Below are 1,126,658 nucleotides of genomic sequence, written 5' to 3' on the forward strand. Positions count from 1 at the left end.
GTGGGAGTGGGTTGTGACTGATTCAATCCACCCCTTACTTTTACAAGATGAAATGATGGCATATTTACTTGCTATTGAATTTGTTAATTTTGCACTCAGATATGATTTCACAATTATGTTGTATCTCTTGCCTTATTGATGGGCTGGGGAGGGGGTCGAAGGAGGCAGAGAATTTGAGACTAAAAATAAAAACAAAAAATAAAAATAAGCAAAGGTAAGAATGGTTATATATGTATGTATGTATGCACACACACACACATATATATATATATATGTTGGAAATTATGGATGAGGAATAAGGAATGAGTGAGTCAAAGACATTTGGACCACAGAATCTGCAGGTGAATACATTATGGATAATCTTTTCAGGAAAAAAGTTAAAAAGGTTCTAGAGATCAAATGGCATCACAGGACTTGACACTGAGTGTATTTTAACAGAAAGGAGGTAGAATGATATTGTTGTGAGAATCTTTCCTTTTAAAAATATTTTTCTAAGCCTTTGTTAACCCAGTCTCTCCACCCCCTCTACCTCCTACCCATTAAACAATAAACAAAAGAAAACCCTCATCATAAATGTGCAAAACAAATTCCAACATTGGCCATGCTCAAAAAAGCTCATTTAGTTCTGCATTTGAATACCTCTCCTCTCTGAGTGGAAGTGGATAATGGACTCCAAGCTTTGTCCTCTGGCATGGCTGGCCATCTCATTGATCAGAGTTCTCAAGCCATTTAAAATTGTCTTCTCTCTAATATGATGGTCATTGTATAAATTGTTCTCCTGGTTCTACTTACTTCACCCTGCATCAGTTCATAGAAGTTTTCTGAGTTTCCCCTTACACTGAGCCACTTCTTGAGTTTTAGTTATTCAATTACGTCTATAGGTCCCTTTTTGTTTTTTTCTTTGGAACATTTCCAATAGCAGATAGGATCCAGGGATACAGTTAGCATTAATATGCCACTTAAAACTCTTTAACTTAGGAGGATCCATATTACCCATGTGTAGGCTATGGGTCTGGCTCCCAGGGAGGCATGAAATCTCCAGAGTCTCCTCTACTTACCCTTCTGCCTCCATTGGTGTGTTCCTCCTGGAGCCTCCATTTTGTGAATGTTTCATCTTCCTTGAAGTCCTATTCCTGGCTTCTGATGGACTTCAAACCCAGGTTCTCTCACACAGGGTACCTTCATCCCTCTCCTGCCCTCCACCCTTCTCAGCTCCCTTTTGTGTGCCATACCCCCCCCCCCCCATCAAAAGGTAAAGAAATGTTTATTTCCTTCCACCAGTGAAGAGAGTCTTATGCAAATGTCTAAAAACTTTCTTAAAGGGTACATTATTTTACCAATTACATGTGATAACAATGTCCCACATAGGTTTTCTGAAGTTATAAGATCCCTCCCTCCCTATTCCCGTCCTGGAGATGGCCAGCAATTTGATCTGGGCTATACATTTATTATCCATGTAAATGGATTTGAGGGGAGGGGGTACTTACCAAAGTCATCTCATTTGATGCCTAAAGCAACCATTGGAGGTAGATGGTATTACTATCCCCATTTTGTGGCCGAGGAAACCAAGTCTGAGAGAAGTTAAATGACTTGCCCTGGATCACACATCTAGAAAGTATCTATAAGAGTCAGGATTTGAACTTCTCTTCTTCCTGAGTTCAAATCTGGCCTGGACAAGTCACTTAACCTTGTTTGACTCAGTTTCCTCATGAGTTGGAGAAGGAAATGGCAAACCATTCCAGTATCTCTCCCAAGAAAACCTCAAATGGGTTTGACTAAAGAGCCAGGCTTGACTGAAAAATGACTGAACCCCCTCATTCTAGGTCCAGTTTTCTAAACATTGTACCATCTTATCTGTATGGTGTGGACCTTGCCTCACTCATAGTATAGTATAGTAGTCTCTCGGTGATCGAGAATGGCTATTGTCTTTGTGCAGTTTCATCTACGGTGTACCCTCATGTGGCTTTGGAGTCCAAAGGCTGAGGCGCACAGTTTGTGGCACATGGGGCCTGGGACGCCAGTTGTTACGGGAGGTGCGGCTGTGGCCTGGTGTCGGCGTTCACACGCAGTGGCAAGACGTCGACGTCGCTCATCTTCAAAGGTGGCGGCGGCATGGTGAATGTGGGTTCGCCAGCTGCTTCTGACAGAGGCAGCGAGTTCTAGTTGCTTTGGTGCCATGCCAGCCCACTTCAAGTTGGACTTTAGCTGATCCTTGAATCTTTTCTTTGGTCGGCCTTGTTTCCTAGTCCAGCTGACAGTTCACCATAGAATACCTGTCTTGGTATTCGCTGTGGGTCCATGCGGATGACGTGTCCAGACCATCGTAGCTGGGTTTTGAGGACCAGGACTTCGATGCTGGTGGAGTTGGCTCTGTCGAGGACTTCCTGGTTGGTGATTCGGTCCTGCCATCGAATCCTCATGATTGACCAGAGAGAGCGTTGGTGGAATTGCTCCAGCTGCTTCATGTGCTTCCGGTACAGTGTCCATGTCTCACAACCGTACAGGAGCGAGCTGAGGACCACTGCGTTATACACTTTGAGCTTCATCGCAGTGCTTACACCGCTGTGTTGGAGGACTTTGCAGCGTAGCCGCCCGAGTGCCTGGCTGGCCTTTTGGATCCCGGCATTGATCTCGTGGTCTAGGGACCCGTCGTTGGCGATGGTGCTGCCCAGGTACTTGAAGGTGTTGACTTTAGAAAGCTGCGTGCTGTCGATTGTAATGCACGGCTGGTTAGTTGGCCTCCCTGGTGCAGGTTGGAACCTCTGTTTTGCTGAGGCTGATAGTCAGGCCAAACAGTTTTGTTGCGGTGGAGAACCTGTCCACAATGGTTTGGAGATGATTTTCTTGGTGGGCCATGAGAGCACAGTCATCTGCAAAGAGAGCTTCCAGGATGAGTCTCTCTGTTGTCTTTGTTTTTGCAGTCAGGCGGCGAAGGTCAAATAGTGAGCCATCCAGTCGGTATTTGATGTAGACACCCAGGTCTAGATCCATCACAGCATGTCGTAATACTTGGGTGAAAAATAGGTTGAAGAGTACTGGAGCAAGGACACATCCTTGTTTCACACCATTGGAGATGCTGAAGCGATCGGAAGTCTCTCCACCAGATAGGACTTCCCCTGTCATGTCGACATGAAAGAGCTGGATCAGTTTGATGAATTTTGCTGGGCAACCGAGTTTGCTGAGGATCACCCACAATGCGTCCCTGTTCACTGTGTCGAACGCCTTTGTCAGGTCTATGAAGACAATGTAGAGACTCAGGTTCTGCTCAAGGCATTTTTCCTGCATTTGCCTCACCGTGAAGACCATGTCGATGGTGCTGCGATCTGGTTGGAAGCCACACTGTGATTCAGGCAGGTTCTGCTCTGAAACAGATGACAGGAGTCTGTTGAGTATAACACGGGCAAGGATCTTTCCAGCAATGGAGAGTAGTGAGATGCCTCTGTAGTTGTCACAGGCTGCTCGTGAGCCTTTGTTCTTGTATAGGGCTACGATGGAGGCATCTCTGAGTTCTGGGGGCATGTCTTCCTCTTCCCATGTGCTGGTCAGCATTATGTAGAATGCCTGGAGCACCTTTCCATTTAAGGCCTCATACACCTCGGTTGGGATCCTGTCTTTACCGGGTGCCTTGCCAGCACTCATTTGTTTAATGGCTTTTTGGACTTCCTCTATTGAAGGAGGGACGTCAAGTTGTTCAATGGTATGGTTTTGGGGGATCTGGTCAAGGGCGCTTTGGTCAACTGAAGAGGATTGGTTGAGAAGCTGACTGAAGTGTTCTTTCCACCTGTTGCTGATGCCTTTTTTATCTTTTATGAGAGTGTCACCGTCAGAGGATAGCAAGGGAGTGGTGGTGGGTTTTAATGGCCCATTGACAGTCTTGAGGGCACTGAAAAAATGTTTGTAGTTTTTCGTATCAGCAAAGTGCTGGATTTCTTCTCATTCATATGGACTTTTAATCTCCCCTCCCCCCACCAAGTTTTCTTTGCTTTGAAAACTTTTCATTCCATATAGTTTGGAGAACACGAATGCTTGGGACAGAAACACCTATTTACAGATTGTTCTTCATTTTTTTTTAAACCCTTACCTTCCGTCTTGGAGTCAATACTGTGTATTGGCTCCAAGGAAGAAGAGTGGTAAGGGCTAGGCAATGGGGGTCAAGTGACTTGCCCAGGGTCACACAGCTGGGAAGTATCTGAGGCCAGATTTGAACCTAGGACCTCCCATCTCTAGGCTTAGCTCTCAATCCACTGAGCTACCCAGCTGCCCCCTTCATTTTTACCCACTGCTGTTCTCTCCAGACAGGTGTGAGCCCCCTAGCTCCAACTCTAATTCCGGCTTATTTGCTGACACCTCGAGGACAGGGAGGGATTTTTCTGGAAAAGAAGTTGTCTTTTGGATAACAAGATAGCCTCTGGGGTGTCATTCTAGCAGCCTGATCCGGGCTTTCTGGGTAGCCAGCAGATGCTAAATGTTTGCAACCTGCAGTCCCCTGGCACCCAATTTCCACCACTTCATTGCATTATCAACATCAATCAACAAACCTGGGCTCCTTAAGGATCCTCATTCAGTAATTGCTGGTGGACTCATCTGGTTCCAAGTGGTGACTGCACCCCTATTATCTGTGCCTATCAGCTAATGTGGAAGCCTCAGCCATGCTCAGCTTCATTGCTGCCATGATGGGAGCTACGTTTATGTGGATGTCTCTTGCAGAGCCTTTTGAATTCTTCCCTTGCACCTTTTGCCATTTCCTGATTTTTTTTTAATCTTCTAGAAGTAGATCACTTTCAATTACATCAGACAAATCTACTGGCTTATGTCTTTTGTCAGTTTTTACATCAGTTTGGTGAAGTGAGATTTGGTCCAAAAACCTTTCTGTAAATGTTTAATCTTTCGATTGCTCTTGGAACATCTATACAGAATATGGGCTGCTTGGCACCACAGAGAGGTGGTCTGAGTTGAATTCATATCCTGGTCCTGTCACTTATTATCTGTGACAAGGGAGCAAGCAAGTAAGGTGCTATCATGATCCAATTTTACAGTTGAGGAAACTGAGGCAAACAAAAGTTAAGTGATTTTCCCAAAGTCCCACAATTAGTATCTGAGACCATATTTGAACTCAGTTCTTCCTCACTCTATTGCACCAGTAGCTGCCTCTCACCTCTTTTTCAGAATAGCTGAACCACCTTCCTGGCTGAACTACCAATTTCTAGGAGCTGGGAGCTCTTTTCACCTCCATTGCCAACTTTCTGCTTTTTTAAATCAAAACCCTTCAGAGCTAGTTTAGTAGCTTATTAGTCCCCGGATGACCAGAAATAGATGAGTGGATTCCATCTAGTCAATCTTCCCTGGATCTTGAGGCTCTCTCCCTGCCGCTGGCCTTTCCCTGGTAGCTTAGCTGTCCTTCTGTTCCTGCCTTTGCTGACCAAATGGTCTCTTCTCCTCGACATTGCAAGGAAGGAAGGGCTTCTCCTCTCTCAAAGGAGTTTCCAAAGTTATGATGATGTTGCAGTCTGATTCCAAGGGCCTGGGGACGCATTTCTTCAAACTGTATTTACAACCACTCCTGCTCATCCTCAAAATTCCAATTCTGGTTAATGATGAGAATGACAAATTCTGTGCACTGAGCTTTTATGAATATGAAGCTAAAATTCCTTCAGCTATCAAACAAGCATTTATTTGGGCAATAGAAAGGAGAAGTAGGATTCTTTCTACCATCTGAAGTGTATGTTGTAATCATCAGAATTTCCATATTTTTTATAGTTTTATTAGCATTTATACATCACATTTTACATTTGAGAAAACAGCTTTATGCTCATTTTAATTAGTTGTTCTTCACATCTATCAATTAGTTTTAGTAATGGAAACAGTGAAGTCAAAAGAATTTTGAGAACCAGGATGGGGCATATGCATGCAAATTAAGTTTTAATGACTTCCATCTGCACATTGTTACCAACAGTTGCAGCAGTTTGGGGTGGGGGATGATGTAAGGAATGGCAAGAGGATAGGCTTCCTCAAATCAGGCCAGAAAGTATGTTGCTGGGCTGGCTTAGCAAAATCAGCTCAATCCAGCTTGAAAACAGAGAGCAAAAGCCGAAGAGATGTTCCTGGGTGGACATGCACAAACACACACACAGCCCCCAAACATTATCCACACCCACTCACACCCACAAACACTCAGGCACTGGCAGCAGGCACCCATGGGAAGATGCATGAACTTCCTTGTATGTATCTGGCTTCCCCACAGGACCAGTCCTACCTTTCCTATGTTTTCTGTCCTCAGTCCCACTAGTGGGCAAGTGGGGGTCCTCTTCAGTTTTCTGGGAAAACTTTGGTGTTTTCAGGCTGCCAAGTTCTACTGTGACTTGATTTAGATGACAAAGAATGATAGAGTCCCAGCGAATGGTCTCCATGGACTTTGAAAAGTGTGTCCCTCACATAAGGGCAGATTTGGGCACTCAAAAGACCCAAACTGCCTTCTTTCCCACTTTTTCACCCTGGTAAATCCCTGTGCCCCTGGCCTCCTCCTCCTACTGTCAAGTCTGTTCTCCAAACTTCCATTTTAATGAAGTTCCTAGGTCAGCCCTGCTTATTGCTCTGCTCTACTCCTGGTTCCAAATCTAAGTCTCTGGAATGCTCTGCCATGCAGGTACCTCTTTTTCCATCTCCCTCCTTCACACTTTATAGCCCCCCTTTCCACTTTATCTTCCCCCTTTAGCATGTACGTTCTTTGAAGGCAGGGAATAAGTTTCTTCTTTCTTGTACTTGTATTTCTAGTGCTTAGCACACCATAAATCCTTAACAAATGCAAACCTGCTTGGACTTATCTGAGTCTCCTTCCTCTGTAAACAGTCAAAAGGATTGGCAAAAGCAAGGAGATGCTTCTTTTTATAGAGTAGGACATAGAGTACTCTTTGACTCATCACTGTTGAGCAGGTGCCCCATTAACCTACTTCCATTTGGATGTCAGAGAGATAGTGCCCCAGAGGGAGGGTCTGTGAATTTTTAGGTGTATCTCTGGGTGGCTGAGAGATGAAGTATGTTTGTGGCAAAAAAGAAGAAATTGGTCAATAAAAATTCCATTTCCATATTTGACATGCATATCATAGGTATAGTATCTTGAAGTCTTAAATCTAGAGCTGTGTTGGACTGGAGAGGCCATTGAGCCCAATTCCTTCATTTTAGGATGGTGGGACTGAGGCACAGGGGTGTCAAAGGACTTATTAAGGCCAGCTAGCTTAAAAGGTTTGAGGTCACATTTGAACCCATGTCTTCTTGACTATTAAGTTCACTTATTTCTACTTTATGTTTCTCCTAAATAATGGATGATCCAAAAAGGAACTAGAGAGTGTGCTTGGTAAATATTTAACTGCTGGCTCTCTGAAAAAAAGTGTTTAACACATTTAAAAATTTAATTGGCTTTATTAACATTTTCTCTATCACTTTCTTGAGCCTAGACTAACAAAAAACAGTAAATCAATACCTGATTTGTTTCATTTGCATATTTCTAGGGTTTAACTCCACACACTGAAAATTTAGCAATTGGTAATTTAGCAATTGGTGAGCTCATTTTAGCACCTAAGCTGGCTCTAGCTCCTGACCACAACTCCATGATATTTGAATGGTCTTTCTGATTGTTTTTACTACTTCTTTACTGGGGAACTCTGGAATCTAGGAACTTTCATTTTGGGATCTCTTGTAAGAGGTGATAGATGGACTTTTTAATTTCTCCTCAGTCCTATGATCCTATGATATCCAGGCAGCTTTCAATTTCTTTAAATATGATGTCTAAGATAATAGCTTTTAGGTAATCTAAAAATTCTTAATTATTTCAATCTATTTTCAAGGTCAGTTGTTCTTCCAATGAGATATTTCATAGTTTTTCCTAGTTTTTCATTCTTTTGATTCTTTTATTTTTTTCTTGATGTTTCATGGAGTCATTTGCTTTCCTTTGACCAATTCTAATTTTTAGGAAGCGATTTTCTTTGGGATTTTTTTTGTATCTCTTTTACTATTTGACTAATTCTGATTTTAAGAAGATTTTTTCTTCATTGATCTTTTTGTGCCTCTTTCACCATTTCCCCCCCACCATTTCGATTAAAATTTTTTTTGTTCTTTTAAAGATCCCTTTCTTTAGCTCTTCTATTAGTTCTTGGGTTTGTTTCTTACCTTTGAGGCTATACTTGCAGATGTTTTTGAGTCATTGTCTTATTCTGAGTTTGTCACTGTCTTCTTGAGCTTCCCTATCTCCATAGTAGATTTTTTGGGTTCATTTTCCAAGCCTATTTATTGCCTTTGGATTTTATGTTAGAATTAGGTTCTACTTACCTCTGGTGGAGGTGACTGGTCTGGACTTTAGTCTTTTATGTCCTTTGCTGCTTTCACAGCTATATCTGGAGACCTGTAAGTTTTTGATGCTTCCAAAGTGGCATGGTCTGTCCACTGTTCTCTTCATCTGAACTCTGGTCCTTATCCAGGTAGGGTTCGGCACCCTCACTACTATAACTGCTCCTTTCCACAGAATTGGGTAATGAGTGAAAGAACCTTTAAATGTCACCTTCTCCTATGCCCAGTGCTAGTACAGGAATCTTCCTGGAATCTCTTTCTGACCAGCTTGTTCAATTCCCTTCAGTTTCCACACCAGCTGTGGCTACTGTTGCCATAGACTGGTTTGACAAAAATGTTAATTTATTCTGCCATCTTGGCTCCACTCTCTAGGAAGTGTTTGAAGTCAGATTTGAACTCAGGTCTTCCTGATTCCAAGGGCAAGGCTCTCTTTATTGTAGTATGTGAAAGGGAAAAGATGAGGGAAAGATGAATGAGAAGAGAAAAAAGTAGATTGGATCAATTTAGTAAATAGTTCTCTATCTAATGGATAACCAAGCTGTCCATCAAACCCTTCTATTTGGCATTTAATATTATTTACTATCTTGATTCAATCTGCTTTTTTCTCTTCTTATTCATCTTTCCCTGTTTGCTTCAGTTTCCTCATCTGTAAAATGAACTGGAGAAGGAAATGGCAAACAACTCTAGTAATTCTGCCAAAGTCCTCAAGTATTGGAACAAGTAAGTACAAGGTGGATTTTTCCAGATGTTGTAGTCAGACAGGGTGAGACCATCTTCTTGCTGCTTCCCAGCAAAGACCAGTCTCTGTTGGTCTTGGGGAGGGATGCCTTCTTTGTCTTGTATCTTTGCCTTCTCAAAGGCATCACTAGGATCCATGTCAAGGGTGATGGTCTTACCAGTCAAGGTTTTCAGGCACTGTGCAAAGTGCTGGGACTACAAAGAAAGATAAAAGACAAAAGATAAAATGTAGGGGCTGATGTTATCTTTATTTTGCAGATGAGAAAACTGAGGTGGAGTAAGGCTAACTGAATTGCCCAGTTACACAGTATCTGAAACTGGATTTGAACTCAGATTTTCCTAGCTCCAGGGCCAGCCTTCTATTCATTGTACCATCTAACTACTTCTATCTTTTGGGAGCTTCATGAACTTCCATGAGTTTAACTATTATTTTTGCCTTCCAGACCCACTCTTTCCTCCAAGCTGCATTAATCTATCCACAATTGTCTATTGGACATTTCAAACTACATATCCAATAGATATCTTAATGGAACTATCTCTAAATGGAACTCTCATTATATTTCCCTTTTCCTCTTCCAAACTTCCTTATTTCCTTTAAGGTACTATGCTAATGTCCTTCCAAACTCCCAGGTCTGTAATTCAGAATTATCCTAGACTACTAACTCTCCCCTCTCACCCCATCCCCTTGCCCATATCTAAGCAGTTACAAATTTTGTCATTTCTAATTTAACAACATCTCTCAATCCAACTCCTCTTTATTGTAGTATGTGAAAGGGAAAAGATGAGGGAAAGATGAATGAGAAGAGAAAAAAGTAGATTGGATCAATTTAGTAAATAGTTCTCTATCTAATGGACAACCAAGCTGACATTGATTAAGTGCTTACTGTGTGCCATGCACTGTGCTAAGACAGAAGGTAAGGGTTTAAAAAAGAAAAAAAGAGATCAGAGGACATCCTCCCTCTTTCTTTACAGGGTGGAACCTCTTGGCAGAGACCTGAACTCATTTATAGCTTGTCTATCAGGCAGGAAGGCTCTATCCCTACTGCTTCATAGAGCTTTACTAAACTGCTTCCCTACCACACCTTTTTTCTTTTTCTTGCCCTAGAGACAGCTGGAGGAAGGGAAGCTTCATGACACAGAGCACTGGGTTTGGAGTCAAGAGAACCTGAGTTCAAATTTGGCTTCAGACACTTAACTAGTGGTATGACTCTGAGCAAGTCATTTAGTCTTTGTCTGCCTCAGTCCCCTCAACTACCTTCTTTTGGTTAAAAAGTTTTTCCCCAAATTTTGTAATGGGATGGTAGAGAGTATATTGTCAAATGAAGGTGATTGAAAGGCAGAAGATACCAACAAAGATGTTTTGGGGAAAATAAACATACAAATTATGTGTCATCATACTTCCCCTGGAACCTCCCTTGACAATCTGACAATACAGATGACAAGAAGAAGAGGCGGCAATCAAACCCAAGAAAGAGGTATAATTTGGTGAGGTAGCCAATAGCATGCCAATAGCCTGGAAAAAAATGGCAGAAACATAGTGCAAACTGCTTATAAAGGAAATGGATTCAAAAGTGACCTATAATTTAATACCAAGAATCCCACATCAATGAAGGCAACCTATTTCTTTAAACTGGAGCAGTTTTATATAGCCCTTGGTGTAATTATAATTTAGAGAGATGGGCACAGTTTAAAATAGGGATTCCTCATTTTTTTTGTCTTGGTCTCCTTTGACAGCAGTCTCATGAAAACCTATGGAACCTTCTCCTGAATACTATTGATCAATGCAAAAAATAAAGTGCAGGGGTTTACAAATTGGTAATCAATTAGGTTGAAGTACAATTCTTAAGAAATACAACACAAAAGATCCCCAGGTAAAGAGCCTTTGGTTTAAATTAATTAACTCACTGAAGACTTAAGGCTAGAAGGCATCTGAGAGTTCATCTCAAATCTGATCCTGAGCAAGAATTGGCTGAGTCAATAAGTAGGGAACAGCTAGATAGTATGGGCAGATAAGGGGCTCAGGGAATAGAGTGATAGACTTGGAGTCAGGAAGAACTGAGTTTATATCTGGTCTCAGATATTTATTAGCTATGTGGTAATGGGCAAGTCATTTAATCCTATTGGCCTTAGTTTCTTCATCTGCAAAATGAGTTGGAGAAGGAAACTCCATTCTAGTATCTTTGCTAAGAAAATCCCAAAGTGGGTCATGAAAAGTCAGACATGACTGAAATGACTGAACAACAGAAGGGATCTTCATTTGGGCATTTTTAAATGAGTGGGGCCCTCCATTTTCATAGCTGATTGATTCCTCCCTCTCTTTCCCAGGTTTAACCAGATTTTCCTTTCATTGAGCTTCACTTGCCCTTCCACCTCTTCAATACATTGATCAATTGATCAGCAAACATTTCTTACAACATTACTCACATTCATATCTCTGTCTATGTAGATTCCTAACTGTTTAATAATGAAAAAAGTCCTCAGGAGTTATAAGTAGTATCTTTCCATATAGAATTTCTCTTTCCTGTTTACCTTTTTATTCTTTTCTTGAGTCTAATGTTTGTATGTCAGATTTTCTATTCTGCTTCTAGTCTTTTCATCAAGAATGCTTGAAATTCCTCTATTTCATTAAGTATCAGACCTACTTACTCCCCACCCCCTCCCCTGGAAGGATTATACTCAGTTTTACTGGGTGGATTATTCTTGGTTGTACTTTGCCTTCTGGAATATCATATTCCAGGGTATTTGTTCCTTTAACATGGTTGGTTGATTCTGATGATAGCTTCACATTATTTGAATGGTTTGTTTCTGGATGTTTCCAATATCTTCTCCTTGATCTGGGAGCTGGCTATAAAATTCCTGGAAATTTTCAGTAGGTGATCTATATTCTTTCAATTTCACCTTCTATTTGCAAGATATCAGGGTAGTTTTTCTTTATAACTTTTTGAAACATGATATGTAGATTTTTTTCTTTTTTGGTCATGGCTTTCAATTTAATTCTTAAATGATCTCTCCTTGATATATTTCCCTAGTCAGTTGTTTTTCTGATAAGATATTGCACATTCTCTTCTATTTTTTTCATTCTTTTGAAGTCTGTTTATTGGTTCTAAAGCAGAAGAGTAGTAGGGGTGAGGCAATGAGAATTAAGTGACTTGCCCAGGTCACATAGCTAAGAAGTGTCTTCATCTAGATTTGAATCCAGTACATTCAGTCTCTAGGCTCAACTCTCAATCCATCGAGTCATCTAGCTGTTCCCTAACTTTGTTCCTTGTTGTCTTATAGAATCATTGCATTCAATTTGCCCAAATCTAATTTTTAATAAATTATTTTCTTTAGTATGCTTTTGTACCACTTTTCCCATTTGGTCTAGTCTTGCTTTTTAAGAAGTTCTTTTCTTCAGTGAATTTTTGTGCCTATTAGACCAGTTCTGTTTTTTAAGATGTTATTTTCTTTAGTATTTTTTGTTACCTCTTTTACCTGGCTGTTGAAGTCTTGACTTTGAATTTTATATAAAAGTTGGTCTCTGCTCGTCTGGGGCTGGGGAGGCACTGTTCCAAGTCTCAGGCCTTTTTGTGCTGCTATGTTCAGAGATAGGTCTGGGAGTCTGTAAGTTTTTGGTCCTTTCCGAAGTATATGATCTTGAGGGAGGCGTGGTTACTGCTGTCTTACTCTGTGCTCTGGCCTTTACCCAGGAAAGATTCCTCCTCCTCTTCAGCCACAGGCTCCAGTACTCCTCTTGTTTCTTGTTTCCCTGATCCCATGTGACCTCTCTGTCCTGGAAATGTGACCCCAAACTGCCTATGGACAATAAAGTTACTAATCAACACCAGCACCAATAAGGGATCCCCTGTTATCTCTTTCTGAGCAGTTGTCCAACTCTCATACCATCTCTGGATTGAGAACTCCTGAAGCTGCCTCCACTATTGCTGCTATCTTGAATGCTGCCAAGACCCACTCCTGGTGATGCTACCAGGCTCTGGGTCTACATGTCCCCATTCTGGTGTCACAGACCTTTCCTACTGACCTCCTAAGTTATCTGTTTTGTTGGTTTAACTGCCCCCAAATTTGATTCAAAGCATTATTTTAAAGTTATTTGGAGAGGAATGCTGGGATAATTCATTCAGGTTGCTGTCTTTTCTCTGCCATTTTCCTCAAACCTCTTTAAAAATGAAACCAAACTAAATAAAATTCAGCAAGGTATCTTGTCTTTGGGTCATTGCTATTTCTATTTTATAGATGAGGGCAATGAGACTGAAGTGAAGTGACTTGTCCACCAGGACACAGCTGTTTAAGCACCTGAAGTGATTCTTCTCATCATGAGACCCTGACTTTAAGACCAAAATTTATCCAGTACACCAATACATCCATCTGCCCTTCTATATTCAGATGCTGGCAAGCAGGTCTCTTGGAAATTGGGGAACCAGTCTTTTACTTTAGCAAAGTTAAAACAACTTGTCATTTTTACAACAGAAGACTGTGAGACTGAATCACAAAGCCCCATAAATTCTTCAGTTTTCTCAGTAATTCAAGTAAGACAATCGTTTGATGTGTTCAACTCTGTGTAAAAGAGGAATATGAGGTGCACAATCTGCAGGGTTCTTGCTTTTGTGGCTCCTATGGTGGTCTCTTATGACTCAGAGAAGGCCAGTTCATGAAGGAAAGTAATGGGATTGGAGTTTTGATACTTGGAAAGAGCTTTAGAAGTCATCTAGTTCCACTCCCTCATTGGTGTACTGGATAAATTTTGGTCTTAAAGTCAGGGTATCATGATGAGAAGAATCACTTCAGGTGCTTAAATAGCTGTGACCTTGTGGACAAGTTACTTCACCTGAGTCTCATTTCCCTCATCTATAAAATAGAAATAGCAATGACCCAAAGACAAGATACCTTGCTCTTCTGCCTTAGAAGGAATACATATTATTGATTCTAAGAGGGAAGGTGAGGGTTTTAAATAAAAAAAAAAGTGGCTCGGATTTTGGTCCAACTCTTTTACCCTAATTTATGAGTTTCATTTCGTTCTCAGGTTCTGCCATTATTTTTGTTTCCAGGCAATTTATGTATGAGGAAGCTTAGGAGCAGCCGCTGTCCAGCTTTGTTGCGAAAATAACTCCCCAGGGTGACCTAACTATTCAGGCCACCAGGTGGCACCCGAAGCTCACAGATGCTGCTGACAATGCCTGGCCACAGCCTCCATTCCCAAGGCTTCAGCTTGGGTTCTCCTAGTCTAGCAAAAGGAATGGCTCCTCATAAAGAAAGATCTTCAGTGGCTCTAACCCCCATTCGCAAGACTGGCAATTCCATCCCTGACTTCCCAGGACCCAGAAAGAGGACTCATTCTCGTGTAGATGAAGAATGTTTAGTTGAAATTGAAATTCCATTAGAGGACTGATATGAGCCTGCATTTCCCCCTTTTCATCTTGTAGTCCCCCCCAGGGAGTGTCCTAGAGATAAGCAGACACTCACTTCTTTGGTACAGTAGAATGCTTTTCCCCCCAGGGTGACCAGGGTGCCGGGAAGCTGGGCAGGAGTTGCCTTTGTCTCTCCGTGACCCCATTCTTCATGTCTTAATGCATGTGCCGAGATAGACATCAACTCTGATCCCAGCAAGGACTATTCCCTTTCTAGGGCATTGCCAGGAAAACTCCGAAGTCTCACAAGTTCTCTGGAGTTTCTGACGCTTGAGGCCATCTTGGCTTCTTCTGCTTGGGTTCCTCTCCAGGCAGGTCACATGCTGTTTCTAACTGTCCAAGCCCCTCTGCTATTGAGCGGTTGTGTCTCTGCCTCTCTTCTTGGCCTAGGTCTGGAGTTTTCCTGCTTTTCTGTTAGCCTGGGGGCAGGGTGACAGTTTCCCTAATCAAACTGAAAGAGTGACAGTAAACTCTACCAGACTCAGTGCCTCTCGGATCTCCAGAATCCTCCCCAAACTGGTCCCGGACCCTCTTTAAAAATAGGCGCCCCCCCCCCCCCCCCCCCTCGAGGCAGGAACTGCTTGTCTCTGTCTTTGTCTCCACAGTAGCCGGCATGTAGAAAGTGATAGTTGATGGACTGTTGAAAATGTCACCGCATCACGAGCAGGCTTTGTGCTTCCTAGCAGTCTCAGTAAGCGCAGGGGAACTGACTCACCACCGGAGGGATGGACTTCGCGATTTAGGAAGATGGCGCGCTAAGACACATCAGCTTGACCTCAGTAGAGCGAAGACGTGCTCACTCTGTGGAACGTGTAGGCATTTCCAAGCTTTGATGAAGGTCAGCAATATAAAAAAGAATACTACCTTATGTTCCCCCTTTGGGAAACGGCAAAATTAAAAGGAATAAAAGTATATTCGTGATTTCCCGGTGTGCAATGCTTCTGCTCTTCTGGAAGCTGAAGACAAAGCAAAGTGTTCTTCTTTGAGCTATTAGACTCAGAAATAACCCTTTGATTTAGCGTCCCTGGGCTAGCGTGCCCTCCCCCCCCCCCCCCCCCCCCCCGCCTCCTTCCGCAGCACAAGGCTACGACGCCTGTCTTTGTGAGCCCCAGAGGCAGGGTTCTCATAGGTAGGCTCACAAGCTCGTAAATAGGGTGGCGAATGGATACTTGATCCTGGGGAAAGGACCACGGGGCAGTGTGCTGAATACATTGCCAGCCCAGTTGGGAGAGCGGGACTTTTGCTCCATAGCCCCTTTCCAGAAATAAGACAGGTCTCCAAAGGAATGATTAAGTAGAGCGCATCCCCCGGGTTATTTAGCATTGGAAAGCTGCCTTTTTGGAAACTGCTGGGCTACGTTATGAGAACTGCAAATCTAGATGACTAGGCTTTCCTTCCCGCCCACACTGCTTGCTCCTGACTCACTGCGTGTTCAGAACATCCAGAGAAAAATCGCGGGGAGATCTTGTGAAGACAATGAGGGTGATTCAAGTGGATGTTTGGGCTCATGGAAGAAAACTTCCCCAGTGGAAGATGCTACCGTTTATTTCTGTTCTACCTATATCTTGATGGCAGGTACCATAGAACCTCATTTCACACTACCAACATGTTCCAAGAAGACCCTTCACAGAAGTCGAAAAGCATGCATCAGAGTGAACCCCATCCCTTACTAAGTATTTCTTCTGTGAACATACCGAGGCACTTTATGGCTTTTCTTCAGCTTATCAGAGCCCCCAACATCACTCCTATTGTACTTTGGGACCATTATTAATAGCTAAAAAGCATTAATGAAACAACAAGGAACAGAACTACCACTTTGACTCAGACACAACTTGTTACAAGCGAGAATCCAGACAAAGATTGATGCTGGAGCTAATGTTGGGCATGAAACACTGTAATGACTTACCCTGATGCTCCTCGGAGAGAGACTGGGTGAACTGCTGCCAGACTGTATCTGGCTTGGAAAAATGGTGCTGATTTAGCATGTGATTAAAAATGTTTATTCTACATATTTTTCTGCCTTTAATTTTTTATTGTCAATAGCATATACCTGAATATGCCTGGGATGAATTTGTGTAAAATGAAGTCCTACTATATTAGAGTTAGGAATGGTTTACTGTATAGAGATTTTTCAGGCAAATGTACTCAGGTTTCTAATTTCTTTTTTCTTTTTTTATTTAAATTTTTAATTTCATACATTGTTCCTTGGTTACAAAAATCATTTTATTTCCCTCCCTCCCCTCCCCCACCTCTCCCATAGCCAATGTGCAGTTTGACTGGGCGCCTGTGTTCTTGATCAGAACCTCTTTCCATGCTGTTGGTATTTGGAATAGGATGTTCATTTGGAGTCTATTTCACCATTCATATCTCCTTCGACCCATGTCATTAAGCTGTATTTTTTCTTTAGTGTTTTTATTCCCACAGTTTTTCCTCTGGATGTGGATAGTGTTTTTTCTCCTGTACCCCTCTAGGTTGTTCAGGGTCACTGCATTACCACCAATGGAGGAGTCTATTACCTTCGACTGTGCCACAGTGCATCAGTCTCTGTGTACAATGTTCTCCTAGTTCTGCTCCTCTCGCTCTGCATCACTTCCTGGAGGTTGTTCCAGTCTCCATGGAATTCCTCCAGTTTATTATTCCTTTGAGCACAATAGTATTCCATCACCAAAATATACCACAATTTGTTCAGCCATTCCCCAATTGAAGGGCATCCCCTTGCTTTCCAATTTTTGGCCACCACAAAGAGCGCAGCTATGAATATTCTTGTACAAGTCTTTTTCCTTATTATCTCCAGGGTACAAACACAGCAGTGCTATGGCTGGATCAAAGGGCAGACAGTCTTTTATCATCAAGTTTCCAATTTCTAATTAATCCTAATAATAGAATTCTAATAAGGTTCATGACATTTGGGTCCTGATCTTGCTAATGCAAATCCTAGGCTTAAGAATTGTGGAAAGATTCTGACCTTTTCAGAACTAGACGAGACTTCCTTACCTGCAAACACCTTGATAAAACTCCCAAAATGTTCCCAGGATGCTGGACAACTAACAAACAGTACATAATAAATATGTATAGTTTAATAAAAATAAAATAAATGAAAACTAGGACAAACGGTTACAACTTCCTCTGTCTAGTTGAGAAAGCACTAGAAAGACTGTCAAAATCCTGAGGAAAGACTGATTAGAGAAGAGATCCTTTAGGTAGAAGACAAAGAGCTCTCACAGAGGAGAAGAAGAAAAGGAGACTGGGACCAATGGGACTCAAGCAAGGGACCTACTCTTTAATGCTGGACCTGACAGGCACCAACCTGGACTCATAAAGTCATTCTGATCCAGTTCACTACAGATTTGTGTTCCATAATCTCATTTGGGTCTTCACTATGGCAAAGCAAACCTTTTACTTTCCATAATTGTTTCACTATCCCAGAGCAAACTTTTCATACCTTTTTACCCTTCCTTAAACCTCTCATGACTCCCCCTTTCTTCACCCTTCCAACTGAGACCTTCCCTCAAATTTCAGGGGTAAAAATGAGGCCATTCTGAGAGCTTCCTCTTCTCTCCTCCTCATCAACCCCAATCAGATGTCCTCTGCCATTCTTTCCTCCTTCATTCCTGTTTTACATGAAGAGGTGGCCCTTGTCCTTGATGGGGCAAACCCCTCTCCATGTACAAGTGATCTCATTCCACCCTATCATCTCCAGTAGACTGGTCCCTCTGTCATCCCCACTCTCTCTACTAATGATTCCTTCCTGCCTACAAATATAGCAATGTCAGTTCCATCTGTCCCCTGACTTAACCTGTGCATTCTGTCTAACTGTCTCATAACTTTCTTACCTTTTGTGAATGAACTTTTTCTTTTTCTTTTTCTTTTCTTAAAAATTCCTCAACTTCTGTCTTAGAATTGATGCTAAGTATAGTTTCTAAGGCAATTGAGGTGACGTGCATTACCAGCTAAGAAGTTACATGGCTAAGAAGTATCTAAGTTCACATTTGAACCCAGGACCTACCAACTCCAAGCCTGGCTCTTAATCCACTGGGCCACTTAGCTGCTCCAAGGTGATTAAACTTCATGACAAGGCCATCTGCAGTCAGCACCTCTACTTCCCTTCCTCTCACTTTTTGCAGTTTGTTGAGATTACATGATGAGGTCAAGAGGAACCAGTTACCCACTACACCTTCATTGCCAAGTTTTATAGCCTTTTCTCAGTCCACAGAAAAGTAAAATGAATTAAACCCACAACAAACATTTCTGTATATTGCCAACAAATATAGCAGAGATAGAAATTCCTTTCAGAATAATTTTAAGATGTATAAAATATTTGGGAGTCTTTTTTAATGACATGTACAGAGAAACCACATAAATTCAAATATGAACCACTCTTTATAGAAATAAAAACAGACTTAAATAATTGGAAAAAAATTCATTGCTACTAGGTAGCCCAATATAATAAAAAATGACAATACTGCCTAAATTACTTTAGTTATTCAGTTTTATCCCGGTCAAACTACCAAAGGATTGTTATACAGACCTTCAAAAAATAATAGCAAAATTCATCTGGAGGAGAAAAATGTCAAGAATCTCAAATAAAGTAATGAAAAGTGGGGGTAGGAGGAGACCTAGCACTAACAATAGTATAGTAATGAAACTATAAATAACTAATAATATACTATAATATATAATTAAACCTTAATTATATATTAAATTAAATATATAATAATGTAATCTGGTATATCAATATGTAATAAATGACTAAAATAGAAACTAAAACTGTAGAACTATATAAATCTGTTTAATTTTATAAATATATAGTTAATATGAATATATCAGATAGATTTACTATAATTAGTATGGTACTATTGAATATATATGAATATAATGTAAGAGTATATACATGATGACAGATAGCAATCATTATTAAAACAATTAGACATTAGGTAAAAAAATGGAGAGGTTCATCAATTGAATGAAATACATATTTAACAATCCAACATATTTAATATATTTAACAAATACACATTTAACAACCTAACAAAGTATAGGAACTTACTCTTTGCTAAACCCAAATACCCAGGCTCTGGGACTGTACTCACTATTTGACAAACTTGCTGGGGAAATTGGAGAAAATAAGTGAATTAGAAATAAAAAGGTGTATCTTTAAAGAAATTAGAGGCGTGTAAGGGTTAAATGAGGAGTTTTGACAAAATAAGAGAGCAGCTTTTGATAAATTAAGTTTTAATGAGAATATAGTAGAGTTGTAAGTTAATATTATCCCTTTAAGTCAGAGAAAAGAAAACTTCTAGCAGCTTTTAATAATTAACAATTTAGTTTAATTAAAATAGAGATAGTAAAAGAATATAATAAAATGAATATAGAAAAGGAGAAAAATAAAGGAAAGAGGTAAAGAAAATTTCCTAATGTCTATACTAGTTATCCTATATTAACTATCTAAAACTGCTTATATTTACCTATAACTACTGCTAATAACCACCCCACAAAGTTTCAACTCAATCAGTATTCAATCCAATCCCAATTAGGTCGGTCAATGAAGAGCAACCACCTTCCAAAAAAGTTCAAGAGAGAAAAAAAACCTAACAGCCCAAACCAAAAGCCAAAAAGCCCTCTAAAGGCCAAATCCCTCTCAGTAAGCTCAGGCTTACCTTTTATGTTCCAGCAACTAAACACCAACCACCAACCCAATACACTCCCAGCAGCCAACTTCCCTGGAACTACCAGCACCTAATTGTCAGCACCTGACTCTGGTCCCTTTTATAGCCCCTTCTTACCTCACTTCCTGTCTCTATGGTTTCTACTTCCTTTCATTATGGGCTGGGTAATCCCTACACATCTTTATGGTAAGAGGACCTCCAGGTCCCCCATTAAATTGGAGAAAAGGAAGAAAGAATTCCTGTTTATAGGAGTAAGGAAGAAAATACCTTTCAGAGTATTGGTTAGAAGTAGAGCTCATGACCATACAAGAGATAGAGTGGGTCATAGGTGATATAATTTTGATTACATAAAGTTAAAATGTTTTTTTTTTTAAACCCTCACCTTCCGTCTTGGAGTCAATACTGTGTATTGGCTCCAAGGCAGAAGAGTGGTAAGGGCTAGGCAATGGGGGTCAAGTGACTTGCTCAGGGTCACACAGCTGGGAAGTGTCTGAGGACAGATTTGAACCTAGGACTTCCCGTCTCTAGGCCTGGCTCTCCATCCACTGAGCTACCCAGCTGCCCCCAAAGTTAAAATGTTTTTGCAGAAACAAAAAGGGACATTTTAAATGAGAAGGAAAAAAAGGAACTGGAGGAGGGTGGGGGGAGCAATTTTTGTAGCACATTTCTCTGATAAAGGTCTCATTTCCTATATATATATATATATATATATATATATATATATATATATATATATATATTTTCATATATATATATATCAGGGAAGGATTTAAATTTATTCATTGAAATATATTTTATTTTCACAATTACATGTAATAACAATTTTTAACACATGTTTTCTGAAATTATAAGATTGAAATTGTCTCCCTCCCTTCCTTCCTTTTGGAGATGGTAAACAACTTGATCTGGGTTTTACATGTATTATCTTTCAAAGCCATTTTTTTTCAAATTGGTAATGGTTGTAATAGAATACTCATATAAAACCAAAACCCTCAAATAAAACCATAAATAAATGAATGCCAAAAATAGTAGGTGCTGATCTGCAAGGGATTTAAATTTATAAGAATAAATAAGATTCACTCCCCAAGATATCAATGGGTATGAAACAACAGTATTCAGAGGAAAAAATTCAAATGACCAACAACTGCATTTTAAAAATGCTTAATAATAATAGCAATAGCTCATATTTACATGGTACTTACAATGTGCCATGTACTTTGCTAAGTGTTTGGTAATTATTATCTCACTTGATTCTCACAAAAACCTTGGCAAGTTTTTAACATTATTACGCCCATTTTGAAGATGAGGAAGCTGATGCAGAGGTTAAGTGACTTCCCCAAGTACACATAGCTAGTGTCTAAGGCTGGATTTATACTCACATTTTCCTGGCTTTAAGCACTGCTACCTCTAATAAATAACAATAGAGAAATTCAAATGAGAAGTATTCTGAGGTTCTACTTTATACCTATCAGATTAGCAGATAACAAAAAAAAAAAAGGAAAATGATAGTGTTAGAGGGGCTAAAGGAAAATAGAGAGTAATGTGAATTGGTTAAGCCATTCTGGAAAACATTTTTTAAAAACTTAATTTAATTTTTATTATCATGGAAAACACATTTCTGGATTGGTTGTCATTGTAATTGTAAGAGCACGCTCATACGAAACCTAAACCCCCAATAAAACCATACATCCACTGCTGTGAAAGATCATCTGTTTTGATCCTCAGCCATCTGACTCCAAGAGCTCTTTCTCTGGAGGTGGAGAGCCTTCCCACTCACAAGTCTTTCAGGACTGTCCCAGATTAGTGCATTGTTGAGAGGAGCCAAGTTTTCACAGATAATCATCATCAGATATTGCTTTTACTGTGTATGATGTTCTCCCTGTTCTGCTTATTTCACTTTGCATCAGTTCATGCAGATATTTCTAGCTTTTTCTGAAATCATGCTGCTTATCATTTTTTATAGCCCAATAATAGTATTTCTAGAAAGTTTTTTAATGTGGTACCCAAAGGGTTACTTACCTGTGGATATTTTTAGAAGGCAAAGGGAATAAGCACTTATTAGCAATCTACTGTGTGCCAGGCACTGTGCTAAGTGATTAACATTTGATACTTAAAAACTTAGAGTAAAGTGCTATTACTACTACTATTATTATTATCCCCATTTTACAGAGGAGGACATTAAATGTCTTGCTAAGTGTCTTGCTTAGTAAGTTAGTAAATATGAGGTCAAATTTGAACTCAAATCTTCCTGGCTCCAGGATCAGTACTATAACAATTATGCCATCTCTTTGACTTAGTACTAGTTATTGGGATATAATGGAATATTTTTTCACCATAAGAAATGACAAATGAGATAATTTCAGAAAAACTTGGAGGGACAGACGTGTATAAGCTGAAAGAGTGAGGCAAGCAGAACTAGGAGAACTCTTTGCACAAAAGCAACAATATTGTAAAGAAAAACAACTTTAAAAGACTTAAGGACTCTGATCAATGCAATGACCAACTATAATGTCAGAGGACTGATGACAGAGAGGTGAGGGACTCAGGATGAAGAATGAGACATATTCCTCTCTCTCTCTCTCTCTCTCTCTCTCTCTCTCTCTCTCTCTCTCTCTCTCTCTCTCTCTCTCTCTCTCTCTCTCTCTCTCTCTCTCTTTCTCTCTCTCTCTCTCTCTCTTTTTTTCTCTCTCTCTCTCTTTCTCTCTCTCTCTCTCTGTTATGTACATAAGAGAAAATTATGCATGAAAATGTTAATGTTATGTGTAGCTTTTTTCTTTTAAAATATATTATACACTCAACATACTACTTTCAAATTTGTCCTGCTTGTCTGCTTCATTTTTCTTCCCTCCCTTCCCCTTCCTTTTCCTCTACTTTCTGTTCCTTCCTTCCCTTTTGCCTCAGATTGAGAAATCTCTTTCTCCCTCTCTCTAGTCTGTTTTGATTTTACAAAATTGTGTATGTTACTTTATGATAACTGCTTTTCCCTCTGTGTTGTGAATTTACTTTGTTCATTTTTATTTTTTCCCCATTAATTTGATTTTACTTTCTTGGGTTAGCTAAGGAGAAGTTAGAGAGATGTGTGACTGTGTGACTCAGAACTAGTGCTAAATATACAGATTTGGTAGTTATCTGGACAGAGGTGATAATGAGTTCCAGGGGAGCTCTTGTAGTTACTAAGTGAGAGATTGCAGAGAGAAAATACTTTGAGGAGTCCTTTAGCTAAAGGCTTGGGGGACATCAGTCATTAGTGAGTCTGACGTGGATGGTGACCCAATGAAAGAGGCTGAGAAGTGGTTAGACAAATAATAGAACTAAGAGGCAATCTAGAAGAGAGACTATCCAGGAGGAGAAGTTTGATCCACTGGGATCAAACATAGCAGAAATGAGAACTGAGAAAAGGTTTGACCATCGAGAGATGGTTATAATGATGTCTGAGGAAGTTGTGCAGCAGACCAGTTCTCCCACAAGCACTCCAGAAAGATCTAAATGGGCTTCAGATTGAGTAATGATCCTCTCAAATCCAGAGATTACGCAATTTAGGATTATACACAAAAATCTGTGAGGAAAACCAGCCAAAATTAAGGTAGACCAGTTGGTCTACCTTCCAGTCCTCTGAGCAGAGAAGCTTCCAGGGATCCCTGAATCCTGTACCTATTTGTTCCCATGGATATGAAGCATGCAGTGCGATAATAGGCAAGTTCCAGTGGGGTTGGATCTTGGAGAGCTTTGACTGTCAGTGCAGGGCTTTGTGTCATGCTGCCTGCTAGTAGCCTGTGATTAAGAATGGGAAGGAAGGCTTCCCAGAGGGCCTTGATGTGATTACCAACCACACAGTGACAAATAGAATTAAAATATGAAGAAGAGAAGCATCTGAATAAAATTTTAGGAAATTTAGATGACTAAACTTTGGTGATCAATGATTAGGAGTAGAAAGGAGTAGATGTATTTTTCTGGTGTGTATGGAAACTTTGTAAAGACTAACCATACATTATGGCATGCAAACCTCACAGACAAATGTAGAGAAGCAGAGATTTTAAGCATATTCTTTACTGGCCACAATGTAATTAAAAATTGTAATTAATAAATGATCTTTGGAAAGAGGATTTAAACATAAATGGAAACTTAAAACTTTAATACTAAAAAGGTGGGTCATGGAACAAACCATAATAACAATAGATAATTTCATCAAAGAAAATGTTATTCATCAAATAATACATCAAAACTTTTAGGATGCAATTGAAGCAGTCCTTAGAGGAAAAAATATATATCTAACCATCAACAAAAAATTAAAGATTAAGTGAATTGTGCATGCAATCAACATTCTTTCCAAATACCATCAGGAAAACATTTAAACAGAAAAATGAAATTCAGAAAATCAAAGTAGAGATAAAATTAGGAAAAAAACCCCATCTCACTGAATTAATAATCAAAGAATGACTTGTTTTACAATCTAAATAATTAAGTATAAGATAATTTTAAAAAAGAACATAGCTAAGTTGCTGATATGAGAAGTGGAAAAAGAAGGAATTGCAGTGAATTAAGAAGAAATGAAAGGAATTAAATGAAACTCTTCAGTCAAATTATATGCTAACAAGACAGTTAATTAAAATGAAGGAATATTTGCCAAAAATACAATCTACTCAGATTAATAGAATCCAAAATGGAGAATTTCAATAGTAGTTTTGAAGGACTGGAAGAGGGAATAGGGAAAGAGATGAAAAAGCCTTCAACTTGCAAAGGAAAATAAAATAAAATAAAACACATTACTAGGTGAATTAAAAAAGTGATTTGTATCAAATATTTAAATAATTCCAAACCTAAATTAAAAAATCTCAAAAATAGGAAAATAAAGGACACTGCCAAATACCTTATAAAATACAAATATAATCTTAATACCCAAACCAAGGAGAGACAATACAAGATATATAAAATGATAGTTACACGTTGTGAATATTGTGGTACAAATATTGAATAAAATATCAAAAATTCTACAAAAACATATTGAAAAGAGTATTATAAAGTTATATTTATACCTGGAATATAGTTGTTTCAATGTCAGTAAAATTATAAACATATTAGACTATGCAGTAATGAAAAAATAAAAAAAATTCATGATTATATCAATAGAAAGAGGATTTTGACAAAATACAATGACAATTTGTGTAAAAAGTATTAAAAAAGCTTTGGAATAAATGAACTATTCTTTTATATAGTAAGTAGTATCCTGGGCCTAGAGTCAGAAAGACAAGTTTATTTTTATTTATTTACATTTATTTTAAAATATTTTTCCATGTTTACATGATTCATGTTCTCTCCCTCTCTTTTTCCCTCCCCTTTCCCATAGCTGACAAACAATGCCACTGGGCTATATGTATATTATTACTCAATACCTATTTCTATATTATTCATTTTTGTAATAGAGTAATCTTTTAAAACCCAAACCCCAAATATACTCATATATATATATATATATATATACTCATATAACCAAATGATATATCATATGTTTTTCTTCTGAGTTTCTACTCCCACGGTTCTTTCTCTGGATGTGGATAGTGTTCTTTCTTATAAGTCCCTCCAAATTGTTCTGGATCATAGTGTTGCTGTTAGTAGCAAAGTCTATCACATTTGATCATCCCATAGTGTTTCAATTTTTGAGTGAAATGTTCTTTTGATTCTGATCATTTCACTCTGCATTAGTTCATGGAGGTGCAGAAAGATACCTTAGATACTATCTGACCTTAGATACTAACCAGTTTTATGAAACTGGGCAAGTTAATTAACCTCTGCTTGTCTCAGTTTCCTCAGCAATAAAGTGGGAATAATAATAACTACCTCTTGGTATTGACAGAATCAGATGAGATACTGTTTTTGTAAAGCCCTTAGCACAGTGCCTGGCATGTAATAGATGTTTAATAATAAATAAATGTTTCATTCCTTATCAAAAGAAGAAAAGGAAGCTATCAACAATAATATAAAAAACACCTCACAAACTCACTAATAATAGAAACAACATAAAATAGCTCAGCTTCAATCTCACACCCATCAGATGTGCAACAATGACAAAACAGAAACTGACAATTCGGGGGGCATATTAGAAGACAGCACACTATTGGAGCTATGAGTTGTTCCAGGCATTTTGGGAAGTAATTTGTATTAAACTTTCACGTCACTGCATACCCTCTGACCCTCTATAGGCATAAGATCAAAGGATAGCAAAGGAAAAAGAAGAGGACAGATATGAACAAAACTATTTATAGCAACTCTTTTGTAGTGGCAAAGAACTGCAAACTCATCAACTGGTGAAGGACTGAATAATGTTATAGAAAAGTAATGGACTATTATTCTCCTGTAAGAAATGATGAAAAGAATTGGTTCAAAGAAATTTGAGAAGCATTATGTAAACTGATGCAGAGTGAAGGGAGAAGGAACGGAAGTGGAACGTGTAGGGACTTCAACTCTAAAAAGCACAACTTTGTTAACATTCTTTTGCTTTCACTTTTACTTTCAGTTCCAAATTCTACCCCCTCTTTTACCCCAACCTTGCCCACTGAGAAGGCAAACAACACGATAACTATTATAAACAGAACAACAGCTCTGAAAGACTTAAAACTTCTGAACTGTGCAGTGACCAAGCACACCACCAGGAAATGGTGGAGGAGGCTTGCTTCTTTCTAACTCTTGATAGGAGATGAGGAACAAGAGACTCAACAAACATGTCATTTTCGATACTGGCAATATGGAATTTTGCTTTGCTTCACTATTTTTCCTTGGCACCAGAGCGGTTTTCTGTTTGTTTTTGGCTGGTTGTTGGTGAATTGAGAGAAGTAGAGGTGGGGTGAAGAGTGATGACCCCCCAAAAAAGGAACGAAAAAAGGAAAAGAAGAAAAAAGGGTAGCAAAGAAATCTTTTTCTTAAATTGATAGAAAACCACAGAAGGACTTTCAGAGGGAGAGAGATAAGATGGAAATCTTTGGAACTACTGTATTGAGATCATTACATAGTTTAAAAAATAGTACATAATAGAGGTTTACATACTAACTCTCTCCCCCCAAAGTCCTTGTCTTCCTGTTTCACATAGGATTGTAACACTAAAATTTCATGTAAAATCCTTAAATAATGAATTGATTGATCATTTTGGGACAGATCCATGAGTTCATTGGTGAGGAACTTCGACAACTAGAGTAGATCAACAGCTTCTCTGAAATGAAAAAAGCCTAAAGACTTGCATTTGGCACTAATGAGTTAAATGATTTGTAAAGGGTAACATAGCTGGTCTTGAGCTGAACTCACCTAGGACTTAACTCAGGACTTTTGAACACCGAGGCCATTTCTCTATCCCATGTGCTACATCAATCGATTGATTCTAATATTTCTAGAAGACAGAGTCACTAGCTTGAAGGCTATTCATGTTTTTCAGAGTCCAAGAAAACAAAATGCAAAGTGAATAGGACTGTGGAATTAGAGCTAGCTGACTGTCGCCTATCATTTTGGTTTTGGAAATAACATTTTGAATCATTGACAAACTGAGACACCTGAAATATACTGGAGAATGCCAAAAAAAGGACTACTGCCAGACTCACCGGCATTGGTACATATTGTCTCCATATTTCCATGTAATTTCCCCATGGATGGTTTAAAATAGTCATGTTCAGTTAATGTTTAAGGGAGCAATTTCCCAATTTTATGACTTCTAGATACTACATTAACAACATTTGTATTGATTCTGATAATAAAAAGGCAATCAGTATTCAATGAATTGAAGAACCCTCATAGGATGGGAGAGCCCAGTGTCTGCTTGCTTTTATAGCTTTGTTTTCCTTTGGAGCTCCCCAGGCACCTTTCTTTCACAAACCATTAAATTTCACTGTGTGTGGATGCCTCAGGCATTCTTTGGCTTATAATAAAACAGTTCCATCCAACATCATCACTAGAAGTTATATCACTTTGAATCAAACTTCATTCATGCCTCTGGGACAGTAGTAAAAGGAGGCTCCTTGTTGCCTAGAATTCTAGAAAATAAATTCCTGGGGAATTCTTGGCAGAGGTCATGCTTTCTCATTTTTTTCCTCTTCCCCACATTCCTAAATCTAGGTGCCATGATTTTCTTTACTTGTAACAAAATGAGCAACATCTCCTTTGGGGCTGGGACAGAACACAAGGACAAAAACAAGAAGTGGCATCTGACATATATTATACCTTAGAGAACTTCCATGCAATAAAAAACAGTGAATTTCTAATTTTTTTGGGTATTCTGATTTGAAAAAACAAACAAACCACTTCCCAACAGGCAAATGAAAAATATCCAAAAATATATTCCTTTTAAACACTTAAGAAAAAAAGAAAAAGACTTAAATAAAACATTTATATAGCATGTCTGTAAATGATATTACATAGTTTTTTCCTTTTGTATAATTAAGTCATTTTTACTGGAAAGGAAAATTCACAGATTTATAACTGGTAGGAGACTTAGTGGCCATTTAGTCCAAGCCTCTTATACACACATAAGAAAACTCAGAAGTGAAGATACTTTTCCAGGACACCCAGGTAGTAGAGGAAGGATTTGAACCTAAGATCTTTGACTTAAAGTTCAATCCTCTAAATGAAAGAATGGTGCTAGAGTAAACTCAAGACATTCTTGAGTCCTATAGCCCATGACTTTATATATTTCCTTTCGTAAAGTTTTTTAAATAATTCAAATTATTTAAATGTATTAGAGGAGCCTGATATCTAAAAGACTAATACTTATTCTGTAAAGCCAACATTTCTTTTAAAAGACATATTCTTTTTAGGAGGTAGATCTCTTTATGTAGACTATGAAAGCCACATTACTGAAGAGTCATTTCACTGGCCAGTCTAGAGACGCTCAGCTTTGTTCCATGACACAAGTTAGGAACACTGAATGTGAATTATATGGATATTTGTTTAAGCAAATAGTTAACATGTGTGGGGAAGTGTGGTGGAGAAGTCAAAAGAAAGTAAGGCTATGAAGGTTAAATAAAAGAAAAAATGTATAATTGTAGTAACTCAATAATATGTCAACTTGGTACCCCTTGCAGATTTTAAATATATGAGTGGCACAGATTAAATGCAAGAAATATGTTATGAATACATACTTCATGGAAACCACTGGGCTAGATGGCAGAGGGATGTGAGAGAACAAAGAAAATCAATCTTGTCTTGAGGAGCTTACCTTTTAATAGGGTTACATTTTGTGAACAGAAGAATCAATTCCAAGATGATGAAATATGTGGAGATGTGGTAGGTACAGTTCCCTGCCTTTGGAGGGTTTTAAATGAAGGTTAGATGATAGCTTGTCACATACATTATAGTCCTTTCAGGTATGAGTGGCTTCAGGTGATTGTTTAGTTCTTTTCCAACTCTCAAATTCAAGAAGAATGATTAAATCTGAACATGATGACACCTTTCTTGTTCACTGTATTTGAGCTGACTTGCTCACTCTCCATGATGATCTCACTTGCATTGTTGTCCCATTAGCTTTCCTCTCCCATTCTCCATCATTTCATTCAAGTCTTCCCATTCTTCTGTGGATTCTCAAAATTTGTTATACCTTACAGTACAGTAATATTTTGTTATAGCCATGTAGCACAATTTAGTCAGCTGTTTTCCTGTAATGAGGGTCGCATTTTATTTATAACTTATCATAATCAATATTCTAAGAATGTCAGTGTACATAAAGTTATTTTATGTTATCAATAACCTTCTTAGTAGGTAGTGTCTGCAGTAAAAATTCTATGTCCAAGAGTATGAAAAATTTGGAAAATTTACTTGGATAATTCCAAATTGTTCTTCTGAATAATGCATGACTTCTGGGCAGCACCAGTTTTTACCTATCTTCCCCATTTCCACCAACATTGGGTTTTCCCAACTTTATTTTTTCTTTGAGAATTTGACAGTTGTAAAGTTATCTCAAACCCATTTTCAGAAAGTTGTTAATAGTTTGGTTTTCTTATTAGGTCATTTGTGTCCGTAAGATCTGAGTTTGAATCCATCTTTGGAGAGGAATAAACCACTTGAAAAAGAGAGGTTTGAGACTGGAGTTGAGGAGATGAGTTTGATTGAAAATAAGCTGGGGTCTCAGGTGCACATTACTCCTTGGCAAGGAAAAGGGTCACCTCTTTATTAGTGACTAGATGAAACAGGGAGAAGAGTGGAAAATGTCATAGGGCTTGGCAGTGAAGAGAGTGGAAAAAGAGGAAGCTCGTGTTGAATGACTTTCTTTCTTCCAGTAAAGTAAGAGTTTGGAAGCTGTGATGAGGGAGACATGAGGAAGGAAGATACATTTTTTTCCCTTGGTGACAAAAATAATTTTATTTCCCTCCCTCCCCTCCCCCACCTCTCCCATAGCCGATGTGCAGTTTGACTGGGTATCACATGTGTTCTTGATCAGAACCTCTTTCCATGTTGTTGGCATTTGCAATAGGGTGTTCATTTGGAGTCTATTTCCCCATTCATATCTCCTTCGACCCATGTCATTAAGCTATATTTTTTCTTTAGTGTTTTTATTCCCACAGTTTTTCCTCTGGATGTGGATAGTGCTTTTTTCTCCTGTACCCCTCTAAGTTGTTCAGGCTCACTGCATTACCACCAATGGAGGAGTCCATTACATTCGATTGTACCACAGTGTGTCAGTCTCTGTGTACAATGTTCTCCTGGTTCTGCTCCTCTCACTGTACATCACTTCCTGGAGGTTGTTCCAGTTCCCATGGAATTCCTCCACTTTATTAAGGAAGATAAATTTTGTGGTTGTTCTTGTGGGAGTGGGAAAGAGAATCAAGTAGGAAAAAGGAAAAGAGTTGCCTTGCTGTAGTGAGGCCCAATTGTTGGATAACTTGAATTTGTAATGGACCCAGTTCATCGTTGTGACATTTACTCCATCCATGTTCAGCAATTCATGGGTAGGAGTAAAGAATGCAGATAGTAGGAGTGATCAAGGACTGGGGTTTGGCAAGAGAAGATCTATAATAGATAATAGGAGGTAAGGGATTCAGGACAGAGTACTATGTAAAATTAAAATAGCTATCAGATTGAGGTCAGAGAGGGAGGAGAGTGAATTCATCACAAAGTACGATGATGTACAATGTCTGGAAGTCTAAAGAGGATGTTGTTGATGGTTAGTTGTATCTGGCTCGTCATGACTAGATTTTTTTTCCTTTTTCCTTTTTTTTTTTTGCAAAGATACTGGAGTTGTTTTGCCATTTCCTTCTCCAGTTCATTTTATAGTTGAGGAAACTGAGGCAAACAAGGTTAAGTGATTTACTCAACCTGTAATTGTCTGAGACTGGGTTTGAACTATGGTTTTTCTTTTTTCTTTTTCTTTTTCTTTAATTTTATAGTATTTTATTTGATCATTTCCATGCATTTTTCATTAAAGAGAAAGATCATTTTCTTTTCCTCCCTCCCACCCCCCGTGGCTGATCATGATTCCACTGGTATCATATGTGTTCTTGACTCGAACCCATTGCCATGTTGTTAGGATTTGCATCAGAGTGTTCGCTCAGAGTCTCTCCTCTGTCATGTCCCCTCAACCACTGTAGTCAGGCAGTTGCTTTTCCTCGGTGTTTCCACTCCCTCAGTTTGTCCTCTGCTTATGGATAGTGTTTTTTTCTCCAAACTATGGTTTTTCTGATTCCAGGTTTATCACTCTATTCACTGAGTCACCTAGCTATCCCTGAAGAATTGGAATAGGAGGGGAGAAGTATAAGGAGAGGTGAAATGATAGATTATGGCCAGATGGAAGAGGCCAAAGTTTCCAAGTAGGGAAGTAGAGGACTAGTGTGTGACCATTTGGGAGTATAGCAAAGTAGGAAGTCATGGGATTTAAGGAGACTGAGGTTGGGAGATTAGAGAGTTTGAGGGAACATTTACATGAATAACGTAGGTTCCACAGCAGTCAGGCAAGAGTTGAGGATGAGAGGAGAAAAGTAAGAAAGGTGCTGAACTTGAAAATGAAGGGAGAATGATGTAGGGGTCAAAATACTACAGTTGCCATAGTTCTGGTTCAATGCAAAATTTAATACCCCAGCTTCTCCCCTGAAATACCTATTGCTTCTTGCACAATTCAAAATGATTGCCTCATAAATATACATACATATATATATGTAAATATATATATGTATAGTGACATTAACTGTCTAAACTGAATTTATTGTTTTCTCTCTTCTAAATTACTTTACTTCTCACCATCTCAACATTACCTACTATATTCTTCATTCTCTTCTTTATATCTCTAATGCCTTAGCACAGTTCTTGGTACATAAATTCTGTTTATAGTCTCTAAATAGTTAAGAGATTTATAATTTTATTAGCAATATCCTCTAAAACTCTAAAGCAGTCACATGAGAATGAGCTCAGGGACTATAATGCCTCACAGGCATTGTCACTGTAGTAATTCTCTACCTTCAAACAGCTTCTCCCAATGCCTTCACCAAAATGACAGTTCTCTCTCTGGTCCTCCTAATTGGTCTGCGTCTCTTCTTTGCACTTTTATGCAAACTATGTTTCTTCAAAAGAATATTGTGCCTTTTCCTCATCCCTGCATTAAAATTCTCTCCATGCCCTTTTCAGCAACCAAATTGTTCCCATTAAAAAGGAGCACTGACTTTCCCTAAGCAACAATGGTTTTGGAAACCATTCTGTGGTCTTACTGAAGAAAAGCAGAAAACCACCTTCCTAACTAAAGGAGAGCCAGGGTTCCTGCTTTTCAAAGTCCTTTTTTGTCTTTACCAAGTCCACTACTTTCTAGGACTCACTACTGGTGTGGAGGTTGGAGAAAAACCAATGGAGGTCTTTGCTGGGGCATGTGAAGAACAGCCTTCCATTTTCCAGTAGCTACAAGCCTTCAGCTCCCCTCAGTCAGTATTTGAACTTCCCAAGTGATGTGAGTATACAGGGAAGAAGAGGAATGGTGAGGAGGGCAGACTAAGATGGTTTCTTTTGAGTATGGAGGAGTAAAAATGAGAAAAGTTAGGATGGATTTGGTGGTGGGTCAGCAATCTTGGTAATCATCTGACATCTTACTCCATTGAAAACTAGCTCAGTGATTTCTAGCTCAGCTTCAAGCAAGGTAAGTAGAAGTAAAATGTTTCCTGTAGGAGTGAGAGTAGTGGAGGCAAAGTCAAAAGGGAAATCATGAGGCCACACCATTTCTTTAAGGAAGAGGTGAGGGGATTCTTCAGGAATGGGGAGAAGGGAATCCAACAGAGGCATCATCTTTTTCATCCTCTGGGTACTCTCCTCCGCATTCGAACTCTATATAAAGTCTGGTTTTGTTTTGTCTTTGTATTCTCAGCAACTAATACAAGGAGGTACTCAACAAATAACAAGAAGATGGTAGAGTGAATAAACTGTCAGACTTAGGAAGACCTGGGTTCAATCTTGACTCAGATACATGCTAACTCTGTGGCTTTGAGCAAGACACCTAGCCTCTCTTAGTCTCAGTTTTCTCATCTGTAAAATGGGGATAAATAATGGCATCCACCTTACAGGGTTGTTTTGAGGATCAAATGAGATATTTGTAAAGTGCTTTGAAAACTTTTAAACACTATGTAAATGATAGCTACGATTACTACTACTATTACTACTACTACTACTACTAGTAAATGATTGTTCAATGAATGAGTGAATAAAAATTATTAAGTACTTTCTATATACTAAATTCAGGGGAGCTATGGATATATATACATACACACACACAAAATAGAGGCAGTACCTACCCTCAATTTGCATTCTAATAAGTGGAGATAACATATATGCACATGTATATGTATATGTATATGTCTACGTATACATATAGTGGAGTATTGGCCAGGGAGCATTTGGTTTGGAAAGTCACAAGGCTGTTGAGTGGAGCCACAAGGGGTTAGACTGCTGTGTCTTTTCCAGGAGCAATTTCATTAGGGGCCCATGCTGGAAAGGTGGAGGAAGGGGAGAGCAGACATTCAGTAGAGGTGGGAATGATAAGACAGTCTACAGAGTAGGCCAAGTAAACCATTCACCTTTATTGGTGAAATAGGGTGGGAAGTGGGAGAGAGGGCACGAGTAGATGGAAGAAGATGGCTAGTATGTAAAAACAAAATGAATTGAATTGCTCATAAATCCATTCATTCTTCCTTTGTGTCAAACCACTGTGTGTGGTTCTACTTTTAGAGTTGTTGGATTTAAGTAAATTAAATTGAATGATTTAAAGAATTAATGGAAGAAGAAAATACTCAAAAGCAAGATTAAAGTTATTTGCATTTTAAATGCTTGCAGTCTCTACAATCAGCTTATAGACAAAGTCCCTGACTGTTAAAAGAAGCTTAATTTCTCTCAGTAAACAATTCTGCTAAACATCTCATATTCCAGGAACCAGAGGGAGCTCTGCTCATTTCAGATTAGCCAGTGCCATTTTTAGCTCCAGAAAAATACTCTTCCTGTGGATTGACTCTTGATACACCTGCAGTTAATCTGGAAACTGGAAATTGTCTTTTTTCAGACAACAGAAATGGCAATTGTGTTTTAGGAGGTGCAGGGAAGAGGGCTGGCTCAGAGCCTTAGACTCTATTCACTCTGTCCAGTGGTTTTAGTCACTTGATATAGAGTACTGCTGTCTGCTTTACTGACAACTCACTGGAAAGAATTTCTGTCCATTTTGGCCAAGCATGACCTACAGTCTTTCATCTGAAAATAAGAGGCAATCACTTCCCATGAACAACTCATATCCAAGCCCTTACTAGTGTGTTGACCAAACTCTTGACTTTCCTTGATCATACAATTTTACATTTGTAATGGAAATGTAGAGGCGATTTCTATTTGGGTCTGGATTGGGCTAGATGACCTGATTCTGATGTGCTATAGTCCTGTAAGCCTGTGAAATTTTCTTCTTGGGTAATGTATGTCTCTATTTTCCATGGAACCATTGCAACATTCCAATAACCAAAAGAATCTCTTTTTTACACTGTAATTTACCAAGTCAAGAATATGTTAAGGAGGAGAAGAAATTGATTAGGCACCATTCAGTTCAATGAAAAGATCTAACCATACTAGAGAAAGCAGCTACTTTTTTTGCAACTTAAAACAATGAAGAATGATAGAATATCAGAGTTTGGAGGGACCTCATCGGACAGACAATTCAACCTACAACTCTCAAATTAATTCCTCCATAGAATCTTTGACAAATGTTCCCCTGGATTGGCATGAAGACCTCTGTGCAAACTAGAAAAACAAAATAGAAAAATATGAGTATTTCCCATTGTTTATAGAGACAGGGCTTATCTATCAGGTTGTCTTTTGATTTTATCCAGCAGTTAGTTACAGATCTTTTAAATAGATATTGTACTTTGAAAGTGAATTTGACCCAGGACTGAATAATAAGAAATCATGTTAGATTGTAGTTGGGAAAATTTACAGGACATTTTTTAACACTTAGTTATTCCTGCTACAAAATCCCAGTTTGTGAATTTTATGATCAATGATCATCCAGTAATGGACAATGATTATAGGTCATGGACATCCATCTGACTTGCAGCTGAAGCCTTCTATTTGTGTTGTCTCCTTTAGTAGAATGTAAGCTTCTTGAGAGCAGGGACTATTTTTCTCTTCTGTTTGTATCTTCAGTCCTTTACACAGAATTTTGCACATAATAACTACAGAGTGAATTGTTCATTCATTCATTCATTCCTATATTTGGTAAGTAAATCCAATTTTGTCTACCAAATTGGTTTCTGCATTCTTTTTGCCCATCCCGTCATCGTGGGAGTTGATTTACATCAGTTGAATTGTCCACAATTTTTAGATAAGGTGATTTAATTTCTGTTGGCTAGTTGCCATTTTTAATCATCAATAACTCATTTAGATGGCTTGGGATTGAGTTGTTTCAATTGTATGTAATATTTTTTCTCATGATTTTTTCTCCTAGTTTTTTCTAATTCTGATCCTTACTCTGAACAAGTCAGTGGTTTGACTTATACACAGACAGTTAGTCCAAGGAAAGCCCTTTACACCAGGTATGGCTCTTTCCCAGTTTGTAATAATATAATCAACTGACATTTAGATGATGTGATTCAATGCTCATCATCCCCAGCACTCACCAATTCCTTTTTTTAAAAGAAAATGTTCAACCCCCTTTCCTTCTTTCCTCCTGAACCCTGCTTCCCTACATGTCTCTAACCATCTTCATTTCTTTCCATCTTTTCATTAAAGTCACTGAGTAACAGGGTGTAGGTTAATTTAGTTTTGAGCATCTTGCCAAGTCCTTTAATTAAAAAAAAAATCTTCATCTTCTGAAATAGATGTCCACAAATAAGCTAAGCAGCTTGGTGGATAGAGTGTTGGATTTGGAGTCAAGTAAACCTGATTTTGAATTCTGCTTTAGACATTTCCTATGCATGGGCAAATCCCTTCATCTCTAGATGTGCCAGTACTCTCCTTAGTAAGATGGCAATAATGAGAGCACCTGCCTCCTCATGGTTGTTGGGAAGATCAAATGAGGCCACAGCTGGAAAGCACGTTAGAGACAAGAGAGTGTTTAGTATTATAAGCTTCAAATATTTTCATGGTAGTCTTTTGTAAATAATTATCATTAATAGTGCATTAAAAGATGAACAACTTTCTCAAGAAAATAGTGTTTTTTGGAACTTTGGGATTATAATAAGACTAATTCTCACAATGCCTTTCTTTGTCTATGCAGGGTATACTTGTGAGTTATGTTTCATGTTAGCTACAACTTCCACATTTCTGACTTTTTCCACAGTGAGAATGTCAGGATTGATCTGATTGCTGCTCCCACAGAATAATGACTCATTGGTCATTTGACAATGTCCCTTTGTGGCTCAGTTCTATAGCACATTAAACACTGGAATTGAATTTTTTTGAGAGATTGATAATTTCTAAAATTTTATTATAAATTAACATTTAAATAATTAAAATACATTCTCTCTTACCTGGATATTCAGAGGATATTACACAATTTATGGTCAAGACCATTGTCAGACTGCATATATAATTTCTCTAGTCATTCACATTAACTGAATAATTTTGGTGGTACAATTAGTTCCTAATAACCTCCCTGTATAAACCAAGGTCAGAAATAGCAGGATTACTTTTTCTTGTTTCCCTATGACTCACAGTTCAGGGGCATTCCTGAAACCAATCACAATTTTGAGCATTTCCAAACAATTCAATCACAAGTTTTAATGAAGTAGACAGGCATGAAATGAGTTTTCCATCATTGCTTATAGATGCCAGGAAAGCTCATACATAACTCACTGACGTGGGTATAGGCATCGGTGCTTACTTTTAACTTCTTTATTCCCCCTTTACCTAGTATTAATTCTGAAGGCTCACATATAGAAGTGACAGTAATAGGAGGTCTGAGTAGTTTGTTTCTTCCTCTCTCCCAAATTGTCCAAAATAACTGACCACTCTTTCCTCTTACCCTTCACCTAGTGTAAAGTCACTGGGGGCAATATGAATAGTTCCTCTGTGGGATGGCTCATCTCTGGGGCCATCAAAATGCTTAGGGTGGGGTTTCTCCAAATTCCTTCCTGTGTGCTTATTTTGAATCTCTTTATTTCCTCAAATTCCACTCTTCGCTTTGCATCACTGGCCACTCTCGGGTCTTTTTTACTGAATACTGTCTCTTTCCTCCATTTTCATGATGCTGTTGTCTTCTCATTCTCCTCTTATCTGACTGATGCCTTTTCTTCTGGATCTTCATCCACATCATAGGCACTAATTGTATGGAACTGCTAAGATTCTAAATTGAGCTCTATTACTTTTTCTTTTGGCACTGTCAGTGGGTTCCAGAATCAGCTTAAATACCACCTATGGCAGGAGGTATGTTCCCTCCTAAGACTTATTCATTTTCATCAACTTTGTATGTCTTATATGTGATTATGTCCATGTTGTCTCCTCATTAGGATGTATATTTCTTGAAGGGGAAGGGAACTGTTTTTGCCTTTTTTTATATCCCTAAAACAGTGCCTTGGATTTGATATGGACTCAAGAAATATTTGCTAATTAAGTGATTTTGGAATTGGCCATTGTTGATGTTTTTTAATTAATTCCATGGTCTTGACACAGTATGTTCTTCTTTTGTTATATATTTGTTCAAACTTAAATTTCCTTTAATGACCAATTTTATATATTCCTTACATTTTGGCATGTTTTCTCACTGTTTTCATTTTATAGCATGATTTTCTATTTCTACAATTTGCTCTTTGGCCCACTGATTAGTAAAGACACTATGACTTGGCCTATTTTGGATATAATTACTTGAATTTGAATTTTTTCATAGTTCTTTTAATGAATGCTATTTTCATTTTTATAGTCTATAAAGGATGAGTTTAATACGAATGTTTTCCTACTTTATTTTATAAAGCTTTTGTGCCATCAGACAGTATCATTTTAAAATATGCTGCGTGATTCAGAAAGTGAGTAAACTCTGTGATATTCCCATTCAGTAATCATTTCTGGTTTCATATCTAGTTTCCCCCTACATTCTGTTTAGGTCTGTAATTTCATATAAAGAACAGGATCACAGATTTTAGAATTGGAAGAAACTTGAGAAGCAGTTGAATGAAATCTAGTAACTCTATTATATGAAAGCCCAGAAATATGAGATGACTCGTCCATGGCCACACAGGTTTGTGTGAGAGAGGCAAGATTCAAACCCAAGTGTTCTAATGCCAAGTCCAATGCTCATTGCACTATACTATCATACCTTATTTCCTTCTTATTTATCTTTATTTTAGTTTTGGCAAGTTCTAAAGGAGGGATGCTAAAGTAATCATTGTCCTATAACCAAAGTTAAAAAAATCTTACTCTAGTGCTCTAATGAAATATAAAAGTGATGGTCTTTCACAATGAAGTGTATGTAATCAACTTGACACATGGAATTCTTTCTTTCTCCTCTGCTTCTGATGTTTTTTTCTTTCTGATGTTATTTACTTAGATAAATAACAGGGCAAGGACATTGATGGAGAAATCTTCTTTTCACTTGAATAAATGGATTTGAGATCTAACCAGTGGAGCAGAGTCCTGCTCCAGTCTGTCACCTCAACTTTTGTGGTGTTTTTTTGTACCCTTGGTTAAACCCTCCATGGAGGATTTCTTTGATGCCCAGGTATGCTCCCTATGGGGTCTGCTCTTTCATGGACACCAGGGCAGGTGTTGGGTTGTCTCTCTCATAACAGAAGGAGCAGACCTTACCCTATTTTGCTCCTAGGAATCTTTAGTAATGTGTAACTTCATCTTCCACACAAAGGATCATGGGGGTAGCCTGCTCTTATTCATTATAAGTATTGCCATTGTTCACTCAGTTGGACTTTTTGTGAAACTGGCATATTTTATAACTCAGAGTCATAGATCATCATGAAGAAAATACTGATTCTTTTTCTGGGCTTTTTTCTGAAACCACTGAAAGCACTGAACACTTCCCCTCTTGTCTCTGGCTCCTTACGAGAGTGAAAGCATTGAACTATCCACAGACACATTTCTTCACAGCCAAGGTTGACTTTTATCTTCTTTCTCCCCAGATTCTTGTTTTCTAGTTATTTTGATAGATACTTCAGTGGGTCTGTGAGAGGCTGTTTGTAGTAGAAAGAGAGATGGATTGGGACTCAGAAACTTGGGTCCAAATCTCCTGATTCTACCAATTACTAATTGTGTGACTGGGGACAGGTCATGTCTCCTCCTTGGACCTCAGTGTCTTCATTTCTAATATTCTCTCATTTTTAGTCTTGTCTGACTCTTCATGACCACATTTGGGGTTTCTTGGCCAAGATGCTGGATTGGTTTTGAATTTCCTTCTCTGACTCATTTTATAGATGAAGAAACTGAGGCAAATAGGGTTTAAGTTAAGCCCAGGGTCACACAGCTAGTGTCTGAGGCTGGATTTGAATTCAGGTCTTTTTGATTCCAGGCCTAGAGCTCTAACCACCTAGAGCTCTAACTACCTACCCTAGAGTTGGACCAGTATCCTCTAAGATCCCTTCTAGCTAGGGTCCCATGAGCTTGTCAATGTATTTAAACTCACCCTCTAAAAGTACCACTTTTTGCCTTGTGTCACTCTTGTGCACATTTTTTCTTCTATTACACTAGGAAACTGCCTTTACTGCTCTAGAGATGCGTAATAAAGGGTAGTCAGTCAGTAGAGAGAGAGAGAGAGAGAGAGAAAGAGTAGAGACCTTCCCTCTCAAAGTGGGATTCAGGGGAGACAGCTACTGTTTTACTGAGCCAAGGGAGAGGAGAAGGGGAATGAGTAGTTCCCCCCTTCAGCCTCCCCTCAGCTTTGGCTGCTCACCCCAAACTGCCTCTTGACTTCCCTCTATTACTAATGTATGGAGGTTCCCTCCCCAAAGAGAGAGAGTTACCCCCCCTCCCCCTTAGGCTGGAACTGTTTCCCACTCATGCTAGAATCAGTTGGGGAAAAATGACAATCTTTATTCTAAACTAATTCAGGGCAATAACACGAGGAAATGGCTGAGGGAAGGGTTTTTGTGAGGAAAGAGGGAAAAAGGCATTCCTATTCTAGCTACCCTTACCTCCCTTCTCAAGTTAGGGAACCCAGGCCTTGGCAGCCTTGGGCCCCTGAGAGAGTCAGGCTTGGATGGCCCTGGTCTTGGTCCATGGGTACAGTTCTGACCCAGGGCACCAGGAGCTGTGAGGTGATCTTGTCAACTGCTTGGCTGTCTTCTCCAACTGCCCCTTCAGGTGGGAATTGGTGGGGGTAAAGGCGTCCAATCAGTAGGAGAAAGATGTAAGTTTTCCTCAGGAGCAAAGTCTTGACCAGACCTTTCCTTAGGCTGTCTCAGGATTGAATTAACTGCCTCTATCTAACAGAAACTCTTGCTCTCCAAAGATTCCAGAACATCTCCTGGGGTTCCTCCCCTGCTGTGGCTGAGACTCCATCAATTTTCCAGACTATAACTCCAGTTCTAGGGTTTGAAACCTCCATCACAGATGCCAGATGAGCCCTTGGACTGTCCATCAGTTATTGCTTAGTCTTGCTTCACAATAGCCTGCTTCATTGTCCAGGCACACATCTTTGGGAACATCCTTTATCCTTGTTCTCTCCTGTGTGATACTTTTTGGAAATAAGCTTCAGACTGTTTGCACCTTCCATATGTCTGCCCATTGCTCTTTGACTAGCTCTTAACCTTAAATGGTTTTGAATATGATTTTTACCAATACCCAGATAAAAGAGTGTTGTTTTTCTTGCAGGAACCAATCAGACTCCATTTTGGAGGGTGCTCAGGCATCTTTTCATTTCCCATCCACCCACCCACCTGAACTCCTTGAGACTTCTCCATTGTGTCTCACCTGGAGATCTCTTCATATTTCGAGATCACATCAGCCAGGAGCTCAGACTTCATCCGTGCCTTCTACTCCTGATGTCTCTCTGATTGGATGGCAGAGTGAAGAGCTCCTCCTAGGACCTCTGGTCTTTCCTTTATTTCCCACCAGGCTGAACTGCATTAGCTTTCCCTATCACGGTCCAAGACTGAGTTAACTTTTTGCTAATTTCTGTCCCCACTCAGTGCTTCTCTGACAGGTGCTTACCAAATATTTATTGACTCATTATTCCTAGTCCCCCTAAAAAGTGCTGGTGGTGCCATGATGACCAGCATGGAAGGAGCTTAGTGCATTGCCTGGCATAGAGTAGGCACTTCACAAAGGCTTGTTGACCTGATTTGACTTGGCCATGATAATTCTGGCTGCAAATGCCACCTTCATATCCCTAATTCCTGCTATGTTGATCAGGATGCTTCTAGTGGCCAAATACAAACTGTCTTTAATGTGCTCTCAGGCTCTCAGGAGACATGTCTTTGGGATCCTTTCTGTTTCTTTCACCTTTGCACATTGTTTGCCATTTTTAGGGGAGACATCAGCATTCTGGGGCTGATAGGCACAGTTTGGGGTTCAGTTACTAGGGAATTTGAACAAAACATTTTGGGGGTGAAAAAACCAAATGAGATTTTAGTGTGAGCTGAGCCCTGTGACAGTTTAAATGTACGCCATGCCAGTTTGTACAAAAGGGGAAGTCTTGTAGGTGACAGAATCTCAAAGGGGGAAGGAATCTCAGGGCTGATTCCTCCAACCCAAACCTGGAAGAAATCTTCTACTATCATATGCCTGATAGGAGAGCTCTTAGCTTCTGTCTGCTTTCTATACAGCCTGCTACACTATTAAATGGTTCTAATTCATTTGAAATTCAGGAGAATTGTACTCATTTCAAGTTCTTCTTACTGGTCCTGATTCTGTCCTTTGGAACTAAATAGAACAAATATGATCTCTCTACCACAATACATCCCTGTTAACATTTGAATACAGCTATCATATTCTAGGGAGGTAAAGTCCCTTGTCTAAGGTTACACCAGAAGTATTTGTCTGAGGTGGGATTTGCACTCAGGACCTGACTCCAGAGATAGGATTCCTTCTACTGTACAGGGTCAATGAAGGGATGGCATGAGAGATCTTTGAAGTATTTGAAATAAATGTGAAGATCATGGGGACTAAGGAGGGACTAAGCAAAGATGGAATTGGGATGAAGGGTCCAGATCCCATATTCTGTTTCTAAGTACTATATATGTTGCCTTTTGAGTTGCCCTGTGACAGCCTGTAAATTCATGGGAAACTATCATTAGGGAGAAGATTCATGGCCTCTGAGAGGGAGATGTTCTGGTTGGGAGCGTGAAACTTAACCATGAAAATGCTCCCTGACCTCTTTGCTATGCCCCTTGGCTGGGCTATTGGGTGGGATATGTGTATCTGCCATGTTAAGATTTTTTCTCAATGAACACATTTTTCTGTTTCTGGAAATATTCCTGGGTTTATTCTATGAAGGAAGTCAAGACATGTTAACAAGGTCATTAGTAAATGCAAAGTAATTAAGCATGTGTGTATGTGTGGGCACATCTATAACAAATCTCTCTCTCTCAGTAAATATGGATCTTCATCTTTTCTTGAACATGACATCAGAAAAGATAAATAAGTCCTTTACATCAATACACATTAAAAAAAAAACTATTGCAGAGTGGATGGTACATTTATGTCAAGTACACTTAGTTACAGCAATTATTTGTTTGTTTTCCTGAATGAAGAGGTTGAATATGTTACGTGCCTTTGAAAAGCCTGGGAGAATCTTCATGATGACAGATTAGAGGTATTACCTCCAATCAAGAAGATCGATCAAAATAACAACTGAGGAAAAAAATACTTGATGATAGAGATTTCCCTCCCAATGGGGCAAGGTTTTTTTTAGGTAAATATTTGAGTTAAAAGGAAAAGGCTAAGCCCTTTCCCCTATTATATTCTATCTCTTGTGTTTCTAGTTCTTGGTATGGTGCTTGGCACATAGTAGGCACTTAATAAATATTGATTAATTTTACTTATCCTCAAGTAGTTCCTCTCATATATGACACTTTCTCTTAACTCCCAGTGTTCTCTCTGTCTGTCCTCTGTGTGGATTTCTTTCTCTCCTTTTCTCAACCTTCTTGTCCTTTTCTTTTTTTCTTTTTCTTTTTTATACATTATTTTATTTGGTTATTTTCAAACATTATTCATTAGAAACAAAGATCATTTTCTTTTTCTCCCCCACCCCTCCCACCACACCTCCCAATGGGGATGCGTGATTCCTCTGGGTATCACATGTGTCCTCAGTTCGAACTCTTTTCCATGTTGTTGGTATTTTCATTAAAGTGTTCATTTAGAGTCTCTCCTCAATCATATCCCCTCCACCCCTGTAGTCAAGCTGTTGCCTTTCTCAGTGTTTTTTTTTTACTCCCCCTGTTTGTCCTCTGCTTGAGGGTAGTGTTGTTGTTGTTTTTTTTCTCCTTGATCCCTGTGGATTGTTCAGGGACATTGCATTGCCCCTAATGGAGAAGTCCATTACGTTTGATTATACCACAGTGTATCAATCTGTGTGGACAATGTTCTTCTGGTTCTGCTCTTTTCATTCTGCATCACTTCCTGGAGGTTGTTCCAGTCTCCATGGAATTCCTCCACTTTATTATTCCTTTGAGCACAATAGTATTCCATCACCAACATGTACCACAATTTGTTCAGCCATTCCCCAACTGAAGGGCATCCCCTCATTTTCCAATTTTTTGCTACCACAAAGAGCGCAGCTATGACTATTCTTGTACATGTCTTTTTCCTTATTATCTCTTTGGGGTACAAACTCAGCAGTGCTATGGCTGGATCAAAGGGCAGGCAGTCTTTTAGTGCCCTTTGGGCATAGTTCCAAATTGCCCTCCAGAATGGTTGGATCAATTCACAACTCCACCACAAATGAATTAATGTCCCAACTTTGCCACATCCCCTCCAACATTCATTACTTTCTGTTGCTGTCATGTTAGCCAATCTGCTAGGTGTGATAACTCAGAGATGTTTTGATTTGCATCTCTATGATTATAAGAGATTTAGAGCACTTTTTCATGTGCTTATTAATAGTTTTGATTTCTTTAACTGAAAATTGCCTATTCATGTCCCTAGCCCATTTTTCAATTGGAGAATGGCTTGATTTTTTTTACAACTGGTTTAGCTCTTTATAAATTTGAGTAATTTGACCTTTGTCAGAAGTTTTTGTTATGAAGATTGTTTCCCAATTTTTTGCCTCCCTTCTAATTTTGGTTACATTGGTTTTGTTTGTACAAAAACTTTTTAACTTGATGTAATCAAAATTGTTTATTTTACATTTTGTGACTCTTTCTATGTCTTGCTTGGTTTTAAAGTCTTTCCCTTCCCACAGGTCTGACATGTATACTATTCTGTGTTCACCTAGTTCTTTCTTTATGTTCAGTTGATTCATGCATTCTGAGTTTATCTTGGTGTAGGGTGTGAGGTTTTGATCCAAACCTAATCTCTCCCACACTGTCTTCCAGTTTTCCCAGCAGTTTTTGTCAAATAGTGGATTTTTGTACCAAAAGCTGGGATCTTTGGGTTTGTCATATACTGTCTTCCTGAGGTCACTTACCCCAAGTCTATCCCACTTATCCTCCTTTCTGTCTCTTAACCAGTACCAAATTGTTTTGATGACCACTGCTTTATAATATAGTTTGAGATCTGGGATTGCAAGGCCAACTTCATTTGCATTTTTTTTCATTATTTCCCTGGATATCCTTGATCTTTCGTTATTCCAAATGAACTTTATGGTTTTTTCTAAATCAGTGAAAAATTTTTTTGGAAGTTTGATGGGAATAACACTAAATAGATAGATAAGTTTGGGTAGGATGGTCATTTTTATTATATTGGCTCATCCTACCCATGAGCAGTTAATGTTTTTCCAATTGCTCAAGTCTAGTTTTAGTTGTGTGGAGAGTGTTTTGTAGCTGTGTTTATATAGTTCCTGTGTTTGTCTCGGGAGATAGATTCCTAAGTATTTTATTTTTTCTAAGGTGATTTTGAATGGAATTTCTCTTTCTAATTCTTGCTGCTGAGATGGTTGAAGATATATAGAAATTCTGATGACTTATGTGGGTTTATTTTGTATCCTGCAACTTTGCTAAAGCTGTTGATTATTTCGACTAGCTTTTTGGTTGATTCTCTAGGATTCTTTAAGTAGACCATCATATCATCCTCAAAGAGTGATAACTTGGTCTCCTCCTTGCCTATTTTAATGCCTTCAATTTCTTTTTCTTCTCTAATTGCTACTGCTAGTGTTTCTAGTATCATGTTAAATAATAGAGGTGATAATGGGCATCCTTGTTTCGCTTCTGATCTTATTGGGAAGGCTTCTAGTTTATCCCCATGGCAGATGATGTTTGCTGATGGTTTTAGATAGATACTGTTTATTATTTTTAGGAAAGACCCTTCTATTCCTATGCTTTCTAGTGTTTTTAATAGGAATGGGTGTTGTATTTTGTCAAAGACTTTTTCTGCATCTATTGAGATATTCATGTGATTTTTGTTGGTTTGCTGGTTGATATGGGGTGTTCAGGGAGGAGTAGTATCTCCGGTATGGAGGGCTTATCGTGCCCTCCTAGGGCAGCTCTCCAGCCTCTGACCCCCACCTGATACTGTGATAATTAAAATGTTTTGGGAGCAAGGGAAATATATAACAATTATGACCGCTGAAATATGTTTTCTACTGTGTCTTGGTTTTATATAAATATAAGATGGTCGCCAGGGAATATATTCCCAATTTATGAATATGCCCAAGCCAACTGGGTTTTATAGAGAAATTTAATTTATAATACACTGATTAATCAATAGAAAAAGGGAGAAAGTAAGAAAGGAATAAGAATGAATAAATCAGTCAGTTGGTTTTATCACTCACCCAAGATCTCTCTAGGTAAGGCTTCTCATGCCAACCTCAGGCTCCACCTTCAAGAGAGCCTCCTTTCAAGAAATGTTCCAGAGAGTTCTCCTCCTGACTCCTCCTGAGTTCTCCTTCCACAGCCTCCTTCAAGACCTCTCCAGGAGCTCTCCCTCCAGGACCTCTCTCCTCTCAGACTTCTTCAGAGCAAGCCCTCCTCAGAGCAAAACCTCTCAGAGCCAAACGTCCTCAGAGCAAAACCTCTCAGAGCAAAAAACTCCCTGAGCAAAAAACTCTCCTCCCCTCTCCTCAGACCCCGCTATCTTTAAGGAAACCATCTACATTCCCTCCCCTCAGTTCTCACATCTACCAATCACTGTCGATGTCTCCCCTGTGCCAATGGTGGCTCTAGTTTAACCCAGGACTGCCCAGAGGTCTGTGGCTTTGCACATGTCTGTTGAAGGTCATATTCTCAAATAATTAAATCTTGATCTTTGCTGCAGCCCTTCCTAAATCCTGTTACTCTGAGTAGGGTGGAGATTGTATTTTCCAAGACCTGGTTCTGTCATTCCAAGTATCTCTATTGTATCAATTTTAAAATCAATCATGACTCAAAGAACTTCCTGTTCTATGCTTAAGCATAGGTCAAAACCCTTTCCATTGTTTAGCAAAATGTTTCTGTCCTAAAGCAGTCTTAAGTAGGGAGGAGAAAGATCCTTCCATGCCAAGGAGTTTCACATTCCAATAGAGTTCTTACTATGCTTAAGCATAGGTCAAAACCCTTTCCATTGTTTAGCAAAATGTTTCTGTCCTAAAGTAGTCTTAAGTAGGGAGGAGAAGGATCCTCCCATGACAAGGGGTTTCACATTCCAATAGAGTTCTTACTATCAGTAGGAACTTTTTTGCAGTATGAAATTTCCCAATGGGGAAATTTCCAACATTCATAAGTCTAAGAAATTTTAAGGTTTACAATACCCAGCTCTCACTTGTGGCTCCCAGTAGCTGCTAGCATGCGGCAGCAGCCACACTCTGGGCAACAGCTTCAACAGGCCGGCTAAACCTTGTGAGGGTAGCCATTGGGTCGTCATCCCCTGGAGAACCAGGGCTTTGCTCACCCAGCATGTGAAGACTGCTTCAGCAGAACAGGCGGAAGAAACCAATAAGAAGGTTCAACGGCTGAGATGGTGACGCGGCAAAGCACTGTGGAGTGCTTAGGGTGTGTTGTAGCACAAAAGACATCACGTCCATCCAATGCAGCTGAGGAAGTCTCCAGGTGGAATGATTTTTCGTTCCACTGGACCCAGGCTTCCAATGGCGAGAGAGTGGGACTGTCTCTGTACATCAACTTTTCCACTTAAATCTCCTTCACACACAAGTATCTTTGTGCACACTCATCTATCCTAACCCCGTTCACCCTCTTCAAAACCTGCGGTGATGGGGGAGTGGCGACACAACAGGTGGAGGTGACCACTGGCAGTTGTAGTCACGGTCCTGCATGTAGGAGGCCCACAGACCAGTGGTCGCTTGGCCCTGTGGGCAGCAGGGACGTTCAGCAGCATCCTGGGCAACTGAGCAGTCCTCTCTAGGACAGCACTGCTCACCCTAATCAAGGGAGGGGACTAGAAAAGGTGTCCCAAACATTGCCTGCCCTATAAATACCTGGTCAGCACACTGTGGCTGGCGGGTCATCCCTTTAAGCAGTCGAAACCAAAGAAAACATAATACAAAGAAACTCCTACTAGGAGCATGGAACATCAGAACATTACTTGATAGGGAGGATACCCCAAGACCTGAGAGAAGAACAGCTCTAATTGGTAAAGAACTGGTGCGATATAACATCGACATCGCAGCCCTATGCGAAACACCCTTACCAGAAGAGGGATCACTCAGCGAACCCACTACTGGATACACCTTCTTCTGGGAAGGTAGAGCCTCAAATGACAGAATCCATGGTGTTGGCCTGGCCATCAAGACCAGTTTGCTCAAACAGCTGCCAGACTTGCCTGTGGGCATCAGTGAGAGGGTCATGAAGATCCATTTGCCTCTCAGCAAAGATCGGTATGCCACAATCATCAGCGCATATGCCCCAACACTGACCAGCACAGAGGAGACCATCAAGCAGTTCTACTTTGACCTGAGTGCCATCCTGCACTCAGTGCCCACAAATGACAAGCTGATACTACTGGGAGACTTCAACGCCCACGTTGGCCAGGACCATGAAAGATGGAAAGGAGTGCTTGGCAAACACGGCGTGGGCAAAATAAACAACAATGGCCTACTGCTACTCAGCAAATGCTCAGAGTTCGAACTCACCATCATGAACACTGTGTTCAGAATGGCAAACAAATATAAAACAACGTGGATGCACCCGCAATCAAAACAGTGGCATCTCATTGACTACATCATTGTACGCTGGTGATACATCCAGGATGTACAGATCACCAGAGCCATGAGAGGAACTGAATGCTGGACAGACCACCGATTGGTTAGAGCGACTCTTCAAATGTGCATTGCGCCTTGCCATCCAAAACATGCCCAGACAGTTCACGCATTTTACAACGTGAGTCATCTTAGAGATCCATCTTATTTGCAAACATTCCAGTCCTGCCTGGATGACAAGCTGTCTGCCAAGGGACCACTCACTGGAAGCTCAACTGAGAAATGGAACCAGTTCAGAGACATAGTGAAGGAAACATCAAAGGCAGTCCTAGGCCCCCAAAAATGCAACTACCAGGACTGGTTTGATGAGAACAACACTGCTATTGAAGACCTATTGAGCAAAAAGAACAAAGCCTTTATGGAGTGGCAAAATAATCCAAACTCTGCTCCTAAAAAGGACAGATTCAAGTCTCTCCAAGCCACGGCACAGTGTGAGATCAGGAAGATGCAAGATCGATGGTGGGAAAAAAAAGGCAGAAGAAATCCAGCACTTTGCTGATATGAAAAACTACAAACAATTTTTCAGTGCCCTCAAGACTGTCTATGGGCCATTAAAACCCACCACCACTCCCTTGCTATCCTCTGATGGTGACACTCTCATAAAAGATAAAAAAGGCATCAGCAACAGGTGGAAAGAACACTTCAGTCAGCTTCTCAACCGACCCTCTTCAGTTGACCAAAGCGCCCTTGACCAGATCCCCCAAAACCACACCATTGAACAACTTGACGTCCCTCCTTCAATAGAGGAAGTCCAAAAAGCCATTAAACAAATGAGTGCAGGCAAGGCACCCGGTAAAGACGGGATCCCAACAGAGGTGTACAAGGCCTTAAATGGAAAGGTGCTCCAGGCATTCCACATAGTGCTGACCAGCATATGGGAAGAAGAAGACATGCCCCCAGAACTCAGAGATGCCTCCATCACAGCCCTATACAAGAACAAAGGCGCATGATCAGCCTGTGACAACTATAGAGACATCTCACTACTTTCCACTGCTGGAAAGGTCCTCTCCCGTGTTATACTCAACAGACTCCTGTCATCTGTTTCAGAGCAGAACCTGCCTGAATCACAATGTGGCTTCTGACCAGATCGCAGCACCATCAACATGGTCTTCATGGTGAGGCAAATGCAGGAAAAATGCCTTGAGCAGAACCTGAGTCTCTACATTGTCTTTATAGACCTGACAAAGGCGTTCGACACAGTGAACAGGGATGCATTGTGGGTGATCCTTAGCAAGCTCGGTTGTCCAGCAAAATTCGTCAAACTGATCCAGCTCTTTCATATCGACATGGCAGGGGAAGTCCTATCTGGTGGAGAGACTTCCAATCACTTCAACATCTTCAATGGCATGAAACAAGGCTGTGTCCTCGCTCCAGTACTATTCAACCTATTTTTCACCTAAGTATTACAGCATGCTGTGATGGATCTAGACCTGGGTGTCTACATCAAATACCGACTGGATGGCTCATTATTTGACCTTCGCCGCCTGACTGCAAAAACAAAGACAACAGAGAGACTCATCCTGGAAACTCTTTTGCAAATGACTGTGCTCTCATGGCCCACCAAGAAAATCATCTTCAAACCATTGTGGACAGGTTTTCTACCGCAACAAAACTGTTTGGCCTGACTGTCAGCCTCAGCAAAACAGAGGTGCTATTCCAACCTGCACCAGGGAGGCCAACTAACCAGCTGTGCATTACAATCGACGGTACGCAGCTTTCTAAAGTCAACACCTTCAAGTTCTTGGGCAGTACTGTTTATCTCTGGTTTTCAGGTAGACCAATGGTTTTCAAATTGTCTCTCCTTCCTCTGTTTTTCTGGTGTGTCACCTTGTCAGTGAGATATTTTATGTTTTCTTCTAATTCATTAATTTTTTGACTTTGCTTTATTAATTCTTGCTGATTTGCAAGATCATTGTCTTCCAGTTGCTTAATTCTGATCTTTAAGGATTGGTTTTGCTTTTTCAGTTTGTTCTGCTCTTTTGTTCAAGGCTTCCAGCTCTTTCTCCAATTTTGAGTTCTTGTCTGTCAGGCTGTTGACCTCTTTCTGAATTTTTTCCCATTTTTCTTGCCAGATGGTTTCCATCTTTTGGATGAGCTCCATTTTGAGTTCTTCCAGAGCTTGTGGATAATTTCCATTTTGGGAGGCATGGTTTGATTTTGTTTGAATTTCACCCTCTTTTTCCTCTGTAAAAGTTTTCAATAGTCACTTTTCCCCGTTTCTTCTTGGAGGGTTGATCTTGGGCACTATTAGCCTTTGGTGGTTTTCCCTTTCCTTTTTGGTCAGAGGTCTGGTTGTTATGGGTGGGTTTTCTGAGTATTTAAGTGGTGGAGATTTTTGCCTCAGGCTGGTTCTTCCCAGACTCTGAGGTTTGTTATTGCACCAGCCTGGCCCTTTCCCCTCCCCCTCCCCCCCACCGCTCTATGGTCTCTTCTCTCCTGTGTGCAGGAGTCTCCTGTAATACAGCTCTGAGGGGTTATTCCCTGGTAGCCCCTGTCAGTTTCCAAGGACCCTGGTTTCCCCCCTCACTACAGTGAGGAGTAGAGCTTTGGCCTCAGGCAGTTTCTACAGTTAATAGCATCTCCACAGTGTTCTCAGTTTGCAAGGGCCCCTGCGGTCTGCATGTTCTCTAGTGTGCAGGGTTCTCCAGTGAAATCTCCCTGAGGGGTAGTACCCTGGCAGTCCTCGTTAGATCCCAAGGACCCTGGTGTATCCCTCCAGATAGAGATGTTCCTCACTCACTCACTGTCTCCAATGAGTGTGCTGAGCCCCTATTCTGGTTCCGTGGGGGAGGTGGGGGAAGGCAGCTCAGTTCATGTTTTTGTGCACACTTTTTCTCCTTCTTATTGTGTGGAAATGTTCAAACCCCACGTACCTTCATTGCTGTGGCCTTCTGGAGAGTCCCTCTGTTCTTCCAAGAATGATTTTTATGCTCTTTGGAGGTAGTCTATTTCGTTCGGTGCAGGGGGAGAGGAAGCGATTCGCGTCTAGATTGCAGCCATGTTTTCCCAGAAGTCTTCTTGTCCTCTTTGAAGAGAACTTAAATCTTACCTTCTTTAAAAGGCCTTATTCGGAGCCCCTAGCTTCTATTGAGAACAAATCATAGTAGAGTCATTTCATGTCTTTGTCAATAGGTCACTGAAGATAGATGGGTCTGGGGAATGCTGTAGGTAGTCAATAGTATACTTGTATTTTAAGCAAGGCAGCTGAAAAAAATCTCTCCATATACATGTCGTTCATCTTTGATTTTCAAAGAGGATCAATGCCATTATGGTATTGAGTTGCCCTTGAAGTGTATTTAAGCGAGGCAGAGTCGTACAAAGTCATCCACCTCAATCTCTCTTCCAGAGTCATCCAAGTCTAGTGACAAGACAAAATGGATGACTAGCAATGATTCTGGATGCAATAGATGGACTTGGCATCTTTGATGTCTGACCAAGCTCTAAGTGCATCTGTTCAGCTGCCTTAACGGTATTTGGAACCAAACATTCTCATTCCTCATGCTGCTGGAGGAAGTCTTCACATGCTTGGGGTAGACATCCTTCTAACTCACTGGAGTTGAGTCCTGTCCCTTACTTTCAACTTGGCTTAGCCCATCTGCAGAGATGGTCACTGTACATGCTACAGCTTCTTGGAGCCAAATATGAGAATTCAGTACCAGTTGGGCATCTAAGGTAGATAATGGTCATCCCTGAAAAGGGTTCATCAAGCTCTCTCATCAGAGGTACTAGTCCTTCCTGCACACCCCCCACACCCCACATATTCATGAGAACCAAATGGAAAAATATAGACTGAATGGATAGTTAGGATTTGGAATATCTTAATAATGGACTTAAAACATGAATTGTTGTTGACCAAATGTCTTGTGGAGTAGTTTTAGGATCCAACTTGGCTCCCTTGTATTTAATATCTGGTCAATGACTTCTGCCCATCCTCGATTTACATGGAACTAGAATGATAAAGTTTTAATAAATAATCATTCACATCTAGTATCATTTTTGCTTTCAGTCAGATATATCTGGGAACTTCTAACATCAGCTTTTACCCAAATTTTCTCATCCCTGGCATGCTGATAGACCAAAGAACACCAAGAGATTTAGAAATAGAGGATAGTTATCCAGGTCAGATATAGATCGTAATATACCAGAGATAAATCAGAATTCACATTTCTGGCAAAATCAACAAATAAGGAACTATCAAATTCATCTACTCAGCTGGGAATGAAATGCTGCATTGCAAAGACAAACAGAAAAGTTCTCTGAATCTGTCCTTTGTCTCTGGGTGCCTTAGAATTACTTAGAAATAAAGATCTCTGGCTCCTGTACCCTCACCATGCCCCAGGCCAGGATTGACCAAAGTCTTCTGAAAAGTTCTCATAGTAGTCTCTCAATGTACTGCTTGCTTGCATGCTTTACTTTCTCCTAATGGTTTTTCTATATTTTCCTTTCATAAGTACTTCTTTACAGAGGAGAAGATGGGGCAAGCCTTTTATTCAAGGTCAGCCTTTCCTCCAAGTCTCTCTGTCCCAAAGGCAGCTTCGACTGAGAAATGTAATCTCTTCCCTATCAGTCATACCTGTCATATTGGATGAAGGGATGGATAACATCCTTATCAAATGAGCAGATGACAGAGAATCATAGAACTACAGAATGTCAGAGACAGAAGTGACCTCAGTGGCTCTAGTCCAAGTCAAACCTGAAAAAGAATCCCTCTAAACCATACCCAGCAAATGTTTATTTGACCTTCTCCTGAAGAGTTTAAATGAAGTGGAACCCATTATCTCCTCAGGCAGTGCATTGCATTTGGAGACAGACCTAATTAATAGGAAGTTTTTCCTAGCATCATGCATAAATTTGTCTCTTTGCCACTTCTACCAATTTTATGTTCTGTCCTCTTGTGCCAAGCAGAAAACTGTCTAATATTTTTTCCACATGATTGTCCTTTTAAGTACATCAACATAGTCCTTATGTTCTCCCTAAGTATATCCACCACTATGTTAAACAGCTCAGTTTCCTTCCAACAATCATATGGCAAAGATCCTTCACCATTCTGGGCATCTTCCTCTATATATATTCATCAATTTAATAATATCCTTCCTAAACTATGCCATCTAGAACTGAACACTGCTCCAGATGTGTACTAAGAAATGCAGATGGTAGGTATGTGTGTGTATGATTTCTTAATTCTTGTACATTATGTTAAGACTTCCTTAACTTCCTTAACTGCATTTCTGACTCCTACTGGGCTTTCAGTCCCTTAAAACCCCATATACAAAGAATTTAAGAAGAGGACTACAAATGAAGTCACACATCTCTGCCATATTAAATTTGTTTTTTATTTGAGTATAGAATTTAATTCATCACAAATAACCAACCTTTTATTAAAAAAACCTCTTACCTTCCATTTTAATTAAGCTTATTTAATTAATTAGTTTAGAATAATTTTTCCATGGTTACATGATTCATATTCTTTCCCTCCTTTCCTCCCACCCCCATCCACTGGGTTTTACTTACCTTCGATTTTAGAACCAATATTGGTTTCAAGGCAGAAAAATGATAAGAGGTAGGTAATGGAGGTTAAATGACTAGCCCAAGGTTGCAGAGCTAGGAATGCCTGAGGCCAAATTGAACTAGGGCCTCCCATCTCCAGACCTGGCTCTCTATCCACTAATCCACCCAGCTACCCACTAATCAATCTTTTAATAATGTGCTGTAGTGCTGGTCTGGATCAGAGTCAAGTCCGCTTATCTGTAAGGGTTAGACTTCATCCTCTTCCCTTGGTTGAAAGGGAGAATGGCATTAACTCTTCTCTAGTCTTCCAATATCAGCCCCATTCTTGAAGATCTTGGAAAGACTGGATTTTCAGAGGACATCCAGGGCCTTCTTTCAAAGATGCAGGCTCAAATTTGTTTCTTAAATCTAAATATTCAGTGGTCATCGACCCTTCCCCTTCTGTGTAAAAAGGATGAGAAGGAATTCAATAACCATCACAAGAACTGGTTGACCCACAGCACAACCCTCTTCTGTTTCCCACAACAATAGTATGAGTTACTTTATTAAGTGCTGTTTCCAAATCCCAGCTTTTTGCTGCTATCATTCACCAGCTTTAGTAGCCCTGGAGAGATATAGCATAATGTTGGCACTATTTTTATAAGGACTTCTATCATTTTAAAATGATCTGTACACTTCAGTGGGATCCATTTTCAAAATCGGGAATAATTAAGGGCACATTTTAAGCTGTATACTCTATGTTAATGCTCAAAAGAATCTGTGATTGTATCAGTATTGGGCCCTCTCTAAATGAGAATTCTTCTGCCAGTGTGAGATTGGACACATCTACAACCTGGAAATGAGTTCATATGAATTGCCTGAGGCTCATAGAGATTTAGTGAGTTGGTCAGGGCTGCACAATACATGTTGGAGGTAGAAAGTGAAGTTACACTGCTATTCCATATTCTGAGTCCAGGACTCTACACTATGCCCAGTTTTAATCTCTAACTCTGATGTATATAAAATCAATCCGTGTGTCTGAGCTACCCCGTATCTTTGACAGCAAACGGAATTAATGATTTTGCTCTACACGTTTTTGCTACATCCAAGCAGTTGCTATTTAAAGTCTACTTCCTCTGCCCTTTGGAAACTTAAGTTCATGTAGACACATGTGCATGCAAGAACACACACATTCCCCCATTGTAATGGTCTCACTGGATGGGAAGGAACTTCCATGGCTGAGTAGATCTAAATAATGTCATCATGTAATAACATCATTCTGCCAACAGGAGCAAACAGGGCTGAATGGTTCTCTTTGTAAATGCCACAATCAAATTGTTCTCCTCAGCTAATTCAGGCAGGGTTCAAGTCCCTTTGTGGCTGCCATAAATGTAAGATTAGAATTAATATCCAACACTCTAAGAATCATATTTTATAGAGTTTATTAATAATCACTTGAAGAAGGAATAAAAGAGGGAATAGAAGTTAAAAAACCCTAATTATCTAACAAAATTAAAACCACATGAGCAAGTTCTTCTGTCTCTTGCCTTACCTCACCTCCACAGCATGCTATCACTGAAAAAGGGAGCAAGAAGCAGGGCAACGCCAAATTTATATCCCCCCCATGTCAGCACGTAATGTGAGGAGGAACATGGGATGCTGGGAATTGGAGTTCTAGGGTACAGAAGTTAATCACACACACTATAAATGGGGAAACCAAGGCTGAGAGAGGTGAAGGAACTTTCTTAGGGTCACACATATCTTAAGCACTTGATGTTGGATTAAACTCAGGCCCTTTTTAAGCACTGGGCATGCCAATTTTTTTTAAAACTCTTGCCTTCTATCTTAGAACCAATACTATGTATTATTGGTTCTAAGATGGAAGAGTGATAAAGGATAGGCAGTGGTGGTTAAGTGACTTGCCCCTGGTCACACAACTAGGAAATACCTGAGGTCAGATTTGAATCCAAGACTTCCTTCTCCAGGCCTGGCTCTCTATCCACTGAACCACCTAGCTGATCCTGGGCACGCCAGTTCTCATATAAGCCACATTGTGACTACATGCACATATAATGTGTATCTCTATGAAATGAGGTCAAAGGTGGAATTTTTCTTAAATGTTTTCTCTCTTGCCACTAAAAGCACAGGGTTCTCTGTACTTAAGAAATAAGTGTGGAGACAGAGAGATGATGGCTAGATAAAGAAATAGATTGCTAGATAAATAGGATAGATGATAGATAAATAGCTAGGCAGATAGACTGACAGATAAATAAAAGGTGGATTGATGGATAAGTATGATAGATAAATGCAGTAATATGATAGATGATAAATATGCAGATTGATAAAAGATAGAGATAATAGATGGTGAGGTAGAGATGATGGAAAGATAGAAATGCTAGACAGACAATGGGCAGAGAGATGATAAAGTGTCAGATGGTAAATAGTTGATAGAGAGATATAGAGCATTTGTCAGGTGCTTATTATGTGTTAAACACTGCACTAATTTAACTAGGTGGTCCTTGCCCTCATGGAGCTTACATTCTAATAGCAGAGAACAGTCCACAAGGGGGTATTTGTTTAAGTTAAATAGGAAATGTTTATACCTCAAAGCAGTGGAGAAAAGATAACAGAACCTCAGAGGTTATCTATTCTAATGCCTAGCCATCACCAATTTCCAACTGGATGTTTAGAGGAAACTGAACACATTGTCTTTCCCCCAAAACTTTCCTGCTTCCAAATGTCCCTATTTTTATCAAAGGTATCATCAGTCTTCTAATCTCTAAGGTTTTGATTGTTGGGGGTGATAAAATGGGAGTTAGGCTATGGGGCTAACTCAGTGCCGGAGGAAGGTTGGATAAGAAAAGAGTGAATCCCAAGGTAGCTTCCATATTCAAATGTGCCAACCCTAAGATGGTTTGGAGAAGACCATTGGCACCTTTCCTCTTTGCCTCAGGCAACTCCCATGCTTGGTCCTTTGGTTAAGAACTATACAATTTCCCAGTGCTGGCATTCTGTCTGTAGCTCTGGTCTGATGCTGCCATCTTGGTAGCCCCCTTATGCATTCTAATGCAGTAATCTTGGATTATCCTGGACTCCTCACTCTCCCTCTTATTTACAGGCCAAAATATTGCCCATTTTCTCTCTCTAGAACAGTGGTTTTCAACCTTTCTAATGCCATGACCCTGCAATACAGTTCCTCATGTTGTGGTGACCCCAAACCAAAAAATTATTTTGGTGGCTACTTCAAAACTGTAATTTTGCTACAGTAATGATTCAGAATGTAAATACCTGATATGCATTATATATTCTCATTGCTATAAATTGAGAGGTTGAGAACCGCTGCTCTAGAACATCTCTTGCATTGAATACATTCTTTCTACTCACACTGCTGGGACCAAGCTTCAGGTCTTCATCACCTGCACTGAAGATAGCAAAAACTTCAGAATTGGTCTCCCTGCCTCAAGTCTCTTCCCTCTGCTCAATCCTGCTGCTTAAGTAAATACAGATCTGACAGATCATTCCTCTCCTCAGGAAAGCTCAGTGGTACCCTTTAGAATCCAGTGATACGGACTTCCGGTCAAGATGGCGGCTTAGAGAAAGCTAAAGTTCAGATCTCCGGAAACCCTTCCCTACCGATCTCAAGCTATATGCTCCTAGGGCACTGAAATTCAAAACGATCAACAGCATAGACCCCGGGAACCCTCCTCCCGGACCTGGATCAAAAGGTACGGCCCCCACCAAAAACCGGAACCCGAGATCACTCGGACCTAAGGGGTTGGCAGAAGGAAGGTCCCAGGACCCATCCCCCCCAACCCAGAGCACTGAGTCCAAGGCAGCAGAGGGAACCTCAGAGCCTCAGGGCCGGCTATTCTGAAGGCCGCATCCTAAAAACAACCTGACTCAGTCGCGGGGGCACCCAGACAGCAGGGAAACAGAGGGAGATGAGGGAGCCTGTAACCCCCTGGTTGGATCCCTCCATCTGAGTCTCAAGGAAGGTCCCTGCCTCAGGGCATACTCAGTTCAACCCAGGGAAAGCTAATCCTATCAGGAGCCCTCAGGAAAAGCAGCGGCCCCTCCCCCCTCAGAGTGCTGGCTCTCCTGGCCGGCTAAGGCACAAAAACAAACACCCTTTGGAAAGGGCCAAGCCAGGCTCAGAGCGTGGAAGTAAGGCAATGGAGAAGCATCGGGAAGGAACTAAGGAGGGCAGTAACACAGAAACACCAGCAATTCCTGGCCTCCCCAGGAAGACAGAACAGCTGAGGAGAACTGGACAATTTGCCTAGGGCTAAAACCTCTGAACACCAGACAGAGATAAGAAAAGCTAGTCCTCCCCACTCAGATAGAGATGGCAAACTCCACAGAAACACAAAAGCTCCAAACTTCCAAGAAAAACAAGAAGAAGGGGGCGACTTTGGACACATTTTATGGAGCAAAAATACAAAATACAGAGGAGATAGAAGAGGAAACACAAGCAAATGCTCCGAAACCTTCCAAAGGAAATGGAAACTCTCCACAAACCCATGAAGAATTTGAATTAGAAAGGATAAAAAATATGGAAGCCTTCTGGGAGGAAAAGTGGGAAATAATGCAAATGAAATTCACACATCTACAAAACCAGTTTGACCAAAGTGAAAAGGAAAACCAGGCTTTAAAAGTCAGAATCAGGTAACTCGAAGACAACGAGCAAGAATTAATAAAGCAAAGCCAAAAGACCAAGAAATTAGAAGAGAACATAAAATATCTCACTGACAAGATGACAGACTTGGAAAATAGAGGAAGAAGAGATAATTTAAGAATAATTGGACTTCCAGAAAAGCCAGAAATAAACAGCAAACTCGACATCATAATACAAGATATAATCAAAGAAAATTGCCCAGAGATTCTAGAACAAGGGGGCAATACAGCCACTGACAGAGCTCACAGAACACCTTCTACACTAAATCCCCAAAAGACAACTCCCAGGAATGTAATTGCCAAATTCCAAAGCTTTCAAACAAAAGAAAAAATCCTACAAGAAGTCAGAAAAAGACAATTTAGATATAAAGGAATGCCAATCAGGGTCACACAAGACCTTGCAAGTTCCACTCTGAATGATTGTAAGGCATGGAACATGATTTTCAGAAAGGCAAGAGAGCTGGGTCTTCAACCAAGAATCAGCTATCCATCAAAACTGACTATATACTTCCAAGGAACAGTATAGGCATTCAACAAAATAGAAGATTTCCAAGTTTTTGCAAAGAAAAGACCAGAGCTCTGTGGAAAGTTTGATATCGAAAAACAAAGAGCATGGAATACCTGAAAAGGTAAATATGAAGGAAAGGGAAAAGGAGAAAAATGTGATCTTTTTCTTTTACTCAAACTCTCTTCTATAAGGACTGCATTTATATCAATCTATGTATACTAACATGTGGGGAAAATGTAATGTGTAAATAGGGGGAAAAGAAAGACCAAATAGAATAATCTTTCTCACACAAAGATTCACATGGGAAGGGGAGGGGAAGAAAACTCCTATAAGAAGGAGAGGAAGAGAGTTTTTACTTAAACCTTACTCTCAGGGAAATCAACTCTGAGAGGGAAGAACATCCAGATCCATTGGGATCTTGAATTCTATCTTACCCAACAAGGGAATGGAGAAGGGAAAACCAAGGGGGGTAGGGGGTAGGGAACACAAAAAAGGGAGGGAAGTAGAGGGGGGAGGGGGAAGGAACAAAAAGGGAGAGACTAGAAAGGGAAACATATCAAGGGAGGGGACAAGGGGGACTGATTTAAAGTTAATCACTGGACTAAAAGGTAGAGCTGAAGAAGAAAGGTTAGAATTAGGGAAGGATATCAAAATGCTAGGGAGTCCACAAGTGACAGTCATAACTTTGAACGTGAATGGGATGAACTCACCCATAAAACCTAGACAAATAGCAGAATGGATTAGAATCTAAAACCCTACCATATGTTGTCTTCAAGAAACACACATGAGGCGGGTAGACACCCACAAGGTCAGAATTAAAGGATGGAGTAAGACCTTCTGGGCCTCAACTGACAGAAAGAAGGCAGGAATGGCAATCATGATATCTGATAAAGCCAAAGCAAAAATAGGCCTGAACAAAAGGGATAGGGAAGGTAATTATATTTTGTTAAAAGGGACTTTAGATAATGAGGAAATATCACTAATCAACATGTATGCACCAAATAATATAGCACCCAAATTTCTAATGGAGAAACTAGGAGAATTGAAGGAAGAAATAGACAGTAAAACCATATTAGTGGGAGACTTAAACCAACCATTATCAAATTTAGATAAATCAAATCAAAAAATAAATAAGAAAGAGGTAAAAGAAGTGAATGAAATCTTAGAAAAATTAGAATTAATAGACATATGGAGAAAAATAAATAGGGATAAAAAGGAATACACCTTCTTCTCAGTACCACATGGCACATTCACAAAGATTGACCATACATTAGGTCACAGAAACATGGCATACAAATGCAGAAAAGCAGAAATAATAAATGCAGCCTTTTCAGATCACAAGGCAATAAAAATAATGATCAGTAATGGTACATGGAAAACCATATCAAAAACTAATTGGAAATTAAACAATATGATACCCCAAAATCATTTAGTTAGAGAAGAAATCATAGAAAGAATTAATAATTTCATCAAGGAAAATGACAATGGTGAGACATCCTTTCAAACTTTTTGGGATGCAGCCAAAGCGGTAATCAGAGGTAAATTCATATCCCTGAGTGCATATATTACCAAACTAGGGAGAGCAGAGATCAATCAATTGGAAATGCAAATAGAATCCAGTGATACTTCCTTTGAATTCTCTGCCTTGGCATTGTTCGACCAACAGTGATTCAGTAGGACAAGAATCAAGGAATTCCAACATAGCACAGAACATATGAGGGAGATCTAGCCTCAGTGGGCAGGCACCTCCTCTGTCCCCCTAAGAGAAAAAGAAGTTGGAAATGAGGGAGATCAAAATTGAAAGTTGCCCTGAGAAATTCAGCCAGGAAAAATGCCAAGGCCCCACAGACAGATAAGCTCCGGGCTTGTGCTGGGGCCTGTCCAAGGTCCCTGATAAGCTTCAGCACTGAGACCCCAGGTGCAAAAAGCAACTTTCCAACAAAGGTTATTCATGAAAAAGTATTTAAATCCCTGGCTGTCAGAAGCAACTTGGAACTCTGGCGGTAGAGTTCCCACTGATGCGCATCAGTTTTTTTTTTTTTTTGTAATAAAGGGCCTGTTCCGTGTCTAATTACATTGCCCGAGATCCTTCCTTGGTGGGGGGTGAATTCCTGGACCTTAACACATAGAATTCAGCTGATTTGCTAAGCAAAGGGAGAGAGTAGGGGCTAATCAGGGTCAGGGTTGAATTCTGCAGGTACAGATCATGAGATGGTGATGCAAAAGAGAGAGCACTGAACCTGAGATAAGGACGATCTCAGTTCAGAGCTGTCTTCAGATACTATATAAATGAGTGACCTTGGACAAGTCACTGATCCTCTTCCAACCTCACTTTCTTTATCTGTAAAAGGGAGATAATAATAGTATCTACCTTCTAGGGTTGTTGTGATGATAAAATGAGGTAACATCTTGTCCTGTGCAAACCTTAGCCCTGTTGTTTATTATTGATTTTGTGTCCTGCATATGTTGGGATGAAATTGCTTTTGATTATATAAATAAAATTGCAGTTACTATTGCATTGCTACTTATTTGCACAATTACATTGATGCTTCTCTGCAAAGTACTGTTTGCTTGGAACTTTGCTTTTTTGTGTCATTATAAAATTACATTTGCATTAATATTTGAGTATCATTGGTTGGATATGATCATTGTGGATCAATTTCATAGACATATATATATATATATATATATATATATATATATATAACTTCTTCAAAGGTATTATTATGTTATGGAAATAGAAGTAGAAGGGATTTAGGGCTTTTTTTTTTGCTTCATTTTAGAAGTGGGTTCAGAGCATAAAAACCAGGATATTAGAGAAGAGAAACATGAGAAGAGTTGGTGGATTAAGAGATACTATGCAGGAAATGTGAGAGTGGGAAGATCTCTCTGGAAGCACTTTGCAGATTACCTGGTCCATTTAGTTATTTTAAAACCCTGGTTATACTGATGGCACTCTGGAACTATTCTGCAAGCCCTTTCCTGAGGAAAGTTGATCAGGGGAGCAGATAGCATAATGGGAAAAGGAGGTTTAGCTATAGCGAGAGGTGATAGAGTGAATAGAATGCTGGGTCTGAAGTTAGGAAGACTCTTTCTGAGAACAAGTCTGGCCTCTGACACTTGCAAGTCATTTCACCCTGTTTGCCTCAGTTTCCACATCTGTAAGTGAGCTGGAGAAGGAAATGGCAATGGCAAACCACTTCATTATCTCTGCCAAGAAAACCCCAGATGGGGTTATGAAGAGTTGTACATGATTGAAAAAGACATAAAGTCCAGAGAGACTGAGAGGAGTAAGACAATTTTTAAAATGCTCATTTATCGTTTGTGCCAAAGCTACAACAATTTGAAAAAGTTTACCTCTTGGTAAGCCAGTATTGACTAGCACCCAGTTCCATTTAAACACAACAATAATTAGCTTTTTCAAAGGGATATTTACTTTGAAGATAAGACAAGAACATAAATAATTTCCTTCAATACCTCATGTGTATATTTTTCCCTCCACTCGTTGGGAAAAGAGGGACGAGAGCCAGGGCAGCTTCTATAGAATGCTGGTTGTACCAAAGTCAAGTCCTCAACTAAGTAATGAAAGAAAGCCTTTGGAATCTGCCCATTCTCCAGTTCTAGTTTCATAAATGCTATCTACATAACTTGCTGTCTACAATGCATTATTGGACCAGAACCAATTATAGAAGGTCTTGGCATGCTCCAAAGGGTCTCCAAGGTACTTCTGTTATCAGAACTTTGCTTGGAGCACGCTCTCTAGCCTCTTCAGTATGGGAAATGAATCAGTTACATTGTATGCCAACCATCATAAAATGTATCAGCCAGTGATTCTGATCCTGTTTGATTGTTATGCACCTTGGGGATGGGATAGAGATCTCAGCTTTTGAGGTCCTATAAATTCACTTTGGTGTTTACAAGTGCATAATCTACACATTTGATAGAGATAAAAATTTATTAGATTGTTTTAATGAGAGAAAGAAGTATGATACCACTGTAAAATTTAAGCTAAGGAAATCCCATAGGAAGTAGTGAGAATGGAGAGAAGAAAAGAGAAAAAAGTGCCTTCTAATAGAAGGACCACTCAGAAGGGTTTCTGAGGAAACTCTAAGTCAGGCAAAAGGAGAAGGAAAGACTGGCTCAACTTACCTTGCTAACCAGGACTGTCTGGTGGCACTACTCACAAGAATAAAGTTAGGGAAGTTGAATTTCCTTCCTCTCTTCTTACCTCCCTCCCTTCCTCTCCCTCTCTGTTCCTTCCTTCCTTCCTTCCTTCCTTCCTTCCTTCCTTCCTTCCTTCCTTCCTTCCTTCCTTCCTTCCTTCCTTCCTTCCTTCCTTCCTTCCTTCCTTCCTTCCTTCCTTCCTTCCTTCCTTCCTTCCTTCCTTCCTTCCTTCCTTCCTTCCTTCTTTCCTTCCTTCCTTCCTTCCTTCCTTTTCTTTTTTACATTTGGACATGATAAAGGGAAGCTGGGCTTTAGAAAAGGGAAGCTAGACTTCTCTTTCTGCAACAGGAGGTGTCTATTTCATGCCTAGAATCCCCAAGAGGAATGAAACCTGATCCAACCCCAACAATAGGTGCAAATTACTGACTTGTGAAAAGAAAGGTGATTTACTATTTGTCAGAGAGTCTGTCAAGTTAGAAATGCTTGATTTTATACAAAGTGAGATTAAGTACAAAAGCCATATTCTTTCATTATGGTAATATTGAAGGTTTATAAACATTGCATAGTACATAAGAAAATAGTCCTTTTTTCATTGACACTCAGGGAGATCATGAACAGGGAAGTCTCAAAGCTAAGGGAGGTCCATAAACTTGGCTGACAAGAAGTCCAGGACAATAGCACTCCACTCCAAGTTAAGTCTTCCACAGTGAGTATCCATGAGAAATAAGGGCTTGACAGTTTGTCTTTTATTTCAATACCAAAATAACTGTGATGAGAAAAATTTGAAAAGAAAAACAATCCAATACCTTCAACCATTGCAGTTGACACCTTGGAAAGCAATGATTAACTTCCTCTAACCTGAGGCTCCTGCTTTCACAGTGTGTATTTGATAGATTTCTGGGATAAACTGGATTCTTTTGAACAAAGACTTATTTGGTTAAGTTTACGGATGTATAGATTTTCACAATAATATGTATGAATAATATAGCCCACTCCATTCCCCAAAAGCAAAGGAGACCATCTCTCATGCTGCCATAATGTTACCATGCCCTTTCACACCACCTCTCACATCATGAGAAGCTAGAGTGTCCCCTAGCACTATTCAGACTCCTCTGTCTTTGGTCTTTACCATTTAGTCTGTAACCCTACCTATCACAGTGCTCAAGGAAATCTTGCCATGACTTTATAATTATTTGGATCATAAAAGAGAGACAGTGCCTCCATTTGCATCTCTAGTGCTTAACACAGTACCTGGCATGTAATGACTTCTTAATTCATGTTTATTTGTTGTCTGACCATGGCATACTTCCTCCATGTCTAAGGATTGCTGCCCAAATGAACAATCTGAATACATGTGAAACTGGAAGCAGACTTTGTAAACTGTGAGGGACTCAAACTCCAGGGGACATCCTCCAAAACTTATCAAACTCTTTGAAATTGGATAGCACCTCTTCCTTTCTGAATCCATGCTGTATTTAGCCCAATATCAATCATGGAATGTGCCCTCTGGGCAGCTCAGGGTCCCACTCTGATACCCTTACTGTCAAAAGAAAGGTCCTCCTGGCAGGGGAGGTAATGAGGAAGCTTTCGATCCTAAAGTATAGTCTTCTATCCGAAAGCCCTAGATGATGTGTCATTGGCTGGTGCAGGTAGATACATTGTGGAGCATTCATTACATGTCCCGTCAGGAGAACATTCTGAAGTGTGCCCCTAGGCTCTGGCACCTCTTTGAACAAAAGCAGGCCTGGAGCTTATTTCTTGTTAGGATTCATTTTCATTTTCAGTCACAGTCTTCATTGAAATAGGACTAAGCTGTGTTCTGTGTACATACAACTGAAATGTATGGATGGGGCTCTTGAAGAACAAATGATAGAAGTGGATTAGGAAGTCTAGAGATGAAGCCAAAATAGAAAGAACTTCAGGTAATAGCAGTAACACTTGAAGGAATGGAGACAATCACCTAAACAGTGACTGCAGGTCAGCCTAAGGCAACAAAGGCTCCCACTTCTCTATAGAAGGGACATTCTATGACTGTCATAGTGAGGATGAACGGAGATGAAAGGAGAGCCCAAAATGAAGGATGGGAGGTTTTCTGGCTAATAATTTGTATGAGGGAAATCAGAGGTTACTATACTAAGAAGTATACTTGGAGCCTCTGTCACTCACTCACTATATAACCTTGGACAAGTCCCTTCCTTTCTCTGAGCCTCAATTTTCTCCTCTGTGAAATGGTCTAATTGATGCCCAATATTTCCTTCTGATTCTAAATCGATGATAGTAAGTATTTATATGTGGGTGCCAGTATATTTAAAAACTCAGAGAGGACAACAAATAAAGGAATTCTTTACCTCCCTTTCCTTCTGACTCAAGTAACAAAAAGTCCCATCCACCTTTCATGCCCCGCTCAAGCGCCCTTTCTTTCATAAAGCCTCCCTACCCTTGTCTAAACCAAACTTTTGTACTTTTTTATTTGTGCTCTCCATTTGGCTATATGCCCCTCACACAGGAGCAGATTAATCAATAATGGTTTAATTGAATTATGGTTATTCATGTGTATATTTCATCCTTCTGAAAGTATTACAGGGTTTTAGAGAGGGTTAGAATTGTTCTTTGTTTTTCTGTCTCTCCCCTGAGCAAATGGGTCATTTCTTTCTCAGGCAATGCTCTCCTTCCTAAGAATGGGACTGCAAGATAGTTCACTGGCAGGGGTGACACTGTTTATTCTACACATATTTTACATTGCACCATTTTGCCAGTGAACTTGAGTCAAGAAGGATGTAAAGATAACCAGGCAAAATTCTTTCCTATTTTTCCCCTTTGGCTTTGCACATCTAGGGAGGAGAAGGCAGGCTGGGGTAGGTGGACCATCACCACCTATACACCATGCTCAGCAAAGAGAGTCAAGTTTTTAAGGACACGTTTTCCTGGGAGACCAGCTACCGGGTCCATCGATGTAGATTAGAAGACCATAGGAGAAATGTTCTCTTCCTGGAAGTTTGTGCACAAAACGTCAAATATTCCATTGGGATGAATGTGGTTCCTTTTAGAAGATATAACTCCACTGATGCTTCCTGTTAGTGGTTAGGTCAAAAACTCCAGTCAAATCATTCCAGTCTCTTATGGAGTAACAGAGAGAAAAACGGGAGTGAAGCAACATTGAGCATTCACCATGTCTAAACTGGAACTTACTATTGTAATAAAGGGGGGAAATGGGGAGATTTATGATAAAGGAAGAAAGGGTGAAAAGGGAATGGAATCTTCTAGGCAAGGACAGAGTGAGAGGAGGTGTTGTTGTTTAGCCAGAGGAGAGAAGGAGGATAGATTTTGTCTTTCTCCCCCTCAGCACTCTCTGACTAGATTCCCTCACTATGACTGCTTTCAACTCCTACTGCCAGGCTTTTTGAGATCTTTGTTGGAAGAGGCTTCAGGTAGTAAGCCTCTGTCTTCTGGGGAGAGAGGAAACCACTTCTCTCCCTCCTTAATTCAAACTGTCTTCTAATAAAGCTGGAGTCAGTTCTGGGTCCTAATAACTGAGTTTATTCAAGGGAAGCAGGAAAGGGACAGGGCTGATGAAGGGTAAGGATTAAGATTCAGGAGGGAAAGAGGGAGAGGGGGTCCCTATCTAATTAACAGTCTTCCCACCCCCCAAAGTTAGGCAGCTCAGGTCTGATAACCTGAACCCCTGAGGGATTTAGAGTAGAGAACCCCTGGTTCCTTGACTGGCACAGCAAGTGTCCCCAAGTTCAAGGTTCAAAGAAAGTTGTAGAGATCTTTTTTGTGGACTGCTTGTTTCTCAAAGCCCTTGTCCACTGGCTGGGGTTTGGGAGGATCTGGGATCAGGAATTCAGGGAGAGAAAGATCACTGACTTTTAGGTTCAGTCAGAGTCAAAAACCCTCCAGCTCAGGTACTCTCAGCCAGGAGTCTGTTTCAACTGCCTGTATCAGCTTTTTTTTTTTCTTCTCTCTCCAAGGTTCTAAGTTCTTTTCTGGCCATTCCCCCTTTGCTGCTTGCAGGATTCTTGCAGCTCTTCCAGACTTATCCCTAGTTTCAGTTTTCTCTCTCTTACATTATGTTCCTTTTAAGTAATCTCAGCACCCCAAATTCCCTATTCCTGTTGAGGGCAACACTTTTTCCCCCCATTCACTCAGGGTAGAAATCCTTGAGGCACACCTTTCTCTTCTTCCTCCCTCACTCTCCATAATCAGTTTCCAGGTCTTACCAGTTTTGCCTTCATACCACCTTCTTCTCACAACATGCTCCTCAGGACCTCATTAGCTCTCTCTCACATGACAGTGTCCTTCCAATTTTTCTCTCCCCCTTTGCTGGTCTTTTCTTCCTCTAATCCATCTTCCACAGAGCTTTAAGAAAGCCTCTAATGTCTCCCGATTGCCTGGAAGAAAAGGGATGGATTGCCTGGCCTGTTACTAGAAGGTTTCCTTGGGCTGTCTGATCTACTTCCATGACTACGTCCACTTTTTCTCTCAGCATACTTTCTAGCCAAACTAGAGCTGGTTGCAATTACTTACAGGAGTCATATGTTATAGATTCAATGCCTGGAGGGACTTTTTAAGATGTTTGGTCCAATCTTCTCATTTTACAGGTAAAGAAACTGTGGCACAGATAAGGTGACTTGTCCAGTGTCTTACAGTTACTAAGTGCCTGGTGATAGTATTTGAATTTAGGTCTTCCTGATTCCATGTACAGAATTCCATGTTGGTATTCCATCTTGCCATGAACTCTCTTATCTACATGCTTTTGTGCAGGCTAGGTCCCAAGTCTGGCAAGCATCCTTGTCCTTTATCATTGTCTATTCAATTTCTTTTGCCCTTAATAGCTGACATGTAAAACCTTCTTCTACTTTGACTACTGGCCTTTCCGGCTTCCTTTGATTCCAAATTAAAATCCCATGTACAGGAAGCTGTTCCCAAACCACTTAATGCTAGCATCTTCTCTCTGTTGATTATTTCCTATTTGTCCTGTACATAGTTGTTTGCTTCTTGTCTTTCCCATTAGACTGCAAGTTCATTGTGGACAGGAACTGTCCTGTGCCACTTTTTGTATCCCCTCCCCCCTTAGGACAGTGCTTGGCACATAGTAGGTACTTAGTAAATGATTGATGAGGGAGCAACTAGGTGGCTGAGTGGATTGAGAATCAGAATGCCTGGGCTCAAATCTGGCCTTGACACTTCCTAGCTGTGTGACCTTGGGCAAGTCACTTAATTACCAATGCTTACTGCTCTTTTTCCTTAGAACCAATCTACAATGCATATTCTAAGATGGAAGGTAAGCGTTAAAAATGTTTGATGACTAACTTTGTCTGCAATATCTTCTTTGATGCACTTCTCCCACCCTAAACCCTGGGACATAAGTACTATAGCCATTGTTAAGCTCATCTTACATATGGGGAAACCTCCCAAAGGGTTTCATATCCTATCATTGTGAAGATGAATTGGGCCATAAAAGAGAATGTTTTGGGATGGTGATAATTAGCAAAGGAGCACATATATACTATCAGAAACCCAACAGTTTAGTTAAGAAATCATTAAATTTTGGATCTTCTCTAAGTCTTTCATTTCAAAGATGAGGAAACTGAGTTCCAGAGAGGGGTTGGAGCTTTTCCAAGTCACAAATTGATTCCAAGTCACAAATAGAACCAGGACTCCGACCCTGACCAAGGGTCTACTATGCTAGACTCCTTCTCATTTTCATTATATAAATTCAGGAAAGTTGAATTGAAATCTATTTTGAAGTAACCATATCTTTTTCCTAGAATGTCACAATTCGTCCTCAGAAATGCTTCAACCTTTTCTAGTTTATATTTTGTATGATTACAATTAAATTAATAATTGATCCCAATATCATTTGTTCCTTTTTTAAAAAGTAATTGCATCTGTTTAATCTGCTTCTTTTCCACCTGGCACCCAGGTAGATTTGAGACAATAAAATCAAACCCAAATAAAGTGATTCTCTCTTTTTGTAGCATTAAGTAAAGTGAAAGTTTGATAATTATCAAATCAGGGGAAGAATTAAATAAGTCATTTAATTTGTTCTATGTACAGTTAACCCAGATGATTTAAGACAAAAACTTTACGAATCAAGAACACATGTGATACCCAGTGGAATCACGCGTTGGCTACGGGGAGTGGGGGGGAGGAAAAGAAAATGATCTTTGTCTTTAATGAATAATGCATGGAAATGATCAAATAAAATACTATAAAATTAAGAAAAAGACAAAAACTTTACATTGTTGCTAGACTTTTTACAATTTTCTGGGTTCTTTGATCAAATCAACATTTTTTGGGGTTGATTTGGATAAAACAATTGATGATATGCATGTTGGATTTGCAGATGGCATAAAGCTGAGAGAGATGATTAGTGCATTGAATGATAGCCAGAATTCAAAATGATCTTGGCTGGTGACAATGCTGGTTCAGATTTAATAATAGAAATTATAATAGGGATAAATGTAAGGCTTGGGTAGTCCAATCAAATGGCTTCTTTCAGATCCAACAGATCTTCTAAAAAGGAATCTGGGATATGAATGGATTATAAGCTCAATACTGATGCACTTTTAGGTGACAAGAAGAGACACATAATATCCATAATGAAGTGGGTTATAGTCTCACCATTATCCCATTTGGCCAGACATCTACTGGAGAACTGTGTACATTGGTGGGTGCTACCCATGAAGTACATTGACTATTTTATCTCTGACACATGCTGACTTTGTGACCCTGGCAACTCTACTGAATATAGCAATACTCTAGGCAACTTTCTACATTGAAGAGAAAGGGCCAACTTATGGTGTTAGAAGAAATTTCCTTTTTCAGGGTAGTTCCCTATTCCAAAGAAAAAGGAGTTCTAGGTCTTGTGTTTTGGGCATTGTCCAGAGGAGGAGGTCTTGAGTTCATGACATGAAGATTAGGTGAAAAAAATGGGGATATAGCCTAAAGGAGAGAAAACTTGGGGGGATGTAAGGGATGCATTTAGAATATTGGTAGGGCTTTCATCTGATAATGGGGACTAGTTTTGCTCTATTGACATTAGAGCATGGAGAGAGAGTGACAGAGTTAGTTTTGATGTAAATCTTTCCTAATAGAAGAGTTCTCCTAAAGTAGAAGCATCTACCTCTGGGAAGAGAGGATTCCTTCTCCTCCTTGGAAGACTTATACAAAAGTAAAAGACAACTTCATAGGTGTGGTGAGAAGGCTCTTGTTCAGATATGCATTGTCCAAAGACCTCAGAGGTCCCTAATAAATCTGAGGTTCTGTGACATATGAACATACTTGGAGAAATGTGACCCTGTCCTCTTCACTTTGCATCATCTCTGTTTTACTGGCCATGTTAGGAAGCAGCCACCTCAAGAGAAGCAGTCAGGTACCTCTCATCAGGAAGGACAACAGGGACCACTTAAATTGATTGACATGTAAAACAGACAACTTACCTTATGTCAAACAAACCACCTTTCCAAAATAGGAAACATTTAATATTATTTTACATTCACAATCCTGCAATTTTCAAGACACTTTTGTCAGGCAGGGTTCTTATAAATTAATTGACAACATTCTGAGTCCCCCTGCCACCCACCCCCTTTTTAAAGATGTACACATTAAATAAAGTCATTAAATATTGGAAAATGATAAAAGTCTAGGATCCTGGTGATAGGCTAGTTGAACAGCTCCATCAAAGACATTCCAAAAAACAGAGAGAGAGACAGAGAGAGAGAGAGAGAGAGAGAGAGAGACAGAGAGAGAGAGAGAGAGAGAGAGAGAGAGAGAGAGAGAGAGAGAGAGAGAGAGAGACAGAGACAGAGACAGAGAGAGAGAGAGAGAGAGAGAGAGAGGAGAGAGAGAGAGAGAGAGAGAGAGAGAGAGGACTCAGTAAAAGTAAGACTCCTTGATGTAAATTATGGTTCAACAGAGTCAAGAGATATGTTTGTTAAAACTTGCTTTTGCTTTTTCCTTTCTTTTCTTTCTTTCTTTCTTTCTTTCTTCTTTCTTTCTTTCTTTCTTTCTTTCTTTCTTTCTTTCTTTCTTTCTTTCTTTCTTTCTTTCTTTCTTTTCTTTCTTTCCTTTCTTCTTTCTTTCTTTCTTTCTTTCTTTCTTTCTTTCTTCTTCTTTCTTTCTTTCTTTCTTTCTTTCTTTCTTTCTTTCTTTCTCTCTCTTTCATTCCTTCTCTCTGTTTCTTTCTCTTTCTTTTTTCTCTCTGTTTCTCTCTTCTTCCTTCCTTCCTTCCTTCCTTCCTTCCTTCCTTCCTTCCTTCCTTCCTTCCTTCCTTCCTTCCTTCCTTCCTTCCTTCCTTCCTTCCTTCCTTCCTTCCTTCCTTCCTTTCTTCCTTTCTTTCTTTTCTTTCTCTTTCTTTCTTTCTTTCTTTCTTTCTTTCTTTCTTTCTTTCTTTCTTTCTTTCTTTCTTTCTTTCTTTTCTTTCTTTCTTTCTTTCTTTTCTTTCTTTCTTTCTTTCTTTCTTTCTTTCTTTCTTTCTTTCTTTCTTTCTTTCTTTCTTTCTTTCTTTCTTTCTTTCTTTCTTCTCTCCTATCAGATAATGGATATTTAATGAGACTACTTGGAAACCTTGCACAGGAACAGATAAGAAACACTGGGATTCCATTCCCATTGGAAGTTCACTAGTTCCCAACATCATACATTTCTTTTGTGTTAATGAGGATTAATGACTCTGTGACTTTAAAAGCGTGATGTCCATTTTCCACACCATCAGGAGGTCTTGCTTTACTAGATGTTCAAATGAAAGCAAACACTTCACATGCATTAGCCACATAAATTTTCCATAAGGCCATTCAGATCTTATGCAGGATAGCATTATTAACTTGCTACAGGTTATATTGTGGACCACACTCAAAATAATGTACAGAGTTCTGAACATACTGAAAAAGAGGAATAACATATTGGATTGGATTGGAAGAAACAAAACTCAGGGCAGGATTCTTACTCTCTCCTTCAAATCTCTCTCTCTCTCTCTCCCTCACTCCCCTCCCTCTCTCTCTCTCTCTCTCTCTCTCTCTCTCTCTCCTCTCTCTCTCTCTCTCTCTCTCTGTTTAAAAACCATGTATTGAATTTGTTTAGTAAAGCAAGCATTACATAATGCTTTCAATATTTAAAATTATGGATAAAAGTTTACATCCAAAAATATGAATGGAAAATTGTGCTTTCAGACAGTAGTGTTAGTTATCATACAGGGTTTCCCGATTCCCGATGTGTCTCCCTATGGGATACTGAGGGAATGTCTCTTGATCACATATGTACGTGCAGTTTCCATCCCGGTCCTGCCAAAGTTTAAAGCATGTGTTTGCCTCCATGTAGCAAAGACACCCAGGGGGACGGAAGGATCTGGATTTCCTGCTGAAGATAACAGTGTCCCCCCAAACCTCGGTGCTGTCTCCCTATTGAATAGCTTTGACTGAGGCTCTCTGCCTGGGACTCCTTGGGAGGCAGACAGCAGAACTGGGTTGCAGACGGCCTGGAAGGGAAGGCTATTCTGGTGTGAGGTGCCATCAGGGGTGTGTCAGTGCCACAAGCAGATGCTGCTACTGGAGTGACACGTAGAACCCACTCCGGCTGGGGAAAGGTACAGTTTGCCATTGGGACAGGCACAGAGCTCATACACAGTCTGTTGAGGTCCTGAAGAGCTTGGTGGGGCAGCTGAAAAGGAGCCCACGGGCAGATTTCCCAGACGAATGGTGTCTGCATTTAAAAATATCTAGGAGGAAAAGAAACCATAGTTTAATGTTTCTGGACATGGTAGAACCCTTAAGAACTTTGTTCTAATACCTGTCCAACCTCTATGATTCTTGTTTATGTCCTTCCCTATGATTATCACAAGGGATCCTCTTGATATGCTAGAGGAAGGCTTCTTTTGACAACCAAATGATACCAAATGAACTTGTCAGTTGCTTGCCAGCTCTTCCTTGCTCTTTACCATTCCATCTTAGAACTTGAGTTTTTTTTAAAGGAGGAGGAAATCTGGGCATAGTCAGACATGGACATCTGATTTTTGGAAAAACTGGGTAAAAAATCCCACAACAATAAGGCAACCCAGACTGAAAGGGAAGGAAAGTTTTCAAGAAGAAATTCTCACCAAAAACTATTTACTATATAAAGGTGTTCATAGGATAGAAACACAGTCCTCAAAAGAAGACTTGAAATCTATTTATTATCAGCTACATACTTCCAAATGACTAGAAACAAGATAAATGCATTTCAAAACATCTCTGAAGTTACTTTTTATGCTCAGAAAATTTGCAAAGATGACAAGAGATGGGCAATGTTCCATACTGGAGGGACTGTGGGAAGACTAGCATTCCAGGTCATTGTTGGTAGAACTATAGATTAATATAACCATTTTAGAAAGAAATCAGGAGTTATAGAAATAAAGTTATTAAAATGTCTTTTAATCTAGAACTTTTGCCATTAAGAGGTCATTGATTAAAAGAAATTCTTCATAGACACCAAAATATTTAAAGAAATGCTTTTTGTGATAGGAAAAGAAGGGAAACATAGGGTTCATTGAGGGTTGACTAAAAATATTTGTAGTACATGACTATAATGGAAACAATAAATATGATGAATACAGAGAATTATGAAAAAGTTTATGTGAGCTGATATAAAGTAAAGAGTCAAGAAAATTAAATATTTGGTAATAACTTAACATAAGTTGAAAGAACAACTATAAAACAGTCTAAAATGAATATTGCAAAATTACAAAGAACAAACATAGCCCCGAGGAAGCACCTTCTTTCTTTGCTTTGCAGATTTGGAAAATTGATGGGTGTGGAATATTGCAATATTTTCAGATTTCTTTCAATGTTTGGAATAGTTTGATAGTTTTTTTCTTCCCCTTCAGAAAAAAAAAACCATGTTATTTATTATATAGGAATACCTTTCTGGAAGTGGGAAGGGAGAGGGACACGAGGAAAATTAAGGATACATAAAAAAATAAATGCTAACAATATCTGTGTTTTCTTAACATTGTTAAGCTGGAAGTGCCCTCACATTAGAAGGCCTTGTGACCATGCCATCTTAATATCCATTGAAGTGTGTGATAAAGCATTATATAGAAGAGGCATAAAACTCATTCTGCTTAACTTTGGAAAGCAGATGTAGGGACAATTGGTGAGAGTTGCAGAGGGACAAATTTAGGCTCCCTGTAGAGAAGATGCCACTAATAATGAGAACTACACAAAAGTGAAATGGGTAATTGCAAGAGGTAACAGCATCTCCCCAGAGGTTTTCAAGTCAACTGTGGATAAACATTTATGGGCATATTGTTTAGAATATTTTTGTTCAAGCATGAGTTGGACAATGTGTCCATTTTGGTCCCTTGTACTCCCATGATTCTCTCCGGGCTTCAGTTTCTTTGTCTGCAAAATAAGAACTTTGGATAGTAGGAACTTTAGAATCTCTTTAGCTCTAACCACTATGATCCTATAATCAAAGTAAATGGTGTAGAAGCATTAGATCAAGAAAGTTCAGTGGTCAGTCCTCTCTAGCTGGCTATCTATCACATGGCATACAAATAGGGCTTAAGTAGACCCTTGATTGAGTCAGGGCCAGGATATCTATAATAAACCATTCAGGAGCCAATGGGGGCTGGCACCTTCTTTGAAACTTTCAATCTGAAAGAATTTCTAAGAGTCCTGAGGAGTTAAGTGACTCACCTTGGGTCACAATCACATGTAAATGGTGCCAGGTTGACTCAAAAATCCTTGAGCCTTGCTGGCAGTAAATGGGGCAGAAAGACATAGCGGTGTTCAGCCTTGTCCTAACTAGAATTTTGAGTGTCATTGATTACTGATTTGCTATGCAGCCAGATCAATCACCAGATAGGAACATTCATGAAAGAAAATTCTGAAGCATTCACGCATGCCTGTATATTTGCAACCAGATAAGCCCAGTGCAGTTACTAGTGCAGTGGATATAAGTCAGGGAGACCTGAATTTAAAGCCAGCCTCTGACCCTTACTCGCTGTGTGAACTTGGACAAGTCATTTAACTTCTCTTAGCCTCAGTTTCCTCATCTGTAAAAATAGAACCTGACTTCTCTAGTTGTTGTGAAGATCAAGTGAGAGAATAATTTCAATATATTTTGCAAACTTGAATGTGTTCTATAAATGCTAGTTTTTATTGTTATTGTTATTAATTTATTCACAAATATACAATCCCTCCTTGCTTCATTTTCCTAGATATATTATTTAGGTGACATTTTGCTGACCAGCACAGTTAATTTTTGTATTTGTTCATTTAATGAGCATTTACTAAGGTCAACGGTGTGTAATGCCCAGTGTAAAGCTCAGGAGGAGATTTAATGCTTAAATAAGAGACAGTATCTTCCCTCATGAAGCTTACAGCCTAGTAAATGGATAAGACAGAAACTAAGATAACTATGGCATCTGACATCACCGGAAAGAGATGCATGATAAGAGAGTTGCAAACAGTGTTAGAGAAGGTCTGGGGGTAAGGGGACCGGGGAATTCTCTAAAGAAAAGATACCATTTTCATTGGGGATTTTAAGGTGATCCTATTATACATACATTCACATACATGTGTATACAGATATACACTGCATATGTATGATATATATCTATATTTACATATCTATATACATGAAGTGGCTGGGTAGTTGTTTCTTGCAAACTCCGACAACCCAATAATCTTAGAAAAAATTGAATGCTAGATATATAGTAACTAAAATTGAATTTACAAGATAACAAGACAAACATAAACACCACAGGGAAGAAATTGGAAGACACAGGGGACCTTCTTTCCAATAAAGTAGAGACCTTGAAAAAGAAATCAACAGATTTGGAATACTAAATACAGAAGTAGTAGAACATTTGGGAGGAGATAAACAAAAGACAACAGTGCTAGGAGAATACATGAATTTTATAAAAGTGCCTGAACTTCAAAATAGGATACAGATAAAAGAATATAAGGACCACAGATCTCCAATAATATCATGAAAATAAAAGAAACCTTCAGGAAATAATACAAGGAAACTGTAAAGAATATTTGAGGGTGCAGTGAGGTAGTTTGGTGGATTGAGAGCCAGGCCTAGAGATGGGAGGTCCTAGGTTCAAATTTGAACTCAGACACTTCCCAGCTATGTGACCCTGGACAAGTCACTTAACTCCCATTGCCTCACCTTTACCACTCTTCTACATTAGAACCAATACACAGTATTGATTCCAAGACGGAAGGTAAGGGTTTTTTAAAAAAAATGTTTGAATATGGACAACAAAGTACTGATCAAATTGACAAGAGTATCACTGAGGTAGAATGGGAAACATGATTGCAACTCCAAGGCATGTTGTGGCTTAATCTCATTTTTTCAATCCCAAACTAAAGTTTATTGTAACCAGTTGGGAGAAAGATCAAACAAAGGAATACAAATTCAAATAACATACAAATACTATTATAAGAAATCAGAAGTAATGACAAAAGGGCAGCAAAAAGCCCAAGTTGTATTTGGATTAGACTAAAGATTTATTTTTTCATTGGCATAGAGATTGTCTGCCATTAGATAATGTTGATACATTTAGTTTGTACCCTAATATATTGCTGCTGTAATTTGGACATATTGTTTAGTCACGAACAGGTGAACTTTAGCCTGTTAAGGGGACAATCATCATGAATTCCCAGTAATATTTCAATTTAGCAAATCATGTATTGTACACTTGGTCCTAGGACATCATAACAAGCAACCATGTGGTTTGGGCTTTATAAAAATCACGGGGAAATAACTAAACCCAACCTCTTACCAATGAGTCATTTAATATTTATAGAGCTCTTATGATGATAGTATTTGCAGTACATTTGAAAGAGTGAAGCATGTATAGTAATTATGAAAGTGTCCCAGCTAAAGAAAATGACAAAGAGACCCTTGATTCAGATTACATATCTGATTTTGGATAAATCACTTAACCTCTCAGCATGTTTTATCTGGGCTTAATTTTTGTTTGAATTAGGAAGGGAAAGAGAACAAAGAAACATTCTAAAAGCTATTTTGATGAAATCAGGGTACAAGTAAATAAGGCTTTCCCATTTGTAATGGGAGCCAAGAAGGAGGAGTTTATTGATATACTTCCCTAAACCACTTCTTAATTTAAGCCTGCTTATCCCTCACTAATCCACAAAAGAGGACTACAAAATTCTAGAACTGATTCAACAGACTTGAACCCCATGTGTGTTTGAGATGGAGATAGATTAGGGAAAGGTCAAGGAAGTACTTCTTGGGACGCTGTATTCTGTCTCCTGTCTGTATTCTGGAGTGTCTTTCTCATATATTTCCATATCTACATTTGACATGGGTCAGGACTGTATTAGAATATCAGGCTAAATTTGAATCTCCATATCTAAAATTGAATGTGGCACAACTAGATATTATAGAGAAGAATGAAATGAATGAGTTATGTCAACCTTCCAGCCTTCCTGGAATGCTCTAAGTCTGTGTTGGCAAAACCATGGCATGGGTGCCATGTCAGGAGGGCTGCTCCTTTTTCCCTCTCCACAGTGCCTGCGGACATTTTTTTCACATGCCCTGCCCCTCTGCCCAGCAGTCAAATGAGAGCACTTCCTTCCTCCTCCCCCTGGAGTAATGCAGGCAGCTTGAAAGTTCAGTTTGGGCACCTGATTTTGATAACATTGGCCAGCACTGCTCTATGTTATTGAGGTCCCTCTTCTTGATTTAAAAGCCAGATATTCTTCTATTATCACTGCTCCAGTCCCATCTCTTCCTCTTATCCACAATCGTTTCAGTGTACTATTTTAATCTTTAATCTCTTCCTCTCTCCTGGATTATTTTCTGATGCCTACAAACACACTAATTTTCCCTTATAATAAAACTAAAAAATAAAAAACCTTACTTGACATTCCTCTCTCAAGGATCTTCTTTTATCTGCCTGACTATTCCTTAGTGTCCTTAGATGAATCATCATCTATTTTATAGCCCCAAATCTGGAGTCTACTTCATAGCTCTGTACTAGGTCCTCTTAATTTCCTCTTTTAGTGATCTTATCAGTTTCCATGGTTTCCTCACCTCTGTATATTATGCTCATAGTTCTCTATATTCATCTATTGTGTATATTGTGAATTTCATTTTCATATCACCAAATGGACATATCAAATTGGGCTTTCTGTAGGAATCTTGAACTCAGTGTGTTGGGGAAAAATACCTTATTTTCTTTTCCCAGAACCCATTTCTCTTCTGAACTTTGCTGTTTCTGTTTGGGCTCCCCCATCCTGTCCTTCTGTGTCCACAACATTGTTGTCACACTAGAGGCTTCCTTGTCTAACACCCACTATGGCTGTTCAGTTGTTGCATCTTTTTCTCCCTAACTTCACATCAGATATTAAATCCATCCTCTTATTCCTCTACTCAGGCATCACTTTGGTGACCCTGGTCATCTTTTTTCCTGGTCTTTTTAGTAACATCTCTGCAGAAGAAAAGACTAAAGGGAGTGGAAAAGAGGTCTCACAACTCATTGGAAATACTGGAATGGCTTTCACTTTCAGAGAGCCTAGGCTTGTTCTACTTGGCTCCTGAGGACAGAATTGGGATCAATGAGTGGAAGTGACAAAGAGACTATTAGTACTGTCCTAAAGTGAAAGAACGCCCTTAGGGGAAGAGGAGGGAGAAAGAGAGAGACAGAGAGGGAGAGGGAGAGGGAAAAGAAACAGAGGAGAGAGAGAGAGAGAGAGAGAGAGAGAGAGAGAGAGAGAGAGAGAGAGAGAGAGAGAGAGAGAGAGAGAGAGAGTTTTTTGAATATGTATATCTAGGTATAAAAAGTAGGTAGCTTGCTCAGTGGATAGAGTTCTGTGCTTGGAGTCAGGAAGATCTGGGTTAAAATCTAGTCTCAGACACTTACTAGCTATGTGACCCTGGGCAAGTCACTCAACCTCTTTCCCTTAATCTACTGGAGAAGTGAATGTTAAACCATTCCATTATGGTCCACAGTGTCACAAAAAGTCAGATATGAGTGAATAACAACAAAAGATATTTGTTCAGGGTTTCTTCCTCTTTATCTTTTCCCATACTGTAGCCTAGTCATTTGGTCACACTCAAAATGAAATAAACATCAGATTATCTTTATCTGGAAGTAAGAATTATATTATAAAAGCATAGACAATAAATAATGAAGACTTAAATGAATGTGATGCTAGTTCACCAGGCAATGGTGGGACAAAGGAGACAGAGGAAGGGAAAAGAGAAATTCACCCAGTCCCAGTAGAGCAGTCAATTCTGCCACCTAGATTAATTATTAAATGGATCAGTGAGCCACAAAAGGTCACAACTGCTCATGATGACATTCAGTCTGGGGTGGCAGCATGCTTCTCTTGTATTCAGCTGGCCAGTGTCACTGGTGCTCCTCTGTACACTCTGAGACCCTCTTCTCCAAAGGGCTCAAAATTTTCCTAATTTGCCTCATCCAACTTGACTTCTACCTCTCATGATTAAATGATCAATCCTTGCTTCCAGTTGAAAAAAAAAAACATACTTCCTTTCAGTCTTAGTGATAAAAAGAGGCCATACTCAGTTTCTTCATCTGTAAAATGGAGATGTTCACAGCACTGACCATACAGGACTTTTATGAGGACTTGTACACATGTATATTTTGAGGTAACTCCCCAAAAGGTATGGGCATAGTTTCCTAAGTGGTGTAAAGTTTTCTATGATAGAGCCTCTCATTGCCCTGTCCTTACTCACCTCCCCCTCTGTGGATTGTAAATGGAGTTCTTTCCTGCAGGTGGCCTTGAGGTCTCCTGCAGCTGCGCTCACTTGGACCCCTCTGGGTGCTTCCATTATCAAAGATCTAGTTGGAGATTCAAGTCTAAGAAGTTAAAAACAAAATAATCATTAACCAACAAGCATAAGGTGAATGAGAGGCACCCCTGGTGCAGTGGGAAAGGAGACAGACCTGTAGCCAAGAAAGAACTGGGTTGCAATCCTGCATCCAACATTGACTAGGTGGGTTACCCTTGGGAAGTCACTTATCCTCCTCAACTTCAATTCCCTCATCTGCCAAACAGGAATATGATAGACACCTTTCTCTACATCACAGAGTTGTGAGGATCAAATGAGGTAATATGTTTAATGTGTTACCTAGATGTCAGCTATTATAATAAATAACAAAGCTATGAGAAATTAAAAAGAATTTATTCTCTGATGGAAACTGGAAATGAAAGGAATATCTGTTCTTTTAATGAGAAAAGGGGGAATTTTGGCACAAACTTTCTATTATCTCTTTGAGGCTGGTAGCTGCTTTCAAAACTGTTCATTGATTATTGTCAATTCTCTGGCTTTCATTCCTCATTTTAGGCAACAATTTCCTCTTTATTACCATTCATTTTTTCCATTCTGAAAATAGGTCAAGGGATATTTATTTCATTCAGTGGTTTATGTGTTATCTGTATGTAGGTCAGAAATGAATTATCTCATACTTTCTTGTATGTATCCCCCAAACGCAGAAAATTTTCTTTAGAAACAGTAGACTTAGATTTCATAAAAGTCATTAATATTTGAAAATTGCTCACATGCAGTAAAAAATTGGTGAATTTGCTGATTTTTCAAAGTTCCCATGTACCCTTCTAGAAACTGTAGCCTAGCTTGGTCTCAGAGAAGATCTAAATTTGGAACTTCAAGGGTGATGGACAATTAGACTTCTGATGAAAGATGAAAAAGACTGAGATTATTAAGTTCAGTAGAGGCTGATTTGAAATGTCTTCAAACATATTAGTAAAAATTTTGAAAGAAAGAAAGCATAGAGCTTGGAGGAAGGAAAGGGGAAAGGAGAAAGAAAAGAGAGAATATATGAAGAAGGAATCAACATTCTCTCTTCTTCTAGCATATATTTCTCTCCCCTCCATTATGATCCTGGATCACTGAAGACAGATTGACACTTTGTCCCTGAATGTGGTACTTTTGCTGCTAAATCATTAGTGCACAAGCCCATCAATTTCCTCTGCCTGGCACTTTTATGACCAAACCCGATATCATGGATTTTGTCTGGTAGACAATAACACCATCACCAATTGGCTCTTCAGAGCCTTGTTCCTTCTTGGCATCCAGAAAGATCTTAAAGGCTCAAAGGGAAAATATTCAAGAAACATGATGCAGGAAATTACTTCATTTCCTTTTTCTAGTTCATAGTTTACCAGTCAAAGCTATTGAGTATTTTGTTGATTCCATATCTGGGCATCCCCAAGAAGCTGAAACTGGATTGACATTGTTACCTCTTATTTTCATTGGGTTATTTCCATAAGTTAGTTTGTAACTATATTTTATTGTTTCAAAAGTTTTTCAAAAGTTTGCATTTTGTATTTTGAATTTTGAATTTCTATAATTGTAGGTTTTGCACTTGAATATTTGCAAATATGTTTTCATTGATTATTTGTTTTCATTGAAATTTTCTTTTCTTTCATTTATATCTCTAGTACAGGTTAGCATTGATAAAGTATAGCAATAAGAATAGGATAAGATAAGCGTAAGATTAAGACTATTTTTAGGAAATATAATAAGGTTAGGTATAGCTTTAGAATTACACAGAATAGCAAGCATATGGGAGAGATTTTTCATCTCTCCCATATGCTTGAAGGGGGGAAATTGTAAGGATGATATTAGAAAATAAGTATTGTTTTATTAGTTTAGGGATAAGAAGTAAAGTGGCTGCTTGAGAAAAGAACTGGAGTTTGAAGCAGAGCTGAGAGAGTGTGTTAATTTCAAATGCTGATAGTTATAACCATTTTTCTATGTCAATTACTGTCTCTGGCAGTTGGGAGTTGGTCTCTGGCGGTTGGCAGAGACACACTTTCAGAGACTCTCAGGGCTGGAGGAGGCAACATCTTTGCCTCTCTCTCTGTTGGAGGGAAAGAACTGAAGGAGCTCAGAGTTTTCCTTTTCCAATTTGGGAAACACTATTGAATATCTATTGTGGTTTTATAGATTGTTTAACTCTGAGAAGACCAAAGAAAAACCTGGTCTTTGGTTGGGACTCTGAAGTTGGGACTCCAAGTCTGTACTCTGAGACTCAGATTCTCAGACTCTTGATTCTTGTTGAGACTCAACCAGCTAACCTTTGCTATTTTATAATTTGAAGGCAAAGTTAAGATTTATAAGGAGTTTTTATTTAGAAAGTATAAATTTGGGTAAGTCAGGTCAGGGAAGATTAGTGTAGCCTGTGAAACACAGGAGAAGTGGTTCCTTGCGGAACCTGAGAGTTTATTTGGGTGTATTTAGAATTCCTTAGAATTAGAAATCCTTCTTTGTCCTTATATATTTCAATAAACATTTTATTTTTATAATAAGAGTTTCTTTAGTGTCCTTGCGCCTGGCCCTGAAGGGAAGTTCACATTTGAGCTTCACTTCATCACTGAGGATACTTTTGATTACATCTATCAAAAGTATCCGAATAGTTTGGAACTTATATTGGAAGAGTTTTTCTATCTATATTTTGTGTAGCTCACCATTATCATTTAAAAATTTTTTTTATATTAGGCACCCCAAAACTGCTTCTGGGAACTACTGTAATGTTCCCCTGTTGTTAATTACTCCTAGAATTAAGAATAATTACCTGTTTGTGGATGATCTTATAATTCACGCAGCATTTAATTTAGACCTGCCAGACCTAATTGAAATGAATATTTAATTAGAATGTGTCACTAGTTGAAAATGGTGTGTATATTTTGCAATTCTAGGGAAAGCAATTCAGTGACTAGAAGCATGAACAAGTGCCAAATCCTTTATTTAATAGATGGCTACAGTTTGGTCAGAAATCAAGTAGGTTGCAGCTGGGCTTTGATATGACTGAAAGAGTCCTGTTGAATTCATATGTCATAAGAGGATCTGACAAAATTTTTGCAAACTTATCACTGAGACATTTAAAAATGTGCTAGAAATTCCTAGATATTCCTGTTACTCCATATTTATCACTCAGGCAAAAAACAATCATTAAGCAATTTTCCATTGCCTCACCTGAAAAGGTGGAGAGCAGACATTAAGTGCAGAACAAAGCACTCATTCATCCCAATGCTTTATTTCTCTATTTCACTGATCTATGATTTTATCATCATGGTCTTCATCAAGATGGTTGACCTATGTACATCCTTCTGGCAAACCACTGATCTATGGGTATTGATCTATATCTAGGTCTGGTATGTTCTTTAGGTTCTTCTGGGCATTTCATTGGTGAAGCACCCTAGAACTGCATCACTTCTCCTTCATTCATCATGTTGCTTCTCATTGATATCTTCTTGCTGGGTAGTCATTGTGGGTAATGCATAATGGCTTAGTGATTGTCACTAACTGTCTTTGATCATCTTTTGAAGGTTTATCTGTGCTAGTGAGTCTTCTGAGATCATAGTACTCCATGACTATACCAGATCACTGAGAGAATATTAACATGAAAAGATCAGCTTGGGAAGTAGGGAGCACTTGGAGACAGCTCAAGGTGCTGTGCTATTTCCAGACTATGACCTGGTCTACTCTCCTTCATTTTTCAGAGTATCTTACTATTTCACAGTTGAAAGGGACTGAATTCAGGGACCATTTGGGTAGAGAAGCAACAGGCACACAGATAAAACAAATGTAAACTTGGTCATCTCTAAAATAATACAGTATAATGTAGTACAAGATTTAGTAGCAGCCTCGTTTAGGATCTAGGTTTGGTACTAAAAATTCCCTCTAAGCTCAGTGGCTAGCTGCAGTCATACCAAAGATGAGTAGTTCTAGGGCCAATTCCCCATTCATCTTGGGTTTTTTCTTGGCTTACTTTGCCTTAGGGCTTTCCCTCTCAATATTCAGGAGATAATCACATTCAGATATTGTACCTCTGGTTGCTTCTAGTCATCAGACAGGGAACAGAACAGATTCCTCTCCCTTTTACTCTCTCTAAAACCTCCTTCTCTGCAGAAAAGAGGGGAAACAAGATGTGAATAGTTTGGACCATTAGCAAAGAGTTGTTCCCCTGCTCTAAATGAATAGGAAGATGTTGGTTCTTGGGCTTCGTTTCATTAGCTATAAAATGTACCACGTTGGCTACTTGTGTTGATGATATAGTCTGCTAAACCCTTTCATCCATGTATGTAGAATGACTTTTTAGTCCTGGGAGTCCTGGAGTCAGGGAACACCATCACCCCAACTGCCCTCCCCATCAACCTCATTATTTTGAATGGTTGACAGAATGGACCTCCACACCTTTGCGCCTCTCCCTATGGCCTTCAGTCAGCCCCAAGCTCAATATCACGGGTATTTGAAAACTCTGGGTAAATAACATCTTTCAGTTGCTATAGTTACATTCTAAGTCCTAAGTCTCCATGGCAATGCCTTCCAGAGAGTGAATTGAAACTTAATAAATATAAAACATAAATCCAAAGAATGCAAAGTGATATCCCCCTCAAATCTTGTCCTATACAACTCTCAATTCACTCTTTGGACAACTGACATTATTCTTGATTCTTTTTTCATTCACAAAGAAGCATTGCTTTTTGTCAAGAATTAGCTCTTTACATGCACCATTGTTTACATTTACTCTCATCTCCTTGAGTATTTTTGTTCTTCAATTAGGCCTTCTTTCATTATCTCTTTGAGACTACAAACTGGTATGAGCATTCATAATTGGGAAATAACCCTATGCCCTTGAACTATTGGTCATAACTCCTAAAATCCTCTCATGCTTGTCATCTTCCCTGTATATATGTCTTGTAGCATCTTGTCACTGGTGATCTAAGGACCCCTGCTCTTGCCATCTGTTCCTCCACTGAAACTCCGGGACTCTGGGGCCTTTCTATCTTCTTTGAAGATGAATAGTCTTTTATGTGCCCCACTCCCCACCCTAAAATACAGCATGAGTTTCTTGAGAGTAGAAAATGTTTCTCTTTTTCTATTTATGCAGAAAAGCATTTGGTACGGTGATTGACACATTATTGAATGCTATTTTAATTTATTCCCTATATCGGTGGCCCTTTTGATCACCCTCTTCCTGTTTTTGAAAATTCTTTCTCTTGTTTTTACACACTCTCCTATAATAAATTCAAAATGGATATATATCTTGAATATTCACGGTCACAGTACAAAACAGTTGGAAAAGAAATAGACCTACTACTTTTCACAGCTTTTCCTAGAGGGAAATCTCTTTAATTAGTCAAGAGATTGAGACTATCACAACAGTTAATTCTGATGAAATGAATTTAAATGGTATTTATATGAACTAACTAACTAAATATAATAATGATGAGAAAGAAGGATTTCAAATGGGAAAAATTCTTGCATCAGGCGCTCTGATAAGGGTCCGATATGCTAAACATACAGAAAATACAGACATATTAGAAAAAGGATCATTCTACAATGGGTGATATTTGCATGAAAGATGTTCCAAATCACCAATATAGCAGGGTTAAGTAGAGTCAGTTTGCTGGCCTGGGGTCTTTCTCATGGTGTCAGACTCAGGCTTTGGCTCCTTGATCAGGGAAACGTGCCATGAAGGGATATCACAGAAAGCCTGATATTGGTCTTCAGTGACTAACAATGCTTCAAAGATGAATGTTGACTGAGCATCAGGCAGCCTGGCTCTCCTCCAGAGGAGAGGAACTATCTCCTCTTATTTTGGGACTCTTTTAGCACTTTCTCTCCTTTGGGACTTCTTTCTAGCCACTTACCCGCTTCCAGAGACATGTCACAGTCACCAGGCATCAAGAAAAGAAAGTAAGACTGGAACTTGAGTTCCTGGCTGCATTCTATGTTTTCTGTTGTCTTTCCTTAGCACATGATAGTGACCAGCAGCCCTGATAAATTGCTACTTCTAACTTTGGTGTTTACCTCTGCTGTAGGGAATTTCTAAATTCACTTATGGGTCATATGTCAATCAGAGGGAGGTAGTCTTCTGTCAACAGTATTTTCTCACGGGGAAGACCTCCCAATCTCTTTTAATTCCATTGTTTTTTTTTCTGTTGATAATTTCCTATTTATCCTGTGAGTTCTTCAAAGGCAAGCATTGCTTTTTGGGGGAGGCCTTTCTTTGTACCCCTGGCACTTAGTAAGAAGCCAGACATGTAATTAGTGCTTAATAAATATTTATTAACTGACTGACCACTGGGGAAAACCATAGATCATTAGAATGCATGATCATTAATTTTATTTGAGGCTCTTTTCATGAGAAGAAAGGTCTTAATACAAACTCATTGTTAAACCCCCTGGCTTCAGTTCTGGTTGATTTCTGAGTCATAAATGATAGTCAATCAATGCTTGCCAGCACGTTTGGGTTGGCTTCTACACTCTGTTGCTATGCTCCTTCCACTCAATCTGTCTGGAAAAAGAACTCGTGTCCCCTTCTTCCTCACCTCTTTTCATCCCTTCCCCATTTCTGAGTGCACTTCTATACTTTCTCTGCCGCACAACTTTCGTTCTTTTTGACCTTTCACTCTCCCTTGTCCCCACCTTTCAAACTATTGCCAAGCTATAATGATTCCACTTCCATATTCTTTCTCCTGTAGCTCCCTCTTTCCACTCTTACATCTACCCCTCCAATTAAAGCCATCATTCCAAATACAATCCATTTCTTGGCCAGTTTCCAAATTGACATTCTTCAAAGTGAAATTCCGATCATTCTGCTCTCTTGCTATAGAAGTTTCAGTGGCCTCCACCTGACTTTAGGATTAAATCCAAACTCCTCTTTTTGGATGTTAAAATATTTCATAATTTAGCTCTAATTCTACTTTTCAGATGAATCTTGTTTCCCTCCTTTTCCCTCCCTTTCTTTTTTTAAATTAAATTTTATTTTTTCAAGTATATATATTACGGACATTTTGCAATTCAGATTCTCTCTCTCCCTCTCTGAGATGGTGTATAGTCTGATATAGGCTTTATCAGTGCTTTTGTGTTATGTTACAACTGAAAACACATATCACATGTACAGTAAAGAAACTCATGGGTGGCTAAAGTGGCTCAGTGGGTTGAAAGCCAGACCTAGAGATGGGAAGTTCTAGGTTCATATCTGGCCTCAGACACTTCCTAGTTATGTGACCCTGGGTAAGTCACTTAACCCCCATGGCTTAACCCTTATCACTCTTCTGCCTTGGAACTAATACACAGTACTGATATTAAGATGGAAGGAAAAGATTTTTTTAAAATCATAAAGGAAATAAAGTGAAGGATGGTGTGCTTTGGTATGCAATTGAATTCCAACACTTCCTTCTTTGGCAGTGGATAGATTTTTTTTTTATCATGAGTCCCTTGGGGTTCTCTTGGAACTTTGTTTTGCTGATAATAGTTTAATTCTTCACAGTTGATCATCATATGATATTTCTGTTACCTTATACAGTGTTCTCCCGGTTCTGCTCAGGTCACGTCCTATCATTTCCTATGTCTTTCCAGGTATTTTCCAAACCCATCTTGTTCATCATTTCTTATGGTGCAACAGTCTTCCATTACAACCATATACTACAGCTTTTTCAGTCTTTACCCAAGTAACAGACAACCTCTTCAGCTTCCAATTCTCTGCCAGTACAAAAAGAGCTGCTAAAAATATTTTTGTACAAGCAGGTCCTTTCCCCCATCTCTGATCTCTCTGAGATATAGACCCAGGGGTGGTATTGCTGGGTGTATGCATAATTTGATGGCTATTTGTTTCAAATTGCTCTCCAGAATGGTTATATCAGTTTACAGTTCCACCAACAGTTCATTAGTGCCCTAATTTTCCTACCCTCCCTCTGCTATTTATTATTTTCTTTTTTGGTCGTATTTGCCACTGATAGGTGAGAGTTGTTTTAATTTTCATTTCTCTACTCAGTAGTGATTTGGAACATTTCCTCATATGACTATGGATAATTTTAATTTCTTCCTCTGAGAACTGTCTGTTCATATCCTTTGACATTTATCAACTGGGGAATGCTTTATATTCTCATAAATTTGGCTCAGTTCTCTATATATTTGAGGATATGAGACCTTTGCCAGAGATGCTTGATATAAAAGGTTTTTTTTCATTTTGTTGTTTCCCTTTTAATCTTGATTGCATTGGTTTTGTTTGTATAGAAACTTTTTAATTCAGTGTCATCAAAGTTATCCATTTCATTTTTTGTAATGTCCTCTATGTCTTGTTTGGTCATGAATTCTTCCCTTATCCATAAGTCTGACAGATAAACTTTTCCATGTTCCCCTATATTGATGTATGACATCTTCCTTTCTTTCTAAATCAAGTATCCATATTGAACTTCTCTTGGTGTATGGTATGAGATGTTGATCTATGCCTAGTTTCTGTCATATTGTTTTCTAGTTTTCCCAGTAATTTTTTGTTAAATAATGAGCTCATCACTTAGTAGCTGGGTGAGTAGACTTCTTTTCTTCTGCTTCACAGATTCCCTTACTTCCTCTGCTGGCTTATAGGAAGCTTTTCCTGACTTTCTTCCTCACTTTCACTCTTTTTCACTCTATCTATCTTTCTCTAGGAAAATAAAAGCTCCCTGAGGGAAGGGACTGCATCCCCCCGCCCTTTGTTATCCATTGCCTATTCTAATCTGGGAAGAATTCATGTACAATCTGAAAATATAGAAACCACCCAAACCAACTAAAATCCTGAAATTTTATTGTATCTGTAGTGCCTTTAAAATCCTGGGGTTTTTATGAGTATGGGCAGCCTCAGGTGAAAACCAGCCCTCCCTCATGGCAGATTTGCATCTGTACTTCAGGAAACAAATGATGAAGTGACTTGCCCAGGGTCACACAGACACTGTGTGTCAAAGGCAGGATTTGAACCTAGAACTTCCTGGAGGCCACTTTCTTTCCACTAAGTCCTCACACTTTCTCTGAGCAATAAACATGGCCAGTGCCTCATCCAGTGCCTAGAACACACTTCTTAAATGCTTGTTGAATTGAAACCGGCATAAATGGTAGTGATGTTTCTGATAGATGGCGTGGCCCTCTCCATGCTCCTCTTTATCAATGACACATTATGGATGTCTTCAGGTCTCAGAAAAGGAAGGCCATTGTTGAGGAAATTCACTCTAAAGCAGGGGTCCCCCAACTTTTTACATAGGGGGCCAGATCACTTTCCCTCAGACCATTGGAGGGCTGGACTATTAAAAAAAACCCATGAACAAATCCCTATGCACACAGCACATATCTTATTTTAAAGTAAAACAACAAAACGGGAACAAATACAATATCTAAAATAAAGAACAAGTAAATTTAAATCAACAAACTGACAACATAATGGCCCCAAAATGTACATCTAGGGAAGAATGGGGGCCATCGTACTACTGTTTCCCCCAAAATAAGACACTGTCTTATATTAATTTGACCCCCCAAAACAGGGGGTGACTTATAAAATACCCAGTGGCAGTGTTGGGCTTCTCACAGTAGAGGCTCACCGCTGATGTCACAGGCCAGATCACTGCTATCCGATGCCTGTATACAGTGCTGGAGGTGGGGCTGGGCCTGTGACACTGTATACTGCAGTCTGGGATAGCGGAGGCTGCAGTGCCGGCTGGGATGGGCCTGTCACACCTTGCATACTTGCACTGCCACCACTATACTGAGCAGCAGTATACACAGTGTGGAATCCCCTCCCCCAGATCCCCGCTCACCATGCTGACATCTTCCATTGTGCAGCCACATAATCCTTGTGTGGCGCCTCGTTCTTGTTCAGTTACTCTCAGAACAAGGCACGACACAAAGGATTACGTCACCGGAAGTAGTACTGTACGTGAGTGAGACCAGGCTTTGCGGCACTGCCACACACAGTGCTCCTCTCACTGCCCACCAATGAAAGAGCTGCCCCTTCCGGAAGTGTGGTGGGGGCTGGATAAATGGCCTCAGGGGGTCATATGTGGCCCCTGGGCCATAGTTTGGGGACCCCTTCTCTAAAGAGAGGAAGCTAATAATTCTTATAGGCAATAACAGATGGATCAAAAAACGTATATGGGCCAGACTTTTTTGTCTGTTGTCAATTGATGGACAACCCATTGAAATAACTGATGAATGTGTGCATTCTGCCATTCACTGGATATGGGCCAGGCAGAAGGCCCACACTTGGCTTAAAGGAAAAGATCAGGCTGCATGGCATTTGGAAAATTAAATGAATCAAGGAGTTAAGTTGTGAAAAGGAATGTGGGACTGTTGGGATTCCCATTTGGTCAATTGTAATAGCCTTGAAGATGTCAATGATAAATTTGGGCAGAAAAATAAAAAGGACTATTTTATTTATCTTTGTTTACATGGACCTCATCATAGAAAATACCAGTCTCAAAGAAGCAACTATGCCCTGTCCAGGGTTCCAGATCATTTTTAAATTTCCAGATGGTTTCCCTTTGAGACTTTGGATTTTGAGATGATGAATGGCTCTCTGCAATATCATGCTAAGGCCAAATATTGTTCACTGTACAAGATCTATACCTAAGAGTTGCTTTAAATCCAGCTGTCTTCTCCCCTTCGCCATATTCCTCCATCCTGCAACCTTCTTTGCTTGGCTTATGAAGAAACACTAGAAAAAAATAAATAGCACACAACAAAACAAAAGGAAAAGAAAGCTCAAAAATGTTAAAATTTAACAAAATAGCTGGGAATGAGTGCTCTGTGCACACCTCCATGCTCCCTTTTGAAGACTGTTCCTTGGTTCCTGGGAGCATAGATTGTGTTTTATGTAGCAGCACCTCACGTTTTAATAAAGTTCAGGGAAAAGAAATCTCTAATCATGCTAGAACCAGCACTTACTTGAGGTCTTGTGAGGGTTCTGCTCTGATATGAGGTGTTTCCACAGAGTGTCCAAACACTGCTCCTTCTGTGCCTACAAGGATCAAGTAACAGGAAAGGAATTTTGTTTTCTGAACATTGTCATTGAGAACAAAATGCTATAATTATAAACCAAATTTATATAAACCAAACATATAACTTATAAACCAAATTTCTTAGAAGATATGTATAAAATCAGAATCTTCCAAGTAGCTTATTTTAAAAATCACTACCACAAGAAAAGAAAGAAAAGCTAAAGGAAGAGAAGGGAAGGAAGAAGAGGAGCAGAAGAAGTAAGGAAAGGAAATAAGCAATTATTAAGTGTGCCAGGCACTGTGTTGGTGATTTACAAATATTACCTCATCTGAATAGCACATCAATCATGGAAGGTAGGTACTAATATTATCTTCATTTTATACTTGAGGAAACAGAGACAGACATGTTAAGTGACTTGCCCAAGGATCACCCAGCTAGAAAGTTTCTGAAGTCAAATTTAAACTCAATTTCCTGACTGATGTCTAGCTTTCTATCCACTGATCCATCTAGCTGTCTCTTAGAGTCAAGAGAAGATAAAATAAGAGGAAGAAGAGGAGGAACAGAAAAAAGAGAATGACATAGAAGCATTGTAGCACAGAATAGGCAAAGAGAAATCCAGATTTCTAGGGACTGATATTTTTATTGCAATATCCTTTGTCTTTAAAAAACATGTTTAGATATTCATATTTGTGGAGTATTTTCACCTGTAGTGTAGGTCCACTATGGTTCATAGGGAATCTACTATCTCATCCTATATTATCACCAATAGAGAAAACTGACTTGTATGTTCTTCCAGGAATGAAGAACAAAGATAGACAATCTTACCCAATGCCTTCTAGTCTTCATAAATGAAGCTGTAAGCTAATGTATAACTTCTTGATGTTAATCAGAAGGTAAATGATGGCTTTGATGCTACCCAGTATAGTTGATGTGGAATGAAAGGAATTTATTCATTTCAAATGAAATATTATTTATCATACCACTGAGAAGAAGCAAAGGATTGAAAATAAACAAACAAAAACCAAAAAACCAATTCCATTTTGTGGATAGAGGCATCTTTATCAAAGCTGTTGGTTAATAATAACTTCAGACTACTAAATGCTTAGACATCATGATGAAACTTGAAGTCCAACTTTTTTTTTTTTTGGTTTCCTAATGAAACATTATAGAATTTTGGGGAGAATTAAGATCAAACATTGGAAATTTTTAATGGAAAGAATGACAGATTTTTTCCCATTGCTGATTTAATATGTCAAAATTGTTATTTAAATCCAAGTTATAAGACTTTTTCCTTTTTCCTTGAGATCCTTCTGCCTCCAAGTTAATTAATTAATTCTGAATACAAAAATAGTTTGAGAAAGTAAGATGAGAACATGCTTGATGAGCAAATGGACCATGAATTCAATTGTTTTCTTGACGGCAAACTACTTGCAAAAATGGATAATTGTCATTAGTGTATAAAATGGGACAACAATTATAGAGCAGGGTTGGGAAAAGGGCTCAGCCAAATCTTGATGATGCCTTTTGATAAAAATTTTAATGCTTCTTTTATTTTAGCATCATAATTTATTGAATCAGATTTAGAGGTGATAGACATGAGACAAAAGCCCACTTATCTTTTACTTTTGTTTGTCATTAAACATCAAAGAAAATGATTTGAGATTGATTTAGCATGTCCAGGGTCAATGAAGTGATGGGGAGGAGGGAAAGGGTTTAACCTTTACTTGGCACTTTGCTTGCCTCTGCAAATGGAGGGGATAGATCCTCCATGGCTTATGCTTATAGGCAACAAGGAAAGAAATACTGTAGAGGAAAGACCAAAGTGAGAATATTAGGAAGGAAAATCTGTTGTAAACAAGGAGTTGGGATTAAGAGTACATGAAGATATTGACCTTGGTAAGGAGAAAAGCTACATCATCACCAGAGACTAGATTGGAGCAGGAGCTTGTGGATATGGCGTCAGAGTAACTGAGGAGAAAGGGAAAATGGGACTCTAAAGGAACGCCATCATGGAATCATATGACATTTTCTTGAAATCCAGAGATACCACAGGAAATATTGACCACATTCATTCATTCTACTGTTCAGAGTAAATGAGAAAAGCCTTCTCTCACTTTATAGATTCAGTAGGTGCCCACTGAATAATGCAGAGGGGAGGAATAGTGACACCCAAGACAGTGGTTAAGGCTGGGCTACTGAAGATGCTTAGAGAGTTGGTACACAATCCTGTGTTGGAGAGACCAATTGTAAAAATGGAGATTTGAACCCTGGACTTCAATTCCCAGAAGTCCTTGGCCACTTCCCAGAATGCTTTGTAACCTCACCTGAATTCCCACCTGGGCCGAGAACAAACGCCTACTTCAGGCTCTCTCTCGGCTTCTGCTTCTAGGGATGTAGTGAGTGAAATTGAATGGGCCTTTCGGGCCTCCTAGCTGCGTGCTTTCTATATTTATATTTTCTTTATTTCTTAACCTTTAATAAACCTCATAAAATACAATATTTTTATTACTAGGAACTAATTTTAATCTTAACACCATCACTGGCCTTGACTCACAACACATTCCACCACAGTTCATGGAGCTGAGATAAATAAATCCTGCTTGTTATGGAAGGCAGTTGTTTCTTTACAAAACTGGATATGACTCTAAAACGTTCAGTATTGATTGCCTGAGCCAAACCTTCTCATGTATGGGCCAAGGAAGCAAGGCAAGGAAGCCACCCCCAAAATGCAGAGGTTGAGGAAGGAGTTTACAGATGATCCACATTGCCACCCTGAGGGATTGGAGACTGCCCTCTAAAGAGAGGAGAGGATGAGAGGGGGAGAAAAGAACGGGAAAGAAAAGGTTTGGGAAAGGTAACTTGGGGGAGGGGATAATGAGTTCCATTTTGGATACATTGAGTTTAAGATATCTACTGGAAATGCAGTTTGAGATATCTGAATGGCGCTTGGAGATGTGAGATTGGAGGTCAGCAGAGAGATTGTGCTATATGTAGATGTGAAAATCATCAGCCTAGAAATAGTAATTCGCTCCTTGGGAGCTGATGAATCACCAAATGAAGTAGTATAAAGAGAGATAAGAAGGCACTAGAATGAGGAGAGAAGATGAGATTTTAGTTGGACTTAAGGAAGCCATAGAGGTGTGGTCAGAGTGGAGAAGGAAGAGAATTCTAGGCATGGGGTACAGCCAGAGAGAATGCCTGGTGAAAGATGCTGTTTGTGGAAAGGCCAGAAAGAAGTCTACAAAGGTGAAACGTTATTAAGAGCTTTGAATGCCAAAAAAGACCTTTTTGTATTTGATCTTGGAGGAGCAGACAGCAATTAGGGTTTATTGATAGTGTGAGGGAGTGGCATGATTTGATCTGGGAGATTTACTAGGCTGAATGTTGGAGAGGCCCACTAGCAGCTATTGCAAAAATCAGTCATGAAGCGATGATGGCCCGTACCAGTGTGGTCCTTGTGTCAGGGAAGAGAAGGGAGTGTATTTAAGAGATGTTACAAAAATGAAGTCCGCAGGCCTAGGGAACAGCTTGGTTTATAGGTTGGAAGTCTGAAGGAATGGGAAGATGCTGTTGCCCCTTACAAGAATAGGGAAGGTAGGAATGGAGTGGAGAGGGCTTTGTGTAAAGATTACGGGTTCAGTTTTGGATGTGCTGAGTTTATGATGCCTAATTTGGGATGTCCGAAAGGTTATGGCAAAGAGGAGATTTGGAGTTCAACAGAGAGTTTGGGGCAGGATATGTAGATGCGAGAAACCTTAATCTGGAAATGGAGATTAAATGATCAGAAACTCGTCATACAGTAGAAATAGCTAGAATCAAAACCCAGAGGTCCTGGGTTCAAATCTCAGCTATAGGACTTACTACCTTTGTGACCTTGATCTAGTTTAGCTTTTGACCTTTTCATCTACATAGACTATAAAAATGAAAGCAAAAAAGTTAAGACAATACAAGGAGTCCAGCAATTCAAAGAACAAAATGATAAAATCAAAATAAATCAATAATTTTATTATTATAGAGCCTTTACAAGCAGTGAAATCAGAGGAGAGAGAGAGAAAATCTTCAAAGACAAGAGATAAGTAAAATGTCTAATCAGCTACATGGTCATAAGAAGCCTAACACAATGTAAACACAAGTTGGAACAGCCAGGATGTTTGTCGGACATTACTATATGACAGATGTACTAGTGACACAAAGGGAGAAAAGAAGTCTAGTTTCTCTGAAAAATTCTTAAGCAGCAGATCCAGAGAAGACCACTAATTATTGGTGTAAACATTTTATAGTGCCACATAAATCACCAGCAAGCTACCTTATGATTTCCTCTTCAGTGGTTCAGAGGAAATAATTTCTCTACTAATAGACAAGAAAGTGAGTGACCCATTCAAACACAGACATATTATATGGCATGGACTTCAAGCATTCACAGTTAGTCATTCTAAAAGTAATAATAACAATAAAGCAATGAAAGTGTATAAGAAAAAATAGGGCGACCAAAAGGGCACGTGGAGAATCCCAGAGGTAGGAAGAATAATTGTTCATTTGGTTATTATTTGTTTAACCACCAGAAAGTACCATGTTTTGTTTTTATGGATTATTGCAAAGCTTTTGACTCATCTTTATACTCATGACATTCATTTACTTCCAATATATAAAAATGATCCACCATGGTGGGAAAACTACACTGTATAGTATCCACATAAAAAGTATTCTCTCTTTAGACCATGCCACCAATACAATGTCAGCAACAACTGTTATAAAATAGTGTATTTTTTACGTATACAGTTTAGCACTCCTTAGTCCTAAATCCAAAGTCACCTCCCCTAAACAGAACTGAATATGGATTCCAAGGTAAATATGGAGTTATACTAAAATAGTTCGCTAGTTAATATACATGGATGATACCAGTTTTATTACTTTGCCAAAAAAAAAAACAAACAAACCAAAACCCCAAAAGCAACCCATGTTCAACTGTTTCTCCATCTTGTGAAATGTTCCTCCAATGATACCAGAATGCCATTTGAAGGCAATAAAGATAAAATTCCTCATGATCGACAAGGAAAGGTAGAGACTGCAGGCTTTGATCTTGAATCCTGACATCAAATTGGAATAGATCAGAACACTCTTGTCAAGAGTGATTCCATCCTGAATTTATAATGAATATGCACACTAACTACATGCATATGCAAACAACAGGAGTGTTTAGATTTGAAACCTAGATGAGTGTGATCAGTATGGCTAGTTAGCCTAATTGTCTACTAAGATTACTTGAGTTGGTCAGAATTGCCGGATTTGTTTATATGAACCACCCTGAGATGGAATAGCAATATGTTGGTACAAACAACCTTGTCTACTAATTACACAAGATGTGGCCAAATTCTCCTTAAAAATAGTACGTTCTGACCTAAGTTGCTATTTCTGATTATGGCAGGCAGTTCCTGGTCCTGCAGTAGAGAGTCTATGATAAACTCTAGCAGAGAGCTAGAAAACATCCAACAACATGCACTCTGGTAATGAAATAAGACTTCAGAAGAAAACATACTTCCCCAGATTCAGAGGGGAACAATTGCAGGCTCATCAGAGACCAGACCAGGCAGAGTCCAGCCTCCAACTCTTTATTACTGGGTCTCTCTGCCATGTTTAACTGTCTACACCATTCAGCCTCAGCGCTCTTATTTACAACTAATTTCTTACTCCAGCCTGTAGGTCATATAATCAGTCAATCAATAAACATTTATTAAGCACCTACATGCTCTTAGTTTTGGCTGTTTGTTTTCATGTGATGTTACAGAAGTGAATTAAAGAACTTAGGTTGGGGGAAGTGGTGGCATAGTGGATAGACCACCAGACCTAGAGTCTGTAGGATGTAGGTTCAAATCTGATCTCATACACTGCACAGCTATGTGACCCTGGGCAAGTCATACCCTCATTTGCCTAGCCCTTGTTCTTTTGTCTTAGTGTCATTACTAGGACAGAAGGTAAAGATTAAAAAAACAAAAAACTTGGCTTACTAAAATATCTTTCCTCTAGACAGGACACTAAGCATAAAACTATTAAGGAGAAAGCTATGGCTTTGAATTTTTGTGTTTGTGAATGGTAAGAGACTTGCTGGCATACTGACAAAAGTTTAATGGAAATAACACATTTAAAGAAATGAACAACTATTGAAAATAATTCTTAGCATGAGCTTTTGGAAACAGCAAATGAACTCTAACAAATTGAGAAAGTATCCTAACTAAAATCCATAAAATATTAACAAAACCCAGGACTTATTGCCCTAAGGGATTCATGAAAAGATGGATAGTTTATCCCCAAATGAAGAAGATTGCAGTAAATTCTCAGAGCACAAGATAAACACATTTAAAACTTGCAGTAATTCTCTTGGAACAATCAGGCATCATTTCACAGAGCAACAATAAAGAATGACAATGGGTATATTCCTTTGGATTTCTCAAATGTGGCCAAAAGGCATTTACACTTGGAATGGAGCCTATGCAACTGCCAAGATCCAAGAATAGAATCAAAAGGCCTTTCATGAGAGATATCCACATGAACAATATGTTGACAAAAGATAGCTGAACAAATAGCTCGGTCATGTAGAAATGTTTATAGAAAGAGAAGCATTTATGATAATAAGTCAAGACCAGTCCATCTCCATTGGAAATTGAAAATGGCTTATGTTTAAGGAAACTTGATGCATTCTGCAATGCAGCTTGTGCAAAGTAATGGTAGAAAATGGGCAACCTGTCATACAAAAAATGATTACCTACCAATCACCTCCTCATCTCTCACCTAGCTGCACCTCTTATCAACTTCTTTGATTGACTTCTCCACCATGGAAGCTCATTATCGGGGTATCAATCTGCAGGGTCTCATCAGTTTTGACATGCTACTCCATATTAGCCTTTGTGTCTCTGATTAGAGGGTGAGATAATGAACTCCATTTAAGAAGGGACCTCAGTTCAAAGATCTCTTCATATTTTATCTGGCTTTACTACTTTAGGATTTGTCCACCATGTCCCCGAGTTGGATAAATTCTCTGTCTCTGTGTCTCCACCCCCTCTTCAACTTCCTTTTTTGTTTCATCTTCCCCCTTTAGGCTATGGAGTGACAAACTCTTGCTTTGGTATCTTTCATAAGTAAATAGAACATTAATCATCATACTACAAATGTAGACTTCAAAATACCTTTGAGAATTTGGCAAAAAAAAAAATCATACTAGAACCAGACTATCACCATATGCAAAATTGTTTCCCAAAATTGCCCAGATATGACATAGTTCCTTAAAAAATGAGAAAAAATGGTTTTAATAGAAATGGGCATGCCAAATGTTAATATTCCTCTAAGTATGTGGAACAAAATATTTTTCAAGATAAAGAAGCCAAACTGAAGAAGGGAAAATCTTGTGAGATCAGGAGGAATTCATCATCCTCTCTGCTACTGAAGGTAGTATGAGGGCTTCGTATGAGCCTCCAGAACCTGCTTATGACTCAATACGATTACTGAATTATAGAAATGAGTCAGTTATTATCCACCTCCACAAAAATTTATAGTAGATCTAAGAAAAGCCATTTTTATGTAAACTTAAAAATACAAGAATGAAATGTAGAGAAACAGTAGTAATAAGTTATAAATAATAGCAGAAACTCACATTTATGAGGCTCTTAAATTTTTCAAACGGCTTTTTCCTCAGCACTCTCCAAAGAGGTAGATAGATAGTTCAAGTAAGCAAGCAAGCAAGACTCCTCTAATTTTCTCTTCTTCCAAAGAAGAGGTAATAGAAAAAGGGATGTAATGAAAAGGTCATTCAGAAGACCTGGATTCAAATAAACTTTCGGTTGCTTGTTACCTCTGTAAATTGGGCACGTCACCTCACCTATATGGGTCTCACCCCCCCCCCCTCCAAATGAGGAAGTTGGATTCAGTGTCCCCTATGGTCCCTTACAACTTTAATTCTGGATTTGGAAAAGATTCAAGTATTTTTTACATTTCCAGGCAATTGTTGGTCCTAAGTTGCATAAGGCACAGCATATCAAATTTTACACTTAACCTCAAGATTAGTAACTTTCATTATCACATCTGTTGAAAACTGAAATGCCAAATAATAATTGCCTCTTGGGGAAAACAAAGTGGAATGGTAGATATTCAACAAAGTGATCTGAGATGGCTTCATGTTTTTCCTATACTGAAGGCTTTTCATATGTTGTAAATGTGTTTGGGCATTTAAAAAGCATTGCTTTGCACGTACTTAGACAAACATTCAGTCCACAAACATTTATTAAATGGTTTATATACTAAGGGTTGGGGAAAACAAAATAAAACCTGCACCTGCCCTCATGGAGCTTATATTCTAATGAAGGAAGACAACAGATAAAAACATGGAGTAAAAAGTACATGTATGAAGGTACCCAGGTGAGAACAGGGTGGTTAAATTCAGAGAATGAAGGGTGGTAAGTCTGGGACCATTCCCCAAAGTGAAGTTTTTGGGAAGAACTCATAATTGGGAGAAGGGTCCTACAAAAGTAGGGTACAGAGACAGATGAGACATGGTGGTTATGGACAGATTAGTGTCAGAAAATGTGATGCTAGTCATTAAATAACAGAACTTGAATTGGTTTTAGTGGAGAGAAATACATTTCCCTCTAAATTCTATTAAAGGAATAAGGGAAAAAAGAAATATAAATGTAGATCTCACTTTAATTTTCCAGCAGTCATTGATTACCTTTGAATCACTTTCTTCACTAATGCAATTTGTATTCACTGAAGACACCCCTCCACCAGACAGGGAATTATACTTATCCCCCCCCCCCAGGGAATATAGAATTGTGAACATTTCAACTGGGTATAATTATTTCAGAAGTCCTCCTGTTAAGGAGGCACAAATGACTGAGTTATTCTTCACACACAGAATATCCATAATCTATGGTAAAGATATGACAATGTTAAGATGATGATGATGATGATGATGATGATGATGATGATGATGATGATGATGATAATGATGCCAATTTATAGGGTGGAGCATAGAAGGAAGGTTACTAAGACTTCTGGGAGGAGGGCTAACCAGATTCTAGACCAATATAATTAGTGTTAGCAGGTAACCTCTGTCATTCATGTCTTGGCAGCAAATTGTATTTCATCTCAAATCAAAAGCCATTAATCTTGGCAGCAAATTCTTTCCTTTCCCTATGTCTATAGGGGAAAAAATACCCTGTGGATTGGAGACAGCAGAATGTGACTTTGTTGAGAAGGTAGCTACCATTTTCTAGGTAGGGTTAATAATTTTGGCTATATCTAGTAGAATGTTTCAGTATTAAAGTCTGTCCTCTAATATGGAGAGCTGATATGATATAATGGATAGAGTTAACCTCAGAGCCACAGAGATTTATGTTGTAATTCTGACAATGTTATACTCATCAAGGAATATGGAAAGGAAATTTTTAAAAGAAGAATTATACCTATTAATTATATAACAGAATTTTCCAATTCACAAATACTAAGGGAAATACATATTAACCCAATACTTGAAATAGAATAAATAAACAGTGGAAACGGATTCTTATTGAAATAGAAAGGTAAACTGAAGGGAAACCTGTTTCTTTTGCAATGACTGCTGTCCTCTGGCTTATGACTAGAGATCTGCTAGAGGGAACCTGAGGCTGCTTATTTGTGATGGAGGTAGAATTGAGAAGTACTGAGGGATGCTGCCACACTGGGATGCTGGTATACAGGGAAACTACTCTGGGGAATGCTCTGGGATTCTGCCTATTGATCCCTACTAATGGCTGATGGATCAATCTATTTCCTAACCTCCTTCCTCCCTCACCCTCTCCCTTAACCACCCACTTCTGGAAGCCTTTGACTCCCCCTCCCCCCCCCCAGTGGACTACAAAATACTCTAGTTTTCTTTCTCAGGTAAGGGGTTTATTGTGATAACAGGATGGGAAACTGTGATAAGAGGGATGAGGATTTCCCTAAACTGTGGGGATAAATTTTAGGAAGGTTTGAGGAAGTAGTCCAGTCACAAACTGTGACTCTGAAACAATTAGGGAGATGGAGGACAATAGCAGTTCAAAATCTTCTTTTTCACAAATTCAGCCTGGCTTGTCTCCTTTTTCAGCTTCAACCCCAGAGAGAAACAAAGTTCAAAGTCTCTCAGTTTCTCCTGGCCAGCTCAACTCTCATATAGACCACCAATTCAAAAGCCAAGGTTTTCCTTCTTGTCAATTTCAACTGTCCAAAGCCAGAGAACCCCCAAAACCAAGTCAGCCCCATCAGGGTCTATCAGCCAGCTTTCAACCGAGAGAGAGAGAGAGAGAGAGAGAGAGAGAGAGAGAGAGAGAGAGAGAGAGAGAGAGAGAGATTGAGAGAGAGAGAGAGAGAGAGGAGAGAGAGAGAGAGAGAGACTACCCCTCCCCCTGTCAGCTCAAAGTGCCAACTCTTGGGAACATTCCATTTGGAACCCTGGTTCTTGCATCTTGGTTTACAAATTCTCTCAGTTTCTCTCCATGCCTCTACCACATACTGAACTTTCATCTTAGAACCATCAGAACAGACGAAAATGATTAAACTTGGAGGGCCATGCAACCTAGACTATTGTATTGTTGGTGGAGCTGTCAATCCAACCATTCAGGAAAACAATTTGCATACATACTATGAGTTACTAAACTTCATAGAAGTTTGGCCAACCATACCATTACTAGGCATATACTCCAAGAAAAAGATAGAGGAAAAGTCACTTATACGTCTCCTTTTATTTTGGCATTAGGAAAGTGAAAGAAAAAAAAAGAAACAAAACAAATGTTTTATGTGTTAGGATATGCCTGAATAAACTGAAATGGGATATTATTACACTTGAGGAAATGACAAAATTAAAGAAATTAGGAAAATTGTGCAAATCTGCACTAATGAATTCAAAGTAAAGTCAAAAGAAATTGGAGAATTTTTGTTTTGTTTTGTTTTCACAAACAATGTAAAAAAACAGCAATAAAAGAATTCAGAACTCTAGTGCAGTGATGAGTCTATTCTCAGAACACATGGTGGAAGACACCATGTTCGTCTTCTCAGACAGAGAGTGGACAACAGGACAATGTTCTGCAATGGGTCCTGTTTTGTCAGAGAAGGCCATTTTGTTCATTTGTTTTCTTAAAGATTACTTTTTTGTGACAAAGAAAGGTTCTTTTGGTGGTTTTGATGGTAGTAGTACTATGTAGAGGGAATCATTGGGAAATCACAAGGAAAGATGAAAAAAAAAAACAGAAATAAAGTATTTCATCTCCTTTGTAGCAAATCTCCAAGGCAAGTCCTATACCTGTTATTTTCAGGCGGTCAGCCCCAATGGTGATCTCTTCTTCATTGGCAGAAAACAGGACCCTGCCACCTCCACTTGCACGCACTTCAAACTTTTTACACTGAGCTTCCACAGTGTCTGCTCCTAGGAGAAAGGGAGGGAAGGACAATAAAATGGGAACAAATAACATTCTAACTACCATTCTGCATCACTGTTTTAAAGTAATGCTCCAAATGACCAATGGTTACATCAGTTCTCAAAATCTATGTAGCTTTTAAATTATTCAGAGACTTTAGTATCTTATGTTGCTACTTGTGTTGATATTTTAATAGATCAATTATTTATGTTTAACATGTAGCCATTTCTTTTCCTCCCTTAATATTCACTTCATTATTCTCACCAACTTTTTTTCCCCCCAGAGCTTTCTCATTGCTACAGTTGATACACAGATCTATTGGCTCTTCAAAGATGTTTCAATCATGCATCTAACAAAAGTGAAAGATCCACAATATTAATAGAGATAAGGAAGTCCTGGGAACAAGAGGGAGGAAAAGGAACAAAACTCCTCCAAGTGTCACACTATGGTCAGGAAGGCAGTGAGAGAAAACAAGTGAAGAATTCTACCTTTAACAGAATGCAAAGAACTTTTCAGGCTTAGAATGATGGACTTAAGGATGTTATAGTTAGAAGGGACAGTAGACATAAACCATATCTGCCTCTTCATGAGGAAACTGAGTCTGAAGATGAAGCAACTTTCCCCAAATCAAGCTGCTACTTAGCATAACTAGGACTTGTACTGAGGGCTTCTGATTCCAAATGCAGCTGCCTTTCACCCATGCCAAGTTTCCTCTAGGAGGATGAACTAATAGCTGAATCACTGTAATACAATCAAATTGTATTGCATTACAACCAATCAAATCAAACAGAGCATGCCTTTCTTCCTCTTTGTCTATTTTAAAAGACCAATACTAAATTCAGAAGAGCAAGGGAAGGGAAATTCATTCTTTTCTCTTAATCTCACTATTTTGTACTTGTGTCAGGAGGAGTAGCCAAATTCAGAGTGAAAAGAGATTAAAGACACTTCATTTGGGGGGGAAAAACCAACCCTGTATATTTTGGAAGCTTAAAATACCTTCTTAACTAAAATCCGGATGGCAGGAAACAAATCATGTATACAAGTGGCATTAGCATAAGCAAATCCACACAGGACAGAGGCAGAGTGTAGAAAACCTTTATCTCCTCTAAACTGATGAAGGCAATGCAACAGAGATAACCCAAGAAGGCTCCAATTCAATTTATCATATCTAAACCAGTAAATTATTTTCTCAACTTTGCCTAAACAGTCAAATATTGAGAAAATAGAAGAAACATTTTCTCAAATTTCCACACACTCACATTCAACAAAAACAAATCAGGGTTGAAATAAGTGAGTTTTTTCTCTTTAAGGGCAAAATCAACACACACACACACACACACACACACACACACACACACACACACACACATATATATATATTAAAAACTTACTACATGTCAGGCACTGTGCTAAGTGCCAGGAAATCAAAGAAATATACAAACAAAAACCAAGGCCCTTCCTCAAAGGATCTCCTGTTGTCCTAGTAGAAGCAGCATTTAGATAATTAGGTACTTACAAGACACATACAGAATGCAAGGGGTGATCTGAAAGAGGAAGGTGTTATCAGCTGGTCATAATGAAAGGTCTTCAAGAAATTATTTTTTGAGTTAAATCTTAGGAGAGGGACAAATCACACAGGTAGTAGTGCTCCTTTATTGGAGATTTCTTAAACAGACCCGTCCCAGACATACTCTCACACCCACATGCACAAGCATGAGCACACATGCACATGTGCACGTGCACAGACACACACAGACACACACACAGACACACAGACACACAGACACACAGACACACACACACACAGACACACACACACACACACCCCACAATATTTAGCCAGGTCTTTTAATCTCTAAATTTGATAATCCTCAGTCTTCATTTTTCTCTACATATTTTCAGCATTTCACACCTTTGACCATTTTCTCCTATTTAATCTCTCTTTTCTGGGCTTGTATGTTGAGTCAGCTCTTCTCTAGTTCTCTTCTTTTTGTCTCACCAGTCTTCTCAGTCCCCTTTGTTGGGTAATGATCTCTAACTGTGGATATTCCTCAAGTTCCTGTCTTAGCTTCCCCATCTCTCTGTCTCTGTTGCATGCTCTGTCTTTCATCTCATCTTATCTAATCTCACCCTGTCCAATCTCATGCCATCCCATCTGAACCCATCAATTGCTAGGGGTTTAGCTATCATTTCTAGATTGATCTCATATCTAGACTTAGTCTTTCCCTGAGCTTCAGCCTCACGTGATAGATTGTATACTGAACATTTAAAACTGGTGCTATCTCCAACTGAAGTCAGTAGCTTTCTTCCAAAGCCTTCCTTCTCTCCAACTTCCTTATCTCTATTGAAGACTTTTTTTGTTTCCCAAGTTCATAACCTGAGCATTGTCTTTGTCTCATTCCCCCTCACCTTCACTCGCATCTGACTCCTCAACTCATACAAATACTACATTACTTCTGGCCCTTCTCAGCTCTCACCTGGATTATTGTAACAGCCTCTGAATTGGTCTCCTTGCCTCAAGTCTCTCACCCTTCCAGTCTACCTTCAAAACTGTTTTCAATGTAATTTTCCTTAAGTACAGATCTCACTATCACTCCTCTACTCAGTCAAATTCAGTGACTATTGCTCTATGAGAAAATGTCTTTCCCTTATCAAGACAGATTCAATGTTTTGCATAACACAGTCCCAAATTATCTTTTTAACTTAATTGGACATTATCCTTTTCCATTCTCTGATCTAGTCAAGTTCTCTTGCCATTCCTTACACCTTATCCTCACATCATGAAGTTCTTTCTTTCCTTAGGAAGTCCCACCTCATAAGGCATAAGGAATGGTGAGAGCAAGGGTATGGAAATATGAGATGGAGTGTGGTATGTGAGGACTAGAGAGGAGACCGGCTTGGCTCAACCAGAGATCAATTAATATCTATAATTTACAAATTATTTAAAAAAATGATTTGAAAAAATACTTTGTCAAACTCCTTTTGGGGATATAGAGGGATGTAGTACTAACACATAAACTAGGAAAGATGAAGAGAACTATAGATAAATATTAAAGAATCCCGACTCAAAAAAGTTAAATAATAGCAAACAGACTGTAGCATATAAGCCCATCAGTCAATTGAAAATTATTAGTAAGATGCCAGGAATGAAACAATATTCAAAATGAGTTTAGTTGTTTTTTGAAGGAAGCATTCTGAGATTTTTCATCCTCTTTTTAGATCAGTTTATACATGAGATGACTTGAGAATTGATCCTTCAATGATCTCCTAATTGTGTCACCTCCAAAATAAGTAATATCTGTACATGTTTGGTGTAGTCTAACTGCTTACCATATCTTTTTCTTCTTCGATGTCTTCCCACTTCCTTAGTGTACATAAACAACTGTAATGTTAGAGGCCAAATGGAAGCATTCTTTTTTGCTGTTTACCCCCTTGTCTGGATGCTATTTTGTCCTCAACTTTCAGTTGCACATGCTTTTTGAATTCTTTGTTGAGTCCCTTGGATTTTTTTTTAAAACTTAGACCTTTAAACTGTCTTTAAATCAAATAGTGGAACGATGCCTATTGTCCAGACTAGAATATACAGCATGCTGTTTGTGTGTATAAAATGGTGATGTCTCATTCATTCACCATCAGTGACATGTATGTAGCACCCTAGACTTAGTGTGCGAAGGCTGCATTTTTGTCATGCCCAGGTTATAAAACCTATAAATGTTCCAAATGTTGCTTGGTTTCCCTTCTAGAAGAAAAGGTGAAGGGTACTGAAGAATGAATTTTCACAGCCCAAATCATCAAGAAGAAGAATGTTTTCCCTTTCCCCAAACAAATAAACAAAAAAGGAAATGAAACTGTGATGGGGAGAAAAGATTATTCTTTTCTTCAAAGTATTGGAAATGGGAGGGGGGAGAATCTGGCATTTTTTCCCCCAGAAGAGTGGTGAGTAGGAGAATGTCATCCAACAATAAAAGAGAAGGAGAAAGACAGTGGGGTTTTGGAATTTTAGCAGGAAAGGGGTTTTTCATTTTTTCCTAAAAAGAAAAGAGCTATAGGCTGACGAAGAAGCACTTGCTTGCCCTCCAAGATTCCTTGGATGGGTTTAGATTGTAGTGAGTAGGTGAGAGGTTACTGAGGAAGAGTTAGAAGAAGAGAAAAGTAATATTGAGTGGTGACTTCCTGCTCAGGGGTACTCAAGCAGCAACTTATATATCTATTGACATCAACCGAGAAGAAACTCTAAGAAGTGACTGAATGAGGACATAATTGACATTGACACAAGGGAATCAGAAAAAAATGAAGAAGATTTGGGAAAGAAACTGAAGACTTAGGAGGAGGGGCACAGGTGATATTTTTTTCATGCCTATTTATTGGAGGCAAAGAACATATAGAGAAGAACTGAGTGGGAAGTGAAGACATATCTAAGAAGAAAGAGTTTGGGAATGGGACTTAAAGAATGGATCATGACTTACAACCAAAGAATTACTGGCTCTTGGCCATGGGATGGATGGGACCCTAACAACAACTGTTAAGGATAGATTTGCCTATTGTATTGCAAAGCTAATGGAAATGGTTTTAAACTAAAAAAGGAAGGAGAAAACTGCCTACATATGAGGACCAATCAAGTATATTATAGAGAAGCTGCAGTGAAAGAACAGCAGAGATGGAGACACTGAGGAAGTCATAAGAATCCAAATCCTGAAGAGGAGTCATTAGTAAACCACTGATTTCAAATTCCTGTAAACAGATGCCCTAAATTTACACATCAAGATAAAACCTAATTCAAAGTCTTAATTCAATTTATATTACTCAGATTTTGGGAAGTGGAACCAGGAATGGGCCAGAGCCAAATTGAACAGGCTCCTTAATAAGTTTTCTCTGAGAGCATTTACACCTCAGAAATCAGCATACAATACAAATCAGGACTTGATTTATTGTTTTGTTGATTGTCTTAATTTGGAGGTAGCTAGGTGGTATAGTGGTTAGAATGCTAGGTCTGGAGTCAGGAAGACGGGAGTTCACATCCAACTTCAGACATCTACTAGATGTGTGACCATAGGCAAATCACTTAACATCTGTCTGCCTCTGTTTCTTTGACTATAAAATGGGGATAATAATAGCACTTGCCTTGTAGGATTGTTATATCAAATGAGATAGTTGTAAAATAACAGACACACAATAGGCACGATAAAATTGCTATAATTATGATGATAGTATTGGAGAAAATGTTAATTAAACTTAAAAGTGAGTTGTGCTTCCACTTTTGGGGAGTGTGATTTTTTAAACTACTAACATTATGCCCCTGGATGGAACTGGAATATGGTTCCTGACACTTAGATCTTATTCAAACTCAATTGGATTCATAAGAGGCTGTCAAGTCAAGCCGAGTCAAATTCTGGTGGAATGTCCTTGTATTTTAAGAATTCAAATTCAAGTCAACAACTATTTACATATTCCTGTGAGGAAATCTAGCTGGTGGAATATATTTGGGTAATGATTAAGTGAAGGAGAAACAGAAGCAATTTCCCCCTAGGGTATATTACAAACCATCTTGTCATAGAGGCAATAAATGAAGAATTTGTTAAATGAATTTCATAGACTAACAATTGGCTTACTATAGGACTGAAGGTGAGTTAAAGAGAGAAAAGAAGACCTTAGGAACATTTTGAAGATACAATTGAAATCAGTTCTGATGAATCAGGGAAGTAAGAGCTAAGACCCTGAAGAATACCCGTGTTTGAATTAGGACACGTGTTAGCAGAGATGCATACTTCTCCATCTATTGGCTTGGAATGAACTTGGGGAGTGCCCAGTTTTGTGTGGTAGAATGGCAGTTTTCAGGATATCTTGGAGGTGTTAGATAATACCATGCCTCCAACTATCATCTCCTTCCCAGTGCCGTCTTCATAAGTGTAGCAGCCAGTGGGAGGCAAAGTGGCTAGATCACAGGGTCTAGAATCAGGAAGATGCAAGTCAGAATTCCAACTCAGACAGTTCATAACTCTGAGCAAGTAATGTAAACTTTGTCAGCCTAAGTTTCTTCACCTGTAAATGGGATAATAATATATCTACTTAAAAGGTTACTAGCTGGTATAATGAATAGAATTTTGGACCTGTGGTCAAGAAGACTTGAGTTCAAATCCATCCTGTGTGACCAGGGGCAAGTCATTACCCTCTGTCTGCCTCAGTTTCCTTGCTTTTAAAATGAGAAGAAAAATACCTCCCAAGCTGTTAGTGGGGACTAAATGAAATAATATTTATAAAGTGCACTACAAGTCTTAAAATGCTGTGTAAACATCAGCTATGGTCATCACCATTATCATAGAAAGGAGAATATTTTAAATTATGAAGTAATTCCCAAGTTGATTATGTGTTCTCCATACCAGTCCACTTTACTTGGATCATGTAGTCACATATCTGGGATGCAGAATACCTTTTGTTTGTACTTTTTCTGATTTAAGCAAACATTCTAGTAAATCAAGAACAGAAGTTGGAGAGGAAATCTTCATGAGTCCAATGGCACTCACCTACAGTCAGCTGGCCAGTGAGTTGCCCCAGGGCATTCCGGGCATTCAGGGTAACATTCCTGTCAGACTGTAAGATCAGTGGACTGTCCTGGGAAATATGCAGAAAATAGATAGGTGAACAATGAAATCTAAGCTCAAGTACTCTCAAAATATCAAGTTTCACTGGATGGGCAAGTTCTTACGTATTGTGGGGATATCCTTTATTTTAGATTCCATGCAGTGTAACATAAGGAATCAAAGCACCTCCTGGTGTTACAAGACTAGAAGAGGCATCCTTTCATTTGTCTTTCTTCTGCTAGAGCATAAACTCCATGAAGAAAGAGCAGGGCCCATATTTTATTCAGACACATGCTATTATCCCCAGTGCCCCAAACAGAATTCCACACACATGAAGTACTTAGTAACTACTGAAGAGTTTGGCTTTGTCTTCTTGAAGCAGGCATTTCCACCCGTGCCTGACCATGTTAGAAAAGATGATAAAGATGCGAGCCAGTTGGAGTGAGATACTGTGGTCTCACTCAGCCTTAATGCTCCAGTGAAAGATAAGTGGTTTGTGAGGTGGAGAAAGTGTCCCACATGTGAGGGATGAGGGAAGGGTAACTGGTGGCAACAGAGGCTGGGTAAAGATGCCTTTAGGCAGTTTTCTAGGTGTGTGAAAAGCATGCAATGGGAGGAGCAGCAAGACTCTCTAATGTGGGACACTGATGGTAGAAGGTTAGTCTGAAGCAAAGGAGTTCAGAAACAACCCTATTTAATTCAGTTAGACTTTATAGATGATACTGCTGTGCCCAGCCCTCTCTTAAGATGCCAACCCTTACCTTCCATCTTGGAATCAATACTGTGTATTGGTTCCAAGGCAGAAGAGTGGTAAGAGCTAGGCAATGGGGGTCAAGTGACTTGCCCAGGGTCACACAGCTGGGAAGTGTCTGAGACCAGATTTGAACCTAGGACCTCCCATCTCTAGGTGTTGCTCTCAATCCACTGAGCCACCCAACTGCCCCCAATCCTTACATTATTGTTATCCCAGGGTATACATGTAAAGGTCTCTTGAGAAAGTGCTTGATTGAATGAACTTAGAGGTTCACTGGTCATTTGGCCTGATGTGAGAGGACGTGGACCTAGAAATAAAATATCATGCCCCTCCCCTTATATAATCTAATTCAGGGATTGCTTATCCTCAGTAGACTGATCCTCAGTTTCCTCCTTTCTAGGATTCCTTCCGACTCTAGACCTTAACTCCTTTACCCTCTATTTAGCCATCTGGTATCCAAATCAGAGAAGGAATTCCCAAAGCTTCAGGCTGGAATTCTGCCCCTAGTTCATTGACTCTAAACCAGGACAGTTAATGAAACCTGTTGATTGTTAGACTTTAACACTGATGATCTCAACCATCCCCAAATGGTCAATGTTGACATGAGGCTTAATATATTGAATTAATTTCAGATTGGTAGCCTGAGTATTGGCACTGACCATCTCTCTTGGGGGGAGGGCCCTTGTGGTCATGGCAAGCTCAAGGCTCTGTGGAAAAAACCCTTAAAGTAACTCATTCCCATAAAAGATAAGGGAAGAATTTAGAAGAATTATTATGGTCTTCACTGAGTTCTTATATCTGAATACAGCATAAAGAGCCATGCTCACACACATTGTTAGGCACTAAATGTTTAGTCAATATACCAATAGTCAACCCTGTTTTAAGAGAGAAGGGAGCATGGGGTTATGGGGAATGTCTCTCTGGCTCCATACAGCCCTGACATTTGATTCCTCTGTGAAAAACTAAACGTCAACCCCTTTTTACTTCCCATGTTATGGTAGCTATTACCCAATGCCAACTTTTCTAAGTATTTGGGTCTAGAGATGCTTTTCAAAATCTCTTACAAGACCAGGGATTATTCTCTGATTTAGGAGAGAGAATTTTTTCTGATAGATGAAGGCCAAGAGGACTTCTGATCCATGAGTTTCATTGGGGAGCTAGAGAAAGCTTCCTAATAATGAAAATTGTGATTCTATGCTTTCATTCCAGGAATAGGGGATAGTTAAGGGTGACCAACAGAGAGAATGCAGGGGATATCTGATGGGGGCAAAAACTAGCAGTGGAAGATGCTAGCAAGTAGGGAAATGAGAAGTAGAGAACATTGTTGCCAGTCAGAAGAATCAAAGTAATTGCAGCCATTCTGAGATTAGAGTGTGAATTCCCCATTGGGTGACTGGTAAATAATAAAGTTGAAGGATATGGGAGTGGACAGGAATAAAGGGAGAAAGCTGATACTTTGAACAATTATGTGGTAATAAAACTGATAAATTAGATGAAGTGAAGGGATATATGCTAAAATAAAATGCCCAAATTAATTAGAACAAGAAATACAGACCTTAAATAAATTGATCACAAGAAAAGAAAACAAAAACGTTATAAATGTTTCCCTAAGGGTGGGGGTGGGGAGGAAATAAAAGAAAAAATGCTCAGAGGGATTTAACAATGAAAATTATATCAAAAATTCAAATAAAAATTAATTTGAGTTTTATATAAATCACTTTAAAAGGGATACAATAGAAAAGGATTAGAAACGAATTCTTTTATGAGACATATATGATGTTACTAAATCTACCAGGGGGTAGAGAGACATATCCTTATGAATACAAAGGCAAAAATATTCAATGAAATATTGGCAAAGAGGTTACTCTAACATAAAATGGTTATACACAATGACCAAGTTGGCTTTATTTTAAAGATGTAGAATTGGTTCAATATTAGGAAATATTAGGAAAAATTTCCAAAGAAAATCAACATATACTCTTGTTAGTTGGTGATTTCAGAATGGGAAGAAATATGTGGTCAAGTGTGGCTCAGTAGTAAGGAGTGAGGAAGAATAAAGACTTATAGAAAATACAGAAATTTCACACCTCTATATGATGAACGTTTTCTTTAGAAAATGAATGATTAGGAAATTGATCTGTAGAGTACCCAATCATACTAAAAAGAATGAAATTGGCTACTTAAAAAAACAGCCCTTACTTTTTCTCTTAGAATCCATACAAAGTATCAGTTCCAAGGCAGAACAGTGGCTAGGCATTTGGGGTTGTGACTTGCCCAGGATCATACAATAGGAAGTGTCTGAGGCCAGATTTGAACCCAACTGCATTTTTAACAGACCAGAAGAGACTTATTGCTGACAAATGAGTTATTCCTAAGACACCTAGAAGCACTAAGACCAGAATCATCAAAACAATTGGAAAAAGATATGATGGGAAATTTAAAAATCTTAACTTATTTAAGCAATTTATTAAAAGAAAAAATAAAAAATATCGAGAGGTACTCAATAGAATGAACATTAACATTGACTATAATTTCACCCAGAAGTAAAACCAATATAACAGCTGCCAAAATAAGAAGATCAAGTGCAGCAAATTAGCAAGCATCTGATATACTTGCTTGGTAAAGAGAGAGAGTTTCAAAAGGTAATATAGGATATAAATTTGTCTCTAAAACCTTGCATAGGATATTGGATAATTATATGTGGAATCATCTCACAAGAGGAATGGAGAGTTAAAAAAGACAAAGAAAGATTAGCAAGATATTCAACTAAGCTAAGTCATCCCAAGGGCATTTAAGGATGGAAATAAAGAATTACAAACAGAAAAAAAATGGAAAAGATTTGCCAAACACTTCTTACCCAACCTTCTTCCATCAAAGATAATGGAACCACCATACTTGGAACCAAACATCACAGACACTAAGATACTTATAGAGATTGTAGAAATGGCACAACAGAGAACAAATATGTTAAAATGAGTCAAATTGGATCAAACATAAAAAGAAGAGATCCATGTTGAAAGCAATGCAATCATGAGGAAATTGAGGGACTGATCCATATAGTATGTAAAGGAAAATGCTGAAGGCACAGGGGCACAAATCTCAACAATAGATTTACTTTCTTAAAATGACTAAAAAACATAGAGAATATGAGATCCCATGATATTATTTGTTTGTTGAATGTAGGAGAGGGAGAAGCATTTGTACAACAAAATAGCATGCTACTGGTGATTTCACTGTAACGGGTCTCCCATTTATATGTCAAAATCATTGAGTATCCTTTGGAGGATCAACTTGCAATCCTTTAACATTTCAGTCCCTTCATTTGAGCAGAAATGGTTTCTTTTGTAATACAATGGATTTTATTTTATGTATTTAAAGGTATGATTCTCACAAGGGAAATGTGGGTTGAACTAGATTACTTCAATATCATGGAAACAAGGATTCAGTATAGACATACCAACTGGGATAAGTACAAAAAGACTCAAGAATGTCAGAGCTGAAAGGAATCTTAGAGATTTTCTAGTTCACATTTCCCATTTTCCTGAGGGGGAAACTGAGGCAAAGGGAGGAAAAGTGACTTGTCCAAGTTTTTATTGATAATGACAAATCCATGATGAAGATGAAGCTCTCCATACTCTGAGACATTGAGAATAATGCCAGTGGATTGATGATTACTTCTCTTCCTTGAGAAGAGTAATTATATTGAATTCTGGGATGGATTAGTGTTTATTCCTAGTATCTAAGATGTACAATCATGCATGTGTGCATACACACACACACACATTCACAGTCACTCACCCACTCATAGAATGGGTCATTAAGTTGTCTATCCACATGAATATCATAGCATGGACATGAGACTTACTTCATAGTCTTTGTTTTTCCAGAGTGGATATTTAGGAGGGAAATCTTTGAATGATCATTTGTCTCTTAGGAAGTTTTGTAATATTCCATGGATTGATATAGCCAGTATATAGAGGGAAAATAATGAATTGTATTGAATTTTGGGGTGGGGGGATTGCATTGTATTACACTGAATTTGGCAAAGTGTGTGATATTTTTAATAATTTCAAGCTTCTCCATAAAACAACCCTCCCCAAAAGCTTATCATTTAAAATATTAATATCCTTCAGGTGATGCTATTTCTTTGAGGAATGTGAACTAAAACAGTCTCCAAAAATTAAGCTGAAAGGCCACAAAACATCAATGGACAGAGGCATAATGGGTGAGAGCAGACCACATATATTAATGAAAAATTACTTAGGGAAAATGGCATAAAATATTAAGTTGGAGAGATTTATGAGCACCAGTGGAATAGATTAGTAATATGGTAAGAATGAAAATTAGAGATGGATTGTCCATGTGTTTCACTAACAACTATACACAGAATCTAAATGGTCCCATTTCCTGCCTTTCAAGGATTCAAAGTCTCTCGTCCCTTTCAAGGATTCTTGGGAGAATGTAGATAAAAGATAAAAATAAAGATAAAATGTAGAATGTAGATAAGAGATAAAAGAGAAAAGAAACACATGATGGAAAATGGAGATGGGTTAAATTCTTTGCTAATGGATTGAGTGTTTACAATGATAAGACCATAGATTCACAGGAGGATCAATAATAATAATAAACAATAATTTCAAACAACTCTAACTCCAAGTAGACTGATTGGCTCTCAGACTCTAGCCAGAGTATGATTCATTCCATCTCAATAGCGATAAAGTTTAGTTTGGAGCAGATATTTCTAAGAAGGCAACATTTGCCAAGTGTTATGAAAAACACACATAGGGAGTGAGTATCTTCTATAAGAACTTGTCTCTAATTTTTAAAAATTATTTTAGCTTAAAAGACATGGTGAGCTTGGCTGAGTACTGACTAAATGAAATGCTGGTAGATTTACTGTGATAAATACCCATATGCAAGCTATAAGACTGATTCAACAAATCAATCATTTTTTTAAGAGCCTACTGTGGGTCTGGACCTGTGCTGAACAATGTAGATACCAAGATATAAATGAAACAGTTCATTTCCAGGAATTTAGAGTATAATTACAGATGCTCAGTATCAGTTTCATTCTTTTACTTATTATTAGCATTATTCAATTGTTTACAAAACCACACATTTCCAGATATAAAAAAAGAAGATATTACACAAATGAAACCACAATTTTCCTAAATATTTAGCTTACTTTTTTTCATATTTACATAAAAGATACCATTCATGAGCATCCCAACCCCTCTCCATCTTCCCCACATCACACTGGATATTGTCAGGGAGGTCAACATGTTCATATAAATTAAATCTTTTATGGTTCATCTTTCTCTTCATTTTTTGGAGGTAACATTCTCAGTTTATCCTTCCAGTATTCGTTCTGTGGCTGTGACTAACGAACCTGTTTATACTCATTTCATTATTCATTATCTCAGAAAGTTCTTTCCAGGTTTAAAAAAAAATCAGTCTGTTCCTTATTTCTTATGTTTCAGTAGTATTCAATCAAAATCTTATGCTACAATTTGTTCAACTATGCCCCAATTGATAGGTATCCCCTCAGTCTCCAAATCTTTGCCACCACAAAGAGAGCTGCTATTAAAATATATTGGAACATATGGGTTATTTTCCTGATCTCCTGGGGAAAAAGACGCATTACTCTTATATATAATTCTAATTCTCTGGGTATAATTCCAATTTGCTCTTCCCAAAGGCTGGATCAGTTCATAGCTCCATCAGCAGTGTATTAGTGTACATATTTTTTCACATTTCCTCCAATATTTTTAATTTTCTCTTTTGTCATTTTAGTCAGTCTGGTAGATGTGAGGTGATATCTCAGAGTTATTTTGGCTTGCTTTAATCAGTAATGATTTGGAGCATTTTTTGGATACCTATATATGACTGATTTCTTTACCTAAAAATGGTCTGTTTGCATCTTTAGCCCACTTATGAACTGGGGGATGGCTCTTATTCTTATAAATTTGATAAAATTAACTATGTATGTTAGATATGAGACCTTTATCTGAGGGACTGTCTATAAAATCTATTCCCCCTGCCCCTAATTTTCTGCTTTCCTTCTAATCTTGGCAGTCTTTATTTTATTTTGTGCACATTTCATTCTTTAAAATTTTTTTTGCTGTTTTTATTTATTTGTTTGAATTAATTTATTTAGTTAATTTAGAACATTATTCCTTGGTTTCAAGAATCACATTATTTCCCTTCTTTCCCTCCCCCTATCCTTCCTGCAGCCGACACATTGTTCATTATCTCATATAGTTCTTTCCAGGTTTAAAAAAAAAAATCAGTCTGTTCATTATTTCTTATTCATTATTGCGTATCACATGTGTCTTTGATCAGAACCTATTTCCATGTTGTTGCTGTTTGCACTAGGATGTTCATTTAGAGTCTACATCCCCAACCATATCCCCTCAACCCATGTAATCAAGCAGTTGCTTTTCTTCTGCGTTTCTACTCCCACAGTTCTTCCTCAGAATGTGGATAGTGCTCTTTCTCATAGATCCCTCCAAGTTATTCAGGATCACTGCATTGCCACCAATGGAGGAGTCCATTACATTCAATTGTACCACAGTGTGTCAGTCTCTGTGTACAATGTTCTCCTGGTTCTGCTCTTCTCACTCTGCATCACTTCCTGGAGGTTGTTCCAGTCTCCATGGAATTCCTCCACTTTATTATTCCTTTGAGCACAATAGTATTCCATCACCAACATATACCACAATTTGTTTTAAAAATGTTTTTAAAAGAGTTGTAAAAATATTACAAAATACTTTAATAGAGAAAAAATATTAATCATGACCATGGACGGAAATCAGATGATTTTACTTATATGACTGAGAGAAGTAGTTGATTATCTTTACAATATTGCTGTTACTATTAGAACTCCTGGTTCTTCTCTCCTCTCTTTACTTCAGTTCATATAAGTCTTCCAAGTTCTGTCTGAAACCATCTTCATCATTTCTTATATCACAAAAGTGTTCTATCTATCACATTAATAAACTACAACTTATTCAACCATTCTGCAATTTGTGGGCATTCTCCAAGTTTCCAATTCTTTACCACAAAAAAAGAGCCTCTATAAATACTTTTGTACACATGAGTTCCTTTCCTCTTAAAAAACCCCCAACAAAAACCTCTTGGGGGTGTGGACCTTGTAGCGGTTGTATAGGTTTTTGGGGCATAGTTCCAAATTGTTCTCCACAATGGTTGGAAGGCTTGACAGGTTCACCAACAGTGTATTGGTATAGCGATTTTTCCTAAAACATATCCAGCATTTGCCATTTTTCCTTTCTTATCATTTTAGTCAATCTGATAGGTATGAGGTGAAATCAGAGATGTTTTCAATTTACATTTCTCTAATTGTTAGTAATTTAGAGCATTCAGGTCTCAGTTTCTGACATACATCTTTATATACATATGTATATATACATATATTTAAATCTTTATCTCCTGTTTTAGAATTGACATTGAATATCCAGATTTGAATCCAGGACTTCTCATCTCCAGGCATGGCTTTCTATCCACTGAATCATCTAGTTCCATATACATATCTACACACATACATATATACACACACACACACACATATATATATATATACACATACATACCCATATATGGATAATATATATTTAAATGACAAAACAAAATATGGATAAACTGACACAAGAGAAAGAGAACTAGCAAATCCTTTATTGTATCTCAAAACAAATGTCACATGGAAATCTTGGCTGAAAAATTAATGAAGAAAAAAGAAAATTGAAAAAATGAACAAATAAAAATCAAAGGTTATTAAAAGACCAATTAAATGGGTAGTTTTAAAAAATAGTAAGTCAAGTTAGCAAAAATGAAAGAAAAATGGCAATGTATTATCTACAAAGGAAGTAAAAATAAGGAAAAAATGTCCAAAATATTATATTCAGTTAAATGCCAGCAAAACTAAAAACATAATTAAATGGATAAGCATTTACCACATAGAAAATGTTTAGATTAAAAAATAGGAACTAAGGAATCCATAATAAGCATAATACATAAAAACATAAACATGTGATTTCATCAATAGAAATTAAATGAGCCACAAGCAAATCCATAAAGTGAATCTAAGTTAAATTGGAATTTCAAAAGAATAACTGCTTTTCAAACTGGGTTGTTTTTTTAAAATTTTGGTTAAGAAAAAATGGAAATAAATAACTTTCCCAAACTATATCTAGGAAATCAAGTCTGATCCTGATACCTATAGCAGAAAGGAATAAATTGCTCTATAAGTCTGAATGTTGCCAAGTACCTAGGGAAGTGAAAGGTTAATGACTTGCCCAGGGTTACATACAGCTAAGTATATTTCAGAGGTGTGATTTGAACTCAGGTCTTCTTGATTCTAAGGCTGTTTATCTAACCATTATGCCAGACTTCTCTTATAGTAGAGCTGTAAATATAATCAAGTATATGAATAATAAACCTAATTAAATCACACATTATCAATGAACAGGCTTTCCCACCTTTAAACAGCACCTAGTATTGTTTCTTGCTCACAGGAGGCACTGAATTAGTGTTTTTTAATCAAATGCACCAAGTGAGAGTTCTGAGTCGTGTCCTCTGTGGCTTCCACTTAAACCTTCTGATCATAGATTAGAAGCTGGGGCCAGACACATCTCAGACCTTTGTTCCTTTCCATTCCAGCACATTGCAAAGCCCTCTGCTCAAATAAACATTTGCTGATCTGTGGATAGTGATCAGGGCAGTGCTCCAAGATAAATCTGGTTGCTATAGTTCATCTACTAAAAAAGATCTGTTTGGGGTAGCTGGATGGCCTGCAGATGGAGGTCCTGGGCTCAAATCAGGCCTGACACTTCCCAGTTGTGTGACCCTGGGCAAGTCCCTTAACGCCCATTGCCTAGTCCTTCCTGCTGTTCTGCCTTGGAACCAATACATAGTATTGATTCTAGGATGGAAGGTAAGGGTTTAAAAAAAAAGATCTGTTTATTCATTTTCTCACTGTATCTCTGTAGGTGCTTGGGGGGGGGGGGCTCCTCTAATTTCTAGGCAAAACCCCTGCTTAGAATGGTAAAGTTATAGTGTACTATTCTGTGAATTTATATCTATCCAATTCTCAATCCATCAGTCTCTCCTCTATAAGTTTTTAGGAAGAAGCAATACTCTGGTCAAAAGAAGATTGAACATGGAGGCAGAGGAGTCAAGATCCAGGACAGATTCTGCCAGTTAGGAGTTATATAATGATGGGTAAGGGCTCTTCCCTTCTCAAGGCTTCATCTGAAAAATAAAGGCGCGGTACTCAGATCTGTCAGGTCCCTTTCAGTGCTAAAATGCTGTGATTGCCAAATTATGTTAAGTGGTTTTTAGAGGATTGTTAAATTGCTGTGTAAAGCATATACAGAGAAGTTAACAGAAGGGATACTTTTAAAAGACTGGAAATGAAGTGAATACAATGAATTAGTCAATCACAGGATCTTAGTATGGGAAGGGACTTAAGATTTCATGGTTTTCAGCCTGGACCAAGACAGAACTCCCCACCTCAAGAGCATTTGTGGTTTTTAAAAAAAAATAAAATATATGAATCACAATTTAATTTAATCTACAAAAACAATTAGAGAAAAACAAATTACTAGCATCAAAATTGAAAAAGGGGACTTCACAACCAATGAAGAAAAAAATAAATGATTAGAAATGTATTCTGCTCAATTATATGCCAATTAAAATGACAAGCCAAATGAAATGAATACGTAAAACTATAAAATGTCCAGATTAATAGAAGAAGAAATAGAAAATTTAAATGACTCAAACCCAGAAAAAGAAATTGAACAAGATATAAATAAATTGTCAAAGAGGGGTAAAATGCAGGACCAGATGAAATGACAAGCAAATTCAAGGAAACATTTAAAGAACAATTAATTTCAGTACTACAAAAGCTGCTTGAAAAAAATAGGAAAAGAATAGGGTCCTACCAAGTTCCTTTTATCATAAAAATGTGATCTTGATACCTAAACCAGGGGAAAACTAAAACTAAAAGGGGGAAAAATAGAACTATAGACCAATATCCCTATTTAATATCAGTGCAACAATTCTTAGTAAAATATAGACAAGTAGACCACCTTGACATATCCCAGAAGTTACAAATTATGACTTGGTTAGACTTATACTAGTAATGCAGAGTGACTTCAATATTAAGAAAACTAGAAGCATAATTGACCATATCAATAGGAGCAATAAAAATCAGTAGATGCACAGAAAAATTTTGAAAATATACAATAGCATCCTTATTAAAAATATTGAAAAACATGAATAAATGGATTTTCCCATAATATGAAATTTAGTATGTATCTAAAACCAAGAAATACTAGAGATCTTTACCATAAGACCACAACAATAAAACATCAACATAATTTTTTCAGTATAGTGTTAGAAATTCTAACTAAAACAATAAGAGAAGAAAAAGAAATTGAAGGAATAAGCATAGGCAAAAAGAAAATAAAACTATAATTTTTGTGTAGACATATGATCGTTTCTAGGGTCAACGAAAATTTGTTTCAAGCAATTCATAATTTCATCAAAGTTGTGGGATATAAAAAAAATCTACACATATCATCATCATTCCTATATTTTAGCAACAAAATTCAGTAAGGTGAGATAGAGAGAAATTCCATTTAAAGTAAAATTTACTTTGAAGACCACATGTACAAATAATATTAATAAAAGTATAAACACTCCTTATACAGTAAACAAATATTTAAATAATTGGGGAAATATTCATTGCTAATGGGTTGGTCTTGCCAATGTAATAAAATGCCAGTATTAATTAATTTACTTTCAGTGACATATCAATCAAATTACCAATAGATTACAGAGCTAAACAAATATAACAAAATTCATTTGGAGTAACAAAAGGTCAAAAATATCAAGGGAAAGAATGGGAAAAAAAAGAGAAGGAAAGGGGGCCTAGCAGTGCCAGATCTCAAACTACATAAGAAAATAGCAATTATCAAAACATTATGGAACTGGATAAAAAAATTGAAAAGTTGATCAGGGAACAAATTAGGTATTCTATATAGAGAAGCAAAGAAGTACAATAACATAGTGTTTGATAAACCCAAGGGTCCCAGCTCTTAGGGTAATAACTCATCCTAGAAAATAAAAACTTCCTTTGTAACATTTGTCATTCATTGTTCAACAAAAATTATTGGGGAATCTGAAAAGTGGTCAGGCAGAAATTAGGTACAGACCAACATTTCACACTGTACAACAAGACAAGCTCCAAATGGGTACATGGATTAAACGTAAAATGTGATATCATAAACAAATTAGGGGACCAATGAGGAAATTATCTAGAATATCTATGGACAAGGAAATAGTTCATGATCTAATAGAAAATTAGAAGTAAAGTATTTGCAAAACCAAACCAAACCAATGCAAGTCTCAATGTATACTTATCATCATCAATTCATAGTCCAGAAAGTAATCTTTAACATAGATTAGGACTTAGACTGAGACTCAAGTTTTCTATTTCCAGGTCACATTATCTCTCTCCACTACATTTCTCTTCTGGGTCATAGTAATACTAGAGTCTATGTAAATAATTTCTGTCAATCTCACCAAATATAAAATGGGTTAGTGAGAAACCAGCAAATTGGTGGTTGGGGCAATCACACTTACTTAAATTGATCAGAAACAATAATTTTTGTGTCCCTCAAAGAAAGGAGATATTTGGTAAGTATGTGTTGGATTGAAATGAACTGAGACAGCTTGAAACTGGATATTCCTTTATTTGTTAAATGGCTGCTTTTTAGCCTCATTCTACTCTACCCAGGGCACTAAAACTCTCTTATGACCCTCATCCTTGTGGGAAAATGGTAAGAGTCTGTATTAAGCAATAATTAGGTGTGTCAATAATCGATCAATAAACATTTATTAAACATCTACTATGTAGCAGGCTCTGTGTTAAGTGTTGGCGTTACAAAAAGAGGCAAAAAAATCCCTGCCCTCAAGTAATTTACAATCTAATGGGGAAAACAATAGGCGAACAAATATATACAAAGGAAGCTTTATACAAGATTATTCGGGAATAATTTACAGAGTAAGACACAGCAGTTAAGAAGGGCTGAGGAAGGTTTTCTATAGAGGAGAGATTTTAGTTGGACTTAAAATCAGGGAGGTAAGTAGTCAGAGCAGAGGCAGAAGAGTATTTTAGGATGGAGGATAGTTAGAAAAAATGCCTGGAGCTAAGAGATTGGAAGGTTTTCTTTGTGGAAAAGCCAGAAGGTCAGGGCCACTGGATCAAAGCATTTATAAGAGAGTAGAAAGTACATCTTAGTTTTGCTTACTTCACTTTACATTAGTTCATATTTGTCTTTCTATTGACTTCTGTGTTCACTGCATATGTAATTTCTTATAGCCCAGTAGTATAAGGTGTAAGAAGACTGGAAAGATGGGAGAGGCAGGCTATGAAGAGACTGTAGGACTAAGCTGAGAATTCATATTTGATCCTGGAGGCAATAGGGAACCACTGGAATTTATTGAGTATGATCTGCATTTTAGGAAATTCACTTTAGTGAATTTAGTGGCTGAATGAATGAATAATGGATTGGAAGTGGAGGGACCTGAGGCTGACAGACCCAGCAGCAGGCTATTGTAGTCATCCAATTGTGAGGTGATGGGAGCCTAGTGTCAGAGAAGAGAAGGGGACATATTAGAGAGATATTGGAAGGGCAAAGTCAACAGGCTTAAGTAACAGCTTGGATAAGGGGGCTGAGAAACAGTGAAGAAGCTGGGATGGCTCCTAGTCTGAGGTACTTGGAGGATGGTGTTACTTTCTACAGAAATAAGAAAGGTGGGAAGCAGGGAGGATATAGGAGGAAAGCAGGAATTCTGTGTTGGGCACATTGGAGTTTAAGATGTCTACTAGACATCCAGTTTTAGATGTCTGAAAGTTAGTTGGAGATGGGAGACTGGAGGCCAATAGAGAAATTGGAGCAGGGTAGTTTAATTTGAGAATCATCAGCATAGAGAGGGTAATTAAATCCATGGGAGCTGATGAGATCACCAAGTGAAATAGTATAGATGGAGAAGAGAAGAGAACCCAGGACAGACCTCTGAGGCATACCTAGAGGGTATAATTATAATAATATTAATATTATCAATAATAATAATTAGAGGGTATAATCTGGAGGAGGATCCAGCAAAGGAGGCAGAAGTCACATAGGTAGGAGGAAAACCTAGAAAGAAAAGAATACCGCAGAGGAGAGAGATCAACAGTGTCAAAGGCTGCAGAGAGTTCAAGGAGAATGAGGATTCAGGTAAGGTCTTTGGATCTGACAATTAAGAGATCATTAGTAACTTTGGAGGAAGAAGTTGGAAATCTGATTGTAAGACACTAAGAAGAGAATGAAAGGCAGAGTAAGTGGAGATACCCATTGTAAATAGCCTTTTTGATGAGTTTAGATACAAAAGGAAAAAAAAAAGATATGACACTAATTAGTGGAGATGGCAAGATCAAGTGAGGATGTTATCAGGATGGGGAAAAATGGGCATGTTTGTAGACAACAGGAAATGAACCAGTCTATGTGAGAAATTGAAAATACTTGAAAGAGTGGGAATGACAGAGAGGATGAGCTGATGGAGGACATGAGGTGGAATTAGATCACTTGAACAAGTATAGGGGTGAGCCTTGGTAAGGAGTGAGAACACTTCATCATTTGGTGCTCCAAGTATAAATGAAAATGAATGACTGGCTTAGGATCTATAAAATAAAAACACAAGCATGTGGGTCCAGCTGTTGGGTGATCCTGTAGCTACAAATCTGGGCATCTGGCACCTTTGTGCCATACTCATACTCCGAGTATGATCGAAGGAGATAATTGGATCGTCTTAATGATCATAATTCCATGCAATGGGAAGGCTGTCTACTTATACATACAAAATGGCCTGTGGTCCCTTCCCTAGACTGTTCTCTTTCTTCATCTTCTTTTATTGGATGCCTTGTTCCTTTCAAGGCTCAGCTCAAGTGCCATTAGTTATGGGGGAAAGGAAAGGAAGCATTGATGAAGCACCTACAATACATGCTTTACCAATAGGTCTTTCCTGATGCCCCCGGTTGTTAATGCGCTCCTCCCATATTCCTTTGCAGCTAAATATTTTACATGCCATTTACTTTTGTACATGTCTTGCCTTTATTTACCTGTGCTTCAACTCTGCCAAGGAGAATATAAGCTTCCTGAGGTCAGGAGTGGTTCCTTTGCTTTTTTGCCCTTTTTATTCCTAGGCTTAGCACAGTGCTTTTGTATGTAGTAGGTGCTTTAGAAATGCTCATAGAGTTGTATTTTAAAGGTATTTCTGAATGTTTAATGGGACAAAAACAGCTTTCACTCAAATTATCAACGAACGTCAGGACACGTATAAGTTTGTGCCTGTAAGGAAGAATGTGGAAGTTGGGAGCAAGAACTCAAAGAAATTCTAAATCAGTCATAAATTTGGATTGATAAGGAAAACTGCTTAAATGGGGTTGTGAGGAGGCACCTGATAGAGAGAATTGCCTGGATCACTGGGAGAGTGCCATGTGGCCCATATGCTCCGAGTAGAAGAGATCAGACACAGATCTTCCTTTTGCTGAAAGTAATTTTAGTATCATACAGTGTGCCAGCCAATAAATCTTTTTAGGGCAGTCAACTCTCAGCAGCTCATCCACCAACACACTATTGTGAGAACAACCCCGGGAATACTGTGGTTTGAGAGAGATGAGTGATTAGGAGGAGAGATACCTTATAACTGCGAGGCAGGTCTCATCAATCACATGGCTGCGATTCCGCACACACTGATTGCATGCCTAATGCTACTGCCCTCTTATCTACACATCCACTGATGCAGAGTGCTTGGGCTCGAGGAGTTGAGGAAATACGAGCGGGGCTCCCACAAAAGAGGTTTCTGCTACAGGAGGAACACAAAGTCTCTTGATTGTATGTAGAAAATGGTGGGTAAAGAATTACTACTAGGTTTTATCTTTTGGATTTATGATAGACTTTTTGACTGTTGATTTAAAACTGTCTCTGAAAAAAAAGTGTTAATTGCTCTAAAATCCTGATATTGAAATGAAATTAGAGGGGAAATGATCTTTTCTAGCACAATGTTTGGTAGGAAATAGGAATAAATGAATTTTCATTCATTCATTCAAACGCAGGGTAGCTTTTATGGCCAGAGCAAAGAATATATTCAGGTGTATGTATTTTCAGAATCATCCGGGTCAACAAGAGAAGACTGTCTTCAATAGAGTCATTTCTGACCCTAAAGAGCTCTCTCACCAGACTCAGTTATATATTTTAAAATGAGACAAGGTACAGGTTTATGGTTGACTTAAGGATGTGCATATGGGGAGGAGGGTGGGACCTGAAGGAACATGCCCAGTGCTAGCTAGCAAAGATGACTGGAATGGTGAGAATTTTCAAATTGCCTTTGGCTTCTGCTATTTTGTTATTCATGGAGAAGAATAGTTTGACCATCATTTTCAAACATATTGGAGAGAATATTTTATTGTTGTTGTTGTTATTATTATTATTATTATTATTTTTACGCCCTTACCTTCTGTCTCAGAATCAGTACTATGTATTGGTTCCAAGGCAGAAGAACAGTAAGGGCTAGGCAATGAAGGTTAAGTGACTTGCCCAGGGTCACACAGCTAGGAAGTGTCTGAGGCCAGATTTGAACCCAGAACCTCCTGTTTCTGGGTCTGACTCTCCATCTACTGAGTCACTTACCTTCCCCCAAAGACCAAGTGTTTAAACAATTCTACAGCCACAAGAAATTAGCTTTACACAAAATGTAAGATTTTAAGCATCTCAGGACAAGTCTCCATGAATTCTTTCCACTAGGAGACACTCTGAGGGGTCAAATTGCCCTACCTGTCTTCCCTCATAATTGACAGGAACAATCTAACCCATAGTCTCTACCTCGGTCCTTTTGGCAGCACACTTTTATTATATTGCTTTTGAGAGGCCCCCGTGTGACTCAGAGTACAAGCCTTACAGAGTGGTGGGAATCAAGAGCTGGTGAAGTAGGACATGGGGTGGGCCAGAGTGCCCGGTACCAACAGGACAGAAGATCCTGTGAAGGGCCTTCATAAAGTAGGAGTGGGCATGTTATAACAGAGAAGATCAGAAAAAGTCACACACATGGGTGCGTGAAACAAGTGAATGAGCTACACCTAAGGAATGATCATGGAAGCCAAAAGGTCATAGAAGGAGGTCTGAAATGACTCCCAGGGCCACAGGCTGACAACAGGCTGGCAGTCTCAACCCATCCCTCCTCCCTTGGCCCATGTAGTGAATCCTTTATGGCTCAACTTGCAAGAGGCAGCCATAGCTAGAAATGGGACAAAAAGAGCCATTGGATTGGCACAAGCAATCAATACACATACATACGGTGTGGAGCAGGGCAGACATTGTCCCTTGTCTGAAAGAAAAAAAATAGGCTGGGAAGAATAGAGAATTGTGTGTAGTCTTTATGAAGAAATGGGGCACAACTATGCAAATAGAGCAAAGAAGGAAATGGAGAAAACATTCATAGAAATATATATGGTGGGAAATACTAAGAGAAACACCAATGCTAGGCTTGATTTCTGCATAGTACTTGAAAACCAAAACAAGAAAGACTATAAGAGAGGAGAAGTCAAAGAAAACTGAAGGAAAGGGAAGAAGCCGAACATGAGTAGTCTATGGGGACAACAATAGAGTGAATTTTAAAAAAATCTTGCAGGACAGGGAGCTACGTAGATAAAATGAATGCACAATTTAAAATCAGGATATATAACATAAAAAGCAGAGCAACAGAAATACTATGGGATTGAAGTGGGGGCACTTCACAAGTGAGTTCAAACACCCAGAATTTCAATTATTGGAACCACAATTTATTAATAAAAGAATCTACCAGCTGGGACAGACTTCCCTAGTGGAAGACTGGGTTGGTATAATGATAACTTATCTACCTTACAAGATACAAAGTTATTTCCTTTCACATACAGGTTCTTATCTAACAATAAAACAAACCTTAACATAGGAATGTGAGGTCAGTAATAGGGGAGACAATCCTCAGATTTATTGGGGTGGTTGTTATCTAGGAGTGTTTATTTTCACATGCATTCAGTCACTTAGCCCTAGCAGGCCATATGTTATCATGCTTTCATCCTGACCTTTTGATATTCCTGAAATTCCTCCTTGTCTCCTGCCCCTTTCTAATTCACATCTCCCAAGCTAAGTAGAGACTGGTCTGCTGTCTGTATAAACAGCTCGACTTCCTGGGGGAGGGAAGCCAGGTCTGTTCCCTAAAAAATGCTGGAAAGGGTCTATCTGCTTTATCTACTTTTAATTTTCCCATCTTTGGCCTTTTGGGGGCTACTTCAAGATCTCTTCAAGAGAAAAGAAACAAGATTGACACTTTTGTGTCAGGAATAAGGCATGGTTTGTCTTTGCATCTCTAATGCTCAAATTGAAGTGTGTACACGAGAGGCACTTTAAAATGGTTTCAGCATTGCATTGAATTGTATAAATACAAAAAGGGCTTCTTGTGAAGTGCCTCGGCTTAGTATTTCATACTGATCCTTCTGGGCAAAGAAAAGAGTCAGGCTTTGGTGATATAAACAACACAAATAAATCTTGGAATGAGATATAACAGAGGCTCCTAGCTGTGACTTGAGGAGGTGCCCATGGAGGGGAGGGTGGAGCTATTTAAAGACACAGAGAACAAGTGATATTGGGTCTCAATGGGACAGAATTGTATGAGGTTGAGTAAACTATTATGTGATGGGAATTAGGCTTGACCATGGGCATACACCCTTAAAAAGAAAGGAGCATATCCAGCATCAAGGATTTACAATACATACCAATACATACATAAGTGCAGAGTACACAACAAAATGTCAAGAGAGGGAGTGATCACTGGGGAGAACAGGAAAGGCCTGTGCTTTGGATGGAAGCTCAGAATCCAATGAATTGGAAGTGAAGGACGAGGGTGTTGTGTTTTAGAGTAGGGTGCCAAGCTGGTTGTGATGCTTCCCATAGAGCTCAAAGGTCATAATACTGAAATAATCCTGATTGTGGCACAGAGCATGTTTTGTCAATGGAAGATGGAGTAATTCTGGACTTTCTGTTAAAATCACATCTGCTCTATTATAGTAAAATTCTCAGTGACAAAAAATCATTCTCCAAGGGCATTGACTTGGGCACTGGCTATACATCACAAGAAATTACATGGATAAGTGTATCTGTATCTGTGTGTTGTAATAAAATGGATAATCTGTGTTGAACTATTTCTGGTTGTGGTAACTGGGTACTCTGGTTTGTGACTAGAGAGCTGCTAGAGGGGATTACTCTGGAGCTACCTATAGATCACTAATGACTAATAAGTCAAGATATTTCCTGCCCTTCCTCCCTCAATGCCACCCTTCACCTCCCAGCTTTCCACCCACGCCTTCCTGCTTCTTTTCCCCTCCCCCCCTGTTGGTCAGCCACCTTCCTATATAACTCAAAGGTGAACTGTGAGATTTAGAGAAGATGCTCTTGCTCTCTTTCTCGGGTAAGGAGGTTTTTTGGAAAGATAGGACAGGATGGGAAATGAGGTAAGAGGGATACAGGGTGTCCCTAGTCTACAAGGAGAATTATGAAGGTTTTAGGAAATGCCAGTCTAGTCACAATTGTGTCACAGAGAAAGCCAGAGAGATGGAGGACAAGTATTTTTCTTCTTTTCTTCTTTCTTTAGTCAGATAATCTCTGCTTGCTTGAGTAATTCAGGTCCAGACTCTGTCAAAAAACCAAAAGTGTCTCTCTCTCTGCCTATGTCAGGAAAAGTCAGTCTCTCTTGATTAGGAACACAGAGAAGAGATTTCTCCTTTCTTGGTTAGTCACCCCCAGAGAGAGAGAATCAGTTCCAGCCCCCTGGCCAGCTTCAACTGCCTCCCCTGGGAATATTCCATTTGGAATCTTCTTCTTGATTGACAGACAGGTCAAGTCCTTCCCCTTGGTCTGCATGCCTGGCTTGTCCTGCAGATCCTCTCTTTCTTCATGTCTCTTCCACAGTGTGTTGAAAACACCAAAAGTAATAAGATTTCCACATGAGATTATTATAATGTGCCAATTCTTCAGTGAAAGCAATAATCTTTCTCCCTTTCCTTCCTGGGCTTTGCATTCCTATGCTTAGAGGGAAACTGAAGGATGCAGAACCTGTGCAAGAAGATGGCATTCTAACTGATGGAAATACAATGAACAATACAAAGAAACTGGATAAAATGAGCTCTCCTCTGTGAAACTTGGCTACTTGTGGCATGGCATTGGGTTCTGATGGCATGTTCACACCTGAAGGTTGATTTGTTGGGGCTGAGGGAGGAAGTGTGGCAAGTAGAAATTTTAAAATCTCTTTATTATTTGATTTTTAGACTATAAACTCCTGGCATGTTAGTATTGTTTCACTCTCTGAACTTTTCTCCATAGCATGTAGAGCAGTGTTTGGTGCATAGTAGATGCTAAATCAATGTTTTGTTGATTTATTGTTGATTTTTAAAATTAAAAATTAAAAGTCTCCAGTGTCTCTTGGAGAGAGGATGCCTTTTAAAGCCCCAAACATATTCAACAATGATGAGATTGAAGAATTTGCTTACTGCAACGCTCTTTGGAAAAAGTTGTGCCTGGACCTCACATCTTCTCTTTTGATGATATTTACCTCTTACTCCCCTCAATCACACATTCTCATGTTTAGGGCAGTCCCTATCTAAGTTTAAGGAGGTCTTTAATCAATGTTTATTAACTTATTAATGGACACATCTAGTCCCTAACAATACAAGAAGAGGGGAGTACCCCATTCCTGGCCAAAGGATCTCATTGTCTCTCTTAAAAGTGGACTTTGTCCAGTTGAAACCTCTGAAGTACTTTCAGTGTTACTCTTGCATAATGGCGATTCAACACAGTTGAATGGAACAAGCATTTATTAAATCACCCGTGACATGCAAGGCACCATGCTATCAGAAAATCACTGAACACATGGGAACAGCTAAGGAAAGTTATCCTAGCTATTTCAAAAGCAAACAACAAACAAACTAGAAAATGATTCTAACTACCTGTGAGAGGAAGGCATAGCTACAACCGCATACATACCTTTCGGGAATGGATTTCTTTCACATACAATGGAAGTAGAAATTCAGATATACCTTCAAGTCGGATTCCTTCCTTGGTGACTCTCAGATTCCCCATCCCATCCTATAAGCAATGAAATATATTTCACTTTTAGCGATGACTACAGAATGAATATCTATCAATATAATTGCATGATAGTTGAAAGAAAGTATGGAGCTCAGATCATTCAGGACAGGATTAAGAGGAAAGAACAAATCCATTGAAGGTAAAATAGGTCATATTTCACATAGATGGAGAATTCCAGTAGAAAGTACACAGAATCAGAGGACCTGGGGCATTTTCTAATACCCCTCAAGCATACAGCTATGTTACTACCAAAAACAAACAAACAAAAAAACCAGGTAATTATAATTGCTATCCGGTCAACTGAGGTGATTAAAAAAAGTGCCAAATCTAAAACACAGACATCATCTCATGTAACCTTGGACAAGTCACTTAAAATCTGATCCTCAATTTACTTGTCTATAAAATTAGGGGTTGGACTTGATAGTATCTAAGCTTTCTTCCAGTTCTAAATTATGATCCACTGATCCTCTGAGTGTTATGTGAGAGAAACAAGAAAAACAACTTGGCTGAACCAAAGACTGAATGGAGGAGAATGGCACAAAGCTAGAGACATAGGCAGTCAGTCAATATTTATTATACATCTATTATGTGCCAGGTACTATTGAAACCAAACTGTGAAGGGCTTTAAATGCCAAGCAAAGTACTTTGTTTGATCTTAAAGGTCTTAAAGGTAATCGAGAACAATTGGAGTTTGTTAAGAAGGGGAGCAACATAAACCTTTGCTTTAAGAATATCACTTTTGGCAACTGGTAGAAGATGGTGTGTGTGTGTGTGTGTGTGTGTGTGTGAGAGAGAGAGAGAGAGAGAGAGAGAGAGAGAGAGAGAGAGAGAGAGAGAGAGAGAGAGAGAGAGAGAGAGGAGGGGGAAGAGAAGGAAGAGGAGGAGGAGGAGGAGAAGAAGAATGTAAAGGAAAGGAAAAGAAAGAAGAGAAAAGAGATTGCAGGCAGACAGTATTGCACAATAGCCCAAGTGAAAATTGGGGAGGGTCTGAATTAGGGTCATGGTTCTTTGAGTAGAGAGAAGAGAACAGATATCAAGAAAAAGCACTATGTAAGTAGGATCACCAGGAGTTTGGTGACTAATTGGATATATGGAGTGAGAGAGTGATGATTCAAGGATTAATCGTAAGACTATCAGGCTGGATGACCAAAAGGATGGTGGCAACTTTGACAAAGATAGGGAAGTGTACAAGAGGGATGTCTTTGGATGGAAGACATATTTAGTTGAAGAATTCTATAGAGCATCTAGGTCAAAATGCCCAACTGACAATTTGAAACAAAACTGGAAGAGTTCATAAGAAGGACTAGGGTTGGAAAAATAATTAATTGAATCCATGAAGCTATGCGTTCTAAAGAAAGAAAGCATTTGTGAAATGTGAAAAGGGAAGAGAATAAAGAATTCCCTTTCACAAAAAGTTTCAAGAGTTCATGGGAGGAAGAGAAGGGGAGAAAAGGGAACTCATGGTAAATGGCTTCTCTTTTCTCAAAAAAGCACAAGGTAAGGAACTCTTTTGAGGTTGTCTGGGGAGGGGTTGTTAGGGAGTATTTGAGCCAAGAAGAAAGAGTTTAAAATACATGAAGTGGGTAATGAGGGAGGGATTCTATTTGGAAGGGACATCAGTTGGTAAGTGACTGAAATACCTCTTTCCTGAGGGTTGTCGAAGGGGGCATATGAAGCCCCAGCTAAGTGATTTGCAAAGCTCAAAACAATACCTGTGAGGAAGGTGGTTGGAGAAATATCATTTTTCATCCTTTACAGATGAGGAAAATCTGGCTCAGGGAACAGAAGGGAGATACCTAAGTCTCCTAGCGACTAAGAGGCAGGAGATTAGATCATAAATTAGATCAAGAAAAACATAGAAAAGCAAAAGAAACGTTGATTGTTTTTTTTAGAGGGATGGATTTAACTCTTACAAGATCACAAAAGTGATCATTTGGATAGATATCAAGGGATTCAGTAGATTCCAGTATGTCTAGGGGCCATTTTATCCTTCCTAAATTAAGGAGTCCAAAACTGAACTCCAAGGATCATCTGTCCAAGGCCCAGGCAAAGGAACCATTACCTTCTTCATGTAGGAGCATCTATGCCCCTCCTACTACAGCCTAAAATCCAATTAGCTTTGGGGGCTGCTGCTCCACTGCTGATTCAATGGGAGCCTATGGATCAGTCATCATTTTTAAAAGCATGAATGCTGTGAAATTACATTTCCCCCATTCTGGGTTTGTGATGTGACTTTTTAAAAAAAATAAAGTTAAAAATTTGCATATTTTCCAAGTGAATTCTGTTTAGCTACCTTTTGATGATCACCAGGGGTAAGATTGGATTTTCTACCCCCTTGGAGTTTGTCTTTAGAGATGTTCTGAGCAAGAGAAGAGAATGAATCCAAACTCCAGGCCCTTAGTTTGGATTACAATAAGGTATCACAAGAGTAAAAACCCACATTTTTGAAATGTTTCAATGTGAACATAAAAGCAACAAAGTTCACAGAATCATAGCCAGGGAACTGAATGGAACAAGGTTATCTAGTTTCACACTCTCCTTTTGAAATGGAGTAATTTGAATTCTTGATTTGATATTTGGTTATCTTAGGCCATTGATGGTAAACATCACAGGGGACCAAAGATGGCATGCAGAGCATACTCTGGAGCGCATGGCCACCCCTCACCCCCCAAAGTTCATTACTAGAAAGACAGAGCTGCTTCCCTTCCTCTCTCCACTGTGCCTAATGGCATTTTATTTTTCATATTACCTGTCCTTCTGCCTAGCAATCCAATGGGAGGGCACAGGGAATTAGGTGGGCAGCTCACAAGCAGAAGAGCTGGGGGAGCTACCCACTTGGGCCACTCCCCCCCCTCTACACTCACTGAGGGCATTCCTCACTTTACCCACCCTTCTCCCCAGTAACCCAATGGGACCACTTTCTCCCTCCCCTGTGTGGGGTAAGGGGAGGGGCAGGGCATGCCTGGCACTTGGTGGGAGTGGGCCTGGAACTCTGACTGTAAAAGGTTTGCCATCACTGTCTTAGGCCTATTATATTTCTGCAGATATTAACCCATTTTGTATATCATATTTAGCTTTTATCAGACAAAATTATTTCCAATGATTTCTTTCATTTCCTCTTATCTGTTGTGAACCATTCCTTTTTTTTTAAATTGGGAAATTTGGATTTCTTTAAAAAAAACAAATTAGCTAGTGATTTATTCTATTTTAATTTTTAAAATATAAACTTCTAATTTTCTTTATATATTCTAGTTCCTATTTTTATTTTCATTTCTTCTTTGATTTTTCAGAATTTTTCATTTTGTTTCATTGGTTTTGAACTGATTCTTATTATGTACACATATGTATATATATAGAATTACACATTTGATTATGATCTGTTCATTTTCTTTTATTGATGATAGTGATTAGAAATATAATATTTCTCTTCAGGTGTGTTTTGGCTGCATCTCAAAAGATTTTATGTGGTGTTTCATTATTGTCATTTACTACAATATAATTATCTAATGTTTTAATGATTTGTCCTTTCACTCATGGATTTTTAAAGAAAATTATTAAGGACTAGAAAATCATCAGCACACAAATACTGATAAACACAAAAGAGGCGAGGACAAGAGAATTCTTCCTGTAATGACAACTACCACAAATAATTTGTTCCTTTTATTACGTATTCAATTTCAGTGTGGTAGTACCAACACTGTCCTAATTGTGTACTCCTCTGAACTTTCTCACATCTTTGGAGAATTTTAAAATTGACTCCTTTCCTTAAACCTCCAGATCTTTATCCCCAGCCTTATAAAAGCCTTTCTGCAAAATCCAAAATAAAGTCAAGCAAAACTGATGCCTGTGGTTAACAAATGCGTCTGGAAAAGTATGTCTCATTTTGAACAATATGTCATCCATCAACCAAAGGTGGTGGTATGCTTAATCAGTTGTCTTCTGGGGCTAGGTTTCATTGGTAATGTCAAGAAAGTTTGATGATATTTTTATTTTGTTTCATATCCTTTCTCTTTAGTGGTTATACATTGTTTCCATGTACTTTTTAAATTTAATTTTTAAGACTCTTTAAATAAGCCATCATAACATCATTACAAAAATGATAATTTATTTCTTTTTTCTCTACTTATTCCATCAATTTTGTTTTCTTGCTTTAATACCATATTTAGAATTTCTAGAATAAGAATAGAATTAAATAATAATGACAATGAGCACCCTTATTTTGCCCCTGATCTTATTGAGAAGGTCTTTATAATTTCTCAATTACAGATGATGTTGCTCTTAGTTTTATTTTTATTTATTTATTAAACCCTTATCTTCCACCTTAGAATGAATGCTATGTATTGGTTCTAAGGCAGAAGAATGGTAAGGGCTAGACAATGGGGGTTAAGTGACTTGCCCAGGGTCACACAGCTAGGAAGTTTTTGAGGCCAGAATTGAAACCTCCCATCTCTAGGCCACCAAGTTACCCAGCTGCTCTGCTCTTAGATTTAGACAGACAATTGTTTGTCATGGTAAAGAAAGGCCCGTTTATGTACATTGCTTTGTTTTTAATATAAACATTTATGCAAAACTGTAGTTAATTGTACATTGAATATTTGAAAGAATGTGATGGCTTCTATACTGGTTTCCACTTGCTTATGGTCATCTTTTTTGTGTAATTATGAACTAAATGTTGTGCTTAAACCTATGTAAGTTTCTTTTCCTTCAGAGGTTATTTTCAGTTATTTTCTGGAGTTTAAGTGGGACAATTGAGTCCCTCTTTCAACCTTCTATGATAGCATCTTAACTAGAAGTCTGACTCATATATTCTTAAATATTATATGACTTTATCTCAATTTGTGAATTCTTTTTGAAAATTTTATTGATATTTAAATTTTTGTAGTATATTTAATATGTATATGTTCAATGTTTCTACTTGACAACATTTATTTGTGAGAGGTTTTTTAATACCCTAGAACAGTTGTTGTGCCATGAAATGCTGAGAAATATATATGTATATATGCATATATATCTTTCAATTTCAATTCAGTGATCATGAGTGAGCTAGTATATTTCTTTTTTTTCCTAAAATTTTACTTAGGTCTTTCCTTTTGTTCTTATTTATTTTTATGTTGTATTTGCCCAGTTCTGAAAAGGGCATATTGATGTTCCCAACTAGAAAAAAAAATGAGCATATGGATCAGCATTCTTTAAGCTTTAGGTGAATCCAACAAAAATAGGATTAACAATTATTATACAAGGCAATCACAGACACAGACATGGTGGAAATAGATAGGCACAGAAATGACATTATTCTTAAAGGCACCATAAATAATAATATCAATATTATTACATATACAAAAATTGCACAGTGGGGAGGCGGAGTCAAGATGGAGGCCTAGAAGGAGCAGAAGTTCAGACCTCTGAATACCCTTCCTTACCGATCACAAATCGAATGCTCTAAGGGGACTGAAAATCAAACCTAACAACAAGTCAGAGCCAAGGAACCCTCCTTCTGAACTCCATTCAAAAGGTACCCCCCCAAAAGCTGAAATCTGAGAACACTTGGGTTTAAGGGGAAGGCAGAAGGAAGGTCCCAGGACCCCTCCCTCTGCCCACTGAGAGTGCTGAGCCTTCATTGGTAGTGGGAACCTCTGAGCAGACAAAGGTGCTGGTCTGGAGGGTGTACCTTGTAGGTAGGGCTGCGCCAAGCTCAGAGCATTGAACACAGATGGTAGGGAAGGAACTGGAGAGGGAGCATAGAGCTGACAGTCTGGCCAGAGCTGTGGAGATCCTCCATATTTGCTCCAGCCTTTCAGGAGGTTTTGGCCGCAAAGCACACCCAGCCCAACCCAGCTGAACTTAATCCCATCAAAAATCTTCAGAACTCAGGGAAGCCCAGGTTCCACACCCCTCCCTCATTGGCTGCTGGACTTTAATCCAATCAAATGCCTCCAGAGGACAGGGAAGCTCAAACCCCAACAACCCTCCCCCACAGACTGCCCCAAGAGATCTTCTATCAAAGCTGCAAGAGAAGAGACTGACAGAAGCCCCCAAAGCCAAAAAAAAAAATGAGAGGAGCAAGAGCACAGACAAATACAGGGAGAAAAGAAGGGGTGAATATGAGCAAGCAACAGAAAAAGAATAAAGAAATTGCAATAGACAGCTTATATACAGCAAACAGAACAGAGGGGGAAGGATTAGCAAACAATAAATCAGAAATCCCAGAGAATTGGATACAGGCATTGGAAGAACTCAAAATGCAATTCAAAACACAATAAGAGAAGCGGAAGACAATTGGGAAAAGAACTTAATAACTAAGTTAAGTCATTTGGAAATAGGCACTTGAACTAAAACAAGAAAATACTGTCTTGAAAGCCAAAATCAACCAGCTGGAAAACGAGGCAAAGGAGATGAAGCAAAGAAGATGAAAGATGAGGCAAAGGAGATGAAAGAACAGGTAAAGAGGATGAAAGATAATTTCCATAGAAAATCATACCAGAAAGAGAAGGATGACTAAAAAGCCAGGGATGAAATCCAGCCTTTAAGAACCAGAATGCAACAACTAGAATTAAGTGACATCACAAGGCAGCAGGACACTATAAAACAAAACCCAAAGAATGAAAAAATTGAGGAAAATATGAAGCATCTCATTCACAAAACAGAGGATTTAGAAAATCATTCCAGGAGAGACAACTTAAGAATCATTGGTCTACCAGAAGACCACAACAAAAGAAAAAACCTGGACACAATACTACAGGAAATTATTCAAGAAAACTGTCCTGATATTCTAGAACAAGAGGGAAAAGTGGAGATTGAAAGAATCCATATATCACCTCTTATACTTAATCCCCAACTGACAACACCCAGGAATGTTATAGCCAAATTCAAGAACTATCAGACCAAAAAAAGATATTACAAGCTGCCAAGAAGAAGTCATTCAGATACCATTGACCCACAGTGAGGATAATGCAGGATCTGGCTGCATCCACACTGAAGGACTGAAAGGCATGGAATATGATATTCTGAAAAGCAAGGGAACTAGGTCTACAACCAAGAATCAACTACCCAGCAAAAGTGACTATATTCTTACAGGGGAAAGTATGGTCATTCAACAAAATAGAATAATTCCAAGAATTTGTAAAGAAAAGACCAGACCTGAACAGAAAATTCGATGACAAAGCACAGAACTCAAATCTTCAAAAGGTAAATTAAAAAAAGGGAAAAAAGAAAAACAAAACAAAACAAACAACTCCCACCTTTTTAAAGAGACTCAATAAGTTAAAATGATATGCATCACTATAAGAAAAGAGGTCATTGGTAACTCTTAAAAATGGTTTTTATCTTCCAGGTAAACATGGCGGCAGATTAGACGCGGCTTGCTTCCCCTCCTCAGACCCAATGATATAAACAACTTCAAAAGACCCCAAAAAACACCATCCTCATAAGAATGGAAGGAATCTACAGTAGGGTGAAGCATTGAAGGTACATGGGAATTGGGCATTTCCACACTATAAGGGAGTGAAAAAGCTCCCACCCAAACTTGAGCTTATCTACCCTCCCCCATTACCCCTACTGAGCCAAAGTCAAAGTCAGCATGCCCCAGAAACAAAGAGTGAGTGAGGGGCACCCTTGGAGTGAGCAAGAGGAAGCTCTAGGTCTTGGGAACTGACTAAGACCACCAAGGACTTACCCCTGAGAGCAGTAACACCTGAAATACTGGCAGGAAGGGGAGAGCAGACCTTGGGAGCCCCTGGGAAGGTAGCCCAGCTGCGGAGAATCAAAAGATTTCCCCAGGCAAAAGCTTTGCTCCTTAGCTCCATACACAGCCAGCCAGCCCTCCTCACTCAGATTTCTGACTGGAAAGGGAAAGAAAAACTATAGAGATGGCAAACAGTACCCAGGAACAACTTCTCAACACCAAGAAAAGCAAGAAGAAGGGGTTGGCTTTGGTAAATTTTTATGGAGGAAAAATACAGACAACAGAGGAAATAGCAGAAGAGAAAACCCAAATAAATGCTCCAAAACCTTCCAAAAGAAATGGAAATTGTTCACAAGCTCTTGAAGAATTTAAATTGGAGGTTATGAAAAAGATGGGAGCCTTCTGGCACGAAAAATAGTAAATAATGCAAAGAGAATACAACAATCTGAGGGACAAGAACTCCCAATTGGAGAAATATTTGGAAGCCTCAAAAAGCAGGATAGAACAAACTGAAAAGGAAAACTAGCCTTTAAAGACCAGAATTAGGCAATGATCTTACAAAACAGCAAGAAGTAATAAAGCAAAGTCAAAAGACTGACAAATTAGAAGAAAACATAAACTATCTCACTGATAAGGTGATAGATTAGGAAAACAAAGGAAGGAGAGACTATCTGAGAATCATTGGTCTACCTGAAAAGCCAGAAATAAACAAATCTTGATATAATACAAGAAATCATCCAAGAAAACTGCCCTGATGTTCTAGAACAAGGGGGAAAAATAGACATTGAAAGAGTTCATAGAACACATTCTACACTAAATCCCCAAAGGACAACTCCAAGGAATGTAATTGCCAAATTCCAAAGCTTTCAAGTTAAGGAGAAAATCCTATTAGAAGCCAAAAAAGAGACAATTCAAATACCAAGGAGCACCAATCAGGATCACACAAGACCTGGCAGCTTTCATACTGAAGGATTGCAAGGCCTGGAACACGATATTCAGAAAGGCAAGAGAACTGGGTCTTCAACCAAGAATCACTTATCCATCAAAACTGATTATACTTCAAGGGTAAAGTATGGGCATTCAACAAAATAGAAGATTTCCATGTATTTGTAAAGAAAAGACCAGAACTCAGGGGAAAATTTGATATCCAAACATAAAGAGTAAGAGAAACATGAAAATGTAAATAAGAAAAACAGGTAAAGGAGAAAAATGTTTTTCCTTTGTATTCAGACTCTCTACTTTAAGGGCTACAATTAGATCAAATTATATGTATATGTATATACATATATATATATATATATATTAATATAGTTGGGAAAATGTTATTTGTAAGGCTCAAAAATTGTATTCATAATTATAGTAATTAGAAGAATCACTCATAGGGAAAGATTGGAGCATTAACGGCTAGAAGATGATATGTACAAAAAGAAAAAGAAAAAGGGTGTGTGTGGGGAATCGATGATGGTACCAATAGATACTTGAAGAAACAGAAATAAAATTAATAAAATAATCTTTTTCACACAAAGATACACATGGGAAGGGGAAGGGAAGAATACTCTTATAAGAAGGAGAGGAAGAGGGTGCTAATAGGTAATACTTAAACCTTGCTCTCAGTGAAATCAACTCTGAGAGGAAGAGCATCTAGATCCAGTGGGATCCTGAATTCAATCTCATCCTACAGGGTAAAGGAAAAGGGGAAACTAAGGGGTATAGGGGGGAGGGAGTACAAAAAAGGAGGGTCAAAGAGGGGGGAGGGAACATAACAGATCCTAAAAAAACAAAAAGAAGGGAACAAAAAGGGAGGGACCAGAAAGGGAAGCATATCAAGGGAGGGGATTAAGGAGATTGATTAAAAGTAAACCACTGGTTCAAAAGGTTATAGCAAAAGAAGAAAGGACAGAACTAGGAGAGGATATGTGACAATCATAACTTTGAATGTAAATGGGATGAAATCACCCATAAAATGTAGACAAATAGGAGAGTGGATTAGAATCCAAAATCCTACCATATGTTGTCTGCAAGAAACACACCTGAGGTGGGTAGGTATTCACAAGCTCAGAATTAAAGGTTGGAGTAAGACCTATTGAGCCTCAACTGATAGAAAGAAGGCAGGAGTTGCAATCATGATATCTGACAAAGCCAAAGTAAAAATAGACCTGATTAAAAGGAATAGGGAAGGTAAATACATCGTGATAAAAGGGAGTATAGAAAATGAAGAAATATCACTAATCAATATGTATGCACCAAATGGTATACACCCAAATTTCTAATGGAGAAACTAGGAGAATTGAAGGAGGAAATAGATAGTAAAACTATACTAGTGGAAGACCTGAACCTACCACTATCAAATTTAAATAAATCAAATCAAAAAATAAATAAGAAAGAGGTAAAAGAGGTGAATGAAATCTTAGAAAAATTAGAGTTAGTAGATATGTGGAGAAAAATAAATAGGGACAAAAAGGAATACACCTTCTTTTCAGCAGTACATGGTACATTCACATAGATTGACCATATACTATGTTATAAAAATATGGCATACAAATGCAGAAAAGCAGAAATAATAAATGCAACCTTTTCAGATCATAAGGCAATAAAAATAACAATCATCAAGGTTACATGGAGAGACAATTCAAAAATTAATTGGAAATTAAATAATATGATTCTCCAAAATTGGTTAGAGAACAAATAATAGAAACAATAATTTCGTTGAAGAAAATGACGATGATGAGACATCCTTTCAAACCCCATGGGATGCAGCCAAAGCAGTATTCAGGGAAAAATTTATATTCTTGAGTTCATATATTAACAAATTAGGAAGAACAGCGGTTAATGATTTGGACATGAAAATCAAAAAACTTGAAAGCAAACAAATTAAAAACACCCAGAAGAAAATCCAATTAGAGATCCTAAAATTTAAGGGAGAAATCAATAAAATCAAAAGTGACAGAACCATTGAACTAATAAATAAGATTATAAGCTGCTATTTTGAAAAAACAAAGAAAATAGACAAAGTACTGGTCAATCTAATTAAAAAAAAGGAGAGAAGAGAAAATTAATAGTACCATACATTCAAAGGGGGACCTCACCTCACATGAAGAGGAAATTAAGGCAATCATTAAAACTATTTTGTCCACCTATATGACAATAAGTATACCAATCTAGGTAATATGGATGAATGTTTACAAAAATATAAATTGCCTAGATTAACAGAAGAAGAAATAGAATTCTTAAATAATCCCATATTGGAAAAAGAAATCCAACAGGCCAACAAAGAACTCCCTAAGAAAAAAATCCCCAGGGCCTGATGGATTCACAAGTAAATTTTATCAAACATTCAAAGAACAGCTAATATACTATACAAACTATTCAACATAATAAGCAAAGAGGGGGTTCTACCAAATTCCTTTTATGACACAAATATGACACTGTGGTACAATCTAATGTAATGGACTTCTCCATTAGTGGTAATGCATTGCTCCAGAAAAACCCGGAGGGATGCAGGAGAAAAAACACTATCCACATTCAGAGGAAAAACTGTGGGAGTGAAAACACCAAAGGAAAAAAAACTGCTTGATTACATGGGTCAAAAGGGATATGATTGGGGATATAGACTCTAAATGAACATCCTAGTGCAAATACCAACAACATGGAAATGGGTTCTGATCAAAGACACATGAAATACTCAGTGGAATTATGTGTGGGATATGGGAGGGGAGGGGGGATGGGAGGGAGGAATAGAAAATGATTTTTGTAACCAAGGAATAATGTTTGAAATCAACCAAATTAAAAAAAAAATTAAAGAAAGACTGTTGTTATCACCTGGGCAGCTAGAAGAATTACACTTAGAAGGAACAGTGACAAACTGTATAAAATGAAAGGACAATACATAAATAGGTATATAGATATATGCATGCATAAATACATATACATGTGTATATGTATATATATATATATATATATAACTCGAACTAACTAGATCTATATATAACTAGAACTAAAAAAAGAGGTTAATTCTAAAAAAATGGGAAAAAAAACAAATGGGGGAAAATTTATATGTCACAAAGAAGCTCATGGCAGGAGGGAGGAGAACATCAATACACTGGAAGGGTAAAGAGGTTGGAGATAGGAAATACTCAACTCTTACGTGCCTTGAAATTGACCCAAACAGGGAAGAACAACCCAATCTATTGGGGCAGAGAATGGATTTGCACCCTATAGGGGAGTAGAAGGGTAACAAATGGACTGGTGGGGAGGGAAGCAGTACAAGGGAGGGAGAGGGTGGGAGGGTAATTTTAGAATGACTACAGGGAATATAAAGGGGGAATAAAGGAGAAGGGTAGAAAGGGAATTAAAATAAGGATGGGAACTAGGGAGACTGATTAAAAACATACATTGGTGTAGAAGGAAATAGTGAAAGAAGAAAAGGCATAACCAGGAGTAGAAATCAAAATGCTGGGAAATACACAGCTAGTAATCATAACTCTGAATGTGAATAGAATGAACTCACCCATAAGACACAAGTGAATAGCAGAGTGGATATAGAATCCAAAACCCTACTATATCCTGTCTGCAAGAAACACACAAAAGGAATGTAGATACGCATAGGGTGAAAGTAAGACAATGGAGTCAAATCTATTGGGCATCAACTGATAAAAATAAGACAGGAGTCGCAATCATGATATCTGACAAAGCCAAAGTAAAAATACATCTAGTTAAAAGAGATAGGGAAGGTATTTACATCCTGATAAAAGGCAGTATAGACAATGAGGAAATATCTGTACTCAATATATATGCACCAAATGGCATAGTATTCAAATATCTAAAGGAGAAACTAGAAGAGCTCAAGGAAGAAATAGAAAAAGTATACTAGTGGGAGACCTGAACCTTCCTCTATCCGAACTAGATAAATCAAACCAAAAAATAAATAGGAAAGAGGCAAGAGAAGTGAATGAAATCTTAGAAAATTTAGAATTAGTAGATATGTGGAGAAAAATAAATAGGGACAAAAAGGAATGGCAATCTAGGTGATATGGATGAATACTAACAAAAATATAAATCGCCTAGACTAACAGAGTAAGAAATAAATTACATAAACAACCCCATATCAGAAAAAGAAATTGAACAAGCCATCAAAGAACTCCCTAAGAAAAAATCCCCAGGTCCAGTTGGATTCACAAATGAATTCTATCAAACATTCAAAAAACAACTAATCCCAATATCATATAAACTTTCTGACAGAATAAGCAAAGAAGGAGTTCTACCACATTCATTTTACGACACAAAAATGGTGCTGATCCCAAAGCCAGGCAGGTCAAAAACAGAGAAAGAAAACTATAGACCAATCTCCTTAATGAATATAGATGTAAAAATCTTAAATAGGATACTAGCAAAAAAGACTCCAACAAGTCATCACAAGGGTTATTCACTATGACCAGGTAGGATTCATACCAGGAATGCAAGGATGGTTCAATATTAGGAAAACCATCCACATAATTGACCATATTAACAAGCAAACCAACAAAAATCACATGATTATCTCAATAGATGAAAATAAAGCCTTTGATAAAATATAACACCCATTTTTATTGAAAACACTAGAAAGTATAGCAATAGAAGGGCCTTTCCTAAAAATAATAAACAGTATATATCTAAAACCATCAGCAAACATAATCTGTAATGGGGATAAACTAGAAGCCTTCCTAGGAAGATCAGAAGTGAAACATGGATGCCCATTATCACCTCTACTATTTGACATTGTAATAGAAACACTAGCCGTAGCATTTAGAGAAGAAAAAAAAATTTAAGGTATTAAAATAGTCAATGAGGAGACCAAGCTATCATTTTTTACAGATGATATGATGGTCTACTGAAAGAATCCTAGAGAATCAACTAAAAAGCTAGTGGAAATAAACAACAACATTAGTAAATTTGCAGGATACAAAATAAACTTGCATAAGTCAACTGCATTTTTATATATCTCCAACCCATTTCAGCAGTAAGAATCAGAAAGAGAAATTTCATTTAAAATCACCCTTGACAATATAAAATATTTAGGAATCTATCTGCCAAGACAAATATAGGAACTATATGAACACAACTACAAAACACTCTCCACATAATTAAAAGTAGATCTAAACAACTGGAAAAACATTGATTGCTCATGAGTTGGATGAGCTGACATAATAAAAACGACAATCTTACTCAAATTAATTTACTTATTTAGTGCCATACCCATTGAACTACCAAAAATCTTTTTTACTGAATTAGAGAAAAAAAAACATAACAAAGTTCTTTTGGAAGAACAAAAAATCAAGGACATTCAGGGAAATCATGAAAAAAAAAGTGCAAAGGAAGGAGGACTTGCATTACTAGATCTCAAATTATACTGTAAAGCTGTAGTCATTAAAATTTTTTTGTACTGGCTAAGAGACAGAAAGGAGGATCAGTGGAATAGACTTGGGGTAAATGACCTCAGCAGGACAGTCTAAGACAAGCCCGAAGATCACAGTTTTTGGTACCAAAACCCATTATTTGATAAAAACTGCTGAGAAAATTGGAAGACAGTATGGGAGAGATTAGGTTTGGATTAACATCTCACACCCTACACCAAGATAAACTCAGAATGGGTGAATGACCTGAATATAAGGAAGGAAACTATAAGCAAATTAGGGAAACACAGAATAGTATATTTGTCAGATATCTGGGAAAGGAAAGACTTTAAAATCAAGCAAGAGCTAGAAAAAAATCACAAAACGTAAAATCAATAATTTTGATTACATCAAATTAAAAAGTTTTTGTATAAACAAAACTAATGCATCCAAAATTAGAAGGGAAGCAACAAATTGGGAAACAATCTTCATTATAAGAACCTCTGACAAAGGTCTATTTACTCAAATTCATAAAGAGCTAAACCAGTTGTACAAAAAATCAAACCATTCTCCAATTGATAAATGGGCAAGGGACATGAATAGGCAATTTTCAGTTAAAGAAATTAAAACTATTAATAAGCACATGAAAAAGTGCTCTAAATCTATGATAATCAGAGAGATGCAAATCAAAGCAACTCTGAGGTATCACCTCATACCTAGCAGGTTGGGTAACATGACAGCAAAGTAAAGTAATGAATGCTGGAGGGGATGTGGCAAAGTCATTGCTGGTGTGGTTTTGAATTGATCCAACCATTCTGGAGGGCAATTTGGAACTATGCCCAAAGGGTGCTAAAAGACTGTCTGCCCTTTGATCCAGCCATAGCACTGCTGGGATTGTATCCCAAAGAGATAATAAGGAAAAAGACCTGTACAAAAATATTCATAGCTGTACTCTTTGTGGTGGCAAAAAATTGGAAAATGAGAGGATGCCCTTCAATTGGGGAATGACTGAACAAATTGTGGTATATGTTGGTGATGGAATATTATTGTGCTCAAAGGAATAATAAAGTGGAGGAATTGCATGGGGACTGAAATAACCTCTAGGAATTGATGCAGAGTGAAAGGAGCAGAACCAGGAAAACACTGTACACAGTGACTGATACCCTGTGATACAATTGAATGTAATGGACTTCTCCATTAGTGGCAATGCAATGACCATGAACAACTTGGAGGAAGCTATGAGAAAAACCACTATCCATATCCAGAAGAAACACAGTGGGATTAAAAACACTGGATAAAAACAACCGCTTGAATACATGGGTCGAAGGGATATGGTTGGGGATGTAGGATCTAAATGAACATCCTAGTGTAAAGAACAACATGGAAATAGGTTCTGATCAAACACACAAGTAATACCAAATGAAATTGCATGTTGGCTATGGGAAGAATGGGTGGAGGGGTGGGAGGGAAATAATGTGATTATTATAACCAAGGAATAATGTTCTAAATTGACTAAATAAATTAATTCAAATGAGAAAAAATGGCACACATCTACAAAGATAATGAGCTCTATATTTGATCCATTTTCCCTAATAAAACCAAACTTTTTTCTTTTTGTTTTTGTGCATTCAAAGACTTCTCCTTTATACAAAATTTAATTTATTGTTGTTTCTATATCTTTCTCCCCTTTACCTCTTCCCCAACCTGCCACAAAGTTGAGAAAGACAAGATCTAAGAAAATATGTATAGTCAATGCAAATACATTTCAATTCCATGTAAATAAATTATCTATTTGTTTGTAATCCTTGCCATTTGAAATTTCATCAACATTTCTCTGCCCTAGCCATGGTTGTGAAAGGTAACTGATGCTGTTCTCTTCTTTTTTCATTTCTTTTGTATTGTAATTTAAAAAATATATTTCTTAACCTATGAGTGCTTCAAAAGACAAGATTCTTAGACAGAAAACATTCCAAAACTCACAGGCTTGGCAATATCTTTGAAGTTGACTTTGGTTAGTTCTGGAAAGCTGAAGTTAGAAGAAAAATAAGTCATCTACCACTGTGAGAGTTACATAAAAGCATGATGGCTTTAGGGGTATTAGAAAACTGAATATACTAGTACAGGGTGTTTCCCTACCTCACCTGTGTCTCACTGTACATTAGGGTTCTTGTATATTCTTGTTGCATGACAAAACAATCAGAATTGTTGGGCATTTGAGAGATTACTAAAAGCTTGGAGTGATAGTTGTGATGATGAATATACCAAATTCAGAAACTTCCTTCCCCCCTCCTCTTGTCTTTGTTCTGGTGATGACACAACTTTTCATTAAATTTAATTCTCTTTCTCTTCCTTTTTGAGGGGAGGGAGAAAATTGACTTGTGGAGATATGTAATCTGCTAATGCAGGCAGCAGTGTAGGATGCTTGCTTCTTCCAATTCAAAAAGAATGTCTAGCCTCCCAAGTCCATCTTTGACTCACTGATTTATAATTATCATCACATTGCTTTCCTTGATCAAATGCAAATTTGGGGGCAATGAATGCCCTCCCCCTTTTTTGGTATGATGAATGATGTTATAGGTAGAGAGATTTGACAATTTGACAGCTTGAAATGGGCTGGAGATATATGACTGGTTTAGCATGAGCTTGGGGGTAGTGGGGGAAGGATGGACTCTGGTTCTCTATAGGAGTCCCACAAGCAAGAGGGCATTATGATCATACATCTAGGTAAGCACAAATTTCCAGTAAATGGCAACATATGTGTGTCTATCTGCACACACACACACAGACACACACACAGACCTAAAAGCAATGTCCTTGAAGCAAATATGAATTGAGCCTAAATAGGACAAACCACACATTATATATTAATATTCCAAGGAACTGGAACTGATTCTTCAACAGTTCAAGGGTCTATTTTGTTCTTGTTGTGGTATGTGGTATAAGCAGTTTGTCTAAACCTAATTTCTTCCAAACTTCTTACCTTTTTTTTTTTGCAGCAGTTGTTGTCAGCTAGGGAATCCTTCCATAAATTAATTATATCCTCAAGTTTATTGAAATCTGAATTATTCATTTGAATTGTTTATGATTCATCCTTATGTATTCTGTTGAATGAATTTATTTTTTTTTCCTATTTCTTAGCCAGTACTAAATGACTTTATAGGATAATTAGAAGTCTGGTAGTGTGATTTCTCCTTTATTTCTACTTTTATTCACTATTTCCCTTGAGATCCTATACTATCTGTTACTCCAAATGAAGTTTATTACTTTTTGGTCTAGGTCTATCAAGTATGCCTTTGGAAGTTTGATTGGCATAACACTAAATCTATAAATTAATTTTGGTAAATTGCCAATTTATTATATCTGAAGAGCTTAATCATGAGCACTGACTATTTAAGACATTATTTCTTTAAAGAGTGTTTGATAATTGCATCTATACAGGTCCAAGTAGATTGACATTTTTCAGTTATTCTGAATGAGATTTCCATTTGTTTTACTTCTGGATTTTGTTATTGTTGTATAGAGCTGCTGATTTTGGTAGTTTTATCTTTTGTGGTTCTGAAGTAAATTTCTCAAGTATTTTCTTTCCTTATTTGCTAGGAATTATGAAGCAAACAATAATATAATCAGTAAAGGATAAATGAGCTTTTAAATCACATATATGAATTTCATTCTCTTGTGCTACTGCTAATAACTTCCCATGTCAACTACTATTGTTTTAGACTTTTATTTATGATAAAGTGAATACATTAAAGGAGGAAGGTTTATAGGTAGGGGTTTAGTGATATAGGATTGGAGATCAAGACAGAGATGACAGCTGAATACATAAATGTAGGAGTCATCTTTATTGAAATAATAGTCATTTTAACAATTCCAAATGATTCAGCTAAGAAAGAGTGGATAAAGAGGTGGTTAGAGGTGCAAGAGCAATCTCTGGGATCTACCCAGACAAAGGAAACATGACAGGAAAGAAAAACCAGAACAGAGATGAAGGCTAGAAAAACCAGGAGAGATGGAAAGACTAAAGTAGGGTTTCTGAGCCCCTTTTGTGGCATGACCTACTTGGGCAGTATAATGATGATGATGATAAGAATATTTGATATAGCATCTTCCATATGTTGGGCACTGTGCTAAGTACTTGGCAAATATTGTCTCACTTGATCCTCACAACATCCCTATGGAGCAGATGCAGTGGGGAAATGGAGGCAAACAGGTGAAATGAGTTCCCCAAGTGTTTGTGTTCCTGTTTTTACTGAGATCTACCTGTCTCCGGGCTCAATACTCTATGCACTGAACCACTAGTGTCTCTGTCCGGTGAGTTCTAATTTATTCTCAGAAATTCTCTAGCCTATTGCAAGAAAAGCTAACTTTGATTTTGAGGTTATTTAAAATCGAGATGCATTTCCTCCCATTTAAGTTCATAGATCCCATGAAATCTATTCTTAAATCTATCCTTATTGTCCCTGAGAATCCAGTTTACCAGTCCCTGAACCAGACTTTATGATGGCGGTACAGAACAGGCTTAGTTGGTGTGTAACACGTGATCAATTAGAAAAAATAGTAGTAGAAAAATGTAGAAATGTAGTAGTAGAAAAAATGGAATGAGGAAAAAGAATAGAAGAGGATGAGGCTGAGGTCAAGGATATGACCATCCCCAAGTGTGGTTAATGCTTAAGGAGATATCAATATAAAGTTATGTCCACAGGTTATCAGGCTTTGAGAGAGAACTACAATTTGATCACTAAACCTCTGCTTAAGCAACTTCTAAATGACCTTATTGGGGCAATGGATGACTGGAGTATAAAATCTGGAGTATGGTTTTCATTATTTTATTATTCATTATTCATTATTTTAGGGAAGAGGTTGAGGGACTGGAACATGGAACAAAATGGCAAAGGACATTCCACATGCTAAGAACTAGCCAGTCAATCAATAAACATTCATTAAGCACCTACTATGTACTAGGCACTGTGCTAAATACTTTGTTTTTAAGAAGCTTACAGTCTAATAGATTATATAATTATTTTTTGGTTTGAGGAACTGAGGATGAGTATTTAGAAATGAGAAGAATTGGGGGAATATGAGTTTCTGAGTACAAGAAGTGCTGTCATATGAAAATGACATTAAAGTTGTTTTGCTGGATCTCAGAAGGGAAAACTGGGAGCAATGAATGGAATTTTCAGAGAGACAGATTGCAGTTTACAACATGACAAGTTATTCTAATAAATATAGTTGCTGAAAGTTACAATGAGATGATTTAAGACATGTGGTTCACACTTCTAAAATGTTTAATTGTTTTTATTAATGCAGTACCAACTATGGCAATATGGCAAGGCATATCTAGCCAACAACAAGTATTGTGAAAGATTATAAATAAACAGCATCCTCCAACATCAAAGAACAAAGGCCATCTATCCATCTGGAGTAAGCCTCCTTATTTGTCAGAGAACAATCAGGCAGCTTTAAACTATTTTCATAAAGTTTACCAAAATACAAATACAAATTTTCAGCATAAACAACATCAAGAAAAGAAAAGAAAAGTGAAAGGAAAAACAAAACCACCAACTCAAAACAAAATAATTGTTAATCTCTCTTGGAAATTGCTCAGGATGTTAACACCATTTGTTTGTTGATATTTGCCCTCTGAAATTTTGCTTTTAGTGGGGAACTAAATCCTGATGTAAGTACAAGGGACTCAGTCTCATCTCTATAAAATATACATTTTATGTTACTTTGATACTGTATTACCCGACTTCTAAATGATAAACATTATTTACTTCCATAGTTCTTCTTGGAAAAAAAAGTTATAGTAAGAGCTATGAAGATACTATTAATTTTATAAGAAAAATATTTCTTTCCTGAATGACAAATAGGTTTTTGTGAGGGAAGAAGTTTTTTCTTTTTAGACTTTTTCCTCTTAAATTCCAATCTCCTGTCCCAAAACAACTCTTCCCTTCCACATCTGTATACTAATTCCATCTGTTAAAAGTCTAAGAGAGTTCAGGACCATATTGATCATAGGAGTATAGAGCTGGAAAAGACCATACAGGTCTTAGAGTTCAACTTTTTGATTTTACAGTTGAGGAAACAGGCAGACTTGTGCAGGATCATGGAGCTAATATATGAGGCTAGATTTGACCTCAGGTCTTCCTGAACCCAAAAAGAACAGTTTTTGCACTATGTTGTGCTGCCTCTTTCTGTTCAAATAATTAGATAATCATGATTTCATTTGCTCACCATTCCCCTTTTTGTTGTTCCCCCTTGTTTTGTTTGTGTGAGCTATTCTGTACATCAAAGTCCAAACTCACTGAGGTTTGACTTGTCAGCACTCCCAGCAGATCCAAACCTACTGAGGACTCATTGTACCGAGTGTCCTACAGGTGAGCCAAGGCAGTCACGTGGAACATGCTCTGTTTTCACTGACACTGGTAGGGTTCTGTGTAGCCAACATTCATTCAACAATCTATTTGATTGTGGGACAGTCAATTTTTACATTTCACAACACACGCTGGGAATTGAGACTTTGCTTTTCGTAAACAAACCTGGTTAATCTGCTGAATTTTTCCTCCCAGTGCACCCAATCCATTAGATTGTGTAAAGGAATTCTTGTTACATGAATAGTAACTTTAGAAAAGAAATGAATAAATAAGGAAAACATTTAATTGAATTAAGGAAAACATTTAAATGAGTAAGTCCCACGTTCAAAATACCTGGCAATAATGCTTTTGGTTTTGCTTCTTATGAGTTCCCTTTAACATTCTTTCCCACTGGCAAGTATGACTCTGGAAAGATCTCGAGCAGGGATTCTTAAACAGTGGTCCAGAGACATGACTGTTGCACTTTTAAATATACAGCTAAATAACGATTTCCCTGTCATTGTTTTGTCGGGAATTCTGAATGTTTTATTTTGTGCATTTGAGTGGCATTTTGAGAAGGAGTTTGTGCATAGGGAAGATCAGTATCTCAAATGGAGTTCACACGTATCTCTGGGATCCAGCCTCCTGCAAAGCACCATCCTGGGGGTTTCAAGAAAGGTTTCCTTGCCTTCTAAGAATTTTGGTCTTGGTCCTAATACGGCAGATGGAGGCATAGAACTTGCAGATAACAAAATCATGTGAGAGAGGGCTCAGAATAAATGATGATGCTTTAGATACCCAGGAACAAGGTCAGAAAATTGTATTTTTGATCTTGCTTGTAAGCCTACCTCCCTTTAGCACTCCCTAGTTGTTTGACCCTGGGCAAGTCACTGACCCTATCCAGTTTCCTTCTCCGTAAAATGAGGACAATGATATCAGTTGGAGGATGAAATGAGCCTGAGCACACAAAGCCACTTCCAAGACTTCAGTGTCAGATAAACTCGTGTTTCGCTGGTGAGAGGCTCTTTGATGCAGATTGAAAAGGGTGCAGCCTGTCTATTTTATTACCCCAAAAAAGTACTCCATACAGTTTTCAAATAAATGTACTCTGTGTCCCAGCCAAGACATGGCATTTGCATTCCATCAACAATTCAAAAGTGTTCCCCCTTCTTTATTGGTATAATGTGCCCCATTTGTGCTACTTGTCCCTAGAATTTTGCTGACTACAAGATGATCCCAGCAGGGTGTCATTTTCTGGCATTTATTAAAAAAAAGTCAGGAAGGGGATGTGTTATAGACAATGGATAAATGACTGGAAAATGAAGAAGTTATGAGTTCAAGTTCCATCCTTAACTCACACTGACTATGTGACCTTTGGGAAATGTCTTCATTTTAGTGCATCCCTCTGTGATTCTCCAGCTTATCCCATTTTGTTTGCATACAGTTTTTAAAAGATAACTTTGCAAACCACCATTATTATCTCATTTTATCTTCACAACAACCCTGGGATATTATTATTATCTTATTATTATCCCCGTTTTACCAAAAAACATTAAATGATTTGTCCAAGATCACATAACTAGAAATGTCTGATACTAGATTTGAACTCAGGTCTTCCAAGGTCCATTGCTTGGCACATGGTAGATTTTTAATAAATTCATATTACCTTGATTGGTGCTCAGTGTTGTAGGAGTGATACTAACCCGCATTGGTGGAGGGATTTCCTCACCTCTGCCCTGGGATCGGTGATGCAGCCTATTTCCATCCTTAATAAAAGAGCACATTAAGGAGGGTTCCTTGTTTCTTCCTCTTTTTTTGTTAGATGTCCTGCCCTGTTTATCCTTGGTTCAAATTTGCCATGTGATTGAACTGATTCAAGATTCAGAAAACTGAGGTCCTTCTTGCTAAAAGCTTCTTTCTGCTTCTTGGTCTGATTTTTTTACCTCTGCCTCATGGGGTTTGCCCATTAATTTTATTGCCGATATGGACTTGAAAACTCGAGGAATGTATAACACACAGCAAGATAGCCAAATGCACACACTCTCAGCAAACCCGAGAAACTTACTGAAAATCATGCCCCAGATACAGAGTAATCATGACTGAAGCCACATTAGAAAAAGATAGAAAGGTGGTACCCAGTAAAACCATTGCGAGACCTCATTGGAGAGCATGACGGCTTGGCACTGTCTCTTGGGAGCCACACTTTTAGAAGCCATTCAGTATCTGGAGCTAAAGCAAATGTCACGCTTGGTCCTCCAGATATAGGACCAAATGCAGGGAGACTCAGCCACTTCTCCCTGCTGCAGTGATTTAAACCTTTATAGTGAACTACTACCAACTACTCAGGTACTCAGATTCTGTCCAGCCAGACGAAGGAAGGGGGAAACTATTGATGGGTCAAACAGTGGAGTATGACACAGGTCCAAAAACTAGAGAAGAAAGAGTATCTGTAACCAAAGGAAAGGCGATTGAACCCTGAGCACCCCTCGCCACAATTTAATCCTAGCAAGCATACCCTTCAACAGGAGAAGGCCAAGTGACTGCCTAATGCTACCTTCCAGGATTCTTTCTGCAGGGGAATAAAAGGAGAGGAAGAGAACAAAGGAGTAAAGAGGGAAAACAGGGACATACAGCTGGGGATAAAAGAGAAAACCAGCAGAAAGCATGAATACAAATGTAGCCCATAAACAGAAACAGAGAGACTATGAAAATGGAAAATAAAACTTCAAAAAGAAGCAGAACACACTTAACAGGGACTATATAACAGGAAAGAAGATGAACTAAAATTTTCAGGCTAAAAAAAGCATTCTGTGGACTCACAAAAGATCTGGAAACATCAGTCATCAGTCCCAGAGAGGCTCAAATAGAAATGAAACTCTTGAAAGAAGAAATTAGGGGTCAATTTAAGTGACAAATCAACATGGTAACAATGAGATGAGACAACATAGCAAAATCCTAGGATATTTATAAAGGAGAGATAGGAAAATGATATCTGACAACATTCACAAAATAGGATTAGTGCATTGAATTTGTGGTTAAATAACTTTAAAACTTACAAGCCATAAAAAACCCTTAAAAAGCAAGAAAGGAAAAAATTTCAAATATCATAGGGGAGATAGATAAAACAAAACAAAACAACCACCACAGTTATGCTCATGACATTTTTTAAGTCCCTTTCCAAATATGTGGGGTCCAGAACTGAAAACAATCCTCCACATATAATCTGACAAGAGCAAAAGACAGAGGAAATTAGACATAAATAAAGTAGAAATGAAACCATCTCTATTTGTTGAAGACATAATGGATTGCTTAGAAAACCCCAAAGAATCCATAAAGAATCTGAGACAATTAACAAGGTCAACAACATAGAACAAAAACATCAACAACATTTCTGTATCACAATAACAAAATCCAAGAAGAAGTGATAGAAAAGGAGATTCCACTTCAAATAATTCACAAATGCATAAAACAACCAAGAGTAAATCTAGAAAGATGTATTTGAGACATATAAAAATGTTAAAAAATGACTTTAGCAGTTAGAAGGATATTCATTATTCATGGTTGAGTCTCACTAATATAAAAACATAATAATATTAGCTTAATTAATTTGGTATTATACCAGTGAAAATACCAATATTTTATAGAACTTGGCAAGAAAACAACTGAATTCATTTGTAGGAAGAAAAGTTCTTAAAACTCAAAGGAAATGCCAGAAAAAGTACAAATGAAAAGTGATTATGCTTGTTTTTAAATTACATCATGAAATGATAGTCAATATAATAGTTTGAAGCTGTATATATAAGAATATAATTATATAAGCTTGCCAATGGTTATATATGCTTTCAAATTATTGGATTGATTATTGTTTCTTATATCCATGTATATTTTATATTGTAATGTAAAATTTGGCCAGTGAAATTTTTAATATTTTCTTCTTTCCAATTGAACATAAAAATGTTTAACTTTCATTTAAAAAAAATATAGTTCCAAAGAATTCTCTCCTTTCCCCTTCCCTGAAATGGCAAGCTATGTAGTAATACAGAACATATTCTCCATTAGTCATATTATGCAGAAAACACAACCCAAAATATCCCAGGGGAAAAAAAAAATTTAAGTATTATTTCCTCTGCTTTCAGAGAGTTCTTTCTCTGAGGTTGGATAGCATTTTTCATCATGAGTCCTCTGGAACTGTCTTAGATTGTTATATTGCTGAGAAAAGCTAATTCATTCATAGTTGATTGTTGTGCAGTATTGCTATTAGTATGAACAGTGTTTTCCTGGTTCTGCTCAATTCACTTTGCATCAGTTCATGTTTTCCCAGCATTTTCAGAAACCACCTTGTTTGTAATTTCTTTTTTTTTTTAAACCCTTACCTACTGCATATTGGTTCCAAGACAGAAGAGTGGTAAAGGCTAGGCAATAGGAGTTAAGTGACTTGCCCATGGTCACACAGCTAGTAAGATCTGAGGCCAGATTTGAACCCAGGACCTCCCATCTGTGGACCTGACTCTCAGTCCACTAAGCTACCTAGCTGTCCCCGCTTGTCATTTCTTATAGCACAATAATATTCCATTACAATTATGGCACAACTTGTTCAGTCATTTCTCAATTGATAAACATCCTCTTAGTTTCCAATTCTTTGTCACCACAGAAAGAGCTGTTATCAATATTTTTGTATAGGTAGGTCCTATTTCCTTTTCTTAGATCTCCTTGGGAAACAGACCTAGTAGGGTTATTTCTGGATAAAAGGTATGCACAGTGTTATAGCCTTTTGGCATAGTTCTAAATTGCTCTCCAGAATGGTTGGATCAGTTCACAACTCCACCAGTGGTGAACCAGTGTCCCACTTTTCCCACATCCCCTCTGACATTTATCATTTTATTATTTTTATATTGACCAACCTGAGAGGTTTGTTATAATTTGTATTGTTTTAGAATTGTTTTAATTTGTATTCATTAATCAATACTTATTTGGAACTCATTTTCATCTAACTATGGAAAGCATTGATTTCTTCATCTGAAAACTGTTCATATCCTTTGACCATTTGTCAATTGGAGAATGATTTATATTTGTATAAATTTGAGTCAGTTCTCTAAATATTTGAAAAATGAGGCCTTTATCAGAGAAATTTATTAAAAATTCTCTCTAGTGTTTTTGCTTTCCTTTCAATCTTGGTTGTGTTGGCTTTGTTTGTGCAAATTTTTAAAAAAAATTTGATGCAATTAGAATTATTTATTTTATTTTCTATAATGCTCTCTCTCTCTCGTTTAGCCATTAAGTCTTCCTTATCTATAGAGCTAAAAGGTAATACTTCTTTATTTGCCCAAGTTGCTTATAGTATCATAATGTCTTTTTTGTCTAAGTCATGTACCTATTTTGACCTTATCTTGGTGTACAGTGTAAGCTGTTGGTCTATACTAAGTCTCTGCCATACTGTTTTCCCATTTTCCAAGGAGTTTTGCCAAATAGTGTTTTCTTGTCCTCAAAGCTGGGATCTTTGAATTTGTCAAACATTAGTCAGTTACTACTGTTTGTTGTAATAATATATTGCACTGATCCACTAATCTATTTTTTAGCCAGTACTAGATTGTTTTGATGATTGCTGCAGTTTGAGATCTGGGACTGCGAGGTCACCTTACTTCAGATTTTTAAAATTAATTCCCTTGACATTTTTTTTACAGGTCTTTTCTCTCTATTAAAATCGGGTAAACAATTTGACAAAAGTGCACAACAGATTTGGAGGTTCAAAGCAATTATATGGATAATTTAGGCCTTTCCACAAAAACCTGCTAGTGCTTGAAAAGTACAGATAAAAAAGAAGTGGCTGGAACTATCCAAATAACTGTCTCAGTTCCAGTGAAGAATTGGCCACTGGGTGCTCTGTTTGCTTTAGGCTTGTCTCTGAAAGATATTTATCAAGTTATCAGGTACTGTCCTCAAAACACATCTTCCAAAATCTCCAACCTGTAATATAATCCAACTACTCAAAGTTAATGTGTAATGAGAAATTCCTTAAAATTTGCCAGTTGTTATTAAATTTCTAGCACAAGGAAATAAACCTCTTACTACATACAGAGGGAGAAAAATTAAATCAAAGCTTAATGATAGTAATTTTTAAAAGCTCCCATTCAACACAACAACTGGGATCAGGTGGCATGCTTAAGGCTATTTGTTGGGAAGACAATAACAATCCTTGTTGTGAAATGCAAATTGTGCATTGGAGAACTCATGTTTTCAGCTTTAAAGTTAGATCTTTTTTTCATCCTCTCCCTTGACATAGTTGATCTTGTGGTTCTCCAGATTGTAAACCTTAAAATTTCTTAGACTTATGAATGTTGGAAATTTCCCCATTGGGAAATTTCATTCTTGAAAAAATTTCCTACTGATAGTAAGAACTCTATTGGAATGTGAAACTCCTTGGCATGGGAGGATCCTTCTACTCCCTACTTAAGACTACTTTAGAACAGAAACCTTTTGCTAAACAATGGAAAGGGCTTTGACCTATGCTTAAGCATAGAACAGGAAGTTCTTTGAGTCATGATTAATTTTAGAATTGATACAATAGAGATACTTGGAATGACAGAACCAGGTCTTGGAAACTACAATCTCCACCCTACTCAGAGTAACAGGATTTAGGAAGGGCTGCAGCAAAGATCAAGATTTAATTATTTGAGAATATGACCTTCAACAGACATGTACAAAGGGGACAGACCTCTGGGCGGTCCTGGGTTAAGCTAGAGCCACCATTGGCACAGGGGAGACATCGACAGTGATTGATAGATGTGAGAACTGAGGGGAGAGAACTTAGATTGTTTGCTTAAAGATACCAGGGGCTGAGGACTGGAGGAGTTTTTGCTCTGAAGGAGGTCTGAGAGGAGAGAGGTCCTGGAGGGGGAGCTCCTGGAGAGGTTTTGAAGGAGGCTGTGGAAGGTGAACTCAGGAGGAGTCAGGAGGAGAATTCTCTGGAAACATTTCTTGAAAGGAGGCTCTCTTGAAGGTGGAGCCTGAGGTTGGCATGAGAAGCCTTACCTAGAGAGATCTTGGGTGAGTGATAAAACCAACTGACTGATTCATCTCTTAGGACTGAGGTCTAGACCTTATTGGCTTGAGGCCCTTCATTTTTATTCCTTTCTTACTTTCTCTCTTTTTCTATTGATTAATCAATAAATTTAATAAATATATATAATTTATTTAATATATATAATTTAATTTATATTTAATATATATAATTTAATTTATATATAATTTAATAAATAAATTTAATAAATAAATTTAATAAATTAAATTTCTCTACAAAACCCAGTTGGCTTGGGCATATTCATAAATTGGGAATATATTCCCTGGCAACCATCTCATATTTATATAAACCCAAGACACAGTAGAAAACATATTTCAGTGGTCATAATTGTTATATATATTTCCCTTGCTCCCAAACATTTTAATTATCACAGTTTATGGCTCCCACTCTCTTATCTACAACAATTTAATGCTCAAAACTATTTTAAATCTAACAAGATGAAGTTATTACTTTTTCTAGCTCTATAATATGAATTTTGGTAGTTTGATTGGTTTGGCACTGTATAAATAAATTAAGGTAGAATTATAATTTTATTTTATTGCTTCAGAATCCTTATGAACAATTACCATTTTTCTAATTGTTTTGATTTGACTTTATTTGTGTGAAAAGTGCTTTATAATTATGTTTATATTGTTCCTGCCTGGGTTTATCTTGGCAGGTATACTCCCAGGTATTTTATATAGTCTAGAATTATTTTAAATGGAATTTTTCTATCTTTTGCTGCTGGACTTTGTTGATAATATATAGAAATTTAGGTAGGTTTGTTTTATATTCTGCAACTTTGAAAATTTGTTAGAATTCATTATATCATCTTCAAAGAATGATAGCTTAGTTTTCTCATTGCCTAGTCCAATTCCTTCAATTTCCTTTTCTTATTCCTATAGCTATCATTTCTAGTACAATATTGAATTCTAGTGGTGATAATAAGCATCCTTGCTTCACCTCTGTTCTGAATGAGAAGAGTCCTAACTTATCCCCATTACAGATAATGCTTGCCGTTGTTTTAGAAAGATACTACTTATTATTTCAAGGAAATCTCTATTTATTTCTATGCTTTCTAGTCTTTTTTAAATAGGAGTGAGTGCTGTATTAATTCAAAATTTTTTTCTGCATCCATTAAGCTAATCATGTGATTTCTGTCCATTTTGTTAACAACATGCACAAGATTTTGCAGTTTCTACATTCAAGGACCAAAGGGCTTGGAATATGATATTTTAGAAGGTGATCTTGTTTTATCCTGCTGTAGCTCCATGATATTTGAATTGTTTATTTCTGGGTGCTTGCAATATTTTGTTCTTGATTCAGGAGCTCTGGAATTTGGCTTTACAATACCTGGGAATTTTCATTTGTGTTTTCTCTCAGGAAGGGATTTGTGGCCTCTTTCAATTTCTGTTTACCCTCTTTTTCTAGGATATCAGAATATTTTTTATCAACAATTTCTTGAAATATGGTGTTTAAGCTCTTTTATTATTATGCCTTCATGTAAGCCAATAATTCTTTAATGATCTCTCCTCAATACATTTTCCAGGTCAGTTGTTTTTCCAATGAAATATTTTACATTTTCTTGTATTTTTTTCATTTAAAAAAATTGTTTGAATGTAATGAACTTCTCTACTAGTAGCAATGCAATGATCCAGGACAATTCTGAAGGACTTATGGGAAAGAATGCTATCTACATTCAGAGTAAGAACTGTGGGAGTAGAAACACAGAAGAAAAACAACTGCTTGATCACATGGGTCGATGGGGATGTAGCAGTCCACCCCTAGCTATGGGCAAGGGAAACAGTTAATATGTACAGAATGGCTTAGAAGAGAGCATGCTCAGTCTTGAGCATGCTCAGTCTTGCACATGGCTGGGAAAGTCTCTGACCCTTGACCCCAGCTTCCCCCAGGTTAGGCGGGAAAACAGGTTTCTTTGTGTTCACCTGGCTAAGAGAAACCACACCTATACCTTGTCATTAACCAATGATAATCATCCCTATGTATTGTGTCATATCAAAGAGATTAAATACAGGGAGCAGCAAGCTCCGCCTTCTCTTCCCTCTCTTCCTCACTTGGATCTCAGCTCTCACTGATGCCTGTCCTTGCTGCCAAGCTCCATCTTTGATTCCTTTCCTGATCTACCTCTCCCACCTGGGACCTGGCCTTCGGCCAGGCACTCTCTTTTCTCTATCATATCTCCGACCTGTGTGGTATTAAATTTGGATCACTGGATGGGTATAAGCCTTCTGAGTAGTCCACTGATCAGAGTTTTTGCTGTGGCTCCTTGATAATTAATAAGGCCTGGATTTGTGACTCATTCCTGCCACCTCATATCTCTAATTTGGCTCTGCCACCCCCCTCACGGCATACAGAACTTCTATCCTTCCTCTATCTTCCTACTTTGAGCCTTCTCGCTGGATTGAGGAAGCTTCATTCTGATGCCCAACGGGCTCAGTGCCCACACTTCTGGAGCCCTCGTGGGTTTCAACCCTTTATTTCACACAGCTGGGGTAGGAAGCATCCCCTCATGCAAGGGAGGAAAGAACAAAAGAAGGCTGGTGGTGACAGAGTCCGAGGAAGTTTACTGGTCTTTTTGGCCGGAGACCGTAAGTCTTCCTCTGCTGGGGGTGGAGTGATTAGTTCCTCTGAACCCTGTTCGACTCTTAATGTTGTTGATTGACAGGGGAGGAAGTAAGGTCTCAAAAGCGAAAACTACCTGAGACAAAAATTGGAAAAATATCAGCATGAGGGAAATTGAGGCAGGCAAACTATTGAACACATGGTCGGTCGGAGTGTGATTTTTAGCTGTTCTACCTTTCCAAACTTCTAGTTTGGGGGAGAAAGCAATTTCGCAAGTGCAGGAAACAAAGCCACAGGCTTCAGCACAAAGCAGGAACAGGCAGGAGCTGACCAGGGAGAAACTGATTTAAAAGCTCAGATATTTCCTCTCCTTTTCAAACTATCTCTGCGGGGGAGGGCCATTCCCCTCCCCCACCACCGGGGCCACTGGTACAATGCTATGCTGTGACCGCCTCTCCCCCAGCTGGATCTCCTGAAGTTAAACTGGCAGATCCAGACTTTTAAACAAATACAAAAAACCTGAGGCGAAGTCTGAGTGGGGGGGGGGAGGAGAAGAGAATCTAACCCAGGGAAACCGCACCACAATGATTGGTAGCTGGTGGCTGGGTCTGACTTTAGCGAAGGACTTCTGAAGCCGCAAAGGCTGTAACCCCTCCCCCAAATGCTCACTGACAGGATTTCTGTAACTTGGGAAATCTCCTCTGTCTAAACCAGGCAGTTGACCACAAAGACCAGAGTTGCTTGAGCATAGTGAATTTCAAACAGAGCAGGTAGGAAAAGAAAAAGCAGGAGTTAAGATTTTATTAGGAAAGTGCAAAGTCAAAGTTACTGGGTTCTAAGACAAAGGCTCTAAGACTCAGGCTTCTATACTAATGCTAATGGGCAGTATGTTAATCATTTTTTTTTAGCTAAAGGATGAAAGGATCAGAATCACATGGCAACAGAGATAATTTCTAAAAACTTTTTCTAATAAAACCACAGGTCTCAGCAAAATTAATACATCAAGGTAATAATCCTGAGTTACTTTAAAAAAGCCTAGTTTGAAAAGATATTTTGTGATTCTGTAGTCCGGGACAGGGCAAACTGCTTTTCTTATCAGCTAACCGTCGCCACAACTTTAGCATTTGAAAAGGGTCCTAGGAAATCCTTTGTTTGAGGTCTGGCCAGGTAAAGGCAGGCTTTTGTTGAAGGAAAAACCTGACATTAAGGAGGGTAAAGTGAATTTTAAACTCAAATCTTTCTGATTTGGGTTGGACAAGGCAAAATTGTAAAGGAATGTCTGCTTATATTTCGTGATAGAGAAAGTTAAAGAAAATTAAAAATCTTTCTCTGACTTTTGTCATATGCCACAGAATATCAGGACTAGAAATGTTTTATCTGCAATGGAATTGTGGTATAAATCACGAGGTAATTAAGGTGCACACAGGAATTTTGAAGGTCTGGGCTTAGATGTAAAGCTGCATGAAACTTTTTTCTCTCTCTCAGCCACGTGGTTTGAGCCACGTGGAAGGCAGCATTCTGGCAAGTTTTTATCACTAATGCTGTATTTGGCTAGAAGGAAAATTGATTACTAAGATATGACAAGCATGAATTGGAATATGATTTAAAGGAATTTCTAATGCTTTCTAATTTTTAACTATGGAGGAATTATTAACAATTTCCTAAGCAGGACATAAGGGCAACAAGATAAATATTGGCCAGAGATTATTCAAACAACCTGTATGCAGTTCAGAAACTTTTTATGAGGCATATTAATGTACCTGTATCCAGAAAGCAAATGATTTATAACTAGAATAGCTTCAACTATGAAAATTAAGACACATGCTCAGCAGAGTGAAAGCATGGTTGGAAGGATTCAATCTGTTTACCAGTGGTTAATTATTAAAGTTATCAAGTAATTTGTTAATCAGTACAGTGATTTATTTATGATTTGAAATGGGCAATACTACCATTTATTCAAATTATAGATATTGAAGCTGATCATGATATTGAAATGAGACCTATGATAATAATGCAAATTCAAAGGTTACTTGTACAATATGATCTATTTCTGCAGTGAAGGTTTGCAGAATTGGCAGATGAAGGTAATAATCCTAATCACAGTATCAAGATCTTTTCAGTTATGACGTTAACTGCAATAGTTCAGAAATGATAACTCCTGTGCAACTGTTTGATAATGCTGTGCATACTTTCACAGCATAAGACAATACTATAATTTTAATAATTACACAATATGAATTTTTCCAAAAAGCAAAAATTGTGTGCAGACAGACAAATGCTTAAGATCACAGCACACATGGGTCAAATCATACGTGATTTAGGGTATGATGATTTTATGATTATGGGTTTGAAAAGGCATATGTTTAAGCATCTATACATGCTGGTTTGCAAAGGTACACATAACTAGCTATAAGACTGCTTGCTTTGGCGCACAGCTGATAGCATTCTCTGCTCTAGCAGAGGGCCAAATCTATGGTACATCTATATCCTGTACAAGCATGGGATATTGCTTATCAATGCAAACTGTTGTGGATTAATTTCACCCCTGATAGATATCTACTGCATATTTTGGAGCAAAGGATGCATTTCAACATGCTCCTGACATAAAGGTTGAACTGTGAGAAGTGATAGGAGGTACTTACTCTCCTGGTTTATGGGTTCAAGCTCAAATGAAGAAGCGAGCAAAGTGGTTACAGATCATGTGAAAAATTGTGCACAACTGTCTATTCCAAACAGCTTGGAATAGCAGTGCTGTTAACAGCAATGCATGGGCTGAATTGGATAGCTTATGGCTTAAATGCAAGCTATGGTAAATACAGCTCAAAGGCATTTATGAGCCCCGAGGTTCAAAAACTGAAGGCATATATGTTCTGTCACTTTCTAACTTTCTAAGACCCAATGAGGCTTTCATTTGGGGTTGAGATTTTCTGTCTATTTTCTCAGATACGTGAAGTCCATGGAAGATGACCAAGAGCATCTGATGGCAAGAAAATCTGCCCAGAAGAAGGACAGATGGCAGAGGTGTCTGGCATAGGACACCAGAAAAGCAGCACATGTACATGTAAAGGCAATAACACGGCCTTATAGGCAGGTCTAACACACTATCCACACAAATGTACTTGTATGAGAAACTATTTACATGCAGAAGAATATCGTTAAGTCACTGACAGACATTCTGTTCTATGAATATATGGGTATTTGTTATAAGATCTAACTTTATCACATGACTGAAAATTTTGAATGGTATTGGTACAATATGTAACTTACAATCATTTTATTGGAATTGTTCCATGCTAGCCAAATTTGATCAAATATCAAAGGGTACAATTGTGAATGTTATGACACCACAATGAATGCTGTCCAAATGCAGCACAACATGTTATTACTATCCAAAATGTAATTATGATTATTGTCTTGAAGGGTACATTATATTTGCAAACAGCATGTCTTTATTAGAATCAGACTTATCTAGAAGTCAATTTTGTTAAGCTGTGACATCTCCACCTTCATAAGAAAAAGGGGGTGGATATGGTATCACTAATCAATTATCTAGCTCTTCTACACCCCAGAAGGAATATAAGTTAAAGCTATGCAATAATCAGTATTGAATGTAATGATAAAGATTACATTGTATGATATACCTGAATTAGGTTGAATATCATCAAGATATTGACACTGTAAGGGACCCAAGGGGATGATAACATTGGCCAGCCACAATCCAAGCACGCTGGAAGGACACTTCTCTGGTGACTAATATCACTCCAGAACAATGACATTACACTATTAGAGACACTTGCCATTAGGCTACTGATGGACACTTGTCATGCTGACATCCATTGATATGTGGTACCCAGAACAACATCAAGGATGTTAACTCAGAAGGACTAAGACACACTCATGTCTGTACAAGACACCAGATATGTCCCACACTCCAGAGACTTTACTATGGGATTCAGCTGAAATAGCTACCATTGTTTAGCTACTAATGTATACCTTGTATTTTGTATATGATACTGTCGAAAGGAATTTATTTTGTATGCATTGTAAACCTACTGATTGTATTGTATGAAATGCTACTATCAACAAGGGTATAGACCTTGGTATGACTCTCCAAAGAGTAGGAGATAGAACACTTTCATTCATAGCATAGACCTGATACCTCTGACAACAAACATGAGGTGCTAAGCAGAAGATGCTACACAGGCATATTTAATGGACAGATGATACTGATGTTACTCTGAAGAAAGGATGAGAGATCAGGCAAAATGCACTATGAAATCTTTAATCAGGAACCTGAGTTATTGTAAAAGATCATTGACATCCAGACAAAGCTTATGTTCCTGACAATACCTGGATGGACATTAGGTGCTGACTACCATAGGTGTAGTTAAGTGTTACTACCATTGTTAACCATTACTCCTGATACCCTGTCTTTGTGGGTAATATCTTGATAGGAACAATTTCTTGCTCTCTCCCAACAGTCCCAGAATTCAGACGGCTGCTGGATTCGGGGTCTATTGGCTTCCCTTTCACATACTGGAAGACGTTCTGGTATATGAAAGACCTCAGGAGCAAACTGAGGACTCTGGGTTTGACAATTTCTGTGGATGCGCAGTCATTGTCTCTCCTAGGTGGAACAAATTATTATTACACAAATGCATGGAGCAAGGGCAAAGTATAATTTAAGTTTTATTTTTTTGGAGTATGTATTGAAAACATGACACAATAGGCACAGATAAGCTCGTAGAAAAAGCACATTGAATATTATACATTGACAACTAGGAATGAAAAAGCTATGTCAAATTCTATAGGTACAAGGAACTGTAGAAATCGTTTCTATGTGAAAAACAACTTAAGCTTCTATTTACCCAAACATTGGTTTGGTAGAATGGATTTTGCAAATATTGGTAATGTTATATGCTTGGCTATCATATTGATGGGTTTATTTATACAAGCAGAGGTTTAAATAAGGATGACATAAGAAATATGCAGTCAGAACTTGAAACATTACTTCATTATCATCATCATGGTTATTTAAGCTACAAATGAGAATGTAAAGTGTATGGGAATATTGGTATTTGTTAAAAATTTCACAATAATTGTTGTGTTAATGTTTTGCAAGGCCTTTAATGGTGCAAAATTATATTCATATACAAGGCAAATTTTGATCTATTTAGATCGGGAATTAGAAATCATCGGGAATGTAAGTTCTGATATTACACATTGGCTCAGCTTCAAAGATACCACATAATCAGTGAGCCAAGAGTCTAGAATTTTGTATTAATTTTGGGATCAGGTTCCCAGGATCATTTTCTCAGATTATTTGACATGTGATAACATGATCCTCCAGAATTGTTCAGAGAGGATGTTTTTCTTTGAAGGGATCTCTCCCAACACACAAACAAAAAAAAAAAAAAAGGGAGAAGAATCTTATAGATATCAGTATTTTCATTTGAGAGAACACTTTTGATTCATTTTCAAGTATTCAACTTTGATTTTTTCTGTTGCACAATTATTGCCAGAATTTTAAGTACAAGGAAAGTAGTGTTGATGCTCTGATCCGGAACTACAAAGGTGCAAATATTTTATTGTTGCAGAACACCTGAGAGTCCGAGACTACGAGAACATGACAGTATTTGTTAATTTTCAGATGGCTATTCTGGAGAGTGATGTCTGATTGCATGAAACGGGAATCATAATGAATCTTTCATTATGGACCAGACAGCCTCAGTCACGATTATGCATTTTCCATATGAAATGGATGTTTGAGGTTGGGAAATGCAGAGACATGGCACACTGACTCTCTCAGTCGCTGGATGTCCTGGCATTGATCTACCAACCAGTTTCCTATGTGGCAGGCATCTGGAAGTGAGCACAAATAGATCCCCAAGATGCAGTATCAGTACGAGAGAAAGGAAGGACTTATCCTTCATCTCCAGAGATAGTATTTTGCTAACTGTTGAAAAGACTGACAACTTCTGATAGTCCAGACTGTGAAAGGTGGCATGTTTGATTAGTGCACCTGTCATGTGAGCCATAGATTTCTATCTCATTAAACCAGGATCAGTAGAGTGAAAATTATTTTCTTAACATTTTTATATCTACTAAGACTGTTATGTTGATTTTGATATGCAGACAGGTAGATAGAAAGATCAGTTTGAGTTTTTTAAGATGTATCACTGAATCAGTTTATGCTGATGTTCACACTTGATTTTTATATCTAAGTTCTACAATCTGGATTGGTTTTTCATCTCTGTATCCGGATATGATTATGCACCAGAATGTTTGTATTTGTTAATGCTATAATATTGTTACATTTTGATATTGCACTACTTGTTGTTATGTCAAACAAAAAGGGGGAGATATAGCAGTCCACCCCTAGCTATGGGCAAGGGAAACAGTTAATACGTACAGAATGGCTTAGAAGAGAGCATGCTCAGTCTTGAGCATGCTCAGTCTTGCGCATGGCTGGGAAAGTCTCTGACCCTTGACCCCAGCTTCCCCCAGGTTAGGCGGGAAAACAGGTTTCTTTGTGTTCACCTGGCTAAGAGAAACCACACCTATACCTTGTCATTAACCAATGATAATCATCCCTATGTATTGTGTCATATCAAAGAGATTAAATACAGGGCACAGCAAGCTCCACCTTCTCTTCCCTCTCTTCCTCACTTGGATCTCAGCTCTCACTGATGCCTGTCCTTGCTGCCAAGCTCCATCTTTGATTCCTTTCCTGATCTACCTCTCCCACCTGGGACCTGGCCTTCGGCCAGGCACTCTCTTTTCTCTATCATATCTCCGACCTGTGTGGTATTAAATTTGGATCACTGGACGGGTACAAGCCTTCTGAGTAGTCCACTGATCAGAGTTTTTGCTGTGGCTCCTTGATAATTAATAAGGCCTGGATTTGTGACTCATTCCTGCCACCTCATATCTCTAATTTGGCTCCACCACCCCCCTCGTGGCATACAGAACTTCTATCCTTCCTCTATCTTCCTACTTTGAGGCTTCTTGCTGGATCAAGGAAGCTTCAGGGGATATGATTGGGATTATAGACCCTAATGTAATGATCACCCTAGTGCAAATATCAATAATATGAAAAAAGGTTTTGACCAATGACACATGTAAAACCCAGTGGAATTGTGCATTAGCTATGGCAGGGGGGTTGGGGTAAGGGACATTATTTTTGTAATCTTGGAAAAATACTCTAAATTAATCAATGAAATAAAATTAAAAAAATCGTTTCTTCGGGCCTCATGGTGGCATTACCTTCCATTTTCTTTAGTGAGTTCTTGTTCATCCTTTTCCATTTGACCAATTTTGCTTTTTAAGAAGTTCTTCTCTTAAGTGGATTTTTGTGCTATCTTTGCCACTTTTTAAAAAAAGCAGTTATTTTCTATGGTATTTTTCTATGGTATTTTCTATGGTATTTGTGCCTCCTTTACCAAACTGTTGACATCTTTTTCATGATTTTCTTGTATCACTTGCCTTTCTTTTCCCAATATTTCCTATGCCTCTTTTATTTGATGTTAAAAATCCTTTTTGAACTATTCTAGGGTCTGAGGCCAGTTAATATTTTCCTTGAGAGTTTGGATATAACTGGTTTGACTTAGTTGTTTTTTTTTTCTGAATTTTTGTGTTTTGATCTTCCTTGTAACAATAGAAACTTTATATTGTTAGTTTATTTTTTGTTATTGTTGCTAGATCATTTTCCTAACCTATTTCTTGACTTTTAACTTTACATTAAAATTTGGTTCTACTCCAGGGTATTTTTTCTTCTGCTGTGTTCTAGTGTGTTATATCTTTATAGTGCTTCTAAGGTGATATGAACTAAGGAGAAGTGTGGTCACTGCTCTCCTGGCCTGCACTCTGGTCTGTGAGTGACCACAAGCACTCTTTGCCACTCTGGAAGTATATTCAAGGTCTCAACTCATGTTAATACTCCTCTTCACCCTGGGGCTGCAAGCTAGAACTGAGTATGGGCAAAGCAACACAATCTTGCTCCCACAACCAACAAAGAGGCCCATGTAATCTTCCCCTGACCACTTTTCCTACCCCATTATCATCTGTGGGTTGAGAGCTCTTAAAACCACAGTTACTCTCATAGCTTGCTACTGGTTTGCTGGTCTTAGTTTGTTCTGCCCTGGTCTGTTCTCCATGCTTATTCCAGTGAGACAGACTTTTCCTGCTAAACTTCTAAGTTGTCTTTCAATGAAAATTATTTCACCCTATCCTTTTGTTGTTGGTTCTGCTTTTTTATTATTAATTTTGAGGGATGGGAATTTTGGAGTGCTCAGGTCATTCCCTGCCTTTAATTTGACATCTTGGCTTTACCCACCAGTAAAACATTAAAAAAATGAAATATCAGAAACAATTGAATTTACTGAGATTTCAACAAACATGAAAAGAAATTAATTGGTTCTTGGCTTCCCATGTTAGGGAAAACTGGAAAACAGTGGGACAGAAATTAAGTTCAGACCACCATCTTACACTGGAACACAATTAGACAACATAATCAAACTGGATATATGACATAAACACTAAAGGTTTGTGGAAAGGGAACCCCTTAGGTCACACCGCAGGGATGAAAATAGAAGTGAATGATATTCTATATGTTTTACAATTATAGACAAAAAATTATTAATAAAAAATAGAAAGAGGCTAGCATCAAAGTTTAAATAGATGATTTTTATTGCATAAATTTGAAAATGCATGAATAATATATTAATAGTAACAGGTAAAATAAGCATAGAAATTATTAATTTTCTAAATTTGGGGGGTGAGTTGCATCATATATATCAGATGAGAATCTGATATCCAAGATATATAGGAGATTAACATGAATATATAAGTTCAACTATTCCCAAATGAGTTAATGTTGAAAGAATATAAGAAAATGGTTTTCAAAAAGAATCATGAATTATTGACAACTATGATAAAGATTGAATTAACTCATTAATAATAAGAGAAATGTAAATTAAAATAACTATGAAATTTCATCTCACATCTGGAAAATTGGCAAACAAAAATGACAAAAGATAAAAATCATTGTATACTGGAGGAGTTGTGAGATGTTAGATATGATAATATACTATTATTGATGATACAGAGAATTATTCCAACTATTATAGAAGGAAATGCCCAACTATACTTAAAAAGGTAACTAAAGTATTCCGTGCCCTTTGATCCAGTGTTCCAACTACAAGGAATATTCCCCAAAGAAGGAAAGAATTATAAGAAGGGAAAGAAGTATAAAAATGGAAATGTATGGAGTGAAATTACAGGGATAGCAGTTGGCCTGGAAAATAGATGATAAAGCAAAGGTTCTTTCTCAATCTACTTTGGAGAGGCAGGGGAATGTAGATATGAAACATGGCACCATTGGTGATTTGTTGGTGGTTTTTCTGAACTGATTTTTTATTCCTTCATTACAAGAGAGGTCTTTCTGGATAGGAGAGTAGAGAGAGAAATATTGGGAACAGAATGTTAGATAAAACAACAGAATATTAATAAATATATGGTAGGAACCCCTTATCTACAGTTCTGCTCTCCATAGTTTTAGTTATCCTGGTCAATTGTGGAAGCACCATTTCCTGTGGTTTCAGTTACCCTGATTTGGAAAGCCTTAGAGGTCTGCCTTTTGTTTGAGTTTTCCCTGGCCATCCAGGCCAGGAAATGCCAGAGGTCTATCCACTACAAATAGCAGATAGTCTCTTCTATTTTCACTTTTTGTCAAGTTCACTTTCCTTTTGAAAACTTTTTGGGGGTGTAGGAGACTGTAGAGAGCCACACTGAGGGGCAGGAGCCAGGAGAGAGAGTACATCTATATGGGGTCAGCCACTGTTCACTTATATCTGCAGTCTCAGCTACCCACAATAATGGATGTATTTTGGAAAGTATACCCCAAGGATTTGGGGACCCTACTCTATGTATGGACCTACATATGCCCCACCCTCCCAATTTTAGAAAATTAACTTTAGGATTGGTGATTTCATAAGGACTCTCTCTACTGTTGGGAAAACATACTTACTCCATCTTTCATTAGGTGTTCCACTTGAGTTGTTCTTACTAAACAAATGAACTTACTGAACTGGTTATATATATCTCTCTACATCTTACATTTATATCTATATAGTAATTTCTCTCTGTTTCTGTTTGCTTCTAACTCTGTATATGTTTTTCTCTGTGTCTCTGTCTCTTTGTATCTCTGTATCTCTCCCCCACTACCCATCCACTGGCCAAGCATCTAGTCATGAGCCATCTCTTTATTTAGTGGTATCCTTAGTTGGACAATATGTATAAAAACTATCCTTGAGCCTATACTCAGAAGCCTTTAAGGTGAAAGGACAAGCCAGAGTTTGGACTCTCTAGTTTAGCCTTTAAGAAGCAATGCACTAAAGAACTAGAATAAAATAATGGGAGGACGTACCATTGGTTAACATAATATTCCTATCACTGAAATCAATGGATGGAGGGGTAATTGGAATATAGAATATCCATTTTCAGGTTTACTCTTTCTATAAATTACTTATTTGCAGAATTATGGTGTGATTCCCTCATTATTTTTCCACTTGAAGATTAGCAGATGTTTTAAATTACATGGTGACCTCATTTGAAAGCAGCCTTCAGGAGCAGAAGGTTTGCAAATCTCAAACTCTCTATAGGACATAAATTAAATACTGCCTAATGAAAGCAGGTCATAAATCAATCCACAATGCAGGCTTGAAGCCAATCAGACTCTGAGTTTGCTCCAGCAGTTCTTTCATCCTAAGATTATTGGGTTTGGTGGTCATCAATAGACATGTTAAATCTGCTTATCCATAAAGGTCCCTTTCTGCCACCCACCTTTGTAGGACAGAACAAACTTTGTTTGCAGAACAAAGAACCCCATGTGGCACCACTGCACAAGCAAGGAGAAGCAGCCTCTATTGTTAGTAGGGAAGACTGAGAAAAAATTTAAATTAACATCCTGGCTCCAACCCCTGTCTAATGCCCTTGAATTTCAGCATCTTCATTAGTGAACTGAAGGACTTGGTCTACAAAGGACCCAAGGGACATTTTACTTAAATTCCTATAATTCATTTTTTTTCATAAACATACTTGAGGTTAGGGACTGCTTCACTTTTATCTTTGTATCCCAGGTGCTACTACAGAACCTGGCACATTTTTAGGTGCTGAGTAAACAAACACTTGATGGTTGAATCACTTAAATTCCTTGTGTCTCAGTTTCCTCATCTGTAAAATGAGAGGTGACTGACGGGCCAGTGAGGTCTCTCTTGAGATCCTATGATAAGATTCTATAATGTTATGATTAATCAGTGGTTTGTAGACATTAACTCTGATTCTAGGACTACAGTTGGATAAACTCAGGGGACAAACTGAAGACATTAAACATTTTTGTGGGAAGAGAAAAAGAACTTCCTATTTTTATTATTCTGATTGACTACTTGAAAGGAGAAGGGGGTAGAAGAGTAAAAGTGGGAAGTCAACTTTCTTGACTCAAAACCTGACTGAGAACAGATGGCATATTTTTTTTCCCTGCCTGTCATGCAGAACTTGTTAGAATTCTTTTTGTCATGCCTTGTCTCAGTTAAGGAGGAAGGAGTTTAATATATGCACAAAAAGGAAATGCTTACTACTTATTGTTGATTCAACAACATTCCACACTTACTAAACACCTATTTTACACAACATGCCATAACCCCTGCTTTCTGTTAAGAACTCATGACTTGTGATGGAACATATCCTGAAACCTGTGACCCAGAAAAGAAGGCAGGGCTCATCAAATTTATTGAAGGAAACATCCCTTTCCATCCTTGAGATAAAGAGCTATCATTGCCCTTGGGTGCCCCCATGCCTAATATCTCAGATAGTTCAAGCATTGTCCAAGTCATGAGACCTGTCCCGCTTAAACAAAAACTGACACACTGAAAAAATCCCCCAAGTATCTGGAGTCTTCATATATCTATCTACATCTACATCTACATCTACATCTACATCTACATCTACATCTACATCTACATCTACATCTACATCTACATCTACATCTACATCTACATCTACATCTACATCTATATCTATATCTATATCTATATCTATATCTATATCTATATCTATATCTATATATCTATATCTATATCTATATCTATATCTATATCTATATCTATATCTATATCTATATCTATACTCTCACTGGGATCTCTTCTTCACCTCTTTCTTGTCAACACATTCAGTTTTGCAGCTACAGGGTAAGGTCCACTCCAAGAAGCAATTCTGAGACTTAGACTTGACTTGTCTTGAGGAGGCCAATAATTAGAGAAAGACTCATTCAATCTACTGACAGCAACTGCTGACCAGCTCTCACAGTTCAATTTCCCAGCTCCCTGATTGCACTCATACTCTTTAGAAGAATAAATAAATAAAAATGAGCAAGGAGAAAGAACCCAAATTTTGATAGCTATTATGGGGACAGAGAAGATCTTGGCTAAGACTTGGAAGATAGTAAAGACACCTACTTTAAAAATTGCAGAGAAATAAAACAAATGACCACAAGCTCAAAAAGAGCTTTAAAAAGAGGATCTTTTTGTAGGGGAAAACACAACAGATTACAATAAGGATATAAAAAACCCATACAAATAAAGTGTATAAAGCTTCATAAAATGCTTTCCCCACAGCAACCTCATGAGACAAAACAAATATTATTATGCTCATTGAAAACAAGCAAACAAACAAGTCACAGATAGTTGAAGTGATTATAGGTTTCAGAGTAGGAGATGCACCTTAAAGTCCAGCTCTTTTTCCTTTCCACCATTCACCAATAACTATTATGCAAATTAAATTATTAAGTATAAGAACACATGTGATACCCAGTGGAATCACATGTTGGCTATGGGAGAGGTGGTGGTGGGGGGAGGAGGAAAAGAAAATGATCTTTGTCTCCAATGAATAATGTTTGGAAATGACCAAATAAAATAATGTTAAAAAAATAAAGTATATCCAAATAGAAAAAAAATAAATTATAAAGTACATATGAGAAATACCTAGTGATCAGAGATTAACTGAGGAAAAAGATTATTTCTGCCTGAATATTTACAGAGAAGGCTTCATGGAAAAGGGAGTATTTGAATTAGTCACTGAAAAAATTGTGAGGATGATAGCAGGGGGATAGGTAAGATGAAGCCTGGACTCAGAGAAACAGGGGTGAAGAGGAGCAATGAGCTGAGAATGATGAGTGACCCCATTGACCTGGAGCATGGACAAATTTGATAGGGAGTGCTATGAAGTAAGCCATAGTGGGGAGGAGTTTTTGGGCAGTGCTGTATTTCAGGTGATAGAAACTGGTCTTTATTCTGAAGGTCACGAAGTACCATGAAAAAATTTTTGTTTTGCTTGTTTTTATTTTTAGAGATAAATGCTTTGGGAGACATTTACTACCTCACCTTGGGGCTTCTGAGTGTGATCAATAGAACCAGAGAATTCAGGTGAACAAGGTGGGCTTTGGATTCCTATAAGACAGATAATAATCACTGACATTTACATAAAATTTCATGGATTACAAAGTGTTTTCCCTGTATGAAGCATACCCTTCTCCTCTCACTCTCCCTGGCATTCTCAGTAGTCATTACAGTCCGCCATGGTCATGCGTCTATTGAGAGCCTGCTAAGCTGAAACTTGGTGGAAGTACAAAACGTGTGAATGTTCTACCCTGTCTAGACTTTGAAATGAGAGAACTATCCATTTTTTGTGTTATCTTCTCCAATTGGAATGTAAGCTCCTCAAAGGCAGCGACTAGTTTTTTGCTTGTATTTGTATCTATGTTTAGTGCCTGGTCCAAAGAAAGCACTTAATAAATTGACTACTCAGATCCAGGATCGTATGTTCTATCTAGATAAATATGTGACTTAGACTGGGCTGTTTATCTTTTCTTTTGTTTCCTTCTGCCCCTGGATGACTGAGAAGCATCTTCAAGATGAGTGGGTCCATGTGTCAGAGGACTATGAGATAGGGGCTATGTGAAAGGGCCTGTTTCGACAATCAGCTACAATTGTGATGTAGGAGAAGTCCTGGGATCCAGGGAAGAGTCAGGAGGCGAGCCAATGGTATGTCTCAGCCCAAGGAAACAGATGAATGATGACTTAGCAGACGTGCATCACTGTGGCATGTTCTCATGAAGCTTAAAATATTGGTCTCCCTGCTAATTATAATGGAGCGATAAGTTCAGATATTGAATCCATAAATTCAGTTAAAATTCATCTATCAATGCACATGGTGATTCTTTGGTACTTCTTTATTTCTTTGTGGGAATCTGCCCTATACCTAAATGGCTGGGTAACTTGGGGTCAGGACCACCCAAAGTAAAATCCAGCCTCAGACACTTACTAGTGGCATAATCCTGGGCAAGTCAGTTACCTGTTGTATGCTTCAGTTTCCTCATTTATAAAATGGGGATAATAATAGCATTTACTTCCAAGAATGTAGGGTAGAAATATTGATAAAATGCTTTACAAACCTAAAGAGCTTTATAAATTTTATTACATTATATTTATTTAGAATTGAGAGAAATCTTCTAGATTCATCATCTCATCCTTTATTGCTTGTATTGGATTAATGCAGGGCAGTGGGAAGGACAGATGAACAATTTGGGTAAAAACAACCAATCAACTAAATAAAATAGACTAATAATTTAGCCCCCCTACACACGCATACACACACACACACACACACACACACACACACATGTCAAAAGAAATGCTGCTGGGGACCTGGGAATTGACAGCAGCTTGTCCCTCTTTCGGTGTCAGTCTGTTTCTATCTAGCTGCCTTTTTCTCCCTCCCTTTATTCTTCCCCCCTTTCTGACTCCTTTTTCTCTCTCCCTCTGTCATTGACTATATCACTGGAGATGGGACCAATAGGAGACAAATCATTCAGATAAGGATATGAGACATATAGAGGTGACCAATCCAAAAAGGACAAACCCAAATAAAGATAAATATAGAATAATAGAGGAGAGAAGATGATCCAGAGGAAACAGCTTTAAGGATCATCATTTCTTATTTTTTTAACATTATTTTATTTGGCATTTCCAAACATTATTCATTGGAAACAAGGATCATCATTTCTTGAAACAGAGAAAAATGTGGATGATCTTCAAACCCATTAGGGAACCATAGGTAAGCGAAACTTCATAAGATCTAGAAAGTGAGAAAAGGACTTCCAGTAACTTTGTAAATGATCTCTATTGACCCATAGTCTCTCTTCTTTAGTCCATCTTCTTTCTTAGGCACAACACCCCTCTTGGTGAGAATGTTTTATAATTACTGTTCATGTTACACTATTTCTTTTTTTTACATAATTCATTTTTTTTTACATAATTCATTTGCTAAAAAGCTAAATTAGTCTTGCTGGATAATTGCTAATGGCAAACACATCGGTGAGGGCTTATGAATAAAAATACTAGAAACTCAGGCCCTCAGAATGACCCTCACAACCCTAAGAGCACTCTATCTCTGGGGACCTGGACCACTAAGGTGGGTGGGAGCTGAGAAAGTAGCTCTCAAAAGAATGTGGATTTACCTGTGGAGCCAACATTTATATGGCACTCTAAGATTGCAAAACATTTTCCACAAGTTATCTCATTTAGTCCTCACAATAACTCTGTAAGGTAGGTTTCTTATTGTCCCCAATTTACAGATGAGGAAAGTAAGGCAGGCAGAGGCTAAGTGTCTTTCCCAGTAACTAGAAAGTATCAAGTACTTTGCAACTGGTGTCTTCTTGACTCCAAATCCTGCATTCTATTGATTGTGACACATAGTGATCTCAGTGGAGGTTTTCTGTCTCCCTACTAAGAATGTAAGTTCTTTGAGGATAGGACAACCATTTCACTTTTGTATTCTCAGTGTTTAGCGTAGTTCTTGATGCACAATTTAATTAATGTTTGTTGAATGATTGCTTTAGCCTTAGGTTTCTTGAAGCTAAGATATTTACTTTCAACTTTGCTTCTTGTTTCCTGCTGAAAATCAAACACACACATGTATACGAGCCTTCTTTGAAAATCCAGCTGACTTTTAGAGGTTTTAGACATATTAAGATTTTTCCCCTTTCAAAGACATCATTAATCCTCCAAGCACATCATTTTAAATTCAATGAGATGGATTTGAAAAGGTCAAATCTAGTAGCTGTTAAATACCATTCTGTATAGTTCTTTACCCTCGCACCCATCAACAGTCTGTCTCTGAGGACTTCATCATCAAACTGTAAAGGAGGAAGATCTTTTAATCAGCAGATGAGTCTTATGAGAGAGCCGGCATTAACCTTGGAGAAAATGGCCTACTCCTCACATAGTATGGGGGCATAAGATGATGGAGTCCTAAGTATCACATCACAAATGCATACAGACCTGACAAACCTTCATTTTTGTGCTTGGAAAGGAAGGACCAATGGGTAATAAAATCGGAACGTAGCAGTAGGTATGAGTCATGGAAGAAATTTCCAGTTTGAAGGTGATTGTTCCTTCCCCTAATGCTGCTGAGGATAGCTATTCATGCCTAAGAAAAGACTGTGATATTTGCCCTGATGTTTTCATAAATCCTCCATAGAGATTGTATGCAAACCTTGTTGTCCTCCTTGGACTTTTCAGTATTTCTGAAAAAGTGCTGGCTGAAGGGTTCAATGGGAAAGTTCAGAAATGGAAGTGGGCAGCAAGGAGTATTTTCAATCTATTCTTCCTGTCCAAAATGGCCATTATGTCAGAATGCTGAGGCAAAGTACAAACACTGCTGGAGTGAGTATCCAGGAATCTAATGTCACCTGGGTCCAGGCTGGAAAGGTCTGTAATTCTAAATGTGAGGAGCTTAGGAGGAAAAGGTTTAAAATGAAGAGAAGTTTGTTGACTATGAAATACAAATTCCAGAGGCTACAGTTGAAGAGGCAAGTAAGGCAAAAGGGACATAGAGGAGGAATAGGAGTAAGAGGAATCTGGCTGAGAGAATGGGAAGTAGGGGAAATAAAGGTAGGGCATTGGATATATTCAGTATAGGAATCCATAATTCAACAGTGCGGGCATCGGGGGAGGAAGAGATGGAATGAGAACTTAGTAGATGTTTTTCCTTCATTTCAAAGAAAACCAACGAGATCAAGGAATAATGTCTCGACTTGCATATGAGTTGGATTTAAGTGAGGCAGAGTTCCACGAAGTCTTCAGCCTCATTCTCTCTTCCAGAGTCATCAAAGTCCACTAGTCAGACAAAAGTCAGGGTGACTGGTGATGGCCTGGGATTCAGTGGATGATCTTGGTACCTGTGATGTCTGACTAGCTCTAAGTGTTCCAAAGCACATACTTCAATTGTCTTCATGGTTATTGAAACAAATTATTCTCTGCCCATTTCATCAGGGGAAATCTTTATCTGCTTTTCCCTAGACTTTTTCCTAACTTGTTGATGGGTTTGATGCCAATTAGTTACCTTCAACCTGATTTAGTCCATCTGCTGCAACAGTTTTACCAGTGTGTGACTGCTGTAAATGCTATGGTTTCTTGGAGCCACAGGTGAAAGTTGGGTGAAGGGTGGACACAAAAGGTAGATGAGCAGCAATGACAATGGTTCTGCAAGCCTCCATACTAGAGGTGCCTCTGCTCCCTGAACACCCCATACACTCATATAGTAGATAATAGTGAAGGGACAGAGGACCTTCTAAAACTCAACTGTTTCTAGGTAAGAAAAGCTTTTGCAAGGGCCTAAGCTTTGTTTTTACAGGGTAGTTAGCTCTACTTTAAGGAGATCTTGTCTCTGATATTTAGGAGGTGAGATTTGGGAAGGGTACCAATCTGGGAAGGGAAGGAAAGGGCTTCTGAATTTTTCTCCTCTTAGCACTTGCTCCCTTCCATTCTTTTTTAAAAAATATATTTTTTTCTGGTGTCTACATATTATCATACAAAACATACTTCTATATTATTTATTTTTGCAAGGGAATAATTTTATAAAACCAAAACCCCAAAACAAAAAAACCAAATAAACAAGTGAAAAATTATGCATCTTCATCTGCATTCTGACTCAACAGTTTTTCCTTTGGAGGTGAACAGCATTCTTGGAATTGTCCTGGATTGTTATATTCCTGTTAGTAATAAAGTCTATTGCATTTCATTGTTCCACAATATTGCTGTTACTTTGTACAATATTTTCCTGGTTTTGCTTATTTCACTGCATCAGTTCACATAGGTTTTTCCAGCTCTTTCTGAAATCATCCCATTCATCATTATAGCTGTTAAATTTATTATGGTTGGACTGAATATTTAATTGGTGGTTGCCAGGGATTTAATTTAATTTCTAAATCCCAAAATGCGTTACTCAAGTAAATGGAATTAATGGTAGTTTATTTTACAATAGAGGGAAGATATTAAGGAAGAGAGAAAATGGGAGAGAGAGAGAGAGAGAGAGAGAGAGAGAGAGAGAGAGAGAGAGAGAGAGAGAGAGAGAGAGAGAGAGAGAGAGAGAGAGAGAGAGAGAGAGAGAGAGAGAGAGAGAGAGAGAGAGAGAGAGAGAGAGAGAGAGAGAGAGAGAGAGAGAGAGAGAGAGAGAGAGAGAGAGAGAGAGAGAGCGCAAGTTCTGGCTTCCTCTGAGCCAAGTAGAAATTCTAAGGCACCAATTGGGGGAAAGGAGTCTGAAGATGATGGGCCTTTCTTGGAGGTTCACACCTCCAGAAAGGCAAAGAAATGAAGTCAACCTTTTACTCACCATGGTGACTGTCTAACAGGAAAGCAGTATGAGGTCTCCTGCACGAGCTCCTCCTGGGGTCCAGTTCCACAACCAAGTATCTTTACTCCAAATCTGAGTGTCTGTCTTCCAGTCTCTCCTCCAGTGTCTGCATTCCAGCCTCTCCTCTGAGTAATTGTTCTTTACTCTGAGCCCAAGTAACTGATCTCCAGTCCATCTAGTGTGACTGATCCTTAGATCTATATCTTTATTCTCCTCCATGTGCCTTTTTTCCCTCTATTTAGAGATCTTGTGTCACCTCCCCAAAATTTTACATTTATCAATCACAGCAGAAGCTCCTCTCCAGGACTGCCCACTCAAGGTATGGAATGGGTGTTCATACCTTTTGTGGTTAGTTAGCACCTTTTTGTAGTTAGTTAACACCTTTTTGTAGTTAAAATGGGTAGATCTACTTTAAATACTGAATTAACACTTTGGGGATTAAAATCTAAAAATAGACAGGGGATTGCAATTTTTTCTTCATTGTCAAGGAAGAACTACAGTCAGGGGAGAGCCAAATCCAATCTTCACACAGCACAATAGTATTCCATCACCATCATATGCCACAATTTATTCAGCCAATCTCTACATTCTTTTTGGCCTACTGGCATTGGGATCAGAATTCCAATGGGTCTTTTATCACTTCTTCATTGTCCCTTAAAAGTTAACTTTCTGAAATGCAGCACTGAAGGGCTTCTCCAGGATCATTGTTTGTAATCCAAGCACAGGATTTCAGTTTATCAGACCAGTCATGACTTTACAGAGACTACATGATTTTCTATCTCTTTTCCCCTATGGATATTCTCATACCTACTGGTTTGAAACATGTGGGCTTTAGCCACAGGAAAATGAGCAAAAATAGAAGTAATGGGAAAATATTGATTTTGGTACTAAACTATTCTTTACTAATTGATAACAAAGTGTGATACTTCCCATGGCCAGAGTTATTCCCAAGTTGAAGAGAGATGCTACCAGAATACTATTCAAAGTCTCTGGAGTACTATTTTACTGTGGAAAAGTCACTTATTTTTCCATCTCAGTTTACTCATCAAATTTTGGAAATGTCAATAATAATAATAATGATAATAATTATTGCTAGCATTTATATAATATTTTAATATTTGCATAATGCTTTATAAATCACTTTTCCCCCCACTGGATCCTGCCAACAATCCTGGGAGTCAGGGTCTATTTTTATCTGTATTTTAAACATAAGCAAACTAGGGCAAAAAGAGGCTAAATAATAGTAGGGAGAGGGAAACTTAGAGGAAGCTCTGAAAATCTCAAAGCTCTCTAAAAAATATTCTCTGAGAACTCTGAAAGCCACTGTTGTACTCCAGGATGACTAATGAATCAGCCTTACTCAGGCAACACCTTAAGGTCTGTGGTATCATTATTTGATACTACAGTGAGTGTACTAATGGCCATGAAGAATACTTATTATTGTTCGTGTTCAGGAGCCAAATGTAATTGCTGAAGATGCAGAAAAAGATGTTAATAGTTTTGAATTTCTAGGTATGAGAGAGGTCTTCAAAAATTAAAAATTTAAACTAGTGAGTTAGCAAATCAAAAGTGGCTGACAAAGTCTGTGGATTCAGTAAAAGGGGATTTAAAATAATACAAATAAAAAGAAATGCCTCTTCTACGCATGCCTGCTGTGAAGGAATATAAAGGTAGAAAAATAGGAATAATAGCTAGCTAGCTAATATTGGCTTTCAGGTATGCAAAGTCCTTTGTGTATATTATCTCTTTTGGTGCTTATAACAACTTGGGGAGATAGATGCTATTATTATTCTCATTTTACAGATGAAGAAAGTGAGGTAGACAGGGTCATACAGCTAGAAAGTAATTAAGGAAGGTTTTGAATTTAGGACTCCAAATCTTTATCTATTGTGCCACTTAGGTGTGAATGATAGAACAAACAAATCATAAAGATATCGGATCTACCACATACAATCGTGGCCAAACAAAGCCAACCACATGTTTTAACAAATTAAGTATACTGATTCTAATAGGGATAAATTGGAAGGAGTAGATGGTAGGAAAGCATAATAACACTCTGAAGTGAGGAGCATACAGGTACAATGAAATATAAGATGAGGTGAGGGGGTTGTAGGCATATTTTGATGATCTCAGCAGAAATTTCATCTGTGATCAGAAGAGATGATCTCTAAGGTGCCCTCCAATCCTTAGCCCTTTCATTCAATGACCCTAGGAAGCACTGAGAGCTTCAGGCCTACTAGTCCTGTGGCACATGCTGATCTACAATGAATCATACAATGATATTCAGATATTGATTCAGAATTAGAAGTGGAAGGGACTTGAGGGAACATTTAGCCTAATCTTTAAAAAAAAGTTTATGGATAATCTTTATTTTCATATTTGGAAATTCTCAGTTATATTCCCTTCTGCTATCTATAAAATATTTCTTTATAAGAAAAATATATTATTCAGCAAAAAAGTCTATATTAGCCATGTCTAAATATGCATGACTCATCCCAAACTTCTAATTCTCTTTTAGGAAGAGGTATTCTTTATTCCTAGTGCTCTGAGGTCATGATTTGTTATTGCACTGATCATATCATCAGTGTCTTTCCATGCTGTTTTCCATTATTATAATTATGTAAATTATTCTTTTGCATCTGTAAATGATAATTTTAGCATTGTGACCTAAACTATATTAATTATTTGGTCACCATGGATATCCCAAATATTAAAAAAAATACCCAAGTCAGTTGGAAATTTATGGTGATTTAATTAATATAGTGAAAAGAAATTAAGAAGGAAGAAAGAAAGGATGTAGGATTTCTCCCACCTGGCTTGTGCAGGAAGGTAAGGTTTTGGAGAGTAAAGGAGGAAGGAATCAGCCTGAACTCCAAGAGGCTCAGTCAAGATGCCTGAACCTGAATCAGCTCAAGGACAAACTCACCACCAAAACTCAGACAAATAGCTGCCACCACACCAAGATGTCGGAATGCTTAGCACACTGCCATCCAGAGCCACCTCTCTGGGGAAAGAGGGCGAAGAGAGGAAGTGATGTGCCCTATATAGATGGTTTTATATCACTTTCCTTCATCTCATCTGTACCAATGATAGTTTAGCTTGACTTAGGACAGCCCAGGGGTCTGTCAGCTATTTCTGCACATGTCTATTGAAGGCCATCTTCTTAGATACTTAATCCTTGAATATGGGTGCAGACATTCCTGACCTTGTTAAACTAAGTAGGGTGGAGCAATGTAGAGTTCCTAAGACCTGACACTTTTAGACCAAGTATCTCCATTGTTACAAATCAGAAAATAGCTAAATCAAATCTCCTAAAGTACGGTCCGAGTAGGGTGGAGTAGTTTTAAAATTCACACATCTGCTTTCTTCTCTTCGCACCAATGGACAAACCATTCTTTACTACTCTGTATTTCTTATAGAGTAATAACATTCATTTATATATGATATTTTGGTCATCTATCCTGCAATCAATGGACATTTACTTCCTGTCAAGTTCTTTGCAACTGTCAAGAAATGTGCTACTATAAACATTTTTGTATATATGATCAGTGCTCCTTGGAATATGTGCCTAGTATGGTATTAAGATGTCAAAGACAATGTTCAATTTAGAAATTCATATTAAATTTTATTATTTATTAATTTAAAAATCTTTTCTTTTAAAATTTGAATTCTAGATTTCCTCCCTCCCTCTCATTTTTCCATATAGAAATTTAAGCAGTTTAATTTTACTGAGTCTCTTACAATTTCACTTTCATATTTACTTTTATATGATTCTTTTGAGGTTTATGTTTAAAAGTCACATTTTTATTGAGCTCTAGGAAGGTGATTCTTAATTATAATCCAAAGTTTTTTGCTGTCTGGAAGAGAAAATTTTAATCCCTGTGCTTCTTTAATATGGAAACTGTTAAATTCTGCATTATCCTGATTCCATGATATTCGAATGCTTTCTTTCTGGCTCCTAGAAATGATTCCTTCCTATCCTGGGAGCACTGGAATTTGGCCAGAATATTCCTCGGAGTTTACATTTTGTGATCTCTTTCAGGAAGTGATCAGTGGATTTTAAAAATTTCTATTTTATCCTCTGGATCTAAGATATCCTTGATACTTTCTTGAAGTATGATGCTGTCAATGTGGAATTTAGAAGTCCCCAAACTTGTGGCTTAGAGGGAATTTGTGATCCACAGTTTATTTAGTTTGGAGGTAGAAACCCCAAGTTTTGACCTTGTCATATGAGAGTTCCTCCCTAAGGGAAAGTCCTACTTCATTGGTCTCAGGCTAACAATAGACCTTGAGTTAGATCTAAGTGGGGATGGCTAATCCCATCAGATGCCTCTTTGCCATAGAAGATTCTCCCATTTTATCACATCCCCCTTTGGAGGATAGAACTCAGGACCTTCATCTTATGAGACTGACAGGCAACCTACTGCACTATAACTCAAGGTCTATTGTTAGCCTGTGTCCTGGAACTGTGACAAGGTCTCTTATTCCCATTTGACCAATCACAAGTATTCCTCTCCACTATAAAATTATGACATAGAGCTGCTTATTAGCAATACAGTTACCAATCAGGACCAGCAACACCCACGATCAGCAAAAGGTCTTCTGTAATCTCTTTCAGAAGAATTTTCCAACCCTCTTACCATCTCTGGGTGGAGAGCTCTTAAGTTGCTGCTACTTTTGCCATGGCTGCCTCCAAGGCCCACTAGTAGTGCTTTCTGCTTTGTCCATAAACTTTTCCTGTGGACCTCTATAAGTTGTCTTAGGTAAGTTAAATGTCTTCCTCTGATTTTTTATTGGCCTTGCCCTTTGAAAATTTGATTTGAACCATTATTTTAAAATTGTTTGGAGGGAATTGTTGGGGATTTCTGCTGTGTCCTGGCCTGTACTCTGCCATCTTGCCTAGTGAGCTTTTTTTTTAAATGTACTTATGCATTATTTTTCAGGACAGTCTGACTAGTTCATATCCTCAACTGTGCATGAATGTGCTTTTCTTCCCCCAGCCCCTCCAGTGTTTGTCCTCTTCATCTTTAATCACATAGGAATTGTGAGGTAAAACTTCAAAATGGTATTCATTTTAATTTCTCTTATAATTAATGACTTTGAGTATTCTTTCATTCCTGTTGATGATGGCCACATAATTTATTTTAAAGAAAATTGATACATGTTTTTTGACTACTACTTTAGGGGGGAATGGTTTTTTTCTTAAAAATTTCTATCAACTGATTAATCATTTTTTGTTATGGTGATTTTGTTGTATTTCCTCAATTTATCTTCTTATTTCTTTTCTTAATCTAGCCACATTGATTCTGTCCAGGTTTTTACTGGAATTATAGTTATTTATTTTTAAATTTTATTATCTTAACTTGTTCAATTAAGAATGTTCTTCCTATGGGCTGCTCAGTGGATTGAGAGTCAGGCCTAGAGATGGGAGATGCTGAGTTCAAATGTGGCCTCAGACACTTCCTAGCTACCCGTGTGACCCTAAGCAAGTCATTTAACACCTATTGCCTAGCCCTTACTGCTCTTCTGCCTTGGAATCAAAACACAGTATTGATTCTAAGGTAGAAGGTAAGGACGATTAGAAAAAAAGTGTTCTTCCTAGCCCTAGTAGTTCAAGATAACTCATTTTATTCACCTCTACTTTTAAAAAATAACCATAGAGGCTTTTATGTTTAGATAGCTTACTATAATGTAAACTACTGCCCCAAACTTAATTTCTAAGTGCTTTCCAATTTTTCCAGCAGTTTTGGTGAATAGGATGTTCTTAACACGATTTCCCCCCCTTAGATTTAACACTAAATACTGTCAAGTTACTTCCATTTCTTGTTTATATCATTTATCCAACTATATCTTTTTATAAAATTGGAAACAGAGACACACTGACTTGCTAAAACTCACAAAAATTTTATCCAGGAATATTAATCAGTTTTTTCCAACTACAAATCTAGAGTCTTTTTCACTATTACATAACACCACTACATAGTGATTTAAAGCCCTAAGTACATATTAATACCTATGCACCCTAGATTTTACACATAAAAAGAACAAGGATGATTTGGACATTTTTCATCTGCCTGGTTATCAATTAGGCAATACCATATTATCTTAGTGGTAGAGGATAATCATTATATTTTATGATACTCTTCTCTCTCTTCCTTGATCTCTCTTTTTTTTTTACCTTTTTATTGAATTTTAAAAAATTATATATAGGAACAATTCTTAACAACTTTTCCTGACATTTTGAGATTCAGATCCTTTCCTTCCTTCCCTCCCCCTCCCCAAGTCAGTAAATAGTCTGATATAGGTTATAACTATGCTTAAATTTTTTTTTAATTTTTTCAATTTCATTTGGTCAATTTCAAACATTATTCCTTGGTTACAAAAATCATATTCTATCTCCCCTCCCCTTCCCCCACCCTTCCTGTAGCCAATTCACAATTCCACTGGGTATTACATGTGACCTTGATCAGAACCCATTTCCATGTTTATCTATGCTTTAATACAATACGTATTTCCAGATTTTCCCTGTTGTGATTGAAGACACATATCACATATACAGTAAAAAGCACATGAAGGATATAAAGTGAAGGATAGCATGCTTTTATTTGCACGCCTTGATGTCTTAAAACATTATGGCCTATAGGCTCACTAAAATTTAATTATAGTGCCTCGGACATATCCACTAAAGACGGATAACTGGATGGTTGAATGTTAGGGCAAACAGTAGGGTTTTTTGCAAAGATGCAAGTCATGGTTTAATGAAGTTAGTTCTTGATTTCATTAACTAGTCATTTAAAAACTCTTGAAGCATTTTGCCACAATAACATTTTGCATTTATTTCATAATTGTCTTATTTTTTTTAAAGGAGAAACTTTCTTCCCCACCATATACATGATGGAAATAACGGATTCATCCTTGGTTATGCTGAAATTTGACATATCACTGCTCTTTTCCCAATTAACTGTGATGATGATCTCTTACAAAAATGTCCTTGTGAAACTAATTTGTTGATAATAAATTTCAACTAAGGAGCAAGGCTAAGAGTTCTTATTTCTCTTTATTTCATATTTAATATAATTACTATCATGAAAAAACTGATAGGTTTGATGAAATTGAACTAATTTTCTTTTTAGTTCCATTTCTTTGTTTTATCTTTTCATTCATAAGAAGTAAATTATTCATTCTAGATGATTTCAATTAGAAGCATGTCACTACCTATTTGCAAAGAAAAAAATTACTCATTTTCAAGGTGAAATTCATTTTGTTATGTGAATCTTAAAAAGTACTCAGACTATACTTTAGAAGATTTTATTTAGCTATTTTCTTATTGTAACAATGGAGATACTTGCTCTAACAAGAAGCAGGAATGTATTGGGAACTTTTAAAATTACTCCATCCTAATTAGACATACTTTAGGAGAAGATAAAGTTGTAAACTCCTGTTTAAACAATGAAGGTACTTAACTCATTCCTTAGAGTGAAGCTAGAGCCTTAAGTTAGGTCTATTTTTAGATCTAAAACAAAAAGGTGTTAAGTACCTGTAAAAGTTAAATTAATCACAAAAGGGTCAAGTAACTCACAAAAGGTAAGCTTAACAAAGAAGTGTGAAGTACCTCAGAAGATATAATCTAGGAGGTGGAGTCAAGATGGCGGCTTAGGAGCAGCAATAGTTCAAACCTCTGAATACCCTTCCTTACCGATCACAAACTAAATGCTCCCAGGGGACTGAAAATCAAACCTAACAATGAAACAGAGCCAAGGAACCCTCCTGCTGGACTCAATCCAAAAGTTATGCCTCCCCAAAAGCCAGAATCTGAGAATACTTGGGTTTAAGGGGAAAGCAGAAGGAAGATCCCATGACTCCTTCCCCCCCTCCCCCCCCAGAGTGCTATGGCAGGAGGAACCTCTGAGCAGGCAAAGGTGCTGGTCTAGAGGGTGTACCTTGTGGGCAGGGCTGTGCCAGGCTCAGAGCATCCAAAATAGGCAGCAGGGAAGTAGCCCGAGAGAGATGGAAGAGCTGGCAGCCTGGGTGGCTGGGTCCTTCCATTTGGCTCCAGCCATACTGGAGGTTTTTGCCTCTGGGTACATTTAGTCCAAACCAGTTGAACTTAATCCTGTCAGGAGTCCTCAAAGCTCAGGGAGGCCAGCACCCCTCCCACTCCCCCAACCCCCAGAGTGCTTAGCCTACAGCAAGGACAGGAACCTCTGGGCAGGTAAAGGCACTGGACTAGAGAATGTACCATACTGGCAGGGCTGTGCCAGGCTCAGAGCATCAAACACAGGTGGTGGAGAAGAAGCTGGAGAGAACTGGAGAGAGACTGGGTGGATGAGACCTTCCATTTGGCTCCAGCCTTTCAGAAGGTTTTGATCTCAGAGCACATAGGGTCCAAGCAGCTGAACTTAATCCCATCAAAAGCCACCAGAAGACAGGGAAGCTCAAACTCCTCCCCCAGAGACTGCATTGAGAGATCTGACAAAGCTCCAAGAGGAGAGACTGGCAGAAAGTTCCAAAACCAAAAAAAAAAATGAGAGGAGCAAGAGTACAGACAAATATGGGGAGCAAAGAAGGGGCAAATATGAGCAAACAGCAGAAAAAGAAGAAAGAAATTACAATAGACAGTTTCTACACAGCCAATGGAACAGAGGGGGAGGCATAAACAAATGATAAATCAGAAATCCCATTGAATTGGATACAGGCTGCGGAAGAATTCAAAACACAATTAAGAGAGGCTGAAGACAATTGGGAAAAGAACTTAAAAACTAAGATAAGTCATCTAGAAACAGAGGCATTTGAACTAAAACGAGAAAATAGTGTCTTGAAAGCCAAAATCAACCAGCTGGAAAATGAGGCAAAGGAGATGAAAGATGAGGCAAAGAAGATGAAAGAAGACCTCCAAAGAAAATCAGGCCAGAAGGAAAAGGACAATCAAAAAGCCAGGGATGAAATCTAGTCTTTAAGAACCAGAATACAATAACTGGAATTATGTGACCTCACAAGGCAGCAGGACACTATAAAACAAAAACAAAAGAATGAAAAAATTGAGGAAAATATGAAGCATCTCATCCACAAAACAGAGGATTTAGAAAATCGTTTGAGGAGAGACAATTTAAGAATCATTGGTGGACCAGAAGACCATGAAAAAAGAAAAAGCCTGGATATAACACTACAGGAAATTATTCAGGAAAACTGCCCTGATATCCTAGAACAAGAGGGAAAAGTGGAGATTGAAAGAATCCACAGATCACCTCCTGTACTTAATCCCCAACTGACAACACCCAGGAATTGTATAGTCAAATTCAAGAACTATCAGACCAAAGAAAAGATATTACAAGCTGCCAAGAAGAAGTCATTCAGATACCATGGAACTATAGTGAGGATCTGGCTACATCTACACTGAAGGACTGAAAGGAATGGAATATAATATTATGGAAAGGAAAGGAACTAGGTCTGCATCCAAGAATCAACTACCCAGCAAAAGTGACTATATTCTTATAGGGGAAAGTATGGTCATTCAACAAAATAGAAGGATTTCAAGAATTTGTAAAGAAAAGACCAGACCTGAACAGAAAATTTGATGTTCAAGCACCAAAGTCAAGAGAATCATGAAAAGGAAATTAAAAAAGAGGGAAAAAAGAAAAACAAAACAAAACAACACCAAAAAAAAATTTTAAGACAATAAGTTAAAATGATATGTATCCCTGTAAGAAAAGTCATTGGAAACTCTAAAAAGCTGTTGTTATCACCTGGGTAGCTAAAAGAATTACACTTAAATGGAACAGTAACAAACTGTATGGATGAAAGGACAAGGCATAAATAGGTATATAGATGTATGCATACAAAAATGTGTATATATATATATATATATATATATATATACATATATACAAGAGAAAAAAGAGGTCAATACTAAAATAAGTGGGAAAAGAAACAAATGGCAGGAAATTTATATGTCACAAAGAAACTCATGGTGGGAATGGGGCATCAATATAATGGAAGTGCTTTGAACTTTACCCAAAGAGGGAAGAACATTCCAATCCATTGGGGCAGAGAATAGATTTGCACCCTATGAGGGAGTAGAAGGGTAACAAATGGATTGGTGGGGAGGGAAGCAGTACAAGGGAGGGAGAGGGTGGGGGGTAATTTTAGGAAGACTATGGGGAAAATAAGGGGGGGAACAAGAAGTGGGGGGGGTAGAAAGGGAAGTAAAATAATAATGGGAACTAGGGGGACTGATTAAAAACAAACATTGGTGTAGAAGGAAATAGTGAAAGAAGAAAAGGCAGAACCAGGAGTAGAAATCAAAATGCTGGGAAATACACAGCTAGTAATCATAACTCTGAATGTGAATGGAGTGAACTCACCCATAAAACTCAAGTGAATAGCAGAGTGGATTAGAATCCAAAACTCTACCATATGCTGTCTGCAAGAAACACACAAAAGGAATGTAGATACACATAGGGTGAAAGTAAGAGGATGGAGTCAAATCTATTGGGCATCAACTGATAAAAATAAGGCAGTAGTCGCAATCATGATATGTGACAAAGCCAAAGTAAAAATACATCTAGTTAAAAGAGATAGGGAAGGTAATTACATCCTGATAAAAGGCAGTATAGACAATGAGGAAATATCTGTACTCAATATGTATGCACCAAATGGCATAGCATCCAAATATCTAAAGGAGAAACTAGAAGAGCTCAAGGATGAAATAGATAGAAAAAGTATACTAGTGGGAGACCTGAACCTTCCTCTATCCGAACTAGATAAATCAAACCAAAAAATAAATAAGAAAGAGGTAAGAGAAGTGAATGAAATCTTAGAAAAATTAGAGTTAGTAGATATGTGGAGAAAAATAAATAGGGACAAAAAGGAATACACATTCTTTTCAACAGCACATGGTACATTAACAAAAATTGATCATGTATTAGGGCATAAAAGCATTGCAACCAAGTGCAAAAGAGCCGAAATAATAAATGCAACCTTTTCAGATCACAATGCAATGAAAATAATAATTAGTAAGAGTACATGGAGAGGTAAATAAAAAATTAATTGGAAATTAAACAATATGATTCTCCAAAACAGCTAGATAAAGAACAAATCATAGAAACAATTAATAACTTCATTGAAGAAAATGACAATTGTGAGACATCCTTTCAAAACCTAAGGGATTCAGCCAAAGCAGTACTCAGAGGGAAATTCATATCCTTGAGTTCATATATTAACAAATTAATGTCAATGAATTAGGCATGCAAATTAAAAAAAACTAGAAAGTGAACAAATTAAAAATCCTCAGATGAAGACTAAATTAGAGATCCTAAAAATCAAAGGAGAAATCAATAAAATTGAAATTTAAAGAACTATTGATTTAATAAATAAGATTAGAAGCTGATACTTTGAAAAAATAAATGAAATAGACAAAGTACTAGTCAGTCTAATTAAAAAAAGGAAATAAAAAACCAAATTGACAGTATCCAAGATGAAAATGGAGACCTCACCTCTAGTGAAGTGGAAATTAAGGCAATCATTAAAAACTATTATGCCCAATTATATGGCAACAAATATGGCACTCTAGGTGATATGGATGAATACTTACAAAAATAAAAATTGCCTAGACTAACAGAGGAAGAAATAAATCACCTAAACAACCCCATATCAGAAAAAGAAATTGAACAAGCCATCACAGAACTCTCTAAGAAAAAACCCCCAGGTCCAGTTGGATTCACAAATGAATTCTATCAAACATTCAAAGAACAACTAATCCCAATATTATACAAACTATTCGACAGAATAAGCCAAGAAGGACTTCTACCAAATTCTTTTTACAGCACAAACATGGTACTAATCCCAAAACCAGGCAGGTCAAAAACAGAGAAAGAAAACTATAGACCAATCTCATAAGGAATATAGATGCAAAAATCTTAAATAGGATACTAGCAAAAAGACTCCAGCAAGTCATTACAAGGGTTATCTGCTATGACCAGGTAGGATTCATGCCAGGAATGTAAGGATGGTTCAATATTCAGAAAACCAGACACATAATTGACCATATTAACAAGCAAACCGACAAAAATCAAAGGATTATCTCAATAGATGCAGAAAAAGCCTTTGATAAAAAACAACACCCATTCCTATTGAAAACACTAGAAAGTATAGGAATAGAAGGGCCTTTCCTAAAAATAATAAACAGTATATATCTAAAACCATCAGCAAACATCATCTGCCATGGGGATAAACTAGAAGCCTTCCCAATAAGATCAGGAGTGAAATAAAGATGCCCATTATCGCCTTTATTATTCAACATTGTACTAGAAACACTAGCAGTAGCAATTAGAGAAGAAAAAGAAATTGAGGGTATTAAAATTGGCAATGAGGTGATGAAGCTATCACTCTTTGCAGATGACATGATGGTCTAGTTAACAAATCCTAGAGTGTCAACCAAAAAGCTAGTGGAAATAATCAACAATTTTAGCAAAGTTGCAGGATACAAAATCCACACAAGTCATCAGCATTTCTATATATCTCTAAAGTATCTCAGTAGCAGGAATTAGAAAGAGAAATCCCATTCAAAATCACCTTAGACAATATGAAATACTTAGGAATCTATTTGCTGAGACAAACACAGGAACTATATGAACACAACTACAAAACACTTTCCACACAACTAAAACTAGATTTGAGCAATTGGAAAAACATTAACTGCTCATGGGTAGGACGAGCCAATATAATAAAAATGACCATCCTACGCAAACTTATCTACCTAATTAGTGCCATACACATTAAACTTCCAAAAAACCCTTTTTATTGAACTAGAAAAAACCATAGCAAAGTTCATTTGGAAGAACAAAAGATCAAGGATACCCAGGGAAATAATGAAAAAAAAATGCAAAGGAAGATGGCCTTGTAGTCCCAGATCTCAAACTATATTATAAAGCAGTGGTCATCAAAACAATTTGGTAGGGGGCAGCTGGGTTGCTCAGTGGATTGAGAGCCAGGCCTAGAGATGGGAGGTCCTAGGTTCAAATCTGGCCTCTGACACTTCCCAGCTGTGTGTCCTTGGGCAAGTCACTTGACCCCCATTGCCTAGCCCTTACCACTTTTCTGCCTTGGAGCCAATTCACAGTATTGACTCCAAGATGGAAGGTAAGGGTTTAAAAAAAAAACAATTTGGCTAAGAGACAGAAAGAAGATCAGTGGAATAGACTTGGGGTAAGTGACCTCAGCAAGACAGTCTATGACAAACCCAAATATCCCAGTTTTGGGGACAAAAACTCACTATTTAATAAAAACTGCTGGGACAACTGGAAGACAGTGTGGGAGAGATTAGGTTTGGATCAACACCTCACACCCTACACCAAGATAAACTCAGAATGCGTGAATGACTTGAATATAAAGAAGGAAAGTATAAGTAAATTAGGTGAGCACAGAATAGCATACATGTCAGACCTTTGAGGAGGGAAAGATTTTAAAACCAAGCAAGACTTAGAAAGAGTCACAAAATATAAAATAAATAATTTTGACTACTTCACATTAAAAAGTTTTTGTACAAACTAAACCTCTGTAACTAAAATGAGAAGGGAAGCAACAAATTGGGAAACAATCTTCATAGCAAAAACCTCTGACAAAGGTCTAATTACTCAAATTTATAAAGAGCTAAATCAATTGTACAAAAAATCAAGCCATTCTCGAACTGAAAAATGGGCAAGGGACATGAATAGGCAATTTTCAGTTAATGAAATCAAAACTATTAATAAGTACATGAAAAAGTGCTCTAAGTCTCTTATAATCAGAGAAATGCAAATCAAAACAACTCTGAGGTATCAGCTCACATCTAGCAGATTGGCTAACATGACAGTAAAGGAAAGTAATGAATGCTGGAGGGGATGTGGCAAAGTCAAGACATTAATTCATTTGTGGTGGAGTTGTGAATTGATCCAACCATTCTGGAAGGCCATTTGGAACTATGCCCAAAGGTCGATAACTGACTGTCTGCCCTTTGTTCCAGCCATAGCACTGCTGGGTTTGTGCCCCAAAGAGATAATAAGGAAAAAGACTTGTACACGAATATTCATAGCTGTGCTCTTTGTGGTGGCAAAAAATTGGAAAACGAGGGGATGCCCATCAATTGGGGAATGGCTGAACAAATTGTGGTATGTGTTGGTGATGGAATACTATTGTGCTAAAAGGAATAATGAACTGAAGGAATTCCATGGAGACTGGAACAACCTCCAGGAAGTGATGCAGAGTGAAAGGAGCAGAACCAGGAGAACATTGTACACAGAGACTGATACACTGTGGTAAAATCGAACATAATGGACTTTTCCTCTAGTGTCAAAGCAATTTTCCTGAACAATCTGCAGGGATGTAGGAGAAAAAACACTAACCACAAGGAGAGGACAAACTGTGGGAGTAAAAACACCAATGAAAAGCAACTGCTTGACTACAGGGGTTGAGGAGATATGACTGAGAAGAGACTAAATGAATACTCTAATGCAAATACCAACAACATGGAAGTGGGTTCGGATCAAGGACATGTGATACCCAGTAGAATTGTGTGTCGGCTGTGGGAGGGGTGGGGGGAGGGAGGAAAAGAAAATGATCTTTGTTTCCAATGAATAATGTTTGAAAATGACCAAATAAAATAATATTTAAATCAGAAAAAATCAAAGTTTTCAAGGAAGAAAATAGAACTTTCATAGCAAAAAAAAAAAAGCAACAACCCGAATCAACAAAGTCAGGAAAATGGAATCAAATATGGAAAATATTTCTATATAAGTAAGGATTATGTGAGACTTACAGATCTGAAATGCAAAAATATTGACTCTGTGGGAAAGCTGGCAGAAGAAAAAGTAGTCAGGACCCTAGGCCTCTCAACAGTCAACTAACAAGAATTTGGTAAGCACTTCCTCTATTTTGAGATACTCTACCAAAAATGGGGGAGACAAATACAAAGCTGAAGCAGTCCTTCTTGTTAAGGAGCTTACATTCTTTTAAAAATTCAATTTTATTTTACTTTCAGTTCTAAATCTTTCTCTCTTACCTCTGCCTCCACTGAGCAATCAAGAAAAAACAAAACCTATTACAAAATTGTATAACAAAACGTATTTCCTCTTTTGGTATGCTCCCCCCACATCTGTCTAATTATGTGTGTGTGTGTGTATATACAGATACATAGGTGTGTGTCTCAATCTGCACGCTGAGTCCATCATCCCTCTATCTGGAGGAAAGCAGCACTTTTCATCATAGTCCTCTGGAATTAGGATTGGTAATTTTGTTTATCAGAGTTCCCAAGTCTTTAAATCACTTTGTCTTTAGAACATTGCTATTATTGTATAAATCATTCCCCCAGTTCTCTAAGAAGCTTACATTCTAGAGGAGAAGACAGTATGAACAGAAACCAGTACATACATAGTATGTTCAGAATAAAGACAAGGTAGTTTGGGGATGGGGTGCACTGGAAACAGTACCAAGAAAAACTTCATGGAGAAGGTAACAAATTACCTGTCTTTTATAAAACTAATCTTTGTTGATAATTTTTGTTTTATCTCAGAAAACAATTCTTCTAACATTTCTCCCCCTCCTTGCTTCCCTCTCTTGTAGAGCTGTTGCACATGACAAATAATATTTTAAAGAAAATAAATAGAAAAAAATATCAACACCCCCAAAACAAAGAAAACAAAAGTTTAGACATCATATTTCAAGATATCATAAAAGAAAGTTTCCCAGAACTCTGAAAACCAGTGGGCAAATACACTACAAATATCTGCTGGTCATCTCTTGAAAGAAACTGAAAAGAAAACTCCAAGAAATAGCATAGCCAAAATATGGGTTTTCCAAGTTTAAAAAATTACTTCAAGTAGTGTCAAAGGAAAAATTCAAGAACCAAAAAGCTATAGTCAGAATAACATATGATTTACTAGTCACTAATTTAAAGGAATGGAGAGCTTGGAGTACCGTATTCCAGACGGCAAAGAATATAGGCTTACAATTCAGGACGATTTCCCCAGTAAAATTGGGTATAAGTTTTCTTCAGGTTGGATAACATTAGACTTTGAATGAGTGATTATCAGTTTTGGAATGCTAAGAAGTTATGGTGCATAAATATCAATACCATTGTATTAAAGGAATGATCAAAAGGATAATTTCAGGGAAACATGGGAAGATTTGTATAGACAAATGTAGACTTATAAGTAGAATCAAGAGAACAATTTACATGACAACAATATTTTGAAGACAAACAATTCTCATTGACTTAGAAAATCTTATCAATCAAAAATATAATGACCAACCATAATTCCAAAGAACCGGTGATAAAACATGCTGCTTAGCATGTGATGGGGAGGAGAAGGACTCAGAGTGAAGGATGAAACTTTTTTTTTCGACATAGCCAATGTGGAAATTTGTTTTGCTTGTCTATTAATGTTAGTAACAAGGGTTTATTTTCCTTTCTTCTCAAAAGGTGAGGATGGGAGGGAAAGAAGAATATTTGATAATTGAAAGAAATAACTTAAAAATAATAAATGTACTTTCCAGAGTGATGTATATTCACTGAATATTGAAGGAAAATACAGATTACATGAGTGGGAGATGAGAGTAGAGAACATGTCAGGCAAGGAGAACAGCCAATGCAAAAATATAAAAAAAGGGATATGAGTATTATATGCAAAGAAAATCAAGGTCGATATCTTTGGAATGCTGGGTGTTAGGAGGGAAAAAGTATGAGAAGATTGGAAATATTAAAAGGTGTCAGTTTGTGATGAGTTTTAAATGTCAAATAGAGGATTATATACTGGGGCAGTATCTGGACTTCTACAATAACTTGCCAGTTGGTCTCCTTTTGATTTTCTTAGAGCACAAGTGGATTGACAATAGTATACCATCCTCACTTCCCCATTCAATAAATTACATCCAGGATTGAATTTAAAATTTAGCTTTTAAAACCCTTTATAACTTGGCCCCTTTCTACATTTTCAGTTTTCTTATACTTTTACTTCCCTCCATGTAATCTGATCTGTTTGTCTTGCTGATGTAACATCCCACCTTCTGCAAGAAGCCTTTCCTGATCCTCCTTAATTCTTGTGCATTCCTTCTGAGAATATCTTCGATTTCTCTTGTCCCTAACTTGTTTGTACATAGTTATTCCCATGCTATCTTTCCTATTAGACTTGGAGTTCATTTAGCATAGAGACAGTTTTTGTCCTTTTTTTCCCATATCCCCAGTTCTTATAGTTCTTGGCACATAATACACACGTAATAAATGTTGTTGACTTGACTAGTTATTTCATCCTCAAGGCAATAGGGGGCCACTTGATTGATTGATTGAAATGATTAACTATGGAGAGGATGAACTGGAAAAAGCAGAGATTTGAGACAGGGAAATGGAAAAGGAGGCTATATATTGCAGAAGTACAAATGTGAGAGTGGTAGCTAGAACAAATTCATAAATGGATTTTCTCTCCCCCTGAGGCTCATGCTTCTAACTGATGAGTCCCTAACTTAGCCTACCATTTTATAAGGATCCACAGTCATGCTCACTTTACTCCTGACTGGATTCACTGCCTAGATATCCTCTACATCTTCACCAGAAGCCTTGCCCTCTTCCATTGGAAATTCCATTCTCTTTTTTAGTTCTCCTTTATGTGTCATCCCTCCCCACCCCCTCAAAAAAATTAGTACCTTGAAAGTAGGTTTGTTGCTTGCTTACATTTGTGCCCCCAGCACTTAGTTTATTGATGCCTCTATTTAACACTTAAAACATGCTTTATTTATCTACCTGTATAGCGATTTGTCTATCTATCAAGGTGGTGACTGTATGAGTGAAGAGAAAAGGATACATTCAGGAGATATTGTGGAGACAGAAATGATAGAATTTGGCAATTGATCGACTATGTGGGGTGAGTGAAAATTGTGAATCTAAATCTGGATGAATTTGGAAATTGTATTCTCAGTAGGGGATCTCTTAGAAGAAATGTGGATTTGGAATAAAAGAAAATCAATCAGACAAACTTTGAGATGCTTCCAGGACATCCAGTTTGAAATCTCCAAGAATCAGTTAGGGAAGAGAGATTAGGATTGGATAAATAGATAAGGAGATTACTTGAATCTAGGAGAGTTGATGCAGTTATTGAGAGAGATGTATAGCCAGAAAAGGGAAGAGGGTCCAGGATCAAACCTGGGTGACATGACACATCAGTAGGCATGTCATGGATGATGAATCACCAAAGGAGACTAATAGCTAACAATTGAAAAGATCCTTTAAGCCATATAAAAAGAGAATATTAATAACTTTAGGTGGAAGTCAGTGCCAACAGTGTCATATGTAGCAGAGAGGTTAATTAATGGTTAAGAAAAGGCTATTATATTTTTACATTAGGAGATTATTGATAACTTTATTTTTTAGGGTTTATTTAGCACTTTATTTTTGTTAATTTATTCTTAATTTAATTTAATTGATTAATTTAGAGCATTTTTCCAGGATTACAAGAATCATGTTCTTTCCCTCTTCCCCTCACCCCTCCCATATCTGACTCACAATTCCACTGGGTTTTACATGTGTCTTTGGTCAAGACCTATAATAATATATAAATATTATTGATATTTGCACTAGGGTGATTGTTTAGGGTTTTTAACCCTATTGGTAACTTTAAAGAGAGCAGTTAAGTGATGAGGTTAGAAGACAGATTTTGAAGGGATTAAGGAGAGAGTGAAAGTAGAGAAAATTGAGTCATCACCTGGAGATGGCTTTTAATTTTCAAATTTTTAAAAAGAATTTGTTGGAGAAAGGGAAAAGAGATAGATATCCTACTGGTCATACTTTCATCAATGTCTCTGAGCACTGTATTCATCATTCATCCTCATTCATCCTTCAAATTTATATCACCAACAATTTATTATTTATATCACCAACAATTTATTATTGGGGTTTTTTTCCAACCAAGTTGTAATACTATAAATTGGCAAGTCATACTCCACTTGTTTGGAGAGCATGGCTGTAAGATATGCACTTGGGTTTGATTCTCCTTTCATGTATAAAAGTAATAAACACTTTGAATAAGCCAGGGAAAGTACATAATACCTAAATAATTCTTTGAAAAGAAGCAAAACAAAATAAAACAAACCAAAACAACCCTATTAAAAGAACATGGTTTCATTACAAACCAAAATTTTTGATCATGAAAACAGGATGCACAGAGATATTTTAAGAACCATCTCTTCATGGGGGAAATTAAAACAGCTTCTGGATACAGACAACAAATCATAGATCAAGAAAATGTATGGAATATAGGGAAGGGTAGGTTAGGGTAGGGGAGAGAGAAGACTAGGGGATCATATAGCTCTTTAAACACCAGAATGCAGAATAATTAAATTAATAGATTCTATGATAGTATTGCAAGAAGGTGGAAAGATTTTCAAATATGATGTGAATTACTAAGTATTATTCTGAATTAAAGAGGAATCATAGGAAGCAATTATAATATATTCATGAAAGCATACGAACTCAAACTGTCATCTAAAATTATATGCTAAATAAGAGTAAATAAGAGTAAGACTAATCATCATGGAAAATATGACTGTTCAACAAAAAGAAAGGCATTGGACTCATCCTTGAAAAAAAGAGTTGTGAGCAGAATTTTGGATTATAGTCGTGTGACTCTGAACAAGTTAAACAACTCAGAATCAGTTTCTTCATCTTTAAAATGGATATACCATTGGGTTGTTATGAAGATGAAATGTAACAATATATGTAAAGAATTTTGTATATGTTGGACCACTATAGAAATACTACTTTATTATTATTATCAGTTGTAATAGTAGCAGAAATGATGAATATGATGAATACAGAGAAACATGGAAAGACATGAAATGATATAAACTGAAGGAGATGAAAAAAATATACATGACTACAACAATATAAATGAAAAGAATAACCACAAAACAATTGAAGTTGGATGTTGAAAGACTGACAAATACTTAAACATGGCTTCAGCGGGGCAGAGCCAAGATGGTTGCTTAGTAGCAAAAGCTAAAGCTGAAATTGTTCTGAGAATCCTTCCAAACCAACCTTTTAAAAATCACCTCAGGACTTCCGGGTAAACATGGCTGCAATCTAGACACGACTCGCTTCTTTTCCCCAGCACCAAACGAAATAGACTACCCAAAAAGAGCATAAAATCACCTTTGGAAGAACGGTGGGACTCTCCAGTACCCCTACAGAAACAAAGGTATGTGGGGTTTGAACATTTCCGCACTATAAGGAGGAGGAAAAGCTCACACAAAAACGTGAACTGAGCCGGCCCTTCCCTCCCCCCCCCCCAAACCAGAGTAAGCTATCAGAACGCTCACTGGGACAGTGAGTGAGTGAGGAGCATCTCTGTCTGGGGGGGGGGGGGCACACCAGGGTCCTTGGGATCTAAAGACTGCAAGGAAACGACCTCTCAGGGCAGTTTCATGGGAGAATCCTGTGCTGATCACAGGGGGCTGAGGAGCTGAACTCCAGGGCAGTTGCGCTGAGCACCTAGGCAGAGCTGAACACCTGGACAGGCCGCGCTGATCATCTGGGCAGTTGGGCTGAACACAGGGGCCTGTGCTCTAAGAAACCTCAGGGGCTGGGAAGAACTAGTCTGAGGCCACCCAAATTCACAGAAAACCCACCCATATCACCCAGACCCCAGACCAAAGAAGAAAGTGGAATACCACCAAAGGGATGGCTCACACAGCCCAAAATCAAGCCTCCAAGAAGAAAGGGGGGAAAAATAACTATTGAAAACTTTTATGGAGGGAGTACCCAAGGAAAAGAAGAGAATGAGGATGAAATCCAAACAAAATCAGAACATGCCTCCCAAAATGGAAACTATCCACAAGCTCTGGAAGATCTAAAACTGGAGCTTACCCAAAAGATGGAAACCTTTTGGGGAAAAAAATGGGAGAAAGAGATCAGCAGTCTGATAGACAAGACTTCACAATTGGAGAAGGAGCTGGAAGCATCTAATAGAAGGGCAGACAAAGCTGAAAAGGAAAACCAGTCCCTAATGACCAGAATTAAGCAAATGGAAGACAGAGAGATTACAAAATAGCAAGAATCAATAAAGCAAAGCCAAAAAATTAATGAATTAGAAGAAAACATAAAATATCTCACTGAAAAGGTCACAGACTTAGAAAACAGAGGAAGAAGAGACAACCTCAGAATTATTGGTCTCCCCGAAAAACCAGAGATAAACAAAAAACCTCGATGCTATTCTACAGGAGATTATAGAAGAAAATTGCCCACATGTTCTGGAGCAAGGGGGCAAAATAGAAATAGAAAGGGTTCATAGAACACCCTCTATACTAAATCCCCAAAAGACAACCCCCAGGAATGTAATCGCCACATTCAAGAGCTTCCAAGAAAAGGAGAAAATCCTACAAGAAGCCAAGAAGAGGAGCTTCAGATATAGGGGGGCTCCCATAAGGATCACACAGGACTTAGTGACTAACACACTAAGAGACCGCAAAGCATGGAACACTATATTTAGAAAGGCAAGAGAGCTGGGTCTCCAAACAAGAATCAACTACCCAGCAAAACTGACTATATACTTCCAGGGGAAAGTATGGGAATTCAACAAAATAGAAGATTTCCAAGCATTTGCTAAGAAAAGACCAGAACTTAGTGGAAAATTTGATATCCAATCACAGAAAGCAAGAGAAACATGAAAAGGTAAACATGAAAGAAAGGGAAAAGGAGATAAATCTTATCTTTTTCTTTAAGTCAAACTCTCTTCTATAAGGACTACATTTATATCAAATTATATATATTAATATGTGGGGAAAATGTATTGTGTAACTCTCAAAAAGCACCTCAAAATGACAGGAGTCAAAAACCAACAACAAGATGGAGAGAGGGGGCTCTCCTGCAGAAAACAACTTGAAAAGTAGCCAGAGAAAATCAATTTTCACAGAATGAGGGGGAACAGGAAGTAAAACTACATACTCTGCTGTCCACTCTCCACTTACTGCACCAGGTTTCAAGCCTGGGCATAGCCAACTTCAGAATCTGGGGACCCTGTCTACACCAACAACAGAGCACCTCACACCCTATACCCACCCCTTGAAGTCCCAAGCCCTTGCATCAGCCTAAAGTGAAGCCTTGAAATTCACAGGGCTTGGCCCTTTCAAGCTGCACTACTGTGAAGCCTTAGCCCCAGGGCAAAATAGCTTACAGTGCCATCAATAGAGGAGACAGAATCATCAGCTTTCAGAATTTCCAGTCCACAGGCAAAACATGGTCTCAAAGAAAAGATATGATAAGATAACTCACTTTTATATAGATGCTTGGGAGACCATGAATGTAAAATATTGTATATATTATCAGATTTTTAAAAATGTATTGATCAGTTCTATTGATTTATTTCTCTTTCTTTTCTTTTAAAAAATTCTTTGTAACATGTAATTATTCTCTGGAAGGAAAAAGGAAAGGAATACAAGAAGAAACTGCAATTTGGATTGTAATATAAATATTGTAAATATAATGTAGATATCAATACAAATTTATTATTAAAAACAAACAAAGAGATGTAAGTTGGTTGAGAGTAGGGTCTATCTCAGCAATGGATTCCTGGCTGTGCTTTAAATTTTTTTTTTCTGGCCGCATTTAATGCTTATACACATTATTTAAGTGAGATTCCAGAATACTCCCTCCTGGTGCTTGAAAAAGTTTCCCTCAACTTGGAACCTAAACTGAATGAGCTGCACAGGATATTTATCTGCATTCTTTCAAATTTAGTTGTGATTTTTGATCACTTTACATCTTTGCTAAGAAATTGCCTACCTTCTGATCTCTACAACACTGGTCAGTGTTGTCATCCTTTTCTGGTCTCATAACCACAGTGGTAATGCTCATTAGCAGTAGCTTTAAGAATTCTGTGATTATATATATATATATATATATATATATATATATATATATATATATATATATATATATATATTTCTTTAGTAATTACTGGTCACTTTTCAGTGGGCAGAAGTAGTTATGTCCTCAAGGTTTCAGGGACAGAAATGGAGCAGCTGTCATCAACAGATATTTCTGGTAGAATTATTGCCACAAGTATCTAAATCCTTGGCAAGCAGGACATCATCTCTAAATGAGCCAGTTAATCATGAATAAATATAAAGGCTCATTAAAACCATTTCATTCCAAACATTTGACAGCCACAGTGACAGACAGTCAAAATATGTCCATGTTTACTGCAAAGTCAAGTCAATAATGGTCAAAGAAAATTATTAGGAGAAACTTATTAATGGGCTTAAGCTCATTAAATCTAATTTAGTCTAAAAGTTTGATAGGCAATGTGACTGACAAGCAAATATATCTGCATTTACCAGAAGTCCCAATGAAAGGTGATTGAAGACAATTATCAGGAGAAATTTTATTAATGACTTGACACTTTATGCAAGTCTGATCCACAAATGGTTCTCCCAAGGGGACCATTCTTTTTTTTTTTTTAAACCCTTACCTTCCATCTTGGAGTCAATACTGTGTATTGGCTCCAAGGCAGAAGAGTGGTAAGGGCTAGGCAATGGGGGTCAAGTAACTTGCCCAGGGTCACACAGCTGGGAAGTGTCTGAGGCCAGATTTGAACCTAGGACCTCCTGTCTCTAGGCCTGGCTCTTACAATACTGAGCTACCCAGCTGCCCCCCCCCAAGGGGACCATTCTTGTACATGTTAAGATTCAAGTCTTCAACAATAAATATTTACAATCTGAATATTATGGACAAAGAATTATGCTAGAGGGGCCAAAAGACATGGACAAAACAATGCCTTAAAAATAACAATAGACTGCAGTTTACAAAAAAAAATTCTAATTTAAATTAAGATACCTAAAAAAAGCAATATTCAATAATACTATGGGAGATAACATAACTAAAAGATGAAAGTCAATAGTCATGAATGAGATGGACCGACATTTAAAATCATGATATGGCCTACATTGATTTACATGTTTTTGACTACACTACTTAAATGAAGAAATGAGAACCAATGATAGAATGTTCATATGGAGAAAAACATTATGGGAAAAAAATTATGGGAAATATTATGGGAAATTCATATGGAGAAAAAGAAAGTCCAGGATATTATGGCAAATATGTAATAAGATAGAAGGAAAAGATAGATTTGGCAGGCATCAAAATATATTATATTTATCACATTATAATCATTTTCATATTACATAATATAATACTTATATACATATATATATATCAGCCCATCCTCTTATGTCATCTGTACCAACAAATCACAAGTTAATAAATATTCTCAATATAACAATGGTATTACTATGAGGGAGTTCAGGGAATGTGTTAAGTGCTTAGTAGTGGATCTGCTTCAGTAGAATGAAAATCTGGGTTCAGATCCTGACTCTGACATATACTGACTTTGTAGTGATGACCAAGTCACATATTCTCTCAACCTAACAGAGAATTCTCTCAGAGTACATGTTATAAATCAGTTGCTGACCTCCATTTGGCAAAGGGGATTTCTGTGCCAGAAGTTCCCAATCTCAGTGAAATCACTAAAAAGTGAAAAAAAATCATACTATACTATTCAAAAGGTTGGAAGAGACAAAAGGCTCTGTCATTCCCAAGTGTGGATAGGGGTAGGACTCATGAACAGAGGTGGAATAAAGGATATTAGAAGATAAAAACAGGCCATCTCAATTATATAAATTTAAAAATCAATTTAGGTGGAACAAGACAAATAAATATGGATAGCGAAAGAAATTGCATTACACATCTTTGAGAAGTCTCTGACACCCCAAATCCATAGGAAACTGACTCAATTTAAAGTGTAAGGTTAATTTCTCAATAAAATGAGATGCAAGTAAAATGAATAAAAATAATATGTAAAAATGATATGCAAGTTGAAATTCTGAAATATCATTGTCCATGCATCAAATTGGCAAACATGGGGGCATTTAATATTGGACTGGCATGCAAATTCACATCTGGTTGAGTTCTTAATCAGCCTAATCATTTTAGGAAAATAACTTGGAATTCACAAGATTATCTTTTAGACATGCACAGTACCTGAGAAGCCATGTAGACTATCCTTTCATTTTATTAATGAGTAACTAAGGCATAACTTTCCCAGGGTTACACAGGTTGGCAGAGTCACTATTCATATCTAGATTCTATACTTCAAAATCTAGCATGATACTCTCAACAAAGTAAGACAATTGATCAAATTGCCCATATCCTTCGGTCCAGCAAGTCCACTATAGGCTTTATCCTAGGCATGTTAGCAACAAAAATCAAGGTCCTTTTGTACAAAATTCTTATAGCTTTATTATTTGTAATAGTAAAAAAGAGAAAATAAGATTACTCCTGAAACATGAAATGGCTGGACCAGAGCCATAATGAGTAATTCTTTTCTTGAAGCAAAAAGAGTTGATGGAAATGAGGATTAGTGACTGATTAAATGGCAGAAAATGGTTTCATTAAGTGCTTATTGTAGGCAGAAGTCAGTCAGACCTTAATGCAGAAGCACCAATAAACTGGGCAGCCTCACCCTTAAAGAGTCCAGTCCATGCCTCCTTAAGTGTTCGTAGGAGAAGATTGGATCACAGCACTAGAAACCTTCAGGGGATGGCTCAGAGTAAAGACAAGGAAAGATTCATACCATTTAGCCTAAGCCAGAATACCCTAAACGAATGAAATCCAGGGACTGAGGTCTCTGGGCTGCTTTAAGAAGGAAGAAACATGTCAAAAAATACCAGGCTTTTAGTGCCTGGTTGCTCTGATTGCCTTGATTTAGTAATGGTTCTGGACTAAACAAATAATGGTACTTGAATGCGACACAATATTACTGCAAAATAGGGAATGAAGGCTATGAAGAATTTTTTTAAATTTTATAAAGGTCTTTTTTTGACATTATTTTTTATTTGGTCAATTTCAAACATTATTCCTTGGTTACAAAAATCATTTTCTATTCCTCCCTCCCCTCCCCCCACCCCTCCCATAGGCAACTCGCAATTCCACTGGGTATTACATGTGTCCTTGATCAGAACCCATTTCCATGTTGTTGGTATTTGTACTAGGATGTTCATTTAGAGCCTACATCCTCAGCTATATCCTCTAAACCCATGTATTCAAGCAGTTGTTTTTCTTTGGTGTTTTTACCCCCACAGTATTTCCTCTGAATGTGGATAGTGTTTTTTCTCCTATATCTCTTCGGGTTGTTCAGGATCAATTCATTACCACTAATGAAGGAGTCCATTACATTTGATTGTACCACAGTGTATCAGTCTCTGTGTACAATGTTCTCCTGGTTCTGCTCCTTTCACTCTACATCAATTCCTGGAGGTTGTTCCAGTCCCCATGGAATTCCTCCAGTTTATTATTCATTTGAGAACAATAGTATTCCATCACCAACATATGCCACAATTTGTTCAGCCATTCCCCAATTGAAGGGCATCCCCTCTTTTTCCAATTTTTTGCCACCACAAAGAGCGCAGCTATGAATGTTCTTGTACAAGTCTTTTTCCTTATTATCTCTTTGGGGTACAAACCCAGCAGTGCTATAGCTGGATCAAAGGGCAGACAGTCTTTTATTGCCCTTTGGGCATAGTTCCAAATTGCCCTCCAGAATGGTTGGATCAGTTCACAACTCCACCAGCAATGAATTAATGTCCCAACTTTGCCACATCCCCTCCAGCATTCATTACTTTCCATTGCTATCATGTTAGCCAATCTGCTAGGTGTGAGGTGATTTGCATCTTTTTGATTATAGGAGATTTAGAACACTTTTTCATGTGTTTATTAATGGTTTTGATTTCTTTGACTGAAAATTGCCTATTCATGTCATTTGCCCATTTATCAATTGGAAAATGGCTTGATTTTTCATACAATTGATTTAGTTCTTTGTAAATTTGAGTAATTAGACCTTTGTCAGAGGTTTTTGTTATGAAGATTGTTTCTCAGTTTGTTATTTCACTTCAGATTTTGGTTACATTGGTTTCATTTGTACAAACACTTTTTAATTTGATGTAATCAAAATTATTTATTTTACATTTTGTGACTCTTTCTAAGTCTTGCTTGGTTTTAAAATCTTTCCCTTCCCCAAGGTCTGACATGTATATTTTTCTGTGTTCACATAGGTTATGAAGAATTTAAAGAAATTTGGGGAAATGTATATTAGGTAACAGAGTGAAGAAAGCTGAAATGAGATCAATTTACCATACCAACAATATGATAGATAATATGGCCTCAGGAATGTAAATGAAGTCAACATGAGGAGGCAAAGAAACTAAAGACAAATACAATGATAAATATTGGGTCCAAATTACTAAGTAAAGACACATATTTGTAGCAGTCATGTAATTTAGTAGTTGTGCTTCATTTCCTTTGGAGAATGCATTTTGTGGTTCAGGTTTGGAGCAATGTTTTTTTGGGGGGGGTCTGGGGGAGGGTTTCATTCTCTTCTATATCTAAAAGACAGTATATCCAGAAAAGGGGCAGGGACTGGATCTCTGATTACATTAATATAGGGAACTTCATGGAGTTATGCAACCAGACCTTTATTTGCACCTACAGTCTTAGAAACTCTTTGTGTAAAGTTGTGTATGTTGTTTCCCTCATTAATAAGGACTATAAGGTTCATGAGAATAAAAACTATTTTGGTCTTGCTGTATATTAGTACTTAGCTCAATGCCTTATTCATAGAGGTCATCTAATAAATGCTCAGTGACTTGATTTCATTGGAGAGTTGATTCTTAGAGGATTGACAGTGAAATGACTTTCCCAGAAACACACAGTGAGTATAGGTCAGAAGTAATTAGTTAGCATAGTGGATAGAGTGCTCAATCTGGAGTCAATAAGACCTACAAATTCTGCCTCAGATACTAACTTAGCTAGGTGATTTTGGGCAAGTTATTTAACCATTATCTGCCTCACTTTCTTCATTTGTAAATAGTGATAATAATGGCACCTACCTCCCTTGGTAAATTTGTAAATTCTTTGCAAACCTGGAAGTACAAAATAAATGCTAACTATTATAATGAGTAGAACTATAAAAAGCATAGGAACAAATGAACCATCCTTTGATATGGCAAAGAGTACCTATTTAAAATCAGACCATTATCTGTAATGGAGAAATACTAGATGTCTCTCCAACAGGATGAGTGGTAAAAACAATCATCAACATCATTGGCAACATTTATGTAACATTTAATGTTAACAAAGTACTTTACAAATATTGTTTCATCCATGGGGAAAAAGCAAGATGTCTGTTGTTTCTACTTTTATTTGAAATAGTGAGAGAAATGTAGCTATTATAAGAAGATGAGAAAAAAATTAAGGATGTAAATAGCCAAACAAGAAATGAATTTATCTCAATTTACAGATGATAGGATGTTGTACTTAAGGAATTCTATAGATTCAATGAAACATAATTTAAAAGTAACTCCAGTAAAGTAGTAGAAAATAAAATATACACATAAAATTATTGCTTTTCAGCTGTATTACTATAAATACCCAGTAAAAAAAGAGTCAGAAAGAGGAATTCCATTTACTAGAGCTACAGAAAGTACAAAAATACCTGGAGTCTACCAACCAAGATATACTCTGAACTGAAATGGGTAGAATTAAAAAGCACTCTTTAAAGAAATAAAGGCACAAATAATTTTAGATATATTAAATTGTTCATAGTTATGCCATGTCAATATAACTTAAAAAGACAATAATTCCTAAATTAGTTTATAGATTTCATGTCATACCACTAAATTACCAAGAGGTTAAATTTTTTTTAAATGACAAAAATAATAAAATCCTTCTGGTATTAAAAAACTCAAACAAGTGGAATAATGATTTGGTAATGATAGTGAAGGAAGTAGACAATTTATCCAATATTTCCTATAGAAATCAATATTTGTGGGCATCTTCATTGACTCCTGATAGTATGTGGAGAGAGAACATTCTTTCATTCAAGACAAGCACTTAAAGATCTTGATTCTAATTTTTCAGGTCCTGAGGAGGACCAAGTAATCCCCAAACACTTTTCCTCATAATCACTTAGCAGTGACATAATTTTATTTCAGTGAATTTTGTTTGGTTTTGAAGTCCTTGATTTTCTATTAAAAATTAAACAAATTTGAGAAAAAGAAAAACAAGTAACCTACATGAGTACAAAATGCCAGACCTCAAAAATAACATCATGTGTTCAGGTTCAGTAAGTTTCAGATACTAGAACTGAGATCAAGAATACATGAATAAATGAAAGGGGAGCCCTAACAACATCAGAGCTCAAACCATTTTACAAAGTGGTAATTACCAAAACAATCTGATATCAGTGGAATTAAATGTATAACATACAGAAGCAAATTAGCACAGAAACTATTATTTGATTAACTCAAAGATCCCAATTCTTGGACAAGAATTCACTACATGAAAAAAACTGCCATGAAAATTGGAAAACAGTCTGACAACAAGTAGTCATAGATTAACATTTCATACTATGTGCTGAGAGAAGCTCAAAATGGGTACATGATTTGTACATAAAGAATGATACCATAAACAAACTAATGGAGCATGGAAAAAGTTACCTGCCAGATCTATGGATAAAGGAAGTGTTCATGACCAAATAAGAGAAAAAGAAGATTATAGGAGTTAAAATGGATAATTTTGATTTCATTAAAATAAAAAAAAGTTTTGCACAAACAAAACCAATGCAGCCAAAATTAGAAGGAAAATTAGAAGGAAAGCAGTAAACTGGGAAAATTTTTTTATACCTTTCTCTGATGAAGGCCTCATTTTTCAATTAAATAGGGAACTGAACTAAATCTATAAGAATAAGAATTATTCCCCAATTGATAAATGGACAAAGTATTAAAAAAGGCAGTTTTCAGGAGAACTCAAAGCTATCAATATTTATATGAAAAACACTCTAAATCACTAATAATTAGAGAAATGTAAATGCCTTTGAAGTGCCACTTCATACTCATTATGTTGGCTAAGATGGCAGAAAAGGAAATTGACAAATGCTGGAGAATGTAGAAATCATTGATGGAGTTGTGAACTGGTCCAACCATTGTGGAGAATAAGGAACTATGCCCTAAAGGTTATAAAACTGTGCATAGGTTTGCCTTTTCATCTGTACTCCAAAGAGATTAAAAAAAAGAAAAAGGATCTTTGTGTACAAAAAATATTTATAGCAGCTTTTTTTTTGTAGTAGTAATAGTAAAGAATTGGAAACTGAAGGAATATGTGCATCAATTAGGGAATGATTCAACAAGTTATAGTTGATGATTGTGATGAAAATACTATTATACTGCATAAAATGATGAAGAGGATAGTCTTAGAAAAACCTAGGAAGATTGAGATGAATTGATGCAAAGTGATTTGAACATAGCCAAGAGAACAATGTATATAGGAACAGCAATATTGTTATACTAAAGAAGAAGGAAAGACTTAGCAACTCTGATCAATACAAATCTATGACAGTTCCAAAAGTATCGATGTTGAAAAATGGTATCCAACTCCAGAAAGAACTTAGGACTTTGAGTATAAGTTGAAGTATATTTTTTTCTCTTTATTTTCTTGAAAAATATTTTGGGGTAAGAGCAATAATGATTACTGTAGTAATTTATTTTGCATGACTTCGTATGTATAGTATATATTGTATTTCTTGCCTCTCATTGGGGAAGAGGGGAGAAGAAGAGAGAGAATTTGGATTTTAAAGTAAAAATTTTTTATAAGGGTGGGGAAGTAGAGCCTGGACTTGTAAACTAATTGGTCTAAGAAATTCCTGAATGAGGAAAGTTTGTACCTATTTAGGTTGGCAGTTTTCCGCAACTTAGAGTCTTAGAGACTCATGTATGTAGGGCAACTGCCCTGAGTCATACAATTAATATGTATCAGGGAGAGAACTTTAGCACAGTCCTTGCTGGCTCTTCAATTAGCCATTTATTCATGTCATCACTTCCCAGTCTCACCCCAAGTCATTCCATCTCAAATGAGACCATCACTTCCAACTCCTCCCCCTGGGAACCTGGATTCTGTCATTAGGTAGTTCAGCTCAGAAAGGTTAGCTTTGGCCCTATCTTGGAAAAGCAAGGAACACATATACATGTGTAAGGGTTAAATTAGTAGTTTTGACAAAATAAGAGAGCAGCTTTTAATAATTTAAGTTTTAATGAGAATGTAGTTGAGTTGTAAATTAATATATAATCCTTTTAAGACAGAAGAAAGAAAACCTTTAGTAGCTTTTAACAATGAACAATTTACTTTAATTAAAATAGATAGTAAAAGAATATAGTAAAGGAATATAGTAAAGGAGAGAAATATAGGAAAGAAGTAGAGAAAGAAAATTTCTTAATGTCAATACCAGTTATCCTATAACAATATATAATTACTAGCTAAAACTGTCTATATCTACCTATTACTGCCTATAACTGCTGTTAGATAAAGTCCAGCTGATCCCCCTCAGCTCAGCTCGCTAGGCAGAATCTATCTATCTATCTATCTATCTATCTATCTATCTATCTATCTATCTATCCCAACTACCAACTAATCACCAACCCACACCACCAGCAACCAACCCTAATGATCAACTCATGCCTAGCAGCCAACTTCCCAGCAACTGACTCCTTTTTCCTAATACTATTCAGTTTGCCTCATTTATTAATGACCTTCATGAGCTTCTGTACATAGAATTGAATATGGTGCTTTAGGTGAGGTGTAAGGAGGGCAGAGTATAGGTCTTTTTCCTGCTTATTTTTGGTAAATGAACCTTTCTGTTGTCTAACCATACTGCTTATATTTCCCGAATTGTGGACTGGTGAAGGTAACATTGCAATTATATAACTATCATTGTGTTGTTGTCGTTGTCGTCATGGTTGTTGTGGTCTCATGGTCATCATCATCATCATCAAATTAAAAAGAATATTCCAGAATATATAGCTAGTTTTGCTTGAATCTGGGGCTAGCTTAGTCATTGAAAAACTTGAAGAGAATAGAAAAGATGTGGGGGTTATCCAGAGACCCTTCTAATAGCTAAACAATATTAATATTTCCCTAAAGATGGAAATGTAGTTAGCAGAACATAAGACTGCTTGCCACCCTATATAACAGTAGAAATCAGGAAAACAAATGGAAATGACAGAATTTAGTATTGTACTTCTACCTACAATTCTAGCACTTGGCACTCCTTGTGACAACTAGACTAGGGGAGGGTCAATTTTAAGATGTTCAGATAAAGAATAATTAAGTTCTTATCAGTTAAAATTTTATGGTGAAAAATATCTCAGGGGAAATAACCAACTGTTAAGAATGAAATTCTGAAGAGGCAAATATAGAAGCAATTCCCTGAGAAGAAACAGGAAAAATTGTGTAATGAGAATAATATGCATATATAGAGGTCTGATAATTTAACTTAGATTTAAAATGGAGCTTAGTGAAATGATCTGAAAATAGAGATTACTTAGGAAAGAACTCTCTTAATTGAAAAACATGAAATTTTGGGAAACCTGGAAAGAATTCTTGCATAATTTTGTTTTAGAACAATATCATATACCATATATCATAATTCACATAAAAGGATATGTGACCTCAATATAAAGGTTCTGACATAAATATCAGCAAATAAGACCATGTACCTTTCATCTTTATAGTTAAGTGATGGACTGCTAAGTAAATCAGGGATAAGGATTCTAGAAAAGATAAAATAAATAGTTTTTATTATAAGAAACTGAAACACATTCCTAATCAATAAACATTTATTGAGCACTTATTGTATTTCAGGCACTGTACTAAGAATTGGAGATACAAAAAGAGTTAAAAGATACTACCTACTCTCAGGGAGTTAACAATTTAGTGGACAATTAGAAATAGGATAAAAAGAGAAGCAATCCATTGGGGAATAATAAAATATTTCTTATAAGGGTCTGATATTCAGGATATATAGAAAACTAATGGAAATATATAGAGCAAAAACTACTAAGTAGTGAAAGGACTTGAACAAATAGTTCACAAAAGGAATAAATGAAAACTATGAACAACCATATAAAAGAATGCTCCAAATCATTACAAAATAAGAAAAATATACATCAAAACAATCATATATTTCACCACACAAAAAATTAGTAAGGATGACAAAAAATTGAAATAAGTCAATGTTAGAAACTTGTGGACAAACAGGAACACAGAGTGGAAAAATTATTTGGTCCAGAGATTTTGGAAAGCAATGTGGACTTACATTAAGAAAAAATTTAAAATACCCAAAACCTTTTACTGAGAGATTCTAGTACTAGGCCTATATAACATAGAGGTCAAGGATAAAATGAAAGGCTCCATTTACACCAAAGTATTGTGATAGAGGAATGATCCCGAGACTTTGAAGCACAGAGCATGGAAAAAAGGCAAAGGTTCATCCACAGCGGGGGATGGTTGAGAAGGCTTGGAATCTTGAGGGAAGAGGAGATTCCAAGGAGAGGCAGTTGATCATCTCTCTCTATCTTGAGTCAGCAAAGGTACAGGTCTGACCAGAGACTGTATCCTGAGCAATAATACAAAATCCCCCATTGAATTTAACCACCATTTCCCCCAAAGATACCAAGAATTGTGGCACAACATGCAAAGAATAAGAACAGCATAACAAGATCTCACACAGCTCCTGTGACACCTTGAGACTGGACATTGGCTCTGCTGTAATAAAGACCAGGGGTCACCAAACCCCGAGACTCTTAGAGACCAGGTTGGCAAGCCTGAGTCTTTCAACTTTGGAGGGAGGGAAAGAGATCTTTTGGACAGACAGGGACGTCCTTTACCCTCTTTCCTATGGACCCCAACCTGCAGACATCTTTCTTATCTTACCCCTAACCACAATTTGTTAGAATAAAGTTGCCAGTTATCCTAAATTGACTTCCTTTTCATATTGCAAATGGGAGAGAGCTGATTTCTCTCTTTTTTCCCCAAGGGAGGAGGTTCACCCATTTAAATCAGTTATTAGAGGGGAGTAAAGGCAGGGTTAGTGGGGAGACAAATTTGAAGAAGACTGAAGGGGGGAATCCATCTCACCCTCCTTCTACTTTTTGGGCATTTATCATCAACTCTTTCTCCATTATACCCAAACCAACCCTCTAATACAGTATTTATCTCAGCACTTTTTGGTGGGGGGAGTAAAAGATTTGAAATAAAGAAGATTCCCATTGATTGAGAAATGGCTACATTTGTAGAAAGAAATGGAATGCAATATCTCTTTGCTTTAAGAAACAATGAATAGATTCAATACTGAAATTGTGGGTAGTGTGGGAAGACATATGAGCATCTGATGCCTATTAAAGGCATCAGATGGACCAGGTAGGAAGGACCAGGAAAACATATCCATATTCCTTACAACAGTGTAAATGGAAACACAAGAAAACAATTGACATTAAATTTTGTTCTATTTTAGGGTTAAATTTGTCCCTTGTAGAAAAATATTTTAAAAGGTAATCATATTTTCTCCTTCTTAGTAGAAGTAGAAAACTATATGTATGGAATTCTACAGAAAATATCTGATATTTTTTTGGATTGGTTAACTTAGTTGAATAGTCTGAACAACAGGAGGAAGATAAATTGGAAAATTACACAGCAAATGAAAAAGTAAAAAGATATCAATAAAAATTGATTGAAGATAAAAAAGTTTATATGAAATATGGCAACAAAAGCAGTTAGACTGTAGTTTTAACTATGTCACATAGTCTTTTAAGATTAGTATTGCATGCTAATGATAAGAATGGGGAGGAAGATGAAGGACTACAAGGTAATTTTTAAAATTCTCTGTGGAGGACCATCAAAGAAAGGATTAGAATGGGCAGAGATGTATTATAGACAAAGGGGAAGTCCTGCCTACCATAACCCAAAGTTGTCACTCAAGAACTAACAAGTTGGAGAGTTCTAAAATTAGAGAGAGATAGATAGATAGAGATAGATAGATAGATAGAGAGAGAGAGAGAGAGAGAGAGAGAGAGAGAGAGAGAGAGAGAGAGAGAGATGGTCTGGAACAGGACCATTTGGGGAGAAGTATACTATGAGCATGGTTCTGGAAAAGGAGGAACAGCAAAGGAATAAGTCACAATTTGGTAGAGAAAAAGAACTGGACATTCAGTATTATAGTATAAATTATTCACTTAATGTAAATTTGATGGGAACCTTTGATAAATCTAAGTTCATTTTCCTTCTTGGAAATATCCAAGATTTTAGGGTCATACCACCATGCTATCTTCATATCTAGTATCAAAATGGAACTCACTATAATTGGGGAATTTTCTCTTTTAGCAACCCTGACATCATTTCCCTTCTGACTGAAGGTGAAACCACAGGGTGATATTATTTTTTTTTCACAGGGTGAAATTATGAATCTGGAGGGATGGTCAATCAATTCCTGAAGGATGTGTTCTAATCAACCTGGTGACTGGCAAAGGCTACAGCAGATTGATGATGAGTCATGATTTCCAGCTCTTGGCAGAACCATAGTACATGCTGGGTGCAAAATGAATCACATATTTTCAAATATATGTAGGGAAAAAAATAAATGTAACACTTAAAAATAGAGGAAAAAAGGGAAATTCAGAAGGAAACAGACAAGCGGGTCAGTGTGGGCACTACCTTATTAAATTTCATGTGTAATTCATAAAAGCAAGCTGTGTATGATGCACAGTTCATATACAGTCTTTTCTTTCTGTGCTTTATCTATGGAAATGATCATATTAATTGCTATTTGACAAGTTCACTATAATTTTCATAGAAAAAAAGCACAGAGAAACCTAGGAAGAGACTTAGGTAGGAACTGGCCAATAGTTAAATCATCAGAACCCAAAATGTAGTAACCTTAATGCTTAATTATAGGATGGTAAGGTAGTTAGATGTAACAGAACTTTTGGACAGACTTCACAGGGGCCACAGACCAAAAACAGTTTCATGTCTGGTTGTTATTTATTAATCATTTTTTGCCTTGTTAAACACAAAAAAATTAATGTACAGTTCTATTTTTTGGTCGGCATATATTATTGTTTATACTTTTTTTGAAGTCAATCTTTTTTCTGATTTAGATAAGTTTGAAAAGGTAATCTAGAAAAAATACTACCACATCCTATATACTTATGACCATTAAAAATTTAGCATGTACAAACATAAGTGTTTTCTAACTTGCTATGAAAACAAAGATTCGTGGCTAAAGACATTTGTTGTTCTTTTAAAAGCAAATCAAAACCTTGTTTTTCACTTAAACAGCAGTCAGCACCATATCTATATCATGATAAAATCTACCTAAAGAAGTCACATTTAGAAGAGTCTTTAAGTTCCACCATGCAGCTGCAAAATTAAAATTGCAACTACTGATGAAGACTGAAAAAGAGAGCCGAGTTGGCTTTGACCAAACAGCAGAGATATGTAGAGTTGTGGCTGTACTTACCACAGTAAAATTCATCACTTTCAAAATCCATATCGTCATGGCTAAGTTAACAATTGCAGTAACCAGAAGCAGGAGGACAAAAAAGTATAAGCACCTCTTCCTCCATCCATAAATTCCAACTGGATAAAATTGAGGATTCTCCGTTCGGGGCAGGTGATTCTGCTGTGTTGCCAATATGTACTGTTCTCGTGTCATCTGTAAGGGTGTAAATGACATCATCAGAAAACAAAATCCTTAAAAGGATTCTTGTGAAAGAGTAACTGTCCCTATAAACTGGGCCTCTGTATCAGGCTTAGGGTAAGTGTATGTCCTGGATGCAACTCCTGATGGACACTGGAATGTTAAAACTTAAAACACTCACTATAATTATTCATTTAGCATCTGATATATTCCTCCAAACAATTACTATCACAGTAGTTTTTAGAAATTCAAACTGCTGTTTTATTGCTGTCTTAAATTTCAGAACTTTGGAACTTAAAGAATGTTTGAGTTGGAAGGGGCTCAGAGGTTGCCTCTTGCAATCTAGTTTCATATACAAGTGTGACAGCTAAGTCACAGAAAAGAGGTAATTTACCCATTATCATAGATTGTTAGGCAGTAATGGGGCTGGAATGTAAACTGCTTTTCAGTCATTACAAGTGTGTCCAACTCTTTGTGACCCCATGTGAGGTTTTCTTGGCAGAGATAATGAAATAGTTTGTCATTTCTTTCTCCAAAATATTTTATAGATGTGGAAATTGAGGCAAAGAGGCTTACTTTAGCTAGTAAGCATCTGAGGTCAGAGTTGAACTCATGAAGATGAGTCTCCCTGATTCCAAGTCTACTGCTCTATTGGCTGTGCCACCTAGCTGCCCATGGAACCTAGAACTGGCAATTCCCCAATTCAGTGCTCTTTTCTCTTTACCTCACTGCTCAGAATGACCTCCGAGTCCTTTTCCTAGTCATCCCTCCAAAATTCCTTTAGCTATGACAGAACTAGTGTGATATATTTCTCCTAGTGGTATCACCGCCCCTATTTTCCTGACCTCTTGGGTAGGTGTCAGTCAATATTATATCCTCTGTACAAAGGACTATTTCCTATGCTGTTAGGTGCCAGGCACTATTCTTATTGGGGGACAAAAAATGCAAAGAAATTATCTTTTAAATGAAGAATTCATAAGGATGTATTGTATATCTTGGCATACAAATGTAAAGAATAAAACTAGCTCTCGAGGGATTTTCATGCTAATGAAGGGGGAACAATAAAGACATACAAAAGTAGTTATAGAATAAATATAAAGGGAATAAATACAAGGTAGGTTTATAGAAGGTTCTTCTGGAGGGAGAATTCTGAGAGCTGGGGGTCAAATGAAGGCTTCACATAGAAGATGGTACTTGATGGAGGAATTCCATGGAGACTGGAACAACCTCCAGGAAGTGATGCAGAGCGAGAGGAGCAGAACCAGGAGAACATTGTACACAGAGACTAATACACTGTGGTATAATCGAACGTAATGGACTTCTCCATTAGTGGCAGTGTAATGTCCCTGAACAATTTGCAGGGATCTAGGAGAAAAAAACACTATTCATCAGCAAAGGATAAACTATGGGAGTGGAAACACCGAGGAAAAGCAACTGCCTGATTACAGCAGTTGAGGGGACATGACAGAGGAGAGACTCTAAATGAACACTCTAATGCAAATATTATCAACATAGCAATGGGTTCAAATCAAGAAAACATGTAATGCCCAGTGGATTTACGTGTTGGCTATGGGGGGTGGGGGGGTGGGGGGAGGAAAAGAAAATGATCTATGTCTTTAACGAATAATGCTTGGAAATGATCAAATAAAATATAATTTTAAAAAAGAAAATAAAAAAAAGAAGATGGTACTTGAGAAGTATATCAAAAGAAAAGAAGGATTCTATGAGGAACAGATATGGAGTGAAAGCATTCCAGACATGAAGGACAAATAATTTAACAGGGCAATAAATTGAAATCGGTTCCAATAAAATAGTCTAAGTTTATATAAGAAATCTTGTGACAAAAGGCATCTATATTCAAGTTTATATGTATAGCATGAATAACAATTTTGTTGCTCTTGTATTGATGAAAAAGATGATTAAATAATAATGGTAATAATCATCATAATAGCTAGAATTTATATGGAATTTTCAGGTTTACAAAGGATTTTACAATATGCCTCTCAACTAGACTGCATAATGGATTTTTAGTTGCATTTCAATCACAGCACAAAATAAAGTCATTTTTGTCTTCAATTATAACAATAACAAAAGAATATAATTGTCAAACTGAAAGGAAAAAATTCAAAGTGGTATTTTCCAAAGATTATAGGAAGTAACTCATCTAGATATGAGTAAATAATACATTAAATTATATAGCACTCAAGATAAGGCAAATCAAAAGAAAATTTGCTTGGTAAACTCTCTTCAAAATATTCTCTTCATCACCTTGAAAGACTGATTCCCTTAATTGTTTATGGAATATTTTAAAAACTAATTCTTCATAAATAGTATTATTTTCCTTTTCTTCCCTCTTTTACTATCACCTCTAAGAACCTCAATTCACCAATTCAACCTCCACAATGACTTCTAAAAATGGAGAGAAGTTATGTGTCCTATAAATGCACCTGGGAAATAACCTTTGGGTTTTATGTAAGCACTCAAACAACATTAGCAAACCCTAAAACATTTAATCTATGTTTGTGTGTGTTTTTTTCTTTTTGGTGTTCCCTGTAAAATGAGTGAATGAATGAATGAATGAAGGAAGGAAGCATTTATTAAAAGATTACAATATCCCAGGAAATGTGATAAGTATTTAAAACTATCTAATATGATCCTCATAACAACCAAGGAAGCAGAATTCTATTATTATCCCCACTTTACAGAGGAAAGTGAGGCAAGCAGGGGTTAAGTGACTTGCCTATGGCCACACCAAAGTGTAAATATCTGAGTTTGGAACTGAATTCAGGTCTTTCTTATTTGAAGTATAATACAAAAAAGTGAATTATGTAGAACCATATGGTGTTGCCAAAAATCATAACTAAATAAATAGAATTGTAGGAACCTTGACTCCAAACCAAATATTAGCCACTTGCCACTTAGAAACAAGAATCGTATTCAGCTAGAGTTATATTTTTGTCAACATGATCTGTCTGAGCTGTCAACATGATCAAATGGCAATACTACATAAATTAGTTTATGTATTCAGTATCATGCCAGTGATAGGATTATTTAATAAAGTTAGAAAAATAATAAATTCACATGGTAAAAATAGAAGCTCAAAGTTAATATTTTTTTAAATCAGGAAGGAAGGAGGTCTAGCAATACTAGATTTCACACTACATCACAAAGCAATAATAACTAAAAATGATTTTGTACAGGTTAAAAGAGAAGTTGATAAGTGGAATAGATTGGGCATACAATTTATAGAAGAATAAACACAGTAAACAAAGTGTTTGATAAACCTGCACATCCAATTTACTAGAAGATGGGCTTAGTATTTGACAAAACTACTGGGAAAACTACAAAGTTATTTGGCAGAAATTATGTATAGTCTAATATCTCGTGCTGCATACCAAAATAATCTCCCAATGAGTTCATAACCTAGACATAAAAGGTGACATCATGAGCAAATTAGAAGAGCAAAGAAAATATAGCCTTTTTGCTCTTTGGATGAGGAATTATTTATGACTGGACAAGCAATAAAGAAGATTAGATTAGATAAAATCATTACTTTTGATTATATAAAAAAAATTTAAAGTCTAAACAAATAAACCTAATGCAGTTAAAAATAGAAGGAAAAAAGGAACGGGGGAAATCTTTGCAACAAGTTTCTTAATAAAGGTCTTATCTCAGATACACGAGGAACTAATTCAAATGGGTAAGACTAAAGGACATTCTCCAATAACTAATAAAATACTGCATTGTTTTCAAGGGAACACATATAATCAGTAGACAGATTTAAAAAAAATGTTCAAAATCACTAATACTTAGAGAAATACAAATTAAAGCAAAACTGTTGTTCTACTTCATACTCATTGTACTGGCCAAGATGACAAAGAAGGGAAAAATACAAGTGTTGGAGAGATTGTGGGAAAAGGAGGATAGCAGTGCCCTATTTTTGTAGCTATGGAGTGAGCCAGACATTCTGCAAAGCAATTCACAACCAAGCCACCAATGATTCTAATGCTGTTTCACACACACACACACACACACACACACACGCATGTACACACACATATATGATCAAAGAGATCAAAGAAAAAGGGAAAAAAGGGAAAAGTCATGATGATTCATGAATCCAGAGGACTGAAGATGAAGCATACCATGCCCCACTTCTCCCACAAGCATGATGGACTTAAAATCTAGAAGGATATGTATATTTTTTGGATATAAACAATGTGGGAATCTGGTGAGCTGAAAATGTACAGATTTATTTGTAGTGAACCTTCCATGACCTCATGGGAATAGAGTTCCTCTTCTCAGGTGTTTGTGACATACTATTCCTGCTGAGTACGCCAAAACATAGAAATCTCAGTTCAAGGCTGCATAAACAGTTCCAAGAAATCCCTAGAACGGGTTAACTCCCCTGTTCACATTCTGGAGAGGATTGGGGAGGATAGATTGTTTCTCTTGAGAAGAGCTTTAAATCTTATGTGCTGCATACAATAAATGTTCATTATCCCTGCTTTGATAATGTTCCGGTCTTTCTTTCTTGGGACTCCAAGATGTCCCTGGCATTTATTTAGTTAGTTATGTTCACTGGTGGGCACTGCAAAGAGTATGTATGAAACACACACACACACCCACACACACATTTAAAGTTTGGTTGAAAATCATTTTTCTTTTGTGAATTGATAAACTGAATTCTTTGCTTACAGCAGGTTTGAATGTCTGTGGGAAAATGCATAAAATATATGCAAAATAGCATAAGGTACTCTGCTTGAGAAGGAAGTATTGGCACCTTAGGAATTCAGAAATGGTCTCATGTAGCAGGTGGCTAAGTGGTATTGTGATAAATAATAAAAAACTATCTGGGGAAACAAATATATGTGATATACCTTTAAGTTGAATATAAATTACTAAAATTTTCCCTATCACTTTTTAAGATTTAGACAATCAACAAAACAATAAATCAAGCCTTAATAAGTAGCCTTTGCTGATTTCTGAGGTGAAAATTTAACAATTAGCCCTGCTGAGGCCTTGAGCTTTCTCCAGCACATTCCTGGAGATGGCACATGAATCGAACTTTGCAGAAAATGAGAACTTCTTATATTAACAAGCAAACCAACAAAATCACATGATTTTTTCAATAGATGCAGGAAAAGCCTTTGACAAAATACAACACTCATTCCTATTGAAAACACTAGAAAGTATAGGGATAGAAGGGTATTTCCTAAAAATAATAAACAGTATCTATCTAAAACCATCAGCCAACATCATCTAAAATGAGGATGAACTAGAAGCCTTCCCAATAAGATTAGGAGTAAAACAAGGATGTCTATTATCACCTCTATTATTTAAAATTATACTAGAAATGTTAGCTGTAGAGATTAGAGAAGAAAAAGAAATTGAAGGTATTAAAATAGGCAATGAAGAGACCAAGCTATCATTCTTTGCAGATGATATGACGGTATACTTAAAGAATCCTAGAGAATCAACCAAAAAACTAGTGGAAATAATCAACAACTTTACCAAAGTTGCAGTATACAAAATAAATCCACATAAGTCATCAGCATTCCTATATATCTCCAACCCACTTCAGCAGCAAGAATTAGAAAGAGAAATTCCATTTAAAATCATCCTAGACAATATAAAATATTCAGGAATCTATCTGCCAAGACAAACACAGGAACTATACAAACACAAGTAAAAAACACTCTCCACACAATTAAAACTAGATCTAAACAATTGGAAAAACATCGACTGCTAATGGGTAGGATGAGCTAACATAATAAAAATGACCATCCTACCCAAATTAATTAATTTATTTAGTGCCATACCCATTGAACTATCAAAAAACTTTTTTACTGAATTAGAAAAAAAATAGCAAAGTTCATTTGGAAGAACAAAAGATCAAGGATATCCAGGGAAATCATGAAAAATAAATGCAAAGGAAGGAGACCTTGTAGACCCAGATCTCAAACTATACTATAAAACAGAGGTCATCAAAACAATTTGGTACTGGCTAAGGGACAGAAAGGAGGATCAGTGGAATAGACTTGGGGTAAGTGACCTCAGCAAAACAGTCTATGACAAGCCCAAAGATCCCAGTATTTGGGACCAAACCCGTCTATTTGATAAAAACTGCTGGGAAAATTGGAAGACAGTATGGGAGAGATTAGGTTTGGATCAACATCTCACACTCTACACCAAGATAAATTCAGAATGGGTGAATAACCTGAATATAAAGAAGGAAATTATAAGCAAATTAGGCAAAGACAGAATAGTATACCTGTCAGATCTTTGTGAAAGGAAAGACTTTAAAACCAAGCAAGAGCTAGAAAAAAATCACAAAATGTATAATCAATAATTTTGATTACATCAAATTAAAAAGCTTTTGTACAAACAAAACTAATGCATTCAGAATTAGAAGGGAAGCAACAAATTGGGAAACAATCTTCATAGCAAAAACCTCTGACAAAGGTCTAATTACTCAAATTTATAAAGAAGTAAACCAATTGTACAAAAAAATCAAGCCATTCTCCAATTGATATATGGACAAGGGACATAAAGAGGCAATTTTCAGTTAAAGAAATCAAAACTATTAATAAGTAAATGAAAAAGTGTTCTAAATCTCTTATAATCAGAGAAATACAAATAAAAACAACTCTCAGGTATCACCTCACACCTAGGAAATTGGCTAACATGACAGGAAAGGGATGTAATGAATGCTGGAGGGGATGTTGCAAAGTTGGGACATTAATGTATTGCTGGTGGAGTTGTGAATTGATCCAACTATTCTGGAGGGCAATTTGGAATTATGCCCAAAGGGCGATAAAAGACTGTCTGCCCTTTGTTCCAGCCATAGCACTGCTGGGTTTGTACCCCAAAGAGATAATAAGGAAAAAGACATGTATAAAAATATTCATTGCTGTGCTCTTTGTGGTGGCAAAAAATTGGAAAATGAGGGGATGCCCTTCAATTGGGGAATGGTTGAACAAATTGTGGTATATGTTGGTGATGGAATACTATTGTGCTCAAAGGAATAATAAAGTGGAAGAATCCCATGGGAACTGGAATGACCTCCAAGAATTGATGCAGAGTGAAAGCAGCAGAACCAGGAGAACATTGTACACAGAGACTGATACACTGTGGTACAATAGAATGTAATGGACTTCTCCATTAGTGGCAATGCAGTGATCCTGAACAACTTGGAGGAATCTAAAAGGAAAAAAAAAACATTATCCACATTCAAAGGAAAAATTGTGGGAGTAGATACACTGAAGAAAAACAACTGCTTGAATACATTGGTCAAAGGGATATGGCTGGGGATGTAGACTCTAAATGAACATCCTAATGCAAATACCAATAACATGGAAATAGATTATGATCAAGGACACATGTAATACTCAATGAAATTGTGTGTTGTCTGTACGAAGGTTGGAGGGGGCAGGGGAGGGAAATAATGTGATTCTTGTAACCAAAGAATAATCTTCTAAATTGACTAAATAAATTAATTCAAGGGAAAAAAGAAAATAAGAACTTCTAAGAGGCAGTGAGAAGTAGGGAGACAAGAGCTTCTGCAAATGCAAACTAGAAATGAAATATTGCATATGCATAAGCAAGAAGACCAATTTGGCTGGACTAGGAAATATGTGAAATCTATCTGAGTAGCTTTATAATATATCATTCTGTTTCACATACTCCCTTGTCTCTATTTGGCAAGATCAAGGATATGATCATCTTTGTGTGTGGAAAAGTCATTAATCTTCCAGCTTTCATTTTGTCCTCTCTCTGGCCTATCATCTACAAAGCTACTAAGTTAATTTTCCTAAAGTACAGGTAAGATTCTGTCTCCTCTTCCTAAAAAATCCATCACTGTTTGGTAGCTAATACACTTTACAAAATGTAGTCACTAGGCATATTATTTTCTTGGCTCTATTGACTTGATGTTGTATTAATTTGTGTAGATCTCCACATGATGCTCTGTATTATTTCCACACATCACCTTTTTTACAGCAGAGTAGCATTCCATTTTGTTCATGTACCACAATTTGTTTAGCTATTTCTCAATTGATGGGAAAGCATTTTGTTTCCAGTTCTTAGGTATCATAACAAGTGGTACTATAACTATTTTGGACTATATGGGGATTTCCTTCTTACTGAAGTCCAGTAATGTAGTCTCTGGTTCAAAGAATATGAATGTTTTATTCACTTTAGTTGTATAACTCCAAATTGTTTCCCAAAATGGTTGGCCATTTCATAGCTCCACCAATAACGAAATCCTTCCAACACAGACTGTGGCCACTTTTTGTCTTTTTTTTTTTTTGCCATTTTGTAGGGTATGTGGTGAAACCTCAGAGCTGTTTTGATGCACATTTCTTTTATTATTAGTGATTTGGAACATTCTTTCATATGGTCACAATTTCATTATACTACTTCTCTAGAAAACTCGTTCGTATCCTTTAATCATGACTTTTAGGTATTTCAATAATTCTTAAATTGTCTGTCCTGTCTATTTTCTATGTCAGTTGTTTTTTCAGCAATATATTACATATTTTCTTGTTTTTTCACTTTTTAAAAATTTTGTTTTTGTTGTTTTTCAGTGTCTTGTGCGGTCAATAGATTCTATTTGCTCAATTCTAATTTTTAAATAATAAATTTCTTCTTTGACTTTTGATCCTTCTTTTCCATTTTCATGGAAATCTTTTCTTCACTGGATTATTTTGCCTTTTCCAGTAGGTCAATTTTGTTTTTTAAAATACTCTTTTCTTCACTGGATTTTTATGTCTCTTTTTCCAGTTGGCCAGTTTTTCTTTTTAAGCTATTTTCTTTTCCCCTTACTTAAATTTCTTTTCCCTATTTCTTTTCCATCTCTCTTGTTTGATTTTTGAATTCCTTTTTCAGTTCTTCTAGCACCTGAGATAAATCCTCTTTTTTTTGATGTTTTCCATGTGGTTGCTTGGATCTCACCATCCTCTATTGACTCTGTGCCTTGCTCTTTGTTTCCATAGAATTTTCTATGGTTAGGTTTTTCTTTTGCTATTTGCTTATTTTCCCAGCCCTTTTTTGCTTGTGTACTGGGAGTTCTGAAAACTGATGATTCTACCTCCTTTGCTAATGACTTGCAGGGCTGTGAGCTATTTTGCCTTGGGCTAGGGATTCACAGCAGTGTAGGATAAAAAGAGCTAAGCCCTACTGACTTCAGGGCCTCATTGTGGACTGGTGCTAGGATTTTGGATTTAAGGGGTGGGTGTAGGATGCTCTGTTGTTGGTGTAGGCAGGGTCCTGGGATCCTGAAGTTGGCCTATGCCCAGGCTCAGAACCTGGGAAATAGGTGATGGGGTGATGCTAGCACTCCTCTTGTTCAATTTTACTTCTGGTTCCCCCTTATCTACTGAAAATTGACTCTCTTAGCCTGCCTTTCATGTTGTTTTCTGAAGGAGAATCCTCAGTCTTTGTCTTGTTGTTGGTTTTTTATTCCTATCATTTTAAAATGCCCTTTAAAGACTGATTTGGAAGGATTTTCAGAGAAGTTTCAGCTTTCCCTGCTACTATGCCATCATCTCAACTTGGTCTTCTTCTCATATCCTTTGATTCTTTATATATTGAGCTATAATTATTAGTCATATATACCTATATCTATATATCTTTTATACCAAACCATTATCAAAGAAATTTAATAGAAGGGTTGTTTGTTTTTTTTTTACCCATTCAATCACTTAATTCTTTATCTTAGGCTCATTTATTTTTTCCGTGCAGAAGCTTTTCAGATTCAAGTAGTCAAAGTCATTTATTTTTTAAAATAGTTTGAGCTTAATTTTTTAGACACTAAGTTTTCCCAGTTATATGTAATAACAATTTTCCACACACGTTTTTCTGAAATTATAAGATCCAAATTACCTCCCTTCTTCCCTTCCCTTCCTCCTCCCAGAGACAGTAAGCAACTTGATCAGGGTTATATATGTATTATCATACAAAACATACTTCTATTTTGGTCATTGCTGAAAGACAATACTCATATAAAACTGAAACCCTATAATAAAAACACAAATAAACTACATTGAAAATAGTATGCTTTCATCTGCATTTAAATTCCAACAGTCCTTTCTCTGGAGATGAATAGCATTCTTTGTCATAAGTCCTTCAGAATTATCTTGGATCACAGTTTTGCTGAGAGTAGTTAAGTCTTTCACAGCTGATCACTGTACAATATTGCTATTACTGTGTAGAATGTTACACTTCTGCTTATTTTACTCTGCGTCAGTTCATGAAGGTCTTTCCAGCTTTTTCTGAAATTATTGGGCTCATCATTTCTTATAGCACCATTGTATTTCACAATCTGTTCAACTATTCCTCAATTGATGGACATCCCTTCAATTTCCAATTCCTTTCCCCCTGCTATGATTTTTAATATTAAAGTGTGGAACATGGTGTAAGGTGTTGGCCTAAGCCTTTTTTTCTGTCAAATCATGTTCCAGTTTCCCTATTAGTTTTGAATGAAATAAGGAATTTTTCTAGGGTAATTTACATTTTTTACTTTATCAAACAGGTTATTGAGTTTTATTACTTTTCATTCTGCTTTGTCTGGTCTGCTTCATTGATCTATCTTGCTATTTTTGAAATCTATACTAGATGTTTCTGATGATTGCTACTTTATAATACAGTTTGAGTTCTGGAAAGTACTATTTCCCCTTCATCCATACTTCTTTTTATCATTTTCCTTCATACTCTGGACTTTTTGTTTCCAAATAAATGTTGTTTTCATTTTATCATTTCTTTAAAATATTCTCTTGGCAATTTTAGCGGTATGCCATTAAATTAATGAATTAATTTTGGAAGAACTGTCATTTTTATTTTGGCATGGTCTACTTATAAGTATTGAATATTTCTTTAAGGAGTGCTTTGTTATTAAATCTAAAGAATGCTTGTGTACACTTTGGTAGGTTGATTGACAGATATTTTTATAGTTAATAAATCCTTCATTTATTAATTCTTATATTTTGTTCTCTTACATCACCTCTAGAAATATGATTTTTTAAAAAATTAATCTTACAAATATTTTCCACCTTTATATATTTTATTTTCTTTCCCTTCCTTTCCCCTCTTCTGGATTCAATAAGTATTTCCACTGGGTTATAAAATGTTATCACCTATACCTGCTTCCATATTATTCATTTTTGCCATACAGCAATCTTTTAAAACTAAACCCCCAAATCACATATCCATATAAACAGATGATAAGTCATTTGTTTTTCTACTGTGTTTCTGCTCCTGTAGTTTTTTCTCTCAATGTGGATAACTTGTCCTCCAGTTCATGAAGGAGCCCATTGATGCAATAGAAGGCACTCATTCCAGAGACCTGTTACCTTCCAAAAGGTTCAAGGAAGGGGAAAAAATCTAACAGGAAATTATACTTCATTTTGGTCTGCCAACATGTATTGAGTCAGACAGGGAAACTCATTTTACTGATTTGGTTTTATCTCAAATTTATTCCTGTTATTCCTCCTAAATTCCACCTACCATATCATCCCCAGAGCTCATGCCAAGTTGAAAGAATGATGTGGGTTTTAAAATTAATAATCAATAACTAAATATTGTATTTTATAAAGTTTTATTAATAACTAAAATAAAAGAACTGTCTGACTTCAGCCTGGTCACAGGTCCAAGAGAGGAAGAGGGAGGAGTTACAGCCACTTAAATACAATCATGGAAAATATGGGGACACAGGAAAGTGGAATTTTGGGAAATACTAAGGGACTTCTGGGGGATGAAATCCAAAGGCTCAAAATCTCCATTTATACATATCTCCACTGTGATCCTATTGGGAAACCAGTTTCCCCAAAAGGATCATGGAAACATAATTAACTCAAAAATTGCAATAATTTGTGGATAAAAGGAAAAGAGAAAAAAAAACAATGATTACTAGGCTGACAAAAAGCCAATTTGGGGGCTTTAAAAATATTTTTGAGTTTTTTTCCTCTCTTCTTTTGATTACTGACTCATACCCCCCCTCCTCCCCCCCCCCCCCCCCCCGGTAACTCAACGTTGCATCCTGAGCTGAACTGGGTGTTTCTCAACACCCACTTCAGGGGGGATTGTATTTTCATAGAAATCCAAGATTTAGAATTTTTTGTTCAAGAAAGATCTTCAAGGAAAGAAGGTTGCTAACTCCTAAAATCCAGAGACTGAACTGTTTGCAGAAAGATGCCTGAAAAAACCTACACTACATCAAGAAGATCCAGAATGAACTTTGGGTGTGGTTGATTGAACTGAAGGTTGATTGAACATTTAATTTGAATATATACTCTTATGCCAAAAGTGGACTGCCCGCTAATAGGTTTTTGTCAATGTGCCCAGCAAAACTTTGGTTTTGTAGTCTCTCTCTTCTATTTCCCTTTTATCTCTAACTATTGTAGTTTCCTCTTAGAAGGTGAAATTTTGTATCACCTGTTGTTAGAAAATATAGAGGTACAAGATGATTATGTTTAGTGATCAACTGGGGAGACTAATCTCCCAACCATCATCAGGGAGGATTGTGAATTTTTAGATTTACTTCGCCATGCTTAGTCTTTAGAATTTTAGCAACCAAGAATGTATACACCTCCACTTAAGGATTAAGTGTGGGGGAGGATGATCTGTGACCCATGTGTGCTAGCAAGTGACAAATCAGAAACAACTGACTGATCCCCTGGGCTGTCCTAAGCCAAGTTTAAGCCAACATTGGTACATGTGAGACAGAGGAAGTGATGTAAAGAGCTGCATTTATACTTCATGTCACTTCCTGTGAGAGGGACTTTGGTGGGTTTTTGTGGTGGTTCTTGACTTGGAGAGCTGGAATGTGGAAACCTGAGACTGCTTCCCTTAGGTGACCACATAGTGAGTGTTAAGGCTGAATCTTTTTTTCCCTGGCTTTCTGAAGGCACCAGCTTCCAAGGAGACCTCTCATCTTGGAGAAAGCCTTGTGGTTGGAAGCTGAGATAGATTTAATCTTCTGGGAAGAGGCTGAGGCCTCTGAACTCCCCCTGGCTCAGACCAGGCTGGAATAGATCTTCTACCCTTTTCCCTCATTCTCCCTCATTCTTAATTTCTTCCTTCTATTGTAAATAAATGACCATAAAATTCTATTCTAACTTGAGTATTTCATTGGGATTTAGAATTAAATCCCTGGTGACCACTAAAATTATAGTCAGTCTCAACTCTAAAATTTACCCCTAAGAATGAATAGAGAACTTAAGATCATGATTAGAAAACTGCACATTGAAACTCATTTAAAATGGCCTGAGGTTCTTCTTCTAGCCATATTTTATCTTCGAAGCAAACCCAGGGGAGATCTACATCTCTTAGCACTTGAGATGCTTTTTGGACATCCACCTATACAAGCTAAGCCTTTCCCCCCACATACGCTTCATTGCTAGAGGTGGATACTTCTGTTGCTCCCTATATATGGGATTTACAAATAAAATTAAGAGAACTTCAAGAATCCGGAGCTTTAGTACAAGCAAGACCTATAGACTTTTCCCTTCATGATCTAAACCCAGGAGAAGAAAAATATATATAAAGAACTTCCAGCACACATAGGGTGATTCAGCCAGCCTGGGAAGAAGTTCTGTTTCAAATACTGTTAACCTCCAAAGCTATAAAATTGGAGAAAAGACCTTGTGGATACATGACTCCCACATAAAACAAGTACCTTCCATTGGAACTGATTGACTGTATCCTGTCATATTTTTATTTTTAGGATATTTGATTTTTCCTTATAGTTGAAGCACATGATACCAATAGTAATATATATATATTTTATTTTGCAATAGAATAAGTTTAGGCATCCATTAGCCAATAGGTAAGTGTATAATTTACATTATATTATAGAATTTATATTTTGTTTTAAATATGTATACTGGCATATATTCTGTTTAGAGAAATGGTTATTATGATATTTTATAGGACTATAGAGAAAAATTAAATAAGTAAATGAATGATAAGTGTCAAAGTATTGAAAGTGTTGGTCAACACTCACCTCAAGGGAAATTAATTGTATACTTCTTAAAGTATTATCTGTTGGATTTTATGCTTTTTAAATATAGTATTTGTTAGATTTAAATTGATATTTGCAGGTTCTTATTTTCCATAGAGTATAATTTTCATAAATTCTAAGATTTAGTATTATATTATTTGTAATTATAATTTGCAATTATTTGCAATTGCAACTGTATTTTGTAAAGTCCAAGATTTTATCTATTTCATCCTTGAGCTCCACTAGTTGCTCCTTTAAAAATTTGGATGCTATGCCATTTGGTGCATACACGTTGAGTACAGATTTCCTCATTGTCTATACAGCCTTTTATCAGGATGTAATTACCTTCCCTATCTCTTTTAACTAGATTTATTTTTACTTTGGCCTTGTCAGATACCATGATTGTGACTCCTGCCTTCTTTTTATCAGTCGATGCCCAATAGATTTGACTCCATCCTCTTACTTTCACCCTATGCGTATCTACCTTCCTCATGTGTGTTTCTTGGAGATAGCATATGGTAGGGTTTTGGATTCTAATCCACTCTGCTATTCGCTTGCGTTTTATGTGTGAGTTCATTCCATTTACATTCAGAGTTATGATTACTAGCTGTGTATTTCCCAGCATTTTGATTTCTACTGGTCCTGCCTTTTCTTCTTTCACTATTTCCATCTACACTGATGTTTTGTTTTTAATCAGTCCCCCTAATTCCCACCCTTATTTTACTTCCCTTTCTACCCCACTCCCTTCTTGTTCCCCTCCCTCCTTATTTTCTTTACAGTCTTTTAAACTTTTTAAACTACCCTCTCCCTCCCTTGCTCTGCTTCCCTCCCAACAGTCCATTTGCTATCCTTCTACTTCCCTATAGGGTGCAAATCAATTCTCTGCCCCAATGGATTGGATTGTTCTTCCCTCTTTGAGTCAATTTCAATGCACGTAAGAGCTGAGTATTTCCTATCTTCAATCTCTTTAGCCTTTTGGTGTATTGTTGTTCTCCCCCTCTCGTCACCAGCTTCTTTGTGATATAATTTTACCCCCTTTTGTATCTTTTCCCATTTCTTTTAGTATTAACCTCTTTTTTTAGCTTTAGTTGTATATGTATATATATACAACTTTGTATATATATACAACTTTGACAGGCTGGCCAAACCTTGTGAGGGTAGCCATCGGGTCGTAGACCCCTGGTGAACTAAGGCTTTGCTCACCCAGCATGTGAAGACTGTTTTGGCGGAACAGGTGGAAGAAACCAACAAGAAGGTTCAATGGCTGAGATGGCGATGCAACAAAGCACTGTGGAGTGCTTAGGGCGTGATGGAGCACAAAAGACAACACGGCCAACCAATGCAGCTGAGGAAGTCTCCAGGTATAACGACTTTTCGTGCCACTGGACCCAGGCTTCCAACGCCGAGAGAGTGGGACTGTCTCTGTGCATTGACTTTTCCACCTAAATCTCCTTCACGCACAAGTGTCTTTGTGCACACTCATCTATCATAGATGAAAATGCACAAAGACAATTGTCATTCTCAGCTTCAGAGAGACTACTAATATATATATATATTAGTGATCAAGAATATATATTGGTGATCGAGAATGACTATTGCCTTTGTGCAGTTTCACCTACGGTGTACCTTCATGTGGCTTTGGAGTCCAAAGGCTGAGGCGCACAGTTTGTGGCACACGGGGCCTGGGACGCCAGTTGTTACGGGAGGTGCGGTTGTGGCCTGGTGTCGGCGTTCACGCGCAGTGGCAAGACGTCGACATCGCTCATCCTCAAAGGTGGCGGCGGCATGGTGAATGTGGGTTCGCCAGCAGCTTCTGTCAGAGGCAGCGAGTTCTAGTTGCTTTGGTGTCATGCCAGCCCACTTCAAGTTGGACTTTAGCTGATCCTTGAATCTTTTCTTTGGTCGGCCTTGTTTCCTGAGTCCAGCTGACAGTTCACCATAGAATACCTGTCTTGGTGTTCGCTGTGGGTCCATGCGGATGACGTGTCCAGACCATCGTAGCTGGGTTTTGAGGACCAGGACTTCGATGCTGGTGGAGTTGGCTCTGTCGAGGACTTCCTGGTTGGTGATTTGGTCCTTCCATCCTCATGTTTGACCGGAGGGAGCGTTGGTGGAATTGCTCCAGCTGTTTCATGTGCTTCCGGTACAGTGTCCATGTCTCACAACCGTACAGGAGCGAGCTGAGGACCACTGCTTTATACACTTTGAGCTTCGTCGCAGTGCTTACACCGCTGTGTTGGAGGACTTTGCAGCGCAGCCGCCTGAGTGCCTGGCTGGCCTTTTGGATCCTGGCATTGATCTCGTGGTCTAGGGACCCGTCGTTGGCGATGGTGCTGCCCAGGTACTTGAAAGTGTTGACGTTAGAAAGCTGCGTGCCATCGATTGTAATGCACGGCTGGTTCGTTGGCCTCCCTGGTGCAGGTTGGAACAGCACCTCTGCTTTGCCGAGGCTGATAGTCAGGCCAAACAGTTTTGTTGCGGTGAAGATCCTGTCCACAATGGTTTGGAGATGATTTTCTTGGTGGGCCATGAGAGCACAGTCATCTGCGAAGAGAGCTTCCAGGATGAGTCTCTCTGTTGTCTTTGTTTTTGTAGTCAGGCGGCGAAGGTCAAATAGTGAGCCGTCCAGTCGGTATTTGATGTAGACGCCCAGGTCTAGATCCATCACAGCATGTCATAATCCTTGGGTGAAAAATAGGTTGAATAGTACCGGAGCGAGGACACAGCCTTGTTTCACACCATTGGAGATGTTGAAGCGATCGGAAGTCTCTCCACCAGATAGGACTTCCCTTGTCATGTCGACATGAAAGAGCTGGATCAGTTTGACGAATTTTGCTGGACAACCAAGCTTGCTGAGGATCACCCACAATGCGTCCCTGTTCACTGTGTCAAACACCTTTGTCAGGTCTATGAAGACAATGTAGAGACTCAGGTTCTGCTCAAGGCATTTTTCCTGCATTTGCCTCACCGTGAAGACCATGTCGATGGTGCTGCAATCTGGTTGGAAGCCACATTGTGATTCAGGCAGGTTCTGCTCTGAAACAGATGACAGGAGTCTGTTTAGTATAACACGGGAGAGGACCTTTCCAGCAGTGGAGAGTAGTGAGATGCCTCTGTAGTTGTCACAGGCTGCTCATGAGCCTTTGTTCTTGTATGGGGCTACGATGGAGGCATCTCTGAGTTCTGGGGGCATGTCTTCCTCTTCCCATATGCTGGTCAGCACTATGTAGAATGCCTGGAGAGCCTTTCCATTTAAGGCTTTGTATACCTCGGTTGGGATCCCATCTTTACCGGGTGCCTTGCCTGCACTCATTTGTTTAATGGCTTTTTGGACTTCCACTATTGAAGGAGGGACATCAAGTTGTTCAATGGTGAGGTTTTGGGGGATCTGGTCAAGGGTGCTGTGGTAGACTGAAGAGGATTGGTTGAGAAGCTGACTGAAGTGTTCTTTCCACCTGTTGCGGATGCCTTTTTTATCTTTTATGAGAGTGTCACCATCAGAGGATAGCAAGGGAGTGGTGGTGGGTTTTAATGGCCCATAGATAGTCTTGAGGGCACTGAAAAATTGTTTGTAGTTTTTCGTATTAGCAAACCACTGGATTTCTTCTGCCTTTTTCCCCCACCATCGGTCTTGCATCTTCCTGATCTCATGCTGCTCCGTGGCTTGGAGAGACTTGAATCTGTCCTTTTTAGGAGCAGAGTTTGGGTTATTTTGCCACTCCATAAAGGCTTTGTTCTTCTTGCTCAATAGGTCTTCAATAGTAGTGTTGTTCTCGTTGAACCAGTCCTGGTGGTTGTGTTGTTTTGGGCCTAGGACTGCCTTTGATGTTTCCTTCACTGCATCTCTGAACTGGTTCCATTTCTCAGTTGAGCTTCCAGTGAGTGGTCCCTTGGCAGTCAGCTTGGTGTCCAGCAGGACTGGAATGTTTGCAAATAAGATGGATCTCTAAGACAACTCACGTTGTAAAATGCGTGAACTGTCTGGGCGTGTTTTGCATGGCGAGGCGCAATGTGCATTTGAAGAGTTGCTCTAAACAATTGGTGGTCTTTCCAGCATTCAGCTCCTCTCATGGCTCTGGTGATCTTTACATCCTGGATGTCTCACCGGGGTATAATGATGTAGTCAATGAGATGCCACTGTTTTGATCGTGGGTGCATCCACATTGTTTTATATTTGATCGCCATTCTGAACACAGTGTTCATGATGGTCAGTTCGAACTCTAAGCATTTGTTGAGTAGCAGTAGGCCGTTGTTGTTCATTTTGCCCACGCCCTGTTTGCTGAGCACTCCTTTCCATCTTTCATGGTCCTGGTCAACACGGGCATTGAAGTCTCCCAGTAGTATCAGCTTGTCATTTGTGGGCACTGAGTGCAGGACGGCACTCAGGTCAGAGTAGAACTGCTCGATGGTCTCCTCTGTGCTGGTCAGTGTTGGGGCATATGTGCTGATGATTGTAGCATACTGGTCTTTGCTGAGAGGCAAATGGATCTTCATGACCCTCTCACTGATGCCCACAGGCAAGTCTGGCAGCTGTTTGAGCAAACTGGTCTTAATGGCCAGGCCAACACCATGGATTCTGTCTTCATTTGAGGCTCTACCTTCCCAGAAGAAGGTGTATCCAGTGGTGGGTTCGCTGAGTGATCCCTCTTCTGGTAAGCGTGTTTCGCTTAGGGCTGCAATGTCGATGTTATATTGCACCAGTTCTTTACCGATTAGAGCTGTTCTTCTCTCAGGTCTTGTGGTATTCTCTCTATCAAGTAATGTTCCATGCTCCTAGTAGGAGTTTCTTTGTATTTTTTCTTTGATTTTAACCACTTAAAGGGATGACCCGCCAGCCGTGGTGTGCTGACTGGGTGTTTGTAGGGCAGGCAATGTTTGGGACACCTTTTCTAGTCCCCTCCCTTGATTAGGGTGAGCAGTGCTGTCCTAGCAAGGGCTGCTCAGTCGCCCAGGATGCTGCCGAACATCCCTGCTGCCCGCAGGGCCAAGCGACCACTGGTCCGTGGGCCGCCTACGTATAGGATTGTGACCACAACTGCCAGTGGTCACCTCCACCTGTTGTGTCGCCACTCCCACATCGCCGCAGGTCTTGAAGAGGGTGGATGGGGTTAGGATAGATGAGTGTGCACAAAGATACTTGTGCATGAAAGAGATTTAAGAGGAAAAGCTGATGCACAGAGACAGTCCCACTCTCTCGGCGTTGGAAGCCTTGGTCCAGTGGCACGAAAAATTGTTACATCTGGAGACTTCCTCAGCTGCGTTGGATGGCCGTGTTATCCTTTGTGCTCTAACATACCCTAAGCACTCCACAGTGCTTTGCTGCATTGCCCTCTCAGCCGTTGAACCTTCTTATTGGTTTCTTCCCTCTGTTTTGCCGAAGCAGTCTTCACATGCTGGGTGAGCAAAGCCCTGGTTCACCAGGGGTGGATGACCCGATGGCTACCCTTACAAGGTTTGGCCGGCCTGTCGAAGCCGTTGCCTGGGCTGTGGCCACTGCCGCATGCTAGCAGCTACTGGGAGCCACAAGTGAGAGCTGGGTGTCAGGTGGGGGTCAGAGGCTGGAGAGCTGCCCTAGGAGGGCACAACAAGCCCTCCATACCCGAGATACTACCCATCCCTGAGCACCCCATACACCCCTGGTGGTTAAGGCACCTGGATATATATATATATATATATATATATATATATATATATACACACACACACACACACACACACACACACACATACATATATCTATATACATATTTATGTCTTGGTATTTCATCCTATAAAATTTATCACTTTTCCCTCTAAGTGTAATTTTTCTAGCTGCCCAGGTGATAATAACAATTTTTAAGAGTTACCAAAGACCTTTTTTCTTAAAAGGATACAAATCATTTTAACTTATTGGATCTCTTGAAGAAAAAACTTGTTTTTTTTTGTTTTGTTTTCCCTCTTTTTTAATTACCTTTTGATGATTCTCTTGAGTTCTGTGCTTGGTCATCAAATTTTCTGTTCAGGTATGGTCTTTTCTTCACAAATGCTTGGAATTCATCTATTTTGTTAAATGACCATACTTTCCCCTATAAGAATATAGTCAGTTTTGCTGTGTAGTTGATTTTTGGCTGTAGACCTAGTTCCCTTGATTTCCAGACTATCATATTCCATGCCTTTTGGTCCTTCAGTGTAGATGCATCCAGATCCTCACTGTAGTTCCATGGTATCTGAATGACTTCTTCTTGATAGTTTTTGAATTTGATAGTTTTTGAATTTGGCTATAATATTCCTGGGTGTTGTCAGTTGGGGATTAAATATAGGATGTGATCTGTGGATTCTTTCAATCTCTGCTTTTCCTTGTTCTAGAATATTGGGGCAGTTTTCTTGGATAATTTCCTGTAGTATGATGTCCAGGCTTTTTTTTTTTTTTTTGGTCATAGTCTTCTGGTAGACCAATGATTCTTAAGTTGTCTCTCCTGGAATGATTTTCTAAATCTATTTTGTGAATTAGATGCTTCATATTTTCCTCATTTTTTTTTATTTTTTTGATTTTGTTTTATAGTGTCCTGCTGACTTGTGAAGTCACTTTATTCTAGTTTTTGTATTCTGGTTCTTAAAGACTGGATTTCATCCCTTGCTTTTTGGTCATCCTCCTTCTGGTCTGATTTTCTTTGGAGGTTATCTTTCATCCTCTTTGCCTCATTTTCAAGCTGGTTGATTTTGGTTTTCAAGATACTATTTTCTTGTTTTAGTTCAAGTGCCTCTGTTTCCAGATGACTTATGTTGCTTTTTAAGTTATTTTTCCTGTTGTCTTTTCTTAATTGTCTTTTGAATTGTATTTTAAGTTCTTCCAGAGCCTGTACCCAATTCATTGGGATTTCTTTTTTTTTTTGCTTGGAGTTCCCTCATCTTCCTCTGTTACATTTGCTCTTTGTTGATTGCCTGTATAGAAGCTGTTGATTGTAATTTCTTTTTTCTTTTTCTGTTGTTTGCTCATATTTAACCCCTTCTTTACTCCCTGCAGTTGCCTGAGCTGTTGCTCCTTTTTTTTGTGGTTTTGGACTTTTCTTTCTACCTTCACCCTTGGAATTTTGTCAATAAATCTCTCAGTGCAGTCTGTGGGTGAGGGGTGTTGGAGCTTGAGCTTCTCTGCCCTCTGGAAGCTTTGATGGTATTAAGTCCATCAGTCTGTGGGGGAGGAGTTTTGGAACTTGAGCTTCCCTGTCCTCTGGAGGCTTTGGTGGGATTAAGTCTGTCTGGGTTGCTGGATGTGCCCTGAAGCCAAAACCTCAGGAAGGGAGGGGAAGCAATATGGAGTTCCTCTGCTGCTGTAACTATACCTCCTGCTCAGCGCTCTGCATTTCTCTTCTATCTGCTTCCCTACTGCCTGTTTTGGATGCTATGAGCCTGGCACAGCTTTGCCCACAAGGTACTCCCTCCAGACCAGTGCCTTTGCCTGCCCAGAGGTCCCAGCTGCTGCTGGAGGCTTAGCGCTCTAGGTGGGGGAGGGGTCCTGGGACCTTCCTTCTTCCTTCCCCTTAAACTGGAGTATTCTCAAATTCTGTCTTTTGGGGGCATACCTTTTAAGTTGAGTACAGCAGGAGGGTTCCTTCGCTCTGTCTTGTTGTTAGGTTTGATTTTTCAGTCCCCTAGGAGCATTTAGTTAGTAATTGGTAAGGAAGGGTTTTCAGAGGTCTGAAAGTTTGTTGCCTCTATGCTGCCATCTTGACTCCACCCCTGGACGTATTAATTGAACTGAAGGGAGTTGAATGAATTTAATGAATGTAAATTTCTTATGCCAAAGGGGATTACTCCCTAATTGGCTTTTTGTCAGTGCACCTATCTATCATTGGTTTTGCTTTCTTTCTTTCTCTTTTGTTTCCCTTTCCCTTATTATTATTTTAGTTTTCTATGCCCTTTAACTAGAAGAATTTTATAAGTATAAGTTAGATATGTTTAATTGATCCATTGGGGAGACTAGCCTCTCAAATGATCATAGGGGATTGTAAAAAAATACTTTTTTATTCCTTTTCTCTAATTTAATAGGGGATATGGAGGTCCTCTTACCATAGAGATGTGTAGGGATTAACCAGCCTACAGTGACAGGAAGTAGGAACCTGGGAGTCCCCTGCTGGACCAGGGTCAGTTGATTGGGGCTGTCAGTTGCTGTCAGTTGCTGACATTTAGGGCTGGCAGTTGTGTGGAAGTTGGTTGTTGTGGGTTGGTTGCTGGTGGTGTGGGTTGGTGATTAGTTGGTGGTTGGCATTTAGTTGCTGGAATATAAGGGTGGGCCTGAGTGTACTAAGAGGGCTTTTGGCTTTAGCCTTTAGAGGAATTTTTGCCTTTTGGGTTTTGGGCTTTTGGCTTAGGCAGTTAGGTTTTTTCCCTTCCTTGAATGCTTTGGAAGGTAGCTGGTCTTCATTGATAGACCTAATTGGGGTTGGATAAAACACTGATTGTGTTGGTTTTGATTAGGTGGATTGGGTTGGAATTTTGTGGGGTGCTTGTTATTAGCAATAGGTATAGGCAGTTTTTGGCAGTTTTAGATAGCAATTATAAGTAGTTATAATATAACTAATATAGACATTAGGAAATTTTCTTCCTCTATCCCTTTCCTATATTTCCCTCCTTTACTATATTCTTTTACTATTTTTATTTTTATTAAACTAAATTGTTAAAAGCTGCTATAAGTTTTCTTTTCTGGGGCTTAAAGGGATAATATTAATTTATAACTTTACTATAGTCTCATTAAAACTTAAATTATTACAAGCTGCTCTTTTATTTTTTCAAAAATTTCAAAAAAAATTTTAGCCCTTACAGAACTAAAAGGCTCACTTTTATTCTTGTCTGAACTTTTCTTTCAGGCTTTGCATATTGATTCCCAAGTCCATTTTATTTCTTGCTTAATTCTCTTATTCTTTCTTTAACCCACTTTCGGGGATTTGCAATTATTCCTTCATCATTTTGATGTGGGCTGAAGTGTCCCACTAAACCCTGCCAAGTAGTTGTACACAGTCAAAAGAGCATGGAAACAATAACTAGTTGACTAGTATTGGGTCAAATTTCTGATAAGACATATGGGTTGCTTAGATTTACAATCATGAGAAAGTACCTTATATTATATAACCTGAGTTCTTATTAAGGGATTCAGATTCCAAGTCATATAGGAGTATGTTCAAACAATTCTCAACTCCCATAATCATTGCTTCCTTGAAGTCTTCATAGAAAAGAGAAAAATTTGACCAAAAGTTGCTCTGGAGTATTTACATATCATTAGGAACCCATTTGCTCCTCCCCCACCCACAGTGGGCAAACTGAAACATAGGTAAAGCCAGAGGACCAATGTGAACCATGGGTAAAGTTCCTTGGAAACAGCAGGGCAACAACCACTCAAACAAATAACTCTTCCTTAGTAACTAATCGAGGTAAAAAGCACTCCTGAAAACTCCATATCAACTGCCATACCACCTTATCTCCTTACCTCTCCTCGCTACCCTCCATTTCCTTACCTTACCTTACTTAACCCTCTTTCTTACTTGCTTCTTCTTTTGCTAGCTATTCTGTTATTATATAATAAAGTTTTTTTTTCCCCTCAGAATGGAGAAAGTCTGAGGTGTCAGTTCTTTGGATAAGACTGTAATTGTCCCCTCTTGCCCACCATATTTTCAGGGATGTTAATCATTGCTACATGTTCTCTCCTCCTCTGATTATGTCTTCATATGGCTTTCTTTTATCCTAATGTGTCAAAATTAATATTAATTGGTACCTATTTGGCCTCTCAAAAAGTCTTTTGATTTTAAAGCTCAAAGTCTGATTTTTGGGCTGACATTCAAGTTGTCTCTCCTGAATGCAATGTTGTTCTTTTGTCTAGATGTAAAAACTAGCAAAATGGAGACCTGCTCCTGATTTAGTTGTAAATAAGGGTTTGATTAAGTAATGAAGTCAGCTAGACAGTCGCCATGTTGGAGAAAATTGTGCCACCTTATGGTACACTGGAGGAGAGTGATTTGGCATCTAGAAGGCTCACCACTTTGTGGGAGGAAGTCTCTTTAATTTCCTATGTGGCTGTTGTCCAACAAGAAACCTCTTAGGATGTCCTGGGGAAGGACTAGGTGATGTTGGCAGAAGGGAGACATATTGCCAGTGCTAAAGGGAATTGGTGACTTTTTTGGCCCTTTCAGCTCTCCTGTTCTCTTTCCTAGTTGCTGATTTTTGTTCAAGCTTGGGTCTATTTTCTTGCTGTCTCTCCTGGATGACTGGATCCAGCTGCTGGAGCTTGGCCTGGCTCTCTGCCAGTCACAGGGGCTTCTCATATTCCATGATGTCTGTTTGGACTGGAGGGAACCCATGGCTAGTTAGATTGTAGTGAGTGTCTAAGTTGAGAAACGGATATTTTTAAGATAAAAATATATCCTCTAGATGATTTCAGTCATCACCCTTAGGAGGGATCCATTTCACCAAAGACTCTTTTTGGTTGTTCGTTCTACCCCCAACCCCAATTTTTTGCTACTTAAAAAAAAAACAACCTATTACTTTTTCCTTTACCCACTTTGTATTATTTATTGCTGTTGTTATATACTCTGTTGGAAGTATTTCTTGGAATTTTAAGGTGATAAGGGGGAGCTGGCTTAGCCATAGCCTCTCACTTAGTCATCCTGACAGAACTAACCCAATGAGCTTAATTTCAAGCATATATACACAATTCCTGCTTAAATGTTACTAGCACTCAAAGCCATGTGAGAATATTTGAAAAAATGAAGGGAAAAGCCCTTCCCTCCATGCAAGTGATCATTAAACTCCAGGAACTGAACAGCAGAAAAACAGACATGAAAAATATCTTTTTTCTAGGGAAGAGATTCTTAACCTGTGTATGTGTGTATGTGTGTGTGTGTGTGTGTGTGTGTGTGTGTGTGTGTGTGTGTGTGAGACAGACCCCTTTCGGATGCAGTGTGGTAAAGGCTATGAACTCCTCAAAATCACATTTTTAAATTCATAAAAGAAAATATGTAGGATTACAAAGAAAACTACTTAGAGTGAAATACAGTCTCTCCCCCCCCATTTATTTTAGTCTCTTATCTCCATATATGTATAAATGTAACATATGTGAATATAAACATATATGTGTACACATATTTATATAATTGGAAGACTCCTATGCTCTAAGGTATTAACAAGCAATTAACTCAAAAAACAATATTCAAATTAAATTCTTTTACCCCAGCACTGGTGTTTCTCCCTGATTTCATTCTCCCTGTGCATTATCCTCTGCCTGCATAAGCCTCAAGCTTTTATGTTCAGGACTTTCTCTTTTTTTCTCTCTAACTCACTTTGTCTCTGCTATCTTGTCTATTTCTTAAGGCTACTAAAATGGACTAATACCCTCTTAATCTTATTTTCCACTAAGCTCCCAACTTCTAAAATAACAACTCACTTTTATGAAGTACTTTGCAGTTCCCAAAGTGATTTCTTAATATTTATGAACCTCTGAAACCTTTTTCTTCTCCACAGAAGCTTCTGAGAGCCAATGAATTGTCATTTCCCTCAGGCCCCAGAGACTCTGCCCATCATTTCTATTACACCAGTACTTTGGCTAATCTGCACTTTACTAGAGAATTGTTAAGAGTAGGGGTTCAATTTCTCAATGTATTATCCATAAATAAAGGGGGTTTTCCAAGTAAGTGATTTGAGTAAAGAAAATTCCCAGGGGAGGGGAAGAAAATGACCAATAATTGAAAATGAATCAAAAATTGAAAGCAAACCATTTTCAATACATCATTATGAAAGCTATGTACTTTCTAGGATGGGACTTGTAATTTCACTGAGACAGGGAACTCCCAAGAGAGGAAACTTCCTCTATAGAGATGGGCATCTCTTTACCTCTTTGTAGTCTAAGACACTTCCCTTCCGAACTTCTTGACTCTTTGGTCTGCTATCTAACCATCACAATATGTTTCCTCTCTATTCTTCCCCACCCCCTTAAAACCCTTTCCTTCCATTTTGAAATCAAGGTGGGAGAGTGGTGATGACTAGGCAATGGAAATTAAGTGACTTGCCCAGCATCACATAGATAACAGGTATTTGAGGTAAGATTTGAACTCAGGATCTCTTGTATCCAGGCCTGACTCTCAAGCCACTGAGACACCTAGCTGTCCTCTCCTCTCTATTTTTTTTTTATAGAACTTGTGTGTGATTGTACATGCAAGGCTAGAAAGTAGGAGTGAGATTTTAAAAAGGCATACAGAAATGAGTGAGTCTTATATGAACATATATGTAAACATATGTAAGAACATGTATATACTATGCAAGTATACTTAAAACCTCATTTTAGTTCAATTTGCAATATTAAGAAATCCTATTTTCTCTCACTCAAAACCCCAATTCTCAAGTTGTCACTTTAGAAAAATCGGTAGAACGGAAGCAAAGGCCTCTCTTAGGGTAATAGGTTAAAGTTGAGTCCATTGCTTTCCCTTAGCCCCCAGATCCCCAGTCATGGACCACTTAAGGGCAGTATTCTTTGCATTTAAATTTCAGATTTTACTCAGAGGTAGAAAACTCCCATTGTGGAAAGTTTACCCCAAATTGGATTTGAATATAATGTATCTTTTCTGTTGATCTTCCCAAGATCTTGGTTTGGGAGGATTCTTCAAATAGTTCAGGTTTTTGCTGTTACTAAGCTGCCACCTTGACTCTGCTTCTCTTCCCAAGAACTTGGGAGATACTTCACTGCCAAGTATTTGTGCTAAATATACCTGGAATGCTAGAGAACAAGCAAGAACAGCCTCCCCCTCCCCATGCCTTGGTGGACTTGGCCTTTGTTCTCCTGGGTGACATAGTTATCTCCATACATGGTGCCCTACTTTTCTAGAAGGCAAGGCCCAAGAAGGTCGGGCTCATTTTTTTTTCTATCATCCACACTCAATCACCAAAGGACTGGAATTATGGGTGATAGCTAAGACAATGAAAATGAAGGAGTATAGGGAGGAGGTATTAGTTGCAGCAGAATACCAATGGTGAGTTGCCTGCAGTCAAGGGAAGAAGGATTGCTAAGGTCAGCTTCTGGTTTTATAGCCGAGAGAAAAGATTGGGCAGAGATAGGATCCCTTTTTCTATAGTCTCAATGCCTTGAACAAAGTAGACAATAAATGTTTGCTGCCTGATTGTCAGATTCAGTCCTCAAGCCCAAATTTGCTGAATGGTCTGCTCTATAGGACAATGAGGGAACCTTTTTCTGAACCAATGGAAGTCCACTTATAAGGGCCACAGAATCACAGATTATAGTTGAAAGAAAACTCATACCATCATTGTTTAACTGCACTTCCTTCCATTTTCCATCTGAAGAAACTGAGACACAAAGAGTAGGTTGCCCAGAGTTATACAGCTAGGAAGTAGCTAAGGTGGGATTGGAACCCATATTTTCCTGAATCCCAATTTTTCCATTTTATCCTCTATTGGCTTTTGATGGTCACACAGATACTAACTCTCAGAAAGTATTATTTTGTGAGAGGGAAAAGAATTTAAGATGCTTCTCTAGGTTATAAGATTCAACCTGAGGAAGGATATACATCTCATCATTTGCCAATGGAGGAAGGAGATTCCCAGTAGCCCCCTCCATAGGTCCTACACTTTGACAGAGATAACCAAATAGATACAGATATGGATAGATGTACATATATATTTACACATACAAATATGCATGTATATGTAAGTTAGATCTTGTAGGTCACCCCTCTTATTAGTAGAATTTTGGCTACTGACATCCTACTCATGGAAGCAATGTAATCACTCCTATGCACCTGACAAGGAGTGGGATGGGGATGGTGGGGCCCAGTTTATCACCACTGGGAATGGTGGGTAGGTCTGAAGCATGGAAAAAGTGGGAACTCTTGGCTCTCTTCTGAAGAGGCTAGGATGAAGTTTCAGCATCCAGTCAGGAGGGAGAAAGCAAAGGTTGGAGGGCAATGACTTCCTTCAGCATCTTCTCCTGCTGGTTCTGCCAGGATGGACATCTAGGTTTGGCAGGTAGGTGAGCTAAATGAGAAGGGCTTCTCATTCCTTTGTGCCTGCTCCTGTTGAGCCCTTCTCATGGGACCTGGGAAGAATGGTGGGATAACAGAAAACTCACTATCCCCCCCCATTTAAGTGATAAAATGTTTGCAAAGGACTTCACAAATCCTAAAGTGCCTCACAAATGTCAAGAATCATTCTTAACTTTCTGCAGAGCTATTTAGGAGTCTTCTGGCATGTATGTCTTCTCACAGTAAGATCTTTGTATTTGTAACTCATGATCTTTCTCAGTTGCCCCTTCTCTGTTCCCCCAAATTAGTCTGTATTTACTAATCTCTGCATATGCTGTCCCTTCCCCCTAGAATGTAAGCTCCTTGGAGAAGGGCTAGCTGCATTTCGATTCCCAATGTCAAGGTCAGAACCTTGCAGTTAGCAGGTATTTCTTATAGACCAGTCAACTTGTTGAGCGTTACTTATTATCACCAAGGTGAAATTTTGTAACATTACCATAAAACTCTGTTGCCATATTACTTGGACACAGTAGGCTCTTAATAAATGCTTAACTCTTTCTTTGATCTGAATTTCTGAAGCTGCCAAACAACTGTAACTCCCTGGGAAAAGAGGAAAATGATGACCTGTAACTGGATACAGTGACCAGGGCTTTGCCACAGAGCCCCGAATTTAAAAGTTGCTGCAAGAAGTTGCAGTACAATAGCAGGAGAAATCAAGTTTAGATTCGATAGGTTAAGGACACCATTGTTTCAGGCATTTGTACTGGGTTTTGTTTGCTTGTTTGTTTATTTAGGGGAAGATGCTACTTAACATTAGTTTAGAAACTTCTGGAGGCCAGAGGCTATCTTTAGCCCCCTTGTATGTCCCTAGCACTTATCACAGTAACTGGAAGTATTAGGTGCTTAATAAATGTTGATTGATTGGTTGATTGATTCCCACACTTTTGTGGGAAGACAAGAAGTGAAGTCACTTTCCCTTCTCAGGATCTGTTTCCTCAGTAGTGGGGGAGAGGCTGACCTGGATAGTCCTGAACTATTCTGTTGCTCTGGTATCCTAAGACATCTAGCTGGTCTATTTAATCAGACTGGCCACACCAGTAAGAAGGAAGAAAAACAAACAAGCAAACAATCATAAATATAGAGATGCAGACTCAGTGCAATGTAAGATTACAGGCTTGAAATCTTCTATTGCAAAGATTTTTTTGATTATATATTGAGTTGGAGCAGGAGGAAGCCCCATAAGATGTCTTCCCTCAATAGCAATGCACATGATGATGCTCAATGGACAAGTATAACCAGGCAAAAGAGGTGTCAAGCCCACGGAAGATGCCAATCTGAGAGTGAAAGAACAGGGTAAGACAGAAAGATAAAAAAGAGGAGAGGGAGCATCTGAAGGAACATATGGGGAAACTCGTTTTCATTGTAACAGACATAAAAATCTCAAAAGAGTCAAAGGCATTTCCTCTGTAACCGAAATGTTTGAATAACTTGGTGCAAGACATCGATAACATCAGTTTCTAACATAAAGAGTCCCACAGTAAAAACCTCCTGCCTCACTATCTAGAGTGCACAATAACAGAATGACTTAGCTTCTATTCAGACTCGTTCATGGAAATGATTCCCGAGTGTCGAGTCTCTCTCATTTGAGATCAACCAGATACTGCCTCAAGTCAAATTGCCTAGTCTGAAAAGCACATTAGAGATTATTTAGTCTGACACCCCACCTGGCACCCTTGTATTACAGGTGAAGAAACTCAGGACCAGGAGGTCACAGAATCATAATCTATTTAAGCTGAACTAATAATAACTGCTTCAAAATTCAACTTTTATCCAAGCTTAAAATAGGTGAGTAAAGACAACATAAAAGGATAACCACACAGGGAGATAAAAATTCATGTACCTAGAACCCACTGTTAGCCAGTAAGGACAGGCAAAACCCCTGAAATCCTGGTGACCTGGATTTTTTAGAGAGCAATGATTGGGTGAGTTCCTTTGTCAATGTGATACAAATGGTGCTGAGTCAAAGGATTAGATGAGGTGGTGTGGAATTGCAGATTGACCCTACTTGAAATCATTAATATGAAAGGCAATTAAATGACAAATCCTTTCCAGGAAATATAGTGTCAACTTGTTAATCATTACAGAGATAGAGTGGGCAGCTAGTTGGCAAAGTGAATAAAGTACCGGGTTTGAAGTCAGGAAGACTCATCTTTAGGAGTTCAAATCTAGCCTCACACACTTACTAGTTGTATGACTCTGGACAAGTCACATAATATACACATTAACTACAACCATATTCCTGGAAATATAAAAAAAAACAGAAAACCATATAATTATAATGACCAAGGTTAGCTTGGAAGATATGAAAAAAAAATGAATTGCCTCCCTTCTTTATATAGAAGTAGAGAACTCTAAGGAACTGAGACATTTTCCATTAGACGATAAATATATTGGAGAGTTTTTGCTGACTTGCCTTTTTCTTCTTTCTCTCTCTCTCTCTCTCTCTCTCTCTCTCTCTCTCTCTCTCTCTCTCTCTCTCTCTCTCTCTCTCTTTAAAACAAAGATTGCTCTCTGTATAGGCAAGTCAGGAAGGATAAATTTGGGAATCATTGTAATAGAAAATAAAACACACCATCTTTTGTGAAAAAGAAAAGTATTCATGTACTTTAACCATTTATTGTTTGTTTTTTAAACCCTTACCTTCCATCTTAGAATCAATACTGTGGATTGGTTCCAAGGCAAAAGAGCAGTAAGGGTTAGGCAATGGGATTCAAGTGACTTGCCCAGGATCACACAGCTAGGAAATATCCCAGGTCAAATTTGAACCCGGGACCTGCTGTCTCTAGTCTGAAGCCACTGAGCCACTCAGCTGCCCCCTGACCATTTATTGGGATTAATTCTTGGAGATACATGTATATGTGTAAATTTCATATATATTTAATATATTAGAATTTTAGCACAAGTCCTGGCACATTGTAAATAGAAAATGAAGATATTTTCAGACATTCATTCATTTGTGTTATATTTGATGCTAATATCCTTTCTACTCTAGGAGTTCTTGGTTGATTTTATTCATAGAAAAGTTTTTCCCCCTACTTGATGCAGTAAAACATACCTTTTTATTTATTTGTTTATCCTTTATTTAATTAAGAATTCTTCTTCTGACATAATGGTGAGAAATACCTTTGTCCACCTCTCTCTTTCTTCTTCATCTCTTCTTCTTTCTTCATCTTCTTCTCCTTCCTTTTCTTCTTTATTCATCATCTTCTTCTCTTTTTCTTTAATATTTGCTACCAGTTTGAACTTAAGAATTTTATAGAACATGTCTTAAGATGTAGGTACAAAACAAATCTCAGCCAAACTACTTTTGAGTTTCTAGGAGTTCTACTCAAAAAGGAGCAGAAATTTTTCCTATAATTTTGTGTTCTTTGGCCATCAGAAACTGTGATTTTTGTTGAGTTGTTTTTTCTTGAAAAGCTAGACTATTCTCATCTGCTTTCCTAATTGCTTTAGACAGAAACAAACCAATTTATGACTCCTGCTTTATAATATCATTTGAAGTCCAATTACGATAAATGTCCTTTTATCATGCTTTTCACCCATTATTACTCTTGAGATTCTAGATCCTTTGTCCTTTGAAATGAAGTTTTGTTATTTGCCTAATTCCACAAAGTAAACCCAAAAGAATTAGACTGGGTTAGTCAAAATCTATAAGTAATTAAAGTAGCATCATTATTTTTAGTATATTGGCAAAATTCAACCATGAGCAGTGGCTATCTCTTAAACTATTTGACTCTATATAATTATAAATAATGCTTTCTCCCACTCCCTACTGATATAGTTCTAGAAATGTAAACAATCAGAATAAAAGAAGAGGAAGAAATTAAGGGTATAACTCAAAACAAAGGGGAAACAGAATTATCTTTATTTGCTGGTCACAATAAGAATATGAGAAATTATTGGAAAATATCCTTTGGTTCTGGTTTAAATCATACTAGATTAAAGAACCATCAGAAAAGGAAAAATTAGGGGGCAGCTGGGTAGCTCAGTGGATTGAGGGCCTAGAGATGGGAGGTCCTAGGCTCAAATCTGGCCTCAGACACTTCCCAGCTGTGTGACCCTGGGCAAGTCACTTGACCCCCATTGCCTTGTCATTATTTCTCTTCTGCGTTGGAACCAATACACAGTATTGATTCCAAGATGGAAGGTAAGGGTTTAAAAAAATGTAAAAGTAAATTAAATAATCCAGTGTTTCATAAATTTGAGTACAGAAATGACTTAGGAACTCTATTTTACAGGAACTGCTATTTAAAAAATGCTAAGTAATATGACAGAAATTAGGGTTAGGCTACTATTTTATATTCTATGCCAGTCATAATCAGATAAAAATAGATATTTCCTGAATATTAAAAATCATAGCTTTTTAAAAATGGAAGAGATCTGCCTCTGGTACTTCCTCCAGTTATGGGTAGGGAAAGAATTTTAATCCATATTTTTATTAATTTAAAAAATTAACCTAGACTTTTTCCCATAGGGAAATTTTACATTTGGAAGGGAGGGGGGATGGACTTGAGGGAAAAAGAAAATGAGTTCACTTCTGGATATGTAGGGTTTAAGACATCTATGGATTTCCAGTCTATTTTCCAGTCTAAGATGTCTAATAAGTAGTTGGAGACTTTGAAGATTGGAAGTCAGCCCAAAGGTTAAGTGCTAGATAAGTAGATTTGAGAATATAGACTAGAAATGATAATTGAATTCATTGGAGCTGATGAGATCACAAAGCAAAATAATATAGAACTAGAAGACAAGACAAGACAAGAGGGAATAGGACAAAGCCTTATGAGATATTTATGGTTAGCACCTGGGATCTGGATGAAGCTCTAGTGAAGGAGACTGAGGAGTGGTTAGAGAGGTAGGAGAAGAACAGAAGAGAGTACTGCCCCCAGTCAATGGATTGAGAGCCAGACCTACAGATGGGAGGCCCTGGGTTCAAATATGACCTCAGACACTTCCTAGTTATGTGACCCTGGGCAAGTCACTTAACCCCCCATTGTCTAGTCCTTACCACAAGATGAAAGGTAAGGGTTTAAAAAGAAAGAATATATTACATAAAGTGTTCTCATATCAGCTATAATTGTGAATGTTTCTTCTATTTTCTTTTAAGTGAAGAAGTTAGACTCAATGAACTCGAAGGCCCTTTTGATCTCTAAATCAGTCATCCTTTAAATATTTAACAAATATATAGTAAACATGCATGGATATCTATTTCATCTCTCCATTGATCAATTAGTTATTATGTTCTTTTTTTTTTTTACCTAGTCCCTTGATAAGTTGTTCAGGAATAGGTGAGGAGGTTGTTTCAGTGTAAAAAGTTAGTTAATTTTAGACCTAATATAGGCCAAGCCTATGGTAAAGATGAATTCCTTGTTAGTAGAATATAAGAATAAACAGAGATTCACCAGGCTTCTTAACATGACCAAGTAGTGTAGGCTCAACCAGTTTTTAGGAACATAGTTTCTCTTCATATGCCACTGCTTTGCAAATTGCTTGATCGATGGAAATATCTAATACTCAAAGGGTGCATGTAGACTCAGTTTTCAGAAGAGAGATTTTATTTACAATCGTTAGATGATGTCATTCCCTCATAACTGTGACTTGCAAAGGGTATGAGAATACTTGATCATTGTAGACGAGAGGCCATGCTTCATTTCATTATCTTCATCTTGAGTAGCTATGGGAATATTTCATTACAAAATTTCATTTTATTTCATGCCTAGGATATTTTCTCATATTAAGTTCAATACTTACTTGTTTTTCACAATTTGATTTTCAAACATTTTCCAGGGAATCAATAATCATTATTATAGACCAGGGACTAACTAACTCTAACCCATGGGCTGAATCTGGCCCAACACTTGTCTTTGTACATCCCAAGGTATTTAAAAAATTGTAAAAGCCATTCTTAGTTTGAGGGACAAGCAAAAACAGGTAGGTAGCCAGATTTGAAGAGTGTATGTCTATGAGCACTGCAGAATTGGTGCTTTTAAACTGTGGTGCTAGAGAAGACTTTTGAGAGTCCCTTAGCAAGCAAAGAGATCAAATCAATCACCACTTAAATTAATTTAGACTGATCTTTGGAAGGACAAATACTGAAGCTGAAGCTTAAATAATTGGGCCAGATACTGAGAACACAGGACTCACTGGAAAAGACCCTGATGTTGGTAAAGATTGAAGGCAAAAGGAGAAGGGCATGGCAGAGGGTGAAATGGATAGATAGGGTCAAGGAAGCAATGTACATGAACTTGAACTTTGGGAGACAGTGCAAGAGAGAAGGGCCTGTTGTGCTATGGTCCATGGGTCACAGAGTCAGATATGATTGAATAAATAAGCAATAACAAAGTCATATTTGGACCAAAATTTGTTGACTCCTGGTGAAAACCAATTAAACCAATACACATAACAGAAGTGCAATGTACTTAGCTAGTGTAAGGGTGTGGTGGCTGATGGAATTAGTCAATCATCACCTAACCACATTTCTAGTAACTAATAAGGCACTCTAGTTCTGATAAACTTTATTAAATGAGACCTCTAATGAATCATTTATTCAAAGGCAGTCAAACGATGTATGCCCTCTCATGACCTTTGGATCTTCTATAAAATAATAAGCCAATTTGGAAACTGGATAATTTGAGCATCTGGCAGCCTGGAGAGAGGATAGAGCAATTTAAGCCCCTGAGAAAGAATTGTTTGGAGTTTAGAGAAGAAACTCTGTCTCCTCTCTCTGCCTTGATCAGAGGAGGAACTTGGGGGATAGATTGGAGGATATGAACTTGTGACTTTTCATTAGCATCCTAGCAATGTCCCTAAGACTGCAGTGGCTGAAGGCAATGACTTCATTAGGAGCCAAGGTTAAACTAGACATATAAAGGGAATGTAGCTTCTGAACTCTAAAAAGAAGCTAACAGAAAGTTCTATCATTTCTAAGAGGAGCTTCATGAGCACCCCAGAAGTGGGAGAAAAGGATTTTCAGCTAAAAGACTTCCAGGAACTGAGTTACTCATTTAGCCATGTGTGTTCTCTAAAATTGAGGTTACTTTCCTTTTGATTCTGTATGTACTTCTGGGGAAGTGTACCCTCAGGTTATGGAGAAGTTTTGTAGTGATTGTGTTTTTTCCCCTTGTCTGTACCAGCTTGGTGTATATATATATATATATATTTTTTTTTTCCAAAAACTAAGTTAGGTTGGGTAATTGAGATGAACTCATTGGTCGTGACTTATAGGCACATGGTGAGGGCTTATTAGCTTATTAGAAAGCACTTCTTCCCCTTGGGCCCCTTAGAACTCTGAAGAAAAAAGTGACATCTACCTTCTGGAGCCCAGGCTCCCTTTTCCTTAGGCTCAGGGAGGCCACTTTGGCCAAGATCTTTAACTACTGCCTGGCTCAGCCTGAGCTGAGTTTCAGACACAGCTGCTATGAACCCAGATCCACCATATGAACCAATCAAGAAACAGGTAAAAGACTTTTTAAACTATTATCACATGTGAAGGACTCTGCTGTACAGATCTGAGCCATGATTGAGAACTGGTGGGTAATGTAGTAATATAGGGAATAGATGGTGATATTTACAATAGGAGATTGGTTTGGATACTTTGCTGTATATAAAGTATCCTATTTCCCTTTAGTGAAGGGAAGGCAAAGCGATCTCCCTCCAGAAATTATTTATAATTCACAAATATTTATTCAAACATTCAATTTCAGTCCTTATACTCTCTCTCTCTCTCTCTCTCTCTCTCTCTCTCTCTCTCTCTCTCTCTCTCTCTCTCTCTCTCTCTCTCTCTCTCTCTCTCTCTCTCTCTCTCCTTTCCTTAATCCATTCATTTATATTAATTAAAAATCACCATAATTCCCAGCTGACTTGGGTATTTTATTATTTGGGAATTTTCCCTGGTGACCAAATTATTTAGATTTAAGTCAAACTATTAAAATTATCTTTACAATTAGGATGCTTTGCAAATCTGTTGTTGTCCATTTATAGTTCTGAAAGTGAACATGAAGATCAGTATCGTGACATAGCAAATTGCTTTAAAAGTATTCTTTTTTTTTTAAATCCTTACTTTCCATCTTGGAATCAATACTGTGTATTGGTTCCAAGGCATAAGAGTGGTAAGGGCTAAGCAATGGGGGTTAAATGACTTGCCCAGGGTCACACATCTGGGAAATGTCTAAGGCCAGATTTGAACCTAGGACCTCCTATCTCTAGGCCTGGCTCTCAATCCACTGAGCCACCCAGGTGCCCCCTAAAAGTATTCTTGATGAGCTTTGATTTTAGGACTTTATTAAGTCTCTTATCAGTTATCTACACCCTTCTCCTTGGAATTTGTATGCTTACTATATCATTCCTGGAAAAGAATAAGGTATTTGTAAGTAACTCCTTTTCCAATTGGATAAATTTGACCCTTGGATTCAAGCTTGAAGCATTTTAATTTATCTTTCGTTCATATATGTAAAGAATTGTACATTTAATTGTTTCTAACAATATTCTTATAGAATTGAAGAATGATGACATGAGGTGAGTCAGTGAGCTAATGTGTTTTTCTATGGAACTACATGGCTTGATGCTACCCAGACACATCAAGTGATTCATATGATGTTTTGGTTTGATTTTCTCTTGCTTGGTTCTATTTAGAAGAAAGGCTAATGGTGTCAAGGCTATAAACAGAATCCTGATAGACTTAGTCTATCTTACCTGAGCTAGAGTGATTGGCACTGGAGTGAAGAGAAGAAAATTTATAGATGTTATGAAAATAGAAATAATATTTGTCCATTGTTTAAGAATATAGAGGAAGGGTAAACATGGCTGCAATCTAGATGTGAATCGCTTCCTCTCCCCCGGCACTGAATGAAATAGACTACCTCAAAAGAGCATAAAAATCATCCTTGGAAAAATGGAGGGACTCTCCAGAAGGCCACAGCAATGAAGGTATGTGGGTTTTGAACATTTCCACACTAAAAGGAGAAAAAGTGTGCACAAAAACATGAACTGAGCTTCCCTCTCCCACCTCCCCCACGGAACCAGAGTAGGAGCCAGCATGCTCACTGGAGACAGTGACTGAGTGAGGAATGTCTCTGTCTAGGGGGGGCACACTAGGGTCCTTGGGATCTAACAAGGACTTCCAGGGAACTACCCCTCAGGGCTGTTTCACTGGAGAATCCTGTGCACTGGAGAACACGCAAACTGCAGGGGTACTTGCAAACTGCGAACACTGTGGATACCCTAGAGACTGTAGAAACTACCTGAGGCCAAAGCTCTATTCCTTGCTGTAGGGAGGGGGGGCACTCCAGGTCCTTGGAAAATGCCAGCGGCTACCAGGGAACTACCCCTCAGAGCAGTATTACAGGAGACTCCTGCGCACAGGAGAGAAGAGACCACAGAGCATGGGGGCCAGCCGGTGCACTAACAAACTGTGGAATTGGGGAAAAAACAGCCTGAGGCAAAAAACATTGCCACTTAAATCCACAGAAAACCCACCCATAATACCCAGACCTCTGACCAAAGAGGAAAGGGAAAACCACCAAAGGGAGGGCTAATAGTGCCCAAGATCAACCCTCCAAGAAGAAAGGGAAAAAAGTGACTATTGAAAACTTTTACGGAGGGAACACCCTGGCTACAGTGGAAAAAGAGGATGAAATTCAAACAAAATCAAAACATGCCCCCCAAAATGGAAATTATCCAAAAGCTCTGGAAGAACTCAAAATGGAGCTTATCCAAAAGATGGAAACCTTCTAGCAAGAAAAATGGGGAAAAATTTCAGAAAGAGGTCAACAGCCTGACAGACAAAAACTCAAAATTAGAGAGAGAGCTGGAAGCCTCAAACAGAAGGGCAGACCAAATGGAAAAGCAAAATCAGTTCTTAAAGATCAGAATTAAGCAACTGGAAGACAATGATCTTACAAATCAGCAAGAATTAATAAAGGAAACCCAAAAAATTAATGCATTAGATGAAAATATAAAATATCTCACTGACAAGGGGACGGACCAGGAAAACAGAGGAAGGAGAGACAACTTGAGAATCATTGGTCTACCTGAAAAATCAGAGATAAACAAAAATCTCGATGCCATACTACAAGAAATCATCGAAGAAAATTGCCCTGATGTTCTCAAGCAAGGGGGCAAAGTAGAAATAGAAAGGGTTCATAGAACACCCTCTATACCAAATCCCCAAAAGACAACCCCCAGGAATGTAATAGCCAAATTTAAGAGCTTCCAAGCTAAGGAGAAAATCTTTCAAGAAGCCAAGAAGAGAAACTTCAGATACAGAGGAGCCCCCATAAGGATCACACAAGACCTAGTAGCGAACATGCTAGGAGGCCACAAAGCCCGGAACACGATATTCAGAAAGGCAAGAGAACTGGGTCTTCAACAAAGAATCAGCTACTCATCTAAAATGACTATATATTTCCTGGGGGAAAGTATGGGTATTCAACAAAATAGAAGATTTCCAAGTATTTGCAAAGAAAAGAGCAGAACTCAGTGGAAAGTTTGACATCCAAACACAAAGAGCAAGAAAACATGAAAAGGTAAATATGAAAGAAAGGGAAAAGGAGAAAAGTATTTTTTCTTTTATTCAAACTCTCTCTATAAGGGCTACAATTAGAGCAAACATATATACTAACACATGGGGGAAATGTTATATGTAACTTTCAAAAATGGTATGCATTAATACAGTAATCAGAAGAATCACTCATAGGGAAAGATCGGGGCATTAACATGATTTGGAGGGAAAAAACAAAAAGAAAGAAAAAAGGAGGGGGCTAAATGATGGTACTAAGATATACTTGAAGAAATAGAAATAAATTAAATAGACTAATCTTTGTCACACAAAGATAAACATGGGAAGGGGAGGGGAAGAATTCTCATATAAGAAGGAGAGGAAAAGGGTGCTAATTGTTATTACTTAAACCTTCCTCTCAGTGAAATCAACTCAGAGAGGGAAGAACATCTAGATCCATTGGGATCGTGAATTTTATCTTATCCAAAAGGGTAAGGGAGAAGGGAAAACTAAGGGGGCTGGGGGGAAGGGAGTACAAAAAGGGAGGGAAGGAGAGGGGAGAAGGGAAGGGAACTAAAAGGGAGGGGCCAGAAAGGGAAGCATAACAAGGGAGGGGTCTAGGGGGACTGATTTAAAGTAAGCCACTGGTTTAAAAGGTTATAGCAAAAGATGAAAGGTCAGAATTAGGGGAGGATATCAAAATGCTGGGGAATTCACAAATGACAATCATAACACTGAGCGTGAATGGGATGAACTCATTCAAAAAACGTAGACAAATAGCAGAATGGATTAGAACCAAAACCCCACCATATGTTGTCTTCAAGAAACACACATGAGGTGGGTAGATACTCACAAGATCAGAATCAAAGGTTGGAGTAAGACATATTGGGCCTCAACTGACAGAAAGAAGGCAGGAGTAGCAATCATGATATCTGACAAAGCCAAAGCAAAAATAGACCTGATCAAAAGGGATAGGGAAGGTAAATACATCCTGATAAAAGGGAGTATAGAAAATGAGGAAATATCACTAATCAACATGTATGCACCAAATGGTATAGCATCCAAATTTCTAATGGAGAAACTAGGAGAATTGAAGGAGGAAATAGTTAAAAACCTATACTAGTGGGAGACCAGAACCAACCACTATCAAATTTAGACAAATCAAATAAAAAAATAAAAACGAGGTAAAAGAGGTGAGTGAAATCCTAGAAAAATTGGAGTAAATAAACTTTTGGAGAAAAATAAATAGGGACAAAAAGGAATACACCTTCTTTTTAGCAGCACATGGCACATTCACAAAGATTAACCATACACTAGGTCATAAAAACATGGCATTCAGATGCAGAAAAGCAGAAATAATTAACGCAACCTTTTCAGATCATAAGGCAATAAAAATAATGATCAGTAAGGGTACATGGAGAGCAAAATCAAAAAGCAATTGGAAATTAAATAATATGGTGCTCCAAAATTGGTTAGAAAACAAATCATAGAAACAATAATTTCATTGAAGAAAATGAAAACGATGAGACATCCTTTCAAACCTTATGTGATGCAGCCAAAGTAGTACTCAGAGGAAAATTCATATCCTTGAGTGTATATATTAACAAATTAGGGAAGCCAGAGATCAATGAATTGGACATGCAAATCAAAAAACTTGAAAGCGAACAAATTAAAATCCCCCAGAAGGAAACCAAATTAAAACCCTAAAAATTAAGGGAGAAATTAATAAAATTGAAAGTGAAAGAACTATTGAACTAATAAATAAGACAAGAGACTGGTACTTTGAAAAAACAAACAAAATAGACAAAGTAATGGTCAATCTAATTAAAAACACGACAGAAGAAAATCAAATTAACAGTATCAAAGATGAAAAGGGGGATCTTACCTCCAATGAAGAAAAAATTAAAGCAATCATTAAAAACTTCTTTGCCTAATTATATGGCAATAAATATGCCAATTTAGGTGATATGGACAAATACTTACAAAAATACAAATTGCCTAGACTAACAGAAGAAGAAATAGAATTCTTAAATAATCCAATATCAGAAAAAGAAATCCAAGAGGTCATCAAAGAACTCCTTAAGAAAAAATTCCAGGGTCTGATGGATTCACAGGTGAATTCTATCAAACATTCAAAGAACAGCTAATCTCAATACTATACAAACTATTTGACAAAATAAGCAAAGAAGAGTTCTACCAAACTCCTTTTATGACACAAACATGTACTAATTCCAAAGCCAGGCAGGCCAAAAACAGAGAAAGAAAACTATAAACCAATCTCCCTAATGATCATAGATACAAAAATCTTAAACAGGATACTAGCAAAAAGACTCCAGCAAGTCATCACAAGGTTTATTCACTATGATCCAGTAGGATTTATACCAAGAATGCAGGGCTATTTCAATATTAGGAAAACTATTCACATAATTGACCACATCAACAAGAAAACCAACAAAAATCATATGATTATCTCAATAGACACAGAAAAAGCCTTTGATAAAATACAACCAACATTCCTGTTAAAAACACTAGAAAGCACAGGAATAAACAGGTCTTTCCTAAAAATAATAAATAGTATATATCTAAAACCATCAACTAATATCATCTGCAATGGGGATAAACTAAATCCATTCCCTTTAAGAACAGGAGTGAAACAAGGATGCCCATTATCACCTCTATTATTTAACATTGTGCTAGAAACACTAGCAGTAGCAATTAGAGAAGAAAAAGAAATTAAAGCATTAAAATAGGCAAGGAGGAGACCAAGTTATCACTCTTTGCAGATGATATGATGGCCTACTTAAAGAATCATAGAGAATCAACCAAAATCTAGTCAAAATAATCAATAACTTTAGCAAAGTTGCAGGATACAAAATAAACCCACATAAGTCATCAGCATTTCTGTATTTCACAACATAGATCAGCGGCAAGAATTAGAAAGAGAAATCCCATTCAAAATCACCTTAGACAAAATAAAATACTTAGGAATCTATCTCCCAAGAGAAACACAGGAACTACATTAACACAACTATAAAACACTCTCCACACAACTAAAACTAGACTTGGGCAATTGGAAAAACATTAACTGCTCATGGGTAGGATGAGCCAATATAATAAAAATGAACATCCTACCTAAACTTATCTATGTATTTAGTGTGCTATACCTATTGAACTTCCAAAAAAATTTTTTTACTGAATTAGAAAAAAACATAAAGAAGTTCATTTGGAAGAACAAAGGATCAAGGATATACGAGGAAATAATAATAAAAAATAAAAAGGATGGTGGCCTTGCAGTCACAGATCTCAAACTATATTATAAAGCAGTGGTCATCAAAATAATTTGGTACTGGCTAAGAGACAGAAAGGAGGGTCAGTGGAATAGACTTAGGGCAAGGGACCTCGGCAAGACAGTCCATGACAAACACAAAGACCGCAGCTTTTGGGGCAAAAATCCACTATTTGACAAAAACTGCCAGAAAACTGGAAGACAGTGTGGGAGAGATTAGATTTGGATCAACACCTTACACCCCACACCAAGATAAACTCAGAATGGGTGAATGACTTGAACAAAAAGAAGGAAACTATAAGTAAACTAGGTGAACACAGAATAGTATACATGTCAGACCCATGGGAAGGGAAAGACTTTAAAACCAAGTAAAACATAAAAAGAGTCGCAAAATGTAAAATGAACAATTTTGATTAGATCAAATTAAAAAGTTTTTGTACAAACAAAACCAATGTAACCACAATTAGAAGGGAAGCAATTGGGAAACAATCTTAATAACAAAACCTCTGACAGAGGTCTAATTACTCAAATTTATAAAGAGCTAAATCAATTGTACAAAATATTAAGCCATTCTCCAATTGATAAATGGGCAAGGGAGATGAACAGGCAGTTTTCAGCCAAAGAAATCAAAAATATTAATAAGCTCATGAAAAAGTACTCTAAATCTCTTATAATCAGAGAGATGCAAATCAAAACAACTCTGAGGTATCACCTCACACCTAGCAGATTGGCTAACCTGACAGCAAAGGAAAGTAATGAATGTTGGAAAGGATGAGGCAAAGTTGGGACATCAATCACTTGCTGGTGGAGTTGTGAATTGATCCAACCTTTCTTGAGGGCAATTTGGAACTAGGACAATAAAAGATTGCCTGCCCTTTGATACAGCCATAGCACTGCTAGGTTTGTACCCCAAAGAGATAATAAGGAAAAGATATGTACAAGAATATTCATAGCTGCACTCTTTTTTTATGGCAAAAAATTGGAAAATGAGAGGATGCCCTTCAATTGGAGAATGGTTGAACAAATTGTGGTACATGTTGGTGATGGAATACTATTGTGCTAAAAGGAATAATAAAGTAGAGGGGTTCCATGGAGACTGGAACAACCTCCAGGAAGTGATGCAGAGTGAAAGGATCAGAGCCAGGAGAACATTGTACACAGAGACTGATACACTGTGGTATAATCAAATGTAATGGACTTCTCCATTAGTGGCAATGTAATGTCTCTGAACAATCCTTTGGGATCAAGGAGAAAATAAAAACACTACCCTCAAGCAGAGGACAAATAGGAGGAGTAAAAACACTGAGGAAAGGCAACAGCTTGACTACAGAGATGGAGGGGATATGATTGAGGAGAGACTCTAAATAAACACCTTAATTAAAATACCAACAACATGGAAAAGAGTTCGGACTGAGGACACATGAGATACCCAGAGGAATCACTCATCAACATTTGGAGGGGTTTTGGGGGGTGGGGGAGAAAAAGAAAATGATCTTTGTTTCTAATGAATAATGTTTGAAAATGACCAAATAAAATAATGTTTTTTTAAAAAGAATATGGGGGAGCCTGAGAGTTAGGAGTCAAGGATTATGTGAAGATTTTTAATCTTGGTGAGTAGAATGCAATAGGGAAGTTTGAAAGAGGAGTGGGTTTTGTTTAAGGGATAAAAAATCAAAATGGCTATCTAAAAGATGTTGCTAATTCTCTATTTTGGTACATTTTTGTAATTTTGCTGTCTTTATTATTATTTTATGTGGAAATTATCACGGGAATAGTTGAAGAGACAGGTTGATTTTGTTTGGGAAGACAGAAGTGAGCTCCCTAGAAGGGCTGAGAAACACATGACTGACTGAACCCTGGGAGCCAGTGAAGGAATTATAGAAGTGCCATAGTCAATTACCATCTCTGGAACCTTCTCCATGATATGATTGCCTAATATACAGTTGCAATTTTCAAGAACAAAAAGGGCAATGTCAGGAGACAGTAAAATTGAATCCCATTTTCTTAAGATTTCCCTTTTCACTTTCACTGATTTATTTTAGAAGCCTGAGAAGAGCTCATATATTGAGATTGTTGATCTCCTAAGCTTCCTACAAGATACTCAAGGCTTCCTTTATCATCTCACAAAATATGGATTAAAAACAGCTACCAGACTTCCGGGTAATCATGACTGCAATCTAGACGCCACACGCTTCCTCTCCCTGGCACCGAATGAAATAGACTACATCAAAGGAGCATAAAAATAACCTTTGGCGGAACAGAACTCCCCAGTACCCCACAGAGGCAAAGGTACGTGGGGTTTGAACATTTCTACACTATAATAAGAAGGAGGCAAAGCTTGTACAGAAACGTGAACTGAGCCGCCCTTCCCCCCCCCAACTCCCCCACCAAACCAGAGCGAGCTACCGGAGAGCTCACTGGGACACCGAGTGAGTGGGGAACATCTCTGTCTGGGGGGGGGCACTCCAGGGTCCTTGGGATCTGGGGACTGCCAGGAAACAATGTCTCAGAGCATTTTCATGGGAGAACCCGGCGCTGAGCACAGGCTGTAGAGCTTTACTCGGGGAGGTTGAGCTGAGCATCTGGGGAGAGCTAAACACCAGGGCAGTTTGGATGTGATCAGGGGCCCAGCTCTCTAAGAAACTTTGGAGGCTGGGAAGAACTAGTCTGAGGCAACCTAAATTCACAGAAAACCCGTCCATATCACCCAGACCCCAGACCAAAAAGGAAAGGGGAATAAAACCACCAAAGGGATGGCTCACATGGCCTAAAATCAAGCCTTCAAGAAGAAAGGGAAAAAGGTGACTATTGAAAACTTTTATGGTGGAAGTACTCAAGGAAAAGAAGAGAATGAGGAGGAAATAAAAAAAAATCAGAACATGCCTCCCAAAATGGAAACTATCAACAAGCTCTGGAAGATCTTAAACTGGAACTTATCCAAAAGATGGAAACCTGGAAAGAAAAATGGGAGAAAGAGATCAGCAGTCTGACAGATAAGACTGCTCAATTGGAAAAAGAGCTGGAAGTATCCAATAGAAGGACAGACAAAGCTGAAAAGCAAAACCAGTCCCTAATGACCAGAATTAAACAACTCGAAGAAAGTGAGATCATAAAACAGCAAGAATCAATAAAGCAAACCCAAAAAATTAATGAATTAGAAGAAAACATAAAATATCTCACTGAGAAGGTCACAGATTTGGAAAACAGAGGCAGAAGAGACAACCTCTGAATTATCGGTCTCCCAGAAAAACCAGAGATAAACAATAAACTCGATATTATTCTACAGGAGATTATAAAAGAAAATTGCCTGCACATTCTGGAGTGAGGGGGCAAAATAGAAATAGAAAGGGTTCATAGAACACCCTCTATACTAAATCCCCAAAAGACAACCCCTAGGAATGTAATTGCCAAATTCAAGAGCTTCCAAGAAAAGGAGAAAATCCTACAAGAAGCCAAGAAGAGGAGCTTCAGATATAAGGGGGCTCAAATAAGGATCACACATGACCTAGCAGCTAACACACTAAGAGACTGCAAAGCATGGAACATGATAATTAGAAAGGCAAGAGAGCTGGGTCTCCAACCAAGAATCAACTACCCAGCAAAACTGATTATATACTTCCAGGGGAAAGTATGGGTATTCAACAAAATAGAAGATTTCCAAGCATTTGCTAAGAAAAGACCAGAACTTAGTGGAAAATTTGATATCCAAGCACAGAAAGCAAGAGAAACATGAAAAGGTAAATATGAAAGAAAGGGAAAAGGAGATAAATCTTATTGTTTTCTTTAAGTGAAACTCTCTTCTATAAGGACTACATTTACATCAAATTATATATATTAATATGTGGGGAAAATGTTTTGTGTAACTCTCAAAAATTGTATGCATCATAAGAGTAATTAGAAGAAACATGCATAGGGAAAGATTGGGGCATTAAGAGGATTTGGGGAAAGTGGGGGAAAAGAAAGGAAAAGGGAGAGTGGGAACCATCGATAACACTAAGATTTACTTCAAGAAATAGGGGGGACTTAATAGAATAATCTTTCCCATATACAGATACACATGGGAAGGGGAGGGGAAGAACTCTCATATGAGAAGGAGAGGAAGAGAGTGTGAAGTGGAATTACTTAAACCTTACTCTCAGTGAAATCAAATCTGAGAGGGAAGAACATCTAGATCCAGTGGGATCCTGAATTCTATCTTATCCATTAGGGCAAGAAAGAAAGGAAAATTAAGGAGGGGGAAGAGGGAGGGAATATAAAAAGGGAGGGAAGGAGAGGGGGGAGGGGAAGGGAGCATAAAAAGGGAAAGGCTAGAAAGGGAAGCATCTCAAGGGAGGGGACTAGGAGGACTGACCTAAAGTAAATCACTGGTTCAAAAAAAGATAGCTAAAGAAGAAAGGTCAGAACTAGGGGAAGATATCAAAATGCCAGCGAATCCACAAATGACAATCATAACTTTGAACGTGCATGGGATGAACTCACCCATAAAACATAGACAAATAGCAGATTGGATTAGAACTCCAAACCCTACCATTTGTTGTCTTCAAGAAACACATATGAGGCGGGTTGACAATCACAAGGTTAGAATTAAAGGTTGGAGTAAGACATATTGGGCCTCAACTGATAGAAAGAAGGCAGGCGTTGCAATCATGATATCTGACAAAGCCAAAGCAAAAATAGACCTGATCAAAAGGGATAGGGAAGGTAAATATATTCTGCTAAAAGGGAGTATAGACAATGAGGAAATATCACTAATCAACATGTATGCACCAAATGGTATAGCATCCAAATTTTTAATAGAGAAACTAGGAGAATTGAAGAAGGAAATAGACAGTAAAAGCATATTAGTGGGAGACTTGAACCAACCACTATCAAATTTAGATAAATCAAACCAAAAAATAAACAAGAAAGAGGTAAAAGAGGTGAATGAAATCTTAGAAAAATTAGAGTTAATAGACATATGGAGAAAAATAAATAGGGACAAAAAAGAATACACCTTCTTTTCAGCACCACATGGCACATTCACAAAAATAGATCATACACTAGGTCACAGAAACATGGCACTCAAATGCAGAAAAGCAGAAATAATAAATGCAGCCTTTTCAGATCACAAGGCAATAAAAATATTGATCAGTAAGAGTACATGGAGAGCAAAATAAAAAAAATTAATTGGAAATTAAATAATATGATACTCCAAAATCGGTTAGTTAGAGAAGAAATCATAGAAACAATTAACAATTTCGTTGAAGAAAATGATAATGGCGAGACATCCTTTCAAACCTTATGGAATGCAGCCAAGGCAGTACTTAGAGGAAAATTCATATCCCTGAATGCATATATTAGCAAATTAGGGAGGACAGAGATCAAGGAATTGGAAATGCAAATCAAAAAACTTGAGAACGAACAAACTAAAAACCCCCAGAAGAAAACCAAACTAGAGATCCTAAAAATTAAGGGAGAAATTAATAAAATCGAAAGTGACAGAACTATTGAGCTAATAAACAAGACTAGAAGCTGGTACTTTGAAAAAACAGACAAAATAGACAAAGTACTGGTCAATCTAATTAAAAAAAAGAAAAGAAGAAAGGCAAATTAACAGCATCAAGGATGGAAAGGGGAATCTCACCTCCAATGAAGAAGAAATTAAGGAAATCATTAAAAACTACTTTGCCCAACTGTATGGCAATAAATATACCAACCTAGGTGATATGGACAAATACTTACAAAAATACAAATTGCCTAGACTAACAGAAGAAGAAATAGATTTCTTAAATAATCCCATATCAGAAAAAGAAATCCAACAGGCCATCAAAGAACTTCCTAAGAAAAAATCCCCAGGGCCTGACGCATTCACTAGTGAATCCTATCAAACATTCAAAGAACAGCTAATCCCAATACTATACAAACTATTTGACATAACAAGCAAAGAGGGAGTTCTACCAAACTCCTTTTATGACACAAACATGGTACTAATTCCAAAGCCAGGCAGGCCAAAAACAGAAAGACAATTATAGACCAATCTCCCTAATGAATATAGATGCAAAAATCTTAAACAGGATACTAGCAAAAAGACTCCAGCAAGTGATCAGAAGGGTCATCCACCATGATCAAGTAGGATTTATACCAGGGATGCAGGGCTGGTTCAATATTAGGAAAACTATCCACATAATTGACCACATCAACAAGCAAACCAACAAGAACCACATGATTATCTCAATAGATGCAGAAAAAACCTTTGATAAAATACAACACCCATTCCTACTAAAAACACTACAAAACATAGGAATAGAAGGGTCATTCCTAAAAATAATAAACAGTATATATCTAAAACCATCAACTAATATCATCTGCAATGGGGATAAACTAAATCCATTCCCTTTAAGAACAGGACTGAAACAAGGATGCCCATTATCACCTCTATTATTTAACATTGTGCTAGAAACACTAGCAGTAGCAATTAGAGAAGAAAAAGAAATTGAAGGCATTAAAATAGGCAAGGAGGAGACCAAATTATCGCTCTTTGCAGATGACATGATGTTCTACTTAAAGAATCCTAGAGATTCAACCAAAAAGCTAATCGCAATAATCAACAACTTTAGCAAAGTTGCAGGATACAAAATAAACCCACATAAGTCAGCGGCATTTCTATATAATTCCAACACAGCTCAGCAGCAAGAACTAGAAAGAGAAATCCCATTCAAAATTACCTGAAACAAAATAAAATACTTAGGAATCTATCTCTCGAGACAAACACAGGAACTGTATGAACACAACTACAAAACACTTTCCACACAACTAAAACTAGACTTGAACAAATGGAAGAACATTAACTGCTCATGGGTAGGACGAGCCAATATAATAAAAATGACCATCCTACCCAAGCCCATCTATCTATTTAGTGCCATACCCATGGAACTTCCAAAAAAATGTTTTACTGATTTAGAAAAAACCATAACAAAGTTCATTTGGAAGAACAAAAGATCAAGGATATCCAGGGAAATAATGAAAAAAAAATACAAAGGAAGGTGGCCTTGCAGTCACAGATCTCAGGCTATATTATAAAGCAGCAGTCATCAAAACAAGTTGGTCCTGGCTAAGAGACAGAAAGGATTATCAGTGGAATAGACTGGGGGCAAGCGACCTCAGCAAGACAGTATATGACAAACCCAAAGATTCCAGCTTTTGGGACAAAAATCCACTATTTCATAAAAACTGCTGGGAAAACTGGAAGACAGTGTGGGAAAGATTAGGTTTAGATCAACACCTCACACCCTACACCAAGATAAATTCAAAATGGGTGATTGGCTTGAACATAAAGAAGGAAACTATAAGAAAATTAGGTGAACACAGAATAGTATACATGTCAGACCTTTGGGAAGGGAAATACTTCAAAACCAAGCAAGAATTAGAAAGAGTTACAAAATGCAAAATAAATAATCTGGATTACATCAAATTAAAAAGTTTTTGTACAAACAAAACCAATGTAACCAAAATCAGAAGGGTAGCAACAAATTGAGGGTGAGGTGTTCAGAAAAAATAAAATGAACATAAATGTGAGAAGGTTTTTTTTTTTTTTTGCACACAAAAATTAGCACAAAATTGGTGGGTGTAACATGGATGAAGATCCAGGAATGGAATCTGAGGAGTCATTAGACAAGTAGAAATTAAAACTAGAATAAAGCAGTATCATAAAAATCTAGAGAAAAGTGGCTATTACAGAGTTCAATGGATAGAAAGGTAGGCCTGGAGATGGGTAATCCTGGGTTCAAGTTTGGTTTCACTATGTCCTATCTCTGCAACCCTGGGCAAATCACTTAACCCCCATTGCCTAGCCCTTACTGCTCTTCTTCCTTTGAACCAATACTTAGTATTGGTTCTAAGGGATTAAAAAAAACTTAGAAGAATGTATCAAGGAGAAGAATGTGATTTAAAGTGTAAAAGACTGCAGAGAGTTCAAGAAGGATTGAAAAAAAAAGACCATTAGATATGGCAATTACATGATAAATGGAAACTTAGGAGATGATTCTTCCAGTTGGATGATGAGGTAAAAACCAGCCTAGAGAGGGTTTAGAAAAAAGTGAGGAGTAGTGGAATTAATGCTTATAAATGGTTTTCTTAAAGAATTTAACTTTAAAAAGTAGAGGAGTGATAAAAGGCATCAGTAGGATGGCGAAACATAGGAATGTTTGTAAATAGCAGAGAGGTCAATAGATAAGAAGAGAATAAGAAAGTAGGATAATAGAAGGAGTAATCAGATGCAGAAAAAAAGAAAAGATGGAATCAATGGCACATACAGAGTTGTTTATCTGAAAGCAGAAATTCCACCTATTTATGACAATAGGAGTGAAGAAAGAAAGTGAGGGAAGATGTATGAGTGATATGAAATCAGAGGAAGGAAGAAAAAAGATCTCAGTCAATTATCTTGATTTTTAAAAAAAATATGAAGTACTGGGTAAACTCCATCCAAGATGGTGGAAGAAGAGATAGTGGGGTAGTGAACTAATTAGTGAAGTAAAAAAGGATTGTCTTCCTGAAATGAAGGTCTAGTTAAGGTCATATAGTATAATTTTAAGTGCATCCAATCAGCAGTTTTGTTATTTTTCTCTCAACTCCAATCAGCAATATATAAATAGGAATGAAGGAGGCAGAAGGGGTGAAAAACCAAGGCTGGGGTTTGGCAGCATAAGAGAGATGATAGGGCTTCAGGCAAGTGACTTGGGAGAAGTGTAGAGCTGAACTACTTCACCAATAATAGAAATGTATATTAAAAAGAACTTGCAGAGGTTTGATAAAAGGTTGAGGGAAAAAAGGAAAATAGAAAGCATTGAAAGTACCAGGAAGAGCAGGAACATAGGGTTAGTGGAGCTTTGACTCCATCTAGCCATTCTGTAAAACATTTTGGAACTACTCAAAGCAATAACGATTATATCTGACATGTATATATAACTGAGATATTCATACATACACACATACACGTGTAAACATAACACAGAACATTGATGAGGGGGACTGAATTGGATTGGTGTTGTTAATATGATTATTTCTTGAGATGAATGAAAAGACTGTAAAGCTTTTGTCCCTTTTCCCAGTGCTTGTAGCACTGTATTGTATTTTAAAACTCTGTCTGCTTCTTGATTTTTGGTTCCTATGCATTGTGGCTCATCATTAAAGAGAAGTGGAAGAGATTAGCGGTACAAAATACAGAAGCAAACAAACATAGCAATGCATTGTTTGACAAACCAGACACCGAATACTGGCTTAATACTCACTTTTCCACAAAAGATCTGCTGGGAAAACTGGAAAGTAGTGATGTGTTTAGACCACTACTTCACATCATATACCAAGATAAGATTTAAATGGATAGGTGACAGGGACCAAACAGAACACATCATAAACACATTAGAGGAGTAAGGAAGAAAATCCTTTTGGCAACTATCAGTAGAAACGGAGAATTATAGAAGATGAACAGAACAAAATTTTAAGAAGTTTTTTTTTTTTCACAAACAAAATAATACAGGGAAGTTTCTCCAATAAGAATACCATATTAACAGATGTAAAAAACTGATTCAAATATAAAAGAAAAGTTATTGTCCAATAGATAAGTGATTGAGAGATGCGAACTGGTAGTTTTCAAAGGAAGAAATCTAAGATATTGTCAACATATGAATAAGCGCTCTAATCACTAACAATTAGAGATGTAAACTAAAACAACTCTGGGTTTCCACCTGTGTAATAACGGCACTTTCTCACTATATTTGATGATAGTTTAGTGGAGTCAAAAGGGAGCTCCTAGAGAAGAAACTGAATGTGGAGGAGATCGGACCCAAGATTAATTGGCTCCTACTCTCCTTTCACCTCTCCTGAGCGAGGCTGCTGAGAGGTGCTGAAGAGGCATTAAGGAACTCCCTGATGTGAAAGGGTGATGGAGAGTTGAAGGGATCTCTCTCCTATCAGATAAACTCGGGGATAATCCCAGATTCCCTGGCACGGAGAAGATCCGGAGACAAGCTCCTCCCCCCCCTTCCCCTCGTCTCCCCCCCGCCCCCCACGACCTTGCCTCAGTGTGGGAGGGTTTTGATTGATCCTGTTAAATTTGGTTTCTGATGTCTCTTCAAGGTTCCCAAACCAAATCACATGATAGAAAATCTGACTGCGAATCAAAGGTTTAATGACTTGAGTAAAAGCTAGGTAGGGGAAATGGAAAGAGGGACTCGGTGTCTTTAATTCATTTCCTAGCCACGGTCTCTCTTCCAAGTAGCTATATGAAACCCACGGCTTGGGTTTCACCGTCCCGAATCCAACTAAAGTTTCCCAATCTATCTATTACATATTTAACCTAGGAAATGGCAGAACAGGTGCAAGAGGGCTGCAGGGGGTGGAGCCTGGCTCTTCTTGACAGTGATTCCACGACTTCCTCTCTTGGAGGGGTCTGATCCTCTTTTGTGATGTTCTTTGAGGTATCAGACTGGTGATATCGTTAGATAGAAGAAACTTTGAACGCTGGACAGATAAATCTCCTTATGGCTCTTGGTGAGGTCCTCAGCAAGGGAAATCACGTCCTGCTAGGCTGAGGTCTCAGCTCCAAAAGCCAAGAATTCCATAGGGATCTCTCCCAGGTGTCTCCTCTTCTCCCAGGATGCCTTACTTTCCAAACCACGTAGTTGTCACTCAAGCTCCTCTTGCAAAATTCTATCTCTCCCTCTTGCACCCTTCCTTACACCTGGCATCCATCAGATTGGCAAAAATAACAAAACCAGAAAAGAATGAATGCTAGGTGGGGATGGGAACACAATGCTGAGGGGAAACAGGTATACGAATGCACCAATGGTGGAGTTGTGAATTGGTCTAGCCATCTTGGAAAGCAATTTAGAATGATGTCTCCAAAGTCATTAAACTATATGAACTACTACAGTGATACACTACATACAGTGATTCCATTATTAGATATTTACCCCCAAAGACATGAAAGGAGGTGGAAAAGAACTTATATGTGTGAAAGTATTTGTAAAACTTTTTTGTGGTGGTAAAAATACAATCCAGAAACTCAGTGATAGCTATCAACTGGGAAATGGCTGAAAAATTATGGTATAGAAACTTGATAGCATGATATTGTGCTATAAGATAAAATAAACAGGATGGGTTCAGAGAAACTGGGAAATAATTATATGAACTGATAAAGAATAAAATGATCAGAACCAGGAAAATAGATTATGTACTCTTATTATAAAGAACAACAATTTAAAGTATTTTGATAAATATAACAAATCCTCTGTGCAGAGTACTAATGAGTAAACATGTTCTCCATCTCCTGTCAAAGAGGCAAAGGACTCTTTTAGTGTAGAATGAGACACACATTATTCAACACAGCCAATGTGGCAATTAGTTTTGCTTCACTATTAATATTTGTTACACTAGTTTTATTTTATCTTCCAACCTTGCCTGAATATTGAGATGGATAGAAGGAATATGGGGGATAGGACTAGGGTCACTGGGGAAAAAAGATAAAAGATATTTTGAATTTATTATACATTTTTAAATAAACACAAGTTGTTCATAATAGAGATCCAGATTTCCACAAATAATTCTCTTGCTCTATTCAAACATAGATATGTCCATTTTGATTTTGGTTTATTGGTTATGGTATGTGCTGTTGTTTTTTTTGTGCTTAAGTTAAAATAAAAATAAATCTAATTTTTTTTAGAGAACTCACCTTCCCTCCTTTGGACTTACTCATTGCTTCAAGTAAATGCCCTTTGTTTTCTTATTGGGTTATGGGACTATTCTATCTTGGTAAGAGGGGATGAAGTATTATCTGGGGTTTTTGAACCAAAGGTTCAGAAATATTTCCTTAAGTTCCAAGGGCCTAAGAGGAGTCAGGTTCTCTGTGCCCTCTGATTTTTGTCCTGAATTAAACTTCCTCATACCTTTCTATTTCTACCTTGATCTTGGTCTCACAGGATATTCTTTTTGGGGATCAAGGTCACTTCTAGATCACTTTTTCTTTACCAGGTAACACACACATATAGAGTTGAATTTTAAAGTCATTTAAAACCCCACTCTACCATGTCAATAATCACCAAGGGGTAGCAACTGGAACTGTGACTCCATTGCTATAAGGACCTCTGGATGAGGAATTGAAGTAAACACATCTTTATACCAAGAGTTGCCTGAACCCCTGAAAGGTTAAGTGATTTGCCCAGAGTCACAAAGTCAGTATGTGTCAGAGGTAAAAATTGTGTCAGAGGTGAGGTAGAACTTGAATTCAGTTCTAAGGCCAGCTTTCTATTCCACACTGCCTCCTGAGTAGCACATCTTTACATCTGAAGTATCTAACCAAGTAGTTTGTAACCAAACTTTGTTGTTATTTGTTTTTTTCTGACACTTCATGACTCTATTTGGGGCTTTCTTGGCAAAGATACTGGAATGGTTTGCCATATCCTTCTCCAACTCATTTGACAGATGAGGAAACTGAGGCAAACAGGGTTAAGTGACTTGCCCAGAGTCACCTAGCTCGAAAGTGAAGCTGAATTTGAACTCAGCTCTGATTCTAGGATTGATGCTCTATTTACTGTGACACTTAGCTACATGAACTTTAGAATGGACCAAACTAGACAAGTCAAACCCAGCCTAATATTAAACCACCTAGAGCTATGGTAATCATTTCCACCATTTCCCCTCCCCTCCTCCAGCATGCTTTTATTCAGACAAATATTTCAAATAGTTGGCATCTTTATGGATTGAGTTGAGTTGCACAAATAGGAGTTCTACATTTATTTTTTCTTTACCTCATATTATTTTTATCTTAAATAAAAAACAATTTGAAATGAGCATTTCTCTATATATAGAACAGTTGTAGAGAATTGTGCATAGAATTGTGAATCTTATGTTTAGCCTCTTTTTCTTTTTAAATGTAGTTTAAGCACAGCCTTTTAATTTCCAAAGCTCTTCTGCTCATTTGCATTTCTTTCTTGCCTTCCTTATTTTCTTTCTTGGGCATTAAAAAAAAAAAAAGCTTCCCTTTTTGTTTTAGACAAGATACAAGTATCCATTCCAAGGCAGAAGAGCAGTAAGGGCCAGGTAAAGGGAATAAATGACTTGCCCAGGGCCACACAGCTAGGAAGTGTCTGAGGTCAAATTTGAACCTCAGCTCATATCTCCAGGTCTCATTTCCTATCCACTGAGCTACCTAGCTATCCCTTCCCAGGTATTTAAAAAATGGAGCAATCGTTTTTTTTTTATTTAAATATTTTTTCCAATTATATGTAAAACAATTTTTAACATTCATTTTTTAGAATTTTTTAGTTCCAATTTTTTTGTCCCTTCCTCTCCTCCCTCCTTATTGAAAAGGCAAGTAATTTGATATGTTATATATATGAAATCATGGAAAACACATTTCCATATTAATCATGTTGTGAAAGAAAACACAGAACCTCTGCCCAAAAAAACCCAACAAGCAAAAAAAAAAAAAACCAGAAAAATGTAAAAAAAGAAGTATGCATCAATCACATTTAGGCTTCATCAGATTCCAGTTGATGAGCATTTTTTCAGTTTCCAATTCTTTGCCACTACAAAAGAGCGGCTATCAATATTTTTGTACATATAGGTTCTTTCCTCTCTTTTATAAAAATCCCTGGGATACAGACCTAGGAGTGATATTAAGCAATACATTTTCTTTCTTTTTGTTCAGAATTATCTTTATTTATTTTTAATTTTTAAAAATTTAAAATATTTTTTCCATGTTTCCATGATACATTTTCTTTCCCTCTCCTTTTTTCACCCCCTCCCAGAGCCAATAAGCAATTCCACTGGGATATACAAATGATATCACTTGATACCTATTTCCATATTTTTCATTTTTGCAATAGAGTAATCTTTTGAAACCAAAATCCCAAATCATATACCCACATAAACACGTGATCAATCATAAGTTTTCTTCTGCATTTCTACTCCCACAGTTCTTTCTTTAGAGGTGGATAATGTTCTTTCTCACAAGTCCCTTGGTATTATCCTGGATCATTGCATTGTTGCTACTAGAGAAGTCTATTATGTTTGATTGTACCACAGTATATCAGTCTCTGTGTATAAGGTTGCTCCTTTCACTCTGCATCAATTTCTGGAGGTCCTTTCAATTCACATGGAATTCCTTCAGTTCATCATTTCTTTCAGCACAATAGTATTCCATCACCAACATATACCGCAATTTGTTCAGCCATTCCCCAATTGAGGGGTACCCCCTCATTTTCCATTTTTTTTTTGCCAATACATTGTGGCTATGAACATTTTTGTTCAACCCTTTTTATTATTTCTTTGGGATACAAAAGTATTGCTGGATCAAAGGACAAAGCAATACATTTTCAATAAATATTCAATCAATGAGTATTCCAAACTGTAGGCTTGCTGCTTTGAAAAATGCAATGCCTGGTTAACTTCTCTTATGGAGTGGATCAAAGAAGGACTCCAGGAGCAAACAACTGAGTTCTAAATGATCAAAATGTTGTTATTGCTCATCCTTTCAGACACACAGATATGAGTACTTTTGTTCAAGGTGCAGATAATAATAATTCAGTCTTGTGAAGTTCTTTTTCATACTCTCCTATAAAAATGCCAAAGGAAGTACAAGCCTCATTCAAGGGGCTGTCTTCCAGTTTTTGTTTTTTGAAGGCTTTTGTGAATGCCAGTGTTACCTGTAGACTGTCCATGTTTAACTCCTAATCTTTTCCTTTTTTCAGTAGTACATTAGTACATAGATTGCTGGGCTTGCAATTTGGAGTACTAGATTTGAATCCCTCTTTATATATAATAGATATTTGTATAGCACTTTCCTTAAAACATTTTTCAGATGTGGAGACTGCAGAAATTGTTGGCCCACTTTATAGATGAGTTTCTGAGTAGGGAAGTGACTTGGTAGCTACACGTCCATAGACTAGCCACTTCCCTCCTCAGAGATTCAGACAAGTCATTTCCCTCTCAGCTATTCAATTTCCTCATCTGTAAAATGGAGACAATAATTCTTATAGACCTTATCTCTGAAGATTATTGTAAGGAAAGAGCTAGACAAATATTTATTGTCACTAATTCATTTACTCAACAAACACCTTTACATTGAGTCTGGAAGATATGTGGATGCTTATTGCAGAATATAAACTGTTGTTTCAGTCAATAAACATTTATCAAACACCAGGTATGTGCCAGAGACTGTGCTAATTGCTTGGGAAACAAATATGAAAAAGAAAGTCCATCCCTACAAGGAGCGTGTAATCTAATTTGAAAAGTGAACATACAAATAGTTGGGTAGGAGAAGGTATCTGATGTGGGGGCATCATAGAGGATTAAAAGAAATCCAAAATGAGAATACCTGAGTAGGAAAGGAGATAGTTGGACATATAGCCAATGAGAAGCTGCAGAGAAGAATATGTCAGGAAAACAGGAAGAGAAAAGGGTCTTCTATCATCTGGCAGAGTTGGAAAAGGAGAAAAGATAGTTAGATAGCCGATGTCCTCCACTTATATCCTCCACTTTCAGGAAGATAGGAGGAAGGCTGTCAGCATGCTAGATGACCCTCTTGGGGCAAACCAGAAGACTCGGACAAGAATCACATAGAATGTGCTATCATGGATAGAGTGGAAGAGACATCCTAACTGTGAGATCACAGATCCATTAAAATGATTTTTTTTTTTTACATTTTGGGTGGGAAGAGAAATAATCCTAGAAGGAGAAATATCACAGATTTAGAAATAGAGGGGAGGCCAACAAGTCCAACCTTCTCATTTTACAGATGTGGTAAGCACACAGGGGCATGCACCTTGTCACACATGACTCTTTAAATGTCTGAGGCAGGACTCAGATTCAGGTCATCTTGATTCCAAGTCCAGCACTCTATCAATGACTACACTATTCTTCCTCACCACAGTGAGAACATCTCAAAATCAGGCCTTTGGCTGAGTGTTTGCTGTCCAAGGTACTGAAAAATAGTTTTCACAAGGTCTGGTCATGAGGTGGTGATTTTTGTTACACTTATACAATCTAAGGAAAGGTGGGAATTATGGTCTATGCCCAGTGAATGGAGAATTCACATCTAATGAATCCGCTAATCTATTGAACTACTGAATGATTAGTAGTAGTAGTAGTCTCTCAGTAACCAAGGATGACAATTGTCTTTGTGTGCTTTCATCTATGATAGATGAGTGTGCACAAAGACACTTGTGCGTGAAGGAGATTTAAATGGAAAAGTCGATGCACAGAGACAGTCCCACTCTCTCAGCATTGGAAGCCTGGGTCCAGTGGCACAAAAAGTCATTACACCTGGAGACTTCCTCAGCTGCATTGGGTGGCCGTGTTGTCCTTTGTGCTCCAACATGCCCTAAGCACTCCACAGTGCTTTGTTGCATCGCCCTCTCAGCCATTGAACCTTCTTATTGGTTTCTTCCATCTGTTTGGCCAAAGCAGTCTTCATATGCTGGGTGAGATGAGCCCTAGTTCACCAGGGGTCTATGACCCGATGGCTACCCTCACAAGGTTTAGTAAATGAATGATTAGTAACCATAATAACTAGCATTTTGACAGAATAGTGCTTGGAGGTTTACTAAGTATTTTACATGTTATCTTACTCAAACCTTACAACTCCAGGAGGTGGGTGCTATTATGATCCTCATTTTGCAGATGAGGAAACTGAGATGGACAGATATTAAGTCCCTAAAGTCTTATTATTAGTGAGTTTTTGAGACTGGAGTCAAATTCAGGTCTTCCTGACTTTGCCACCTAGCTGTTCCCAATGTATTGGCTATGCTGAAGATCATAAGCTATTAAAACTGCTCTAGAGCATTGACTTACCTTGTATTTTACATATACACACATTTGTGTTAGGGTGTGTGTGTGTGCACACATACATACTTGCACACATTTCCCCCATATTTCTGAGACAGAATGAAAGAGCCAGTTTTCTATCTCCAAGGTCACCTTCACTAGCATCGATTATGTTTCTCATGTCCTTAGTACTTTGTGACTAAATTTTGCATCTTTACTCATATTATGATTGTTTAAAGTATCAAGTTCCATTTAAGAACTGTCTGTGCTTCTTTAGTCTGATTAATGTCAATCTGATGCAACCTAATATGGTAGTAATGCTGTTTTTTCCCCCTAGCTATTTAATTTGTTTTTCAAGCTCAATTTGGGCCCTAATTTTTCTCTGCATTTAGGCTGTCCTGTCCTCGGGTGAAGAATTATCTTCTTTCCCATACCTGAACAGTGTTTCGTATCTTTATATCATTAATAAGATTTCACAATGAGATTCAAGTCCAGTGAATCTGGATGTTGCCAAGAGTAGGACCTAACTAAGATGCCAAGAAGGTGACAATCTTGCCTTAGGATTGCCTGTCTGGCCTGTTTTGTAAAGTGTTTAAGAATACTCTGAAGTCATTAACATTTCCCAAATGCTAGGCATGCACTTTCCAGGGTAGCTGTCTCATCTCCAGGCCTGAGCAAGTCCTTTCCCCTCCCAGGGTCTCCACCCTCTGTTCTGTATCTATACCTGTGATCTTTTGAAGCATGACTCTATGATTCTCCCAAGCCAAAGACCTCATTTATCTTTGATTCTTAGCTCATCTTTATCTGCCACAAACAACCATTATCATTAAGTATTGTCTGGCTTTGGAGTATATCTGAAATCACTTTTTCCCTTCATATTGCTCTGGCAGGATCTTTGTGTTGGAAGACAATGATGCATGTACATGGTGGTTATATGGATATTATTATTATTATTATTAGAATTTATATAGAATTTCAAGGTTTATAAAGTACTTTACAAAGATCATCTCATTTTATGAGGCAACTAATTAGCAGAATGGATAGAACACTAAGCCTAGAGTCAGGAAGACATGAGTTCAAATCTAGCCTCCAACCCTTGCTAACTGTATGACTCTGGGTAAGTCACTGAACTTCTATCTGGCTCAGTTTCTTCAACTGTAAAATGAGGATCTTAACAGTGACTCCTTCATGGAGTTATTGTGAGGATACAATGAGATATTTCTAAAGTGCTTACTTAGCAAGGTGCCTGGTTCATAGGAGGCATAATAGATATACATTCCCTTTCTTTTCCCTTCTCTTCTCCCCATAACGACCCTGGGAGGTAAGTACTATTTTAATCCTAATTTTACAGATGAGAAAAAAGAGGCACAGAGAGGTTGTGACTTATACAGTATCACACAGATAATGTATGAGGTGGTATTTGAATCCAGGTCCTCCTGGCTCCAGGTGTAATGCTTTATCCATTCTGCCACCTCGACAAGACATCCACATCCATATTTTAAAGATCTGTGGCATGGTTCATGTGGGGATCCTTTTCACCTGTCCTGATCATAAGCCTGAACTCTTTGGGCAATTCCTTTCTCAGTCTCATTTTCCCAAAGGGGTGGAAGTAAAATAGAAACTTTCTAGGCAACTAGGCTCATGAGATGAAACTCCTAAATTTAGAGCTGAAAGGAACCTCGAGAATTCACTGTCTAGTGCCACTCTTCATTTTCCACATGAGAAATCAAGGGTCAGTGAGGCTAAGTCCTGACTTCCACAGATAGTAAATGTCTTAGGTGGAATTTGATTCCAGGACCGAACAGGAAAGAACAGGGTCCTGGTTAAGATCTTATCAGTCATCCACATAAGGTCAGTTCAAGATACACCAAACTATGATTTCTGTCAAAGCACATGCTAGCTAGAGGATGAGGATACAGGCAATAAACAAAGAATCTTTTCTCTCTTGAAGCTTATAGTCCACTGGACAGATTGCAATTGGAGAGGGCTCATAAAATATATACACGTGGAAGAAAATACACATTATTTTACTAGGAGGAAGGCTCAAACATTGGATGAGAAGGGATCAGGGAAAGCTCTCTGAGGAAGGGCCACTAGGGTAGAGCCCAGGCTGAGCCATGATGGAAGACAGAGGTCGAGAGGTAGATTTTAGGAACTGCCATATTTTTAGGTATTTGCAAATTAACTGAGAGAGGGGAGGGAATATCAAGTAGGCATAGTGCCTGGAACAGAAAAAGCATTTGATAAATCCATGTTGACTCTCTGGTCATAGAATATGTGAAGATGAGTCATTTGAGATAAGTCTGAAACTGGGCTGGAGTCAGCTTATGGAAGGACTTTAATTTGTCAAGTGATACTCTACACTTTGGGTAATAGCATTCTTCACCCACTTTTTCTGTTTTTCTTCACGTATGGGCAAGTCCACCTCTTTGGGTACCTCTGGGTCTCCTTGGCATTGGGGCTACACCTAGTATTACTGTTTTGCTTTGTTGGGGCTTGCAGGTGACTCTGCGGTCCCCAAAACAGTCCTAGGGGAAGACAGCAAGGTCTAACCAACCTGACCCTTTAATAGATTGAGCTTTCTGTCCAAAACCCAGCCCATCTACACATCATTAGTAGATGAGTTGTTTGGTAATGAATTCCATTGCTGTGGTGACACCCTGAAGAAACAGTTCCAAACATAAGTGCCCTACTCCTGTCTCTGCCAGTTCTTATGCACTGAAAGATGGGTAGATACGAATTGAGAATCAAAGAGTTCTTAAGCTATCTATAAAACTTCACTTAACTGCAACCACTCGGAATGTGAGATCCTTGACCCACAGAGACCCCAAACAAATGGACATACTATGAAAGAAATGGAAGGATGTCAACCTTGATATTCTCACTCTGAAACAAAGTAGCAGAGAAAAGTGAGCTATAGCTAAATGCAAAGAAGTTTCACAGGTTCTCCTTGGAGAAACAAATAAACAAGACATCTGAGTTGATTTTGTTGTGCATCCAAAGGCAATCAAAAATATCATTTCATGGGATTCCTGCTGATCATGGATTTATGATAAACATTGCATAAAGGCCATTGTGAGAATAATTGCAGCTTATGGCCATCATGCAACTGCAGAGGATAAGGAAGTCATCGTTCTTTAAACCATATAACCTTCTCTAAATGAACTCAAATTGCCTTTCATATCTGGGAGCTTTACATATAAGGGGGCATAGGGGAATTCAGTGGAAATATTGTTGCAAAACATTTTTCAAAAGAACAAAGTGAGAGAAGATTGAGGCTTGTAACCATTCCACCAACAAATCCAATTTGTTGCTAATTCCTGTTATTTCTACCTACCCAACACATTATCTCTTATACATAGCCCCATGTTTAGATCAGTGTTTTCCTCCCATGAAATATTTTCTCCAATTCCCAAGAAGAGGAAACTTTACCCAACAGCAGCTTCCCAGGCACAACTTCCTCATTAAAAAGTCTAAATCTCTTAGACGTGGTGAAATCATAAAACCTTGGCAGCCATCATACCAATATGACCAATGACTAGACATAGTTCCAAATGAAGCTATCCAAGTCCAGAGAAGCTAAGGGCCAGGGTATTTTTGCTTCATTCTTCTGCTGTATAAGGGCAAAGTAATACAAGAAAAATCCAAAATCACTCCCACACCAACAAGTAGTTGGGTCCTATGTTAGCATAGACTAGCATGTTCTTGTTGTCATAGCTTGTTTGTTTTTGTTAATTATATGGTGTTTGCCATACTCATCATCTTTTTTTTTAATCTTTAGTTTCTGTCTCAGTAACAACTCTAAGATAGAAGGACAAGGGCTTGGCAAGTAGGAGTTGTCACTTTCCCAGAGTCACACAGCTAGGAAGTATCTGAAGTCAAATTTGAACCAAGGTCCTCCAGGCTCCAGGCCTGGCACTCTATCTACTCTGCTACCTAACAGCCCTACTTGTCATCTTCTTATTTACATATTAAAGAATATATTCTGATACAAAGTTCTAAGCTTGTTTTATTTTGAGCCATTAGTGTTTACTTTCATCTTTGTGTACTAAACTATTTGATTTCACATTGAATTCCTGCTATTTATTTGACTAATAAAATTGTTCCTCCTCTCCAGAGTCACCTCTGGATTTTATTTCATTTACTTCAACTCCAGTGCTCTCTGGCATCTTTATTCCATGCTGTCTCTCTCAACCATCCAGCTTAGATTGATTCCAGGCCCTCACACTTGGTACCCAGTGTGAGTTCTCTACACCTATTCCCACCCACACTCTGACATGCTGCCTTCTGGCCATCTTGATTCTGTGCTGCTGTGTTAACTGTGCTGCTATGCCTCCTCCAAATACACTCCAAGCTCTGGGAACAGCAATCAAAGTGTGGAATCAAAGCATTCCTAGTAAGGACCAGATAATCCAATGCTCTAGAGGCTCTATTCACCATCCCTGGGAATTCCTTTACCAAATACTTCCTTCTGTGCCCCCTCTTACATACAGGCTGCAATTTCCTTATTAGAATATCCATTCCTTGAGGACAGGGACTGCCACATTATCTGTATATGTATTTTCAACATTTGTACTAGGTTTGGTACATACTATCTATATATGATTTTTTTCTTTTCTTCATTCCAGTCTTTAAAAAATTCATTTCTTTGTTTTCTCTGTCTCTCTCTTCTTTTCTTTCTTCCTCATTCCCTTTCTTTCTTTCTTTCTTTCTTTCTTTCTTTCTTTCTTTCTTTCTTTCTTTCTTTCTTTCTTTCTTTCTTTCTTTCTTTCTTTCTTTCTTTCTTTCTTTCTTTCTTTCTTTCTTTCTTTCTTTCTTTCTTTCTTTCTTTCTTTCTTTCTTTCTTTCTTTCTTTCTTTCTTTCTTTCTTTCTTTCTTTCTTTCTCTTTTTCTTCTCTCTCTCTCTCTCTCTCTCTCTCTCTCTCTCTCTCTCTCTCTCTCTCTCTCTCTCTCTCTCTCTGTCTCTCTGTCTCTCCTCTTTCCATTTCTATTTTCCTATTGGAACACTGATTCAGCGAGAATTTATTAGAGCAACCGGTTTCTAATTGACAAATGGTCAGAGGTCCTAAAAAAAATTTTGTAAAAGAGAAAAGTACCTATTTTTAGTATTAAGTGGAAAAATATTATATGTTGCTAATACTCAAAGAAATGAAAATTAAAGTAACTTTGTGATATGATGATCATGCTCTTTGTTCCCCTCAAAGTTCTTGAGATATTGGCTTGATGACTTGTCTATATAAAGTTTGTTGGGATGCTGAACCTATAAAATAATCTCTTGGTATTTTAATTAACATTGTAATAAGTCTTTATATTGGTTTGGGAAATAATGACTTTTTTTTAAAACCCTGTATTTGCTCAGCCTATATATGTGCAGGACATATGACTCTATTTGTTCAGTTTTTCTTTCCTGTCTGCTGAAATAATTTGGAAATTGTTTCTATGTAGTTCTCTTTTATTTCTTGTTTTTTGTTTGTTTATTTCTTGGTTAATTTCTGGGATTTTGATGTGTTGGGTTATTATTTATAAGGATTTTATTTTTTCTTTTACTTTCCCTTGATATCTGTTGTAGTTCAATACAAAATAAAGGTGGGTTTTTTTGGTGGTGTTATTATATAGTCTGCTGCTTTTAATAAAAATAACATCTATCATTTATATGTCACTTTACCATTTTGCAAAATAATGAACAAATCCTATCCGATTTGATCCTCAACTCTAGGAGGCAGGTGCTATTATTATCCTCATTTTTTTAGGTGACAAAACTGAGGTACAGAAAAAAAAAAAACACATGACTTGCCTGATAAGCAAGATTTAAATTCAAATCTTCCTTGACTCCAAGCCCAGTGCTTTTACCTACTGTATCACATAGCTGTCAGAATTAACTTACTGGCTGATTATCTTGAGTTTTCTATGTCTATGACTGCAACTGCAAGCAGAGATATGTTACCTCCTTGCTCTTGTTGGCAAGTGGTTATTCCTTTCATTCCAATGAAATGCCTTATTTTTCCAAACATTTCCAAAGAAACCAAACCAACCCAAACTCACATACCAATTCTCACAATGTTGATCAAGATCATAACCTAGTTATACCTAACCACCTTGTGAAACTCCTTCTCTTTTGCTCTCATGAAATTACAAAATGGGATAGAACTAGCATCCTACGGACCTTCCCCCTCTTCATTTTTGAGAAGAGGAAACTGAGGCAAAGAGGGTTACGTGACTTATCTGAACTTATGAATATGTCTTTCTGACTACAGGCCAGAAACTCTGTCCACTGCCCTTAAGTGGAAGAATCATCTTCCTGAGTTCAAATCTGGGCTCAGATCATCACTTGCTGTGTGGTCCTAGGTAAGTCACATATCCCTTTTTACCTCAGTTTTCTCATCTGTAAAATAAGCTGGAGAAGGACAGGCAAATTGCTTCAGTATCTTTGCCAAGAAAACCCTAAATGGGATCATGAAGAGTCAACAAGATTGAAAATGAATAAACTACCACATAATGAATTACTTTTGCTCATGCCACATGGTCAGCCCATCTTCTTTCATGCCTACATTTGGATGGTATTGCTTGTATCATATTTCTTTCCTTATTCCCCATTTGCAATGCATAGCAGCTAGCTTATAATCACCAAGCACCTCCCTATTGTCAATTGAATAGCTGTCAATTTAAAATCTTTGTAGATGCTGGTCTCAAATAGACTAGAGACATATGATGATTAATATATTTCCCCAAAAGGGCATGCCCCCCAAACAGTCCAGCAAAACACATTAGGAAAGAGAGCTTACAACTAATATAGAATTCCTGAAACCTTATGGAGCAGAGTGCGCATTCATTGTATTGCAGGAAGCTGTTTGGGGAGGCTACTATGGTTACATGTTAAATGAAATTATCATATTGCATAGAAATTAAAAGCCTCTTAGATACTGTTCTTATAGCTATATTTGTTGTGCTGATCCAAATCAAATGACAAATCACTAGTGCCAATTCTTTTATTTTGTTGACAATTAGTGACAACACAATTCTAATCTCTTTCTCTGAATGCACATAACTTCTATCTCCACTCCACTTGAAATATTCACAAGGTAGGGTTTTGTCTGTGGTGATATGGAGTAACATCATATTTGTCATTTGCTAGAATAGATTTTTAACTTCAAGATCTTTTGTTTCTCCATAAACTCTCTGATACAACCAAATAGCTACAGAACTGTATCATCATCATCATCATCATCATCATCATCATCATCATCATCATCATCATCTCTCTGTGTGTCTCTCTCTTACACACACACACACATACACACACACATACACATACACACACATACAGGTTTCCTTGCCAGCTAATGCGTGATCTCTCATTCCCTTTCTCCCTCAATTCTGAAGATTTCTCAAACCAAGATCAATAACACTTTCAGGTTGTCTGGTCATTGGCCATGTCTTTCACTGTCCTGTGCTTTTGGCCAGAACTCTCCATTTGGAAGGTTAATGGAAAATGACTGTCAATTGCAGGAGCATTCAAGAGTGATAAGTAATTTATAGCCACTGCCACATTTCCATACATAAATAGGATAAAGGATCTATTACTATATTAGGTGAGAAATAATGTCCATTTGGAAATGGATTATTTAGAATCGGGCACAAACTGGTGTTGGCTTGTTAAATTACTGGGATTAATAGTGTAGGGAATGAATTCTGTCACAGACCTTGATGGATATAGTGTTTCTGGGACAATCTTGTTTATAAAAGCTCAGCTCAACCCAGATAGTAGGAAATATCTCTGACCTTTTTAAGGACCTTTTTTAAAGTCTTGGGAACCTTAACGTTCAATAGATGTTACTGATCCTGCAGCATCCCAAATCTAGTGAATGGTCAAGACTGTGTCTAGCCACAGTTTTGGGGATAAAGAACTCACTATTTGATAAAAACTAATGGGAAAAATGGAAAACAGTATGGCTAAAACTCTATACCAAAATGGGTATATGATTTAGACATAAAGGGTGATACCATATGTAAATTAGAGAATCACAGAATAGTTTACCTGTCAGATCTATGGGGAAAGGAAGAACCTATGACTAAACAAGAGACAGTAAAAATTACAAGATGTAAAATGAATAATTTGACTATATTAAATGAAAGAAGGTTATATACAAATAAAATTAATGTAACCAAATATTAGAAGGGTAAGAACAAACAGGGGAAAATGTTTTTATAACTACTTTCTCTGCTAAAGGTCTAATTTCTCAAATATAAAGAGAATAAGGTTAAATTTATACTAATATAAGCCATTCCTCAATTGACAAGTGGTCAAAGGATATGAACAAGCAATTTTCAGATGAAGAAATTAAAGTCATCATTAATCATACAAAAAATGTTCTAAATCATTCTTGTTTAGAGAAATGCAAACCTGCCATTTCTTTAATGTTTTGCAAAAGGTAGACAAATCCTCTTCCTGAATAGATTATGTAAGTTCCTTATATATTTAGAAGGATCTAGGGCTCTGTGGATGAGACCAATCCCTCCATGAATTCTGATCTTGATTCATTCACATCATTTCTTATTCAGTAAGATTTTTCCCATTCTTTCTGATAAATTATCCATAGATGATATATGTAATGATAATACTAATAATAGTTGGTTACTTATATAGAAATTTGACGTTTGCAAAGTGATTTTTATAAATAAGTTAATGGGTTCTCACAACATTCCTGGGAGGCAATTTCTATTATTATCCAAAATTTACAGGGGAGGAAGCAAGCTGAGGTAGATAAAGAGACAGTTAACTGACTTGCTTATTGTCATATATCTGGTAAGTTTCTGAGTCAGAAATTCCATTTAGATTCACTTTAGACAATACAAATTACCTGGGAATCTACTTGCCAAGGCAAACATAGGAATTATATGAACATAATTATTAAACATTTTCACACCAGTAAAATCAAATCTAAACAATGGCAAAAAGCTATTGTCTTTCCTCATCCTCTCTTCCCTTATGGATTTGCCTGAAGTGAATTTGTCAACTGTCTGCCCTGGCTCATCATGCTCTTATTTTTAAAGTGAGTTCTCTATACTAGACCTCAAACCCAGCATCTGAGTCACTCTCTGGAAAACATGAAGCCTTGGCCATGTCCTAACAGACACAATGACTTCCTTTTTTTAAGTCTGCTATTCCTGTGCTTCCTGGAGGGTGGTTCTCTCCTTACCCTTCCCTCTAAATTGCCTCCCTCATTCCCCAGCCTGAAGTTCTAGGCATTTCTGATTGGCCTCTGCCGCATTCCCATGATTCCCTGTCTTGGTGCTTTCTAATATAGCAGACTAGAGACATTCTAGGACCAATGACCAGTTCTAGGACACTCCCAAACTCCTCCTCCCACCAACAGTCAAATTGTTTTTCCCCACATTTCTGAAAAAAGAAGATTCACAATAACATGAGAAAAAGTCACATGAGAAAAAGTCTCAATGACCTGGGAAATGGGCTAATATTTAAGGAACTTGACTCAGGGGAATCAGACTACACGCTCATGGATACAATGCATAAAGGGGTGAGGGAGGTAAGAAGGGGTAAGTTTCAAGTTTATGGCTCTAAATTATGGGTCTTTTAGTGTGGAGAGGACCAGGAGATCTTATAACACAATGAAAAACGAGGCACTTTAATGTGTCACAATCCTTGTGTATGTGTCTTGATCATGAAGCATATTATCCTAAGATCCTCTGTTAAAGTCCTCATCTCATGCCTGATAATGCTATAAATATGATCCTGGGTCCTTCATCTTGGAAGCAGACACACAGGACAGGCTTCCCATATAACCTTTGTGATGGGCTATGTCTACCATCCAAGGGCAGTCCCACGAAATGTTAGCCCCAGCAACTTGTGCACCATGGCAAGTTTGTTCTCAGCAGCAAAGGGACTTCCCATGTTGGAAAAGCAACAGAGGAAATAGATCCTAATAGGCAAGATTTAAAAATTCTGCATCTTATAGACTTAGTTCTAGAGAGGATTTACCCCTTAACCTGCAAATGATCATCCTTTAAAAACTTGGCCATTGCTCAATTCCATTCCAAATAATTTGGCCCCAACATATTGGCCTATACTGAGCTCCTCCTTCATGTGGAGGGTTTCCAAAGAAGAGAGACTTGGCCCTTCCCTTTCCAAAGGCCTTCATGAATGAATATCAGTGTGACTTAGGCTCTACTGAGATAGTCGAGGCTCCCTTTATCTCTGTAACTTCCTTTGCTGCTTTAAGGAGTCACAATTCATTAGTATACATAGGGTTCCATAATCTCTCTTTTTTATTTTTCAATTTTTATTTTTTCTGGGCTATGCAGGTATTATCACACAAAACACATTTCCATATTATTCATTTTTGTAATTATTTTTGTTATAAAACCAAAAACTCCAAATCATATACCACTATAAATAAATAATAAATCATATTTTCATGTGCATTTGCAGAGAAATTAAAAAAGTATGTTCTCTGGAGGTAGATAGCATTCTTTCTCATAAGTCCCTCAGAATTGTCTTGGTTCATTGTTTTGCTGTTATTAGCAAAGTCTATCACATTTGACTGTTCCACAATATTGATGTTATTGTGTATAATGATCTCCTGGTTCTGCTTATTTCATTCTGCATCAGTTCACATAGGTCTTTCTAGCTCTTTCTGAAATCATCCTGTTCATCATTCCTGATAGCACAACAGTATTCCATCACTATCACATTCCATAATTTGTTCAATTGAGGGATATCCCTTCCGTTTCCAATTCTTTGCCACCACATAATCTCTCTTGAAGCCTTTGCAATTCTATCTCTTTGAGGCTTGTGTTTTTGCACAGTGTCTGGAATACCATGGAGGCTTAAAAACTGCTTGTTTCTTTGTGGATCTGCATCCTATCACTGTGTCCAATGCCTGACATCTAGCAGCTGCTTAGGAAGTACATGGGAAGTTGGGTCTGAAGATGTTTTCTAGCACTTCTTAGGTATGAAAATATTTCCCTTGGGAATGGCTGAACAAATTGTGATACATGATGTTGATGAAATACTATTGTGCTCTAAGGAATGATGATCTGGAGACTTTCTATATGAACTGGGAGAACCACAGTGAACTGATGCAGAGTTAAATGAGCAGAACCAGGAGAACATTGTACACAGAAAGTGAAACATTGCGGAACAGCCCAATGTAATGAACTTGTCTACTAGGAGCAATGCAACAAGCCAGGATCCTCCTGAGGACTTATGGAAAAGAATGCTAGCCACATTGAGAGAAAGAACTGTGCATTTGTAAAAATGCAAAAGCAAAACATAGGACATCACTTATCACATGTATATATGGGTATGTGATTTGGAGTTTCAGCTTTAAAAGATAACTCTTTAGCAAAAATGAATAATATGGAAATAGGTATCAAGCAATGGCATTTGTACAACCTAGTGGAATTGCTTGTCAGCTCTGAGAAGGGAGAGGAGAAGGGGAAAGAAAGAAAATGAATCATGGAAACATGGAAAAATATTTTTAAAAGAAAATAAATAAAAATGATTAAAAAAAAGAAAATATTTCCTTTGGTGGGTCACCCTGAGGCTATGAGTCTGTGCACTGGTCCTTGAGGGCAGGCATACAATCTGTGCAGGTGTTGTCTTTACTCTTGACCACCTGTTAGGTTCAAGTTCTGTTGAAAGCATTCAGAACCTCAGGCCTTCCTCCATACCACAAGTCTGAAGTATTGGCTGATGGTTCTGAAAGAACTAGATTAAAAAAAAATTATTTCTTTGCACTTTGGTCAACTCCATCCTTCAAGGAAAGATGGTATCACAACTTGTCATCAATATTTTTCACATTTGTAATGGGAAGCCTCCAAAAGAAAGGGGATATTTTTCTACTTTCAGCATTTCATTTTGCAATGTCTTCTCTGAGACTTTTGGCAGCTGTCATTGGAGGGTGAAATGTTTCATATTTACCTTGACTTGAACCACGCTTTCAGTCATTTAACAAAATAGGCACCCCATAATCAGTGTAGATTGGATGGTTCATTTATTTTGTAAGATATTGTCAACCCACCTTATTGTACATGAGATCCTATAGGGAGAGATATTGAAAGGGAAATTGAGCAGCAACCCTATGCCCTTGGCATCATCAGACCAATTGGGCTTCCTGTATTTATACATCAGTTTCACAGAGAACCCTCCCTTACCAGTTCTGACAATGTTTGCCTGTTGCCTGTACAGGTGTAAAATACTATGGTTTTACAAGGAACCCAGCGAGTTGATATTTTTGTCAATGTTTCAGGTTTACTAAAAAACTCTATGATTTCGTCCTTCTCATAATGTATCCTAGTACTGTAAGGCAGGTGGTACAGGAAAAGATAGTTGGCAGGGAAGTGTGTAGGACAGGGTCATCCCCTGAGGTGAGATATTTCCAGGTGACTATTGCCTTCTATTCTCCACAATTGACAGATTGTGAGTTGGCAGAACTGGCTTATTAAGTGTTTAAAATTCACTCATGTGAAAGCATAAATATTTTTCATTTTATGATAAAATTGGTGGCTAGGCATAATAAATCAGACATATGTTAGCTTAACAGTCTTTCACTGACTTCATAAGCAGCCTGCTGAAAGCCTGGCCAGAAGAATCAGAAACAGTGAGTAGGGTAGGTCTGATTGCCAACTGTGCATTATCATGGGGCTTAAAGAATGGAGCCTTCTTAAGACTCCAAAGCACTCATTAATTATTGGAACTGAGGAGTACCTAAATGTCTAATATATAGCTAAAGGGGAAAAGAACAAAGGCAGACAGACAGACATATGTTAGAGAGATGATAGACAGATCTAAATATCTGTGAATTGTTGGGAGACAGAGAGAAACACATACACACACAGACACAGGCAGAGAGAGAGAGAGAGAGAGAGAGAGAGAGAGAGAGAGAGAGAGAGAGAGAGAGAGAGAGAGAGAGAGAGAGAGAGAGAGAGAGAGAGAGAGATCTGTATTGTTGGTAAGGATAAAAAAGACAAGGGAGAGAAAGATCTATAAAGAGATTGCTACTTCCAATATTTACTTGAGATGAATTATTAAAAATATCAACTTCTGAACTGAAAAACTAGGATGACTAGGGCATGTTTAGAGATTGGTTTCTAAAAATTGAGTCTGACATCACTAGTTGCTACCTCAAAGTTTTCTAAAGGTATCTACTTCTTCCATCTCTCTCAGGAGCATCTGCTCTTTTCAAATCTATGTGCTTTTTGAGGAGACATGAATAAAACATTCTCACTCTAGTTTGGGGAGCAGTAAATGATAGCTGCATCTTCTCCAAGCCCTTCTCTCTAGCTGACATTCTCTAGGGTCAAGCACTTTGAGGGACTCTGTTCCATGTGAGCCATGTTATACAATGGCCCTGACTTTACACTTGTCCAGCCCATACCCTTGTTCTATACAGGGTCATTTCCTTGACACATTCTCACCCATCTACCTACCATGGTGTACGATAGTGCTAGCATAGATTTTAACTAGTCCCTGGAGTCAGAAGGGAATGATGGCTTCCAGGAATACTATTTCATTCAGTAGTTATCTTTAGGCCACTCTTGTGAATTTTGTTATATGAGTCATCACCATCTTTTGTACCTATGGATTGAATATTTATTGTGGTAGAGGCCTTGGAGGTACAACAGAGAGGCCCCATCCATGCACTTGGCTGTCCTCATAGCCTGATTAAAAAGAAAAGATATCTAGATTTAAAGGCCAAATATCAGGGTGATGCAGAGCATATGTTAACTAGAAATGAGGAGAATAGTTTCTTCACATCCCATAGAATAGTGCTCAGTACAGGGGAGATGTGTCATAAATGAATGCTCATTAACTGACTTAATGGGTGATATTAAGAATATCAACACCTGCTGTATTTCAGAAATATTGAAGAAGAGATTCTTGCTCAGATACAATCTGGGATAAATGGTCTCTTTGGGCATTTCTAATTCTGAGCTTCTATAGTCTTCTACTTTTTGGTACTCCTGACTGGTACTTTTAAAGACTTATTTGAGATCTTTGATAGGGAAGACACATTTTTCTAGAGGCAGATAACCTCAAAGAATCATAGATATTGATCTGGAATGGATCTTAAAGGTCATCTAATCCAACTTTTCATTTTACAGGTGAGGAAAATAAGGGTCCAGGTCACTTAAGGGGCATGACCAACTTTATGCAAATAAGCATTAGAGATGGAACTTGACTCCAAGTCCCAAGATCCCTGAGCCAGACCTTGTCTCCCTGGTACCACACCACCTTCAAATCCTTTGGATTCTCTGGGGCCAATTATTCTGTGAGCCTAGAACCAGACGCACAAGAGCAGACCCGTGAGAGGATCTTTCTCTAGCATTATGTCTATAGAAGCAAACCAGAAATTTAATGAGAATCATATGAAAGAGTAAATCCTAGCCCGGTAACACTGAATTGGAGTTCACAGGAACCCATCAATGATGCATGAGCAAATAGGTCCAAATTCATCTAGATCAGACATTGTCTAGACTACATCTTTCCCTCCAGTATAAGAATGAGAGGAAAGATTATAAGCATGCTTTGCTGCTTGAGATGAATGGTAACCTCTAATCTACCAGTGGAGTAACTATCAATTAGGGAGAGAAGGATGAGCTCACTTCCTCATCTAGGCTATCTCCACATCATATCACCTGTTGCCTGTTCACCTTTATTATCTCTGTCTTCCATTAGAATCTTTGATTGCACTCTGGAATGCCTGTCTCTGATAGAAGGGGGTTAATCTCCATACTATGCCTCCCTTTCCCCACTGTTCTAGTTTCCTTCTATGTGTTATTATTAATATTATTCTCATTCTATATTTGAGGAAATTGAGGCAGAAATTAAGTGACTTGCCCAGAGTCACACTTAGGAAGTATCTGAGTCTGGATTCGAACTCTGGTCTTCCTGAGTTTAGGACCAGTGCTCTGTTCACCTCTGCACCTAGCTACCTTGTTGCTACCTTGAGGTGAACATAGGATACATCTAGCCTATAGTATGTAGATTCTACTTTCTGCTGTTTCTTGGAAAGTGGGGTAGTAGATTAACAAAAAAAAAATAGAATTCTTAAAGAATCCCATCTCAGAAAAAGAAATTGAACAAGCCATCAAGGAACTTCCTGAGGAAAAATCCCCAGGGCCAGATGGATTCACAAGTCAAATCTATTAAACATTTACAGAACAACAAATCCCAATACTATACAAATTATTTGACAAAATAAGCAAAGAGGGAGTTCTACCAAATTCCTTTTATGACACAAATATGGTACTAATTTCAAAGCTAGGCAGACCAAGAACTGACAAAGTAAACTACAGAGTAATCTCCTTAATGAATGTAGATGCAAAAACTTTAAATAGAACACTAACAAAGACTCTAGCAAGTTATTACAAGGAGTATGCACTATGATCAGGCAGAATTTATACCAGCAATGCAAGGATGGTTTAATATTAGAAAAACCATCCACATAATTGACCATATCAATAATCAAACCAACAGAAATCACATGATTATCTCAATAGATTCAGAAAAAAAACCTTTGATAAAATATGACACCCATTCCTATTGAAAACACTAAAAAGGGGCAGCTGGGTAGCTCAGTGGATTGAGAGCTAGGCCTAGAGATGGGAGGTTCTAGGTTCAAATCTAGCCTCAGACACTTCCCAGCTGTGTGACCCTGGGCAAGTCACTTGACCCCAATTACCTAGCCCTTACCACTCTTCTGCCTTGGAGCCAATACACAGTATTGACTCTAAGACGGAAGGTAAGGGTTTAAAAAAAAGAAAAGAAAACACTAGAAAGTATAGGAATAGAAGGGCCATTCCTCAAAATAATAAACAGTATATATTTAAAACCATCAGCAAGCATCATCTGCATTGGGACAAGTTAGAAGTCTTCCCAATAAGATCAGGACTGAAGCAAGGATACCCATTATCAACATTCTTATTCAATATTGTACTAGAAATGCTAGCAGTAGCAATTAAAGAAGGAAAAAATTTGAAGAGATTAAAGTAGGCAGTGAGGAAGCTAAACTATAACTCTTTGCAGATGATATGATAGTATACTTAAAGAACCCCAGAAAATCAACTAAGAGGCTAGTGGAAATAATTAACAACCTTTGTAAATTTGCAGGTTTTAAAAAAAACCCACATAATTAATTAATTAGAATATTTTTTCATAGTTACAAGATTTATGCTCCTTCCCTACTTTCTCTTACCCCCTCCCATAGCTGATGCACAATTCAACTGGGATTTATATGTATCATTGATCGAGACTTATTTCCATATTATTCATATTTGCACTTAAGTGATCGTTTAGAGTCTTCATCCCCAATCATATCCCCATCTACCCATATGATCCAGCAGTTGTTTTTCTTCTGTGTTTCTACTCCTACAGTTCTTTCTCTGAATGTGGATAGTGTTCTTTCTCATAAGTCCCTCAGAATTGTCCTGGATCATTGCATTGCTGCTAGTAGAGAAGTCCATTACATTGGATTGTGCCACAGTGTATCAATCTCTGTGTACAGAGTTTTCCTGGTTCTGCTCCTTTCACTCCGCATCAATTCCTGGAGGTCATTCCAGTTCCCATGGAATTCCTCCAGTTCATTATTTCTTTGAGCACAATAGTATTCCATCACCAACATATACCACAATTTGTTCAACCATTCCCCAATTGAAGGGCATCCCCTCATTTTCCAATTTTTTTTTTGCCACCACAAAGAGCGCAGCTATGAATATTCTTGTACATGTCTTTTTTCCTTATGATCTCTTTGGGGTATAGACCCAGCAGTGCTATGGCTGGATCAAAGGGCAGACAGTCTTCTAGCACCCTTTGGGCATAGTTCCAAATTGTCCTCCAGAATGGTTGGATCAATTCACAATTCCCCTGGCAGTGCATTAATGTCCCAACTTTGCCACATCCCCTCCAGCATTTATTACTTTCCTTTGCTGTCATGCTAGCCAATCTCATTGAGAGGGCCATCAAAGAGGACTCCTAGTCTTCAAGCCTGAGTGACCTGAGTGGCCTGGAGGATACAATACCATCAACCTAAATCTAAAACAGTTCCAATTTCTGTCTCCAGAAAATCATGAAAATTGAACTTAGTTTTAATTCAGATAGTGATTTTTGAGATGGTATCATCTCTCCTTTTTGCTTTGCCAGTGTTGAAATTATCTTAGGACAAAAGCAATAGATTTATTATGACTAGAACACAATATAAACATGTGCTATGAGCAAAGGGGAGGGGAGGTAGCCTGGAGGCTCATTTATCCCAGTGAGCCATGATTCTGCCTTGGGGAAGTAAAACAGAAATTTGGATGGAAATATGAACATGTTGCTATTGCATTGGGAACATTTTACTTTTAAATTAATTGACAGAAACTAGAAACAGCAATGTGCAAAGTTCAGGGTATGATGACAGTTTCTTCTTTCTCTCGAGTCTGTAATGTATCCATTTGCACAATGTCACAAATGCAGCAAATTAGGAGGTGAGTCCATTTGTGTCCCTAGATGTACCTACTGTAATTGGCATATAACCATATTTAATAATTATGTGATATAGTCTGGATAGTGGGGAACATTGATCAGTCTGAGAAAATAGAAACTCATTCTTTAAGTTGTAAGAGGCTATTGGAAACAAAGCTCATGGATTATGGACCTGATGCTTCAGGAGACTTGAGTGATTCATAGGAAAGTATAAATTATCTATTCCCACAGATAAGCATGTCAGCAATATCCCTTTCCTCGCCTCCCTCCTTTTTCCTATTATATAATTCATTGATGCAGAGTGGTACAGTAGAGAGGTAGCAGGAAGAAAATCCAGGAAGAATCAAGAAATATCTGGGTTTAAATCTCAGCTCTAATTCTTAGTTACAATATAGTCATGAGTGAGTACATAATGCCTATGGCACTCTGTTTTCTCATAAATCAGAGGGATTGCTAAATCACTAGATGACAGTTAAGATCTCCCCTGCCTTAACTTCTGAAAAACTCCATACAAACTAGATCAATGAGACATTTTAAATAAGGGGGAAAAAATGAGAAAAATGCATAGCTTAACACTAAGTTTAAAAAAATCAAATTAGAAACTTTAGGGACACATGTGTACATAGAAGATCTTGTTGGAAAAAAATCTGGGAAATTATAATGGAGTATAAGTTAAATGAGTCAACAGTATACTGCAACGATCAAAATATCATGGCTTGTCTTCATTAAGGCATGTGTATAATGAAGGATTAAATAATGTAACTGTAGTTTGCCCCGCTAACATTTGGAAGATCCATTTTAGGACACATTGAAGAGGGCAAGTTGGAAGTTAGACAAGAACATGCTCATGGAATGTGGTTGAGACACTGAGACACTGGAAAAATCTTTTCCTAAAATATTCCATTTTTCCTACTTCCCTATTACTGTTGAGGGTGCCACTACAGTCCCTCAAGCTCACTTAGCTATCATCATCATTTTCACTAACTATAAATTTCTAATCTGTTACCACTTCCATTTTTTCTCTCTTTGTAACATCTCACCTATGTGTCTCCTCTCCTCTGTTGCAGCTACCACCCATTTGTAGGTCCTCATCAGTCCTCACATGGAGTATGACCATAGCCTTCCCGTTGTCCTTCTTGCCTCAGTTCTCATCCCTAGTCCAGTCCAGTTTCTACTCAACTCTCAATGTGATTTTCCTAAAGAGCAGGTCTGATCATGTTACCCCATCCCTCAACTCAGTAAATTCCAGTGGTTCCCTATTGCCTATAATAAAATATAAAATCCTCTGTTTGGTTTTTGAAATGTGTCAGTCTTGTTCTCTCCTACCTTTCCGATTTTCTTACTCTTTACTCCCTTCCATGAACTTTCCCATCCAACCTCATTGGGATATGGGCCATTCTGGGAACAATAGACTCCAATTCTCAACTTGCCTCAATTTCACTGGCTGTTGCCTGTCCCTGGAGCTCTCTTCCCTTGAGACTCAGCACAAACCTCACCTGTAAAAGGCTTCTCTCTTTGTTCTCACTCTGAAGTTACTTTCCCTTTACCCTCTTTATATATTTTAAATATGTTCTTGTATAGCAAGAATCCTTAGTGAGAATGTCCAGGCTTATTTAAGTGGAAAATGGTGTCAACCCAGAAATGACAAACTCAATATTCTGATGATTATTGCTGGCTATTATTTAGTTCTTGGCCTGTAGAAGAGATATAGCCAGGTTGGGCAAGAACAACTACAAAATGTGTTCTTTTAGACAATGGGAGAAGAGCTTCAGTTAGTGAATAAGGGGAGTTTTTATGAGTTGCATCATATATGTTAGATACCCTCACATTCCTCTCTCCCCATCCCTCCTCTGCTCTGAGGGAATCCCTTAGTCTGGAGGCAGAAATGAAATTGTTCCACATGAATCTGAGTTGGGGTGGGACTGAACTATTGGGAACAGAATACCCTACTAAGGAGACTGGCATTTCCAGAACAATGAATTTAGAGCAAACCTTGAGAGCATATAGAGGTGAAAGATTGGCAAGACTGGTGGTCCCTGGAGTCTCTGACTAGTCTTGCCCGGTTAGACCCTTTCCTACAGTAAAAAAAAAAATGAAATTCATACAGTAAACACGAGGAGTCTCCATTCAGAATTTTCCAAATATGCATCTTTATTTCTAAGGCATATTACTGTTGAGAAATATTTGGATGGAATGATGGAAATAATAATGTGAATCATCTCAAAAGCTTATTAGAAGCACAACTTTCTCTCACAGAGGAATGCTTTTACTTAATATTAATTTTAAATGAATGGGAGAGAAGTTTACAATATATTCCTTGCCAGCATAATTGTTCCCAGAGAAGGAAACATTTGTTATTCTAAAATTATTCATTGAAAATTTCTCCTGGATTCCATCAGAAAGAATTTCTCAGAATCTACAGGGTGGTCAGTCAGTAAGTAGTTATGTACCTACTATGTGCTAGGAACTGTGGTCAGCACTGAAGATACAAAGATAGACAAAAAAGGCCTTGCCCTTGAGGAGCTCACAATCTAATGCATGAAACAACATGCAAACAACTATGTACAAAGAAGACACAGACAATAAATTTGAAACAACCAAGAGAGGAAAGATATTCAATTAAGAGGAGTGAGGTGAGGAGGGTGGCAACTAGATAACTCAGTGGATCTATAGTCAGGCCTGGAGATGGGAGGTCCTAGGTGAAAATGTGGTCTCAGATGCTTTCTAGTTGTAAGCCACTTAACCCTAATTGTCTTGCCCTTTCTACTTTTCTACCTTGGAACCAATGAACAGAATTTATTCTAAAAAAGAAAATAAGGATTTTAGGGGGGAGAAAAGAGGAATAGGGAAAGGCTTCTCATAGAAGATTAGATTTTTGATTTCACCTCTGTAATATCTCAAATACACCACCTTCTCTCCTCTGAATCTACCACCCCCTGATGCATGTCCTTATCACCTTATCACCTCACACCTAGAGTGTTGCAATATCCATCTCAAGCTTTTCCCCATTCCCTATCACCTCCAGTGTCCAACACAAAATCCTGTTTGGTTTTCAAAGGTCTTCATGTGAGCTCCTTCCTGGCATGGTGGTCTTCTTATATCATCCATCTCTCCACTACTCCTCAGTCCAGTGATATTGGCCTCCCTGGTGCTCCTTGAACGAGACATTCTATTTCTTGATCCAGGTATCTAGGATTAGGCTCTCAGCCAGGATTAGACTGCTTTTCCTCCTTACCCATACTTCATGGCTTCCTTCAAATCCTATGTTGATTATTTTCTAATTTTTCATGGCTATGGCTTCTTTGCATAGATTTGTTTTCATTAGATTGTGAGCTCCTTGAAGGCAGGAACTGGGCTTTGACTTTCTTTGTCTCCCCAGCATTTGGCACAGTGTTTTGCACAAATTAGGTCCCTAATAAATGCTTATTGATTGATTGCCTGACTTAGAGGAAGTTAGAAGTTGGAGAAAAGGGAGGAGAGTATTCTATGCATTGGGAATAGCCAGTAAGAATGTTCAAGTCAGGACATGATCTTATTTAAGGGATAGCAAGGAGCCCAATGTCACTGGATTGGAGAACTTGGCAGGTGTACAAAGACTGGAAAGGTAGGAGGAGGCTTTGAATGGCAAACAGAGAATCTTCCATTTGGCATTCAGAGCTCTTCATAACCAGCCCCTTCCTATCTTTCTAGTCTTCTTACATCTTATTCCCTAAAACTCTTCAATATTCTCTTCAATCCAGTGACACTGGTCTCCAAACTCTTCCACTCACAAGCAACTCCATCTCAGCTCCAGGAATTCTTTCTGATTGTCTCCATGCCTGGAATCTTCTCCCTCCTCCACTCTAACTACTGACCTCCTTGGCTTCTTTTAAGTTCCAACTAAAATATCATCTCCTACAGGAAGACTTCCCTAACCCTTTTTAATTTCAGTGCCTTCTCTCTGTTAATTATTTCCAATTTATCCTATATACAGCTTGCCTTGCATATATTTGTTCACATGTTATCTCCTCCATTAGATTGTAAACTCCTTGAGGATAAGGAATATCTTTTTTTTTTGCACCTCCCTCCCCAGTTCAGAGCCTGGTACATGTTAGATACCTAATAAATGTTTATTGATCGAATCATTGATTAATACATTTGGTAGTTAAATAACTAAAAACATCAACATAAACACCAAAATAGAACTTCTAAATTATAATAATAATAATACAAACATAAAAATAGAACTTCTAAAAATCAAAGAACAAATTAAAAATAGAAAAAAGCCCTGGAGTGATAAATAAAACTATTAGTTTTTGAAAACAGCAAAATAGTTAAGGAGAAAGAAAAGAGTTTGAGAGGAGGAGGAGTAGCAGGAGGATGAGGAAGAGGAAGAAAAGGGAGAGAGAGAGGGGAACTGCTTATATATAATTGTGGAATGGCTTAACAAAGACAGAGAGAAAATGAGAGACAGATACAGAAGGGGAAGGAGGAAAAAGAGGGAGATGGAGAGAAACAAATGACCAAGGTTAAAAAATGAATAAGGAGAAAATAATAAAAAATGAAAGTGAAATATTTTGCCAATTACATGCCAACAAAACTTTCATTTGAAAGGAAATGTATGGATGTCCAGAAATACCAAATACCTAAATTAGAAGGAAAAAGTGGGCTATTGATAGCTTAGTTTCAGGGGGGAAAAAAGGAATTCAATAAATTGCATATAACTTCTAAGGAGAAGGGGGGCAAAGAATTAAATGGATTGATGTGTGAATTCTATTGAAAATTCAAATAGAAAACAATTCTAATATTATATAAACAAGAAGAGGGAAAAGAGGGGATCTTCCTGAATCTTATCTGTGCTACTAACATTGTTATGGGGCCTAAACCAAAAAGAAATAAAGAAAAATATAAAAAATATCTCTAATGAATAGCGGCACATTTTTAAAATATTGGCAGATAGATTATAGCAATATATTTTAAAAGATGATCTATTTTCTAAATATATATTTAGTCAGGATGAGTTAAATATTTGGAAAACTAAATATAATGAACCATATTAAATAGCAAGAACAATAAAGACCATATGATTATTTCCATAGATGCAGAGAGAATTTTGATCAGAATAAATCTCAGAAATTTTTTCTATTAAAAAATAAAAAATCATAGGACCTGGGCATTTTCCTATGGAAATTGTATCTTTCTAAAACATGGACTATCATTTAATATAATAAAGATAAAATAAGGCAATTCAAAAAATCAGATGTGAAGTAAGTATATTACTTTTGTTTTATATTGTAAAAGAAATTCTGGACAATAGGACATGAAAACAATTGAGTAAACAGAGGCAGAGAAAGCAAAATTATTATTTTAACATAAAATCTTTGAGAATTAACTGAAAACTAACTGAAACAATAATTTTAGCAAAGTAGTGGGATATAATATAAACCCACATAAATTGCCAACCTCTGCACAGAGTATGAAAACCAAAAAGAAGCAGAAAGAAATCGAAAAATTTCATCCAAAATATCTTCATAACCTCAAAAATGTGTAGGACTCTATCTATGAAGACACATGTATTTTAATATAACTAAAATGAGTTATCTATCAACATAAAAAGGATCTATATAAGTAGGAACATATTAAAACATATTAAATATCTGGTCAAAACAATATTAAAAATGGCAGTAATACCTAAATTTAGTTATTTAGTGCTATGGCAAATTACCAGAGGATTGTTTTAGAAATCTAGAAAAAACACCTCAAAAAATTCCTCTGGAGGAACAAAAAGACATTTTGTTTCTTACAAAATTATTTCTTAAGGGGAAAAAATGAAAAATAGTGTAAAGGAAAAGATCTAGACGTAAAGGATTGAATAAAACAACTCCTAAATAGCAACTCAACAAAACCATTTGGTTTTGATTAAAATTGAAATGGCAAAAAGTTAATAGGACTATATGTATGTATATGTATATGTATGCATATGTATTCCTATTCATATGGGTGTTCTTTCTCTGATAAGAGTTTGATATCATAGATATTTTGGGAACTGATATAAGTTTATAGGAACAATAGCCATTCTCTAATAAAAGAGAACATGTCAGTTCTCAAAGGAATGAATGCAAGCTATCAGTGAACATATACATATATATAGATAGATATATAAGATAGATAGATAAGCTCCAAATCACTAAACCAACTCTGAAATTCAATATCATCCCTCCAAGACTGTCAAAGATAACAAAAACTGGAAAATCACAATTGCTGACAGTGCTGTAGAAAGATAGGAACATCAGTGCACTGTTGGCAGAGCTAGAAATTATTCCAGTCATTCCAGAAAAAAAGGTTAGAATTTTGCCCTGAAGGGCACTACTACATTGTATGTATCATTTGAAACAGCAAAACTGCCACTTAATTCTACCCCAAAAAGAGGAAAGAAAGAGGAAAAAGTATGAATAATTTTCCAAAAACAGCAAAGAACTGGAAACAAATGAAATATCCATCAGTTGGAGAATAGGGGAAGGGAAGGAAAAAGTGAAGGGAATAAGCATTCAGGTAACACCTACTATGTGCCAAGCACTGTGCTAGGTGCTTTACAGATATTATCTCATTCTATCCTCAAAACAACCTTGAGAAGTAAATATTGTTATGATCCCCATTTTATAACTGGAAAAACTGAGGTAGACAGAAGTTAAACTGCCCAGAATCACACAACTAATATTTGGGACTGAATTTGGAATCAGGTGACTTTGGGTCCTACACTTTATACGTACTGCACTCCACCTAGTTATGCCTGGACAGAAAAATAACTGAATGCAATTGTAGTGGGATACTATTTTACCACAAGAAATTATTTCACAAAGCCATAGTCAACTTCCTCTAAAATAACACAGATTGAAGCAAACAAAAACAATTTATAAAATGATAATTTTGCAAAGAAAAACATCTTGAAAAGAATTTAAACTCTGAGCAATGCAATGATCAGCCACAACCATAACAGGACCAGTGATAAAGCATAAAGCAGCTCTATGACAGAGGGTGATGTGAAAGCCACAAGACACAGAATGAGACAACCCTTTCTGGACATGCATTCCAAATGAATGAATTTATTTCCCCTATTTATTACATGGGTTTCCCTTTGTATCTAGAGTGAGTCATGGTGAGTAGTGGAAGCTCAAAATAGTATTGGAGAAAGAAGAAAAAAAATTAAAATGTCATGGAAGCATCTTAAAAATTCAGAGATGGGGAAAAGGAAGGTCCAAACAAAGCAAGACATCTTTGAAAGAAATTTACTGAATTTTTAAATATACTTTAAAGAAAAAATCAAGTTGTAAGTAATAATAGAGAATCATGTTTTCACCTATCATCTGTTTCTGTTGTCCTTTGAATATGGAAATGTTCTCTTCTTTTTTTTTTGTCTTAAATAGTTTATTGTTCTTATTAACATAAAAAAGGTAAATCACTCAAGAAGACATGATTTCATTGATTTGATTCTCTAGACAGTCAATTTAGTAAAATTTAACAACTCTAGCATCATAGTTTCATAGATTTAAAACTGGTAGGTTCCTGGTTTTAAAATGGTCTTGGAGGACTTGCAGTCACCCAAAACATTTGTCTCAGCCTGGTGAAGAACCTCTTCAAAACTGGTGTGATTGGCCCTTTGGGCTGCCATTTAAAAGCTTTCCCCATGGAAAGGAAAACATGCCAGCTTGTGGCTTCAATGGCATGGCCTTCCAGAATCCAGTTTCACATCCATAGTGAATCCTTGAGTAAAAGAACTAATTTTAATAACTTCATTGATGCCCTTTGCCTTTCTGTTTCAGTCATGATCACCCTCCCATCTCCTCTAGATTGAATATTGTTGTATGACAAGGCAAAACAATCAAGCAAACATACCTGACGAAATGCATTTATCTGACCAAAGATTCAGTAGCTTTTCCAAGAAGGCCTCTGCCTCTCAACTTGGTAGAGAAAGTTTGATTCATTTTCTGTTTTCAATAACTTCTATTGGTTTTCCACTTAGAGATGTTTTCTTTGAGTGATTTTCTCATTTACATTTTTGTAACTCATATATGCCCATTTTTCTCATGATTCTGCTTACTAAAAGTGAATCAGTGTGCCATTTTCTCATGGGCCTGACAACATTAAATGCTCCTATTCTTTGTCACTCTCATATATTTGAGTGGCATGAGGCAAGAGCTCAGAGTTATTTTAAATGCTCTCTCTCTTATGATTAGACTAATAGTTTTTCCCCTTCCCCCTATGTTTTGTCTCTCCCTGGCTTATCAGGAGCTTACAGTTCTACAAAAGAAGTTCGAGGGAAAATCTTTTTCCTCTATTTTGCTAATTTGGGAATTTCATATTTTTGTATATACTTGTTAGTTTTCTTGGGTAGGCACATAATTATTTGTAGTAGTTTTTGAAAGTGATTTTTATTGCCTCTTTATTAATTCACTTTGTTCATTAGAAATTAATACTTTGTTTTTCTTGCTTTGCTTTTATTCCATTTGCCAATGGATGCTCTAAACAACAACAACAAAAGAGCTATTTTTAAAATTAGTTTTTTAGTGTTTTGATTTTCAAGTTTTTCAGTTTCTCCTCTAACTTTCTATCCTTTTTTTCCTTTTGTACTTTTTGGAGGTTTCTAACTTATTTCTTTTCTACTGTGTTAAATTGCATGCCCAGTTTACTAGTCCTCTTTTTTTTTTCTGTTTTACTAATAAACATTTTAAGAGATTAAGAATCATCTCTTTTGAAGATATCTTAGCTTGGTCCCATAATTTTGAGATGTAGCTGCATTGCTGTCATTTTTATTAATGGAATTACTTATTGTTTTTATAATTTGTTTTTGCACAAATTCCTTATTCAGAATCTGAAGCAATTTGACATGCCTTGGATAAATTAGCTTGCCCTTTACCTATTTGTTTCTGAGGTGCTTCAAAAGCATCCTTAGGAGAAGATCAGAATATCCTCTCTGTTCCTGGCTCTGCTCCCGCCACAGATGAGGCATTTGGGGGACTTTGGGGATTCCACGTGATCTGCAAAAAGGTGCAGGGTGTAGTCATAGCAGCAGTGAAAAATTTGGGATAACCAATGAAAAATGTAATTACTTATCCCAAGTGGAAAATGAATTATGCACACTGATGATTACTTCCTAATAGTTTGACATCAGTGCATTGCAGTCACTTGGATTATATCCCCACTAAGAAAATGTTCCAAATGTTTAACACAGAAATTCCAGAGAACTAATGAAAGAATATTACAATAAGGGGGTTTTCATAGGAAGAATTCTTTTTATAAGATTTTTCTACTGCTTTGATAAATGTTTTGTTGTTATTGGTGGTGATAGTTTTCTTTATTTAAATTAAGATAGGCTAATGTGTGGGCACTACTTATGATAAGTTCTTACTGGACTTTGATCTACTGGACTACAAACTGGAAAGAATAAAGTAGATAACCTATCTCAAAATACCTTATTGTCTCTTTGGAGGGAAAAAAAGAGATGTGGATATGTGCACACATAAACATGTATGAAACTATAAAACATTTAAATTCTTTTAAATTATGTTATTATCTCATTTTCATCTGTTTTATGATGTAGAGATGGAAATAGACCAGGGACATTATTATTCCACTATTATTAATTTCTATTTAATATTCTATAATTTACTGCACTGGTATATAAAATAGTTTCCTTTGTAGTAGTTGTAATTATTATCATTATTATTACTGTTGTTAATTTATCAGGGATCTTTCTTATGGCTATTTCCATTCAGAGGGGCATCGGGCAAGGATTATTTGGTCTCCAGGTTTTTTTTTTTCTGATTTAGCTATCCAGGTTAGTGTTCTCCCCTTTCCTCCTTCTCTCCCTGTTTATCAGCTTCATTCCCAATGCTGCCTGCTATATGCAAGAACAAATAAGGGATTGTCTTCCTTGAGAAGGCAATACAATTTGTCACATAAAACTGAATATAGAGCGGCATTCCTAGGTCAAAATCACTAAACAAGGTCACTATGTTTGAATGGATTGATTAATTTTTTACCCATAACAAATGCAGTTTCCCTTTCTTAGAAAGGGGTCTGGATGAATTTGTGCCACTATATTGGACCATTCTTTAACATCATATATTTTACTTCATGTTGAACATATTCAAAATGATGGGCAGTTTTATGATAGCCAAATTTTCTAGTTTTCTCTTCAGTAAAATTCAATGGCAAATGAGAAATTCTCAGATAATGAAGAGGAAACCTACCAGGGATGGGTGTGTTTGTAATGTGATTTATCAGCACTGATAGTAGTGTGAACTACTTTATTAGAAAGGAGAATCTGGAATCATTAACAATTGGGTTTGCCTCATATATTTTCTTGACAACACCTGATGTATTTAACTATGTTTTATTTACAAGTATACATGTTCAAAGACAGATAGATGATAGATACATGATGGATAAAGAGATGATAAATGAATAAATGTATAGATAAGTAGATAGATAATAGATTATGTAGAAATAAATGCATAGATACAGAGGTGATAGATGATAGAGAGAAGCTAGCTAAAAGACAGATGTATGTATAGATAGATAGATGTTTTATATAGATGGGTCCTTAGATTGAGGATACTTGAGCATGGTTGAAGGCAGTAGGGAAAGAAAAACAGAGAGGGAGAGATTAAAGATTTAAGAGAGGTGGTAGATTATTGAAGATGCAGTTTATAGAGTAGAGTGGAAGGAATGAGATCAAGTGTATTTGTAGAGATATTGGCTATGACAAGGAAAAAGGTCCACTCTTTTAGAAACTAGTAGAAAGAAGGAGAAAACAAAAGATTCTATAGTTTTGAGATGAAGAGAAAGGAGGAAAGGTCCTAGTATCAAATGACTTATTTTTCTTCAATAAAGCAAGACATGCAGTCTGTAGCAAAAAAAAAAAAGTGAGGGAGGTTAGGGGGTAGGGAAAGAAGGTTTGGAGGGGCTCAATAAATAAATAATATATGGTATATGAGTGTAATGGAATATTATTGTACCACAGATGATATAACTTCTGTGATAGAGACATGAAGAGAGAGAGTTTTTGCAGGATTTGTGGACCAAATGCAGGTCTGGAGATCTAGCTCTGGATGTCTGTCAAGAGAAGATTCCAGCAGAATGTCCCCAGGAGGGGCAGTTGGGGGCTTTTGCTGGCCACACTGTGTAGAGAAACTGGGCTTTTGGACTTGGTCTCTTTGTCTCTGGCTCTGAGCAGTTGAAGTTGACAATGAGAAGTAAAACTTGGCTTTTGGGACTTGGTTTCTGTCTCTCTGACTCTGAGTAGTGGAAGCTGACCAGGGGGGAGGCTTTTGAGTTGGTGGTCTATAAGAGAGTTGAGCTGGCCAGGAGAAAAGGAGAGACTTTGAACTTTGTTTCTTTCTAGGTTTAAACTGAGAGACCTTACTGATTTTTTGTGAAGAAGAAGAAAGAAGATCTTGAAAAGACATTGACCTCCATCTCCCTAACTGTCTCAGAATCACAGTTTGTGACTAGAATATTTCCTCAAACCTTTCTAAAATTATCCCCATAGTCTAGGGAAATCCTCATCCCTCTTACCTCAGTTTCTCATCCTGTTATCCCAATAAACCCCTTGACTGAGAAAGCAACTGGAGTATCTTTATAGTTCACTCAGGAGGGAGGGAAGAAGCAAAGGCTTCAAGAAGATTTGGGAGGTGAGGGAGGAAAAAGGAAAAGGTTGGTTAAGGGAGGGAGGGAGGGAAGGAGGAAGACAGTTAGGAAATAGATTGATCCATCAGCAATCAGTAGGGATCAATAGGCAAACCCCAGAGTAAACCCCAAAGCATTTCTTTATAAGCAGTATCCCCTGTGTACCAGCATCTCTGTGTGGCAGCATCCCCCAGCATTTCTATTCTACCTCCATTACTAATAAGCAGCCTCAGTTTTCTGTGGCAGTTCTTTCTAGTCAAAGCCAGAGAACAATAGCCATTGTAAGAACAAACAGTTTCCCCTCAGTTTACCTTCTCCATTTCAAGCAGTAACAGTTTCCCTCAGTTTACTTCTTTATTATACTTCAGAGAATCTTGGTAAGGATGAACTTAATTCATGATGAAGTAAGGCCAAAAAGAATACAATGTACAATTTGCATAAGCACTATAACTAAGAAAATCAATGAATCCTTTAATAAATTTGATGAGAAAGGAAAGAAAAATCAAATAAAATAAAAATTAGTTTGGTGAATCAACAATAAAGAGTAAAGAAATAGAAAAGGATGATCAGAACTTAAAAAAAGATATACTTATAAAACTGATAATTTAAGATATAAATATCATTATCAATGTATATTTATAGTTTATTTCAATATAATATTAAAATATAGAAATATAGAATTCCAGAATCAGAACATTAGATATAGATCTTATACTACATAAATTATTCTCATAAGTTGAGCATGAAAGCTCTTTAACAAACTTATTTTTAAAATAAATATAAAAAAGTAAAAATATAGACTAATATTTAACCAAATAGCTGTTTAGCAATTTAAATAAAATCTTGGTGAAAGGTCAATAACAATATATTAAAAGATTCTTTAGTATGCCCAAATGGAATTTATACCAGAGGGTAAATAAGGTTAAATGTTACTAAAACAATTAATATAATTGATCATATTCAAATAAGACAATCTAAACCAGCATGTTTATACCTGAAAGGGTCATAAAAGCCATTGAGAAAATATATATTTGTTGAAAAAATTTATGATTAAATGTGTTCAGGGTAATTGTGTCCTTGAACAATGGCTTTTTTTTTTTTAAGAAAAAGGATCTTTTTTTATATAACTGTGTACTTTTGAATATAAATGGTGTTTATTTTTTCCCTTGAACCTGGTATATTTTAAGGTATGGTAGGATCATTTGTAGACAAGTGTATGCCTCTGATCTCAAGCAAGTAATACACACATTGGGAAAAACACAAAGCTTGTGAAATAATACAGTAGTAAAAGAAATAAAAAAGTGGAGACAGCAATAAGATAAGAAATATATTTAAGAGAATAATGAAAAGCAAAGGAAAGATAGAACTATATTTCATTGTTGATGAAATAGTGTTTTACTTTAAAAAATTACAGAGAATCAGCATAGAACCACATTGAGATAGTTAATAGTTTCAACAAAGTAACAGGGTACAAGAAACTAAAAATAATCAATAACACATTTTTATAGGAAAAATAAATTCCAGAAAGAAATAATAGAAAGGAAGTTCCACTACAAATAGTTACAAAGGGAATGTCAATTAACCAAGGCAAAAGATGTATATGTTTGCTAAATATTCAAATCAAGTCACTAAATATTTATTAAGTGCTTAATATGTACCAAGCACCATGCTATATGCTAGAATAACAACAACAATAACTACAAAAGTTGAAAAACAGTTCCTGTTCTCAATGGGCTTACATTCTAATACGGGAAACAACAGGTAATCAGTTGTGTATCAATGGGGTGAATTGGAGATAATGTAATCAGGAAGGCATTAGCATTAAGGAGGATAAAGAAATGATTATCATAGAAAGTGAAACTTTAGCTTAGCCTTGAAGAAAGCCAGGGAAACTAAGAAAAAGAGATGAAGAGGAAGAATATTCTATACATGGGGCATAGCCAGTGAAAATACACAGAGTGGGGAGATGGAATGTCTTGTGTGAAGAAAAAACAAGGAAGTTGATATTACTGTGTCATAGAATACCTGGAGGGGGAATAAGGTGTAGGAAGATTAGAAATGTAGGAAGGGAGGGGGCAGCTGGGTGGCTCAGTGCATTGAGAGCCAGGCCTAGAGATGGGAGGTCCTAGGTTCAAATCTGGCCTCAAACACTTCCCAGCTGTGTGACCCTGGGGGGCAAGTCACTTAACCCCCATTTCTTAACCCTTACCACTCTTCTGCCTTGGAGATGAAAGGCAAGGGTTTTAAAAAAAAAGAAATGTAGGAAAGGGTCAGTTGATGAAAGATTTGATGTTTGATTCTGGAGTCAATAGAGAACCACTAGACTTGAGTGGCATGGGTCATACCTTTTTGAATGTGCATTACATGTGGTACTACTGTTCTTTATAAAACAAAAAACTGTTACCTTGTTAAATTCATTTGCTTGTACTTACAGTGGATCATGGCCAGATATGAAGAGAAAATGGATCTCATTTTTGGTGAAAAAGCCTTGTATTCTATATTTCCTTAGCTGACACAGTGTGTCAATGTTTATAAACTATATTTTTGAATTTTAAAACTCTTTTATTATTATATTTTTCTTGCATGTGCAATATACTATTTCAGTTTTTAAAAATTTTTCTCTCCTTTTTATATTTGAAGCACATGTCATTAGTATTAAGATTTTCTTTAACTTTTTGATTTATCAGCAATATAAGTTTAACATACATTTGCTATAATGTCAATGCATGCAAATATGATGCCACTAATTGTTTTAAAAATTTATGGGACTTTGCTTAATGAGTCTGTCTGATTCCAGAACAAAATATACAAAAGAGTCATTGCACAGAGCCAAAGAAATCAATCCAGGAAGGACTGATGTACTTCTAAGTCAATATAAAGTACTTGAACCTAGTGTGAAGACTCAAGGTTGCAACGCTCAACATATGTTAAGACCTAGGCCTTCCTTGTATCCACACTCTTTGTTAAAATACTTACAGATGAGTATCCCAAACTTGGCTCATAACCTGGCTCCTATAATCTAGTCCCTCTTCTGTCTTTCATAGTGTGGCAAACTTTGTGTAGTCCTGGCTATTGACTGGGTAAATGCTTACTTGCTTATATAATTTTAATTGGGCCTTGATTCAAGGACCTGTTATAGATTTATTTTTCCTTTACTTAGAATTTTTACACATAAGACTTTGATAGTCTATATTTTCATACAGAAATTATGTTTTTTATTTGGATTTTTCTGATGTCTTTTTAATTTCTCTTACCAATTGATTCATATACCTCATAACTCAGCCATGCATGCCTAAATGATCCCTATGCTTTTCAATTGCCCTCTTCACAGGGGAATGTAAAAATATTATTATTTTAAATTGCAAAGTTTAAATTCCTTTTGAGAATTTTTGGTTAATGAACATGCTACCTCTCCGAATTCAGAAAGTGAACTGCTTGGTGAAGACACCATGAGATGCCTCCAGACCACAAGCTGCACAAGAAGATCAAGAATGAACTTTGGGTGTGGTTGATTGAACATTTATTTGTATGTATACTTTCATGCCAAAGGGGAATTCCCCCTAACTGGCTTTATGTCAATGCACCTAGCAATTATTGGTTTTATTCTTTTTTCCTCTTATCCTCAAATTATTGTAATTTTTAAGTTGATTATGTTTTCATGATCCTTTTGGGGAAACTTTTCCCAATAGGATCAAATGTGGAAATGTAAAAATGGAGATTTGAACCCCAGACTTTAATCCCCAGAAGTCCTTGACAGTTCTCAGAATTCCCTATAATATCACCTGAATTCCTACCTGGGCCAAGAACAAAAATTGTATTTAAACTGACTGTACCTCCTACTTGCTCTCTCTGCTTCTGCTTCTAAGCACACGAGTCTCCCTACACTCAGGCAAGATATGAGTGGCTGTGAATGGGCTCTGTGCCCTAAGCACCTGCTTTCTTATTTTGTATTTTCTTAATTCCTTGATTTCTAATAATCTTTAATAAACCTCTAAAAATATAATACTTTTAATAGAGAACTAAAACTCATTTAATCTTTACAATCCTCAAATTATTGTAATCTTTAAGTTGATAATGTTTCCATGATCCTTTTGGGGAAACTGGTTTCCCAATATGATCACAGGGGGTTATGTAAAAATGGAGATTTGAACCCTAGACTTCAATCCCCAGAAGTCCTTGGTATTTCCCAGAATTCCCTATAATCTTGCCTGAGTCTCCCCCTTGGCGAGATCACAATTAGTATTTAAACTGGCATTAATACCTACCGCTCCCTCTTCTATGCTCTTCTCTCTCCTCGGCCATTTGCAAGATGTAGTAAGTAAGCTTTGAATGGGATAATCAGCCCTAAGTACATGGTTTTCTTATTTTGTATTTTCTTTATTCCATGATTTCTAATGATCTTTAATAAACCTCATAAAATATAATACTTTTATTACTAGAGACTAATTTAATTTTTACAGTCAAAGATAGGAGCAAGCTCCTTAAATATATCAAACATGACTCAAAATATCTGGAGAGATATTCAGTGTCCATGAATGTGTCATGCCAGTATAATTGAGAATAATTTAAAATGCTAGTATAACCTAAGTTAACCTGCAGAATTAATGTTTTGCCACACTACAAAGACGTTACTTTTTCGGACAGAAAAAAGAATGACAAAACTCATTTAGATAAATAGAATCTAAAAGGAAGTAATGGTGAAAAAAGTAGACATGAAAAATCATTACTAGCCTCCAAATTTTACTGTATGATAGAATTATTTGGAATGATTTAAAAAGTATAACAGTAAAAAGAATTAGAGAAGAATCAGAAACAATCAAATTCAATAGGTGAGGGTCTCACAAACTTAAGAATATAAATTACTTGGGTGGGGGGAGGGAGAACTTCCTACTTGCCAAGAACAGTTTGAAAAATTACAAAGTAGTTTATGAAAAATTGTTTAGCCTAGCATCTTGCACCATACATGAAAATAAGTTCCAAAGAGAGATGGCAAATGAATGCTAAATTTCTTAAAATAATAGAAGAAAACTAGATTGGATATTTTAAAAAATTATGTCTAGAAGATGGCGGCCTAGAAGGAGCAGAAGTTCAGACCTTTGAATACACTTCCTAACCGATCATAAACTGAATGTTCCCAGAGGACTGAAAAACAAACTTAAGAATAGGACAGAGCCAAAGAACCCTCCTGCTGGACTTAATTCAAAAGGTACACCCCCCAAAAAGCTGGAATCCAAGAACACTCGAGTTTAAGGGGAAGACAGAAGGAAGGTCCCAGGACCCATTCCCCTCCCACCCAGAGCCCTGAGACTCCCAGACCCCAGTGGCAGCGGGAACTTCTGGGCAGGCAAAGGTACTGGTCTGGAGGGCATACATTACAACCAGGGCTGTGATAAGTTCAGAGTCTACAACACAGATGGCGGGGAAGGAGCTAGAGAGGGAGAATAGGCCTGGCAGCCTATCCAGAGCTGTGGAGATCCTTCCTTTTTTGCTCCAGCCTTCCAAGAAGTTTTGGACTCAGAGCACACCCAGCTCAAATAAGCTGAACTTAATCCCATCAAAAGTCTCCAGAGCTCAGTGAAGCCCAGACTCCACACCCATTCTCATTGACTGCTGGACTTTAATCGAATCAAAAGCCTCCAGAGGATAGGGAAGCTCAAACCCCAACAAACCCCCACCTGAGACTACACCAAGAGATCTCCGGTTAAAGCTCTAAGAGGGGAGACTGACAGAAGCCCCCAAACCAAAAAAAAAATGAGAGAAGCAAGAGCATAGACAAATACAGAGGGTAAAGAAGCAGTGAATTTGAGCAAACAACAGAAAAAGAAGAAAGAAACTACAATAGACAGCTTCTACTCAGCAAATGGAACAGAGGGGGAGAGATCGGCAAACGATAAATCAGAAATCCCAGCAAATTGGATACAGGCTGTGGAAGAACTCAAAACACAATTAAGAGCAACTGAAGACAATTGGGAAAAGAAATAAAAAAATTAAGATAAGTCATATGGAAACAGAGGCACTTGAACTAAAACGAGAAAATACTGTCTTGAAAGCCAAAATCAACCAGCTGGAAAATGAGGCAAAGGAGATGAAAGATGATGTGAAGAAGATGAAAGATGAGAAAAAGGAGATGAAAGATGAGGTAAAGAGGATGAAAGATGACCTTCAAAGAAAATCAGACCAGAAGGAGAGAGATGACCAAAATGCCAGGGATGAAACCCAGTCTTTAAGAACCAGAATACAACAACTAGAATTAAGTGACCTCACAAGGCAGCAGGACACTATAAAACAAAATGAAAAGAATGAAAAAATTGAGGAAAATATGAAGCATCTCATTCACAAAACAGACGATTTAGAAAATCGTTTGAGAAGAGACAATTTAAGAATCATAGGTCTACCAGAAGACCATGACAAAAGAAAAAGCCTGGACATAATACTACAGGAAATTATTCAGGAAAACTGTCCCAATATCCTAGAACAAGAGGGGAAAGTGGAGATTGAAAGAATCCACAGATCACCTCCTGTATTTAATCCCCAACTGACAACACCCAGGAATGTTATAGCCAAACTCAAAAACTATCAGACCAAAGAAAAGATATTACAAGTTGCCAAGAAGAAGCCATTCAGATACCATGGAAACACAGTGTGGATAACTCAGGATCTGGCTGCATCCATACTGAAGGACCGCAAGGAATGGAATAAGATATTCCGGAAAGCAAGGGAATTAAGTCTACAACCAAGAATAAAATACCCTTCAAAACTGATTATATTCCTACAGGGGAAAGTATGGTCATTCAACACAATAGAAGAATTCCAAGCATTTGTAAAGAAAAGACCAGACCTGAACAAAAAATTCGATGTCCAAGTACAGAACTCAAGAGAATCATCAAAAGGTAATTTAAAAAGAGGGGGAAAAGAAAAACAAAACAAAACAATAACAAAAAAAATTTTAAGAGACTCAATAAGTTAAAATATGTATCCCTATAAGAAAATAGGTCATTGGTAACGCTTAAAAACTGTTGCTATCACCTGGGCAGCTAGAAGAATTACACTTAGAGGAAACAGTGACAAATTGTGTAGGATAAAAGGACAAGACATAAATAGGTATATAGATATATGCATGCATAAATACATATACATGTGTATGTATATATATACAACCAGAACTAAAAAAACAAAACAAAAAAGAGGCTAATACTAAAAGAAATGGGAAAAGAAACAAATGGGGGTAAATTGATATGTCACAAAGTAACTCATAGCAGGAGGGGGTTGAACATCTGGAAGGGTAAAGTGGTTGGAGATAGGAAATACTCTACTCTTATGTGCTTTGAAACTAACCCAAAGAGGGAAGAACAATCCAATCCACTGGGGCAGAGAATAGATTTGCACCCTATAGGGGAGTAGAAGGGTAAAAAAATGTACTGGTAGGGTAGGAAGCAGTACAAGGGAGGGAGAGGCTGGGGGGGGGGATTTTAAAAAGACTACAGGGGAAAATAAGGGGGGGAATAAGAATGGATGGGGGTAGAAAGGAAAGTAAAATAAGGGTGGGAACTAGGGGGAATGATTATAAACAAACACCGGTGTAGAAGGAAATAGTGGAAGAAGAAAAGGCAGGACCAGTAGTAGAAATCAAAATGCTGGGAAATACACAGCTAGTAATAATAACTCTGAATGTGAATGGAATGAACTCACCCATAAAAAGCAAGTGAATAGAAGAGTGGATTAGAATCCAAAACCCTACCATATGCTGTCTGCAGGAAACACACAAAAGGAAGGTAGATATGCATAGGGTGAAAGTAAGAGGATGGAGCCAAATCTATTGGGCATCAACTGAAAAAAAGAAGGCAGGAGTCGCAATTGTGATATCTGACAAAGCCAAAGTAAAAATAAATCTAGTTAAAAGAGATAGAGAAGGTAACTACATCCTGATAAAAGGTAGTATAGACAATGAGGAAATATCTGTACTCAATATGTATGCACCAAATGGCAGAGCATCCAAATTTCTAAAGGAGAAACTAGAGGAGCTCAAGGATGAAATAGAAAAACTATACTAGTGGGAGATCCGAACCTTCCTCTACCTGAACTAGATAAATGAAACCAAAAAATAAATAAGAAAGAGGTGAAAGAAGCAAATGAAATCTTAGAAAAATAAGAGTTAGTAGACATGTGGAGAAAAATAAATAGGGACAAAAAGGAATATAGCTTCTTTTCAGCAGTACACAATACATTCACAAAAATTGACCATGTATTACGGCACAAAAACATTGCAAACAAGTGCAAAAGGGCAGAAATAATGAATGCAACCTTCTCAGACCACAATGAAATGAAAATAATAATTAGTAAGGGTACATGGAGAGATAAATAAAAAATTAATTGGAAATTGAACAATACGATTCTCCAAAACTGGCTAGTTAAAGAACAAATCATAGAAGCAATCAGTAACTTCATTGAAGAAAATGACAATGGTGAGACATCCTTTCAAAACCTATGGGATGCAGCCAAAGCAGTACTTGGGGAAATTTATATCCTTGAGTTCATATACTAACAAATTAAGAAGGGCAAAGGTCAATGTATTGGGCATGCAAATTAAAAAACTAGAAGGTGAACAAATTAAAAATCCTCAGATGAAGACTAAATTAGAGATCCTAAAAATCAAAGGAGAAATCAATAAAATTTAAAGTAAAAGAACTATTGATTTAATAAATAAGACTAGAAGCTGGTATTTTGAAAAAACAAATAAAATAGACAAAGTACTAGTCAGTCTAATTAAAAAAAGGAAAGAAAAAACCAAATTGACAGTATCCAAGATGAAAAGGTAGATGCCACCTCTAATGAAGAGGAAATTAAGGCAATCATTAAAAAATACTATGCCCAATTATATGGCAACAAATATGGCAATCTAGGTGATATGGATGCATACTTACAAAAATATAAATTGCCTAGACTAACAGAGGAAGAAATAAATTACCTAAACAACCCCATATCAGAAAAAGAAATTGAACAAGCCATCAAAGAACTACCTAAGAAAAAATCCCCAGGTCCAGATGGATTCACAAATGAATTCTATCAAACATTCAAAGAACAACTAATCACAATATTATACAAATTATTTGACGGAATAAGCCAAGAAGGAGTTCTACCAAATTCCTTTTATGACACAAACATGGTACTGATCCCAAAGCTAGGCAGGTCACAAACAGAGAAAGAAAACTATAGACCAATCCCCCTAATGAATATAGACACAAAAATTTTAAATAGGATACTAGCAAAAAGACTCCAACAAGTCATCACAAGGGTTATCCACTATGATCAGGTAGTGTTCATTCCAGGAATGCAAGGATGGTTCAATTTTAGGAAAACCATTCACATTATTGACCATATTAACAAGCAAACCAACAAAAATTACATGATTATCTCAATAGATGCAGAAAAGGCCTTTTATAAAATATAACAGCCATTCCTATTGAAAACACTAGAAAGTATAGGAATAGAAGGGCCTTTCCTAAAAATAATAAACAGTATATATCTAAAACCATCAGCAAACATCATCTGCAATGGAGATAAACTAGAAGCCTTTCCAACAAGATCAGGAGTGAAACAAGGATGCCCATTATCACCTCTATTATTTAACATTGTACTAGAAACACTAGCAGTAACAATTAGAGAAGAAAAAGAAATTGAAGGTATTAAAATTGGCAATGAGGAGACCAAGCTGTCACTCTTTGTGGATGATATCATGATTTACTTAAAGAATCCTAGAGAATCAACCAAAAAGCTAGTCGAAATAATCAACAACTTAAGCAAAGTTGCAGGATACAAAATATACTTGCATAAGTCATCATTATTTCTATATATCTCCAACCCAGTTCAGCAGCAAGAATTAGAAAGAGAAATTCCATTTGAAATCACCCTATACAGTATAAAATACTTAAGAATCTATCTCCCGAGAGAAACACAGGGACTATATGAACACAACTACAAAACACTCTCCACACAATTAAAACTAGACCTAAACATTTGGAAAAACATTGATTGCTCATGGGTGGGACGAGCTAACATAATAAAAATGACCATCCTACCCAAACTTATCTATTTATTTAGTGCCATACCCATTGAACTTCCAAAAAACTTTTTTACTGAATTAGAGAAAACTATAACAAAGTTCATTTATAAGAAAAAAAGGATCAAGGATATCGAGGGAAATAATGAAAAAAAATACAAAGGAAGGTGGCCTTGCAGTCCAACATCTCAAACTATATTATAACACAGTGGTCATCAAAGCAATTTGGTACTGGTTAAGAGACAGAAAGGAGGATCAGTGGAATAAACTTGGTGTAAATGACCTCAGCAAGACAGTCTATGATAAACCTTTTGGGCTTTTCGACAAAAATCCACTATTTGATAAAAACTGCTGAGAAAATTGGAAGACAGTGTGGGAGAGATCAGGTTTAGATCAACACCTCACACCTTACACCAAGATAAACTCAGAATGGGTGAATGACCTGAGTATAACGAAGGAAACTATAAATAAATTAGGTGAACACAGAATCGTATTCCTGTCAGACCTTTGGGAAAGGAAAGATTTTTAAAACCAAGCAAGACTTAGAAAGAGTCACAAAATGTAAAATAAATAATTTTGACTACATCAAATTAAAAAGTTTCTGTACAAACAAAACCAATGTAACTAAAATTAGAAGGGAGGTAACAAATTGGGAAACAATCTTCATAACAAAAACCTCTGACAAAGGTCTAATTACTCAAATTTATAAAGAGTTAAACCAGCTGTACAAAAAATCAATCCATTCTCCAATTGATAAATGGGCAAGGGACATGAATAGGCAGTTTTCAGTTAAAGAAATGCAATCTATTAATAAGCATTTGAAAAAAAATGTTCTAAATCTCTTATAATCAGAGAGATGCAAATCAAAATAACTCTGAGGTATCACCTCACACCTAGCAGATTGGCCAACATGACAGCAAAGGAAAGCAATGAATGCTGGAGGGGATGTGGCAAAGTGGGAACACTAATTCATTGCTGATGGATTTGTGAATTGATCCAACCATTCTGGAGAGCAATTTGGAACTATGTCCAAAGGGCAATAAAAGACTGTCTGCTCTTTGATCCAGCCATAGCACTGCTGGGTTTGTACCCAAAGAGATAATAAGGAAAAAGACTTATACAAGAATATTCATAGCTGAGCTCTTTGTGGTGGCAAAAAATTGGAAAATGAGGGGATGCCCTTCACTTGGGGAATGGCTGAACAAATTGTGGTATATGTTGGTGATGGAATACTATTGTGCTAAAAGGAATAATAAAGTGGAGGAATTCCATGGGGACTGGAACAACCTCCAGGAAGTGATTCAGAGTGAGAGGAGCAGAACCAGGGGAACATTGTACACAGAGACTGATACACTGTGGTACAATGGAATGTAATGGACTTCTCCATTAATGGCTTTACAATGCCCCTGAACAATCTGCAGGGATCTATGAGAAAAAAACAAAAAAAAAACAACTATCTTCAAGTAGAGGACAAACTGTGGGTGTAAAAACATGGAGGAAAAGCCACTGTTTGAGTAGAGAGGATATGATTGAGGAGAGACTCTAAATGAACACCCTAATGCAAATACCAACAACAAGGAAATGGGTTCAGAGCGAGGACACATGTGATACCTAGTGGAATCGCGCATTGGCTAGGGGAGGGGTGGGAGGGGGGGAAGAAAAGAAAATGATCTCTGTTTCTAATGAATAATATATGAAAATGACCAAATAAAATAATGTTTAAAAAAATAAAATAAAATTAAAAAAAATTATGTCTAAATCAAGAGTTCTTAACTAAGTAAGAGATAAATGTGATGATAAAATTTAAAAAAACAGCTGTTTATTAAATGCCAAAGAAAAACTTTTGCATATATAAATTTAGTGCAACTATGAGAAGGGAAGTAGTCAAGAATGAAATTATATTTGTCTTGCATATTTCTCATAAAAGTCTGATAACCAAATAGACCTAGAAAACTAATAGAAGACAAAAGACTATCCCTTAATAGATAATTAGATAAAGGATATTAACAAAGAATTCTCAAAACAAAAGTTGCAGAGTACTCTTAAACATAAAAGATGGCTTCAAATCACTAATAAAAAGAAAAAATACAGGTCGCCAAAATTCCCTGAATGTTTACCTCACATTCAGCAAATTCAGAAAGACTACAAAAGGGAAGAAAGGAAGGTAAGAAGTATTTATTTAGTGTCTTCAATGTGCCCGTCACTGTACTAAGTAGTTGAGAAATATTATCTTATTTGATCTTTGCAAGAACCCGGTAAGGCAGGCACTCATGATCACCATCTTACAGTTAAGGAAACTGAGGCAGATAGATGTTAAATGACTTGTCCTGGATAAGTCAGCTTCTGGTTTATCTATGTACTCATTGAATCTTCCCAGGAGAGTATAAATTCCTTGAGAGCAGAGACTGTTCTCTCTTTTACTTCCTCTCACCCAATGCTGATTCTAGTATCTTACATTAGGTGGATTTTAAAATCTCCAGCTGTAGACTGGGAGACATTGTTTGATATCTGAAAATTCTGTGAAATGTATCCTGTGCCTGTCTCTGTGGGATGATTTAGAGCTGTAAAGATGAACTGTATAGCTCATCTAGTCCAATTCCCTCAATTTATAAAGGAGGAAATGGAGGCCCAGAGTGGCTGACTTGCCCAGGTGTCATAAAGGTGGTCAATGATAGAGCTGGAATCTAGACCTAGATCCCCTGACTCTAGAACCAATGCTTTTCCCTCCTATTTGTCATGACCTTTCCTTGAGATATTCTACTTTTAATCCCTGTACCTTCAAACATGCTAAATGTGTTTTTATTGCAAAGGGTCTCCCAAATCCCCCTAATAATTGCTGCTTATAATTAGCTTGCACAGTAGCACAAGTGTATTGAATGTTCTTATGCTGTGATATAATAACTGTATTCTCTAGTCCCAACAGTCCATTCCAGTGGCACCAGCCATTGTGCACAGCCCACGGAAACACTGTTGTAGATTGACTCTTGCTCTTGGGAACCTTCCTAATGATAGTCATTGCCTTTACAGTCATTATTGTGATAGAAAGTCAGATATGTTTTGAAATTTTGGGCACAGTAAGCACTTTTGTTATTGCTGGCAGAATTAAAATCTAAGCTTCAGTGAATTATATTACATATGAAAAACTCCACACCTCACTCCATTGGGAATAATCTATCCTCCACAAATCCAGGCTAACATTTCAATGGAATTGTTAATCAGGGACTATTTATAGCTGCACCTGCTCTTATTTGCACATGAAGCTGTGTAATCACTGTGGGTTCTTCCAGATCGTGGCAGCCAATAACCATTAATGTACCAGAAGAGTAATTAAAAAGAAACCTCATTTGCTCTTGGATAGTAGGGAAGACAGAAGGATTGGCTGCAATACAAAGCTTGTCAAGGGAAACCATAGGGACCACAAGAGAGCTGGAACTTGAGGGACCTTGGATCCATGCATTGAGAAGATGACCACCCCTTCCTTCCTTCCTTAAGTCCTTCCTCTTTCCTATGATGAAGGAAAATGTCAGACCAGAGCAAAGTCAGAGGCAACCCCAACACGACAATTTATTGTAATTCATTATTATTAACTTAAATTAAAGAAACAGGTTGGGGATGGGGATGGAGTTTTTACAATGAACTCCAGGATTGATCTGTAAGGCTATTTCAAACAGAAATCTATCTTATTATCTTAAAAAAAAAAAAGAACAAAACGGAATTTTTTATTAAAAAAAAAAAAGCCTTACCTTCTGTCTTAGAACCAATGCAGAATAGTGGTAAGGGCTAGGCAAAACCATTTAAATGAGTTGCTTAAGGTCATATAGCTAGGAAGTGTCTGAGGTCAGATTTGAACCTGGGGCTTTCCATCTCTAGGCCTGGATCTCAATCCACTAAGCTACCTAGTTGTTTCTAAATCACTTGTTCACTTTCAAGAGGTTTTCTGCAGACATTTAAGAGAATTATAACATCTTCCTAGGGAGAGTTCATCCCATCAGTTTCCAAGTCCCACAAATTCCATCTCGACACCACCTCTGTCATCTCTCTTTTTACTGCTACCATTTAATAGTATGAGTTTCTTCCCTCTACTTTCTCAATCATCTCAGCAATCCATCATAATACTGCCATAAAAAGGTGTTTTTTGTTTTGTATGGTTTTGTTTTTTAGCATTAGATCCAGTCGTGCCATCTTAAAATAAATGTACAGTACTAGTAATGCTTAATAATAGGCTGTCTGGAAAAAAAAGGTATACAGGACACATTTTTATCTTGAACCTGCATTATTGACTGCATTATTTTCTCCACCACTTTAAACAAAACAATAAACCAAGCCCCAATTTGTAGTATTTACCTATTTTCAAGGTATAAACACCAAAAATTTAACAATAGGCTCTCTCAAGTCAATTCAAGCTGGATTCCAGCACAATCCTGCTACACATCTTTGTTTACAGTCACTGTTACCTATAATGTCATTTACCTGTGGATAAAATAGATAAAATTTATGCATTGCTTTAAGATTTACAAAGTATTTCACTTGGGTTATCTTATTTGATGCTCATATTCTTATTATTATCTCCATTTTACAAAAGCAGAAACTGAAGCAGGTAGAAGTTAAATGACTTGCTTTGGGTCACACAACTAGTGAGTGTGTGGAGGAAAATTTGAATGTAGCTCTTCTTGATACTAAGTCCATTGGTATCTATCCATTGATTATACCACCTTCCTATTTGAATTTCTGTAACTCATGAAAAGCCAAGCTCAAAGTTTGTCTTTTTCATGAAGTTTTTCCAGATTGCTTATTTAAACAAATGAACTTTCTACTGATGCCACATAGCTCTGTTTCACATGTTTCTAAATTGCTGATTATGTAATATTATGTATTTTAGTGATCCATGTTTGTCTTACTCTTCTGCTAGAGTAGGAGCTTGATGAGGTGAGATGTTGTTTCTTATCTAAATATTCCAGTTCCCTTGATGCTAAGAATAAATTTCTGCACATAATAGATACTTAAAATTGTTTATGAAGAGCCTATACATGATAGCAAGATGATACATTTGTTTTCTCCAAATATAATTGAAATATGATTATATAATTGAAAATCTGCTATGCTAAAAAAAAAAAAGAACTACATTTCCCAGGAGCCCACTGACTTCCTATCATTACATACTTCCTGTAGATAGAGGATATTAGGTGGGGACATGGAAGGTCCCACCTCTTTACTTCCTGTCCCAAGCTTGGTGGTGGTAAGGTGGGTATTTGAACTGGCTGATCAGCCATGGGCACGTGGTCTTTATTTTGTATCTTCTTTATTACTTGATTTTTAATGATCTTTAATAAACCTCATAAACTATAATATTTTTATTATTAGAGATTATAATTTAATTTTTATACTTTTTTAACACTACAAACCCCAAAGAAAGGAATTTTGCACCAAATGGAAAATAAGTACAACTAAGTCCAAAGGAAAAGAAAATAGGACCCTTTGGCAAGGTAAAAAACAACAACAGAGTAGAAAAAATATCACTGGATTGTAAAATATGTGTTTGGGAGTGAGGTGTGAAAATATTAAAAGATGGAAAGTGAGCAGATCATTAAGAGCTTTGAACATTCAACAAAGGATTTTTGTTTGATTCATTGAAAATAAAGTCAATCTCTATTGATTTTTAAAAAATTAATAATCTCTATTTCCTAATTGTTCATTTTCCCTTATTCTTCCCCATGCCTGGAATTCCCCATATTTTGGTATCCTCGGCTTCCTTTAAGACTTAGTTCATATCCAACCTTCGGAAAAAAAGTTTTCTCAGCCTTCCCTCTGAGATTACCTCCCTTATCGATATTGGTTGTACATCTTTGATTGCATATTGTCATTTCCATTAGACTGTAAACTCCTTGAGGATAGGGAATATTTTTTCTTTCTTTGAGTCCCCAATGTTTAGTAGAGTATTCTGTCTGGCACATAGTGTAAGGGGGAAAGGAATGAAAAGATTTGCAAACAGGGAGTAGAGAGGAGCGTTTGCAAAGAGGGACTTGCTGCATGCCATGGAACTATATAGACCCTATTCTGGAACACAGGGAACATAGAAAAGGGGACACTGAGCTCAACCAGGGGCTTTTTGGTTTCTTGTCTATGGGAGAGCTGGAAGGCACTTCCTGTGGCTTGCATCTGTGTGAGCCAAGTGGGAGTTTGCCTTCCTTTTCCCGTGGAGCTGAAGCTACCTTTCCTGGTGTCTTGGTGTCCTGGTGTAGAGATCCTACCTACTCTGACATCTACTTGGCCATCTAACTGTGTTGTGTGTCCTGAGAGAGTGTCCTGACTGTTGTGAAGAATTCTGCTGGCAAACCAGTAAATTGGCTGGGGAAGGCCTGAAACTATCCTGGGCCCAACCCAAGGAGGATTTGAATCCTCTCATAAAGGTTTCAAATGAACTTCTCTGATGAACTATAAAACCAGACAAACATTATTTAGGAGGATTAGTAGGTCAGGTAGTTATATAGCTGGGGATTTCTAGACAGTGTAGTGAATAGGCAGCCAGAAGAAACAAAGACAACTCTTTGCAGAGCCCTTAGGAAAGGGGTGAGGATTACCTATAATTTATAGTTTAGAGATTCCTATTTCCTAATCCTCTCGTCCTGCTTCTGTGGGTAACAATAAATCCTGTTTTTTGGTTTTATAACCTTGGTCTGCAAGTCAGAGAGCATTCTGGGTCTGTAAAGACTTACTGTGGGGTATCAAGTAACCAACAACACTTGACATCACACTTCTATAAACTTATCATCTCTATTATTCACCTATTTCAATAGTGGGTACTTAATAACTTCTTAATATTTTGACTTGGAAAAAAAGAAAAAAAATTAATTCATATAAATGGGAAAAGAAGCTGTACATAGTATAATTATATTGGCCAAGTCTGGCCCTCAAGAAGTTCTAAGAAACTTTTTTTGCTGAGGCTCAGGACTGTGAGTGTGGATTTCACTGATGCATTGGTCACTTTTGATGAAATGCTTTTGTTCTTTCAAAAGAATACCTTTTATGATATAAAGATTAGCTCTTTCGGTAGGGGTTGGGGAGGCATTAATTTTAGTATCAAAGGTGATATAAAAACAAAATATTAATTTAAAATCTAAAGCAAAATAATACAAATAACACTATTGTATTTGTGTGTCTGGATAAACAACACTTTCCTTTGCAAATGAAAAAAAGACACAAATGAAAAGTACCTTGAAGCATGTGTGCTAATCAATGAGTCAAACGTAAATGTCTCTAAACATTCCTCCAGAGAATCTAAAGAAGGAATTTCCAGTTGATTACCATCTTGACACCACTGAGGTACTCCTATATAATAATATACATATAATAATAATATACAAAATAATACAAATTATTTACATTGGCTCCACTTCCTCTTTGCTCATTTGTGTGATTCTATTTTTATATCAGTTGTTAACTTTGTAAAAATAACAAAGAGACCAACCCCCAGTGCTGTAGAGTGCCTGGAAATAAGAGGAATAGAAGCTGAAAAAGGAGGATCAGACATGAGGATAACAAGTATGCTATGAACCAGAGAAGAAGAGGCTACAACTCCAGCAGTTCAGAGGCTGTAGTCACCAAGGAAATCTTGGTAGGGAATAAATCTCAAACTTGATAAATCCCTCCCCTTTTTCTTTGCCCTTTCCATTCACCAAGATGGAGAGGGATGAAGGGGAGGGAATTCTGCTGCAGCAAACTCTGAAGCTTGTAATTCAAAAGCTGTTAAAGCCTGTTTTTCAAGTCTTCCTTACTGTGATTCTAAAGAATTTCCGTATAGCATTTTAATAAAGTACAAGGCCATTAAGGAAAAAAAGAGTAAATTGTCAATTCCTATGAATGAAAGTACAAAGGAGGGAGAGGAAGAATGAGAGGGAAAGGGAGGGGGGAAGGAGAAAAAAGGGGGGAAACAGAGAGAGAGAGAGAGACAGAGACAGAGAAAGAGATTACAAGTGTGAGTAGTAACCGAGCAAAAAAAATGAAAGGATTTTATTTGAGGGCAATTTTGAGCATATTCCAAGTCATTCTTTTATATCTACATCAACCCTGGGGCCAGTAGGGGAGGAGATTACTCATGAATATTCAGATGCCTTCTATGAAACAAGGGGGAAACTAGAGTCACATGGAACAGTCCTCCAAGGGCATGCCCTATCCTCTGCTATAGCCATTTTGTTGGTGTCTTAAGGGCAGTTGCCAAAACATAATATATCTTGACATGGGCACTGTACCCCCAGAAACCCAGGCAAACTATTACCAGGGAAACCCCCTTGCCTTTGAATCCTTGTGACTCTTAACCCCACTTAGGGTCCTGAGATGTTTATCCTCCTTAATTGTCCTCTAGATTTAAGATGGACAAAGAGATGAATCTATGCCTCCAGGCAGACCCCAGTCAGATGACCACCCCACCCCACCAAATGCCTGAGGGACTAATACTCTATAGGTCATGTTCACACCAGGACACAGCATCTGTTGTAAAGAGGATAAAAGCCCCAGAACTGATGTTGTCTGAGGAACAGCCTCTCCATCCATGCTGTCCTCCCAGGAACTGCTCCCCATCTTGCTGTCCCACCTTGCTATCCTCCTGGCCATTTTCAACATTACTTTCTAAATTAATAAATTTCTCTTTTTGTTTTTAAGCTCAGTTTTGGAGTCTTGCATTCTTGCAAAAGGTATCCTTCCCGAACCCCAAAGGTATCCTTCCTGCCCATAACATTTTGGCACCCAGAAGAAAGAGGGAAACCCCAGGGGTACACATTGACCCCCATAACAGTCAGTATTTAATAACTGCTTGTTTATTGATTTACTGATTATTGCTGGTGGTTGCTCACATTCAGGGAACATGGCCAAAAAAATTGCTTTCCGAGAACAATCATTTACATACAGTGAGAGCTCAATATTTACTTCTTAAAGTAATGAAACATCAACTTGTGCCTCCAAAGAGTTATTCATCACCAAAATTACAATTGTTTGGTTCTTACCTCCCAAAGAACAAATTCAAATGCTCAATGCAGAATGTGTTAATAAATGCTTTCTAAGTACTAAAATTAAGTCAATAAATGAACATTTAGTAAGCACCCTAAGTAATATGTATGTGTGTGTGTCAACATGGAATCTAGAAGCCCCCAAACTTGTAGCCTAGAAAGATTAAATGAAGCCCACTTTACTTGACTTAAGGGAGAAGGCTCCTGCTTCGACCTTGTCATGCGAGAGTTCCTTCCTGATGGAAAGTCCTACTTCCCTGATCTCAGACTAACAATACACTTTAAGATGTCAAATGACTCTCCTTGTCTCCAGAAGCCTCTCCCAGTATATCCTCCTTCCCAGGATTGACCTTGTCACTTAGAGTTCCTCCCCACCCAAGGGGAAGTTCTTCTTCATTTATCTCAGACTAACAATGGACTTTAAGATGTTAAGTATCTCTTTTGTCCCAATGGTTTCTCCCCCGAGGCATCCTTTACCCAGGTGGCCCTGCTCTGGGCTGGATCTTTCCCTTTTGTGTTCATTGTAAAGCATCAGCCCCTCACTTTTATTCCCTGTCTGGAACTCCCATGTTTCCTTGGTTACCATTGTAAATTCAATCAACTGTCCCTCTCATCCTCAGCCCCCATGTTTCACCTAGGAAGGTATTTAAGCCCCCCAAATTTAATGGTTCCTCGGAAAAAGCATGGTTGGATTTCCCAGGGGTCAGTGACCAGAGTGGCCAGAGTTCAATCTTTAGATTCTGTGCAGTTGTGTAGCTCACAGCTCTGTGTCGAGGTCTACTATTACATTGAACCCCCTTCCCTTGATTAAAGAGTGATTTTGACTATTTAATAGTTCTGTGTTTTTTCCCAGTCAACAAAGGGAAACAGTATGTAAATATGTAATTTTTATTAAATAAATATATGGAAAAGAGAATCAAAGTATGTATAAATACATGGGCAGCTAGATGTCTCAGTGGATAGAGCACTGGGTCTGGTATCAGGAAGACTCAACTTCCTGAGTTCAAATCTGAACTTTAGATGCTTATGGCTAAATGACCCTGGTCAAGCCACTTACATCTATCTGCCTCAGTTTCTCCATTTGCAAAATGAGCTGATGAAGGAAATGGCAAAACACTCTGGTATCCTTGCCAAGAAAAAAATGTACTTTTCTCATGTCTACCTCTTAGAATTCCTAGTTTCTTTCAAAGTTTGACTCCAGAGCCACTCTTTACTTGTAAAATCACTCTTTATGTATTTTATTTAAGGATGCTGCCCCTTCCCCTTGTGAAAACACTTTGCACTTACTTAGTATTAACTTTAAGGTATGTTAGAGTCAATTGAAACCAGTTTCCAAAAGATAATTGTTAAATTTTCAGAAAAAGCATTTATAGATTTGAAATCATCAAATGTTACAAATCAGGGTTTGATTTATTGTTTTGTTGATTGCCTAGACTTATGGAAGCCATGTAAGAAATATTAATAGTGCAAATTAAACAAAAGTATGCTGTGTACTTTTTTCTACTTCTGGAGAACTAATTGTTAAATGTTTACAGCATATTATCTCATCTGACAGAATGTAGGGATAGGGTTTATGGTACTATTGTCTTTATTTTGTCTGTGTCCTTCATAGTGTTTGAAGAAGTCTGTGGGGTAGCTAGATGGCTCAGTGGATCTGGGACTAGAGATGAGAAGACATGGATTCAAATCAGCTTTGAGACATTTCCTAATTGTGTGACTCTGGGCAAGCCAAATCCCTACCCCGAATTGCTCTTCTGCCTTGGAACTAATACTTAATACAATTCCAAGACAGAACATAAAGGTTTTAATTTTCAAAGGGAAGTCTACAATAAGTACTCATTAACTGATCATTTGACTGTAAAGATCTGATTGAGTCAACTCTAAATCTAATATTATTTGAAAAGTTTCTGTGAAAAACCTATTTTTGTAATGCCAGATCACTTTAATCTTTCAGAAGAATCTATTCACTATTCCCTCTCAGCCACCTGGGGATAAGCTTTTTCAGAGTGAATAATCAATTTTTGTAAATTGTATATTCAAGTCCAACCCCCAAATTGCTACTTGGTCCCCTTGGATACTAGCAGGCTGGCTTTCCCCTGACTCTTCTGTTTGCTGTCGCTGAAGACTTGGATGAGGGGAGAGAAAAGTCAGTTTTGTTGGTTTATGATTTCATGGTAAAATTGGATTGAAATAGGAACAAATTTCTTTTCAGTGTTGTAGGTTTGCATGATGCCTAGATAAGAAGTCCCCTCCAAATGAATTGATTCCACAAGATCTTGATGCAATGGGGTTAGAAACTGGGACAAATGTTAGGACAAAAAAGTTAGCTATGGTTTTCTAGGCCAAAAAGTACAAGACTGGTTGGAGCTTTTCATTGCCCCTGAACTGCTTCAAGTTCCTACAACATGGATGCAGACATTAAGTGCTATTTCCAAAAATAGGAAGATGAATCTTCCTGATATCAGGCCCAGTGCTCTATCCACCCACCCACCTTGCTGCCCTGGGAAGGCTTGAGGGAAGCCCAGTTGGCTAAGGCTTAGGGTGAAATGAATAAATGGAACTAATTCTAATAAACATATGAATGGTCTGTATTCATTATCTCTTAAAAACAAGAGGCAGACAAATAGAGACAGGGAGGGAAGGGAGAAGGAGAAAGACACAGAGAGACAGAGATAGAGAAGAGAAATAGACATGGAGGGAAACAGGGAAAATGAGAGACAGAGAACTAGGCAGCTGTCTGCTGAATATTCTAATGATGAATATTGGTGGAATCAAAAGGCAGCAATAGGCTATAGCCTAGACCACTGACCAGGGAACGACTTCAGGGATCAAAGTTCATGGATCAGACACCTGCTCTATTCTAGGTTATGGCATCAGGAGAGGAAGAGTGAGAAAGAAACACACACTAGTGAGTATTTTTACCCCAAGGTGAGTGGAGACCCTGGGCTGCTGCCACTGGGGGAGATAAGCAGTCAGCTTGAAGTGCAGAACTGCCAGAGGGCTCTGATTGGAGCACCTGAGATCAATCACAGACTGGGGCTTGAGGGCCAGGGATTATACGTGACCTTGAATTATAGAAATTGGACCGACTAAATAGGGCCCAGGAAGTAACAAACATAAATAATACTGCAACCTGAGGCAACATCCCAACACCCTAGGAACTCTGAGACTAGCATAAACCTAGTAATTAAGCCTCTAAGTCTGGCCACTATTTTTTTTTAAATGAGTAAGCAAAGAAGAATGAACCCAACTATTGATAGCTATTATCTTGTTCAAATTCAGATGGCAATGATGTAAAAACACCTACTTCTAAAAAGAAAAGAAAAATGGTAAATGGTCAGAGGCTCAAAAAGAGCTTATGGAAGAATTTTAAAAAGACCTCAAAAACTAAATGAGAGAGATTGAGGAAAAATTAGAAAAAAATGAAAGAAAGGCAAGAAAATCAAGAAAGTTATGAAATAAAGATCACTGAAATGGAAAAAGAGATCCAGAAACTCATGGAAGAAAATAATTCTTAAAACTAAAATTTGATAAGGGGAAATTAATGACTTTCTATAACAATAAGAAATAATAAAGCAAAATCAAAAGAATGAAATAACAGAGAATATGAAACATTTTATCACCAAAACAACTGACTTAGAGAATAGACCATGGAGAGACAATATAAGAATTGTCAGACTCCTAGAAAGTTATGATAAAAAAAAAAAAAGCTTAGATACCATACTCCAAAAAATCATCAAAGAAAACTGTCAGAAATTCTAGAACCAGAAGATAAAATAGACATTGAAAAAATTCATCAGAGCAGCTAAAATGACAGGTCAAAATGTCAAATGTTGGAAGTGATGTGGGAAAATGGGATCATTAATACTTCTGATGGAGCTATGAAATTGATTCAACCATTTTGGAACACAATATGGTTTTAACCCAGAGAGTTATAAAACTCTGTATACCCTTAGATGTAGTAATACTATTATCTATTTCCCAAGGAAATCAAGGGAAAATGAAAAGAACCCATATATTCCAGAATATTTATGGTAACTCTTCTTGTGGTGGGCATAGAACTGGAAATTGAGGAGATGTGCATCAATTGGGGAATGGCTAAACAAATTGTGATTTATGATTGTGATAGAATACTACTCCCAAAAGAAACAATTAGCAAGCTAATCTCAATAAAATTTGGAAAGAACTAAATGGCATAATGAACAGTGAAATGAGTAGAACCAAGAGAACATCATACACTAGAGGAGAGATTTAGTTGTCTTTTATATCACCCAAATTGTAAGGAAATAAATTATTTCTCATTTAGAAATGTAATTCAAACTTCTTAGTAGTTTAGATATGATACCCATATTCATATCACATTCATGTATGCATATGTATTTGAGGGGGAAAGTTCCTCAGCATCCAAAATGAACTCCTAAAAACATTTCACATTGATTTTATTTGACCTACACTCCTAAAAATGTTGTCAAAAAACCACATCTACAAAGATTGTAGCCAGTTGGGCAGATTGATCTATCTTCTCTTCTCTCCCTTCTCTTTTCTTTTCCTCATCTCTCCTCTTCACAAATCACTTTGCCTCAGCTTTCCCCTTCATCTCTAGAGAAAAAATCACTAATTCAATTTATGATCTCTTTTTTATTACATTTCCATGTAAAAGTTATTCAGTCCTTTACAAAAGCACAAGGATAATGAGCTCCTAAGTTGTCTCTGCTATTCATTGCCTGATTCCTTAGCTCTTTTCACATGAAGCCTCAGTTTCTATTTCAGTAAAGTGGAAGAACACTACTAACAAACTGTTGTGGTTATGATGATCAATGTCAAAGGCTGAGTGAACAGGCTGCAAACTATTGGGAACATGTATACGAGAAATGTTCTTAAATATAAGTATTTTAGTTTTCTATTTTTCCTTCTACTTCTTACACCTTTAAATATCTCCAATAACACTAACAGAAAGAGAATTTAGTCATTCTTTCTATAGATTGTGCTCATTCTTTTGGAAAATGGTTTCAGAGTCCTCTTTTGAGGTATCATAGAGAGACCCACAGGTATTCTCTATTGTCCTATCTCAAGAGCAAACATCATGGTTGTGATTTCAGATTCTGACCTGGTTCTTTGAAAGTATCCAATTAGTACACTGACCAGGGCTGCCAAGACACTGGGAAGTCTGGGTAACAGATGCATTCATTTGCTAAACTACTGTGGAGGTCCCTAGTGACTCATTTTTGCTAAAAAAAGTAATTAACTAAGCACAATATAATAGTTCTGAGCCTATTAGGAAAGTTGCCTGGGAATTTAAATAAATTTGCTATGATTAGAAGTAATGAAATCTTGAAGAGTGCCAGATTTAATTGTAAAAGTTGCTCAGTTAGCATGCCTAATATTGGGACTTAGAAACTGGTAGAAATATAAGCTTGCAAATATATGTTGCAAAGCTAAGCTATAGGAAAAGATTCTAAAAAACTTTAACATTTTTAACACGCTTTCATAGAATTTTAAATAATATTGCCAACAAAGTTATGAAATAGAAAAAGGCAAACTGAGGATACTGTTTCTTCTTGCTGTAAATGACTATGCTCTGGCTGGCTGTGACTGGAGAACTGCTAGAGGGGAACCTGAAACTGCTTGGTTGTAATGGAGGTAGGAATGAGAAATGTTGAGGGATGGTAGTACCGGGATACTGCCACATAATGGGAACTGCTACACATGGGATACTGCTCTGGGGTTTGCCTAATGATCCCTATTGATGGCTGAAGGATCAATATATCTTTCTATCCTCCTCCCCCCTTCACTACCTCCCTTCTCCAATCCTCTTCTTTCTGCCTCCCTCATCTCCCAGTTCTTCTTGAAGCCTTTGGCTTCTTCCCTCCCCCCTTGAGTAAACTATAAAGATACTCTTTTCCTTTCCTTTTTCAAGTCAAGGGGTTTATTGGGATAACAGGATAGGAAACTGAGGTAAGAGGGATGAGGATATCCCTTATCTAAATGAGGGAGAATTGAGGATTTGAGAAAGTAGTCCAGTCACAAACTGTGACTCTAAGACAGTTAGAGAGATGGAGGACAATACCTGTTTAAAATCTTCTTTCTTCTTCTTCTTCACAAAATCAGCAAGGTCTCTCAGCTTAATTTCTGAAGCTCCCCCCCCCCCCAGGGGTCCTTCAGTCTGAGACAACTCCCCAAGAGCGAAAACAAAGTCCAAAGTCTCTCAGTTTCTCCTTGCCAGCTCAACTGCCAGAGTCAGAGCCCAAGTCAAAGCCATGTTTTTTGCTTCTTCTCCTCTTTCTCTGTGTCCAGAAACCCCCAATTGCCACTACTGGGACTATTCCATTTGGAACCTTCTTTTTGATTGACAGGCAGGTCCCCAGCCTTGGTTCTTACATCTTGTCTTACCAGTCCTCTCTCTCTCTCCATGCCTCTACCACAGTTAATAATTCATATCTGTAACAACTGTAATTTAAGAGGAGACTCTAAACTAACAGTAAGAAAATATGTCTAAAATGTGAGAAGAAAGATTTTAGTGGATCAAGTAAAATTGTTCATAGAGCTAGCAAGGTTTGGGGTGATTGACTTTGATTTTTATATCAATTATATGGTAACTAAAGGTTAGTGGGGGACAAACAGAAATAACTTATTAGCAAGAGATTATTTTCCTTTTTCTGACCACGAGAATCAGCAAGTAAACACTATGAATTCTCTGATGCTCTACCCCCAAGGATTTGGGATATGAGATCCCAACCTATTCATGTCTGTCCATTGGACTGAAGGTCTTTTCAACTTGGTCCCAAACTCTTACTGTAAACTCTTTGGACGTTACTCCCCTTCCTGCACTCCACAATTCAGCCATCTTGGCCTCTCTACCTCCCTTGCACATGGTGGCAACTCTATTTCTAGTCTTGATATGTTTGTACTGGTAGTCCCCTCTGACTTGAACTTGACTCTTCTTTACCTGGGCCTCATAGACACTTTCTCTTCAGATGCAGTTGAAGCATCAGTTTTTGTATGAAACTTTTTATAATGTTCCCAACTTCTAGTGATCTCTTGTCCAAATCACCGTGTGTTTAATTACTCTATATAATGTAGTAATGAATAGACAATATAGAATTCTACCTTATATGAGGTGTCCTAAAAGTCTTAGTGCCATTTTAAGATTTAGTAGCTTATGTAGACACTCTGAATATGAATAGATACAGACACTCTGGATAATCTAGGTTATGCTATGTTATAGAGAAGAATATATTTTATATTTAGTGATTATTGAATAATATATAATACCTTACATTCTATTTATTAGTTAAATAGATAACTATTATGTAAAGACTGAGGAGTGGCCAAACAGGTGAGAGAGAAAGAGTGGAATTCAAACACTTATAGAGAAAAGAATATCAAATGGAAAAGGTGATTGACAGCATCAACATCAAGGATACTGGTCAATGGGAATGAAGACTGAGAAAAGGCCATTAGATTTGGCAACTAAGAAATCCCTGGTAACTTTGGAGAGAACAATTTGGGTGGAAATATGTGGTCAGAAGTTAGACTGAAGAGAGTAAAGAAGATGTCGGGGTTGTATTGATTTAGAATCTTGAACCTTAGAGACTACATTTCCCACAATCCCCTTTTCATTTTTCTGTCATGCACCATTGGTTAATTTGGCATTCAGTTTCACCTTCCTCCACATTGGTGCTCTCCCAGAAGCTCGCTCTCTGGCTTGTACCAGTGTGGAGGAAGGGAGTGGTTTTTTCCCTTTCCCTGGTTTTTTTAATTCCTCTTTACTCTAAGTGGATTTTAATAAATAGTATTAAATTAATACTTGGAGTATTGAATATTTATTTTAATCTTTACATTTGGTGAGTTACAAAGGGATATGAACTGAGAACTTTTTAAGGACTCTTCTGCTGGGAGTTTTCAAACTCTGGCTCTAGTTGCCCAGCTGTGGCTTGTTCCTCTAGCTCTCCTTCCACCTTCCAAGCCTCCAGAAGCTGTGAGTATTTTCCATCCCCCAGCCTGCTGGTCATTCTCCTACTGGCCCAGCTGCTTTAATTTGGAGGACTTGGTGGAGAAGCCGTTCCCCACCCATGGCCTGGAGAGGAGCCTAATCAGCTTGATTGGCCATTCCTGCTAGTAGCTTGGCCAAACCCCAGATAAGCAGCAGGTTCACTCCTCTCCCACTACCTTGAACTGCTACCTCAGCCACAGCACCCCAGGCCCACCCTGGTGCGGCTACTCCTTCAGCTGCTGAAGCCTAGTCACTCCTGGCCACTCCTACAGCTGCCACACCCCTGAGTTTTCTGCCTCTTCTGTCATCCTGCTCCTATTCTAGCTGGTGAGTATAAGCTTCCCTTTCCCCAGCCCAGTGTGGAAGGAAAGTCCTTTTCCTTACCTCTACCAGGATTTTTGCCTTGGCTTAGAGGGTCCTGGCCCTCTTTTAACCACTCCAGCTTAACTTCTACCCCTCCTTGCTTTACCAAACCTGTCTTATTTTCATCTCTCTCAGTCTCCACACAGTTTTGTAGTCATATCCTCCATTTTGGTTTCTGGCAGTCCCTAACCACACCCCTTACCCTGAAGCCCACCCCTAACCATGCCCCTAACCTTTCCTAGTTGTAGTGCTGCCTTTTGGCCACTTAAACTGAAAGTAGAACACCTAAAAGCTCTTTCAAATTTAAAACAAGCTATCCTGTCTGCCTCTGCTCTAGGCATCCCAAATTATGATAAACCAAAAAGGGGTTGCTTCAGATGTTCTAACTCAACTTTTGGGACCTGCTCAATGCTCTGTAACCTATTATTTAGCCCAGCTTGACCCAGTAGCTGCTAGAATACCACCATGCCTTAGAGGAGTGGCTGCAACAGCTTTATTGGTAACCAATTCTGCCAATCTGGCATTGGGATGCCCTCTGACCATAATGTGCCCACATGAGTTCGAGGCTTTGTTATTAAAACATAGGACACAAGCATTTACGGACCAAAGGATTAGTAGGTATGAGACAACCTTATTAAATAATGAACATATTCACACTAAAATGCTGTGGCATTCTTAGTCTTGCAAAATTGCTCCCTGATTTACCAATTTCTGGAGAACCTTTACATGATTGTACATCTTTAGTGTCCACTGTTGATAAACTTCATAATGATTTATTGGACAACTGTTTGGATGATTCAGATTTAATATTATTTACCGATGGTTCTTCATTTCTGAGGGATGGTGGCCACTATAAAGGAGCTGTGGTGGTTACTGAATTTGATACTCTGTGGTCAGCTTCCTTACCCTCAAATATAAGTGCACAGGGTTCAGAACTTACAGATTTAAAACACAACTGTATCATTGCAAAGGATAAAAGGGTCACAATTTACACAGATTCCTGATATACCTTTGGCATATGTCACACCGTTGGCATACTATGACTTCAGAGGGGATTCTTAACATCAGCTGGAAAATGTATTGCCAATGCAAACCTTATTACTGAACTTCTTTCTGCATCCAGCTCCCTGAAGCTATAGTGTCATTCACTGCTCTGCACACACAGGTGGCAAGGACCCTGTCTCCAAGGGAAATAGCCAAGCAGATATGACAGCCAAATTAGCAGCTTTAGAAGGACCTGAATTAATTATGCCACTAACAATTACTAATAATTTGGATCTATCCCTTTCTTATAATGACAAGGAAGTAGAAAATGGAAGCAGAGATTCAAAGCATAACATATTAGTGGAGTATGGGTATTATCAGATGTAAAACCCTTATTCCCTAGAGCTTTCTATAATCAAATTTGTCACTACATTCATAAACATAGCCATTTTGGCACCCAAGGCATTATAGACTCTGTTAAAAGAGTATGGATAACACCTGGAATAATTACAATTGCCTCCAAAGTATGAACAGCTTGTCCTTCCTTCCAGGCCTTTAATCAACACACTTTTAGAATAAAAGTCTTTGGTGGATGTCCTCTTCCTTACACACCATTTGAGCACCTACAAATTGACTTTATCTCTATGCCAAAATCTGGACAGTATAAATTTTGTCTGGTCATAGTTGATCAATTGACCAGGTGGCATTTCCTACTGCTCATGTCACAACAACTTTTGTTGCTAAAATCCTTTTGAAAGAAATTATTACTCATTTTGACCTGCCAGCATGTATTGATTCAGATAAAGGAACTCATTTTACTGATTTGGTCTTATTGCAAATTTATTCATGTTTGGGAATAATTCCTAAATTTTATACACCATATCATCCCAAGCATTCTGGACAAGTTGAATGAATGAATAAAGAACTTAAGGCCATGGTTGGCAAATTGTGCATGGAGACTCATTTAAAGTGGTCTGATATTCTACCTCTGACCCTATTTTATCTCAGAAGCAGACCCAGAGGTGATTTGCACATCTCATCTTTTGAGATGGTATTTGGTCATCCACCTATTCAGGCACAACCATTTACCCCTGCCTATACCTCACTGTTTGGAGGGGATACAACTATTACTACATATATTAGACAATTACAAACAAAATTGTGAGAACTCCACGACTCTGGAGTTTCTGTTCAGGCAGGGCCCATAGATTTCTCACTTCATGATTTAAACCCAGGTGATAGTGTACATAAAGAATTTCAAATGTACTGGGTCAACTGAACCTGCTTATGATGGACCATTCCAGATCCTACTAACTACACCAACAGCCATAAAAATTGGAGAGAGGGACTCTTGGATTCATTGTAGCCATGTAAAATGAGTACCTTCTGTTGATGATGAATAATTGCTTGTACTGATTGTATTTGACCTTTGAATGTGATAGGATTTCTTTATTGCTGGATTTGTACTATTTTGTTGCACTTTATTTGGTTGATCCCTGTATTTGCACAAATTGCCTTGTAGGGCAACACATGTACTACCTCATAGAAGAAAATCTGTATTAGTGACCTATATTGACCTGATGTGCATTTTGTAACATTTTGTGCCTTTACTAATTTTTTTTTTGTATTTTCTTGAATCTATTATTGCTTTATCTACCTCATTTGCATTCACAATGCTTTATCTACCTCATTTGCACTCACATTGTTTTATTTATCTTATTTACTCTTGCACTGTGGATCATGTTAAGTTTAAGAGGAAATGAATCTTATATTTTGAAAACTAGCCTCTATACTTTACCTCTGTAATTGTGAAATATACACAATTTTAATATTTTATTTTCTTCTTAAATATGTCATACAGTATTTGATTTTTTCTATTCTTTTCTAATTTTTTGCCTTTGAAACACGTCACTAATATTGAAATGGTTTTTTTAAACTATTTTTACTTTTTGCAATAGCATAACCTAAGATGTCTGTTTACCTAACATATAAAAAGCATACCCCAAAAGCTTTGGACCATGGCAACCTGCCACTAGTTATTTAAATATTCTGAGACTTTTGCTCGACGATTATGTGTAATCCAAGGACAAACAGACCACAAAGGAGCATAGAACTTGACCTGCAAAGTGCCAAAATGAGCACAAAAAGATAAAAGAAACCAAGCCAATCCTACAGGGATTGATGACATTATGCACAAAAGCACAATGACTTGATCATGAGTGACATTTGAGGTTGCAGCTATTTAACATGTGTTAAATGCAGGATTTCCTTGTACCACACTCTATACTAAGCATATAACATCAATTGCTCTGGCTCCATTAACCCCCAAAAACAAAGAAAAGGGTTGAACCAGGAAATTCTATTTCCCATTTGTTTTAAGATCTAGTCTCTTTTTCTATTTTCTCTCATGATGTGACAACTTACTGTAGTCTAGACTGCTAAATTGGGTTAGTGACTGATTGTTGTTATATGCTTATGGGACATGGATCACTAGAAGAACAGGTTGTGAGTTGTGATATTTTTCCTTTTTTTTTTCTCCTTCCCAGAATTTTTTTCAAGTTTTCTTTTTATATTTTATATCTGACTCAGAGGTTATTTTTTTTTTCAATTTCTTTGACTTCTTTGATATCTTTGACACTTGATTCATATGCCTTAGAACTCGACTATGTATTCCCATGTAATTCCTATGTTTATCTCTGTATCCTCCTCAGGTGGAGAATGTATTATTATTTTCCTCAGGGGGGACTATGTTATTGTTGTGAACTTTGACTTGAATTTGAGCCTAATTTAGAACAAGAGACTACCTCCCAGAATCTAGAAGGCACTGTGAAGATGCCTACAGAGACCTCACACTGCACCAGAAGAATTCAGATTGAACTTTGAGATATGGTGAATTTGAACTTGGGTGGGGGCGGGGGGAGGTGGGGACTGCCCCCAAGTGACTTCTTTTCAATGCACCTATTTTTGGTTTTGTTCCTTTTCTTTTTTCTTTTCATCCTATCCCCAAATTATTGTAATTTCCCTTTTAAAACTGTAATATTTGTATCTACCTCTAGTTCAAGTTATAAGTTAGTTATGCTGTCATGATCCACTGGGGAGACTGCTCTCCCAAAGGATCACAGGGCGGGATGTATTGATTTAGAATCTTGAACCCTAGAGACTACATTTCCCACAATCCCTTTTTCCTTTTCCTGCCATGCATCATTGGTTAATTTGGTATTCAATTTCAACTTCCTTCAAGCTGGTGCTCTCCTGGAATCTCGCTCTCTGGCTTGTACCAGTGTGGAGGAAGGGAGTCATTTTTTTTCCTTTCTCTGTTTTTTTAAAATAAATTCCTCTTTGCTCTAAGTAGATTTTAATAAAGAGTACTAAATTAATACTTGGAGTATTAAATATTAATTTTAATCTTTATAGGGTGAAGTAAAGAGGAAGCTTAGGTTCCTATTTGTCTAAAGCCTTTTCAGGGTATTAGCCATGGAAGAGAGTAGATATAGGATGATAATCAGGGATGGAGGAGTTGAGGAGTTTTTGAAGACACTGGGATAGCCTAAAGATGAGTGAAAAAATGGGGATGATAGAGGGGGACAAAATATTTCAGAAGAAGGGATGGATTGGGATCATTTGTACATGTGAAAGGATTTGCTTTGTCAAGGAGGACCAGATCCTCATGTGAGATAGGGCTGAAGTGGAGATAGTGGTAAAAGGCATCTGTGTGATATAAGATGAGGAGGGAAAAGGGGGTTGAATATTTGGCAAGGTTCTGTTTCTTTTCAAGGTATATACACTGACTGATTAACTCCCTAGGCTAGGCAACCAACTGGCCAAAACACTGGTATTAGCAAATAAAAGGCAGGCCCTCAAACCCTCTGGGCAGGGTTAACAGAAGAAATGGGCCTGAATCACAAAGAACAGGAAGATAAGGATGACTTGTATACATCTGAGGATGAAGCAATTGCCACCTTCCCACCCCCAACTCTACCTCAGGGTTGGCTATGTGCTTCAGAGGGACATCAAACAAGGAAATAGAACCAACTCATGTGTGAATTATCACTCCTCACCCTTACGCCTTCATTTTTTGTTTCTCCTCAATTCCATGGGTTGCAGTAACTGTCCTTTGATGATGAATTTTCTCCACTGGGCCCCCAGGAAGCCAGCTTTACTTTGCACTAATGCAAATAGGCATTTTTAGAACATTGTTTCCATTGTGTAAGCAAAACTGGGACCATTTGCCCAGGCCCCCCTACTGATCTCTAATAAGATGACCCTGCTAAAGTTGGTAAGAGCAAATTTTTATGGCCCCACTCCAGGCTGCAGGTCATAGTCATACTCTATGCTTTTAACCTTAGGAATCCTTGGACCCAGGCTTTACAGGGGCTGTTTTTCATCATAAAACACCCTTATGCTGATAATCATCCTTCTCATCATTCAATTAACTCCAGGGGCTCCTTAATACCTCCAGGATAAAAATAAAAATCCTATGATGGAACCTCTCTCCTAAAACTCATTGGTATGGGACTCTCTCCTTATTGGTGGAAATGAAGGCCTTGAGCAGTGTGAGGAATGGGGTTGAGTTGGTAAGAGGAGAAAGATTTATAACCTTTTGCCACCTTTGGGCCAAGGTTTACCTTTGTTTTAAGTTCAAAGCTCCTCATATCCTCTTTTTGCCCTTTCCAATCTTCTTATACCTTATTCCCTCTCATGTATATATGAAAAATACTTGATAAATGTATGTGTGATGGTTGATGGAATTGTGAACTCATCCAGTCATTCTAGAGAGTAATATGAAAAACTGTGCCCAAAGGGTTATGAAACTGTGCATACTTTTTGACCCAGGAATACCTTGACAATTGTGAATGTAAAATCCCATACCCCCTATAATTCTGTAATACTTTAATATCTATTCTGATTTAAATTTTTGACCTTATTCACATTAGGATGACTAACTCTATTTTTCTCCTATTTTGGATCTATGCTTTTTAACCTATGATGAGTTAAAATACATACTCTGTATCTGCAGGACTAAGCATAGATGCACACTCTGTGTAATGCACTGGGCAAGCTTGGGCCAAGTTACACAAGTTGCATTGGGTCCAGTACATCTGTTAAAGCTTTTGTAATCGCTTTGTACCAACTATTGGTTCAAAAAGCCTTGCAGGGGTTCAAGACCCTTTGCAAAGTATACACTGCATGAGGAATATACATACTGAATACTCTATGTGGGTCAAGTAACTTTGGCCATGGAATGGGCCAAATGAGTGATAATGGTCAAATTAGTTCTGCCAACTCCCATTGTATTTATGACCTCATTTCTATAAAATTACAATATAAAAGGAGGTTGCTCTCAAGACTCGAGGTCTTTGGTTGCTAACTGGAGTCTGGCTTTATTGTGAAACTGGGCTTCTTTCAAAAAATCTATTTCTTTTTGGCTTGGAGACTTGGTTTTCATTGTTTTGGTCTCAGCTAGTAAATTTTTTTTGCCACAAAAGTTCTTTATCTCAAAGAGATCAAACAAAAGGGAAAATAAATTATATGTACAAAAAATGCTTCTAGTAATTCTTTTTGTGATGGAAAAGACTTGGAAATTGAAGGGAATACCTATCACCTAGAGAATGGCTGGACTAGTTGTGGTATATGGCTGCAATAAGAAATGATGAGAAGGATGGTTTTAGAAGAACTTGGAAAGATTTACATGAACTGATACAAAGTGAAGTGAGCAGAACCAAGAGAACATTGTATATATAGTGACAGCAGTATTGTTACAATGATAAATCATGAAAGACTTAGCTACTCTGATCAAGATGATTACCTAAGGCAATTCAAAAAGGACTCATGATGAAAAATGCTCTTTATCTCCAGAGACAAAACTAATGAACTCAGTGAATATCAAAGCATTTTTTTTCATTTTCAAGCTTTTTATTGTTTTTTGTAACATGTCTAATATGAAAATACATTTTGTATGACTTCACATTGTGAACTTTAGATTTACTCCACCCTGCTTAGTCTAACAAAACAGGAATGTCTACACCCTTACTTAAGGATTAAGTATTGAGGAGGATGGCCTATGACAGACATGTGCTAGCAAATGGCAAATCAGAAACAACTGACAGACCCCTGGGCTGTCCAGGTCAAGCTTAAGCTACCATTGGTAGATGTGAGACGCAGGACAGTGATGTAAAAATGGTCTATATATTTCACGTCACTTCCTCTCTCCAGTCTCTTTTTGCGGAGAGGTGGCTCTGGCTGCAGCGTGCATCTTGGCATCTTGGTGTGGTAGAAGCTATTGTCTGGATTTGGTGGTGAGTTTCCTTGATACACTACTGGGAGAAGCTTAGTAGCCTAGTTCAGGTGAGGCATCTTCACTGAGCTCTCTCGGAGTTTAGGCTGATTCTTTTCTCCTTTACCTTCCAAACACTATCCTCTTAGGAAAGCCTCCAATCTTCTGAAAAAACCTCATGGTGGAAGTCTTTGAACTCCCCCTGGCACAGGCCAGGCAGGAGAAATCCTATACCCTTGCCCTCTCTCTTCTCCTTCTTTCCCTCTATATTAATTAAATCACCATAAAATTTCCGAATTGACTTGGTATTTTATTTGGGATTTTCCCTGGAAACCAATTAATTTAGATTAAGTCACAACCCTAAAATTACACTTACAGCATGTATATTTGATATATTGCTTGACTTCTTGTTGAATTGGGAAGGAGCAAGAGAGAAAGAGAGAGATAGATCTTTTACAGATCCTTTTAGCTTTGTGACCATCAAGGGGCCTAGAAATCAAGGTCTGGAAAATGATTATAGTGACAGACAAAGCAATTGTCTTTCTGTGGCTCCATGGACCAATGAATGCTTTGATACCCAGGGTCCTATTCTGACCTAAAATGTCCATATGAAATAACCAAAGGAGGATTTTCCTGGGATAAATCCTAATCTGAATGCATGTGTGCTCCCATCTATGTGTTGCTTTACTTCTTCCTGCAGACATTGCAGGGGTAAAACAAGAATAGCTTTGGGGTCAAAGAGTATGGGGTAGCCCATGGCTGATTAGGCATCCTCAGTCACTTCATGTTTTTACCCACTTCTTAGGAGTGATTTGAGTCAGACAACTGGAAAGAGCCTTGGTTGTTGGGGGACTTCATTATCACAGTGATTAATTTTCCATTTAGACTGCTTTATTTTATAATACCATAAATTAATAATGCTGAGGTTGAAAGCCTATTACAATTCTATATAACAGATAGGTGGTACAATGCATAGAGTGCTAGACTTGGGGTAAGAAAGTCCTGAGTTCAAATTCAGTTTCAGATATTTACTAGCTATGTGACTTTGAAAAGTCCCATTTGTAAAATGGGGATAAAAATAGTACCCACCTCACAGGATAGGGTAAGTTCTTTGAGGGGAAGAACTATTTTCATTCTTCACTTTATATCTTTAGGATCTATTGAAGTAGCTGACATAAAGTAGGTATTGAATAAGTACATAGTGAATATAATTGGATTGTTGACAAGCTTCATGATACTGATAAAGAGTTGACCTCAGAGCCAGGGAGATCTGCATATAAGACTCATCTCTTACATACTTTAGTAATATGACAAATTATATAAACTTTCAATGCTGTACACAATTCTCTTGGGTTTGAAGTTACAGAGGAGGTGGAAGCTGATGATAAATAAAGTTATTTCTACCAATTAAATGACAGATTCAATTCTTATCTCAGTTGAAGATAAAACAACTCTGCTATTAAGAGTCCACTGCTGGACCTAGTCAGGCAACAAGCTTTCAAAAGGTTGAAATGCATATATAATTATATATTCCTATTATTGGTGATTAATTTGTACTGTAAATGATGACAAGAAGAAATGTAGGTGAGGCAGTGAGGTGGCTTAGTGGAAAGAAAGCCAGACCTGGGTTCAAATCTGGCCTTTGACACTTTCCAGACAAGACAAGTCACTTAACCCAAATTGCCTAGCTTATTTTCTGCCTTGGAACCAATACATACTATGGATTCTAAGAAAGAAGGTGAGTTAAAAAAATTAATGTAGGTATGTATGATATATTTATTTCCCTTTATACTTCAAAATCCTAGTTTTCTGCCCTCCATAAATTCAGATCTTATGATGAGAAGCATCACCATCACCCTGTATTCTTCTATTGTTTTCAGTGTTCCCTGTATCACCTCCCCTTCATTATCCCAAAGAAAAAAGCCATGTGATGAGGCCAATGAAGGTCAAGTCTTTTGAGTGGCTAAGTCATGGTCATATCAATTTTGTTTTCCCAAATTCATTCCATATCCTTCAAAATGACATCTCCATCTTGGACATTCCATGTTGGTAGGTCAACATCTGGAAGATGATCATTCTGTGGTCTGCCCTCCACCTTAATCTACAGGGCTACTTTTGCTTTCTCAAAAGCCTAATTTCTCTAAGGCTCCATTAGTGTAAATGGTTGTACCTTTCTGTAAGCTGGGCTATGATCCAACTTGCTGAGTGTGGATGATGAAACCATACATCCATCACTAGGAAATGGGAATGGAGGACAGGTCTAAGGACTTGGCAGAAGATTTGTTTGCATATTGCATTTGGATGAGGGAAACTACTGTTTTTTCAAGGTAGTTCATGTTTTATTAAGGAGCCTGGTGAGGCTGAATGATTAAATTTTGAAGGGAGTTTAGTGTGACTTTATTTTTACCTTTTCCTGTACTACTGCTCAGGAGATACATGGTCATCGAGCTAGAGAGGCATTTTCCACCAAACTTGGTTTTGACATTTCTTAGAATCCCCAAATGGTGGAATTTAGTGATGAAAGAGCCTTTTAATGGGGAAAAAGAATTACCCATGATTATCAAGTTAGATAAAAATAGTAGAGCTAGGAAGCCCAGGTGTCCCAACTCCCAAGCCCATTGTTATCCTTTAAGCAAGATGGGAGGAACAGCTATTGCCTTAAGAATAATTATTGAAAGGCAGCATGGGGAAATAAAGGGATCCTTAATATTTTTTGTGCATATCCTGGCCCCCTTTTTGGCTGTCAGGTGGTGCCTACACTTGCCTTCTCAGAAGAAGGTTTTCAAAAGATCTTAATAGAAGCAAATGCTAAATTTCAATAAAAAGTTAGTGAAAATAAAGATGAAAAGAATTTCCCATCCAAAGTATCCTGGGACAATGTATAGAGGGGTGTCTCAAAAATTGGAAATTCTGTTCAAAGCCTACTCAGACTCATGCTTGTTGTGTGAAGTAGGGACATAATTTCTTAATGTCTCTGATAACTAAAACTTTCATAAATAGATGATTTTTCAGATTTGTCTAAGTGGAGGGATTTTTCATAAGGATGAATCCAAGAACTGGATCATTCTCTACTCCACTCAATATATATATATATACAATATCTCCTTTCATTCTGGAAATGATCAAACTCACAGGAACAATAGGAAGTATTCCCAAATCCTATCTGGCATCTTTAAATAAGTCATTAGACCTGAGAAACAGTATGGTACCATAGAAGGAATACTTGCTTGAGGGTCAGGGAAGCTGATTTCAAAGTCTGCTTTTCCTATGTACCCCCCATTTCTGTTACCATTATTCTTCTCAGATGAATGGCTGGAACTAAGTATCCTTGGGGGCACTGCAGCCTGGGATCCCACATTGAATGTGTGGCCTGATTCATGGTGATCTTTTTAGAGAAAATTGGATTGCATTGCCTTTAAATAGGTGCCCTTTAAAAGTTGTCTCCTTACACACACACACACACACACACACACAGAGTAGATTTTTATTCTTATTTTTGGTGGTAGGGATGATGGAGAGCTGAGGGAAGAAAAGCAGAATGTCTCTTAAAATGAAAGCAAGGCAAAGGGGTTTCAGAGTTGCTCTCCATTTAATTTTCTACTTCAGGCTTGGTAGAAGGGTATTTCATAGTTCTGGTTGCAGAATTTGAATAACTGTGAGTCCCAGAATAACAGGTCGTCTGGGGTGTTATGAGGATTTACAAAGTCTGTGAATGACCTCCTTTAATCTCTTTCACCGCCAGTAACCCTAAGTTTCTCTGAAGATCACCATCAAAAGAGTGTCGTATTCAGAAATGGTATTAGTTCTGTTATAGTCTGCTGCAGCCATGCCCTGCTTCAGCAGCCTCTTACATGGGCTTCCAAAAGCCACTGATGACCAGCATTAGACATTTAAATTATATATCTCATTCAATAGGTAGGTATGCCGAATGGCTAAGCATTTTTCTCATGGGACAATGAATTTGGGAACTTTTCACATATTATTTTTTGCTTTTATCTATCCCCAAAGAATCAAAGAATCCCAGAATCTTAGAGGGAAAATTTTACAGGTACTTAGACTTTTTTTTCCAGTTGCAAGAGGAATTGAAGTGATTATGATTTCCAAAATAGCCATACATTCATGCAATATACATTTCAAAAAGTTTACAGTATGAATAATTTTGAAATACTCAAGAAGTCTGATCAACACAATGATAGATCATGATTGCAGAGGACCAGTAATGAGTGAAACTCCCCATTCCTGACACAGAGGTCAGGGACTCCAGATGCAGAATGAGACCTATATTTCTGTCTATGGATAATGTGCTTTTCTAGGCACAGAGTATAAAGGAGAAATAATATATGCTCAATAATTAAAAATATATTTTCATTAAAAACAAAAATCTTTCAGTGATATCATTAGAACACATTTTCCCCCCAAAAAAGTTGTATTTCAGTGTTTTTAAGCTTCAGGGAAGCAAATTCCCACTATTCCTGGAGAATGAGCTGAAGGAAGAAGGGCTAAATACCATCAGGTACTACCTTGATCCTTTATCTTTGTCTCTCCTTGTTGCCCCATCTGTACGTACTGTAAACTGTAGTCACGTTGAACTTGCTTCTGTGTCCTGAATGTACCCTGTACTTTCTCAGTTTTGTCACCCCAAAAGCTTGTAATGCTCCTTTCCCCTTCCTTTTCAGTATGTATCCACCAGCCTTTTAAAGCTAACTCAGATGCTATCTTCTCCAGGGAGTCTTCCCTCTTTACTCCAGCCAAGAATGAATCTCCCCCTAGGATGTTAAGTTTAATATTTTGTCCTGAATTCTCTGAAGCCCAGGTATTATAGAATACTGTGCACTTAAGGTATATGTGAATATAGCCTGGAGTTCTAGGACTGTGAATTCGTTTCAAGTTATTTGTTCAACAAACATTGATTAAGTGCTATCACAATGTGGCACTGCTAGGCACCAGGATGAATGAATGACCAAAGCACATATAAATGCTTAGGGTGAGCCAGACACTGTGCTATAGGATACAAAGATGAGCATGAAATAGCCTCTGTCCTCAGTCTGAAGACTGAACTGTTTATTCTCTCAGCTTCTCTCCTTCAACCTTTAACTAAGGCTCTGTACACAGATGTGTGATAATTGTTTAATGGGGGATGAATAAAATTTTTCTGTAGGGAAACAGTCTCAAACTCTTTATGACAGGTAAGTGTCCCAAATATCACCTTCCTAATCCTTAAATTATCCTCCTTCTCTCATCCAGCCCCCTGTTTTGCTACTGCTTAGATCCTAGAAGATATCAAGATCATGTCAATTAATTAGAGCCTATGCTTCATGTGATCAAGATAAAAAGCTTTCCTTTTTTAAAAAAAATCAATTCTTTGTAAGCAACTGTCAGTGGACTAGGGTCGAGATACAGGCAGGCTCAGTGCACTGTTGGATGATTGCAGGCAGGAAGGACCTCAGGAAAGAGCTAAGTCTGTGCTTAGCCTATCACCTGCTTCCCATTTGTCTCTATCTCTACCACTGGGCAACTGTTGCCCATCAAATCCTCTATCTGGCCTTTATAATAACTAGTGTTTATGTGAGCTTTAAGTTTTTCAAGGGACTGTACAAGTGTTATCTCATTTAATCCTTAGAACAATCCTGGGAGGAAGGTGCTATTATCATCCCCATTTTACAGAGAAGGAAATTGAGACAAAGAGAGGGTCAGTGACCTACACATGGCCTATCCACTGCTTATTTTTGTTGTTCAGTCACTTCAGTTGTGTCCAACTCTTTTTAACCCCTTTTGGGGTTTTCTTGACAAAGATACTTACAGTAGCTTACCATTTCATCCCCCAGATCATTTTATAGGTGAGGAAACTGAGGCAAATGGGATTAAGTGACTTTCCCAGGGTCATACTGCTAGTAAGTATCTGAGGCTGACTTTGAATTTAGGAAGATTAGTTTTTCTGATTTCAAGTCCAGTGCTTTCTATCCACTGTGTCACCTAGCTAATGGATACTGCCCATATAGAAAAGGAAGTAATGGTCTCAAAGAATCACAAGATCTCATCAAGAACAAATTCATTTCCTTTTCTAGTGGGATAATTAAATTGGTATACAAGGGGAATGTTCTAAACACAATAATCATTAAAGCTCTCATTTTTAGAGTACTTTAAAGTTTTCCAAAAGCTTTGCCATTATTGTCTCATTTGGGTACTACAGCACTCTTATAAGAAAAATACCACTAACAATAATACCTTTTACAGATAAGGAACCTGAGTTTCAGAGATTGAGTGACCATTTCACACTGATCAGAAACGGTTGCATTTATTATTTCTGCTTTTTTTTGCATTGGTTTGCAATATATCTATGCCCTAGTACTTGGTCAGTCTTTGTATATGTACCATGTACTGCTGAGAAGAAGGTATATTCCTTTTTATCCCTGTTAAGTTTTCTCCAGATATTTATTAGCTCTAATTTTTCTAGCATTTGATTCACTTTCCTTACTTCTTTCTTATTTTTTGGTTCGATTTATCTAGTTCTGAAAGGGGAAGGTTGAGATCCCCCACTAGTATAGTCTTACTATCTATTTCCTCCTTGAGTTCCTTTAATTTTTCCTTTAGAAATCTAGATGCTATACCATTTGGTACACAAATGTTTGGTAATGAAATTACTTCATTGTTTATAGCACCCTTTAGCAAAATATAATTTCTTTCTTTATCTCTTTTAATCAGATCAATTTTCTACTTTAGCTTTGTCAGGTTATCATGATTGCTACTCTTGCTTTTTTTACTTTAGATGATGCACAGTAAATTCTGCTTTAGCCTTTTACCTTGAATCCATGTATGTCATGCTGCCTTAGATATGTTTCTTGTAAACAATATATAGTAGGATTCTGGTTTTTAATCCACTCTGCTATCTACTTTCATTTTATGGGTGAGTTCATCCCATTCACATTCAGTATTAAGATTTCTAATTGAGTATTGCCCTTCATCCTATTATCCCCTTTAAATCCTGCTCTATTCCCTTTCTCTCTGATCTTCCTCACCATTATTTTGCTTTTTGTCACCCCTGTCCAACTTCCTCCTCCCTCCAATTGCTTCCCTCTTCCCTTGTCTTATTCCTCTACTTCTCTGTGGGGTAAGATCGAATTATATACCCCACTGAGTATATTTGTTTTACCCTCTCTGATCCAGTTACAATGAGAGTAAAATTTAAGCATTGTCTGTCACCACCTTTATCTTCTCCTCCCTGTATTGATTTTTATCTCCTCTTTATGTTATATAATTTACCTCATTCTATCTCTCCCTTCCATTTTCTCTCAGTGTAACCCTCTCAGCCCCTGATTGATATTTTTACATATCATTCATATGCATACATAGCATATCATTCCATATCATCACATTTACATATACATCATATCATCATAATCAACTTACTTCTCCACCTTCTTTCTGAGTAAATTCCTTCTATCTTCTCTACTACTAAGAGTAATTTTTGAGAATTACAGATTTCCTCTTTCCATGTAGACATATAAACATTTTGACCTTAATAAGTTCCTTAAATTTTCTCTTTTTTATTGACCTTTCTGGGCTTCTCTTCTATCTCATGTTTGGACTCCAAATTTTATGCTTAGGTCTGACTTATTCCTCAGGAATGCTTGGAAATCTTCTATTTTAGTGAATGTCCATTTTCCTCACTGAAAGAATATACTCAGTTTTGCTGGATAGGTGACTCTGGGTTGTAAACCCAAATTTTTTGCTTTCCCAGATATTATATTCCATACCTTTCAGTCCTTTAATATAGAAGCCACTAGGTTCTATGTGATCCTGATTGTAGCTCCATGGTATTTGAATAGTTTCTTTCTGACTGCTTGAGGTATTTTCTCCTTGGATTGGTGGCTCTTGAATTTAGCTATCATATTCCTGGAAGTTGTCATTTGAGGATTCCTTCCTGGAGGTGATCTGTGAATTCTTTCAATTTCAATTTTATTTTCTTGTTGAAGGACCTCTGGGCAGTTATCTTTGATTATTTCTTGTAATATGATGTCCAAGGTTTTTTCTTGGCTTTCATGGCTATCAGGTAGTCCAATAATTATCAAATTGTTTCTCCTAGATCTATCTCGAGGTCAGTTGTTTTACCAATAAGATATTTCATATTTTACTCTGTTTTTATGTTCTTTTGATTCTGCTTTATTGTTTCTTGATTTATCATGAAATCATTAGTTTCTAGATCAGAGGTCCCCAAACTACAGCCCATGGGCGATATGCACCCCCCCCCAAGGCCATTTATCCAGCCCCCACCACACTTCTATAAGGGGCACCTCTTTCAGTGGTGGTTAGTGAGAGGAGCACTGTATGTGGCAAAGCTCAGCATCACTCACATACAGTACTACTTCCTGTGACATAACCCTTTGCATGGTGCCTTGTTCTGAGAGTAACTGAACAAAAATGAGGTGCTGCACAAAGGATTATGTGGCTGTACAATGGAAGATGTCAGCATGGTGAGTGGCAATCTGGGGGAGGGAATTCTGCACTGTGTATATTGCTGCCCAGTATAGTGGTAGTGGTGATGGGCCTGTACAAGGTGTGACAGGCCAATCACAGCCAGTGATGCTGCCTCCATTATCCCAGATAGTGGTATACAGATTTGTTCATAGTTTTTTTTTTTATTGTCTGGCCCTCCAATGGTCTGAGGGACAGTGAACTGGCCCCCTGTGTAAAAAGTTTGGGGACCCCTGTTCTAGATGGTCAATTCTGATTTTTACATCCTGGTTTTCCTGTCAATTTTTTTGTTCTCCTTTTTCAATTGGCCTATTTCTCCTTACATCACTCATTTCTCTTGGCCACTTTTTCTCTTAACTCTCTTAATTGATTTTTGAAATCTTCTTTTTTTTTTTAAGTTCTTCCAGAATCTGTGTCCAATGCATATTTTTCTTTTGGACTTTGGGCATGTTTCCTTTGCTTTCACTGTCCCCTTCTGTGTCTGTACCTTGCTCTTTGTCTCCATAAAAATTCTTTAGAGTTAGTTGTTTTTTGTTGGTTGCTAATTTTTCCTATCTAATTATAGGTAGGTTTGTGGGGATGATGCAATTGTCTGAGGCCTGTGAGCTCTGAAATCCCCCTCCCCCTGCAGATTCAATTGACCTTTAAGATGCTGGTAGCTTAAAGACTTGCCTCAGGCTTAGGTGTAAGCTTTTGATCTCACTCTGATCTTGAACAGGTCAGGGGTTGTGTACTTGATCCAATCAGGCACACCCTTGATTGTCCTATCTTCGAGCTCCATCCTGAGCTTTAGGCAAAAATGATCAGTACTTAGTACTATCAACCACTTTAAAGTGTGAACTAAGTCCTTATCTCAAGCTCAGACTAGAATCCTCTGGACTGGGGCTCAAAACTTCTCCACAGGTTTGAAATTTCAAGGGGTATGGGTTGACTTCTACCACTATTTGCTTAGGCAGGATCTCAAAATCTGGATGTTGGCTTGGGCATAGGTTCCCAAACTTTGGACAGCAGATGTGGGGTGTGGGTATGTGGCTTACTCATGGCTTGCTCTTTCCTCTTTGCTACAACTTCTTGCTGGCTCTGCTCTCCTCTCACCCCTGTGCCCCAGATGTTCTTTGCCTACCTTTTGGGTTTTTTCTTTCCTTGAAAGTTGTTTCACTCTGTCTGTTGGTTCTTTCACTCCTATATTTCATTTTGCAGTGATATTTCAGTCTTGGTTGGAAAGGATTCTCATGGTGGTATGGAGTTGCTCTGGATTATCCCTGGAAGTCTAGATTCCCCAGTTCTTCTTAATTCCAGGCCCATGATAGTCTTTTAAGTCATTCTACATAGACTTAAAGCAAAATGTTTTTGAAGTTTTTCATGTTGTCCTTGTACAGAAGATGGAAAGAGATAGGTTAGAGGGCAACACATTTACATGGGTTACAAAGTGGTTCCATAGAATGATCCCCAAAATATTTGTTATTCAATATCAACTCATGAGAAGTTCTGAGGAGGAAAGCCCCATATATTTATCCCTGGTTCAGTACTATGTATTGTTTTTATCAAAGACTTGGATAAAGGCTTGAACAAAGACTTGAATAAATGTTCTACTAATAAAAATTGTCAGAGATATGAAACTAAGAGGTAAACAATGCTATGAGTCAAGGACTCAAAATAATGAAATGAATAGAAATGAAATATCTGACATTTAGGGTCAAAAAAATCAACTACTTATATATTATGTGAAGCAAGTGTTGCTAGAGTTTATAGAATCAGAGAATTTGAGAACTGGAAAGAGGAGTGTGCTGGAGTCAGCTTGTTAAAATTTGAGAGCTAATCATTAAATTTTCTGTATGTGCTCAGAAATCAGCAAATGCAAAAATTGAGGCTTGACATTATTTTGTTCATAACAGATTTAAGAAAGCAAAGGAATATATTAATAATTCAAATTAAATATATAATGATTGTGAGTACATCTTTTTTTTTTTCTGGACAGAAGAGTGTTAAATATTTGCCAGTTCAACCAGGGCTGAAGGGGACCTCAGCAATTCCTAGTTCAATTAACGCACAAAAGGGATCTCCGCTAAAAGTTACCCACCAAATGTTAATTTTAGCCTCTGATTATAGACCTCTAAGGAGATACTCTAACCTTTCAGGAGTTTTACTGAGAGGGGGTGGGATGGGGAAGTTACTCAATTTATTTTCTTACCAACATTGTTCTTCAGAATTTGAGAAACACAGCTTGGGATGTATTATTAGAGTTCAAATATAGTGACTCGGGTCTCCTTTATATTGTTTATTATTTAAATTGTAATATTTCCACATTTTATCTGCTATCTTTCTTCCACATTATCCTTACATAACACGGAGAGGATTTTCCTTATTTGGGCCTCTCACCATATTTGCTTAAAACTCATGTTATCTTCCACTGATTTTCCCTTCTGATGATACTGTTCATAATCTAGTCAAAGCACTCCCTGCAATGATTGATGAATTAAAGACTTAAGCTCAAACACTAACTCTGCTATATACTTCCTATGGCTGTGTTGGCGAACCTATGGCCTGTGTTCTGGAGGGCACTGTTCCCTCTCCCCCACACACACTTGACTCACCCCTCTGCATAGCAGCCCAATGGGAGCACTTACTCCCTCCCCTGACTCGGGTAAGATGGGGGGCTCACATGCAGCATGAGGGTTATAGCTTGAGCACTTGGTCTATAAAAGCTTTGCCATCACTGACCTAGGGCATCACAGGCAGACCATTTACTCTGTTTTGTCCTCAATTTTCTCATCCATAAAATGATGTTAAGTTGGACTTGATGGCCTTTGATGTCTCTTGTAACCTGAACTCTAAGCTCTGCTATAAGATTTTACAAATTAGTTAATATTTTAAATTAGTATCACCCTTGACTGCTACAATTCTGACAAGAAAATTAAGTGTGTAAGCATTGTTTAGACTCTTTTGACCTCCAATTATGGTAATTGTTTGATATTGTTTAAACTTGCTATTATAATTGCTGTATATATCTTTTGCTCTCCAACAATTTACCATTTTTCAGCATCAAACACTTATTTGAATCATATGGTACCATACCTTTAAAGATTGTTTTACTACTTTTGAAATAATTTTTATCCTTCTTCTAACAACTCAACTGTATAAAGATAGTTGATTCAGGAAAACTAGCTGCATGATTAACAGCTATTTCTTATGTACTCAAATCTGATCACGTTTGATGTTGTTATTGTGTATATGTTTTATTTGTTACTGGGTTCATTATCTCCCAATACTTTCACTAAGAAATAATTGATGATATATAGGTATGAGGCTGTTGTATGGTCTAAAGATTGTTGGCTTCTCAAGTAAATTTAAGTTAATAAGCATTTAAACACTTTTATGTTCTAGGCACCATGCTAAGTGTGATGGACAAATAAAAGCAAAAGAAAGAGTTCTTCCCCTTGGGGTACTTATATCCTAATGGAAGAAGACAGAACATAAAGGATTTGAAAGCAGGGGGAGTAGTGCTTACATGGGACTATGATGGAGAAAGAAGTCTGTGGACTCAGAAGTGGGACTCAGTGATGAATTAACAAGAAAAAATGGGTAACTCTTAATTCTTTCTTCTTTCCCATAAGTTGCATTTCTTGGCCTGGATTCTACCAAGATATCAGAAAATCTCGTTTTCAGGAAACTCATCCTGCAAGATCTCAGAAGCTTCAGTATTCCCATCTTATCACTGATCACTTACTTATCAACCTCTTTCCTTTTTTCCTGACTGGAGGTCTAAGGGGTAGAGCAAAAAGCTAGGGACCCTTTTTGAAAATGTAGGTTCTTAAAGCAAACAACCAATTAGAGGAGGAACTTGCAGAGGAAGAAGGATCTTACTAGGATGAAAAAGTTGGTGAAACATGGTAGAGAAAGAAGACTGAAGGTAAGGGGCAGAGTTCATTCTTTATTCCTAAAACCAATTCCATATCTGTCATTCTTACCCATGCTGAAATTCCCACAGTGTTTTGGAAGTATATTGGATTTGGAGGGTCTGACATGTATTTTTTTTTTTAAATTGCCACTGTCATAAGTGTTGGCAGATAAATTGACCTTTTTTCAAAAGAGTGCTTATCACGAATGCCTCAATATGAGATAGGAATGGGAAAATGTCCCATTGAATGAAGTCTCTTTTTGCCTATGGATACACAATAAAAACAATTCTGCCAACTCTTTTATTTGCTGTTGGAAAGCAGACCTGGGGACCATTCCTCCATTTAACTTCAACTTCCTTCCATCTTTTTTTTTTATTTATAGTTACAATGTTAAGATGGACACCAGTCAGGTTCTCTAATTATGTGTAATCTTATTGGTCATGGAATATTTTTTCAAATATGAAGTACCTATTACTAAGTTAATGTAGATAGGTGACAACCTTCAAATAATACAGTAGAAAAGCTATATTCCATTAAGATGGGCCTTCAAAAGAGTGCTGACTCTAAGTTATAAATTAATTTTCATTATAAGAGTGAAGTAGTGTGTTGACATTAGGGTCTTTCATAACTAGCTCTTTAGAAACATACCAGAATAGGAAAATACCATTATTGTTGGAAATCTAGGTGTTATCCTAGAATCCTCACGATCTCTCATACACCATATCGAAATTATTACCAAGGCATCTCGATTTATTTTTGCAGCATTTTTTGAATAAACCTCTTTCTCTCCCCCAACACCATCACCACCCTGCTATAGGCCCTCATCACCTCACACCTGGGTTATTGCAATATTATGCTGGTACATCAGCCTTCTTCAGGAACTCCAGTGCCTTCCTATAATCTCTATGATCAAATATAAAATCTTATTCTTGGTATTCAAAGTCCTTCATAACTGAATAACCTCCTACATTTTTAGTCTTCTTACACCTTACTCCTTGATAGCTATTCTTCAGTCCTGTGACATTGGTTTCCTGGTTGTTCTATGGATAAGACACAACCTTTCCTGTTCCTGTGCATTTTCTATGACTATTCCCCATCCTTGGAACACTATCTATCCACATGTCTACCAACTGGTTTACCTGGCTTCCTCTAATTCCATCTTTTATAGGAAGGCTTTCTCAATCCTTCATAATTCTATTGACACCTTTCCTTAATTATTCTTTATTGCCCCATAAACTGTCTCTACAGGCAAACTAAACCAAGTTGAAGATACAGACAAGTCTTAAACCCACAGGTGAGTTAGGAGAGTGTCTATCCCAGGCATCCCCTGGGGAAAGGGGGAAATGAGAGCAATTTATTTCATTAGCCATGAAGGCAGTGGAAGCAGGTGCTGTGGAGTACTTAGGGTTTAGCACCAAGGAAGCTGAGGTCATCTGCTTAATCTAAAACTATCACCAATTGTTTTAACCATTATCTTGCCATCAGATTTAGATGACTCTGGAAAAGAAAGTGAGGTTAATGACTCTGTTCAACTCTGACTCATTTAAATTCAATGTATATTTGAGTCAAAAGACATCATCAGTGATGTCATTATGATTTTCTTTCATATAAAAATGACATCAGCAAACTAACCATTTATCCTGTATAGAGGTTATTTTTACATATTTGCTTATTCCTTGTCTCTTCTGTAATACTGTGAGGTCTTTAAGGACGGGTGATATCTTTTGCTTCTTTTTGGTATCCCTAATGCTTAGCACAGTGCCTGGCACACAGTAGGTGCTTAATAAATATATGTGACTTATTTGCAGGATTAAATATAAAGACTTGTTTGGAATGTAAATCTCTGTATAAAATGACCTGTTCCTACCTCTCCATTCTTCTTATACTTTACTCCCTTCTATATAATCTATGATCTATCCACATTAGCTGCCTTGCTGTTCCTCAGAACATTCTATCACCCATTACTCTGCCTTTGCATTTAGTGTACCTCATCCCTGAAGTGCTCTTCCTCTTTACCTCCACCTTCTGGATTCCCTGACTTCCTTCAAGCCACAGCTAAAATCTCTTTTGCAAGAAATCTTTCCTTGGCCCCTTTGACACTACCACCTGTCCTCTAAGACTGTCTCCCATTTACCCCATCTAGATCTTTCTAGTACAGAGTTAGTGGTTACTTCCCTACTCGATTTTCCTTGAGAGCGAGCAGGGGTGGTTTTTGCTTTTATTTCCTGATATGTAGCACTGGGTCTAGCACACAGTAGATATTTAGCAAATGTTGTGTAGTTGATTGGTTGATTCTAAAATGATCCAGGTCCCAGACTTCTTTGAATGAGTCTTTTGAAGAGGAATAACCAGTTGCAAAAAATAATGATGATGAAAACAATAAATGACATTCTGATAGCACTTTAAATTTGGTGAAACTCTTAGTGCACATTCTTTCTTGGAACCTTACAATGGCATGGAAAGAAAGTTCCTAGCCCTTCTCTCCATCTAAGGACAAACAGAGAATGATCTTGGGGAAGCCAGAGATGCCTCAAAGCACTCTAACATTACAGACCAAAGCCTAAACAATCAAACTCATGTTCCAGTATTTTCATCACTCAAAGTACCCAGCTAGTATGTTCTGACTAATTATAAAGTAATCACATACCTAAAAAGGACTTCTCTCCTATCAGATAATCCTTTCTCTTTTTATTCCATAATGCCATGTTGGCTACTTAACAGTTCTTTCCATTTGAATAATTTTTCCTGAAGTTCTTTTCAATTTCTTGGCTAGGCTCCTCAGATCAAACACATTGCTTTCCCCAGTCATCAAATGTCCTCAGTCTGCACCTTTGGGTAATTCCTTTTAATGCTTTCCTTTTTCTCCTCAGATTGTTAGAGCAGAAGGCCTATAATTTCCCATAAAAAAGAATTAAATTATATCCCTCATCTTAGCCTGAATAAGATTTTGCACACTGTAATCTAGTAGTATTAGGATAATCTTAATTATAGCAGCAGAAAATCCCTTATCTAATAGAATACCAAAAAAAAAAAATAAATAAACCTTCCCAATGTAGTGATTGTTCTCATTCACTCTTCTTAGATATGCTATTCACATATTCATCTCCACTAAATCCCTTGGCTGGGTGCCATCTTTGTAAAGGTGCAGTGTTGTGACAATTAGTTTGAGGGTTTATCTCAGATCATTGAACTATAAGAAATAGGTGTATATGTAAGTAGGTGTGTGTGTGCATATAAAAATACACATAAATATATATTATGTTTTATGTAGGGAAAAGTCTGGATTAGAGTTTTAAAAGAGGAATGGGTTCAAATTCTGGCTCTATCACTTATCTATAATTGTATCCATAACTTCACTTTAAATTTGGTCAAGCACTTAACATTTCTGGGCTTTGTCAGTAATGAGAAGAATCTGAACAAGATATTCTCTAAAATTCATTTCCAAATCTAAAACCATGATCCTGTAATGTGAACTGGTTAAGGGTCAAGGGTTGAGGGTTGTTGCTTCTGAAGCTGAGCTCCAGACTAAGCAGAAGTCCAGCTGCCCTATAGTTAAGTAGGTCTAAGGAGCTTTTTCTATCTCCCATATACAGTTAGGGGGTTCTAAGAAAATGTCTAAGATATATAATGAAGTCCAGTTCACCCTCATCAGTTCAAAATAGCAACAAGTATGTTAAGTAAGGTAAAAAAGACTCTCAAATACTATGACTCCATGACTCCATGTGTGCATCAGTTCCCAGTAATGCATACTGTTAAGAGTGATCTCAGGCCCTAGCCCAGGTGAGTGGGACTAGGCTTTTTTCCTAAAAGATACTGAAATAATCTTTGATATACACTTGTTCCTGGGAAATAGATCTAGGGTTATGTATGCCTTCTTTGTTACCTAAGAACAAAACCAAGCAGTATATGAGTGGGCCTAGAGCTCTTCAGGTTTTGAGCCTCAGACCAACAGCCTGAACAAGAGGTATGTAAACAACCTCTGATAAAATCAAACCGCTGCTGGAATCAAATATATCTTCAATGAGTATCTTTTCCTTACTCTGAATGTCCTTCCTTTGCTATGGCTAAATAAACTTCCTTAACTGTTAGGTGAATTATGGGTATCTCATTTTGTTCCAATCTAAGATTGGTGCTATCAGACCATCTTGGTAAGCTCTGTCCTATCTGATTGGACTCCTATCCACAGCCATTTTATATAATGCACGGAGGGGATTACAAATGCTATGACCTTTTTCAAGAGCTCTTGACATCACATTGGCCCCTAACAATTACACAGACACTCTCATGTTTGTTCTTCACACTTGCTGTGGGCAACCAGTCCCAGAAATATATTACTATTTAAAAGATGGATCTTTGTTTCAAGAAGAAACTAAAGGTCATCAAATGAACTAAATACCCAAAGACACCCTAGCCTACTTGTGTCCAAATTCAACTCAGGGTTGGCTGGGTTCACTGTCACTTTGCAGTGCCTGTCCAAGATGGTGAACTGGCTCTATGAATTATCAAACCACATGAATATTAGTGTATGGACAAAGAAGATTCAAGGCAGTCACATGGTGCAGTGGATAGAGTGCCAGACCTGGAGTCAGGAAGACTCATCATTCTGAGTTCAAATCTAGCTTCAGATACTTACTAGTTGTGCAAATGACTGAAAACAATTGAAAAACAAAAAGAAGAGATTCTTTATCTACTTGATTCCCCTACTTACCTCCCATTTGGATAATTACCTCAAAGTCTTTTGAGGGATTATGAATATCATTTAGGAGGCTCTGCTATGGTCTATGATTTCATGCAATCAACATACTATCACCTTTAACTGGAACACCTGGGAGATCTCATTTCCTCTACTACATTTCTATTTTTTTAAATTGGATATTTAAATGAAGAAAGCTTTTTTTAGTTTTTAAAATTAAATTTAATTAATTAATTTTTCACATCTGAATACTTTTATTCAATCACAAAATTCTAATACCTAAGAGTTATACCTATGCAATAGTCAGGTCATCTTGGTGACAACTTGGTGAGCACAGATCTCCCAATTTTATTCACTTTATATCAATAGTCAGAGTCATTAATCAGAGCCATTACTATTATTACATGTTTGAAAGAACCTTGTCAGACTTTGACTTATGCAGAAGACATAATCCGCCTCCCCCATTTTCTTTTCTTTTTCTTTCTTAACATTTAAATGTAATAACAAATTTCCACATAAGCTTTTTGGAGTTACATGATCCAAATTTTCTCCCTTTTTTTCTCCCCTCCACCCTCACAGAGCTGGCAAACAGTTCAATCTGGGTTGTATATGTACCATGCAAAATATATTTCCACATTGTTCCTTTTTGTAAGTGAATAATCACATAAAACCCAAACCCCAACACATAAATCCAAATAAAAAGTAAAATCATATGCTTTCATCTGCATTTCAACTCTGGCTGTGTACAATACTCTCCTGGTTCTGCTTATTTCAACTAGCATCAGTTCAAATAGGTCTTTCCAGCTTTTTCTCAAATCATCCTGTTTTTGATTTCTTATAACACAATTGCATTCCATCACCATCACATACTATAGTTTGTTCAATTATTCCTAATTGATGGACATCCCTTCAATTTCCAATTCTTTGCCACCACAAAAAAAAGAACAGCTATAAATATTTTCATACAATTAGGTTCTTTCTGCTTTTTTTGGGGGGGGATCTCTTTGGGATACAAGACCTAATAGTACCTCCATGAAAATTGTCCTGTTTCTTCTTCTTAAGTTCTCACAGGAGATAAATTTTGAGAGGACAATATTTATTGTGGCCTCATGCTCTTTTTAAGCATATGAACTTTTGTTTTTTTTTATAGTTAGCAAAAATATAAAAATGATGGAACAATATTTTGTACTCATTTCAACTAATATTGATACTATAATGATATGATCCATTGTATAATTTGATTTATATAAAATAGCTGATTCCACTCTGAAAAGTTTAGTAAAAATGAATGCCTTGGATTAATGTATATGTTGTTCTTACCTTTTTCAAGTATAAAAATAAGAAAGTAGGCATATGAGTTTTAAATTATTGCTGTTTTCTCAATGTGCCTTTGTGGGTTGTAATTAGAATTTGGTCCCCTAAGTGTTTGTTATCCTTTGATCTTTCATATATTTGGAGATATATGAAATATATATATATTTATATACATACATATAACATCTATATTCACATATATCACACACACACACACACATATATACATATATATATTTGTGGGGGAGGACCAGAGAACACTGTTTCTCAATATCTTTCTTATATACACATGTACACATAAGCTATCAAGTAAAAATGGGTTCAAAAATATGTATATATGCACACATAAATATGTTATTGAGAAACAGTCCTCTCACTACTCTCCTTCATACATACTATTCTAAGTAAGCTGATCATTCTGTTATTTCTTTTAGTAGCAATCTAACTGTTGTATATCACATTTTAGTCTATGTTGTTGAAATCCAAATGTGGGGGTTCCAGTCTCAATGAGAAATGTTTTCTTATAGAAAGGTTGGCAGATGTTTTCCCTCAACCCTCAATATTCATGCTGCATCTTCTTGTTTCATATTTAAATATTTTAGAAGTGATTTAATTAAGTCCTACAATAAATTTTTAGTAAACACATCTTCACCCAATTCTCATTTGCATAATGATATTGCTCATCTTTTCTAGAAGAACCTAAATTGGTAGTGCCCTTGGCCAACATCTCTCTACATTTAGTTAGAAAGTCATCTGGGTTTTGGCTGAAATGCCTTCTAAAAGAAAAAATAGTCAATAAAATAAGGGGGGAAAAAGGAAACATCACCTCAGGAAAAATTTGTCAAAACAAATAGAACCAAGAGAGCAAATAAAAGACAATCCTCACTTTCTACCAAGAAGGACACAAAACAATGAGATAAAAGAAAGCAAAGTGAAATTTCCAAGAGGAAAGAATAATATGGCAATATAATCAGAATCTCAACAAAAGATTCGAAACTAACTAAAATTTTTCTTCATGGTCCCCAAAATCAGTACGGAATACTTTCAATCTGGTATCCAAAAAAGACATAATATTACTGAAATATAAAGTAAACATGAGATTTAACTAGTTGAAATGTAAAAATTATTGGAACAGAATTTTTAAGGAGAAACTTAAAAATACAGATATGGTAGAAAAATACTAGTTTGAATAAGAAACCAACAAGAAAAATGCTTGAGATTTATATACAGTAAATCTTTGGAGCTACAGAAAAAAGAATATCATAAAATTAAAAAAAATCTCTATCTTAATATAGTAGTCTGGGAACAAAGGTAATAAAAATATTTACTTAAGTATTGCAAGTAAGTATAAATTGATAGGATCCATAGACTTTCATCAGAGAGGAATCCTGAATTTAAGTCACTCAGAAATGGAGTAACTCATTTCCAGAGCATCAATGTTCAGAAGCAAATATTACAAGCATTTAATAAGAAATAATATATCACAAGACCCTACTGTGTATCATGGAGGATTACTTAATGAGGATGAGAAATACTGACTATATAGTATTAAAGGGATTTTCTTAATCTCTCCCTTTGTCTAACTTAGGAGGGGAGAGAGCAGGTGTTCTCATGGATCACAGAACTGACAGGATCAGTGAGCAGTGTGCCAGAGCTAAAGATTCCATTACAAAGGAGACTGGGACACTGAGGTGAGGAAGTAGGGATTGCTTTCTGGCAGGAAGGTTGTAAAACAACAATTCATCAGTGAGGAGATAAAGGAAGCAGCCACTGAGGGAAGTGGGTCTTTTTGCCTTTAGAATCTCTAGAGAGAAGGAGGTCTGGCTCTCAGGCAAGGAGCTGCTGGCATTTGGCTAGTGACAGTTGACTGTCTATAGTTTTAGGGAGTTAGTTAAAGAATATTTTATAGATATAGTAGAGTAGATTAGCCCTGGTATGCCAAGCAGAAGAACCTGTCCTGAGAAGACAGAGGTGGTATTAAGAAATTTTAGATAGTGTGAATCTTAAAAACTACTCAGACTGTTCTTTAGAAGATTTGGGTTAGCTATTCCCTTATTATAACAATGGGCATACTTGGTCTAACAAGAATCAGGAATGTATTGGGAACTTAGAAATTACTCCACCCTACTCAGACAGTGCCTTAGGGGAAGATAAAGTTGTAAACTCCTGATTGAACAGTGAAAGTCCCTAACTCATAACTTATAGTGAAGCTAGAACCTTAAGATAGGTCTATTGTTAGATCTAATACAAAAAGGTGTTAAGTACCTGTAAAGGTTAAATTAATCACTAAAAGGTCAAGTAACTTACAAAAGGCAAGCTTAGCAAAGAGGTGTGAAGTACTCAGAAGATATAATCTAACCAGAAAAGGTGAGAACCAAAGAAGGTGAGAACTAAGAATGGGCAGTCCTGGAAAAAAAGTGTCTACTGTGATTGGTAAATGTGAAAATTTAGGGGAGGTGACATAAGAGAACATTTCTTTAAAAGGAAGGGGTAAAAAGTCAGGATGGAGTTGGATTGAGTTTAATTGAGTTAGATTCTGAACTCAGTTCAGGAGATTCAGTGAAGGACTGGAGCTTGCTTGGAGACGGTCTTGTAGTGAGTAATAAGACAGACTCCCTTTCCCTTAGGCTCAGTGAGGCCACTTTGGCCTAGGCCTTTAACTACTCCTTGGCTCAGTCTGAGCCAGAGCAGTTTAAATAATTCTCTCTCTCTCTCTCTCTCTCTCTCTCTCTCTCTCTCTCTCTCTCTCTCTCTCTCTCTCTCTCTCTCTCTCTCCTTCCCTTAATTCCTTCTCTCTTTATTAATTAAAATCTCCATAAATCCCCAGCTGACTTGGGTATTTTTCATATTTGGGAATTTCCCATGGTGACCACTTATTTAGATTTTAAGTCAAAACACTAAAATTATCCATACAGTTTTGGTGTTTACAACAGGAATTATTTATTAGTGAGACTTAGTTTAGGTAGATTTATAGGGTATAAGATTAATAATCTCTCTTTTTCTCTTTTCTATCTTTCCATTTGTACTTCTTTCTAAATTAAACACAGTTTTTTTTTTAATTAAAACTACTCTTCTCATTTTGTCAAACTCCTAAATTTAACCCTTACAATACTTGGCAAGCCAGGTATTTTCATTAACATGTGTAGGAAATTTTTATAGGTAGTTCAATATGGTGCTAGAAATTATGGCATATGTTGTGAAGGAGGAGGGTTCAGTCTATTTCAAACAACTCCCATTCTCTGAGAGCATTGATGAGCTGGCACAGCTCACAGTCTCCCATTTTCTCAAGCTGTTATCATTTTGTGGAGTATTTTTTCTGATAGGATTACTTCAAACATACCAAATAATTTATCTAGTTATCTCTAAGAAGAAGAAACAATGGAAAGAGAGCTTAATTGAGATTTGAGTTGCATACCTTGAAGATTGTATCTCTAAAATTATTTCTCAACCTATTGAAACTACCTCTCACTCTAATCAACCTATCTCTTTTACTGTTCTTACTATTCCTCCTTTCACCAACTCCATGGCAGCTCAAGCAGAAACCCAAGAGAAACAACAAGAAATAATCAAGTTACATTCCTATTTCCCTTAAGAGAAGTACCAACCATTAATCCTAAAGAAGAGTTAGTTACCATAAGATATGAAAATCCATTTACCCCTCAGGATATTGAGGGATTTAAGTGGAGCATTCCTTCTTTTGAGGATGATCCCATAGCTGTTATCAAAATGCAGAAAGCATATGTCAAAAATTTAATCCAACCTGTATTGATTTTGAACATTTGTTAGAGGACTTGTTAAAAAAAGGGAGAAAGATAGGATTATCTTACTTGCTAATGAGGTTTGGGGAAGGAGAGAAGTTTACTTGCTGCCAAAAGACCACAAATGGGATTTTAACAACGAAGTTGATAACACTATATTGTGTCAGTCTAGGAAGTCAGTACTCAAAGCCATAAGGGCATATTCTGATAGACCGAGTACCTGGACAAAGTTTGACAAACTCAGAAAAGAAATTGGTGAACATCCTTCCCAGTTCATGGACAGACTTACAGAACTTGGAGGAAGACATATAGACCTAGATTTGACCAGAGAAAGGGATGTTAGACAATTGAGAAGGCAGTATGTGGAAAATTGTTGCAGGGTGGTCAAGGACTATTTCAAAACCAGATGTCCTAACTGCCCAAATATGGACCTTGAAGAATTAAGGAGAGTGGCAGTATATGTGTATAATAGGCATGAAAAGAAAGATGAAGATGATAGTGGTTTAGTGGAGGCATTAAGAAAGGACATAAAAGTATTAAGAAGAAAACTTGAAAAAAGAGATATAAATTATGGGGTAGCTATGGCCCCTTTGCAAGAATCTATAAACCCAATACCACCATATTACTTATTTGGAAAAAGGGGATACCATGTTAAATTGCAGAAACTGGACTCAAGTATTCAATGATTTGAGAAATAATGGAAACTTTAGGAACAACTATTCTAGGAACAACTATTCTAAAAATAATAACAACAACAGAAACAATTTCAGAAATAACAGTTTTTGAAATTATGGGAATGAAAGAATCAATAATCAAAATGAGGCAAATGACATGTTACAATATATCTGAAATGGGGCTCATTCACTCAATAGCCAAAATATAAATCTCCCTCAATGAGAGGAATCTCAGAGAGGTGCACATGGAACTTAATGAAGGTCTGAGAGGGTAGAAAGGACTGTAGGGATTAAAATTTATGGTTGGACTAAATATAAGAGAATGTGGTTGCTAATATTATAATTCAAGTCAAAATGGTCTTTTATTTAACAGCTTTATTTACAAAATAGAGAGAAAGAGTAAAGTAGTAAAATGTGAAAGAAGGTAGAGTAAGCAGTCTAGCTTACTGCCCTAATGTTTTTCTGGTGCCTAGCTCAACTCAGGCTGGGGCTCCTCTCCAGAAGCCAGGAAAAGGAGCCAGCCTTTTCACTCACCCACATTGTAGTCCAAAGGGAAGTTCCAAGAGCAGTCTTACCAGAAGCAGTCCAAGAGTCAGAATCCAAGTTGAGGTTCCAAGTTGGAGCTCCTCCAAAGTCAAGTTCAAAGAAGAAAATGAGTTTGGACAGGAAGTTCAAGGCTTTTATAGTGCTTTTCCCATATCATTTCTAGTCCCTTCTTCCACTTTACAGGGGCCAATTGCAGTCTTTAAATTTGCTTAGTACTGCCCAGAGGACAGTCAGTTGCTTCTGAGTTGTGTAAACCTTAAAATTTCTTAGACTTATGAATGTTGGAAATTTCCCCATTGGGAAATTTCATACTTGAAAAATTCCCTACTGATAGTAAGAACTCTATTGGAATACGAAACTCCTTGGCATGGGAGGATCCTTCTCCTCCCTACTTAAGACTACTTTAGGACAGAAACCTTTTGCTAAACAATGGAAAGGGCTTTGACCTATGCTTAAGCATAGAACAGGAATTTCTTTGAGTCATGATTTTAGAATTGATACAATAGAGATACTTGGAATGACAGAACCAGGTCTTGGAAACTACAATCTCCACCCTACTCAGAGTAACAGGATTTAGGAAGGGCTGCAGCAAAGATCAAGATTTAATTATTTGAGAATATGACCTTCAACAGACATGTACAAAGGGGACAGACCTCTGGGTGGTCCTGGGTTAAGCTAGAGCCACCATTGGCACAGTGGAGACATCGACAGTGATTGGTAGATGTGAGAACTGAGGGGAGGGAACTTAGATTGTTTGCTTAAAGATAGTGGGGGCTGAGGACTGGAGGAGTTTTTGCTCTGAAGGAGGTCTGAGAGGAGAGAGGTCCTGGAGGGAGAGCTCCTGGAGAGGTTTTGAAGGAGGCGGTGGAAGGTGAACTCAGGAGGAGTCAGGAGGAGAATTCTCTGGAAACATTTCTTGAAAGGAGGCTCTCTTGAAGGTGGAACCTGAGGTTGGCATGAGAAGCCTTACCTAGAGAGATCTTGGGTGAGTGATAAAACCAACTGACTGATTTATCTCTTAGGACTGAGGTCTAGGCCTTATTGGCTTGAGACCCTTCATTCTTATTCCTTTCTTACTTTCTCTCTTTTTCTATTCATTAATCAGTGTATTATAAATTAATTTTCTCTATAAAACCCAGTTGGCTTGGGCATATTCATAAATTGGGAATATATTCCCTGGTGACCATCTTATATTTATATAAAACCAAGACACAGTAGAAAACATATTTCAGTGGTCATAATTGTTATATATTTCCCTTGCTCCCAAACATTTTAATTATCACATTTTATGGCTCCCACTCTCTTATCTGCAACTATTTAATGCTCAAAACTATTTTAAATCTAACAGTTGTCACCCACTTTTGCAAGTGACTTGTGGACCACCCCTACATTAAGTAGGGGTATCTTTGCTTTTGGAGGTATAAACTCCTGTAAAAAGTAGTTTGTGGATTTTCCTTACTTTAGGGTTAAGTAGGGGTGTATTCACTTCTATTGATTAATTCTAAAGTTAGACAAAATGAAAGTTAATCCTATCTTCACAGGACTCTGGAATCAAAGATTGAAACATTTGATTTTCCAGACACCATTATAATTACACCACTCATACCAGTCCATTCTCCCCCTAATAGCAATGAACCACATGTGACATTAAAAGTAGGAAATATATTATACAATTGTCTTTTAGATACTGGGGCATCAAGATCTGTGATGATAGTACACCTGATTCTAATTGTAATTCTATTGGCTCAATCAATTTTGTGCAGATGTCAGGGAACCCCTGAAAGTCCCAAAGCTTTCACTATGAATGGTATCTGTGGAACCTTTATCTGTGGAAAATTCATTTCTTTTAATGCCTAGCTCCCCAATGAATTAATTGGGGAGAGATCTTTTGTGTAAATTAAGAGCCACAATAATATGCACTCATAATGGTGATATTACATTAGAACTACCTGAGGAATCTCTAAATTTTTTCCCTGTACTCTTTCTAGATAGTCAGGATGTGGATAAAACTTCCACCTTTAAAATACCAACAGATATACCTGAATCTCTCTGGGCTACATCTTCTGATGTAGGCCTACTTAAATCAGCTGTTCAAATTCAAATGAGAACAAAAGATGGCACACTTCCCTCCATTCCTCAGTATCCATGATCAAAAGAAGCAATCAAAGGAATTACCCTAGTGATAAATTCATTAATTGAACAGGAAATAATAATGCCATGCAAATCAGAATACACCTATATTGCCTATTAAAAAAACAAAACCTGTTCATTGATTTGTTCAAGATTTAAGGGTTGTTAGTAATCATGTCGTCAGAAGACACCCTGTTGTTCCAAATACATCCACCATTATTTCCTCTATTGCTAGCACCACTAAATATTTCATAGTAGTAGATTTGTGTTCCGCCTTTTTTTACTACCCATCCATGAAGATTCTCAAAACATATTTGCTTCACCTGGAAAGGTTCTCAATACACATGGTGTCATCTGCCTTAAGGTTGTGTAGAAAGCCCAACATTTTTTCCCTAAATTTTGACACAAGATTTGGCAAATATTGAGTTTAAGGAGAGCAGTTTAATACACTTTGTGGATGGCTTGCTCTCAGCCTCACAAACATCTCCTGTTAGAATTATATAGGAGAGGATACAAGATCTCAAAGGCAAAGGTTCACTGGAATATTTAGGATTTGTTTTAACCAAAGGTGCATGCTTTGTTTCCTCTAAGTGTGTTAAAGATATCCAGAAATTGAATGCTCCATCCACTAAGAGACAATTGAGAACAATTTTAGGAACAACAGAATTTTTCAGGCAATGGATTCCTTGCTATGGGAAAATCACCAGACCCCTTATAGCATTGACAAAAGATGCAGTCACTGAACCACTTATGTTGGAGGCAGAACACCTAGCAGTGCTTACTAAATTATAAAACAGATTATCCTGTCTGCCCCTACTTTAGGCATCCCAGATTACAACCATTAACTCTACATGTATATGAATGGAGAGGGGAAATACTGACTATATAGTAAATATGGAGGATTGACAGACATGGAAATGAAAGAAAAGGATTGAATGTGTTACTTCCCAAACTCAGGATCTATCACCCAAAATTGTCAATCTTGCAAAACTGATTATTGCTTATTATTCTATACTAAAGACTACAAATATTTCTATTAAAGAAAACTAAAGCTGAGCAGATACTTTTTTGCATCCAAATCAACTTAATAGCTGAACTTTATCAGGTAAGCAAGTCTTTAAAATGATAGCTTTGTCTGAGTAATGCTAGGAGAATATTTAGAGTAATGTTAGGAGAATATGTGGTTGTCACTTTGAAAATCTCACACTATATGAATGATTTGCAAAAATAAAATATTTTGAATTAATGTAAGGTTCTTAAATAAGAGGAAGTAAATCACCCAAAGAAGGTTTGGGGGCAAGAAATATTGTTTTAAAAATTAAGCTTCATGGATAAACTCAAAGAATAAAGACCCGTGTGGCACAAAATAATTCTAAGACTACATTCTGTCTTGAGGAAATATAAAACAAAGATCAATTTAGCAAAACTAAAATCTCAGCTTCTGTGTTTATTATAGAAAGGGGCAGAGGTTAATATGTCTGCTTCTTAGTAAAGAGATAAATTATTTATCTTATTCTAAATTTTTTATAACCCTTACCTTTTGTCTTAGAATGGATATTAAGTATTGGTTCCAAGGTAGAAGAGTGGTAAGTTCCAGGCAATTGGGGTTGTGAGTTGCTCAGGGCCACACAACTAAAAAATATCTGAGGCTAGATTTGAACCCAAGACCTCCCTTATTCAGGGCTGACTCTCTATCTACTTAGCCACCTACCTGCCCTAAGAGAATTTATTTTAAAGAAAGAAAACAATCTTATTTTTAAATGAATCCCGAGTATTTTAAATATCAGTGGATTCAACTTAGCCATAAAAGGAAGAAGACCACTGTTATGTGGATTAGAAAACAGAATCCAGAAATATGCTGCCTATTGGAAATAAACATAAAGAATGGACAAACATATGATGAATTCAGAGAAATATGGACTGACTCACAGGAAGTTATATAGAATGGAGGGGGAAGAAACATAACTGAATAATTTATAGTTAGATATATAGTAGTAGTAGTAGTCTTTGTGCGCTTTTATCTGTGATGTATGTATACACTGAAATATGTAAACCTTAAAATTTCTTAGACTTGTGAATGTTGGAAATTTCACCATTGGAAAGTTTCATACTTGGAAAAAATTTCCTACTGATAGTAAGAACTCTTTTGGAATGTGAACCCCCTTGGCATGGGAGGATCCTTCTCCACCCTACTTGGGACTGCTTTAGGACAGAAACCTTTTGCTGAACAATGGAAAGGGCTTTGACCTATGCTTAAGCATAGAACAGGAAGTTCTTTGAGGCATGATTGATTTTAGAATTGATACAATAGAGATACTTGGAATGACAGAACCAGGTCTTGAAACTACAATCTCCACCCTACTCAGAGTAACAGGATTTAGGAAGGGCTGCAGCAAGGATCAAGATTTAATTATTTGAGAATATGACCTTCAACAGACATGTACAAAGGGGACAGACCTCTGGGCGGTCCTGGGTTAAGTTAGAGCCACCATTGGCACAGGGAAGACATGGACAGTGATTGGTAGATGTGAGAACTAAGGGGAGGGAACTTAGATGGTTTCCTTAAAGATAGTGGGGTCTGAGGACTGGGTGGGGGGGTTGGAGAGGTTTTGCTCTGAGAGGTTGTGCTCTGAGAAATTTTGCTCTGAAGGAGTCTGAGAGGAGAGAGGTCCTGGAGGGAGAGCTCCTGGAGAGGTCTGAGAGGAGGGCTTGTTCTGAAGGAGGCTGGAGGTGGAGGCCTCTGAGACTGTTTCTCCATTTTGGTCACGTGAGTGATAGGGACTGATCTCTTTTCTTTGCCTCAGCTATCTAAGGGCTTGGGCCTTTTGGCCCAGCCTAAACAGAGGGGGTATTTAAGCCCTATTCTCTCTGTCCCCTTCTCTCTCTCTCTCTCTCTCTCTCTCTCTCTCTCTCTCTCTCTCTCTCTCTCTCTCTCTCTCTCTCTCTCTCTCTCTCTCTCTCTCTAATACCTTTCTTCCTCCTGTTTGTAATTAAAAACTCCATAAAAGGTTGACTGCTGACTTGAGTTTTCATTTAGGAATTACATAGCTGAATTCCTTGGCAACCTTAAATTAATATGTATCAGTCTTTTAAAGTGATTTCCTTGTCACAAATATATGTATTCATACAATTAATTATTTGCACGGAGAAATAAAAAGAAAAAAACAACTTTGTTCCAATGCAATGAATAACTTTGGTTCTATATTATTACTTTTGAAACACCAAACACACATACATGCATGTGCACACTCAACATATAATGAATCTATAAAGTTACATATGTTATGAAACTCAATCTTCTATGTTCTCCTTTAAAATCTATCTAGAAATGAGGTCTTTTAAAAATCAATTATTTTTCTATAAGTTTATTTAGATATATCTACAGTATATACCTCATGGAGAGGCAGGCTTAGAATAAGAAGTCAGTTACTGGGACTGGGACTCACATAGTGTGAGGTTTTCAAAGAGAATATAGAAACAGGTTTTGATCAAGGACACATATAAAACCCAGTGGAATTGTGTGCCAGATACAGGAGGGGGTGAGGGAATGTAAGGGAAAGAACATGATTCTTACAACCAGGGAAAAATATTCTAAATTGACTAATTAAATAAAATTTTCAAAAAAATGTATCCATTCCCTTCCACCCAATAAAATAAATGACATGTCACAGGAGACTTCTTTAGTAGTTGAGGCCAAATTCTAATGTCCTCTGATATCAACTGATATACACTACTCCCACAGCTTCTTTAGTTCTTGCCTTGAGGTTCTTCTTTTCTCATTGCTCAGAGTTCTCCATACTTCTTTAGCCTATATCCATAATATTGCTGCTTTCCAGACACTTTCATGTCATGCCAGCAGCCAATTATGTTTCCTCCATTTCCTTTCTCCTTTATAATTCTAGATTTGGAAATAATCAATACTTCAAATATTGTAAAGGTCATGTTGTAGAGCCTCACTCAACCCTTGACTTCTTAGTCAAAAACATCTCTCCTTTAGCATTTCCACATATAAATTGTCTTGCATTATTAGAATGCAAGCTTTTTGAGGATAGAGACTGTCTTTATTTTGCATTTATAGTCCTAGAACTAATCAACATACCTGGAACATATTCAGCTTTTACTGATTTTTTCATTTATTTATTCATTCATTATGTAAAATTTTGTAAGGACACTTCCTTTTCCCAATGCTGCATGGTAACACTTTGAATTTCATTCAAGAACTTGCAGAATATGACAAAAGATGAGGATAATCAATGTTAGAAGGATGTGGAAAGACTGGTACACCAGTATACTCAGTGGTCCTGTGAACTGATCCAGTTGTTCAGGAAAACAGTGTAGAACCATGCCAAGAAAGTTCATCCTCTTTTACCTAGAGATCCTAATGATAGGCACTTACCCAAAGGGAATTAAAGAAAGTTTCTTTATATAATGTAATAGTTATAATAGCACTTTTTATAGAAGTAAAAATAGTAAAGCAAAGTGGGTGTCCATTAATTGGGGATGGATAAGTGAAATGATGGATTTGGATGTAATAGACTCTTTTTCTATGCCATATCATTTGATGGTTTACATGAACTAATGCAAGGTGAAAACTGAAAAACCGAGAATGCAATGCAGATAATAAGCAAAGCAATGCAATTTGAAATAAGAACAAAAACAAAATCCAAACTGAACTGTAAAAACTACTACTGCATAGCTATAGGATTAAGATTGGCCCAAAGAAATGTTATGAGAATGAGCTTTTTCTTCCTACCAGCACCTTCTTTTTCCTTAGAGATGGAGGGGCATTAAGTGTGGCACTGTGAATATAATGTAGGACTTGATTGATGTGTAAGTTGGTTTTTCTGAACTGTGATTTTGTTTCTTACTTTGCTAAAAGGAAGGGTTCTCTGGGGATGAAGGATAGGGGTCCTACTTAGAGTTCTGAGAAGAGAGTTTAAGTATCTAATATCTGCTTATTAAAATATTTTTGATGTTTTAATATGAGGAAAACAATCATGTGGGAACACCATCTCCCTCAGTCATAAATACCCAAAATAATTGTACCAAATGTCCATAAATTTAGAGATAAATATAAGGGGCCCAGGCAGAGCTAATTTACTTGTCAAGACTGGGTCACAGCTAATTATTACAAACTTTTTAAACTGTATGCTAGAGAGCAGAAAATATCCTGCCATTTTCACACATGCACGCACACACACACACACACACACACACACACACACACACGGCCTTTTATACTACCTTATAATCTCAAATTAACCTAAAAATCAGTAGTCTTCAACTCTTCAAAAGGTGCTTCAGAATTTTCAGTATATCAGAGCAATGTTATCTTGTTCTTAGTTCCCTCAACTAAAAGATGTGAGTCAAATTAGATGATCTTTAAAATCTCCAATTAGAAATATATGGCATTAATATTCTTATTTGAGGCATCATAGAGCAATTCTCAGTAAACATTCAGGGACTTTGCTAACAGAATGCTTTGTTTGTGGGGCAGACATATTCTGAATTTACAGGACATTTCTTAGGAAGCATAGGACAACAACAACCCATTGAGATCATGCCAAATCACAAAGTTTATCATCCAAAGGGAAATGAGTCCTTCCCAAATCTGATTGGCATTGCTCATATAAAATGCAAATTACTTCCCTCTTTTTATCAGTTCTTGTCTGCAGAAGGGGACAACTATGTGGGACATTCGTGTGATAATGATAATGTTCTCATTTACTAGACTACCAACAAGAGACCCAATAACGAAAGAAGGGAGGGAAGATGCTAGATACCCAAAGGAGTGGGTTAATAACAATGCTAATAATGACAACCTTTAAGGTGAGATAACATTTCTCCTCTATTTATAGAGCACTTTAATGTGGACTCAGCCAAAGATACCTCATGGAGAAGCATGCTTAGAATTAGAGGTCAGTTACTGGAATTGTCATTTTTGTAAGACACCACACCACTGTAACTGTCCTGGATAATAGGAGGTGGTTGGTAATTGCAAATGGTGAGTGAAAATTGATTTCAGAAGGCTACACAAGGTGGGTACTAGGTAGCTCCTCTAGCCTCTTTTTTTTTGTGAATTTAAAAATTTTTGCTTGCTAAAGAAAGAAAAAATCTTTATCAAAGTCATTAGGGAAACCATCACAAACAATCAACTAGGAAAAATAAAAATGCCTTACCTTAGCTGTAGATCCTAAGAATTCTTCTAATCCTTTGATATTCATTGAAAGGTCTTCCATTTGTCATATTTAACTTACTTGTAACAGCACTATATCCTTATACCAAAGATGGCCACTGCTACTGCAGTACTTGGAGATAGTGTAAAGTGTATTTAAGTATCTATGTGTTCTTCTTTCCTTTCACAAATGCATCTACATGGCCCCAGATGGAGATCACCAAGTATCAAGGGAGCTAAGGAATCACTTTCTATTATGGTGGGACCCTGTGGATGGTTCATAAACAGACAATTGGCATATTGGCAAAATATTATGTCCTGAATGTCCACTGCTGGAGCCCCATTGCTTTTAAATCTCTTTCCAGGGTGCAACTTCAGTAATTACAAGCTGACCCTGGAAGCCTTCTGGCACCTGAGGTTTTCCACTATAAACTGTCAACTAGCATTTTCTTTGCTCCATTCTTCTGTGATAACTAAATAGCTCCCTCCCTTTTCTAGACCATGTGTGAACACATTGGGAGGCTGTCTTTGAGCATTTAGGTCTTATCCTAAGAGACTTTTTTTTACAGAATTATATCAAAAGGAGTGACACACAAGAATAAGCCTGAAGTCGGTGTTTTTCATACTTATTTTCTAATTCAGAAAAATGAAACCTATAGTTCTCAGTATAAAACAAGTGAAGTTAGCAGTAAATAGAAAAGGTGTTGAAACATATTGCAAAGGTGTTTGAAAAGGTGGAGAAAATATCTTCATGTAGAACTCATTGATCTTTAGTAAGATAAAGGACCATGAGGGTGTCTTCTCTGGAAAAAAGGATCCTTTTATTTTCAGAGAGAACTTGTCCATGGAGAAACTCAATGTGTTTCTATGACATTTTACAGTCTGGAGCAAAAATAATGCTTCAAAACAAATACTGCAGTAAAAAAAAAAGGAGATGGAGTGAAGAAATTTTCTTGCAGAAAATACCTTGAAAGGTAGGCAGAGAGGATTTGGTTCACTGGGGTAAAAGGGGAGAGCAGCCCCCAGCAGGGTCCCATCAAGGAGTATTAGAACAGGCTAACAGCAAACTCCTCAATCCCACATGTATAGTTCTGGATTCTGAACCTAGGTCCAAGACAACACTGAGACCCTGAGACCCTGCCTAAGCTGACAGCAGTGCAACCCCACACATGCCCCTTAAAGTTCCAAGCTCTACCACAAACTTCCAAAGAGTCCCCAAGCCCTAGGGCAGAGAAGTCTGTGGTGTACCTGTCCGGTGCAGGAGGAGAAGGAGGGTCTGAATCTCTGCCTAAGTCCAAACCAAAGGTCCAAGTCCTACTACAAGGTAGTTGGCAAGGCTCCTGATGGGTCTGAGGCCAAAGGGAGGCCCAGAAGTCTTGTCTAAGTCTGCAATGAGGTTCTAAACCCCAGATGAGAGCAGTTGGTGCAGAATGCCTGGTATAAATAAGCCCAGAGAAAGGTCCAAATCACCTTCCCATGCCTGAGACTATACCCTATACCCTAGCAGAGGGTAGCTCACAGTCCTCTGAGATATGAAAGCTATCAGCAATCCCAGGGGGTGATTGGATCAGCAGTGGGAGGGGACTTTCAGACCTCGTAGGCCATCATACTACCTTAGAAGAACTAAAACTTGCAGAAAGTCAGAAATAAGGTTAAGGGTAATAGCAAGGAAAAAGTAAAATTTAAGAGAGTGCCCCTCTTACCCTAAGAAAAGCAAACATCTTTAAGGTAAAAGTAAAGGGAAAAAAGTCTGAGAAAATGAGCAAATAAACAAACAAACAAAAAACCCCAAACACTTAACCATAGCCAATTTTTTTATGTAAAAAAAAAAGAAGAGCAAGGCACAGACTCAGGAAGGGACAATGAAAACAAAGCAATTATACATAAAACTTCAACAAAAATATGAATTGGTCTCAGGCTCTGAAAAAGCTCAAAAAAGATTTCAAAAATTAAGGAAAAATGAGGAAGAGAAATGAATGCAATGCAAGGAAAAAAACAGCTTAAAAAGCAGAATTGGCCAAATGGAAAAAAAAAGAGGTTTAGAAGCTCATTGAAGAAAATCATTCCTTAAAAATGAGAATTGGGTAATTAGCAGATAATGAATTCATGAGACATCAAAAATACTAAAACAAAATTAAAAATGAAAAACAGAAGAAAACATGAAATACCTCATTGAAAAAAAAACAAAAACAAGTGACCTAGAAAATAGATCCAGGAGAGACAATTTAAAAATTATTGAGCTACCAGAAAGCCATGGTAAAAAAAAAGACCAAAAAACCCCCAAAAAACAAAACTTGCCCTGACATTCTTGAACAAGAGGGCGAAATAGAAATTGAAAGCATTCATATATTACTAAAATAAATCTCCAAATGACAACTCACAGGAACATAACATCTAAATTCAAGAGTCCCCTAGCTAAGGAGAAAATATTTCAAGAAGCCAGAGAGAAACAACTGAAATACCATGGAGCTTAAGCCAGAATATATAGGATTTGGCAACTTCCATATTGAAGGATTAGAAGGCTTGGAACATGATATTCTGTAGGGCAAAAGAACTAGGTTTACAAACCAGAATCACTTACCCAGAAAAACTAAGTATATTCTTTTTTGGGGGGGTGGGGAGGGATAGTAATTTAATAAAATAGGAGATTTTCAAGTTTAAATGATGCAATGATCAAACTTAAACAGAAAATGTGATGCCCAGATGCAAGATTCAAGAGAAACATTAAAAGATAAATAAGAAAGAGATAATGTAAGGGATTCAATAAAGTTAAACTGGTTATATTTCTATGTGGAAAAATGATACTTGTAAATCTTAAAAATTTTTGTCAGTTTGAGAGCAGTTAGAAAGATTATACAGAAACAGAGATTGTGGGAGTGTACTGATTAGAATGATGATATGCAAAAAATCAAGGCTTGAAAAGGAAGATTGTAGGGAGAATGAGGGTGGTGATGGGCAATGCTTAATTATTTATTTGGGTATAGGATTCTCCTTACCATATAGAGAAGTAAGAAGGAATAAGGCAAAGAGAGTAATAGAAGAGAGAAGGAAATAGGAATTGGTGATTAAAAGCAAAACTTTTGTGAGGAGACAGAATGAAAGGAGAGAGAAAGAACAGATCAAGAGGGGGAAATAAAATCAAGGTGTAATACAGAGCTAGTAATTATAACTGTGAATGTGAATGGAATGAACTAACCCATAAAAAGTAAGCAGATATGTGGATTAAAAACCAGTATCTGAGATATGCTGTTTACAAGAAACACATTTAAAGCAGGGAGATATACACAGAGTGAAGGTGATGGGCTGGAGCAGAATTTATTGGGCTTAAGTTAAAGTAAAAAAAAGTAGGATTAGTAATCATGATCTTAGACAAAGTTAAAGCAAAAATAAATTTAATTGAAAGAGATAGGAAAGAAATTGTTTCTTGTTAAAAGTTATCATAGACTATGTGATAGTTATCATAGTAATATTAATACTAAATACATATGTGCCACATGGTATAAGCTCCAAAATTTTTAAGGAGAATTTAAATGAACTTCACTAGGAAATTAGATAGTAAAATTATTCCAGTAGGGACTTCAACTTCCCACTTTCAGATATAGATAAATAGAACCAAAGAAAGAAAGAAAGAAGTGAATGAAATTTTAGATAAATTAGAACTAATAGATTTCTGAAGAAAATTAAATGGAAATAGAAAGGAATATACATTCTTTTCATCAGCACCTATGCAAAAATTGACTATGATAGGGCACAAAAACTACATAACAAAATGCAGAAATGCAGAAATAATAAATGTATGCTTTTCAGATCATCATGAAATAAAAATTAAAATCAATAAGGGTTTATGGAAAGACAAATCAAAAGTTAATTGAAAACTAAATAATTCTAAAAAAGAACAAATTAAAGAAATAATCAATGATTTAATTAAGGAGAATGATAATGAGGACACAACATATCAAATCTCATGGATCACAATCAAAGTAATACTTAGGGAAAACTCAGTTCTCCAAATATTTACAGCATTAAAACAGAAAAAGCAGGGAAATGAGTTGGGAATGCAACAAAAAATAAACTCAAAAAAGAAAGATTAGAAATCCACAATTAAACACTAAATTAGAAGGATAAATTAATGAACTGAAAGAAAATTCAATGGTTATTGAATTAATAAATAAGACTATGAGTTGGTTTTATGGGGGGAAACCATATAAAATGGAACATTGGTTTATTTGATTTGAAAAATGGAAGAAAGTCAGATAACTAATAGAAAAATGAAAAAAGTAAATTCACTACCAAATGAAATGGAAATTAAAGTAATCATTAAGAACTATTTTGTCTAATTATATGCTATTGGAGTCAGATGTTGATCAAAGTATACTATCTTTCACATTAGTTTATTTACAGTTTTATTTGGGGTTTTTGCTTTAAATGAATATTTTCTTACAATAATGAGCAAAATGGAAGCATGTTTTGCATGAGAATACTTTTATAACCCAGATCATATTGCTTACCAACTCTAAAAGGGGGATGGGTGGGAAGGAAGAGAGAGAAACAATTTGGGTCATAATTTTGGAAAACTGTGACAGTGAAATCACTTTTAAAGACTGATATATATTAATTTAAGGTTGCCAAGGAATTCACTTATGAAGTTCCTAAACGAAACACTCAAGTCAGAATGGAGTTTTATTGCAGTTTAATTACAACAGGAGTAAGAAAGAAGGAGAGAGAGAGAAGGAAAGAAGGGGACAAGGAAAGAGGTTAACTCAACCTTCTGGCAGAGCCAGAGAGAGTTTAGGACTTAGAAGGCCAAAGCAGAGAAGGGAACAAGTCCTTTGACTCATGTGACTGATCTGAAGGAAAGCTGCCTGCAAGTCTCCTCCCTGGTCGAGCTCTTAGAACGAACTGGTGCCTATCCCTGTCCCTAGGAGGTGAGCAAACTCCAGAGGCTATTCTCTACCTCACTTCCTGTGCCTCACACGTGCCAATGTTGGCTCAAGCTTGGCTTGGGACAGCCCAGATGGGTAGTTAGTTATTTCTGATTTGCCATTGACTAGCACATGCCCATGTAGTGTGGGTGTGCACAATTTTTGGTGCTAGACCAAGCAAGATGGAGGAGCTTTAAAAATCAAAAAACATATGTTGAAAATTTGTAATTGAGAAAATAAAATATCTGAATTTTTAATGAATTTTTTTTGCTATTTTCTATTTTAAGACTTTCATCTGGCTCTTGGCAACATTTGCTGTTTTATCTTTGAAATTGTTCCATTTGATCATTATGTATCGGATTGGAAGCACTTTATTGGTTGTTAGGTTTGGGTTGTTTTGTTTGTTTGTTTTTTGAGGTAATCTATGCCTCAAAAAACAAACAAAGAAATAGAAAATAGAAAAAAAATTCATTTTAAACAAAATTATCCTATTACTAATAGAACACTGAAAACAAAAACAGCCATGCTGAAGAGAATAGAACACTCCATTTGGCCAGTTGACTTCTTACTAGATGTTGTTACAGTAAAGAACAAAAGAACTGAGGCAACTGAGTGGATCAGTGAATTGGGAGCCAGGCCTAGAGATGGGTAGTTCTTGGTGCAAATCTGGCTTGAGATGCTTCCTAGATGTATAACCCTGGGCAAGTTACTTAACCCTCAATACCTAGCCCTTTTCTGCCTTGGAACCAATAGACAGTATTAGTTCTAAGGCCAAAGGTAAGATTTTTTTTTAAATGGAGACACTTAGGCTGCTCTGAAAGACAATTATAGACCTGGGCCTGAGCATTAATAAGAACAGATAGAAAAACTTCCAGGTGATGTGATCAACAGGACACTTTTTACCATTCTAACTCTCAAAACTCTCCCAGAATAAGAATTTATGTAATAAAAATAGAAGAGTTAAAGTTTAATCTGTAAATTAAAAAATAAGGAAGCCTAGCAGTTATGAGTCTTATGAACTAACCTGGGAGAATGCAAATCCTTAAAGCTCTCATTCAACAACACTAAACTCCCTTCTTCCAACTAGGTTCCATACTCCTTGTAGGAATACAAAATCAGAAAATATGGATGCAGGGCTTGTGACTGGTACCCATGATAAAGTAGCTGTAGAGGGTGCCTATTCTCTTCACTCCCTGCCTACTTTTCAATGCCGAAAATAGCAGAAATTATATCTTTCTAACAGATGAGAGGAGAAGGAAAAAATCCCTTTTGTCTATTCCTTCTCTATATTAGGGGCATCTTGGGTTATGGGGAAAATGTCTACAACTTCTTCCCTTTCCTCCCAATCTTTCATAAAGAGATAGCTGCTGATCCAAGCTCAAGCTGGAAAATTAATGGCGACTTGGGATACTATTGAAAAGTAAAATTTCTCTTTGTTCCCCCTTCTTGGGGTTAAGATATAGGGGTTTGATTTTAAAGCTGAGGCAGACAGTCTCTCCTCCCAGGTTATGAAACTGGGTTTGGATCTCTCTTCTTTTGTTAAAATTTTAATTAAGAATGATAGGACTAAGGGTGAGCTGAGGAACCACTTGGCTCTCTTGAGAGATGAGCTAATAAAGTTGGCAGATTCTAGACAACAATTTTGCACTGCCACAGGACATAATGTGTTGGCATTTTCCAGTCTGGTTGGGTCTCCTGAGACCTCTTCTTTCCTTGATGAATTGGTGAAGGAGGAATTGAGATCTCTGATTCCACTTTCTGCATGCCTGTTTTCCAATCAGATGTCCAAAAGGCAGGCTGGATCATGATGTCACAAGAGATATATCAGATCCACACTAGAGGAAGTTAGTCTCTTTTACCCCTCTCTTCTGACCACACTCTTGCTCTCTTTTCTCCCCAAACCTAACTGCTTAATTTCTTTTGTATAGACCTCTGTTTTCTCTGGCCCAGCCTGGCTGCTCATGTTCATGTTGCTTTCTTTTTAGATTCCTGATCCAGTTTTTGGCAATCTGAGGAGGGAGTCTGTTGGCTAATTAGATTTTCTTAAGCACTCTTTTAATAAGTCAATATTTTAAAACTAAAGAATGACCTCCAGAGAATTTCATTCATTACACCAACCAGAGAAGAGTCAAGGGAAGAACTGGGACAAGGACACTTATTAAGTGGCTGAACTGAGTCTGAAGGAAGAGGACATGAATCCCAGGTAAAGCCAGTTCTGTCATCTAAGAGATTTGATTTAAAGACCAAGACTAGGGAAACCAAATACTCTCTCTGAGCCAACTTTACAGTCTGTCCTCAGGTATATGACCACCATTGAAGTTGGAGGAGTCACAGAGTGAATGAAGAGGGGGCAAATATAAGAAGAAAAGGCTGAAATGTCAAAGAAGAAAACTCAGCAAGAGAGAATGATGAATAACAACAAGCAATTTCAGAATAGGTCCTAAATAAAAGACAAATTTGAGAATGGATCTGTCAGAATTTATACTTTCCAAATACAAATTTAAAAAGAAGCTAAATGAAAAGAAAGAACATGAATCAGAATTGATAATTTTCAAATCATAATATAAAAACTTGCTTAACAAAGTAAAAAACATGTATCTATAATATGGATTTTTATCAAAGAGAGGTAAACAGCTTAGGAATGCAAAAATAATGAAGGGGGGAAATCTGGCAGAAGGAAAATATAAAGAAATTATCACGAAAGAATATATAATTTGTATAAACGATAAAGCCTTTGACCTCTAAGACAGGATATGAAAGGACAACTAAAGGATTCTCAGAAGAATATGAGAAATTTTTAGAAAACAAAAACAAAACCCCCTGAATACTACAATAGAGAGTATATTATAGGAAAACTACCCAATTCTTCTGAATATAGAAGACAAAGCAGCAACCTAAAGAACCTATAGATCACCTTGAGGAAGAATAAACAATAACCAAACCAAATAGAAACATACTCCAAGAGACATAGTAGTGACATTTAACAACTCCTATGCCAAACAATACACAAATAATACAAATTTCTGAGAGAAATATTAAAGTCAGATAATTCAGTTAAGCAAGATTATTCCACTCTTGTTATAAACTTTATAAGAAAATGGAATAATATGTTCTGAAAAACAAAAGAGCTCAAGATGCAACCTAAAATGGCATTCATTTCAAAGCTAAGCCTTATTATCAACTAAAAAAATTATCAAAAGAGAAGAATTTGAGAAATTTTAGCAAAAAAAGGAAGAATGTGTACCTAGAATATTCAACTTACAAACAATAGAAATAGAATAAAAACAAATGAATACATTTGTCCAGGAATCATATTTTCAAATGGGGATACAGACAAAAATAGAGAGAGAAAGGGAGGGGAAGAGAGGAAGGGAGAGAAAAATCTGTGGGATAAGACAAAAAATACAGTATTGTTCCTAAATAATAAAAATGTATATGAAGGGATGAATTAGTAAAATTTAAGCAAAGAAAAGTGAAGGAGAATAACTGAATAATTGAACAAAAACTGAATAACTGTGGATGAAACCCTACTGGTGAATCAGCATATTTTATGGGACAAATTTGCTGAATGGGAGGGGGCATAAATAAGCAGAGAGGAGGCAGAGGACACAACAAAATGGATATGCCCTTATAAAATTCTTGAGGAAACAATTAAAAGATAATGATTCTCAAGCACAATCTCAGCACAAAAAAGAGGTGCAACTTCAAGAAAAAATGGAAGAGACTAAAAAAGAGCATTCCTGTTGAAGAGCATTCCAGTAGTGTTGCTGGTGATAGGAACTAGAGACTTTACAATGGGTTGACTATAGGAAGAGTTGGTGTATAAGGAGTCCACCTTCTCAGGAGTATTCTTCTGTCTATGAAAATCACACATAAATACTTGGAGGAAAGATATTCAGTGGATAAATTGAGGGATGTAGAGTTACTCGGTCAGGAAACATTTATGAAGTACCTATTATGTGCCAGTCATGGTATCTAGCACTGGAGATCCAAATATGATTAAAAAAAAAAAGACTATCTGACCTTATGGAACTTACAATCTAATAGAAAACAACACCAAAAAAGAAGATAAAAGGGGAAGAGGCATAAGATGAGGGCATGGTTTAGGATTGCAAAGAGTAGAGCTGGGTGGGAAATGTAGAGACTGCTGGGCTGCCCTGGGAGGGGAGGTCCTCCTTATATGGAGGTTTTGGAAGAAGCTCCCCACTTCAATCACAGAGGTCCAGAGGTAAAAGGTATTAATGAAGACTAAGGCTCAAGGCTGATGTGATTCTGTAGGTTTTTGAGTTTTGCTTGTGGCATAATGAAAAATTCAGGAAAATTATTCAAATCCATTTTCAGACACTTACTAAATTATGTGATTTTTAATCCTAATTCCAAGGTAAAGATTATCTATAAAGAAAACCAAGGAAAAGAAAACTTTAATAAAGATAAACAAAATAACTTTAAGTTAAGAAAGAGGTATTAGATTTTGAAATACTTTAAGAGATAAAATAGATATGAGATAAAATAGAATGAAGAAAATAGGAAGCCATAGAAAACTGAACCAAAAGAAAGAAAAGTCAATAATTTAAATTCAATTCAAAAAACATTTATTAAGCACCTACTATGTGCCAGGCCCTCTCCTAAGTGCTGGAGATAAAAAAGGCAAAATACTCTCCCTGCTCTCAAAGTGCTTACAGTCTAATGGAGGAGATGTTAACAGGGCAGCTAGGTGGCACAGTGGATAAAGTACCAGGCTTCGAATTAGGAAGATTCATCTTTATAAATTCAAATCTGACCCCAGACCTTTACTAGCTGTGTGACCCTGGGCAAGTCTCTTAAATATTTTTGCATTGGTTTTCTCATCTATAAAATGAACTGAAGAGGAAAATGGCAAGCCACTCCAGTATCTTTGCCAAGAATCTAAAATGGGGTCACAGAGAATTGGATGTGACTGAAAAATATTTGAACAAAAACATTTAAACAACTATATAAACTATATAAAGCAAGCTATATACAAGATAAATAGGAAATAATAGAGGAAAAACATGGAATGAAGGGATTTTAGAAAAGGCTTCCTGCATAAGGTAGGACTTTAGTTGGGACTTAAGGGAACCCAGGGAGGCCAGTAGTCAAAGTGAAGGAAGGAGAGCATTCCAGGTATGGGGGACAACCAGAAACAAATACCTGGAGTTAAGACATGGAGTATTTTGTTTGTGAAAGAGACTGGAGGTTGGTGTTTCTGGATTAAAGAATACTTAATGGGGAGTAAAAGACTGGAAAGCTAGAAGGGGGCTATATTGTAAAGGACTTTTAATGCCAGACAGAGCTTTTTGTATTTGTTCCTAAAGATAATAAGTTACTGAAGTTTATTGCGTAGATCAGTGACATGATCAGATCTGCATTTTAGGAAACTCACTTTAGGGGCTGAATGGAGAATGGATTAAAGTGAGGACAGACCTGAATCAGGCAGATCTACCAGCAGGCTATTGAAGTGTTCAAGGTGTGATGTGATGACAAGAATGGTGGTGGTGTTAAGAGAGAAGGGGAAATGTTCAGAAGAAGTTGTAAAGTGAAATCAGCAAGCCTTGGCAAAAACATGGATATTGGGGATGGAAGATAACAGGGGACCCAGGATGATTTCTACATTGAGAGTGCTGGGATTAGGAGGATGCTGTTACCTTCTATTCCAAGTAGGAAGAGATGGAGGGTTTAAGGGAAAAGAGAATTAGTTTTGTTTTGGACATATTGAGCTTAAGATGCCTACTGGAAATCTGGTTTCAGACATCAGTTGGAGGCAAAATTGGAGGTCAGCTAAGAGGTTGGTGAAGGAAAGCTAGATTATAGGAACATTAGCATAAAGATGGTAATTAAATCCATAGGAGCTGATTAGATCACTAAGTCAAGTAGTATAAAGGGAGGGGAAAAAAAGAGGACCAAAGACAGAACCCTCTCAATTCTATACACCTACAACTAGGTGTATAGTTGGAGCAGATAGATGGTGCATTAGATAGAGAACTGGTCTTGGAATTGGGAAGACCTGAGTTCAAATCCAGTTTCAGCCATTTACTAGCTCTGTGACCCTGGGCAAGTCACTCACCTTAGGTTTGCCCAAAACTTTCCCCTTGTTGAAGATCTTTGTAAATCACCATTTCTTCACTGTTCATCCATGGATTAGTATTGGTACATCATCCCTTCCCCCTCTGTCTCCATCCCTTATTTTTCCATTTGTGCAATCTCTCACTTTGCTATTTCCTTCCATAAAAGACTGATTCAATCAATACTGGTAATGTTGTCATAACAATGGAAGTTGGTGTGTGTGTGTATAACTTTAAATATTATTTATTTTTAAAATCTAATAAAGCAGAAGAGTATGATAGAATGAATAATATGATATGATATGAAGAGATATGAGAGAATGAATAAAATTTAAAACCCTAAATTAGGCTGTATACAAGAAATACATATAGAAATGAAAACACAAAGAATAAACATGAGAGTATTTAACAAAATTTACTGTGCAGCAAACAATTCCAAAAGTCAGAAGTTGCAGACATGTTACCTGACAAAAACCTCACCTTTTCTAGAAACCTAAACATTTAAATAAGATCATATTGAAAAGAAATAGACACTGATCCAATTTTGTATTGATGAAATGGCATAACAATTATATTCAGAGAAAAATAGCTGAATTACAAAAGAAGGCATAGATAATAACAAGCTAACACAGACACTTAGACTGGCTGTAATATTCTTTTCTCAAAAAGTGAGCAAATCTAACCGAAACAGAAAATAAAGAATTTAACAAACTGCCAGAGATAGAAGACATTTGGTGTATTCTAAAGAGGAACATCAAGGAATAAACAATATGTCTGCATCACATAGTCCTTTTTCGTAAAAAAAAGGACTAAGTTCATAGTCAGAAAAAAATGATAATTTTAAAAAGCAGTAATATTATACAGTTACTATATAGAACATAAGAATATAGACTGGACCTGTTTTCTCATGATGTAAAGAACTACTGAATGAAGAAATTTTATCTGCTAACACAAGTGGAAATTTCTTTACAATTTATAGAACTTAAAAAATTGCTCAGAGTACTGAGAGACTAAGCTACTTGTTGAGGGTAATGGAATCAGTTGTGTTTAAAGTAGGACTTGAATCTAGGTACTCCTGTTTATTTGTTTGTTTGTTTGATGTGTGTATTTATTTATTTATTTTCAAAAATTTTATTTAATTAGTTGATTTTATATTTTTCCATGGTTAGAAGATTCATGTTCTTTCCCTCCCCTTCCCCCTAACCCCCTCCAGTAGCTGGCATGCAATTCCACTAAGCTTTACATGTGTCATTGACCAAGACCTATTTCCATATTATTAATATTTGCACCAGAGTGATCATTTAGAGTCTACGTCCTCAATCATATCCCCATCGACCCATGTGATCGAGCAGTTGTTTTTCTTTTGTGTTTTGAATCCCACAGTTCTTTCTCTGGATGTGGATAGCTGACTTTCTCATAAGTTCCTTCAAATAGTTCTGGATCATTACATTACCACTAATGGAGAAGCCCATTACATTTGATTGTGCCACAATGTATCAGTCTCTGTGTACAATGTTCTCCTGGTTCTGCTCCTCTCTCTCTGCATCACTTCCTGGAGGTTGTTTCAGTCTCCATGGAATTCTTCCACTTTATTATTCATTCCTTTGAGCACAATAGTATTCCATCACCAACATATACCATAATTTGTCCAGCCATTCCCCAATTGAAGGGCATCTCCTCATTTTCCATTTTTTTGCCACCACAAAGAGCAGCTATGAATATTCTTGTATAAGTCTTTTTCCTTATTATCTCTTTAGGGTACCTTGGTTTTTAAGGCTGACTCTCTAGAAACTCTCTATGCAAAACTCCTTCACTGTAATATGATAAAAATAAAAATGAACATAAACAATAAAAGTAAAAGATGGGCTTAATAATGAAAACCTGAAAAATAAATGTCACTTAGAAAAATAATAAATTAATAATTATGTGAAATATAATAACAGTGAGGCTATATATATATATATATATGAGTACATGAATAAACATTTTATGTATATATATATATATGCATATATATGAGATGAAACTAGAGAGAGCCTAAAATGAAAAAGTATATCTCTAAAAACATTTATTAACAACACAGAAAAAGGAAAGGTTAGTGATGCAATCAAATAACTTGAAATTCAGCATATGAATAAAACAAAAATATGCATAAATAAGAACATGCTATTCGATTAGAGTATTAGATGAAACAGAAAACAATAAACTATAGGTGTTGGAGTCAATACTGTGTATTGGCTCCAAGGCAGAAGAGAGGTAAGGGCTAGGCAATGGGGGTCAAGTGACTTGCCCAGGGTCACCCAGCTAGGAAGTGTCTGAGGTCAGATTTGAACCTAGGACCTCCTGTCTCTAGGCCTGCTCTCAATCCACTGAGCTACCCAGCTGCCCTACAAATCTAGTTTTTTGAAAATATTAATAAAATAACTGTCTGTATGTAATCAGAGATAGAATAGAGAATCCAGTAACCAATATAACAAATGAAAAAGGTGAAATAAAAGTAGAGTAATATTTAAAAGAAATGTTAGAACCTACCACACAATGTTGTATTTTTAGCAAAACTGAGAATTGAAAGGAAATTGAAGTATTAAAAATAAAAACTAAAAAATACCAATGTTAAAAGAATAACTAAAATCTTAAAGAACCCAATCTCAGAAATGAAAGAGAACAAACAATAAAGGAGTACCAAAGGAAAATACTCTATACCCCATTAGAGACAAATTTTATCAAAATGTAAACAACAATGTATCCCTCTGCTATATTAATTATCTATCTTCAAAAAGTGAGATAGAAAACACTCTACTAAACTCTTTTTAGGAGACATATATAGCTGTTAGGCTTAATCCAGAAAAACAGAGAAAGAGAATTATAGAACAATATCACTATCTAACATAAAAATTAATTTTAAAAACTTAGAAAAAAGAGGGGCAGCTAGGTGACTCAGTGGATTGAGGACCAGACCTAGGGATAAGAGTCCTGGATTCAAATCTGGCCTCAGACACTTCCTAGCTGTGTGACCCTGGGAAAGTCATTTAACCCCCACTGACTAGCCCTTATTGCTCTTTTGCCTTAGAACCAATACACAGTATTGATTCTAAGATGGAAGGTAAGGGTTAAAAATAAACTTAGAAAAATGTACACACACACACATATATATATGTAGATACACAAAAATATAAACTATATAAATACCCATATATTGGTATTATGAATATGTACACATATGTATAAGTGGATATTAAGATCAAGTTGAATTTATGTCAAAGATACAAAGAAGTTTAAATTTTTTGAAAAAGGAAATATTACCCAGGGAAAATAATTACAATAACAAATCATACTAAAATTACAATAAAGTCCCAAATCACTTGATTATACCAATGAATGCAAAAAAAAGGTCTTTGAGTATAATGGTTATATGAACCAAACATTTGAATATGCATCAACTTTAGGTAACCTCAGAGAATTAGGAATTAAGGATGTAATTGAGAAAATGTGTAGTTCCAGTAAAATAGCAATTCATGAACTAGATCCAGACCCTTGATAGTATTTCTATGAAGTAATAACAAAATCCAGGAGGAAATGATAGCAAGAGAAACCTCCTTCCAAAACCAACAAAATACATATAACATCTGAGAGTCAATCTCCCAAGGCAACAAAAGATTTACGTAAATAAAATGACTAAAACACTATTTTAAGACATAAAGAGTGTAACCAGAGAGCTATTTATTTCCTGTGTTTGGGCCTTGGCTACATAAGAAAAATTATCATACCATTTAAATTAATTTATACATTTAATGGGTAACAACTCGAACTCAAGCAGGTATTTGTAGAGCCAGATAAAATAATATAAAACTTATATGGAGGAATTAAACTGGATCTCAAGAGAAATAATGGGGGGCAGGGAGTAGGAATGAAAGGAGAACTAGAACTTCCAAACTTCACATTGTATGATAAGGCTACATTCAGGGAAACTACTGGGTACTAGTTAAAAATGGAAAAGTAGATAATTGGAACAGATGAGATAGGGAAATATCAGAAACAATTGAACTTCAAAACCTAGTGATAGATATACACAAGAAAATAAATTACTTTGGAGCAAAAAAAAAAACTGCTGGGGAAATATGACAAATTACATTTCAACCAATCTCTTTAGAATAAGTTCAATATGCTCAAAAGGCTCAATACACAATCTTGAGATGAGATCATACCATTTAAAAAAATAGAAGGGTATATTGCATTACCAGGAATGACTAGGGAGGGAGTTCTTAACAAAACCAGGGATAATGGTGATCATGAAAGATAAAGTTGGGAACTGAAAAGCTTTCTTTTGGTAACAAATAAATCACATAGCTAGGAAAAGACATGAATGGAAAGAAATACATGGATTACATTTAAAATCTTTTAATAGAAATCTGATATTGATAGTATAGAGAACTAATAACAAAAGGAATAAAACCAAGAGCCATTTTCTAATAGATAAGAGGAGAAAAGATATGAATAAACGATTCTCAAAAGAATTACAAAACACTAAAAATCATGAGAAAGAATGATCCTGATCTTTAGTAATAAGAGAATTATAAACCAAAATGGTTTGGATATCTCATCTTCCACTTGGTAAATTGGTAAAAATGACAATCAATAGAAATAATCAAAGTTAGAAGGGTCAAACAAAGAGCCCCTTTCTAATATTCTCTTGGTGAATCTATGAACTAACCCAAAGATTATGGAAAGTAATTTTCTAACTTGAAGAAAAACAACAAACAAGATGCTCATATCCAGAGATCCCACTATTTAGACTAGACCTCTATACTCCAAAAGAGGTGATAGATTGGAAAGCAAATAAATAAAGGAATAGAAAAAATAAAGAAGAATAACTTCTGCATTCCACAAAACATTTGGAGCAGGAATCAATCCCCTTTACTTCTATTCCAGGTATCAATATATCAAGCATTCATCCATTGATTGCAGAATAGATAAAGAAATAGAAGTGTATGACTACCATGGATTATCTACTGTCCCCAAAGAAACTATGACTATGTGAAGTTCAGAAAAACATGGGAAGACTTAGAGTAAGTGATTCAGAGTGAAGTCATCTAAAGTAGGAAAAACTCCAATGACACTAATCATGAAAAGAAAGAACTGCAATAACAAACAATAATTAAACATTGTAATATTTTCCTGTTTGAGTATAGCCCTAGAGAAGAGCTGAGGAAAAGCATCTGAAAGTCATGTTGGGGGAATGTCACAATAAGGGCAGACTTCTTAGATCTTTTGGTGGCCTTAACATTTTTTTTTAAATTTTTGTTTTATGAAATGGCTGACACTTTAGAAGAAGAGGCAAATTGTATCTAGAAATAAAAACCTCCTTAATGAAATGTTATTTAGTTTTGTAAAGTTTATTTATTAAATTAAATTAGATGCATTTTATTTACCAAAATAGAGGGCAAACAATAAAGTAGAGAAATGTGAAAGAGGTTAGAGAAAATACCTATACTAGTCCTCAGCCAGGAAGGCCAGTAGTGAGTAATCATGTGGCCTCCTCCAAGATGGAAGCTAGTCTCTTAGGAACTAGGAAGGGAGTCAGCCTTTTAACTCACCCAACCAAGTAGTACAGGAGTCAGAGTCTAAGTTGAAGTCAGGATCCAAGCTCCAGTCTCCAATGAGGTTCCCTCAAAGACTATCTCCAGGAGACAATCTCCAGAGACTCAACTTCACCAGACTGCCAGTCCAAGGATTTTGTTGCCTTTATGGTGGTTTCCTATCCCCACCTCCTCTTCATAGGGGCCAATCACAGTTTCCAACATTGTCACATCTCATCCTCTGAAAGTGGCAACTCTTCTCCTAGGATTCACACCTTTGGAACCACACATTTCTGAGTGTGTGAACTCTTAAAAGAATTCAAAAGTTTCTGACTGTTTGAGTTAGAAAAAAGGGTCTAGCTCTTCCATATATCTTGCTAGCTTCTCACCTTGAAAGGCTTTAACTCTCCTCCTAGGAGTAAGAGTTTGTGGACTTCCCTTACTTTAGGGTTAAGTATGGGTGTATTCACTTTTATTGATTAATTCAAAAGTAGACAAAAGAGAGTTAATTCTGTCTTCTGTCTAGTGAGGTACTAAGTAAGGGTACTTAAGTTATTTTTATTCCAAAGTGTTAACTCCAAGGAGGCAAAGAGAACAAAGGATTCTCTTTTCACAAGTGTAAACTCAGAATTGACAAAGAGAACCAAGAATTTCCTTTCATAGTCTGTGGCAAAGTTCCATGAAGTTCAACTATAATATTAAATCGATAACATTTTTTGACGAATTATCTTATGATGGTTAAAAAGGATACTATATGCTCTAAACCAATCAGAACATACTCCATTTTCTCTAGTTTCTTTACTTTCAATGGATATTAGAATGAGAGATGAAGGAAGTGTTACTTTTTAGATAAAACAGGATGCATAAAGAGGAAGTAAATAAAAAGGATCTCTTCCCTTTTTGTTGAAGGAAATGCAATACAATCTTCATGCTCTCCAACCAAAATATGAAAAATTAATTCCTTTAAGCCTTCCTCTTCAAAGTAATAACCTGAAATCTACTTTCCTGAAGTCTCAGGTGGACTTCTAGATCTCTGGGGGTCAAGATGCTTGCATTTTTTTTATTATAAAACTTAAGAATCAAAAAATAAGAAAGATGATAAAGGCATTTAGTAGTCATATGTTACTATGAAGTATCAAGTATTACTATGAAGTATCCTGTGATTAAAACCAGAAAGAAATGTGAAATTTGGAGACACGTACCTTTAATTAAGTTAGAGGCAGTTATCTTTGTCTGAAAAAAGTTACTTTGATATAATTTAAAATAGCTTTTCAAAATGTATATTGTCTTAATTGCCTATTGAAACTCACAATCTGCTAACAGAAACCCTATTTCTTCTCCCTCTATCTTCTCTTCACTGCTTGAATAGAACAAATTATGCTTAATTAGAAACTACATTCAGAAAACACTTAGACTGACATCAATAATAACCACCACTACTCACAGTTATAGCCTAAATCAAAATTCATTTTCTTGCTAAGTGTATTCTCAGTTGTTGTGATGTGTAGATTTCTTCTTAGCTGATAAACTGAGCTGAAGGGAAAAAATTTCAGCAAAGTCCTGTGCCTAGAGATTTTAATAAAAGTAATAATCTCTTGCACTTATGTAGCACTTTAAAAATTTCAAAATACTAGTTCTCACAATGAGCCTGGAAGACGGATTCTTTTACTATCTCCATATTTACACGTGTGGAAACTGAGGCAAACAGAAGCTAAGTAACTAACTTGTCCAGAGTTCCATAGATTTCTATTTAATGTTCAAACTTTCAGTTTATTCATTGTTGTCATCTTTCGCTATCCCACTTCATGACATGAATATAAAGTCTGTTCAGACTACTGATGGTAGGAGGTATTTTGGAAACATGAAGACATTCTTGGTGAATCTGAGAATGTCTCTTATGAATTCAAATGAATACTCTTGGCATAGACATATGAAATGGCAAATACTAATTTTTACTACCTGAGAAAATTTAATTTTTAATTGTAACATTTCTATATGAAACCTTTCTTTTTTTCCATTTGAATAAGTTTATTTAGTCAATTTAGAACATTATTCCTTGGTTACAATTATCACATTATTTCCCTCCCTCCCTTCCTCCCACTCTTCCCGCAGCCAACATGCAATTTCTTTGGGTATTATTTGTGTCCTTGATCAGAAACTATTTCCATGTTGTTGCTTGCACTAGGATATTCATTTAGAGTCTACATCCCCAACCATATCCCTTTGACCCATGTGTTCAAGCAGGTGTTTTTACTCTCGCAGTGTTTCCTCTGGATGTGGATAGTGGTTTTTCTCATAGGTTCCTCCTAGTTGTTCAGGGTCATTGCATTGCCACTAATGGAGAAGTCCGTTACATTTGATTGTACCACAGTTTATCAGTCTCTGTGTACAATGTTTTCCTGGTTTTGCTCCTCTCACTCTGCATCAACTGGAGGTTGTTCCAGTACACATGGAATTCCTCCACTTTATTAATCCTTTGAGCACAAGAGTATTCCATCAAAAACATATACAACAATTTGTTCAGCCATTCCCCAATTGAAGGGCATCCCCTCATTTTCCATTTTTTTGTCACCACAAAGAGCTCAGCTATGAATATTTTTGTACATGTCTTTTTCCTTCTTATCTCTTTGGGGGTACAAACCCAGCAATACTATGGCTGGATCAAAGGGCAGACATTCTTTTATCATCCTTTGAGCATAGTTCCAAATTGCCCTCCAGAATGGTTGGGTCAATTCACAACTCCACCAGCAATGAATTAATGTCCCAACTTTGCCACATCCCCTCCAGCATTCATTACTTTCCTTTGCTGTCATGTTAGCCAATCTGCTAGGTGTGAGGTGAGACCTCAGAGTTGTTTTGATTTGCATTTCTCTGATTATAAGAGATTTAGAACAGTTTTTCATGTGCTTATTAATAGTTTTGATTTCTTTAACTGAAAATTGCCTATTCATGTCCCTTGCCCATTTATCAATTGGAGAATGGCTTGATTTTTTGTACAACTGGTTTAGTTCTTTATAAATTTGCATGACTATACCTTTGTCAGAGGTTTTTTGTAATGATTGTTTCCCAATTTCTTGCTTCTCTTATAATTTTGGATGCATTTGTTTTGTTTGTACAAAAACTTTTTAATTTGATGTAATCAAAGTTACTGATTTTACATTTTGTGATTTTTATCTAGCTCTTGCTTGGTTTTAAAGTCTTTCCTTTCCCAAAGATCTGACAAGTATAGTATTCTGGGTTCGCCTAATTGGCTTATAGTTTCCTTTTTCTATTCAGGTCATTCACCCATTCTGAGCTTATCTTGGTGTAGGGTATATAAGATGTTGATCCGAACCTAATCTGTTCCACACTGTCTTCTAATTTTCACAGCAGTTTTTATCAAAAAGTGGGTTTTGGTCCCCAAAACTGGGATCATTGGCCTTATCATAGACTGTTTTGCTGAGGTCACTTACCCCAAGTCTATTCCACTGATCCTCCTTTCTGTCTCTTAGCCAGTACCAAATTGTTTTGATGACCACTGCTTTATAGTATAGTTTGAGGTCTGGGACTGCAAGTCCTCCTTCCTTTGCATTTTTTTCCCATGATTTCCCTGGATATCCTTGATCTTTTTCTTCCAAATGAACTTTGTTATGTTTTTTTCTAATTCTGTAAAGAAGTTTTATGGTAGTTTAATGGGTATGGCACTAAATAAGTAGATTAATTTGGGTAGAATTGTCATTTTTATTATGTTAGCTCGTCTCACCCATGAGCAATCAATGTTTTTCCAATTGTTTAGATCTAGTTTTAATTGTGTGGAGAGTGTTTTGTAGTTGTGTTCGTATAGTTCCTGTGTTTGTCTCAGCAGATAGATTCCTAAGTATTTTATTTTGTCTAGGGTGATTTTAAATGGAATGTCTCTTTCTAATTCTTGCTGCTGAAATGGGTTGAAGATATATAGAAATGCTGATGACTTATGCGGATTTATTTTGTATCCTGAAACTTTGCTAAAGATGTTGATTGTTTCTACTAGCTTTTTGGTTGATTCTCTAGGATTCTTTAAGTAAACCATCATATCATCCTCAACAAGTGATAGCTTGGTCTCCTCATTACCAATTCTAATACTTTCAATTTCTTTTTCTTCTCTAATTGCTACTGCTAGTGTTTCTAGTACAATGTTAAATAGTAGAGGTGATAATGAGCATCCTTGTTTCATTCCTGATCTTATTGGGAAGGCTTCTAGTTTATCCCCATTGCAGATGATGTTTGTGGATGGTTTTAGATATATACTGTTTATTATTTTTAGGAAAGGCCCTTTCTATTCCTATACTTTCTAGTGTAGGAATGGGTGTTGTATTTTATCAAAGGCTTTTTCTGCATCTATGGAGATAATCATGTGATTTTTGTTGGTTTGCTTGTTAATATGGTCAATAATGTGGATGGTTTTCTTAATATTGAACCATCCTTGTATTCCTGGTATAAATCCTATGTGGTCTTAGTGAACAACCCTCGTGATGACTTGCTGGAGTCTTTTTGCTAGTATCCTATTTAAGATTTTTGCATCTATATTCATTAAGGAGATTGGTCTATAGTTTTCTTTCTCTGTTTTTGACCTGCCTGGCTTTGGGATCAGTACCATGTTTGTGTCGTAAAATGAATTTGGTAGAACCCCTTCTTGGCTTATTCTGTCAAATAGTTTGTATAATATTGGGATTAACTGTTCTCTGAATGTTTGATAGAATTCATTTTGTGAATCCATCTGGACCTGGGGATTTTTTCTTAAGTAGTTCTTTGATGGCTTGTTCAATTTCTTTTTCTGATACGGGGTTGTTTAGGTAACTTATTTCTTCCTCTGTTAGTCTAGGCAATTTATATTTTTGTAAGTATTCATCCATATCACCTAGATTGCCATATTTGTTGCCATATAATTGGGCATAGTAGTTTTTAATGATTGCGTTAATTTCCTCTTCATTAGAGGTGAGGTCTCCCTTTTCATCTTGGAAACTGTCAATTTGGTTTTTTTCTTTCCTTTTTTTTTCATTAGACTGACTAGTACTTTGTCTATTTTATTTGTTTTTTTCAAAGTACCAGCTTCTAGTTTTATTTATTAAATCAATAGTTCTTTGACTTTAAATTTTATAGATTTCTCCTTTGATTTTTAGGATCTCTAATTTAGTCTTCATCTGAGGATTTTTAATTTGTTCACCTTCTAGTTTTTTTATTTCCATGCCCAATTCGTTGACCTCTGCCCTTCTTAATTTGTTAGTATATGAACTCAAAGATATAAATTTCCCCCTGAGTACTGCTTTGGCTGTATCCCAAAAGTTTTGAAAGGATGTCTCATCATTATCATTTTCTTCAATGAAGTTATTAATTGTTTCTATGATTTGTTATTTATCTAACTGGTTTTGGAGAATCTTATTGTTTAATTTCCAATTAGTTTTTGACTTACCTCTCCATGTACCATAACTAATTATTATGTTCATTGCATTGTGATCTGAGAAGATTGCATTCATTATTTCTGCTCTTTTGCACTTGTTTGCAATGTTTTGAAGCCCTAATACATGGTCAATTTTTGTGAATGTACTCTGTGCTACTGAAAAGAAGGTATAGTCCTTTTTGTCCCTATTTATTTTTCTCCACATGTCTACTAACTCTAATTTTTCTAAGATTTCATTCATTTCTCTTACCTCTTTCTTATTTATTTTTTGGTTTGATTTGTCTAGTTCAGATAGAGGAAGGTTCAGGTCTCCCATTAGTATAGTTTTCTATCTATTTCATCCTTGAGCTGCACTAGTTTCTCCTTTAGAAATGTGGATGCTATGCCATTTGGCACATACATGTTGAATATGGACATTTCCTCATTGTCTATACTGCCTTTTATCAGGATGAAATTACCTCCCCTATCTATTTTAACCAGATTTATTTTTACTTTGGCTTTGTCAGATATCATGATTGCAACTCCTGACTTCTTTTTGTCAGTTGATGTACAAAATAGATTTGGCTCCATCCTTTTACTTTCACCCTATGTGTATCTACTTTCCTTATGTGTGTTTCTTGTAGACTGTGTATGGTAGGGTTTTGGATTCTAACCCACTCTGCTATTTGCTTATGTTTTATGGGTGAGTTCATTTTATTCACAATCAGAGTTATGATTACCAGCTGTGTATTTTGATTTTTACTGCTAGTCCTACCTTTTCTTCTTTCACTATTTCCTTCTACACCAATGTTTGCTTTTATTCAGTCCCCCTAGTTCCCACCCTTATTTTACTTCTCTTTCTACCCCCTCCCTTCTTATTCCCCCCCTTATTTTCCCTGTAGTCCTTCTAAAATTACCCCCCTTCTCCCTCCTTTGTACTGCTTCCCTCCTCACCAGTCCTTTTATTACCTTTCTACTCCCCTATAGGGTGCAAATCTATTGCCTGCTTTGGGTCAATTTCAAAGCATGTAATAGTTGAGTATTTCATATCTCCAACCTCTTTACCCTTCCAATGTATTGATGTTCTCCCCCCTCCCACCATGAGCTTCTTTGTGACATATGAATTTACCCCCATTTGTTTCTTTTTCCCATTTCTTTTAGTATTAACCTCACTTTTTTAGCTCTAGTTGTATATACATAAATATATGTATATATACACCCACACTTATATGTATTTGTGCATGCATATATCTATATACATATTTGTGTCTTGCCCTTTCATTCTATACAGTTTGTCACTGTTCCCTCTTAGTATAGTTCTTCTATCTGTCCAGTTGATAACAATAGTTTTTTAAGAGTTACCTATTACCTCTTTTCTTATAGGGATACATATCATTTTAACTTATTGAATCTCTTAAATGTGTTTTGTTTTGTTTTGTTTTTCTTTTTTCCCTCTTTTTAAATTACCTTTTGATGATTCTCTTGAGTTCTGTGCTTGGACATCAAATTTTCTGTTCAGGTCTGGTATTTTCTTTGCAAATTCTTGGAATTCTTCTACTTTGTTGAATGACCATACTTTCCCCTGTAGGAATATAGTCAGTTTTGCTGGGTAGTTGATTCTTGGTTGTAGGTCTAGTTCCCTTGCTTTCCAGAATATCATATTCCATGCCTTTTGGCTCTTCAGTTTGGATGAAGCCAGATCCTGCGTTATCCTCACTGTGGTTCCATGGTATCTGAATGACTTCTTCTTGGCAGCTTGTAATATCTTTTCTTTGGTCTGATAGTTCTTGAATTTGGCTATAACATTCCTGGGTGTTGTCAGTTGGGGATTAAGTACAGAAGGTGATCTGTGGATTCTTTCATTCACCACTTTTCCCTCGTGTTCTAGGATATCGGGGCAATTTTCTTGAATAATTTCCTTTAGTATTATGTCCAGGCTTTTTCTTTTGTCATGGTCTTCTGGTAGACCAATGATTCTTAAATTGTCTCTGCTCAAAAGATTTTCTAAATCCTCTGTTTTGTGGATGAGATGCTTCATATTTTCCTTAATTTTTTCATTCTTTTCATTTTGTTTTATAGTGTCCTACTGCCTTGTGAGGTCAATTAATTCTAGTTGTTGTATTCTGGTTCTTAAAGACTGGATTTCATTCCTGGCTTTTTGGTCATCCTTTTCCTTCTGGTATGATTTTCTTTGGAGGTCTTCTTTCATCCTCTTTATCTCATTTTTCAACTCCTTTGCCTCATCTTTCATCTCCTTTGTCTCAGTTTCCATCTGATTAATTTTGGCTTTCAAGACACTCTTTTTTCTGTTTCCAGATGACTTATCTTGCTGTTAAAGTTGTCTTCAGCCTCTCTGAATTGTGTTTTGAATTGCATTTTGAATTCTTCCAAAGCCTGTATCCAATTCGCTGGGATTTCTGATTTATCATTTGCTGATCCCTCTCCCTCTGTTCTGTTCTCTGTATAGAAGTTATGTATTGTAATTTCTTTCTTCTTTTTCAGTTGGTTGCTCCTATCCACCCCTTCTTTGCTCCCTGTATTTGTCTGTGCTCTTGCTCCTCTCATTTTTTTGGTTTTGGGGGCTTCTGTCAGTCTCCCCTATTAGAGCTTTGACAGAAGATCACTTGGTGCAGTCTCTGGGGGAGGGTTGTTGGGTATTTGAGCTTCCCTGTCCTCTGGAGGGTTTTGATCAGATTAAAGTCCAGCAGTCAATGAGGGAGGGGTGTGGAGCCTGGACTTCCCTGAGTTCTGAAGACTTTTGATGGGATTAAGTTCAGCTTGGTTGGACTTGGTGTGCTCTGAGGCCAACACCTCCTGTGAGGCTTGAACAAATATGGAGGATCTCCGCAGCTCTGGCCAGGCTGCCAGCTCTATGCTCCCTCTCTAGATCTTTCCCTGCTGTCTGTGTTTGACACTCTGAGTTTGGCATAGCCCTGCCTGCATGGTACAGCCTCTAGACCAGCACCATTGCCTGCCCAGAAGTTCCTGCTGCCGCTGGAGTCTTAGCGCTCTAGGTGTGTGGGGGTAGGGTTCCTGGGACTTTCCTTCTGCCTTCCCCTTATATTTGAGTGTTCTTGTATTCCGGCTTTTGGGGGGGGTGTACCTTTTGAATTGAGTCCAGCAGGAGGGTTCCTTTGCTCTGTCCTGTTGTTTGGTTTGATTTTTCAGTCCCCTAGGAGTATTCAGTTTGTGATTGGTAAGGAAGTGTATTCAGAGGTCTGAACTTCTGTTCCTTCTAGGCTGCCATCTTGACTCCCAAAACCTTTCTTAAACCTTAGGTTTTTTAGGTCAGTCAGATTCCATGCTAAAGTAATTTACCTCCAGGCATCTTACTGGCAAAACATATCCTTTTGTTTTTCATTAGAGGCATAGTGGAGACCAGCTTCTTATTTACCTGTAAACAAGAACTCTCCTTGGTAAGAGAAGTCAGCAAGCTCTAACTATTTATCTTTGACCCATTTAAAAGTGAAATGATTCAGGCATGTGGCAGGGGAAAGCTTTCACTGAACAAAGGTACACCTCTCTTGTGATGAAGTAGTGAGGAAGAAGGTGAAGTCTCTAAGTCCTCCTCTTCTTTTGAAATATATATCAATAAAAATTGTCAAGGGAGGTTCTAAGATGGAACTGTCAGGCCAATCAGAAAGAGGATACAACTTCCTATATAAGCAAGAGGCAGAACTCATTTGCTCTCTTTTCCATGGAAGGAGGAAAGAGAAAAAAATCCATTCTTTGTTAATGAGAATTTCATGTTTCCATTAGTAAACAATTATTCTCAGAGAAATGATCTCACATTCTTTGTTGATTAAAATCCAATCACTATCTATCTGAGGAAGATGCAGATGGGGTGAACTGAAAATGTGTTGCCTTCTGAATGGGGACAAGCCCTAAACTAAGGGAACTTCCTCCTTCAAATGCAAAACATAGTGTTATATTTTATGGTTCAAGGATAGGGTAGAAGTTGCTTGGTAGATTTTGTTGTTCAGTTATATTCAAGTTAGTAAAAATGTGTGTATATCCCTGCCTATTCTCAGAAAAGTGATTGTGTTGCAACTACCATATTTTCCTCTATCCCCAATTCCCAAAACTTTCCAAGGCTCATAGGGAAAATAAAGCATTGTCTTTTCAAATACCTCCCCAAATGGCTTGCAATGAAGAAATATAACAAAATTTTATAACTCTGGCTGGCTTCTCCAATGCCAAATTAAAAACAAAGAAGGAAATAAGAATTCAAAGAAGACCTAAAATAATTCCTTTAGCATGGTTTTCAAAAAGTCCTAAATCCTCAGGCATAATGCCTTGACTTGCATTCTCTCTTTTCAAGTATCAACTTTGCCAGCTCTCAGCTTACTGGCTGGTTTTATCTGATTCCATAACTGAGGAATACTTCTTCAGAAATATTATCAGTCACGTCCAGGGGAAAAGCCAAGATGGCAGAGTAGAGGAAGCAATATAGTTGAACTCTCCCAATATTCCCCTCCAAATTACTTTAAAATAATGCCTTTAGTAACAGACACAACAAAAGGTCTAGGTGACTCTGTGCAAGTCACTCAGTCCCAACTGCCTAGCCCTTGCCCTTCTGTTTTTGAATTGACAATAAGACAGAAGGTAAGGTATTAAAAAAAAGAATTATTAGACTCCTTGAAAACCATGATGTAAGTGCCTAGAGATTATGTTTCACAGTTTAAAAGGGACAGTTGCCCTGATATCCTAGAACGAGGCAGTAAAATAGAAATGGAAAGAATCCACTGTTTGCCTCCAAAAAAGATGCCAAAATGAAAACTTCCAGAAATGTTATAACCAAATTCCAGAGCTCTCAGGACAAAGAAAAAAACAATACTTTAAGCAGTTATATCAACCATTCAAATACCAAAGAACCATATCCAAGATCACATAAGATTTAGCAGCTTCTATATTAAAGGAGCAGAGGGCTTGGAATACTATATAACAAAAGGCAAAGGAGCTAGGATTACAACCAATACAACAATACAACCAATAATAACTTACCCAGAAAAATTGAGTATAATTCTTCCAGAGAAAAATAAATATTTTATTAAATAAACAATTTTCAGGCATTCTTGTAGAAAATAACAGAAAGGAATAACAAAAATCTCACTGTCAAATACCAGAACAAAGAGAAGCATAAAAAGATAAGCATAAACAAGAAATCATAAGGGCCTCAATAAGGTTAAACTGTTTACCTTTCTATATGGGAAGATATGGGTTATTTAGGTTGTATGACCTAAAAAAATGATGGGTGAGAAAGAGCTATAGTAAGAGAAGGAAGAAGGGAGATAAAGAATGAGGGAAATCATCTTGCATAAAAAGGGCATGCAAATAAGAGCTTTTTTAGAGGAGAAGAAAATGTTGGGGCAGGTTAAGATAATACTTGAACTTCACTTTCATCTGAGTTAGTTCAAAGAGGGAAATATGCATGCACGCATACACACACACTGAATTGAGTATAGAAATCTGTCTTGCCCAACAGTAAAGGAAAGGAATAAGAGAAAGAGGGAATGATAAAAAGAGAGGATTAATTAAGGGAGGCAGTGATAGGCAAAACAGTGTTTGAGGAGAGACAAGATAAAAAAGAGAGAGGAAGATAAAAAGAAGAAAATAGTATGGGGAGAAATGCAGTTAGTAATCATAACTATGAATGTAAATTAGATTAATTTACCCATTGAATCCAACAATATGCTACATATAAGAAATACACTTGAAACCCAGACAGAATTTTTAAAATGGGCTACAGAGTAATTTATTATGGTTCAACTGGGGCAAAAAGGCAGGTAGCAATCATGATCTCATACAAAGCAAACGGGAAAAAAAAATCCAACCCCTTAATTTTAAAGATAAAGAGGGAAACTTCATCTTGCTAACAGGCATTGTAGACAACATAGTAATATCAATACTAAATATATATGCCATATATATTTATATGTAAATATATATGTATATATAATCCAAATTCTTAAAGGGAAATTAAATTAATTATAGCATGAAATAGACAGCAAATAATACTAGTGGAAGATCTCAACTTCCCCTACCTCAGAGCTAGATAAATCTAACCATAAAATAAACTTAAAAGAACCTAAGGAGATTAACAGAATTAAAAAAATAAGATATTATAGACCTCTGGAGAAAATTGAATGGGAATAGAAAAGAGTATATCTTTTTTCTCAGCTGTGCATAATACCTTCACAAAAATTGACTATGTATTAAGGCATAAAACCCTCACAAACAAATGCAGAAAATCAGAAGTATTAAATTCATTCTTCTTAGTCCCCATAATGAAATAAAAAATACATTGGAAATTAAATAATCTTATCCTAAAGAATGATTGAGTCAAAGAACAAATCATAGAAATATTCAATAATTTAAATGAGATAGCATACCAGAATTTGTCAGATGCAGACAAAACAATAGGAGAAATTTTATATCTCTAAATATGTACATCAATCAAAAAGAGAAAGACATGATCAATTAATTTGGAATGAAACTAAAAAAAACTAGATACAGAACAAATTAAAAATCCACAATTAAAAAACAAAATGGAAATCCTGGAAATCAAAGGAGAAATTGAAAACTGAAAGTAAAATAGTATTGAACAAATGTACAAAATTGAGAGCTAGTTTATGAAAAAAATACAATAAACAGTTGATTTAATTTAAAAAAGAAAGAAGAAAATCAAATCACCAGTGTGAAAAATGAAGAAAGTTAATGTGCCACCAATAAAGATGGAAATAAAGTAATTAGAAATTATTTTGCCTAATTATGTGTCAGTAATACTGAAAATCTAAGTGAAATGGATAAATATTCAAAAATACAAATTGCCCAAATTAACAAGAGAGGAATATTCAAGAAAACCTATCTTGGAAAAAGAAATTGAACAAGTCACACATGAGCTTTTGCTATTAAAAAATCCAATTGAACAAGTCACACATGAGCTTTTGCTATTAAAAAATCCAGAGGACCCAGATGGATTTAAAAGTGGAAAAGAATTGCAAATTGAAGGGATGTCCATCAATTTTGGAATGGATGGCTGAACAAATTGTGGTATATAATCATCATGGAATACTATTGTGCTGTAAGAAATGATGAGCAGGATGATTTAGAAAGAATTTAAGAGCTGGAAAGACATACACAAAGTCATGGAGAGTGAAATAAGCAGAACCAAGAGAACATTGTACACAGTATCAGCAATATTGTGGAACAATTAACTGTGATAGACTTAGCTACTCCCAGCCATAAAATGATCCAGGAGAATTCTGAGGGACTTATGACAAAGAATGTTATCTACGTACAGAGAAAGAACTGTTGGTTTATTCATCGAGATTTTTCATATTTTCCTCTATTTTTTCATTCTGTTGATTTTATTTTATTGTTCCTTAATGTCTTGTAAAATCATTAGCTTCTATTTGCCCAACTTTAATTTTTAAAGATTGAGTTTCTTCCATGACCTTTTGAACCTCCTTTTCCATATGGTCCATTCTACTTTTCATGATACTGTTCATTATTTAATTTTTTTTGGTCTCTTTTTCTAGTAGGTCAATTCTGATTTTTAGACTGCTTATTTCTTCATTGGCTATTTTATCTCTTTTTCCATTTGACCAATTTTGCTTTTTAAGTGATTATTTTCTTTTTGCATTACTTTCATTTCCTTTCCCCATTTTTCTTCAGTCTGTCTTATTTGGTTTTTGAATTCCTTTTTGAGTTCTTCCAGAGCTTACAACCATTTTTTCCCATTTATTTTTTGCAGATGTTGCATGTGTTTCCTTGGATTGCACCATCTCCTATTGCTTCTGTTCTTTGCTCTTTTTCCTGTAGGAAATTTTGAAGGTCAAGAGTTTTTTTTTCTTGCTTGCTGTTTTGTTCATTTCCCCACCAATGGACTGGGGAATATACATGTTGCTGGCCATTTCTGTCTTAGCTTCTGGTTCTCTGGGTTTTGCCCTGGGGCTGTCTTCACTGCCATAGCAGAGGCTTGAGCATGCCCAGTGCTATGGACCTCCAGACCTCACTGCCAAGGCCTGGGATTTTGAGGGGTGAGTCTGAGGTGCTCTTTTGCTGGTGTAGCCCATGCCCCAAGATCCCAAAGTTGCCTAAGCCCTGGATCTGAGTGGTAGGTTGGGGTGTGATTGGCCTCCCTTTTTCTGCTTGCATTTTTGCTTCTGGTTCCCCTTTTATTGTAGAAATCCACTCTCTCTGCCTACCTTTCATGTTGTGTTAAGTAGGAGAGTCCCCTCACTCATCCTGCTTTGACTCCTGTCCTTTTGAGGTACCTTTTAAAGATTGGGTTGGTAGGATATTCATAAGAGTTTCAGACTTTTACTGCTACTAAGATGCTATCTTGGCTCTGTCAGAGAAAGAACTATTGGAATCAGAATGCAGATCAAAGCATGTGGTTTTTCACTTAAGTTTATTTGGGTATTTGGGTATTTTTGTTTTATATGATTACTCTCTTAGAAAAATGAACAATATGGAAATGTTTTGCATGATAATACATATATAGTCCAGACTCAATTGCTTGCCAACTCTGGGAAGGGTAAGGAGGAAAGGAGACAATTGGGGTTATAACTTTAGAAGATTTATGTGGAAATTTATAACATGTAATTGGTAAAAATAAAATAAAAGTGAATTATATTAAACAATTAAGGAACAATTAATTACAAACTATATAAACTATTTGAAAAAATGATAAAGAAGGAGTTCTACCAAATTTTTTCTGAGACATAAATATAGAGCTTTGATACCTAAATCAGGAAGAGTCAAAACAGAAAAAAGAAAACTATAGGTCTATTCCCTAATGAATATTGTGGCAAAGATTTTAAATACTAGTAAGGAGATTATAATAATATATCACAAAGATCATACACTATGATCAGATGGAATTTATACCAGGGATGCAGAGTTGTTTCAATATTAGGAAAACCACAAGCATAATTGACATCAAAAACAAAATCAACAATACTTATATAATTAGATCAATAAATGAGAAAAAGCTTTTGAAAAAAAATAGAATACCCATTCCTATTAAAAATACCAAATAGCATATAATTGATGGAACCTGACTTAAAATGATAAGTAGTATCTATCTAAAAACAAGAGTTAACATTATCTTTAATGGGGATAAACTAGAACTCTTTCTAATAAGATTAGCAGTGAAGCAAGGATGTCCATTATCACTATTATTCAATATTGTATTAGAAATTCTAATTATAGCAATAAGACAAGGAAAAAAATTAAAGGAATAAAAATAATCAAAGAAGAAATAGAAACACCACTCTTTACAGATGATATGATAATTTATTAGAGAATTCTAGTAAGTCAACTAGAAAACCAGTTGAGAGAATTCACTTTAGCAACTTTGTAGGATTATATATATACCAATAAGACCTAGAAGGAAGAGCAATTTTATTTAAAATAACTGTAGACAATAACAAAAGTCCACCTGCCAAGACAGACCCAGAAACTATATGAACACAATTACAACACTCTTTCCTCATACAGATATATTTGAACATTTGGAGGAATATTAATTGTTCATGGCTAGGCTGAGCCAATATAATAAAAATGACAATTCAATCTCAATTAATTTACTTATTCAGTTCCACACCTATAAAACTACTGAAGAATTATTTTAAAGGACAGTAAAATATAATAATGAAATTCAGTTAGAAGAAAAATATCAAGAATGTTAACAGAATCATTGAAATAAAAATATGAGTTTGCAGTAGATCAGTAAAATAGATTGGGAATACAATACATAAGAATAAGTGATCATAGTAATTTAGTATTTGATGAACTCAAAGATCCAAGTCTCTAGGATAAGAACTCACTGAGAAAACCTGAAAACAGTATGGCATAAACAAGGTATAGAAAATATCTTATAATCCAAGTCAAGATAAGTTCAAAATAGGTACATGACTTCAATATAATTGATATAAAATTGCTTGCTTTCTCAATAAGTGGAGGAGAGGCAGGCAGAAGGTAAAGAATTTGTGACTCAAATTTTTTTAAATTAAAAAGATTAGTGTTAAAAATTTAAAATGAAACATTATCACTAACAAAAAGCACTTTAAAGCCACACAGTTCTTTTCCCTTTCACATAGAAATCGGATTCCCCTAATGTTAGGAGGGTCTTTTTTTTTTTCATTAGGCTACCCAGGAGACAATTAAGTGTCCATTAGCAATACAAAGGTATCCTATTTCAGAAAAGGCCATAGAACATCTAAATTTAGGTATTTGTCCTTTTTAGTGTGTGTGTGTTAACACTTATTCTTTTTAAAAAGATTTATAATTTGTTTAGGTGACATAGTTTCTTCTTCTTTTTTTTTTTGTTATAATAATCACTTTATTTCCCTCCCTCCCCTCCATCCTCCCTTTCCACAGCAGATGCACAATTTCATTGGGTAGTATTTGTGTTCTTGATCAGAACCTATTTCTATGTTGTTTGTACTAGGATGTTCATTTAGAGTCTATATCCCCAACCATATCCCTTTGACCCATGTATTCAAGCAGTTGTTTTTCTTCCGTGTTTCTACTCCCACAGTGTTTCTTCTGATAGTGGTTTTTCTCATAGATCCCTCTGAGTTGTTCAGGATCACTGCATTGCCACTAATGGAGAAGTCCATTACATTCGATTGTACCACAGTGTATCAGTCTTTGTGTTAACACTTAATCTTTATAAATCTCTATATTCATATTCAAATGTTTTATGGTTTCCATTTAAATTGTCATCATATATATTTATATATGTATGTACTTTTTCCTTAGTCTGCTTACTTCATTCAGAATCAATTTATATAAGTCCTTCCATACATCTCTCTTTTTATCATATTTGCCATTTCTAACTCTATGGGAAGGAAAGAAGGGGTGTTCCTCCCCCCCAGTCCACTTATGGGTCATGCCATCTAACAGCATAATGCCCAGAGGAAGACATCCATTCAATAGGTGGAAAGTTCATTGTTTCAACAATGTTTCTAGTTGAGAGCAAGAAATGAAGGTATAACTTTGATCCTGAGACAATTTGGTGGTGATGGGGATGTGGGGTTGAACAGAGGGTCTCTCTCTCAGGAAAAATGGCATTGTCCAGCTAGGCATAGATAAATAGAGGAAGGGTTAGCTTGAGAACCTTAACTTCAGAATTAAGTAGAGTGTTTCCCTTGTGGTGTTTGCTGTTAGATAACAGTAGAGATAGAGAAGGAAGGATAAACTCCATTTCTAGCAGGAATAACTGACAAAGTACCTCTGGATTTGCACTACTTCCCCAGGGAGTGCACTGAAACTCTCTAAGGGTATGGCTAATTTGTTGGCTCAGCAAATGAAGTTGCTCCCTTTAATTCATTCAAGGTACTTATTGGTATCTCATAAAGGGATCAATGAACATTATTAATACTTTATTTGCACATCAGTCCTTTAATACATTTTACTATACCAACAGACCTGGGGTATGGGTATCAATTCTCAGTTGCATTCAAAATTAGGAACTCCATTAGCTGATCTCCAACCCTAAGCTCCATTATCCCAGCCCATTCCATTCTATTATCTTTGAGGTACTAGGCATTGCTGGAGGTTCTATGGATAAAAGCAGGGGGACATCAAGGAATTTGGTAAAAATTGTTGGGAAAACTGGAAAGCAGTCTGGCAGAAACTAAATATAAATCACATCTTACACCATTTACCAAGCTAACGTGAAAATGGATACGTGATCTAAGCGTAAAAGGAGATATCATAAGCTAATTAGAAGAAAGAACATATTACTTATCAGATTCATGCATAGAAGAATTGATGCATAAACAAGACAGGGTGCTTTGTGAGATGTAAAATGGATAGTTTTCGATATAAACAAAAGCCAAGGTTAGAAAGCAGTAGGTTGGGAAAATTTTTTATATAGAGTTTCTTGGATGGAGGTTTCATAGCTAAAATATATAGAGAATTTTGTCAGATTTATAAGAATATCAAACATTCTCTGGTTTAGAAATATTCTTCAATTTTATCTTGTAACAACTGTACTGATGTGTATGATCTTTTTTAAAAAACACAAAAATGTACAGAATATACTACAAAGTTCTTTGGCTAATTTGTTTTGTGACTACTTGAAAAACTATACCTGCCTGATTCTACACAGTCAATCACAAATGTTATTGTATTATTTAGTTGTAGTTATTTGCTTAGTGTAGCAATATAGTTTTCCAGAACTGCAAAATGTAAACAGGCTGATTATGTAAAAAATGAAACTTTTACTTTATTTTTTATATAGTTCATTTTTTTGTTAAATTTTATCCAAGTCCATGTGTCAGGTCTGTTTTGAACTTTAGCTAAATAGTTGCTAATTAAGATGAAAATAAGCCCATTAATTTGAAAAAAAAATTTTTTAATTTAAAATTTAATTTGCCGGAACAAGGCAAAGAAGGAAAACTAGAGACCAATATCCCTAATAAACTCCAAAGCAAGCAGAAAATAATAAAAAAAACCCATTCTAATGCTATTATTATGTGAATAAAATATTAGTTAATCTCAAAGAGCCTGAAGGAGTAAACAAAGCCCTCAGCCAATCTTTATCTTTTCTTCCTCCCTTTAAAAATGAGATTGGCTTTTCTCAGGACAGAACTTCCCAAGAAACCCCAAGCAAGTTTTAGAAGTGTATTCCAATATATAAAATGATTACGGTGTTAAGTTAGTTTGGGTTTATATAGGAAGTAAGATGTTCATTCACTAGTAGGAAACTATAAGCATAATACAGCACATTAATGACAGAAACAATAATAGAAAATATGGTAATATCAAAAGATGCAAAAAAAAAGCTCTTGACAAAACATATCACCCATTTATTCATTTATAAAAACCTTTTGTCTTAGAATTGATATTAAATATCAGTTTGAAGGCAGAAGAGCAGGAAGCAATATAAGTCTTTGAAGTTAAGTGACTTACCCAGGATAATCTAGTTAGGAAGTGTCTGAGACCAAATTTGAACCCAGTTCCTGCCAACTCCAGACCTAAGTGCTCTCTATCCACTGTGCTACTTAGGTGCCCCTCCCACCTATTTATTTTAACAGCATTAAGAAAGCATAAAATATATTCCTTAATATGGTTGGCAATAGCTCCCTAAAACCGGAAGCCAGCATATTATGTAATGAATAAATGCTAGAATTCTTTCCAATAAGGTTAAGCATAAATCAAGAATGTCCATAATCATTGCTATTGATTGATATAGCACCAGAAATTCTAGCTGTAGCAGCAAGTGATAAGAATTGAGAAAATAACTAGAGGCAAAGAAGAAAAAAAGGATTTCTTTTTTATAAATGACATGATGATGGCTTACTTAGAGAACCCCTGAGATTTTCTTCTCACAAGTAAAAATAATAATATCAATAAAGTACCAAGTTGTAAAATACACCCACCTATATCATCAGCTTTTCTGTTTATTACTAATGACACTCTGCAGGAAGAGATAGGAAGAGAAATTTCATTTGACATATACACACAATATATAAAATACCTTGGTGTCTGCCTATCAAGACAAACACTAGGATTATATGAATATGCCTATGAAATACCTTTTATCCAAATAAAGACGGTATTAAATGGAGTTTTAAATTCCCCATGTTTGGGACATGCCAATATCTTAATTGTCACATGGGGATAGAAAAGAGGACATATATATGAAAAAAGGTTTGCAGCAGCACTTTTGAGCATAGCAAAGAAATGGCAACTAAGGGAGGTAGTTATTCTCCATCAACGGGAGAATGAATTAAATTATGTCATAAGAACAGAATGGAATACAATTGTGCTATAATAATGATGAAGAATACGGATTCAGAGAAACTTTGGATGACATATATGAATTGCATAGTGATATGAACAGAAACAGGAGAGAAATTTATACAATGATGGTAAGAGTGTTAAGGAAAGTGACTTTGAAGGATTTAAGAACTCTGATCAATGCAATGCCCAATCAGGGCTCTAAAAGCCGGGTGCTAAATCAGGCTTTCTAACCCTTGGCAAGGAGGTGATTGAATAGAGGTGCAGCCTGAGGCAGACATTTATATACCTGGCAAATCTATGGGCCTCTTTTACTCGATTATAACAGTTTGTGACAATGGAGAATTTTTTGGTGGGGAGAAGAATGCGTATTTAAGAGTGGAGAGTAAGAGAAGGGAAAAAAAATAGTGATAGTGTTACCAAGCCAAAAAGACAGGGAAGTTTCTGTGACACCATGTTAATTTAATATATAATTTGCATATTATATGTTTATGTAATATATAAACATATTGATTAATATCATATTAAGATATGTTAACATATATGTGCATTAAACTAAAGCAAATGCAATAGATTCACATTTTCATATATTATTTTTGTTTTGTTTTCTACAAATATAGAGGGTATATATGTAGTTATATGAATATATACACATATATGTTAAAATGATTCTGTTTATATTTGTCAAATTCATAATTTGAAAAAGTCTATGCAGGCTAACTTGATCTCTTTTTCTTTTTTTGAAAAGATTGATAAATTAATAAATGCTGTGGATAACATTCATCTAGATTTTAGTAAAGCTTCTGAGAAGGTATCCCTGGCTATTTGTATGGAAATGATGGAGATATGTGAATGAGAAGATTATAATACAGTGAGATCAGTTCCTATTTGACTCTATTCCTGGATTTAAAAGTGTAGGAATAAAATGTCATCTTAGAAGGAGATCATCAGTTGAATGCCTTTGGGATCTATGCAGGGTCTTGTGCTGTTTTAGTCAACTAAGATTTATAAAGTGTCCACTGTGTGAGGCACTCAGCTAAGCTCTGGGGTACTGTGCTAAGTGCTGCTTAGCATTCTTATCAAGGTCTTCAATAAGGACTTAGTTGCAATGATCTTATAAGGAGATCGTGCAAAAGTAGGAGGTACAGCTACCCCACTGGGTAAGTGTGTCAGGATCAACACTTTCATGATAGGTTAGATTATTTGGTTGATTCTAATAAGATGAAATTCATTAGGGATAAGAGTAAAGTCTTATCCTTGAGTTTGAGAAGCTTTACTAGTAGAAAATAGGGAAGGTGTGGTTAGATGATAACGATTCTAGAAAGATCTGGGTCTTATACTCAAGTTGAAATAGCAGGACAATATGGCAGGACATAATTTTGGGAACAGGGATGCCAAAGAGATAAAAAAAATGTTTGTACAAAAATATTTATAGCTGCACTTTTTGTATTGGCAAAAAATTGGAAAATGAGGGAGTGTCCCTCGATTGGGGAATGGCTAAACAAATTATGGTATATGATAGTGATGGAATACTATTATACTATAAGGAATGATGAACTGCTTGATTTCTATAAGAACTAGAAAGATCTTTATGAACTGATGTGGAGTGAAATGAGCAGAATCAGGAGAACATTATACATAGTAACTGAAATATTGGGGGATGAACAAATGCTACTAATAGCAATGCAACAATCAAGAACAATACTGTGGAACTTATGAAAGAGAATGCTATCCACTTCTAAAGAAAGGACTATGGGAGTAGAAACACAGAAGAAAAACATCTGATTTATCACTTGGTTATATGGGTATATGATTTGGGGTTGTGGATTTAAAAAGATTACAAATATTTAAAATATGGAAATATGTTTTGAGTAATGACATGTATAAACCAAAAAAAAAAAAAACCCAAAACAAAACAAAAAAGGAATAGGGATAGTCCCTCTCTCCTGGTCAGATCTCAACTGGAATGTTGTTTCATTCAGAGTGACATTAGAAGGGACATGAGTTGGGTAAAGAGAATCTATTCAAGGATAATTAGTATGGTGAAAGGTTTTGAGTCCCTGTCAGATTAGGATTGGTTGAAGGAACTAGGAATTTTTAACTTGGATAAGGGAAGACCTGGAGAGGGAAGTAAGAGTTACATTCAAGTATTTTAAAGGGCTATCATGTGAAGGAATGATTTAATCTCTGACTTCAGAAGGCAGAAGTGGAGGGGGGATGAATCAAAAAGGCAGTTACAAAAAAAGGGAAGTTTAGGCTTAATGTCAAGAAATCTTCTAATAATTAGAGCTGCCCAAAAGTGGAATGGGCTCCTTCCAAAAGTTGTGGTCTCCTCCTCCATGGATTTATTCAAGCACAAGCTGGATGACCACTGGTTAGATATGCTATAATGAGGATTTCTTTGAGTGTAACTAATTTGAACTAGGTGGTTGTTGGGGATTCCTTCCAACTCTCAAATTCTGTGATTTTGCAATTTGTTTCTATAGCTGTTTTACTGAGCAACCAGGTCCTTCCACTGCTAAATGCCCTTGCTGATGGGGTCTGGTAAATAGTTAGAAACTTCTTCCCCTTCTACCATACTCTCCAACAAGCTACAAGGAGCACTGGCATTAAGGGATTAAGTTTTGACATGTATATGAATTGGGTTTAAGAGAGGTAGAGTTGCACTAAGTCATCAGCCTCACTTTCTTCCAGAGTCATTCAAGTTCAGTGGCAAGACAGAACTCAGGCTAACTGGCCATGGCCTAAGACATAGTGGAGGACCTTGGCATCTTCAATGTCTGACCAAGTTCTAAGCACTTCATAGTGCCTGCTTCAGCTGTCTTCATGGTCACTGAAACAATTTTTTCCCCTCTGCCCATTCTCCTGAGAGAAGTCTTTACATACTTGGGATAGATATCCTCCTAACTCACTGATTGGTTTGAAGGAGGGAAGGAAAAAAAATCATGGAGAGAGAGGGGAGAAAAGAAGGAAGGAAGGGAAGAAAGGAATAAAGAAAGGAAGAGGAAGGAAGGAAGGAAGGAAGGAAGGAAGGAAGGAAGGAAGGAAGGAAGGAAGGAAGGAAGGAAGGATTAATTAAGTGTCTCATCCTATGTGTCCGACACTGTTCTAAGTGTTTTCCAAATATGATCTCATTTGTATGAGTGAGTTCTCATGAGCTAAGGTCCTCCTTAGCTTACATTCTCTTGTTAATTACTGTGTAAATTCTCCAGGGAAATCTGGTTCAGTCTCACTTCCCTGTTAACTCTGGGCCCAATATGTCATTCATGGACCGAGCCTGTCTCAGATACATGAACTCACTGACTCAATGAACTGTTCTTCTGTTTGCAAATTATGATTTAAACAGTAGACATTTTTCATACATTTATTTTTCCCTATATGGAAGAAACTCATCCCTTTTGAGCCATCTTAGTTGTCAATAAAGAGACCTGACAAGGGCTTTTGTTCTTGGCCTTCATGCTGTCAGTATGGCATCCTGAAAAGGGGGTACCTGGACTCAAGTCAAAAAGTATTTATTAAATGCCTCCTATGTGCCAGGTACTAGGCTAAGTGCTGTAGATTCAAAGAAAAGTTTAAAAAATGAGTCCCTGTCCTCAAAGACTTATATATATTCTAATGAGAAAGGAATACAAACAATTAAGTACAAATAAGAAAGAGACAGGCCAAATTGGAGATAATCTCAGAGAGAAGATGCTAGTATTTGAGGGAATTGGGAAAAACCTTCTGCAGAGGGATTTTATCTAGGGAACATCTTCAACTCTAGCTTAGACCTTAAAGAAGTCATTGTCAGTGGCAATGCTGAATACTTTTGGGGAACATACACCTACCTAATTAGTATTTCCTTTGATTTTAATGATCAGAGGGTCATAAAAAAAATCTTCATCTTCATGTCTGCATTCATCATGAGTCTACAGCTACAGAAAGGTTCATCAAATAAACTGAATCAAATGCTTTTTTGAATTCAATAAATTCTTGGCTCTTTGAGACATTGTATGCTGTGTGCTTTCCAGTCAACTGCATGATGCCAGAGATGTGGTCTGTTATAGAGAATCATTCATAAAGGTCATTATTGGGATATGCAACCACTTACTTAATTTGCATGATTTTCTAAAATTGTGAGATTTTGAGTCATTCATTTTCTACAATCTTCTTTTCAAATTTATGTCCATTATTGTTTGCAGCCCAGTAACTATCCTGCTCACCCAACCTCAGAGATCTAATGAGATGAAATCACTACAAAGTTTTATTCCTTAATCACTAAGCTTAAAAGCTAAATACTCCTTTCATATATTTAGTTGGGGGAAAAAACAACAAGTTAGTCAATCCAGTGCAAATGTTCCTTCTTCATAATTTATAGACATGTGTTTTGTGACTTGATTTAAGTCATCTAATTCCAGAACAATGTTTTTGTTCTTTATTGCATTTAAAAATAAGCATTAGATTTTGAGCAGTGTGTGTGTGTGTGTGTGTGTGTGTGTGTGTGTGTGTGTCTGTGTGTGTGTGTGTATGGGGGAGATGGCCCTTAATTTGCCTTAGATAATAGCACTGACATCAGTTGAGATGAATCATTGGGAGATTTTGGCAATTGTAATGCTTAGGCAGATGAAGAAGCTAAAAGACTTTTCAATTGTCCTTTATTAGGATGAGAAGCCATACCTGACTTAAAATTCATTTTAGTTGCCCAGAAAATGACAGAGTTAATGAATTTGAACATAATTAGAATGGAAGTTAAGGAATGACCTGATTAACAGATTACATGGCCCAAGGATGCTGACGGAAAAAAAACAAGATTGAGAATCCCCATAGCTCAAGCACTATGTATCATGCTTTGATTCCCTCTTTCATAATGCCTAGTACAAAACCTAATCCATAGAAAGCATTTAATTCCTTCCGGATGATTAACTGAAAATTCACAAGGTTGCAAAAGTTTGGTATTAAGTACTTTAAGTCTTAAAAACTGAATTAGCATGTAATATTAGGTCTTTGAGGAAAAAAAAGAAATTATAGTGAATAGCTACCATTTATATGGTGCATTAAGGATTGAAAAGCTCTTTACAAACATTAACTTTTTTTTCTACTCATAGCAATCCTTAGAGGTAGATTCTATTATGATCTCCATTTTAGAAATGGGAAAATGGCTAATTTCTTAAATAACTGTTAAATCTAAATCATACTATTATGAATTCTTAAGGCACAGGGCTTGGCATTTTAGTTTAGAATCCTTTTTGTTAGAATCAGACTCAAATTGGGCCTTACTCCTTCCTGGTTCCCTTGAGAAGGTAGTCAAACTGAGGAGGACTTCACCTCCTTGTACTCTGGTTTCCTGAAGGGATGGCAGCCCTTAAATCATTGTGATTGGCCAACAATGGCAAGCATTTTGAGGAAAAAGTGAATTTCAAAATCTCCCTATAAAAAGGTCCAGCCCAGTGCCTGCTTCTGAAGGCCAGAAGGCAGAATCATTCACACAGCTTCTTTAGACAGGAGTCTCTCACATTTTTTATGGAGTTGGGGGTCGAGGGAGTGTTTTGTTTTTTTAATAATGTGTTCTTTTGGCTATTCTAGAATGGCAGCTGTTGTATTTTCCATGTTTTTTTTCTTCTATATTTGCCTGGATTCTGAAAAACAGAATAAAACAAGGTTGGTTGCTAAAAAAAGGGGGGGGGGAGTTGTAGGGAACATCAAAAGGCATCTTGCTGAACCTATATCCCATTGAGAATCCCTTCTATACCATGCCAATATATCTAATCTTTGTTGACAGAATCCCAGTGAAGGTAGTTGACCTGATGAGGCAGCCTATTCCACTTTTGAATATGGTAGACATCCTGTGGAAATTCATAGTCTGGAGATAGAATCTTGTTCCACGGACAGAAAAGAGATTAGTCACTGGATTGCTGAGAAAGGAGTAAGATATAAGAAGACTGGAACTGTAGGAAAGGATGAGGTGATAAAGCGTTGTAAAAGACAAAAGATTTTCTTTTTGATCTTGAGATCCAGGAAACCATTGGGAGCAATAGATAGGGGAGTGACATGATCAAACCTGGATTTTAGGAAAATCACTTTGACAGCCAAGTGGAAGGATGACTAGTAATATGGAGAGACTTGAGTCAGGGAGACAAACCATTAAGTTATTGCAATAATCCATATGGGAAGTAATGAGGTCCTGTACAAGGTGGGGAGTGTCAGAGGAGACAAAGAAGCAAAATTGAGAAATGTTAGTAGGGTAAAAATTGAAAGGCTTGGTGACACATTGGATAAAGAGGATGAGAATGAGTGAAGAGTCAAGGATGACATGGAGGTTGGGAGGCAGTAAAAAAGATGGTAGGACACAGGAGTGATGTGGGAAGGAGAATGAGTTTAGCTCTAGATAGTTTGAGATGCCCAATAGGTAGTTGGAGACTCAAGACTGGAACTCAGAGTATGAAGGAAAGTGGGAAAAGAGAGTTGTCTGCATAGAACTGATGAGATTACCAAGTGAGATATGATAAAAGTTGAAGAGCTAACAAATGCCATCCATCCACTATTATTGAGTAAATTAGGATGATTCCAGCTGTTTTTACCTTTATCCTTATAAATAATTCTTCCAGGAAACTCTTCAAGCATACTTCTTTCAGTACATATTCTTAATGACATGTCCAAAACATACTTATAAGAATAGAATTATATCTATATATAGATATAGGAATAGTATAGATATAGATATAGATATATAGATACATATAGATATTCTATAAAAATAGAAATACATATAAGAATAGAAATCTCTCTCTCTCTCTCTTTCTATATATATATATATATGTATATATATATATATATATACATATATATATATATATATATATACACAGTGGAGGGAAGGGTGCAAGATGTTAAGTTCTCAAGCCTGTAATTATAAGTACTTACATTTTTTCCTAGAATGATTCTTAGTATTTTTGTCTGTTCATTTTTCCATGCAGTTTTATCCAGTTCTATAGATATTTTTTGATGTTTTGGTTTAGAATTACCGTACATATGTACATTTAATTTTAGAAATATATTTTTGTTTTCATTTTTTACTATACCAACTAAAATAAAAAAAAGTAACAGGCAATACCCCATTTAAGTATTTTTGTATTCAATCATCATAGTGTTAGAGCTTATATTTGTAAGGTGTATCTATTTCTTTGTAGGTAAAATTCCTTATCTACCAGCTGAGTAATCTTGTCAAGGAAGGAAATGAGATTAGTTTAGTGTGACCTTTTCTTAATGAATCCATATGAGATTGTAATGATGGCCACTTAAAAAAAATTCTGACAAAAATATCTTTGTAGTGTGAATTTTAGATTTACTCCACCCTGCTTAGTCTAACAAAAGAGGAATGTTTACACCCCTACTTAAGGATTAAGTATTGAGAAGGATGGCCTGTGACAGACATGTTCTAGCAAATGACAAATCAGAAACAACTGACAGACCCCCTGGGCTGTCCTAAGTCAAGCTTAAGCTACCATTGGTACATGTGAGACGCAGGAAGTGATGTAAAAACGGTCTATATATTTTGCGTCACTTCCTCTCTCTGGGGTCTTTTCACAGAGAGGTGGATCTGGCTCTGTTGGCAGAGAGGTGGCTCATGGCAGCATGCTGGGCTTTTTGGCATCTTAGCGTGGCTGCAGCTATTGTTTAGGTTTGGCAGTGAGCATCCTTGATACAGTAACTGGGAGAAGCTTAATATTGTAGGTCAGGTGAGGCGTCTTCTCTGAGCTCTCTCCGAGTTTAGGCTGATTCTTTTTTTTTTGTTGTTCCCTCCTAAAAACACCATCCTCCAAGGAAGCCTCTCATCTCAAAGGAGGCCTCATGACTGGAAGTTCTCTGAACTCCCCTTGGCTCAGGTTAGGCCAGAGAAAACTTATACCTTTTTCCTTCTCTTTTCTTAATTCCTTCCCTCTATATTAATTAAACCACCATAAAATTTCCAAACTGACTTGCATATTTTATTTGGGATTTGAATTAATCCCTGGTGACCATAAGGATAATATATTAGTCAAAACCTCTAAATTTACCCCTTACAGTAGTATTGCAAATCACTGGTTCATAGTTTGAAAAATACCATTCTTCCCACTTTTGATAGAGAGAACATTTTCATAGCAAAGATTTTGTTCCCTCTGTTCCCCACTTAACTAGTACAAAAAAATCTAGCTGTCAAGGACACTTCACATTTGTCCAATTCAGTTATATTGGTTTCTAGAGTCAGAATGAAATTTATTCCAAAACATACAGATCTTTTTTTTTTTAACTTGGTTTTTACTTTTTAGTCACAAAAATGTAAGATTGGACCACACTTGTCAATTCTGAAGAAAACTGTATAGTCAGCAAGCCCTAAGAACTAGGATAGGCATCATGTTGGAGGCTAATGTTTCCGCCAAGCTTTGAAAGACTCTTGGGATTTTAAGAGGCAGAGAAAACAATAAGAAAGTCAGTTTGACTAGATTGTAGAGTATGTGGAAAAGATTTAATATGCAATAAGCCTGAAAAGGTAGGATGAGATTAGGTTTTGAAGGGTTTAAATACTAAAGAAAGGAGTTTATGTTTGTTCCTACAGGTTATAGGGAACAAATATAGTTGTCAGGGGAGCAACAGGTGAATCAAAACTTTAGTAATATCACTTTGTAAAAGGCAAAATACTGCAAGCAAAAAGTAAAAATGAGGGCAAGTTAAAAAGACCAAAGAAAATAACAAAGAATAAGACCCTGCTGTTTTGGGTGGGAATGGTGAGGGGAAAGAAAGGGCAATGGAGCAGAAACAAATCACTTCCATTAAAGATCACTAATCTTACACAGATTCTTCTTTCCCTACATTCTCTTCTTCTTCCCCCTCCTTTTATTGGAAAAGGGGAAGAAGGACAAAGAAGAAAAGAATGAGATGATAAAATGGAGAGAAATACACAATTAGTAGTCATCACTTTAAGTGGAAATGGAAAGAACATAGCCATAAATTGAAAAGGGGATCAGAATGGAGTAGAAAGCAGAATCCAACCACAGAAACATATTTGAAACAAAGATTCATACAGAATAAAAATAAAGAACTCAAGCAAAATATATCATGCTTCAGGTACTCTGGAGGAGACAAAGATAGCAAATACGATCTCTGAAAAGGAGATTATTTTAAAAAAAGCAGTGAATTGAGGGTATTATCAGGGAAATTATATTCTTAAAGGTGTGATAATTGACAAATTAATATTAATAACTAATATATGCATGGAGTGACATAGCATCTCAATATTTATTTTTAAAAGCTCTTACTTTCTGTCTTAGAATCAATACCATTTATTAGTTCCAAGGCAGAAGATCAGTAAGAGCTAGACAATGAGGGTTAAGTGACTTCCCCCCCAGGGTCATACAAGCATACCAGTAGGAAGAGTCTGAGGCAAGATTTGAATTCAGGATCTCCTATCTCTAGGCCTGTTTCTCTATCCATTAAATTTCCCTGCTTTTCCCATCTAAATAATTTAAACAAAAATTAATAAAATTATAGGAATAAATAGATAGCAAAGTAAAATAGTGGGATCTTCAGGGTGACCCTTTCAGATATAAATAAACATTAAAATATTTAAAAAGAAAGAAGGACTTAACTAGAACTTTAGACACTTAGGTATGCTATATTTCTAGTAATTAATGAATGGGAACAGGAAAGAATATTCATATATTTTAGACATTTATTTCACCTTTATAAAAATTGGATTTGGAGTGTATGTGTGTACATGTATGTGCGTACATGTAGCTAGATGGCACAGTAGATAGTATTGGACTTGGAGACAGGAAGACTTGAGTTCAAATTTGGTTTTATAGATTTACAAACTCTGGGAAGTCATTTAAATGTTTACCTCAGTTTCTTCCAATACATTATCTTTGTCAATAAAACCCCAAATGGGGTCATAAAGAGTCAAATATGACTGAAAACAACTCAGATTCTTATAGGCTATGTGTTCCTGGGCAAATCATCTGTCCTCTCTCAGTTTCAGTTTCCTTATCTTTAATATTGGGATAATAACAGCACTGACTCATCAGAGTTGTGAAGAATAAAAAAGAAAAGATAATATATGAGATACATTTTACAAACCTTAACCTGTTATGCCATTTTAACTATTGTTAGTATACCTAACAACATAGGAAGGCATGAAGACCTCACAAATAAATCCAAAAAATCAGAAATATTAAGTATATTCTTTACCAAGAAAATGCAACAAAATGGTATACAATAAAGGGCCAATTAAGAAAGGGTAACAATTAAGCTGAGATTGAATCATTTATTTCCAAAAAGTTCATGATTCAGAAAAAATCATAGAAGTAATGGATGATTTTACCAAAGAAAATGACAATGAGAAACACTAAAGTTTTGGGATATAGCCAAATTAGCCCTGAGGGGAAATTTTAACTCTTTAAATACTTTCATTAACAAAACAAAGAAAGAATAAACCTATGAAGAGGGAATGTAAACTAATCAAAATATAAAAGAAGCAAATTTCTAAAAGACAACTAAGAACAAAAAGAAATTCTAAAAACCTAAGAAATTATGAACAAAATCAGAAGTAATTGTAACATGATATTAATACTATTAAATTGATATAACTAAGAGTTGATTTTTTTGCCAAAAAATGTTAGCTAATCTAATTAAGTAAAAGATTTAGAAAAAATATTGTTCATATTAAAAAATTACAAAGAAGCCATAACAATTAAAGAAGAAATATATAAAATGATCATATGTCATTTTGACCAATTATATTTTAACAAAATTGATAATAACTTGGAAAAATGGATAAATACTTACAAAAACATACAAAATAGCTAGAAAAAATAGCAAGCAGATACACAGGAAGACTCCAATCACAATCCAACTACAGATCAGTATCTGTAATGAATATTTATTTAATTTTGAATCAGATATTGTTAAAGAGACTACAATGATTTATTTAAAAAATGATACTATGACCAAGTGAAATGTATACCAAAAATGCTGTACTGAATCTAAAGAAAATTTTAAAGCTAAAATAGCATATTCATAAAACTAACATATGCTTATATCACTATATACAGAAAAAGGTTTCAATAAGTCAATGCCAGTTTCCAATAAAAATACTAAAAAATAGGAATTAAGGAGCCTTTCTTTAACATGATAAATATTAAGTATGTAAAACTGATATTTAATATTTTACATAGTAGAAAAGAGCCTGATGACTTTACAGATCAGGAGTAAATCAAAGATGTTCCATTATCACTGTTAACTGAAATAGTATCTGAAATGCTTGATATAGTCAGAACACAAGAAAAATAAATTGAGAGAACATAATGCTTTACTTTTGAAAATACCATGACTATCTGTTTAAAAAAAAACTTAGAATCCATTGCAATGGAATTGAAACAATAACTTCTATAGAGATGTCGGAGATAAAATTAACCTATAAAGATTTATCATCATTTCTATCTTTTACCAACACAACTCAACATTAGAAAATAAATGATGACAAAAATCCATCTTTAGGAAGAAAATATCAAGAATCTCAAAGAAAATAATTACAATAAAATATTTCAGTAACTCAATAAACATTTATTAAGCACCTACTATGTGATAGGTTTGTGCTAAGAAGTGAGACTACAAAGGAAGGTCAAGTATCAGGAATGCCTTAAAGTTCTCTGCTCTTTTAATGACCCATTTACCCCAAACCTGAAACCTTCCCTCTGACCCTAGGATAACATTCAACTTTTCAGATTTATATTTTTGGTGATTGCCTTTTTCTTTTCTCTTTGGAGTATCATATTACAAGATTTCCTTTCTTTTAGAATAGCTCTATAGTTATTATGGATCTTTGGAACTCAAACACTTTTTGGTTGCTTCCTGAAATTTTTCCTATTTTATTTGGAAGGTCTGGATGATTCCTTTACAATTTCTGGATATTTCCAATTTAAGGTTCATTTCAGGAGGCTACTCTGCCTTCTGGATGGAGCAGCTCTAGACAGTTAGTAAATAAACATTTATTAATGCCTACTATGTGTTAGGCACCATATGCTAAGAACTTAGGATACAAAAGAGAGGCAAAGGATATTCCCTGCCCTCAAAGAGTTCACAGTTTGATGGGGGAAACAATAAGCAAAGAAAAAGATACAAACTAGATACAGGATATGGGGAATAATTGAGAAAGGGAAGAAAGGAAAGAGAATGAAACTTGAGGTCTAGAGAGGTTAAAAGACTGCTGTTATGAGTTATAGAAAAGATGTCTTATGTCTCTGATAAAGGCTTCATTTCTCAAATATATGGCATCTCAATTAAATTTATAAGAATACAACATATTTTCTAGTTGTCTCATGGTAAAAAGATATGAATAGGAAATTCTTGGGTGAAGAAATTAAAACTATTTTTAGTCATATGAGAAAATGCCCCAAATTAATATAGATTAGAGAAATGTTAATTAAAATAACTCTATGGTATCACTCCATACCTATCAGACTGACTAATACAACAAAAAAGAAAAATCAGGACACTAATAAACTGCTGGGGGAGTTATGAACTGATATAACCATCCTGGAGAGCAATTGGAGCCATGTCCAAAGGGCCATCATCCTTTTTGACTTACAATATCACCACTCAATCTATATTGCAAAGTGATCCTGGGGGAAAAGGACTCACTTGTACAAAAGTATTTATTGCTGCTTTTTTCAAGGTAGAAAATAATTGGAAAATGAATGGATGTCCTTTAGTTGAGGAATGGCTCAAAACATTGTGATATTATATGCTTGTAATGGAATACTATTGTACCGTAAGAAATGAAGAACAAGATTGTCTCCAAAAAACAAACATGCAACCTGGAAAGACTAATATAAAGTGATACAAAGTGAAGTGAACAGAACCAGGAGAATGTTGTACTCAGTAATAGCAATACTGTATAGTGATCAACTGTGAATGACTTAACTAGTATTAACAATACAAAGATTCAGGACAACTCCAAGGGACCCATGATGAAAAAGGCTATCCACTCCTACAGAAAGAACTGACAAAGTCTGAATGCATAATGAAGAATGCCACTCTTTATTTTATTTTGTCACTTAATTTTCTCTAGTGTAAGTGATATCTCTCCTTTCGTAACATGTTGAACATAGAAATATGTATTGTATAATAAATGGACAACCTATTAAAAAAAAAAAGACTGAACCAAAGTCACCAGTTAATAGAGGACTGAGTCACGATCAAATCTAGCTTTTCTAGTTTCAGATCTGGTTATGAATGTCCTCTTGTGTCACTTAATAATTCAACGGGAAGAAGGTTTTCATTGAAAGATAATTAATTTACTTGAAAACATCTCATTCTAGAAAGCTGCCATTCTTGAAAGAATTTGACAAATAAGAAAATACCCATAAATCCCAACAAGCTAGCTGATAATATGTAGAGTTCTAATGCAAGAAACACATTTGAAAATAACCCTCAGCAAAACCCCAACAAAACAAAATCCAATTTTTCTAACACCCCAGCCTTTGAGTTTTTAAAAACCCTTACTTTCTGTTTTAGTAACAACTCTAGGCAAATAGGGTTAAGTGGCTTGCCTGGGGTCACACAGCTAGGAAGTATCTGAGGTTAAATTTGAACTCAGGACTTTTAATATATTTATTCTTAACAATAGGAGTCAATTATAAAATAGTTTATGTAATAATATTAATGTAATGGGATGTTTCCCATTGCCCAATTCCAATTAATACAATTATAAAGACTCTATGCCCAATATATTTATCAGGTAAGATCTTTTCTTGGAATGAGTTGGAAAATCAATTAATAAAAGATATAAAAAGGTGTCAGTTATGCCCAGATACATTAATTGGATCAATCAAAGACATTGTAGGAAAACCTAGTTAATCAAGTATTTGGAACTACAGGAGGAAATCACCTGACAAAATGTACTTGGATTAGTTGAAAGCATTAGTAACCTCTCTAGGTAGGCTTGTGTGTATCAGAGAAGGAGATTGCAGGAAGAGAATCCTGGCAACTTATCTGAAAGAGTCAAGTTTTTGGTAGTGCTTTGGAGCTGGATCATGGAAATGAGGATTTAGGGGTAATGAGCCTATGGACACTACAACTGCTTGTCGGAAAATGTGTCCCATATTTTTTGGGGGGGAGGAGAATTGTTCTCACTATATATCATCTCAGTAAACATTTCTTTTAAAAGATAATTAATTCAGGTTGTCTAATTGATAATCAATGGGAGCAAACCACAATCAACAATACTAGAGAAACCCCAATTTCTTAGGGTTGCCTCTAGGATCCAGAGGGTTCATATTAGTCACTTATTCTCTGAAGACCAGGATTGCCATTAAAAATGGGAGTTGAACATGCCAGAGGAGATGCTATGAATAATCTGCCCACAAACATTTCCACAGGCAATTGACCACAGTTTTCTAACTTCTTTCTCTATATCCTTTTTGCATTTCCATCTGTTAAAAAGTGATCACATGCAGAGTTTCAAATGAATGAAAAAAATATCCTCATTATAAAATGCAAGGTGCTCAGAACTTCCCATGAAGGAATTGGTATTCCATTCTAAACTTTTTTTTAAAATGTACTTCCCACTTTCCTCATGGTATAAAAGTAATTATAGCACAGACACAAGTTCTAAATACATGGAAGGGGAAAGGAGGACAGAAAATTCCAATCATGCTGTTTATGACTTCTCAACAGTCATCAGATTATGTACAATTTAATTTTTAAAATTCTTAAGCACCCGTTATGGGGAAGGCACTGAGCTAAACCGAATGAAGAAATAGTATATGAATTGATGGGTGCATGGATGAAGTATTGAATTTATTTTTCTCTATATATAACTAATATAAGCATTAATTATACAATTACTGTGTGCAAGATATGGTGTGATGCTCTGGGATTTGTTTTATAATTTCTTAACATAGAATATTTGGGATTTTTATTTGTTCATGTTTTGTAGTGTCCAAAGTCTTTAAGTTTCTCTCTTTGACTTGTTTCCCTGATTTGCTTTTGATAATAAATATTTTACATCTTCTCACAGGAGGAGTGTGAGGATCAAATGAAATAATATATGTGAAGTTCTTCATAATCATTAAAGTACTTTGTAAATGCTAGTTATTATTATCATTTTTTGATATTTTGATTTTATTCTAAGATTTCTTCTTATCTTGTGGAATCAGAGTTCTGTTTCTTTGAATCTATTTTTTTCAGGGACTTTCTTTTCTAAGCTATTTTTTCTCCTATTTTTCCCTTAAGTGCTGCAATTTCACTTTTAAATGTCTTATCTCATTTTTTTCACCTACTTATGGAGTTTTTGCAAGACCATAGCACTCTTTTTCTTTGAGGTCCTGCTTTGACTTACAGTGATGTACTGGATCTTCCTTCCTTCCTTCCTTCCTTCCTTCCTTCCTTCCTTCCTTCCTTCCTTCCTTCCTTCCTTCCTTCCTTCCTTCCTTCCTTCCTTCCTTCCTTCCTTCCTTCCTTCCTTCCTTCCTTCCTTCCTTTCTTTCTTTCTTTCTTTCTTTCTTTCTTTCTTTCTTTCTTTCTTTCTTTCTTTCTTTCTTTCTTTCTTTCTTTCTTTCTTTCTTTCTTTCTTTCTTTCTTTCTTTCTTTCTTTCTTTCTTTCTTTCTTTCTTTCTTTCTTTCTTTCTTTCTTTCTTTCTTTCTTTCTTTCTTTTCAATATTGTATATTGGTTCCCAGGCAAAAGAGTGATAAGGGTTAATGTGATAAGCAATGAGGTTAAGTGACACAGGTAGGAGTGTCTGAAGCCAGATTTGACCTCCGAACCTCCTGTCTCTAGGCCTGGCTCTCAATCCATTGAGTGTCATAGCTGCCCCTGAGTATTGGGTTTTTCATTTGAGTTTGGATTTCTGTTATTTCAATATACTTTGGAATTGTATTCAGAGTTATCTTCCATTTTCTTATGCCTCCAGCCTCCATTTGGGAGGCAAGGCTTTGCCTCCTCCCATACCCCTCCCATACTTTTTGCCTCCTCCCATACTCCCATTCTTGTCTGGTCTTGTCCTCTTCATGCTCTAGTTGCTATTGCTATTCTATTTCAGGATGAATTGGCTGGGACTAGGCCTACCCTTTTCTCCTATTCTGGGCTCCTTCTTCCATCACTCAGCAAACCAACATTGGTGCTGGACTTCAACCATCTCTATCTCTCTGTTCAATCTCCAACTAGTAGTTCTTCCATTCCTATTGTGGTGATCATTGGCCCAATTCTAGAGGGAACCTCCTCACATAGGACTTCTCTATACCAGTGAAATGACAGGTCCATGTAATCTTAATCCTTCTACAAAAATTTTTTAGCCTGGAAATTCAGTTGAACTTTAAATTCCTGGATGGCCCCCTTTAGTTTTTGACCAGTTTCTTAAGCAGGCAGTATTAATGCCATCTCTGTTTCCTCTCGTAGCTCCTACAGATCTCATGGATAGTCCTAAGCATCCATGACTCTGTTTTCCTACATGTGGATCCCTGTAGAGGCAGACTCTATTCCTCACTGGGGACAGGGCTGAGATTTCACTAGATTCAGGTCCTATTTGCTGGGATATCAAGCTAACTTTGACTTTCCCTGGTCTGTTCTTGTTCTGGACCCAGGCTTCAAGGTCTTCTGGCTCATTCCTGAAGCAGAAAACCCAAAGGCTCCTGAGGCTGTCTTTTTATGCTCATTGGATCTAAATGGAACAGCTCCCTAAAGCTTAATGGGTCCTGGGGACAATAGCATCCACTACATTTGAGGTAACACAAATGAAATAATACATGTACATTGCTATACCAGCCTCAAAGCCCTACATAAATGTTCATGATGATGATGATGATGGTTATTCAGGGATATCAACAAATGGAGGAGTCAGGCAGAAGTGCAAACCTACTGAAGGTGTAAATCAATGTGTATGTATTTGCATATACATAGGCACATATGTAGGTTATAGACTATTAAACCAAAGGTTATAAAAGAAAGACACATTTGTCAAATATATGTGGAGACCTAGATATCTGAGAGAGGTTTATAATTGTCAGGATATAGTCCCCTGATTCCTTAGATTCAAAATTACCCATAAGCAAAATGAGTGGAAGAAATTTAATTATTTTATGACCAGTGAAGAGGGAAAAAAAAAGCCAGCTGCTTTAAGAGAATTGCTCAGTGTTTGGGATGTGTTAAGCATTAAATGAAGGAAAAAGGCAATTTCCCAGTGATGCTCAAATCCTTAATAGCTTAGATGAAAATCTCTGGATAAACAGGAGTGACCTCCATCTGTTGTTTCAGGGAAGCGGAAAGATGAAGCAGAAATATTCAGAAAAGATTAATAGATGGAAGGTCAAGGAGCATTCCTCAGAGGGCTGTAATGTAGAGCCAGAAGAACATTGGTGAATATAATGCATATGTGAGCTGATTCAGATGTCCTTCAAGACTCAGCTCAAGCATTTTGTTCTACATGAAGACTTTTCTGATGTCCCCAACTGCTTGGGCTCTCCTCTATGAACCTCCTCTTCATTATATTTATCCTTTTAGATGCATTTGTTGCCTTCCCTAATAAAATTCTGTTCCTCATGGGCAGAACTGTTCCATTTTTGTCTTTGTGTCTCTCCCCAGTACTTAGCAGAGTTGTTGGATAGGAACCAGAAAGTTTCTGAAGGCTAGAAAACATTTCGAGAAGGATTAAGGTCACATGGCCCAGTCTGGACCTGTTATCTCACTGGTATAGAGATGTTCTAAGTGAGAAAATTCCCTCTGGATACAAAGATGAAGACCTTCTCAGTAACTTTGCCTGGTGTTCTAGGAAAGAGGACTTCTGCTGGGTCACCCAGCCAATACGTATTCAAATATGTATTGAGCTCAGCTCCCCCTGAATTGGAGTTCTGAGTTGGCACTTTATGGAACAGCTACAAAAAAAAAAAGTCAACAACAAAAAATCAAACCTTTCTAACAAATAAGCAAGACAACAAATTCTTTTCCACTGGACCATGTAGCTGATTGTGGAACACAGCCAGCTGCCTTCAGGTAAACCCTGATCAGAGTGACCTAGATCAATCATTCAACAGCAGAAGTCTGCAATACTTCCAGGATCACATTTTACTTGCCATTTCTCATGTTCAGCTTTTTTTTTTTTGGTGAATATGTATTTACTGATTCATACCCACTATCTACCTCTTTATCCCTCTTTGAGGAACCCACATCAACTCTTCAGAGAATATGAAATTCCAAGACTTGCCCCCATACACGGGGAATTCTAGTACAGAGAAAAAATAAAACAAAACCAAAAAAAGTGGAAGATAAACCTTGGCTTCAGGGAGGAGCACTTCTGAAGATAACATGACCCTGTCTCCTTCCTCTGTTCATGTCTGCACTCAGTTAACAGATCATTTGCAATGTTTTTTTTTTTTTAATATAGGTACTGATGGTACACTCTTCATCCACTTTACTTCTCTCATGTGGATAGTAGGTCTACCTCCTTTTAGAGCTTTTGGAACTTATTTAGGAAACTTTGTCAAGATCTGGCCCTTCATGAAATTAGCACAATGTAATCTGCAGGCAAGATAATTTCACCATTTCTGGGGGATCCCTCTTCCATTCGGATCTGGGGAGGCTCATCTTCAAGGACAATGGTAAATATCATTAGGAAGCATATGCCTCCTTTTTTTTATTAATTATTTAATCTTAGCAATCAGAGAATTATGGAAGGAAAAGAAGACCTATGTTATGAGCCCATTTTTCCAGGGAATGCTAGCAGCTAAATGTCTTGCTCTTTTAGCTGGCTGGTAAAGGGTAACCTTAAGAGTAGGGAGTGACCTCAAGTTTAATTCTTAGGCAAAAGCCTTGGTTGTCCAACTTTAGTTTCAGCTAAAGAACATAAGAATGTCCCTCCTACAGTGACCCCCTGAATTGAGTGCAGTGCCCTAGATGTGGTCTCTGTGGGAAAAGAATGATGGCACTGTTATTTCTGACATGAATTTCTGCTAATGCAGTACCTATGTGAATCTATGTGTTCATTGTTCTTGTACTCAAACCCAAACCTCTTTCTACACAAACTATTATTTATCCATACCACCCGGGGCATTCTGTGCCACTGTGTTTTATTTTTTGTATTCCAATGCAGAATTGGAATATATAATGTATAACATTATCAAATTCTATCTTATATTTGAGTCAGTGTTCCTGCCAGTGGAGCTATGGAGAGCCCCATTTTCTATGCTCCAGGTTAGCTATTCTGTTTGCTTAGGTCATTGCCAAATTTCTGGATTTGGGGGTCATTCAAATTTTCACAATAACTTTTTTATTCTCATTTCAGTCACAGAACAGAGCCAAGACTTGTGCTGGGTAGCAGTACTTCACATTGATCATTAAAGCTCCAGACTTCAAGAAGGAAACAAGCATTATTAAAGTCCAAACTATGTGCCAGGTAATAAAATAAATACTTTACAAATTAATTCATTTGATCCTAAAAACCACCCTGGGAAGAAGGGGCAATTATTATCCCCATTTTATAAATGAGAAAACTGAGGCAAAATAAGTTTGAGATTTGTTTAGGGCCATGTAGCTAGTAAGTATCTGAGGCTGGATTCAAACTCAGGTCATCTTGACTTCAGGCCCAGTGCTCAATTCAATGAACCACCAGCAGCCTTCAAAGCATTAATTGAAAATAACAGGTATTGTTTCTTTACTTAGAAAGATTGTTGCCACCTTTCTCATTTATTAAGACCCTAAACTCTGATTCCCATATATTTGTACCAATTTGGATCTTTTTAATGGTGCTGGCTTGTCAAGAGATAAGTTATTGGGTACCTTGCTATATACTAAGAGGAACGAGGGAGAGAAGATCAGAAAGAGGAGGCAGCAATGGAACTAGAACATTTGCTGAGACCAGTCTTGAAAGACGCATTATCACAAAAACCTGGAACGCTCTTGGGACCATCCTTCCAGACTGTGAACACTCTTGGGGCTGACATTCCATCAGGGACCATGTCTATCTAAATCTGAAATTGCTGTCCTGGTAAAAGCTTTCCACCCTGGCCCATCTAGAGCCAGTGCACGTCACGTAAGTACCAATGTTACCCAGTAGGAGGCTGCTACTACCTTATAGACACCTGTACATCATTTCCAATTTTAAATGGTGTCCTTGTGCCTCTGGTTCCTGTTTTACTCCCACTGCTCCTCATCTTTGACATGTCTGCTGTGAGCCTTGGACTTTTCTGAGGCATGGTAATCTGCTTAATTAATTGGCTGCATTTGTCCTTCACTACAGCCACCTCTGTGTTGGCTTCAGAAGAGAAGAACGTGCCTGTAGTTTCTGGAGCTCTGTGTTCTTTCCTGGCATGGCCCAAATTACCCAGAAACAATTCCGCCATTTAGCTACTTGGTCTAGCTGACTCAGGTCTTTCTGTTTTGACTTGGGTTTTTTGTTTTTCCAGTTAATAGGAAAATGACAACAGAAAAAAAAAGAAAATAACGAATTGTATTTTTTAAAAAATCTCCAGTTTTGGTGAAAAAAGAAAACAAATAATCACCGTCCTTTGGTCAGAAGAGGCCTGGTTTAAATGATTTTAACTGACAAGGGAAGAAAAACAAGCTAAGGAGAAAAATCTTTAGGTTGAATCAAAGAGTTTACTTCCTTCTATACAATCACTTGGATTCCATATTCAGCAAATCCAATTCTCCATCTTCTTCTGACTCTGCATGTTATGCCTCCCCTCTTTTCTACCTACAGTCAGAACTGAAAGTGTTCTGATGACCTTTCTACAAGTGCCTTGGCAATGGTCTTGAGCAAACAGCATCCTTAGTTATGTTACTATCTCAGAGAGAGCCACGTCAAGTATCATGGCACCATCTTTTGCCCATCTTTATCCTGCCCAGAAGATCAGGAAAACCTGGAATGGGAATAGCTGTGAATTGATTGGCCCATTGCTATGCATTTTAAAATCCAAATGGTATTTTATAAAAATCTTGTTCTGGAACAAAATTGAATAGGCTCTTGGTTTTCCTGAGCAGTACTTGAAACTCAGTTAATACAGCCTTTCTTTCATTCTGCCACTGGTAAAGTATGCTTCTCCATTCAAGTTCTCCAATAAGTTTTTTGACTGCCCCAGAGGGCTTGGATCATGTAGGAATCAACCACCATCTTCATTTCTTCTGAAAAGAAATAGGATGGGGGCAGCTGGGTTGCTCAGTGAATTGAGAACCAAGTCTAGAGATGGGAAGTCCTGGGTTCAAATCTGGTCTCAAACACTTCCTAGCTATGTGTCCCTGGGCAAGCCCCTTAACCCCCATTGCCTTACTGCTCTTCTGCCTTGGAACCAATACACAGTATTATTTAAAGGGTTCAAAGGTAATGGTTTAAAAAGAAAAGATAAGAGGACCAGTACGCTTTACCATCAGCTCCTGTTTCTATGTCATAAAGACATCCCACACTACCATATAACAAGTTTATTTAATCTGAGGACCTTGGAGACTTTCTGTCTGCCTGACAGCTGAAGTGTACTTTATGTGTAAGTTCCCTCCAGGCAGATCCTGGGTCCATTTCCCTTATGCACTTCATATATTTCCCCTATTAATTCATTCTATTTCTTCAGTTTAAATTGCTTATCTTCTACAGATCCTGAAGATTGTCTTCTACCAACCTCTAGATCCCTCTCCCTTCTTTCTCCAGGGTGCAGATTTCCTCTCTTCCCTAACTTCTTCTTATATCCTAGGGAACTTTAGAACTGAACAATGACCCATGAAATGGCTCAACCTGCCAGTTCTCCATTCTCCTCAAGTTCCATGACCTGCTCACTCTACTCTACCTTAGCCACACACTATGTTTCTCATCATTACCCATAAGTGTTACCATTTCACTGACTGAACCCTATTTCTGTCACTTTTCAAACTTGTGATGACCTCTTCCCTGCTCTCATTGTTTCCCCCAGTCCATTACTCTTGCTCTGGTTTCTCTTTCCTCTTCTCATCATTTTTGCCTCTATTGTTAGCCAATTGAACTCTGCATTGGTGTCTGTTCTTGAATTCCTCAACCACTTCGGCTGTGGCCAGGTACTCCTTCTGTAATAAGTGTTCTCTGAGGTTTGCCTGACCTCTGGTCTGGATTGGATCCAATAGATTAGATCCTCCACTCCTACCTGCTTTTGAACTGTAAGAGGTTGTACCCCAATAGGGCCTGAATTAAATACTAAGGGTAGATGCCATGCTAATTAGTTTTATGCTGGCTTAGTATTAGGGCTGCACTGTGGAGGACTGAATCATATCCTTGACCCCTCTCAGAAGGGTGTAAGCAAACTTCCTCCTTCCTTCTTTCTTTTTCTCTTCTCTCCTTTTATTTATTTATTTTTTGACAACTCCACCATTGCCAAACCAGGTAGGGAACCTGGTTGAGTCTTTGAAAAGGCAGGAGTAGATGTTTGACTGTGGGAGATATGAAAAAAGGGCCCAGCACAAAGTGAATGGAGGTGAGATTCATCTGAGCCCAGAGATTACTTCCATGATTTAGCTGACTATGTGCTGGGCTAATTCTATAGAAGTGTAGAATTTTATTGGGAGCCTGGAGTTTCTTAAATTGATTTTTAATGTTATAAAGTGGATTTTAATTATATTTTATGATCTACAAATATTTTTATAGCAGATTAATCACCTATTCCTACAATAATTTGACTGGTCTAGCTTAGATTTGGTTCCAAATAACTATAAATTTATATTGTGTAATGGCAAATTCAGCCAGGAAAACCTTTTATTTTTCCCAAATTGACTCTTTAATCCCAAATCCAAAAGAATTTTTCCAAATCTTGTCTTCTCTCCTCAAGACTTATTACAACTCCATCTTCCTCTGCTTGCTCAACTGAGGACTTACTTTACCACAAAATGCTTACCATTAGATAGTATTTACATAGACCCTTCAGATTTGCAAAGCATTTAACACATTATCTAATTTGATCCTCACAAAAACCTTGAAAAGTAGGTGCTGTTATTATCATCAGTTTACAGATGAGGAAACAGAGGCTGAGCAAGGTCACATAACTACTGCCTGAGGTAGTATTTGAACTCATCTTCCTGACTGCAAATACAACAATACTCACTACACTGCTTAGATGGAAATTGAAACTATTCCCTCTCAGATCCTGCTTCCCACTTCCTTTTATAGCAATCCACTCTTCCTTTATTCTCATATGTGATACTGAAGTGGCTCTCCCTTTCAACAAGTCCAACAACAATTTATTTGATCTTCTCCTTTCTCTTCCCTGTTTATTCCCTCCATTCTTGTCTCCTGATGTAATCATCAACTTTTCTTACTTTCTACTAGTTCTTTCCCTTCAAGCACAAGTCTTGGAAGGGGCAATCAAAGTGGAAAGCTGTAGATGTAGTGGTTTTCCCTATGTTTGTGACTGAAGGAGCAGGCTGGTGGTATTTTGGGACCCTCACCAGGGTAGTTACTGGTGTATGAGTTTCATGACTGCTATTCAAGAGAAACCATTCAGTCTGCAGATATGAGATATTCTTGTTTTCTCAAGGATGGGGTTCCCTATTCTAGGGCTATTCTAAATATCTATAATTGCCCCTAGGATGGCCCTAAAACTCAGTAGATCAGACCATGAAGTAATTTACAAACAATGCATGTTAGGGGCAGCTATGTGGCTTAGTTGATAGAGAGGCAGGTCTGGAATTGGGTGGACATGGGTTCAAAACTGATATTAGACACTATCTAGCTGCGTGATCCTGGGCAAGTCACTTAACCCCAATTGCTAAGCTCTTGTTGCCCTTCTGAAATCAAAAGGTAAAGATTATTTTTTTATGGCAACAATCCATGTTATCTTATTGCTCCTCATTATCTAAGACCTAAGAACTCTGGCATTATATTTCTGATACAATATGATATGGTCATTGCCCCAATTTTCTTCTCACTTTGTTCTTGGAAACTTTTAGGTATATACTATAGGAAATGGATGAATTTCATTACTTTATTTTCACAGTAATTCAGAAAATCAAGGCTCATGAGATGAATTTAGTTTTCTAATCTAGTTCATTTGTAGGTAACCTTATTCTTTTAAATCAACTACCTATGAATCAGATCTATTTGCTCTTTTGGTATTTCAGACAAGAAAAAAGAATAATTTTCTTTAATTCAGGGTTTTCTTTAATGTAAGTAAGTAATTTGAATGAATAGGGAATTTTCAAAGATAATACAATTTCCACAGGCTTAAGAGAAAGTATAAATTTCATAGGATCAACATGCAATCTAAATTTCATCATATTCTCATATTTAAATCCTTAGTTATGCCTTTGTTATTCTTGTTTACATATCAAAAAAACTTATGGAAAGTAGGTATCATGGCTGATTCTTAGTCAACACTGTGAATATAATTGATTAGGGAAATCACAGCTAAGCAATGTTCCCAAACCTTTTTAGGATATAATAAATACACGTGTGGACAAGGACGACTTGGGAGATACAATGTTTTTAGACTCTTCAATCAATGGCTAAACAAGGTAGCACTTCAATGCATACCTGATGAACTGAGGCTATTTGGGCTAAGGGCAATGCTGCCAACACTGTGAAATGAAGCTGGCTTAGGTACAAAAAACAAAAAGGAGTAGAGCTCAATGGACATTTCTGTGGATGACCCATGGGAGAACTCCTTAGGAATCAATCCATGGATAAATGAGAGTGGTAGAGGGAGATTACTGGGATCACAACTGAGCACAATAGCTAGCAGGACAATTCTCTGGAGGTTGTATCTTAATTTATAATTATTTATGAAATAATAAAAAGCAAGCCAGAAAAAGAAAAAAAAAGACACCAGCAATCCCTTAGCAGTCTCCTCCCTGAGCTGGTTAGGCCAGCTCTGAACCTAGTGCTCCCTTAACCAGCCCCGAACCCCACTGTGCACACCAGAACTCCTTTAGCTAGTCCTGAGCCAGACCACTTGTGCTGGCTCTCCTAGACACCTCCTCCAGAACTAGCTGCACAGCTACACGATGGGTATGCCAACATTTTCTTAGCCATCTCCTCTCAGTGATTAAGAGGGAAGAAGAATTACTTCCTTCCCCCACTCCCAGGTAGGCTCCTTTCCTGAGCCCCTCTGATTTAGAGGACTTTGACCTCAGTCCAGAAAAGGGCCAGGTCTTCCAGACACTAGGAGTCATGACACAGTCTTTGAATAGCCACACAGCACCGGTACAGCATCTCTCAGCATGGAAGGGAGGATTCCATATCTCACCTCACCTCGGAGAGACAGTTCAGAAGTAAGATCTTTTGCTTTCAAATTGAAAGGATGTCTTGGGGTGCCAAAAAAAAAAGCTGTACAGGTTATTGTTAAATTTCCATGCAAACTAGAATGGCTGTGGATGTTGGCCTGGTGATGGCCCTCAAGTCATCCAATTTTTTGCTACATCCAACCTTTGCTAGAGTCTGAGCACTTCATGGCAAAGATGTCTAAAGTCCATCTGATGAATCAGCTCATAGAAACTGTCTAATGAAGCACACAGGGGTCATGCTTTGTTTCTGTAGTTGGTTCACCATGCTCATTGAATCACACATCACTGAAGTAGTCCCATATGGAAGCATATGAGCACAGCTGAGGGAGTTTTCTCCTCTCACCTCATTGACACCGTCCTATATTGTTACACAGCTGTGTGGTCTTAGGGTAGATTTCCCTAGGTTAACAATGTCCTAAGCCTGGGAGTTTGTCCTAAGACTTCCCCTACCCAAGGGACAACTCTAACTATTTTGCCAAGATGATGCAAGAAGCTCAGTAACTAAATGCTGAATGTGACTAATAAAACAATTGGGGGAAAACTAAGATGAATGCACATGAACAATTGGAGAATGAAGCAACACGCTGTTCAAGAAACAGCCAACCCCACATGGTGGATATCATCCTGGGCTTAGTGTTATGGAGACTTAGCTTTAACCCCTACTTCCCTCCTCCCCATCACCAAAGCATCACTCTAGGGACCATAGGCAAGCCCATTTTGTGCCTCAGGCATGTACCTAAGACATGAAGTAGTTGATGTGCGTTTGTTCCCACAATGGAAGGTCCCCCTGCCGACAAAAATTACAGATTCTTTTACATAAATGGGACTATACCAATGACAGGGACAATAAGAGTTCAGAGACAGAGTCTCTTGAATTGTTTATGAAGATATGGGGAGTTTCCTTATGGGTAACCCCAAGTCTTAGAATTCTGGTTTTGGAAGCATAGGCTATAAATGCTTCTAGAAAGAGTGGGTGAATTGATGAGCTCTTTGAAGAAAGAAGAGAGTCTACAACACACCTGTGTAGGATTCTACTTAGATGGGAAAGCCAGTCAGCAAAAGGAAAGAAAATTACCAAGAAAGGAAAAGAATAACTCATTTCCCTTACCCTTTATCCCTCATTGAACCTTTACTCATAAAAAAGAAAAAATAAATAAATCAAAGCTGCTGGAGAGGCACAGAGTCTCCACCCAATAAATACCATTGCCTTTCCTAGCTTTTTCTTAGTTATTTTATTTTATCTTGGCTTCCTTCCAGTATTTGACAAACTTCTAGCAAGCCTCAGCTCTTCAGCCATATTACATCCAATCTACCATACAATGAAGACACCAGGACTTAGCAAGAATGGGCACCTTGCCATCTTCCTAGCCACTATGTATATGCTTATATACTACTCAAATGCCAGTCTCATGCTTTTCCCTGTTGGCTCAAGTAATAATATTCAAATCAATTTTAGAACTAATAGTGGAGAGGGTGTGTCAAATTATTCTACTTTATGGCTCCACTCAAAAACCCTAGAACAAAAAAGACAAATGTTTCTTCAGTTGACCATTGGCCAGTTATTTCTTGAGGGGAGAAAGATCCCTTGAGGGCATTCACTTTCGTATTTCTGAAAGGGCTATAAATAGTAGACTATACTAGGGCAGCTAGATGGTGCCAGAATGCACAGAGCATGGCTTGGAGTCTGGAAGACTTGAGTTCAAATATGACCACAGACATATCTTAGCCATCTTATCCTTAACAAGTCCCTCAAATCCCTGTTTGCCTCAGTTTCTTCATCTGTAAAATGTTAATAATAATAGTACATATCTCCCAGGGTTGTTGTGAGGATAAAATGAGATAATTATTATAAATTGCTTGGCACAGTGATAGGTGATATCACAATAATAATATACAACATATATAAATATATAGTTATACATATAAAATTATAATTATTAGCATGATGACTAGGGGGATATATAAATGTTATTGTTGTTAAACTAGACATGACTACATATTATAGATATTTATCACTTATTAATATGATTTGAACCTACTTTATGTGACATTGTTTGAACTCAGAATGTCACTCTGACTTTGGTAGTTCTCTGGAAATACTGGAAAGGCTACAAGGGCATTTCAGGCTCCCCTAGGTCTTGTATCGACCCAAAACATTGGGTCCCCAAACCCTGATCTTGTTTTGAGTCCACCAAAGTTTGTGTTTTGGGTTCCCTTGTGTTTCAGCTTTGCTCAAATGTTATTAAATGTTTACATTTACTCATATGCATCTCAATCTACCTTGTTTGCAAGTTGTCCTCTTGTAAAATTCTTTAAGTGCATATACGTGATTCATATGTAGGCATCCTTTTCTAAATCCCATATCATATTTCTAGAGCCTGAATAAAAGAGAACTAATTCTCTCTCTTTCTCTCTCTCTCTCTCTCTCTCTCTCTCTCTCTCTCTCTCTCTCTCTCTCTCTGGCTTGCTCTGTTCTATCAAACAATCTGATAGATTTCTTCCTATATTTTCTTCCCAGATTTTGGGTTTCTTCTCATGAACTTAACAATATGAAGGATTATGGGAACTCGCCTTTTTGATGGGAAACTTGGCTATCTGTAGGCAGAACAACAGAAAACATCTGGTACATTTGCTGTGGTCAATTATCCATAATTTACCTTTCTTGGAGTATTCTCACCTCACTTGGTCACTGTGACTCACTGAACCTGCCAGCATTATGAAATCTCATCAGGCTCCTAATTTTGTACATTCTTCTCCTGGCTAGTCTTAAGGCACTTTCTTTTTTCCCCATTATGTTCTCAATTCATTCCAAATAGTTTAGTTATAATATTGCTTAGAGAAAAATTTTGGCTATGGTGTCTGTAGTCTACTCCAGAAATAAAAATAACTTTATTAAACTGAAATTCCAGTGCTCTGGGTTAATTATTTGACAAACTATATCTACACAGAGCTACACATAAAGAGTATGGTATATAGAGTTTAAAGCAAAAACCTCTTATTTGGAGTGAACATTGGTATTTGCCTTTAGGCAACAGGTAATGACTTCTATATTGGTCTGTTATAGCTTGAGCTTCGCCCTCTGCTGTAATACAATCTGTCCCATTCCATACCTATTAATACTTGAACTGGGAAAACTACTGCTACAGAATATGCTTTCTTAAATGCAGTTGAAGGGACTACCTTGATTCACTGACCTCATGTTTGCAGCAGTTCTTGTGATATCTCTGAAAACCCACTGAACCTGGAGCCTTTGATCTGATCAGATGCCAATCGCTAGTTATTCCCTATTTCTGTCTCTTCCAAGCGCCCCCTCCCAGTTGAAGTGTGTTTTAGCTCTGTCCCTTCTGACCCTCTTCAAGTATTCCTGCACTCTGGGGCTATGCGGTGAATCCAAATTGTAATTCCGTTTCTTTCCTTAATCAAAGATCGATAGTGGCTTTATGGTAGTCGTCTTTATTTCAGGTTTACAGCTTTCATCCATGTAGACTGGCCACTCATCTGGAACTAATAGGTTTAGAGAGTTGCCCAGGGGCACTGAAGAGTTATATGATTTGCCCAAGTTCACATACATTAGGCATTAGAGGCAGGATTTTAGCTTAAGTCTTCCTGTCTCCCACACCTATCTGCCATACTTTATTATGCCATGCTTCCTCTACCTATATGAGTTAGTAAAGATCATGTCCTGTTTTTCTAGTTCAATATCTTTGGAGGTTTTCCTTGCTATGAGTTATTGCTATGACCCACTTTGTTAAACAACACAGGGGGGATTTGTTTTCTTTATTTGAAAGACTCCATCACTTTTATCTATGAGGAACAAATTATTTTGTCTAAAAATTAAAATGATTTTGAAATAAATGTTATTCTCAATTTATTTCAAATGTCACTTGAAATAAATGTTATGCAATCTCTTGTGCATCTAAGAATCATTTTTTGTGATGGGACAACAAGGATAGGATATATCTACATATTATCTTACTTGAACTTGAAACCTAAGGGAGACATAGAAACTTACATGAGGCCCCAAAAGAGGGGGATTCCTTGTATGAATGTCTCATCTATTAATTTATAGAGTTCATGCACAGCAATTAATTCTCAAGAAACAGAGGAAAGAGGTAGATCAGATAATCAGAAGACTCCTAATCCTGGTACTTATCTCCTTAGATTAACTACTTAGATTTATGGTGAATATTCCAATTCTTCTGGGGAACTCATTTTTTAGGAGCTAAATTGAAAAGTCACTGAGTTCTTTATACTCATTTCTTTTTCTTCCAAGAGTTAAAGCAATATTATTTGTAGTATCTATTATCCTTTGTGGAAATAATACTAAATTTCTTTGGAGATGATGTAAGGTCCTTAAGAAAAGTAAAATTCATGTATACTGTTCCAGGCTAGAATGGTTTACATAACATAACCTCTCAGTGACTGACTGATGGACTGACTATATATTGTCAAAAACCAGTCAAAATAAAAGACCATTACTGATTCCCAAATCAATCCATTCCAACATTTATCGCTTTCCATATTGGCCAGTGTGCTAGATGTAAGGTGATATCTCAGAGTTGTTTTAATTTGCATTTCTCTAATCAGGAGGGATTTAGAACACTTTTTCATAGGGTAGATTATGTTAAAAATATATACCTAAGTGGCAAAATTTAGGAACCAGAGCCAGAAGTTTGATGGGATGTAATCAGGTGAAAATGGAGAGAGAAGTGGAAGTGCTTTTTATCAATGGAACATACTACTGACCTACTTGACCAAAAAAGGAAATAAATGAAGAATTCAGAAACCATCTCAAGTATGACAAAGGTTATGTGATAGAATAATGATGGAGGACTTTAATTATTAAGAAATCTGCAGGATTTTTGCCTGCCAAAAAGCATTGAAGCTATTGATTTAATTACTTTCCTTAGTTATGAATTCATACTTTAAATGGTGAAATAATCAAAATGTGAATTTCTTTTCTGGATCTGATTCTCACTAAGGAAAAGAAGCAAGCTGCTGGAGTGGAAATAGGAATCTTAAGAAGGAAGGAATCTTTGAATCCTGGTGTCCATGGTAGCAAGGGATTGGGAATCTAGACATAGCTTGCCATTTACCCTAGAGTCTTGAGAAAACATATTTGAAAGAATGTTGTGGGGTGGGCCAGCCTCCCACAGGGGATGGGGTCTTGAAGGTGGGGTGGTGTCGGTGAAATGATGGATGGGACACAGCTTTCTCATTCAACCCACAGCACAGGTTTCACAGGATAAACTGCTCCACCTTGACTGAGACCTGGCTTTATTTTATACCCTCATGATCACGCATCTACTTGGCATACAGTTTCATTCTCAACATACATGTTTCCATAGAACCTAACAACAGACAGGAAGCCTAGGGAGATTGTCAATGAAACATTGTTGCTAAAGGCAGGATCAGTGGGTAGAATCAACATGACCCAGATATAGGTTAGGGAATTCAGAGCACAGATTTGTTAGAAGTTTTTATGCCTAGAAAAGAGGGTCCTGTCTAAGTGGGTATATAAGAATCCTTAGACTTAATTTTGTAAGTGGGATCTCCTGGTAATAGCCTGGGGGGACAGAGTGGGACATATGTATTAACCCTGCAAACATGTTGCTCTCATCTATTTTTCCTGTGGCTAAGTAAGAATAATAATCATAGAAATTACAATAATAAGGGGATATTCATAAGAAAAATCACTTGGGGGGTTTCAGTGGGTGTTTCCATCCTTCCTGGGGGCTGCTTTGCAGTCCCTGGCTTCCACGTGGACCGTGTCAAACAGTGTGGTCTTTGATGGCTCCCGGCAAAAGAATGTAGAGGGAAGATATATAGTATCCTATTCAGTAAAATGTTTCCTGGAAAATCATCCCAAGAGAGATGAGAGGTTGTTACAAATTAATTTTTGAATAAACAATAAAAATTGGATTTGTCTGAAGATATTCATATGGATGCAAAGAGAACTCAACAACCAGCATATTTTTAAAGGGGTACAAGAAAGTGGGAATCATATAAAATGATCCAAGGCCAGGAAACAGAAGATGAATACATCTGTCAGAATTTTATAGAGTCAGCAATGTCATAGGTGAGAATGAGCTGAGGTGTAAAGGAAGGTAGATAAAAGAGGTTTCATTTCTCTTTTTGGTTTGTTTCATTTTTAAAAGTTGCTATTAGAAGAAAAGGAGGATAAAATAAAAGGATATAACTTACTTTGGGCAGATGATACCTGATAAGGGAGTGAAGACAAGAGTTTCTTAAATCTTATTTATTTTATTTTGTTGTTTTTGTTTTGCAAAGGACAATGAAATAATAAATTCTTCTTTACAACAGAAATGTTAAAACAACTGACTAACATGGAGTTGATAACCAGGAAAAGTAAACAGATAGTCAAAGAACACTTTGCTGCCTTTGAAAAATGACCGAGATGAACTGCTTCCTAGAGATGTGAAAGGACTGGCAGATTTTTATCACTATCAATGATATTACAGTGATCACGGAAAGCAAGAGAAGTACAATACAGAGAATGAAAAACAAATGTCTCAATCTTCAACAAAGAAAGAAAGAAGGAGAGAAAGAAAGTAAGGAAGAAAGAGAATAGTCTAAGCTATAGAAGAGTAAGCTTGACTTCTGTTCCTGGGAAAATTCCAAAATTGATCATTAAACAGATGGTGAGCAAACATTTAGAAAGAGGAACTGATAATAATGAAGATTCAGTATAGCTTCACCAAGAATTGGTCAGGCCAAACTCACCCCATTTTCTTTTATTAATAGATTACTAAAGTAGTAGAAAGAAATGGAATGCTATTAATATAGTTTACCTGGATTTTAACAAGCATTTTCATAAAATATTCCTAACTCTTTTCATGTATAAGATGGAGAGATATTCAGAATGGCTGGAATGATTGTTGTTAATGTTCCAATGTCAATATAGCAGGTCTCTAGGAATCTTTGCCTGAGTTTGCTCTGTTCAATGTTCTTATGAATGACTTAGATAAAAGACTAGATGTGTACATATCAAATATTCAGATGAAACAAAACAAGGACAGATAACTAAAACAGTGGATGACAGAACCAAGATCCAAATTAATCTTAAAGGGCTAGAGTATTAGAATGCATTGGTGAAGATACCATAAATTTGCTATCTGAATACCATAAAGAGCCATATAACGTGGGTTTGAAAAATCAACTTGACAAGATCAAGGTGGGGCAGCCAATATGAGATAGCAGTGTTACTTAAAAAAAAAAAATTGGTGCTTTCAGTGAATACTGCAAGCTCAATATGAATCATAATGTATTATGCAGCTCCAAAGGCAGGGGACAGCTGAGTGGCTCAGTGGATTGAGAGCCAGACCTAGAAACAGGAGGTTCTGGGTTAAAATGTGACCTCAGACACTACCTATCTGTGTGAGGCTAACACTTACTACTCTTCTGCTTTGAAACAAATACATAGTATTGACCCTAAGGTGGAAATGAGAGATTAAAAAAAAAAGGTAATGCAATGTTGGGCTTTCTTAAAAGAGAAACAGGGAACAGCCTACAAAAACATGGAGGGGATATTGCTGTCATACTCTGCTAGTGTCAAGTCTTATCTAGACTACATGGGTTACAAAGATATTTTGAAGAGTATTCAGAAGAGGACAAATTATTTAAAGGCCTTGAATCTGTCATATAAATATCAATTAAAGAAAGAAGGCATACTTGATCTGGGAAAGGAGAGACACATCAATGAGGTGGAGGCACAGAATGAAAAGTTTTATATATATATATATATATACATATATATATATATATATATGTATATATATATATATATATAAGTGTGCCATAGTAAATCAAAGGATATCATTTGGAAAAGGGACTATAATTCTTTCATTTGTATCCAGATAGGTGGAACCAGGAGCAAAGGGTCAAAATGTCAAATATGTATTTTTTTAGGCTTGATATCAGGCAAAACTTCCTGCCAATTAGTATTGTTGATTAGTAGAATGGGCTGCCTCAATAAGTGATGCATTTCTCCCCTCCCTTCCTTTCCTTTGGAGGTCTTCAAACAAAGGTTGGATGACAACTTGTGAGCTATATTATACTGAGATCTCTGAGGTATGGGGAGGGCCCTGAATATATCTTTCATATCTCAGATTTGTTGGTGCTGTGAAAAACTATGAGTATCCATCCATCAACACCCTCCTAATTATGTTGCTCTAGCATAGATTTCCTCTATCTACCCGTGATCCAATCCAGATGTTTTTCTTGTCTCTGTGCTCTTTAGTGATAGCTCTTTCTGCACTATAAAGACCTCCAGGGCTGTGATGTTATGGGCTGTGTTAATGTTGTACCAACCTTTATGGAGAATTTTGTTGAACTTGTTGTTGGGAATCTTTCCATTGTGACCTTGGAATGCTCTTGGGATAACTGCTTAGTAGGATATCTTCTTAACATTAAATTTTTCCCCTTTGAAAACTTCATTGCTTTTCTCTCTTTTACAAGATGACACTATTTAAACTGTGCATCACTCATTCATATTTTGAAGAAAATTGTGTTCTATGCTAGTGTTGCCTTTGATAGCCTTCTCTTTCCATTGTGGGGAAAAAAAGTCAAATGATTGCTGATTACAGTGTTTTCTGAACTCTTTTGTTCAACTTATTGTTGCAATTAATTTGTATTAGTTTAACTTCAAAATGAAATTATAATAATTATAATGTCATTTTTGTTGTTCATTTCCAATTATTCATTTTCAATAGTTTAATTCTGGAATGAATCATCTTTCTTTTGTCATATCGTTTGTTCCGAACTTGACCCTAACAAACTGAGAGTATGAAGTGCAGAAAAACATTCAGAGATAACCCTAGATCCTTTGTAAATATTTTCCTAACTGACAAAATGTAAACAATTGCATTCTTTGTTATGTTATTTGGTTGTTTCCATGCCTACCATATGGCAATTGATGATTCTTTTTTTCAAAATTGTACATGATGCAGAAGCATGATTCTTCTGAATAATCTCCAAATTCTTTAGACTTTCTCATTAATCTATCATGAGTCATAATATTTTTTCTCACCTTTCCACTGAAGCCACCAAGCATTCCAATATGTTAATTTGTTTAGGAGCATCTTGTTTTTCAAGATTTTCATGGAATTTCTCTAGTAAGTTCATCTTCAGCTATTGGTGTTGGCACATAAGATTCATCATGGTCTTTTGGCTAATAATTATCCGTAGTACTAAAATACATGATGACTGAATGTCATGTGGCATATTTCTTGTAGCTTGGGGGCATATAAAATACTTATCCCCCCAAAAAAACACAATAGCTTTTTTTCTTTGCCTCTTCAAATAATAACTGTTAATCATTCTTCTAGCTGATAGCAACTTTATTTTTTTTCTGATCAGGATTACAGCAAGAATATCATGATTATTATGATTCAGCCCTCATACCATCATGTCCATTAACTGGCTTTTGGGCAAAGATAACGCATTTAATGTATTTACTCTCAGTCAAAATTATCTAAAAACCGTGACTCTTAGTATCTTCTTCCCTTATCATTGCTGGAGTTGAAAGGGGTCTCATAGAACAAAGGTCCATATTATTTTTTCTCTTTTGTTTCATTTCATTAGTGGTTTTGTAAAAAAAAAAATCACTAGTGGCTAGCCTCCTAGGTCAGCTAAACACTATTAAATTAATTTAAAAGATGATTTGGGAAAACAAATTGCTAAAGTTACGGAAAAAGGAAGAACAAGAGATAGAGAGTATTAGAAAATGCAAAATGGGTAATTTTGATTATATTAAATTAAAAGGTTTTTGTACAGACAAAACAAATGATATTCTAATTTGTTTATAATAGTACCATCTGTTATATTTAGATTATATACCCATTTTGACCTTTTCTTGGTTTATGGTTTGAGATGCGGACCTATTCACAGTCTCTGCCAAACCATTTTCCAATTCTCCCAACAGTTGTCATACAGTGAAATCTTGTCCAAAAAGATGGGATCTTTGGATTCATAAGATGATAACTTTGGCAGATAAATGGAGGACAGAATGGAGTGGGGAAAAACAAATAAGGGAGAACAACCAGGTAGATATCGCAATAGTCTAGAAATGATATTACAAGGGTCTGAAAGAATGGTGGTAGTAGCAGTGATTAGAGAGAAATGATGTATATGATATCAACTATGAAATTCACAACAAGATCCAACAACAGATTGGGTAAGTGGGGTGAGAGTAAAGGATGATACCTTGGTTGCCAGTTAGAGTTACTAGTATTATGGTAGAACTATCTACAATAATGTGGAAATTCAGAAACTTCTTGCTTTGTAGTGAAGTGAAGATAATGAGCTCAGTTTTACATATAATGAGCTTGGGATGCCTGTGGGATATCCAGTTGGAGATGTACAAAAGATACATGGTAATGTAAAACTGGATCCCAGGAGAAAGATTAGGGCTGGATATATTGGTATAAATTAATATATGTAGAAAAGATATCTGAACTGATGAGATTATCAGGTGAAAGCACAGACAGGGAACAGAAAATGGCCCAGGACAGAACCATGGGTCGCTGACACAGAGAAGGAGACTATTCATCCCATTAAAATGTATACCAATGAAAGGATTATCCTTCTCCTAAGGACATGACTTTTTCTCAAAGTGACATGGTCTTTGGGGATCCAATTTATGAATATGTATATAGTTCACCAAAGGAATTTGCCTGGCCCAGAAGATAGGAACTCATCCCCAGAAAGCTGATCTCCAGGTAATGGATTTTTTTCTGCCCCATAGATTCATGTCAACTGCCCACTAAAGGTGAGACATTTTCAATTTGTGCTCATTCAGAACATTCTCATATTGCTAGACTCATAGATCATGGAAATACATAAATATTGATTAACCTAAACAATTAAAAATAGTAATTGCTCATAGGCCAAGCCAATATAATAAAAATGACAATCCTACTTAAATTACTTTGCTTATGCAGTGCCATACAAATCAAATTACCTAAAAACTATTTCCTAGAAAGAACTAGAAAAAAGTAATAGTATAATTCATCTGGAAGAGAAAAAGATCAGGAATATCAAGGGAATTAATGAAGAACAAAACCTGAAGGAAGGAAGCCTAGCTGTACCCGATCTCAAATTATACTTTATAGCAGTAATCACCAACACAATCTAGTACTGACTTAGAAATAGAGTAGTAGTAGGAGGAGGAGGAGGAGGAGGAATAGGAGGAGGAGTAGTAGTAAACTAATGGAATAAATTAGATAATTAACACAAAGTAGTTAATGACCACAGTAACCTCATGTTTGATAAACCCAAACTATTTAGGGATTCACTCTTTGACCAAAATGACTGAGGAAACTATAAAAGAATATGGCATAAATTAAGCATTTTAGACCAATATCTCAAATGATATACCAAGATAAAATCAAAATCAATGCTTGATCTAAAAATGAAGGATGATATTCTAAACAGATTTGGAAACACAGAAAAGTTTACCTATCAGATTTATGTATAAGTGAAGAATTTATGAGCAAACAAGATACAAAAAACATAATGAGAAAAGAAAAGAATAATTTTCATTTCATTAAATTTAAAGGTTTCTGTACAAACCAAATCAATACAATCAAAATTAGAAGGAAACAACAAATTGTAAAAAATATTTTATAGATAGTATTTCTGACAAAGGTTTCATTTATGTCAAATTTTTTAGACTACTTATATGAAAAAAAAAATGCTCCAAATTGCTATTGTTTAGAGAAAAGCAAATTAGAACAATTCTGAGATACCACACCATACCTATCTGATTGGCTAATGTGACCAAAAGGGAAAATGATAAATGTTGGAGGGGATATGGAAAAAAATTGGACACTAATATACTGTTGGTAGAACTGTGCACTGATACAACCATTCTGGAGAGCAATCTGGAGCCATGCCCAAAGGGTCATCAAATTATGTATACCTTAGAGCCAGCAATACCATTCCTGAGTCTGAATTGCAAAGAGATAAGAGATAGGGGAAAAGGAACTAGTTGTACAATTTTAAAAAATCTCTTTTATTACTATGAAATTGATAACTATTAATAAGCACAAACATTTCTACAATCAAAGAACAGAAAAAGGACAACATATGAAATTGTGAACCTCATTACATTCAGCTTTTAATACCTATGTATATTTCAAATTTAACATGGTAGTCCCAACAATGCTTTGCTTGTCTGGGTCCCTTTCTGTATTTTCTTTTGTTATCTTATTTGTATTTTTAAATGATTCATTAATGTCCTTTTCTTTCTTTCTTTTTTGATATGATAATCATCAACACTACTTCTTTTCAAAATCTTCCTATTCAACAAGAAACTAATAAACTTAAAAATAAATTTCCCACCTTCATACCCCTCTCCCCTTCCCAAGAAGGCTTAATTATAGTTTATACATACATTATCATATAATATATACATATATATATTCCTTGTTTGTCATGTTGCAAAATAAGACACATACTACTGCCACTAGAGAAAAATACATGGAGGAAATTAAGTGAAATATGTTTAATTAAGTATGTTTCAATCTGCATTCAGACTCTGCCTGCCCCTTTTATGATGGTGGATGTACTGTTTCATCAGACATTTCTTGGAGTTGTCCTAGATCCTTACTTTGCTGATAAATTAAGTCATTCACAGTTGATCATCATCTATTATTGTTATTTTGTACAACATAATCCTGGTTCTGTTCACTTCATATTGAATCACTTCATATGTCTTTCTGGGTTTTGTTTTGTTTTGTTGATCAACTCATTTGTCATTTTTTATGGCACAATATTATCCCATTGTAATCATATACAACAATTTGCTCATCCATTCCTCAATTGATGGACTTCCCTTCAATTTCCAGTTGGTTGCTAGAACAAAAAGAGCTGCTACAAATATTTAGAACATATAGTTTTTTTTTTCCTTTTTCCTTGATTACCTTAGGAAATAAATCTAATAGTGGTATTATTGGTCAAAAGATATACAGTTTTATAACTCAAGTATAATTCCAGATTGCTTTCCAAAATACTTGTATCAGTTCACAGTTCCACCAACATTTTATTAGTGTCCCCATTTTCATTTTCATGATTTCCTTTGGCATTCCTGATCAAAATTTTGTTTTTCCAAATTAATTTTGTTGTCATTTTTTCTAATTCAATAAGATAATTTTTAGGAGGATAACTCTGAATAAATAGATTAGTTAAAATATTTTTCTCAGTTCTTTTTGTAATAGCAAAGAATTGGAAACTTGAAGGGTGTCTATCAATTGGGGAATGGCAGAACAAATTGTGGTATATGGTCATAATGGAATGCTCTTGTGCTATAGAAAATGATGCAAAGAATGAGTTCAGAAAAAGCTAGAAATGCTTATATGAACTGATGCAAGGTAAAGTGAGAACAGTGTATAAAGTAATAGACATACTGTCCAATGATCAACTGTGAAGGATTAAACTATTTTCAGAAAAACTAGGTTTCAAAATAACCCCAAGAGACTCATGATAAAAAAAAAATGCTATCCACAGTCAAGTAAGAAGCTATTTGGAATCTAATTGCAGAACAAAGTCTGATGTCTTTCACTTCATTTCCTTCAGGAGTTTTTTATGGTATGTGTGATATGTATCTTCTGTCATAGCATGAGGAATATGGATATACATATATATATATATGTATACATATATACATACGTATATACACTGCATGAAAGCACTCATAAGCTATGTCGGGCTATTTCTGTTTCAAAGAAAGGGGAATGGAGAGAATCTGAATCATGAAATTTCAGGAAACTATTTTCAAAATTGTTTCTACATGTAATTTAAAAAATTAAGTTAAAGAAAAAGCAAGAAGAAAAAGAAAATGTAAATTAACATTTAACATTTAAAGCCAGGAAGGACTCCTGAGATAATCTAGCCCTAAATTCATTTTAGAAATGAAAAAACTGAGGCTTTGAGAGTTACTTGTTCCAGGTTAAACAAGTAGAAAATAGAAGCATGATTAGAGAGACTCTCTTCTTCTGGGAGCTCTCTACACTGATCACTGATAGAATTATGGATCTGCTGCCTCTGCAAGTAGCTCTTTCAGGGCTTGCATTTGGGAATAGGGAAATGGAGTCAGGGTATAATATGCATGTTTCAAAAATCCAGTAGCACCATGACAGTGTGATGATATCTGCTGGGGCCATCAGTCCACGACGCCTTGACAGAGTCACACATGGTAGCTGGGGAGACCACAGAGTGGTCCTTGGCGAGATGTGACTGCCCACTCTATCCCCCTTGCATGACTTCTTTCATCAATGCCCCTTACCTATGAATTGACATGATTATTATCCCCCCAGTCTCAAAAGAAATAATTCAAGAGCAAAACACATGTACCATTATTCCCCAAAACATCACCAAAAGATCAGACCCTCAAACCTAATCCCAAAAGACTATCATGGGTTAACTTTTACTTAGGTACATAATTCCCAGCAAAACCACAGCTACATGCCAAGCCCAAAACTTTCTAATGATGCCAACACACAAATCAATCACAGAGGCCCATACAATACATATAGGTACAGTACAGGTACACTAAGCTTCAATATGCCTCAGTGACTCAATTACACAAATCAGTAACTCAAACTCCCTAGTAAGCCACCTGTGATGAAATTATTTATCTTGTATTCTGTCCGTAATCACAATACAAAAATATAAAATGTTAATCAAGTGATTTGTTAAAAGTTAATGTATCACTTTTCCAATTATCTCTTTGATTTTGTATACCTGCATACCAAGAAAATAGGTATAAAAATAAATGCCATGCCTGGGAATGTCAGAGCAGCTGTCGATGCAAAGCAGTCCCATGGCCATAATGATTAAGCTGTCTTCCATTTGTTATTTATTTTATTTTATTTTATTTTATTTTATTTATTTTGACTGATTGTTCGCCACCTGTCGGGAACCCTGGAGTCACCAGTGAGGCTGGTTCCTGACCACAGCAGACATCTGTGGATTACCTAGGAAAGCATAATTATACATGATCTTAGAATTTCAGTCATCATGAAAGGAAGTGAGGAGCCAACTTTAGTAGTATTGTGCCAAATGGCAGCAAAGTGCCCTCCAGCTGTTTGGAACGAGATTTGGGGTGGGATTCACCTGCTTCTCTCTTCTACTGACATCCAGTTAGAACAATAGGTATTAGGAATGTGGGCCCAACAGGAGCCATGGAACTAGATAGAGAAAATGACACTATTTGTTAAAAGGGAAGGATGGTCTTGGTTCAAAGATGAAATCTGCCTTGAAAAGCAAGAACAGCTCTGCTGATATTCCAAGCTGGTTCTCAGAGATGAGACTACAGTTCTGAGGGAAGTAGACATGAGTGGACCTGAATCTCAGAAAAGAATATGACTAGTGGTAGTATGGGAGCTCTGAGGAAGAGAGAATAGAAGGCTCTGGACAATAGTCTTCTATAGTTTTGGGGTCTCTTCCTTCCTCTTTCTCTCTCTCCTTCCTGTTGGACAGAGGACATAAAGGTTCTTTTCCTTTCTTTTTCTTGGAAGAGGAGAATGGATTCTTGACCTACTTCTCTTCTCACAGAGGATGAAGCAATAGAAATATCTTTCTTTTCAGTGCTTCTGTGGGTATCAGTGTATGGAAAACTGCTTTTCTCATTGGGCAGATCACTAAGCAATCTTCAGAGAGTGAGTACTTAAATATCCTCCCCCCTTACACAGACACAGACACAGACACACACACACACACACACACACACACACACACACACACACACACACACGAAAGGGATGTAGTACCCACTCAATCTTCAGAACTGCTCTTTCAGTCTTGCCTGAAGCATCCTGGTTCCTGGCTACTGTAGTCGACTTCCCGTGGACTCAAGCTGGATACAAACCCAAGATTCCACGAGGCCAAAGGCTAGGACACTTGCTCTTTCTGACCAGCCAGTGATGTGGCTGTTCCATGTCTACCGAAAGCCACAATCACCTTCTGATCTGAGGAGCAGGTGACTTAAAGCTTCTGTTGTATCTTCATAAAATATACAGATATATTGTCAAAGGCACATATGGGTCCCATACTAAGAGACTGAAAAATGGTGTATACTACCTTGTTAGGCAATGATCCTATACATCTTACCACAGCCATTAGCAGTAGGAGGACCTTTAGGAACAGGACTAGATGTTTCCAGTCATAACAAAAAATACATTTTTAATGAAATATTTGGGAAAGGGGGGCAAAGGAAGAGAGGAGACAGAGGTCAAAACTTCCTCCTGATTGTTACTAATGCTTTTGTTCCTAAATCTTCTGTTTTAAACATATTAGTACATTAAATATCACCATGTATACAAGGGAGGTAGAACAAGGACAAGTGGGAAGCCATTACAAAGACACAGGCGTCAGCTCTTTATAAAATATCACTTCCTTTCATTTAGAGCTGTCCAAAAGTGGCTGCCTTCTCATACAGTGTGTTTCCATTCCTTGAGAGACACAAAGGGAACCTAGATGACCACATGCTGAGGATGGTATGGAGGAGGACTGAGACAAGAGTTCAACTCAATAAGTCTAAGATCCTATTTTAATTTGATATTAATGTTTAGCTACAGAGTTTCAAAGTTGCTCATTAACTTATTTTACTTTTCTACTTTTACTATTCCACTTTGCGGTCATTAGTGGAAAGCTATTCACTTTTATGGCTTCCCAAAGCAATGCTTTAAACTTTAAAGTAGCTCTGAAAATTTGAAGGCTTTTCTTACATTGAGCTGGAATCTGCCATCCTGCAACTTCCAGACCCAGGTTCCAAAGAGCATAGCAGCATGGAACTAGACTGGCAAAGGACCATAGAGGATATCTAGTCCAAATCTTTCATTACCCAGATGAAGAAACTGAGTGCCAAGGAGGTTGTGTGAACTATCCAAAGAAATATAAAGAATAGCTAGCAGAGGGAGTTTAAATGGAAGCCCTTTAATTCCAGGGTCATTGCTTCCATATCTAGCTCTGCTAAGGGAGCCATGTCTCTAGTTTTCTCAGTCTCTTGCTCTGGTGGTTGGCCATCTGTTGTTAACGCCATCATTGCCTTAGTGGACCAATAAGCATTAGATGATGCTGTCTTGATAGGAATGGTCCAAGAATAAGTAAGTATTTATGCCTCACATGGTTAAGTTTGTTTGCAAAACAAAAGTCAAGAGACCCCAAGTAATGCAACTTTCTTGCCTTCTAGATGGAATATTTCTAGCATCACCAGCCATGCCTCTTATCTCAGAACAATGGCCAACTTCTCTGAAAGCTTCATTATGGCATCCTTAGCACTTCTTCCCCCCCACCCCCCAATATACTGCTTCCAAGATATAGTTCTTTTCCTTACCAAAAATTCTGTTTGTCACAATGAGCTCCTTTTAGGCTCACAGAGCTTTGCCCAGAATAAGCCCTTTGCTGGAGAATGAACTTCTAACCCTTCAATCTCAAGACCTCCCTCCCTACAAGCATTGGGTGGGTGTAAGGGGGTGTGTGTGGGAGTGTGTACATATCAACACAGAGCAATTGAAGCCAACCTTGAATAGTTATCAAAATTACTGAAAAGGAACATATGTTGAGATTGCAGCAAGATTTTAGAAAATGTCCAAAAAAATATAAGCTTTAGGAATTTTTCCCAGAAAAGTCCTCCTTCTGGTTTTCCTTGACTTCTAGACAGAATGCAACCAGTCACATAATAAAGTCAGACACAAAGAAAACACTCCTGCTAGCTTTTGCCAGCTTACAAAGCATTTGGTAGCAGACTGGGGTTCTAAGACTTTTATTGCTTATGACTCACAATGGTGGCTAAAGGAGATAAGGCAGAGCACCAATCTGAGAAATCCAAGACAAAACTCTATACAACCTTACACAGAAAATAAGACAGAAATACCAAAAATTTCAAGAGAAAATGCTTTAATAAAAGACCAGATCCCAAGCTGCTGAATCAATAGAAAGGATCCTAAAACCAAAGACAGGATCAAGGAAAAAAAAACAACTTTTAAATATTATTATTTAAACAAAGTGAGCCAATGACTAAAAATATGTAGTCTCCTGTAGACTTATAAAAACAGGAATTGTTAGCAGCAAGAAACTGCAAAATGGTTCCAATGTGAAATGAAAGTCATGGAAGAAATTAGTGATGAATTGAGTATTATAGAATGGAGAATTTTTTTTTAAAATGAAAAGCTCATTTAGCCAATTAGGAAAATAAAACCACTACAGAGTTTTTCTAAAAGAATGAGAGATGAACATATTTGATGAAAAGAATTCAATACGAACTCAAGTGACTGACCATGAAAATAAAACATCCAGATCTACTTTAAGGATCAGAGGTTTTCAAGAAGAAAATGATAAATGAGTAACAGCATATGTAAGAAATACAGAAGAAATCTGTCCAGAACTTCTAAATATAGCCACCAACAAAAGAAAAATAATTATATTTAAAATAATTCATAGATCAACTCTAGAAAACAAAGTCCTACTCTGACTGTCTGTCTGTCTGTCTGTCTGTCTGTCTGTCTCTCTCTGTCGTTCACTATTCTCAACTAGTTTAAAATTTCCTGGAGACAGGAGGTCCTAGACTCAAAACTGGCCCCAGACAATTCCTAACTGTGTGGCCCTGGGCAAATCCCTTAACTATTATGGCCTAGTCCTTATGGTTCTTCTTTCTTAAAACCAATACAAAGTATTGATTCTAAAACAGAAGGTAAGGTGGTTTTTTTTAAGGACAATGAAAAGAAGTAACAAATAAAAAGTTGAATGAGGGAAAATTAGAGAGGATTTGTATGAACTACTTACTTGAGATGAAAAAGAGAGTTGACAATCACATAACATTTTTAAAAGTAAGAAAGAAAAAAGGAATCAATCATTTAAATTTAATTCTAAAATTAGTCAAGAGGACAACAAATAGTAGAGAAAAGGTTATCTGGTCACTGAAGAAGAGAGTAAAAGAGTCTATAGGAAGAGTATTGTCCTAGGGTAGATTTAGCAAAAACAACTGAATGACTGTGTGTTATCTTAAAAGAAGATGATAATGAACTCTGAGAGGGTTGCAGAGAAAGTACACAGACCCCATCTGATGTCTAACAAAATCACCCTTCATAAAAGCTATGATAAAATTCTTCAAAACGAATTCTGGGGCAGTATGACCCATAAACAGCCAAGGTAAAATAATTTTTCAGTTCAAAACAACTTGCAAGGTCATTACAAGGGACTGCAGGAGCAGAGGTGAAGTGTAGTCCCACAGGCCCCAAACAGACTTTGGGTCCATCTGAAGCAGCAGCAAAGGCTTCTGAAATCTCAGTCACATATGATAAAGGGGGGCTCAGATACCTGCTTAGAAGGAGATTCCAGGGTTCCCTTTGCTGTGCAATTGCTAAAAAGGGGTTGGCAAATTGTAATAATTAAAATTAAATCATGAGACTGTTAGTTTTAGAAGCTTTATTACTTCAAAGTAGAGATAGTAATGAGAGGGAAATGTAGGAAAAAGGCAGAGAGCAGCCTAGCCTACCACCCTATGCACCATTCTGATGAAATGAGGTTCACCTCCAACAAAACTCCAATCTCCAGTCAGAAGAGCAAGAGTCCCCATAGTAAGCATCTCCCTTCTGTAAGAGTCACCAGCTCAGTAGTGTCTCCAGCAAGAGTGTCATCAATGCAAGAATGTGAATCCAACAAAAGAGAACAAAAGAGCTATGTCTTCAACTAAAAATCATTTACCCAGCAAAACTAAGCATAATCCTTCAGGGGAAAAATAAGTATTCAATGAAATAGAGGGCTTTCAGACATTCTTAATGAAAAATCCAGAGCTGAATGAAACATTTGACTCTCAAATACACGACTCAAGAGAATGATAAAAAGGTAAACAGGAAAGAGACATTAAAAAAGCATTCAATAAGGTTAAACTGTGTACATCCCTACATGGGGAGATGATTTTTGTAACACCAAAGAACATTGTCTTTAAGGCAGTTAAAAGGCGTATACATAGATAGAAAAAGGGTGTGAGTTGAATATGATAGTATGGTATAAAAATAAAATTAAATTAAATTAAGGCATGAGAAAAAGAAATGCAATAGGAAGAGGAGGAAGGGAAAAACAAAATGGAGTAAATTATTGTACATAAAAGAGACATGAAAGAGCTTTTACAATAAAGGTAGGGAGGTAGAGAGGAGAGTGTGTGAACTTTACTCATCAGATTGGCTCAGAGTGAAGAAGTCAATTGGATATAGAAAGCTATCTTACCCTACAGGAAAGTAGGAGGGGAAGTGGGGCTGATAGAAAAGAGCAGAAATTGAAGTATAGGTCAGAAACTAAACAGTGTAAGTGGGATGGAAATTAATACACAGTAATCATAATGATGCAGTTTTTATAAGTATCTCTAATAAAGGCCTCATTTCTCAAAATCAGAGAGAAATGAGTCAAATAAATAGGATTGTAAGTCATTCTCCAGCTGATAAATGACCAAAGAATATTAACAGGCAGTTCTCAGACAAAGTAATTAAAGCTCTCTATAGCCATGCAAAAAAAAACAAAACAAAACAAAAAAAAGTTCTAAATCAGTATTATTTAGAGAAATGCAAATTAAAACAATTCTGAGATACTACCCCATGACTATTAGATATTTTATGACAGAAAAGGAAAATGACGAAACTTGGGAGTGGATATGGGAAAGCTAGTATATGAATGCACTGTTGGGGAAGTTGTGAACTGATTCAGGAGAGCAATGTGGACTTATGCCCAAAGAACATGTTGTATATATACCCTTTGGTCCAGCAATACTATTACTAGGTTTGCATCCCAAAGAGATAAAGGAAAAAAGGGGAAGAACCTGTATGTACAAAAATATTTAAAGCAGCCTTTTTCAAGGGAGGAGGGTCAAAGTTTTGGAAAGTGAGGGGGGTTCCATTAATTGGGGAATGGCTGAGTAAGTTATAATATATGATTGTAATAGAATATTATTTTATTGTAAGAAATGACAAGCAGGAGGAACTCAGTAAACCTGGAAAGACTCATATGAACTGAAACAGAATAAAATAAGTAGAACCAGAATATTTTACACAGTCACAGGAATACTTAACAGTGAGAAACTGGAATGATTTAGTGATTTTCAGCAATTTCCCCAAACTATGCCAAAATACTCATGATAAAAAATGGTATTATTTCTGGGGAATGTGGGGGTGTGTGTGGAGGGGGTGAAAAATGAGCCTGATCTAGCTCAAAGCAAACTTTTCACTATTTGAGTTTCCTTACACAAAAGGATTAATATGGAAAAAATGTTTCACATGATTGTACATGTGAAATCTATAAGAGATTGATTACAATCTCAAGAGGTTAGATGTTGGGGGAAAGAGGGCAGAGAGAATTTGTGGCCCAATATTCTTTGAAAAATGTAAGAAACACATAAAAATTAATACCTAAAATAGATGAGAATAAAACATACTAATTTAGGGAAAAAGGAATATTAGAAACACAAATAGAGAAAAATGCAAAACTAATAGTCATAACTTTAAATGTTAATATATTAAACAATCTAATAAAAGGAAAGAGTATGATAATTTAGATAAGAAAACTTATTTTCATTTTTCTGAGCTACAAAGGAAAAAATGGAACTTAGTGCTGTCCCTAGAGAGAGAGAGTTCCTCTGCTCCTGTTGGAGGGCCTTCTGAGTGAGAGTATTTGTTAGTCAGCCCTGAAGAGGGCCATTTCTCTAATCAGTCACAATGAGTTCTTTCCCACGGTGTGTCAAGTGCCTGGCAGCACCAGGGCTGAACTAGCTCCCTGGCATTCTAATTGCCCACTGGCCTGCCTTACCAGTGCATCATGGTGGAATCTTCTTTAATTATCTTCTCTTTGAAGAGAATCTGCCACAGAGGACCAATGGGCCTTTGAGAGGGGAGGGAAACCCCCCAGCCTACCCCCATACTAGATTTCACTATGGATCTACCAAACCAGAGAGAGCACTTACATATGGCCCTAATGAGGAGAGAGGAGAAGTCCCTCCTCCCTCCCTTTCTCCTCCGGCTCTGGTCTTTGTGCTGCTTAATCTAGCACTTGCTATTTTTATGGGGCTCAGCCACCGCCAGCTACAGCTAAGTTGGCACCCAGGTCTCTCTTCCTTGGCTATATAGAAAGACAACACAGAGCCTGTTAGCATTTTCTGAAAGCTGAAAGACAGATCGTCCAGTGGGCTAAAAGGTCCTCCTTGTATGAGGCATTTTTTCTAGGGTCTTAAAGTCCTTCTGAGGCAACCAAAGTTTTATTGGAGAGCTGCAGCCACGGTGGAAAAATGCATTAGGGGTTGGATTGGAAGGCAATGGGAAAATGCATGATAGAATTCAGAGTAAAAGTGGGCTTAGCAAGCAGAGTAGGGAAACTGAGGCCAAGAGCTTGCAGGATTTTCCCAGTCACAGAAGGACAAAGCAACAAAGCTGCTTTTGAAACTCTGATTTGAATCTTTCTCCCAGAACCCCTTTCTCCCTTCCATCTGGCACTGTCTCAAAAAATGCAGCCAGTGGGTGAGAAAAATACAAAAAATACAAAAATACAAATGAATTCATTTGGATGTATATGATTGGAGGTGGATGGATCTGACCTGCTGGTGGGACCTAAACACTTCCTATGTGACTGGAAATGAAACCTACAGTGGGACCAGGAATGAGGCTCACTGGAATCCCATATCAGGGTCGGCTGGAAGTTTTGTGGCACAAGGTAGCCTTCGCAGCCAATGAAGTGAGGGCTTCAATGGACCAAGGCCTGGGTTGTCATAAGAGTCTACATCATTGATGACTAACTTTTTAATGTGATATAAAGAATTCAGGAAGTTGTTTAAATCGGGTATCAGACACTTTGTTGCTAGGTAACCCTGGGTGGATACTTCTCTCTGCTTCAGTTTCCTCCACAGTAAAATGGGGGGTCATAATACACCTACCTCACAGCTTTGGGGGATCATATGGGATACTATTTAGAAAGTTTTTAGCATAGTATCGGGCCCATAATAGCTGCTTAATAAATACTTGTTCTCTCTTCTTTTCCCTAAAAGAATTATGTGATTTAAATACATACACAGATGTATTGATTTTATAACTATAAATAATAATATATATGTGTGTTTTATATAAATTCTCAGTTTATATTTATAATTATATTTATATTTATATCTCAGTTTGGGCAGGGCTCATCCCAATTTTGAAGATGCTTGAGGACAAGAAATATAGGAACATCTCTAGAACTGCCACAAAAAGTTCTTTTGAGTTCAGTCAGAAAATTCAATGCCACAGATTTATATTAAAAAACAAATGATACACTATTAAAATAACTTTCCTCATTCTTTGGTAAATACCCTTAAAAAAAAAGCTCAACAAATATTCTGATCAAAATTGGAGTGGGTGGGGAATAACATACCACATGGGGATTTGTGAATGAGAATATCAGAAGCCACAATCCCTCATGGTTATCCCTTGAACCCCAAGGGAAGAAGTCACAACTTCCCTGTGTATTGTGGGTTGAATAAGAGACCCCAGTATGCTAGCAGAAACTCCTGTGGTACTTCTGTATGTTCTTCTCTCATCCAAGATAAAAATAAGAATTTCTCTTAGCTCTGAATTGAGTTTACATTTGGCCTGTACTATCTGATTTTTGATTAGCTGGCATGTGGACAACAATGGTCTACCTGTAAAAGAAAGGAGTAACATTAGAAAATTCTGCTGATTTAGGAAAGCTGTGCCTATGGGTTAATTTTGCAGAACACCTACTGTTTAAGAAAGAGGAACAACAATTAAGCCTCCTCTCAGATGTGGAACTTCATACAGTATCTTAAAAGGCTTAATCCAAGGAATGAGAAAGGAAAAAGAGACAAAGCCCAGATGAGCTCAATTTTTATGACAGCATCTATAAAAAGGGCAATTTTACTTCAATAAATGGGAACACAGTTTCAGAGCATGTGGGGGGGGGGAACTAATAAGAATACCTTAATAAGATCAAAGAGCACATCACAAAACAGTTGAGAACTTAAGGGAAGAACTTTTAGCCAAAACTCTCTAAAAGAGAGGGCATGATCTCTCCCCTTCCCCTAGCCCTCCCCTTTCCCTAAATTCTCTATTTCTGTTTAGGGTACTGCCATTCTTCAAGGGAACAAATGCACACTTTATGTGTGATCCTCAACCTTTCCCTCTCCCTCACCTCCTATCTGATCAGTTGCCAAGTCTTTCTCATTCTATTGATAAAGTATTGTTCACTTCCATCATCGTCTCCCCAATTACAGAGCATCAGCTAGCTCTGCCCCTCACCACCCCTCTCTCACCCAGTGACTGCAACAATTTCCCAATTGGTTTCCTTTCCTTGGGTCTCTTTCCACTAAGATCCATCCTCCACAAAGCTGCCAAAGTGATTTTCTTAAATTGGCTATCTGATAATTGTCATTTCCCTGATCAGGATATTTCAGAGACTCCTCTCTTCTAAAGGCATGAAATTCCTACTTCTCTTCTTTGGCATTTAGAACCCCTCCCAGTCTTTCCTCTTGCTGACTTGTTTTAAAATCCTTTGACTTTTAAAAAAAGTCCTTCATAAACTGACTCCTTTCTACCTTTTCTGGATTCTTTCAAAGTACTAATTTCTGCAAGAAGTTATTTTTAGCCCCTAAACTTAACACCTTTCTTCTGAGGTTACTCCCAATTTATCTGCTCTCTTTCTGTCTGTCTGTCTGTCTTTCTCTCTTCTGTTTATCTTTGTATTTCCCATGCTTGGCAGAGTGTGTGGCCCATACTAAACTCTTAACAAATACTATTTAACAGATTGTCTGAGCTTTCCAAGCTTATACATTACCATCCTACCTGTCCTCTCCCTTCCAGGTAAATGAGCCTACATATATTATCCGCATATGCTTCTCCACCTTCTGTCTGTGTGCTTTTCTTCATGCCTAGAATGTACTCCCTCCTCAGTCCGTGAAACCACTTCTTTCTTTAGAAATTATTTCCAATCACCCAATTTTCTTATGCATTTCCTCAAATACTTTTGCCATACCACTTTGCATAGAATTTGAATTCCAAAGACTGCGTGCATGTTGGTTCCCTTACTCCTCCTACCCCCATAGGAGTTATTTTCATACAAGGACTGTTTGGTTTGTGTCCTTGGATCTCAAGTGACCAGCTGGTACTTGGCATTTAGTGGGTGCCTTGTGTATGTTGTGAAATAAATTGAACAAGGGATAGAGATGATCTTGAAAGATTAAAGAGCCTATTTTATTACATAAATTTTAAAAGCTTTTACATAAACAAAACCAAAGCAGAGAGAATTAAAACTATAAAAAAATAAAACTATAAAAAACTATAAAAAACTATTAAAAACTATTAAAAAACTATAAAAAATGATTGGGAACAGAGGGAAAGAATTTCAAAACAAAAGTGTCTAAGGGGGCAGCTGGATAGCTCAATGTATTGAGAGCCTCACCTAGAGACAGGAGGTCTTGGGTTCAAATGTGACCTCAGACACTTCCTAACTCTGTTACCCTGGGCAAGTCACTTAACCTCCATTTGCCTAGCCCTTACTACTCTTCTGGCTTGGAACCAATACATAGTATTGTTTCTAATGTGGAAGGTAAGGGTTTTAAAAAAATGTGTTTGAACAGGGTTACAGTTCTGATTTAGGAGGAATCTATGGTAATATAGCAACTAGGTGGTGCAATGGATAGAGTACCAGACCCGGAGTTAGGAAGTTCCTGAGTTCACATCTGGCTTCATATATATTAACTTGGAAAACCACAGAACTACTAAAGTAGTCAGAAAAATCAAGTCTTTAATCAGGAAAGAGATAGGTCCAATATAATCAGCCTCTATCACAGAGTCAAAATACTACACAGAGTCAAAACCCTGGGGCTCTGGGGACAGTATCTCTAGGAGACTACATCACTTGAGATGATTCTCCAAAGAACAATAGAACCCAGGGATGTTTTATACCCTCTGGGGAACTCAGGATGTCAAACTCCCAAAGACAGGTTTCATGCAGCCTTGGGAAAGAACAGGAGTAACAAGGAATGATCTATGGTTCTTCTTGGGAAGGATCTCTGATACAATGGGGGAAACTTCTACGACAAAAAGGGCATTTAACATTTGATTAGGTTGGCTAGCCCCAACTAAGCTGGGATCAAGTACATTAAGTTCTACTCTTCAGTCTGAAATGGGTGAGTCTGGGACATCCCTTGGAGTGAGTTATCAGGGGATTGGCAGAATTGGGGTCTTCAGATTTCAAGTTGACAGATACTTATTAGCAGTCTGATCCTGAGCAAGTCATTTGGCCTCTTTACCTCAATTTGACTCATCTCTAAAATGAGCTGGAAAAGGAAATGGCATACCACTCTAGTATGTTTACCAAGAAAATCCCAAATGGGGTCATGGAAAGTCAGACATGGCAGGACTGAATAACAGTAGGAATATAAAAGAGCACAAAGCATTGCCTAGAAAATAAAGAATATGAACAGGTTTTTTTTTTAAGAATTTAAGTTTATTTATTTAATTAATTAATTTAGAATATTTTTCCATGGTTACATGATTCATGTTCTTTCCCTCCCTTCCTCCCTCTCCCCTCCTGTAGCCAATGAGCAATTCCACTGGGTTTTACATGTATTATTGATCAAGACCTATTTCCATATTATTAATATTTGCACTAGGGTGATCATTTAGAGTCTACATCCCCAATCATATCTCCATCGACTCATGTGATCAAGCAGTTGTTTTTCTTTGGTGTTTCTACTCCCTCAGTTCTTTCTCTGGATGTGGATAGTGTTCTTTCTCATAAATTCCTCAGACTTATTCTGGATTATTGCATTGCTGCTAGTAGAGAAGTCCATTACGTTCGATTGTGCCACAGTGTATCAGTTTCTGTGTACAGTGTTCTCCTGGTTCTGATACTTTCACTCTGCATCAATTCCTGGAGGTCGATCCAGATGAACAGGTTGTTTTAAAAAGGACCAATTCAAATAATAAATGCATAAAGGAAGGCTCTGAATATCAAACTAAGAGAAATGAGCATGAAATTAACTCTGAGGTTTTACCTGATACCTATCAAAATTGTAAATTTGGGAGGGCTGTAGGAAGATAGACATCCTAAGGGCTGCTAGATTGTGTTGCTGTGACCTGGAGTCAGAAAGACCGGAGATCAAATAAAGCCTCAAATACTCTCTAGCTATATAACCCATAGCAAGTCACCACAGCCCTCTCTGCCATAGTTTCCTCATCTGTAAATATAGAGAATAATAGCACTTATCTCTCAAGGTTGTCGTGAGGATCAAATGAAATAATAATTGTATAACACTTTGAAAACTTTAAAGCACCAGAAATGTGTTAGTTGTGGTTGTTGTTGGAACTATGAATTGATAGAATTATTTCAAAAAATGTTTTGGCATTCTATTAGCCAAGTATTAGGCATGTCCTTCAACCTAACAATTTAATTATCAGGCATATATTCCAAGGCAGAAAACAGCTTTCAGCATAGTCATAGTCACATAAAAACAATTAATTCCAGCAAGCATTTCTCCTTGTAGGGAGATTTAAATCAGAAAGGTTCTCCCAAGCAATTTGGAATTTTCTCTGGCCCATGCAGATCATTCACATTTCATTGCTATACCAAAGCAAAGAATTCCACAGCAAGATAAACCAAAGATAGATGGATGATATCATTGGTGGCAGCTATTTTTGTGTGTTTGTCTTGCCAAATTGACTTATAATGATGTGATTGCAGGTAAACATGGAAAAATATTTTCCAGAAACCAGACAATTCATTAACTTTTAAGGATTTTTAGAAATTGTTTCTTTCAACTCTCTGTAAGAAATGGATTCTCTTCAATTCATGGAAGATTAATTTGGTCTTTGATTTGCACAAGATCAGGGACTTCGTATTATAATGCTTCCATAATATCATTTCTTAAGTAATAGAACTTAGTGTTTATAGTTCCACACATATACCAAAATATTTTAGCCACATTTTTGTAGTAGTAAAAAAAGGGGATGCTCATCAATTGAGTAATTACTTAACTAATTATGTAAATATGTGAAATATTTTTGACCCATAAGAATGATGGATATTAGGAATGCAGAGAAATTTGGAAGGTAACATGAACTGATGTCATGACAAAGCACTGGGCAAAGTCATACAATGAACAGAATAATGAAAAGAAAACATTATTAAAAGAAATGAGGATCAATCCAGTGTTCAATCATAACTTTAAAATTTTTGGTTAATTTAACTTATTTTTTTCTGTAAGAAGAAAATAATTTCTCTCCTAATACCATTGGAAAATGACCTAACTAAATCAAATAAGAGCTAAGTGGCACAGTGAATAGAATACAAGATTTAGAGTCAGGAAGACTCTTCTTCATGAGTTCAAATCTACCCTCAGACATTTAGTAGCTGTGGGACCCTGAGCAAGTCACTTAACCCACTTTGCCTTAGTTTCCTCACCTGCAAACGAACTGGAGAATGAAATGGTAAACTACACAAGTATCTTTGCATTACAAAGGGGACTACAACACAAAAGTCATTAAGAATCTTAGATGAAGACCAACTTCTTGCTTTTATGGATTGAGGAAATCAAGATGCATAGAGACTGAGTATCTAATCAAGATTTAATTATTTAGTAAAAAAGGGGGATTTGAATGACAGTCAGACTGCAAGTACTGTTGTGGGAGAGTGTGGAAGTAAAATCCTGGGTCAGGATAGCTACCTTCATTAGGAATGACAGGCTCTAATACATCTTAAAAACAAAAAGTGGTTTATTAAATTAAATGCAAGTTGAAAGGAGACAGGTACAGGAGTAGACACTGCCTCCTAGAGAAGATGGGATCTGGGCTTCTTATACCCTTCAGACAACAGTGGTTACATGACCTGAGATGAGGAGATGAGATGATGTTACCATGTAATCAGAAGTGGGGTGATTTTTACCACTTAACCAGGGATGGAGTGATGTTTTGTTTCTGGAAGACACAAGGGGTGACCCAAATAGTTCAAGGGACATTTAAATGTCTTAGATATAACCCAGTGCTTATCAGAGTAGAACAGGGAGGTGCATATCTGTGTTCATCAAAGATCTAGAGGAAAATCCAAGGGGAATGTTTCTCTCAGGGATCTTTCCTTATCATGAGTCTCTGATGCTCATGGTAACCTTTTCCTCAGCACTTCAAGGATGCAGGGAAGAAAAGGAATTTCCCACATTCTTTTAGACCTGGGACACTTCTGGAGTTTGGGGTGTCCAGAGGAAACCCTAGATTCCATGCCAATACACCACTCTTATCTGCTGCACCACAATGTTTCTCTCCAGCTACTCCAGTTTCCAGGACCCTAAATCAGGTCACGAAGAGTCAGACATGACTGAAAAAATGACTGAGCAATACCACTACAGAGCCTGGCATAGAGCAAGGGCTTAAATACTTATTGACTGGTTAGTTGAGTTGGGCTCAGACACAAGTTTTGGACAGGGTCACTTCTCTCTCCACAGCATATACCAGTGCTTCCACCTGACATTGCTCTGGTCATGACTTAAAACTTTTAAGAATAACTGCAAAATATGGAAGATGGGGAGAAATTCCTAAAGGTAGTTACAGGGAAATTATACCCTCAAACAGTGATATCAATAAAAAAGAGCAAGGGAGATTGAATAGATTGGCCATATAATGTAAAACAGAGAGAGAATAAAATCTAAACTAAAAATGGAAATGGAAAACCATCTCTAAACAACTCACCCAAAAACCATGAAGGAAGAATTCTTGAAAATTTGATTAGGAATAGACAAAAGGGTAAATACAAATCTCAAAGCTCACAGGATACTGGGATCGTTACTTGAGACCTGCAAGGGGGCAGTTGAGGGTACTTAGTGTAAGCAATTTGTGTCTTGTTTTATAATGTAATGAGCAAGGAAATCTGTATTAAATGATTATATATGTATGTTATATCATATTTCCTGCCTTCTTGGGGAGGATGGTAGCCTGGGAGGGAAGGAGAAAATATTGATTTACAAAAATGTCAGAAAATGAATATTAAAAATTGTATCAACATATAATCTGGAAAAATTAAAAGTTTTTAAAAGAAATCAAACTCCCAGGCTTCTTATAAATAATTATAAATTGAGATTTAAGAGAAATGCATTACCTAAAATGTACAAATACTCAAATTGGCAGAATATGAAATCAAGATCTCTGAAAATTTAATTAAGCAAGTGATAAATTGCCAATATAAGATGAAGTAGGAGCACCAGTCCAGATATTTGTGGGTTATTTTTAAAATCAAATACGTGAGGAGAAACTAATGCTTATTTCATACAATTTACTCTCAAAAATTAAAAAAAAACCCTACTATTTTAAACTTTTTTTCAGAAAAAATGTAGTTCTAAATTTTAAAATAGGGAATATGATAAAATGATATTAGAACAATGGATAAAATGCTAATGAATATGAATGTATCTATTTAAAATAAAATCCTGGCAAAAGATTATAGCACTATAACCAAAAAAGCTCCTACAAATGAACTGAATTTTTTCCCAGGAATTCAAGGAAGATTTGACATTAGGAAAACAATATTATTAATCATATTCAAAATAAAAATACTCTGGTTTTTGGGACTTCCGGTCATGATGGCGGCGTAGAAGCAGCGAAAGTTCAGACCTCGGAAACCCTTCCTTACCGATCGCAAACAAAGTGCTCCTAGGACACCGAAATTCAAGCTGAACAACAGGATAGACCCGGGGAACCCTCCTCCTGGACCTGGATCAAAAGGTACCGCACCCCAAAAGCCAGAACCCTAGATCACTTGGATCTAAGGGGTAGGCAGAAGGAAGGTCCCAGGACCCACCCACCCCAACCCAGAGTGCTGAGCCCATGGCAGCAGTGGGAATCTCAGGGCTCTGAGGACTCACCTTGAAAGCAACCTGAGCCAGTCTCTGGGGCTCCCAACACAGACGGCAGGGAAACATAGAGAGAAGGGGAAAGCTGGTAGCCCCCTGGCTTGGTCCTTCCATCTGAGTCTCAAGGGAGGTCCCAGCTTTAGGGCATCAGCTGAATCCAATCCCATCAGGAGCCCTCAGAGCTACTGAAAGGACAGAAAACTCAGGGCTGGCAAAGGGGTTGCTCCGAAGAGCCTACCTTGAAAGGAACCCGGGCCAGTCTCTGGGCATTCAACACAGACTGTGGAGGAGGAGGTTGTGTTTTTTTTTTCTTCCTTTTTTGTGGGATCATTCGGCCCACACCACCTGAACCTAATCCCATCAGGAGCCCTCAGAGCTTCTGAAAGAACAAAAACCTCAGTGCTGGTGAAGGGCTTACCTTGAAAACAACCCGGGCCAGTCTCCAGGCATTCAACACAGATTGTGGAGGAGAAGGTTTTTTGCTTCAGGGCTCATTCGGTCCAAACCAGGTGAACCTATTCCCATCAGGAATCCTCAGAGCCCAGGCAAGCCAAGACCCCCTCCCCCCCTTAGAGAGCAGGGTCTTCTGAAAAAACCAGCTGAACCTAATCCCATCAGGAGCCCTCAGAGCCCAGGGAGGCCATGCACCTCCCCCCTTAGAGAGCAGGGTTTTCTGAAAAAACAGAAACCTAGAGGCGAAGTCAAGATGGCAGCCTAGAAGGAGCATAGACCTGGCAGCCTAGCCAGAGCTTTGGAGATCCTCCATATTTGCTCCAGCCTTCCAGGAAGTTTAAAACTCAGAGTAAACCCAGCCCAACTAAGCTGAACTCAATCCCATCAAAAGTCTTCAGAACGCAGGGAAGCCCAGGCTCCCCATCCATCCTCATTGACTGCTGGACGTTAAGCCAATCAAAAGCCTCCAGAGGACAGGAAAGCTCAAACCCCCAACAACTCTCCCCCAGAGATTACACCAAGAGATCTTCTGTTAAAGCTCCAAGAAGGGAGACTGATAGAAGTCCCCAAAAAACAAAAAAATGAGAGGAACAAGAGCACAGACAAATACGGGGAGGAAAGAAGGGGTGAATTTGAACAAACAACAGAAACAGAAGAAAGAAACTACAATAGACAGCTACTACTTAGCAAATGGAACAGAGGGGGAGAGATCAGCAAATGATAAACCAAAAATCCCAGCAAATTGGATACAGGCTGTGGAATAACTCAAAACACAACTAAGAGAGGCTGAAGACAATTGGGAAAAGAACTTAAAAATTAAGATAAGTCATCTGGAAACAGAGGCACTTGAACTAAAACAAGAAAATAGTGTCTTGAAAGCCAAAATCACCCAGCTGGAAAATGAGGCAAAGGAGATGAAAGATGAGGTAAAGAGGATGAAAGACAATCTTCAAAGAAAATCACACCAGAAGGAAAAAGACGACCAAAAAGCCAAAGATGAAATCCAATCTTTAAGAACCAGACAATAATAAATAAGACAAGAAGCTGGTACTTTGAAAAAACAAACAAAATAGACAAAGTACTGGTCAATCTAATTAAAAAAAGGAAGGAAGAAAAGCAAATTAACAGCATCACAGATGAAAAGGGGGACATCACCTCTGATGAAGAGGAAATTAAGGCAATCATTAAAAATTACTTTGCCCAATTATATGGCAATAAATACACCAATTTAGGTGATATGGATGAATATATACAAAAATACAAACTGCCTAGACTAACAGAAGAAGAATAGAATTCTTAAATAATCCCATATCAGAAAATGAAATCCAACAGGCCATCAAAGAACTTCCTAAGAAAAAATCCCCAGGGCCTGATGGATTCACCAGTGAATTCTATCAAACATTCAGAGAACAGTTAATCCCAATACTATACAAACTATTTGACATAATAAGCAAAGAGGGAGTTCTACCAAACTCCTTTCATGACACAAATATGGTACTGATTCCAAAGCCAGGCAGGTCAAAAACAGAGAAAGAAAACTATAGACCAATCTCCCTAATGAATATAGATGCAAAAATCTTAAATAGGATACTAGCAAAAAGACTCCAGCAAGTGATCAGAAGGATCATCCACCATGATCAAGTAGGATTTATACCAGGGATGCAGGGTTGGTTCAATATTAGGAAAACCATCCACATAATTGACCACATCAACAAGCAAACCAACAAGAATCACATGATTATCTCAATAGACGCAGAAAAAGCCTTTGATAAAATACAACACCCATTCCTATTAAAAACACTAGAAAGCGTAGGAATAGAAGGGTCGTTCCTAAAAATAATAAACAGTATATATCTAAAACCATCAGCTAATATCATCTGCAATGGGGATAAACTAGATACATTCCCAATAAGATCAGCAGTGAAACAAGGATGCCCATTATCACCTCTACTATTTGACATTGTACTAGAAACACTAGCAGCAGCAATTAGAGAAGAAAAAGAAATTGAAGGCATCAAAATAGGCAAGGAGGAGACCAAGTTATCGCTCTTTGCAGATGACATGATGGTCTACTTAAAGAATCCTAGAGATTCAACCAAAAAGCTAATTGAAATAATCAACAACTTTGGCAAAGTTGCAGGATACAAAATACACCCACATAAGTCATCAGCATTTCTATATAATTCCAACACAGCTCAGCAGCAAAAACTAGAAAGAGAAATTCCATTCAAAATCACCTTAGACAAAATAAAATACCTAGGAATCTATCTCCTGAGACAAACACAGGAACTATGTGAACACAACTACAAAACACTCGCCACAAAACTAAAACTAGACATGAGCAATTGGAAAAACATTAATTGCTCATGGACAGGATGAACCAATATAATAAAAATGACCATCCTACCCAAACTCATCTATCTATTTAGTGCCATACCCATGGAACTCCCAAAAAAATTTCTTTACTGATTTAGAAAAAACCATAACAAAGTTCATTTGGAATAACAAAAGATCAAGGATATTCAGGTAAATAATGAAAAAAAAACACAAATGAGGGGGCCTTACAGTCCCAGACCTCAAACTATATTACAAAGCAGCAGTCATCAAAACAATTTGGTACTGGCTAAGAGACAGAAAGGAGGATCAGTGGAATAGACTGGGGGCAAGCGACCTCAGCAAGACAGTATACGATAAACCCAAAGATCCCAGCTTTTGGGACAAAAATCCACTGTTCGATAAAAACTGCTGGGAAAATTGGAAGACAGTGTGGGAGAGATTAGGAATTGATCAACACCTCACACCCTATACCAAGATAAATTTAAAATGGGTGAGTGACTTAAACATAAAGAAGGAAACCATAAGTAAATTGGGTAAACACAGAAAAATATACGTCAGACCTTTGGGAGGGGAAAGACTTTAAAACCAAGCAAGACATAGAAAGAATCACAAAATGTAAAATACATAATTTCGACTGCATCAAATTTAAAAGCTTTTGTACAAACAAAACCAATGTAACTAAAATCAGAAGGAAAACAACAAATTGGGAAAAAATCTTCATAAAAACCTCTGACAAAGGTTTAATTACTCAAATTTATAAAGAGCTAAATCAATTGTACAAAAAAACCAAGCGATTCTCCAATTGATAAATGGGCAAGGGACATGGATAGTTTTCAGATAAAGAAATCAAAACTATTAATAAGCACATGAAGAAGTGCTCCACATCTCTTATAATCAGAGAGATGCAAATCAAAACAACTCTGAGGTATCACCTCACACCTAGCAGATTGGCTAACATGACAGCTATGGAAAGTAATGAATGCTGGAGGGGATGTGGCAAAGTAGGGACATTAATTCATTGCTGGTGGAGTTGTGAACTGATCCAACCATTCTTGAGGGCAATTTGGAACTATGCCCAAAGGGTGATAAAAGACTGTCTGCCCTTTGATCCAGCCATAGCACTGCTGGGTCTGTACCCCCAAAGAAATAATGGAGAAAAAGACTTGTACAAGAATGTTCATAGCTGCACTCTTTGTGGTGGCCAAAAACTGGAAAACGAGGGGATGCCCATCAATTGGGGAATGGCTGAACAAATTGTGGTATATGTTGGCGATGGAATACTATTGTGCTCAAAGGAATAATAAAGTGGAGGAATTCCATGGAGACTGGAATGACCTCCAGGAAGTGATGCAGAGCGAGAGGAGCAGAACCAGGAGAACATTGTACACAGAGACTGATACACTGTGGTATAATCGAACTTAATGGACTTCTCCATTAGTGGCGGTGTAATGTCCCTGAACAATCTGCAGGGATCTAGGAGAAAAAACACTATTCATAAGCAGAGGACAAACTGTGGGAGTAGAAACACTGAGGAAAAGAAACTGCCTGAGCACAGTGGTTGAGGGGACAGGTCAGAGGAGAGACTCTAAACGAACACTCTAATGCAAATATTAACAACATGGCAATGGGTTCGAATCAAGAACACATGTGATACCCAGTGGAATCACACGTCGGCTATGGTGGGTGGGGGAGAGGAAAAGAAAATGATCTTCGTCTTCAATGAATAATGCATGGAAATGATCAAATAAAATACTATAAAATAAAAAAAATAAAATAAAAATACTCTGAACCATGTAATTATATCGATAGATGCAGGAAAACTTTAGGAACTTAGAATAGTCATTCATGGCAAAGCCATATAAAGCATAAAAATAGTAAGGGTTATTTTAAAAAGGCAATTAAAAAGTACATAGCTGAAATTAAAAACTAGCATTACTTTCTACGGTGAAAGTCTATAAAACTTCTTGATGTATTCACAAACAAAATAAGAACATTACCTTTTCTTATTGATTTTTGACATAATTCTAGAAATGTTTGTTATTAAAAATTACTAATATGGAAATATATTTTGCTTGACTACACATGTAGAATATATATCAAATTGCTTATTTTTCAGTGGGAGAGAAGGAGCAAGAGAGTTTAGAACTCAAAAATTAAAAAAAATGTTAAAAATATATACATGTAATTGAAAAAAACAAAGTAATACAAAAGAAATATTTGTGCTATCAATAAGAGAAGAGAAATAAGTACATGACATAAACACCAGGTCAGAAGACATACTCTTACCTTTCTTAATAACTTTCTTAATAATAAAAAATAATATAATAAATATGAAAACCACAGAGAATAAACAAAGAAAATAATTGAAGTAATAAAAAGCTTCAAGAAATGGGCAGCACACCATGGTAACATTTTCAATAGCAATCACAAAATTCAAGAAAAAAATGTAAAGCAAAATTCAATTCAGAATAACCAATTACATGAAATATTTTGAAATAAATCTAAGACAAAGCCTAGACTAACATAAACATAATTATAAAATATTTTGTAACACTACAAAAAAATAGTTGAAAATTATTCTATGTAAATTGTTAGAGATTTTAGTGCTATGTCAATAAAGGTATTATAGGCATATTTTTAAAATTTATTTTTATAGCCATATTTTAGAGAGCTAGACAAAACAATAACAAAATTCATTTTGAGGAACAAAAGACTTAGAATGTCAAGAGAAAAAAGTGAAAAAGAAAGTAAATGATGGGGAATAGCATTTCTACATCTCAAGTTACATGATAAAGGAGTAATCACCAAAATGATGTGGGATTGATTAAAAAAAATAGAAAAGCAGATCAGTGAGCTATACCAGATAAATAAGAGCTAGAATTAATTGAAGTCAATAATATAGTGATCAATAAAAGCAAGAAGATAAGTTATTTAGTAAAGAAACTCCCTTTAGACAGGCATGGTAAGGGGAATGGAAATCAATTAGATAGAAATGAAGTTTAGCCCAACATCATGTAATATGTAATACAATATACTCAAAACTAATATGATGCCTGAATATTAAAAATCAAACCATTTTTTGAAAAGATGAAAACATCAGGTACCATTCACAACTCTTACTTAAAGATAAATTTATAATCAAGCAATGTATAGAAGTGATCATTAAAGCTAAGATAGATAAGGTCAGTTATATGAAATTTGATAGTTTTTTCATGAATGAAATCAGTTCAGCTAGCAGTTCCCTGGCACATTCCAATGATACTTTTTTCCTCAGATCATCACTTCCTATTCCTTTCCACTAGTAAAACAGATTCAATAACTATGTCCCTCTGCCCTGATAGGTCAGCTTTTGCCTTATCTAATCAGGACTCAAAGCTTCCACTCTATTCCTCTTCCTTTCTAATCCACAACATGGTAAAACATTTCTTCTTAATGCCCTCCCTCTCCCTTATAGCACTATTTTATTTATTATCTTTCCCTATTAGAAAATAGCCTTCTTAATGCAAGATACTTGATGTCTTGCTTGTTTTTAATTCCCAGCACCAGGATGGCTGGTTGGAGTGTGTGGGGTCTCCTGAAATGTTGTCAAATGTCCCCTGTTCTTTTTAAGAAAATAGAGAAGCATATAAATATATATATATATATATATATTTCTATCTAAAAATACTCACTTCTTAAGAGAAAGAATGAAACAAACCAACCTATTTTTGTGTTTTATATAAAATGTTACCAAAAAAACCCCCAATACATTTTTGAATCCTTTTCTTTAGGCTGCTGGTTTTGCATGTTTCTGAGTGATTAGTTTGCTGGGGGGAAAATGTGAGCCACTGTGCCAGTCCAGTCTATAAAGGACTGAACCAGCAGCCCCTTGATGCATTACTGGAACCACTGATGTCCTTTATGCCTTCATTTTTGGTTTCTTGCTTTGTTTTTGAGTTTACATTTTAATAGCTCACAATATCTAATCATGCTTTGTGTAAAGCAAAGCTGAGCAATGTCCTTGACAATGTCCTTCATGGACAAGCTGTTTGGACCTCAGTATCAACCCCTTCCCCTAAGTCAGGCCACTCACCCAAACTAAGAAACACATAAACACTTGGCCTATTAAGTGCTTAATAAATATTTCTTCTGAAAAGGAAAATAATCAGGTGGAAAATCTACACATTAGTACTCTTTGATAAAGGTCTGATATTAAAGATATATATAGGAAATCAACAAAAATATAACAAGTCAAGAGCTATTTCCTAACTGATAAATGTTCAAAGGAATACTAAAATGTTATTTACAATTTTATGAAAGATTGCTCTTAGTTACTAATAAGAGAAATGCAAATAAAAATAACTCTAAGCTTCTATCTGTATTAGGAAAATTATTCTTTACTTCTATCTGCCATGCCTGTTTTCCCATTTATTGTAGTTGATTCTTTATTTTATACATGCTCATCATAATTTAGCCTAAGGCATAAAGATATTTTCTTAATTAGATATAGTAAGGAACACAATTTACATGTTTTTCATTGAAGACAAATAAATCCATTATCATAAACATGCTTGCAAAGTTGGCAAACTTGTTTTTTTCAGATACTTTATATCACTGCTCTTTCTTTTGATCCTCATGACAAAGAACTGGAACTTAAGGGAATGCTCATCAATTGGGAAATGGTTAATAAGTTGTGATTTATTATTATGATAAGTTACTATTTTGATATAAGAAATGATGAGATGGGTGAGTTCAGAAAAACCTGAAAAGTCTCATATGAATTGATGCAAAATGAAGTGAGCAGAACCAGGAGAACATTGTAAACAGTGATAGTAATATTATACTGATGATCTCCTCTGAAAGACTTAGCTACCTACCCCCCCAACCCCTTTTCAATGTAACGAGCCAAGAAAATTCCCAAGGACTTATTACAGAAAAAAACTGTCCACCTCACAGAGAAAAAACAAACAAACTGAGTGCAGAGTAAAGCATATTATTTTTCACTTCATTTTTCTTGATTTTTGGCAACATAGCTAATATGGAAATGTTTTGCAAAATTTCGAGTTTCCAGAGCTTATTATATTGCTTGCCTTCTCAAAGACTGCTCGAGGAAAGGAAAGAATTTGGATTTCTAAATTAAAAAAAAAAGAATGTTAATTTTGTTTTAAAGACAGAAAGAGGGGGACCCTATCTTACAATAATGACTTTATCTACTAATGGCTCCCATGTAAGTCGTCTTACAAATATCCTTATTTTATCAAGGTGGATGAAATGTTTATGTATGTATGTGTGGTGTGGGTGTATTTTTCTTTACCCAAACCCTCTCTCCTTCTTCAATTTCCTAGGAGATTCCTACCTACATCTTGATATTAACATTGAATCAGTCTTTGAAGACCTCTCTACTCTGCTGACTGTTCACTAAAACCTCCTTAACTTTCTATCCCCTACAAAGTTCCTTATTTTAATTGATTAACTTTGCTGTTATTTTCCTTGACAGCTTGATATTCATTATTCTGTAAAGTGAAGGAATCTCCAGCTGTGCAGTTGATAAATAAACCTTGAACTACCTGCTTGCTAAATAGAGGACTCCTTGGTTGTATCATAGTACCGTACCCTGTAAAGCCAGAAAACAAAGATAACAAAAGCTAGAAATAGCAAATATCAGGAGATGATGAAAGAAAAGCTTAATAATATATTTTGGTGCAACTGCTTATCTGACCAACCAATTTTTGGAAGTAATTAGGGATTAGTGAAAAAAAAAGGGGGGGAGTTGTGTATCTAAAATTCCTTTACCCCTAGACACAAGAATTGCAAACATTTCCCACTTTCTGTTTTTAATACTGTAGCTTTTCACTCATGATATTTTATTTTAAAACCATTTCAGAATTCATTCTTTCCTCATATTGACATTAATGACATTTCTCATCTACCCAAAGTAAAGCAAAAATGACCATCTGCAGAATTCTCTTCTTAGAAAAGATAAGAAGGAAAGGAGGACAGTTAATGCAGCACATTATTTCCCACCATGGTTCACCAACAACTGTAATGTTTTTCATGGCTCTGTCCCAGCTTAATTCCAGGGCTACTAGGAAAGCTAATTAATTCTATCATTAAAGTAAGACTCTGTGTCTCTGGGTAGACTGATTCATATCACTATTTATAATAAATTCATGTTTTTTACCACTTATCCTGAATGTTGATTTACTTCAAATGCTTGTGGACCACGAACATGTCTCTGAACAGAAATCTGAAAGAAAAAAAAACATATATAAACATCATGTTGGGGTAGTTTTCTCAAATCCAAATGATTAAAAATCCTTCTCTTAAAAGACACTGTGTCTTTAATGCCTCCACTGAAATATAATTTTTAAATGATCAAAAGAAAACCTTGAGTTCCCTTCAGAGAAACATAGAATATGAAATATCAGAGCTGGAACAGATCCCAAAGGTTTGGTTAATTAATGAAAAATGTCACCCATATATCTTTCCTGAAATTCCACATTGCATGAAATTAAAGGTTCACTTAAGTGTGTATATATTTGGTATAAATTATAATTTTTAAGTGCTTCCATTTCAAAATTGGCGAGGGAAAATGACTGTGCATAGGTATACCTAGAATGAGGAAATCCAGAGTTCAAATCCAGTCTAAGCCATTTATTAGCTTTGTGATCCTAGGCAAATCACCTAAGGTTTGTCTGCCTTAATCTCCTTATGAGTAAAATAGAGATAATCATAGAACCTACCTCTCAGGGTTCTTGTGAGCATCAAATGAGATAATATTTGTAATGTGTTTGCCAAATCTTAAAGTGCTACATAAATGCCAGCTATTGCTATTAATAGAATCACAAAATCCTATTTTCTCCACATTCATGAATATTACATCTCCATGTAGTCTTAACTCAGGATATAATTTCCTTTAATTTGATGCATGTTACTATAGCATTTCAATCATCCATGATTCATTTCACACACACACACACACACACACACACAGACACATCGTTTAATCCAAGGTAATATCTGTGTTTTCACTCAGGGAACCACAGAGCTCCTGGTGTGGAGCAGCCTAAGCCTCATCTGCAGCTCCTGCAAGAGACTTACCCCAAATACCAAGCTGCCTGAATTCTGCATATTCTGTTGCTTTCTAAAGCTTGCTAGATTTCCAAGGATCAAAGGCAGCTGCATGAGAGGTTGGATATAAGTCAAGCTCCCTCTCATCAACCAAAAATAGCAGGAATATACCCCCCAAAAAGACAGAGAACAGGCACTCAAATAAAGGAAATAGGAAAAATCTTCACAAGAGACTGAAGATGAGAGAGACTAAAGAAATGAATGAGCAAAACAAAACCTAGTAGAATGAAGAAATTCCAATTTAATTCAATTAAAAAGCATCCATTAATCTCAACGTATATGTAGGATACAGTCCTAGGCATTGGGTAAACAAAGACAAAAAAAGAAAAAAAGGAAGAAAATAGCCCCCGAGCTCAGGGGTCTTACATTCTACTCCGCTAGAATAGGAGAAAACACTTCTAGAAGAGAATAATTCAGAAACCACTGTATCTAAAACCTAAGAAAGGACAATGAAGAATTGTGACTCTTCATTGTGAGTGAAAAAGAATTGGAAGAAGGGATATGGAGAAACATTTGAGATAATGGAAAATTGTGAACTGAATCCTTTAGACTGCTTTTGCTCTTTGTTGTATCCCCAGTGTTCAGCACAGTGACTGGTACATAGTGATAAGATATTTTTGTTGACCTGATTTTTTATCCCCAAAGAGATTATGTGCCATATGTATAGTAATTAGATGTAAATACACAAGAGAAGAATCTATTTGCAAAAAAACAACGTATATGAATTATCACCAGAGAATATTCTTGCAAAGGGGTCTCCCCTACTGTCCTCCCCCCCCGCCCCGGCCTTCTTGCATCCCTGACAATAATAAGCACATGCAAAGGTGAAGGCCTTTTAAATATTTTGGTCTATAAGCTCCATCTGAAGGTAGGGACCCTGATGGCTGTAGTGGTTCTTTAAAAATAAAATAAAATTCTGACCCTATAGAAAGTGGCAGCAGACAATTGAATAAAGGAAAGGGAAGAGAATAGAGGAAGAATTATGAAGGCTGAAAATTGAATAATCCTTTGTGGGTCTTCAAACATTATTCAGAACTCATGATGAAAGATAAAATGCTGTGAATTTCCTAGAAATTATAGGCTAGTATCAAGAAATGCCAGGAAGGAATGAAACCAAAATAAGATTTAAAAAAGGTGACATTAGGAATGAATGTAGATCAGAAATTAAAGCTGTTCAAATGGTACTCCATTAAATATACATAAATAATTAGAATAAGAAAATTTGAATTAATAATGGAGAATGCCTCTAAAAAGTAGAAGCTAGAGGAAAGATAAGTAGATTTAGAACAATAACAACAAAGAAATGGAGAACAATTTGGCAAAAGAGAAGCAATAGGCCACAACAGTAAATCATTTTAATACAAGTCAAAACAATTGACCTTCAGAACAGAATAGAGATGATAAGTCAAGAATTATAGGCCTCTCAGAAGAATATGACAAAAAAGAAACCATGAATATAGAAAACAGGAAATAATACAAGAAAATGGCTGAGAAAGTCTGAATAAGACAACAAAGCATCAATCAAGAGGATGTACACATTATGGCCAGAATATGGTCAAACTTCAATGCTGTAGTAGTTAAATTCAATAATTTTAATGAAAATAACAAATTGTGCAGGCAGTCAGAAAATAGACCTTCAAATATGATGAAAAGGAAATTTGAATAACATAGGATTAGTTCTCATGAGTGAGAAATTGCAAAAGCTAATAGAATGGTATATTCCACAAAGAAAAAAAAAAAACCTAAAGCAGAAACTCTGAATGGCAAGCCTGAACTTAATCGCTAATGGCTAAAAAATAGATGTTCTAAAAAGACAGGCACGTTCTTATTAAAACAAAAACTAAATCAGACAGAACATAATATTTAGCTTGCAATCATCGAACAAAGCAAAGGTAAGAACTCCTATTATTAATAATAATTAGCACTTATATAGTCCCTTTAAGTTTGGAAAGTCCTTTACTTTGATTATCTCATTTCATTCTTCCTAATTAATTGACAAAGCTGGATTTTATTTTGATCCACATTTTGCAGAAGAAGAAACCAAGACTGAAGAAACCAGGCTGGCATTGAACAAATAACTGAGGCAGGATGCAAATTCAAGTCTTCATGGCTTCAAGTATGGTGCTCTATCTACTACTGAAAACTTCTGTCTCTATAAGGTATGAATAAGTAATTAAATGAATTACATTCTGTTTAGAGGTTAGTGTTGAAGAGAATTAAGGAAGGGGATAAGAGAGGGGGAAGATAATAAAGGAAAAGCAGAATAGAGGACTGAAGAAAGGGGAGAGGGGGGGGAGAACTCTAAGGCAAAAGAATGAACAGAAAACAACTAATGAAGGGGAAAAAAAATCTCAGAATAATGACTTAACAGGAATAGGAAGATTAATTCCAGTGGTGGAACCAAGATGGCGGAGTAATCCTTAGCTATTATGAGTAATCTGTGCTACCATGATAATCCTCTCCGACCAATGATTAAAATATTGCCATGAAATGAATACATGAAAGAACCAACAAGGAGACAGAGTGAAACAGAATACAAGCAAAAAGACTCCAACAAGTTATCATGAGGATTATTCACTATGATCAGGTGGGATTTATACCAGGAATGCAAGGATGTTTAATATTAGGAAAACCATCCACATAATTGACCATATCAAACACCAAACCAACATAAGTCACATGACTATCTGAATAGATGCAGAAAAAGCCTTTTACAAAACACAACACCCATTTCCACTGAAAACACTAGAAAGTATAGGAACAGAAGGGCCATTCATCAAAATAATAAACAGTATATTTTTTAAACCATCAGCAAGTATCATCAGCAATGGGGACAAGTTTGAAACCTTCCCAATAAGATCAGGAGTGAAGCAAGGATGCCCATTAACATCTCTATTATTTAATATTGTTCTAAAAAATGCTAGCAATAGAAATTAGAGAAGAAAAAGAAACTGAAGGAATTAAAGTAGGCATCAAGGAAACTAAACTATCACTCTTTGCAGATGATATTAGTAGTGGTAGTCTCTCGGTGATTGAGAATGACGATTGTCTTTGTGCAATTTGATCTACGGTGTACCCTCATGTGGCTTTCGAGTCCGAAGGCTGAGGCGCACAGTTTGTGGCACATGGAGCATGGGACGCCAGTTGTTACGGGAGGTGTGGTTGTGGCCTGGTGTCGGCGTTCACGCGCAGTGGCAAGACATCGACGTTGCTCATCTTCAAAGATGGTGGCGGCATGGTGAATGTGGGTTCGCTAGCTGCTTCTGACAGAGGCAGCGAGTTCTAGTTGCTTTGGTGTAATGCCAATCCACTTCAAGTTGAACTTTAGCTGATCCTTGAATCTTTTCTTTGGTCAGCCTTGTTTCCTGAGTCCAGCTGACAGTTCACCATAGAATACCTGTCTTGGTATTCGCTGTGGGTCCATGCGGATGACGTGTTCAGACCATCGTAGCTGGGTTTTGAGGACCAGGACTTCGATGCTGGTGGAGTTGGCTCTGTCGAGGACTTCCTGATTGGTGATTCAGTCCTGCCATCGGATCCTCATGATTGACCGGATCCTCATGATTGACCGGAGGGAGCGTTGGTGGAATTGCTCCAGCTGTTTCATGTGCTTCCGGTACAGTGTCCATGTCTCACAACCATACAGGAGCGAGCTGAGGACCACTGCGTTGTACACCTTGAGCTTCATCGCAGTGCTTACACCACTGTGTTGGAGGACTTTGCAGCACAGCTGCCCGAGTGCCTGGCTGGCCTTTTGGATCCTGGCATTGATCTCATGGTCTAGGGACCCGTCGTTGGCGATGGTGCTGCCCAGGTACTTGAAAGTGTTGATGTTGGAAAGCTGAGTGCCGTCGATTGTAATACACGACTGGTTTGTTGGCCTCCCTGGTGCAGGTTGGAACATCACCTCTGTTTTGCTGAGGCTGATAGTCAGGCCAAACAGTTTTGTTGTGGTAGAGAACCTGTCCACAATGGTTTGGAGATGATTTTCTTGGTGGGCCATGAGAGCACAGTCATCTGCAAAGAGAGCTTCCAGGATGAGTCTCTCTGTTGTCTCTGTTTTTGCAGTCAGGCGGCGAAGGTCAAATAGTGAGCCATCCAGTTGGTATTTGATGTAGATGCCCAGGTCTAGATCCATCACAGCATGTCGTAATACTTGGGTGAAAAATAGGTTGAATAGTACCGGAGTGAGGACACAGCCTTGTTTCACGCCATTGGAGATGTTGAAACGATCAGAAGTCTCTCCACCAGATAGGACTTCCCCTGTCATGTCGACATGTAAGAGCTGGATCAGTTTGACGAATTTTGCTTTGCAGATGATATTATAGTATTCTTAAAAAACCTCAGAAAATCAACTAAAAGACTAGTGGTGGGGGCAGCTGGGTGACTTAGTGGATTGAGAGCCAGGTCTAGAGATGGGAGGTCCTAGGTTCAAATCTGACCTCAGACACTTCCCGCTGTGTGACCCTGGGCAAGTCACTTGACTCCCATTGCCCAGCCCTTACCACTCTTCTGCCTTGGAGTCAATACACAGTATATTGACTCCAAGACAGAAGGTAAGTGTTTAAAAAAAATAAAGTAAAAGACTAGTGGAAATAATTAACAACCTTAGCAAAGTTGCAGGGTACAAGATAAATCCACACAAATCATCAGCATTTCTATGTATATTTCCAACAAAATTTAGCAGCAGGAATTAGAGAAACTCCATTTAAAAACACTCTAGACAATAGAAAATATTTAGTAATTTATCTACCAAGACAAACACAGGAATTATATGAACACAACTACAAAATACTTCTCACAATTAAAACTAGGTCTAAATAACTGGAAATATATTAATTGTTCATGGGTAGGATAAGATAACATAACAAAAATGATAATCCTACCCAGATTAATATACCCTTTCAGTGTCATACTTATCAAAATGACGAAAAACTTTTTTTATGGAATTAGAAAAATCATAACAAAGTTCATCTGGAAGAATAAGAGATCAAGACTATCAAGGGGAATTATGAAAAAAAAATATAAAGGAGGGGGGCCTTGCAATACCAGATCTTAAATTGTGCTTTAAAGCAGTGGTCATCAAACAATATGGTATTGGCTAAGAGACAAAAGGGTGGATGAATGGAATAGATTTGGGGTAAATGACTTTTTGCAAGTTCACATTTGATAAGCCCAAAGATTCCCGCTTTTGGGACAAGAACCCACTATTTGACAAAAACTACTGGGAAAATTGGAAAAAAAGTATGGGTAAAATTAGGTTCATAACAACAGCTTACTCCCTATACCAAGATAAATTCAAAATGGTGAAATGACTTAAATATAAAGGATAAAATCATAAATAAATTAAGTGAACATAGAATAGTATACCTATCAGATCTGTGGGAAAGGAAGGAATTTAATACCAAGGAAGAGACAAAGAACATTAGAAAATATAAAATGAATGACTTTGAGTATATCAAATTTTAAAAGTTTTGCACAAACAATGCAACCAAAATTAGAAGGAAATCAACAAATGGAGAAAACATTTTAATAACAAAACTTTCTAACAAAGGTTTAATTTCCCAAACATACAAGGAACTAAGTCAGTTGTACAAAAAATCAAGCTAATACCCTATTGATAAATGGCTAAGGGACATGAATAGGCAGTTTTCAGATAAGTAAATCAAAATGATCAATAAGCAAATGAAAAAGTTTTCTAAATCCTTCCTGATTAGAGAAATGAAAAAAAAACAACTCTGAGATACCACCTCACACCTAGAAGACTAGCCAATATGGAAGCAAAGTGATAAATATTGGAGGTGATGTGGCAAAATTGGGACACAACTACACTGTTGGTGGAGTTGTGAATTGATCCAACCATTCTGGAAGGCAATTTGGAACTATGCCCAAAAGGACTTTAAAAGACTGCCTACCCTTTGAACCAGCCATACCACTGGTGGATTTGTACCTGAAAAAGATAATAAGAAAAAAATACCTGTACAAAAGTATTTATAGGCATGCTCTTTGTGGTAGCAAAAATTGGAAAATGAGGGGATGTCCATCGATTCAGGAATGGCTGAATAAATTGTGGTATCTGATGTTGATGGATGATGATGATGATGTTGATCCTATCATGCTGAAAGGAATGATGAACTGGAGGAATTTCATGTGAACTAGAAAGAATGCCAGGAATTGATGAAGAGTGAAAGGAGTGGAACCAGGAAAATATTGTACAAAGAGAATGGTAAACTGTGGCACAATGAAAAGTAATAGACTTTTCTGCTAGCAGCAATTCAATGACTCAAGACAATCCAGGGAAACTTATGAGAAAAAATGCTATCCACTTCCAGAGAAAGAACTGTGGAAGCAGAAATGCAGAGGATAAATACATGATTGAGCATGTCGTTCAGTGGGGATATGATTAGGGTTTTGATGTTAAAAGATTACTGTAAATATCAATGACATGAAAATAGGTTTTCAACAATGATACACATATAACCCAGTGGAATTACTTGTCAGCTCCAGGAGGGAGTAGGGAAGAGGGGTGGGAAAAAATCATGACTCGTGTAACCATGGAAAAATATTATAAATATTTTTTAAAATAAAAAATTTGTAATAGGAAGAATCAAGAGAATTGCCATTCTGGTGTTTAAGGATTTTGGAGGGTTGAAGTTTCAAAGGTGGTAGTTTCATAAATGAGAAGCAAGATGGTAATGGAAGGAATGGACAGTGAATGCATCCCACCCCAAGTCCATAGTTAGAGTAGGAAGGAATATCAACTTGGGAAGAGGCTAAAGGAGAAAGAGATTGGTGCTAAAATCAGAGAACTATGACCAGAATAATGTAAAGGGGAACTCACTCTAGATTACAACAGTAGCAGCAACAATCACATTCATGTAATCCTTTAAAAAAAGTCTTTTGCATTAAACATGTGAGGGATACAAAGAGTATTAAAAGGGGGTATGTGTGGAATAATGCTACAACCCATAATTCAGAAAGCCAAATCCAGATTATCTTGGAAGAAGAGAGAACCAATATATAGAATAAGGAGCAGGTAGGTGGCACAGTGCCCTGGTTTCAGACACATCCTAGCTATGGGACTCTGGGTAAATCACTTCACCCTGTTTGCTTCAGTTTCCTCATCTGTCAAATGAGCTGGAGAAGGAAATGGCAAACCTCTCTGGTATCTCTACCAAGAAAAAAATCCATATGGGGTCACAGACAGTTGGACATGACAGAACAACAACAACAAATAGAGAATAAAGCAAAGAAAAACTACTTGTAAAGGGATGCAATGAAAATGGCAAAATGAGCAATTCAAGGAGAGAAGGGCATGGAAGATTTTAAACTAAGAGTTGAACTAAGAGGACTATAAAGGGAAAGGGAGAACTAGCTAAAGAAATAAAAAATATTTTTAGCAAAATCAAAATATTAGAAAAAGAGAGGTAAATTGTGGGAAGGAAGGCTGGGGCAAAAAGAGTCTGTTGGAAGAGACTAATCTCTAATAAATTCAAATAAAATGAATCACAGGGCAAAGGTATTGATTGATAAGTGAGAAAGGAACCAAAAAAAAAAAAACCCAAACCCAGCAATTAAGAAATAAATGGAGAATATAAACCATTAATAATCATAACTTTAAAGTGTATAGATTAGCCCAGCAGCCTAAAGGTCAATTCCAAACTTCACTAAGGCCTATTCACAGTTAATACATAGTGTGTACAAAAATAGGTAGTTGGCCAGCTTTGGCCTGTGAGCCATAGTTTGTGGACTCCTGGAAGCAATAAATAAAGTGAAGAATGATAGGCATGAGTAAAAAACAAAACAAAGCCACATCCTATACTCAAGAAATATATCTAAAAAGTAAAGAACAAATTGTTGAAAAGTTTAGAGTTGAAAAACTCTTTTAAATGGTAATATTCAAATAATTGTGTGTTTCTCAGAATCACAGTGCACTTTTACACAATGAACAAAAAATGTGTTGGGTCTTTTTTTTTAAACAGAAATACTAAACATGATTTTTATAGATGTAATAATAATAGAAATTAATAGAGGATTTTAGAAATAATAAATGTGTGAAAAAGGATAACAATCAAGTACAATTAACAATATTTCTAGGAAATAGTCAAATCGGTCTTTGGATTTAAAAAAATTACATGAAAACATACTTATCCAAAATGTGAAAAAGGAAAAAAACAGGATTAATATGCCAAACTTACATTTTAAAAATGTAAATTAAACAATAAAATAAACAGAAAAGAGAAAAATCTTGAAAATTAAAGAAAGAGAAAAATTGAAATATAAAAGACCAGAAAATTATAAGCTAGGTTCTTTGAAAAGATAAACAAAATCAATAAACAGCTAACCACAATTTTTAAAAGCAGCAGTTTTCCCATTCCATGTAATTAAAATTATCTATATTCTATTTCATGATTGCCTCTATCATTTCTTTGGTTACACATTCTCCATCTTGAAACCAGCTAGCTATCTGTGAAAGGCTCCTGACCTTATTCTTCTGTTTGCTTGTTTTGTAGCCTAATTTTAGTACTGAGGTTGCATATGCATATATATGTTGAATTAATTGTGATTTCTGGGGCAAAAGACTGGTCAGAACAGTGTATGACAAATTGTTTTCCAGTTTCTCAGCAGTTCTAGCCACATAAAATTAGGTTTTGATAGCTTATTCCCAAGTAAATTGGATTATCAGGCTTTTGAAACATTGAATAGTTTTCAATTATTTTTGATTCATCCTTATTGAGTTCATTGAACTGGCCTCCTTTCTATGTTTTGCCCACTATATATAGTTTTGATGATTGTGGTGGTTTATGATATAATTTGAAATCTGGAAATGCTATCTCTACTACATTGCTTTTTATTTTCAACATTCCCCTTCAGATTCTAGACCTTTTGTTTCTCCAAAAGAATTTGTACTAAGAAAATAAATGCATTGAGGATAAGAAGTGTTTTTGTTTATTTTGACTGAATCAGTCAAAAACTTGGAGTCCCCAAACTTTCACACTTAGTCATTAACACTTAGTAAGGACTAGAAAAGGGAGTTTATGCCCTAAAAGACCACATGCACTGCCCCCACCTCACCCTGCAGTGCTAGGCAAATTGGGAGATTGTGATTGATTCCTGAGATGTGACAAGGAGAGCTAATGGGTGGAGAAAACTGCTTATAAGCAGGAGCCTCTGGGACCCTGGGCATTCGTTCTTGTGGTCTTTTGCCACCTGGGTGTGATCTTTGGTGAAATTCTTTGCAGTCTTTTGGCACCTCAGCAGATGGAGCTCTTAGATAGCTCGGTGTCTTATGAGGCTTTGGAGTTTGGCTTCTTGTTTGGGGCTTTCGATTCTGGTGAAATTTGGCTTTCTGTGTTGGAGACTTGAGTTGAAAAGGGACACTTACTTGGGTGAGACTCTTGCCTCCCTGGCATGAGAGACTGAGCTTTGTGGCTCAGCCTCTTCGCTATTGGTCTTTGGTTGTTGAAACGCCTGGCTGGAGACACTCTTGTGTGCTGGTGAGATTTTCATTCAGATTAATATTTGCAGTCAGAAAGCACTCAAATCAGGACGTAGGGTATATTTAGCTAGGCAATATTTTCTACCTCCTTCCTACATTTCCCTCTCTTACTATCACTATTTTGCTGTAATAAAGCTACTAAAGCTACTAACATACTCATCAGGTTAATTTTTAATTTTTATAAATGGTGACCATGACAAAAATTTTGTAAATTCTTATATTTGTCAAACCCATTTAAATTATTACAGAAGTGAACTCTTCAATTAGGTAAAACATCTTTGTACTAAATTTCTCTACATAGGGAACTCATACAAATACATAAGACCAATGATCATTCTTTCTCCAATGGGTTAAAGGATATGAACAGTTCCCTAGAGAAGAAGAAACAAGTACTGAAAGATTTCTCCTTTACTTTATTACATTACACTTATCACCATAATCATTGTAGGTGCATGTCTTGTCCAACTCCACTCTCCTCAAGATATGAAGCTGACTTCCGGTTAAGATGGCGGCTTAGAGAAAGCTAAAGCTCAGATCTCCTGAAAACCCTTCCCGACCGATCTCAAACGATAAGCTCCTAAGGCGCCGAAATTCAAAACGATCAACAGCACAGACCCTGGGAACCCTCCTCCTGGACCTGGACCCGGATCAAAAGGTACGGCTCCCCTTAAAAGCCAGAACCCGAGATCCCTCGGACCTCAGGGGTAGGAGCACAGAGTCCAAGGCTCCCGGAAGCCGCAGCCCGGCCGGGCTCAGAGAGCAGAACCCTCAGGGCCTTCTACAGTCCGGGTGAAAGTTACTGCCTGGGGCTTCCGCTGCAGAGAGCTGGTCGAAACAACAGCAACCCTCAGGGCGGGCAAGACAGCCTCACGGGCTGGATCCTGCTATCCAAGTCTCAGTGAAAGTCCTCGCCCTCGGAGCTTGGGCTAGCTGCAGCCCATCCCCCCACAGGCCGACGAAACAGCCTCACGGCCAGCGATTCTGAAGGCAACTTCCGGAAAGCGAGCCGGGGGGAGAGTGTGGCCTCGTGGTCCGACCCTTCCATTCCAGTTCCAGTGAGGCATATTCAGTTTAACCTAGGGAAAGCTCATAGTCCTGCCCAGGACTAAAGCCTCTGAACACCAGACAGAGACAAGAAAAACTAATCCTCCACATTCAGAAATGGCAAACTCCACAGAACCACAGAAGCCCCAAAATACCAAGAAAAATAAGAAGAAAGGGGCGACTTTGGACACATTCTATGGAGCCAAAATACAAAATACAGAGCAGACAGAAGATAATATAAAAGAAAATGCTCCAAAACCTTCCAAAGGAAATGGAAACTCTCCACAAACCTATGAAGAATTTGAATCAGAAATGACCAAAAAGATGGAAGCCTTCTGGGAGGAAAAGTTGGAAATAATGCAAAAGAAATTCACACATCTACAAAACCAGTTTGACCAAACTGTAAAAGAAAACCAGGCTTTAAAGGCCAGAATCAGGCAGCTGGAAGACAACGATCGTGTAAAAGAGCAAGAATCAATAAAGCAAAGCCAAAATACCAAGAAATTAGAAGAGAACATAAAATATCTCACCAACAAGGTGATAGATCTGGAAAATAGGGGGAGAAGGGATAATTTAAGAATAATTGGACTCCCAGAAAAGCCAGAAATAAACACCAAACTGGACATGGTGATACAAGATATAATCAAAGAAAATTGCCCAGAGATTCTAGAACAAGGGGGCAATACAGCCACTGACAGAGCTCACAGAACACCCTCTACACTAAACCCCCAAAAGACAACTCCCAGGAATGTAATTGCCAAATTCCAAAGCTCTCAAACAAAAGAAAAAATCCTACAGGAAGCCAGAAAAAGACAATTTAGATATAAAGGAATGCCAATCAGGGTCACACAAGACCTTGCAAGTTCTACTCTGAATGATCGTAAGGCATGGAACATGATCTTCAGAAAGGCAAGAGAGCTGGGTCTTCAACCAAGAATCAGCTACCCAGCAAAACTGACTATATACTTCCAAGGGAAAGTATGGGCATTCAACAAAATAGAAGACTTCCAACTTTTTGCAAAGAAAAGACCAGAGCTCTGTGGAAAGTTTGATACCGAAAATCAAAGAGCAAGGAATACCTGAAAAGGTAAATATTAAGGAAAGGGGAAAATGTTATCTTCTTCTTTTACTCAAACTCTCTTCTATAAGGACTACATTTATATCAACCTATGTATACTAACATGTGGGGAAAATGTAATGTATAAATAGGGGGTAAAGAAAGACCAAATAGAATAATCATTCTCACACAAAGATTCACATGGGAAGGGGAGGGGAAGAAAACTCCTATAAGAAGGAGAGGAAGAGAGGGGGGGGGGGGTTACTTAAACCTCAATCTCAGGGAAATCAGCTCTGAGAGGGAAAAACATCCAGATCCATTGGGATCTTGAATTCTATCTTACCCAACAAGGGTAAGGAGAAGGGAAAACCAAGGGGGGGAGGGGGAGAGGGAGAACAAAAAGGGAGGGAAAGAGAGGGGGAGGGGGAGGGAACAAAAAGGGAGGGACTAAAAAGGGAAACATCAAGGGAGGGGACAAGGGGGACTGTTTCAAAGTAAATCACTGGACTAAAAGGTAGAGCCGAAGAAGAAAAGGTTAGAATTAGGGAAGGCAATCAAAATGCCAGGGAGTCCACAAATGACAATCATAACTTTGAACGTGAATGGGATGAACTCACCCATAAAACGTAGACGAATAGCAGAATGGATTAGAATCCAAAACCCTACCATATGTTGTCTTCAAGAAACACACATGAGGCGGGTTGACACCCACAAGGTCAGAATTAAAGGATGGAGTAAGACCTTCTGGGCTTCAACTGATAGAAAGAAGGCAGGAGTGGTAATCATGATATCTGATAAAGCCAATGCAAAAATAGACCTGATCAAAAGGGATAGGGAAGGTAATTATATTTTGTTAAAAGGGACTATAGACAATGAGGAAATATCATTAATCAATATGTATGCACCAAATAATATAGCACCCAAATTTCTAATGGAGAAACTAGGAGAATTGAAGGAAGAAATAGACAATAAAACCATACTAGTGGGAGACTTAAACCAACCATTATCAAATTTAGATAAATCAAATCAAAAAATAAATAAGAAAGAGGTAAAAGAAGTGAATGAAATCTTAGAAAAATTAGAATTAATAGACATATGGAGAAAAATAAATAGGGATAAAAAGGAATACACCTTCTTCTCAGCACCACATGGCACATTCACAAAAATTGACCATACATTAGGTCACAGAAACATAGCACACAAATGCAGAAAAGCAGAAATAATGAATGCAGCCTTCTCAGATCACAAGGCAATAAAAATAATGATTAGTAATGGTACATGGAAAACCAAATCTAAAACCAATTGGAAATTAAACAATATGATACTCCAAAACCGTTTAGTTAAAGTAGAAATCATAGAAACAATTAATAATTTCATCGAGGAAAATGACAATGGCGAAACATCCTTTCAAACCTTTTGGGATGCAGCCAAAGCGGTAATCAGAGGTAAATTCATATCCCTGAATGCTTATATTAACAAACAAGGGAGAGCAGAGATCAATCAATTGGAAATGCAAATGAAAAAACTGGAAAGCGATCAAATTAAAAACCCCCAGCAGAAAACCAAATTAGAAATCCTAAAAATTAAGGGAGAAATTAATAAAATCGAAAGTGATAGAACTATTGATTTAATAAATGAGACAAGAAGCTGGTACTTTGAAAAAACAAACAAAATAGACAAGGTACTGGTCAATCTAGTTAAAAAAAGGAAGGAAGAAAAGCAAATTCACAGCATTAAAGATGAAAAGGGGGACAGCACCTCCAATGAGGAGGAAATTAAGGCAATCATTAGAAATTACTTTGCCCAATTATATGGCAATAAATACACCAATTTAGGAGAAATGGATGAATATATACAAAAATACAAACTGCCTAGACTAACAGAAGAAGAAATAGAATTCCTAAATAATCCCATATCAGAAATTGAAATCCAACAAGCCATCAAAGAACTTCCTAAGAAAAAATCCCCAGGGCCCAATGGATTCACCAGTGAATTCTATCAAACATTCAGAGAACAGTTAATTCCAATATTATACAAACTATTTGACATAATAAGAAAAGAGGGAGTTCTACCAAACTCCTTTTATGACACAAAGATGATACTGATTCCAAAACCAGGCAGGTCAAAAACAGAGAAAGAAAACTATAGACCAATCTCCCTAATGAATATAGATGCAAAAATCTTAAATAGGATACTAGCAAAAAGACTCCAGCAAGTGATCAGAAGGATCATTCACCATGATCAAGTAGGATTTATGCCAGGGATGCAGGGCTGGTTCAATATTAGGAAAACCATCCACATAATTGACCATATCAACAAGCAAACCAACAAAAATCACATGATTATTTCAATAGACGCAGAAAAAGCCTTTGATAAAATACAACACCCATTCCTACTAAAAACACTAGAAAGCATAGGAATAGAAGGGTCATTCCTAAAAATAATAAACAGTATATATCTAAAACCAACAGCTAATATCATCTGCAATGGGGATAAACTAGATGCATTCCCAATAAGATCAGGAGTGAAACAAGGATGCCCATTATCACCTCTACTATTTGACATTGTACTAGAAACACTAGCAGTAGCAATTAGAGAAGATAAAGGAATTGAAGGCATCAAAATAGGCAAGGAGGAGACCAAGTTATCACTCTTTGCGGATGACATGATGGTCTACTTAAAGAATCCTAGAGATTCAACCAAAAAGCTAATTGAAATAATCAACAACTTTAGCAAAGTTGCAGGATACAAAATAAACCCACATAAATCATCAGCTTTTCTATATATCTCCAACACAGCTCAGCAGCAAGAACTAGAAAGAGAAATCCCATTCAAAATCACCTTAGACAAAATAAAATACCTAGGAATCTATCTCCCGAGACAAACACAGGAACTATATGAACACAACTACAAAACACTCGCCACACAACTAAAACTAGACTTGAACAAATGGAAAAACATTAACTGCTCATGGATAGGACGAGCCAATATAATAAAAATGACCATCCTACCCAAACTTATTTATCTATTTAGTGCCATACCCATTGAACTACCAAAATACTTCTTCACTGATTTAGAAAAAAACATAACAAAGTTCATTTGGAAGAACAAAAGATCAAGGATATCCAGGGAAATAATGAAAAAAAAACACATATGATGGGGGCCTTGCAGTCCCTGACCTAAAACTATATTACAAAGCAGCAGTCATCAAAACAATTTGGTACTGGCTAAGAAACAGAAAGGAAGATCAGTGGAATAGACTGGGGGAAAGCGACCTCAGCAAGACAGTATACGATAAACCCAAAGATCCCAGCTTTTGGGACAAAAATCCACTATTCGATAAAAACTGCTGGGAAAATTGGAAGACAGTGTGGGAGAGACTAGGAATAGATCAACACCTCACACCCTACACCAAGATAAATTCAAAATGGGTGAGTGACTTAAACATAAAGAAGGAAACCATAAGTAAATTGGGTAAACACAGAATAGTATACATGTCAGACCTTTGGGAGGGGAATGGCTTTAAAACCAAGCAAGATATAGAAAGAATCACAAAATGTAAAATAAATAATTTTGACTACATCAAACTAAAAAGCTTTTGTACAAACAAAACCAATATAACTAAAATCAGAAGGGAAACAACAAATTGGGAAAAAATCTTCATAGAAACCTCTGACAAAGGTTTAATTACTCATATTTATAATGAGCTAAATCAATTGTACAAAAAATCAAGCCATTCTCCAATTGATAAATGGGCAAGGGAAATGGATAGGCAGTTCTCAGATAAAGAAATCAAAACTATTAACAAGCACATGAAGAAGTGTTCTACATCTCTTATAATCAGAGAGATGCAAATCAAAACAACTCTGAGGTATCACCTCACACCTAGCAGATTGGCTAACATAACAGCAAAGGAAAGTAATGAATGCTGGAGGGGGTGTGGCAAAATAGGGACATTAATTCATTGCTGGTGGAGCTGTGAACTGATCCAACCATTCTGGAGGGCAATTTGGAACTATGCCCAAAGGGTGCTAAAAGAATATCTACCCTTTGACCCAGCCATAGCACTGCTGGGTCTGTACCCCAAAGAGATAATGGACACAAAGACTTGTACAAAAATATTCATAGCTGCGCTCTTTGTGGTGGCCCAAAACTGGAAAAGGAGGGGATGCCCATCAATTGGGGAATGGCTGAACAAACTGTGGTATATGTTGGTGATGGAGTACTATTGTGCTAAAAGGAATAATAAAGTGGAGAAGTTCCATGGAGACTGGAACAACCTCCAGGAAGTGATGCAGAGCGAGAGGAGCAGAACCAGGAGAACATTGTACACAGAGACTAATACACTGTGGTATAATCGAACGTAATGGACTTCTCCATTAGTGGCGGTGTAATGTCCCTGAACAACTTACAGGGATCCAGGAGAAAAAAACACCATTCATAAGCAAAGGATAAACTATGGGAGTGGAAACACCGAGAAAAAGCAACTGCCTGAATACAGAGGTTGAGGGGACATGACAGAGGATAGACTCTAAATGAACACTCTAATGCAAATACTATCAACAAAGCAATGGGTTCAAATCAAGAAAACATCTAATGCCCAGTGGACTTACGCGTCGGCTATGGGGGGTGAGGGGGGGGAGGAAAAGAAAATGATCTATGTCTTTAACGAATAATGCTTGGAAATGATCAAATAAAATATATTAAAAAAAAAAAAGATACGAAGCTAAATGAGGTCTGATATTACAGGGTTGGGTTTTTGGTTTGTTTGTTTACCTTTGGAACCCAGGATGAAGATTTATATTTCATGAATTTGTTGAATTGAATATCACATAGAATAAATATTTCTTCCAAACCAAATGGGCAGTATTTTGCTGATTGATCCTTCGAGAAAACAGCTATTTTATGACTATCTCTTTCTATACATATGAAATGAATACATTGTGGCAGAACCCATTTATCCACCTATTCCTTTATGAACAGGGATCAAATATTTACCATATTAAACAAAGTTTAGAGGAAGACCAAGTCCTGCCCCCATAGAATTTCCTGCCTACTAGAGGAAGAAGACCTACACTAATGACTGACCACAACATAATGTATTTATTCCATTGGGACAATAAATGTTCATCACTGCTTATCCAATGGTTCTTCTGTTTCCTAATTTTTCCAAATGATTAAATGGTGAAAGGAAATGAATGGATATACTTCAAAGGAAGACAAACTATCAATAGCCATATTAAAAAATGCTAGAAATTACTAACAATTAGAGAAATACATTTTTTTTTACATTTTGTGATTTTTTTTCTAACTATTACTTGGTCTTAAAAATCTTTCCTTTCCCCAAAATCTGACACATATACTATTCTGTGTTCACCTAATTTACGTATACTTTCCTTCTTTATATTCAAGTCATTCACCCCTTCTGAGTTTATCTTGGGGTAGGATGTAAGATGTTTATCCAAACCCAATTGGAATTATCTTCCAATTTTCCCAGCAGTTTTTATCAAATACTGGATTTTGGTCCCAAAAGCTGAGATCTTTGGGTTTATTGTAGACTGTCTTGCTGAGGTCACTTACCCCAAAGCTATTCTGCTGATCCTCCTTTCTGTCTCTTAGCTAGTACCATATTGTTTTGATGACCACTGCTTTATAGTATAGTTTGAGATCTAGAACTGCAAGGACTCCTTCCTTCACATTTTTTTTCATGTTTTCCCTGGATATCCTTGATCTTTTTTTCTTCCAAATGAACTTTGTTATGGTTTTTTCTAATTCAGTAAAAGAAGTTTTTTGGTAGTTCATTGGGAATGGCACTAAATAAATAAATTAATTTGGATAGGATTGTCATTTTTATTATGTTAGATCATCCAATCCATGAGCAATCAATGTTTTTCCAACTGTTTAGATCTAGTTTTAATTGTGTGAAGAGTGTTTTTGTAGTTGTGTCTATATAGTTCCTGTGTTTGTCTTGGAAGATAGATTCCTAAGTATTTTATATTGTCTAGGGTGATTTTAAATGGAATTTCTCTTTCTAATTCTTGCTGCTGAAATGTGTTGGAAATATATAGAAATGCTGATGACTTATGGAGAAATACCATTAAAACCATGTTGAAGTTCCATTTCTGACACTGGCAAAGCTAACAAAAGAAGAAAATGACAAATGCTAGAGAGGCTATGGGAAAACGGGAACACTAATGCATTGTTGGTGCAGCTGTGAGTTGACCCAGCTAGTCTGGAAAATAATTTGGATCTATACTCCCAAAGACACTAAACTGTACATACTCTGTGACTCCGCTATATCACTATTAGACAGAAGGTCCATAGATCAAATAAAGAGGAATAAAGACCCATATGGACAAAAATATTTAAAACCTATTGGTCTCCAAATTAAAGACATATTCCCAAGTTAAGTTTGCACTAAACCAATGCAGTTAATGCTATCTTGTTTTGGATATCAGAGTTTCTGAGCTAGAAGGGACCTTAGAGAACATCTGGTTCCAACGGTAGCTAATTAGAAATCGTCTCTACTTCATCTACAACAAGAAATCCTGAAAAGAAAATAGATTTGTGAGCATCTATTGATGGAATCATTGAATACCATTTCTTGGGGGGCCTATGAGGGCCAGAGTTTGTATTAATTCTTTGACACACACATTCCCAGAATACTGTCTTGTAAGACTGGGATTGTCAGGACAGGGATTCTGTCAATGACACATGATTAATGAAAATCCCGCTGTATCTGTGAACTGTGTTGGGGTTCATGGGAGACTGGAGGTATAAAAAACCAGGGAAGGGGAGGCTTCATGGATGGAGGTAACCTCAGAGCAGGGGTAGGGGTGGAAAGGGGGAAAAGAAGAGGCATGAGTGTTGGGCCAACAATGCCTTATGGCAAGCTTGAATCTGTGGGATACCTTACTAGTCTAGTAGCCATTAGATTATGCTGCCTCTTTACAAAATCATATGAATTTTAGTTACTGATTGAAAAGTAGCTTTCATTTTTTAGAAATGAGAATTTCATTATTTGGTTCCTTCATCTTGAGATAAAGTGAAAAATCTTTCTTATGCTGTACAGTTAACAGGCTAGATCAGGCCATTCTATAGAAAAGTAATGTCCACACATACCCCTTCTGCCTTATGCCTGTCTTTGAGCTATCCATTTTACTAACAGTGAATCATGGACCAGGGTTATTTTCTAATTGCCTTGCCTAAAAGTCTATGACTTATGGTAAGGTAGATTCACCCTATAGGTCTCACTCAACCAAAATAAACACTGGCCAGGTTTCTGCTTGTGCCCCCAGAATCCTTTGCAGTAGCATTTAGAAATCCAAAGATTACCCATTGAAAATTTATCTAGGTAGCAAGGAAACAGGAATTGAAGATAAGAATTAGTGAAAGAAGTAGCTCCTGTTGAAGGTGGAAGTTCCTGATCCAGACCCATTAAAAATCTAGAGGGAATGTTATTAGCAATAAATAATTGTCTTCTAGTAATAAGCATTAAATGTCCTCAGGGTGGTCCAAGGCTGACAGAAGAAGGCAGCTCCAGGTATTGGAAAGAACACTGAATCATGAATCTTGAGTCAACCAATGAATATATGTAAATCCAGTTAAAAGATTTTGAAAGAGTACATGAGCTGAGAGACAGAAGACTATCATAGATAAGAACCTCACAGAGAATTCTCAATTACTGAAAGTCTTAAAGAATGAGAGGAGTGGGACTTCCGGGTAAGCATGGCGGCATTCTAGACACAGGACTCTTCCTCTCCTCAGCACCCACCTATATAGACTACCTCAAAAGACCAAAAAAACCAAATTCATAAGAACTAAGGGACTCTATGGTAGGGCACAGCATTGAAGGTATATGGGATTTGGGCATTTCCACACTATAGGGGGGTGAAAAAGCTCCCACCCAAACGTGAGCTGATCTACCCTCCCCTACCCCAAGTACAGAGCCAGTCAGAGTCAGCGCTCGCCAGAATCAGTGAGTGAGTGAGGGGCATCTCTGGCATGAGCAGGGGGCATCTCTAGGTCCTTGGGAGCTGACAAAAAGCACCAAGGACATACCCCTGAGAGCAGCTACACCTGAAACACTGGCAGCCTGGGGAGGGCAGAACATGGGCGCTCTTGGGAAGGAAGCGCAGAAAAGGGCAGAGAACAGCAGAAGCTGCACCTGAAACAGTGGCGGGCTGGGGAGCCCAGACTGTGGGCGTTCTTGGGAAGGAGGCACAGAGAAGGGCAGCAAACAGCAGACTTTGTAGAGATTTGAGACCTTGCCTCAGGCAAAAATCCTTGCTCCTTGACTCTATACACAGAGAGCCTGACAATCTCACTCACTCAGATTTCTGACTAAAAAGGGAAGGAAAAACCTCCACAGTGGTAGCAAATTGTGCCCAGGAGCTACAACCTCCCTCCACCAAAAAAAAAAAGAAGGCATTGACCCTTGAAAATTTTTATGGAGGAAAAACCCAAGCTATAGAGGAAATAGAGGAGGAAATTCAAACAAAGACAAAACCTTCCAAAAAAATGGAAATTGTCCACAAGCTCTTGAAGAATTTAATTTGGAGCTTATCAAAAATATGGAAGCCTTCTGGCAAGAAAAGTGGGAAATAGTTTAAAGAGAAAATAACAGTTTGAAGGACAAGAACTCCCAACTGTAGAAACAGCTGGAAGCCACAAAAGGCAGGATAGACCAAACCAAAAAGGAAATTCAAAAAATTATAGCAGAAAATCAAAAGATTAAAGAGGAAAAGCAAAACATTATAACAGAAAACCAGGGCTTAAGGAATAGATTTGGACAACGGGAAACCAGTGATCTTGAAAAACAGCAAGAATTAATAAAGCGAAGTCAAAAGACTGACAAAATAGAAGAAAACATAAAATATCTCACTGACAAGGTGACACATCAGGAAAACAGAGGAAGGAGAGACAATTTGAGAATCATTGGTCTACCTGAAAAGCCATAAATAAACAAATCTTGACATCATACTACAAGAAATCATCCAAGAAAACTGCCCTGATGTTCTTGAACAAGGGGGAGGGGGGCAAAAGAGACATTGAAAGAATTCATAGAACACCCTCTACACTAAATCCTCAAAAGACAACTCCCAGGAATATAATTGCCAAATTCAAGAGTTTTCAAGCTAATGAGAAAATTCTACAAGAAGCCAAAAAGAGACAGTTCAGATACCAAGGAGCACCAATCAGGATCACACACAAGACCTGGCAGCTTCCACACTAAAGGACTGTAAGGCCTGGAACATGATATCCATAAAGAAAAGAGAATTGGGTCTTCAGCCAAGAATTACCTATCCATCAAAACTGACTATATGCTTTCAGGGGAAAGTATGGGCATTCAACAAAATAGAAGATTTCCATATATATAGGGATTGATTAAAAGTAAAACACTGGTTTAAAAGGATATAGCAAAAGAAGGAAGAACAGAACTAGGAGAGGATATCAAAATGCTAGGGAATACACAAGCAACAATCATAACTTAGAACATGAATGAGATGAACTCACCCATAAAATGAGAACAAATAGGAGATTGAATTAGAATTCAAAATCCTACCATATGTTGTCTAAAAGAAACACACCTGAAGTGGGGAGATATTCACAAGGTTAGAATTAAAGGTTGGAGCAAAACCTATTGGGCCTCAACTGATAGAAAGAAGGCAAGAATTGCAATCATGATATCTGATGAAGCCAAAGTAAAAATAGATCTGATTAAAAGGGATAGGGAAGGCAAATATATCCTGATAAAAGGGAGTATAGTAACCAATATGTATGCACCAAATGGTATAGCATCCAAATTTCTAAAGGAGAAACTAGTGGAATTAAAGGAGGAAATAGACAGTAAAACTATATTAATGGTAGACCTGAACCTACCATTGTCAAATGTAGATAAATCAAATAAAAAAAATAAACAAGAAAGAGGTAAAAGATATGAATGAAATCTTAGAAAAATTAGAGTTAATAGATATATGTAGAAAAATAAATAGGGACAAAAAGTAATACACCTTCTTTTCAGCAGCACATGGTACATTCACAAAGATTGACCATGTACTAGGTTATAGAAACATGGCAAACAAATGCAGAAAAGCAGAAATAATAAATACAACATTTTCAGATCATAAGGCAATAAAAATAATGATCAGTAAGAGTATAAGGAGAGCCAAATCAAAAATTATTTGGAAATTAAATCATATTCTCCAAAATCAGTTAGTTAGAGAACAAATTATACAAACAATTAATAATTTCATTGAAGAAAATGACAGTGATGAGACATCCTTTCAAAATCTATGGGATGCAGTCAAAGTAGTAGTCAGGGGAAAATGTATATCCTTGAGTTCATATATTAAAAAATTAGGGAGGTCAGAGGTCATTGAATTGGACAGGCAAATCAAAAAACTTAAAACTGAACAAATTAAAAATCCCCAGAAGAAAACTAAATTAGAGATCCTAAAAATTAAGGGAGAAATTAATAAAATCAAAAGTGGAAGAATTATTAAACTAATAAGTAAGACTAGAAGCTGGTATTTTGAAAAAACAAACAAAATAGACAAAGTATTGGTTAATCTAATTTAAAAAAAGGAAAGAAGAACAGTATCATAGATGAAAAGGGAAACCACCTCCAATGAAGAAGAAATTAAGACAATCATTAAAAACTCTTTTTTTTCTAATTATAGGGCAATAAATATGCCAATCTGGATGATATGGATGAATATTTACAAAAAAAGTAAATTGCCTAGATTAATAGAAGAAGAAATAAAATTCTTAAATAATCCCATATCAGAAAAAGAAATTGGGGGGTGGGGGTGGGGAGGCAAACTCAAGATGGAAGCATAGAGGCAGCAAAAGTTCAGATCTCTGAAAACCCTTTCTTACCAATTACAAACTGAATACTCCTAGGGGACTGAAAATCAAACTTAACAATAAGACAGAGGAAAGAAACAGCCCTGCTGAACTCAATTCAAAAGGTATGCCCCCCAAAAGACAAAATTAAAAAAAAACACTCAGGTTTAGGGGAAGGAAGAAAGAAGGTCTCAGGACTCTCTCCCCCACACACACCTAGAGTGCTAAGCCTCCAGCAGCAGCAGGAACCTTTGGGTGGGCATAGGAGCTGGTCTTGAGGGAGTAACTTGCAGGCAGGGCTATGCCAGGCTCCGAGCATCAAACACAGGTGGTGGGGAAGGAGATGGAGAGGGAGCACAGAGCAGCAGCCTGGTTACAGCTGAGGAGACCCTCCAAAATGCTCCTGCCTTCCAGGAGGTTTTGGTCTCAGGGCACTTCCAGCCTAAACCAAGTGGACTTAATCCCATCAAAAGTCTTCAGAAGTCAGTGAAACTCAAGCTCCAATACCCCTCCTTCACAGACTGCTGGACTTTAATTCAATCAAAGGCCTCCAGAGGGCAGGGAAGCTCAAGCTCTTACACCCCTCCCCCACAGACTGCACTGAGATATCTCCTGACAAAGCTCTAAGAAAGGAGACTAACAGAAGACCCCAAAACCAAAAATATGAGAGGAGCAAGAGCAGAAACAACTGTGTGTAGTAAAGAAGGGGTAAATATGAGCAAACAACAGAAAAAGATAAATGAAATTACAATTGACAGCTTCTATACCGGCAATAAACAAAAAGCAAATGGAACAGATGAGGATCAAGGAACGTCAAGCAAAACATAGAAATTCCAGCAAATTGGACACAAGCTTTGGAAGAACTCAAAACACAATTCAAAACACAATTAAGAGAGGCTGAAGACGACTGGGAAAAGAACTTAAAAACTAAGATAAGTCATCTGGAAACTGAAAATAGTGTCTTGAAAGCCAAAATAAACCAGTTTGAAAATGAGGCAAAGGAGATGAAAGATGAGGTAAAGAGGATGAAAGATGAGGAAAAGGAGATGAGAGATGAGATAAAGAGAATGAAAGATAACCTCCAAAGAAAATCAGACCAGAAGGATGTGAACCTTAAAAATTCTCAGACCCTACTTCATAAGGTTAGGATTGTAAACCTTAAAAAATTCCCAGACCCTACTTCATAAGGTTGGGCTAAGACCATTGCCCATTGGGATCATTCCCCATTTGGGCAGTGAAGGTACTTGATCAGGAATGTGAGAACTCTACTTCACCATACTTAAGCATGCCTTAGGGGAAGATAAAGTTGTAAACTCTTTGCTGAACAATGAAAAGTACTTAAAACCATACTTATAGTAAAACAAAAAGTTCTTAAGCTGTGCCCATTTTTAGGACTAATACAAAAAGGTGCTAAGTACCTATAAAGGTCAGGCAACTTGTGAACTTACAAGGAGCAAAAAGGTGAGAACTTACTCAGAGATTCTAGTCTACTGAGGTGTGAATTACTCAAAAGATTAGTCTTCTTAGGTGTGAACTAATAATGGTCTGTCCTTTGAAAAGCATCTACTGTGATTGGTAGATGGGAGAACTTAGGGGAGGTGACATAGGAAAAAATTCCCTTTATAAGGAGATGAAAATCTGAGAGCAGGGACAGTCTTTTGAGACAGTCTCTTGAGGACAGTCAGATGAATCTCTCTCTGGAGAAGGATGGCTGGCTGAACTGGTGTCTATATTCTTGCTTGGACAGATCTTGTGGTGAGTGATTAAAGACTGGCTAATCTCTCTCTTAAGACTCAGGTCTAGACCTTTCAGCTAAGGCCGTTCATACTTATTCCTTTCTTATTCTCTCTCATTTTCTTAATTCCTCATTTGTATGAATTAAAATCTCTATAAACCCAGTTGACTTGGGTATATTTTAATAATTGGGAATATTTCCCTGGCGACCACCTTATATATTGATTTAAAACAAGACACTGTCTTGAAAACATATTTTCTGAGGTCACAATTTACAATCCAGTCTTTTATCTACTACAATTTATATCTTCCACTATTTTAATCACTACAATTTATGGCCTCAACTAATTTAATTATTACAAGGAGAAGGATGATCAAAAAACCAAGGATGAAATCCCATCTTTAAGAACCATAATACAACAACTAGAATTAAGTGACCTCACAAAGCAGCAGGACACTATAAAACAAAACCAAAAGAATGAAAAAAATTGAGGAAAATATGAAGCATCTCATTCATAAAACAAAAGATTTAGAAAATCGCTTGAGGAGAGACAACTTAAGAATCATTGGTCTACCAGAAGACCATGACAAAAGAAAAAACCTGGATATCATACTAGAGAAAATTAGCCAAGAAAACTGCCCTGATATTCTAGAACAAGAGGGAAAAGTGGTGATTGAAAGAATCCACAGATCACCTCCTATACTAAATTCCCAACTGTCAAGACCCAGGAATGTTATTGCCAAATTCAAGAACTATAAGACCAAGGAAAAATATTACAAGCTGCCAAGAAGTCATTCAGATACAATGGAACCACAGTGAGGATACTACAGGATCTCGCTGCATCGACATTGAAGGACCAAAAGGCATGGAATATGATATTTTGGAAAGCAAGGGAACTAGGTCTACAACCAAGACTCAACTACCTAGCAAAACTGACTATATTCATACTGAGGAAAGTATGGTCATTCAACAAAATAGAAGAATTCCAAGCATTCATGAAGAAAAGACTAGACGTGAATAGAAAATTTGATGCTCAAACACAGAAATCAAGAGAATCATCAAAATGTAATTAAAAAGAGGGAAAAAATAAAAATAAAATAAAACAAACAAAAAATCTCCCTTTTTTGTAAGAGACCCAATAAGTTAAAATGATATGTATCCCTATAAGAAAAGAGGTCATTGGCAACTCTTAAAAATTGCTTTATCGTCTGGCCAATTGTTATTATCATCTAAGTGTAGAGGAACTACACTTAGAGGGAACAGTGACAAACTGTATAGGATGAAATGACAAGATATAGATATGTACATATATATATGTATGAACAAATACATATACATGTGTATATATATACATATATATATACAACTAGAACTAAAAAAGAGATTAACAAGAAAAGAAATGGAAAAAAACAAAAGAAGGTGAATTTATATGTCAAAAAGAAGCTCATGGTGGGAGGGGGAGAACATCAATACACTGGAAGGGTAAAGAGGTTGGAGATAGAAAATACTCAACTCATACATGCATTGAAATTGACCCAAAGAGGGAAGAACAATGTAATCCCTTGGGGCAGAGAATAGATTTGTGCCTTATGGGGGAATAGAAGGGTAACAAATGTACTGGAGGGGAGGGAAGCAGTACAAGGGAGGGAGAAGGTGGGGGTAGTTTTAAATAGACAGTAAAGAAAATAAGGGTGGGAATAAGAAGGGAGGGTGGTAAAAAGGAAAGTAAAATAAAGGTGGGAACTAGGGGGACTGATTAAAAATAAACATTGGTGTAAAAGGAAATAGTGAAAGAAGAAAAGGCAGGACTAGCAGTAGAAATCAAAATACACAGCTGGTAATCATAACTCTGAATGTTAATGGAATGAACTCACCCATAAAACACAAGCAAATAGCAGAGTGGATTAGAATCTAAAACCCTACCATATGCTGTCTACAAGAAACACACATGAGGAAGGTAGATATGCATAGGGTAAAAGTAAGAGGAGAGAGAAAAATCTATTGGGCATCAACTGATGAAAAGAAGGAAGGAGTCGCAATCATGATATCTGACAAAGCCAAAGTAAAAATAAATCTAATTAAAAGAGATAGGGAAGGTAATTACATTCTGATAAAAGACAGTATACACAATGGGGAAATATTCGTACTCAACATGTATGCACCAAATAGCATAGCATCCAAATTTCTAAAGGAGAAACTAGAGGAGCTCAAGGATGAAATAGATAGAAAAAACTATGCTAGTGGGAGACCTGAACCTTCCTCTATCCTAACTAGAGAAATCAAACCAAAAAATAAATGAGAAAGAGGTAAGAGAAGTGAATGAAATCTTAGAAAAATTAGAGTTAGTTGATATGTGGAGAAAAATAAATAGGGATGAAAAAGAATACATCTTCTTTTCACCAGCACATGGTACATTTACAAAAATTGACCATGTATTAGGGCATAAAAACATTGCAAACAAGTACAAAAGCACAGAAATAACAAATTCAACCTTCTCAGATCACAATGCATTGAAAATAATAATTAGTAAGGGTACATGGAGAGGTAAATAAAAATTATTTGTAAATTAAATAATAAGATTCTCCAAAACTAGTTAAAGAACAAATCATAGAAACAATTAATAACTTCATTGAAGAAAATGATAATGATGAGACATCCTTTCAAAACTTTTGGGATACAGCCAAAGCAGTACTCAGGGGGAAATTTATATCTTTGAGTTCATATACTAACAAATTAAGAAGGGCAGAAATCAATGAATTGGGCATGGAAATAAAAAAAAACTAGAAAGTGAATAAATTAAAAATCCTCAGATGAAGACTAAATTAGAGATCCTAAAAATCAAAGGAGAAATTAATAAAATTGAAAGTCAAAGAACTATTTATTTAATAAATAAGACTAGAAGCTGGTACTTTGAAAAAACAAATTCACTAGACAAAGCACTGGTCAATCTAATTTAAAAATGGAAAGAAGGAAACCAAATTGACAGTATCAAAAATGAAAAGGGAGACCTGACCTCTAATGAAGAGGAAATTAAGGCAATCATTAAAAATTATTATATCCAATTATATGGCAACAAATATGGCAATCTAGGTGATATGGATGAATATTTATAAAAATATAAATTGCCTAGACTAACAGAGGAAGAAATAGATTACCTAAACAACCCCATATCAGAAAAAGAAATTGAAGAAACCATCAAAGAACTCCCTAAGGAAAAATCCCCAGGTCCAGATGGATTCACAAATGAATTCTATCAAACATTCAAAGAACAACTAATCCCAATATCATACAAACTATTTGACAGAATAAGCCAAGAAGGAGTTCTACCAAATTCATTTTATGACACAAATATGGTACTGATTCCAAAGCCAGGCAGGTCAAAAACAGAGAAAGAAAACTATAGACTAATCTCCTTAATGAATATAGATGCAAAAATCTTAAATAGGATAGTAGCAAAAAGATTTGAGGAAGTCATCACAAGAATTATTCACTAAGATGAGGTAGGATTCATACCAGAAATGCAAGGATGGTTCAATACTAGGAAAATCATCCACATAATTGACCATATTAACAAGCAAACCAACAGAAACCACATGATTATCTCAATAGATGCAGAAAAAGCATTTGATAAAATACAACATCCATTCCTATTGAAAACACTAGAAAGTATAGGAATAGAAGGGCCTTTCCTAAAAATAATAAACAGTATAAATCTAAAACCATCAGCAAACATCATTTGCAATGGGGATAAACTAGAAGCCTTCCCAATAAGAACAGGAGTGAAACAAGGATGGCCATTATCACCTCTATTATTTAACATTGTACTAGAAACACTAACTATAGTAATTAGAGAAGAAAAAGAACTTGAAGATACTAGAATAGGCAATGAGGAGACCAATCTATCACTCTTTGCAGATGATATGATGGTCTATGTAAAGAATACTAGAGAATCAACTAAAAAGCTAGTAGAAATAATCAACAACTTTAGCAAAGTTGTAGGATACAAAATAAACTCACATAAGTCATCAGTATTTCTATCTCCAATACATCTGAGCAGCAAAAATTAGAAAGAGAAATTCCATTTAAAATCACCCTAAATAAATACTTGGGAATCTATCACCTGAGAAAAACACAGGAACTATATGAACACAACTACAAAACACTCTCCACAAAATTAAAACTAGATCTAAACAATTGGGAAAACATTGATTGCTCATGGGTGGGATGAGCTAACATAATAAAAATGACAAGAGTATCCAAATTAATTTACTTATTTAGTGCCATATCCATTGAACTACCAAAAGAGTGTTTTTTTTCTGAATTAGAAAAAAACATAACAAAGTTCATTTGGAAGAATAAAACATCAAGGATATCTAGGGAAATCATGAAAAAAAATACAAAGGAAGGAGGACTTGCAGTCCCAGATCTCAAATTATACTATATAGCAGTGGTCATCAAAACAATTTGGTACTGGCTAAGAGACAGAAAGGAGGATCAATGGAATAGACTTGGGGTAAATAACCTCAGGAAGAGAGTCTATGATAAGCCCAAAGATCCCAGGTTTTGGGACCAAAACCCACTATTTGATAAAAAGTGCTGGGAAAATTGGAAGACAGCATGGGAGAGATTAGCTCTGGATCAACATCTCACACCCTACACCAAGATAAACGCAGAATGGGTGAATGACTTGAACATAAAGAAGGAAACTATAAGCAAATTAGGTGAACACAGAATAGTATACATGTCAGTTTTTTGGGGAAAGGAAAGACTTTAAAACTAAGCAAGAGGTAGAAAAAAATCACAAAAAAAATTTGTACAAACAAAACTAATGCATCCAAAATTAGAAGGGAACAAATTGGGAAACAATCTTCATTGCAAAAACCTCTGACAAAGGTCTCTTACTCAAATTTATAAAGAGCTAAATCAGTTGTACAAAAAGCAAGCCATTCTCCAATTGATAAATGGGCAAGGGACATCAATATGCAATTTTCAGTCAAAGAAATGAAAACTATTAATAAGCACATGAAAAAATATTCTAAATCTCTTATAATCAGAGAAATGCAAATCAAATCAACTCTGAGGTACCACCTCACACCTAGCAGATTGGGTAACATGACAGCAGAGGAAAGTAATAAATGCTGGAGAGGATGTGGCAAAGTCAGGACGTTAATTCATTGCTGGTTGTGAATTGATCCAACTGTTCTGGGGGGCAATTTGAAACTATGTCCAACAGGAGATAAAAGACTGTCTGCCCTTTGACCCAGTCATAGCACTTCTGGGTTTGTACCCCAAAGAGATAATAAGGAAAAAGACTTGTACAAGAATATTCTGCGCTCTTTGTGGTGGCAAAAAATTGGAAAATGAGGGGATGCCCTTCAATTGGGGAATGGCTGAACCAATTGTGGTATCTGTTGGTGATGGAATACTATTGTGCTAAAAGGAATAATAAAGTGGAGGAATTCCATGGGAACTGAAATGACCTCCCAGGAATTGATGCAGAGTGAGAGGAGCAGAACCAGGAGAACATTGTACACAGAGACTGATACACTGTGGTACAATTGAATGTGATGGACTTCTCCATTAGTGGCAGTGCAGTGTTCCTGAACATCCCAGAGGGATGTATGAGAAAGAACACTATCCACATTCAGAGGAAATACTGTGGAAGTAGAAACACAGAAGTAAAACAACTACTTGACAACATGAGTTGAGGGAATATGGCTAGCGATGTAGACTCTAAATGAATATCCTAATGTAAAACCAACAATATGGAAATGGGTTCTGATCAAGGACACATATAATACCCAGTGAAATTGCTCATCAGCTATGGGAGGAGTGGGGAGAGGGAGGGAGGAATAGAATATGATTTTTGTAACCAAGGAATAATGTTTGAATTTGACCAAATAAAATTTAAAAAAAAGAATGAGAGGAGTGACTACTCTTCATCATGGATATTGTAGAGGGAATTCTATCCTACTCTGTGTTGTATCCTTCACACTTAATAAATGCTTCTCTATTCCATTCTGAGTTAAACGTAGGTTGGTTACATGGTCTTTGAATCCATTCAAAAATGAGATTCTGGCCTTCTGAAGAAAGGGAAGTAGAAGAATTTCAAACAGTAACCACTTTTTGAGCATTTCCTTATGTCTCATATGTCTTCCTCTGATTGGGTATACAAGTATGTGCATATATGATGGTTATCTTCTAGTGCTAGGGGCCATAGCCTTTCAAATCAGTTGACACTCTACATGAACTCTTTCAAAGGCTTGGTCTTTATGTACTCTGATGCTTCCTTTTGAATATGGAACATACATGAGTAGAAAGAAAAATTGAGTTTTTGTTCCTGGAAAGATGGTGTTGCCTATGGCCTTTCAGTTCCTGGGAATTGTGGGATAAGGTGATTCCTATCCCACAAAAGAGAAAGCCATCCTTCTTGTCTCACCAATGCTGAAACTGAGTAGCATGATTCCTGATCTCATATTGCCCCAAAATCCAAACTTCTTCTCCAAGTTCCTAAAAGATGGTTCTTAAATCCAATTAGGAATGAAATTCCCCAGAGAGATTGTTTCCAATTCAGTTTTACCCACACCTCGTTTCTTTTGCCTCAAAATTGGTTTCACTGATTTTAAAACACATTCTCAAAGTTTATTTTGATTTCTCTAATAAAAGAGACATAGATGCAAGATATCTTTTTAAATAGCTGACATGAGGAAACAAGGCCCCTTCAAATTATGAACCTCCAAGAAATCTCCAAAATTTTTGTCCCTTGGAAGCAGAGTTCTAACTGGCACTAACTAGCTGGAAGATAACTTACAGGCCATTGTATCCCTCTGTGATTTGCCTTTCTCATCTTTGAAATGGGTACAATATTGGTATCTTTTTCCATTTCATGGAGCTATTTTGAGAAATGAATGAGGTCTTATATAGGGAAATATTTTAGAAAGGTTAAAAAATGCTAGACCTAGGTCAGGTGTTCAGCATTCCTTGACTGAAGTGAAATATGCAATGGACTCCTTTCATTGTGCTGATGAGATGCAGGGTTTATGACTTGATGCTCAACCAGGATAGATATCAGGAATAAGGAGTTAATGGTCATTGTAAGCCAATATCTAGAGGTGAGTGCTTTAGTGGGATTTGTCTAGAGCTTAACAGAAAAGTCCTAGGAATTTGCTTGAGCCATTAAATGACTCATCCATGGCTTCATGGCTAGCAAGTATCAGAGGGAGATTTGAATCCAGGTCTTCCTGAATCTAGTACAGAAACATATCCAGGGCCAAACCTTGACTATTTCTTGTCCATATTCAGGCTTCCATCATGGCCATGGAGCAAGGCTGATGGCCCCAGCTAAGGTTGTGATAGCAATCTGATTGGATGCAAGTTTCCTTTGTTGGGAGAGGGATGGTCCACCAGAGCAGCTGCCATCCTGATGAGCTGGCTCACAGACCCTCCCCCAGTGCCCCATCCCAGCTGCTTCCCAGATGACTTTACTTGGAATTGGCTCCTTTACTGCCCACATCAGCTTTTACCTGCAGGACGCATAACTTGCTTTTTTTTTTTTAAGGATGTTGTTTAGAAAGCAAAAAATCTAAGATCAGTAACAGAAATTGCTTAGTAGAATGAAATATACTTTAATATACCAGCCAAAAAGTAGACTCATAGAATCTCAGGATTTAATGTGGGAAAGAATCTACACAGTGGCTGACTCTCACCCCCTCTCATCTTACAGAAAGGAAAACTAAAGTTCAGAGGACATATGACTTGCCCAAGGTCACAAACAAATGTGTGAATGAACCTGGCCTAAATCACAGACTTTCACACCTGGAAGGTCTTCCTTAAAGACTAACTAAATGCCCTCATTTTATAGATGAGAAAACTGAGGCACAAGGAAGTGTAGTGATTTGCTCAGGATCATTCAGTTAACCAAAGCAGAGTCCAGATACAAATCTTCTGATCCCAAGACCAGTGCTTAGGAACTTGAATTTATGACCTCTAAGTGAGGGACCATGCTGCCTTCACCTGTTTTTATACAACATCCAGCCCAGGTGGGAGTAATACCAATCCACCTGGAATTCATGTACCACATGGGCCCAATGCAAGGTCATTGTCATTGACTGAACATAGAAGATTCATGAAGAAGAGTATGATTTGCTGCTGTTGAATGTGGCATAGATTTCACTGGTGGCCTGTAGTGTAGTGCCTGTCAAGGAGGGCATGTATGAATAGAAAAGATGGCCAGACACGGGGCCTGACCAGGTAGAACAGCACAAAGGCCTCAAAGCATTGCATGGATTTTCTGGGGAAGATTTATGAAAGACATAGCAAGAATCCCCAAAGATAAGGAAGTGTGGACAGTCTGGATTTGCACTGGAGGAGGGAGTACCCTCAGCAAGGAAAAGCTAGGAATAACTCACATGGATAAAGCATTTGATGGTTTGCAGAACAGTTTCTTCTTAACCATCCTGGGGGGCTATCAGGACAAGCATCATTACTCCCTTTTTATTTTTAAGCAAATGGAGGCTTTGAAAGGTCAGAAGACTTGCCTAACAATATCAAGGTGAGAGGGGTCAGTGTCAGATCTCTCTGGACTCCAGGGTGATTAATTGTTCCTTCCACAAGAGCATATAATTTCTCAATGTCATTAAAGGCAATGCCTAGTCATGGAAGTGATACTGGGTCCTTTGAGGTGTTATAAACTGATAAATTCTGAACTTTTTCCTGGAAAAGACAGAGCCCTAGAAGTCCAAGGACATCTTTAATCACTGCTCAAAGAAAGAACGAAAGTTAAAGGAGTCCATTGGAGTCTCCCACAGATCACTACTTTATTTTTATATGGGGAATCATAGACAATGTTAGTGCTATCAACTTCAAAGTCAAAGGTGAAATGAAAGTGTGAAGAATGAGCTTTCATTTGATGTGGAAAAAAACCTTTCTATTTGAACCTGAAGAGAGAAAGGTTTAAGGATACATATGACTACATCGTCAATGACCTTAATGAAAAGAATGAGGAGTCATCCAATCATTCTTCTAAAATGAGGTGAGATATGGACTTCATGGTATTTGGATAAAGTAGAGATAGGCTAAAATAATCAAGGACTTGGGTCTCAGATGAGGACAAATGAACAATATCACCCAGAGACAAGGGATTGCACATCCATGCCCCAAAAGACCTGGAATGGTTACCATTTTCTTGGTCCTTCAAAGGCCTTCTAGGTTAGGAGGAAATGAATGAGTTGCCCTTTGAGTGGGTATTAAATATACTTTTTTTAAAAAGAGAGAGAGAGTTTAAACCTCTGGAAATAGCTAAATAAAAGTCACTTAAATGAAGTTGTTCAAATTGAAGAAGAAATAAAGACATTCAAATACCACGTATCTCAGAAATAACAGACAAGCACTGCATATATAACTGAGTCAAAAAGTTCAGTACCAGAATCTGAATTTTTTGAGACTGGAATTTTTAAAATAATTTTTAACATGATTGCCGGCATCTGGCACCCAAGAAATTTTATTTTTATTTTTGTTTCTCAATAGCTGAATCCCAGCAGGACAAGTTTCAGGCATTTAGTATGAGATATACTCAAAAGAAAGAGAAAGGTTGCTATGATCCCAGGTCTACTTCATACCAGAGACTCTCCCAAAGGTACGTAGGGTACCTTGCAACTGCGTATGTGTCACAATGATCACAATGGCAGGATAAGGGAATGATATTTCCAAGAAAAATTCATCAAAGAGAATCATGTATAATAAAACTGGAAAGATATGTGGGAACTGGATTTGAGAGGGTTGGAAATTCTAGGATGGTTGCTTGTACTTTTTTTCAAAAAAGGAATTCAATAGAACCTGGGTTGGTGGAAAATAATAGTTACAATATGAAATTGCTTAATTAAAAAAAGAAAATCCAAGACCTGTAGAGGTTCTAGAAAAAAATGCCTGCAAGGTGCTGCCCCTTTTAGCTATGGGATAATAATATTTGTGGAAGCAGAAACATAGATAGGAATCTCTGAGAGAAAAGAAAGCATCCCTTCAGAGAAAAGTCCTTGGAGAAAAATACTGTCACCTCTAAAAGGATGAGACCAAATCTAAAGGGGGCAGCAACTTGGGGATTTTGATTTAAGGGGAAAGGGTCACTTTACCATCTCATCATGTGCAGTATGCCAAGAACTGACTGACTCTAACTCATAACAAGCTTACCTGAATTGTCCTTGTGTTTTTCTCATTACTTTCACAAAACTGACAGGGTACAGAAAAGCACCATGCATCCCTCCTTTTCCCTCAGAATTTTTTGGGATACCACCATTTCTAACAGCTCTTTAGGACATCTTTGTGGGAAGGTTTGTTGCTTTTTGGCTTTTGCCCATGCTGTCAAACTCTCAGTACATGATCAGTGCATGATCTCAAGAGGAAGGAACCTTTGAGCTAATGTACTCCAACTTTCTCACCCAAGGGATGTCAAGGTCAGAAGTAGTATTATTGGATTCTCTGTCTGAATCTGGCCTCCTTTGCAATACTTTTGTCCCACAGCCACAAGCATTTATGATTCCTTTGCTCCCACATTAAAATCATTGTTTCTTTTGTATAGTGGTAGGTCTTTATTTTTATTAACTCCTTAGTTTGGCTTTTATATGTATAGTATTCTCAGACATTAAAGACTTCCTTTGAGAATATATGTATTTTGTATGTATATATGTACATACATGTATATGATTATTTATGTGGGTATGTATGTATTTACATATTGTTTGGTGTGTGTTTCTCCCAGACTAGACAAGCTAGATAGCTTGAAATCCCCACTAGTTATACTTGGATATACCAATCTCTTTTAGATCCTAAAATGATTAAGATAATATTTTGTACAAGAAGAACATATTTTGTTGCTATCAAGAGTCAGAAGTCATGTGTCAAAACAGTTCTGGCTTCAGGTAATTAATACATTCATGTATACATTCATTTATACATGCATATTTTCATTCATTCAGTGTCAATAGACACTGATGTGATAACATTAAAAGATCTGGCCAATATTTCTACATTTATGAAATGAGGCATTTCCAAGGACATTGAAGATGTTCGTGTCCATTCATGTCAGTAAATTTAACTTAAAAGACAATCAAAACTCCTATTATCTAGGTTAGCCTTGATGTTATAAAGAAATGCACATGAATGAGTTGTTGATAAAGTTGCAAATTGGTCCAACTATTCTAGAAAGTAAATTGATTTTATCAAAAAAATTACTAAAATATCCATGTTTTGAGAGATGGGAGTGTGGAGGAAGAGAGAAAAAGACAAACTAAGAGAAAAAGCGATAATGTATTATAGGTTTACTGTATGCCAGTCATGGCATACAGTATGTGCTAAGTTCTGGAGTTATGAAAATAAAAAATACCATGATCCCTTACATTCTTATAGAGAAATACAAGACATAATGAGATGATAGAAAGTGGTCAGGGGTACAGGTAGAGCCCCAAGGAGGTCACTGACAAAAATATTTATAGTAGCCATTTTTAATAGCAACAAAGAACACTAACAACAACTATTAATTGGAAAATGGCTCAAGAATTTGTGGCATGTGAATATAATGAAACATAACCATGCTATAAGATTCAGGGGATATGAAGAATATGGAGAAGTACCAGAAAACACAGAGAACTTACATAAGGTGAAGTAAGCAGAACCAGGAAGGTAATCTACACCATGATTACAACAATGGAAACAGGAAGAACGATAACAAAACCTTCTAAACTAAATGCTGTGAAATTATAAATGACTAAGATTTTGCCCCAAGGAAGGAGTCTGACACCTTCCTTCTTTCTCTACAGAGATGGGAGACACTAGGTATCATATGATGTCCACAAATATATAATGCCAAACTATTCCAATATATTGATTGTTTTTTCTTCTTTGTTATATGACATGGTTCTCCGGGAGCACCTACAGAATGGAATATACTGTGAAATGGAAAAATATATCTCTTTTACTGGGGTTTTTAATTATGCTCTAAGGTCTCATTTATGGAAACTCCAAGTTGAAGATATTTAGGACTCTGGGATAGAATAGAGAAATAGGAAAGGTCATGGAGAAACAAAATGGTGCCAATATCTACTTAATTTTCTATCCAAATTTATTTGCAGAAGTTGATAACTTGGTCTAGTGAATGTTTTCCTATGGAAAAAGTATAGCATTTCTATCTTATTTCCTTAGGGTTAAGAATGTGAGCATAGTTGGTCTAAATGTGTAGTGAGTTGTGTGGTGAGATTTCAGGGATTCTTAGAAAGGACTTTTTGCTGAATGTATCCTCTGTCTCTCTGCAAGACCTGCCACAATATGTGCCTCATTATCATTAGAGAGTCACCTCTTAGGTTAGATGATTTATGAAAAGGCAAATCCCACTGAGGAGAATTATTTGTAAGAGAGGTTTGGTTCATTCATCAGGTGGTTCCGCCTCTTTCCAAAAAAAAAATATAATAATCTCTTTCTTAATAAAACAATAGGGCATTGAGCCCTTAATAAAAGGTGCTAAACTACTCAAACTCAAGTGGATTCTCTTTGGGGGCTCCAGGACGATGATTGGAGGGAAGCAAGGTATAAAGTAAGTTTGGGGTTCTTTGAACATTGGCTGGGATAAAACATGGGATTGGACTGTTTTCTAGTTTCTTTAAGACTGGCAAACAAGGAGAATGTGGAAGAGCATAGCTCTAATCCCAGATATCTGGGACTGTTGGACCTGTGGGGGAAATTTCCTATGAAGTCATCACTGGGGAATGAGGAGGAGATATTCTCAATCAGTTTTAGGGGTAAAAGCAAAGGAACATGAAAGACATTTAAAATACATAGGTATAGAGAAGGGCAGATGATTAATTAATGCTTTTCAGGGAATTTCTTTGTTTCAGGAGACTGTTCTCTCAAATGAAATTTCTGAAGTTGTCTCTACTTTTTTTACCTTAAAATTGAACATAGAAATGCTAACCTAAACTGGATTGCAGGAGAGAAAGGGAATAAACTTCCAACGTCCAAAAAAATCCAATACACAAAAAACGTGGGGAGGAGAGGGAGGCCCTCCTTATTCAAAGAGCTCTGGATAAATGGGCATTCTCTCTTAAGCACTTTCAGTTCATTAGTATTCCCCAGAGGAGTGTTGGCACTTGCAGTCTTCAGTTCCCAAGAAGCAAATGTATTCTTGTACACATGATAAGAAAGGTCATGAAAATCACAAACTAGAAACTTTGAAATGAATTGTGGCAGTCCCAAATCTTTCTCTGACTTCCTCTAATGGTTGTTTGAGTTTTATCTCCCCATCCAATGCCTGGAAGAGCCCATATTTACTCTCTTGCTTCATCATCCTTCATAGCACCCAGCAGGAGGCTTAATGGAAAGTTTAAAATCAAGGGTTCTGGCCAAGGAGTTTTTGCTGGGCCACAAAGGAGCTGAATTAACTTAGAAGAATAATGTGGCCTCTCTGGACCAGCTTCTTCATTCAAAAATGAGGATGCTGGAATCATGGAATTCTTGATCTGGGAGGGAACTTTGAAATTGTAGGATCATTGTGTAGGGTTTGAAGGCACCTCAGAGTAAGGACTTATATAGCATCCTAATTATACAGAATGAGGATCAGGGGGAGAGAGAGAGAGAGAAACAGAGAGAGAGAGAGAGAGAGAGAGAGAGAGAGAGAGAGAGAGAGAGAGAGAGAGAGAGAGAGAGAGAGAGAGAGAGAGAGAAAGAGAGAGAGAGAGAGAGAGAGAGAGAGAGAGAAACAGAGAGAGAGAGAGAGAGAGAAAGAGAGAGAGAGAGAGAGAGAGAAACAGAGAGAGAGAGAGAGAGAGAAAGAGAGAGAGAGAGAGAGAGAGAGAGAGAGAGAGAGAGAGAAACAGAGAGAGAGAGAGAGGGAGAGAGAGAGAGAGAGAGAGTGATTGACAAAAAATCAATCATACAGGCAGTAAATCGTAGTGGGAGCATTTGAATCCTCTAACTCCAGTGCCAGTATTCTTTCTATTTTAGCACACATAAGACTAACAGCTAAAGCATTCATTCTAATTTTAATTCAATATTAACTTATCTAGTGGTTTCTTTTATCAGTGGTTGTGCTGGGCAATGAAGAAAATAAAAATGTTTTGGGGGAGGGGAGCAGCTGGTGGTTCAGTGGATTGAGAGCCAGGCCTAGAGATGGGAGGTCCTGCGTTCAAATCTGGACTCAGACACCTCCCAGCTGTATGACCCTGAGCAAGTTACTTGACCCCCATTGCCTAGCCCTTACCACTCTTCTGCCTTGGAAGCAATATACAGCATTGACTCTAAGATGAAAGGTAAGGGTTTAAAAAAATATTTAGCAGGACCAGTTCCTGCTTTCAAGGCATTCACAGTTAACTCCCATAACTTGCATTCATGAATGGATGTTAAGAGAATTGTCCAGGGGAAGAAGGGTAGCATATAGGCAGTATGTGCAGTAGAGCACTTCTGCCATGAAGGAAGGATACTCCTGACATCAGCTATGCATTTTCTATAATAAGCAATATGCTTTTGCAAGGGGATTAATCACTAGCACCCTGGGGGGGGGGGACAAAACAAACAAAACCCCCAAGCCCAAACACATTTGAGATCTATTCTATCCCAATTAAAGGCACACTCAGATGCAGGAACAATGTTCCGACTGAATTTGCACCAGGTGCCATGTGACTGCATGATGTAGTCAGGATGGAGCACCAGCATCCTACTGGTGTCCAAGCCCTAGGGATGTAAGACTTAAGTGAATTTCATAAGCACTTGTTAGGACCTAGAATTCCAGGTCTTCTGTGGAGAAGCCAGATGGTCAAAGTTTGCTTCCCCTTTGTCAGACTGACCAGTGTCACCAGGACGTGAGATGCCCTCGAGGGATCCAAGATTAGGAATCCACTGGGAAAACTTGGCACCAAAAACACCAACACAGAAAATGGGAAAAATCTTTGCTTTGTTTGTTTTGAAATGGAGACCAACAACCCAGAAAGATCCAAGCTTGTTTCATCCTAACTCATTACATCTGTCTCCGGAGAAATGCAAATATACTGGGGAGGAAGTCACTCTTTGCAAGGCAGGGCAACATGTATTTTTTAAGTGCCTAGAATGTGACAATACTGTTTTAAGTAAGCACTAGAAATACAAATACAAGCCATAATACAAACTGTCCCCTCCAGGAGCTCACATGCTATTGGTATGGGAAGAAATGCATAAAGGTTACTAAAAGGGCTGGAACTAGCCTGGATCACTCTCCAAAATGGGAAGGACCAGAAGAATTCATCAATGAGAAAAGGAGACTCATGGTCCAAGATGAAGAGGTTATGGCACTGAGGGATATTTCAGGGTGATGCTACTATATCCATTGAATAGTTGGTTTTGAAGTCCAGAAGGTCAGAGGCACATTTGGGATGGGAACAGAGATTGACCAACCTGGATCCTTCTCTAAAATGCTTGTCCCATGAGGAACTCAGTATTGGAAGAAGGAGGTTGCCATGGCAGATAGATATCTCCCAGCCTCAGAAATGTCCTAGATATGTGACTCTGGGCAAGTCACTTCACCTCTCTTTGCCTCGGTTTCCTCAACTATAAAATTGAAATAATAATACCTTCCAAGATTATGATAATTAGATGAGATCATGTGCTAAGTACTTTTTTAAGTATAAAGAGTTATATTTCTATCAATTGCTAGTTTATTATTACTATGATTAATAGCCAGGTTGGGCCACAGATTTTGGCCTGTAATCTCTCAATGGGTTCTTGTCTGTTTTGTTTTAAATAGGTTCATCTTAACTTATTTATGTAAAATCTCCTTTGCAAACATCAATCCAAGTCTCATCCAAGCCAAGCGCCAGTAGGCAATGCTAACAATTGTTCAGTCTGCTTCTGTTCAAGCTTCAAGATAAGAATTTTGTAATTATGGGATAGACGTCATTAGCTTTCAGGCTTTGAAGATTAAATATAAGAGCATAGATATGTAACTGGAGCTACTGACAAAAAAAGAAAGAAAGAAAAAAGCCCACAACCAGATCTGTTATCTTCTGTGAGGACCAAGCAACCATCTCCTAGCAACAGGGATATTGTAGGTGATGTTGAGAAGAAATTGTCCTTGGACGTCAATGTCTACTTAAAAAATAATTCCCATCGATGATTTTTCATTGCAGTCCTCATTTTTAACTCTTATATTTGCTTTTATTTGGAAGTTGGAAAGGAAGTTAAGCTAGGACCACAGCATTCTTTTATTTGCTTCGTAATTCTAAAAGTTACAAAGTGATTATTTTCATTTATTTATCATCATGGAAAATGACTGAGATTTTAATGTATTGAGTTTCACATAGAGGAAATTATATATATAGCCTGAGATTAAAGGATTGGATTATAAATATCTCTGAACCACCTGCTTCATCATCTGTAATATGCTTTCCCCCAATCATAATGGAAGTTTCTTAAGGGCAGGGACTGCCGTTGCATTTGTTTTTGTGTCTCCAGAGAACAGAAACTGTCTTCTTGCCTTTTTTATGTGTACTCCTGGCACTTGGGAAGCACTTAATAAATGCTCTATATATTTGCCAACCATGAGAGAATCGATCAGCTTTTTCTTCCTATAGTTAGGGCCTGGTGCGTCTAATCTTCTCTCAGCTTTTAATTTTCCCCAGGATGGAGCAGTGAGGTACCCAAGATCCCTCAATTGGGCAGTAACACATCCAGAGTAGAATCCATCCCATCCACCTCCAACTCTGGTCAGATAGGACCAAGCTCCTAGCTCACACAAGTGAAGAGTTTTCACCTCCTCACATGCTTAAAAAACCCATGAATTAACCAGGGTCGTCAAGACCAACCAAAAAAAGGCAAGATATCAGCCCCTTTCATATCTTCATGAGTTGGTGTGAGAAAGCTTCATCATCTATGACCAAACTTCTGGTTATCAGGAAGAGGAAATGCTAAAAAGATTCCAGGATTCATACATAAGTATACCTAAGTAGTTTTTGGACCAATCTTGTGGTTTTGTTCATTCAATTAAAGGCAAATTATAAGCATAAGAAAGAGCCTAGGATAAGGAAGGCATTCTGTTAGGCAGTGGTTACATAAAAGAAGAAAACTAAAATGGTCAATTCTGCTTATGAGAGTGATATAGAGGTAGAGGAGGCTGGAGTGGGTCCAATGTGTACAGCAATCATATGGTACAAGGAAAACTAAAGAGGGAGAGAGCATGGAGGTTGGTGAAGATTTCACAAAGGAGGTGTCCCCTAAACTGAGCCCAGGAGGAAATAAATGAGTCTAAGAGATGAGCAAGAAAATGTGTCATCTGGGCATTGCAGAAATTTTTTGTTATTCAGTAGTTTCTAGTAATATCAAGCACCATTTGGGGTTTTCCTGGCAAAGATACTGGAGTGGTTTGCTATTTCCGTCTCTAGTACATTTTATAGATGAGCAGCATTAATTGACTTGCTCAGGATAACATAGTAAGTATCTGAGGCCAGATTTGAACTCGGGAAGACGAGACTCCCTGACTCTAGTCTGGCACTTAACCAATGCACAACCAAGCTGCAAAAAAACAGATGTGAGAGATAGAATAGTGAATTCAGAGAACAGCCATTTCTCCTCATAGGTAATATCAGGGAAAAGGGATTCTATAAATTCAAAAAGAAGGATAAAGAAAATCGATCACATATGAAGTTATATTATTTAAACAGCTAGAAACTATAATGTAGCTACAATGAATGAAAAGGAAAAGCAGCTGAGTTGCCTAGAAGTTCATAGAAGACAAGATAAAAGAAAGAAGAAATAGGGACTTCTGGACTAAGATGTCTATAGAGTAGAAGGAACTTCATGGCACTTCCTACTACTGATCACAACACATCTCAAAGGGACAAAAATCTAAATCAGATGAGGGAAGGGGCATTGCCAAGGGATGCAACCTTGAAGGTAGACAAGGTTTGGGCATTTCCACACTATAAGGAGGTAAAATTACACCTACCAAAGCACAAGCTGATCACCCCTACCCCCATATCACCTACTGTGCCAGAGTCAAAGTGAGGACTGGAGCAATCTCTAAATTCTTGGGGGCTGGGTAAAGGTACTACAATATTACCCCTGAGGTCAACACAGGGCCTTGGCAGCTAGACTTGGGACTTGAGGCTGCAGAGTGTGGATCACAGACCTCAGAGTATGGAGTGTGGGCATGGAGACAAGGTAGACCCAATAGACTGGCTGGCAGATGCAATGGAGACTGGAAAAATAGCCTCAGGGCAGGACTCTTTAAAGTCCACTACACCATGAATTGCCTGCCTGCCTCACTCAAACTTCTGGCTGAGAAATCAAGATAATTCAGAGGAAAAAAAATGAGCACAGCAATTGACTATCAACACAAAGGAACTGTAATCCACAAGTACGGAATGAAACAAAAAGCCCTTGACCTGGGATAACTTCTATGGAGAAAAAGAGTATAGAGGTGACAGCAGAGAGTGACAAACAAGAAAAGACATCCAAAGTTTCAAAAAAAAATGGAAATTGGTCACAAGCTCTCAAGAAACTCAAAATGGAATTCAAGAATCAAGTAAGAAAAATAGAACAAAAATGGGAAATAGAAATGCAAGTAATTCAAAAAGAAAATAACAGTTTAAAATACAGGCTCTCCTACTTGGAAAAAGAAACACAGAAATCACATGAAGTAATAATAAAATTGGAGACGAGAATTGACCTGCTAAAAACCATGAAAAATAGAATGGACCAAACCAAAGAGAAAAATCAAAATTTCATAACTGAAAAGCAGTCTTAAAAAAGTAGAATTGGGCAAGTAGAAGCTAATGATCTTACAAGGCAGCATGAATTAATAAAGCAAAACCAAAAGAATGAAAAAGTAGAAGGAAACATGAAATATCTCATTGAGAAGATGATGGACCTGGAAAACAGGTCTAGGAGAGAAAATATGGGAATCATTGGTCTACCTGAAAAGCTAGAAAAAAACAGAAGCCTTGACATCATATTACAAGAAATTATCCAAGAAAATTGCCCCAAAGTTCTTCAACATTGAAAGAGTCCATAGATAACCCTCTACATTAAATCCTCAAATGACAACCCCCAGGAAAGTAATTGCCAAATTCAAGAGCTTCCAAGCCAAGGAGAAAATATTGCAAGGAGCCAGAAAGAGACAATTCAGATATCAAAGGAGCCCCAGTCAGTATTACACAAGATTTTGAAGCTTCCACACTAAATCAAGGCTTGGAATATCATATTCAGAAAGGCAAGAGAATTGAGTCTACAACCAAGGATCACCTACCCATCAAAATTAACTATATACTTCCAGGGGAAAGTATGGGCATTTAACAAAAGAAATAGAAGATTTCAAAGTATTCCTAAGGAAAAGACAAGAACTAAATGGAAAATTTGATGCCCAAATACAAAATTCAAGAGAAATATGAAAAATTAAACAAGAAAGAGGGGAAAAAAATTAAGGAATTCAGTAAAGTTAAATTGTTTATATTCCTAAATGGAAAAATGATACTTGTAACTCTCAAAAATTGTTTTCACTACCATAGTAGATAGAAGAATTATTCATAGGTAGAGGTTGGGGCACTAAGTGGTTTAAGATGATATGTAAAAAAGTGTGTGTGTGTGTGTGTGGGGAAATAGAAGATGGCACCAAGAGAAAATTAAAGGAAGAAGAAAAATGGGATAAATTATACTACATAAAGAGATGCATGGGATGGGGAAGGGAAGCATACTATTATAAGGAGGAGAGGAAGAGAGTGTTAATAGGTAATACTTAAACCTTACTCTCAGTGTAATCAGTTCTGAGAAGGAAGAACATCTAGATCTGTTGGAGTATATAGAATTCTATCTTACCCGACAGGGAAATTGAGAGGGAAAAACCAAGGTGGAAATGGGGCAGGAATTACCAAAAGGGAGGGAAAGAAAGGGGAGCAGGAATTCAATAGACCTTAAATAAAAATAAGAGGGGAATAAGAATGGAGGGAGTGGGCAGGGAAGCAAAATAAGTGTGGGGAATTGGGGGGGCTGATTAAAAGCAAAACACTGGTGTAGAAGGAAATAGTGAAAGATGAAAGGGCAGGACTAAAAGAGAAAATCAAAATGATGGAGAATACACAGATGGCAATCATAACTCTAAATGTGAATGGGATGAACTCAGTCATAGAACAGTAGCAAATAGCAGAATGGATTAGAAACCAAAAGCGTACACACATGAGGCAGGGAGACACATACACAGGGTAAAGGTAAGAGGCTGGAGCAAAATTTATTGGGCATCAACTGAGAAAAAGAAGGCAGGAATCCCAATCATGATATCTGACAAAGCCAAGGTAAAAATAGTTTTGATTAAAAGAGATAGGGAAGGTAATTACATCCTGATAAAAGGCAGTGCAATGAGGAAATAGCAGTACTCAACATGTATGCCCCAAATGGTATCACATCCAGATTTCTTTTTTTTTTTACCAGAACCTTCTTCTTTCAATCATTTACTCTAACAGCAAAGATTATAATGACAGAATTTGAATGATCAGAATGAAAACATATTTGTGCAAAACTGCATTAATTGTTCTTACCATCTAAGATTTGCGGGTAACGCCAATGACAGCACAGAGACAATAATGAAAATTAAATACAACTGAAGGAGTTCTCTACGTTAGATTTTTTTAAAATATGGAATATATTATAACTAAATATTAAAAGAAAATATGACACCATGAGCAGCAGGAGCAAAAACAATCTGGCAGTTATGCCAGCTCAAGAAATCTGACACTGGAATATGCCAAAGTTTCTTTCCACAGCAACCATTGATCCTAAACATGAAAACAACTGTAGGACGTATTTCCATTCAGTGTCCATTACCTTGGCTTTGCAGACTGAAAACAAAATGTTTTAAGAATAAGCAGGCTTTATCTTTCTTCCTTTCTTTTTTCATTTCTTTCTTTTGAGGGGATAAGGGGGTGGGCGGGCAGGGAGGAGTCTGCTTCTTTCCTACATTGGCAGTCCTTTAAAGAGCTGAATCATTGACTCTCTGGATTTACCGATAATGATCCATTTAACTGGAATTTGAAGCTCGTCTTGAATGAACTGAACATAATTCTGTGCATTGACAGAGAGATTTTTAAATGTTCTTGCATTTGATATGATTACATTCCATCCTGGGAGAGTTTTATATTGAACTTCAACTTTATTTAAGACTTCCTGGTTTTCTGGAAAATTAGGTATAATTTCACTATCTAACTTGTAGGCAACTCCAACTTTTATTTCTGTAAACACATCCAAATATCCAATTTCATAAGAGCCAACAGAGTAAATCCATTAATCTTATGAACATAGTTGAACAAAACAAGATCCAACCACCCACACAGTCTTTTTCTTCCAGTGGTGACACCAAATTCTCTACCTCAAGTCTGTAATAATTCTCCAATTTCATTGTTCTGTTCTGTTGGAAAAGCTCCAATTCCAACTCCAGTTGTATATGCTTTTACAACTCCATATACCTCATCTACATTCTGAGGATGCATGCCCAAACCTATGCAAACACCTCTGAAAGTACAATTTGAAGAAGTCACAAAAGGGTAAGTCCCAAAATCAATATCAAGCAGGGCTACATTAGCACCTTCTACCAAAATTTTCTTTGGAGGGCTTCGGAGAGAAAATAAAAACCATCTCTCACCATTGGTTTAATCCTTTCCATACAGTCTTTGAGTTTTTGTAATTTGCCTTCAATAACAATTTCCAAAGTGGGATATATAGATTTACATTGATTAGCTAAAACTTTGAACCTCTCAGAGAAGCCTTCAAAGTCCAAAACAAGATCACATATCCTGGGTCCACTTCGAGAAGTTTTGGAGGAATAAACTGGGCCAATACCTTTTTTTGTGGTGCCCAAATTCTTTCCAGCTTGCTCCTGCCTCTGTTATTCCTGAATGCTGTCTGCTGCTTGGTGGAAGTCAAATATAATATGAGCTCTGTCAGAAATTATAAGCCTCTTTTCCCAGCCTTCGAGGCCTTTCCCTTTTGAACATTTTTCTCTGCTTCTTCAAATAATCCTGGCAGGTGAATCACACCATTTCCAATGAATGCAGTGACATTTGGAGTGATGATCCCACTTGGTAAGAGATGAAAGTCATATTCTACAGAATCCACAACAACTGAATGGCCAGCACTGTTTCCTCCCTGGCAACAGCAGATGATGTTGGCTTCCTGCGCCAACACATCCACCACCTTCCCCTTGCCCTCATTGCCTCACTGTGCATCTAGCACCACCGTCACTTGGTTTCCTCCTAACTGAACCAAGGAACTACCGTATTCTCCGTTGGGTACCAAGGCCATGTCATGGACAATCTCAGCAAGCAACATGGCTGTCACAACTGGACACACAGGGAAGGGACAAATGGTAAACAAGCACAGTTCCAAAGTGGACACCACTACACATGAGGAGCAGAAAAGAACTCACATCCAGATTTCTAAAGAAGAAACTATTGGAACTTAAGGAGGAAATAGACAGTAAAACTATACAATAGGAGACTAGAACCTTACTCTATCAGATCTAGATAAATACAACCAAAAAGTAAACAAGAAAGAGGTAAAAGATGTGAATGAAATCTTAGGAAAATTAGAGTTAATAGATATATGGAGAAAAGTAAATAGGGACAAAAAAGAATTCACCTTTTTTTTTTAAACCCTTACCTTCTGTCTTGGAGTCAATACTGTGTATTGGCTCCAAGGCAGAAGAGTGGTAAGGGCTAGGCAATGGGGGTCAAGTGACTTGCCCAGGGTCACACAGCTGGGAAGTGTCTGAGGCCAGATTTGAACCTAGGACCTCCCACCTCTAGGGCTAGCTCTCAATCCACTGAGTTACCCAGCTGCCCCAAATACACTTTCTTTTAAGCAGCACATGGTACATTCACAAAGATTGACCATGTACTAGGGCATAAAAAATTACAAACAAATGCAAAAAAGCAGAAAAAATGAGTGCAACCTTTTCAGATCATAATGCAATAATAATAATTAATGAGGCACCATGGAGAAGCAAATAAAAAATTCACTGGAAACTAAATGATATTATTCTCCAAATTTGGTTGGTTAAAAAAATCATAGAAACAATAAATTTATTGAAGAAAATGACAATGATGAGACATCCTATCAAAATCTATGGGATGCAGCCGAAGAAGCACTCAGTGACAATTTATATTCCTGAGTGCACAAATCAGGAAGGGAAGAGGTAAATGAATTGGGCATGCAAATTAAAAAAACCAGAAAGAGAACAAATTTAAAATCCCCAGATAAAAAGTAAATTGGAAATCCCTGAAATTAAAGGAGAAATTAATAAAAGTGAAAGTAAAAGAAATGTTGAATTAATAAATAATACTAGGAGCTGGTACTTTGGAAAAAAACAAAATAAAATAGATAAAGTACTGGTTAATCTAATTAAAAAAGGAAAGAAGAAAGTCAAATTAACAGTATCAAAGATGAAATAGGTGACCTCACCTCTAATGAAGAGGAAACTATGGTAATTAATAAGAACTATTTTGTACAATTATATGGCAACAAATACAGCAATGTATGTGATACGGATGATTTTTTTTAAAACTGCCTAGATTAACAGAAGAAGAAATAGAATACTTAAATAATCCCATATCAGACATAGTAATTGAACAAGTAATCAAAGAACTCCTTAAGAAAAAATCCCCAGGGCCTGATGGATTCACAAGTGAATTCTATCAAACATTTAAAGAACAACTAATCCCAATACAATACAAACTATTTGAAAAAAAATAAGCAAAGAAGGAGGTTCTACCAAATTCTTTTTATGACACAAATATGGTACTGATTCCAAAGCCAGGCAGATCAAAAATAGAGAAAGAACACTACAGACCAATCACCTTAATGAACATAGATGCAAAAATCTTCACTAGAACACTAGCAAAGAGTCTCCAATAAGTTATCATGAGGATTATTCACTATGATCATGTGGGATTTAAACCAGGAATGCAAGAATAGTTTAATATTAGGAAAACCATCCACATAATTAACCATATCAACAATCAAACCAACAGAAATCACATGATTATCTCAATAGATGCGAAAAATTCTTTGACAAAATATAATACTCATTCTTATTGCACTAGAAATTTTAGGAATAGAAGGATCTTTCCTAAAAATAATAAAACAATACATATTTAAAACCATCAGCAAGCATCATCTGCAATGGTGATAAATTAGAAGCATTCCCAATAACATCAGGAGTGAAACAAGGATGCCCATCATCACCTCTATTATTTAACATTGTACTAGAAACACTAGTAGTATCAATTAGGGAAGAAAAATATTGAAGGTGTTAAAATAGGCAATGAGGAGACTAAACTATCATTCTTTGAAGATGATATGGTCTAGAGAACCAACTAAAAAGCTAGTGGAAATAATCAATAACTTTAGCAAAGTTGCAGGGTACAAAATAAAACCACATAAATCATCAGCATTTCTATATATTTCTAACACAATAGCAACAAGTTAAAAAGAGAAATTTCATTGTAAATCACCCTAGACTATATAAAATATTTAGGAATCTATTTTCCAAGACAAACACAGGAATTATATGAATACAACTACAAAACACTTTCCACACAAAACTATGTCTAAATAATTGAAAAAATATTAATTGCTCATTGGTAGGACAAACCAACATAATAAAAATTACAACCTTACCCAAATTGATTTACGTATTCATTGCCATAGCTGTCAAACTACCAAGAAACTTTTTATTGAATTAGAAAAAAAGTATAACAAAGTTCATTTGGTAGAACAAAAGGTCAAGAATATAATGGGAAATAATGAAAAAAAAAGAATTATAGGAGCCTTAAACTATAAAGTAGTGATCATGAAAACAATATGGTACTGGCTAAGAGCCAGAAGGGAGGATCAATGGAACAGACTTGGTGTAAATGTCCTCAGAAAGATAGTATACAGTAAACCTGTGTCAAGGAATCTTAACCCCTACCCCTGAGTAGCTGACGTGTCCATCAACATTTTTCAAATACCACAGTTGCCAGCATTTACATCTATGAAAGTCCTGAATTTCAAGAAAAGAGCAGAGCTCACCTGGGGCCTTTTTGGATGGACTCTGACAGGGAGAGACAGGTAATAGGGGAGAGGAAGATGTTTGCAAACTAAGGTCTGAGAAATTAGAGTAAGAAAGAGATTTAACCATGTGCTGATCTACCTTTTCTATTAATAAACTTTCTGAAAAATAATAACTGGTAGGGATATATTAATTTTAATTATAGCAAACCCCAAACATCCTATTTTTTGGGGAGAAAAATCCACTATTTGACAAAAACTGCGAGGAAAATTGGAAAACAGTATGTGAGAGATTGGGTCTAGATCAACAACTCATACCCTGTAACAAGATAAATTTGGAATGGGTAAACAAATTAAATATGAAGAGGGAAACTATAAGTAAATAAGGTGAACATAGAATAGTATACCTGTCAGATCTATGGGAATGAATTTAAGTCTAAGCTAGAAATAGAAAATATCATAAAATATAAAATAATTTTGATTACATTGAATAAAAAGGTTTTGTACAAATAAAACCAATATATCCAAAATGAGAAGGGAAGCAACAAATTGGGAAAAAATCTTTATAACAAAAACCTCTGACAAAGGTCTAATTTCTCAAATACATAAGGAACTAAATCAATTGTTCAAAAATATCAAGCCATTCCCCAGTTGATAAATGGGTAAGGGACATGAATAGGCAGTTTTCAGATAAAGAAATCAAAATTATCAATAAGCACATGAAAAAGTGTTCTAAATCCCTCCTGATTAGAGAAATGCAAATAAAACAACTCTTAGGTACCACCTCACACTTAGCAGGTTGGTTAATATGACAGCAAAGGAAAATAATAAATGTTGGAGATGATGTACCAAAATTGGGAGACTGCTGGTGGAGTTGTGAATTGATCCATCCATTCTGGAAGGAAATTTATAACTATGTGCAAGGGGCTTTAAATGACTGCTTGCCTGGGTTTGTACCCCAAAGAGAAAATGGGGGAAAAGACTTGTACAAAAATATTTCTAGCCACACTCTTTGTGGTGGCAAAAAAAATTGGAAAATGAGGGGATGCCCTTTGATGGGGAAATGACTGAACAAATTGTTGTATCTATTGGTTATGGAATACTATTTTGCTAAAAGTAATAATGAACTGGAGGAATTCCATGTGAATTGGAATGATCTCCAGGAATTGATGTAGAGTGAAAGGAGAAGAACCAGGAGAACATTATACACTGAGACTGATACACTGTGGCACAATCTAATGTAATGGACTTCTCTACTAGAAGCAATGCAATGATCCAGAACAATTCTCAGAGACTTATGAGAAAGAATGCTATCCACATCCAGAGAAAGAACTGTGAGAGCAGAAACACTGAAGGAAAACATTTCCTTAATAACATGGTTTTTATGGGGATATGATTGAGGATGTAGACTCTAAATGATCACTCTAATGCAAATATTAATAATAGAGAAATAGGTCATACATGTAAAACCCAGTTAAATTCCTTATTGGCTATGGGAGGGCGAATGAAGGAGGGCAGTGTAAAAATAAATGATGATGGCAAGCTACATAAATATAGATAGGATAACTCGCCAATACAGGTTCAAAACTGTTCAGATACTTTTGATAGAGGTAATCAAAAGTATCTTCAGTGATGAAGTAAAGCTCGAATGTGAACTACTCTTCAGGCCAGGTGCAAGGACGCTAAGGAGACTCTTATTATAAAAATAAAATATTTATTGAGACATATAATGTTAAAAAAGGATTTCTAATTCTAAGGGATTCTAAATCCACCCAAATAAACTCCCTGGTTCCACCAGGAACTGCTTCTCCTATGTTTCACAGGCTACACTAATCCTCCCTGGTCTGACTAACCCAAATTTATGCTATCTAAATAAAATTACCACTTTTATCATTATAAATCTTAACTTCACTTTCAAATTATAAAGCAAAGGCCTAGGTAGTTGAGTCTCAATAAGAACCAAGTTAGGAGGTAAAAGAAGTGAATGAAATCTTAGAAAAATTAGAGTTAATAGACACATGGAGAAAAATAAATAGGGACAAAAAGGAATGTACCTTCTCAGCACCACAAGGCACATTCACAAAGATTGACCATATACTAGGTCACAGAAACATGGCATACAAATGCAGAAAAGCAGAAATAATAAATGCAGCCATTTCAGATCACAAGCCAATAAAAATAATGATCAGTAAGGGTACATGGAAAACCAAATCAAAAATTAATTGGAAATTAAACAATATGATACACCAAAATTGTTTAGTTAGAGAAGAAATCATAGAAACAATTAATAATTTCATCAAGGAAAATGACAATGGCGAGACATCCTTTCAAACCTTTTGCAGCCAAAGCAGTAATCAGAGGTAAATTCATATCCCCGAGTGCATATATTAACAAACTAGGGAGAGCAGAGATCAATCAATTGGAAATGCAAATAAAAAACTTGAAAGCAAACAAATTAAAAACCCCTAGAAGAAAACCAAACTAGAGATCCTAAAAATTAAGGGAGAAATTAATAAAATAGAAAGTGATAGAACTATTGATTTAATAAATAAGACTAGAAGCTGGTACTTTGAAAAAACAAACAAAATAGACAAAGTATTGGTCAATCTAATTAAAAAAGGAAAGTAGAAAAAAATAGACAAAGTATTGGTCAATCTAATTAAAAAAAGGAAAGTAGAAAAGCAAATTAACAGCATCAAAGATGAAAAGGGGTACATCACCTCCAATGATGAGGAAATTAAGGCAATCATTAAAAATTACTTTGCCCAATTATATGGCAATAAATACACCAATCTAGGCAATATGGACAAATATATACAAAAATACAAACTGCCTAGACTAACAGAAGAAGAAATAGAATTCTTAAATAATCCCATATAAGAAAATGAAATCCAACAGGCCATCAAAGAACTTCCTAAGAAAAAATCCCCAGGGCCTGATGGATTCACCAGTGAATTCTATCAAACATTCAGAGAACAGTTAATCCCAATACTATACAAACTATTTGACATAATAAGCAAAGAGAGAGTTCTACCAAACTCCTTTTATGACACAAACATGGTACTGATTCCAAAACTAGGCAGGTCAAAAACAGAGAAAGAAAACTATAGACCAATCTCCCTAATGAATATAGATGCAAAAATCTTAAATAGGATACTAGCAAAAAGACTCCAGCAAGTGATCAGAAGGGTCATCCACCATGATCAAGTAGGATTCATACCAGGGATGCAGGGCTGGTTCAATATTAGGAAAACCAACCACACAACAAGCAAACCGACAAAAATCACATGATTATTTCAATAGACGCAGAAAAAGCCTTTGATAAAATACAACACCCATTCCTATTAAAAACACTAGAAAGCATAGGAATAGAAGAGTCTTTCTTAAAAATAATAAACAGTTTCTATCTAAAAGCATCAGCCAACATCATCTGCAATGGGGATAAACTAGATGCATTCCCAATAAGATCAGGAGTGAAACAAGGACGCCCATTATCACCTCTATTATTTAATATTGTACTAGAAACACTAGCAGTAGCAATTAGAGAAGAAAAAGAAATTGAAGGCATTAAAATAGGCAAGGAGACCAAGTTATCACTCTTTGCAGATGATATGATGGCCTACTTGAAGAATCCTAGAGAATCAACCAAAAAGTAATCGAAATAATCAACAACTTTAGCAAAGTTGCAGGATACAAAATAAACTCGCATAAGTCATCAGCATTTCTATATATTTCCAACATAGCTCAGCAGCAAGAATTAAAAAGAGAAATCCCATTCAAAATCACCTTAGACAAAATAAAATACCTAGGAATTTATCTCTCGAGACAAATCAGAAACTATATGAACACAACTACAAAACACTCGCCACAAAACTAAAACTAGACTTGAGCAATTGGAAAACATTAACTGCTCATGGATAGGATGAGCCAATATAATAAAAATGAACATCCTACCCAAACTGATTTATCTATTTAGTGCCATACCCATTGAACTACCAAAAAATGTTTTTACTGATTTAGAAAAAACCATAACAAAGTTCATTTGGAATAACAAAGGATCAAGGATATCCAGGGAAATAATGGAAAAAAATACAAAGGAAGGGGGCCTTGCAGTCCCAGATCTCAAACTATATTACAAAGCAGCAGTCATCAAAACACTTTGGTACTGGCTAAGAGACAGAAAGGAGGATCAGTGGAATAGACTTGGGGCAAGTGACATCAGCAAGACAGTATATGATAAATCCAAAGATCCCAGCTTTTGGGACAAAAATCCACTATTTGACAAAAACTGCTGGGAGAATTGGAAGACAGTGTGGGAGAGATTACGCTTGGATCAACACCTCACACCCTACACCAAGATAAATTCAAAATGGGTGAATGACTTAAACATAAAGAAGGAAACTATAAGTAAATTAGACAAACACAGAATAGTATACTTGTCAGACCTTTGGGAAGGGAAAGACTTTAAAACCAAGCAAGACATAGAAAGAGTCACAAAATGTAAAATAAATAATTTCGACTACATCAAATTAAAAAGCTTTTGTACAAACAAAACCAATATAACTAAAATCAGAAGGGAAGCAACAAATTGGGAAACAATCTTCATAAAAACCTCTGACAAAGGTTTAATTACTCAAATTTACAAAGAGCTAAATCAATTGTACAAAAAATCAAGCCATTCTCCAATTGATAAATGGACAAGGGACATGAATAGGTAGTTTTCAGCCAAAGAAATCAAAACTATTAATAAGCACATGAAAAAGTGTTCTAAATCTCTTATAATCAGAGAGATACAAATCAAAACAACTCTGAGGTATCACCTCACACCTAGCAGATTGGCTAACATGACAGCAGAAGAAAGCAGTGAATGCTGGAGGGTATGTGGCAAAGTAGGGACATTAAATTCATTGCTAGTGGAGTTGTGAATTGATCCAACCATTCTGGAGGGCAATTTGGAACTATGCCCAAAGGGTGATAAAAGACTGTCTGCCCATAGCACTGCTGGGTTTGTACCCCAAAGAGATAATAAGGAAAAAGACTTGTACAAGAATATTCATAGCTGCACTCTTTGAAGTGGCCAAAAATTGGAAAATGAGGGGATGCCCTCAATCAATTGGGGAATGGCTGAATAAATTGTGGTATATGTTGGTGATGGAATACTATTGTGCTAAAAGGAATAATAAAGTGGAGGAATTCCATGGAGACTGGAACAACCTCCAGAAAGTGATGCAGAGCGAGAGGAGCACAACCAGGAAAACATTGTACACAGAGACTGATACACTGTGGTACAATTGAACTTCTCCATTAGTGGCAATGCAATGTCCCTGAACAATCTGCAGGGATCTAGGAGAAAAACACTATCCACAAGCAGAGTACAAACTGTCGGAGTAAAAACACTGAGGAAAAGCAACTGATTGACTACAGTGGTTGAGGGGACATGTCTGAGGAAAGACTCTAAATGAACACTCTAATGCAAATACTAACAACATGGAAATGGGTTCGAATCAAGAACACATGTGATACCCAGTGGAATCACGCGTGCGTTGGCTATAGGAGAGGTGGGGGGGGGAGGAAAAGAAAATGATCTTTGTCTCTAATGAATAATGCTTGGAAATGATCAAATAAAATATTGTTAAAAAAAAGAATAAAAAATAAAAATAACCAAGTTCGGACTCTGAGTCTGTTAAGACTCAGTCTTAACAATCTTAACAGAGTCAGAGTCTAAATCAAAGACCAGATTTTTCTTTGGTCTTCTCAGATATAAACCAATCTATAAAATAGATATTCAATAGTGTTTCCCAAGTTGAGAAAGGAAAACACTAAGCTCCTTCAGATCTTTCCCTCAGACAGAGAAGCAAAGATGTTACCTCCTCCAGTCCTGAGAGAGAGTCTCTGAGTGTGTGTCTCTGCCAACTCGAGAGAGCAACTCTCAACTGCCAGAGAGAGTAATTGACACAGAAAAACAGTTATAACTGTCAGTATCTGAAATCAACATGCTCTCTCAGCTCTGCTTCAAACTCCAGTTCTTTCTCAAGCCATCACTCTACTTTTTAATCCTAAACTAATAAAACAACACTTATTTTCTAATATCATCCTTACAGGAGGGAAAGAATATGAATCATGTAACCATGGGAAAATATTATTAATTAGTTAATTAATTAAATGAAAAACACAAAAAAAGAAAAAATTCTAAATTAAATAAATCAATTTTAAGACTTTAAAGATTTAATTAAATTTAATTAATAAAATTAAGATTTAAGAAAGAAGAAATAATAAACGCCATGCCCTCAGAAGTTTATCTAAACATGCAAGAAGTGTAAGTGATAAGTAAGATGAAGAAGAAAATTCAATTCAAAGAAATGCATTTCACTATTCGACTCAAGAAATCTGAAAAAAATAGGTGGGAGGCTAACTTTGGGTAGTATCTAAATGCCAGGATGATAGTAATAGTATCAGTAGTGTAGTAATAGTAGTTGCTGTAGCAGGAGCACAGCAGTAGTAGTAATAATAACAGCTATCATTTATATAAAACCTACTATGTATCCAGCACTGTGCTAAGTATTTTAACAATATCTTATTTCATCCTCACAGCAATCTGGAAGATAGGTGTTCTAGTTATCTTCATATTACAGTGAAGGAAACTGAGGCAGATAGCAGTTAAGTAACTTGTCCAAAGCCACATAGCCAGTAAGGGTTTAAGACTAGATTTGAACGGAAATTATGTGGATTCTATGAACAGCATTCTATCCATTGCGTCACATAAGTATTCCAAGAAAAAAATAAGTGATTACTATCATTTAGTGATGACTATGTGCAAAGCACTGGGGACTCAAATATAAGCAAAAGGAAAAAGAACACACATTCTAGAAGAATCCATATTTTGTCTCAGAAGAAAGAAAGGCCACTCCAAGTTTTTGAGCAAGGAGAATCTTGGTATCAAATACTCTGCTCAGAAAGTTTGATATCTTGGATATGTAGACAACAGAAACATATGAGACCAAAAATAATTATCTAATAGATAATATTTTAGCAAGTAGTTCTCAAAAGAAGAATGAAAAACTGCTCACAGCCCTATAAAATGTGAAGCCAAGATAACAGAATGACAGGAAACATTAACGTTTAGTCTCCTTCCTCCCACCCACCCCCCATATTAATCCTTGGTAAAAACCTAGAAAATTCACCAGACTAAATTTTTATTGGGAAGACTAAGAAGTCACAATGAGTCAGCAGTGTTTTGAGCTCAGGGTAGTTTATGGAGACAGATAGAGAGGTCTGCATATATTAGGGTAAGGGTCTGGTTAGGAGCCAAGTAGTCATGGTGGTGGTAGAAACACCCCAGGGCCAAGAGACTGAGAGAAGCCCAAGATAGAGCACCAGAAAGAGATCACAGGAGTTCCCTCAGCAAGTTCTATATGTAGGAATGGGGGACACCTGGCAGCTCTGTTGCTCAAAAAGAGAGTATTGCATTACACATCTAGGTTGGAGAAGACTAGTGATCCTAGGAACAACCTCAGAGAAGTGATGGACAATTATGATCACACAATATTTAGCAGAAACAATTTTAAATTTAAGGAGGACTTAGAATATATTACAGAAGGCAAAGGAGCTAAGATTACAACCAAAACTAGTATTTGTCTGAGAGAAAAATGGGTTTTCATATAATAGGAGACTTCCTAGAATTCCTAATGTAAAGACCAGAGTTGGGCATAAAATGTGACTTATAAACATCTACATGAAAGAATGCTCCAAGTTGCTAATAATCAGAAATTTAAATAAAAATAATTCTCAAGCTTCAATTCACACTCAGTAACTTAACAATAAAGACAAAAAATGAGAACAGCCTATGCTGGAAGTGGTGCTGTGGAATGACAGGCACACTGGAACATTACTGCTGTGAATTGATGGGATCATTTTGGAGAGCAATGAGTAATTAACTATTTATTTACTGTTTGATCCAGTTTCCTCATCTGTAAAATGGGGATAATAATAGCACCTACCTCCCAGGGTTGTTGTGAAGATCAAATAATATAATTGTAAAGCATTTAGCATGGTGTCTGGTACAAAGTAATAGCTATATAAATGATAGTTGTTATTATTATTATTATTATTTTAAGGAAGGAATTGCTTTCTAGGAGAGCCAAAGGGGAAAATAGAGGGAAATGTGGGCGATATGAAAATCAAAAATATCAGCAGAAATCCATTTCAAAAGGAGAAATTGTTGGCAACTTTGGTGAGATCAATTTCGGTTGAATGATGGGTGAGACAGGTCAGAAGCTAGGTTGCAGAAGACTTGGAAGTTGAGGGAGAGGAAAGGAAAGGCAGGTCCTGATTAAAGATGGATTTTTAAAGGAGTTTAACTAAAAAGGAAAACGATGACAGTTAGGAAAAATGGTCATGAATGAGTTTTCATTTTTTAAAGAGTTGTAGAGATATGGGCAGCAGGGAAGGAGACAGCAAGTAAAGCAAGAAATTAAAGATTTAGAGAAAGCACAAGGATAAAAGAGAGTTCAATCTACTGAAAAAGATGGGGAGAAAGACAGGATTAAGGATACACTTAAAGGGTTTGACCTTGATTGCATCTTTAGCAGAGTCTCAGTAGAAGGAGGACATTTTAGGAGGAGATATCAGAAATATGAAATGAAAAGGAGAAAAGAAGAAACCTTGAGATAATAGCTTCAAGCTTTTGGATTAACTACAAAGCTGAGAGAGTAGAAAGAGAGTGCGATTGAAGGCCTGAAGAAAAGTATTGGCCCAGCAACTATAATAAGTGGTAGAGAAAATTGGACAACAGGAAGAGAATTATATTGCTTCACAGAGGGCCCAGTTGAGATTAGATAACAAAGGTTCAGTTGATCCTATTCATCATGGCTTTATGATTTTGTCCAACTCTGTTCCACAGCACATGAATTAGAAGATAGAGGATGAAAGGAGAAATGCAAGGCTGGAGCTTGATAAAGTGGGATTGGTGAGATAAAAAGAAACAAGACATTCAAGAGTAGAGGATAGTGTATGACTAAGTTGGTTCACTAATGGATGGAAATTGTTTCTGAATTAGGAATTGAGAGGGGAAGTGTTCCTGTCCTGAACAAAACACTCATGAATTTAGGGGTCTTTGTCTAGTTCCTTAATCTCTCTGATCCTCAAATTGTTCATCTGTAAAATGAGAGAAAACTATCTAGCCCATAAAGACCCTTCCATTTCTAAAATCCTATGATGTCAAGATCCTACCAAGTCAGAAAGATTGTGAGTAAAAATTTGGGAACAGACTTCATATCCATTTTCCATGGACCTAAGTGTGGAAAGCTTTTCACCAAAGGGCTAAATGGAGGCTGAATATTTCTGACTATAGTATCTAATGACCACTCATCACTTCCTTAGATCTACTGACTTCATTTTCCATCATTTCATACAAGTCTCCCATGCATCTCTATATTGTGTTCCTCATTCCTTATAGAAATATTCCATTACATTCATGTGCTACAATGAGCTGATCCACTTCCTAATCAATAAATCATCTTGATTATTTTGTTATTTGAAGACTATTGATGAGAACCACCACTTCTCCTAGCTTCCCATTGCACTTTTGGACACTCTCTTAGTTAAGAAGTCCCCTCAGTGTAGGGAGTTCATCTATTTCTGATTTCTACCTATTGATCCTAGTTCTTTCTTCTGAGTCAAGCAGTACCAGTCTAATTCCCCTTCTACATGGCAAGTCTTTAAATGCTCAAAGATTGCCTTTATGGACCCTCCCACCAAGTCTTTTCTTATGTAGTCAAACCATCCCAGTTTCTTCACCTCATCACCCATCTAAAAGTCTACATCTAAAGGTCTTCTACCATCAAAGCTACTATCTCCTAGGTTCTCTCCAACTTATCCATGCCTTTTTGTAAACATGCCTCAAACTAGCCTTAATACATGGGATATATTCTGACTAGACACTAGTAGGATGGTCATCATTATAGCCCTGGACACTACGTGTTTCTGACTGTAGCCCGTATTGCATTCAATTTTTCATGGGCATATTACGGAGTGACATGCCATAAACATATGTTGTATGCAAGGGAAAGAGGAAAGATGTGAAAAATACTGAAAATGTAAAAAAGGGCAAAGCTGTGAACAGCTTTTAATTCCAAATTTACAGGGAATTGTTCAAGTTTATTAACTAGCAGAATGATTTGGTCAGATTTGTTTTGTGGGAAATATTCTAATGACTTTGGGGAACTTGGATTGGAATAGAGAAAGACTTGAGTCATGGAGAGCAAATAAAAGGTAACTTCCAAGAACAAACATGTCTTCATTCCTCTCCAGGTTGACCTCTTGATTTTCTGGCCTTTCTCTGCTAGGTTCCTCATGGGTATCTTTCCCCTCACAACCTACTTTCCAGTTTATTTTTATTTGCTGTCTTCCCTCATTAGATGTAAACTCCTTGAGGACAGGACCCACAGACCTCATCAGACTTCCAAACAGGTCAATGTCCCCTCCAAAAGGTAAAGAACCCCTACTTGTAAACTGTAAAACGTTCTTATGGTTTACACTTATCCAATGTTATAGCTATCCCTCTTCGATCTGGGCCATCTGCAATTATAATAACCAGGTCATCTATTCATTAGTCCAATTAATTGAAAAATATATCAGAAACCAAGCACAGCTTCCTGAGATACTTTACTGGAGAACTCCTTCCAAATCAACCACATATCAAGAAGTTAATTCAACCAATGTGAAAACCATTTAACTGTAGTGCCATTTAATCTGTACTTCTTCATAAATTAAAAGAATAGCATGAGTGATACTGACAAATGTTTTCTAAAAATCTAAGCTAACTGCCAATCTGGGGTCCCTCTTATCTCCTGGTCTAGTCAGGAAAGGAAATATTACTAGCCTGGAATGATCTATGCTTGGTGAAGGCATGAGCTAATCCTTTCCATCACTAAATCCTTTTTTTGTTGTTTTTTAATTAATTATTTTATTTTAATAACAAATTTTCGCATAAGTTCCAAAGTTATATGATCTAAATGGTCTCCCTCCTTTCTTCCTTCCACCATTATGGAGCTGGCAAGAAATTCAATCTTGGTTATATATGTATTATCGCATAAAACATATTCCCATAGTATTTATTTTTAAGTGAATAATCTTATAAAACCAAAACCCCAAAACATATACCCAAATAAACAAGTGATAAGTCATATGCTTTCAGAACTCCAACAGTTCTTTCTATGGAGTGGGTAGCATTATTTTTCTTAAGTCCCTCAGAATTGTTCTGGATCATTGTATTGCTGTTAGTAGCTAAGTCTATCTATCACAGTTGATCATTCCACAATATTGCTGATCCTATGTATAATATTTTCCTGGTTCTGCCTATTTCAATCTGTATCAGTTCCTGTAGGTCTTTCAAGCTCTTTCTGAAATCATCCTTTTCATAATTCCTTATAGCATAATAGTATTCTACCACCTGTTTTTTAAAAGTCAGTTTATTTTCTCAATTACATGCAATAACAATTCTCACATGTTTTCTGAAGTTAGAAGATTCAAACTGTTTTCCACCCTCCTTTCTCCCCCCCTCCAGAGTTAATAATAATAATCTGGGTTATACATGTATTAGCATGCATAACATATTTTCATATTCTTCATTGTTGTAAGAGAATATTCATATACATTTAAAACTCCAAAATAAAAACACAAATAAGCTAACATGAAAAATAGTATGCTGATCTGTATTCTGACTTCCACAGTCCTTTCTCTGAAGGTGAATAGCATTCATTCTCATAAGTCCTTCAGAACTGCCTTGGAACATTGTATTACCGAGAATAACTAAGTCTTTCACATTTAATCATTCCATAAAACTGCTGTTACTGTGTGCAATATTCTCTTAGTTCTGTATCAGTTCATGTAGGTTTTTGCAGTTTTTTCTGAAATCATCCCATTTATCATTTCTTACAGCACAATAGTATTCCATCATACACCACAATTTGTTCAGCCATTCCCCAATTGATGGACAATTTCTGATTCTTTGCACCACAAAAAGAGCAGCTCTAAATATTTTTGTGCAAGTGGGTCCTTTCTCCCTTTTCTAATTTCCTTGAGATACAGACGTAGTAGTGGAACTACTGGTTCAAAGGCTATGCACTGTTTTATAGGCCTTTGGGCATAGCTCCAAATTGCCCACTAGGATAGTTGGATCAGATGTTCACAACTCCAATAACAATGCATTAGTGTCCCAACTTGGCCACGTCCCTTCCAAAATTAATCGCTTTCCTTTACTGTCATAATGGCTAATCTGATAGGTGTAAGATGGTAGCTCAGCGTTGTTTCAATTTGCATTTCTCTAATCAAGAGAGATTCAGAACATTTTTTCCATCTCATTATGGATAATTTTGATTTCTTCATCTGACAATTGCTTGTTCATATCCTTTGGCCATTCCCCAAATCCTTTTAATGAATTACTCACCACCCCCTTTTATAACATACTCTTTGTTTTCTTTTGCCTTCAAAAACTGACATTAAACTCACCAGGCTACAGTTTCCAGACTCCATTCACTTTCCTCTATTTTCTTTTGAAAATTAGGCTTTTACTTTTTTTTAAAGCCTGTACTTTCTGACTTAGTTACAATCTGTGACTTGCTCAAAGACACACATGTAGGAAGTGTCTAAGGCAAAATTTGAACCCAGGCCTTCCTAATCTCAGGCCTGATGCTCTGTCCACTGTACCACTGGCTGCTCCCAGAACCTTTGTTTTTTGACAAGTGCACAGGATCTCCTCCACTATGCCAGGAACTTTCAAAGGTTGCTGACTATGGCTAATCCCTCAATGCTGCCAGTCCTTTCCATACCATTATATCTGCCCCATTCTGGATGGGTGTATAGAATGCATTGAATATGGTCAATTATTCTCTTCTTTTATTTGTACTTCTCTTGGACTTCAGCTCCCAGTCATTAACTCCTAGCCTCAATTTTGTTCCTAATCCATAGTAATGGACTTTGCTACTAGTAGCAGTGCAACAATCCAGGACACTCCTGAAGGACTCATGTAAAAGAATGCTAACCACATTGAGAGAAGGAACTATGGAGGCAGAAATGCAAAAGCAGAACATAGGACATCACTTATTATACGTATATATGGATATGTGATTTGGGATTTAGGCTTTAAAAAATGCTCTATAGCAAAAATAAATAATATGGAAATAGGTTTCAAGTGACAACATTTGTACAACCCAGTGGAATTGCTTGTTGGCCCTGGGAGGGGGAGGGAAGAGGGGAAGGAAAGAAAAAATGAATCATATAAACATGGAAAAATATATTTTGAAATGAAATCTTTTAAAATAAATTCTTCTGGTCTAAAGGTCATTCTTGGAAGAAAAAGCAGAAGTTGCATGAGAAGAAAACAGCCCCACAAACCCATATTGTTATTGGAGCAGTGATCCAATGCCTTCCTTTATCCTTCTTTCCCTCCAATATGGCCCACAATTTTCCACTGTCCTAGGATTCACTCCATGGCTAAATTTGTTTAGCAAACACTACACCAGCCATCAAGTTCAGTACTAAATAGCTCTAAAGCATCTTTGGTTTGGGGGAACACTCTTCACAGGTCCCGAGGCTTCTGTAATGGAGGAGACTGTCTTTTACCATAAATTCAGATTAAAATATTTTGTTGCCAGCCAGTTAGCATGATTACAAGCCACTGTGACTTAACTAGGTCTCGGCCAAGAAGCATACTTTTCTCCATGAATCCTCTCCCTAGATGATAGCACAGAATTGCCCTAGCAATCATCTCAAGTTGTTCTTTGTTACACACATGCATTTCTGATATTTACATTATATCTGAGAGAGGAGGAAAGAAAGAAGTCAAAATCATGGGTGACCCAAAGTTTTCTAGAGTTTTATTGTGGGTATGGAAGAAATGACATAAAAGGTAGCAATAGGATAGAGATTTAGACCTGCAAGAGGCCTGAAAGGTTGAAGTGGGAGCTAATCCTTCACTCCCATCCAAGGCAAGCTCATGTTTCTTTCAAGGGTATTAAAAAGAGGTTCAAGATTTAAATTGGCTTAGGGAACTAAAAGCTCAGGGTTGTTGGCATTTTGGTATAGCAATTTGGTTGTTGCCCAAGTACAAAACAGCCCCAAAGTCTCTCAGATTCTCTGATGCTTGACTGGTGGATCATATTAGGCAGAGGGACTTCATTCAGTCCAGTGTACATCCTTGTTGGATATCCCTCTTTGGTTACAGCTAAAGAAATCTTTTGTTAACTGTTAGATAAACTACAGGTATCTCATTTTAGAAAGGATTCTAGCAAAAGCTAGGCTATGTTGTAACCCTTTGTTGTAACTAATAAATATAGTTAAACAAAATAAGATCAGATGTTGATTTTATCTGAAAATGTATGTTTCATTCTGTCACTATAATTCACCTCACTTCTAAGAGCTGGAACATTGCTCATCATCAGTTTTTTTCAGAATGAAGTTGATTACTGCATTGGACAGTTCTTAACTTTTTCAAAGTCATTTTCCTTTATGTAACTGTACTCATTTTTTGAATTGTTCTCCCAGTTCTCTTCATTTCACTATGCATCAGTTCATATAAAGCTCCACAGGTTCCTCTAAACCCATCCTTATTCATATCTTTCAACTAAATAATATTTCGTTATAGTTAAAATTTTTAAACTATTCTCCATTTTGTTAGTGGCTCCTTGTGGCAAAAAAGAATATATAGAGATATTTTGTTTTGTTTTGTTTTGTTTTGTACATGAGTCATCTTCATTTCCCACCTAACTGCAACTCTGGATTTCTCAATTATGTCTGAGGAGATTTCATCCTGCACAATCACTTTAGCCTTGGGACACATACTTTGTCAGTATCCTCTTCCATTGGTACCCATCCTTCCATTTGATTGGAGGGCAGAGAGTTCCTCCCAGAAACTTTATTTAGGGAGGAAACCTAGGCCAGCTAAATCTTTATTCCCCACCTGGCTGCACTTCTTGGGGCTTCATCATGCTGGGTGCCTTCTTCCTTCCCTGCCCTATTAATTTTTCTGCTTACTTTTGTATTTTATCCTTCCCCACAAGATTGAAAACTCATTGAGGACAATGCCTTTCTTTGTATTCCCACCACTTGGCACAATACCTGTATCAGAGCAGACATAATCTATGTATTGACTAACTTTGCTTCTTCCTTTGATCTCTTTGGGATAGCTGTTATATATCAAAGGGAAAGCATAGTTGAGTGATTTTTTTCAGGTCTTGTTCCAAATTTCCTTAATGATTGCAAAGCTCCACCAAGAGTACATTAATGTACCTGTCCCTACCACACACAACAATTGTCACTTTCTTTGTTTGTGATCATTCTCAATCTGACCAGTATGAGTTGGAACCTTAGAGCTGTTTTAATTTTTATTTCTCTGATAATTAATGAGCAGAGCATTTTCCCCAATGTGGTTTTAGATAGATTGTCTTCTCCTTCTGCAAACTGCTTGTTCATAAAATTTGATCAATTATCTATTGGAGAATGGCTCTTAAGATCCAATATCTGTATCAATTCTCCATAAATCTTAGACATCAGACCTTCAAAGATTTTTCCTCCCAGTTAATAGATTTCTTTCTTATTCTAACTTCATTGATGTGTATGTGTGTGTGTGTGTGTGTGTGTGTGTGTATTTGAAAGCCTGCTATGCAGGCTTAGGATAAATTATCCAACAATATTTGATGACCCAAATGGGCAGTAAGAATATCAATTTCAACCTTTGTGTTATCCTTCCTCTTGCTCATAACTTGCTATGGTCAACTTTAAGATATAGAATAATTATTGCTTAACTTCCATTTATCACCTTTCCACCAATTAAGTTACCAATCACCCATTTTATTAGCAGGATCATTGGGGAATATCTATTCATACCTATATTATTATAGCTGAGATTGTATTCTTCTTAATTTCCAACAAATGGCAAATTAATATTCTTAGTTTTAAAATCAAAACTATGTTTACCTTTTTATTGGAAGCCATAGCAACTTTATTTGGAAGACTGGAAGCCCAGAGGACACATGTCTAAAAAGGCCCAATACTATACTGAAGGAAATAGACAGAGTCAGCTTGTTAATAATATATTTCCATGGGATAGACCCATTAGTATTTTAAAGATAATTATATGCTAATGGTTTAAAAAATATTTTTTTCAGCTCTTGAGATTTCTGTTACTCTAGATTACCTCCTCTTTATGCAACTGGATGAAGAGGAGAAATATCAAATATGGTCCTCAGGTGAAGGTCTCTCATTGCAATTTGTTTGGGTTTCCCAGTCCAAGAATTTGACATCTCTCTGAATCTTAGGGCAGGATGGTCAACCTGAACCCAAACACAAATCTTCTCTACAATAGACCTGACAGGATAATCAGGTCTCTATCTCCACCATCAGGTGACTCATTATTCCTGTGATGTAACCCATTTCATTGTTGGTCAGCTCTAATAGTTATGAAGATTTTCCCTAGTAGAAAACAAAAGTTTATCACCCCATAACTTTCCCATATAGTCCTACCCTGGGTGGCCAAGCAGAGCAAATATAGCTCTCTTTACTATGGCAGTCCTTCAAATATTTGATGACATTGACCCTAACCCCCTAAATCTTTGTACCTCCAGGCTAAATTTTATCAATTCCTTCAGCTGCTCTTCAGACAGCATGATTTCCAGTCTTTTCTTCATCCTTGTTTCCCTTCTCTAGAAAATACTATAATTCATCAATATCCCTTGAAAATAGGATTCCCAGAATCCAGTAGAACACTTCTGATATGATCTGAGCAAGGCAGAGTATAAAATAATGTTCATCTTCTTTGTTAAGAGTACTAGATGACTCGAACTACATTTTTTCTGGAGGTTGTCTTGTCATATTGTAACTCAATTTGAGCTCAGAATTTGCAGCAGCAGCAGCTGCTGCTGCTACTGCTACTAACCAGCATTTCCATAGCACTTTAAGGCTTTGTAAAGTACTTTGAAAATATTATCTTATTATTATTGTCACAACAACACTGGTAAGTAAGTGCTATTATTATCCTCATTTTACAGAACTAGACTGCCCAGATGATTTTCAATGTAACCTGCTGTTTAGTTGTACCTGCCTTATCCTGACCATCTCAGGCATTTTTTAGACCTAAGTATAGAACTTTACGCTTTTGACAGTTTACATTTCTTTACATTTTGTTTATCATTCTAGTCAGTTATGATCTATTGGCATCCTGCCTTTATTCTTTAAATCAATTCAGCAAGCCCTACCAACTCACTGTCAAAGTGATGGTCATCCTATCTACTTCTTAATCAAACCCTAGTAAAAAATATGGACCATCATGGTTAAACACAGACTCCTGGGGTATTCCACTGAAGATCAGGCTTCAGAGTGGCATGATACACACTAATCTCTACTCTTTGGGCCTTTTGTCTTAAACAAGTTATTTCCCCTTGGTGAGAGCTTTGACTAGATTGTTGTGGTGGTAACATTTGGGCCAAGTGAATTCTGAAGTCTCTTCAGTTCTGAAGCTCTTGAATGTTGTTCTAAGACAAACAACCTTAAGCATTGTAAAATGTATGAAGAAGTAGTGATTCTGTGATCCACTATTGTAGACAAGGGAAAGGCAACTATTGGACCAGTTTTTATTTCCTATTATATCCAAGTGAGTAGGAAGAGCAGAATTGGAATTGAAACCCAGGTCTTTGGGCTGGACACTCACTTTTCCTTCTTATAGCACTATGCCTTCTCTGTTGGGGGCTCTTTTAATCATGCTCTCTTGGGGCTGTGAGCTGTGTTATCTGTTCTAAAAGTATGAAATCCAATGGAATTTATTCCTAGATAGGTTTGTTATCAAGGTAATCTGAACCAGTGTTCTTCAAACAATTCCTTTATTATGTAACTTATTTTATTATTTTACAGTTAATAAGCAGTTGATTTTTTCTCTGTCTAATGTGCTGTTTCTCCTCTCCAAACTTTCATTCAATTTTCCTTGTTTATATGTCATAGGAAATAAGGCTTCTCAAACATCAATAGAGACTAACGTAAGTGTCTGGATGAATGGATAAAGTCAATGAAAGATTAATTCTCTCATTTTAATTGTACCTAGCCCCACAGTCTCCACCATATCAATGCTTCCTCATCTCTGTAAGAAAAGCCCGCATAGCTCCTCTCTTTTCTCCCTTATCACAGATATACCCACACAATTTCAGTTAAGGAAAAAGCTCTCATGCCACAAGAACACTCAAAGGGAAACATTTCCCCTTGTGATCTGACCATTCTCCTCAGGAAGAAATGTGTGTCACCAATATTCCCAATCAGATTCTAGTACTAGAAAAATTCCAGGCCAACACCCTCACTCTCCATGTGAGGGAACTGAGATCTGGACAACCATCTGGAATTCCCTAACTTTACACAAGGAGTATAAAGCTGAGAACAATTAAGAAATTCCTGATCTTTCCCTTACAAATAACTTAAAATGAATATCTCAAATCAAATTCTGAAGTGACAGAGCCAAGAAAAAAAAGGTCAGGGTAATATTTTTTTTTGTAACACACAACAACAACTTAGGAGGTCAGGAGACATCTAGAGTAGGAACTGTTCCAGAGTCCATGTAGTAGCAATACTGGTTGTGAACTGTGTAGGCTTTAACAGCAAGAGTAACAGCTTTGAGAGCTCTTAAGTCTGAAACAATAAGGGGATCTGATAAGAAAGAGATTATAGAGCACCTTTGTGCTGTCATTAGATGCATTTCAAGGTGCTGTTTGACAGCTCCATAGCTATACCCACTTCTGAGTCACAGTTTCTGGGAGAATGAATTAAGGGAAGCAGTAGTCAGAAGCAAAACAAACTTCTGAAGAGGGACATGGTAAAAGGAAAGAGAAAAGGATAAATAGAAGAAAATAGGATGGAGGGAAATGCAGTTAGTAATTATAAGTGTGAATTTGAATGGGATTGATTCACCCAAAATGTAAGTGGATAGAAGAATGTATTAGAAACAAGAATCCAACAATATGTTGTTTACAAGAAACACTCTTGAAATACACACAGATTTTGGAAAAATATTTGAAGCTGAAGCTATTATGGTTCAGCTGAAGTATAAAAGGCAGGAATAGCAATTATGATCTCAAACAAAGCTAAAGCTTTGTACAAGATTGTAAGCAGGGAAACTATATCCTGATAAAAGGCACTGCAGATAATGAAGCTTCAATATTAATACTGAGTATAAATGCACCAAATGGTATAGTATCCACATTCTCACAGGGAAAATTAAATGAATTCCAGGAGGAAATAGATAGTAAAACTCTACCAATGGAGGACCTCAACTTTCCCCTCTTAAAGCTAGATAAATCTAACCATAAAATAAATCATAAAGATGTTAAGGAGGTGAATGGTATTTTAGAAAAAAAAATGGATACAATAGAACTCTGGAGAAGATTGAATAGATTATAGATAGAAGCATACCTTCTTCTCAACTGTATATGGCACCTTCATAAAAGCTGACTATGTATTACAGCACAAATACTTTAAAAAAACAATTGCAGACAAACAGAAATATTAAATGCATCCTTTTCAGATTATAATGCAATCAAATTGCATTCAATAAAAGATCTTGGAAGCATAAATTTAAAGTGAATTAGAAATTAATTACCTAATTCTAAAGAATGAATAGGAATGAATAAATCACAGAAACAATAATTTCATTAAATTTAATGGCAATAATGAGACAACAGGGAGCAGCTGGGTGGTTCAATAACGGATTGAGAACCAGAACTAGAGACGGGAGGTCTTAGGTTCAAATTCGGCCTCAGACACTTCCTAGTTGTGTGACCCTGGGCAAATCACTTAACCCCCATTGCTGCTCTTCTGCCTTGAAACCAATACACAGTATTGATTTTAAGACAGAAGGAAAGGTTGTTTTTTTTTTTAAATAACGAGACAAAATAAACACCAAAATTTGTGCAATAGAATGAAAGCAGAGCACTGCTGGGTTTGTACCCCAAAGAGATAATAAGGAAAAAGACATGTACAAGAATATTCATAGCTGCGCTCTTTGTGGTGGCCAAAAACTGGAAAGCGAGGGGATGCCCATCAATTGGGGAATGGCTGAGCAAACTGTGGTATATGTTGGTGATGGAATACTATTGTGCTAAAAGGAATAATAAAGTGGAGGAGTTCCATGGAAACTGGAACAACCTCCAGGAAGTGATTCAGAGCGAGAGGAGCACAACCAGGAAAACAGAGTACACAGAGACTGATACACTGTGGTACAATTGAACGTAATGGACTTCTTCATTAGGGACAATGCAATGTCCCTGAACAATCTGCAGGGATCTAAAAAACACTATCCACAAGCAGGATAAACTGTGGGAGTAAAAACACCAATGAAAAGCAACTGCTTGACCACAGGAGTGGAGGGGATATGACTGAGGAGAGCCTCTAAATGAACACTCTAATGCAAATACCAACAATATGAAAATGGGTTCGAATCAAGAACACATGTGATACCCAGTGGAATCGCGTGCCGGCTATGGGAGAGGTGGTGGGAGGGGGGAAGGGAAGGAAGAAAAGAAAATGATCTTTGTTTCCAATGAATAATGTTTGGAAATGACCAAATAAAATAATGTTAAAAAAAAGAATGAAAGCAGTATTTAGGAGAAAATTTATATAAATAAATGCTTTTATTAATGAGAGAAAAAGAAAAAATCAATCAATTGGAATGCAAGTAAAAAACTAGAACAAATTTAAAATTCCCAATTAAATGCAAAAATTAGAAATCCTGAAAATTAAAGGAGATATTAAAAACAAATTAATTAATAAATAAAAATAGGAATTTGTTTTGTAAAAATAAAATAAAACACACAAACCATTGGTTGATTTGATTTTAAAAAAGAAAACCCAAACTACCAGTATCAAAAATGAAGTGGGTGAATGTACTACCAATGAAGATGAAATTAAAGCTATTATTAGGAGCTATCCTGCCCAGTTGTATGTTAGTGAAATTGACAACTTAAATGAAGTAGTTGAATATTTTTTTAAAATATATAAATTGCCTAAAATGACAGAAGAAGAAATAGAATACTAGAGTAACCTTATTTTAGAAAGTAATTGAACAAGTCATCAATGAACTTCCTAAGGAAAAATCCCCAGGATCAGATGGATTCATAAATGTGAATTCTGCCAAATATTTAAGGAATAATTCATTCCAATACTATATAAACTATATGGGAAAATATGTTTTTAAAAGTCCTACCAAACTTCTTTTTTTAATACAAATATATTTGTACTGTAAAGAGTGAATTGAACTCTCTTTTTCTATCAATCAGCAACTTTTAAGTTAATCAATCAAAAACTTAAGTACCCCTACTTAGTACCTTACCAGTCACTAAGTATAAGAGTTTATAAGTCACTTGCTATAGTGGGTGACAACTACAGAGGCCACTTGTAAAAATGGAGATTTGAACCCCAGACTTCGATCCCCAGAAGTCCTTGCTAGTTCCCAGAGGGCCCTCTAATCTCCCTGAATCTCACCTTAGTGGGAGGTCACAAATTGTATTTAAGCTAATTCCATCTACTTCAGGTCTCTCCCTGCTTCTGCTTCCAAGCACACGCGTCTCTCAAGATGTAGTGTAAGTGAAATTGAATGGGCCTTTTGGCCCTCCTAGGCACGTGCTTTCTTATTTTGTATTTTCTTTATTTCTTAATCTTTAATAAACCTCATAAAATATAATACTTTTAGCAAAAGAAACTAAATTTTAATCTTAACACACTGTCCCACAACTGAACAGTACTAGGCAAATTGAAAGACTGTGATTGGTTCCCGTAAAGTGAGGAAGGGACAGGAAGTGACGTGGAAAAGGACTATAAAAAAGTCCTGAACTTCCTGTCCAAGGCACTTTTCCTTTGAACTTCTCCTTTGGAGTTTGTCTTTGGAGATTCTGTGTTGATGAACTGGACTGAAGAAGAAGACTCTTTCCCTGGATCCTGTGTCAGCTTGCTGAATGAGTAGCTGGCCTTCCTTTCCTGGCTTTTGAAGAGATTGGTTCCAGAGAAGCCATCCTTGGCTTTGGAGGAGGCTGCATTGGTGGAACCCTGGCAGAAGAGACCACCAAGACTTCTGGCTGAGGGAAAATCCACGTGGAGACAGAGTCTTGGGGAAGCCCTGCAGAAAGGCTGGTAGGCTTATTAGAATCCGTCTCTTTATCTACATTTTTCCTCTTTTCCTCTTTCTACTTCTTTGTAAATAAAACTGCTAAAAGTCATTTTGACTTAAGCTGTAATATTTTTAAAATGGTGACTACGATATTACTTTACAGTTCTCATATTAGCATAAAGCCTAAATTTAAATTCTTATAGTACACATAAACTAGGGAGAACAGAAAGAGAAAAAGGAAAATGTAGATCAATTTCCTCAATGAATATTGATTCAAAAATCTTAAATAAAAAACTAGCAAGGTTATTACAGCAGTTATCATACAAAGATCATGCACTATGACCAGGTGGAAATTATGGTAGGAATACAGAATTGGTCCAATATTTGGAAAACTATAAGCATAACATATCAATAGGAAAAATAACAAAAGTCATGTAATTATATCATTAGAAACAAAAAAGCTTTTGACAAAATCCAACTCTTATTCCATTTTTAAAAAGCATAGGAATAAATGGAGTCCATCTTAAAATGATAAATAATATTTATCTAAAACCAAGAGCAAGCATTATATTTAATGGGGATAAGCTAGAAGCCTTTCTAATTAGAATGGGGTGAAAAATTAAGTCCACTATCACTATTATTATTAAATATTGTATTAGAAATGTTAGTTATAACAATAAGACAAGAAAAAGAAGTTGAAGTAATAAAAATAGACAATGAGGAATCAAAACTATCACTCTTTGCAGATAAAAGGATTGTATACTTAAAGAGCCCTAGAAATCAACTAAAAAACTCATTGTTTTTTAGTCAACAACTTTAGTCAAGTTCTAAGATATAAAATAAACCTACATATATCATGTTTCGATAGATGACCAATAAAAATCAGAATGAAGAGAAAGAAAGAAAAATCCCATTGGAAATAACTATACATGCTATAAAATTACAATTTTATTATATAAATTTACTTATTCAGTCCATACCAAACAAAATAAAAAAAAAACAAAATACCAAAAGAGCTAGGAAAAGAAATAACAGCAAAATTCATTTGCAAGAATATCAAGGGAAGCAATGGAAAAAAAATATGAAGGAAGATTGGCTAGTTAGCACCAGCTCTCAAATGGTATTACAAAGTGGTAATCGTCAAAACAATTTGCTACTGGCTAAGAAATAGAGTGATGAATTAATAGAATAGATTAAGTATATAATATTCAGTAATAAATGAATTGTAGAAATCTAATATTTGATGCCAAAAATCCAAGCTTTGGGAGCAAGAACTAACTCACTGACAAAAATTGCTGGAAAAACTGGGAAGCAATTTGGCAGAAACTAAGCATAGACCAACATTTCATACTGTATACAAAAATAAGATCAAAATTAGTAAATATTTAGACATAAAGAGTGATACCATAAGTAAATAGGGGAGCATGGAAAATTTATCTATCAGATCTATGGATAAGGAAAAAGTTTATGACCAAACAAGAAATTAGAGAGGATCACAAGAAGTAAAACGGATGATTTTGTTTTCGTGAAATTGTTTTTTTTAAACAAACATATTAAATGAAATCAAAATTAGAAAAAAAGTAAGAAACAAAAATTTTACATGATTTTCTTTGATAAAGGTCTAATTTCTCAAATATGTAGGGAACTCAACTAAATTTATAAAAGTAATTGATAAGTCATCAAGAGATATGAACAGGTAGTTTTTAGAGTAAGAAATGAAAACTATATTCATATAAAAATGCTCTAAAACACTATGGATAAGAGAAATGTAAATTAAAACAACTTTGAGCTAGAACCTCACAGCTAAAATTGGCTAACATTACAGAATAGGAAAATAATAAATGCTGGAGGTGATGTAGAAAAATAGGAACACTAATGTACTCTTGGTGGAATGGTGAACTGGTCCAACCATTTTAGAGAACAATTTGGAACTATGTCCAGTGTTAACAATGGCACTACTAGGCCTCAAAGAGAAAGGAAAAGAATCTGTATGTATAAAAATATTTACAGCAGCTTTTTGTAGTGGTAAAGAATTGGAAATGGAGGAGAGGCTCATCAATTAAGAAATAGCTGAACAAATTGTTCCATATCATTGTGATGGAGTAATATTGTGCTAGGAGAACTGAAGAGCATTTTTTTTTAAATAGAGAAAACCTATATAATCCGCAAAGGGAAGTGAGCAGAGAACCAGAAGATTCACAGATTGTACACTACAACATTAATATTGTAATAATGATCATTTGTGAAATACTTAGCTTACTCGGTTGATACAATGATTCAAGACAATTCCAAAGGACTCATAATGAAAAATGCTATCCACTTCTAGAGAGAGAATTGATAAACTCAGTACAAATTGAAATATGTATAAATTAAGTTGAAAAAGTCTAATTTCTTTAGTTTTGTTTCTTTTTGTGATATTTCTAATGTAAAATATGTTTTGCATGATTTTGCATATATAATTCACATATTGCTTTCCTTCTCAATGAGGGGAGCCAGAGGGGGAAGGAACAAGAGAATTCAGAACTAATTTTTTTTAAACCCTTAACTTAGTGTATTGATTCCAAGGCAGAAAATGGTAAGGGCTAGGCAATGGGGGTTAAGTGACTTGTCCAGGGTCACACAGCTGGGAAGAGTCTGAGGCCAGATTTGAAACCAAGACCCTTGTCTCTAGGCCTGGCTCTCAATCCACTGAGCTACCCAGCTGTCCCCCAGAACTATTTTTTTTAAATAAATAAACATTAAAAATTAATTCTAAAAGAGATTAAAAAAGAGATCCCTGATCACATGATCTCACCTTCTTTGGGAAGATTTTCCCAAACCTAAAGCCTTCCTCTGTTAATTATTTCCAATTTATCCAAATATTCTTATTCAATTGTTTGTATGTTGTCTCCTCAATTAGACTGAGTTCCTTAAGAGCTCCTTTCATTTTATTCCCAGTACTTGACATATTATTGCTGCTAAATTTAATTTAAATTAAAAAATTTAAAATTAAAAAAATTGTTAATTGACTGAATCCCTTTTTGACATATCTAAGCAGGTGACATGTAACAGAGGTTTAGGGACAGCCTAAGGAAGTTGATAGAGGCAGAATGAGGAAATGACACCAAAATTTTGGGTGAAATAAATGGAATTCCCCATACTCAAGGTACCCAGAGATCAACTACAACTCAGTTAGGACTAAAGTTTCACCAGCTGCTGCCAACACTGGCTGAAGCCTCCCCAGAACTACATAAGGCAGCATCAGGAATTCCTTGGGTCACTGTTGCAAAGGAACCCTGAGATTCTAGAGTTGGCAGATACTTTTTGTGGAGGGCCTGGGATTCCTTCCTTGACTGGCCCTGGGTCAGTCTCTATGCTGCCATCAGGGAGAAGCGCTCTTCTGAATCTGTTTGTTTTCCCTGGGAGTGACAAGAAGGAGCCAGAAATCTATTGAGGAGGCAAACAACTGATGAGAAGTGGTTCCACACGAAGCTGTCCCAGCTCTTCTCTAAGTCTCAGATGTCCCCACTTTCCTTTCTCACAGGTGAATTCTCCTTTAGAGTATTAGGGGGGAAATATTCTTTCAAGGGCCAAAGGGCAAAATAGCCTGAGAAGAAAAAAGGATGAGTATTATTTTACTTCACCCAATGCTCAAGAAATAGCAGAATAGGGGCAACTGAGTGGTTTAGTGGATTGAGAGCCAGGTTCAAATCTGGCCTCAGACACTAGCTGTGTAACCCTGGGCAAGTTACCTAACCCCCATTGCCGAACTCTTACAGCTCTTCTGTCTTGGAACCAATACACAGTATTGAATGTAAGATGGAAGGTAAGGGTTTAAAAAAATAGCAAAATATCTGTGCTCCTGGGATTATTTGTTCTTACCCACTTTTATACATCCTATGAAAAGGTTCCCAGGGATATTCTTTTTGGGGTGACAAGTCTGTGAACCCCAATGTGCAAAGCCTCTGTCTGTGATTAGCGTTTATATTCTCATGGGTTGTCTTCTGCTTGGGTTATTTTGGGAAATTAGGAAAAGGCACAGATTTGGGAATAAGGTTCCCCCACCCTACCCCATCTTCCCACCATCACATATTTATTAAGAACTTGCCATTTTCTCTTCTGTGCCTTGGTTACTAGAATGGCAGCTGCTGACCCACAGATCAGAGCTCCGGATTTGTACACCATGACTGTCTTATTGTCCTGACAAAATTGAAAAGAAAAAAAATTCATGTTTGAGGAATGGAACTCCCAAGATGTGTCTGACCTTTGCAAAGCAGATTGTCCTGGACTCTGCCCAGATATGAAGATATCATCAAAAGATAGCATCCTTTAGCAACCCGGCTCATTTAAATACCAAAACAGAAGAATGCTAGGACAAGACAGTAGGAGTCCAGGCATCCCAGATGATGTGGCTGTGTAGTGTCATTCCTTATGCGTGAGCTCTGAAGCAAAATAACTCCATACTCATCCCCAGACCAGAAAGACCCCATCCCTTTTACCTATGGGTATATTTCAGTACCATTTAAAACACATTTATTAGACACCTTAGTTGGTTTAGTTTGAATCCTTCTCCAGATACCCTCTCTCAAGTCTTAGTCTCCTCCTCTCTTAAATGGGAATAAAAATATACCTATCTTGCAAGTCTATAATGAGGATTGGTTGAAATCGTAAATCACTCTATAAAGGTTATTATTTTTTTTTTACTTCTTAATAATGTTTTACTTTTTGTCAATTACATATAAAACAATTCTAACCTTTGTTTTTAAAAATGTGAGACAAATTCTCTCCCTCCCTTTCTCATTCCTCTCCCCCTTGCTGAGTGAGCAAGCAATCTGACATATATTTTACATATGCAATAATGAAAAACATTTTTCCATATTAGTCATTTTGTGGAAGAGAACTTGAACCAAAAAAAGAAGAGAGAAAGTGAAATATAGTATGTTTTGGTGTGCATTCAGACTCTATTGATTCTATGGAGGTAAATTGCATTTTTTTTCATCATGAGTTTTTAGGGATTGCCTTAGATCACTGTATTACTAAGAAGAGTTAAGTCATTCACAATTGCTTATATAATATTGCCATTACTGAGTACAATATTCTTCTGATTTTGCTCTTTTCACCTTGCATAAGTTCCTGTAGGTCTTTTTGGGGTTTTATGAAATTATCCTCATCAGACTTCCGGGTAAGCAGGGCGTCAGTCTAGACACAGGACACTTCCTCTCCCCAGCAACCACCGAAACAGACTACCTCAAAAGAACATAAAAACCATTTTCAAAAGAATGGAGGAACTCTACAGCATGGCACAGCATTGAAGGTACATGGGGTTTGGGCATTTCCACACTATAAGGGGGTGACAAAGCTCCCACCCAAACGTGAGACGATCTACCCTCTCCCACCCCACCTATGGAGCCAGAATCAGAGCCAGTGTGAATCAGAAAGAGTAAGTGAGTGAAGAGCACCTGTAAAGTGAGCAAGGGGGACCTCTAGGTCCTTGGGAGCTGACTAGGACTGCTGGGGACCTACCCCTGAGAGCAATTACATTGGAAACCCCTGTGCACTGGGGAGTGCAGACTGTGGGCACTCTCACAAACAACAAAGGCTGAGGAGATTCAAGAGTTTTCTTCAGGCAAAAACCTTGCTCCTTAATTAAATAAGCAGAGAACATGCCCATTTCCCTCAGATTTCTGACTAAAAAGGGAAGGAAAAATAACCATAGGGATGGCTAAATGTTCCCAGGACCAACAAACACCCTCCAAGAAAAACAGGAAGAAGGCAGTGACCCTGGAAAATTTTTATGGAAGAAAAACCCAAGCTACAGAAGAAAAAGCTGGAAGCCTCAAAAAGCAGGATAGACCAAATTTAAAAGGAAAACCAGTCTTTAAAGACCAGAATTAGGCAACTGAAGGACAATGATATTGCAAAATAATAAAGCAAAGTCAAAAGACTGACAAATTAGAAGAAAAGATGAAATATCTCACTGACAAGGTGACACATCAGGAAAACAGAGAAAGGAGAGACAATTTAAGAATCATTGGTTTACTTGAAAAGCAAGAAATAAACAGAAATCTTGATATCACAAAACAAGGAATCATCCAAGAAAACTTCCCTGATGTTCTTGAACAAGGGGTCAAAATAGACATTGAAAGAGTTCATAGAACACCCTCTACACTAAATCCCAAAAGACAACTCCCAGGAATGTAATTGCCAAATTCCAGAGCTTTCAAGATAAGGATAAGGCTTCTACAAGAAGCCAAAATGAGACAATTCAGATACCAAGGAGCACCAATCAGGATCACACAAGACCTGGCAGCTTCCACACTAAGGGGTCTTCAAACAAGAATCACCTATACATTAAAACTGACTATATACTTCCAGGGGAAAGTGTGGGAATTCAACAAAATAGAAAATTTCCAAGTATTTGTAATTAAAAGACCAGAACTAAGTGGAAAGTCTGATATCCAAACACAAAGTTCAACAGAAACATGAAAAGGTAAATATGAAAGAGAGGGAAAAGGAGAAAAAAAGTATTATTCAAACTCTCTTCCTTAAGGGCTATAATTAGATCAAATCACATATATTAATATATGGGGAAATGTTATTTATAACTCTCAAAAATTATATTCATTATTATAGTAATTAGAAGAATCACCCATAGGAAAAGATTGGGGCATTAGGGCTATAAGATGATATGCAAAAAAAAGGAAAACTGAGGGGGGAATCAATGATGGTACCAAGAGATACTTGAAGAAATAAAATAAATAGAATAATTTTTCACACAAAGATACGCATGGGAAGGGGAGAGGAAGAATAATCTTATAAGAGGGAGAGGAAGAGAATGCTAATAGGTAGTACTTAAACGTTACTCACAGTGAAATCAACTCTGAGAGGGAAGAGCATCTAGATCCATTGGGATCTTGAATTCTAACTTATCCTACAGGGTAAGGGAGAAAGGGAAACTAAGAAGGGTAGGGGGGAAGGAGTACAAAAAGGGAGGTAAGGAGAGGGGGAAGGGAAATTAGCAGACCCTAAAAAAAGAAAAACAGGAAGGGAGCAAAAAGGGAGGGACCAGAAAGGGAAGCATATCAAGGAAGGGGATAAGAGGGATTGATTAAAAGTAAACCACTGGTTTAAAAGGATATAGCAAAAGAAGAAAGGACAGAACTAGGAGAGGATATCAAAATGCTAGAGAATTCACAAGTGACAATCATAACTTTGAATGTGAATGGGATGAACTCACCCATAAAATGTAGTCGAAGAGGATAGTGAATTAGAATCCAAAATCCTACCATATGTTGTCTACAAGAAACATGCCTGAGGCAGGTAGATATTTACAAGGTCAGAATTAAAGGTTGGAGCAAGACCTATTGGGCCTCAACTGATAGAAAGAAGGCAGGAGTTGCAATCATGATATCTGAGAAAGTCAAAGTAAAAATAGACCTGATTAAAAGGGATACGGAAGGTAAATACATCCTGATAAAAGGGAGTATAGAAAATGAGGAAGTATCAGCACTCAACATGTATGCACCAAATGGCATAGCACCCAAATTTCTAATACAGAAACTAGTAGAATTGAAGGAGGAAATAGATAGTAAAACTATACTAGTGGGAGACCTGAACATACCACTATCAAATTTAAATAAATCAAATCAAAAACTAAATAAGAAAGAGGTTGAAGAGGTGAATGAAATCTTAGAAAAATTAGAGTTGATAGATATATGGAGAATAATAAATAGGGACAAAAAGGAATACATCTTCTTTTCAGCAGCACATGGTACATTCACAAAGATTGATCATGTACTAGGTCACAAAAACATGGCATACAAATGCAGAAAAGCAGAAATAATAAATGCAACCTTTTCAGATCATAAGACAATAAAAATAATGATCAGTAAGGGTACATGGAGACCCAAATCAAAAATTAATTGGAAATTAAATAATATGATTCTACAAAATCGGTTAGAGAACAAATCATAGAAACAATTAATAATTTCACTGAAGAAAATGACAATGATGAGACATCCTTTCAAACTTTATGGGATTCAGCCAAAGTAGTACTCAGGGGAAAATTTATATCTCTGAGTTCATATATTAACAAATTAGGGAGGTCAGAGATCAATGAATTGGACATGCAAATCAAAAAAACTTGAAAGTGAACAAATTAAAAACCCCCAGAAGAAAACCAAACTAGAGATCCTAAAAATTAAGGGAGAAAGTAATAAAATCAAAAGTGATATAACTATTGAACTAATCAATAAGACTAGAAGCTGGAATTTAGAAAAAACAAACAAAATAGAGAAAGTACTGGTCAATCTAATAAAAAAGAAAAGAAGAAAACCAAATTAACAGTATCATAGATGAAAAGGGAGAGCTCACCTCCAATGAGGAGGAAATTAAGGCAATGATTAAAACTATTTTGCCCAGTTATATGGCAATTAATATACCAATCTAGGTAATATGGATGAATATTTACAAAAATATAAATTGCCTAGATTAACAGAGGAAGAAATAGAATTCTTAAGTAATTCCATATCAGAAAAAGAAATTGAACAAGCCATCAACGAACTCCCTAAGAAAAAATTCTCAGGGCCTGATGGATTCACAAGTGAATTCTATCAAACATTCAGAGAACAACTAATCGCAATATTATACAAACTATTTGACATAATAAGCAAATAGGGACTTCTACCCAATTCCCTTTATGACACAAATATGGTACTGATTTCAAAGCCAGGCAGGTCAGAAATAGAGAAAGAAAACTATATACCAATCTCCTTAATGAACATAGATGCAACAATCTTAAATAGGATACTAGCAAAAAGACTCCAGCAAGTCATCACAAGTGCTATTCACTATGACCAGGTAGGATTGATTTATACCAGGAATGAAGGATGATTCAATATCAGGAAAATCATTCACATAATTGACCATATCAATAAGCAACCAACAAAAATCACATGATAATCTCAGTAGACACAGAAAAAGCCTTTGACAAAATACAAAACTAATTCCTATTGAAAACACTACAAAGTATAGGAATAGAAGGGTCTTTCCTAAAAATAATAAACAGTATCTATCTAAAACCATCAACCAACATTATCTGCAATGGGGATAAACTAGATGCATTCCCAATAAGATCAGGAGTGAAACAAGGATGCCCATTATCACCTCTATTATTTAACATTATACTAGAAATACTAGCAGTAGCAATTAGAGAAGAAAAAGAAATTGAAGGAATTAAAATTGGCAATGAAGAGACCAAGCTATCACTCTTTGCAGATGATATGATGGTCTACTTAAAGAATCCTAGAGAATCCACTAAAAAGCTAGTGGAAATAATCAGCAACTTTAGCAAAGTTGCAGGATACAACCCACATAAGTCATCAGCATTTCTATACATCTCCAACACATCTCAGAACCAGGAATTAGAAAGAGAAATTCCATTCAAAATCACCTTAGACAATATAATTAGGAATCTATCTGCCAAGACAAACAGAGGAACTATATGAACACAACTACAAAACACTCTCCACACAACTAAAACTAGATCTGAGCAATTGGAAAAACATTAACTGCTCATGGGTAGGATGAGCTAACATAATAAAAATGACCATCCTACACAAACTTATCTATTTATTTAGTGCCATACCCATCGAACTTCCAAAAAACTTTTTTTGCTGAATTAGAAAAGACCATAACAAAGTTCATTTGGAAGAACAAAAGATCAAGGATACCCAGGGAAATAATGAAAAAAAATACAAAGGAAGGTGGCTTTGCAGTACCAGATCTCAAACTATACTATAAAGCAGTGGTCATCAAAACAGTTTGGTACTGGCTAAGAGGCAGAAAGGAGAATCAGTGCAATAGACTTGGAGTAAGTGACCTCAGCAAAACAGTCTGTGGCAAGCCCAAAGATCACAGCTTTTGGGACAAAAATCCACTATTTGACAAAAACTGTTGGGAGAATTGGAAGACAGTGTGGGAGAGATTACGCTTGGATCAACACCTCACACCCTACACCAAGGTAAACTCAGAATGGGTGAATGACTTGAACATAAAGAAGGAACCTATAAGTAAATTATGTGAACACAGAATAGTATACATGTCAGACCTTTGGGAAGGAAAAGATTTTAAAACCAAGCATAACTTAGAAAGAGTTACAAAATGTAAAATAAATTATTTTGACTACATCAAACTAAAAAGGTTTTGTACAAACAAAACCAATGTAACTAAAATCAGAAGGGAAATAAACTGGGAAACAATCTTCATAACAAAAACCTCTGACAAAGGTCTAATTACTCAAATTTACAAAGAGCTAAATCAATTGTACAAAAAATCAAGCCATTCTCCAACAATTTTCAGTCAATGAAATCAAAACCATTAATAAGCACATGAAAAAGTGTTCTAAATCTCTGATAATCAGAGAGATGCGAATCAAAACAACTCTGAGGTATCACCTCACACCTAGCAGATTGGCTAACATGACAGCTATGGAAAGTAATGAATGCTGGAGGGGATGTGGCAAAGTTCGGACATTAATTCATTGCTGGTGGAGTTGTGAATTGATTCAACCATTTTTGGGGGCAATTTGGAACTATGCCCAAAGGGCACTAAAAGACTGTCTGCCCTTTGATCCAGCCATAGCACTGCAGGGTTTGTACCCCAAAGACATAATAAGGAAAAAGACCTGTATAAGAATATTCATAGCTGTGCTCTTTGTGGTGACAAAAAATTGGAAAATGAGGGGATGCCCTTCAATTGGGGAATGGCTGAACAAAATTGTGGTATATGTTGGTGATGGAATACTATTGTGCTAAAAGGAATAATAAAGTGGAGGAATTCCATGGGAACTGGAACAACCTCCAGGAAGTGATGCAGAGTAAAAGGAGCAGAACCAGGAGAACATCGTACACAGAGATTGCTACACTGTGGTACAATCAAATGTAATGGACTTCTCCATTAGTGGCAATGCAGTGATCCTGAAAAACCCAGAGGGATCTATGAGAAAGAACACTATCCACATTCAGAGGAAAAACTGTGGGAGTAAAAACACCAAAGAAAAACAACTGCTTGATTGCATGGTTCAAGGGGGATTTGGCTGGTGATGTAGACTCTGAATGAACATCATAGTGCAGATACCAGTAATATGGAAATGACTTCTGATCAAGGATACATGCATTGCCCAGTGGAATTGTGCCTCGGCTATGGGAGGGGAGGGGAAGTGGGAGGGGAAAGAGGAACCGAAAATGATTTTTGTAACCAGGGAATAATGTTCAAAATTGGTCAAATTAATAAAAAAAATTTTTTAATTAAAAAAAAAATGTCAGGGTTGGATTAGAAAATAAAAAAAATGGCTTAGAAAGAAAAAAAAGAACATCCTTATCACTTCTTATAGCAGGATAGTCATACATTACAATCATATGCCACAACTTGTTCATATAATTCATAGGCATATCCATAATTTCCAATTCTTTATATCACAAAAAAGAGCTACTACAATTATTTTTGGACAAATAGATTATTTCTTCTTTTTCCTCTTTTTGGGATATATACCTAGTAGTGGTATTGCTGGATCAAAGCGTATGTCCAGTTTTACAGCCCTTTGGGTAATAGTTTAAAATTGATCTCCAGAATGGTTAGATAAGTTCTAGCAACAGTATATTAATGTCCCAGTTTTCCCATGCCCCCTCCAACATTTATTACTTTTCATTTATGTCATATTAGCCAGTCTGATAGTTGGGAGATGGTGCCTCAGAGCTGTTTTAATTTTACATTTCTCTAATGAAGAGTGATTTAGAGCATTGTTTCATGTAACTTTAGATAATCTTAATTCCTTCATCTGAAAACTGCTTGTTCAGAGCCTTTCTCCATTTATCAAATGGGAAATGACTTGTGCTTTTATGACTTTGACTCATTTCTCTATGTATCTGAGAAATGAGGCCTTTATCAGAAATATCTGCTATAAAAAAATTTCCACAAGCATGCTACATTTCTTCTGATGTTAGTTGCATTGATTTTGTTTCTGCAAAACTTTTTAATATAATCAAAATTCTCCTTTTTGTATTGATAATGTTTTTTATCTCTTGTTTCATCATACATTCTTCCCTTACCCACAGATTTGACAGATAGACTATTCTATGCTCCCCTAATTTGTTTATGGCAATACTTTTTATGCCTAAAACATATATCCATTTTGACTTCATGTTGGTATATGGTATAAGATGTTGCTTTATAACCATCTCTGCCATAAGTTTTTCTAGTTTTCCCAGTAGTTTTTGTCAAATAATGATTTCTTGTCCCCAAAGAATGGATTTGGGGGTTTAGCAAACACCAAATAACTATAGATAGCTAATCTATTCCACTGAACCAACCCTCTATTTCTTAGCCAGTACCAGACTACTTTGCTGATTCCTGCTTTATAGTATAGTTTGAGATCTGATACTCCTAGGTCACCTTCCTTTCACATTTTTTCAATGGTTTCCTTGATATTCTTGACCTTTAATTTTTCCAGATAAATGTTAGCTCTTTAAAACAATTTTTGGGCAATTCAAATAGCATGGCACTGAATAAGTATATTAATTTAGGTAATATTGTCATTTTTGTCATATTGACTTGGCCAATCCATGAGTAATTAATATTTTTCCAGTTGATCAGACTTTATTTGTGTGAAGTATTTTGTAATTTTGTTAATATAATTTCTGTATTTGTCTTGGCTGGTAGGTACCCAAGGATTTCATATCATCTATAGTAAGTTTAAATGTTATTTCTTTTTCTATCTCTTGCTCTTGGGCTTTGTTGGTGATACAAGGAAATGCTGTTGATTTCTGTAGGTTTATTATATATATTTAGCTTTGCTAAAGTTGATAATTATTTCAACTAGTTTTTTGTTATTGAATCTTTAATATTTTCTCTGTATATCATCATATCATCATCATATATAATAAGGAGTGATAGTGTTGTTTCTTCATTTCCATTTTAATTCCTACAATTCCTTTTTTCCTTATTGCTGTAGCTAGCATTTCTAGTATAATGTTGAATAATAGTGGTGATAATGGACATCTTTGCTTCACCCCTAAACTTATTGGGAAGGTATCTAGTTTATTGCCATTACAGATAATGCCTGCTGATGGTTTTAAATGGATACTCTTCATCATTTTAAGGAAAGCTCCTTTCATTGCCATGCTCTCTAGTGTTTTTAGTAAGTATAGATATTGTATTTTGTCAAAGGATTTCTTTCCCTGCATCTATTGAAATAGCCACATTACTTCTGTTGGTTTTGTTAATGATGTAGTCAGTTGTGCTGATGGTTTCCCTAATATTGAACCAGCTCTGCATTCCTGGTACAAATCCCCCTGGTCATAATGGATGATCTTTGTGATATTACTAATTATTGTTATATAGTTATTGCTCCTTGCTAGTCATTTTATTTAATTTTTTTACATCTATATTCATTGGTGAGGGGCAGCTAGTAGCTCAGTATATATAGAGGGCCAAACCTGGAGATGAGAGGTCCTAGGCTCAAATCTAACCTCAGAAAGTTCTTCAGATGTGTGACCTTGGGCAAGTCACAACCCCAATTATCTAGACCTTATTGCTCTTCTGCCTTGGAATCAATACTCTGTATTGATTCTAAGACAGAAGGTAAATATTTTAAATAATATTCATTAGTGAAATTGATTTATAACTGGGAGAGGAGAAAAAGGAGAGATAGAATGGGGAGAATTATTTCACATTTTAAAAAAGTTACAAAAGAGCTATTACAATGGAGGGAAAAATGGGAGGGGATGTCAGGCAACTTGAATCTTACCCTCATAGGATTTAGCTCAAAACACATTCAATTAGATATCGCTATTAATATCATGTGTCAGAAACTACCCTGAGTACTGAAGATGCAAAGATAAAAAGAAAATCTCTGGCTTCAGAGAGATTGCATTCTACTTGAGAAGAAACAGTTATTTACAAGGCAAAGAAGTATAAAACAGGTAGTATTAATGGGGGGAGGACCACAGAAAGTATTCTGCTGAATGGAGTACCTGAGGGGAGCTAAAATCAAAAATTAAAAAAAAAAATTCAAGGACCTTCAATTCTGACTCTGCCCGAGGTGGGCTTCCATGAAGACCATTAGATGGACTCAAGTTCTGAGGGTCTTGAATTGTGCAATATGGTAAATCGATGCTTATTGAAAATAATTCTAAGAAGACTACAGTATGGAGATGTCATCAAGCTGAGAAAGTGATGAGCTGCCTGTTTGTCGTCTCAGGTGTTTGTGTCCCACATAATATTGCCTAGCTCTGTGACAGTGGGCAAATGAAATGGATGGCCTGGGGGCAAATGCAGCAGGCTTGGTCATTGCCAGCAGTCATGATGGGGCCGAGGGGCGAGCTGCCACAGGATCCACACAGCCTGACATATCTGCCACTGGGTATGCTGAGTGAACCAGACTAAAGAACAGCGAGTTCTATCTATATACAGAACAGATGGCCAGTCTAAGTATCCAAATGGTGTTTTATGTTTTTGGGAATCACTTTGCCCTCATGTGGAGTCACCCAACCCTCCTTGAAAAGTAACCCAGAAACCCAAGCAGTAGGTTTTACCTGGGTCGGGATCAATCCTGAAGGCCAACATTCCCCCTCTCTCATCATGCTATATTGATTTGCCTCATTTATTTTACTAAGGACCTATATGGGCCTCCATGTACCTGGTGTTGCCATATGAGTTGAGACTCTGCCAGAAGGGAAACCAATCCACTTCCCATTGTGCTCCCAACATCCACATGATGCAATGTAGCAGGTGGTAGGCCAAGTCTGCATTTGCTTTTCTATTTTATTGGCAAGTCTCTTGCTCACCTCCACTTCCAGGGCCAAATGCCTATTTCCCTGCTCTCCAGGGAGAGGGGTTTCTGGCACCAGATACGATTCCTCATCAGACCTCTCAAGTGAGTTTGAATATGTCTCTCTTTGTGTCATTAAGTCTCTTTCCCTTCTCCCATCCTTTCTTCTACATCACTGATAAAACTTTGTGCATGATGATCAAAGCTCTCTCCAAAGCTTATGTGGGTTGTTTGTTTTAGCCCTCTTTGAATCTAGTCTCTAAGTATAGTTATGTTGTCACATGCAAAAATAGCAACAGAATACAGGGTAGAGTGGAAAAACTATGAGATTTCTGCCTTGTTTCCTCTCGAAACCTTGTTCCTAGAACTCAACATTCCTTGCAGAATTGCAGTCTAAGCTGTCTCATCTGTTCACCACTGTCTATCACTGCTGAAGTTTTTCTGACCCAAAAGTCCTACAACTGGTTTTTGGAGAAGGTAGCAAGGCTGTGTGGATGTATAGACTTTCAGTGTACATCCACACATAACCTCTCCTTCCCTCTCTCCCTCTCTCCTTGGCTCACCTTTCCTCACTCCCTCCTCTCTCTGCCAGCACTAGGTTCAGCTTTAGCTGGATGAGTTTTTTTTTTTCCTTTTGACTTTGCATCTCAGTGGCTGAAAGCCTGTGGCCAGGCTCTTTGCTCCTTTTTGTAGAAGTGGCTCTTTTTCTACAATGGTTAGGGTTATTCAAATTACTAGAAGTGATTTGAACAACAGTTTCATCACTCATCCAAAATGGCTTTTTTTTGTAAAGATATTTTATTGTTATCAATTACATGAAATTCCACACAAGTTCTCCGAAGTTATACGATCCAAACTGTTTCTTTCCCTCCTTTTCCTCCCCATCCCAGGAACTGGTGAGCAATTTGATCAGGGTTATACATGTTTTATCATACAAAACACATTTCTATATTTTTCACTTTGGAAAGAGAATACTCCTATAAAACCAAAACCCACTAATAAAAACACAGACAAGCTAAAGTGAAAAATTATAAGCTTTGATCTTCATTGCAACAATCATTCAGAATTGTCCTGTACCACTGAATATCTGCAAGTAGTCAAGTCTTTCACAGTTGATCATTCCACAGTATTGCTATTACTAGTTACAGTGTTCTTCTGGTTCTGCTTATTTCACTCTGCATCAGTTCATATAGGTCTTTCCAGCTCTTTCTGAAATTCTCCTGTTCATCATTTCTTATAGCAAAATAGTATTCCATCACCATCCTATACCACAATTTGTTCAGCCATAAAAATGACTAGTGAATGAGTCAGTAAGCCAGGAAGCCATATACATCAAGGAAATATCTTCTATCATATCAATGAAATGTAAAAATTAATATGCATATCTTTCTCAGGAAGATATACTCAAAGTACCAAATGAATGACTCATTCTTTAAAGTTACTGGTTCCTCTAGGGTTACTCCTGGTCATACCTTCAGTAACAACAACTGAAAAATCACTGCCTCGTATTAATAGGCATTAGTAACAATAATAATAATAAATAGCTAGGATTTATATAGTGCATACTATGTACCAAGAAATGTGCTTAAAAGCTTTACACATATTACCTTATTTGATTAATTAATCCTGGGAAGTTGGTGCTATTATTATTCCCACTTTACAGCTGAGGAACCTGAAGCATTTGTCTGCTTCAGACAAATGGTAATTGGCTTCCCTAGGATCACAAAGTCAGTAAGAGTCTGAGGCTGAATTTGAATTCAGGTCTTCCTAACTCTAGGCCTGGTATTCTATGTACTTTATCTCCTATCTGCCCAGTCAGAGAATTCTGGGTTAAAGGATTGGGAAGTGTTTACTTTGCTTTATAGTTCCACTTTTACTGTCTTTTGCTCTTACATTCCTATTTTTATTACAAACAAGATATCAGCAAGATGGGTGGTACAGTGATGAGAACCCTAGAAGAATAAAGGTTAAATAGAAGACCTCTATTGATATTTATTTTTATGGATATATGCATTTTTCCATATTTTCATATATTATTTATAATGACCTTTAATTTATCATTCTTCACAATGAATGAGGGGAAAACATTTCATCAATCACCTTGCAAAAGAACATCAAAGTGGGAGAAAAAACAAGAGTGTTTAGAACTCCTAAACTGATGAAACATTTTAAAAAGTAATCAAAAAGAAAAGAATTCCATGACTCAGAAATAATAGGGATCACACAAAACAATGCTGAAATAACTGTAAGGGAGAGTAAATCTGGGAATATACTATTCTGTATGGCAAAAGAACAAAATTTACAACAAAAATGATTTCTTAAAGGCAGTGAGTTTAATTCTAGAAAGGGAAAATAGATATAAAGCAAAATATAAGATTTTTAAGTATGAGTAGAAACTTTGAAAAGCAAACATGCAAACCAAGAGAAACCTGAAAATATAAATATGTTAGTTCAGTTATAATGAACTGTTAGTATTTCAAAAGGTGAGAAGACATAAGCATCCCTAGAGAATGCTGATATAAATTTTATGAAGGAGAGTTAAATAAGGCAAATATGAGGTCTGGATGACATGTTGTTCTGTTCATTTAGTTTTAAGAAAGGAAAGGAAAGAGAAGAAAAAGGGAATATGTTAGAGAAGAAATGAAGATAATATGGAGGAAATTATCAATTTACATAAATAGGGTGGAAAATATATATATATATAAAACATGGAGGAAAGGTGAAGAACAGATATTTCTATCACTCATTTAAAGCAGAAAGAAGAGAGAAATTGAGAATGATTTTGTAGCAGCTGAGTTTGGAGTAGCTGTCAGTCAAATGAAGGTTCTATTTGGAATGTTAGTGGGAAAGGCAGTTGAGAGCGAGACCAAGTGTGGGCTGAACCTGGCTGCCTTGTATCAGGGAAGGAAGAAGCTGATTTTTTTTCTCTTGGACTTTGGAAAATCAAGCTGGAGGTGGCCTGGTGACTTTGAAGTCAAAAGAAAGAAGGACAATAGTCCAGATATCTCTCTGACTTGCTCTGTTGGTGATAGTGACTGAACTACCAGCCATTTCTCTCACTGTAGTATTAGGGAAATCCCCAACCCTCTTACCTTCATTCATATCCCTTCCTGTCTTCCCCAAATAAACTCCTTACTTATGATAAATAAGAGAAAGAGTATTTCATCATAGCTCACCCTGAGTGATTTAGAAAGAAGAAGAAAGGTGGGAGGGGAAGCTGAAGAAGAGGAAGAGGCTGGAAGAGGAAGGAAATGGGAGGAAGGGAAGGTAGACAGAAGAAAGAATATAACTGCCTGATCTATTGGTTATCAATTACCAATCAAATATACCCCCCTTATTATTATTTACTACAGAGAGTTGAACACAAACAGAGGATTTTAGGGAGAAAACCCCTAAGGTCAATAGGAAAATAGGTGAGAATAGGAAAAGGGGGGAGAAGAGAGCCAGAAAGGGAACAGTCACAAACAAAACAGACTTCGACCTTGGATAATTGGTTATAAAGAGATTAAAAGGATTAAAAAGAAAGTGCAAAAAGCATAAAAACTAGTTACTAGGGTCAGGGTTTGAGAAAGAGAGAAAAGAACAGGTGAATAGAACAGAGTACTTCTGTTAAAGATGACAAAGTTAATATCAAAATACTTCTTTTGCTTTAACATCTTTTCCCTCTACAAAGTGGACCAATTGAGATGAGAATGAGTTTTGAGAATTGCATGCCACCATCACCTCCATTTTCCTCTCTAGTGAAAAAGCTCTTCCCTGTGTGCATCTTTTATGTGAAATAATTTTTTCTTATTCCTCTCCCTTCCTCCTCCTAATGCATTCCTTTTTTTACTCACCCATTTTTAGATAATTTCAACATCATTCCTTATCACTGTTCTATTAATGATAAAGTTCTTTGGAGTAGCATATATTATATTCCCATACAGAATGTTGGAATACTTATTAGGTCTTATGATTTCTCTATCAAAGTTCTACCAAGACAACTCAGATAAATTCTTCTGCCTTAATGACAATTGGTTTACATTTGGACTCTACCATTCTCTAGTCCCCAAAGTGATGATAGTGTCAGTTGAAATTATACTAAAAAAAACAGACAAACCAAAAACAAAAACAGAAAAGCAGATGGACCAGAAGAAGCATTAGATCAAGTGTATAACTCCACACCTATAAAAGACATACTACAATAGTTAATTTGGATTGTCTGTCTGTCTGTCTCTCACACACACAGAGCTCATTCAGGGAGAAGGGAGGTTAACCTCTAAAAAAAGGGTCAGGATCTTTTCTCACCATCTAAAGATGTTTATAGGCCCTTTATGGACCCCTATGGAAAATTATTCAAAATTTTGTTTGACTTATATCTAGGATCTCCCCCCAAAAAAGAATTAGAAAGGTATGCATTTTTAAATGTTCAGATATAGAACAGCTATTCTATAGAGTATAGCTATTTCCTTCACCCAAAAGAAATTCTTAAAACACAAAAGACCCATAAGTACACATTGAAAAATACTTACAACATGAAAGAATAATCCTTAACTCCTCTTATACTCTCATGAGAGGCTGATGCCTATTAAAACATGAAACACTTTAAATGACTTTCAGACCATCATTTCAACTTCACCTGACTCTGCACTGCCTGAGCAACTTCCTTAATATATGGCAAACTAGGACATGAATCCAACTCATCTTCCCATTGATAATCAATTTTTACTTTGAGAAGCATTTTAAGACTAGCAAATACTTTATGTTGCTCCCAGTTACTACCAACCTTAGGAACTCCAGGACAACTGAAATAGCTACCGAGGTAAAAAAATATTTGTCTAAAGGTCTCCATTCAGTCACTTGTACTCAGTGAAAGAAACTCACAGCAGAAGGTCTCATCTTGGTCTCATTTAGATTGCCATATATGTTGGCTACCATGTGTGAGCAACTTTCAAAGCTGTTAGAGGGACTCAGAGACAGCTTAAAGAATAGTGACATGGTGAGCAGATAGGAAGAAAGTGCCAGAGGACACAGTCACACTTTTAAAGTTTAATGAATAAATCATGCCCCTGAAACGGTGATGAATCTCCATCATCGGTCTCTTTCCTTATTATGTCACAAGGAGTCAGTAATAGCCATTGCCATTTGCACATCTGTTAAAGTGTGCCAGCATTCAAATCTACAACTTCTGATATCTGCTACAGGATTCTTTACCTTATATCTCTTTATATTGGGGGTGGGGGAGTTCATACATAACATAACTATGATGCTACAAGACCAGTTTGCTTGCCTACCTTGGGCAAATAGGATGGTTGTTTTTCCATTATACGACACTACTAGGGTTTAACGTGGCCCAATTGTGTTACAGGCTGGATTTAGAAAAAATATATAAATGTGTGCCAGGAACATGGTGAAACTCTTGAGAAGTCTCTCTTTTATGATCTTGCCCCAAACTATACAATATGAACATTTTCTAATTGGACAGCAGACTGAGTGAGATTTTACCAGCTTTTCTTCACAAGTTCCAAAGAGCAATGTCATCAAGAGCAAATGAAGGAGAAACTAGTAAACCCCAGAAAGTAGAAGGGGAATGATAAACTCAATTGATGAAATTAAAGATCACCCTGAGTAGTTAACTCACTGACCTTCTATATAAGTGTATAGCCTATGATAAAGTAGACCTGAAACCACTTCATCTAGTTTTGCCTGGTCCAGAGTTCAAACTAGAACCAATCTTAGCCACACCAATTTCCAGGTGCTTGCTGATCTTGACCTCTGACTTCAACTCCATGACCGTATGACCCTCAGCTTCCCTAAAAGAAAATATACAACATACCAAATGACTGTTCCACAACCCAGAACCTGACAGTGAAGAAAATGTCTCAGCCATGTTTTATGGGTAAGTGGTCCATTTCATTAAATGACCCTCCTTTGTTCTTGGTGGACCTCCTCAGATACAAACATGCTGTGGTATAATCATCCCAGGAAGTCAAGCAATATTATGAAAACGATATAAGGAAAGGGGTGGCCTTAACAGCACAAATCTCAAACCAACACTATCTTAGAAGAGCTAAAAGTATAAGGGTCCCAGGGAAAATGAAGAATTCTATGGCTGGCATGCAAATTTATCATCTTGGATGGGACCCAGATCTAAAGATCTATCCCCTGGGCTCTTTTCTGAGCTCCACTTAGTCAATAAGTGTTTTAAGGTGACTATTACATGTCAAACAATTTGCTAACTGTCAGGAACACAAAGAAAGGCAAAAGAGAATCTTTACCTTCAAGGAACTCACAATCTAACAAGGAAAATAACACACCACTAATTTACTTGTGGATTTTTCAAATTGGGTGTCTTGTAAGAATCTTAAACTAAGAATGTAGCAAAACAGAACTCATGTTTCTACCTAAACTCTCTCCTCTTCTCGGCTTCCTTCAAAGGCACAATCATCCAGTTTCACAACCTCATTATTATTCTCTCCATTCTCCCTCATGTCAGAGATCCACCTAGTTGCTGAGTTTTAATGTTGCTAAATTCACAGCATCTCGCTATACAGTTTCTCCCCACTCACACAGCCCCCACACTACTTCGAGTTTCATCACTTCTTGCCTATACTATTTGTAACAGCCTTCAAATTGGTCAATCTGCCTCAAATCTTCTCCCTCTTCAATTCCTCCTTCACATAAACAAAAAGTCAGATCTGACTGTGTCACTTCCCTGCTTGGTAAGCCACCATATCTCCCTAATATCTTTAGGATGAAATAAAAACGATTCTATTTGATCTATGAAGAAATTGACTAGCCTATATGCATAGGCTTATAATACAATAACTCTCTTTCCACATGCTATGATCCAAAGTCCAACTATTGACCTTCTTGAAATTCCTCACCCATAATACTCCATGTTGTTTTACGGGATGTCACTTATGGGCAGAATACTCTCCTGCCTCAATTCTGCCTCAGTTCAAAATTCACCTTTGATTTGGGCCTTTTCTGATCCATTAATGCTAGGCTCTTCCTCTTATACCTCATAGAAAGATGGCAGCTTAGTAGCAGCGAAAGTCTAAACCACTCTGACAATCCTTCCAAACCTTTTATACCTCATTTTACCTCATGTAACAGGAGTAAACCCATGAAACATACACTTGGACTCCTTGGGGATGGACTCCTTCTCTTTAAAGGATGTTACTTCAGACAATGAAATCTCTTTTATAGACTTCTAGTATGTTCCCAGTGTTCTTAGCTTCCAAGACTGGTAGGGAGGGGAAGGGAATATAGAAATTCCCTCTACTGCACTTCCTAGAAATCCAAGAGAACTGACAGAGAACCAAGAGGCAGGGTTAAGAAAGAGGCAAAAAACCTTTTGCTTGATCCTTTTATAGCCTATTGAGGAGGAAGGTTGGTACTGCTTGGCTCCATCAATTATCTTTGACACAACTCCCAAGTCATAGGGACCAATGGGTGAACCAGGATATGCTATACTGAACATGTTCTTCAGCCAGGGGGCAGAACCTAAGGCCATCTCCAGGAATTCCAAGTACATGCTCCATGCACTTTGCCCTTGTTATATTTTTATTTATTTTGTATTTACTTACATGTGCACACACAATTTCCCCAATAGAATGTAAGCTGTTTCAGGACAAGGATTATCTTTTTTTTATTGTTTTGTATTCTCAGTATGTGACACAATATCTGGCACACAGTTAATTTTTCTGCATAAAACCTTTTCCTTTTGTCTAAGAATTGTTACTATCAGTTCCAAAGAAGAAGAAATGATAAGGGCTAGGTAATTGGGGTTAAGTGACTTGCCTAGAGTCACACAGCTAGTTGAACCTGGGACCTCCCATCTCCAGGCCTGGCTCTCAATCCACTGAACCACCTAGCTGTCCCCACATAGTAGATTCTAAATAATTATTGATTGATGGGGGGTGTATTTTTAATCATACTTTTCTGAAGCTTTTAATATCACCTTGAGAAAGTCATTCCATAATAACTATTTTGCAGGCAGTGAAAAATTGCTGTGAGCTGATGTCTTCTGGAATCTTCATTTGAGACACTTCCTATAAAACTGGCACATTCTGACCTAATCATTTGCATATATCTAGTGCCCCCTACTAGATTCATAATTCCTTGACCTCAATCCAGTACCTCCTTCATAGAAGACACTTTCAAGATGGTTGGTGATTAAATAAAAGATATCATTAGAATATTTAGTAGGGATGTAAAGAGGTGGAGACTAAAAAGTTCTTTGGACAGCTCCAACTGCTATAGCCAAAGGAGATGTTTCCTTACTACCATCATTTTCAATGCTATCTAGCCTTGACTGAGCTAGTTATCAAGTGTAATTTTACTTCATCCCACATGAACACCATTTCAGTTTGCTTTCTTTTTGCTTAAATTAGTGAGGATAACAAATTATCCTAACCTCCAAAAAGTTCACTAAGGAATGACAAGAATTTTGGGTTAGAAGCCAGAGGGTCTGCTATGATGTATGACCTTGAGCAAGCCAATGGAGTCTTTTGTTTTCTATGAAATGGGTTTAATGGTGCCTGAAATATCATGCTAAAAGAATCTTTGTGCAGAAATGATCTGATGATGTATAAGTAAGTAGAATTATTAATGAGTTACACAAATGAGTCACACTTTTACTTAAACTTCGTAATTTATCTGTGATCATTAAATTATGAGGTAATTTGCATATGAATAGCTCATCACATCAATTATTCTTAATCTGCTTTGTTGCAAGTGCTCAGGTTGGAGGAGAGTGCATTCTCTAGAGGTATTGGTCCTGAGTTTTTGTTTTTGCTCCCCCAGCCCCCGGTGAGGAATGCTATCCAAGTGCTTTGGTCTAGCCTCTGCAGATAAATCAGAGGCAGTCACATTCTAAGACAGTGATTCCATTGGCTTTGTTTTCTTTTGGGTGCCCTGATTATATGATACAAAGGTTGGAAGGGAAATCTTGCAGAAAATTGGATTTTATGTGGGTCTTGAAGGAAGACAGAGAAGGCAAAAGATGGAGGTAAGGTGTAAAGACACTCTAGTAATATTGGATAGCCACTGAAAGATGGAAATAGTGCTGCAGGGACTGTAGAAAGATAAGCACAATAATACATTTTTGGGAGAACTGTTATTTGAACCAACTAGTCAGGAATACAATTTGTAATTATAAAGAGAAAATGAATAAAAAATACACTTTGATCCTGAAATTCCATTGCCAGGCTGCTATTTCAACATGCTCAAAGATAGCAAAACCTCATATACGCCAAAGTATTGATAACAGTGCTATTTGTGGAAACAAAGAATGGGAAACAAACAAGTCCTCATTGATTGGGGAACGATTAAATAGATTGTAGCACATGAATGTGATAGAATATTCCTTTAACATAAGAAATAATGAAATAATGAATAAGAAATTCATGAATATGAAGATTACAGAACAATATGGGGAAATACATGAACATGTAAATTAAGTAGAACCAATCAATATAAATAATGATTACAAGAATGTAACTACAAATACGAACAATATTTTAAACAAACCCTGTGTGATTATGATGATCTCTCAGATCATTATAATTAATGAAGAGAAGAGACTCATCTGCACCTTTCCTTTGTAAAGATGCAAGACAAAGGGTATGGAAAAATTAATTCACTGTTAAACTCAGTTCATGTAGTTTGATTGGGTTGATTTTTTCTCTTTTCCAATTATTTTTTTTACAAAAGAGGTCTCTATTCTTAGTTGTGTGGAAAGATGAAGCATATTTTAGAAAATGAAAATTATTCCAAAACAAAAGATATCAATAAAAATTTTAATGTCATGGGACATTCACCCCCCAAAGGCTTATGATGAACAATGAAATGTCCCAAGATCAAAGGATATAGAACTAGAAGACATTTCAGAGATCATAGAGCCCAGCTTTCTCTTTAGATATGTATGGTTGTATTCCTTTCAGTTGTGGACAGTGTTGATGACTGGCAAGGGCAGCAATAAGATTAGTTGTGAGAAAACCATGGAAAAAAGCAACCCCACAGAGAAAAGACACTTTCTGAAGGTGAAGATAGCTAACATCATGATTCCCACCTCCAACTGCATATGACTAACATGAAGAATTTGAAGCTGGTTGCTGGGAAAGTCTAAGTCACATAACGAGTTAGTGACAAGAGAGCATAAGTATATTATATAGTTTTGGATTGGCTGGAAGAAAGGTGGATTTTATTTTATTATCATGAGGCAGAGGTAAGTCATCTCCTATAAGAGATTATACTTTGGACCAAAAGAATAGGTTAGTACTCAGAGAATAAATCACGGGGCCAGCACAGGAGAGATTAGGAAAGGTAAATTTAGAACACAGTTGATCCTAAGAGAGATCACTGGTAAAGTATGGGAAAAACTTCAGAAGTTGGACTACCATCATCTGCCTGGACAAGTAGATTTAGGAAAGATAAGCCTTGTCTCTTCCACCTATACTACTACCTACTAAATATGAGAAGTAGGAGCCCTCACAGCTCAGTTAAAGGAGCAGTCTTGGAAGAGCTCTGTGAATGCCAGCCTTAGGTTTCTAGTTTTGCTAAAGTATGAAATTCTATGTCCTCTGAAGAGAAGAAAATAAGTAGCCAAAGGAAGAAGTCCTACCAAACAGCATACTGTTCCTGAGGAAAACCAAGGACAATTTGCAATCCAGAGCTGAACTGCCCTGGACATGAGTTCTGGATGTATGTGCATCCCTGTGGTTTCAAAGTGTGAAGTGAAAATGGCTAACCAGCCATGGGTATGTGGTTTTTTATTTTGCATCCTCTTTGTTCCTTGATTTCTGATAATCCTTAATAAACCTCATAAAATATAATATTTTTATTATTGAGATTTTATTTTAACTTTTACAATCTATAGACCTGAGCTTCAACCCCTGAAGAAACTTTAGGTGGAAAATAGATTAGGGACTTCCTGTTCCCCTCTTCCCTAACCTACCATACCAGACCTATCCCCTAATAAATAGATCTTTTAACTTTCTAAGGAACTAGACATCTTCTTCAATGTACTAAGGGGATCATAGATAATAATCAGCTAAAGAAGAGAATAGTAACAAAGATTGAAGGGGATTTTCTCTTACCCTTTAGCTCTGGGCATAGATTGACTTCAATTTCTCTGAGACAGTTCTGCCTGGGAGGGAAGTGGTGTTTCTCTTTATCTGTTCCCTCCCTCTCAGTTACCTGTCAAACTTTGGTTCCTGATCCCCTGCTAGTCCAGTAGAGATCTACTCCTAAGGGCTCACCATCCCGGTGGGGGAATTCTTGTGGACACCCAACTGGTTTAAGCAGTAATGTAGTTTTTAACTTCCTAATTTAAATGAGCCATCAGCCTTGGTTTCCCTGTGTGAAAGGGAATCCTTTATTCTCTTTGTCTATTTTGAGTTAACACTTGGTTAACACTAACTTAAGTACCTCTACTTGATACCTCACCAGACTGTGAAGTGTGAATGTGTGAATCAGACTTTCTTTTAGTACCTCTACTTAGTACCTCACCAGACTTCCTTTAAGAGTGTTTGCAAGTTATTTGCTAAAGTGGGTAATAACTCAATCAGTCAGGCAATTGTGAATCCTTTTGATAAGAGTTTACACCTCCAGAGCATGAAGAAATGAATCCCACAAGATACTGTGCCCCTGGCCAGTGCTAGACAATTTGAAAGCTGTGATTGCCCCCTGTGAAGAGGGGAAAGGACAAGAAGTCACTATAAAAACCCTGAATTTCTGGGGCTAGAGGTCAGCTTCAGGAGTCATCCTCAACATGTCATCAGTTCAAACTGCCTTTTGGAGGGAACTTGGGTGAAGGAAAAGCTGACTTTCCTTTCCTGACTTCTGGAGAGAGATTAATTCCAGTTTAGGGTTAACAAGTTTTTCCAGGCTGAGTCAGGCACCAGAGCAATATTTAGTGTGATAGGCTAAATATCTTCTCTACCCTCTTTTTTGTATTTCTCAACTTTCATTCTCTCCACCTATTTTGTGAATAAAAACTATTGAAAGTCATTTTAACTTGAGCTATAATATTTTAAATTGGTGACCACCATATTATTTATAATTTTCATATATTTTAGTCAAATCATTAATTTTAATTCCTTACACCTGGTGGCAGAAATTTCAAGTGTATGCCCCCATACCTAGCTATTGTATGTATATTTTTATGTATGTATTTATTTAAAAAGCAAGGCACCATAATTTATATAATTTCATGGTGTCACATATAATATTCTTTTTTATTCTACATTATATATGGAAATTCTCTTTCACTAAATTCAGAATTTAAAAAAATCTATAAGGGCAGTCATCTGGCTCAGTGGATAGAGAGCCAGATCTTGAGATGAGGTCAATAGTTTTAAATCTGGTCTCAGACACTTCCTGGCTGTGTGATCCTGGACAAGCCACTTAATCCCAATTGCCAAGCCATTATTGATCTTCTGCCCTGGAACCAATATTTATTATTGGTTCTAAGATAGAAGGTAAGGGTTAAAAAAATCTATGGCATTAAATTGGTTGATTCATTAACTGGGAAATACATCAATGGATTCTGTATTTAGTGTTCTAAAATAGGAATATATATCCCACCCCTCTATATCCTTGAGAACTAGTTATAACAGTGGCCATTTCCTCTGTGAATATATGACTTCCAAGGTGAATGCAGGCTGGGTGAGGGAACCATCCTAGAGAAAGGAGAGAAGAATTATTGGATCAAGCTGGTAAAATATATAGATGAAAGTCATAAGGGTTTATGATCAGAGATTTAAATCAAGAAAGGAACTCAGAGTACTGTGGTTCCACCCTATTCATTTTACAGAGAAAGAAATCAGTTCAGGGAGAGGTGAGTGAATGGTTTATGTTCACCCAAGCTGTATGTAGCACAAGAAACAGGTCCTGTAATGACTAATCTACTCCTTTGTACATGTGCTTGCAGGGGAAAAGCATGAGCTAGGCACCTACTATGTGTCAGGCACTATGCTAAATGCTTTGCCAACATTATCTCATTTGTACTATGAAGCTACAGAAAATATGGCTTCATGCCAACTTAATTCATAGAATTTTCCACCAGGCAAGACTGGCCATGAGAATCTCAACTGTGAACAGTGCCAGTGCAGTCTCTTTGGCAAAAGGGACTTAGGGAAAGATAGTCATCTTCAAATACGTACATCCAATGGGTCTAAGGTCCTTGGAAATAGAGGGTGTTTCATTTTTTCTACTTGGGTTCCCAAACTCTTTACCAGCATCTAGTCACATATTGTAGGCACTTAATTAACATTTGTTGATTGTTGACTTGTTCTGCTTGACCCCAGATAAAAAATTAGATACAAAAGATGGAAATTGCAGAGACTGGTTTAGCCTTGAGAAAAGAAATCAATCAACAAATATTTATTAAGAAAAGCATCATTGATTTGGTGCTGTAAGAGATATTTAGGTCAAATTCTTCTTTTTGGATGATGAAACTAAGCCTCAGAAATATTAACTAACTGGGCCAACATCACATAAGTACACAGCATGAGAGGTGAGGTTTGAACTCAGACCGTGTAACTTCAGAGCCATTACTTTTCACAAGCCCTAATGGCTACCATGAGCAGAAAAGATTCCTTTTCCAGTGCTAGGTGACTTCTCCATCAATGTCTCTCTTTTTGACAGAAGCATCATCATTCAGTAATTCAGAGGAATTACTGAAATACTAAAAAAGCTGTTTTGTTTTTGGAGGCTTTGGGAGGGGGTGGTATGCTTATAGCATCATAGTACCTCAGAGGTAAGAGGTTGTCTATTCCTGAGCAGGAATCTTCTTTATAGCACACCTAACTAGTAGTCATCTACTCTCTGCTGTAAGACTTCCACTAAAGGAGAATTCACTACCTGCATTCCTTTTGGAGGGCTTTTATTATCATTTATCTCTTTGCAACTTTCTACTATTGTTAGTCAGTTATCAATCATGTATTACATATTTACCGTAAGCTAATCATGATTGCTCAGGGTTTGCCCAATATTTACAGGGCTTTCATGGCCAAATTAAATTCTCCTCAGGCCTTTACATCTCCCAAGGTCTCCACAAGAGTTATCACTCTATCAGTTCCCTTCCTCTGAGGGGAAGTGCTGTAGACTGTTTTTATCATTAATTTAAAATTTTATTTTTTTAATAAATGTTCCAAGCTATTTCCCTCCCTCCAGTCCAAACCTGCCTGAGGGAAGGCTCACATCTGACACACACACAAAAAAAATCTGTGAAGCTATACAATACATAGTTCCAGATATAAGTTCTTTCTCTGTTGGTGGATAGTATCTTCCTTCATTGGTCCTTTGTAACTGATTTTAATATTTCTATTATTCAGCATAGCTTAGAAATTCACATTTACTCCTTGAACAATATCACTATTATTGTTCCTTGGTTCTGCTTGTTTCACTCTTCATTATTTCATGCAAATCTTTCCATGTCTTTTCTAAAATCAAACTGTAATATTCCATCAGAATCACATACTCTTAACTTATTCAACCTTTCCCCAAGTGGTGGACATTCCCTTAATTTCAAGTTTTGTCACCACAATGAGAACCCATGTAAATATTTTTAAACAGATAGGTTCTTTTTCTTTCTCTTCAATCACTTTGGTTAACAGACATAATACTTGTATTTTTAGGTCACAGATTATAAGCAATTTTATAACTCTTTGGGCAAAATTTCAGATTGCTCTCCAGAATGGTTGGATTAGTTCACAGTTCTGCCAACAGAGTATTATTGTCTCATTTTTACCACATTCCCTCCAACACTTGTCATTTCCCCCTCTATCATATTAGCCAATCTGATAGGTATGAAATGATATCTCAAAGTTGTTTTAATTTGCATTTCTCTAATCAAAAACTATTTACAGCATTTTTATGTGACTATATATAGCTTTAATTTCTTCTTTCAAAAATTAACTGTCATATCCTTTAGCCATTTACTGGTTGAGGAATGACTCATGTTGGGTTTTTTTTTTCCCAGTAGCTATCTTATATTTATTTATTTGTATGTTTTTTTTTAAATTTATTTAATTTAGAGTATTTTTCATATTCTCTTATTCCCCCCCTCCCCTAGCCAACAAGCAATTTAGCTGGGCTTTAGATTGATTATTGATCTATTTCTATATTATTAATATTTACAATATATTATTGATTATTGATCTATTTCTATATTATTAATATTTACAATAGAGTGATCTCTACCCAATCATATCCCCATTGAACCATGTGATTAAGGAAATGTTTTTCTTTTGCGTTTCTACTCTCACAGTTCTTTCTCTGGATATGGATAGTAGTATTCTTTCTCATAAGTCCCTCAGAATTGTCCAGGATCACTGCATTGCCACTAATGGAGAAGTCCATTACATTCAGTTGTACCACAGTGTATCAGTCTCTGTGTACAATGTTCTCCTGGTTCTGCTCCTTTCACTCTGCATCACTTCCTGGAGGTTGTTCCAGTCCCCATGGAATTCCTCCACTTTATTATTCCTTTTTGCACAATAATATTCCATCTCCAACATATACCACAATTTGTTCAGCCATTCCCCAATTGAAGGGCATCCCATCATTTTCCATTTTTTTGCCACTACAAAGAGCTCAGTTATGACAAAGAGCTCAGCTTGTACAAGTCTTTCCCCTTATCATCTCTTTGGTTATAAACCCAGCAGTGCAATGACTGGATCAAAGGGCTGGCAGGAATTTAAAGTCTTTTGGGCATAATTCCAAGTTGCCTTCCAGAATGGTTGGACCAATTCAGAAGTCCACCAGCAATGCATTAATGTCCCAATTCTGCCACATCCCCTCTAACATTTATTACTTTCTTTTGCTGTCATATTAGTCAGTCTGCTAGGTGTGAGGTGCTACCTCAGAGTTATTTTGAATGATTCATATTCTTATAGATTTCACAAAGTTCTCTATATATTTCAGATATGAAGCGTTTTATAAAATTTTCCTCAATATTTTTCATTTTTTCTAACCTCGGCTACTTTGGTTTTATTTGTACAAAACCTTCTTGATTTAATGTAATCAAATATCCATTTTACATCTCACAATGATTTCTGTCTCTAGTTTGTTCATAAATTCTTCTCCTTTCCACAAACCTATTAGGTAATATGTTCAATGCTCTCCTAATTTACATATGGTATCTCCCTTTATGTCTAGGTCATGTCCCACTTTGAGATTATATTGGCAAATGGTTTAAGATATTGTTCTGTACCTGGTTTCTGCCAGACTGATTTCTAGTTTTCCCCACAATTTTTACCAAACAGTAAATTTTTTATTCCCAAAGTTTAAATCTTCACATTTAGACATAAGGTTACTATAATCACTTACTACTGTGCATTTCATGTCTACTCTATTCCACTGATCCACCAATTTTTTTTCTTAGCCAGTACCAGATAGTTTTGATAACATTTTATAATAATTAAGATACTAGACTTTTTTCCTTTACTATTTTTTCATTAATTACTTTGATTTTTTGGAACTTTTGTTCTTCCAAATGAATTTTATTATTTCTTTCTAGCTCAAATAATTTTTTGGCAATTTAATTGAGATGGCACTGAATACATACACTGATTTGAATGCAATTGTCATTTATATTATTTATATTTATTTTCTCAGGCCATTCATGACAATATTTCTCCAATTATTTTAATGACTTTATTTGTATAAAAAGTGTTTTGTTAATTATGTCCATATAGTTCCTGGGTTTGTCTTATCTACAGTTATTTTAAATGAACTATGTCTTCTTGCAAGCCCTGCTAGTGATATATAGAAATGCTAATAATTTATCTGTGTTTTCCTTATATTAAACTGGCCCTGCTTTCCTCCTACAAATCTCACTTGTTTTTTGTATAATCTTTGTGATATTTTTGTGACATATTATTGAATATTGTCATATACTAGCTATTAATATTTTTGCTTCAATATTCATTAGGGAAATTGGTCTACAATTTTCTTTTTCCCTTTTTGCTCTTTCTGGTTTAGGTATCAATATTTTTTTACTTCATAAAATAAGTCTGGCAGGGTATTTTTGGAAATATTTTATTTAATATTAAAATTAGTTGATCTTTAAATGTTTGGCAGAATTCACTTATAAATCCATCTGGTTCTGATACTTTTTTCTTTGAAACTCATTTATGAACTGTTTAAATTCTTTTTCTACAATAGTTTTAATTAGATATTCTGTTTCCTCCTATTATTCTGAGTAATTTGTATCTTTTATAAGTTTTCTTCCATTTCATTCAAATTGTTAAATTTGCTGGAATATTACTGGGTATAATTACTTTAATTTTATTTTCATTTGTGGCATATTTACCCTTTAGTGATTTGGTTTTCTTTTCTCTTTTGTTAAGAAACATTTTAACCAATGGTTTATCTACTTTTTTCAACAATCCAACTCTTAGCTTTATTTATTAATTCAAAGGTTTTCTACCATTCTGCTTTATTAACCTCACTTTTAATTTTCAGGATTTCCAATTTGGTGTTTAATTGGTGTTAAATTTAATTTATTTAAAATGTGTTCTTTTTGTTTTTTTAATTGCATATTTAATTCATTGATCTCTGTATTTTATTGATGTAAGCATTTAGAGATATAAATATTCTATAATGTCTTTAGAGATATAAACTCCTTTGCTGGGGCAGCTGGGTAGCTCAGTGGATTGAGAGCCAAGCCTGGAGATGGGAGGTCCTAGGTTCAAATCTGACCTCAGACACTTCCCAGCTGGGTAACCCGGGGCAAGTCACCCCCATTGCCTAGCTCTTACACTTTTCTGCCTTAGAAACACACAGAATTGGAATACACAGTATTGATTCCAAGACAGATGGTAAGAATTTTAAAAATTAATAAATAAACTCCTTTGCTGCATTCCATTAGTTTTTATATTTTGTCTCATTATTCTCTTTAGTAAAATTATTTGTTATTTCTTGGCTGATTCTTTAAGATTAGGTTGTTCTATAATTAACTTTAATGAACATTTCCATACTCCTTTTTAAATGTAATTTTATTACATTATGATCTTAAGGAGAAGCACTGAATACTTCTGCTTTTCTTAATTTAAATATAAATTGTTTATGGCCTAGTATATGATCAGTTTTTGTAAAGGTTCTATGTACCTTTCTATTCCCATCAATTCTCTCCAAATATCAATCTTATCTAGCTTCTTCTAAGATTCTATTCATCTCCTTGACTTCTTTTTATTCATTTTTGGGGATAGATTTATCTAGTTCTGAGAGGAAAAAAATGAAATCCTCCAGTATTTTAGTTTTGTCATTTATTTCCACTTGTAATTAATTTACCCTTTCCTTTAAAAATTTGAATGATACAGCATTTGATGCATATATGTTTAGTACTGATATCTATGGTACCTTTTAATATAATGTAGTTTTCCTGCTTAAATCTTGCAATTAAATCTTTAACTTTGTCTGAAATGATTGATACTCCTGGTTTGTAAAATATATCAGCTAAAGCATAATAAATTATATTACAGCCCTTTATTTTTACTTTATGTGTTTCTCTCATTTTTAATTGCATTTCTCATAAACAACACATTGTCAGGTTTTGGTTTTGGATCCATTCTGCTCTCCATTTCCATTCTATGCATGAATTTATCCCATGCATAGTCAGTTATAATTATTAGTTGTGTATTTCTCCCTCTCCCTCTCTCTCCTTCTCTCTCTCTCTCTCTCTCTCTCTCTCTCTCTCTCTCTCTCTCTCTCTCTCTCTCTCTCTCTCTCTCTCTCTCTCTCTTTCTCTTCCTCCCTCCCTCCCCACTTCTCAGATGTCTAATTTACTTCTGAGTAGTACTAACTATACCTTGACATTCTGGTTGTTTGTAAGTTAAGAACTTTTATACCCTACTAGATATGTTATTTACCCTTTAACCCAGATCTGATGAGAATAAGGTTCCCATACTATCTGCCTTCTAAACTATTCTCCATTCCATTTAACAGTTCTTCCATTCACACTTCTTTCATATGAAATAATTTACTCCTTTTTACCTCTTCCTACCCATCCTATAATCAACTTGACCCAAAGGCTTTTATATATACTCTTTTTTATATATACTAGGATAGCTGAACTATTCTAGTAATGATATATTCCTGAGTTATAAATATCACTTTCCCATATAAGATGTAAATAGTTTAACCTTATTAAATCCCTTATAATTAATCTTTCTGGTTTATCTTATGTTTCTTCTGATTCTTAGAAGTCAGATTTTCTGGTTCATTCTGGACTTTCCCTTAAGAATACATAAAAGTCTATTACTTTATTAAATATTTATTTTTTTCCTTGCAGTATTACATTCAGCTTTGCTGAATGGGTTATTTTTGGTTGCAAATTCAGCTCCTTTGCTCTTCAGAATATTATATGGTATGTCCTTTGATCTTTTAACAGAGAAGCTGCTAAATTTTATATTATCCTGACTATAGCTCCACAATATTTAAACTGTTTATTTCTAGATCTTTGTAATATTTTCTTCTTAACCTGGGAGCTTTGAAACTTATCTATAATGTTTCTGGGTTTTTGTTTTGTGGTTTAGCTGGTGACTGGTGGATTTTTAAATGTTCTACTTTACCTTCTAGTTCTAAAACCTTAGGGTAATTTTCTTTAATTCATGATGAAATATGGTGTGTACTATTTGCAGGCCATATAATGGCATACCTAGAGAATCCTAGAGAATCAACCAAAAAAATAATTAACAAGAAAAGCAAAAGTATGCCAAATAAAACAATATAAATCATCAGCATTTCTATTTGCCACCAAAAAAAAACAGCAAGAGATAAATAAGGAAATTCCATTCAAAATAACTCTAGACAATATAAAATACCTGGGGATATACCTTCCAAAATAATGAGCAATATAGAAATATATATTGCATGAAAGTATTTTACTTATATCTATATCAGACTAATCACCACCTCAGGGATGGGGGCAAGAATAGAGAGGGAGAAAATCTAAATTTTATAATGTCAAAAAAACCAATTGTCAAAAATTATTTCTACATGTAACTGGAAAAAAATTAAACATTAAATTTTTTAATTAAAAAAAGAAATATACGTTAGGTTTTTTATCATAACTTTCAGATTGTTTGACAGTTCTAATATTCTCTCTCCTTGACCTGTTTTCCAAGTCAGTTGTTTTTCTAATGGGATGTTTTACATGGTCTCCTATTTTTCCATTCTTTTGATTTTATTTCATTATTTCTTAATGTTTTATAAAGTCATTAGCTTCCTCTTGCAGAATTCTAATTTTAAAGGATAATTTTCCAAGGTAAGTTTTTATATTTCTTTTTTTAAGTGGTTAACTTTCTTTTAGTAATTTTCTTGCTGTGATTTATTAATCACAGTAGGTGATTAATAAATATTTGTTGACTCTTGTATTGTTCTAATTTCTTTTCCCAATTTTCCCTCAACTTCTCTCATTTGATTTTAAAAGAATATTTCGTGGATCATTTTTGGGCTTGTAACCATTTTGCATTTCTCTTCTGAGTATGAACTTTGATCTACTCTATCACCATAGTAGTTATGGCCAGTTTCTTTTTCTGTTGTTTGCTCATTAAAAAAAAAAAAAAGTCTGTTTCTTGGCTGTTAACTTTATGTTAGGGTCTAGCTCTGCTCCTAAGATATGAAGGATAATGTCCCAGATTTCAGGTTTTTTATGTTTTCTGAGGTATATCTTGGAGTCTGCCTTTTTGACTCTTCATGTATTTTCTTATCCAAGGCCAGGTATTATCACTGATCTTCCAGCTCAACCCTTGACACACCCCTGAGGTCTGTGAGTGACCTCAAGTACTCTTCTGTGCCCTTAAGCTATGACCAGGGTCCCCAGAACTTATGCCATCACTGATGGTCTTTCTCCATTGAGAGCCTCATCTTGCCCCTCTGACCTGGAATTGAAACCAGGGACTCTGAACTCCCCCCGCCCTAATTCCAACCACACTTACTATATGTAATTAGATGATAACTTAGAATAAGAAAAGCTGGTGTCTATATGAAGGTTTACAAAGGCACTTAAAGATATTGCTTTATTTGAGGCAAGAAATGATGAAGAAATGCATGGAAAAGCATTGATTTAGTACTAACCTGGTGCCAGGCACCAGGCTAAGGGAAGACAAACATAGGAGAGATACTCTCTGTCCTTGAGGAGCTTACATCTGAACAGGGAGATGACACATCAAGAGAAGATTCTCAAGAAGAGAATTGGGGCAGGCATTGGAGTGGTGACATGGCAGGAAATGACTGCAAAGGGGAAAGGAGGAATCCTGGTTTCAGGGAGGGTAACATTGCTTGTCACTTCCTCATTCAAGAGGTTGTACTGCCTTGGGACTTCTCAGACTAACTTCTCCACCATACCCCCACACTGGATAATTCCTATACTTACCTTTCTCTTGTGTTTTGTCCCTTCAATAGGTTGTAGGCTCCTCTAGGGCTAAGCACAACACCCAGCCCAAAGTAAGTGCTTAATAAATGTTTATTGACTGTTAGGGTCCAGTATCCTTGGGGCAGACTGTAAATTTCTGATGGAAGGATGATGAGGAGGGTTTGAAAAGAGTAGGTAAGTCTCACAAATATCTTGATTATAATTCCCAATTTTTAGAGGAGGAAACTGAGATTTCAGAATATAAAAGGACTTGCCCCCTTGAATTCATAAATATTAAGCTCAAATTACATTTTCTTTCTATTTTCTCATCCTGACTCCTTAATTCAGAAATTAAATCTAAACAAATGACCCTATGCCTTAATAGTTAACTATTATTATGATAATAAAGCATGAGATCAAAAAACAACTCCAAGGAAAAAATGTTATAGTACATCACCAGTTCAAAAGATATAGAGTCTTCATGCACAAATGCCAATCATGCACATGAGCAAATTGCTCTCTGTCCTTGGAAAAGAGAGTGACATTGATGAGACTTCAGAACTCCAGTATCTTTAGCTGTCAAGATTGCCTTGACTCTTGTCTGTCCATTAGCAGTCCATTAGCCAGCTCTTCAAGCTTTCTGCCATTCTCAAAACTGCCAAGTAAGGAAGTCATCTGAGCTCTTATCACTGGGAGGCATTGACGATGTTATTAAATAGCCTCATTCCTTGAAAGGTCCATTGGAGACCTCCTTAGAAGTAGATGAGTATAATTGCAGAGGGGCCCTTTCAGTCTCCTCAGCCACCCTTTACCGAAGACCTTCCCCCAAGAGACTGAAAACTCCCTGGGGGAAGGAGCTGCCTTGCTTGTTTGTATTTTTGTCCCTAGCACTTAGCAAAATGACTGGCATTAGACAGGGAACTCCTTGAGGGTAGGATTTATCTTTTGTCTTTTGCTTTTCTTCAAATCCCATGTTTACCACAGTGCCTGGCACAGTAGATGATTAATAAATATTTGTTGACTAGCTGACATATGGTAAGTTCTTATGAAATGCTTTATTTCTCTAGACATGGACTAACCTCTAGACATGTCAGACTAACTCTGACAAGTCTCTATATCTTCTTCATCTTGTCCACAAGTTTTACATGGGAGTCTTGATCAAATGATTTGATAGCTATAGCTAATATCCCTTCACTTAGTTTAGTGAAGTGTGCTGGTAAATGTTTAACAACCAGCTTGTGGGGGAAGCATTGTACTCTGGACACACTTATATGTTTAAGTTGAATCTGCATTTTTAACATTTTCTTCATCACTTTCTTAAGTCTAGACAGTCATCAAAACAATAAATCAAGCCCTGATTTATAACCTTTGCTGGTTTCTGGGCTGAAAAAGTCACATTCAGCTTTCATGAGCCAGTACAAGCTAGCTCAGTGCACCATTGAGTAGACCTATTGACTTATTGAGAAAGGGAATGTGGGGAGTAGGGGGAGAGATCAGGAAATAACTTGGGCACAAGGTGGGAGACATCAGAGCTGAGCTCTTTAGGAAACCAGAGATTCCAAGAGATAAGCAAGGTGGGAGCCCATTCTAGAGATTTTGACCAGCTAAGGGCAAAGCTCAAGATGGGGGATGAAGTGTCATGTTTGAGAAAGCAAGAACAAAGGGACCATTTAGCTTGATTCTAAGTTATGTCAAAGGAAACAACTTAGAATCATTGTGAAGGAATTCCAATGCCCATTATGGCAGAGAAGAATGACATATCTGTAAACTGTCTTACAGCATTCTCATCAGGACGATAGTAGTAAGACCTAGTATTTATGTATCACTTTAAGATTTGCAAAGTGCTTTATAACATGATTTCATTTAATCTTCACAAGTCTGGCAGTTAGGTGTTAATTGATTATTATTCCCATTTTACAGATGAAGAAACTAAGAAAGACAGGTAAAGTGACTTGCCCAAATCAAATAGCTAATAAGTGTCTGCGGTTGTATTTGAATTCCCATCTTTTTTACTCCAGGCTCTATCCACTGCACCACCTAGCTGTCTCTGGACTCCAAGTTACGTGACCTGCTCAAAGTCACCTAGTTAACATGAAATAAAGGTCAGACTTGAACCCTAGTTACTCTCAAGCCCAAGTCTGTATCTTTACTATTCTCTCTTGTCTTTAGACTCCTTAAACATAGCTTAGGAAGAGTTTACTTTTTTTCTGAAATCTTAGCATCCAAACCCACTGAACTTTAAAGTTTAAGGATTGCAAGTTTCAAGCCAGATGGAATCTTCCACCCTTTCTACTAGTATCCTTCTGTCAATGTTGCAAAGGTTGGAAGGGCAGAGATTTCCTTCCTGCTGTCCTCAGCCGTCCAGGGAAGTGGGTATAAGACCTATACAAAAAGTTAAATGTTGGGGGTCATGAAGTACCTCTTTGGACCAATTATATCTGCTTTAGCTTAGTTTTTTTAAATATTTCCCATATAAAATATGAAGTCACTTAAAATGTCTTCTGTCATGGCTACAGGAAAAGTGTGGTTCTAGAAGTCCAGGGTCTAGAGAAAAATATTTAGGCAGTTTAGAAGAGGGAGAAAAGACAATTTGGCTGCTTCTTATAACCTGAAAAAGTCCTAGGTCAGAGGTATCAGTATTTCAATGGAAGGTAAGACTATACTGTGGGAAAGATCTGCCACAGTGGTTCTTTTGGAAAAATGACTCTGCTTTCTCTTGGTAAGACTTAACAGAGATGGAGAGCTCACTCTGCCAAAAATGGATACACTAGAGACCAATGAGAAAACTTCTAAGGAGAGCCAAGACAGGCCAGTGGTTTTGGTGCCAGGGAATCAATACACCATTTGCACAATGGCACCCTTTCCATACCAAAGTTCCTCTGCAATAGCAGGGCAAATCTATTCCCATACATGCATATATACATACACATGGATATATATTTAGTAACGCTAAGGATTATACTGGTGTGACTTCTAATGGGATCAAGAAGACATTCAAGTCTGAGAAGAATGGGGAGACACTTCTATCTGTGGAGTCATTATGTACTTGAACAGTCTTTTCTGATTGTCACACTGAAGTGGGCAAGCATGGTTCCATATGTGGTGGCCTGGCATCAGGGACTTTGTTTTGCTCAGAGTCCTGCTACTTAGTGATTGTATAACTGTGGCAAATCACTTCATTTATCTCTGCATCCCCAGGGTGCTCATCTATTTGGAGAAAATATTAAACACCTACTATATGCCAGGCACTATTGCCAAGGGCTGTAGAAATAGTATCTCATTTGATCCTCAAAAAAAGACTTGGCAGGTAGGCAATGTTATTACCTATATTTTAAAGAGATTTAAACTGAGACAGACAGAGGTGAAGTGTCTTGCACAGGGTCAAATAGCTAGGAAGTATACAAGGCTGAATTTAGATCAAGGTCTTCCTGATGCCATGGTTTGAATAAATTACTCCTAAGGCACTTTCAACTTTAAAATCTATGATTCTACTCTAATCCTTTGTATAATATTCTGGTGTGTGTGTATGAACATACACATATGTAAAACCAATCACATTAGAATATGCATACTCAAAGGGCTTATCCACCACAAATTTGTGGAAGCATCTTCACTGAATTTTCACATGAATGTTCTATGTTTTTATGGACTGGGCCTTCACTGATCAATTTGGTCATTACATAGTTATATCATATAAATCCACGATTTCTATAATGTGAAATATCTTTCCACTCTTTCAGGTAGTGACTATTACCCTGGAATAGTCTTCCATGCCCATCTGTAAGTCCTTTGTAGAATGGACCAATGGTAGTTTAAGGACTTCCTCTAGGTCTTTTAATATTCTGACTTCCCTCTTATAATATCAACAACTTTCTCATTTTCATATCTGAAAATCACTACTCCAACGCATATAACAAATGATTAATCAGCCTCTGCAGCCAAACAGAACAAGTCTAATCTTTCAGTTTCCCAAATCATGGCCCTTTAATTTGAAAATAGTTACATGAATCATGTAACTGTGGAAAAATAATCTAAATTAATTAATTAAATAAAACTTTTCCATTTTAAAAAAAAGTTACCATCTTCAAAAAAAAAGAAAAAGAAAAAAGGTACCACATGATCATTGAATCTTTTCTTCAAATCATCAAATTAAAAAGTGTAATAAGTATTTACTATAAGCCAGACTGAGGTGGACAGGGTATGCACAGAAGACTAGGGTCTCTATTAGGAAAATCAATCTTCTATGCACTGAGGCACCATCAGCACCTCTGGTGGGAGGGCCAGAGTTCTGTACACTATGGTGCCACTTAGCTGCCCAGGAAGGACTAGCACTTCTGGTGTAAGGGCTTGCCAAGCTCTTTTCACATCTGCTCATTCATGTAAAACCAATCACATTAGAATATGCCTACTCAAAGGGCTTATCCACCACAAATTTGTGGAAGCATCTTTACTGAATTTTCACATGAATGTTCTATGTTTTTATGGACTAGGCCTTCACTGATCAATTTGATCATTACATAGTTATATTGAAAGAGTAATACTGAAAAGCAGGAGCTGAATCATGTTAGAGGTGCACATGAATGATATAGGTCCTTTCTCAAATACAGGTACTAACGAGAAACTGACCAATTCTGTGAATCCTATGACTATACAAAAAACCTAGATACCATGTTTCAAGAACTTATAAAAGGATTTGCTGACAAAACTCCAAGGGTGAAGACTGACAGAAAAGCCCAAAACCACAAAAAAAAATGAGAGGAGCAAGAGCTCAGGCAAACAACAGAAAAAGAAAAAAGAAATTACAATAGACAGCTTCTATACAGGCAATGAACAAAGAGCAAACAGAACAGAGAAGGATGAGGGAACTAAAAAACAAAACAAAACAAAAAAACAGAAAACCCCGCAAATTAGATACAGTCTCTGGAATAAATCAAAATACAATTCAAAGTACAATTAAGAGAGGCTGAAGACAACTGGGAAAATAACTTAAAAATTAAGATAAGTCATCTGGAAACAGAGGCACTTGAAATAAAACAAGAAAATAGTGTCTTGAAAGCCAAAATCAACCAGCTTAAAAATGAGGCAAAGAAGATGAAAGACAAGGCAAAGGAGATGAAAGATGAGGCAAAGAACATCCTCAGATGAAGACTGAATTAGAGATCCTAAAAATTGAGGGCAAAATTAATAAAATTGAATTTCAAAGAACTATTGATTTAATAAACAAGACAAGAAGCTGGTACTATGAAAAAAGAAATAAAATAGACAAAGTACTGGTCAATCTAATTTTATAAAGGAAAGAAGAAAACCAAATGTATAGTATCTAAGATGAAAAGGGAGACCTCACCTCTAATGAAGAGGAAATTAAAGCAATCATTAAAAATTATTATACCCAATTATATGGCAATAAATATAGCAATCTAGGTGATATGTATGAATATTTACAAAAATAAAAAAATTGCCTAGACTAAGAAAAGAAGAAATACACTACCTAAACAACCCCATATCAGAAAAAGAAATTAAACAAGCCATCAAAGAACTCCCTAAGAAAAAAATCCCCTGGTCCAGATGGATTCACAAATGAATTCTATCAAACATTCAAAGAACAACTAATCCTATTATTATACAAACTATTTAACAGAATAAGCAAAGAAGGAGTTCTACCAAATTCCTTTTATGACACAAATATGGTACTGATTCCAAAGCTGGGCAAGTCAAAAACAGAAAGAAAACTATAGACCAATCTCCTTAGTGAATATAGATGCAAAAATCTTAAATAGGATACTAGCAAAAAGACTCCAGCTAGTCATCACAAGGGTTATTCACTATGACGAGGTAGGATTCATACCAATAATGCAAAAATGGTTAAATATTAGGAAAACCATCCACATAATTGACTATATTAACAAGCAAACTGACAAAAATCACATGATTATCTCAATAGATACAGAAAAGGCCTCTGAAAAATACAACACTTATTCCTATTGAAAACATTTGAAATCAAAGGAATAGAAGGCCTTTTCCTAAAAATAATGAACAGTATATATCTAAAATAATCAGCAAACATCATCTGCAATGGGGACAAACTTCCCAATAAGATCAGGAGTGAAACAAGGATGCCCATTATCACTTCTATTATTTAACATTGTACTAGAAACACTAGCTGTAGCAATTAAGGAAGAAAAGGAAATTGAATGTATTAAAATAAGCAATGAGGAAACCAAGCTATCACTCTTTGCAGATGATATGAAGGTCTACTTAAAGAACCCCAGAGAATCAACCAAAAAGGTAGTCGAAATAATCAACAACTTTAGCGAAGTCGCAGATTACAAAATAAACCCACATAAGTCATCAGCATTTCTATATATCTCCAACACATCTCAGCAGCAAGAATGAAAAAAAAGAAATTCCATTTAAAATCACCCTAGACAATATACTTAGAATATACTTAGAAATCTATCTGCCAAGACAAACACAGAAACTATTTGATTACAACTACAAAACACTCTCCACACAATTAAAACTAGATCTAAACAATTCGAAAAACATCGACTACTCATGGGTAGGACGAGCTAACATAATAAAAATGACAATCCTACCCAAATTAATTTACTTATTTAGTACCATACCAAAAAAAAAAAGTTTTTGAACTACCAAAAAACTTTTTTTACTGAATTAGAAAAACCATAACAAAATTTCTTTGGAAGAACAAAAGATCAAGGATATTGAGGGAAATTATGAAAAAAATGGGAAGGAAGGAGGCCTTGTAGTCCCAGATCTCAAACTATACTATAAAGCAGTAGTCATCAAAACAATTTGGTACTGGCTAAGAGACAGAAAGGAAGGTCAGTGGAATAGACTTGGGGTAAATGACCTCAGCAAGACAGTCCATGTCAAGCCCAAAGATCCCAGCTTTTGGGACAAAAACCCACTATTTGATAAAAACTGCTGAGAAAATTGGAGGACAGTATAGGAAAAATTAGGTTTGGATCAACATCTCACATCCAAAACCAAGATAAACTCACAATGGGTAAATGACTTGAATATAAAGAAGGAAACTATAAGTAAATTAGGTGAACACAGAATAGATCTTTGGGAAAGGAAAAATTTTAAAACCAAGCAAGAGCTAAAAACATCACAAAATGTAAAATCAATTATTTTGATTACATCAAATTAAAAAGGTTTTGTACAAACAAAAGCAATGCAACCAAAATTAGAAGGGAAGCAACAAATTGGGAAACAATCTTCATAACAAAAACATCTGACAAAGTTCTAATTACACAAATTTATAAAGAGCTAAATCAATTGTACAAAAAAATCAAGTTATTCTCCAATTGATAAATAGGCAAGGGACAGGAATAGGCAATATTTTCAGTTAAAGAAATAACACTATTAATAAGCACATGAAAAAAGTGTTATAAATTTCTTAGAATCAGAGAAATGCAAATTAAAACAACTCTGAGGTATCACCACACACCTAGAAGATTGGCTAACATGACAGCAAAGGGAAGTAATGAATGCTGGAGGGGATGTGGAAAATTCAGGATATTAATGCATTGCTGGTGGAGTTGTGAATTGATCCAACCATTCTGGAGGGCAATTTGAAACTATGCCCAAAGGGCACTAAAAGACTGTCTGCCCTTTGATCCAGCCATAGCACTGCTGGGTTTGTACCACAAAGAGATAATAAGAAAAAAAGACCTATATAAGTATATTCATAGCTGTGCTCTTTATGGTGACAAAATATTGGAAAATGAGGGGATGCCCTTCAATTGGGGAATGGCTGAACAAATTGTGGTTTATGTTGGTGATGGAATACTATTGTGCTCAAAGGAATAATAAACTGGAGGAATTCCATGGGAACTGGAATGAACTGCAGGAATTGATGCAGAGTGAAAGGATCAGAACCAGGAGAACATTGTACACAGAGACCAATACACTGTGGTATAATCAAATGTAATGGATTTCTCCATTAGTGGTAATGCAGTGATCCTGAACAACCTGGAAGGATCTATGAGAAAAAATACTATCCACATTCAGAGGAAGAACTATGGGAGTGGAAACACAGAAGAAAAACAACTTCTTGATTACATGAGTCAAGGGGATATGGCTGGGGATGTAGACTCAATGAACATCCTAATGCAAACACCAACAACATGGAAATAGGTTCTGATCAAGGACACAAGTAATACCCAATGAAATTGGGCGTCAGCCGCAGTAGTGGAGGGAGGGAAATAATGAGATTCTTGTAACCAAGGAATAATGTTCTAAATTGACTAAATAAATAAATTTTTTTTAAAAAACTGGTGAGGCATGAAATAATGAAAAAGTGATATGAGAAAAACCATAATGACATTGTATATGTATATGTAAATGTAACAAAAATATATATAATCATCAACTGTGAATGGCTTAACTATCATGAGCAAATCTTGGAACCAAACAACTCCATTTTGGTGAAAAAAACTCACCATAGAAAGAATTGATAGAGTCTGAATGCAAATTAAATTCACTTTTTCACTTAAAAAAAAAAACTCATAAAAGAAAACTGTCCAGATTGATCAGAAGCAGAGAGAAGGGAAAGAATAAAAAGGATCTATTGACCACCTCTGAAAATAAACATTAGAATTTCAGAGTTTGAGTGGGCCTCAGCCATCTGATCTAATAAAAACACAAAAGAAATCTCCATTATAACAGATATTATAAGTGATCATTACAATCCCTGGAATCTAAAAGGATGAACTCAATTCTACCTCCACCAGACAATTCTTTAAGTATTTGAAGAGAGCTATGAGTTGTCTATTGGATCTTTTCTTCAAATCACCAACTCCCCTGAAATTCGTGAAAAAAAAAAAACTTAATATCATATTTCAGTGTCATAAAACTGCCAAACATCAGAATATGAAGGGAAAGTACTAGTAAAAAAATTCATCAGTCACCTCCTAAAAAGAAACAATAAGTTAAAAATATCTGTGAAAAATGCCACAGTTAAAATTCAAAGCTTCCAAGTCAAATAAAAATTACTCCAAGGAGTCAGAAGGATGCAAGCACTAAGGAATTAGTCAAAATCACAAGATAATTTAGAAAATACTAGAAAAGAGAGAGTTTAGATCTATATTCTTTGAGGAAATCTCCTTCCTTTGCCATCAAGAACACTGATGACAGCAGTCCCTGTAAATCAGTAAACCTTATACAATGTTCACATGACAATATTGCCACAAGCTTGGTCCAGCACAACCCATAGCTCCAGAGGTTCTTGGCAGGTGAATGAACGTTTAGGATAAAAAATAAAAAACAGCTGTGCATATAAATCAGCCAGTGGTAAGCTTTTGCATCTGGTGGCTGCTCCGCCATGTCCAGGTCTGATATTTATTTTTTCTACACATTTTCTTGACACACAGATATATTACCTAACATATATGTTTAAGTAAAGATAATTAGAAAAATGATACATTAACTTAAAAAAAACAAACAACCCTTACCTTCGGTCTTGGAATCAATACTGTGTATTGGTTCCAAGGAAGAAGAGTGGTAAGGGCTAGGCAATGGGGGTCAGGTGACTTGCTCAGGGTCATATAGCTGGGAAGTGTCTGAGACCAGATTTGAACCTAGGACCTCCCATGCCTCTCTAGGTCTGACTCTCAATCCACTGAGCTACCCAACTGCCCTGAATACATTAACTTTTAACAAATCATTTGATTTAACATTCTGAGATCATTTTATATTCTTGTATTGTGATTACAGTTTCTGACAGAATGAATAAAGGTTCTACTTAAGATAAATGATTTCATCATAGGTGGCTTAATTTTCTCATTAACCTGTGAGGAGTTTGAGCTTACAAACAATCAAGGAAATTTACTTATTACTTTTAATAAAAAGAAATAATCAATGAAAAATTCTTAAAGATAATTCAACAATCATAACATCGGGGTTGAGAGATCAGAGAGGCATTAAGAACACAATTCAGATTAATTATTAGGATGATCATTTTTCAGGGTTAGCATGGAGGCTCTACCAAGGGGAGTTTCTGGTTAGTGACATTGAGTCACTGAGGCATGGTGAAGCTTGGTGTACTTGTGGGCCTTTATGATTGATATATTTGTGCAGGGGAGTAGGGGAGTAGGGGAAATTCTGGGCTTGGCTTGTGGGTAGCTTCTGGTAATGATGTGCCAGAGCAAAAGTTCACTCTAATGCAAATACCAACAACATGGAAATGGGTTCGCATCAAGAACACATGTGATACCCAGTGGAATCATGTGTCAGCTATGGGGGGGGGGGAAGGAAAAGAAAATGATCTTTGTCTCTAATGAATAATGTTTGGAAATGATCAAATAAAATATTGTTTAAAAAAGAAATTAAAAAAATAAATAAATGTTTGTTGAATTAAAAAAAATGATTGTGAAAAAGTCCACACGAGAAATCTTGTTCTGACAGAATCTTGGGCTCCATGGTGGTGGCGGTGGTGGAGGGGGTGCTCTCCAGATTTCCCATTTTTTATCATCCTACCATAATCTTTTCCATTATGACACACATAAGTCAAATAAGTCTCATAAATATTCCTTATTATAATATTCTTTGAGAGAGTAAAAAGCTTTTTTTCAGACATCCATCAAGTAAAAGTACTGAGCAGAGCAGAAATAGTGTGGTGCAGTAGTATAAAGCATTGATCCTGGGTTCAAGGCTGTGACTGGATGGCTCTGGTCTAAACCTCTTGGAAGGTGTGGAACTCAATGGTCTCTAAGCTTGCTGCCAGTAAACACACCACAATTCTTTTTTCATAAATGTGGTAGCTCTTTAGGACCAGAAAGATGGCGCATGGAGCCGGAATGAATCTATTATCTTCAGAATATCAACAGGAAGTCACTCAGACCAAACCCAGCTGGGCCATGAAAGCTGAAGGGAAGAACTTTTGCATTTGGTCAGAAGAACATTAGCATTTATAAAAGCTTTAAGGCTCACAAAGTGTTTTTCAAATATGATTTCATCTTATTCTTACAACAATCTTGGGGTCAGGGAAAGGCTCTATTATTATTCCCATTTTATAGCTGTGGAAATTCAGGCAGACAGAAGTGAAATAATCTGCCCAGGGTCACACAGCTAAGCAAGTGTTTGAGGCAAGATTTGGACTTTAGGCTCCTTAAATCCAAGCAAAGCAGCACAAGTACTGTGGGATCCCCCAGCAGCTAAGAAGCAAAAGTTTTGGTGGAGGCTAGCATGAATCAAGTCCTGATATATTGTTTTTTACTGGTGTTGGCTTCCAGAAGCAAATATTAAAGAATAGTATCCCTTTAAAACAGAAACTCATTTCGCATTCAAGTCCATGACCAGCCAAGAAATGAAGGCCAAAATGCCTCACTAGCCACTGCCTCCATCCCCAAGAGTCAGACTACTCATGACCCTGAAGAGTCTAGGTTATCATATCACAAGAAGGAAGAGGGCTCCTTTGCTGGAGCTGGAGGAGTCTAACAGCATCTATAGAACCTTATGCTTTTCCATTTCTTCCCATTGAAATACCAGATGTTAATTAATACCCTGTTTAAAAGTGAAGACCTCTATGGTAACGGTTCTACCCTCTCTTTATTTGTAAAACTGATGAATTATTTAGCCCCTTTCTGCACCTGGAGAAAATGTGTCATCAGAGAAAATGACATTTTATTCATCAGTGGAAAAACAAACAAAAAAAAGCTAATGGAAAGGGTTCATTTCACCCACACCCAGCATCTATCTAGTGAATTAACTTAAGGTCATTTACTTGGCCTTTATTTTTTCAAAAGGCCTCTTTTATAAACAGGAATTTTTCAGGAATAGAAATGTGCACATCATGCATAATTATAGGGAAAAGCCACACTTGGCAATAAACAGGAAGCAGGCTGAGGTGGAATAAAAGGAGCCTGGGGTCAGAGTCAGCCTATTTCTATGCTCACCAGCTATGGGATCCTGGGCAAGTCACTTTCTTTTTGAGTCATAGCAAAGTTCTTTCTTCATACCTTTCCTAGGATAGATGTATCAGCTAGAGATATATTATCGGCCAGTTTTACAGATGAGGAACTTAGGGCTGAGAGACTTCACTAACTTCTCATGTCACACAAATGATGAACAGCAGAGCTGGAACTCAGATATAGGTTTCTTGGCCCTCCTAGGCCAATGCATATGGCACCAAACCACAGCATGATGACAAAAACAGTGAGGATGACTCAGGGTGATTTCTGAGATGGCATCCAGGGTTTAGGAGGGTACCGCCAAGCAAGAGCCACTCTATCCAGCAGGCTTTCTAGTCCTCTAGTGCTCATCACTTGCAGCTTGGTAAACTGGTACAGGACTGAGGAATCAGGCTTGAGGGCACTTTAGGCATTGGGCGAAATCGTGTTAATAAATGAATGAATGGTATTGACACAAAGAGAAGGTTGGATTTCAATGGGCAATTTTTAAAGCATCTATAAGGGATAAATAATGTAAACTTGTCATGTCTCATTGCAGGAAAACCATTAAGTTTTGCCTAGCCTAGAAATGCTAGGCTAGAGGGATTGGACCAAGGGTCAGTGTAATCTCTTTTTTCATACATTTTGCAAGAAGTGCTATGCATGATCTCCATGATTCTAGAGTCTAAACCTTGTTGGAAGCAGAGGATCCTCTAACCCTGACATCCTTTGCTCTCCAGATATAGTTTTCTCAGGAGATGTTAGGTGGGATAGTGGAAAGACCTTTGGAATGGCAACTTGATGTGTATCCGAGTCCCAGCTCTATTTCTTAGCCATGGTACCACAAGCAAAGCATTGAGTTCATCTCTCTGAGCTCTAGCCTGTTCCTCTATCAGTGGGAATAATTATATAAATTATAGATACTTTCCTTCCATGGACATTGGAGGGAAATGAGCTTTGTAGACATTAAACAACTCTAGAAATGGGGGCAGCTGTGATCATCCCAATACTTCTATGATACTGGGTCAAATTGTTCTCAGCCTGTTTGGCTCCTAAGAACAAGGAATTCCTAGCCACTGTGAAATTTTAAAAATAGGAGAGCTCACTCTTGGACACAGTAGCCATAGCTTCCAGCCTTCAGGGGCTCATTCAGAGTTATATATGTTGTGAACTAGTCATGGTTACCCTAGCTACAGCCATTTTAGTTGCACATTCTTCTATTGGATATGGGATGGGTATTCAGGGAATATTTGACTGTCCTGTCTAGGATTTTAATAGAGAAGGTGGGAGTATACTTGGGGGCGGGGGGTTGCCTCATAGTGGGTCTGTTTTTTAAAATTAATTTCTATAAATGTTTTTATTTTGTTTTTATAACATCTACATTTCCCCTCCTACCACTTCCTAGCCCCTTCCAAAGAGCAATCCTTTATAATCAAAACTTCTAAAAAAAATGGAAGAAAAACCAGCTTACTAGAAAAGTCTGACTTGCTTGACTTGACATGTAGTATTCAGAACTTACATTTCCCCATCTCTGGAAAGAAGGGGAGAAGCAGGTAAGCTATTATCACTCTTCTTTTGGGCCCAAACTTCCTCATTAGAATTGCTGAACATTCGGTTTTTATTTGATATTTGCTTTTAAGTTTTGATTTTCCAAATTCCAACTCTAGTATCTGTGCTTTTTGGGTTTTGAGGGGCTTTGTTAGTTTTTATGAAGATGGCTAGTTGTTTAAGATTACTTCTGGTTATTTCTCTAGGTTTTTTTCAGTTTCTCTTCTTCAGAAGAGTTACCTAGTCATGGATAGGTAACTGTTCTTGGAGTCAGGAGAGACTTGGCATCAAAGCCTGACTCACATGTCTGTGGATTATGGGATCCTGGGTAATCATTTGATCTTCTTTGAACCTGTTTTCTTCCCTGTACCATAGTCCAGTATTTCTAGACCATATGAATATTGTGATATCCCCTTGAAATACACTCTTACACTCTTTGCAAAACTCACAGCATTATATAAATAGCACCCCCTCACTGTCACCATTGTCTTAAGCATCTCCTTGAATTTAAGGATTCTTTAAAGCCCTTTTTCAAGGAAACCTCAGCACAATGCATAGCTGTTATTTTACTATGAATTTTCATAGTTGGTAAGTTTATGTTATCAGTTAAATTAATATTATTTTGGGAAATTAATAAATGTACCCAATGTGCCCAGTTCAGTCCATTTACTCTTTTCTCTATGAACTAATGGACATCTATTGGATATTTGATTAAGACCGCTGACTACTGCCAATTAATTCTCCATCTTACTTTTGAATGGCTATCCCATAAGCAGTAAAATGGCTCTTCTGTAATCAAGTGTTATTATCTCTATGTTCTCTGCCTGCCCCTTTGCAGTAAAAATGAGGACCGTGGGGTGCTTTGGAAAGTGCTGGATAAAGGAAAGAGGTCGCCACATTCCCCAAGCAGCTGTTTCTGAGTGACAGCAGGAGCTGACAGGAAGCTGCTGGAAGTTTGGGCCATTCAGCCCCATTCTTTCATCTCCAATTACTCAATGCTGCAGTCTTAGAAAGGAGGATAAATTATATTAAAGATAAGTGCTCACGAAAACCTTGTCAGTGGATCTGATTATTGGTTTCAAGTTTGGTGAAGAAGGGAGAGTAATGCCCCCAAGACTGAGAAATAGACTATGACCAGAAAAAACCAAGGTCCCTCAAGGGAAGGGACTTGCCCAAATTTAAAGAGATAGAAAGGGAAAGTGGCAGGATTTAAACTCAGGCCTTCTGACTCCAAACTAAGTATTCTTCCCACTAAGATATGATCCCTGTAAATCTTGAAATCTCTCAGACTTGTGAATGTTAAAATTTTCCCCACTGGGGAATTCTTAATTGGAACAAATTCCCTACTGAGAAAGATTCCCCATTTTGATATGAGAACTCGCCAGGATCAGAAATGGGAGGACCTCTACTCCACCCGTACTTAAGACTGCTTTAGGAGAGAAAACTCCTTGCTAAATAATGAAATTACTTGGACCCATGCTTATAATAAGGCAAGGAGTTCTTTGAGCCAGGCCTGTTTTTAGAATTGATACAATGGGATGCTAGGTATCTAAAAGGGTTGGGCAAGTTTTCTCTTGATGAGATTAGTTGACTCAGTTGTGTTTTCTCTCATTCAGATTTACTGAGGAGATTGGTCGACACAGCAGCATTTTTTCTGATTCAGACTTACTGAGGAGATTGGTCGACTTAGCAGGAATTTAGATGGGCAGTCCTTTGGAAAGCATCTACAGTGACTGGTAGATGTAGGGACTTAGGGGAGGTGACATGGGAGAAAAACCCCTATATAAGAAAAAGCAGAATCTCTTGAGGATAGAGATCCTTTTGGAGGAATTCCTTTTGGAGGATCTCTGATGAGGATTGCTTGGGAAGAATCTCTTGAGAGAGGCTCTGGAGAAGGGAAGCTCTTGGAGGACAATCTCTAAGGAGGTCTCGCTGGAGCTCCTCTAAGGGGACTCTGTCCCTCTGGAGGCTCTGGAGAGAGGCCTTTTGGAACAGTCTCTGGCTGGAAGGCTCTCTGATGAAGTCAGCTGCGATGGAGCTGGCCTGGTGTCACTAGAATCCTTGTTTAGGCAGACCTTGTGGTGAGTGTTAAAAGACTGACTGACTGATTCTCTCTCTTAAGACTCAGGTCTAGGCCTTATTGGCTTGAGGCCCTTCATAATTATTCCTTTCCTTCTCTTTCTCTCTCTAATTCCTCATTATATTATTAATTAAAAATCTCTATAAAACCCAGTTGACTTGGGTATTTGAATAATTGGGAATATTTCCCTGGTGACCACCTTATATTTGATTTAAAAACCAAGACACTGTAGTGAAACATATTTTCTGCAGTCAAATTTACTCACCCTCTCTTATATCTATCACAATTTATATCTTCCACTATTTTAATCACTACAGTTTAAGACTGCAATCATTTTAAATCTCACATCCCCTCACATCAAGAAAAGATTCTTAATTTATTTCAATAGCCAATAAATCCTTTTAAAGGTATCTAGAAAGCACCATAGTGCACAGGGTGCTATGTCTGGAGTCAGAAAGAATTAATTTAAAATTCAACCTCACATACTTATTGGCTGTGTGACCCTGGGCAAGTCACCAAACCTTTCTCAGCTTCCTTTCCTCCTTTGCAAAATGGTGATAATAATAGCATCTTCCTCCCAAGGATATTATAAGGATGAAAAGAGATAATATTTGTAAAATGCTATGTAAACCTTAAAGTGCTACATAAATGCTAATGATCATGATAATGGATGTTGAGTCTGTTTTTCAGGAAATTATTTCTATAAACCAAGTGGAGTTGGTTACTGTAGAAGAGGGCACTTTTGTAGTAGTGGCCACACTAGGTTAGAATTTTAAGTGGAAGAGAGGAAAGCCAAACAATCTGGCATGCACCATTTTTTACTTTGGATTTTTAGGGATTTTTATGGAGATTAAATTTCAATGAGTTCAAAAGAAGGCAATGTTGGATCCCTTTGACCAAAATGCTGAGGAGAAAGTCATGGGAACAATGGATATCTTTTAAGCCTAGAATTCTGAAAAGCCAAACAAAGTAGTTCAAGAGAATATAAGATTGGTGATTTTATTATATAAATATCTAAATGAATATGAATGAAGAATTCATTAATCAACTTGGATTTAAAGGAGACCTTGTGTGTCTATGGGTAAGCGGGTCATTTGACCTCCTTGGACCTAGTTTGTTCATTAGTAGGATAAGGAAGTTAGATGGCCTCCAGGGAAATTTTAGCTCTAAATCAAGGATCTTAAGACACTTCTAGCCCTCTCACAGTCTTTACAGGAATCTGGGCTCATTAGGAACAGTGACAAATCAGATGAGATTTAGGTAAGCATTAGACAGCTATGAAAACTGAGGGAAAGGCAGGTATAAGATTTAGATTGACAACAGATCTTCATGAGCTTTCTTTGTACTGATCTATCAAAAGAAATTCCAGAACAGTGTGGTCCAAAGGTTCCAGAGAGTATCTTAGAAAGTCCCCTCCACTACTGAGAAAGGAAAAAGACCACATCCCTTAAAAGAGAGAATACTTTGAGGCTGTGGGAAAAGCTAATCAGATCCATGACAGTAGAGAAAGAGATGCCTACATTTCACTTAAAAGAAGTAATGAAAGAAGGGCAGGTGCAAAGACTGCCCTAAAGAGCACTCGTTCCTTTGGCTTTATTGAGTCTTTTCTCTAGATGCAGTCTGTATGAATCTGATTTAGTGGACTCTCACGTTCTGAAGACCTGGTATTTTAAGCCATGGAGCCTAATGTTGGTTTCACCTTTTATGCTTTGGGCATTCTGCCATCCACAACACTCACATGAACCAATGCCTAGCAGGTATTTCCATAGGAAACCATACTGGAACTCAAGAACGAGGCTCTCTGTAAAGTTTTGCTTTATTGAGTTTTGGCTGCCAATAATATATAGTGCTATTGAATGAGTGCTAAATGTAGAGCCAAAGGATCTGAATTCAACACTCATCTTTTCCACTTTCTACTTCTGTAGATGAGGAGCACTCATTTAATATTTCTAGCTCCTCCTCTGCAGCACTTCCAACCTACCAAACTGGCAACGATGGCAAAAGATAGACAGTCAGTGCTAAAGAGTTTGTGGAAAGATGGGAGGGACACTGATTGGTGGAGTTGTGAATAGCTCTAACCATTCTGGAAAGCAAGTGGGAAATATAATGAGAAAGTAGTTAAATTGCTCACAGCCTCTGACCTAGAAAAATCTGCTGCTAGGCATCTATGCCTTACAGAGGTCAAAGGTAGAGAACGAGTTTTCATCTACAACAAAATATTTAGAGGACCCCTTTTTGAATGTCAAAAAATGATGGTATAAGAATAGATTAGAATTTTACTGCACAGTAAGAAATGATGACTATGAAGAGTACTGGAAAGCTTGGAAAGAATTCCCAATGACTATAGTAACATAAATGGAAAGAGTTATCACCAGAAAAATGGCTACCAGGGAGTTAGAATATGGGGAGAAAATGTACCTCCCACCTTTGCTTAATTAAAGATGTGGACAGTTGTGAATTTACCATCTCTTGTCTTGGTTGATAAGCCTCAGATGTTGAAGAGCTATGTGACCAAAAACAAATATTATCATCACAACAATCTTGGGAGGTTGATTGTATTTTTATCACCATTTCATAGATATCTCAGGATCATATGGCTAGTGTCTGAGGCTAAGCTTGAACTCAAGTCTTCATGGTTCCAGGTTTCCTGGACTATTCAGCTGACTTAATCTTATACTTAAGATCTGTTCCTAATATTAAGGGATCCTCATATGTTTTTGTTCTCATTAACTCAAAATGTTTATTAAATTTCTCAGTCTTGATTTTTCAAGTAGTTATAACAAAAAAATGTACTTAGCAAACCAATAATACAAAACTCATTAAACATGAAGCATATACAGTAATAAACAATGAAACTTTTTTGCAATTAATATGTATCAAATAAAATAGTAAAACTGGAAAATTAATGTCATTACTCAGTAGTTGCACAGACAGGCATTTTGCAGTTATGAGTCTATGAATTACAGCAGGTTTATAATGAGAGAGAAAACACTGATCAGAAAGAACAACTAAAACTCTAGATGTGTGCTGCATGTCTAACAGAGTTTTAGAAATAATATCATAGCCTTAGGTGATGCTAGAAGGAACGAATGGTGCATTACATTAGTCCACAACACCACCAAATCTTCACCTTTAGACTGTTATAGACCTCATTAGCTTATGAATTCTCTTATATTGGGTTGAAAGGCAATCAAGAAGTATAATCTGATATTTCCTCAGAAATATATAAAAATTACTTTGTTTAATCACTTAGCTCTGAGTCTCCATCACAGTTTATAAAATAATTTAGTCCCCTTTCCCTCATAATCTGCCTCAGTCATTCAACCACTATCCCTATCCCACTCCAGTTTCATATATTTGTATTACAGGCTGTAAAATTTATTAACAGTTTTACAAACAGAAAGATATTTAAATATTTCAACAATTCATTGTAATGAGAAAGAACATTCCCAGTCACCTCTAACCATGCAATACAACAGCTGACTTTTCAACTCTGTAAACACAGTCCCATCATTCAGTTCTCAGGAGGACAAAGTCCCTCAAATTTTTTCTTTAATACATCCTTTTTTGTGAGGAGATAGGATGGTGGAGTAGCCTATAGTAAGGTCCCAAGTTCCATCACAGGACAGTCCACAGCGCAATTAGACTGGTGTAAGCTCAGAGTAAAGCACTGAGTCTTTGCCCAAGCCTGCAGAACTGAACCCCAGAGCAACCCCCAAATAAGGTAGTAAATGCCTGGCTAGTGCTAGCCTAAGGGGAGGTCCAGATCCCTGCTCAAGTCAACACTGAGTACCCAAGCCCCAGTACAAGGGAGGCTGCAGTGAATCTGATCTGTATAAACCTAGAGTGAGGCCCAGAGCCCCAGCACAAGGTAGTTCACAGTGCTCTAAGCCCTGAAAACCATCAACAATTCCTAGACTGAATCAGTAGTGAGAGTTGGCTTTCAGAACTCACAGCCCATAGGCCATTATACCACGTTGGAAGAACTGAAACTTGCAAAAATCCATAACTAGAGCTGAGGGTAGCATCAAGGAAAAATGGACATTTAAGAGAGTACCCCCTCTACCCTGAGAATTGAAACCACATTTAAGATAACAGTGAGTAAAAAAATTGGGAAAAATTAGCAGACAGCAAAAACAACAACAAACACCTATCCACAGAAAATTATTATGGAAACAAAGAAGAACAAAAGAACAGACTCGGAAAGAGACAGTAAAATCAAAGCAGCCATATGCAAAATATTAAAAAATGTAAATTGGTCTCAGGTTCCGGAAAAGCTAAAAAATGTAAAAGTCAAATAAAAGAGGCAGAAGAAAAATGGGGAAGAGAAATGAAATTAATGCAAAAAAGAAAGTAGTTTAAAGAGCAGAATTAGTCAAATGAAAAAGGAGGTGCAAAAGCTGATGGAAATAAATAATTCATTAAAATAAAAGTGGACAAATAGAAGATAATGACTTCTTGAGATATAGAAATACAGCAAAATAAAATCAAAAGAATGAAAATATAGAAGAAAATATGAAGTATCTCACTGAATAAAATTATCCTAGATAAATAGATTGAGAAAGACAATCCAAGAATTATTAGATTACATGAGAAACATGGTAAAAAAAATGAACACCAAAATGCTAGACATCATAATAAATTATCAAAGAAAACTGCCCTGATATTCTTAAACAAGAGAGAAAATAGAAATGGAAATCCACAGATCACCTCTAGAAATATATAATACCCAAATGACAATTCCAAGGACTATTATGGCTAAGTTCAAGAGCTCCCAGGCCAAGGGGAAATGCTGTAAGCAACAAGAAAGAAACAATCAAATATCATGGAGCCACAGTAAGGATTAAACAGGACTTAGTAGCATCTATATTAAAGAATTGGAAGTCTTAGAATATGATATTTTAGAAGGGAAAGGAATTAGGTTTACAACCCAGAATCTCCTACCCAGCAAAACTAATTATATTCTTTTGGGAGGGGGAGGGAAGAAGGGAAGAATGGTCATTTAATAAAATAGAAGATTTCCAAGCATTCCTGATGAAAAGACCAGATAAATAGAAAATTTGATGTCAAAATGCAAGATTCAAGAGAAGTATAAAAAGGTAAACAAGAAAGAAAGAAAATATTTATGGGGTGCAATAAGGTTGAATTGTTTCTATTCCTACATGGAAAGATGACATTTTTAACTCTTAAAATTTTTTTATCATTATCAGAGCAGCTAGGAGTATTCAAAGACAGAGGATGTGTGAATAAGCTGTTTAGGATAACATGCAAAAAAAAAAATACGGAATGAAAAAGAGGATTACACCAAGAGCAAAGTAAAGAAAGAGGTAAAATAAGATAAATTAGATCACCTTAAAAGGCACTAAAAATCTATCACTATGGAGGGGAGGTTGGGGGTGTGATGAGCAATAGTTAAACATTACTTTCATTGGAATTGACTCAGAGAGGGATTAACAACCATTCTCACTAGGGTATAGAATCCTATTGTACCCAATAGAGAAGTAGAAGGAGAATAAGATGGGCTAGGGAAATAATATAAGGGAAGAAAAACTGGGGGGGGGGGGGTAAAAGAAGGAAAACACTTCTGAAGAAGAACACAGTGAAAGGAGAGAGAAAGAGCAGGATCAAAAAGGGAAAATAAGATGGAAGGGAATACATATTTGGTAATGATAACTGAATGTAAATGGGATAAACTCATCCATAAAATGGAAGCAGATAGTAGAGTGGATTAAAAAACAGAATTCTACCATTTAATTGTTTATAAGAAACACATCTGAGGCAGGGAGACCCACATGGAGTAAAGATAAAAGAATGGAGCAGAATCTTTTGTGCTTTCAGCAAAAGTAAAAAAAAAAAATGTGAGTAGCAATAGTGATTTCTGAAAGGCTAAGGTAAAAATAGATCTAATTAAAAGAGATAAGGAAAGAAATTACATCTTGCTAAAAGGTACTGTAGACAATGAAGAAATAGCAATACTAAAATATATTCACCAAATGGTTTAGCCTCCAAATTTTTAAGGTGAAATTATAGAGCTTTAGGAGGAAATACTAAAACTATCATAATGGAGGACCTCAAACTTCTCCTCTCACAACTAAATAAATCTAGCAAAAAATAAGCAGTGTTATTATTAAATAAGAAGTAAAGGAAGAGAATGAAATTTTGGAAAAGCTAGATTTACTAGATCTTTGAAGAAATAAATGGGGATAAAAAGGAATATATATTTTAGAAGCACATGGTACATGAACAAAAAATTATCACATCCAAATACAGAAAAGCAGAAATAATAAATGCACCCTTTTCAGATCATAATGTGACAAAAATTATAATCAATAAAGGTCCATGGAAAGACAAATTAAAAATTGATTATGAACAAAATAATGTACTACTAAAAATGGGGATAAAAACAATCAATAATAACATCAAAAAGAGAATGACAATGAGGAGACAACATATGAAAATTTATCAGATACAGAAAAAAGCAGTACTTAAGGGAAAATGTATATCTCTGAATGTTAATATCAATAACATAGAGAAAAAGTAGATCCATGAATTGAGCAAACAACTAAAAAACTAGAAAAAGAACATTAAAAATTCCAAATTAAAGTCTTAATTGGAAATCCTAAAAATCAAAGGAGAAATTAATAAAATTGAGAGTAAGAGAACTGTTGGATTAATAAATGAGGATAAGTTAATTTTATTTAAAAATATATAAAATAGAGTATTGGTTAATTTGATTAAAAATAAAAGAAGGAAATCAAATTAGTAGAATCAAAAATGAAAAGGTGAATTCACTACCAATGAAAATGAAAATTAAAGGAATAATTAGAAAGTATTTTTGCCCAATTATATGACAATAAATCTGGCAATCTAAGTGAAATAGATGAATGTTTTCAAAAATATAAATTGCCCAGATTAACAAAAAAGGAAATAGAATACTTATGTAATTCTATCTCAGAAAAAGAAATTGAACAAGTCATCAAAGAACTCCCTAAGAAAAAAATCTCCAGGGCCATATGGATTCACAAGTGAAATCTTTCAAACATTTAAAGAATAATAAATCCCAGTACTATATAAACTACTTGGCAAAATGGGCAAAGAAGGAGTCATACTTGATTTGGCTACCTATTTAGATATAATCAGTTTCATATTTTTATGGTATTGTTTGATCCTTGAACATCCCCTGCCTTCCAAATGATGTAAATAAAAAACACAAGATATTCAGTCAAAAAGAGTTCTGAGAAATCTTTAGGGCTTTTCCCCCTTTTTATATTTTAATTATACACCATACTTGGAAATATTGAGTTACTCTCCTCCCATAAACTCATTTTCCCACTAAAATCACCATGTCACCCAGGAGTATGGAGCCCTGTTACAGTTTTTTCTGAAATTTTCTTTATGATTTCATTTTCAGTCCCAGAAATTGGTTTATAAATATCAACTAACTGAATGGTGCTCCCATGGTCTAAGTTCAATATAGATATTTATAGGGTAATATTCTCATAAAATGATACTTCTTTTCTGGCTGTGGGAAAGGGGTGGATTTGAGTATGTCACACTCTTCTCCCTAATCACAAAGTAGGAGCCATTAAGCCCAACCTGGATATCAGTAATAATAAATATCAAAATATTTATTATTAATATGATATAATATAATAAACCCTGCTCAGCCTCATCAACAAGAAGGCAAGGGATCTACTGGAAAGCCCAGACTATTAGGGCAGCTAGGTGGTATAGTACCTGGCTCAGAGTCAGGAAGACCCAAGTTCAAACCTGGCCTCAGACATTTACTAACTGTGTGACCCTGGGTAAGCCACTTAATCTCTCTTGCCACAGTTTCAATTCAAAATCAAGGGAACAACAGAGAATTAAATAACATAATATTTGTAAAGTATTTTGCACAGAGACTGACACATTTTAGGAACTTAAGAAATGTTTTTTAAAATCCCAAGATTTTCTGTACATTGTTCTACCACTTCAATCACCATCCATGTTTCTGACTTCTACTTCTTCCCTCCGGGATGAAGATAAACCAGTCTGATCTTGCTTCTCATGGGAGCCATTCAATTACAACATGAAGCCAATGACCTGGAACATGTCCCCTTTCCTGCCCCACCACCCATTAAGTCGTCTTTCCTCTAGGATAACCACTCCAATTTCAATCAATTCTAACCTGACATGGTCTTGGGGTCCCTCAGTCTACTCACCACCCATCTCTGGCTATTCTTCCATCTTGCCAAACCCTTCCCACAGTGTGTCTATTGTACAGAACTGAACCTAGGGCTTTGGATAGGATAAGACCATAAAAAGGAACATAGAAGAGAGGTGTTGTCTCCTCCATGCCTCCCCTGGATGCAACCTAGGGCCATGCAGGTCTGTGACCCTGGGGAGCTTGTGGCCTGTGTCCTTTTCACAAATCATTGCCCTTTTTGTGGTCTTTGTCATTGCTGCTCTTGGTTTGGCATCAAGCACTAGATTTCCCATTCCTTCCTAATCCATGTCTGCTGTTCCTTACTAGGTACACTGCTGGGCCTGATCTCTTTCCTTTTGTCATAAATCACCCAATGAGCTATTCAAAGGCAGTTTATAAGCAGGGCCATTAGTATTCTGTGTTACTGGGAATCTGTTACCCTAAAAACTATATTTCCCAGAAGTCCACTGACTTCCTGTTGTTATGTGCTGACATAGACAGGGGGATATATTGGGTGGGGATCCTGGTCTCGTTTTTTTTTTCTTCCTGTGACAACTCTAGTGGAGTAGCTGTTTTTGAACAGGTAGATTAGCCATGGGCATGTGGTTTAATTTTGTTACCTTTTTATTCCTTTATTTCTAGTGACTATTAATAAATCTCTTAAAATGTAATATTTTAAATTATTGTATATTAATTTTAATTTTTACAATTCATAACTGCTTATGTCCTTGGGTTTGAATCTGCTATGTGTGTGGTCTTGAAGAAGTTGTTTCTCCTTCTCAGGCCCTCAGTTTTTCCTTCTGTACAATGGGATTATTGGGTTCCATTGTTTCTAATTCCATACTTTTTCAAATTGTGCACTATACTAACCCCAACAGGATAGTGTATTATAAAGATGTAATATTGGGAGAATGGATAGTAATAAAACCAGGCTTCTTCCCCATCTGTCGAATTGTCAGAATTGTCAAGCTCATGAGTCAAGTGTGAATACTATATGCTAAGACACTGCAAATTATATTTTGATTGAAATCTTTCTCAACTATCACTATAACAAGCTCTTCTTTCTTAAGTAGATAATCTTGGGCAAAATACAGCCATTTGCTTTGGCTAGTCAGTATAATCAATGGTCAATTCAATTAATATTTATTAAATATCTATTGTGTGCAAGACACTATGATAGATTCAATGTGATTCAGTACTATCTGACTCTTCATAATCCCAAATGGGGTTTTCTTGGCAAAAAGAGTAGAGTGATTTGCCATTTCCTTTTCTAGCTCATTTGACAGCCAAGGTGACTTAGACAGTGTTAAGTGACTTGATCAGGGTCACATAGCTACTAAGAATCTAAGGTCTAAATTGAACTCAAAATCAAGAATATCAAGGGAACTGAAGAAAAAAATGTGAGGGATGAGGAGCTAGCAGTATCAGATCTTAAAATGTACTATAGAGCAATAATCATCAAAGCAATCTGGTCCTGGCTAAGAAATAGAAGGTGGATCAATGGAATAGACTAGGGGTAAATGACTTCAGCAGTCTAGTGTTTGATAAACCCCCAAATTCCAGCTTTTGGAATAAGAATTCACTATTTGACAAGATCTATTGAGAAAATTGGAAAACAGTATGGCAAAAATTAGGTTTTGATCAATATCTCACATCCTATACGTATACCAAGATAGGGTCAATATGGGTATATGATTTAAACATAAAGAGGGATATTATAAGTAGATTAGGGAATGTAGATTAGTTTACCTGTCAGATCTATGGAGAAGGGAAGAATTTATGGCCAAGCAAGAGATAGAGAATATTACAAGATATAAAATGAATAATTTTGATTACATTAAATTAAAAAGCTTTTGTGTAAACAAAACCAATGAAACCAATATTAGAAGGAAAGCAACAAACTGGGGGGGGGCAAGTTATTACAAATTTCTCTGATAAAAGTCTCATTTCTCAAATATATAAAGAACTAATTTATAAGAATCCAAGTCATTCCCCAATTGACAAATGGTCAAAGGATATAAATTGGCAATTTTCAGATTAAAAAAATGTTCTAAATCCCTTCTGATTAGAGAAATGCAAATTAAAGCAACTCCAAAGTACCACCTTATACCTTTCAGGTTGGTCTATATGACAGTAAAGGAAAATAATAAATGTTGAAGGGAACATGGCAAAATTGGGACACTAATGCATTGTTGATGGAGTTGTGAACTGACTTGACTATTCTGGAGGGCAATTTGGAATTATGCCCAAAGGGCTATAAAAGAATGCATACCTTTTGATCCAGCAATATCACTACTAGGTCTGTATCCCAAAGAGACAAATAAAGGAAGTGGAAGGACCTGTTTGTACAACAATATTTCTAGCAGCTCTCTTTGTGGTAGCAAAGAATTGGAAACTTAAAGGGATGTCCTTTAGTTGGGGAATGGCTGAATAAACCGTAGTATGTGATAGTAATGGTATACTATTGTGCTATAAGGAATGATGACCTGGAAGATTTCAGAAAGAGCTGGAAAGACCTAAGTGAATTGATTCAGAGTGAAATAAACAGAACCAGGAGAACATTATACACAGTAACTACAATATTGTGGGATGATCAAATGTGATAGACTTTGCTACTAATATTAATATAATGATCCAGGACAATTCTGAGGGACATATGAAAAAGAATGCTTATCTACTTCTGAGAAAGAACTGTTGGAATAGTAATACAGATAAATACATATGATTTATCACTTATTTATTTGGGGTTTTGGTTTTATAGGATTATTCACTTACAAAAATGAATAATATGGAAATATGTTTTGAATGATAATATATGTACAACCCAGATTGAATTGCTTGTCAACTCTGGGAGAAGGGAGGGAAGAAGGAAGGAAGACAACATGAATCATATAACATATAACTTTAGAAAACATGTGTATATTTGTTATTTTAAAATAAAATAAAGATAAAACTAAAAAAAGTTGATTGTCTTTATAATATTGTTATTGTATGAAAATTGTTTTCCTATGCTATGCACCTCCAAGAAAGAATCGTTTGAGTTGTTAACTTTAGATTTACTCCACCGTGCTTAGTCTAACAAAACAATATTGATCTACACCCCTACTTAAGGATAAAGTATTGAGGAGGATGGCCCATGACAGATAAATGCTAGCAAATGACAAATCAGAAATAGCTGACAGACCCCTGGGCTGTCCTAAGTCAAGCTTAAGCCACCATTGGTACATGTGAGATGCAGGAAAGTGATGTAAAAATGGTCTATATATTTTGCATCATTTCCTCTCTCTGGCCTCTTTTTGCGAAGAGGTGGTTCTGGCAGCAGCTTGCTGAGTGTTTTGGCATCTTTGCATGGAAGCAGCTATTGTCCGGCTTTGGCAGTGAGTTTCCTAGATACAATACTGGGAGAAACTTAATAGCCTAGTTCAGGTGAGGCATCTTCACTGAGCTCTCTTGGAGTTTAGGTTGATTCTTTTCTCCTTTATCTTCCAAACACTATCCTCTTAGGAAAGCCTCTAATCTTTGTCAAAAATGGCAGAGGTCTTTGAACTCCCCCTGGCAAAGGCCAGGTGGGAGAAATCCTATACCCTCTCCCTCTCTCTTCTCCTTAATTCCTTCCCTCTATATTAATTAAACCACCATAAAATTTCCAAACTGACTTGGGGATTTTATTTGGGATATTCTCTGGTGACCAGATTAATTTTGATTAAGTCACAACCCTAAAATTACCCTTACAGTCAGATGGATGAAGATCAAGAATACTATCTTTTACATCAGTGTATTTATCATTATATTTTAGGGTTTTTTATGAGTGTGCTCTTACAATAATGACCATTATGGAAGTGTGTTTTGCATGCTAATAAAAATTAAATTAAATTAAAAAATAAATTGAACTCAAGTTTTTCTGACACCAGGCCTAGCACTCTACTGTGGTATCACCTGAATTCCCCTGTCTGACATCTTCTTCATAAAAATTCATAAAAACTTCAAAAAAACTTCATAAAAATAATTTTTACCAGATTTTCCTCAACGATCTTCTTTCCTACTGGAAGGATATAATGTAGTAGATTTATATAAATATTTATGTAAAAATATCAAATATTTCTAGACTTAAACAATGAACTTAAAAAGCATTCATGGTTTACTTTGTGCCAAGGCCTAAGAATACAAATAAAAATTCTAACATAGTACTTGTCCTCCAGGGGTTTATGTTTTAATATGGTGGGACAGCATCTAGGGAAGACAGGACCAAGGAAGGAGATTTATGTTTGGAAGCTTACAAGTATGGGGAGGAAGCAATAAAGGAATAGACTGACACACCATTTCCAGTGTCTACAGCATAATGGACTGAGTTCTAATAACAGGGTATCAGCAAAGGCCTGTGTGTGGATAGGTGGCACATAAACTGTATATTCAGGGAGCCTAGAAATTTCAACAGCAGAGTTGAGTAAGAAAGACGTCCAGATATGAAGGACCACTTGGGCAAAGGCAAAGAGGTAAGAAATGAAATAGCATAAATGAGAAACAACTAATGTGCAAATGTGAATAGAAGAGAAAGTAGAGATGAGTTGGGGTGGGGATGGTGTGGTAATAATATTAAATAAGACTGAAAAGATAGGAAAGAGTCATATTGTAAAAGATTATAAATACCAGGTGAGGAATTTTTAAAATTTAAAGCTAGTGAGGTTTAGGCAGGCATTGAAGATGTGTGAATAAAGGGAATGACAAGATCAGATCTCTATCAGAGGAATATCAATTTGGCAACTAAATAATGAGGATTTGTTGAAGACTGAAACCAAGTAAGTGACTACTTCAAAACTCTAAAGAAGAAGGGCTGAGGCCTGAGCTACCACAGAGACCATATGGGTTGAGTTAAGAGGGGTAATGCAAGAGAAATTGTGGATCATGAGTATAAGCTATTATGAGATGAAAATGTAGCTGTTGGGATAGCCAGGTCTCAGGGAATTAATGTATGACTCTATCACCCTGAATTTGATTTTGAGAAGGAATTCCAGATAAGAGTTGACTTTTTAGTTCAAGAATACACAAGATAATTACAAAGTCATTTTTGCTAAATGGGGCACAAAAGGAGGAAAAAAAAAAGCAAAACCTCTCACAGGAGTAGGGACCTGAGATGAGCTGAGCTGAACTTCTAAGTTCTTGTCTCTAGACAAGCAGGCATTTTAAAAAAATATTTTTTCTCTAACTGACTCTCTCCCTACTCATTGAGAAGACGAGAAATATAATATCCATTATACATATGAAGTCATACAAAACATTTCCCCATTAGTCATGTTTGGAGGGAAAAAAGCAGAAAAAGGTAAAGAAAAAATGCTTTTATTCACACAGTTCTTTTCCTCCAGAAATGGATAATATTTTCCACCATGCATCTTTTGTAATTGTCTTAGATCATGATATTGCTGAGAATAGCTAAGTTGTTTACAACTGATCATTGTACAATATTGCTGTTACTAAGTACAGTGTTTCTGTTGGTTCTCTGCACACTTCACTTTAAATCAGTTCTTATAACTCTTCTGGGGTTTTCAACAACATCTTTTTTTTGTCATTTCTTATTGCACAATAGTATTCCATCACCAACATATACCCCAACTTGTTCAGCCATTCCCCAATTGTTTGGCATCCCCTCAGTTTCTAATTTTTTGCCACTACATAAAGAGCATGGCTATAAATATTTTTGTACATATGGGTTATTTTCCATTTTCTTTCATCTCTTTAGGATACAAACCCATAGTAGTCTTGCTGGATCAAAGGGTATGCATAGTTTTATATTCCTTTGGGCATCGTTCTGAATTGCTCTGCAGAATGGCTAGCCCAATTCACAGCTGCACCAACAGTGCATTACTGTCTTTATTTTCGTTGATCCCTTCTAATGTTTGTCATTTTTTTTCGGTCATGTTTGCCATTCTGATAGGTGTAAGGTATCTCAGTTAAGGTATCTCAGAGGTATTATAATTTTCATTTCTCTATTAGTGATTTGAAGCATTTTTTTCATTTGCTTATTGTGAGTTTTGCTTTCTTTGAACTCTTTTTCTTCCAAGAAGTGGAGGAAAAAATCTGTACTCTAAATAGAACCCCTGTCTTCTGGCTTGGAATCCTGCCCTTTTATCCACCACTACATCATGCTGCCCTTGAGTTTTACTCTTCTCCTTTACAACACAACCTTAAGGAGCTATCCAATGCCTGCTAAATTTAAAATAATAAATAAACAAACAAACAAATGAGTGAATAAATAAACTAAAGTTAAGACATATACCCTTGCAGTCTCATATACTGTTCTTTCCTTCTATGTAGTCTAACATCCATCCTTCTGTCTACTTGGATCAACAGGACAGAACTAGAAAGACTAGGAAGAAGAAAAAAGATTTTGGATTGAGACAGCTGGGTAGCATAGTGGATAAGTGGATAAAGTTCAACCTGGTCTTAAACACTTATTTAGCTGGGTGATCCTCGGTGGCAAGCTCACTTCACTTCTCAGCCTCGGTTTCCTCTTCTGTAAAATGGAGATAAAAATAACACCTAACTCTTAGGTTTGTATTTGTATATAAGGATCAAATTAGATAATACGTGTAAAATGCTTTGCCAACCATCAAACTCTATTGAAATATGTTATTATTATTAATAGAAATGAAAAAAATTATCTAAGTTATACAAAAGCGAGTTTCCCTTCACTACAGATCCTCAAGAAGAGGCTAGATGACTCTTTGATGGGGAACATCATAGAGCAGATTCCTGTTTAGTCGGAGATTGGACTAGATGGTCACTCTGGGTCCTACCAGCTCTGAGAGCCTGTGATAACATGCATGCTGCTGAGCCTGGAATAACTGGACAAGTCAAATGAGATCGAATCACCCCTGAGGTCTTCTCAGAAGAAGATGAATACACTTCCAAGCCCCTGACATCATACTACACACAAAAAGGAAAGAAACTGGAATCTGATAGAGGATTACCCCCAATCACCAAATACCCCTGTCTATAGGAAAATCCTATGTGGGCAGCTCTCTCTTCTGAATTAGAGGCAGCCTGGAAATCTAAAGGTCACTGCTGTACCCATGTCCAAGTCCAATGGCAGGACAATCTGGGGCCTGCCTAGGGCTCTGAGGACATCACTACTGGTCCTGTCTCACTCAAGACATGACTTCAAGAGCCAAACATGGAGCCAGGAAGCTGTCTAAGAAGCCTTGGGCCCCACGGCCTCACTACAAAGAAGATTGTGACTTGCCCATCCCTGGAGACAGAACCACCAATCCCACTGTATTGATTGAATCTTTGTAGCAAAGGTCACGGGGGAATTACAATGCTTTTAGCTCTGCCTGTCTCTTAACTGATAATCCATTGGCCCACCCCACTTTTCTTTCAGCCTTGTGCCCATGGGCATACATTTGCTTGTTTCCCCTGTGGCATCCCTGGCATCTGCACAACCCCCAGGCAAGAGGAGAGCTATGCCAGAGGGAGTTCTGGGGAAAGAAGAGGGCTCGGACATACCTAAGGTGCCTGACCTTGGGAAAGTCAGTGCCATCTCTGGAGCTGAGTTACCAAACCTGGGAAAGGAGAAGAGTTTACCCAAAGGATCTCTGTGGATCCCTTTCACCCTCCAAGTCAGAGGCTACCTCAGGAGGCCATCCATCCCTCAGTATCAGGGAATATATGTATTTGTACATTTTGTTAGGTCTTTGGATCCCCATTGCAGAGTGAAAGGCAGTTGCTAAGCCCTCCATGAATAGAGTGAATTGGCTTGGCTCTGTAAGTCACATTTTGTAACTAGGAGTCCTGGAAATCACACAGTCAGGTTTAAAATATTCCTTATTTCTTGGAGTGTCAGGGGAAAGGCATAGTTAGATCATTTCCAAGAGTCTTGATTCTCCCCCACCCTTTTTGCTTTCTTCTTTGTTGTTATATCCATTTGCTTTTTTCTCAGCAAGCCTTTATTGATTGGAAAATTAGGCTGATAGCATTTTAGCTCTAATGAGCTCTAAGAACCCATGAAACCTTTTAAAGTTCTCATTTTCCTAAGCTCTGCACTACCTTAACATAACTATTCCAAACAAGGGAGGGTGGAAGAACCAAAGGAGGAAGCAATGAAGGAGATTGTTGAGATATGTTAAAGAAAGGATGATCAAGGAAGAGGAATTCAGTAAATCTGAGAGGTAGTACCCAGCCACTAAAGGTCTCTTTTCTGTTCCTTAACTTCAAAGGGCCTAGACTGAAAGCCTAGGGTCTCACAGGCCATTAAAACGGCAAAACCCAGGCTCAAATCCAGTGTGTCAGCCATCCCTAGACCTTCTTAACTGAGCCCAAAGAGTGTCTTCCCTCAAAGACTTGCCTTCATGTAGAGTCCTGTGATACACATTCTTAGCAGGGGAGGGTGGTAAGCTGAAAGCCCAGAGAGAGGACCAAAAGGTGCAGTATTCTTCAAGGTAGCACAATGAAATTCAAGCAGAGAGCAGTGATGCTGTTGAGGAAGAGGGTGGCTCCCTCTGCCCAACATACTTCACCCTCAGTGCCCTGGTCAAGGTCATGGAGCCCCAAATGGTGGCCAGAATGTACCAGAGATGGATGACAAAATCCCATAGATCTTACTGGATCCATTACTGGATCTCTTTGGGATCATTTTGGAAGCCTGCAATGGCAAGTGACCAAGACAGATCACTACAGTATTATTCACCAAGAGTTGACAAGCTTAGAAGTGGGGTCTAGACATACATGTTTTAGAGACATCTAGGATGCATTAATTGAGGCACAAAGTATCAATAGAAACTTATAGTCAGGCTTGCATTTCCACGTCCAAAAAAATATGTTATTCTCTGGAAGGGATGGGGAATTCTCTCTGTGATCACAGAGTCCAGCCTTCCACATTTTTCTAGATTCACTAGGGCTGTGGCCAAATAACAGGCTGGTATGTGTCTTTGAAGGATCTCTGAACTTCCCTAGATTGGTCATTTAGAAAATAAGACCAGATCAGGGCTCAGAGTCTTCTGAGCATTGTTTGAGATCCCAGGATCACCTCCCTATACCTGCTTTCTCTCCCCCTACCAAGAGTCAGGCAAAAGGAGGAGGTCCAAAAGATAACATCCATCTTGGATATCTCATCAAACTTACTTCCTTTTTTAAAAATGGCAACATTATTTGACCAAGAATTTGCTGGTCCCTCCCATGGACTCTATTGCTTAGGGATTAAAGTCTCTGCTATGATCTTAATCTGTATTCTGTAACAAACTGAAGACTTGACATTGAGCAGATTTCTACTCAAGGAGAGGATACACTTTCAATTGAAGAGAATCCATAATGTGAAAAAACAAGTTTCCAAATAGCCTTGCATCATCCACATTTTAGATTCCATAAGATATCTTTCATTTACTCTCAGTGGTTTCCAAGTTATATGCTGGAATCATTCCACTTTGGAGTGGGATGGGTCAGGGAATGGCTCATTTGAGTGAGAAGAGTAATTTCTTCATGGGCAAACCAGAAAGACATGGCAGTCATTTGTTGTGTTTAAATCATGTTGACTGTCCTAAGAGAGAGAAGGTCACCTGCTGACAGCATCTACTGGTAACAAAGGAGAGATTAATTTAGTTTCATTTTTAAAGGTATTTTTAATTTGTCTGATAAGAATACATATCCACAGGACTAAGAAATGAGGTCTCAAAAATGTGTCTACAAATTTACAAGGATTTGTAGAATATGAAAAAATATTCTCTAGACATGAACAAAAGAGTTGAGAACCAAAGGTTTTCTGATGAAATCTCCATGACTATGGCACTTTGCAGGCAGAGTATTCCTAAAGCTTTTATTTATTCTATGAGAGCTCCAGTCTCACTTTGGAGATTCTCACATGCCCAATAAACTGGTACGTGGCTAGTACCACTTGAATCACCCATCTTTTACATGCAGTCCCAAGAAGCCAAGCTCCATCCTGGGGTTTTATTAAAAGGATCCTGACAGTATGCCCCTTCTGGCTTGCCCAAAATATATCATCTTCAGATAACATTATTCCCTGTTGGGTGTTGATAAATGTTGTCACTTAAGGTAAAATTGTCTTCCATGCAATAAACCCTGCTCTCCCATCCCCAACTCTGTCACCAAACTTTAGCTAGCAGTCCAAGAGGTTAAAAAAAAATCACAGAGTAGATATCAACTTCTTCCCTTGTGTAGTGAGAGTCATCAATGCACAGATGCAAAGTGGACAGTGAGGAAGGGGGGATTATGTGAGTTAGGGCAGCCAAGAGAGATTTGGGCCCAATGCCCAGAGTTTGGGCAAGAACAGCAAGGTGGAGTTCCCTGAAAGAAGGTGGAAAAAGTCATATGGTCTTGTTTCTTTCCCCTTCTCCATCCCCATTTTCATTACTGTAATCTTGGCAGAAAGGTTTATTTAGGTCCTTTCAATAAGCTTGTTCTGATCCTTCTCTAAAAATTATTCTAATGCAGGAGAAAGTGGAAAGTATTGAGCTTAGACAACTTTGTTTTAAATCTCGAATCTGCCATGTGTTATCTATGTGATTCTGGGTAAGCCACATAAACTTCATAAGCCTCTGTTTTCCTTCTAGTTATAAATCTAGAAGTCTTTGAACCTACTTCTATAGCTCCTTCCAGCTCTGACTCCCAGGTCCTTGAGTGTGGTCCAAACTCCATGTCTATTTTGTACAAAATGACTGGCATTTTTTTTAAAAAAACCCTTACCTTCTATCTTGGAATCAATACTGTGTATTAGTTCCAAGGCAGAAGAGTGAGTGACTTGCCCAGGATCACACAGCTGGGAAGTGTCTGAGGCCAGATTTTAACCTAGGACCTCCTGTCTCTAGGCCTGGCTCTCAATCCACTGAGCTATCCAGCTGCCCCCGGCATTTATTTTTAAATGTCTACTGATGCTTTGTTTTTGTAATCACTTTCACCTACCCAAATAGCCTTCCCTTATAACAAAGAATATAAAATTAAAGAGATCAGAGAAACAACTTAGCAAAACTAAACAACATATTAACTGAGTCTTCCACTATGTGGAATAATGCACCCTTATAGATTCCTACCTCTGGAAACAAAGAAGGGAGGCACATTTGTTTATCTCCTTGGGTCACGCTTGGTCATTATAATTAATGTTTGGTTTCAGAGTTTGTTGTTCTTTATGTTTGCATTTTTTAGTCAACTTAAAAGGCTTTATTAAGTGCCTACAATGTACAAGAAGTTAAATGTACAAAAATATAAAATAAAAAGTACTCCCAAATACAAAAATATACAAGCATTCTTTTTTGTCTGCAAAGAGCTTTTATTTTAATTGAGGAAACAACTTACCCATATGTAAGTTATGCAAGGCACAAATAATGCAGGTATAAAATAATCTGGGAGAGAGACAAGTAGGAAATATCTCAGGGCAGAAGTGGGTCATTAAACTGAGTCTTACAGATAATGGTGTAGATTTTCTTGGTTCTGCTCACTGTACTGTGCATCAGGTTATTTGAAATCTTCATGTTTCTCTAAAGCATTATTAGTCATCATTTTTTATTAATAGTCTGTTACCTGTGTATTATAATTTGTTCAGGTATTCTCCCTCCAAAATGGCTATCAATTTGACTTTCAGTTCTTTAATACTATAAAAATTTAATATTTTGAGGAAAATGGAACTTCCATCTGTCTTTGATTCCCTTTGAGATATATACCTAGAAATGAGGTCTCTGGCTCAGAATACAAATATTTCAGTTGCTTCCTGACTATAATTCCAAAATGCTTTCCAGAATAGTTGGATCAATGTATAGGTCCAAATATTAATATAACCCCTGCCCCCAACAGTGTCTATTATGATCTTTGTCATAATTCTACTGGATGAAAGGCAAATTTCAGTGGGGTTTTCATTTGTATTTCTCTAATCAGTAATTTGAAATAATCTTTCATATGGTTAAGAGCTCACAATTCTTTGGAGAATTGTGGGATCATATTCCTTGCCCTCTTAATTACTGGGAAATGGCTCTGGGTATACATATACATATGATATACATTCATATTCTATAAAATATATCCACTTAGGATGCAAATACCTATTTAACATTGTAAGCAGATGGAGGTTCCAACATTACTTTAGTTAATCACTGAAAACCTAGGTTGATTGAATTAATCAACAAATTAAAGAAGGTGTTAAAGAATTTTACAAGCATTCCACCAAAAGGTATAGACAAGCCCTTAATCAATTTGTGATGATTATAATGCTTTGATCATGCATAAAGACCGATTATACCACACAGGAGACACTTTGCAATTGGCTCTAAGAATCAGATAAGCCCCTGTGCACCTCCCTATAATAAGAGCACTAACTAGAGCAGTGTTGGAAAGGTACAAGCTCAGGAGATGAGGATTCCAGCTCCAAGGTTAGAGCTCAGTCCTGGAAAGGGGAGAGTTAGAAATCTTGTTGGGGGAGGAGAGGATCTCTGTCTCTCTCATCCCAACCCCATTGTTTAAGTCACTATAGATACCAGAGTTAGACAAAGTTGGTCACCGGGGGTAGTCAGAAAGACTGGACCAAGAGGAGACCCATTTAGTGAGGAGCAGATGCAGAATGATAGATCACCTAGAAAGGAGGAAGCCTCTTGTAGCATGATCCCTAGAGGAGAAAGTATGTCAGTTATGGATTCAAGAAAGGGCTTCCAGATCTTATAGCACCAAGAGTTAGAAATCATCCCTTTTCTACATATCTATCCTAGATGTCTTCTTTACCATGTTTGCAGATATCAGTGCCAACATTTTAGTTAGTCTTTCATTGCCCTGAGAGTTCTGAAACTTTAGAATGCCATGTATTGAGTCCTTGGCTGAAAATATATTGAAAAAAAATTTCTTGCTACCTTTTCTTTTCCTAGTAGTCAATTCTAAGCTCCTTTAGAGTAGGTAATGTGTTTTTCATTTCTTTGTATTCCAAGCACTTAGTACAGTGCCTAGCACACTGTAGGTGCCTATTAAATATTTACTGAATGGCTGTCACAACCTTGCCAAATTGAACCTACCATTCTAACTAAGGAAAGCAACCAAAAACTATCCTCAAAAGGCGTCAGAAAAAAAGCCATATAGAAATAGTACAGTCTATGATAGCAGTGCTCTACCCCTTATATTTATCTTTTCCCTAAGACCTTCTTAATTTTTCCATCCATCATTTATCCAAAAAAGTGAAACGCAGGGAAAGTAGCAAGAAAGCATAGAGTAAATGACAGAGAATTTATGCTCTGCCAGTAAATATTGCCCACCTCCTCTAACCCCAAACTATCATGTTCTCTAATATATCACATCATCTCAAAAAGCAAAAGGCATATCAGGCATCATCAAATCCAATCCATACCTGAATCTCCTCTTTGAAGGCTGGGACCATATTGGTTTCCCTTTTTGTATTCCTTGCACTTAACACAGCGCCTGACATATAGTAGATGCTTCACAAATGCTCACTGACTTGATTTGACCAACAAGTGGTCATTAATCCTTCATTTGAATACTTTTAATAAGGAGGAATTCACCGACTTCGTAAGGCAGCCTGTTCCAATGTTGAGTGGCCCAAGTTGTCAGTCTTTAGATTGAGCAGAAGTCTGCCTCTCTGCAAATTCCACCACTTCGCTAGGGTCTAACAGAACAAGTATCTAAAGATGGTTACTAAGTTCTCTGAGTTATCTCTTCTTCTGGTTAAATATCCCCACTTCCTTCAAATGACCTTTATATGATATCGTCTTAAAGTCTGTCCCTATCCTGGCCAGAGTCCCCTGGATTCTCTTCAGATGACCAGTGTTCTCATCAAAAAGGACTACCAAGACCTCCACAGTACATCTCAAGGTAGCCCAACCAGGGCAGAGAACAGAAGGGCTTTGACTTCAGAGACCTGGGCAAGAGGCCTCTTAAGGCAGCTAGAGGTCCCATTGGCTCTGTTGCCTGAATTATCATCCTGTTGGCTTATCTTGAGTTTAAAACACACCAAACACATCATATAGTTTGAGGTGAGGGGAAGCATGGCATAATGGTTAGAGAGCCAGTTCGTGTCCATCTCACAAACACACAGCCTATGTTATCCTCTCAGTGCCCCCTTTTAATAGAATAAGCAACTGTATTATAGGGGTAAAAGAAATTTCTTCATTGGGAATTCCTTACACTGGGGAAATGGCGGGTTTGGTTCAGACCATTTTAATAACAACAAAAAGTATCATTTTTATGTTACTTTGAAGTTTGCATCATACTTGATAAAAATGTGATTTGATCGTCACAACACAACTGGGAGACAGGTACTGTTGCTAACCTCATTTTATAGTGGTAGAAACTAAGGCAGATGTGTTCTGGGTCATAAAGCTGTTAAGTGCCCAAGCAGAAATATGAACTTGGATCATCCTGCCTCCAGGTCCAGTGCTCTGTCCACTGTGGTGCCATCTAATGGCCTTCATTCAAGACAAGCCATTTTATCACCATTTGGAAGATATTAGTGAAGTTGGTTTTCTTTTCACCCAAGGGCAGGACTGCAATGACTCTTACTAAGTTCTGTCTCATTAGGATGGACATGATGTTCTCATCCATACTGAAACTTAAGCTACCAAATGAGGCATTATTATACTGCTTTAAAACATAAATAAAAGTATAATAAGCTTAAATTATGACTAATTTTATGTCTCCAGAAGAGAAAACTCACTATTTCTGATTACCTACCTAGAGGGACTGGATGTTTTCAATCAAGGTCTTCAATGCAGGCTGGAAGAGGAAGGAATGTTTGGCCTGAGCCTAGGATCAATTAAAAGTTGCTTTTTATTTTCTTTCTTTTTTCCTTCAGAGTAAAAAGAGCACCATCTGACCTCCAAAGAGTGGATTCCATTTTCAGAGAAACAACTGTCAGTATGAGAGACACAAACCTGGCTTGGAATAGAGGCTGCTAGTCTGCTTTGTCATGCTTGACAGTCATTTGGATCTAGCTAAAAAGAAGGGGAAGCCATACTCTTCCCCACTCCTCCCAAGGTGCCAGAGACTGATGGGTTGGCTTTGGGCTCTGCTGACCCTGAGAACTGTAAAGCTCTCTGGGTAGGCTCTGAGTCCATTATAAGGTCACTCACAGAGTGCCTAGCTGGCTAGGGGATCAGACCAAAAAGCATGCTCCAGGAATTTGAGGAGACTCGTAGTAGGGCTCTGGGAGGCTGGTGGTGGGTAGGGTAGCCATTGCAGCATGCTGGGAGAGCCAAAGTATGACTTGTGCTCATCAGTGCTAATGAGTACAAAGGAGACCTCCTCATTGCTTAAAAAAGAGAACATGTTGTACATCTGGTAAACCTGACAATTAGAGTAATTAGGAACTAAAGATGGCGGGATCTTCCAGCCACCCAATCAAACCCCACAAATGAAGACACCAAGACCCTGAAGAGTACAGTGATTTACCCAGGGTCACCCAGGTGATAAGGATCTGGGCTTGAATCTCAGATCTTTCCACCTTGCATTTCCCTGAAAGAGAGATGCCTTAGTTTTTCTTTTTTTTTTTTAGGGAAAGGTAAATATATGCAGATCATACTGTTTAAAGTTCTTTTAAAGGAGCTTCCTTTATTTGAAGACAAATTCTTTAGTCCAATGTGAATAATGAAAAATAAAGTGGCCGGGGGTGATTTTTTTTTTTTGGTATGCCATGTTTTCTTAAAGTGGGCATACTTGTGCACCTGGCTCCTCATCATAATGGACAACCTTTACAAAAGGGAAAAAAACAAAAACAAAAAAATGCCATTTCTCCAATCATGGTCTATTTCTCATTCAATTTCATTTTTCCTTTACCATAATAAGACTTCATTGCTTAGAGGGGAAAAGGGAACAGAAAGAAGCCAAGCCCTTATTCAGTGCCTACTGTGTGCTATACATGGCAACACTTTGCCAAGCACTTTGGAAAAATTCACATTCTGTCCTCACAATTCTGAGAGGTGGGATTTTTATGATCCCCTTTTCACAGATGAGCAAACTGAGGGTGAGAGAAGCTAAATGTAGTCTTGCTTAGGGTCACACAGTAAATATCTGAGGCTGAATTTGAACTCTTGTCTTCCTGACTTTAGGCCTGGAAGCCTGTCTATCCAATTGATTCTCTAGAGAGAGATATTGGTAAGGAAACTCCTTCAAAGTCAGGTCAGTAACTTCTCAGCACCTTACAGAATTAGGAAGTTTCCTGGGGCACTGAGGTATGAAATGTCCAGGGTCAATAAAAGTTCTTGTTAGCTTGGAAGAATAAAAAGAATTAAACAAACAAATAAAATCCTGAGTTTTTTTCAGTATAAAATCATTTTTGTTATTTAGTATATTTCATAGTTTCTGACCTTAGTAAATTTTCTAAAAAGGGCTGGATTAAACAGACCCAACAATTTAGGACCGAGATCCTTCAGGGGTCAAACCCTATCCATGGGGAAATGGCTCTGTGAAAGTGTGACGGGGATGCTGGCTGGTTGGCACAGCTACCACTCCCTTGGGGAGGGAAAGGAAAGGAGATTGATCCAGGGGTGTGTCCATTAATACATGCTGGGAGGTAGTCTCTATAGATGGGCATAAGGCCCCAAGTACAAAAAAAAAAAGAACTTCGGGAAGCTGAGGCCAGCTTAGGTTGGTTGTATTTCTCAGCACATGTGTTAGCTTATAGAACACGCCCAAAGCAAAGGTCTCAAAGGCAAAGTCAGTATGAAAAAAGATGTTTCACACTGATTAATTCAACTCTGAGCCACAGTATGTGAATAAATCTAACATTTCCTCAAACAGTTATAGTCATTTAATGGCAAATGCATAATGGAATGAGCTTTTCAGGAAAGAATCATGACTATACATGGCATACTATTAATATATTTTAAGGATATTTTGAGGAAATTAGGCAGCATACTGAATAGACTGCAAGGCCTGGAGTCAAGAAGATCTGAGTTCAAATCTGTATTCAGACACTTACTAGCCTGGGCAAGACACAACCTCTTTTCCACTTCATTTTGCTTATCTACCCATTCATTTGTTCATTAAGGATAGCACCTATCTCCCAGGGTTGTTGTGAGGATCAGAAGAGATATTTGTAGAATGTTTTGTAAACCTTGAAGCACTATGGGAATGCTAATCATTATAATCCTGAGAATTTCTGAACCTCAGGTTTCCCATCTATAAATGAGGTATCTACAGTCTCTATGACCTTCCTGACAGGTTTCCTTGGGAGGAGAAAGTTTGTGGACATAAGCCATATCTCTAATCTGCAGACCTGAATGAACTCTGGCTTCTTAAATAGCATTATTTATGTTGAATACCAGCTGAATTTATCATTAGGATGCAGAATAACCACTGAGAGATCCTAGCAACATGGAGGTGACTTGGTGTCCCTGGCTTGCTAGTCTTTGGGATATGCCAATGAAAGTGGCATAGCTGAGGGGGCAGAAAGAAATGCTGGTAGCAGATGAGGAAGTAACAGGTCTGGGAACAAACCCACTCCTCACTCTGTAACACAAAGTCATAATCCTATAAATCCACCTTGGAAAGTTTGCAAATCACTTTATATATGCAGATTTCATTTGACCCCATTGCAATCCGAGAACTGGTATATTATCATTCCCATTTTTCAGGAAAGGAAACTGAGACAGGCAAGAGTCCAGAGCCTTGACCAAAGTCAAACAGCTAATAAGTGTCTGAGGTTGGATTTGAACTCAGATGATATTCCTAATTCCAGATCTAGTAATCTAGACTGCCTTTGGAGTCCAGGACATGAAGGAGATACAGAACTCATGAATTGGAGAATGAATGGCTGAATGAATTATGATCCATGAACAAAATGGAATATAATTATGCTCTAAGGAAAACCAGATGGGAATGGTTTGGAGAAACTTGGATAGGTCTGCATGAAGTACCGTATCCCCCATAAAACAGGACCCCTGATAACCATATGCTAATGGTTACAGGGACACAAATGAAGATAGCTCTATGTGGCAGACCACCTTGAGCCTAATCTAATTCATAACACCAGTCTTGCTTGATTCCAGTCAAAGAACACCTCCTCCCCATCATAATTACCAAATAGTAACTGACAGAAGAGAAAGATGACAAGAGCTATCCATCAGAGTCCTTTAGTCAGGCAGTTTGGGAGAATGGACTTTGGGAGGAGTAATTACTTGGATGACTGAAATGTAGTTTTTACAATTAAAAAGGCCAGGTGTCAGGTATTCAGAGGACCACCATAGGAAAGGAGAAAGGCATCTATGCTGTATGGCAAGCAAAAATGACCTTCGTTTTGTATTCCCTTTTCAGACCTCATAAGATACTGTTTTGCAGGGCACTAATTTGTTTATTATTAATTGCACACTTAACTGTGTAAGTTTTTCTTCTTAGGCCATAGAACCCATGGGAGGAGAGATGCCACATCTCTTCCACAAAGCAGGTGCTTACACATGCATGCTGAACAGAATGAGGACATCTTCATTTTCAAAGCCGAAAACAAAATGCCAAATTAAACCTTAGAGAATATCAGGGTCATGCACATGAGAGTTGGATAGGAAATCAGCCATTATCTAGTCTCTGCCATCAAACTGGCTCTTTGTAACTTCTACCCATACCCCACAGGGACCCAACGGAACAGGTCAAACATATATGACAATCTTTCACATACCAGAGAAATAACTCTCATACGACCACTATGTGTTCTCTTCTCCAGGCTAAACATCACCATTTCCTTGAATTAGTCTTCCTAGGCCCTGGACTCAAAGTCTTTCACCATCTTATTGCCCTCCTCTGGACTTTCTCTATTGAATCAATATCCTCTGTCAACTGGGACAAATGGAACAACCCATACTGTGGACAGGGTCTAATCACAGCAGAAAGTGGTGTGATTATTGCTTCTTCCATCCTAGGAAGCCTTACTCTTCGAATGGAACCCCAGTATGCATTAAGTTTGTGGCGCCGCCATACCATACTGCTGACACATACTGAGTTTGAAATCAATTAAAACCCCCATATCCATGTTTGATGCATCCATGCATCCAACTAGGCTTCTCTGATACCATACTTTTGAAGCTGATGTTTTGAGCCCAAATGTCAGACTTCACGTCTTCATGGAATTTCTTCATATTAGTCACTCTAATGTGCTGGGGCTCTCCAGCTCTTTGGGTGCTCTGCCCAACACTAGTGTTAGCTATTTTGTGCTGCTTTGTGTCATCTACAAATTCAGTGATCATGTCATCTCTGCCTTTTCCAAGTCACTGCTAAAAATGGTTGACACTGCAGAGCCAGACACAAATCCCTGAGACCTCCAGCTATACTGACGTTGAAGAAGTCATGGCTTCTCTTCAGCCTAAACATTCAAAGAGCTTTGAATCAATCTAACTGCATTACTGTCTAGTCCACATCTCTACACTGTGTTTACTAGAATCATATGTAATTCATTATCAGACATGGAGCTAATATATGTAATTCATCATCAGACATGGAGCTAATGTCTAGGGCACATTTTATCTATGGCATTCTCAGACCTACTAGTTTAATCAGCCTATCAAAAAGGGAAATGTAAAATCTATATCAGATTGCTTTGCCATCTCAGGGAGGGAGGAGAGGAAGAACTTGGCTTGATGAAGAAAAACCAAGGTTAAAAATTGTTTTTACATGAAATTGAGGAAAATAAAAATTAAAAAGGAAAGTATACTTTTTCATGTTGTGTTTCTCTCTCCTCCTCCTCTTTTTAATAAATAGACTAGGTTATCGGGGCAGGTAGGTGGCTCAGTGGATTAAGAGCCAGGACTAGAGATAGGAGATCCTGGGTTCCAATCTAACCTCAGACACTCCTAGATGCTCACTGTCTCTTTAAAGATTTGTTCTAGAATCTTCCTAGGAATCAAAGCCAAGACCATTGGACTATAATTTGCATGTCCTGTTCTCTATTATGAAATAACAGCATTTTTTCCTTTTTCAGGACTTCCATCAATAGGATTATTTGAAATTCTGAGAGGCATTTGCTGTTCCTTGGTGTCTACTGTATATATTGCTTTCATCCACACTCAGCTTCTAATCTCAGAAATTGGCATTTTTCATGAGGTTGAAATTGTTAATCAATTCTCTTTTGAGTGACAATGGAGGATACAGCAAAGCCAGTACTGTTTTTGGACTCCAAAGATGTGTGTTCAAATCCTGATGATGCCATTTACCAGCTATGTGGGGCAAGTCATTTAACTTGTTGAGGTATCAGCTTCCTCATCCATGAAATGAAATGCTTAGCCTAAAAGAACCCCACAGTCCCTCTCAGCTCTCAATTTATGATCTAGTGATTTCAACAAGCAATAACAGTTCTTTGCATATAGTAGGCATTTAATAAATGCTTGTCCCCTTCCCCCATCTCCAACAAGAACAGTCAGCAGGATTCAGAGATTTGATGCAATCATCACAATGTCTTCTTCAAGCAGGAAAACCTAAAGGAAAACATGATAAATAATTAGGCTGGGAATCAGAGTGCCTATATTTTGCCTCTGAGAAGCAGAGTGATATAGGGGAAAGAGCACTGGATCTGGAATTCAGAGGAACCAGGTTCAAATCTAGCCTCTGATGATTACTATCTGTGAGATTTGAGTAAATCACTTTTCTCTGGACCTCAGTAGTTTCCTTTTTGGCATAATGACCACCATGGACCTTGACTTCTGAAGTCTCTTCCCTTTTGGTCTGTGACAGAGCATGTTCAACTCTCAGCTTGATAATCACATGATCCTGAACAATTAATTTAACTTCTGAGTCTCAATTTCTTCATTTGTAAAATGAGAGGACTGGACAAGGTGGCCTCTAAAATCCCTTCTGGTTTTTTATCTATGATCTATTATGACATTATGGATCATTAATCTTTAAAGAGAAGAGGTTGATGAATGATGGGGACAGAGATAAGGTCCAGTAAAGAGCCTGAAGCCAGTTTCCTTTCCTTCTGGCTCATATTTAGGAGTAATGGGGCATTTGGTTATTAATGGAAGACTAGTACCTCTTATGAGAGGGCTTGGCTAGCCTTTTTCAGGGACATTCATCCACTTTTGGTGTCTGCTTTCCACTCAACTCTCTACCTGTGGTTCCAAGAAGCTATAGCATGCATAATGGCCACACCCCAATACACCATCTCAGCAAAGGGGCTAAACCTTGTTGAAGGTAACTGATGGCCACAAATTTATAAGAGAGTTGGGTGGGGGAATGACAACCTCAAGTATGTGAAAATTACTCCCAGTGGAATGGAGCAAAAAATAATTTATTCCAATGGCCATGAAGGGAGCTAAAGTAGGTTCTGTGGAGTGCTTAGAGACTGGTCAGACATCAAAGATGCCAAAGTCCTCCACTCTATCCACTTCATCTCTAGTAACCCCAACTCTTGTCTTACCATTGGATTTCCATGGCTCTGGAAGAGAGAGTGAGGCTGACGACTTTGTACAATTCTGCGTCACTTAAATCCAATTCATGTATAGGTCTAGATTACTCCATTATATCATCAGTCCACTTTTAAAATGAAGGACAAAAAAACAACATTAAGAGGTTTAAGTGAAAAGGCACTCTGAAGTCTCCTTTCTTGAACCATCAACTATATCCTATCCCCTAATTGTATAAGTTTTGCTCTGGTTTCTTCTCTTGTTATCTCTACACTCTTTCTTTATGACATTAGGTCCCATTGGAGAAAGAGGAATTGGACACATATAAATGTACCCAAGAGGTGGAAAAGCCAAAGGCTATAGGGGGACAATACATTGGTCCTAGATGGAAAGATGAACCATGTGGGGCCAGATGGCTATTAATAGAGGTTACTCAGGGAAGGCATTCAGTCAGCAACCCCATGACCCCAACATGAGGTGGATGAGTCAGTACTACAGGCTGGACTCAAGGTTCTGTGTTACTGTAGAAGTAGGGGAACCAGAAAAAGGTAAGTAATGAAGAAAACATGTTAAAAGGCTGAATAAAAACCTAACACTGAAATTGATAACCCAGAAGATAAGATCCTAAAAACAGATGCAAGACTATGTAAAACCTCAAAGAGAAGTCAAAATATAAGAAAAAAACATAATATGAGTTGAAGGGAACCAATATTGTCTGATAAAATTCACAATGTTTTGGAATCTTCATAGATTGTGGAATAAGAGCTAGAAACCCTGAGTTGGTTCAAAAGAAATAAAAAAGAAGAAAAAGTTCCGGTCAAGATGGCAGCTTAGACAGAGCTAAAGTTCAGATCTCCAAAAACCCTTCCTTACCTATCTCAAACTGTATGCTCCTAGGGCACCGAAATTCAAAACGAACAACAGGATAGACCCCGGGAACCCTCCTCCTGGACCTGAATCAAAAGGTACGGCCCCCCAAAAGCCAGAACCCTAGAACACTCAGATATAAGGGGTAGGCAGAAGGAAGGTACCAGGACCCATCCCCCCAACCCAGAGCGCTGAGTCGAAGGCAGCAAAGGGAACTTCAGAGCCAGCAAAAGGACCTCAGGGCTGGCTATTCTGAAGGCCGCATCTGGAAAACAACCTGACCCAGTCTCGGGGGCACCCAACACAGACAGCAGGGGAACAGAGAGAGGCAGGGGGGTGGGGGGCCTGTAGCCCCCTGGCTGGATCCTTCCATCTGAGTCTCACAGAAGGTCCCTGCGTCAGGGCATACTCAGTCCAACCCAGCTGAAGTTAATCCCCCCTCAGAGTGCAGGGTCTTCTGGCCGGCAAAGGCACTGAAATACCTTGTGGACAGTGCCAAGCCAGGCTCAGAGTGTGGAAGTAAGGCAACAGAGAAGTATCAGGAGGGAACTGAGGAGAGCAGTAACACCGAAACACCAGAAAATGCCTGGCTTTCCCGGGAAGACAGAACAGCTGCAGAGAACAGACAATTTGCATGGGGCTAAAGCCTCTGAACACTAGACAGATATAAGAAGAGCTAGTCCCCCCCATTCAGATAGAGATGGCAAACAGCACAGAAGCACAAAAGCCTCAAAACACCAAGAAAAACAAAAAGAAGGGGGCAACTTTGGACACATTTTATGGAGCAAAAATACAAAATACAGAGGAGATAGAAGAGGAAACACAAGCAAATGCTCCAAAACTTTCCAAAGGAAATGGAACCTCTCCACAAACTCTTGAAGAATTTGAATTGGAAATGACCAAAAAGATGGAAGCCTTCTGGCAGGGAAAGTGGGAAATAATGCAAAAGGAATTCACGCAATTACAAAACTGGTTTAACCAAACTGAAAAGGAAAACCAGGCATTAAAGGTCAGAATCGGGCAACTGGAAGACAATGATCTTGAAAAAGAGCAAGAATCAATAAAGCAAAGCCAAAAGATCAAAAAATTAGAAGAGAGCATAAAATATCTCACTGACAAGGTGAAAGACATAGAAAATAGAGGAAGAGAGATAATAAAAGACTACCAGAAAAGTCAGAAATAAAAAGCAAACTCGACATCATAATACAAGATATAATCAAAGAAAATTGCCCAGAGATTCTACAACAAGGGGGCAATACAGCCACTGACAGAGCTCACAGAACACCCTCTACACTAAACCCCCAAAAGACAACTCCCAGGAATGTAATTGCCAAATTCCAAAGCTTTCAAGCAAAAGAAAAAATCTTACAAGAAGCCAGAAAAAGACAATTTAGATATAAAGGAATGGCAATCAGGGTCACACAAAACCATGCAAGTTCCACTCTGAATGATCATAAGGCAGGGAACATGATTTTCAGAAATGCAAGAGAGCTGGGTCTTCAACCAGGAATCAGCTATACATCAGAACTGACTATATACTTCCAAGGGAAAGTATGGGCATTCAACAAAAAAGAAGATTTTCAAGTTTTTGCAAAGAAAACACCAGAGCTCTGTGGAAAGTTCGATATTGAAAAACAAAGAGCATGGAATACCTGAAAAGGTAAATATTAAGGAAAGGAGAAAGGAGAAAAATGTTATCTTTTTCTTTGACTCAAACTTTCTTATATAAGGACTACATTTATATCAATCTATATATATATTAATATGTGGAAAATATAATGTGTAAATAGGGGGAAAACAAAAACCAAATAGAATAATCTTTCTCACACAAAGATTCACATGGGAAGGGGAGGGGAAGAAAACTCCTATAAGAAGGAGAGGAAGAGAGTTTTACTTAAACCTTACTCTCAGGGAAATCAACTCTGAGAGGGAAGAACATCCAGATCCATTGGGATCTTGAATTCTATCTTACCCAACAAGGGTAGGGAGAAGGGAAAACCAAGGGGGGTAGGGGGGAGGGAACACAAAAAGGGAGGGAAGGAGAGGGGGGAGGAGGAGGGAATAAAAATGGAGGGGCTAGAAAGGGAAACATATCAAGGGAGGGGACAAGGGGGAATGATTTAAAGTAAATCACTGGAGTAAAAGGTTAGAGCTAAAGAAGAAAGGTTAGAATTAGGGAAGGTTATCAAAATGGCAGGGAGTCCACAAGTGACAATCATAACTTTGAACATGAATGGGATGAACTCACCCATAAAACGTAGATGAATAACAGAATGGATTAGAATCCAAAACCCTACCATATGTTGTCTTCAAGCAACACACATGAGGTGGGTAGATACCCACAAGGTCAGAATTAAAGGATGGAGTAAGACCTTCTGGGCCTCAACTGATACAGAGGAGGCAGGAGTTGCAATCATGATATCTGATAAAGCCAAAGCAAAAACAGACCTGATCAAAAGGGATAGGGAAGGTCATTATATTTTGTTAAAAGGGACTTTAGGTAATGAGGAAATAACACTAATCAACATGTATGCACCAAATAATATAGCACCCAAATTTCTAATGGAGAAACTAGGAGAATTGAAGGAAGAAATAGACAGTAAAACCATATTAGTGGGAGATTTGAACCAACCATTATCAAATTTAGATAAATCAAATAAAAAAAAATAAGAAAGAGGTAAAAGAAGTGAATGAAATCTTAGAAAAATTATAGTTAATAGACAAATGGAGAAAAATAAATAGGGACAAAAATGAATACACCTTCTTCTCAGCACCACATGGCACATTCACAAAGATTGACCATACACTAGGTCACAGAAACATGGCATACAAATGCAGAAAAGCAGAAATAATAAATGCAGCATTTTCCAATCAGAAGGCAATAAAAATAATGATCAGTAACGGTACATGGAAAACCAAATCAAAAATTAATTGGAAATTAAACAATATGATACTACAAAATCTTTTAGTTAGAGAAGAAATCATAGAAACAATAATTTCATCAAGGAAAATGACAATGGCGAGACATCTTTTCAAACCTTTTGGGATGCAGCCAAAGCAGTAATCAGAGGTAAATTCATATCCCTGAGTATGTATATTACCAAACTAGGTAGAGCAGAGATCAATGAATTGGAAATGCAAATTAAAAAAAAAAACTCAAAAGCGAACAAATTAAAAACCCCCAAAAGAAAACCAAACTAGAGATCCTAAAAATTAAGGGAGAAATCAATAAAATAGAAAGTGATAGAACTATTGATTTAATAAATAAGACTAGAAGCAGGTACTTTGAAAAAAACAAATAAAATAGACAAAGTACTGGTCAATCTAATTTAAAAAAGGAAAGATGAAAAGCAAATTAACAGCATCAAAGATGAAAAGGGGGACATCACCTCCAATGAAGAGGAAATCAAGGCAATCATTAAAAATTACTTTGCCCAATTATATGGCAATAAATACACCAATTTAGGAGAAATGGATGAATATATACAAAAATACAAACTGCCTAGACTAACAGAAGAGGAAATAGAATTCCTAAATAATCCCATATCAGAAATTGAAATCCAACAAGCCATCAAAGAACTTCCTAAGAAAAAGTCCCCAGGGCCTGATGGATTCACCTGTGAATTCTATCAAACATTCAGAGAACAGTTAATCCCAATACTATACAAACTATTTGACATAATAAGCAAAGAGGGAGTTCTACCAAACTCCTTTTACGACACAAACATGGTACTGATTCCAAAACCAGGCAGGTCAAAAACAGAGAAAGAAAACTATAGGCCAATCTCCCTAATGAATATAGATGCAAAAATCTTAAATAGGATACTAGCAAAAAGACTCCAGCAAGTGATCAGAAGGATCATTCACCATGATCAAGTAGGATTCATACCAGGGATGCAGGGCTGGTTCAACATTAGGAAAACCATCCACATAATTGACCACATCAACAAGCAAACTAGCAAGAATCACATGATTATTTCAATAGATGCAGAAAAAGCCTTTGATAAAATACAACACCCATTCCTATTAAAAACACTAGAAAGCATAGGAATAGAAGGGTCATTCCTAAAAATAATAAACAGTATTTATCTAAAACCAACAGCTAATATCATCTGCAATGGGGATAAACTAGATGCATTCCCAATAAGATCAGGAGTGAAACAAGGATGCCCATTATCACCTCTACTATTTGACATTGTACTAGAAACACTAGCAGTAGCAATTAGAGAAGATAAAGGAATTGAAGGCATCAAAATAGGCAAGGAGGAGACCAAGTTATCACTCTTTGCGGATGACATGATGGTCTACTTAAAGAATCCTAGAGATTCAACCAAAAAGCTAATTGAAATAATCAACAACTTTAGCAAAGTTGCAGGATACAAAATAAACCCACATAAATCATCAGCTTTTCTATATATCTCCAACACAGCTCAGCAGCAAGAACTAGAAAGAGAAATCCCATTCAAAATCACCTTAGACAAAATAAAATACCTAGGAATCTACCTCCCAAGACAAACACAGGAACTATATGAACACAACTACAAAACACTCGCCACACAACTAAAACTAGACTTGAACAAATGGAAAAACATTAACTGCTCATGGATAGGACGAGCCAATATAATAAAAATGACCATCCTACCCAAACTTATTTATCTATTTAGTGCCATACCCATTGAACTACCAAAATACTTCTTCACTGATTTAGAAAAAACTATAACAAAGTTCATTTGGAAGAACAAAAGATCAAGGATATCCAGGGAAATAATGAAAAAAAACACATATGATGGGGGCCTTGCAGTCCCTGACCTAAAACTATATTACAAAGCAGCAGTCATCAAAACAATTTGGTACTGGCTAAGAAACAGAAAGGAAGATCAGTGGAATAGACTGGGGGAAAGCGACCTCAGCAAGACAGTATACGATAAACCCAAAGATCCCAGCTTTTGGGACAAAAATCCACTATTCGATAAAAACTGCTGGGAAAATTGGAAGACAGTGTGGGAGAGACTAGGAATAGATCAACACCTCACACCGTACACCAAGATAAATTCAAAATGGGTGAGTGACTTAAACATAAAGAAGGAAACCATAAGTAAATTGGGTAAACACAGAATAGTATACATGTCAGACCTTTGGGAGGGGAAAGGCTTTAAAACCAAGCAAGATATAGAAAGAATCACAAAATGTAAAATAAATAATTTTGACTACATCAAACTAAAAAGCTTCTGTACAAACAAAACCAATATAACTAAAATCAGAAGGGAAACAACAAATTGGGAAAAAATCTTCATAGAAACCTCTGACAAAGGTTTAATTACTCATATTTATAAAGAGCTAAATCAATTGTACAAAAAATCAAGCCATTTTCCAATTGATAAATGGGCAAGGGAAATGGATAGGCAGTTCTCAGATAAAGAAATCAAAACTATTAACAAGCACATGAAGAAGTGTTCTACATCTCTTATAATCAGAGAGATGCAAATCAAAACAACTCTGAGGTATCACCTCACACCTAGCAGATTGGCTAACATAACAGTAAAGGAAAGTAATGAATGCTGGAGGGGATGTGGCAAAATAGGGACATTAATTCATTGCTGGTGGAGCTGTGAACTGATCCAACCATTCTGGAGGGCAATTTGGAACTATGCCCAAAGGGTGCTAAAAGAATATCTACCCTTTGACCCAGCCATAGCACTGCTGGGTCTGTACCCCAAAGAGATAATGGACACAAAGACTTGTACAAAAATATTCATAGCCGCGCTCTTTGTGGTGGCCCAAAACTGGAAAATGAGGGGATGCCCATCAATTGGGGAATGGCTGAACAAACTGTGGTATATGTTGGTGATGGAGTACTATTGTGCTAAAAGGAATAATAAAGTGGAGAAGTTCCATGGAGACTGGAACAACCTCCAGGAAGTGATGCAGAGCGAGAGGAGCAGAACCAGGAGAACATTGTACACAGAGACAAACACACTGTGGTATCATCGAACGTAATGGACTTCTCCATTGGTGGTGGTGTAATGTCCCTGAACAACTTGCAGGGACCCAGGAGAAAAAAACACCATTCATAAGCAAAGGATAAACTATGGGAGTGGAAACACCGAGAAAAAGCAACTGCCTGAATACAGAGGTTGAGGGGACATGACAGAGGATAGACTCTAAATGAACACTCTAATGCAAATACTATCAACAAAGCAATGGGTTCAAATCAAGAAAACATCTAATGCCCAGTGGACTTACGCGTCGGCTATGGGGGGTGGGGGGGGGAGGAAAAGAAAATGATCTATGTCTTTAACGAATAATGCTTGGAAATGATCAAATAAAATATATTTAAAAAAAAAACACTAGAAAGCATAGGAATAGAAGGGTCGTTCCTAAAAATAATAAACAGTATATATCTAAAACCATCAGCTAATATCATCTGCAATAGGGAAAAACTCGAAGCCTTCCCAATAAGATCAGGAGTGAAACAAGGATGCCCGTTATCACCTCTACTATTTGACATTGTACTAGAAACACTAGCAGTAGCAATTAGAGAAGAAAAAGAAATTGAAGGCATCAAAATAGGCAAGGAGGAGACCAAGTTATCGCTCTTTGCAGATGACATGATGGTCTACTTAAAGAATCCTAGAGATTCAGCCAAAATGCTAATTGAAATAATCAACAACTACAGCAAAGTTGCAGGATACAAAATAAACCCGCTTAAGTCATCAGCATTTCTATACATCTCCAACACAGCTCATCAGCAAAAACTAGAAAATCCCATTCAAAATCACCTTAGACAAAATAAAATACCTAGGAATCTATCTCCCGAGACAAACATAAGAACTATATGAACACAACTACAAAACACTCTTCACACAACTAAAACTAGATTTGAGCAATTGGAAAAACATTAACTGCTCGTGGGTAGGATGAGCCAATATAGTAAAAATGACCATCCTACTCAAACTTATCTATCTATTTAGTGCCATACCCATTGAACTTCCAAAAAAATTCTTTACTGATTTAGAAAAAACATAACAAAGTTCATTTGGAATAACAAAGCATCAAGGATATCCAGGGAAATAATGAAAAAAAAATACAAAGGAAGGGGACCTTGCAGTCCCAGATCTCAAACTATATTACAAGGCAGCAGTCATCAAAACAATTTGGTACTGGCTAAGAGACAGAAAGGAGGATCAGTGGAATAGACTTGGGGCAAGTGACCCCAGCAAGACGGTATATGATAAACCCAAAGATCCCAGCTTTTGGGTCAAAAATCCACTATTCGATAAAAACTGCTGGGAAAATTGGAAGACAGTGTGGGAGAGATTAGGTTTGGATCAACACCTCACACCCTACACCAAGATAAACTCAAAATGGGTGAATGACTTGAACATAAAGAAGGAAACTATAGGTAAGTTGGGCAAATACAGAATAGTATACATGTCAGACCTTTGGGAAGGGAAAGACTTTAAAACCAAGCAAGACATAGAAAGAGTCACAAAATGTAAAATAAATAATTTCGACTACATCAAATTAAAAAGCTTTTGTACAAACAAAACCAATATAACTAAAATCAGAAGGAAAGCAACAAATTGGGAAACAATCTTCATAAAAACCTCTAACAAGGGTTTAATTACTCAAATTTACAAAGAGCTGAATCAATTGTACAAAAAATCAAGCCATTCTCCAATTGATAAATGGGCAAGGGACATGAATAGGCAGTTTTCAGATAAAGAAATCAAAACTATTAATAAGCACATGAAAAAGTGTTCTAAATCTCTTATAATCAGAGAGATGCAAATCAAAACAACTCTGAGGTATCACCTCACACCTAGCAGATTGGTTAACATGACAGCAGAGGAAAGCAGTGAATGCTGGAGGGGATGTGGCAAAGTAGGGACATTAATTCATTGCTGGTGGAGTTGTGAATTGATTCAACCATTCTGGAGGACAATTTGGAACTATGCCCAAAGGGTGATAAAAGACTGTCTGCCCTTTGATCCTGCCATATTACTGCTGGGTATGTACCTCAAAGAGATAATAAGGAAAAAGACTTGTACAAGAATATTCATAGCTGCACTCTTTGTGGTGGCCAAAAATTGGAAAATGAGGGCATGCCCTTCAATTGGGGAATGGCTGAACAAATTGTGGTATATGTTGGTGATGGAATATTATTGTGCTAAAAGGAATAATAAGGTGGAGGAATTCCATGGAGACTGGAACGACCTCCAGAAAGTGATGCAGAGCGAGAGGAGCAGAACCAGGAGAACATTGTACACAGAGACTGATACACTGTGGTACAATCAAAGGTAATGGACTTCTCCATTAGGGTCAATGCAATGTCCCTGAACATTCTGCAGGGATCTAAAAAACACTATCCACAAGCAGAGGATAAACTGTGGGAGTAAAAACACCGATGAAAAGCAACTGCTTGACTACGGGGGCTGAGGGGAAATGTCTGAGGAGAGACTCTAAATAAACACTCTAATGCAAATACCAACAACATGGAAATGGGTTCGAATCAAGAACATATGTGATACCCAGTGGAATCGTACGTCGGCTATGGGAGAGGTGGTCGGAGGGGGCGGGATGAGGAAAAGAAAATGATCACTGTTTCCAATGAATAATGTTTGGAAATGACCAAATAAAATAATGTTTAAAAAAAAGAAGAAAAAATATGAATCAATTTAGTCCAGAAATAAGAACTTTTTACCTAGAAAGTAGAGCTCTGAAGGAAGATTTTTTAAAGTCAACTAGCAGTTTAGGGAAAAAAAATTGAATCCATACCAAAAGATTTGAAACACAAAATTCCTGATAAAAGAGGAAAATTTGGCAGATGAGAAATAAAAGTCAAAGTTAGAAGAATACATACATTTTATACAAACAGACCTTGAATCTGAAATACACAGATATAACTTAAGGATAAATCTCCCAGAGTGTGATAAATCAAAGAAATCTGAATTATATAATTCAAGAGCTAATGGAAGAAAACTATCTAAAACTTATGCATATAGACCAAGAAGCAGCAGTCAAGAATTTCTGCTGTGCCACAAGGAAAACCAACCAACCAACACTGTACTTCAAATACAAATGTAGATATTTTTTTAAATGTCAATGAGAAGGAACAGATTAGTCCAGAGCAAAATTTTCAAATATGAAGAAAAGTAAATTCCACAAACCCAGGATAATTCAACATCCATGAGAAAATCTCCCAAGTAAATCAAACCATATAGACCAAAAAGCAGAGACTCAAACTGAAGTCCCAAATATCACAATCTACAGATCTGAGTCTAATTGTCACTTTTAAAAAGCTGGACATTCCTGAAAACGAACCCTGAAGTGAACAGATAAGTCTGGAACCTCAGGGGAAGATCAAACAAAAACAAAGAAAACCAGTTTGAGAAATTACTACTCTACCTACCAGGATTACTGTGAAGCATGAATGAAATAATACACATTAAGCACTGTATGCCAGTGCTATATTGCATGTTGAATAACACACAAATAGTGTATCTTATATGTTTATTTTACAAGAGGAGTATGCATATTCACATACTTGTGTGTACATGCATACACACATATGAAAATAAGGAGATTTTTTATGCATTTACAGTTATCAAATCAAGTAAAACCTCACAGAATAGTGAAAAACTGGAAGATGCTCAGGGATTCTCACTATGTGGCTACATTCTTTTTTCTCACAAAGGGATTAGATTCCTACCACGTAATGCCTAGTGGTCACTAATCAGTCATGGTCAGTCATCAGTCAGTCAAATAACTAGTAAGTGTTATCCAATCACTGAACTGAGTGTAGAACTTTATTTTTTAAACCTATCCTCTAACTAGACTGCTTTCTCATTACTTTTCATGTTCCCCAGCACCAAGGACAGAGTTCAACAAGCATCTGCAAACATGAAGAGAGAAATAATACAGCTGCGTGGTATCTTGTCGTAGTCGTGGACTCTCAGAGTAGGAAGAATTTTAGGGGTCATCTAGTTCAACCTATGTCTTAACCACATCCTACATCCCTACATCCTTCCAAAAAGTGTATGCCAAGCCCCTGAATGACTGGTGAGCAAGGGTCTATGACTTTAGAGCATGTTTTTCTCTTCCAAGTCAACAAGTATCTCACGCCAAAAAGAATACTCCACCAGTTGCTCAAAATAGGTCACCTTCTCAGTTCCTCAAGTGAAGACCAGTCCCCCAACCTCATTTTCTTCCAGTCTACTTTCTTTTTTTGCTTGGCTGAAAGTTTACTGAATTTGCATTCCTTTGAAAGCCAGCCTCTGATTAAGAATAAAAAAATCAAACATTTTGAACCCCTTCAAACATGATAAGTGGCTACAATACCAGCATCTTTCTCTAATCCAGTCTGTTCCTTTGGATATGAAACTACTTGTTACATGGAAGGAGGGAGAAATTGGCAGAGACTGTAATATTATATGCTAAGATTTTAATGAGGGACTCCCCGGATAGGACAAAATGAATTTGGCCCATATTTACAAAGGGAAGGTACCATCTGTTGCTTTCAACTTTGTAGTCTCAGGCACTTGGAGTGAGCTTTAGCCTCAGATTTTACTCATTTATTTCAATGAGGGCACTTAAAAGAGCCAGACTGTGTTCCCTGGCCCAGATGTGCCTGGTTTCCCTAAGCACAATGTTTCCATCATCCACTGCATTTTCTTCCCGTAAAAGGGGATGTTCCAACTACATTTGAGATATGCCCAGCTTAACAATCAAAATCTGAACAAGAATCTTCATAGGATTCCTTTTCTCCCAACTTCCCATGAAATCTGAATGAAGTTATGGTTTTATTCTTTAAAAAAAAAAAAGGAAGCCACTACTATTATGGGTCCGGCTTTAGAAGGTACAGAGAAATCCAGTTATGGTTGGTTTAGAATCTGTCTTCCTGTGAAGCATCACAATAACTAAATCCCTTTATTTATTTATTATATTTTATATCAGATATAAAATATATATAATATTGTATACTATAAATGTTTATCTATCATATAAATAAAAATAGATGACTATTCATAAAAGGTCTAGAATTGTACTTTTAAAATAGTGTAAGCATTGTTTTGTCTTCAGTGGGAAAGTTATGGGCAGAAGAGAAATATCATTTTTTCCTATAACCACATGTATTAGTGTCCACTCTAAACTTGTACTTACTGAAGCATCATCTTGGGTGAGAAAGGTGAGGGGAGATGGGAAGAGCAGAAATTCTATTTCTTTTAATTAAAGGACAAATGCTCCAAAGGCAAGGAAAAATGCATAATTTAACATCACCTGGGTAATGGATAATAATCTGGATGATGTAATGCCCCAGAATTTAATCTCCTCATATTTTTTCATTGACAATGATGAGAAAATCTTCATCACAGAAGGGGGGTGAATAGGACAGATTATCTCCTTTGACCACCACTACATGAGACATGTTTTTCGGATGATTCAGTAATCTGTTGCCCAAGTTTCTTAGATCAAAATTCCCTGATCTAATTAGTTCTGAGAAATTAAGCTGATCAAATTAGTCTGTAACCAAGGCAGAAGCTTCTCTAATTAGAGTGAGATCACTCAATCAATCAATAAATGCATTTGTTAAGGACCAGGCAGTATGCTAGGTGCTAAGGATACACATGTAGAAAAGAAAGTTCCTGCCCTCAGAGAGCCTGAATTCTACTAAGAGAACATGCACATACATAAATATAGATAAACTATAAGCAAAATAAATACCAGGTAACTTTTCTGAGTGGTGACACTCTTATTAGCTGAGCATGGGAGTGGGAAAGGAAGTGGAAAAGTTTCCTATAGAAGGGTAGTATCTGAGCTGAGTCTTCAAGGAAAGTGGGAGTTCTAAACAATAGAATAAAGGAGGGAGGGTATTCCAGATACAGGGAACAGTCTATGCAAACGTAGAGAGGTGAGAGATTGAGATGAGAGATTGAATGCCAGTTTGGCCTGACCAAAGAGAGGATGAAATAGAATCAATGTAATAAATCTGGGTAGGTAAGAACAGGCCAAGTCATCTAGAACTTTAGGGGCCAAGATAAGAATCTGTATTTGACCATAAAGCTAATAGGAAGCCCAATATGTTTGAGATAAGGGAGGATGGGCCCAAAACAGAATTAATATTTTATAGGGTCCATTAATTTATTGAATACAGATTTATTAACTAGCTACGGAGTACTGAGGAAAGCTAAAATTTACAAAGGATGTGATCCTTCCCTTGTGAAACTCCCAAACTAATCAGGTCTAGTGCTTCTTATTTTCTCCCACTGAGCTTTGAAACTCTCTAAATTCTCCACCATCATGGATAGTGCTTGGGAAACAAATTATTTCTTCTCCTGAAAATGACCCTGTGCAGAATCACAAAATCTATAACTGTGCAAAGCTGCATAACTACTTCTTCTTTCTCCTAAGCTTTAGTCAATGGATCCCAGCATCATAGGTCTACATATAGATTAGATTGTAAACTCCTTGAAGGCAGGGACTGTCTTTCTTTTTATTAATTGCACCCCCAGTACTTAGCACAGGGCCTGGTTTATAGCTTGTGCTTATGAAATGTTTATTGGATTAGAAGACCCAGGTCAGAGCCCTGAAGGAAACCCACAGTTAAAGGGCATGACATGGGAAAAGCTCTAGTGAAGGAGAATGGGAAGAAATGATCAGATAGGTAGGAGGAGAAACAGGAGGTTTATCATCCCAAAAACCCAGAGAAAAGACTATCATGGAGGACAGAGTAATTGGCTGTTTCAAAGGAAAAAGAGAGGTCAAGAAGAACTTAGACTTGGCATAGTGGCAAATGGCAAATAATGAATGCTTGGGGTTTTTTTTTCATGTATTCCATTCATTATCAGAATAGTTTTTACTACATAAGTTACTTCCATTCATTCGTACCATGGTAAGCATCCTAATTCTGAGTATGAATGGATTTTTCCATAGAATAATCAATTTATGGACTACAGAGACATAATATACCAGAACTGGTTTGATTTCCTGTATTGATTACCAGCAGAGTACATCTAGTCAAGGTTGATTAAGCCAGTAAATGAGAGCCCTGGAGGATAGGCCAAATGTGGACCAGATGAAGAAGAGGAGCCATAAGGGGAACATGATGGCTGTCATCAAGTAATTAAAGGACTGTTAAGTGACCAAAAGTTGACTTAGCTGACAAAGACTTGCTCTACTGGGCTCTAGAAAAAAGAACTAATAGAGTACAAGGAAAAAATGATCTTAGAATTTCACTAAAGGAGAAGTGGCTATTTGATGACATAATGAATTCCCTAATCACTGTATGTCTTTTCAGAGATCAGCCTGTCAAAAAAACATGTAGGAAGAACATACTATGTGTCGGATACTTTGCTAAGTTCTAGGGACACAAAGATAGTCCAGGCTCTCAAAGAGTTTACAATCTAATGGGTGAACAGGTAAAAATTGTGCACAAATAAGTTGTACATATGATAAATAGGAAATAATTAACAGAGAGATGCTAGGATTAAGAGAACTAGAGAAAGGCTTCATGTAGAAAATGGGATTTTACTTGGGACTTAAAGGAAGTCATTCGGTAGGGATGAGAAAGGAGAGCATTTCAGGCATGGAGGATAGTCAGAGAAAATGCTCAGAACCAATAGATGGAGTATCTTGTTTGTAGAACAGCCATGGGGCTTGTGTTCCTGGATCAGAAGAGTACATGCTGGAAAGTAAGGAGTAAGAGGAATAGGGAGGATAGGTCATTACAAGTTTTGAACACAAAATAATTTTATATTTACTGGAGCCAATAGAGATCCACCAGAGTTTATGGTAGGGGGTGAGAGTGGCATGACATGGTTGGATCTGTGCTTTAGGAAAATCAATTTTATGTCTGAATAGAAGATGGACTGAATTAAAGAAAGACTTGAGGCAGGAAGACCCACCAGCAAGCTGTGGCAATAGTCCATGTATAAGGTAATGTGGATATATACTAGAGAAGTGGCAGTGTGAGGGAAGAGAATGGGCATATTCAAGAAATTTTGCAAAGATGAAATCAAAAGGCCTTGGCAACAGATTTGATATGGGTGGGGGAAGAGATAGTGAGTAATCCATGACTCCTCAATTTCAAGCCAAGGATACTGGTTGGATGATGTTGCCCTCTGCAGTAACATGAAAATCAGGGGTCAGGAGAATTTATGGGAAAAGATAATGAGTTCCATTTTGGACATGTAGAATTTAAGATGTTTACTGCACATCTGGTTCAAGATGTCAGAAAGGCAGTTAGAGATGTAAGACCAGAGATCAGCAGAAAGGTTGTAGAATATGTTCTTCAAATCTAGTTCGGTCTAGCCTTCTGAGATCCCCTTGGACTGAGATTCAGTCATCAGATTCTGAAGTTCCTTTCCTTTATCCAACATATCCAAAAGAGGGCAGTTAGGATGGGGAAAGGCTTGGTAACCATGGAAGGTGAGAATGCAATGAACAAAACCATCATTTTCCAAGCAATTTTCCTAGAGGCTTGCTGATTGCTTGCTTAGAGCCAAGGTTTTTCTTGATTAGAACCAACAGGACTCCAAAGGAAGCTGGGTTGTTTAATTTAGTCAAGGCCTGGGTCCATACGAACAATCAGAATGGCTTCTACTACAGGGCTCCCAAGAGCTTCTTAATACTAGCTGGGGTGTGTACCCAAGGCAGCTCTTCTTTCCTACATCAAAGTGGCAGAAAATATCCAACCTGCTTTTCTAATAGCATGCATAATATAGGCTAGCTTCTACAAGGCCATAGATTCCTACCCTTTGCCAGCTCTTCTCTTCTGAACATACAAAAGCAGGCAAGAAGGATGAATTAACAAACTGGAAAGATAACACAACAGGAATCCTAGAAAGTCATGAGATCCAGCCTATATCTGGAACAGAGTCCTTCTGCATGGAATCAGACCTCAGCCCAAGAGTTCTCTAACACAGATAAGTGATCCAAAGAAAAGCCAAGGGCCCCAAGGGGGCTCAAGATTCCATTCAGGACACATAGGAAGTTCAATTTGCGCACTTGTTTCCACCTGGAAAATTCCTAATTCCCCAAGGAGCTGGTTCATTTTCAAACTACTATTAAATTTTTTTAAATGCACACCAGCCTGAAAGGGAAATTAAGCATAACAAAGTATAGGGACAAGATGGTTGTCCACAGATTTGAGGGTCTTTTCTGACTTCTTCACCTCCTCTGGGAAAATGCTTTTTTTCTACTTTGCATGTATTTTGTGTCTAATTATATAGACATATTGACCCAAGAATTTCCAATATGGGTTTAAATATTGCCTTAAAAGGTGAAGATGAAGCTCAGGCAGCTAAGCAAAGGTCTTCAGATAGCAAGGAGATCCTTACAATCAGTTTTGATGAGACATGACTGAAGTTGGGAAAACACGAAAATTAATTTCTACTTCGGTTATGTGGGGATTTACAAAGCAATCATAGGACTGCTTGACAAGCAATGCTCTATTTATTTTGTAGTGCATCAGGTTTAGAAGATATTTTGGAATAAGAACCCTATCATTTGGTTGGCATTTGTTCCTGAAGACTTTGATTGTCCCCTAGGCCTGGCTCAGGTTTCCTTCATCCCTTCATTGTTTTCCCTGGTCTTGGGTTATTGATTCTTCAAATTCCTCTGGACAGTTCAATAAAAAAGGGATTGGCTCGTGACTGCTGGCAGCAATCCGACAAATGAGGCTTACCAACCACCAGGGCTGACTGCTCAGCAGCACTCGCACTGCCTAGCTCTCTGGGCTTCTGGCACAGAAGATATTGTAGTTTCTGGTCTGCCTACTGGAATCCTGAACACTTACATCAGAGAGGCTCATGAGGAGCTTTCAGGGAAGGCCATAGAGGGAAAGGAACTAGAGACCAAAATTCATTCTCCAACGTGCAAACTGAAATCCAGTGACATTAGATGACCATGTGGGAATCTGAAGTTGGAGCAAAAGTTGCCTGACTCCTGGATTGATGTTCTTTTGATCACACCTCAGTGGGCTCACTGACTTCAATGAGGTCAAATAAGGAAAACACATTCTATGTCCTGAAAAATAAGAGAAATTGCCAGCTCAGGTCCAAACAGCATCTTGTGCTCAAAAAGACCAGGATCACTTTTTTCTGATATTGATATCAAAGGAGTCCCACTAGAGATGATGCCTTAGAAGGTTCAAGCCAAAGGAAGTGACAACCTCACTGTACTTGGTTCTGGTTGGGCAACACCTAGAACAATGCATCCAATTCTGGGCACCACCTATATCTATTCAGCAGAAATGCAATGTAATCCTTTTTGGGGGAGAGCATGGGAATGGGAAGCACCAGTCATATATCTTTCCAATCCACCCTATTTATTCTCCTTATCTTTATTCTCTCTACTTATATATGCATTTGTTGGATATCGTTTCCTTGATAGGAGATACTATTTTGTTCTTTGTACTTGTAGCTGAAGAATCTGCCTGACACATAGTAGGGGGCTTAAAATAGATGCTTGCTAATTGATTGGCAAATATAAACTGATTTATTTGTCATTTATGACCCTCCACAAAGAGACACAAAATGGATGTTAAACTATGTCACTAGATCAATTGATTATGATGTGAGCTGACAGTGGGCAGTGAGGGGAAATAGGAACAGGACCTGCATTCTCTAAAATCTTGCATTTCTCACTAGTTAGCATTGGCTAAACATCAATTACAAAACCTGTAGTTTCAGCATTAGACAAGTATGAATTGTAGATTGTTCAATTATTCACTTTGTGTATTTTATCTGTAATATTCTATACTAGGCATCAACTTTGTATTCTTAGAAATAACTCCCTATAGTGGTCCTCCAATGTTCTGCATCCCCATCCTTCCATGTTTCCACTTTAGAAGAGCAGCAAGACCACTCCCACACTGACAAGTGATGACAAGGTGGACAATGCAGGAATATGGAACCTGCATACTGAGGACTCTGGCATTCCAGAAGAATCTCCCAGTCTTGCACATGTTCCTTATTCTCTATGACACCAAACATACCCAAAAAATACCTCCACCTAAATTTAGAAAGGGAGATGCTAAGCTACCAGACTCCAATAAATATGCCAACCCTGATCCACAAGGTAGGGATGCTACCACTCCTCAGTGGAAGCTGCCATTCCACAGTGGAAATTGCCACTCTACAGCAGAGCTGCTACTCCATACTATCAGCTCCAAAGAGGCTATTCTACTAGCTCCTGGACTTGTCCACCAGCTCTAAGGCTACCTGATTAGCCCCCAGTCTATTCCATCAGCTATTAGGCTATTACATCACCAAAACCCACATCTACTTCAAATAAAATCTTTTTCTTACTTCTGGATTGAACGGAGCCTTCCATTCTTGGAACTAGACCCTGCTATGAACTTGGGTGTATTTCTCCTTCATCAATTGCTAGATGGATTAGACGGTAGAGAGAGGAATGTATTGCTGGATAGATGAATGGATGATAGGTAGAGAGATAATTTTTTGAGTGCTTATTATATGCTAAGGCACCATCATCGATAATTTTCTCATACATAGCATTCTCTGATAGATATATCAGAGAAGTACAGCTATGGTGTTCAGGGTGACTCAAGAAGGAAAGCAGATAACAGGAATAATTCTACCAATGCTATTTGGGTTTTCTCCCCTTTGCTCAGTTTATACCTTCAGATAATAGATTTGGCAAACCCTGTCCCAAATAATACCTTGTTCAGAAAAAGGTATTGTTGTGACTTGTAGGATCATTTTAGTGGGGAACCTTTGCTAATTCTCAAAGATTCGAATACCCTGGATGCCTGCATTTAACTTATGGGAGATGATAGATGGCTTTGAATTTTAGGGGGGGAAATGACAATGGGGGGGGGGAGAAAAGAAAGACAAGTTTCAAGTAGATTTCAGTAGATTTGCCATGTTATAGATTTAAATGTCAGTTCCATAAAACCCTTTTGCCATATATACCTCTTATAGCTGTTTTCCAAACAAGCCTCACACAAGATCCACCTAATGTGCTATATTTTTTTCTTTAGTTCAGGAATTCTTTACCTTGTTTATGTACTAGATCCCTTGGACAGCAATCTGATTATAGACCCTTTCTTGGAGAAATGTATTTAAATACATAAAATATATAATACATGAGATTACAAAGGAAACTAATCACATTAAAATACAGTTGTAAAATATATTTTTAGCATCTTTTGTCTTGTCCTGGTTACCTCACCTCCCATTTCAGGATACCTATGCTGTATTTTTTTACTCTTCTTCAGTGGCCAGTCTGCCCCCTTTTCCAGTGGTACACATCTTTGCGGACATTTTCTACATTTCTTGCCTACAAGTTGTCTTGCTAGAAGATACAGACTATTTATATCCACTGCAATTTCTCCATTGCTCTTTGGATGGCCTGAAATTTTGATTCTTTAGGGATTATGGAATTTCGTGACTCACAGGCAGACTATATCACTAGGAGAATATTGGTGTTAAAAAGGATTCTCCCTTTTACTTTAAGAGAAGTTTGGGATTGTTAAAAGAGTTATACTATATCTTAAATAGAATAAAGTAATTTCTACTAGATTTTTTCAGGACCTACTGGCATTGTCTCTGGAAGATGTATATTAGTGGGTAAATTCCATGAATTATCTGTGTAATTGCAGGTTATCCCATGCTTAATACACTTGATTTCCACCACTCCCCAGCTGTTTGAACTGATCTCTTCTGAGGAATAATGAATACCAGTTACAAGGCTCTGGAATGTTCCTAGGACTTTTTGCAAGAATATCATGTGGAAAAAAAAACAGCATCAGAAGAACCACTCCATTCATAAGGGGATTTTTCTTCCACTTGGTCTTTGTGCTGGCTGTAGCAAACCATGCTTATAAGGAGGACACATCTCTCAGCTTTCAGACATGCTTGATATCAAAGGAGAGTTGAGCAAAGTTGTTTCTGTTGTTACACTTGTCACAGAATCTTATTATAACTGATTGAAACAAAAATCAAATATGCACAGGAGACACTTGAAGGAGTATAGGAGTATCTTTCAGGTGATATCTTGCTCTAACAAATCAAATTTGTTTATGTTGTCAATAAAAAACAAACACAGTGAGATCTTGTACACTCTGTATTTTTTTAGTTAATTGTATACAGAAATAAGATTTCCCATAGGATATTATTGACTAAAGGTTCTTTGTTTCTTTCTCATAGTTTCACCAAAGGCATTTTTACTCTATATATGCATAGTTAGTAGATGTGAGCGAGATGTCTTATCACCTTGTGGTCAATGATCTCTAAAACTTGTTTTCAGTGATCTTTGATTCCCCACCCTCAATCACTTGCTTGCCTAGTTTCTTTCAGCTGTCATGAGAATTGATACCTCAAGTCAACAAGTCAACAAGCATTTTTAAGTGTTTCTTATATATCAGGCAATGAGCAAAGTGCCAGGGATACAAAAAAAGTAAAAGATAATCCCTTCTCTCAAGGAGCTCCCATCCTAATGGGAGAACTAACAACTATGTACACACAAAAACTATGTAGGATAAATGGAAGGTAATCTCAGAGGGAAGGCAGCAAACTGGATAGTGAACAGAGAGGCTTCTTTCAAAAAGTGAAACGAGTTGAAACTGGAAAGAAGCCAGAAAAAAGAGATGAGGAAAGGGAACATTCCAGAAATGAGACAGTTAGAGAAAAGGTATGTTTGGGGTTTTTTATCCTTTATTTTTGTATCCATAACACTTAGCTCAGGGCCTGGCACATAGTAAATGCTCAGAAAGTGCTTGTTGGCTGACTCATGGAGTTAGGAGATAGAGTATCTTATTCAAGGAACAACCACAGGGCCAGAGTCACTGGATTGTAGAGTACATGGAGGGGAGTAAAATGTAAGAAAATTAAAGTCCAATTTATAAAGAGAGAGAGAGGGAGAAGGAGAGAGAAGAGAGAAGGCTGGGTTCACCCACAGTTGGTGGGTGTTACATAAATGATGTTTAGGGAAATTTAGAGGGATTGGGGTGCCTAAAACAACTGGCTGATTCAATTTGTTCTCTGAAATGGCGGGGAACTATGGCAATTATAGTTGTTTAGCTAAATTGATGAGTTGAGTCATCGAAAGCAGTGAAGCTATGAGGTACATGTTGGGAATATTAGGAATATTACGGAATATTAGGAATTGTATATATGTATGAAATATCTCAGAATTGGGAGTAATAGTGTCTAGAAGCCAGGTTACTTTATTTAGGAGTTAATGTAGCTTCCATATTTGTCTCCAAGTATGTTCAGAACCACAGAACTCATGAAATCACTGCTATTGGTATAATGGAAGTGGTATTGTAAGGCAGGTGAGGCAACACAATCGCGCATAGAATGACAGATTTGCAAAAGAATTGAGATTTTAAAAGGGAAGGCATTTAATGATGTTATTTTAGAGTAGTTTCTACCTATCAGTATATATTTTTTATGTTTTTTTAAAGCTATGTTCTTTGGGTCTGGACTTGAGTTGTAGAAATTTAACATTGGATGTAGAAGAAACTTATAAATAAATGATAGGAATTCATAAGGTAGGATATCACTACAGGTACAAAGCCCCATGAGCTCTGCCATCAGAAGCCAAAAGGATTCATTGTGACAAAAACAAACAAACAAACAAACAAAAAACATTGGTCTTCTAGGTCCTTTCTCTCTCCCTTTTCCATCCCTATCCACTGTGGAAGAGCAATAACAATGGAAATCAGCATTGTTTTACCATCCCATCTAGTTATGTCTGAAGGTCGAGTTCTGCACACATTGGGTGTTTGGAAACATCTGTAAATAAATGAATGGTTCAAAACATTATTGGAGAGACAATGAGGGAACCTATGTCAAAGACAATGAAAATGATGATGTATATTCAGTCATCCACTTAAGGACAAATTCAATTTGCTTAAGAGCAGAGCCTACAAAGAATGATAAAGATGCTGCTACCCTGGATGCTGATGCTAAATCGAGCACTGCACTTGGAACTAGGAATCTCTGGATTCTAGTCCTGCCTCAAACACTTTACTAGCTGTGTTGTCACTTGATCTCTCTTTGCTTCCATTTCCTCATCTATAGAAGGAAGATGGTAAAAACACCTACTTTACTGTGTTTGTTGTAAGGATCAAAGAAGATCACACAAGACTTATGCCTCTGCATTAATGTCTACTATTCTACTTATGCTATGTGGGGGATGGCCCCCCAGGTTTACTATAGTTTTGGTTATCACTGTCCACAGACAAAATACCATTTCAGCAAATGCCTTTTCCTTAAGTTAACTAGAGTAGAGGTAAATGCACCAATGGGGACTCATGAGTTTATCTGAGGCCGTAAAGAATTCTGTGAAACTGATGTAGACATCTCCCAGAAGACTTACCCTGCAAGTACAAGGGGTCTAACCCCAGAGGTGATACCACAATTAAAAGGCCTTACCTCACCTTCCCCACCTGCCAAATATTGGTACCAATCTGAAATTTCTGAAATATACAGAAGTTCATCTTAGGAATTAATCTGATTTCTATGCCCAAAGAGTTATTGCACAGTACATACCCTTTGATCCAAATATACCAATACTACTTTTATACTCCCAAATTTTTTAAAAAGGAAAGGGACTTATATGTACAAAAATATTTATAGCAGCCCTTTTTGTGGTGACAAAAAATCAGAAATAGAGAAGATATCCATCAACTGGGAATGACTGAACCAATTATGGTTTATGATTATGATAGAATATTATGGTGCTAAAAGGAATGATGAAGGGGATAGCTAATGTCAAAATGTGGTTTGTATGACCTTATATGTATAATGAGTATCGAATTTCTTGTCTCCTCAATGGATAGGCATGGGGTGGCAGGAAGGAGGGAGGAAATATGGAATTGAAAAATAAAAATTTAATTTTTAAATAAAAAAATAAATTACCCTGGTTTCCATACAGGAACAGTACCTGAAATTCTGAGACATTCCATAGTCTTCTGCAAGAGTATGAGATTGAGTAATAGTTAAAATTTATATAGCATTTTAAGGTTTCCAGTGCACTTTATGTATTATTAGTTTAGGTGAACATTCAAATGGGGGCTTAATTAAGCCATCAAGAACCAAATACAGTATGATTCTTCTGCCCAAATGATCAAGAAAACATTGTCTTGTTTGTTTGGCTGTTTGGCTGTTTTTTTTTTTTGTATAATCTATCTAATTGATCTGGAAATATTCATAGCAGCTTACTTTCTGTAAGAACAATCCATGCAAACCTATCAGGCAATGAAGTAATTTAAACCTCATTAGATAGGATTTATTTCTCTGTCTGATGTTTTAAATTTTAATCTTTTAAAATAGTGTTACAAAGCAGGGCAGTGTCATTGCTTACGAGATTGGAACAATTCATGTGTTCCAGGATCCGTGATGCTCAACATTTCTCTAGGCTCACAAGTAGTTATGATTCTTGTCCAGCAGTGGGGAGATGTTGGAAACCAATCTTTCCACATGGGTTAGAAAAGAAATTTGCAGATCAACTTTAGAAGCAGGAAAGGGGAGCAGGTGATATGAATATCCGGTCAAGAGGACGCCAGGTCATGCCCAGTTTGTAAATACCTGGGCATGGGCTGGCATCTTTTTGACTGGACATTAACATTATGGGTTAATTGAAAAATTAGCATGGAGGTAATTGTAAATGACGTACATTGCAGGATGAATAGTTCTTATTTCTTAAAAAGAAAAAAATAATGTACGAAGGACTTTCTTCAGAATTCATGAAAGCTGTGGTTTCTTCCTCTTAGTTCAAGGATCCTGGACCTTTATTGTATTTGTTTTTCCTTGGTCTGTCAATTGAAAAATCTGAGAATCCCCAACAAGGGGAAAGTATATCAATGAAGCATGTTGGAGTAGAGAGTCAATCTTATTATATGATGGGGAGGAAGTATAGATTTGGAAAAGGGATCCAAGGCTTAGAAGATATATTTTCTAATGATCACCAGCACTGTTGAGTTTTTGAGGGACACAAATATGATCTGACAACTCCCATAGGAGTTGAAACATTCTTCGGCAGCAATAGCAAAGTTGGGGAGTCTTCCTATACATAGGACAGAGAATAAAGCATCCTGGGATTTTCCAAAGGGCCCTTTTCAGCCTCAAAACTCATGTCACTGAGGGATTTACAAGCATATCACCATTGTCCATAAAACCAATCAGGGATCCTTCTGTGTACTGAATCCAAATGCCTGAACTCCTGAGTATGCGGATATTCCTCATGGCTCGATGCAGTGCTTCCACACATCTTTATTTGTGTCTGTGTTCTTTAGAGGCCCTCTCAGTTGTCACCAGCCATGGCTCTTCAATCATCTGTCCCAAGCATATGGAAGGTTAAGTGAACTCAAATCCTAGGCTGGGAATTCAGAGAAAGGAAGCATATCGGAGAAGAGTGGGATTGAACATGTCATAAATGGAAGCTGTGGCATCATGATATCAAGGGGGAAGTTTTATCTTCTTAGATGATGACGAAAACTTGTACTCTACCACCACCTCCCAAGTACACAGAGTGCCCAACATGTAGGCAATACTTGAGAGGCAAAGTGGTATAGTGAATAGTTGGCAAAAACTGGGTTCAAATACAGTCTCAAACCCTTATTAACTGTGTGACCTGGGCAAGTCATTAACTTTCTAGACTTCAGTTTCCTCAACTACAAAACAAGGAAGTTCAATTGGATGGCACCTGAGGTTCCTTCCAGATTTAAAAATCTATAAATCCTATGAACTTGTAAGCTATAGTAAAACCCTTACTGACTGGCTGAAGAAAGCTTCCCACAGGGGAACAGGTTCTCTAAGGGAAGAAGTATGTCTTGGGGGATGGTTTTCCAGGACAAGATTTAATAAAAAGATCAAGTTTGGAAACAAATATTTCAAAACATCCAGTGACAGTTTTCTTTTGGATGTATCCATCCCTAAAACCTCTCAAAATCATTCAACTTTGAGTTCCCCTAGTGAAGGCAAGGACCTTGTCTTATGGAAAATGAGTATCTCCTTGAGCACTCCACTCAGGGCTCTGCACACAAGGAGTGGGGGGCTGAAAGCTAAATGAAAGAATGGATGGATAAATGGTTAAAGGGAAGGAAAGATGAATTAACTATGCTTGGCAAATACTAAATGTTGAATCAATGTTTCTTGATTGATTGGTTGATTCATTAACTGTTGATGAGAAGAGAGGCTTAGAGCTGAGAACATTCCATCCTGTAAGGCTAAATCAGTAGAGTCCAGGATAGCCATTCAGTCTGTGATCCCTGGATAAAACCACAGTGCCAACAAGATTGCTTAATTTTGTGCCCGAGATACTGCTCTGGTTGATGCTCTGTTCACAAGTCTGTGTCCAACTTTAAAGGAAAATTTCTATGGAGATATTGTTCCCTTTGGATTACTTTAAGTCCCCTCTTAGGTTTATAAGTATGTCCTAAAATGCCCTGTGCAACCACCCCTTGTGTAAGCTCACCAGTGCAGCATGAGTTTCGGTGACAGCTTTCTTAGACTTCTCCATTAGACTAACATGAAGCTTAAATGTGACATTTAGGGTCCAGTTTCAACTTTATGTTCATCCTTATCACTTCAGGCTCCGGCATTCAAGGCAGTTGTCTACTGGAACCTAGACTTTGTAGAGCATTCAGAGCTGGGAGACCAGGCCAAAGTGGAGACTTGCAAATGCCTGCTATCCAAACATCTGCTGAAGTAGAAGATGATGATGTCCAGCCTAGATAACAAAAGACTCAGGGCTATATGATAGTAGTCTGAAATTTCTTGAAAAATGTGAGATTAGATTTGGTCTGCTACAGTCCCACAACATGGGGTCAGTTTAACCTCTCCTCTGCTGCTATCTACCTGAGTGGTCTTGGGTAAGTCTCTTACTCTCTTTAGGTCTCATTTTATTTATGAAGTTTGTATTTTCTCCTAAAACAAAACACACAACTAACACATGGGGTGAGTAACTGATCCATGTGTGGCGCTTGGCTGATGTCTTTGGGTGGTATGTTACAAAAATCACCTGATAAGGGGCACTATGTACTGATATTTCTTAATTGCCAACTTCCCACTTTAGTAGGCAGTGGTAAGTACAGGGCCTGTTTATCTTAAAGACTATTTTGCTGCAAGGCAATTTGACTGGTGAGCACCATTGGTGAGTCTAGGGAACTCTTGAAGGTTTTTTTATTTTTTCTACTCCTGTTCCCTCAATATAGGGCCTAGGGTAAATAAGATCACCAAACTTGAAATTACCAGATTTAGTTTGAATTCTACAGGCTGTTTGACTCTGGGGCTATCACTTGCTACTCTTAAAGCTTCTGTTCTCCCCTCTGTAAAATGGGACTTATAATCCTTGGATTAATTACTTGTAAATAAAACACTATATGAGTGATTGTTTTCTCTTTATTTCTATCACTTATTACATTCACAGAAAGAGTGTGGTAGACAAGGAGTTTCCTTAATTTATCAATTCAGAGTTCATCTACTGAGGTGAGGGATGGAGGTCCTATGAATTGGATCAGAAGTGAGATACACAATTGGAAAGTTATATCTAAATAAAATAAGGATATAGTAAGAGAATAAAACACTTGGCTGTGCGAGCAAGTAACCTGTTCCAGGTGAATTACACCTGAAATACTTTAGGAATTTGAAGCTGTGACTACTTAGCTCCCATCAGTGGAAAGACTAAGCAAGAGGGACCACAGAACCAGAGAAGGGCAAATAGAGTTCCAATTGTCAATAAAAGAAGAGAATCATAGGCCAATTGACTTGAGTTCACTAATTCCTAGAATGGATCATTAAAGAAATGATGAATGAACATCAAAAAAGGGAAGAAGGGAGAAAAAGACAAGTCACTAAACTGCTCAACCAGGAAAAAGGAGGGAGAAAGGGAGGGGAGGGGAGAAGGGGAGAGAGAAAAAAAGAGGGAGGGAGAAAGGAAGAGAGAAAGAAGGAAAGAATAAATGGATAGACAGATGATGATAGGGATGTTGATATTGATTCATAGATACATAGTCATAGATAAAATAGATTGTAGATTCATAGATATATAGATATATAAATAAAAAGATATTTAGATGGATACATAGATAATAGCATTCAATAGATAGATAGATAGATAGATAGATAGATAGATAGATAGATAGATAGATAGATAGATAGATAGAAATGAACTAGATTTGACAACAGGTAAATTGAATCAGACCTGATTGAATGGCCAAATTCAAAGAGTAGGAAGAAGTCTTCAACAGAATGCCCCGAAGATCTATGTTTTTGCCTTGTGCTGTTTAACATTTTTTATCAATGACTTGAATAGTGGCATAGATGGCATGGTAAAAAATTTGCCAATGGTAGCCAACTGGGACAGAAAGCTCACATTAGATTACATTAGAGAGGAAGGTTCCATAATGATTGGGACAAGTCAGATTCCAATGAGATGATATTTAATAGACATAAATGTAAAGTCTTACACTTGGGCTCAAAAAATTAATATAGAAGTAAAGGAAAGCAGGCACACTAATACTCTGTTGGTGGAACTATGAATTGATCTAATCATTTTGAATATCAATGTGGAATTATGCAAGAAAAGAAATTAAACCAGTAATGCCCTTCCCCTTGTTGGGCATCTATACCCTTAGAGAGACAAAGAGAAGTGGGAAGTCCAATCAGTAATAAAATGTCTATTGCAGCATTCTTAAAGAACCAGAAACAAAGAAGGTGACCACCAATTAGGAAATTAATGAGAAAAGTGTGGTAAATAAAGCTAATGGAATATTATTGCATAACAAAAGACAACAAAGATGAGAAATTTATTAAAACCTGAAAAAATCTGCAACAGTAGAGGCCAAGATGTGAAACCAAAAGGCCATTCTAGATAGAGTCTCTAACAATGTAAATGAAAGAATCACTAAATGAAAGCTGACTTTGGGTTAGAGTCCTAGATACTAGATCGTGAAATATTCCTTCTTCCTCAAGGCAGAGAGGTGAGGGAACTAATTGGGTAGAATTTTGAGTACCTTGTAAATATGGTCACCAAACTGAGAGTTTGTTTGTCTTAAAGCTTAAGTGCTTTTTATTACCAGGAAAAGTCCAATATGGAAAGAGAATCAAGGATTTTTTTTTTCAGAATTCCTTCCCCAAAGGAAAAAAGCTGATATAAAAAGAAAAGGCATATATGAAGCATTTTTTTTTAATGAGGGAGATCCAGGAGGGTTTACAAACTAAACTGAAAAGTAAAAGAACTATTTGAGGGGAAGATATAGATTCTGAAGAATTCCTAAAATTGGATAATTTACAACATATTCCATCTAAGAGAAAATTGAGATTTAGTATGGTGATAGTTTTTGGTAGATTTTACCAAAAAATAAATTATGATGCTATAAGAATGAAATGGGAAGTCAGCATCCTATTTTGCTGATGAGTGGGCTTTAAGATTTCTCTTCTATTTTGAGGTATTTTTGCAAAGAAGACTTAATCTCCTCTAAATCTCTTCCAATAAAAATGAGGGGATGCCCTTCAATTGGGGAATGGCTGAACAAATTGTGGTATATGTTGGTGATGGAATACTATTGTGCTCAAAGGAATAGTAAAGTGGAGGAATTCCATGGGAACTGGAACAACCTCCAGGAAGTGAGGCAGAGTGAGAGGAGCAGAACCAGGAAAACTCTGTACACAGAGATTGATACACTGTGGTACAATTGAATTAAATGGACTTCTCCATTAGTGGCAATGCAGTGATCCTGAACAACCCAGAGAGATCTATGAGAAAGAACACTATCCACATTCAGAGGAAAAACTGTGGGAGTAGAAACACAGAAGAAAAACAATTGCTTGAATACATGGGTCAAGGGGAAATGGCTGGGGATGTAGACTCTAAATGAACATCATAATGCAAACACCAACAACATGGAAATAGGTTCTGATCAAGGACACAAGTAATATACAATGAAATTGTGCATTGGCTGTGGGAAGGATAGGTGGAGGGGAGGGAGGGCAATAATGTGATTATTTTAACCAAGGAATAATGTTCTAAATTGACTAAATAAATTAATTTAATAAAAAAGAAATCTCTTCCAATTTCCTATTGAGCACCATTTAGGTCAGGCTAGCACTGAATTCTGGTAACAGGGTGGGGATGGCTAATGGGTATTTCCAGCTGGCTCCTCTCATAAGACAGTTGAAGGAAGTGCTATAATATGTCTTGTTTTTCAAGAGGTCTATTACATGCTTACTACTTTCCAGGTAGTGTGCTGGGGATAGCAAAAAACCAAAATGGGCAAAAACTGTCCCTGCCCTTAAGAACCTCACAGTGGAATGGGAGAGACAACATGTAAACAACTATATGCATACCAGATATATACAGAAGAGAAGGCAATATGTGGGTAAGGCACTAGCCATTGGGGGTCCAGTTGAACCTCCAGAAAAAGCTGGGTTATACACTGAATTTTGAAGGAAGCCATAAAATCTAGGAGTCAAAGGGAAGAGGAGTGAGAGAAAGCATTCTGAACATAGGGAATGACCAATAGAAAGCCAGAGTGGAATGGGCCCAAGAGAGAAACATGGGGTGGTTCAATCCCAGAATTAGGAAAATTATGTGACATACCTTATAGGGAGTCGGCCACCTTCATGTCCAAAGGATGTAAGACCCTGCCATCTATCATTAAAGTTTAGGTATAGGATATTACTTGCTAACAGTCTTGGTCAGGTGTTGTTGTTTGATCATTTTTCAGTATCTAACTTTTCATGACTCTTTTTCTGGAGCAGTCTGCCATTGCTTTCTTCATCTCACTTTACATATTAGGAAACTGAGGCAAACAGGGTTAGGTGACTTTTCTAAGATCTAGTGTCTAAGGCCAAATTTAAACTCAAGTTTTCCTGACCCCAGTCCCAGTGCTCTATCCACTGCACCAACTAGTTGCCTGTATTTGTATATATTGTAGTACATAGTAAAAATGTAATACCAATTATATATATATATATGAAATCATGCAAAATATATTTCCATATTAGTCATGTTGCCAAGAAAAATAAAGTAAAAAAATAGGCTTTAATCTGTACTCAGACTCCATTGGTTCTCTGTTGGAAGGTGGATAGCATTTTTCATCATAATGATGTGTGCTAAAATATCCCACAAATCCTGCCAAGTAGCTGCACACAATCAAAAAAAACACAGAAACAATAACCAGATGATTAGAACGGGGCTACTGTTCATATAAGACATAGGAGCTGCTTAGCTTCGCAATTATGAGAAAACTCCTCACATCAATCTCTAGACATGACCTAGGTAATTGGTTGGGGTCTCTGAACAGCAAGCATGGGGGGGGGGGGGGGTCAGTTTCCCAGTCACACAGGACTAGGTTCAAACAAACAATGCTCAATTTCCGCACTCACTGCCTTCCTTAGAGTCTATGCAGAGAAGAGCAAAACTTGACCTAAAGTTGCCTCGGGAATCTAACATATCATTAGCATCCTGTTTACATTGCAGTTTACACACACACATACACACACACACACACACACACACACACACACACCCCACTGGCGAACTGAATGAATCATGGGTAAAGTCATGCCTTAAGACCAAAGTAGACCCAGGGTAAAGCAGCATCAGTTCCCCTGTGACACAGGGCAACAACAGCCCAAACAAATGGCCCCTTCCTTAGTATCTTACCAAAAAAAAAAAAAAGCATTCCTGAATACCCTTATTCCCCCCCCCCCACCTCTCTCTCTTTCTCTCTCATTCTTACCTTACCATACCTTAACTACTTACTTACTATACTAGCTACTCTGTTACTATATCCCCTTATAATAAAGCTTGTCTCCTGACAATGGAGTCAGTTTGAGCCATCCATCAAATAAGTTCCTTGGCCAAGACCCCAATTAGCATTGCCCCACATCAATAATTCCTTCAGAATTGTCTTGGATCCTTGAATTGATCAGAGTAGCTAAGTCATTCACAGTCAATGATCACATACAATGTTGCTGCTACTGTATACAATGATCCCTTGGTTCTGCTCACTTCACCCAGCATCAGTTCATATAAGGAGTTTGCCTTCTACTGGGGGTGAAACATCTATACAAGTTATTATGGTAATAGTAACTAAAAATAACTAGCATTTATAGAGCACTTAAAGGTTTGCAAAGCATGTCACAGATATGTTCTTATTTTTATTCTCATGGTAGCCTTGGGAGGTAAAGTACTATTATTACATTCATTTCACAAATAAGGAAATGGAAGCTTCTCGTTGCCAAATCACACTGCCAATTCATTTGGAAGGCAATCTCCTTGGGGGCAAGGGCTGTTCTAGTTTTTTTGTTGTTTTTTTCCTGCATACTCAGTGCCTTACAACATGTTTTGTCATATCTGACCATTGTTCTAATCACCCAGGCATACAACTTCAATATCATCTTCCACATATCCAATGTGTTGTCTAGTCATTTTGTTTCTACTTTTCCATCCCCCCCACCCCCTTGGCTTCCTTTAGATCTCAGCTAAAATCTCATCTTTTAGAGGAAACTCTTCCCAATCTTTCAGAATCTTCTCTGTTAATTATCTCCTGTTTCTCCTGTATATAACTTTGTTAGTTTGCATGTTGTCTCCTCCTCTAGTCTGTAAGCTCCTTGAGGGCAGGAATGGTCTTTTGTCTCTTGTTTGTATCCCCAGCACTTAGCACAGTGCCTAGCACATAGAAGCATTTAATAAATGTTTACTGATTGATTTATTAATTGATTCTCTCCAATCACACAGCAACAACCAGTTTCAGGCACTCAAAACCTTAATCTAGACATCACCCTCAACTCCTCACTCAAGGTGATCTATTACCACATCCTATAATTTCTGTCTTCATAATATCTCTCTCCTATACCCCTCCCCATCTCCTCTGACATCGCCATCACCCTGGTGCTGGCTCTCATACCTGGAATATGGCAATATCTTGTTGCTTAGTATGTCTTTGACTCATCCCTTCCCACACCATTTCATCCTTCACTCAGCTGTCAAATAGACCATATCATCCCCCTTACTCTATAAGGTCTAGTGGCTCCCTCTTACCTCTAGAATCAAATGTAAAATCCCTTGTTTGGCTTTTAAAGCCATACCCAACCCAGACCCTTCCAATCTTTTCTAGTTTTCTTACATCTTATTCTTTTCCAAGTTTTCTATGAGGCAATGATAGTGACCTTTTGGGAATTTTCTCTGGCTGTCCTTCATGCCTCTACTATTCCCTCTCCTTACCTCCACTACTGGCTTTCCTGTTTAAATCTCACCTCTGCAACCCCCTACTTAATGGTCCTGTGCTACAAATGCAGCACATCTCTGCTCCCTCACCCAAACTGAGGACACAAAGCCTGAAGTGGTCTCCCAAGATTCCATCACTGTACTACCATCTCTGCCCCAGGGACTAGCTTCTCTCTCAACTTCCACAGGGAGACTTCCCAAGTTCTCTGAGGCAGAGGCAGCTCCCTCTCCTGGCACTACTATGGCCTCTTCCAAACTGCCTTCTGAACCACTACTACTCAAACCACCCAGCCTATTTTTACTCAAACTGAAAAAGCCCTATTGATAATTATGTTTGTCTGACTTCTCTATGAGCATCTTAAAGACTGGCCTTTAATACCTGTAAGAGATCACTGCAGTCATTGAGGAAATCACAGTGGGAGTCAGGTGTAGGACTTTCTTTTAAAGAGAAAGTCAGCACCAGCATTGAATGAGAAAGTTTTGGAAGAGCACAGAAAATTAAAAATAAAAACTTAAAAGATGCTATTAAGGCTGACATTCTTCCTACATACTCATTTGCATACTGAATTAATTAGATGAGCAGGCTCATTCAGACTTTTTTTTCAACTTAGTTTCAAAATTGTCCTGTTTATCATTAAATGATTGCCTCATAGGGGAGAGATTGTGCAAAAGAAGCATCATAGAACTTATCATCAGTTTCTCTGTAAGCAGAAATGGATAGGAGAATCCATCTTCATGTGGAAAGTACTGTGTCTAAAGCCATACTGTAGGCCCAGGAAGAACAATCCCTAATTCCTTCACAATTGTCGGAATATAAAGATGAAATGATCATATCTCACAAACTACAAAACATAGAGCAACAAAAAAAGAAGGCTAGGCTTAGACTCAGTTTAACTTGGTTTCTCTTTAGACTTTAATATTTACAATATGACAGGCAAGTCACTGAACCTCACTTTGGCTCAATTTCGCCATTAACAAAATGTGGATAATTTTAACACTCACCAATTTATAGGGCTATTAATGAAAAAGACATTTTATTAACTGTTCAGGATCACAGAGACACAGGTCTCCATTAATCTCACCATCACATCCAAAAGCATTTCTATGGACTATTCACCTTATTCTCCTTTAGGTGAGATTGCCTTCAAATGTGATTTCCTCTGAGGATGGAGGAAAGTTTCTCGGTTTGTAGGTATAACACCAGCCTTCCTTGCCTTATTTTCACTATCATTAACTACTTGTGCAGTTACAGAGCCCAATTTTAACAGTTTTTAAATTAAAATAACAGAAAAAGGCTAGAAAGTGAGCAAATAACAAAAAAATAGTCAATATAGAAAGCTATTTTGATCGCAGGGAAGACCAAAATGCAAACTCAGAAGCCTTTAAGAAAAATATTAATTGCTCTCAAGCCCCAAAACAATTAGTGGAAGAACTGAAAAGGGATTTTAAAAAATCAAATAAGAGAAGTAGAAGAAAAATTGGGAAAAGAAATAAAGGTGAAATAGGAAAATCATGAAAAAAGAGTCAACAGTTGGTAAAGAAGGCACAAAAAATAGTGAATAAATTAATATCCTAAAAAACAGAATAGGCCAATTGGTAAAAGAGGTACAAAGATTCAATGAAGAAAACTTCTTAAAAAGAAGAATTGGTCAAATAGAAAAGGATATGCAAAAATGTGCTAAAGAGAAGAACTTTTTAAAAGGCAGAATTGGCATTTTGGGAAAAGAGTATGAGAATTTACTGAGAAAAAGAACTCTGTACAAAGTAGAAATGGCCAAATGGAAAAAGGAGGTACAAAAGCTAATTCAAGAAAATCCTGTCTTAAAAATTAGAATTGGGCAAGAGAAAGCTAATGACTCTATGAGACATCAAGAAGCAGTCAAAGTCAAAAGAATGAAAAAAGAAAAGAAAATGTTAACTATCTCATGGGGAAAACAACTGATCTGGAAAATAAATCCAGGAGATAGAATCTAAGAATTATTACACTACCTGAAAGCCATGATAGAATAAAGCTTAGATGTCACCTGTCAAAAAACTATCAAGGATAAATCATCAGTGTTTCTATATATCTCCAACAAAGCTCAGCAGCAAGAATTAGAAGGAGAAACTCAATTTAAAATCACTCTTGACAAGATAAAATACTTGGGAATCTATTTGCCACAACAAATGCAGGAATTATACAAACATAATTTAAAAAACACTTTTCACACAAAGGTAGATCTAAACAATTGGAAAAACATTAATTGCTCATGGGTAGGCCAACCTAATATAATAAAAATGACAATCCTAACTAAATCAATTTACTTATTCAGTGCCATACCAATCAAACAACCAAAAAAAAACTATTTTATAGTACTAGAAAAAATAATAACAAAATTCATCTGGAAAAATAAAAGATCGAGAATATCAAGGGAACTAATGGGAAAAAAATGTGGAGGATGGTGGCCTCACAGTACCAGGTCTAAAATTGCACTTAGTAATCATCAAAATAATCTGGTACTGGTTAAGAAATAAAAGGGTGATCAGTGGAATAGATTAGGGATAAATGACCTCAGCAATCAAGTGTTTGATAAACACCTAAAACCCAGTTTGGAATAAGAACTCACTATTTGACAAAAGCTTCAGGGAAAACTGGAAAACAATATGGCAAAAATAAGGTGTAGATTAATATCTCATAACCTATACCAAGATAAGGTCAAAATGAGTATATGATTTAAACATAAAGAGTGATATTGTAAGTAAATTAGGGGAATGTCGAATAGTTTGCTTATCCAATCTTTGGAGAAGGGAAGAATTTATGACCAAAAAAGAGATAGAGAACATTATAAGATGTAAAATGAATAATTTTGATTATATTAAATTGAAGAGGTTTTGTACAAACAAAACCAATACAACCAAGATTAGAAGGGAAGCACCAAAATAGAAAAAAAAATTATAACAAATTTCTCTGATAAAAGTTTCATTTCTCAAGCATATAAAGAACTAAGTCAAATTTATAAGGACCCAAGTCATTCCCCAACTGATAAATGTTCAAAAGATATGAATAGGCAGTTTTCAGTTGAAGAAACCAAAATTATAAATAATCATATGAAAAATTTTCTAAATCCTTCTCAATTAGAGAAATGGAAAATGCAAATTAAAACAACTCTGAGGTACCACCTGACATATATCATAATAGCCATATGACAGTAAAGGAAAATGATAAATGTTGGAGAGAATGTGGCACAATTGGGACACTAATGTATTGCTGATGAAGTTGAAATCTCCATCTCCAAGAAATCTCAAAAATATATCTCCCAGGAATGTTATAGCTAACAGAAAAGGAACATGACGAACTTGGAGGGAATATGGGAAAGTTGAGAATGCATTGTTGGGGAATTTGTGAACTGATTCAATTATCCAGAAGAGCAACTTGGACCTATGCCAAAAGGGCTATAAAACAGCACGTACCCTTTGACCCAGTAATACCATTGCTAAGTTTGTATCCTAAAGAGATTTTTAAAAAAACAAAGAGGGGAAGGATTTATATGTGCAAAAATATTTAATGTAGTTCTTTTGTTGGGCACAAAGTTTTGGAATGTGAGGAGATACCCATCAACTGAGGAATAGCTGAGTAAGTTTTAGTATATGATTGTAATGGAATACTATTTTACTGAAAGAAGGGACAAGCAGGAGGAAAAAATCTAGAAAGACTTACATAAACTGAAGCAGAGTGAAATAAGCAGAACCAGAACACTGTACATGGTGACGAGAATACTGTATATAACAGCTTTTTATAAACAACTATTTATAATAGCTATTCTCAGCAATATAATGTAAAACAAATATAATCTCAGCAATAATATTTTCAGCAAAACTATACAAAAAGTCTCATGATAAAAAATGCCATCTGCTTCCAGAGAAAAAGAACTGATAAGTGTGACAGACTTTGAGGGACAGAGCCTGGAGGACATGGCGAAGGTTTCTTCCACAGTGGGGGATGGTGAAGGAGACTTAGAATCTTGAGGGAAGAGGAGACTCCAGGAGAAGACAGTTGATCTCTCTCTCTTGCTTGAGAAGCCAAGAGTGACAGGCTGATCAGAGATTTCTCTCCTGAGCCATCATACAAAATACCTCATTGATCCTAATCACCATTCCCACCCCCTCCCCACAAAGACACCAAGAGTTGTGGCAGAGCTTGAGAAGAAGAGCATCATTGGAAGATCTCACACAGCTCCTGTGATACCCTGCATCTGGACATTGGCTCTGCTGGGCTAAGACCAGGGGTCACCAAACCCTGAGCCTCTTAGAGACCAGGTGGACAAGCCTGGGTCTCTCGACTTTGGAGAGAGGGAGAAAGATAATTTTGGACAGACAGGGACCTTCCTTACCCTCTTTCCTATAAACTCCAACCTGTAGATATCTTGTTTATCTTACCCCTAACCACCAAGTTAGAATAGAGTCAGTTATCTTAAATTGACTTCCTTGTCATATTGAAGGGGGAGAGAGCAGATTTCTCTCTCTTTCCCCAAGGGAAGAGGTTCACCCATTAATCAGTTATTAGAGGGGAGTAAAGGCAGAGTTAGTGGGGAGACATATTTGAAGAAGACTGAAGGGGGAATCTATCTCACCCTCCTTCTACATTCTGGGATCATCTACTCTTTCTCCGTTATACCCAAATATACATATACATCTCTAATACATAAGAGTCTGAATCCAGACCAAAGCAAACTTTTTTCACTTTCTTAATTTTTTTTTTGAATTTGAGTTTTCTTCCACAACAGGATTAACATGAAAAAAAATGTTTTATAAGATTTTACATGTAAAATCTATATGAGAAGGAGGAAGAGAATTCAAAATTCAATGTTTTTTGAAAAAAATGAACATTGTTTTTACATGTGATTAGGAAAAATAGAATTTAAGTAAAAAAATAAATTTTTGTTGTTGAATTGTCAATGAACTAGTTGAATACTCAGGAGCCTGATCTTATTCCTCCCAAAACAACACTAAGACTCCTCTTCTATAAAGTCTGACATCTCCCTTACAGATTATTTTTCTTTCTTAATAAGTTTAGTAGTTCAAGATGCCTCTTCTGGCATAACATATGACTTCTTTCTTTAGCTCCCCCTTCCATACTCCCTATTTTTTCAATAAGTTTTCATTGACATTTTTTGTTTCTCATATCTTCATTGCTATCCCAAATATCTCCAAAAGGACAAACAGTATTTTTTTCTAAAGAGGAAAAAAAATCAACACAACTGATCAACGCATTGAAAAGGTCTGAAAACGTGTACAAAGTGTAACACTTGTGGATCTCTTACCTCCACAAAGGGGTAGGTTGGGAATATCTTCTCATCTCTTTCCATTTAAGTCCTGCTTATTCTTTATGATTTTGTTACATTTACTTTTGGGGAGTGTAGTTATACTTTCCCTTTGTTGATTTTCTAAGTTCATATTCAAGTCTGAATCATTTGCTTGTGTTTCCTATATAATTACCATATTCTTTATTATAACTTTTAAACATTTTGCTTAATATTTCTAACTTTTTAAACAAATAATCTAGCAGATTAATCAATTAACCAACCAACATTTTTTAATCATCTATTATATGCATTAAGTGCTGGAAATATAAAAAGAAGCAATAGACAGTCTTTGCCCTCAAAGAACTTATAATCTAACAGAGGAGACAATGTGAAACATATAGACGTGTGTGTGCGCACATACCCTGAGGGATGGCATTAGAATTACAAGGGGCTGAAGAAGGTTTCCAGTAAAAGATGTGATTTTAGTTGGGACATAAAAGTGGAACAGACTTTGAGGGAGAGCGTGGAGGACAGACAGAAAAGGTGCCCAGAACTAAGAGCATATGCCATTTGGTACTAAGAAATATGTTTACTCTTTAATGTTCCCATTCAGGAAATATAACAAGTCTTTCCATTTTAAATTTCCAAAAAAATATTGTTAAACATTCCTTTTAGTTTTTCTTTTTCTTATATCTGTCCTGTTCAGAACAAGGAACATTATGTTGCCTTAGAAAAATTGTTTCTGCTGTGTATTTCATCAATTCAGTTAACTTTTCCTTTGTTGACTTAGATTCTTTCATTGAGCACCTAGTTAGTATTGATACTTGACAATTGCCTACATTTTCTTTAAATGGGATGTTGTTTCATTGTATTTCTCTTGAAGTTAGGAATTTCTCTATTTTTTTCCTCTGATAATATAATTGGGACTCCTGCTTTTGGGAATTTGCCTAAGACTTCAGTAAATTTTATTGCAGTCTTTTATATTCCTTCTTTCTTTATTTCTTTTTTTTTAAGTTTTTAATAGAGAAGTTTGTTTTTCTCCTTGTATTTATTTTTCTTTCTCTTTCCTTTTTTTGGGTTGCTTATTCTATTCTCACCTAAATCTTAAACTATTAGGTTTATAATTTTTTCATTTATTTCTTTCATATTGATTTTATTGCCTTTATCTTTTAAGTCAGTACTTTGTTCCTGGGGTGGTTTTTGCTTCCACTGCTGTGATGCCAATTTATTTCCAAGAGTTCTCCCATCTTCCCCAACTCCTCATTTCTGGTCTTCTCCAAAGTTATTTTTATTTACTTAAATTGTTAATTGAATAGAAATGTACATTGCATGAAAGTACTGATATAATCTCTATCAGATAGTTTACCACCTCAAGGCTGGGGGCAGGGAAAGTGATAAAGAGGGAGAGAATCTGAATTGCAAAATGCCAGAAAACAATTGTCAAAAATAGTTTCTACATGTAATTGGAAAAAAAGTCAATAAAAATTAAAAATAGAAAAATAAATAAAATTAAAAAAATAAAATAATTGGTCATTTATCTTTCTTGTTATCTATTTCTATTTCTTCTTTTTACCCTTCTTTTTCTCTAAAGAGCTATTATTTTAAATCTTTCCTTCTCTCAAACCTTTTGAGTAAAGATTTCTTCTTTTTTATACTCAAACATAGACTTCTTTCCCCTTCCAATCAATTCTGACTTTTATTTTCTGATTCAAGGGAATACTTTTCCTACTTCTCTCTTTATTCTATTTGTGCCTCATGAGGGCAAACTTTCTATAACACCATATTTATCCTTCTTTTTCTATCTTGTTTTCATCTGATCGATTGCCTTTGTAAATCTTACTCCAGCCCCTTTTTCTTTTTCTGCTGTGTCCCACTCTTAGAAAGAAGGTCAGATGGGATCAGTACCATTCAGTTGGAGTCACATGTATCACAAATTTTGAGAACTGGTCCTGCCTTCTGCCTTTATCATGATCAGTCTCTATTCCTAAGGCCATGTTTTCTTATCTCTGATTTCTTGTTCCCCTTACTGCTCTGGGAACTGGCTGATGATGGAGATGGATATATTCCCTCTCCTGTGGCTGTAGGCTAGTCAAGGAAAACAATTTTGGATGACAAAAGGCATTCTTCTAATGTCCAAATCTATACCCCAACCTCCTTAAGTTCTCTCTGCATCCAGGCTTTTAGGTCAATAATTGTATATTGTACAGAATAGAGTTTGTTCTTTTAACATCATTGCCCCCTCCTCTTTCACCAGTTGTTTTCTCTCTTTTACTAGGTATGTGTCCTAAATGTGTTACCTTTTACTTTTCCAGAGAATTTCCAGATTGAGGTTGTTTTACTATTTGTTTGTTTAATTCTGTATTAACAGCTCTGATGTCTATCCTAAATCCACTCTTAATTTTTTCCAGTTCTTTGTTTGTTTGGAGGAGATCATTCTGAAGTTCATTGCAATTGCTCTATGATGTCGACAATATCTTCAGGCATTTCTCTTTAGCTGGGTAATAGTATAAAACTATTCTATGGGTTTGGCTGAGGTTTCCTCTTTATCCCACCTGTTTTTGTGATTTCTTTATTTTGGCTTCTCTGCTTGTGATCTCAGTTTTTGTGTTGTGTTTCTGTTACATTTTTGGCTTTTCAACTTTTCCCTTCTCTTCTTCATCAGTTGCCTTTGAGATTCTCTCTCTCTGGTTCTACCTCCTTCTACCATTATACACATGCCCAAAGCAAGACTGTAGGGCATCTGCCTCCTCCCACTGGAAGATAGGAAGGCCAGTGTCTTCTGGAGAGAATGGATTGGCCCAAACTGGATTTCCAAATCTCTTTTCCTCAGATCTAATAGTCATCCTCCTCCACGCAGTACTTCTAAATGCCACAGCATGTCTTCCATACATGCAGTCTTTCATATTTCTCTCTGGTCATTATTTTGCTTCTCTATCAGACTGTGCAAAATCATTGTCTTCCATTTCTTGTGAGATCAGGGATATTCAAGTTGATTCCCTGGAATGAGTGTCTCCACCTGCCTTCTTGGCTTAGGGAATCTGCAAAAAGTACCTGAGTAACAAGGCTTGAGTAATAGGTACTAAACTTTGACACAGCACTTTGAAAACATTTTCTATCAGCTATAATTAACTAGCTATTGGCATCCTGCTGCCTACTGATAGAAGCTCAGAAGGGCCAAGTTCACTCAGAAAGACAGCTGGCCCAAACAGCTTTGGGTTTTCAGCCACCAGAATGAGGCTAGAAATGGGATCATAGGATGCAGGCACATTGCTCCTATCTCCATAATTTTATTATGCAATAGAGCAAGTGGTCTTGGGAGGCTTAGTGAGTGACATGTACATGAGCAATGAATATTCTCCATCTCATCTAAATTAATAGTGAATAAATCCAGCCTGTGCTCAAAATATAGATCATTTCCCAATCACATATTGGCTTAGGCCTCAGAAGTTCAGAGAAGGGAAAGCAATAAAATTGACACTAAAAAGAACACTGAGCAAAACAAAATAGGAAATAAGAAAGGGAGGGAGAGAGGGAAAAATAGAGAGAAGAGGAAAGGAAAGAAGAGAGGAACAGAAGGACAATGGAGAAAGAGAGGGAGGAAGGGAGAGAGGAACAGAGGGAGGGAGGATGGGAAGAAGAGGGATGGAGCATCTGAGAGTTTTCCCTATGTGAAGATTCATGGAAATTGTGAGCCGATGTGACAGAAAATATTTGTTTCGGCCTCTGCAGGCCCACTTGACTTTAGAATTTGTTTGGAAATGGGCCATAGCTGATTTCAGGATTAGCATTACATGACTCAGGAAAGACAGCAGTGGGTACAGAATAATCTCCACAAGCTCATAAACAAAACACATCCTATGGAACAAAGTTTACAGAAGAAAGGATATAGAAAGCCCTTTTGCTTAGGGGTTCACCCCTAGCCAGAGAGTTGATAGCAACACCCCTGAGGCATGATAAAGGAAGGGGAAACTGGGCAAGGTTTCTAGATAAAGGGAAAACACTGAGAATCTTATGTTCCAAATGATGGCCAGACCCTACACAATGTCTGCTCTGGATCTGTGGCACTCAGGACCAGCATAATTGTCCCTGACCCACCCTGTCCTTTCTCCAACCCCAAAAGCAAGGCTCAGAACTGTTTCTCCCGTGTCAAGTTTTCCCTGTCATAGAATCGTAGAACTAAAGCCAGAACCTTAGAGGTCAATGAGCCTAACCCTTTCCTTCTACAGATGAGGAAACTGAGGCAGAATGACTTTTCCAGGACCATATAGCCAGTATGTCTGAAGCATAAATCAAATCCAGGCCTTCTGACTCCAGGTCAAACACTCTACCCATTATACTATACTGCCTCTCAAGTCATTTTTCCTCAAATGGGCAGTACTGAATGAGCACCATCTGTACTCATGCAATGCTATAATCATGGTATTGGGGCAAGGAAGAGATGATTCACTGAAGAACAGAAGAGAAGCACTGGGAGGCACCCTTAGCCAATCCTCCATTCTTGGAGACTAGTATGACTGAAGCAGCAAATCTTTCCTCCTACAAAGAGCCCTGGGGCTTCACTTTTAGTATGAGAGGTCTCTTAGGAAACTAATTTATCCATGGGAGATCTGAAGCCTTTGTACTTGTATCCGGGTAGAAATAGTTTTCTCTAACAACTCCTCCACCCTCTTGTTGAAATGCAAAAACAAACAAACAAACAAAAAAAAAAAAACCATTGAAGAAGATACATGCCAAAAGATAGGAGAGGCACTGAGTACTACAGGCCATCCTCAGACCTCATTTTGAACTAAATGAGGTGTGTGTGTGGGGGGGGGGGGGGGGAGACAATTAAGAGATTTGAGGAGAAGACCTCAGCTTCAGAGGTGAAAGGGACCTTAGAGAGGCCATCTGGGCTAATTCCTTCATTTTTTACAGATAAGGAGCCTCAGAGAGGCTCATACCAAAGATCACAAAATTAATAAATAGTAAAGCTAGGATTTGAACCTTGGCCTTTGGCTTCTAACTCAAGCACAAGCCAGCAGTTCTCCTGAGGTACCTTTATGCTTTGAACTTCTTAGGGAAAAAACTGGAGAAAGTAGTCACCTTTAATTCCATGTGAACTGGAAAGACCTCCAGGAAGTGATGCAGAGTGAGAGGAGCAGAACCAGGAGAACATTGTACACAGAGACAGATACACTGTGGTACAATTGAATGTAATGGACTTCTCCATTAGTGGCAATGCAGTGACCCAGGACAATCCAGAGGAACTTATGAGAAAGAACATTATTCACATTCAGAGGAAGAACTGTGGGAGCGGAAACACAGAAGAAAAGCAACTGCTTGATCGCATGGGATGATGAGGATATGATTGGGATGTAGACTCTAAACGATAACCCTAATGCAAATATTAGTTATATGGAAATAGGTCTTGGTCAATGACACATGTAAAACCCAGTAGAATTGAGCATTGGCTACAGGAGGGGGGGAGGGGAGGGAAAGAACATGGTTCATGTAACAATGGGAAAATATTCTAAATTAATTAATTAAATAGATAAACTTAAATTCTTAAAAAAATGTAGCCACCTTTTAGACTTGATAGCACCCCAATATTTAGAAACTCTCTTGACTCTTGGAAGTATAATAATTAAAATTACAAAGTGACATAATGGAGAGAGAAATTCTCTTCCAATAGAAGAAAGTTAAGGTATGAGCTTTAGTATCTTGTCTACACTATAAGGTAGAATTCATATGGATTATTTAACCTCTGGAACCATGTTAACTCATAATTTAAATATGAATCAATAATTAAAGTACAAAACACACACCAAGCAAAGAATTGGTTTTATTTATTTATTTATTTATTTTTTAAAACCCTTACCTTCCGTCTTGGAGTCAATACTGTGTATTGGCTCCAAGGCAGAAGAGTGGTAAGGGCTAGGCAATGGGGGTCAAGTGACTTGCCCAGGGTCACACAGCTAGGAAGTGGCTGAGGCCAGATTTGAACCTAGGACCTCCCGTCTCTAGGACTGGCTCTTAATCCACTGAGCTACCCAGCTGCCCCCAAAGAATTGGTTTTAAAAGGTTATTAGAGTAGGGTTATAAGACACATACCGATTAATACCACAACCAAGGGTGATGATATATAAGTCTTAGAGTGTAAAGGTTCAGACCAGAGTATTCTAATCAAAGTTCGAGCTAGAGCTGGGTAAGCCAACTCAGTATATCTGTTCTTTTGGCTTCTGTGCATGAAGGCAAGTTGAGAAATTATTCTAAAAGTAGCTGAACATGCCTTTAATGTTGAATTCCAATCCTACAATCATATGTTATCCTTTAGACCAGAGATGTCAAACACATACCCTGTACACTATAAAATGCACCCAGGCCTAGATTAAAATGCAATTGGTAAATATTTAACTAAATAAATAAATATAATAAAACCTAAATAGCATTAAAGTTTTTGAATTGTCAATATGCCATCCATAGGGACTCGTATGTACAAATTAGCAGACCCCGTTTCTATTTGAGTTTAACACCTCTGCTGTAAACAAGGTGGAGCCCTGGAATGGTTGTTGACAATTATCAGACCTGAGCTACTGGAGATTATTTTGATACCTATATTAAGGAGTGATAGGAGAGGTAAGAGAATAGAGGCCACCAACAATAGAGGGGTTTAGTGCAATATTCTCTGGGAGAAGTAATAAGTTTCATGATTACGTGAGTGAATCAATTTAAGAGAGGCATCGAGGCAGAATCGATAAGGTATGGCAAATGACTGGAGATGACCCAGGGAACTAATAGGATGGTGATCGGCTCTGCAAAGTGTGATGTCTTAGAAGAATGGATGGGTAGCAATAAACTATCATTTATTATCATGTGATATATATGTATGTCAGAAAACAGATAATAATATGGAAGTATTAAATATTCATAATTGATTACTTAGAATACAAACAAATCCCACCTATGTGATTATGCAATAACCACAGTGCCCAGGAAAGAGGCTTAAATCTAGAATGAGGGGACCTCAGTTTGAATGTCAGCTCAGGTATTTGGTAGCTGAGTGACAGTCTCAGTTTCCTCATCTGTAAAATGAATCTTCTAATGTTCTTTTCAGCTCCAAAAATATGACCCTATCATCAAGATGAAAAACCTTGTAAAGGAGATGCTAATTATGATGAGCTCAATTAGCTCTTCCTAAAACAGTGTCATCACCAGAATGGAAAAAAAGAAAGAGGTGAGGGAAATTCAAAGAACTGGTTATAGGAAATGCTTATTGATAACACCCAGGCTTCAGTTGAAAATAATGTCTAGGTAAGACCAAATAACTCTAGAAAAATTTGAGGTACTTCTGGAGAAGGGAACAAAAAGCCAGACTTGGGCTTGTGGTTTCTGACTCTATTTTTTTGTGGGAGATAGAGGTCTACCTGCCACACCCATTGGAGCCCCTTGAAGGCTTTATCCCTCAAAGACGTGGCACAACTTGTTCCCTCAGAATTCCTTACAGATGAAAGAAGGGTTTATAGAGACCAAGATGCTTATACAATACTATGGGGCATTTATGTTGACTATAATATGAAAGGAAAATAGATTCCCTGAAAATTTTTGACAACAGGATTTTTGAAGAAACCAGTTTATAGTAGAATGTTTACATTGGAATGTAATTAAACAGTGGCGGCTAGAGGGCACCATAATGCATAGCTTGCTGGATCTGAAGTCAGGAAGACTCCTCTTCTTGAATTCAAATCTGGCCTCAGATACTTACTAGCTGTGTGACCCTGAACAAGTCACTTAACCATGTTTGCCTCAGTTTCTTCATTTGTAAAATGAACTGGAGAAGAAAATGACAAAACACTCCAGTATTTCTGCCAAGAAAACCCCAAAGGAGGTCATGAAGAAGTTGGACATGAGTGAAAATTATTTGAGCAACAACAACAAACAAAACAGTAATAATTTTCTTCACATTTTTGTAGATCATCAATGATTAGGGTCAAAGGAAAAGGTCAAGTTCTCAAAAACAACCAAAACCCTAATCAGAACATGGATCTTTTGGAGTCATCTCCCAATGCTGTCTTGACCTGATCATGTTTCACCAATAGTCACCAATAATTCGGTTGATGATAACACTGGCAAATCAAAGACTGGGGCAAGGAAAGGACTCAGATCTCAACTACATAATGCTTTCTTCAGGAGCATGGTTCTGTGAAACAGAACATGAGAATCAATAGGTATTATATGGACGCATGGATCCTGACTGGGCTACAAGCAGACATGACATGAGAGTGTGGAGAAAGCCATGAAAAGATTATATTCTGTACTTGGCTGTTGGTGTTCTTTTCCTCTTAGATTAACAAGGAATACCATTCCCAAATGAGATAAAGTCCTCTGCAAATAATCCATTTATGTGTAATTAGATTGCAAATCTAATTTAGGTACACTGAAATAGAGCTGATTAATTGAGGTTTCCAAACCAAATTTTGGATGCACTGAATAGAATAGCCTTGAAATGCTTCAGATTTGGTCCAAGAGGGTTCAGCCTTTTTGTGGAAGGCTGACTGGTCACCCACCTGAAATTGCCACACATTCAATGCCATGTCAATCTAAACAGATCTTATCAGCATAAAACAGTTCACAGAGTCAACAGACAATAGTTTGGAAGGGACTTAGGAAGACATGATGGTGACGTTGACAGTGATGATGATAGCAGCTAGTATTCATCTAGCACTTTAAGGTCTGCAAAGCTCTTTATACATATTATCCTCACGGTTCTTTGTAAATTTTATCCTCAAAATAAACCTGAGAGGTAAGTGCTATTGTTAGCTAGATAGCACAGTGGATAGTGCACTGAACCTAGAGTCAAGAAGTCCTGAGTTCAAATCTACCCTCAGACCCTTACTAGCTGTGTGTTTACCTCAGTTTCCTCAACTGTAAAATGGAGATTAAAATAGCCTCTAGGTCCCAGGGTGGTTGTAAAGATTTAATAAGGATTTAATATGTGTAAAGAACTTAGTGCAGTGCCCAGCACAAAGTAAGTGTTATATAAATGTTAGTTATTATTATTACTTTAAAAGATGAAGATGGAGGTTAAGCAATTTGCCCACAGTCACATTAATAATAAGTAATTAAGGCTATATTTGAGCCTAAGTATGCCTGACTCAAGGTCTAGCTCTCTACCCATTGCACCCCCTCCCCCAGCTACATCAACTAATATTTACAACTAAATCACTAGAATATTTTTTCAGGATCCATGTCAGCCTGCATCCACTTCAGGACTTCAAGAGAGGAGTGATTCACTTCCTCCTGAGGCAGTCCATTTGATTTTTTGATAGCTCACAGTGTTAGTAAATGTTTCTTTACCTCAAAGCAAAATAGAAATCTTCACAACTCCCTCCCCCCCCCATTGCTCCTACTTTCCTTCTAGAGCCATGAAAAATTTGTCCAATCCCCTCTTCCACATGATAGTCCTTCAAATCAAATAATTGAGAATAGATATAATTACCCACCTCCCCAAGCCTTCTCTTCTCCAAGCTACATACCCCAGACTCTCAAGTCCTCTCATCATCCTCACAGCTGTCATGTAGTTAAGTCCCTCCTTCATTCTGGAATGTAAATATTCATACAATATTACAGAGATGAGCTTGCATGAGCAAAACACGGTATAATAGTCCAGCCTAAAACTCCATTGGCTAGTGAACCTTATTCTGTATCCAGGTATTGGTTTTCTATTTTATTTTTCAAATACCAACCATTTATTTTCTCTCCATTCACTGCCCTCCCCTACTGAAAAAAAAAAAGAAAAAGAAAACTCTTGTAACAAACAAATGGAAAATGTGGGAACACTTAAAAAGAACATTATAGAACATGGCAAAGCAGTATGGGTTGATTAGGGACAAGGCATGCCAAGCTAACCCCAGAGGCAGTGTGGTATGGATGGCTGGACACCGGATTGGGAGTCTAAGGACCTGGGTTCAGAACAGAGCCCTACTACTTATTTATGACCTCTATAGCTTTTGTTCAGTCACAACTTCTCTGGAACTTAGTCTCTTTATCTAAACCTGTTGGACCAGACGATCTCCAAGGTCCCGTTCTGTTTCCAGATATGACACATGCATATTATTTCCTTTTGGGGTGGGTCACTATAGAGCAGATCAGAAAACTACTGCAGAAATAACACCCCTGAATCCCTGATTGCAGCAATATATGTGACAAAGACTCTCATCCTATCTTTGCGGAGAGAATAGAGAGATGTGGCTAGATGAGAATGCAAGGACATGAATCTGGAAGTGGCTGAGTCCAGACCCAAAGAGGGTTGATTAAGGGATTGATGTCAGCCTAGGTAGAGGTAGGTTTCCAGTATATATACCTATGACAAAAAGATAGACAGATAGATAGATAGATAGATAGATAGATAGATAGATAGATAGATAGATAGATAGATAGATAGATAGATGGATGGATGGATGGATGGATAGATGGATAGATAGATAGATAGATAGATAGATAGATAGATAGATAGATAGATAGATAGATAGATAGATAGATAGATAGATGAACAGATGAATGGATAGACAGACAGATAAATAGATCCCATAATTCTCTGGCATGGTGAAAGTACTGTTCCCCTTACCAGAGGATACCTGAAATGTTTTCCATTCTGAGCTCCCCTTTCACATTGACAAGCTGGTCCATGCCCAAAGAGTCAAATGGTCCAGTACAGGACAAAGGAGAACCAGGGTTCAAGATGCTATTCTGCTATCTTGTACAAACACATGGGCAGGTCCCTTGACCAACTTCCTCAAGTCTCGGCTTTCTCATTTGTCAAATGAGGTGGTGATTAGACCCAATAAGTTCTAACATTGTTTCTCACTCTAAGGCTCTGATCTGATGAGGGTAACCATTGTTGTGCAGTGGAGATATAGAAGGAACATGAAGGTTGGTCATTTGGAAAGAAAATTAGACTTGTTTCATTAGATCCTGGAGGGAAAAGTCAGGACCAATATGAAGAAGATTGAGCTCAATATAAGAAAGATTTTCCTAATGATCAGAACTTGTTTTACAGATTATTAAACAGTTAACATTTGTAAGAACACTTTTAAGGTTTGCAACCTGGTTTTCTCCTTGCAACAACCTTGAGATGTCATTACTATTATTATCCCCATTTTATAAACAAGGAAATTGAGGAAGACAGAAATTAGGTGATTTGCCCAGAGTCAAACAGCTAAGAAGTGTCTGAGACTATGATTAAACAGGTTTCAAGAAATATAAATGACTACCCCAAGGTCACCCACCAAGGTGATGGGGATGCCAGTTCTAAAACCCATGCCTCTTAGCTCTTATATCACCCACAACTTACTGTCTCCTTCAATTACTCTTCATTGTATTTCCATATTCTGCTGCTTGTGGATTCTTATTGCTTATAAACTCCAGCATACTGTGGAGTGACTGTACTGATGAATATCGAAGACTAGAGATGAAACTTTCCATGTGCTGATGGATGTTACCATAGCAATTATTGTCTGGTCTTCCCAAATGAATTCTGAGAGCTACTCACATTGGTGGTTTTGTGACAGTAGGGCAGTAGAGAAACAAAAGATAACTTAGTTTTTAATGGCAACAACACTAGGCATCCACATCTTGCAATCTCACTGGCCTCTGACCAACCCACTTTCTATAGTAAATCAATAAAACTACTAAATTAGTATCTTCCAAAGAATTTAGATTTTTTTCCCTCTTCATTTCCTTCCTTTCTTATGGTTCATGGGGTCCTCTGCAAAAGTGAAGCTTCACATAGCCAGCCTTGTTCCCCTAAGTCATAAGAGGAAATACTCAGGGTAGAAAAGTGGGGAAAGTCCATTGTATACATTTTGAGACATAGTTGTACAATTGTGTTGATCAAAAGGGCAGGTTTAGTAATAAGGTAGGACTCCATATTGTTATATGATGAATATTATATTTTAAATAGAAAGTACATGAGTAAAAAACTAAACTAAACTAAATCATACCAACTATCCACCACCATGAACATACGGTCATCTTGAAATATGTCTGTCCTGGTATTTGGGCAATAACACTACAGTCACAAATTACAATTCAGGCAAGGATTGGTGGAGGGGCCAGGAGGAGTGTTAAAAGTCTGTACCTGAGTAAACTGAATTCATTTTTAATCCTTACTACATCACAACAAGTATGTTAAATGCAGACTACACTTTAGACTCATACATTTAGCTCAAAAGACTCCTGGATCATTTATACAACCTGCAGACTTTTCACAGATGACACTGAGAAAGCTCTGATTTGGAAACATTGACACCCCCTCACCCCACCACGCCGGGCTTTGGAAGCCCTGGATTCCATAGGTGGGAGTCACTGATTTATGTGGCACAACCACTCAGCCAAACACAGAAGGGAGAATGCACTGATCCAAGCAGACGATGGAGAAAGCCATTTGTTCCATCTCCTCCATCACTTGACATCAGAAAGTAGGTGGAATCAGGTTTCAACTTGGGTGGTATAAAAATTAAATTATATCTCTAATAATAAAAATATATTTTATGAAATTTATTAAGGATCATTAGAAATCAAGAAATAAAGAGGATACAAAATAAAAAACCACGTCCCCATGGCTGGTTAGCCCATTTAAAATCCCCACACTTAGCTTACCACTATACTTGCTGCATCATTGCAAAGGAAGACAGCATGGGAGGCATTACTGCCAGTTAAATACCAATTGTGATCTCGCCAACATGGAGACTCAGGAGAGATTATAGGAAATTCTCAGAAATACCAAGGACTTCTGGGGAATGAAGTCTAGGGTTCAAAATCTCCATTTATACATTCCCCCTGAGAGCCAAGGAAGACTAGTCTCTCCGATGGGTCTTGTAAACATACCAACTTTGAAATTACAATAATTTGAGGATAAGAGGAAAAGAGAACAAAACCAATAATTGCTAGGTGCATTGAAAAAAGCCAGTTGGGGGCAGTCCCCTCTGGCATAAGAGTATACATACAAAACAAATGCATTCCAACCCCACACAGTTCAAATCACCACATCACAAAGTTCACTGTGGATCTTCTGGTGCAGCATGTGGTCTGTGGAGGCATCTTCATGATGTCTTCTCCTAACAGTTCACTTTCTGGATTCAGAGAGGTAGCATGTTTTTTTTTGTTTTGTTTTGTTTTTTAACCCTTACCTTCTGTCTTGGAGTCAATACTGTGTATTGGCTCCAAGGCAGAAGAGTGGTAAGGGCTAGGCAATGGGGGTCAAGTGACTTGCCCAAGGTCACACAGCTGGGAAGTAGCTGAGGCCACATTTGAACCTAGGACCTCCCGTCTCTAGGACTGGGTAGCATGTTTTTTAACCTAAAATTATACTCAAAAGGACTTTAAACTTTGCAATTTAAAATAATAATAATTATACACCCCCCCCCAAGAGGGTGATTGAAAAACACAGGGATCACTTAAGGATGCATGGCTGAGTTATGAGGTATATGAATCAATTGGCAAGAGAAATAAAAAGCATCAAAAAATCCAAATAAAAAAGATAATTTCTGGATGAAGTATAGACTATCAAAATCTTATGTATAAAAATTCTAAGTAAAGGAAAAATAAATCTATAACAGGTCCTTGAATCAGGGCCCAATTAAAATGATATAAGCAATTAAGCATTTACTCAACCAGTAGCCAGGACTACAGAAAGTTGCCACATTATGAGAGACAGAATAGGGACTAGATTTTTAGGAGCCAGGTAGGAGCCAAATTTGAGATACTTGGTAGAATGTGGGACAAGGAAAACCTTCCTTTAACACATGTTAAAAGCCGCAACCTCGAACCCCAAACAAGTTCAAGTCCTCTTGTCATGGCTCATTTTTTTTTTATTACTTCAACAGGATTGGTTGGTCTCTTTGACCTTGTGTTCAACTGGCACTATGCAGTTTAGCTTTGTGCTTCTTTGGCACTGTGTAATGGCTCTTTTTGTATTCTCTTGTCCTGGAATCAGACAGAATCCTTAAGGAAAGTCCCATAATTTTTTTAAACAATGGCATCATTTTTTACAGTCTAAAGCTTTTTGGGTATACATTGACATTATAGCAACTATATTTTAAACTTATATTACTGCAAAACCCAAAAAAGTTAAAGAAAATCTTAATACTGGTGCCATGTACTTCAAATATAAAAAGGAGAGAAAAAATTAAAAAAAAAACTGAAATAGTATATTGCACATGCAAGAAAATATAATATTAAAAGAGTTTTAAAAATAAAAAATATAGCTTATAATGATTGACACACTGTGTCAGCTAAGGAAATGTAGAATACAAAGGTTTTGGACCAAAAATGAAATCCATTTCCTCTTCATACCTGGCCATGATCCACTATGAGAACAAGCAAATGATTTTCACAAAGTAACAGTTTTTTATAAAGAACAGTAGTACAAGAGGTAATGCACATTCAAAAAGTATCAAAATCCCCAAAGTTATAATAGCATATTATCTATAGCATATATATATATATAGCTATATAGCATATAATAGCAATAGTTTAATGACAATAGCAAACAAACCCACTATCATATTTAACATGAGTCTCCTGTACGACATATAAAGAAAATGGATACTTGTCACAAGTTTTTCAGTTGTAGCAATGTTTCAACCTTGGAAAACATTTTTAAACAAAGTAAAACTTATTTGGGTCTAGAACATCATCAAGAAATCTAAGTATCATTCTAGTGAAAGGGTAAAGTGAGCTGAAGAGTTATAAATGAGAAATGCTCCTCTTTTGGGAGTCATCCAGGGGTACCATGCCCTGGGATCAACTTCCCAGCTCCTTTGGTATGAGACTGTGATGTCCCATCCATTCACATTTTTATAAATGTGGGAGGTAGGGATTATAATTATATTTCACTTCAGCTACTAAAATGGACCTTACCTTCTGTTAGAGGCAGGCAAAATGATCAGAGTTGTAGAAAAAATCTAAAAATCATGTCTAAAGACTCCTTAAAATCAATTTGAGATATTTATCTCATTAAATTTTCCAGAGGTTGTTATACAGTTTTAACCAGTTTTTGATGAAGTCCATCCATCCTCTCTGTGACAAGTTACAAAGCCAAAATGGAAAAAACCTGCTTTTTATATGAGCTTATTCAATAATGTGTGTTCAGTATAGTTATAGGGGGAAAGCAAGAGAATATAACAATAGTTAAAACCCAGTACATTAAAATGATTCAGTGTAACAGAATAGTATTGAATACATTAATATATGAACTTAAAACCAATAAAATTAAATCTTAAACAAAACAATCAGCAAAATGCAATAAAATACAGAGATTTTTATAAAACATTGGAGTCTGAAAAGCCTTAAAAATATAACCTCCAGTCTCTTTAAAGTTCATTTTTGTTTTTTTTTTATCCATTGAGATTCCTTTTTGTCAGTAATGTGGAATATCCCATCATGAGGGAGAACATGGGTTTTAGGAATCTCAAATTGGGCAGGCCCAAATGGCAAAGAGTTGCAGGGGAGATAAACTTCTCCCCTGAATCTCAGGTAAGATAAGTAAAAGAATCAGTGTACTCAAAAAACATCCTTTGAAAGAGGCAATGCATGGCTCTCTCAAAGAATATACCATGCTTATAATCAATTTCCTGTTTGGAAAAGTCTCTTCCTTTTCCTTGCTGCCCCACCCAGGTCCCCTGCCATGTGGAGGCTAATTGTTGCCTAAGGAAAGAAGACCCCAGTTTTTACCATCTGGTTTGTGATTCTGAAGACACAGTAGCAGCTACCAGCAGCCTGGGTCCTGGGGCTGGGCCTGGGGTTGGATGAGCGATCTGGGTCAAAAAGCTAGAGATCAGGAGTAGAGTTTCTGGGGCCTGAGGCTGGGGCTGGGGCCGGGTGAGTAATCTTGGTCAAAAAGGTCAAGAGTGAATGGATGGAGGCAGGAGCAGGCAGCAGAAGTGAGCTGAATCAAGAGAAACAGCTTTTCGAGGGTGGGTAGGGTGGGAAAAAAGCCTTGGCAGGAGAAATATGACTTTAAAAAATTATCTAGGCTATCTTAAAAAAAAATTTTGAGAGTAATTCTCGTTCCTTCGTGGTCACCAAAACTGTAAAAATTAAATTATATCTCTAATAATAAAAATATTATATTTTATAAGGTTTATTAAGGATCATTAGAAATCAAGGAATCAAGAGGATACAAAATAAAAAACCATGTGCCCATGGCTGGTTAGCCCATTTAAAATCCTCACACTTAGCTTACCACTATTCTTGCTGCATCATTGCAAAGGAAGAGAGCATGGGAGGCGTTACTGCCAGTTGTGATCTTGCCACCATGGAGACTCAGGAGAGATTTTAGGGAATTCTCGGAAATACCAAGGACTTCTGGGGAATGAAGTCTAAGGTTCAAAATCTCCATTTATACAGTGGAAATCAGCAGGAAGAGAATCTCAGCAAATGTGATTTAGACAAAGTCTCTAAAATGCTGTGCCACTGGGTTGTTTGCAAAGCTTGGTTGAATTATAGCAACATTCAACTCTCTCCTACAGCAACATTTTCAAGGCTACATGTGACTTGTAAATTTTTCTCTTTATTAGACCCTTAATCAATGAATCAGCAAAATAACTGCATGCTTACTGGGTGCCAGGTATCATACCAAGTGCTGAAGATGAAAAGAGAGATCAAAGTCCAAGCTCTCAAGAAGCTCCCATTCTAATGGCGGAAACAGCATGGTTAAATTATAGTATAGTGGATGAATAGAGTAGAGGAAAGATAGCCTTAGGGAAGATGGCACTAGCTGCTTGGACAAGATAGTGCTTAAATTGAGTTGAGTTGAAACTAGGGATTCTTAGAGTCAGGAGTAATTAAGGAGGGCATTCCAGGCATTAGGAATAGTTAGCATAAAGATCCAGAGGTGGGAGATGGAGAGCAGTGTTTGAGGAACAGTGAGGAGAACATGATGGTTTGAATGTAGAGCACAAAGTAGTAGAACATAAGAAGTTGGAAAAGGTGGAAAGGGGGCAGGCCCTGCAGATCCTCTGGAAGAGAATTAGTATTAGAGCTAGCATTTGTTTTGACCATGTTAAGGTCTGTAAAGCACTAGCTTGTCAATCATTTGATCCCTACAGTAATGTTTTTATAAGCTGGGGAAATCTAAAGATCAGAAAGGAGGTAGCAAACCCTTATGAAACACTTTAGTAGTCAGAGGCTGAGATCCAGTCTTGCTTAAGGTTGTTAGACCTAGAAGAGTTTCCCATTTTGCAGAAATATGGGAATGTGTCTTTCCTGGGGAGAAGATCCCCAGAGTGTCAGTCCAGAATATTCTATCCTGACATCTTTTAGCTTTCCTGCCAGGAACACCTCTAATATCTCTTGCAAGTATGTATAAAGGGTCCCTTCTCCTCACCTATTGTTTAAATACATTAGCTTCAATAGCAAGGGAATAGATGTTTTTCTGATTCTAAGGTCCCAAGCAAAGGCAGGCTAACTAGAATGCTCAGTTGGTGAGATGTTCTGAGAAATGCCAGGGGTCCAGACTGGGGTGCTACAGTCCATTAAAGCAAAAGGAAAGGCTCCTTAGAAAGAAGTCAGCTGGATGGTACTTTGGAACTATGCCCAAAAGGCTTTAAAAGGGCTGCTTACCCTTTGATCCAGCCATACCACTGCTGGATTTGTACTCCAAAGAGATAATAAGGAAAAAAGTTTGTACAAGAATATTCATAGTTGTGCTCTCTGTGGTGGTAAAAAAATTAGAAAATGAAGGGGTGTCCCTCAATTGGGGGATGGCTGAACAAATCGTGGTATGTTATGGTAATGGAATACTATTGTGCTGAAAGGAATAAAGAAATGGAGGAACTCCATTCTGGAAAGACCTCCAGGAATTGATGCAGAGTGAAAGGAGCAGAACCAAGAGAACAGTGTACACAAAGACTGATACACTGTGGTACAGTCAAATGTAATGGACTTCTCTACTAGCAGCAATGCAATGACCCAGGACAATTCTGAGGGACTTTTAAGAAATAATACTATCCACATTCAGAGGAAAAACTTTGGGAATAGAAACACAGTGGAAAAACATATGATTGATCACATGGTTTTAAGGGGATATTATTGGGGATGTTGACTTTAAATGATCATTCTATTGCAAATATAGGAAATAGGTCTTGAACAATGATGCATGTAAAACCCAGTGGAATTGCTCGTTGGCTGCAGGAGGGTGATGGGAGGAGGGGAAGAAAAGGACATGAATAATGTAACCATGGAAAAATATTCTTAATTAATTAATTAAATTTAAAAAGAAAGAAATTAGAAATGAGCCTTCACAAATCCCTTTCCTTCTATGAAGCCAAAAAATGAATAAATAAAACAGTGGCTGAAAATACGTGAATTGTTAGAGTATGATTTTTTTTTCACTATGGAATGATTATCACATAATTTTTAAAAAACTCTTGCTTGACACCTTTTTTAATTCATCCCCAAACTGCCTTCTTGTCAAAATTCTAGTTCTCCTAAACTGAGCATCTTGGGGGGGGGGGGTGTAAAGATTAAATTTAATGGTTGGATGCAGTTTATTTGCCAAAATAGAGGGGGAAACAATAGAGAAATGTGAAAGGTTAGAGAAAATATCTATACTAGTCCTCAGCCAGGAGGGCCAGCAATCATGTGGCCTACTCCAAGATGGAAGCTAGTCTCTTAAGAAACTAGGAAGGGAGTCAGCCTTTTCACTCACCCAACCAAGTAGTCCAGGAGTCAGAGTCTAAGTTGTAGTCAGGATCCAAGCTCCAGTCTCCAATGAGATTTCCTCAAAGACTATTTCCAGGAGACTCAACTTCACCAGACTGCCAGCCCAAGGATTTTTGTGGCTTTTTATGGTGGTTTCCTATCCCTGTACAGAGCTCTTCACAGGGGCCAATCACAGTTTCCAAAATTGTCACACCTCTCATCCTCTGAAGGTAGCAACTCTCCTCCTAGAATTCACACCTTTGGAACCAAGTGTTTCTGAGTGTGTGAACTCTTAAAAGAATTCAAAAGTTTCTGGCTGTTTGACTTAGAAAAAAGGGTGGAGCTCTTCCAAGTATCTTGCTGGACTCTCCTCCATAAACAAAGGAGAGTTAATCCTATCTTTAGCCTAGTGAGGTACTAAGTAAGGGTACATAAGTTATTTTTATTCCAAAGTGTTAAATCCAAGTAGGCAAAGAAAACAAAAGATTCCCTTTTCAAAAGTGCAAACTCAGAATAGACAAAGAAAACCAAGAATTTCCTTTCACAGAGGGTGGGAGAATAGGAAGTGCCCTCTTCCCCTTCTGAGCTTTTAAGTCTCCCTCTTCACTGTCTGAAGTGCTCCAATCAGCTTGTCCTCAGATCATAATATTATAGAACCATTCACTCATTCAATTTCCCCAGATTTTCTAGGCAGATTGTTTAAAGTTCCTTGGATTAAGGTTTGCTTGTTTTGTTTTGTTTTTTAATGGCCCAATTAAGAGGTCTGGAAATGGTTTCCTCCTTTTCTCTCTAGATCTAGAGCAAGGGTAACTTGACCTTTTTGCTGTCAGGGAACACTTTGGCAATCAAGGAGTCTGTGACTTCTCAGAACTAGTTGTAATCACTTAAAATAAAAAATACAGAATTACAAAGGAAACCAATTACACTGAAACAGTTATCCAGTTTTAAAAAAAGGAAAAGAAAAGAAAGTCTACAAGTCCCTTAGGGCATAAAAAACTTATTTCTCAGCTTGGATTTATCTGGAAAGGTAAAAAGTGAACACTAATCAAGAAAACATGGAAGGAACCCCAAAGATACACCATTACAGTTTCTGCAAAAACAAAAATAAGCCACCAAGTTTAAAGATTTAATGGTTCTTGCCTATCCCACAAAGATAATTAAGAGATATTCTAGAAACCACCTCCTTCCATTCAGGTAAGTGATGAGGATGCTCGAAATCTTTTAGCAGCTATTTATTACCCAGGGAGCAGATGCTGATGGGCAGAGGCCTGGGGGAGATCAGACCCTCCCCTTTGCATTCTTTTTTGGATTTCAAAGCACTCAATATGCAAGGTTATCACTACTCTGAAATCAGTATTGCTTTGTTGCAAAATAAACATGAAGGGCTGGATTTCACCAAGCAAGTGAAATAATGATGTCTCCTATTGTGAATGTCTTCTATATACTAACTTTAGGAAGGTACCTTCTCAAAGTAACCATGAGAAAATAGACATCTTCTGAAGGAGCCCAAGTGCACCCCCAGTGTGGCTATGATTTCCAAAGCAATCATTGTGTCTATTACCAATACATGGACACAGAAACACAGAAACATGTACAAGGGCACACGCGCACACACACACACACACACACACACACACACACTTCCCCAAGACAAGTTAGCACCCCATCCCAGAAATTCCTAAAATCAGCCAACAGGTACATCACTGAATGAGCACAACATCTATCCCCAAGGCAAGTCGCTTCACATGTGGAGCTCTAAGTGACTCTCTCTCTCTCATACTAAACTGCAAGGATCTCTACATCACTGCCCCACCCTCCTCTGTGCCCTAATGTATTTAATCGAATCCCTAACTTTGGAGGGATGGGGGTGATGGAAAGTAGTTGCCCCAATTGGGGATGTGGAGCAAAATGCTACAATTCTTTCCTTCTAACTTTCCTCTTGTTGCCCAGGGAATGGGGGGTGACTGCTTTTCCTCTGGGATTTAACAAGAGCTTCAAGAGTTCATTATTTATAAAGAAAAGTAACATCTGCATAATAGAGGTTTAGTGTTGCAGCCCCTTCCTCCTGCTCTTTAATGTGGGTTGCCATGCTCTCTTTATTTGATGCTTTTGAAATTGGAAAATTCTTCAAAGTTTGAACCTGGTAAGGAAGTAGCTCAGCCAGAGCTTCTTCTCTAAGTGGGAAAGGCCTTGAGAATAAATCTAAAATCTAAGCCCTACTAATAAATATTCTTTAGGTCCCTCTCTACTGATGACTGTGGAAATGGGGCCTTTTGAGAGTCATGGAGTCTGGGGAGGGGGGTAATTGGTAATTCAACAGACCTACCTCTTCAGGTTGAAGGGATATCATCACTGCTCCAGCTTCATTCTATAGGCCTAACTGAGCTTGGTTGGGGGGAGGGGGGGTGAGAGGGCGGGGATGAAGGTGAGAGGGACAAAAAAAAGGGTCCTTAAAAATGAGAGCTTGGCCTACCCTAGAGATCATCCCCAAAAGCCATGGCAAATCAAGTGATGGGATCCCCCACAAGGCTCTTCCCTTCCCAGTCTTCCAGTCTGCCCAGTTCACTAGACTCTAGAAGCATGTGTCAGACTCAAAATGATGGTCCACTGGATGAGCAAGATGGATTTGGTGCCATGCAGCAGCACAATGGTTAGATCTGGACAAAAGACCACATTGGCCACTCTGGATATCTTGGATGAAATTCATTGGCCAGTCCTCTTCTGGAGCCTGTGCACTTCATAGACCTCTCTTGGTGGCATTTTCCCATGGGCTGGGCCTCTGGTTTTCAAGGCTAAGTTTATCTCATTTCTTTCCTTTTCATCCTCATCAGTCTTGGCCATGGCTCCCCCTCTGCCACCAGTCATTGGAATACATCTAGCCCCAAACCCAGGTGTTCCCTAGGAGGCTCCTGTTCTCAGGTGTTAAGTCTAGCACCCACAGGAAGGAAGAGGGCCTGTAAGAAATCTAAGGGTGGGCAACAAGGGGGAAATGGCCACTCTTCTGGAGCGGCTTTGGCTGCTAATTCCTAAAAGGGAAAGAAAGCTTTCTTTTGCCAAGTGCCTGGGGTCACCCAGGACAGAGCAACAGATAGTCTAGTCTGGGCATAGACAGTAGGTGTCCTCACTCCTCCTTGCACAAGAGCTGGCAAAGTCTATCTCTCACAAATATCACCTTGTTGGTGGCAGCCCCGGCTCTGGGACAATACCTGGACAGGTAGGATCCAGCAAAGAGGGAGGACTGCCAGGGGCTGGACTTCAGAGCCTGGCTAGTGGCTGACCTATTCAAGGTCACCTCACCTCCCTAGGGTATGCTTTACCCCAGCATGAAGGGGGACAGCATCTTCCCCTCCCTCTTCCCAAGCCCAGAATCTCTCCATTTAATAACTTAAGGACTGGAGGTCAGAGGAGGCCAGTCCTTAGGAAAAACACTTTCTCTGTGGCCCTCTGAACTTCCCGATCCTGCCTGTAAGGACCCAAAGGGAACCAGTCTTGTGTGGAACAGAGCCAGTCAGCCATCTGGGGAATCCCCTGCCCTCTCAGCACCTGCCTCTCCTTCTCCTGGTCTCTGACTCTGGGCCTCTCTGTCTCCATCTCAGTGTCTCTCTGCCTATGTTGCTGTCTCTCAACATTTTACTCTTACCCCCCATCTCATAACCCCGGGGTTAGTGTGAAGACAGAGGGGAGAATACCATTTCTGAGTAAAAGCCACCCTTAAGGGGGAACAGCCTCCTCCAGCCCCAACAACCCGTGGAAAGGAATGATTTGGAATTTAAAGCCAAATTCCAGTCAAAACTGGGCTCCATGCCCTTCCCTCACCGGGGACTGCCCATTCTGGGTGCCAGATGTATGTTGGGATTTGTAGGGCTAGGTCAGCCCTTGCACGCCAGGATGGACCCCACCCCGACTTGGGTTCATCCTCCTGCAGCTGGAAGTCGAGAGCTGGGCACAGAGGCAGAGCTCCTCTGGCCCCCACAGGACGGAGCTACGGGTCAGGAGCTCAGGGCCAGGACAGAACAGACCCCATTCCCCCACTTATAAACACGCGCAAATACACAAACACACACTTGTGCCCCAACTCTGTTTAAGGAGTAGGAGCCCTCCAACCTGCCACCGAGCAAGCCCAGGTCAGCCGGCTGGGGACCAAACGGACTTTACGGGGGAATTAACTGAGCAGGACAGAAGCAGGCTGCTCGAAGCGGAGCAGGATGTGCTGTCAGCGGCCACTGGGTACCACTGGGCACCACTGGGCAACAGAAGGCAGTGCAGGGCCCCACTTGCCTCACACAGGTTGGCTAGCCACCTCTAGGGCGGCGGATGAGGGATAACGCTCTCCATTCCCGTCCCCTCCATTGCCAGTCTAGGCTCGGGTCAGTAAGCACCAAGGGAACTTTTGCCGGAAGTCAGCCCGAGGGGAGAAGGACCCAGGCTTCAGCTTCCCTCTCTACTTTGGTCAAAGGCATTGACCAATTGCTCTCCAGACCCACCTCGCGGTTCCCTGCTTGCTCTGGGCAGGAAAGTCAGGGCTCCCGACGTCTTCCTTTCCCCTAATAAGTACCCGTGGCCTCAGCTCCGCATCTGTGTCCCGCAGAAGAAGCCCGGCATCGATCTCCGGCTATGCACCCTAATAAAGCACCCCGAATCCCTGCGCGCCTTCTGCGGCCCGGGCAGCAAAAAAGGAAAGGGGAAGAGGGAAAGAAGGAGCAGGGAGGAGGGGAACAAGGGAAGGAGCGGGATGGCTGGGGGAGGGAGAGAACCCCCAACCTCACCTACCTGCCGCGCCGCCGGGTCCACGTCGCCCGCTGCGGCCATAGAGCGGGGCTCCGGCTACTCAGGAGCCGGTGCCGGAGCTGGGAAGTTGGATTCAGTCGAGTTAGTGTCTGAGTTGCCAAGCTGGAGTTGGCAGTCTCGTCCTCCTCCCAGGCGCGGCCGCCTGGCCGGGGCACATTCTCCGCACTCAGTGCTCCCCAGCCGCCTGGGCCGCCGCCACTCGCTTCGAACCCCTGCGATCCATTCGCTGAGAACCCTTGGACTGCCCCAGGCTTTCCTCAACTGAAGTGCCCGGCTATCCCAGTCCGTGTATTCGCCCGAGCACCCAGAGACACCTCGCTCAGAGGAAGCGAGCCAGAGCAGCCCTGCGAAGCCGCGCGGTCGCCTGGAGACCGCTGCCTCCGCGGAAGATGCTGTTGCTGCTACCAGCAGCCGAGGACCAGCACCCGGCGAACTGCAGCATCCCGAGGAGGAAGAGGAGGAGAAAGAAGAGAAGAAGAAAAAGGAGGAGGAGGCAGCACCACGGCCCCCCCGGACAGCGCCATGCGGCAAAGGCCCGGCAGGTGGGTCCGAGCAGAGAAAGACTAGGAGTATGGGGGCGGAGAGTGGGTGCCAAGGACCCGCCTGCCCTGCCCGCCTGCTGAGCTGGCTCAAGCACTCCAGCTCCGACTGCTGCCGCGCTGGTTTTCCAGGCAATGGCACAGCCCCCGCGCCTTCTGAGCGCCCACGGCTGCCAGGCAGTCCGTCCCTGGGCAGAGAAACCGAAGTCCTCCTTCAGGTGGGGAGGCTGGGGGACGGTGGGAGGGGGGAGGAGGCGGGTCCTGGGAGGCAGGCTCTGCTGATGGGTGGGGGCAAAGGGAAGATGGGGGGAAGTAGCAGGAAGAACAAGCGAAATGACTCCTCCCTCCCTCGCTGCCAGCCCTTCAGACCCTCGCCCCCTCAGATGTTGGGCTGAGCTGAGCTGCACTTGACTCCCCCTCCTCCCCGACCGGGGTGCTCCCCCCGCCCCCAACTGATCGCTGCCCGAAGCTGCCAAAAGGCAACACTGCCTCTACAGGCAAACATGCCTCCTGGGTCTCAGAGACCGCCTGCCCGCGGCCCCTCGTACGCTTCTGGGGTGGGGGAGGGCGGAGGGAATCACTTGCCCGGTGTGTCCAGCCTGGGGAGGGGGGAGGGGAGGCGCCATACGCCTAGTTGTTTGGCTGCTTCGGTACTGGGGGAGGGTTGAGGGGAGTTCCTGGCGGAAGGGAATCCTCTGTTTCCTCCCACCCCCATCTTATACCTTTAACGTATGTTTCCTGAAGAAAGGTAAGATGTGGTGCCAGGAGTGCCCTGGGATAAGCTGCCCCTCTGCCTGATGGCTCCTTTGTGTGGTGCCCCTCAAAGCCTTTCTTCCCTTTTGGTCTTCTGTCTGCCACCACCACCACCACCCCGAATCGGTTGGTTAGATATTGTGAGGTGTTTTTATTTGCAAGAGCATACTTTGTTATGGGGATTTTCTACTAGCTTTTATTATTCCTACATAAGGTGGGGTGTTCCATTATTGGGGAGAGACATGCCACCCCTCAAAGTTGCTGGTCTGGTTTAACAATCTCCACATTAGCCAGAGTGGGTCCAATGAAACCCCAAACCAGGCAGGTAAGCCTCTTCTGAAACAGGAGGACCAGGACAAAATTGAGGCTTTGGATTCAATTTTCGCCTGGGAAAGGTGTTTGGCTACTCGAATAGCCACAACTATTCCCTCTAATGCTCACACATGTGCCACCCAGGAAAAATCTAAGGCTTTGCACATATGGTAATGTGTATTTGCCACCAGGGTTCCCATTTGGCAAAGTCCCCATAGCACACCTTTACTCTGGCTCTCAATGACAAGCATGTCTTGAGACAGTCACTTGAAAATCCTCATTTGGTCAGACATTGCTCCCTGATACCAGTTTAAAAAGCAAAGGGGCAGCTGGGTGGCTCAGGCCCAAAGATGAGAGGTTCTGGGTTTAAATCTGGCCTCAGACACTTCCCAGCTGTGTGACCCTGGGCAAGTCACTTGACCCCCATTGCCTAGCCCTTACCACTCTTCTGCCTTGGAACCAATACACAGTATGGATTCCAAAAAAAGAAGACAAGGGTTTAAAAACACACACACACACACATAGAGAAACATCCACAGACTTCCTTCTCCTTTTCTCTTTGAGACGACCTCAGGCTGAAAAGGGGAAACTCCTTCAGGTGAGGAATAATGGGGGCTGGGATACAGGGACACTATTTGGGCTTGCTTCAGTGAATGTGAACCTTGGTGGCTACAGGGCTCTCATTTGCCACAAAAACCACATTTCAGGAAGCAGGGACCATGTGCTGCCATATTTCAGGCCCAGCTCCAGAACTGTGGAGAAGTGACAGCCAGTGTAGGCTTGCCAAACCCAGCAGTTGCATCATTGCTAATACCTGTCCAGAGGAAGCTAAAGACATCCAAGCTGGGGACCTGGAGCAGACAGGTTCCCTGGGACTCAGCATCCAAGCATGGCTGTTGATGGAGCAGGTGGGGATAGAAAAGGAGCCCAAGGATTTAGCCATGGTCAGTACTTCATTGGATCCATGATTACCAGCCCCACACCTTCTCATGCTCTACCAATTGTTTCCAATTGCCATAAACCACAGAATTACAGAAAAGAAGAGGAGCCTTATAGAAATCTAGGTCAAGGGGGCAGCTGGGTAGCTCAGTGGATTGAGAGCCAGGCCTAGAGATGGGAGGTCCTAGGTTCAAATCCGGCCTCAGCCACTTCCTAGCTGTGTGACCCTGGGCAAGTCCCTTGACCCCCATTGCTTAGCCCTTATCACTCTTTTGCCTTGGAGCCAATACACATTGTATTGTGTAGTATTGGAGTGGAGTATTGTGTGGAGTATGGACTCCAAGACAGAAGGTAAGGGTTTAAAAAAAAAAAAAGAAATCTAGGTCAAGCTATTTCTTAGCAAGGACCAACACTACCTTTCCCCATCCCTCCCTTGTATGTCCCTGACAGTCATACACATACCATATTAAAATTGAACTACAGGACATACTAGCTTTTTATATATTGGTTGGGTTAGATGGCCACTGAGATTCCTTTCTGTGATTCTGTGACTACTCTCAAAGACCTCTAGGGATGATAACCCCATTGTTATTCTAGACAGCTTATAATCAAGTCATCCTCTAAGGTTGGACCAGAAGTCAGCAAGATCAGAATTCAAATCCTGCCTTATCTGCTTACTAGCTGTGAGAAAGTCACTTAATGATCTGTCTGCCTTGGGTTCCTCACTCACAAGATGGGGGTGGGGTGGGGGGTCATAATATCTACTCCTACGTGGTGGTGATGAACAAGTTACTCCGGGCTTGTTTCTGACAGGGAGGGCATAGCCTCTCAACTTCAGAAGCTCATATTGGCTTACTCCTTGTAGGGTAAAGCTTCCCTGCTGGATGATCAGTCCATTGCTGGGCTAGGTCAAACAGGCTGCTCATCTGCTGGATTAGTTCCTAATTTGGCACCCCTCTGTAAGCTGCTAGTACCACTTCAATCAAAGCCCCTTATAACCTCCTATAACCCTCCTGCCTTTCCAGTTTTCTTCTAACTTCCTTCCTGACACCACCTTTTTGATCTAGTGACTCTGAAATTGGTGTCTGGCTGTTCCATGAACTAGAAATTCCATCATGCAGTGCCTGGTATTTTTTCTGCCTGTCCTCTAGGCCTAGGACACTCTCTCTCCTCATCTCTATCTACTGACCTCCTGGCTTCCTTTAAAACCCCATGAAAAGCCCACCTTCTGCAAGAAATGTTCCCCAAACTGTCTTCATTCTAATGCTGCCCTTTGTGAATGACTTCTCTTTTATCTTTGCATATATTTTGTTGTTTGTTGTTTCCCCATTAGACTGTGAGTTCTTCAAGGAGCTTTTGCCTTTCTTTGTATCTCCAGTTCCTGCCACATAGTGTATGTCCACTGTCCACTAAATAAATACTTATTGTAACATTGTAAAGAAGTGCTTATTATAACACACTAACAAGAAGCTTTAGTGGTTTCTCTTTGCCTTCAGAATAAAATATAAACTACTGTTTGGGGTTTTTTTTAAATCCCTTCCTACTCAAAGAAAATCAACATGGCATTACTGGGATATCATTTGACTTGTGCATAAATTGAATTCAATTTAGACACACTTGCACAAAGTCCTCAGCCTTGCTCTCTCTTCTAGAATCATCAAAGTCCAAAGGCAAGACAGAAGTTGAGACAACTGGTGATGGTTTGGGAAGCTGTTGAGTGACCTTGGTCTCTTCAGTGTCTGACCACCACTGCACTTGCTTCCATCACCTTCATGTCATTGAGAAACATTGTTCTCATCTGCCCCTTCTAGGTGTTCACATGCCCACCCACAGGTCCGAGGCCTGTAGGTTACCCTCAACCTGATTTAGTCTGCCTGCCAAGATGGTTTCCTAGGAAGTGGCTACTGCTCATGCATGCTACAGTTTCTTGGAGTCACAAGTGAAAGCTAGGGGGCAGGTAGACACCAAAGGTGGGTGAGACACCAAAGGTGGGTGATCAACCCTGAAAATGGCTTGGCAAGCCCTCACCCTGAACACTCACACACACCCTAGAGTAAATACAAAGTAGAACAAACCCATTTCAGGAGAGAAAGAAGAGGGGTGCTAAGAGCAGAAGGAATTCACATCGTATAGGTTTGTATAAGTATGGTTTGTTAGAATTCTTTCATTGCTATGAATTTCCTTGAAAAAAATGTCATTTTTTTGAATTCAGAGGTATGAATATAAAAGAATCAGCAAACAGGAACATTTAGAGATCTTCAATCTAGAGATAGTCACTCTGAGGTGGCTCTGTTGATAGAGAGTCAGGCCTGGAGACAGGATGTCCTGGGTTCAAGTCTGGTCTTTGTTACTTCCTAGCTGTGTGACCCTGAGCAAGTCCATTTAACTCTAATTGCCTAGACCTTATAAATTTTCTGCCTATTGATTCTAGACACAAAATAAGGGAAAGGAAGGAAGAAAGGAAGGAAGGAAGGAAGGAAGGAAGGAAGGAAGGAAGGAAGGAAGGAAGGAAGGAAGGAAGGAAGGAAGGAAGGAAGGAAGGAAGGAAGGAAGGAAGGAAGGAAGGAAGGGGTCAACCCTTGAGTGTGGTGGGCATGACATTCTTTAGCTGAGCATGCACACTTAAGGTTTATGTTCATGATAAAGCCCAACAGATGGTAGACTACAGAGAGAGCTCAGGATCATCTCCATCTCTCCATAATTAGGATGGGACATCTTGGTTAGTGGACAGAAAACTAAAAGATTTAATGTGAAAACCATCACTCTGTCTTAGTTATTACCCAGAATCACCAATGATCTATTGCCAACCTGTTCATCTGTATGTGGAAGCCTTGTCCAGGCCTTATAAATGTTCTCTTCCTTAACCCCATCAACCAACCCAGGTCTTGAGACCACAATCATGGCAGATTGTTTCTGGACTACTGTAGTGAACTGCATGAATTTTAGTTGTCCTTTAAAATGATTAATTGGAGAAAGTATGCATAACATTGAAATAGAGCAATGAATAACTCACTAAATTAGTTGTCACTGGTTTCTTTTCAAATCATCAGTATTGGAATTAACATATGAACCAGAAATTTGCCAGAGAGATCCTTCTTCAGTGATCTCATTTTTGAAATTCTGAGATTAAATATATGCATGCATGTAAAATGTTAGAATAAAATACATTTAAAATTTTATTTTTACTTTTTCCTTGAATAAATCAAATAAGTAAATTGCTAGTATATGAATGAAAAATGAAAAAAATAAGCCATTCAAGTCACAGTTTCACAAAAAGGATGGGGGAATGGGCAACCTATGGAGTTTATCAATTTCTCTCTCATTTGAGGTAAATGTTGAAAGGCCACTTATTAGTGACAACCAAGAGGAATCTCATAGGATCCTGGTTTAAGAGCTGGAAGTGAACTTCCAGCATTTCTAACCCAAATCCCTTTGATTTATTTACTGAAGAAGGATATGAAGCAGCTTGCTTATGGTCAAATAGGTCATAAGTAAGAGAGGGGGAATTTGAACCTGGGTCCTCTAATTCAGGATCTCCTATGCCTCTTTCCCCTGTTACGTGATGCCTCTCTCTCCTGGGTCTCCTTCTACTCTGCTTATCACTCCTCCTATCTTCTTTGCTGGATCATCACACTAATAATGAGTGTCCCCCCAAGGCTCTTGGCTTCTCTCTCTTAATGATCTCAGTAACTCCTAAGAGTTGTGAAGGATTCCTGAATCTTTTAATCTAACCCATTTCTTTCCTGAGCTTCAGTTTTGCATGACCAATACTTCCAGTTGGACATTTTCACTTAGATGTTCCATCAACATCTCAAAATTTTTGTCTGAAAATACACCTCATCCAAATAAGCATTCCTTTTCTGTTAAGGTACTCTTATTCCCCACACAAGTTTGCAACCAGGGAGTCACTAGCAGGTCTTTCCTTGTTTTTTTTCTGTTTGTACAACATCTCTCTCTCTCTCCTCATCATTCACATGATGATGGCCCTGGATTAGGTCCTCATCATCTATGAACTATTACAACAGTTTACTTGCTCTTTCTAGTTCCTTTTCTCCCCTTCTCCATCCATTTTTCACACAGCTCCCAAACTAGTTTTTTCTAAAGAGTAAGTCTCATTCTACTTCTCTGTTCATTACTTTTCAGTGGCTGCTTTAAGCAGCCTCTGAAAAAATTTCAACTCCTCAATTGGAAATTTAAAATCATGCATTATCCAATGTCAATCTACCTTTCCAGACTTAATCTCCATTTCTCCCTTTCTTGAATTCTACAGTCCAGGCAGACTAGCCCATTTCTAGTTCCCCAGGCCCAGTATCCAATTGCCCATCCTCATGTCCATGAAAAAAACCCATCCAGCTTCACCTTCATTGTTCAGCTCCAGCCTCTCCTCCTGAGGTCTTTCCTAATTCCCCAATTTGTCTGATGTCCCTCAAATGATCTGTTTAGTTGTGTGTGCTGTATGATTCAGTGGTGTGCTAGAGCCTGCTAGTACCAGATCACTGAAGCATCAGTGGGAGCTTCACACCTCAGAATTTGACAAATACTATAAGTTAGGACTTCAGTTTTTGTTTTGCTCATTTCTAGACTTTAGAAAGTGATGGAAAACATGTAAGTGATACAGATTATAGTTTAAAGTGTTTACAATTTTCTAGAGAGCTGGTTGTTAAACATTTATCAGCACAGTCTGACTATATAGCTCAGTAGAATGAAAGCTCCTTGAGACAAAGGATTGTGTTCCATTTGTATATGTGTGTCTCTAACACTGTACATGTAGGTTATTAATCAATGCTTGTTGATTGGAATTACAAGTAGGGGATTTAGGACTTCAACATACATCTATCTACTCACTTCTAACTCCATTTATTTCCATGACACTGTGTCACAATCAAGAGGCACCATGGGGTTGTGAAATGAACACAATACTTGGAGTCATAAAAATCTATAATTGGGGCTCTATTTTGACAGCTATTAGCTGTGAGATCCTGGCAACTTATTTAACTTCTTCTGAGTCTCAAATCCTGTAAAATCAAAATAATGATATCTTTAGTATCCTATGAAGACACCTCATACCTAAATATAGCGTCTGTTTAATGAGCAGAGGAATGGAGAGAAGAGAGTTAACATCTCAAAGTTCACCACATGGTAACATATTTGAACCTTGTTTTTTGAGACTGAGCTTTAGAGGACTCTTGAGATAGAGAAGCTTTCCTTTGGTGCCTTGAAGGAAGGCAGGGTCTGATAATACATGTTATCTCCTCATCCTATACTTGTAAAGTAGATTTTTTTGGTACCCAAGGGCATTTATCACTGTTGAACTTATTCTTATTCACTTCAGCCCAATGCTGTAGCCTATTGGATCTTGACTCTATATCATCAAATTTATTAGCTATTCTTTTCAGCTTAAAGTTATCTGCAAATTTGATACCACTTATTTAAGGGCCAAGAATAAATCTCTTCTGAACTTCACTGGAGAACTTTTTCCATGTTGACCCAACCATTAATGAATATTCTTTGAGTCTTTCAATCCAACCAGTACATCTAATCCAAATTTCTCCATCTTCACAAAAACAGAGGATATTTTACTTAAACATTTATGGGTTAACTATAATGTGCAATATTCCTTTCATCTCCTAGCTCAGAGATCCTTGCCAAAAATAGAAATGGAGGTACCTAAGCCTACCATCCAGCTCACTCTTGAAGAAGTAAGGCTGACCCTATGAAATCACTGCTTTACTTTCTACATGCTTGCCAATCAGCTTTTTAAGAATTATTCTAGAATTTTCCCAGGAATTAAAGTCAAGCTTACTGACTTATGGTTTGAAGACTATGATCTCTTCCCATTTAAAAAATTCAAACTCTTCCCTTCCCCCCCCCCTTTTTCCTGCTTTCCATAGTCTTTGAGATATCATTGATTACAGCTAACTTGCCTACCCTTCTGTCCTGAGGGTGTAGTTTATCTGGGCCAAGTCTTCAAGAATAGTTAAGTGCTCCCTTACCAACACCCTCCTTATCTTGAATATCAATTCCCTGAAAGTCATTTTTTGCACAAAGGTCATTCTTTTTGGTAGAGGAAATAGAGGGAAATTTTGAATTGAGTAGCTCTGCCTTCTTGGCAATGTCACTTATCATCTCATCAATCTTAAACACATATTTGATCTTTCTTTTAATTTTAATAATCATATATACACACCCCCCCTTTCCTTTTATTTAACTTCACTGGTCATCCCTCACTCATTTTGATCTTTAGTGTTTCTGACAATATTTTTACTGGATCATATTCACATTCATCTTTTTGTTAGCTCATCTTAATTCCATACCTTGGGGTCCAAGCCTCCCTTTGGGGGAACATTTCCCTTCCTTTTCTTTTCCTTTTTCTTAATTTTTATTTTAAACAGTTGGGGAAAAGATTTCTAGTCACCAGCAGGAAAAATAGGTAACCCTCGGGGGCAAGTCTTTATCCACCTCTCTTCAATGTCTCAAGACAGGAGAGATGCTCCCAGCTCTCCTCACCAGAGTCTTCTCCCCTCAGGATCTCCACTCCTGGGGCCCCTCCCCTGTCGAGGTGATCAATTTCATATACTCTTCAAGTCTGGCACTTTTTCTCTAGTGCCAGCCTCTATCACAAGAATGTACTCACATCAATGGTCATGACAGTCTCTCATTGCCATGTAAAGGTACTTTTCTTTAAAGAAACAAAGTTCAGAAATATGAGATATTGAGTATATACTTTGCATTTCTTAGTATGTAAAATGGGTATAATATCGCCTACTTTCACAATGGATGACAGAAAGGCTAAAGCGGGAAAGGAAGATATTTAGAACTCAAAATTTAAAAAAAGAATGTTAAAAATAAACATAATTTTTCAAAATACAGAAATGTCATTTTGTTTAATTGTCTAATGAGGAATCATCTTGCAACTTTTTTTCCTGAAGTCAACAACAGTAACATATTTATAGTTTTTTTAACCAAATAGCTCAGAGCACCATAGTTCATGACTTGTAGAAACAGGAAATCTAAAAGGCGAGTTTCAGCCCGACATTTTTATGATTTTTGCCAGCTTTTGCTCATAAAACTTGACAATGGATAATCAATAGTAATTTCCCCAAAAGGGAGCTTTTATAATTAAATTGGAACCAAGATGAATTTGCTTGGTTAGGAAAATGCTATTGGCTCCACAGAATGGAGCATGATTCATTTACTTACTATCTTCATAGAATAGAGATGGGGCTGGTATCTCTGAGAAATCTGAGGTTCATCTCACTTTGCAGTGAAAGGGTATTCTTCAAGAGTTCCTGCTATTGTGGGAGAAACACACCCAAGTTTGTAGCAGGGACTTATCCCAAGAATGGGAGACTTGAATTGAACTCTGTTCAATTCAGAAGTAAGAAATGAATTTTATTTGAAGAAGAAGAGGTTTATGGTGGTATAATATCCTAATTGCTGGTGGAATAGTCTGGGTGCTAATTAGGTAGCATTAGGGCTGATAGATAAGCCCAGGGGCTAGTAGAGTAGCCCCTCTGGAGCTGATGGAATAGCAGCTCTTCAGGTGTGGAATAGCAGAAATAGCAGCTCCCAGGGTGGTGGTAATGGAATAGCAACTCTAGCTGCAGAGTGGCAGTTTCAAGTGTAGAGTAATAGCTTCCGTGCTTCTGTGGCTCAGGATTGGCATATTTTACCTCTCCTCAAAGCCCTCAGAAAATAGGCACAGCCAAATCCAAGTGGAGGTGTGGTTTAGGGTTTGACATGTATGTCATTGGGAATAAGGAGCATGTACACAGTTAGGAGAATCTTCTGGAATGAGTCAGTAGTGTGCAGATTCCTTGTTCCCCATTGTCCATCCTGTCATCATTTGTCAATGTGGGAGAGATCTCATTGCCCTTCTGGAATAAGAATATTGGGGAGAGGGGGATGCAGTACATTGGAAGACCACTATAAGTAATAAATTATATCTTACAGTTCTAAAGTAAATTTAGAACAATATGTGAAATTAATAAAAACAGATTAGGTACAAACTGATGCCCAGTATCGAATATTACAGATCCAATATACAGAATGGATTAACTGATCAATCTGAAATTCATGCTTGACTAATGCTAGAACTGCAGGTTTTGTAATTGACATTTAACCAGTGCTAACTGGTGAGAAATACAAAATTTTAGAGTATGACAGTCTTGTTCCTATTACTACCCCCCACTGCCCTCTGTCTGCCCTCATCATTACCATCAAACTTTCTTTGCGTAAATTCTTGTTTTGTTTTGTTTTTATCAGTCTGTGATTACTTCTTCCAAGATCCAATAGAACAAAAGGTCAAGAATATCAAGGGAACTAATTTAAAAAATGTTAAGGATGGGGACCTAGCAGTACCAGATCACAAACTGTACAATAAAGCAGTGGTCATCAAAACAATATGGTACTGACTAAGAGACAGAAGGGTGGATCAATGAAATAGACTTGGGGTAAATGATAGCAGCAAGATAGTATTCAATAACCCCAAAGATGCCAGCATAAGAACCCACTATTTGACAAAAACTGCAGGGAGATTTGGAAAACTGTATGGGAGAAATTAGTTTTAGATCAACATAATGACAAGTATAAAGAGGGAAATTATAAGCCCAATAGGATTCTTAGGCCCACAAAGACTTGGGTTTGATCTTTGGTGATGTGTGTGATTGACCATTGGTGCTCAAATAAAAATTCTGAGAGGAGCACCCATGTGATCAATGAGATTGAGAGATCTATCAAAGTCATCAGAAGTTCCACCAACCATCTTTGCTGAGTCTGAGGAGGAGCCAGCAGAGCAGCTGAGTGACTATGCTTGACTCAGGCCAAAGCTGTATTAACTAGTCTTCCAAGACACTATGCCTTAAAAGAAGCTAGCTCATGCGCTCTTTGTGGTGGCAAAAAATTGGAAAATGAGGGGTTGCCCTTCAATTGGAGAATGGCTGAACAAATTGTAGTATATGTTGGTGATGGAATACTATTGTGCTAAAAGGAATAATAAAGTAGAGGAATTCCATGGGGACTGGAACGACCTCCAGGAAGTGATGCAGAGCGAAAGGAGCAGAACCAGGAGAACATTGTACATAGAGACTGATATGCTGTTGTACAATCAAAGGTGATGGACTTCTCCATTAGTGTCAATGCAGTGATCCTGAACAACTTGGAGGGATCTATGAGAAAGATCACTATCCACATTCAGAGGGGAAACTGTGGGAGTAGAAACACCAAAGAAGAACAACTGCGTGATTACATGGGTCAAGGGGGATATGATTGGGGATGTAGACTCTGAATGAACATCCTAGTGCAAATACCAACAATATGGAAATAGATTCTGGTCAAGGACACGTGTAATACCCAGTGGAATTGTACGTCGACTATGGAAAGGGAGGGGAGAGGGGAAGGGAGAGAGGAATAGAAAATGATTTTTGTAACCAGGGAATAATGTTTGAAATTGATCAAATTAAAAAAATAAATAAAAATAAAAAAGAAGCTAGCTCAGCTGACCAAAGGAGTAAGTAGCCCCCCACCAACACATTAGCCCAAAGCAAAGTTATGGGAGCTCTGTCAGAGGTAGAAAAAGACTCAAAGGCTAATGGTTCTACTTGTTCCCTATATATGTGCCATTCCTTTTGTGCTTCAAGTCCTAGCTTACTCACCCCAGGGATGATGATGATGATGATGATGATGATGATGATGATGATGATGTATGTGTGTGTGTGTGTGTGTGTGTGTGTGTGTAGAGTTCATTCCTTGATTTGAGGAACATTATGTCATTTTTATCCTTATACATATTCAGTAAATATCTCTTCTGAAAAGCTAATTGATATCAGCTGGTTGATCTCCATTGGTGGGCATATCAGATGGGATTTCATGAGTAACAAGTCTAGGGACCTTTGGGATGTTCCCCTAGAACTCCTGAGGGAAGAAGTACTCTTCTCTCTGGAAACCTAACTTTCTAACCCCATGTGAGAAAGGGGGTGAAGTCAGAAGAAGCATAATTCCTTAAAATGGGCTCTGCTCCCCTTTGCTTCTGCATTCACCAAGTTAGCAAGGCCTAGACAGAAAAACATCCCACAGGGCAGTGAGAATTCTGCCAAACCTCAAAAATACCATCTCTTCAAAGGCTAGACTTTTTATACCTACATCCTTTTGTGTTTTATGTGTTCATTTTATGGAAGAGGAAATAAATAGCTACTCGATACTCAATAAACTCCAGGGTCTCCCTATTATCCCCAGGATCAAAATGAAAATCTGTTGAACTTTAAAGTCTTTCATAATTTGATCCTTTCTTACTTTAGAGTCTTTTTATACTTTACCCTTTTACTCCTTGCACAAGACACTCAATATTCCAATGCCAGGCCAACAGACTTGGAATACTCTTCCTCTTTAACTTTGAGTCTACCTTCCCCATTTCCTTTCAAGTCCCAGCCTTTCCAAGAAACCTTTCCCTTAATACTCATATCTTCCCTGTGTTGATTTAATCCCACTGATATCTTATTTGTACAGAATTATTTACATGTTGTCTCCCACTTTAGACTGTGGGCTCCTTTACAAGAAGCATTGATTTTGCCTTTCTCTGTATCCCCAGCATTTAGCCTGGCCCCACGTAGGTGTTTAATAAACGGGTGTTGACTTGACATGATTTAACTTCTGATTCTGAACAGTGGGTAAGCACTTTTCCAGAAGGGATCCTGTTAATAACTTTTGGTGATATATCATCCATGTACCTAAGTTAACTTGGTAAATGTTTCCTGGAACTCTGAGATGGGGGCAATGGACCAATCAGGGCAGCACAAGCCTAAATACCAACTCTTTGGGGTAAGGTTCCCCAAAGGGCTTCATTCAGGGTTCAGGAATCTCCAGGTGGAACTTTGGGGTCCTATCCCTCACCTGGGCCACAGATAATAGACATATCTATAATGTTAGCTCCTATTTTTTTTCTTTTTTTCCCAATAGAATACTGGTAGAAATGGTTCTGGGATAGGTCACTAGCCTAAGGCTCTTCTTTTATCTTTCATGTTCTATGGGCTGTGACATAAGTAGATAAAATACTTTAGCTACTTCTTTAAAATCCAATCAAAGGACCAGAGATGAATCTGAGAGACCATCTCAGCAATCAACAAGAAGCATTTATGAAACTCTTTTGATCTACCATACATAGTGATAAGTTCTGGAATATAGATACAAGCAAAAAGAAACACAGTCCCTGGAAGAGGAGAAAGGGGGCCTGATTCTGAAGTCTAGAAAGTCAAAAAGAGAGCCAAGAGGAAAATGGAGTCAAACTGGTCTGGAACTCTAGGAGGAACTCACCAATGTGAGAACTGGGTGTAGTCTTGAAGGAGACTAATCCAGGGTGAGCAGATCATAGGGGTGGTAGGCAGGGAGATTATCCCAGGCCAAAGAGACCCCCTACACAGAGGGGAGTTCCAGGATGAATTAACACTAGAGTAGGCATTGTTTTGAAGTGCAGAAATTCAGGGCCAGATCCAGGGAAGAGAATGATGGATACGTTGTTTGAAACATAGTAGGTGCTTATTCAACAAACAGTATGTTAACAAGAAAAATAAAAACCAGCAGCGTCATGCAGATATACTTATAAAAACAGGTTTATACTAGTGAATCATCATTTCCATCAGAAATAAAAGAAAAGGTTATCCTTAAGGAGTACAGAATTATTGATTAATGTAGATTGTGCAGTGAAATGGTGCAAATTATGCAACACATCAATAAGCTACAAAATGTTAGCATTGACTGAATCCCTTGAAGGCCATGATCAAGTCACCAGAATAATACACCAGGAGCTTTCTATCCTTCATTAATTAACAGATGAAAAAGCTCTGCATGACAAACACAAACCCAAAAATATTTTTGAGAATTCAGCAAAGAAATTATTCTGGAACCAAAGTATTATCACAGGAAAAACATCATTTCCTTCAACTTCCCAGTCATAACTGACCAAAACCAATTTTAGAATCATGTTTTCAGTTGAGATCTTTGTGCTAAATACATACAATCTCAAAAGGTGAGGAAGCCATACCAGGCCACCAAATCTCTGACCAAGCTGACACAATGGTCAGAGACATCAGGAGACTACAAAGGGGAACAGTGAATGCCTGGAAGCTGATGGATACTGAGAAAGCTTGGATGAAAGCACTGACCAGGACTATCTGCTGCTGAGAGTGCCTGGATGCTGGGATTGCAAGAAGAGAAGGGGGTATAGGGGCTTCAGAGAGGAGAATGGAAGGGGGGAGTAAATAACAATTTGTAAAATACCTATTATGTGCCAGGACATGTGCTAAGCATTTTACAAATATCATCCAAGGAGAAACATTCCCGGAACACCCCCTGCTAAAGCTCAACACCAGCTGGTGCTTCTCATGGGTCAGGCTGCTGGGGAGGAGACACTCAGGGATCAGTTGGGTATCTTATTTTCAGTGGGAACTTAAGAATCCTACTGGCTAACTTTGCCCCTAAAACAAGGGTGTTCTTGTTTAAGGTACAAACCTCATAAGGTCATGTGCTGGTAAAAACAACAACAACAACTAATGAGTACTGCCTAGGGCCTTTGGATTCTGGTATTATGGGGTGATCCAGTGGAGCAATGAACCAGAAAAGGCATCCTCAAAGTGTTCCTGCTCCCTTGCACCAGGAGTCAGTCAGCCTACTTATATAAAGTGAGTTACAGGGGAAAAAATAATGGCATCCCTCCACAAATGCGAAGGGAGTTCTTACAGTGCTCATCAATAATCTTTGGGGTATATGGAACGTCTTTGGGATGAATGGGATGTTCAGGGAGGACCAGCACCTCTGGTGCGAGAGCTTACTGAACCCTTTTAGGACTGCTCATCTACTTTTGCTATCTACCTGTCACCAAGTTCTCACCCGTGGCTCCAATGGCCACATCCCAATAAAACTTTCTCAACAGATGGGCTAACTGCAAGATCTCAAACATATCAGTAAGTTAGGGGATGTCTACTCCACGCTTATGAATATTCCCCCCAGGATAATGGGCAGATGAAAACAGTTTGTTCCTATGGCCACGAAGATGGCTGAAGCAGGAGCTGTGGCGTGCTTACAACTTGGTCGGACACAAAAGAAGCCAATATTGTCCAGTGCTTCACTGGGCCATTGCCAGCTGTCTTGACTATTGTCTTGTGACTGAACTTCAATGATCCCTGAAGACAGAGTGAGACCAATGACTGTGGAACACAATGTCTCACTTAAACCCATTTCATGAGACATCCATGGTGCCTTAGGTCTTCTTTGAAAACAAAGGATGAACATTAGTATTTGAATGCAAAGTCATAAAGCCAAGGCAGTGACCTCTGAGAGAGAAAATCATTCTTATAACCTGACCTGCCCTTCCTTCAGCTCATCCTACATTTTGGTTAAATCCTGTAAGCATTTATCCAAGGTAGAGCACTATGCTAGGCACATCAATATACAAAGACAAAATACAAAGTGGTCCTGCTCTTAGGAAGCTTATGCTTTACTGAGACAATATAATATCTATTCAGGGAAATTAAGGAAAAAATAATTTCAAGGAGACAGTTCTAACCACTTGGGGAAAGAGGGAAAGCTTGAAGGAAATTCAACAAAGTGTAATGGGAGTAATTTGTCCAATTTTTTGTTAATTTTTGTTACTTTACAAAATTTTGTTAACATTTTATTCTATTACTTTGTCATCAATAGAAAACAGAAAAAGCAAAATCTGTTTCAGGCTTATAAAAATAAACATAACCTTCTCTCTCAGGACAGATCATGACCTTAAAACGGGGTAGGAAAGACAAGGGTATAGTATAGGTATCCTTTTCCTCAACAATTTGTTCTTGGCAGATTCTGTCATCCCTTGGCAACTCCTTCCCAGGTGCAATTGGAGATGAGGTAACCGATCTAAGGAAAGAACAATTCAGACCAGACTGTTTCCTTGGTGTAAAGTCCAACAGAACTACTTGATTCTAATATCTGTGCTGAGCTCAATTTGAATGACTAGCCCCAGGAACTGCATTCTGACTCTCTGAAATAAGTAACTTACTCAATTCATTCTGTCAACGTTTTTGTCTGTATTTCTGGCCAATCTCTACCCTCTTCTATTTCAAAACTGTCCTCTCTCCCAAAGAGAAAAATACATACAAATCCATCTCTCTCTGTAAATTGATGATTTTGATTCCAGGTGAAGCAACCCACAAGGGACAATATAGAGCATTCCTTTATCCTTGGTGGGATGGCTGCCATTTTTTAATGGTATACATAATCATAGCCTATGCTTCAAAAAGGCAAAGTTGGATAAGGCTGACTATTAAAGATGTGGAGCTTTCCCAAATACAATTTATCTGTATGGAAACTGAATTGATATAAAACCTCTTCAGTTCATACAACAATTTTTATCACAGCATTTTGATAGAAGGATAAAAAGGATTTTATAGCATAATGAAAAATACTGATCATTTCAAAACCAATTAAAATATTTATTGTTACTAAGACAATAAATACATGTTGAATGAAATGTATATTGAAAGGCATATAAATACTGAGAAATAACAAGATCTAATCCTTTCTATTTGTCTTTCCTATAATTTAATTCCTCAACCCCTCCAATCCCTTTATTATCAGATATGTATGGGATTAGTGAATTCAGATTGATTCAGACTTTGGTCTTACCTGATTTAACCAAGATCACCAAGGTAAAAACTGGAAGAAAACTATGTAAATCAAAGTCATCCCTTCAATTTTTCTGGCTTATAATTTATCAATAGAAAAACTCAGAATTGAACATAACGAGATAAAGGCTGGGACTTCATATTTGGAAATTTATTTTGCCTTCTTAAAAGAATACTTCCCTTTGGTGCTGGCCTCTGTAAAGTGGAAAGGATGTGCAATTGAACTTAGAAGACCTCAGTTTATACCCTAGTTCTATAACTACTTAAATGAACCTGGATTCATTTCTGGATCAGACTAGCATTAAAACAAAACAAAACAAAACACCATTACCTTCTATCTTTGTATCAATTTTAATAGCTAAGTAATTTTTGTTGTGACTTGCCCAGAATCACATAGATAGGAAGTATGTGAGGCAAGATTTGAATCCAGGTTTTCTTGACTCCAAGCCTGGCACACTATCCACTGTGCTACCTAGATGCTCCTAGAATAGCTTTTGTAGCTTAGGGCCAATGGCCAGATTTCAGGGAGTTGGTAAGGATGAATGAGAGAAAAAAATATGATTTGTAGTCCTGAGTTTGAAAAAAATGTTCTGATCAAATTCTAAGTTTAAGGAAGTAGCTGGGTAGTTCAGTGAATTGAGAACCAGGCCTAGGGATGGGAAGTCTTAGGTTCAAATCTGGCCTTAGATACTTCCTAACTGTGTGACCCTGGTCAAGTCACATAAACCCCATTGCCTAGCCCTGACCACTCTTCTGCCATGGAACCAATATAGTATTTAAAAACCCTTGATTTCTGCCATGGAACCAATATAGCAGAAATCAAGGGTTTTTAAATAAATGAACAGACAAACAAATAAATAAAATATAAGTTTAAAACTTGTATTTCACCTGAGTTTCACAACTTTACTGTGTCCTTGTGCTAGAAGGTTAGAGAATAATGTAGAAAGTATTCTGTATCTGGAATTAAGGAATAGGATTCAAAACCCACCTTTGGCCCTGGCTATCTGTGTGACCTTTGGAAACTCACTTCAACTCCTTGGATTTCCTCATCTCTAAAAGAAGGGACTTGGGAGTTATGAGCATCTTTAAAAAAAATTAGTTCGATGAATCAACTTGAAATGATAGTTGTTAAAAATAAAAAGACCAGGGAAATAATGATTAATAAGGGAACATATATGAGATATATGGGCAGGATGCCCAGTCTTTTTCTATGAGCAGAGAACCCATGTGGCACATTGAGTCACATTCTTCAAGTATACAGGATGCTCCCTGAGTTGACTCTTCCTGAGAATTACCAAAGGACACATGGAAGCCAGATGGTTCCCCTACCCACACTGGAGGGAACAAACACAGATTCTTGCCACTGAGCACCAGTGTTCCATGGCATAGTTCCTCCCAAGGGTAGTTCCTATCAGAACTGTGGCTGATTTGTGAATTGTTTTCCTTTTGCCTTATCCAGTGCTGAAGGATTGTGGTCTGCCAAGGGCCTAGAGAATCCAGATGGGAACCACTAAGATTATCAAAAGGTTATAAAATAAGTAATTCTATAACTTTCACTTCAACTCTGGAGGTATCATCATGGGCATTTAGCATTAGAGAAGTAACTATAGGAGTCGGGTAGGTATATTTATAAAGAGTTCTCAAAGGCCTACAGCATTAAACTCTAGAAGACTTCTGCAAAAGAGAAGACTGGTAGTATAGCAGACTGACAGAGACAAAGACAATATGAAGCACCATTTCCTGGGATAGCTGATGACTATTATCTTATTGATTTTAGGGGATATGCTATGACAGTATCTGTAGCTCATAAACCAACATTACTTACAGTGGATGAGGATGCAGAGAAAATTCCATAAAGGACCTAATAAGACCCTCTGAAAGAAATCAATATTTATTCCAGATAATAAGGGGCTTCAAGGCCAAGAGTGAAAAAATATGTTCTATGATATGGTTTAAAAGAAAGAAATGGAGATGTTGCAGGGGCAGAGCTAAGATGGTGGAGAAGGTACATATCCTGATCTGATCACTATCAAATTACTCTCCAAAAAACTATGATATAATATTTTTAAATGAATTCTGGAGCAGAATAACCCACAAGACCACCAGGTTGTAAAGGTAAAAAGGTGGTCTGAAAAAATATTCATGAGTTTAAAAAGAATTGTGGTCACCAATGATAAAATATTAGCCCTTAAGTTCAAATGACTGTTAGCAGCTTTTATTTACAAGGTCAAGATATTAAAGTGGGAAATGTAGGTAGAAGGTAGAGAATTATCTAGACTACCACCGTAAGTGCTGCTCCAGTGAAGTCCAACTAGCATCTGGCCAGGGCTCCCTCAAGACCCGATTTCCACTTGGAAGTTGTGGTACTCTTCAGCCAGAAGTCCACTAACAAGCCTTTTCCTTCAGCTCCAACCGATCACTCAGCAAGCCTTTCCAGAGCAGAATGCTCCACCCCAGGACGAGGGCAGGAAAAAGCCACTTTTTTCCAAGAGTCTCCCTTTGGTCTAACTCACCAGGGAAGAAAGAATGAATCAGTCCTTGGGCTTGGCCTTTTATACCCCCCCCTTTCCACATCAATTCTTGTCTCTCCTCCTCTTCATGGGAACCAATTGCAATCTCCCAATTTGCTGAGCATTGCCCAATGGGGGTGGGGCAGTACAGTAGCATTGCCCAAGAGGGGGTGTGAACTAGTAAGTGACTGGTGAGCTCTCTTCCCTACTTACCCAGTGCTAAGTAGGAGGACTTCAAATTCTTGATTTGATTAAATTAAAATAGACAAAGGGAGAGTTAATTCTGTCTTCACAAGGTGAAGTAATTTTCCAGCACAAAACAACTTATAAGGCTGATTTGATGGATCTTGTGCACTGGGATAGAGGTAGAACACAGTGCATCAGGGAAGACCAAACAATCATAGGCCTTGGGTTCAGCTGAAGCAGCAGCAAAGGCTTCTGAGCTCTCAAGCACAGATGGGAGGTGGCGGAAGGGGCATTGGATAATTGCTCAAAAGGAGATTACAAAAGTACGTTTGCTGGCTCTGGGTAAAAGACTCTTATCCCATTGTCTTACACAGAACCAGGTCTCAGGTCTGGGGACATGATCTTAAGGTGAAGAAGAGCACTAGCAAACACCAGTGCTTTTGGTTATAGGGAAATTCTGAGGGGGGAAAAGAGTGCTTGGGGCTACTTGCAGATCAGAGCACAGGCCAGGAGAGTATAAACACACCTCTCCTTACATCATACCACCTTGGAAGAACTGAAAGCAGATAGATCCCAGAGCTAGCTCTGAAGGCAGCTGCACAAAGAACCTAAAGCTTGGAACAGTACTCTTTTCACCACAGGTACAGAGCCCAACTTTAAGAGTTTTTTTTGTTTTGTTTTGTTTTTAAATTTTAAACATTATTTTATTTGGTCATTTCCATACATTATTCACTGGAAACAAAGATCAATTTCTTTTCCTCCCCTCCCCCCCTCCCACCACCTTTCCCTCTCCTATAGCCAACGCACAATTCCACTGGTTCCACATGTGTTCTTGACTCGAACCCATTTCCCTGTTGTTGGAATTTGCATTAGAGTGTTCATTTAGAGTCTCTCCTCAGTCATATCCCCTCCAACCCTGTAGTCAAGCAGTTGCTTTTCATCGGTGTTTTTACTCCCACAGTTTATCCTCTGCTTGTGGATAGTATTTTTTAGATCCCTGCAGATTGTTCAGGGACATTGCATTGACACTAATGGAGAAGTCCATTAACTTCGATTGTACCACAATGTATCAGTCTTTGTATATAATGTTTTCCTGGTTCTGCTCCTCTCGCTCTGCATCACTTCCTGGAGGTCGTTCCAGTCTCCATGGAATTCCTCTACTTTATTATTCCTTTTAGCACAATAGTATTCCATCACCAACATATACCACAATTTGTTCAGCCATTCTCCATTTGAAGGGCATCCCCTCGTTTTCCAATTTTTGGCCACCACAAAGAGCGCAGCTATAAATATTCTTGTACATGTCTTTTTCCTTATTATCTCTTTGGGGTACAGACCCAGCAGTGCTATAGCTGGATCAAAGGGCAGACAGTCTTTTATCACCCTTTGGGCATAGTTCCAAATTGCCCTCCAGAATGGCTGGATCAATTCACAACTCCACCAGCAATGAATCAGTGTCCCCACTTTGCCACATCCCCTCCAGCATTCATTACTTTCCTTTGCTGTCATGTTAGCCAATCTGCTAGGTGTGAGGTGATACCTCAGAGTTGTTTTGATTTGCATCTCTCTGATTATAAGAGATGTAGAGCACTTTTTCATGTGCTTATTAATAGTTTTGATTTCTTTGGCTGTGAACTGCCTGTTCATGTCCCTTGCCCATTTGTCAATTGGAAAATGGCTTGATTTTTTGTACAATTGATTTAGTTCTTTATAAATTTGAGTAATTAAACCTTTGTCAGAGGTTTTTATGAAGATTGTTTCCCAATTTGTTGCTACCCTTCTGATTTTTGTTACATTGGTTTTGTTTGTACAAAAACTTTTTAATTTGATGTAATCCAGATTATTTATTTTGCATTTTGTAACTCTTTCTAATTCTTGCTTGGTTTTGAAGTCTTTCCCTTCCCAAAGGTCTGACATGTATACTATTCTGTGTTCGCCTAATTTTCTTATAGTTTCCTTCTTTATGTTCAAGTCATTCACCCATTTTGAATTTATCTTGGTGTAGGGTGTGAGGTGTTGATCTAAACCTAATCTTTCCCACACTGTCCTCCAATTTTCCCAGCAGTTTTTATGAAATAGTGGATTTTTGTCCCAAAAGCTGGGATCTTTGGGTTTGTCATATACTGTCTTGCTGAGGTTGCTTGCCCCCAGTCTATTCCACTGATCCTCCTTAGCCAGTACCAAATTGTTTTGATGACCGCTGCTTTATAATATAGTCTGAGATCTGGGACTGCAAGACCCCCTTCCTTTGTATTTTTTTTCATTATTTCCTTGGATATCCTTGATGTTTTGTTCTTCCAAATGAACTTTGTTATGGTTTTTTCTAAATCAGTAAAAAAAAATTTTTGGAAGTTCCATGGGTATGGCACTAAATAGATAGATGAGTTTGGGTAGGATGGTCATTTTTATTATATTGGCTCGTCCTACCCATGAGCAGTTAATGTTCTTCCAATTGTTCAAGTCTAGTTTTAGTTGTGTGGAAAGTGTTTTGTAGTTGTGTTCATATAGATCCTGTGTTTGTCTCGGGAGATAGATTCCTACGTATTTTATTTTGTCTAAGGTAATTTTGAATGGGATTTCTCTTTCTAGTTCTTGCTGCTGAGCTGTGTTGGAATTATATAGAAATGTTGATGACTTATGTGGGTTTATTTTGTATCCTGCAACTTTGCTAAAGTTGTTGATTATTTCGATTAGCTTTTCGGTTGAATCTCAAGGATTCTTTAAGTAGACCATCATGTCATCTGCAAAGAGCGATAATTTGGTCTCCTCCTTGCCTATTTTGATGCCTTCAATTTCTTTTTCTTCTCTAATTGCTACTGCGAGTGTTTCTAATACAATGTCAAATAATAGAGGTGATAATGGGCATCCTTGTTTCACTCCTGATCTTAATGGGAATGGATTTAGTTTATCCCCATTGCAGATGATATTAGTTGATGGTTTTAGATATATACTGTTTATTATTTTTAGGAATGACCCTTTTATTCCTATGCTTTCCAGTGTTTTTAGTAGGAATGGGTGTTGTATTTTATCAAAGGCTTTTTTTAAAGGCTCCTTCTTATTATAGTGTGGAAATGTTCAAGCCCCACCTACCTTCACCTCTGTGGGATACTGGGGCGTCCTGTTCCGCCAAAGGTGATTTTTATGCTCCTTTGATGTAGTCTATTTCGTTCGGTGCCGGGGAGAGGAAGCGTGTGGCGTCTAGATTGCAGCCATGATTACCCGGAAGTCGCCAAATTTCTTTTCTCACTGCTTAAGAGTTTTTTAAATTAAAAGAAAAGAAAGATTCAGGAAAATGAGCAAACAACAGAAAAAAGAAACTCAACATGGAAAGCTATTTTGGTGACAAAGAAAACTAAAACACAAACACAGAAGATAACAAAAACTGCTGTATCCAAAGCCTGCAAGAAAAATGTTAATTACTCTCATGCCCAAAAAGAATTAATGGAGGAGCTTAAAAAAGGATTTAAAAAAAAAAATAAAATAAGAGACGTAGAAGAAAAATTGGGAAAAGAAATAATAGTGAAACAGGAAACTCATGAAAAAAGTCAACAGCTTGAAACAGAAACCACGAAGTAATACTGAAGAAATTAATATCTTAAAAAACAGAATAGGACAAACTACTAAAAGACACAAAAATCCAATAAAGAAAAGAACTTCTTAAAAAGCAGAATTGGTCAAGTAGAAAAAGATATACAAAATGCACTGAAAAAAACTTCTTGAAAGGAAGAGTCTGCCATATGGAAAAAGAGGTGCAAAAATTCACTGAGGAAAAGAACTCTTTACAAGGTAGAATTGGACAAATGGAAAAGACAGTCCAAAAGCTCATTCAAAAAAATCATGCCTTAAAGATTAGAATTGTACAAGTGGAAGTTAATAACTTCATGAGACATCAAGAAACAATCAAACAAAGTCAAAAGTGGAAAAAAATAGAAGAAAATGTCAAATATCACATTGGAAGAACAACTGCCCTGGAAAATAAACCCAGGGGAAATAATCTAAAATTTATTGGATTACTTGAAAGTCATGATTAAAAAAAAAAGGAGTTTAGACATCATCTTATGTGTACAAAAATATTTAAAAGAGCTCTTTTTGGGGGTTGGCAAAGAATTAGAAAGTGAGGGAATGCCCATCAACTAGGAAATGACTGAGTAAATTGTAATAAATGATTGTAATGGAATATTATTGTACTACTGTAAACAATGGAAGTACCCAGAAAAAAATTGGAAAATCTTACATGAACTGAAGGAGAGTGAAATAAGTAAAACAAGGAGAACATTGAACACAATGATAGGAATACTGTACAGTGAACAATTGGGAATAACACCTGTTCTCAGCAACATAGAGATCCAAAACTATCCCAAAGGACTTATGATAAAAATGCCATCTGCTTCCAAAGAAAAAGAACTGATGGAGTAAGATTCTAGAACAAAGCAAACTTTTTTCACTTTCTTAATTTTTTTAAATTTGAGTTTCCTTCCCCAAAAGGATCAATAGGAGAAAATGTTTTACATGATGGCACATGTAAAATCTATATAAGATTGCTTACCATCTCAAAATGGGTGTGAGGAGTGAGAGAAAGGGAGGGAGAGAAAGACTTTGAGATCATGTTCTTTATTTATTTAAAATATTTTTCACTGGTTACATGATTCATGTTCTCTTCCTCCCCTCTTCTCTTTCTCCCTCTCCCAAAATTGACAAGCAATTCTACTGGGTTTGAGACAATGTTTTATGAAGAATATTGGAAACTGTTGTTAAATGTAATTCAGGAAAAATTTAATTTAAAAGAAAGAAATGAGAGAGATTAAAAATGTATAAATTAGATTACAAAGTATTGGTCAATCTAATTAAAAAAAGGAAAGAAGAAAACCAAATTGACAGTATCAAAAATGAAAAGGGAGACCTCACCTCTAATGAAGAGGAAATTAAGGCAATCATTAAAAACTATTATGCCCAATTATATGGCAACAAATATCTAGGTGATATGGATGATTACTTACAAAAATATAAATTGCCTAGACTAACAGAGGAAGAAATAGATTACCTAAACAACCCCATATCAGATAAAGAAATTGAACAAGCCATCAAAGAACTCCCTAAGAAAAAATCCCCAGGGCCTGATGGATTCACCAGTGAATTCTATCAAACATTCAAAGAACAACTAATACCAATATTATACAAACTATTTGACAGAATAAGCCAAGAAGGAGTTCTACCAAATTCATTTCATGACACAAATATGGTAATGATCCCAAAACCAGGCAGGTCATAAACAGAGAAAGAAAATTATAGACCAATCTCCCTAATGAATGTAGATGCAAAAATCTTAAATAGGATACTAGCAAAAAGACTCCAGCAAGTCATCACAAGGGTTATTCACTATGACCAGGTAGGATTCATACCAAGAATACAAGGATGGTTCAATATTAGAAAAACTATCCACATAATTGACCATGTAAACAAGCAAACTGAAAAAAATCACATGGTTATTTCAATAGATGCAGAAAAAGCCTTTGACAAAATACAACACCCATTCCTATTGAACACACTAGAAAGTATAGGAATAGAAGGGCCTTTCCTAAAAATAATAAACAGTATGTATCTAAAACCATCAGCGAACATCATCTACAATGGGGATAAGCTAGAAGCCTTCTCAAAAAGATCAGGAGTGAAAGAAGAATGCCCATTATCACCTCTATTATTTAACATTGTACTAGAAACACTAGCAGTAGCCAATTAGAGAAGAAAAAGAAATTGAAGGCATCAAAATAGGCAAGGAGGAGACCAAGCTATCACTCTTTGCAGATTATATGATGGTTTACTTAAAGAATACTAGAGAATCAACCAAAAATCTAGTGGAAATAATCAACAACTTTAGCAAAGTCACAGGATATAAAATAAATCCACATAAGTCATCATATCCCCAACACATCTCAGCAGCATGAATTAGAAAAAGAAATTCCATTTAAAATCACCCTAGACAATATAAAATACTAAGGAATCTATTTGCCGAGACAAACACAGGAAGTATATGAACACAACTACAAAACACTCTCCACACCATTAAAACTAGATCTAAACAACTGGAGAAACATTGATTGCTCATGGGCAGGACAAGATACCATAATAAAAATTACAATCCTGCCCAAATTAATTTACTTTTTTAGTGCCACACCCATTGAACTACTAAAATCCTTTTTTACTGAATTAGAAAAAAACATAAAGTTCATTTGGAAGAACAAAAGATCAAGGATATCCAAGGAAATAATGAGAAAAATGCAAAGGAAGGAGGGCTTGCAGTCCCAGATCTCAAACTATACTATAAAGCAGTGGTCATCAAAATAATTTGGTACTGGCTAAGAGACAGAAAGGAGGATCAGTGGAATAGACTAGGGGTAAATGATCTCTGTAAGGCAGTCTATGATAAGCCCAAAGATCCCAGTTTTGGGGACCAAAACCCACTATTTGATAAAAACTACTGGGAAAATTGGAAGACAGTATGGGAGAGATTAGGTTTGGATCAACACCTCACACCCTCCACCAAGATAATCTCAGAATGGGTGAATGACCTGAATATAAAGAAGGAAACTATAAGAAAATTAGGCGAACACAGAATAGTATACATGTCAGACCTTTGGGAAGGGAAAGACTTCAAAACCAAGCAAGAATTAGAAAGAGTTACAAAATGCAAAATAAATAATCTGGATTACATCAAATTAAAAAGTTTTTGTACAAACAAAACCAATGTAACAAAAATCAGAAGGGTAGCAACAAATTGGGAAACAATCTTCATAAAAACCTCTGACAAAGGTTTAATTACTCAAATTTATAAAGAACTAAATCAATTGTACAAAAAATCAAGCCATTTTCCAATTGACAAATGGGCAAGGGACATGAACAGGCAGTTCACAGCCAAAGAAATCAAAACTATTAATAAGCACATGAAAAAGTGCTCTACATCTCTTATAATCAGAGAGATGCAAATCAAAACAACTCTGAGGTATCACCTCACACCTAGCAGATTGGCTAACATGACAGCAAAGGAAAGTAATGAATGCTGGAGGGGATGTGGCAAAGTGGGGACACTGATTCATTGCTGGTGGAGTTGTGAATTGATCCAGCCATTCTGGAGGGCAATTTGTAACTATGCCCAAAGGGTGATAAAAGACTGTCTGCCCTTTGATCCAGCTATAGCACTGCTGGGTCTGTACCCCAAAGAGATAATAAGGAAAAAGACATATACAAAAATATTTATAGCTGCGCTCTTTGTGGTGGCAAAAAATTGGAAAATGAGGGGATGCCCTTCAATTGGGGAATGGCTGAACAAATTGTGGTATATGTTGGTGATGAAATATTGTGTTCAAAGGAATAATAAAGTGGTGGAATTCCATGGGGACTGGAACAACCTCCAGGAATTGATGCAGAATGAGAGGAGCAGAACCAGGAAAACATTGTACACAGAGACTGATACACTGTGGTGCAATTGAATGTAATGGACTTCTCCATTAGTGGCAATACAGTGACCCTGAACAACTTGGAGGAATCTATGAGGAAAACCACTATCCACATCCAGAGGAAACACTGTGGGAGTAAAAACACCGAAGAAAAACAACTGCTTGAATACATGGGTCGAAGGGATATGGCTGTGGAGGTAGACTCTAAATGAACATCCTAGTGCAAACAACATCATTGAAATAAGTTCTGATCAAGGACACAAGTAATATGAAATTGAGCGCCGGCTGCTGGAAGGGTGGGTGGAGAGGAGGGAGGGAAATCAAGTGAGTATTGTAACCAAAAAAATAAAACAAAATAAAACTTAAAAAATAAAAAAATAAATAAAATGTTGTAAACCATTTCTACATGTAATTGGGAAAATGTTAATTAAATTTAAAAAGTAAATTTATGGGTATACTTTTTAATTTCTAGATGTATTTTGAAATGATTAAGATAGGATGGACTTGGACTTGACTACTTACCCAGTTATCTTCCCTATAGGCTTCATAACACATTAAATGAGAAAAGACCCCTATAAAGGACTAGAGTTTTCATCAGGAAGATACGTTAGAGATCATCCAACCCAAACCTCTCATTCCACATCTGAGGAAATAGAGCCTTGGTTAGTTTAAATGACTGACCCAAAGAGGCCAAAGTAAAGATTTTCATATATAGATATTATGCCTCTAAACCCAATGGTCTTTCCATTTCACTCTGCCATCTCACTGAATGTGGCCTCTACAAGCCTGTTTTGCTGACCTCAAATACCATCATTAATAGGATATCACTAAGTATCCCAGTATCAATTTTACTATTTGAAAAATGTAGACATTTTTATTATATTGAAAGGATTATCTGAAAATTCATCACATTACATAATTATCTACAATGTCATTTGGTCCTCCTAGGAAAAGGTAACAAGTGATTCATTATTTGTTATTATTATGCTATGGCAGCAAATTGGGATTGGGTATCCCAAACCTCCCAAACACATGGTGGTGTTGCATCATTAACTTAAGAAGTTGGATTGAATGCTAATGGAATTTGGGGGTGCTTAGGAAACACTTAGGAACCATAAGTGTCTCTTCTACAAGGGTGTTTTTATGCTGTTTTTTCTCATTTTAGAAATGAAAATACCCTTGGGAAAGTAGATAGGAAAAATTGTTCTCATAATCATGTTTAACAGATATTAATCCTTTAAGGATAAGGAAAGGGATGTTGGGTGACTGAGCTTGTCATTTGGCAGCATTCTCCACCCCTCCTTTCCCCGTTCATGGATTCTTTTCAGAATTTTATTTCAGAGCATCTCCAAGGTGAATGTGTCACACAAATCATTGGATAGTTATAGCTCCCAAGTTTCCCCAATGATAATATTTTCTGTCCTACCTTTTACATAATACTGATGGGCACCCTTATTTTGGTTCCTCCTTATACAATCCTGGAGAGTGCCCTTCTCAGGCTGACATTTTTAGAGCAAATGTTTATTTCTTTGAGATGTTTTCTTTGCCCTAGGTTCTTAGCCTATTGTAAGCCCTGATATGGGAAAATAATGTTGCTCTGCAATTATTATAGGAGAAATATAGATGCATGGGAAGGCATCTGTGAGTTCTTCCCCCTATCTCAAGTTATAATGAGGTTATATATAGTATGGTCACAAAAAGGAAAATTAACTAAAATTGTAGCTGTGTTAGGCAATCTCTTTAGAGGATCTGATCCGGTCCCTTCAGCAAATCAGAATGGACAACAGGAGGATCTGGACAGAAGTGGTCACACCTTTGTGGAACATTGAAAGTCTAAGTTACTAGTTCTGTAGGGAATTAAGGCCAAGAGCCAACAATGGAGGAAAAGGGGAATTCCTAGGGGAGGAGGGAAGAGTTTTCTCTCCCTGCTTCTCTCCCAAAAGCCAATTTAAAAAAATCTTTTAAAAGTTAAGGCCCTATGAAATATATAATAGCTAAACTTGATCCAAAAAAAAAAAAGATTTGGTTGGCACTTCCCCAAACTTCTTTACAGAGGTGTGGAACATGGCTTATATCATGGGAGGTATCCTATTCTTCATCACACATCTCAAACTGGATGTCCAGGGGACATCTTAAACTCAATAGGTCCAAACCAGAACTTCTTCTTTCCTTTCCCCTAAACTCCCTTCCTCCCTGCCTTCCCTTATTAAAGTGGGCAGCAACACCATTCTCCTAGTCCCTCAGGCTTGCAAACCAGGATTCATGCTGGACTCCTTACTAGCTATCACCCTCATATCTAATATAGTGCCAAAGGCTGTCAATTTCATCTTGGCAGCGTCTTTTGAATATACTCCCTTCTTTCCTCTGATACTGTTCCACCTTTGTGTAGGCCAGTGATGGCAAACCTTTTAGAGATGGACTACTGGGCTCTACCCCCACCCCACCCCCAGACCAAGTGCCATGTGTACCCCCCCCCTAGAAATCATGTACCATGACCCTCCACTCTACTGAGTACCAGGTGTACCATGCACCCTACCCCTTACTACACATAGGGGAGGGAGGAAGCGTTCCCATTAGACTGCTAAGCAGAGGGACAAGGATATGAAGCAGAGGGGCAGGGATATGAAACCAAAATCAGAAGCTGAATCTGAAATGCGAATCCGAAATGGGAATGCTTGACTTCCTGTTGGGTCTCACCTTTTAAGCCCCTTTCTCCACCCAACAGTTCTCCCACATCACATCTCAGGAACCAATCATAGTTTCTTAATTTGTCTAGCACTGCCCTGGGCAGTGCTTGTGGGATCCATTTTTGGTCTTTGAGGGTGTGAATTTCCTTCTCTAGTAAAAGGTTCTTCAAATGCCTGACTAAGTATGAAAGGAGGGGCACTCTAAGTTCTTGATTGATTAAGTTAAAATGAACAAAGGGAGTTAAAAATTCCCTTTCACATACCTCACAAGAAATCTAGGAAGACTTCTTGGGATAAATAATATTGGAGCTTTACTCTATAGAATAGGAGGGGAATTATGGATATTTTTGTTTTATAAAACTCCAAACTTACACTTGTCCCTGATCATCTGTCTTCTAGAAACCCCCAGATTGAAAAATAAATCTCTCAAGCACCTCCAGATACCTTAGAGAAGATTAGCAGATATAAGCAAATCTTATGTCTTAGTTTCTCCTTTTGTATCTATGCTGCTTCCAGCTCTCCTAACCTCTGTCTATTGCATCTAGGTCTCTCCTAGCCAGGTTAACTGTAGCTAGTGTATCATTTCCCAAGTGAATGGCAGGGCCTAAGCTGCTTTCCCCTCTCAAAATCTACATAAGCACACAGAATTTTGTAGTTTATTAGAAGTTCTAGTTTTGAGTATCTGCATGTCTTCCCAGGTTAATCTTAAAGCCTCAAATAAAAACCCTTATTATAACTACTTTGGTCATTCTGTGTTTTTTTTTTTCAGATTGACACTGACATAGGAAATATTGTGAGCAAAGACCTAGAAAAGGGAGCGATCCAGATATGCATAGGGAATGGATCATATTAGCTGCCAATTTGAGTCAGAGCACAGAATAGGAGAAGAGAGTGTGTGGAGAAGGCTAGAGAGAGAGGGAAGGGAAGGCAGTGCCAGATTGTGTGGTGGCAGAGGAGTTTCAGTTTCACTAAGCAATAGAGAGTTTCTGAAGAATTGTGAAAAGAGTTGTTAAATAACCAAATTGATATCCACAGGAGGCAAGATTCAGCCTTGAAAGAATGGCTTGGTTAGGGAGGGAGTAAAGGCAAATATCCTGCTAATACATGTTTGGGTATTTTTTCTATTAGAATTTTTTAAATATCCTAAAAATATTTTTGTTCCTCAAAAAAAAAATCCTCATTGCCAATTTTGAGTATTCTCGTGGATTGTTTATAGTGATGTGAGTTACTCTAACACGCTCAGAGATGAATGGGATACAGGATGCTTCTATTTGCTTGCCATCCTTTCCTTAGCAGTAAGAATTTTCAGGAGGAGTTGTACCCTCAGAAACTGTCAGCCAATATTTCCTGAGTATTTCATGATGGAGCATGGGCAGGGTTCATGCCATTCAGGGAAATGTTTGCATTCATTTAATGGAATTTCAGAGAGCAGGAAGATGACTCCATTTGTATGCTTTATCCCTCACCCTAGAAGTTACCAATAAAAGAGAAACCTCCATATTTTATTTAAGAAAATTCACTTGCTACTTTCAAATCTGAGGCCCGGAAACACAGAATCACTGTAGGTCTCCAGCTGGAACTCACCACAGAGATCACCTTGGCCTACTCTCTCCCTCATCATGAGCAGGTGAAGAAACTAAATTTCCCAAATGAATCAGGAGCCTGCAGCAAAAGCGACAAGATAACTTCTGGTGGTTAAGGATGGAGAGCAGAGAGAGCTGCCCCTGTAGCCCAGGGTGGGTAGGGAATAACCATTTAAATAGCATCTACCATGTGCCAAGCACTATGCTGTTTGTCTGTCTACCCTCATTTTTACTTTTTTGGACAACTGGAATCATGAGGGTAGACAGACAAACAGACAGATAGTCAGAGAGTCAGAGAGAGAGCAAGAGAGAGAGAGAGAGAGAATATAAATAACTCTGTTTATCCAAATCTTACCTTTCATATCAGCTGCCTTCCACAGAATGCAACACTCTTTTTCATCCAACCTTAGATGATGTCTTTTCTGTGATACAACTAGAAGGCTTTTTAAGAGTGTCAAATAAATAGAATCTAAAGTAGAGCATTTTTAAGAAAACTATATTCCATCTTTTAAAGGGAAAAAAAATCACAGATAGTGATTTTTGTGAAAGTGCACTATGTGTTGCAAATACCTTCAGGGGATTGCATTTAATCCAGTGAAAAGTAGGTCAACCCTTCCAAGATCAATTCCTAATCAAATGTCCTCTCTGTCCTCTGGCAATATTTATTTCTAGCTCTTTCATTAAGGCTATCCTAGGCTTCTTGCACAAACAGAACTGACTACCACCAACGTTAAGCCCTGTAACAGATTGCTTTTTTCTTCCAAACTGGAGAAGGTAGAATGAAAGCAGAGAGAGTAAGGCTTCCTTGTCAATGATGGCCTAGTGACCTGGAGTCTTGGTCCTCAGATTTTCAATTTTACTAATTGCATCTGGAAAATTTTGGTGACATAATCTGTAAAATAACGAGTAATCCAAGGCATTGATTGATTCCTCTTGGGGGGCCAAACTCTCCAAAGTTTGAATCCAAGGTGTAAAATTTAAATTAATATCCAATAACTCCAAGTAATATATTTTATAAGATTTATTAGTAATCACTTGAAGTAGAAAAAATACAAGAACAAAAGTAAAAGCCTGAGTAAAGTCATGTGAGTAAACTACTCCTGCCTAGCACTCACCTGGCTGCCTTTCTGGGAGCAGAGAGGGAGGGCACAGCTACATCAAAATATATCCTCCCTACATACACACATGTCAATACACAAATGGGATGCTGGGAAAGAGTGTTCAAGAGAGAAAATTCTAATTACACAATTCCCCCTGTGATTCCATTGGGAAATGAGTGTGTGGAAATCTTCCAGATTCACATGCCTAGTTTCTCCCAATGAATAAGGACACATAACCAACTTATATCTCTAAAGATCTTTCTAAGGGGAAATTACAATAATTTGGTGATGAGAGGGAAATGAAAGAGAACAAAACCAATGATTGCTAGGTGCATTGACAAAAAACCAATCAGGGGGCAATCCCCTTTGGTATAAGAATGTACATTTAAAATAAATGCATTTGGGGGCAGCTGGGTGGTTCAGTGGATTGAGAGCCAGGCCTAGAGATGGGAAGTCCTAGGTTCAAATCTGGCCTCAGACACTTCCTAGCTGTGTGACCCTGGGCAAGTCACTTGACCCCCATTGCCTAGCCCTTACCACTTTTCTGCCTTGGAGCCAATACACAGTATTGACTCCAAGATGGAAGGTAAGGGTTTAAAAAAAATAATATAAATGCATCCAACACCTCACAGTTCAATTTACTATATCCCAAAGTTCATTCTGGATCTTTTGGTGCAGTGTGTTGTTTCTGCAGGGTTCTTCATGGTACCTTCTCCAAACAGTTCACTTTCTTGATTCAGGGAGGTAGCAAGTTTCTTATCCTAAAATTACCCTCAAAAGAAATTAAACTTTGCATCATAGGATAACAATACAATCCCCCTGAGGAGGGTGTTGACCAATACCTGTATCAACTGTAAAGATTAAAATTTAGGGGAGACTGAGGTAGGTAGAAATTAGTTTCTCTCTGCAAGGAGTATTATCTTTTTAGAGGTTTATTAGAGATTAAGGATTAAAGAAAATACAGGATAAGAAAAAAACACGTGCCTAGGCCAGAGGCCTAGACAAGATAACCTCACATCATGGAAAAGATGCCTCTGCTCCAAAACGGAAGTCCAAAAGAGCCCCAAAAGCTCTTGCAATCAGGTTAAATACCTTCTTGATCTCGGCCCACGTCAGAATTCCCGTGAGATTACAAAGCATTTTGGGGAAGTGGCGCAAGGGCTTGTGGGGATTGAAGTCCAGAGTTCGAGTCTATTTTTAAATTCCCCCGTTTGATTGTTATTGGGGAGACAAGTTTCCCCAAAAAGGATCATGAAAACATAATCAATTTAAAGATTACAGTAATTTGAGGATAAGAGAAAAAAAAGAATAAAACCAATAATTGCTGAACGCATTGACAAAAAGCCAGTTAGGGGGCAGTCCCCTTTGGTATAAAAGTATACATACAAATAAATGTTCAATCAACCACACCCAAAGTTCATTTGTTTTTTTTGCAGCTGGTGGTCTGGTGGCATCTTCATTATGTCTTCTCCAACAGTTCAGTTCTGGATTCAGGGAAGTAGCATCTTCTTTACCTAAAATTCTTCTCAAAAGGAATTTAAACTTTGTAACTTAAATAATGATATTTTTTACATTCCCCCCATTAAGAGGGTGATTAAAAAAACAGGATCACTTAGGGATGCATGGCTGAGGTATATGAATCAATTGCAAGAGATATTAAAAAGATATCCAAAAAATCCAAAAAAAGAAAAATTTCTGGATGAAAATATAGACCATCAAAGTCTAATGTGAAAAAATTCTAAGTAAAAAGAAAAATAAATCTATAACAGGTCCTTGAATCAGGGCCCAATTAAAATGATCGAAGCAATGATGCATTTACCCAGTCAGTGGCCAGGACTACAGAAAGGTACCATACTATGAGAGGCAGAAAAGAAAGGGACCAGATTATAGAAGCCAAGTAGGAGCCAAGTTTGGGGATACTTGTCTGTGAGTATTTTCAGAGTGAGTGTGGACACAAGGAAAGCCTATGTCTAACAATGTTAAACACAGTAACCTCGAGTCTTCACACTAGGTTCAAGACCTTTGTATTGGCCTAGAAGGGCATCAATCCATCCTGGATTGGATTTTCTTTGGCCTTGTGCAATGGCTCTTGTGTGTATATCTTGTCCTGGAATCAGACAGAATCATTAAGCAAAGTCCCATAATTTATTTAAATAATTAGTGACATCATTTTTATAGTCACAAGCTTTTTAGGGCATGCATTAGCAAATGTATCTTAAACTTGTAGTACTGCAAAATCAAAAAGTTAAAGAAAATCTTAATGCTGGTGACATGTGCTTGAAATATAAAAAAGAGAGAAAAAACAAATAGTATATTGCACATGCAAGAAAAATATAATAATAAAAGAGCTTTAAAAATTCAAAAATATAGCTTATAATCATTGACACTCTGTGTCAGCTAAGAAAATATAAAATACATGGCTTTCTCACCAAAATTGAGATCCATTTCCTCTTTGTATCTGGCCATGATCACTGTGAGTAGAAGGCAAATGAATTGAACAAGGTTAACAATTTTTTCATCTTTAAAAATACAGTAGTACAAATATGTAGATATCAATATCCCCAAAATTCTCACTAGCCCAATTAATTACAATAGCTAACAAACACACTTTCATATTTCACATAAGTTGCTGTATGGCATTTTTTTAAAACCTATGAATCAATGGATGTTTGTCACAGTTTTTACAAATGCAAATCTTTCAACCTTGGTAATAAACATATATATATATATGTTTAAACAAGGTAAAATTCATCTTGGGTTAAGAACATCATCAAGAAATCTATATATCATTCTGGTGCAAGTAAAGTAATGAGCTAAAGAGTATAAATGAGAGATGCTCCTTTTTTGGAGACTTTTTAGGGATATAAATGCCCTGAGATTAACTGCCCAACTTCCGTTCACATATTTAGAAATGCAGGAAGGTTGGGGGTTATAAAATGTATTTCACTTCAGCTACTGTAATGGGTCTTACCTCGTGGTAGGGGCAGGCAAAAATGACCAGAGATTGTTAAAAAAAATTACAAAAATCGTATTTAAAAAACCCTTAAAATCATTGAGATATTTAGCATATTAAAATTTCCAAGGTTGTTATAGCAATAGTAACCAGTTCTGAAGTCCATCTATCCTTGGCAAAATAGAAAAAAGCTGTTTTTTCATATATGGGCTTATTCAATAATATTTGTTCAGCACAGTTATAGGGGGAAAACAACAGAATTTTAAAAATTGTCAAAACTCAGTACATTAAAATGAACAGTATAACAGAATAACATCGAATCCAGTAATATATGAACTTAAAATCACAAAGTTATATCTTAAAACAATCAGGAAAAATGCAATAGAGTACAGAGATTTGTATAAACCATTGGAGTCTGAAATGCCATAGAATATAGCCTTTAGTCTCTTCAAAGTTCCTTGGGGTTTTTTTTTTGTTTGTTTGTTTTTAATTATTCATTTAAATGTCTATTATCAGAAGGTAGAGTGGTAAGGGCTAGGCAATGGGATCTGAGCGATCTGCTCGGGACCACACAGCCATGAAGTGTCTCAGGACAGATTTCAATTAGAGACCTCCCGTCTCTGGGACTGGCTCTCAGTTTGCTGAGCCACCCATTTACCACCCCAAAGTTAAAGTTGCACACAGGTGAAATCAATGCTATTACCAGAACAGTCAAAAGGCATCCTTTTAAATAGCCCATTGCTTTTTAAGTTTCTGCTTGAAAAGTATGTTTCTTCTCTCTCCCTTTCTCTCTCCCCTGCTATAATCCCTCCTCCTGCCCCAGTCCATGTGGAGCCCAGGCTGCCCATGTGGTCAATACCCCCGTTTGTTAGTTACCAGCTGGTAGAAATGAGTAATCTGCTCCAAGGCTAGAGTTTGTTGGGCAGGCAGGTCACCAGGTGATTGCAATCTTGGTTGAATCAGGTGGGCCAGGTGAGCAAGAGAAAGACCGCCGGGGGTGGGCAGGGCCGGGAGCTGGAGTGCAGACAAGCAGGGCCCAGAGCAGAGCGGGCAGCTGGGGTGGGCAGGGCTGGGAACCAGAGTACCAGGTGAGGACGATCGGGGCTACAGGCAGGAAGCGACGGGCCGAGCCTGGTGGGGTGGGTGGCAAATGCAACAGGTCCAGAGCCTGTGAGCTATCTAATGGCTGGAACGAGCAGCAGCTTTGCGAGGGTAAAAAAAAAAAACCTCGGCCGGAGAAACATGGCTCAAAAAAATTTCTAGGCACTAGCTATTAAAACTGAACTAAAGATCAGAAAAAAAAAATCAGAAGATTGAGAGTTTTTGTTTTCCCGAAGTGGTTACACCAACTGTAAAGATTAAAATTTAGGGGAGACTGAGGTAGGTAGAAATTAGTTTCTCTCTGCAAGGAGTATTATCTTTTTAGAGGTTTATTAGAGATTAAGGATTAAAGAACATACAGGATAAGAAAAAAACATGTGCCTAGGCCAGAGGCCTAGACAAGATAACCTCACATCGTGGAAGAGACGCCTCTGCTCTAAAACGGAAGTCCAAAAGAGCCCCAAAAGCTCTTGCAATCAGGTTAAATACCTTCTTGATCTCAGCCCACGTCAGAATTCCCGTGAGATTAGAAAGCATTTTGGGGAAGTGGAGCAAGGGCTTGTGGTGATTGAAGTCCAGAGTTCGAATCTATTTTTACACACCCTGGGATACATTACTGAATTATGAGTTATATGAATCAACTGTCAAAAGAAAATAAAAACATCAAAATAAAAACCCAAATAAAAGAGAAAAAATTAACTTCTGGATGAAACAAAATATCAACGTCTCATGTGTAAGTAAGTAAGTATAAGCCCATAACAGGTCCTTGAATCGGGGCCTGATTAAAGTGATTTATGTCCCACAAACTTGTAGTAGCAATTAAGCACTTATCCAATCAGCAGTCAGAACTACAGAAAATTGTCATACTATGAAAGAAAGAAAAGGGACTAGATTTTGAAGCAGAAGGGAAATATTTTTTTTTTATTTTTGATTCTGATTTTACTTTTGCTCTCCATAGTCTAAAGCTTCTGGGTATACACTGACATTAAGGCTAATGGACATTAAAAACTTATCCTAGTGCAAGATCAAAAAACCATTAATATTGGTAACATGTGCTTCAAGGACAAAAAAAATGAGAAAAAAAATAAAACTCACTCTATTGCACATACAAGGAAAAACAATAATTTTTTAAAGGTAAAAAATATATAGTGTGTATTCCATGTGACAAAGTGTCAGTCAAGAAGAAGCACAACACAAAGATTTCTCACTTCAAAATAAGATACATTTCCTTTTTAACTTGGGCATGATCCACAGTGTGAGTGTACATTATTTTCACCAAGTAACAGCTTTTAAAAACAATAGTACAGCAGCTAATGCACAGTCAAAGAAGGACCAAAATCATAAGATTCCAGTTAATAACAATAGCAAACAAACTTTTTATCATTTGGATTTACATGGGTCTCTGTAGCCACTTGCTGCGTGACATTTTAAAAACCTATGAAGCTTATGGATACTTCTCACAAGTTCTCCAGATCTAGGCAATCTTTCAACCTTGGCAAAGATGTTTCTAACAAAGTCTATTATTGCTATCATTCCAAAATGTGGCAGGAGAAAGTAGGAAAAAACAAACAAACTGTGCTGCTGCTGAAATCCTTTTGAGTATAAAATGTCACCAAGAATCTAGATCATTCTGATGGAAGGATAGAGTAAGCTAAAGAGTTACAAATATTAAAAATAAAAACCAACCAGGAGTAACCAAGCCCCTTGGGAAACCCTCCCCCCTTTGGTATGAGACTGTAACAGCCTTAAAAGACATGTATTTATATGTCCTATCCATTGCAATGTGGAGGCAAGAAATACAATAGTGAAAATGACTTCTGATGTCTCATCCATTACATTTTTATAAATGCAGAGGTGGGGAATACAACAGTGCTATTCCACTTTACTTCAGCTACTAAATGGACCCTTACCTGTTGTTACAAACAACTCAAAGGTAGGCAAATGATCAGTCAGAGGTAGTGGTACTACTAGATAGCTAAAAATCACTTCTGAAGACCCCTTAAAATCAATTGAGATTTTTAGCTCATTAAATTCTCCAAAGGGTGAATACAGGTTGTAACCAGTTTTACGGAGTCCATCCATACATCATCATCTACGTGACAATTAACAAAGGTCAAAAGGAACAAAAGGCCATTAAGGCAACATGTGACTTCAAAGGATCTGATGACAAACCCATCATCCATAAAGACCTATGGTTTTGCCATGGAAAAGGGTTTGTTCAAGTTGTTTATGGGCTTTTATAATGGTATTTTTTTCCAGTCCAATCATGTGGGGAGGGTACAAATAAAGACAATATAACAGAACATATAGTTAATGGCCAAAACACAGTAGCTGAAAATTACATAGTATAACAGAATATTATAGATTAGATTGATATGTGAACTTGAAAAAAATTTAATTTTAAAGCAAACAATTAACAAATACAATATATGTGACAGGCTGTGAGCAATGAATTCAAGAGTCTTTTTCTCCAATTTTGTTAGCTGCATTACAGAGACATCTTCGCTATTTGGAGGGGAACAAACTTAAATAGTTAATATCAATAAAGTAATGGAGTCTGAAAAGGCTTAAAATTCACCTCCATACTCGTTGAGGTTCCTTCTCTTCCTGAGCATCATCATCCATCTAGATTCCTTTGGTCACAGTTCTGGGGTTCTCCATACTTGGGGGGGGGATTCCTGCACTGAGCATAGTGTGGACAAACCCCATATTAGATGTGTTGAAGAGACCAGGTAGAATCTCCCTTTTGCATCTTGAGATTACTCAAGATATATTTCAGTTGTTTTTTTATCAGGGAGGAATGAATAAATTTCAAAGTATCCAATCACTACCAGTGCTCCCAGGAATGGTAATAAGAAAAGACATCCAAAACCATGAACTCTGAGAGTTCGGTAATGCTCAATGCTCTGGGAACAGGAGCTGTTTGAGATAAGCAGGAAACTGGGCCATGCTTGCAATTTTATTTCCTGTCCATAGGTGGCACTATCCTAGTATGTACTGGCTAGGAGTAAAAACCTCACAAGGCTAGTAGATGGAGATATGCCCCAATCAGCCTTTCAATGGAGGGTTGGATGAAAAGCCCTTAGCCCAAGACTAAATTTAGGAGGGGTAACAAGAAAAGTCAAGAATTTTCTATTTCAGGAAAAACAAAACACACTGTCTTAAGGGTATAAGAAAATCTCAGGAGTTAGCTAAGATGTTTGGAAGAGTATTCTTCCTTCCCCTCCCCACTAGGGCAAAAACACCAGGGAGAAGACAAAGGTGTTTGAGTATAGAATAAAGGCTCCACCTGATGTTTGGGTCAGGAAACCAGAGGCTAATTCCTAAAAATCTGGCTTTAAATCCACTGAGCTACTAGCTTTCCCCTTGCTATGCTGGGTATTAGCATCTAGAGGGTGGCATTGGAGACTCCCATGTGGGCTAACCCCTCAGTTTCCACCCTTTCAGTTAGGCGCATAAAAACCCCTAGGTTCAGCTTAAATTTGGCTTGGAAGCTAGAAAGGGGTAGGGTAGGCAGCATGTAAAGGGCTACTCTAGGTGTGGTGGAGCACAGCGTGTGCATAGTGGTCTATGCCTCATCTGCAAGCTGGAAGTTCAAGAGGCTACCTCTCACTTGAGACCCACTGGGGGGGGGGGGGGATAGCCACACCAGGATGAAAGGGGAGAGCTACTAAGCTATACAGTCACCCTAAGGGGATTTGCTTCTCACCTTCCTTGAAGTGAACTTGGGGAATCAGCAGTGGAAAGCAGTAGTAAGGGAGCAACAAGGCCACTAGTGGAAGCCACGGGAAGGATGGACACATGTGTTGCAGTGGGAAGTGGCTCATTATTTTCAGCCAGGAAGCCCAGGCTAAGTTCTGCAAGCAAAAGCTGATAGACAAAGATGCCACTACCCCCACCATCAGGAAAACTATGAAGAGAGTACCTGAGAGGGGAAAGGCAAAAAGGCAAAAAGGCAGTGGCAGGAGGAAAATGCAGTTTTAATCTACTCACTTAGAAAGGAGTAAGGGGTTTAAATGCCAGACTTCGTGGTGCCAAAAATATAAAATTTAAATTAATATCCAATGACTCCAAGTATTACATTTTATAAGATTTGTTAGTAATCATTTGAAGTAGAATAAATACAAAAACAAAAGTAAAAGCCTGAGTAAAGCCACATGAGTAAAAATCTCCTGCCTGGCACTCACCCCCCAACTACCACAGCTGCCTTCCTGGGAGCAGAGAGTGAGAGGGTGGAGCTACATCAAAATATATCTTTCCTACCTACATAAGCACTGTGAATACACAAATGGGATGCTGGAAAAGAAAGTTCAAGAGAGAAAATTCTAATTACACAAGGGATAATAACAAGGCTGTATGAAGCTTCCCAGACAAGGCTGGGGACTTTTTAGTAATAAGTGGAATGGGTTTATTATCCCCATTTTATAGATGAGAAAACCAAGGCATATATAGATCGATTGATCAGGAAAGGATACTAATTATACTGCATGGAACTGAACCTGCTGTCTTCAGGCTAGGCATGTATGAAAGACCCATGAGCCACTGAGGGACATATGGATTCACTTGGGCTGCTTCAGTGACCAATGCCATCAGGTGGGGTTCTGTACCCATAGTCAACATGGCCAGAACAATCAACAATGGGCTACTCCGAATGGTAGAATTTCAGAGATGGAAGGAATTTTAGTGACTACCTCAGTGAATGGGAATTCCATCTACAGTGAGCAAGTCATCAATAAGAAAGTCCTCCAGCTTCTGCTAGAAGATGCCCAGGGATGAGGAATTCCATCTGCTGAGGCTATCTGTTCCACTTTTGACAAATCCAGTTATTGTAAATAATGATTTTTTTCTAGTTTTTCTTTCCCCATACATTGAGCCTAAATCTATCTGTGGCTTCTAGTAATTGTTGCCTTCATTCCATCTCCAGATATCAACCCTGACCTAGAGCCAGAGAATGTCCACAGGTAATCCATTAGCCAGTCACTTCCTTCTGTGTCCTTTCCTCTCCATAGAACAGTAGCAGGAGGGCAGCAAACAGGAAGGGAGTTCACTCACCAATGACAAAGGCATCCAGAATAGTAGTAGTAGTCTCTCGGTAACCAAGGATGACGGTTGTCTTTGTGCGTTTTCATCTATGATAGATGAGTGTGCACAAAGATACTTGTGCGTGAAGGAGATTTAAGTGGAAAAGTCGATGCACAGAGACAGTCCCACTCTCTCGGCATTGGAAGCCTGGGTCCAGTGGCATGAAAAGTCGTTATACCTGGAGACTTCCTCAGCTGCATTGGATGGCCGTGTTGTCTTTTGTGCTCCAACACTCCTGGAGCACTCCACAGTGCTTTGCTGCGTCGCCATCTCAGCCGTTGAACCTTCTTATTGGTTTCTTCCGCCTGTTCCGCCGAAGCAGTCTTCACATGCTGGGTGAGCAAAGCCCTGGTTCACCAGGGGTCGATGACCCAATGGCTACCCTCACAAGGTTTAGCCGGCCTGTCAAAGCAGTTGTCCAGGGTGTGGCCGCTGCCGCATGCTAGCAGCTACTGGGAGCCACAAGTGAGAGCTGGGTGTCAGGTGAGTGTCAGAGGTTGGAGAGCTGCCCTAGGAGGGCATGACAAGCCCTCCATACCAGAGATATTACTCCTCCCTGAGTGCCCCATACACCCCCATCCAGAATACATGTTAGGGAAATGGGCTGGCTAGAGAGTAACATCTGGAAGTGGAAAAGGATGGTTCTTTTAATTTTATTTTATTCCCTGTGTATACAATTCACATTTACATAATGTTCTTTGGTTTACAAAATGTGTTTATTCCAATAGCCCTGTAAAAAGGTATTATTATACCAATATGATGAGAAAACCAAGCTCACAAAAGCTCAGTAAGTTTCCCAATTTTATTTACAGCAGGCCAGAGGCAGAGCTTGCACAAGTACTTGAGTCCCCTCACTTCAAATTTAGTATTTCATCTACTAATCCAGGGTTTCTCAAATATTTTGGTCTTAGGACCCTTTTATACTCTTAAAAATTATGGAGGACTAGGGTACCTAGGCCTGGAGTTGGAAGGACATGGATCCAAATTTGGCCTCAGACACATCCTAGCTATGTGATCCCTGGACAAGCCACTTAACCCCAAATGCCTAACCTTTATTGCTCTTCTGCCTTGGATGTATACTAAAAAAGAAAGTAAAGATTTAAAATATGTATAATTGAAGACTACCCCTCCCTCCCAAAAGAGTGTTTGCCCTTTTGGCTATATTTTTCAATATTTACCAATAAAACATCTTAACATTATTTTGAAGAGTCTGGATCTCACAGACCTCCCCCACAGAAGGGTCTTAGGGACTGTCCCTGCCCCGTCCCCATTCCACTTCTATATTGGTATCATATTTTCAGAACTCTGGCACTAGATCACTATAGACTATGGAGGAAGGAAGACCTCTTAGTTAAAGAAAGCCATGTCTTCTTTGGGCATTTTCTTTGCAGCTTTCCTTCTACCTAAAGACTAATTTGCAGGAAACAGCAATGCTTCCCAAGAAAGAACAATTCATTGTGCTTATTTTTAAACCTGAAGCTGACTCCATGGAAAATCCTACCATTCACAAACTTGCCACTTTGGCAATATTATATTCAGATTTGCAACATTCCTTCTTCAAAATTCTTAGACTAAAAATTAACAATATGAAAAATGAATTTTTGCAATTAGAAGAAAATAATTCTAAGCATCGCATACATTAATGAGAGCTATGTGTTTTCTCTCAGGGTAGATTTACTTTAATAGTCTTTGCAGAATGTTTAGCAGGGTTCTATTATTATAAACAATAATCTGCCTTAAAATGACTTTAAGAAATGCACCCAAATTATATGAATGTGCTCTTAATTAATGGTACTTGATATAGAATCATTAGCTAATGTTGATAGTGTATTATAATTTATGAAAATAGCACCAATCCAAAGAGTTACAGTTTAGCTTCATATTGGGGTTATTAATATGTATAAGGGAAATGTTTATAAATATTGCTACATTAGCAGCATCTGCTAATCTATTAAGAAACACCATTGCATTGGAAGACAAATTTTCACCTCTCCATACATAAATATTTCCTTTCTGTCTAATCATGGAATTGATTCATAACTACTTTAAAATTAGATGTTCTCCATAAAATCTCAACTGATCCTATAACAATCTTAATTTGGTCTTTGTGGGGCAATAACAGGAGTCAAAATTGTGTATCTTCAATATGAAAGAATTGATCCTTGAAAATTATCCCAAATCAGATTATCCATAAACATAAAGAAAATAAAGAAGACATTGTAAAAAGAAGATATATGCAGAAAAAAAACTTTGATTTTTTAAAAGTTTTGAAATCTGAATGTATGTCCCTCATAACAGAAAACATCTATTCCCAAAAAAGCTGCCTGGGAATTGAAATCACATCTGAAGGGAAAAATAGAGTATATCCCTGTATCTGAGAATTGGATTACACTTTAGAGACCATCTAGTCTCACCCTAACCTATTCAAGAATCCCCCAAGCAATATCCCCAGGGAACAGTCATCCAGCCTTTACTGGGGTTTTCTAAAGCCAAAAAAAAAATGCTTTCAGGTGAACCACACATTCATCATTTTGTACTTTGGCATTGATTTTTTTGAACCCAAGAAAAATACTTTGGAATCATCCCTGTTAAATTAAATTTGATTAGATTTGATCAGAAGAGTCTATTGAACTCCTTTTATAACCTTAGAAGTTATCATTTTCAGTCTGACCTTGAATAGGAGTCATGGTGACAAGACCTCCTAATCAATGTCCATCTGCAATGTACTCTCCAAGTAAACCATCTCTACTCCCTCCTTCATCATTTCTCACGACACAATAGTAATACATCCATTTGTTGTCATCTACCCATTTGGGGGGGAGGGTCTTCACATGCTTGGGTTAGATACCAGATACCACCCTAAGTCACTATCTGAGGCCTGACAGTTACCCTCAACCTGGTTTACCTAGCTGATGCCATGGTGTGGCTGCTGCCCATGTTACAGCTTCTTGGAGCCACAGGTGACAGTTAAGTGTCAAGTGGACACTAGAGATAGAAGAGCAACCTTGAAAAGGACTCAGCAAGCCCTCATACCAGAGGTCTTCTTGAACACCCAGACACCCAAAGGCCATGAAAGTGGACGATGCAGGTGCTATAAAACATTTAGAGCTTAGATATCAGAGATGCCAAGGTCATCTACTGCAACCAGGGCCATTCCATTGCCATTCGTCCTGACCTTTGTCATGGACTTTGATGACTCTGGAAGAGAGAGGAAGGCTGACAACTTTGCTCTGCTCTGCCTCCCTTAAATCCAATTCATGCCTAAGTCAAGAAATCAACCCATGATATTGAACCTCTTTGAAGACCAAGGATCAACAAGTACTTCTCATATCCCTTCTTTTTTCTATAGGAATTTGACTGTCCTGTCAATGGAATTATAGAGTAATGGCTTAGTTTCAGCAGAATTTTTTTTAAATCATTGCACATTCAATGTAAGGCAACACAGATTCCTATTGAGATTTTTAGCCATGGCTTTTTCTAAACTATTTGTGGATATTTACATTTCACTTCAATGTCTTCCTTCATCCTTTAAGCAGGGGTCCCCAAACGTTTTACACAGGGGGTCAGTTCACTGTCTCTCAGATCGTTGGAGGGCTGGACTATAAAAAACAAACAAACTATGAACAAATCTGTATACTGCTGTCTGGGATAGAGGAGACTTCAGAGATGGCTGTGATGGGCCTGTCACACTCTCAAAACAAGGCACCACTATTGTGGATACGTGTTCCATAATGAACTAGGTATAGGGAGAGAAGAAACAAGAGAGAAGTTATCAGAGGGGATATCAGGTTGGTGGTCTTAGCTGCTTCTGACTCCGAAGCTTTTGTAAGCATGGACTTCAGAGCCACTCAAACATTTAAGAACATAAATACATAATAAAGCTTTATTCACTATTCAGAATACTGCCCATTGAAGGAGAATCAAAAAAACCAGAGAACCAAACGTTTATATTTTTAATGAACTGAATTTATCAGTGTGGTAGTATGGTTGAACATTTGGTTTTGAATCAGGTGACTGGATTCAAATGTTGGATTTACCATATATTTATTCAGATCAATGCAAAAATGTCTTGCATGTAGGTAATGCTAAATTAATGTTTATTAATCATTCTTCTTCAGACAAGATTTCTTGCCCTCAAATTCCTTATCTGTAAAATACAAGGTTGTACTAGAAATCAAGAGTTCTTAAGTGAAAATCCATGAACTTTTAAAAACATCATAATTTTATTTCAATATATGGATTCCTTTGTACTCCAATGTATTTTATTTTGTGCACCTAAAATATTGCTCTAAGCTGTATTCTTTACCAGATTATCAAAGGGATATATGGTACAAGAAATGGTTAATAATCTATTAATTAGATTATCTTTGAGGTTCCTATCAGCTCAAAGTCTTATGCTCTGTGCTCCCATATATTGCCTATATTTTCAGACTAAGAAAACATCTAGTAAGTTGATTCTGAGTATAAAATCAAAAGTAGTGCTTCAGTGTAAGAGGAGAGATTAAGGCATTGCTAAACAGTACTTTTTGTGGCTTTTCATGGAAAGCTAGCATTGGCTTAAAATAGTCACTTTCCTATTCTTCATTATAATAAACTTTATCTGTCCTGTAAATTAAAAAAAAAAAACAAGGTGCCACGCTAAGGATTATGTCACCAGAGGTAGTACTGTACATGAGCAACACCATGCTTTGTGGTGCCATCACATACAGTGCTCCTCTCACTGACCACCAATGAAAGAGGTGCCCCTTCCAGAAGTGTGGTGGGAGCTGGATAAATGGCCTTAGGGGGCCGCATGTGGACCATGGGCTGTAGTTTGGGGACCGCTGTTTAGAGCCTCTGATTGACACTTAGTTACAAGACTACCCTACCAACTTTCTACCCTTAGTCTCAACAATTCCAGAGCTATAACTACTTCACAGAGTTTCACAGCTGTTTACCACCAATACACTCTACTATTTAGTTTTTCCCACCAATTCATTCTGTTTGCTTTCATAATCAACTTTTCCTTGCCAACTTCATTCTCTTCTTCCTCCTTAGGTCTGTCCTGTGTCCTCATTTAGATTCTTGCTCCTTAATCCTTCTTAACTCTGCTCCTCCATATTCAACCTACTGTTAAGATTAAAATGTAGTTTCTCTGCTAAAAGTATTATATTTTTAAAGGTTTATTAAAGATTAAGAAATAAATGGGACTGTGATTAATGTTAATGCCTGATTCTAGGAAATGGGATCAAAAAGGAGCACAGAGATAACCTGAATAGTGCCATAAGAGCTCACAGGTCAACAAAGAAAAAACCAATCCAGGTAGGATTGATGCACTTCTAAGCCAATTCTAAGGACTTGAACTGAGTGTGAGACTTGAGGTTGTGACGTTTGACATACGTTAAGATGTAGGCCTTCCTTGTATCCATACTCTTCATGAAAATACTTACAGACAAGTACCAATGGTTGGCTATCATCCTGACTCCCTCTATCCCTGAGAATGAAGGTAAAATCAGACCAGGGAATGGCATTTCCCTATTAAAAAAAAAATCTGGTCCTTTTCTCTCTCCTATAGTATGGCAACTTCCTATAGCCTTGGCTGCAAATGAGTAAGTGAAATATTACTGCATTCTGCCCTACAGACTTGTGGGATTAGAAATTACTTAACTGGACCCTAATACAGGGGTCTGTGAGAAATTTATTATTGCTTTCTCAAAATTTTGTTTACATAGATTTTTGATATTTTGATACTGGTTTTGAATTATTCTTTAGAATATATATATATATACACACAAATACATACATACATATATATATATATATATATATATATATATATAAAGGGTTTGATTTTTCTTTCATTAATTTTTTCCCTTTTTCTTTTGTTTTTTGATTTTTGTTTTCATTTTTGTTTATGTTTTCTTTTGAATTGACTCACACCCCCCCATAACTAAACCTTGCATCCTCAGCTGAACTGGGTGTTTTTTCAACACTTTCTTCAGGGGGGATTGTATTTTCATAAATTCCAAGATTTAATTTTTGTTCAAGATAGATATTCAGAGAAGAAGCTTGCTAACTAACTGAATCCAGAGAATGAACTGTTTGCAGAAAGATACCTAAACCCTGACACTACAGGAAGATCCAGAATGAACCTTGGGTTGCAGTTGATTGAACTGAAAGTTAATTGAATATTTATTTTGAATGTACACTCTTATGCCAAAAGGGACTACCCCTTAACTGGCTTTTGTCAATGCACCCAGCAAAACATTGGTTTTGCTGTCTCTCTCTCTCCTCTATTTCCCCTTATCTACAACTATTGTAGTTTTACTCTTAGAGGGTAAAATTTTGTATACACCTGCAGTTAGAATTTTTTGGGGTGCAGGACACTTATGTTTAGTGATCAATTGGGGAGGCTAGTCCCCCAATCAGCATCAGGGGGGAGGTTGTGATTTTTAAATTTCCTCCATCTTGCTTGGTCTAGCACCTAATAATGTGCACACCCACACCACACGGGCATGTGCTAGTTAATGACAAATCAGAAATAACTAACTGCCCCCCTGGTCTGTCCTAAGCCAAGCTTGAGCCACCATTGGCACGTGTAAGGTACAGGAAGTGAGGTAGAGAACAGCCTCTAGAGTTTGCTCATTTCCTGGGGACAGGGGCTAGACTCAGTTCAATTCTGGAGCTTGAGCAGGGAGGCGGACCTTGGACAGCTTTCCTTCAAATCAGTCACGTGAGTGAAAGGACTGACTCCCTTCCTTGCCTTGGCCCTCCAAGGCCTAAAACTCCCTCTGGCTCTGCCAGGAGGTTGAGTTAACCTCTTCCTTCTCTCCCTCTTCCCTGCTCTCCCTCTAATAATTTCTTACTCCCGTTGTAATTAAACTACCATAAAACTCCATTCTGACTTTAGTGTTTCATTTAGGAATTTCATAAGTGAATTCCTTGGCAACCTAAAATTAATATATATCAGTCTTTAAAAGACTTTAAAAGTCTTTAAATTTCCATATCACAGTACTCTAAGTAAAGTATTTAGGAAAATAGGAACTGGTGGATAAAATCTGTCAGGACATACTATTGGAAAAATAAGTATGTGTCCAATGGAAGAGTATTTCTAACAGGTAAGACTACTACTAGCAGCTGTAACAAGAATTAATTTCAGTTTGAGCATGTGGCATTATTAACAAAAAGACTGTATATAACTGGAAAATACTGTAACAGATTCTTTATTTTAAATAGGTCTAATTAGTGTCAGATGTCATAACAAATACCCATAGCCCTCTGCAACCCCACATCCTCAGATTCTAGTACAGCATGCTCTCTGCTGCCCTGTTGACCTAGTCTGATTTTGTAGGTAAAGAATCCTAATTTTTTTCCCTTTCAAGTTTTTACAAAAGGCTCTTTCATCTTGTGATACCTACCCCCTTAAATTTTTTTCCCTATAAAAACGTGCTAGGTTTCCCCATATGGATGTATAAAACCATATCCTAAGTTTAAAAGCCAAACTGGGTTAGGAAGGTATTCAGCCTTAAGACTGGACTGATTTCTTTTTATCTCACTTTGTGTGTGGATTTATGGAGTTTATGTTATGTGCCCCCCCTTCCCACTCTGTGTGTGTGTATGTAAATGTGTGTACACACAAGCATGTATATGCAGAACAAAGCAGGAACCTGTTACCAAAAAATACAGAGAAGTATGCTGTTTCTATCCAGCTAAAGGTTTTCTTTTTAAATTCCAGGTAACATTGTCCTATAAGAAGGGGCAGCCCCACCTCACCCCTGTAGTTAGGTACTTGCTCCATTGACTTAGGGGCAGGGGCAGGAGAATGTCAAGCTCTTTGTGAATCTCAGTGTGAGATCACCATCTGTCACCTAGCTTTGCCTCTTTGGATGTCTGTTCTCATATTGTTGGTCTAGGATGTGTGGTTAGTGTGGATTGACTGGAGCAGTTAGTTCATGAGTCCCCAGCTAACATATGTATGGTCTCCTCTCTAAATAAGCTGTAGTTCATGAACCCTGGCCATGTAACTTGGCTCACTAGACTTTGGCCCTACCCACAAGCATATAATATAATATAATGGTTTGCTCATTTTGGACAGAATGAGTAAATCATATATAATAAAACCCTTTCCTTGTGCCTATATGCTCATAGCTTCTCATGGTCCTTTCAAACCAACCCTAAGAAATCCACAGTCATGGCCCAAAGGTAGGAGCACTAAGAATAACCCAGCTGAATTGTATTAACTTCTTCACAGCTACCTTTTTTAGGAGAGGATGAAGGAGTACAGGTAACCCAATGGACATTCAAGTCATTGGATCTGGGGCTTGTTGAACCAGTTTTTTTCTGGCTATGTAAAAGAATGTATAATAGCTAGCTACTTCTCAGAGGGGTAAGGAAAGGGTATTGTCCTTTTAAACTAGATGTCTCTGAAAGAAGGGAAACAGATTTACCTTTAGATTTAAGAATTGGCTTGTCTGCTATTTATTACTCCCAATTTTTGCCTTCCTGCTCTACAAATCATACCCTCTGCCACGGCAGGGAATGTATCCCTTACCTGTAACTCCTCAATATGCCTCTTGGAGGTCCCTATTTAGGCACCATTTGACAAGCCCTCCATGCCAAATTATTCAGAGGTCCCCAGGTAGAGACAAGAGAAATGAGAGAAAACAAGAGAACAAAGTGGGGGTCAGGAGGAGGGAGGCAGCGGATCACTGCCAAGGCAAGGTTTATTGATTGTGGATTCTGTTTTATAGAGAGTGCAAAAACAAGCTGAGGATTTAGGTAGGCTTTCCTCCTACACAATGGAAAGTAATAATTTCCATGATGATTCAATACCTCTTTTACCTCATTGAATCTAGACAGAGTTCTCTATAGGCTAATAAACCAATATGTCAATAAGTAACCATCTAACCCAGATTCTCAAAGAATGCATACATCAGTGATTTTGTAGGAACATTCAGCAGAAGGGTGGAAAGGAGGGATTTGAGGCCTCAGGTGAGGAGTGAGCTACATGCCTAACTTTAGCTGAACTGTGGCTTCGGTTTTACTGAAGTCTGTGTCCCTCCCAGAGCTTTGCTCACTGAGTTTTTTTGGGGGGATTTGCCTTCTACATTGGTGAGATCATAATTACAACTGGGCCATATTCACTCTCTAAGTATTTGGAATGATGAGATACATCCCTCCACATATTCTCACACACACACTTTCCACTAAACTTGAGCTGAAATAATAATCTTAGGAAAGTGGGTCCAAGAATCACAAAAATGAACCAAAGAGGAGGAATTCTGTCATGAACTGATTACTCTCCGGGGAGAGCAGGTACAAACTTAGCTCATTGCCTCCATAGCATTGGTCTCATTAAGTTCATGTTCAGATGTGGCTTATTACCTTAAGTCTCTATCTAGCTACTGTTAAGCTGGGCCCTAAAGATTAGTTCCTTCTCCTTAGAACACCAAGGCTGAATTGACTGCAAAAGATAGATGTTGGGAAGCCAGAATATGCTCCCTCTCCTGATCTTCCCAAACTCACAAGATTAGTAGCTCCAAACTCTTCATCTAGAGAACAGAGGCCAATGCCCAGTCTCAGAGGGGATAAGATCCCAAAGCCTATCTTACAGAATTGTCTCTCTTTTCAAAGTCTTAAACACTTGGCAGTTTTAATTAGGTCTGATTAAACTATCCTCCTTTGGAGGAGAGAGGGAATAAGCATGTATTATATGCTAATCATATATGCTAAGCACTTTGCAAATATTATTTCATTTGATCCTCACAACAACCCTTTGAAGTAGTTGCTATCATAGTCCTCACTTTATGGATGGGGAAACTGAGGCAAATAGAAGCTAAGTGACTTGAGTGACCCAGAGTCACAGAGTAAATATTCAGGGCTGGATTTGAACTTTTTCCTGACTCCAGGAACAACAGGAGTTCCTTCTATTATTATTGTTAAAGGGATTTTCTTAATCTCTCCCTGTCTCTTTAAGAGGCAGGAAGAGCAGGATTTCTTTCTCTTTCTTTGTTTCTTCCTTTGTTTCTTTCTTTCTTTCTTTGTTTCTTTCTTCCTTTCTTCCTTCCTTCCTTCCTTTCTTTCTTTCTTTCTTTCTTTCTTTCTTTCTTTCTTTCTTTCTTTCTTTCTTTCTTTCTTTCTTTCTTTCTTTCTTTCTTTCTTTCTTTCTTTCTTTCTTTCTTCCTTCCTTCCTTCCTAACCCTTACCTTCTATCTTGGAATCAATACTGTGTATTAGTTCCAAGGCAGAAGAGTGAGTGACTTGCCCAGAGTCACACAGCTGGGAAGTGTCTGAGATCAGATTTGAACCCAGGACCTTTCATCTCTGGGCCTGACTCTCAGTCCACTGAGCTACCTAGCTGCCCCCAAAGAGTAGGATTTCTCAGTAAGAACAGAATGGACAGGAATCTGTGTACCAGATCTGAAGATTCCATTACCCAGGAGATGAGGAAGTTAAGGAAGGGACAGTTGGCAGTTAGAGGCCTTTTGCCTCTGATTCTCTAGAGAGCAGGAGGTCATTCTCTTTTTCTCTGCTACTGACAGTTTTAACTACTTGACAGTTGGGAAAGAGAAATGGATTTAAGGAGTTCGTGGATGATGAATGTCTGTTTAATTAGGAAGATAGGTAGTTAAGTGAATCACTTTTAAGTAGCATAGGTTAGATAGGCCTGGCCTGGCCAGGCAAGAAACATCTGTTATTGAAGACAGAGTAGGTTTTTTTAGAAATTTTAGATAGTATTAGGAACTTAGGTATAGTCATTGGGTATTAGAATAATAATCTCTCTTTCCTCTTTTTGAATTTCTATCTGTACTTCTCAAAAAACTGAATGTTCTATCAAACTGCTCTCCTCACTTTTGTCAAAACTCCTACCATTTAACCCTTACATCTCCTTTAGAGTTCTTAGTAGTGGAATATTTAATTCTCTGTTTTGTGGAGGGGCAGGGTATCTAGATGAAATACCATTTGCCTGAGTTTGTTGGAATATTGGTGTGTCCATAACTGGCTCTTGGTTAAACTGGTCTAAAAATGTCAATTATTATTGGTGGTGGTAATGTGATTATCTTATTCTCCTCATCTTTTTCAATGAAGTTCAAATAGAAGGTGCTGAGACAAGTCAGTATCCTGTTATTATTCCTTTGTATGCAATGTTCTGCAAATATTGCAGAGGTCAAGAAAAGAAGTGTTCATACAAGTGAATAAAGTTATGGAAGCGTAGCTCATTCTCTCTAGAGGATGTCCTATCAGCACAGTTAGATGATTGGCCAGGAGCACCTGTATGATGGACAATTCATTCTGCTACCCTTTTTATTTTTGATATCCTTGGCCAGGTCTCATACTGTAAAATCTGTTCCATATAGCTAGGAAATGATGAACATTTAGGATGGTGATTAATTGGGGGAAAAAACCCAGTCTTCTAAAGTTTTGTGAATTGGTGGTATCTTCAAGCAATGGTTGGTAACAATCTGGTCTAAAACCAGTTCCATAGCAATTTACTTGTTAAGCTTTCTAGGATGCTTTGAATTCTGTGTCTTTATTTCTGATATTTGTCATTTGCAGGTCCATGAAAAACAGAGGGTTTCTGATTAATAATTCCAGCTGCCAGGTCATGTTTCTGAAACATTTAGTGGGTGCTAAATATTTACAGTCTCCATTAATGTGTTGAAGGAATGGGGATAGAAGGAGAAGGAAAAGAGAATAAACATTTATACTGTACTTACTTTTTGCCAGTCAAAGCTTATTACAAATATCACATTTGATCCTTATGACAACCTTGAAAGTATTATCTCTATTACACATTTGAGAAAATTGAGGCAATCAAAGATTAAGCAACTTCCCTAGTAAGTGTTTGAGACCAGATTTGATTAGTGCTCTGTCTACTGAGCCATCAACAGCCTCCAAAGTATTGCAAAGTTTCTACCATTTACTTGTAAATCTACCTTCATCACAAAGTCTGGGCTCCTTATTGTTAATATTTCTATAATTCCTTTTGACAATGACCTAAACTGGTAGGGACAAGGCCTTCTTCCTAGACCACTCTAAAGTGCTTCCTAAGCACATAACAAAGGCTCTATGGTGAACCAATCCTATGTTCAGATATTTTCATTGAAGGTTACTTGGGACCGAAAGGCATACCATGTCACAGTTATAAGCAATTTTCTTTTTAGCCATCTTTAAGAAACAGCACCTTGCAACCAAATTTAGAAGGAAAGCAACAAACTCGGGAAAATATTTTTATAACAAAACTCTCTGACAAAGGTTTAATTTCCCAAATATATAAAGAACTAAGTCAAATTTACAAAAAAAAAAAAGCCATTCCCCAATCATCAAATGGCCAAGGGATATGAATAGGTAGTTTTCAGATGAAGAAATAAAAATTATCAATAAGTGTGTATAAGGGAATGACCAAAAGCAATGAAAAAGATTTAATTTTGAAGAAATGTCTCAGAAGAGCAGATGGAACCCCAGAGGGTATCGGGGGATGGTATGGAATTCCAGTCAGGCTAAAAAGGCAGTTGGGCAAAAAACCAAGACTTCTGGTCTTGGGCTCCTTGGAGCTGGGCGAGAGAACTACCTTTGGCTGTGAAGATACCCCAAATCTCTCAACCCTTTTACCTCAGCAGCAGCAGATCTTATCTCTCAACTGGTGGCAAATCTTTAGGATAAGGAATATCTTTTTCCCCTTAGGGGAACCCAGAGTTTAATTCTAAAGAAGACTCCCTGCTTCAAAACCTCAAGATCTGTAGAGGGAAAATACCCAGGTATTTCCTTTTCCCCCTGACATCTTGATTTTAATAGAAACTTGAGTCAGATTCAAATGTATTAGGAGGGAAACTTCAAACATCATTTCAAAAAAGGAGGCTGAGGGAAAATCTTACTTATCCTTTTAGTTTAGTCAGACTGACTCCATTGGTCAACAGCTCAACTTTGGGGAAGTGAAGGAAGTAAGGAAGTGTCACATTATATTGATTTCCCAATTAACTGAATTTTGGTCCCCCAATAATACATAAGTACATGAAAAGGTGTTCTAAATCTCTTCTGATTAGAGAAATACAAATCAAAACAACTATGAGGTACCACCTCACATCTAGCAAAGTGGCCAATATGGTAGCAAAGGAAACTAATAAATGTTGGGGGGGGATGTGACAAAATCAGGACACTAATGTATTGCTGGTGGAGTTGTGAATTAATCAAACCATTGGAGGGCAATTAGGAACTATGTCCAAAAGGGCTTTAAAAAGAATGCTTGCCCTTTGATCCAGCCATAGCACTGCTGGGTTTGTACCCCAAAGAGATAATAAGGAAAAGAACTGTACAAAATATTTATAGCCACACTCTTTGTGGTAGCAAAAATTTGGAAAATAAGGGGGTGTCCCTCAATTGGGGAATAGCTGAACAAATTGTGGTATCTGCTGGTGATGGAATATTATTGTGCTGAAAGGAATAATGAACTGGAGGATATCTATATGAACTTGAATGACCTCCAGGAAATCCTGCAGAGTGAAAGGATCAGAACCAGGAGAATATTGCACCCAGAGACTGATACACTGAGGTACAATCAAATGTAAAAGACTTTTTCACTAGCAGCAATGTAATGACCCAGGACAATCCAGAGGAACTTATGAAAATAACACTATCCACATCCAGAGAAAGAACCATGGGAGTACAAATACAGAAGAAAAACATCTGATTGATCATGTGGTTTGACAGGGACATGACTGGGGTTTTGATGTTAAAGTATCCCTCTACTGCAAATATTAAAAACATGGAAATAGGTTTTGAACAATGACACATGTATAACCCAGTGGAATGGTTTGTCACCTCCAGGAGGGGCGAGGAAAAGTGGGTGGGGAAAACCATGAATCATGTAACAATGGAAAAATATTCTAAATTAAAGAAAAAGCACTTTGAATACAAGTGAGGGGTCCATTACTAAACTGCTAATAGAAGAAAAAAATTGCAGGAATTGTGAGCATTCACTGGCAAAAATTCTCAGTGGGTTTTCATCAGAGGATACTTTCCAACTTTCTAAGGCTTTGCTCTTCCCAGCTGGTGAAATACTCCTTGGGGTGGCCAAACACACTATTTTTATAATTATTGTTCTTGATTAATGTTGGCTTATTGCACAGCTGTCATGTAGTTAAATAAGGTCATGGCCTTTTCCTTGCTGTCACAGTATGGTGTTATTTAATTATGTCTAGGGAAAGAAGGAATGTGCAAGGGCTTGATGACAAGCTGTGCTAATGTTCTAAATGACCATTATAAAAACAATTATTAAAACAATGCCAGCTGGGCAAATGATGATATTTTAAAACTCTTGAAAATAAAATACTTCAAGAAATATTTCTATAGGTAGGTAATTACAAGAATTTTATATTCAGTAAATCAGGAAGTGAGCTATAGAAGGCCTCCCTATTAGACAGAGTCAGCACCACACAAATTCAGGAAATCAGTTGGCAGCATTATTAAAGGCCCCCCATGAAAATCTTCTTTATATGTTTTTGGCTTCTTCATTTCTGCTTGTGTGGTATTCAAAACCTGAGTCCTACATCAAAATATGCCTTTACTCATATCTCCTTATCAATCCTTTATTCAACCTGCATTTATGAAGCTCTTTCTAGGTTTCAGGCACTAAGTCAATCACTGGAGATAGAAAGAAAAAGCTGAACCAGTCCCTGGATAAATAAATTTCCAACCTGGGAATGGAGAACAACAAAGGAATAATTTAGACTCATATTTTCCCTCCCAAGGTAGACCATATAGTCCTACAAAATGCCACCTATTAATTTTCTGAATGACTTAGAATTTGTCATGCTTTCCAGTTAGTGCCTTCAAAGAAGGCATGGTCCCTCTCTCTGGTAGAACCACATGTAACCACCATACATGGTGGTCACCATGAAGAGTCAAGAAAGGAAACCTTCTAGGAATCAGAAGATAAGACAAGAGGGAAAAAACCCCAAAGACAATGAGACTAAGGGTAGGAATCCATAATGGAGGGAAGAGAAATGAGGAAGATATATATATGTGTGTGTATATATATAATTACAGAAATAAATTATATAAATATTTCAAAGTGTTAATGAAATGCAAATAAATCTATCTTCTATTTGCATCAACACTTTGACAGTTTCATTCATTTATTCAGATCATTCATTAAACAATCATTTACATACTTGTCATTTGTCAAACAGTTTATTAGGAACTGGGATACAAAGAGTGAAAAAGTAGTTTATATCCTATTGAGGGAAACAGCATGAACACAAATAAGTAAATTAAAAATTGTTATAAAATAATTTTTCATGGGGAGGCAAGGTGAGGGCACTAGCAACTGGGGGGGGGAGAAGGAAAGATATAATAGAGGAAATGCAGCTTTGAGCTGATCTTTGAAGATAATTCTCTGAGGTAGTTGGGAGGAGAACAGAGGTAGCTATTACCCAGTGATTAGACCAATGACCTAGAGTCAGGAAGACCTGAGTGCAAATCCAGCCTCAGACACTTTCTAGCTATGTAACCTTAAGCAAGTCACTTAACTGCTGATTGCTTCACAAAATGATCCACTGGAAAAGGAAATGGCAAAGCACTCCAGTATCCTTGCCAAGAAATCACCATGGACAAAAAATCAGAAAATGAGGGAATGCCCTCCAATTGGAAAATGGCTAAACAAATTGTAGTATATGTTGGTGATGGAATACTATTGTGCTGAAAGGAATAATGAACTGGATGAATTCCATGTGAACTGGAACAACTTCCAGGAATTGATGCAGAGCGAAAGAAGCAGAACCAGGAGAACATTGTACACAGAGACTGAAACACTGTGGTAAAATCGAATGTAATGGACTTCTCCATTAGTGTCAATGCAGTGATCCTGAACAACCCAGAGGGATCTATGAGAAAGATCACTATCCACATTCAGAGGAAACACTGTGGGAGTAGAAACACAGAAGGAAAACAACAGCTTGATCACATGGGTTGATGAGGATATGATTGGGGATATAGACTAAATGATCACCCTAGTGCAAATATCAATAATATGGAAATAGGTTTTGATCAATGGCACATGTAAAACCCAGTGGAATTGTGCATTGGCTATGGGAGGGTGTGGGAGGAGGGGAGGGAAAGAAACATGATTCTTTTAACCATGGAAAATATTCAAAATTAACTAATTAAATAAAATTTTCAAAAAAAAAAAGGAAAATGAGGGAGAGTATTCCAGACTGGAGATATTGACTACACAAAGGCATGGAGATGGAAGATGGAATGTTAGTTGTGAGGAATATCAAGTTGTCTAGTTTTCTGGAAGATACAGTGTCTGAATATGGGATATGCAATAAATCTGGAAATGTAAGCTACTGCATAATTGTGAAGGGCATTAAATGACAAAAATTGGACTGTATATTTTAATTCAGAAGAAATTGGGAGCCACTGAAGTTTCTTCAGCAGGAGAGGAATATGTTCAAAGGGCCAGAGAGATGTATGGGGCATTCAAGGAGGACTATAATCTCTGGTATGAGGGCTTGCCAAGGCCTTTTCATGGCTGCTTTCCTCCTTTGTTAACCACCTGCCACCCAGCTCTCACTAGTGACTCCAAGAAACTGTAGTATGCCCAACAGCTACACCCTGATAAACCATTTTAGCAGACAGGCTAAACCAGGACGAAAGTAATTGACAGTCCTCAAATCCATTCTTGAATTAGAGCATATGAAGCCTGCCTCTGTTGGAAGGGGCAGATAAGAACAATTTATTCCAACTACCACAAAAATGGCAAAAGCAGGTGTTATGAAGCAATTAGACTTTGGACACACATCAAAGAAACAAGGTCATCCACTGCATCCTGGGCCATCATTGGTTGTCCAGACTTTTGTCTTGCCACTGTAGTTTGATGACTGTTAAAGAGATTAAGGCTGATGACTTTTGGCAACTCTGCCTCACTTAAATCCAATTTATGTGCAAGTCAAAATATGTCACTAGCAATGTTATTTTCGTCTACTTCATGTATGAAAAACAACTACCACCAGTGTGGTCAGACCTGTGCTTTAGGAATACCAATTTGGCAGTTTTATGGAAGATAGATTTGGAGAGAGAAGAGACTTGTGGCAGAAAACATATTTAGGGAATTAATGGAATAGTCTAGGCAAGAAATGATGTAGGCTTGAACTAGAATGGGTATGATGTCACTAAAGAGAAGAGGAAAGATACAAAAGATACTATTGAAGAAGGCTCTGCAAGACTTGCTACCTGATTGTAAATGGGTAGTGAAGGAGAGAGAAGATTTCAGGATTATCCTTAAGTTGTGAACCCTAGGAAATGGAAGAATGAAGACTTCCAAAACAGTAAAAGGGAAGTTAGAAAGAAAGGGAAGTTTGAGGAAAAGATAGAGTTTTGTTTTGGACATATTGTGCCTTAGTCAGCAAACATCTAATTTACTTGCCAAATGGAGAGAGCAGGCTGCCAAAGAAAACAGCGGGTTAGAATATAAACTACTTTGAAAACTCTTCTAAAGAAGGATGATGGACAATTATGAGTAATATGATTTCATAAAACAGAGAGAAGCAGTGGAAGGTAAACCAGTCTAAGAAAAGCTTGGTCAGATATCCAACTAAGCAAAGTCACCCTAAAGACCTCTGCAGATGAAAATAGAAGAAAGATGACAAGCAAAAGAAAAATGGAAGACTTGTAAAAGTATTAGAATAAGCTCTTCTTTTTTTTCCCCATCAAGGGCAGTGGAACCAACACACTTTGACCCTTTCATCACAGTCCTAGATGTGTTTTTAAGAGAGATAGATATGATTCTAGAAGAGAATAAAGATGGGGAAACCAGTTGAATTGGGCTAAATGTATATTGAGGAGACCTAAGCTGCAAGTGTCACTCCATTAGTAGACACTGAAACTTCTTGAGGAGGGGAATAATATGGTCAGATACAGGCTTTAGGGATATTGATTTGGCAGCTTTATGGAAGATAGATTGGGGAGGGAAGAGATGAGGCAGAAAGCAAGTTATTGAAATAGTTAGGCAGAAGTGATTGAGGGCCTTACAACTGGTTCCTGTGCAAGGAATCTGAAGGAAAGAAAGATATTAAAGGCATGGGGAAAAAAATCTCAGACCTTAATAAAAAAAAAAGACTTCTAAGAGAATGTAAACAACTATCTACATATATGCCTACTCTACTAACAATATAAAGTCTATGTGAGAATTCCCTATTAGTGAATGCATTAAGGGCCTCTTGACTAAGAGTATCAGTAGGGAATAAGCAAACTTTTGTAAGAAAGCTGAAAGTGGACCATATATTTACCACTTTACAACTGACTAAACATTATAAAGGATAGAAGATGACATCAATTTGTTGATTACGAAAAAGCATTTGCTTTGTTAGAGCCAATACTGCACATACATACATACATACATATATGTTTGTACATGTGTGTGTGTATCACAAATGGTCAGACAAGTATGTACTATAGTCAGCACCACTGGTGAGAAATAATGGATCCATTCAAATACTGAGTTGGTAGAGTTTGAGATGACTATAAGGCATCCAGTTAGAAATGACAAAAACATTGTTGGTTATACAGAACTAGAACACAGGAGAGGGAGACTAGGGCTGGAAAAAACACATATATACATCTGGGAGACATCAAGCATAGAGAAAATATGAGATTGTCAAATGTGTGATGAGATTGCCAGGAAAGACAAGAGAGCAAAGAAAAAAAGGAGTACAGGAGAGAGCCCTGGAATAAACTCAGAGAAAGGAAGTGGGCCATGGATGATGATTTAAGAGTTACTCCAGTCTTTTCCCATGGTCTTCTATTGTCCAAAATTCTTATTAATATCAGGAATTGCACAGGATAAAAAGGTGAGGAAAAGATTTTGACTTACATTGAAGAAGGGAAGATACACACTGATGAGTTTATGGATGCATTAGAATAACAAATCAACTTAGAAGATAGTGTATTTATCAAAAGTCTGCACAACACAAAGTTGGAAGGGAGAGTTAACACAAAAGATAAATGAATCAGATCCAGAAAGTTCCAAACAAAGTATAATGATAGGCTGAACTAATAAATAGCAGCCGCAGCAGCAGCCATAGTAGTGGAGTAGTGGAGGTAGCAGTGATGGTGGTGGTAGTGGTGGTGGCGGTGGTAGTAATAAAAATAACAATAATATTTATATAGCATTTACTATGTGTGTCAGGTAGTTTGCTTAATACTTTATAATTATTATCCATTAATTCATGAAGTAGGGGCTAATATGACACCCAGTTCACATATAAGGAAAACAGAGACAAACAGAGGTTAAGGGTCTTGCCCAGGGTCGTCACACAGAGAGTAAGTATCTGAGGTTAAATTTGAATTCAGGTCCTCCTGATTCCAGGCTCAGCATTCTATATGCTGTGTCAACTAGTTGTCCCAATAAAAATAATAAATGTAAGGTCCTTCACACAGGCTCAAAAAGTCAATTGTACAAGTACAAAATGGGAAGAGAAAGGAGGATAGATAGTCCAAGTGGAAAAGGCCAGAATTATAAGTTCAATGAAAGACCAGAATGTGACATGGCAGTAAAAAACAAATATACAACATGTAGTGTTAGGTAGTGTGACAAGGAAATCACTTTAAAAGACTGATATATATTAATTTAAGGTCGCCAAGGAATTCAGCTATGTAATTCCTAAATGAAAACTCAAATCAGCAGTCAACCTTTTATGGAGTTTAATTACAAACAGGAGGAAGAAAGGTATTAGAGAGAGAGAGAGAGAGAGAGAGAGAGAGAGAGAGAGAGAGAGAGAAAGGGGAGAGAAGGGAATAAGGCTTAAATACCCCTTCTGTTTAGGCTGGGCCAAAAGGCCCAAGCCCTTAGATAGCTGAGGCAAAGAAAAGAGATCAGTCCCTATCACTCATGTGACCAAAATGGAGAAACAGTCTCAGGGGCCTCCACTTCCAGCTTCCTTCAGAGCAAGCTTCTCAGAGCACAACCTCTCAGAGCAAAACCTCTCCAACCCCCTCCCAGTCCTCAGACCCTGCTATCTTTAAGGAAAACATCCAAGTTCCCTCCCCTCAATTCTCACATCTACCAATCACTGTCCATGTCTTCCCTGTGCCAATGGTGGCTCTAGCTTAACCCAGGACCGCCCAGAGGTCTATGGCTTTGCACATGTCTGTTGAAGGTCATATTCTCAAATAATTAAATCTTGATCCTTTGCTACAGCCCTTCCTAAATCCTGTTACCTTGAGTAGGGTGGAGATTGGAATAATTAAATTTTGATCTATGCTGCAGCCCTTTCCATTGTTCAGCAAAAGGTTTCTGTCCTAAAGTAATCTTAAGAAGGGAGGAGGAGGAACCTCCCTTGCCAATGGGGTTCACATTCCAATAGAGTTCCCACTATCAGTAGGAAATTCCCTACAAGCATGAAACCTTCCAATGGTGAAATTTCCAACATTCACAAGTCTAAGAAATTTTAAGGTTTACAGTAGCATGAAATTAAGCATGGCACCCAAAGCAACAAATTCAAATCCTTGTCTGTCCTCTACCTGCTTCAATTTTCATGTGGAGCACTGAAGTTCCTTCTGAGCACCCCTTTTTCAGAAAGGATATTTCAAAATATATTGACATCCTAGAGTACATCCAAAGAAAGTTTGGATAGTGAGGGGACTGAAAAATCAATCCATGGAAGAATGATTCTGAGGGAAATGGGAATGGCTAGCTTCAAAAGTGAAAGACATCAAAAAGCATGATGACTATACTCCAACATCTGAAGAGTTGTCATGTAGAAGAGAGATTAGACATGGTTAATTCAGCTCCAGATGATAAAACTAGGAGCAGTGGGTAAAAGTTATATCAAGAACATTTTGGCATAATAATGCCTAGGAAACTTCTATATACACTTTCCTTAACTTAATGCCAAGTATTGGACAGCAAATTAAATTGCCCCTGATGGAATATTATGGGCAGTTACATAATTCAGATATAATGAGGACTGCTTCTGAGTCAGACAGCAAACTGACAGATTGTGCAAAAGAAAAAAAAGCATTAAAAGGAGAAAACAAGTGGCCAGTCAAGGAGTTTTGTTCTAGAGGAGGGACTCTGAAAGATCTGACACAAATAACCATTGGAAAGATGAAGGAGGAATGATGTCTGACAGGCAGCTCAAAACAAATAAATTAAACACTTTGCCTTTTCATCATGAGCAATGATCCATATATTCCAATTTATGCAACCCCTAAGAAATGGGATGAAGTTGGAGACCAGCCAAAATGGTGGAGTGGGAGAAAGTGGTATAGCCCTGCTACTTCCTAATACCCCTTACAACACAACTCCACCACAAAGACCTGTTTAATAACCCTCACAAAGACCCTGAATTCTGTTTCTTCCCAGTTTGGGAAGAGAAGCAGCTAATACAAGATCAAGATGAGAAGCTTTCTCCTCATACAGGGGGGAGTTTTAAGGCTCTCTCATGGAAAGGAGAAGAGAAGGATATTAGGGACACTGCACGCACACACACACGTACACACACACACACACACACACACACCAGAGCAACAGGGACTATAGCAGCTAGTGGCAGAGAGATCTGTTTAAAATTCAAGTCTCCACAGGAACCTATGAGGTAACCTCTTAAAGGACATATGAAGTATATGCATTTTTTTTAATCATAAGCACTTTCTTGAGTACCAGAACTCTAAAAGGAAAATAGACACATTGCCTTACTTCAGCAGGGTACAATACAACTGGCATGTATTTCGAATTGTGTATTTTTAAAAATACTAGTAAAGACTACATTTGATAGACTCAGGCTTATTTCTCATCAACACCTGTGTTTGACCCTGTCCTTATGTGATTTTGTTTATGGCATGAGAGTGTGAGACAACTCTGAGATCCACACACGAGAGTAACCTTTCCAAGCACAGGGTGGACACTAACCCTCTTGCCCATCGTTTGAATTTTTGCTCTCCATCTGGAGGGATCAGTATGAGCTACTTCATATTTCCAAGGGCAGATCTCCTGTGAATCTGAAATACACACACACACATACACAAACACACATGCACATCTCAGACACAAGTTTAATAATGAATTTCATGTAATTATGCTTTAATGAGTCATATGTATTATATAATAAATATTAAAATTAATTAAACACAAATATAATATGTACATATATATGTCTCATGAACACAGACTTAATAATGACTGGAAGCCACACCTAGAAAATATTACTAGACTGGATCCTGGCCATGAAATTCAAAATAAAAATCACACTGAATCATTTTTCTAGCTCTGATAAAAATAAAGAGAACAATGGAATAAGAGGAATTCTATTACATGTTTCTAACCATCTGTCTCCATCTTGGAAGACTTCCTTTTCATATCGTTGTTAAGTGATGGAAGGAAATTCCAAAAGCACACTTTCCTACAGCTCATGGATAAGAGGAAAAGTACATGTGTGTGCATTTGTGTGTGTGTGTGAGTGCACATGTGTTTTAGATACCATCCCTCAAAACAGATTAATGACTACAGCAAAAGAAAGCAGGGATAAATAACATCCATAATCAGTCTCCTCCCTTCTCATCTCACTTAGTCCAGGTGGATTTACAATAGCTGGCATTCTGAGTCATGGGTCAATAAAGTCTTCAGTTACAAAAATAGCAGTAGTGAAAATGCTCTATGCAACCTTATGGATCATTGGTCAACTAACCAATACATAAAGACATCCCATGAGAAGGAATCTCCCCTCATCCCTGCCCTACTTCCTGAGGCAGGACAGTCTACTTTGCTTCTGTTAGTAAGTATTGGAGGGATTTGAAACTAAGTCATTCCAACTCCAGATTCAGCTCTATTCATTATGCTTTGTATTATTAAAAAGCTTGTAGCTGGGTCCAAGCTATGCCTATGTTCAAATGGTCAGTATATTTTCATGTTGAGGGGAACCATGAAGCTAGAACAGTTCCTCAGAAATCAGTTCTGGTAAGCTATCAGTCAGTCTAGAATTTCTGGGAGACAGAGCTTTTAAAATATGGGAAAAGATAACAGCAGAAGTATGGGTGCCAAAGATCAAGGTCACCTCCATAATTTGGACCTGAGACTTCCTGGTAAGGAACTATTTTGTATTTATGAAGCTAAGGGGGGAAAGGAGATCCCACTTACTGAAGGAAAGCCAATTGAATCAACATTTATTAAGCACCTAGTTGGAGCAGCACCTGGGACAGCAAGAGGAAAAATCATAGTCATGTTAAAAGATTTTCCTGATTACTTATTTAATATCTGGAGCCTGCTACTGAATCTTTAAATTGGATGATTTTTCTGATAATTTCATCAGTGATGCATTTTATTTGTGCCTTGGGAATTCTAAATGATGCCAGGGTAGGAAGAAAACCTTCTTCACCACAATACCCTTTAAAATAAAGTTTGACAGAATTCTTCTAAAGATTTCTAATGGCCTTTGAAAGAAAGACATGAAACTTAGGCATTGGTTTCTATGTAGCAATAGTCTGGAATGACCCAGGTTGTAAAGAATTTAGAATCCCAGGAGTGGAACCAAGATGGTGGAGAAGAAGGAGGGAAACTACTATGAGAATCCTCTCCAACCAACCTTAAAATAACACCTCAGGATGAATACTGGAGTGAAAGATCCAACAGAGAGACAGAATACAGCAATTTTCATGCAAAGATCAACTTGAAAGGTAGGCAGAAAGGGTCTGGTTCACTGGAGTGAGAGCTACACTAAGGAGTACCAGCACAAGCCAACAGCAAGCTCCCCCATCCCACATCTACTGTTCCAGGTTTTGAACCTGAGCCCAAGCAAACGTCCATACCCTAAAATCCTGCCTAAGCCAACAGCACTGCAACCGCATGCACACCCCATAAAGGAAGTTCCAAGTCCCAGCCCAAAGCCTGCAGTAAGGTCTGGAATCCCAGTGTGAGGCAGTCTGTATGGCAAGCCTGATCTATGTAATCCCAGAGGAAGGCCTAGAGACCTGATCAGGCTCAGAGTAGGACCAAGAACCCTTGTCCAAGCCTGAGGTTAGATTCTGATCCTCAGCATAGTGTAGCTCACAGTTCTCTAAGCTTTGCAAGCTATCAGTAGTTTTAAAATTATGATTAAAATAGTAGTGGGAGGTGGCTTTCAGAGCTCCCAACTGACAGGCTATCACAATACCTTGGAATAACTAAAATTTGCAGAAAACCAGAAACAGAGCTAAGGATAGCATCAAGGCAAAACTGAAGTTTAAAAGCATGCCCTTTCTACCCTGAGAACACTGACCACTTTAAGATAAAAGTGAAAGTCAAGAAAAAGGCTGAGAAATTGGTCTCAGGCTCTGGAAGAGCTCAAAAAAAAGAATTTCAAAAATCAATTAAAAGAGGCAGAGGAAAAATAGGGAAGAGAAATGGAAGTAATGCAAGAAGAAAATGGAAAAGGAGATTCAAAAGCTCATAGAATTGGGAAACTAGAAGTTAATGACTTCGTAAGACATCAAGAAATAGTAACACAAAATCAAAAGAAAGAATAAAAAATAAAACAGAAGAAAACAAACTATCACATTTAAAAAAAAAAGACTTGGAAAATACACCCAGAAGAGACAATTTAAGAATTATTAAACTACCTGAAACTCATAGTAAAAAAAAAAAGCCTGGCCATCATAATATAAGAAATTATCAAAGAAAGCTACCCTGATATTCTTTTTAAAATTATTTATTTATTTAGAATATTTTCCCATGGTATCATGATTCATGTTCTTTGCCTCCCCTCTTCCTTCCCCCATCCCTGAGCTGACAAGCAGTTCCACTGGATTATACATGTATCATTGTTCAAAACCTATTTCCATATTATTCATATTTGCAATAGAGTGATCATTTAAAGCCAAAATCCTCAATTATGTACCCATTGAACCATGTGATGAATCATATGTTTTTCATCTGTGTTTCTACTCCCACAGTTTTTTCTCTGGATGTGGATAGTGTTCTTTCTTCTAGGTCCCTCCAGATTATCCTGGGTCATTGCATTGCTACTAGTAAAGAAGTCTTTTACATTTGATTATGTCATAGTGTATCAGTCTCTGTATACAACTTTCTCTTGGTTCTGCTCCTTTCATATGCATCATTTCCAAAGGTTGTTCCAGTTCACAAGGAAATCCTTCAGTCCATTATTCCTCTCAGCACAATAATATTCCATCACTACTAGATATCACAATTTGTTCAGTCATTCCCCAATAGAGGGACACCCCATCATTTTTCAATTTTTTGCCACTATAAAAAGTGCAGCTATAAATATTTTTGTACAAGTTGGATCAGTTCACAACTCCACCAGCAATGCATTAGTGTCCCAATTTTGCCACACACCCTCCCAACAGTTATTATTTTCCTTTACTATCATATTCTGCCCTAATATTCTTGAACAAGACAGTATAATATAAATCTAAAGAATCCACAGACCACTTCCATAAACAAATCTCTAATTGATAATTCACAGGAATATTGTAGCTAAATTCAAGAAGTTCCAAGTCAAGGATAAAACACTGCAAACAGGCAGAAAGAAACAATTGAAATACCAAGGAGTTGTGGTCAGGATTACACAGGACTTAGCAGTCTCCACCATAAAGGATCAGAGGCATGGAATGTGATATTCTGGAAGGCAAAAGATCTAGGTTTATAACCCCAAATCTCCTGTTCAGCAAAACTGAGTATATACTTTCAGGGGGGGAAATGGTCACATAATAGATTTCCAAGCATTATGCTATACCTAAAAAGAAAATCTGATGTCTAAACGCAAGACCCAATATGGAGGTCCATCCAGTGGCCTCTCTGAGGATCCAAGGTCTTTCTGCCCAAGATGTCATAGTCAGAATAAGAAAATGAAATACACTGTGCATTCAACCCATGTATGCAGGCATCACATACAGTGCTCTGCCATAATACCATGGATCATTTATTATATAGGTTTTTTTGGTACATGCTTCTTTGATACACAATCAATCTTCTACGTATATGACATTCTACAATTTGATTGGATATTATCAAATCACCTAAGCCACACTCTGTGATGTTACTACAACAAAGAATTCTGTGATCATTTACTAGGTTTCTACAACACTCTGTGATAGATATGATTAATGTGAATAAAGCCATTTGTTGATTAATACCCTTTGACCTGCTAAGAAGATCATTGTGTTTTTGGTCAGCTTTCACTATCAATCATAATTGCTTGGGAGATGAACAACAAAACATCTTTGTATCTAGGTGTGAGGACTTAAAGCAGACCAGTTTTGGTGTTTTCCTCAATTTACAAGTTGTTTTTCTTGTGTTACTTTGAAGTGCCTAGCAATGCTGCTTAGCTTCTGTTTCAATAAATTCATTGGAGTGTGGTAACTATAGGAAAAGATTTACTAGTGCTCAAGCTTTTGGCTGGTGTTTATTGTAGGGCCTTGGAGCATGTCTTATGCTTGAGAAAGAAGGGGTCATGGGCAGTAACCTTTGGACTTTAATTCTGTAATTGCAATCTTTTTGGGGTAATAACCGAGGGGGCTTAAAGTAGGGTATATATATTGATCCTATAAGTATTTGCTCTCATATTATTTCTCCATTAGTGGGGAAAATTTGGGGAGAGAAGTCACAGAGGGGGATCAGCAGGGGGCCCTCATTTTGGGGGTCTGCTTTGCAGACCCCATTTCCTCAGACTGTGACCTTGTCAGTTGGTCAGGGTATGATGGCCCCAAGCAACCCAAGAGAAGCCTAAAAAGGTAAATAAAAAAGAGGAAACTTAAGGGTTTTAATAAGGTCAAACTGTATGTATTTCTTTGTGGAAAGATGATATTTGTAATTCTTGAATTTTTTTATCAGTATTAGAGCAGTTAGAAGTTTATCTGTTTAGAAATATACATAGCTAGAGGGTGTGAGAGTAAGCTGATTGAGATGATATAATATGAAAAAAAAGTTAAGAAAATTGCATTGAGAGAAAAGGGAAGTTAGAGGTGGAATAGGGTAAATTATCTTACATAAAAAGGCATAAAATCTATTATAGTAGAGAAGAAGATAAGGATGAGGATGGGAAATGCTTAAACCTTACTCTCATCAGAATTGGCTCAGAGAGGGAATAACAACCATGCTAATTCATGTATAGAATCCTATCTTACCCAAGAGAGAAGCAGGAGTGGAATAAGGCAAGATGGGGTAATAGAAAGGAGAGGGCAGTAAGAAGTGGTGATTAAAAGCAAAACATGTGATAAGGGACAGAGTAAAAGGAGAAACAGCAGGATCAAAGAGTGAAAATAAGATGGAGAGGAATACACAGTTGGTAATCATAACTGTGAATTAAATGGGATGAACTCACCCATAACATAAAAATGGAAAGCAGAGTAAATTAAAAACCAGAGTCTTATGATATGCTATTTACAAGAAACACATTTGAGAAGGGAGACACACATAGAGAAAAGATAAGGGGGTGGAGCATAATTTATTGTACATCACCTGAAGTAAAAAAAAAAGCAGGAATAGCAATCAAGATCTCAGACAAAGCTAAAGCAAAAATAGATTAAAAGCAATAAGGAAGGAAATTGCATCTTTCTAAAAGGTACTATAGTCAATGAAGTAATATCAATACTAAATATATTTGCAACAAATGGTATAGCCTCCAGAATTTTAAAGGAGAAATTAAATGAGCTTCAGGAGGAAATTGACACAAAAACTATACTAGTGGGAGACCTTGACTTCCACCTTTCAAATCTAGATAAGTCAATCAAAAAAAAAAGAAGAAGAAAGAACTAAAGGAAGTGAATAAAATTTTAGAAAAGTTAGAACTAATACATCTCTGGAGAAAATTGAATGGGTATAGTAAGGAGTATATCTTCATTTCATCAGAATTATGGCTCCTACACAAAAATTGACCATATATTAGGGCATAAAAACTTCACAACAAAATTCAGAAAAGCAGAAATAATAAATGCATCTGTTTCAGATCAAAATACAATAAAAATCATAATCAATAAGGGTCCATGGAAAGATAACTCAAAAATTATTTGGAAACTAAATAATCTAATGCTAAAAAGTGGAGGGTTCAAAGAATAAATTATAGAAATAATAAATAATTTCATTAAGGAGAATGACAATGAGGAGACAACATATCAAAATTTATGGGATACAGTGGCAGAACTGAGGGAAAAATTTATATCTCTAAATGCCTACACATCAATAAAATAGAGAAAAAGAGGCAGCTGGTTAGCTCAGTGGGTTGAGAGCCAGGCCTAGAGACAAGAGGTTCTAAGTTCAAATCTGGCCTTAGATACTTCCTAGCTGTATGACCCTGGGCAAATCACTTAACCCTTATTGCCTAGCTCTTATCACTCTTCTGCCTTGGAATCAATGCATAGTATTGATTCCAAGGCAGAAGGTAAGAATTTTTTTAAAAGGAGAAAAAAAATAGAGAAAAAGCAGATCAATGAATTTGACACACAACTAAAAAAATCAGGAAAAGAACAAATTAAAAATCTCTAATGTAAGATTAAATTGAAAATCCTAAAAATTAAAGGAGAAATTAATAAAATTGAAAGTAAGAAATCCACCAAATTAATCAATAAGGCTAGGAGTTGGTTTTATGGGGTGGGAAGGAATAGAGCATTGATTAATTTGATTTTTTTAAAATAATATTTTATTTGATCATTTCCAAGCATTATTCATTAAAGACAAAGATCATTTTCTTTTCCTCCCCCCCTCCCCCAATAGCCGACCCGTGATTCCACTGGGTGTCACATGTGTTCTTGATTCGAATCCATTTCTATGTTGTCAATATTTGCATTAGAGTTTCCTCTAAATCAGTTTTTTCTAAATCAGTAAAGAAATATTTTGGGAGTTCAATGGGTATGGCACTAAATAGATGAATAAGTTTGGGTAGGATGGTCATTTTTATTATATTGGCTTGTCCTATCCATGAGCAGTTAATGTTTTTCCAATTGTTCAAGTCTAGTTTTAGTTGTGTGGAGAGTGTTTTGTAGTTGTGTTCATATAGTTCCTGTGTTTGTCTCGGGAGATAGATTCCTAGGTATTTTATTTTGTCTAAGGTGATTTTGAATGGGATTTCTCTTTCTAGTTTTTGCTGCTGAGCTGTGTTGGAGATATATAGAAAAGCTGATGATTTATGTGGGTTTATTTTGTATCCTGCAACTTTGCTAAAGTTGTTGATTATTTCAATTAGCTTTTTGGTTGAATCTCTAGAATTCTTTAAGTAGACCATCATGTCATCTGCAAAGAGTGATAACTTGGTCTCCTCCTTGCCTATTTTGATGCCTTCAATTTCTTTTTCTTCTCTAATTGCTACTGCTAGTGTTTCTAGTACAATGTCAAATAGTAGAGGTGATAGTGGGCATCCTTGTTTCACTCCTGATCTTATTGGGAATGCATCTAGTTTATCCCCATTGCAGATGATATTAGCTGATGGTTTTAGATATATACTGTTTATTATTTTTAGGAATGACCCTTCTATTCCTATGCTTTCTAGTGTTTTTAATAGGAATGGGTGTTGTATTTTATCAAAGGCTTTTTCTGCATCTATTGAGATAATCATGTGATTCTTGTTGGTTTGTTTGTTGATGTGGTCAATTATGTGGATGATTTTCCTAATATTGAACCAGCCCTGCATCCCTGGTATAAATCCTACTTGATCATGGTGAATGATCCTTCTGATCACTTGCTGGAGTCTTTTTTATTAGTATCCTATTTAAGATTTTTACATCTATATTCATTAGGGAGATTGGTCTATAGTTTTCTTTCTCTGTTTTTGACCTGCCTGGTTTTGGAATCAATACCATGTTGGTGTCATAAAAGGAGTTTGGTAGAACTCCCTCTTTGCTTATTATGTCAAATAGTTTGTATAGTATTGGGATTAACTGTTCTCTGAATGTTTGATAGAATTCACTGGTGAATCCATCAGGCCCTGGGGATTTTTTCTTAGGAAGTTCTTTGATAGCTTGTTGGATTTCATTTTCTGATATGGGATTATTTAAGAATTCTCTTTCCTCTTCTGTTAGTCTAGACAGTTTGTATTTTTGTATATATTCATGCATATCACCTAAATTGGTGTATTTATTGCCATATAATTGGGCAAAGTAATTTCTAATGATTGCCTTAATTTCCTCTTCATCGGAGGTGCTGTCCCCCTTTTCATCTTTGATGCTATTAATTTGCTTTTCTTCCTTCCTTTTTTTAATTAGATTGACCAGTACTTTGTCTATTTTGTTTGTTTTTTCAAAGTACCAGCTTCTTGTCTTATTTATTAAACCAATACTTCTATCACATTCGATTTTATTAATTTCTCCCTTAATTTTTAGGATTTCTAGTTTGGTTTTCTGCTGGGGGGTTTTAATTTGATTGCTTTCGAGGCTTTTATTTGCATTTCCAATTGGTTGATCCCTGCTCTCCCTAGTTTGTTGATATATGCACTCAGGGATATGAATTTACCTCTGATTACTGCTTTGGCTGCATCCCAAAAGGTTTGAAAGGATGTCTCGCCATTGTCATTTTCCTCGATGAAATTATTAATTGTTTCTATGATTTCTTCTTTAACTAAAAGATTTTGGAGTATCATATTGTTTAATTTCCAATTAGTTTTTGATTTGGTTTTCCATGTACCATTACTGATCATTATTTTTATTGCCTTGTGATCTGAGAAGGCTGCATTCATTATTTCTGCTTTTCTGCATTTGTGTGCTATGTTTCTGTGACCTAATGTATGGTCAATTTTTGTGAATGTGCCATGTGGTGCTGAGAAGAACGTGCATTCCTTTTTATCCCTATTTATTTTTCTACACATGTCTATTAATTCTAATTTTTCTAAGATTTCATTCATTTCTTTCACCTCTTTCTTATTTTTTGGTTTGATTTATCTAAATTTGATAATGGTTGGTTTAAGTCTCCTACTAATATGGTTTTACTGTCTATTTCTTCCTTCAATTCTCCTAGTTTCTCCATTAGAAATTTGGGTGCTATATTATTTGGTGCATACATGTTGATTAGTGATATTTCCTCATTATCTAAAGTCCCTTTTAACAAAATATAATTACCTTCCCTATCCCTTTTGATCAGGTCTATTTTTGCTTTGGCTTTATCAGATATCATGATTACCACTCCTGCCTTCTTTCTGTCAGTTGAGGCCCAGAAGGTCTTACTCCATCCTTTAATTCTGACCTTGTGAGTGTCTACCTGCCTCATGTGTGTTTCTTGAAGACAACATATGGTAGGGTTTTGGATTCTAATCCATTCTGCTATTTGTCTATGTTTTATGGGTGAGTTCATCCCATTCACGTTCAAGGTTATGACTGTCATTTGTGGACTCCCTGGCATTTTGATAACCTTCCCTAATTCTAACCTTTTTTCCTTTGGCTCTACCTTAAAGTCCAGTGATTTACTTTGAATCAGTCCCCCTTATCCCCTCCCTTGATATTTAGTCCCTCCCCTTTTGTTCCCTCTCCCTCCCCCTTCTCTTTCCCTCCCCTTTTGTTTTCCCTCTCCCCTTCCCCCCCTTGGTTTTCCCTTCTCCCTACCCTTGTTGGGTAAGATAGAATTCAAGATCCCAATGGATTTGGAGGTTTTTCCCTCTCAGAGTTGATTTCCCTGAGAGTAAGGTTTAAGTAAAAACTCTCTTCCTCTCCTGCTTATAGGAGTTTTCTTCCCCTCCCCTTTCCATGTGAATCTTTGTGTGAGAATGATTATTCTATTTGGTCTTTCTTTTCCCCCTATTTACACATTACATTTTCCCCACCTGTTAGTTTACATAGATTGATATAAATGTAGTCCTCATAGAAGAGAGTTTGAGTAAAAGAAGAAGATGACATTTTTCTCCTTTTCCCTTTCCTTCATATTTACCTTTTCAGGTATTCCATGCTCTTTGATTTTTGATATCGAACTTTCCACAGAGCTCTGGTCTTTTCATTGCAAAAAGTTGGAAATCTTCTATTTTGTTGAATGCCCATACTTTTCTTTGGAAGTATATAGTCAGTTTTGCTGGATAGCTGATTCTTGGTTGAAGATCCAGCTCTCTTGCCTTTCTGAAGATCATGTTCCATGCCTTATGATCATTCAGAGTGGAACTTGCAAGGTCTTGTGTGACCCTGATTGGTATGCCTTTATATCTAAATTGTCTTTTTCTGGCTTCTTGCAGGATTTTTTCTTTTGTTTGAGAGTTTTGGAATTTGGCAATTACATTCCTGGGAGTTGTCTTTTGGGGGTTTAGTGTAGAGGGTGTTCTGTGAGCTCTGTCAGTGGCTGTATTGCCCCCTTGTTCTAGAATCTCTGGGCAATTTTCTTTGATTATCTCTTGTATCACGATGTCGAGTTTGCTGTTTATGTCTGGCTTTTCTGGAAGTCCAATTATTCTTAAATTATCTCTTCTCCCTCTATTTTCCAAATCTGTCATTTTGTCAGTGAGATATTTTATGTTCTCTTCTAATTTCTTGGTCTTTTGGCTTTGCTTTATTAGTTCTTGCTTTAAAGCCTGGTTTTCCTTTTCACTTTGGTCAAACTGGTTTTGTAGATGCATAAATTTCTTTTGCATTATTTCCCACTTTTCCTCCCAGAAGGCTTCCATCTTTTTGATCATTTCAGATTCAAATTCTTCATGGGTTTGTGGAGAGTTTCCATTTCCTTTGGAAGGTTTCGGAGCATTTAATTGTGTTTCCTCTTCTATCTCCTCTGTGTTTTGTATTTTTGCTCCATAAAATGTGTCCAAAGTCGCCCCCTTCTTCTTGTTTTTTTTTTTCAATTTTGGGACTTTTATGCTTCTGTGGATTTTGCCATCTCTATCTGTGTGTTTGAGGATTAGCTTTTCTTATCTCTGTCTGGTGTTCAGAGGTTTTTGCCCTAGGCAGATTGTCCATTCTATGCAGTTGTTGTTCTGTGTTCCCGGGAAGCCAGGAGTTGCTGGTGTGTCCCTGTTACTGCCCTCCTCTCCTCAGCACCCTCCTGATGCTTCTCCATTGCCTTACTTCCACACTCTAAGCATAGCTTGGCCCTTGTTCCTGTGCCTTAGCTGGCCAGCGCCTGCACTCTGTGGGGGGAGGGGCCGCGGCTTCCCAGAGCCCTGAGGGCTCCTAATGAGATTAGCTTTCCCTGGGTTGAATTTAGTATGCCTTGAGGCAGGGACTTTTTTCGTGAGACTCTGATGGAAGGATCCAGCCAGGGGGTTACAAGCTCCCCCCTCTCTCTCTGTTTCCCTGCTGTCTGGGTGCCCCCTCGACTGGGTCAGGTTGTTTTCAGGATGTGGCCTTCAGAATAGCCGGCTCCTGAGGCCCTTTTGCCAGTCCTGAGGGTTGCTGTTGTTTCAGAAGACCCTGCTCTCTGAGGGGGAGGGGCCGCGGCTTCCCGGAGCTCCGAGGGCTCCTCCCAGGGGGTTACGAGCTCCCCCGTCCCTCTCTTTTTCCTTGCTGTCTGGGTGCCCCCTCCACTGGGTTAGGAAGCGGCCTTCAGAATAGCAGGCTGTGGGGCTCTGAGGTTGCCTCTGCTGCCTCGGACTCAGACTCAGCGCTCTGGGTTGGGGGGGATGGGTCCTAGGACCTTCCTTCTGCCTACCCCTTAGATCCGAGTGGTCTCGTGTTCTGGCTTTTAGTGGGGGCGTACCTTTTGATCCAGGTCCAGGTCCAGGAGGAGGACTCCCAGGGTCTATGCTGTGGATTGTTTTGAATTTCGGTGTCCTAGGAGCATTTGGTTTGAAATCAGTAAGGAAGGGTTTCAGGAGATCTGAACTTTAGCTTTCTCTAAGCCGCTATCTTGACTGGAAGTCCCTTAATTTGATTTTAAAAAGGAAAGAAGAAAAATCAAATAATCACTATCAAAAATGAAAAGGGTGAAGTCTCCACCAATATAGAGAAATTAAAGTAATCATTAGGAGTTGTTTTTCCCAATTATATGCCAATAAATTTGACAATCTATGTGAAATAGATGAATATTTTTTAAAATATAAATTGCCCAGATTAACAAAAAAAAGTAAATACTTAAATCATACCATCTCAGAAAAAGAAATTGAATGGTTGATGAACTCACTAAAAAGAATTAAGAATCACAGCAGATACATTTCAAAAAGCAACATTCAAAACTGTAGCAAGCAACATATTTGCTCTAGCAGAGATTCCACCATCTTGGACTTATAATATTTCACAAAGTAACTCCCTGATATTAGCAGGGTGAAAAGTTTCGCTCCCCTTTTTGGCCGTTAGGTTGCTCAGTGGATAGAATGAAAGCTCTTGAGTCAGGAAGAACTGAATTAGAATCCAGCCTCAAATACTAGCTGTGTGGCTCTGGGCAAGTCACTTAGCCTTCCTCTGTCTCAGTTTTCTTAACTATAAAATGGGTATTATAGTGGCTTCTACTTCCCAAAGTTGTTTTGAGGATAAAACATTTGTAAAGTGCTACAGAAATCTTAAAGTTCTATATATAGATGCTAGCTATTTTTCAAATTTTCATAAAGGAGTTCTTCCCCAGGAGATATATGGTCAAAGAATACATAGAATCGTTTCTCAAAAGAAGAAGTGAAAGCTATTAACCAAAAAAAATGCTCAAAATGACTAGTATTAAGAGACATGAAAATTATATCAATTCCAAGCCTGTATCTCATCCTAATTATTAGACTGGCAAAAATGGTTAAGGAGCTGGAAATGGGTCCAATCATTCTGGAAAGTAATTAAGAACTATAATCTAGAAAGTTACTTAAGTTATATATAGTGTATGGTCATGCATGCATACATACACACATGTATATAATAATATATATGTATATAAATACATATAACTCTCTCCATATGCATAACTGCATATAAAGGGCATACATATATGTTTTTATAGATGAACATTTTATATATAACTTTTAAATTTATTATACATGATTTAATGAGATACTTTTATATATTTGAAAGTTCTTTCTTCACTCTGAAATGGGGGTTGTAAAGGTTAAAATAGAGGTTTTGACAAAATAAGAGAGCAGCTTTCGATAATTTAAGTTTTAATGAGAATATACTAGAATTATAAATTAATATTATCCCCTTAACCCAAAGAAAACTTCTAGCTGCTTTTAACAATTAACAATTTAGTTTAATTAAAATAGAGATAGTAAAAGAATATAGTAAAGGAGAAAAGAATATAGTAAAGGAGAGAAATATAGAAAAGTGGAAAAAGAGATTACTAATCTTATACCCTATAAATATATCTAAAATTCTGAATTACTACCTCTAACTGTGTTCTGAGGACAGATTCTTCTTGCCTGGCAAACACCAGGTCTTTCTAACCTACACTATCTATAAATGATTCACTAACTACCTAACTCCTTAAATAACAGATTTGCTCAACATCATTTCTGTTGTCTATTTCTCATTTTCCATAATTCCTTATTTAAATAGTTCAAGATTTAATTGTTTTAATTGTCTGTCATACCTGACTACTTTTTTTACCCTTCTAGTTTTGATTTTTTTTTTATCAACTTCAGGCTTTTCTTTGACAAATTGGTGATATTATGGTAGAGATTGGTGTAGGAATAAATCCTATACCAATTATGAATCTTTTTATTTTCTTCAAGGATTATATCCCATTCATTTCTCAATATAACCCAGTCTCCCCAAACATACTGTACTTTCTCTCATATGAATGGATGAAAAACAAAAGTCAGTAAAGAAAACTAACCTCAGAACCCTCTATGGCAGCAGTCTCTTCAATGAAAGGTAAGTGATAACTTTTCTTTTCTTATCTATTCCAGGAACCAACCTTAGTTATGAATGCACATACTATTGAGTTTAATTGTATTTTTTCTGCTTTTTATTATTGTAGTTACTACCTATGTGATTTGGTTGGTTCTCCTTCCTTCCATCTGTATTCATGTCTTCCCATGTTTCTCTTGATCATTGTTTATAGAAATATTCTGTCACACAGTTGCATCATAATTTGGTGAGAAATTCCTCAATAGATTGCCTCTCCCTTATAGAAAAGGTGTTTTGGGTTAGTTTCATAGAAACAAAATTAATCCTTTAATCTGTGATCTGTTTCTAATTTCTCTTCAACAAATTTGAACAACAAATTCTTCAACAAATTCAACAAAATTGAACAAAAGTTGTATGAGATTCTGAGCTGGGCACTAGGGATACAAAAATGAAAACTACCACAGTCCTAGCCCTCAGGGAGCTTATACTCCAATGGGGAGAGGGCATACATACAACAAGTTCAGAAATGAATACAGTTTAGGACAGCATGTGAGAAGACAATCAAAAGAGCCAAAATTAAAAAATGAGGCTATGAGAGAGCATTTTTAGAGCACATGAAATGCAGAAATGTTTGGGGTAGATGTATGAGGTAACTAGGTGAGAGAATGGATAGAGTGGTGGGCTTGGAGTCACATCTTCTTAAGTTCAAATTTGGCCTCAGACATTTAGCTAGCTGTGGGACCCTGGGAAAGTCACTTCACCTTGTTTGCTTTAATTTTTTCAACTGTAAAATGAGCTAGAAAAGGAAATGGCAAACCACTCTACGGTATTTGCCAAGAAAACCCCAAATGGGGTCATGATATGACTTAAACAACTGAACAACAATAATAAGTGCATGAGAGATAAAAATTCAGCCAAGGATATGATGGAAAGGGAGTGGAATCAGACAGTCAATAAGCATTTATTAAGTACCTATTAAATCTCAAGCATTGTGCTAAGTAATGGGGATACCAATAAAAACAAAGAGTCCCTGCCTTCAAGGATTTTATGATCTAATGTGGGAAGATAATACACAAAAGGAAGCTAAAAAATTGCAAAGGAGATAGTTGGGGTCAGGGAACAAAGGTTCCATGGCACAGGGGCATGATGAACAGTTCCAAAGAAGTCCAAAAGCAACACAGCTGGTGGGAAATGGAGAGAAGACTGAGTCCCTTCTTTAAGGACCTTGATATAAATTCCATGGCAGAAAGTAATTATAAAAAATTGTCACTAACTTTGGACATGGATTATCCAATTAAATATATTTCCTCTGTAGGAATTGACATAAGTATAAAAATTAGAATAATAATTCATTTGCATATTATCAAGGTGATTAGCTTTAATGGGATGGCTCTTCACTGGTGGCCTAGATGACCCAATTGCACTATTTTCCTTCCTTTACCTATTAGATTATAACTGATCCAAGGTGAATTGTTTCTAAGGAAATTGTTCAAACAATAACCCATCATGATAAGCTTTTAAACTAGCAGTAAACTAGGATGATTTCTGAAGCTGAGAAATATAATAGCATTTGCCTTCCTCTCTGTATGTTAAGTTTTCAAAGATATCTCTAAAATGATTTATTTCTTCAAGAACTTTTTTTTTCTATCTTCTCAAACTTCCATTCAGTTTAATATATATATATATATATATATATATATATATTTAGTACCAAAGTTTAATCGGTATGTGTCCAGGAAAAAGACCATAAGTGCTTTTATGCTTTTAATGGAGAAAAAAATCAATTTTGACAGGAGGGGGGAAAAAGTTGATGAGTAATACCATTTACTTCTTTATGAACCCTCCCTGAGTCCTAGTTTTGCTTGAGAAATATACCTCATCCTACCAAATGCTCATTTTATACCCTTCATTCATCCATACTCTATTCTATTTAATTCAGATGGCATAAAGGGTGGTTCCAGAGGCTATGCTGCACCTTTTAAACATGTGATTTTCTTTAACTATTAGTGCAATTAAGTTTGAACATGTAGTTCCTGCCACTTCCTCTGGAATTTTCCTTCAGTGCTTCCCTCTAGAGTATAAATGACCCTGGATTGGGAAGCTAAGCCAGTAGAGTCCATAATCTGTCAAGTTCTACCAAACAAGAAGATATTTCCAGATGGTATATCTTATCCTAGGACTAACCCAGCTAAGGCTTGGCTGAGAAGGAATGAATATTTTCACCATATTGAGTCAGGAATATGACCTACTAAGGCATAAACCACTATAGCTATCTGTAGATGAAACACAAATGAAATAATGAATCTGGGGAGAATGGAGGTTACCCCTGGTTAGATCTAGAAATAAACCTCAAAAAATGTTGAGTCTGACATACTATTCTTTTTTGTAAATAATTTTTATTTGTTTTGTTAAATATTTACCAATTACATGTAAAAATACTTAATAATAATTAAAAAAAATTTTAGTTACAAGTTCTCTTCCTCCCACCTTCCTTAGAAAGAAAACAACTTGATTTTGATTATACATGTGAAGTCAAGCAAAACATATTTCCATATAAGCCATGTTTCAAAAGAAACTACAAACAAAATAAAACAAATAATAAAGTAAAAAACAGTATGCTTCAATCTGTATTCAAAGTTCATCAATTCTCTCTTTGAAGGTGGATAGTATTTTTCATCATAAGTCTTTTTGAATAATCTCGGATTGTTGCTTTATCAGAATAACTAAGTCTTTCACAGTTGATCATCCTTACAATGTTGCTGGGTACAATATTCTTCTAGTTCTGTTTACTTCACTTTCCTTGAGTTCATATAAGCCTTTCCATGTGTTTCTGAAACCATCTCTTGTATCATTTCTTTTAGCACAATGATATTCCATTACAATCATATACCACAAAGTATTTAGCCATTCCTCTATTGATCAACATTTATTCAATTTCCAATTCATTGCCACCACAAAAACAGCTGCTATAAATATTTTTGTACAAATTGGTTCTTTCTCCTTTTCTTTGATCGCTTTGGGATACAGGCATAGTAGTAATATTGCTGGATCAAAAGGTTACACAGTTTTATAACCCTTATCAGCATAGTTCCAAATTGTACTCCAGAAGGGTTGGATAAGTTCACATCTCCACCTACAGTACATTAGTGTCCCAATTCTTCCACATCCCTGCCAGAATTTGCTGTTCTCCTTTTTTGTCATTTTAGCCAATCTGATGGGTGTAAGGTAATATCTCAGAATTATTTTAATTTGCTTTTCTTTAATCAGTAGTAATTTAGAGCATTTTTTCCTGTGACGGTGGACTGCTTTGATTACTTTTGAAAACTGTCTGCTTAATCTTTCACCATTTATAAACTGAAGATTGACTCTTATTTTTATAAATTTTGTTTCCTTATATAGTTGAGAAATTAGGCTTTTATTAAAGAAATTTGCTTTCTTTAAAGAAAAATGTCCCAGTTTCCTGTTTTCCTTTTAATTTTGGCTGCATTAATTTTGTTTGTGCAAAAGCATTTAAATTCCATGAAATCAAAATTAAATATTTTGAATCCTGTGAACTCCCCTCTCTCTCTCTCTCTCCTGCTTGGTCATTAACAAATACCTTTTCCATAGAACTGACAGGTACATTTTTCTATGCTCTCCTAATTTACTGGTATCACCTTTTATGTCTAAATCATTTATCCATTTTGACCCTATCTCTGTAGATAGTATGGGATCTTAGTCTACACCTCATTTCTGCCAAACTACTTTTCCAGTTTTGCCAGCAAGTTTTTTCAAATGGTGATTTCTTGCCTCCAAAGCTTGGATCTTTGAGTTTATCAAACACTAGGGTACTATATTCGCTTGTATTATGTATATAATCTATTCTACTCTCTTTCTTATTCATTAGCATTTTATTTTGATGATTACCATTTTGTAATATAGTTTGAAATCTGGAACTTCTGGGTCACCTTCCTTAACTTTGGTTTTTATTGATTAACTTAATATTTTTGACCTTTTGTTCCAACATGAATCTTTTTACTATTTTTCTAGATTTATAAAATATCTATTTGGTACTTTTATTGGTATGGCATTGAATAACTAAATTAACTTAGGTAGAATTGTCATTTTTATTACATTGGCTTAGCCCACCCATGAGCAATTATTTTTTCTCCAATTGTTTAGATCTTTGTGTAAAAATTATTTTGTAACTGTGTTCATAATTCCTAGGTTTGTCTTGTCCAGTATCACCCATTAATATTATATTGTATTATCTGCAGTTACTCTAAATGGAATTTCTCTTTTATTTCTTCTTGACAGATTTTGTTGGCTACACATAGAAATGCAGATGTTTATATGTTTATTTTGTATTTTGCAACTTTGTTAAAGTTATTAATTACTTCAAGTCATTTTCTTAGTTGATTCTCTAGGGTTCTATATACCATTGTATCATCTGCAAAGTGATAGTTTTATTTCCTCATTTCCTCTTTTTTAATTTTTTCAATTTCTTTTTCTTGTATTATTGTCATAGCTAGCATTTCTAGTATACGAAATATTATGATAATGGGCATCCTTTATTCACCATTAATCTTATCAAAAAGGCTTTAAGCATATCCCCATTATAAATAGTGTTTGGTTTTGGTTTAGGTAGATGCTACTTATCATTTTCAAAAATTGATTCCTATGCTTTCTAGTGTTTTTAATAGGAATGGGTGTTGTATTTTGTCAAAGATTTTTTCTGTATCTATTGATATAATCATATGATTTTTGTTATTGTTATAAATATGATCAATTATATGGGTAGCTTTCCTGCTATTTAACCATCCCAGCACTACTGGTATAAATCTCACCTTGTCATCATAATGTATGATCATTGTGATATCTTACGGTAAATCCCTCTTGCTATTATTTTATTTAAAATATTTGAATCAATATTCAATAAGGAAATTGGTTTATAGGGTTTTTTCAAACCCACATAGCTGGGAAGTGGCTGAGACCAGATCTCAACCCAGGAATTCTCATCTTTAGGCCTGGCTCTCAATCCACTGAGCCACCTAGCTGGCCCCTATCCAATTGGCTTTTAATATATGTGTCCATAGCCCTTTATTAAATGCAATTTTACTGCATTGTGGTCTGAAATGGATGCATTTAATATTTCTGCATTTGGTTGTGATGCTTTTATTTCTTATATATAAGATCAATTTTAGTGAAAATATACAATGCTCAGAAGAAGTTTTCTCCAGAGGACTATCATACCTAACTTTTCTAAGATTCTAGTCATTTCCTTGACTTCTTATTCATTTTATGGTTAGATTTAACTAGCTCTCAGAAGGGAAGGTTGAGTTCCCCTACTATGATAGTTTTATTTTTTCTTTCTGTAATTCATTTCACTTTTCCTTAAGAATTTGGATGCTATTTCTTTTTTTGCATACATATTTAGTATTGCTATTGGCTCATTGTGTTTAGTTCCTTTTAACAAGACAGTTTCCCTGTTTGTTTCTTTTAATTAGATCTATTTTTGCTTTTGCTTTGTAAAGTCGTGATTGTAATTCCTGTCTTTATTTCAAATGAAAACTAATAGATTCTGCTCAAACCCCTTATTATAACTCTCTCTGTGTCTCTGTTTTCAAGTGTATTTCTTGTAAAAAACACGTTGTTGGATTCTGTTTTCTAATCCATTCTGCTATCTACTTCTACTTCTTGGTTGAATTCATCCTATTGGCATTCATAGTTGTGACAACTAAGTGTATATTTCCTTCCATCCTATTTTCTTCTGTTTATCTCTATATATACCCTATCCCTCTTCTAAATTGTTTTGCTTCTGACTATTGTCTTCTTTTATTTGTCCTCCCTTTTATCCATCTACCCCCCCCCTTACCCCTTTCTATTATCCCCTTCCCTTTCTACTTGTTGTTGGGTAAGATAGATTTCTATTACTAATTGAATATGTATGTGTGTGCGTGTGTGTATCATTTTGAACAAATTTAGATATGAGATTTAAGCATTGCCCACATCACAATTTTCCCCTACACTATAAAAGCTCTTCCATGTACAACTCTTTTATGCGAGATATTTTTGCCTTCTCATTCTCTCCTTTTCTCATTCTTCCAAGGTATCTTTCTTTCTTGCCCATCTATTTTTTACATCATTTCAACATAATTGACTCATTCCCACACCCTCTTTCTATGTAGAATCTTCCCAAATGCTCCAATAATGAGAAAGTTCTTTTTGTTGTTGGTTTTTTTTTAAACATTATTTTATTTGGTCGTTTCCAAACATTATTCATTGGAAATAAAGATCATTTTCTTTTCCTCCCCCCAAACCCTCCCACCACCTCTTTCATAGCCAACACACGATTCCACTGGGTATCACATGTGTTCTTGATTCCAACCCATTTCCCTGTTGTTGGTATTTGCATTAGAGTGTTCATTTAGAGTCTCTCCTCAGTCATATCCCCTCCACTCCTGTAGTCAAGCAGTTGCTTTTCCTTGGTGTTTTTACTCCCACACTTTATCCTCTGCTTGTGGATAGTGTTTTTTAGATCCCTGCAGATTGTTCAGGGACATTGCATTGACCCTAGTGGAGAAGTCCATTACCTTCGATTGTACCACAGAGTATCAGTCTCTGTGTATAATGATTTCCTGGTTCTGCTCCTTTTGCTCTGCATCACTTCCTGGAGGTTGTTCCAGACTCCATGGAATTCCTCCACTTTATTATTCCTTTGAGCACAATAGAATTCCATCACCAACATATACCACAATTTGTTCAGCCATTCCCCAGTTGAAGGACAACCCCTCATTTTCCAATTTTGGGCCACCACAAAGAGTGCAGCTATGAATATTCTTATACAAGTCTTTTTCCTTATTATCTCTTTGGGGTACAAACCCAGCAGTGCTATGGCTGGATCAAAGGGCAGACAGCCTTTTATCACCATAGTTCCAAATTGCCCTCCAGAATGGTTGGATCAATTTTTCACAACTATCAGCAATGAATTAGTGTCCCTACTTTGCCTCATCCCCTCCAGCATTCATTATTTTCCTTTGCTGTCATGTTAGCCAATCTGCTAGGTGTGAGGTGATACCTCAGAGTTGTTTTGATTTGCATCTCTTTGATTATAAGAGATTTATAACACTTTTCATGTGCTTATTAATAGTTTTGATTTCTTTGACTGAAAATTGCCTATTCATGTCCCTTGCCCATTTATCAATTGGAGAATGGCTTGCTTTTTTTGTACAATTCATTTAGCTCTTTGTAAATTTGAGTAATTAGACCTTTGTCAGAGGTTTTTATGAAGATTGCTTCCCAATTTGTTGCTTTCCTTCTGATTTTAGTTACATTGGTTTTGTTTGTACAAAACCTTTTTTTTTTTAATATATTTTATTTGATCATTTCCAAGCATTATTCGTTAAAGACATAGATCATTTTCTTTTCCTCCCCCCCACCCCCCATAGCCGACGCGTAAGTCCACTGGGCATTAGATGTTTTCTTGATTTGAACCCATTGCTTTGTTGATAGTATTTGCATTAGAGTGTTCATTTAAAGTCTATCCTCTGTCATGTCCCCTCAACCTCTGTATTCAGGCAGTTGCTTTTTCTCGGTGTTTCCACTCCCATAGTTTATCCTTTGCTTATGAATGGTGTTTTTTTTTTTTCTCCTGGATCCCTGAAAGTTGTTCAGGGACATTACACCGCCACTAATGGAGAAGTCCATTACGTTCGATTATACCACAGTGTATTAGTCTCTGTGTACAATGTTCTCCTGGTTCTGCTCCTCTCGCTCTGCATCACTTCCTGGAGGTTGTTCCAGTCTCCATGGAACTTCTCCACTTTATTATTCCTTTGAGCACAATAGTATTCCATCACCAACATATACCACAGTTTGTTCAGCCATTCCCCAATTGATGGGCATCCCCTCGTTTTCCAGTTTTGGGCCACCACAAAGAGCGCAGCTATGAATATTTTTGTACAAGTCTTTGTGTCCATTATCTCTTTGGGGTACAGACCCAGCAGTGCTATGGCTGGGTCAAAGGGTAGATATTCTTTTGTCGCCCTTTGGGCATAGTTCCAAATTGCCCTCCAGAATGGTTGGATCAGTTCACAACTCCACCAGCAATGAATTAATGTCCCTACTTTGCCACATCCCCTCCAGCATTCATTACTTTCCTTTGCTGTTATGTTAGCCAATCTGCTAGGTGTGAGGTGATACCTCAGAGTTGTTTTGATTTGCATCTCTCTGATTATAAAAGATGTAGAACACTTCTTCATGTGCTTGTTAATAGTTTTGATTTCTTTATCTGAGAACTGCCTATCCATTTCCCTTGCCCATTTATCAATTGGAGAATGGCTTGATTTTTTGTACAATTGATTTAGCTCATTATAAATATGAGTAATTAAACCTTTGTCAGAGGTTTCTATGAAGATTTTTTCCCAATTTGTTGTTTCCCTTCTGATTTTAGTTATATTGGTTTTGTTTGTACAAAAGCTTTTTAGTTTGATGTAGTCAAAATTATTTATTTTACATTTTGTGATTCTTTCTATATCTTGCTTGGTTTTAAAGCCTTTCCCCTCCCAAAGGTCTGACATGTATACTATTCTGTGTTTACCCAATTTACTTATGGTTTCCTTCTTTATGTTTAAGTCACTCACCCATTTTGAATTTATCTTGGTGTAGGGTGTGAGGTGTTGATCTATTCCTAGTCTCTCCCACACTGTCTTCCAATTTTCCCAGCAGTTTTTATCGAATAGTGGATTTTTGTCCCAAAAGCTGGGATCTTTGGGTTTATCGTATACTGTCTTGCTGAGGTCGTTTTCCCCCAGTCTATTCCACTGATCTTCCTTTCTGTTTCTTAGCCAGTACCAAATTGTTTTGATGACTGCTGCTTTGTAATATAGTTTGAGGTCTGGGACTGCAAGGCCCCCATCATATGTGTTTTTTTTCATTATTTCCCTGGATATCCTTGATCTTTTGTTCTTCCAAATGAACTTTGTTATGGTTTTTTCTAAATCAGTGAAGAAGTATTTTGGTAGTTCAATGGGTATGGCACTAAATAGATAAATAAGTTTGGGTAGGATGGTCATTTTTATTATATTGGCTCGTCCTATCCATGAGCAGTTAATGTTTTTCCAATTGTTCAAGTCTAGTTTTAGTTGTGTGGCGAGTGTTTTGTAGTTGTGTTCATATAGTTCCTGTGTTTGTCTTGGGAGATAGATTCCTAGGTATTTTATTTTGTCTAAGGTGATTTTGAATGGGATTTCTCTTTCTAGTTCTTGCTGCTGAGCTGTGTTGGAAATATATAGAAATGCTGATGACTTATGTGGGTTTATTTTGTATTCTGCAACTTTGCTAAAGTTGTTGATTATTTCGATTAGCTTTTTGGTTGAATCTCTAGCATTCTTTAAGTAGACCATCATGTCATCTGCAAAGAGTGATAACTTGGTCACCTCCTTGCCTATTTTGATGCCTTCAATTTCTTTTCTCTAATTGTTACTGCTAATGTTTCTAGTACAATGTCAAATAATAGAGGTGATAATGGGCATCCTTGTTTCACTCCTGATCTTATTGGGAAGACATCTAGTTTATCCCCATTGCAGATGATATTAGTTGATGGTTTTAGATATATACTGTTTATTATTTTTAGGAGCGACCCTTCTATTCCTATGCTTTCTAGTGTTTTTAATAGGAATGGGTGTTGTATTTTATCAAAGGCTTTTTCTGCGTCTATTGAAATAATCATGTGATTTTTGTTGGTTTGCTTGTTGATGTGGTCAATTATGTGGATGGTTTTCTTAATATTGAACCAGCCCTGCATCCCTGGTATAAATCCTACTTGATCCTGCTGAATGACTCTTCTGATCACTTGCTGGAGTCTTTTTGCTAGTATTCTACTTAAGATTTTTGCATCTATATTCATTAGGGAGATTGGTCTATAATTTTCTTTCTCTGTTTTTGGCCTGCTTAGCTTTGGAATCAGTACCATGTTTGTGTCATAAAAGGAATTTGGTAGAACTCCCTCTTTGCTTATTATGTCAAATAGTTTGTAATAAGAAAGTTCTTAGAAGATACAAATATCATTTTCCTTTGGAAAGATAAACAGCTTTATCTTGTTGAGTGCCTTATGATTTCTCTTTCATATTTGCCTTTTTGTGTTTCTTTTGAGTCTTGTATTTGAAAGTCAACTTGTCTATTAAACACTTTTATTTCCATCTGGCATTGTTGAAAGTCTTATATGTTATTAAATATCAATTTTTCCTCTTGAAGAACTGCATTCATTTTTGCTAATGATTCTTGGTTTTACTCCCAGCTCTTTTGTCTTCTGGAATATAATTTTCCAAGTTCTCCAATCTTTTAATGTAGGAGCTCCTAAATCTTGTGTGATCTTGACTAGTAGCCACATGGTATTTAAGTGTTTTCTTTCTTGCTGCCTGAAGTATTTTCTCTTTGACCTGGGAGCTCTAGAATTTGTCTATAATATTCATGTGAATTTTCATTTTGGTTTCTCTTTCATGTGGTGATTAGTGGATTCTTCTGATTTCTATTTTACCCTTTTGTTCTAGAATATCAATGCAATTTTCCCTAATAATATTTTGAAATATTATTTATTTTTATTTTTTTATTTTCCATTTGAATTAGTTTATTTAGTCAATTTAGAATATTATTCCTTGGTTATAATAATCACATAATTTCCCACCCTCCCCTCCACCTACCCTTCCCACAGTCAACACGCAATTTCATTGGGTATTACTTGTGTACTTAATCAGAACCTATTTCCATGTTGTTGATGTTTGCACTAGGATGTTCATTTAGAGTCTATATCCTGAACCATATCCCTTCGATCCATGTATTCAAGCAGTTGTTTTTCTTCAGTGTTTCTACTCCCTCAGTGTTTCCTCTGAATGTGGATAGTGATTTTTCTTGTAGATCCCTCCAAGTTGTTCAGGGTCACTGCATTGCCACTAATGGAGAAGTTCATTACATTCGATTGTACCACAGTGTATCAATTTCTGTGTACAATATTTTCCTGGTTCTGCTCCTCCTCTCACTCTGTACAAATTCCTGGAGGTTGTTCCAGTCCCCATGGAATTCCTCCACTTTATTATTCCTTTCACCACAATAGTATTCCATCATCAATATATACCACAATTTGTTCAGCCATTCCTCAATTGAAGGGCAGCCCCTCATTTTCCAATTTTTTGCCACCACAAAGAGCGCAACTATGAATATTTTTGTACATGTCTTTTTCCTTATTATCTCTTTGGGGGTACAAACCTAGCAGTACTATGGCTGGATCAAAGGCAGACAGTCTTTCATCGCCCTTTGGGCATAGTTCCAAATTGCCCTCCAGAATGGTTGGATCAATTCACAACTCCACTAGCAATGCATTAATCCATAGTTGTCATGTTAGCCAATCTACTAGATGTGAGGTGATACCTCAGAGTTGTTTTGATTTGCATTTCTCTGATTATAAGACATTAGAACACTTTTTCATGTGCTTGTTTTGAAATATTATGTCTAGGCTTTTTCTTTGATTGTGGATTTCAGGTAATCTGGTAATTCTTAAATTATCTCTCCTTGATCTATTTTCTGGTTATTTTTCCAATAATGTATTTTGCATTTTATTCTATATTTTCATTCTTTTTACTTTTTTTGATTGTTTCCTGACATCTCACAGAGTCATTAGCTTCCACCTGACTAATTCTAATTTTTTAGAAATTGTTTTCTTCTATGAATTTTACCCCTTTTTCCATTTAGCCAATTCTATTTTTAAATGTGTTATTTTCTTCAGTATTTTTATGTTTTTTTTACTAAACTGATAATTGTCTTTCCATAACTTTCTTCCTTTTATTTAATTTCTTTACCTAATTTTGTCTTCTACCACTATTATTTTATTTTGAAGATCATTTTTAGCTTTTTTAGGAATTCTTGTTGGACTTCTGTCTAATTCATATTTTTTTCTTTGAGGTTTTACTTGAAGCTGTTTTGCCTTCTAAGTTTGTTTCTTGATATTCCCTGTGATGACAGTAAATTTTTGAACTCATGTTCTTTTTAAAATTATTTGTTCATATTATAACCAAGGAATAATGTTCTAAATTGACTAAATAAACTAATTCAAGTGGAAAAATAATAAAATTATTTGTTCATTTTCCCACCCTGCTTCTTGATTTAGAATTTTATGCTATTGTTGGCCTCTCTTCCTGGTGTGAGTGGGAGTAAGGTCTCTCTTTCAAACCTCAAGGTTTTTTTGCACTGCTATTTTCAAAGATAGTTCTTAGTATCTGGATATTTTTGGTACCTCCAAAGTGGTGTGATCTGGGGAGAAGTGTTTTACTTCTCCCTTGGTCAGCATTCTGTTTCTTATCCAGCAAGAGCCTCTAATCCCTTGGGATTGAAATTGATATTACTCCTCAGAAATCTTCCTCCCTTGGGATTAGAAACAATACTGGTCCACAGGCACAAAGATCCCTTGGTATCTCTTGATACATGATACTTCTCAAGGATTTTCCTCTTGACAGAAAACCATCATTTCTAGTAATTGAACAGAAGTGGGTATAGGCCATGGAGTTGCTAAAGAGCATCTGTTCCTGTATCCCGTGCTAGCAAAGAGGCATTCTGTAATCCCCTTTTGCCAAGTCATCTTATTATCTCTGTTTTAAGAGTTTACAAAACTTCTGATTCTTCTGTCCCACCCTGTCCCACAATTGATATTTTATCCACATGAGCTCCAGACCAAACTTATCATCCATGTCACAGATTTCTCTTTTCAAATTCCTATGTTGTTAGTATACCCTGGAGAAAAGCTCCTCTAAGCAAGCTAGTTATCTTCCTGTGGACACATATAATAACTTCTTTACCAATGCCTGCCCTCACTGCTACTTGGCAATTTTTTTATTCTTGCTGGATGTCTTCTCACATTCTTCCTAAATCAACTTTCGAAATCTTCTACTCTGAGCTCAAATTGTATAAGTTACTTCTAGTCCCATCTTCCTCAGCAGATAAATAATATACTATGTCCTTCCTTCTTTCTCCTGCTTCAGACTTGTGAATTTTAGATTTTCTCCATTTTGCGTAGTCTTAGAATTCTAGCAACCAGGAATGTATACACCCCTACTTAAGGATTAAGTGTGGAGGAGGATGGCCTATGACCAACATGTGCTAGCAAGTGACAAATAAGAAATAACTGCCAGACCCCCTGGGTTGTCCTAAGTCAAGTTTAAGCTATCATTGGTACATGTGAGATGCAGGAAGTGATGTAAAGAACAGTCTATATATTTTGCGTCACTTCCTCACACTCTTGCTCTTGCTCTCTCAGAGATGTTGCGTTTTTTCAGTGTTGGGAGTTTGTGGTGGTGTTCTTAGCATGCTTGGTAAGTGGTTTAGGCTGATTCCTCTTTTCCTTTACCTCCTAAAGCACTATCCTCCTAGGAGGCCCCTCATCTCGTAGGAGGCCTCTTGGCTGGAAGCCGAGCTAAATTGAAAAGGCCCCTTTGGCCTAGGCCTCTGAACTCCTATCTGCCTTGCCAGAGCAGTCCAATACCTTTTCCTCTCTCTCTTTTTCTTAATTTCTTCCTACTATTGTAATTAAATCACCATAAAAATCCCAAACTGACTCGAGTATTTTATTGGGATTGAATTTTAATCCCTGGCAACCACTAGCATAATATATTCAGTCAACAACCCTAATTTTTACCGCTAACAGACTTCAATAACTCTCTGTCTCTTCACCCATTTTGCCCTTCCCCTCCATTGTGCATTCTCTAAGGGCCAACTCTGACACCTGTGCCCTTAATCCTACCTACTTCTTTCTCCCCTGGGAATTTGTCCTTCCCTCTCTGGTGCACAGTTTTTTTCCTATGTAGCAGCTTTTTCTCTGCTGACTATCATATGCTCAGGTCTCTCACCTCCTTGAAAAAGAAAAACAAAAAATCTATACTTGACCTTTCTGTCTCCTCATGATATCATTCAATAGCTCTTATCTCCAACTCTATAGCCACTCTCTCAGAAAGAAAAGAGTTGTTGACTCCTGCTGCCTCTTACTTTCTCCCAATCTTTTTTCACTTAAATTCAAACTTTAATATCATCACTCTTTTCCAAGGCTACCAATGATCTTTTTCTACATAAAAATTTTTATTGATGTCTTTTGTTTTACATCAATGATATTTCCCAATATATTCCTCTCTCCCTGCCACCCAGAATACATATTTTAATATGAATTTCAAAAGAGGAGGAGGAAAGGCAGTTTAGTAGTCACATTGAAAAATCTGAATTTATATGCAATATGCCACAGTTATAGTCTCCTACCTTTTCAACAAAGTAATTGTTTTCTTTTATCTCTTTTTTGGGGGGAGGGAGTAATAATTTCAGTTGGGATTTTATTAGATTATCATTATAAATTCATTTTGGATTGTTTTCTGTTTGTTGTAATGGAGGGGTTTATTGTTGGTAAAGAGAAAAAAGGATCCAGTAGAGACAGCTGATGGTTTAAGTTTGGCTCAGAGAGAGAAGGGGGATCTTGAGTAATTTTTCCTCGTTCAGCTTTACCTCCTCAGCTATGGCTGCTCTCACAAAATTGGTTTTTGTTCTCCTCCACTACTAGAGCCTAAGGTTTATTCTCAGGAAGATGTCTTTCCCCCCTCAAGCTGTCACACTCACACTTGAGTCAATTTGGGAAAGGACAACAACTTTAATATAACTTAAGTCAACTAGGGTAACACAAAGAAAAATGTCTGGCAGGAAAAGAATTGGGGAGGAAAGTTGGGAAGGTATCCCTTCTCTAACTACCCCTTTTTCTTCCCTACTCAATTTTTGGGGGAACTCAGGCCTTGGCAGCCTGAGCCCCCTGAGAAAGAGTCAGGTTGACTGGTCTAGTTTTTGGCCCCCTGGCCACAGTTCAAACCCAGGACATCAGGAGCTGTGAGGTAAAGGTTTGACAGAGGCTCAAATGTCTTCTTTGGATGTTCCTTCAGTTGGGAATTGGGAGGGGGGGGTGTCCAGTCACAGGAGAAGGAAAAAAGTGAGTAAATCCCAGGAGAAAGGTTTGGCCAGACCTCTCCTCCTAGGCTTCTCAAGGTTGAGAAAGATCTAACTGAAAATCCCATCCAGAATCTTCTGGCTTCTCAACATTTCAGACCTCCCAGGATCCCTCCCCCATAGAGGTGAGCAGATCCATAAACTCTTCATCCTGGCACTCTTCCTATGTGCAAACCCTCTGTCACACTCCTCCATTTTCCTTTTGTTAGTGTGGTGCCAACAGGTGCCCATGCAACTTACTTACCTTCTGTATGTCTATTATAATCTATCTATACTACTTATTGTTCCCACCTAACCTCCCCCCTCCCAAATTTATAAATCTTATCCTATTCTGTCTATTTGCTATGCTAAGGGCCTATCTTATGCTAAAGGTTGAGTCATGGGAAGGAGGGTTAGAATTATGTATCAACAAAATTTTTTTCAATATAACAATTTCCAAATACAAATGTCATTCATATTATAATCAATATAAATGTTTAGCTCTTAAGTAAAAATTGAACTATCCTATGCCTTATGTAATACTAATTCCAATGTAACAATTCATAACATTTAGATATATGTATATATACCAACTTGTATCTATTTAAATCTGGTTTATTCTATCCCTATGTTACCTCTCTAGTTACAACATTTCCTTTTCCACCCTAACTTAATTTGTCCCTGTCTGTTAATGGTTAGTATATTAACTCTTTCCTTTCTATCTATATCAGTTGATTGGATAGTATATTACATATGTACATGTCTGGGTTTTCTACACATTTACATATGTTACATGTTATTTATACATATATATCCTATTTACAAATATTCAATTTATGGGCTTTCCTAATTTATAGCACAGCCTCCAATATCAGTGTGAAATTTGATTTGTGTCCTAAAATATGTAGTGATGCATGCTTATACTCACAAAATCTTCTGGACCTCCTCTTCTCATATTTGCCTGATGCCTAATCATCTTCTACATTCTTGTACCTAGTTTTGTGTGCACGTGGATGCAATTCCCTTAATGTGATGTTAATGTGATTGTCAATCAATCTTATGTGACCCATTTTCTGAAGTTCATTCCCCATAATGTCTTTAATTCAAAGTTCTTTCTAGTTGTTAGCATGTCTTCCTTCCTTCAGTGTTGCTTGAAGTTGTCACAGGTCCAGGTATATATATACTTTACAGGATATATACTTGACTGTTGACTCCCTTTGAAAGATGTCTCAGGTATCTGAAACTACAGGATCATGCATGTGTAAGATTAACATGTGCATGTGTGTAAGGGTGGATTTTCATTGGATGTGTAAGTGAGATTTTTTTTGTAATGAATTTACATATCTTTCTTAATGTGTGATTGTAAAACAATTATTATTTTCCTATGTGGTTAATTGTAGAGGTTAATGATATTTTAATCTAGGTCTGAAATGGAGAGTTATATATATGTTTTCTATTTGTTTTGTGCATTATTCTGTTTCATCTTCACTGTCATTCGGGCTGTCTCGGTTCAGTATCTCTATTTTTTCCTGTGTGTTTTGGTGAGATTCATGGGCTTCTCTTTATCAAGGCCTGCTCTTGGAGCATCTGAATCTGCTTGGATTCTTGAGTTTCAATCAAGTTTTCTTCTGGCGTGTTATCATGGCCATAGTGATGTTCAACATGAGATGCATGCATCTAAGAGTCTCTTCCTATTACTTTGACTGATGTAGGAGTAGTGAGAGCTACATCGTACGAGCCAATCCACATGGGCTTTATAGGTAATTGGTAAAATTTTTCACATATACTTTGTCCCCTGGCCTGACGTTGTGTAATGAGAAATGTGGAAGTGAAATGCTATATGGTCAGCCATTTTGGCATGGTAGGACAGTAAAGCCACCATACTTGTCCATGTTAAAAGGGGAATGTGTGCTTCATGAATATTTAAAACAGATACAATGTAGATTAGACGAACTAAGGAAACTGGGTTTGCTTATACAAAGAATACCACTAGATTTTTCATTGCATAAGATAAAACCAGGAGATAAGGTATATGTCAAGAACTTTAATAGGGAATCTCCTACAGAACCAAGATGGATCAGTCCAACAACAGTTGTAATGACAACTTCAACATCTATAAAGGTTGATCAAAAAGATCCATGGTTCCATGCTTCACATGTAAAATTGCATCACACTCATAACATTGACTAGCTCTAACAAAAAAAAATCAACAACAATCCCTATGAAAGGAAAGCACATGAGAGTACGTATCAACAGAACATACAGACAAGAAGAGCACTGCACATGTTAAAATGATAACAGAAAAGCTCTGCTAAAGCAAATAAAACAGTTCCGGAAAGGAATCTAGCCAGTAAAGCAGACACTTTAAAAAATTAGCTCCAAATAAAAGTCTCTACATAATATATATAAAGTCTCTGTCAACAATAGTAACAGCAAAGAAAATAACAAAGTTATTTAACATGACAACATAACTTCATGACCAAACGAAATACATTATATCTAAATTCTATCTCCAAAATATATCTAAAAGATAGCAAACAATAAATCTCCTTGTAAAAATTCAAACATCAAAAGATAAGAAAATTTCAAATTCATATTCTTAACATAAATCTAAGAATTTATACATACTGCATACACCCACTCATGAAGATGATCATATGTAAAGCTTACTTCCACACATGAAGAATAACTAATGAATACTGACAATCACTCATGAAGAATTCATATCTTACTTCCATGTACAATGAGAAATTTCAATCTTACATACCTGCACATGTAAAAACTTTACACATATGCATTTGCTGAATGTTCTGGTATGTTCCTGAATATTAAAGGACACAAGACTACAATCAAGAGGGACAAAAGACAAAAGGTGACATGCAGCACAGATGAAGAGAGACCAAGGCACATAGTTTTCTTTTTTTTTAAACCCTTACCTTCTGTCTTGGAGTCAATACTGTGATACACTTTTAGGCTTGATTTACATTACAAACATTTCCCTATCACTTTCTTAAGCTTATATAATCAATAAAACAAACCTTGATTTGTAGATTTGTATCTTCAGAAGTATAAATGTTCACACTGAATATTTAAGAATTGGCAGACCTATTGAAACTGGCACTAAACTCCACAGGCAAGATAGCATGCAACTTGGGATATCTTTTTAACATAACCAGCCATGGACTCAAGAGTTATCACTGAGCTTATGATTTTACAAAAAAATCCAAATAATGTTTACTGGTTTCTCATACTAGAGTGATGAAGTTTTCTTTTTCATACATTTCTTTTTAACATAAATTATCTTGGATTTTCAAACTGGCAGTCCCAGAAGTTTCTAAAACTCACTATGTCCAAAATAAATCATTTCCCCTCCCAAACCACCTTCTTTCAAAATCCCTATTTTTCTTGAGGATACTAACATGTTTCTGATCACTTAGATTCACAAGCTAGCAGTCATCCTCCACTCTTCACTCTCCATTACCTTTTTTCTCTAATCAGTTCTCAGGTCTTGCCACTTCTGTCTCCACAACATCTTCTGTATCAGCCACCTTCTCTCCATACACATTTCAACCAGGCTTACTTGTAACTACATCATTATACATCTCAACTATTATAGTAATATCTTATGTGGTTCACCAATTCAAGACTCTCCCCTCTCTAATCCATCTTCCAAAGTATTTTCTTAAAAATAGAACCAGTACTGTCACTCACTTCCTTTGTACTTAAAGGCTCAGCACTAGGCCTGCTTAATAATATTAATAATAAATACTTGTTAATAAATAATAATAATAAATAATAAATAATATAATAAAAATAATAAATAATATAATATATTATAAATATAATTATAAAAATAAATAAATAAAATAAATAATTAAAAATTATAAATACTTAATAAATACTTGTTGATTTATCAATTCATCCTGCATATTGTACCAGATGCAATTTTAACTGAGGTCATGGTTAATATTTCAAATAATCTTCAAGTTTTCTATTTTCTGAGACTCTCACCAATAGAGAACAGAAAATAATAATGGTCATCATTCCCTTTTCTCTTCCACTTTCTCCCCAACTCCCATGTCCTCAAAAGAGATCAGGTGTTAATCCATTCCAATCAATCTATATGCTGGTGTTTTTGTTCCCTAAAGATATCCATGAAGAGTGGGGGTGGGGGTAGAGCTGGGAAAAAACCTGCTGAGACTGAGTCCTTTATTGTGATTCATCACTGAAGAATGACTCTGCATAGGTTTAGGGATTCAGGCATATTGGATACTTGTGTAACAGGCACCAAAACAAACTATGACCTTGAGGAAGGGGAAGCAGAAAAGGGGAACCTGCTTCCACCTTGATGATGAGAGTTTTAAAAAGCAAAGCAGGTATTATTCTGTTTCTTATTCATTTTGTGGGTTTCCCTTAGGGAGGAGACCAGAGAGCAGCAGGAGAGGCTCTAGTTAGAAGTCTGTTCATGTTTAACTCTCCTCTCTTTCCTCCTTCCCCAGCCTCTCCTGAGAAATACATAGATTGTATGAATATAGTGATCTTTCCTTTATTGACATATAGGTGTATATATACATCATATACATATACTATGTTATTTCCCCCCTTTTTTCTTTTCTTAAGAAACAAAAGAACAAAAAATTTCCCCCAAAGTGAATTAAATATATTACTGTAAAGTTTATTTTTAAAAATGTTATCTGTAATGGAGTAATGTATGTAAAGCACTCTGTTGCTGATGCTAAACATCTTTGTAAAGCTGAACAAGTAAAACAACTTGTAAAGCTGATAATGAGGTGAGTTTGGAATTCAGGAGAGAGACTGGAGCTGGATGGGTGTGGGTCAGGTATATAACAGTGGCTCTTCCTAGGCAAATGATGGAAAGACTACAGTGGATGTGTGAGTAAACATCAGAATCACCTTTCTAAGACAGCTTGAGCATTTTTACCTGTAGCATAGTCCTACTTTGCTTCCAGAATCTATTATAGATAGAGATAATTGCTTTAGAGACTCCAAAGGCCATGGTGTCCGACCCTTTTAATGATGAGAAAACGGATGCACAGAGAGGCTGAATGACTTAGGAGGATTACAAAGATCCTAAGTATCTCAGGCAGAATTTGAACCCAGGTCTGTCTTCCTGACTCCAAGTCCTTATGGAATAGACCATACAGATGCCTATCGAGCATTATTTCCAGAAGAGCTATTTATAGTGTATGAAAGATTTGTGGCCCCTGAGAGTCAGGGTAGACTTCTGTGATGAAAATCAGAGCTCTGAAGATAACTTTGCCCCCTCTCTTTGATCAGTTCTCTTTGGGAAGTCCCTGCTAGTGCTTTCTCTCTCTTTCTGTCTTATTCAGCAAAGGGGGAGGAAGATATTTCTCATCCTCTCTACCAGCAGCAATGGTGACTATAAATACAGAATAGCAGAAATGGCCTCAGCTGCTGTTTACTGCCTTTGTCTTTCCTTTCCTATGCACCAGGTTATCATCCAGGGGAAAGGATAGTTCTCATTTATACAGTAATTTTGTGCCAGGACTGAAAGATTCTAAGTCAACTGCAGGCTGCCCAGTGGGAGGTGGTTTCCATAACAACAGAGTCCTCAGGGTGGAGAAGATGACCACCCTGAGAAAATTCAGTGACAGAAGGATGAAAGCCAAACACTAGCTATCCTGGAGTTGTGTACCATGGACAGTTCCGGTTGTGCTATACCACAAAGCAGTCTTTACACCCTAGGGGGAGCATAACGAACTCCCTTAGAGATATACTTAGGCTATATCTTAAAATGCACTTAGAAGCCCTTTTACTTTCTATTGCCAAGGAAATGAGCCTCTATCTGAAGGATGCTGTTCTTCACATTTTGGGGAGACATTAGCCAAGAGTCACTCCTAAGAGATTTCTAGAGCACAATGGACCAGAAAGAGAGGAAGGCTGGCCTCCTCATTTCTGGAGATCAGGCACACCCAGGATTGAACCCAAATTCAGAACTGGGTAAAGAATTGGTCACAACTGTAAGTTCCAAATCCATACAAAGTAATTGATGGGTTTAGGGAAGGCAACATTAGCAATAAGGGGGATTAGAGCAGACCTCGTGGGGCAGGTGGCATTTGAACTAAACCTCCAAGCCCACTAAGGATTATGCAAAGAAATGGGGAGAAGGTATGCATGCTTGGTATAGGGGGATAGCTTGTGCAAAAATACCAAAACAGCATGTGGAATGGAATGCCTAGCTACTAGTCTTTTTTGGCTAAAGGTAGAATGTGAATTAGAATGGATTACAATAAATTTGGAAAGCTAGGCTGGAACCAAATCATGAAGGTCTCTAAGTATTGGGCCAGAAGAGTTATATTTTATCCTAGAAGTAAGGGAGTTGGGGGTGGAACTGGAACTTTTTGAGCAGGGGAGTGGCAGAATCAGAACTGTATCACTTCAGGAGCTATGTGAAGGAGGGATTGGAGGTGAGGGACATGAGACAGGGAGACTTAATTAGGAGGTGATTATAATAATCCAGTCAAGAGGGTGTGAAGGCCTGATCTAGTGTTGGGCTGTGTGTGAGAAAAAAGGGTGATGATGGTAGAGGTGATAGACCAGTTGAATCAATAATACTTGGCAACTGATTGCCAAGAAGAGGTATGGGAGAGTGAAATCAGAAATGGTATAAAGGTTATGAACCTAGGAGCCTAAAAGTCAAAGGTCCCTAACTAAGACTGGAAGAGGGAAGTTAGGAGGAAGATTCGAGGAGTACATTTGAGCCTGAAAAATAGTTAGAAATGACCAATAGTCAGTTGGTGATGTACTCAGCATTGAGGAGAGATTCACCTTAGAGTCATCCACAAAGAATAGTAGTACCGATGGGAGATGGGACTATCTAAAGTTTCTTAGGATAGATTTCTTAGACAGAGGCAACTGGGTAGTATAGTGAGAACAGGCCTGGAAACTGGAAAACCTGAATTCAAATGCAGCCTTAGGCACTTCCTAATTGTGTCTGCTTCAGTTTTCTGTAAATCAGTTACTTGTAAAATGGGGATAATAATAGCACCTAGCCATCAGGGTGTTGTGAGGATCAAGTGGACTAATATTTGCAAAACACTTTGCAAACTTTAAGAATGTCTATAAATGCTAGTATTTGTGGTCGTCATCGTCAACATCATCATCATCATCATCATCGCATGAGTCTAACACATAAGCCATGTCACCTTGGGAAAATTGTTTAGTCTCTCCAGGCTCTAGTTTTTCTATCTTCCAACTAAATCATGATCTGTCCTATTTATGCTACTCATCTGAGAGAGAAAATATTTGGAGAACGCTTTGCAAACTTTGAAGTTTGATTTTGTAATTAGAATTGTCTTTTCATGTCTCTCTTTCCCAGAATCCCAGTTACATATCTACTTAACATACTAACTTGGGAATATATGTTTTATGTAGCTCTGCCCTCACTTTCTTCTTCCCAGAACATGGCAGTTGAGACTGGGGGAAGAGCTTGACAGGAAAGTTTACTCATGTGGTCATACTTTAGTTAGAAAATTAATTAGGAAATTAATTTCTATTTATTTTTCTTCTACTTCAAGTGATTGTTAATAAATCTTATAAAATATAATGCTTGTAGTTATTTGGATATTAATTTCAATTTTACAGTTTTAAGAAAAGTTGCTTCTCAGGCAAAGAGGGATCAGGTGAAAAAGTTCATGACATGGCTACCTTTAGATTCTGCTATTCACTAGTTTCATGGATTGGAGCATGGCTGCTTTCTTGGCCTGAATCCACAGAAGATATTGTCAAAGAAAACCCAGTTACCCTATCTCACCATCTCAGGCCAGACCCCAAATTCTAGCCTCAGACTTATAGCAAAGGCACAAAACTAGAGTTTCTGTCTGACTTAGGCTTCATGACTTCATAAAAGGGCTCTTTCTTTTCATTGAAGTCTATCCTAATCCTATCAGCTATTACTGTTCTCTTCTTTCTCCAATTGTATTACATTGACTTACTTGCTTATATGTTGTATCAGCACTTATTAAAGCATTGTGTCAAATGCTGTACAGTCCTTGTCCTCAAAGAGCTTACATTTTAACAAGGAGGCAATATACATCTGTAGCAGTGGTGAAGACATAGACATACTTTTGGGGGGTATGGAGGAAAGGTATTTGGCTGTGGAAAAAGGGTTAAGTCTTCCCTCTGGGCTAGGTCCAACCCTCTTGTGAGCAGCTTTGGGGTTTAGAATGAAAGGATTGAGGGAGGTGGCCTAGTCTGATGCCCTTATTTTGTATATTTGTAAATGGTAGCATCCCATATAGGCAGCTGGGATCAAGATGAACTCATTTGGTGAAATATAGACTTTCTCCTTTATGTTGCTGGACGAAAATGAACAAGCAGAGAAGAGATTGTTAAAATTGGTGGGGACAGTGACCTGGATCTTTGGCAAAATTCTGGAGTGTCAGACCATTAGGTTCATAGAATTTAGAGGTGGAAGGGGAAGGGAACCAATCCAAAGTTATTTTTGTCTGAGGGCAAAAATGAAGTCAGTTACCACACCAATAGTAATTTATTAAACTTGAAAAGGCTACAAACCAAGACTAAAGTGGAGGGAGAGCTGGTGCACAACTTTATGTTCAGACGATTATACATTCAGTGTTCTTTCTGAGGCTGACATGCAAAAGTGCATGAATTGAATTTCTGCCACTTGTGCTAATTTTGGCCTGACATCATAAAACAGAAGTTCTCTACCAGCCTGCATCACACCATCCATACATGTAACTCTCAGATTCAACAAATGGAAAACTTTTGAATGCTTTGGATAAGTTCACTTACCTTGACAGCATACTTTGTGGGGAAGTCCACTTAAACGATGAGGGTGACACATGCATTGCTAGTGCTAGCTCAGTATTTGAAAGGCTCCAAATGAAGTGTGGAAGAGATGATAGGCTGCCTACCAAACTGGAAGTCTACAGAGATGTTGTGTTGACCTCTATGCCTGTGAAATTTGGAAAATCTATCAGCTCCATGGCAGGAAATTGAATTGCTTCCACTTGAATTGTTTTATGAAGAGCCTGGAGATCATGTGGCAAGAGAAGGTACTAGAGCCAAGCGTTCAGACTATTGCAGAGAAAGCACTTCAGTTGGGCTGGCCACATTGTTGTTCGAAGGCCAAACATCCATTTATCTGTAAGACTATTTTATGGAGAACTCACACAAAGCAAATGCTCACATAGAGAGAAATACCAGAACCCTCGGAAAGCCTTTCTGAAGAACTAGAGTATTGATTGTGAGACACAGGATGACCCACAATGGTGTGCCCAATCAAAGAAGGCACCATGCTCTACGAGCTCAAAAGAACCCTAGATGGGCAAATCTCCATCCCAAGTGTTCATTGGGGCTATTCGTGCCCAACCCTTGGAAGCTCATGTCCAGAGGCTTAATCAGCCACAGTAAAACGCTGTACATTGAACTTGATATAGTGATGTCGTGACCACAGCCAACCAATGACAGGTCCTAGGATGTCTTTCACAAAGGAGGACATTCCCGCTGCCCGGCAGGAAAACCACTTCTTTGCTGAACTTAGTGCCCAAAACCTGGAATGGAATGGGAGCGAGATAGGCACAGAACTGAAGTGAAGGGGCAGCATCCTAAGAGTTACTGAGATCCACACCCAGGGCTGGGGAAAGAAGTCACAAGGAGACACACCTGGTCCTGGGGATGGGAGTGGGGGGAGGAGAGGGGAGATCATTCTCTAGAAAGGAACACTTCCATAATGGAGGGGAGACGTCACATAAGGAGCCACACCTAGTCTAGGGTGGGATCACACGTCACATACAGAGATAGTCCAAGGGGTGGAGCCAAAATTAGAATGACTGCAAGGTGGGGGAGAGGAGCACTGCGTTGGAAGGCGGGGCCATGGAGGTCGAGTAGGGAAGGGATCCTTAGGACAGGCTCCGCCTTCGGGGGCGGGGCGGGAGAGGAGCCAGGGCCGGGCAGAGCCTAAGATGCGCAAGCGCACTTCCTTTCTCTTGGTAGCGCAGCGGCATTGGGCGGGGCAGCGTTCTTCGTGCGGGCTGTTGGTCCCACAGTCTGTCCCTGAGAGTCGGGGCTGCGGCGGGTAGCAGTAGCAGCAGCGGCGGCGGCGGCGGCGGCAACGGTGTTCGGGCGATGGCAGCGCCGCGGTCAGAGGCGGCTGCAGCAGCAGCGGCGGCGGTGGGGCCGTCCACACGGGGCGGTGGCGCGAGCAGGCTCAGCCGGGCCCGGTGTCGGTGGCGATGGGGCCTGGCGGGCGCGAGCTGCGCGCTCCTGCTGCCGCTGCTGCTGCTGCTGTGCGCGCCCCCGAGCGTGGCCCAGAAGAAGAAGGAGGTAAGGGTGCGCGCGTGGGCCCGAAGGTAGCGCAGGGGCGCGAGACGTGCGTGCATCTGGAGGGCGCCGGGAAGCAGCAGGTGCAGACCTCGAGGGGGTGGGGGTGCCCAGTCTTGCGTTGCCAGGCAACGCCACGTCTGTGTCTGGGCCTGGTTCACCTGTTCTCATGGCAACCATAGCGGACACTTCCGCGCGTGCGCACACGTCCTTCGTTTTTTTTTTCCCTCCTGGGCGGGGCTTTTTTATGCTGGTGGGAACTGAGCTAGAAGGCCTAGAGAGCATATTGGGGTTATAGGTCATCTGACCTATGAACATTATTAAACACCTGCTGTGTGCGAGGATCGACTTCTTCTCTGCCCTGCTCCGCCCTCCTTGGGGTGAGGAGCTCAGAGGGGCTGCTGGCAAGAGCTCGGAGGCTGGATCCTCTTCCTAATTGCCCTTGCTGTGGGTAGCCTGATTGGAGAGAGGGTGAGGACGGCCAAGGCCGCGTGGTGCATGTGGAGATTTCACTGGATCTAAGATCTCTCTCCAAGGCAGCCCCATTCCTCTCCCCCAGGCTGCTACCCCTCAACATCTCTTCCCTGGGAGAGGGGGTGGTCCTTCCCATCCCCATTCTCATCCCCATCAAGGTGCTGTTGGGTAGGTCTCCGCTCCGGGGTTATTGAGAATCTGTTTTAGTAAGGATGGATATGTCCAAGGTGCCCAAGGTCACCAGTGTAGGGGACACTGGTGTGACTAGGACTAAATGGTTATTTGTGAATTTTTTCTCTTTCATGGGGAGCCCCTCATACCAGAGATACAGAATGTGATCAACTAATCAGTGAGCCCTCCATAGCACCTGCTTGTATGCCAAGCACCTTGCCAAGCCTGGGGACCCCAAGAGCCTTGGGCCTCCCCCTAGGTCCATGAGGGAGACAGTTTGTACAAAGATCTACAGACATTGATATATGGTAGTCAGTAGAAGGCACTAGATTGTGGGGGAATCAGGAAAGGCTTTGGACTGGGATTTAAAAGAAGCTGAGAGACTTGAAGCTAAAGAGGGAGAAATTCCAGACATAGACAGTCAGGGAGGCACTTGGAGACTGGCGATGATGGAGTATTTAGTGGGAAGCTGGTGTGCGTTCATTCTGTGATCATGAGGAATACACTTGAGGAAAGGGAAGATTCAAGGAGCCTGGGAATGAAGGAGGAGGCTAGTTATGAAGGACTTTGAATGCCAAACAGAATTTTGTATTTGATCTTGAAAGTAATAGCCACTGGAGTTTATAGAATGGTTGGGGGTGACATGAGTGTGCTTTAAGAAAATCTCTTCAATGGTTAAGTAAACAATGAATTGGCGTGGGAAGAGACTTGAGACAGACAAGCCCACTCACAGGTATCGCAGTAGTCAAGGTATGAGAACTTCATTTAAGTAGTTTATTCCTCCAGGACTTATTTAGACACTGTGATGGCTCCAAAAAAATGCATTTCCAGGCCTTGTGTCTTCACTTACTTAAAATAATTTTCAACTTTCTTTCAAATCCCTTGCCTAAGTAGGATATCTTTTAATTGATGTTTTGTTTATTTTGGGCCTTTATTCTCTTTTTATATTAGCAATGCAATAGAACCTCTCCTATGCTGAGCCCACAGGAAGAGACCGTAGACTATGGCCTCAAAAGTGTGAGCATTCTGTTTTGGACAACAACATAGACCCCCCCCCCAAAAAGCTACAAAATAAGCCAATAGAAGATAAGTAGTAGGGACTTGACAACTCTTGAAGTCAGAGATCAGCTTGGAGGATGAATGAATACAGTAATATCAATAACAACAAATAAGGATGTGTTCCAACCCCAGCTTTGCTACCATAACCTTTGAGCAGCAAAGATGTCATTTTCTCTATTAGAGTGGACCTCAAATATATATAGCTCAGCTCTCATTTTACAGAGAAGGAAACTGAGAACTAAAACTGTGAATAAGTTGCATAAGGTAGTAGAACTCATTTTAATCCAGAGAACAATTGATTCCCCTGTTGCCCCATACACAGGATGGTGTCAGTGGACCCACAAGGCCAGGGCTTAAACAGAAAACCTTTTGTGGGAGTTTATGTTGTTTAAAGAATAGCCTAGTATATGTGGAGAGGCTACCAGCTCTTAGGGCAGGTAGGAACCTTTTCTGACATCAGCAGCTTGTGAAACTACCAATTTTGAATTGGAATCTGTGCTGGTAGAAGGAGTATGCCTGCAGAGCCTGGAACAGAGGAGAAATTTAGCAATCAGGATTCTAGAGATGGAACCATTTGGGGATGGCCAAGTTTAAGGAGTGGCAACACCTTTGGAGAGTTTATGTAGACGGGGAGTTAATTGTCTGGTAGTCATGAGAGCTAAAGAGTTTGATGAATTGGAAAAGGGTTGTGCACATGCTCCTGTTTGTGAATATTGAGGCCCCCAAGAATGAAGATGGTGGATAAGGAAGATCCAAAATCGATCAAATTATGTGTGTGCTTATTCTGCAAATTATGGACCTTGCACTATGAGGAATAAAAGGAAAGAATGGAGATGATTGATGATTTGAGAGTTGCAAAGTGGCACCCTGGCCCTGGGCCCTCTGCCCATCCCAGATTTGGCTGGGGTTTTTTTTTTTTCAGATCTGTTTTTTAATTTTAAAACTGATTGTTAAATTTTATTTTGACCCAACAAACAATTTCCAGCCACCCCTCAAACATAATCTCTTCCAAAGTGAGGGCCTGATGGAGTGATTAGAGCTGCTAGTATCCCCATTTTCTCCTTTAGGAAGGACTCAGGGGCTTTTTTCTTGGTAGGGTGGTCTCAACATTGGGGGGTTGGGTTTAATCTTGGTTTTTGGTGCCTCATTGGAGTCAACAATTTGATTCTTGTCTGTGCTTTCTTCATGGAGCAGTCTTTCATATCATTTTTGCATTTTATCTGAGTTTTTCATATTTGTTTTTCCTTATGGGCCTGTAACATTCCACTGCATGTTTAGACCTCCCTAGTTGTTAACACATATATATTATCATCACAAATAAGTGAATATTGTTGTCCATTTAGAGATGTTCTTGATATTCCCTAGGTTTTTGGGACAGGACTCTTTATTGGCACATAATAGGCACTTAAAAATGTTTGTTGATTAATTAAATCAGGATCAAAGGACTTGCTTAATTTCTAATTGTTTTCCCTGACTTGGTTGTTGAGTTCAGTGTCAGGACTTAATAAGCTAAGGAAGAAGAGTCAGTGCTGTGGTGTTCCATGTATTTCAGACTACAGAGTGGACACTATTATAACATCAGACTCTCCCAGCTGAACCTGATACTTCCCAAGAAATGTCTTGAGTCTAAAGAGGTTTTAAGTCCTCTTGAAAGGATGACTTTAATCTTCTTGACAAGTCCTTTCTTGGGAGATGACTCTTTTCTTCAACAGATTGAATCCTTTGTAACAAAGAAAACTAATAAAATCAAAACATCTCAGAGTGATTCTGTCTGATCAAGGCTACTACATTCAATCCTAGTATTTCCCCACCTCTTCTGTAAGGAGGAGCAGATTTGTTTTCCAGGACCATCACTGACTTCCTTTCATCAACACTGGTTGTCACTTTATATGTTGCTATTCTGATTGTGCTTCAGCTTATAGGCATCTTAGGCAGCTGGGTAGTGCAGTGGATAGATAGATAGATAGATAGATAGATAGATAGATAGATAGATAGATAGATAGATAGAGGAGTCAGAAAGAGTTAAATTCAAATTCATTCTCGAACACTTACTAGATCATATGACCCTGGGCAAGTCACTTAAACATTATCTCAGTTTCCTCAGACTTAAAATGGGGATAATAATCAACTTCTCCTTTGCAAAGTTGCGAAGATCAGGTGAGAATATTTGTGTTGTACTTTGTAAACTGTGAATTGCTAGATGAATGATGGCTCTTATTAAGAGTTGCCATATTCCTTACTCTTTTTTACTGCCCAGTATTCTTGTATTGCATCTATTTCCTTTTTTTATTTTACTTTTGTCTTTTGTGATTGGTGTTTCCCTTTCAGTCCATGTCTACTTGGTGGGCATCTGACTCACTTTGTTCTCAATAGTTGCAGTTATCAAGTGTTACTGGGAATAGTTTGTCACACTCTGGATCTTTGTTTCTATAATCATCTTCCTTGGAGGCCTTTGCCCCAGAGTACCTATTATCAAATTCCATTTTGATGAGCTCTTGGCTTATTTGAGGTCTTGCAAGTCAAGAAGTATTAGACCTGGAATTTGAACCCAGGACTTTAAGCCCAGTGGTCTTTCTCACATGTCACACATTCTTGAGTAATTTAATGATTGACAGTGCAGCAAATAGGCTTTTTCCCCTTTCTGTCCTCTGCTTTTCTTGTCCCAATCTTTCTGTCATTTCTTCATTGGACTGCTGCCCATAAGGCCTTCCCTTGAATCTTTTTAATATCCATCCCATGAATACCTATGCAGCTCTTGAACTGTGTACCTGTTACTCTGTTGATCATTACTCTAACATTGCTAGTTCTTCCTCACAAAACATTGTTAGAAAAATCTGGGGGGATCATATATCATGTTTCCTATTTGTACCGTCCCTCTCCCCCCACTCCCATGTGCTTCCATTTTTGTGTCCCACAGTTTGGATTTCTTGGGGTTATGCTGTTCCATTGACTTTGAAGCATGAACCCTCTAACCTCATAGTAGTGAGTATTACTGTCTCTTAGAGGTTTGATGGTCTTGGGTTTTGTCAGAAATAAGGATTCTACAGATTCTGGACAATAGCTAGCCTTACATCTGCTGGTCTACGATTCCTTTGTCATTGAGAATGAATGAGGTGTGCAAAGGTGGGTGTAGGTCTGGGTCACCTTCTTCTTGGTTCCCTCTCCCAGTTCAGCATGATAAAGTGAAGCCAACTTTTGGTGAGCACATCTTTGCTGTCTTAAGACATTCTTGCTCATAGTTCCTTTGTGATATTCCATTAGTATTATGAAGTCCTCGGTTTGTTTGTCTTCATCAACTGATACACACTGCTGGCTTCTTCCTGGAGGCCTTGAATGCCCTGTCCTAGCACAGTGTGGAGTTTTCCTGGATTTGTTCTGCCTTGGGGATGAGGTAGCTTTTGGCTAGCATGAGGCTTTGAAGCTAATATGGTCTGTGGAACAGGATAGTCAGACTCAAGCCATGGTCAGAGTGGATGGCAGCAAAGAAACATAACATCAATTGTATGTAATGCAGATTAAGAAAATCACCTCTTTCTCTTGTGTACTTTATTATGTTGATGACTGCCTAGAAAAAAAGGAACTTTCCTAGCTCTGTTCCTGAGCCTGGGAATTCTGGTCTTTAGTCTTCGTTGGCATCCCTAATGCTTGTCTACTGACTAACAAACAGTTTCATTTCAGGGTTTGCCTTCTAATCTTGACATTTCATTATTTTTATTTGGGATAAAGGATTTCACAGGATAACAGTCATTCACTTTTCAAAAATGGATGAAACTCCTGCTGTACAAGGCACTGGGGACGGGGATGGGAGTTTCTATGTTATCTGGAGAGACTACAGCTCCTGGGCTGAGCTGGTCTTACTAGTAGTGTGATCCTGTGATCACTTAACTTTGTTTAATTCTGTTTTTTTCATCTTTACAATGAGCTGTAGAAGTATAGATTTATCTGTTGTATACCCAGATCCACCTCTCTGCTGTGTTGACAAGTGGAAATAGGATTTTTGTAGCTTTTTTTTTTGTAGCTTTTTTTTTGTAGCTTTTTTGTAGCTAGAGGTCTTAGCTAGATTGTAAGTTCCTAAAAGGGATGGGATTTTTTAAATTTTAATATAATTTTATCTTTTCAATAATTTTCCTTAGTTATATGATTCATGTTCTCTCCTTCCCCTCTTCCCTTCCCCCTCCTGGAGCTGACAAGCAATTCCACTGGGTTATACATATGTTATCACTTGATACCTATTTCCATATTATTCATTTTTGTAGTAATCTTTTAAAACCCAAACCCTCAAATCCTATACCCGTATAAACAAGTGACAAATCATATGTTCTGCATTTCTACCCCCACAATTCTTTCTCTGGATGTCAATAACATTCTCTCTCATAAGTCCTTTGGAATTGTACTCAGGAAATATTTTATACAATGCTATTGATGAAAAATTAACTATTGTCTTGTTATAAATAAAAATCTATATTTGTCACTCAAAAAATCTCTCACAATAGAAAAATAGAAGGACTTGGGGATAAGAGATAAGGGAGGTGATAAAAGAGAGGGCAGTGGGGCAGCTGAATGGCTCAGTGGACTGAGAGCCAGGCTTAGAGATGGGAGATCCTAGGTTCAAATTTGGCCTCAGACACTGCTAGCTGTGTGACCCTGGGCAATTCATCCCCCTTGCCTAGGCTTTCCTGCTCTTCTGACTTAGAATTAATACATAGCATTGATTCTAAGATGGAAGGTAAGGGTTTTTTTTTTTTTTTAAGGGAAGGCAGACCAAGGGAGGCAGTGCTCAGAATCAAAACTTACTTTAAAGGAGGTAAAGGCTATAGAGAAGAAAATGGAATGGAGGAAAATACATATAATCATAAATGTGAATATGAATGGTGTGCACTCACCCATAAAATGGAAGGAGGTAGCAGAATGGATTAGAGAATCCAACAACATGTTGTTTACAAAAGATACACTTGAAATAGAAAGGCACACAGTTAAGAGTGAAGCAGAATCTATTATGCTTCAGCTGAAATAAAAATGGCAAGGGAAGCAATCATTTCAGATAAAGCAAAAATAGACCTCATTGAAAGAGATAATCAGGGAAATTATATTTTGCTAAAAGGTATCATAGACAATAAAGTAACAAAAAATTTTACAGCAAATTTCTCTGATAATGGCCTTATTTCTAAAATATATAGGGAGGGGGAACTAAGTCAAATGTATTCGAAATAAGTCATTCCCCAATTGATAAATAATAAAATTATATGAACAGACAGTTTTCAGAAGAAGAAATCAAAGCTAACTATAGTCATATTTAGAAAAAATGCTCCAAATCACTATTAATCAGAGAAATGCAAATTAATACAGCTTTGAGGTACCTATTAGAAATGAGAAATGTTGGAGAGTCTGAGGGAAAATAGGTATACAAATGCACTTTTGGTGGAGTTGTAACTGTCCCAACCATTCCAAAAAACAATTTGGAACTATTACCAAAGGGCTATTGCACTGTGCATATCCTTTAACCCAGAAATACAACTACTACTTCTGTACCCTAAAGTGATCATTGAAAGATGAAAAGAAAGGGGCAGCTACGTGGCTCAGTGGATAGAACTCCAGGCTTGGAGTGTAGAGGTTTTGGGTTCAAATGTGGTCTCATACTTCTGAGCTATATTGGACAAGTTACTAAAACCCCAGCCTAGTCCTGGTCACTATTCTGCCTAAGAGTTGGTACTAAGACGGACAATAAGGATTTAAATATAAAAAAGTAAAAGGACCTGCATGAACAAAAATATAGCTGCTCTTTTGGTGGTGGCAAAGGATTGGAAATTGAGGGCATGCCCATTATGTGTGCTATGGAGTGAATTAAGAAAAATACTTGATAAGAACTATATGAATTGATACAAAGTGGAATGAGAAGAATCAGATCATTGTGCATAATAACAGCAATCCTATAATGATAACTGTTAAAAACTTGGCAGCTCTGATCAATACAATTATCCAAGACAATTCCAAAGGGCTCATGATACAAAAAAAAATTGCCATCCACCTCCAAAGAGAAAACTGGTGAACTCTGCAAATTTAAGTATGATGTTCTTGCTTTATTTTTACTTTTTTGCCTTTTTTTTTGCTATATGGCTAACATGGAAATATGTTTTACATGATTTTACATGTATAATTGTTATCCTTTTGCTTTCCTTCTCAGTGGATGGAGAATTTGGAATTCAAGATATAAAGAAAAATGTTTAAAAAAAAACTCCTTATACATAGTGTAAAAAAGCATTCTAACCTAGATACATTCTATTAAGGAAGAGACAAGCAGAAATCCAAATGCACCCCTAGAATTGAATTGTTTAATCTTTTTCTATCCAGAAGATTCTGTTTGGTTGCTACAATAATGGAAGACAGATTAGCAGTGAAATCATCTTCCCCATTCTTTTTTGACAGCTCTTCTCCCCCCCTCTCCGCCTCCTTCTCTGGCCTCTATTCCATCCTCTGTTGCTCTGCTAGAATATAATTGTTTTTCAAAGTGTACAGCATAGTCATTTCATTGTTTTAAACCCTGGCTTTCTAATGCCCATTGAGTGAAGTTCAGTTTTGAACATACTGAATTTGAGATGTTTCTAAGATAGTTTGAAATGTCTAATGGGCAATCAATGATGTGGGACATGCATCTGCGAATTATCTGCATAAGGATGATAGTGGAACTCCAGGGAGCTCATATGGTTACCAAGACAAAGTGTGGAGAGAAGCAGAGCGCCCAGCATGGATGAAGACCCAGGAAAATTAATTGGATTGTATTTGTTACCAATTTATATTGTTATATTGATCTAAATAACAAAATAGTAGTGACCTGAACCTGCAGAAGTTTCCATGCTGAAAGTTGTTTATGTTGATAAAAAAATAAACTCACTCCAACAAAACATATTGTTTGACATCCATTGGTACAAATATAGTCCCAATCTGAGTCACCACATTTTTAATAATAAATACTGGAAATATTTGTTTTAAGGAGGAAATGCATTTGTTTTCTCAAAACAGTAACAGTTTTATTAGATTTATCTAAATAAAGCAAGGCTCTGTTTAGAAATAGTTCCCCTGCTGTCTTAAATAGAACTCAGATCCATTATATTTTTATAGGATTTATTAGTAATCACCCGAAGCAGAAGAAATAAAAGGACAAAAGTGAAAGCCTGAGTAAAGCCAGGTTTCCTAGCCACATTTCTGAGGGGAAAAAACGAGGGCGGAGCTACAAAAAACTTTTATCTTCCCTGTGTTAGTACCTTAAGTAGATATGTAACTGGGCTCCTGGGAAAGCAAGTCCCTGGGGAGCAAATTAAAATTGCACACCAGGCTTGTACTACTTGTTATCAGTTATTTCTTTGAAATGTGTTCCCTTAGACTCCAACCTTAAAAGATTAGGCAGTTTCTCCAGGGTGACTAAAGTAATTACTCCTAGGCCCCATAGCATTTACCTGGGTTGGGTCTATATCCTTGGTTTATCCAAAACCAAAATGTCATTTCTTAAGTACTAGAGAAGGGTGTGATGAAGCTATAGATGAAGCAATGGGGAGGAATTGAGATCTAAGCCCACCTCATTAAAATATCCACTAATTGGGGTTGCCAGGGGAGTTCATACTATCAGACCAATCAAAAGGAAGAGATACCCGAGCATAAGATTGTCAGCTTCCTGTTTAAGATCCTGTGCAGGGGCATGTGAATGATTGATCTAGCCTTTATTAATAAATTGCATTCCCCTATTAATAAACAAGGTTTGTACTTGGAGAAATGGCCTCATTTTATTTATTGGTTAAAATTCCACATACTACAGTTTCAGACAAAGATGAAATGACTGAGGAAACAAAGGTTTGATCTTCTGAGCAATACGTGCCTATTGCTTAACAAATCAGGACCAGGCCCCTTCCTCACTTTAGGGCTAGACTCCAGGTGGGGGTGGGGCAGACTTTTTTTTTTTTAATATTTGATCATTTCCAAGCATTATTCATTAAAGACATAGATCATTTTCTTTTCCTCCCCCCCACCCCCCATACCCGACGCGTAAATCAACTGGGCATTACATGTTTTCTTGATTTGATAATATTTGCATTAGAGTGTTCATTTAGAGTCTCTCCTCTGTCATGTCCTCTCAACCGCTGTATTCAGGCAGTTGCTTTTCCTCGGTGTTTCTACTCCCACAGTTTGTCCTCTGCTTATGAATAGTGTTTTTTTCTCCTAGATCCCTGCAAATTGTTCAGGGACGTTACACTGCCACTAATGGAGAAGTCCATTACGTTCGATTATACCACAGTGTATTAGTCTCTGTGTACAATGTTCTCCTGGTTCTGCTCCTCTTGCTCTGCATCACTTCCTGGAGGTTGTTCCAGTCCCCATGGACTCCTCCACTTTATTATTCATTTTAGCACAACAGTATTCCATCACCAACATATACCACAATTTGCTCAGCCATTCCCCAATTGATGGGCATGCCCTCGCTTTCCAGTTTTTGGCCACCACAAAGAGCGCAGCTATGAATATTTTTGTACAAGTCTTTTTGTCCATTATCTCTTTGGGGTACAGACCCAGCAGTGCTATGGCTGGGTCAAAGGGTAGATATTCTTTTGTCGCCCTTTGGGCATAGTTCCAAATTGCCCTCCAGAATGGTTGGATCAGTTCACAACTCCACCAGCAATGAATTAATGTCCCTGCTTTGCCACATCCCCTCCAGCATTCATTACTTTCCTTTGTTGTTATGTTAGCCAATCTGCTAGGTGTGAGGTGATACCTCAGAGTTGTTTTGATTTGCATCTCTCTGATTATAAGAGATGTAGAACACTTCTTCATGTGCTTGTTAATAGTTTTGATTTCTTTATCTGAGAACTGCCTATCCATTTCCCTTGCCCATTTATCAATTGGAGAATGGCTTGATTTTTTGTACAATTGATTTAGCTCTTGATAAATTTGAGTAATTAAACCTTTGTCAGAGGTTTCTATGAAGATTTTTTCCCAGTTTGTTGTTTCCCTTCTGATTTTAGTTACATTGGTTTTGTTTGTGCAAAAGCTTTTTAATTTGATGTAGTCAAAATTATTTATTTTACATTTTGTGACTCTTTCTATGTCTTGCTTGGTTTTAAAATCTTTCCCCTCCCAAAGGTCTGACATGTATACTATTCTGTGTTTACCCAATATACTTATGGTTTCCTTCTTTATGTTTAAGTCACTCACCCATTTTGAATTTATCTTGGTGTAGGGTGTGAGGTGTTGATCTATTCCTAGTCTCTCCCACACTGTCTTCCAATTTTCCCAGCAGTTTTTATCGAATAGTGGATTTTGGTCCCAAAAGCTGGGATCTTTGGATTTATCGTATACTATCTTGCTGAGGTCGCTTTCCCCCAGTCTATTCCACTGATCTTCCTTTCTGTTTCTTAGCCAGTACCAAATTGTTTTGATGACTGCTGCTTTGTAATATAGTTTAAGGTCAGTGTGGGGTTTTCCTTAATGGACTTCCCTGGCCAGCAGGGTCCCACAAGGGAAGGGGCTCACCTTTGTGATGGGACCCGAGGAGAGGTAGGAACCGAGAACCAGGGTGGAAATGAAAGACAGGGACAAGTCAGTGTTTGAATAGGGCAGGCAATCCCTATGATACTCCCTTTGATAGGAAAGTAAGAGTACAAAGGAACACCAGGGGGAAGAGGAGATTAAGGTAGGAAATGCAGGCTGAGATGGTTACAGCCTCGGGGAAGGAGAAGGTCAAGAGGAGAGACAGACATAGTCATTGAGGAGCCCAGTGGAGCTCCATGAAAGGGGAGAAAGGCCAAGAGGAAGTTCATGGGTTTGCCTCTGAATTTATTCCTGTCCTGCCTGGGAGGTACTCCCAAGGACATAGTACCCACATCACAAAGTATAGACAATTAAGATTGGGTGGCAAGGTAGAGGGAACACCTTTGGGCGTGTAGATTGCAAACCGAGCTTTCCCTGGGAATTGAGTCCGAGCATGTTAATGAGTTTGTCTTAGCCAAGGGCCGCATGGCCAGTTCAAGGTTACATTCACAAGCCTCATTGGTATAACCTTATGCTTGGAGACACAGTAGCCATACAGTCATTTATATTTCATAGATGTGAATATGCTTGGGATGCTACAGTCAGGGACTGCAAGGCCCCCATCATATGTGTTTTTTTTTCATTATTTCCCTGGATATCCTTGATCTTTTGTTCTTCCAAATGAACTTTGTTATGGTTTTTTCTAAATCAGTGAAGTATTTTGGTAGTTCAATGGGCATGGCACTAAATAGATAAATAAGTTTGGGTAGGATGGTCATTTTTATTATATTGGCTCATCCTATCCATGAGCAGTTAATGTTTTTCCAATTGCTCAAGTCTAGTTTTAGTTGTGTGGAGAGTGTTTGTTGTGTTCATATAGTTCCTGTGTTTGTCTCAGGAGGTAGATTCCTAGGTATTTTATTTTGTCTAAGGTGATTTTGAATGGGATTTCTCTTTCTAGTTCTTGCTGCTGAGCTGTGTTGGAGATATATAGAAAAGCTGATGATTTATGTGGGTTTATTTTATATACCGCAACTTTGCTAAAGTTGTTGATTATTTCAATTAGCTTTTTGGTTGAATCTCTAGGATTCTTTAAGTAGACCATCATGTCATCTGCAAAGAGTGATAACTTGGTCTCCTCCTTGCCTATTTTGATGCCTTCAATTTCTTTTTCTTCTCTAATTGCTACTGCTAGTGTTTCTGGTACAATGTCAAATAGTAGAGGTGATAATGGGCATCCTTGTTTCACTCCTGATCTTATTGGGAATGCGTCTAGTTTATCCCCATTGCAGATGATATTAGCTGATGGTTTTAGATAGATACTGTTTATTATTTTTAGGAATGACCCTTCTATTCCTATGCTTTCTAGTGTTTTTAATAGGAATGGGTGTTGTATTTTATCAAATGCTTTTTCTGCGTCTATTGAGATAATCATGTGGTTCTTGCTGGTTTTCTTGTTGATGTGGTCAATTATGTGGATGGTTTTCCTAATATTGAACCAGCCCTGCATCCCTGGTATAAATCCTACTTGATCATGGTGAATGATCCTTCTGATCACTTGCTGGAGTCTTTTTTATTAGTATCCTATTTAAGATTTTTACATCTATATTCATTAGTGAGATTGGTCTATAGTTTTCTTTCTCTGTTTTTGACCTGCCTGGTTTTGGAATCAGTACCATGTTTGTGTCTTAAAAGGAGTTTGGTAGAACTCCCTCTTTGCTTATTATGTCAAATAGCTTGTATAGTATTGGGATTAACTGTTCTCTGAATGTTTGATAGAATTCACTGGTGAATCCATCAGGCCCTGGGGATTTTTTCTTAGGAAGTTCTTTGATGGCTTGTTGGATTTCATTTTCTGATATGGGATTATTTAAGAATTCTATTTCCTCTTCTGTTAGTCTAGGCAGTTTGTATTTTTGTATATATTCATCCATATCACCTAAATTGGTGTATTTATTGCCATATAATTGGGCAAAGTAATTTCTAATGATTGCCTTAATTTCATCTTCATCGGAGGTGCTGTCCCCCTTTTCATCTTTAATGCTGTGAATTTGCTTTTCTTCCTTCCTTTTTTTAATTAGACTGACCAGTACTTTGTCTATTTTGTTTGTTTTTTCAAAGTACCAGCTTCTTGTCTTATTTATTAAATCAATAGTTCTATCACTTTCGATTTTATTAATTTCTCCCTTAATTTTTAGGATTTCTAGTTTGGTTTTCTGCTGGGGGATTTTAATTTGATCGCTTTCGAGTTTTTTCATTTGCATTTCCAATTGATTGATCTCTGCTCTCCCTTGTTTGTTAATATAAGCATTGAGGGATATGAATTTACCTCTGATTACCGCTTTGGCTGCATCCCAAAAGTTTTGAAAGGATGTCTCGCCATTGTCATTTTCCTCAATGAAATTATTAATTGTTTCTATGATTTCTTCTCTAACTAAATGATTTTGGAGTATCATATTGTTTAATTTCCAATTAGTTTTGGATTTGGTTTTCCATGTACCATTACTAATCATTATTTTTATTGCCTTGTGATCTGAGAAGGCTGCATTCATTATTTCTGCTTTTCTGCATTTGTGTGCTATGTTTCTGTGACCTAATGTATGGTCAATTTTTGTGAATGTGCCATGTGGTGCTGAGAAGAAGGTGTATTCCTTTTTATCCCTATTTATTTTTCTACATATGTCTATTAATTCTAATTTTTCTAAGATTTCATTCACTTCTTTTACCTCTTTCTTATTTATTTTTTGATTTGATTTATCTAAATTTGATAATGGTTGGTTTAAGTCTCCCACTAGTATGGTTTTACTGTCTATTTCTTCCTTCAATTCTCCTAGTTTCTCCATTAGAAATTTGGGTGCTATATTATTTGGTGCATACATGTTGATTAATGATATTTCCTCATTGTCTAAAGTCCCTTTTAACAAAATATAATTAACTTACCTATCCCTTTTGATCAGGTCTATTTTTGCTTTGGCTTTATCAGATATCATGATTACCACTCCTGCCTTCTTTCTGTCAGTTGAAGCCCAGAAGGTCTTACTCCATCCTTTAATTCTGACCTTGTGGGTGTCAACCCGCCTCATGTGTGTTTCTTGAAGACAACATACGGTAGGGTTTTGGATTCTAATCCATTCTTTTATTCGTCTACGTTTTATGGGTGAGTTCATCCCATTCACGTTCAAAGTTATGATTGTCATTTGTGGCCTCCCTGGCATTTTGATATCCTTCCCTAATTCTAACCTTTTCTTTTTCGGCTCTACCTTTTAGTCCAGTGATTTACTTTGAATCAGTCCCCCTTGTCCCCTCCCTTGATGTTTCCCTTTTTAGTCCCTCCCTTTTTGTTTCCTCTCCCTCCCCCCTCTCTTTCCCTCCCCTTTTGTTTTCCCTCTCCCCTTCCCCCCCTTGGTTTTCCCTTCTCCCTACCCTTGTTGGGTAAGATAGAATTCAAGATCCCAATGGATCTGGGTGTTTTTCCCTATTAGAGTTGATTTCCCTGAGATTAAGGTTTAAGTAAAAAACCCCTCTCTTCCTCTCCTTATAGGAGTTTTCTTCCCCTCCCCTTCCCATGTGAATCTTTGTGTGAGAAAGATTATTCTATTTGATCTTTCTTTACCCCCTATTTATACATTACATTTTCCCCACATGTTAGTATACATAGATTGATATAAATGTAGTCCTTATAGAAGAGAGTTTGAGTAAAAGAAGAAGATAACATTTTTCTCCTTTCCCCTTTCCTTAATATTTACCTTTTCAGGTATTCCATGCTCTTTGTTTTTCGATATCGAACTTTCCACAGAGCTCTGGTCTTTTCTTCGCAAAAAGTTGGAAATCTTCTATTTTGTTGAATGCCCATACTTTACCTTGGAAGTATATAGTCAGTTTTGCTGGGTAGCTGATTCTTGGTTGAAGACCCAGCTCTCTTGCCTTTCTGAAGATCATGTTCCATGCCTTATGATCATTCAGAGTGGAACTTGCAAGGTCTTGTATGACCCTGATTGGCATTCCTTTATATCTAAATTGTCCTTTTCTGGCTTCCTGTAGGATTTTTTCTTTTGTTTGAGAGCTTTGGAATTTGGCAATTACATTCCTGGGAGTTGTCTTTTGGGGGTTTAGTGTAGAAGGTGTTCTGTGAGCTCTGTCAATGGCTGTATTACTCCCTTGTTCTAGAATCTCTGGGCAATTTTCTTTGATTATATCTTGTATCACGATGTCGAGTTTGGTGTTTATTTCTGGCTTTTCTGGAAGTCCAATTATTCTTAAATTATCTCTTCTCCCTCTATTTTCCAGATCTATCACCTTGTCGGTGAGATATTTCATGTTCTCTTCTAATTTCTTGGTATTTTGGCTTTGCTTTATTAATTCTTGCTCTTTTACACGGTCGTTGTCTTCTAGTTGCCTGATTCTGGCCTTTAAAGCCTGGTTTTCCTTTTCAGTTTGGTCACACTGTTTTTGTAGATGCGTGAATTTCTTTTGCATTATTTCCCACTTTTCCTCCCAGAAGGCTTCCATCTTTTTTGGTCATTTCTGATTCAAATTCTTCATGGGTTTGTGGAGAGTTTCCATTTCCTTTGGAAGGTTTCGGAGCATTTTCTTGTATATCGTCTTCTATCTCCTCTGTATTTTGTATTTTGGTTCTGTAGAATGTGTCCAAAGTCACCCCTTTCTTCTTATTTTTCTTGGGATTTGGGGGCTTCTGTGCTTCTGTGGAGTTTGCCATCTCTGAATGGGGAGGATTAGCTTTTCTTATCTCTGTCTGGTGTTCAGAGGCTTTAGTCCTGGGCAGATTGTTGGTTCTATGAGCTTTCCCTTGGTTAAACTGAGTATGCCTTAAGGCAATGACTTTCACTGGAACTGGAATGGAAGGGTCAGACCAGGGGGCCACACTCTCCCTGTTTCCCTGCTGCTAAGGTGCCACCTTGACTGGACTGGGTTGGGTTGCTTTCCTGAAGGTGCCTTCGGAATAGCTGGCTGTGAGGCTGTCTTGTCGGCCCTGAGGGTTACTGTTGTTTCAGAGGACCCTGCTCTCTGCGGGGGAAGGGGCCGGGGCTTCCCGGAGCTCTGAGGGCAGTGACTTTCACTGAGACTCAGATAGCAGGATCCAGCTGGTGAGGCTGTCTCACCCGCCCTGAGGGTTGCTGTTGTTTCAGAGGACCCTGCTCTCTGAGGGGGGCGGGGCTGCGGCTTCCCGGAGCCTTGGACTCTGTGCTCCTACCCCTTAGGTCCGAGTGATCTCGGGTTCTGGCTTTTGAGGGGGGCCGTACCTTTTGATCCAGGTCCAGGTCCAGGAGGAGGATTCCCAGGGTCTATGCTGTTGATCGTTTTGAATTTTGGCGCCTTAGGAGCTTATAGTTTGAGATCGGTCGGGAAGGGTTTTCCGGAGATCTGAACTTTAGCTTTCTCTAAGCCGCCATCTTGACCGGAAGTGTGGGGCAGACTTTTATACAATAAAAAGAATCAAATAAGACCAATTAATTAAAAGGAAACTATAACGTTAGGTAATCTGAATTCCAATTGGATAAAAGATTAGGGATTTCCTAGTTGGAAGCAGGAGAGTAAATAGGTACAATTCCCTTAATCCAGGAAAAGAGGTATTTTGCTCCTTCCTAAGTGTAAACAATGGAAACAATAACTGATTGATCATTGTGGGGCCAGTTTTCAGATAAGAATATGGATTGCTTGAGATGTACAATTATGAGAAAACTCCTTACATTAGTCTTAGAATCTGACTGTGTTTCTTTTCGAAATAACCTAGGTCCCTTGATCCAGTTTCCCAGACCTGCAGGGTTTGGTTCAAAGAGTGCAAAAAAAAAAGACAGAATTTAGATTAGGCCCCTAATTGAACAGAAAGGAAACTGAGTTAGCTCCAGAATTAAGTTGCAAGATGGAATCATTATGGTTCACTCAATTCACAGTTAACCTCTTGCTGTCCTACTACTCTCAATTCCTTCTACTAGTTGGGCATGCAGTAACTCCACAGAGAAGCCACATTTTTAGGGAGGGCAAAGATGAAAGGAATGTGAGGAGAGTTTAAAAAGAAAGGGAAATTTGTTTTTCTTTGTAACAGGAGTTCCTAAGGGCACAATGAAATGTGTGTTTGGGTTTGGAATGAGCAATGGATGAAGCTTTCATTCTTAGCAATCAAGGTGTCAACTGGGGAGGTGTATGTTTGCCTTAGATTTTTGCCCTATTCATGGAGGAAGTCCAGGGAAGATTCCAAGGTGAAAAAAGCTTTTCCTATTGATGGTGCAGTCATTCAGATGCACCTCTTTACAGTTGACATGTTGATTGTCTCAAAGCCCAGTGCATTGTATAACATCTTAGATGCAGCCTACATGCACTCAAAAAAGATTGGCCTAACCATTCATATGGGAAAACCCAAGTAGATGAAAATGCCTCTTATTCATTCAGTAATAGTAAGTTAGATGGGAAATGTATACAGTTTTACTACTCAGTCTGTGTATGCATGTACGTATGAACCTGTCTGTCTTTCTGTATCTTGGATAGACATGACAAATAAACAACTAGTTGTGCCTATCATCAAAGAGAAGAATGAACTAAATTACTGTTGAGAAACTACAGAGTTCCTTTAAAGACTCCAGACATCTCCCTGGAATGAGGACCTTATGTCCTCCTTAATACAAGGATTCCATTGATGGAGTGCAAGACTGTCCTGCCTGAGTTGCTGCAGTCATCAAAGACTTAAGGGTCTACATTACTCAAAGGACAGACCTTAGAGGCCTGGTGGGTTGTGAACAGACTGAACTCTCTGACAATTGGGAGTAAAAACTGTTATAATGTGGTGTTGCATGAGGTATGGTCTGGTCACTTGGGGAAAACTGGTGAGGATTGGCATGGACTGGCATGTGTGTTCTACCTGTAGCCTCAACAGTTGCCCAGAGAACTTGGTGAGGGGCATTTAGGGAGAGTGGTGAGGCCCCTGGACAGATAATGGTGCCTCAGGGGCAGGGAATGGAGAGAAAGAAGAGCATGGATGCCATATAGAGCTGTTAGGTTTGAGATGGCAGTTGGGGCATCACCTGGGAGATGACAAGTTGGGGTGGTTATATAGCAGTGAACTTAGAGATCATAACAGAACTGTTCTTTCCTTCAAACACGGGACAGAGTGGATTAAAGAGAAGATTTTTGAATTGTGTGCTTATCAGTGAGCCTTTTTTTTTCCAACTTAGGAACTTTCAGACTCATACTTGGTCCATTTATTCTAATGCGATTATAGATGACTTATTTTAATTAATATAGTTTCCAGTGCTTAGCTTCAAAAATGAAACCATCTTTTCCAGGTAATTGTTCTGCAGTGTCTGTACTTGAGAGGATGGTACAGTAGAATCAGAGCAGCTTTTTGGAAGTCAAGTTACAAGCAGGAGGCAGCAGAGTTTTTAGGAGGGAGAACCAGCTGCAGTGGCCACTGAGGCCTCCTAGAAGTTCTGCCTCCTGCCTATGGTAGTTGTGTGGCTTTGGCCAAGTTTCTCTCTGGGATAGAGAAGGATCAGGTAGAGAAAGAGGAGGAAATTCAAGAGAGAAGTCAGTACCAGGAAAAAATGCAAGCAGTACCCAGGAAGAAAAGGTGATCCATGGTGGTGGGTCCAGAAGGATGAGCCCTGTGACAAGACTTGGCCATGAAGAAGACATAGGCAGTGTTGGTGAAGGCAGTGTCAGTGGAGATCAGAAGCCAAGGTCTTACACTGAGGGTATGGTGTAGGATGTTTGTTTGCAGCAAACTTTCTGGAGAGTAGGATTAAGTATCAATTAGAGAGGAGTCTGAGGACTACTTAGCTGCTGGGAGACCCAAGCCAGGTTCAGTAACTAATTGATAGTATGTCCACAGTTAGCCCAGTTGGGTAGCTTCTTCCATTTCCATTCATTAACATCACTGATTGGTTTTAGAAAGTGGCAGGCCTGTGATTTTCATCTGTAGAGAACTCATTTGACGGAGACTGAATTATTTGCAAGTTCCACATACACTCTTCCCAGTTTTGTTGTGCTGCTTGGGAAGGTTGAATTTAGATAGAAAGACTATGTTTTGTTCTGCTCTTGCAGTCAGTACCCAGGAACTATGTCTACATCCTCTATCTTCTCATCTGTGAGGTGGTAAACACATGGTCTGTTGTTGGACCTTGTCTTGTGGTGGCTCTTGTCTCCTGTCTGGGACTTCAGAACTGGTGCCCTCAGTTGGTGTGGAGATGGCTCCACTCTGGACTCTGGAAAGCAGGAGAAGCACCCATTGTCTTAGTGTCCCATACCTTTGGCTTTCCTTTGTTGAGGTAGATAGGAAATGGATCCCTTTCTGTCTTCACAACAGAAAGACTCTCCATCATTGATCCCCTCCCTGTCCATTCTAGGCCTCTGTGAGTAGGCCTTGGCAACCGTGGTTATTTTGGCATTTCTCTTCCATTGGGGCTTGCCTCAATTCTTCTTTTGGTGTTCATCTTTGCATATATTTAGGATGACTCAGCTCAGGAAGCCTTTCTCCAAGTTCCCTTGAGCTGGATTTTGCCCTCCTCCACTTCCTCCACTGCTTCTTTTCTGTGGCTTCATGGGACAGTGTTACTCAGACTTGTTTTCCAGACAAGTTAATATTCTAATCTGGAGTTGCCTTTGGCATCCATCTCTTGCCTGTTGGAAAGTAAGTCAAATGTCTGGGAAGAAGTTATGGAAGGTGGGTCACATCTGAGAGTAGAAGCTGGCTGGCAGGTTATAGTTCAGGGTATAGTATAGGACAGGGACCAATTGGACCTGTTACTATATTGTTCTAAGAAACTTCCCCATTTGGAACCCCCCTCCACCAGTGCAGCCAGGCCAGCATCTTCTCTGCACATTATAGTCATAGAGTTACCTTGAGCACTCAGTGACTTCACCTGGGTCACACAGCCAAGATGTATCAGGTGGGCCTTGAACCCAGGACTTCCTGGGGCCACCCAAAGCTGGCTTCCTCTTTGTAGCAAGATTACACTATTCTTCTCTTAGTACAATGATAATGGGTCAGCCCCAATATCCCATCACTTCAGTACAAGCCAAGTTGTCCTTCACTGTTTACATACCCTCCATTTGACTATTCTCCAGCGAGAGTCAATTGTACAATTTGTGTTATGGATCAAAACTTAGAATAATCAAATACTTAAACCATAACTCAGATGAAGCTGATTCTGTGTGTATGCACACTTGTCTACGTGGAGATTCTTCAAAAAAGTTTTTTGAAATGTCTGTTGAGGTCAAACCTTCCTCAAATATTGCATTGATTTTTGGAGGCTTCCTGAAGCCTTGTGGCCTTAGGCTTTCAGGCTGGTGCTAACTAGAAGACAGGGCTCCAGGTGAGCCTGTGGCCAATGGGTGTCTCTTAGAACCACCCTGATGAAATTCCAGGAGTCTTGACTGTGGGGTGACTCCGCGAGGTGAAGGATAGCACCTCTGCAAGACCATCCTTTAAGTCATAGAGCATTGCAGTCTCCCTCAGTTGAGATAAGCCCTCCAGCTTAGTCACAGATCACTTAAGCATTCAAGGGGAAATTGGGTTCTCCCTCTTCAAGAATCTTCATATCTGCCAACTTGTCTTGGGCCCTTTTGTGTCCCTGGTGTGGGCCTTTTATCACTCGAGTCAATCAACATGTGTTTATTAAGCAATCCCTTCTATTCCAGGCACTGTGCTAGTCAGGCCAGAAAAGCCCCTCCACCCCAGGAGCTCACAGTTCACACATACATAAGTAGCTATAAGATCCATACAGAGTGGTGACCATGTGATCAGAGGGGATTGCTTTGGGACCTGGAGCACTGATAGCAAGTGGGTAAGCAAAGAAGGCCTCTGGAAGCGGACGCCCCTTGGGCTGAATCTTGATGGGAGCCAGGGCTTCTAGGAGGCAGAGATGAGGCAAAGAAATGTAGTAGGCATGGGGGCTGAGGGCTGACTGTCTGGACAAAGGCATGAAGATGGGAAATGGCCTATGGCGTTTTAGCCAGGTTAGCTGCAAGGAAAGTAAAAGGAGACCAGAGGTAAAGTGCTTTAAACACAATATAGATAAGTTGGTATTTTGTTTGGGAGGAATGGAGTGACGTTGTCAGCCCTACGAATAGCATTCTGGCAGCTGGAGGGTGACTTGGCTGGACCACAGACCACAAGAGGGCTGTTTTCTCATGACATTTCTTACAGTTGAATCAATCCCTGCATCCAATTTCAGAACCTCTTGGCTGAAAAAGTGGAGCAGCTGATGGACTGGAGTGTGAGGCGTTCAGTCATCCGAATGAATGGGGACAAATTCAGGAGGTTTGTGAAGGCACCGCCCCGGAACTACTCTGTCGTGGTGATGTTCACAGCCCTCCAGCCACAGAGACAGTGCTCCGTGTGCAGGTAATTCACTTACACTGGAACTTTGAGCATGCACTATTCTTGGTATTCCTTTTTTCATTTTCTTTGAGGATGGCCTATTCTTGATTAATATTCTTACACTGAGCCATTCTTGAGGAAGGAGGAATATTCTGAAATAATTTCCAAAGGGAGATATATGCAGCTCTTTTGAATTCAGCAGATGCCTGTTATAATTTCACTAAATTAAATATTTGAAGAATATCAGGCAGCAGGTCATTATATGCATCAGATCAAAATGAAATAGCTCCATGGTTTTAAAACTTCTGGTCTGCTTCCCATGGTTTACATTACATTTACATAACCTTAACAATTGATATGAGTATTTCAATTGTTCAAGCAAATCTACTTTATTCATGCTAGCTCATATATTCTAGGCCAGAGTCAAATTAGACCCCTGAAGTTCACATCATTAAGTGTAGCTTATTTACTTTAAGAGGAATAAAATTATAATTTTGAGAAATCTGCAAAGGTACCCCTAACTCAGGCCACTCAGATCTTCTTGACAAAATTTTTGCCACATAATCTTTTGTGTAGAGGGACACCAAACAACTTCTTCAGTCAATTCAGAAGGGAGTTTGTGACTCTTGTGAGGACATCCTATATAGTGTATTAAAGTGTATTTTATAGAGGAAAACTTGTTGGAAAGCCGGGTTTTCATACACAAGGATTCCTTGCACTTGAAACAATAGCTAATAGTTTTGGGAGGGGTGGCAAGGATGTCAGAAGTTGTACAAAAATGAGGATTTTGGTGCAGTCAGAGGTACAAGCAGGATGTGTGCATTTTCATACATTCTTCTGTAGTCATTGTTGAGATGTTATAGTGGATATCAGTTTGTGATCTGTCCATAATTTAAAATATTGTAAACAGTCCATACATGGGATAGTTCATGGACTTAGAATTAACTTAGTAGGGAAGTATCTGGTGTCCAATTTGCTGAACAGACTTTTCTTTGAGTCTCTTTCATGGAAGAGTGGAACAAATGACTTGCCCAAATGATGCCCTTCAGTGATACTGACTTGGTCATGTGAAAAATTATCACACCAATACCGTCTTCAAGCTATTATTAGGTTTGTTGAGAGGTGGCCAGTCTCACAATAAAGCTGGACTCTGGTCAATGCCAAGACCAAAGAACCTGAGCCTCAGGAGATAGCCTTTTTTTATACATAGAAATCTGATGACATATTGTCATAAAAGACAGACTGAATGCAGAATTTTTTCACATGGACAGACTGCGCAAGTGCTGAATAAGCCAGAAAGTACACACACACACACAAATCACTATGGGTGGTAACTTTATACTTTTTTTTTTAATACTGGCCTTTCCAAAACCTTTTCAGTAAAGGATTAGGACCTAATGTTTTTTTTCCCACTGACTACTAGGAATCAGCAGTTAGATGGATGACAGTTATGGATGACATTTGCACCCAAGAGCGGCCCTCTGTGTCTTATGATTTTGTAACAGGGTGTGGTGGGCTTGGTTGAAACTTTTAGGTTACAGGCTTAAAATGCTTGTCAGCAAGATTTGATACCACCCTTAAACTGTGCTTTTCTTAGCTAATGTTTATAATTCATATAAAGCAAACTATATTATTTAATTAACTATTTATTATTTAATTATTTATTAACTATATTATTTGTATTATAATCATAAAGGCTAATACTATTCTAATCATAAAAGGGGGTAGGAGATTTCACATTCACAGTCAGGGTATCAAGATCATTTGGGAAGAGACCTCTCAGTGTGGGACCACATTCTTTTTGCTTAATGCCATGCAGGGAAATGGATTTGGGGGCATATGGGTGGAGAGAGAGAGAGACAAAGTGTGTGTGTGTGTGTGTGTGTGTGTGTGTGTGTGTGTGTGTGTGTGTGTGTGTGTGGTCTCAGCTATCCTTTATCTAAGCATGACAACTGTTTTTAAAGACTTTTCCATCCCTCCTCCCCCCCAGCTCCTGTTTTATAACTGATCCTCAGACTTGACCTCTGCCTTAGAATCAGCCCTTCCTACCTTCCTCTTCCTCATCCTTTTCCCCCTCCCAGAGTGCTTGAGACACTGTCTAGGAGACACTCCCCACCCCAACCCATGCCATTGAACCCAAGGAGCAGTGTTGTCTCCCAGACAAAGAGAGACTGCTGTGTTCCCTGAGTGGAGTCTCTGCAGCCCCATGTGTGATTTAGACATCCTGTTCTCATCTCTACCCCTTTGTTTCCCACAGGCAGGCAAATGAAGAGTACCAGGTGCTGGCAAACTCATGGCGCTACTCATCGGTCTTCTCCAACAAGCTCTTCTTCAGTGTCGTGGATTATGATGAGGGCGCAGATGTTTTCCAACAGGTGCCTCAGGATGTTGGCTCTCTCAGTGCTGTTTAGTTCATAGAACAGTCTGGCCCCATGATTCCCAAGGCAGGACCAGTTCCATTGTGTAATGCAGACAGGGCCCAGGATGTGCCGGCTTGGCTTTAGCTGACAGCTGCGGCAATGACTCAAGGGCCATAACACAGAGGCACACTTTGTCTCCCTTTCAGAGCCCAAGGCATGTGAGTAGCAGAGGCCTAGGCTTTTAGATTCAGTGTAAAGTAAGTGTTCTTCCTGCATTCATTGTGCATGGAGACCCAGAGCTGGGTCTCTTCTTGGGTGCAGACATCCTGGTCTTTGTGGCATGCAGGTGCTTCTCTATAGCTTCCCCAGCCAGCACCCACCCAGCCCCATTGTATCCCCTCAATCGCCTGGGCTCCAGGATTGAAAGGGCTCTTGTCATTCATTGTTCAAGGGGACCTCCAACATGGGAGGAGTTAGAAAGAGACAGAATTAGGGTGTTAGTGAATGATCACCTGCCTGCCTGGTATCACCCCTGCCATGATCAGACACCCTTCCCCCTCTCCTAGGCTCTTGGCTTTCCTCATGTCCCTTACACCCATCCCTCCCTGCCTGAAGCAGCTCCAGGCCCTAGGTGGGCCTGCTGGCTCTTTTCATTCCCATTGTCCAGACCCTGAACTGTCTTCCAGGCAGGTGTATGGCCATTGAGCTCCTGCCCCCAGCTTCCTTCTGTAATGCTGAATTTCTAATTGATGATTTCCAGCTGTCATTGACACAAGATTTAATTCAGTAGTTTTTACCTTGTGAGCCTCAGTTTGATGACAACTTAGGAAATCTCTATGTAGAGAATCCCAAGGAGTAGCCCCTATGAGAATGTGTCTATCGGAAAATCTCATTCAGACCTGTTAGCTAGCCAGTAAGCTTTTGGGGTACACATAGACATTGGGGTACACATAGACATAGTCACTGAGACCAGGACCCTCTAGGATGATGGAGAGGAAGCACACTGAAATGTAAGCAGGTTCATCTCAGAAAAGGACCAGCTTCCTGGGTTCTATTTTCACTGACAAGAGCACACCTCCCCACGAGCAAACACCTAACGCTTCCTTCCCTTGGCCAGTGGGGTCAAGCCGGAGTGAAAGGCCTGATGTGCAGTGATTTTCCTCTTTTGCAGCTCAACATGAACTCGGCGCCCACCTTCATGCATTTTCCTCCCAAAGGGAAGCCCAAGCGTGCAGACACTTTTGACCTGCAGAGAATTGGGTTTGCTGCTGAGCAGCTGGCCAAATGGATTGCTGACCGGACAGATGTTCATGTGAGCTCTCTAGGGGATGCAGGGGGCAGTCATCCTGCCCTTCCGGGGTAGAAGGGGATGGGGGGACACTCTAAGCAAGTTCTAGGCACACTCCCTGCTGACTACTAAACTGTGCTCCTTGTCCCTCACCTCTTAAGATTCGTGTTTTCCGGCCCCCCAACTACTCGGGCACCATTGCCTTGGCCCTGCTCATCTCCTTGGTCGGAGGTCTGCTGTATTTAAGGAGGAACAACCTGGAGTTCATCTATAACAAGACGGGCTGGGCCATGGCCTCTCTGGTAAGTGAGTGCGTGTACTTATGCATCAGCAGCCCAGAGAGAGCGCTTTAGGATGGGGGGCTCTGGGTCCCCATTCCCCTGGCCCTTTGAGCCTCAGACTATTTAATGTTCCTCCTGTAATAGAGCTACTGTACACATAGCAAAGGAAACCCAGGACCAGACAGACTTATGGAGACTTTCTTTTTAGGGAAGGGAGGGAAGAGAAGAGCATTTATGTGACTCCTGCATCCCAGAACTATGCCTAGGGTTTTTTACAAATATAACCTCATTTGATGACCTTACTTTTTACAGTAAGTGTGTGAGGTAGGGGTCTTAGGGTACCTATTTTGCAACTGGGGAAACTGAGGCAGGAACCAGTTGAAGCCAGATTTGAACTCCACTCTTCTGCTCCCTGGCCCTAGTGCTTGCTGAGCTTCCTCCTTCCCTTTAGGTCTAAGTTTAGATTCTTACTTAGGGGGCTCTGTAGCTTTGACCTTGATCATGGTCTGTCTTCCTTTCTATTTCCTTCAGCCTTTCTCCTGAGTATGGTGGAGAATGATTTAATTGGGGGCAGCTGGAGGTTGGGGCTGCTCTCCTTCATTATCCTGGAGCTGCTTGTCAGACTCTTCCCTTCTGGCTCACAAGCCCAAGGAGTGTAAAGATTAAAATTTAGGGGAGACTGATAGAGGTAGAAATTAGTTTCTCTCTGCAAGGAGTATTATATTTTTATGAGGTTTATTAAAGGTTATGGATTAAAGAAAATACAGAATAATAAAGCACATGCCTAGGCCAGAGAGGCCTAGACAGGATAACCTCACATCATGAAAGAGACACGTCTGCTCCAAAACGGAAGTCCAAAAGAGGCCGAGCCTATTCACAACCAGGTTTAAATACCCCATCTCGCTCTCCGCCCAGGTGAGAATTCAGTGATATTACAAAGCATTCTGGGGAAGTGGAGCAAGGAATTCTGGGGATTGAAGTCCTAGATTTGAGACAGGAGGGAGTGACTACCTCCCCCCAATCATTTCCACCTGAGCTCTGTTTCTTCCATTAACGAGAATTACTTCTAGTATAGAATTACCTTTTGGGGTATCCTTCACCTTTGAAAGAAAGACTTTATCTCGAAACAAGTTAAAGCATTATCACCTTTGCTGAGAGTGAAGGGCCAACATTCATTCTCCTCCCCCACTGCATTATGTGTATTCATATTGCTTCCTTTGCCTCTTTTGAAGCACATTCATTGTTTGCCCAGATCTGGGTTGGGATGTTACACAGAGGTGGTGTGTAAATACATCTATGTGTGTGTCTGTATATACACATATAGAATTTAAATTGTAATTTTGAAATGGGAAATTATGAACTAGGACTGTATTAAGTTCCAGACTTTTTGACGAGATTAATAGTCAATGCCTTGTTTAGTTCACCATGTCCATGTGATTTATAAACCCTTTGAGCTGGAAGAATAAAGGGCATGGAAGTCTTTCTAGCTCCTTATAGACATCTCATTCAGAGTATGGTCTTTAGGAAACACATTCCTTCCAGGCCTCCATGCAGTGTAGGGCTCAGTGGCCCTTGGACCCATTAACATAAGGTCACTAACAAGAGCTACCTGTATTTGGCATTGGTGATTATAATTTTTCAGTGAAAATAAGCATCATTTTTCGGTAAGCTAATACGCTGGCGTACTTCCAGACATATTGTGGTAGCAATCTTCATTTAGTTTGGTGGGATAGAATAAAATTATTGGCCATATTATAGTCACAAGAAGACAAAAGTGGAAAGTGGATTTAATTTCATCCCATAGTTGTCGATTTAAATCTGCATCCTTTTGGAAAGACTTCCTATGATAACCTTAAGAAAAAGAAACCAAAGGAATCAATATAGTCAAATAAGAGTTTAAAATCTCTTAATCTCTCTTTCTCTGAAAGTGGAGCTTATGAGGGTTTTAGAGAACCCAGGAGATTCAAGTAAAGAATTAATTGGGAGAGTAAATACTAAATGAATCTGTGATCTTGTCCACTTGGATCCCAAACTGCTTACCCTTCTTAATAATGTCTGCTTTAAGCTTGCTGCAAAGTTCACCCTATCTATGAAAGTAGCTTTGGATTTTTAAAGGAGGTTTGCTGCCATAGTTGCTTAGGTGTTATAAAGAAAAAAATAATCTTGGAGGCTTATTACTAGATGTATAAGCATTTTTTAGAAAAGAGAAAGAAAGCGAGAAACATGGCTTCCAGCTTTTCTAATGTAAGGTAAAAATTCAGTCCCCCATTGTAGCTGGTGGTTCACTTGCCAGAGATCAAGATAAAAAGCCCAGAGCAAAGTGCCAACCCAGAGACAGGTATGGAAACAAAGGGAGTGACCCTACTTCCTGGTTGACTTGTCAGTCCTCCTCTCAGCCCCTCCTGCGGATCTTTTCAGATCCTTCAATTGGCCAGTGGCCTTCATATATCACACTGCCATGCCAGGATCAGCCTCAGGTTGTCAGATACATCACTGATTCCTAAGTTAAGTCTTTCTGAAATGGAAGTCCCCTACATAATTTTACTTCACACATAGGCAACAGGCCCAACTTGTCCATCTACTTTCTACTCCAGATATACCTACTGATAGATTTGCCTGATAGAGTTGCCTGAGGGATGGCTTGGCTAACCATTTACATGCAGGTGTCCTAATCTGGGCCACTCAATTCTTTGTCTAGGGGGCTCTCTTTTAGCTAAATTCTTTCATGTGGCTGTAGATCTCTTCTGGGAGGCTTGCTGGTTTTAGAAATCTCACCTCAGATCCTTGGACAGATCAGTTTGGCAGGTTGCTGTCTGCCAGGTGCACAGTTCTTGTAGGAAGCTTCAAGCATCATGTTTATTGGCATTTATTCTCCATGTATCATAGCAGAAGCTTTATGGAAAATGTTTTCACTCTCTCACAACCTATCCCTGTGTTTTGTTATTAGCAGCTAAATGACTCTTGGATGTATTCATGCATGATCTGAAAATTAGAATACTTATGGATTTCCAGGTAATCATGAAAATGATAAAAACTTTGTTAACTTTTGTGTGTCAGAGGAAGAAAATGAACACTTTTTGGGTGATAGCTCAGGAAAATATGGAAATTTTAACTTAAATAAAAGCAAAACTATTTCAAGACCTAGGTGTGTTTGCCATGGCTTAACACAGCTTGTGATTTCCTAGGCCTTGTTATCTTCTGTGAATAATGCCGTCACTTTATGGTCCATTATAATTCTTAGAAATCCCTATGTCTTATTCTTTACAAAGGTCGGGCTCACCCCAGCATGTCTCAGTCATCAGACACTCATTTTTATCAGCCTTGGAAAGCATTGATAAATTGCATTTCAAGACATTTTTGTGCTCTTTGTTATGTTATTTCTGTCATGATGGTGAGGGATCCTTTGCTGTATCTTTTTCATCTCTTTTTTTAGGAGGAATGGGAATCATCATACTTTTTGATTTATCTAAAGTTTATTTTGTGTTTTATAACTTTAAAAGAGGTCTTATAGCTCCCAATGATAAAAATAGGCTGGCCTCAGGTGATTTCTGTGCCTTATTTTTTACTTTAGAATATCTGTCGTGGAAAGAAGCTTCCTAGAGCTTCCATTTGCATGGTGTGCCATGTCTTGTTGCCTTTCCTTTTTCTTGCCAGTTGTGAGCTCAGTTTCTCAATGGAGGGGATCTCCTCCAGGCTTTGTGGAAGATTTTCTTCTTTTGTCCAGCATCTTTTGGCAGAGCTCTTCCACTTGCCAATTCTGAGTCTTGAGGAGTTATTTTATTCAGTAAAGTTTTATACCTCTTTTAATAAGTTGCTAATTCTGTTTTTAGAACATTCTTGCATATATCTCTTATTTCTTTTCTTAGTTTCCAAAATTTCTTTTTCTTTTTGTCTTTCCTTATCCCTTTTAGGAATTCTTGGTGAGCTTATGGCTTTGTTGGTAGATATTTTCAGGTCAGTGTTGTCTTCTGAGTTTGTGTCTTGAGCTTCCATGTCTTCAGAGTGGCTTTTTGTGGTTGAGGTTTTTTGTTTACTCATTCGTTCAACCTACTTCTGATGATTTGGGACTCTGTTCATGTTGGGTCTGCTGACTTCCAGGGGCAGGGGAGATGTCTGGCCTGATCCTCTGCTTCTGTTTTTTTTTTTTTTAGTTTTTAAAACATTATTTTATTTGGTCATTTTCATACATTGTTCATTGGAAACAGATCATTTTCTTTTCCTCCCTCCCACTCCCCCACCACCCCTTCCCTAGCCAAATGGGCGATTCGTCTGGGTATCACATGTGTCCTTGCTCTGAACCCATTTCCTTGTTGTTGGTATTTGCATTAGGGTGCTCATTTAGCGTCTTTCCTCGATCATGTCCCCTCAACCTTTGTAGTTAAGCAGTTGCTTTTCCTCCGTGTTTTTACTCCCTCAGTTTGTCCTCTGCTTAAAGATAGTTTTTTTTTTTTCCCTCATAGGTCGCTGCAGGTTGTTCAGGGACATTGTAAAGCTATTACTGGAGAAGACAATTATGTTCTCTTGTACCACAATGTGTCAGTCTCTGTGTACAGTGTTCTCCTGGTTCTGCTCCTCTCACTCTGCATCACTTCCTGGAGGTTGTTCCAGTCTCCATGGAATTCCTCCACTTAATTATTCCTTTTAGCACAATATTATTCCATCACCAACAGATACCACAATTTGTTCAGCCATTCTCCAATTGAAGGGCATTCCCTCATTTTCCAATTTTTGGCCACCACAAAGAGCGCAGCTATGAATATTCTTGTACAAGTCTTTTTCCTTATTTAGTATCTCTTTGGGGTACAAACCCAGCAGTGCTATGGCTGGATCAAAGGGCAGACAGTCTTTTATCGCCCTTTGGGCATAGTTCCAAATTGCCCTCCAGAATGGTTGGATCAATTCACAACTCCACCAGTAATGCATTAATGTCCCTACTTTGCCACATCCCCTCCAGCATTCATTACTTTCCTTTAGGTGTGAGGTGATACCTCAGAGTTGTTTTGATTTGCATCTCTGATCTAGAACACTTTTTCATGTGCTTATTAATAGTCTTGATTTCTTTAACTGAAAATTGCCTATTTGTGTCCCTTGCCCATTTTTCAATTGGAGAATGGCTTGATTTTTTGTACAACTGGTTTAGCTCTTTATAGATTTGAGTAATTAGACCTTTGTCAGAGGTTTTTGTTATGAAGATTGTTTCCCAATTTGTTGCTTTCCTTCTAATTTTAGTTACAATGGTTTTGTTTGTACAAAAAAATTTTTAATTTGATGTAGTCAAAATTATTTATTTTGCATTTTGTGAATCTTTCTAAGTCTTGCTTGGTTTTAAAATCTTTCCCTTCCCAAAGTTCTGACATGTATACTATTCTGTGTTCACCTAATTTACTTATAGCTTCCTTCTTTATATTCAAGTCATTAGCCCATTCTGAGTTTATCTTGGTGTAGGGTGTGAGGTGTTGACCCAAACCTAATCTCTCCCACACTGTCTTCCAATTTTCCCAGCAGTTTTTATCAAATACTGGATTTTTATCCCAAAAGCTGGGGTCTTTGGGTTTGTCATACTCTGTCTTGCTGAGGTCATTTACCCCAAGTCTATTCCACTGATCCTCCTTTCTGTCTCTTAGCCATTACCAAATTGTTTTGATGACCGCTGCTTTGTAATATAGTTTGAGATCTGGGACTGCAAGGCCACCTTCCTTTGTATTTTTTTCATTATTTCCCTGGATATCCTTGATCCTTTATTCTTCCAAATGAACTTTGTTATGGTTTTCTCCAGTTCCGTAAAATAGTTTTTTGGTAGTTCAATGGTTATGGCACTAAATAGATATATAAGTTTGGGTAGGATGGTCATTTTTATTATGTTAGCTCATCCCACCCATGAGCAATCAATGTTTTTCCAATTGTTTAGATCTAGTTTTAATTGTGGGGAGAGTGTTTTGTAGTTGTGTTCATATAGTTTCTGTGTTTGTCTCAAAGATAGATTCCTAAGTATTTTATATTGTCTTGGGTGACTTTAAATGGAATTTCTCTTTCTAATTCTTGATGCCAAACTGGGTTGGAGATATATAGAAATGCTGATGACTTATGTGGGTTTATTTTGTATTCTGCAACTTTGCTAAAGTTGTTGATTATTTCGATTAGCTTTTTGGTTGATTCCCTAGGATTCTTTAAGTAAATCATCATATCATCCGCAAAGAGTGACAGCTTGGTCTCCTCCTTGCCTATTTTAATACCTTCAATTTCTTTTTCTTTAATTGCTACTACTAGTGTTTCTAGTACAATATTAAATAATAAAGGTGATAATGGACATCCTTGTTTGACTCCTGATCTTATTGGGAAGGCTTCGAGTTTTTTCCCATTGCAGATGATGTTTGCTGATGGTTTTAGGTATATACTGTTTATTATTTTTAGGAAAGGCCCTTCTATTCCTATACTTTCTAGTGTGTTCAATAGGAATGGGTGTTGTATTTTGTCAGATTTGTTCTGCATCTATTGAGATAATCATGTGATTTTTGTCGGTTTGCTTGTTTATATGGTCAATTATGTGGATGGTTTTCCTAATATTGAACCATCCTTGCATTCCTGGTATGAATCCTACCGTATCGTAGTGGATAACCCTAGGGATGACTTGCTGGAGTCTTTTTGCTAGTATCCTATTTAAGATTTTTGCATCTATATTCATTAGTGAGATTGGCCTATAGTTTTCTTTCTCTGTTTTTAACCTGCCTGGCTTTGGGATCAGTACCATGTTTGTGTCGTAAAATGAATTTGGTAGAACCCCTTCTTGGCTTATTCTGTCAAATAGTTTGTATAGTATTGGGGTTAGCTGTTCTTTGAATGTTTGATAGAAATCATTTGTGAATCCGGCTGGACCTGGGGATTTTTTCTTAGGGAGTTCTTTGATGGCTTGTTCAATTTCTTTTTCTGATATGGGGTTGTTTAGGTAATTTATTTTTTCTTCTTTTAGTCTAGGCAATTTATATTTTTGTAAGTATTCATCCATATCACTTAGATTGCCATATTTTTTGCCATATAATTGGGCATAGTAGTTTTTAATGATTGCCTTGATTCCTCTTCATTAGAGGCGAGGTCTTCCTTTTCATCTTGGATACTGTCAATTTGGTTTTTTTCTTTCCTTTTTTTAATTAGACTGACCAGTACTTTGTCAATTTTATTTGTTTTTTTCAAAGTACCAGCTTCTAGTCTTATTTATTAAATCAATAGTTCTTTGATTTTCAATTTTATTAATTTCTCCTTTGATTTTTAGGATCTCTAATTTAGTCTTCATCTGAGGGTTTTTAATTTGTTCACTTTCTAGTTTTTTAATTTGCATGCCCAATTCATTGACCTCTGACCTTCTTAAATTGTTTATATATGAACTCAAGGATATAAATTTCCCCCTGAGTACTGCTTTGGCTGCATCCCATAGGTTTTGAAAGGATGTCTCACCATTGTCGTTTTCTTCAATGAATTTATTGTTTAGACGATTTGCTCTTTAACTAGCTGGTTTTGGAGAATCATATTGTTTAATTTCCAATTAATTTTTGATTTATCTATCCATGTACCCTTACTAATTATTATTTTTATTGCACTGTGATCTGAGAAGGTTGCATTTATTATTTCTGCCCTTTTGCACTTGTTTTCAATGATTTTGTGCCCTAGTACATGGTCAATTTTTGTGAATTACCATGTACTGCTGAAAAGAAGGTGTATTCCTTTTTGTCCCTATTTATTTTTCTCCATATGTCTACTAACTCTTATTTTTCTAAGATTTCATTTGCTTCTCTCACCTCTTTCTTATTTATTTTTTATTTGATTTTTCTAGTTCAGATAGGGGAAGTTCAGATCTCCCACTAGTATAGTATTTCTATCTATTTCATCCTTGAACTCCTCTAGTTTCTCCTTTAAAAATGTGGATGCTCTGCCATTTGGTGCATACATATTGAGTACAGATATTTCCTCGTTGTCTATACTGCCTTTTATCAGGATGTAATTACCTTCCCTATCTCTTTTGATTAGATGTATTTTTACTTTGGCTTTGTCAGATTTCATGATTGCGACTTCTGCCTTATTTTTATCAGTTGATGCCCAATAGATTTGACTCCATCCTCTTACTTTCACCCTATGTGTATCTACATTCCTTATGTGTGTTTCTTGCAGACAGCATATGGTAGAGTTTTGGATTCTAATCCACTCTGCTATTTGCTTGCATTTTATGGGTGAGTTCATTCCATTCACATTCAGAGTTATGATTACTAACTGTGTATTTCCCAGCATTTTGATTTCTACTCCTGGTCCTGTCTTTTCTTCTTTCACTATTTCCTTCTATACCAATGTTTGTTTATAGTCAGTCCCCCTAGTTCCCCCCCTTATTTTACTTCCCTTTCTACCCCCCTCCCTTTTTATTCCGTCCCTTATTTTCCTCTGTAGTCTTTTAAAAATTCCCCCCCCCCGCCCTCTCCCTCCCTTGTACTGCTTCCCTCCCCACCAGTCCGTTTTTTACCCTTCTACTCCCCTATAGGGCGCAAATCTATTCTCTTCCCCAATGGATTAGATTGTTCTTCCCTCTTTGTGTCAGTTTCAAAGTACATAAGAGTTGAGTATTTCCTATCTCCAACTTCTTTACCTTTCCAGTGTATCGATATTCTCCCCTCTCCTGCCATGAGCTTCTTTGTGACATATAAATTTACCCCCATTTGTTTCTTTTCCCATTTCTTTTAGTCATAACCTCTTTTTTTAGCTCTAGTCATGTATATATGTATATACATACACATGTATATGTATTTATGCATGCATATATCTATATACCTGTTTATGTCTTGTCCTTTCATCCTATACAGTTTGTCACTGTTCCCTCTGAGTGTAGTTCTTCTAGCTGCTCAGGTGATAGCAACAGTTTTTAAGAGTTACCAATGACCTCTTTTCTTATAGGGATACATATCATTTTAACTTGTTGAGTCTCTTAAAAATTTTTTGTTGTTTTGTTTGTTTGATTTTTCCCCCTCCTTTTTAATTACCTTTTGATGATTCTCTTGAGTTCTGTGGTTGGACATCAAATTTTCTGTTCAGGTCTGGTCTTTTATTTATGAATGCTTGGAACTCTTCTGTTGTGTTGAATGACCATACTTTCCCCCGTAAGAATATAGTCAGTTTTGATGGGTATTTTATTCTTGGTTGTAGACCTAGTTCCCTTGCTTTCCGGAATATCGTATTCCATGCCTTTAGGTCCTTCAGTGTGGATGCAGCTAGATCCTGTGTTAACCTCACCATATTTCCATGGTATCTGAATGGCTTCTTCTTGGCAGCTTGTAATATCTTTTCTTTCATCTGATTGTTTTTGAATTTGGCTATAACATTTCTTGGTGTTGTCAGTTGGGGATTAAATACAGGGGGTGATCTGTGGATTCTTTCAATCTCCACTTTCCTCTCTTGTTCTAGGATCTCGGGACAGTTTTCCTGGATAATTTCATCTAGTATTATTTCTAGGCTTTTTCTTTTGTCGTGGTCTTCTGGTAGTCCAATTATTTTTATATTGTTTCTTCTTGAACAATTTTCTAAATCGTCTGTTTTGTGAATGAGATGCTTCACATTTTCCTCAAAATTTTCATCCTTTTTGTTTTGTTTTATAGTGCCCTGCTGCCTTGTGAGGTCATTTGATTCTAGTTGTTTTATTCTGGTTCTTAAAGATGGGATTTCATCTCTGGCTTTTTGTTCATCCTTTTCCTTCTGGTCTGATTTTCTTTGAAGATCATCTTTCATCCTCTTTACTTCATCTTTCATCTCCTTTACCTCATCTTTCATCTCCTTTGCCTCATTTTTCCAGCTGGTTGATTTTGGCTTTCAAGACACTATTTTCTCGTTTTAGTTCAAGTGCCTCTGTTTCCAGATGACTTATCTTAATTTTTAAGTTCTTTTCCCAATTGTCTTCAGTCTCTCTTAGTTGTGTTTTAAGTTCTTCCACAGCCTGTATCCAATTTGCTGGGATTTCTGGTTTATCGTTTGCTGATCTCTCCCCCTCTGTTCCATTTGCTCAGTAGTAGCTGTCTATTGTAGTTTCTTTCTTCTTTTTCTGTTGTTTGCTCAAATTCACCCCTTCTTTACTCCCCATATTTGTCTGTTCTCTTGTTCCTCTCATTTGTTTTGTTTTTTGGGGGCTTCTATCAGTCTCCTCTCTTGAAGCTTTAACAGAAGATCTCTTGGTGTAGTCTCTGGGGGAGGGTTTTTGGGATTTTTGAGCTTCCCTGTCCTCTGGAGGCTTTTGATTGGCTTAAAGTCCAGCAGTCAATGAGAATGGGTGGGGCGCCTGGGCTTCCCTGCGTTCTGGAGACTTTTGATGGGATTAAGTTCAGCTTGGTTGGGCTGGGTTTACTCTGAATTTAAAACTTCCTGGACATCTGGAGGAAATATGGAGGATCTCCAAAGCTCTGGCCAGGCTGTCAGGTCTATGCTCCTTCTAGGCTGCCATCTTGACTCCGCCTCTAGGTTTCTGGTTTTTTTTTTTCAGAAGACCCTGCTCTCTAAGGGGGAAGGGGTAGTGGCCTCCCTGGGCTCTGAGGGCTCCTCATGGGATTAGGTTCAGCTGGTTCTTTCAGAAGACCCTGCTCTCTAAGGGGGGAGGGCTCTGCTTCTGTTTTAACAGCTGAGTGTCTGCCCTCCTGGCTTGTATTCTCCATGTTCCTGATCTGGCTCAAGTCACTTGCCTGTTTGCTGTTGAGTTTTTGTAGACTTCTCTGAACTCAGCCTTCTGGGATGATTTTTTTAGAGTCAGGAGTCTAAATTATCTCCCTTTGGTCTTGGTCGCTTGCCTAGTTATTCCTCCACAGACTTATGTGCAGGGCTGAGGTTGGATCCAGAGCCTCACAATTGTGTTTCTGGGAATTATTCCTTGTTCTGTGTATAGCTAGGGCCTCTCCCTTGTGACTATGACCTCTCTGTTCCATCCTGTCTGGCAAGGAAAATTAGACTGAGGCAGATTGAGGCCTGTTTTCCCAAGGCAAGGTAACAGTACCAACAGGGATGCATATAGTTGTTAATAAAATGGGTCACTGGCAACCTCAGGAAAGCCAGGGATCCAGATGGCACAGAAGAAACCTTTTTTTTTTTTTTGAGATGCAGGAAAAGAGAGAAAGGAAGGTTGGAATAGTTGGGAAGCCTTACAATTAACTACATCTAGGGAAAGTGGATTGTCCTTCAGGTGTGGCTAATCATGCCTTCGCTGACAATAAAAGAATATTAACTGCCTTATGGGGCTCAAGTGCCATTTGTAATATTGGCTAGAAAATCAGGCCCACCTGAACTAAGACTCTCTGGTGATTGATTGGCAAACTACCCCTAGTTTATAGTCAACAACAAAATCCCAGATTAAAATGGTGGCAAGAAAATTGTGGAGTCGGACTAGGAGCATGATCTTTTTATAGCACTACTCACCTTTGATTAGACCCTTAAGCCAATTCAGATTTGGACAGACCACATTTTTTTATACTGACAATTCTAAAAATCAGTGCAGCATAAATATTAATTACACTATAAAACAATAGAAATACAATACAGTAGAAATCAGAGGTAATGTTAATTTTTTTTATCTCTCCCAACTAAAACAGTGGCCCAAGACTCAGTAATGGAGAGTGTAAGGAATTAAAGTTAGGGATTTGACAGTAGCAGATGGTGATCATGAAAAGCCCCAAAGAGTCCCAAATATGATCCAACCCAATCAACCCATCCAAATGTGGAGAGACTTTACCACTACCATGATTATTCTGGTCATAGCATCCTATGGAACAGACAAATAGCCCATCATCCTTTATGTTTCTTTTGGCTTGGCAATGGCAGTGACAGCACTTCCAGAGATGGGGCTATAGATTAACCTCAGCATTACTACTGTCTCTGCTTTTACTTCTAAATTGTAAGTTTCTGAGTATAGGTACCCTCTAATTTGTATTTTATCCACCATAAGTCTGGTAGTTTGTGTGTGTGTGTGTGTGTGTGTGTGTGTGTGTGTGTGTGTGTGTGTGTGTGCATATATACACATACACATATACATATATATTCTCATTTAATGTTATTTACTTGTTTGAGTAGACCTAACTTGAATAGAAAACCCACCCTAAATCTGTCGATTCCTACTGACAGATGTCTAAGATTCAATTCTTTTTTTGTTAAAAAGTGTTTATTATTATACTCTTATGTAGACCCTGTTCTAAATCTTAGAATTGCAACGATATGAAAAAAAAATCCCTGCCACCATATATTATTGGCATTCTTCCAGGGATGAGTGGATTCTTCCAGTTGCTCAAGAGGCCAGGTCATTTTAGTCCACACAATCCCATAGACATTCAAAAAAATCAAAGATGGAAGTGGTGGGTTGTTTTTTTTTTTTTATAGATAGTATCTTAAATCTTTTACAGATTTTTGAAAAACCAAATTTACTAAATAAACTACAAAACTAAACTAAACAAATTGAATTTGCTAAATAAAATAAGTAGCAGTTTGTATTTTCTGGTTTTTAATTAATCATTTGAATATATCCATTTTTCAGTGTGTGGTCTTTGCTATGACATCTGGACAAATGTGGAATCACATCCGTGGACCTCCTTATGCTCATAAGAACCCTCAGAATGGACAAGTGGTAAGTTCCTATACAAAGATTTTATTTACAAATCTGACTATGTTAGCCTATAAATAAAATGAATTATACATTTATTAACTAAAATATGGGCATCTATTTATTGTTTCCATGGCCCTCCACCCTCTAGTATCCCAATTTGTTTGGTGAATGTCTTAACTGTAGAAAGAGAGGGTAGCCATCATTGCTGATCAGGAGAGAAGTATTAGTAGATACAGAAGCCCTCAGTGCTGCTTGTTTTCTGACAAGGTTATGAGCTCTTGACCCTTGCTAGCATGGCTATTGGGTTCCAAAGGTCTGTCTATAAAGGGATCTGCTCCTAAATTGATAACTTAATATGATAGGTGTGACACTTGTTCAACATAGGCTATGCTTGCTTCCCCTCCAAGCCTTTCTCAAGGCTATAATAGTTTCTTTGATATTCGAAGTATCAAAGGCTCAGTCTTGGGGAAGATTATGTAACCAGTTGGAGGGGAGCTCTTCCTTCTCGACAAGGATGGTTTTCTGGCCTTCCATGGCCAATCATAATAATCACACTAACTAACATGTATCTAGCACCTCCTATGTGCCAGGCTCTGTGCTGAGTAAGTACTTTATAAATATGATCTCATTGGATCCTCACAGTAGTCTAGGGAGGGAGGGTCTTTGATGATCCTCATTTCAGAAACTGAGGCAGAGAGAGGGGAAGTGACTCACCCAGGGTCAGCCAGCTAATATCTGAGGCTAGATTTGAACTCACATCTTACTGCCTCCAGGCCCAGGATCCTGTCCTTCCATAGCACTTGCTGCCTCTAAATTGCTATGGTAAATGAGGAGGTAGAGCCTAGTAGCCATCTTATCTGAAGTACTATTTCTTTTTTAACTTTAAGAATTGTGTCCCTCTAGCCATTTTTAATTGTATTTTCTGACCTGTGAGTGTCTCGTTGCTTTCTGATTCTATGGAGAATGGGTCTAAATGAGTATGGGAGAGGAAGCTAGGATCTGTGAATTCATTGGTCTAGGGTAGTGATGATGAACCTTTTAGTGCCCATACTACAACCCTCACACCCTTGTCAGCCACGCTTTACCCCAGTCGGGACGGAGGAAATGCTCCCATTGAGCTGCTGGACAGAGGGGTAGATGATGAGAGAAATGTCTTCAAATGCTATGGAGAGGGAGAATAGAGTAGCCTCTTCTGATATGTATGCTGGAGGACATTTTCTAAGGAATTCCCAGCTGAGGAAGCTCCTACCACTATTCCCCCAAGTCCCTTTGCCTCTCCTGCTGCTTATGTAGAAAGCATTGCTTTCTATAGTCTTTTTCCAGACCACCAGGTTTACTCTCATTTGTTGCCTGAACTTTGGGAATTTGAGTTTAAGTACACAAAGCCCTGGCATCCATCTCCTGTGAAATTCTGGGTGTATAAGGTGCTAATCTTCTCCCTTTGGATGCCTCCTCATTTTGGAATAGAACTTTTTGTTCTCTCAAATCATGATTATGAGAGGTACTTTTTTTTTTTACTTGAACTTGACCAGTTTGGCTGCTGGGAGACTCAGAAGGAGAAGGAATGTTTTCTTCCCTTTCTCATTCTCTTCATGTGCTTCCCCTTTTTTGGCTGAAAATGATGGGGTTACTGGACAAAGATGTATGTGGATGGCACTGGGGAAGGGAGAGGGATCCAGCTGGCTCTGGAATTCTGAAAAGGAGGGATGGCTGTCAGCTCATGAATACCCATAGACCTTTGAATGGGCGCCTTTGTGAGTCTGACTGTAGTGATATGCACCTTCCTGGTAGAAAAGCTGACTGGGGCCCTTTGGGGCTCTTGGATGGAATGGAAGAGATCTGAAATGTGTATAGATTACATCAGTGAAAGCTTTTTAATAGTTTTTCTTCTTTTATATGTGGCTGGGGGGTGGAGGGAAGGAAAGGTCAGGATTATATAGGAGGCAGTGGACACAAAGGACCACCTGAGTAATTCATCAAGAAGCAAGAGTCTCCATTGTTTGTTTTTTACCCAATACATATGACTGAAGTGTACCTGAGTGTGTGTTCGCATGTGCATGTGTGTGTATTAAAAAGAGCCATTCCTGTCAGTGAGCATGAGCTCCAGAATTTATCCTATTCATGTGTAAGACACTGAAGGCTCATTTTTTGAGGTGTGAAACTGAGTGACTACTGTGACTTGGCTGGGGTAGAATGGCCTTCAGAGCTTCTTTGTTTGATCAGCCTCCTCTTGTGTACTCTGACTCCATAAAGGTCAAAAAATCCACACACTATTCACATTTAAATTTTGTCTCGAATCTAATTTGAATAATATTCTTTTCCCAAGAAATAGGGTCTAGGATTGATTTTTTTCCTTTTTTGTGTGTGTGTGACTATGGATATCCTCCCAGAACTTCTGTGCCCTCTAATGCTTCAAAATAGCAATTATTTTGCTATTTATATATATAGTTGAAGAAATAAGAACTTGTTATTTTGTTTGATTCTATATATTATTGTTGCCTTTTTAAAGGTGAAGCACTGCACAATTTGTATTTTAGACATTGAAGATGCTTATCCTTTTCTAATATGTGGCACTCAGTGACCAAAGAAATGTTTTATGAATGTAAAGACTTCTATAGCTTTCCACAAGCTCTTAGAAGGCCACACTGTAGTGACTATAGCTCAAAGAAGGTTTTGCATATCTCCATGGAGCCTAATGTCTCCTCAGTGAGATGACCCTCACCCTTCCCTCAGCCCCACCTTGGCCAGATCCTCCAGGTTTACTCCCCCATTCAAGAAACTTCCTTGGCTCCCATGGGGCACTAGGAGAAAATCCAAAGTTCTCCCCTTGGTGCTGAAAGCCCTGCCCAGGCTGACTCTCCTTTGTCTTATCCTGGCTTCCTGGGTATTCCTCTACTTCATGTGCTGTGGGTTCCACACCAGTATGTCTGACTAGTTGTTTCCAAGAGTGACTTTTCTCTTTCCCATCTCTGGACCTTTGCACAGACTGTCCTCAGTGCCTGCAGCAGCCCCCTACTTATGGCCACCTTATAGAATCCTTGGTTTATAATTCAGCTCAAGTGCTATTTCAATGTCCTCTTCCCCACCCTGACCTTTTCTTGCAGGCATTTTCTCCTGATCACTTATCTTTGTTGCCTTAAGTTCCTGGGGGGGGAGAGATTCATTTTTTTCTTACCCAACACCCTTAGGTGGTGCCTAATGCACATTTGTTGAATGAATGCAGGAATGAAGAAGACCTAATCCTTGCCCTCATGGAGTTCAGAGGACAGTACCCACAAACACAGAATGCCCCCAAAGCTTGTGAAATGTGTGTGAATAGGACCTGGGGAAGACCCAAGATTATAGGATTTCTGGGATCCCTTTCTAGCTCCAAGATACTATTAGTGTTTGAGTACTCATTAGAGGGCATAGTGAGTGCTGGTGGCATTAGTTTCCCCATTTGTAAAATAAAGGGGCTGGAATAGATCATTAGTAGATTTGTGATGCCCTCTGAAGGTAACTGTATAGACATTAACTTTGTATCTCTGTTTTCACAGTTTTCTGATCTTTATAAATTGGTCTTAAAGTTGTCTGCCCTTATGTCTCAGTGATAGAACTCCTCTGTGGCTGGTGTCAGGAAGGAGAGTTTGATCCTTTGAGTGACAGCGCTGAGGGACCATTTACTGCACATTAATCAGTAAATTCCTTGCAGCCAGAAATCTAATAAGGCCAAAAAGCCTAGAGAAGGCTAATAAGCTGAAGACAAGAAAAATTTCTTGTCTTTGGAAACATTTAGTTTCCCACTAGCAAATGCAGAATCTCACTTTTTCTGTCTGTTTTTTTGTTGTTGTTGTTTGCTTGTTTCTTGAGAATGAGCCATAGAAAGATGCCTGAACCCTTACAAAATCAGAGAACTTCTTAGGGCATAAACATTTGGCCCCTCTTAGGATTTTCCAGAAATTCCTAGAAAGCATTCGTATATAGTACTGATCTCACTGGGAAGGGAAGCTGTAGTATAGATAAAACCTTCAATGACCTAGCAGCAGGCCCTCATGGTTTCACCATTAAATCACACATAATTCATCCATGGAAAGTCCACTCTGGTCTGGTCATTAGAATAACCCAGCTGGAAAAATGCAACCAATGATCCAGTTTGGGATAAGGAAAACTACCTGCCAGGACCTTGCTCATAAAGCTCCCCAGTACCATATTGAAGGTGCCATCACCAGATACAGGTAAACTACCTAAGTAAACTGGGTGAGCCTCTATGACCTTGATTCAGGTAGAAAATGGGAGCCAGAGCCAGGCGTGTTTGAGAGCAGGAGTGAGCAGTATTCTTCAGTTTTCTCTCTGTTTTTCTTTTAACATCATATGTTTAAGTTGAGATGTTCTAACCAAGAATAAGGTTGTTAAAAAAGCCTTGTTGATATATCTGTCAGTGTTAATGCCTCCTGAGGGAAATCTGGCTTCATTCATTCATTTGGATATGCATTCACATATGCTTGTGAGGACACACACACACACACACACACACACACACACACACACATATGTCAGTCATTGATCAACAGATCCCAAAAGCAGGAAGAAGTTAGAAAAAGAACAAAAAAATTAAACAGTTCTGCTGGAGTTCCAGATGAGCTTTTAACAAACTCACTGAAGGTGCTTGTTTCAAGGACTCTGTTGTGGCTCTGATGATGTTCCCTCACGAGCCCATGACAAAATGATAGTTAGGGGCTGAGGCCTTGTCCATTCACCCACTCCTCCAGATCTCTCAGACCAAGATTGGGGCACCCAGTTTAAAAGCCCTTAGCACATCATTCTAGGAGAGAGACATCCCATCAATGGGGGGTTAGATGGTCAGGCCACTGAGAACATTGTGGGTGAGTGGTGGGGATAGATTCCCTGTGTGAAAATTCTCTCTACCCACAAAAATCAGCCACCTTGACCCTCTTATCTACTTCAACTGTTTCGCACATGTCACAATGGCCATTTCTAATCTACAAACTATTAAGATTTTATATCAAGTTTATAGTTTTCATATTTATAATAATGATAAAGGTGGTGATGATCTGGTGTTAAATGTTGAAGGATATTTGGCAGACGGGGCTTTTGAAGCCTGTTCATAATTGGGAAATAACAAGGAGTGCTCTACACACATGTTTTATGTCAGCTTCTCAGAGTATTTTTTCTTTTTTATTTGTGTAGATTGTTGGGATTTCACAAAACAGTACATCACCTTTAATTTCACTTTTTCACATCTGCGTCTAGAGTATGTTTCATATGTAACGAAAAAAATAATATTGCTGTGGCTGGTTAGGCAGTTGCTTGGCTAGCAGCTCTGGATTTTCTGTGATTCTCTTCCACTTGCCATCTTCTCATCGATACCATTTATTTGCCTGCCCAGCACTCTGCGTTGTTCCTCTAAAATTGCTGTTCTGATTATTTCACTGTTTCTGATGTCTTTTCTAACCAGACCTGTTTGTTTGATCTGAGAAAGGGGCTCCCTGGGAGGACCTTTGCCCTCAGCAGAGGGGTGCTTTCTTTCTCTGGCATTCACTATCTTAGGGAGGTGCTTGGGGCCTTCAGGGGGACCTCACCTAGACATGAGGTCTCACAATAAGCATGAAACAGAAACAGCATTTGAACCTGGGTTGTCCCAACTCTAAGGCCAACTCTCTATCCACTATAGCATAGTCTCTTATTTTTACATTACTTAGAAAAACCAATATAGTAAAAAAAAGTGTACTTTGCATCTAAAGACATCTTATACAGGAAAAAAGATTCTCTATCTCTCTCAGTGATTGTGTATGTTTCTCCAACAGAAGGCTAATTGCTAAAGTTAATTTAGAAGCTGAATAATGGTGACTCATTTAAAAAAGCTGCCTTCAGCTTTGAAGAAAATGTTACAAACTGTTGCCTGTTTATTAAGTCCCATTATTTTCTCTTTTCTACCTTTTAAAAATCCTTTAGCATTCTGAAGAGTGGGAGTTAGAAGTAGGAAAGAGCCATTCACTGCCATTAACATCATGTCAGGACCTACTGTGAACAGGGCCCTGCACAAGCTACTCAGTGTATTAAAATAGAAGTGGCAATTAGGCCTTGCCCCCAAAGAGCTGACATTCCTATTGGAGTTACAATATGCCCACAGAGAAGAATAACCAATATGGGGCTGGGGGTGGTGGAGTTGAGAAGGATGCCTTGAGGAGGAAGAGATTGCTGGGAGTCAGAGGATCTCCAGTAGATGCTGTGTTTGTGGCCTTATATATATAAAATTCTTGAAGTAATTGGAAATCTGAAAAGGAAGAGTAAACTTCCTGTAAAGAAAAGATATGAAAGGTTTCAACCAAGCCCAACTGCTGAGAAAGAGAATACCCAAAGATGGAGAAGAGGTCTTAATGAGATGGTGCGGTCCAGTGGGAAGAGCACTTATTGGCTGTAGAATCAGGGGACCCTGGCTTAGGTTATCCCTGCCACCTACTGTAATCTTGGGGATTTGGGCAAGGCATCTTCCTTCCCTGGGTCTTAGCCTCCTTCTTTGTGAAAGAAGGGAGTTAAACCAGAAGGTCTGGGAACCATGGGCCATCCCACAAAGTTAAAGAAGCTCTAGTGAGCTCCTCTCATCCAGCCTGGACTGTACCACCCAAAGCTTTAGAGCCTGGGTTGGGGGGGAACATGTCGAAGCCAGCCTCAGCTCTTGGGCAACAATAAGCCAGAAGATAACTGAGTATATGCTTCTCTGTTTCTGGGTTGGGTTATACCTAAAGAAGCAGAAGTGCAGGCCTGACTCAGTGGTCAGCCTTGGTCCTGGATCTAGTCTAGCCCCAAGTCCAGAGAAGACTTCTTTGAAGGAATAAAGGGTCTGGCTCCTGGAAGGACTCCCCTAGAACTGTGGCCCAACAGCAGCATCTTCAGCTTGTTCCCCAGCACCTACATCCTGGATATAGGAAGAGTTGATCCAGACTCCCAGCCATTAGATCCCTCACTCATCTGATGGTTAAAACAGTAGCAGTTAAGTAGATGAACCCCAGAATCTGTTGCCTATGTTACTGACCTTTGCACTAACTAATCATAAGTTTGCCCTGAATTCTAATAAATTGATGATCCCACCCAGAAGTGCCAGCAGCAGCCACCTCCAGCAGTGTGCCATTAGTGACGTATATGTGATTGTGGGGCTACCCCCATATACACTTTGGCTTCTCCCCCTACTCTAAACCATTCATCCTCTCCTTGTCTTGCAGAGTTACATCCATGGGAGCAGCCAGGCTCAGTTTGTGGCCGAATCACACATCATCCTACTGCTGAGTATCCTTTAAGCCACAGATGGAGGAGGCAGGACAAACCAAGATAAGGAGCACCCCCAGGGGGACTGCAGGGCCTCCAGCCAAGCTTGGAGCCAGGAACCCTGAGCTCAAATCCTGAGTCTACTCCTTGGACCTGGACTGACCAAGGGCAAGGCCTCTCACCCCAGTGTCCTTGTTGGGAAGCAAGGGATCATGGGCATATGATTTCCTCCACTTATTTCCTGATTAATTGGCTCTGCGTAGGTTTGTCCTAGACATGCTGTTTCTCTCTCTGTCTCTGTCTCACTCTGTCTCCCTCTCCCCTTATTTCCTTCCCTCCCCCCCAATCTTCTGCTGACCTCATTGTGAATAGGTATGTGCGCATGTATGTGCAGTTTAAATATTCCATTCCCTCCTGGGTCTGGAGCTGGCAGGGAGAATCAGTGTCATGCATATCCTGCGGCTTTGACTGGTCTCTGCTCTTTTGCTGTTTCCTTGACAACTGTCTAGATGCTGCCATCACCATGGGGATGGTCTTGCTCAATGAAGCTGCCACCTCCAAAGGGGATGTGAGTAAGAGAAGAAGTAAGTAATCTTCTATAAAACTGCCTGGTGCCTAGAAACCTAGGCAGGGGCTGCGGAGAGAGGTTTGTTTCTTCTTAAAGAAAATTGGAGAGAATGATCAGGAGCTGACAGACTGGGATACAGTCAGTAGTGAATCTAGGCTCTCTGACTTCCCTGACAGCCCCCCTCCCCCAAGTTTTCTCATCTGCAGAAAGACTGATAACAATCTAATGCATGGCCAGAGAGAGATTGGGTCAGGTATGATACACCCAGAGCTCCTGAATCACTCTTGACTGAGTGCCTGCCCTCGGCAGGATTGCATGTTAGCTGAAGTTATGTGGGAAATTGAATATATACCCTGGCTGCTGCTCACACGAAGCTGACATCGCCATGTGGATGTGGGGAAATAGAAACAGCAAGCCTATCACTGTCTGGATTAGTAATGAGTCATTAACAAAATGGCAGTCAAGAATTATAACTCAAATGCACATCACTGGGCAGTACAGTAAATCCTCTGGGGAAGGATCAGTTAAGAAGCATTCTTTAGTGCTTCCTGTGGGCACTCTGCATGCCCTGGGAGGCACAAAGAACAACACAGGCCCTGTTCCCAAGCTGGGGGGAAAACCATGTGCCAACAACCATGTATACAGATGCAGACAGTGGCAGTGGGAGTTCATCCTGATACCTGGGACAACATTCCAGGCAAGAGAAACAGCTAGGGAAGAGGCCAATCCTGATTGGGAGAGGGAGGGTAACATGCATGGGGCAGCCAGGAGGCCCACATTTTCTAAATGTGACTGTAGGCTCTCCCCCATTCTCAGAGCCTCACAGAGAGCCAAAGTTAGTGCTAATGGGAGTCTAAAAAATAAATCCCTGAAAAGTGACTGTTTATCCATGAGTCATTAATATGACCCTACTTATTTTCAATTTAATCTCCTAACACATCAGAGGATAAAAGAAATGAGTGCGTATCTATCTGGTCCAGTCTTGGGTCCTGTCCAGAGCTGGCTTTCTCTCTCCAGCACAGCTGGCAGGCAAGGCTTCCAGCTGCTGGTAGTGGCTTTTTGCCTCCCTGACCTGGACAACAACTGTCTTTGTAGCTTCTCAAATCCTTCCTTTTTCACACTGACCTCACCCTTTACTGTTCAGTTGGGTTTTGGGTGGCTGGCTTCCCTTTCAATCCTGAGCAAGGAGACCTAGTTGGCTCAAACCTACTGGTCGGGGAAAGGAAAAATGGGCAGCATGGATAGGTTTTTCCCTTAGTAGAATAGAATCTGCATAAAACAGCCCAATTTCTTTGTATTTCTTGGTGCCTAACACTTTTTTGGCATACAGTAGACACTCAATAAATGTTTTTGTTTATGTCTACAGTCATACTCAATTGTACAGAAAGCTCAGGGCCAACCTCTTCTATAATTCAGTGTCATTGAGGAGAGTTTAACTTAAAGATTGGACTTGCCAATAATCTAAAATTGTATTCTTCTGTAAGTTGTACCAAAGCTCACTCATTTGTGGCACAAGAGTCCGCCTTTCTGAGGTTGCATAGCTTGTGAATACACCTGGTCTTTTTTGCACTTGGTCACATCTGGACAGATAGAAAAACATGTCAGGCCCTCAGCAGTCCTGGCATAGCTCATGGCAGAGAGTAATGGAAAACGGGAGCCAGCATGGTTTCTGGCCATTGGGTTTTCATTTACAGGTGCCTCTCATCCCAGGAGGCAGCCAGCCAGTGGTCACCTGTCATGTCGAAAAGGGGCTATTGTGGGGATGGGACAGTTGGTCAGCAGTGCCTGTGCTCATACATTTTGTCTCTTTGCAGTCATCTGCCTGGTAGGACTGGGCCTGGTGGTATTCTTCTTCAGCTTTCTGCTGTCCATCTTCCGCTCCAAGTACCATGGATACCCCTACAGGTGAGCCCTGCGTGTGACCACCTGCCCTCCCTCCTCGTGCCAGGGCCACAGCTTTGCTTGGAAGCATAGCCACCTACATCAAGACATTTAAGTCTGCTTGCTCCGATGCCATTCAGCAAGAGCATGTGCTGGGTATTCTGGGCAGTGCAGATCTTCCCCCATCCTACCTCCACCTCCACACCCCTGCCTGCAGAGTGAGCACCTATTGGAGAAGATGCCAGGGTGTACACTTACATGCACATACATACATACATGTCCCTGAGCAGGCCCAGAGCTGACTGGGAGCATGACTAGCCATCATAGGAACTACTCAGAGCCTTTAAATAGCCAGAGAATCTGTGATTTCTTCAGTTTGATGTTCCAGCCACCTCACTCCAGTGAGAGGTGCAATTCCTTTTGTTTATTGTCAATACAAACTGCCTGAAACAGTTCATCCCCTCGTGCCATGATTTTGGGGACCAGCCTCTCCAGGCTGAACTCAGTTGGTGTAGTTGGTGTCTAGAAAGAGTGAATGAGAGAGAGATAGTGAGACAGACATGGAGAGGGAGAGGAGGGGATATAGAGGTAAATAGAGGCCAAAATGGACAGACAGATGAACATCCATTAAGTGCTTACTAAGTGTGGAGAGTGCCAAGAAAAGCAATGAAGACACTCCTTGCCCTGAAGGATCTCAATTATACAAAGCCCTCCCAAAGGTAGGGCTGCAAATAGGCCAAGGCTAAAACGGCATGTGTGGTGTGGCCAGAAAGGCCAAGAAGTGGCATGGAGCCTTGGTTCTAGGCCAGATAGGGTCGAAGCCTTTTAGAGCCCAGGGACATGGGCAGAGTACAGGTCATTGGGGGGGGGTGAAAGTCCCAAGAGACAAAAGGTAGCCTAGAATGAACCCCCAAAAATGGAGAAATGGGCAAGTCACAGGGTCTCCTGAGTTTCTGAGAGGCCACCTTGGCTATTTGAATTGTCCCAAGCCTCAGAAAAGAACCCCTTTTAACATCCCTGACAAGATCTCATGCATCTCTGCTTGAAAGGCTCTAGAAATGGAGAGCTTACTACCTGTTGGGACTAACTCCATGTGAGACAGTCATTTGTGTGTGACAGGGCCACCCAAAACCACAAATGACACCCTCCAGCCAATCTCTACATCTATGTCTTCTTATAGGAAGCTTGAAGAGTTCCCAGGCATTGAACTCTGCTCCTTTGGTCACTCCTCCTCTCTAGAAAGTGTTTCTTTTTGGTTTCTTTCCCCTGACCCTTAGCTGACTCCCACTGTAGAATCTTCAGCCCTAGAACCCCATCTCTTCTGTCAGTAGTTGTCTTCAAGTTTGTTCTCCCCAAATTGAGGGCACTTAGCAGACCATACCTGTTCAGTCTCATGTAAGAAGACAGAGGGGCCACTTCCACAAGGTTCTTATCTAGTCTAGAACCTGCCTCCACTCCCACATTCCTTCCTCCAAAACAGGAAATGATCATTCAAGCACATCAAGAAATTAATAACTGCACAGCTTTGGGAAGAGAGAGGTGAAAACAGAAGAGGATGAGAGGCGTGGGGGAGAGGCAGAAGGAGAGGGTCACTTGAGGAGAGATACAGAAACAGGGCAGAGACCAGCCAAGGGAGGGAGGGAGGGGGAGATGGATAGAAAAGGAAGGGGAAGAGAGATACCCACTGTAAGACAGATATAGACAGAGGAGAGGACAACTTGAGCCCATACAGGGTTTCTTGAATCCTTGTCACTTGTGCGCTCTCTCACCATCCTGTCCAAGGGACCCAGAGCACTCCCTGATAGTAGTTTCCCCTTCTCTTTGGGCCTTCTTGGGTCTTACCCCATGTGCTGTGCATCTGGGATTATTGCCCAAAAGTTGCCCTGCTCCATACAGGAAGGCCTCCTTAGCTGTGGCTGATCCAGGCCCCCAGTCTCCCTCCAACAAAACACATCCTTCCAGAGCCAGATTCTGCACTTCTACCCCAGAAAGTCTCTGGGATCATCACTACTATAGTTGGGCATCCTGTTCTCTTCTACTATAATCTCCATCTTCTCTAGGCTTCTTGCACAAAATAGGGACTTTTGTATTCCTGTTTTTTTAAGTGAATTTTGTCTCTGATGAATTTCCAAACATTTTCCTGAGCTTCTTCCCTCATTCTGCTCAAACAAACATTTCTGAAGATCATCCTCTCCGTGTATGCAAGGCTATGCTAAGCTCTGGGGGACAGCCTTCATAACGTGAGCCTGTGTTCTCCTGACAATTGCACAGATGCTCACCTTGGGCCACAGCAACCCATTGACCAAAGAAAACAGCATTGAGTTCATAGCAGGAAACAGGAAGGGCTTTCAGGAGATATCTTCACCTTTGGGGAGGGGATAGATCAGGAGAGACCTGAGATAGATAATGGGTATCAACACCCAACAGGAACTCATAGGGAGCCAGGAACTTTAAGAGGAACCAGAACAGTCATGTGCAGAAAGAACCCCCTGCCCCTCCCAGAGAACATGTTAACAGGAGTTGTGTCAACGAAGCCCTGAAAAATCAGCTTTAAATGTTGGACAACATCTTTTATCCAATAAAACCTTTGTCCCTAGGAAGCCACCTTGACTTGTTAAGTAAGGTAGCAGTGTGATGTGGCCAGTGTTTTTAAGAATACCATATTTTGGGAACCGTGTGGAGGGCAGATTGGAGATGAGAGACACTAGAAGCAGAGAAGCTAAGGAGGAGGCTGGATTTATGTAAAATCCAAGGGAGAAGGGCCTGGACTAAGATGATCCATCTATGGGAGAGAGAAGATGGCTAGAAGCAGGACATGACAAGGACAGAATAGCCAGTTTGCCCCATGAAAGACAAGTGAGGGCCAAGAGTCCAGGCTGACTCTAAAGGTCATAAGCTTATTGTGAGAAGAAAGGTGGTCAGGAACCTGGAAATGGACATCACTGTGCTCTGTGGCATCCAGCCAGGGGACTAGTAGCATGACCTAGGCCACTTAGATGACATGGGATTACTTTATTTCTAGACCAAATCATTGCCAGGATATTCCAGGGTTAACAAGAAATGGAAAGTAGGATTTTAATGGCTTTTTAAAACCCCAACTGTTGGGACACACAGCCACTTCCTCCCTGTACTTAGGCCCAGGTACAACTGAGGTCTCTGCTTCCAGGCATCTTTAAAAGAAATCAACTTAAAGAAGGAACCAAGGAGGTTTGGAGTGAAGCCTGTAGCCCTTCCCTCCCATGGGACAGGAGTGGGTTCTTTAAGAACATCAGCACTGTTAGGAGAGGGAGAGGGAAAAACCCCAGCAGCCTGAGTTTGGCCACAGCTTTTGTGTGTTTGCTCTTTCCACCCATGAAAGTACAAGGCCAAACAGATGCTAGATAGGAGTAGAGAGGCCTCAGTGCTCCACCCTCAGCATCAGGCACTGTATCTTCCCTAGGACAGGTTGTTTGAAGCATGCCTCTTTGATGTCTGTAATGGATACAGTTGGGGCTGCATGGGAGAGAGTTGTTTGTATTTTTCAGCTGTCTCTGAGCATTTTCAAAACCCTTTCAGAATGAGCCCTTTTTTTTTTTCTGGACTAAGCCCAGGGAAGAGGGATTTATTAAGTGGGAACTCATTTCTGGCAAATGGTTATCTTGGGACATGAGAGATTGTGCCATTCTCATAGGCCTTTTTCTTGAGACTCAGAGGGTCTCCAACACCTACTTTTCTGGTGCCAGGGCTTTGAAGCCATTCAAAAGGATCTTCATTTCATATTTCCCTGTGGTTCTATAGTGTACTAAGATGATAAAAGGTAGCAACATATGACATGGGCTTGAGTTCCAGCTCCATCATTTCCAAAAACTGTGCCCCTGTCACTCATCAGGGCTCCATTTCCCCACTCCAGCACTTACCACTCTCCCAAAGGCTTGCTGGACATACATGTCATATCTAGGTGTTTCATCCATCCACTAAGTATCCTCACTTCTGTTGTGGAATCAGTGAGGAGCCCTTCTTGGCTGTGCCTTATGCCTTCTCCCCCATCCCACAGATATCTAGGCTAGCTTCCACCCCATTCTCACCACTCCCACAAAACCATAACCCAGTTCTGGCCCTTATTGCCCCTTGCCAGTATAGTGATACAGTAGCCTTCCTGCTTTTGATCCATCTTCCTCATGGCTGGCTGCCAAAATTCTCTGAAGTCTGATTGTCCCTCTGTTGCTCTGGAAGTGGCCATGACTCCCTATTGCATCAGATGTAAAATGCAGAAAGCTCCCACAGCCTTGAGTGCCCTGGCCAGTGCATCTCCTCCCCCTTCTTCCCCCTTTCCCCCCCACCCCCATTCCTGTGCTGTTGGACATGCTCTCCATGCTCATTATGTTGGCCCTTGGTTCACTGGATGCCATCCATCTCCTGCCTCGGTGCTTTGGGGCTCGTGGTCCCCATGCCTTTCCCCGCACCTCTCGGCATCCCTGTTCTCCAGAGCATATGCAGCTCAGCTACTTGCCACCGCCACACAACCCCACCTGTGTCCTTGGGGTACGGACCCCTCCCCACCTGTTGTTGGCTCCTTGAAGGCAGCTCCTTTCATTTGTGTCTTTGTTTCCCCAGCGCCTAGCCCGGTGACTGGCCCCCTCGGTGAGTAGCGCCTCATCACATTTATTATTTAATTCAGTCTGCCAAAAGGGCCCTCCAACTCAAAGCTTTGAGGCTTTATAATCTGGTGGGCTTCTGTCAATAGACTATTGGCAAAATGGGGGTGTTTTGTATCAATTATTTATTTGATCAGAGCAAATCTCTTGTGGCCTCCCATGTCCCAGAAGATGGCACTCAGCCTTCCCAGGGTGGAACTTCAGGGATCTATGGGACTCCCTAGCCCTCCCAGAGACACTTGACTCTGTGGTACTGGATGATGTCAGAATAGCAAGAAGCCCATCCTTAATGGTGTGGGGTGTGCAGACCTCCCAGAGATGCCTCTGTCCTCCAGGAGTGCACAAATATGAGGAAGAGCAGAAGAAGTTGGGAGGGGATTGGCCTCTGCCTCTGATTATCCTAAAGGAAAATACATTCAAGGGACAGGACTAAGTTGGTGTGGGGGGCAGAGAAATGAGGAGACTGGAAGCCCTACAGACCAGGGAAGCTGAGAAGATCCCATGAACCTATCCAAGGGTGTATTGCAGCTCAGAGGCTTCCTTCACTTCACAGTAATAAAAAAGATGTTCTGCTTCAGATCTTGACAGGCAAGGCACAGTGTGAAAGGCCTCAGGGTGGATAGTTTGGCCTGGCCTGGCTTTGGTTCTCTTTTCACCCATCCTGTTGGTAATTAACATAGCAGGTTCTCTGCCATATGGGGTGGGGGCACTTTGTGGTCTAGCCCCACTGCCAGGGCATAAATAAGAGTGGTGCATGGAGAACTGGGAAAAAACAGCAAGAGATGAATCGTCCTTTCTGCTTGGAAACAACAAATGGACAGAAATGCTTCAGCCTGATGAGAAGTCTCTGGCTATTGGGAAGGCCATGGGCCTGAACTGCAGCTGCCATGAAATCCATCAGGATCAGCCCACAGTCATGTCACATGCAAATGCACTGCTCCTATTCCAAGGCCCAGACCTGACAATTTCTTTTAATAGAAGTGAGCGTTTTACAGTTGGAGTTTACATGAGGGGCCAGAAAAGCTGATTTGGGCAATTCTATCAGTCTTATTTGACCAAGTTGCCATGATGGCTGTGCTTAGACAGATCCAGTTTGGATGGTCCAACATTTTGCTTGCATTTCTTTTTCTTAATAACTCCACCATTTGCAGGAGGGGAAGGTACGTGAAGTGGTATGTTAATGTTTCTCCTTTTTTCCTGAACTTGTGAATCTCCTGGAATCTTAGGTGGAAGGCTGGTTAGTGTAAACCTTAAAATTTCTTAGATTTATAAATGTTGGAAATTTCACCATTGAGAAATTTCATACTTGAAAAATTTCCTACTGATAGTCTATTGGAATGTGAACCCCATTGGCATGGGAGGGTCATTCTCTTCCCTAATTAAGATTTCTTTAGGACAGAAACCTTTTGCTGAACAATGGAAAGGACTTTGACCTATGCTTAAGCATAGAATAGGAAGTTCTTTGAGTCATGATTGATTTTAGAATCGATACAATAGAGATACTTGGAATGACAGAACCAGGTCTTGGAACTTCAAATCTCCACTCTGCTCAGGGTATCAGGATTTAGGAAGGGCTGCAGCAAAGGATCAAGATTTAATTATTTGAGAATATGACCTTCAACAGACATGTGCAAAGCCACAGGGTGGTCCTGGGTTAAGCTAGAGCCACCATTAGCACAGGGAAGACATGGACAGTGATTGGTAGATGTAAGAACTGAGGGGAGGGAACTTGGATGGTTTCCTTAAAGATAACAGGGTCTGAGGACTGGGAGGTGGTTGGAGAGGTTTTGCTCTGAGAGGTTGTGCTCTGGGAAGCTTGCTCTGAAGGAAGCTGGAGGTGGAGGCCCCTGAGACTGTTTCTCCATTTTGGTCACGTGAATGATAGGTACTGATCTCTTTTCTTTGCCTCAGCTATCTAAGGGCTTGGCCCAGCCTAAACAGAAGGGGTATTTAAGCCCTATTCCTTTCTCCCCCCCCCCTCTCTGTCTCTGTCTCTCTCTCTCTCTCTCTCTCTCTCTCTCCCTCCCTCCCTCCCTCTCTCTCTCTCTCTCTCTCTCTCTCTCTCTCTCTCTCTCTCTCTCTCTCTCTCTCTCTCTCTCTAATACCTTTCTTCCTCCTGTTTGTAATTAAACTCCATAAAAGGTTGACTGCTGACTTGAGTTTTCATTTAGGAATTACATAGCTGAATTCCTTGGCGACCTTAAATTAATATATATCAGTCTTTTAAAGTGATTTCCTTGTCACATTGTGGCTGACCACACGGGAGTCTAAAGAATTCTCTCAATAAACTTCTGAAATTCCTTGCCTTTTTACTCTACTGTCTCACCACTTAGTCCCTTTTAACAACAAACTTGGCTTAAAGACATAGCTGCTAGAACACATGAGTATAAAAAACTTTTTCTCCTCTTTTCTCCTTAAGTTAAATTGGAATCAGCAGTTTTTCTTTTTCTTCCCTTTAATCTTAAGGGACAGCTGGGTAGCTCAGTGGATTGAGAGCCAGGCCTAGAGACAGAAGGTCCTGGGTTCAAATTGGACCTCGGATACTTCCCAGCTGTGTGACTCTGATAGTTAGATAGAAAACAGCTGTTTTAAATCTCAGCAACAGGACCCTAAAGTCCTGACTGGAAGAGCTGTTTCTAAATATCCTTTCCCTTAAGGAACAACTAACTGGATTAAAAAAAAAAAACCCTGTGGAAAGTTTGTTGCTTTGCCCTGCTCCCCACGTGTTTTGTGAAATTACAAAATATATAAATAAAAATGGGTGCTACATTCTTTGACAATTATATGGCAGCTGAAGAATTAGGGGCATTGAGGAATGCAGGATACCTCCAAATTTTTATATTAATAGGTACTGTCATTTTTGTACTCCTCAATACTATATTTAGAGATGCTAAAATAAAAAAAATTGAGGATAAAATAGAAAAAATTGAGGATAAAATGAAAGCCCAATTAGAAGATCTAAAATGTTTCTTACAGGATCAATTGGCAAACACCCACTCTACCAGAAACAGACCTGTTTCTGAACCTTTGAATGAGGAAATTTCCTTCCCTGAAATAGAGATGGAAAACACCTTCCCTATAGCCCAGTTAACAGACTGCTTCTCTTGTGCAGTGCAAATCTTGACTGAATTTAATCCCCAAAACCCTTCCCCTGCAATCCCAGTTTCTCATGTTCCGTCTCCTACAGAAAACCAAATTCCAATGCAAAGGAGATCTTGTCCTCCTAGAGAAACCTGTCCTTGTCAAACTGACCCACAGGTACAAAATTCAACTAGAGGCCTCTTTCCTCTAAGAGAAGTACCTGAAATAGGACGGAATGGGGATGTGGTGACTTTAAGACATAGGATACCGTTTACTCCCCAAGAAATGAATTTACACGAAATATCCCCACATATGAACAAGATCCTTTTCTAGTAACAAAAAAGATGGGAGACATATTTTTTCGTATAATCCATCTTACAAGGACGTTGAGAACTTACTACAGGCTTTTTTAACTGAACGTGAAAAAAATAATTGCTCATGTCAACAAAACCCGGGGGCGTAATGCAGCACATTGGCCATCTCAGGATCCTGAATAGGACTATAACAATCCTGAGGATTATCTACAACTATATTGTTGTAGAGAGGCCATCCTCACGGTAGTGAAGGAATGTGCAGACAGTACAGATAAGTGGATGGAACTTGAAAAAATTAAGCAAAAGGAAGAAGAAACACCTTCTAGATTTATGGATAGAATAATCGAGTTTGGGGACAGATATTTAGATTGGGACCTAACTAAAGAGAGTAGTTTAAGACAAGTTAGAAGAATCTTTGTAAATAACTCTTGCAAAGCAATTAAGAATTATTTTAGAACACAATGCCCAAGATTGTCAGATATGGACCTTGAAGAATTGCGAAAAACAGCTAAATATGTTTTAAAGGGAAACAAAGAAAAGGAGGAAGAAAATAATGACATGGAGGAAATGAAGAAAAAAATTAGATATTTAATAGATAGGATAACTAAATTAGAAAGTGGGCATGATAATGAACCAACGACAATTGCCCCTCTCCAGAAATCCAATTATCAATCCATTACTTGCCACTTCTGTGAGAAGGGCCACAAAATGATGGAATGTAGAACCTTTCTTAAGATGATTGGACGGAATACACAGTTTAATAATAGCTTCAGAAATAATAACTATAGAAATGATGATAATGGTTATAGAAACCAGAATTCTAGAAATTATAATAATGACTATGGAAATAACTATAATGAATATAGAAATAAGAACTTTAGAAACCAGAATTATAGAAATAGGAATTGGGAAAATAATGACAATGCTCCAATTAAAGAAAATTATAATGATAATGAACAACAACAATATATGAGAAATGGCGCTCGTCCAAAAAATACTCCAGGTACTAATGACCCTCAGAGAGGTGCCCTTCAGGGGGGTGCCCAAGGAATATCCCAAACACAATGATGGTGTCCGGGGGGGAGGGGCTGGGGCACAGGAATCAGAGAATACAACCTTTGATTTCCCGAACCCTGATGTCCTACTACCCGTTGTCCCTATCCACTGCTCCCCCCCATACTAATGAACCCTATGTTACCTTAAAGGTGGGTAATACCTATTATGATTGTCTATTAGACACTGGAGCTTCCTGGTCTGTATTAAAGAGAACACCTGATTTTCAATGTTATTCTGTTGGCTCAGAGAATTTAATGGGAGTATCAGGAATAACCCAAAGAGTTAAAAGACTTCCTCCTAGAATGGTGTCTGTAGGACCCCTAGAAGTACAACACTCCTTCCTTTTGATGCCTGACTCCCCTTTAAATTTGCTGGGGAGGGACCTTCTATGCAAACTCAGAGCCACAATAACCTGCTCCCCAGGTGGCTCATTATCATTAGAAGTACCAGAGGAATCTTTAAATTTACTCCCTGTACTTCTCTCGGAAAACCAAGAGGCAAAAGAGCCTTCCACTTTTGAAATACCTAAAGATATACCGGAGTCTCTTTGGGCCACATCATCTTCCGATGTAGGCTTACTTAAATCTGCTGTTCCTGTGCAGATAAAAACTAAATCTAGCCCACCTCCTTCTATCCCTCAGTATCCCCTCTCAAAGGAGGCAATTGAGGGTATTACACCAGTTATTAACTCATTAATAGAACAGGGAATAATAATCCCTTGCAAATCTGAATACAACACGCCCATCCTGCCAATTAAAAAACCAAAAAAAGGGCCCGATGGCAAGCACATCTATAGATTTGTACAGGATCTAAAGGCAGTGAATAATCACGTTATAAAGAGACACTCCGTAGTTTCTAACATACATACTATTATTTCATCTATTCCTAGCACAGCTACATACTTTATAGTAGTAAACTTGTGTTCAGCTTTCTTTTCCATACCAATACATGAGAACTCCAGGCAAATTTTTGCTTTCACCTGGAAGGGCTCACAATATACCTGGTGTCGGCTGCCACAGGGTTATGTCGAAAGTCCGAGCTTATTTGAGCAAATTTTGAGCCAAGACACAGACAATATAACATTTAAAAATAACAAATTAATCATATATGTAGATGATCTACTCTTGGCTTCAACAGATGCAAAAACATGTCAAGAAGATAGCAAACACCTTTTGGAATTGCACAAAAGAGGACATAAAATCTCCAAGGATAAAGTTCAGTGGTGTCTCCAAAAAGTAGAATATTTGGGATTCATCTTGACTGCGGGTGCTCGTTATATTTCTCCAAAACGAATTGAGAATATTCAAAAATTGAGTGCTCCTACCACTAAGAAACAGCTGAGAGCAATTTTAGGAGCAATAGGGTTTTGTAGACAATGGATTCCTTGCTATGGGGAAATTACTAAACCCCTTATAGCATTAACAAAGGATTCAGTTCCTGAACCCCCTCAAATTAGAGCCTGAACACTTGTCAGCTCTATCAGATCTAAAAAAGGCTATCATGTCTGCCCCTGCTCTAGGCATCCCAGATCACAACAAGCCATTTACTTTATATGTGCATGAGCTAAGAGGAGTAGCCTCTGGTGTGTTAACTCAGACTTTGGGACCTTCTCAGCACCCAATTGCTTATTATTCTGCCCAACTAGACCCAGTAGCAGCAGGAGCACCACCATGCCTTAGAGGAGTAGCTACTACAGCCTTACTAGTAACAAAAACCGTTGATTTAGTATTGGGATGTCCATTAACAATAATGTGCCCACATGAGATAGAAGCATTATTGATAAAACATAGAACACAGGCATTCTCGGATCAGAGAATTACAAGGTATGAAATAACCTTATTAAATAGTGAAAATATTACCTTGAAACACTGTTCAACTCTTAACCCTGCCACCTTGCTTCCAGATTTACCTACTTCAGGAGAACCATTACAAAACTGTGAAACATTAGTGTCCATGGCAGAGAAGCCTCGAGATAATCTCTTGGACACTCCCTTAGACAATGCAGATCTGATTTTATTTACCGATGGTTCCTCTTTTATGAGGGATGGCATATGTTACACTGGAACTGCCATAGTCTCAGAATTTGCCACTGAAGGGTCAGCTTCACTACCTTCTAACATTAGCGCTCAAGGAGCAGAACTCATAGCTCTGAAACAAGCTTGTATAATTGCCAAGGATAAAAAGGCAACAATTTATACGAATTCTAGATATGCTTTTGGCATTTGTCACTTAGTCGGGATGCTATGGCTCCAAAGAGGATTTTTAACCTCAGCTGGAAAATCCATAGCTAATGCAGAAATTATTAATGAAGTTCTTTCTGCTCTCAAACTGCCTAAAGCCCTAGCTGTAGTTCATTGCTCTGCCCATACAGGGGGCTCTGACCCTGTCTCTAGAGGAAATGACTGAGCAGATGCCGCTGCAAAACTAGCAGCCATAGAAGGACCTGGATTACTTCTAACATTAACAACTACTGATGACTCAAATTTATCACTTTCCTATAATGAAAAGGAAGTGGAAAAATGGAAACAAGAATTTAAAGCAAAACAGATTAATGGAGTATGGGTGTCATCTGAAGGAAAACCCCTGCTCCCTAGAAGTTTCTATAACCAAATTTGCCAATCTATTCACAAAAATGGTCATTTTGGCACCTAGGGCATCGTGGACTCTGTCAAGAGAGTATGGATAGCCCCTGGTATAACTACTATAGCCTCTAAAGTATGTTCAGCCTGCCCTATCTGCCAGGCATATAACCAACATGCATATCGTGGAAAAGCCTTTGGGGGACGTCCTCTGGCTTACACACCTTTTGAACATCTACAGATAGATTTCATAATGATGCCAAAGGCTGGACGTTATAAATTTTGTCTAGTAATTGTAGATCAACTAACCAGATGGCCGGAAGCATTTCCTACTGTAAACCTTAAAATTTCTTAGACTTATAAATGTTGGAAATTTCACCATTGGGAAATTTCATACTTGAAAAATTTCCTACTGATAGTCTATTGGAATGTGAACCCCATTGGCATGGGAGGGTCATTCTCCTCCCTTCTTAAGATTACTTTAGGACAGAAACCTTTTGCTAAACAATGGAAAGGGCTTTGATCTATGCTTAAGCATAGAACAGGAAGTTCTTTGAGTCATGATTGATTTTAGAATTGATACAATCTCCACCCTACTCAGTCCTAACAGGATTTAGGAAGGGCTGCAGCAAAGGATCAAGATTTAATTATTTGAGAATATGACCTTCAACAGACATGTGCAAAGCCACAGACCTCTGGGTGGTCCTGGGTTAAGCTAGAGCCACCATTGGCACAGGGAAGACATGGACAGTGATTGGTAGATGTGAGAACTGAGGGGAGGGAACTTGGATGGTTTCCTTAAAGATAGTGGGGTCTAAGGACGAGGGGGTGGGTTGGAGAGGTTTTTCTCTGAGAGGTTGCGCTCTGAGAAGCTTGCTCTGAAGGAAGCTGAAGGTGGAAGCCCCTGAGACTGTTTCTCCATTTTGGTCACGTGAGTGATAGGGACTGATCTCTTTTCTTTTCCTCAGCTATCTAAGGGCTTGGGCCTTTTGGCCCAGCCTAAACAGAGGGGGTATTTAAGCCCTATTCCCTTCTCTCCCCTTTCTCTCTCTCTCTCTAATACCTTTCTTCCTCCTGTTTGTAATTAAAAACTCCATAAAAGGTTGACTGCTGACTTGAGTTTCATTTAGGAATTACATAGCTGAATTCCTTGGCAACCTTAAATTAATATATATCAGTCTTTTAAATGATTTCCTTGTCACACTACGACCCGAGCCACAGCAGATATTGTTGCAAAGATACTTTTAAAGGAAATTATTCCTCATTTTGCCCTGCCAGCACGTATTGACTTCGATAGAGGGAGTCATTTTACCGATTCTGTCTTAAACCAAATATATTCTTGCTTGGGGATAACTCCAAAATTCCATGTTCCATATAAACCCCACAGCTCAGGCCAAGTGGAGAGGATGAATAAAGAACTTAAGACTATGATTGGCAAATTATGCACTGAAACCCATTTAAAATGGCCTGAAATTCTCCCTCTGGCCCTATTTTATCTTAGAAGTAGGCCTAGAGGAGCCTTACATATTTCACCATTTGAGATGCTTTTTGGACATCCTCCTATACAGGCTAAGCCATTCTCCCCGGCTTATACATCGCTATTAGGGGGAGATATTACTATTGCTTCCTATATACAGGAGTTATAGCACAAACTACGTGAACTTCATGAATCCGGAGCTGCAGTACAAGCCGGACATTAGACTTTTCTCTGCATGACCTGAACCCAGGAGATAAAGTTTATATCAAGAATTTCAAGCGAACTGGAGCAACTCAACCTTCATGGGAAGGACCATTCCAAATATTATTAACTACTCCAACATCTATAAAGATTGGAGAAAGGGACTCTTGGATTCACTGCTCACATGTGAAGAAAGCATCTTCTGCTGAGACTGATTGACTGTATCCTATTATATGAATTGTGACTCTATCTTATCATATGAATTAGAGATAATCATCCATAGACAAATGGATGCTGTTTTTTCAAGAATATATTGAATTACTGATTTTTTTTCTTATTTTTCTAATTTATTTTATTTTTTGATCAGAATATTTGATTTTTTTTCTCATTTTTGGTACTGAAGGTACACATAATTAATATTATTTTTTTCCTGCAGTAATACAAATTAATATATATACTCTTGCTATAATATCAATATATGCCTAAAAGCTTTAAACTATGGGAACCTGCCATTTATTGATAAAATATTATAGGACTGTGATTAATGTTTGTGTCTGATTCCAGGAAAAGGGATAAAAACAAGGAGCACAGACTAAACCTGAATAGTGCCAATAGAGCACACAAGAAATATTAAAGTGAGACTCGAGGTTGCGACGCTTAACTTATGTTTAAGTCGTAGGACTTCCTTGTATCTACACTCTTTGTGAAGTACTCAAACAAGTACAAAGCTTGACTATCATGCTGGCTCCCTATATCCCTGAAGGGAAAAAAAAATCAGATGAGGGAATGACATTTCCCCATCAAAATAGAATTCTAATTCTTTTCTTATATTATGGCAACTTCCTGTAGTCTTGGCTACAAATGGCTAAGTGAAATATTACTGCATCCTGTCCTACATACTTGTGGGATAGAAATTACTTTAAACTGGACCTATACAAGGCCTATTTTGAATTTTTCTTATGTTTTTGATTATTTTTCTACTCTTTTGATAATTGACACATACACCCCCATAACTGAACATTGCATTCTTAGCTAAACTTGATATATTTTTTAATACTTACTTCAGGGGGGGGTTGTATTTTAATTTAAAATCTAAGAATTTTTTTTGTTTGAGATGGTATTTTTATAAAAATCCAAGAATTTTGTTTAAGATTTTACTGTTATAAAAAAATCAAAGATTTTGATTCTGTTTGAGAAAAGATCTTCAAGAAAGAAGCTTGAAACTTTTATATCCAGAGAATGAACTGTTGCAGAAAGATGCCGAAAACCTACACTTCATCAAGAAGATCAAGAATGAACTTTGGATGTAATTGATTGGACTGAACTTTTGATTGAACATTTATTGTAATTGTACACATTTATGCCAAAAGGGACTGCCTCTAATTTGGCTTTCTGTCAATGCGCCTAGCAAAACATTGGTTTTGCTTTCTTTTCTTTTCTATTTCCTCTCTCACTATTCTAATTTCTCTTAGAAAATTGAATATTATGTATATCTATACTTAGAAGTGCATTTAGAACTACAAAATGATTATGTTAAATGATCAATGGGGAGACCAGTCTCCCAATGATCATCAGGGGGGATTGTAAACCTTAAAATTTCTTAGACTTATAAATGTTAGAAATTTCACCATTGAGAAATTTCATACTTGAAAAATTTCCTACTGATAGTCTATTGGAATGTGAACCCCATTGGTATGGGAGGGTCATTCTCCTCCCTAATTAAGATTTCTTTAGGACAGAAACCTTTTGCTGAACAATGGAAAGGGCTTTGACCTATGCTTAAGCATAGAATAGCAAGTTCTTTGAGTCATGATTGATTTTAGAATCGATACAATAGAGATACTTGGAATGACAGAACCAGGTCTTAGAACTTCAAATCTCCACCCTGCTCAGGGTAACAGGATTTAGGAAGGGCTGCAGCAAAGGATCAAGATTTAATTATTTGAGAATATGACCTTCAACAGACATGTGCAAAGCCACAGACCTCTGGGTGGTCCTGGGTTAAGCTAGAGCCACCATTGGCACAGGGAAGACATGGACAGTGATTGGTAGATGTGAGAACTGAGGGGAGGGAACTTGGATGGTTTCCTTAAAGGTAGCAGGGTCTGAGGACTGGGAGGTGGTTGGAGAGGTTTTGCTCTGAGAGGTTGTGCTCTGGGAAGCTTGCTCTGAAGGAAGCTGGAGGTGGAGGCCCCTGAGACTGTTTCTCCATTTTGGTCACATGAGTGATAGGTACTGATCTCTTTTCTTTGCCTCAGCTATCTAAGGGCTTGGCCCAGCCTAAACAGAAGGGGTATTTAAGCCCTATTCCCTTCTCTCCCCTTTCTCTCTCTCCCCCCTCTCTCTCTTTCTCTCTCTCTCTTTCTCTCTCTCTCTCTTTCTCTCTCCCTCTCTCTCTCTCTCTCTTTCTCTCTCTCTCTCTCTCTCTCTCTCTCTCTCTCTCTCTCTCTCTCTCTCTCTCTCTCTCTCTCTCTCCCTCCCTCTCTCTCTCTCTCCCTCTCTGTCTCTCTGTCTCTCTCTCTCTCTCCCTCCCTCTCTATCTCTCCCTCTCTCTCTTCCTCTCTTCCTCTCCCTCTCTCTCTCTCTCTCTCTCTCTCTCTCTCTCTCTCTCTATCTATCTATCTCTCTCTCTCTCTCAGGAATTACATAGCTGAATTCCTTGGCGACCTTAAATTAATATATATCATTCTTTTAAAGTGATTTCCTTGTCACATTAGGATTGAGCCAGGGGATGAGAGTAGTGGCAAGGAATTCAAGAATAGAGAACAGACACATTGGACTATATTTTAAGAGGAGGTTCAAGGTTGGAAGAGAGGAAAGGGACATGAGACCAGATTGTTGCCCTAGGTCATTGTTGAGGGTCAGTCTGTGTGTAGTCAACTGAGGATGATGGCTAGGGCTAGGGCCAAAGACAGGAAATAAGAGGAATTAACTCATAAAGCACAATTAGGATAGAGTGAAGGAATTGGTCATAGGATTTGACGAAACTGAGGTCCCAGGCAGCCAGGGTGTTTAACAGCCATCAGCTTGGATGTTGGAGTTCCTTTCTCCAAATCAGGGCAGCTGTTGGGGTGTACTGAGAGAGGGAGAGCAACAGAAGTGACCTGAGGTCCAGTAGATAAGAGACCTAGACCTGGGTCCCTGCAATCCTCTCAAAAGGTTGGAGTTTCAAAGGAAAAGAAGGATGGTGGCAGCAGACCAAGAAGACATCAAACACTGAGTGTCTACCTCCCTCTTGGGTGCTGGGCCTGACCAGATACAAATGATGGAAATGGGAACCTCAGCTTTACTATTAAAAATAGTATTATCATATGGGATTATCAGTCACCTTACTGGGATCCCTCTCCCATCCAACATGGATATAGTTGCCATGTCATTTTCCCAAGATGCCCAGTCACCTCCTCTGCTTCAAGAAGCTCCTATGGTTTCCTGTTAACTTGGAAGTGAAATGCCAGCATCTAAGCCTAGGAGTTCTGGCCCCCAAGTCTGACTTCAGCCTTGCTTCCCAGTGCTCTCCTTCACACACACTTCACTCTTAGCTGGTCTCTGAATTAGTATTGGTCTCATTTGTGTGAAGATTAAAAAGGCTGGTGGCCACCTCATCCCTGCTGCTCTGAATCTCTGGTTTTTTCTGAGACTCAGCTTAGGGACCACCTTCCACCTCACCAGGAGGGCCAGCACCTTTGCTGCTTGTTAATGCCATTGCTTTCCTGGAATTACCTTGCCCTTTATCTGTGACCAGGTTGTTTCCCATGCCCTCAGGAGCATGGAACCTGCAAAGACAGTTTACTTTGGGCCTTTATTTTCCCAACCATACTCGCAGTGCTGCCACAGAGTACCTGATTAATCAGGCCTTGGTTATTCAGTTGAATTGAGTTGAGGGAAAAGACTGTACATAGATTTAGGCTAGACATACAGAAACCTTTCTGACTAGAGAGCCCTCCAAAAGCATAGTGGGCTGCCCCAATGGCCTGGCTTCTCTCCTCCTGGAGTCCTTTGAGCAGGAGGGAGAGTTGCAAAGGGATCAGTGAGGATTATTGTCAAGAGAATTCCTCACCATGATAGCTGGTTGTCAACTCTTGTTGGGTGAGGTCTTTCCACTCTCAGATCCTGTGGGATGGATGGTGGTACTGATCAAAATGGGGGAACCTTAAAAACCAGAGGAGTGTTTCTAGAACTTTGAAAATAAATCTTATTTTTTTTCTGTCCTTTTATTGGGCTTGTGTGCCAGTCAGGCATGTCATCCCTGAAACTAGGGGATATTAGAAGTATAATAAAGGCTCTGAGAGAGCCTTTAGTTATACTCTTACATTCTATCAAAATGATTAGATAGGAAAATGTGAGATAGAAATACATTGTATGCCCAAGTAAGCAGAAGAGAGTGATAGTATTTTCAATATAACCAATTTCCCTTGGATTATTAATGTACATAAAATGTGATCAGCACATGAGTGTGCTCTTAGAGAAGCAGAATTGTATCTAACAGTTCTGACTTATTGTCTTGCTAGTAAGGGAACAACAAGACAGAAAAGAATGGTAGTAAAGGGGACTGAAGGCTCTGAGACCTGTGTGCAGATTTGATTGGGCATCTAGAGGTAACAAGAATCGCCTCCTCTAGATGTGTTGGGTCATCTCAGAAGACTCCCCAACAAAATGAATGCAATGAATGGAGATGTAATCCTAGTATCTGAAGAATTTGATGAGCCATCCAATTTTTTAAAAATTTAATCATGATTGCTTTGGTGTAAGTGTGGAAGTAGAGGATGAATGGTCAAAAATAAGTTGGGAAGCATGTAGACCCCTGTTCTTTGTTGGTGACTCAGAATCCTCCCACCTGCACTTCATGAATACTGTCTTTGAAGGAGAAAGTCAGGAGGCTTGGGACTTGGCATGTCCTACATCCCACCATGGAAACTGTTGCTCAGAAAATGGGACTTAAAGAAGCAGCTCATGGCTGATGTGGGATTCATCAATGGAGACACATTACCAGAAAGAAGAGTCAAAAGTAGGGTGAACAGTTAAAAGAATCTTCAACTAGGGTTTTTCAACAAATGATTGGTGACCAGAACATGAGCCAGGGTTAGGAAATGCTGGTGATAAAAGTGTCCTCAGGATACCAGGTTTACTGTAGTGTCCATCATCCTGCATTGGAAACCAGAAAAGCATAAACTGCCTGCTGTCTAGGGACACCTAGGCAGAGGCTCCTGAGCACCCACCTCTTATTCCCTTTAAAGCTTAGCTCAGGCATAGTGCCACCTCTGCAATGCAGCCTTTCCTTTGAATTGTGTATGTATCTTGAACTTGGTTAGCTGTGCCTACATTGTCTCCCTACTGGACAGTAAAGCCTCTGAGGGCAGGGGAGCTTTCATTTGTTTGTATGCCTAGCACTTAGCCCAGAAGTTGATGATTAACTACTCAGCAGCCTTCTTATGAACTAGCACTGAGTGAAACCAACAAGACCCATTGTAGAATTTGCAGGGAAGATGATAGCAAAGGTGAAAAGTCCCTGAAAGCCCCCAGGGGCTCCACTGTTCAAGACCCTTCAACATTTGTGGAGGACCACAGGTGCCTCCTGCTTCCCTGGGTGGAAGAGCCCATGCTCTGACTTCCCTATGAGTGCTTGCACACTTAAGATCAACTAGTTTGTTGTTCTTAACTACCAGGCAGATTTAACCCTTAGAGGAAGACAAATCCAGAAATGATTGTGATGTAAAGACAACAGAGATTTTGGTGGAATCAGATACACTTTCTAGCAATGTGGTCCTGGGCAAGTCACTGACTTCTCCCAGCCTTTTCCCCTTGTCTATAAAATGAATAATGCTAAAGCCTGCTGCACCTTGTTGTTAAGATGAAATGATATTATATTTGTAAGGCATTTTGCAAGCCAAATGCTATGATTATCATATTATTGCCATCATTACTGTCCTAAGGGCTTTTACCACTACAGTTGGTAAGGAGACTGCAAACAGACAAAAGATAGATGACTTCTGCAGCCCTGTTTATATAAAGGCAGTGGAGCTGCTTCCTTCAAACTCCATGTCACAGACTCAGGGTGTTTCTAATGGGTTAGAAGTGACATAGAGGTAAAATGATGTGTTAGTTTCATTTTTAATGATTAGCTTCTGCACATTTAATTTTTGAATCTTTGAAAATAGAGTGCTCATAAACATTTATGAGCATTAAACAACAGTTTGTCTCTCCTTTGTCACAGTTTTTCTTCTTCGGGATTTATCCGGATTTAATGGTTTTGCAGAAAGCTAGAAACTCCAAACAGGAAAATGAGTAAAACCCTCATGAATTTGTTTTTAGTCCACAAATTCAGAAAAATAAGATTATTCAGGCTTTGTGAGGGAAATTGAAAATTTGCACATGTTGTCTTCTCTTTTGACTCCTGCCAATACCAATGCTGGCTTAATGCTCCTGTCACAGTGTGGCCACTACTAGAGCAGGCCTTCAGTCAGTTTTGAGTTTGTGATGTCTGTATCTGCAGGGAGACACAGACCAGTGGGTGACTCCAGACCAGAAGAAGGTGCCCCAAGCTATGGATGTCTAGCCCTTAGTCTACCACTGTTTGCCATGGGCCTTTAGCACATATGAGACTTGAGCTGTCACAAAAGAAATAGCTATAGCCAATAGATTAAGATTTTATAGCCCTGAAAGAGCATGTGCATTCCTAAAGAGTCCCATTCATCGGGGCCTTCCCCAATGTGAGGGCTTCTCCACTTACAGCTAGACTTTCTCATTCCCCAGCTCTTTCCCAAAGGAACCTGAGCAATATCTTGCTCCTGACCGCCCACCTTCCTCCTCTCCATGTGTACTCTATCAGACTTAGCAAAAGAATTTTGCCACTGGATTGAACATCCCAGCTTTAAAGTTACCTTCTGACATCATTTATTTTCTATAATTGCCTTCCATTATGTCCTAAGTACCTTTATAATTAGTGATATTTTGACATTTTTTTGAAAATGTTTAATATGGAGTAAGTTTGAAAACCCTTATTTATTCTGGAGTTTGGGGATAAGGCTGTCATTATTTGCAGCGCTTAATATTTTTTTTTCTCTCTTTTCCAGCTTTTTAATTAAATGAAATCCAGCAGGATTTGTCCAAGATGAATGTTTACCAAGAGATAAACTCTTCCTGATCCTGATACCAACATTATGTTCTTTAGAATTCCTGTGGTTCCACCATTAACTGTGATAAGTTAGACTCATCTTGTATGTAATTAATTGTGCATTTTGCTAGTGAAAAAAATAGAGCATTTAATTTTCGGAAAGACGAAGCTGAACACCACCGTTATAAAGGCCATATCAGACAGCTGTTCAAGGGTAGTATTTATTTCTAGTTTGTGATATAAAGTTGGAATAAAATTAACAGTGTTATTGAATTGTTTAGTAATTAGTCAAAGAAACCCAAATGTAATCGATGTAAGTGTTCTTGTCATGTTCCAGGCACAAGCTGTATGCATGAAATATACCTATATGTATGAATTAGACTTGTGGCTGTGATAAAGTGAATGAGCTTGCACTTGCAATCAGTGATTTCTTTTGGGGAGAACTAAGTTTGGTGTAGGGGCCTGGGTGGTCAATGATGCTCCCAAATGGAATACCTTGTTGAGGCTCCCACTCTGACTTATACTCCAGCACTCACCAGGAGGCTGGATTGAGCCTAAAACACAGGCTTCTGCAGTTTCAGGACCCTCCACGGTCCAATCTGGACCCAGTTACTCACCCTTGGGTGTACTCTCTAGAGATATTCATTCGCACCTACAGTAGGCCTGTCAAGGGACCCAAATCTGGGAGAGAGAGTTAGAATTCTGGAGACCAAAGGACCAAGGTAGAGGTTTAAAAAGACAGCTCTTCATAAGCACATCATGAGAGAGGTGAGGCTTGATGGGCCATTTGAAAAAGTCCTAGGAGGTTCAGTGGACTCTGGCAGCCCCCAAAATCAGATGGGTCTTAGTTCCCGTGAAAAAAGAAAGGTGTTCCAGGCCACTCTTCTGCTTAGCTCTAAGTTCCACTGAGGAATGACTAGTGTCCCAGGGAAGACGGCCAGGTTGGGGAAGGGCATCAGATATGGGAAGGAATTCAAAATGTTTAACCTGAATTGGAGTAGACAGATTTGAGGAGAGCAGGGTTGCAAATGGACAAGGGGTGTGACATGAGGGTGACCCCAGACTCCCAGTAGTTGAAAGATGGCAGTGAGATTAACTTTGACCTTTTGGATTCCAAAGGGCAGAATTCTAATTTGGAGTGGGAGGGACCTGCCAAGAGGCAGATTGCCGCCAGTTGTTTGGAGTGGAAGGGGACTACCCGAGGACTTTGAGCACATGCTAAGTCATGGGTTGTGGGCTGGGGGGCGGGGTGGTCTCATGCTGGTACTAGAGGGCCTCCCTTCCACAGGCATGTGATCATAGGCCCAATCAGAAGGAATTGCCATACACATTGGCATTCCTGGAGTCAGAAATAGGTCAGTGAAGTAGGTCGTTAACTTTGGGAGCTTTGGAGTTGGTGGAGAGGACAGCTTAGTGAAACACCATCATGTCGCCTTCAGTAAACTGCTTTGGGGACCACTGCCTAATTTGGATTGGCTTCTGAACACTTGTCCATTTGCCATTTTGTCCAGCAGGGATAGAGCTATCCATATTCAAACAAAGCCCAGGTGGACCCCTGCCAAATTCTTTTTATCCATGCCTGAGAAATTTCGAGGGGACTTGGGAGAGAGGGCGCAAGAGACCTGCATGGGATGATATTTCATTTAAATTCCTACCTAATGGTCTTCGGCTTATAGAACCGGGGGTTCTATATATAGGGGCCAACTCCTACATGAACAGGAAGCCATTCCGCTACACTAGAGGAACTTCATCAACCAATTCAACTTCTGAGGGCAATTTAGTCTTTTTCCTTTTAGGAGGTTTTTATGAAGTATGTATCCGAGTACCACCTGCTTCCAAGCATAGTTCCTAATTCTCCTAATCCTGCCCCTAAGGCCATTCTGTAAAATAGTTGCCAATCCTCTTGGTTGCCCTTGTGGAGTGATGGGATCCCAGGAGGTCCAAGTGTGCTTCTATTTACAAGTGTGACCAGACCAAGTGAGAGATCAGCAAGACCTAGTTCCCCAAACTTTAATCCCTACTAAGGAGAATAAATATATTTCTAAAAGCTGTGACCTATCTTAAATGGATGTGTATGACCCTTTAAGAACTCCCAGGTTGTAATTGAGTCAGCCTTCCAGCTTTAAGATCAAATAATAATCAGTAAACATTTATCAAGAATATCGTATGTGCCAGACACCTTATAAACATGTTGCTTTCAGGGCTCAGAGGAAATACTTATCCCCTGGAACACACAAGGATTTCTGTAGGTTCTTAATCTCCTGAGACATTTCCCCCTGGGATTTGGAAAATAGAATCAGGGACCACAAAGTAGGCAAAGACTTGGGGAGCTAGTCTGGAAAGAACTGGAATCATAAGATCAGCAAGTGAAAATAGAAACACAGGTGTGGAATCTCATCAGAGTCCTTAAGATCAGGCCAGGCCATCCACAGGCACCTTGGCCCAGGGACATGGGCTGAAGCTACTAGCAGCATTCATCTCAAGGACTGAGGGAAGTCCATTTCTTGGGGGGGAAACAAAACAAAACAAAACACTTGCTCTTTTCTTTGACTACTCTGTTCCCAGATAGTTACAAATACTGTAATATATTATGCTCACTCCTTTTACCTAAATGTTTCCTGCATCCCCCTTTTTTATCCTAAGTTTTAGAGAAGTCAGGGATTGCAAACTCTGTCTCAACATTAGGGATCTTTCCAAGTGGGGGCTTCAAGCTATTGTGATTTCCTTTTATCTCTAATATTTAATACATTGCCTAGCACATATTAGGTGCTCAGTTAATGTTAATAAGCCTCTATATTAGTAACTTTTTGTCTCATGGAAATTCCACAAAATACCATGAATGGATAAGATAAACCAACTCCTATGAAATAGATTCCATGTGGATCTAAGACCCATTTTATTGCCCTTAGGCTAAAAAGTGAGCTCATCATTGTAGCACAGTAATAGCTGATTAATTTTCCAGAAAGAAAAAGATCATACCCCAAAGCTCTCCTCAAGGAGAATATAGGAAAGCTCTGAGAAGGATTCAACTCTACTATCTGATAGGGCAAAAGAAGAAAGGACCTATGCCTTACCACAAGCATCAGCCATCTCTACCCTTCTAGCAACATCCACTGGTATAAAGATTATTACCCACAACACAAGATTCTTGTACTGTCAACCTTGAAGCACAAGTTATGATAATAAACTTATCCTCAAAAGTTTTGAACAATAGCTGTTAATGCTTGTAGATTATTCCAAAGTTCTTTCCAAAGACAATTAAATTCTCAGCATTTCCAGTACTGCTCACATCTCCCCTAATTTATAGAAGCCATCCAGATATGATCAACTCCCATCCTACCCCAATCCCCAAGATCCCATGGCACATGAACTCAAAAGGTTCAAACTGTTGGAAGGGTGCGTCCCCTCATCTTGACCTGTCCTTGCCACAAAGACATGCTAACACCTACAATGGAAGTCCAATACTGAAAGCCATTGGATACCCAACAAATAGCTTAAGACAACTTGGCTCCTGGCATGGTGTCCTGCTCCATTGCCATGCCCTTGTTTAGTGTCCAGTCCCCTATTCACATTGATGTAATATAATTCTAGTTAACATTCATACAGCATTTCAGAGTTTTCAGTGTTATTTACAAGTAAGTCATTTGATTCTCACTACAACTCTGGAGTAGGTCCTATTATCACCATTTTAACTGAGTCTAATAGAGACTTGCCCAAAGTCACACAAATATTAAAATTGCTAAATTCTATATAACCCCTTGTACGTATTATTTCATTAATTCTCAGAGAAGCTATGAAAACCTTCCTAAATATTGCTACTCAATGATTCATTGAAAAAATTTATCTTCATAATCACATCTGCCATTTGATCTTACAGACCATTACCACTGGAAGGGGCCTCAGAAGCCTAGAATCCTACTTTGCATGACCAAGAGCCCCCCTCCACCTAAAACATACATGGCATCCTCTGATCCACCCAAACAACTCCTGAGAGACCTGGGCTTGAAGATTTTGAGAATTAGCCATTCCTCATCCAGTGTCTTCTTCTTTTGGTGCCCCAGTGTCATGTGAAAGTGATCCTTAGAATTCAAAGTCCAAAGTTGAGCAGGTGGGTGCTAGGATGGATTGTGTGTCTGATTTCTGCAGTCCATTCTAATTTGGTGCAAAGAAGTTTATCGCCATAGAACTGGCCTCCAGGAAGTGCATTTTTGGCCTTAGTAAGTCATTTTGTTGATAAGGCAAGTGAGTGCCAGGCAAGTGTTTTGTCAGACTCCACCAAGATGAATGGAATATTCCAAATTGAGGTCTATGGGCACCCTTTAGGTTGGGAAAAAAATATATCAAATGCTGATATGCCCTTGGTTCCACTTTGACCCAAGGATTCTCAGAAGGATGCGTGTTTTTAGATAGCTGGTTATTCAATAATAATGATGGGTGGGAAGGACCTCCCCACATATAACCTGAATTGGCAGAGCATCCGTAAGGGTGGCAAATAGTACCATGAGCTCCCGTGTGTTGCATGAGGAAGGAGGCCTGGGGAAGGCTAAATCAAATGGAGATAGCCCAACTGGAGAGTAGAAGTCAGTCTTTAACTGCTTCCTCACACTGTTTGGTAACTCTCTTGTTACCATGCTTTTTGTGATGTATCTGTCACTAGAGGTGACTTCTGATTGACTGAGAGACCCCTGAGCATGCCATTCAAGAGAGACGTTTGGAGGACTTCAAGAGAGCTAGTTGAGAGGAGCAAGTATGACCTTTTAATGGAAGACTGACCATCTCCCTGGGACTGCATACATGGGGAGCCAGCCTCCAGTATATCATTTGATCCCCAGAACTGGCAATTCAAGAGACTTCTATGAGCAAATTCTCCTTCCTTTCACCTCCCCACCTCCCAGAGAGATCATTTTCTCTTTGGTTAAGGCTAAAGTTTTTGTCTTGCTCTCAAGGAAAAAAGCTCATTGTGCCCTAATCTATATGACTTCTCTGATTTGTGTTTATCATTTATTTTGATAAAGACGTTTATTAAGCTATTCATGTATGGTTGTGTAGTCAGCATTTAGTGGGGACTATCTCTACCTTCCTCTTAAAAATGATTTAGGGGTGCAGCTAGGTGTTTCCGGGTAGATTGAGAGCCAGGTCCAGAGATGGGAGGTTCTGGGTTCAAATCTAAACTTCAGATATTTCTTAGCTGTATGACCCTGGGCAAGTCACTTAACCCCCATGGCCTAGCCCTTACCACTCTTCTGCCTTGGAACCAATACACAGTATTGATTCTAAGATGGAAAGTAAGGGTTTAAAAATAAATAAATAAATAATTTTGGAAAGGAGAAAAAAGAATCACAATCAGGAATGGGGAATCTAAGAGCAGGTTTAGAAGAAGACAATGGTAAGAGTGAGAAGAGGTCCAGAAGGCAGTAGCAAGGCTGGTCTGGAACTTCACAAGAGAGCAAGGGCTGAAGATAAATCTGTCATCTCCCTGGAGACTGGCACCACAGCAGTGGATAAAATTCCCAAAGGGTAAAAGGAATAAAGAAAATAACAGAGGTCTGGGAATAATAGAACTATAGGTTCCTTGAAAGTTCAAAAGGACCTTCCCTATCATCTAGCCCGGTTGTTTCATTTCATAGACAAGAAAATTTAGACCCAAAGAGGAAGGAAGACTTGCCATGAGTTTCACAGATAGTAAGCGGCAGGGCCAGGATTTGAATTTGGATCTCTTGATTCCAAGTCCAGTGTCTTCACAACTTCAGGCTTTGGCCTAAACGTGTATTTTCCCGTAATAATAACAGTGTGGAGGCCATTACCTGTTAATTTAAATTCAAGTGTTGTAAGCCCTGGGTTCGGACATTTTTTTTCCTCCCTCATCAATATCACCGGATGTTCCAGAAATGGCAGGGGCACTAAAGGCTGTTGCTATAACTGGGAGAGGGTTGGGTGGGTAAGGGAGACAAATGAGATCGATTTTGGAGACGGTCGCTCTTTGGAGAAGAACCTCCACTGTCCATTTCATCCTCTGTTCTCTGCGGCAGAAGCCCTCTTTGGGGAATGTGTGGGAGTCCTGCGTCTGGAAGAAGACTTCTAAAAGGGAAATATCCTTCATGGGCTTCATTCACAAGGGAAAGCCCCATCAAGGTTCTTTTAGCAATAAAGGCTTTTCTGTTGTTTTCTCTGGTAGTAAGAATGGAAGTTATGGGTTAAATAATAGCATCATTCAAGAGAAATGCTATGTAAGTTTTGATTTTGAAGACAACAAAGCCAGCCTTTATGAATTTTGAATGTCAGTGGCAGGGAAGTGGGAGAATGAGTATATTAGAGGCAGCCATGATGTGTGTCAAGAACAGTACGGTCCTGCCCTTTATCCTCATTCTAACACTGACTGAGTGGCTACCCTTCCCCAAGCCTCTGTTTCTTCATCTGTACAATGGGAATAAGAACGCTGGTGTTACCCAGTGGGCACTCCTCTCCCATAAGGGGCTTCTGCTCTGACTTCCCAGGGACCAGGCTGAGTCCTGGGAAAGTCTTACTCTTAAGGACCTTCATTTCTCATTCCTCAGTTCGCTGAACCCTTGAGTTGTGGGAGAAATCTCTTCTATGAAGTTTAAATATGTCTTATGGCCTCACCAAAAAGGGTGAACGGCATCCTTTTTAGAAAAACCAGTCACTATACAGAGTAATAGACGCCAGGTACAAGTCAACCTTTTTCCTCCACTATGAAAAAGAAAAAAAGGCTATAAGCTTCAGAGACTCCTAAGTAGATATGTATATATATGTGGACCCCAGTAAAATCAAAGCCATGGTCTGGCCAGAATCACTCCTCACATGAGGCCCCCAAAACCCCTCCTTTCCAATCCCTCCCTGCTGTACTTTGTAAAAACTGTATGTTCTTCCAAGAAGTTATTGATTCAGGAATTCTGTGAGAAGCTTGCCTAGATGGTGATTTGTTCTCTTATAGAAAACTAAGCTTCAGTGAGGTAAACTAAGTCATTGTACTAAGATTGTAAATCATTACTAGCCATCATCCATGTAAAAAGCTTACCTAATCCCTTAGCCTACATCACTTTCTCTATAAAATACTAGCTATGATCAATAAACATCACCTCTGATTGCTACCAGCTTCAGTGGCCCTCCTGACGCACATCGTCCATCTCATCCTCCTCACCCCTTCGGGACCCCGGAATGTTTGTCAGTATCACCTGACGTGTAGAGCTCCTACTTCAAAGAAGACCCACCAGGAGCCCCTCGTTCCTGTTCTGATCTTCTGTAAGAAGTAGGAAAGTGTTCCAGGAGACTTGGGGGTTGAGAGAGCAGGTAGTACTGAAGAGATTTCAATTTCACCTCAGCATCCTGTTACAGCAGTGACCTGACGTCCAGGTTTTCCAGCCAAACTCGAGACAAGCCTCTGGGTTCCAGAATGATCATCCTTTCCTCTGGGAGGCAGAGTTACAGAGAGGACCCCTCTGCACTCCAAGGGCAACCAGCCTCCGATGCAGTGATTTCTGACCTCTTGAACAAGGTAGCCAAAAGGTCTAGAAATGTCCACTTCTCAGTTTCACTGTTCACATCCTGGACCTAGAAAAAGATGAAGAAAATGAAAAAAGCAGAGAGTCAGGTCCCATCTCAGCCCCACCTACACAAACACATGTTCTCTTTGCTTTGCATGTATGCTGTCCTAGCAAATATGTCAAGGAGAGGAAAGGAAGAGAAATCCACCACCCCTCATAGTTGTTGGCTTATTCCACAAAGCCCCCTTGAAAGACACCAAGAGCCTTCTTTTCTCACTTCTTAGTGCTCAGAATAGCTCTTCCTAACTTAGCTACCAATCACGTTTCACTCGACACCCACTTAGTCCCAGAGACCAGGCAAGAGTAATTTTTGTTGTTTGTTGAAATTTTTATTTCATTAGATAATTTAGAATATTTTTCCATGGTTACAAGATTCATATTTTTTCCCTCCCCTCCCTTCAACCCCTTCCCATGCACAATTCCACTGGGTTTAACATGCGTCATTGATCAAGACCTATTTCCATATTATTATTTGCACTAGGTTGATTATTTAGAGTCTACATCCCTAATCATCTCCCTCTCGACCCGTGTGATCAAGCAGTTGTTTTTCTTCTGCATTTCTGCTCCCACAGTTCTTTCTCTGGATGTGGAGAGTGCCCTTTCTCATAAGTCCCTCAGAATTGTCCTGGATCATTGCATTGCTGCTGGTAGAGAAGTCCATTACATTAGATTGTACCACAGTGTATCCGTCTCTGTTTACAATGTTCTCCTGGTTCTGCTCCTCTCACTCTGCATCAATTTCTGGAGGTCGTTCCAGTCTCCATGGAATTCCTCCAGTTTATTATTCCTTTGAGCACAAGAGTATTCCATCACCAGCATATACTAAAATTTGTTCAGTCATTCCCCAATTGGAGAGAATCCCCCCAAGAGTCATTGTTGGTGAGTGCACGTCCCTTGGTCAGGAACCAGAACACAAGTGGCCCACCATCAGGAGGGATCAGAACACAGAACACTACATGGGATAGCCCACCCCTTCACTGGCTTTACCTGCCTCCTGTGAACTTGTGAGGAAAGGACTATCAACCTTAAGCATCTGTGAAATGTCACACTATAATAAGTGTAATAAGTGTTAGTTGATGGACTGGAGTTAAATCCTAGCATTAGTGTAGTCTTGGATAATTTATTCACTTTTTTTTTTTTTACTGAATCTCAATTTTCTCAGGGTTATAATGAAGAGTTTCAAATAGAACTTGTCTATCGGGTCCCTTCAAGTTTTAAGAAGTCATGATTCCCTAACTAGTTGGTGTACTTGTATTTGTTAGATTCAAGAATCCACTGGGTACTCTCTCCCCTAGGACCTACCTCACAATCTTCCTGTGTTCCTAGGGTCCAAGCCTTCATGGTCATCCCTGTACTCTTTGCTCCCTCTAGCCTTGGCTAGGCTGAGCTTTGAATGACACACTCATAGCTTATCCCTGGACTTGGATGAGATGCCTCTGTCTGGCTTGGCAGAGTCTGCCAGAACTTGAGTTCTGCCAGCACAAACCCACAATGGCTACTTCATAATCACACTATAACATGAAGTAGAGATATGTTGGACAAAGAAATTCAAGATGAATAATTATCAAAGGGAGAAATTAGCCTTTATTACTCAATCCTGCCATGACTGCCTCTCAGCCTCCTGGATATCCATAGACAGTCTCTCTCATAAAGTGGATCTGGTCAGCTACACAATTCCAGGGGGCTTCAGTGGGAGGGCTGGCACCCCAAAAGCACTTTGGACACAAAATTCTAAAGTATGGGGACATATATGTTAAGGGATTCTCTTTATGATCTCAGTTCATGCCTAGTTCTAGGCATTCCGAGGAAGACTACTCTCTGAATAATACTCTGTTTAAAAAAAAAAAAAACCATTACCTTCTTTGAATCAATATTAATTATTGGCTCAAGGCAGAAGAGTGCTAGGCAATGGTGATTAAATGACTCGCCCAGAATCCTCACCTTTACTTTTTAAACCCTGGTGCTAAATAGTGTTGGTGGAAAGAGTTTTTCCCATCCACTGGGATGAGAAAGGACGGTAGTGGATGAGCAAAGCAGTAGTCATGGGAAGTATTTTTCTTCTCCACACCCTTCACGCTTGGGATGCTCCCTGGGAATAGGACCCAGGCAGCCTGGCTTTATATCATTATGAAGCTAGTAATTAGCAGGGAACAAGAACCAGCAGAGACCCCTTCCTACCAGCCACTATGATAGCAGCCAGGACCAGAGGAGTAACAGTGAAGATGCCCCGTGCATATGGAAGTGCTGCTTTCTCTCTCAACTATTTTGTTTATCCTGTCTGTAACTTGTTCCTACATATGTGTTTGCTTGTTTCTTTGTGTACCCAGGGTTCAGCACAGTGCCCAGCAGACAGCAGGGGCTTAATACATATTCATTGAATGATTATTATGACGTTAGCTAAAGACAATGGGGGCTTTAGTGGCTATGGACCCCCAGAGAATGGTGCCCCAGGTGCAGTATCTCCATCCTGGCTACAGCCCCCTGCAGGGACCCTAGACTATCATTTTTTAAAAATACTGATTGTGGTAAAATATGTCTTCTACCATGTATAATGAAATGAAGCATTGTGTCTGTCAACATTGCTGAACTAACTACATGGGCAAATGATAAAACAGCATTGGGTTAAGTCATTGTCATGGCTGGACAAATGCTGTTGGCTTGGCTTTGTCAAAGAAACTGAGCCACCTCAAGGACTCCTTACTGACTGTGGTCTCTGGGCTGTGCCCTGCTCTGAGAACATGCATATGTGTGGGGCAGTGGTATATTAAAAAAAAAAAAAAAAGATAAAAGGGGGAAGCTTGGGAGCTCAGTGGATTGAGAGCCATGCCTAGAGATGGGAGGTCCTAGGTTCAAATCTGGCCTCAGATACTTCCCAGCTGTGTGACCCTGGGCAAGTCACTTAACCCCCATTGCCTAACCCTTACCACTCTTCTTCCTTGGAGCCAAGACACAGTATTGGCTCCAAGACAAAAGGTAAGGGTTAAAAAAAAAAAAGATAAAATCAGGGAAGTTTGGACTTTCTATATGGAGAGGGGGAAGGGGAGGAGAACCCCCTTCTCAAAGCAGGGTTCAGGGGAGTCAGCAGATGTAATGGATTGGCTCAGAGAGAGGAGAGGGGGTTTGAAGATTTTCCCCTTTCTGCCTTCCCTCCTTAGCTAAAGCTGCTCTCCCCAATTCTCTCGTCCCTCTTGTTCCCTCTCCACTACTCGAGACCAAAGGGTCTCCCCTTGATCTGTTCACTCACATTCAGCTTGGAGAACAGATGAATTTTAATGTTAACTCAATCAGGTAATACAAAAGGAAATAACGGGCAGGGAAGAATGGGAAAAGTCAAGTGGGCAAAGGGGGTCCCTGTCTCTATCTAAACCCTTTCCCCTCCCTTCTCAAGTTTGGGGGGAACTCGGGCCTTGGCAGCCTGAGCCCCCTGAAAGAAAGTCAGGTTGACTCACCCCTGGGCAACAGGAGCTGAGGTAAAGTCTGCTCAGGTTTCTCTTCAGAAAGTCCCTTTAATTGGGAAGTGTTGGGGGGAAAGATTTCCAGTCACCAGCAGGAAAAGTGGGTAACCCTCAGGAGAAAGTCTTTTTCCCAACCTCTCTCTTCGGCTTCTCAAGACCGAGAGACCCTCACTGCTCTCCAACCCAGAGACTCCTCCTCCAGATTCCACTCCTGGGGCCCCTCCCCCCGGTCGAGGTAATCAATTTCACATACTCTTCAGCCTGGCACTTTTTCTCTAGTGCCAGCCTCTGTCACAGTGGGGAGTGGAGGGTCTGGACCTAAGAATATGGGGACAGTGCACCCCTTGAAACAATGACACCATCCACCCGTCATGGTGCAAGGAGAGTACCAACCCCAGGGCTGCAGAGGCCAACACCCTACTTAAAGATAGAATGAAAGAGAGAAGGGGCTCAACATTTACATAGTACCAACTCTGTACCCAGCCCTGTGCTACGTGCTTTTTGTGAATCATATCATATTGATCCTCCCAGCCCTGAGTCACCTAGCTAATAAGCATTTAAATTCAGATTTGAACTCAGGTCTTCCTGAATCCAGGACACTGGCCTAACACCAGGCCTGATGCACTGAACTCAGAATGGGAAATTATAATCCTTTTCAGGGAGGGGATCGCTGTTCATCCAATAAGGAACCTTTGGAGTCCTGGCTGCTCAGGAAGCCCTTCACACATTGAAAAGAGAATGCTTTGAGATTTGTGTTTCAATACTTTTAAGGGCTGGAGATGCCTAAGTGGCATTCCTAAGACCCTCCCTTTAGGAGGAAGAAGAAGCCTCTGATTTGGGGCTGGAGGGATGTGATGGGGGAGCATGAATGGGCCTGCCCGGCTTGGTCAAGGCCTCATGGGGACTGTGCGGTACATCTTGCCTTTGATAGAGTTGCAGCTTCATGAACCAGAGGAAAGTCCTCTAAGCACTGATAGCTGGCAGAATCCATCAGGCAGATGGAGCCAGGGGCACGGAGCCCATGCTGGTAAGACAGGAAACAATAGCATAAGGCTATGGGACATTTCCTGAGGTATGGGCCAGTGAGGTTACCCCACTGCAGAAGAACCAGACAGTTCTTTTGGGAGATGACCTAGAAGGCAAAGACATCATCTTTGGAAGGGAAAAACAAAAGGGTTGGGACCAGACCAAAGTGACCTCAGGAAAGAACAGTAATAGCAAAGCCAAGGCTGATTAGTCCATCTTTAGATCTGTAGTCAGTTCTCAGGCTGGGCCAGGAGCCTTTTCTGCAGGTTTGGAACTGTCAAGGCTATTGCTGGTCTGTTCATGACTATGGAGATCCAGGGTCACCTCTAGACCCCACTGAAACATTTTAGCTGAAGACGCTAGCAGAAAGTAAATTCATAGCCTGTAATGAAGATTCACCTTCCCCATTCAACTGATGATTATGATTTTCCAAAATGAAATAAAACATTTCTAATTGGAAATATGAGAGTTTGTATTGAAGAATGAGAACTCAAGAGTTTTATTTGACTGCAAATATAAATTCCCCTTATGCCAGCTTCAAATAAAATTAATGGAAAACTCTAGGCAGCCTGATGGGATAAATAACAATGAATGCTTCCAGGGTGTTTACACTGGTTTCATTGTAACATGCACATAAATCAACTTATCAACTTGTGATTAAAATAAGAGCCCATCTCTCCTCATTGTGGAGATTGGAAAGGGCTTGTTTCTGAATAGAGGCAGAGAATGAGTCCAATTGCATGCCAGTTGCTACCTTTCCTAACACATTTCCTCCATCTAATAAAACCTATTTCTCCAGAAAGCTAATAAAATAACACTTTCTCTGTGACCAAAATGATCTTTATCACTATTTCATAATTCTGAGTGTTTATATCCTTTCACACAAGTTAATAAGAAGCTAAATTATTAATGACTAGATAAAAAGATCATGTGAAAACTCTTAGACCTATTTTACTCCCTGGTTCGTGATATTGGTGTTAATGAACAAGAAAGAATGCAAAGAAGAATAAAGGGGCTAGAAGGGAGGCTTAGAGATACCTTATGCTCACATACTGAACTCTGCTGAAAGTTTCCTCTTTGATGCCTCTTTCATTTCCCTCTAAAGGCCACTTCCAACAATGACCTATTGATTGTGTTCCAATGGCTCATTTGTAATTGGTTGTGTGGAACTCGCAACTCATTTTCTCTTTTATAAAGATGTGATTGTTAGATTTTATATTGTGCAATATTCACATTTATATTATGTCATAGATAATGTTTATAATATTATATACTCATTATGTAATATTATGCATTATAAAAATTAAGGTCAGCTTCCTGGATCAGTCCTTGAATGTTGGACCACACAATTTGGAGCAAGGAAGAAATAGAGATTCTACCTCTATCCCTTAGTAATTATTAGTTACTATTGTCATTTGTGGTGGTGGAGGTACACATGTAGCTCATTTCACTTGCCTGGGTTAGCCACCAATCATCTTTGACACAGCTTCCAGGCTTGGAGACCCAAAAGTCAGCAACTAAATAGGAATTGCTAGTCCATATTTGTCCTTTAGAGAGAGGGACCATATCATGCAGCCTACCAGAAGGGGCTGTTCTCTGCTACATCATCATGATTGAATTGACATTTTGTTCTATTACATCAGTCACTTCTTCCTTGTATTCCTTGCACCTTCCCATGAGAGCAGTCAAGAAAAACTATCCAATATAGCCATACATATGATGGCATATGTGATTTCTCACCCTTGTACTTTACTGTTTATAACAACAACAAAAAAAAGCAGAGAGAGAATTTAACTTTAGTAACTTGGTAACAAGACTGTCTTTTTTGTTTATTGTTTTGTTGCTATTTAGTGTTATCTTCATTTTTAGTTATCTCCATTGTTCATCTTATAGTTGTAGTTACAGTAATAATAATAGCTAATATTTATATAGCATCTTCTACGTGCCAGGCACTGTGTTAAGCACAGCAACCTGGTGAGATAGGTGCCATTGTTACCCTCATTTTACAATTAGGTGGGCTTTGGATTTTTTTTCCTCCTCTGCATCATCATAAAATTTTTCCAATATTTCTCTGAATTCCTCATATCTGTGATTCTTTATGGTGTTATTTGTGAATTCTTGGGCACATACCTCTTCTTCTCTCACCCCATCTTTTTGCTGCTAAAAAAGAATGATATGAATATTTTAGCAAATCTGGAGTCTTTATTTTGCTCTCTTCCTCCTCTTTGGGGTCTAGATTCATTAGAAGGACTGCTGGATCAAAAAGCATAAACAATGTATTACACCACCACCATTTTACAGATGATTAACGTGGAGCTGAAACTTTAGACTATGCTAAGAAATGAACTAGAGGTCACAAGCTTTGTCAAGGATTCTCTGGAGTAACTGGAGCCCCCAGAACAATGGACTTCCTGTTTGGAAGATAGCTGTGGGTCATGAGGGGGAAAGCCAATGGAAGTTCTTTGCTCAATTTGTCAAGTTTGCATCTCTCTCCAGGGTTAGACCCATCCTGTCTACAGCAGCAGGCTTGTCATCAGGACTAATCCAAGACACAAAGAAAGGCATAATAGTGTCCCTCAGCTCTTAACACTCTAGTGAAAGAGACAGCATGCAAACAATTAGAGACATATTGAAGTGGGACACTTCACAAATGAGTTCAAACACCTAGAATATTGATTATTGGAACCATAATTTATTAATAAAAGAGAGAAATAAAGAATCTACCAACTGGGGCAGAGTTCCCTAATGGAAACTGCGTTGGTTTGACGTTAAAGACCAGATTATATACATTGAAGAGTTCTTATCTAACAAACAAACCTTAACACAGGAATGTGGGGTCCAAGATGGGGGGGGGGAATTCTTAGATTTACAGTGGGGCTGTTATCCAAGGAGTGTTTATCTTCACTTAGCCAAATGTTAGTTCACTGGCCCTTTGATATTCCTAAAATTCCTCTTTGTCTCTTGCCACCCAAACTAAGCAGAAAGCATTTTGTTATCCAAACATCTTGTCCTTCTGGAGGGAAGGAAAAACCAGGTCTGTTCCCTAAAAATGCAGACAGGGGTAATTTTTCCATCTTTGGTCTTTCTGGGGCTACTTCAATATAAGCTGTGAGCAGGATAACTTGGAACTAGAAGGGAAGCTGCTCAGGACCCTCATTTTGTAGGTGATAAAAATCAAATGAGAAGGGGTGAAGCACCCTCTGCTAAGGTCACACTGTGGCTAAGGGGCAGATAAGGAACAAGAATCCAGGTCCTCTATCTCCAGATTCAGGGATCCTTTGATAGCATTTTCTTTAATTCATGATATAAAGCACCAGCAATTAGGATCTTATGCCTAGATTGTCACTGCTCTGAAAAAGTATAGCCACTTCCCCGAAACCACTGTATTACTGTGTGGAAAAAATAAATCCTGGGTGTTCTGGCCTTGTTTTTCTTGTCCAATCAGCCATCTAGTCTTTGGACATGCTTCTTCCTCCCATGTGGGCCACCTTCCCTTCTGCCCTGACCCTTCTCTGGAGCTCCCTTTCCCTCTGATCTGGAAATGTCTGATTAGTCATTGTGTGTTAGTGCTGCCAGGATGGACTGGGTTGTGTGCAAATTTGTTTTTCACATATTTTATTATTTTTATATCAGGATCTTGAATGATAAAGGCCCCAAGTCAGTTATTGAATATTAAGGAGAATTCCTGACCTAGATATCACTTTTCTTCAATCTATAGATTTTTTCATTCTCTTTGTCCTAAGTAATGTGGTTCTTTCACAAACTCAGGTAAACAGGAAAATTCTGCAATGACACTTTTCCAGTGTACAAGTGGAATTTCACCTGTCAGTGTGGAAAGATCACTTCCTAATTAGCTGATTGTCAATTAGAGATATCTTGGGATATTCAAGAAAGGAGCTGAATAACAAACTCCCCAAAATGTATATAGGTACCTGGGCCAGAAGTTTGCCTTATGATGGTCCAGAGAGTCATTTGATCACAGTTAGGATGTCTTGACCTGTTAAATATTTTTTAAAATTAAGAAATACTCTCTACCCCAAAGAGTGACTGTCCTATAAAGTGGAGCCTTAAGATAAGTGCCCTCTCATCAGTCTCTGTGTGGACATTTGTATATTGCTTCATGGCTTTTACTATTTGGGACCAAAAGGGGGCTGGATTCTCCTCCTTTCCTTGAGTAATTTCTTTGACCTTGTTGTAATTTACCCGCTTTCTAATCCCTTTTTTCATGACCTCAAGGAGACAATCTATCATATGGTCTCTCCTAAGTCTGTCCCTTTCATTCATATAGTCCCATCCAGGATCTTGCCCTGGGACTGCAGTGGCACCAGGAACTCCTGCCCAGGTGCCAGCTAGGGCCTTCTCATCACCTATTTCTACGGCCAAATCCCAGATCCTTTTTTTCTCATCTGGGATGCAACAGGTGGAGATAATAATAATATGCGGATCTGCCCAGGAGAGGCCAAACTGCAGGGTAAGGGATTATTAAGGCCCCGGAATTCACCCACCACCAAGGAAGACCTGTGGACAGTGTAAACAGGCAAAGGGCCATTTATTTAACTAGTACGCACTAGTGGGAACTCAGCTAAAAGAGTTCCAAGTTGCTTCTGAGAGGCTGGGCCTTAAGTACTCTCCAGCATGTATGGCCCCCCTTCCAGCCCCTTATCTGCTACATACTATTCTTGGGACCTTGACAATTTTATGTTATTGGGGTCTTCTTGGCCTTTATCTGGTACCCACTGCAGCTGGGGTCTTTGGCATATTTATGGTCTGACACTCCCAAGGTTAGGCAGCTCCCTGTTCAGGCCTTCCTGATCTTCCAAGGCTGGGCATTTCCTGCTCTGGCCTCCTTCAGGATTTAAAACCCTCAATGAATTTGGTATGGTTTTCTGAGTAGCGACCCAATTTCTCCTTCATCTGGGCTAGTTCACCTAGGTTTCTGGGGGTACAGTGCCCATGTCATTGCTTGGTCTTAAAGTCTTTCCCTTCCCACAGGTCTGACATGTATACTATTCTGTGTTTCCCTAATTTACTTGGAGTTTCCTTCTTTATGTTCACGTCATTCACCCATTCTGAGTTTATCTTGGTGTAGGGTGTGAGATGCTGATCTAAACCTAATCTCTCCCACACCATCTTCCAATTTTCCCAGCAGCTTTCATCAAATAGTGGATTTTTGTACCAAAAGCTGGGATCTTTGGGCTCATCATAGACTGTCTTGAGGTCACTTATCCCAAGCCTATTCCACTGATCCTCCTTGTCTTGTCTCTTTAAGAACTGCAAGAGAGGATTAGAAGGAATGTGATAACCAATGGTCCCAGCAGATGCTGTTACAGAAACCTGCCAATCAGTTGAATAGCAATAAAGGTGTAATGATGGAGGAGGATCTGCACCAAGAAGTTCTCTGCTCCTCCTGTGGTCTTTTAAAATCAATTCAGCAATTAGCATGACATATGAGGAAATAACCTCCTGAGTAGAATATGGTAAATGTAGCCACTCCAGAGGGGCATTTTGCCGCAAACACCAAGTAGGAATGTATATAGTTGGGAGTATTATTAATATCCAGGGCTCATTGTAATCTAAGAGATGAAGTTTTTGGTTGTTAATTGCTTGGTTTACCAGAGGTAGAGCTTTCTTCCCCTCTTCTGTGAGAGCTCCAGGGGAGGTGGGGAAGGGATTTCCTTTTAGAATTTCAAACAGAGGTTTGAGATCTGCAGGGGTGACTTTTAAAAAGGGAAGAACCCAGTTTATGTCTCCTAGTAGTTTTTGAAAGTAATTTAAAATTTTGAGATGGTCAGTTCTTAGTTGTAAATTATGGTGAGAGATTTGAGGGCCTAAGTATCAGATGGGAAGTTCAGTTTGAATTTTATCAGGTGCAGTTTTTAACCCATCCTTGGATAAAGCTTTAACAGTGCTGGCCATGATTTCCTGCAGCTTGGCAAGGTCCAGGTGAGTCAGCAGGATGTCCATATAATGAATCATGTAAGCATCTGGGAATTGTATCCTCTCAGGGGTTTAGGGCTAGATCAACAAACTTTTGGCATAATGTTGGAGAATTTGTGGACCCTTGGGGCAACACTAGCCATTCACATAGCTGGTAGGACCTTTTCAAGTTTAATGAGGGTACACTAAATACAAATCTGACTCTATCCAGAGTAGCTCAGGGGATAGTGAAAAAACAATCCTGCAAATCAATTGCTAAGATCTCGAATCCTTTGGGGATGGCTATGGGGGAGGGGAGCCCTGGCTGGAGGCTTCAGATGGTTACCATGGTGTGATTCACTGCCCTTAGGTCCTGCAACAGTCTCCACTTGCCTGATTTTTTCTTGATAACAAAAATGGGTGTATTCCTTGGGCTATTGCTTGGTTCTATGTGCCCTAATTTTAATTGTGTTTGAACTAATTCCTCTAAACCCTGTAGTTTCTCTTTTGGGAGGGGCCACTGATCAATCCATACAGGCTAATCATTTTTCCAAATTATGGGATCAGCAGTTCTTTCAATAGTGGCCCCTATTGACATGGGCATTGTACCCCCAGAAACTCAGGCGAACTATTATCAGGGAAACTCCCTTGCTCCTTTACATCCTCGAGACTCTGAGCCTAAAAACATCCAATGACCTCTCTAGGGTCCTCCTCTTTTGATTGATCCTATCATGCTACATCTCAGATATCTGTTTCCTACAACTAAGGAATCTTTATGCCTCCAGGCAGACCCCAGTCAGATGACCACCCCACCTCACCAAATACCTGAGGGTTTACCATTCTAAGTCATGTCCACACCATGACACAGCATCTGTTGTAAAGAGCATAAAAATCCCCAGAACTGATGTCCTCTGAAGGACAGCTTTTCCATCCATGCTGTCCTCCCAGGGACAGCTCCCCATCTTGCTGTCCCACCTTGCTATCCTCCTGGCCATTCTCAACATTATTTTCTAAATTAATAAATTTCCCTTTTTGTTTTTAAGCTAAGTTTTGGAGTCTTGCATGCTTGCACAAGGTATCCTTCCCGAACCCCAGGGGTGCACATCTGAACACCATAACACTATGAAAAAAACCAAACATCCTTCCTCAAGTGGATTCTGGCTTTCCTCATTAGATGTGACTAGCGAGACTTCCATTTGTGACAAGATGTCTCTTCCCCATATAGTTAGAGGGAGAGAGGAAATCACATATGGGCAGAATTGTCCTGACATTTTCCCATCAGACGAGGTTAAGATTTGAGAACTTTGAGTAACATTAATGGCCTGTCCCATGCCTATGAGATTGGAAGGGGTGTCTTCAATGGGCCAAGCTCAGGGCCAGTCTTTCTCTGCAATATAGTTCGAGTCTGCTCCTGTGTCCAGTAATCCTCTAATATTTTTATGAAATATCTTTCATGGGTCTGGAATTTTTTATTTCCTGAACCCAAAATGTCCAATTAGAGGATCCAAATCCTCCCTGTCCTCTGGTTGGTTTAAGGATAGGGTTTTCAGTTTGCACATAGGGAAGAGTAATTAATTGTGCAATTCTTTGTCCTTTCAATATATTTACAATTCTAGGTGGGGGTAGCCTTATTCCTCTCTGCTTGCTTCCTCCTCCTTTGGGTGAATGAGAATGCTTTGGGAGAGGAGGGGTGGTCAGAGGTGGTCTGCCCTGAAGAGGAAATACCCAGTCAGGGTATTTGTGTTTGGTAGCCTGATTTTTTAACAACTCTTCCTTTTCTGAGGAGATGTCAGTGTCTCCGCCCTCTCCTCCTGAGCTGTGTCCTGATTCTGCAATTCTAAAGACTTCCTTCTTGGATTTTTTCCCAGACAATAGAGGTGTTTTTTTCTGTGGCAGACAGGTTGGAGAGAGTCTGCCCAAGGTGAATAGCCTCATGGGTTGGGTCTAAGGCATCTCTAAAGAGAGACCAAAGGGAGAAAGTTTCTGTGGGGACCTGTTCTGGTCTGTTGTCATTATAGTATGCTTTTAAATCAAGTCCAATGCTTTCCCAGGTGTGTAAATCAATTGTACCTTCATCAGGGAACCACGGATTGCAAAACTGAATAAAATCTAAGAACTTAGTTACCTGAGATTTGCTCACTTTCATGCCTCTTTTAAGAAAAGTGTGCTTTATTATTCCAGTAAATAACTTTCTTTCTCTTGATTCACTGTGGCCCATGATCCTTTTTAAGGTTCTCAAAAGTTCTTTGGTCTGGATTGCTCACCCTCTTCTGTTCTGTCCAGTTCTGGTTCAGATTCCAAGGAGGACACATACACACACACACAGGCACACACATGATAATGCAACACACAAGAGGTACTTTATTTACCAAACTCAGCCCCCAAAAGGTGGCTGGCCCTGAGTCTGGAGTTTGCAGGCTTTTTATACACTTTTTTTTGGTAGGGGGAGTGCAGAGGAATTCCTGGGTGGGGGGAGTGAACAGGAACTCCTGGGGCTGGGGTCCTTATCAGTTCCTGGCATATGTCAGGAGGGGGAGGGACAAGAACATCTGGGGTTAGGGTCTTTATGGCTCCTGGCCGGTGTAACAATTAAAAGAGCAGTTGGCATAAACTGTTACAGATAAGAGTGGTTGCCTTACATTATGATCACAAAGATATGTTTTTTATATTAAAAATAAAGTGGTCGACAGGGAAAAATTCCCAAATATGAAATATACCCAAGTCAGCTGGGTTTTTATGGAGATTTTAATTAATACAAATGAAGGAATTAAAAGAAAGGGAGAGAAACAGAGTAAGAAGGAATAGTAGGAAAAGGGCTAGACCAGCTTAGGCCAGCCTTAAGGCTTAAGCCTTAAAAGAGAGATCAGCCAGTCTTTTATCAACTCACCACAAGATTTGTCCCAAGAAAGATTCTAGTATTCAAAGAGACCCACCAGTTCAGCTTCAGCAAGCTGAACTAAGTTCAGCCACCAAGCCCTTCAAGGCAGCTCTGGCAAGCTGCCTCTCTCCAATTCAGCTTTGGCAAGCTGAATCTCTCAGAGACCTCTTTTTAGCTCCTTTTAAAGAGAATTTTCTCTTCTGCCATCTCCCCTAAGTTCTCACATCTACCAATTACAGTAGACGTTTTCCAAAGGACAGACCATTCTTAATTCATACCTGAGTAGACTAAACTTTTGAGTAATTCACACCTGAGTAGATTAAAACCTCTGAGTAAGTTCTCACCTCTTTGCCACTTGGTAAGTTTACAAGTTGCCTGACCTTTATAGGTACTTAGCACCCTTTTGTATTAGATCTAAAAATAGGCACAGCTTAAGGGCTTTTGCCTTACTATAAGTATGGGTTAAGTACTTTTCATTGTTCAGTAAGGAGTTTACAACTTTATCTTCCCCTAAGGCATGCTTAAGTATGGGTGAAGTAGAGTTCCCACATTCCTGATCAAGTACCTTCATTGTTTAAATGGGGAATGGTCTTAACCAAGTGTTCTGAAGTAGGGTCTGAGAATTTTTAAGATTCACACCGGTGACCTAGGTCAGGTCAGGGAAACCTGAAGTCTTGAGATAACATATCCTTATGGCAGTACATAAATAAGGATATGTCAGTTTTAGTTCTTGGGACAAGGGGCCCATTAGGGTATCATCTGGAGGGCCAGTTCCCATGATATCAGTATGTTTCTTCACTTCAACTGTTCTCTACTAACAAGAGGCCGTGGCCCTCTGAGGGGGATACTGTGATCATCCGGGTCTGAGAGGTATATACTCTTTTCTGGGGGCCTTTTTGGGGAAAATTGGGAACTTACCTAGGCAAAGCAGTCTGATCCAAAAGCTGTTTCAGGTGCCAATTCTTGAGGTCCGTCCAGTGGCCTCTCTGAGGACCAGGGTTGCCTGCTCAGGATAAATGTGGTGAGACACAGACTGTGCATTCAGTCCATGTACACAGGCATCACACACAGTCCTCTGCCATGGTATCATGGCATGTTTATTATATAGGTTTTTGGTACACACACATAATAAATTCTCTACGTATGTGACATTCTACAGTTTGATTGGATATTATCAAATCACATAAACAACATTCTTTTGATGTTACTATGGCAAAGAATTCTGTGATCATTTTCTAGGTTTCTACAACACTCTGTGATAGATATGATTAATGTGCATAAAGCCATTTGTAGGTTAGCACCCCTTGACCTGCTGAGAGGATCATTGTGCTTTTGGTCAGTTTTCACTATCCATCATAATTGCTTGGGAGATGAACAACAAAACATATTCGTATCTAGGTGTGAGGACTTTAGGAAGACCAATTTTGGGGTTTTCCTCAATTTACAAATTCTGTTTTTCTTGTGTTACTTTGAAGTTCCTAGCAATGCATCTTGGCTTCTGTTCCAACAAATTCATTCAAGTGTGGTAACTGTAGGACAAGATTCATTATAGTACTTAACCTTTCAGCTGGTGTTTATTGTAGGGCCTTTGTGCTTGAGAAAGGAGGGGCCATGGGCAGTAATCTTTGGGCTTTTATTCTGTAATTGCAATTTTTGGGGGGTAATAACCTAGGGGGCTTAAAGTAGGGTACATATTTATTGATCCTATAAGTATTTGCTCTCATGTTATTACTCCTGTATTGGGGAAAGAATAATAATCATAACAAGTTCACTAGTGGGGAAAATTTGGGGAAAGAAGTAACAAAGGGGGATCAGCAGGGGGCCCTCATTCTGGGGTCTGCTTTGCTCACCTTCCTTCCTCAGACTGTGACCTTGTCAAACAGACGGGGTATGATGGCTTCCGATACTTTCTGTCTCTTAGCCAGTACCATATTGTTTTGATGACCACTGCTTTACACTGTAGTTTGAGATCTTGGACTGCAAGGTCACCTTCCTTTACCTTTTTTTTTCATTATTTCTCTGGATATCCTTGATCTTTTGTTCTTCAAAATAAACTTTGTTATGTTTTTTTCTAATTCAGTAAAAAGTTTTTTGGTAGTTCAATGGGTATGGCACTAAATAAGTAAATTAATTTGGGTGGGATGGTCATTTTTGTTATGTTAGTTCATCCTACCCATGAGCAATCAATGTTTTTTTGATTGCTTAGATCTAGTTTTAATTGTGTGGAGATTGTTTTGTAGTTGTGTTCATATAGTTCCTGTGTTTGTCTCAGCAGATATATTCCTACGTATTTTATATTGTCTAGGGTGATTTTAAATGGAATTTCTCTTTCTAATTCTTGCTGCTGATGACATGGGCACTGTACTCCCAGAAACCTAGGTGAACTATTATCAGGGAAACACCCTTGCTTCCTTACATCCTTGTGACTCTGAGCCTAAAAACACCCAATGACCCCCCTAGGGTCCTGAGAAGACTATCTTCCTTTGATTGTCCTCTAGGTTTAAGATGGACAGGAAGAGGCACCTTGAGGCCATACCTCCATCCTATCAGACATCTGTTTGTTCCCTAAAACTAAGGAATCTTTATGACCTCAGGCAGATGATCACCCGACCTCGCCAAATGCCTGGGTGACTAACAATCTGTTGTAAAAAGTATAAAGTCCCCAGAACTGATGTGGTCTGGGGGACAGTCTTTCGATCCATGCTGTCCTCATGGGAAACAGCCTTTCCATTCATGCTGTCCTCCCAAGGAACTGCTCCCCATCTTGCTGTTCCACCTTGCTATCCTCCTGGCCATTCTCAACATTACTTTCTAAATTAATAAATTTCTTTTTTTGTTTTTAAGCTAAGTTTTGGAGTCTTGCATTCTTGTAAAAGGTATACTTCCCAAACCCCAGGGGTACACATCTGAAGCCCATAATACTGACATGTGTTGGAAATATATAGAAATGCTGATGACTTATGTGGGTCAATTTTGTATCCTACAACTTTGCTGAAGTTGTTGATTATTTTGATTAGCTTTTTGGTTGAATCTCTAGGATTCTTTAAGTAGACCATCATGTCATCTGCAAAGAGTGATAACTTGGTCTCCTCCTTGCCTATTTTGATGCCTTCAATTTCTTTTTCTTTCTCTAATTGCTACTGCTAGTGTTTCTAGTACAATGTTAAATAATAGCGGTGATAATGGACATCCTTGTTTCACTCCTGATCTTAATGGGAAGGCTTCCAGTTTGTCCCCATTGCAGATGATGTTGACTGATGGATTTATATATACTGTTTATTATTTTTAGGAAAGGCCATTTAATTCCTATGCTTTCTAGTGTTTTCAATAGGAATGAGTGTTGTATTTTGTCAAAGGCTTTTTCTGCATCTATTGAGATAATCATGTGATTTTTGTCAGTTTGCTTGTTAATATGGTCAATTTTGTGGATGGTTTTCCTAATATTGAACCATCCTTGCATTCCTGGTATAAATACTACCTGGTCATAATGAATAACCCTTATGATCACTTGTTGGAGTTTTTTTTACTAGTATCCTATTTAAGATTTTTGCATCTATGTTCATTAAGGAGATTGGTCTATATAGTTTCTTTCTCTGTTTGTGACCTCCCTGGTTTTGGAATCAGTACCATATTTGTGTCATAAAAGGAATTTGGTAGAATTCCTTCTTTGCTTAATCTGTCAAATAGTTTGTATAATATTGGGATTAGTTGTTCTTTGAATGTTTGATAGAATAGATTTGTAAATCCATCTGGTCCTGGGTATGTTTTTTTTAGGGAGTTTTTTGATGGCTTGTTCAATTTATTTTTCTGATACAGGGTGTTTTAGGTAGTCTATTTCTTCCTCTGTTAGTCTAGGCAATTTGTATTTTTGTAAATATTCATCCATGTCACCTAGATTGCCATATTTATTGCTGTATATTTGGGCATAATAATTTTTAATGATTGCTTAAATTTCCTCTTCATTACAAGTGAGACCTCCCTTTTCATCTTGAATACTATCAATTTAGTTTTCTTCTTTCCTTTTTTTAAATTAGATTGACTAGTACTTTGTCTATTTTATTTGTGTTTTTTCAAAGTACCAGCTTCTTGTCTTATTTATTAAATCAATATTTCTTTGACTTTCAATTTTATTAACTTCTCCTTTGATTTTTAGGTTCTCTAATTTAGTCTTCATCTGAGGATTTTCAATTTGTTTGCTTTCAAATTTTTTGATTTGCATGTCCAATTCATTGTCCTCTGCTCCCTAATTTGTTAATATATGAACTCAAGGATATAAATTTCCCCAAGTACTGTTTTGGCTGCATCCCATAGATTTTGAAAGGATGTCTCATCATTGCTTTTTTCTTCAATGAAATTATTGTTTCTATGATTGTTTAACTAACAGGTTTTGGAAAATTGTATTGTTTAATTTTCAAATAATTTTTGATTTGCCTCTCCATGTACCCTCACTAATTATTATTTTCATTGCATTGTGGTCTGAGAAGATTGCATTTATTATTTCTGCTCTTTTGCACTTGTTTGCCATGCTTTTATGCTGTAGTACATGGGCAATCTTTGTTAATGTACCATGTGCTGCTGAAAAGAAGGTGTATTCCATTTTGTCCCTATTTATTTTTCTACACATATCTACTAACTCTAATTTTCACTTCTCTTACCTCTTTCTTATTAATTTTTTGGTTTGATTTATCTAGTTCTGATAGAGGAAGGTTCAGGTCTCCCACTAGTATTATTTTTCTATCTATTTCATCCTTGAGCTCCACTAACTTCTCCTTTAGGAATTTGGATGCTATGCCATTTGGTGCATACATGTTGAGTACTGATATTTCCTCATTGTCTATATTGCCTTTTATCAGGATGTAATTACCTTCTGTAACCACGAAAATGTGGGTTTCCAAGACTGTGAATTGTCAAAACTGAAAAGGTTTTGGCCAAACTGTAAAGATAATTTTTAGTGTCTTGATTTAAATAAAAAATAATTGGTCACCATGGGAAAATTCCCAAATAAGGAAATACCCAAGTCAGCTGGGTTTTATGGAGATTTTAATTAATACAAATGAAGGAATTAAGGGAAGGAGAGAGAGAGAAAGAGAGAATAGTAGAAAGGGCCTAGGCCAAATGGCCTAGGCCTGAGCCTTAAGGGAGAGAGAGTCAGTCTTTATCACTCACCACAAGATCATCCCAAGGAAGCTCCAGTCATTCACTGAAATCCTCAACTCCTGAACTGAGTTCAGAGACCCTCCTCTGAACTCCTGAACCTCTGAACTGAGTTCAGAGAGCTCCTTTTAAAGATAATTTTCTCTTATGTCAGCTCCCCTAAATTTTCACATGTACTAATCATAGTAGACGCTTTCTCCCAGGACTGCCCATTCTTAGTTCTCATCACTCTTTAGTTTTCACCTTCTCTGGGTATATTATATCTTCTGAGTATTTCACATCTCTTTTGATAAGCTTGCCTTTTGTAAGTTGCTTGACCTTTTAGTGATTAATTTAACCTTTATAGGTACTTAGCACCCTTTTGTATTAGATCTAAAAATAGACCACCTAGCTTAGGATTTTTGCTTCATTATAAGTATGAGTTGGGGACTTTTCATTGTTCAATCAGGAGTTTGCAACTTTATCTTCCCCTAAGGCACTGTCTGAACAAGGTGGAATAATTTTAAAGTTATCAGTACATTCCTGACCAAGTACCTCCATGGTTAAAAATGGAGAATAGCTTAATCAAATCTTCTGAAGTAGAGTCTGAGCAGTTTTAAGATTCACACTTCCCCATCTCTTTTGACTAGATCTATTTTTACTTTAGCTTTGTCAGATATTATGATTGTGACTCCTGCCTTTTTTTTATCCATTGATGCCCAATAGATTTACCTCCATCCTCTTACTTTTACCCTATGAGTATCTACCTTCTTCACGTGTGTTTCTTGTAGACAGCATATTGCAGGGTTTTGAATTCTAATCCATTCTGATATTTTCTTGAATTTTATGGGTAAGTTAATTCTATTAACATTCAGAGTTATGATTACCAGCTGTGTATTTCCCAGCATTTTAATTTCCACTCCTAGTCCTGCCCTTTCTTCTTTCACTATTTCCTTGTACGTCAGTATTTTGTTTTTAATCAGTCCCCCCTAATTCCCCTCTTAATTTACTTCCCTTTCTAACCCCCTCCCTTCTTATTGCCCTCTTATTTTCTTTACAGTCTTTTTAAACTACACCTGCACCCTCTCTCTTCCTTGTATTGCTTCCCTCCCCACTTGTCCATTTGTTACCCTTCTGCTTCCCTATAGGGCACAAATCAAATCTCTGCCCCAATGTATTTGATTGTTCTTCCAGCTTTGATTGAATTTCAATGCATGTAAGAATTGAATATTTCCTATCTCCAACCTCTTTAGCCTTCCAGTGTATTGATGTTCTCCCCCCTCCCGCCATTCGCTTCTTTGGGACATATAAATTTACTCCATTTTGTTTCTTTTCTCATTTCTCTTGCTATTAACCTCTTTTGTAAACTCTAGTTTTGTATGTACATATATGTGTGTGTGTGTGTATTTATGCACATATATATCTATATACATATTTATGTCTTGGCATTTCATACTATACAGTTCGTCACTGTTCCCTGTAAGTATAATTCTTCTGGCTACCCAGGTGATAATAACAATTTTTAAAAGTTATCAATATCCTCTTTTCTTGTAGGGATCCATATCATTTTAACTTATTGGGTCCCTTAAGAAAAGTTTGTTTGTTTATTGTTTTGTTTTGTTTTTGTCCCCCCCCCCCCATCCTTAATTACCTTTTGATGATTCTCTTTAGTTCTGTGTTTGGGCATCAAATTTTCTGTTCAGATCTCGTCTTTTCTTTACAAATGCTTGAAATTCTTCTATTTTATTAAATAACCATACTTCCCCCTGTAAGAATATAGTCAATTTTGCTGGGTAGTTGATTCTTGGTTGTAGACCTAGTTCCCTTGCTTTCCAGAATATCCCATTCTATGCCTTTCAGTGTTGATGCAGCCAGATTCTGTGTTATCCTCACTGTGTTTCCATGTTATCTGAATGACTTCTTCTTAGCAGCTTGTAATATTTTTTCCTTGGTCTGTTTGTTCTTGAATTTGGCTATAACATTCCTGGGTGTTTTCAGTTGGGGATTAAGTACAGGAGGTGACCTGTGGATTCTTTCAATCTCCACTTTTCCCTCTTGTTTTAGAATGTCAGGACAGTGTTCTTGGATAATTTCCTGTAGGATGATGTCCAGGCTTTTCTTTTGTCATGGTCTTCTGGTAGACCAATGATTCTTATGTTGTCTCTCTTGGAATGATTTTCTAGATCTTCTGTTTTGTGAATGAGATGTTTCATATTTTCCTCAATTTTTTTATTCTTTTTGTTTTGTTTTATAGTTTCCTGCTGCCTTGTGAGGTCATTTGCTTCTAATTGTTGTATTCTGGTTTTTAAAGACTGAATTTCATCCCCTGGATTTTTGGTCATCCTTCTCCTTCTGGTCTGATTTTCTTTGAAGGTCATCTTTCATCTTCTTTGCCTCAGCTTTCATCTTCTTTTCCTCCTCTTTCATCTCCTTTGCCTCATTTTCAAGATGAGTAATTTTGGCTTTCAAGACACTATTTTCTCGTTTTAGTTCAAGTGCCTCTGTTTCCAGATGACTTATCTTAGTTTTACATTTCTTTTCCCAGTTGTCTTCAGCCTCTCCTATTTGTGTTTTGAGTTGTATTTTGAGTTCTTTCAAAGCCTTTGTCCAATTCGCTGTAGTTTCTGTGATTTTGCTTGATGTTCCTTGATCCTCCTATGTTATATTTGCTCTTTGTTCATTGACTGGATAGAAGCTGTCAATTGTAATTTCTTTTTTCTTTTTCTGTTGTTTGCTCATATTTTCCCCTTCTCCTCCCCCCCCCACCCCCCCGTAGTTGGCTGCACTCTTGCTCCTCTCATTGTATGCTGGATCTGTGGATTTGTGCTTTTCTGTCAGCCTTCACCCTTGGAGCTTAGCAAGGCACTCAGAGCAGTCTGTGGGGAAGGGGTGTTGGAGCTTGAGCTTCCCTGTCCTCAGAAGGCTTGATGAGAATAAGCACAGCTGAGTTGAACTTGCAGAGCTGGATGTACCCTGAGGCCAAAACCTTGGGAATGGAGGGGGGGGCAATGTGGAGTGTCTCTGCTGCTGCAACTTGGCTGCATCCTCTGTGCTTCTACTCAAGCTGCCTCCCAGCCACCTGTATTCAGAGCCCTGAGCCTGGCACACCTTTTCTGGCAAGGCACTCCCTCCAGACTAGTGCCCTTGCCTGCCCAGATATTCTAGCCACTGCTGGAGGCTCAGTATTATGAGTGGAGGAGGGGTCCTGCGATCTTCCTTCTTCCTTCCCCTTAAACCTGAGTGTTCTTGAATTCAGGCTTTTTGGGGAGGATACCTATTAAGTTGAGTCCAGCAGGAGGGTTCCTTAGCTCTGTCCACTTGTTAGATTTGTTTTCAGTCCCCATAGGAGCATTTCATTTTTTAATCAGTGAGAAAGGGTTTTCAGAGGTCTGAACTTTTGCTGCCTCTATGCCACCGTCTTGACTCCACTTCCCCTTAGTAGGCTCTTAATAAATAATTTAATATTATATATATATATATGCATATATATATATATATATATATATAAAATAAAATAAATAGGTTAACATATTGACCTTGCCACAGATGGCCATCCTTTTTTGGATGGATTTTCAAATCAGAAACTCTTACTCTTGTTTGAGTTGATGGAAGCCTTTGGCATTGTCCAGTGAAGCCCTTTGTCCTTCCAGTGAAGCACTTGGTCCTATTCTCAGGTCTATATTTTCAAATGCATAAAACACATGCATAGGATTATAAAGGAAACCAATTCTATTGAAATGCAGTTGTCAAAATATTAAAAAACAAGCTTCATAGACATTGGACTAAGAAGCTCCATCTAAAGGGAGACTATTTTTGACTGAAATGGAGGCAAGCAAAGGAATATGCTGTTGCCTTATTCTCACCAGTGACTGATAGAGCTATATCCAGAGGCAGAGCTGATGTCGGGATGCCACATACTATTGTCCTTCTTTGGTAGCCTTTCCACATAGATGTTTTGTGCTTTTCAGAGCTCCCTTTGCCCTTGAAATGAATAATTATGCTTCCATTTGCCTGTAAAACCACCTTCAGATGTCCAACACTCAACATTAATTCTCATCAGATTAACCAAATTGAATGTCCTTAGATCTTTTGACTGCCCTGCTGGAGTCCAATCATTCAGCTCTTTGTAACCATTTAGTCTTCCCTGCTGACAGGTAATTAAAAATGTGCCTCTGAATGCAAGAAGACCTTTCATTTCCTAAATCTTCCTGGATGAATGCTAAAGATAAGAAAGGATGGTGGCAGCCAACTGGGACAGAGGTTAGGGACACAGAACTTGGTCAAAGATGCCCCTTGTTGTATTTCCAATACCTAGCAAAGTGCCTGACATTTAGTAGGTGCTTCATACTTGCTTATTATTTATTGGCTTAAGAATAGGAACAAACTATGATTGATTACAAGAGAGACACACAGAGACATTGCCTCTGCTCTTTGTGATAAGTCAGACCCATTGAAACTGCATTTTGATTTGACAAACATAGACAGAACTATTGATGGCTGAAATCTCTTATATTCCTTTAATAGATTCATGACCTCACCCATGAACATTCTCCCTCCAGTGAAGCATATCCCAGCCCATCAATGCCTACCTATCCTTGGTGGGATGTCTTTCCACTAGCCTTCCTTTGGGTTCAACCCATTCACTTTAATACCAGCACTGTGGACAGACTTGTGGGTCACCCTTTCAGTTCACCCTTTACAACTAGTCCACATCCTTTTCTAAACAGGAAAATCCAAATGAATGTGTTAATTGTCTGCCTTATGGTATACAATTAGATAATTAGTTCATGGAAATGGTCAATTGGGATAGATTCTGTGGATGGACAATGAACTGGTCTTAGAGCTGAAGAAGGGCAAGTTCAGTGGCAACTGGGAAATTATGCATTGGTAAGAAAGACTCTAACCTTCTTCTTGATACAAAATCCTTTGTATCTAACACTAATATTCTTTGAGTTAAGTGATCATGAATTAAGGGACTTCATAGTCTCTAAAGAATCAGAATTATGATGATGCAGGGAGGAAGGGAGAGAGACAGAGACAGACAGAAACAGAGTTGAAGACAAACTGAAGGAAACACAGAAAGACAGATGCAGAGAATCAGACCCAGAGAGACATGAATGGATGTGCCTGGGGAGAAAGACACATGGACATAGAGAAAGAAACAGAGAAAGGAGAGAATTGGCATATGTAAACAGACGGCAACACATTGCTATTGATGGATAGTGTGTGATAGGCATAAAGGGCATCCATGAGATGTGTGACTTTGTGTCAGCTTCAGCAGGACATCAGGGAATCTTAGATGGGCTTCTTTCTGTCTCTTGCTAATGTTAATGGTGTGGGTTGTGGAAGGAGCAGGGCTTATATGAAAACTTGTAATATCTTTGTCATTTATTTTTTAATGAAGAAGTTGGTTCTTTATAGGCAATATGGTGTCTTTTATCCAATAAAAATATTAACTACTTCCTGCAGGTCCCTCTTTCACATCATAGAATAGGATTTATGGCTGGAAAGGATCTTAGTAACCAACCAGGTATAAAGATCTCTTAATTTGCAATTATGATGGCAATATTTCACAGTTTGAATTTTAAATTCATCCCTTTTAAGGACATGAATGAACTGTTGAGTGTTCTAAGAAAGGCATCCAGAAAGGTGATGGTATTTGAGACCCTTCATTACCAGAAGAGATTGAAAATATGAAGTGTGTTTAGCCAAGAAAAGACTCTGGAGAGATGTGATAGTTATTGTCAAGCATTTCAAGGACCATCAAGTGGCCTTTACATGAGCAAATTCCTAGGAAAAGTGTTGGATGCTTATTGTCTCCACTTTATTATCTCATACTCACATCTCAAGTCCATTCAATCTTCTGACAACCTCCACTGAAATGAAATATAAATTCCATCATTACCTTCAATCTCTTGACTACCAAATTTAATAGCTTTTCCTTAATCCTCATCCTTCTTTCCATTTCGATTAAATAAGCATTATTTAATTGCCTACTCTGTGCCATAGTAACTCCAGAGATAGTGACAAAAACAAAACTGACCCTGATGTTGAGGAACACAATTGCATTCTGCTGGAGAGTGGGAGAGGAGCAGTGAATATGCACATAGAAAATAAGTATAAAATATATTCATAATAATTTGGGAAGGAGGCCACAGATCTAATATGACAATTTCTTAATGATAGAAAGGTTTTCCAGAGGTCACAATAGAAGAACAGAATAGAATGGAATAAGGATACCAGAGAAATGGGGCTGTCATGGTGACGTGTGAGGAAGGGATTAACAAAGGGATCTTTGGCCTAGACAGCCAACAACTCAGACCTAGGACTGAGGGATCCATCTAGTAGCAGATCTGCATGTCCTCTATAGCAACATCGAATGTGTTCATTTAGTTATTATGACCAGAGAAAGTGGACATTCACTTTCCCCTGAATTTCCATGACTTTTGCTTCTCCTCCTATTTGTATAATTTCTATTCATCCACCTTTTCTGGATCATCACCAAGGTCCTAGCCCTTTGGTATCAATGTATCAAAGAGTAGTTTTCTAGGCTCCCATTTTTTCTTTCTCTATGTTCTCTCCCTTAGTGACTTCATCAACTTGGAACACATAGGGACTGTTTTATTAATGCACATATATCTCCAGAGCCCAGCATGGTGCCTGGCACATAGTAGGCACTTAATCAATACTTGTTACAATGACATTTGGTCCTCATAATAAATGCCATATGAAAAATTGCCATTCCCATTTGAAAGACAAACTGAAGCCCCAAAAAGGGGAATTATGGTCACTCAGTCAGTAAGAATAAGAATCAAAATTCATACTCAAGCCTTCCTTAAGAAAAAACCCATCACCATTCACTTTACACACTTTTTCAGGGCCAAAACAAGGTACCTGCATCAAGGAATTAGGATTTCTTTCATTTTCTCATGTGGATAATTCTAATTAAGCTAATGATCCATTTGAGTAGGTTGATCAAATCATTAGTATTTCATTGCAATTTTTAGAAAGGCTGTGGGACCTAGTGGACCCTAAGTCAGGAAGACCTGGGATCAAGCCCAACCTTTCACATATACTGACTGAGTCTTAATCCTGACTCTCTCTCTCTCTCTCTCTCTCTCTCTCTCTCTCTCTCTCTCTCTCTCTCTCTCTCTCTCTCTCTCTCTCTGAAAGATTGTACAACCATTCTCAAGAGCAATCTGGAACCACACTCAAAGGTCCATCAAACTGCGTACACTTTGACCCAGCAATTACACAACTTGGTCTGTATCCCAAAGAGATTAAAAATAGGGGGAAAGAACCTGCCTATACAAAAATATGTATAGCAGTTCTTGTTGTGGCGGCAAAAAGCTGGAAACTGAAGGGATATACATCAAAAGGGGAATGGCTGAACAAGGTATGATATATGCTTATAACAGAATACTATTGTGCCAAAAGAAATGACAAACAAAAAGATCACAAAACAATCTGGGAACATATATAAAATAATGCAAAATCAAGTGAGCAGAACCAGGCAAAGATTGTGCATAATAACAACAATAATGTATGATGATCAACTGTGAATGACAACTTATCACCGATGCAAAGATCCAGGAAAACTCCAAGAAATTCATGACAAAAAAATGAACATATACTATCACAAAAGGAACAGAGTATGAATGAAGATGAAAACACAGCATTCGTTATTTTGTTCCCATGAACTTTTCTCAAAAGAGCAGGGCCAGGAGAACATTGTATACAGAGACTGATACACTGTGGTACAATAGAACGTAATGGACTTTTCCATTAGTGTCAATGCAGTGATCCTGAACAACCTGCAGGGATCAAGGAGAAAAAAAACACTACCCTCAAGCAGAGGACAAACGGGGGGGGGGGGGGGGGAGCGGCGGGAGTAAAAACACTGAGGAAAGGCAACAGCTTGACTACAGGGGTGGAGGGGATATGATGGAGGAAAGACTCTAAATGAACACCCTAATGCAAAAACCAATAACATGGAAATGAGTTCAGATGGAGGACACATGTGATACCCAGAGGAATCACACATCCCCAATGGGAGGGGTGGTGGGAGGGGGAGGAAAAGAAAATGATCTTTGTTTCTAATGAATAATGTTTGAAAATGACCAGATAAAATAATGTTTAAAAGAAAAAAAAAGCTTTTCCTCTGGGTTGGAAAGTTGTCTTCGTCTTGTTGCTGTGGTATGCTTGACTGCTGGGATGTCATTGTCTCAAACATTACACATCACTATTATTTCTTTGTGGTGTACTTTTTGATGTTAATCAGTTTTTGTTTTCATTTCTCAGCACTATCTTTTGTATAACTCTTTTCTTCTTCTATGTCTGTTACAATGATATTGGATTTTTCTGGTTTTATGTGGGAACAGTGGAACCATGAGTCTTTCCCTACAATTTTTATAGCTGTCAGGGTAGTAAGCAATACTTAATGTGACCCAGTCCATTTTATGTCTGTAGCCAATTTTCTATTGACATTTTTAAGTATACTTTGTCTCCTGGTTTGATGTTGTGCAAATTGTAATCCAGGGGTACTGTTTATCGTATCAAGCCCATTTTGTGCAATTCTGCTATTCTTGTTGGTAAAGCTTGTATATATTTTGTTAATTGACAATCTGGTTTCTGAGAAGTTCTAAGTCAAAGAAAGGAAGGTGTGATAGGATCATTACATTGTTTGCTTCTTCCTCTGTTTGTATTCTACTAGTTATATAATTCTGTCCTCCTAATTCAGTGTCTTCTTCCTCAACCTCATACTTTTCATAAAGTTCTTGATAATTCTTGATTCACAATGCTGCTATCATTTCTTCTAATGAGTTTGTGTATTCTATGCCCTGAACAAACTCTTCTGACAGGATCATTTGTTCTTGATTTGAGTTGTTAATATAATTATCTGTCTCCCACCCTTGTAAAGCTTTGTGATCTTGATTGTAAAGTTTGATATAGTCATAAATGTTAAATTTTAATTGTGGTTGAGACTGAAATATTTTAATTAGGCTGTCACCAGGGATTTAATTTCTAAATCCCAAAATGAATTACTAAAGTAAATGGAATTTATGGTACTTTATTTACAATAGAGGGAAGATATTAAGGAATGAGAGAAAAGGGGAGATAGATAGATAGATAGATCTCTGGCTTCTTCTGATATCAGTTAGAATTTCTAAGTCCCAGCCAGGGGGGAAAAAGTCTCAAGACAAGGGATCTTTCTCAGAGGAGAAAGGCAGGGTTACTAAGTCAGCCTTTCACTCACCAATGGTGACCGTCTAAAATGGAAAGAAGTCTGGGTGTCTGTCTTATGGTCTCTCCTCAAGTGTCTGTCTTCCAGTCTCTCCTCCAAGTCAGAGAGCTCTTCGATCTCCTGGAATTGAATCCAAGCTCAAGAGGCTGATCCTCCGGTCCCACTCTGAGTCAGAGATCCTCCATGCAACTTGAATCTCCAAATTGAATATATTCTTCTGGCCTCTGGTCCTCTTTTTAAAGATCTTTTCGTGTCATCTCCCCTAAATTTCACCTCTACCAATCACAGCAGACACTTTTCTCCAGGACTACCCACTCTTAAGTTCACACCTTATTTGTTTAGATGATACCTTTTGGGGTTACTTAACACCTTTTTTGATTAGTTAACCTTTTGTAGTTTCTTAAAACCTTTTTTGTAGTTAAAATGGGTAGATCTACTTAAAATACTGAGTTATCACCTTTTGGGGGATTAAAATCTAAAAATAGATTATGGATTACAATTCAATCTTCCCAATAAAGGAAGAGCTAAGTATCTTCATTGTTACAATAAGGAGATAGCTAAATCCAATCTCCACATAAGGTTCTTGGTCTTCCTCGCTTTTTGAGGCAAATATTATTGTACATAGTGGTTCTGTGTGATTCAGGTCTTGCTCTGACACTTGCTCTGTGATTTCTATATTTTCCCAAGTCTTTTGCTAGCTCTTGCCCAGTAGTATGCTGTAACTTTGTGTTATGTGTTGATAAATTTGGTTGTGGTATGTTTGTTCCTTCCTGTGGATCTGCTATCATAACCCAGTTTTGTTCTTCAGCTACAGACTTCTCTTGTTGCTTTGAACATTCATTTTGCAATCTATCATCAGTTTGCAGTGTAAGCAGGTTTACAAGTCCTTCCTTGCCAAATTGCGGGTCCATATAGCATCTCAAATGGAGATGTGCAGATCTCCACTGGGTCTTGTTCTAAGATGGAACAGAACTAATGGTAGAATATCTGTCCATTTTTGGTGTGTTTCTGCACAAAATTTTCCCATCAATGTTTTGATGTCTTTATTTAATCTCTCCACTTGCCCTGAAATTTGGGGATGATACAGTGTGCGGTATGTTGCTTGTAATCCTAGATTTTTATACATGTCATTTAATATTGATTGAGTAAAGTGACTTCCATGGTCTGAGTCCAGTTTTGTGGGAATCCCAAATCTAGGTATGATTTCTTTAAATAGGATTTTCACCACAAATGCTGCATTGTTCTTTTTGGCAGGAAAAACTTCTGACCATATAGTCAGTCTGTCTATGATGACAAGGCAATACTTAAACCTTTTGTCTTTTGGCATATTGATAAAATCTATCTGTATACATTCAAATGGAGTATATGCTAAGGGACGACCTCCTAACCCTTTGGTCTAATAAAATCCCTGATTGAACTGCATACAAATTTTACATGTTTGACAGACTCTTACGGAATATGAGGAGATTCCTGGTGCAGCCCAAAATCGTCTCACTGAATCGATCACGGCTTGGGTTCCACAGTGTCCTTGTGCATGTATGCATTGCACACGTGATAGAATAATGTTCTAGGCAGGATGGGCTTGCCTAGTTGTGAAAACCATATACCTCTTATTTGTTTTGCCCCTAAGGTCTGCTGCTGTAAATGGCTTATGGGTTTTAATATGAATTATGCTGCTTTCGGGTTGTAGGCTTGTTTGATCTCTTAGTGGCAATACTGGTATTCCCCCTTCAGCCCCATCTGTCTTTTCTTGCTCATTTACATTGTTATTTTTAGGTATGTCTTGTTGTGTGTTAATATATTTGCAACTTTGTTTCTCCTCATTTATTTGCTTAATTAATCATTTGCTTTATTTGTGTCATCTCCCTAAAATCATCACAGCTATTTCATTGTCTTGTTTTTCCCCCCCACAAATTAGATGCCAACCTTTTTTAAGGCCTTGTATAATTGGATTAAGAAGAATAATGCTCCACCATATATGGGAATGAATGAAATCAAGTGATCTAAATTAATCTTCAGCCATTGAAAACTTTCATAGATGTTAAGCATGAAATAAATATAATCTGGAATCTTGACAAAAAGTTAGTTGTAAACCATATAAAAGAAATGTTCAATCAAGGCTATATAACCCATGGCAAGTAATAATTTCTTTACCATCTTGTATCTTAAAAAGCCTTTTGCACAGGAAAAAAATGTTTTGGTTTGGCTCTTTAAAAGTTGCCTCCTCCCTTCAGGAGTGGTTTCTTTTGGCTGTGGTGTTGCTAGGCAGATTAGCTGTACTTAACACTGCTCTCAAAATGGCTGCTTTCCACAGTAACAAAGGCTTTTTAAATGTATGTAGGCCCAAACTCTCTGAAACTTCTCTCACACCTCCAAGTGCCTTCTTTTTCTCATTTTTTTTTTGCAAAATAGGCTGGAAAACCTGGCTGGCTCTGCCAAAACTATAATAATTAAATGGATTGTTGAGGATAGAAGAAGATACAGGGGATAAGGAAGGTTTGTGTAACAGGGAAATGAAGAAGTTGAAGAGAGAGAAGGATTATGGATGCGAGTGAGGTAGAAGGAGGAAGATATCCCTGCTGAGAGGCTATCTTTGAAAAATGGGGTTCCCAAGAAATGGGCCAACTAAGATAGCCTGAGGGGACATCTTCTCTATTGACTGATATTGAAGATACCCCAGAGCAGGTAAGCCTGGACCTCCCTGAGGGACAAGCCTCCCCCTGACCAAGGTCACCTGGTAGGGGTCCATTAAGGACTATCTATGGTTGAATGGCTCTCCTTAAGTTCAGTTCCCTCTAGGTTCCCCTTAAATGGTAGTCCTCTTATCTGACTGTGTATTATTTAAATAAGGATGAATTTTAATAACAAGTTTAGATTGGTAGGTATCAGGGAAGAGAGAAGAGGGATTTCTGTAGACTGGGTTTGAGTCTCTCTCAGTTTTTGAGCTGAGTCCAGGCCTCACAGGCTGGTGTAGGGTTTCTTTTATTCCTGTCTATGCTAATCTATGCTAGCTTTCTTAAATTCAAAGTCTTTAGCAGAAGACAGCAAGAGGAAGAAAAGGTTCTGACTTTCAGAGCTGGTTTGGCCAGTCTTTTTGGGCTGATGACTCTAAAGACTGGTCTTACTGGTCAAATAGCTCCCCTTAAATCCTTTTGTTTGATGATGTGATCACAGGAATCCAGGTAGAGCACACAGTTGGGGAAATCCAGGAATAGAGGTACTTCTATCCCAATTAAGGGAGAGAGGCCCCTTCCAGTTTGAGGGCCAGGAAAGAGAGCATTTGGAGACCCACTGTCACTTCAAGGTCCCCTTCCCCCACCAACTGTCATTCTTGTCAATATCTTCTCTCTAATATTCCAACTGCTGTTTGTTCCACCTGAGTGGCAGAAAGTACAAAACTTGCTTCAGTTTTCCTTTCCACACTAATGCTTGTAGTTTACTGTTAAATAATAGAGGTGATAATGGGCATCCTTGTTTCACTCCTGATTTTATTGGGAATGCATCTAGTTTATCCCTATTGCAGATGATTTTTACTGATGGTTTTAGATATATACTGTTTATTATTTTTAGGAAAGGACTTTCTATTATTATACTTTGTAGTGTTTTCAATAGGAATGAATGTTGTATTTTGTCAAAGGTTTTTTCTGCGTCTATTGAGATAATCATGTGGTTTTTGTTGGTTTTCTTGTTTATATGTCCAATTATGTGCAAGGTTTTCTTAGTGAGTTCTTTGATGGCTTGTTCAATTTCTTTTTCTGATATGGGATTATTTAAGAATTTTATATCTTCTGTTAACCTAGGCAATTTGTATTTTTGCAAATATTCATCCATATCACCTAGATTGCCATATTTGTTGCCATATAATCAGGCAAAATAGTTTTTAATGATTGCTTTAATTTCCCCTTCATTAGAGGTGAGGTCTCCCTTTTCATCTATTGTACACTTAATTTGTTATTCTTCTTTCCTTTTTTCATTAGATTGACCAGTACTTTGTTTATTTTATTTGTCTTTTTTTCAAAATATCAGCTTCTAGTCTTATTTATTAATTCAATAGTTCTTTATCTTTTGATTTTATTAATTTCCCCCTTAACTTTCAGGATTTCGAATTTAGTTTTTATCTGGGGATTTTTTTTTTAATCTGGGGATTTAAAATTTGCTCCTTTTCAAGTTTTTGATTTACATGTCCAATTCATTGACCTCTGCACTTCCTAATTTTTAATGTATGAACTCAAGGATATAAATTTCCCCCTGAGTACTGCTTTGGCTGCATCCCATAGATTTTGAAAGGATGTCTCATCATCATCATTTTCTTCAATGAAATTCTTGTTTCTATGATTTGTTCCTTAACTAACTGATTTTGGAGAACCATATTATTTAATTTCCAATTAATTTTTGTTTTGGCTTTCCATGTACCCTTACTAATTGTTATTTTTATTGCATTATGATCTGAAAAGGCTGTATTTATTATTTCTGCTTTTTTGCACTTGTTTGTCAATCTTTTTGAATGTACCATGTGCTGCTGAAAAGTTGTATTCTTTTTTTTTGTCTCTACTTATTTTTCTCCAGATATCTATTAACTCTATTTTTTTCCCTAAGATTTCATTCACTTCTCTTACCTCTTTCTTATTTATTTTTTTGGTTTGATTTATCTAGATTTGATAGAGGAAGGTTCAGGTGTCCCACTTGTGTAGTTTTACTATCTATTTCCCCCTTCAACTCCACTAGTTTTTCCTTTAGAAATTTGGATGCTATGCTATTTGGGGTATACATGTTGATTACTGGTATTTCCTCATTGTCTATACTACCTTTTATCAGGATGTATTTACCTTCCCTATCTCTTTTGATCAGATCTATTTTTACTTTGGCTTTGTCAAATATCATGATTGCAATTCCTGCCTTCTTTTTCTCAGTTGAGGCCTAATAAAATTTGCTCCAGCCTTTTTTTTTACCCTTTGGGTGTGTATTAGCCTCATGTATGTTTCTTGTAGACAACATATGGTAGGATTTTGATTTCTGATCTACTCTGCTATTTGCTTTTGTTTTATGGATGAATTCATTCCATTCACATCCAGAGTTATGATAGCCACTTGTGTATTCCTCAACATTTTGATATCTTTTCCTAGTTCTGCCCTTTCTTCTTTCGCTATATAGTTTTAAACCAGTGGTTTGCTTTTAATTTGTTCCCTCTAATCCCCACTCTTATTATACTTCCCTTTCTGCCCCCTCCCTTTTTGTTCTCTTCTTATTATTAATTTTTTAGGATCTATTAAATTCCCACCCCACTCTCTTTCCCTCCCTTTTTGAATTCCCTGCCCCACTCCCCCCCTCATTTTTTTCCCTTTTCACATTCCCTGTAGGGTAAGATAAAATTTGATACCCCAATGGATCTAGATGCTCTTCCCTTTCAGAATTCATTTCACTGAGAGTAAGGTTTAAGTATTACCTATTAGCAGTCTCTTCCTTTCCTACTTATAATAGTATTCTTCCCTTCCCCTTCCCATTCACCTCTTTGTGTGATATAGATTATCCTACTTATCTTATTCCTTCAAGTTTCTCTTGGTTCCATCTTCTATTCTCCCCTCCCTTTTTCTTTTTTTCTATATCTTCTTAAATCACTTATTACCTCAATATCTACCTATATATGATTCTTCTTGTTACTATAATAGTGAATATAATTTTTGAGAGTTTATAAATAAGCATTTTCCCATATAGTAATATAAATAATTTTATCTTTTTGAAGCCCTTAAAGAAGAAAATTTAAACAAAATTTTTTTTTACCTGTTCCTATCTCTTTCTTACCTTTTCATGTTTCTCTTGATTTTTGTGTTTGGATATCAAACTTTCCATTCAGTTATGGTCTTTTCTTTTAAAATGCTTGGAAATCTTCTATTTTGTTGAATGCCCAAATTTCCCCAGAAGTATTTAGTCAGTTTTGAAGGGTAGGTGATCCTTGTTAAAGACCCAATTCTCTTGCCTTTCTGAATATTATATTTCAAGCCTTGTGGTCCTTTAGTGTAGAAGCTGTCAGATCTTGTGTAATCCTTATTGGTGCTCCTTGATATCTAAATTGTCTCTTTTTGGCTTCTTGTAAAAATTTCTTCTTAGCTTGGAAGCTCTTGAAATTGGCTATTACATTCCTGGGGCTTGTCTTTTGAGGATTTAGTGTAGAGTGTTCTATGAACCATCTATTTTTTCCCCTGGTTCAAGAACAGCAGGGCAGTTTTCTTGGATAATTTCTTGTAGTATGATTCCAATATTTCTAATTATTTCTAATGACCAATGATTCTCAAATTATCTCTTTGTGATCTCTTTTCCTTATCTGTCATCTTGTCAGTAAGATACTTTATGTTTTTTTTCTATTTTTTCAGTCTTTTGACTTTGCTTTATTAATTCTTGCTGTTTTGCAATATCATTGGCTTCCAATTGACCAATTCTGATCTTTAAAGACTGGTTTTCCATGATAATCTTGATTTTTCACTTTAATATTTTGATTTTTCTCTATAATCTTTTGATTTTTACTTTTGTTTTGGTCTATCCTGTTTTTCATGGCTTTCAACTGTTTAATATTGGTCTCCAATTGGGAGTTCCTTTCTTTTAAACTATCATTTTCTTTTTGAAGTATTTCCCATTTTTCTTGTCAAAATTCATCCATCTTTCTCATAAGCTCTGAGTTAAATTCTTCAAGAGCTTGTGGCCAATTTCCATTTTTTTGAAGGTTTGTATCTATTTATTTGTTCATCAACTTCTGCTGTTTCCTCTGTAGTTTGGACTTTACCTCCACAAAAATTATCCAGGATCAATGCTTTCTTCTTGTTCTTCTTGGTGTTGGGAGGTTGTTTTTTTTCCTGGGCATTGTTTGCCATCACTATGCTGATTTTTCCTTCCCTTTCCAGTCAGAAGTTTGAGTGAGGAGGGCAGGCTCTCTTTATATGGAGCTAAGGAGCCCATTTTTTTTTTGCCTGAAGCCACCTCTCTAGTCTCCACAGCTTCTATTGTTTGTTGTCCTTGCCTGTTCTATCTCCACACCCAAGGTCCTAAGCTCTCCAGCCTGCTGGGGTCTCAAGTCTAGCCTCTCTCAAGGGTAGGTCCTTGGTAGTCTCAGTAGGGTGCCAAGGACCTAGAGGTGCCCCTCGCTCACTTCAGAGGTGCCCCTTGCTTGCTCATTAATTCTAGCACACTGGCTATGACTCTAGCACAGTGTAGGTGGGGTGTGAGAGGACTGATCAGCTTGTGCTTTGGTGGAAGCTATTTCACCCCCCTTATAGTGAGGAAATGCCCAAATCCCACATACCTTCAATGCTGAGCCCCACTGTGGAGTTCTTTGGTTCATATGAATTTTTTTTTTTGGCCTTTTGAGGTAGTGTCAGTAGGTGATGAGGAGAGGAAGAGTCCTGGATCTACATTGCTGCCATGTTTACCTGGAAGTCCCTTATCTCATTGTAAAGGAATATTTTGCCAATTGTCACTTATTGACCTTTAATGAGATAGTTCCTTAAGGTCTGTAATGTTCTTTACATAGAATTGTTCCCCTGAGTTCAGTAATAAGAAGAGACTCTTACCCAAGGTTGCACAGCAAGTCAGTGAAAGACTCAAGAATTAAGCCTGGGGCTCCTGACCTCTATATGTTGTAAATTCCATGTAATAACAAATCCATAGATGTTTTAGTGAATGGAGTCCTGGATTTGGAGTCCAGACAGCTGGATTCCACACATCTGTCAGATTGGCAAAGATAACAAAAAGAATAGCAATTGTTGGCAAGGATATGAGAAGAAAGATATATTCATGCATTGTTGGAGTAGCTGTGAGTGGTTCTATCAATCCTAAAGAGCAATTTGGAGCTATTCTCTCAAAGTCACTAAGCCATGCATACCCTTTGACTCAATAACACCACTTATAGTCATATGCCCTAAGACAGAAAGAATAGAGACAGATACACAAGAATATTTATAGGAGCATTTTTGTTGTAACTAAGATATAGAAGCAAGTGGGAAATGAATGAATTATAGTCCGTGAATATACTGAAATATTAAAATGACAGATATTATGGATTCAGGGAAATTTGGGAAGACTGCTATCAACTGATACAAAGTAAAAAGAGCAGAACCCAGAGAAATATTTAATTGATAATATAAACTTATTTTATTTAGTTTTTTAAACATTTACCTTCTATCCATATCAGTTCTAAGATAGAAGAGCATCAGGGGCTAGGCAATCAGGGTTAAGCAACTTGCTCAGGGTCTCACAGGTAAGAAGTGTCCATGGCCAAATTTGAACTCAGTCCTCGCAACTCAAAGCCTGGCACTCTGTGCTACCCAGCTGCCTCAATAATATAAATTTAAAGTCATATAAAGGAGAATGACTTTGAAAGACTTTAGAACTCTCTTTGATGAAGTTGTCAATTGTCACTTGGGAAAATTGATGATGAAGTTTGTTCCCTAAGTTTTAGCAGAAAAGTGACTGAAGTGAAGAACTAGAGGGATCTCTTCAGATGCGACCTATATATTGATTTATTTGGCTTGTCTTGATTTATTAGATACAATGGAGATTTTCTGTTTGGAGGAGGGTTAGCTAGTGGGATGTCAGAGATACAAAAGCAAAAATTAAAAGAGAGAATAACATCAATAAAACCGTAAAATACACATAAAGAAAAAACCAATTCAAAAGAACATACAAATACAATAATATGTAATATTCACTCCCCCCCAACTAACTAAAATGGAATAGTTTTACATGCAATCCTTTGATTAAGTTCATTATATATGTCTGTATATACATATACACATGCATTATATATAGATATGTTATATATAACACATTTCATATATTTATGTACACACATATGTATACTTTATATGCATGTATACATATACATACATATATATATATACATATATATATGTATATATATATATAAACACACCCACTAATCTTGACTTGAAGATAATTGACAGTATCTTTAAGAATTTATCCTGGATTAAAAGGCTAATAATAAAGGTACAAGTAAAGAAACTACACTGTAGCTTTATGAAAATATGCCCCCTCAAGAAGAGACTTGGATGGAAGCAGAGATCTTGCCTGGTCTGTCATTTTGTGGAGACAAGTTTCTGAAGGGCATCTGTTGCCCATACTCCTGACTAAATTACCAGCACTGGGAGTCTCTTTAGTCCAATTAAAATTTTTGTTTATGCTTTCCATTAGTCAGAGTTGTTCCCTATCTTGGCATCCATTACCACTGGTAGTATTCTAATTTATTGTTCCTGTACTCCTGTGATGTTATAAACCCAAATCCCACAGAGAATGATGTGTGTGCAGCTTTAGCTTGGATAATCAACATTCCAACCTCTAAATATCTGGCATTCTGGGTCCAAATGAAGTATTTGAAAGAATTTCCATGTTTGGAGTTGAGGACTATACTAGAAATTAATTAATAATTCATATTGTTTATCTATATTTTGATATTTCAGTTTCAAGATAGCATATATACTCTTTGCTGCACCATCTTCTTTTCTTCCAAATCAATGTAAAGTGACCACAGGTCAGATTCTTGCTAATATAATGAAGCAAAGTCAATTTCCTGGGAAAGTTTATATTCTAATGATCCTGCAGGGAAAGATGTCTTTTCATATGGTTGGTACTTATGAGACAGCAGCATTTTGTTGGTGCTGCATTTCCTAAGTCAATTCCCACTGGATTCTAGATGCCCATTGCTTTCTTGCTGTTATCCTCAATGTCCTTTTTCTTCCTCTTTGTCCTTTTACTACCATTTCTTATCATGTTTGACTTAGGGTATCTGGGCAACTTTTCACGTACTTTACATGGGATAGGATGACTTCATTGATTTGCTTAACTCCTTGCCCCCCCCCAATATTTATAAAATGAGGGAGAAGGGCTAGATTTTCTACAGTCAATGAATTCTTGAAGATAAGGGAAAATAAAAGAAGTGATACAAATGTCCTAATTTTTACAAATGGAATTAATAGAAGTTCCTGTAAGCTGTAGACCTTGATTTTTATTCCTGGCAAAAATCCTAATACCTCTTATTAAAATGAAGGTTAGTGAATCTGACAGATTAATCCTTTTAGGCAGGACCACTAGACTGATGCATACTATAGATGCAATTTGCCTAGATTGTAGCTAGGAATTTGAAAAAAATAGCTCATTATTCCTGCAGAAAAGGTGGACAGAAGAGGGCTAGACAATGGCACAATTAAGTAGATTTAGGATTTTAGGGATGATTGGAACCCAAGAGTAGTCATGAATGGGTTCATGTACATTTGGAAAGATGCAGTGACACAACATACTTATCACCTTTGCAAAAAACACAAAACTATGCCAGGAAGATAATAAAAATACTGGAGAGCCAAATAGGATTTAAGAATAGATCATAATGGTTGAGAAATTGAATAAGATCAAATTTAGGAGAAAGGCAATGTGACTTAATGGGTGGAGATATGTTCTCCACACTAGGACAACCTGAGTTTGCTTACCATCTGACTGTGTGACCCTGGAAATATCAATTAACCTCTTGCTGCTGCTCTTGGCAAACTCCAAGGCCCCATGTTTCAGAGAAGGTGCTGACCTGCATTAATGGATGGATTTACTTCCTTTTTTTTTTTTTATAAAAACCCTTACCTTCCGTCTTGGAGTCAATACTGTGCATTGGCCCCAAGGCAGAAGAGTGGTAAGGGCTAGGCAATCAGGGTCAAGTGACTTGCCCAGGGTCACAAAGCTGGGAAGTGTCTGAGGCCAGATTTGAACCTAGGACCTCCCATCTCTAGGCCTGGCTCTCAATCCACTGAGCTACCCAGCTGCCCCCGGATAGATTTACTTCTTGAAGTAGGCCATATACTACTGAAATCATAGGTTCAGTCCCTATCCCTTAAGAAAGATAAGTGTAAAGCCCTGCTAATAATTGACATTTACATAGGAATTTAAAGTTGACAAAAACTTTCAAGGATTTCTTTTGGTCCACATAAAAAGTCTAGTGACATATTATTATCCCCACTTTTTAAATGAAGAAATTGAGGTTTGTCAGTGATTGAAAATCAATGAAGCATCTGAGATAGAATCTTCCTGACTTCAGTTTTACCTCATATCTGCTGTGCCGCACTAACTTTAACCTTCAGCTTCCAAATCACCTTCACATCTAAAAAATGGGAGGTGTAGCTGACCAACATTTCATGCAAATGATTGCAAAGTCCAGTTGAGTCAGCCGAAGAGATAGGACAGACACCCATTGGATGCAACAAGTTTGGACTATACTAGGAGAAGCAGACAGCTTAAAGCATGGGGGTATAGGTCCACCAGACTCTACCCTAGACAGGTCAAATAACATGTACAGTTCTGGATGCTACATTTTAGGAAGGAAAATAACAATTTGGATATCCCAAGGTCAATCAACACACCAATGAGGGTCTGAGAGATCATATCATATAGACATCATTGAAGAAACTGTAGGGATTTAACCTCTAGAAGGCTGAGAGAGGGCTTGTATCCCAGTGGCTTGTCATGTGGAAGAAGGATGAGCCTTCTTGTTCTAATTGGCACCAGAGGGTAGGGGTAAGAAGATAGGCAGGTCTTGACTAGGCGTTAGGAAAACCTGGCATACCATTGGAGCTATCTAAAAAAAGGAATGGATTGCCTTAAGAAGTGATGAGTTCCCTGTCAGTGGAAAGGATAAGTAGAGCCTTGATGACTGGACATGCTTTTGAGGCAATTCTTATTCAGTAATGAATTAGATTAGATGATCTCTGAAGGTCCTTCTACTTGTGAGGCTCTATTATTCCATGACTGTGTGATTTTCCCCTATCCAGATCCACACATGAATATTAGCCCTTTCTTTCTTGTCAAGGTCATTATGACTTTGTGATTCCTTTCAAGGGATGATGAGAAATGTGATTTACATGCCTCGTATACATCAGTTACCATCCTAGAGATCCTTTTTATGCCTCTTACCTAGCCTAATAGGCTTTCCTTTGTATTTCTTGCTTTTCTACAGCCTAGGGAAAGAATGACTTGTTTCTTCTCACTCAGATAAGCATGTCTGCCTCATCAGGAAGTTGGACAATTCCCACTCTGGATCACTGTCGTATGAATGTCAGCCCAAGGGACCTAGTACAAATGTGTGAACCAATTTATCCCAGGGCCTGATTTTACCTAAGCAAAATTTAATAGAGCAGAGGAAATGCTGATACACTTTCAAATAGTCCTACAATGATCATGAGTGGTCCTGATGTCCTTCCTACTTACTCCTAAAAGCTTTTTTCTTTTTTAGGACCATACCCAAAGAAATAGGGCATCCAGATCCCTTGGCCCCTGACAAGTGACCTAAGGGAATAGGAAAAAATTCCAAAGATATTGCCAAGCAAATATCGATCTCTGAGTCTTGAGAGATGGAAGGACTTTGGTAGTCTCAGGCCTTGAGACCTTGGACAGCTGCAACACAGCTCAATTTTGGAGATTGTCCCAGGAACCCAGGAGACACACTACACGAGAGCAATTACAGGGAAAGATGTCAGGCTTTCTCAGAGCTGCATGACTCTGTCCCCAGGTGTGCCTCAGCTCTCTCAAACTGTCTTGTTTCTGGATGAGGTACACCCCTCTGCATCAGTAGTTCTATAGCTGATGGGAAAAGGAAGGGCAGAAAATCTCTTTTCCTTTCAAGAGATGAAGACTTGCTATCTTTCTCCAACCTTAATAAGTAATATTAATAATAACAACTAAGCTTTTATAGAGTACTTTAAGGTTTGCAAGGAGATTTATGAATATTATCTCATTTTATCCTCATGCTCTAGAAGCTAGGTGATATTATGATCCTCATTTTACATATGGAGAGATTTAGACAGATGAAGTACCTTATGCCATGCCCAGGGTTCACAGAGCTACTAAGAATCTGAAGCTAGTCTTGAAGCTAGTCTTCCTGCTTCCAAGTCCATCACTCTATCCACTGGGGTACTAAGCTGCCTCAACTCAGTCAAAATACTAAAACCAGCTCTGAGACTTAGCTATTTAAAACTATCTGGGGATGTAGCCAATTTTCACTTCAGTCAATCACATTGCACCTTAATGGATCGACTAGAAAGTACTGCCTACATTTCATAAGGGGACTACCAGATGTTAATAACTCAATATCCAATTAGTACCTCTTTTGTGACTCTATCCCATTACTATATTGAGTTGGGTTAGGGAACCAAATCCTTCCCTTTACTGGGTTTGTCTTTTTTTTATTCTGTTATTTTTTTCTTCTAGAAATGAAGATGCCATACTATTTGTTTCATATATGTTTATGTTTGAGATCTAATCAATGTCCATGGCTCATTCAAGAACAATGTAGTTTCTCTGTTTATCTTGCTTGATAAAATGGTAAATTTGCTTTGTCTAATAGAATAATACTCATATCTTAATTTTTAAGTTGTTCCATTTTCAGAGAGTGAATTGGAGGAATTTGTTGTCTCAGCTCTCCTGCTACCTTTTTATTTTATGCAACATCTATCTATTCACATTTAAAGTTTTGACTTTGAAGATTACTTTTCCTCTATTTCTTTCTTTTGTATTTGTTCTACTCAATCTTCTTTTAATCCAATCATGTCTCTTAGACTAATTTCACTTAGTACTATTTTATTTAATCTATTTTCATAGGCTTTCCCTATTCCTATTTATACTTTCTATCCCAAATTCTTTGATTTTATTTAAATGGATAACTTCTCTTTTCTTTCCTTCCTTCTTTCTTTCTTGTCTTGCCTCACTATAAGGCATCATCCACTGCCAAAACAATTTTCCTTAAGCTCAGGTCTGACCATGTCATTCCTCTAATCAATAAACTTCAGGGGTTCCCTATTACCTCTGTTTTCACAAAAGAGTCCCTCTGTTTAGCATTTCTGAAGATCTTTATGTCTTGACCCCAGTCTACCTTTTCAGTCTTTTGCTCTCTTCTTTCCCTTCTCATCTTGTAGATATGGTCCAGTCAGGCTGACTTTCTCAGTACTCTTCCTGTCCAGCATTGTTTGGATCTTTGTCCATTCCATCCCTCATATAGGGAAGGCACAGCTGCCCATTGTGGTGTCTTCAAATCCCTGGTTTCTTTCTAGACTTGGCTCAGGTATTAGGAGGATAATTAGGCTCAGTAATTAGGAGGATTCTAGGAGGATAAATCTGAAAGCCAGGATGCCAATGTGGTTTCCCACCTGGATGCTAAAATGAAGACTCAGTGCAGTTATTCCTCTGAAGAGAAGAAAAACAGAAGTTTAATCTAATGTACAGAATTATCTTACACCTAATATTTGCATATGCACACATGCATGTAAATATACATGCTATCTCCTCCCAATAAGCTTCTCAGGGACAGGGATCAGATGCTTGTTGCATGACTAAAACAGAAACCTGGCAGAGAGTAGAAGAAAGGTCCCTGAACTTGTAATCTAAACTCCCTGCTTTCAGTCTTCCTCTGCTATGGACTCTCTGTGTTATCATATACATTTCTAAAGAATGGATGACTTTAAGCCTGGCCTCAGACACTTAGTAGATGTGTGATCCTGGGCAAATTACTTAATCTCTGTTTACCTTAATCTATTGGAGAAGGATTAGCAGCAATGTAATGATACAGGACAATTCTGAGGGACTCATGTGAAAGAACACTATCCACCTCCAGAGAAAGGACTGTAGGAGCAGAAACACAGAAGAAAAACAACTGCTTGATCACATGTTCAATGGGGATATGATTGGGGATGTAGACTCTAAATGATCACCCTGGTGCAAATATCAATAATATGGAAATAGGTTTTGATCAATGACACATGTAAAACCCAGTGGAATTGTGTGTTGACTATGGGAAGGATGGGAGGGAAAGAACATGAATCATGTAACCATGGAAAAATATTCTAAATTAATTAAATAAATAAATTTTAAAAAAATCTATTGGAGAAGGAAATGACCTCTCACTCCAGTGTCTTTGACAGGAAAACCTCATGGCCAAAATTGGCATGATAAGGCCCATGGGGACATGAAGCATTGGACACTACTCAATCACAATCTGCGTTATTTTAAGGAAATTCCTCTTTATGAAATGAATCATTTACATTTGCTCCTCTTTACAATTCCTTCCTGAAGGATGGGACTTTAGATTTTAGATGAGGTAGATAAAGCATCAGAGGAATATTCTGTTGAAATTAATGTAGCAACCCTCAATGTTTCCAGCCTGGCTGATCTTCTAGACCTTGTTAATTAGTCTGCTTGGGGAAGGCACAAGTGAGCCCCTTGTTCTACCTGCTATTTAGCATACAGTCACATGAGCTTTCTGCCATTCCACTTTATCTGTAATTTTATTTCATGCAATTGGAGAGGAGCTGAGATTCAATGGCCCACTCCTTCTTGGAGATGTCTACTTATCAGAATTATCTTTCTCTTATTAAAAACAGTAGTCTTTAAAGGCTGTTAAGTTCAAATCCCCAGACTGATCCTCAATGATCAATCCTCCAATATATTTCTACTTTGGCTTTAAAAAAAATAAACTCTCTTTTAATTCTCTCATGAGTTATGCCTCTTTTTTAGCAGGGTATGAAGAACGAGCTCCTATTCCCTTCCCTGACCCCCTTTCCCCTAGAGCCCCTGCAGGGAAGTTAATGAAGAACCAGTTACCACACCCTGGAATGTGCTAGGAGCTGATAACGACCCGACTCCAACCCTAGAAGTTCCTGCCCACTTCAGGGTATGAAAAAACCTTCAAGCCTCAAATTCAGGGCTCAAGCCATTTTTAGAGTGCTGAGCCCAAACTGCAGTTTGTTTAATAAACCCCCTCCTGTGTGTTACATTGTTGGTTATCGTTTCATTCTTGGGATCAATTCACCAGGGACTTCATATGGGAGCTCGTCCAGGATTCCATGGAGGAAATGGAGTCTGACCAACAGAGGGAGGGGACCCCTGTCCTGGGGCAACTCGAGATGAGGGGATCCGGAACATGTCATATCTCGGTGGAGGATGGTAGGGTCCAATGAGTAGCCTCTGGAGGTGTTGAATGAGTGTGTGGAGAATATCGTGTGAGAGTGAGGGAGTAAGGTCTCCTGAGTCATTGACATATGGCTAAGTGGCTGACCACTGGTCACCAGCCCCAGGGGTTGTATGGGGACAGCCTATTGCCAAGCCCGACTCATTTGGGAGAACTGCCCACCTATTTCTGAGTGTGGACCAGGAAAGTACGCAGTTCTACTTTCCCACGAGGGGATAGGTTGGAATCCTGGGAAGCATGTGTATGGAGACTGTGATACCCCTCTTGGCTACCTTCACCTAAGGATCCCCGACTCCCTCTCCCTTGGATGAGCTGTAGGAAGAACCTGTTGGGCTTGACTCCCTTAAGCAGGGTATTCTGGCCAGTTGATTTTAGTTTACTTTATTTGTGGGGTTAGAGTCCCCACTGCAGGGGTTAAAGACCTTGCCTGGGGCTTGAGTCCCCCATTCGGGGTGGTTAGAGTCCCCCCAGAGTTTGGGGTGGTTAGAGGCCCCCCGGTTGGAATTAGAAAGCCCAGTGGACACACTGGAGGAAGGGGGTAGGGCCCAGGGAGAAACCCAGCCACACCACCCTGTTTTTGGGACCACTTACCCCTTGCCCCTTGGGGTGAGTATAGGAGCACATCCAATCCAATGTTCATATTTGCTGTGACTATCTTGGCTGTCCAGTCCGTCACATATTGCCCGGTCTGTGTTTGTGTTCACCACCTTTGTGTACAGCCTACTAACTCCTTATATTCTATAGGACATTATGGGTCAGGGATAGTCCAGGCCAGAAGTCCACTCCACTCTCCCTCATGACTACCCATTTCTCTGTCTTCAAGGTGAGGGCCCCAAATCTCTCCATGTCCATCAAAAAGAGTAAACTTGTTACCTTCTGTTCTTAAGGGTGGCCAGTAATTGATCTGGGATGGCCCAAGGAGGGGACTCTCAACTTAGAGGTTATTTCTAAGGTCTGGGCCCAGGTTTTAGATCCTGGCCCACAAGGCCATCCTGAACAGATTCCTTATATTATTACTTGGCAAGACCTAGTCCTGGACTCCCTCCCCCCGCCCTGTTGTGGCCCCAATCCTTTCTTCCCTCACATCCTTGTGCTCTCTCAAAGTGAGCCCTTTAAGACCTTGACTCTCTTGGAGGATGTGAGGGAAAAGAGGTGCAGGCATGCTGGGACATCTTCAGAGCCAGAGGCCTCAGTCTCACCCATATTACCAGAGTTGGTCCCCAAGCCTCTGGACCTGCCACTGCCATCCTGTAAATTTTAAAACTATTCCACCCTAATCAGACTGTACTTTTTTTTAAAATTTTTATTTATTTTTAATTTATTGTTTTTAAACCCTTACCTTCCATCTTGGAGTTAATACTGTGTATTGGCTCCAAGGCAGAAAACTAGTAAGGGCTAGGCAATGGGGATTAAGTGACTAGGCCAGGTCACACAGCTAGGAAGTGTCTGAGGCCAGATTTGAACCCAGGACCTCCTGCCTCTCTAGAGTGCTCCAAAAATGGGTTTTTGTTTACAATTATCCAATGGTTTTCATCTCGATGGTTTTCATCCAGTGTATTAAAATTGGGCTAACTTTATTATTACATTTAACTTCTTGGTCTCGAAAATAGATTATCAGACTGCTTGTCAAAAAAGGTTTCAAATCTCTGAATTTAAAATAGATCCTGTAATACTAAAAGCTTTATGAAATTTTTTGAAAAATATTATGTGAGTTGCTGCTAAAATATGTGTTTTAAGTATTATTTGGATGTAAACAAAAGCTCTTTATAAACCTGACTGTACCATAGATTTTGTGTAATACTCAGTGGTTACCTCAGTTTACCAATTTGTACTATGAACTGAAATTTATAACTGATGAGTACTATGCTAAAGATACAGTGTTTCAATGATGTAATCCTTTAAATCAGAATTCTTTTCAGTTACTGATTAGCAATTGAAGTGATACCAACGGAATGTTTGTTTGACTCATGGTGGTAAAAGCAAGTCAGAGAAAGTGGAGAAGGTATGTTGGGTTTGAATTCAGAAGAAAGAGGGACTTTGCTCTAAAGTCCATAAGCTTGAGTATGCGTGTTTGTGAAGGAAGAATGGAAGTTGTGTTCTGCTTTTTAAGCAGAGGGTTTTGAAGAAAAAAGACAGAGAGGGAGAGAGACAGACAGACAGACAGATAGACAGGCAGACAACAGAGAGAGAGAGAGAGAGAGAGAGAGAGAGAGAGAGAGAGAGAGAGAGAGAGAGAGAGTGAGTGAGAGAGAGAAGGTGAAAGAGAATAAATACATGTTTTGCGCTCATAAATGGATCTTTAACTTGGGGATTATTTCTAGAATTGATGTTTGTCATTTTTGGAGAATCACAAATAATTCTGGTATTTCTCTGAAAATTCCCTAGAGAGATTCCTGACTGATCTTGTCTTAGTTCCTTCACATGGCCTAAGGCCAGGATATAATCTAGCCCTGATTTGTATTTACTGCAGAAGTAATGAATTCAATATTCCTATTCAGGTTTTGTGACTAAATTGTGATAAATTAATTATTGCCAAAATATGTAAGAATAACTGCTATAATGTAGACTCATAGGCTTTAAGGAATCCTTAGAGAGGGCAAATGATCAGAAAAGCTTGTTTGAGGTATATGGAAATTCTTATTTGCCGATAAACAGAACTTCTTTCAGCTGAAATGGGTAAGACTTGTCTTCTAAGGAAAAAGGGCTTCTGGGATCCAATGGCAATGAAGTACTCTAAAGAGAAAGAAAGTCCTGGGATGGTTGGAGAAGGCGACACAAAGCTCAACTTGGAATAGACTTTCCTGACCTAGATCTAGGCTGCTAATCCTTGAGTGATACAATAATGGCATGAGCCAGTGACAGCCTTGGCTTGTACATGAGGTCAGTCACTGTGTCCTTTGGGACTTGAGGAGATATTTTCCTTGTCTGCCTTTTCCTTTGTGACAAATGCCCATAATCGACACATAATGCAAATCATAAAATTAAAGTTTCCATTTTCCCAAACACTCTATTAGGTTAATAATTGAAAATTCTTAAATTGTTTGGGAACATACTTTGAGAAGTAGGTGAAGTTTATTAATAGAGGGCTTGTATTTGTAGCCTTAATTTACCATAGTTGAAGTTAGGATCTTGAGCTTGGAAATACAGCTCAAAGCTTTCTTGGATTTCCCCCAGAATCTAGGGTAAAGAAATTCATCTGTAAAATATTGTTACTCAAGTGTTTATAGATGTTAATAGTTAATGTGTACTTTGCAGAAGGATATTCTTTAATAGAAATATCACCAACTTTCCAAACAAATCAGGAATCCAATTTCCTAAAGGGATCTATTCCTGTCAGAAGATGAATTTTGAAGAAGTCTGTTGGCTAAGATACCCAAATGCAAATGATTAATATCAATTTATATTGTATTAATTTTCTCTGTTTATATCTGTTGCTCTAGTTTTTGCCATAGTCCTGGTTTCTACACTTCTATCTTAGGGGCTGACTCTCCCTCTTATGACCTATCTGCCAATCAGGGGAAGCAGTCACTGGACATCTTTCAGATCTCCAAGCAGGTCCCCACCTACCTAGGACCCAGGAATTCACTGAGGACACGCCCCTAAAGACCCTGTGCCTACAGCCTTTCCCTCCCTGTTCAAGTTTTGGCTACGCCCCTGTGGGATATGTGGACCTTGCATTTGTAACCTTGTCACTTCTCTAGTTGCTTCTAGGGTAAAAGCATTCATCAGAGTCATCCAGATGCCACCGTAACCTCAGCAACCATCCCAGCTTGAAGCCCCGGACATTGCTTACAGTCAATACCTTTCTCTCCTAACAATAGTCAGAGACAGCTCTACAGCCATTCTCAGCTTTGAAGAAGTTACAGAATATTGAGACCATCATCCCTTTCCCCTTACATATGTTTTTTTTTTGGTTTGTTTGTTTATTTTTAAATTTTAAACATTATTTTATTTGGTCAACTTCTAATATTATTCCTTGGATATAAAAATCATTTTCTTTTCCTCCCTCCCCTCCCGCGAACCCTCCCATAGCCAACATGCAGTTCCACTGGGTATTGCATGTGCCCTTGATTTGAACCCATTTCCATGTTGTTGGTATTTGTACTAGGATGTTCATTTAGAGTCTATAGCCCCAATCATATCCCCCTTGACCCACTTAATCAAGCAGTTGTTTTTATTCAGTGTTTTTACTCCCACAGGTTTTCCTCTGCATGTGTATATATTTTTTTTTTCTCACAGATCCCTCCAGTTTGTTTAGGGACATTGCATTGCCACTAATGGAGAAGTCCATTACATTTTATTGTACCACAGTGTATCAGTCTCTGTGTACAATGTTCTCCTGGTTCTGCTCCTTTCTCTCTGTATCACTTCCTGGAGGTTGTTCCAGTCCCCATGGAATTCTTCCACTTTATTATTCCTTTGAGCACAATAGTATTCCATCACCAACATATACTACAATTTGTTCAGCCACTCCCCATTTGAAGGACATCCACTCATTTTCCAATTTTTTGCCACCACAAAGAGTGCAGCTATGAATATTCTTGTACAAGTCTTTTTCTTTATTATATCTTTGGAGTACAAACCCAGCAGTGCTATAGCTGGGTCAAAGGGCAGACAGTCTTTTAGTGCCCTTTGGGCATAATTCCAAATTTCCCTCCAGAATGGTTGGATCAATTCACAACTCCACCAGCAATGCATTAATGTCCCTACTTTGCCACATCCCCTCCAGCATTCATTACTTTCCTTTGTTGTCATGTTGGCCAATCTGCTAGGTGTGAGGTGATACCTCAGAGTTGTTTTGATTTGCATATCTCTGATTATAAGAGATTTAGAATATTTTTTCATATGCTTATTAATAGTTTTTATTTCTATAACTGAAAACTGCCTATTCATGTCCCTTGCCCATTTATCAATTGGAGAATGGATTGATTTTTTGTACAACTGGTTTAACTCTTTATAAATTTGAGTAATTAGACCTTTGTCAGAGGTTTTTATATGAAGATTATTTCCCAATTTGTTGCTTCCCTTCTAATTTTAATTACATTGGTTTTGTTTGTACAGAAACTTTTTAATTTGATGTAGTCAAAGTTATTTATTTTACATTTTGTGACTCTTTCTAAGTCTTGCTTGGTTTTTAAATCTTTCCCTTCCCAAAAGTCTGATATGAATACTAATCTGTGTTCACATAATTTACTTATAGTTTACTTCTTTACGTTCAAGTCATTCACCCATTTTAAGTCTATCTTGGTGTAGGGTGTGAGGTGTTGATCCAAACCTAATCTCTCCCACACTGTCTTCCAATTTTCCCAGCACTTTTTATCAAATAGTGGATTTTTGTCCCCAAAGCTGGGATCTTTGGGCTTGCATTAGACTGTCTTGCTGAGGTCACTTACCCCAAGTCTATTCCACTCATCCTCCTTTCTGTCTCTTAGTACCAAATTGTTTTGTTGACCACTGCTTTATAATATAGTTTGAGATCTGGTGCTTCCTTTGTTTTTTTTTTTCATTTCCCCCTGGATATCCTTGATATTTTGTTCTTCCATTTGAACTTTGTTATGCTTTTTCTAATTTAGTAAAGAAATATTTTGGAAATTCAATGGGCATGGCACTAAATAAGTAAATTAATTTGCGTAGGATGGTCATTTTAATTATGTTAGCTTGTCCTACCCATGAGTAGTTAATGTTTTTCCAATTGCTCAGATCTAGTTTTAGTTGTGTGGAAAGTGTTTTATAGTTGTGTTCATATAGTTTCTGTGTTTGTCTTGGCAGATAGATTCCTAAGTATTTTATATTGTCTAAAGTGATTTTGAATGGCATTTCTATTTCTAATTCCTGCTTCTGAGATGTGTTGGAGATATATAGAAATGCTGATGACTTATGTGGGGTTATTTTGTATCCTGCAAATTTGCTAAAGTTGTTGATTATTTTGACTAGCTTTTTACTTGATTCTCTAGGTATATTTAAGTAAACCATCATATCATCCACAAAGAGTGATAGCTTGGTCTTATCATTGCCAATTTTAATACCTTCAATTTCTTTTTGTTCTCTAATTGCTACTGCTAGTGTTTCTAGTACAATGTTAAATAATAAAGGTGATAATGGGCATCCTTGTTTCACTCCTGATCTTATTGGGAATGTATCTAGTTTATCTCCATTGCAAATGATATTGGCTGATGGTTTTAGATAGATACTGTTTATTATTTTTGGAGAGACCCTTCTATTCCTATACTTTCTAGTGTTTTCAATAGGAATGGATGTTACATTTTGTCAAAGGCTTTTTCTGTGTCTATTGAGATAATCATGTGATTTTTGTTGGTTTCCTTGTTGATATAGTCAATTATGTGGATGATTTTCCTAATATTGAACCATCCTTGCATTTCTGGTATAAATCTCACCTGATCATAATGAATAATCCTCATGATGACTTGCTAGAATCTTTTTGCTAGTATCCTATTTAAGATTTTTGCATCTATGTTCATTAAGAAGATTGGTCTGTAGTTTTCTTTCTCCATTTTTAACCTGCCTGGCTTTGGAATCAGTACTATATTTGTGCCATAAAAGTAATTTGGTAGAACTCCCTCTTTGCTTATTATGTCAAATAGTTTGTATAGTATTAGGATTAGCTGTTCTTTGAATGTTTGATAGAGTTCACTTGTCAATCCATTAGGCCCTGGGGATTTTTTCTTAGGGAGTTCTTTGATGGCCTGTTGGATTTCATTTTCTGATATGGGATTATTTAAGAATTCTGTTAAATCTAGGCAATTTATATTTTTGTATATATTCATCCATATCCCCTGTGATAGAGGCTGGCACTAGAGAAAAAGTGTGAGACTGATGAGTATATGAAATTGATCACCTCAATGGGGGAGGGGCCCCAGGAGTGGAATTTTCCTGAGGAGAGAAGACTTTGCCTGGGAGAGCAGTGAAGGTCTCTCAGTCTTGAGACAAAGGTGGATAAAGACTTTCTCCTGAGGGTTACCCACTTTTCCTGCTGGTGACTGGAAATCTTTCCCCCGAACACTTCCCAATTGAAGGGACTTTCTGAAGAGAAACCTGAGCTGACTTTACCTCAGCTTCTGTTGCCCAGAGGTGAGTCTTTCTTGCCCCAAGGTTTATAATACACTTTTATCACTTTGGACCACTGCTGTCCATGAGCTAACAGCTTCCTCAGGTTTGTGTTTGTATTAATTTCAATTTGAGAACTGCTTGGATGAGGTTTAACTATCAAAGACTCTTCTGTTCCCAATCCCTTACATTGTTTTGCAGTCTCTGTTTCAAGGAATATAAAGTCATTGGAAGTTTGATATTGATCTGTACTAAACCCATCTCCAGGACTGGTATCTTTGAGTGTTATAAGATTTCTTGGGTAAAAGTCTTTGGCTTTTGGATTTGTTAGTTCTCCCCTCATTTTCCTTTCTTTCCCATCTTAGATGTATAATTTTTTCAGCTCCAAAGCCACTGCCTAGATCCATTCTGCAAGCTAAAAAAATTTCCAAAAAGTATTTAATCTGTTCTTTCCTTTTCTCCATGCAGTTTTGTGTGCCCATGTATTTTGAACCATAAATGTCATGTTTCATGTCTTCTATTATCTATACAATTTCATTTTCCACCTCAATTCTAGACTTTTGTTTCATTCTTAAATTGCTTCCTTTGGCATCTTGCCCAACTCTCTGTTTCTCCACCACTAAAATTTTAAAGTTTTCTTTTTCCTTTCTACCATCTCCCTTTGTGCACTTTATGCTTATGCCCTCATGTTTCCTCCCTGGGGTACCTTCCATATTCATATCTGTTTTTACTAGATAATGCCAGAGCCTGGCATCAAGTGGTATAATACTTATTTCTCACTACAACTTCTGAATAATGGGGTTTTGCTCCAGAAGCTATTGTTGCTTCCATGGATTTCAGGTCTGGGGTCTCCTGTTCTCTAAGTCTGCAGTGAGAGCAACACTGTTTGCTATTAGAGTCCTGTCTCCCATAGTTTTTGTTATTATATACTTTTCCCTGATAATATGCATTTTGACCTTTCCCATCTCTCTTATTTTGGCTGTGTTCATAATGATATTTCATCAGGCAGTTTCTTACTATGTGTCCTTGATGAGAACACAAAAAACAAGTCCTGGTATCTCTTTGCACCCTCTGTTGACTTTGGGGTGTGTGTCTGTACTGTGTGGTTTGTCTGTTAAACTTTTTCTCTAGTGCCAGCCTCTATCACACCTTTAGATTGGCATATTTATTGCCATATAATTGGGCAAAATAGTTTTTATTGATTGCCTTAATTTCCTCTTCATTGGAGGTGAGTTCTCCCTTTCCATCCATGATACTGTTAATTTGGTTTTCCTCTTTCCTATTTTTTATTAGATTGACCAATACTTTGTCTATTTTTTTTGTTTTCAAAATACAAGCTTCTTGTCTTATTTATTAGTTCTATAGTTCTTTCACTTTTGATTTTATCAATTTCTCCCTTAATTTTTAGGATCTCTAATTTAGTTTTCTTCTGGTGATTTTTAATTTGTTTGCTTTCAAGTGTTTTGATTTGCATGTCCAATTCATTGATATCTGCCCTCCCTAATTTATTAATATACGAACTCAAGGGTATAAATTTTCTCCTTAGTACTGCTTTGGCTGCATCCCACAGAGTTTGAAAGGGTGTCTCATCATTGTCCTTTTCTTCAATGAAATTATTAATTGTTTCTCTGATTTGTTCTCTAACTAACCAATTTTGGAGAATCATATTATTTAATTTCCAATTAATTTTTTATTTGGCTCTCCATGTACCCTTACTGATTATTATTTTTATTGCGTTATGATCTGAAAATGTTGTATTTATTATTTCTGCTTTTCTGCATTTGTTTGCCATGTTTTTATGACCTAGTACATAGTCAATCTTTGTAAATGTACCATGTGCTGCTGAAAAGGTGTATTCCTTTTTGTCCCCATTTATTTTTCTCCATATATCTTTTAACTCTAATTTTTCTAAGATTTCATTCACATCTTTTACCTCTTTCTTACTTATTTTTGATTTGATTTATCTAAATTTGATAGTGGTAGGTTTAGGTCTCCCACTAGTATAGTTTTACTATCTATTTCCTCCTTCAATTCTATTAGTTTCTCCATTAGAAATTTGGATGCTATACCATTTGGTGCATACATGTTGATTAGTGATATTTCCTCATTATCTATACTCCCTTTTATCAGGATATATTTACCTTCCCTATCCCTTTTAATGAGATATATTTTTACTTTGGCTTTGTCAGATATCATGATTGTAACTCCTGCCTTCTTTCTATCAGTTGAGGCCCAATAGATTTTACTCTAACATTTAATTCTGATATTGTGAGAATCTATTCGCCTCATGTATGTTTCTTGTAGACAACATATGGTAGGATCCTGGATTCTAATCTACTCTCCTATTCATCTACGTTTTATGAGTCAGTTCATCCCATTCACATTCAAAGTTATGTTTGTCACTTTTGAATTCCCTAGCATTTTGATATCCTCTCCTAGTTCTGTCCTTTCTTCTTTTGCTATAGCCTTTTAAACTAGTGGTTTACTTTAAATCAGTTTTATTCTCATCCCCCTCTCCTTCCATCCCCTTTTTTTTTGTAGTCCCTCCCTCCTACCCTAAGGCTTTCTGATCCAGCAAGAAGCCTCAAGGTAGGAAGATAGGGGAAGGATAAAAGTTCTGAATGTCGCGAGGAGGGGTGGCGGAGCCAATTTAGAGATATGAGGTGGCCTGAATGAGTCAGAAATCCAGGCCTTATTGATTACAAAGGAGCCACAGCAAAAACTCTGATCAGTGGACTACTCAGAAGGCTTATATCTGTCCAAAGATCCAAATTTAATACCACACAGGTCAGAGACATGATAGAAAAAAGAAAGTGCCTGGCCAAAGGCCAGGTCCCAGATGGAAGAGGTAGATCAGGAAAGGAATCAAAGATGGAGCTTGGCCAGAGGCCAAACTCCAGCAAGGACAGGCATCAGTGAGAGCTGAGATTCAAGAGAAAGAGAGAGAGAGAGTGGAGCTTGCTGCGGTCCTGTATTTAATCTCTTTGATATGCAAATATACACAATTCATAGGGATGATTATCATTGGTCAATGACAAGGTATAGGTGTGGTTTCTCTTAGCCAGGTGAGCACAAAGAAACCTGTTTTCCCGCCCAACCTGGGGGAAGCGGGGTCAAGGGTCAGAGGCTTTCCCAGCCATGTGCAAGACTGAGCATGCTCTCTTCTAAGCCACTCTATACATACTAACTGTTTCCCTTGCCCATAGCTAGGGGTGGACTGCTACACTACCCCCCTTAGTTTTCCCTTCTTCCTTACCCTGTAGGATAAGATAGACTTCAAAATCCCAATGGATCTATATGCTCTTCCTTTTCAGAATTGATTTTGCTGAGAGTAATGTTCGAGTATTACCTATTAGCACTCTCTTCTTCTCCCTATTATAAGAGTATTCTTCCCCTCCCCTTCCCATGTGTATCTTTGTGTGACAAAGATTATTCTATTTATTTTATTTTTTTCAAGTATCTCTTGGTACCATTGATTCCCCCCACACCATTTTTCTTTTTTTTTTGCATATCATTTTATAGCCTTTAATGCCCCAATATTTTCATATGAATTATTTTTCTATTCACTATAATAATGAAAACATTTTTTGAGATTTACAAATAACATTTTCCCCATATATTAGTATATATAATTCAATCTAAGTGTAGCCCTTAAAGAAGAGAGTTTGAATAAAAAACATTTGTCTCCTTTTCCCTCTCTTTCATATTTACCTTTTCATGTTTCTCTTCATCTTTGTGTTTGGATATCAAACTTTCCACTTAGTTCTGGTCTTTTCTTTACAAATACTTGGAAATCTTTTTTGTTGAATGCCCATACTTTCCCTTGGAAGTATATAGTCAGTTTTGATGACTAGGCGATTCTTGGTTGAAGACCCAGTTCTCTTGTCTTTCTGAATATCGTGTCCCAGGCCTTGCAGTCCTTTAGTGTGGAAGCTTCCAGGTCTTGTGTGATCCTGATTGGTGCTCCTTGGTATCTTGTAGAATTTTCTCCTTAGCTTGAAAGCTCTGGAATTTGGCAATTACATTTCTGGGAGTTGTTTTTTGGGGATTTATTGTAGAGAGTGTTCTATGAACTCTTTCAATGTCTATTTTGCCCCCTTGTTCAAGAACATCAGGGCAGTTTTATTGGATGATCTCTTGTAATATGATGTCAAGATTTCTGTTTATTTCTGGTTTTTCAGGTAGACCAATGATTCTGAAAGTGTCTCTCCTTCCTCTGTTTTCCTGATCTGTCACCTTGTCAGTGAGACACTTTATGTTTTCTTCTATTTTGTCAGTCTTTTAACTTTGTTTTATTAATTCTTGCTCTTTTGCAAGATCTTTGGTTTCTAGTTGCTCAGTTCTGGTCCTTAAGACCTGGTTTTCTGCTTTACCCTTTTGGTATTCAGCTATGATTTCTTCATTTTTTTAAACCATTTCCCATTTCTTTTGCCAGAAGGCTTCTATCTTTTTGATAATCTCCAACTGAAATTCTTACAGGGCTTGTGGACAATTTCTGTTTTTTTTTTTTTTTAGGTTTTTCCTTTGTTTGAATTTCATCCAGTATTTCCTCTGTAGCCTGGGTTTTTCCTCCATAAAAATTCTTGAGGGTCACAGTCTTTTTTTTTTGTTTGTTTGTTTTTATTTTGGAAGGATTTTGAGGCTCCTGTGTACAGTTAGCCATCTCCATGTATGGTTTTCCTTTCCTTTTTAGTCAGAAATCTGTGATCTGCAGGTTCTCTGAGTATGGAGTTAAGGAGCAAGGGTTTTGCCTGAGGCAAGCTCTTGGATCTCCACAGTCCTTTGCAGCTCTTCTCTGCACTACCTTCCCAGGGGCATCCAAGATCTACACTCCCCTGCCTGCCTCAGTTTCTGGTCTAGTTGCTTTCAGGGGTAGGTCCCTGGTGGCCCTAGTCAGATTCCAAGGACCTAGAGGTGCCCCTTGTTCACTCTAGGGGTTCCCCTCACTAGCTCACTGGTTCTGGCCTGCGCTGGCTCTGGCCCTGGCTCTGTAGGTGGGGTGGGGGAGTATGGATTGGCTCGCATTTGGGTGGAAGCTTTTTCACCCTCTTATGTTTTGGAAATGCCCCAATCCCACATACCTTTAATGCTGCGCCCTACTGTACAGTTTCTCCATTCTTCTGAAAATGATTTTTAAGATCTCTTCAGGTGGTCTTTGTCAGTGTGTGCTGGGGAGAGGAAGTGTCCTGTGTCTAGACTGACTCCATGCTTACCCGGAAGTCTCCCTCCCTTACATATTTGGAGAGGGGGGAAATTACATGGGCATTGCACCCCCATAAATAGGCAAACTGTTATCAGGAAAAGTCCTTTGCTCCCTTATATCCACGTGACTCCTAGCCTAAAACATCTAATGACTCCTATAGGACCCTGAGATGATTGTACTCCTTTGATCCTCCTTTAGATTTAAGATGGACAGAGAGATCCACCTCCCGGCTACACCTCGATTCCATCAGGCTATATCTCATACATCTGTCTGTTCCCTAAAACCAAAGAATCTTTTATGAGGGTCATTCCCTATGTCTCTGGGCAGACCCCAATCAGATAAAGAAACCCCTGACTGCATGAAAAGACAACCCATTATGGCCATAACATTGGCTGCTATCTTTGGCCTGGCCAGAGTTGGGACAGGGATAGCTTCCCTTGCCCTACACCATCAGGGTCTGGCAACACTGAGAGCAGCAGTAGATGAGGATCCTGCTAGGATTGAAGTTTCTATCATCCACCTTGCAGCAAGGTGAACTCTGTGCGGTCTAAAAGAGGAATGTTGCTTTTATGCTGATCACACAGAGCAAGTTAAGGACTCTGTGTCCAAACTCCGAGAAGGCTTCGCCACACACCAAAAGGAGTGGGAGTCACAAGAATCATGGTATAAACAACTTTTTCACTGCCCTCCCTGGCTGAAAACCCTCATATCTACATTATTAGGTCCCCTGATCTTCCTCCTTCTCCTTTTAACCTTTGGTCCATACATTATTAATTGCCTAGTAGCCTTTGTCAAGGATCACATTAATACCATCCAGCTAATGGTCCTTCTCCAGCAATCTCAACCCCTGACTCCTACCGAATCCCCTTATGATAATATGACATGAAGAAGATTCCTCATCTACCTCAGAAGTGGGGAATGAAGAGTCAGTTCCTATTACCTTCCCTGACCCCCTCGCCTCTAGAACCCCTGTAGGCAAGTTAATGATGAACCAGTTGCCACACCCTGGAATGTGCTAGGAGCTGATAACGACCCCAACCCTAGAAGTTCCTGCCCACTCCAGTGTATAAAAAAACCTTCAAGCCATTTTTTCAAGCCCATTCAGGGCTCAAGCCCTTTTTAGAGTGCCGAGCCCAACCTGAAGTTTGTTTAATAAACGCCCTCCTGTGTGTTACATTGTTGGTTATCGTTTCATCCTTGGGATCTATTCACTGGGCACTTCAGGTGAAAGGAATGAACATAATTTCATTTTAGCCTTCCTATAAGCTGGAGAGGAAGGCTGTATTGGTTTGCAGTAGAAAAGTAACAGATAAGTTTGTTCATCCATGTCCAAGAACTGGTCAATTCAGTGGAAACCTCTGGGTCACTCACTGTGCTCTCTCTGGAGGCCTAACCACTGGAATGATACTTGCAGATGGTTGTGTGAACACAGAAGACTCTTAATGAAATTCAAGTTTGTGGCACAGAACTGAATTTGTTCAATAGTCTCTTTGAATACAGAATCCTCAGCCCTCCAGAAAATCTAAATTTTGAGAATCCCCCTTCTGATTGAACAATCAAGACAGCTGGATGGTGCTATGGGCAGTGTTGGACTTGGAGTTTGGAAGATCTGGGTCTGCATTTTAACAGCGTCTCAGCCTCAGTTTCCTAATCTATGAAATGGGGATAATGATAGACCTTACCTCAAGGATTATTATGAGAGCAGATTGAGATGAGATATGTAAAGTATTATATAAATATTAGCCATTATTATTTTCTAACATTTGAAAAGTTGCCTACCAAAATCTTAGAAAGTTTTTACAGCCTGCAACTCACAAAGACAGCTTCATTTCATATACATTCACTCATTTCATTTTCTCTTAGGGCATATAAAGAAATACTTGATCAGATTCCCAAATCTCACCTCTTCTTAATAGATGAAAAAGAATTTTGATATGCTTTTGTTGTTAGATGTTTGAATAATAGATGAGGAGACTGCATGTCCAACTTCAGGTACTGAATATTCAGAGCCGGAAAACTTCATAAGAGCCTCAGAGTTAATGGGTGAACTCTATTGAGAAAAGTTCATTTGAACTTAGTATTTATTTTGTCTTATTTTGTTTTTTTAAATTCCAAAATCCTGATGAGAGGTGGCAGAGCTGCTGTTGATCCCTCACAATACTTCAGGGGAAATATATAATCTGGGCAATCAGATTCCAAACACACAAACTCACATCTTATTTCTAATTGCATTGGCTAATAATTATTCAAGGAGATAGCATTTATTCCAGAATGGCAAACAGAGAAGCAAAAAAAAATGATTTCCTATATGTCTCCTTTCTCTAATCAGCTGGCTCTTTTAGTGACCTCTTTGTCTCTGTCTCTCTGTGTCTGTCTTTGTCACTCTCCCTCCTCTCTCTCACTCTCCTTTTCTCTCTCCCTCTCTCTCATCTTCTACTCTCCCTTTCTCTCTCCATCCTCTCTCCCTCTCCCTCTCCCTCTCCTTCTTTCTCTCTCCCTCTCTGTTTCTGTGTCTCTGTCTCTCTCCCTCTCTCTTTCCCTCTCTCTCCCCTTCTCCCTCTCTATCTCATTCTCTCCTCCCTCCCTCTCCTTCTCCTTTTCTCCCTCTCCCTCTCCTTCTCTCTCTCTGTCTCTCTGTCTTTCTCTGTATCTGTCTTTCTCTGTCTCTGTCTGTGTCTTTGTTTCTGTGTCTTTGTCTCTGTCTGTCTGTCTCATCAGGATATTGTGAAACAGCTGCCCTCCCTTCCTTTCTCCCAACACACAAACCTGCCTCTAGGATGAACTACAAATTCTGTAATCTGTGTGGTGGGATGGTCATTTGCCTATATGCATCAGTCCTTTCTCAGCCTTAGTCAGCTAGAAGACTTTGGTGTATCCCACAATGCCAGCCCCTTAGTTTACTCTTGGCTAGAAACCAGACTATAAATTTCACGTGTTACATTAATGAGAGGTAAGGAAAACCTCTTCATGGTCTGAACATCCTACCAGGCAGGAAGGCATGTCCACACTGGATTCAAGGGCAGAGCCTTTGTTGGTCAGTCACTGCATTACGGGTCCTTAGGTTTTTTCCTCGAGTTTTCAAGACATTAAGTTAGTGAACAATCCAATAAAAATATGCAAAACGCAGATCTTTATATGTGGGCTTCACAAAGCAGAACACTATTTCCTTCCAAAAAATAATAATGATCATTAAAATGCCTTTAGTGTCTTGATGATAGACTTCAACTGTTTGAACAGCTTGATGATTTTTCCTTTGTGCAACATTCTGCTTTATGTTTCAGGAAAGCCAGGACAAGCCAGTATTATCTCGAATTTTCCCAGAGTATAAATGGCTTCCCCAGAGTTGGCTCTTCATGGTCTCCTTGAGGGCACCAACATGCCATTCGATAGTAAGGAAATGATGGAGAGAGACTACCAGGATTCAGGGCTCTGGAGAGGGCGAGCAATGTTCTAATTTCCTCAATATTCCCCTAGGGAAAAGTCACACAGATGGAGACTGCAGAGGATTGGAGAAAAGTTCAGTAAGACACTAAGTATGGAGGATTGGTTGTTGGTTTGTTTTCAGGTAAAAGCCAGTATTTTGGGTGATGTATAACATGCTGTCTCTGGCATGGGCCATGTGTCTGGCCTAGTCTATTTAAATTAAAGGACAGTATCTCACCATAGACCTGATAAGGACAGGTCCAGTCCTTTGACTGTATCCCTGAATATCTCCCAGAATGCAAATTTAAAATAATCAATTGTGAAAACATAAATTACTGAGGGCAGTGAGGGCCCTCTCCTGCCTGCCCTGGTCAAGCCACATTTCAAGTATCATGTTCAATATCTAAAGAAGAATGGCCATGATTAAATTAAATTAGATTGGCATCTATCAAGTGCCTCTATGCACCAGGAGCTGTGCTAGAGGTTGACTTTCCATAGCCCTTCTCTTGAAAGAGATTCCATTCCACTAAAAAGAAGTAGGTAGAGGCAGCTGGGTTGCTAAGTGAGTTGAGAGTCAGGCCTAGAGACGGGAGGTCCTGGGTTCAAATCTGACCTCAGACACTTCCTAACTATGTGACCCTGGGCAAGTCGCTTAACCTCCATTGCCTAGCCTTTACCACTCTTCTGCCTTGGAGCTAATACACAGTATTGATTCTAGGATGGGTAAGGGTTAAAAACAAAAAATAGGACATATAAATCAATCCAAGATCTATCCAAAGTAAATGCCATATAGTTAGGGATGGGAGCATCAGAGAGACATTGAATAGGATGGGATCATTGAGCTGTGCTGTGAAGGACAGAGAGCTTAAAGTCGAGATGGGGAGTCTTCCAAACCTAATGCTGATGGAGAATTAGAAGACCAGGCAGTGAGGGTCCAGCCCTCAGAGCATTAAATTGGCTCTGCTGCTGCAGATGAAGCCATGGAGATGCTTACGCACGCTGTCGCTGGGCTTGGGCAATCCAGAGTTTGTCTGCTCTGTACTTTAGTTCAGATACAAGTATTCTATGGGAGGTTCTTGTCCTTCTGTTCTTTTGGCAAAGGAAAGTCATTTCACTTGACTGTTGTGCAGCCAGAATGGAATGTGTGTGAAGAAGCATTGTTGTTGTTGTTGTTGTTATTGTTGTTGTGCCCTCTTTCAATCATGCCCAACTCTTCATGGCCCCGTTTGAGGTTTTCTTGGCAAAGATGCTAGAACAGTTTGCCATGTAATTTCCAGCTCATTTTACAGTGGAGGAAACTGAGGCAAACAGGGTGAAGTAATTTGTCCAGGTTCACAAGAGGTACTAACTTACAAAATTAGGCTCTTCTTTTCCTGGCAATGACCAAGATCAGGCCAGGCTTTCTAAGGCTTGTTTGTACAGAATTGTTTGTAGACTTCCTCCCAAATTAGTTGCTGTTGTTTTTGCCTTTCTTTGTATCCTTGGCACTTGGCACAGTATATAGTAGGTATTTAATTATTGCTTGTTTGGCTGGTGGCTCAGATGATAGAGAGCCAGGTCAAGAGATGGGAGGTCATGAGCTCAAATCTGACCTTAGACACTTCCTTGCTGTGTGACCCTGGGCAAGTCACTTAACCCCCATTGCCTAGCCCTTGCCTTTCTTCTTTTTGCCTTGAAACTAATATATAGTATTGATTCCAAGACAAAAGGTAAGGGTTTTAGAAAAAAAAAATTGCTTGTTGGCATATCTAACCAGTCTTCCTCTCTGTAATCCATTGTTCTTGATTCTTCCTTTTGATCTCAAGCAGAATGAGCTTAATTAGTTTTCCAAGTAATAACCATTCTGGTATTTAAAGACAGCACACATGCCCACCTCAGCAACTGACACCTGGCAGATGCTGGTACACGGGTGCTGACTGATCGAGTCTGTGTTAAACATCTTCAGCCTCGGAACTTGCCAGGACCTCTTGGCATCATCCCATCATGAATGCCATTCTCTGGACATGCTCCAGCCCAGAAACAACCACTTTTTAAGTGCAATTTGGAGGGTTAGGATTGGACTAGCCGGTCTCTGAGGTCCCATGTGCCACTGACATGCTAGGAATTGTGAGAAATCTATTTCTCATGATTGCTCTTAAGAAACTGCTCGCCTTTCTTGACCTAGCCAACTTCTGCAAGAAAAATGAGCTTTAGTCAAATTTCCAGTCTTTGGCTCTAATTTAGGGCCAGAGGATCATAGACTCAGAGCTGAGAGGGACCTCAAAGGTCATTCTAAAGAGGTGGAAGCAGGTCTAGAGAAGGATAATTAGAGGGTCATTGATTTAGAGATAGAAGGGATCTTACAAGTCATCCATGTCCACCCACTCATTTTTGCAGAATAAAATTACCTTTATTTTTTTTTTTTGCTTTCAAATTAATGCCAGCTCTCTGTAGTGTTCCTGGCCTGTACTGAGCTTTGTAGCTTTGGTTTGCCACAGGCGTCTAGAGCTGACTCCATCTAATCACACAGGGCAGAGATTTGGTGAAACTCTAAAGAGGCCCTATAAAGACTTTTAAAAGTCATTCTAGGGGGCAGCTGGGTGGCTTAGTGGATTGAGAGTCAGGCCTAGAGACAGGAGGTCCTAGGTTCAAATCTGGCCTCAGACACTTCTCAGCTGTGTGACCCTGGGCAAGTCACTTGACCCCCATTGCTTAACCCTTACCAGTCTTCTGCCTTGGAGCCAAAGATGGAAGGTAAGGGTTTTAAAAAAAAGTTATTTTACCTATCATATCTCCCTTGAAAATATGTTCAAACCAATTCCCATGATCTCTGAGCCTCCATCACTCTTCATACTGCTATGACAAGTCTGTAGATTTCAGGAGCTCTAAATTGTCAAGTTTTTGCCCATTAGCACTTCTAGCAAAATCCTACTGGCCAGGCACATTGCTGGTGCAGTAATGAGTAATCTCCTGACCATTTACACTTTTCAAATAATCTGATCGCATAAAAGCTTCTTGGTTCTAAGTACAGTCATACTGATGAATGTTTCCTATAATCCTTTGGTAATTATACATCTTAGTTGCCTTTGATCCCATTAGCACTTCCTCCTTTCCTGAAACCTTTAAGATTTCTCTGGTGACTGTTATCTCTCCCAGGCCCTCTTGAAGAGAGTTTATTATCAGGCAAATGGAAATCTTGTGGGTTTTTTTTTTTTTACACATTAATATGCAGAATGAAAAAAGACTTTGAAATCTATCTGAAGTATAAATTTCCAAGCCATGTTTCTACACCATCATTTGCAAATGTGCAAGGAAACAAATTAGGTTCTCATATCCTTATAACACCTCACTGGTTTAGAACATAAACTGGGCAAACATGACAGCAAATAGACATCATTTCTTTATCATTACTTTTGAAGCTTATCCTTTTCTCTTATTTCTTGAGGCTCACTAGTTTCCATTATTATTAATATTATCATTATTTCACATTTATTTACTTGTCTTTCACACAGTATATGCCAAGAATTCTCTTTAATGAGCTTGTATTCTTGAAAAAAGGAGAGTGTAGGAAAGCTTTTGGACTTGGCTCCTCAGTTGATAACCTTGAGTACTAAGCTTAAGACAAGCACAAGTAAAATTCCATTTCAGCTTTGATAAACAGTTAGTCAGTGTCTCTCCAGGAAATAGAAATGTCTTGCTACTTTTCTTTCTAGGAGTCTTTTCCCAAGTGACCCCCTCTTAGATTTCCTCAGGCTTTTTCCCATTTCTACGCCTATTGCCAGAGAATGCACTTGTTCCCTAGACCTCCTAAGAGGTAGTACTTTGTGCTTCATCAATACCAGCCATGATCTCTGATCCAATAATATTCACTTAGCATTTTTTTGGTACAAGCTGAAACTGATGTACTTATACATTTATTTTTTCCCCAAAGGGAAAAGAACAGATGCTACTAATAATAGCAATGTGTCACAAATTCAGGCCCCTTAAGGCTCATGATAGTATTTTGAGGCATGGAGCACATATCTTATTATCCTTATTTCATAGGTTGGTAAACTGAGGATAAAGGTTGCTAAATGGCTTGCCTGGAGTCTCACAGTCATTCAGTGGCAGAGGCAAGACTTGAACTCAAGTCTACTGAATCTGGTGCAAAAGTTGCCCACATGGTCACTCTGGAGGAAAATGAGTCTTATAAAGACAAAGGATCGCTTTGATCCAAAACCCAAGATCATCAAGTCACAAGTTGTTTCCCTAAAGGCAAATTCAGAGAACCTTGAACCCTAGTCAGTCTGTCTGATGTCTTAAAAAAAAAAAGAGAAAAGTGGGGAAGTTTTTTACCCTCAAGGGAAGCTTTTACTTTCAGTTATGGAGAGGGGGAAAGAGAGGAAAACCCCCTTCTGAAAGCGGGGTTCAGGGGAGACAGCAGATGTAATGGGTTGGCTCAGAGAGAGGAGAGGGGGTTTGAAGATTTTCCCCCTTCTACCTTCCCTCCTTAGCTAAAACTGCTGTCCATAATTTTCTCTTGTCCTTCTTGTCCCCACTCCACTACTAGAGACCCAAAATGTCTCCTCTTGATCCATTCACTCACACTCAGCTTGGGGAACAGATAACTTTTAATGTTAACTCAATCAGATAATGCAAAAGGAAATAACGGGCAGGGAAGAATGGGAAAAGGAAAGTGGGCAAAGGGGGTCCCTGTCTCTATCTAAACCCTTTTCCTCCCTCCTCGAGTTTGGGGGGAACTCAGGCTTTGGCAGCCTGAGCCCCATGAGAGAAAGTCAGGTTGACTCACCCCTGGGCAACAGGAGCTGAGGTAAAGATTTCTCTTCAGAAAGTCCCTTCAATTGGGAACTGTTGGGGGAAAAGATTTCCAGTCACCAGCAGGAAAAGTGGGTAACCCTCAGGAGAAAGTCTTTTTCCAATCTCTTCTCTTCAAAGTCTTAAGACCAAGAGACCCTCACTGCTCTCCCAGCCAGAGTCTTCTCCAGATTCCACTCCTGGGGCCCCTCCCCCAGGTGATCGAGATGATCAATTTCACATACGCTTCAGTCTGGCACTTTTCCCCTAGTACTAGCCTCTGTCACACTGAGTAGAGTAACTCAGTGGAAAGATATGTGTAACAGGAGAGCAGTCATCCACTCCAGTCACTGATTCAGCTGTATTGTGATTTCCTCAACCACACCAACCAGATGTTTATAAACAGTCTCAGGAGTAGCTACAATTCTGTTGGCCATTTCTTCTAGGATCAATCATTGTTTTCTGTCGTTCTGTATTGTCTCAGAAATTTCTCTTCCCTTTCAGGAAGTAGAGGGTATGAATGCTTCTCTAGAAAGTAGAAGATGGAGGGGAAATACCCTTCTTCCCTCCCTTCTCTCATTTCTCTCTGAACTACAGCAAGCTTAAGAATCCCTTCTCCACATGACTGGGGATTCCTAGAGAGAATTCTTGCTTAACTGTGGACTGGACAAGAGAGTTTCTGAGATTCTTTCCAATTGTAAAATTTGTGATTCTTTGATTTGGAGCTAGATGGAAGAGGACCTGGCTTCAAAATGCCTTCAGTGCTTAATAACTTGTGTAAGTCACTTCTGCTCTTTGGATTTCAGTTTCCTCCTCTGTGAAATTAAGGGACTGGACTCTCTGACCTCTGAGATACCCTCCAGCTCTAGAACCTATGAGCAAAGGTGTCTGGCCCAGTCCCTTCCTTTTAGATAGGAGAAACACAAAGGAATGAGATGATTTGGCCAAGATCATTTAGATGGCAAAGGAGCTGAGATCCAGGAACATGATCTTATGTTATCCTCATGGGGCCTTACAAAATAACAGTGTCAGGAATCCGAGTGGAGATGTCAATGGGCATGAATGCTGAGAGTCCACCTTGTTCCCAACCATGATGCTAGTGGGTCATGATGGAAACAATATGGATCTAGAGGGTGATGGTGATTTTCCTGCTCCTCTCCCATAAAGCTGAGGAGGATGTCCTTTCTGCCCCAGTGGATCTGTGGAAGTCATCTCTTTAAGGGTTGATGAGTCAGCTTTATAATCCACAGTCGGAGAATAGGACCCATTTAGTAGTATTGTCCTACCAAAAATATTCTCGTAATTAAGAGAGACACATTTGGAGGCTCTGTTTAATTAAGCACACAACACTCCATTACCCTTTTTAAAATGCTTTTGGAAAATTCAAGCTAATATCCTCCAGGGACAATTTCCCCCCATTGGATTCTATTCCCCTTAAGCACATGCAGATGGAGTAGGGGGAAGGAATCAAATAAGATATCGTGCCTAATTTTTCTAATAACGGGTGATTATATAACTCTAATTTTGCATGAATTCATATGCTGTTGCCTAATGAAATAAAATGAACCAATTTCTGGGAAACATTCATTAGTCCTAGTTAGAAATGCTTATGGGCTGTTGAAGAATTGTTCTCTGTTTCTCTGGATCCATTCCATCTTAAGTTGAGAGGGTTTCTGGCTCATGAATTATGGCAATCTGACATTAACATGGTTTTATTTGTACCTGATGGGCTGTAATTCTGAATTATATAGGCCTTTTGCTCATTTCCTTGCTAATTGCTGGAATGCTATACAGTTGGTGAAAGAATTTTCACATGTTGCCCCTTATCAACAGAGTTATAAACTGAAGTTTGAAGAGTCTTCCAGCTTACCCCTTCTAGAGAGCTGGGATTTCCTTCATGTGAAAATTCCCTTCTATGATAAAGATGACTCAAACCCCTGCAAATCTTTTATCCTAATGAGATCTGAGTTTAGCAAAAAAAAAAAATAATAATAAACTCATCACCTAGAGGGGAATTCTCTGGTTGTGAACCTAGGTGCCTGAAGACTCAGAGGAAATGACTGAGCACATATGCAGTTCTGACCTCAAAGCTATTTCAGCTTAGTAAGTTTTCAGAGATGGTACTCAGCTGGTGTAGCCTCCAAGAACTAGGAATAACTCCACTTCTCATGGAGCCGTCTCCTCAGGAGGAGGGACACAGGAGAAGGAAGAGCAGTAAGTCCAAAGTCTGGCATAGAGTAAGCATTTACTATATGCTTGTTGATTGACTGACTGAGTGAATGGAGATACAAAAGTGAGCCAGTGCCTGCCTCTAGGAAGCTTACATTTTAAAAGAATCTGATAAGTCATATAGGATAGTAGTGTCCAGGGAAGAGAATTTTGGTTTGGAGTATCACAGGGATTTGAATGAAACCAAAGGCCACTCATCCTTTTTAGTATCAACATCCCAAATCACTGTTGGGCCAAAGATCCTGCCATTTCCACCAATGCTTGGCTCTGGATCCATGCATGTGGTGATCAGGTTCAGTCCTTCAGAAATATGACCACCTGGAAGGATCAGTCTCCTCTCACACCCTTTGTCTCTTAACTCTGGGGTTCCAGGGAAAAACTGCTTGTGGCTTGGGGTTTGAATAATGTTTAGGGTTTCCCCAAAGTTGTGAATAGATAAGTACTAAATAAACAATATGAATCAGATATGGAATAGGCATTCAATTCCTACAACTAAGAGAAATGCTTAACAGATAGCCACTGACACCAAAACCTAAAACAGAATTCTCTAATGACTCACGTGTGTTGTTATACTTTCTTGGGGGACTATGACTTAAACCTCAATGGGACATAATTGATATATTTCACCTTGGTTCATGGTGTCTGGAGTTCATGCCTTTTGTCCAGACAGGACAGGGTTTGGCTCCTTCCTCTTGTTTTCTGACACAGAAATTCCCCTGCTACCAGTCAGCTCAATCTCAGGGGCCCAGGACCTCTGGAACTCTCAAATCCACTCGGTCATTTCCAGGCCTGGGCATAGTCAGCTTGAAGCTGGTGTCCAGTCACCTACGTCCAGGAAAGAAACATAAAACAAGGAGTAGCTAGCAATCTGATGTCTAGTCTCAGGCTTGCCTAAACCAAATACTGTCTGTTGCTATGTGCTCTCAGCTGGCTCAGGTAAGGAAAGGAAACATATGCATAGCCTTTCCCACACCTTATGGAAAGTTTTGGAGTTAGGCAATGCCACCTGAAGGGTGAAAATGAGAGGGATCCAGGGGAGCAATCATGCCCTCTGAAAGGTCCACTGAGCCATCATTTTTCCTTGTTCCTCAGTCAACTAGGGGACTGCTTTTTCTTCTGTAAGGAGCTCAAGTGCTTAATCAGATGTGGTTAATCTGGAGAAGCCAAAGAGTTGGCCATCCCAAAGCACCTTTGTGGAAAGCCAGCATGTATATGATCCTCAAAGGGCAGACAGGAGAGCTCTACACAGGCTTCATTCAATCCTGGCTTACAATCTTATGGATTTGATTACCTTCCCAAAGCAAATGATGGAAGGAAGGGGAAAGAAGACCCATAAAACAGGAAAAACAACATGTCTAGGTAGACCCTGGTTTATTGAAGGATGACTGGACTATGGTCACTAGGCGATGGTGAATAAAAACCCAGAGCATTTTTTATAATAAGACAACATAAATCAGATTTTTCCAAAATCATTTAAATGTCCACTGTGAGATAAATGTGATAATAGCAAAATCAATTAAAGCAATGCCGTTTCTCTATCTCTTTAAGGTTTATACTTTCTTGCCATTTCCAAATCATTGCCCCTACATTTTGATCATCCTTGCCCATTCCCACTCCCATCTGATCCTCTACTCTTCTAGGAACCTGGGTTCTGATAGGGTGAAGATTTTATCTTATCATTCTAGGAACAGTCTTCCTGTCCATTTCTTTCTGACTATTTCCAAACTGTCCTTACCTGAAAGTGTTTCACCACACCTCCCTTTCTGTCTCCTCATTACATGTCATCTCTCCCCATTAAAATGTTAGCTCTCTGGGGACAAGGCCTTTTAAAATTTTTGTTATTTTTTTTTATCATTTTATTTTATTTTTATTATATCCTTAATAACTACCATCACTAACAAAATTTTGATTAAATAATGCATAAAATATGTAAAACTACCAACTCCACATTTTTTCAAATTTGTTTGAAAATACATAAATTATAAGTGTGGTAATATAAACATCCTCTGCTTCTGAGTTCCCTCTGGATTTGTTTTACTTGGGTACATTTTCTCTTGATTTTTTGGCTGATTTTTTTTTTTTTAGTATAAGTACAGCATGTATTATTCTTTTCATCTATTTTCATCTCTTCATGAATTTTCCTTATTTTCTTTATATTTCCAATTTTTGTCATTTCTAAAAGCAATCAATCCATTACATTTAAATGTCAATTCAACAATTTCTCCTCTCCACTGAATGAGTGCTGTTTCTAGTTATTTTATTATAAACAAGGTTTCCATGAATATTTTCATATATACAAAGCTTTTTACCTGCCATGGGAAAAGTCCACCCTTGCCCACGACTCCAGGGTTTCCCTACTGGTGGCGAATGATCAGTCAAAATAGATAAAATAAAATAAATAACAAACGGAAGACAGCTTAATCATTATGGCCATGGGACTGCTTTGCATCTAACCACTGCTCTGCCATTCCCAAGCCTGGGATTTATTTTTATACCCATTTTCTTGGCATGCAGATTGCATTACCTAATACACATGTTCAAAGAGAGAGAATTGGAAAAGTGATACATTAACTTTTAGCAAATCACTTGATTAACATTCTAATGATTTCATCACAGGTGACTTAATTTTCTCATTACCCTGTGAGAAGTTTTGAGATTACAAACAATCAAGGAAAAATACTTATTGCTTTTAATAAAATGGAACAATTAATCAGCAATTCTTAGAAGACAATTCAACAATTATATCATGAGATTGAGGGGTACTGGGAACACAATTCAAATTTAGTATTAGACTGCTTATTTCTCAGGGTTATTACTAGGGAGTTTCCCACTGGCAAGTTACTGGTTTGTGAAATCAAGACACTGAGGCATATTGAAGCTTGATGTACTTGTACTTATTGTATGAGCCTCTATGATTGATTTGTGTGCTGGCTTCATGAGAAAGTTTTGGGCTTGGCCTGTAGCTGTGGTTTTGCTGGGAATTATGTACCTAAGTAAAAGCTAACCCATGATAGTCTATTTGGGATTGGGTTTGAGGGTCTGATTTTTTGGCCATGTTTTGGAGAATTAGGGTACATGTGTTTTGCTCTTGCATTATTTCTTTTGAGACTAGGGGGAATAATAATCATGACAATTCATAGGTAAGGGGCATTGGTGAAAGAGGTCATGTAAAGGGGGATAGAGTGGGCAGTCACATCTCACCAAGGACCACTCTGTGGTCTCCCCGACTACCACACGTGACTCTGTCAAGGTGTTGTGGTCTGATGGCCCCCAGCATTTTCCCTCTTAATAATGCCCTTAGGCATTAGTCCTAGAACTGGGATCCCTAAACTAATAATCATAAACAACTTTATAGTTCTTTATATATATATACATATATATCCATCTTGTTTTCTAAAAAATAAAAATAAATCACAGGGGTCAGCGGGGTAGCTCAGTGGTTTGAGAACCAGGCTTTGAGAAGGGAGGTCCTAGGTTCAAATCTGGTCTCAGACACTTTTTAGCTATGTGACCTTAGGCAAGTCCCTTAACCCCCATTGCCTAACCATTACCACTCTTTTGCACCATTTTTAAAAGGCTTTAGATAGTGCCCAGATCTGAGATCTGAGATGTATTTTAGTTGATGTTTAGAACATTTTGCCTATAGAATGAAACCATCCTGGATAGTACACAGATTATCTCTTTTTGGACTTTGCATTTAAAATAACATAGATACTGACAAGTTTCCTTAAATAGAAAACGTGTTATATATCACAAAATATACAGTTTCTAATCTTGATGAATGTAAAAGTGTTTGACAGAGCATGTAATTCTAGAGTATATGTTATCTGAAATCATTAGTCTCCATTTTTTAAAATAAATTGATTGATGATGATAATATCATAGACTTGTATTTCTGCTCTGTCAATTGAGGGTTTTTTTTTTTAGTACTTCATTGGAAGTCCTAAATTCTGAGTCATAATCATGTTTATATACATATATACATTTAAAGATATAATTTTTGTTTTTAATTATTCTGGAGTTTCTAGTTCCATTTTATCTTAGAAATCTTTCGTATTTGCCTCAGGCAAAGGCAAGAGACAAAAGCCTTTGTCTTATGTGTTAAGAGAGCTTTGTAATTTGTTGAGGATTTAGAGTTCATTTTTCCTTCTATTTTTTTGATCCTCTTAACAATTTATCTGTTTGTGCTCTGGATTTTTATTGCAAGTTTCCTCTCTTAAAACCTTTGATCTAGCAGCATTTTATTTAATACAATTCTTCATTACTCAGTGTATAACTCTTCCTTCTTTACTACTGAGTAGACCTGCAAAGTTTGGCAGTATATGGTTCATTCTTCTTCTTTCTTGGTGTGTGTGTGTGTGTGTGTGTGTGTGTGTGTGTGTGTGTGTGTGTGTGTGTGTGTGTGTGTGTGTTTAGAATTTATCAGTCTGGGTTCCTGCCTTAAGTAGCCACTTGAAGGAAAAGATTGTACTATTTGGACTTCACTTTTCATTAGACTCAGGCAAGACTCTAACACGGGGCTACAGTCCAGTTCCTCCCATGGCTCTCTTGCCTCCTCAAAGCTGGCTGAATCACCATCTCTAGTTATTTATAAGGTTGGTTGAGGGTAAGGGAATGTTCTTAATGTAATCTCTGCAGTGGTGGGAGCCTTTAACCTAGGATTAAATTAGAAGGCAGCATAACCTTAGTTCCCCCTTCTTTATATGACTGGACAGAGTTCATGTCTTCCAAAGGGTGTATGGCGGGGACCTACAGAGGAGTGAGGTGTGCTGGTAGAATAATCTTTCCAGCAGAGAAGATCCCAAGACAGGTCACACAGAGAAGTCCATTAGGGCACTTTTGTTATGATCCAGAGTATGGAGGCTAATAAGGAACTGGTCATGAGTGAGTATTCTAAGGATTAGAGTTCCTTGGCTATAGTTCTTAATTTGTCTGTCTTGTGAGGGTTCTCTCTACTTTGTTTTCTGGTTTCAGATGTAGTTGCTCTACCTCAGATGTATAATTTCTCTTTTGGGATATTTTAAGAGTTAAAGGGACCTGGGGAGAGTATCTCTTTTGCCATGTTGCTGGTCATGTTCATGATGATAATACATGTCAACATGGAATCTAGGAATCCCAAACTTGTGGCCTAGTGAGGATCTGATGAACCCCAAGTTTCAGGACTAGCTTATAGGTTGGAGACCCCAAAGTTTGTACTTGTTCCCTGTTGCCATGGGAATCTACCCTGAAGGGAATCCTAGGCTGGTAGTTTCAGACTGAGTGGGGGACTTCCTGGGGAATGACAATCCTAGTTGAGTGGGACTAAGCATATGGTAAGGATCCTTTAGTGTCCATTGGAAGCAGCCCCTTCTCTTACACCCTAGCCTCTAGCTATGATTCCTTTCCCCAGCTTGATTGTATCCTGTCAGTGTAGTTTGAACACTCACATTTTCTTTGTAGCTATAGTGATATCAATCATCTTTCCCTGCCCCTGGACTCCCCAATGGTATAGAGGTTCCTCAAATTCTTTTGTTCCCTGGATCTTCATCTAGCAATGTGGCACTCCCAGGGGTCAGTGACCAGAGCAGAGTTCAATCCTCAGGCTCTGTGCAGTCGTGTGGTGAGCAGCTCTGTTGTCGAGGCCTACTCGTGCTGAATCCCTTTTGCCCTTGATTAAAGAGTGATTTTGACTATTTAATAGTTCTGAGTTTTTTCCAGTTAACATACAGAACAAACCAATAATGCTAAATGAAGCACTAGAGATGCAGCATTACAGTATTATGCAGTAATAACAACTGAAGCAATAATTACAAGTAAATAATATATAGCAAATAAAACATGAATGCAGGTATGCAAATTAATGGTAATACAAAACATCATGTACCAGATCATGGGAAAGCAGTTACCATGGCTATGTTCATATATTCCAATCAGAATGTAACTAGGCTAAAGTATCCATTAAATCAGTAGCATTTGCAAATGCAACATAATCTCACCAAAACAGTCTACCCATTAATCATCATCATAAATAATAGACACTTCACATTTATGAATTCAGGGGCTCTATCATGAAAGAGAGAGATACCTCTGGAAAGACAAAATCAAAACAAATCATAACAAAACAGAAATAGAACATAGGATTAAAAAAACATTAAGAGAGGAAACAAAATCAGTGAATAAACATGAAAAGGTTCAAAATAAACATCCAAAAATAGAAAAGGAAAAAAGAAAATTCTTCCAAAATCTCCCTTCCTTCACTAGAAAGAATACTGGATTAATAGCTCATAACATATACATATCATAGAAAAGAGATCTTCCAGACTGAGAGTCCAGTGTCACTAGCTTCAGTGTCATTGAAGTAAATCTGTCTGAGATAAAATGTGAAAAAAAAAAGGAAGGAGAAAATAATATTGGAAAATTCTGAAAGCAGCAGAATGAAAATGTCAGAAATGCTAGGCATAAGTGGGAAGGGAAGGGAACAATCATTTTCCTACTAAGTTTTTAAAATAAATTTTATCTCATTGGCCCAAGTCTAAGGTCCTCCCTTTCTTTTGGAGGGGTGAGTTGTCTGTAGAACCCACGGGTGTTTGTACCAGGCACCTACCTCAATGCCTACAAAAGCTAGCAGCAGCACTTGAAAGGAAGCAACATCTCTGCAGAGACTAGGGCTACCCCATGAATACATTTCCTTCACACCTGCATCCATTTCTTGGTGCTACCCTCTTAGTTATGCTTTTCTCTGATCCCACCCCACATTCTTAGTGATCATTTCCTCCCAGTTTAGCTTGTATTATTCTTTATGTGAATGTTCTTTTATCTTAGGAAAAAACCCTAGGAGGGCTTAGAGTGAGTTTGCTTTTGGTTTTGCATCTTCTTTAACTAGCATCATTCCTGCCATGATTACTCTATGTTTACTGAATTAGTTTATATGTTAGACTATCACCTTCATTGCTACACCTCAGTTAGTCAGTCAATAAATATTTATTAAGTGTGTACTATGTGCTATAAAAATGAGCAAAGTGCTGGGGATGCAAAAAGAGGCAAAAAACAGTCCCTGCCCTCAAGGAATTCATAGTCTAATGGGGTACACTTCTCCTTTCTATGATGTTTCCTCATCCCCTGGCTGGTGATTTCCTCATTGAAATTTGTTATCATTTCTCCTTGAAGGCTCCTTAATAAGTAGGGAAACACACATTTCTAAGCTGTGAACTATAAGATTAGAATTAATATCCAATAACTCCAAGTATTATATGTTATAAAATTTATTAATAATCACTTGAAGTAGAGGAAACAAAGTAAAAGCCTGAATAAAGAGTTTTCCTAACCTCTTTGTGTAAGAGGGAGAAGAGAGCGAGAGGGCAGGGTTACAGCAACTTTATCTCCAAAACATAAGGACGAAATGTGAGGAGGAAAGTGGGATTCTGGGAAATGGAGTCCTGGGGTACAAAATTCCAATTACATACATCTCTTACGGCAACTGTGGAGACAGCATTTTGATTTGTCCATAAGCAGTTGTATGAAGAGTTAATCCTATGATAACATGGTTTCCAGTCTCAGCCCTAATATGCCTATCTATTGAGCTTTAATGATTTACAGCAATGGGGCAGGTCATGGCACTCATGATTCCTGTTTCTAAGCAACAATCTTCTCTGCGCCTGAGCTGCTTTGCCAGAGATGGAAAGCTCTATAAGCCTCATGCCTTTTTTTGCTCAGTTGCTTATATACACTGAATGGACACGATTTATTTGGACAGGGGGAAAAATGTTAGTTATAGCAAAGTTCTGATTAGTGCAAATAATATATGCCCTGAAGTGGTCCTTTATTTGAAGTTATAATGCCTATTTCCATTGGGCCAGAACCAATTACCATATTTTACATAATCATCCTGGAATAGCATGAAGAATACCTGAGACTGCTTCAGGGGGCTCATTATTCACACTAATCAGGACTAAGTTGTAGATTCCAATCATTCCAATCATTCAATCCATACTCTGTGCCAGCAACTGATTGGTACTGGAGACAAAACTGACCTAAATAAAACAGTCTCTGCTCTCAGAGGAGTGCTGGGAAAGAGGCGGGGTATCAGCATAATCATAATTTAGTAATAGGTATAGTAGTGATGCTCATCCAATCTAACAGTTAACTCAATAAATATTTGTTGACCACAAAGGGAAACATAGTCACATTCTGTTAGGGGAAACAACATATACAGAGACAAAGTGATTCTAAGGGGGACCCTAGCATTTAGGGGGGGTGAGGAAAAGCTTCACAGAGAAGAGGACTGCAAGCTGAATTCCAGAGGGCACTAGTGATTAAGAGGTGAGGAGCATTCAAGAGAGAGAGCATTTAAGGCATGGGGATGAGCCTGTGCAGAGGGATGACTAATGGTCTCTCTTCTTTTCTTTGCCCTCTTCTGCTATTCCAAAGAGCTTTGGGCAGGTTTTCTACTTTCTCATTTTTGCCTCTTCCCCACTCCCCCAGCTCCTTTATTCTTTATGCTGTGTCCCTGTAAGTTTCCAATTTCTTATGCTTGAGAGAGATGCTGTGTATATGGGTCACACAGGCATGAGCAAAACATACAGGAAAAAGGGAAATGATCAGAAGGCAACCAAGAAGGGAGAAATTTTTCACTCACTATTAAAACCTTACTAGCATCCTGTTTCTCCATTAAATAATGATGAAAAATAGAATGCTCATTTTGAGCTTGGCATTTGGCAAATATCCAGCAAGTGTGACTGATGTATTCAGACAAAAAAGATAACTTTCAATTATGAAGCTTCCTGGTCCTCCCCTAAGCACTAGTACCCTCTGTCTCTCCCTCCTGAACGGTCTTGTATTTAGTTGCTTTGCATCTGTTCGTATTTGTTCACTTTATAGCCAGCTTGTATCTATTTTTAGATGTACTTTTTGTCTCCCTTGTTAGAGATGTAACTTCCTTTGTAGTGGGGTTTGTTTCATTCTTTAAACTTGTATTGTCAACATCGATATGCCAGTATCTGATCCAGAGTTATCACTTAAATATATTTTATTGATTTGATTGATAAGGGAGAGTTCTCTCATGATTGAGGGATAGGGTAGATATAGGAAGTATGACCGAAACTTCATTTCAACTAGGCATTTGTATAAGTGTGTTCTTGCTTGGTCAAGTGCCTATTTGAATTTTAAAACTGGATTTCCTACAGGCGTCTTACACTTAACATACCCCCAAATGGAACTCATGATCTTTTGTCCATTACCCACTTCCCCTTACTTCTTTCTGCCAAGAGCACTACCATGTTACCAGTTGCCCAGGTTCACAATTGCTGTTATCCTTGACTCACCACTCTCCATCATTCCACATATCCAAACAGTTGCCAAGTCTTATTGATTCTAGTCTACATATTTGCTTCTACTCACTTCTCCTTGGTCTTCTCCTTGATGACAGAGCTATTTTTTTCATTTTATTTTGCTTTTCTTTGGATCTCCAGGGCTTAGCATAGTACCTGGAGCACAGCAGGTATGCAATAAATACCTGTTGACTTCTCTCCACCCACACCACACCATCCCATTTCAGGATCTTATCATTTCCTGCCTCATTGTAATTGCATTGCAATGGTCTCACTATTCATCTCTCTGCCTCAAGTCTTTTCTCCTTCCCAATTCATCCTCCATACAACTTACAAAGTGACATTCCTAAACCACATCGCTCCCTTCATAAGTTCCACTGATTGCCTTTAGGATTAATTAACCAACAAGTACATATCTAGTAACCTCCTACTATGGGCCAGACACTCTAACAGGCACTGATACAAATACAGTGAAGAAAATGACCTCATTTCCAAAGAACTTATATTCTAATGAAGAAGACAAGAAGAATTTCCTACATACATATATATGTGCTATAAGTATACCTACATATATTTGTTTTAGGAATACAAAACAAAACAAAACAAAATGAAAAAAAAATAGCTCTTTCATCAAGGAGAAGCCCAAGGAGAAGTGAGTAGAAGCAAATATGTAGACTAGAATCAATAAGACTTGGCAACTGTTTGGATATGTGGAATGATGGAGAGTGGTGAGTCAAGGATAACAGCAATTTTGAACCTGGGCACCTGGTAACATGGTAGTGCTCTTGACAGAAAGAAGTAAGGGGAAGTGGATAATGGACAAAATGTGTGTGTGTATATATATATATATATATATATATATATAAATAAATACATACATATATGTATATATATATATACACACACACACATATACTCCTATATAATCTAAAGACAATAAGAATATATAAATATAAGAATAAGAATATATAAATACAAGAATAAGAATAAATAAATACAAACAAATAGTTTGGAAGAAAGGGCACTAGCAGGAAAGACTTCCTGAAGAAAATGGCATTTGATCTACATATTAAAAGAAGAGGGTGACTCTCTGAGGGAGGGCACTCCCCATATGGGAGATGATCAATGGAAAGTTATGGAGAGGGGAGATGGAAGGTCCTGTGTGTAAGGGGAAGAAAGTGCAAGAGGGAGTGATGTCCAATGTGACTGGAAAGAGAGGTTGATGCCATGTTGTGTAGGATTTTAAAAGCTAAACAGAGGAGTTTCTATATTATATTAGAGGCGTTGGAAGTTGCAAGGGAGTCCTGTGATCAGATATCTGCTTAAGGGAAATCACTTTGTCAGCACGTAGAGGAAGAACTGAAGATTGTTCAGTAGAATCAGGAAGCTTGCTGCAATAATCTAAATGAGAGCTGAGGAGGGCCTGCACTGAGGTTACAAAAAATGGAATTGGACTTTCATATATATTGTTAGACTTATGGGACTGATTAGAAAATGGAATTTTAAAAAAGAGAGAATGATTAGAAAGTTTCATAGAAAAATGCTTCATCAGGTGACCCAGCCTTGTTTTCTAGGCTTGTTACCCAATTACTCTCCTTGATGGATTCTACAATCCAGCAAAGATGGTCCCTTTGCTGCTCCTCACCCATGACAATCCATTTCCTGGTCCTGTGCCTTTTCACTGGCTGGTTGTCTCTCATGCCAGAAATGTTCTCCCTTCTCCCTTACATCTCTTAGAATCCTGAGATTCCTTCCCAATTCAGCTCAAAGGAAACTTCCCGAGGGAGACCTGATTTCCCTTGGCTGGAGTATAAATTTGTCTTGGATTTGTTTGGTAATTATTTTGAAGGTTCTTACATTTGTACATTTCCTCTGATAAGACATAAGCTTCTTTTTTTTTTAACCTTTACCTTCTGTCTTGGAACCAATAAGGCAGAAGAGTGGTAAGGGCTAGGCAATGGGGGTTAAGTGACTTGCTTAGGGTCACACAACTGGGACGTGTCTGAGGACAGATTTGAAACTTCTTAAGGACAGGGCCTCGATTGTTTATATCTTGCTGTTTTAAGAGTTGGGCAGTGCCTGGCACATGGTAGACATTGTAAAAAGGGATTCTTTAATTTCTTTAATTTAACAGGGACCTGGAGGTCCTCTTACCATAGACATGTGTAGGAATTAACCAACCCATGGTGACAGGAAGTAGGAACTGGGAGCCCTGTGCTGAGCCAGCATTAGTCGCAGGCTATCAGTTGCTGACAGATGGTGGGGGAGATAGTTAGGGCTGGCAGTTGCAGGGAAGTTGACTGCTAGGCATGAGCTGGTTGTGGGGGTTGGTTGTTGGTTCTATGGGTTGGCTTTTAATTGCTGGTATATAAAGGCAGGTCTGAGCTTACTGAGAGGACTTTTGTCTTTAGCCTTTAAAGGGCTTTTTGCCTCTGGGATCTCTAGAAAGCAGGAGGTCTGTCTCATAGCCAAGGATCTGCTGTTAGTTGGCTACTGACAGTTTGGACTGCTATAGAAAACTGATTGAAAAAGTGAGCGAGTGGTAGTTGTCTATGATTTTAGGGAATTAGGTGGTTAGTGAATCATTTATAGATAGTATAGGTTAGTTAGGCCTGGTGTTTGCCAGGCAAGAAGAAGCTATCCTCAGAAGACAGAGGTAGTTATTAGGAATTTTAGGTATATTTATAGGGTATGAGATTAGTAATCTCTCTCTACCTATTTCCCATATTTCTCTCAATTACTATATTCTTTTACTATCTCAATTTAAATTAAATTAAATAATTAATTGCTAAACACTGCTAGAAGTTTTCTTTTATTCTGGCCTAAAGGGATAATATTATTTTATAACTCTACTATATTTTCATTAAAACTTAAATTATTAAAAGCTGCTCTCTTATTTTGACAAAATTCCTATTTTAACCCCTACATTTAATTGGCGACTGCAGCAAGACTCAAACCCACAACCTTCTGATCATTTTCCTTACTTTTTACTGAAACTATCTCTAAGTCAAGTTCTTAGCAGTTAATTCTGTTACAGCTGTTGATCCTTTATGTTAAATAGTGCCATCTACTGACAGAAAGTAGAACTTCAAACAAAATTAACAATTAGATTATGATTCTGAGTAGTCTAGTTCAAGTCGTGATGCTGTTTCTTGTCTATCTGAAATGGCTCATTATTCAATAGAATATTTCACAGTGACTTTATATAGCACTGTTCCTAGTTGTACTTATAGTGATAGGAGGCTTGGCATTTTTATGTTCCTCCTCAGGAAGAAACAGAATAATAGTTTTGCTGAACCTTGAAAAAAAATCAGAAAATAACTCAAGTGACCTTAAGAAGCTGGAGGAGAGTTTGAGGATCTCAAGACATATATAAAAAGAAGAAAAGCTTGAGAAATCCCCAGACTAAGAAGGGAGTTTTATCTCTCAATACTCCCTCATCATTAGAGCCAACTCAATCTCTGTCTAGTCCTGCTCCATGCAATTCTGCTCATATTTAAACCACCTCAACTCCTCCTCATCCTGTTCTAACTATCTCTAATTCTATCCAAATTCCTCCCACTTGACCTGTTTCCCCACCTACACCCATTACCTGTTTTATGGCAACTCAAACACAAATCCAAGAGGCAGAAACTGGAAATAATTCAATTATAGGCTTTTTCCCCTTAAAAGAAGTATCCACTTTTAATAAGAGTGGAGATGTAATTTTGCTAAGGCATCATACACCCCCCCCCCCCAAGATATTGAGAGATTCAAGCAAAATATCCCTTATTTTGAGGATGATCCAATTGTGATTATTAAAAAGCTAGAGAGCATTTTTCGCATGTGATACTAGATGGAATAATATTGAAAATTTGCTCCAAGCTTCTTTGACAGAAAGAGAGAAAAATAAAATTGTCTTTCTTGTCAATCAGACTCAGGGAAGGACAGCATGTGATCTCCAGTAGCTTTCATGTGAAGAATGGCTTAAGAGACATGTCAAAGACATGTATAACTAAAGAGAGATGGGTAAGTGTGTAACAAGAAGAGATGGCATAGATAGCCCGCAGCCTGCCCTGGTGCCCACAAAGTATTTAAGGACTACAAGTCTGGGAGACCTCTCCTTCTTTGAGATGCTCCATGGTATGGAAAGATGACACAACTAAGTTAGAGTTACATGGAGTAGGAAGGGGAGAAAGGGATAAAATCTATGCTCCCCCCAGTTATGAGCTCATATAAGTAAGAGAAGATTTCAGGAAGGCAAAAGGATTTTAAGTATTTGACTATGAAGCAAGACTGACAGAGGTTAACCCTGTTAGAATCTTGAAAGGGGGAGGGAGTCTGGGATTCCAACGATCAGTGAAGGGGAGTTGTTTCTTGACTCTGGAAGGACAACCAGCTCCCACACCCCTGCTCCAACCTTTGGATAGTAGAAACCATTCCTATAAGAGAATTTGACAAGAGCCTGAAACCAGCTGAGACTTATAACTCTCCTGTGACTCTGTGAAGAACAAGACCTGAGAGGGAGATGATTGAATCCTTAGTTTGCCTTTGGGGGCCATCCCCTGAGGGAGACTTGATCGCTCCTGAAGCCTTTCTTCATTTCTATTCAATCGACAATCTATAGACTTGTTCCTAAGTGGGTTTAGCCTAGGTTTAGCTAAGAATAGAAAGGATTTGTTAGGCAGAGAATGTATTCAGAGCAGCCTCAACTTTGGTTGAGGACTTGCCATCAAAGTCAGTTGGTGGGAAACTAAGTTAGTTTTTATTAGTGATAGGGAATAATCCTCAACCCACTTCCCTTATCTCATACCCAGTTATCAATGGTATTAAACCTTGTTATCTCTAAGAAGCAGTCAGATTGATTACTCACTGGCCTGAGGCAGAGAGGGCATCCATTTTTTGCTCTCTGGCCTCGAAGAGACTACCCTGTATGTGACCAGGTTATGTAAAATCCTGGTCATCCATTTATACTATCTTAACAGGGGCTCTCTTCACCCTAACACATACCACATCTAAGCAATCATCTAGGAATACTGGTACTGTAGTTTGTTTTATGCTCTAGCTGATTTCCCATCTTGCCAGCACCACCAATGGTGACTCCTTCCTAGGAGCAGGTGGAAGCTTAACCATACATTAAGTTTTAATTCAAAGCTTTATTAGATTGTAAGCTTCATGCATAATTAAATAAACTTCCTCCCTCTCTCAGCATCTAGCATAGCACTTTGCACACTCACAGGAAAACCTAGGAAAACATCTAGTCACTGACACCAGCCTCAGGCTACCCTTTAGGACTAGGTCTTCCTCATGCATTGATGGGGTGAGATGTGTATGGGTATGGGGACTTCTTACTTGACTTTTCACTGCTTTTTTGGCTTCTGTAACCTGGGAACAGTCTTATGCTAGTGGGGATTGTCCTCCAGACTTGAACTTTTGAGAGTTCTCCAGGTGTCAACCCAAGATCATATTTTCTTTGTCTTTTTCTGTTCATGCTTATATTTTTAGCTCACTGGCCCAAGCTAGGACTTCATAAATCCCTCCAGGTCTCTTCATAATTTAATAAAGAGAAACAACCAAGAGCATGCCTTCCCTATCAGAAGAGCATCATGATTCCATGAATCAGGAAGCTCTCTGAATTCATTTTATTTTACCTGCTTTTAGTTTTACCATTTTTGTAAAAGGATGATTTATCCTGGCAATCTGTTTCAGCTACTGATATTTCTGACAGTTTCAAGAGAATACCCAGGCAAGCATTATTTGTACTTAAATGTACTTTTCACTAGATCCTATTTGCCCATTAAGACTGAATAAAGCTTTTTCTAGTTTCCTTCAGAGTTTTATTTTTCTTGGTAGCTCTCTCTTTTTTGTTTGAGACTAATCAAAAATCTCAACAAGGAGAATTTTCTTTGAAAAACAAGTTGTTGCACTGGGAATCTCTAGCTTTGTTCTGCTTTGAAATGGTAGAGTTTTATCTCTAAATGAATAGGTAGCACATTTATTCATGTGTGATTCCATCTTATCAGAGATGCAGTTGGAAAAAAAAACAAATTATTCTGGGATGCACCAAATGAAAAAGAAAATTTCCTTCTCTGCTTATGGCCACAGAAAATATTCATCAGAAGAAAAAAGTCATCAGAAATTTATTTAGCACCTACTGAATGCAAAGCCTAGGTAATGAAAGAGATGCAGAATTTAGGTCAGACTGAAATAACCTGTGAATGTGATAGTGTCAGTGATCTTTAAGATATCATGGATATGGGAGATCAGAGGAGAGAAAATGGCATTTGCAAACTTAAAAATGCCTCATAAATGCTATTAATTTTAATAAAAGGGAAGAGAATGAAATCTACACATCATATGTTCATGGAAGAACCTAGATTATCATTAGAGAAGATGGTCAGTACTTTTGAGGAAGAGGAATTGGGTCTAAATTTTGATTCTGATGTTCAGGGAATAAGATCTAGACTAGATAGGAAAGAAACATACATTTAAAGCACTGGGCAAAGTGCTTTACAAATTTGATTTTATTTGATCCTTGCAACAATCCTGTGAGGTAGGTGTTATTATTATTTCTCTTTGACAGTTGAGGAAACTGATGCAAACAGATGTTCAGTGACTTGCCCAAGGTGACACAGTTAATAAGTGTCCAAGGCTGGATCTAGACCCAAGTCTTCCTCATTCCAGGTTCGGTCCTCTAACTTCTATATCGCCTTTGCCTTTAAGACCCCATCCAATTCCAACCTGATGATTAAATGACCTCATGGCTATGAGTATTGGCACAATCTAGATTATATCATTAAAGAGGTATTTTGAGAACTGAGATTAAAAAAAGATATTATAGCTTCATTGAGAATAGTCATGTCATTAAACAGCTTAACTAGGGGATGCCAATGTTTGCCAAGACAAAATTTACCTAGATTTTAATATAGCATTTATTCAAACCTCACATGCTATCCCTGTGGTCAAAAGAGTAAGATAGAGTCTGGGCAACTATGTAGCTGGGTAGATGGGGACCTGGTTGAATGCCCAAAAGCCATTTATGACTCGAGGTTAGCTTGGAGAGTGATCTCTGATTTGGTGCCTTGGGAATCTGTGTTTGACCATGAATAGGGTGATATTTTAATCATTGGTAATCCATTGGAGAAAGAGGTAGACAGTTGACCCAAAGTTCAGAGAGATTGTTGACACTATGGCTGACAGATAAGAGCTCCAAAGAACATGACAGAAATGGAATGATCCTCAATGCTATTCAGAGTCCATTATTCTGTATATGCAGTGATAGAAAAGAAAGGAAGGGGTCAAAGGCTATTCAGATTCACAGTTTTAAACCATCATTTTGTTGTTGAGTCATTTCAGTCATGTTGGACTCTTTATCATCCCAGTTAAGATTTTCCTGGGAAAGATTCTGGCCTAGTTTGCCATTTCTTTTTTCAGCTCATTTTACAGATGAGGAAACTGAGGCAAATGGTTAAGTGACTTGCTCTGGGTCACCCAGCTAATAAGTGTCTGAGTTCAGACTTGGACTGAGGAAGTTGTTGCACCATCTAATTTTCCTTTAGACCATCTACACAATTGAATTTGACTTTTAGTATTCTCCAACCAGCACTCAACAAGCTTATAGATCCCTGCATAACCACACCAATCTAGATAATCTTGTTATGAACATCAGAAGAAATCGTTGTATGACAATTAACAGGAGGACATTCTTCCTGGCTCTCTGCTCTTTGGTGCCACCTGATTGCATCTTGGTGCTGTGTGTCTCTGTATTTTCTGTAGTGACAGTAGTTTATGTTTGTGGTCACTCTTTCCTCTATGCCCTTTCTCTCTCTCTCTCACAATACTTGTGGAAGAATGCACTACTGAGTCAGGGCAATTGCTTTATAACTATACACTCAAACAAAAGCCTTTGCTAAAGAATTGAGTATCCTTGGTGATTATTAAGGGTTTTAGGGGGATACTCACTCATGGGAGTACTCCTTCAACCACTCTTCTGGGGACCCAGTCTGCCATTGCTGGTGTGAGTTGGGTGAATTTGCCCTAAAGTTGTCATAGCAATGTTCCATCTATTCTTCTATTACACACAAAGACATACATACCTGATTATTGTACATGGGTACATGTACAGATAGCTATAAGCCAGCCTCACACTAACTAAAAGACAGAAGGAAATTTTTAGAAAAAATATTTCATTCACTCATTGGAATTAATTTTAAAATGATCTGGATAATTACCTCAATTTTCCACTTGGTCAAATGGAAAATAGACTTAATCAAGTTCATATCCTATAATAATAGCTCTCATTAACCACACAGATGAGGATTACTAGAGTGCTTTTATCCTAGTAGACCCAATAGTCTGGCAAGGCTACTTCTTGCTCAGTCTCCTTGTGCACTATTATACCTAGCACATGAAATGACCTTCCAGGCATTGACCACCAATAGGTCTTGGACTGAGAGAGCAGCTTTCTCTTATGATTAGGGCAGGACTCATTTGTTTCAAAACTATAGTTCCTATAGAGCCATGTGGATTGGCAACTTTCTGTTCATCAGTGATATAGGACACTCTTAATTAAAAACGGATTCTTTCTTTGTCTTTTTGTAAAAAAAAAAAAAATAGGTGTAACAGTCAGGAGTAGTGCACAGGACTTGCTTTTGACTTTGGACTTTCTTTTCTCTCTAGTTGAACAAGGGTGGAGAGATGCTTCTGTCCTACCTCCCTTCTCCACTGAAGGATGGGACAATAGACATCATAATGACTCCTTAGCTCTCTTGTGCATAGGGGTGGAGCGAAAGCCACTCTTCTGGAAGACACAAGTCAATCTTTTTTTTTTCCTTCTCTGCTAAAAGTTGGGAAGGCTATGGGACCTCATGTCAAAAAAAGACCAACTTGGCCCAGGAGAGATGATCCTTTTCCATTATCCTTTCAGAAGTAATCAGGTGCCTCATGTACTTAGGATCATTATGAAAGATTATGTTTTCATTATATAGAAGTCATTTTTGACAGATTTGCAGGTACATTTTGAACATGGAATCTCCTCTGGTATTCCATGTCCTTGATTCATCTCAACCTACACTAGGTAGGCAAGATTATCTCTGAGTTAAGGCTTCTCTCTGTAGTTAGTGTGTTTAGAAACTTTCATTCAATCTTTTTCTATTTGGAGCAAAATCATATTTGATTTCCTGGTATTCAGGTTCTGGATATTCTTATTCTTATTGATTTTTGTTTATACATAATATAATATATAAGATTATTACAAATATATAATATATTATAATAAATACGCTATCCAAGAGAAACAAATTCTCACATGAACTATGTTTAATAACCTATTGTCTCATTCTTCCCCCACACCCCTTCAGGCCTCTTCAAAAGGACAGGAAAGATGATATAGGTTGTTCCATATTCATCATGTTGTAAAATAAGATACATATTGTTTACACTAAGGAAAAATTCATGGAGGAATTAAAGTGAAGAATGATATGTTTCAACATGTAATTTTACTACATCTGTTTCTTCTATGATTGTGGGTATTCTTTTTCATCATGAGTCCCTTGGAGTTGTCCTGGATTCTTGCCTTGCTGATAAGACTGAAGTTCTTCACAGTTGATTAGTATACATTATTTTTGTTAATGTGTACAACATTCTTCTGGTTTTAGACATTCTAATGACTCTGTACATAGAAGGCTTGAGAGAACTGGTGGTCAAAAGATTTGGTATTCAATAGGTTCCAAAACATGCATTAGCAGAGGGAATTTTCTCACCTGAAAGTTCCCTATATCGGTGAAATTACTGGTCTAAGCTTTATCTAAATACCTTTTCTTCGATAGACTATTCTCTGAATAGCCCACTGTGGGAGAAAAAACAGCTGGTATTGCCTTGTGGATCTTGTCTAATCTTCCTAGAGTTTCTTGACTCATGGAAGAATTTTTTTCTTGGGTCATTGAACTGGTATCAGCAAGCCTTCTTTCAGGACTTGGATGGATCAATAGCATCCAATCCTGGACTCTCCTCTCTATCATCTTCTCTTGTGAGCTTCACAGCCACATTTCTCTAAGAGTTCTCCTGAGCAGATTTCACCACAGTATGGAGGATTTCATTTGTTTCTTTTCATCTTCCAAGAGCATGAGTAGAGATCATCCATGTGCCTTTTGCTCTACCAGTGATAGTGGTACCTGGTGGTGGGTTTTAAAAATTAAATAATTTTTTTTCAGTTACATGTAGTAACAATATTTTTTAACAGAGATGAAAATGAAATTTAATTCCCCCAGAAATGTAGTTTTCAAGTTCTAGAGCTTCAGTATTAAAGACAGGATATTATAAACAGCCAGGAAGAAGTAAATCAAATATCAAAAAGAACCTTTCTGAATAATATAATACAACTCAGTGACTATAAGTATTGAAAGAAGCTGAAATATGGTACCTCGAAAAAGGAAATTGGCCTATACTCCCAAAGTTAGTTTTTTTTTGTTTTTGTTTATTTTTCCCCATTTGAATTAGTTTATTTAGTCAATTTAGAACATCATTCCTTGGTTACAAGAATCACATTATTTCCATCCCTCCCCTCCACCCACCCTTATCACAGCCGACACGCTATTTCACTGGGTATTACTTGTGTCCTTGATCAGAACCTATTTCCATGTTGTTGATGTTTGCATTAGGATGTTCATTTAGAGTCTACATCCCCAACCATATCTCTTTGGCCCATATATCCAAGCAGTTGTGTTTTTTTTTTGGTGTTTTTACTCCCACAGTGTTTCCTCTTGATGTGGATAGTGGTTTTTCTCATAGATTCTTCCAAGTTGTTCAGGATTGCTGCATTGCCACTAATGGAGAAGTCCCTTACATTCGATTGTACCACAGTGTACAATGTTTTCCTGGTTCTGCTCCTTTCGCTCTGCATCACTTCCTGGAGGTTGTTCCAGTTCACATAGAATTCCTCCCCTTTATTATTCCTTTGAGCACAATAGTATTCCATCACCAACATATACCACAATTTGTTCAGCCATTCCCCAGTTGAAGGGCATCCTCTCATTTTCCATTTTTTTTTTGCCACTACAAAGAGTTCAGCTATGAATATTTTTGTACATCTCTTTTTCCTTATTATCTCTTTGGGGTACAAACCCAGCAGTGCTAAGGCTGGATAAAAGGGCAGACAGTCTTTTAGCGCCCTTTGGGCATAGTTCCAAATTGCCCTCCAGAATGGGTGGATCAGTTCACAACTCCACCAGCAATGAATTAATGTCCCAACTTTGCCACATCCCCTCCAGCATTCATTACTTTCTTTTTCTGTCATGTTACCCAATCTGCTAGGTGTAAGGTGATACCTCAGAGTTGTTTTGAGTTGCATTTCTCTGATTATAAGAGATTTAGAACACTTTTTCATGTGCTTATTAATAGTTTTGATTTCTTTAGCCGAAAATTGCCTATTCATGTCCCTTGCCCATTTATCAATTGGAGAATGGCTTGATTTTTTTGTACAATTGATTTAGCTCTTTATAAATTTGAGTAAAATTTTTTTGTCAGAGGTTTTTGTAATAAAGATTGTTTCCCAATTTGTTGCTTCTGTTCTAATTTTGGATGCATTAGTTTTGTTTTTGCAAAACCTTTTTAATTTGATGTAATCAAAATTATTGATTTTACATTTTGTGATTTTTTTCTAGCTCTTGCTTGGTTTTAAAGTCTTTCCTTTCCCAAAGATCTGACAAGTATAGTATTCTGTGTTCGCCTAATTTACTTATAGTTTCCTTCTTTATGGTCAAGTCATTCACCCATTCTGAATTTATCCTGGTGTAGGGTGTGAGATGTTGATCCAAACCTAATCTCTCCCATACTGTCTTTTAATTTTCCCAGAAGTTTTTATCAAATAGTGGGTTTTGGTCCCCAAAACTGGGATCTTTGGGCTTATTATAGACTGTCTTGCTGAGGTCATTTACGTCATCCTGTTCCTTATGATACAATAGTATTCCATTATAACCATATATCATAATCTATTCCCTTAGGGATGTTTTTCATTGATACATTTCTCACTCCCCCCTTCCCCCCCATATGCTTTTATCCTTTTCCCCCTTGCCATGCTCATTGCTGGAAATGCCTTACCTAAACTTCTTACAAATATTTCTCTGGCTGCTTGAAAACAGTCTAATCAGCTCTTTCTAAGTGGATACCATACCCTCTTGAATGGTTATTTAAGGTCTCATTTCTTTGTGTGTATATGTATGTATGTGTGTGTGTTCATGTGTGGACATGAACACCAAAAGTAAATCACTTAACAAAATTCACAAATTTTGAAAGGAATTTCTTAAAAGAAAAATAGGCCACATCTAGCATTTGTGACTTTTGTTGTGGACAAAGTATCTTGAGAGTATGTGGAGCCTGGGAGTAAAAATGAATATCTCCCCTTGTTAATTTTAGTGAGGACTTTTATTTTTATTTTTATTTTTTTATTGACAAGAAAAATTTTACATGGTTACATGATTCATGTTCTTTTGCTCCTCTCCTCCCAACCCTCTCCCATAGCCAATGCGCAATTCCACTGGATTTTACATGTGTCATTGATCCAGACCTATTTCCTTATTATTGATATTTGCACTAGGGTGATCCTTTAGAGTCCACATCCCCAATCATACACCCATCGACCCATGTGATCAAATAGTTGTTTTTCGTCTGTGTTTCTTCTCCCACAGTTCTTCCTCTGGATGTGGATAGTATCTTTCTCATTAAGTCCCTCAGAATTGTCCTGGCTCATTGTATTGCTGCTAGTGGAGAAGCCCATTACATTTGATTGTACCACAGTGTATCCGTCTCTGTGTACAACATTCTCCTGATTCTGCTCCTTTCACTCTGCATCAATTCCTGGAGGTTGTTCCAGTTCACATGGAATTTTGGTGAGGACTTTTAATGGAGGTCAGGGGAGAATAGGGGAAAGAACAGAGAACTTAAATTCAAATCCCACCATTGCTATTTTGTACTTGAGTGTCCTTGAGAAAGTCATGTGACTTGTCTGGGCCTCAATATCTTCGTTTGTAAAATGTGAGAACTGGCCAGAGTTCCCAGCTCTTGGGGCAAAAATCCATGATTTAACAAAAACTGTTAGGAAAAGTGAAAAGCATTCTGGTATAAACTAGTCATAGGCCAACATCTCACAGAATATACCAAGAAAAATTCAAAATGGGTATGTGATTTTGACATAAAGGGTGATATAAGTAAATTATAGGAACAAGGAAGAAACTACCCCTCAGATCTATGGTTAGGGGAAGAATCTATGACCAAACAAGAGATAGAGAGGATGAGAGAAGAAAAAATTGAATTTTTTTATTATATATAATTGAAAAGCCTGCCCCCTACAAAACAAACAAGCAAAAATACAACTAAAGTCAGAAGCAGGTAAATGGGGGTGGGGGGGGCGGGGATCTTTACAACAAGCTTCTTAGATAAGGATATCATTTCTACAATACAGAGAACATTTATTCAAGTTTATGAGAAAAAAGGCAATTCCCAAATTGATAAATAGCCAAAGGATATGAATAGGCCATTTTCTTTTTTTTTTAATCTTTTTTATTAAACCCTTACCTTCCATCTTGGAATCAATACTGTATATTGGTTCCAAGGTAGAAGAGTGGTAAGGGCTAGACAATGGGGGTTAAGTGACTTGCCCAGGGTCACACAGCTGGGAAGTGTCTGAGGTCAGATTTGAACCCAGGACCTCTCATCTCTAGGCCTGGCTCTCAATCCACTAATCTACCCAGCTGCCCCCTGAATAGACCATTTTCAAAGGAAGAAATCCAAGTTATCAATCAGCCATATGAAAAAATTTAAAATAACTATTAATTAGAGAAATGCAAAGGAAAAGAACTCTAAGATTCCAACTCATACCTATCAAATTGGCAAAGGTGACAAAAATGGAAAATGACAAATGCTAGAGGGGCTGTTGGTGGAGTTGTGAACTAATCCAACTATTCTGGAAAGCAATTTGAATCATGACCCCAAAACTATTAACCTGTACTTATACTTTGATCTCATAAAACCACTACTAGGTCTATACCCCAAAGAGATGAAAGAAAAAGGAAAATAAACCATGTGAAAAGAAACATTTATAACAACTCTGTTTGCATTAGCAAAGAACCAGAAACTGAAGAGGGTGCCAGTGATGTGATGGTAAATGTTACCAACTGGTTCTCTGGGGGGAGGAGGGGATGTATGCATGACCCCCCTTTAAGTTTAACCAGCATTACTAATATTTTTCTATCATTTTCTTAAGTTAGAAATAAAGAAAATAATAAAGCAAGTCTTGATTTATAGCATTTACCAAATTCCAGGGCATATAAGTGCTAATTTATACTTCTTTCTTGAGTTGGCATGAGCTGGCTCCAACACAACCCCCTGGGCATTTCCCATCATCTGGGGACTGGCCAAATAAAGTATCCGGCTGTGATGGAATACTATTGTTCTAGAGAAAATAACAAAGGGGATGTTTTCAGAGAAACTCAAATGAACTGATTAAGAGTAGATAGAACCAGAACAATTTACACAGTAACATCAAAAGTCAATCAATTTAGAAAGTACTAGAACTCTGATCAATATAGGATCCAAGATGACACAGTCTGCCTACCTCTTAAGAGTAATATAATGGAATCAGAGGGCAATTGAGGTCAATGTTTTGTTTTGGTTGGGTTTGGTTTTTTGGGCACAGCCAATGTAGGATTTTGTTTTGGGTGACTATCCATTTTTGAATATGGGATTTTGTTTTTCTCATTTGAGAAGGACGACTTTGTTTAAAAAAAAAATAGAATTTAATTTAAAAAATAATGTGAGGGGGTTGGACTTCATGATCTCTCTGGTCCCTTCAATTTTTAACTCCATCATCCTGGAACACACTATTATACTTAATATCTGATCTTTGTTATTTCTAGAGTGTCTGTTCATGGCAGAGTTCCTTTTAGGACAGATGCCTATAGAAAGTGAGGGTTGTTGGTTTGTTTCTTTGTTTGTTTTTTCCAGTAAGCCTGAATCTTTTTGGCAAAAATGTAAAATTCAATGTCAACTTCTCCAGCATAAAGTCAGATCCCCAGAACCCAGCTATAAACTGAAATACATGGAACATCTGGAAGGCTGGAATGTTCCTTCTCTAACCAGCTTGTGCTCTCATAAAAGAAATGGAAACCTTTCCTTCAGATTCCTAGCACACAGCAGACTGGTGGTGAGCACCCACCTCATTAAGGAACCGAGTTCATCAATTAGAGTGGTGGAAAGGGCTGTGATAGGACTCTGGGGGTTGGGACCGTTTTTCTCATTAAGTACTAACAGGGTAGTTCACATCCTTTTCTAATGTCATTATGTTCCCTACGTTTTGTCCCTGCCCATTAACTATCACCCTAAGGCTCCTGTGAGCAGCAGCCTGGCTGCTGAATTTACCTGCTCTCGCCTTTCTGCCTCCGTCCATCCTGCTGCTAGTGAGGGCTTTTCTTCCCTTAGAAAACCTATCAGTGCCAAGTCATCCTCCCTTTTTGATGACAACTTGCTGGAATGTTAAGAGAACTCAGGACTCAGATCTGGAGTCAGAGTCTGTATGAGTATCAAATAGACTCTCTGTGCCTGGCGGACTCCCGAGGGTCCCTATGGACAGGGCCACCACACACAAGATGACAGACTCTATTACCCATTACTTCTGTAGCTGGCTAAATACTTCTCTTCCTCCCTCCTGGCCTGTCAAACTGAATTCCACAGCTGAGGGGGTAGGTAATTTTCTGTGATTGAACAAAGGCGAACAGTGCACTTGGGCAGCTCTAATTAAGACTGAGGCTGCAGTGCATAACTTTTCGGTAGGGTCTTGACACAAAGATAACAATGTTCCAGGTACCCAAAGGACTCCCTGAGGACTTTACACACTGGAGTCAGTCATGCAAGCAAATTAAATGGGACTTGTAATTCAGGATGCTTCTTGTCCTAAGGATTGCTTTGAAATAAAGTTTGCACCTGAATAACTTTTAATGAAGATGCCTTGCCTATCTCTCTGGTATTCAGGTATTCAGAAGTCAAAAGAACTTGAAAATCTGGATTCTCCTTTACCCATTCCCTTTTCCTGAAGCCCCATTCTCTCTCTGTTGTCTCTAGGTTCAAAGACGAACTCCTCTGTCGTGTAAAAGTCCTTCATAATTAGTGTCCAGAGAGCTAGCCAGGCTTATTGCACATTTCTCTCTTTCAGTCAATCTAGAGTCTCATTAAACTGGCCCGATTGCTCTTTTCTTTATAAGGTTCCTGAGGAGAAGAAACCAACCATCCTCAACAAAACTTCCAAAACACCTACTACTCCTAGAGCAGACAAACCAGCCAGCTAGGCACCCTGAGGAAGCAACAGGGCACAGCATGTGCCAGGCAAGTCAACCCCTCCCTCCCTCCCTCAGCACCATCTGGGCCATCATCTCTCCTCAGATCCTGATAATGACCTCCCATGATCCAGAACAAAAGAGCCTTGGGACTAGCCAGGCTTCCAGTCCAGTGCCTTCAGCCATCATCCAGGGAAGCAGTCCCTGGGGAGATGTAGCCTGGTCCTGTAAGGGGCTTCAGTGACAGCTATTAGAGATCCAGAAAGGAAAGCCCTTGTCACCAAAGTCCTTATCCATTTGAAATGATTCAGCACCTGAGACTGATGTGACTTTATCCATGGAAATCATGTTAAAGAAGTTCTACAGTATGCATGGCCCCTTTTTTGGTAAGGTTCTACTCCTTTAAGCTGCTTCCTTTTCATATGAGGCAATTTGATGGTGGTCATCAGCTTTGCACAAAACTCTAAGAATAACTCAGTTGTAGGACAGTTGTTATCTGGAATGTGACAGACTAGAGTATATTGGAGAAATATTCTCATCAGAACTGCTTTTTTAAAAATGGAAACAAATGCAATTTAATTAGTTATAGGCTATAAAGATGAGAAGTGGTTACTAACCCCCAAAATGACAAATAATTTCTAAACCATTGTCCAAGACTGAGACTTTGGCTGTGAAGAACCAGAATTTGATCTAAGAAAGATATAAGGAGAGATGTGAAAGGCCAAATTTAAAAAAAAAATGCATCAGCTAAGCTTCAAGTCAAAAATAATGGATACTCTGGTTTCTACTGATGAGTAAGTTCAGTGACCAGAATAACAGCCAGGAGACGGGGGAATCAGAGAAGTCAGTCACACAGCAGATCAACTAGTGTGTTTGCATAATACCTAGTGATGTTAGAAATACCCAGCATGGATCATCAGCTTAGATTATAAGTTTCAGCCTACAAGCTATGTTCGCTCATGAACTTTAATGGATAGTAGTTCCAAAGGTACAAATGGGTCACCAAAATTTACATTCACAGGGTTGTATGGCTCCCTGATGACATGGTTTTTATACTATATGCCTCTGTTGATGTTTCTGTGTGTACCCACTTTACCCTATAGTTACTGAGTCCAGCTCTAGGGGTAGAGTGTGACCTAGCTTTATATGTCCAAAGTAAAGTGTTTATTATTTATTAATTTATTACTTATACATTTATGATTATCTGTGACATTTCTTTTGTCATATTGCTAAGTAAATGATTGTTTAAAATATTTTTAAGTGTCATTGTGGGTGACTGGTTTGGGTAAATGGAAACACACCAGTAGGGGCTAGAAGGATGAGTAGACAGATTACATTCCCCTACAGCACAGTTACCCCAAGGATTTTAGGAATGCTTGATATATCCTTGTCCAAGCAGTCCTTCTTTGGGAACCCAGACCAGTCAGTCTGAGAGCAGGCTGGAGTTTATGAGCTTACTTAGAGAGTACGTTTCCACATACCCAGAATGAGTGATGCAATGTATTGCAGTGATGGTGGTCACCCCACAGACACATTACATCTTCATCAGTCTAAATATCCTCACCTCTTTCAACTGATCTATTACATTATTTCTCCCACTTCCACTTGCTCTTCTTTTCCCCCAAAGTCCCATCTATCCTCTATTAATTTTCTTTTCATTCTAATCAGGTGCCCTATTTAATGTCTTTATTGACCAGTATGTTTGTTTCCCCCATACCTTTGGTAGAATACACACATTTATTTATACTCACATAATCCATATGTATATCTATACATACATGCATATGTACATACATGTTATATACATATGTATGAATTGATACAAATATCTCTGTGTATGCACATATCACTGATTTGCTTCATCAGAATGTAATCTCTATGCTTCTAGGAATTGCCTTATTCTTAGTCTTGGTGTCCTCATTTCCTAGCACAGATTGATTTTCTTCCTCATCCTTCTCTTAACTCCTACTGTAGATGCTTTAAATAGGAATAGAGTTGGGTACAACCAAGGTATGAGCTCAACCCTGTCATACTTTCAAGTCCCCCTTCTTGGTTCTGGCGCTGGGTGAAAAGTAATTTGTAAGGAATATGTGACTAACCCAGAATGGCAAATGCCCCACCTACAGATAATGCTTGTTAGGAACAAAGTAGGGAATCACCCCTTTGCCAAACCAATAGATTTTGTCTTAAGAGAATTGGATTTAAATGTAGGCTGATAATTGCTTTCTGCCCTGCTTTTCTGCATTACTAGTGCAGAAAGGATATAGATGCATCAACACAAAAATTACAGGATAGCCAAGCTCCCTTGGGATTGAAGAAAGGAACATTTTATTTAGGAGTCTCTCTTGGGAGAGTTTCTACATGGAATAAATTTCTATTCTTTATTGCATTCCATATCATTCATCCTATGAATAAATTCCAAGTGAAAGCTACTTTGCTGACTTGGGGCAAGTTTCCTCTGTGTTTCCTTAGATGTCCCCTATGAAATGAGGGGATTGGAGTGCAGAATCTCTAAGATCTCTTCCTGTGGTCTCACAGCCTTATGACTATTATGTTACCAACCCATTTCTTCTCCCTTGATGTAGCAGCAGGTCGACAGTCAAACCCATCAGCCTACAGATGTGCTGTTGAATCAGCGGTCTAAATGTTTCTATTTGTTGCTGAGTCATTATCCAAAGATGTTATTTTCCCCACCATCCCTGAATAATGAGATGATTTTAAAAGAAAATAAGTGACTTTTGTTCCATATTCACTGTGTAGCTCCTTTTCTTCAAGCTGCTGGCTGTGCCTTTTCATTAATCATCTTCCTTCCTCAGTCCTACCTAGCGCAAATCATTTAAGGTCTTTGGTCTTCTGTTTTCTCATCTGTCAATCACAGAGATTGATCTATGTGGCCTTTGAGGTTCTTTTTAGTCTAGATCTCTGATCCTATAGTCCTATGATTTGACTCTAACCATCACCTAAGACTTAAGTTACTTCATGTGAATTGAAAAAGAGGTGGAAAGCTTTTTTATCAGAATTTAGTGGTTTGAGAGATGAGTGGCTACCTCCTTCATTAGTCAATTTATAGCTCACAAAGGCAAGGTAGGTAGAAGAATATACCTCAGGTAGAAGGTATATTCTCTGGATTGGCAGAAATCTTAAATCCTAGACCACCCTCCTCCTGTTGCATCTTTGGCTGAGTCACCTGTCTTCTGACCATGGAAGAGCTAACCTGGAATGATGATGATAGGGGGAAGCTGTGTAACTCAATAGATGGAGAGCCAGGCTTAGAGATGAGAGGACCAAGGTTCAAATCTGACCTTAGACACTTCCTAGCTGTGTGACCCTGGGGAAGTCACTTAACCCTAATTGCCTAGCCCTTACCACTTTTCTGCCTTGGAACCAATAACAGTATTGATTTCAAGATGGAAGGTAAGGGTTTAAAAAAAAAGAAAGATAGAAATGGTCTATGATGAAGAAGCATTGACTGTGGGCAGAACTCCTTGTATGGTATATGATCAAAATAATAGCAACTCCCATTGCTACCATGATTCAAGGGTTATGGAAACCTTTTCCTCCTAATATACACTCTTCATTATTACTCTTTAATGAAAGGAATAATAATAGCTAACCCGCCATATATATTTCTTCCTTTTAACCAGGTACTGTGCTAAACTTTACAAATATCATCTCATTTGATCCTCGCAACAATCCTGGGAGGAAGGTGCTATTATTACCCCCATTTTAGAGGTGAGGAAACTGAGGCAAGCAGAGTGAAGTTACTTGCCCAGAGTCACATAGCTGATATGTGTTGGAGTTTGAATTTGAGTACAGGTCTTGGCTTCATACCTGGTATTCTATCCACTGTGCCATCTCACAGGGGAGAATGGGACAAATAAAGACACATGGTTTATAAAGGTCAGGGTCTTGAAATGAAATTACTTTCTCCACTGGTACCATAGATTCCAGAAATGCTATTTATTTCTCAGCCTTTAGCTTTTATGATCTTTCAGCAACTTTCACATAATCACCAAATCTGGGAGTTGAAAGGGACCCCAGATGCCATTTAATTCAGTTCCTGAACCAGATCCCTTCTCTACAAGTGCTGAAATATATATGGGGCAGTTGGACGATTAGAGCTGTCCTTCATTTTTGAAGAGGGTCAAAATGTAATGTTGGTACCAACATACAAGTGTGTCTAACTGGCTGACCAGAGCAATACGAATTTGGGAGATTCTACCACGGGTTAGGCACAAATAGAATATATGGACATTTGGGATGGAGAGGTTTCTAAATTTGTGCACCTTATTTCTGTCATGCTACTGCAATTCCACTTTGCTCAGAGAGGACTTTTTTTGATGCAGGCATGCCATTCAGGACTGTCCTGTGTAAGTGTCTCCCATGTCTTACAATTGATACTAAAGTTCTTCTGAGAGGCCCTGAGAGTGTCCTTGTATCACTGGTATGGGCTGGTAATTCACTGAAAATTGCCAATGTATTTTTCTTCAAATTGAGGTTCAATTCAAGGTATGTGAAATTGTTTGCCAACAAAAAAAGAAAAGTTTCAAAGACTTTTGAAGTTTGAAGACTTTTTGTAGTCTTTGATAGTGTTTGATAGAGAAGTTTCAAAGACTAGAGAAGTTTAAAAATCTCCATGACAGATTCTAGAGATTTACTAGCTGAAAAAGACACAGGTGAAGCAAAGCCTTTCCTGATTCCATCAGGTTTTCTACCATTTAAATAGCTTCAATTTCCACTCAGATTTAATCTGCAAACACCTATTGGATTTTTTCTTTGTTCAATTTTCTTAAACTGTCAATACACTCCAAGTCTAACCATGGGCAGAGCAAAGCTGAAAATTTGGAATAGTGAAATAGCTATAGACAGATTTCTGCTACCTTAAATTTATGCTTGAATAACCCTAGGATGATTGAAAGCCACTGACATTATTTGATAGGCACACAGAATACTGCTGGTTTTGATCTAGGTTCACCACTTTCCCCAAGGGAGTTCATGAAAGACCGCTATGATCAAGACCAGTCCATGCCAAAGTCCAAGGACTCTGTACATAGGTAGGGAATGCTGAGAGGGCAAATAAGAGCCCAAAAGGGGTGATCAAGGCTAACTCCCCAGACCTTTGGGATACTCTCACAGAACAGTCCAATGCAAAGAAACTCATCCTGGGCTCTAACACACACACGCACACACACACACACACACACTCCCTATTATTCCAGTTCCAGGAGCTTTTTATTTTCCCTTTGCACCATTTCTCAAAATCTCTTCTCTCCTCTGACACTGTCCCCATCTTGTTGCAGACTCTTTTGAGCTCCTACCTAGGCTATTGCAATAGCTGCTGGGGGATCTGCCTGCCTCAAGTCTCTCCCCTCTCTAGTCCATCCCCCATTAAAGGGATTTTCCTGAATCACAGGTTTGACAATGTCTCTCTCCTACCCAGTAAATTCCAATATCTCTCCATCAGTTCCAGGATCAAATGCAAAATGCTCTGTTTGCCTTTCAAATATCTTCATGCCCTTTCTCCCGCCTACCTTCTTAGTTTTCTTACACATTACTCACTGACATATACTCTTCAATCTAGTGACATTTGGTGTTTCCTTGGCAGATACTGGAATGATTTGCCATTTCTTTTTCCTGATCATTATACAGATGAGGAAACTGAGGCAAACAGGGTTAAATGACTTGCCTAGGGTCACAAAACTAGTAAATGTCTGAAGCCACTCTGTATAGAAAGAAATATAGTAGTAGACACACTGAATAGGAAGAAAAGGTGGGATAAGTCCTTCCCAAGGGCAAAATCAGGATTAGTAAAATGGAGAGAGGCTAGTAAGTCTCCCATCTTCTGACTTCTGACATCTTTTATTGCTGTCCCATAATCACATTCTATTTTCAATAGGCTGCTGACTCTGTTTCCCCTGGGACAGTTCTCAAAACACTTTGTCCAGTCACAGAGATGACTGAAACGAATGCATTGCAACAAACCTATTCAAATGCTATTCAATAACTACAAGGTGCCTGCTCCTACAACAAGTCTGCTCAGTAGCATGTTGCCATCTCTTCATTCTGCATGCTCACATTATCTGTGTCATCAGTGACAATCATTGTGTCCAGGGGCAAGTTAATAAACAAACTGAATTAGGATTTGAGTATTTTACTTTTCCTGGAAGCCTGCTGTCTGGCTTGGGGCATTGAATGGGAAATAGGAATAGCTCTGCATCTTTCAGGATATTGTCAAGGAGTTCCTGCACTGGATTGGTCCTTAGAAACATTCCTACATGGGTTAGCTAGTTGGCTCAGTGGATAGAAAGCCAAGCCTGAAACAGGAGGTCCTGGGTTTAAATCTGCCTTTACATATTTCCTAACTGTGTAACCGTGGGTAAGTCACTTAACCCCAACTGCCTAGTCCTTACTGATCTTCTATCTTGGAACTGATACTTGGTGTCAATTCTGAGATAAAATATAAATTGGGTGGGTTTTTTTGTTTATTATTTATTCATTTATTTATTTTTAAATTTTATTTAGTCAATTTAGAGCATTATTCCTTGCTTACAATAATCATATTCTTTCCCTCCCTCCCCTGCCCTCCACCCATCCTTGCCATAGCTGACATGCAATTCCATTGGGTATTACATGTGTCCTTGATCAGAACCCATTTGTATGTTGCTGATGTTTGCACTAGGATATCCATTTAGAGTTTATATTCCCAATCATATACCCTCAACCCATGTAATCAAACACTTGATTTTCTTCTGTGATTCTACTCCCACAGTTTTTCCTCTGAATGTGGATAGTGTTCTTTCTCGTAGATCCCTCTGGGTTTTTCAGGATCACTGCATTGTCACTAGTAGAGAAGTCCATTACATTCCATTGTACCACAGCGTATCAGTCTCTGTGTACAATGTTCTCCTGGTTCTGCTCCTTTCGCTCTGCATCACTTCCTGGAGGTTGTTCCAGTCTCCATGGACTCCTCCACTTTATTATTCCTTTGAGCACAATAGTTTTCCATCACCAACACTTACCACAGTTTGTTCAGCCATTCCCCAATTGAAGGGCATCCTCTTGTTTTCCAATTTTTTGCCACCACAAAGAGCACAGCTATGAATATTCTTGTACAAGTCTTTTTTCCTTATTATCTCTTTGGGGGTACAAACCCAGCAGTGCTATGGCTGGATCAAAGGGCAGACAGTCTTTTATCGCCCTTTGGGCATAGTTCCAAATTCCCCTCCAGAATGGTTGGATCAATTCACAACTCCACCAGCAATGCATTAATGTCCCTACTTTGCCACATCACCTCCAGCATTCATTACTTTCCTTTGCTGTCATGTGCCAATCTGCTAGGTGTGAGGTAATACTTCATAGTTGTTTTCATTTGCAATTGTTACTTCCCTTCTTATTTTGGTTACATTGGTTTTGTTTGTACAAAACTTTTAAATTTAATGTAATCAAAATTATTTATTTTACATTTTGTGACTTTTTCTAAGTCTTGCTTGGTTTTAAAATCTTTCCTTTCCCACAGGTCTGACATGTATACTATTCTGTGTTCACATAATTTACTTATAGTTTCCTTCTTTATGCTCAAGTCATTCACCCACTCTGAGTTTATATTGGTGTAGGGTGTGAGGTGTTGTTCCAAACCTAATCTCTGCCATACTATTTTCTAATTTTCCCAGAAGTTTTTATCAAATAGTGGATTTTTGTTCCAAAAGCTGGGATATTTGGGCTTGTCATAGACTATCTTACTGAGGTCTCTTATCCCAAGTTTATTTCACTGATTCTCCTTTCTGTCTCTTAGCCAATATCATATTGTTTTAAAGACCACTGCTTTATAGTATAGTTTGAGATCTGGTACTGCAAGGCCACCTTCCCTCCCATTTTTTGTCATTATTTCCCTGGATATCCTTGATCTTTTGTTTTTCCAAATGAACTTTGTTATGGTTTTTTATAATTCAGTAAAAAAGATTTTTGGTAGTTTGATGGGGATGGCACTAAATAAATGAATAAGTTTGGGTAGGATGGTCATTTTTATTATGTTAGCTCGTCCTACCCATGAGCAGTTAATGTTTTTCCGATTGTTTAGATCTAGTTTTAATTGTGTGGAAAGGGTTTTGTAGTTGTGTTCAGTCACCAGGAGAAGAAAGATGGGTATATCCCAGGGGAAAGGCTTGGACAGACCTCTCCTCCTAGGCTTTTCAAGGTTGAGAGAGATCTCAACTGAAATCAGAGCCAGAATCTACTAGTTTCTCTCAACAATCCAGACCTCCTGCAACCCCTCCCCTGCCGAGGTGATAAGATCCATCAACTCTTCACCCAGTCACTCTTCCCAGTGTGCAGACCCTCTGTCACAATTGATATATGTATATTTGGTCTTCCCATGTAGGCTCCTTGAAGGCTAGGCAAAATAGGCTTTTGTCTTTGTATCTCCAATGCCTAGCACAGTGCCCAGCACATATTAAGTATTTCATAAAGGCGTATTGATCAAATTATTGACCTATCAACTCAAAGAAATTGATTTTCTTTTCTCCAGACTAATTATCCCAACTTCCTTTGAATGATTTTGACATGAAAAGGTCTTGAGATTCTTCACAATTCTGGTCACCCTCCTACAGAAGTTCTCTGTACTTCCCAATGTACTTCATGTACTTCCTAAATGTGGCACCAATAATTAAGCCCAATGTTCCAAATGGATTCTGCCTAAGACAGTGAACAGTAGAATATTCATACCTCTTCTTCAAAAAAAAAAAAAAACAAAAAAAACCCCTTGACTTCTGACTTGGAATCAATTGATTCTAAGGCAGAAGAGTGGTAAGGGCTGGACAAGGGGGGTTAAATGACTTGCCCAGGGTCACACAGTTAGGAAGTATCTGAGACCAGATTTAAATCCAGGACCTCCCAACTTTAGGCCTGGCTATCAAACCACTGAACACTCAGTTATCTCTGATCATATCTCTTCTTCTGGTCATTGATTCATTCAGTTCAGCCTCTTCCCATATAAGTTTTTTTTTCATTGTCAGGTTACACTTTGAATTTCAAAATGTGACTAAAGTTTATTAAAATCCTAAGAGATAATTTAAATGATCTCTGATCCTGTTTTTTGACTCTTATGATGATGGTTTTGAAATACAAACATTTCCATTTCCATCAGATTTCTTAGTTAATAACAGATTTGGGTATTTCCTCTGAAAAGTATACCTGATGAATAAAATATGTGAAGTATACAGATGTATACAGATGAATAAAAGATGTGAAGGGGGGAGCACTGTCTGTTAATGTGATATATTCCTATCAAGAAATGAGAAAACAAGGGGAAGTAGAGTCAGGGAAAACAAATGTGTTAATATCAGTTAGAAGAGAGATAAACTGCTAGGCCTAAAATCTCCTGACTTCTTGTTCCCACCTCTTATTTTCCCCAGATTCCTTCAACATTCAGATGAAATCCCAGGTGGGATGCCTCTCTTGATCCTCTCTTCCATCCTCCTACCAATGCCTTTCCCTTTGAGATTAACTTCCATTTACTCTACCTAGCTCTTGTTTGTATGTATATGTATATATATATATACATATGTATATACATATATATATATATATATATATATATATATATATATATATATATATATATATACATATATTGGCATGCTCTCAATCCCCATCAGGTTCCTGAAATCCTGGACAATGATTTTCATGATTTTGGCCTTCTTCATATCAATAATACTTAGCACATATGAAATACTGTAGGTACTTTAAACAAAAAAGCAATCACTGTCAAGCTAATAATTGTTGCCTTTTCCTCAATTTTATGTTTAAGCTTTATGTAGATTATCTGGTTTAATTTGGTCTCTTGCCAAGCTTTCTTAAAACTCATTTTTCCCTTCATTGCTTGTCATTGTTTCCTGAGGCAATGTGCTTTCACCATTCTTCTCAGTAATATTGTACAAATGAATTTGTATCCCAAACTTATGTTGTCCTTGGCTCCTCTTATGAGATCCTGGAGACATATATTAAAGTAGAAATTGACTTTAGAGGCCATAGAGTCCAAGACTCTCTATACAGATGAGGATAGAGATGTTTTCAGTGTCACAAATGTGTTAAGTTGAGGAGCCAGGCCTTCCTGACTTCAAGGCTGGCCTTCTATGCATTTTTTGATGCTGGCTCTGATAATGTGAATGTTAATGTAATGTTATGGAAACAGGTAAAATGATGAAAATAGGGAATTTAAGGAAACATGAGAGAGGAGAATCAACATAACCATATACACAAACCCAAAAAACATACAGATGGAGCTGAATCTCATTAGTTTGCCAACAATGCCAAAGCACTCCTGCCCATCTAATGACCTAATTATGTCCTTTCATCAATTTACCACAAGGGGACACCCATCTTATTGGAAGCCTTCCTTGTTTTCTATTGATATTGTGAGGATGCCAGAGTAGCTCTCTGGCCATGTCGTCTCTACCTAGGCCACCTATCCAGCCCATGTTCTTTTTCAAGAACATATTTCCTAAATGCCATTTTCACCTCTGTTTTTCTTGAGAGTTCTCAATTGATGATAGCCTTAATTAAATGTGCTCCTAAATTATATTACATACAGTTCTCAGTTTTAGTTCTTTATAGACTTGAATCCCATTTCTTAAAGCCATATAATGACAATATTGGAAATAAAAATAGGGGTCATTATTTTGAGAAGAAAAGTGGAATCATTGAAGAAGATATTTGTGAAAATTTGAGGGCCTTCTATAGAATAATTGCTAATATTTATATAATATTTCAGTGTTTGCCAAGCACATTCTATGAATAAATACAGCTGAGCTTCACAACTATCCAATGAGGTATATGATATTGATATTTTATTCTTATTTTACAGATGAGGCTATTAAAACTCAGAGCCACTGAGCATTGAAAGTGTGAATCCTGAGCCCAGGTCCATGCTCTCTCCACTCTCTATTTCTGTGATGTGACCACGAAAATGTGGGTTTCAAGACTTTGAATTGCCAAAATTGTAAAGATAATTTTTAGTGTCTTGATTTAAATAAAAAATAAGTGGTTGCCATGGGAAAAAAATTCCCAAATATGAAATACCCAAGTCAGCTGGGTTTTATGAAGATTTTAATTAATATGAATGAAGGAATTAAGGGAAGGGGAAGAGACAGAGTAAGAGGAAATAGTAGGAAAAGGCTAGCCTAGGCCTTTCTCTTTAAGAGAGAAACTAAGTCAGTCTTTAATCACTCACCACAAGATTTTGTCCCAAGCAAAACTCTAGTGTTCAGAGACCCAGCTACTCCACCTAGTCCAACTCCTTTAGAGAGCTTCCTCTGACTCTTGACTTCCAATTCAGCTTCCAAAGTTGAACTCACCTCAGAGGCCTCAAGATCCTTCCTTTTAAAGAAAATTTTCTCTTGTGTCACCTCCCCTTAATTTCCACCAATCGCAGTAGACACTTTTCCTAGGACTGCCCATTCTTAGTTTTCACCACTCTTTAGTTCTCACCTTCTCTGGGTAGATTATATCTTCTGAGTACTTCACACCTCTTTGCTAAGCTTGCCCTTTGTAAGTTGCTTGACCTTTTAGTGATTAATTTGACCTTCATGGGTACTTTGCACTTTTTTGTATTAGATCTAAAAATAGACCTAGCTTAAGGGCTTTTGCCTCACTATAAGTATGGCTTGGGGACTTTTTCTCATTGTTCCATCAGGAGTTTATAACTTTATCTTCCCCTAAAGTATGCCTAAGTATGGGTGGAATAATGTAAAGTTCTCAATATATTCCTGACCAAGTACCTTCATTGTTTAAAATGGGGAATAGCCTTAACCAAATGTTCCAAGGTAGAGTCTGAGAAATTTTAAGATTCACAGTGAGTCTGTATGGAGAATACAAGCCTTTGTCTTTTTATTTCTTCATCTATGTTCTTGAACATATTTTAGCCCATCTTTCGCCTATATTCACACTGAGTTTAAGGTAACTTTTTCTTCCATACCAGGACTGCTTACAGTCAGCACATATGCAGGTTGATTTAATTTGGAGAGCCTTATCAAGGTCTTTGTCTCTCATACAGATGTTGGCCCATAAACTGAAATTATCTTGAATTGTTGATTTCAGCAATATTTATCACACTTTTTTACTGGAAGTAACGGAAACAAATAAAGCTAAATTCTTCTTTTCTTCATGCTTCTCATCTGTCTTTCCCCAGTGTTCTATTAGAGCCCACAAGGACTTATTATCTTTTTGTTTTCTATTATTTTATATTCACCTGGAGGCCTTGGAAAATGAGAACAAATCTCTCAGACACTTTTTGTTTCTTGCCATCTTTGTGCCTTCAAGAAAGAGAAATCTACCACCTCCTTTGATTGTCTCTCCAAGAAGAACCCAAAGATGGATCATCTGTCTCTCTGCCCATCTTCATGCAGTGGGCAGAAAGCTGTCATCTGGCTTGTTCTCAAAGCCTTTTCACCTTGGGTTGACTTACCTGGACTTGTTCTCTATTGGCCTTTGAGAACACAGGGTCATTTCTCCACTGTGTTATGGGTTAAAAGGAGGAAAATGCATTATTTTAGATGCTAAGCACTGTACCAAGTGCACAAGATACAAATACAAAAATGAAGATGGTGTTGGCCTTTAGGGAGCTTTTATATTCTGTTAAGAGGAGAAAACCCAATAGAGGCTAAGGAGGGGCATAGTGAACTAGGAATACAAATTAACTCATCCTTTCCAGGATCATTGGCAGTATGAATTTGATTATCATCTCAGAAATGACAAGTGGAGTCATGAGGAAGAAGGCATGTTTGCTATGTTGAGAAGATGATAGAGGAGCAAAGCAAAGTATGGCCATGTGTGAAGCACTCATCAAACAAGATCTCAGGGATTTTAGGGTAGGCATCAAAATGATTAACTTCTCCAGGACTCCATGGTCTCTGTCCAACTATCAAGGTCATTGTATTGAAGATGGCAGGGGGAAAAAGAAAGAGGATGAAAATTTCACTTCCTCTAAATTTTACATTATTCAAAATTTATCTTTTGAGCATTCCTGCATTATTTACTATCACAAGCTACCACAAAGACCTGCAGTTAAATTGGAGAGGGTAAGCACACAAAAACTGAATTTCCCCTAAAGATAAATTAAGGAGTGACTTTGCCTTTAAAAAGTAATCAGCCATTTTAAAATTTAAGTAGCCCCAAAGAGATAATAAGGAAAAAGATATGTACAAAAATATTCATAGCTGCACTCTTTGTGGTGGCAAAACGTTGGAAAATGAGGGGATGCCCTTCAATTGGGGAATGGCTGAACAAATTGTGGTATCTGTTGGTGATGGAATACTATTGTGCTCAAAGGAATAATAAAGTAGAGGAATTCCATGGGAACTGGAGCAACCTCCAGGAAGTGATGCAGAGTGAGAGGAGCAGAACCTGGAAAACATTTTACAGTAAGACTGATACATTGTGGTACAATTGAAAGTAATGAACTTCTCCATTAGTGTCAATGCAGTGATCCTGAACAACTTGGAGGGATCTATGAGAAAGAACACTTTCCACATTCAGAGAAAGAACTGTGGGAGTAGAAACACAGAAGAAAAACAACTGCTTGAATACATGGGTCGAGGGGATATGGCTGGGAATGTAGACTCTAAATGAACATTCTAATGCAAATAGCAACAACATGGAAATAGGTTCTGATCAAGGACACAAGTAATACCCAATGAAATTGTGTGTCGCTTGTGGGAAGGGTGGGTGGAGGGGAGGGAGGGAAATAATGTGATTCTTGTAACCAAGGAATAATGTTCTAAATTGACTAAATAAATTCAAGAACTAGAAAAAAAGAGGAAAAAAATAATTCTTGGAAATAAAAAAATAAAAAAGAAATTGATATTCAATATAAGAAAAAATTTAAGTAGCAAATGACTAATTATAAGTGATTTATAATATAATTTACAAAAATCCATCTTCCTACTGTCTATTGCAGAAGTCAAGGTACACCTGGAGTAATTGTATTTAGTAGCAGCCACATGGGGTTATTTCAAGGATCAGGTTTTGTTCAGTGTGGTAGTGAGCCCACAGAAGACTGGCTGTCCTGAGGAGATTATAGATCTCATTCTTTCATGCCTTAGAGAGGGAGGGAGGGAGGGTGAGAGCTATAGCTGTAGGCATTATGTCAGATGCATTTACCATGACTAACAGCACTAAACAAGGCTTCATTCTTGTCTTGCTCGGGTTTATAATCTGCCTCTTTGTCCCTTTCTATATTTCCTATGAAGACTGAGATCCAGGTTTTAAAAGCTTGATTTAGAAATAGTTCAGTTGTGTGGGTAGTCAAGCTGTCATGGTTTTTGAGAGACAGCTCAGGCTCAGTAAGATGGCCAGTTTTGTTCTGTCTGTCCTTTCACTAACAGGCTCCCTGCTGAAAGTGGTGCAGAGTGGAGGGGCTTCATTTCCTCTAGAGAAGAAAGTCACCTCTTACAAATTGTAGTGGCGTGGAGCCATCATTAGCTTGGAAAAGCAACAATAAAAATCTTCATCACTTAAATTCATATACAATGGTCATGCATCAAGAATACTGATAGAATAACTCACTATAAGAAGAAATACCTCTTTCTCCCTGGGGAAGCCTTCACATGCATATAGAAAGGCCCCTATGGGCAGAAGAAGCTAAAAGAATACTGGGAAGCTCCTTACCTACAATTTCTCTATGAAATCTCTAGTAGTTTTAACCTAATATGTAATATTTGTTGTTTAACATCTGGTGATTTCAGGCAAAGTGTAAATCAGAAGTTAGACTGTCTAGCTCCATGTCGGACTCCTGTTTTGGTAAGGCAATCAATTAATACATAATTCCTTGAGTGTGGATGGTTAGAGTCTAACACTAAACTCAGGGATAGGAAGGAAGGAGGTGGGCTTTGTTAAGGGCTAATTTGGTAGGAATTTGACAAAAGTGAGGAAAGCAGTTTGATAAAACACTTAGTTTAACTTGAGAAGAAGTACAGATAGAAAATAGAAAGGAGAAAAAGATTATTACTCTATTACCTTTTAACTATCCCTAAATACTTAATCCTAATTAAAATTTCTAAAAAAACCCTACTCTTTCTTTGAGAACAAGTTCTGCATGGCAATACCTGGCCTAACTACCTACAGTGTCTACATAGAAATTTATTCCCTAAGTAACTACCTATACTAATAAATAAACAGCCACCACCTATGAACTGCTTAAATCCATTTCTCTATCCCAACTGTCAGTAGTCAAAAAACTACCAGGAACAGAGACAAAGACAGACAGACTTCCTGCTCTCTGGGAACCCAGAGGCAAAAGACTTCAAACTCCCAACTCCCTTTCTTTTTTTTTTATTTGGTCAATTTCAAACATTATTCCTTGGTTTCAAAAATCATATTCTATTCCTCCCTCCCTTCTCCCACCTTTCCCATAGCCAACGTGCAATTTCACTGGGTATTACATGTGTCCTTGATCAAAACCTATTTCCATGTTGTTGGTATTTGCATTAGGATGTTCATTTAGAGTCTACATCCCCAACCATATCCCCCTCAACCCATGTAATCAAGCAGTTGTTTTTCTTTGGTGTTTCTACTCCCATAGTTTCCCCTCTGAATGTGGATAGTGTCCTTTCTCATAGATCCCTCCAAGTTGTTCAGGATCACTGCATTGCCACTAATGGAGAAGTCCATTAATTCAATTGTATCACAGTGTATCAGTCTCTGTGTACAATGTTCTCCTGTTTCTGGTCCTTTAGCTCTGCATCAATTCCTGGAGGTTATTCCAGTTCCCATGGAATTCCTCTACTTTATTATTCCTTTTAGCACAATAGTATTCCATCACCAACATATACCACAATTTGTTCAGCCATTCTCCAATTGAAGGGCAACCTCTCATTTTCCAATTTTTTGCCACCACAAAGAGCACAGTTATGAATATTCTTGTACAAGTCTTTTCCCTTATTATCTCCTTGGGGTACAAACCCAGCAGTGCTATCAAAGGGCAGAGAATCTTTTAGCACCCTTTGGGCATAGTTCCAAATTGCCCTCCAGAATGGTTGGATCAATTCACAACTCCACCAGCAATGCATTAATGTCCCGACTTTGCCACATCCCCTCCAGCATTCATTACTTTCCTTTGCTGTCATATTAGCCAATCTGCTAGGAGTGAGGTGATACCTTAGAGTTGTTTTGATTTGCATCTCTCTGATTACAAGAGATTTAAAACACTTTTTCATGTGCTTATTAATAGTTTTGATTTCTTTGGTTGAAAATTGCCTATTCATGTCCCTTGTTCATTTATCAATTGGGGAATGGCTTGATTTTTGTACAATTGATTTAGCTCTTCATAAATTTGAATAATTAGATTTTGTCAGAGTTTTTTCTTATGAAGATCATTTCCCAATTTGTTAATTCCCTTCTCATTTTGGTTATATTGGTTTTGTTTGTACAAAACTTTTTAACTTTATGTAATCAAAATTATTTATTTTACAATTTGTGATTTTTTCTAAGTCTTGCCTGGTTTTAAAATCTTTCCTTTCCCAAAGGTCTAATATGTATACTATTCTATGTTCACCTAATTTACTTATATTTTTCTTCTTTATGTTCAAGTCATTCATACATTCTGAGTTCATGTTGGTGTAGGGTGTGAGATTCAACTCTCTTTCTTTAATCTCTTCTTCTCCTAGGTAAGGGAATCTTCAGCTCTGGTTCACTCTTACTCAGAAATCTGTCTTTTCCTGCCTCTTAAAGAGACAGAGGCTAGACTTCCGGGTAAGCATGGCGGCCAGCTAAACATGTCTTACTCACTCTCCCTATATACACCAACACATACCAATAAGGATCACCCCAAAAGACCTTAAAAATCTTCATCAGAGGAGTGGAGGAGCTGTAGAGCGGGGATCAGCAGTGAAGGTGCATGGGATTGGGGATATACCAGCCTATAAGGGGGAAAAGGGCTTCCATCCAAACGGGAGTGGATCCACCCTCCCCCACCCTCCCCTATAGGGCCAGAGCCAGGGCCAGCACATGCCGAGATGAATGAACAAGGGGCACCTCTGAAGCGAGGAGAGGGCACTTCTGAGCCCTTGGGAGCTGACTAGAACAATAGGGAGACCCCCCCCCCGCCCCAAGGCAGCTAGGTAGAAAAACTCAAGACGTGAAAAAGCACAAACTTCAGGTGCCCAGAGCCAGCATGCCTGCCACAACCAGGAAGTGAGACAGGAGTGCCTCCGGAACAGGGAACATTTTTTGGGTCCTTGGGAATTGACTAGGTTTGCAGGGGACCCACCCCCAAAAGTAGCTAAACTGGAAAACCAGGCGGGCAAGAGAGCGCAGACACTGAGCGCCCCTTGGAGGAAGGTACTGAGAAAAGCCGAAAGGACTGAGGAAAATCTAGAGCCTGCTCATTAATTCCATATACAAAAAAAAACCTGCTCAACAGACTCTGATTTCTGACTAAAGAGAGAACTGAAAACATCCAGAAAAAATAGTTTATTGTGCACAGGAACCTCAAAACCCCAGCAGGAAATCAAAAAAGAAAGCTGCTACCCTCAAAAAATTTTATGGAGGAAAAACCCAGGCTACAGAGGCAATACTGGATGAAACTCAAACAAAGGCAAAACCAAAAAAAAAAAGAATGAAAATTGTCCACAAGCACTGGAAGAGTCTCAAATGGAGTTTATCATCAGAAAGATGGAAGCCCTCTGGAAAGAGAAGTGGGAAATGGTTCAAAAAACCCCCAACAAATTATATTAGAGAACCAAAAAATTAGAGCTGAATGCCAAAAGATTAAAGCAGAAAACCAGGCCTTAAGGACCAGAATTGAGCAACTGGAAACCAATGATCTTGCAAAACAGCAAGAATTAATTAAGCAAAGTCAAAAAATCAATGAATTAGAAAAAAACATAAAATATCTCACTGACAAAGTGACAGAACAGGAAAACAGAGGAAGGAGAGACAATTTGAGAATCATTGGTCTACCTGAAAAACCAGATATTAACAAAAATATCAATGCCATACTACAAGAAATGATCGAAGAGAATTGCCCTGATGTTCTCAAGCAAGGGGCCAAAATAGAAATAGAAAGGGTTCATAGAACACTCTCTATTCTAAATCCCCAAAAGACAACCCCAAGGAATGTAACCACAAAATTCAAGAGCTTCCAAGTAAGGAAAAAATCTTACAAGAAGCTAAAAAGAGAAATTTCAGATACACAGGAGCACCAGTAAGGATTACACATGACCTAGCAGGGGCCATGCTAAGAGACCGCAAAGCCTGGAACATGATATTCAGAAAGGCAAGAGAACTGGGTCTTCAACCAAGAATCAACTACCCATCAAAACTAACTATATACTTCCAGGGGAAAGTATGGGCATTCAACAAAATAGAAGATTTCCAAGTATTTGTAAAGACAAGACCAGAACTTAGTGGAAAGTTTGACATCCAAACATAAAGAGCAAGAGAAACATGAAAAGGTAAATATGAAAGAGGGAAAAGGAGAAAAGTGGTTTTTTTTCCCTATTATTCAAATTCTCTTCTATAAGGACTTCAATTAGATCAAATTATATATACTAACATATGGGGGAAATGTTATGTGTAACTGTTAAAAATTGTATGCAATAATAGAGTAATCATAAGAATCACTCATAGGGAAAGATCAGGGCATTAACATGATATGGATGGGGAAAAGCAAAAAGAAAGAAAAAGGGAGGGGGGAATCATTGATGGTACTAAGATATACTTGAAGAAATGGAAATGAGTTAAATAGAATAATCTTTGTCACACAAAGATACACATGGGAAGGGGAGGGGAAGAATTCTCGTATAAGAAGGAGAGAAAAAGAGTGCTAATTGGTATTACTTATATCTTACTCTCAGTGAAATCAACGGTGAGAGGGAAGAACATCTAGATCCATTGGGATCGTGAATTCTATCTTATCCAAAAGGGTAAGGGAGAGAGGAAAATATGGGGGCCTGGGGGAGAGGGAATACAAAAAGTGAGAGAAGGAGAGGGGGGAGGGGAAGGGAACAAAAAGGGAGGGGCCAGAAAGGGAAGCATAACAAGGGAGTGGATTAGGGGGATTGATTTAAAGTAAATCACTGGTTTAAAAGGTTATAGCAAAAGAATAAAGGTCAGAATTAGGGGAGGATATCAAAATGCTGGGGAATTCACAAATGACAATTATAACATTGAATGGGATGAACTCACCCATAAAACGTAGATAAATAGCAGAATGGATTAGAATCCAAAACCCTACAATATGTTGTCTTCAAGAAACACACATGAGGCAGGTAGATACTCACAAGTTCAGAATTAAACATTGGAGTAAGACCTGTTGGGCCTCAACTGGCAGAAAGAAGGCAGGAGTAGCAATCAGGATATCTGACAAAGCCAAAGCAAAAGTAGACCTGATTAAAAGGGATAGGGAAGGCAAATACATCCTGATAAAAGGGAGTATAGACAACGAGGAAATTTCACTAATCAACATGTATGTACCAAATGGTATAACACTCAAATTTCTAATGTAGAAACTAGGAGAATTGAAGTATGAAATAGATAATAAAACTATACTAGTGGGAGATCTGAAGCAACCACTATCAAACTTAGATAAATCAAATTAAAAAATAAATAAAAAAGAGGTAAAAGAGGTGGATTAAATCTTAGAAAAATTAGAGTTAATAGATATATGGAGAAAAATAAATAGGGATAAAAAGGAATATACCTTCTTTTCAGCAGCACATGGCACATTCACAAAGATTGACCATACACTAGGTCATAAAAATATGGCATACAAATGCAGAAAAGCAGAATTAATTAGTGTAACCTTTTCAGATCATAAGGCAATAAAAATAATGATCAGTAAGGGTACATGGAGAGCAAAATAAAAAATCAATTGGAAATTAACTAATATGTTGCTCCAAAATCAGTTAGAGAACAAATCATAGAAACAATTAATAATTTCATTGAAGAAAATGACAATGGTGAGACATCCTTTCCAACCTTATGGGATGCAGTCAAAGCAATACTCAGAGGAAAATTCATATCCTTGAGTTCATATATTAGCAAATTAGGGAGGGCAGAGATCAATGAATCAATGCAAATCAAAAAATTTGAAAGTGAACAAATTAAAACCCCTCCAGAAGAATACCAAATTAGAGATCCAAAAAATGAAGGGAGAAATTAATAAAATTGAAAGTGATAGAACTATTGAACTAATAAATAAGACAAGAAGCTGGTATTTTGAAAAAACAAACAAAATAGACAAAGTACTGGTCAATCTAATTTAAAAAAGGAGAGAAGAAAACCAAATTAACAGTATCATAGATGAAAAGGGAGACCTCACCTCCAATGAAGAGGGAATTAAGGCAATCATTAAAACTTTTTTGCCCAATGATATGGCAATAAATAAGCCAATCTAGGTGATATGGATGGATATTTACAAAAATATAAATTGCCTAGACTAACAGAAGAAGAAATAGAATTCTTAAATAATCCCATGTCAGAAAAAGAAATCCAACATGCTATCAAAGAACTCCCTAAGAAAAAATCCCCAGGGCCTGATGGATTCACAAGTGAATTCTATCAAACATTCAAAGAACAGCTAATCCCAATACTATACAAACTATTTGTTATAATAAGCAAAGTGGGAGTACTACCAAATTCCTTTTATGACACAAACATGGTACTGATTCCAAAGCCAGGCAGGTAAAAAATGGAGAAAGAAACCTACAGACCAATCTCCCTAATGAACATATATGCAAAAATTTTAAACAGGATACTAGCAAAAAGACTTCAGCAAGTGATCAGGAGGGTCATTCACTATGATCAAGTAGGATTTATACCAGGAATGCAGGGCTGGTTCAATATTAGGAAAACCATCCACATAATTGACCATATTAACAAGCAAACCAACAAAAATCACATGATTATCTCAATAGATGCAGAAAAAGCCTTTGATAAGATACAACACCCATACCTATTAAAAACACTAGAAAGTATAGGAATAGAAGGGTCTTTCCTAAAAATAATAAACAGTATTTATCTAAAACCATCAGCTAACATCATCTGCAATGGGGATAAACGAGATGAATTCCCATTAAGATCAGGAGTGAAACAAGGATGCCCATTATCACCTCTATTATTTGACATTGTATTAGAAACACTAGCAGTAGCAATTAGAGAAGAAAAAGAAATTGAAGGCATTAAAATAGACAATGAGGAGACCAAGTTATCACTCTTTGTGGATGATATGATGGTCTACTTAAAGAATCCTAGAGAATCTACAAAAAAGTTAGTAAAAATAATCAACTACTTTAGCAAAGTTGCAGGATACAAAATAAACCCACATAAAATCATCAGCATTTCTATATATTTCCAACACATCTCAACAGCAAGAATTAGAAAGAGAAATCCCATTCAAAATCACTTTAGACAAAATAAAATACTTAGGAATCTATCTCCTGAGACAAACACAGAAACTATATGGACACAACTACAAAAAACTCTCCACACAACTAAAACTAGACCTGAGCAATTGGAAAAACATTAACTGCTCATGGGTAGGACGAGCCAATTTAATAAAAATGACCATCCTACCCAAACTTATCTATCTATTTAGTGCCATACCCATTGAACTTCCAAAAATTTTTTTTACCGAATTAGAAAAATACATAACAAAGTTCATTTTGAAGAACAGAGGATCAAGGATATCCATGGAATAATGAAAAAATACAAAGGAAGGTGGCCTTGCATTCCCAGATCTCAAACTATATTGTAAAGCAGTGGTCATCAAAACAATTTGGTACTGGCTAAGAGACAGAAAGGAGGATTAGTGGAATAGACTTGGGGTAAGTGATCTCAGCAAGACAGTCTATGACAAACCCAAAGACCCCAGCTTTTGGGACAAAAATCCACTATTTGACAAAACTGCTGGGAAAACTGGAAGACAATGTGGGAGAGATTAGGTTTTGATCAACACCTCACACCCTACAGCAAGATAAACTCAGCATGGGTGAAGGACTTGAACATAAGAAGGAAACTATAAGTAAATTAGGTGAACACAGAATAGTATACATGTCAGACCTTTGGGAAGGGACTTTAAAACCAAGGAAGACATAGAAAGAGTCACAAAATGTAAAATTAATAATTTTGATTACATCAATTTAAAAAGTTTTTGTACAAACAAAACCAATGTAACCAAAATGAGAAGGGAAGCAACAAATTGGGAAACAATCTTCATAACAAAAGCCTCTGACAAAGGTCTATTTACTCAAATTTACAAAGAGCTAAATGAATTGTACAAAAAAAGCAAGCCATTCTCCAATTGATAAATGGGCAAGGGACATGAATAGGCAGTTTTCAGCCAAAGAAATTAAATCTATTTTTAAGCACATTAAAAAGTGTTCTAAATCTCTCATAATCAGAGAGATACAAATCAAAACAACTCTAAGGTATCACCTCACACCTAGCAGATTGGCTAACATGACAGCAAAGGAAAGTAATGTATGTTGGAGGGGATGTGGCAAAGTTGGGACATTAATTCATTGCTGGTGGAGTTGTGAATTGATCCAACCATTCTGGAGGGCAATTTGGAACTATGCCCAAAGGGCACTATAAGACTTTCTGACCTTTGACCCAGCCATAACACTGCTGGGTTTGTACCCCAAGGAGATAATAAGGAAAAAGACTTGTAAAAGAATATTCATAGCTGTGCTCTTTGTGGTGGCAAAAAACTGGAAAATGAGGCGATGCCCTTCAATTGGGGAATGGCTGAACAAATTATGGTATATGTTGGTGATGGAATGTTATTTTGCTCAAAGGAATAATAAAGTGTAGGAATTCCATGTGAACTGGAACAACCTCCAGGAAGTGATGCAGAGTGAAAAGTGCAGAGCCAGTAGAACATTGTACACAGAGACTGATACACTGCTTTACAATCGAATGTAATGGACTTTTCCATCAGTGTCAATGCAGTGATCCTGAACAACCTGCAGGGATCAAGGAGAAAAAACCACTACCCTCAAGCAGAGGAGAAGCCCGGGGGAGGGGGGGGTGAGGGGGTAGGAAAAACACTGAGGAAAGACAACAGCTTGACTACATGGGGGGAGGGTATATGATGGAGGAAAGACTCTAAATGAACAACCTAATGCAAAAACCAATAACATGGAAATGAGTGTGGATCAAGGATACATGTTATACCCAGGGGAATCATGCATCGCCAAGGGGAGGGGTGGCATGAGGGGGGGGGAGGAAAAGAAAATGATATTTGTTTCTAATGAATAATGTTTGAAAATGACCAAATAAAATAATGTTTTTTTTAAAAAGAGACAGAAGTAGATATTAGGAAAATTCTTTTTAACAACTTAATCAATAGATCTGGGGAGGATGCTTGACCTTTTCCCCATATGAGGTCTCTGTGAAGCTATTAGATGAGACATATATGGCACAGGTAGGGGTTTTCTCTGCTGGAGTTTGAAGCCTGGCTCTCACTGATTCACAAGTCCTTGGAAGGGTGTTGGAGTGGTGAGTAGAGAGGCTAGTTAAAACCACAGTGGGATGGAAGAGTAGTAGAGAGTGTGTATTCATGACCTTTTCCTGTACTATTTATTTGTAGATATGTTCTTCTGGGCTATATGTCTGACTGTGCTGACAAACTGCCTGAGGTCTTGAAGGGGGACAACAAAGGGGCTAGACAGTAATGAATCTCTCTCCCAGCCTTTGATAGCTATATTCTGAACCTTTTCCTCTTCCTTAGGCTTTGCCTGTATCCATGCCATAGACTGGGGGACCTTGATATTCAGAAGCCAATGAATTGTAGCACCTATAAATTATTTGGGCAATGAATCTCATGACTAGATAAAAATCATCTGGAAGAAGAAATATAAAGTATTTGCTTTAAGAGGAAGAAAGACCTAACACCTTCAGGTCTAGGTGAGGAGAGACTCACATATCGGGGGGATGGGGTCAGTCTGTGCAAATTCATGGAGATATTCAATTTGGGGAGCAGGGTATAGGCCAGTTTGACTGAACTAAATGCTATGGGAAATGGAGAATATGAACTGCATGAGCCAAGGGAGGTTGGAGCTGGATATCAGCCACTCACCTAGCATGAATTGAAAGCCTACCCTGTGCAGGTGGCATGGGCATTGTACCCCCAGAAACTCAGGCAAAGTATTATCAGAGAAATTCCTTTGGTCCCCTACATCCTTGTGACTCCTAACCCCAAACATCTGATAACTCCTATAAGACCCTGAGAGGATTACCCTTCTTTTATTGTCCTTTAGATTTAAGATGGACAGAGAGACGTACCTCCAGGCAACACCTTGATACCATGGGCTATATCTCAGAATCCAATTGTCCCCTAAACTATGAGGGTCACCCCTATGTCTCCAGGCAGACCTGGTCAGATGACCAAACCCTCCACTGAATGTCTGAGTGTTTACCACTCTAGAGTCACCATGACACAGCATCACATCTACACTGTTGTAAAGAGTATAAAATCCCCAGAATTGATGTCATCTGAGGAACAGCTTTTCCATCCATGCTGTCCTCCCAAGGAACAGTTCCCCATCTTGCTGTTCCACCTTGCTGTTATTATGGGGATTTTAGGAAAAGGGAAAGAGTTTATATATAAGGGGAAAATAACATTTAAATAACTCGAGTTTATTGACAGAGAAGGGGAAGATGTTGGGGTCAGAATAAGGGAAGGGTAGCATCTGACTTTTTACCCACTATATTTGATTATCTAAGCTTACATTGTCTAACTATCTTAACTAAAGACTATTAAGAATAAATCCCACAGTAAACCGAGAATTTCACACACAGAGTCAATGGTTGCTCAGGTATCAAGGAATCCAAGTTTTGGTGTCCTCAGATGGTCCCAGCAAGGTAGAGGTCTTTCCCCCTGTCAATCTGTCCATCAGGAAGACTGGAGATTTTCCTCTCACCCTCAGCCAGTTGATCCTCAAAAGCCAGGTGCTTGATAGGTGATTTGTTCAGGGAGTCTCAGCTATACACGGTCCTTCTTCACTTTCAGCTCCAGACTGAGTCAGTTAGAAACTGCTCCTTAGAACAATCAGCTCATGAAAGATTCTAAGTCTTAAAATCTGTCAATCATTCTTGAAACTTCTACCTTCCCTTGCTACACTATCCTCTTGGCCATTCTAAACATTACTTTCTAAAGTAATAAATTTCTCTTTTTATTTTTAAGTTAAGTTTTAGAGTCTTGCATTCTTGCAAAAGGTATCCTTTCTGAACCCTGGGGGTTCAACTTTAATACCCCACAACACAGGCACTGTGCTAAGTGCTGGTGGATGCTAAGTGTTGGGGGGGGGGTTTGATCTTTGAGGGAAGAGGGATACAGTGAACATTTTGGTATAGGACTGTGATATTGTCAGACATGTATCCAGGTAATATTAATTTGGTAATGGAGCAGAATAGAGGTCACAGAGGGGAGAGACCGCAGGTGAGAAGGCTGGCTATGAGATCATTGCCATTATATCTTTCAGCTAAACCAAGATAGGGGCCATGGAAGTGAAAAGGAGAGGTAGAAGTGAGAGATGTTGTGGAAATAGGACTGAGAAAATTAGATAACCAAATGGAGTAGGCTGAACTGGGAGAAAGAGTCAACTCAAAACAGTTTCTGAAGGGGGTAGCTGGGTAGTTCAGGGGATTGAGAGCCAGGTCTAGAGACAGGAGATCCTGGGTTTAAATCTGGCCTCAGACACTTCCTAGCTGTGTGACCCTGGGCAAGTCACTTAACCCCCATTGCCTAATCCTTACCACTCTTCTACCTTGGAACCAATACACAGTATTGATTCTAATATGGAAGGTAAGGGTTTTGAGAGAGAGAGAGAGAGAAAGAGAGAGAGAGAGAGAGAGAGAGAGAGAGAGAGAGAGAGAGAGAGAGAGAGAGAGAGAGAGAGAGAGAGAGAGATTCTGAGCTTGTGAACATCAAGATTAGAAACAATAACAACAATAATACTGAACATTTATATAGGATTTACTATGGTCCAGGCACTGTGCTTTTATAGTTATTACTTCATTTGATCCTCACAACAACCCTGCAAGTTAGATGCTATTATTATCCCCATTTTACAATTGAGGAAACTGAAGCAAACTGAATGCAACTACTAAATTTATCAAGTCAAATTTGAACTCAGGTCTTCCTGACTTTAGCTGTTGAGTTCCAAACTCTGATGGATCATCTAGGCAAAGACAGGTGATTATACAAGACTGCTGTTCAACAAAAGATTAAACTGGATATGTAGATTTGAGAGTCATTGGCATAGACAGAACAACTAAACCCAAGAGAGGCAAGGATATCCACAAGAACCAGTGTAGACAGGAAAGAGAAGAGTTTCTAAACTAGACACATCAAAAAGCTTACCCAAATTAGGTGGAAGATGGATGAAAATGTAGCAAAGAAGCCTGAAAAGGTTCTGGCAGGCAGATAGTAAGGGAACTGAGATATAGAACAGTGTCACAGAAGCCAAAAGAAGTCGAGAATTAAGAAGAAAGAAGTGGTCAGTAGTGTCCCTTTCTGACAAAATTCAAGTGTATATGCATATGCCTTGGTGTTAAAATATACACACACATGCATTTACACATATGTACATTCATATAGCATTTTAAAGTATGAAAAGCAATTCACAAATTTCTTTCATTTGATCCTCACAACAACCCTGGGAGATAGGTATTACTATTTCCCCAATTTATGGGAAATTGAGGCAGGCATATCTTGAAAACTTGCCCAGAGTTACACAGTTAGTAATCATCTGAGGCAAGATTCAAACTTAAGTCTCCCTGACTCCACTACATCACCTAGAGGCTTCTAAGTAGAAAGAGGACTGTGTAAAGGCCATCCTATTCTTATTTAAGCAATTAAAGATACCCTTGGAGAAAACAACTTTAACAAAGTTGGATCCCCAAACCAGATTGTATGTTGATAAGAGGTGAGGGGAGAGGGTTAAAAAGTGAGGTTTTTTTTTTTTTCCCCCTAGGAATTTGGCTGGGAAATGAGTCCTACAAGTACAATCTTTTTGAAGAGCGATCACAGTCAAGTGAGGGTTTTTTAAGAGTAGAGCAATCTGGGCATGTTTAAAGGCAGAGAATAACAAGACAAAGCATTTATTGAGCTCTTTTAGTATACCAGGCATTATGCTAAAGCACTAGGGCAGGGGTCTCCAAACTATGGCCCCCTGAGGCCATTTATCCACCCCCACCACACTTCCGGAAAAGGCACCTCTTTCATTGGTGGTCAGTGAGAGGAGCACAGAATGCATCTGCAGCCTGTGTCCCTGAGTACTGTAGATGGCAGCACTGCAAAGCTCTGTCTCTCACGTACAGTGCTACTTCCGGTGATGTAATCCTTTGTGTGGAGCCTTGTTGTGAGAGTAACTGAACAAGAACGAGGCGCCGCACAAAGGACTATGTGGCTGCACAATGGAAGACCTCAGCATGGTGAGCAGTGATCTGGGGGAGGGGATTCCTCACTGTGTATCCTGCTGCCCAGTAGAGAGGTGGCAGTGATGGACCTGTGCAAGGTGTGACAGCCATCCCAGCCAGTGCTGCAGCCTCCGCTATCCCAGACAGCGTATACAGATTTGTTCATAGTTCTTTTTATAGTCCGGCCCTCCAACGGTCTGAGGGACAGTGAACTGGCCCCCTGTGTAAAACGTTTGGGGACCCCTGCTTGAGGGGTACAAATAGAAGCTAGTAGTAAGAGAGTCTGCTTTCAAGCAGCTTAAATTCTAATGGGAGTGAAGAGAGATAAAACCTAAAGAGGTGCTGAAAAGCAGGGGCTGAAGATGCCTGGAAAGCAGTGAGAAGCCTAGAATATAATCAAAGGAGTTGCAAGCTCATCTCTCAGAGTGCAGTTTCGCAGGGGCAGACTCCAAGATTCGGATGGGAGAGAGGTGAGAATAATGTGCTCCAAGTGTTCAAGGCGCCATGGAGACAAGGGAGAGGACAGCGACCGAGGCCATGGCAGGGCGTGGGAGAAAGCAGAGGAAGTGAGTTCATCTGCTATATCAAGGCTACATTCATGATTTTTTATTTTTATTTTTTAACGACTTTTCCCTGTTTCCATGATTCATTTTCTTTCCCTCCCCTCCTTTCTCCCCACTCCCAGCGCCAATAAGCAATTCCACCAGGTTGTATACATACTTGATACCAATTTCTATATTATTCATTTTTGCATAGAGCAGTCTTTTAAAGCCCAGACCCTAAAACCACACACCCACATAAACAAGATGGAGGAACAGAAGGTCAATGACTAACTTTTCTTCCTTTTTGTTGTGAAATATGAGAAGAGGTTCGGAGAAAGTGGACAAAGCAGAGTCCCCTATTGTTTTGTAGATCCGAGGAACGTGGTAGTTCTCCAACTTAAGGGAACTTCTTCTTATTGGATGTAACATTTTTTTTCTCAGTGTTTTGTCAAGGATAACTAAGGGTGAAGAGAGTTTATCACTGCTTTCTCAACTCAAGAGAAGAGCATTGAGGGGCAAAGACCAAAAGGACTAGGTAAAGTAGTATTATGTCATTAAGATTATTCCAGGGGAGGAAAAAGACCACGGAAAGGCTTAGAGTCTATAGTTGGGAGTTGCCTCAGGTACATGGGTTTCTCAACTCCTGTGCCTAACTAATGGGCTTTAAAAAAAACCCAAAAAACAAAACCAAAAAGTCTTTTCTTTCCATCGTAGAATCAATACTGTCTATTGGTGCCAATAGACAGCAAGGACTAGACTATGGAGATTAAGTGACTTGCCCAGGGTAACATAGCCAGAAAGTATCTGAGACCAGATTTGAACCCGACTTCCTATCTGTAGCCTGGCTCTCAATGCACCGTACCACCTTGATGCCCCCACTAATAGGTTTTACATATATACTCACTTTTTGTCATAAACATTTTATGTAATGATGGGAGAGAATTACTTTCAGGCCAGACGATGGGATATGATGTTTTAATTATTCCTATTTTCCCCTCCTAAGTAACTGTGAGTTTTGATAGTTAAAAATTTTTGTTTTCATTGTGTGTTATGACTATTTCTGGTTTTATCTCTAAATAAGTAAATCTTATTATAAGTTTTATTTGTCCTAATTATTAAGTAAATGTATGTTTAAGAGCCAATGGTGACATATTGATTGATATTTGGGGGTTCAATGCTGAATAATAGGAGTAGAATATATCTACCATCATCGACCCCAAGAGAGTGAGTTAAAGGAGTATAATGTACCTTTCTCTGGAAACTCCAGAATTTCCCATATAAATGCAGGTTCAGTGAGTGAGCCAAACCAGAGAGGAAAATAGGGATTCACAACATGTCCTAGAATACATGCGTATCTGTTTATCTTTCACTGAATAGTGGCACATTCATTTAGCAAACATTTATTCACTGACCTTGTGTAGAGTACAATACTCAGTACTGGCATAGATAAAAAGTTGAAAAGACTGGAGTTTACAGTGTGATAGAAGACTAAGACAGAAGTGAAAATAAATATAATATATAACATTACATGATAAATGCACTTGAGAAGAGCAAACAAAATTGATAGGTGAGAGCTTTGGGGGACTGGAACAATCTAGAAGTATTAATAAAAGGTTGGTTCTTTAACAGTTGAAAAAGTAAAGGAAGGACTTTAGTCCATTTCGTATTTGGTTAAGGAAGTCTAGAAAAATTCTACAGGCCAGAGGAAAATGTTAGGCATTTTCTGTTATATCAAATGAAATGTCTATGAGGGTAAATATGGCCTTGATTTTTTGGTTCTAGGAATGATTTTGCTTCAGATTTTTAAAATGCTTGACTGTGCCAGTCTTTGTTCATTGCTTTCCTTGGCAGTTATCTCCCTAAACACTCATTTGCCTAAATAAAAATGATTTGTTTGCACAATGGACTTTATTTCCTTTGGAGATTTCATGCTGCAGGGTTTGGGAAAATAGATGATGAACATGCAAATACAAGTATACCTATTCAAAAAAGGCCATTATGTCACCATGTCTCTTGCAATGATGATTATAATAATTCTACACATTTTAAGTTGAATTTCTCTCCCAAATTGGTTTTGTACTAGCTGGGTGACTGAGCTCACAGAATCATAGAATTCAAACTAGAAGTTACCCCAGTAAGTATCTAGTCTAACCAGTTTATTTTACTATATTCTCTATACTCCCCATTTCTAAAATTGACATAGTAATAATGCTTGCCCCGATGATCTCACAATGCTTTGGAATGTGAAGATAAAATAGAAATATGAGATTTCCTCATGAAAGACCAAGAATTGAAACTTGCATTTATTTGGCATTTTGGGATTTACAAAATGTTAACTTTCATTATTTAATAGATTTTTCCTGGTAACCTTTAAAGGCAAGAAATAACTGGCTGTATTTGAATCAGTCTTGTCTTATTGCAAGGCCAGTATTCTTTTCATAAAAACATGTTGCTTTTCTAACATAAGAGAAAAGCTAAATATTGACATTTTTTAGAAAGTTTTTAAAAGTCAGACCTAGAAAGACTTTTAAGGAATTTTTACTCTATCCAATCCATTTAATGCATGGGAGAAATTGAGATCCAGAGAAAGGAATTTATTTGCCTAACATCAAATACCTAGATATTGGCAAGAGCTTACCTAATCTTTTAGCCTATGTAATTTTCCCTATAAATTGTGCACCTCAAATCAATAAACTTTGTCACTGCCCAGCAGGAGGATGTTTATGAGTCTAATTTGTAAGCCTATGGGGTTGATCCTCCTTTAATCCCAGCCAATTTCTATTGCCCCAGTTCCAAGGATCCATGAGCTATTTGTGGAGCAGGTCTCAACAAGGTTTTGTGCAAACAAAACCAATGTAGTCAAGATTAAAAGGGAAAGCACAAATGTGAGTGGGGAAGAATTTAGAGCAAATTTCTCTAATAAGAGTCTCGATTCTCAAATCTATAGAGAACTGAGTCAAATTAATAAGAACACAACTCATTGCCCAATTGACAAACTGACATATCAAAGGATATAAATAAGCAGTTTTCAGATGTAGCAAAGTGATCAATAGACATATAAAAAAATGGAGCCACAGTTAGGATTACTCGGGACTTATCAGAAAGGACTGGAAATCTTGGAATATGAGATTCTGGAAGGCAAAGGAACTAGGCTTATAACCCAGAATCACCAACCCAGCACAACCGAATATATTCTTTAGGGGGGAAATTTTTATTTAATAAAATAGAAGATTCTTGAGCATTCTTGATAAAAAGGCTGGACCTAAACAGAAAATTTGATGCTCAAACACAAGACCCAAGAGAAACATTAAAAGGTAAATAAGAAAGAAAAAATTTAAGGGATTCAATAAGATCAAACTGTTTATATACCTACATGGTAAGATGATATTTGCTACACTTAGAATTCTATTTATCAGTATTAGAGCAGTCAGAAAGAGGAGACATATTCAGAGGGTATGAAAATAAGCTGATTTGGATGACATTATATGCAAAAAAAAAATCAAAGGGTGAAAAAGAGGATTCCACTGAAAGAAGAAATAGAAGGGAGATGTAGAGGAGGGTAAATTAGTTCACCTAAAAAAAAGTGTGAAAAAAAACCTATTATAGTGGAAGGGAGAATGAGATTGGTGATAGTAAATGCTTAAATTTACTATTTTATTTAAATTAAATTAAAATATTAAATTAAATGAATAATTAAATTTAAAAAATTAAATAACAACCATACTTGTTTGGGTATAGTATCCTATCCTATAGAGAAGTAGGAGGAGGGGAAAGGCAAGTTGGGGTAATATAAGAAAGAAGAAAGGGGTGATGATTTAAAGCAAAACAGTTATGAGGAAAGACAAAATAAAAGGTGAGAGAAAGAACCAGGATCAAAAGAGGAAAATAAGATTGAGGGTAATACACAATTGGTAATCATAACTGTGAATGTGAACAGATTGAATTCACTCATTAAACAATAATAGCAGAGTGGATTAAAAAAACAGAATTCTACAATATATTGTTTATAAGAAACACATTTGAAGCAGGGACATGCACACAGAGTAAAGGTAAGGGGCTGAAACAGAATTTAATGTGCTTCCGCTGAAGTTTAAAAAAAGCAGAGTTAGCAATCATGATTTCAGACAAAACTAAAGCAAAAATAGATGTAATTAAAAGAGATAAGTAAGGCATTATATCTTGAAGGTACTATAGACAATGAAGTAATATCAATGCTAAGCATACAAATGGCATAGCCTCCAATTTTTTAAAGAAGAAATTAAATAAACTTCAGAAGGAAATAGTAAAACTATAATACTTGGGAACCTCAACTTTCCCTTCTCAGATCTAGATAACTCAAACCAAAAAATAAACAAGAAAGATGTAAAGGATATGAATAAAATATTAGAATGTTTACATTTAATATATGTCTGGAAAAAAACTGAATGGGAATGGAAAGGAATATACCTTCTTTTCAGCAGTACATGGCACCTACACAAAAATTAACAGTGTATTAGGGCATAAAAACTTCACAAGTAAATGCAGAAAAACAGAAATAATAAATGCATTCATTTCAGATCATGTCACAATAAAAATCATGACTAATAAGTGTCCATGGAAAGGAAAATAAAAAATTAATTGGAAACTATATAATTTAATATTAGGAAGAATCAGTAATTTCATTAAAGAGCATGACAATGAAGAGACAACATATAATAACTTATAGGATACAGCCAAAGCAGTATCCAGGGGGAAAATCTATATCTCTGAATACTTATATCAGTAAAATAGAGAAAAATCAGATTAATGAATTGGGCATGCAACTAAAGAATAACACAGAAAAAGAACAAGTTAAAAACCCCTAATTAAAGACTAAATTGAAAATCCTAAAAACCAAAGGAGAAATTAATAAAATTGAAAGTAAAAGAACCATTAAAGCAAAGACTCAGCGTTGGTTTTATGGGAAAAAATAAAATAAAATAGAGCAGTGGTTAATTTTATTTAAAAAAGGAAAGAAGAAATGAAAAGGGTGAATTCACCGCTATTGAAGAGGAAGTTAAAGTAATCATTAGGAGCTATTTTGCCCGATTATATGACAAAAAGTCTGACAATCTAAGTGAAATAGATGAATATTTATAAAAATGTCAGGTGATGAATGATTGAATGTGAGAGCCAGATCTCTGAGTTCAGTTCCCACAGTTACAGCCATGGTGAGAGTGTCAGCTTACAAGGAGACCAGCTCTGAGTAAGAGAGAGAGAGAGTGAAAGAGACAGAGATAGATAGAAATGAAAAAAAGCAGTTGCTGCATGACTGAAGAGCATCTGAGCAAGAGAAAACACACAACACAATGATTATTGCTATGGTTCAACTCTGTTTATTATGACAAAGAGAAAGATTTTTATAGAAAGTAGAGTACTAAGCATTACATTATATTTAGGAGGCATTACTTCCCCACAGAATATTGTTTATGAAATAACTCTGCCCAAAACATTTCTAGGGCTCCTCTACAGATGCAAGCAAATTGAGAAAGGGTGACAGTTAATCTATTCTGTGTAACTTGGGGAAAGGAAGGTCTGGTTCTTTCGGTCACAACATTACAAAAGCTTCTTTGCTCTTCAAAATAAGGAAAGACTGAAGGTTTTATGATGACTATTAGGGGGAGGAATCCTTCAAGGGTTCTCTTTATTTGATTTTCAGCCTAGATAAAAGCTCACATATATGAACCAAGATTGGTCTTGCCAAGAATCTCAGGCAAAGTTACAAGCATGTTTTATGATTGCTTTTCCTCAGTGGGCCTAATTTGGCCTAGGTTCCCCCATACAAAAATATAAATTGCTCAGATTAACACAAGAGGAAATCAAATATATAAATGATCCCATGTTGGAAAAAGATTTTTTCTTTTTTAAAAATTTATTTTTATAAAGACATTTTATTTTAACAATTACATACAATAAATTTACATATAAGTTTTCTGAAGTTATATGAGCCAAACTGTCTCCTTTTCTCCTTCCTCCTGGATCTAGCATGTATTGTATCCTCCTGGATTATACATGTATTATCATACAAAACATATTTCCATGTTCATTTTTATAAGATAATCATATAAAACGAAAACCCCCAGATTAAAACCCAAATAAATGAGAGTGAAAAATCATATGCTTTGATATACATTTTTACTTCAAGAGTTGAACATATTGAACAATCTAAGAAAAAATTCCCAGGGCCAGAAGGATTCACAAATGAATTCTATCAAATGTTTAAGGAAGAATTAATTCCAATTCTATATAAACTGTTTGGGAAAATAGGCATAGAAGGAGTCCAACCAAATTCTTTTCATGACACAAATATGGTACTAATAATACCTAAGCCAGGAAGATCAAAAGCAGAGAAAGAGAATTTCATTAATTTAGACGCAAAAATTATAAATCAAGGGGGCAGCTGGGTGGCTCAGTGGATTGAGAGCCAGGCCTAGAGATGGGAGATCCGAGGTTCAAATCTGGCCTCAGAAATTTCCTAGTTCTGTGACCTTGGGCAAGTCACTTCACCCCAGTTGCCTAGCCCAAAAACCATTATTCTACCTTAGAACCAATATATAGTATTGATTTTAAGATGGGTAAGAGTTTTTATAAAATTTTAAAAGAAAAAATCAACAAAATATAATACTGATTCTTATTAAGAACATTCAAAAGCATAGGAATAAATGGGCCATTTCTTAAAATAAGTAGTATCTATCTAAATCCATCAGCAAGTATCATCTGCAATGGGAATAAATTAGAAGTCTTACCAATAAGATCAGGGATAAAGCAAAGATGCCCATTATCACCACTATTATTTAATATTGTACTAAAAATGTTAGCTAAGCATCAAAGAAAAGTAAAATGAAAGAATTAAAATAGTCAATGAGGAAATTAAACTATCACTCTTTGTAAATGAATCTAATATCAACTAATCAACTAAAAACTAGTTGAAATAAATAATAACTTTAGCAAAGTTACAGGATACAAAATAAACACACAAATCATTAGCATTTCTATATATTATAAACAAAGTCCAGCAACAAGAGATAGAAAGAAAAATTCCATTTAAAATATTTCTATAAGTGGCAGCTGGGTAGTTCAGTGGATTGAGAGCCAGGTCTAGAGACAGGAGGTCTTGGGTTCAAATCTGACCTCAGATACTTCCTAGCTGTGTGACCCTGAGCAAGTCACTTGATCCCCGTTGTCTAGCCCTTACCACTCTTCTGCCTTGGAATCAATACACAGCATTGATTCTAAGATGGAAGGTAAGGGTTTAAATAATAGTAATAATAAAATAATTATATAAAATATAAAAAATACCTGGGAATTTACTTGGCAAAACAAATGCAAAAATTATAGGTACACAATGAGAAAACATTTTTCACACAAATAAAATCAGATCTAAACAATTGGAAAAATATTCAGTGCTCTGGGATAGGCAGAGTTAATATAATAAAAAATGACAATGCTATCTAAGTTAAATTACTTATTCAGTGCCATTCCAATAAAACTATCAAAAACATTTTATAGAACTAGAAAAAATAAAAACAAAATTCATCTGGAAGAACAAAAGGTCAAGAATATCAAGGGAATGAATAAAAAGAAAATGTGAAAGAAGGTAGCCTAGTCATACCAGATCTCAAACTGTACTATAAAAAAACAGTAATCATCAAAACAGTCTGGTACTGACTAAGAAATAGAATGGGAGATCAATGGAATAAATTAGATACACACATACATGTACATATGAGCTTAGCAATCTAGTGTTTGATAAACCTAAAGATCCCAGATTTGGGGCTAAGAACTCAGTATTTGACAAAAACTGTGAGTGTCACCTACAGAAAGTGAGCAGAAATGTAAAATATGAAAGACTTAATTTATATGAATATGTTGGCCTCCCTGATGATATCCTTTGTGATGAAGGGAGGATCAGGAGGTGCTGGTTCACTTATGGATGGGATTCGTTATGTAGATAGGAAGAAAAGCAAATTAAACATATAGGATGTTTGTGATTTCATCTACATTGTGTAAATTTTCTTTGTATATGAAAATGTTGTTTAGCAATTTAGAATAATAAAAATTTTGGAAAAAATATTTATAGCTTCTCTTTTTATGGTAGCAAAGAATTGGAAATTGAGGAGATTTACCTTATTTGGGGAATGGCTGAACAAATTGTGGTATATGGTAGTGTTGGAATACTATTGTGCTCTAAGAAACAATGAGCAGGATGATTTCAGAAAAAGCTGGAAAGACCTACATGAACTGATGCAAAGCCAAACAAGTAGAACCAAGAGAACATTATATATAGTAACATCAATATTGTATGATAATCAATGGTGAAAGATATAGCTTTCTTAATTATTCAGAACAATTCTTAAGAACTTATGCAAAGAATACTATTCACGTCCAGAGAAAGAACTTTTGGAGTTGGAATGTAGCTCAAAGCATAATATTTTTCACATTACTTTATTAATATTTTTATTTGGGGGTTTTTGTTTGTATATGGATATTCTTTTGCAACAATGACCAATATGGAAATATGTTTTACATGATAATACATCTATAACCCAGATTAAATTGCTTACCATCTCTGAGAAGAAGGATAGATGGGAGGAAGGGAGACAATTGAGATCTCATAATTTCTGAAAATGTATGTTGAAAATTGTTATTTTACATGTAATTGGGAAAATAAAATATCTTTTTAAAAAAAGATGTATCACCCTCTGCTTTGCTGCTGAATCCTGAGGAACTTGTGACTTTTCCATCTAGCTTAAAGCTGAAATTTTTCCTAGGTGATGTCTCTCCCATTAGAATGTGAATATTTTTAGAGCAGGGATGGGTGGTCTTACTTTTCTATTTATATCCCCAGTGCATAGTAAGAAATATTTTAGATGTGTTCATTCATTCAATTGAATTCAACATTGCCTCACATATTCCTAGTGTTAACTTTAGCAGATCAAATGATGTCTTAGATTCCAAAGTCAACTTTGGTGGCTTGGGGGCAGTCTTGTATCAGAGGAATAGAGGTTATCACAAATATCACCATTTAGACTCTCATTCACTCAAGACTTATTAACTTACCTACAATATAAGGTCATTTTCTGAGTTTGTATTCTTTTTTTTTTTTTAAGTACTAGGGAGTCATTCAGTGTTACTGAATGGAGTGGATAGCTCTTAACTGCCTTAGGGAGATTATTAAAGTGTATAATGGAAAATCCCCATGAACAAAAGAAAAATAACTAAATTATTCTAAATATGAAATACAATTTCCCTGTAAGTCTGGTTTGCATGTAACCTAATTTAAAGCTAGAATTTGTTTTATTTTTATGTATATACCTCTTTTTTTTCCAAGATATTGTGATTTAGAAATGTGATCTACATTTGGGGGCAGTCTACATTTGGACCAGTAACAAAGTGAATTTGCCATAGTCATTGGAATAATTTTTAAGCTAATTATCTACGGTACTTGATTAAGTGATATTTTCTACCACGATCAGTGGTTTAGGGGACAAGACTTTAAAATTCCTAAAAACCAGACCATAATGTACTCTATAAAGGATATGATCTGCTTTCAACTTTCTTTTTTATGTATCTCTTTCTTTAACTCTTCCAAGAATTCTTGTTGAGCTTTATGCCCAGTTAGCATTTTTCTGGAGACTTTAGTTGTAGCTACTTTCCTGTTTTTGTCTTCTACTGAACTTGTATCCTGTCTTTCTTACCACCATACTAACATTTTGTGGTTAAGTTCTCTTTTTTTTCTTATTGTCTGCTTATTTTTCTATCCCATTTCTCAACTTTGAACTTGATATTAAAGTTCAGTTCTGCTCACCTGGTGTGAGGAGACACTATACCAAGCTTCAGTCATTTATGTGCAGCTATTTTCCCAGCTACTTCTGGGGGTCTGCAAATTTTCAATGGTTTCATGTGATCCAGGGAAAGGTATAGCCACAGTTCCCTTGATCTATGCTCTGGCTTTTATCCAGGAAAAGCCCCTACAACCACAAGTACTAACATTCCTCAGGGCTTCAGAACTGAAACTAGGTCCCTTGCTCTCTTGTAGCCCTAAGTGACCAGGTCTTTTGTTCTTTTGCAGCCACTAGTGCTTCTCTTGGCCCTGGAACATTCATCAGGTCCCCTGTTCTCTTACAGTCTAATGTTCCTCTCTGTCTTGGAACTATGACCAGGGACTCTGCTTCCTTGTGACTGATGTAAATCTTGAAATTTCTCAGACTTGTGAATGTTAAAAATTTCCACATTGAGGAATCCTCCATTGGAACAAATTCCCTATTGGGAAACATTCCCCATTTTGATGTGAGAACTCGCCAGGATCAGAAATGGGAGGACCTCTACTCCACCCATATTTAAGACTGCTTTAGGAGAGAAAACTCCTTGCTAAACAATGAAAGTATTTGGACCCATGCTTATAATAAGGCAAGGAGTTCTTTGAGCCATGCCTGTTTTTTAGAATTGATACAATGAGATGCTAGGTACCTAAAAGGGTTGGGCAAGTTTTCTCTTAATGAGATTCGTTGACTCAGCTGTGTTTTCACTGGTTCAGACTTACTGAGGAGATTAGTCAACACAGCAGCATTCTTTCTGGTTCAGACTTACTGAGGAGATTAGTCGACTTAGCAGGAGTTCAGATGGGCAGTCCTTCGGAAAACATCTACAGTGATTGGTAGATGTAAGGAATTAGGGGAGGTGGCATAAGAAAAAAAAACCCTATATAAGAAAAAGCAGAATATCTTGAGAAAAAAATCCTTTTGGAGGATCTCTGATGAGGATCGCTTGGGAAGAATCTCTTGAGAGAGGCTCTGGAGAAGGGAAGCTCTTGGAGGACAATCTCTAAGGAGGTCTCACTGGAGCTCCTCTGAGGGGACTCTATCCCTCTGGAGGCTCTGGAGAGAGGCCCTTTGGAACAGTCTCTGGCTGGAAGGCTCTTTAAGGAGGACTCTGGCTGGAACTCTATCTGGTAAAGTCAGCTGAGATGGAGCTGTCCTGGTGTCACTAGAATCCTTGCTTAGACAGACCTTGTGGTGAGTGTTAAAAGACTGACTGACTGATCTCTCTCTCTTAAGACTCAGGTCTAGGCCATGTTGGCTTAAGGCCCTTCATACTTATTTCCTTTTTCTCTCTTTCTCTCTTTTCTCTAATTCCACATTTGTATTAATTAAAATCTCTATAAAACCCAGTTAACTTGGGTATTTGAATAACTGGGAATATTTCCCTGGCGACCACCTTATATTTGATTTAAAAACCAAGACACTGTAGTGAAACATATTTTCTGCGGTCAAATTTACTCACCCTCTCTTATATCTATCACAATTTATATCTTCCACCATTTTAACTCACTACAGTTTACAAGATCACTCTTTTAACTGTTACAGTTTAAGGCCTTCAACCATTTAAAATCTAACACTGACCAAAGGCTCTCCTCTCTGCCCTGTAATATGGCCCCAAACTACATATAAACAATAGAGTTGCCAAGCATTGTCAGCTGTACTTAGTGCCAGGAAAGGGCCCCTAGCAATCTTTTTCTGACCAATTGGTTGACCCCTTACTGATGTTGGATTGAAAAACTCCCAAAGCTATGCTGTCATTGTCACTGCCTCCAAGGCCCACCAGTGGGTATTGTCAGTACTTATGTCCCAGATCTGTCCCCATCAACTTCTGCCAAGCACCTGAGTTATCTTAGACTGGAAAAAATGCCTCACCTGAACTTTCTATTGGCTTTGGCACTCTAGAATGTGATTTGAGGCACTGTTTCCAAATTCTTTGGAGGGCAATATTGGGAGAATACAGCTGGGTTGTTGCCTCCACTCTACCATCTTAGAGTTCACATAGACAAGGGATGAATTCCTTGTGGATGGTAAGTTCTTCTATCCAGATATTGCTGTTTGTAGATGACACTGCCAATTACACTGAGCAGAGGTCATTACGAGACCTTCTTCCATTAATGAGGCCAGTGATCACTCAATGAATAATGACCCAACAGGCCCAACAGGAAAATGAAAATCCTGATGTTTTGAAAGAGTCTTATGTTTAGGCTATGGCATGAAATCGTATGGATTGTTAGTCTCTATCAGCACATGGCTCTGGGATAGGAACCAAAGGTTGAAAAAAAAAAGTGGAACTAAGAAAGAAACTAGAGGAAATTAGCTTCCTGGATTGCTTTTGGCAAATGGGTCAGGGATCCAAAGGATTCCAAAGTACTCCATGGCACACAAACCCATCTTTTCAAACTAAATATTTTCTCAGTGATGCTGTCTGGTTGTGATTATGAATCTTGGAAAACCATTTACAAAGTATAGATCCATTATATAAACATATAGGCCACTAGGTGGCATAGAGGAGAAAGAACTTACCTCCAATTCAGCAAGACTTGGGTTATAATCACACCATAATCATTTACTGTTCATATGACCTACGACAAGTCCATTTAACCTCTCTCAGATTCAGTTACCTCATCAGTTAAAAAATAAAGTAATATAAATAATACCTACCTCACAAGGTTGTTGTGGGTGATATATATATATATATATATATATATATGAGATAATACATAAAGCATTTTGCAAACCTTAAATATTCATATAAATATTAGCCATTATCAATATTATCTTATTTGTTCAAACATCTTGAATTGCAAGCCCATTTAGTAAATATTTTCCTTGTATAGTGACTAAATCTGAAAGTAGAAGTCAGCCTGTTTAACTTTTTACACAAAGAACCTTCCCAAATGCAAAGAATATTGAGAGTCTCAAAATTGATTTGATGAGAAAAATTAATTTCCTGAGTTTAAAATCAGTTTCAAGAATAGTTTCCAAAGTATTTTAGAGGCATTCGATTTTTATTAATTTAATGTATTAAATAAAACCTTATTAAAATATGATAAATTAATTCCATCATTTTAAATGTACCATTAAAAATCATTAAATTTGATCTTTATAGCTAAGAATATGCAGGGAGTTATTGAGAAAAGGAAAGATGGGAAGATAAAGCACTTACTGAATGCTTACGCTGTGTCAGACACTATAAGAAGTATAAGGAATACGAACACAAACTAAAAAGATGATTCCTGTTCTCAAGGATTTTGCATTTGAATGGGGAAGACACTTGAGAAAGGGAGATTGGAAAAGGAGATGAAATATACATCTATTATCATGGTTTGGGGCTAGGAGCCAGTAAGTGAGATGAAGATATGGTTCTGGGCTAGGAAAGGGAAAACAAAAACAAAAACAATCTATGAGAGCCCAGTGACCCAAAGGTAGGGTCTGGGTCTGGTCTGAAAATGAACTATTCTGGGAAATGACCTCAATATAATACGTTGCTCTGGCCCTTCGTTGCTCCCCAAACCAGGTTGGTGCATTTGCCCCTTGTACTTCTGAGATATGTTATGGTGTTTAGGGGGATTCCCTTTTTCTCTACCGTTATAACATGGGGCCCCACCAGCTGTGCCCACCTTCATCATTAGGAGCCAGAGACTATACTTATTAGAGGAGGGAATAAGGATTAATAGTACCTACTGTGTGCCAGGTACTATGCTAAGCATTTGTAAAAAATGTTATTTCTTTCTATTCTCATGGTAACCTTGAGATAGGTGCTATTATTGTCTTCATTTTACATCTGAGGGAACTGAAGCAAACAAAGGTCATGCAACTTTCCCAGAGTCACAGAACTAGTAAGTATGCTAGAATGCAGGTCTTTTGGACTCTAGAACCAGAGATCTATTCACTGGGCCAAAAGGTATGACAATCAATTAGCTTTCACTCCTAATATGAATTAGCGCTGATCAGCTTTTACAAAAGGATATTTGTTCCAAAGATATAGCAAGAATAAACGTACGAAGGTTTCCCCAGGACCACAGGGGCATCTTCCCTGTTAGGTCTCTCAGGGGAGTAAGCTCAACTTAGTTCATCTTTTTGGACCCTCCAAGATCAGATTCACATTCAGCATGACTATTAAATGAGTCCTTATCTCAATTAAATCATTAATTAATTTTATTTTATTTGGGGAAATTTTTCATTTAATTAGTTAATTTAGAATATTTTTCTATAGTTACAAGATTCATGTTCTTTCCCTCCCCTCTTTCCATCCCATACCATAGCTGATGCACAATTCCACTGGGTTTTACATGCTGACAATCGCTTCTTGCTCCTCCTGGCACCAATGTCGCGATGTCTCTGCAGTGCAGCCTTTGCCATGCCGGGATGCCAAGGGGGCCCTTTGGGCTTTTAGAGATGCACAAGTCTGGAAAGTTGTCTCCCTTAACTTAAAAAAGAAGAATCCAATGGTGAGGCCAAGACCCATTTCTGGGGGTCAGATGGCCTGCCTGGGTCTTTCTATGTATGGTTTCTTACAACGTGCTGTGGATGGTAAAAGTGGTAAGGGCTAGGCAATGGGAGTTAAGTGACTTTCCCAGGGCCATACAGCTGGGAAGTGTCTGAGGCCAGATTTGAACCTTGGACCTCCCGTCTCTAGGCCTGGCTAGCTATCCAGCTGCCCCCTGTTTAACCCTTTTGAAAATTCTTCATGCTGAAGAATTTATTTCTGGGAGGGGACCAGAAAAGAAACATATTGGGAGATACACAGGTGGTATGAAAACAAACCCAAAAAATCAATAAAATATATTTTTAGAAATAAATAAAATTGTCCTGTAAGAAATGATTCTTCTTAAAATTTTATGTGAAGGGCTTTCTGCACAAGCCCCAGGGGATGGTTTTCCTATAGTCTAACTTCTAATTCAGCCAAGTAAAAGACAGGGCTTCTCATCACAATCTCTTCAGACTCCTTGAAAATGTGGATCAAGCCAATTCTTTCAGTAACAAGAGTAATGTGTTAATTTTCCCTGTGGAAAGAGAGGACAAAGATGTGTTTTTAAAACTGTTTTTTTTCCCTGAGTCCCAGATGGAAAGTGGCTGAAAGTCAGATTATACACATCTACCTGCAGCTGGATCAGCAGGTGAGGCAAGTTCTAAATCAAAGGATGAAAGAGTTGGTGTACAGAAAAAAAGAAATCAAAAAGCCTAGAGAAATCAGTCATGAGGAATAGCAGGTTTTCTGAGAAGCACCAGAAGCCCCTTCAGAGGGGATGGCTGGAAAGATAGACTTCAGGACAATGAAGGCTGACTGCCTCTTTAGGGACCTAATGGCTTGGAGATGGATCCAGGGGATGCTCTACTCAAGCTAGGCTTCAACTGGACCTCAGCTAGGACACTGAGGTCTTGAACTGGTCTTCCTCAGATGAAGAGGCACTCTTTTGGGGGGGGCAGTCCATGTCCTTTTTTCCCCTTCAGTTTATGTCATTGTAACTCCTCCAAAACACTGTGAGATATGTCAAGTCCAGGGGTGCCATTAATCATGTAAGTGCTAATGAGTTCATTCCTCAGGAACCTCTTGGAATTTGGGGGCCTCATTTGACAAAATAGCAAATTCTTATACAGTGTCTGCTATGTGAAGACATTGGGGATCATCCAAATAATACAGATAATGAGTTCATTGGCCCTTATTGAGCTTACAGTTCAGGGGAGTGATGAGAACCAAAGATAACCATAATTCCCCGATTCCACATGGATATGTGAGAAAAAAGATCATGAGAAGTCCAAGGGTGGAAGTTACCATTTACAGAAGAATTAGGGAAAACTTCCTAAGAGTTGGCATTTGAGTTAATAATAATTATGGTAATAGTAATGATACCAATACTAGCTAGTATGTATATAGAACCATGTTGGTGAACCTATGGCACATGTGCTGGAGGGGACTGCTCCCTTCGCCCTCTTCCTGTGCCACTGAGTACATTTCTCCCTTCACCCAATGGGAGTGATTCCTCCCTCCCCTGTCTTGGATGAGGCGGGGGGTTCCCATGCCATGTGAGGGTTGTAATCTTCATGCTTGGACTCTAAAAGGTTTGCCATTGTAAACCACCAAAACATGGTTACCAAAACTGTGAATGTTAAAAACTGTAAATGCCAAACTCAGTAAAGGTTTTAGCCAAACTGTAAAGATAATTTTAGTGTTTTGACTTAAAATCTAAAATAATTGGTCACCATGGGAAATTCCTAAATATGAAAATATCCAATTCAGCTGGAATTTTATGGAGATTTTTAATTAATATAAATGAAGGAATTAAGGGAAGGAAAGAGAGAGAGAAAGAGAAAGAGAGAATAGCCAAGCAGTAGAAAGGGGCTTAGGCCAAAATGGCCTAGGCCTGAGCCTAAGGGAGAGCGAGTCAGTCTTTATCACTCACCACAAGATCATCTTCAAGCAAGCTCCAGACCTCACTTTAACTCCAACTAACTTAAAACTAAAAAAAAAAAAAAACAAACAAAAAAACTCAATTACCTGAACTGCCTTCTCCTTTTAAAGAAATTTTCTCTTATGTCACCTCCTCTAAATTTTCACGTCTACCAATCATAGTAGACACTTTTCTCCAGGACTGCCCATTCTTAGTTCTAATCTTCTTTTGTTCTCACCTTCTCTGGTTAGATAAAATCCTCTGAGTCCTTCACACCTCTTTTGTTAAGCTTGTCTTTTGTAAGTTGCTTGACCTTTTAGGTACTAATTTAACCTTTATAGGTACTTAGCACCCTTTTGTATTGGATCTAAAAATAGACCTAGCTTAAGGTTCTAGCTTTACTATACTTGTATGTTAGGGACTTTTCATTGTTCAATCAGGAGTTTGCAACTTTATCTTCCCTTAAGGCACTGTCTGAGCAGGGTGGAGTAATTTTAAAGTTCCCAATACATTCCTGATCAAGTACCTCCATTGTTAAAAATGGGGAATAGCTTAATCAAATCTTCTGAAGTCTGAGTAGTTTTAAGATTCACACCATCACTGATAGAGTACTTTAAAGTTCATAGAGTTAATCTCTCATTTGATCCTCACAACATAACACAAAGGCAGGTGCTATGATTATCCCCATTGTTAGATCTGTAGAAACTGAGGCAGAGTGAGATTTAATCATTTGCCCAGGATCGTATCGTCAGTGTCTGAGGCTGTATTTGAAGTCTAGTTTCCCTGATTTCAAATCCATAGAAGAAAAACCTTTCACCATGGGAGGAAACACTGAGTAATTGTGAATTTAACATATATTACTATCCAGGGAAATCTAATGTGGCTATAGATACTGTCTAAAAGACCACAAGACACTAAAACTATGTTGATATTTGAAGGAGTAGAAGCTCTTTGTAATAGCCAGACAGTATACTAACTGCATAAATGGATCCCACTCTTTACCTCAGTTGTCTGGGGATGGCCAGCAAAGAGACAAGACTGTGTAAAGTCATACAAGCTACAACCAAAGGGGGTATCATCACAGGTTTCAAGAGCCAATCTCCTAAAGGATCTTTATGGTCAAGATGTCGGCAGGCATTAGAGCTATAAAATGGAGCCCTGCCCCAGCCTGTAGTGGATCCCACAGATGGTACCCCCAAACCCTGCTAGTGTATGGTGTCCCTGGCTGTGTGTGTAAGCACTCCATGATGCCTTTGGACAAATGAGCTGAGAAAAGATTCCAGAGCTGGTAAGAAAGAGATTCTAGTGACCCAAGTGACTGTGTACATCAGTCATTGTGCAGGCTGTATCCAAAGAAAAGTATTGCCATGTGGAACAGCATAAGTATAAGTGCCACTGAACCTTTGGAGTTTGTCTGCATTGACTTTAAAGTTTTGGAAGGCGATGGCAAGGAAATAAGTCACAACATGGGGTAACCATGCATTTCACAAGGGATATACAGGTTTACCCAGTTAGGGAGTCAGAAAACATCCACAGATAGTTGTTAAAATATTCATTGTTATATCTTTAAATTAATGCAAATTCTTAAGTTAATGCAAATCCTTCTTTATAACTTTTTATCTTAATATTTTTGTTTCTTTCCTTATATTAGTATTGTGCTTGCACTATAAACCCTTCTAAATTAGAATTGATACTGAGTATCGGTTCCAAGGCAGAAGAGTGATACACTCTAGGCAATTGGGGTTAAGTGACTTGCCCAGGGTCATACAGCTAAGGAATGTCTGAGGTCAGATTTGCACATCTCCAGGCCTGGCTCTCTATAACTAAGTCATAGCTTTATACATATGTATATAGTTTTGTCAAATTATGCCTTCATTCATAGGGGAAGGGGAAGGAGTTAGTAACAAATAAATAAATTTTAATTAAAAAAAAAAAAGAGTCTCCAAAAGGGGTTTGAAGTATCTTTAAAAAAAAATGTTCACCGTCTGTCTTAGAATTGGTACTAAGGATCAGTTCCAAGGCAGCAGAGTGGTAAGGACTAGGGTTTTGGGGTTAAGTGACTTTCCCAGAGTCATACAGCTAGAAGTGTTTGAGGCCAGATTTGAACCCAGGAGTTCCTGTCCCCAGGCCTGGCTGCCTGTCTACTGAGCAACTTTGCTGCCTCTGATTTGTATGATCTCTACTATTAAAGTAGCAAGAATTTTTAATAGTCAAATGGGTCTGGTAAGCTTGACTCCTATGAATTATTTTAAAGGTCTTTTTAATTCTTTCATAATATCATTACTTTGACACTCATGAGCTACTCTTAATATCAAGAGAACATTAGTTGGTTCTACATCTATAACACTATGATATAGGCTTAAATGGAGAAAAAAATTGTTATATTTAAAAATTTTATTTTTCCTCCTTTAGATTTGATTATACATGTAAATGTATGTATAAATACACATGTGCATGCATATGTGTGTGTATGTATGTATAGCTGCTTCTTTTTTTCCCCACACAAAATGGGCAATTTCCTGTTTTGTTTTGAATATCTAAAACTCACATTACTTTGTAACAACCAAATTGTAATCCCCTTCCCAAACTGTCCCATGTGTCATAGATACCCTTTTCCCAATACACCCTTTCTTTGAAGTGTTTTTATTTCTATCAAAGCCCCAATAGAAATGTGGTTTATGTATTTGCAAACTATCCTCTCTTCCCCATTACCCACCACAAGCTTCCACTTGAGATTTTTAACTTCAAGAAATACTATTTTGATTTTCCTTGAGAACAGATCATTTATATGTCTATTATTCCTTTTCAAAAGTCCATTCCCAGGTTTCTAAAAAATTATCCTAAGGCCAATCAAGATTGAAAAGCTGTGAAAGACTTACAAAGACTTGTAGCATGTTAACACCAAGAGAGCCTTTCTTCACTGGCAGTCAGCTCAAGACCATCATGCTCATGATCTTTCTCAATGGGGGCTTTCAACGCTATCAATTTCACACAAGGAAGCAGTTACAAATGCTGAACTTTTGAAAAATTATTGAAGAACCATCTTTTCTTTTGATGGTATATCTCAGTTTTTCAGGTAATCTGAAGGTAGCATCTGATTTCTCACTTTTTAGTATATTCGTTTTAAATTTATAATCATCACTGAGTAGACTTGCACAATTCAGATTGGTGCCTTTGAGCATGTAAATGGCTCCCTCCTTGACTAGGGGGCATATCAAATGACATTTCACTTCTGAGTGACTTACATGCTATTGACATCCTGTGAAATATTTTATTTTGCACTCTATTCTCTATTTCCAATACCTCCAGGCAATTTATTGTGTTATATCATAGACTACATTATTAAGACTATTTTCCCACATTGTTTTTCCATGGGGGAAAAATTCTCAGTTTTTTATCCCTAAATTCCATTGCTTCGTTATTTGATATATAAAAATCTGAGTTCTCTCAGTTTTGTAAAAAAATATATATTTTGCTGTATTCTGTCTGTTTTTCTATATCTATTTTCCCCCATTGTGCCTAGGGCCCTGTGCTCCTCAGAGAGGAGTGCTATTTCACTGAAATTTTCTTGTACATTTGCTAGGTTGCCATTTCTTGTGTTCATGTTTTTGAATTCCTTCTTGAGCAACCTTTTTTTTCCCTAGGTTACATGTGCCTGAGCTTACTTCCTCTCTCTCATTGTCACTGTAAGCTACTCTCAGTTTTTCATTATATACAATCTCTTTCGTAAAGGTGTTTGTCTTGTCACGGTTTTATCATTTTCTCCTGGATATAACTTTTCATTTTCTGAGCCCTTGTACTATTTCTTCATTCTCTTGAAGATTCTTTTCTTTGATCTTAGTTTTATGAAACTTGATTCTTTCCCCATTCTTTGTGGTTAGTCTTTAATTTTCTTTTGTTTGTTATTGCTTTGAGGTGGTGAAGGGGGTGATAGATTGAGGCCTGGGAGGGACTTCTGATGCCCTCCAGGCCAATGTCCAGATTCATAAACTAGATAACTGAGGCTCAGAGTGATCCACTGAATTTCACAAGGTCGCCTTAGTGACAAGCTAGGGTTTGCCTTCTAATGTGACATGCTTCATCACAACCACTCCCTCTGACATCTTACCAGGAAACAATGGGGAGAGTAGTGATTTAATCTGAAAATCTTAAAACATTCTGTAATTGTGAATGCTACTGTTCTTAGGACAAATGTATGCAACCACTCTGTCTAGCAATGAGAACATGGAAGAGCTGTCCTTAAGGGGTCTTTCTAAGTAATTCCATGGGAGCTCAAGATGAAGTCACCTATATCTTTCTAAGGACTGTCTCTCCTCCCAATGATTGGTGTGACTAAGTGTCCATGTGTGTGGATATATATTTGGGTCAAGACAAATGAAAATGTGTAAGAAAGATCTTTTTCATTTTTTAATTCAAAGATATTTTATTTTCCCAATTACATATAATAATAATTTTCATCATACATTTTCATAAATTATAAAATCTAAATTGTCTCCTTCCCTCTTTTTCCTCCCTTCTCTCAAAGAGGGTAAACAATTTGATTTGGATATTGCATGTGTTATCATGTAAAACATACTTCCATATGGGTCATTGTTGTAAGAAAATATTCATACAGAACAAAACCCCTGAAATAACACCATAAATAAATTAATGTGACAGATAATATGATCTGCACTTGACTCCAATAATTCTTTCTCTGGAGATAGATAGCATTCTTTGTCAGACGTCCTTCAGAATTGTCCCGGATCATTGCATTGCTAAGACTAGCTAAGTCTTTCACAATTGATCATTGTACAATATTGGTGTTACTTCTGGTTCTGCTAATTTTGCTTTGCATTAGTTCATGTCGATCAAGAAAGTCTTTCTAAGTGGTGATCTGTGCTAAATTTCTTTTTGGTGTTTGGGTTTATCTGTAATAGCATGGTTGCTAAGGACAGAGATGTTAGGATCAGCCTTTGAGCTGGGTAATTGTTGAAATGAAAAATGTATGAAGCAACACATTCATTTTCCTACCTCCCCTGGCCCTGGGGCAAGGAAGGGCTAATCTTTCCACTTTTCAGAGGTCATTTGCAGTATTTGTTGATGAGGCTTTAATTGAACATAGGACCAGTATCCATCACTCTCCTCTCTACTGAGACTGAGGAAATTCTGTTTACTTCTATTTACTTTAAAAGTCACTGAATGTGCCATTTTCCTTTTAGTTTCAAAACAATTGGGTGGTTGAGCTGCTCTTCTCCCCATCTACCTTCCACTTAGCAGGTAAATTGCTTTACATCAGATTTTATTAGCTCAAGCACTGTGTGAAGAATCAGATCATGTTCAGAGAGCCCTGCTTATCTGTCCTGGTACCAACTCTCAGGAGAGGCTCAACAAAGCAAATGCTAAAAGTTTCCTTCTTACAGAACAGAAATGAAATCATTTCAACAGCTTGGGGAAAGGGCCCCACCCTGGAAAGGAAGAAGAGAAGGAATAAATATTTATGTTTTTGCCTACTGTGTGCCACACACTGTGCTAAGCACTTTAAGAAATGAATGATCCCGAACATCCCATCTCTTCAATATTTTTGTGATCCCTGAATCTGATTCAGAGATCTCCCCCTGCCCCAACCCAGGACATCAGAGTAATCGCATCTGTGAGTGATATTCAGAAAGACATGATGGTAAATGTGTAACAGTCGGCTCTCTAAAAAAATAATCTATCAAGGACATGCTCTTAAATTTAATCTGCTTTACTAGATTTTTCCATTACTTTCTGAAATCAATATAATGAACAAAACAATAAGCCAAGCCCTAATTTGTAGCATTAAACTGATTTCTGAGGTACAATACTCACACTAAAGATTTTACAATCTCCTCTAGCAAGCTGGTTTAAGCTGGCTATAGCACATGCTTTCCATTGAAAAAAAATTCATGGTTCATATAAGAAGTCTTCAAAATTTCAATTCTAACTAATTTTATTCAGTTACAATCATTCAGCATCTACTACAACCAAGGCACCAGTGATGCCAGACAAAAAATAGATATACCACAGAGCTGACTCCCAACAAACTTACAATTGAATGACAATATGGACAAGTTTATAGATAAACAAAGTAGTACTGAGGAGTTGATTGTATCAAAAAAGAGGGATAACAAATTAGATATGGCAAATTTCAAGGAGAGAACATTTCTATCTGAGGCATTCATGGAAGGGTTCTTGACTTTACAATTGGATCTTCATCAAAGAAGAAAACTTTGGTAGAAGGTGCGTGTGTGTGTGTGTGTGTGTGTGTGTGTGTGTGTGTGTGTGTGTGTGTGTGTGTGTGTGTTGGAGGGGGACATTCTAGGCATGGTGGCAGAAGAAGAAAGAAAAAAGAAATCTAGTTTGTTGGTGTTGGTGTTGTTTATCCTTTGTTATTATAGATGATCAATGATATTACAGGATGTTGTCTTAATTTACTTGTGAATTAGATTTGAGGGTGAGGGTTGATTATATGAAATTGTCAGCCTCACTTTTTAAAACTTTTTTTAAGAATATTTTTCCATGGTTACATGATTCATGATGCTTTCCCCCTTCCCATCTCCCAAAGCTGATAAGCAGTTCTACTGGGTTATACATGTATCATTGTTCAAAACCCATTTCCCTGTTATTCATAGTTGCAATAGAGCAATTCTTTAACATCAGAACCCTAATCACATCCCTATTGCACTATATGGTTGATCATATATTTTTCTAATGCATTTCTGCTCCCACAGTTCTTTCTCTGGATGCATTATTTCTCACAAGTTCCTCTGCATTGTTCAGGGTTATTGCATTGCTGCTAGTAGAAAAGTCCATTATATTAGATTGTGCTGAGTACAATGTTCTTCTGGTTATGTTCCTTCCACTCTGCATAAAATCCTTGAGGTTGTTCCAATTCACATGGAATCTCTCCATTTCTTTATTCCATTCAGCACAATAATATTCCATCACCAACATAAACCACAATTTATTCAGCCATTCCTCAATTGATGGACACCCCCTCATTTTTCAATATTTTTGCCACCATGAAGCGTGTGCTATGAATGTTTTTGTACAAATTTTTTTTTCCTTATTATCTCTTTGGGGTACAAACCCAGTGGTATGACTGGATCAAAGGGCAGGCATTCATTTAATGCCCTTTGGGCATAGTTCTAAATTGCCCTCCAGAATGGTTGGACCAATTCACAATGCCACCAGCAGTGTATTAGTGTCACTATTTTGCCACATCCCCTCCAACATTTATTGTTTTCCTTTGCTGTCATATTGGCCGATCTGCTAGGTGTGAGGTGGTACCTCAGAGTTGTTTTAATTTGCATTTCTCTAATCAGGATGGATTTAGAACACTTTTTCATGTGCTTATTGATAATTTTTATTTCATCCTGTGAAAACTGCCTATTCATTTCTCTTGACCATTTGTTATTTGGGAAATGGCTTGATTTTTTGTAGATTTGATTTAGTTCCTTATATATTTGGGAAATTAAGCCTTTGTCAGAGTTTTGTTATTAAAATGCTCTCCCAGTTTGTTGCTTTCTTTCTAATTTTGGTCACATTGGTTTTATTTGTATAAAATCTTTTTAATTTGATATAATCAGCATCATTCATTTTACATTTTGCAATGTTCTCTATCTCTTGTTTGGTCTTAAAGCTTCACTCTTTCTTCCAGAGTTATCCAAGTCCAATGGCAGGACAAAAGTCTGGATGACTGGTCATAGCCCAGGTTGTAATGGATGACCTTGGCATTGTGGATGTCTAACCAAGCTCTAAGCATTCCACAGCACCTGCTATAGCTGCCTTCCTGATCATTGGAACAAACTGTTCTCATCTGCCCATTCTCCTGGGAAGTCTTCACATCCAAATAATTTACCAAAGGTTTTGAGTCTTGTTACCCTCAATCTGGTTTAGCTCTTCTGCCAGGATATTTTTACCAGGGGGTGGTCACTGAGCGAACTAGAGCTTCTTGGAGCCAGAGATGTCAGTTGAAGGGACACCAAAGGTGGATGAGCAATCCTGAAAAGACATCAGCAAACCCTCACTCCAGAGATCTAGTCCTCCCTGAACTCCCCATTTATATGCCCCATAGTCTCATAGGTGGAAAGTGGAATACCAGAGAGAAGTAGGATAGAAGAAACACAGGCAGGTAGCTTGGAATCAAATCATGGGTGGCCTTTGAAGAAAGCATCAAGAGTTTATACTAGACTCATTAGGCATTTGCAAGACAGGGAAGGTTTTTAAGTGACATGATCAGGAGGGTGGGATGGATAGTATCATGGAAACAGTGCCTATGAAAGAACATGAACTTGGGCAGAGTTTAAGAGACAGTGAAGGATAGAAGGACCTAGCCTGCTGTGGTCCATTGGGTCAACACAACTGAACAACCAAATAATAACAATGATTCAAGTGACACAGATTAGCCCTCACTCACATGACAAAGTGATTTTCCTAAGGGCAGGTCTGTCTATAACAACCCTAGCCATTCAGCTCCAGCCCTGTTGATTCCAGGAGCAAATAAAAGTTCTTTTTTGGAGCTCAGAGCCCTTCTTAATCTTCTATCTTCACTCCTCTCCTATCTTTCCAATATTCTTAAATTTTACTACCGTCCACATATTCTTTTACACACTGACAGTGGATTCTTAGTAGTTCCTAAAATCAGATACTCCATCTCTTAACTCTTCTATAGCTCCTAGCTTCCCTGGCTTCCTTCAAGTCCCAATCTGCAAGAAGCCTTTCCTGATCTAATCTCACTGCTTACTGAGATTTTCCCCAATTTATATTGCATATATCTTGTTACTACAAATCTGTTTGCATGTTACTTATCCCATTTAACTATGACCTCCTCAAGGGTAGGGATTGCTTTTGCATTTCTTCATATCTCCAGTTCTTAGCACAGTGGCCAGCATATATTAATCTCTCAATAAATGTACAGTGACTGACTTGTTCTTCATTTTCATCCTTTTTAAAAAAACTCTTACCTTCTGTCTTATAATCAATACCACATATTGGTTCTAAAGCAGAGGAGCAGTAAGGGCTAGGCAATGGGGGTTAAGTGGCAAGTTCAGTGTCACACAGCTAGGAAATCCCATCAAATTTGAACCCAAGACCTCCCACCTCTAGGCCTGGCTTTCAATTCACTGAGCCACTTAACTGACATTGGAGGGAGTTTTTTAATGAAAGCTTTTATGCATCTCCAGATGTAGTCCTGTGATTTTTCTAGTTTGGATTTTCTATTCTACTGTTGCTTTTCCTAAGGTCTAGTGTGCTTGAACTTCAAATTACAAACATTATTAGAAAAAAAAATTATCATTTTAATTAGTCCAATATTTTATTGAATATTAATTATTGATACAAGTCCAGGGTAATCTTTCTATATTGCTCTCTCTCCATTTCTACACTGACCAATAAGACATCCCACTAGAAGGAGGAATAATCTGGAATCTTTCTCATTTTTGAAGAAAATTTATTTAGTAGAAAAGATGTGGTTTTTAAAAATTATTTAGTAAAATTCACATGGAAACCTACTTAACCATGTTGACTTTTTTCTTGTTAGATTGAAAGAAAATTACTTAAGAATTACTTATTAAATTACTTAAGAATAGATTACTTAAGAAAAATTCAGTTTCCCCTTCAAAAACCAATTCATTGGCATCTATTTCTTATTTCATGTATTGTGTAGATATTTCATTAAGATTTTCATTTTCCTGGAATTCAACTCTACAAAATAATAGTTCTTAATAATTTCTTCTTAAGTTACTGTGATTTCCCCTTTTCTCATTCTAATCATAATTCATCATAAATTTAACATTAAACATTAATAAAGTATAAATATTAACCATAAGTATTAAAGAGTAATTTGGTATTAATATTAATAATGATATAATGTTAATATTAAACATTTAATCATAAACTCTAATATAACCAATTAAAATTGCTTTGTATCTACTTATATTTAAACTATGGATTTTCATGCAAAAATGTCATAAAATCCATCAATCACCCTTCCTCCAAAGTCTTCACTACAATTACTTGTGTGCCTGTTCATTCCCAATCATTTTTCTTACCATATAATAGCCAACATCTTTTTTTGTTTGTTTGTTTTGATTTGATTTGTTTTTTGTCAGGCTGCAAAAGCACATTTAGAAAAAATTGGTCAATTTTAAACATTATTCCTTGGTTACAAAAATCATACTCTATTCCTCCCTCCCCTTGCCCACCCTTCCCATAGCCGATGCACAATTCCACGGGGTATTACATGTGTCCTTGATTAGAACCTATTTCCATGCTGTGGATGTATGCACTAGGATATTAATTTAGGCTCTATATCCCCAATCATATCCCCCTTGACCCATGTAATCAAACACTTCTTTTTCTTCAGTATTTATACTCCTACAGCTTTTCCTCTGAATGTGGATAGTCTTCTTTCTCATAGATCCCTCCAAGTTGTTCTGGATCACTGCATTGCCACTAATGGAGAAGTCCATTACATTCAATTGTGCCACAGTGTATAGTCTCTGTGTACAATGTTCTCCTGGTTCTGTTCCTTTTGCTCTGCATCACTTTCTAGAGGTTGTTCCAGTTCACATGGAATTCCTTCAGTTTATTATTCCTTTGAGCACAGTAGTATTCTATCACCAACATATACCACAATTTGTTCAGTTATTCCCCAATTGAAGGGAATCCCCTGATTTTCCATTTTTTTGCCACCACAAAGAGCACAGTTATGAATATTTTTGTACATGTATTTTTCCTTAGTATCTCTTTGGGGTACAAACCCAGCAGTGCTAAGACTGGATCAAAGGGCAGACAGTCTTTTAGTGCCCTTTGGGCATAATTCCAAATTGCCTTCCATAATGGTTGGATCAATTCACAGCTCCACTAGCAATGAATTAATGTCCTGACTTTGCCAAATCCCCTCCAGCATTCATTACTTTCCATAGCTGTCATGTTAGCCAATCTGCTAGGTGTGAGGTGATACCTCAGAGTTGATTTAATTTACATCTCTCTGATTACAAGAGATTTAGAAAACTTTTTCATGTGCTTATTAATAGTTTTGATTTCTTTAACTGAAAATTGCCTATTCTTCTCCCTTGCCCATTTATCAATTGGAGAATAGCTTGATTTTTTGTACAATTGGTTTAGCTCTTTGTAAATTTGAGTAATTAGACCTTCGTCAGAGGTTTTTGTTATGAAGATTGTTTCCCAATTTGTTACTTCCCTTCTTATTTTGGTTACATTGATTTTATTTGAACAAAAACTTTTTAATTTGATGTAATCAAAATTATTTAGTTTACATTTTGTGACTTTTTCTAAGTCTTGCTTGGTTTTAAAATCTTTCCTTTCCCAAAGGTCTGACATGTATACTAGTCTGTGTTCACATAATTTACTTACAGTCTTTTATTTCTGTTCAAGTCATTCACCCATTCTGAGTTTATCTTGTTGGAGGGTATGAACTGTTGATCCAAGCCTAATCTCTCCCACATTGTCTTCCAATTTTCTCAGCAGTTTTTATCAAATAGTGCATTTTGGTCCCAAAAGGTGGGATCTTTGGGCTTGTCATAGACTGTCTTTCTGAGGTCACTTATCCCAAGTCTAATCCACTGATCCTCCTTTCTGTCTCTTAGCCAGTACCATATTGTTTTGATGACCATGGCTTTATATCTGGTACTGCAAGGCCACCTTCATTTTCAATTTTTCATTATTTCCCTGGATATCCTTGATCTTTTGTTCTTCCAAATGAACTTTGTTATGTTTTTTTTTTCTAATTCAATAAAAAAGTTTTTTGTAAATTTGATGGGTATGGCACGAAATAAGTGAATAAGATTGTGTAGGATGGTCATTTTTATTATGTCAGCTCATCCTACCCATGAGCAGTTGATGTTTTCCAATTGTTTAGATCTAGTTTTTATTGTGTGGAAATGTTTTGTAGTTGTGTTCATATAGTTCCTGTGTTTGTCTCGGCAGATAGATTCTTAAGTATTTTACATTGTCTAGGGTAATTTTAAATGGAATTTGTCTTTCAAATTCTTGCTGCTGAGATGTGTTGGAGATATATAGAAATGCTGATGACTCATATGGGTTTATTTTGTATCCTGAAACTTTGCTAAAGTTGGTGATTATTTTGAGTAACTTTTTAATTGATTCTCTAGGATTCTTTAAGTAGACTGTCATATCATCTGGAAAGAGTGATAGCTTGGTCTCTTCATTGCCAATTTTAATAACTTCAGTTTTTTTTTCTTCTCTAATTGCTATTGCTAGTGTTTCTAGTACAATGTTAAATAATAGCAGTGATAATGGGCATCCTTGTTTCACTCCTGATCTTATTGGGAATGCATTTATTTATTCCCATTGCAGATGATGTTGGCTGATGGTTTTAGATACATACTGTTTATTATTTTTAGGAAAGACCCTTCTTTTCCTATACTTTATAGTGTTTCCAATAGGAATGAGTATTGTATTTTGTCAAAGGCTTTTTCTGCATCTCTTTAGATAATCATGTGATTTTTGTTGGTTTCCTTGTTGATGTGGTCAATTATGTGAATGGTTTTCCTAATATTGACCATCCTTGCATTTCTGGTATAAATCCCACCTGATCATAGTGAATAACCCTCATGAGTTTTTTTGCTAGTATTCTATTTAAGATTTTTGCATCTATGCTCATTAAGGAAATTGGTTTATAGTTTTCTTTCTCTGTTTTTGACCAGCCTGGCTTTGGAATAAGTACCATATTTGTGTCATAAAAGGAATTTGGTAGAACTCCCTCTTTGCTTATTATGTCAAATAGTTTGTATAGTATTGGGATTAGCTGTTCTTTGGATGTTTGATAGAATTCACTTGTGAATCCATCAGACACAGGGGATTTTTTTCTTATGGAGTTCTTTGATGGCTTGTTCAATTTCTTTTTCTGATATGGGATTATTTAAGAATTCTATTTCTTCTTCTGTTAATCTAGGCAATTTATATTTTTGTAAATATTCATCCATATTACCTAGATTGGCATATTTATTGCCATATAATTGGGTAAAATAGTTTTTAATGATTGCCTTAATTTCCTCTTCATTGGAGGTGAGGTCTCCCTTTTCATCTATGGTACTGTTAATTTGGTTTTCTTCTTTCCTTTTTTTATGAGATTGACCAGTTCTTTGTCTATTTTGTTTGTTTTTTTCAAAATACCAGCTTCTAGTCTTATTTATTAGTTCAATAGTTCTTTCACTTTTGATTTTATTAATTTCTTCCTTAATTTTTAGGATCTCTAATTTAGTTTTCTTCTGGGGATTTTTAATTTGTTTGCTTTCAAGTTTTTGATTTGCGTGTCCAATTCATTGACCTCTGATCTCCCTAATTTGTAAACATATGAACTCAAGGATATAACTTTTCCCCTGAGTACTGCTTTGGCTGCATCCCATAGGTTTTGAAAGGATGTCTCATCATTGTCATTTTCTTCAATGAAATTATTAATTGTTTCTATTATTTGTTCTCTAACTGACCAATTTTGGAGCAATATATTAGTTAATTTCCAATTGATTTTTTATTTTGCTCTCCATGTACCCTTACTGATCAATATTTTTATTGCCTTATGATCTGAAAAGGTTGCATTTATTATTTCTGCTTTTCTTCATCTGTTTGCCATATTTTTATGACGTAGTATATAGTCAATCTTTGTAAATGTACCATGTGCTGTTGGAAAGAAGGTAAATTCCTTTTTGTCCCTATTTATTTTTCTCCATATATCATTAACTCTAATTCTTCTAAGCTTTCATTCACATCTTTTACCTCTTTCTCATTTATTTTTTCATTTGATTTATCTAAATATGATAGTGGTAGTTTCAGGTCTCCCACTAGTATAGTTATACTATCTATTTCCTACTTCAATTCCACTAGTTTCTCCTTTAGAAATTTGGATGCTATACCATTTGGTGCATACATGTTGATTACTGATATTTCCTCATTTTCCATACTCCCTTTTATCCAAATGTATTTACCTTCCCTATTCCTTTTAATCAGATCTATTTATACTTTGTCTTTGTCAAGTATCATGATTGCAACTTCTGCCTTCTTTCTATTAGTTGAGGCCCAATAGGTTTTGCTCCAACCTTTAATTCTAACCTTGTGAGTATCTCCCCACTTCATGTGTGTTTCTTGTAGACAATATATGGTAGTATTTTGCATTCTAATCCATTCTCCTATTTGTTTTTGTTTTCTGGATGAGTTCATCCCATTCATGTTCAAAGTCATGATTGTTACTTGTGTATTTCCCAGCATCTTGATATTATCTCTTAGTTCTGTCCTTTCTTCTTTTGCTATATCCTTTTAAACTAGTGGTTTACTTTAAATCAATCCACCTAATCCCCTCCATTAAAATGCTTCCCTTTCTGACCCCTCCTTTTTTGTTCCCTTCTGGTTTTTTTATGGTCTGTCAAGTACCCTACCCCATCTCTTTCCCTCCTTTTTTGTACTACCTCACCCCTACACACGTAGTTTTCGCTTCTCACTTTCCTTGTAGGATAAGATAGAATTCAAGACCCCAATGGATCTAGATGCTCTTTCCTCTCAGAATTGATTTCACTGAAAGTAAGGTTTAAGTATTACCTATTAGCACTCTCTTCCTCTCTTTCTTATGAGAGAATTCTTCCCCTCCCCTTCCCATGTGTTTCTTCATGTGATAAAGATTATCCTATTTATTTTATTTCTTCAAGTGTCTCTTGGTGCCATCTTCAATTCCCTCCTCCATTTTTCTTTCTTTGCATCTCATCTTATAGCAATTATTACCCCAAACTCTTCCTGTGAATGATTCTTTTAATTACTATAATAGTGAATATAATTTTCTAGAGTTACAAATAATATTTCCCCCCACACACATATATATAATTTGATCTAATTGCAGCCCTTAAAGAAGAAAGGTTGAATAAAAAAACATTTTCCCCTTTCCCCCCTCTCTTTCTTATTTATCTTTTCATGTTTCTCTTGATCTTTGTGTTTGGATATCAACCTTTCCACTTAGTTCTGGTCTTTTTTTTTAACTTGGAAATCTTCTATTTTGTTGAATACCCATACTTTCCCTTGTGGTATATAGTCAGTTTTGATGGATAGATGATCCTTGGTTGAAGACCCAATTCTCTTGCCTTTCTGAATATCATGTTATAAGCCTTATTATTTTTTAGTGTGGAAGCTTCCAGGTCTTGTGTGATCCTGATTGGTGCTCCTTGGTATCTGAATTATCTCTTTTTGACTTCTTGTAGAATTTTCTCCTTAGCTTGAAAGCTCTTGAATTTGGCAATTACATTCCTGGGAGTTGTCTTTTGAGGATTTAGTGTAGAGGGTGTTCTATGAACTCTTTCAATGTCTATTTTGTCCCCTTGTTCAAGAACATAAGGGCAGTTTTCTTGGGTGTTTTCTTGTAGTATGATGTCAAGATTTCTGTTCATTTCTGGCTTTTCAGGTAGACCAATGATTCTCAAATTGTCTTGTCATGATCTGTTTTCCTGATCTGTCATCTTGTTAGTGAGATATTTTATGTTTTCTTCTATTTATCAGTCTTTTGACTTTGCTTTGTTGATTCTTGCTGTTTTGCAAGATCATTGGCTTCTAGTTGCCTGATTCTGGTTTTTAAAGGCTGATTTTCTGCTATAATCATTTTATTTTCCTTTTCAGTTTGGTCTATCCTGCTTTTCATTGCTTCCAGCTGTTTCTCCAATTGGGAGTTCTTGTCCTTTAAACTATTATTTTCTCTTTGTGTTATTTCCCACTTTTCTTGCCAGAAGGCTTCCATCGTTTTGATAAGCTCAAAGTTAAATTCCTTAAGAAGTTGTGTAAAATTTTCATTTTGGGGGGGAAGGTTTTGGGTTTATTTGAATTTCCTCTTGTATTTCCTCTGTAGCCTGTGTTTTTCCTCTGTAAAAAATTTTCCCTAGTCAACCCCTTCTTCCTGTTTTTCTTGGAGGGAGGTTGTTGCATCTAGGCACAATTTGCCATCACTGTGGAGGTTTTTCCTTCCCTTTTTAGTCAGAAATCTGAGTGAGATGGGGAGGTTCTCTGTGTATGGAGCTAAGTAGCAAGGATTTTGCCTGAGGTAAGCTCTCAAATCTCTGCAATTTCTGCTATTTGCTGCCCTTCTCTGTGCTATTTTCCTGCAAGTGCCCATAGACTGTGCTCTTCAGCCTGCTGGGGTTTCAGGTGTAGCTGCTATCAGGGGTAGGTCTTTGGGGCTCTTAGTCAGCTCCATAGGACCTAGAGGTGCCCCTCACTCACTGATTCTGGTGTTTGCTGGCTCTGACTTTGGCTCCACACATGGGTGGGGGAGGGTAAATCACCTCACATTTTGGTGGGAGCTCTTTCACCACCTTAATGTGTGTTTTTGTTTTTGTTTTTGTCTTTTGAGGTAGTCTATATTGGTAAGTGCTGAGGATAGGACAAGTCTTGCATCTAGACTGCTGCCATGTTTATCCAGAAGTCCAAATGCCAGCCAACATCTTTAAAAGCATTTGAAGGTTTGCAAGACACATAAATATATTTCTTCATTTCATCCTCATGACAGCCTGAGAAAAGGGTGGACGCTGTTATTATTTCTGTTTTACAGATATGGAAGAGGCTGTGAAAAATTAAGTAACAGTCAAAGGTCTCATGGTTTCTAAGATTCTGAGGCAGTATTTTAATACATCTTTCTTTTCCCCAAAAAACCACCCCCTCCCAACTCCTTTCCACATGGTTTCCTATAGGTTATGGTAATCACTTGTGAGTATTTTATCTTTCTATTTCTACTTTTTGAGTCAGATTATTTCATAAAGATTCTATCATTTTTCTTTATATTCATTTTATTTGGCAGCCTTAATTTCACTGCAGGATTCAATTACATAAATGGACCACAATTTATTTAACTATTCCCTCATTGTGGCACATTTAAAGGGCTGACAGATTTTTTATAATTACAAATACTACTAGGAAAATTTCATTTTTTATTTTGTTAATTTGGATTTCTCATTTCCAATTTCAATTATCCAATGGTTCATCAACTTTATTGCTTTTTCTTTGTTTATTGAAATATTTTGATTTGACACAAGAGATATTTCCTAACAGATACCCAGAAGAAAATTCTCCCATATACATCCCCTAAAAAGACTGAAACCAAACAGCCTATTGGTATGATTATGGAAACAAATTTCCACATAAGTTTTCTGAAGTTATATGATTCAAATTGTCTTTCTCCCTCCCTTCTCTTCACCCTCCCAGAGCTGGAAAGCAATTTGATCTGGGCTATACATGTATTATCATGCAAAAAATATTGTCATTTTTGTAAAATAATAATAATAAATAATAAAACTGAAAATCCAAATAAACTATTATGAAAAATCATATTCTTTGATCTGCAAATCTGACTCCAATAGTTATTTCTCTGGAGGTGGATAACATTCTTTGACATAAGCCCCTCAGAACTTCCTTGGATCATTATATTTCTGAGAGTAACTAAGTCTATCACAGTTGATCATTCCACAATATTAATGTTACTATATACAGTATTCTACTGGTTCTGTTTATTTTATTCTGCAACAGTTCATATAGGTATTTCCAGCTCTTTTTGACATCATCTTGTTCATTATTTCTTACAGCACAATAATATTCCATCATGATCACATACCACAATTTGTTCAGTCATTCCTTCAGTTTCTAATTCTTTGCCAACACAAAAAGAGTAGCTATAAATATTTTTGTATAAGTAGGTCCTTCTCCCCATCTTTTTTATATATTTGGGATATAGACCTATTAGTAGTATTACTGGGTTAAAGGATATGCATTGATTTATATACAACTCCATCGACAATGTGTTAGTATTCAAATTTTGCCACATCTTCTCCAACACTTATTTATCACTTTCCTTTACTGTCATATTGGCCAGGCTGATATGTGTGATATTAGAGTCGTTTTAATTTGCATTTCTCTAAGTAAGAGTGATTTGGAACATTTTTTTAAAAATTATGATTCTTGATAGTTTTGGTTTTGTAAACCTTAAAATTTCTTGGACTTATGAATGTTGGAAATTTCACCATTGGAAAATTTCATACTTGGAAAAAATTTCCTACTGATAGTAAGAACTCTATTGGAATGTGAACCCCCTTGGCATAGGAGGATCTTTCTCCTCCCTACCTAAGACCACTTTAGGACAGAAACCTTTTGCTAAACAATGGAAAGGGCTTTGACCTATGCTTAAGCATAGAACAGGAAGTTCTTTGAGTCATGATTGATTTTAGAATTGATACAATAGAGATACTTGGAATGACAGAACCAGGTCTTGGAACTTCCAATCTCCACCCTACTCAGTCTAACAGGATTTAGGAAGGGCTGCAGCAAGGATCAAGATTTAATTATTTGAGAATATGACCTTCAACAGACATGAGCAAAGGGGCAGACCTCTGGGCGGTCCTGGGTTAAGGTAGAGCCACCATTGGCACAGGGAAGATATGGACAGTGATTGGTAGATGTGAGAACTGAGGGGAGGGAACTTAGATGGTTTCCTGAAAGATAGCGGAGTCTGAGGACTGGGGGGGTTGGAGAGGTTTTGCTCTGAGAGGTTGTGCTCTGAGAAGTTTTGCTCTGAAGGAGGCTGGAGGTGGAGGCCCCTGAGACTGTTTCTCCATTTTGGTCACGTGAGTGATAGGGACTGATCTCTTTTCTTTGCCTTAGCTATCTAAGGGCTTGGGCCTTTTGGCCCAGCCAAAACAGAGGGGGTATTTAAGCCCTATTCCCTTATCTCCCCTTTCTCTCTCTCTCTCTCTCTCTCTCTCTCTCTCTCTCTCTCTCTCTCTCTCTCTCTCTCTCTCTTTAATACCTTTCTTCCTCCTGTTTGTAATTAAAAACTCCATAAAAGGTTGACTGCTGACTTGAGTTTTCATTTAGGAATTACATAGCTGAATTCCTTGGCGATCTTAAATTAATATATATCAGTCTTTTAAAGTGATTTCCTTGTCATAGTTTCTTCATCTGAAAACTGCTTATTCATAAACTGTGACTCTTTGTAAATTGGGGAATGACTTGTATTTTTATAAATTTGAATTAATTTTCTATATATTTGAGAAATTAGAAATTTATTCATCAGAGAAATTTATTATAAAAGGCTGCATTTATTATTTCTGCTTTTCTGCATTTGTATGCCATGTTTCTGTGACCTAATGTATGGTCAATCTTTGTGAATGTGCCATGTGGTGCTGAGAAGAAGGTGTATTCCTTTTTGTCCCTATTTATTTTTCTCCATATGTCTATTAATTCTAATTTTTCTAAAATTTCATTCACTTCTTTTACCTCTTTCTTATTTATTTTTTGATTTGATTTATCTAAATTTGATAATGGTTGGTTCCAGTCTCCCACTAATATGGTTTTACTGTCTATTTCTTCCTTCAATTTTCCTAATTTCTCCATTAGAAATTTGGGTGCTATACCATTTGGTGCATACATGTTGATTAGTGATATTTCCTCATTATCTAAAGTCCCTTTTAACAAAATATAATTACCTTCCCTATCCCTTTTGATCAGGTCTATTTTTGCTTTGGCTTTATCAAATATCATGATTGACACTCCTGCCTTCTTTCTGTCAGTTGAGGCCCAGAAGGTCTTACTCCATCCTTTAATTCTGACCTTGTGGGTGTCAACCCGCCTCATGTGTGTTTCTTGAAGACAACATATGGTAGGGTTTTGGATTCTAATCCATTCTGCTATTCGTCTATGTTTTATGGGTGAGTTCATCCCATTCACGTTCAAAGTTATGACTGTCACTTGAGGACTCCCTGGCATTTTGATATCCTTCCCTAATTCTAACCTTTCTTCTTCAGCTCTACCTTTTACTCCAGTGATTTACTTTGAATCAGTCCCCCTTGTCCCCTCCCTTGATATGTTTCTCTTTCTAGTCCCTCCCTTTTTGTTCCCTCCCCCTCACCCCTCTTCTTCCCTCCCTTTTTTGTGTTCCTTCCCCCTACCCCCCTTGGTTTTCCCTTCTCCCTACCCTTGTTGGGTAAGATAGAATTCAAGATCCCAATGGATCTGGATGTTCTTCCCTCTCAGAGTTGATTTCCCTGAGAGTAAGGTTTAAGTAAAAACTCTCTTCCTCTCCTTCTTATAGGAGTTTTCTTCCCCTCCCCTTCCCGTGTGAATCTTTGTGTGAGAAAGGTTATTCTATTTGGTTTTTCTTTTCCCCCATTTACACATTATGTTTTCCCAACATGTTAATATGCATAGATTGATATGAATGTAGTCCTTATAGAAGAGAGTTTGAGTAAAAGAAAAAGATCACATTTTTCTCCTTTTGCCTTTCCTTCATATTTACCTTTTCAGGTATTCCATGCTCTTTGTTTTTCGATATCAAACTTTCCACAGAGCTCTGGTCTTTTCTTTGAAAAAACTTGGAAATCTTCTATTTTGTTGAATGCCCATACTTTCCCTTGGAAGTATATAGTCAGTTTTGATTGATAGCTGATTCTTGGTTGAAGGCCCAGCTTTCTTGCCTTTCTGAAAATCATGTTCCATGCCTTACGGTCATTCAGAGTGGAAATTGCAAAGTCTTGTGTGACCCTAATTGGCATTCCTTTATATCTAAATTGTCTTTTTCTGGCTTCTTGTAAGATTTTTTCTTTTGCTTGAAAGCTTTGGAATTTGGCAATTACATTCCTGGGTGTTGTCTTTTGGGGATTTAGTGCAGAGGGTGTTCTATGAACTCTTTCAGTGTCTGTATTGCCTTCTTGTTCTAGGATCTCTGGGCAATTTTCTTTGATTATATCTTGTATTACGATGTCGAGGTTGCTGTTTATTTCTGGCTTTTCTGGTAGTCCAATTATTCTTAAGTTGTCTCTTCTCCCTCTATTTTCCAAGTCTCTGACCTTGTCAGTGAGATATTTTATGTTCTCTTCTAATTTCTTGGTCTTTTGGCTTTGCTTTATTAATTCTTGCTCATTGTCTTCAAGTTGCCTAATTCTGATCTTTAAAGCCTGGTTTTCCTTTTCAGTTTGGTCAAACTGGTTTTGTAGATGCGTGAATTTCTTTTGCATTATTTCCCACTTTTCCTCCCAGAAGGCTTCCATCTTTTTTATCATTTCCGATTCAAATTCTTCATGGGTTTGTGGAGAGTTTCCATTTCCTTTGGAAGGTTTCAGAGCATTTGCTTGTGTTTCCTCTTCTATCTCCTCTGTATTTTGTATTTTTGCTCCATAAAATGTGTCCAAAGTCGCCCCCTTCTTCTTGTTTTTCTTGGACTGTTGAGGCTTTTGTGCTTCTGTGTGCTGTTTGCCATCTCTATCTGAGTGGGGAGGAGTAGCTTTTCTTATCTCTGTCTGGTGTTCAGAGGCTTTAGCCCTAGGCAAATTGTCCATTCTCCACAGCTGTTCTGTCTTCCGAAGGAAGCCAGGAATTGCTGGTGTTTCCCTGTTACTGCCCTCCTCAGTTCCCTCCTGATGCTTCTCTGTTGCCTTATTTCCAAGCTCTGAGCCTGGCTTGGCAAGGTGTTTCAATGCCTTTGCCGGCCAGAAGACCCAGCACTCTGAGGGGGGAGGGGCCACGGCTTCCCAGAACTCCGAGGGCTCCTGATAGGATTAACTTCCACTGGGTTGAATTGAGTATGCCCTGAGGCAGGGACCTTCCATGAAACTCGGATGGAAGGATCCAGCCAAGGGGCTACAGGCTCCCCCCATCTCTCTTTGTTTTCCTGCTGTCTGTGTTGGGTGCCCCCGTGACTGAGTCAGGTTATTTTCAGGAAGCAGCCTTCAGAATAGCTGGCCCTGAGGCTCTGAGGTTCCCTCTGCTGCCTTGGACTCAGTGCTCTGGGTTGGGGGGGATGGGTCCTGGGACCTTCCTTCTGCCTACCCCTTAGGTCCAAGTGATCTCAGGTTCTGGCTTTGGGGGGGGGGGCTTACCTTTTGATCCAGGTCCAGGAGTAAGGTTCCCGGGGTCCATGCTGTTGTTTGTTTTGAATTTCAGTGCCCTAGGAGCATATAGTTTGAGATGGGTAAGGAAGGGTTTCCGGAGATCTGAACTTTAGCTTTCTCTAAGCCACCATCTTGACCAGAAGTTGGCATCCGATTTCTTTGCTAAGTTATTATTTGTCTTTATTATTCTAGTATTGATTATTTAGGATTCTTTAATTAAACTATCCAGTCATCTTCAAATGCAAGTAATTTCATCTCTTCTTTGCCTGTACTCATTCTCCTGTTATTTTCCTTGCCTTTTTACTATAGTTAGTGCTTAGAGCACTAAATAAAATAATAGTAGAGACAGTGACTATGCCTTTATTACATTTGATTCACTGGGAAAGCTCCAGTGAGTATTTTATCTTTCTATTTCTACTTTTTGAGTTCAAACTTTTTTTAATAAAGTCTGTGATTGTATCCATTAGGTGCTATCATGGAATATACACAGTAAAGCAGTCATTTTTTTTTTTACTCTTCCACTCCAACAGGTCAAATGGAAGAAGAGGAGCCAAACTGTCTCATACCAAAACATGGGCTGCTTTGCATGTATGGAGGTGTTAATCCTCCCTTTGTTCACTACTTCTTTTTCCTTTCCTCTTTGGGTCAGAGACTGGACAAGCAACACAGCTGGGTAAAATGATGACTTTGTTTTTCAGACTAGGAATAAGATGGATCTTGTTCAACATGGATCACTTTCTTTGCTATTGTAGATAACTAGAGAACTCATTTAGGGCAAAACTATCAATAAAATAATAGTACTTCAGAGGCCACAATTTGGGAAAAATTTCTAATGGTTAGTTGGTGATCTAGATCTATTCTATTTAAATCCTGCATATTTCTAGTCAGTCCTTCTCTTCCTCTATTTCTGTTTTGCCATGCATAGACTCAATGTATAGATAATGCAATACACATTATTATGAGTGGTTATGGTTTTGGTGTAATGAAAAAGTTCTTCTAAATATTCAAAATAAATTAAAAGTTATAAAAGGTTGGAAGAATAAGGGGGAAAACCTCAGGAGTAAAATTCCCACTGCTTGCAGGAATATACTTCCTCCCCCTATACCCCCTATCTTCCTCAAAGTCTGTTACAGTCCCAGGTTTCCTCTAAGGCTATGAAGAACATAATTCGTATGATTCCTCTTGATGATTCAATCCCTAATATGTATCAGTGGTGGTCCAAGCACAATGCTACAATGGCCATATTAAAATAATATTTTTATTACTAGGCATTTTTTAATATAAATAACCACTGTGTTTTGTTGAAGGCTTTCTCTCTAATTTAGGATACAATCAGGTGGGTTTTATTTTTTATTTATACAAATTATACATTTTTCCTAATGTTGAAAAGACATAGAAGAGAGAGAGACAGATGCCAGAAGACCCTACATAAATTGCTCTTTTTATTTTTTAAAAAAAGGAAATTAATTTTGAACTTTTTGACATTTTTCTTTGAAAATTTTAAGTTCCACATTTTATCTCTCTCCTAAAATCCCCTACTCATTGAGAAAGCAAATAAATGAATTTCAATTATACATGTGAAATCATGCAAGCCATATTTTCATATTAGCCATTTCACAAAAAAAAAATGTAATGAAAAGTAAGAAAGCAAGAGTCATACTTTGATCTACATCTAAGCATTCATCAGTTCTCTTTCTCAGAAGGAGGGTAGCATTTTTTCATCATGAGTCCTTTGGAATTATCTTGTATCATTGTATTGATCTGAATAGTCATATATTTTACAACATTCCTTTTACTACGCAGAAGGATCCAATTCTTTTCCCTTCACTTTGCATCAGTATATATAAGTCTTCCAATGTTTTATTTTGCACTTCTAATCTCAAAGTTCTTGGGAATAATATGTGAAATCTTCTGCTGTTCATGCTAATTTTGGCCTGACAATCAACAGCAAGGAAACAGAGTTCTCCACCAGCCAGGACTGTACCATACATGTGTAGAACCACCACTTACAACATATAGATGATGAGGTTGATACACTCATTTTCAGAACTAGTTCAGCATTTGATAGACTCTGATGGAAAGCATAGGAGAGAAAAGACTACCTACCAAACTGAAGGTCATTGTGTTGATTTCACTATTGTATGCCTATGAAACCAGGACAGTATATCAATGCCATGCCAGGAAACCAAAATGTTTCCATTTAAATTGTCTTAGGAAGATTATCAAAATCACCTGGCAAGATAAGGTACTAGACACTGAAATCATTTCTCAAGGTGAACTGCCAATTATTCAGAACCTACTACATAGACTACAACTCTCTCCTCAATCTATTTTTTAGTTCAGTTATTTTCTAATGACATATTTCACATTTTCTTATTTTTTCATTCCTTTGTCTATTTTGTTTCTTGATGTCTTGTGGTATTATTAGCTTCCAGTTGCCTAATCCTAATTTTTAAGAAATTAGTTTCTTTTGTGAGCTTTTGTATCTCTTTTTTTCATTTGTCCTACTCTGCTTTTTAAGAAATGCTTTTGTTTAGTGAATGTTCCTCAATTGACTGTTTTTGTTTTGTCTTGTTTTTAAAACCTTGCCTTCTGTCTTAAAATTAATAACAAGTATCGGTCTCAAAGTTGAAGAATGATAAGGGTATAGGAATGAATGTAAGGGATAAGGGAAAGAGAAAATTTCATGTGTTGTCTTTAAGAGGAAAGGAGGGGAATTTAGATACAAACCCTGAGGAGAAAGATTCTGGGAGAGGAGGATCTTGGGAGTTGACTGTTTTTAACTGTCACTCCAGATTATGGCTTTCCACTGAACTGGAAGGAGGATTTTTGCTCTGGCATCCCCTGGGAAAACCTAATCTTGTGGATAGATTTAGGGATTCCTGAGTTAGAGAATTGCCATTGGGGAAGACTGCTTTTTCCCTGGAGTACAGAGACCAACCTGTCTGAGAACTACCAGTCAGGGACCAATTTGGCTAGGGTAATCCTAAGGGTTTGTCACATGGGACTCTGGGGTTACTTAGTAAAGCCAACCCCCGGTTTTAGGTGAGGGCTCAAATATACCTATGGGTCCTTCCTTTTTTTTAAACAATCCATATGAATTAGGTTAGTTTATAGTCACATAGCTTTGGGCATTTTAGATAAGAGCAGGGAGATATAGAAAGGGCTTGAGAAGATCAGAAGAGCAAACCCCCTGAAGTGGGAGCAAATATTGGTGGGAGGAGCTATAGCTGTATACATTTAGGACTTTATCATTTCTCTACCCTTAATAAACTTGTTTTTTTATAAGTGCAAGGGTTGTACATTACTGGCCCTGGGGAGGTCCCTAGGTGGGGTTTTATCATCTCCCATCCATCTAAGAAGGATTTTTATTTCAAACCCAGGACACCACGCCCCACCCCTCCACCCCCTTCACCCACTTCTTTGTCTGGCTGTCTATCTAGTGAGCTACCTATCTGCTGTAATTCTGTTTTTTAAGGTGACATTTTCTTCAGTATTTTTATTGTACCTTTACCAAGCTGCTAATTCTTTTCATAATTTTCTTGTATCACTCTTATTTATTACCCAATTTTTTCTCTACCACTCTTAATTGATTTCTTTCAATTCTCCAGAAATTTTGTTGGGCTAGGCTCCAATTGCCATTTTCTTTGAGACTTTGGCCACCATAGTAATTTTATTGTCAAATAAAATTTTTTGACTGTTCACTTTTTTTTCTGGCCTATTTTTTTGAACTTTTCTTTTCTTGAAAATGAAATCCTCTCATATGGAGATGGGGAGGTCCTCTACCAAGACTTAGGCTTTTTTGTGTTATTGTTTTCAGAATAGTTCCGGGGATCTTCAAGTTTTTAGTGCTTCCAAGGTGGTACAATTTTAGGAGGGGTGTGGTCATTGCTCCCCTGGTCTGTACTCTGGTCTTCCTATTCTTCTTATCTAGTCCTGCAGTCACAAGGACTAACTCTCCTTTTGGCCCTATATACACCCACATGTGATAAGCCACAAGCGCTAGTGCTCCTTTTTGCCTCAGAATTTAGACCAGGCACTCTGCTTCCTTGAGATGCTGCAACTATGACCCAGAACTACTTATGCACAAAAAAGTTGCTAATCCACACCTGCTGTATCCAGCTCTTGCAAAGGAGCTTTGTAATATCTTTCTGACCAGTTATCTGACCCTCTTACCATTTCTGGGCTGAAATTTCAAGAGTATGGTACATTGAGGACATTTAATTATGTAGTTCAAAGTCTTGGGTGCCAGCCCTGGCTCTCACATTTAGTTGGTATTTTCATGGGTGAATCAATTGCTCTCCCTGTGCCTAATTTTCCCTATGTATAAAATGGAGACAACATTTCTCTCATATCTGTTGTAAATAAAGCCCTCTGGTGAACCCTAAAAGAACTAGAGAAATAGTAAGGACTCTTTATAAACTAGAATCTGGTATTGATTTCTATCACCTATACAAGTCAGTCAATTAGTGAATCAACATTTATTAAGTACTTGATATATGACTGTGTTAAGTACTGATGATACAAAGAGAGTTAAAAAGAAAGCAATCCCTTCCTAGAGGAGTTCATAAATGACTTAAATTTTTATTGAATATCTGCTATTTGTAAGATCTTGTCTTTGACAAAACAAATTCAGATCTTGCCTTCAAGGAGCTTCCATTCAACATTTAACTAGAAATATAAAATTGCCATTCCCTTCAAAATATAAGATGATTCTATTTAAATAATCAGGTGATAAGAACAGTGCCATCAATGTTAAAGGGAACCACTGACAAATGACAAAAATCATCCACGAAGACTCTCCAGGGGAAATTTCTCTTATCAGTGTCCTTCACTTCTATGAAATGTAAAATTGGTGAGACAGATTTTCATACCCATTTGGGGGGGGGGGGATAAAAAAGGAGTCTTTTAGAAGGAAATTCTTGTGCTCAATCAAACTTTAAAGGGAAAAGTGTGGTGTCACATCCTGCAGGTGACCCCAGCATCCTCATTGTGGTTGCAGTCAGTCACACTCCAACCTTTGTATAAGCACTTCTCTAGAGACAGTTCTTTTCCAAAGCAGAGGACTTCATTCATCCATATGACACCAGTACCTGCAATAGGCCTGAAAACTGAATCAGGGAAAGGTAAATCAACAGGTTATCCTTGAAAGAAATGAAAGGAGCCAAATGTATTTGTGCAGGAGCCAAAAATTCACTGTGTGACAGAGAAAAAGAGAGACCGATCAAAAGACAGACACAGATACAGATATACAGAGACAGAAATTCAGGTCAAGAATCCTATCATATCCCATCTTCATTTCTTTTTCTCTTCATAAAAACTATCATTTTAGAACATATTTACTTGAACACAGGAAAAGACACTAGGGAAATACAGTTTGATGAGATTGAGCACCTTGCCCCTTGTCATACAATTGGTTGTCCCCTAAGTATCTCAAACCCCCCATTGCTCTTTCATCACAGACTCTCCCTTCCTCTTAACTTCTTTATGACTGCTGAGGGCACCCCATACTTCTAGTCCCCAAGACTGATGATCTCAGGATTCTCTTGGATTTCTCACTACAATTATCTAGAGATTTACTAAATCATTTCTACTTTCCCAAGACATGATCTGGACAAAGAGTTTTCTCTATTTGCATAACCACCCCTTGAGTTCAAGTCCTTCTCTCTTCTCCCCTGTGTTATTGGACTAGTCTTATAATAGTTCTCCCTTGCCTCAAGCCTCCCTAGAGGAAGGATGATCATGACATAAATTGGAGTAGAATGGTATGAATCAAGAAGAAGCGGTCAAAACCAAGATGCTATGGAGGTACAATTTAAAAGTCTTGGCAACTCATTAAATTTGTAGATCATGGGAAGATTTCAAATGGAGAATCCAGAGTATGAGTTGGAAAAGTCCAGGTCCAGGTGAGTCTAATCCATGAGTCCATCCAGCTGATCCACTGCCCTCATCTAGGTCATTTTCTTGTGTGAGAATGTGTCAAACTTGGAAAGCTTCCATCCTGACAAAATTCACAATTTGTTAGGTGCATATGAACTCTGAGATGCTGTAAACTCAATTTAGGAGTTTTGTGGCGTGTTTAAGAAGTCGTCTTTGCCTTTGCACTTGTAAGACCAGTAAATTGGGGTAAGGCCTTCATTTTAACCCCAAAACAGTGGTTAATAGGACAAAAAGGAGGCATACAGTCTGTGGTTTTGAGTCTAAGCCTTCAGATTTTTCTCACAATTTTATCAGCTTTTCCCACATAACAAAACACTTCTCAGTTTTAAAAACCAAGAAGAAAAATTCTATTTTTAAACTTATGATGCTATAATAAACTCTTATACCTTTTAGATTTGGAAAAATGGGAGGAAAAAAGAGCTTATATTTTAAGTTAGGGTTATGGTTAATATTAACATGATGGTTAAATTGGTTCTCATTTAGGTATCAGAATGACTGTTGGAGTTGAGATTTGTTTAGGGTTAGGTGTAGTGTATCTGTTAGTTTAGGGTTAGGATTAGGATTCAGCATGTATTGTATTCATTTAGGGTTAGGGTTATGATTCAGAATCTATAGTATACCATAGTGAAAGGTCTCCATGATGGTTCCTATTTGGGTTAGTTTCATCATGAAAATTACACTTGGGACAGAGTTGGTCTTCATGTTCCAATTTGCTTCGTTTTAGCTTAAAATCTAAGGTTAGGGTTAATGTTAACATGATGTTTAGAATTGGCTCTCATTTAAGTATCAGAATTACTGTTGGGGTTGAGATTTGTTTACGGTTAGGTGTATGGTACATTAGTATACCATTAGGGTTAGAGTTAGGATTTAGCATGTATTCTATGTGTTAGTGAAGGGTCTCGATGATGGTTCCTATTTGTGTTAGTTTCATAATCAAAATTACATTTGGGACAGAGTTCATGTTAGTCATCCAATTTGCTTTGTTTTAGCTTAAAATCTAAGTTTAGGATTAATGTTAACATGGTGTTTATAATTGGCTCTCATTTAGGTATCAGAATTACTTTTGGGGTTGAGATATGTTTAGGGTTAGGTCTATGGTACATTAGTGTTGGGTTAGGGTTAGGATTATTATTCAGCATGTATTGTATGTATTATTGAAGGATCTCCAGGATGGTTTCCTATTTGCATTAATTTCAACATAAAAGTTACATTTGGGACAGAGTTGGTGCTCGTGTTCTGATTTTCTTTGTTTTAGCTTAAAATCTAAGGTTAGGGTTAATGTTAACATGATGTTTCAACTAGCTCTCATTCAAGTATCAGAATGACTGTTGGGGTTGAGATTTCTTTAGGGTTAGGTGTAAGGTACCTTAGTGTAGGGTTAGAGTTAGGGTTAGCGTTGGGATTCAGCATGTATTGTATGAGTTAGTGAAGCATCTCCATGAGGGTTCCTATTTGCATTATTTTTATCATGAAAATTTTATTTGGGACAGAGTTGGTGTTTGTGCTCCTATTTGCTTTGTATTAGCTTAAAATTTAAGGTTTGGGTTCATGTTAATATGATATTTAGACTTGGCCCATATTTAGGTATCAGAATGATTGTTGGGGTTGAGATTTGTTTAGGGTTAGGTGTATGGTATCTGTGAGTGTAGGGTTAGGGTTAGGATTCAACATGAATTGTATTCTTTAGGGTTAGGGTTATGATTCAGCATCTATTGTATGCAATAGTGAAAGGTCTACATGACGGTTCCTATTTGTGTTAGTTTCTTCTCTAATTGCTACTGCAAGTGTCTGTAGTATAATGTTAAATAATAGAGGTTATAATGGACATCCTTGTTTCACTCCTGATCTTATTGGAAGGCTTCTAGTTTATCCCCATTGCAGATGATGTTTGCTGATGGTTTTAGATATATACTGTTTATTATTTTTAGGAAAGGCCCTACTATTCCTATGCTTTCTGGTGTTTTCAATAGGAATGGGCCTTGTATTTTGTCAACATTTTTTTCTGCTTCTATTGAGATAATCATGTCATTTTTGTCGGTTTGCTTGTTAATATGGTCAATTATGTGGATGGTTTTCCTAATATTGAACCATTGCATTCCTGTTATGAATACAACCTGGTCATAGTGAATAACAATTGTGGTCAATTGCTAGAGTCTTTTTGCTAGTATCCTATTTAAGATTTTTGTATCTCTATTCATTAAGGATATTAGTCTATAGATTTCTTTCTCTGTTTTTGACCTGCCTGGCTTTGGAATCAGTACCATATTTGTGTCATACAATGAATTTGGTAGAACTCCCTCTTTCGTTATTATGTCAAAAAGCTTGTGTCAGTTTCATAATCAAAATTACATTTGTGACAGAGTTGGTGTTCATGTTCAGATTTGCCTTGTTTTAGCTTAAAATCTAAGGTTAGGGTTAATGTCATATGATTTTTAGAATTTGCTCTCATTTAGGTATCAGAATGAATGTTGTGGTTGAGATTTGTTTAGGGTTAGGTGTATGGTACATTAGTGTTGAGTTAGGGTTAGGATTCAGCCTATATTGTATGAGTTAGTGAAGTGTCTCTCTGATGGCTCCTATTTGCATTATTTTCATCATGAAAATTATATTTGGGACAGAGTTGGTGTTTTTGATCCTATTTGCTTTGTTTTAGCTTAAAATCTAAGGTTTGGGGTTTTGGGTTCATGTTAACATGATGCTTAGAACTGGCTCTCATTTAGGTATAAGAATAACTGTTGGGGTTGAGATTTGTTTAGGGTTAAGTGTATGGTATCTGTTAGTGTAGGGTTAAGGTTAGGGTTAGGATTAGGATTCAACATGTATTGTATCCATTTAAGGTTAGGGTTATGATTCACCATCTATTGTATGCTATAGTGAAGGTTCTACATTATGGTTCCTATTTGGGTTAATTTCATCATGAAAGTTACATTTGGGACTGAGTTGGTGTTTGTGTTCTGATTTGCTTTGTTTGTTTTGTTTGTTTGTGTTTGTGTTTGTTTTAGCTTAAAAATCTAAGGTTTGGGTTAATGTTAATATGATGTTTAGAATTGGCTCTCATTTAGGTATCCGAATGGGATTGAGATTTGTTTAGGGTTAGGTGTATCATACATTAGTGTAGCGTTAGGGTTAATGTTAGGATTCAGCATATATTGTATGCTTTAGTGAATGGTCTACATGATGGTTCCTATTTGTTTCATAATCAGAATTACATTTTGGACAGAGTTGGTGTTCATGTTCTGATTTGCTTTGTTTTAGCTTAAAATCTAAGGTTAGGGTTAATGTTAATATGATGTTAAAATTAGCTCTCATTTGGGTATCAGAATGACTGTTGGGGTTGAGATTTGTTTTGGGTTAGGAGCATGGTACATTAGTGTATGGTTATGGTTAGTGTTAGGATTATGATTCAGCATCTATTGTATGTGGTAGTGAAGGGACTCCATGATGGTTCCTATTTGTATTAGTTTCATAATCAAAATTACATTTGGGATAGAGTTGGTGATCATGTTCTGATTTGCTTGATTTTTACTGAAAATCTTAGCTGCTGTGGAACCAAGTTGGGGTAGATGCTACTCATCCAGTATATATTTAAAAACCAAAATTCCTTTGACTTCATATTTATTCCTTTAAGTCCTATCAAAAGTCTCATCTTCTTTCTTTAGAAAGCCTTTCCTTATCTGCCTGAATGCAAATGTTTTTACTCTATTTGTCAACTCCAAATTATTCTGTTTTAAAGGTTAAATTTTTTGGTTGAGACTGAATATAAAATTAGTTGGTCGCCAGGGATTTAATTTTTAAATCCCAATGAAGCACTCAAGTCAGAATGGAATTTTATGATGATTTATTTACAATAGGAGGAAGAAATTAAGGAAGAGAGAGAGATAGTGGATGGAATTTTAAACTGCTCCAGCTCAGGCTGAGCCAGGCCAGAGTTCAAGGCCTTGGCCAAGGGGGCCTCTCCAGAAGGCCAAGGGAAAGGGAAGTCAGTCTTATAACTCACCAAGTGACCATCTCAAGAATGATGCCGGAGGGAACTCCTCCAGGCTTGAGTTCTCGGATTGAACTGATGCCCAGCAGTCCCCACAGGGAGTGACATGAACTCCAAAGGCAGTTATCTACCTCACTTGCTGCATCTCACATATGCCAATGGTGGCTCATTCTTGGCTTATGAGAGCCCAGGGGACAGTCAGTTGTTTCTGATTTGTCACTTGCTCGCACATGCCAGTGTAGTGTGGGTGTATACATTCCTGGGTGCTAGACTAAGCAAAATGTAGAAAATCTAAAATTCACACTGCGTATATCTTATCTGTATGTAATAGTTTTCATGCTGTGTCTAGGACTAGACTGTGAGCTTCTTGAGGACAGGGACTGTCTTTTGTCCCTTTTTTGCATATCCCTTGCACCTAGAATAGTGTTTGGCACAGAAAATGAGCTTAACAAATACTTATTGACTAGTATTTTGACCAAATTTCAATACTGCCAATGAAAATGTCTGCCCCAAAGTGAAATGTCATTCCTTTAATTTAAATGCCATCCACCACAATCCAAGAAGCATTTAGGCCCAGGACCCAGGGCAATGGATAATCCCTAAATTTGATAATGAGGCCTAGCCAATCACCGAGTTGGCAGTGTGACTATTTATTCAATTCTGCCTTTCATTGCCTATTTCAATCTATTTGTTCTTGAATCTAAGCCCTTGAGCTTATTTACTTATTTACAATAACTCACTGGAAGCAGCCCAAAGTTTAGAATACCAGTTCTTATTTGCATATTTCCAATAATCTTTGTTTTAACCTCAGGAGTATTCTCTTAATTGCAGCTTATCTCTCTTCACCTTCCTCAACAGTTTCATGAGTGAAGTTGTTCTAGCCTTCTTCATCCCCTGGTAGCCATCTTTGTTGTGTTGAGTTTCTTTTTTCTTAACTGGGCAGTTCTTCAGACTATAGGCATCCTGTCTATCTCTAGGCCAGTAATTGGACCTTTTTTTTTTCACAGTGGAGGACCTGCTTGAGTTTTTCCTCCATTTGCCTAGCCCTTGAGAGCCCAGGGTCACTATCATGGCATAATGGGACTGAAGTATACAAATCTCATTGATTTGGATGCTCCTTCAAACAATGCAGACAAAGCTCAACCCAGCCATGAGTTCATCACACAGTAAAGTTACCCAACATAATGATTTCTCTTGACATGGGAACAATACCAATGATATCACTCAATGATTACCCCCAGCTCTCTCTATGTGATCAAGCTGTCTTCCTTTTCATTGATACATTTCCTTGATGATATCCTATATAGCACTTTTCAAACATTCTGATTTGAAACGTGTTTTTGCCTCTCCATACCCACCATGCATCTCTCCATTTCCCCTGGGTTGAAACTCAGTTTTGATTCTTTAGAGACTATAATGTTTCCAGACTTAAAACCATATTATAACATAGGCAGAATCTTTAAATTAAAAAGATGATATTTTTACAAGAAGCTTGGTATCATAATGATAATGAATAATGATAATAAATATTACAATATGGTGCTTTAATTCATTAGTCCTCATTTAGTCCTCTCAACAACTCATGAAATAGTTGTTGCAATCTTCCCATATAACAAGTGAGGAAACTAAAAGAATATTAAAGTTTAAGTGACTGTTTCATTAATTTTTATCCTTAAATTTCCTCAGGATGGCTTTGTTTGGATGTATCTTTTCAAGGATTCCACAAAACGTGTTTATATACCAAGATAAGGAAATTCCATGGCGCTACATCTCTCTTTTTGGGTTGTGCTTTGACAAATAGCCAAGAGTTTGCCCAATATACGCTATTTCATTCCCTCTAAGTTTCTTTTCTGGTCACCTACAGCTTCTCAGTGCTATACCTTTCCTAACTCCTCACTCTGTAATCATGCCTGCCTCTCCTCTCATTACCATATCTAAGTAGTTGTCAAATAATGTCACTTCTAGTTTCACAATTTTTCTCACATATACTCCTTTCTCTCCCCCTGCCCCTGCTCCCACCCTAATGCAGGTCTTTATCACCTCACACCTGGACACACTTTGACTAGCTACTGGTGGGTCTGCCTACCTCAACTCTCCCCACTCCAGTCCAATTCTCCACTTGACTGTCAAAGTGACCTTCCTAAAGCACAATCCTGACCATTTTACCTCTGTCCATTTCTGAGCATTTTACCTCCATTCAGTAAACTCTTTTGGCTCTCTATCCCTTCCAGCATCGCATATCATAAACTTTCCTATCTTCTTTTTAAAGTCCTTCATAACTTGACCCTTTTCTATCTTTTTCAGCTTTCTTATATCTCGTTCCCTCTGTAGTAGACACTCTGATGCAGTGAGACTGGCCTCTTTGATGTTCCCAGAACAAGACATTCCATCATCTAGTTCTTTGCCTTTTCAGGGGTCATCTTCCATGCCAAGAGTGCTCTCCCTCTTATTTCCATTTCCTGATTTCCTGACACTGTCTTTTGTCTTTTCTTTGTATCTCCGGTGTAGTTCCTGGTGAAGGGTAAGCCCTAACTAAAAGCTATTTGGCTGATTAACTGATTTGCCCAGGACCACACAACTACTAATATCTGAAATAGGTTTTGAACTCAGATCTTCCCAACATCATATATGTCATATGTCTTGCTTTATCTACTGTGTCACCCAGCTGCACCCCCAATAACTTAGTTTCTTAAAATAATTTTACCCTGTTGTCTCATTTCTGTTTAACTCTAAGCTCATTTTAGTATGTCTCTACTGTATGTGATTGCAACAATAGAGATGATGAAGAGTATTACTAGCAATATGATCCTCTTTGGGGCAAGCTCTTTCACCTCTTCCCCATCCCAGGCAGCTCGGTAAAACTGTAAGGGGTACAACAGCTGCCCATCTTCATTTATTTGTTGGGAGTTCCTTACACTGACAAAATCACAGATCTGGACAAAAATCTACATACATACATATTTGTGTGTGTGTGTGTGTGTGAATCAGATTAAAAGTGCACTGAGATGTTTGGAACACCATGGATGTGTCTGTGTGCATACATGCTCATGACAGAGATACAGAGACAGAGGAGAGAGAGAGAAATAGATAGAAAAAGAGATGGATGAGATCTGTAGGTCTTTTATTCTATTACATATTTTTTTCTGAATAACAGGAATTCTTCATACATGTAATTTTTCTTTTGTATATAGTTAGTTGAAATTTTTGGAGACTTTATGGATGGACCCCATTTAATAGGCTCTGCCATGTTTTAGGGCTAAATGCCATCAATACAATATATCCATAAACAAGAGCAACTAAGAGATCTCATCCTCTAAAGATACTCCAATTTGTGACAAACATTTCTGGCAAACATTATTCTCCCTGTTTTATTGCCTTGTTGATGTCAAACAATGGGGAATCATCAAATAAGATTATTTTCATTATTTTCTCTTTCAAAGAATCTTCTTGTATGTTTATATCTGGATGGTAACCCATGGTAAACAGTCTTTATCTCAGTGATTTTCTCTAGCTATTTTTCTATACTAACAATCCAAAAGCCCAATGCAATCTTGTGATTTCTACATCTTCCAGCTACTTGTGTGAGCTACAAAGATGTAGTTTTCTATGAAATATGACTTTTGAAAGCCTGCTTCTTCCCTTTGAAGATCTTCTAAATCAAATCAGCATTTAATCTGATACCCAGTGATTTCAACTCAAAATCAGAAAGCTAATCCAACCATTCTGAAGGGCAATTTGGAATTATGCCCAAAGGGCATACCTGCCCTTTGATCCAGTCATACCACTGCTGGTTTATAAATCAAAGAGATAATAAGGAAAAAGACTTGTACAAAAATATTTTATAACTGCACTGTTTGTGGTGGCAAAAAAAAATAGAAAATGAGGGGATATCTTTAGATTGGGGAATGGCTAAACAAATTATGATATCTGTTGGTGATGGAATACTATTGTGATCAAAGGAATAATGAACTGGAGTAATTTCATGTGAACTGGAACGACCTTAAGGAACTGATACAGAGTGAAAGGAGCCAGAACCAGGAGAACATTGTACACATAGATTGATACACTGTGGCACAATTGAATGTAATAGACTTTTCTACTAGCAGCAATGCAATGATTCAGGACAATCCAGAGAAAAGAAATGTGAGAACAGAATCACAGAAGAAAAACATATGATCAATTAAATGGTTCAATGGGGATATGATTGAGATTTTGATGTTAAAGGATCACTCTATTTCAAATATGAATAATATAGAAATAGGTTTTGAACAATGATACATGTATAAACCAGTGGAACTGCTTGTCAGCTCCTGGAGGGGAGAAAGAAGAGGGGTGGGAAAGATCATGAATCATGTAGCCATGGAAAAATATTCTAAATAAATTAATAAATTATTTTTTTAAAGGCAGAAGGCAAGAATGGTGAAAAAAAATATGTTAGAAGATAATGAATTGTGAGGTTCATGCCTAAACCTGGTACATACTTTTTAATTAGAAGATGCAAGATACATCAAGCACTGAATAGTGTTATATACCCATGAACATACATACACAGTTACAGAAATGAAGAAATGACTCATTGCTGAAGTAGCTTTCATTTCTGAATCAGCCATAAATCCACCAGCAATCAGTAACTAGATCACTTACTAGTTAGAAAACAGATTAAAATTAACACAAAGGTAGAAGAAAAAATAAAAATGAGAAAAGGATTAGGTATGCAACTGAAATGATTCCAGCCAAACCTCTTTTAACCCAAGGAGGAATCAGGAGCAGATAGCAGTGTAAGTAGCCATAGCAACAGAGATTGGCACCATGTAATCCCCTTTGCTGGCCCTGTTGTGAATACAGAATTCAAATGTTTTCTGACTGCTATTTGAGTGGATAGCTCACCTTAGTGGAAAATATTACATTAAATAGATTAAATAGGCTCACTGCTCTGGTATGGAGAGGTAGGACATCCAATCAGTAGATGTCCGGTGGTTTCTTTCAGGTCATAAAGCAGGAGAAGGTATCCCCTTCCTCTTTACTCTCTGGCTTCTGTCAGTCATTAAGAACCATTCTCCTTTAAGATGGAGCTGGTTTGGTTCATGGATATGCTGTAGCTAGAGAGCGGATTGTTCAATTTTCATGGTGAGCATTTACACCTTGGAAATAGGCCAACATCACAATTTACAATTCTCTTGATTGTTCAGTTGATTGTCACCTACCACATTTCCTTCTTGACCAGATTCCTCTTGGAGAAGCTAGTCTGGGCTACAGTCAGAGTCCTGGGTAGGAACTCTGATTCTGATCCTAACAAGTTGTATCTAAATACTGAACCAAGGCACTTGGGGAGGTCCAAGGTACAACCTTCCAGTCCATCAGTCCTGGCTAGCACATTGAGGGTTTTTGAGGGGCTATAAACTCATACATGTATTATAGATCATATAATCTCCGTACCTCACTCATTTCAATGTTACAGGTTTTAGACATTGGTGGAAACTGTTATGATGGATAAAATACATCTAGATTTAACACCAGTTCCAAATTTAGAGAAGTCTCATTTGTCATTCCTAATCTCTACTTGCAGACACAAAGAGTCCAGTCACTAGTGGGTGTGAGCATGTTTCAGTTTGAGAAAAGGACCCTCAGACCCAAAAAGGGGTTGGGGTCCAGCAAACAAATCGCCATTAAAAGTTTCTTCCCCTTCTAACAATCCATGGATCCCCAAGCTACAGAAACTGCACCACTTACTAATTGGTGACATTTCTAATAAAATATTTGAAGTCACAAATGCTCTATGGATACTGGCTCCTTGGGTGACCATGGACAAATCCTTCAACATGACGAGGCCTCAGTTTCCTCCCTTGAGAAATGAGTACATCCTTATTCATTACCTTTTGAGGGTATATTTCATGGGGAACGTACTTTGTAAGTAGTAAAAGAATTACAGAGGAGAAAGTTATTATCATTATTAATAATTATAATAATTCAATTTCATGGATGGATTTTACTTTTGAGAATTGTTTGAGAAAATTGCAAAAAAAATCAACCTCACATTTTCCTGACAATTCTGGTAAAGGTTTAAAAAAAAGAAGAATTGTCAGGAAAATGTGAAGTTGATTTTTACTCAGCCCTTGTTGGGCTGGCTGCCACCCACAAGTCAGAGTTTTCTCTGGAGTTGTAACTATAAGGAAAAAAAAATCACCATCAGGCATATACAACTTACTTGGTACCAAAAGCAAATATTTTAGCCAAATTAATTGGTCTCCCATTAAGGGATGGATGTCAAATTTGCTAGTGTCCTCATCTTGGTCAAATTCAAACTGCAAACTTATTGATTACCATTTAATTTCCTTCTGTTTTTAAACACTTCAAGGAACCATAAACAAAATAAGTTATCAGAACAGAATAAGAATGAAATTGAATAGAATAACTTGAGGGTTTTCCATGAAGAGGTAAATTGATTAAGTTTTGCAGAAGATATCTTCCTTTCTCCATTGTGACAACAGCTGTCAGAACAGAGTGTTTTCTTTGGAGTCCTGCATCACAGCTTTGTTCTAGGTGTGTTTTACAAAAGGCTAACCTAAAGCTTTGAGAGTCTTCTTACTGGGCTTTGGGTGTGTGACTAAGGGGTGGCTCTCATTTTCACTGGAGGCACTAGAAAGCACAAAAACTCTACATCCCTACCCTCTGAAGGTTGATGATTAATGAAACCATATGGAGAACCACAGATATAGATCTTGAAGGACTCTTGGAAATCCCTGAGTGCATCATATTCATTTGACAGATGAGAAAACCAAGGTCCAAAGAGGCTAAGTGACTTTTTCAATGTCATGCAGTTTTTTACTGTGGATGGTAAGATAGTAAGTCTTCCTGACCCCCAAACCTGCCCTTTAATTCTCTACACCAAATCTGGAGGGATCTTATGAGATTGGTTACTCCCACCCCATTGAATTGGTGGAGGAGAAAATGAAAGCTTAGAGCAGGGCCTGCCTTCACCAAAGTTGCTTGACTGGAAGAGGATAAGAATTGGAATCCTACTCAAAATGAAGACAAAGCATTTGTGGAATTACCATGTTTTCAATGGAGAAAGGAATCAGTTCAGTCTACCATTATCCCTTCACTGTCTTGTGCAAAGTGAGATCAGCAGAGAGAAAAGGCAGCAGTGGAACTCCCATAGTCTACATGGTTTTGCTGGTGGTTTTTCAAAGCTCAATCGATGGAAGATGCTGAAAAATACAGCTATCCTTGACAACTGAGCTGGACTAGCTTTTGTCACAGACTTGGCCTGTCAAGAGTCTCCCAAGAAAGTGAAGTTCACAGAGCAGGCAATCCTTTTATGTCTGTAAAGTGGGAAGTAAGAAGACCCTTCTGCAAACTTCTGCATCTGTCATCCAAGGAGTCCACTACCTTTGAGTGAGGGTGGAGCCTACTCTTAACTTCTTCAAAAGGGACTTCCCATGGCCTGGCTTTAATACTGGTGCCTCCCTGTGTTAGGAACTAAGGTTAGGTAATATGACACCAGGCTGGGGTGGAGAGTCATAAGAAATTGTTCCTCTACCTACATATTCCCTGAGAGGTTGAGGAAGCAGCAAATATTGTTTTCTTCCATCAGAGAAAGGTGTTGAGGGAAAGAGTAATAAGGGTTCTTATTCTTTCTCTCTCTTTCCAGATTGGCTTCATATAGTTAGAGCCAAGGGACCCTAGGAAAGTCTCTTGGCCCTATTTTCCCAAATGACTTGAAATGGAATCAAATAATGATTAATTTGGTTTAACAGGAACCTATCCCCTTTCCTCCCATGCACCCTCCTCAGAAATATTGCACAATGTCCTTTACATGATGTTCTTTACAAAGATTGCAAATTCCTCTTTAATGCTTTCATTACCCAATTCATCTTGAAGACCTTTCCTGATTTCTTCATCTTCCCACTATTGTATGCATTTTGTAGGGGTGTTATATGTGCTCGTCTAATAACAGGTTGAATTCTCCTAATAAGATCCTGGAAGGCAGCGGTTTTTTGTCTGTCTGGCACATAGGAAGCAGGTCATTAATATTGACTGATGTTCCTATGACCCAAAGGATAGAGGCATTAGCAATTTCATACCTTAGACTACATTAGTTCAATCTCTAACCTTTTCTGATGCCCATGGTTAGCTCAAAGAGTTGAGAGAATGCTAATTTTTGTTCAATTTTGATATTTGGAGAGAGAGGAGGGCAACATAGTTTTAAAGCCTAGAGAATTAAAGGGAAGGTTACAGGAACAAGTTTAGGGTAGCTAGAGGAATGGAAGATGCTGATTATCTGAGAGGAAGGGAGAGAGAGGAACAAGAGGAAGAAGAATCCAAAAGGGAGATGGAAGGGCACTAGAAGCCATCTTCTCCTACTTGAAACTTTACCAATTCTAGGCATTCCCTTTCTAGTCCTCTCCAGTCAAGATATAACTTAACTCTTATTGGTTTATCCACATCCCTCCTCTTGCCCCATCCCATTATCTTTCTTGTTTTATCTGGAGATGTGAGGACTAGAGCAAAAGGCAGCATGAAAGTGGGGAAAATCTTAAGTATGGAGACAGAGGACCTGAGCTCAAATCCCTTTTCTGTAATTTTATGACCAATAAGACTTGGGGCTTCATTTTTCTCCTCTGTAAAATTGGGTTGGACTGATGAGTTCCAAAGTCCAAACCAGCACTAGACAGACTAGATGGAGAAGCAACCCATAGTCTGAGAAAAGTAAGCTCTCTTCAGAAAACTGAAAGGCTCTTCTAGAGCTATCCTGAAAAGTGTGTGAAAACACATTGACAAAATATGATATTGTCTTGCTTGATGATTCTCAAAGACTGTAACACTAGGGCTGATCCATATAGGTAAAGGGAGTTTCCTCATTAAGAGTTTCTTTAGCAAATATATGTTTATTTATATTATTCAACCATCATATTATAAATAACTGATTTTTAATAATTTAATTAATATATTATCGCATTAATATTAGTTATATAACACATAATAATAAAATATATAATGATTTTAATTAATATTAATTGTATATTTTAAGAGATCATTAGGCACAGGATTTGGGACAACCTAAGTCTTTCCCAATTAGATCTGAAAGTATCAGAAACCATAATGGGCAATAGAAAGAGTTCTTAGTGAACTGGTGGTAGGATATCAGAGTTCAAATCTCACATCTGCCATTTTTTTTTAACTTTAGAGAAGTATTTCCCACCTCTTGACCTCATGTTCCTCATTTGTAATAATAGGGTTACTGGAAAAGAGGACCTCTAAAGTCCTATCAATCTCTCATCCCCATGAACCCTTGTGTTTTCCTCTCTTGCTGACTCAGAAAAGATATATTTGTGAAATCCTCAAATGGAGAACTGAGGTAACTCAGAGACAACTTTTGTTTGTTTACTTTAAATCCCCCTATGTCTCAAAAAATCCTTCCATACTATGCCTCAAAAAAAAAAAGTACATATGTCTTATGGTTTGGAGTCTTAGTTTTTAAAGGAAAGGATTTATGTCCAGATCTCCCCCACACTCCCTTTGAATGAATGTTATGTCTTATTTACTTAAAGAAACATTAAGTGCATTCTATGTGCCTTCTGGCATCTCTGTTCCTTGGTCCAGAAATTTTTCTTCACTTTATGTTTTTTTCCCCTCTCCTGACACAGAAACCTGTCTCCTCCAACTCCAACTATCTTTCCTCATTTTACACGTACGTTCTCTGCTGATCCCTGATTCACCAGTCCTGAAGGCAGACTTGGCATACTCCTGCTCTCCCTGATGACTTCCATATATTCCTGCTTCTGCTTCACGGTGACCTCTCCTCCTTGGAGTGAGATTCATTCCATCCAGTTCTACTTCCTAGTTCAGGTACTGGTGACATCTTTATAATTTACCAGCTTATTCCTCCTCCTTTATCAAGGAATTCTATTCTTGACTCTCAGCCTCTCTCTTTATCCTATTCTACTGGGCTTCAATGTACATGTTGATGTCTTTTTACAGGTCCTTGTATCCTCACCCTCCATCTTTTATGATGTATCTATCAGCAATACAAGGGATGGTCACACCTTTGATCACTCCTAAGGGTTCCACTATATGATCAAGAATTCTTTATCTTTTTTCATATTTCTTTTTGGCTAACATCCTCTCATTCTATCTCTCCTCATGCCTTATTTCTCCTCAATTCTTTAGCTTCATGATTACTTTGAGGTCATTAATACCTTGATAATCTCATGGACCATCACTAATATTCTGTTTGTTTGTTTGTTTGTTTTTACCTTTCTCCCCAATCTTGAACCCATGAGTTAACCCATGAACTTAATGAGTTCAAGTTAGACTGTCCTCTAGCCTCAAATCCTTAACTCCTTGCCCAAGGATCATTCAAAAATTGCAATACCATCCCTGAATCATTCCTGACTTCTGCCTTTTCTACTCCTAGGCACATATTGCTCCAAGAATCTTAGAAAGTTCACACAATGGAACCTAATGGGTCCACTACAAAGTGGTCTGATCTCATCTGATCCCCCACTGCAATAATCATTTTACTCTTTATTAATACACTCGATTGTATTCCTCCCAGTAGTTATGTCAACCTTTTCTTCTTTTCTCAAGGTCTTCACACTATCCATCCCTCTAGTATCTCAAAAGAGGTCTTTGTCTCCCATATTTGTAGAAGAATGTGTCAAGAGTTGGTACTGGTGAATTTGGGTTTCACTTCCAACTCCAACACTATTTAGAGGAAAGACTCAATGAATCTATACTTCACTTCCAGAAGGAAGCAGATGTGTGCCTAAATGTGCTGACACATGCAGAGGTGAGAATGACCAATAGTCCTTTACCTTCTCTTTAGAGGGTACACAATTAATACTTGGTCCATGAAGTTGCTAGCAATGTGGTTCATCATTGGCTCTCAAGGGAAGAGTCATGGGCCATATTTACCCCAGGATATGCCCTCACTTTATGCTCCTCTATGCTCCCTTGTCTCACCTCAAAAATGAGAATCTCAATACTTACTGTATCTACTACCTCTTAGGGTTTTTGTGAAGAAAATGTCCTGTAAATCTTGAGTCATGATGTAGACATTTGAATTATTCACACATCCTATGTTTAGTAAATTTACTTCAAGATTCTCTGACTCATCGAGCTCTAAGAAAGACTGTTTCTGAATACCCAATAGAAATAGCTTGCTAAGGTGTGAAGAGTAAAGCTCTATATTCAGAAAACCTGAGTTCAAATCTTTTCTCTGACATATGTTGCCTGGATGACTTCAGGCAAATCACTGAGGAACAAAATCTAATGGTGAAGCTCTTGTCTACTTAGGATGAACTTCTCTTCAGTTATTCAGGAATTGTGTAGCTGAAGTCACAGAGATTTCTTTCCAGCCCTCTTCTATTTCTTCAATCTTCACCTGACAGGTGCTTCACTCATCAGCCTCCTACATATCTAAATGATTTAAGTCAGAGCCTCTTGGAACTCATTGACTTACCTTCCACCTTAAAGTTATCTTATTTCAGCGTATCTTATTTCACATATGGAATTAATAGTACTTATTCAAATATTCCTTAGTCTCCAAATAGTTATATGATTTTCTTTCACTTTGTAAGTTTTACTATCCTGTATTTAAACAATTATATGCAAATAACCCATGGGTCATACTTCTCTCTACTCCATGGTCTCCACATGGTACATGATTTCATTGTAGACCTTGGAGACTGCTTCCTCATATGTTTTCCAGTTTTTAATAAAATTTTATTCTTTGTCTCTTTAAAACATAAAATATTCAAATACAAATAAGTGATTATCATATATCTTACATAAGGTGATTTATGACTCATTTATGCAACAGTTTATTTTTCCATCTCAAGATGTTTATCTCATCTGACAACTATTTTTTTCATGAAAACATTTTAAGAATTTTTTTTTTAAATCAAAGGTGTTTTCCTTCTTTTAGGCATCAAGATGTTCAATTGTGGCAAAAGCAATATCTGATCTTTACCTGTTGACATAACTCTTTTTCTTTGAACAAAATAACTTTTAATTCTTTAATATTCAGAATATGAAAGAGATAGTACATTACATAGAGAATGAATAAAAAGTAATATTTTCAGTGGAAAACTGACAACTGGAAAGATCAAAAAAAGCCACTTGAGTTCTTTGAAGAAAGCTAGGGAACTCTACAAGGCAAAAGTGAGTAGTACTGAAAATAATCAATATGAAGGCACTCAAGTCAGATATGGAATGTCATTCGAGGAACAGGAAATAGGTCAGGTTAGTTGGAGTAAATCAAGAGGAGAAATGTGACAGCAGGGCAGAAAGATAGGTTAGATATACCGATGGATAGAGGAGATTGTATTTAATCCTAAAGGAAATGGAAGTTATAGAAGCTTCTTGAGCAAGGGAATTTCTATAATATTACCAGGTGCTAGAATTTGAAATGGAGAGGAAGGGGAAGTTATAAGAGATGTTAAGGAGGGACAGCCAAGATGTAGGGGATGAGGGATAGTGAAGAGTCAAGAATGCTTACTGTTTGTTACACTTATGTGGGTTATTTTAGCTCTACAGCACTGTGAGTTACTTGTGAACAAACACTATATCTTATCAAAACTTGATTTCTCTCCCAGAGCTCAGCATGGGGAACTACACAAAGGAAATCCTTTATATATTTTTAAAATTTTTCTTTGGTCATTTTCAAACATTATTCCTTGGTTACAAAAATTAAATTTTAAGCCTCCCTCCCCTACCCCACCCTGCCCATAGCAGATGCACAATTCCAGAGTATTACATATGTCCTTGATCAGGACCTATTTCCATGCTGTTGATTTTTGCACTAGGATGTTCATTTAGAGTCTATATCCCCAATCATATCCCTCTTGACCAATGTAATCAAGCTATTGTTTGTCTTTGGTGTTTTTACTCCCAGTTTTTCCTCTGAATGTGGATAGTGTTCTTTCTCATAGATCCCTCCAGGTTGTTCATGATCACTGCATTGCCACTAATGGAGAAATCCATTACATTCGATTGTACCAGAGTGTAGTTCTGTGTACAATATTCTCCTAGTTCTGTTCCTCTCACTTTACATCACTTCCTGGAGGTTGTTCCAGTCCCCATGGAATTCCTCCACTTTATTATTCCTTTGACCAAAATAGTATTCCATCACGAACATATACCACAATTTGTTCAGCCATTCCCTACTTGAAGGGCATCCACTCATTTTCCAATTTTTTGCCACCACAAAGAGTGCAGCTATAAATATTCTTGTACAAGTCTTTTTCCTTATTATCTCTTTGGGGTACAAACCCAGCAGTGCTAAGGCTGGATCAAAGGGCAGGCAGTCTTTTAGCGCCCTTTGGGCATAGTTCCAAATTGCCCTCCAGAATGGTTGGATCAATTCACAACTCCACCAGCAATGAATTAGTGTCCCGACTTTTCCAGTGATATATTTTATGGTTTCTTTTATTTCATCAGTCTTTTGACTTTGTTTTATTAATTCTTGCTGTTTTGCAAGATCATTGGTTTCCAGTTGCCCAATTCTGGTCTTTAAGGCCTGATTTTCAGTTATAATCTTTTGGTTTTCTGCTTTAATCTTTTGCTTTTCCTTTTTGGTTTGGTCTATCCTGCTTTTCGTGGTTTCCAGCTATTTCTCCAATTGGGAGTTCTTGTCCTTCAGACTGTTATTTTCTCTTTGAACTATTTCCCACTTTTCTTGCCAGAAGGGTTCCACTTTTTTTTTTTTGGTAAGCTCCAATACCATTGGGTGCATACATGTTGATTAGTGATATTTCCTCATTGTCTGTACTCCTTTTTATCAGGATGTATTTACCTTCCCTAACCCTTTTAATCAGATCTATTTTTACTTTGGCTTCGTCAGATATCATGATTGCAACTCCTGCCTTCTTTTTATCAGTTGAGGCCCAACAGGTCTTCCTCCAACCTTTAATTCTGACCTTGTGAGTATCTACCTGTTTCAGGTGTGTTTCTTGTAGACAACATATGGTAGGATTTTGGATTCTAATCCACTTTCCTATTCATTTATGTTTTATGGGTGAGTTCATCCCATTCACATTCAAAGTTATGATTGTCACTTGTAAATTCCCTAGCATTTTGATATCCTCTCCTAATTCTGTCCTTTCTTCTTCTGCTGTATCCTTTTAAACCAGTGGTTCCCTTTTAGGCTATCCCCCTAATCCCCTCCCTCAATATACTTCCCTTTCTGGTCCCTCCCTTTTTGTTCCCTTCTTTTTTTGGGGGGGGGTCTGTTAATTTCCCTCCTCCCTCTCCTTCCCTCACTTTTTGTACTCCCTTTCACCCTACCCCCCCCCTTAGTTTTCCCTTCTCACTTACCCTGTAGGATAAGGTAGAATTCAAGACCCCAATGGATGTAGATGCTCTTCCCTCTCAGAACTGATTTCACTGAGAGTAAGGTTTAAGTATTACCTATTAGCACTCTCTTCTTCTCCTTCTTATAAGAGAACTCTCCCCGTCTCCTTCCCATGCATATCTTTGTGTGATAAAGATTATCCTATTTCTTTTATTTCTTTAAGTATCTCTTGGTGCCATCTTCGATCCCCCCTCCCTTTTTCTTTTTTTTTTTTTTTGCTTATCATCTTATAAGTCTTAATGCCTCAATCTCTTCCTGTGAATGATTCTTCTAATTAATATAATAATGAATGCAATTTTGAGAGTTACAAATATCATTTTCCCTATATATTAATGTATATATATATATATAAATGTAATTTGATCTAATTGTAGCCCTTAAAGAAGAAAGTTTGAATAAAAGAACATTTTCCCCTTTTCACTTTCTTTCTTATTTACCTTATCATGTTTTTCTTGATCTTTGTGTTTGGATATCAAAATTTCCACTTAGTACTGGTCTTTTCTTTACAAATATGTGGAAATCCTTTATTTTTTAAAATGTCCATACTTTCCCCTGGAAGTATATAGACAGTTTTGATGGATAGGTGATCCTTGGTTGAAGGACCAATTCTCTTGCCTTTCTGAATATCATGTTACAGGCCTTGCGATTTTTTAGTGTGGAAGCTGCCAGATCTTGTATGATCCTGATTGGTGTTCCTTGGTATCTGAATTGTCTCTTTTTGGATTCTTGTAGGATTTTCTCCTTAGCTTGAAAGCTCTTGAATTTGGCAATTATATTCCTGAGAGTTGTCTTTTGAGGATTTAGTGTAGAGGGTGTTCTATGAACTCTTTCAATGTCTATTTTGCCCCTTTGTTCAAGAACATCAGGGCAGGTTTCTTGGATGATTTCTTGCAGTATGATGTCAAGATTTCTTTTTATTTATGGCTTTTCAGGTAGACCAATGATTCTCAAATTGTTTCTCCTTGCTCTGTTTTTCTGATCTGTCATCTTCTCCCTGAGAGATTTTATGTTTTCTTCTATTTTGTCAATCTTTTGACTTTGCTTTATTAATTCTTGTTGTTTTGCAAGATCATTGGCTTCCAGTTGCCTAATTCTGGTCTTTAAAGACTGGTTTTCCTTTTCAATTTGGTCTATCCTGCTTTTTGTGGCTTCTAGCGGTTTCTCCAATTGGGAGTTATTGTCCTTTAAACTGTTATTTTCTCTTTGAACTATTTCCTACTTTTCTTGCCAGAATGCTTGCGTCTTTTTGATAAGCTCCAATTTAAATTCTTCAAGAGCTTGTGGACAATTTCCATTTTTTTGGTAATGTTTTGGTGCATTTATTTGAATTTCCTCCTTTTTTCCTCTGTAGTCTGGGTTTTTCCACTGTAAAAATTTTCCAGGGTCAATCCCTTCTCCTTGTTTATCTTGGAGGGAGGTTGTTCTTCCTGGACACAAGTTGCCATCACTGTGGAGGTTTTTCCTTCCTTTTTTAGCCAGAAATCTGAGTGAGATGTGCAGGCTCTCTGTGTATGGAGTTAAGGAGCAAGGATTTTGCCTGAGGAAAGCTCTCAAATCTCTGTAGCTTCTGCTGTTTTTTGTTCTTCTTTGTGATATCTTCCCATGAGAGCCCACAGTCTGTGCTCTTCAGCCTGCTAGGATTTTAGGTATAGCTTCTCTCAGGGGTAGGCCTTTGGTGGTCTTTAGTCAGCTCCCAAGGACCTAGAGGTGCCTCTTACTCACTCTAGATGTGCCCCTTGCTCACTCACTGATTCTGACATGCTCTGGCTCTGACTCTGGCTCCATAGGTGGAGTGGGGGAGGTTAGATCAGCTCACATTTTGGTGGGAGCTTTTTCACCCCCTTATAGTATGGAAATAGAGTCCCTTCATTCTTATGAATTTTTTTTTGTCTTTTGAGGTAGTCTATATTAGTGGGTGCTGAGTAGAGGATGAGTCTTGCATCTAGACTGCCACCATGTTTAACTGGAAGTCTAAATCCTTTATATTTTATATTCAAGAGGAATTGAGCATAACAACTAGAGGGGTAGCCTTGAAGTCACAAAGATCAGGGTTCACCTCCTTCTTCTGACACTTACTATGTGACCCTGGGCAAGTCATTTGACCTCCAAGAATCTCAGAATCCTCATTCATAAAAGGGAATAATAATACCTGTAACACCTCCCTGGGTTGTTCTAAGGATCAAATGAAGAAAATTCTATATAACTTAAAAGAGCTCTGTCAAGTTTTGGACATCATTATGATAATGAACAAATCAATAAATACATTTCAAGAATTGAATTTCAGAAGGGTCAGCTAAGATTCATATTTTGATCCTATGTCTGTTGCTCCAAAGGGTTCCAGAAGCCCTTTAGTCGATTCCCTCTCATTTTATGGAGAAAGAAACTGAAGCCAAGGGGTGTTTAGTGATTTGCATAAGGTTATCCAGGTAATATATATGAGAGGAAGGATTTTTTATTCAGATCCTCTGAATCTAGAACTTACTCTTCACACCTTAGAAAATTGTTTCTGTTGGGAATTCAGGAACTGAGTCTTTCTTGGAGTTCAATTGGTCAAAGAACCTGGAAGAACTTGACTAAAAGTAGGATGTGTAGGTATCTCAAATGTCTCCAGCTTGACTTAAGGTTTACAGGGAATTTTTCTCATAAAAGACCTAAGAGGTAGATAGTTGAATACTGAGCTTCTCATTTTGTAGATGAGCATAGAGTGAGGGCACATCCTGGGACAAAAATGACCCTTGGCCCTTCCCCTGAGAACCACTGATGATCTATACTGTTTGCAATTTCATGGACCAAGTATTAATTGTCCACTCTCTCAAGAGCAAGAACAGGACTAATGGTTATTTTTAGTCTTGGGTGTGCTGACATAACTTAGTCCATCCTGCTCCCTTTTGAAAGAGGTATAGATTCCTTGACTCTATTCAAAGTAGTGTTAAAGTTTGAAGTGAAACCAAAATTTACTTTTGTCATTTCTTGACATACTTCTCTGTACCTTGGGACATCCAGCAACATAGAGAAAGACAAAAGATTTTGGCTCAACATTTGCATGTATGACAGTGTTTTCAGGCCCAAATTAACTCTACCTCCCCTCTCCATCTTTTGTGGTCCTATTGCACAGCATGTGTCTCTGCCATGATAAGGGAGTTTTCTAGACAACAGTGAGGCAGTTTCCCTCTATGCCTTAATTTCAGAACTAATGTTTGAAAATCCTCACCATAAATTGATGCTCTCCATTCTGGGAAAATAAGTAGAATGGCTCCATGGGCTAAACTTCCTTGTTGCAACACAGTAGGATCACAGATTTTATAGATAGTAAATGGCCTTTGCCATGTGTGAACCTGGGTTTTATGACTTAAATTCCAGATTTTTCCAGTGAGCCATGCTGTCCTCTGCCCTCAAGGAGTTCATTTTCTACTTGGGAGATATGGCATGTATGAAAATAATTTGAGGAAAAAAGACTAACAAAATGGTCAGAGGTCAAGAAAGTTTTCACCAGGGAAGTACTGTCTGAATTGAGCCTTGAGGGAAGCTAAGTATTGATTCACAGAGATGCAGGGGAGGAGGAAGTACATTTCATGAAGCAAGAAGAAAAAGAAGATGGAGAGCAGGCCAGGCTAATTACACGGATTCCTAATGGATGGATGCAAAGCTATCTTTGTCTCATATCTAGACATACCCTAAAATGATAAGAGTCAGGCTTTCTTTATCTCTTTTCTCTCTTTATCCTCTTTATTCTTTTCTCTAACCCTTTACTACATGACAAGTTGTCAAGTTCTTGACAAGCCTGCCACCAGTCATCTCTCATATTCATCTCTTTCTATTCAATTACATGTTCCCAATACAGGGCTTCAGTCATCCCTCTCTCTCAGACTTTTTCAGTACTCTCATACTTGGTTTTCCTGACTAATTTCTCCCTCCTCCAACAATTATGGAATAGTTCCGTCCAGTGTACTGGAAATACAAAGATAAAAAGCAATACTCCTTTCCCTAATTCTCTCTTCTCCAAAACTAAATTGATATTCCTATCTAAGTCATGCCCTTGCTCAAGAAGTTTCAGGGACTCCCTGTTGTCCCCAGGATGAAATAAGAACTCCTTGTGTCATGTGTCTAGTCTTCACAATTGAACTCTAACTTTCCTTTATCAAAATGTTTTCCCTTCCTACACTCGTAATAGGCTTACTTGCAGGACAATATTTCATTTCCTACTTAAGAACTTTTTCACAGACTGTTTCCCCACGCCTGAAATGCTCTCTTTAACTTTTCCTCTCAGAATCCCTAGTTTCCTTCAAAGGTCAAGTTCAAAACTCTCATGCAAGGCCTTTCCTCATTCATCCTCTTATTGGTACTCTTCCATTGAAATGCTTCATTTACTGTGTATTTATTTTTTATAGCCTTATCTAGGTAATTTTGTTTCCCCCTAGTAAAATTTAAGTTCTTTGAGGGGAGAGACTGTTGCTTTTTATTTTTGTATTTCCAGTAGTTAGGAAAGTCCTGGCCTTTAAAAAGTGATTAATAAATGCTTGTTGATTTAATTGAAGCATAAAAAGGAAATAAGATGATTCTTATATAATTTTTAAACCCTTTCCTTCTGGTAAAGGCTAGTTAATTGGGGTTGTGACTTTTCCAGGGTCACACAGTTAGGAAGTGTTTGAGGCAGATTTACCCCCCCCCTCTCCTACCTAGCTGACCTCTCTGTGTAGTTTTAGTCAAAAGAATAAGGAAGTTGCTTAGACTGAGCTAAGTCTTGCCACTGATGAGTTCCCTCATTCCCAAGGAGTTTTAAATGGAGCCACCTTGATGAATTAACCACAATAACAAACACTATGTCAGCAAGGAACAGTTCTCAAGGCACATTTTTGGAAATAGATTAACTACCTAAAGCAGGTCCAAAAGAGAATAAGTAGGACAATGAAAGTAATAGAGACAGGATCAATGGAAGGAACTGGGACTATTTAGCCTGGAAAAGCTAAGACATGGTGGCAGGTATGTGCCTGGGAATAACTGTCTTCATGAATTTGAAGGGCTACTATGTACAATTAATTCAACTGAGCGAGTCCACGTCGAGCTAGGGATATAAAGGCACAGGAGAATTATCTGGATGGCATTGTTGCAAAAATCTTTCACTATGAGCACTTTTGGCATAATGAAATATTCAAATAATCTTAATGGGATAGATTGACCCTATAATAAGTGAGGAAAGATACAACTATGAGTTAAGGCATTTATTTAGACCAAGGATGAGGTGAATAGTATTCTTGATTTGTTTTGCTCTTTTTATTTGCTCTTTACTTCCATTCTTGAGCTCTGAAATGCTTAGTTGCCCAGGTTTCCAACTCCCAAACAGCTTTATGTATTTAGATGACCCATCTACAAGGGATTCTATGCCATCCAGCTACCCCAGATTTTTCTTTATTTTCTTTATCATCTTGTCTAGTCAGAATGCCCAAAGATCCCAAAACTTCCTTTCTGGAATGAAAACAACAGAATATATTTTGTCTCCCTAACAATTAAATATTAGCAGGTCTAAAGTGAGATTATAAAGCTGGAAGGTAGCAGCTAAGGTCACAAACTGGGCATCCTTAAGTTATAAAGATGAAGAAGCCTTATCTCATGTGCTTGCCACCCTGTGCAGGGATTTACCATGGACCTAGGAAGGACCCATTCCAGGACACTTTTGTCATCATTAACCTGTGCTTCATAACTCTGCTACATACCTCAATAAACTTCTTGGATATGTAAATTATGAGTGTTTTGTGGGCCTTTCACAACTTGGTAAGGATGTAGGATACTAATTACCTCTGATTTACAAAACACTAGTTATTAAAATAGTGGGAGATTGAGCAGAAGAAAATGATCAACACTCTAGAGTCTCTCATTTGTCTCCTTAAGCCCACCCAGAGCAGGTAGGAAGAGACAGTTAAAAGGTATGGTGACATTCTGAATGGAATACAGGACCTAGAGCCAGTTCAGGCTCAAATAAAAAATCAATCAGTTATCATTTAGTAGTATTTTTTTAGGTACCAGATCCTTGATGTTCTGGGCATCATCAATAAAAATGCAAGTCTGTGCCTGTCCTCAAGGAGTTTATATTCTAGGGGAAAGGGGGATGGAAACACTCACATAATAAATACAAGGTATATACAGGATAAAGAAAAAGCAAATGGAGAGAAGTCATTGAATTGGGAAATAGAGAAGAAACAATTGAAGATAGCAATTCAGTTGGGAGTTTAGGAGGGGTCATGGGATTTTAAGGGGCAAAAGTGAGGGGAATGTGGGTTCTAGGCATACAAGTGGGGCAATCCTTCCAAATGAGGTAAACATTAAAGGAAAAGCAAGAGGTTCAGTTTGGCTGGACCATACATTTTCTGAAGGGGACCATTCTGGAAAGGCAGAAGAGTCAGGTTTTGCAGGGCTTTAAATAACAAACAGAGGATCCTGTAAGTTAATCCTAGAGCCAATGGAGAATCACTGACTTTATTGAAAAAGGATTTGATGTTGTCAAACCTGTGCTTTAGGAAAATCCCTATGGTGGCTGAGTGGAGGATAAATTGGAGTGGGGAGAGATTTTGGACAGAAAGACCAACCACAGCCTATGGCAATAGTCCAGGAACAAGACTGTGTAAGTGGGGAGAGGGGGATGCTTAGAGAGATGTTGGGGAGAGAGAAGCAAAACTTGGCCACAGATTAGATAAAGGGAATGAATGAGAAGGAGAAAGAGAAGTTGAAATGACCAACTGCAGGATTGTAAATGGGTGACTGGAAGGATGGTACTTTAAGGATGCCCTTTATTACAATAGAGAAATTAGGAGGAGGACTGTTTATTATTTTTAGGAAAGACCCTTCTATTCCTATACTTTCTAGTGTTTTCAATAGGAATGGGTGTTGTATTTTATCAAAGGCTTTTTCTGCATCTATTGAAATAATCATGTGATTTTTGTCAGTTTGCTTGTTAATATGATCAATTATGTGGATGGTTTTCCTAATATTGAACCATCCTTGCATTCCTGGTATGAATACTACCTGGTCATAGTGAATAACCCTCATGATCACTTGCTGGAGTCTTCTTGCTAGTATCCTATTTAAGATTTAAGATTTTTGCATCTATATTCATTAGGGAGATTGGTCTATAGTTTTCTTTCTCTGTTTTTGACCTGCCTGGCTTTGGGATCAGTACCGTGTTTCTGTCATAAAATGAACTTATTAGAACTCCTTCTTGGCTTATTCTGTCAAATAGTTTGTATAATATTGGGATTAGTTGTTTGAATGTTTGATAGAATTCATTTGTGAATCCATCTGGACCTGAGGATTTTTTTCTTAGGGAGTACTTTGATGGCTTCTTCAATTTCTTTTTGTGATATGGGGTTGTTTAGGTAATGTATTTCTTCCTCTGTTAGTCTAGCCAATTTATATTTTGGTAGGTATTCATCCATTTCACCAAAATTACCATGTTTGTTGCCATATAATTGGGCAGAGTAGTTTTTAATGATTGCCTTAATTTCCTTTTCTTTAGAGGTGAGGTCTCCCTTTTCATCTTGGATACTGCCAATTTGGTTTTTTCTTTCCTTTTTTAAATTAGACTGACAAGTACTTTTTTTTTTATTTGTTTTTTCAAAGTACCAGCTTCTAGTCTTATTTATTAAATCAAAAGTTCTTTGTCTTTCAATTTTATTAATTTCTCCTTTGATTTTTAGGATCTCTAATTTAGTCTTCATCTGAGGATTTTTAATTGGTTCTCTTTATGTTTTTTTATATGAACTCAAGGATATAAATTTTCCCCTGAGTACTGCTTTGGCTGCATCCCATAGGTTTTGAAAGGATGTCTGAATTTCAAAACTACTCCACACTATTCAGACCATTCTTTAGAAGATCAGATTTAGCTATTTCTTCATCAATAACAATAGAGATACTTGGAATAACAGAATCAGGTCTTGGATACTACATTCTCCACCCTACTCAGTGTAACAAGATTAGGAAGGGCTGCAGCAAACTCAAGATTTAATTATTTGAGAATATGGCCTTCAACAGACATGTGCAAAAAAGGACAGACCTCTGGGCTGTCCTAAGTCAAGCTTGAGCCACCATTGGCACATGTGAGATGCAGGAAGTGAGGTAGAGAATAGCCTGTGGAGTTCTCGGGATTTCCTGTGAGGAGAGTTCAGTTGGAGGCTGAAGCTTGAGATTGGAGAAGCCCCGCAGACTACTTTCCTTCAGATTGGTCATGTAAGTGATAAGGATTGATCCCTTTCTCTGCCTTGGCTTTCCAAGACCTTAATGCCTGCTTTGGGTCAGCCTGAGCCAGAGTGGTTCTGAGTTAAATTTCTTTCCTTCTCTCCCTCTTTCCTCCTCTCCCTTTTTCCTTTTCTCTCTCTCTCTCTCTCTCTCTCTCTCTCTCTCTCTCTCTCTCTCTCTCTCTCTCTCTCTCTCTTTCCCTCTAATATTTTCTTCCTCCTGTTGTAATTAAAACACCACAAAAATTTGGCAGCTGACTTGGGTATTTTATTATTTGGGATTTCCCTTGGCCATCATTTAAATTTAGATCTTTTTCTGTCTCAACCATAATATTCACCCTTTATATGCCTCATCATTGTTATTTTCTTCAGTGAAGTTATTAATTGTTTCAACAATTTGTTCTTTAGCTAACTGGTTTTGGAGAATCGTATTGTTTATTTTCCAATTAATTTTTAATTTACATCTCCATGTACCCTTACTAATTATTATTTTCATTGCATTGTGATCTGAGAAGGTTGAATTTATTATTTCTGCCCTTTTACACTCGTTTGCAATGTTTTTATGCCCTAATACATGGTCAATTTTTGTGAATGTACCATGTGCTGCTGAAAAGAAGGTATATTCCTTTTTGTCCCTATTTATTTTTCTCCACATGTCTACTAATTCTAATTTTTCTAAGATTTCATTCACTTCTCTTACCCCATTCTCATTTATTTTTTGGTTTGATTTATCTAGTTCAGAAGAGGAAGGTTCAGGTCTCCCACCAGTATAGTTTTTCTATCTATTTCATCCTTGAGTTCCTCTAGTTTCTGCTTTAGAAATTTGGATGCTATGCCATTTACTGCACACATGTGGAGTACATATATTTCCTCATGGTCTATACTGCCTTTTATCAGGATGTAATTACCTTCCCTATCTCTTTTAAGTAGATTTATTTTACTTTGGCTTGTCAGATATCATGATTGCGACTCCTGCCTTCTTTTTATCAGTTGATGCCCAATAGATTTGGCTCCATCCTCTTACTTTCACTCTATGTGCATCTACCTTCCTGATGTGTGTTTCTTGTAAACAGCATATGATAGGGTTTTGGATTCTAATCCACTCTGCTATTCACTTGCATTTTATGGGTGAGTTCATCCCATTCACATTCAGAGTTATGATTACTAGCTGTGTATTTCCCAGCATTTTGATTTCTACTCCAGGCCCTGCCTTTTCTTCTTTCACTATTTCCTTCTACACCAATGTTTGTTTTTAATCAGTCCCCCTTGTTCCCCCCCCATTTTACTTCCATTTCTACCCCCTCCTTTCTAATCCCCCCTTTATTTTCCCGTAATCTTTCTAAAATTGCCCCCCACCCTCTCCCTCCCTTGTACTGCTTCCCTCCCCACCAGTCCATTTTTTTCCCCTTCTACTCTTCAATAGGGTGAAAATCTATTCTCTGCCCCAATGGATTGGATTGTTCTTCCCTCTTTGGGGCAATTTCAAAGCATGTAAGAGTTGAGTATTTCCTATCTCCAACCCCTTTACCCTTCCAGTGTATTGATGTTCTCCCCCCCCCCCCCCGCCTGCCATGAACTCCTTTGTGACATATAAATTTACCCCCATTTCTTTCTTTTCCCATTTATTTTAGTATTAACCTCTTTTTTTAGTTCTAGTTGTATGTATATACACACATGTATATGTATTTATGCATGCATATATCTATATACCTATTTATGTCTTGTCCTTTCATCCTACACAGTTTTTCAGCGTTCCCTCTACGTGTTATTCTTCTAACTGCCCAGGTGATAGGAACAGTTTTTAAGAGTTATCAATGACCTCTTTTCTTATAGGGATACATATCATTTTAACTTATTGAGTCTCTTAAAATTTTGTTTTTTTGTTTTTTTCCCCTCTTTTTTAATTACCTTTTGATGATTCTCTTGAGTTTTGTGCTCGGACGTCAAATTTTCTGTTCGGGTCTGCTCTTTTCTTTGCCAATTCTTGGAATTCTTCTATTTTGTTGAATGACCATACTTTCCCCTGTAAGAATATAGTCCGTTTTGATGGGTAGTTGATTCTTGGTTGTAGACGTAATTAGGTTGTAGACCTAATTCCCTTACTTTCTGGAATATCATATTCTATGCCTTTCAGTCCTTCAGTGTGGATGCAGCCAGATCCTGTGTTATCCTCACTGTGGTTCCATGGTATCTGAACGACTTTTTCTTGGCAGCTTGTAATATCTTTTCTTTGGTCTGATAATTCTTGAATTTGACTATAACATTCCTGGGTGTTGTCAGTTGGGGATTAAGTACAGGATGTGATCTGTGGATTCTTTCAGTCTCCACTTTTCCTCAATAATTTCCTTTAATATTATGTCCAGACTTTTTCTTTTGACATGAACTTCTGGTACACCAATGATTCTTAAATTGTCTCTCCTCAAACAATTTTCTAAATTTTTATGAATGAGATGCTACATATTTTCCTCAATTTTTTCATTCTTTTAGTTTTGTTTTATAGTGTCCTGCTGCCTTGTAAGGTCACTTAATTCTAGTTAATGTATTCTGGTTCTTAAAGACTGGATTTCATCCCTGGCTCTTTGGTCATCCTTTTCCTTCTGGTCTGATTTTCTTTGAAGTTCATCTTTCATCTCCTTTGTCTCATCTTTCATCTCCTTTGTCTCATCTTTCATCTTCTTTGCCTCATCTTTCATCTCCTTTGTCCAGCTGGTTGATTTTGGCTTTCAAGACACTATTTTCTGTTTCCAGATGACTTATCTTAGTTTTCAAGTTCTTTTCCCAATTGTCTTCAGCCTCTCTTAATTGTGTTTTAAATTGCATTTTGAGTTCTTCCACAGTCTGTATCCAGTTCACTGGGAATTCTGATTTATTGTTTGCTGATCCCTTCCCCTCTGTTCCGTTCCTTGTCTATGGAAGCTATCTATTGTGATTTCTTTCTTCTTTTTCTGTTGTTTGCTCATATTTACCCCTTCTTTGCTCCCTTTATTTGTCTGTGCTCTTGCTCCTCTCACTTTTTTGGTTTTGGGGTCTTCTGTCAGTCTCCACTCTTGGAACTTTGACAGAAGATCTCTCGGTGCAATCTCTGAGGGATGGTTGTTGGGGGTTGGAGCTTCCCTGTCCTCTGGAGGCTTTTGATTTGATTAAATTCCAGCAGTCAATTAGGAGGGGTGTGTAGTCTGGGCTTCCCTGAGTTCTGAAGGCTTTTGATGGGATTAAGTTAAGCTTGGTTGGGCTGGATGTGGTCTGAGTCCAAAACTTCCTTAAAGGCTGGAGCAAATATGGAGGATCTCCATAGCTCTTGCCAGGCTGCCAAGTCTATGGTCCCTCTCTAGTTCCTTCCCCATCATCTGTGTTTGACGTTCTGAACTTGGCAAAGCCCTGCCCGCAAGGTACACCCTCCAGACCAGCACCTTTGCTCGCCCAGAAGTTCCTGCTTCTGCTGAAGTCTCAGAGCTCTTGGTGGGCAGGGGGAGGGGTTCTGGAACCTTCCTTCTGCCTTCCCCTTAAACCCAAGTGTTCTCAGATTCTGGCTTTTTGTGGGGCATACCTTTTGAGTTAAGTCTAGCAGGAAGGTTCCTTGGCTCTGTCTTGATGTTAGGTTTGATTTTCAGTCCCCTAGGAGCATTCAGTTTGTGATTGGTAAGGAAAGGTATTCAGAGGTCTGAACTTCTGCTCCTTCTAGGCCGCCATCTTGACTCTGCCTCTAAAGACAAAATTATCTGACTCTGACTCTAAGGACAGAATTATCTCTTTGCCTTTATATAGACATGCCATGCTGGCCCCCCTGGGTCTCTCATCATCCCCCAAATCCAGTCTCCACATTCCACAATTCATATTGTTCCCTATACCTGGAATGCCACCCATTCTCCAACCTCTTTTCTCTATGTACCATTTAAGATCCTACCCTTCTTTCAAGATTCAACTTAAAAGCTACCTCACCCCAGGCCCAGAAATTATCTTTCCTTTCTATCTATCTATCTATCTATCTATCTATCTATCTATCTATCTATCTATCACTTTCTCCTTTCTTTTGGACTTTTGGTATTCTTTTCCCTCAAAGCCTCAGGACAGAGGTTGCATTCTGTTTATCTTTCTAGGAGGTGGTGAATTCAGTAGACTTGGGTTTGAATTTGGACTCTGCTGCTTGCTGGGTGAGCTTGGGCAAGTAGCATTCATGAATCTAACTGTCTACCTTGTGACATCTTATGAACCATTCTTCTGCTTTCTTCCCACTTGGAATAAGACCTCACAGAAAGTTAAGTAAAAAGAAAAAATTATTCCCATTCCCTGAGGAAGTGAATCCATCCAACTTTGGTCCTCCTGCCCCGGAAAGAGTTAACTTGATTGATAAATGAATGGTGCAAGCTCTGTTCCAATAGCCCCTTATAACTAGCTGACTAAACTAGATCATGCTTCACACTCTATCCTGATGTATACTCCAGGCATGTTTGTATATTGTCCCCCCTCCCTAACCTTGCCCACATTTCTACCTCTAACTTTAGGCTCAGTAATTCTCAACATTTCACTCATCTGTGCAAAGGGATATATTGAATGAGGGGATGTCTAAGAACTCAGAAACCAGTAAAAGCCTAATAGTAGGAGATACCTAAGCCTTGAAGAAATTCAGTGAAGGGGAGGAAAGGCTGAAGAGCATAGGCAGACAATATGGAAGCAATAGGTGAGATGCCATGTTTAAAGAAACAAAAATAGGTCACTCAATCAAAGCATAGGGCACCCTGAAGACCTAAAGAAAAGTATTATGAAGCCCATTGTGAAAGGCTTTCTGTGCCCCAGCTATAAAGTGGGAATAATAATGTTGTCTTCCTCATAGGTTTTGGTTTTTTTAATTTTTAATTTTTTGAGGAAAGTGGTGAGTAAATCTTAACAGGATAAGAGCAACTAATTGGCACAATGATTAAATCACTGGGATTGGAATTAGGAAGACTCAACTACATGAGTTCAAATCTAACCTCAGACATTTCCTAGCTGTGTGACACAGGGCAAGTCACTTAACCTTTTTACCTCAGTTTCCTTGTCTATAAAATGAGCTAGAGAGGGTAATAGCAAACCACTCCAGGCCTTTGTCCAGAAAACCCCAGATGGGGTCACCTAGATTCCAATTGAAATAACTCAACAACAGAATATGAAAAGAGATCTACTGATATGTTGACCTGACCTAGAATCAATAACTATTTGTGAAATGGGAATGAAATGATAAGAATACTTTAATTCTCTATATTAGAATGAAAGTTCATTGAGGGCAGAAATTATTTCTTTTTTATTGTTTTATTCCTACTCCTAGAAGATATTCTGACCCAAAATAGGTCGTTGAGATATGCCTTCTGAAAACTAGAGGGTGTCTTGTTCCTGTGAGTTTTGCTCAAGTAGCAATCATATTGAATCAACTTTATCTGTGTTCCCTAGAGAAGGTTACTTCCTCTCCATTGACTCCTATCTTTCTAGGATGAATCACTCTGGTCTCTTCCTATGTTGTCTGATAAACTTCTTCCCCTGCTTTTCTTCTGTATCTTAGTTTTCTTGTCTATATTGTCACCTCTAACACACAGAGGATTCAAATTTTTGATCATTTCAAAAGCCCTTCTAGATTCAAGGAAATTTGAAGAGCTTCACTTACCAGAGAGGTTAAGACTAGAGTTAGTCCAGTCCTGGTCTGGCTTCTCCACAGATGTGGACAGTCAATATAGATTCCAAATGCAGAGGCCAAGCCAACTGTAGGACAATGTCTCTAGAGCTGTGTTGGTGAACATGTGGCAATGTGCCAGAGGATGCTATTCCCTACCCCTCTCCACCATGCCTGAGGACATTTTTCACTTCACCAACCCCTCTTTTCAGCAGCCAATGGGAGCACTTCCTCTCTCCCCTCTCTGGGGTAATGGGGCAGTTCACATGAGGCATAAGGGTGTAGTTTGGGCACTCAGGCTCTAAAAGATTTACCATCACAGCTCTAAGGCATCTCATTCTATACAGAGGTACACACTAAATGTCCTATAGGGTTTTTTCATGATTTCAGATGCTGAAAATACCTCTGGATAGTTGTTTTCCTGCTTTTCTCCTCCCTTTTCTTCTAAATGATGATGATGATGATGATGAAGATAACAATCTCAAGTCGTGTTCCTAATGAACTATATTTACAAAGGGTTTGTCTTAATTAGCTGGTAGAGAAAAGTGTTCAAGTATTATTATCTCCATTTTGCAAGTAAGGAAACTGAGGTTCAGAGAGGTCCAGTATAACATGATTATTAAGTAGAAGGGCTGGAATTAAAACTCAGGTCTCTAGACTTCCAATCAGTATGGTTTGGGGATGCTTTGAAGCCAAAGTGCTATCCTTGTCAGCAAGCCAAACTAACTTTTCCTTCAACTTTCTCCTAGCAACTTCTTGAACACATACTTTGTCCTTCACCTCCCCTGACATAGGTTTTATGAATATGATATTTTGTGCTGACCTCTGTTGAAGGCTTCTGCTCTCTAAGGTGCACCTTGTTTAGTCTCTCTCTTGATTTATGTCTTGTATTCAACAGCTTCACTCAAACTAGCTCTGTGATTTGTGATATGGTCACACTTGCATTGCCTTCTTTACTGTAGAATCTTGAACTATTCTCTTGAATCTCTTTCTTTTCTTCCATGCCTTTCATTTTCTTTCCACTACAGTAATTTATTTCTCTTTCAGTTTCGGTCCAGTTTAATAATTAAAATAGCCACATAATTTAATATAAAAATATTATAGCAATAAAATAGGAGCCTTCCCTAAAGCCTAAATGAAAAATTTTGGGGCTTTGATGATGAAAGTATTGGAAAGGCAATAGTCCTACAATTATTGATTCAAGACAAGGGAGGGGGGGTGCTTAGTCAGGATAATTTTAGTCCCATAGCCTGTGTCTGAAGGAAAACAAATAATCAAGATATTTCTTACTTATCTCCCTTCTACTTAGAGAACTTAGGCATACTCTTGTGGACTTCCTCTATCCTTCAAAAATCCACCCAAAGTTCAAGATAAATGTATGGGTCTTCATCCAATTAAAAAAAAAACATAACTGATGAGCCCTCAACAATGTGTACATTTTTATTAGTCAGCCAAAAGATGAAATTAATTCAAAGCAAATGTACTTAATGAAATAGCATGGTAAAAAGTCATAAAAGAACCTTCTACCCATAAGTATGGTACATAATCTCCTTCAACTATGTATACCACTAGTAGTAAGAGTAGACAAGGATAGCCAGGGCATACAGAACAGGAAAAAAATGGGGATTTCCCATAGGTAGCATATATGTGCATGTGGGTGTGAGTACACATAGAAGAATTTCTCTCACCTCTGACACTGCTGGGCCATCAATTTCTTCTGGGTTTTATTACTTCTTTGTTGTAATGAGGAATCAAACCTCAACTGCTCCCAGATGGGTGTGGTATTGTGTTTCAACTGCTCCATGTTGTTTGCTCCCTTTCTTTTGGAATCTTTGCTGCAGCTTGTAGTCTTCATCTGAAGCACTTTCTTTCCCCCATAAGAAAGGAAATTGTTTCTGTGCTCTTCTCCCCAAGCCATAGCACAGAAGCTAAACATTAGCTCTTATAGTCAGAAGGAAAGCCTTCATTGAACCCAATCACTAAACTATAAAAAGGAGATTTTCTCTCTATAAGAAGAAAGACCTATTCATTCCCAGTTTTAGCAACAGCCCTAATCCCTCTTAGTGCACAAACTAACTGACCAACTTAGTTCTCTCCAACATTTTAGTCATTCTCCCTTGCTAGCAAGACCAACACACTAACACTTAACTCAGGATTGGAAATTTCCCTTTAACTCTAGTTAATTTTGGATCATTAACCTATATCCTTCCTCAAAAAAATTGGGCATAGAAGGACTGCATTCCAGAAACTGAGAATTAGAGTTGTGTGGTTATGAAGTGTCCCAGCAACTCTCAGCACCCATTCACTATACAGTAAACAGGTAGGATAAAGAAAGAACCAAAAATCTAGAGGGCACCAATTAAAGGTTATCTTTTTTTTAATGTCTGCTTTTTCAGGGGTGGAGTCAAGATAGTGGATTAGAAGGAGCAGAAGTTCAGACCTCTGAAAACCCTTCCTTACCAATCACAAACTGAATGCTCCTAAGGGACTGAAAATCAAACCTAACGACAGGACAGAGGCAAAGAACCCTCCTGCTTGACTCAATCCAAAAGGTACTCCCACCAAAAGCAGGAATCCAAGAACACTTGAATTTAAGAGAAAGGCAAAAGGAAAGTCCCAGGACATCCCCACACACCTAGAGAGCTAAGCCTCCAGTGGCAGCGGAAACCTCTGGGCGGGCAAAGGCACTGGTCTGGAGGGTATACCTTGAGGGCAGGGTTGTGCCAGGCTCAGAGCATCAAACACAGGCAGCGAGGAAGGAGATGGAGAGGAAGCACAGAGCTTGCAGCCTGGACAGAGCTGTGGAGACCCTCCATATTGCTCCAGCCTTCAAGGAGGTTTTGGCCTCAGGTCACATCCAGCCCAACTCAGCTAAACTTAATCCCATCAAAAGTCTTCAGAGGTCAGGGAAGCCCAAACTGCAACACCCCTCCCTCACAGATTGCTGGAATTTAATTTAATCCAATCAAATACCTCCAGAGGACAGGGAAGCTAAAACTCCAACACCCCTCCCCCACAGACAGTAGGGAGAGATCTTCTGTCAAAGCTCCAAGAGGGGAGACTAACAGAAACCCCCAAAACAAAAAAAAAATGAGAGGAGCAAGAGCACAGACAAATACAGGGAGCAAAGAAGGGGTAAATATGAGCAAACAACAGAAAAAGAAGAAAGAAATTACAATAGACAGATTCTGTACAGGCAATAAGCAAAGAGCAAACAGAACAGAAAGGGAGGGATAAGCAAATGATAAATCAGAAATCCCAGCAAATTGGATACAGGCTTTGGAAGAACTCAAAATGCAATTCAAAACACAATTAAGAGAGACTGAAGAAAATTGGGGAAAGAATTTAAAACTGGAAACAGAAAATAGTGTCTTGAAAGTCAAAATCAACCAGCTTGAAAATGAGGCGAAGGAAATGAAAGATGAGGCAAAGAGGAAGAATAATGACCTACAAAGAAAAACAGACCAGAAGGAGAAGGATGACCAAAAAGCCAGGGATGAAATCGAGTCTTTAAGAACCAGAATAAAACTAGAATTAAGTGACCTCACAAGGCAGCAGAATACTATAAAACAAAACCAAAAGAATGAAAAAAATTGAGGGAAATATGAAACATCTCATTCATAAAACAGAGGATTTAGAAAATTGTTTGATGAGAGACAATTTAAGAATCATCAGTCTACCAGAAGACAAAAAGAAAAAGCCTGGACATAATACTACAGGAAATTATTCAAGAAAACTGCCCTCATATTCTAGAACAAGAGGGAAAAGTGGAGATTGAAAGAATCCACAGATCACATCCTGTACTTAATCCCCAACTGACAACACCCAGGAATATTATAGCCAAATTCAAGAACTATCAGACCAAAGAAAAAATATTACAAGCTGCCAAGAAGAAGTCATGCAGATACCATGGAACCACAGTGAGGATAACACAGGATCTAGCTGTATCCACACTGAAGGACCGAAAGGCATGGAATATGATATTCCAGAAAGCAAGGGAACTAGGTCTACAACCAAGAATCAACTACCCAGCAAAACTGACTATATTCTTACAGGGGAAAGTATGGTATTTCAACAAAATAGAAGAATTCCAAGAATATGTAACGAAATGACCAGACTTGAACAGAAAATTTGATGTCCAAGCACAGAGCTTTAGAAAACCATCAAAAGGTAATTAAAAAGGGAGAAAAAAGAAAAATAAAACAAAAAACCCTTTTTTAAAGAGACTCAATAAATTAAAATGATATGTATCCCTATAAGAAAAGAGGTCATTGGTAACTCTTAAAAACTGTTCCTATCACCTGGGCAGCTAGAAGAATTATGCTTAGAGGGAAGAGTAACAAACTGTATAGAATGAAATAACAAAACATAAATAGGTAAACTATTCAAAACTAATCAAAACTATTAACAAACACATGAAAAAGTGCTCTACATCTCTAAAAATCAGAGAAATGCAAATCAAACAACTCTGAGGTGTCACCTCATACCTGGAAGAATGGCTAACATGACAGCAAAGGAAAGTAATGAATGCTGGAGGGGATGTGGCAAAGTTGGGACATTAATGCATTGCTGGTGGAGTTGTGAATTGATCCAACCATTCTGGAGGGCAATTTGGAACTATGCCCAAAGGGCGATAAAAGACTCTTTGCCCTTTGATACAGCCATAGCACTGCTGGGTTTGTACCCCAAAGAGATAATAAGGAAAAAGACATGTACAAAAATATTCATAGCTGTGCTCTAAGTGGTGGCAAAAATTGGAAAATGAGTGAATGCCCTTCAACTGGGGAATGGCTAAACAAATTGTGGTATATGTTGGTGATGGAATACTATTGTGGTCAAAGGAATAATAAATTGGAGGAATTCCATGGGGACTGGAACAACCTCCAGGAATTGATGCAGAGTGAGAGGAAAACATTGTACACAGAGACTGATACACTGTGGTGCAACCTAATGTAATGGACTTCTCCATTAGTGACAATGCAGTAATCCTGAACAACTTGGAGAAAAAACCACAATCCACATTCAGAGGAAACACTGTGGGAGTAATAACACTGAAGAAAAACAACTGCTTCAATGCATGGGTTGAAGGGATCTGGTTGGGGATGTAGACTAAATAAACATCCTAGTATAAACAACAACATGGAAATAGGTTCTGATCAAGGATACAAGTAATACCCAATGAAATTTGGTGTTGGCTGCGGGAAGGGTGGGTAGAGGGGAGGGAGGGAAATACTGTGAGTGTTGTAACCAAAAAATAAAATAAAATAAAAAAATTTAAAAATAAATAAATGTCTGATTTTCTTTTATAAATGTGTCTGGCAACAGGTCTTCCAGGCATTTTAGCAATTCTTTAATTTCTATCTCTTTTTTTCCTCCTTCTCTCCTTCCTTTTATCTTTCCTTCTTCCTTCCTTCCATCCTTCATTTTTTCTTCCTTTCTTCATATCTTTCTTTTTCTTTCCTCCCCTATGTTTGTCTCTGATTCTGACTCTCATGTCTCTCTTTCTGTCCCCATGTCTATCTCTATATCTCTGTTGCCCTTTTTCCCTCCCACCCTCTTATTCTTCTTATATATTCAACATCTCCAATTTGATTCTTACTTTCTCAGCTAGATCTCAATTTGCAAAAGGAAACATTACAAGAGGAATGACTAGCTTGATTTTGGTCACTACCTGCTTTTGTTGAAAGAATTAAGCAATCTGAAAAAAAATTTTTTTCTCTTTAAAGGATCTGGTTATTGTCTTAGTATATTACCTTTGCTGGTATGGAACTTGTTCCTGGGATCAGCAATATCCCACTAAAGAAAAGACGAATTAAGGTTGCCAGTTTCTTGCCCTAGACTTTGCCAGGTTCCAAAAAAAAAGCAGTAATTATCAATTGTGCACATATTAATCACCAAACTTGGGGACTAGTCTTGCAATTTGCTTTTTGTTGAGAAGGTATGTACCACGTCATACTAGTGGGATGACAGTCAGCCTTTTGTTGCTATTATCAAGGCAACCAAAAGGACTTCCATGCTCTTCTGCAGGGATTCATCCTCTTTCTAATACACACAAACTCTCTTTTCTCTTTGTTCTCAGAAGATTAATAGGTAATGATATATCCAAGAGTGAAAAGCATCTATAATAAGGAAATTTCTGGATGTCTTATATTATGCCTGTACAGAAAGCAACTGCCAGTTCCTGCCTTTAAAGTCCTAGATGGATGTGTTCATGTTCACACATAACTTTTAAAAGAGATCTTACACTGGCACATGTAAAATCCAATGGAACTGTGCATTGACTATAGGAGTGGGGTGGGAGAAGAGGAGGGAAAGAACATGAATCATGTAACCATGGAAAATTTTTCTTAATCAATAAGAAATTTTAAAATTAAAAAAAAAAGATCCTATGCATCAGGGTCAAAAAGCCCTCACTCATCCTTCCAGATCAATTGTTTTCAAGCTTTTCCTTTTTGTATAACTAAAACAAAGTAAACTGAGATGGGTTTAAAGTATGATACTCTTTTAGTGACATCAGATTTTTTTATTGTTGTTTTCAAAGTGTGTTGAAACAACAGTGGGTAGAGCTTTCCAAATCAGGGTAAGAGGTTAGTAGTAGTTACCGGCAGACAAGGATGACTGAAGGTAGTACCAGGGAAGTGTGTAGAAGGGGTGTCCCAGGAGTATAAATTAAATCAGAAGGCCAGTGGTTAGAGATGCCAAAGTAGAGGCAGGAGAGGGAATCAGCAATTGATTAGGTCAAGGTCAGGAGAGGGGGTTTAAGCGTTGAGAGGCAGTGGCGAGAGCCAGTGCCAAGCGTCAGGTGAGGCAGAGCTGAGCTAGCTGGAAGCCTTGGTTCACATCAGACCAACAGCACGTAAACAGAAGAATGAATCTGGGACTCAGCGCCATGTGGTTCCTTTTACTGGAGAAGCCGGTGGCAGTTGTCACAGCCCAGGCTCCTGATGTTAGAAAAAAATATATTTTGTAGAATGTGTCATGTGCCTTCCAGGCTCCAAAGTAAAACTGAAAAGCTCTTTCTGAGGCATGAGATGCTGCCAACACAATCTCCTTTCCTCCCTCATCCCTCCAGTGGGCATCATTCAGGGCATCCAGGAAGCCTGATGAGTATGTGGGAAGGAACAAGGCTTAAATTCCATCCTGTGAGTTGGTTCCTGGACCTGTGGGACTTCAGCCAATGACTGAACCTCTCTGGCTGGCCATCAATCTCCTTAGCTGTAGGGGAAGTGGTCTGGACCAGATGCCCATTTCTCAGGTGGTGACAGCCCCGTCTCCTTCTAAAGTATGATGGTAGGGTCACAATTGTCATGTTTCATAGAGAGCTATGTAATACAGTGGATAGTGCACTGGGCCTGGAGCCAGGAAAACCTGAGTTCAAATGTGACCTCTGACACTTACCAGCTGTGGGACCCTGGGCAAATCACTTAACTGCATTGGTTTTTTCATCTGGAAAATGGGCTTAATCACAGGATCTACTTCCTTGTGTTGTTGTGGGGATCAATTGAGATAATAATTGCAAAGCATTTAGCAATACATGACTGGCACATAGTAGGCATTATCTAAATGTGAGCTGTTATTATTCTTCTTCATTATTATGTTTGGATGTCAGTCATTGCTTCCTTTTTTTCTCCAACCTTTCCTTATATTCACAGGAATTCCTGGGACTGAAGACCCCAGTAAGTCAGTCAACAAGTCTTTAATGAATGCCTACTATGTGCAATACACTGTGACACAATCCACAAGAAGGAATTCCTTCCATCTCTAGTATCTAAAGGTCACACCTAGCTGGCATCTTCTTCTGTGCCTGAATGAAATATTCCTCCTGTGAATTAAGACTCCTGATCCAAGAAAGACTGGAAAAGCATTCTCTTTCCTCTTTCAGTCTGGGAATGTCCTGCTTTCTCGGTGTTCCCCTGGAAGCGGGGGGCTGAAGGGTGGAAGGTCTAAGGCACCAGGACCTCTCTCTCTCACTCCCCTCAGTGACCAGGGAAGAAATGATTTTTGCTCAAGCCTTTGTTGCTCCACCCTCCTCTAAAAAACTTTGGGAGAACATTTCTAGGAACCAAATTTTAAAATAAAATGCAAGCAAACAATTAGAATCAAGCTGGTTCCAGCTAAGCCATGCCATGGATTTATTCCAGTCACCCCATTTTAGCTTAAGGAACACTGGCTGCCTTGGGAGCAGAAGTGCTGAGGTTCAGTGATGGCATTCAGGGGAGAACCTGCCTAAATTGCCAATGTCAGAGATGATTGCAGTGAACAAACCCAAGCCAGAGACAGAACCTACAGATACTTACAGTACCATCCTCGGTCCCCTTTTGCACCTTTTTGTCCTTTCAGCCCAGGCATACCTTTAAAAAAAATTCATATTTGCTTTAGAGGAATGGTAGCAGGGTTGGGAAATGGGCTATACAAGTGGGAAGGGGCTTACAATGCCACAGAAAGGCTCAATCAAGGGCAGACCCTCAGAACCCCATTGGGCATAGGGGACAATTAAGGAGCCAAAATGGGTTTCTGATACCATTCCTCTCTCCAACATGGCCATCCTTTCTCCTCTTGTGACTTAGCTCTTGGGTGAAGATTTTGACCCAGATCCTGAAGCTTCCGCTTGCCTTCTGCTACTCAGACATGTACCCCTAGACATGATTAATGCTAGTGTATAATTGGAAATCTTGTGCCTTTGAACTACATTTCCCAGGAGTGCACTGACTTCTTATCCTTCCGTGCTGACATAGACAGGAGATAATTGAGTGGACTTCTGTGGCTAGTGCTCTTTCCTTCCTGGGTCAGGACATTGGTGGAGAGGGTTGTTTGAGCAGGTAGATTAGCCGTGGGCATGTGCTTTTATTTTGTTACTTCTAGTGATCATTAATAAATCTGATAAAATATAATATTTGAAGTTATTGTATATTAATTTACTATTTACACTAGGGAGGCAGCATGGAATTTGGAGGTAGCTGTGTGGCTATGGAAAAGTTACTTAATCCCTTTGGTCTCAGTTTCTCTGTTTTTCAAAAGGGGATAATAATGCCTGTGATATTGATCTCACAGAGTTGCTGTGATCCTGTTTGTAAAAAGCTTTATAAACCTTAAAGGTTCTCTATAAATGTCTGCTATTATTTGGAGCCTAGGCTGCTAGGCAAAGAAATAGATAGAGGCTTGGCCTAGAGACAGGAAGACCTGAGTTCAAATTTGACCTCAGATGCTTATTAACTTTTTAATCCCAGGCAAGTCCCTTGACCTCTGTTTGCCTCAGTTTCTTCAGCTCTAAATAAGGATAATGATCACAGCCACGCCTTACTAGGATGAGGGTCAAATGAGAGGATGGGTGGAGACTGCTTGGTAGATCTTAGGGATGATGTGAATGCTAGCTCTGATCATTATTGACTTATTGCCTGGGAGAGAGACAGAAATCACTGATATAATTAAGGGTCAAAAAGGACCTCATGGTAAAGAATATGGAACTTCTAGAGATGAAGGGAAAGCCTCTTAGTTGTTATTGTTGTTGTTGTTATTATTATTATTAATATCAATTTTATAAATACAGGAAATGAAAGACTATGCTAGCGAGTCAATTATATAGGGGGATTACTAGGCTGCCAGCTCCTCATATTTCAAAGGGAGTAAGAGAGAGGCCCCCAAAGTAAAAGTAATCTCAGGCTTCATTAATATAGGCTCTGGGGGACAGATGGGTGGCTTAGTTGATAGAAAGTCAGGCCTGGAAACAGGAGGTCTTGGGTTCAAATCTATCCTCAGATATGTCCCAGTTGTTTGACCCTGCGCAAGTCACTTAACCCAAATTAAAAAAAAGAAGACTCTGAATTCAGTTGAGCCATTTTGCCACTTGCAGCCTTGGCTTCTTCATCTAGAAAATGGGGACGATAATGCTCACCCTTCCCACCCCTGCTCCATCTCTCAGACGGCTACGGTAAAGAAAACCCTTATAGACTTACAAATACTATAGAATCCTCACCAGGAATGACTGAATAACCCCCATCCAAAACTGGTTCATGCCAAAATCAAGACACCAGTTGTTTCTCTCCTTCCTTCCCTCACCCTCTTTCTTCCCACTCTGACTTCCACAATATGTCATTTTATATGTTTCACCGTAGTAGCTTCATGATCATCGCACCTGGTCTTCCGGCATAGCCCTGGAGTCCAGTATTTCCTCTGGGCCCCTGGGGCCCCATCATTCCCATGTCACCTTTTAGACCTGGCAGACCTGAAGTATCCAGAGAAGAAAAAAACAAAAAAACAAGGTGAGTCTTTGTCCTGCAAGGGCCAAAGCACACTATGCACATTCACCAACCTGTGGGACTGAGGAAGAAAGGGAGGAACATTTCCTTTTCTAACATGTCAGGCAGACATAAAGGGTTGACTGGCTCATGATAGCTATGAGTACAAGTGGAAAGAAATAAAGTGCATAAAACCCAGCCCCAAATGTCTTTCCAGACTTGATGGACATTACTCCTGAGTGAACAGTGTTTCACTGAGTAAAGGGAACTTTTGACTGCTTGGCCTCAGAGGGTTCAGAAGGGGAGATTTCTGTTCAAGATAAGGAAGAACTTTCTACCTATTAAAAGATGTCCCAAAATGGAAGGGACTATCTTGGGGATCAGTGGGATACAGAGTTAATAGCCAGAATTTTTGAGATTTTTTTTTTCAGCAAACTAGTTCCCTAATGAAATTTCTAAACATTTTAGCCCCATTTATTGACTTTTTAAGCAGAATGCTAGGAAGGTCAGGCAAGTGCCAACCTCATGGTTTTCATTTTTTTAAAAAATGTTCATTTGGTTTTTTTCAGATGTAATCTCATGGAGTCATTCCATTGAGGGAGAGAGTTTTTAAAAAAATCAAATAAAGGATAGAGAGAACACCAGAAGATAAATAATTTTGATTGTATGAAGCTTAACTTTTTGCACAAACAAATCAATGCAGTTAAAATTAGAAGGGAAAATTAACTGGAGAAAAATCTTCCAGCATTTTTTTCTGATAAAAGCTTCATATCAATGACATATAAGAAACTAAAAATATACAAGAACAAGAACTATTCTCAATAGAAAAAATGTTAAAGGATATGAATAGACAGTTCTGAAAAAAGAAAAGTAAGCTATCAACCACAATATAAAACAATATTCTAGGTCCAATGTAATTAAAATTACAATCCTATCAAATCTACTTATTCTATTCCAGTGATGGTGAACCTTTTAGACACTAGATGCCATGCTTTGCCCTTCCACTTACCTCCAGAGACTGAGTGGGAGAAAGGAAGGGAGTGGCCAAGGTGCTCTGTTCAGTGGAAGGAGAAAGCACTTCTATTGGGCTGCTGAACAGAGGACTAGGGAGTCACAGTGAAGAGAGGGAAGAGAGTAGCTCTGCCGAAGTCCCTCTGATTTTCTTGTAATTTAACTATGGTGGGTGACTACACATGTACTCACAGAGAGGGCTCTGCTTGCCATCTTTGGCACCTATGCCATAGGTTCACCATCATGGTTCTATACCATCCCAATTAAATTACCAAAAATGTATTTTGCTGAACTAGAAAAAATAATAATAAAATTCATTTGCAAAATAGATGGTCAAGGATATCAAAGGGAAAAATTAAAATAAATATTAAGGAAGGAAGTCTGAATTATGAGATTTCAACATATATTATAAAGCAGTAGCTATCAAAACTATCTAGTACTAGCTAAGATAAGAAAAGCAGATCAATGAAACACAATAGACAGGCAACAAACAGTTGTAAAATATTATAATAACCTTGTTTTGGACAAAGGTAAAGTTCCAAGTATTGGGAATAAAATTCACTTTTTGGTAAAAAATATTGGTAAAACTAGAAGGCAGTTTGGCAAAAATTAAATAGAGGCCAATGTCTTACACCATTTACTAAAATAGGATCAAAATGGATATAAAACCTAGGGAAATATAAACAAATATGAAGAACATGGAAAATATTACCTATCAGATTTATGGATAGGAGAGGAATTTATGGATGAACTAGAGATACATTGTGAAATGTAAAATGGAAAATTTCAAATACATTTATTTGGAGAATTTTATATATAAAACTAATAGAGGCAAAATTAAAAAGAAAGCATTGTTAGGGAAAATTTTTTGAATAGTTTAAATAGAGGTCTAATATCTAAAATAGATTGAGAACTTTGCCAAATACATGAGTGTGAACCATTCCTCAATTGATAAATGGTCAAAAGATATGAACAAACAGTTTTTTTTTTAATTAAAAAATCAAAACTACACATACATATATGAAAAATTGCTCTAAAACATTATTGATTAGAGAAATGCACATCAAAACAATCCTGAGATATGTCACACCTATCAGATTGACTAAAATGATAAAAGAACAAAATGGTAAATGTTAAAAGAGACACGTAAAAATTAGTCACTAATACATTGTTGGTGGAATTCTGAATTGACCCAACCATTTTAGAGAGCAATCTGTTATATTTAAAAAGTTATATAACTGTGTATACCTTTTGATTCAGTAATGTCACCACTAAGTTTATTTCTTAAGATGATCAAGAAAAAAGGAAAAGAATAGAATACTATTGTGCCATAAGAAATGGCAGGCAAGCTGATCACAAAAAAACAAAAAAACAAAATCCCTGGACTTTTATGAAGTGATGCAGAGTGAAGCAGGCAGAACCAGGAGAATGCTGTGCCCATTAACAACAATAATTTATGATGATCAACTATGAATTACTTAAACTATTATCAACAAGGCAAGGATACAGGACAAATTAAAGGGATTCATGACAAAAAAAAAATAGTATATCCACCACTATAAAAGGAATAGATGGAGTTCAAATGCAGATTTAAACATACCATTTTTCTCTTTATTTCCTCCATAAAATTTTCACTAGTGTAAGCAATGTGTCTCTTGTTTTACCACATGATGAACATAGAAATATGTACTATATGAAAATATATGTACAACCCCAATAATATTACCTACCTTCTTGGGAAGTGTAATAGTTAAACTAGTTGTGGTTATAAACTGTAGTGAGTAAAATGGTGGAATATATAAATTATAGTAGATATAAGAGTGGGTAAGTAATTTGACTCCGCAGAAAATATGTTTCACTACAGTGTCTTGGTTTTTAAATCAATATAAGGTGGTCACCAGGGAATATATTCCTAATTATCAATATACCCAAGTCAACCAGGTTTTATAGAGAATTTAATTAATAATACAATGAGTAATCAAAGAAAGAGAGAGAGAGAAAAAAAAAGTATAAGTATGAAGGGCCTTAAGCCAACATGGCCTAGACCTGAGTCTTAAGAGAGAGAGATCAGTCAGTCTTTTATCACTCACCACAAGGTCTGTTTAAGTAAGGATTCTAGTGACAGAGTCTCCTCAGAGAGAGTTCCAGCCAGAGTCCTCCTCAAAGAGAGATCCATTCAGAGACTGTTTCAAAGGGCCAGAGCCTCCAGAGGGACAGAGTCCCCTCAGAGGAGCTCCAGCGAGACCTCCTTAGAGATTGTCCTCCAAGAGCTTCCCTTCTGCAGAGCCTTTCTCAAGAGATTCTTCCCAAGCAATCCTCATCAGAGATCCTCCAAAAGGATTCTCCTCTCAAGAGATTCTGCTTTTTCTTATATAGGGGTTTTTCTCCTATGTCACCTCCCCTAAGTCCTTACATCTACCAATCACTGTAGACGTTTTCCAAATGACAACCCATTCTAAAAACACTGCTGGGTCAACTTAATCCCTTTAGTAAGTTTCAATCAGAAAAAACACTGCTGGGTCGACTAATCCCCTCAGTAAGTTTGAACCAGAGAAAACACAGCTGAGTTGACTAATCCCCTCAAGAGAAAACCTCTGAATAAGTTTTCACCTCTTTGCTCCTGGCAAGTTTACAAGTTGCCCGACCTTTATAGGTACCTAGCATCCCATTGTATCAATTCTAAAAACAGGCCTGGCTCAAAGAACTCCCTGCCTCATCATAAGCATGGGTCCAAGTACTTTCATTGTTTAACAAGGAGATTTCTCCCCTAAAGCAGTCTTAAGTACGGGTGGAGTAGAGGTCCTCCCATTTCTGATCCTGGCGAGTTCTCACAGTCAAAATGGGGAATGTTTCTAGTAGGGAATTGTTCCAATTGAGAATTCCCCGATGGGGAAATTTTTAACATTCACAAGTCTGAGAAATTTCAAGATTTACAATCCCCCCTGATGATCATTGGGAGACTAGTCTCCCCATTGATCATTTAACATAATCAATTTGTAATCCTAAATGCACTTCTAACTATAGATATACACGATATTCAAATTTCTAAGAGGAATTAGAATAGTGAGGAAGGAAATAGAAAAGAAAAGAAAGCAAAATCAGTGTTTTGCTAGGCGCATTGACAGAAAGCCAAATTAGGGGAAGTCCCTTTTGGCATAAATGTGTACATTTACAATAAATGTTCAATCAAAGTTCAGTTCAATCAATCATATCCAAAGTTCATTCTTGATCTTCTTGATGAAGTGTGGATTTTCTGGCATCTTTCTGCAACAATTCATTCTCTGGATATAGGAGTTTCAAGCTTCTTTCTTGAAGATATTTTTTCAAACAAAATTCAAAATTCTTGGATATTTATAACAATACAATCTTTTTTTAAAATAATATTTTATTTGATCATTTCCAAGCATTATTCATTAAAGATAAAGATCATTTTCTTTTCCTTCCCCCCACCCCCCATAGTCAACGCGTGATTCCACTGGGTGTCACATGTGTTCTTGATTCGAACCCATTTCTATGTTGTCAATATTTGCATTAGAGTTTCGTTTAGAGTCTCTCCTCTGTCATGTTCCCTCAACCGCTGTATTCAGGCAGTTGCTTTTCCTGGGTGTTTCCACTCCCATAGTTTATCCTTTGCTTATGAATAGTGTTTTTCCTCCTAGATCCCTGCAGATTGTTCCAGATCATTACACCACCACCAATGGAGAAGTCCATTACATTCGATTATACCACAGTGTATTAGTCTCTGTGTACAATGTTCTCCTGGTTCTGCTCCTCTCACTCTGCATCACTTCCTGGAGGTTGTTCCAGTCTCTATGGAATTCCTCCACTTTATTATTCCTTTTAGCACAATAGTATTCCATCACCAACATATACCACAATTTGCTCAGCAAATCCCCAATTGATGGGCATACCCTCGCTTTCCAGTTTTTGGCCACCACAAAGAGTGCAGCTATGAATATTTTGTACAAGTCTTTTTGTCCATTATCTCTTTGGGGTACAGACCCAGCAGTGCTATGGCTGGATCAAAGGGTAGACATTCTTTTGTTGCCCTTTGGGCATAGTTCCAAATTGCCCTCCAGAATGGTTGGATCAGTTCACAACTCCACCAGCAATGAATTAATGTCCCTAATTTTCCACATCCCCTCCAGCATTCATTACTTATAACAATACAATCTTAAACAAAAATCAAAATTCTTAGATTTTAAATTAAAATACAATCCCCCCTGAAGTAGGTATTATAGGGGTGTATGAGTCAATTATCAAAAGAGGAGAAAAAACATCAAAAACATAAGAAAAAAATTCAAAATAGGCCCTTATATAGGTCCAATATAAAGTAATTTCTATCCCACAAGTATGTAGGACAGAATGCAGTAATATTTCACTTAGTCATTTGTAGCCAAGACTACAGGAAGTTGCCATAATATAAGAAAGAAAAGTAACTAGAATTCTATTTTTATAGGGAAGCATCATTCCCTCGTCTGAGTTTTTTCTTCATTCTCAGGGATATAGGGAGCCAGCATGATAGTAAAATTTTGTACTTGTATGAGTACTTTATAAAGAGTGTAGATACAAGGAAGTCCTACAACTTAACATATGTCAAGAGTTGCAACCTTGAGTCTCACATTAGTATTTCTTGTGTGCTCCTTTTTGGCACTATTCAGGTTAAGTCTGTGCTCCTTGTTTTTTATCCCATTTTCTGGAATCAGATACAAACATTAATCACAGTCCTATAATATTTTATCAATAAATGGCAGGTTCCCATAGTTTAAATCTTTTGCATTGACATTATAGCAAGAATATATATATATATATATATATATATGTATGTATATAAACTTGTATTACTGCAGAAAAAATAATATTATTTATGTGTACCTTTAGTACAAGAAATGAGAAAAAATCAAATATTCTAATCAAAAAGAAAAGAAAAGCAATAATAAAAATAAGGAAAAAATCAGTAATTCAATGTGTTCTCAAGAAACAGCATCCATTTGTCTATGGATTATCATCTTCAATTCATATGATAGGATACAGTCAATCAGTCTCGGCAGAAGATGATTTCTTCACATGTGTGCAGTGAATCCAAGAGTCCTTTTCTCCAATCTTTATAGATGTTGGAGTAGTTAACAATATTTGGAATGGTCCTTCCCACGAAGGCTGAGTTGCTCCAGTATGCTGGAAATTTTTAATATACACCTTGTCTCTTGGGTTCAGGTCGTGAAGTGAAAAGTCTAGTGGTCCGACTTGTACTGCAGCTCCATATTCATGAAGTTCACACAGTTTATGCTGTAATTCCTATATATAGGAAGCAGTAGTAGTATCTCCCCCTAATAGTGAGGTGTATGCAAGGGAAAAAGGTTTAGCCTGTATAGGTGGATGTCCAAAAAGCATCTCAAATGGTGAGATGTGTAGGTCTCCTCTAGGCCTGCTTCTAAGATAAAATAGGGCCAGAGGTAGGATTTTAGGCCATTTTAAATGTGTCTCAGTGCATAGTTTTCCAATCATAGTTTTAAGTTCTTTGTTCATCCTCTCAACTTGTCCTGAGCTCTGGGGATAATATGGAACATGGAATTTGGGAGTTATTCCCAAGCAAGAATATATCTGATTTAGGACAGAATCAGTAAAATGACTTCCTCTATCTGAATCAATACGTGCTGGTAGTCCAAAGCGAGGAATAATTTCATTTAAAAGTATCTTTGCAACAAAATCCGTGGCTCGAGTCACAGGAAATGCTTCAGGCCATCTGGTTAGTTGATCTACAATTACTAGACAAAATTTATAATGTCCAGCCTTTGGCATTGTTATGCAATCTATCTGTAGGTGTTCAAAAGGTGTGTAAGCCAGAGGACATCCACCAAAGGCTTTTCCACGAAATGCATGTTGGTTATATGCCTGTCAGGTAGAGCAGACTGAACATACTTTAGAGGCTATAGTAGTTATACCAGGGGCTATCCATACTCTCTTGACAGAGTCCACGATGCCCTGGGTGCCAAAATGGCCATTTTTATGAATAGATTGGCAAATTTGGTTATAGAAACTTCTAGGGAGCAGGGGTTTTCCTTCAGATGACACCCATACTCCATTAATCTGTTTTGCTTTGAATTTTTGTTTCCACTTTTCCACTTCCTTTTCATTATAGGAAAGTGGTAGATTTAAATCATTAGTGATTGTTAATGTTAAAATTAATTCAGGTCCTTCTATGGCTGCTAGCTTTGCAGCGGCATCTGCTCAATCATTTCCTCTGGAGTAAACGGAGGGAGAGGAAAAACAATGAGAGATTTTTGGACATAAGTAACTTGAGATTTTGTTTCTCATGGCATATTTATTATAATTATGTATTTATAACAAAAAATGAAAGGCAACTTGCTCATTATATTGTAGACACTGGCAAGGATTGGGACTAGGAGTAAAGCTGAGATGAATCTGAATAATTGAATGAACAGCTGGGGATGGGAAATGGATTTTGTATATTTGTACCTGAGTGTTCAGAATCACTGATATGAGGTGAATATGAGATGGAAGCATGATAGCCTTTAAAGAATGAGTTCAGACAGAGTATGAATGGACAGAGAGATCCAATGACAGAGGGAGGTGATTATACCATCAAAGGTGAAGACCTTGATGTTCAACTTGGTAATGATTTCATGGGATTAGAGACCTGAGGTGGCCCACTGGACAGTAAGGAGCAGACAGAAATACAGGATCCTGGTTAGGAGGTGAGGGTACCATGTCTGCCTTGCAAATGAGTTCCAAAGGTAAGAGGTCTTAACTCCCTTAAATGCATCTTGGTGCTGGAACTGTCTTTGGGGTAGGACTTGATAGAGCCAGTGGATACCCAGAGACCAGTTTGACTGGGATATAGAGTACATGTGGGAGAGTAAGGTGTCATTGACAGAGATGATATATGAGCCAGATTTTGATGAAATTTATGCCAGACACAGACATATTTGATTTATTGTAAAAGTGTTGGGGGGCATTTGGGTAGAAGATTGAGGTGACCAGATCTGAACTTTAGGAATATGAATGTTAAAATTATTTGGAGGATTTGATGGAAAGGGGAGATGTTGGAGCTGAGGGAAATATTTAGGAGACTATTACCATAGTCCAGTTAAAAATAGATTGGGGGCTTGACTGAGAGAAGAAGCTGTATGGGGGGGGGGGGAAGGAGATGTATGCATAAGGTGTTGGAGAAGGCAGAACTGATAACACTTAATTACTAACTAGAAGAGTAAGGTGAAAAAGTGAAGAAAGTCTTCAAAGGCCAGAACTCAGATAACTGTAAGAATGGTAGTTCCCTTAACAGAAAGAGGAAAGGCAGGAATGGGTGATTTGGGGAAGAAATGCCATAAGTTTTGGATGAGTATGCTGTGTTTGATCTTGACACCTCTTGGATGTCTAAGTAGAGCTATCCAGTAATCAATCAGAGAAGTGACATTGAAGTTGTTTTAAGCCTGTGGGACAGGAGAAACTTGAATTAACTTTCCATACTCTCTCTCCACACTAATTAGAACTATTCTGATAAAAAATATATAGAGTAGACCTGGAGGAGATTGAATAAAATTTTCCTACAGGTGGACTGGTCTGAGATTCACCACTGAACTCTTTGGGAAAGGAACATATGAGGAGAGCTCTAAAACTTTGGCCAGCAACTTTTGAGACCACAGAAAACTTTGTCCTCATAGTTTGTATCATTCCATTTGAATCTAGGCTCATTAAGAGCAGAATCTGTATTACTACTACTATCTTTGTGTCTCTAATAGCTAACCCAGGGCATTTTTTGCATTAAGTAGGCACTGAAGAAATATCTAATATGGATGTTGATATGAACCCCTTAATACTCTTTTATAGTGGTTTGACTCACCAAAAACATATCACCCCCTCTACACATATAATATAAATAAGTATATTGCAAATACATGCATGTGTATTCACACATACATAAAAAACTTTGCTAACTGTTCTCCAAACCCACACCAGATAAGTGCTATTGAAATAACAATAAGTCTGGGGTCAAAAAAAATGCATTTCAATCTCATTTTTGTTCTGTGTGACCTTGGAAAAACCATTTCAGCTTTCTATACCTCAGTTACATCTTTTATAAAATTCAAGAGTTTGATTTGATCTCCTCTTAGGGCAAAGTGGCACAATGGATAGAACACCAGGGCTGAAGTCAGGAAGATATCTTGAATTCAAATCTGACCTCAGACACATGCTAGTTCTGTGACCTTGGGAAAGTCACTTAATTTTGTGTGCCTCAGTTTCCTCATCTGTTAAATGAGCTAGGAAAGGAAATGGAAAACCACTTCAGGAGCTTTGCCAAGAAAATCCAAGAAGAGGTCATTATATGACTATAACAACTGAACTACAATATGAGTTCTTTTCATACCTAGATCCTATCACCCATGACTTCAAGAAGATGCTAGGTTTATCCCATAAGTGATCCCTCTCCTATCCTAGTCTGCCAGTGGTTGTCCAACCAATGGACCCAGAACCACACTAGACACTAAGGTGGGGATATTGGGAGAAATCACAGAGTCATTGTCCAGTGTTCCTAACAGGTATCAGATACCTACTCTTGGCTTGAAGAAGACTCGTATGCCCAATCACTACTTTCCAGTGTCCTTTGGATCTTACTATATGATATAACATTTGTAAAGTTATCACAGTACCTGACATATACAGTAGGAACTTAATAAATGCTTCTTTTCTTCCCTTCCCTGCTCCTTTATTTATTATAACCCAAGAACTACCTGGCGTCTCCAAACTGAACCCTCCTTTATGTGTGTTCACCTTTAATTAGAGAGTGAGCTCCTTGAGGCAGGGAGCTTTCTCCTGTCCCCATTTTTATCCCCAGGGCAGAAATTCCTTAAATACAGCTTATTTTAGGGTATCTTCATCCTTCTCAGAGGATATAGGTATAACTGTGATCATTGGACACTGTTCTCAATAATGTTACAGATTCTCTGTTTCATGAAGTAGAGAATCCAGACCACATCAAGTTACACTCAATCTGCACTCACATACCTCTTGGGCCAGTGATGCCAGGTACACCTGCTTCTCCCTTGGGGCCACTTTCCCCTTGTTCACCTTTTGGTCCAGGAGGTCCTTGAAAGAAAGGGGTGATAATTACCAATGGCTGTTGATCAAACACACACACAGCAAGAGTGTTGGAGGAAAGGGTGGCCTCAGGGAAATTAATAAGAATTAATGACCTTCACCCAACTAAGATTAATTTCTCCCTCTTGAAATGTGTCAGAACCTTTCCAAGTCCCATTCTTTCCCTGTATCTCACACAATGAATGAAAGATTGAAACAGATGGGTGACATCAGGAAGAGAAGATTGGTTGAAGTCAGGAGAACCTGAGTTTGAATCCAGCCTCAGACACTTCCAATTTGTGGCACCTTGAGCAAGTCACTTTACCACTTGTGTGCCCCAGGTTCCCCAATTGTAAAATGGGGATAATAATAGCACCTCCATCACAGGATTGTCCTGAAGATCAAAGAAGGTCATATTTTTAAAATGCTTAGCACAGTGCCTGGCACACAGCAGATACTAAATAAATGTTTGCTCATTCACTGCTATTGTGATGAGCCTGTCTACTCAGCAACTCTGGTAAATACCATAAGTAACAACCAATTCTGGGTGTTATTTGGCTGTTTGGAATAAGAGGAAGGAAGAAGTTAAAAGAATTCTCCTTTTTCTCCTTCAGCTTCAGTCAGTACATTCTTAGGAATGAATGGTTTTCTCCCAAACCAATGTATTAAAGAAGCAACTTTCTATTCTGAAGGGAGAAGGGCCCTTACATACTGGTACTTTCTCAGAAAAGAGGGAAGACCCTCTCCCCCCAGACCTCTCTATCTGTCAAGGCTTGGAATTTAAGAGCAAAGAAATTGCTTAGGAGCAAGCCTGGATCTTAACAAGAAGCTCATGATGTCCTGGATATTAGTAGTCACTGGGACACCCAGACAACTTGGCCTCTTTCTTCCCACGTGACAGGAGAGCCTCAGCATGTTAGCTTTGTTCCTACCCTCTCTTCTATCTGGTGGCCAAAGAAGTTAGAATTCTCTGGGTCTGCCTCCTGGCTCCTGCCTCTACTCAATCCTTCTGGTATCTGTAGCCAAAGTATTCTCTTTGGCTGGGGTGAGGTTGGGGCCATGGAGCTCTCTTGGGTCTTCTATGTGTCATATATGGCAGCCTTCACTGAACCTAAGATATGTATCAATGGGTAAGTCATTGCACGGTAACCAGAAAATCAATAACTAATAGAATAATCAATGCTTGGAGAATGATTTTTAGAACTATAAAATATAACAATGTGATTTATAGTAAGACTTTAGTCCCAGGCAAAAGTCTGTGTATGTAACCAGATTAAGAATGGAGTCCCATTGAGAGGGTTGAGTGGATTGAGAGGCAGGTCTAGAGATGGGAGGTCCTGGGTTCAAATCTGACCTGACACTTCCCAGCTGTGTGACCCTGGGCAAGTCACTTAACCCCCATTGCCTAGCCCTTACCTTTCTTCTGACTTGGAACCAAAACACAGTATTGATTCCAAAACAGAAGGTAAGGGTTTAAAAAAAAAAAAGAATGGAGTCCCAGGATGATACCTGGGTTAGCATTTCAATGTGTGTGTTGTTAGAGTAATTTTAAGTGTGTTACCATACTAATCAGAAATGAGTTACTATGTTAATCTTAGGTGTGTGACTGTCTTATAATGGACTTTATATCAAGCTAATTCATGTAAAAGACTACAGGGACCAGAAGGCCATAGAGGACAGGATCCATTAGAGGGCCTTTAGAAATCTCTTGGGGGTTGGAATGTACTATATGAGAATGACCTGCAAAGAAGTCCAGAGCAAAAGCATTATGCCTGTCCATGACCTCGAAGTCATAACAGGAGTAATCCTATAAGTCTTCACCCCAATGCTGTAAGTTCCTCTTTTTGCCTTTAAAAACTTGTCATTGTTGATGATCAAGGGCTGAGGCTTTGAACTGGGAATAAACCTGCATGTGATCTCTCTGCCACAAGATAGCCAGATCTTCACCCAGAAAGATCTCCCAGTATCTTATTTTTATAGCATCCTCTTGTCTGGAGAAGTGTGTGTGTGGGGGGGGGGGGTGTCTTAGGTTTGGAAGTTACCATAAAGAATGTAATATTCTTGAAATGGGAATAATTTGTTTTAGAACTTTTAAAGTGCAATGAGCTAGAAACTTCCTTTAATGAATGATGGGCTTGATGGACTCCAAAATTATCCTTGGTTTGTACATTTGTTTTTGAGCTAAACATTTCACGTGGACATTACCATTAAACAACTTTATGTTTGTGTCTCTTGGTCTCAATCAGTTTGTCTGTCTTCTCTCTGTGTCTCCCATCACTATGTCTGTCTCTTTTTTTTCTACATCTTTGTGTCACTATTACCTCTTATCTGTCTCTAACTGTGTCGATCTGTTAATCTCTCTCACCAAATAGAATAATAATGAGTGGGGCTGGGTGAATGGGCAGCAGGGCAGCTTCCATGGGCTTTACTCACCAATTCCTAGAAGATCATGAGCTCTATACTCAATTATTTTGAGAAATAAGCTTTGACATATTGGCTGAGTATGATAATCTTCTTAAAGGATGCTATATGCCTCTAGTGAGAGGGAACATCTTTTGGACCACTAAGACGTAGAGTGTGAAGGTTGCCTGCCCCATTCTCAGTCCAAGGACAGTCCAGCAGAATATTGATGACCTCAGAGCCAATGAACCTCTCCCTTTGTTCTTGGCTCTCTCAATCAGATTCTCCCATTTGTTTCTATTCCCTCTTGCTTACCTCCTCCCTTTATTCACCAGGCAATTATTTATGTATTGGGAGGAAAGTTTCCCTTTTTTAGACATTCTCTTGCACTTCTTCCTAATTCTGAGATTCAATTGGAGAATCTCAAAATTGAAAGGAGTCTGAGACATCACCTAGCTTTATTAGTACTTGTCTAGTGTCACTGCCCTTCATGACTATTGTTTCTGCCTTTTGAGGCCAAACAAAACAAGGCAGATACCTTTTCTTTAACATAGCCCATCAAATAACTTGAAGATAGCTATTGTGACAACCTTGAGTGTTCTCTATGTTGAATCTCTCCAGCTCAATTAAGTCATTCAACTCATCCCTTTGCTGGATACTCTCCTCTGAATTTAGGGCATCTTTCTTCATATAAAGCCCCCCAGAATTTCTATTGATGATCTAAATAGAGTGGTGATACAGGCAAACACCACCTTCTCCTTTCTGGACACTTAATCTATTAGTGCAGACTAAGGTTCTATTGTTTATTTGGTCACCATGTACTACTATTGGTTTGTCATCTCATTAACCCACTCCCTTGCCCCAGAACTTTTTCAGAGGAACTGTTATCTAGCCATAACATCCTGATAACTTGAATGTGAAGATGACTTTTTGAGCCTGTGTCAAACATTTCATTTATCCCTAATCCACTGTATGTCATCCTACCTTTTAGCCACTGAGATCTATTGGATCTTGCTCTGTTGCCTAATATGACAGCAGCAACAGTACTTATCTAGGATTTATCAAATTTCTGCCCTATTTGGATTTTAAATATTGACCAGAACTACTGTGGAAAGGAAAACTGAGACTGAGGAACCATCTTCTAGAATGTTGCTGGGAGGGGGAGTGGCAATTGAAGCAGGATAAGAGGATTGTGGGAGAAAAAGAGTAGAAAGTCAATCTTTGCTCTCTACCTGTGGTGACAGTCTTGCCTCCATTTCCCTTGCCCTGAAGATAGAAGAAGCCTGACATCTTTATATGATCAGTACAAGAAAGCAAAAGAACAACAACTACTACTGAAGGGTGCTGATCTCTTGAACTTCATGGAAGATCCTTCCCATTCCTTCACCTTCCCAAGAAGGACACTTGAAACCTGATTAGAATAGGATAGTGACAGTGATTAGAGAGGAAGGAGAAAGAGAAACTGAGGCTGAGCTATTTGGCTTAGCTGAAGTAGAATCTCCTAATCCCACAAACCTATTCCCCTCCCCCTTTTATTACTTGAACTATTAAACAACTTTATATTGAAGAAACTCGCAGTCAGATTCAAATCATAGAAGACCAAAGAAAGAGAGGGTGGTGGGCTAGGCTAGCCATTTAAGCTTGGCTAATTAACAAAGAGTCAACAAGGACAGTCAGCCTGCCTGACTAGTAAGGCTTCTTGGGCTCAGGCACCAGCCAAGTCCTGAGGGAAAGTGAACTCCATTATTCCCCAAAAGCCTACTCATTGAGTCACAGCCCCTGTTTATTTCCTGGTCATAACATCAGCATAGGGGTACCTCCCTCTTGGGTTTGAAGGGTGAGGGAAAGAGAGAAATTCACTGATTGTCTCTCAGCCCCAGTGGCTATTTCTCCTTTTACCTCATCAGCCCTCCTTATTCCTTCTGTCCCTTCATCTTCTCCATTCCCTGTTACAACCCTTCCATATTCCCCTTTACCCAATCCTTACACTACTCAAAGATCCAGTTCCTTTTTAAGAGATAATTTCTTCTAACCCAAGGATTTAGATGACTCCATTGCAGCCCTTTGCCAAATGATCCCTTTTGAATTAGATATCCCTTTCTTGGGAACTCAGCCTTCTCCAGAGACTTTCAAGACAGTGTCTTCTAGGGAAGTGAAACAACTTGCTATTACCTTGGATTAATGTTAGATTTCTCAATGTCATTGAATGCTCCCAGTCCTTTAGTCTAAGGTCATTTGTAATGTTAGTCAAAAGTTTCATTTCTTCTTTTACTTCTTGGTTCAAATGGGCCTGCTGTTCCTTCAAGGTCATAATTTCTGCTGACACATTGAACACATGCTGCTCCAGCCTCTCAGTTTCCTGGAAAATATCACAGAACATCAGCAAAATTATTTTATCAGATGAATAAATGAACATTTTGCTTACTGGGGATTTTTTTTTTCTTTCAACTCTCTACTATAAATGGATAGCTATTCATGTATCAATTATACACTCTCTAGTTATTACATATTCTACCAGCCAGTCAGTCAATAAGCATTCATTAAGTACCTACTATGTGCCAGGCTCTGTGCTAAGTCCTGATCATAACACTTCCTTTACACAAACAAAAACTTAAAAACCATGGTTTTATTAATGAAAATGATGCTAGAGGTGATTAAAAAAACGTGCTTTGTGACCTAAAGACTACTATGTCTTTTCATCTCACTTCACCTTCATTATCATCATCACCAGTATTTAAAGTGCTCTTTTCCATATATTATCTAATTTCATTCTAGCAACATCCCTGGGAGATTGATGCTATTATTATCCCCATTTTGCAGATCAATAAACTGAGGCTGAAGGTATTAAATGATCACACAGCTAGTGTCTGAGTCGACATTTGGATTCAGGGTTTCTTGCCAAGGCTAGCACTCTCTCTACCACATCCTTTAGTGGACTTAACTTGTAGTGGAAACTTCTTATTTTTGTTGTCTCCCCCTAGCGTAACCTGAGTTCTTGAAACCAAGGTCTGTCTTACTTTCCTATTTCTCTTCCTGCCACTTTGCACTTGTATGTAGTTAGTGCTTAATAGATTTTCCTCATTAATTCATTCATTTTCTACTGAGGAAAGGAAAGGATAAAGAATATAATGAGAGGCAAAAGAAAATAGCACAAGATCATCACAATGTCACTTTGAAAAAGGAGATTCAAAATATTTTGAATCTTCCTCTCTCTTTCTCTGCCTCTTCTATAAACACTTTCATCAGGTGGAGTGATTGTTGATAATATCAGAGCAGGTACTCCATCTGCTGACAGAGAATCACAGAACTCGAAGGAATCCTGGAAGAGCTCTAGTCAAAGTACTACCAGAATAGGAATTTCCTTTATAACCCTTTTTAGAAATGGAAAGAGATTCTGCTTGTAGACATTTAGTGAAGAGGAACTCATCACCTCGTGTGGCAGTTCATTCTTTAAGAACACTATGGATCACAAAGAAGACAGAAAAGGGGATTGAGGAAGGGTTAGGACCTTTACTTGGCACGGTTGAGGTAACAATAACTGACAACAACAGAGTGATGTCCGTAATTTTTTTTTAGATATGGAACCATCTTTATTCCACTTACTACACAAAATACACATGACCCAAAGGACTTATATATACCTGTGAACAAATATAGAAACATAAAACACTCAAGTAATCCATTTAACTACTGAGAGAGAAAAAAGTAAAGCTGCTCAGTTGTACTTTTTTTTAATCTTACCTTCCATCTTGGAGTCAATACTGGATATTTGTTCCAAGGCAGAAGAGTGGTAAGGGCTAGGCAATGGGGGTTAAGTGACTTGCCCAGGGTCACACAGCTGGGAAGTGTCTGAGGCCATATTTGAACCCAGTACTTCCAATCTATGGGCCTGGCTCTCAATCCACTGATCTACCCAGCTGCCCCCTCAGTTGTATTTTTGATTCTCTTTTTTTCCCATAAAGAATGACCCTCACATGAGAAATGTCAGAACAAAAATGACCAACAAGCAGTTGATGCCCCTGATAAGAAAGGAGATATGATAAAAGTCTTTAACTACACTTGATGAATTCATGTACCCTTGAACACATCAGGTCCTGAAAGCAATGAATTTGAAAGATGGTAGAAACTAGGAAGGGAGTTGCAAAATACGAAGTCCCATGTGGTACCAATTTTCCAAAAAGAGAAGAGTGGCCAAAAAAGTATAGACCAGTGAGTTTGATTTCATTCTTTGGAAAATTCTTGAACATATTATTAAAGAGAAACTTAGTGAACATCTAAAAGTGAAGTGGCTATTAGAAACAGCCAATATGTTTTTCATAAGAACCCATTATTTCAGATTAACTTCTTTTCCATTTTTCAACAGCTTAATAACATGGAAGATGGAGTATATGCTGTAGATTTAGTTTTGATTTTACTAAAGCATATGATAAAATATTTCATCATCATGAGAGTGTGCATTCCTTAATGGCAGGAATTTTTTGCTCTTTTTGTATCTCCAGCACTTATCACAGTACCTGGCACATAGAAGACACTTAATAAATGCTTATTGATTGACCGGTTGACTAATTCAGGGTTCAAGAACAGTGGGTGAAATCATAAAGAGACCACCTCAGGCTTGGTGTCAGGAAAAAAACTTCATAACAAGGAAGAAAACAGTAAGTTCAGCAGAAAGAATCAACAAATTAGAAAAATCTGACATTATTTGCAATGTTCCACAAATGTGGATTGTCTTGCCCCTCCCTCACCTCTGGTAAGGGTTTGGGAGAGATGTCTTCCTATGTTTCTTTCTTAAGACTAAGCTTGATTTTTGTAATTTTGCAACATTCCATTTAGATTGTTTTATGATGACTGTTCTTTCTTATATTGTTGTACTATTGGGTATAGTGTTTTCTTGACTTTTCATCAATTCATATTTCTCTTTCCATGCTTCTCTACATTTTTCATATTCATAATTTTTATATGACAGTAGTATTACATTACTTTCATGTACCACAGTCACTTTAGCCATCTCCCAATCAATGCACAGTTACTTTGCTTTCAATTCTTTGATACAAAAAAAAACACAATGCTGCTATAAATATTTTCATGTATTTTAGCCTTTTTGTCCTATTCTCCCATTCCCAATCAACTGCTTTCTTTCTTATCCTAGATGCATTATTTTTTCAGCTAATTCTTAAATGACATAGTCTCCAGTGTTCTTATCATCTTGGTCACTTTCTTCTAGACATGCTAATATATATCATTGTTCTTTTTTAAGTTGAACATAGTATTTAGGAGGAACAGATGGGTGGTGCAGTGGATAGAGCACTAGACCTGGAATCTGGTTTAATATTAGGAAAACTATCATCATTGATGACCAGAAAAACCTTTTGGCAAAACAACATCTGTTATTATTAAAAACACTAAACAGATCCCAATTACTCACAAACATGGTGAATAAAAAGCATAAATAATAGATTCTTGTGTCACAGGAGACTCCCCTATAAACCTTAATAGATGGTCTTTGGATGATCTTGGTTTAAAGAATGCATGCTCTGGTGGACAGCTATTGGTGATATTCCTCTTAAGGCTTAGTTAGGTTAGCTCTGAGGTGATGGGCATACTAATCCATCATAGTGACCATTTGAAGTCTTTCCAGCTTAGCAGCCCATGCTAAGGCTTATGATCTGTTGACATAATTTTTGAGACTCCAGAATCATAATCCCACCATGATGAGATCTTGGAGGAAGACTTTAGGGAGAGAGGGTAGCATTGGTGTATGGTAGACAACAGCATAACATAATATACTTTTAACACACAATATATCCATTCAGCCAAGTGTTATCTACATATGAATTACTATTTCTGTCTTTCAATAACATGATTTTTAAGGCTGAGCATTCCTTCCACTGCTAACCAGACTGTAGCTCCTTTAACTTAGCTGATGGTTGTAGAACATAGCTGAGACTGGAAATATCCATTCCCCTGTCCATGATCAAGTTTGGGATGAGTTCCTTATTCTGACCTTAGTAAGACTGGCTCCTGAGCAAGATATAGTTCCTCTATTACCAGGCATATACCCAAAGCATTTCCAGCTTGGCAGAACATCACAGAACTTCTTTATTGTTCACAATTTACTGAAGAACCAAGGATTACTTCTAAGTCGTTACAATACATTATTTGTAGGATTCCAATGACAGAATCACTTGCACTATTTTTCCTTAAAGATGCAAAAAGTGCCTGATCTAGACCATCCAAATTCTAATGGATGAGAGTCTACTCTGTTGGCATATTATAATTTCTTTCCCTTGCTTTCTTTGATCTCTGAGCAAGTCTACTGAGCATCAAAGTAACTGGCTGAATGAGTTGACCTGAAATGGAGGAAGAGGGCTTTTGAGTTAGTGATTTGTTGGGCTTCACATCTAGCCTGGTCTGACTCTGGATACCCAAACCCCATCCCCAAGTAGGCTACCATTATTTGATGTGGCCTTTTTATGCACAAACACTTACCTCCTGCTGTTTCTGGATGGTTCCTTGATTGGCACCTTTCCAGCTCTCTATATCAAGCTGAATTTCAAATAACGTAGCATTCAGGATGGCTAAAGAGTTGTTGACAGCATCTATCATTTCACTTTGACTGTGGATGGTAGACAAGATGGAGGTGACCTGCAGGAAGAGGTCTTCAAACTTCTGCTCAGTTTTCATGCTGAGGTTCCAGAACACCTGTGAGTGCAGGAGATTGGCTTCTAAATCAGAGACCTTTTGTATCTCCTTTTCTAAAGTGGAATTGTGATCAGGTATCATTTTCTTTAATCCCTCCTTATCTTCCTGGTCCTTTTCTTTCTTTAGAAATTCTGAACCAGAATTCTGACTAGCTCCATTTTCACAGATGGAGCTATTTATACAATTCTGCATACCCCATCTCAGGGCCTGAGCTGTGGAGTCAAAGAAAGTAATCATGATCACTGCTCATTTCATTAGGTAAATATATAGAAGTCTCTTACAGTCACTGAATTGCAAATGGTTAGAATCAATCAATTAACAACATTTATTTTAGTACTCACAATATGCTGGGAATTGTGCCAAAGATTTGAGATATAAATATAAAAAGAGAATAGTCCTTGAACAAAAAAAAAACCCTCATATTCTAAAAGGGAGGATACAATATATTAATATAAAAATATATCATCTGCCTTTGTCCATCCCTAAAGAGGGGCAAAAAGACTGACTCACTGAATGAACAGGTACTCATACTCCCTGTTTAGCTCCTTCCTCAACTTTTGGTAAAGATGTTTGTGAGTAGAAGAGCAGGAAACTAGGCAAGTAGAAGGAAGGAGGAAGCCTTTGTACACAAGAAGAATGAATGCAGAGCCATCAGAGTCTTACAAACACACACACACACACACACACACACACACACACACACACACACACACACCCTACCCTGTCCCTCTCTATCTCTTCCTCTATCCCTCCCCCTTTCTCTTTTCTCTTCTTCCTCTCTTCTGTCTCTCTCTTGTTCTCTCCTTTGTTTCTCACTATTTCTATCTCTTCCTTCTCCCTCTCTCTTCATATCCCTTCTCTATCTTTCCCTTCCCCTCTCTATCTCAGTCTATCTTTGTCTTTTTCTTAATCTTTCTCTCCATTCATTCTCTCTTTTTCCCTCCTCTCTCTCCTCTTTATTCCCATAACTCTCTTCTAATCTATTTCTTTAGCATCCTCTTTTTGTCCCTTCCCTTCCCCTTCCTCTTTCTCTCTTTAACTTTTCTCTCTGTTTCCCCCCTCTTTGACTTTGTTTCTCCCTTTCTTTCTGCCTCTCTGATACTCTTTCTTCCTCTTACCATCTCTTTCTCCCTCCCTCTCTGTCTTCCTCTGTCTCTTTCCACTCTTTTTCTCTATCTCTCTCATCTTCTCTTTCTGTCTCTTCCTGTGTGTCTCTTTCCTCCTATCTCCCTTCTCTTTTTCTTCCTATCCTTCCCTTTCTTCCCTTGCTATCTCCTCTCCCTCGCCTTCTCTTTTTCTCTCCTCCCTTTCCCTCCCTCTCCTTCTTTTCCCCTTTCTCTTCCCTTTCCCCTTTTTCTCTCCCTCCCTTTCCTTCTCTCCCCCTCCCAGGAAAAAACTAGATATCTCCAGCTATTACACACTTTAGACTTACTGCTTCTCCCTGGCTCAGGTGGTATCAGCTTTTGTTCTAAATGAATATTGTTGTTTGGAAAGTTTTAACAAATGACACAAATATTGGCCATCATAAACTCAATCTGTTTGTCATATTTGATGCATTACTAATGAAAGGGAGAAAGAACATTCTCTATTTTTAAAAATGAGATAGATAGAGCCATTAGGGAAATGTAGGGGCACTAATACTGGGACTTTTCCAAACTGGATAAAAGAATCTGAGACCTAGATGTTTATAATAAAAAATTTCAAACCAAAATAACATTAATAGCAAAACCACACATCTGATAAAAGACATAGAAACATTGAGGGACAGTCATTTTGTAGTCAAATAGAAATGGAAAAGGAAGCTGCTCTCTGAAGGGAAGGGGACCAAATTACTAGTTAAGCTTCAGCCACAAAAAACCTAGACCATAGTAAGCACTTATTAAATATTTGTGGATGGATGGATAGATGGATGCATGGATGGATGGATGGATGGGTGAATGGATGGAAGATGAAGCTCCTTGGCCACATTCAGATAAGTCCTTTGACTTGGGAAGGATTGACCACTTATCTGGTCTTGCTCACCATCACCCCCCTGATAATTATAAGTATACTATATATAGAAAATACATGCACAGTTATTAATACTTTACCCAAAACATTTTCAGACAAACTCCTATTTCACCATTCTTCTTTCTTACTGGATTTGTAAATGTGATTAAAGAAAACCAAAGAAACAAACCTCAAATTTGAGCCTTTGCATTCATCATGACTAAATTCCATCTTAATCTCATGTAAGGTTCTAGGCTATGGAAGTCTTTGGGGCCCAGGATTCTCATAGTCATCCAGATTTGTCATTTTGATTCTGGGCTCTTCACTTTCTATTTCTATCTTTTGTACCCTGCAACTAAATCCTTCACAAATGCTACTCATTCTACCTCTATAAGATCTCTTTACTCTCTCTTCTTCTTTCCATTTCCTTAGCCACTACCCAAGTTCAAGCCCTCATCAGTCCTCACAAAGATTCCTTACAGCAGCTTCCTAAATGGCTTTTCTATCTCAAGTGTCTCTCTTTAGTATTTTAGTAGGGTCAACAATAAACATAGATGAGTGTGCTGGAGCTAGAGTATGGAAAGCTTTAAATATCAAACAGAAGGACTTTTCTTGATTTTCTATAACAGGCAGTAACTTGGTATTTTTTGTTTTGTTTTGTTTTAGCATGCAGTGACTTGGTCAGTTCTATAAGACTTAGATGCCAGAGTGATATTCTTAAATATAGAAGGCAGAGGAAAGAGGGGAGAAAAGAGGAAAAGGAGGAGAGGGGGAAATAGGGAGAGAGAGGAAAAGAGGAAAGACAAATAGACTGACAGAGAAACAGAAATAGTCAGAGATAGAGAGATAGATGAGAGAGAAACAAAAGCACAGAGGGAGACATGGACAGAGAAATAATAGAGACCAACCAAGTTGTTTCTGTCTCCAGGGTTCTAGTGGAATCTTTTTGTTTGTTTGTTTGTTTTTTCCAAGGAGGCAGAAATCACATATTAGGATAATGGGATGTTATCTATACTTCCACTTTTCCTTTGTCTCACCTATTTGTAACTAGAAACAACTAAAGACCCACAACTACCATGATGCCCAAGGAGTGAAGGTTTTGCATAAACACACTCATACATATGCATAGATACAGATATACATATATATATATATATATATATATATATATATATAAATGCACACATGAAATGCACTCATGTTAGCAAATGGGACTTGCCTGAGAAACAGAGAGATAGTAGTAGGAAAGCTTGAGAAGCTATTTTGGCTTTGCTTCCTGCCAAATCATAGCTTTTATGAATACTTTACCTGTAATAAATCCAGTGAGTGGAATTAGAACCCCAAACATCAGGACGTAAAGCCCAAGCAGTGCAACTTTATGTGACTTAAGTTTTTCTTGTAAACCAAAGACATTGGGAGAATCTATTTTAAAATAAAACAAAACATTCATTGCATGGTCCCAAAAGATCAAACTTAACTGTTACTGGCCATTAAATATTAAAAATAATTTCATGTCATTATCTCCAAGTATATTCCTTAAATAAAAGATAATTCTATATTCAAATATCACCAGGCAGAAGTAATCTCAGATATCAGCTAGTTCTGATGCAGGACTTCATTGTCTACCCTTCAGAATTAGCAATTACTCACCCCCTACTTCCCCACTGAAGGCTTCCTAGAATGGAGAACTACAGGAAGGTTCAGCCCAGCAGGACCAGTATTGGCAAACTTGGGCTCATCAAGAGATGTGTTTGAGATGGTTAAACCAGCTTGGGAGAGTTGAATGTTAAGTATCCAGTGTGAGCATTTACCTGCTCCAAATCAAGGTTTGAGCTATTGTTTAATTGGTTATATTTGAGAAAGTTATGGAGAACATGTGAATAATGGATATTAAACTTTAAAATATATTGAGTTGGGACAGCTAGGTGGCTCATTGAATAGAGAGCCAGGTCTGGAGATGGAAGGTCCTTGGTTTCAAGTCTGGCTGCAGATACATCCTATCTATGTCTTGGAACTGACCAAGACCACCCCGGTTGTTTAGCCCTCACCACTCTTCTGCCTTGGAACCAATGCTTAGTATTGATTTTAAGACAGAAGGCAAGGGGTTAAGAAAATAAACATGTTGAATGGATTTTTTTTAAGGTTAATCATTTTGTAGCAGTCTTCTTCACTGCCAGAAATCTGGCCTCACAGGACTAAATGCTTTGGTTGTTGAAACCTATGACAGGGCTCATGCACTTCCTGTATAAGGGGCACAGATGATGAGGCTGAGGCTCACCCCATGGAAATCACAGAAAGGGGCATGCTGAAGGCTTCCATTTCATTCAATGACTCACTTTCTGGAAGCTTTGCTGTCATGGTCCTGGCATCAAATCTTACTGAATCAGAGCAGCCATCCTGAGTACAGTTCTCCTGCTGATTGGAAAGTCTATCCCACTTTTTCATGACTGCCAAAAAAAAAAAGGTGAAAAGTGTATTTCCATATGTAGCACAAGAGCCAAATGTTTACAGAGCAAGCTACCTTTGAGTTATTTTAGCATAAAGTATTAAATTATGATTTATAATTATGATTCAGTTTTAATGGGTTGTAAAATCTAAAAATTAATGTGCTGGAATTAAGCATATTCATTCTCCTCACCGACTGTTATTTTTATGGTAAAATGCAGTTTTATTTTCTGCATTAAAAAATATAGTAAGGTCATGTCCTTATGGGTTTATAATCCCGTCAGTGGGAGAGGGGAGAAGTATACTTTTCTCACACTTGTGAGAAGACAGAATTTTCACCCTTTTCTTGGGGAACATGCTGATAGGAGGCCCTCCTATTTTCAGACATGGCCAGTATCTCCATTTGTTGCTTAATTACATTTATTTGCTACAAGAAAGGGATTTTTGATCATTTTTATGTTAATAACAAAAAGACACTATAATAATCATATAAGAAGAGCATTTAAACCAAAGGTGTCAAACAGTCATCTTAGACAGAATGTGGTTAGCAACAATGACCAATATGCCTTGAACCAGATGGAAATATAATTGGGAAATACTTAACAAAAAATAAAATTAAAGTAAAACATAATGTTAAGTTGTAGTTTTCAAAGTTATTATGTAGCTTTCAGGAGTCCTTATATATGGTTTAGTGGCCCCACTTTCTATTTGAATCTTAAACCATTGATTTAAACCAACAATAGAATGGAAAATAACTCTTTGGATTAAGAATCAAATGCATTCCTTCCTTCCTTCCTTCTTTCATTTAACAAGCATTCATTAAGTACCTGATGTATGGAAGGTCCTAGGCTGAGTTCCAAGGAAAGAAGGCATTTAGGGTAACAATGATATCCTTGAGACATTTACAATTCATTGACAGGGAGTAAGAAAGGCCCAAAGAAAATGTTTCTGAATATTTGAAGGGAAAAGAACCTTCACTATAGTGAGCAGTAGAGTGGAAAAGTCACTTTTTCAGATAAAAAGGGATACTGTGCCCAAAGGCTCAGAAAAGGTAGAGTGAAAGACAAGAATGGGAGTAAAAGAATTCAAAAATCTGAGAGTTTAAAGTACACTCGGGGAACATTGAGTCCCACACATATGCAGAAAGAATGTGTACTATAATATTTCCTGCGAGGGCTGGTTCAGGGTCTACTTAGAGATGGTCAATGAGGGGGAACCTCTCACGTTTCACAGAAACCCATTCCCCTTGGTGGCAGCTCCAATTGTTGGAAATTTGGAGGGTTTGTTTGTTTGCTTGTTAGCTTTTCCTGACATGAAGCTCAACTGATCTCTTTGCAGATTCTGACCTTTGGCTCATGGTTATGCCCTCTTAGGTTTAACAGAACAAATCTTCTCTCTCCTCCACATGACAACCTTCAAATACTTAAAGATAATTATGATCTCCTACCCCATATTCCCCTGTCTCAAGGTTCTAGATTGTGTCAAATTGGAAGTCCCCAAACTTATAGCTTGGAGGGATTTGGTGATCCCCAGTTTATTTAGCTTGGAGGTAGAAACCCCAGGTTTGATCTTGTCTCATGAGAGCTCCTCCCAGAGGGAAAGTCCTACTTCACTGATCTCAGACAAACAATAGACTTTAAGATGTTAAAAGGCTCTCCTTGTCTCCAGAAGCCTCTCCCAGTATATCACACTCTCCAGGATCCAGGATCGAACTCAGGACCTTCAGCTTGTGAGACTCACTACCTACTGAGCCAAATCTTAAAGTCTATTGTTAGTCTAAGTTCGGTGAAGTAGGACTTTCCCTCAAGGAGGACCTCTAATGTGACAAGGTCAAACCTGGGTTTTTTAACTCCAAGCTAAATAAACTGGGGATCACCAAACCCCTCCAAGCTACAAGTCCAGAGACCTCTAGATTCCATGTTGACAATGCCTAATCCTCATCTCCAGTTTCTTAAACTATGAAATCTCGGACTGAACCTAGAACAGGTAAAATGTAGAAAAACTGGAATGCACACTCACATCTCAATTTCTAGAACAGTGATGGGCAACCTTTTGGGCTTGGTGTGTCAAAAATTCTCAAAAAAAAACGAGCATAACTTGGGTGGTATATCACTTCAAGGGGAAAAAAACCATAATTTCATGATATTTATAGTTTAAATAACAAAAATGTATAATTGTAGTATATAGTAGTAGTCTCTCGGTAATCGAGGATGATGATTGTCTTTGTGCATTTTCATCTATGGTGTATAGATGAGTGTGCACAAAGACTTGTGCATGAAGGAGATTTAAGTGGAAAAGTTGATGCACAGAGACAGTCCCATTATCTCGGCATTGGAAGCCTGGGTCCAGTGGCACAAAAAATCGTTACACCTGAAGACTTCCTCAGCTGCATTGGATGACTGTGTTGTCTTTTGTGCTCCAACACCCCCTAAGCACTCCACAGTGCTTTGCTGCGTCGCCCTCTCAGCCGTTGAACCTTCTTATTGGTTTCTTCCATCTGTTCTGCTGAAGCAGTCTTCACATGCTGGGTGAGCAAAGCTCTGGTTCACCAGGGGTCGACGACCCAATGGCTACCCTCACAAGGTTTAGCTGGCCTGTAGAAGCCGTTGCCCGGGGTGTGGCCACTGCCGCATGCTAGCAGCTACTGGGAGCCACAAGTGAGAGCTGGGTATCAGGTGAGGGTCAGAGGCTGGAGAGCTGCCCTAGGAGGGCACGACAAGCCCTCCATACCAGAGATACTACCCCTCCCTGAGCACCCCATACACCCCTGTAGTATATAACTGTGTTTAATAAACCAAAAACTAATTATTTAACTTACCTGCTTAGTGACTTCTTTTTTTATCTGTCAGTCGGTTTCTTTTGTTGGTCTTGATAGTATTTAACTTGTGTGGGGTGAACTAAGATAAGTGAGGGGGAGGGGGAATTCTTTAACTAACCTGACTATTAGTGACTTTTTTGTTGCTGAATTTCATTGGCTAAATCTTCGATTGAAAGTTGGTATTTTGTACACTTCAAGCCCAAGCAAGTGCTACTAACTTCATCTGTCAATCTGTTTCTTTTGTTAGCTTTGATTAACTCTGAGAATAAGGTCTCACAAAAGTATGCAGAGGGAAAAATTGCTATATTTTTCAGGGTGCTAAAAGTGTCTGGAAATCAGTTCCAAGCACTCCAAATTTCCTGTTTGTAGTGACACTCCTCTAGATTCTCCAAATGGCTCCTTTCCAGATTCTCAAACTTTGACCTCAAGTTGACAAACATCTGAGCCCTGATGCTGTCTTGAAATTCTGCAAGTTGCTTCTCTAAATCATCAATTTGCATCTATTGGAAACCATTTAATTCCAGACTACTGCAGACTACTGCATCAGGATACTTAATTATTTCGATGGTCTGTTCTAGGCTTCTAAATTGATTAAATCTATCACTGAACTGGTCAACTAATGAGTCTAAAACATGCTGGTACTTTACATGCAAGGGTTCCATTTTATTTTGTACAGCTGCACTGGCCTTCTCAAAATACTTTGTTACTCGAAGAAAATACTTATAAGTTTTAGTTTCTACATCTCACTTGAAAATTATAAGTTTACTTTCAAAAAAGCTTTTATGTATCCAAACATAATGTCAATACTTTTGCCAAAACCTTATAACTTTAAGTTCAGTTCATTAATATGAACCAAGAGATCTGTAAAAAACATCAGGGTGTTGACCCACTTATCATCATTGAGATGGGGAAAGTTTCCCAAATCCTTATCCTCAAGAAATACCTTAATTTCTTCAAAGCACTCCACAAAGCACTCAAGAACTTTGCCTCGGCTCAGCCATCTTACATTGTACATCAGCAATCCACTGTAGGTAGAATCAACTTCTAGTAAAAGTGCAGAAAATTCTCACTTGTGAAGGGGATGAGCAGGTATTAAATTAACTATTTTTATAATAACTGACATTAAATTGTTTAAGTTGGTGAATTCTGCCTCGGTATATAAAGCATCCTGATGGATAATACAATGAAAAAGATAATTGAATGTCCAGTAGCTTCCATAAACAAATGACTTTTTTTCCCTGTCTGTTGTCTGTCGTCACTGATACAACTTTAGAGATATCAATGCTTGAGTCACAGAATGTTTGCATAACAATCTTACATATTTTGCTTCCTGATGTACTTGTTGGCACTGATACTAACTTTATCAACTTTTCTCTCATTGTGAGGCCATCAGAATATCGACCAATAATGGCCAGCTAAGTATGTGATGTGACATCAGTAGTTTCATCAAGAGAGATAAAAAAATTTACAATTACTTATATCTCTCTTTAACTGATGTTGTACATTTGTGTTCAGTCTCATTCAGTCTTTTGTGATATTTCTATTGAATGGTAACTCAGATATTCTCTTAAGAATTTCATCTTTATTCTGCATATCATGAAATAGAACTGGTACATATCTTAGGAGAGTTTCTTTAATAAATTCTCTCTCACTGAATGCTTTTCCATGATGAGCTGTGGAGTGAGCAATGCTCAAACTTGCAGATGTTAAATTTGTAGAGCCTTTTACAAATTTAAGGATGGAATTAGATTGGCTCTTATAAAGGTGCAGCTGCCTGGAAATGTATTCCTTCTTTTCATCCTTACTTTTTTTAAGAGCTGGGAATGATTAGTTTCAAAATGTCTATTTATATTTCACATTCTGCTTACTACCATTTCAGTACATAGAATGTGAAATGATCTGCCATATTTTTCCATAATGCCATACTTCTCCATGTCTCTTGAAAGGGTCAGCTACTGCTACTACCACTTCCTTTACTTAACCTTTTTTTATTTGGGGGGTTCTCCATCATGGGGACAGTGACAGAAGATAGAATTATAGATAGCATGCTAGCCCTGCAGGCAATAAGGGGTTAACTAGCCTACCTGAGTGCAAGATGGCACATGTAACTGTCTTTTAGGAAAGGGCAGGGTTAATAAGCAGAAATAGGGGTTAATAAGGATGCAAAACAGTAATAGTGGTAAAATGGAGTCTGCACTATGCTGCACTATACATTCCTTATGTAAATGAAGATGGCTGTTGCTATTTCTAATGACAGAAAATGGTGCCTATAGCACAGGCTCTTGCCTCTCCCAGCCTCCCCCTCACTTATCTCAGTAATGATGGTCAATTAGAAACCCACAACACTCCAGAAAAGTAGATTGGATGATGGTTGCTGTGGTTATGTGGTTGCTGGTAATGGCAATCAAAGGGCCCCCAGAGATGCATCCCCCACAGCATTCTAATGCTCCCTGCTCTGCTGGCCAAAAGTGAGGTCAATGATCCCCCAATGGCCTAACTGGAAGTCCCAGAACTAGATGCTCTGTGCCAGAGTTCTGTTGGTTTGGCCTACAGACCTTGGGCACAGAGTGTCTACGCTACACTACAGCAAATGTTTTATCCTCATCTACTGCGCCTGGCTGTGCAGGAGCAGAGGAGGAAACATCCTTCTCAGCATGTTGCCTCATACTTCTCTCGTGTGTCATCGAAAATGGCTACGTGTGTCAGTGCTAACATGTATGCCATAGGTTTGCCATCACAGCTCTAGAAGCTAAGCCCTTCCTAATGCCACCCAAGATGCCATTCACTTCAGGCTGTCATATTCCAGACTAATAAAACCCCAGAACTTTTTCAGACAAGCAGCTACCTAATTTGGCCTCCCCTATATTGTATGGAGAGTAGTTCCTTGGGCTTGGAATGTGAATGACCTGATGAGGAGTTGTATATTATAAAACTTCATGAGTAGACATCAGAGGGCCTTGAAAGGCAGGGTCAAGTATGGTGGCTAAGCAATGGGAAGTTCCTGAAAATTTCTAAAGTGATCATGGTTATACCCCTTTTCCTGATGCATAACAAGGTAATAAAATAGCAATTAGCATTATAATAAGTATTTGAAATAATAATAAACTAGAATCTATGTGTCTTTCAATGTTGTTTGGCTTTTTGATACTACTGTTTTATAAATTGTTCTCCCAGTTCTGCTCACTTCACTCTGCAATAGTCCATACAAATCTTCCTAGATATCTCTGAAACAGTCTCTCTTGTGATTTCTTCTGGCTCTTTAATTATATTTACATACCACAATTGATTTAGCCATTTCCCACTATATGGGCTCTCTCTTAAAGCCCAGTCTTCCCTATTAAGAAACAAATTAAACAAACAAACAAACAACAAAAAAAAAAACTTGCTATAAGTGTGTGCATATGGGTTGTTTCCCTCTTTCCTTGAATTCTCTGGACACCTAAGCCTAGTCATGCATAATTGCATCTTTATTCTGCATATCATGAAATAGAACTGGTACACATCTTAGGAGATTCTTTAATAAATTCTTTAATGAATTAAAGAATAGGATAGGTCTAGGTCATTTTCCCATAGGAAAAAAAAAAAGATTAGGTTAAAGACATTTGGACACAGTTCAATGTTGCTTCCATTCTCAGCTCCATCAACAGGACACTGATTGATATACCTCTTTCCCCATGACCTGACCAACATTTACCATTTTCTCTTTTTGTCAGCCTTGCCAATCTGATGAATATGAGTTGGAACTTTAGAGTTTTACTCTGCATTTTTCTTGTTTTCAGTGATTTGGAGCTGTCTATTGATAGCTTACATTTCTTTCTCTGAAAATTGCTTTTTCAAATTTTTTGATTAACTTGTCAATTGGAGAACTGCTCTTAGTTTTCTAAATTTGAATTTGTTCCTTATATATCTTAGGTGATTTTTATCAAAAAAAAAATTGTTGCAAAGGACCCCCCCCCATACACACACACAGTGAAATATTTATCTTTTAATTTGAGCTACATATAGTATTCTCTACATCTTCTGGTTCATTCTATGGCAAGATTTGGGGTGCCTATTTTACCATCCCCACTCTCACTTCCCCACTTCCTTCTCCTGCTATCTTTGCCCTAATGCTGTTCTTCTTGCCCCCAAGTCATTGTAGGCAATATGTTGTAATCATTTTGACACACCACATTTCACTTCACTATCCATTAAAATAGAACCTTTTTAGTCCCACATGTTCAAATGTTGGGACTGGGCAGAAACTTTGTGGCTCTATTGTTTTACAAAGGACAAAACTGAGACCCTTAAAGGATCAGTACTAACAAAGCTTATAAGTGGCAGAGGCAGAATTCCAACCCAGATGTTCTAACTCTAAGCCAAGTGATAGTTCCAGTGGATCACACTTTGCATGGAAAATGGTTAAACCTTTTCAGTGGCTAAATTTTAAGTATCACCAGGATCTTCTAAGCCATTTCGTATGCCCTCTCTCTGAAATTGGGAAATTAGCACTTTTGGAAGGTCAGCTCTGGTAAGGTGAAGTCCACAGCCAGTTCCCAAATCAAAATATCAATTCTTCATCTACCATACTCCAGTCTTTTCACATTTGACTTGGCAGGAAAACAGTCATCTTGACTAGCCAAAATGTTCAGTTTTTTCACTTCCTGTATTGTTGATGAATTTTTAAAAAATCTGTTATTTCTCATAGAAACATTGCTTTCAGATCCTTTTTTTGGTAAAGAGAAACAGAGGGTTTTCTAGATCTCTTATGAGGTTGTAGGGCAGAAATAACTAATAAAAATCTTCTGGCCAGGCCTCCCCACCTTCGGGATCAACCCTCACTCACAAAATTTTTAAGCCTAAAAAGTTTAGTCTGAAAAAGAGACAATACCAGTCACTGTTTTCAGAGATGTCAAGTCTACAATCTGGGAACTGAGAACCTGAGAGGACAAATCAAACACTTTCATTACTAAGACACAGGAAACAAAGTTCATCCTGAGGAAAAGGCTTACACAGAGCCATGCAAATTGTCAGTAGAAGAACAGGGAATCAAGACTGTTTTCAAAGCTTCAAATCCAGAGAGCTGGCATCACAGACTTCCGGGTAAGCATGGCAGCAGTAAGCATGCTTCCTCTCCTCAGCACCCACAGATTTAGACTACTTAAAAAGACCCCAGAAAACCCAAATTCATAAGAATAAAGGGATTCTACAGTAGGGTGAAGCATTGAAGGAATGTGGGATTGGAACATTTCCACACTATAAGGGGGTGAAAAAGCTCCCACTCATTCATGAGCAGATCTACCCTCCCCCACCTACAGAACCAGAATCAGAGTCAGCATGCACCAGAATCAGCAAGTAAGTGAGGGGCACCTCTAGAATGAGTAAGGGGCACCTCTAAGTCTTGGGAGCTAAGACCACCAAGGACCTACCCCTGAGAGAAGTTACACCTGAAGCCCCAATGGAGTGGGGAGCTCAGACCGTGGGTGCTCCTGGGAAGGTGGTGTGGTGCAGGGAAGGGCAGCAAACAGCTGAAACTGCTGAGAATCAAGATCTTGCTTAAGGCAAAATCCTTGCTCCCTAAATCTATACACAGAGAACCTGCTGATCTCACTCAGATTTCTGACTAAAAAGGGAAGGAAAAATCTCCAATGTGATGGCAAATTGTGCCCAGGAGCCTCAAAATCCCTCCACCAAAAAAAAAAAAAGAAGAAAAAAAAAGAAAAAGGTATTGACCCTGGAAAACTTTTATGGAGGAAAAATGCAGCCTACAGAGGAAATACAGGAGGAAAATCAAATAAAACCATCCAAAAAATGGAAATCATCCACAAGCTCTTAAAGAATTCAAATTGGAGCTTACCCAAAAAAAAAAGTGGAAGCCTTCTGGCAAGAAAAATGGGAAATAGTTCAAAGAGAAAATAACAGTCTGAAAGACAAGAACTCCCAATTGGAGAAATAGCTGGAAACCACGAAAAGCAGGAAAGACCAAACCAAAAAGGAAAATCAAAAGATTAAAGCAGAAAACCAAAAGACTATAACTGAAAATCACGCCTTAAAGACCAGAACTGGGCAACTGGAAACCAATGGTCTTGCAAAACAGCAAGAATTAATAAAGCAAAGTCAAAAGACTGATGAAATAAAAGAAACCATAAAATATCTCACTGACAAGCTGACACATAAAGAAAACAGACCATGATGAGACAATTTGGGAATCATTGGTCTACCTGAAAAGTCAGAAATAAACAGAAATCTTGACATCATACTACAATAAATCATCCAAGAAAACTTCCCTGATGTCCTTGAACAAGGGAGCAAAATAGACATTGAAAGAGTTCATAGAAGACCCTCAACACTAGACCCTCAAAAGGCAACTCCCAGGAATGCAATTTCCAAATTCCAGAGCTTTCAAGCTAAGGAGAAAATTCTACAAGAATCCAAAAAGAGACAATTCAGATACCAAGGAACACCAATCAGGATCACACAAGACCTGGCAGCTTCCACACTACAGGACCACAAGGCCTGGAACACAATATTCAGAAAGGCAACAGAATTGGGTCTTCTACCAAGAATCACCTATCCATCAAAACCAAAATATACTTCCAGGGGAAAGAATGGGCATTCAACAAAATAAAAGATTCCCAAGTATTTGTAAAGAAAAGACCAGAACTAAGTGGAAAGATTGATACCCAAATACAAAGATCAAGAGAAACATGAAAAAGTAAATAATAAAGAGAGGGAAAGGGGGGAAATGTTTTTTTTTTTATTCAAACTCTCTTCTTTAAGGGCTACAATTAGATCAAATTATATAAATATATATATTAATATATGGGAAAAATGTTATTTGTAACTCTCAAAAATTGTATTCATTATTATTGTAAATAGAAGAATAATACACAGGAAGAGATTGGTGCATTAAGGGCTATAAGATAATATGCAAAAAAATAAAAGAAAAAGAGAGGGGGAATCAAAGATGACACCAAGAGATACTTGAAGAAACAAAATAAATGAGATAATCTTTATCACACAAAGATACACATAGGATGGGGAGGGGAAGAATACTCTTATAAGAAGGAGAGGAAGAGAGTGCTAATAGGTAATACTTACACCTTACTCTCAGTAAAATTAGTTCTGAGGGGGAAGAGCATCTAGATCCATTGGGGTCTTGAATTCTATCTTATCCTACAGGGTAAGTGAGAAGGGAAAACTAAGGGGGATAGGGTGGAAGGGAGTAGAAAAAGTGAGGGAAGGAGAGAGGAGGGAAACTAACAGACCCACCCAAAAAAGAAGAGAACAAAAAGGGAGGGACCAGAAATTGAAGTATATTGAGGGAGGGGATTAGGGGGATTGACTAAGAGGAAACCATTGGTTTAAAAGGAAGCAGCAAAAGAAGAAAGGACAGAATTAGGAGAGGATATCAAAATGCTAGGGAATTTACAAGTGACAATCATAACTTTGAATGTGAATGGGATGAACTCACCCATAAAACGTAAATGAATAGGAAAGTGGGTTAAAATCCAAAATCCTACCATATGATGTCTACAATAAACACACCTTAAACAGGTAGATACTCACAAGGTCAGAATTAAAGGTTGGAGCAAGACCTATTGGGCCTCAACTGATAGAAAGAAGGCAGGAGTTGCAATCATGATATCTGATGAAGCCAAAGTAAAAATAGATCTGATTAAAAGGTTTAGGGAAGCTAAATATATCCAGTTAAAAAGACTATAGACAATGAGGAAATATCACTAATGAATATGTATGCGCCAAATGTTATAGCATCAGAGAAACTAGTGCAATTGAGGGAGGAAATAGATAGTAAAACTATACTAGGGGGAGACCTGAAACTACCACTATCAAATTTAGATAAATCAAATCAAAAAAATATATAAGAAAGAGGTAAAAGATGTGAATGAAATCTTAGAAAAATTAGAGTTACTAGATATATGGAGAAAAATAAATATGGATAAAAGGAATACACCTTCTTTTAAGTAGCACATGGTACATTCACAAAGATTGACCATGTGCTAGGTCATAAAAACATGGCAAACAAATACAGAAAAGCAGAAATAATAAATGCAACCTTTTCAGATCATAAGGCAATAAAAATAATGATCAGTAAGGGTACATGGAGAGCCAAATCAAAAATTAATTGGAAATTAAATAATATGATTCTCCAAAATCAGTTAGAGAACAAATCATAGAAATAATTAATAATTTCATTGAAGAAATGACAATGATGAGAAATCCTTTCAAACTCTATGGGATCTTGCCAAAGCAGTACTCAGGGGAAAATTTATATCCTTGAGTTCATATATTAACTAATTAGGGAAGGCAGAGGTTAATGAATTAGACATGCAAATCAAAAACCTTGAAAGCAAACAAATTAAAAACTCCCAGAAGAAAAGTAAATTAGAGATCCTAAAAATTAAGGAGAAATTAATAAAATCAAAAGTGATAGAACTATTGAACTAATAAATAGGACTAGAAGCTGGTATTTTGAAAAAAACAAACAAAATAGACAAAGTACCAGTCAATCTAATAAAAAAAGGAAAGAAGAAAAACAAATTAAGAGCATCATAGATGAAAAGGGAGACCTCACCACCAATGAAGAGGAAATCAAGGCAATCATTAAAAACTACTCTGCCCAATTATATGGCAATAAACATGGTAATCTTGGTGAAATGGATGAATATTTACAGAAATATAAATTGCCTACATTAACAGAAGAAATAGAATTCTTAAATAATCCCATATCAGAAAAAGAAATTGAACAGTCTAAGAAAAAAATCTCTAAGCCAGATGGATTCACCAGTGAATTCTATCAAACATTCAAAGAACAACTAATCCCAATACTATATAAACTATTTGACAGAATAAACAAAGAGGGAGTTCTACCAAATTCTTTTTATGACACAAATATGGTAGTGATTCCAAAGTCAGGCAGGTCAAAAATGGAGAAAGAAAACTACAGACCAATCTCTTAATGAACATAGATGCAAAAATCTTAAATACTATACTAGCAAAAAGACTCCAGTAAGTTATGAGGAGGGTTATTCACTATGATCAGGTGGGATTTATACCAGGAATGGAAGGATGGTTCAATATCAGGAAAGACATCCACATAATTGACCATATCAACAAGCAAACCAACAAAAATCACATGATTATCTCAATAGATGCAGAAAAAGCCTTTCATAAAATACAACATCCATTCCTATTAAAAACACTAGAAAGCATAGGAATAGAAGGATCATTCCTAAAAATAATAAACAGTATCTAAACCCATCAGCCAACATGATTTGCAATTGGGATAAACTAGATGCATTTCCAATAAGATCAAGAGTGAAACAAGGATGCCCATTATCATCTTTATTATTTAACATTGTACTAGAAACACTAGCAGTAGCAATTAGAGAAATTGAAGGTATTAAAATAGGTCATGAGAAGACCAAGCTATCACTCTTTGCAGATGATATGATGGTCTACTTAAATAATCCTAGAGAATCAACTAAAAAGCTAGTGGAAATAATCAACAACTTTAGCAAAGTTGCAGGATACAAAATAAACCCACATAAGTCATAAGCATTTCTATATGTCTCCAATCCATTTTAGCAGCAAGAATTAGAAAGAGAAATTCCATTTAAAATCACCCTAGACAATATAAAATACTTAGGAATCTATCTGCCAAGACAAACACAGCAACTATATGAACAAAACTACAAAACACTTTCCACACAACTAAAACTAGATCTGAGCAATTGGAAAAATATTAACTGCTAATGGGTAGGACAAGCTAACATAATAAAAATGACCATCCTACCCAAACTTATTTATGTATTTAGTGCCATACCCATTGAACTTCCAAAAGCGTTTTTACTGAATTAGAAAAAAAATAACAAAGTTCATTTGGAAGAACAAAAGATCAAGGATATCCAGGGAAATCATGTAAAAAAATGCAAAAGAAGGTAGTCTAGCAGTACCAGATCTCAAACTATACTATCAAGCAGTGGTTATCAAAACAATTTGGTACTGGCTAAGAGACAGAAAGGAGGATCAGTGGAATAGGCTTGGGGTAAGTGGCCTCAGCAAGACAGTCTATGACAAGCCCAAAGATCCCAGCTTTTGGGACAAAAATCCACTATTTGATAAAAACTGCTGGGAAAATTGGAAGACAGTGTGGGAGAGATTAGGTTTGGAACAAAACCTCACACCCTGCACCAAGATAAACTCAGAATGGGTGAATGACTTGAACACAAAGAAGGAAACTATAAATAAATTATGTGAACACAGAATAGTATACATGTCAGACCTTTGGGAAAGGAAAGATTTTAAAACCAAGCAAGACTTAGAAAATGTCACAAAATATGAAATCAATAATTTTGATTACATCAAATTAAAAAGTTTTTGTACAAACAAAACCAATGTCACCAAAATTAGAAGAGAAATAACAAACTGGGAAACAATCTTCATAACAAAAACCTCTGACAAAGGCCTAATTACTCAAATTTACAAAGAACTAAATCAATTGTACAAAAAATCAAGCCATTCTCCAATTGATAAATGGGCAAGGGACATGAATAGGCAATTTTCAGTCAAAGAAATCAAAACCATTAATAATCACATGAAAAAAAGTATTCTAAATCTCTGATAATCAGAGAGATGCAAATCAAAACAATTCTGAGGTACCACCTCACACCTAGCTGATTGACTAACGAGACAGCAACAGAAAGTAATGAATGCTAGAGGGGATGTGGCAAAGTTGGGACATTAATTCATTGCTGGTAGAGCTGTGAATTGATCCAACCATTCTGGAGGGCTATTTGGAACTATGCCCAAAGGGCAATAAAAGACTCTCTGCCCTTTGACCCAGCCACAGTACTGCTGGGTTTGTACCCAATGAGATAATAAGGAAAAAAACTTATACAAGAATATTCATAGCTGCGCTCCTTGTGGTGGAAAAAAAAATTGGAATATGAGGGGATGCCCTTCAATTGGGGAATGACTGAACAAATTGTGGTTTATGTTGATGATGGAATACTATTGTGCTCAAAGGAATAATAAAGTGGAGGAATTCCATGGGAACTGGAACAACCTCCAAAAAGTGATACAAAGAGAAAGAAACAGAACCAGGAGAACATTGTACACAGAGACTGATACACTGTGGAACAATTGAACATAATGGACTTCTCCATTAGTAGCAATGCAATGTTCCTGAACAACTGGGAGGGATCTATGAGAAAGAACCCTACCCATATTCAGAGGAAAAATTGTGGGAGCAAAAACACCAAAGAAAAACAACTGCTTGATTACATGGGTCGAGGGGAAATGATTGGGGATGTAGCCTCTAAATGAACATCCTAGAGCAAACACCAACAACATGGAAATGGGTTCTGATCAAGGACATATGTAATACCTAGTAGCATTGTGCATCAGCTATGGGAAGGGTAGGGTGAGGGGAGGGAGGAATAGAAAATGATTTTTGTAACCAAGGAATAATGTTTGAAATTGACTAAATAAAAACAAAACAAAAAAAATCCAGAGAGCTTTCCCTGCCTCTAGCTACAGCCTCAGACCACACAGAATCCTTGCTTCCTCTGGATTACCTTTATATTCTTCTCCTTCATGATGAAACATCAAGGCACTCCACAAGCAGTATGCTGAAAACCAAATTTTCTCAGTGAACCTGACATATTTTTTTAAAATATATTTTATTTGATCATTTCCAAGCATTATTCGTTAAAGACATAGATCATTTTCTTTTCCTCCCCCCCACCCCCATGGCCGACGCGTAAGTCCACTGGGCATTAGATGTTTTCTTGATTTGAACCCATTGCTTTGTTGATAGTATTTGCATTAGAGTGTTCATTTAGAGTCTATCCTCTGTCATGTCCCCTCAACCTCTGTATTCAGGCAGTTGCTTTTTCTCGGTGTTTCCACTCCCATAGTTTATCCTTTGCTTATGAATGGTGTTTTTTTCTCCTGGATCCCTGCAAATTGTTCAGGGACATTACACTGCCACTAATGGAGAAGTCCATTACGTTCGATTATACCACAGTGTATTAGTCTCTGTGTACAATGTTCTCCTGGTTCTGCTCCTCTCGCTCTGCATCACTTCCTGGAGGTTGTTCCAGTCTCCATGGAACTTCTCCACTTTATTATTCCTTTTAGCACAATAGTACTCCATCACCAACATATACCACAGTTTGTTCAGCCATTCCCCAATTGATGGGCATCCCCTCGTTTTCCAGTTTTGGGCCACCACAAAGAGCGCAGCTATGAATATTTTTGTACAAGTCTTTGTGTCCATTATCTCCTTGGGGTACAGACCCAGCAGTGCTATGGCTGGGTCAAAGGGTAGATATTCTTTTGTCGCCCTTTGGGCATAGTTCCAAATTGCCCTCCAGAATGGTTGGATCAATTCACAACTCCACCAGCAATGAATTAATGTCCCTACTTTGCCACATCCCCTCCAGCATTCATTACTTTCCTTTGCTGTTATGTTAGCCATTCTGCTAGGTGTGAGGTGATACCTCAGAGTTGTTTTGATTTGCATCTCTCTGATTATAAGAGATGTAGAGCACTTCTTCATGTGCTTGTTAATAGTTTTGATTTCTTTATCTGAGAACTGCCTATCCATTTCCCTTGCCCATTTATCAATTGGAGAATGGCTTGATTTTTTTGTACAATTGATTTAGCTCATTATAAATATGAGTAATTAAACCTTTGTCAGAGGTTTCTATGAAGATTTTTTCCCAATTTGTTGTTTCCCTTCTGATTTTAGTTATATTGGTTTTGTTTGTACAAAAGCTTTTTAGTTTGATGTATTCAAAATTATTTATTTTACATTTTGTGATTCTTTCTATATCTTGCTTGGTTTTAAAGCCTTTCCCCTCCCAAAGGTCTGACATGTATACTATTCTGTGTTTACCCAATTTACTTATGGTTTCCTTCTTTATGTTTAAGTCACTCACCCATTTTGAATTTATCTTGGTGTAGGGTGTGAGGTGTTGATCTATTCCTAGTCTCTCCCACACTGTCTTCCAATTTTCCCAGCAGTTTTTATCGAATAGTGGATTTTTGTCCCAAAAGCTGGGATCTTTGGGTTTATCGTATACTGTCTTGCTGAGGTCGCTTTCCCCCAGTCTATTCCACTGATCTTCCTTTCTGTTTCTTAGCCAGTACCAAATTGTTTTGATGACTGCTGCTTTGTAATATAGTTTTAGGTCAGGGACTGCAAGGCCCCCATCGTATGTGTTTTTTTTCATTATTTCCCTGGATATCCTTGATCTTTTGTTCTTCCAAATGAACTTTGTTATGGTTTTTTCTAAATCAGTGAAGAACTATTTTGGTAGTTCAATGGGTATGGCACTAAATAGATAAATAAGTTTGGGTAGGATGGTCATTTTTATTATATTGGCTCGTCCTATCCATGAGCAGTTAATGTTTTTCCATTTGTTCAGGTCTAGTTTTAGTTGTGTGGCGAGTGTTTTGTAGTTGTGTTCATATAGTTCCTGTGTTTGTCTTGGGAGATAGATTCCTAGGTATTTTATTTTGTCTAAGGTGATTTTGAATGGGATTTCTCTTTCTAGTTCTTGCTGCTGAGCTGTGTTGGAGATATATAGAAAAGCTGATGATTTATGTGGGTTTATTTTGTATCCTGCAACTTTGCTAAAGTTGTTGATTATTTCAATTAGCTTTTTGGTTGAATCTCTAGGATTCTTTAAGTAGACCATCATGTCATCCGCAAAGAGTGATAACTTGGTCTCCTCCTTGCCTATTTTGATGCCTTCAATTCCTTTATCTTCTCTAATTGCTACTGCTAGTGTTTCTAGTACAATGTCAAATAGTAGAGGTGATAATGGGCATCCTTGTTTCACTCCTGATCTTATTGGGGAACCTGACATATTTTGTTGCGCCCCTATTTCTTGTCAAGTCTTTATTGGCTTGTACACAAACTTGAATGTCCCTAGAGAGTTAAAATTTTATGCTAGACCAGGTCTGATACAAGTCAATATGGCAGCTAAGATTTAGGTTTGGAATTAAAAGAGATATTCATAGACCATTCAGAGTTAACAAAAGAAAATTCTTTACTTTATTATAGAAAAAAACACTCAGCAAGGATACAGTGCTGGTTAAGTTGCTTATAGTTTCTTTGCCATTACAGTGTGTGGATCAGAAGTACCTGTTAAGCCTAAGGAACCAATGAACTCTCTTGAGCTGGTTTTTGTACTTAGAAGGCCAGCTTCATCACTGTGTCCAATCTTAGTTCACATGGCCATTTAATAATTGAGAAAGGTAATTTAAGCACCATTGAAGAAAAACAAAACTTAGCCTCTTCTTTGCTCAATAGGTATTGCTCCTTTACCAATATGGAGAGCGGAATGAGGATTCAACAGTCTAAATAGGGTAATCTTTTGCCATGCATCTAACCACACTGAATTTGCCCTAAGTTCATGAGTCTTCATGTTAAAATATCAGGTATTCTAAAGAAAGGCTAAAGGTAAAGGAGAAGAATTCAGAGCAAGTTCTTGTCTCCAAAAAGTCCACATATGGCTCATTGTTTCCATTCCAGCCTATCCTTTTTCCATCACTCCTGGGGACTTCACTATCAATGTTTTGACTCATCAATACCAGATGGATACAATTCCTCAATGTCAATAATCTATTCACCCCACATAGACCACATAGACCACCTACCCAAGTGGTTTCTTAAGGGGTCACCAGTTTTTCTAATGGCCTTATTCCTAACAACCTAAATTTCACAGAATCATGTATTTCAAACTGGAAAGGATGTTAGAAAACATCAAGCCCAATCATCTCATTTCATGAAATAGGAATCTGAGGCCATGAAATGTAAAGTCACATGTTTAATGAGTAATTCAAGTTAGAATTCAAAGCAAGCTCTTCCTGATTTGGCCCTATCCACTATCTTACGCTGTTTTTCTTTGTTCCTTAATCAAAACCACAGCCCTCTATCCTTCCATCTCTCTTTCTGTCCTGCTCCTGATAAACCTACCACAGATTGCCCTAAGCTCTCAAAGCTTAAAACTGCTCAAAGGCTTTTGGAGCACCCTGAAATTGGGGTTTATATTGACCACTGTCAGCTCATCCAATCCATATTTTTCCAGAGTATCTCTCCAACTTGGATCTCCTGTGCTTCCATACACATCCTGATTTATGACTTCATTTTCCTCTTTCCAACCGTTCCCCTGTCAATAAGTCTACAAGCATTTGTTAAATGCCTACTAGGTGCCAAGCACTATGCTAAGTACGAAAGATACAAATAAAATGAAAAACAGACGCTGCCCACAAGGAGCTGTCATTGAGACCTTCCACTACTTCTGATTAGTCAGTCCCTATCTCTTGATGAGAGAAATGGAGCAAAGGATACTATCAGAGAAATGTATACTCAGAGAAAAAGACAGCTCAATCACATGTGAATGAATGAAAAGGCATTTTTTTAAGCACACACTATGTTCCAGGCATTATACAACATGCTGGAGATACAAATACAACAAATAACATAGTTCTTGACCTTGAACAACTTATACTCTTATAAAAGACATTCTCTCAGAGCAAGAGAAAACCAGGAAGAGCAAAATCAGAGAAAAGAAATTATAAATCAATTTCATTAATGAATATGGGTGCAAAAATCTTCAATAAAATAGTAGACAGGAGACTACAACACTATGTCACAAAGATTATACAAAAGGATATTTTAATTTAATTAAAATTTAATATAAAGAAAAGTATCCATGTACTTATGTCAATAACAAAAGTAACAAAAATCATATGATTATGCCAATAGATACATAAAAAGCTTTTGAAAAAGTACAACACTCATTTCTCTTAAAAACACTGAAAACATAGGTATAAATGAATTTTTTCCCTAAAATGGCAAGTAGCATCTACCTAAAACCAACAGTAAGTATTATCTATATTTTTTAACTCTTACCTTCTGTCTTAGAAAGGGTACTAATGTTGGTTCCAAGGCAGAAGAGTGGCAATTGAAGTTAAGTGACTTGCCCAGGTTCATGCAGCTTGAAAGTTTATATAATAATATTTTATTTGGTTGAATCTAAAAATAAATAAATAAGCCAGCATAATAAGGATTTCTGTTCATTTAAAATCATTAGATAATTCCTCTTTTGATGAGAAATAAGTTTCTCTCTCTTGGCATAGATTGGATACAATAATAGCCCACAATATTGAAAAAATAACATAAATTTTGTAAACAGAGGGAAGCAGTTAGGTGCTAAGATCTTTCACAGCACAAGAAAAAGTACTTATGAGCCCCTTTAAAACATTTAAGTTCCAGGATCAAAATGAGTTACACAATAGAATATAAATTTGAGATAAGACAGCTAAGATATGAAGGAAACTCGACAATTTCATTTAGAACACATAATGGGGTAGGTAATAATAAAAAGTTACTGTAGTGAGAAGAGTAGTAAAGATCTTTTAGGGTACCAATATCTGTGATATTCCTGTGCCACAATTGGGTTCTGACTGATTCCCCTGATCATTGCAAAGTAAGCTACTTTGTAAAATAGGTAGATGAATGCTTCTCTAGCATAAATAAGGGGATAAATGGCTTCTCCTCCAAAGGCACTGTACTTACTGAAATGAGAGACCTTAATTTTGAAGGTATGCTGAGTTAGTTATATTTGTATTTATTTGATTATTACTTATAAAAGTAATTTTTAAATAAATTATTTATTTGTAGACTCTCAAGAACAACAAAATATATTAGTATTGCACTTACTTGCTTTTGTGTAGTAAAAACTTGTATTAAAATGTAAAAAATAACATACTAGAATAAAGATTAAGTCTGTAGATAATATTGATTGTGGTTAGGAAATAAAGGCTAGAGGAATTATGTAAGTAGAAGAAAGCAAGAGAATTTTGGTCCCACCAAAACAGATAAGATTAGAGGAAATTTTAGAGAAATCTCTGGCAAATGTTGCATGTCTCTTCCCCAATCAATATAGGAGCACAAGGATATTTCATAAGACTTTGAAAGATTAAACAGAAATTTGGCAAATATATATTAGCTAATGGATTGATAGAGAAAGGATTATTTCCTTGATCTCATTTAAAGAAGTGATGCTAAGTAATTAGTAAGTTAGAAACTAAAAATGAATCAGTTTGGCTATTTGGGTGACTTAAAGAAATAGCTAAAGAGAATAATTAAGGAAAATTAGAGTAGCCACCTTAAAACAGTGGATTCCATGAGATTTAAATATTCCCCTTAGTAATAATGAATTAAAAGTTGATGTGTTTAAATTTTTCATTCAGTGAGAAAATATATTGACACCAATCTCCCTGAGTTACTGGGAGAAAGCACATAAATGTGAAATGCCTGGCTTGAGCAAGATATAGGAACTGAAATGATCAAAATATTCTGCAATTTAAGAAGATACTTTTAAAAGTTAGCATAGAAAGTAAACATGTCTGTTGACATATTTCAGAGATTTAAATTGCAACTGAAATATTAAGAACTAAATGTTCTAAAGTAGTACAGAAAGCATAGCTGTTCACCTCTTTTAAGTTTTACAAACCAAGGCTTGGATGTGGTAAGTAAACAATAAGGAAACAATTTTCACATCTTTACTCCATACTAGCTGGCTCTACTTTGAGTCTTAGATGTCATTTGGTAGGATTAGTAAAATGACAAAGAAGATTTAGAAATTCATTCCATTGAATTATTGTCATCTAGATAGTTCTAAGTTTCATGTTTTAAATACATGATACTGAGTATGTAAAAAAAAATTGTATTATAAAGTCTGAGAGAAGCTGCTAGGACAAGTTATTTTGCCTTTTATCAATACTGTTAGATTATGAATATACCTGTTATACAATCTCACTATATATTTTTAAACTACTGATTCTTTGGTAGTGTCTATTTTGTTTTAAATAAAATAATAATAACTCACTGTTAGGAGAAGACAGCCACATCCTCTTAGAAGATCCTACTGAAAGGGCAAGTTCTTACCAACCCTTCCAATAGCATGTTTTGAGACTGTAATGCAGCATTTTAGGGAAGTAGGATCTCTCCTGACCAAAGGAGAAAAACTTATGCTAACTTTAAATAAGAATTTAGTTTCACTCAATTTTATTGAGGAAATTATGAAATTATATATGTTAATATTTAGTATATGATGAAATTTCATTTTTTGAACCAAGTATTCACTAAATGTATGAACTTGTGTCCATTATATATGAGTAAGAGTCTAGATTGCAATTAACCTTACATGAAAGATCATTAGCATATCCTGATACTTGCTAAAACATGAGAGAAACAACAAAAAGCTAGCCCTTAAGCTGTAATTGGTGAAATTTTATTGTTTGAGAAAGTGGTTTGGGGGACTTTTATCCTGCTGCTATTCTAAAGTTTTGGTATCAGATATGTGTCTGATTTTTCATAGGGCCTTTACTCGATCAATCAATGGAATACCATATGCTCTACTGCAGTCTGAAGCCCAACTCTGGGAAAGTTGAGAGAATGACCTGGAGAAGGTAAAAGTAGAATTCTCTTGACTTAATTTTCCCATTTCCCACCCAAATATATCTGACTCTGACTGTGATACTTCATTGCTCATGTTGAGCCCTTCTGTGTGATTGGCTGTTAATTATGACTCATACCTGAAGTCAAACAGAACTAAAGAACAATATAGATGCTGCTACACTCTTCCCTTTTTCCTCAAATAGAAAATTCCATTGATAAGGACAAGTGCATAATGACGCCTCTTTTTTTTTTCAGATATTTCCTTGACTTTAATTAATAGGATTTTTGGTTTATAGAAGACTGATACAGCAATGTCCTTTCATTATGTTAATATAATGATATGTTCCTAAAGGGAGAATGAATAAAGAAGATGAAATTTAGATAAAGATAGATAAAAATGAATGTGAAATTTTCTGAAGTCAAATGGAGCACACAATTTTTAGGAGCAACAAGATATGTGGGTGTATACCCCTGGTTATCAAAGAGCTTTCATGGAACTTACCTTAGCTTATGAAGACTTTATTTTTTTCTTTTATGAATTTTAAGATCTGTTTTGTAAAAGTTGCAGCAGAAAAACTTAGAAAGCTCTGTAACTGACCAGCTCTTCTAAGAGGAGACACCTTCAGAACTATTATCAATTGAGACCTACTCTACAATAGGATGATGAGAAGTAGTTTCCAAGGACTATATGATAGGACTATATTCCAAGGACTGAGATAACACACAAATAGAAGACATTTGAAACTCAACTAGAACTTAAATGGACATCAGGTGACATTAGGACACAAAAGCTCTTGATCCTTGTAATACCTGCAAGACTCGTAAATCCAACCTTTCCCATGTTTTATTTCACCCTAATGGTTTGTTGTCAATGTGCTTTAATAGAGGACAGCTTCCTCTGATATTTTGTGGTACTTGTAGAAAAGTACTCTCTACATGCCCTTAGACCTTAGCAATCCATTCAAGTTACATTATTACATAGAATTAAAATTGATAAGTAATTGGTATATTGTTAGACTGATACGTATATTATGTATGTATTGGTGATTAATACTGATGGGGGTTAGCAGCTCTTTAAATGGTGCTTTGAGATCTTATGCTTTTTACTAATTACCAGATATTGTCGATTAAAATGTAGATTCCAATCCTGTGTTTTCCCTGTGACTTACTCCCAATTGATAAGGGTGTGCCTGATATTCCAAGTCTGAAGCAGAGGCTAGAGAGGAGGAGGGCATCTGAGCAAACTTTAAGGTTGATGGATGATGTTATGAAGGTTGAGAGCAACCTTAAAGAGAATGAAAGATGCCATTAAGCAGGACATGGGAGGGAATATCACAGATGCATACTGGGGATCTTTGCAATTCAGCCTGGAATGCTCCCTAGAATGTCCAAAGTAGGAATAATCTGAAGAAAGGCAGATAATTCTCAAGAAAGTGAAGAGGGCAATCCCCCAGTGTTACACAGTTAGGAAGTTTCTGAGGTCGAATTTGAACCCAGGCCTGGCTCTTGTGAAGATTGGATTTAGCTATCTCCTGATTGTAACAATGAAGACACTTAGCTCTTTTCTTTATTGTGAAGATAACATTGTAAGCTACAATCTATTTTTAGATTTTAGCTATGAAAAGGTGTTAAGTAACTACAAAAGGTGAACTTACCAAAAGAGATATTAAGTAACCCAAAAAGATATAATCTAACCAGAGAGAGAAGGTGAGAACTAAAGAGTGGGCAGTCCTGGAGAAAAATCTAACCAAAGAAGGTAAGAACTAAAGAATGGACAGTCCTGGAGAAAAGCAACTGCTGTGATTGGTAGATGTGAAATTTAGGGGAGGTGACACAAGAGAAAAAGATCTTTAAAAAGAAGACCAAAAGGCAGGAGATCATTCGGACTTTTGGATCATTCAGATTCAGATCATTCATTCGGATTCAGGCATTCAGACAGATTTAGAGATTTAGATTTAGAGATATTCAATTGAGAACTCTGACTCAGAGTTGGACTGGAGGAACTCCTAACTCATGCAGGAGACCTCAGACTGCTTTCATTTAGATGGTCACCCTTGGTAAGAGAAAGGCTGACTTAGTGGCTCCACTTTTCTGTAGGCATGAAGCCTCTAGTAAAGGCCCATCATCTTGAAACTCTCTTCCCCTGGCTGGAGCTTAGAATTTCTATCTGGTATCATAGGGAACCAGAGCTCTCTGTCTGTCTGTCTGTCTGTCTGTCTGTCTATCTGTCTGTCTTTCTGTCTGTCTCTCTCATTCCTTAATATCTTCCCTCTATTGTAAATAAACTACCATAAATTCCATTTACTTTAGTAATTCCTTTTGGCATTTAGAAATCAAATCCCTGGCAACCACATAATAATAATATATTTCAGTCTCAACCAAAAAAAATTTAACACTCTCTATCCACTGAGCCACCTTGCTTCCCCCACTAGCACTTTTGCTGAAGCAAACTGGTGGGAACAAAGTGGATGACTATTGGTTGAAAAACAATGTCATATTATAATGAAATATGTTTATATCATAAAAATTATAAAAGGAAAAAGATTCAGATAAATCCCCAAAGAATTATTCAAAATAATGTCCACTGAAGTGGTAAAAAATATGAAAATAATTTATATGATGACTACAACATTATGAACTAAAATATTGTAGAAAAAGTCAAGAAAGATGATCAACATAATTACTCATTATAAGTCCAGAAAATTGATAACAAAGCATGTTGCCTATGCTTCAGAGAGAGATGATGCCTTGGGGGAGAGAATGAGATGTTCATTTGCAGACAGGGTCAATGTGTGATTACATTTATTTGTTGTAAGGAAAGACTTGTGGTTTGGGAAGTTAGGGGAGCAATGAAGACTTGTCAGTGAATTATTTGAAAAAGAAACAGAACATAACAGAAGATAGTTTTGAAAGGCACACAGCTAAGCAGAGAAGTATTGGCACTGACATATATTAACATGTTATATTTGAAATGAAAAAGAGTGGTACTTATCACAGATTCTTATTCCCATTCTTTGGCTAGGGAAATGTTCATGTTTGTTGATGTTTATTGAATTCATACTAATGAAAAGAAAAATTGTTCTTATTTAAAATTTTTTTGAGTTCCAAATTCTCTTCCTCCCTTCAGGTCCTCAAGAAATATAATTATTATATATATGAAGTCATGCAAAACATGTTTCTACATTAGTCATATTGCAAAAAAAAAGTGAAATAAAGTATGCATAAATTTGCACCAATTTCATTAGTTCTCTCTCTGAAGGTGTACATTATTTTTTAACCTGAATTTATTGCAGCGATCAGGGATAATTGTATTGATCAGTTGATAAGGCTGTTCACAGTTGCATATAGTTTGAGATATAGAACTGCTAGGTTTCTATCCTTCATATTTTTTTCATTATTTCCCTTGATAGTCTCAATTATTTTGTTACAGGAAAAATTCTTTAAAAATAAAGGAAATAGGGGGCAGCTGGGTAGCTCAGTGGATTGAGAGCCAGGCCTAGAGATGGGAAGTCCTGGGTTCAAATCCAGCCTCAGACACTTCCTAGCTGTGTGACACTGGGCAAGTCACTTATTCCCTACTGCCTAGCCCTTACCACTCTTCTGTCTTAGAACCAATACACAGTATTGATTCTAAGATAGAAGGCAAGGACTTTATAGAAAATACAAAATAATAAAGTAAATATATAATTATTATGTCTTAAAACTCAATTGATTCCTCAAACAACAGGCATTCATTGAGCAGCAAAAGTATGTTAGGAACTATGGAAGATCCTGAGGCACCAAGAGAAAAGCGACATGGTCCTTACTCATAAGCAATTTACAGTGCAGCCTGGGTACACATACACCCATACTTATGTATTTATTTAATTATATATGCATTAAATAGAAAATTGATGAGGGAAAAAATTGGAAGGGGGAAGGAAAACCAGCAACTGGAATCTGGGGGAGACAAGATATGACTTCATACAAAAAAAGAACTTTGAAGGAAACTAAGGATTCTAATGAATAGAGAGAAAGGAAAGACCTATTCTAGGTCTGAGGCAGAGTTAAGGTAGAGAAATGGGGAACTGTGTATCATGGGTAGAGATCAGTAATTAAGTTGGACAATATTCTACAATAATGAAAAAAGGAATAACGTATAATGAGAACCTTTAGGTAGGATGTGGTCAGGTTGTGAAGGTCCTTAAAACCAAATCAAAGAGTTTATATCTTATTCAAAAGGAAATAAGGAACCACTGAAAAATATTGAATAGGGGAGTAAAATGGCCATATCTGTTTTTAAGGAATTTTTTTTGGCAGTGGTGTTGGAGATTAAATTGAAGAGGGAGATGCTTGAGGGACTAAACCATGGTAGTAGCTGTGTGCGTAGGGAAGAGACAGATACAAGAGATTCTGTGGAGGGATAAGTGTCAAAGTTGGACATACGTGTTAGGTGGGAGACTGAGGGGGGAATCAGGAATAATGCTAAAATGATGGGGGCCACTAAAAGAAAACTCATACTCAGCAGTTGTGACATGGGTGACAGTCTAGAAAAGGAATCTGAGAAAGAGAAATCATGCAGATAAAAAGAGGACAAAAGAGAGCATGGCCATGAAAATCTAGAGAAAAGAATAACTAGGACAGGTTGAACTAGTTTGGATATTTCCTAAAGGTTCAGTAGGATGACAACTGTGAATAGGCCCGTAGATTTGGCAATTAGGAGTTTAGATAAAATGCTCCAAAACCTGGAACATGAAATCGAGATCCTCAACAACTCATTGTCAAAAAATGAAATTACACTGGTGATGAAAATAGCTAATGAGAATAGAAACGACTAACCCTAGGTCCAGATGCATTTTCAAATGAACTGCATCAAGCTTTTTAACATGAATTGATGTCTGTGACAAAAAAAGATTCTGAAAAAAAAATGGAAAATGCCCCCCCTGACTCCACTTCAAAGACAAATACAGCCCTAATACTTACATTGGTGAAGGTTAAAGCAAGAATGGAAACCATCTCACTAGTGGACATTAATCCAAACATTTTAAGTAAAACTATTCAAAAGACAGCTACAACATAGCCCAAACATTATTCACTAAGATCAAGTGGCATTTAAACCAAGAATAAGAGAATAATTCAACATTAGGAAAACAATTAATGTAATTAATTACATTCAAAACAAAAAGCAGAAACACTGGGAAAACAATTAACACAATTAATCACATTCAATATAGAACAAAAAATCCCTTGGGATTAGATCAATAGAAGCAGAAAAGGCATAACACTCATTTATGTTTAAAAAACAAACAAGCAATAAACTAGAAAATACAATCAGAGTAGGACAGTTTTCAAATAGATGGCAGAGGTGTCCCAATTGGATTTTCACCAAAGCTGAAGTTATGCAGGGATGTAGAAGACTGAAATATAAAAGAGAAGCTGCAGATGCAAAATTTAAAAGGGGGAGAGGTTTGAATGCTTCAATTACGTATGAAGAGGTCAATAAGACAAATTGATTTGAATCTAGTCATTTGTCTCAATAGGATTCCCATAAGAGAAAGGGAATAGAGACTACCACCACCGCTACCACCACCATCATCACAGCAGCATCAGCAATAGCTAAAATTTATATAGCACTTATACATATATTATTTACATATATATGTGTGTGTATATATACATATATATATGTGTGTGTGTGTGTGTGTGTGTGTGTGTATAGAGAGAGAGAGAGAGAGAGAGAGATTGCAAGGTACTATTATTGTCCCTATATTATAGATGAGAAAAATGAGGCAAAAGGGAGTTAAATGATTTGCCAAAAGTCACATAACTAGTAAGTATCAAAGGCTAGATTTGAACTCAGATTTTCCTGCCTCTAAGTTCAGTGCTCTGTCATCATGACACCACCTCGTTGCCACTACTTTGATTCCAGGCAAGGTGGGGCAGATGACTGAAAAAATAGGGTTTGGAGCTAGAAAAAAATTTGTAAAATTTGGAGAAAATCTGTATGCCATCTCCGGGCCAGAGGTGTCAAACAACTCCAGATCTGAGGTTCTGTTAATCCTAAACTAAATTTTAGAACTCAACTCATAGAACTCCATAGCATTCCAGTGGAAAAGGGCACAGTAATACTCCAGTTGAAGAGAGCCCAGTACCAACCAGCCATATCAATGGCTAGAAATAGAAAAAGCCCACAAGTCCTGAGAGGATAGTGAAGCCACCATTTTAACTCATCAATCAGAGACACTGGACTCTGAAAAAAATCTCTGCCACTGAGTGACCTGTCCTTCTCTTTTTGGCAACAGCTCCCAAAGGAAGAGTGATTGCCTATGACCACCAGGCAGCCCTGGTCTAGTAGAAGTGCTAGAGATCTGCAAGAGACTGTCTAGCAGCTGGGACCTAGAAGCAGATCAGCTTGCTGGTCCTGACCAGCACACACTGCCTAGCAGCTGCCTGACCCAATCCAGCAGCATAGCCTGCCAAGGAGTCAGCTCAGACAGCTATGAAGTGGCCAATAACAGATGACTTCATCCAGTAATGAAACTGCTACATAAAAGGAGACAGTCCAGCTGAGCAGTCAGAGATATAATTTCTTGTAAAATGTCAGTACAATTGAATAGTTAATTTATCCATCACCCACCACACCTTTGAGTGAGTATCTTCCAAGGAGAGAAAGGACATTAAAGTCCTGTAGTTTTGAGTTACTTTGGTCATACATATATCTTCCCACTTTTGTACTTTAAATTTATGTCCAGTTTCCCTCCCTCTGGGACTCTGGCTGCTTTTGTGGGAAAAGTATCCCTATTTTTAAAGGAAATTTTGGGTAACTACTGTTCTTGTGATGAGTGTCTTTACTCAAGAATTTATTTGCTGGCATGTTGTGATGAAAGCACATTCAGAACTGGTTGTTGTTGGGGAGCTTTGGTTGAGAAGAATGGCCAATCACAGGTTACCCCTAGAACCTTGAGAGTTGTAACTTCTGATCCTTCTGAGGATATAACCTGCCAGTGACAATGAGTTGGACAAATAAGCCCTGCATGGGATCATTACACTAATATGATAAAAAGCAAGTTTCTAAAATTAAAAATAGCATTATTTCCCATGAAAAATACTAGAACCTTTTCCCAAGTAATCATGGAACTGTAATAGATAATACTGGGGGGGGGGGGTATTTGATGGGTAAATGATAACTAATAAATCAGGTAGTTATCTTCTTTTATCTTAAGTAAGGGTTTATTTGGGGAAGACAGGAAAGGTGGAGGATGGAAGTAAGTGGGTTGGGGTTTCCCTAATTCTATAATTAACTTTAGGTTGGAGGATATTGAGAGAAATGGTTGATAGTATTTCAGTTTTTCATTCAGTATTTCAGATAGTATTATCCCAGGTCCCAGAGATAAACCCAGCTTCTTCCTTCACTAATTCAAAGGCAACCAGCATCAGCCAGATCCCTGACTCAAAGGCTACCAGCATCTGCCAAGACCCCAGAATTCAGCCAGCAGTTGGTTTGGCTCCAAACTGTCTTTCCCGGTAACATTCCAAATCAGAATCTTCATTTGATTGGCAGTCATCTCTCAGCCACTGCTTCTATCCTTTTGCATGCCTTCCCAATTCCTTTTTCACATTACAAAGCAAAGATGACCCCACCATTCTTTGACACAGTTTTAGAAATTTAAGTGGTAGCAACAAGAGAAGAAAAAGATATTGTAGGCATAAATGTTGTCAAAGAGGAAAAATAATTATTCCTAATTGCTGATGACATGAAGATTTACTGAGAAAACTGCAGAGAATCAGCAAATTAATTAAGGCCATCAGTAGACTCAGGAAGATGTTGAGACACAAAATAATTCCACAGAATTGCTAGCATTTTTATACATCCAAACATTCTAATGGATTTATGATCTCATTGCTACAAAGGTTGCCTTCAATGATGCCCAATAAAATTCATTCAAGCCTGCCAATCCTGTATAACTTTTGTCCCATGGGGATCTACCCAAAGTACTAAAGGAATTCCTCCCAATGCTGAGTGAATACCACTCATACACTCTGGTTGTCCATGTGTTATTCCTCACTATTGCCATATGACCACCCCATCTTCTCCTCTTATAATACGACATTGCCAGAATTTCAGAATCCCATTCCTTAGAATTCCTTAATAGTTATATGGCGCACTCTGCTCATCCCCAGTATCTGCCTTTCCATTGCTTTATGTCATTATTTGGAAGCAGTTGCATTCCTTGTCTCACTACCACACAGAAGCACTGGTAGAATGATCCTATAAAAAATAGTGTTTGCTTTCATAAGAAGCTGAGACTAAGTAGAGAGGCTTTTCCATTTACCCAAAGGCATTCCAGCCCACTTCCATTCTGTCCAACTCTAGGTTCTCCTACTTATCCATCTGTTCAACCTGCTCAAGATAGATGGGCAAACTCTACAGATGGATGTTCTACCTGCCCAAGATAGACTGATGGCCAAATTCTACAGGGGTTCATTACAAGTGCATGGTGAAATCTGGGCAATAAGCATTCAATCCATTTCTATATAGCAGTAGCAAAATTCAGGAGGAAATAACTGAAAGGAAAATCTCACTCAAAATAACTAAAAAAGCATAAATATCTGGAAGTCAATTTACCAAGCTACACTTAAGCTTTAATATAATTATGAGATAGTCATTAAATTTTTTTAAGTTGGAAGTACCAGTTTGCTAATGGTTGTAATATATCAATATGATAAATACAATGATAGCATATAAGCTAATTTACTGCTTTCATAATATATTACTCAAACTACTAAGGAGATACTCCATAGACATAAAAAACAATAGAATTCATTTGGAGGGGATAAAATCTAAAAGTCCATAAGAAATTTTTTTTTAAACAGTTAACAAAGGGAAATAACATTTCCAGTTCTCAGGTTATATTATAAAGCACTAATCAGCAAAGTGATTAATTACTGGTTTAAAAATAGGCAACAAGTTACTGGAACAGAATGCATAGGGAAGAGTCATTGACTTTAACAATCTAATTTAATAAGCTATTGTATGATAAACTCAAAACCATAAATTACCTGGTTGATAAATTCCTTATTTAACAAGAACTTCTGGGAACACTGGAAAGCCATTTGACAAAATTAAGTATAGACCCATATCTTATACCACATAGTCTCAAAATACATATTCAATATAAATTTTAAGGGTCCTACCATTAACAAAAAAAGTTAGAATAAAATCAGACCAGGAAACTTTCAAAGCTATGATTAGGGGAAAGTTGTTTAGCAAATAAAAAAGAGGCAATACAAAAATTTAAATTTGTAATTTCAATGATAAACTTGAAGAAATGGAGAGGAAAAATAATCAATGTAGCTAGGCCCATGATGGTGAAGTTATAGCAGCAAATCTGTCAAAAAAAGGGTACATAGAGTCCTCTCTGTGGGCATGTCTGGAGTTGCCAGCCAGAGTTAGTTAATAGAAAACCAGAGGACTTGGAGCAGAGCTGTTCTCCTCCCCATCTCCATCATACCCGAGGACATTCCTCACTTCCTCCACCCCTCTATCCAACAGTCATTGGGAGTGCTTCCTCCCTCCTCTGTTTGGGGTAAAGTACTGGGGGGAGAGGGATCCACATACCACATGAGGGTATGGTACAGATCACAGCCTGTTGAATCTGTGGGGAAGGTGATTCCTGTGGTGGGGTTGGAGAGGAGCCAGGTTTAAGGAGAGCATAGCTCACAGTATGACACATAGCTTGAGGGGAGCAGAGCTGGAGGGGACTGGAGTACTGGATCCACTCTCCTCCCCCTCTCCAAATGTGCCTCTAATCCCCCACCCCTCTGCCCAAAAGCCCAATGGGAGTGCTTACTCTCTCCCCTGTCTTGGGTAAATGGCAGGGTCTGCTGTGGGGGAGGCACAGAATTCAGTCTCTAAAAAGTTTGCCAACACTGAGCTAGGCTAAGGAGGTAAGCTGTCAAATGAGGAAACAATTCATCCAATATCCTCTCATATCCTGATTTCTCTAGTTTCTTTCAAGCTTCAGCTAAAATTGTACCTTCTTCAAGAAGCCTTTCCCAGTGCCTTCCTTCTGTGATCATCTCCAATTTGTCCTCTAATAGTTTGCTTGGATATACTTATTTATGTGGTAGTGACATGGGCACTGTACCTCCAGAAAATTAGGCAAAGTAAGTATTATCGGGGAAACTCCCCTGCTCCCTTACATCCTTGTGACTCTGAGCCTAAAAACACCCAATGACCCCTCGAGGGACCTGAGATGACTATCTTCTTTTGATTGTCCTCTAGATTTAAGATGGACAGGAAGAGGCACCCTGAGGCCATACCTCGATCCTATCAGACATCTGTTTGTTCCCTAAAACTAAGGAATCTTTATGTCCCCAGGCAGATGATCACCCCACCTCGCCAAATGCCTGGGTGACTAACACTCTGTTATAAAAAGTATAAAATCCCCAGAACTAATCTCATCTGGGGGAACAACTTTTCCACCCATGCTGTCCTCCCAGGGGGAACAGCCTTTCCATTCATGCTGTCCTCACAAGGTGTGAATTTCAAAACTACTCAACCCTGTTCAAACCATTCTTTAGAGGATGGGATTTGGTTATTTCCTGATCCTGATCAATAACAATAGAGATACTTGGAATGACAGAATCAGGTCTTGGAAACTACAATCTCCACCCTACTCAAGGTAACAGGGTTTAGAAAGGGCTGCAGCAAAGCTCAAGATTTAATTATTTGAGAATATGGCCTTCAACAGACATGTGCAAAGGGGACAGACCTCTGGGCGGTCCTGGGTTAAGCTAGAGCCACCATTGGCACAGGGGAGACACAGGAAGTGAGGTAGAGGAGAGCTCAGGAGTGCTGGGACTTCCTGTGTTGAGGAAAGGAGGTTGTTGGAGCCTGGTGCTTTGGAGTGGAGGCCCTCAGACAGTTTCTCCATTTTGGTCACGTGAGTGATAGGGACTGATCTCTTTTCTTTGCCTCGGCTATCCAAGGCCTTGGGCCTTTGGCCCAGCCTAAGCAGAGTGGGTATTTAAGCCCTATTCCCTTCTCTCTCTCTCTCTCTCTCTCTCTCTCTCTCTCTCTCTCTCTCTCTCTCTCTCTCTCTCTCTCTCTCTCTCTCTCTCTCTCTCTCTCTCTCTCTCTCTCTCTCTCTCTCTCTCTCTCTTTCTTCTCTCTCTCTCATACCTTTCTTCCTACTGTTAGTAATTAAAAACTCCATAAAAGGTTGACTGCTGACTTGAGTTTTCATTTAGGAATTACATAGCTGAATTCCTTGGCGACCTTAAATTAATATATATCAGTCTTTTAAAGTGATTTCCATATCACAAAGGAACTGCTCCCCATCTTGCTTTTCCACCTTGCTATCCTCCTGGCCATTCTCAACATTACTTTCTAAATTAATAAATTTCTCTTTTTGTTTTTAAGCTAAGTTTTAGAGTCTTGCATTCTTGCAAAAGGTATCCTTCCCAAACCCCAGGGGTACACATCTATACCCCATAACAGTATTCCCCATTAGATTGTGAGCTTGATGGCAAGGATTATTTTTGCCTTTCTTTGACAGTGCTTAGCCTAATTCCTGGCCCATAGTAGTCACTTAATGTGTTTCTTGACTTAATAAGGTTTTGACATCCAAGATATATA

At 37.8% G+C, this 1,126,658-nt stretch overlaps 3 protein-coding genes, 2 non-coding genes and 1 pseudogene across 6 annotated transcripts; 1 reads left to right on the forward strand and 5 right to left on the reverse strand.

The window, feature by feature from the left end:
• Positions 1 to 72,209: 72,209 nt before the first annotated feature.
• Positions 72,210 to 685,727, reverse strand: SGCZ (sarcoglycan zeta). Its single transcript, XM_001364245.4, has 9 exons — positions 685,064 to 685,727; positions 470,746 to 470,811; positions 215,644 to 215,838; positions 130,334 to 130,435; positions 109,385 to 109,472; positions 102,749 to 102,871; positions 91,390 to 91,462; positions 80,398 to 80,521; positions 72,210 to 73,396 (listed from the first exon to the last, which is right to left on the reverse strand). Exons 3-9 carry the CDS (start codon positions 215,836 to 215,838, stop codon positions 73,202 to 73,204), a joined length of 900 nt encoding a protein of 299 aa, XP_001364282.1. The 5' UTR covers positions 470,746 to 470,811; positions 685,064 to 685,727; the 3' UTR covers positions 72,210 to 73,201.
• On the reverse strand, positions 446,831 to 446,900 carry MIR383 (microRNA mir-383). Its single transcript, NR_032204.1, has one exon. It is a non-coding gene; the product is annotated as a microRNA mir-383 (primary transcript).
• LOC100617399 (adenylosuccinate synthetase isozyme 2-like) lies at positions 516,831 to 518,272 on the reverse strand (annotated as a pseudogene).
• MIR7316 (microRNA mir-7316) lies at positions 647,649 to 647,705 on the reverse strand. The gene has a single exon (NR_127529.1). It is a non-coding gene; the product is annotated as a microRNA mir-7316 (primary transcript).
• A 101,651-nt stretch (positions 685,728 to 787,378) lies between the features above and the next one.
• On the forward strand, positions 787,379 to 856,538 carry TUSC3 (tumor suppressor candidate 3). 2 transcript variants are annotated; one of them, XM_007495630.3, is made up of 11 exons: positions 787,412 to 787,873; positions 809,275 to 809,444; positions 811,678 to 811,795; positions 812,952 to 813,092; positions 813,230 to 813,370; positions 825,885 to 825,974; positions 833,174 to 833,237; positions 833,726 to 833,800; positions 835,599 to 835,689; positions 840,259 to 840,285; positions 856,078 to 856,538. In XM_007495630.3, exons 1-10 carry the CDS (start codon positions 787,676 to 787,678, stop codon positions 840,263 to 840,265), a joined length of 1,095 nt encoding a protein of 364 aa, XP_007495692.1. In that variant the 5' UTR covers positions 787,412 to 787,675; the 3' UTR covers positions 840,266 to 840,285; positions 856,078 to 856,538. The 2 variants fall into 2 exon arrangements, with proteins under 2 accessions (XP_007495691.1, XP_007495692.1); XM_007495629.3 differs by lacking the exon at positions 840,259 to 840,285 and having other exon boundaries at positions 787,379 to 787,873.
• Positions 856,539 to 1,066,360: 209,822 nt separating this feature from the next.
• Positions 1,066,361 to 1,114,570, reverse strand: MSR1 (macrophage scavenger receptor 1). The gene is made up of 10 exons (XM_056803395.1): positions 1,114,467 to 1,114,570; positions 1,112,486 to 1,112,608; positions 1,093,628 to 1,093,738; positions 1,092,600 to 1,092,713; positions 1,089,090 to 1,089,514; positions 1,084,773 to 1,084,959; positions 1,080,129 to 1,080,209; positions 1,069,991 to 1,070,080; positions 1,068,156 to 1,068,209; positions 1,066,361 to 1,066,799 (listed from the first exon to the last, which is right to left on the reverse strand). Coding segments are annotated over exons 3-10 (1,062 nt in total). The 5' UTR covers positions 1,093,737 to 1,093,738; positions 1,112,486 to 1,112,608; positions 1,114,467 to 1,114,570; the 3' UTR covers positions 1,066,361 to 1,066,797.
• Between the last annotated feature and the right edge of the window lie 12,088 nt (positions 1,114,571 to 1,126,658).

The sequence above is a fragment of the Monodelphis domestica genome, chromosome 6, assembly GCF_027887165.1.
Source record: "Monodelphis domestica isolate mMonDom1 chromosome 6, mMonDom1.pri, whole genome shotgun sequence".
NCBI lineage: Eukaryota > Metazoa > Chordata > Mammalia > Didelphimorphia > Didelphidae > Monodelphis > Monodelphis domestica.

What these genes read in the sequence shown, in the direction of transcription:
- SGCZ (XM_001364245.4), bottom strand. Translation starts at nt 215,838, where the DNA reads ATGACACGAGAACAGTACATATTGGCAACACAGCAGAATCACCTGCCC. An exon ending in AAGAAATCCATTCCCGAAAG is followed by an intron (nt 109,473 to 130,333) that starts GTATGTATGCGG and finishes CATATTTCCCAG; the next exon opens with GACAGTCCACTGATCTTACA. An exon ending in GAACCCTCACAAGACCTCAA is followed by an intron (nt 80,522 to 91,389) that starts GTAAGTGCTGGT and finishes TTAACTTCTTAG; the next exon opens with ACTTGAATCTCCAACTAGAT.
- TUSC3 (XM_007495629.3), top strand. Translation starts at nt 787,676, where the DNA reads ATGGCAGCGCCGCGGTCAGAGGCGGCTGCAGCAGCAGCGGCGGCGGTG. An exon ending in TGGCCCAGAAGAAGAAGGAG is followed by an intron (nt 787,874 to 809,274) that starts GTAAGGGTGCGC and finishes ATCCAATTTCAG; the next exon opens with AACCTCTTGGCTGAAAAAGT. An exon ending in GGATGTGAGTAAGAGAAGAA is followed by an intron (nt 833,801 to 835,598) that starts GTAAGTAATCTT and finishes GTCTCTTTGCAG; the next exon opens with TCATCTGCCTGGTAGGACTG.
- MSR1 (XM_056803395.1), bottom strand. Translation starts at nt 1,093,736, where the DNA reads ATGAAAAAGTGGGATAGACTTTCCAATCAGCAGGAGAACTGTACTCAG. An exon ending in GACAGCAAAGCTTCCAGAAA is followed by an intron (nt 1,092,714 to 1,093,627) that starts GTGAGTCATTGA and finishes ATTTTAAAATAG; the next exon opens with ATTCTCCCAATGTCTTTGGT. An exon ending in TGGCATCACTGGCCCAAGAG is followed by an intron (nt 1,070,081 to 1,080,128) that starts GTATGTGAGTGC and finishes TGGATACTTCAG; the next exon opens with GTCTGCCAGGTCTAAAAGGT.